This window comes from Geotrypetes seraphini, chromosome 1 (genome assembly GCF_902459505.1).
Source record: "Geotrypetes seraphini chromosome 1, aGeoSer1.1, whole genome shotgun sequence".
In the NCBI taxonomy this organism is placed as follows: Eukaryota; Metazoa; Chordata; class Amphibia; order Gymnophiona; family Dermophiidae; genus Geotrypetes; species Geotrypetes seraphini.
In genome coordinates, this window is record NC_047084.1 from 56,404,123 (window position 1) to 57,557,555 (window position 1,153,433).

General features: G+C 43.4%; 3 protein-coding genes across 5 annotated transcripts; 1 reads left to right on the forward strand and 2 right to left on the reverse strand.

Annotated features, from left to right (window-relative positions):
* Window positions 1-267,257: 267,257 nt before the first annotated feature.
* Window positions 267,258-273,024, reverse strand: LOC117354297 (keratin, type I cytoskeletal 9-like). Its single transcript, XM_033931556.1, has 3 exons — window positions 272,392-273,024; window positions 269,756-270,009; window positions 267,258-268,904 (listed from the first exon to the last, which is right to left on the reverse strand). The coding sequence occupies exons 1-3, from the start codon at window positions 273,011-273,013 to the stop codon at window positions 268,800-268,802; spliced, it is 981 nt and encodes a 326-aa protein (XP_033787447.1). The 5' UTR covers window positions 273,014-273,024; the 3' UTR covers window positions 267,258-268,799.
* Window positions 273,025-397,323: 124,299 nt separating this feature from the next.
* Window positions 397,324-902,381, reverse strand: PARP8 (poly(ADP-ribose) polymerase family member 8). 3 transcript variants are annotated; one of them, XM_033931570.1, is made up of 26 exons: window positions 901,813-902,380; window positions 901,025-901,079; window positions 874,417-874,454; window positions 854,077-854,166; window positions 837,743-837,813; window positions 805,036-805,110; window positions 788,306-788,400; window positions 778,144-778,204; window positions 768,719-768,809; window positions 756,808-756,874; window positions 730,344-730,466; window positions 695,085-695,634; window positions 669,342-669,395; window positions 669,162-669,257; window positions 654,574-654,666; window positions 648,003-648,128; window positions 611,155-611,220; window positions 566,547-566,614; window positions 556,881-556,929; window positions 532,431-532,543; window positions 485,703-485,775; window positions 443,567-443,636; window positions 421,271-421,344; window positions 409,503-409,572; window positions 407,631-407,715; window positions 397,324-397,813 (listed from the first exon to the last, which is right to left on the reverse strand). In XM_033931570.1, the coding sequence occupies exons 1-26, from the start codon at window positions 901,901-901,903 to the stop codon at window positions 397,711-397,713; spliced, it is 2,547 nt and encodes an 848-aa protein (XP_033787461.1). In that variant the 5' UTR covers window positions 901,904-902,380; the 3' UTR covers window positions 397,324-397,710. The 3 variants fall into 3 exon arrangements, 1 of the variants encoding a protein (XP_033787461.1); XR_004538172.1 differs by lacking the exons at window positions 397,324-397,813; window positions 407,631-407,715; window positions 409,503-409,572 and adding an exon at window positions 466,488-466,582 and having other exon boundaries at window positions 421,311-421,344; window positions 901,813-902,381; XR_004538173.1 differs by lacking the exons at window positions 397,324-397,813; window positions 407,631-407,715; window positions 485,703-485,775 and having other exon boundaries at window positions 409,517-409,572; window positions 901,813-902,381.
* A 57,975-nt stretch (window positions 902,382-960,356) lies between these two features.
* EMB (embigin) lies at window positions 960,357-1,027,145 on the forward strand. The gene is made up of 9 exons (XM_033931594.1): window positions 960,357-960,605; window positions 968,986-969,048; window positions 987,758-987,947; window positions 988,575-988,663; window positions 1,004,241-1,004,368; window positions 1,010,828-1,011,110; window positions 1,020,952-1,020,985; window positions 1,021,132-1,021,205; window positions 1,026,939-1,027,145. The coding sequence occupies exons 1-8, from the start codon at window positions 960,518-960,520 to the stop codon at window positions 1,021,187-1,021,189; spliced, it is 933 nt and encodes a 310-aa protein (XP_033787485.1). The 5' UTR covers window positions 960,357-960,517; the 3' UTR covers window positions 1,021,190-1,021,205; window positions 1,026,939-1,027,145.
* The last annotated feature ends 126,288 nt before the right edge of the window (window positions 1,027,146-1,153,433 follow it).

Consider the following 1,153,433-nt stretch of genomic DNA (forward strand, 5'->3'; position numbering starts at 1 on the left):
ATGGTTTAGAGACTATTAGTTCAGGCTTCAATTCTATCGATTCTTGACTACTGTAATATAATATATTTAGGGTCTCATAAAAAGATTTGCTATAGATTGCATTTAATACAAAATACAGCGGTCCATGGGGCTAAAAAAGTTTGACCATGGAAGTGCTTTCTATCAATGGCTACAATGGTTGCCTTTTGAGGCAAGAATCTTTGTTTAAGTTTGGTTGTACTTGTTTTAAGGCATTGTTTGGCTTAGCTGCTGAATGTCTTTCATCGCAGTTTAAACTATATAATTTTACTAGGAATATTCAAAAACAATAAAATGTTTATGTACCCATCTGTAAAATCCGTTTGATATAAGAAATTTCTTGAAAGGCCGTTTGCTTTCCAAGCAGGGAAAATGAATTCTTGGCTGAGTTCCCTTATTCCTCAAGCTGAATCTTGCTTTGCTTTTAGAAAGGTGCTAAAGACTAAATTATTTGAAAAATTGTAAAATCTGATGTACAGTAAAACCTTGGTTTGCAAGCATAATTCGTTCCAAAAACATGCTTGTAATCTAAAACACTCGTATATCAAAGCAAATTTCCCCATAAGAAATAATGGAAACTCAGGCGATTCGTTCCACAACTCAAAAATTTTAATACAAAATCCTATATATACTTGTATTGCATTTAGAACAGTCACTACACTCCTGCAGCATCAGAGAGAGAAGAACCATCGGCTCAGTTGTGATGATGTGACGAGTGTATACTGTATGTACTCATATTGCAAGACTTTGCTCGTTTAGAACAGTCAACAGTCACTACCCTCTTGCAGCGTCTGAGAGAGAAGAACCATTGGCTCAGCTGTGATGATGTGACATGTGTATACTGTAAGTACTTGTATTGCAAGACATTCCTTGTATATCAAGTTAAAATTTAATAAAATGTTTTGCTTGTCTTGCAAATCACTTGCAAATCAAGTTACTTGCAATCCAAGGTTTTACTATATTTCTATTTAACTGTTTATATACTTCATTGAATGTACAGTCTTCTTCATGTAAACTGCTCAGAACTTATGGCAGGGCAGTATATAAGAATAAAGTTTATTATTATTATTATTTAGAAACATTGAAACATGACGGTAGATAAAGACCAAATGGTCCATCTAGTCTGCCCATCCACAGTAACCATTATCTCTTTCTCTCTCTGAGAGACCCCACATGCCTATCCCAGGCCCTCTTGAATTCAGACATAGTCTTTGCTTCCACCACCTCTTCCGGGAGACTGTTCCAGGCATCTACCACCCTTTCCATAGAAAAGTATTTCCTCAGATTACTCCGGAGCCTATCACCTCTTAACTTCATCCTATGCCCTCTCATTGCAGAGTTTCCTTTGATATAATCCCTGGAATAAGTTTACATAGGAAATCCAATACCACAGCACTTAACCTTAAGAAAAGGAGACTATCATAAAATGAGGAGAATGATAAAAAAAAAAAAAAAAAATTTAAAGGTGCAGCTGCAAAAGTTAAAAATATACATAAGACGTGGATGAAATTACATCCTGGAAGCCCAGAACAGATATACTGTACACTTCTCCCTCCTGAGTCACGATTTTAGGACTCACGACTTTGGTAATTTGTGAGTTTTTTTAACCCGGAACCATCCCCGCCTCCATCCTGCCTCCCAGATCTTTCCACACCTTACCTGGTGGTCTAGCAGTGAAGTGGGGCAGAAACGATTGTCCTATGCTCCTCCCCATGCAGAGCCATCCACAAACATGACTGCTGTGAGTTCCCATGGTCTCCCAAGACTATAGCGGGAACTCACAGCAGCCATTTTTGTTTACAGCTCTGCACGGGTCAGGAGCGTAGGATGATCGCTCCTGCTCCGCTTCACCGCTAGACCACCAGGTAAGGTGTGCAGAGGTCTGGGAAGCAGGAAGGAGGCGGGGGTGGATCAGAGCCGGTCCTAAAAGTTATTTGCGTTTTTTCAATATTCGCGGACTGGCTCTGCCCCTAACCCCCGCAAATATTGAAATAATTGTAAACAACACAAGGAATGTCAAGTCAAATGCAAGGTATTAATAAGGAAGGCGAAGACAGATCTTGAAAAGAAGATTGTGCTGGAAGCAAAAACACACATAAAAAATTTTTTTAATCTATGTTAAAAGCAAGACGCAGGTGATATAAACAGTGGAGTTCTCTAAGGTTTTGTGCTGGGATTGCTGCTTTTTAACATATTTATTAATGATCTAGAGATGGGAATAACTAGTGAAATAATTAGATTTTCTAATAATGCAAAGTTGTTTGAATTTGTTAAATCACAAGAGGATTGTGGAAAATTGCAAGAGGACCTTTTGAGACTGGAAGACTGGGCATCAAAATGTCAAATGATGTTTAATGTGAGCAAGTGCAAAGTGATGCATGTGGGAAAGAGGAACCCAAACTATAGCTATATCATGCTGGGTAGAGAATGACATGGGGGAAAAATTTGTCCCACTAAACTCTTCACCTAGGGATAAGGGTCAGATAACTCAAATATTTCACTCAACACAAAACCCTATATGGAAAAAGATACACACACACTCTGCAACACTAAAAGGCTTTTCATACATACTAGTCATCCACACAGCACAAATATAAGACAGCAGGAAGAAAACAAAAGAAAAAAAGAAATGGAGAAAAAGCCTCAGTTCCGCTTCATCTGGCAAAAAACTCCACTTCTTCAAAGTAAACACTCCTGCCTGCATGTCCCCATCTCCACCCTGTGAGCTCGTTCCCATCCCTGCGAGCTTGGTCTTCGTCCCCGCCCTGTCCCCTCAAACCATCTGATCCCATGCCACAAATAGTTTTATACCAGTGGCCTCAAACGCGCGGCCCATGGGCTAAGTTAAAAGCACACAATGAGCTATCACTAGGCTAGAGAAAGGAGAGGTTTTGCTGGACAGGGGAGAAGGGAAGGGAGAAGGGGTACTGCTGGACAAGGGAAGCAGAGAAGGGAGAAGGGATACTGCTGGACAGGGTTTTAAAAAAGTATTTCCCTGTACATCAAGCGTCCCCTAGTCTTTGTAATTTTTGACGAAGTAAAAAATTGATCCACTTGTACCCGTTCTACTCCACTCAGAATTTTGTAGACTTCAATCAGATCTCCCCTGATCCATTTCTTTTCCAACCTAAAGAGCCCTAACCATTTTAGTCTTTCCTCATACAAGAGGAGTTCCATCCCCTCTATCATCTTGGTCGCTCTTCATTGAGCCTTTTCCAAATTGTGCCATGGACGTTATTGTAGGAAAGCATCCGCATCATAAGCCTGCCCCAGTCCCACCAAACCATGCGTCCAACACCCCCCCCTTTCAGATATAGATGCACTGCAGACAATCACCATAGAAATCCTTCTATAAAATATGCTTTGAAAATAACATCTGCCTATTTATGCTAGTTTAAGGATGTTTTTCTTTTTTTGAAAATAACCTAAGATGCATTAACAGGATAGTGCCAATGAATATTGTCTCTGATCAAGGAATAGTGCTTGGGTGGTTTACGAGCAGAGCTTGGGCAGAGCCAGAGGTTATCTGGGTAGGGACAATATTCAGACTGCTAAGCAGTTAACATTTGAAAAGCAAAAAGGCTGGCCTGACTGTATTCAGTTAGCTTTCTTGTTTGTAATCTGAATATTGCTGCTAACCAAATAGCATGCCAGGAAGTACTGATTCCTGGAGATTCAGCACTGGTCAATATCCAGATACTAGCACTGAAAATCCAGTGTTTGTTTTATCTATGGAGGCTAGAATTGTTGTTTTTTTTAAATGCTGACTACCATGACCTGAACATTGGTCCCTATATATAACTAGAGAATGTTCCCTTCTCTTTTGCCTCTTTCCATACTTCTATCAAGCTTCTACTGTACAAATAGAAAAAAATAGCATGGATTCATAAAGTTACAGTTATTTTATTTGATATAATAATAATAATAATAATAATTTATTCATATATACCGCCAAACCATCAGTTCAAAGCGGCTTACAACAAGAAGAGGCTGAACAAACAGGGAATTACATTCATAAGCATGAAATGTTTCTCAGAAAATACAAATTGCAATTAAGTTATATATTTCTCAAACAAATAGGTTTTAAGAATTTTTCAAAATAGATAATAAGACTGAGCTTGGGGAATAAGAACATTCCAACATGAATTCATTACACTAGCCTGAAATGCAAAAGTTTTCCCCAAGAATCTCTTACTGCGACATGCTTTTACTGATGGGAACAAAAACCAGTAGGTTCTTCGTGTGTTCTTGTTTGAATTATAAAATTCAAAGTGGGAAGACCGGTCAAATAACAAGGGAAGTGCACACAAGCAAATTAACCAAACTAGACACAAGAGGAACAAATGAGCAGGAAAGGTTTGCAATGTCTTAAGGGGAAAACAGGTAGGATAGGAACAAGAGAGTAGGATGCAGAAAGAAAAGGAAAGATAAGCGTAAAATAGAGACTACCTGGTCAAAAGTAATATGAAAAAGGTACAAGGGAATTAACTACCTAGTCAAAGTTATTGAGAAAATATTGCAGAGATAAAGACTCCCTAGTCACAAGTCATGGCAAAAGTTGTGAAGTGACAAAATATTAGGAACTAGGTTCAAAGGCCATTTTGAAATAATAAGCCTTCAAGTGAGACTTAAATGACTTCAGAGATGTTTCTATTCGCAAATATAACGGATTGTAGTTGGAATATTAACAAAGCCTATAATACAAAAGCAAAAATAAAACCAACAAAAAATATTAAAAGCACACATGTAGCTTAAATACTACATTTTCATTTCTATCCAGAATTTTGAGTCTGTTAATGTTTTTTTTTTTTTTTCTTCTGATTATTTCTTTTAAAAAAAAACTAACAGCTGATAATGCAGTGAACAGCAGGGGCTGATTTATTAGTAGTTTGCACTGTTCTGAGCAGAGTACTAAATCTAGCATTATGCAGGAAGCTGCAATGGCAAAAAAAAGAAAAGTGTGTATATAATTTTTTAAGGGTCATTTACTTCAGCAGTGCCCACACAAACAAAATTATACTGCCACTATGCCTGGGGGCATTCAGGCATTGAGATCATGTAATGGTACGATTTATAGGAGGACCATGATCACAAATCTTCAAAACATACTGGCTAAAGGATCCAGATGTAAAGTCTGAAACAAATCATCAGTGATGTGAGTGGATTCCTGCTGCTTAGATGGGGTCCTCCCCCCCATATAATGCCAGTGGTAATTGATATATTGCAGACATGTATGATTTCTATTGTTTGAAAAGAATAGATTTATATATAGTGGCGGTGTGGCATGTATTAACTGCACTAAATGTAGCATGGATATAAATGCTTTATAATCTATTCAAATGTTTACAGCTGTTCTTCAGCTAAGAAAATAAAAATCCTTGCATGGGGGTCAAAAAATATTTCTGAGCTCTAGCAATGGATCGCATTTAAGCCAGATACAGTCTAGTGCTACAGAAAATCTTTCACTCATATACTAAACAGCTATTCTAAAAAATTATTACGTTAGGTTTCTCAGCTGGACGTATACCAAACAGTCCAGCTGAATATGGATGCTTGATTTGTATGTGCTGTCTAGGAGCAGAGTGGCTGCTTTGTCTTTTCCTTACTTCCCAAGGTTGTTGCTAGTTGGGTTCTTGCCAACATGACTAAGATTGATTGTGTTTTCCTCTAACAATTTTTCAATCTCTTAAACATCTTGTTTGCAGGAATCTGAATACTGGAATATTAGGTTGCTCAATATAGGAACAAGGTTAAGAACATAAGTGTTGCCATACTGGGACAAACCGAAGGTTCATGAAGTCCAGCATCCTGTTTCCAACAGTGCCCAACACAGATCACAGGTACCTGGCAAGATCCCAAGGAGTTAAAAAAGATTTTATGCTGCTTTTCCTAGGAATAAGCATTAGATTTCCCCAAGCCATCTCAATAATGGCTTATGAACTTTTGTTTTAGGAAATGATCTAAACTTTTTTTAAAAACCTGCTAAACTAACTGCTTTCACCACATTCTCCAGCAACAAATTCCAAAGTTTAATCACACATTGAGTAAAGAAATATTTTCTCCAGTTTGTTTTAAATCTACTACTTAGTAGCTTCATCGCATGCCCCGTGGTCCTAGTATTTTTGGAAACATTAAACAAGTGATTCACGTCTACCCTTTCCACTCCACTCAGTATCTCCCTGAGCCATCTCTTCTCTAAGCTGAAGAACCCTAGCCGCTTTAGCCTTTCCTCATAGGGAAGTCATTCCATCTCTTTTTTTCATTTTTGTCACCCTTCTCTGTACCTTTTCTAATTCTGCTATATCTTTTTTAAGATATGGTGACCAGAATTGCAAACAGTATTCAACTTGCAGCCACACCACATAGCAATACAAATGCATTATAACACTTTCATCTTTCTCTCAGGATTTCCGCAGCTGGCATTGTGCTTGTTGCAGATTTATGGGTCTCGCTACACCTTTGTCAGGTAGAAACTGACATTTCAGCCATCATGCTATGGCTTTCTTCAGTGTATGCTCTAACAAAGACGCAGCAAGACCCGGAAACCTGCAACAAGCATTTTCATCTTTATTTTTCATTCCTTTCCTGATAATTCCTAACATTCTATTTGCTTTCTAAATCGCCGCAGCACACTGAGCTGAGGGTTTTAACGTATCCTCAACTATGACACCTAGATCCTTTTCCTGGCCAGTGACTCCTAATGTGGAACCCTCCATCACATAGCTACAGTTTGGGTTCCTCTTTCCCACATGCATCACTTTGCACTTGCTCACAATAAACAGCATCTGCCATTTTGACACCCAGTCTTCAGTTTCACAACGCCCTCTTGCAATTTTTCACAACACTCTTGTATCTTAACAACTTCAAACAAGTTATTAGAAAATCTAATTATCTAACTAGTTATTCCCATCTCTAGATCATTGATATATATGTTAAAAAGCAGCGGTTCCAGCACAGAACCCTGGGGAACTCGACTATCACCAACCTCAACAACTCCTTGTAATATCAAAAATGTGATATCAATAGTGTCCGTTATGGGAAAAGATCAGTTTTGAAGATTACTTCAAATAATTGATTCAAGGAAGAGGAGGAAAAGCTTCAGACTCCAACCTACCGTGTTTCCCCGAAAATAAGACAGTGTCTTATATTAATTTTAGACCCAAAAAACATACTAGGTCTTATTTTCAAGGTATGTACATGATCATCTCTCCCTTCCTCTCCTTCACCCCAATTCTTCCTCTTTCCTTTATCTCCCCCACATGTGCAGCATCTTTTCTCCCCTCCCTCCCATCCCTCGTGCAGCAGGACCCTTGCCCAGCTGCTTCCCTTCCCTCCCTCCCATCTCTTGTGCAGCAGGACCCTTACCCAGCTTCTACTATCCTTCCCTCCCTCCCATCACTTGTGCAGCAGGACCCTTGCCCAGTTTCCCTTCCCTCCTATCCCTTGTGCAGCAGAACCCTTGAGCGAGCACCTCCCCAAGCACCCACCTTCAAAGCCGAACCCCCATCCTTCCCTCCCTCCCATCCGAACCCCGCTGACTGCGAGTGAGCCCTACATACCTCCCTAAGCAGTGTTGGGCCGGCAGCACTCTAAACACGCTACTTTGGCCTTGTCCACCCATGAATTCACTTTGCCGTGTTATTGATGACAATGCAGCAGAGTGAATTCACTGGCGGACGCTGCTTAGGGAGGTATGTACTAGGGTTTGCTCGCTGTTGGCCGGGTTCGGATGGGAAGGAGAGAAGGATGGGGGTTCAGCTGTGCGGCGGGGGCAGGTGCTCAGGGGGTCGGGGCTCACTCAAGGGTTCTGCCTCACAAGGGATGGGAGTGAGGGAAATCCCGGGACTAGGGCTTATTTGGGGGGTAGGGCTTATATTAAGACCTACCCTGAAAATCCCGCTAGGGCTTATTTTCGGGATAGGTCTTATTTTCAGGGAAACAAAGTACATTTTTTACCCTTGGCTTGTCATTTTTGAGGGTTCACCTAGAACTACACTATTTACCATTCTCCATTGAAAGTATTGGCCATTTAAATCTGTTCTCTGCTTTCTATCTGACACTGAAGCTGATGCAGAAAGCTACTGTGAGTGGAACCGTGATTAATGGTTGATGCATGTCAATTTGGGTGGGTAACAAGTTTCTGAATAAATAAATAAAGGGGGTTATTTATTTAACAGCTACAGCAGTATGTTTTGAAAGGCTAAGCAACACGGCTTTTCAGGCTGGCTCCGGCATTATCCCCGACCCTGAAGAAAGTTTGAAAATGCGTCAGCGGGGCTGGTGCAACAGCAGCAATTAAATCTAAGTTCAAACGTAGTTATAATAAGATTAAATTGCGATTATAATGATAAAACTGCTAAAAAAAAAAAAAAAGAAATGGTATCAAGAGAATTTAAAGATTGCGAGAATGTAATGAACATTGGGATACCACACTTTATTCCCGAGGAGTGTTGCCACACTGAGCTAAGTTGCTTGGGTGGCGTTCTGAAGATCAATAATACTGAAATTTCAGCGCTAGTGTGTGCTTTTGCATTTTTCTGAATTTTTGTTTATGCCACATGTTGGTTTTTTACATTAAAAGAATAGAAACATAGAGTATGATGGCAGAAAAGGGCCGTCAGCCCAACAAGTCAGCCCACTCAAAGAACCCTCCCTCTATAAGAACCCTCCCCCATCCACTTAGGTAAATGTAAATGGCAGCATTGTGCTTAATTGATATTTTGTAATTACATACTCGAACTACATAGCACATAAATGTCAGAGGGGCATTCATAAGGGAGGAGCATGGGTGATTCATAGGTGGGGCCAAAATTTGCAGCCTATAGAACGCCATTTGTTGCATGTGTTATTGTCACATTCAGGCATGACTGATTAAACCATAGATCTATCATAAATGTTCTCGCCTACATTTTGGTGCGTTCATGCAGCTTACTCTACTGAGGGACACTACTTGCATTATTAGACCACCTAAATAGTGGTGCCCTGTTATAGAATAGCATCCTTAGTGTGTGAATTTTTGCACTAATGGAATCAAATTAAAACAAAACTTTAAATGACCTCATGGCTGGAATGAGTTTTGCAGCAGCTCCAATGATTGGGGAAGTAAGACCAATCCTGCACCGACTTCTACAGTCTGAGCCCCATAAATGACAAAGACAAATCAGATTACTAATAATTATTAAATAATTATTATTTCTAGAGAGCTACCAAACATATGCAGTGCTGTACAGAGCCGCAAAGGAGACAGCTCCTGTTCTAGTGAGCTTACAATCTAAACAATCAAGACAGAAAAACACAATGCCAGGTTAGAGGAGATGGCTAAACTGCTGGCTAGGGTGGTGAGCAGAAGGCAGAGGGTTATGAATTGAAGACTGTCTCAAAAAGGTGGGTTTTCAGTTTATTTTTGAATAAGGGAAGGGGTGTGGCGGACGGATTTAGGAATTTTATTCCACGCACATGGGGCAGCAAGCTGAAAGGAACGAAGTCTGGAATTGGAAGTGGAGAAGAAGGGGACAGATAAAAGCAATTTGTCTGAGGAACAGAGTTCTAGGGGAGGTGTATCAGGAAAGAGAAGAGAGGAGATATACTGAGGGGCTACAAAATTAACACACTCGTAGGTTAGTAATAGGAGTTTGAACTGTATGTGAAGGCGGACAGGGAGCCAGTGATGTGATTTGGGGAGAGGGGTTAGGTGAGGGGTTAGTGAGATTGGCAGAAGATAAGTCATGTAGCAGAGTTGTGTACAGATTACAGGGAGGAGAGGCAGTTCAGCAGGAGACCAGTTAAAAGTAGATTGCAGTAGTCTAAGTGAGAGGTTACAAGAGTGTGGACAAGGGTACGGGTAGCATGCTCAGAGAGAAAGAGGTGAATTTTGGTGATATAGAGATAGAAGTGACAGGCTTTAGTAATCTGTTGGATGTGGGTAGAAAATGAAAGGTCGGAGTCGAAGATGACTCCAAGATTATGAGCAGAGGACATAGGAACAATTACAGTATTATTTATAAAGACGGAGAATAGAGGGAGAGGAGCAGAGGGTTTAGGAGGAAAGAGAAGCAGTTTAGTCTTGGACATGTTTAGTTTCAGGTTGCGGTGGGACATCCAGGAAGCAATATCAGCCAGACAGGCTGAGACTTTTTCTTGGATTTTAGCTGAAATCTCGGGTTTGGAGAGGTAGATCTTGGAATCGTCAGCATATAGGTAATACAGGAAGACATGAGAGGAGCTCAGGGCACCAAGGGAAGAGGTGTAGAGAGAGAAGAGGTCCTAAGACAAAGCCCTGGGGTATATCAATCACTAGCGGAATAGCAGCAGAGGAGGACCCACCAGCGCATACACTAAAGGTGTGATTAGAGAGGTAGGAGGCAAACCAAGAGAGGACAGAATTGCAGAATCCAAGCAAGGATAGCATATCAAGGAGTAAGCAGTGATTAACAGTATCAAAAGCAGCAGACAAGTTAAGAAGGATGAGGATAGAGAATAGTATCCGGAGAGAGTTTTAATAGCAGCTCCAGTAGTTGGGAAGTAAGATCAATGCTGGGCAGACTTCCACGGTGTGTACCCTAAAACTTACAATGAGAGATTGGGACTATGTATTCATATTACATTCAGAGCATATTTACAGTATATGAGGAAAAGTAGACATCATAACTAGCAAATAAAAGATGCTAGTTAGCATTGAGGAAGGGGAAGACATTCTTAAGGTTGAAATTATCAGTATTGTGATATTGCGTTCCAAGATTGCATCATAAAACTGCTTAAATAAGCTTGGCAAGGTGTGAGTTGCTGACTCTCCTGTTTATGATGCCAGCATTTAATTGTACAGCAAGAGATTTGTCGTATAGTGAGAGATTAGAGAAACTGGGCCTCTTCTCCCTTGAAAAGAGGAGACTGAGGGGACATGATCGAAACGTTCAAGATAATGAAGAGAATAGACTTAATAGATAAAGACAGGTAGGGAGAACAAGAGGGTACTCTCTAAAGTTAAAAGGGGATAGAGGCATCACTGGGAAATATGTTATCCGATTTAAAACTGAAATCGTACGTATATGCGGATGATATAACAATTATTATTCCCATAACCTCATTGACCCAAGAGACAGAACAACTCATCTCATCTGTCCTCACCAAGGTTGAACATTGGACTACGCACGCTAAACTAAAACTAAATCCCGAAAAAACCAAGATTTTCTTGGCAAGTCCCAATAACAAGATTGTGAACACCTTCTTGAGACTAAATGGATCAGACTACCCAATTAGTCCTACAACCAAAATCCTCGGCATCACCCTGGACCAAAGCCTCAATAATAATGATTGAACCAGTAGTTTAAAGGCAGAAAAATCAACATATGGTCTAATTGTTCATAATCTCCATAATGTAAAATAACGTTTACGTACCACTGCATCTATCTGAGTTTTCATAGTGAGATGTTGATCCAAAATGATTCCTAATATTTTAATCGGGTGAATTACATACAATGTTGAATTTATATTAATGGAGAGTTTGTGGGAAGCACTTGCCAATCCAAAAACTACATCAGGACATCAGAGTGCATCCTGTGGTAGTGCCAAGGGATCTATCTCCATCTCTGTCCCATCCCTGCGAGTCCTGTCCCTGTTCCTGCCCCATTTCTGCAAGCTCTGTCCTCATCTGCCCAAGACTCAAAACAGTTTAAGACCATAAGTGGTCAAGGGTTTTGCCGATAAGGACAGAGCTTGCAAAAAATGGGGCAGAGACAGGGACATAGCTCGTAGAGACGGGATGTGGATGGAGATACATCATAGAAACATAGAAAATGACGGCAGAAAAGGGCCATGGCCCATCTAGCCTGCCCACTCTAATGACCCACCCCCTAACTACCTCCATGAAGAGATCCCACAAGCCAATCCCATCTTTTCTTAAAATCTGGCATTATGCTGGCCTCAATTACCTGTTGTGGAAGATTATTCCAGCGATCAACCGCCCTTTCAGTGAAGAAATATTTTCTGATGTCGCCATGAAATTTCCCACCCCTGATTTTCAACGGATGCCCTCTTGTTGATGTGGGTCCTTTAAGACAAAAAAGATCTTCTTCAACCTCGATACGGCCCTTGACATATTTGAATGTCTCGATCATGTCACCCCTCTCTCTGCGTTCCTCGAGTGAGTATAGCTGCAACATACCAACCATTCCTCATCCTGGTGGCCATCCGCTGAACTGACTCAACTCTCTGCACATTTTATTGATAATGCGGCCTCCAGAATTGTACACAGGTTAGTTTGCATATTTAGCATATTTAGCATCTAAATCCTATATATGTCAAACTCTTAAAGCTGACTCATTTAACTGCTTTCACTAAAAATGATTTTCCACCAAATTACCAGCTTATATGTGAAATTTACAAATAGAACTGAGTATCTGAATGGTATTTGTTTTCTTCTTTCTTGCTTTTTCTTGTTCCAACATCCTCTTTTGTGATTTAGTGCACATAAGAAATATATACTGGGAAGATCTCAGCCAGGATTACAGCTACCATAAATTACATGGCACCAGGCTCAATCTCTGCCACTTCCATCATAGAAATCTCTACTAGATAAGGTGTTGGAAAGATGGATGAACCCTAAGTTGTATGCTCCCTATGGGTGAAACCCTTCAGTAGTCATATTCCTACTGTTGTTTGGATGATAGCCATATGGAGACATGGTGGGGGAGTGATCATAAGAATAGCCTTACTGGGTCAGACCAATAGTCCATCAAGTCCAGTAGCCCGTTCTCACAGTGGCCAATCCAGGTTACTAGTACCTGGCCAAAACCCAAGGAGTATCAATATTCTATGCTACCGATCCAGGGCAAGCAGTGGCTTCCCCCATGTCTTTCTCAATAACAGACTCTGGACTTTTCCTCCAGGAATTTGTCCAAACCTTTCTTAAAACCAGCTACACTACCCGCTCTTACCTGAATCTCTGGCAATACGTTCCAGAGCTTAACTATTCACTGAGTGAAAAGAAATTTCCTCCTATTGGTTTTAAAAGTATTTCCCTGTATCTTCATCGAGTGTCCCCTAGTCTTTGTAATTTTTGACGGCATGAAAAATTGATCCACTTGTACCTGTTCTACTCTACTCAGGATTGTGTAGGCTTCAATCATATCTCCCCTCAGCCATATCTTTTCCAAACTGAAGACCCCTAACTGTTTTAGTCTTTCCTCATACGAAAGGCATTCCATCCCCCTTTATCATCTTGGTCACTCTTCTTTGTACCTTTTATAGTGCCACTATATCTTTCTTGAGAATTGAACGCAATACTCCCGATGATGTGCACCATGGAGCGATACAGGACATTATAACATTCTTGCTAACCATCCCTTTTTTAATAATTCCTAGCATCTTGTTTGCTTTTTTGGCCGTCGCCGCACAGCTTCAATGGATAAAAAGTTAGCAGCCGGTTCACTCATTCTTTCATTCTGTTGCCACATCTTTCTGCAGGGTACAGACCATCAAAGCTTTTATTAATTTAGTACACCAGATGGAATTATGAAACTGATAAGCACTGGTGCAATCTGAAGTATAGGTGTGATTGGAGTTATTGGGCCCGATTCTAAAGACGGCACCTAACTGCGCCTAACTTCTAGGCGCAGGTCAGCACGGTTGTCAATCAACCACTAGATGTCCTTTATAGAATCATACCTAGCAGTGCCTAGGCATGCTTAGGTGTTGCTAGGCATCCTATAGGTAGGCAAGGTTTTACCTGGACTAATTTATATGCACCTAACTCAGATGCCTAGTGATGCCTAAGTCTACCATGCCTATTCTCTGCTCCTAACCATGCCTACTTTCAGATAGGCATCAGAGGGCACCTCGACTTAGGTATTGCTAGGCATCATGTGGATATCTATGTGCAACCTAAATAATCATTTTTTTTTAAAAATACATTTTTTAATGGGTTCTTAATGACACGGTCAATTATCATGCCATTTTACCCATTAAAAACAATTAAGTTGCATACAAATTTTAATTAAGTGTCACTAGGTGTCCATTATACCTATGGAGGTGTCCCAATTTTGGTGGGTCTTTTATTATTTACCACTGTTAACACAGGATTAGCATGCCTTGCTCAAGGCCCCATTCACCAATGCAGAAATCTTGCAGGCTATTAACAGTTTTAAGTTGGCTAAGGGGCTCATAATCAAAACATCCAAATGGCCAAAAAAGCAGCTAAGTCGGCACTTTGATGTCACTTTATTAGTCAAATTCATTGTGGAATCAGATGTGGTATGCAAAACCTCATGATCACAAGGCAGATGTATTGAGTGGGCACACACTGACAATGTGTTCTATTGCCTAGTTGATCTCTTAGGTTACTATAACTGATACGAAAGGTCAGAAATCAGGTTATTGACTCACTAGATCTTGAACAAGTGAGAGTTGTTTGTATTTGTGGTCAACCAGCTCTTGTACCATGGTCAGGTCTGAGTCTAGAAGGTGAACTCAGATTGGTTTTCATAACAGCAGACATCTTGTAGGGAGGGGTCATAAAGATCACCGTGAAGTGATGAAAATACCTTGTTGAGTAGAGTTTCCATTGAGAGAACCTGATAGGGCCAGTGATTATTCATTACATTACATTAGTGACTTTTATTCCACCTTAAACTTGCAGTTCTAGGCAGATTGCAAGAAGAGATGTTCTGGACATATGCAGATTGCAAGGAGAGGTGTTCTGGACATATCCAGGAGAATAACAATCCACCCCTTTTTACTAAACTGCAATAGCAGTTGTTAGCACAGGGAGCACTGCACTCAATGCTCCGCGCTGCTCCTGACACTCATAGGAACTCTATGAGTGTCTGGAGAGGTGCGGAACATTCAGCACGGCTTCCTGCGCTAATAACTGCTATCGTGATTTAGAAAAAGGGGGGGGGGGAATATTAGGTGCTATATCTAGGATCAGGTTTGATTAGGTATGGCATTAGTCTGTCTTGGCTAATTTACTGAATAGCAGGGGGGTTTCTCTTTAGAAGGCCCCCAAAGACCTTCAATATTATAAGGGATTTTTTTTAGTACATTGAATTTCATTAGAAGGGAGTGAAAGACTTGGAAATATTCCTACTGTCAAACATTATCTTGCAACCTTGTTCTATGTTAAATATCTTATTTTAAATACAACACTACTTTTCAGTTTTATGCAATCATATTCCTAGAGGTAGAAATACAACAAAGGGTTTATAGGACATTCTATACAAGACAGTTTCTAAAATTTTCATTAATATTACAACCATTTTAATATTAACAAAATGAAATATATTATGACAAGCTAGGAGTGATTTTTTTTTTAATTTGCATTTGTAACATACATTTCAAGCAAAATACTTGAACAGAAAATTCAATTTACATTAAAATATTAAGAAAAAATCAGGAGTGTGATTTGTTTTTCTACTTGTTAATCTATATTTATCAGAAACATTCATATTTATCTTGTAGTTTTCTTTAGAATCTATACATCAAAACTGAAATATGTCATGCAAACCTGCAACACAAGCCGACATTACAAACATTTAAAAAACAGTTTTTATTTTTTTAACATGTCTGTGCCTTGTCTTCCCCTTACAAAAAAAATAAAAAAATAGAAAACCTGCATCAAATATACAGGACAAATGATACAAAAGTGAAAGGACACCAATACAGACTGGATAGGCTTACAAAGTAATTCAATTAAGTCCTGTGTGGCACATGTGATCACAAAGCAAGGCCACTGCTTGAGGTTTTTGAATGTAGCAATGCTGTCTGACAAAAAAAAGCCCTTTAAACTGGTTAAAAGCATCATGAGCCTGTGCACCAAGCTCTCCTAAGCTAACAGGTGGCTGAATAAACCTCAGCTGGTGCTGTGCAGAGCTCTAGCATTGACCTTCTTTGGGATAATTTCAGGTCTCTTTTTTAAAAAAAATTGTTACTGTACTTGGTGTAGTGGAAACAATTTAAGGATGAATAATTTCTTTTCGTCCCTTGAGGAGCCGGTGGTTCTCTGTGCCTCCCACCCTCTCCCCTTTTCTCTGTCTCTCCACTGAATTAACATAAAGGAACAGTGACAACAGGAGCTGAAAAGCGTAGCTGGTGGGAGGATTAAGTATATCATTGAAAGGAATTATGTTGTAAATGACTGGGAGGGGTAGGGGCTTCTGTTCCTTAGTCCCATCTGGTCCTTAAAGAATACCTTGTTGTAATTACCCCCAGATGGCTTTGTGTTACACTGGGTCTGGACAGCCAGGTGCCACTGTATCCTGCTGCGTGTGATATTTAATGCTACATGCGGTGACAAAAATGGACTTTATTACAACCTAATTTCTTCTAGGGTATTACACAAATAAGAATTGAACCTAGCTCATTGAAGGGGAGCTTTATTTGCTCAAAAGAAGCAACAGTCGCACCTTAGATGAGATGGCTTTGTTATTTTACTGATAGCAATTGTTCTAAAAGGATGATATGCCTTTTATTTTTAGAGTGTTTGCCTGCTAATTAACATATGTCTTCTTCACTGCTTTCATTCATTCTCTGTTTTCTTTTTCATACTTTCTTTTTGAAGATTCTCTAAAATGTGAGAATTAATTCAATGTAATTAGGGACATAATTACAGTAGATATGATGACCTCTAAAATGGATGACCTCTAAAATGGAAAAAAAAAAGCCCTAGGCATTGAAACAAGATTTAAACATAGAATTAATCTTTGCATATTCAGACCTCTATACCTTCAAGCAAAGACATTTTAATAAATGTCAATATTAGTAATAACCTATCCCTTTCTCCCCCCTTAAATACCTCCTTCCTTTCTACCCTCTCTTCTCTATTCTTCTTAACTTGTACTTAAGTTGCTGTATAGTCATTGTACTATCCAAATGTATTCCACTATGAATGTTGGCTTGTAACCCATTCTGAGCTACTTGGAGGACGGGATAGAAATCAAATTAAATAAATAAATATTGAAAGCAATAATTAGAGAAAAAGTTTGACTTTTGTCTACCCTCTAGAATATTTAGAACTATATGCATTTTTATAAGTATTTACTTTTTTTTTTTTTCATTTTAAAAGTGTTTACACTTCTCCCTCCATATTTGCGGTTTCAGCATTCGCAGTTTCGATTATTCACGTTTTTTAGCTTGCTGGCTCCTCCCCCCAAATTACATCAGCTTGCATAGAGAAATTGCTGATTCCATGCATTTACAGAGAAAATCGCTGATTCCCCTGTTTTGCCTCTCCTTCAGGAACAGATCAGGTCTCTCACCATGTTATTCGCGGTTTCACTATATTCATAATGGTTTTTAATAGACAACAGCGAATAACATATGAAAAAGTTATTCGCGGTTTTTCTGTATTTGCAGTTCTGTTAATCCCCTATCACAGCGAATACGGAGGGGGAAGTGTACACAACTAGGCAGATAAAATTTGGACAGGTATTTGAAGAGGGTATTAATAAAACCAAAAAATACCTGCAGCAAACCCACTGTTATTTTAATAACTTGATTAAACAGGTCTTGTAAACTACTTAGACTAAAAAAAAAAACAACCCAGAAGAAATTGTATGATCCAGTTGATTTGCAGAAGATCTTCAACAAAGTAATCACTCTGAAGGTGAGGACAGAATAAGAAGTGGTTTAAGAAAGCTTAAGAAGTGGTCAAGTGCTTAGCAATTCAGATGTCACAGTAGTGAAAGAGTTTGATAAGCCTGTCAGAGGGATGCTTGAACATAAGAAATTGAGTAGAACTAAATTATGAATTTACCTTTAAAAAATGTGTTGCCTGGAACTGTAAATTCCTGATTATAAAGGATCTTCTTGATTTTGTGCATTTATGTCATTTTACAGTTAGAGACTATGAACTGCCTGTAAATCTGTATTATATTCTTTAGAAGAGACTTATTTCTTTAATTCGTTTTCTGTCCCATTGTCCCCAAAGAGCCAAAAATAGGTTACAGGTTAAACATACATAACTTCAGTACAAGTTTATGATACAGGTTATTATCCTAACCTGAGACATACTAGGGGGTCTAATATTAATATACATAATATGCTGTACAGTTTACAGGTTAGATCTGCCATAGTTACAGTGCAAGATTTTACAATACAAGTTTGCCTTATGTGGCACATACTGGTTCTGGTACCAATCTGCATTTCTTTGTCATCCATGAGTCAAGGGCAGGGTTTTAGGTGAACAGGGATGTTTTTATTGCTTTTCTAAAGCTGAGGAGTCCTTCAAGGGATCTGATCTGCGGGGGTAGTCGATTCCAGTGGCTCGGTATGAAGTGGTAGTAGGACCATTGGTTGGTGGTTTGCACTCAAAGGGCATTACCAGGGGGCATTTTGAGGCATATTTTGTCCCAGGAGTGGAGGGACTGGTTCAGCATATCCGGAGGAAGCTTAGCTGTCACCTTGTTCGATATTTAAATTTTAAAAAGACTTACAATTGTATAAATACTATACTGTCAAAAGAAAGCGTGGGGAAGGGGCACAAATCAACCAGCTATGAGAGTCAATAATTTATTAAAAAATAAAGCATGATACATGTAACATATACAAAATATATGTATAGTGAGGCAAAAGACAGTCTTTAAATCCTATATTTCCTGGACCCGAACACAGTCCATGTTTCGGCTAAAACAGCATTCCTCAGGGGTGTGTTTAAAAGAGCCTAAACAATAAGTCCGGACCTGCCTCTCATATGTAAAACCAAACAAAGATTTGCTGCCAAAATTGCTGCTGAAATCAAGTAGGACCAGCATAGATGTTGCTCTCCCCTTCTTACCACCCCGAAGAATCCTTACCCCTAAGCCCCTCTGAAAATTACCCTCTCTCTGGTCCTTTGGGCTTCCCTTAAGTCAGGGGTGTCAAAGTCCCTCCTCAAGGGCCACAATCCAGTCGGGTTTTCAGGATTTTCCCAATGAATATGCATGAGATCTATTTGCATGCACTGCTTTCATTGTATGCTAATAGATCTCATGCATATTCATTAAGGAAATCTTGAAAACCCGACTGGATTGTGGCCCTTGAGGAGGGACTTTGACACCCCTGAATTAAGGGAAGCCCAAAGGACCAGAGAGAGGGGTAATTTTCAGAGGGGCTCAGGGGTAAGGATTCTTCGGGGTGGGAAGTCATCCTCTGTGGATAAGGTATGAATGATCCTCAGTTGCTCCTGACCATGCAGCCACTATCCCTAGCTTTAGTCTTGCAGTAAACATTATTTTTGCCAATTGTTCTAGTATTCTCTAAAGAAAAGCAGATGCCTACATTTCTTTATAAAAATAGGATTGAAATAGGCACATGCTTACCATCTTATCCTAGGTTGCCTATTATAGAATTATTCCACATATGCAGAAAAAGGTTGTACAAGTGAATAAGTGTTCCATATGCAAAAGGTAAAAAAATAGTCATGCAGTATCAAGATCATAGTTTAAAAAAAATAAACAATCTGAAGACGTCTGGGCCTGAAGTATATGCATTTCATATTGTAAGCATAGTCCCCTGGATTCCATATATGGCAAATAAAGTTGTGCATCCAAATTTGGCTGCATAGCCAAATTGCACACACAACTTAATTGTTTAATGAAGTAAGCAGTGCCAGTAATTGGTCACTATCAAGTAATTATTGGGATTAATGGCACTAACTTTCCATTAAGAGTGCATGCAAATTTTAATGTGCAGATCTGAAAAGACAGCATGGACATGGGAGGGGGATGGGCAGGCTATAGGTGTGCCTATAAATTATGTACACTGTTAAAGAGTGAAGGGCCACTACTCGGGCTAGAGGAGGGTCAAGAGCGGTGTTCCGCAGGGGTCGGTGCTCGGACCATTACTGTTCAATGTATTCATAAATGACCTGGAAACGGGGACAAAGTGTGAAGTTATAAAGTTTGCGGATGACACCAAACTCTGTAGCAGGGTTAGAACGGCGGAAGAATTTAAATACCTACAAAGGGACCTAAACAAACTGGAAGAGTGGGCAAATAAATGGCAAATGAACTTCAATATAGAGAAATGCAAAGTCATGCATATAGGGAAGAAGAACCCGATGTTCAGTTACAAAATGGGGGGATCAGTGCTAGGGGAAAGTAACCTTGAAAAAGACTTGGGTGTGCTGGTATATACAACAATGAAATCAACGGCACAATGTGCAGCTGCCTCAAAGAAAGCGAACAGAATGTTGGATATTATTAAGAGGGGAATTACGACCAGGACGAAGGAAGTCATCATGCTGCTGTATCGCGCGATGGTGCGCCCGCATCTGGAGTACTGTGTCCAATTTTGGTCACCGTACCTCAAGAAGGACATGGCAATGCTTGAGAGGGTTCAGAGGAGAGCGACGAAAATGGTAAAAGGGATGGAGAACCTTTCTTACACAGACAGGTTAGAAAGGCTGGGGCTCTTCTCCCTGGAAAAGCGGAGACTCAGAGGAGACATGATAGAGACTTTCAAGATCATGAAAGGTATAGAGAAGGTAGAAAGGGACAGATTCTTCAGCCTATTGGGAACCACAAGAACAAGGGGGCACTCAGAGAAATTAAAAGGGGACAGGTTTAGAACCAATGCCAGGAAATTATTTTTCATTCAGAGGGTGGTAGACACCTGGAATGCGCTTCCAGAGGTTTTAATAGGACAAAGTACCCTACCGGGCTTCAAGGAAGGATTGGATAATTTCCTGAAGGACAAGGGGGTTGAGGGATACAGATAGAGGTAGAGATAAGGCTAAGGGGATTAAAAGGACTTAGACGCCAGTCACCTTAGGTCATGGACCTGATGGGCCGCCGCGGGAGCGGACTGCTGGGCACGATGGACCTCTGGTCTGACCCAGCAGAGGCAACTTCTTATGTTCTTATGTTAGGAATTATTAATAAAGTGATAGTTAACAAGAATAAGAATGTTATAATGCCCCTGTATCGCTCTATGGTGCGACTTCATCTGGAGTATTACATTCAGTTCTGGTCTCCTTATCTCAAGAAAGATATAGTGACGCTAGAAAAGGTTCATAGAAGATCCGTCACAATTGGAGAATTTATTGATTGATAAAGTTTCACTGAAAGTTTCAGATACTACTGTAGTTGTTGAAGAAGTTTAATGATATATTGGATACGGTCATTTTGTATACAAAGGATGGTATTATATATAGTTTCCTATAAAAAAATTTACTTTCTGTATTGAGCGGCCCCTGTTAATCTGGACTTGGCGTAAGTCTTAATTGTGAATTTTAAATTGTTTCTTTGAAATGTTTCTTTTGCTTTTCCTGATTTTTGTTATTGATGTAACAAATGTTAATAAAATATATTTTAAAAAATAACTATTCTTTCTTTTTTTTTCCATATGAGCAACAGTACTGCCTCATAAAAAGGCCACACCATTTCACAACTTGTGCACCATACAACCGCAACAGTTTTGAGAAAAATGCTCCATCTTTCTCATGTGCTCTCTCCTTCAGAGGTGATCTACTAGTTTATATATGGTGAGTATAGAAATTCTGCGCCAAATTGAAAATTATTCATATTACACTGGATATTTAACCACCTAGATCAATGATTAGGGAAAACACTGGCTGCCTCTGTTAAAATAAAATTGGATAAATCAGCACTGGTACCTTGATACCAACCTGGAAGGGCTGTCTGGTTAGTAGCATAACATTAGCATTCGCATTCCCGTCACCTGCAACTGAAAGCTAATCACCATCAATCAATAATCACACAACTCAGTTTTATTGGAATAAATATTTGGCCGCAGCTTTATTATCTATCTGAATATTATCTTCACTTACAATACAATCTGTGTCCAAAAACCAACAAACCCCCAATGCATATTTCACACATCCCCAGGGAGCTATTCGGTGTCGAAACTAGCTCCAGTTAAGTCTTTAAATTTATAACATTCCCCCAAACATGGCCCACGGTGACGCAAGGCCATGCTTCCCCTCCCCTCCCCCCAAACATGACCCACGGTGACGCCAGGTCATGCTTCCCCTCCCCCCAAACATGACCCACGGTGACGCCAGGTCATGCTTCCCCTCCCCCCAAACATGATCCACGGTGACGCAAGGCCATGCTTCCCCTCGCAGCGGTATCGCATACGAGTGTTACATTTATTTATTTATTAACTGCTCATCTCCCAGATCCAACTGGGCCAAACCCCATTTTCCGCCCCACCCAAAGCTGCGACCACCTCCCCCAACCCCATAAGCTTCACCAAATCCACCCAAGTCGACATATAACATGTACACCCCCCACCCCACCCCACAACACTAACACAAAACATAACACCAGCACAAATGGGAGGGAGGGAGGGATAATCTTTTCCTGAAGAGACTACTCTACTGTTCCCCTTTCCTCACAGAATTCACTCCAAACTGCCACAACATCCAACCAATCACGTGACTGCTCCACCCCATCACCTTAGAAACCTCCCTAATCATTTTTCTTTCTTACAAGCTCTGTCTGTTAACCCTTTCTTACTTCCTCTTATAAAATTGTCAATCTTTATTCTACAGACCCTTGATAACACCTCATATATTCCCTTTACCCTCTGTCCACCCTGCCCCCATCACTCAATAAATATTACCAGCCGGTGACATCAGCTCAGCTAATGTTATATCACACCAGATGAATCTGGTGTTCTTCTTAACATTAGCATTCGCATTCCCGTCACCTGCAACTGAAAGCTAATCACCATCAATCAATAATCACACAACTCAGTTTTATTGGAATAAATATTTGGCCGCAGCTTTATTATCTATCTGAATATTATCTTCACTTACAATACAATCTGTGTCCAAAAACCAACAAACCCCCAATGCATATTTCACACATCCCCAGGGAGCTATTCGGTGTCGAAACTAGCTCCAGTTAAGTCTTTAAATTTATAACATTCCCCCAAACATGGCCCACGGTGACGCAAGGCCATGCTTCCCCTCCCCTCCCCCCAAACATGACCCACGGTGACGCCAGGTCATGCTTCCCCTCCCCCCAAACATGACCCACGGTGACGCCAGGTCATGCTTCCCCTCCCCCCAAACATGATCCACGGTGACGCAAGGCCATGCTTCCCCTCGCAGCGGTATCGCATACGAGTGTTACATTTATTTATTTATTAACTGCTCATCTCCCAGATCCAACTGGGCCAAACCCCATTTTCCGCCCCACCCAAAGCTGCGACCACCTCCCCCAACCCCATAAGCTTCACCAAATCCACCCAAGTCGACATATAACATGTACACCCCCCACCCCACCCCACAACACTAACACAAAACATAACACCAGCACAAATGGGAGGGAGGGAGGGATAATCTTTTCCTGAAGAGACTACTCTACTGTTCCCCTTTCCTCACAGAATTCACTCCAAACTGCCACAACATCCAACCAATCACGTGACTGCTCCACCCCATCACCTTAGAAACCTCCCTAATCATTTTTCTTTCTTACAAGCTCTGTCTGTTAACCCTTTCTTACTTCCTCTTATAAAATTGTCAATCTTTATTCTACAGACCCTTGATAACACCTCATATATTCCCTTTACCCTCTGTCCACCCTGCCCCCATCACTCAATAAATATTACCAGCCGGTGACATCAGCTCAGCTAATGTTATATCACACCAGATGAATCTGGTGTTCTTCTATATTGAGACAACTAACTGAATAGTCAACCAGATAAAGTTAAGGCGGCCACTTTTGTTGCCTGCTGTCCTAACTTTGGGCTTTGCGAGCCTTCTCCGACCCCGACCCGATTCATTAACCTCCTGGCTGATCAACCTCCCACTTGATCCGATCTGTGCATGCAAATGAGGGGAAATGGCATGCAAAGTAGGAAGGCAGCAATTCATTAAACAGAAGAAGGAACACCAATTGGGCTGGCCGATCCAAAAAGAAGTGACTGCTGAGGATCAGCCACTCACGTCCTTGCACAGTTTATAGAATCATATCTAGTGGCACCAAAGTGTTTTTAGATACCAGGAGGCATTAAAACCTTAGGTGCATTGCCATTTAAGCCAGGGTTTTCATGGCTTAAATGAGTGCAACTAATTTAAGTACCTATCAATACCTAAGTAAAGCCATGCCCAAAATCTACCCCGAATCTGCCCCTAACTTTGCCTACTTGCCAGTAAGTGTGTCAGTGTAAACTCCTACCTCAAAGTGGAATGTGCCTACCAGCTAATTCAATTTTTTTAAAATGTTTTTTAAAAATTGGTTTTTATTGGTGCTTTTAATTATCAGTGTTGATTAAGCCAATTTAAAAAATTAAGGTAGGTGCCCAGATTGGCTAGGTGTGCCGATCGAGGCACCTAACTTCAGGCATACTTTATAGAATCTGGGCCTAACTAGATAACTTCAGTTTGCTCAAGCTCCATTCTCGAATAGCCCTGGCACTGCTTGGCATTATACACTGTAAATCCCTCTCACTGGTATATATCCACTGGCATATATTAGCAGTACTTGCTAAATGGACAACTGTCATTGAAAATTTACTCTTATGTTTTGACAGTATATCAGATTTGCATACATTTAAATGAGGGTTTGGGTTTTTTTTCCATTTATCCATTCATCCATATACCAAATACCATACCATTCCAAGGGAAATATTTTATTGCAGGTCAAAGCTGATATCCAAAAAACAAAACAGAAATTAAACAATTGAGTAAGTTATGCCCCATTCCCTGTCCCCATGAGCCAATAGTTGGTGGATGCAACTGTGATGCTAATTACAGCACTGAGTCTGTTAGGATAGGTCTCCAGCAAAAATATATGTATAAGTAATAAACTATTCAAGTTCTGTCAACTTCCAGGTTTCCAAGTTTATTAAAATCTTATTATCCCATGCCATTGGTAATCCTTCCGGGTGGCTTTCAATCTAAAATTCTATATTACAGTCAATAAACAGATTGAAACAAATCACATGAGTCTAAGGTTAAAATTGAACTACAATTTGTTTTTATAAAAGAGGGGGAAGGTAAATACAATTTGATAATCTTGCATTCTGCAGTGCTCCTCCAGTGCAGCTAAATCTATTATGCCATACTATTTTATTGACAAAGATTATTATTATGTTTTATAAGCATCTGCAAATAAAAATGCACACTGATGGACATCAATCTATATGTCATACCTCAAATTTTCAATTAGTTAGTCCCTAGTGGTAGTAACACAAGACTACTGCTAGAGGTCATAGTTGCCATTTTCACATTGGAGCTGAAAGAAAAGGAGATAGCATCTTTTGCTCCTGACTGCCTTACCCACTGGACCACCAGCAATGGTCAACTAGGCATTGGAGGGTCTACTGGGCCTGAGGAAAGGAGTTTAGTCCAAAAAATTGCCCTATTTCCATTTCCTATTTATAAACTTTTATCAATACAGTTACAAAACTACTTGATTCTAAATAAAGCAACAAAAAATCTTTCTACCTTTTGTCGTTTCTGTTTTAATCATCTTCTTTGCTCTCTTCTTTCTATACAGCATTTGTCCTTTCTCCCTTCCATGCAACATCTGCCCTCTCTTTGCCCCTTCCACCCAGCTTCTGCCCTCTCTCTCTCTACCACTTCCATCTACTGCACACCCTCTCTCTCTTCCATATGGCAATTTCCCTCTTTCTATGTCCCTTCAATAAACTGTATATCTGGGGTCCCTTCTCTCCTTTGCACATGATTCATTTCAGCTTCACCCCTCTCCATTTTTCTGTCTCCACCCCCTCCCCTATGCTTTGGCATCTTTCTCTTCTCCTTTCCTTCCTTCCTTCCCACTCCACACCATGGTGTGGTATCTCTTTCTCCTTCCCTTCCCTCATGACATGGCATCTCTTCCTCCCCCTCCATGGTCTGGTATCTCCTCTCCTTTTTTCCTTTCCCTCCCTCCCATGGACTTGGCATCTCTGGTTCCTCTCCCTTCTCCCTCCTTCCCTCTCTCTCCCCAATTGGTTGCTGCAACAGCAGCATGTATCCCCCCTTGCCTGTGCAGTATTTCTACCCTACTCCATTCCTTGTGCAGCAGCAGCATGTCTCCCCCCTTGCCTTTGCAGCATTTTTACCCCCCCCTTGCCTGTGCAGTATTTCTACCCTCCCCTTTCCTGTGCAGCATTTCTACCCTTCCCCCTTCCCTGTGCAGCATTTCTATCCTCCCTCCTTCCCTGCCCAGCATGTCTACACTCCCCCCCTGCTGAAAGCTGTGGGCGCCTGCTCCTTGGGCGATCTGCGGCTGCGTCGGAAGCCTTCTCTCTGACATCATGACGTCAGAGGGAACGCTTCCGACGCAGCCGCGGATCACGCAAGGAGCGGACGCCCCCGGCTTTCAGCAGGGGAGCCGGCCAGAAGATGAGCAATGCCGGTGAACACCTGCGGACACCCCTGTTTACTGCCGCTGCTGCTGGTTAAGGAAAGCAGCAGCGGCAGAATAGAGAGGGTGGCCGGCTGTGCACTAGAGAATTGCGCAGGGACAGAAGTCCCACCCGTCCCTGTGAGGAATCCCTCCATCCCCACCCATCCCCGCGAGGAATCCCTCCATCCCCACTCGTCCCCGCGAAGAATCCCCTCCGTCCCCACCCATCCCCGCAAGGAATCCCCTTCGTCCCCGCCCATCCCTATAAACTTCAGAAATAGTTATTTCATTTGATTATGCTACTGAATTAAAGGCTCTGGTAAAGACCCATTTACAAATAAGCAAAGACACTTTATTAATTTGGAAATATTCATTGGGAAGAATACATACCTTTTAAATGGGTTTCTACCAGAGCCTCTAATGTAAATATAAAATATAAATATTCAGCTGATGAGAACCCCAAAGCTGTCAGCTGAGGAATTCCTTTGCAGTTGGCCGGGGGTCCCTTTTGCCAAGATTGGCAGGCAGCAGTAGCGTCCCTGAGTCACAGATACTGGCACCTCAGTGGCTTATGGATGTTGCCAGCGACTGCTGTGCTTGGTGGAGGGGAGTTCTGGCCATCTCTAGAGGAGGTCCTCTGCTGGCAGTGCTTGGGGATCCCCACCAGTCACAGCAAGGGTCAGCAAGTACTTTAAAACTGTAGAAATAAAGCCAAAAATGCATTTCCTTTTTTTTTTTAACACAATACAAAGACATCTGCTATATACATTTCCCAAAGTTAACATATTTTAGACAATAAATTCTGTTTTTTACCTTTGTTGTCTGGAGACTTATTTTTCCATAAAGTAGGTCCCAGTTTCTTTTTTCCGCTTTCTCATCTTCTGTAAATTCTTCTGTTGCTGTCCATTGGTTCCTCCTACCATGGTCCAGCATTTATCCCTTTCTCATCTTTTGCCCCTGCCCACCAGTCTCATGCCCAACATTTCTCCTTCTATCACCCCTCTCCAGCACCATGCCACATCTCTCCCTCCATTCCCTTCCCTTCACTCCCTCCCTCATGCATCCATTTCAATCTGTCTGTTCCACCACAATATTTCTCCCTCTCATCTGTACCTCACTCCCTCCCTATGACCAAAAATTCTCCTTTCTTCCATTCCCCATGTGCACAACCATCTCTTTCCCTTCCTTTCTCCCAAGTCCATGCCTTCTGTGTCCAAAAACGCATTCCCTCCTGAGCATGGGGCATTGACGCCATTTGTGAAAGCTTCAGGTTTGAAAATAATTCTACATGCAAAATGACACCAGCGCAAGGTTTTAAAATTATAACCAGGATTTATTGAATTATTGGTTCTATTTTCCCATTATTAGATCAAAAGAACAGCATAATTGCTTACGTTGCGCTCATGGGAGATCATCATCGTGGCCAAAGACTGGCCTTCTCACAATGGTCTCGTCTTTCTATCTCATTACAGTCTATTATATAACTTTTGGTTTAGTGACATCATCAAGTTTGACGACCAATAACATTTCTCTGGGTGGTCTTAAAGTTTAGACAAAGAAACATTCCTCCATGTTTAAAAGTTAGTCAAAGTTTCAGATGATTTCTGAATTAACATTAACATTCAAAAGAATTCACAATTATTAACATGGTAAATTCTCAGTCCTTCCATGCTGACAAGTTCTGAGCCTTAAAGGAAAAAAAACTCCTAAACTGACAGATTCAAATTGCATGGCCTTACACAGAAATCTTACTCAGGAGAAAAAGGGGGGGTTAAATCCCCCTCTCCTCTTCCTGAAGCGTGGGCTTCCAATGCCCCCCTTCTCCCTATTCTTGAGACTGACTCTAATCACTTCCAGATGTTGTGCTCAAGATTTTTTCTTAGTGTTTCTGCTTATAAAACCATTTATATATTACCACATATTACATTCATGGGCCCCAAACATTCATAATTTCATTCATATCTTGGCCATTCATACTTCATACATTTTATATCTCAGTTTGGAATATGGAATTTAATATGCTTTTCCTAACTAGCCTGAGCACATCTGTTAACAATTAGAACCACGAGGCTAAAGGCGGGAAGCTGAACAAAGAACAGAAACTATTCACTGGCACAAGATGCTGGCCTAAGACAGGACAGTCATAGTACATACAAAAGAACCTAAACTGGGCTCCATGTAATCATGTAATCATGATTTCCACCATGATTTAGCTCAACAGCAAAGTACACAAGAAAACACCATTCTTTTCCTTATATTAATCTTTAGTGTGTTTTTTCTTCTGGCCTTAGCTACATTATATTTAAATGTTTTATTCACCTGTTTTTCCGTACGCTTCTATTTGGGCGCGGTCCTTAACTAACACAGATGTTTGTCTAACTAGAATTACCCAGAATCATACGAAAAACTGGCGCTACAAAAATACTGCACTATCATGCTTCTGACATCCATCTCAATATCGTCCCATAAACACGAGCCACGACTCATTCCCCTCTTGGATATTACTGAATTTATGAAGTAATATGCATAATTGAGCTCGTGGTCTTATCTGTGGCGCTGGGGTTCACTCAGGGTACGGTTCTTCTTATGGATCAGTGTGTCTGTGCAAGTATATTCTTTTAAATGCCAATTAGATAGCAAAAGCCAGAAAAATGTACTACCTAGGCCTGCAACGGCAGGTGCCTAGAAGATCTTACCCAAAGCTTACTTGAATTCTCTAGTGAGAATGCAAGCAAATCCCATCCACTATTCTAGATAAAACCCATCTAAGTGTACATTTATGTAAGTTGCTGTCTAAACCATATCATATAGGAAACTTACCATTCCAGTGGTAGTTAGACAGTGTCTGTTCTAGGTGCAAGTACAGTCCTAGAGCAGAGACGTCTGTTGTTTTATTTATAGAGGTATTCATGAAACTCCAGTACTTTTAAAGTTTAAAAGTCAGAAAATTTAGAGAAAATATAGTTAAAGAAAAATAGAACCCTATATTTCTCTAAGATAAAGTGAACCTCAGTATTACCTAATTTAATTAGTCCCTATGCTCAAAAGTGTTATGTTATAAAATTTTGGAATTAAATCAATAAAGTGTAAAATAATGCACAGTGTTAAGAAAACCCAAATATATGCTTAATATGGAAATGTACTTATGTGCAGATAATGCATGCACATCAGATATAAGTTTTCTTTTTCTGTGTGTGTTGCAGGAACTCATTTCTCAAATTTAAATTAAAATCATTTAAAAGGACTGATGATATCAGCTGTTAAACCCAATTAAACAATATTGTGGCACTGTGTTACAGCTTAGAAGCTGCCACTGTATATGGAAATACAGTCATATGAAATAAAATTTAAAATACAGGATACACAAAATATTTTCTGAGAACAATGCATGAAGACAATGATAAAGAAAATACAGTTATTAATACAATATCATAATAAATCTATGAAATTATGCAAAAGCATAATTAAAGTTCAGAAGCCTAATTCAAATGAAGTGATTTAAAGTAACATGGTTTAAGATAAAGTCTGTTTTTTCATTCAAAATTTTTTATATGAGTCCAGAAATGTCTTTTGCAAATAGTTTTAGCAACTTGTAAGGTCGGAGTCTCTAAATTAATTTCAGTGAAATTTAAATCATGGCTTTAAAAAGTTCATGCTGCAACGTTTTCATAATTCAAGCTTGGCTTTTCTGTAACTATGGAACTGCTTTTCTTTACACCCGTACTGGTACAACTGAAAGGTAAGCACAGCTCATTAGTTGAAGACAAAGGAACACTGAAATTCCCGCCGAAAATTCAGCATCGGAATTTTTTCTCTGTGTTCTCCACAGCTCTAGTGGTGGAATGTGGTACTGCTGATCAGTGTAAATCCTGGAAGGAAAGCACATGTTCATTAACAAAAGAACAAAGAAAAAAGAAACACATGGCACGTTATCCCCTCTGCAAAATTCTTGTATTGCAGAGTCTTCTGTGTAGAATTGTTGAAAAGATTCAAAGAAGGTTCTTAACTGAAACACAAAACATACAGATTAAATAGACTTTTTTCAGGGTCCTGTAGTACCAAAATATGGCCACAGGAAAATTTAAACATGCAGACACATTCTCTCCATGGTAAAATTAGACTTTCTTTTTTTCTAACATCAGGGAATTATTCTCAATTTCATATTTTTTATTAGGTTCCTATCCTGAAGAGCTTACTTGTAAAAAGTAAGCAAAATTTCAATTCCGAATTCATCCACTTACATAAAAGTTTATTATAATTGTTCTTTTCCCGTTAACTAAGTTAGCAAGCCCTTTGTTTCACATTTATTTCGATTTTCAAAAAAAAATATATAGGTACTTAACCTCTATTTTTCTTAATCTTTTTATTTTAAACTTCCCAATTTAATTTTAAAATGCATTTAAATTTAATTACTCCCTAATCATACATTCCGGACAATGCACAAGTTTAAAAATACTTTATAAACCATGCAGGGGCACAAAAATTCATATTCAAAACTAATTTGAACCCTGAGATAAAAATATAAAGGCAGGGATTTTATTTCTCATGCACTGCTTTGCTTGCTCATAAAAACAATCTTTCTTGTAAGCATGGTATCTGTTTTTTGGAATAAATCTTTTTCTTTTCCACAAAATTATCCTTTCACTGTTGAATACATTCCCAAGTCCAGCAGAATTCTTTCTTTTCTCCCATCTTCCCTATCGAACTCCACCATAGCAGATCCCAGGGAATTAACACATTTCACAAGCTTTCTTTCCACATTCCTGTACATTCGTTCTACAGACTATCTCCCTGCTTTGAAACAGCCAAACATTTAAACGATCTAGCTATTCAAACTTTCTTTTCCTTTTCACTTCACTTTCTTGTTTAAAAATCACTTTCCAATTCCTTCTGATCCTACAGTTCTGTTCTTCCAATATTCTGATAACCCTTTTTTAAAATATAAAGAAACAACATACAGGCTACATAACCTCTTTTTAATGCATTCTTTGACATAGCCCTAGGCTACAAACAGCTCTGAAGCTACTAAAGTACCTCAATTGTTCTTAACAGCACAGATCTACACTACAAAAACAACATACACAAACTTTCCGGAACTCTAAACAGCATGCTGGTAAAGTTTTATCAGAGAGAGACCACATTGAATCCTGATATTCACACTACATAAGCTTTTCTTTTTTTCTACTACATCGGAAACAAATTTAAGCCACGGATACATAGGATTCTCATGTCTTGCTAAACTACCAGTTCTCAATAAACCCTTTTTATATGCAAAACAGACTTGCTCCGAGACTTCTCAAAAAAGAAGAATCAAATTCGTTAACTGACTAGTATATAAGCAAATACCTGTTGGAAAATCTGTAGCCCTGAGACAAAGGACTCCATTGCTGCTATTCCCTCCCCCTCTTTCCTCACGTGATAGCTCTGTGGAAGGCATGGAGGAAAAAGGTGGGGGGGGGTGAAAATCCCCCATTTGCAGCCCGCTCTTTCAAACAAAGGAACAGCATAGAACGAGAGGGCTTCTTGTAAGATACCATTAACTTTTCTTTTCTTTTTTCCAGAGACAAGAGAAACAGTTAGGGCAGAGCAAAAAAAACAGAGAGAGACAGAACTGGAGTTTAGAAAGACAGAGCTGAGAAACACAATTTCTTTTTTCTTTTCAAAGTAGTTACTTCAGATAGGCACTGAAAATGCAGAGGGAGACAAAGAAGAAGGGGGGGTGCCCTCAGCCCGTTTTTTCAAACAAAGAGACGGGTGAGGGAAACTTTTCAAAGTCAGATTAAAACAGACAGTTTTCTTTTTCACAGAGAGAAAGAGTTAGTTCAGAGACAAAACTTAGACACACAGCCGGAGAATATATATTTTTTCTTCAAACTCAGTAACTTCTGTTATCAGACAAGCAAAAACTTAATTTTTTTTTTCTTCTTTCAGACAGGCACTGCTCAGTTTAAAAGCCAGATGGAAAAATGCCAGCACTGCAAGGGATTTTTTTTTTCTTTCTTTTCACAACATTCTTTCTGTGTTACTTTTATTTCTAATTTTTTCTTTTTCTTTTTCCATTAATATTTAATTTCCACTAACTTCATATCCCTCTACCCACAAATTTATTATGTACAGATATATACAAGCAGCATGCTCCTTATTGTTAAATAAAATTTTTTTTTATTATTATTATTTTTAATTAATTTTTTTTTTTTTTTTTTTATTATTTTTAATTTTTTTTTCTTTAAACAGGCGTAATACTCACAATTTTCCAGTTTTCCGGTCCCGTTTTATCTCTAATTTCCGCCATATTCCTGCGCAGCCAGTCAACCTGTGACTACCTTTTGTTACACAACCATGCGAAATCTCTAGAGTTCCTAGAGGTTCTATGAATAACCTATAAGCTTTTTCAAGGCGTCAAATTAGTTAGTTCCCGGGTTTCGCCACCAATTGAGCATGGGGCATTGACGCCATTTGTGAAAGCTTCAGGTTTGAAAATAATTCTACATGCAAAATGACACCAGCGCAAGGTTTTAAAATTATAACCAGGATTTATTGAATTATTGGTTCTATTTTCCCATTATTAGATCAAAAGAACAGCATAATTGCTTACGTTGCGCTCATGGGAGATCATCATCGTGGCCAAAGACTGGCCTTCTCACAATGGTCTCGTCTTTCTATCTCATTACAGTCTATTATATAACTTTTGGTTTAGTGACATCATCAAGTTTGACGACCAATAACATTTCTCTGGGTGGTCTTAAAGTTTAGACAAAGAAACATTCCTCCATGTTTAAAAGTTAGTCAAAGTTTCAGATGATTTCTGAATTAACATTAACATTCAAAAGAATTCACAATTATTAACATGGTAAATTCTCAGTCCTTCCATGCTGACAAGTTCTGAGCCTTAAAGGAAAAAAACCTCCTAAACTGACAGATTCAAATTGCATGGCCTTACACAGAAATCTTACTCAGGAGAAAAAGGGGGGGTTAAATCCCCCTCTCCTCTTCCTGAAGCGTGGGCTTCCAATGCCCCCCTTCTCCCTATTCTTGAGACTGACTCTAATCACTTCCAGATGTTGTGCTCAAGATTTTTTCTTAGTGTTTCTGCTTATAAAACCATTTATATATTACCACATATTACATTCATGGGCCCCAAACATTCATAATTTCATTCATATCTTGGCCATTCATACTTCATACATTTTATATCTCAGTTTGGAATATGGAATTTAATATGCTTTTCCTAACTAGCCTGAGCACATCTGTTAACAATTAGAACCACGAGGCTAAAGGCGGGAAGCTGAACAAAGAACAGAAACTATTCACTGGCACAAGATGCTGGCCTAAGACAGGACAGTCATAGTACATACAAAAGAACCTAAACTGGGCTCCATGTAATCATGTAATCATGATTTCCACCATGATTTAGCTCAACAGCAAAGTACACAAGAAAACACCATTCTTTTCCTTATATTAATCTTTAGTGTGTTTTTTCTTCTGGCCTTAGCTACATTATATTTAAATGTTTTATTCACCTGTTTTTCCGTACGCTTCTATTTGGGCGCGGTCCTTAACTAACACAGATGTTTGTCTAACTAGAATTACCCAGAATCATACGAAAAACTGGCGCTACAAAAATACTGCACTATCATGCTTCTGACATCCATCTCAATATCGTCCCATAAACACGAGCCACGACTCACTCCCCACCTCAGCATCTCTTTCCTTCTCTTCCTCTTTCCCAAGTTCATGCCTTCTGTGTCCAAAAATGCACTCCCTCCCCCACCTCTTCCCCTCCCTTCCTCTATCCTCTCTCCCAAGTTCATGCCTTGTGTCCAAAAACGCACTCCCTCTCCCACCTCAGCATCTCTTTCCCTCCCTTCCTCTCTCTCAAGTTCATCCCATGTCCAAAAACACATTCTCTCCCCCACCTCAGCAACTCATTCCCTCCCTTCCTCCATCCTCTTTTCCAAGTTCATGCCTTGTGTCCAAAAATGCACTCCCTCCCCCCTTATAGCAACTTTCTCAGCCAAATGGAGCTCGAGCCACGAGGCTCATCTTCCATTCCCTGCCTGCCCTGCCGCGCACACATAGCCGAGCAGAAGTCTTCCCCGATGTCAGCGCTGATGTTGGAGGGCAGGCTTTGCCATCGGCTAACATCGGGGAAGACTTCCGGTCGGCTATGTGTGCGCAGCAGGGAAGGTAGGAATGAAGATAAGCCTCGGGGCTCGAGTTGTATTTAACCCCGCTGGTCCCCCATCGTCCCCTTGCAGCACTCTCCTATGCAGCACTCCCCTTGGGGCGTGCACCCGGGGCGGATCGCCCCCTCTAGGTATGCCACTGGGTAAGAATAATGTGCTAGCTGGCTAATGTTCCATACCCACTCTCCACCCATGCCACACTTTCTGACTGAAAAATTCTGAAAAATTCAGTAACATGCTGTGCTCACATTACCCCTCTCCTCAAGTCACTTCACTGGCTCCCCATCCACTTCTGTATACAGTTCAAACACCTCTTATTGACCTACAAATGAATTCTCTCTTTAGCTCTCCTCTCTTGTCTCTCCCTGCATTCCTCCCCAGGAACTCCATTCATCAAGCAAATCTCTCTTATCTGTACCCTTCTCTTCTACTAGCAACTCCACACCGCACCCTTTCTTTCTTGCTGCACCAGAGTCAGTATGTGAAGCTCCATCCCTGGAACTATTCAGATCCGGAGTAAAAGCCCACATCTTCGACAATGCATTTAACTCATAACCCCCTCATTCTAAGCACCCTGAGAAACTCCCTAGTCCCCTACTTGTCCTGTTGTCTGCTAATTAGATTGTAAGCTCTACCAAGAAGGGACCGTCTCTTAAATATGTTGTTGTACAGCACTGCATATGCCTATCCGTGCTATAGAAATGTTAAATAGCAGTAATAGTAACAGGCAAATAACCTCAAAAACCATTAATATGGTCACATAGTAGCCTTTTTCTAGGCATTAACTGTGCGTTAAGGGCCAGATTCTATATACTGCATGTTGCCTAAAAAATAGGCACCGACTATTGCATCGCTAAGCATTATTCTATAAACGTTAAGCACACTGTATAGAATCATGTTTAGGGTCACCAAAGTGCAACTATGCAATGTGGCACAAAGACAAAGAAAAAGCTTTAAATTTTAAGGAACAATCTTTTATTTTCCCATTAAATACAGTACTGCCCTTTGAGCTAAATCAGGAGATTGAATGGCTTTCTTTAATCTGATTGGTCCTTGGATATGGGAGGGAGTATGATGTCAGTTGAATGGAAGTTATATAAAGAGGGGTGGGGCCTCTCAGCTGTATGTTCAGAACCTTGAGGCGCCCAGTTGATTCAGCAGTTAGAGATGAGAATACTTAGTTTTTGTTTTGCATGACTTTTTTTTTTTTTTTTTTTCATTTTTATTAACGAGTCAACAAGAGAAACAGATTTTTAGTTTGATATTGTGTGCTTGCTTGTATTATGCATGACTTTTTTTAAATATCATTTTTATTAAAGGGTCAACAAGAGAAACAAGCATGACACAATGAAGATATATGCAAACAGAAGCATCAGTTGAAAAATACAATAGCCATCAACAACAGCACATATTGTACCAGTAATAAAGAGAACAAAGGACAAAGAGAGGAGGAGGAGGAGCCCCCACTGATTATATACCAAAAAGAGAACGTGTACAGAATCAAAAGAGTATTGGCTCGCTTAACATAGCAGGCTCCCCATGCAGAAACTGCATTCCTTCTTGGAGAGTCCTGAACTCTCCTTATGGAACTCCTCCTTTGCGCAGCTTCAATTGGTCTTACAGCGCGACCTGAAGTAGGACTATAAAGCACTGCTTCTCGGCGATCAGACCCTGCTGGAAGCGCAAAGCCTCACTGTACCTCAGCAGCGATTTATTTATCTGACCTTGTTGACGGTTAAACGAACAATCTTACAATATTGGACTAAGGATGGGACTATTCCCTTGGAAAGTTGGCTAAGTCAGATGTCTGAGCTGGCACATTTGAGCTTTGCTATCATAAATGCATGACTTTTTATTAGCTTAGTTTAAATAATGTTCTGTTGCTACTGCAGGGGGAATCTTTGAAAAAGCCGCTGCTATTAGGCGAAATATGTTGGATTCACTCCCCATGGCCGACAGGCAGAATGCATTTTGAATATGCTAAGATAAGTATATGTCTCTATTTACCCTGATAAAGCTAAATGAGGAGTTTAGGGTTTAAAAGCTATATATATTTAACTAGTGTTTAAGCCCGTTACATTAACGGGTGCTAGAATATATGTCTGTCTGTCTTTCTTTCTTTCTTACTTTCTGTGTCTCTCCCTGCCCCTGTCTCTCTCTTCCTTTCTTTCTGTCTTTCTCCCTCCTGCTGTCTGTCCTTCTTTCTTTTTGGTTCTCTCTCTGGCACCCTGTCTTTCTTTCTTTCTGTCTCTCTCCCTGCCTGCTGTCTTTCTGTGTTTCTGTCTTTTGTTCTAATGCGCTGCCTGCCTGCCTGTCTTTCTGTGTCTCCATGGCCCCCTTCTGTCTCCCCTCCCAAAAAGCAAACCAAGATTGCTCCCAGGCCCCCTTTCCCTCTCCGTCCCCTCCACTTTCCTATGCAGCAGCAGCAGCATTTCCCTCTCACCCTTCCCTGTGCAGCAGCAGCATTTCCCACACTCACACACACACTTCCCTGTGAAGCAGCAGCATTTCCCGGCCTCCCTTGTGCAGAAGCAGCATTTCCCCCCCCCCACACACACACACACACACTTCCCTGTGCAGCAGCAGCATTTCCCGGCCTCCCCTGTGCAGAAGCAGCATTTCCCCCCACACACACATTTCCCTGTACAGCAGCAACATTTCCTGGCCTTCCCTGTGCCGAAGCAGCATTTCCCACACACACACAAACTTCCCTGTACAGCAGCAACATTTCCCGGCCTTCCCTGTGCAAAAGCAGCATTCCCCCCCCCCTCACCACACACACACACACTTCCCTGTGCAGCAGCAGCATTTCCCAGCCTTCCCTGTGCCGAAGCGGCATTCCCCCCCCCCCCCCCACACACACACACTTCCCTGTGCAGCAGTAGCATTTCCCAGCCTTCCCTGTGCAGAAGCAGCATTTCCCCCCCACACACACACACACTTTTACTTTCCTTGAAAATGACCAGATATCTTTTTGTAATACATCTTCGATAATTCTTTTGTAATCTGCCTTGAACCGCAAGGTAATGGCGGAATAGAAATCCCTAATGTAATGTAATGTAATTATTGTTTGTTAAACATATCATTTTTTTAAAAAATATATTGTTTTTTTAAACATATTGTCCACAGTTTCGTTTTGGAGTTGTGCCCTATTTTTCATTATATCTGTTGAGAAGGAAAATCTTTCTGAATTTTAGACATTTTTTCAATAAACATCAAGGTTGGCCCGTGACTTTGTCCAAGTTTTTAATTTTGGCCCACTGTGTATTTGAGTTTGACAACCCTGCTTAAGGCTGCCACAGCTGGTTAAGCAGCAATGAAAGAAATTCGATCAAATTCATACCAGTGTTTAAGGCTGGTGTCATAGCATGGGTTGTCATGCAAATTCAGAGCTAATACGTTTCCAGGAAGGAGACTTTTTGGCTAGTGGTGGATTTCTGCCAACCTTATTCATTCATTCAATTTTCTATACTGTTCTCCCAGAGGAGCTCAGAATGGTTTACATGAAATTATTCAGGTGCTGAAGCATTTTTCCCTGGTGCATTCTGGGATCTGCAGCCCTGATTCCAATGGACAGAATCCAATGGACAGAATCCCTGATTCCAATGGACAGAATCATAGACTATATACTGCTTTGGGATGTTAACTTAAAAACAAAGAAACAAAAAACAGGACCAGCCTAAAAATCTCCCTCTTGGAATGGATAACTTGGCAGGTCTGCAAATTTCAGGTGCTGATGTCTGCAGTGCCATTTTGATACAATTTTCAAACTGTACTTTGGTGGTGGGGCTGTAATGTAAGAACCAGAAAAAGAAACGCATATAAACCTAGTACTCCAGGGCGCCCCCTAGGTACGGTCAAAGTGCATCTAGTACCACTGGCCTCTATTTGAAGAGCAGGAGGCACTGACCTGCTTCCCCAGCCAGGGTTTGGCGCCCCCTGCTGTTTACAATTCTTACAGCTATAGTTAACATTTTAAGTTATGGGGAATCTCCGTTAGTTTGCAGGAAAGAAAAAGTGAAAACCCCAAAAACCCTCCATTCCCCAGTTTCAAATTGCGTCTTTTCACGTCTCCTACACGTTGGCTGTTCAGTGCCCCTGTACCTGCTCTGGAAGTGCTTTAGCTCTCTGTGAAAGTGGTACACATGTTTAAAGTCTGATACTCCCCTTCCCCCAAGCAGCATTTCCCCCCCACACACACACTTGCCTGTACAGCAGCAACATTTCCCGTCGCCCCCTTCCCAGCCTCCGCGTTTAAATTCTGAGAAAAAGCACAGTTACTTACCGTAACAGTTGTTATCCAGGGACAGCAGGCAGATATTCCCACACATGGGTGACGTCACCGACGGAGCCCCGCAGCGGACAGCCTCGAGAGCAAACTTGCTTGAAGATCTCGAGCTTTCGAGTGCTGCATCGCGCATGCGCGCGTGCCTTCCCGCCCAAACTAGGGGGCGCATCTCCTGTGAGGATCCTCAGTTCAGATACCAAGCTAAGAAGCCAACCAGGGGAGGTGGGAGGGTTGTGGGAATATCTGCCTGCTGTCCCTGGATAACAACTGTTACGGTAAGTAACTGTGCTTTATCCCAGGACAAGCAGGCAGCATATTCCCACACATGGGTGACCTCCAAGTTAAGTAAAAAGGGATGGAGGGAGTTGGCAATTTACGAAAAAAGATTTTGCAAAACAGACTGGCCGAAATGGCCATCCCTCCTGGATAAAGTATCCAGACAGTAATGAGAGGTGAAAGTATGAACCGAGGACCAAGTGGCAGCCTTGCAAATTTCCTCAATAGGTGTTGATCTGAGGAAAGCGACAGATGCCGCCATAGCTCTAACTTTATGGCCCGTCACTCGACCCTGCAGAGAAAGACCAGCCTGAGCATAGCAAAAAGAAATGCAAGCAGCCATCCAGTTGGAGATGGTACGCTTCGAGACAGGACGTCCAAACCTATTTGGATCAAACGATATGAAAAGTTGAGGAGATGTTCTGTGAGGTTGAGTACGTTGAAGGTAAAACGCCAAAGCACGTTTACAGTCCAAAGTATGCAGTGACGCCTCACCAGGGTGAGAATGCGGTTTAGGAAAAAAGACCGGTAGAACAATAGATTGATTGATATGAAAATCTGACACTACTTTAGGTAAGAATTTTGGATGCGTACGAAGAACCACCTTGTCACGGTGAAAAATCGTGAAAGGTGGGTCCGAAACCAAAGCTTGTAACTCACTGACTCTACGAGCAGAAGTGAGGGCAATCAAGAATACAGCTTTCCAAGTAAGATATTTAAAATGAGCCAAGTCAATAGGTTCAAATGGAGGTTTCATCAGTTGAGCCAGAACAACATTAAGATCCCATACAACAGGAGGCGGTTTGACAGGTGGATGGAGATTAAAAAGACCCTTCATAAAGCGAGCAACCAGAGGATGTGCAGAGAGAGGTTTCCCATCCAGAGGTTGATGAAAAGCAGCAATCGCACTAAGATGAACTCTAATAGATGTGGATTGGAGGCCTGATTGGGATAAATGAAGCAAATAGTTCAGAACTGAAGCTAAAGAGGAAGACATCGGTTGAAGACGACGACTGGAACACCAAGTCGAGAATCTAGTCCACTTCTGGCCATAACATTGACGAGTGGACGGTTTCCTGGAAGCCAAAAAGACATCTTGAACAGACTGAGAGAATTGGGAAGAGTCTGTTAAGTAGAAAGAAACCAAGCCGTCAAGTGGAGAGACTGCAGATTGGGATGAAGTAATGACCCCTGACTCTGAGTGAGCAGAGAAGGAAAAACCGGCAGAAGAAGAGGTTCTCTGATGCTGAGTTGAAGAAGAAGGGAGAACCAAGGTTGTCGGGACCACCGAGGCGCTATGAGAATCATCGTGGCATGATCCGACTTCAGCTTGACAAGCGTTTTGAGAATAAGAGGGAATGGAGGGAAGGCATAAAGAAACTGACTCCCCCAGTCCAGAAGAAAAGCATCCGCCTCGCGTCTTCTATGTACTGCGGCCAACCCTAGTCAGAGAGGAAGTAGTCAGAGAGGGCGGGCCACAGTGGACAGAAGACGGTGAGGCTAGCATTAGCGCGGTGCAGCGCTTTTCTCAATTTAAATGCGGGTGAGCCAGCGAGAAGGAGGAGGCTTTGGCGGTGGTGGTTTGGGCACTTAGTGAGGGCGGGAGGGGGGAGTCGCCGGCTGTGCTGTTTCTCCGCTTTCTCGATTGTCTAGTTGCCATCCGCACTCCTGCTGGCCATGGACCTACTGATCACAGATCAGGGATCACGGAAGCACGCAGGTAAGTGCGCATGCGCGGCTAGCTTTTTATTATATAGGATTACTATTTAAAGGTTTAATAAGTAAGTAAAAAATTTAAAAAACAGATCTTTTCAAAACTAATGAGGAGGTTGGTGCGTAAAACTCCTTGCAATAAGAGGTTAACTGAGCTTGAAGTGGCATCTCTGAAGTTTTGTTAAAGTTTATTAAAATGGTATGAGTTTGTTTGAAAAGTTGTTTGAGGGAGATTAAATTGGATTTAAGAAATCTTTTGGGGCTTTGTATTCCTGAGATTTAATATAGGTACACTTCTCCCTCCATATCCGCTGTGATAGGGGATTAACAGAACCGCAAATACAGAAAAACCGTGAATAACTTTTTCATATGTTATTTACTGTTTTCTATTAAAAACCATCGTGAATATGGTGAAATTGTAAATAACATGGTGGGAGACTTGGTCTGTTCCTGATGGAGAGGCAAAACATGGTGAAAAAAGTGCTGGGAATCAGCGATTTTCTCTCTAAACCCTTGGAATCAGCGATTTCTCTATGCAAGCTGACGTAATTTGGGGGAGGAGCCAACAAGTTAAAAACCGTGAATAATCGAAACCGCAATTGTTAAAACCGTGAATACGTAGGGAGAAGTGTACGTGTATGCTTTTCGGGTTAAAGATTTAATTTGTGACGTTTGTAAGTGAACTATGCAATATTAGACATCACAACATTTAGGCACACCCTATTTATGCTAGGATATTTTGGCCTAAATACCTATGCCTAAATTCTGCTCACAAAAACACGCCCATAATTTCCGCTTAACCACACCCACTATGAGCTATCCTCTTTGGACAAGGCGCATACCACTTTGTGCAATGTGCCTACCAAGTTGTGTGCCTAACTTTCAATTAACTCCTATTAATGCAAATTATGAGGTGTTACTTGCCAATTATCAGCACCAATTAAGCCTTTGGGGAGTAGATGACCTATAACAGATAGTATAACACCGTCCAGCTAAGGATGGGTAAAAGAATGTGACATTGTTTATGATATGTTAATTGCTGATTGATGAATTGACATGTTAGATTGGTATGTTAAGATGTTAATAAAGCTGCAGCCCTGTTCTTTCCACCATGATTTGCTTTACGTTTTTTATGTATGATAGGAAGGGAGCTGATGCGAGGATTCCGCAAGCTATAAGTTAAGTTTGCTTAGTTCTTCGACTTAAAAAACTATCTAATCATTATAGTGCTCAAACGCCAATATTTTTTCAAAATACAAAGCATACATGGAATGATATAATGTTACGGTTTACCCTTCATGCGATGATTGGGCTGTGAGGTGGTTTTTCTGGGGCTTGCCCCAGTTTTCCCCTCCTTGATTCTGAGCAAGTTTTGGTGAACTGTGTTACATCATTCAATCAACTTTACTCTTTGAACAGGTCCATAGAGTGATTTTTTCTTTTTCTAAGTTATATGTATAGCCAATCTACATAATAAGTGCCACTATTTCCACATGTAAATACTTCTACAATTGCTTCAAGTATTTACTTTTAAATATCAATGTTCTATACAAAATCGGTGCTGGTATAATTTAAGAAGAAGGAGTTAAAATATCCTTCCTTAAAATAAACAGTGCAAACAGTGCTGTTCAATATGAGTTCTGCCTCAATACTATTATTTCATAAAGACCCCCTTTTACAAAACCACACAGCCAAGTGCCACACAGCAAATGCTCTGACGTCCATTCAATTCCTATAGGCATCGGAGCATTTCCCATACTGGCCTGCAGGGCTGGCTTTAAAAAAAGAGGGGGAAAGGAACCTCATTCCTTATTGTTCAGGTTTCATATTGCATATGTTGTAAAATCCTACCTCAGTAAGGTGTCTTTATATTAATCACATTTATTTTCCAATAAACTCCATGTGCTTCCAGCAATCGTAAAACAATGAGATTTTGTTAGAGGTGGATTTGGCATTACCATTGCATACTGTCAGAGATTGCTAGTGACAGTTGATGATCCTTGTTAAAGCCACAAGGGATAAAAATCTTTTTTTCCAGAAGGGAGCTATATAATAAGACCATAACTTTACTTTTCCATTGTGGGATGCTGATAATGGCCAGGCTTTTAAAAGCAATCCACGGGTAAAAAAAAAAAGACTTTTTTTTTTTTTTTTTTGCAATTATGATGAATACTAGAGGTCCCTAGAATGTGTTTCTACTGTTAGAATACACTAGTATTTCATTTAAAAGTATGTTCTAAATCTGGTACTACTCTGTTTTTTTACAATTACACAAACACACTAGTACTTTTAGAAAATGTTATCTTAAGGATCAAATATATGCAATAGAACAGAATGCAAGTTCACTGAGAGAAGCTTTCAAGGCTCTATGCTCCTTGTCATTTCTCTCTGCAACTAATAATTGAAGTCAGCTATTATTGTGTGACTGATTGTTATACCGCTGCTTACAGACATACTGCTCAGAGTTCATTCTGGTCTAGTAAATTTGTGTATGTAAAAGGTGAATTTCCATTTGCGCGACAACAGGGAGGAATTGAATCCTATACTTTGTTTATTTAAAAAGCTCACTATACCGCCTTTCCATAGGTCAAGGCAGTGTACAGACTAAAATAAAAGATAGAAAGGAACTCCATAAAATTGATTAAAAAAAAAAAAAAAAAGAATCAAGGAAGAAAGGGATTGGGACTTATATACTGCTTTTTGTAGTTATACAACTACATTCAAAGCAGTTTACATACAGGTATTTGAAGCATTTTCTGTCTCTGTCCTGGCAGGCTCACAATCTATCTAATGTACCTGGGGCAGTGGAGGAGTAAGTGACTTATTTAGGGTCACAGGGAGCAGCGTGGGGTTTGAACTCACAACCTCAGGGTGTTGCGGCCATAGCTCTAACCACTGTGCCACATTCGTACAAACAAGAAGGTTCACAATAATCTGTGTTCAGGTGGCCTTTTCACTCTAGGATCCTAGGAACATTGAGGGTAAGCTAGTTTAAAAAAATGTTTTTAGTAGTTTGTTTGTTTTTTCAAAGCAGGAAATGATATCAGACTTCTGAAGGAGTATGGGAGGCTGTTCCAACATTTGGGGCAGAAAAAGAAACAGTGAACAGTATATACTGGCTCCACCTCCTGCATTAAGGTAAATAGCATCTTTTTCTCTCTTTTTTTTTTTTTTTTTTTTTTTAGCACTCTCTGAATACTTTCCTAGACATTTTAAAACACACTGAGGGCCAAATATCTCCTTTTACAACAGTAGATATTTGACAGAAACCTAATATTTCGCTGTCATGAGCCTCCGCAAATCTGCTGGTGTATATTGACCCCTTAGATATTAATACATAACTGAAATGTGACCTGTTGAGTAAAGAGGTACCAAAATTGTGCATGTGACATTTATACCACAAGACAGAGGGATGTCAATTGCCTAATCCTGCAAGATTTCAACCTCAAATACTGAGTAATTACAACTTTAAAAATATGAAGAAGATTTATCAATAAAAAGTATGTTTCTTGGAAAAATGTTTTGGAAAAATAGCAAACTGAAAACACCTATACAGTATCTCTATAATCCAAAGCTGTGAAGAAAATTGCATAGACTCGTTCTACTCACCCTATAGTGCATAAACCTTTCAAAAATGAAAGGTGCCCAAAATGACTCCTCCAAACTTTATAGCCCTTATCTCTGTTATTTGTATCCCCACTTTTGGTATGTGTTTGCCCAGCAGGTCGCAAATATTTACTTTCAGAGAGATGAGAAGTTGTTAAAACACATGCAGATTGTGAAAAATTGCAGGCAGACTTTAGGAAATTGGAAGACTGAGCATCCAAGTAGAAGATGAAATTTAATGTGGACAAATGCAAAGTGATGCACATTAGGAAGAATAACAAAAAATTCACAATTACTACATGCTAGAGTCCACCTTGGGGGTTAGCACCCAAGAAAAGGATCTGGGTGTTATTGTAAACAATATGATGAATCCTTCCACCCAATTTGTGGCAGCAGCCATGAAAGCAAACAAGATGCAAGGAATTATTAAAAAGGGATGGTTATCAAGACTAAGAATGTTATAATACTTCTGTATTGCTCCATGGTGCATCCTCCCATGGAGTATTGCGTTCAATTCTAGTCTCCTTATCACAAGAAAGATATAGTGGCACTAGAAAAGGTTCAAAGAAGAGTGACCAAGATGATAAAGGAGATGGAACTCCTCTCATATGAGGAAAGACTAAAAAGGTTAGGGCTCTTCAGCTTGGAAAAGAGATGACTGAGGGGAGTCCCATTTATGCAGTTACCCTGGCTGGATAATGCTAACTATTGACACTTAACCAGTCAAGTGCCAATTCCGTCCCCAGAATGCCCCCAAATAGTCCATTTTGAGATAGACGCTAACCGGACATTTTGAGTGGCACTAACTAGCTACGTGCCACTGAAAATGGCCAGGGGGATTTAACTAGCCTGGAGCTATTTCTGGCCAATTAAATCACTTTGAATATTGCCCCCACTGTTAACATTCTTAAGCTTTACCACCTGTGATTCAAGATTAACTATTTTGGATTACAGTTCACCAGTTTCCATTCCATCAATTTAACACACTAGTATAACTGACCTGAGTGGCTTAAAACCATATCTATGTGAGACACTAAAGAAACTTCAAATTTTTTTGTAGAGCAGGCCAAAATAACCCTAAAATATTGCTGGGGGTTTAGCAGGATTAGCTGACCCATAGGCTGCAATTCCCCAGTAGCCCCACCAACTTGGATTCTTCCTCCAGAGCCTCAGTTGGACTTAAGGCAATAGACTCCACCATTACCACACTCCTCTGATCAAGCGATCAGGTTCCCAATACTAGAAAGGGAGTTCTGCAAAGTTTAGCCTGTGCATGTTGATCCACATTACTGCCTCCTGAAACAGCAGTTTCTCTCCATTGTACTTCTGGGTTCAGTATCTGCAGCACCTGTTCATAGGTTTCCTCGGGTATTGAAATGACATTATTTGGGGTTAAGCAAGATATTCAAGTCACTGGGAAAAAAATGTGCCCTGAGTCTGCCTCTCATTAATCTCCAATATAGCTCTGGATACGCTGGTTTGGGATGTCACAGCAAAACAAGGTGAGTCCCTTTCAAGGCTAGGGTGTTGCCAATTCTTGCCTGACCTTTACACTTCCCCATCAAACTGTGAGGGAAACCAGGAGCTCCTCACTTCAATGTATGCTTTGTGTCGCTTCCTCACTCTTATGTGGTCCCTCCTTTGGCCAGGCACAAGGAACAATTTCTGCGCCCTAGGCCTGCTAAGAGTAGAATGTTTGCAGTACCAAAGTTCTGTAGTCTGTGAGTGCAGCCATTTTGTGAGTGTCACCGAGATTGCAACACTTGAACCCATACAATTGTATACACATTTATTCAGTAAAGGGTGCCCAACTGCTAACCTTTTGTTGAATACATGTATAGATTTGGAAGTTGCCATTTATGTGCACACTCATATTGTGAGCATGATTTATAGTATTGCCCTTAAAAGGGGTATGTGAAATAAGCAAGTCTTGTTGCCGTAAGTGCAGTGGATATTAGTCCTTGTCTGTGTAACTATCTAGATAGTTGTTTCTTTGACTAAAGAAAAATAGCCATGCTTTCAATTGCTTTCTGAAATAAGGTAGTGTTGCCTGAGGTGAAGCCTTTCTGGGAGTGTATTCTGGAGGAGGATCCTTGGTGGACATCAACAGTGGCATAGCGAGGAGGTGGGGGCAGATGTCCTAGAGTCACACCCGCGCTCCTGTAAGGTACAGCGAGCACACGGGACGTGACCAAATCCTCGGATCCAGCGTGTCCCTTACTATCAAGGGATCCTTCAGGTCTTAATTCAGGCACGGTATCTGCCTCATGAGCATGCAAGTTAAAGAGTATAAGTCGGAAATGGCAAAACAATGTAGCTTTATTCCAGCCACTGGCCAAATAAACCAAAATACAGTGGTGCCTCGCATAACGAACGCCTCGCACAACGAACGCTGCACACAACGAACTTCATGTCTTGATTCACACAACGAACTTCGTTTCACACAACGAACTTCACACAACGAACTTCGTTTCACACAACGAAGTCGCCCGAGCTGCCGATGTATTGCATCCTTCTGCGCAGGCACTGCAGGCAGTCGTTAGTCACTGCGCTTAACTGCCCTCTCTCACTGTATACAGTCGTCCTTTTAAGATAAACTCAATATTTTTTATATATCATGGCTTCTAAAAAAAGCAGGAAGGTGATTTCTGTTGAAATGAAACGGGAAATAATTAGAAGGAGTGAATGTGGGGTAAAACAGTGTGACCTCGTCAAAGAGTTTGGCCTCAGCAAGACCACCATTTTCACCATTTTGACAAATTTATCTTTTTTTATGTCATCTTAGCATATTTTATGCTGCAGAATGAATTATTTTTTTTAACATGTATTGTTATGGGAAAACGCGTTTCACATAACGAACTTTTCGCATAACAAACTTGCTCCTGGAACGAATTAAGTTCGTTGTGTGAGGCACCACTGTACAGGCTTCAGCCTTGCAGTTCAGGATAAACTTATATTGCATTAAATTATAACAAAAAGGTTCAAACAATGCAATCAGGATGTTCAAGTTTGGTTAGCACTGAATTAAGTACAGTCCCCTGCTTCTGGACTTTAACAAGGTAAGTGACACAGTCCTCTTCACCAGAGCAGTAATACTTTGATTTTGCAAGCTTTACACACAGTTCATACCATAACAAGGCCAGCAGTGCTTGGTTTCTCAATGAACAGGAAAAAAAAACCATCTTATAACAGACTGTGCAGTACAGCAGGTAGAAATCTCACATGGTGTTGCTGTGCTATAACCTGCATACTTTCCCTTGGAAACGTTGCTGCAGTTTCTATGCACAGCTGAGAGGGAAGGCAACGTAATTGCTCAGCTGGTAACAAAATCCAGGAAAACATTCACACGTTTGCTAGTAACCCACACTTCACTGCTTTAAAGAAAGCCTCCAAGTTTAGCTTTCAAGGAGAGATCCTAAACTTACTTCAAAAGACTATAGTTTAGCTGACAGCACAGAGGTATAAACAGCAAAAACTCAACTCTCATGCTCATTGTGCTTCCATGGCTATTGGCTAGGTCTCAATTTCTACACGGCTTTCCTGCACCTCCATAGCTTCTTCTTCCGGCTGCTCCCAAGGATTCCAGGTAGGAGACAACTCTTCTGTCTCTACCATAGGCCAGTTTGAGAGTGATTGACCCTCCCCATTCTCCTGTTTGCCTCCCCCCTCTTCCTGTTCTGAGGAGCCACATTATGTCCTGTGGAGAACCACTCCCCCTCTGAGTAGGTGGGGGAAGGGTTTTCCACACACCTGCCTGCTCTCTATTACTACAGGCAGGATTCTTGCTAGTCCTAATTCTCCTAGGCACAGGTTGCTCAAAAGGTATCAAACTCCTTACAGTGGCAGGGACAGGTTTGCACTGGGTGCAGCTTTCAAGCCTAACCTTTTCCTGCCCTGCCTCTTCTGACTCCATATCATTGTCTGAGCAGAAGTCAGCTTGCTCTGTTAATTGGTCTGTCACCTGATCAACTCTCTTGCATCTAGGCATCTGATCCTTGGGGCAAAACCCGGGACGGATTCGGGTTTGTTATGGGCAAAACCCGAAACGGACTCGGGTTTGTCACACTAGGCACCAAGTTAGCAGGGGCATTGGCACCTCTCCTCATCCCTCCCCCACCAGCAAAGAGATGAGACAGGTCTTTGAGGGTCACCCCCACTGCTACCTCTTCAGATCTTCACTGAAAGTGAGAAGGCTGTCCTACCTACTGCTCATGCCAGCCTCATCCCTCACTCTGATGTCACTTCCTGTTCACAGGGCCAGGAAGTGAAGTCAGAAGAAAGGATTATCTGGCATGAGCAGCGGGTGTTCCAGCCTGCTTACTGCCAACAAAAACATAAAGTGCTGATAATGAGGCAGCGAGCATGGCAACATCAGGGGGGACACGGGGCGGCAATTCCGGGTACCTCCACCCTGAGCGCCAACTTCCCTCACTACATCATTGGGTATCACATCATGTGATTTCCTTTGGTGAGGATCCTTGGGAGGACTTTAGTGACCTTACAGCTGTGTAGAGGGAGACCATGAAATCAGCGCACACTACCCATACACTAAAAAATAGAATGGAAGCAGAGAGTAGGTATTCCCTGTGCTAATTGGTTAGCACATTTACATCACTGCATGCTAACCACAGTAATGACCATGCGCTAATTGGGAAATTAGCGCATGGCCATTAATGGAAAAAATGGAAAATGTGGCCATTTTATAGACATGCTAAAAGTGGCCTCAGCATGCAGGAAACCCCCACGCTAATAATAGCACCGGGCACTTTTTAGCACTGCTTAATAAAAGGGCCCCTTAACCTTCCATTGCCCCAAGTATACAATTAGATTGTGAGCCTTCCAGAGACAGGGGAACGCCTACTGTACCTACATATAATTCACCTTGCACCACTACAGAAAAAGGTGTGAGCTAAATCCAAACATGTTCATTTAATTTCAAATGCATGCTTGATACTTTGCTTTTCCTTCACTATCCACACAGATAGCAGATGCAGAGGGTGAGGACGCTTGTTCTTTGTGCTGGCTAAGGGCAACTTTTTACAAAGCCGCATTAGAGGTTTCTACCAAGGTAAATTTCATTTCATTTATTTATACCCGGGTCGCAATAAAGTACATACATAAACAGAATCACATACATTACAACAGATGGAACATCAATAAAGCATAATAATGATAATGTAAAGCCTCCTGAAATTACAAAGAGTCTACCAGCGCTTCGCATCAAAAAACTATAGGTCAAGTCCATATTCATCTTATAGAAAAGGTGTTTCTTCAACATTTTCTTAAAACTACTCAAACTTGTTTGCTGTCGTAAATATCCTGGAAGCTTATTCCATTCCTGAGGACCCACACACAAAAACATGCTAGCTCTAGACACAGCTAGCCTCAGCTGTTTCACTGTCGGAATACGTAGGTCATCGTGAGTCACCGAATGCAGCATGCGCTGCGGTTCATATGGTAGAATTCTATCCATCAAATGCTTTGGTGCCTTATTTGTGAATACAAAGATGCCCCATGACCAATAATTTATATAGGATTTGAGGTTCTAATTTTAACCAATACAATGATTTATAGCATTGGTTAAAATTAGAACATCAAATCCTTTATAAATTATTGGTCATGGGGCATCTTTGTATTCACGATTGCATTCCGGGCCACCTACAGCACACTCAGTGCTGATGCAGTTACAACCAGAAGCACCAACTTGCAGTAGTCTAGGCATGATAATACCACACTCTGCAAGACAGTCTTAAACATAGAGACTAACAAATATGAGTGCAAATTGCTCAACAGACACAATTTTAAAAATACCTTTTTTACCACTGCACATATATGCCCCAATGCTCAAAGGAATTCTATGTCAGTTCCAGTTTAAAAAATGTAAAGTTTGCCTTTGAAAATGTGCATAAATTATAGGTGTTAAAAACACCTGCATATTATAAAATAATCATAATAATTATTATTCTTGGTAATAAAATTGATTCATTTTTTGGGGGGAAATGATTTTTGTAGGCTTTGATATCTTGTAGTAGACCATCATTGGATTATCCAAAAAACATTATTTTATATAAAATTTTGAGGCCTCGTAGCTTTGATGAATATTTCAATAGTAAAAAATATATTAAAATCATGTATTTCTAAAGAATGTTATACAACTGTCGTTTTAAAAGAGCCTCCAGGTTACTTGCAACATTCTCCCATTTGTCTGTCATGAGAGAATGGCATGATGCATGCTTCACCCTAAAACAGAACAGATGGCAAATGCAATTGGGGAGAAAAAATACACTTTAAATGATTCTTGCTCCAGTTTTGGTAACTGGATATCTCCCTAGCTCTAATCAGCAAGAAGAGAGGCTAGCAAAAATCCTTGACGAGTCTTCTTGACAAGATATTCTCAGCTGACCCCAGACAAAGATTGTGTGGAGGCTGGCTCCTCTGAGGCTTGCTACAGTATTGATTCTTTATTAAGCTACTCAGGAGCATGAAATAAAGCATTCTGCCTGATTATTCAAACACGCCATCGGAAATCCCACAGAAGGTATCCTTTAGCTAAAAAAAATTCAAAAAATAACCTCACAAACACAGAATATACAATTGAGTGGGGGGGAGGGGTTTCTTTATTTGTTAGTTCAAAATACCTAGTAACCAGTCTTTTTCACAGAGTTATGCCAAATACTGAAGTGTTATCTTAGGCTTCCCCCCCAAAAAAAATTTATTGGCTCCTTTTACTAAACGGCAGTAGAGGTTTCTGTCGCTTGCTGGCGAGGTAAATGCTCCAGTGCTCATAGGAATTCTATGAGCATCGGAGCATTTAACTCGCCAGCCCACGATAGAAACCTCTATCACTGTTTAGTAAAGCCCAGTGTCTATAATATACACCTGCATCAGCGGCACCTAGCCAATGTAGGCACGTAGAACACTAAATCCTCCAACGCTGCTCTGACGCTCATAGAATTCCCGGCCCGCATAGAAACCTCTGCCGCAGCTTAGTAAAAGAGGGCCTTAATTAGTTAATAGGCTTAATCGACAACAGCAATCAGAATTTAATACCTCATAATTGCCATTAATTTAACTTAAGTGAAAGTTTGGTGCCTAACTTGAAAAACACACTTCTCAAAAAAAAAGTAGGTGCCTAGTTTAAAGTGCCTACCTAAACTTTGGTATGGTTAGGGGCAGATTGTGGGTGGGTGTTTTTGAGTTAGACACCTGTTTTTCAATTAGAAACATAGAATCATGATGGCAGATAAAGGCTAAATGGCCCATCTAGTCTGCCCATCTGCAGTAACCATTATCTCCTCCTCTCCCTATTGGCAAAGACTCTTAACATTTGCATCTCCTCTTCCTATAGGCTAAGGCTCTGTGCACCTACATTGTGAGGTCATAGAGCTGCCCATCCACATTAACCATTATCTCTTTCTCTCTCTGTGAGATCCCACGTGCCTATTCCAGGCCCTCTTGAATTCAGACACAGTCTCTGTTTCCACCACTTCTTCCGGGAGACTGTTACACGCATCTACCATCTACCATGCCTAACTTTGTCACATGAATTTAAGCCAAGAGAAACCCATCATAAATGTCGTGCCCCCGACGTTAGGATGCCTAGTGATGACTAACACCACTTACTATGTGATTCTATACAGTATGCCTAACATGTACAGAATTGTGCTTAGCGCTTCACTAGTCAGTGCTGAGTTTTCAGGCAATCTGTACGGAATCAGGGCCTCTCTGCCTAGACACAGCTTCAGTTCTAGCAGGGTGGCAGCACAATCGACAGCTGTGAAATAAAAGATACCTTTATCATTGCAGTATAATGCAACAATGACTGAAACCGTTGAATTTCCATAAATGGTTCAGTGAGATTTCTCACTGGGAAAAGAAGTATCCATAATTATAATCAATAGAGGAGAAAATATATTGTTAAAACCTCTGAAATTTAAAACATGAGCAATTTAACTTAATAGATTGCATGTTTCATATGGCATTTGAAGCAAACAAGGCCCTTAATTAATGATGAATTCTCAGTAGCTCCCTATACAAGCTTAGAAGAATATTTAGCAAGCCAAATATAAATATGCAGAGTATTCAAGCTCATAAAATGTTTTTTGGAACAGGTTCAGTGAAGATAGGTTCATGTCAGGTAGCACTATAGAAATAATGAATAGTAGTAGAAATAATGTCAGGTGGAGAAGGTCAACATGTACAATGAGCAGGTTGAAGCGTTGTGTACCACTTTAAGGGTAGGGCCATTACACTGTTTTGTTTTGTGGAGCATTATATCATAAAGGGATGTTACTGTCAGGGTGATAGAAGAGACTGTGGCAGAATTAGCTAGTGACCCACTCAGAGATGTCTAACATATGTTGGCGCAGATGCTACTAGACATCCCCTACTGGGAACAGATCAGCCCTGATTATTGAATATTAGGGAAATTTGTACCAGTGAGGATTAGGCCTGTTTGAGGAAGTCTGTCATTGTTCTGGCACAATAAAGAACAAAGCCCATGCAATTAAAGTTTAACTTCAGAAGCTGCCCTCTCTTGATGCACGGAAAGCCATGTGTTTGAACAACAGTAGATTAATTCTCAGATCTCTTATCCCTTGAGACAAGAGTTTAAATCTAGGTCAGATCCCAATGGTGCAAAAGTATGGCAATCCTAAAGCCTGTGATGTTAATAAATCTAGAAACCATTAAGGGTTCTACTCTCAGAAGAGTTCTGCCATAGTCACAGCACTGGGGAAATCATTTTGGAAAGAAACAAACAAACAAGAGCACTAGATTTTGATCATTTACATGATGGCAAAAATGCTCACAGATCATAATGTCATTCTTATTTCTCATGTCTGATTTTTAATTTTAATAGTTGTAAGGTCCAGTTTAAAAATTAAATTTGAGTTGATATTAGGGTGCAGGGAATATATGTTTTACACCTTCATAAGAAAGGTAAGAACATAAGAATAGCCTTATTGGGTCAGATCAATGGAAGATCTCTTACATCTTCTGTAAAATCCGAAGTAAAGAATTCATTCAGTCTCTCCGCTATGGCCTTATTCTCCCTGAGTGCCCCTTTTGCTCCTTGATCATCCAATGGTCCCACAGATTCCCACAGATGTTTTGCTTCTGATGTACATTAAAAAAATTGTTATGAGTTTTTGCCTCTTTTGCAAGTTTCTCTTCATATTCTTTCATAGCTGTCATTATCAATGCTTTAAGAATATAAGAATAGCCTTACTGGGTCAGATCAATGGTCCATCAAGCCCAGTAGCCCATTCTCACAATGGCCAATCCAAGTCACTACTACCTGGCCAAAACCCAAAGTGTAGCAACATTCCATGCTATCAAGCCAGGGCAAGCAGAGGCTTTCCCTATGTCTTAATGACAGACTATGGACTTTTCCTCCAGGAATTTGTTCAAACCTTTCTTAAAACTAGCTACGCTTTTACCAAAACCTCTGGAAATGCATTCCACAGTTTAAATATTCTCTGAGTGAAAAAAAATTTCCTCCTATGGGTTTTAAAAATTTTTACCTGTAACTTCATCGAGTGTTCCTTAGTCTTTGTAATTTTTGATGGAGTGAAAAAACGATCTAGTTGGACCCGTTCTACTCCACCCAGGATTTTGTAGACTTCCATCATATTTCCCCTCAGCCGTCTCTTTTCCAAACTGAAGAACCCTAACCTTTTTAGTCTTTCCTCATATAAGAGGACCTACACCTCTAATACAAACATTAAACTAGTTCCTATGTAAGAAACTGAGCAAATGCCCACATAACATGAGGGCAGAACAAGTTTCATCCCCTTTATCATCTTGGTCGCTCTTCTTTGAACCTTTTCTAGTGCTGCTATATCTTTCTTGAGATAAAGATACCAGAATTGAACACAATACTCCAGGTGAGGTCGCACCATGGAGCGATATAGAGGCATTATAATATCTTTAGTCTTGTTAACCATCCCTTTTTAATAATTCCTAGCATCTTGTTTGCTTTTTTTTGGCCGGTGCCACACATTGGGTGGAAGGTTTCATCGTATTTTCTACAATGACACCCAGTTCCCTTTCTTGGGTGCTAACCCCCAAGGTGGACCCTAGCATCCGGTAACTGTGATTTGGGTTATTCTTCCCAATATGCGTCACTTTGCATTTGTCCACATTAAATTTCATCTGCCACTTGATCACTCAGTCTTCCAATTTCCTAAAGTCTGCCTGCATCTAACTTGCCAGTGCTTGTGTTTCTTCTTATTTTCTTCATTCAGATCCTTTTTCCATTCTTTAAAGGATGTTTTTTGGCTCTAATAGCCTCTTTCACGTCACCTTTTAACCACACCGGCTCTCGTTTCCTCTTCTTTCCACTTTTGCTGCTACGTGGAATGCATCTGCTCTGGGCTTCCACAATAGTATTTTTAAATAACATCCATGCCTGGTTTACAGTCCTAACCTTTACAACTGATCCTTTTAGCTTCTTTTTAACCATTTTCCTCATTTTATCATAGTTGTCCTTTCAAAAATTAAATGCCTCTACAGTAGATTTCTTTTGCGACATCACTCCTAGTATCAGCTCAAATTTACAGTAGTACGAGATTGTGGGAGATTTGGATATGTGATGTCATAATAGTTATTTAAATATTGGCATCTGATATTGTGGCAGCCATCTTGCACACCAAGAAGATAGCTCCATGAAAGTGAGCTTTGATTGAACTTCATATTAGACTCTCCCCCGTCCCCCTTTTACTAAGATGCGGTAAAGGTTTCTTTGTGGCTTGGAGTGCTAAATGCTCTAATGCTGCTTTGACGCCCATAGGAATTCTATAAGCGTCAGAACAGCATCAGAGTATTTAGCACTCTGGGCCATGGTAGAAACCTCTACCACAGCTTACTAAAAGAGGGCCTCTGTTTATAAACATTATTTGAAGATTATAATACATTTACCGTATTTTGATTTACAGGACAGAGCAATTTGTTAATTTGGGGGGGGAAGTTTTATATACTCCCCTGATGAATCCAAACAGATGTTGAGTGAAACGGAGGCACTGTATGCTGTATAATTTGAAACTTTTTCATAAGGACTTTATGAGATCCCAACATGCAAGATTTTACAGTACTCCCAGTCAGATTGAGACTTCACACGTAGTAAGTTTGTTTATAATCTCACTAGATCATGAATGGGATTTTCCTCCTGTGAGGTTTCAATGTGGCACAGTTACAATCAGTCTAGAGCCACTTGGGTTTTGCATTTGAGTGCTGCCACTCTTGCTGCTGCAGTTGAGTCCTGAGAGGAGGGAGTTGATCTAGGGAGTTTGCACTGCAGCAGTGATACCTTCAATGGGCAGAACTTGAGACCTGCAACCCAAGAATTCTCTCCATGGAGTAGAGGAGAGGCCTGAGCCAAAAGCAGAGGAACTTGTGTCTCTCCAGTGTCCTTCTCCCCCATGGTTACACACTAGACAGAAATCAAACCTGTTCCCGCTGGAATCGAGCCATCCCCGCTAGAATCGAATCTATTCCCACATGTCCACACAAGTAATTTCTTCTGTCCCCACCCATCCCCATAAACTTCAGAAGTAGTTATTTCATTTAATTCTGCTACTGAATTAAAGGCTCTGATAGAGACCCATTTACAAATAAGCAAAAATACTTTATTAATTTGGAAATATTAATTGAGAAGAATACATACTTTGTAAACAGATCTCTGCCACAGCCTCTCAAGTAAATATAAAATATAAATATTCCAGCTGATGAGGACCCTCAAGCTATATCAGCAGAGGTCTTCCTTTGAAGGTGGCTGGGGTCCTTTTTGCCAAGCTTGGCAGGTAACAGTAGCATCCCTGAGTCACAGACGCTGGCACCTCAGTGGCTCACGGATGCTGCCAGCAACTGCTACACTTGGTGGAGGGAAGTTCTGGTTGTCTTTGGAGGAGGTCCTCATATCCAGGCCTTAGGATGATCCCCACCAGCCATAGCAAGGGTCAGCAAGTACTTCAGCACTGGATAAATAAAACCAGAAATGCATTTCATTTTCTTTTGAACACAATACAAAGATATCTGCTATATACATTTCCCAAAGCCAACATATTTCAGTCATTAAATTCCTTTTTTTATCTTTGTTGTCTGGAGATTTATTTTTCCATCAAGTTTGTCCTAATTTCTTTTTTTTCTGTTTTCCTGTCTTCTGCAAATTATTCTTCAAGTGGTTGCTGTCCATTGGTTCCTCCTACCATGGTCTAGCATTTTGCTCTTCCCTTCCTCCCAATGTACAGCATCCTCACTCCCTTCTATCCTGGATCATTCTCCAGCTTTTCCCCTCCCCACTCCTGCACAGCATTTCTTCCTCTCTCCATGTGCAAAATGTCTCCCTCTCTCTCTCTCACTATCCATCATCTCTCTTTCTCTGATCCCCTACCTTGCTGCAAAGGGAGTGGGGGAAGAGAGAGAGAGAGGAATACAGGGTACATCTCTCCTATCCCCTCTACAGCCACATCCAAAATTTCTCCCTCTCTCATCCACTTGACCATGTACAGCATCTTTTGTTCCTGTCTACCAACCCCATGCCCAACATTTCTCTTTCTGTCACCCCTCTCTATCACCATGCAGGTGGCATGCTTGGAGCTCTGCATGCTGTTTTGTGGAGGGGTCAATTGTGGCTGGAGTGTAGGAAAAGGAGGCACACTACTGAGGTAACATTCGAACCCCTTGAGGTACCTCCATCCCCACGGGATCCCCATGATCTGGGGGAACCCCATGGGATCTTGAAGGTTCGCGGGATCCTACTGTCGCTGTACCCATGCAGCTCTCTATTACAGACCTGCCCCAAAGTCTATAAAATGTGCTGAAAATTACATGTTTATATTTGGGTGTGCGCTCAATTTTTGTGCAATTGAATTGAATAATGAGCCAATTAGCTCTGATAATTGGGATCTTAATGAGCAATTATTGCTGGCATGCGATGTGCAATTATTGGGGGGCATGTGAAGAAGCTACTAAATAATAGATGTTAAACTGGAGAAAATATTCTTCACACGACATGTAATTAAACTCTGGAAATCATTGCCGGAGAATGTGGTGAAATTAGTTAGCATAGCAGGGTTTAAAAAAAGGTTTGGATAATTTCCTAAATGAGAAGTCCATAGGCCATTATTGAGATGGCTTGGGGAAATCCACTGTTTATTCTGAGGATAAGCAGCATAAAATATGTTTACTACTTGGGGTCTAGCTAGGTACTTGGGACCTGGTTTGGCCACTGTTGGAAATAAGATACTGGGCTTGATGAACTTTCATTCTGTCCCAGTATGGCAATTCTTATGTTTTTACTTGGTTTTAATTAAAATTTATGTGTGTAAATTTAGGTACAGGATCGGTACCTAAATGTGAGTCCAAAAATGGGGCATGGAAATGGGAGGGTCAGGAATGGATCAGGGGTATTCTTTAAATTTACATGTGCAGTTGTAGAATAAAGGGAATTCGTACCTAATTTAGGCACAACAATATACAGTGTTCCCCCTGCAAATTCACAGTTTGTGGTTCACGGTTTGCGGTTTCACTCATTCGCAGTATTCTCCGACCACCTCTTCCTGTACTAAAGTCAGGCTATACCAATCAGGAGCTGGTGTAGCCCGACTATAGTATAGGAAGAGGCGGTAGTAGCATACCGCGAGTGATTTCCTTCACTCGCCGGCACTCCAGCTGCCCTCTTCTGCCTCCCCAGGTAAAAAACGTATTTGCGGTTTTTCGATATTCGCAGGAGAGTACTGTATACCACATTTGAGTTGGTGTAAATGGCTGCGCCTAAAGTTTAATGGAAAGACCAAAAACAAAGGAAGCTGTGGAGAGGATGTTCTTGATGCAGGCATTTATTCAATCAATGAGACGATGCAGTATTAAAATCCACATATACACGAGCTGAAATAGACCCAACACAGTCCATATTTCGACAAACATATCTTCCTCATGGGTCCTACCAATATGAATGTGTGTATGAGTGTGAGAAGTTAATGATAATAATCTGTGGATGGAATGGGTGCAAAATGAATGAGTGAGTAAATGATATAAGTACATATTGTTAATGACCCTTAAAGAGTGATCAATAAAATTTCTGTGATAAATAAGTGATAAATGATAAAAGGTGAAGTGGTATATATACAATATATGTGTTTACAAAATATAAAAAGTGCGGAATTAATCCTGAGTGGTATCATATGATGATACCAGATACTTAGGGCCAAATTCTATAAACGGCATCCCAATTGTAGGTGGTGGTAGGCGTCCTGCTGCTATCTAACTAGCCAATTGGGATACGAATTTTTAAAAAACACCCTGAGGCAGGCCACCTACACTGTAGGTGTTTTCAAGAGCCTAGGGACATGCAGGGCTGCTTAAGCTCATCCAAAGCTTGCCGTGGGCATGGATTCACTCGGAAGTGGCCTTAGGTGAGCAAAGGCAGCCCTAGGCATCTCCCTAGGGCTGCGAAAGGTGCCTGAAATTTCAAATAGACACAGCCACTGAGCTGATCGTGGCAAGGGAATCTCCCTGCTTTGATCAGTTTAGCAGTCATAGCAGGGAACCCGTTCCTCACATGAAGACTATCAGCAGGAGGGATGCCCAGTCCCTCCTACCGGAAACCCCCAAAGCCATCCCCCACCCCCGAATGTCCACAGCAGGAGGTGTCCAATTCCTCTTGCTGTCAACCCCCTCCCAAGATATCCACCTGTAGGAGGGATGCCCAGTCCCTCCTTCTGGATCCTCCAACCCCCTAAGACATTCCCTGACACCCAACTCCCCTTCCCCCCCAGCCCACCTCGGTCCCACCAGTACCTTTTTTTAATTTGCCAGCCAGAGGGATACTTACTTCCTCTGGCTGGCAAGCCCACTTCCACTGAATGATGGACCTTCCCCTTCCCGGTACATCATGGGATGCACTGGTGAGGGGCCTAAGGCCCTGATTGGCCAAGGTATTTAAGGCCACTTCCAAAGGAGGGGCCTTAGGCACCTGGGCCAACCAGAATCTTAGGCCTTTTACCCAGTGCATTCTGGAATGCACTTGATGTGGCCTAGAACTCCGATTAGCCAGATCCCTAAGGCCATTCCCATGGTAGATCAGAGAAGGTTATCATGCTGTTGTACCGGGCTATGGTGCACCCTCACCTGGAGTACTGTATCCAGCAATGGTCGCCGTACATGAAGAAGGACACGGTACTACTCGAAAAGGTCCAGAGAAGAGCGACTAAGATGGTTAAGGGGCTGCAGGAGTTGCTGTAAAGTGAAAGATTAGAGAAACTGGGCCTCTTCTCCATCGAACAGAGATTGAGAGGGGACATGATCGAAACATTCAATGCACTGAAGGGAATAGACTTGGTAGATAAGGACAGGTTGTTCACCTTCTCCAAGGTAGGGAGAACGAGAGGTCACTCTCTAAAATTGAAAGGGGATAGATTCCGTACGAACATAAAGATGTTCTTCTTCACCCAGAGAGTGGTAGAAAACTGGAATGCTCTTTCGGAGTCTGTCATAGGGGAGAACACCCTTCAGGAATTCAAGACAAAGTTAGACAAGTTCCTGCTGAACCAGAACGTACACAGGTAGGGCTAGTCTCAGTTAGGGCACTGGTCTTTGACCAGAGGGCTACCGCGTGAGCGGACTGCTGGGCACAATGGACCACCAGTCTGACCCAGCAGCGGCAATTCTTATGTTTTTATCCCTCTGGCTGGCCAACTATAAATAATAATAATAATTTTATTCTTATATACTGCTATTCCGAAAAAGTTCTAGGCGGTTCACAACAAGCAGAGTTAGTACATGCGATGCAGATAAAATACAACAGATTAGAATAAGAGAAACTTACTTATTGACAGTTAAAAAACAGAATGCATTTAAGATGCCAACCTAACAGGCTGAGCTGATACATACAATACAGATAAAATACATCAAGTTAAAATCTGAAAAAACTTGTTAAGAAATAAAACAGACTGCCAACCTATCGAAAAGTTGTGTCTTTAACAATTTTCTAAAATCAAAATAGGAAGAGACCTCTAACATAATTTTTCCAAGCCATAAATTCAGTTTAGCGGATTGAAATGAGAGGGTTCTCTCAAGGAATTTCTTGTAATGACAAGATTTTATGGAACGATATGTAAACAAGTGCCCTCTGCTTGTAATCTTATTAGCATGACTCAAAGAAAAATGAGGTACAAGATAATCTGGTGACAAACCAAAAACTGATTTATAACAGATGCATGAAAATTTAAATAAAATTCTAGACTTCTATCGGTAACCAATGTAGTTTCAGATAAAAAAGAGTAATATGCTCCCATTTTTTAAAACCAAAAATGAGGCTAACAGCAGTATTCTGAATCACTCTCAATTTTTTAAGAATTTTCTTAAAAGCACCTAAATATATAATATTACAGTAATCAAGAATACTTAAGATAGAGGACTGTACCAATAAACGATAAGAAGTTTCATCAAAATATTTCTTAATGGTATGAAGCTTCCAAAGTAGCGAGATACATTTCTTAAACAGTAAATCAGTATGTTGTTCCAGTGTAAGATGTTTATCCAGAGTCATGCCCAATATTTTTATGGATTGTTCTATATTATAGTCCAAACCATTCACATGTATTATTGTTTCTTTAATCTTATCATTGAGAGTTGCTAAAAAGAATTTAGTTTTTTCCACATTTAGTTTCAATTTAAAAGCAGTCATCCAGAGTTCAATCTGACTTAAAATGGTCGCTAAAGAATTTATGAACTCAGGTGACAGACAAGTTAACGGAATTACTATAGTAATGTCGTCTGCATAAATATAGAACTTGAGCTTTAGACTTTGCAACAAATTTCCCAAAGAGACAAGATAAATGTTAAACAAGGTGGGGGACAGATGTGAGCCCTGTGGAACCCTACAGGAATTTTCCCAATGATAGGACAAAGTATCATCCTTGAACACTTGGTACAAACCTTTACCCAGGAATCCACGAAACCAGTTCAAGACATTTCCCGCAAAGGACCCGGATGGGCTTGGGGGGGATTGGGTGTCAGGGAATGTCTTAGGGGGTTGGGGGATTCCAGCAGGAAGGACTGGGCATCCCTCTTGCAGATGATCTTTGGGGAGATGGGGTGTTCCGCAGGAGGGAGTAGGCATCTTTCCTGTCGGGGGATGTTGGGGGATGGTGGCAGGAGGAACTGGGCATCCTTCCTGCCAGGGGATGTATCGGTCTGGTGGCAGCAGGAGGAATTTGGCACTCCTCCTTCCACAGAATTACAGTGGGGGGGGGAGTGGGCATCCCTCCTGCTGGTTGTCTTCGCGGTGGGATGGACAGGATCCCTGCCATGGCCGCTGAACTGACTACAGCAGGGAGATTCCCTTGCCGGGATCAGTTGAGTGGCCATTTCAGCCATCTATCGCAGCCCTAGGGAGATGCCTAGGGCCACATAAGCTCACCTAAGGCCACTTCCAGGTGAAACCACACCCACGCCTAGCCTTGAGGGAGCTTAGGCAGCCCCATGTGCCTTCCTAAGTTTGCGAAGAAGCCTACAATGTAGGCAGCCTGCCTCTGATGTGGTATTTTTAATGTGTGTCCCGATTGGCCGGTTAGACAGCGGCAGGATGCCTACCGCCGCCTACAATCAGGACACTGTTTATAGAATTTGCCCCTTAGAGTCCAAAGAAGAGGTAAATGCAGTTAGGGTCAGGCAAAAATGGGTCCCAGATGTGGCAAGACCTGGACAACTGCAACAATCATGACACCATCCGCGGAAGCTTAAGAGAACAAAAATGGTAAGTGCCTAGTATTGGTTTTCAGTGCTTGGCACCTGTCAAGTGCTTAATCAAGATGAATGAATTTCAGGCCTAAATAAAGACCCCTTTTATGATGCTGCTTTAAGCTTTTTTATTGCCAGCTATGGCAGTATTAGCTTCGATGTTCATAGGAATTCTATGAGCATCGGAGCTTTTACCGCTGCAGCCAGTGATAAAAAAGCTTAATGCAGCTTCATAAAAGGAGGGGGGGGGGGGTAAATGCAGGTCTCTAAATTAGAAACATTTTCAGCTGAAATCTTTGGAAAAAAATAAAAGAACTGCAAAAGATATGAATGACCTATGCCAATGAATTGGACCTCATGCATTTTCACTCAACATATTGCCTGCCTGGTGTCATTATTACATAATTTGATTTAGGCCTGCCATTTAACACTCAAAAGTTATGGGCTGTTGTTATAACCCGTGGTCCATTTCACAACTGAATAGATCACATAAACAGACTCAGTGAATCTCCATTATGCAGAAATGCTTTCTTGGACAATCCAGCAACATGTGCATATAAGAATCAGAATAGCTACAGTATTTGATTCTGCAAATTGAAAGAAAAGATTGGAATAAAGATAATGATAAAATTACTGAAAAATTGAGTTATTCGACCAGCTTTCTTGTTATGTAGTTTCCTATTGGCATTTCTAAGATAATCTAATGGCTCTTTGGGATAGCATTTAACATCACCTTTCTCTGTGAATACAAAACATGATAATCATGCCAAGAGGTAATGGGTATATCTTCATTGAATTAAATATTAGGCAACCCATAAAATTATATAATTGACTTATAACTAAAAGTATCCTGCCCTTATATTCAAACTACAGATGTGATATAGGAAGTGCAACATAACAAATTGGAAGTAAAAAAATGAAATATAAATATGTGTTGAATAGGGAAGGACATCAGCATAACCTCGTTAAGTCTCTAAGCACTCATTACTGTTCTGTCCACATCATAGTACCATATCAAATCTGTTTGTTCACAAAATATTCATAATTAAAGTTGCCAAATTGCAAATCTAGAAAACCCAGCCTCTGTTTAATAGTTCTGTTCACACCCTTCACATGAATATGCAAAGCAAGAACTTCCACTTGGGTCCCTGCTCAACAGAAGATTTGTTATGATTTAATCTTAATCAGGAGCGGCCCCCCAGTTTTTTAAACTGCCAGATTTCCTTTGAGGTTGGTGTTTTTCATCTGCTGCCCTTTAAAAGAAAACAGAGACAGGCACCTGGAGAAGCTGCTGTAGAAAGGATGCCATGATCTTCATTCCTTTTTTAAATAAATCCTTGCAACAGAGAAAAAAAAAAAAGTGTTGTGGGTTTTTTTTCTTATTGGACTCTCCCACAACCTCTTATCATAGGCACTGACATTTCAAAGTAATTGGGGTGCCAGACACAATGCAAATCGCCCCTCCCTGTACACATTAAAGTGGCCTTCTAAATATAAGGGGTGCTCAGCACCCAATAGCATCCAGAGGCTGGCACATACTGTACGTATGTTCTCTGACTGCATCTATTTTGTCTTCAGAAGACCGGAGAGATCTGCAGTTGCATCTGCTCTGCCACAATAGTAAAAAAAATGTCAAATTGTCAATCCAAGGGCTCCAGAGGATTTAGAATCAGAAAATAATATTAAATATTGAACTAAGGTCATTACTGGGCAGACTTGCACGGTCTGTATATGGCCGTTTGGGGGAGGATGGGCTGGAGAGGGTTTCAATGGCTGGGAGGGTGTAGATGGACTGGAGTAGGTTTTGATGGAGATTTCGGCAGTTGAAACCCAAGCACAGTACCGGGTAGAGCTTTGGATTCTTGCCCAGAAATAGCTAAGAAGAAAAAATTTAAATTGAATCTGGTTGGGCAGACTGGATGGATCATTCGGGTCTTTATCTGCCGTCATCTATTATGTTACTATGTTATGTAAAGCAAAGAGTCACATGATCTGGTTCACAAAACTTTATTTAGTCTATAAATCTTTATTTATTCAGTCTACAAAAAAGTTACAATTTAACTTGATCATTCAGTATTATTATTGAAAATCTACCAAACTGACATCTAATTACAGACCAAGTGCGAGCACTCCCTTATTCGTCAAGCTAATTGAAGGGCTGGTCAACCAGGAACTAGTAATGTATCTGGACAAATTTAGCATTCTGCATGACAATAAGTTTGGTTTTTGTTCTGGATTCAGCACTGAAACTGTCTTGGCATCACTACTGGACTTCCTCCATACCTTATTCAGTCAGGGTACCAGTGCTCTTATTCTGCAACTAGACCTAAGTAGTGCCTTCGATCTAGTTGACCACGCTATTCTGATTGACTGTCTGGAGTCAATTGGTCTTTCAGGTAACGTGTTAAAATGGTTTCGGGGGGTTTTGAGCAAATGGTCATATCAAGTCTACAGTGACAATAAAAAATCCTTTAGTTGGGTTAACTCTTGCGGAGTCCTGCAGGGCTCTCCTCTTTCCCCCACATTGTTCAACATCTACCTTGCCTCATTGGGAACTTACTACAAAGCTTAAAGGTTAAATTTTATATCTATACGGATGATATCACCATTGTTATTCCCCTTACTACTCTGACCTCCAAGACAAAGATTCATCAATCATCCATTCTAAAGGAAATCGAACTATGGATGATCGAATTCAAATTGAAGCTCAACACCGACAAAACTAAATTTTTCCTGGCAAGCCCTAACAACAAAATCAAAGACTCATCGATATCCTTAAATGGTCAGGTCTTCCCTATTGACCACTCCATTAAAATCCTGGGAGTCACCCTGGACCACCACCTCACTCTAAATGCTTTTCGGCACTATGGAAACTCAGAACTATCAGAAAATACTTTGATGCACCATCCTTCCGCTTACTGGTTCAATCTTCCATCCTGAGCTTGCTTGATTATTGCAACATTATTTACTTGGGTTCCTTCAAAAAAAACATTCTAAGACTCAGCGTCATTCAAAATTCAACAGTTCGACTGATTTTTAGGCTGAAGAAATGGGAGCACATAAGCCCCTACTATCAAAGACTCCATTGGCTGCCCTTAGAGGCGCGAATCCTGTTTAAGTTCTCTTGTCTGTGTTATAAATCAATATTTGATCTGGCCCCCTCTTACCTGGTTTCCCACTTCAATCTGGCAAGTTATCTTAGGCCCACACGAAGAATACATCTGTTCACCTATCCGACAATAAAAGTCTGCCACTACAAAAGATTCCTGGACAGAACTCTTGCCTTCCAGGCAGGCAAATGGAACGATTGGCTTAGTAACGTTTTCGCGCTCTCATCATCCTACTCCAATTTTAGAAAACTGGTAAAAACAAATTTGTACAATTGATTTATAAACTAAGAATTTACTCAGCTCTGCCTATTCAACCAGTAACCCTAAGAACTATATAGCTTTCATATTCTATCATTATGTAAGATTGTATTGCAGACTTTGATTGTAACCTCTTTGCTGATTGTCCAGCGCTTCTTGCTGTAAACCGCCTCGAACTTCTATGGCTTTGGCGGTATATAAGAATGAAATAATAATTATTATTATTATTATTATATCTTCACTAGCAATGAAGGTATTATGATGTGGACAGAGCAGTAGAGTGCCATATTATTAAAGGCAATGTCATACTGTTTGTTCAGGGACTTAGGGCCAGATTCACTAACCTGCTCAATCCGATCCGGGCAGGTCCAACGAATTCAGTAAAGACAAATATGCAGTTGGGGCAATCGGAGGAACGCCCCCATCTGCCTGCTTGGATCGCTGTTGTGCAATCTGCGCGCATGCGCAGGCCATCTGTAGATGGCCTGCACATGCCCGTCCAAGCCGGGGCCGTTTTTTTTTTTTTTAACTTTTACCTGAGAGGCTCCTTCACAATGTGGGATTGCTATGAATCACCTCGGAAATGTTTGCGTTTGAAGCTGGAGTAGCTGCCTGGCCGCAGAAGACCTCGCCTCCTCTTGCCCCGACTCTCCTGCTCTCTGCTGCCCTTCCCCGCAGTGCAGCCCCACTTTAAAACCACAGACTTGCACTGCGGGGAAGGGCGGCAGAGAGAAGGAGAGTCGGGGCAAGAGGAGGCGAGGTCTTCCGCAGCCAGAGTGAAAAAAAGAAAAATAAACAACCGTTCAATACTGCATTTCTTTCTTTTCCCGGAGCTTTCTTTGGTGGACACGTTCAGTCTGCTCCAAAGGATTTGAAAATCATTTTTGTACTGCTGCTGGTTTAGCACTCAGGTGGCAGAGATCATCAGGGCGGTAGAGAGCAGAGTTGGGGCGGCAGAGACCAGAGTTGGGGCGGCAGAGAGCAGGGCAGAGAGCAGGGGGAACCTCGAGGAAGAGGGTTTTTTTTTAAAGCTCCTTCATTTTCCATTTGCAGCAAATCCCACTGTCAGCTGTGCAAGAGCTGTAATGTAGAGGTTTCCTTTCATATCAGTTTGGATTTCAGAGTACCATGGAGCAGGAGAGTAGGCAGGGGCGTGAGCGACTAGTCCTCACCAGTCGCTTGGTTTCGGATCGGCCAGCCCAGTCGGTGTGCCTGAAAAATGTTAGTGAATTGCTGCCTTGCAAGATTTGCATGCCATTTCCCTCATTTTCATGCATTGATCAGATCGGGTGCAGCCAGAAAGTTAGTGAATCAGGTCGGAGTCGTAAAAGGGTTGCAAACCGATCAGTACACGATCGGTTTGCTTAGTGAATCTAGCCCTTAATGAGGTTCTGCTGATGTCCTTCCCTTTTCACTACATATTTATATATATATATTTTTTTTTTTCACTTACAGTATTGTGTTCAGTTTTGGAGACCGTATCTGGCGAAGGACTTAAGAAGACTTGAAGCAGTCCAGAGGAGGGCGACGAAAATCATAGAAACATAGAAACATAGAAAAATGACGGCAGAAAAGGGCCAAAGCCCATCAAGTCTGCCCACTCTAGTGACCCTTCTCCCTGAGTTTGCTCACCAACCCCCTGCCCTTACCTCATTAGAGATCCCACATGAATATCCCATTTATTTTTGAAATCTGCCACGCTGTTGGCCTCAATCACCTGCCGTGGGAGTTCATTCCAATGATCGACCACCCTCTCAGTGAAGAAATACTTTCTGGAGTCACCATGAAATTTCCCTCCCCTGATTTTCAGCGGATGCCCTCTGGTGGCCGAAGGTCCCATAAGACGAAAGATATCCTCTTCCACCTCGATACGACCCGTGATATATTTAAATGTCTCAATCATGTCCCCTCTCTCTCTTCGTTCTTCAAGTGAGTACATCTGCAATTTATTCAGCCTGTGCCAGAAGACATATGAAGAAAGACTGGAAGCCCTGAATAAGTATACCCTAGAGGAAAGGAGGGACAGGGGAGATATGATTCAGACAGTCAAATAGTTGAAGGGTATTAACGTAGAACAAAATCTTTTCCAGAGCAAGGAAAATGGTAAAACCAGAGGACATAATTTGAGGTTGAGGGGTGGTAGATTCAAGAGCATTGTTAGGAAATTCTACTTTACGAAGAGGGTGGTGGATGCCTGGAATGCGCTCCCGAGAGAGGGGGTGGAGAGGAAAACAGTGACTGAGTTTAAAGAAGCGTGGGATGAACACAGAGGATCTAGAATCAGAAAATAATATTAAATATTGAATTAAGGCCAGTACTGGGCAGACTTGCACGGTCTGTATATGACCGCTTGGGGGAGGATGGGCTGGAGAGTGCTTCAATGGCTGGGAGGGTGTAGATGGGCTGGAGTAGGTTTTGACGGAGATTTCGGCAGTTGGAACCCAAGCACAGTACTGGGTAGAGCTTTGGATTCTTGCCCAGAAATAGCTAAGAAGAAAAAATTTAAAAAATTTAAATTGAATCAAGTTGGGCAGACTGGATGGACCATTCAGGTCTTTATCTGCTGTCATCTACTATGTCACTATGTTGAATTTCTTATATCATGTAAGGGCAGTATTGTTTGACAACTGAGTAGTGGTTTCCTCCTCCTGATTCCTTGGAAGAGTTTTATCTAACAGTGACAACTGAATGTCTTAGACAAGAGGTGTCACACTGTGACAAATCTAAGAGTTTAGCATCAAATTCTTATTTATTTATTTTGAATGGCTGAAAACCAGCATTGTCAATTAAGCCAATTAAAATAAAAGTGGCATATGCATCCCAAAGGAAAGGTGGGAGAGGGGAGCTATGATAGAGACATTTAAATGCCTATGTAATGTAAATGCGCATGAGTCGAGTCCCTTTCATTTGAAAGGAAAGTCTGCAATGAGAGGGCATAGGATGAATTTAAGAGGTGATAGGCTCCGGAGTAATTTAAGGAAATACTTTTTTACAGAAAGGGTGCTAGATGCATGGAATAGACTCCCAGAAGAGGTGGTGGAGACAGAGACTGTGTCTGATTTCAAAAGGGCCTGGGATAATAATAATAATAATAATAACTTTATTTTTCTATACTGCCACAATCATACGACTTCTAGGCAGTTTACACTGAACAGAACTGGACAATCAGCGAATTACAGAATACAAATAGCAAAAACACAACATATTGCTCAAAAGTAATCAGCATAGAATTATTAGTTTTAAAATGATTTCTGATTAGGCGATAAATCTGTCAAACAATGCAGTCTTAATTTCTTACCAAAATGCACCATAAGTCAACCTGGCTGCTTTGATGTAATTGCCTAGCCAAGACTGCTGTTTGCTTGCTTGAAACTTGAAAGTTCTATCCAGAAAGGACCAGTATTTATAACCAATGATCCTTGGATAGACAAAAAGATTACAATTTCTGGTTTTCCTAGTGGGAATGTATAACACGAAATGAGGTAAGAGATAGGTAGGGGCCATTCCCCAAACCAGCTTAAAACAAATGCAAGAGAACTTGAACATAATTCGTGCCTCCACTGGCAACCAGTGCAGCAGTCTGTAACATAGTAACATAGTAGATGACGGCAGATAAAGACCCGAATGGTCCATCCAGTCTGCCCAACCTGATTCAATTTAATTTTTTTTTTTTTTGTAATTTTTCTTCTTAGCTATTTCTGGGCAAGAATCCAAAGCTTTACCCGGTACTGTGCTTGGGTTCCAACTGCCAAAATCTCTGTTAAGACTTACTCCAGCCCATCTACACCCTCCCAGCCATTGAAGCCCTCCCCTGCCCATCCTCCATCAAACGGCCATACACAGACACAGACCGTGCAAGTCTGCCCAGTAACTGGCCTAGTTCAATCTTTAATATTATTTTCTGATTCTAAATCTTCTGTGTTCATCCCACGCTTCTTTGAACTCAGTCACAGTTTTACTCTCCACCACCTCTCTCGGGAGCGCATTTCAGGCATCCACTACCCTCTCCGTAAAGTAGAATTTCCTAACATTGCCCCTGAATCTACCACCCCTCAACCTCAAATTATGTCCTCTGGTTTTACTATTTTCCTTTCTCTGGAAAAGATTTTGTTCTACGTTAATACCCTTCAAGTATTTGAACATCTGAATCATATCTCCCCTGTCTCTCCTTTCCTCTAGGGTATACATATTCAGGGCTTCCAGTCTCTCCTCATACGTCTTCTGGCGCAAGCCTCCTATAATTTTCGTCGCCCTCCTCTGCACCGCCTCAAGTCTTCTTATGTCTTTCGCCAGATACGGTCTCCAAAACTGAACACAATACTCCAAGTGGGGCCTCACCAATGACCTGTACAGGGGCATCAACACCTTCTTCCTTCTACTGACTACGCCTCTCTTTATATAGCCCAGCATCCTTCTGGCAGCAGCCACATGCTTTGTCACACTGTTTTTTCGCCTTTAGATCTTCGGACACTAGCACCCCAAGGTCCCTCTCCCCGTCCATGCATATCAGCTTCTCTCTTCCCAGCATATACGGTTCCTTCCTATTATTAATCCCCAAATGCATTACTCTGCATTTCTTGCATTGAATTTTAGTTGCCAGGCATTAGACCATTCCTCTAACTTTTGCAGATCCTTTTTCATATTTTCCACTCCCTCTTCGGTGTCTACTCTGTTACAAATCTTGGTATCATCTGCAAAAAGGCACACTTTTCCTTCTAACCCTTCAGCAATGTCACTCACATACATATTGAACAGGATTGGCCCCAGCACTGAACCCTGAGGGACTCCACTAGTCACCTTTCCTTCCTTCGAGCGACTTCCATTAACCACCACCCTCTGGCATCTGTCCGACAGCCAGTTTCTGACCCAGTTCACCACTTTGGGTTCTAACTTCAGCCCTTCAAGTTTGTTCAACAGCCTCCTATGAGGAACTGTATCAAAGGTTTTGCTGAAATCCAAGTAAATTACATCTAGCATATGTCCTCGATCCAGCTCTCTGGTCACCCAATCAAAAAATTCAATCCGGTTCGTTTGGCACGATTTACCTTTTGTAAAGCCATGTTGCCTCGGATCCTGTAACCCATTAGATTCAAGGAAGAACACTATCCTTTCTTTCAGCAACACTTCCATTATTTTTCCAACAACTGAAGTGAGGCTCACCGGCCTGTAGTTTCCTGCTTCATCCCTGTGACCACTTTTATGAATAGGGACCACATCCGCTCTCCTCCAATCCCCAGGAATCACTCCCGTCTCCAGAGATTTGTTGAACAAGTCTTTAATAGGTAGTAGGGACAAGTCTTTAATAGGTAGTAGGGACAAACATGATCACTTTTCTTCAATCCAAATATTAAACGGATGACCGTGTTCTGCACTATTCTTAATTTTCTCAGTTTTTTTGGGTATACCCAAGTAAATGATGTTACAGTAGTCCAATATAGATAGATCCAATGACTGAACCAGTAGTCTAAAAGATGAAGGGTCAAAATATTTTTTAATGGTCTTTAATTTGCATAGTGCAAAAAAGCACTTCTTTGCCACTAAGTTCGTGTGTTCAACCATGATCAAATGGGTATCTAATGTGACTCCTAATAGTTATATAGTTTTAGATATCAGATAACCGTGACCATTTAGGTGTGACGATGTTCTAGTAATTTTATCCTTTGGGCTTGCCAAGAAAACGTTTGTCTTTTCTGTATTTAATTTCAATTTAAAATTGATTGTCCACTGTTCAATAAGCACGTGGGATCTCTCGGAGAGAGAAAGAGATAATGGTTTACTGTGGATGGGCAGACTAGATGGGCCATTTGGCCTTTATCTACCATCATGTTTCTATGTGATATAGGAATCCTTTACAGAATCTGGCCCCTAGTGTGCAGTAAAGTAGATGTGCACACAAGCCCCCATTCTCCACTCCTGACATTCTCCCTCGCCCCCCAAAAAAAGTTAAAATATTTTTAGCATGCAGTTAGTTTGCACAGATTACAGTTACTGCAGGACACCTGAGCATGTTCCATGGTAATCCATTTTTTTGCCTGCGTTGAGTGTGCATTGGCACCTAATACAGCATAGTAAAGAGGCTCCTTAGTTATTTAGATTAAAAAATCAATTTTAGGTAAATGTAATATAGAGTAGAATGAAGAGCTGCTCTGATGAGAATTGGACATTTAAAGTGAAATAGATATATAAATAGACTCTCAGATATCCGGCACCAATAGGGATTGGTGGATGCTGGATAACTATAATTTATGGTTACTTGAGAGTTACTGTAATAATAGTTTTGTCTCCCTTCCCACCTCATCTATCATCCACCCCCACCCCTACTTGTAGGGCCGGCATCTGTTCTTTCCTTCTTTCAGGGTCACTTTTTCTCTCCCCTTCTCCCCTCCCCCTTCTCCCACCACTTATGGGTCTATCATCCATCCATCTCCCCTGCCCTTCATCCTGCAGGACCAGTATCCGTGTCCCTTCCTCACCTCACACACTTATGGGTCAGCCCACACACTTATGGGTCAACCGATGCTGACAACACCCCTCCCTCCCATCCCTTGAAGTATAAGTCAGCCAGACCTGACTCTTAACCAAAACAGCAGAGTTGGTCCTGACAACCCCCCCCCCCCCCCGCCTTCCTTTCCCTTACCCGAAGCAGCAGAACCAATCCTGACAAGCCCCCTCCCTTCCTTTTCTGAAGCATCAGAGTTGGTCCTGACAAACCCCCCCCCCCCCTCACTTACCCAAAGCAGTAGCAGCAGCCAGTGAGCAAAGAAAGCATCATAAACAGACTGCTTTCAGCCAGCCCTGGTAGGGCTTTTCCTCTGCCACTTCAGAAGTGACATATCTGAGGAAAGGCCCTGCCAGGGATGGTCGGAAGCAGGCTGTCTATGGCATTTCCTCTGCTCACTGGCTGCTGCTACTGCTTTAGGTAAGTGAGGGGGGATTGTCAGCACTGCCTCTTCTGCTTCAGGTAAATGAGGAAGGGAGGGGGGTTGCCAGTACTGGCTCTGCTGCTTTGGGTAAAGGGGGTTGTCAGGACCTGCTTCAGGGGTTGGAGGGAGGGAGGGAGGAAGGTTGTTGGGTCATGAGCACGACTTTGGATGTTGTCTGAGGAGTGTGGGAGACAATTCTTTTTTTTGCCAGCAATTTTTCTTCCTAGTTGGTTGAGGGCACCAGTTAGTGAAATAATGGTTAACTGAGATTCTACGAAACAAAAAAAGAACTGCAGAGATGATGTACAGGATACAGGAACTTTATTAGAGTCAATAAAACATTTTCCAAGGGATGGTTCACATTAGTGAGAAAACAGGACCTGACACAGTCCCATGTTTCAAGAACCATGTGGAGTATAATGATGTGATATGAATTTCGAAAGTGATAAGCGATGAAAAGCTCCTGTGATAGTTGCTCCTCAGTGTAGAACTGATTCTACTGTACAATTCTAATAGGATTAATTTATTCAACCATAACTTGCCTAGTCCAGTTGTAGTACACCTTGCAATATCACTCAGCATTGTAATCAATGCTACAATACATGAGTGGAACCAATAAATGTAATCTTTTATGGACATTTGAGCAAAGCACATGTAGCTCTTCACAAATATTTCTGCCTAAATTACAGAAATGTACAAGATTTTTTTCCTCTACTGGTACTATCATAAGATCATGGAAGTTTTGTCTACAAATTTAGATTTTTATTCTGACATTTTAAGAAATATATGCATATAGAAATTGAGAAAAAAAGACAATTTTGTGATGAATAATCACACAAGATCTAAGAAATTTAGTTGGGGCACTTTAGTGCCTGCAACTAAGTAGATAAGTTCATTGCCCTGGTCATATGTTATGCTCACTCTCCATAAGAGGGTAAGGGGACGTGGAAGTGCTATGATTGTCCCCAGTAACAGCTAGCAGCGGCTCGCATGAGGTTAGAATGGTACTGAACATTTCACATACTGTATTTAAAATCATAAGGCTATATATTGAAATTTAAATAACACAATGTTTATTGAAATATATCCTATAATATATAAAGCATATAGAGATTCTGAGTAAGTGTATAGGATTTATTGAAACTGTAGTTGAAACTATAGTTTGAATCAATTGCAGAAAATACATATGTTGCAGGATCAACTATAAAACAAAGTAAAGGGAACAGAAACCCCACGTGAAGTCCAACAAAGAAAGGACTAGAGGGGAGTGGGATAGAACATATCAACCTTGGGACAACCAAATCTTTTAGTTCTATAAACTTAAAATATAGAAACATGAATAAAAAGTCCTATAAACTTGATGTATAAAAAGTCCGATAAACTTGATGTCCTTATATTGAAAGGATCCAGTTGATGAGCCAACAACTGGACATACTAGATCTTTCTTTGCAGGATCAACTATTACACGTGTAGTTGCTGGCACTTAAATGTGTAACATCCCAGGTGATATCACTCTTTCATAGAATGTATAGATTTGAGAAATGGATGCACCTGTTGCATGCGCCGACAAATACATGTATTTTTGCTGATATCCTTAGAAATATTTTACAAATAGATGTCTGTTCAGCAAAGACATCTGTAAAGTTCTTAGGAAATTCTGAATATACTACCTTAGATGTCACAAGTCCTATTACAGGATGAGGCAAAAAGTAAATAATAATAATCCCCTACAGGTTTTTTGCTGTTCTGCCAGCAACCACTTGGAATTTCAATGTGAAATTTTAAGCTTTATTTGTTATTAGTATCTATGTTTGTGTGCTGAGCGGAAGGAGATTATCATTGAACTCGGTGAAGTTACAGACGTTTTAGCATGACTACCCAGTGATTTTCAATGCGTTCAAAAATGTTAGCACTGTAAAACTACCATTATTTGAAAAAAATGAGGTACCATCTTTTTTTTATATATTGTAATTTTAATATAATTTCACAAGAGGTCTCTTGTACAAGCAAATCAGGAATGAAATCATCATATAAACTAAAAAATTTTTAAAGAAAAGAAACAAATATTAAATCTTTCTTAGACCATAATATCAGGTCAGAGGAAGGATTAAGAGTGAGGAGCAACTCAAAAGAGGAATATAAAGAAAAAGGAAATTGGTTTTAATGGTATATGGTCCTCATATTTCCATAATCATGACTATCAAATTAAACTGTCCCGGTTGACATTTTCTTCAAATCCAGGAATGATTTAAGATGTTCCGGGATAAAAAAGGTATTCTTAACACCTAAGAATTTAATTAAACATTTGCATGGATATGCCAAAAGAAAAGTTGCTCCAAGTGCTAATGTTTCTGTCCTTATTGTTAAAAATAGCTTTCTTCGTTCCTGTGTAGTTCTTGTTACATCAGGGAAAATCCAGGTTTTTTTTCCCATATAATAACATCTGGGAATTACGAAAAAACAGTCTCATTACTGAATTCAAATCTTGTTCAAAAACATAGGAAACCAACAAAGTGGCTCTCTCTGTTTCCACAAACTCAGAGGATTCCAAAATCTCTGTAAGGTTTAGTGGCTCTACACCTTCCAAACCTTCACCTTCTTGAGAGGCAATTGGTACCTTTTTTTGAGGTAAATAATATATGCGGTTAATTGGTGGTATAAGTTCAGGGGAAAATTTTAACACCTCTGTTAAATATTTCTTAAACATTTCATGAGGAGATGCTCCAAGGGATTTTGGAAAATTCAATATGTGTAAATTTAACCTTCTATTATAGTTCTCTATTTGTTCAATTTTTCTATTTAAAATAATTCTTTCTTTCAGAATCCCCTCTGTTACATTCTGTAATTTCTCTGTTCTTTCTTTAAGCTTTAATCTTTAATGACTTTCCCAAATTGTCCACAGTACTTACTAAAGTTTTCATTTCCTGGGAAGATCCTGTAACCGTTGAGTTTAGTTTCTCGAGAGCGTCCCATATGCTCTCAAGGGTCACCGTGGCAGGTCTTCTAATTCCAAGTTCAGCCGAACCAGCTCCCTGGACTCTTGTTCTTGTTCCCTCTCAGCTACTGCCCCTTCAAACAGGGTCTCCCTTGACGTTCCTTCTGTACAAGGGTCACCTGACAGAGCCGTGGGAGGAGCAGGACACAGTGTTGGGATAGTCACTGGAGGGGAGAGAGAAATCTCCAACCCGAAATCGCCGGCAGCTCCACCCACCGATGAAAGCTCCAGAGTGCATCAGACCACTAGCGACTGCAGCGTACTCCAGTATCAATCTTTGATTCAGGGTAGAAGTCCTCGTTGGTAAGGAATCCAAACGAACCGCACCCTTCCTCATAGAATGGGGCATCTGAAAAGAAGACGAGCAAGATACCTCCTGAAGGTAAATCTATAGTTCCTAGAGACTCGTTGTAGAGCAGCCAGCTATACCACCACCATCTTACTTCCTCAGTGAGGTACCATCTTACTGTTAATGATATCACCGTGACATAGACTTTGAGTAGCAATGCTGCAACCAAAGCCACAATCACCAAACTCAAGAAAGCACTGCAGATGATCTGAGACAGCTTACCACAGGGAAGTGCCACAGAGATGTTTCAATACCTACGTAATGTAAATGCACAGGAGTTGAGTCTCTTTCATTTGAAAGGAAACTCTGCAATGAGAGGGCATAGGATGAAGTTAAGACGTGATAGGCTCCGGTACTGCTGCCCGATTCGCTATTCGAATTAATTCACTTCGGGTGAATCGATTTGAATCGATTTGTTTTTTGAAAAAATTGAACTTACCGATTCGTCAGCCCCCCTTGCTAGAGACCCATCTGGGCTTTTCCTCTGCCACTGGAGTTCTTGCTTCTGATGTAACTTCTGGTTTTGCAAAGGGTGACAGAGGGAAAGCCCGAACGGGTCTCTGCATGCAGATTGGCAGCAGCAAGGCTCTCTCCTTCCCAGCCAGAAGTATTTTTCCTCTTCTCCCTGCCCAGGCAAAAGCGGCGGTAGCGAATGCAATTTACTACCCTACCGCTACTCCGGGTGTCTTCTCTCTATTCAGCCACCCAAACAGAAACAAAATGTTTTCACTGAGGGCAGGCCTTTATCCGCCATCATTTACTATGTTGCTATGTATTTACATATGAACTTGCTGCTTAATTTTACATGGTTCCTTATAGATTAACCTCCTAAATGAAAAAAATATCTCTATGGAGAAATTGCTTGTTACATAAGCCCCACATTGTTACTGGGAATAATTAACTAAAAAATAATTTACTGCTGTGTATCTATTTCTTCAACCTAGAGTAAGATATATTAATTTTAAAATCTATAGAAGCACAATGCCTAATAAACTGAATGTTCAGTAGCAAATATCCATTCTAAAAGGTGAATATCCAGTCTACTAAACTGTTTTTTTTCTTTCTAATTTTACATTTCTATGTTGTATTCCATTATAATTGAAGCCTTTATTTTATCCATAATAAGATGAAATTTTTTTAATGTTATGTTTTTAAATCAGATAAGGTTATACAAGCTAAAAAAAAAAAAAAGGAAGGGTCACCAAAAGGGGAAAAATACAGTGAAATGGCTCTCTGTTGGCCTTTGTATCGATTCTGAGTGTGTCAAAAGGGTCTTTTGTCGTGCCCCTACCACAGCATACTAATTTGCTAGATCAAGTCTGTCAGAATATCGACTGGAAGGAAAGAACTACAGTGGCTGCTTTTGTGTTTCATCCAGCAGGGAGCCTGTGTGTGAAACAGGATTATCAGGGGGTCATGAAGAGAGTCGAGGGATGTCCATCAGGTCCCCCTCTGGTAATGCAATGGGGCGGGTGCTTGGAAGTGATTAAGATGTAGGAGACAGGAGGCATAGCGCTGAACAAATCAGAAAGGCACACATGCAAATCAGGTTCTCTGCTGTTAACCACCTATTTTTAATGAAAAAATCTTTTGGCAGATCAAACAAATACCCAAACAGCTGTATGCAGCTTACATTCCAAATATAATCTGTACAGAAAACATCAGAGATATTTAGAGCTGTTACATATTCTATGCAATGTAACATCCAAGCTACAAATGTGCTTATGTACTGTATATCTTTCTTATGGTTTTCAGGTTCTCAGGAGACAGAAAAAAAATGTGGTATGTTTTTTTAAAACAATAAAATGTACTGCATTCTGAATATGGAGGAGATGTGCAGGTATGAACTTTGTTCCTCACACACAAGTCTAGTCTTAGCTTCTGTTTTGGTTATGCCGCAAGGATACAGATTTCTTTCACTATATCTTGTAAAAGCATTTACACAATTATAGAATCCATAGCTCTAGTCATTTATTACCAGTTTCTTATCAAGTGAATTTTATCAGCTCAGATTCTCTAGACATCCTTCATTTTGATAAAGTAATCTAATAAGGATGCCAAGAACCCAGTTAGAACCCCTTCAGATATATAACTGTATAGGTGGATAAAAACATAATAGAAAAATGAATAACTGGAGTTTGACTATATAGTCAACATGTATGGAAATTTTGAGACCAAATTTGAACCAAGTTAATTTTAGCCTAAATCAAATTCAACAGAATTTTTAGCTTTTTTTCACATTCAATGCTAAAATTTTCCAACATGATCCTAGTCCAGACATGGGCAACTCTGGTCCTCGAGGGCCGGAATCCAATCGGGTTTTCAGGATTTCTCCAATGAATGTGCATGAGATCTATTTGCATGCTCTGCTTTCAATGCATATCCTGAAACCCCGACTGGATTCTGGCCCTCGAGGACCGGAGTTGCCCATCCTTGCCCTAGTCAATCTGAATAATAGGAGAGATTTAGAGACAGAGAAAAATGAAGCAGATAAAGACCATATGGTCTACAGTATCTAGTCTGCTTAACCATGCCATCTACTATCCCTTCCTCTCCCTTACAGATCCAGTGTACTTATCCTAAGCTTTCTTGAATTCAAATATAGTTTTTCATCTCCACCACCTCCACCCGGAAGCCATTCGAAGTATTCACCACCCTTTCCGTGAAAAATATTTTCTGAGGTTACTTCTGGATCTATGCCCTTTCCCTTCATCCTATGTCCCCTCATTCCAGAGTTTCCTTTCAATTGAAAGAGACTTGCCTCATGTGCATTTATGCCACATAGGTATTTAAACATCTCTGTCTTACCACCTTTCCTCCAAAGTCTTTATATTGAGATCTTGAAGCCTGTCCCTATATGCTTTATAATGAAGACCACTGACCATTTTAGTAGCCATCCTCTGGACCAACTCCATCCTGTTTATATCTTTTTGAAGGTATAATCTCCAGAATTGTACACAATATGCTAAGTACGGTCTCACTTGAGTCATATACAAAGGCATCATCACCTCCTTTATCTGACTGGCCATTCCTTTCCCTGCGCATTCAGCATCCTTCTAACTTTCACTTTCACCTTTTCTACCTATTTGGCCTCATTAAGATCATCACAAATGATTTGATGGAGATTTGCATGAATGTGCAGTGAATCCATAGACACATAGAAGGCAATTCTATATTTAGACACCTAGAAGGTGTCTATGCAGTGCTTGTTCTATAAAAGAAAGTACTGTAGATTCCTACTTTCCCATATAGAATACTAACATTATTTATTTATTTATGTTGGAATTTGCTATATGACCTTTAACTACTTTAGCAGATCAAGGCAGTGTACAATCTAATAATATAGATAAGAAAGGAACTACAGTTTCCTGACAGGATACTGTCAGTCATACCAGAATCAACATACATACAAACAAAGTGGTTAACATTAGGGCATGGTGAAGGAGGAAAACAAGGGTTCAGGTACATGCCTATAATTTAGGCAAATGTAAATGCTCACAACTATATCACTATAATTCATTCTATAATTTATATGCATAATTGTGTGCCCTGTCTATGCTCCATTGGGATTCTTCCCATGTACCGTTCTGGATATCAGGCATGTCCAACTTCGAACAGGTCGTGATCTACTTTTTCCGGCCAAAAGTGCTGGTGATCTACCATCATGAAAATTAAGTTTCAAATTAAATTTTAACCCAATAAAATTGGATGATTCTCCCCTCCCCCCATTTTTAATGAACCTTCTGTCATTTATTTGGATGTGATCAGCTGTTAAGCAAATTAAGCAAAAATAAAACAGAGAGATGAAGATCCAGTAAGAACTGCGAGGGGAAATTGAAAGTACATTTTTTCTTAAAGTTTTATTGACTAATAACTTTCTTTAACTGTCTTAATAACTTTCTTTAATTTTTATTGAATACTGTATTTTTCACTCTATAAGACACACCTGACCAGATTTATTTTTCTTGGTTTTTCCTCTTCTACATGTAGGTGTGTCTAGTGTGTCTGGTGGTAGGCAGCCCGTAGCCCCCTCCCCCCTGGTACCATTTTTTAATTGCCAGCAGTCCAGCGCCTCTGAGTTCTCATCTCTTGCAGGCCTCTGCGATCTCCCGTCCTGTGTGTCTGTTGTGGGCTCTGTCTCCTGCGGGTTCATGTGCAATGCTGTGCATGCGTAGTAGCAGCAGTTGAGAGATGAAGTCAGCCTAGGAGGAACCACGGCCACCGAGTCTTCTCAGCCTTGACCAGAGCTGATTGTGCTGCTCAGAGCACTGCTGTTTCCCCTGTGCAAATAGATGGCGATTCCAGAGTGCCGTGGAAAACATGTTTTGCGCCACATAATCTCCATAATGTCCGTGTGCCTATAAACACGTCATTCGCTCCTGAGAAGGAAGGGGCAGAGACAGCAGAGATGGGTGCTGGACCACTGGCAATTATAGAAAGGTGTGTGGGGGGGGGGGGGGAGTTAAAAAAGTACGGTGGGGGGTATTCGCTCCATAAGGAGCGCTGGACTGCCTGTGATTAAAGAAAGGTGGGGGGGTTAAAAAAGGTGCAGTGGGAGGTATTCACTCCATTAGGAGCACTAGACTGCCGGCAATTAAAGAAAGTTATGAGGGGATTAAAAAAGGTACGGGGAGGCATACAGGGGGTATTCGCTCCATAAGACGCATCCTTATTCCACCCACTTTTGGGGGGAAAAAGTGCATCTTAGGAAGCAAAAAATATGGTAATTTGTGTTAAATTTAGGTCAAGTATTGATCCAGGCTGATCTTGCACAATCTTTAATATTTCGCTCTTTCTCATTAGTGAGGCGTCTGAGCCTACATTTCATCCACCAGCTTTTTGAAGTTGGGTGAATATTGCGTGAGGGCCTGTCTCAGGGAATCCTGGAGATGTTCATCTGTCATGTTGGAACATTGTGTACTCTTTGTCATTTTCAGATGGGAAAACGCAGATTCACACAAATAAACTGAACCGAAACAAAAGTGTACAGCTTCACTGCATCTTCTCAAGTTGGGAAATTTGTCTCTAGGTATTAACTTCCAAAACAATTCTTGCTCAGCATGGGTCTTGAGAAAAATGTCATTTTTAAGGGTTAATATTTCATTTTCAAGAGATGGCTTTTTCAATGAGTAATTTTTACTGATAGCAGCTGCAGTTTCTTTAATGTCCACATCTACTTTGAATGGGTATGACAAGTACTCCGCAACTGTTCCAGTTTTTTGGAAATCACAGAATCTATTTTTGAATTCCTGCTTAACAGAACAGATTTCTGTCACATACTTCTCATTCTGAAAAACAAAATTTGGATATTGTCCCAGATGGTCCTGCATATTAGGAAAATGATCAAAAGTGTTGGTTGCATTAGCTCAAATTTGCTCTTGTAGGATGAAACTGTACTCATCATCTCGCCAATGCATTTGTTTTTACCTTGTAGTTCAAAGTTCATATCACTTAGTTCACCTGTAAACTCAGCCACAAATGCCAGATCACATAACCACTCCTCATCTTCCAACTCTGTTTGGTCATCTCCTTCAAAAAACTTCTTATTTCATTCAGCAAATCATGAAATCTTTGCAGAAATTTTTGCCTACTTAGCCACCTTACATCTGTGTGCAAAATGATTTCCGCTGCCCCTTCATCAAGAGTAAGATTGAAGAGCCGTCTTTGAAGTGATCTTCAACAAACTGAATTTTCAATTTTGAAAGTGATGTCCATGACAATCTTTGTATTGAGTCTCTTGCTTGCCAAAACATGCTGGTGAATGATGCAGTGGTAAGAAAGGAAATCTGGGAAGTCGTCATGCTGTCTACAGAGGGCTATGAAACCCTTAACCTCACCTGCCATTCCATCATTGGTGATGGAAACAAGTCTATGCAATGGAAGATTACACTTTGTCACAAAAGAATGGAAAGAACTGAATATTTCCTGACCTTTTAAATATTTCCTCCCTTTTAAAGAAATCATTCCAAGTAGTTCTTTAACACTGAAGTCTTCAAAAACCATCTGGATAAAGACTAGTAACTGGGCTATGTCTCTTATGTCTGTAGATTCATCCAGTTGGAGTGAGAAAGCAACACAATTTGAAATATCCTCCAACTGTTGCTGAGTAGCCAATTTCGATTTAAGTTCTTTGAGCTTCAGTTTACGAATTTCACTTAATGACGTTCCAGATTACCCTTTATGGGCAAGGATACTGGGGCATTACAAATTAGACAACAACACTTGTCTTTCACCATGATGAAGAAATAGTCCATTTCCCAGTCATCATGAAAGTGGTAGGTTTTACTCTTCTTTGGAACACTCATCTTCGTTATACCGGGGTGGCTGGATGTAAGAAGGCCAAATCTGCTAAGTTAGTAAAAACACTGGCTGAATCTGGTCCAAAGCTGTCTCTGTCTCAAAGTATTAAAGATCAACAGGAACTGAAGACCTCTGGATGATGTACAATACAAGGATTGGAGATGCCAAAACCATACATACAGTTCTAAAAGTAAAAATAAGAATTCTTCATATTGGCACCAATAATCAAATACCACCAAACAATCATCAAAAAAACTCAAACACCTGTCCAGCAAATCAGATAAAATCAAATACCGCCAAACAAGTTAAAATATCACCATACACAATTTTTTTTTTTTATGTTCAATAATGTTTATTAGAATTTTCAATAAACAGAGTACAAAAAAGTCAACCAATGCATAACAAGGAAGACAATTTTATAAATTCTGCACACAGTGTAGAATCAGCACAAAGAAAGGCAAAATAAAATTGCAGTGTAAAATCAATGCAAATGCTAGGCAAAATAAAATTGCAGAGGCAAGCAAAAGTCACAGTGGTTTGAACCAATTCAAAGGCAAGGCATAGGCAAGTTAGAACAAAATTGGAATAGCCCGCCAAAATCACCAAATTCTTGACACTTTGTTGTGTCTGCCCGAAAATGTTTAATGAAAGCGAACTGTAAAGCGACCAACGACCAGCACACGACACAACTAACACTTCTAAGGGGTGTTGGGGCAGGGGCAGGAATGGGTGATTCTGAGAGGCAGGAGACCAGGTATGACGCCAGGTCTGTGACGTATCATTGCAGGGTGCGAGCAGTGGCCCTCTGAGGTACCCACAAATTATTGGCATGAAAACAAGCGCCCCCAATACACCTGCAGGCAAGATTCCCGCAGGCAGGGAAAAAATACAGGCAAAGGATGAGCAGCAGCGGCAAGCCCTCAGCAGACGACCTGCTGGCACAAGCTATCTCTTAGCGACGGGGTGAGCTGCTGGAGAGATGGAGCCAAGTGGGGCTGGCAATCTACCTCTGACCCCTCCGCGATCTATAGGTAGATCACGATCTACCTGTTGAAAATGCCTGCTATATATGTTCACCTGCAAACTACATACCGTGTTTCCCCGATGGTAAGACACTGTCTTATTTTTTTTGGAAGGCCAAAATATGCTCTAGGGCTTATTTTCGGGGGGATGCCTTATTTACCCTTTCATGTCCCCTCTGTATCTCTATCCTTATTCAGTAGGTCCTGCTTACCCTTTCTCTTCTTTGTGTCACTATCTCCATTTTCAGCTTTCCCCCCCTTTTCCTTTGTTACTGCACCCTGTAGCTAGAATCTTTCCACCCTCCCTCCACTCCGGCCCAGCCCAGTATGAAATATTTCCTTTTGTTTCCCTCCCCTCTCTCTTTCTCTCTCTCTTCTGCTCCCTCACCCACGAGTCCTGCATCTGGCCCTCTCCCTTCTACCTGCACCTGGCAACACCCCCCTGCTCCGCGGCTCTCTTCAGCAACTTGTCAGCAGCGGTGATCAAGACAAGCTACCGACATCGAGGCCTTCCCTCTACGAGTCCCGCCTTTGTGGAAAAAGGAAGTTGAAACAAGCGGGACTCGCAGAGGGTAGGCCCCGACGTCAGAAGCTTGTGTCGATCGCTGCTGCTGAGTTGCCGAAGAGAGCCGCGGAGCAGGGGATGTGGCCGGAAGCAGGTAGAAGGGAGAGGGAGATAGGAAGGCTGTAGATCTCCGGAGCATGACACCGACCCCGGCCAGGATGATTTCTTTTCCAGGCATGCATCTTACAAGTCCGGCGTCGCGGCGGGAAATAGCCATGCTGAGCAGTGAGCTCAGCACTACACAGATGAAAGCCGCCGGACCAATCAGCAAGCAAGGCTTTCATCTGTGTACGTGCTGAGCTCACTGCTCAGCATGGCTATTTCCCGCCGCGACGCCGGACTTGTAAGTTGCATGCCTGCGTGACACACTACCGGAGCCACGGCAAAGGTGGAAAAGAGCCACATGCGGCTCTGGAGCCGCGGGTTGCCGACCCCTGCGGTAGACGGAGGGACCACACGGAGTCACCCACCGTACCACCCGATTCGGGTAAGCGCAGGTATCGGTGGGTGGCTTATTTGCGGGGGGGGTGCCTTATTTTACAATTTTTTCTAAAAAGGGGGGGCTGTCTTATTTGATGGCCCTGCCTTATCATCGGGGAAACACGGTACTATCACATTTAGGCGTTGCTTTATACACATAGAATAGCCCACAGATGGATATTGGCATTTATATGTGTATGTGCACACATATGTGCATATACAGTATATCATTATTCTGGTCAGTTATATGTCTATTTGGTGTCCACTTTATTGAATTACTCCCCTTGAGCCAGGTGAATCTGCTGAAACACAGGAGCATATTTACCAGTTTGAGGGGTTTGTGCTGACTTTTTATTTCAGCAGGTTTATAGAGTTAGTTTAAAGACCCACAGGCTCCTAGGTTCAGCAAACTATTTTTCAAATATTTTAAAAATGCTTTCTATGTCTTTCATGCATTAGGAGTGTGCTGCTCTACAATATTTATTTATGGGTTTGTTTGTTTTTGTAATTTGGGGAATGTTTGGGGGTTTTCATTATATCATCACAGAATCAAAATACCAATATTCAGCTGGCAGCGGTCAGCATTTGTTTATTTATTTAAGCCCTGATCGCTGTTGGCTAAATTATGCCCCAGTAAAAAATATACATCTGATCTTCATTAGAGACTCCTTGTAAAAAGCTGCAGCAAATACATCAAACCCCATAAAAATTGAATGGGCTTCAGTGCAAATGCCTCAGGAGAAGCTTTGTAAAAGAGGCCCTGGATTTGCTCATGATATAGGCTGCTGAATGGAATTATTTACACTACTATTTCTGAGACGGAAACTGACATATTTTGAAATTCCTTTTGTTCTGTACAGTTCACTTTAATGACACAAATATGAATTAGGGAATCTTGCCCCAGATACATTAGAAAGAGTATCTGCCCACCAGGACAGATAGAGAAAAAGCTGAACACCTGAATGTAAACCACTTAGACCAGTGGTCTCAAACTCAAACCCTTTGCGGGGCCACATTTTGGATTTGTAGGTATTTGAAGGGCCGCAGAAAAAATAGTTAATGCCTTATTAAAGAAATGACAATTTTGCATGAGGTAAAACTCTTTATAATCTAATCTAATCTAATCCTTAGGTTTGTATACCACATCATCTCCACGTTCGTAGAGCTCGACGCGGTTTAGAGTAGGAGAAATAGGAAGGAACTACAATAGAGGGTTAGAGGTAGAAGTGTGAAGAAAATTTAGAGGACTTGGGATGCCAAGAATCAAAGCCGCGGGTGGCAGCTCCTTGCAAGATCCGCGCCTGCGTCTGAAGCCTCTCTGATGTTGTGACATCAGAGAGGCTTCCGATGCAGGAGTGGCTAACGCAAGGAGCCGCCAACCCGCGGCTTTGAGCGAACGAGCCGGCTGCTGCTCCAAAAGGAAGAGAATGATGGCCTCCAGACCGCGGGCCGCAAATAAAACCTAGAGAGCCACATGTGGCCCGCGGGCCGCGTGTTTGAGACCGCTGACTTAGACTAACCCCCTGTTTTACTAAGCTGCACTCACCGATTAGTGCATGCTAATCAAATTAGCGCACGCTAAACGCTAATGCGTCCATAAACTAACATGCACACGTTAGCATTTAGCGAGCGCTAATCGGTTAGCGCACCTTAGTAAAAGAGGGGGTATAAGTGGTATATAAATACTTAAATAAAATAAAAATAAATAAATATGCTCTCTGTTTGTTACTACAAATAAAGTGGTAATGGCCTTGAATCACATGCATTTTTTAGGGTCGATATTTTTTAAGTAGGAGAAAGATTTTCACTCTCATGATAAATTACACCTGTTTTCCACTATCTTTCCAATATTTGTATAGGGATAAGATGAGTCAGAGTTCACTAGAAAACATGAGAAAAAAATTGTTTCACCCTTTAATAGTTAATGTATAATTAGCAGAACATCAACTTTCTTGTTTACATTTTATATGTACCTGTATGTGTGAAGTGAGAACTAGAATAGAGAGTCAATATTTCTTTTTTTATATAAAATCTTTATTCGTTTTAAAACTTACAATAAGTGTGACAGTGAGTTAAAACATTTTAACATTAAATAGAACACTTAATAATCAGCAATAATCCAAATCATATAACCTATCTCCCTCCCTCCCCACCCTTCCATAGCAAATCTAAAACATATGTATCATATGATAAAATTTCCCCCTATCATTCTTTTATTGTTAAATAATAAACTAAAAATTACACCCCCCCCAGTATTGAACTTGTAAATTTAAGGGGAAAATGATATCTATTCAGTACAATATTTTGTTAACAAGTCAATATTTCTTACTAGAGACCTTCAAAAATTAATCTAATTCATGTGAGATATAGCTAAATGTAGAGTCAAATGAACTACAATAGATAAACTAAACTATGCTATAGCTCCTGTTAGAGAAGCTCCATCCATATGTTTGTTTGCACAGGTATAAAAACATATTCACACACACACTCACATAAAAAAAACACACACACATAACTCAAATGGAACATACTTCTCACACCCTGTCCCCAAACAGATATACATGAGTTTGCAAATGGAGGAAGGGGGAAACATGCCATTTTCTCAGACTGTAACGGGCCCCTTTATTAAAGTGTGTAAAGATTTGCCATTAGCTCAGTTTAATGCAGGATTGTATTGTGTGATAGCTGCAAATCTCCCTCCCCCTCCCCGCCACTTTTACAAAACCATAGCATGGTTTTTTTGCATCAGCTGCAGCAGTAACAGCTCTGACGCTCATAGAATTCCTATAAGCATCGGAGCCAGGGCCGCCATCAGGGCAGTACTACCAGTCCTGTATTCAGGGGCCCGGAGCTGACAGGGGGCCCGGGCTCCCCCAGGATCCTAGGCCACAGTCTAGGGAGGGGCGGGCCGCCCCAGGTGCACAAGAGAGAGCTGGACGGTGAACCTGCGGAGTTCAATACATCTCGAGCAGCGAGGCTCGTCTTCTGTTCCTACCTGCCCTGCCGCTCACATATAGCCGATCTGAAGTGTTCCCCGAAGTCAGCGCTGACGTCGGAGGGAGGGCTTAAGCAAAGTCTGCCCTCCGACGTCAGCGCTGACGTCGGAGAATACTTCCGGTCGGTTATTTGTGCGCGGCAAGGCAGGCAGGAAACAGAAGACAAGCCTCACGGCTCGAGCTCCGTTTTGCTGAGAAAGTTGCAAAGATGGGCTGGGAGGCAAACGCGGAACACAAAAGGGGGGAGGGAGTGCGTTTTGGACACAAGGCATGAACTTGGGAGAGAGGAAGGGAGGGAAAGAGATTCTGAGGTAGGGGAGGGAATGGGTTTTTGGACACAGAAAGCATGGACTTGGGAGAGAGGAAGGGAGGGAAAGAGATGCTGAGGTGGGGGATGGAATGGGTTTTTGGACACAGAAAGCATGGACTTGGGAGAGAGGAAGGGAGGGAGAGAGATGCTGAGGTGGGGGAGGGAATGGGTTTTTGGACACAGAAGGCATGGACTTGGGAGAGAGGAAGGGAGGGAAAGAGATGCTGAGGTGGGGGAGGGAATGGGTTTTTGGACATAGAAGGCTTGGACTTGGGAGAGAGGAAGGGAGGGAAAGAGATGGTTGTGTACACAGGGAATAAAAGAAAGGAGAATTTTTGGTCATAGGGAGGGAGTGAGGTACAGATAGTGGCATACCAAGGTGGGGGAGGGTGGGGGGGGCGGTCCGCCCCGCCCAGGGTTTACGTCCCATGGGGGTGCACAGCTGGCCACCCTCCAGTGTTCTCCCTAGGCCGGCAAACTACGGCTCTTTAGCTAATTGAGTGCCACCGCCGCCATCGGGAACAGGCCGGTGCCAAATTCTTCCTGCTTTTCCCTTTGGGGCCGACCAACTCTCGCCACTCGCGTCAATTCTGATGTCGGAGAGGACTTTCTGGGCCAGCCAACCGCTGTCTGGCTGGCCTAGAAAGTCCTCTCCGACGTTAGAATTGACGTCGGGTGGCGAGAGTTGGTCGGCCCCGCGGGGAAGAGAAGCAGGGCGAAGTCGCCGCCGGCCTGTTCCCGATGGTGGCAGTGGCAGCCTATTCCCCAGTGGAGGTGGCAGCATTTTCCCAATGGTGGTAGCATAGGGGAGGGCAGGGAGAAAGAAAGAAAGGGGGGGACAGGAAGCCAGAAAGAAAGAAAGAGGGCAGGGTGAAACAAAGAAAAATGGGGCACGGAGAGAGAGAGAGAAAGACAGACATACAGAACGAAAGAGAGTGTGGAGAGAGAAAGAAAGAAGGGGGCAGGGGTGAGAGAGAGAAAAACAGACATACAGAAAGAAAGGGGGTATGGAGAGAGAGAAAAAGAAAGAAGGGGCAGGGTGAAAAAAAAGAAAAAGTTTGGGGAAGGAATGAGATCTGGAGGAGAGGAAGCATACAGGAGGCTGAAAGAAGGGAAGAAATATTGGATGCACAGTCAGAAGAATAAAGTGCAACCAGAGACTGATGAAATTCCCCAAGGTAGGAAAAATGATTTTATTTTCAATTTAGTGATCAAAAGGTGTCATTTTGAGAATTTATATCTGCTGTCTATATTTTGTACTATGGCTCCCTTTTACTAAACCGCAATAGCGGTTTTTAGAGCAGGGAGCCTATGAGCGTTGAGAGCAGCATGGGGCATTCAGCGCAGCTCCCTGCGCTAAAAACCACTATCGCGTTTTAGTAAAAAGGGAGGGGGAATATTTGTCTATTTTTGTATAGTTGTTACTGAGGTGACATTGCATAAAGTCATCTGCCTTGACCTCTTTGAAAACCCGCGAAATATAAATAATAATTAACATTTTCTCTGCGTACAGCGTGCTTTGTGTTTTTAAAATTTTATTGTTGGTAGATCATTTTGACTTGGCCACAAAGATAAGGGAGAGGAGGGAGGGGAGCTGCTGAAAGACATCTAGTAATCCTTGCAGGCTTGACTGTTCAGGGAATTATTTTGTAAAATCATGTTTTGTTATGTGACTGGCATTATTTAGACTTTAATTTCTATGAATGAATAGAATGAAAATGATATAAATTACTTGCTTGTTTTTATGTGCGTGCGCTGAAGGAAAGTGGAGAGAGAGTGGGCTGAGGATGCTGAAGGGAAATGGGAAAGAGAGAGTGGGGAGAAGACGCTGATTTATAAATTGACAATTGTATAGAATATTGTTTCTTTTTTATATTCATCCATAGCTGCATGTTAATGATGTGCTCATATGCACTTATTTATCATCATAACATATACATCATCATTAACATGCAGCTGTGGATGTGTAAGGACAGGCTGAGGAGGATGGATGGGAAGGAAGGAAGGTGCACATATCAACATATAGTACATTTTTAACATGTATGATGCAAGCTGAGGAGGATGGGATCATACAGATGTGTATGTTCAGATATGCGCTCAGATGTGTAGTTTTTTCTGATATATTTATTAAGCTTACAGTATTTATAAAAACACATTTAATACTTGTTACAAAAAATATTGTGCAATTGTGATCTACTTCTGGCCTACAAAGGTCAAAAGAAATCCTTAACTGAGATTTTACATTCAAAAGTGAATTATAACTACTAGCACTATTATTTATTAGTTATTTATTATGCAGATGTTTGTTAGTTTGTTATTAGTTCAGTATTAGACATATGTTAGTTTAGAATAGATAGGTATAGATTAGTTTAGTTTAGGTTAGGTTAGGGCCCTGCTGAAAGAATCTACCTTGACATGGTTGCAGGCTTACAAATCTTTTGGTCAAAGAGTGCGGCGACAGAGAAAAGTATGTGTGTATTCGGCCCATGGAAGAAGGGAGGATCGGGGGGGGGGGAGGAAGGGGTGCGTGGGGGGCCCAATAGGATTGCTCAGTAAGGGGCCCAGAAATTTCTGATGGCGGCCCTGATCGGAGCTGTTACTGCCGCAGCCGGCGCTAAAAACTGTGCTATGGTTTTTTAAAAGTGGGATAATATGACAATTAGTAAAGGCATTTATTGTATTTTTTTTATTCAAGTTGGGAGTTAACATTCCCATTAGCCTGAGGTACCTGCCTCCTATTTAATAGATGCTGCATTAGCCGGTTAGAACATATTACATTAAAAGCATCATGGGCCTGATTCTATACATTAAATAATGCCTAGGTTAGGCACCACTATGTGCCCTAATCTTGAATGCCTAACCTAAATTCCTGAAAACATATTTTTATTAAAAAATTGGTTAATTGATGTGGTAATTGACTGCGCCGTTAAAAATTGATTTATAAAAAATTATTTTAATTGATAATTAGAGTTACATGCAGGTATCCCCTTGACACCTAGCAATGGCATGGTCTAGGAACCCTCCGATGCCTAACTACAGCTACTGACCCCCTCTTTTACTAAGGTGCGCTAACCGATTAGTGTGCGCTAATCGAATTAGCGTGCGCTAAACACTAACATGTCCATAGACTAACATACACGCATTAGGGTTTAGCACGTGCTAAATCAATTAGCGCACGCTAATTGGTTAGCGCATCTTAGTAAAAGAGGGCCTAAGTCTAGGAGCCCTCCGATGCCTAACTACAGCTACCTGAAAAGTAGGTGTGGTGAGGGGCAAAAAATAGGCATTGTAAACTTAGGCGTCTTAAGATGTGCCATTTTTAAACTAAGCCAAAAAGACTCAGATATTGTGAAAACCAACAATGATTAAACTAAACACTTTCATAATGATAAGATGCACTGTCAGATGGTGTATTGGTGACACAGTACAGGCTAAATGAACATTTTGAAATGGAGGAAAAAGCCTCAGACAAAGGTCCTCCCACCTCCACAATGGTGGAATAACGGTGGTGGAGCGTTCACCTCACTGGCTAAAAAACCTCCTTCAGATGAAACAAGCACTGTACTGTGCTGTAAATGGTTTAGAAGACATCCAAGATAGATGAAAAAAATAAATTCAACTTATCTTCTGTTGATCGGTACACCAACGATGGCCAGCGTTTCACAATTTAGCTGCCTCAGGGTGTAACGTAGTATCCAATCAAACTTTAATCCGGACGATGAATGCGTCTCCTGCATCCAAAGATGAATCCAAAGATGCAGGAGACGCGTTCAGCTTCCGGATTAAATCAAAATCTTCAAATGCAAAACATCCAAAACAAGCCCATTTGGATGTGAGAGAAGGGCCAGCATTTTAATGGTCTGGCCACACAGACCTGCCAACAGAGAAGTGGGGCACCTTAGGGACAACTGTTGTGTATTTCACATAAAGGCTGCCAGGTACACATTTCATCATAAGCCCATTATAATGTACCTTATAATGTATGGTGAGCCCTCCAAAACTCCCACAAAACCTACTATACCCAACTGTCTACTACCCCCAATAGCCCTTATAGCTGCAGATGTCACCTATATGTCAATACAGTAGGTTTGGTGGACTTGTACTTTCCACCATAAATGTTGTAAGCAGAGTGGGTTAATGGGCCTGGAAACCCCTCTGTAGGGTTCACTACACCATCTACCAGGCTACTTCAGATATCTGCTTGCTGCTCTGCTAGGATTTCCCATAATACCTGAAGCTGTCATAGATGCTGGGATGCAGTGGTGTAGTAAGAGGGGCGGTCTGCCCCAGGCGCCAAGTTGGGGAGAGCGCCAACACCCCTCCTGCTCTCCACCCCCTGCCTCTTTTCATTCCTCCCCTCCATGCATGCACCTCCTTCCCTTCCCCCATATCTCTAGTTGAAGAGCGGTCAACAATGTGCTCTTCACGACCCTGTCAGCTCTCCAGCTGACATCACTTCTAGGTGCCGCACGTATGAAGTGACATCAGAAGAATATCCGACGGGGTCGTGAGAAGCATGTTGTTGACCGCCGTGAGCAACAACTTCAACTAGAGGTGCGCACAGCAGGCGGAATCGGGGAGGGAGCAGGGTGGGCGCGTGCAGCACATACAAAAGAAATAGCAGGGAAGGAGTGGGGGGCAAAGATGAGGGTGGGGAAGGGGTGCCTCCACCCTGGGTGCCTCGCTACGCCTTTGCTGAGATGTACTGTTTCTTTCACAACTTTGGGGGGGGTAGGAGCGGGTCAGTGACCACTGAGGGAGTATGGGGGGGGGGGATTATGCCTTCATACATCCAGTGGTCATCTGGTCAGTTTAGGTAACTTTTTGGCCCTTGTGCGCTTTTAAAACAGGTCTAACTCCAAACATCTAAATGGTGCCCTCAAAAAGGTTTGATTATCCCTGCAAGACATCCAAATCTTAAGACTACCCTAATACCACCCACAATAAGCCTCTAACACGCCCCCTTAAGATTTAGACATATTGGATGGCAAATGGCCTGCAAGACATCTAACAAGTCAGTTTTGAAAATAGACACAGATGTTTTATGCTGGGGGGGGGGTTGTATGTGCTGCTAATTATGCTATTTACATGTAGAAATGTTCCTAAAATGATGGCCTAAGTTTAAAAGTGTAAAATGGGCATGCCCCATCATTTTTGGTTTCTTTATATTTGTTTATACCCAGAATTGGTAAAGCAAATGTTGATTCCATTACAAGAATCCACACTGGGTCACAGAATCTCTGCTAGTATTTCCAATGTAGACATTTCTTATGTTTTGGTTGAATTTCCTGTCTGCCTTGGGCCTCTTTGGAGACATAATTTCAAGCTTTCTCCCTAAACAGAGTCAGTTTCCTGCCCTGAGGTGAAGATGATCTCATTGGTTGTTTCTAATGGTAAAATATTATAGATGCTACCATTTCCCTTGGTGGTATGCAGCATACCTCTATACGTGATGTTTTGGTCATCGGTCTGACCTATCTTTTCCCACAAGAGGCTGCAAGCCTCTGGCAATGGGGACCAATTTCCTACCCTCTGGTAAAAACACATTTACTGTTGTACATTTGCTGTTTTTCCTTTTTCTGACAAAATTGACACTGCCAGTCAATAGAAGTCACACTTTTCTTGCAAAAGAATTGATACTGAATAATTGTGTCTGCTCTGAGGAATAGCAAGCTCTCATAAAACTAGTTAATAACACACCTTGAGTAGATGAAGATAAAGTGCACATCTAGCAGTTCACAGTTTATTGAATTTGAATTTAATCTCAAAATTTCAGATTTGAAGTTAGTTAAAATTCTGTTTCATTTAAGAAACACCCCCCCCCCTGCATTTAATAATGTTCATTACCATTTTAAGATGTGTTAATGCATACCAGCACAAATCAATTCTAGTTAAGCACATGAAGGGCAATTCAATAGCATAGAGTTTGCATTTACCACCACTTGCAAATGTACAGAAGTCCAGCATTCCTATGGGTAAGTGTTACATTCCTATGGGTAAGTGTTACTTTTATGTGTTTAAGTGACTGCAAGCAGGTGGAGAAAGCTGCATCCAAGGCTAGACAAATGGTGGGATGCATCCGTAGAGGTTTCTTCAGCCGGAGGCCCGAAGTCATAATGCCCCTGTACAGATCCATGGTGAGACCTCATCTTGAATATTGTGTTCAATTCTGGAGACCACATTATCAAAAAGATGTGCGGAGAGTCGAGTCGGTTCAGCGAATGACCACCAGGATGGTCTCGGGACTCAAGAACCTCCCATATGAGGAAAGACTAAATAAACTGCAGCTATACTCGCTCGAGGAACGTAGAGAGAGGGGAGACATGATTGAGACTTTTAAATATATCACGGGCCGCTTCGAGGTGGAAGACGATATCTTCTTTCTTAAAGGACCTTCAACCACAAGAGGTCATCCGCTGAAAATCAAAGACGGGCAATTTCATGGCGACGCCAAGAAGTATTTCTTCACTGAAAGGGTAGTCGATCATTGGAATGAACTTCCATTGCAGGTGATTAACGCCAGCAGCGTGCTCGATTTTAAGAAGAAATGGGATATGTATGTGGGATCTCTAGCCGGGTGAAGTCTGGGGGTGGGTCATTAGCGTGGGCAGACTTGATGGGCTACAGCCCTTTTCTGCCGTCATATTCTATGTTTCTATGTTAAGTGATCAAGCGCTGTTCTGTAAGGGCAGGTATGGCATAACGTATAAATTCAAGGAGGCATTGCTGATACTAGAATTTTTGCTCAGCATGCAACATCAAGGCACCTAACTCTAAGTCTAATAAATGTTGGCATTGTCATCTTGAAGCAGGGACTTTAGATCATTTATTGTTCTATTGTCCATTTATTATGGCTTTTTGGAAATCAATTTGGGACCAAATTAATTGTTTATTAGAAAACCCGGCGGCATTGACCTATGATACTATATTATTTGGCATGTCGATGAGGGCAAAGAGTCAGATGTCTTCAAATAATAACAAGCTTTTACTTAAAATGACAGGGGTCACCATACAACAAATTACATGTAATTGGAAAAACTGGAGTAGATTGAATTATAATTTTGGGTGGAACTCGTTATGCCATATATATATAAAAGGGTATTTAAAGAAGTTTCAAGATGTATGGGAGCCGTTAACAAAATATTGTACTGAATAGATATTATTTTCCCTTAAATTTACAAGTTCAATACTGGGGGGGGGGGGTAATTTTTAGTTTATTATTTAACAATATAAGAATGATAGGGGGAAATTTTATCATATGATACATATGTTTTATATTTGCTATGGAAGGGTGGGGAGGGAGGGAGATAAATTATATGATTTGGAATATTGCTGATTATTAAGTGTTCTATTTAATGTTAAAATGTTTTAACTCACTGTCACACTTATTGTAAGTTTTAAAACGAATAAAGATTTTATATAAAAAAGGCGCCTAACTTTAGGTGATCTAAAGGGAATTACCTTCTCTCTAGGGAATTTTTTAAATGGCATCTAAAGTTAGGGGCTAAAGCCCGTGCTCAACTTTCAGTGCGAAAACACTTTCTAATGAATGCAAGGTACCAAAACGGGGCTGAAATGGCAGATCGGTGTGGAAATGTACTTATACTTCCAGTTATAGGATGGAGCTTAAGTGTGCCTGCACACAACTGCAAAGATGGCATTCCCATGTGAGGGGCATGTGCAAATCCGTGGTATTCTGGAAAATTGCGCATAGTACTGAAGATTACATTACATTAGTGACTTTTATTCTACCTTAACCTTGCAGTTCTAGGCAGATTACAAAAGAGGTGAGCTGGACATTTCCAGGAGAGTTACAGGTTCAGGTACTTGTTACACGAATATGACATTTTCCGAAATATGAAATATTTGGTACAGCATTAACTTGTCTTTACAAAGTTCTTCAACAGCAGGGTCCCTATTTCCCTTTGGAGGGTTTTGTAGTCAGGTGATGTTAACAGTGTGTGTGTTTGAGATGGTGGTCTAGTTTCACTGCCTGAGTTGCTAGTACGGTAATCCGTTGTACAACCTCTTGCACTGTGTGTCTTTGATTGGAGGGTGGATAAATGGAGTCTGTGTTCTCCTTGGTCTGGTTGAGCTGTTCCAGAAAAGGTGATCGTTCAGGGCTTTGTATAGTAGACAGTAGAATTTGTATAGTAGACAGTAGAATTTGAATAATATTCATGCTTGCATTGGAAGCCAGTGTGTGTCTAGGTATGCTGGAGTGATGTGATCATATTTGCTTAGTGAGTAGATCAGTCTGAGAGCCGTGTTTTGTACAGTCTGTAATTGTTTTATCATGCTTGTGAGGCAGGGAGGGTAGAGGACATTGCAGTAGTCTAATAGGTCGAGAACTAGAGATTGGACCAGGAGTCAGAATTGCTCTATACAAAAAATTTTTAATATTTGTCGTAGATTCTGCATGACTGCAAAGGATTTCTGAATTGTCCTGATGATTTGCAGTTGCATGGTGCAGCATCTGTCTATATAGAAGTACTTAGCTTCAATGTATAATCTTGCCAAGTACGGTATAGGAAATCACTAAATCATATAAAATAATATATATAAAAAATTCAGAGAATGTATGAGACCAATGATAGCTCACCTTGTAGTTATTTGCCTTGAAACAAACATCGGGCTTTTAGCTGTGAGCGCTTGAGATTCCTGATATCTACCTATATTACCTGTTGTGGGTAATGGTGTCTTGTACTTTAGCCAAGTTTCAAAGGTTTTAGTGTGTTTCACAATATTTTGGAGTGTTTATTGTATATAGGACAAACCACACGTTCTTTTAGGACATATATGATGGTGCATAAAAGTTGTCTACATAAAACAGATTACAAGCCCTGATGGTATTACACTGTTAAGAACATAACCACAGTTTCTGTGAACTACGTTGTGCATTGGACTTTAGCCCCAAGTGTACTGGAGATGCAAGACGATCCCTTTTACAACATGAACAGCTTTGGATTTACAAATTAAGCTGCGCAGAACCTGAAGGGCTGAATATTAAGTTGGAATGGAATCAGTTCTACTGATCCAGCTATAATGAGTTTTGTTTTGTGCATTTCTATTCTTACTGCCGGCTTTTTGTTTGAGTATAGGCAAGGTTTCGACAAAAAGGATATGATGTCACTTGTTCTTTTTTAAGTTTGGACAGGTGCACTCAGCCATTTTTAAAGATGAAAATGGTAGTCGAGAGCACAGGTACTTTATATATAACAGATCGATAAGTACAATATACACATGGGATTTTATTTTCCATCAACAGGTGGATTTGTGTTGCTAGGTCTGTATAGTATGTTCATATCCTGAAGCAGCTACGAATGTGAAATGCTGGCCATCATTGATGTGACAGACCTGCTTTTGCACAGATAAGCCTTATGATTTTTTAAGTAATTTCAGTGGGTTTACTTGCATTCTATAGAGTCACCAATTTTCAATGTATGTTTGAGGAGTTTTTTTATGTCCATGATGTTTCTTACCCAGTACATTCCCTCCTGCTCCCAAACCACCGAACCCCTCTTCAAGCAGCTGGGAAGGAGAGATGCCAATTCCCTCCTGCTCCGAACCCCTGAACCACTCCCAAAGCAATTGGGCAGGAGGGATGCCCACTCCCTCCTGCTGCCATCCTTCCACAGAACTTCCTAACCCCTTCCATCAACCATTGACACCCCCCTTCAAACCCCCTCACATCTGTAGGCCTCCCTGGCACCCCAAACCTGCAGACCCCCCCCCCACACACAGTAACCCTAAGACCCCCAAACCCCTGTACCTTTTCAGAAGAAAGAGGGTTGCTTACACCCTCCAGCCAGTAGATCCATCACTCCAAAATGGTATGCATTCTGGGATGCATCATGGAAGGGCCTAAGGCCCCTCCCATGAGAGGGGCCTTAGGTATCTGGACAATTGGAGTCTTATGCCATTCCCACTGTATCCCAGGATGCACCAGAAAGGAGGCCTAAGAATCCAATTAGCCCTGGAGCTTAAGGCCCCTCCTATGGGAAGGGCCTTAGGTATCTGAGCCATTCAGGGCCTTAGGCCCCTCCCTGGTTCAACACAGAATGTACCAGGAAGGGGAAGGCTCACCATTTTGGAGTGGCAGACCTGCCGGTCAGAGGGTGTAAGCATCCCTCTGGCCAGACTTTCTTCTTGAAAGGGGGGACTTAGGGATGTTGGAAGAGTCTATAGGTTTGGGGGTACAGGTATAGGGTGTCTGGAGGGAGGTGTCACCAGTTGGGGGGGGTAGGAAGTTCCAGGAGGATAGCAGCAGGAGGGAGTGGGCACACCCATCCCTGCTTGGCCACGCTAAGATCCATTCCATCCCCACTCATCCCTGCAAGTATTCTCCTCCATCCTCACCCATACCTTCAGAAGTAGTTATTTCATTAATTATGCTACTGTACATTAGAGCACTGTTCTTCAACCGCTGGTTCACGGACCGGTGCCAGTCCTCAGAAAATTCCTGACAGTCCGCGCAGGGCTGGTGAGTACAAGTCGGCAGTTAAATTTCCTGCCAATTGCAGTGGTGTTGGTGGAAGGCTGCTGTTCCACTCAGCCTCGGGTGATCAAGACAGGCTGCCGACATCGGGGCATTCCCTCTGTGAGTCTCGCCTATGCAGAAACAGGAAGTTGAAACAAAATAGGCGGGACTCAGAAAGGGAAGATCCCGACGTCGGCAGCCTGTCTTGATCACTGCCCGGGCTGAGTTGCTTAAGAGGGCCGCGGGGAAGGTGCAGGTGGAAGGGAGAGAGCTGCAGGTACAGGTGCAGGTGGAAGGGAGATGGTTAGCATGCGTGGGAGCAAAATCATGAGGAGCCTTCGAAAGTGGGTGTCTCCCCTCCTAGCAGCTCTCGTACTTGCCAGGGTAGTGATTCACCAGCAACTTCCTCTTTCCTCAGAGGCGGCAACAGACCCAAGGCTGCCTAAATAAATCGCTGCTGCAGGCAAGTACTGAGAGCTGCTGGAAGGGGAGGAAGCCACTGTTGGAGGCTGGAAAGCTGCTAGATAAAGGGAGAGCTGCTACTGGACCTGGAGGGAGGTAGAAGGAGAGATGCTGCTGCGAGGAGAAGAGGGAAAGGGATGGGAAGAGAGTTACTGTTGGATAGGGGGAGGAGGGAAGGGAGAAGGAAAAAGGAAGGAAACAGCTGGCAGGGAGATTACAGGAGGGGAAAGGGGCCAGGGTAGAATGGAGAGATCAGATGAGGGAAAGGGGAGAGAGAGGAATGAGAAAGTAGAGAGATTGATGCTGGAAAGGGGGTCAGCAGAGAAATGAGAGAGGGATAAAGATGCTAGATCTGGTGTAGGAGAGATAAAAATGAAGAAAGCAGTGAAGCTGGAATGAATGATATAAAAATGAGAGTGGAGGCACAGGCTTGATGGAAAGGGGAGAGGGGCATAGAAAGAAGTCAGATACATTTAGAAGGGGGAGAGGGCAGACAGTGGATGGAACGGGCAGATGCTGGATTGAAGAGATAGGGCAGACGCTAGAAGGAAAAGAGTGAAAAGAAGATGAAAGCAGAAACCAGATACAACAAATGGTAGGAAAAAATAATTTTATTTCTATTTTGTCATTAGAATATATCAGATTTTAAATATATATCCTGCTAGAGACATAACTGGGGACTGCAAAGCCCAGGCAGTGATTCTTTAGCTTCCAGCTGGCTTAGGGCTCTCTTGGACCAGGGTGCATTCCCCTAACACTATTCCTGTCATGTGTGACTGCAGTATTCTGTTAGCATGATATTTCTGTGTAGCACTCTGTAATATTACATTACATTAGTGATTTCTATTCCACCTGTGCCTTGCGGTTCTAGGCGGATTACAAATTATAAGAGATCTGGACATTACCGAGAGAATTACGTAACAATGATTACCGAGAGAATTACATAACAGTGATTCATGTACTTTTCATGGTCTGGTAGAGGGTTATAAATTATAAGATATCTGGATTTTTCCAAAAGAATTACATAGCAGAGAATCAAGTGAACACAGGATACAGTGGAGAATATCAGTATATATGGGTTACAGAAGGAAGATTACCAAACAATGGAAGAATAATTTTGGAAGATGAGGTTCTAAGGAGTTGACTAATTTGTTATTCACGAGAGGGAGAGCTTGTGCGAAGGGGAGGAGATTAGTTAGTGGGCACGTGTTTTTTGAATAGATATGTTTTGATTTCTTTTCGAAACACTTTGATGTCTGTTGTTTTGATCATCAGTTTGGTGATGGTGGGGTCAATTTTCGCTGCCTGTGTCGCTAGAAGGCTTGTTCAGTTTTCTTGATAGTAGAGGGGATATATGTGAAGGGGAGGGGAGACAGGGGTTTTGTTGGTCCTTGCTCTGTATATTTGTATTTATAAAATGACAATTGTACAGAATATTGTTTCTTTTTATACTTTAATAAAATATGTTCAATATAAAATCATAACTGCGGCTTGTGCAGATGGGATCAGATGGTTTTCAGGGACCAAGCTTGTGGAGACGGGGCAGAAATGGTTTTTTAAAATTTCAGTCTTAGTAGTTTGCCTTGTCCACAAAATAATTATTTTATTTCTGCTGATCCACGGGTGTAAAAAGGTTGAAGAACACTGCATTAGAGCACCAATATACGAGTGTGCTACTGTGAAACTGGAGCAAGATAGACTGTTACAGATTTCTACATAGACACCATATACCAGGGGTGCCCAACACGTCGATCGCGATCGACCAGTAGCTCAGGAAGGCAATGCGAGTCGATCGCTAGACTCGTGTTGCCATCCTGATCTACCAGGCCGATCAGCCTTCCTCTCCAGTGTTCTCCCTTGGGCCTTTTAGCTGGGCGGTCCACCCAGCTGTCATCTGCTGCTGCCGCCGTTGCTGAACATTAAAAAAAAAACGGCTTGGAGATTTCAGCCCGTAGCGAACTTATGCTCCGTGGCTCTAACGTGTGCATGCCGGCTTCCCTTCTCTTCCCTCCGAAACTGGAAGTTATGTCCGGAGGGGGTGGGGGGGGGGGAGAAGGGAAGCTGGCACGCACATGTTGAGAGCCCTGAAGCAAGCGTTCGCTATGGGCTAAGGCGGGAGACAGGTTAGTGAAGCATTTGCTCTTCTTGCTGACGGGTCCTGCCTACTTCCTATTTCCGCGAAGGCAGGACCCGGCAGCATTTCCCCCAATAGGTCAATCGCGATCTTGGGCCAATCAGCCTTCCTCTCCCCGACGGCAGAATTGACGTCGGGGAGAGGAATGCTGGTCGGCCGAAGCAGGGAGAGCTTGGGCCTGCGTCGGCTTTCGAGCCTGTTATTGGTGGCGGTTTGGGTCCTGGTCCCCGATGGCAATGGCTTGGGAGAGGTCAGGGAGAAAGAAAGAAAAAGGGCAGGCAGGGAGACAGAAGGAAAGAAGAGAAACAGAAAAAAAAGAAAGGGAGGCAGAGAGAAAGAAAGGGCAGGGAGAGACGAAGGAAAAGTTGGGGGAGGGAATGAGGTCTGGAGGAGAGGAAGCATACAGGCTAAAAGAAAGGAAGAAAGATTGGATGCACAGTCAGAAGAAGAAAGTGCAACCAGAGACTCATGAAATCACCAGACAAGGTAGGAAAAATGATTTTATTTTAAATTTAGTGATCAAAATGTGTCTGAATTTATATCTGCTGTCTATATTTTACACTAAGGTCCCCTTTTACTAAACCGCAATAGTGTTTTTTAGCGCAGGGAGCCTATGAGCGTCGAGAGCAGCGCTGGGCATTCAGCGCAGCTCCCTGCGCTCTAAAAACTGCTATCGTGGTTTAGTAAAAAGAGAGGGGGGTATATTTGTTTATTTTTGTATGGTTGTTACTGAGTGACAGTGCATAGAGTCATCTGCTTTGACCTCTTTGAAAAACCCTGGAATAGGAATGATAATTAACATTTTCTATGCGTACAGTGTGCGTTGTGTTTTTTTTTTAATTTTATTGTTGGTAGATCATTTTGACTTGGTCATTTTAAAAGTAGCTCGCAAGCCCAAAAAGTGTGGGCACCCCTGCCATATACCAACAGACTCGTTCACCTCAGTTGTAGATGCAGAATATGGTTCTCACCTGATACGAAGTAGGGAACCCACCAAAAAAGGTAAACAAAAACTTAAAGCAAAGTTACTGGACTCTGTATGTTGTGCAACACCAGAGAAATATTTCTTCACCGAGAGAGTGGTTGATCCTTGGAACGAGCTCCCGGTGCAGGTGATCGAGGCAAACAGCGTGCAAGAATTTAAGAGCAAATGGGATGCCCATGTGGGATCCCTTAGAGGGTTAAGCCAAGGGAACCTGTCACCAGCAGTGGGATCCCTAGGATAGTAGACTTGGGGGTGGGTCAGTAGAGTGGGCAGACCTGATGGGCTATGGCCCTTATCTGCCGTCATCTTCTATGTTTCTATGTTAATTCCTCCTGTACAGTACAAAATAACACTGGCATTTAAATTCTCAAAATTGACACAATTATAATACTAAACAAAATAAAATCATTTTTCATATATTTGTTGTCTGCAGATTTTATTTTTCTAATCATCTCATTCTTAGTCTCTGGTTCTGCTTCCCTTTGTCTGTGAACTTAGCTCTGTTTTCAAGATCTATTTAACATTTTTTCACTCCTACATCCATCTTTAGCACTGATCTTTCCTAGCTTTCTTCCATTTTCTGCCTTTTTCTCAAACCTAGTTTTTCCTCTCTTCCCTTCTTTTCATTCCATGTGCAGCATTCTCCCCCATTCTCTCCCCCTTCCATCCATGTGCATTCCCTACTTCCCTATCCTGCCTGAACAGATGGCAGAGTCAAAGTTGCTTGGTAGCTCTAAAATTTAGATCATAATTATCTTTTTCGGTGAGCTTTTGATAATCATACAGTGAATTTGATCATGTCACTGGTTTGCTTTGTAGTCTAGCTGTAAGAAAAGAGAGCAAGAGAGAGAAGCACGATAACATATTTAAAAGATGTTTGTGGATTGGACTGGGTATTATCATTATTTATATCTATATAGTGCTATTGTTTAAAATTATTATGATCTGACTAAAAAGGAAAAAGGAAAAAAAGAAACCAGGCATGATTTGTTTTATTCCTCTATCAATTAAAAACCAGAACAGAATTTTCATATTTTAATTTTCAAAAGTTTGATTTGTTAACTTATATAACTATTTAGTTAGTTTTATTTGTCACAGGTTTTTTTATATTCTGTAGAAAAAAATAGCAATGTATAAAGTTTGTAAATAAAAAAAACTCACTTGATAATAGTTCAGACTTTGGTTATTATTTATTTACATGCTGCTTATATATCCTAGGGGATCGTAAGCAGTTTACATTGAGAAGTGATCAGGTACTCTAAGTATTTTTTGTCCCAGCGGGCTCACAATTTAATTATGATACCTGGGGCAATGGAGGATTAAGTGGCTTGCCAAGGTTCACAAGGAGTGGTGCTGAGGCAGCAGCTCTAAACACCACTCCTATAGTTATTAATAACCTAAAAGGCAAGGCAAGAATGTTACTTAATATTGTATAGCAAAAATGCAAATGGATTGACCAAAAGCTACACATTCTTGTAACATAAATGAAATACATTAGAAAAAGCTAATTACACGGGTGTTAAGCTAAAAGTATTAAAAAAAAATTAAAATGTAGATTCATATACACTTTACTGATTTCAAATATCTGGGTGTGCACATTGGTTATCATTATCTTTTGATATGCAAGTAATTTCTATTGTTATATCCAGATTTTTGGCTTTGCATTATGTCCAGGTAGGCCATTACTACCTTGACAAATTACCCCAACAGACTCCTCCCCCTCAAGCACTAATCACCTTACAGCTTGACTACTGTGTCATGGTTCATGCCAGTCTTAGTTCTACCTTGATTACATTTATAATGGGAGTGATTAAAATAACATGGGTATTGAATATCTGGATAAGGGGTTAAAAATTAAAAACAGCCTCTAAAGGTGGGCTTTTAGCCTGTATTTGAAAAGGTCTAGGAATGGAGCATGACACGCTGATTCAGGAAGTCTATTCCAGGCATCTGTCACAGCAAGATGAAAGGAACAGAGCCTGTATATGGGAATGGAGGAACAGTACAGACATGAGTTACTTATGTGATGAAGAGTTCCCAGGGAAGGGTGTAGGGAGAGACAAGACAAAAGAGACACTGATGCTGAATGAATGTGCTTGTAAGTCAGTAAGAGGAGTTTGAACAGTATACGGAAATGGATAGGGAGTTAATGAAGTGACTTAAAGAGTGGAAAATGTGAGCATAGCAACACTGGTAGAAGATAAGTCATGCAGTAGAATTCTAAACAGACTGAAAGAGAGCGTGAGAGAATCTAGTGGGAGACCAATAAGGAGCAAGTTAAAGTAATCTAAGCAGGTAGTGATGAGAGTGTAGATGAGGGTTTTGGTAGTATGCTCAGAAAGGAATGGATGAATTTTGGTGATGTTATAGAGAAAGAAGCAAACAAACCAAAACTGCAGATATGTACAACGATGTAGGCGAATTTTATTGTGACAAGCAAACTATATATTAAAACCTTTTTACCAAACGGGGGACCCAACACGGTCCGTGTTTCGGACAACCTTCATCAGGGGTCCATGGTAGATAAAGGAAAAAACATATGTCACAACAAATATTGAAAAAGATAATATAAAACCAAACAGATGATGTGTCACGCCGAGAGTCTCTGCAAATAGTAAAAATCGCTAGAGTGAGAGCGCTGCGAAGAAATCATGGAATATGAGTAAATAAAAAACGTAAAGCAACCAGAAAAGCCGTAAAGCAAAACGTAGCAAAACTGTCGAAAAATCCAAATCAGTTTTGGTTTGTTTGTTCCTGGCTGGTTTTTTTACTGCAGACGAGGTTGGACCGCCCTTCTTTTGATAGAGAAAGAAGCAACAGCTTTTAATAGTCCTTTGGATGTGAAAAGAGACATATCAAAGATGACCCCAAGGTTATGAACTGAGGAGATAGAAAGAATGACAGTGTTATCCACAGAAATAGAGAATGAAGGAAGAGATGAGTTTAGAGGAAAGATAAGAAGCTCAGTCTCAGATAGCAATGGGACATCCAGAGAGCAGTGTCAGGCAAGCAGGCTTCAGCCAAACTTTTCTGACTCACTAATATTGTAACAATTCTTCCAATCAATAAACACTCAATCCAATCTTTATATGTGGGATTTCAGATTCCACCTTTTCAAACAGAATTGGTGGTAGTGCTGCTCTTCATTATTCCATTATACTTGTGCTTTATTTATACTTTTTCATTTTATAATCCATTATAATCTTATTAAAACTTTTCTTTAAAGTTAAATTGAATAATTTATCTTTAATCCTTGTAGGTTCCCCTTCCCTTCGCATTGCGTCTGTCTTTATCAAGGTCGGGGGAACAAAGGATAAGTATTAACTTGTTCCATTTCCTACTGTCGCTGGCGTTCAAAGATCCTTTGTTCCCCCGACCTTGATAAAGACAGAAGAAACGCGTCGGGAAGGAGAACCTATAAGGATTAAAGATAAGTTATTCAATTTAACTTTAAAGAAAAGTTTTAATAAGATTATAATGGATTATAAAATGAAAAAGTATAAATAAGACACAAGTATAATGGAATAATGAAGAGCACCGCTACCACCAATTCTGTCTGAAAAGGTGGAATCTGAATTCCCACATATAAAGATTAGATTGAGGCAAGCAGGCTGACATTTGGGCTTGGATTCCTAAAGAAATTTCTGGCCTGGAAGACATCAGCATAAAGATGGTATTGAAAACCATGGGAAGAGGCCAGAGCAGGTGGGTGGAAGGACAGCTATATTTCTCTCCAACAGCTGCAAAATGACTGTTATGCCCTTAAAGCAGAAAAGCACTGTACTTACCAGAAATGAATATTTCTCTAATCCATGAAGCACACATATAAGCATTTCAGAGAATAATCCAGAAAGAGTACTTGCTCTTTAGAAAAGGATCACTTAATTTAATTAGGTAGAAGTACAAATATGTCAGAACTCTACCCCGCAATTTGTATAAGAAAAATAGGATTTGGAGTGGGTGAGGGGGAGAGAGGGTAGTTGATTTAGATAGCTCAGTTGGCAGTTAAGCAACAAGTGAAGTCCTATTTTACATAGGCCATTAAGATGTGCTCAAGACCCCTTTATTTTATAAAGACTTCTGCCAAACACAGATCCTTTTATAAAATCTCTAAATGAATATCCAAAGGAAGCAGTAATTTTAGAAATATACATGAATTTAAGAAAAAACCAAAAACTGTGCCATTCTCGTATGTAAGCGTGCTACGGTGTACTTTTTAAATAGTTATCAATTATGTTGGAGTTAGGTAGATTATCCGCAGATAAAGGTCACATCATTGTCACTACAATTTTTGAAGGACCAGAATGGTCCCATTGCTTTGGTCACTAATTGTAGCATTTAGAATATTTTGATCCACTACACACTTTCCAATCAGGCTTTTGATCTTTGCACAGTACTGAGATGGTACTGGCTTCTTTATTACATCATTTGCATGCTCTTTTTAGTCGTGGTTTAGGAACTTTAATTCTACAATTTTTTCTTATTAGTACTTTTGATCTTGTATCTCATGGGCGTCTGCTTGGTTGTTTGGATGTGTTAGGTCATGTTTATCAGTGGTTCCATGATTTTCTGTGTTCACAGACCTATCAGGTATTTTCTGGTGATGTTTTTTCCTTCTGTTTGGAGCTATCCCTGTGGGGTTCCACATGGTTCACCCCGTTCTCCATTGCTCTTTAACATTTGTCATCTTTGGGAAATAGTTTGCCTAATTTGGGTATCAAATTGTATAGTTATGCAGATGCTACTACAATTTGTTCTCTCAGGGTTTCCGCAGCTGGCATCATGCTTGTTTCAGGTTTCCAGCTCTCGCTGCATCATGTTAGTTAGAACCAACATTTCAGTCATCATGCTGTGGCTTTCTTCAGGGTATGCTGTGGGGAGGGTCAGTTTCATGGGGAGAACATATTTAAACTCACCAGAGACTTTTCTATGGAAAAAAGAAACCAACTGATTTTCCCACCAAAATTCAAATTTGTGACCAATTGACTTTCCCACCAAAATTCAAATTGGTGGCCAACAGACTTTCCTATCTCATTAACCTCAAGCCCCAACCAATCAGGTTTGAGGACAAACTGAAGACCTCACACCATACCCAGAAGAAAGCCACAGCATGATGGCTGAAATGTTGGTTCTCAAGATGCAGCGAGATCTGGAAATCTGCAACAAGATATTACAATTGCTTTATCTGCTACTTCATTGATGTCTAAACAATGTTCTCAAATTATTCAAATAATGTTAGCAGTTGAAAAATGGATGAAAGAATCTAAATTACATCTTAAGTCTCAAAAAATTAAATTCTTTTTTTCTATTCTGACTAAAGGTTCCTTTTACTAAGCTATGGTAGCTGTTTTAGCACGCGCTGCATTGCCATGTGCGTTAGACGCTAACGCCACCATTGAGCTGGTGTTAGTTTTTACGCATAGCGCACACTAATCTGCACCTTAGTAAAAGGAGCCCTAAGTTGTAAGAGGAAAGTCTTAATTTGAATGGTATTACTTATCCTGCTTAACTTAGTGCCCTACTATCACCTAAGTTATGAGCAAAATGCTGTTTAAAGCACTTTAAAAGAATTTCAAGGCACCGTAAAGTGCCTATATAGGCGTGATTAACTGCACTGGTTACCTGTGCGATCACACATTATTTTCAAAACTTTAACGTTGGTGTTCAAAGTCATTTACCATGGGATTCCTTGGTATCTGTCACAAAACATGGCAATCTGTCGACAGCTCAGAACCTTGCGTTCTGAGGGTGCAATATGTTTGTCTTTGACGGACTTCTCAAAAATGCATTATGAGAACACAAGAACTTCTGCTATTTCCATCATGGGAGTAACGCAGTGGAACAAATTTATCTGATATTCAGAGGTTTAAAAAAATATACTTAAACTACACTTTCTGAAAGCTTTTCATTAAATGATATGTTGTTTAATGCTGGTTTTAAGAGGAATGATTCTGTGAGGATTTATGAAATCATGGTTTTAAGATGTAATTATTCATTTGTATTTTAAGTTATGTGTATAAGTCATGTTTGTTTGACTTTATGTATGTTACTTTTGTAATGCCGCTTAGGAATAGGCAGTTGACAAATTTTTTAAATAAATAATATCAAAGGTAGGCACTGGAAATAAAGACCTTAAAAGCCCTGGTGCCTATGTTTCCTGAAGGCATGATTCTCTAAGTGGTGCCATCGCATGATTGACACACGATCGGCAGCTGCTTTTAAGGCGGCCTCTGAAAACAGCACAATTTAGAGAATCCAGGCCTGATTGTATACGGGTTTTTTCAATTGTTATCCACATCGAACTGCAAGGTTTTTGTGGGATATAAATAAAATTTTATATTATGTTATGTTATATGTGCTGATTTTGCAACATACACAAGTACTTGCCATCATCTCTACGACTATTTATTTATTTATTTAATTTGATTTCTATCCTGTCCTCCCAGTAGCTCAGAACAGGTTACAAGCAAACATTCACAGTGGAATACATTTGGGCAATACAAAGACTATACAGTAACTTAAGTATAGGTTAAGAATGGAGAAGTGAGTGCAGGAGGAAGGGGAAATTTTAGGGGACAATGGGGGTTGATTGCAGTTGGAATTTTAGTTGAAGAAGAGGGTTTTTACTGCTTTCAGGAAGGTCATCAATGAGTTCTGTAATCTGATTTGCGGGAGGGGGGGAAGTTGGTTCCAGAGTTGGGGGATAAAAAGTGGCTGTAGGAGAGTTTGCGGGCAGTTTCTCACAGGAGAGACCTTCCTGGGGGGATGCATAGGCGTTTCTCTGTTTCAGAGCGGAGGAGACGGGTGGGGATGTATAGGGTTAGCTTAGATCCTATGTAGGCTGGTGTGGTGGCATAAATTATTTTATGTGCTATTACCAGGGCCTTGAATGCACAGCGTTGGTTGATCGGAAGCCAGTGCTCTGCGCGGAGGGCTGGGGAGATGAGGTCACGGTACCTGAAACTGTGTAGGAGGCGGATTGCTGTGTTTTGTACACACTGGAGGCATTTGAGATCTTTTTTGGCCACTCCGTTAAATAGGGAGTTGCCGTAATCCATCTCTGGAGAGATGGATTACTGCAAACAAATAACCCCAAACAAATAACCTTACCCATTTCTTACTCTTTTTGAAAATGACCAATATTTTTTTTTTTGTAAGTTCTTGTTGTAATACATCTTGGATAATTCTTTTGTAATCCGCCTTGAACTGCAAGGTAATGGCGGAATAGAAATCCCTAATGTAATGTAATGTAACATAGGTGTAGCTTGGAAAAGAGCTGGATGAGGGGAGATATCATAGAGGTCTAAAAAGTACTGAGATGTGAATACTGAGATCGCTTGTTTACTCTTTCTAAAAATACAAAGACTAGGAGGCACATAATGAAGGTTCCATTTAGTAAATTTAAAACAAATTGAAAAAAAATATTTCTTCATTCAACATGTAATTAAACTTAAGAAATTGTTGCCAGAGAATGTATAAAAAGCAATTAGCTTAGCAGGGTTTAAAAAAAAAAAAAAACACCCCAGTTTGGTTAATTTCCTAAAAGAAAAGTCCATAAACAATTGTTAAGATGGACTTGGGGAAAATCTCCTGTGTATTTCTAGAATAAGCATCATAAAATCTGTTTTATTTTTTGGATCTTGCCAGGTATTTGTGGCCTGGATTGGAAACAGGATATTGGGCTTGATAGACCTTTGGTCTGTCACAATATAGCAACATTTATGTTCTTATGTTATTAAATGGCTGACCCAACACAGCCATGTTTCAGCACAATGTCTGTATCAGGGGTCATTGCCTGTGTCAAAAACTGGTTTATGCTGTCTCCACAATGCCCAGGTGATTTTTTTAAAAATACATCAATCAAATATCTGAATGCTGAGGGAGGCAGAGTTGGTGATCATAGAAGCCACAGCATGGGGGTAACAGGACATTGGGATTTCAACTGCCCTTACAGGAGGCACCCTAGAACAGGTGTAAATTCTAATGTCCAGGTTTCCCAATGCATACATAAGGAAAAAGGAATATACATCTCTTTTGTTATCCCACCAAGACCATTTCCTCTCCTTGTCCTTCCCATTCCCCCTTGCCACCTAGACATACTCAGTTTCCTGTTTTAAAATGGATTTAAACATCTGAGCCTCTCCAGACCTTTAAGTGTTACCATTTAAATATGAAGATGTGTCTAAAATAAGGGCCTTAAAGCTAAACTTGAAATAGAAGCAAAAATTGGACGTGAACATTGCTTTTCATCAGAAAGTGAAAAGTAGGATGCACCACAGGATGTAGCAGGGTCCTGAAAATGTCCTATGTCTCTTTTTTATTATTTTAATCTCTTTTTCAGTTCTTCCTCTTCTCTGCTAAAGCTTTTCTTTCTGCTGCTGTATTTCTAATGCACCTTAAGTAGCAGTGCAATACTGTTTGCAAATTCATAAAACTTTTATATAGCTAATGGTCAAATTTAAGATAGACTTGCAGACATTGGGCTTCATTCAAAGTTGTGCCAGGTAATTATGAGCAGCGGCTTATTATGCACTGATGATAGGATTCAGACTCTCATCCTAAGGCAGAATAATTTGATGTATTACCCCCAGAGCAGCTGCTCTCATACATATGCAAATAAAAGAGACTGTTCCCTGCTGAGGGCAAAATTCTGTACTGTGGCCTAAATACCACAGAGGAACTCATCACACAGAAGGGGTTTGAGATGCGTTGACTAAACATCCAGTAAACCCCTTTTGTAGATACTTGGGGAAACAGGGATGTTTTCAATTTTTGACCTTATTTTTCAACAGCGAATGTAAAAAGTAGACAAAAAAGGTGAGAGCTAAATTCAAATAAATAAATACTAAACCAATAAAGCATGTAACTAATAAGATTCTATGGATAAACTTTGAAAATTTAGAGGCCCTTCTATTAAACTGTGGTAACTTTTGCACTTACCACAAAAATTGCCATGTGATAAGTGCAAAGACATCTCGGTAAATTTAGGATATGTGTCTACTATCTACCATGCATTTACTACACAGGGCAGATGGTTTCCGCAGAGGCACCACACTCTCAGGCACAGCATGTAACATGGTATAGGCCAATAACATATAAATTAAGTTAAACACCAGGCCACCACCACACTTCCAACTCCTCTTACTCAGTAAACCCTCCTGGCTAGGGCTCTTCAGCTTGAAGAAGAGACAGCTCTGAAGTGATATGATAAAAGTCTATAAAATACTGAGTGGAGTGGAAAGGGTAGATGAGAATTGCTTGTTTACTCTTTCCAAAAATACTAGGACTAGGGGACATGAGAGGAAGCTAATAAGTAGTAGATTTAAAACAAACCAGAGAAAATATTTCTTTACACAATGTGTAAACTCTGGAATTTGTTGCTAGAGAATGTGGTGAAATTAATTGGCTTAGCAGGGTTTTTAAAAAAGTTTGGATAATTTCCTAAAAGCGAAGTCCATAGATCATTGTTGAGATGGCCTGAGGAATCCACTGCTTATTCCTAGGATAGGCAGCATAAAATTTGTTTTACTACTTGGGATCTAGCTAGTTACTTGGGACCTGGGTTGTCCACTGTTGGAAACAGGATACTGGACTTGATGAACCTTCAGTCTGTCCCAGTATGGCCATTCTTATGTTCTTATACTCATCTATTTGGTCCAACCCAACCCCAGTCCCAAGCCCTGAGAAAATAATTACCTCCATCCAAGCAACAACCCTGACCCCCAAATAATGCCCTATCCCCAATACACACTCAAGCACTTCAACTTTACCTTACAAAGTCAGGACTCTTGGAGCCCCTGGCAACAGTGTTCCCCTTCCTACCATTTCCCCCATACCCCCCACCCCTAGGGTCTTCAGAATTATCATGTAATCCAGGGCATCAGTAATCCAGTGAGAGGTAGGGTTGGACAAGGGGTTGGGAGACTTGCTAAGAGCTTGGAGGGTCCCAAATTTTTAAGATGGAGATTGCTTGAGAGTGGCATGCAGGTAGATGGTCAATGTTGTCAGTTGAGGGAGGGCAATTATTGTGTGAGGGGTTGGGAGTAGGTGAGTGGAGGTGGATCGGGAAGGGCACTGAATGAGGGGGCTTGGGAGCACTGCTGTATTCAATGTTACAGATGTGCTACCAGACTGTCAATAGTGCAGGTGCACTCCTCTTGAGGTGGTGGTAAATTTGGCTGTACCATCGTCAGTCAGGTCAGCTAATGAATAGTGCAGGCCTGTGAACTAATTGTCACAGCTGGCTGCACCTCTGCCCACCGCTATCACATCCAGTCCCAGCCCACTCTAGTGTTAGACAACTAATGCCAGTTTTTTAATGTAAAGGCTCCCCTTTTAGCACAGTAGACTGTAGTGTGGGCTTTCACTATCGTCTACTGTGCTGAAAACATCACCTTAATTGCTTAACGCAGCTTAGTAGAAGGACCCCTCAAATTACTATGACCCTTCTTTTAGAAGTATCTCCATGTGTAAATAGCAGTGATTACATGTAGATTGTACATACATGTAAATGGTGATTTCTGAAAGACACTATATACATGTAGAGATCCATACCATTCAGTTATTTCAAGGGGGCATTATGAGGTGTGGATTGGGACAGGTTTGAATGGGACAAAAATCTATGCACTTTTTTTTTTAATGCTCATTTCAGCTAAGGCTGTATACCAGGGATTAAGAATGCCATAAGAATAGCCTTACTGGGTCAGACAAATGGTCTATCAAGCCCAGTAGTCCATTCTCACAGTGGCCAATCCACCCTAGTACCTGGCCAAAACCCAAGGAGTAGCAACATTCCACACTTCCAATCCAGGGCAAGCAGTGGCTTCCCCCAATTCTTTCTCAATAACGATCTATAGAGTTTTCCTCCAGGAAATTGTCCAAACCTTTCTTAAAACCAGCTACACTATCTGCTCTTACCACTTCCTCTGGCAATACATTCCAGAGTTTAACTATTAACTATTCTCTGAGTGAAAAAAAAATTCCTCCTATTGATTTTAAAAGTATTAAACCCCTGTTGTTTATTTTCACCTCCAAAATGAAACCAAATTACCCCCACCCTCACCCACCTTCCTTTTACAAAACTGCAAAAGCAGTTTTTAGTGCAGGCCAGCCAAATGAATGCTCTACGCTGCTCCCAGCACTCATAGAGTTCCTACAAGCATCGGGAGAAGCACAGAGCATTCAGCACACCGGCTTGAGCTAAAAGCCGCTTCCATGGTTTTGTAAAAGGGGGGGGGGGAGTAAATTTGCAACCTGATTAGTTGGCAGCCCTTACATTCATACGTTTATAAAATGGGACAGCTACATAGGGAAATAGTGCCACTTATATGTGAAGCTTCAGCATCAATATTTCCACATGGCAATGCTCCATGTGTAGATTTCTAAAACAGTTCCTGCTGCAGATGCTAGTAAATACACTTGTACTCCTGCAAGTATTTAAGACAAGGCTCTGTGTTTTTATGAAAACACATATGAGCCAATATTCATTCTCTTAGGTTTCCACAGCTGGCGTCATGATTATTGCGGTTTTCTGGGTCTTTCCACGTCTGGGTAGGTAGAAGCAACATTTCAGCCATCATGCTTTGGCTTTCATGCACTTTTGCCCCCCTGGTTCAGGGGAAGAGACTGCTTTCAGTGTACGTTTTTTATTTTTTGCACTTACAGCACTTTTGTGTTATTTAGCACTAAATTCACAGAGAGCCCTAGGATGTTTCACAGTTGACACCTTCTAGGTGCAAACCAGTGGCAGCCGTGTTCTCCGGAGTTCGGAGGTTGGTTGTGCGACTGAGGGCTCTCTACAAATTATCTTTAATTATTTTCCAGTAGTGTTTAAAGGAAGTAGTGTGTTCCACTCTGATCGTCTCTGTGGGCAGTCTCTCCCCCTGATCACAGTTTCCTACTTGGGGCTTGGGAGATTTCCTTTTTTCTAGTTTTGTCAGCTCCCATTTTTCGGGTTTTCCTTAGATTCAGTTGGCTTTCTTCAGGGCATGCTGTGAGGTCTGCAGTTTTACTGACCTGATTGAGAACAGGGAGGTCTGTTGGTCATGAATTTGAATTTTGGCAGGAAAATTTGTTAGTCACATATTTGAAATGTGGCAGGAAAGTTTGTTGGTCACAGATTTGAATTCTGGCTGGAAATTTGGTGGGGGAAGTCTCTGGTCACATTTTTTAATTCTGACAGACAAAAAAAGGGGTGTGTTGAAAGGACTGGGGCCAAGGACATACGCCTTCTCCCTCCATCTAAAAGATTTCATCCCTCCCTCTTTTTTGTCTGTCAGAATTTTAAAAATGTGACTACAGACTTCACCACCAGGATTTAAAATTGGGTCCAATGGACATTCCCACCAAAATTCAAATTTCCCACCAGAATTCAAATCTGTGACCCACAAATTTTCCCACCAAAATTCATGACCAACAGACTTTCCTGCAGAACTTATAGCATACCCTAAAGAAAGTCACAGCATGATGACTGAAACATCAGTTCTATCTACCCAGACGTGGCGATACCCAGAAAACAGGAGCAATCAAGTCAATATTCATCTGATGATAGTCAGCATATATTTAAATGCTGACTGCTGCCACTAAATTAAACCCAAATATTTAATGCCAGACCATGTCCCAGCACAGCTCTGGAACTCATAGCCAGTTAGTATATCAGCTTTTCTATCTCAGTTTCTGATACCATATTCTAATCTAGCCCATGAATCTTATATTCATCACAACAAAATCACCTAATTGTCCCTTTCTTCCATGTTCTAATTCTGAATACCATTTGTATATCTATTTTTAGCATTACAAGGCCAATCCTTTAGAATTCACAACCTCAAAGCTTACAATTAGAATCCTCGTATTTGTCATTCAAAAGACAACTTAAAGTTTATTTATATTTAAGTCATATTTATTGAAACAAATAGCATACAGAAAGATAACTCATTTTCAAATAATCAACAACCACAATGAACAAGAAACTCCCCCTCCTTCCCTCTTTCCCCCTCCCCTTAACAGGCAGACTGTATTATATTATATCAAAATACTCCATCTTAAATGTTCAAAATATGACTCCTTGCTGCTGGAGAAAATGACTCCCAGAAGGCACTCCAAGGAAGTGTTGAGGCGAGAGAGTTGAGGTCTCTGGTTTGGGGACACACCAATTTTAATAATGTAATCATTTGCATTTTCCATTGCTGAAAAGAAGGCGCTCTGGAATCCAGCCAGCATAAAAGAACAATTTTTTTTTTTTCTAACAAAACAGCTGAGAGACTGCACAGTAAAGTCGTCAAAGAGAAGCAGGGGTCCATCTTTCTCCACAGACCCAAAGAGTGGATACAGAGTATGTCAGTCAGTTCTAAAAGTCATAAATCCAGAGGCACAACCAAAACATGTTTTCCAAAGTGGCCATCACAGAATGACATTTTGGATAGATTTCTGAAGTAGAAAGGCCCACATGTCAGGCAGATCAAGGGAATATGTATAAGCGTAACCCAAACTTGTATTGTAATTCCCAATATAAAGCATTGTCAGTCACAGATTAAATGCCTAGAACACAAGCTGGTGAAGTTTGAAGAATGGTCTGAAATTTGGCAGCTATAATTTAATGCTAAAAAAATGCAAGGTCATGCTTTTGGGCTGCAAAAACCCAAGGGAACGGTACAGTTTAGGGGGTAAAGAACTTATGTGCATGACAGAAGAACAGAACTTGGGTGTGATTGTATGTGATGATCTTAAGATGACCAAACAGGTTGAAAAGGTGATGGTGAAAACTAGAAGGATGCTAGGGTACATAGGGAGAGGTATGGCCAGTAGGAAAAAGGAGGTATTAATGCCCCTGTATAAGACTCTGGTGAAAACCCATTTAGAATATTGTGTACAATTCTGGAGGCCGCACCTTCAAAAAGATATAAAATGGATGGAGTCGGTCCAGAGGAAGACTACTAAAATGGTATGTGGTCTTCATCATAAGGTGTATGGGGACAGACTTAAAGATCTCAATCTGTAAACTTTGGAGGAAAGGCAGGAGAGGGGAGATATGATAGAAACATTGGAGTAGTTTATGCAATACTCTGCCCTTGCGATCTGTGTTCCTTAGGACATCCTGCACGCAGTCTTAAAACAAGACTGTTTGAACATCGTTCCAACATTTCACACAAAAGACAGGTAGATATAATCACATGACATTGTGTTGAAAAAAATCACTCTTTTGAGGAATTTAGGTGCTTTGTATTACATCATATTCCTCTTACAGTTCGTTGTGGGGATATGAAAAGATTGTTATATCAAAGTGAACAGCGGTCTATTTTCTTTTTGAAAACTATCTGGCCTCATGGTCTTAATCAGAAAGTAGAATGGTGTGCCTTCTACTGATGGTGAGATCGTTTGTTCCAGTAAATAAAGTTTTGACCCTCATGAACCCGGAAGTATAAATCCTAGTGCCATTCTGAGCCATGTGTGGACGGAGCAGGAGAGAAGGTGATTGTCCTGACGCAGCCGTTGTTCGGCGAAACAAGAGCCTTGGTGACATCCAGTTCCTTGTCTTTTGTCAGCATGAGAAGTGCTATAGCAGGAAGATCTACTCGCTGCTGTTGTTGCCATCGGCAGAAGATAAGTGAACTGTTTTGTTCTTTTTCTGGCTCCCTGTGCACATTGGTGGCTTTGGTCCCGTTTTGAAAAGTTACATTTTGAAATGTGTGGAGTTTTTTGCCTATGATACAGAGCAGGACTGGCTTAAGAACTCATTGTGTTGCCGTCTGTATATTGTCGATAAGTTGGGGCTTTTTCTCCACCTATTATAAATGCACTTTCATGGGGTATCTCCACCACTAGGCTAATAACAATTTTTGCTGATTGTATTTATATTTTGTTATTGCGACTTTGATTCTTGAGAAACATTTAAATACCTAAGTGGCATAAATACGCATGAGTTGAGTCTCTTTCATTTGATAGGAAGTTCTGGAAGTTAAGAGGTGATAGGCTCAGGAGTAATCTAAGGAAATACTTTTTTACAGAAAGGTGGTAGATGGGTGGAACAGTCTCCTGGTAGAGGTAGTGGAGACAGAGACTGTCTGATTTCAAGAAAGCCTGGGATCGTCACATGGGATCTCTTAGAGAGACGAAGCAATAATGGTTACTACGGATGGGCCATTTGTCCTTTATCTACCATCATGTTTCTGTGTCTATGTCTATTTATATTTCTCTTGTATGAGGCCTATGTTCAGAAACCCATTCTAAACTGTGGTATATTTCTGGAAATCCAATTCTGTAATAGTGTCTTGAAGATACCTAGAATAAGACAAGGGAACTTTAAAGCATATTTATTTATAGATGCATTTGATGGTTAACAATGTTTAGAGGAAAGGGAATTTGTATACTGCCTTTGGCATTCAAACTGGTGAATACTGGAGGATTAGGTAACTTGCCCAGGGTCACAAGGAGCAGCACTGGGATTTGATCTCACAACATCTGGGTGCAAAAGCAGCAGCTCTACAAGTGGACCACATCTTTGGATAGTGGATGTGGTTGTGGGAGCTCATACTGGAGCTGGAGAATTTGAGTAGTAAGGCATGTCGATTTTAGGGATAGGTTTTTTTTGTGTTTTTTTTTTCAAACTCTACAAACTACTAGTGACCAAATTATGCAGCTGTTGGGTAAGATTTGTCTCGTTGTGGATGATACCAAAATCTGCCATAGAGTAGACACCCCTGCTGGTGTGAATGCCATGAGAAAAAACCTAGCAAAGCTTGGAGAATGGTCTGAAATTTGGCAGCTAAGATGTTATGCTAAGAAATGTAAGATCATGCATTTGGGCTGCAAAAACCTGAGAGAACAGTACAGTTTAAAGGGCAAAGAACTTTTCTGCACAAAAGAGGAGCTGGACTTGGGTGTGATAGTATATGATGATCTAAAGGTGACGAAACAAGTAGAAAAAGTGACAGCAAAAGCTAGAAGGATGCTAGAGTGCATAGGGCGAGGTAGGGCCAGTAGGAAATAGGAGGTATTGATGCCCTTTTATAAGACTGGTGAGATCTCATTGAGAATATTGTGCGCAGTTCTAGAGACCACATCTTCATAAAAGATATAAACAGGATGGATTCAGTTCAGAGGAAGGCTATTAAAATGTTCAGTGGTCTTCATGATAAGGAATATGGGGACAGACTTAATTATTTCAATATTTATTTTTTATATATCACTTATATCCTAAGTGGTTTACATTCAGGTACTTTATCATATTTCCCTATCTATCCTGGTGGGCTCAAACTCTATCTAGTGTACCTGGGACAATGAGGGGATTAAGGGCTAGATTCACTAAGCCCACCAATCATGTCCCAACCACTTTGCGACCCCGACCCGATTCACTAACCTTCCTCCCAATCCGATCCCGATCCACACATGCAAATGAGGGGATGGGCATTCCAAAGTAGGAAGGCAGCAATTCACAAAACAAATTAAGGAACACCAACTGGGCTGGCCGATCAAAAAAGAAGTGACTGCTGAGAACCAGTCTCTCACGTCCTTGCCGACTGTCCTCGCCCTGAAATCCCAGCCCTGCAGCCCTGAAACCATGAAAAAGCGCCCTGCTCTCTGCCGCTCTGATCTCTGCGATCTTCTGCCCTGCCACCCTGCTCATTGCTGCCCTGCCTTTCTGTGATCTTCTGCCCTGCTCTTTGCCACCCTGCCTCTCTGCGATCTTCCACCCTGCCGCCCTGCTCTTTGCTGCCCTGCCTCTCTGTGATCTTCCACCCTGCCACCCTGCTCTTTGCCGCCCTGCCTCTCTGCAATCTTCTGCCCTGCTGCCCTGCTCATTGCTGCCCTGCCTCTCTGCGATCTTCCGCCCTGCTCTTTGCCACCCTGCCTCTCTGCGAGCCCGTGTTTTTAACCTGCAGTTTTAATCCGTGAGTTAAAAGTGGGGCTGCACTAACATTGCTGCCCCGAAATCTTTGCGACCAGGCATAAGAGTGATTGCTCGCTTTACCTCTGGCCAACCCCCCCTTGCAGCATGTTCTGTTCCATTAAAGCCCCCCTTGTGCAGAGAGCAAGCGCATGCGTGGACTGCTTCTACAGGCAAGAAGATGGTCTGTGCATGCGTCAGGATCGCTCTGCAGTGATCCGTTGGGTCGGTGTGGGGCGTGCCAACGATCAGATTAATTTGCATGAAGACTGGTAGAGAATCGGTCACCCGGCTATGGATCGCCCACAGATAGGATGGGAAAGGTAAGTTTAGTGAATCTAGCCCCTAATGACTTGCCCAAGGTCACAAGGAGCAGTGAAAGATTTGAACCCACAACCTCTGGGTGCTAAGGCTGTAGCTCTAATCACTGCGTCTTTGCAGGAAAGGCAGGAGAGGGGAGACATGATAGAGACTTTTAAGAACCTACATGGCATAAAGTACATGAGAAGAGTCTCTTTCATTTGAAAGGAAGCTCCAGAATGAGAGAGCATGAAATTAAGAAGTGATAGATTCAGAAGCAATCTAAGGAAATACTTTTTTTACAGAAAGGGTGGTAAATGCATGAAATAATCTCCCAGTAGAGGTGATGGAGACAAAGACTGTGCATGAATTTAAGAAAGCGTGGGACAGGCACATGGGATCTCTTAGGAAGAGTAGGAGATAGTGGATGCTGTGAATGGGCAGACTGGATGGGCCATTTGGCCTTCATCTGCCATCATGTTTCTATGTAATCTGCCATGATGTCATTGCCATTGATAGTATATCAAACATGAATGACCTTGAAACTTGGAAACTAGTCTATGGTAAAATCAGTTAACAAAGCTGATTTACAAAAGATGTGGATAGATTCCTGGAAGTAAAGCCTATAATCCATTATTAAGGCAATATTAAGCCACTGCTTTTCCCTCAGGGTAGGTAGCATGGAACCTTGCTACCTTTTGGGATTCTACCAGGTTTGTTGAAACTGGCTTGGCAATGTGAAAGCAGGGTTGGATAGACTTTTAATCTGACCCAGTATGGCAAGTCATATGTTCTTATGTTATTTTTGTTTTATCCAGATTATCAGCAGACCCGGATGTTATGCCTACCTGATCAAAATAGGACTGGTGGATACCGGATAAATGTTTTTCTGGTTAATTGAGAATGTGTTAGAAACTTTGTCTAACACAGTCTCAATTCACCCCCTCCATCCCACCCTGAAGCACTAGCACAGCAGCAGTCCTGAGCTGTAATGACCTCCTCCCTCCCTCCCTTAGTGGCAGAAGCAGGCGGTGTCCTGAGCCACGAACCCCCTCGCTCCCTCTCTCCCTTCCTACCTGAGCACCGCCAGTGAGCAGGAGGCAGCCTCAAAGCAGGCTGCTTGCAGCCAGCCCTGGCAGGGCCATTTCTCTGATGTGTCAAAAGTGACGCGCAGGAGGAAAGGCCCTGCCGGGGTTGGCCGCGAGCAGCCTGTTTTGAGGCTATCTTCCGCTGACCAGCTGTGCTTGGGTAAGGAAAGGAGAGAGGGAGCGTGGGAGCGAGGGGGGTTCACGGCTCAGGACCGCCACCTGCTTTGGCCACAAAGGGGCTTGAGGAAGAGAGGGAGGAGGGCATTGCAGCTTAGGACTGCTGCCGTGCTGGTGCTTTGGGGCAGAAGGAAGGGAGGTTCCTCTCTCAGCTGTTTCAGTGCTTAGGGGCTTAAGGGAAGGAGGGGGGAGGGGTTGCAGCTAGGTCATTCTTTTTTTCACTGGCAATTTTTTTACCGGTTGGTTGAGAATGTCAGTTAACCGAGACCCAGTTAACTGAGATTCTACTGTAGTTGTGTTTACCCAGTTAGGTATGCAGGCACCAGCATTTAACATCTTCAATGCCCACATGTCTTCCAGCTTACCCTGACTCTGTCCCAGACTGTCTCAGTACTGTTCGGTTTGTGCTTGGGTGATCAAAGCCAATAATCAAAAGCACTGACTTCTTAAGTGCCACTGAATATCGACAGGCAGCCCACTCAACATGGTTTAAACAGCAGGATCTTCTTCTGCCCACTTAAAACTTGCTGAACAATAATACTTAGGGCAGGGGTGCCCACACTTTTTTGACTCGTGAGCTACTTTAAAATGACCAATTCAAAATGATCTACCAACAATAAAATTTTAAAAATACACAACGCACACTGTACGCATAGAAAATGTTAATTATCATTCCTATTCCGGGTTTTTTTGAAAGAGGTCAAAGCAGATGACTCTATGCACTGTCACCTCAGTAACAACCATACAAAAATAGACAAATACCCATCCCCTCCCTTTTTACTAAACCACAATAGCAGTTTTTAGCACAGGGAGCTGTGCTGAATGCGCAGCGCTGCTCTCGACACTCATAGGCTCCCTGCGTTAAAAAACACTATTGCGGTTTAGTAAAAGGGGACCATATTGTAAAATATAGACAGCAGATATAAATTCAGAACTGTGCATAGTAAGTGAAGGGAAGTTTTCATCTCTGGTAATTTACCCAGTTAACTATTAAGTTATTTGGGCAAATTCCTTTGAAAACTGTGGTAATACTGCCTCCACTTTGCTAAATTTAAAATAAAATCATTTTTCCTACCTTGTCTGGTGATTTCATGAGTCTCTGGTTGCACTTTCTTTTCTGACTGTGCATTCAATCTTTCTTCCCTTCTTTCAGCCTGTATGCTTCCTCTCCTCCACACCTCATTCCCTCCCCCAACTTTTTCTTGCTCTCTTCATGCCCCCTTTCTTTTTTTTGTTTATCTTCTTTCCTTCTGTCTCCCTGCCTGCCCCCTTTCTTTTTTTCTCCCTGCCGTTCCCCAAGGCACTGCCACTGCCATCGGGGAACAGGACCCAAACCGCCACCAATGGATAACAGGCCCCAAAGCCGCCGCCGCCGCACCATGCTCTCCCTGCTTCGGGCCAACCAGCATTCCTCTCCCCAACGTCAATTCTGCTGTCGGAGAGGAAGTTCCGCCCAGCCAGGCAGCGATTGGCTGGCCCGAACTTCCTCGCCGACGGCAGAATTGACGTCAGGGAGAGGAAGACTGATCGGCCCGATAGATTGCCAAGGCAAAGTGAGTCCTGGGTGATCGACTCACTTTGCCTTGGGGAGCTACCGGTCGATCATGATCGACCTATTGGGCACCCCTGACTTAGGGTTTCTTTATAAAATCGTCTTAAAATAGGTGTTTACTTGGCTTCTATAAAGGCCCTCCATTATGGTCTGTATTAACAACTAGATTCTATAAACGGTGTCTAAAAGATTGATGCCCCAAAATAGTATTTAACGGTGCTCACCATTTATAGAATAGCATGGATCCTACGCCTAAATAAACAGGTGTACATTTAAATTTGCACCAATAATTGCTTGTTAAGATCCCAGTTATCAGCTCTAATTAGCTCATTAGCAATTAAATTGGGTGCACAAATTGGGCATGCACCCAAGGTTGTGAGAGCCATATTCTATATATGGTGCCTAAAAAATCGATACCGACTGGAATCATTTTTAGCATGATTCTACAAGGTGATATACATTTTATAGAATCATGCTTAGCACCTGCGTGTGATGCATAACTTAGGCTCACCCATTTAAGCCAGCTAAAAGCAGATATACGCTATAACAATGTGCATAACTTTTAGAAACACCTGGCCATGTCACCTTTCCAAATTTGTGCACTGCAACTGACACATACTTGATTTTGAATTGTGCCGTACAAATTGTATGTGTAATTTTTAATTAACCCCGATTGGCCTCAATTATGAGGTATTAATTGCCAATTATCAATAAAGATTACGCTAATTAATCAGTTAAGTTGTTCGCATACATCAGCTATGCACACCAATGTGCACACATAACTTTAGGCTCCATTTACATTTATTTGAACAAAGTAAAAATGTGATATATATATATTTTTTAAAAATATTCATTTTTAAACCTTCAACAAGTAATTTAAATATACATTCATATATACTTTAATAACACTTATTAATCATACATGTATTGTATCATAATCAAATTCCTCCCTACCCCTTCCCTCCCATATAACATTTTTTTGTTGTATAGAGCGTTATGGACCCCGGTACATTTACAAAAATTAGATTGTTCTAAGTCTAATAGATGCTGGCACTGTCATCTTGAAGCTGGTACATTGGATCATTTATTATTTTTTTGTCCTCTGATATATAATTTTTGGAAATCTATTTGGAGTCAAATAAATAATTTACTTGAGAATCCGGTAGCGCTTTCATATGATACGATACTATTTGGCACATCAATGAGGAAAAAAGAGTCAAATATCTTCTAAAAACAATAAATTTTTACTCATAATGAAAGGAGTTGCCATTCAACAAATTACGAGAAATTGGAAAAATTGTGATAGACTAAGTTATAATTTCTGGTGGAATTCATTGTGCCATATTTTTAAAATGGAGAGAATATTAGCTATTCAGTAGGGACGATATAAAAGATTTATTGATGTTTTGGAGCCATTAACAAATTACTATAAGGATTAATTATAGTTAATAATTTATTTTTCCCCTTTATTATTGAAGTATAGGGTGGGGGAGGGTGGGTGTAAATTTTAGTTATTTCTGTGATACATATTTTTAATGCTAATGAAACTCTGGTAAATAAACAACAACAAGAAAAGCAAATAACTTAAAAGATAAATGGTCTGTGATCTTTTTATAGCATGGTTCATTCAGAGGAGAGATGATGCTTTAGTATGGTGAGGTGAAAAGATCCCAACTGTTGAAGTCTTTCAAGCTTTCAGATAAAGCATGTTCAACAAGCCACCTTACATGATCACAAGAGTATTTTCCTTTCTGCCTTCAACATGTTTTGTTTATTTTCAGAGCAGGTGTTTTATAACCATTAGAGGTCTCTGATGCAACCTTATCTCAGAGAGGTAAGCAAATAGAGCAAGCATACTATAATTCATGGAAGAGATTTTTTTCTTTTTTGCTCTCTCTCAAAAGGACCATCTGGTAACTAAAAAGAAAATGTTGCACTGAAAGCTTTTTACCATTCATAGCACAATTATCTTGCTTGGAAAGCTAACAGAAGTGTGGCTGTTATATGAAGTGCTATTGGTTTCTATACCTTTGTGTCTTTTAGTAGGTTTGGAAGAGCATCACATAAGAGTAGTCATACAAGGTCAGACCAATGGTCCATCCAGCCCAGTAGGCTTTTACCAACATTGACAAATTTAGGTCACATGTACCTGGCAGAAACTCAAATAGTAGCAACATTCCATGCTACCAGTCCCATTGCAAGTAGTGGTTTCCCCTATGTCTGCCTCAATAGCATTGTAACAATTCACTACATGTATTATTATATCATCTAGCCAATTGGGATTTTAATGATTTTAGCAAAATACATTATTTGTGACTTTGTCCTTGTGGATGGACTGTCCAATGTGGCCACGTCTTTCAGTTAGAAGTGAAACCAACGTTCTTTGACCCAGTCCCTACATTATTGATTTAGGCTGGCTTTTACAACAGTTGAGAAACTGAAAATTGTTAGTCAATAGCATCTTAAGACTCTAAAAGCTCCTTTTACAAAGCCACAATAGAGGTTTCTACCACAGACCAGCAAGGTAAATGCTCTGATGCTCAAAGAATTCATATGAGTGTCGGAAGTATTTACCTCACCAGCTCAAGTTAGAAACCTCTACCGTGGCTTTGTAAAAGGAGCCTTTAGACAGTCTTAAAATGCTATTGACAAACCAACAATTTTCCATTTCTCAACTGTTTTGCTTCCTTTGCAAAACCATACAATAGAAATATGATGGCAAACGGGCCATTTGGCCTTTATCTGCCATCATATTTCTATTTCATGTAGAATCATGCTAAAAACTATTCCCATCCGCAGTAACCATTATCTCTTTCTCTCTCCGACAGATCCCATGTGCCTATCCCAGGCCCTTTTGAATTCAGACACAGTCTCTGTCTCTTCTGGGAGTCTATTCCATGCATCTACCACCCTTTCTGTAAAAAAATATTTCCTTAGATTACTCCGGAACCTATCACCTCTTAATTTCATCCTATGCGCTCTCATTGCAGAATTTCCTTTCAAATTAAAGAGACTCTTGACTCATGCGCATTTACATTACGTAGGTATTTAAATGTCTCTATCATATCTCTCTATCATATTCTCCCGCCTTTCCTCCAAAGTTTACAGATTGAGATCTTTTAAGTCTGTCCCCATACGCCTTATGATGAAGACCACATACCATTTTAGTAGCCTTCCTCTGGACCGACTCCATCCATTTTATATCTTTTTGAAGGTGTGGCCTCCAGAATTGTACATAATATTCTAAATGAGGTCTCACCAAAGTCTTATACATAAGAACATAAGCAATGCCTCCGCTGGGTCAGACCTGAGGTCCATCGTGCCCAGCAGTCCGCTCACACGGCGGCCCAATAGTCCAGGACCTGTGCAGTAATCCTCTATCTGTACCCCTCTATCCCTTTTTCCAGCAGGAAATTGTCCAATCCTTTCTTAAACCCCAGTACCGTTCTCTGCCCTATTACGTCCTCTGGAAGCGCATTCCAGGTGTCCACCACACGTTGAGTAAAGAAGAACTTCCTGGCATTTGTTTTGAATCTATCCCCTTTCAACTTTTCTGAATGCCCTCTTGTTCTTTTATTTTTTGAAAGTTTGAAGAATCTGTCCCTCTCTACTCTCTCTATGCCCTTCATGATCTTTTATGTCTCTATCATATCCCCTCTAAGTCTCCTCTTTCCCAGGGAAAAGAGACCCAGTTTCTCCAATCTCTCAGCGTATGAAAGGTTTTCCATACCTTTTAACAGACATGTCACTCTCCTCTGAACCCTCTCGAGTAACGCCATATCTTTCTTAAGGTACGGCAACCAATATTGGGGCATCAATACCTCCTTTTTTCTACTAGTCATACCTCTCCCTATGCAACCTAGCATCCTTCTAGCTTTCGCCATCACCTTTTCAACCTGTTTGGCCACCTTAAGATCGTCACATACAATCACACCCAAGTCCTGCTCTTCTGTCGTGCACATAAGCTCTTCACTCCCTAATCTGTATCATTCCCTCTGGTTTTTGCAGCCCAAATGCTTGATCTTGCATTTCTTAGCATTAAATTTTAGCTGCCAAACTTCAGACCATTCTTCAAGCTTCGCAGGATCTTTCTTCATGTTATTCACATCATCCAGCGTGTCTACTCTATTGCAGATTTTCATATCATCCACAAAGAGGCAAATCTAACCCGACAACATTCAGCAATATCGTTTATAAAAATGTTAAAAAGAACAGGCCCAAGAACAGAACCTTGAGGCACACCACTGATAACATCCCTTTCCTCAGAGCGATCTCCATTGATCACTACCCTCTGTCGCTTTCCACTCAACCAGTTCTTGACCCAGCCTGTTATTTTGGGACTCATCCCAAGGGCACTCAGTTTATTTATTGGACGTCTGTGTGGAACACTGTCAAAGGCTTTGCTAAAATCTAAAACCACCACATCTAGCGCACATCCTCTATCCAATTCTCTGGTCACCTAGTCAAAGAAATTGATCAGATTTGTCTGACAAGACCTACCTCTAGTGAATCCATGTTGCCTCTGGTCCTGTAATCTACAGGATTCCAGAAACTTGACCATTCTCTGTTTTAAAACTGTTTCCATTAATTTGCTTACAGAAGTCAGACTTACCGGCCTATAACTTCCTACTTCTTCCTTACTTCCTCTTTTGTGGAGAGGGACTACATCCGCCCTTCGCCAGTCCTCCAGTACCACTCCTGACTCTAGAGACTCATTGAAAAGGTCAGTCAGAGGAGCTACCAGAACTTCTCTAAGTTCCTTCAGTACCCTAGGATGTACACCATCCGGCCCCATTGCTTTGTCTACCTTTATTTTAGCTAGCTCCTCACAAACACAACCCTCTGAAAATCGATCAGTGTCTATTACTCCTCCATCCCTATTCACGTTTGTCTTCTGTGGTCATGCTCCCGGCGCTTTAGCCATGAACATAGAACAAAAATATCTGTTAAGCAATTCGGCCTTTTCTTTATCAGCTCCTACATATTCCTCCCCTTCACCTTTGAGTCTCACAATGCCACTTTTGCACTTCTTCCTATCACTAATATATTTTTAAAAAATGTCTTGTCTCCCCGTTTTATCATGTCAGCTATTTTTTCTTCCATTTGCATCTTTGCTTTCTTGACTACAAGATCAGCCTCTCTTAACTTTTCCAGATATTTTTGTCTGTCTTCCTCTTTCTGCGATCTTTTGTAGTTTATGAAAACTAACCTCTTATTCCTTACCTTCTCAGCTACTACTTTTGAGAACCAAAGTGGCCTTCTTTTCCTCTTAATTTACTTACTTGCCTCATAAAAAGGTTTGTTGCCCTTACAATCGCTCCTTTCAGTTTTTCCCACCGCATTTCCACTCCTTCCAGACGTTCCCATCCAGACATAATTCCTTGACATAAATCCCCATCCGAACAAAGTTAGTTTTTTTAAAGTCTAGAACCTTTGCTTTTGAATGAGCTTTCTCTATACCCATCTTAATATCAAACCATACCATGCAGTGATCACTGGATGCCAGATGATTACCCACTGTAATATCAGAAACAATTTTCCCGTTTGTAAGCACTAAGTCCAATATGACCCCATCCCGTGTGGGTTCTATTACCAACTTCTGGAACAGTTCTCCTTGTAGAGAATCCAGAATCTCCCTACTTCTAGATGAACCTGTGATAGGGATACCCCAAACAACATCCAGCATGTTAAAATTACCTATTAACAAGACTTCCCCTTTTTTAGATATATTCTGAATGTCTACTATTTAAAAATATTTTATTCTTGGGCCCTGAAAATATTCTCTTCTTTCCAATAACAAAGGACAGAATTTAGTTTTCAGTTTGTTTGCCACTGAGGTAGATACAGCAACAACAATCTTTGGAAATACCGTATTTTCACGCATATAACGCGCGCGTTATACGTGTTTTTACAAACCGTGCATACCCTTGTGCGGTATACGCGTGAGCGCGTTGTACAAAATTTTTTTTACATAGTTCCCCCCCCGAAGTCCGATTCACCCCCCGCAGGACCGCTCGCACGCACCCGCACCCCCACCCCGAAGGACCGCCGACTCCCCGACACGATCAGGGCAAGAGGGAGCTCAAGCCCTCTTGCCCCCCGACTCCCCGACACGATCGGGGCAAAAAGGAGCCCAAGCCCTCTTGCCCCGCTGATTTCCCAACTCCCCGACAAAATCGGGCCAGGAGGGAGCCCAAGTTCTCCTGGCCCTGGCGACCCTCCCCCCCCGGCTAGTTTTTCGGGCCAGGAGGGAGCCCAAACCCTCCTGGCCACAGCGACCCCCTAACCCCAACCCGCACTACATTACGGGCAGGAGGGATCCCAGGCCCTCCTGCCCTCGACGCAAACCCCCCTCCCCCCAATGACCGCCCCCCCAAGAACCTCCGACCGCCCCCCCCAGCCGACCTGCGACCCCCCTGGCCGACCCCCGCGACACCCCCACCCCCCTTCCCCGTACCTTTCTGTAGTTGGCCGGACAGACGGGAGCCAAACCCGCCTGTCTGGCAGGCAGCCAACGACGGAATGAGGCCGGATTGGCCCATCCGTCCCAAAGCTCCGCCTACTGGTGGGGCCTAAGGTGCCTGGGCCAATCAGAATAGGCCCGGGAGCCTTAGGTCCCACCTGGGGGCGGGGCCTGAGCCACATGGGCCCAACCCGACCATGTGCCCAAGGCCCCGCCCCCAGGAAGGACCTAAGGCTCCCGGGCCTATTCTGATTGGCCCAGGCACCTTAGGCCCCACCAGTAGGCAGAGCTTTGGGACGGATGGGCCAATCCGGCCTCATTCCGTCGTTGGCTGCCTGCCGGACAGGCGGGTTTGGCTCCCGTCTGTCCGGCCAATTACAGAAAGGTACGGGGAAGGGGGGTGGGAGTGTCGTGGGGGTCGGCCAGGGGGGTCGCGGGTCGGCTGGGGGGGCGGTTGGAGGTTCTTGGGGGGGGGCGGTCGTTGGGGGGGAGGGGGGGTTGCATCGAGGGCAGGAGGGCCTGGGATCCCTCCTGCCCGTAATGTAGTGCGGGGGGGGGGTAGGGGGTCGCCGTGGCCAGGAGGATTTGGGCTCCCTCCTGGCCTGAACAACTAGGGGGGGGGGGTCGCCAGGGCCAGGGGGACTTGGGCTCCCTCCTGGCCCGATATTGTCGGGGAGTTGGGGAGTCGGCGGGGAAAGAGGGCTTGGGCTCCCTTTTGCCCCGATCGTGTCGGGGAGTCGGGGGGCAAGAGGGCTTGAGCTCCCTCTTGCCCCAATCGTGTCGGGGGTGCCGCGGTTGGCTGGGGCTAGAGGGCTTGAGCTCCCTCTTGCCCCGATCGTGTCGGGGAGTCGGCGGGGCAAGAGGGGAAGCAGCAGGACACCGGTAGGAGCTTCAACATGATGGGAGGGGTCGGGAGGCTGTGGGGGTGCGAGCGGTCCTTCAGGGTGGGGGTGCGTGCGAGCGGTCCTTTGGGGTGGGGGTGTGAGCGGTCCTGCGGGGGGGGATGAATCGGATGTCGGGGGGGGCATCAGGCTTTCAGGGTGGGGACAGGACTTCAAGGGGGAGAGAAGAGTCGGGGCGGGCGAAAGAAGAGTCGGGGTGGCCACAGGAGAGTCGGGGCGAGCGACTGGAGAGTCGGGCAGCATGCGCGGTATACGGGTGTGCGCGGTATACAAAAATTTCTGTACATAAATTTGTGTTTTCCGCGCGCTATACCCGTGTGCGCGTTTTACACGGGTGCGCGTTATCTACATGAAAATACGGTATTCAGCAGGATCTGGATCACAGAAAAATTACCTGCATTATCTTGTTCAGGAATTGGCCAACAATGGCTCCCATAATGAATGCAAATTCAGTAGACTACCTTCCTCTATTCACTCTAAGGGCCCCTTTTACTAAGGTGCGCTAGTGTTTTTAGTGCGTGCTAAAGATTAGCGCCCACTAACCCCGCGCTACATGAAAAATACTAACACAAGCTCTATGGAGGCGTTAGCATGTAGCGCGTGAGGCAATGTAGTGCACGCCAAAACCGCTAGCGCACCATAGTAAAAGGAGCCCTAAATCTTCAAAAACTCTGCCATGTTACCTGCCCACTGCATTTTGCCATTTACAAGGGATATGATTTAAAATAATAATGTTGACCCTATACCAAAATAAAAAATATTGTACTCTTCCACTCAGGGAAAAAAGGAGACACCGCTTCCTTTTGGAAGAGAGCAGCAGGCCTGGAAGATCCCTTTCTCTAAGTGTGATGCACATAGCCTCAAGCATTCTGAAAATAGAAACTTTATTTTTAATTGATTTATCTGTAATGATTCAGGCTTAGAGTAAAGACTCTTTGAAGCTGATTGATTACTGCAACAAGCTTAAGATTTCATACAACAAACCTTTTTGTATTAATAAACAGTAAAGCAATAAAGCTCCAAGGCATGGTGTTTCCCCTCACATTACGGTAAGGATTTGCAACTTAAGTATGTGAGGGACATAGTTTATGTGCTCCCAAGAAGCAGACATAATGAACTAGTTCTTTTAATGGCAGATTATCCCTGTTTCTATTTCCTGGAGCGAAGACCTCGCAAATTGATGTATCTGTCCTCTGAGGTTTTCAGAGAGGCATTATGGCATTTTAAAATATTAATATGAGAGTACATTTAGCTGAAAGTAGCTAGTCTGGAAGTCTCTTGTGGCTGCTATGTGGGTCACCAGAGACCTGCTGTCTCTCAAGGCAAGTGATTTACTCTAAGTGTATCATTAAGATATACTTTTGGGGAATTTATGATAGAGGTTTTTTTATATGTAAAATCTTTTCTCTAAAAGTTTAAGCATTTGTGCTATTTTTCCCCCCACCCCTCACTCTTGGCTCCTTAAAAAGCTCCTTTTACTAAATGGTGCTAGAGGTTTTTAGCGCAGGCTGGCGAGGTAAATGCTCCAATGCTCAAAGAATTCCTATGAGTGTCGGAGCATTTACCTTGCTGGCCAGTGCTAAAGACCTCTAACGCCATTTAGTAAAACCCAGCATAAGTGCTCTTTATTGTTGGGTTTTACTGAATGCTGATTAGCTAAAAACAGATATCATCTTAACTTATTTTGATGGTCATTCTCCTGTGAGATTCAGAAAACTTAATTTCTCTAACAGAAAAAAACCCAAGACGTAAACAGTACATTGCAGTGAATGAGAATGTGCAGGGAATAGACAATTGTTTTTCTTTCTTTTATCATTGACTTTTACATTATATTACATTACAGATTTCTATTCTGCCATTACCTTTCGGTTCAAAGCGGATTACAAAAAGAGTTATGGAAGAAGGGTTACAACGTTAGATCAGAGATCGTTTCCAAGAGAGGGTTAAGTAGGATCAGGGGTTAGGGAGGGGATGGTAAGAAGGAGGTATTCGTGGTATTAAGCTTTATTCAGGGATTTCTTGAAGAGTATAGTTTTTATTTCCTTTCTGAACATCTTGTAGTCTGGGGTTGTTATCAATAGGTTGGAGATTTGGTTATCTATTTTTGCTGCTTGAGTGGCTAGTAGGCCGTTGTATAGTTTTTTCCGTTTTACTTCTTTGATTGGGGGGTAAGTGAATGGGATGTGTGTTTTTCTATGCCTGGTAGAGGTAGTTTGGATGAGGCGGTTGTTTAGGTAGATTGGGCTGTCTCCGTTTATAGTTTTAAATAGTATACAGTAGAATTTAAATTGTATTCTTTCCTGGATTGGAAGCCAATGTGAATCGATGCATTCCTCAGTAATGTGGTCATGTTTCTTCAATGAGTAGATGAGTCTCAGAGCTGTATTTTGAATTGTTTGTAGTTTAATCATTATTGCAGGGCAGGGGAGGTAGAGGATGTTGCAGTAGTCCAGAATACTTAGGATCAGAGAATGTACTAGGAGCTGAAATTGTACTTTTAAATTATAAACTAAAATAAACATGGAAAAAGAGACAGAAAACATTATTTACATAGAGGTCCTATTATTAAAATACAGCTTAGTGTGCCATGACACAGGTTTTTCCCGCAAGCTAAGGTCATTTGTACAACCAACATAGAAAACCCTTATTTTCCATGTTTTGGATTCATGGCTAGTGCATAGCTAATGTGACCATATATCCCGTTTTGAACAGGACCATCCTGTTTTTAGATCACGTGTCCCATTGTCCCCGTGCACAGCTTCGGAATGCCGAAATGTCCCGTTTTCAGAGAGAGCATCCCAAAGCTGTGCGTGGGAACAACAGGACAGACAATTGCGGAGCCCGTGATTTCTTCGACGCAGCTCAGATCAGCACAGCGCAGCTCGGATCAGCTCAGATCATATGCATGTAGCCACGACTGCATAAGCCTCCCCCCCTACCCCACCCTGATGTCAATTCTGGTGTCGTAGAGAAAGTTTTGGGCCAGTCAATCACTGCCTGGCTGGCACGGAACTTCCTCTACGATGTTAGTATTGACATTGGGGGGAAGGCTTGTGTACTTGCGGCTGAACACACCTGTTGCTGCATCGGCTTGGAGAAATCTGCAGCGGCGGCAGCAGCTTGGGGGGGCAGGGAGAGAGAAAGAAAGAAAGGATGCACAGTCAGAAGGAAATGCAACCAGAAACTCATGAAATCACCAGATAACAAAGGCAGGAAAAATTATTTTATTTTCAATTTAGTGATCAAAATGTGTCAGTTTTGAGAATTTATATCTGCTGTCTATATTTTGCACTATATTTAATGGGATCCGGGGAGGATCCGGGGGAGAATACTGGGGTCCGGGGGAGGGTCCGGAGGGAGGGACCTGTCCCATTTTGAGAAAAAACATAAATTGAACATGGCAATTTTTCAAAATTACTGCAGGAGCATTGAAGCCCATATTTTATAAGAAGGCATCTTAAGTTATGCGCTGGTATTCTGCCACCTAACTAGGCACCTAACTTAATTGCTATAATTGACTTTAATTGGCACAGTATTTGACAACATCATTTAAATCTAATTAAAAACCCATTATTTAAAAAAGGTGCCTTCTGGGGTGTGTGCCTGAATCATGCCTACAGCATGGGAGCTAGCAGCGCCTAAGGTCAAGTAGGCATGTTTAAGGACAGAGATGGCCTTAGGTGCCGCTAGGCCCGATTCTCAAAAAAACTTAGCTACTGGTAATGTAGACCTTTGAAACCCTGGCCTACATTACTGGCACCTAAGTTTTTTCTTAAGTGCCGGTAGCCACAATTTTGGTAACGGCGCCTAAGTGTGGTTGATACTCAACCGGTGCTATTTTTGTAGGCGCTGCCTGATTTAGGCACCGTTAGTGAAGGGAAAAGGTCTCAGAGCACCACTCCAAGGACCATATGGTTTTTTTCTCCTTTGGTTATCATGGTGAGGATTTCTTTCATCGACCAATCAGCGAATTACAGAAAGAAGTGAGGGTACAACTTATTACATAAGAAATGGATAAAAAGAAAATATGAATCTTAAGTATGCAGTATAGATCTCTTGTATGCAGCCCAAGGAATAAATCTGGATAATATGCGAATATTAGAATAGAGCTGGACAATAAGGCGAATTGCAGAATGAAGCGAATTACAGAATAAAGCGAGTTACAGGAATAAGCGGATTACAGAATAAAGCGAAATACTGGATAAAGCGAATTACAGAATGAAACTGGACAGTCAGCGAATTACAGAATACAAGTAGTGAGGGTACAACTTATTAACAAGAAATAGTTAAAAGGAAAATATGAATCTTAAGTATGTAATTTAGGTCTCATGTATGCAATCCAACGAATAACGCTGGACAATCAGTGAATTGCAAAATGCAGAAAGTGAGGGAACAACATAATACACAGAAACTGACAGAGGGAAAATATAACTTTGTAAGTAGTGAGGCTTCTGTTTAGGAACATGTACAAGAGAGCTGTATTTAGGGGCTTGTGGTAAAGGCCTTTAGGCAAGTGAAAGGCAATTCTATAATTTAGTTACCCACATATACAAACCCCTAATGCACATAAATGTCTAGAATACTAGCACTCACACGAATGGATGGATGGATCTTGCCACCGAGTCAGCAAACTGACTCATGGCAATACACACAGTGAGGAATCCCCTCTGTGATGTTTCATGGCAGAATACAAGAATGGTTTTCCATTGCCTTCTCTCATGCAGTTTGCGACTGCACTATGTCGCTATTGCCCAACATAGGGCCCCTCAGTCTACAGCGTCTGATATTCCCAGGCAGTCTCCTATCTAGGTACCAACCAGGCCCAACATTGCTTAGCTTCTTTTTTTTTTTAACTATCTTTATTGTGAAGTTCAATACGGGCAGGAAAACCAGCTAACAATACAAGCATACTCAGTACAAAGAATTCGAGTAAGTACGGTCTTGGTAGTTAAGAAGCTTTTGTTGCAACATTGGGTATTGTAGCCAGCACCAGAGCCTTAGGACGGGCTCTGCAGTGCCTCCGATGGCCACAACCCAAAATTACACCGGCATGTGACTGAATGAAGTCACCCTGCAAGGCTTACAGGAACTAGACAAAAACCAGCAACAAAGTTCCAGGATGGTAACAAAAGAAAATTTACTAGTCAAGTTAAAGTTCAGAATGGTTCAAATTTCCAACATATCAGAAAATGGATACAACAAAAATGGCCAGAAGGAAACTCTGGCAGTGTTCAGGATTTTTCCTTCCTGATGCAAACAATTCTCCCTGTGTTTTACTTCAACAGAGCTGCACTCCACCAAAGACTCTATCTATTCCCAAGTCTGCTCCTAGCAGAGTTCAGGTAAGTACAGTTCAAAGAACAAAATTCAATTCCTGGAGAATATATTTTATCATTCAAACGTTCATAGCACAAAACACAAAAAGCCTCCAGCCTAAAATGGAGAAGGGCTGGGCAAAGAGGAGTGTCTCAAGTTTGCTTGCCAAAAAGCATTAACAGCTTTTCAAAATTCCCACACAGATGAATGCAAACTTCTTCCCAAAATAGAACACTCATAGCTATACAGAATAGTGCATAGAAAACCAAAATGAGGATAAACAAGAACACAGTCCAGGAAGTCCATTAATGAGACTGGGAGCAGAAAACAAACCCCAGCCAACAATAGTCAAAAAGAAAAAAAAAAACAACATCAACTCACAGTCCTTGTGCTCGGCAAGAGCTGGTTGCCACTCCTATTTCCATTGCTTCAGGAGTGTTGCAAAAATCCTCAGAAGATAGTTCAGCTTGCAATTCCATTGGCATTTCCTGCTCAGTTGCAAGTACCTCTGAAGTAGCTTCTGCTTTGTTCACTTCCTTGGGAGCACAGGCATTACCCTCACTTGAGCAAGGAGGTTCCTCCTTAGGGAGAGCTCTGAGCCTTCTCCCTAACCTTCCTAACAGCTTGTTCAGGATTGCTGGCTTTTCAAGGGGGAAGACACGCCCTGCTCTACCTGAGTCTGTACCCAGCTGATCCTCGCTTTGGCTCCCCTGGTGGTGACCTGGATAATAGTCACTCTGCCAACTCTCAGGTCTGGCTTTACACTCCAGGGTCCTAACTTTGCTGTGTTCATGTGAAGGCATGTGTAAAGTTTTCCAAACCCCCGGCTCTATATTGCTAGCATGCTCATGGAGGTCTAAATAGTGGCGGGGCCGGGCCCTGGGCACCCCCTTTTTGGATTTCCTGTCCCCTTTCCTTCCAGCACCCACAGGGACCTTGGCAGGCACGGAGCCTGACTGGTCACAGTATCTGATCGACAGGTTTCTTAGCTTCTTATAATAAGAGCAGGCCTACTCTGGGCGGCCATGGCGTAGGCACTTACATGCAATATGTATACCCATACCCGCAAAAGTACCAGCAGAGCACTTATGTGCCCTTATGCAAATACCCATGTAATTTACATAAAGTGTATAGCTGGAAGTAGGGCATGCACATGGGTGGAGCTTAGGTGGGGCATGGGAGGGGTTCCCACTTATATGCATAACTTGCAGAATACTGCAAGTTATATGCATTTCTACAGCATTTAGGCACCTGTACCTATGCCAGATCTATGGCTGGTATAGCTGTGGATGCCCAAATATTTCATTTAGTCTTTAATTTAAATATTTATTATTTTGGCATTCTATAACAGAACCTGGGCACCCAAGTTCCATTTTGGAATAGGTTCCTACTACACAGCCTCAGGATACCTAAATGGAGCACTCAGTTATACAATTGCCCCACAATCGATTATGATAAAAACTTATATTGATATATCTTGCATTATAACTGTCAAATTTAACCTGTAAACTGCATATTATGTTTTTGTGGGATTTTGTCTTTCCATCTTGTAGGATGAATTTAAAAGAAGGTTTTAATAACAATATCGTTAGCTAATGTTTTAACGTGTTTGTCTTGTTTAAACAGTATGCATGTAATTTTGTAAACTGCATAGTTTTTATGCGGTATATAAATTTTTAAATAAATAAATCCCTAGTATGTGTTGATTTAGGATAAAAAACTTGTATCACAAAAACTTGTACTATAACTATGGCAAATTGTAATCTGTTAACTGTATATTATTTATGTCAGCCTGCAGCCTTTTCTGAGCTCTTTGGGGAGAACGGGTTAGAAAACAAATTAAATAATTCAATATATGCTTGTCTCACCTTTTAAAAACTTTAAAACAATTGCAACATCTGTACGTACATATTAAACAACATTTAAATATCTTAAGGTATGCTGTTACATTGTAACATTACTACCTAATGATTTTTGTGCATTAAAATAATGTCATTGAAATGATACAATTAACATTGTGTCAGAATTTTGTAGTCATTGTGAATGCCCAAAGGGCCTGATTCTATAAATGACATCTAACTCCTAGGATCCATTCGGTGCAATTGTCACTCAACCAACAGGTGCATTTATAGAATTGCACTTAGTAGCACCGAAGTGGTCTTAGGCCCTGCTAGGCAATAAAATCTTTAGACACGTTCTATTTAAGCCAGGATTTTCATGGCCTAAAAGAGTATAACTCAGGTAGGCGCCTAGCAGCATCTAATTCAGTCTATGCCCAAACTCCACCTCAAATCTGCTCCTAACATGCCTACTTCCTGTGTAGTCACCGGTAGGTGCCTTAAAGTAGACACCTACCTCAAAGTGGTAGGCATCTACCGAGTTAGGTGACTACCAGCAAATTGATTTTTTTCATTGGGTTTTAATGGCATTGTCAATTATCAGCACTGATTAAGCCAATTTAAATTAAACTAGGCACCTAGATCAGTTAGACATGCCTATCTAAACACCTAACTATAGGCGTCTTTTATAGAATCAGGACCAAAGTGTCCACCCCCAGCCTTTGGGAGGTTTTTAACAGCCTGTGGCAGGCTGTCCAAGATCATCTGCAGTGCTTCCATGAGTTGGACCATAGTTTGCGGCTTTGGATTGAGCTGGTAATAGGCCTCAAACATTGTTCTCGAGATGTGGTAGTCCAAGGGGCTTAGGTCCATCAAATTTGGAGTTTCCAGTTCTTGAACTGATACGCAGTCACTATCGCCTTTGCTCTGAAACCTTTTTCATATAGTAGCTGAATTCTTATTTGTCTGCCTCTGATAACTTGCCCATGATTGCCGTTTTGAAACAAGATGCTTTTAAAGAAATTATCTGCAAATTATGTTTCCTTGTGATGAGAAACCGACAAGAGGGGGTTAACTGTGTTGGGTCGGCTAGGAAACGGTGATCATAACGTGATCAAATATGAGCTGATATTGGGAGTGACGTCGCAAAAGAGATCTACTGTAGAGGCATTTAATTTTCAAAAGGGCAACTATGATAAAATGAGGAAAATGGTTACAAAGAAGCTAAAAGGATCAGTTGCAAAGGTTAGGACTATAAACTAGGCATGAATACCATCATGGAAGCACAGACCAGAAGTATTCCACATATCAGCAAAGGTGGAAAGAAGAGGAAACAAGAGCCGGCATGGTTAAAAGGTGAAGTGAAAGAGGCTATTAGAGCCAAAAAAATTCCTTTAAAGAATGGAAAAAGGATCTGAATGAAGAAAATAAGAAGAGACACAAGCACTGGCAAATTAGATGCAAAGCATTGATAAAGAAAGCTAAGAAAGAATATGAAGAGAAACTTGCAAAAGAGGCAAAAATTCATAACAATTTTTTTAAGTACATCAGAAGCATAAAATTTGTGAGTGAATCCTTGGGACCGTTGGATGATCAAGTAGCAAAAGGGGTGCTCAGGGAGGATAAGGCCGTAGCGGAGAGATTGAATGAATTCTTTGTTCAGTCTTTACAGAAGAAGATGTAAGAGATCTACCAGAACTGGAAATGGTATTCAAGGGTATGATGTGGAGGAACTGAAATAAATCTCTGTGAATCTGGAAGATGTACTAAGCCCTACACCCAGTCTAGACCTCCCTGTATCACTCTGGGTCTGAAATTTTTACTTCATTCCCTAGGCCTTGCCTGTGACTCTAGGATCCTCAACTATGTCATGTTATGGTAGTTTGGAAGTTGTCTTTCAAGGAAGATGGGATTTCATCTGTATACCCTTTCACAACTTGCTGTTTCTGAAAATGTCTAATAAAGGTTTCTGAATTTTCTCTGGAATTAAAGGAGGTTCTGGAATTAAAGGAGGTGGATCAGCATGTCCATATAACAACATGGATGAAATTAAATCATTATTGGTTAGTCCTCATTCCTTAAAAAAGATTGGATAAAAGCCATTGACAACTCTGATACTCTCCTTTAACTTTGTCCAGGATTGCCTTTAAGTTCTATTGAACAATGATATCATTCCCTGTAAAAAATCAGTCTGTTTTATTGAACAAGAACAATAAATCAATATAGAAATAACATTATAGGGTCTCCAATATGTTTATTATAACAAGTGAGGTTGGATGAACACAGAGGATCTAGAATCAGAAAATAATATTAAATATTGAACTAAGGCCAGTACTGGGCAGACTTGCATGGTCTGTGTGTCTGTATATGGCAGTTTGGGGGAGGATGGGCTAGAGAGGGCTTCAATGGCTGGGAGGGTGTAGATGGGCTGGAGTAGGTTTTGATGGAGATTTCGGCAGTTGGAACCCAAGCACAGTACCGGGTAGAGCTTTGGATTCTTGCCCAGAAATAGCTAAGATGAAATAATTTAAAAAATTTAAATTGAATCAGATTGGGCAGAGTGGATGGACCATTCGGGTCTTTATCTGCCGTCATCTACTATGTTACTATGTAACCCCACTAATACAGTGTTACAACCAGAAAAAAATAGGAAACTTTCTCTTGTTATCAAATAATGATAAAAAGATATTTTATGCAAATAATCTAGCAGTATTTTATTAAATGAACCTTCAATATCTGAACTTTATTGTAGAAAATAACAGAAATTTAACTTATTTCATTAAAAGCTAAACACGTACACTTTGGTGTAGTTATCTACTAATGACATTCCAAACATTCAACTATTCAATGTCTTCTTGAGATAGTAAAGAGAAAGGGCTCCTTTTATCAAGCCGTGGTAGCGGTTTAATGCGTGTAATAGCACGCGTTAATCTGCCGGCCACGCTAGCCGCTACCGCCTCCTCTTGAGCAGGCGGAAGTTTTTAGCCAGTGCAGGGGTTAGCGTGTGATGAAAAGTCACGCGCGTAAACCCCGCTAGCGCAGCTTGCTAAAAGGAGCCCAAAGTCTGCAAATCCTTGCAACAAGGCCTCAGTGCAGCATGAGGTGGAGGCGAGGAATGTCAGTTGCTATGGGAGCGTTGAGAAAGAAATGCCAGCCATTGGGGTGGGATGGGGGCAATAAAAAATAGTTACTGCAGGAGGGCAGGATGATATTGATGAAGACAAGCCAGTCAATGTAAAGGGAAGGGGGAGGGGCAGAGAGAGGAGAGACTCAAATATAAACCAAGATCCCCATTGTTGGCCATTTTCTTGGACCAAAAATCTTGGTTCATATTCAATTATATATGGTAATCATTTAAATTCAACATATTTTAGAAATGAACATCTACTCAAAATAAATTACATAAAATGAGCAGATTACTTAATACTCTCCTTGTTTTATTGATATTATTTTGGGAATAATAGTAATACTCGTTGTTACATAATACATTTATTTATTTTATTTACTTGCTCAATTATGTAGCCCATCCTCCCAAAGGAGCCCAGAACGAGTTACAAAGTACATCCACAGTATGATTGAGACAGGACAGAGATGATATAATTTACAATATACAGTAGACAAGACAATAAAACATATTACACTGAGCAGCATCTGGTGAGAGTAGGCGGCATAGATGCGTTGACTCAGAATGGCGTTTCTGGGTGCACGTCCTTAAGGCGCTGGGTTTGTGAAGAGGAAAGTTTTCACGGCCTTCCTGAAGCTCCAAAGTCCATCTAGTGTTCTAACAGATGGAGGGCTGGTGTTCCATAATCTGGGTATGAAATGTAAGTAGGAGCGTTTGTGGGCTGTTTCAGTCTTGAGGGAGTGCGCAGAATGCATGGTCAGTCATTTTTCTCCTTGAGACTCTGGTGGTCACTTTGGGAAGTGATTTGTAGTTTAGTTGTTTAGTTGTCATGTAGTTTGTAGTTTAGTTGTCATGTAATCCTGCAGGGTTCCCCCCAATCCCCCACTCTATTTAACATTTACCTAACCTCATTGGCGAATCTACTACAAAAATTAAAAATCAAATTTTACATCTATACCGATGACATCACCATAGTCCTTCCCCTAACAAGCCTGACTCCCGAGATGAAGAATCACCTAGCATCAACTTTAAAGCAAATTGAACTGTAGAAGACTGAATTCCAAACTGAACCTCAACTCTGAAAAAAACAAATTCTTCCTGGCGAGCCCAAATGACAAAATCAAAGATACTTCAATCTCCCTGAACGGTCAGATTCCATAAAAATCCTAGGAGTGACGTTGGACCATTACCTCACTCTAGATATTCACACAGAGTTACTGATCAAAAAAAGCTTCTCAACACTATGGAAACTAAGAACCATCAGAAAGTACTTCGACGTAGCATCATTCTGCTTACTGGTGCAATCCTCCATTTTAAGCCTGCTCGACTACTGTAACATCATTTATCTGGGGTCTCTCAAGAAAACCATTCAAAGACTCCGAATCATACATAATTCGGCAGTGCGACTGATTTTCAGTATAAAAAAATGCCAAAAACTTCATTGGACGCCCCTAGAAGCAAAAGTGTTGTTCAAATTTGCCTGCCTTTGTTTCAAATCTATACTTGGTTTGGCCTCCTATACCTGGTCTCACATTTTAAATTGGCTAGGTCCACCAGGCCTACATGCAGAATGCATATGTTTAACCACCCTATAATAAAAACCTGCCGATACAAAAGATTCCTTGACAGAACTCTTGCTTTCCAAGCAAGTCAACAGAACGGCTGGCTAGGCAACATCATCAAGCACTCCTCATCCTATCTTAGCTTCAGAAAACTAGTTAAAACCAACCTGTTCAACTGATTTGTAACCAAGAACTCTTAAAACCTCACCACTGTATTCTACTTATATGTACTTGATGTTCCTACATTGTAACTTTTTTACTCTATCTCTCTCCCTCCCTAAAAATAATTATGTATTCAAAGACTTCATTGTTATTTCTTCGCTGACTGTCCAGCTCTTCTTATTGTAAACCGTCTCGAACTGCTATGGCTTTGGTGGTATATAAAAATAAAATTATTATTATTATTAATGTGGAATCATTTCATGGAAGGTTTTGAAAGCAAGGACCAGGGCCTTGAAGGCACATCGTTTTTGAATAGGCAGCCAATGCATGGAAGCTAGTGCAGGGGTAACGTGGTCACAGATACTTAGGTTTTTCAGGAGGGGGATTGCAGCATTTTGCACTCTTTGGAAGTGGGAGAGTTTTGGTAGTCAGGCCCACTAGTAATGTGTTGCAATAGTCTAAGTGGGATAATACAAAGGCATACAGTAATTGGGCGAATTTGGGTTCTAAGTATGCACATATGGATTTTAGCTGGCAGAGATAGTAGAAGGAGGATGATACTAGTTTGGATACATCATCTGTCATTGATAAGTTTGAGTCGCGATTACTCATAGACTGCAGACGATATCCTTGGCCAAAATGAAAATGTAAAGGAAAATGTTGAATAGATTATCACAGGACTCCATCACAGGAGGGAGTAATGTCATCAATACGTACACACTATTGTGTAATACTGTGCCCTTTGTTCAAATAGTGCACACTGTTGTGCAATAATGTGTACTATTGTTACACAGTACACACTATTACCCTGTAGTGTACACTACTGCTAAAATAGCAGGGGAGAACACTTCAAAAGAAGCGGTGCCAACGGCTCACCGAGACCATCAGCAGTATCGGGAGCTCCTCTCCAGCAGGGCACCTGATCACAGTTACACCCCTCCCCCAATCCAGCAGGGGAGAATACTTTAAATATATATTTTTTATTTCTCTTGATACTTATTTTTTATCTCTATTTTTTTTATTTATTTTACTTATTTATTTTTAATTCTATCTTTAAATTTATTTATTCATTACTTGGTGGAATATTCATTTAAGTTTAAGTTTATTAGGATTTTATATACCGCCTATCAAGGTTTTCTAAGTGGTTTTACAATCAGGTACTCAAGCATTTTCCCTATCTGTCCCGGTGAGCTCACAATCTATCTAACGTACCTGGGGTTATGGAGGATTAAGTGACTTGCCCAAGGTCACAAGGAGCAGCACGGGGTTTGAACCCACAACCCCAGGGTGCTGAGGCTGTAGCTTCAACCACCGCGCCACACACTCCATTTCTATCTCTATATCTATCTCTGTCTTTATATTTTATCTTTATTTTTCATAAATTGTCTCTTCAGGTACTTTAGTTAGATTGTGAGCCTTTGGGACAGTTAGGGAATTTCCAAGTACCTATCTTATTTATTTTTATTTATTGTATCTTTTAATGCATTTATTTTTGTAAACCGCTTAGAAACCTCACGGTTATTAGCGGTATATAAGAATTAAATTAAATTAAATTCAAACAGGCATTGCTATATTGTGTAATAGAGTAGCTACTGAAAAAATAGCATTCCACAGCACAGTAGGTTTTATGATCTTCACTACTAAGCATGTCTCAACTGCCAGCCATACAAACGTGAACATTTTTTGGATATCTTGGCTTATCTAAGTCAATGCTGAAGTTTTCATTGGTTCTCTTACCGTTGTAGGAAGATAAGCATGCAAGATGTCATACTGAGTCCAACCAAGACCCAAACTCTGTGCAGCCTGGTACAGCAGAAGAAAGTTAAGCTACATTGTGAGAGAGATAAAACTAATTAAGGATGGCTGTGATAATGCTGCCATACAAGGTCAATGGTGAACCTTCTTTGGAGTATTGTGTTCAGTTTTAAAGGTCTTTTCTCTGTAATGATAATGAATAGACTAGAGATGAGGATGCAACTAAAATGGTATGGACTCTATACTGGAAGGCATACAAATAAAGACATGAGGGTTTAATAATGCATATCCTAGAGGAAAGAAAGCATAGAGAAGTTATGACATATTTTTAAGCATTTGAAAGGTATTAATGAGAAAAGAAACATATTCTAAAGAACTAGAGGATGAACACAGAGGATCTCTAATCAGAAAATAATGGGTATATACTGAAAGAACTAAGGCCAGTACTGGGCAGACTTGCACAGTCTGTGGCCCGTATATGGCCATTCTGTTGAGGAAGAGCTAGGGAGAGCTTTGATGACTGGGATGGTATAGATGGGCTGGAGTGAGCTTTGACAAAGACTCCAGTAGATAGAACCTAAGCACACTACTGGGCAGAGCTCTGGGTTTCTAGCCCATAAATATCTAAAAAAAAGGACCGTTTAAATTAAATTATAAACTTATAGAGCGTGTACAGTTGAGATGACTGGATGGACCATTCAGGTCTTTATCTGCTGTCACTTACTATGTTATTATGATATGAAAATATAAAGGATGGTAGATGCTTGTAATATCCTCTCAGAGGAGATGATAGAGGTAAAAAAGAACATAAGAGTTGTCATACTGAGACAGACCAAAAGTCCTTCAAGCCCAGTATCCTGTTTCCAGCAATGGCCAACCCAGATCATGAGCACCTGGAAGATCTTAAGAAGAAAAATAGATGTTATGCTGCTTATCCTAGGAATAAGCAGTGGATTTCCCCAAGACATCTTAATAATGGATTATGGACTTTTCTTTTAGGAAATTATCCAAACCATTTTTAAACCCTGTTAAGATAACTGCTTTTACCACATTCTCCAGCAACAAATTCCAGAGTTTAATTGCAAGTTGAGTGAAGAAATATTTTCACTGATATGTTTTAAATCTACTACTTAGTAGTTTCATCTCATGCCCCTTAGTCCTAGTATTTTTGGAAAGAGTAAACAAGTGATGAAAAAGAAGTTCTAAGCAAAAGTATGAAAAGTTAACCCCCACATGAGTGGCAAACAGAGGTATAGGCGTATTAAGTTACACAGAACTGTGGAATTGCAACCCTAACCTCCCTACTGCACAGACTGGATGGATCACATTGTACTATCATCTATTATACAGCTCCCCCTCCCGATTCCCGGTTTCCCCAATCGCGAATTTGATTTTTTTTGCTTCTTGATTTTTAATTCAGAAATGCTGCCCCGGACATCCCCAAGACCTTACCTGGTGGTCTAGCGGTGACGCGGGGCAGAAGCGATCTTCCTACGCTCCTGCCCCATGCAGAGCCGTGCTGTGCATCTGTGCTGTGAGTTCCCATGGTCTCACGAGACTACAACAGAAACTCCCATCGGGGACGCAGGAGGGAGGCAGGAGGGAGGCGGGGTAGGTCAGAGCCGGCCCAAAAAATTATTCGCGATTTTCCCTATTCGCGGGCCAGCTCTGCCTCTAACCCCCGCGAATATTGAGGGTCTGCTGTATTATACTTCTCTGTTTCTTAGCCCTTGTTTCCTTCTATATTATATAACATAATCACAGTTTCTAATTTTACAGAATTGCAATAACTGCTGCTACCCTTACCCCCTCCCCCTTTTACAAAAGCGTGAAAGAGGTTTCTAGCGCCGGCCGGCGCGCTGAATGCTCTGCGTTGCTCTGGCAATCATAGAATTCCTACAAGCGTCAGAGCAGCGCAGAGTATTCAGCGTGCCAGCCGGCGCTAAAAACTTCTGTGCTTTTGTAAAAGGGGGGGTTAATATTTGAGAGGGATTCTTATGTGAATTGTACTTTGTCTATTGATGGGTTCCATCTTGACCTATTTCTATGATTGATAGAAAAGAATTACAAATAAATAAATAAATATTATGAGAGAATGCATAATTGACCCCTATCTGAACTAAACTGTCAGCATGTGTGTATTAGGTCTCCACCAATGATAAGATATCTAATGTTGCATATACAGAGCACTGTAAATAGATCACTTTTTATTGTTTATTTTAACAAAGGGATAGGTTTCCATTAGCATGAAGGAAATGTATAAATATTGATCTGAGAATCTGAAGTACATAATAAAACAGAAACCTTTGTAACCCTTTTAGAGGGTCATGGGTATAAATAAAGCTCATCTTAACTTCTTTTTTTTTCCTCTAAATATTTAATACATAATTCATCTGCCATGCATTATCATTATTATCTTTACTGATAGCAACTGGAATGTCCTAATAATACTAACATATACAGTAGATTACATTCATTTGCCCTACTGAAACGGTAGAGCCTACCATGATCTGTAACATTTATTTATGGGTCAGTTCATGAAGGCAACTTTTAATAGTCCTGCATGAGCTCAGTGCTAAAAGATGCTGCTGATAAATGTTTGCATTGTTCTAACAATGATGAAGAAAAAATCAATACATGCACTTTTGGAAGCAAGAAAATAGATGTGTACTAATTTCAGTCATGTCACATTCATTTATTTACTATGTCCATGAGCAAAAATTTAGTCCATGAATATTAATAGCTAATAGTGCAAAGAAGGAAGATTCTCATTTTATTTAGCTTTGTATCTAAAAAAATGTGAAATGATTAAGTCAATTTTTCCTGTAGCATCCAAGCAGGTGGATGAGCTGGGACTGAAAACTAAAAGCAATTTAAACAACCAGGAGACACCCCCTGGCCATTTAAATTGGCAGGGATATTTATCAGCACTTACACTTATGAATTTTGCATTCTTTAAACTTTCTGACCTTTTATTTTAAATTTTTGGCTATTAGAATCAATATTTTATTCAAGCTTGGCCTTAAATTTCTGAGTTGCTATGTTAATCGTCTTTTTGTGTAAATTGAGTGATGTACTTTGCTGCCCAAAAAAGTACATACGAGCATCATCTATTCTTCATATTCATATAGGTGGCCTTGAAAAAGGCCATTGAGCCACAAGCCAAATCAACAAGTTAAAGAGTGATAAATCACTTGGACCAGATGGTATACATCCCAGGGTACTGAATGAACTCAAACATCAAATTGTTGATTTATTGTTAGTGATCTGTAACCTGTTGCTAAAATCATCTGTAGTATACTTGGACCATCACAGATCTGTTCTTCTAATATCCATTGACTTCTCAGCAGCTTTCGACACAATCGATCATAATCTTCTTTTAGAAAGATTACAGACCATTGGTATCACAGATCAGGTTCTTTCCTGGTTTAGATCCTAGTTCACTAATCAATCCTCGATTGTTGTCCTTTAACAATAGTATTTCGGTGCGATTCTCAGCTACATACGGCATTCCTCAAGGGTCTATCCTCTCTCTCCTGTCATTTAATATTTTTTCTTGCACCATTGATGACTCTATGCCAATCCATTGGCTTTAACATTTTTGCTTACGCAGATGATATTCAACTGCTACACCCGCTAGACTCCAATAATCCCCTTGAAATAACAGCAATCAATAAGAAACTTGAACTGATTCACCAATGGTTCAAGACAAATAGACTAGCTCTTAATGTTAACAAATCAAATGTTATGCTCTTCCCCTGGAAAGAAGGACATAAGCTCCTGTTTCCAATTTCTATTAAAGGTTCCATCCTGCAGTCGATCAGTAGTATTAAGATCCTTGGGGTTATTTTTGATTGCAAACTTACCTATCATGAACATATTAGTAGTATTGTTAGATCTACCTTCTTTAGACTACGTCAAATTCGTTCAGTTTTTAAATTCTTATACCCCAAGTCACTTAATACACTAATTCATTCCCTGGTGATTTCAAAAATTGACAATTGCAACGCACTATTTAAAGGAATTGCCCAAAAAGAAATCTGACGTTTACAGATCGTTCAAAATGCTTCAATTAAACTCATAAGGAAAGCTATAAAATTTGACCATGTAACGCCTCTACTTAAGGAAGCGCATTGGCTTCCAGTTGCACACCGCATAACATATAAATTAAGTCTATTGACTTTCAAATCTCTTCTTTATAAAACTCCCGCCTTTATTCATAGATTATTGATTCCCTATACATCAACAAGATTGCTCAGGTCTACTGACCAACATCTTTTAATAGTTCCCTCACTTAAAACCATAAATACACGGCGGCAATTTATTTTCTCTGTCACAGCACCCCAAACTAGAGAGCTGCACGGGAACGGGGACGACGGGAATCCCGCGGGACTTTATAAGTAGCTGCTGGTGTTGTACCAGGAAGCTGCCTCGTACATGCTGAGCTGCTGTAAAATAACACACTAGCTGCTTTCCTTTTATCAGCTCGGGGAGGTTTTTGTATGTGGTGCATGCGTGCGTGTGTGTCTGATGGCTGAGAACACTGTCACGATGGCACAGTGACTTGCACACCGACCATGGCCGCCAGAGAGGACCTATACAGCAAAGTCACCCCAAGAAGGCAAAGACAGCACAAGGCTGGGACAATCAAACATGGGTCGTCACTGGACATTCTGTTATCTATGGGGTTCCCTAAAGCTCGGGCGTAAGTGGACACCTCCAGTTCTTTCTTTTCTCGCAGGGCTGCTTGGCATGGCTTTTTGTTTTCTAGGGAGCAGCAGCAGCAGCAGCCGAGTCTGGCTGAAAGCACATCTGGATTCTTCTTGTCTTGTGCTGTACTTGTAGCCAGGGAATTGCAGGGGGCTAGGAGGGTGGGGATGCAGCGTTGTGGAGGTACCCTTTATGTAGGTACAGTAGGCTTTGGAGGACTTACCATATAATATAAGCAAGATATAGTGACATCTATACCTGGGATTTTTAATGTGAATTTCACTGCAGTAACCCTTAAAAATGCCCCTCTGCTCTCTGGGCTCAAATGTCTGTGTTACCATTTGAAGCTGCTTGGGCTAAGAACTTTTCAGCACCCCCTCTTAATAGAGGCTAGAATGATTATTGGGGGGGGGTTTCTTATCTTTGGGTGGTGGGAAGGGTCTTTGACCAGTGGTGGCGTAATGGGAGGGGCATGCCTTAATCCCTTCAGTCATCATCTGGTGAGTTTGCGCACCTATTTAGCATTTGGACGCTTTTAAAACAGATCTAGTTCCAAACGCCTAAAAAAAAAAGCATGGATGTTGTTTTCAAGGTTTTAAGGTTTTATTAAAAATTTGATTACTCGCCTTTTAACATTCTAGGCAATATACAATACAATTAAATTGAGGGGATCAAAATTAAAATAATTAACAAGAACCAAAACACAGACAAGACCCACAGACAAATGGAAAACAAGAGGGTAGAGGGTAAAATACAATATTTTAGAAAAGAAAACAGTTAAAGATAATACAAAGGGTTAGGGAAAGTTAGTTGCTGAGTGTCCAAGTTCTGTATCCTCTCCAGAATGGATTACTGCAACTCCCTATTTAATGGAATAACCAAAAAAGATCTCAAGCGCCTCCAACGGGTCCAAAATGCAGCTATCCACCTCCTACACAGCCTCAACTACCATGATCCCATCTCCCCAGCACTCCGCGCTGAACACTGGCTCCCAATTAGCCAATGCTGTGCATTCAAGGCCCTGGCAATAGCACACAAAAGAATTTATGCTACCACCTCCTCCTACATAAAATCCAAGCTATCCATCTACATCCCCACCCGCACCCTCCGCTGAGAAACGGAGATACGCCTATGCATTCTCCCCGGAAGGTCCCTCCTCTCAGAAACCGCCCGCAAACGCTCCTACAGCCACTTCATTCCCCAACTCTGGAATCAATTCCCCCCTCAACTCAGACTACAAAACTCACTAATGACATTCCGGAAAATGGTAAAGACCCTCCTCTTCAACTAAAGGTCACCCTCAGTCTACACCCAACCCCTTAAACCCCACCTCTACCCTTCTTTCTCCATTCTAATCTTCTGCCTAAATTTCTGTATAGTCCACTCTCAACCTATACTCAAATAACATTACATTACATTAAGGACTTCTATTCCGCCTATACCTTGCAGTTCAAGGCGGATTACAAAAGAGCTAACTGGACATTTCCAGTGAAGTTACAACAGTTTTGGGTTTTTTGGGGGTTTTTTGGTTACAAGGGAAGAGAGGTACCTGGATTAATTCTGGAAGAACTTGCAAATTGGATATTAAATTGACTGTACGTTACTGTGTGATATAACAAATAGATTACAGTTAGAGTACAAATAAGATTATGTAACATTTCAGGGATCTGAATACTTGGTTGGTGTTTTGGGGAGGAAGAGATTATTTAAGTAGAGGTTTTGGGGGAGAATTTATCTAGGAGGAGGGGGAAGGATTGGGTAAAGATACCTGGATAAATTTTTTGAAAAGTAGGGTTTTGATTTATTTTCGAAAAGTTTTGAAATCACCCGTTGCCGTCAACAGGTTGGAGATGGAGTGGTTAAGTTTTGCTGCTTGCGTCACCAGAAGGTTATCAAACAACTTTTTGTGCTGAGTGCCCTTGAGTGGAGGAAAGGCAAAAGGATTCAGAGTTCTTCTTTGTCTTGAGGTGAGGATCTGGTTTAGGCGGTTGTTTAGATAGAGGGGGGCGGAGCCGTTTAATGCTTTGAATAATAGACAGTAGAATTTGAATTGAATTCGTGCTTGCATAGGTAGCCAGTGAGAGTCTAGGAAGGCAGTTGTAATATGATCATATTTTCTCAGGGAGTAGATCAGTCTGAGGGCAGTGTTTTGTATAGTCTGAAGTTGTTTTATCATGTTGGCAGGACAAGGTAGAAAGAGGGAATTGCAATAGTCCAGTAGACCTAAGACTAGGGATTGGACAATTAGCCTGAATTGTGCTGGGTCGAAGAATTTTCTTATTTTACGTAGATTTCTCATAATTAAAACAGCTTTCTGGGATGTATCTAAACTAAACTACTTATATTTAAACTACTGTTCTTAATTTGCTGTATAGTCCCTATATTTACACTGCTGCACAGTCTCGTATGTCCAAGTATTTAAATCTACTGTATAATCTTGTATGTCCAATTCACTCCATTGTGAATGTTTACTTGTAAACCGTTCTGAGCTACTGGGAGGACGGGATAAAAATCTAAATAAATAAATAAATTGAGCACTGCCTTTTCATAGATTGTAAAAGAGTCCTGAATTATGGAGTTGATTATCCCTGCTGAGTGTCCAAGTTCTATGCCCGCCCTAAGCCCTCCCAAAACATGCCTTTAACAAACCCCCATAAGATTTGAACACACTGGAGACAAAACGGCCAGAAAAACCTCTAGAAAGTCTGTTTTGAGAATGCCCACTTAGACGGTTTGACTAGTAAGATGTCCAAGTGCTGGTTTATGCTATTTTTTGGATGTCTATCTTTTTTGAAACTGAGCCCCATATTTATAGAAGTTTAAATAGACACACGAAGGGCATTACTATAACTTCCAAGGTACGTATGCTCTCTGAGCTGTATCTTTTTTTAACAAAGGACATAATCATTTTATTGTGGCTTCTACAGTTCATAAAAGCACACAACAAACACCATCTGGACAGTGCAGTACAGCAAGATAAAGAAAGCTGAGTTCATATTACAGTCATACATGCATTGCATGCTGGAAATGAAATAGACCCCATATATAGAGGAAGGTATTGGAGGCCTACAGTAGACATACAGAAAAAAAAAAAAAAAGATGAAACGTGGAAAGGAACAGACTTGCAGTTAATTAGAGAGCAAAGTGGCTAGACACGGCATGCAATGAAAGTTAAAAAGGATCAAAGAATAAGGCACCAATAGCAAGAAGAAAGGGGATGATAACTGTAGGTGGCTTTGGAGAGTAGTGGAATAAAAATACATTATCACAAAGCTAAGAAAGGAAACATGGAAATGAATAGATTAGCAAGAGATAGATAAAGGTAGAACAGATACCTTTTCTTGTTTTGCTTTCACCCCTAACTGTGATGCAGATAGTGTAGCTTGCCTGACAGAAGACAGCTATTCTAAATATTCCAGTATATGAACCCTCAAATGGCATTAGGAAGAGAGCATTTGGACATGTGTTACTCAGCTGAGTGTAATTGTGGCAGACAGTATGTACGCTATCGTTATGTAGTATCTTCTGCCTTCAGAACTCCCTCCTATCTGGCATTTTAATGTCAATAGCATACTATTTACGAGGAACATTCTCCAGGCAGGCTATGGAGGGCTTTGTTTAACCAAGATGCACATGCTCGCTGATAAATGAAAATTTAAATGGCAGAAGGTTCACAGTATACGGTACCTCCTAATACTTCTGCAGATATTTCAAATATGTAAAGTAAAAAATAAAGCCACATTTATGCTTAATATACAAGTAGCACAAGATTCCTGCAGTGGATTCATTTTAAAACTATGGATGGTAAATATCCCTTTTCTTTTTGTTTTGCTTGGGTCATGAAGTCTCAGCCTTTAGCAATAGGCTATTTGAGCTGCTGTGCCATCAACCAGTTATTAGATTTATCTTCATCAATAGCAAAGCCACAGCAGTATTTGAGATGCCATTCGTGCTGCCTTAGTTTAATGTTTACCGATACCCGAGCGCCATTCTTCTCGCCACCAACGTGAATCCATAATATATCTTTCCAGAAAGGAAATAAACAGCTTCTCTGCCAGGCCTTTCTTTGCTCTGCCTCTTTCCGTCATGAATTGTGATCTAACAGGAGCATACTAAGAAGCCAGAGGCTTTTGAAGTGTTGTGCTAATTTGATTAATATGTAGTTACATCCTGTTATGATGCACTTTGCCTTATGCATTTTAAATGGAAAAGGCAGAGTGGATTACATTTGTGTTAAAAACATTGCATACGAAATGAACCACACTGAAAGCCATTTATAATAGCAAGCACTGCAACCACTTTAAACATGCAAAAAGGTTATTGTTTGAGGGTTAATGATAATTGTAGAAAAATACATGTTTATTTTTTAACAATTAGGAAGCCAGTAAAAACACTGAAGAAATTAATGTCTGGAAACCATTTCTATCCTTTTCACTCATTACGAAGATAATCACAGACTGCATTTTTGTTGTTGTTGTTTTGTTTCTGAAAAAGACAATGTAGCTGAAACGGTATGTGCAGCATACATTATTTATTTAGTTAAATTTGGAAGAGTTTTGTAGGCTAGGGACTTCGTTGGTTCTGCCTAGGCAGGAGTGACTGGGAGGAGCTTTTCATTTCTCTTTTGAAGGAAATAAAGTAGATTTCCCAATCCACCCACAAATTATTAAACCTTCTGTCTAGTTCTGTACAAAGACATAATGTTCTACCCATCATTACTCATATTTAATTTATGACTACGGTACTTAGCTGAAGTTACTGCAATTGTAGTTTGGAGTGGGTGCAATGTTTTTGTTGTGTGTATTCATTTTCTGCCTTATTGCTCTGGAATAAAATACAATCGCACATCATACAGAAGAAGGCATCTTGCTAGCACTTTTCAAGCACAGTCACAGGATAAAAGAAGATGCAGTGACGCTTTTCTCAGATCGTGCTATCTTCCCTTCAAAATAAATCGAGAAGCCTATGAACTAAGATCGGCTTCTATCAAGCTGTGCTGGAGGTTTCTAGCTCGGGCCAGCGTGGTAAATGCTCCAACACTCATAGAATTCCTACGGGTGTCGGAGCACTTACCTCACCAGCCCACACTAAAAAAAACTCTTGCGTAGCTTGATAAAAGAGGGAGGGTAAGATGGCAAACATTCTGTTTTACCACAGAAAAATTATTGTGGGATTAACTAATCCACAATCCCAGAATAAATCCTGTAGTTCTTTAGTTTGTAGTGCTGCAACCTGGCTGGGCCAGCATAAAAAAAATGCCACAACACATTGACCCAACAGAGCTAAAGTCCCTGGAAAGCTCATGGAGATAAGAATTGGGGGGCAAGTCCTCTCCTCGCTACACCCCAACTAAGGGGAGAATTCTATAATTGGTAGTGGTATCGTGGCCACTGATAGCATATCAATCATGAATCAGTGCCGATTATAGAATTTCACTTTTTTTTTTTTTTACATCGGAGTCTTAAATGTAGGCCAGCATTATAGAAGCCTACATTTAATATGCCGGTATCATGCTTACAGAAACATCTAGGGGTGCCTAAGGATGCCTAAAGCCACTTCCTGCACAAGCCACTCCCACGCCAGCCTTAGGTATACTTACACGCCCCTAAACGCTTCTGTAAGTGTAACACCAGCACCATAAATGAAGATATGATTTAGTGCCTTCAATTTTTTTTTTTTTTAGAAAATGTGCTTCCTGATTGGTTGGTTAGCTGGCTAACCTTCGCTGTGTCTTCAATAATTTCCCCCTAAGTGCTTAACATTTTAAAAATAATAGTCCTTTCAACTCCATTTCCTTATTTGGTATTCTGACCTCTGCAACAGCAGTAGTGTGACACTTCCAGTGAGGGCACGAGTGCCATTTTGGATAATGATGCAACTAGAGGAAGTGGCTAGGAATACTTCCTGCTTCCTACTGGACTACTAAGAATGCTTCCATAGGTAGCAGAGATCCAAAAGGTGATTACTAGGGTGGGGGTGGAGGGACATTTATTAGTTTACAAAATAATGTATTCTGGAGTTTTAATACCATTGTACAAGTTGGTGATGGCTTATTATGCTTGGTAGAGCTTTATGATATGGTACTCAAAATCTACTTACTGTTCCTGAGGTGTGTTGTTTCTCCCCCCCCCCCCCCCCCCCCCACACACACACACACACACTCTCCCCCCTGTTATGAAGCTGCTTTGGCATATTTTTTTTTTTTTTTATCAGGCTCCAATTCTTTGGAATGCCCTGCCTATTTGCAGGAGAAATGCTCTTTAATTTGTTTTCAGTAGCAACTTAAAGCATATTTATTAACCTATTTGTACCAGTTTTTGTCACGGTTGACTTACCCAGTCTGTCCTTATTGATTATTCTAAACTGTTACCCTTGTTTTTATTATTGTAAACCGCTTAAGCTTAACATTATTGTTAACTAGTTTTTAAGCCCGTTACATTAACGGGTTCTAGAATATGTCTGTCTGTCTTTCTTTCTTTCTGTCTCTCTCCCTTCCACTGTCTGTCTTTCTATCTGTGTCTCTCCCTGCCCCCTATGCAGCAGCATTTCTATCCCCCCCACTTCCCTGTGCAGTAGCCAAGCAAAATTTGATAGAATATGGTTGCCAGTTATGATCCGGCCTGGTCAGTCTGGTCACTCCGGTCCACTGTCGCCCATTATCTCTCTTCCCGTTCATGGGTCCTGTATTTATCTAGCCCCTTCCCTTCAGGCCCGTTATCCTCCTTCCAAATGGCAAAGTCTCCCTTCCCTTCCGTAGCTGCTGTATCACCTCGCTAGCCCCTCCCCCCACGGGCCCGTTATCTCGCCAGCTTCCTCTTCTCTCCCGCTCCCGCATCGCTTACATTGTGTCCATCCACCCGGGCTGGGTGCGAGTCAGTGGCGCCCAGCCCGCTTGGAAATAGGAAGTTGCGTCAGCGAAGGCGGGCCCTGACGGGACTGAAGGAAGGCCCCGGGGCCGGCCAGAGGTGTTCATCATTGCGGCCCCCACAGCAAGTCTGGAGGACGGGAAAGAGCCGGAGCTGTGGCGGCACCAAGCGCGCACGCGAGAGTGGAACGGGGAGGGGGTTGGGGTTGCGGTGCGTGATCTTCTTAGCAGCTCTGATGGACGGACGGACCCTTGCTTTCTCGTACTTCGCTCGTGGAGGCGATCGGCGGCTGGCTGCGGTCCCGGCTGGAGCCCTGGTGATGTAGTAAGCGCGCATGCGCACTCTTGCCAGCACAGCATGACAGATCAGGGATCAGGGAAGAGTGTGCATGCGCATTTAGCGTTTTATTATATTAGATAAAGATAATTGTGGTATATCAAATAAAGTAGCTGTTAACTGTTTATTCCTACAAGCCTTTCCAGGTTCTTGGATATGGTTGTTTAAAGGTGTTTTAAAATGAACAGCCAAGTTTTACAAGCTTTCTACAGATAAAATAAGAAGAAGCATCATGTAAGTCATCTAGCACAGAGTCCCAGAACAAAGGATCAATATACAAAAATGCTCTTTTCCTTGTTATTGAAAGCTTGTTTGGATTAAGTCCACATAACTAAGGACAATTTGGAGGCGATGAATGCAGTATCCTTTTTGGAATGTACTATGTCAGTTCAAATGAAAAGATTTAAACACGTGGAGGGGCATAATCGAAAGGAACGTCTAAGTCCGTTTTCATCTAAGTCGCAAGTTGTCCAAAGTAAAAAAACAGCATAGGACACATTTTTGAAAAATACGTCCAAGTTTCGAAATCGTCTAAGTATACGTCCTGCCGATCTGATCGTCGAAGTCACTAAATCATCTATCTTTATACCACATTTTCATCCAACTTTTCGTCCAACTCAAAAATACCTAGAATAAGCCCTGTTGGACATGGGAGAGGTCTGCAAAGTGATGGACTGAACATCTAGACATGGCACCTAAATAGTGGGGTACCTTACAGGGCACTGCTGTGAACTTCACAAAAAGGATGCCATTTCTTCTCCTCACTACAGCTCCCTTATAGATCATGATGAGCCCCCCAAACCACCTTTAGAATGCCCTAGACTCACTTATCTACCACCCCAATAGCCCTTACAGCTGCAGGAGCCACTTATATGCCAATAAAAAAGGGTTTTGGGGGTGTATAGGGGAGTGCACATGTTTCAATATCAATGCAGTGATTACAGGGGCTTATGGGCTTGGATTCTCCTCTCCATAGGTCCCTAATCCACCCCCAAGATGGCTTAAGCTGCCTCTGTGCAGGACGACTAGGCTTTCCTATGCCAGGCTGCTAGGTGATGATGGTCTGGAGGTTGAATTTTAAAGGTGTGATTAATATTTTTATGGGGGTTGGGGGGTCGGTGATCACTGGGGTAGTGTGTGGGATCTGTATTATGTGTTTGCAGTGCTTAGCTGGTGACTTTAGGTGGGTTTTTGTGACTTAGACCATGTTTTAAATGGTCTAAGTCACAACATCCAAGTTCCGTCGATCCTGTGCTGTATAACTTTTGGTTATACATGCAGTACGACTAAGTCCAAGCCGGCCGACGTCTCGCCCAATCCCTCCTGTCAATGGAGGCCCCCCGCACCAGGTGTGCCCCCATGAACCATCCCCTACCCTACCCCCTTCCCCCCAAAAAAGGCAGGAGGGATGCTTTCCCAATGGGAAGGGCCTTAGGTGTCTGAGCCAATAAGAGCCTTGGGCTCCTCCCTCTGTTTCCCATGACACAGAGAGAGGTGCCTATAGGCCTGATTGGCTCAGATGCCTAAGGTCCCTCCCTGGGAAAGGCGTTAGGCATTTGAGGCAATCAGGACCTTAGGCCCCTCCCTGTGCATCACATGATGCACCGGGGAGGGGAAGACCCACAATTTTGGACTGGCGGACCTCAGAGCTGGAAGGACCAAGCCTCCCTCCTGCTCTCAACTTCAAACAATGGTACGGGAGGGTTGGGAGTGGGATGGTTTGGGAGAGCATATAGTGGTAGGAGAGGGCTTCCCTCCTGCCTTTTTTTGGGAGGGGAAGGAGGAAGAGGGAGGGTAGGGGATGATTATAAATATATTAATATGTATCGGTAAGACAGGTAAACAACTGGTCTTGACCAGTCGCTTTTTTCGGATTGCTAAAAGTGATCACTTTTTTGGGTGATTCAGGAAGTTATGTTAGAGCATCAATCACACTGCTATGATTGTAGCTGGTTTCCAAGTCTTGCCGTGTTTGTGTAGAAAGAACCAACGTTTCAGCCATCATGCTGTGGCTTTCATCAGGGTATACTGTGAGGTCTGCAGTGTGTCTTTATATATAGTGGGTTCACGGACCTGATTGAGAACAGGGCAGTCTGTGGAACAAGAAAATTTGAATTTTTGGTGGGAAAGTTTGTTGGGCTGACCTAATTGAGAACAGGGAAGGCTGTTGATCATGAATTTGAATTTGGCGGGAAAGTTTGTTGGAGGTCCAAGTTTGAATTTGAATTTTGGCGCCATGTATGTAGGTGCTTTATGACACCTAATGCTGGTAGGCACTTTATTTCTAACATTTTTAACATTTTAAATGGCACTTCTCAATTAACAGGCGCCAATAGGATGCCTACCGGTGCCTAAGTTTTGTTTTCATTTACAGAACATCCCCTTTAATGCCTATCTCAAACCAGACCATTTGGGGGGTACTCCATGGGCAGAGTGAGCATTTGACCAGCCAAGATAACAAAATAAATAGGACCGAATTAAAATCAGTCCTATCTTTGGGCTCCTTTTACAAAGCCACGCAAGCAATTCCTACATGGCAAATACAATGAAGTTCATAAGAAATTAATGGTCTTTGTTACACAGGAATCACTAGTACAGCTTTGTACAAAGGGCCCTTTAAGCAGTGCTCCATAGCCTAAGTGCTGAATATCGCACTTAAGCAGCTAAGCTTTAGCCAGTTCTGAGAACCCAGAAATTCAATGCCAAAGACCTGACATAACACCGGCGGCAGTCAGCAAAAAGATGAGCACTGCTGGCTGAAAATCGACCCCTATGTTGGTATTTTAACACTGAATTTATAACCTGTTCATGACATAATTTAGAACAGCTGCAGCGCTGATTTGTTGCCATAAGATGTTTTTGCTCTGTTTTCTTTATATGCGGTGCAAGGAAGAGGTGTGAATGCCTATGTTATTAGAATTCAGATTCCCTTGAAGCCTTAAATACTTCTTCTAAATTTATGGCCCAATAAGTTATTTTAAAATACCCAGAAGAAACTATTGCTGCTAGAACAGGATTAGCCAAGTGTTGGAAAACGCTGCGTATCTTTACAAAAAAAAAAAAGAAATGGTTCAGAAGATTTGGGAAGTAACTGTTGTGGAAAGATTGACCAGCATTCCACCAACTTGATAAGAAGTATATTGGTATCTGATCCCTTCACTAGCCCACAGTATTTAGAACATAAAGGAAACAACGTATATGGCATAACATAAGAACATTCTCTAATCTTTAATCTTCAGTCATGATTGATAAGATACAAAGCAGAAAGCCATATTAGGGGAGAGTGTGGCGCAATGGTTAAAGCTACAGCCTCAGTGCCCTGAGGTTGTAGGTTCAAACCTGTGCTGTTCCTTGTGACCCTAGGCAAATCACTTAATCCTTCCATTGCCCCAGTTACATTAGATAGATTGAGACTCCACTGGGAGAGACATGAAAAAATGCTTGAGTACCTGAATAAATTCATGTAAACTGTTCTGAGCTCCCCTGGGAGAATGGTATAGAAAATTGAATAAATAAATAAATATTGAGAGGAGTAGTCTAATGGTTAGTGCAGTGGACTGGGGAACTGGGTTCAATTCCTTCTGCAGCTCCTTCTGACACTAGGCACTGGGTTTTACTAAACGACTGTAGAGGTTTCTACCACGGGCCGGTGAGATAAATTCTCCAACATTCATAGAATTCCTATAAACCTCTGCCCCCATTTAGTAAAAACGAGCCTTAATCCTTCATTGTCCCAAGTACAAAAAACACCATAGATGTGATCCCATTAGGGACAGAGAAAGTACCTACATAAAATATATACAGCGCTGTGTCTATCTAGTAGCATTCTAGAAATGATAAGTAGTAGTAAACGAAATGGGTTAAGTCTGTAACGTGGATATCAACACTGAGGTGCCATATCTACATGCAAATGACCAAAATACTAGCAGATATGTGCACCTCCAATTATATATGTATGTAAATTTCAATAATCTGGTTACAGAATGTTATAATGCCCCTGTATCGCTGCATGGTGTGACCTCATCTGGAGTATTGCGTTCAATTCTGGTCTCCTTATCTCAAGAAAGATATAGTGGCACTAGAAAAGGTTCAAAGAAGAGCAACCAAGATGGTAAAGGGGATGGAACTCCATATGAGGAAAGACTAAAATGTCAAGGCTCTTCATCTTGGAAAAGAGACAGCTGAGGGGAGATATGATTGAAGTCTACAAAATCCTGAGTGGAGTAGAATGGACAAGCGGATTGATTTTTCACTCCATCAAAAATTACAAAGACTAGGGGACACTCGATGAAGTTACAGGGAAATACTTTTAAAACCAATAGGAGGAAATTTTTTTTCACTCAGAGAATGGTTAAGCTCTGGAACGCATTGCCAGAGGATGTGGTAAGAGTGGCTAGCGTAGCTGGTTTTAAAAAGGTTTGGACAAGTTTCTGGAGAAAAAGTCCATAGTCTGTTATTGAGAAAGACATGGAGGAAGCCACCACTTGCTCTGTATTAGTAGCATGGAATATTGCTACTCCTTGGATTTTGGCCAGGTACTAGTGACCTGGATTGGCTACTGTAAGAATGGGCTACTGGGCTTGATGGACCATTGGTGTGACCCAGTAAGGCTATTCTTATGTGCTTATGTTCTTATGCTATTTTGTAAATATGTCCCACATAAACCATAAATTGATCTTGGATCAATTATTCGGGTGGCCACGTCATATAGAGTTACACAGTTTTGAGGGATTGTGCCCTGAGGAAACCCAGATAGGGTGAAACATGTTGGCAGTACTCTGTCCCTCTTGGATGAACCACCCAAGATAAGTGTAACAAATTTTACTAACTATTTATTGAATGAACACACGAGCAAACTATAGCATTGCACAAAAAAAATCTCTAAAAATTAATGACCCGATGACGATAGGGGGCGTAAAGCCAGTTGCTATGAGATATTATTGAGCATCTGGTGGCACCTCTGAGGGCCTGAAGGAAGCTTATTGAGCAGTTTGGATATAGAAGTTTTTGTGGGGAGGGTTATAGTGAAACCCTCTCTTTAGGTTGCCACATAAGCCAACAGCATCATATATCTTTCATAAAACAAAACTTATTTTGTAAAGTCTTCAGAAGTGCCAGTTGTTAGTCGGCACTGGCATCGTCATCTGACCTGCTTTATTTTAAATTTTTGTATTTTATGTTTTACTTTGTGCTCCATGCTTACAACTTATAATTAAAAACTTATCTTAGTTCTTTGTTTTACTATATAAGTATATCTTCTGTGTCAGAAAAGGACCTGTCAGTTCGACAATTTTCGCCTCTCAGCTTTTTCAAGAAAAATCCCCCCTTCTATTGCTTTCCACAGCATCCCAATCAGATCACTTCATCTCAACAAGATCTTTCGCCATTGTTGTTCAACTTCATCTTGAAGCCCCTGTTGATGGCATTATTTGGCAATTCTAATATCAAAGGTGTACCATGTAGAGTTTGTGAAATCAAACTATCAGCATATGCAGATGATATACTATTGTATACTACTCCAGATTCCTTACACTATATCCTTAATACTATTGACAATTTTTCATGTGTCTCTGTATATAAGTTGAATGCTATAAAAACTGAAGTTATGCCTTTAAATTGTCCGGATGAGGAATTTTTGGTAAAAGGGATGGGATTTAAGGGGTCACCTTGCAAAATCAAATACTTATGCATTTACTTTGTACCAACGATTGAAGAAACAGTTTCATATAACATAACATATATGTATGGTCATATTAACAAAATGACAACAAGATGGTCACCTCTTAAGTTATCATGGTGGGGTAGAATGGGCACAGTCAAAATGATGATTATGCCTGTAATCAACTACATTCTCAGTATGCTGCCTATCCTATTGGAAAGATCTATATATCACAAGATGAAAAGGTTAAGTTTTTATGGAGTAACAAACCTCCGAAGATAAATTTAAAATAAATTAAAGGGCAATATAGAGTGGGGTGGAGTTAACTTTCCCAGCTTTTACGAATACCATTTGGCCTTTATACTATGGCAAAGTTCAAAATGGATGACTACAGAGTCACAAACTCTCTTGCCAGCTTGGTTTAGATATGAGGAAGCTATGTACAAGAATCCGTTATGGTCAATTTCATTTGCAACATCTGAAGGAGAATTGGATAAGAACCCAGTAATTGGAGCTACTAAATCTGCCTTTCAAGAATTAGAAAAAACTGTCAATGTTAAATGGATTGAAACACCTTTATTTTTTTCTCAATATGTTGGCTCAAGTTTCTGAGTTTTGTTTTCCACTATCTTCTCTTAACTCTTCTCAGGGTTTCCTGTCCATTTGACATTTTTCTCTCCTCTCCTTTTAGTTTTCTTGAGTTTATTTTTCCGTCTCTCTGTCCAGATTTAATTCATTATTATTATCCATTCTTCAATTTCTTTCTTTTTACTGTCAGACTACAGCTTTCTATATCTTTCTCTTACTCCAGTTCTCCTATTCCCCTTGCTCTTATTCCCCAATTTTTCACTAGCTCTAGCCTCTTTCCCCTTCAATTCAGCATCTCCTTTCTTTCTCTCTCCTCATTCCATCCAAAATCTCCCTCTTTCTCTCTCTCCTTTCAATCAGTATAGCTCCTCTTTTTCCTTTCTTCTATCCAATATTTCCCTTTTTCTTCCCTCTTCCATCTAGTTTTTCTCCTGTATCTCCCCCTCCATCCAACATCTCCACTCTCTTCCTCTATTCTATCCATCATCTCCCTCTTCTCTCTGTTTCTTTCTCCTCCTTCCATCCAGTATCTTTCTTCCTACTCCTGTGTCCATCATCAACATCTTCTCCCTCCCCTCCCACTCTCTAACACACCTACTGTTGATTCCTGGGACCAGCAGCAAAAAAGCAGTTCCAGGACCACAACCTCTATACACTCGACTGTTGACTCGGCTTCATAGCATGAAGGTGATGACTAAGAAGGCAGAACCAATAGCCACATACAAAAGATGTTTTTTTTTTAGTTTGTGTATGCTGAAGAGGGTTAAAGCATCCTTTCATCATCAACACTTTACAGTTTTGGTACAATCTGTTATACAAGCACGGTTGGATTACTGCAATGCTATCTACTTAGGATTAACTAAAGGCAACTTGCAAAGATAGCAATTGATATAAAACACGATGGCCAAGCTGATTTTTGGGAAACAGAATTATCTCCTTTGCTGGATGGACTACACTGGCTTCCTGTCTGTTTCAGGATTCAATTTAAGTGTGCTTGTATCGTTTTTAAACTCCTGTTTGGTATTTTTACTCCTTTTGGTTCTGTTAATCTGGAATGCTCAAAGATCTTGTTTCTCACAAAATACACAAAGATTAAAACTCTCTTTCCCTTCTTTTAAGGGAATTAGATCTAAAGGAAAACTGACAAATTCATACATGATTAAATTAACGGAGTTTGTAATTTAATACCATCTATGATAAGAGACTTGAACTCCCTTCAATTATTTCGTAAACAATAAAAACCTGTTTATTTTCTAAGTATTTAGCAACTTGCTCTGTTTAAATTTCTTTTTATCATTACTTGTATATTTAGGTTTATTTGATTTTTTTGATTTTTTGTTTTATTATTACTGGTTTATCTTATTATTGTTAACTGAGTTGAGCTTCATTTTTTTGAAGATAACCCAGTCTATAAATTTAAGGTTTAGTTTAGTTTTGCTGCTGCTGGATTAAAGTAGCAGCAGCAGCGGAGCGAGTGGCAGTAGAAGGGAAATGGGGAAGATCATGAGTGGAGCTGAGGAGACTTAGACTCCCTTAGTCTCTTATACCAGACAAGCATGGAGAGGAGCCCAAACTTTTGTGTTGTTCTGAGCCAAAAATGGGTGGGTCCCTGACTACTCGGGCACACATGTGGTTAAGCCACTAAGAATCAAGAGTGTTTCCCTTTGCCAGGAGAGGCTGCAAGCCATTTAAATCACCTGTCTGGGGCTAACCAGGCATATTCAGCAGCACTTAACCGAATAGTGCTGCTAAAAATGTCTGATTAGCTCTCAAGCTGAAACCAGCTATTTTCAGGGTATTCTGGGGACAGTCAGCTCTTGGCCAATTAAGTGCCAATATTCAGCACTAAACTGGTAAGGTAACCACATAAATAGGACCACATGATGAAAGCCACTCCTATCTTTATGCGATTCACCACAGCTGGTTAAGTGCTATGTTTTCAATACCTCCAAATACCTGGAAATTTGATGCTGGAACACAAACATGGCCCTGCATTAAATTTCCAGGGATAACACTGTTAGTGTTAGCAAAACATTGATTGCTGCCAGTTGAATATCAGGCCCTTTATTTCTCTAGATCCCCTGGTCTGATCTTCTCCATTTTCGAACTCAGTCGGATCCTTTTACTAAAGCCAACAGCACGGGCCAGTACGGTAAATACTCCGACATTCATAGGAATTGACTGGGAATCAGAGCATTTGCTGCAAGGCATTCGACTGTGCAGAAAGACAGCGGGAAAGACTCACCGGATCATAGGCAAGACAGAAATCCTGATGGATCAAAAGGAACACAAGAGGGAAGGAAATGCAAGAAAGTAACAGGATGCAAACTCAAGTGTATGTACACGAACACAAGTAGCTTAAAGAATAAGATGGGTGAATTAGAAGCTATGGCACAAAAAGATAACCTTGACATCATCGGCATCACAGAAACATGGTGGAATGAGGAAAACGTCTGAGACACTGTGCTACCAGGATACAAGATATACCGCAAAGACAGGGGGGCTCAAAAAGGTAGGGGCATTGCCCTATACGTCAAAGAGGGAATTGACTCTACCACAGAGAACACAAAGAATAAGTTGGAGTCTCTATGGGTCAAAATTCCGGGAACAAATGGAATGGAAATGAAGATTGGCATTTACTACCGACCCCCAGGGCAGTCTGAAGAAATTGATGGAGAAGTGACGGACGAGATTAAACGCAACTGCAAGGGAGGCAATGCAGTTATCATGGTGACTTCAATTATCCGGGGGATAGACTGGAACCTAGGCACCTCCAGATGTGGTAGGGAGACCAATTGCTTCCTGGAACAACTTGTCAAGGAAAATACAAGAGGAAATACAATTCTGGACTTAATTCTAAATGGACTACGAGGACCAGCGCAAGGTGTAGAAGTAGAGGGGATGCTGGGAACCAGTGACCACAATATGATCTGCTTCGACCTGGACACAGGGGCATAAAATCAATCTAGAATGATGGGCACGGGCGCTGAACTTCCAAAAAGGGAATTATGAGGGGATGAGACTCATGGTGGAGAAGAAGATTAAGAAAAGGATAAGCACTGTAATGACGCTAGAACAAGCATGGTCCCTTTTTTTAAGGACACAGTTACCGAGGCACAAAATCTATATATATCACATATCAACAAGAGATCTAAGAGGAAAAAGAACAAGGAACTGGCGTGGCTCACTGTAACAGTGAAGGAAGTGATCAGAGACAAGAAGACTTCCTTTAAGGAATAGAAAAGGTTAAAAATGGACGAAAACTGGAAAAAGCACAAACAGCATCAAAGCAGGTGCCATAAGGCGGTAAGAGGGGCCAAAAGAGACTACGAGGAAAAAATAGCCAAGGAGGCAAACAACTTCAAGTCATTCTTTCGATATATTAAGGGAAAACGACCCATGAAGGAAGCGGTGGGGCTGTTGGATGACCATGGAATATAGGGAATGCTAAAGGAGGACAAAGTCATCACCGACAAACTGAACACATTTTTTGCATCTGTGTTTACCGAAAAGGATATACACAACATACTGGAAGCAGACAGGCTAAACACGGGAAACAAAGACGGGAAACTTACAGGGTTGATGGTCAGTCTAGAAGAGGTATGCAGGCAGATTGATAGGCTTAAAAATGATAAATCCCCGGGACCGGTTGGCATCCATCCAAGAGTAATCAAGGAACTGAAAGGGGCTATAGCTGAACTGCTTCAACTAATAGCCAATCTGTCGATCAAATCAGGAAGGATTCCGGAAGACTGGAAGGTGATGTATGTTACGCCGATCTTCAAGAAAGGTTCAAGGGGTGATCTAGGAAACTACAGACCGGTGAGTCTGACCTTAGTACCAGGAAAGATGGTAGAGGTGCTGATAAAGGATGAACACAATCTGATGAGGACCAGCCAGCATGGCTTCAGCAAAGGAAGATCTTGCTTGATGAACTTGCTGCACTTCTTTGATGGAGTAAACAGGCAGATAGGCAAATGTAACCCAGTCAACATAGTATATCTGAATTTTCAGAAGGCGTTCGACAAGGTTCTGCATGATTGACTACTTCGAAAAATTGCAAGCCATGGAATTGAGGGTGAAATACTCACGTGGATTAAAAACTGGCTGGCGGATACGCAAGAGAGTGGGAGTAAATGGACAATACTCAAATGTAGTAGGCAAGAATACAACAGACAAAAAAACAGTGCCTGTCGATAACTCAATGCCTGACAGTATGGTGCACGACCTACTCCTACTGGAGCGCTGGTCCAGGTCCTGGCAACTAAGTTTCAATACCGAAAAATGTAAAGTCATGCACCTTGGCAGCCAAAATCCATGCAAGACTTACACCCTTAATGGTGAGATCTTAGCGAGGACTGTAGCAGAATGTGATTTAGGGGTGATCATCAGTGAGGACATGAAGACTGCCAAGCAAGTGGAGAAAGCTTCATCTAAGGCAAGACAAATCATAGGTTGTATACGTAGGAGTTTCGTCAGCCGTAAGCCCGAAGTCATTATGCCTTTGTATAGATCCATGGTGAGACCCCATCTGGAATACTGTGCACAATTCTGGAGGCCGCATTACCGCAAAGATGTGCTGAGACTTGAGTCGGTTCAGCGAATGGCTACCCAGATGGTCTTGGGACTCAAGGATCTCCCTTATGAGGAACGGCTGAATAAATTGCAGCTGTACTCATTTGAGGAACGCAGAGAAAGGGGTGACATGATCGAGATGTTCAAATATCTCACGGGCCGTATTGAGGTGGAAGAGGATATCTTCTTTTTCAAGGGCCCCACGGCAACGAGAGGGCATCCGTGGAAAATCAGAGGTGGGAAACTACACGGTGACACCAGGAAATACTTCTTCACCGAAAGGGTGGTTGATCGCTGGAATAATCTTCCGCTACAGGTAATTGAGGCCAGCAGCGTGCCTGATTTTAAGACAAAATGGGATCGTCACATGGGATCTCTTCACAGGGAAAGGTAGGAAAGGGTTATTACGGTGGGCAGATTTGGTGGGCCGTGGCCCTTATCTGCCGTCTGTTTCTATGTTTCTATGAACTGGAAAAGTGTCACCAATGGAGTGCTGCAGGGGTCAGTGCTTGAGCCTGTGCTCTTCAACATATTTATAAACAATCTGGAAATTGGCACAATGAGTGAGGTGATTAAATTTGCAGACGATACTAAGTTATTCAGAGTAGTAAAGACACAGGATTGCGAAGATCTGCAATGTGACATAAACACACTCGAGAAATGGGCCACAACATGGCAAATGAGGTTCAATGTGGATAAGTGTAAGGTGATGCATATCGATAACAAAAATATTATACACTAATACAGGATGTCTGGGATGGTACTTGGAGAGACCCCCCAGGAAAGAGACTTGGGATTACTGGTCAACAAGTCGATGAAGCCATCTGTGCAATGAAGCTGTCTGCACGACGGCGGCAAAAAGGGCAAACAAAATGCTAGGAATGATTAAGAAAGGGATCATGAATAGATCAGAGAAGGTTATCATGCCACTGTACCGGGCCATTGTACGCACTCACCTGGAATACTGCAACCAGCACTGGTCGCCATAAATGAAGAAGGACACGGTACTACTCGAAAGGGTCCAGAGAAGAGCGACCAAAATGGTTAAGGGGCTGGAGGAGATGCCGTACAGCAAGAGATTAGAGAAAATGGGCCTCTTCCCCCTTGAAAAGAGGAGACTGAGAGGGGACATGATCGAAACATTCAAGATACTGAAGGGAATAGACTTAGTAGATAAAGACAGGTTGTTCATCCTCTCCAAGGCAGGGAGAATGAGAGGGCACTCTCTAAAGTTCAAAGGGGATAGATTCCGTACAAACATAAGGAAGTTCTTCTTCACCCAGAGAGTGGTGGAAAACTGGAATGCTCTTCCGGAGGCTGTTATAGGGGAAAACACCCTCCAGGAATTCAAGACAAAGTTCCTGCTGAACCGGAATGTACGCAGTTAGGGCTGCTCTCAGTTAGGGCACTGGTCTTTGACCTAGGGGCTGCTGCGGGAACGGACCCAGCAGCACCAATTCTTATGTTCTTATGTCCTTCATTTTCTTCCCCCCACACACACACACATACACAATATTTTCTTGTGTACTTTTTTATCAGTATCCATTAGACTGAAAAGAACAAACACTAATTCAGTAAAGGTCAGATTCTATAAATAGAAATGAAAAGTCAGTGTTCAATGCTATTCTATAAAGTGTGCTCAACTTTAACATAACATAACATAATATTTTATTTATACATGTATATCACAAGTAGCCTTTCGGTTCAATGTGGTTACAGAAAATAGATACAACAATGAAGAAGAAAATATTAACAATGAAATTTATTAAAACCACTTGTATGTAGTATTAAGGCACATAGAATTCCTTGTCTGTCCCAAATAGGGATCACAATTTAAACTGATGTGCCTAAGAGAATGGTATGAAGTATAAACAAAAGAAAACAAGATAATAAAACAGAAAGGAAGCATCTCAGATCATGGCCTGAACCCCCCCCCCCCCCAAAAAAAAAAAAAAAAAAGGCAGAAGAGTAAATGCCTGAAAGGAAAAGGGTAATATGTTTTACAATATTTGTAATACACTGTACAATGTAGGTACAGTTACAGGTCAAATTTACACATGAAGAGAGTAATACAAGGGTGCAGTATAGCTTAGCAAATTAGAATGAAGTCAGAAAAAAAATCAAAACAAAATATAGTTCCAGAAGGTGAGAAAAAAAAATACATTATATATATATAAATATGATATCGGATATATATAAAGTCCAGAGCAAATAGGGCCATGGCCAATTCCCTCCGTGCAAGCGTCCAGGGACAGGATCCTCATGGCAAGGCATTACATTGACAACAGATCCTTCTCTGACAACAGCTTGACATCAGCACTGGAACAGGCCACCGGGATACTCCTGAAAGATTTTGTTCTATGTTAATACCCTTCAAGTATTTGAATGTCTGAATCATATCTCCCCTGTCTCTCCTTTCCTCTAGGGTATACATATTCAGGGCTTCCAGTCTCTCCTCATACATCTTCTGGCGCAAGCCTCCTATCATTTTCTGGACTGCTTCAAGTCTTCTTACATCCTTCATCAGTTTTGGAGACCGTATCTGGCTAACATGATTCGACATGCTAGGGGATTCTCCCCTATTCTGCAACTTCATAAGGTGGACGGTGGTCTAATCCATAGGGATGAGGATTTGGCAGAGGTATTTCAACATTACTTTCATGAGTTGTATGCAGCTCCGCAGGCTTCTTCGCTGGCGGGGGATCTCTATTTGGATCAGGTCTCTCACCCAGTGGTGTCAGAGATTCAGAATGCACGATTACAGGCCCCTTTTACGGTCGATGAGTTAACGCTGGTCCTAGGTAGTTCCCCGTTGAATAAGGCGATGGGGCCCGATGGCTTTTGGAACTAATTTTATAGATTTCTACTTGCGGACGTTGCTCCTGTTCTGGTTGACGTGTTTAATGCTGTGGTGCAAGATTGGGCTCTTCTGCTTTCTCTTCAGGTAGCTCAGATTGTTGTATTGTGTAAGCCTGGGAAAGATCCATAATAGGCCTCCTCTTACCGCCCCATCTCCCTATTGAACGCTGAAGTGAAGTTTTTTGCTAAATTATTGGCCAACCGGTTAGCAGGGATCTTGCCCTCGCTTATTGCGGACCCTCAGGTTGGGTTTGTGGAGGGTCGGTCTTCAATGCGGAATCTACGCACTATTCTGGCATCCTTGGAGTGGGTGGAGCATGTGCGGGTTTCTTCTTTGCTAGTCAGTTTTGATGCCCATAAGAACATAAGAATTGCTGCTGCTGGGTCAGACCAGTGGTCCATCATGCCCAGCAGTCCGCTCATGCGGCGGCCCTCTGGTCAAAGACCAGTGCCGTGACTGAGACTATCCCTATCAGGGTACATCCTTGTTCAGCAGTAACTTGTCTAACTTTGTCTTGAATCCCTGAAGGGTGTTTTCCCCTATGACAGACTCCGGAAGAGCGTTCCAGTTTTCCACCACTCTCTGGGTGAAGAAGAACTTTGATAGTTTTGTGGGACTTTTTGTTTTGCACTCTTCAACATTGGTATGGGGGGCTTCTTTAGTGCCATGTTGGCAGTGTTATATCATAATCCGCAGGCCACGGTGTTGGTTAATGGGGTTTCCTCGGCGGCTTTTCCGATTCAGAGGGGTACTAGACAGGGTTGCCCCTTGTCACCTCTTCTCTTTGTGCTCACATTAGATCCTCTAATCCACAAGATCTCTGCCAATATGGAGGTTCGGGGAATCTGTCTCGGAGGGCAGGAGTTTAAGATTTCAGCATTTGCAGATGATTTGTTGATTCATTTGACCTCCCCGTGGGTTTCCTTCCCCATTCTTATGTCACTATTTGAGAAATATGGTGATTTTTCTGGCTTTTAGCTTAATTATGATAAATCTTTAGTGCTAGCTACTACCGATTCTGTGCGTCGGGAGTGGCCAGGTCAGTTTCCTTTACGGTGGGTGGACGGCTCGTTCAAGTACTTAGGGGTGCAGTTCATGAGTTGTGTGAGCCTGCTCTATCGTGCTAATGTTAATGCGTTATTGGCCGCTACGACTGGTAGTTTCACGCAGTGGATGTCCCTGCCTCTTTCTTTTTACGGTAGGGTTCAATTGTATAAGATGGTTGTTTTTCCCCCGCTGGCTCTATGTACTCCAGCTACTGCCACTTTGTCTTCAGCGTCGAGATCTTCAACAGCTTCATAGGCTGTTGACTCGCTTCCTTTGGCAGGGTAAGAAGTCTCAGATTTCGCTCTCTTATTTGTTTGGCCCGGGGAGATTCGGCAGTTTGTGACTTTCAGAAATAGGCCTGTTTAACATGGCTTGCCTGCTTCGTTTCTTGGGTAATTGGTGCTTACGGAGTGATGATTATGTTTCTCGGGACTTCGAATCTGCTCTTTTTCATCCTTGGCACCTGTTTTCGTTGTCCCAGAGCCCCATCCGACTTTTGCCCCCCACATTTCAATCTAGTGTTCTTCTACGGTCTTGGTGATTTTGCTGGAGGTCCTTGGTCAGGCTGCTGGGGGGGGGGGGGACCCTTAGGTTTCGGATCAGTTGTCTATTTGGGGTAATCCGCAGTTCCTTCCTGGAAGCGATAACCCCATCTTTGTGAGATGGACTGGAGAGGGTTTGCTCCTTCTTGAATATTTATTGGATGCTGAGGGGGCTATGAAGTCTTGGGGGGCTCTTCCTATGCTCCATTCTTTGGGGGTGGGAGGTATATTTGCCTATAAACAGATTCATCATTATGTGGAGTTCTTAGCTCACTCGGGTCTACGGTTTTGATTGGGACACTAATTTCGTCTCTTCTTTGCTCAGTTTCATGCTAGTGGCTTGAAGGTATCTGCGTTGCATGGCGCTTTACGACATCTCACACCGCGGAAATCTTATGAGGCTTTGGGGCATCATTGGGGGAGGGATTTGGGCATACGTGTAAAGTCTTTGAATTTCCCTTTCCTTATTAATCATATTTCTTCTATTTCTATTAGCGCTGAACTGAGGGAATGCCAATTTCGGGTGGTCTATCGAGCATATTTTTCCCAAGAGTGGGTACACAGAGCTTCTGAACGCCTAGAGCGAAAAGAGGAGTTTTTAGAGGAGGGGAAAGGCGGGAGGTGGGCCATCCTAGACTTGGTTGTACTGCAAGTATAACCAAAAGTTTAACAAGATTGCCCAGTCAGAACTTATACATTTTGACTTAGACCAAGTCAAAACAAGTATAAGTTCCAAATAGGGGCAGCTGAGCTGATCACAGCTGTTGTAATAAGCTCAATAATCTGCCATGACTGCGATCCCCCCTCCCCCCCCCGAACTGCTGTGAACCAACAGGAGAAATGCCCAATCTCTCCTGCCGGCACCCCCCCCCCCCCAACAAACCCAAATACTGGCAGGAGGGAGCCCAGGCCCACCTGCAGGAAGGTGAACCATAGGGGTTTTGTTAGCAGAAGACCTGAAGTCATAATGCCGCTGTACAGATCCATGGTAAGACCTCATCTGGAGTATTGTGTTCAATTCTGGAGACCACACTACCAGAAGGATGTGTTGAGAATTGAGTCAGTTCAGCGAATGGCCACCAGGATGGTCTTGGGGCTCAGGGATCTCACGTATGAAGAAAGGCTAAATAAATTACAGCTGTACTCATTGGAGGAACGAAGAGAGAGGGGAGACATGATTGAGACGTTTAAGTATATCACGGGACGTATAGAGGTGGAAGATGATATCTTCTGTCTTACAGGGCCCTCAATCACCAGAGGTCACTCGCTGAAAGTTAGGGGAGGGAAGTTTCATGGTGATGCCAGGAAGTACTTCTTCACCGAAAGGGTGGTCGATCATTGGAACGAGCTACCTCAGCAGGTGATTGAGGCCCACAGCGTGTCAGATTTTAAGAGAAAATGGGATATTCACGTGGGATCTCTAGGGGAGTAAAGTCAGGGGGTGGGTCATTGGTATGGGCAGACTTGATGGGCTATGGCCCTTTTCTGCCGTCATTTTCTATGTTTCTATGCAGGCAGGCCATTCTAAAAAAAAAACCTTCAATTTGAACTTTTTTTTTTTTGAGAATGTACATTTCCTTGCTGACTACTGACTTAGGCCGAAAGGGGACTTAGATGTTTTTTTAATTATGCCCCTTATAGCCTTTTAGGAGAAAGACATGGGGCAAGCCACTACATGCCCTGGATTGGTTGCATGGAATGTTGCTACTCTTTGGGTTTTGGCCAGGTACTAGTGACCTGAATTGGCCACTGTGAGAACGGGCTACTGGGCTTGATGGACCATTGGGCTGACCCAGTAAGGCTATTTTTATGTTCTTATCTGTGTCCAATTTGAGCACTCAAATTTGGGCACCCTTTATAGAATCCAGGAATCTATATATATAAAATCGGAGGTATGTATGTGTGTATGTATGTGTGTGTGTGTGTATGTGCCGCGATCACGCAAAAACGGCTTGACCGATTTGAACGAAACTTGGTATGCAGATCCCTCACTACCTGGGATGATATGTTCTGGGGGTCTCGCGGCCCACCTGCACACGTGGGCGGAGCTACAAACATAAAATCAGATTTCACCCATTCATGTCAATGGAAAAAATGTAAAAAGCTGCCATTCTCACAGTAATTCAAAAACGGCTTGACCGATTTGAACGAAACTTGGTATGCAGATCCCTCACTACCTGGGATGATATGTTCTGGGGGTCTCGCAGCCCACCTGCACACGTGGGTGGAGCTACAAACAGAAAATCATATTTCACCCATTCATGTCAATGGAAAAAATGTAAAAAGCTGCCATTCTCACTGTAATTCAAAAACGGCTTGACCGATTTGAACGAAACTTGGTATGCAGATCCCTCACTACCTGGGGTGATATGTTCTGGGGGTCTCGCGGCCCACCTGCACACATGGGCGGAGCTACAAACATAAAATCAGATTTCACCCATTCATATCAATGGAAAAAATGTAAAAAGCTGCCATTCTCCCTGTGATTCAAAAACGGCTTGAGCGATTTGAACGAAACTTGTTATGCAGATCCCTCACTACCTGGGGTGATATGTTCTGGGGGTCTCGCGGCCCACAACTCTATGTTGCTTGCTCAAGGGTGGGTTCATCCAAGAATTTATATGTTCTTGCTCCAGGAGGTGAAACTAAAATTGTTGTTTATAATCACATTTTGCGTTAGTTGTATTGTATTCATTTTGTCAAATATTTCACATTATAATTTGAATATTGTACTTTTTATTAAGCTGTAAAAAAATAATTTCATTCACCACTATAAAGTATCTTTATTTGAATCCATTTACAGTGTTATTGCTATAATTAAATACCCCTGCAACGCCGGGGCATCAGCTAGTAAATATATAATACAGCTTCATGCTCTATTTGTACGGTATGTGCTCTGACCTTCTTTGTAGCCTTTTTGTGTCACATGTGATTTGATGATTCATTCATAAGAACTCCTGAGGCGGGATTCTCAGCTGAAATATGGACGTTGTCGAGATATGTGAATGCTTGTTCTATATGGTTATCATTAAAGTTCCTTTGGCTTGAAGACCTAGGCTTCTCTGCTCTTTCATTTAGTTTAATGGAACAGGTCAGAAATAGACTCAGAAATAAAGCATGGGAATACTGAAGCTGAAAAGACTTGACTATAAACTGAAATGTGGGAGACTGGTTTTCATAAATTGTACTTCATCGTTGAAATATTTACTTTATGCAAAATAATCTACTGTAGTTGACAAGACCTACATTCACTGGAAAACTAGCAACACCTGCAGTAAAAGTTGCTTATTTGAATTTACTTCAAGCTGAAAGTAGATTTGGTGGTGGGGAGACCATCAAATCTGTTGGCGTGCATACAAATACGCTGTTATTTTTGCAATAGGTAGACCTGGAGGAACTGTGATTCTTCGTTATGAATGTCTCTCATGGAAGTGATTGATGGCTATACTATACAAACTACTTAGGAAAGCATGAATTTTGATAAAGGAACTTGATAATGAAGAATAGAGGTAGACCCTTCCAAATATCAAACTGAGAGTTTGAAAGCAATACTGAATAATGGCTAAATATTTCCTTTTATGACAATAGGTATAGAAGAACACCCAACGTTGGCCTTCTGGAATCTAAAACCCAGGGATGAATTAAATCCAAAGTTGTTATAAATATAAAAAAGCTTTATGATCAACTGTAAATTCAGAATACAGACTGGGATAAATGCAGTTCTATTTTAAATCAAAGTGATTAATCGCAAGAATGCATTATGAGAAACAGTTTCAGCAAATCTTGCTCAGAACATGTCTTTTGGTTAAACTCTTTTTCTCAGTTTCCCCATCTAGCCTATGTGTAATTCATGAACCTTGAAAGAGAAAGGAATTATAGATAGCTAAGCTGACATTTTTACTTTCACTTAGCAGTCTGAATAATTTGCTCACTGAGCAATGGAAATGCTAAAGCAATCCTTGGTTCTGAATTCATCTTGTGATGTCATAGCAATTGATGATTGACAAAATAAATTTCCAGCAGGTGACGGCTTAAAAAGAATGCTAGAAATTATTCTTGCTTTTAATACACCTCAATTAAATGATGTACAACTAGCCATATTTTCCATCATAGCCTTTAATGAATTGCCCTCTGAAAGTATGATGTACTATTGTTGTTTATCATGTTTGAGATTTGGGAGTATTTCATTTTTCAGATTCTTTAATGCACTGTTTAAGTCAGATCAACAAATAAGATATGCCAGGACTTGCTGGTGGGGGGAAGCATCTTGAGAGCTGAACTAAACAACTCATTGAAACATCAGGGATATTTCTTACAAATGACATGGTTAGATTCAATCATATTTATTTGAAACTCGCCTAGTACAATGCAAGATGCCCCAGGTTTAGAAGCAGCTTGTGGCTTTGATATCTCTGGAGGCTGCAAATAGCAAATCAAAGTGGTGTCTCTGGTTCACTTTTGGATTGCTGCAGGGCTGTGCTATGCTGATAATACTTTCAGTTTTTTTAAAGCTGGGAATCAATTTTCTTGGCTTTGACTGTTCCTAGCTTTATGCAAAAGCTTCCAGATAAACTCAGTCTTAAGGCCTATGAAATTGTGCAGTCAAAATGTTTTTCTATAGCATGTTTGTTGAGCAAAATATGTCCCTATTTTACCCTGTGCATCATGAAAAATCAGAGCATAGAAAGGTAGACTTCCAGTGGCCATATGGGTCATGGAAAAAACTATATTCTTTGCACCCTGCGATAGTGGTAGAGAGCTGACAACAATATATAGCAGAAATTGGTTGACAATTGGCAGTGACAACCTGTTATCAAAGATTGATGGAAGACCCTATACCTGACCCACAGATGAAGATTCAAAGTTCAGTCACAAGGGCATGTGAAGTGGTTTTCTCACCTCTACAGAACTTATTCTCATCCTCTATCCCCTTATTGCTGTTTTTATTATGAGAGTTAATTTGGTTTTGCAGTGCTACAGTATATGGAACAACTTCTTTGAACAAAGATGGAAGATTATATTGTGCTGACTGCTGCAAAACAGCAAATGAAAATATATTTCCTGAATCTGCTGAAAGCTGTCTACAGTCCCTATTGGGCAGCAGACACTGCAAAGCTGCTGTCCTGTTCTTCTTCTGTTTTACCACGACAAATGCGGATCCATCTCCCTATTAAACACGAAACATCCTGGGTGAAAACGTATTGAGGCAATGGGAGTTACCATCTCCGATTGGTTGTCCTCGCTGCTATGTTATCAATAAAAGAGGGTTGGGAGAAGAGAGGGCAGCCAGGGGGAGGGTTACGGTGGTAGGGATAAAGGAAGCTCTGGAGGTGAGGAGGAGAGAGTTTACAATGTAAATTAGTCACCTATAATATGAGAGGTCTTAATTTCCTGCAAAAAAAAGGGCCTCCTGTTTAAAGAACTGCATAGGTTGCATTGTGACATAGCTCTGATTCAGGAAACCCACTTTCTCAGGAAAGGTGAACAGCTCCTATAAAATAAACAGTTTTCTTGGATGTATTTGAGCTCTTACACCCAGCTATTATTTAAGAAAACATCTTTCCCTTTAACTCCAATATGGGCCATGTTTTCACTGGGGCAAACAGCTGAGGGGGAAGGGAAATTGGAGACAAAGGCCCTCTTTTACAAAGGTTTGCTAAGCGGTTTAGCGCACGTGTAGTGCACGCTAACATGTCCTTAGGATAACATGCAAGCATTTAGTGTGTGATTAGCGCGCGCTAAAAAGTATAGCGCACCTTAGTAAAAGAGGGGGTAAATGAAAACTTTCTTAAGGATGAGAAAGTAACAGATGACATTAGAGAGGCAATAGGAAGTAAGAGATGGTATATTGTGGGAGGACCCTAAAGCAATGATTAGGGTTTTTTTTATTAAATGGGGACAATTGAAAAGAATCAGAGACAAAGAAAAGGAGCTATTAGGCCAGGTATCAACTCATGAAGACTTGTACAAACAAACTGCATTGAATGTGGTGTATTGTTGACTTCAGCAATTAAGGAAGAGCCGAGCCAGATACAGGTTGATGTTGTTGCATACAAGCTTCAAATGATACAAGAATTATACTTTGAATTCAGGATAAACCCAGTAAGTTGCTGACGAGAAAGCTGAAGCAGAGACAAAAAGAAATGTCTATGCTTAAAATCTTGGGGATAATGGGGAACATTTGCATAAACAGGATGCTATCCAGCACCAATTTGTGCAGTTTTATAAATGCTTATATAGATAGGAACCAGTGGTGGATGCTGAAGTCATCAGGATTTTTTCAAGCTACATCACTGAATCAGGTCTCTCATTCAGCGTGGGATCAATCAGAGGCAGATATTACTCCCAGAGAAATTTGTAATGCCATCAAATCACTGCTGGCTGGCAAGACACATAGGCTCGATGGAATCTCATCAAGCTTCTATAAGACGTTTATGGTCTAATTGGTCCCTGTGTTAGCTAGGGTATTTATTGAAATTCATAAGGGGGAGGAGCTACCTGACTTTGAAAATGGAGGCAATTACAATTCTATGTAAGCCCAGGAGGAATAGTATGCTTTGCAGTTTGTACCTCCCTATATCTCTCTTAGATGTGGGCATTAAGATATTCGCTAAACTACTTGCTGGAAGGATGTTGTTTGGGGGCTAGAAATGATATGAAGCAATAAGGAAAATTGTGTTTACATTACCCATGTTATTTCAAACAAATACATACCCTGTTATCTATTTTAGGGTTGCTGTAAAGGTGGCACCAGCCTAGATGGAGCATTTTGAGGTCAGAAACATAAGGGTTTGCTATGTGATGAGCACTCATCAGACTGAAATCCAAAGAGCACATAGGATGCTTGGATAGATATATTCCTGGAGAGTTTTTAGGCATAGTGGGTATTGTTCAGTTCCAATGCAATCAGTTGCTGTGGAGAGTAGTTCATAGATGTGGTAAGCTGCATATTTTGGATCAGGAAATGGGTTTTACACAAAATTTGCCTGGTACAGACATTTATGGTGTAGAATGAGATTGGCCACAGGGACTATAGATCTCTCAGGATATTTCCACTCATACCTTCTTAGACTGCAATACATCGAAGCAAGGCAGGGGGCATAGGTTAATAGCAATGGGGGAGCTGTGTTGTGGGAAACTTGGCGGGGGGAGGCAGTCTCGGATGAAGTGGCAGCATAGAGAGGTATGTTGTTCCTGTGATGTGAATGTGCTTTCAGTTGGAATAAACTGAATATGGGCACTCACTGTGGCAAGTCACTGGTCAATGCACCTATTACAGCTAGTGTTAGGGTCAGGACTGTTGTGGGGATGTATAAGTGTTTAGTATTGACCTACTGCCTCTTCCATCCAGGCCTAGATCATGGACCACTCTTCTTCAGGTCTTCAAACTGTGTGGAAAAGGAAGAGTGATGGATGGAGAGAGAGAGAAAGGCTGAGTCACTATAACCTCATTGAAGTTACTTTCTTCTATCTTGCTGTGCCCAACATGGACTCTGTAGAGGGACAGATAGTGCTTCCCACCATTACATGTGTATAGGTTCAGTTCCTAGTGTTATCTTTTAAGGGTTTCTTGATGCGGTAACGTTAACTTCAGTTGAGCCTTGAAAATTGAATTTTTATCCAAAATCCTAGGTTTCTTTCTGGACTCTACTCTTTCTCTGTCTTCTCAGATTAATAACGTGTTGAAAAAATGTTTCTTTAGTCTTTGGATGTTGAGAAGAGTTCGTCATCTGTTTTGTCAACAACATTTTGCTGTTCTGTTCCAGGCAATTATTTTGGCTCAACTAGATTACGTTAACTCTCTTTATATTTGCTTAAGCAAATGTAATTTGAAGAGGCTACAACTTATTCAAAATATGGCGGCCAAATTGATATTTGGCAAAAGCAAGAAAGATCACATCACACCTTTGGTAAGAACTCTCATTGGCTCCCAGTTCATTTGAGAATCCAATTTAAATGTGCTAGTGTGATAATTAAAATCTTGTACGCGCTGTGTGGGGCAGTTTGATGATAGGTTGGGAGGGGACCCCCGAGTGATGAATCAGTTACCTATACGTGGGAACTCAGACTTTTAACTGGGCCGGAATAATCCTGCTTTTCATAGTTGGGCTGACCGAGGAATTACTCTTGTGGAACACTTGTTGACCGAGGAGTAGAGTTTGAAACCCCTTGCTGCTTTTGGTGATCACTTGGGTAGGTGTTAGAGTGATACTTTCGCCTACTGCCAAGTTAAGCATTATGTTCTCTTTCTTCCTCCGGAGCGGATTGCACAGCTGATGGGGGTACGCCATTGGGGTTTATTTGAGGGGGTGGCACTCTGTTCTACCTCGGTGTCAGCATTGTATAGGGCCCTCTCGGAATTTGTACGCCCTAAAGATATCTCGCGGATACAGGGGAGCTGGGGGTCATGAACTTCATAAAGACTTTAGCCATTGGAACATTCTGCGTGCCCTACGGGGGGATCCTTCGTTTAATTACGGGAGCGATGCTTACGAGAATATTATGTTAGAGTGATTTATAGAGCCTATTATACTCAGGTCCAATTACATAAAGTGGGGGGCATCGATTAACCCCTCTGTCTGAAATGTGGCTGGGACCCCAATACTTTTGCTCATTCCTTTTGGGACTGTTGGACAATACAAGCTTTTTGGAAATCCATAGTCCATTATTTACAGGGCTTATTTTGGAGCCCAATTTCGGATACTGTGGTTTTGGATCTCTCTGGGGTTTTCCGTGGTCTCCCCAGGGGGGTCCCCAGTGGTGTCATAAGGTGTATCTTCTTGTTCGCAAATGCATTTTGCAATCCTGGACTGTTTCTGAGCCTACCTCCTATTGGACTTGGAGATCTTTGGTCCATAATTTGGCCACCTGGGAGGACCGGGAGGCAGTTGGTCACACTTGATGGCAGCGCAGCTACCTGCTGATTTGGGGAGCCTATCTGGCTTCCTTATCTCCTAGAGGTTGTAGCCTTCTTTTGAATCCTCTTGCCTAGCCACGCACTCGCTCCCAGGGTCAGTCACTGCCTACCCTTTTCTTACTTGTGCCTTCTTTTTTTTCTCTTTCTCTCTTTTTGTTCTTGTTGGGCGGGGGGGGGAAGCTCCATTCTGAAGTAGCTCATGGGTCACCAGAGTAAGGGCCTTTGGAATCCATGAGACCTCTTGGTCGTCTTCTGTATATTCTCTGGAGGGGGATCCTTTGTTAGGGGGGGGGAGCGGTAGCACTGGGGGATCTTGGTGGATGGATTGGGTTGGGGAGATGGGGGAATGAGTTTTCTATTATGGTTATTGCTGCACACTTGTGTATTGTTTTGGATGTTGTATTCTTTTGTTCTTTGTATTTTTCACATTTGCAATAAAAAAAGATTTCAACATAAAATCTTGTATGGGATTTTTTTTATCCCTTGGTTGCTGTCATTTTTAATTCCCGAGAACCATCCAATTTTAGGAAAACATAAAAATATAAACTTGCCTTTCCTACTGTTAAAGGAATCAAAACTATAGGTAACTTTTGCCGATCTTTTACCTTTTTGTTTCCAAAGGAGCTGAATGAGGTTGGTCTGGCCAGACACTACTGATGTGCTCTAAACTAAACTAAACCTTAAGTTTATATACCGCATCATCTCCACGGATGTTGTGGAGCTCAGCACTGTTTATAAGAACTTAAAATATAGGAAGAGAAGGAAAAAAAAAAAAAAAGGTTTACATGAACTTATATATAGAAGAGAAGAGTAAGGGGGATAGAATTACATTTTAGTGAAAAGCCAGGTTTTCAGTTGCTTGCGGAATAATTGGAGGGAGCCTAAGTTCCGCAGTGGGGTAGTAAGGACGTTCCAAAGACCTGTGATTCTGAAGAGAAGGGATTTTCCTAGTTTGCCTGCATAACGAATACCGTGTAGAGAGGGGAAGGATAATTTATACCTTTGGGTAGGTCTGGTAGATTCAGGAGGAGTTATAAGATAGTGGGATTAAGGGAGGAAGGATGCCATGAATGATCTTAAAAGCCAGGCAGGAACATTTGAAATGGATTCTGGAAATCACTGGGAGCCAGTGAAGTTTGGCTAGGAGTGGGGAGACATGGTCAGACTTGCGTTTTGCAAAGATCAACTTGGCTGCAGTATTCTGGATTAGCTGGAGTCTTTGAAGACTTTTTTTTGATAGGCTTAAGTAGATGGCATTGCAGTAGTCTAATTTGGAGAGGATTGGACAAGGACGGAGAAATGTTGTTGGCGAAAATAGGATCTTACTTTCCTCAGCATGTGGAGGCTGAAAAAGCATGATTTAGCCAAGGAGTTGAGGTGGTCATTGAGGGAGAGAGAAGAATCGATAATGATGCCAAGGACCTTGCTTGAGAACTCAAGCTGCAGTGCAGTGCCTGAGGGTAGTGCGAAGAGGGTGGGCAGGTGTTCTAATTTTGGGCCGAGCCAGAGTAATTTTGTTTTTGAATCATTCAATTTCATCTGTACCGAGAAGGACCAGGAATGGAGTCTCATTATGCAAGCTGTAATGTTCTCGTGGAGGTTGGTGAGGTTCTGGTCTGTCTCAAGGAGGACAAGGATGTCATCAGCGTATGTGTAGATTGTTTCAAGGGGGGATAATTGGAGGAGTTTCAGGGAGGACATATAGATGTTAAAGAGAATAGGGGATAGGGGTGATCCCAGAGGGACACCGAAAGATGGTGTCCAAGGAATGGACATGGTGCCATTTATGTTGACAGTGTAGGAGCGAGAGCGTAGGAAGCTTGAGAACCATTTTAGGACGGTGGATTCAATTCCTATCTCGGAAAGTTGATAAAGTAGTATGTCATGATGGACAACATTGAAAGCTGCAGAGAGATCGAATTGTAAGAGGACAGCGAATTTGTTACGAGAATGTAGTTGTTGCACCTTAGAAATTATGGAAACTAGGAGGGATTCGGTGCTGAACCTGGGTCTGAAGCCATATTGGTAGGGATAGAGGATGGAGAATCTCTCTAGGTAAGAAGAGAGCTGGGTAGCAACTATGGCCTCTAGCAGTTTAGTTAGGAGAGGGATATTTGCTATGGGGCGGTAGTTAGATGGTAAGGAAGGGTCGAGATCGGCTTTTTTCAGAAGAGGGGACAAGGCAATGTGTCCCATTTCTGTGGAGAACAGGCCTGATAGTAAAGCAGAATTTATAAGCCTAGTAACGGAGGAGATGGCCTGCGTGGGAATGTTTTCGTAAAGGTAGGAAGGGAAAGGATCCAGGATGCAATTGCAGGATTTCAGTTTGAGACAGAGTTTAGAGATCTGGGATTCAGATACAAGTTCAAAGGCAGTCCAGGATCTATCAGCAGGGATAGGGTTGGAGTCGTTGAGAGGCAGAGAATTGTAAGAAACTGCGGGGGGGAAAGAACTCCGTAAGGTTGTAATCTTTTCATTGAAAAATTTAGCTAGGTTGTTTGCGGATGGGGGAAAAGGGGTCGTTTTTTGAGGTTAGGTTGCGCCAGATGTTGAACAGTGTACTATTTTGGTTTTTTGATCTGGTGATTTTATCTCCATAGAAATTCTTCCTTGCTTTTTTTAGTACTGTGTTATAGAACTTGATGTTGTCTCTCCAGGATTGTCTGTCTGAAGGGGATTTCGATTTTTTCCATTTATGTTCCAGGGCTCGACATTTCTGCTTTAATTCCCTGTGGTATGGAAGATACCAGGGAGCCTTGCGGGAATGGGAGATAGGTTTAGTAGACAAAGGGGCAAGAGCACAGTAGGTAGTCCCGGAAAGGGTTACCCAATTATGCCAGTTGGAATCTGGGTCTGCATGTTTAGGAAAAGGGGGGAGTTGGTTGAGAAATTGGGTCCAGAACAGTTCACTCGTGATTTTTTTGTGGTAGGTGATAGATTTTGTGGGTTGGGGTGGAGTGCCAAGATGAGACATGAAAATGGGAAGGCAGAAAGAGCCTAGAAGGTGATCAGACCAGGGGACATGTTCCCAACGGGACTCTTCGGCAGAAGTTTTGTGCTCGGTCAGGACAAGGAAGCTGATGATGTCTAGTGTATGCCCCTTATCGTGGGTAGGGGTGGGCGAAGGAGCAGTGAAGCCTAGGGAGGTGAGGAAGTCTTTGAATTCGAATGCATCCTTGCTGGTGTTATTGTCTAGATCAGTGTTTTTCAACCTTTTTTGGGCAAAGGCACACTTGTTTCATGAAAAAAATCACGAGGCACACCACCATTAGAAAATGTTAAAAAATTTAACTCTGTACCTATATTGATTTTGATTTGATTTCTTATATACCGCTATACCGTGAGGTTCTATATATAAAGTAATTCACTTGAGTGCCACCGCCGCCATCGGGAACAGGCCGGCGCCAAGTTCTCCCTGCTTCTCTTCCCCGCGGGGCCGACCAACTCTCGCCACCCGTCGTCAATTCTAACGTCGGAGAGGACGTTCTAGGCCAGCCAGGCAGCGATTGGCTGGCCCAGAACGTCCTCTCCAACGTCAGAATTGACGCGAGTGGCGAGAGTTGGCCGGCCCCACAGGGAAAAGCAGGGAGAATTTGGCGCCGGCCTGTTCCTGATGGCGGCGGTGGCACTCAAGTGGCTAAAGAGCCGCAGTTTGCCGGCCTAGGGACAACACTGGAGGGTGGCCAGCTGTGCACCCCCTTGGGACGTAAACCCGGGGTGGGGCAGACCGCCCCCCCCCCACCCTGGTATGCCACTATCTGTACCTCACTCCCTCCCTATGACCAAAAATTCTCCTTTCTTCTATTCCCCGTGTACACAACCATCTCTTTCCCTCCCTTCCTCTCTCCAAAGTCCATGCCTTGTGTCCAAACACTCATTCCCTCCCCCACCTCAGCATCTCTTTCCCTCCCTTTCTCTCTCCCAAGTCCATGCCTTCTGTGTCCAAAAACGCATTCCCTCCCCCACCTCAGCATCTCTTTCCCTCCCTCTCTCCCAAGTTCATGCCTTGTGTCCAAAACGCACTCCCTCCCCCCTTTTGTGTTCCGTGTTTGCCTCCCAGCCCATCTTTGCAACTTTCTCAGCAAAACGAAGCTCAAGCCGCGAGGCTTGTCTTCTGCTTCCTGCCTGCCCTGCCGCGCACAAATAGCCGAACGGAAGTATTCTCCGGCGTCAGTGCTGACGTCGGAGGGCAGGCTTTGCTTAAGCCCTCCCTCCGACGTCAGCGCTGACATCGGGGAACGCTTGCGATCGGCTATATGTTAGCTGCAGGGCAGGCAGGAACAGAAGACGAGCCTCGCGGCTCGAGATGTATTGAACTCCGCGGGTCCCCCGTCCAGCTCTCTCCTGTCCACGTGGGGCGGACCGCCCCTCTCCCTAGACTGTGGCCTAGGACCCTGGGGGAGCCCGGGCCCCCTGTCAGCTCCGGGCCCCTGAATGCTGGACTGGTGGTACTGCCCTGATGGCGGCCCTGACCATACGGCACACCAGGCAACATCTCGCGGCACAGTAGTGTGCCGCGGAACAGCGGATGAAAAACACTGGTCTAGATGGAGATTAATATCTCCAATGATCAGTAGTCTCTGGAATTTTAGGAAGGCCCTTGTTATGGTCTCGAGAACGAGTTCAGAGGATTTGTTCCAGGGGGTTGGTGGGCGGTAAAGTAACAGGATACCTAATGGGTAGGGATGAAGTTCATCGTTGACTGAAGCTAAGGGTATGGCTGCCCTTTTCAAGTTTAATATTTTTATTAGGTTTATAATAACAGTGAATAAAAATTACATGTACTGTGTGCCTATGCACATATGTATACAGAATTGCAAAGGATTAATGGCTGCCCTTTTCAAGGAGCTGGACATCGTTGTGTTCCCAGAGTCCATCATTTTCTCAAAACCATGAGGTCCAAATTCTCTATAGTGCACTGTAATTTAGGAAGCAGTAGGCACCCTAATGTAGCCTAACTTAATTGTTTTAATTGGTGATAAACAGCGTGGTAATTCACTGCGTTGTTTAAAACCAATTAAAATCTAATTTTAAAAAAATGTAGGCACTTCAAACGACAGTGTCCAACTCCCTTCCATAAAAGCACATACTGGTGCTTATGTCTAAAGTAGGCACGGTTTACGCAGGAAGTAGACGTAGGCACCAGTAGGTGCCTCTATGGACTAGATTCTTGTCAAAAGTAGGCCCCATAAAAGTAGGCCTGTAAAGCCCTGGCCTATATTTCTGATGCCTACTTTCAACATGGCTGCAATTATTTAATGATACCATCATGTGATTGACATATGACTGGCACACTTTTCTAAGTAACCACTGTTAATGGTGCCATTTAAATAATCCACTCCTGCGTGCTTACTGTGCTCCTAGGAGTATTTGCTGAGCCACAAACATCAATTTCACTCCCAGGAATCTTTCTGCTGCTGAGCCTCAAGCACTGATTGTGCTCCCAAAGGGCTTTTGCCTTGGTCTGAGCATGCTGCCAAGGCCTCCCTAACCTAAGCATGCTCCCAAGGACAGTTCTGCTGCAGGCTCACCTCTTCTTTCTGGTGGATCCATCTGCAGTCTTCAGAAGGAAATTCCAGGAGTCACATTCTTGCCAGGTCCACAGCTCTTAGTTCTTTTGTGAGTCTAGTTCTCTCTGATTCCAGTCCTATGGAGTCTGTGGCCTGCAGTCCAGGTTTTGGAGGAACCTCTCCCCTCTTAGCTAAAAGATCAAAAGACAGAGACCTTATACAGAAGCTCTACTGTATAATATTGCATGTTTGATGGGTCCAAACCCCATAGTGATGTGGCAGAGGGAAGGTCCTAGTAGAGAAGGCTGCAAAGCTGCCCATTCAGAGCACTGCCGCCGCCGCCACTGTTTTTGGAGGCCTCGGAGCGGAGCTATGTCGGTCTGATGGTAGGAGGGTCGGTGGGGTTCAATTGCACAGGGAGATGGGAGGGAGGGATAGAAAGATGCTGCACAAGAGGATGGGTAAGAGGGTGGGTGGGGTTTTGCTACACAGGGGGATGGGAGGGAGGGATAGAAAGATGCTGCACATGGGGGAGGGAGAAAGGAAAGAGGAAGAGTTGGGCTGTAGAAGAGGAAGGGAGAGATGATTGTTGTACATGAAAAAGAATAAGACATCCCCGAAAATAAGCCCTAATCTATTTTTTGGTCCCCAAATTAATATAAGACACTGTCTTATTTTCGGGGAAACACAGTATGTCTTCTTTGAAAATTACCTTAGGAAAACTATTCATTTATGTCTACATAAATATTTGAAAATCCAAAAGTATAGTTTGTAAGTGGGAATCTCATAACAACCTCACCTTTGGGAAAGCATCTTCAAACAGCAGGTAAACTTATGGATATACTATTTCTTTAACCATAGAAATGCTTTTAAAAATATCTTAATAATACTGCTGTATGTTTGGTAGGGGTTGCTATGGTAACAGCAAACTTCTGCATTACCTCCCCAGGCCAGGGCCTGTCCACTTCACACCATGACCAAATTCTGCCAGTCCTGCCTCATACATTAGTCTTTTGTGGATTTCATTTCAAATATTGCAGTTTGTATGTAGTATTCCAGAATACAAATTTTCAAACAGCTGAAATTCATCAGAATTTTCTTGGCTCTATTAAAACAGACCTTGCTGACCAATGTGTAATATTGTCCTAGTTTCCTGCACTTGATTTAAAGCCCTCCTTTATAACAATAAATGAAATGAATATGTTAAGTGGAATACACAGTGATAATGCTTAACAGAACCTGATAAAGTAATTCGTACTTTGACAGTGAAAACAGCATGACAAGAGTGTGCAGTAATATTTTCTAAAGAGTTTATGAGCAAGGGCATGAACAGGACAAAGTAAGAAGGATGATAAATGTCTTCAAGGTTTTAAACCTTGTTAATCAACGTTTTAAAATGTGTGCATTCAAAACAAGAAAATGATAAGGTGCAATAAGCATTTTAAAATTTGTAGCACAGCCTAGAAGTAATATTGAGGATTCCGTTAAAAAGAACTCAAAATCTTATGCATATAAAACTATACATAAATCTAATTGACATAGCAGCTTAAATATTTTTCCTGCTAACCTTAAATATCAGCACTGGTCTGTGGTGAAAATATGGTGTGGTTTTGTAACTTTGCTTCAGCAAAAAACATACACACACATTTTAGTCTGTGAACTTTTCTGAATGTTCAAAGCAAAAAATTAACCCATTGAAATGATGCACTCACATTTACACTTTATATTTGGAGTGTGCAATTTTGCTGAGCTAAAATGTAAGCACAAACTCTCAACAACACTTCTTGTGGAAACATCTTCATAAAATAGCTGGTGAACTTATTCATATATAAATTTACCTGCTTATTTAACATACAGTTTGGTAATTTGCTTTTTCTATGAGTAAACACTGCAGTACAGTTCTAACGGCACCAAAAAGTATTACTTACATCTCAGCTAAAAAGAGCTGCACTTATCTGGCCAAAAGGTAACGGGCTTGATTCAGTAAGGTGCTAAAAAAAATGGTGCTGAACGGTATTCTATAACGGATGTTCTGAGATGGGTGCATCTTAAAGAGTAGTGCATAGCGCCAGAATCTGTGTCCAACTGTGGGCATGAGCATTTACGCCAATTAAAACCAGGTGTAAAATCCTGTATGCAAGCTGGGCACAGAAACCCTGAATTTTATAACACTGATTGCATTCTAAGGGAATGGTTGGCTTAGCAGGGTTTAAAAAAGGTTTGGCTAATTTTCTAAAAGAGATCATAAGAACATAAGGGCTGCCCGTACTGGGACAAACCAAAGGTCCATCAAGCCCAGTGTCCTGTTTCCAACAGTGACCAACCCAGGTCACAAGTACCTGACAAGAACCCAAGGTGAAAAATAGATTATGTGCTGCCTAGCCTAGGAATAAGCAGTAGATTTTTCCAAGCCATTTTAATGGGATATGGACTTCTTTTATACAGTAGGAAATTATCCAAACCTTTTTTTAAACCCTGCTAAGCTAACTGATTTCACCACATTCCCCGGCAATGAATTCCAGAGTTTAATTACACATTGAGTGAAAAAATATTTTATCTGGTTTGTCTTTAATCTACTAATGCTCCCTGGTCCTAGTATTTTTGGAAAGAGTAAGTAAACAATATACATCTACCCATTTCACTCCACTCAGTATTTTATAGACCTCTATCATATCTCTCCTGAGCCATCTGTTCTCCAAGCTGAAGAGCCCTAGCTGCTTTAGCCTTTCCTCATAGGGAAATCATCCCATCCCTTTTATAATTTTCATCACCCTTCTCTGTACCTTTTCTAATGCCGCTATATCTTTTTTGAGATGCGGCAACCAGAATTGCATGCAGTATTTAAGTTGTGGCCTTACTATAGAGCAATACAAAGGCATTATAACATTTTCATCTTTGTTTTCCATTCCTTTCCTGATAATTCCTAACATTCTATTTGCTTTCTGAGCTGAGGGTTTCAACGTATCCTCATCAATGACACCTAGATCCTTTTTCTGGGCAGTGACTCCTACCACAGAACCCAGCATCACATAGCTGTAGTTCGGGATCCTCTTTCCCACATGCAACACTGCACATGCTCACATTAAAACGTCATCTGCCATTTTGATGCCTGGTCTCCCGGTCTCACAAGTCAATAAGCCATTATTAATATTGACTTGGGAAAATCCATAGCTTATTCTGAGGATAAATGGCATAAAACCTTTTAAATTCTTTGGGATCTTGCCAGGTACTTGTGACTTAGGTTGGCCATTGTTAGAAACAGGATAGGGATTAATTGACTTCCGGTCTGTCCCAGTATGGCAACTATTATGTTATAACACCCCTGACTCATACTTAACCCCTCCCATTGTTATGCTCCCTCTATTCTATAATAGGATATAAGGGTAGTTCTGTGCCAATCTGCCATTTTTAGACCACTTCGGTGTCTTGTTTCCATTGTAATGCTTTTCTGCATCAAAGATTTGGTGTGGAAATAGCACGTAATGCTAGGGATGCCATGTATAGAATTCCCTAGAATATATGTATGTATTATGGATACTTAATACTTTTTAACCAATGGTGCATACTGTACATATTTATTAAAAAATTGATAATCCTGTCCTATCCAAAACAGCCCATGGTTTCCCCTTGATCTTTTGTAGATCTGTCCCAACTTAGCAAGATAAATTAAAATGCTCAGCAAAGATGGATACTATGAGGGTTGATTCATAAATCAGGGCAACTATTTTTTTTTTCTTGAAAATGTGGCAACATTGGAAATCTATATATATAAAATCGGAGGTATGTATGTGTGTATGTATGTGTGTATGTGCCGCGATCACGCAAAAACGGCTTGACCGATTTGAACGAAACTTGGTATGCAGATCCCTCACTACCTGGGATGATATGTTCTGGGGGTCTCGCGGCCCACCTGCACACGTGGGAGGAGCTACAAACATAAAATCAGATTTCACCCATTCATGTCAATGGAAAAAATGTAAAAAGCTGCCATTCTCACAGTAATTCAAAAACGGCTTGACCGATTTGAACGAAACTTGGTATGCAGATCCCTCACTACCTGGGGTGATATGTTCTGGGGGTCTCGCGGCCCACCTGCACACGTGGGCGGAGCTACAAACAGATAATCAGATTTCACCCATTCATGTCAATGGAAAAAATGTAAAAAGCTGCCATTCTCACTGTAATTCAAAAACGGCTTGACCGATTTGAACGAAACTTGGTATGCAGATCCCTCACTACCTGGGGTGATATGTTCTGGGGGTCTCGCGGCCCACCTGCACACGTGGGAGGAGCTACAAACATAAAATCAGATTTCACCCATTCATGTCAATGGAAAAAATGTAAAAAGCTGCCATTCTCACAGTAATTCAAAAACGGCTTGACCGATTTGAACGAAACTTGGTATGCAGATCCCTCACTACCTGGGGTGATATGTTATGGGGGTCTCGCGGCCCACCTGCACACGTGGGCGGAGCTACAAACAGAAAATCATATTTCACCCATTCATGTCAATGGAAAAAATGTAAAAAGCTGCCATTCTCACAGTAATTCAAAAACGGCTTGACCGCTTTGAACGAAACTTGGTATGCAGATCCCTCACTACCTGGGGTGATATGTTCTGGGGGTCTCACGGCCCTCAACTCTATGTTGCTTGCTCAAGGGTGGGTTCACCCAATAATTTATATGTTCTTGCTCCAGGAGGTGAAACTAAAATTGTTGTTTATAATCACGTTTTGCGTTAGTTGTATTGTATTCATTTTGTCAAATATTTCACATTATAATTTGATTATTGTACTTTTTATTAAGCTGTAAAAAAATAATTTCATTCACCACTATAAAGTATCTTTATTTGAATCCATTTACAGTGTTATTGCTATAATTAAATACCCGTGCAACGCCGGGGCATCAGCTAGTCTAATATATAAGTTTGGAAGTGTGTGACATGTACTTCTTAATGTTGCCACCAGATAAGAGATGAGTGCAGGCGTCTCTGGTAGGAGAGAAGTAAAAAAATATGACATTTAAAATCATTATTTTATTATGGTATACAGTGTGGAAATCTGTTAACATCCTTCAAAGCAGTCTCCCAGCTTGTCCACGGTTTGTTGCCATCGATGGGGAAGGCAGTGACTACCATCAGCTGCATTTCATGTTGCATACCATATGCCATAATAAAATGATGATTCAAATGTCATGTTTTTTTGCTTCTCACAAACCAAAGACTCCTGCACTCATCTCTTATCTGGTGGCAAACGTAAGAACTATATGTCACACACTTTCAAACATATATATTAGATTTCCAGTCATGGCGCATTTTCAAGAGAAAAAAATTAGTTGCCATGACTTATGAATCAACTCTCATATAATATTGAATCACTATTGAGAATATTTCCAGAAAATGTTGCACTGTTCAAGAAAAGGCAGCTCATCTTTCTAACCAGAGCTGGTATCTAGGTAAGCCTTCAGCCTTACAACTCCCACCCCCCACCATTAACCTTCATGTCCCTAGCTTCCGGTCCCATCCCCATGATTTTGAAAATTAAACTCAACAACCATAACTATCACACAAAAATTCTACAAATATGCAGATTAAACTAAGGGCTAGATTCACTAAGTTTCAAGTTTTATTTTAATTTGATGAGTCGCTTATTTAGATTTACTAAGCGAGTTACAACAGTAATAAAAATATAAACATATATTTAGACATACCATTTAAAATTTAAAAATGATGGGTTAGACCGACAAACTTACAGACTAATCAATACACAAGGTAAGGAGAGATAGAACTACAATTCAATGATTTAAAATACAGAAAAGAACCATAGATGGAAAGAACATTAGGGAGGGAAAAGTAGAAACCTGAAGAGAAACTAGTATAAAATTTGAACATAATTTAAAGATTAAAAGCATCTTTAAAAAGGAAACTCATTAATTTACTTTTAAAACGGCTAAGATCATTTTCCTCTCTTACATGCTGAAGCAAAATGTTCCAAAGTTGTGGAGCCATCACTGAAAACATATCATGTCGTCGAGTTCCGATAACTTTCAGAGAGGGAACTACTATGAGCTTTTGCGTATTTGCAATCGTTTAGCAACCCGATTTTTTACCGACCCGATTCACTAACCTTGTGGCCGATCAATATCCGATCCAATCCAATCCACGCATGCAAATGAAGGGAAACGGCATGCAAAGTAGGAAGGACGCGATTCACTAAACAAAATTGGGAGCACCGACTGGGCTAGCCAATCCAAAAAGCACAATTGAGCACAATCTTCAGTTTACATGAATGAAATTTTACGCCCATGAGAACAAGGCAGATTCTGCATTAGCTAGGATAACAATGTTAAGAACACAAAGTACCATTATTACCCATGTTAAAATAGCTTTGCAGCAATATACTAAAGTTCCTCGAGATATTAATACAGCCTTCTAAGAACATTTTGCAGGGATTTATAGCAATGGTGAGGATGCTCCTGCAGAGATCCTGTTTGAATGGAATAAACTTACCAGAATTAAATAGTAAGAAAATTAAGGGCTGTTTTTACAAAGCTGTGTTACCAATTAACGGTGTGCTGAATGTGTATAGTAGGTTTTGGGGGGCTCATCATACATGGCCTCTTTTACAAAGCCGCACTAGCGGCTGCGCTAATGGCCCCATAGCCCATAGAGATTTAAAGGGCTTCGGGGCTGTTGCCGAGCGGCTTTGTAAAAGAGGCCGATAATGTATGGAGATTATCTTAAAATGTGTACTTGGCACCCTTAATATGAAGTTCACAGCAGTGTCCCATGGGGTGCCCCACTGCTCTGCTAGCCAATCCATTTAAAATGCTAGCCCCTCTTACATGCAAATGGCTTGTTTTGGACATTTTAATTTTGGACATTTATTTTGATAATGAAAAAATATTACATGTCTAGCTGGGCCATTTTCAAAACAAAAAAAAGATAGACGTCTTTTGGGTTCAAAAATGGATATTTTGGATATTATTCTTGAAGAGCTTTAAATACCAACCCAGAGAGTGGTAGAAAATTGGAACACTCTTCCGGAGTCTGTTATAGGGGAAAATACCCTCCATGGATTCAAGACAAAGTTGGACAAGCTCCTGCTAAACTGGAACGTACGCAGGTGAGGCTGGACTCATTTAGAGCACTGGTCTTTGGCCTGGGGGCCGCCGCATGAGCGGACTCAGTGGCAATTCTTATGTTCTATGTTAATGCCTAACAAGGAAACAATTCTGAGCAGCAGCTGGAATCTGGAGTTGGAATGATATATGGTAATCAAATATAACTTCTAATAACTTCCTAAATTTTGAGTGTTATTTGTCACTATAGCTGAAAAGAGTTATCTTATTTCATTAAGTCCCAATTTGCAGAAATGAAATTCTATGTGTTGACGTTGTTTCAGATCATTGATTGAATCATATCCACATCATTCTCTTTATGGTTGGGCTGAGAACTTTTCAGCACCCCCCTCGTAAATGAGCCTGCTTTGGGTCAGGGAGTACCATTCTATTTGAATCCATAGATCTGAGTTCAAGGTGTGCACAGATTGATGATGAAATGTATACAGAGGAACAAGAATTAAAAGCATGAAATGCCAAAATATGTAGTCTGGTGTTTCGCCATAGAAGATTAAATAGATCGATGTACATAATTAAAAAACACACCTTCTTTTGAAGGGAAGCCAATGTAGTTCGAGGAACAAGGGTGTCACTTCATCATATTTGGTTGCTGTGAAAAAAAAAGTCTGGCTGCTACATTTTGAATAATTTGTGGGGTTTTTCCTTATATTTTCTTTGCATCTATAATAATAAAACCCTAGAGCGCGCACGCGCTGTTGAACGATTGTGAGTCCTGGTGGCATGAGGTGTGCTTCTCTGTTACTCCTCACGGTGCCTGCGCTAGCTGGAGGCGCATGTGCCAGCGACTCCTCCCTCCCGCTGCCGCTGCTCATCAAAGCAGCCTGCTGAGGTTCGCCAGACGCTGTAGCGAACCTCGCAGGCCGCTCTCCACCTTCCCGGCATGGTGCTGAAGGAGTCGGGGTTGCCGCTGCCGCCACACTCGGTCTTCCTACAGCCCTGCCCACCGCCATGAAGGAGGAGATCTGGGCTGAGAGGTGAATGATGCAGCCCCAGCTCCAGTTCAAGAAATGGAGGGAGGGTAAGAATGGGAGGGGGGTGGAAACGGAAGGGGGCCTTGGGGCAGGCAGGCATTGCACAACAGGGAACCAGGGGGAGAGGGAAAGGGGGCTGCTTTGGGGGGAGGGGGACAGACAGCAATCATCAGGGGGAAACAGAAGGGGGCCATGGAGCACGCAGGCATGGCACAACAGGGGAAGAGGGAAAGGGGTGTGCTGGGGGGCAGAAAACAATCATGCTTTGCTCTGGGAGGGGGGGGGAGACAGAAGGGGGCCACGGAGAGACAGGCAGGCATGGTGCAACAGAGAAATACAGGTAGGCAGGGGGGCCAGGGAGAGACACAGACAGACAGACAGACAGCATCCAAGGAGAGAGAGACAAAGAAAAAAACCCAGACAGACATCTGCTCTAGCGCCCGTTATTGTAACGGGCTTAAAGACTAGTCCTATATAAAGGAGATTGCAATAATCTAGTTGGGATAGTACCAGTGACTGAACCAAGATCTGAAAGTTTTCTTAGGCAAAGCAATGCCAAATTCATCTCAGTTTTCTCAGTGTTGTGAATATTTTATTGCCTAATGTTTGCATTTGTGCCACACAGGATAGGTTTTTGTTGAATATAATCCCTAGGATTCTCACTTCTGATTCCAGCTTCAGTAGGACATTATGCAGTGTTATTTGAGTGTGTCATCATTGGTGATTCTGGGTAGGCTTATCAGTGAAAATTTGGGTTTTTTTCTTTATTTAGTTTCAGTTTCATGTTGTCAGCTCAGCTGGCAACTAGACAAGTGACTTCCTTTACTGATTTGTTGATCTGGTTTTCTTTCTTGTAGAAAGGAATGTATATTGTAATATCATCTGGCTTGGCTCCAACCTATCTTTTTTCTCATTTCGAGTTGGTTCATACCATTAAATGCACTCGTAGCTCACATCTTTTTTCATTTCCCACACTCAAATATTGTCACTACAAAAGATTTTTAGATAGGACATTGTCATTCCAAGCTGGCAAAATGAATACATGGTTAAGTGAAATAATCTTAAAGGTCTTTTCCTACCAATCTTTTAGGAAATTGTTATAGATCTATCTTTTTGATACATTTATCACTTCATAATTTTTCTTAATATCCTTTCTTCTGTTATTTCATATTCAAATTATTTTTATTAAATAAATAATAAATAAAATGTACAATATATAAACTGAATAACTACAATCATGTACAACATATAAGTATAAATATAAAATTAAACAATTAATAAATTAATGGTATAAACTTTGTTTCAAATACAATTATAATAAAAGAAAGATTATTCGACTATTACCCTCTCCAAACCCCCCCCCCCCATTCCCCTTCTCAAGACTGCATATAAAATAAATACATTTATGATCTACTCATTAAAGCACGACTTAATGTAGTAGGTGTCAATGTATTTAAAAAAGGTTGCCAAATCATAAGAAACAGTCTTCCCTGCTTCATCTCCCAGTCAGAAATAGACATATAAGATACATACAAGCTCTCCATTGATCATAAGTCAGACCCACAGATTTTATCCATAAATAAAGAATAGTTTATAACCGTTAGGTTAGATATCAAAAATCCAAAATGGATTATAATTATTACAATACCATGGCACTTGCCATATATTGCTGACTTCAGAAAAAAACTCTGCCCAAAGGACACTCCCAAAGAATATGGGATAATATTGCTTTTGGGTGATTAATGTAATATGTAATAAGGAATAGAAGAGAGGAACCGTTAAACAATAGAATTCAGTTAATAAAATAAAAGGAATTGGGGGTAAAAAAAATGGAATAAAATTTAAAATAATTCATAAACTGGAAGGAAAAATTGAAAACCAAAATCAAATAAGTCTGGCAGAAGTCCAGTTTCCTGAAGCAGCTCTGTTACCTCAGCATATTTTAAATAATCCCAACGGCAAAAGTCCAGACAGGACAGATATCAACTTAGGCTTTCCAGCTGCTGCAGCCCTGACTCATTGCTTCCAGGCAGAAGATTCACAGACATAGAACAACCAAGCACTGGGCTGCACTCCTCTCGGTGGGCGGCAGATACTCATGGGCAGCTCCTGAAGAATACAGCATTCTGCCTCCATCGGACAACCTGAGGAGGAGTCCATGGCACGTTCCCACTCCATTGATCCGGAGACACCACCAGCTCCTCCCCAATGAGAGAGCAGACGCTGCCCCATCCTAGGCAACAAACAGCAGTGTTCAACCATGCCTCCACTGGTCCCGCCTCCAGCAACGATCTCCCCGCAGCGATCTCCAATCACCACACGCAGGTAGGAAGGGCCTCTGCTAAAAATGAACCATTCCAGGCCTTTAGGTTAGTAGACAGTTAGGCTGTGATTCTCTAACTGTCAAACTCCTCCTATCCAAGATGTTTTCTGACTCGGCCGAGTGAAAATTAAAAGAAAAAAGTACACAACCCTGTAAAACTATGAATAAGGTAGATGAAAGGAACAAAATAAAGTAGAAACCAACAAAATAAAACTAAATAGAACTAAAAACTTAAAAATATAAGAGAGAGACACTGAAGCCCAGGTCTTACTCAGGCAACATTCTAGAACGGAAATGAAATGTCAGGTAATAAACCATATAATAACTGCATAAAACGCTTAATATGAGCACCTTGTAATTTTATTTGTAACTCAATATTCCAATCAGAGGCCACGTTATTATAATCAATGGACTGAGAAAATTCCAACATTGAATGCCTAAAATATTTTAAAGGTACTATATCATTTGAGCCTCTAACCAATGTACCTCGGATAGAGTCTGAAATATTTTAGAACATAACAATTTTTAGAATTTAGTGAAGATACATAAAATCGTAATCAAAGATATGAAAAAGTATCTAAATGAGACCACCCATATTCAGCACGTAGCTGAAAACAAGTTGGCAGAGTACCATCATCTTTAAGAATCTGATACAAGTGTCTCTCTCTTTTCTGCTCTAAAACCAGCTGATGACATACCAGGTTGAAATGATCCATTGTCCCTTATAGGTAGCAAGGGGGTGATTTGAAAATTAATCGACAATTTATAACAAATTTGATGCCAAGTAACTCTTAAAGGGGCCAGCAAAAAATAATAAGGGTTCTTCAGGACAGCAGAGTCTAATCTAGAAGAATGTAAAAGATAACTAAAATGAAAAGGCTTCCAAAACCAAAGTTCCACTGGAGTCCAAGAAAAAAAAAGATGTAGTGAGAAACCAATCATGTATATGCCTTATTCGACTTCCTGATGGGACTTATACTAATAAGAACATAAGAATTGCCGCTGCTGGGTCAGACCAGTGGTCCATCATGCCCAGCAGTCCACTCACACAGCGGCCCTCTGGTCAAAGACCAGTACCCTAACTGAGACTAGTCTTACCTGCGAACGTTCTTGATCAGCAGGAACTTGTCTAACTTTGTCCTGAATCCCTGTAGGGTGTTTTCCCATATGACAGATTCCGGAAGAGCATTCTAGTTTTCTACCACTCTCTGGATGAAAAAGAACTTCCTCACATTTGTACGGAATCTATCCCCTTTCAACTTTAGAGAGTGCCCTCTTGATCTCCCTACCTTGGAGAGGGTGAATAACCTGTCTTTATCTACTAATTCTGTCCCCTTCAGTACCTTGAATGTTTTGATCATGTCCCCTCTCAATCTCCTCTGTTCGAGGGAGAAGAGGCCCAGTTTCTCTAATCTTTTGCTGTACGGTAGCTCCTCCAACCCCCTAACCATCTTAGTCACTCTTCTCTGGACCCTTTCGAGTAGTACCATGTCCTTCTTCATGTACGGTGACCAGTGCTGTATGCAATACTCCAGGTGAGGGCGCACCATGGCCCGGTATAGCACCATGATAACCTTTTCCGATCTGTTCGTGATCCCTTTCTTTATCATTCCTAGCATTCTGTTTGCCCTTTTCGCCGCCACCACACATTGCGTGGATGGCTTCATCGACTTGTTGATCAGAACTCCCAAGTCCCTTTCCTTGGGAGGTCTCTCCAAGTACCACTCCGGACATTCTGTATTCGTGCATGAGATTTGTGTTACTGACATGCATCACTTTACACTTATCCACGTTGAACCTCATCTGCCATGTTGATGCCCATTCCTCCACCCTGATTATGTCACGTTGCAGATCTTCACAATCCCCCTGCATCTTCACTATTCTGAATAACTTCATATTGTCGCAAATTTAATCACCTCGCTTGTCGTACCTATGTCCAGATCATTTATAAAGATGTTGAAGAGCACGGGGTCCAAGCACCGAGCCCTATGGCACCCGACTGGTGATGCTCTTCCAGTCCGAGTATTGTCCATTTACCCCCACTCTCTGTTTCCTATGCTCCAGCCAGTTTTTAATCCGGGTGAGTATTCACCCTCAATTCCATGGCTTGCAATTTTCTGAAGTAGTCATTCGTGTGGAACCTTGGTCTTTTGAAAGTCCAGATATACAATGTCAACCAGGTTGCCCTTGTCTATCTGCCTGTTTACTCACTCAAAGAAGCGAAGCAAGTTTGTCAAACAAGATCTGCCTTTGCTGAAACCGTGCTGGCTGGTCCTCATCAGACCGTGTCCGTCAAGGTGATCAATGATGCGGTCCTTTATCAGCGTCTCTACCATCTTTTCTGGTACCGAGGTCAGACTCACCGGTTTGTAGTTTCCTGGGTCTCCCCTCGAACTTTTTTTGAAGATCGGCGTAACTTTCACCACCTTCCAGTCCTCCGGAATCTTTCCTGATTCAATCAACAGATTGGCTATTCAAATTGTGAGTATTTTTCTTGCCTATATTTGTGAGTATTTTTCTTGCCTATATACTGCAAGCTCCTATTCACAACCCTGATTGGTGCAGTCATATTTAGAGGATTCTGTTTTGCCATGTTTAACTCCTCAGATGAGAGACTCTTTAAATGCTCCGTTGCGAGCAGTAGAAATTCAACAGGTTATTAAATCATTATTTGTTGTAAAGCACCTGGTCCAGACAGATTTGCAGCTGAATATTATAAAATGTTGATTTACCATCTTCCAGGATCATTGGTGCGATATTTTAACTCATGTGTAGAGGAGGGTTCCTTCCCTCTTGGTGTTAGGGATGCCTTAATTACTTTAATTCTGAAACCTGGGAAGGACCCACACATGGTTGACTCTTATCGCCCAGTATCTTTGCTTAATGTTGATCTAAAAATTTTTGATAGAGTTTTGGCAGATAGGCTTGCAACTCACTTACCTATGCTTATTGGTCCGGAGCATGTTGGTTTTGTTCATGGTCGACAATCAGTTTTACATGTTCATAAAGTTCTTATGGCGTTGGCGACGGGTCAGGCACAAGGAATATCTGGGCTTTTGGCTAGTCTAGATGCTCAAAAATCCTTTGACAGGATAGAATGGTCTTTTCTTTTTTTTGACACCTCATTATATGGGTTTCTCAGGTTGGTTTTTTGATTGTTTGCATGCTTTGTATACTGACCTGCGTGCTTCTATTCTTATTAATGGGATTCGTACTTTGCATTTTAATATTTCTCGAGGAACTCATCAGGGTTGTCCTTTATCCCCATTACTTTTTATTATTTATTTGGAGCCCTTATTGCGTACCTTGTTGCCTGACGTTCATATCACTGGTCTATCTATTGTGGGTAGAGAATTGAAAGTTTTGGCTTTTGCAGATGATCTCATGGTCATATTAACTAATCCAGAGCGCTCTTTATCATGTTTGATGGACGCTTTAGCCGAATTTGGTTTTCATTCAGGTTTTCAGTTAAATTTTCAAAAGTCAATGATTCTTCCCTTTCATTCGACGTTACCAGCTCAATGGAATGGTACTTTTCCTTTAACCTGGGCACCTGGTAAGGTAGTATATCTTGGAATAGTGATCCAACAAGATCTTACTCAGCTTCAAGAGGTAAATATACAACCATTAATGGATAAGACTAAATCACGTTTTTTTGTTATGGCATCATTTTCCAATTTCATTGATGGGGTGTATTTCTCTATGTAATATGATTACATTGCCTTAATGGTTGTATGTTTACCAGATGCTCCCTCTTATTTTTTATCGAAGAATTGAGATACAGTTGAATAAATTTATTTGTGGATTTCTTTGGCAAGGAGGTTGATCTCGTCTCCCTTTGAATACGGTAGCTCTATCAATAAATAAGGGTGGCCTTGGTTTATTATCATTATGCCAATTTGTGGAGTCTTGTCTTCTGTTATTTCATAACTATTTTTGTATTTCTTTTTATTTGTACTTCCCTAGTTGTCAGTTGTCTCTTATTGGGAACCACTTAGAACTTATTATGGTATTGCAGTATACAAAAATAAAGTTGTTATTATTATTATTATTATTATCTGCGTGGGAGAAGTAAGTGAGGTCTTTTTTTTTGTCTAAGAAGTGTCCTGGTGTTGACATCAGTATATTGAAAAGTATTAGGGAGAGTGGTGAGCCTTGGGCTACTCCACTTGATGCTGATCATTCTTCCGATCTTTCTCCATTCATTTTGATGTTGTATGTTCTGTTTATTAGAAATTTTCTAGTCAAGTGTGTACTTTATCGTCTATCCCTAGAAAGTTTAGGATAAGTAATAGGAGTTGATGGTCTACCATATCAAATTCACTAACTAAATCAAATTGTAACACAAGGACATGATGACCAGTGATCATGCGTGTTCTAATCTCAGATGTCAGGGCACTGAGAAGAGTCTCAATGCTATAGTGTTTTCTGAAACCCAATTGTGTGGTATGTAATAGTTTATGGTGTCACAGAAAAATGATATTCATCAATAAATCTACTACCAGTAACAAATGCCTTTTATCATTCAATTTTCTCAAAAACGGAGAAAGAGACCTCAGTGTTTCTCCAGAGTAATCTGGGGAAACTTTCTATGCAAGTACTTCGTTGCCATAGAGAAATACATCCTCGGTCTCACAAAACTCCGTACTAAAATCTAAGTGCTTTTCTTAAATCAATATTAAATATATCTTAAGTTTAGATTTAAACACTTATTTTAGGCACTTATCTTATCTTGTCTGGTAGTATACAAAATCACTGCGGACTGTAGTCAAAAATCCCAATGCAGGCACACTGCACTTTAAGAAGTAGTATTAGATATTGTTCAAATACTTCATATAGATATCTATAAGAAAAACCTCTATAGACTTCAGCTAATTCAGAATGCCGCGGCTAAGCTCATTTTCGCAAGAGGCAAGTTCGACCACGTCTCTCCACTTCTGTCCAAGCTCCACTGGCTTCCAGTACATTCCAGAATCCTCTTTAAATGTGCCTGCTTAGCGTTCAAGATCCTACACGGCATCCTTCCTCCCGTTATTCCACTCCTTTGGAACTCCTCAAACCCTAACTCTTCCAGTCCTCCCAAAAACTGAAACTATCATTCCCTTCTACAAAAGGTATATCCCGCGCAGGAATACTAGGAACATCTTTCCCCTTTAGAATCACAAAACTCTGGAACAACCTCACCTCCCCGCTCAGAAATTCAAACTCCCTCCAACTCTTCTGCAAACACCTGAAAACTTGGCTCTTTTCAAAAATCTAACACCTCCCGCTCTCTGGTACCTTGACCCCTCTCTACCCTCTTAGTTCCTTTCCTGTTACCCTTCTTTCTCTGGAGTTCCTTTCTATCCTAATTCTGTAAACCGTGCCGAACTCTACGCTTGAGGAGATGGTGCGGTATACAAACCTAAGGTTTAGTTTAGTTTAGTTTAGTTTAGTTTAGTTTACCTCATGCAAAATTGTCAATTCTTTAATAACACATGAACTATTTTTTCAGAGGCCTTCCAAGTACCTACAAATCCAAAATGTGGCCCTGCAAAGGGTTTGAGTTTGAGACCACTGCTCTAAGCTGAGCAGGAGTCTTCCAAATGTGTTGCTGCCAGCGAGGGGTGGTGTTTCAATATTGTGTTTTCAATTGCTAGGGACAGGCAGGTTCTCTAGAGTCCTGCAGAGGTTGCCTGTCTCTCACAATTGAAAATATGTTGGTGAAACAGTACCCTCCACTTCCAGGACTGTAGGTGCAGGAGTCCTGCTCAGCTCAGAGGGAACAGTGGTTACCATATCCACATATGCATGTGCAAGTTATACAGGTATAAATTTGGGCATTTCGGTTTAAGTACTACTAGAACTGCTTCAAGGCTTATTTAATAAACCCACATAGACACTTATGCTACCTTTATAAAGCAGGAATAAAAGAGGCACACTAAGCATATTTAGCAATATTTTGTACTCGTAACACATTACTTTTCAGAATAAGTAAAGCTGAAGTCATTGAAGGACAAGCAATTATTATTTCTTCTACCACTGTAAAACCTATATTTTATGACAAATTTGAGCTACGTCCATAGTTGATTGTGTGTGTGTGTGTGTGAGAGAGAGAGAGCGAGGGAGAGAGAGAGAACACACACTCGCACTCACGCATGCATGTGTGTAAGAATTAGTCATACTGTTGCTATGGAAATGCAGCAAAATAGTTCCAGTCATCGACAACATGATCTGTCTTTCTGTGGGCATAAAGGATTTTGCAAAGCTTGGAGAGGATTTCTGCACTCAGCTATGCACTTGTGTAAAATGATTATCACATGGTGACACGTAAGGTGACCATAATGAATCCCTACAAAGCACATTTTTCAAAGGTTAGCTGCAAACCTTGCCCACTGCTTGTGCATTATGGATCAGCAGGTGTGCAGTTTGTAACCTCCTGACTCCATTCATCATTTGTGAAACGGAAGAATTATGTATGTCCTCTGCTCTTCAAAATAGGTTTTTTGTTAAAAAAAACAGTTGACTTTTATAGATATTAAGGGGAATGGAATTCATCCAAGAGATATGCTACTGGACCATTGTATTTCTCAATATTATGGGAAAGATATAGTTGAATTAAATGCTGGAGGTATGTAAAGATAATAAAAATAGAGAGATATTTCTGAGATAATAAAGCCACAAAAGAGACTGCGGCAGCCCAATACAAATGAAATGAGAGGTTAAGAGAAGTTACTGTAAAACCAAATTGAGATAGAGGAACCAGTGCAATAAAATTCATGCAAATTAAATTTTGACATGGCCTTGTAAAGTGGATTTATGGGCTTGGCAAAATGCCACTTAGGAGCAACCTTCAAACGATCCATGTAGGAGGGGGTGCTGAAAAGTTCTCAGCCCAACCAACTTCCTACATTCTGCGTGCTATTTTGCCACTGTAGCTAAAAAGAGTGTTATCTTATTTCATTAAGTGCCAATTTGCAGAAATGAAATTCTATGTTTTGGCATTATTTCAGATCATTGATTGAACCATATCCACAACATTCTCTTTTCAGTACCCCATTGTAAGTCATATAAGTATTTAAACATCACTATTATCTCCCTTCTCATACCCTTCCTCAGAGTATACAGATGGAGCTCATGAACTCAGTTCCCATATGCCTATAGCACATAGACCACCAATCCTTGTAGTAGCCTTCCTCTGAACCAAACCTAAGGGGTCCTTTTACAAAGGCGCAATAGCGGTTTAACGCGCGGAATACCGCGCGTTAAACCACCTGCCGCTAATACCTAACGCCTCCATTGACAAGGCGTTAGGATTTTAGGCTGCTGTGGGGATTAGCGCGTGATGAAAAGTCCGACGTGCTAACCCCCATAGCGCGCCTTGATAAAAGGAGCCCTAACTGTACACAAAATTTGAAATGAGGTCTCACCAAAATCTTAGAGAGGGGCAGCAAACCACCATTGTCCTGCTGGCCATACCACTCCCCATGCACCCAAACATCTGCCTAGCTTTCGCTAGCACCGTTACAACCTCGTTGCCTCCTGAAGATCATCACACACCATCACACCCAACCTCTGCTCTTCATTTGTACAGCAAGGAAACAGAAATGAGGAATGCCGACCTGGATGTGGTGGCGATATCTGAGACCTGGCTCACAGACTCCCATGGGTGCGAAATGGTCATACCAGGTTACAACTTGCTTCGCCGGGACAGGGAGGGCAAAATGGGAGGTGGTGTAGCATTATATACTAAAGATGACATTAAGGTCACCAGAATCACAGATGTACAGTGCACTGGGTTATCCCTTTGGGTAAATTTGGCCAGAGGGAAGGACAAATGCCTGTATCTTGGCGTAATATACAGTCCCCCAAGACATCAAGATGACCTAGATATGGAATTAATCGGAGATATAGAGAATATCACCTTGTGGGGGGACACAGTATTGGTAGGTGACTTCAACATGCCTGATGTAGATTGGGTCACACTTTCCTCTGCTTCCGGCAGCAGCAGGAAGCTATTAAACTCTTTGAATGGAGCAAGACTCAGGCAACTGGTATTTGAACCAACAAGGGATCAGGCAATACTGGACCTGGTACTTACCAATGGAGAAAGTATCACAGAGGTCTCGGTGGGTGAAACTTTGGCATCCAGTGACCACAATATGATATGGTTCAATCTCAGGAAAGGTTTCACGAAATCTACCACACTGACCAAGGTTCTCAAATTCAAGGACACAAACTTCCAAGACACAGGAGACTTCGTTCACCAGGTGCTACAAAGCCAAGCAGACACCGACAGCGTGGAAGAAATGTGGTCAACTTTGAAAGCCACCATACAGGAATCAATAAACCACTATGTTAAATCAGTAAGCAAACGGAGTAGGAACAACAAGCCACAGTGGTTCTCTACGGAGATCTCGGACCTCATCAAAGAGAAGAAAACAGCATTCATCTCTTACAAACAATCAGGGACACAGGACTCTAGAGTAGAATATCTGGCCAAGTCAAGAGCCGTCAAAGCAGCAGTTAGGGAGACCAAATTCCGCATGGAGGAGTCTCTAGCAAAGAACATCCAGAAAGGAGATAAATCTTTCTTCAGGTATATCAGTGTCAGAAATAAGAACTCGGGCGGGATAGTACGTCTAAGAAAACCAGACGGAGACTATGTAGAAGCGGACTCGGAAAAAGCCCAACTGTTAAATGAATACTTCTGCTCAGTCTTCACCCGCGAGGCGCTGGGAATCGGCCCTCAGCCACAGACAAGGGTTAAATCAGTTGACCCGTTTAGTAATTTCAAGTTTACACCCAGCAGCGTCTACTGCGAGCTGTCAAAAATCAAGGTCAACAAGGCAATGGGGCCTCACAACCTACACCCTAGGGTACTCAGGGAGTTGGGTGATATCATGGCGGAACCACTATCCGCGCTCTTCAATCTCTCCCTTAGTACAGGTAACGTCCCGATGGACTGGAAGACGGCTAACGTCATTCCACTCCACAAGAAAGGCTCCAGGATGGAGATGGCAAATTACAGACCAGTGAGTCTCACATCAATAGTGAGCAAACTAATGGAAACCCTAATCAAATGCCAATTGAATAGGATCATGGACGAGGAGAATCTACAGGATCCCCGCCAACATGGATTTACTAAGGGGAGATCCTGCCAATCCAACCTGATCAGCTTCTTTGACTGGGTGACGAGGAAGCTGGATGTTGGTGAGTCCCTGGACATTGTCTACCTGGATTTCAGCAAAGCATTTGATAGCGTACCACACCGCAGGTTACTGAGCAAGATGAGTTCTTTAGGTTTGGGCGACACATTGACCAAATGGGTTGGGAACTGGCTTGGAGGTAGGCTTCAGAGGGTAGTGGTGAATGGCACCCCCTCCGAAATGTCAGAAATGATAAGTGGAGTGCCACAGGGCTCCGTCCTGGGCCTGATCTTGTTCAACATCTATATAAGAGACTTGACAGAAGGGCTTCGAGGTAGAATAACATTATTCGCCGATGATGCCAAACTAAGCAATGTAGTGAGCAAAAGCACAGCAGACAAAAATTCAATGGCAGACGATGTGATGCATGACCTACTTCTACTGGAGCGCTGGTCTAGGTCCTGGCAACTCAGTTTCAATGCCAAAAAATACAAAGTCATGCACCTGGGAAGCCAAAATCCATGCAAGGATTACACCCTAAATGGCGAGATCCTGACAAGAACTGAAGCAGAAAGAGACTTAGGGGTGATTGTCAGGGAAGACATGAAGTCTGCAAATCAAGTGGAGCAAGCTTCAACCAAAGCAAGGCAAATCATAGGTTGCATACGCAGGAGTTTCGTCAGCCGTAAACCTGAAGTCATTATGCCACTGTATAGATCCATGGTGAGACCACACCTGGAGTACTGTGTGCAATTCTGGAGGCCGCATTACCGCAAAGATGTGCTGAGACTGGAATCTGTCCAGAGAATGGCCACCAGGATGGTCTCGGGACTCAAGGAGCTCCCATATGAGGAATGGTTAGGGAAGTTGCAGCTCTACTCACTCGAGGAACGTAGAGAGAGGGGAGATATGATCGAGACATTCAAGTATCTCACGGGTCGCATGGAGGTGGAAGAAGATATCTTCTTTTACAAGGGTCCCGCGGCAACAAGGGGGCATCTGTGGAAAATCAGGGGCAGGAAACTGCATGGTGACACTAGGAAGTTCTTCTTCACTGAAAGGGTGGTTGATCGCTGGAATAGTCTTCCACTTCAGGTTATTGAGGCCAGCAGTGTGCCAGATTTTAAGGCCAGATGGGATAAACATGTGGGATCTATCCGCAAAGATAGATAGGGAGGGTCATTGGAGTGGGCAGACTTGATGGGCCGTGGCCCTTATCTGCCATCTATTTCTATGTTTCTATGTTTCTAAGGTCTTCACCCCTTAACCGCACCATGTCCTTTCGCATTTCTGACCATGAAATCTGAGTTGCACAATATGAAACCATTCTACAAACTTTCTTAAGCCTGTCCTCAGGTCAGGCACAACATTAGGATTGTCTAGTCCAGGGGTGCCCAATAGGTCGATCACGATCGACCGGTAGATCGCCAAGGCAAAGTGAGTCAATCGCAGAGCCCATCCTGGGCTCCGTGATAGACTCACTTTGCCTTGGCGATCTACCGGGCCGATCAGCCTTCTTCTCCCCGACGTCAATTCTGCCATCGGAGAGGAAGTTCAGGCCAGCCAATCGCTGCCTGGCTGGGCTGGAACTTCCTCTCCAACAGCAAAATTGATGTCAGAGAGAGGAATGCTGGTCGGCCCGATGCAGGGAGAGCTTGGGCAGCGGCGGCTTTAGGGCCTGTTCCCCGATGGCGGCGGTGGCTTGAGGGCCTGTTTCCCGATGGCAGCGGCAGTGGCTTGGGAGAGGGCATGAAGAAAGACAGAAAGGGGGCAAGCAGGGAGACAGAAGGAAAGAAGGGAAACAGAAAAAAAAGAAAGGGGGCATGAAGAGAGAAAAAAAGAAAGGGAGGCAGGGAGAGAGGAAGAAAAAGTTGGGGGAGGGAATGAGGTTTGGAGGAGAGGAAGCATTCAGTCTGAAAGCAGGGAAGAAAGATTGGATGCACAGTCAAAAGAAGAAAGTGCAAACAGAGACTCATGAAATCACCAGACAACAAAGATAGGAAAAATGATTTTATTTTAAATTTAGTGATCAAAATCTGCTGTCTATATTTTGTACTATGGCCCCCTTTAACTAAACCGCAATAGCGATTTTTAGCGCAGGGAGCCTATGAGCATCGAGAGCAGTGCTGGGCATTCAGCGCAGCTCCCTGCGCTATAAACTGCTATTGTGGTTTAGTAAAAAGGGAGGGGGGGTATATTTGTTTATTTTTGTATGGTTGTTACTGAGGTGACAGTGCATAGAGTCATCTACCTTGACCTCTTTGAACAAACCCCGGAATAGGAATGATAATTAACATTTTCTCTGCGTACAGTGTGCTTTGTGATTTTATTTTTTTAATTTTATTGTTGGTAGATCATTTTGACTTGGTCATTTTAAAAGTAGCTCGCAAGCCCAAAAAGTGTGAGCACCCCTGGTCTAGTCCATTACCGATTTGGCATCCTCCACAGAAAGGCAAATCTTATTAACAACCCTAAAGCAATCCTGCCTACAAAACTGTGACAAGAACAAGCCCAATAACTAATCTTCAGACACACTACCGGGAAGATCCCCCCTCGGCAAAACCATCTCCAGGGACTACAACCCACTGACCAACTAGTTCCTACCCCAGACCACCAGTGGAACCCCCCATACAGAGAGCACTGAAAGTATTTATGATATGCCTGTGAAAATGGTAAAAAATTACTAAAATCTAAGATTTTATTGGTGCCTGACTTTGCGAGCAAAACTGCAAATACTAGAAAACAATTTTTCCAATTACGCCCCCAATTGAAGCAAATGGGAGCTCAATATGGGCTTTATTATCCAGCAATCCTTCGAGTTACACATCAAAACAAAACAATGCAATTTGATGATCCAAACAAACTAAAAGATTACATCTCGCAACAAGAAGAGTCAATGGAGTAGGGTATAAAATTAAAATGTTGTTCTGGAGTATTTAATATTCATGTGATATGTTACACATGAGAAACAGTTGAGAGGAATTTTAAATCTACTGTATGAATGGAAATGGAAATGGAGGAGAGAACAGTTAATGATACAGTAATTTCAAAGAACTTGAACTTGAACGGAAATAATAGAACTAAAGGCACATTGGATGCAGCGAGAGAGTGTGAATACAAGTAAACAGTTAATTGACATAAATGCCAGAAAGCAACGGTTGATAGAAAGAAGTGGAATGAAAAGATTTGACAGTTTAACAGATGGAAAGGAACCTTAATTCATTCTACTTTCATCAGTTTGAATGGATCTTTAAATGGCCCGCCTTCTTCATATTCTTTATGGAAAAGCGTCATAAGGGATTGGATAAAATTTAAGAATTGCCATTGGTTCAGCGCATAGGTTGGGATTTTATTATTGGTTTTCAATTGGAAGACATATGTGTACGTAGATGGGCGTGATACGTGACTGACGTAAAGAGAAGGAAATTAGTCAGGAGTTTGCAGCGTCATATGGATAACAACAGAATAAGAAAGGATGCAGCGGTAAAGGTTTAATATGAACTTACAAACTTCGTTTGTTTGCTTTGAATGGAGATCTTCATGAAGATGTAAGAAAATATTGACATAAGAAGGAGACTTTTATATTTCTGGAAAGGAATTTTCTCATAACAGACAAAAATAAAATGTTAAAAGAAAAGCTAGGTTTAAACGGATCTATTTAGCATTTAATTTACGTTCGGGGGAAATATTGCAAATGATTTATTAAAAAAAAAAAAAAGGAATAAATTAGATGGAGTTCTTTGATGCAAAGAAGGGGAAGGCATAGGAAATAAATGACAGTTCTGTTTTCTTCTTGTGACTGATTATATGTCTTAAACATAGTTTTAACATGGATATTATTAAGTTAAGGAGGATTTAATATCTTTCTGTTTTATTAAATAGATTTACAATGTTATAATTTGAATTACAACTATTATAAATTTCACACATCACATACAATCAAATACTAATATGTGATTAATATTATTGATGGATAATTAATGAATTAGATTCATTTAGAGGGAAATTTTATTTTGGAAATATTATTGGGTTAACTAGCGATATATTATTATTATTATAATTAATTATTCATGAAGAATTTGAATTATCTCATTAATTTAATTTTTGGATAAAAGTTATTAAGGGATGATATTAATTTAAGTTCAAGATAAATAAGATTTATATAGATAATAAATCTAGATTATTTTCATTTAAGTCTAATTAATAAATGTGCTGATGTAATTTGATTGGATGTGATGCCTATATAATTAACATGAGATGAAATCTATAATTTTGTAGTATGATGATTTTATATGCCTGGAGGGAGCTGTTGATTGCGGGTCTTGATAAGCGCTTTCAGGTATTCGTTATATTTAATGGGATGGGGGAAGGGTAAGGGAGGGGGTTTTGGATGGGGAGGGTTCTGGATGTGCATGGGATTCGATAATGGATGTAAGATGATTTATATAATAGTCTATTTCTTAAGAAAATATTAATCATACTCTAAGAATGTGTCTGAAAATATATACATTAAACGTCAATGGGCTTAATCACCCGATAAAAAGGAAAAAAACACTTAATTTTCTTAAGAAGCAAAAGGCGGACGTATATTATATTTAGGACACCCATCTGTCTGCCTTAGAATCTTCAAAATTAAAATGCGATTGGGTTAAATATTGTTTCTATGCTCCTGCGGTCGGTAAAAAGGCAGGGGTGGCCATATTAGTGAATAAAAAGTGTAATGGATCTTTTAATTTAGTTTCAGCTGATCCTTTAGGTAGATGGGTACATGTAAATATGAGTTTAGGTAAAGATACCCTGATGTTATTCAATATCTATGGTCCTAATTTGAATCAAATATAATTTTTCAAAACACTTCAACATCTTCTTTTACCTCTGGCTACAGCTAATTTAGTTGTGGCAGGGGACTTCAATGCTGTTATAGATCCTCTGATAGATAAAAAAAACCTAGTATATTGATAGTCATTAGGCTTAGATAATTTGATTAAAGTATGTGGATTGAAAGATATTTGGAGAGTTCTACATTATGATGCTCGGGAATTTTCTTTTTGTTCACATGTTCATAAATCATTTTCTAGAATTGATTATATTTTTGTTTCAGATAATCTGGTGCAACAGGACAAAAAAGCTACTATTGATCCAATTATTTTATCTGATCATGGAGGAGTTTGGATTGAAATTGAAGTAGAGGAACATGATTGTAAAAGACCTGTTTGGAGGTTCAATAATACAATGCTTGGTGACACAAAATTTATTGAGGAATTACAATCAAAAATGGATGAATTTTTTACAATTAATTCCTCAGAAGAGATCTCATTGGAAATATTATGGGATGTTTTCAAAGCTACCATGAGAGGTCAGATAATTTCTTATTCGGTTTACATCAATAAAAAGAAAAAAAAAGAATTTTTTGATTTAGAAGAAAGGATTAAAGAATTAGAATCAAAGTTAATTGTAAAATGGGAATAGGATACATTCCAGGCTCTTTTGAAGGCTAAATATAAATATAATGAGATTTCTTCTGTAGGGGTTAGAAAGGAGCTATTTACACAACAAGCTTTGTATTATGGAAGCTCAAATAAAGCGGGAAGACTACTGGCTAATTATTTAAAGGTTAAAAAAAAGAAAGTAAAGATTGGGGCTATTACAGATGAAAATGGGGTTACTCATTTTCATATTGATAACATTTTGAAACAGTTTTTGAAGTATTATAAGAATTTGTATTCTTCCAAGCTTTATTTAAATAAAGAATTAGATGGTTTAGAGTTTTTGAATTTAATAGAGGGTCCTAAAATTCCCGAGAGTATAAAAAGATCTCTTGATGCTCCAATTACACTGGAGGAGATGAAGACAGCGTTGAAGTCCCTTAGAGTTGGATCCGCTCCAGGAGGTGATGGATATACTGTGGAGTTTTATAAATCATTTCAAAATGTATTATTGCCTTATTTATTGAAAATATATCAGTGTCAACTGAATAAAGGCAGCACTTCAGGTACTATGGCAGAAGCTTTAACTATAGTTTTGCCGAAGCCAAATAAAGATCCTTTGTTGGTTTCAAATTACAGGCCAATTTCGTTGATTAATGTAGATGGCAAACTTTTGGCTAAGTTATTGGCATTACGCTTAGCTAAGGCTCTTCCGCATATTATAGGAGTAGACCAAACAGGGTTTGTTGCTCAAAGACATTCTTCAAGTAATACCAGGTTGGCTCTTCACATGTTGACTTTGACAAAGTCTATGGAGGATCCGGCCTTCTCTGTAACTTTGGATGCAGAGAAGGCATTTGATCGTGTAGAATGGACATTTATGTACCAAGCAATGGAATGGTTTGGAGTGGGTTCTGGATTTGTTCAAATGATTAAAGCTTTGTATAGCTCCCCTTCTGCTCAATTATATATAAATAATATTTTCTGAGATAGTTTTTGTTTGGAAAGGGGAGTTCGACAGGGTTGCCCTTTATCTCCTTTGTTGTTTGATATTGTACTGGAACCTTTGTTATTGGCTATTAAACAGGCAGAGGAGATTCAAGGTATACCACATGGAGGTAGGGAATACAAAGTATCTGCATATGCAGATGATATCTTGCTATATTTGAGAAATCCTGAATCTACCATCCCATACTTATTAGATTTAATTGAAAGGTTTGGAAAATTTTCAGGATATAAAATAAATTGGAGTAAATCAGAAATTCTTCCACTTAACATACATTGTCAAAAAGGATTGTTTGATAAGTTCCCTTTTAAGTGGAAAGAGGAAGGTATAAAATATCTAGGAATATGGATTTATAAAACGTTGGAAGAAACAATGAGAGTAAATGAAAAATCTCTATTGCTTAAGGTTACAGAAATGTGTGAGCAATGGAACCCTTTACATTTATCTTGGTGGGGAAAGAATTCAAACAGTTAAGATGATGATCTTGCCTGTGGTTTGTTATCAAATGAATATGTTACCTATTTATTTTCAGGGGTCATTTTATAAAAAATTGAATAATATAAAGTTTGTTTAGATGGGCAAAATTGCTAGAATTGCTTTAGTATCTCTACAAAACCCAATTGTGGAGGGGGGGTAAATTTTCCAAATTTCTATAGGTACCATCAAGCCTATATTTTACATCAAGGTATGTATTGGATCCTGCCTGAACTCGTTGAACATTATCCAGATTGGTTATTTTTGGAATGGAAATTTATGTCCCCAATGCGTCTTTCTCATATTTTAGACATTAAATTACCATACTATGTTAAAGAAAATACTATCATTTTGGAGACTTGGAAGACCTTGAGATGTATTAACAAGTTAACTGAAATTCCTATAGAACAGTCTCTATGTCAATCTATATGGTTTAACTCCAAGATTCAAATAGACGGATCTAAAATTGCCTGGAAGAAGTGGATGCAAGCAGGAATAAGAACATTAGAGGATGTCATTTTAAATGGAAAACTGCTTGAATTTTCACAGTTGCAACAAAAATTTGGTATTTCTAAATTTCAATTTTATAATTGGATGCAGCTGAAGCAGGCCATTCAGAAAGGGTTCCCTGATTGGCGTAACTTGAAAAAAAATATTATAGTTTGCAGTTTCTCTCCTTCCAGACAAATATGCTAGGACATCAGGCCGCCAGGTGGTATAAATTAATTTCTGAATTGGTAAATAAGAAACCCAAAAATGCGCTTAGAGACTTTGGAGCATCGAGATTAAGCAGTATATTTCTGCATCTCGATGGCCACGTATTTGGTCTTGGAGAATAAAATGTACAGCTATGAAACAAACTTGTTTTTTTCTGTTACATCGTTCTTTTTGGACCCCAGTTAAATTGAATAAGTTAGATAGTTCTAAGTCTAATAGATGCTGGCACTGTCATTTAGACGTTGGTACTTTGGATCATTTACTGTTTTATTGTCCTAGGATTCTCAGTTTTTGGAAGTCGATTTGGGGACATATTAATAATATCTTAGAAGTTGAGATTCCTTTATCTTATGAAGTTGTGATTTGTGGGACAATATTGTATGTTAAAGATCCCCTAGATAAATATAGAAAGAGATTGTTTTTAATTATGACAGGAACAGCTATACAATTAATTATGAGAAACTGGAAAAATTGGGACCATTTAAATTTCACATTCTGGTGGGCAAATTTATGTCTAATTTATAAATATGAGAAAGTGAATGCTGATTTGTCGGGAAACATAAAAAATTTTAAATTAATATGGGGCCCATTGATGTCATTTGTAGATCTATTATAGTTTTGAATTTGTTGTTATATCAATTGCACATCCAGAGGTGATGGGTGGGGTGGATGGGAAGGATTGGGTGGGGGTTTGCACAATTAAATATTTGCATATTTGGAAGCGTATGAATTTACTTTATCAATAACTTTATATATAATAATTTTTACGGGGGAAATATGTTGATCTCATTATATATTGTAAAGACTTTAGGTGGTGTAAAATGTATTCTTTTCCTTGTATTCACTTAATGAAAGTATTAAAAATGAATAAAGATTATTAAAAAAAATTACTAAAATCAAAATACAAAACATCTACCACACTCCCTCTAAATAATGCCAAGATCGCCCAAAGAAAGTAAACAGATTTACATAACATAACATTGTGCTTATAGACCACATAACCAGAAGTTCAACACGGTTAACAAAAAATTAATAATAAAATAACATAAAAGACACCTAGAACTATTTGGCCAAATACTTTGAGAAAAGATAGGTTTTCAACAGGGTTCTAAAGTGTTTATAAGAACAAGCTCTACGTAACGGCAGTCGAAATTCTTTGTCGTAGGAAGCTGCCTGAAATGCTAATGTATGATCCAAGAATTTCTTACTTTTATAACCTTGAAATGATGGGAAAATAAACAGGACATGAGATCTTCTACTGTATTTGTAAGATGCTATAAGAAATCTATCAGTCATTTAGATAAGAGCAGTGCCATTCACAATCTTATAACAAAGACAACCCAACTTAAACAATACACGAGCCTCCATCGGAAGCCAGTGTAACTCGCGATAGAATGGTGTCACATGATCATACTTCTTCAAACTATAGATCAATCTTACTGCAGTATTCTGAATTAATCTAAGCCTAGCCTCTAGTGAATTCCTAAGCCCTGTAGTTGTAAAAGTGTTTCTATTTAGTTACTTACAAAATAAGTCAGATTTACCGGCCTGCATATCCCTACTACTGCCTTCCCTCCATTTGTTGTAGAGAGAAACCACATCCTTCCTGTTCTAGTCCTGCACTACCCACTCCCGACTCTAAAGAAGCAGTGAGAAGGTAAGCCAGCAGAATTGCCAGAACTACCCCCAAATTCCCGCACTACCCATGGATGTACCATCCATCCCCCTCATGGTATTCACCCATAATTTTAACAAACCCAAGCCACTGAAAATCAATCAGGGTCTATCACACCTCCTGCCCCAGTCGCATTAGATGTTTATACACCCTCCCCTAACACTTCAGCTGTGAACAGAAAATATTAGTGAAGAAGCCAGATGTCTCTATCAGCTGGGTTCCACAATGCTACTTTTGCACATCTTCCTATCCCTAATAAATCTAAAAATGTCTTCTCCCCCATCATTACCGTAACAGCTATTTATCTTTCCGTCTCCATTTTTTGCTTTTCAGACTTCGCGATCAACCCCCCTTAACTCTAGCTGATATTGCCTCTGATGCTTGGACCTCATAAGAACAGAACATAAGAATCGTGATACTGGGACAGACCAAAGGTCCATAAAGAACAGTAGCCTACTCCCTCGTGTTGAACCCCCCCCCTCCCCATTCCACCCTCGAGACCTCCCACAGCAGGAGGGATGTCTACTCCCTCCTTCTGGGACCCCCCCCCCCAAAAAAAAAAAAATAAATCCCTTAGTCAAAACAAAACATATTTCCTCACATTTATGTCCCAATGAAGAATAATAATATTTTTGGAAGAATATACCCTGAAGAGAATAATTTTTTTCCTGAAGAGACTACTGTACTCTTCCCCTTTCCTCATGGAACTCCCTCCAAGCTGGCACAAACATCCAACCAATCCCATGACTGTTCCCCCCATCACCTCAAAAACCTCCCCAATCCTTTTTCTTTCTTACAAGCTCTGTCTATTAATCCTTTTTTACTTCCTCTTATAAACTTGTCAATCCATATTCTACAGACCCTTGACATAATCTCATATACTTGTATTCCCCTGAACTTCTGCTCCCCTCCCCTCATTTCACCCACACCACAATCTAATAAATATTACCAGCAGGTGACCTCAGCTCAGTTAATGTTATATCACACCAGATGAATCTTGTGTTCTTCTTTATTGTTCTTTAGAGTGAATATTCATTAAGGAGTCTGAGTCTCCTTAAGCCCCTAACAGGGACTTCTTGAAAAGCTAAGTTTTCAGACATTTGCTAAACAGTGCATATACAGTAGTTGCATGAATTTCAATGGGAATTGAGTTCTACAAATTTGCAATTTGATAGCTAAATGATTTTATATGAAGCATCTTGTATTTTATATCTTTCAGAGTTAGGAATATCATCATGATCAAGCGATCAGAGTTACAGTAATTAACAGATCTATCAAATAGCTCAGTAAATCTGGGGAAGCTATTAGGAGCATCACCATACAGCTTTCTGAATGCCATGCAGCATTGTTTGAATTCCATTCTCTTTTCTATTGGTAGCCAGTGTAGCTTCATGAACAATGGTGTCTTATGGTTATATCTTGATTTTTAGCATATACGTAAGTTTTTCTGCAGTGTTTTGTAGCATAAGAATATAACATAAGAATAGCCTTACCTGATCAGACCAATGGTCCATCTAGCCTAGTATCCTGTCTTCACGGAGACCAATCCAAGTCACAAGTACCTGGCAAAAACCATGTCACTGATCCAAGGCAAGTAGTGGCTTCTCCCATGTCTGTCTCAATGACTGTTTATGGACTTTTCCTCCTGGAACTTGTCCAAACCTTTTTTTTAAACCAGCTATATTAACCGCTCATACCACACCTTCTGGCAACGCATTCAAGAGCTTAACTATTCTCTGAGTGAAAAAATATTTCCTCCTATTGGTTTTAAAAGTATTACTCTGTAACTTCGAGTGTCCCCTAGTCTTTGTAAATTTTCATGCAGTAAAAAATCGATTCACTTGTAGAGAATGACACGGAGACAAATTTTTCCCTGTCCCCATGGGAACTCATTTATCCATCCCATCCCAGTGAGTTCTTTTCCTATCCCTCCTCCATTGCTGCAAGCTCTGTCCTCATCTGCACATCTCACTTTAAACTCATAAGTGCTCGAGACTTGTGCGGTTAAGGCAGAGCTTATAGGAATGGGGCAGGAACAGGGACAGTGACAAAACTCAACGGGACAGGGAAATTGAGTTCCTGCGGGGACGGGGACAAATTTGTCCCTGTGTCATTCTTATCCACTTGAACTCGTTCTACACCACTCAGGATTTTATAGACTTCGATCACATCTCTCCTCAGCCATCTCTTTTCTAAGCTGAAGAGCCCTAACCTCTTTACGGAAGGAATATTAAGGTAGGGTTATAATACCATCCCCCAGGACAAAATGAGCAAACAGATGAAGAAATGTTTACAGAGATTAAGAAAACTCGAAAATTGGGCAACAGTATAATAATGGGTGATTTCAATTACAATGAGAAGCATATTTTATAAATCATCAATTAAAAGCCCAATATGCAAGACACTCAATACAGTCAATCTGGTCTATATAAACCCAGGAGGTTTTCAAAATATGTAAGGCAGGAAATATTGCTAATAAATCAATGAGGAGCACCAAAAAAGAGCATTTGGGAAAAAAAAAGACCTCAGTTAAGAAGCTTCATGGGTCTTACAAAAAAAACTCCAAACCTGGTGCTGCTACTTAATAGTTCAATATCCACTTATAACTGGTTAAACACTGCAATTGTCCACACTGTGACTTCAAATGCTCAAAGTCCCGAATCAATACATCCATGAAGTTCAAATCCCAGAAGACTGTGTCAATCCATAAGTGTGCTGATAGTCAAAAGCCAACATAACATCAGCACTGCATCAAAAAAAGGAAGAATACTTAGCTCAACACCTGGGATCCAGCATTGTCAAAAGTCTCTGCCGTCTCCACCTGGATCTGTACATCAAGTGCCCCTTCCTTCAACTCAGGATAGAAAATAAAAGAAAAGGGGAGGGAAAGAAGAAAGGAAAGTACAAAAGGAAGCATTTTTCAGTCTCTTCTGGAGTGTTTGGCATTCTCTGCATGAGGGGTCTGAGCTCAAGTGTTGAAGACATCCATAGAGAGAAGAATTTTGATCTTGGAATTGAATTTCTCCAAGGAAGATTCTAATCGATATCTAATGGTAGAGCATTCCAAAGAGAGGGTGGGGTAACCAAGAAAACAGTTTTGCGGGTTGTGACATAGAATATCTCACGAATGGATGGAATTACTAATAGATTTAGATTATTGTACAGGAGCATTCTGGCGGAAGTATAGGGGATCAGATATTTTTCAATGAAACCTGGAATATTTGTGTGTTTGGCTTTGTAGGTAAGCAGGAGTATTTTGTATGTTATACGATGTGTAATAGGCAACCAGTGGGCATTACGGAGAAGGGGGGTAACAGGGTCAATTTTTTTTCTCTGTATTTAAGTTTTACTGCTATGTTTTGCAAGATTTGAAGTCGACGTATTTCTTTCTGTGTTATGCCCTGATACAAAGAATTACAGTAGTCAATGTGAGAAATGACTAAGGAATGAATAAGGATATTTATGGAGGGCGGGTCAAGGAGCGAGGTTATCAATTGTATAAGTCTTAGTTTCTAGAAGCACTTCTGGATAACTACGCTGATTTGCTCGTGGAAGCTAAGATTTTTGTCAAGGATGATCCCCAAAAGTTTGGCCTTTGTATCTATTTGAATAGGAGTCAATTCTATACAGATTGACAGATATGGGTCTTCTTTATCTGAAGCTGGAAATAATATGCCTTTGGTTGTTGGTATGTTCAATGCAAGCTTATTGAGATTAAGCTAGGTACTAATTTTGCTTAGCTTGGAGTTTATTTCTAGAACCTCTTCTATGTCTTTGAGATTCAGAGGGATGTTGGATGTTGGATGTTGGATGTTGGATGTTGGATTAGTTGGATGTTGTCTGTGTATGCAAAAACCGTAAATCCTATAGATTGGGCAAGAGTAAGCAGAGGGGCTTGAAAGATGGTAAAGAGCAGCGGTGAAATAATAGACCCCTGAGGGACTGCATAGGTTTGAGAGACGGTTGCAGATAGTGTGTTATTAAAACTTACTTTATAATTTCAGTCTTGGAAATATGAAGAGAACCAGTTTAGTACCATACCAGAAATACCAGTGGATTAAAGTCTCTTGAGGAGTAAAGTGTAATCGATTGTGGCAAAAGCTGCTGTAAGGTCCAATGATATCAATACGATGATCCCTGAAATAGTGGATAGCTGACTGCTTCTTGGACCACTTGGTCCAGAATCCGACAAGAAGAGGGGCAATTTTAGATTTGGTTCTTAGTGGAAAGCAAGGCATAATACAGGAGTTAACTTTGTTGGGTCTGCTGGGAAACAGTGATCATAATGTGATCAAATTTAAGCTGATACCTAGAATGATGTCACAAAATAAATCTACTGTAGAGATATTTAATTTTCAAAAGGGTGATTATGATAAAATGAGTAAAATGGTTAAAAAAAGCTAAAATAATCAGTTGCAAAGGTTAGGACTGTAAACCAGGCATGGATGATATTTAAAAATACCATCGTGGAAGCCTAGACGAGATGTATTCCAAGTATTAGCAAAGGTGGAAACAAGAACCTGCATGGTTAAAAGGTGAAGTGAAAGAGGCTATTAGAGCCAAAAAAATACTCCATCCTTTAAAGAATCCAAATGAAGAATATAAGAAGAGACACAAGCACTGGCAAGTTAGATGCAAAGCGTTGATAAAGAAAGCTAAGAAAGAATATGAAGAGAAACTTGCAAAAGAGGCAAAAACTCATAACAATTTTTTTTAGGTACATCAGAAGCAGAAAACCTGTAAGAGAATCCATGGGACCATTGGATGATCAAGGAGCAAAAGGGGCATTCAGGGAGGATAAGGCCATAGAAGAGAGACTGAATTAATTTTTTATTTTAGTCTTTATGGAAGAAAATATAAAAGATCTACCTGAACTGGAAATGGATTTCAAGGGTAATGATGCGGAGGAACTGAAAGAAATCTCGGTGAATCTGGAAGATGTACTAAGCCAAATCAACAACTTAAAAAGTTATAAATCACCTGGACCAGATGGTATACATCCCAGGGTACAAAAAGAACTCAGATATGAAATTGCTGACCTGCTGTTAGTGATCTGTAACCTGTTACTAAAATTATCTGTAGTATCTGAAGATTACCGTACACTGATTTTTAAAAACGCTGAGAGATTGGAGAAGCTGGGTTTCTTTTCCCTGGAGAAGAGGAGACTTAGAGGGGATATGATAAAGACTTACAAGATCATGAAGGGCATAGAGAGAGTGGAGAGGGACAGATTCTTCAAACTTTCGAAAAGTAAAAGAACAAGAGGGCATTCGGAAAAGTTGAAAGGGGACAGATTCAAAATGAATACTAGGAAGTTTTTCTTCACCCAACGTGTGGTGGACACCTGGAATGCGTTTCCAGAGGACGTAATAGGACAGAGTACGGTACTGGGGTTTATGAAGGGATTGGACAATTTCCTGCTGGAAAAGGGGATAGAGGGGTATAGATAGAGGATTACTGCACAGGTCCTGGACCTGTTGGGCCGCCGCATGAGCGGACTGCTGGGCACGATGGACCTCAGGTCTGACCCAGTGGAGGCATTGCTTATGTTCTTATGTACACTGTTCAAAGTTGTTAAAATGCATGTGGAATGTGATAAATTGCAGGCAGTCCTTAGGAAATTGGAAGACTAGGCATCCAAGTGGCAGATGAAATTTAATGCAAAGTGATGCACATTGGGAAGAATAACCCAAATCACAGTTACCCAATGCTGGGGTCCACCTTGGGGAATAGTGCCCAAGAAAAGGATCTGGGTATCATTGTAGACAATAAAATGAAACCTTCTGTCCGATGTGCTGCAGTGGCCAAAAAAGCAAACAAGATGCTATGAATTATTAAAAAAGGGATGGTTAACAAGACTAAGAATGTTATAATGCCTCTGTATCACTCCATGGTGCAACCTCACCTGGAGTATTTTTTTTATTGAAATAATTTTTACATATGCATTAAACACAAGTAAAGAAAATGGAACATCACCATACAAGCCAAATAAAAATAATTTTTCTCCTTTTTTTCCCTTAAGTTCCAACAAGCCCACATTTATGAGAGGAAGATGCATCTTTGTTACAGGAAATCACAAACAAGGAAATACCTGGGTTACATATTCTAACAATAAACCACAGTGATTCTCTGCGGAGATCTCAGACCTCATAAAAAAGAAGAAAAGAGCATTCATCTCCTACAAACAATCAGGAAAGCAGGAATCTAGGGAAGACTATCTGGCCAAGTCAAAAGCAGTCAAAACAGCAGTCAGAGAGGCCAAATTTCGAATGGAGGAGAATCTAGCGAAGAACATCAAGAAGGGCGATAAATCCTTCTTCAGGTATATTAGTGACAGAAACAGAAACACAGATGGGATAGTACGCCTTAAGAAACCCAACGGGAACTATGTAGAATTGGACTCCAATAAAGCCAAAATCTAAAATGAATACTTCTGCTCAGTCTTCACTTGCGAGGCATCGGGATCCGGCCCTCAGCTGCAGACAAGGGAAAGCTCGGAAGACCCGTTTCAAAATTTCGTGTTTACGCCCAGCAGTGTCTACTATGAGCTATCAAAACTCAAGGTGAGCAAAGCTATGGGACCAGACAAACTACACCCCAGGGTGCTCAGGGAGTTAAGTGACATCTTGACTGAACCGTTAACCGCGCTCTTCAACCTTTCCCTAAGTACAGGAAGAGTCCCATTGGACTGGAAAATGGCTAACGTCATTCCACTCCACAAAAAAGTATGCAGGACGGAGGCTGCTAACTACAGACCGGTGAATCTCACATCGATAGTGAGAAAACTAATGGAAACTTTAATCAAACGCCAATTGGACATGATCCTGAACGAGGAGAATCTACGAGATCCCCATCAATATGGATTTACAAAGGGAAGGTCCTGCCAATCCAATCTGATCAGCTTCTTTGACTGGGTAACAAGAAAGCTGGATAGCATCCCACACCGCAGGTTATTGAACAAGATGAGTTTGATGGGATTAGGCGACACATTAACTGCTTGGGTTAAGGACTGGCTTAGTGGTAGACTTCAAAGGGTGGTGGTAAATGGCACTACCTCTGAAACGACGGAGGTGATCAGCGGAGTGCCGCAGGGCTAGGTCCTGGGCCCGATCCTATTCAACATCTTCGTAAGAGACTTGGCTAAGGTGCTTCGAGGTAAAATTATGTTATTCGCCGATGACGCCAAACTATGCAATATAGTTGACAAGAGCACAACAGACAAAAGCACAGTGCCCGACAGTATGACCCATGACCTTGGAGCATTGGTCCAGGACCTGGCAACTAAGTTTCAATGCCAAAAAATGCAAGGTCATGCACCTTGGCAGCAAAAATCCATGCAGGACTTACATCCTAAATGGTGAGACCCTAGCAAGGACTGTAGCAGAACGAGACTTGGGGGTGATCATTAGTGAAGACATGAAGACTGCCAATCAAGTGGAGAAAGCTTCATCCAAGGCTAGACAAATCATAGGTTGTATCCGTAGAAATTCCGTCAGCCGTAAGCCCGAGATCATAATGCCATTGTACAGATCCATGGTGAGACCCCATCTGGAATACTGTGTACAATTCTGGAGGCCACATTACCACAAAGATGTGCTGAGAGTTGAGTCAGTTCAGCGAATGACCACCCGGATGATCTCAGGACTTAAAGATCTCCCGTATGAGGAACGGCTGGATAAGTTGCAGCTATATTCACTCGAGGAACACAGAGAGAGGGGAGACATGATTGAGACGTTCAAATATGTCACGGGACGTATCAAGGTGGAAGAAGATCTCTTTTTTCTTAAAGGTCCCATGGCTACAAGAGGGCATCCGTTGAAACTCAGGGGTGGGAAATTTCATGGTGACACCAGAAAATATTTCTTCACCGAAAGGGTGGTTGATCGCTGAAATAGTCTTCCACTACAGGTAATTGAGGCCAGCAGCGTGCCAGATTTTAAGAAAAAATGGGATTGGTACGTGGGATCTCTTCACGGAGGAAGTTAGGGGGTGGGTCATTAGTGTGGGCAGACTAAATGGGCCATGGCCCTTTTCTGCCGTCAGTTTCTATGTTTCTCTGTTTCTACCTGGGTACACTAAAAAATAAATTTCCTATTAACTAAATCAGAAATATACTCAAACATTATTTCTCATGGACTTTAAGAAACTGTTCCTATTTACATAATATGTCTTATTCTTTTAGTTATGAGGGAGAAAATGTTTGTATTCTGTATTAATGGTGTATTTAAAGCGCTTTCTTTGTAGTATTTGTGTTTAAGGTAATTGTAATACACTGTCAAAGTTTGAAAATTAATAAAGATTTATAAAAATTAAAAAATTTAAAAAAAGAAACTGTTCCAACTAAACAGAATCCCCAAAAATATATTCTTTACTCTGGTAACTTATCAAATATTTACATGGAAATTTCAAGAAAAAAGAAGCTCCAATCCCAACAACTCGAGGTTTTAAAGCCAAAAAAGCTTTTCTCCTGAGCTGTGTGGATCAGGCAATATCAGGAAATAACAGAACTTTATCACTGCAATATTTAGCCTATTTTTAAAATATAACCTCATGATTAAAGCTCTATCAGATTCATTAACACTTGGAATTTTCTTTACCTCAAGTCAATAAAATGGAGTCAATATCAAGTGCTTCCCTGAGCTCTACTGATGGCACTCCTCTTCTCTCTCCAGATCTTTCTGGATTAGGTCCTGAAGTAGGTCCTAAAGAAACCTCGCTGTTTGCCCTGGATTGGTAGCATGGAATATTGCTATTCCTTGGGTTTTGGCCAGGTACTAGTGACCTGGATTGGTCACCGTGAAAATGGGCTACTGGGCTTGATGGACCATTGGTCTGACCCAGTAAGGCTATTCTTATATTCTAATGTTCTCAGGCTATCTCTCTTATATCTTATTTGAAATTACCAAGTACTTCCTAATGGATTAGGTATTTCAGAGGCAACAGATGAGGTCCCTCAGGAAGTTTCTTTAAAAGATTTATGGAAGCTTAGTTCGAGGATGGAGAAAAAAACTGGCATTGGTAATTAACCAGACATAAATTTTCTCAAAGGAAGTGGTAGGAAAGTTTGATAATATAGATTCAAACACTCAAAATTTTGATACCCATTTGACTTTAGTGGAAACACAAATTTCTAATATGCAGGACTTTACAACATCTACACTTACAGATTTCCATACTGTTCATCTGAAATTAGAGATGATGGGAAATGTTACAAATAGTCAAAAATTGCAATTGGTGAATTTTCTGAAGACACATTTGATTTCTTCTGAAATTCTTCTTCAGAAGTATTTACGAGAAATATTAGGAATGCCCAATCCTGAATTTTTACTGATTTCCACCCAATATTATGTTCCTCAAAACCAAAAGTTGATGGTTGAACAGGGAGTAGATCAACTTGTGACATCTCAGTTTAACCTTAGAGAATTCCTTGAAGATTCACATGATGTTATACAGGATAGGTCTACTCTCTTAATTACATGTGAGAATGAATCTCACCTGGAGTATTGCATTCAGATTTGGTTTCCTTATCTCAAGAAAGATATAGCGGCACTAGAAAAGGTTCAAAGAAGAGCGACAAAGATGATAAAGGTGATGGAACTTCTCTTGTATGAGGAAAGGCTAAAAAGGTTAGTGCTCTTCAGCTTGGAAAAGAGATATCATTGAAGTCTATAAAATCCTGAGTGGTATAGAATGGGTACAAGTCGATCTATCTTTCACTCCATCAAAAATTACAAAGGCTAGGGGACACTCGATGAAGTTACAGGGAAATACTTTTAAAACCAATAGGAGGAAATATATTTTTATTCAAAGAATAGTTAAGCTCTGGAACGCATTGCCAGAGGTTGTGGTAAGAGCAGATAGCGTAGCTGGTTTTGAGAAAGGTTTGGACAATTTCCAGAAGCAAAAGTCCATAGCCTGTTATTGAGAAAGACATAGGAGAAGCCACTGCTTGCCCTGGATCGGTAGCATGGAATGTTGCTACTCTTTGGATTTTGGCTGGGTGCTACTGACCAATATAGGAGTGGGCTGCTGGGCTTGATTGACCATTGGTCTGACCCAGTGGGGCTATTCTTATGTTCTATCCACTTTATCATTCTGGTCGCTCTTCTTTGAACTTTTTCTAGGTTTGGAATTCATATTGGGCTATGATGGTGAGAAAAGTGATGATAAGTGATGATAAGTGAGACATGCCAGAAACCCAGGTAAAACATGGCCACTTGCTCTAGTGCATCACGTGCACCCCCCATGTTCCATCTTTGAACTATAAATACTTTTATTTGTCAGCCTCCCTGAATTCCCTTCAGGTTCTGTTCCTGATGCAAAATGAGGGCATTAACCCCTTAATTTGCCCATGGACCTCATAATCACATTATACTTCAATAATTTATTTTTATTGATCTGTTTAACAGTTTGGCATATTATTTATGAGCTACCATGATGGATCACATTAGATTGCAAGGTAAAGTAAGCCCTGTTTATGTTTATAAGATTAAAGCTGAAGGTCACATTTTGATCATAATCTGCTTTTAGACTTTAGAACTAGCAACTACTTATTCAAACAGTGTATGCAGATCTTTAATCCATCATAATTAGGATTTGACAGGCAAAAAAAAAAAAAATCTGCCAAACTGACAACGGAAGCAGTTATGGAAAACATGGATACCATACATATATGTTGGTACTTTGTAAATTAGACTCCTGGCAGGTGAACTGGGAAAACATTACCTTCAAGTTTGTGATGTCAAATATTTAACCTTTAGGACTTCTGCTCTTGAACTTCTGCTAGTGTATATTTATTATCAAACCTACCAGCAGGTGCAAGGAGAACTCACCGTTTCCAAGAATGTCACGCCTAGCAAAAACATCTTTCTTACATTGCTCAATTATAAAAATTAAAACTGGCTGAAATCTTATGTTAAGAATTTACATAAAGACTTCTGAGAAATAATCTCCAATTATGTTTCAGTTTAATGAATTACAAGGTGACATTTGTAGCTCTCTCCCTCTCTGTTATCACAAAAATTTTAATAGTTATAACTATATAATACAATAATTTTAAAGCAAAATTCTAGCCTTGCAACAACAACAAAAAAAATCATTTTACTTGAGCAATTATTTCTCAAAATAGCAGATTTCTTTAAATAATGGATGCTTTGGAATTACAGATTTTTCCTCCTCTTTTAGACATTCAGCTCAAATGGAACCAGTTTCTATACAGTAAGAACCTTCATTCACAACTACCCAGGAATTGTATCTCTCTGTTACATTCTTCTCCTACTTTAGCCTAGCCACTGCAGCAACACTGTTTGGTTGAGAGACGTGAAGGAGCATTTTTTAAAAAAACATGTCTAAGTCCAATTTGGACGTTTCCAGCTGAACGTCCAAAGTTGGAGGAACAAAAATGGCCATTTTTGAATGACAAACTGCTGGGCATCCAAATATATATATATTTTTTAAATCATCTACTTAGATGTCTTGGCCACCGGAACATCTAACTTTATACCCCATTTTCGATCAGAAAAACATCCAGGTTGAAAAATGTCCTGATCCTGACCATTTGGATGTGGGTAGGGCCAGCATAGTAATGGACTGGCCACATAGACATCCCAAAAAAGCAATGGGATACCTTAGAGGGCACTGCTGTGAACTTCACATAAATGGTGCCAGCTGTATATCTCACTATAACCCCCTTATAATTTGGGATAAGCCCCCCAAAACCTACTATACTCCAATAGCACTTATGGCTACAGTCGGCACCTATATGGCAGTATAATAGGGTTTGGATGGTTAGAGTGGCTTATGGGTCTGGGTCCTCTTCTATGATTCCTGCCAGGCTTCTTAAGACACCTGTGTGCAGCTCTGTTTCAGAGACAGGTATGTACATTTTTGTTCTCATTTTTGTGTGATGGAAGGGGGGTCAGTGAGAACTTGGGGAGTGTGGGGGTGTCTTACCTTGATACGTACAGTAGTCATCTGTTCAGTTTGGGTACCTTTGTGGCACTTAGAACCTTGTAAAACAGGTCTAGTTCCAAACATTTAAATTCCATCCAGGATGTCTTGCATTGTGTTTATATGAAAAATGAATTGAAGGTCAGGGGTGAAGCTTGGGCAGGTCTGGGGCAGAGTTTGGGTGGGTCTGAGCAGAGCTTGGGCGGGGGTACTCGGTTAATATTTGTTAGACTTAGGGGGTACTTGGCTTGAAGAAGTTGAGAAACACTGGTCTAACGAAGGGGATAAAAATGAAGTGAGTTAGCATCAGGAAGATAAATTTTTGTGAAGCTATAGGAGATAAAAGGTGAGGAAAATGCAAACAAAACTAGATGATAGGATGTGTGAATGCTTTCTGACAAGGCACCGGATGAAGCATGGCATATTAGCAGCAGAATCCTAAATGGTTCAGAGTGGACCTAGAAGTCACCCTATAAGACATGAGGGGAATAGACAGGTGTGCTATTAACCTCCCCAGCTCCCAGCAGGCAGCTGGGAGATAAGAGAAAGAAGAGAAAAAAATAATTAGAATTAGCCTGTCATCACACATTCCATATACTGAAACATGTCTGTTCTGTATATGTCTAGTCCATGCCATAAAACTGTAAATTCCATTCCACGTCTGTGCAAAATTCAGAATCACCACAGTTACAAAAGTAAAAACCAGTGAATGCTTCATGTAGCAGGAATGAAATGCCATTACCTTATTAAATGCCTCACACTTAGGTCTGGGAGTATTTAGAAACATGCATTTCTGCATCCTCAGGCAGCATCTTTAAGATTACTTAGCACACTCACATGTGCTCAAGTGTGGAAGCGTATAGGAAAATAGTGCTACTTAAAAGGTCACATTCCAGGTCAGTTTGATAGCCTAGAAGTTGACTCATTGAGCCTCTTTTCAGTTAACCCTTGGTCTTAGATTGGTTAACCTCTCTAGTGTCACCAAGGTGACATTTCAGAGTTCAAGGGCAAGCATTCTGCATTGTATGTTGACAAATAGCTGTCAACTAGCTAAGAGCAGACTTATAGAAAGAGAAGAGACTTCTACGAGTCATAATATAAAGGCAGCACCTATATAAAAAACTACTACAAGACAAAAAAAATTGGCAATTTGGTTCTACTGAAGACCCACACTGAAGTCTGTCTTTATTTAATCCTCCCTCCCTCCCCCCCCCTCACTCCTTTATACACACAGAGTGCCCTCACCCTCCCACATTGAAGTTTTAAAAAGACAAACCAGAAACAGGAAAAGAAAAAAAAAAAAGACTTTTTGTGAGCTATGGCCATAGATAAATTTTACAGGTATGTGGATTTGTGGTAAACTTGTTTGACTTCTGGACAAAAGCCAGATCTTTTGCAGCCTTGGTTTTCTTCAAATAAAATAAACTCCGAATTATATTGAGAAAGAGGGAATTCTTTTCCAAAAAGAAACGACTTTACCTTAACAATAAATATTGTTCACTTCTAAGCATTTTAAGTACACCCTTCGCTATTTATTATAAACATTAGAAGGTATTTGATTTGAACATTACATCATTCTACGAACAAGATTATAGTTATACCTTCTGCTTGTTTGTCATTGATTTTAATCAAAAGTAAAAGGTTTTCCAGTGTCACATAAAATAACTGAGAGCAGAAATGCTATTTTGGTTTTACACGGTTAAAGTTTTTTGGTTGCTATGGAAATTATCTGCCACGGTTTACTTACTGCCCCTGAGCTGTCTTCGCAGACTGTTTAAATTACAAAGCTGGTCTAAGCTTCAATGGAAAAAAAAAGGAACCAATATTTCTCCTAACTTCTCTTGATTTATTTTTCAGTGTCAGCCAAGGCATAACATTTATTATGATTCACCTTAGCATGATGACATTCCATTTTTCTTGCAGGAGAAGATGTTCCTGAAAACAGAAGATCAACATCCCCTTAGCCTTCTGGATATCACATAATAAATGAGGGCTCTGCTTTCTATCAGTGTCTCAATAGGACAGCATGTTTATGTTACAGGAGCAAGCACCACTGAATATTTACAAAATTGGTTGCGGAGGTGTTGGGCCATAAATCTCCAGTCTGAAACCTACATCGAATAGAATTGAGAGACTCATAAAACTGTGCATAAAACCCCGCCAAAAAAAATCACTAAGTACAAAACAGCAAAGATTTAAATAAATATTTGAAACACTTAAGTGTCTTCCTCATAAAGGGCACAGAAACATTTGTGTTTTGTTGAAGCTAACTGAAATTCAAAGAATTGCAAATGCTTAGAACATATTTATTTCCTGTGTATTAAATATTGAATAATTTCTGGTTTTAGGTTTTCTGGGTGACTTATTTCCAATGAGCAGTTTCACGAAGACACTGAAACGGGTTATTTGGTTTGGTTCAGTATTGTTCTCTGTCACTTCCTTGGTATACCCTGGTTTGTTTTCACATTATCCCCCTCTTCTACAAAGCTGCACTAGCAGCTGCCATGCGGTAATGGCCCTGAAGCCCATAGAGATTTAGGGATCCTTTTACTAAGGTGCGCTAGCCTTTTTAGCGCACGCAGGATTTTAGCGCGCGCTAAACCTACGCTACGCTTCTAGAACTGGCGTTAAGGTCTAGCATGCGTGGCAATTTAGCACGCACTATTCTGTGCGTTAAGGCCCTAACACATCTTTGTATATTCAAATATATTTTATTGAGCAAACAAAAACTGCAACAAAGCATTGATACAAAGGACAAGACAGCTCAACATTTTAGGAAGTCAAACCCAAACCCCACAGATTGCATTCCCCCCGAACAACCCCCCCACCCCTAAATAAACCCAAACAACCCCCCCCCCCGGTCCTCCATCCAAATATTCAGTACCAATGAAACACCAAAGAAAGCAGGTTTACCAATCAGAACAAAATGAGGCACAAAACAAAAAATTCAACAGTTAAGCACCTGGCTGCGAGCCAGAGGAGTCAAGGTAGTCCAAAAAGGTTCCCAAGTGCGCTGAAAGATGCGGCCTGGGAGAGAAGAAAGATCCTTCACATCCCTCCTCTCCCATATCAGGAAAGTAATCATACAACAGTGCCATAGTAAATAATTTGGAGCATCAGCCTCAAGCCATTTCAACAAAATACATTTCAGAGCAACCAGGACAGTCCACTTGAGGAAAGCTGCAACTCCCTTTGTGCGAGGGAAATAATGTGGAACAGTTCCAAATAAGAGCAAAGGGGAACGGCGAATGGTAATATTCCAAATGCCCTCCACAAAAACAAAAATAGCAGTCCAAAAATCTTGAACAGTAGGGCAAGACCAGAACATGTGTCCCAAGCCCACGTCTGGAGCCTGACAGCGAAGACAGGCAGCAGTCTCACGGAAGTGTGATAAATAAGCCCTTTTAGGAGAAATATACAAATGAAAGATCAACTTATAATGTTGCTCCCAAAAGGTGGTGCATTTTCGAAAGGTAGGCAGCCAACGGACAGCCTGCAAAAGTACATCAGTTGGCAACTCTACAGCAAGATCACGAGAACAAGCATCTCGCAACTTAGAATGGTCAAACAAAGGGGACTCATCTTTCAAATGGCAATGATGGAACTTAAGAGGGACCGGAAGGTGGGAACCAAAGGTAAAAGCCGTAGACAACAGCTCTTGGCAGGAGGCTTGTAAAGAACTAGAGGGTAATGAAGAAATATAATATTGAATTTGCATATAAGCAAAATAATCAGTGGGCGGGAGATCAAACTTTTCTCACAACTGTGCGAAGGACTTAAGTTTCCCATCAACATCTACCAAGTGAAATACATAGTGAATACCCTTTGTTTCCCACCGAGCAAAACTCGGCCCATCAATCCCAGGTAAGAAGGAGCTATTAAAGCGGATAGGCAGAAAGGGAGAGACAGAAGCAGAAAGAGCGTGATATTTACAGACCCATCTCCAAACCTTCCACAAGTGCAGCACCCTTACAGAAAGAGATTCAGGAACAAGAGAAGGAAGAGAATGAAGATATGCGCTAAAGTGAGTAGAATGAAAACAGGAAAGCTCCAAAGAAGTGTTGGTGAACGCTGAAGTACCCCTAAAAAGATCATTAATGTGGCGCATGCCACATCCAATAGTCAAATATCTGAGGTTCAATAAGCCCAAGCCACCCCTCTACCATGGAGTTGCCGCCCATTTATAAGGCAAGCAGGGCCTCTTCCCAGTCCAAAGAAATCTCTGAACCAAGCGTTCCAGTCGTCTCTGGTGAGAATGACAATGAGCAAGTGCAAAGAGGACCTTTCGAACATTACTAACTGATTGACGGCCCCGAACAAAACCGACTTGATCCTCATGGATAAGCTTAGGGAGATGAGGGGCAAGATGATCAGCCAACATACGGGTCAAGAGTTTTAGATCCACGTTAATCAAAGAGATGGGACGATATGACCCAGGTAAGTCAGCCTCCTTTCCAGGCTTCAACAATAAAGAGATAAGGGCCTCGTTAGCATAACGCGGAAAGGAGCCCTGAGCAATAGCTGCGTTAAAATAAGCCAGCAATGGTCCATAAAGAGTAGAAGAAAGAAGCCGGTAAAAGTCTCCCGAAAAACCATCCGGACCTGGGACTCGATCAGAGTGGAGAGCTTTGATGGCAGACTCCAATTCAGCCGCCCGAAACGGACTATTGAGAGAAGACACCACTTCCTCTGGCAGATGAGGAAGACCAGAAGACTGAAGATAATCTGTCAACAATTCCGGAGAAACCTCATCAGAAGCATCGTATAACCGGCCAAAAAAGTCGAAAAGGACACTGGAGATATCAGACATATTTGTCACCACCCCTCCACTCGGAGTCCGAAGAGACAAGATTGGTTTCCTACCAGTCTCAGTTTTAACCAAGCGGGCCATAAGGTGTCCAGGCTTGTTCCCATAACGTTGAAAACGGTGCTGATAAAAAGCCCTCCATTTTTGGGAACGAGAATGAAGTAGCGAATTTAATGTTTCTTGAGTAGACAGATAGCATTCTCGAGTCTCCCTCGAAGGATGCAAATGAATGGACCGCTTAGCCAATCGTAAGGCCCATTCCAGATTAACGATACCTCTGTTAATACGCTTATTGCGAGCACTCAGAAAAGAGATAATATGTCTCCGAATCACTGTCTTCCCAGCCTCCCAAAACAAAATAGGATTATCCATGTGGGAGCATTATTGGTGGAATAATCATCCCATTGAGTCTGCAGAAAGGTCCGAAATTCCTCATCCTGAGCAAGATAGAACGGAAACCGCCAAGACAACGTCTGAAGATACATGGCATCCAGATGAATATCCACCCAAATCGGGGCATGATCAGAAATGTTTGGGGGACCAATCTCAGCCAACAGGACTGAAGAGAACAGGGACGAAGATAGAAGAATATGATCTATCCGAGACCAGGTACCGTGAGCACGAGAAAGATGGGTATAGTCTCGAACTTCAGGGTGAAGAAGGCGCCAAGGGTCCACTACTGAAAGAGTATCACTAAAGTCAGAAAGAAGACGACCCTTAGCATCCAAAGAGGGAACAGGGGCTCCGGACTTAACCAGATCAGGGTCCATCACCAAATTAAAATCTCCCATGAGAAGAAGGGGATCCCAAGGAAAACGAGAACAAAGTTTGAGCAACCGTTGCAAGAAGGCTGATTCACCCGAATTAGGGCCATATATCGCTAGGAAATGATAGGATCGGGCTCCCAAGGTAAGTCGCAAAAGTAAGGATCTACCATTAGCCGCCTTATCAAGAACTTGTACTCCAAGAGGCGAAGAATTTCGGACCAACACTGCAATGCCCCCATGGCGGCCCTGAGAGGAGGCAAAATAAACCTCCCCCACCCAAGAATGACGCAACTTAAGATGTTCTGCGTCAGTCAGACAAGTTTCCTGTAAACAAGCAATATCCGACCGATAGCGCTGTAAGGCAGTTAGTATTTTGGACCGCTTTATAGGAGACGTAATGCCCCCAACAATCCAAGAGGTAAGTCTAAAAGGGGTACTCAGATCAGGAAATCAAGAAAAGTGCTACAGAAAGAGGAAAAGAGAAAAAGGTGAAAACTACCCCAAGGGCCCAGCCATCCTCCAGAGTTGTAGTGACAATTAAGTGGCAGAGACTGAAAAGAAAACTGAAATATTGCACATATGTAAATAATTGAACAGACATACGGAAGGAGGACCCCCCACCCCCACAAACCCACCCCACCCCAAACCAAGAACTCCCCCAACCACCCAATCCAAGCCCCCCATAAACCAAACCACAAGCAAAAACCCCGTCCCACAAATGTGGAACGGAGAGAGAGTCACGCTAAGACATATACAGGGCACCCAATCCCTCAACCCCACCCACTCTATGCTCGTCGCACCACCCCAAGATCTCCAACTGCAAACCATCCACACACCACACTCAGCCACTCAACCACCCAAGTGGATCCCAGACGCAGCTGCGCCCTCGGGCCTTGGAGAGCACCGAAGCCCCCCAGCCTTCCCTCCCAAAAGAAACACCAACACTCATGCATAGACCCCACCCAACATCCTCAATCACATAGAGGCAACCTGAAAAAACTCAGATCCATAAAGAAAAAGCGAACCCAGGGTCCATAATAAAGCCCCAAGAAAATAAAAAGGCCATCTCTCCCCCCCTACCAATCTAAACCCATCTAGAAACATCCACTCCCCAACCCCAAACAAAAACAGATACCCCATCTGCATACCTAAAGCAATCAAGGAGCAACAAGCAATCAAACAAGACGGTTAGCAAGCACCCAAGGGCCCATTCAAGGTAGGAGGCAAGGCGTCCAGCCACGAAAAGCCCCCCAAGAACAGGCTCCGCAGCCAAACAGCCCGGAAGGGATCTATCACATACCCCTCTCCCCTGCATACAAACACTCACACCAAAAGACCCAATCAAAGCCCCCCCAGACAAAAACACCCAAACATACACCCAGCAAATGCCCGGAACAAAGGAAAAACACTCCCAATTACTCTACAAAGTCTCAAAAAAGGTCATCGATAAGTACTTGAGGAAACATTGGACAATGGAGTACAAACACAGTATTATGTAGGATTGTAGTGTTACAGATCCGATGTAGCTTCAATAGGGCACTAAGCAGTTCAAGAGCAGGGCAAAAACAAACACCCAACTCTGAATCAGGACTCAAGAGGGTCAGAAAAGGATCCGTGAATCAGCAAGGCCCCATAGGTACAGATCCAACAGGAATGAAGAAAGCGCCTCCACAAAAGAGTACCAGCACCATGCTCCATCCGCGCTAAAGGGCTTAGGGGACCGATGAAGGCCCAGACTCTCCCGGTAGTGCAACTAAGTAATTCTGTGCAGCCTCTGCCATGGCATAGGTTTGCCATCCTGTAGGGGTCCAAATCTTCAGCTGCGCCGGGTAGAGAAGTTGGAATCATTGTTTCCGATCAAAAAGAGCCGAGCACACGCGGAAGAAGCGCCTCCGACGCTCCTGCAGCACTGGGGAGTAGTCTTGAAACAGGCGAACCGGAGCTCCCTCATAAAAAAGGGTATTCCGCTTTTGTCTATACTGCTGCATCAGCTCTGCCTTCACAGCCGAGTTGTGTATTTTAAAGATAGTGACCCGAGCACGGTCATGATCTTCGGATCGCCGGCCCAGGCAATGCGCTCGATCAAGCTTCAGAGGTCCCACACCAGCCAGAAGAGGCAACGCTGTCTGGAGCCAGGACTCCAAAGTAGAGAGGAGGCGGGAGTCCGGAACTGCTTCGGGGAGACCAACCAGACGCAAGTTATCCCATCTCGAGCGGTTCTCGAGATCCTCCAATTTGTCAGCTTGCTTCTGGAGTTGAGCTTTCATGGAAGCCAGATCCGCTGCAGAAGCAGTGTTGGCATCCTCCACCAACGATATGCGGTGTTCCAACTCGCCCGTGCGCCTAGTGGTCTCCCCCAAAAGGGACTCGAGCGAGGTGACCTGGCTTGATAGTTGCTCAAAGCAGGAGTCCAACGCTCTCACCACCGATGCAGACAGCACGGCGATATGGGCCACGGAACCCGAATCTCCCGCCGCCATCTTGGAATCAGGCCGCGCCGATCTAGTCTCCCTTTCTTTGGTGGAGCGATCCGATTTGCCACTCATGACCAAGCTGGTTAACTGGAGGAACTTGTCCATGCACTACCCTGATGGTCAAGGAAAGTGCAGGACTGGCAGAAAAGAGTGGGTTAGGCACAGAGGGACCCGGGGCCCTGGAGCACGAGCAAGGCACGCCTCACTCGGCTCAGCACATCACGTGACTCTCCTAACACACCTTTGTAAAAGGAGCCCTTAAAGGGCTTCGGGGCTGTTGCGCGGCAGCCACTAGCACAGCTTTGTAGAAGAGGGGGTATATCTTGCATGAATCAGCCAATATTTTTTTTGGAGGGGGGGAACGTATATCAAGACAAATTTGTTAAACTATACTTTTATTGTTCTCTACTACTTTCATTGCTGGTGAATATGGGGCTCATAATCGAAAGAGAAAAACGTCCAAAATCCGGCCTAAGTCGGCACTTGGACGATCATAAACGAAACATAGTAACATAGTAGATGACAGCAGATAAAGACCCGAATGGTCCATCCAGTCTGCCCAACCTGATTCAATTTAAATTTTTTTTCTTCTTAGCTATTTCTGGGCAAGAATCCAAAGCTTTACCCGGTACTGTGCTTGGGTTGCAACTGCCGAAATCTCTGTTAAGACTTACTCCAGCCCATCTACACCCTCCCAGCCATTGAAGCCCTCCCCAGCCCATCCTCCACCAAACGGCCATACACAGACACAGATCGTGCAAGTCTGCCCAGTACTGGCCTAGTTCAATATTTAATATTATTTTCTGATTCTAAATCTTCTGTGTTCATCCCACGCTTCTTTGAACTCAGTCACAGTTTTACTCTCCACCACCTCTCTCAGGAGCGCATACCAGGCATCCACTACCCTCTCCGTAAAGTAGAATTTCCTAACATTGCCCCTGAATCTACCACCCCTCAACCTCGTGCCGATAATCAAACCGTGTTTTGGACCTATTTCTAAACGACTTAGGCTTTCATAGTGCCGCTGAATGACCATAGCTAAACGGGGCGTTTCAGGAGGAGTGTCGAGGGCGAGATTTGGGCGGGACGTGGGCAGGCTTAGACTTAGTCATACAGCATGTATAACCGAAAGTTTTACAACAGAGCCTAGACGGAACTTGGACGTTGTGACTTAGACCATTTAAAACATGGTCTAAGTCACAAAAACCCACCTAATGTCACCAGATAAGCACTGCAAACACATAATACAGACCCCCACACACTACCCCAGTGATCACCAACCCCCCAACCCCATAAAAATCGTAATCACACCTGTAAAATTCAGCCTCCAGAACATCATCACCTGGCAGCCTGGCATAGGAAAGCCTAGTCATCCTGCACAGAGGCAGCTTAAGTCGTCTTGGGGGTGGGTAGGGACCCATAGAGAGGAGGCCCCATGCCCATAAGCCCCTGCAATCACTGCATTGATACTGAAACATGTGCACTCTCCTATACACCCCAAAACCCTTTTGTACTGGCATATAAGTGGCTCCTGCAGCCATGAGGGCTATTTGGTGGTAGATAAGTGGGTCTAGAGGATTCTGGAGGTGGTTTGGGGGGCTCATCGTGACCTATATGGGAGCTGTAGTGAGATGACGATATGGCACCCTTTTTGTGAAGTTCACAGCAGTGCCCTGTAAGGTACCTCACTATTTAGGTGCCATGTCTGGGTGTTCAGTCCATCACTTTGCAGATCCCTCCCATGTCCAACAGGGCTTGTTCTAGGCGTTTTTGACTTGGACGAAAATTTGGATGAAAATGTGGTATAAAGATAGGCGATTTAGAGTCCTGGACAATCAGATCGGCAGGACGTATAGTTAGACGATTTTTGAAATGAAAAAAAATTTTGGACGTATTTTTCGAAAATGTGTCCTAAACTATTTTTTACTTTGGACGACTTGCAACTTGGACGGAAACGGACCCTCCGCGTGTTTATTTCTACTTCTCTGACAACAGGAATGATTTACAAGTGGGTGCTGAAAAGTTCTCAGCCCAACCAAGAAGAGAATGATTTGGATATGGTTCAATCAATGATCTGAAACAAGGTCAAAACAGAGAATTTTGTTTCTGCAAATTGGTATTTCATGAAATAAGATAATGCTCTTTTCAGCTATAGTGACAAAATAACACTCAGAATTTAGGAAGTTGGTTGGTTGGGCTAAGAACTTTTCAGCACTCCCTCATATGATCAAGTTTATTAAAATTTTGATTAAATGCAAATCAAGATTTCTAAGCATTTTACAAGTTATATTAAAAAGAGGGCGACAAAATTGACAAATATCCACTTAACAACACTTGACTGACAAAAACATTAGGAAAGTTGGGAGAACTACAAATTAAAAGTAAAGAGTACACAAACCACAAAGGGAGGGGAAGCAGTCAGGATTATTGAGCAACTCTGGCTATGTTCAAGATCTATTTAGGAGTCATATGCATCCTGGAAAAGGTAAGTCTTTAAATTTCCTTTAAATTTGGCTGGTTTTCTCTGAGGTAAGGAGATCCATAACGTAGGAGCAGTAACTGCGAATGAAGTAGCCTGACATGAGCCAATAATTTTCAATGATGGTATATGGCAGTGGTCTCAAACCTGCGGCCTGATTTTACAAAAGTAAAATCAACTAGTTTCTTGATCATATGTTTCTTTAGCTATAAATTACAATATTATTATTAAGACTTAGCCAAAAGGAAAGATTTATAAACTATAAAGAGTTTTACCTAATGCAAAATTGTCATTTCTTTAATAAGACATTAACTATTTTTTTCTGAGGCCCTCCAAGTTCCTACAAATCCAAAATGTGGCCCTGCAAAGGGTTTGAGTTTGAGACCACTAGTATATGGAGAAGGTACTGCGAGGAGGATCTTAGGACTCGTGTCGGTTCATGTGGGATAAGAAGTTTATAGATACAGGCCGGTTCTGTAGTGTCTAGAGATTTAAACTAGAGAAGTGCTATTTTATAAATGATACAGTGTGGAATTAGTAGCCAGTGAGCAGATTTTAGTAGAGGAGTGACATGGTCAAATTTTTTTCTTATTTGCAATAATTTTTATGGCAGTATTTTGAATCAATTGTAACAGACAGATATCTTTTTAACAAATATCCTTGTACAGTGCATTACAATAATCGAGTTTAGATATGATAAGAGAATGAATTAAAAAGCTGAGAGACTATTCGCCAGTGATCGGATCAACCTTAATCCAATGAAACAATTCTTTATTACGGCACTGATTTGTGTGCGATAAGTCAGTTTATTATCTATTATCTATGATGGCTGCTCTTAACCTTCACAAGCCCCCCAATGAAATATTCAGTTCTTTCTTAAGAAATGTTCACATATCAATGCCAAATCTTTCTTTTATTTATCTCTGGAAAAGAAAGTGATGTAATTGCAGGTAAACAACAAAAATGTTCCTTTATTTACTCATGAAACAAAAAATATCCACATTAGGACACCCCCACATATCCTCCCACTTAAAGTGGCTCAAATCACACACAGGTGTATCATATCAGGTGCACATCGTTACTCAGCTACTGGAGCTCAGTGCTTTGGCCATAGCTTCCATTGATGGCTCCTCTGCCTCTGCTTGTAGGTCTTCAGCTTACTCCCCTCTTCCCACCTAGGGTTTGGCATCTGACACTACAATCCTCCCTTTGCTGATCAACATTAAATGTGTTCTTCTGTTGGTCCCCAGCAGTGGCAGTGATGCACATAAGCTATCTGTGGCCTGTCCCCAAAGTTTTCCCTCTGACCCATCATACTTCCTCTGATGTCACTTCCTGTTTCTGCCACTGCTAAGGACCAAAGGATGACCACTTGTGCAGTGATAGACCTTGGCCCATCTATAATGAATAAATAAAAAGTAAAAAAAACATTAATGAAATCTTCACCATGAAAATATTTTCCAGCTCTAGATTTTTGACTCAAACCATGCCCTATGCATGCCCAAACTATACCTCTTTGAAATCTGAATGAGGTTAAAATCACTGTTTGGCACATGTAACTTATCTAACATAGAAATGTCTCTATTTACATAAGATAATTAGCCCAAACAATCGTTTCTGTGCTGCAATGGTTACTACCAATGTCCACTATTTACATAAGGCCACATCAGGTTCTATCCTAAAATAAATGTATCTTTATTATCAACCATCTTAGGTTTGATACACTGCTATAATTCCTGAAGTCCCTACTGTTAATGTTAGCACATACCCTAGGTTTCATATGATCCTAAGACTTACCCCTCTTCTTCGAAACTGCGATAGCAGTTTTTAGCGCATTGAGCCACGCTGAATGGCCCGCACTGCTCCCGACGCTCATAGAGTTCCTATGAGAGTCTGGAGCAGCGTAAGCCATTCAGCACAGCTCTCTGCGCTACAAACTGCTAACACAGTTTAATAGAAGAGGGAGTTAGTGAGGACAGACTTGCTGCCCAGATTATGCCAAGTTAAATGAAGTCCCATTCACACACTTTTTGGCAACACAGATCATATATGTTAGGTATAGGGATCTTCAGATTACCACCCAGGTAGCATAACTCAGGTTGGCTACAATCCTCATCGATCCCTGTTAATAACTTCTGCACTGTTCTTCTTGCTTTAAATTCTTAATATTCACTATAATCTTCTGTTCAATTCCTATTTTTAATCCGCTTATTATCAATTTTTAATTGATATAAAGAATGAGAAGTAATAAACTTATCTTGCAGCACCACCTCGTCCTCCGACGTGAACGCCGTTTCAGTCCTTTCATCAGGGAGTGAGGTGCTATTATACCACTGGGCTAACTTATACCCTTCATATCATCTAGAGCAGTGGTTCCCAACCCTGTCCTGGAGGATCCCCAGGCCAGTGGGGTTTTCAGGATAGCTCTAATGAATATTCATGGAGAAAATTTGCATGCCTGACACCTCCATTATATGCAGATCTCTCTCATGCATATTCATAAGGGCTATCCTGAAAACCCCACTGGCCTGGGGATCCTCCAGGACAGGGTTGGGAACCATTGATCTAGAGTTTACTTCACTGCACTGCTTAACATCTAAAATGAACAAGTAAAATGAAGAGCGTATCTCTAAACATGTGTTTGCTCTTTCAGTAGAGAGTGATCATAGTTCACTTGCACTGCGAAGAAGCCTTGTCTTTTTTTTTTTTTTCTTTATTCATTTTTAAAACTTTCAATAAGTATAATACAGGATAAAAACATTTTACACTTTAACATCACTTAATATTCTCACAAGATTCATTCAGACCGAATATAACCTCCCCCTCTCTACCTAACAGTTATCCGCAAACATAAGAAACCAAAAAGTACCCCCACCCTCCCCCCATCTTGGATGTGTATATTCAAAAGGGAAAAATAATATTCATTCTATACAATATTTTGTTAATGGCTCCCAAACATCCCTAAATTTCTTAAAATGACCCTGCTGTATGGCTATTACAAACGCTATATGCCAATACAAACACAGCTCCATTTTTACTATACCAGCTTTTAGCGCTGTAAAGGGGTGCAATCTGAGCAAATGAGATGGGCTCTACAGTCCGTAGCTACACATAGAGCTATTTTCATTGATAAATTTGGAACATAACTGTAGCAAATATTTGCTAAACTTGCCCCTTGTAGTTCTCATAGGCACCTATGTCTGACAACCTGGAAAAACAGAGATTACATTACATTACATTTCGAGAGCGCAAAACCTCGCGGATCGATGCGGTTCACCAAGATAGAAAACTGGACATTCCCAGTGAACTACAAAGTAGACATCAATCAATTCAATTCTCTAAAAACTGTACAAACAAGAGTGATTTCAGTAACTTTCTATAATGTATATAAGAACAAGACCATCCAAATAAAGAACGTAACTCCTTAGCCAAGCTAGCTGCCTGAAAAGCAATTAGGCCTTGCTGGAACTTCTTATACACGCAACCTCGAACTGGGGAGAGAACAAATAAAGCAGAATTACGTAATGGACAGTTCGATGTGAATAGAGTAAATAATTCTAAACAGGTATTCAGGTGCTTGACCATGTAAGGTTTTGTAACAGAGTGTTCCCAGTTTAAACATCGCACGGGCCTCAAATGGGAGCCAATGAAGCTCTCTGTAATAAAACGTGACATGTATTCTTTGATAGGATTAATCCAGGAATGTGTGTCATTATCCCAGGATAAGTTTAAAAGAGAGTAATTGTGCTGTGATGAAAGAGGGCATGAGGAGCAGAGCACAGACTGTGAAGGGTAAGAACATAAGCAAGAGTTCACAAGGGCTTTGTGCATCTATAGAATACATAAATGTAGCGTCACAGTGTGCCATTGTGGTTTGTATGGGTAGAAAAAGAAATTTAATGAATGCTCTTAGAAATGTTTTCATCTCTTTGTTGACATAAACATAATTTCTTACTGCCTCTAATACAGAGATGTGTCTCTGTCTCTCCAGATCTCATTCTTCATATCTGTGGATGTTTGAAAATAAGAACATAAGAAGTTGCCTCCACTGGGTCAGACCAGAGGTCCATCACGCCCAGCAGTACGCACCCGCGGCGGCCCATCAGGTCCATGACCTGTCAAGTGGTCCCTGCCTCATCCTATAACCTATCACTACTTCTGTCCGTACCCCTCAATCCCCTTATCCTTCAGGAATTTATCCAAACCTTCTTTGAATCCCTGTAGTGTCTCCTGCCCTATCACAACCTCCGGGAGTGCGTTCCACGTGTCCACCACTTTCTGGGTGAAGAAGAATTCCCTGGCATTGGTTCTAAACCTTTCCCCTTTCAGTTTCTCCGAGTGCCCCCTTGTACTTGTTGTTCCCCACAGTCTGAAGAATCTGTCCCTGTCTACCTTATCTATGCCTTTCAGGATCTTGAAAATTTCTATCATGTCTCCTCTAAGTCTCCGCTTTTCCAGGGAGAACAGCCCCAGCTTTTCTAGCCTGTCGGCATATGAAAAGTTTTCCATACCTCTTATCATTTTCGTCACTCTTCTCTGGACCCCCTCAAGTATTGCCATGTCCTTCTTGAGGTACGGCGACCAATACTGGACACAGTACTCCAGATGCGGGCATACCATTGCACAATACAGTGGCATGATGACTTCCTTTGTCCTGGTTGTGATACCCTTCTTGATGATACTCAGCATTCTGTTTGCTTTCTTTGAGGCTGTTGCACATTGTGCCAATGCTTTCATTGTATCCACCAGAACACCCTGGTCTCTTTCAAGGGTACTTACCCCTAGCAATCATCCCCCATTGTATAGCTGAATATCGGGTTCTTTTTCCCAACATGCATGACCTTGCATTTCTCTATATTAAAACGCATCTGCCACTTTTTTACCCACTCTTCCAGTTTTGTTAGGTCCCTTTGCAGTTCCTCACAGTCTTCCGTGGTTCTGACCCTGCTGCAGAGTTTGGTGTCATCTGCAAATTTGATAACCTCACATTTCGTCCCCCTTCTCCAGATCATTTATATATATATATTGAACAGGAGCGGTCCCAACACTGACCCCTGCAGAACTCCGCTCATGACCCATTGCCAGTCTGAGTATTGGCCCTTCACTCCAACCCTCTGTTTTCTGCCCGCCAACCAGTGTTTAATCCATCGGTATACATCCCCCTCCACCCCGTGGTTTCACAGCTTCTTAAGCAGCCGTTCGTGGGGTACCTTGTCGAAGGCTTTTTGGAAGTCAAGGTAAATGATGTCTTTGGGTTCCCCTTTGTCCATCTGGCTGTTTATTCCCTCAAAGAAGTGTAGTACGTTCATGAGGCATGACCTTCCCTTGCAGAAGCCATGCTGGCTCGCCCTCAGCTGCCCATTTTTTTCTATGTGATCACAGATGCTGTTCTTAATCAGTGCTTCCATCATCTTACCCAGAACCGAAGTCAAGATCACCGGCCTGTAGTTTCCCGGGTCACCTCTCGATCCCTTCTTAAAGATAGGCGTGACATTTGCTATTTTCCAGTCCTCCGGGATCTTCCCAGTTTTCAATGATAGGTTACATATTTGCCAGAGTGTTTCACTATTTCCTTTCTCAGTTCTTTTAGTACCCTTGGGTGGATTCTGTCCGGGCCTGGTGATTTGTCGCTTTTCAATCTATCTATCTGTCGGAGGACATCCTCATGGCTTACCTCTATTCGCTCCAGCTTTTCATCTTGATCCCTACTTATGATCTCCTCGGGTTCTGGTACATTGGATGTGTCCTCGCTCGTTAAGACCGACGAGAAGAACTTGTTTAACCTGTCCGCTACCTCTTTTTCCTCCTTTACCACTCCCTTTCTGTCTCCATCATCCAACGGTCCCACTTCCTCCCTCGCTGGTTGCTTCCCCTTCACGTACCTGAAGAACAGTTTGAAGTTTCTCGCTTCCCCAGCCAGCTTCTCTTCGTATTCTCTTTTTGCTTTCCTAACCACTCGGTGACATTCTTTCTGGTGTTTTTTGTGTTCCTTCCGGTTTTCCTCAGTTTGGTTCTTTTTCCATTTTCTGAACAATGTTTTCTTGTCGCCTATCGCCTTCTTCACTTCCTTTGTTATCCACACCGGGTTTTTTGTTCGATTCTGTTTGCACCCTTTCCTAAACCTGGGAACGTGCAAGTTTTGTGCTTTTTGCACCGTGTCCTTGAGGAGGGACCAGGCTTTCTCTACGGTCTCCATCTTCCATGAGCTGTTTCTGAGTTTCTTTCTCACCATTTTCCTCTTAGCATCGTAGTTCCCTTTTTTAAAGTTGAGTGCTGTCGCTGTGGTTCTCTTCACTTTTGATGTTCCTATTTCTAATTTGTAATGGATCATGTTGTGATATGTTTCCTAGTGGCCCTACTACTACCACCTCCTTTGTGGGTCCCCCTAGTCCGTTGAGGATTAGGTCGAGAGTGGCATCTCCTCGTGTCGGTTCCTTGACCAGCTGTTCCATGAAGCAATCCCTCATAGCCTCTAGGAACTTGGTTTCCCTCGCACTGCTGGAGTGTCCAATACTCCAATCTATCCCAGGGTGGTTGAAATCCCCCATAACCGTCACCCTTCCGCTTTTGCATTCCTGCCTCAATTCTGCTTCTAGGTCATTGTCGCTTGCTTTTTAGCTGTCCAGGTGGGCAATAGTAAAGTCCCAATTTTGTGTCAGCTCCCTTTCTTCCTGGTAACTTAACCCATAGTGATTCCAAACCTTCTGTCCTCGTCGCCGTATCAATCCTGGTCGAGTGAATGGAGTCTTTTATGTATAGCGCTATTCCTCCACCCTTCTTGCACATCCTGTCTTTCCTATAGAGTTTATACCCTGGTAGTACTACATCCCATTTGTTGTCCTCAGACCACCATGTTTCTGTGATTCCAATTATGTCTAGGTCCTCTTTGTTGGCCATGACTTCTAGCTCTCCCATTTTGGTCCGTAGACTCCTTGCATTGGTGTACAAGCAATTTAAGTTTTTGGTTTTTTACTTTCCCTGCTGTGTTTCCTCGTGGTTTGATTCTCTTGTTGTCCCCCTCCTGGGCTGCCAGCCCCTGAGTTCCATTTTGTTCTTCCCCTTCCCGTGGTGTGTTTTCTTCGTCCTCAGCCGGCTTCCTTATTTCTGCATGTCCTTCTAGTTCCTGCTGTTTTTCCTTCTTTTTGCTCTCAATTTTCACTTGTTCCTTGGACCCCTGTAGTTCATCTTTGAGTCCTTCTTCGCATTTTTCCCACTTGTCTATGAGGCCTACTTTGCATTTTTCCCGTTCAGTATCTTCATTTGATACTCTTGTCCGAAGCGTCAACGCCAGATCGACTGTCGGCTTTCCCCCTCTCCTCAGTTTAAAGCCTTGTCTATTGCGCTCTTGACGTTATTCGCCAGCATTCTTGTTCCTGTCGTGCTCAGGTGCAGTCCATCCCTCCTGTAGAGCTTGTTCTTTGCTTTGTGTAGACTCTTTTGTGCTGATTTGGGCGACTGGGCTGCTATCAAGAATAAAGACCTACTTCAGTCTTTTCTTGATCATGACGGGAATAACCATCCAAATGGTCACACATAACTGGAAGAGCCACGACAGAAAAATTTACACATTTTGGTGGGCAAATGTGTGTACCACATATAAATATGAGAGAATGAATGCAGAATGTATGGGGTTTAGGAGTTCATTTAATAAAGTGTGAAGCCCATTGACTACATTTGTTACTTCGCAATAAGGGTCATATATCTTTCCTAGATTTCCTTACACATCCAGGGTGGGTAGGTGGAGGGAGGGAAATGTATTTTGAGGATTAAAATTACTTTTAATTATAATATTGTAATCACATCATATGTCATATTGTATTAATAATTGGGAGGAGGGTGGGAGAAAATGATTGTTTTATGTATTATTTGTGTAGTTACTAATGTGTTTTATGCAGTATTTTATGTTCAATTAATTGTAATTGCACTGTCAAAGTTTGAAAATCAATAAAGATTACAAAAAAAAAGAATAAAGACCTACTCTTTTTAGACCCATTTTGCAAGAAATTTGAGCACCAATTGTTGAGAGCCCTCCTCTTTGACTGTCTGTCCATCTGCCACAAGTATAATGTGCAGTATATACCCACACATATGCAAAGCACAGATGGCACAGATGGGTGACTTATCACCCATAGAAGAGCAGCAGTTATGGCAGATGAAGCCCCCACACCCCATCACCCAAGAGGAGAAGCAGGAGACAAAGGCGCCATTTTAGAATTGCTGTTCATTGAGAGCTGTGACTGGTGTTATTCTAAGCTATAACAGCCTTTGGAATTGAATTGTGACCCCTGATGAAGCTGGTAATTCCAGTGAAACGGGTCCCATCAGGTTTGGCTGGAGCATCTGATGAAGCTAAGTTCTTCATTAGTTCAAGAAGTATAATTATGGTGCTTATGTTTAGACATGTGTTACTTAAGCATTTGAAAGTTTCAAATTTGAGTGGTAAATGAGAGGTTTTTCAGGGTCAGTGATTGAAATCTGGAACCAGTAAGCCTCAGTTCTTTTGAACATTAATGGTTCTGAGCAGGTTTCTGAGACCCTTTTCCTCTCTTTAATTGATTACGGTACTTACTACTATTATATTGGGGTCTTATGGGATGGGCTCCGCGATCGACTCACTTTGCCTTGGTGATTGACAATTTTCCGGACCTGGCTGGCTGTGCACCCCCCCTAAGGCTGCACCCGGGGCGGACATCCCCCCGGTCCCCCTTGGTACGCCACTGAATCCCACATACACATATATACACATACACATATGCCTTTCACACCGATTCCCTCTGCCTGCCTACCCTCATGATCCTACTGTGCTACAATTCACCACACCCTTACCCACTAAGTATTAGCACATATATGTGTCCAATCATGCAACTGGAAAGAAGGTAAACATGAACAGAAAAAAGTAGGTGTAGACTAAAAAGAAATATGAAGGAGAAAGCCTGGTGTCATTTTCAAAAACAAAAAGACATCCAAAAACCGGCATAAAGTGGCACTTGGATGTTTTTCTTGCCAAAATGTCCATGTTGCCATTTTCAAAACAGGCTTTCAAGACGTTCTGCTAGGATTTTTGTCTACAGTGCATCTAAATCTCATGGAGGCATGTTGGCGTGTTATGGGTGTGATTTAGATGAGATTAGCACTTGGTCATTTTGCAGTGATAATTAAAGTTTTTACATAATGTCCAGGGCACAATTTGGACTTTTGGGGCTAGACCTCTTTTAAAAATGAATAAGCGCCAAAAAGGTGTCCAAACTGATCATATGACCACTGGAGAGATTAAGGCATGACCTCCCCTTACTCATCCAGTGGTCACCGATCTCCCAGCAAAACCTCCACCACCCAAAGATGTGAAACAATATATTCCTGCCTGTATTATAGCTTCAGATGGCCACACAGACACAGTTCAGCAGAGCAGATGGACACTCTAGGGGGTACTGCAGTGAACAACACATTAAAAAGTCACAGGTACACATGTCACCTTAACCTGCTTATATTGTATGGTGAGCTCTACACAACCCACCCAAATCCTACTAAGGCAGCAGCATTTGGACTTCTTTATATTTTGCTGATTTATTTATCTATCATGTTTTGTCTGTTTTTTAAATTATGTATGTTATTTTATCTGCCTTGGATAAAGGCAGAATATAAATTAATAAACTATAAACCATACTGTACTTACATAAATATGACACCTGCAGACATAAGGGTTGTGGTATACAGGGGGTACAGTAAGTTTTGGAGGATTCAGCAAACAATATAAGCAGGTTATGGTGACGTGTATCTGGGACTTTTTAATGTGACGTTCACTGCAGTACCCCCTAGAGTGTCTGTGTGGCCAGTTACTAAGAATGCTGGCTGCTTGTAAGTCCCAATGGCTTGTTTTTGTGCATTTTTCATTTGGACTTGTTCTTTTTTTTATTTAAAAACTTTATTGATTTTCAAAACTAATACACAGTGCCGTAAATTATACAGACATGACTAACAAAATAAGCACTTAAATTCCACTTATAACAATGCATGAGCTAAATCTCTCTCCCCTCCCCTCCATCACTTTAATCAAGAAATAATTCAAAAGAGATATCCCACCCACCTTCCCCGTCCTGGACATGTATAAAAATAAACAAAAGATTTTAAAACCAAGAAACTATGTTGAATTAACAAAGTATGTGAACGGGCCACAAACCAAATTAAATACTTTGCTATGCCCCAACTTATCTGCATTAATCTTTTCGTATTTGTACCCTAAACATAAACTTGCCCACCAAAATGGAAAGTTGAGATGATCGCAATTCTTCCAATTGCGGGTTATTAACTGCATACCTATCCCTGTCATAATCAAGAAGAGCCTGCCTTTGTAGCGATCCATGGGAGGCTTGACGTGCAACAATGGTCCACATATAACTGCCTGATACGTCAAAGGGATTGTTGATTCCAGTATAAGGTTAATCTGTCCCCATATTGACTTCCAAAAACTGAGTATCAAAGGACAATAGAACAACAGATGATCTAGTATCCCAATGTCTAAATGACAGTGCCAGCATCTATTAGATTTAGAACTGTCTAACCTATGTAACCTAACAGGGGTCCAAAAAGATCTATGTAACAGAAAAAAACCATGTTTGTCTCATAGATACTGACGCTGTACATTTCATCCTCCAAGTCCAAATACGTGGCCATCGAGTCCAGAAATATACTGCTTAATCTCGATGCTCCAAATGTTCCTAAGATTATTTTTGGGTTTTTTAGTTAAAAATTCATAAATTAATTTATACCACCGGGCGGCCTGATGCCCCAGCAAATCTGTCTGGAAACATAGGATCTGCAAGCTATAATGATTTTTGAGATTCTGCCATTCATGAAAATGGCTAAAAATGAAAGATGCACTAAGGGCCAAAACATCTAGATAGGTCATTAAAAAAAAAAAAAGATGTCATGTAAATTTAAAAATGGACATTTTCTCCAGTGGATTTTTGGATATCTTTCCCAAAACATCCCAAAATGTCCAAACTCAAACTTTCCCCCTCTTCTATTAAACTGCGCTAGCAGATTTTGGCGCAGTCGCGCTGAATGGCCCGTGCTGCTCCCAGCGCTCATAGGAACTCTATGAGCATCAGAAGCAGCGCAGGCCATTCAGCGTGGCCCCACGCACTAGAAATTGCTAGCGCAGTTTAATAGAAAAGGCCCTTAGATGTCTTATCAAAAAGGCCCTCATTGTTGTACTTTCCAATTTAGCTCTTTTATCCCTTAGCCTTTTGTTACTTTCCTTTTTGTTTTTTCCCTACAAATATTATCTATTCCTTTCCTGTACACCTATTTGTTTTTGTTTGTTTATTGTTTTGGTCTTTTTACCTTGTTCGTTTTATTTAATTTTTTTTAACCCCTTATTTTTACTTCTGTAAACCGCTTTGGTTTGGCTTTTTTAAAAATAATTGTGCTATATCAAATAAACTAACTCTAATATAAGTTTTGGTCAAATATTTTTTACTTAGTACCTTGGAATACGAACAGGAGAATCTGCCTTTACAACCATGAATAGCAAAAAAACAACAACAAAAGTGACCAATGGTGTTCAGTCTCTTTATTGTGATTGACTTGACACGATCGTGTTTCGGCCCACAAGGGGCCTGCCTCAGGAGTTTACAGTAAAACATGAAAATATATATATATATATATATATACATATATATATAAATTCATATTGAAAGAACATAAATAAAACATTTAAGAAAACATAAACAATATCATATGTAGTCAATAATATACACAATGCCCACATATACCTGTATATATACATTTAAATTATTATAAACTAAAATCAATTTTTATTAATACACAAAAACATATATAATTATACATAAAATACTTTGCTAAAAACTGATCAAAACCAAATATAAGTAAGAAAACATATATATTTGATAAGGTATTCAGAAGCCAATAAGTAATGATTCCTCTTGAGTCTTGATGACAGATATCAATTGTGTTCCAAATGTAGTTTTCAAGCACCATAGTTCTTACTACGATATATACATATATATATTTAATGATCTGTACACATTTTAACTATTATGAGCTCTTTTTTGATTACTTCAATATTTTTTGACAATTTGGGTCTTTGTCTTTTTCTCTTAAAATTGTTTTTTCATATATCCATATTTCAATTATCAATCTGGACTACTGTTAAGATGTTATTTTACTGTTAACCTCATTTATTAGTAACTAGGTTGCAATGCATGAAATAGGACCTGTGTTAAAATAGCACTAATTAGTGATAAAATAACATGTCTTAATGGTGTTCCGCTATATAATTACGAAGGGGTGCTGAAAAGTTCTCAACCCAACCAACCAACTTCCTAAATTCTGAGCATTATTTTTGCCACTGTAGCTGAATAGATCATCGCCTGCATCAGGGGTCAATAAATGCATATACAAAAGAGATATTAAAAAGACAGGTCATACCTAATCACAATGTAAATCATATCCCACATCCATAGAATCAGGCCTTTAGTGTGTGGGCTAAGTCCATTTTTCATACAGTCCTAAAATAGGGCTTTTTTTCCCCCTTTTTACAGGTCCTGTGCTAATTTTTCCATTAGTATGCCAGACCTGCAAAAATATAAATGTACACCTTCCATGCCCTGGATTCTCTCAGCTTGAAATTGCTAGACACTGCTTTTTTCTTTGCTTCTCCCTTTTACTGGAATTCTCTTCCTCTTTCAATTCAGACAGAATTATCTTTTAAAATGTTAAGTGTGCTTTAAAAACCTGGCTTTTCAGGAAGCATTTTCATTATTCTAGGATGGCCATTTTTGCTGCAGGTTGGCCATCTGTTTCCTGTATGTCTCTCTAATATCTTGTTCTCCCGCTTTTTCGCTTCTGCTTTCCAGGTTATACAATACAATACAATTTTTATTTGTATACTGACAATACCTCTTTGAAGTTCACAACAGTTCACAAACAATGAAGTATCTAATATTAGGTGCTTGGAAAATATCCCTAACTGTCCAAAAGGCACACAATCTGACTAAAGCACCTGAATAAGCAATTGCTTACATACAGATACAAAAAAGAAAACCAAAAAGAAAGTAAAATTGAATCAAAATAAAACAAAAGTGTAATTAAAGTTAAATAAAAATAAAACCTGTCAGATTAAACTACCCACATTTCAAATAGTTCAGATTCTAATATCTTTTAAAACAAGCCGCAATCGACTTTTCCAACAGCTGAGAGCCAGATGCCAGCCAGAGACATGATGTGACAAGGATTCTCCACGCCAGTTCCAACAGGAAGGCCCGATGACACCAGCCAGCAAGATGATTTTTAAAACAAATTTCTTGAAATTGAAATAAGAAAGAAAAAAAAATACCCCAAAGAAAACCACAGACTATTAGCAACAAAGCAGCCCAACAAATAATAATAATAACTTTATTTTTCTATACCGCCATAGTCAGGCGACTTCTAGGCGGTTTACATTGTAAGAAGGCTGGACATTCAGCGAATAACAAGTACAGTACAATACTAATACAATACAATAAATCCACATATAATACAGTAGTAATTGAACTATTAGTTACAATTACAAAAAAAGGTAGAATAATAGATCCAACAATATTGGTAGAAAATACCTATGAAAAGAAAATTACACTTCTCCCTCCGTATTCGCGGTTTCAGCATTCGCAGTTTCGATTATTCACGGTTTTTAGCTTGCATAGGCAAATCGCTGATTCCAAGTGTTTACAGAGAAAATCACTGATTCCCAGCACTTTCTTCTCCATGTTTTGCCTCTCCTTCAGGAACAGGCCAGGTGTCCCACCATGTTATTCGCGGTTTCACCATATTCACGATGGTTTTTAATAGAAAACAGCGAATAAAGTTATTCACGGTTTTTCTGTATTTGCGGTTCTGTTAATCCCCTATCACAGCGAATACGGAGGGAGAAGTGTAAAATAAATAAACTGAATAAAACAGAAAAATGGGAGTTAATCTTGTAAGTTATAAATTAAGACCAGTTTTCAATCTGGCCCATAGAACAAGGAAGGATCTTCCTGAAGATAATAAATTGTTGGCTGTGATTTGACGCAGCTGAAGACAGGTACAGTCAAACTGTAGTTTGCGAGTAACGCAGTTTGCGAGTGTTTTGCAAGACGAGCAAAACATTCTCGCAAATCATGACTCACAAACCGAGCATTACCTTGATTTGCGAGCACCCCCCTCCCCGAGAACCGGAATCGCTCCCCCCGCTCACAAACCGGCACCCCCCGCCCGTCCGAACAGAAGCCTTACCCCATCTGGCACTGGCACGCAGCCCCAGGATGTGACGGTGAATGAAGATCCTTCCTGTTGCCTGGGCCTTGAGTCTGAACATGCTCAAGGCCTTCTGGCTCTCAATCTCTCCGAGATTCTCGGAGATCTCCGAGGATCTCGGAGAGAGCGAAAGCCAGAAGGCCTTAAGCATGCGCAGACGCTCAAGGCCCAGGCAACAGGAAGGATCTTCATTCACCGGCACATCCTGGGGCTGCGTGCCGGTGCCAGATGAGGTAAGGCTTCTGTTTGGGCTGGCGGGGGATGCCGGTTCACGCGGGGGGGGGAGGGGCTACACGAGTGGGAGGGAGTGATGCCGGTTCTCAGGTGGGGGTGGAGCAGTGCCGCTGGCCTCAGAGGGTGGGGGAGGGTGGGAATGAATCAAGCAAGTTTCCCTTACTTCCTATGGGGCAACTCACTTTGATATACAAGTAATTTGGTTTACGAGCATGCTTCTGGAATGAATTATGCTCGTAAACCAAGGTTCCACTGTATCTCCCACAGTGGGATGAAATCAGAGAAATCGAATGAGACATGCAAACGTCAAGGTAGGAGCAAAACAGAGGCTGAAGAGGGACTTGAGGGCGAATGACAGCAACCCTGGGTGAAAAAAGAACAACTATTTTTCCCTTATTTGTTTTCTCTGAGTGATTGCCATATATTTTCTGTCGAAAATTGTAGTTCCTTTCCATTTTGATTTGACCTTAGAATTGTAAATTACTTGGATATGCTTTTCATTAGATGTGCAAATTTTAATAAACTATAAACTATTTAAGAGGAAGTATTTCCATACTGTCTGTGTTATATAGGGGTCCTTTTATTAACCCCCTCTTTTACTAAGGTGCGCTATGCTATTTAGCACGCGATAAATATTAGCACGTGCTAATCACACGCTAAATGCTAACGCGTGCATGTTATCCTATGGATGTGTTAGCGGTTAGCACATGCATTGATTTAGCGCATGTTAAACGTGCACTAAAATGCTCAGCGCACCTTAGTAAAAGGACCCCATAGTTTGTGCATGCTATAAAGAAATGCTAACTGGTTAATGCTCCCAGGGCCATTCCCAGCCCATAACATACCCCCTCCTGATAATTTAAAAAAACAACAACTAAGAAATAAATAAACAGTGTATAATTAGTCATGCTGACAGGCAAATGACCGGAAAACACTAGAATGAATTTTGCAGTTGTCTTTTTTACCCCATGTTAAGCGTGCGTTAGAGTTTAGCTGTTTAGTAAAAGGGATCCTTAATTTGGAAGTTTTGCTATGGCAGGAAGGGCTCCTTTTACTAAGCTGCGTTAGCATTTTTAGCGTGCGCTAACCCCCACGCTACGCGGAAAAACTAATGCCAGCTCAATGGAGGCGGCGTTAGTATCTAGCGCGAGCGGCATTGTAGCACGCGCTAAAACCTCTAGCGCAGCTTAGTAAAAGGAGCCCTTAGTCACAGCCATGCAGCAGACTGAAATATTAATAAATCAAGTGGTCACTTTATCTAACAGTGCATCTGTGATAAATAGGAAGTTCTGCTATGCTAACAAAGAAAAAAGAACTAGAGGTAGGATAACTGCAAAAATTGACCCCTGACTCAGAACCGTTTGTGCTGCAAAATATGGCACCTTTGTTAGAAATGTGAAGTCTTCTTGGGGTTTTGTTTTGTTTTAGTTTTGCTCCAGTTTTCTGGGAGCTAAAATCAACTCAAAGCCCAGAGGCCTGAGCAGTTACTTGTCTGCTGAGCTGAGAAGGGGGAGACCTCATTTCTATTTGCTGATGAGTGACTAACAAGTGGAGGGAAGCAATGATCTCATTCAGATGCTCCTCAACCTACTGCCAAAACTGAAGAATATCTAAAAGCAAGACCATTTATCTAGCATTGGGACTGTCTTTGCTCATTCAGCTGCATCACAAGTGAGGGGCTTTCTATCTCCTTCAACCAACTATGATTTTATATCTTGTAAGCACATAACTACACACATAGGCAGCGGAACGCTTTTTTGTTTGGGGGGGCTGAAAGCTCTGCCCAAGACCCTACCCAATTTCCACCCCACACCCTGCCCCCATAATAGTACTAATTGTAATACCATTTTCATTTTTCATATACACATCTACTATAATAAAGCGCTAAGCGCATATGCGCACTCCTACCTGTGTGTTCCATGATCCGTATGTCCGCGGCAGGTATGAGTGCGCATGCGCGCCTAGGGTTCTGTTTTCCCATAACACAGTTCGTTGTCATCGCCCACCCCCCTTCCCACCCGCCACACCCTGAACCTCCATTGACCCTCCAACCCGACCGTGCCACCACAAGACGACCACAAACCTCCCGCCTCCAGCAGCGTCCGCAGCACTCCAAACACGCTGCCTTGCGGCCCTCCACCGCCCCAATTTCCTCTGCTGCATCCCTGATGACATCATCAGAGACACGGCAGAGGAAATCAGGGTAGCAGAAGGCTGTGAAGCAGCTTGCCCAGAGCGCTGTGGACGCTGCCGGAGCCGGGAGGCCCGTTGGTCGACTCGCAATAGGAGGGTCAGTGGGGTCAGCTGCACGGCGGCGGTAGTGGCAGGGGGAAGATGGAAACATGCTTCTCAAGGGTTATACTGCAAAGGGGGATGGGAGGGAGACAGTCAGGCAGGCAAGCTGGCTTCGGAGGGTGGGGTGAGACAAAGTCTGGAAGGCAGTGAGGGGGACATAGGAAGGAGGCACTGGGGGCACTAAGGAAATAGGAAAGGGCACTGAGGGCACTAAGGACCAAGACAGAAGCACTGGGGGCACTAAGGACACGGGAAGGAGACACTGTGGGCACTAAAGACATGGGAAGGAGACACTGGGGGCACTAAGGACACAGGACGGAGACAATGGGGCACTCAGGATGGAGGCACTGGGGGCAATAAAGACATAGGAAGAAGGCACTGGGGGCACTATGGACACAGGACGGAGGCACTGGGGGCACTAAGGACATGGGAAGGAGGCACTGGGGCCACTAAGGACATAGGAAGGGGTACTAAGGACATGGGAAGGAGGCACTAAGGACATAGGAAGGGGCACTGAGGGCATTAAGGACATAGGAGGCACTGAGGGCACTAAGGACATAGGAAGGGGCACTAAGGACATAGGAAGGAGGCACTGAGGACACTAAGGACATAGGATGGGACACTAAGGACATAGGAAGGCGGAACTGGGGGCACTAAGGACATAGGAAGGAGGCACTGAGGGCTCTAAGGACATAGGATGGGACACTATGGACATAGGAAGGGGCCACGGAGAGACAGGCAGGCATGGTGCAACAGAGAAATACAGGCAGGCAGGGGACCAGGGAGACAGAGACAGAAAGACAGACAGATAGGGGGCCAGAGAGAGACACAGACAGAAAGAATGACAGACAGACAGTGTCCAAGAAGACAGAGAGACAAAGAAAAAAAAACCAGACAGACATCTACTCTAGCACCCATTAATGTAACGGGCTTAAACACTAGTACAATATAATCTTATTAACAATACATAATGGTTAACCACAAAATTAAACTACACAAAGCACACTGTATGCTTCTCAACATTCATTCCTACCAGAACACAGATAACCCCTAAGCAAATATGGGACAACAAACTAAAAGTGCTATTATACAAAAATGAAACCCTAAGATACAACACAGAAACAGTGAAGCATGTCCCCTAATACTGTGCAAAATATGAAAACAGTAGAAGTAAATAGTAGTTAATTTGAAAAAACTGATACAAAACAATCACCACTTTACAAATTAACAAATAGAAATAAAACAAATCACGAGAAATAAGAAAATACAATTTTATTGGACTAATTCATTTTTCAATTAGCTTTCAGAGGCAAAATCTTTCTTCAGGACAGTACAGTACACTGCTGTTATGGTATCCTGTCCTGACCTGATCTGAGGAAAGAGGTTTAGTCCCCCCAAAATTGCCTTATTTCCATTTCCTATTTATAAACTTTTATCAATACAGTTACAATACTACTTGATTCTACCTTTTGTTGTTTCTACTTTAATCATCTTCTCTTCGCTCTCTTCTTTCTATGCATCATTTGTCCTTTCTCCCTTCCATGCAACATCTGCCCTCTCTTTGCCCCATTCACCAAGCCTCTACCCTCTCTCTCTACCCCTTCCATCTACTTTCCACCCTCTCTCTGCCCCTTCCATCCACTGTCCACCCTCTCTGCCCTTTCCATCCAGTGTCCACCCTCTCTCTCCTCCAGACGGCATCTTCCCTCTTTCTATGTCCCTTCAATAAACTGTATATCCTGTACCCCTTCTCTCCTTTGTACGATTCATTTCAGCTTCACCCCCTCTCCATTTTTCTGTCTCTACCCCCCTCCTCTATGCTCTGGCATCTCTCTCTTCTCCTTTCTTCTTTCCCACTCCACCCCATGGACTGGCATCTCTATCTCCTTCCCTATCCCCAAGCCCTGGCATCTCTCTCCACTCCTCTCCTATCTCTCTCTCTCTCCCTCCATGCTCTGGTGCCTCTTCTCCTTCCTTTCCCTTTAGTCTGGCATTTGTCTCCTTAGTTTCCTTACCCTCCCCCATGACCTGGCATTTCTCTCCTCTCCTTCCATCACCCCTCCCCCTTCATTATCTGGCATCTTCTCTCCTTCCTTTCTCTCTCTCCCTCCTTCCTTCATTTCCCCTGGTCCAGCATCTTTCTCCTTCCCTCCCTCCCATGCCCTGGTATCTCTCCCTCCCCCTCCATGGTCTGGTATCTCCTTTTCTTTCCCTCCCTCCCATGGACTTGGCATCTCTCATTCCTCTCCTCTCCCTTCCCTGGTCTTCCTTCTCCCTCTTTCCCTCTCCCCAATTGGGTGCAGTGGCAGCAGCAATCCCCCCCTTCTTCTCCTTCTTGCCCCCTCCCCCTCTCTCCCAGCTGTCAGCAGCACAGCATTCACAACTCACTGAACCTGCTTGCTTCAGGCTTTCCTTACTGCCGGGTCCCACCTACTTTCTGTTTCCGCAAAGGCAGGATCTGGCAGTGAGGAAGGCCCGAAGCAAGCAGGAGCAGCGAGTTGTAAGCGTTCCTTCCCCCCCAGCCCTATCTCCCGCCATAGCCTGCAAGTGACTTCGTCCGCTCTGGGGCTCTAACACTGTGCTTGCCGGCTTTGCTTCTCCTCCCTCCCTCCTCATGACGTAATTTCCGGTTTCGGAGGAGACAGATCGGGAAGCCGGCAAGCACAGTGTTAGAGCCCCGGAGCTTGGATGAAGTTGCTTGCAGGCTACGGCAGGAAATAGGGCAGCTACCCCGTTTGCTCCCCCCTAATGCCGGGCAATTTTTGGGGAGGCCACGGCCCCTGTGGTCTCCCCGTTCCGATGCCTATGACTACACAGAAGTATATAAAATTATCATATATAGTTCTGCCATAATAAAGATTGGACTGACGAAGAGTTTAGCTACCGGCAGTGTGGTGCCCGGATGCAGTTTGAAAGTCCATACAATTGAAATATCTATATAATTGAATTTGCTGTTGGGGAAAACATTTTGACATACTCAATGTAACATCGCTGTTTTATAGGACATGGTCATAATTAATCAAGGTAACAAAAAATGAACCCAGTCAAATGCGACAAAAGGTGAATTATATATACATAAAAAATGAGGAAAAAGACTTTAAATAGGGCTATGATTTTTCTCATTGGTCATAAAACACCTCATTTCTGTAGCAATGTTTTTTAAAAAACTTTTTAACTCCCTCCTTTACATAGCCACGCTAGAATTTTTAGCACTGGCCACCGCGGTAACAGCTCAGATGCTCATAGGAATTCTATGAGCGTCTGAGCTGTTACCGTGGCAGCCGGCGCTACAAACACTAGTGCGGCTTTGTAAAGGAGGAGGTAAATGATTTTTAATATAGTAGTCCGACATTTCTCATTCTTGTAGCAAATCACCAATTAACACAGTACAGCCAAATTAATTAAAGGGTCATATTTTCTGAGGGATTTCTTTTTGTCACAGGCACAAGATAATGATGCTCTTATAAAAAACCTGGCCCTGAAACTGCAGACTCATTTCCTCTTTGTGGATTTGCAACTGACAGCAGACTCTGGCCTGCAGCCTTGGATTATTCCTGTACTGGCTTCCAGGCTTCATAAAGCCATGTAGCTGTATTCCAGGTTTCAGTTGCTAGCAAATTCCAACTTCTGAGAAGCAGAATGTCAACATATTTATCTTTTAAAAGGCATTTACCGGAGCACTGTGCAAAGTTAGTTTCTCAATCATTGAAGCAGGCAGTGAGTGCTGACACTATTATAAACCAGAATTTTAAATATAAAAGTTAGAGTTAGAGACATTAGAATCAGAAATTGTTTAGAGCACATAGGCTCAACCTGTATCAGCTGAAAAAATTCATTTTAACTCATTTTCATAGTCATTAATCGGCTCCTCCAAAATTCCCCAGACTTTCCAAAAGCAGTCATGTTAGCAAGAATCACAAGTTGTCTCGCACTGACTGGAAACTGCTTGTCCATTTTGGCTGTAATGTAAAAAGAATGACATCACACACTGATTTAATCAATCAAATCATGAAAACCATAGCTCACACAATGACCAAATCAACCAGATCATGTCCCATTAAGATAAATTGTGGCATTATCCCAAATAAGAGTGTTCCCAATGTTTCATCAGCAAAGTGAGGGGTATAACAACAAGAAATTTAAAAAGAATGACCGCAAAAAAAAAAAAAGATTTTTATTGAAACAAGTTGTACTAATGAGATGTAATTTAGAAATTTTGTACAGTATTTCAAAGCATACTATAGGAGTGGACTCTAAGGGCTCCTTTTACAAAGCCGCGCTAGGGCCTTAACGCACGGAATAGCGCACGCTAATTTGCCATGCGCACTAGCCACTACCGCCTCCTTTTGAGCAGGCAGTAGATTTTCAGCTAGCGCACGCTAATCTGATGCGTGCATTAAAACCACTAGCGTGGCTTAGTAAAAGGAGCCCTAAATGGTTCACCCTTAAAAAATGATGAAATGGATGGCATCAACAGCAATAAGTTGAGATATAGAGAATGACACGGGGAACAAAATTGTCCCTGTCTCCACCCCGTCCCCGTGAGCTCAGCACCATCCCTGTCCCATCCCCTTCAGCATGGTCCCCATCCCCACCCCCTTCCCGTTCCCACAATCTCGGTCCCTGTCCCTGGAAAGATAGAGATAAGATACGTATATCATAATAAGTATTCAGTGAAGGATGAAAATAAAGACTACATTTAAAAAAAAAAGAAAGAAAATTAAAGTAGTAGGTAACAAAAAGAATATATAATTACAATCGAGCTAAAATAGAAAAACTGAACATGAGATTAAAAAAAAAAAAATACCAGTCCTGAAGAAAATTAAGCTGGTCTCTGAAGTAGGAGGAAGCAGACCAGCCAAGTGGACAATGAGGCAAGCAGGCCCCGGCAGAAAAGGCAGGCCAGGAAAGCCTCCCAACACCAGCTACACAGCATCTACCCTGCGGCAAGACCAGGCTCCGGAGGGAGGGAAGAAGCCAGCATCATGAACATCGGACACGCTGCAGTCCCTTTGTACGGTCCAGAAGCCCCCTCCCTATCACCACGGTCTGGGCATCTTCCTCCCTTCCTTCCCCTCTCCTTCGCTGGCGATTCTCCGAGCTGCCCGAGCCTTTCATCATGTTGCATGCGGCTACCCGAAACTTCTCCTCTGACGCAATTTCCGATTTCCGGTTGTGTCAGAGGAGAACTTTTAAGCAGCCGCCGCGTGACTTGTTTAAAGGCTCGACCGTATCGCTCGGAGAATCGCCAGCGAAGGTGAGGGGAATGGAGAGAGGGGGCTGCTGGATCGCACGATGGATGACCGCGCATGTTCCCTCACTTAACTGCTCCATGGGGCGGTGAATGGCCTTGTCCCCATACCCACGGTGACCATTTTTTGCTCTCCATTTTGGCAGGTTACCCACAGCTAGCCGCGGGTAACAGCCATCATGTCATTCTCTAATCTAGAGTGAGAGCCATGATGTCCATAGCTGACTTTCAGACTGTGGTACAGAGTACCACACGGGTTTCGCTGTACTGAAACCCTACTGATTTCTCTTCTTTCCAAAATTCAACAAATCCATCTCCAAAATAAATATTCTATTCAACTTCAGTTTGATATTTCTGCCGCGTTTGATGTAGTCCATCATGGTATTCTTCTTCAGTTGCTTTCAGACATTGGTCTCCACCAGGCAGTTTTGGACTGGTTCTCTAAATTTCTTTTTTACTGTTCTTATTCAGTGAACTTTGAAGGTAATACTTCTAACTCCTGGCAGCCTCCCTGTGGGGTTCCTCAGGGTTCCCCACTTTCTCCAATTTTAATCAATCTTTACATGACTATTCTGAATATGCTTAAGTTGTCATCCTGGGAAACTTTATTCACCTATGCAGATGACATTTTCATACTGATAGAGATAGATCCGGACACTATTGACCTAGTATCTAAAGTAAATCTCTGTATATCAAAACTTCAAGCCTGGGCACAGTCTGTCCGGATGAAGCTTATTACAACCAAAACCAAATTATTATGGTTAGGCCCAAAATTGGATTGTCTTCCTCTTTCTGTAGCTTTGGTTTCTGGATTTTCTCTACAGATTGAGTTTTCTGCTAAGGTTATGGGAGTCCTCCTTGACTCCTCTCTCTCTTTTAAGGATCAAATTAAATCTGTTGTCAAGAAATGTTTCTTTAACCTGCGTTTATTGAAGAAGGTTATACAAGATCATGAAGGGCATAGAGAAAGTGGAGAGAGACAGATTCTTCAAACTTTCAAAACATAAAAGAACAAGAGGGCATTTGGAAAAATTAGAAGGGGATAGATTCAAAACAAATGCTAGGAAGTTTTTCTTTACTCAGCGGGTGGTGGACACCTGGAATGCGCTTCCAGAGGATGTAATAGGGCAGAGTACGGTACTGGGGTTTAAGAAAGGATTGGACAATTTCCTGTTGGAAAAGGGGATTGAGGGGTATAGATAGAGGATTATTACGAAGGTTCTGGACCTGTTGGGCCGCCGCATGAGCGGACTGCTGGGCACGATGGACTTCAGGTCTGACCCGGCAGAGGCATTGCTTATGTGCTTATGTGCTTATATCTCTTTCATCATCGACATTTTTCCATATTAGTCTATTATATTATCTCGTCTCGATTATTGCAATGTCATCTACCTCAGTAACACAAAAACTTGTCTTTATATATTGCAACTGATTCAAAATACTGCTGCAAAATTGGTCTTTGGGAAACGTAAATTTGATCACGTGACTCCGTTGCTCCAGAGTCTCCACTGGCTTCCAGTTTATTTTATAGTTCAATTTAAATGTGCTTGTATTGTTTTTAAAATCCTATATGGTATCTTTACTCCTCTCCTTCCTTTATCTTGGAATGTTTACAGATTCTCCTTTGCAAGAGGTAATCAACAATTTAAATGTAATGTAATGTAATGTAATGTAATGTAATTTATTTCTTATATACCGCTACATCCGTTAAGTTCTAAGCGGTTTACAGAAAATATACATTAAAATTATAAATAAGAAAGGTACTTAGAAATTCCCTTACTGTCCCGAAGGCTCACAATCTAACTAAAGTACCTAGAGAGTAATAAAGAAATGAAAAGTGGAGATAGAGGAAAAATAGGAAAATAAACATTCTAACAAGTCTGTATTGAACTAAGTTCTTTGGAAGGTAGAAGAGAGGAGAGAAAAGAATATATGCAGAAGGAGGAGCCATTGAACAAAAGAATTCTGGATAAATTTAAATGATAGAAATAGAATAAAACAAAAACAAGTGGCAAAACAATGAATAAGATTAAAAATAATTCATAAACTGAAAAAAAGAAAAATAAAAACATAGTCTTCAATTCATAGATTCAGCTTCAGTAATGCTTGTAATATGAGGCATTTGATCTCTTCCTTCCAAAAAAGAGATTAAAAGAGTCAAGATTTTTAGTCAATCTCTGATTTTTAAGTTCTCTCGACTTTGGAATGATCTTCCATTTCTTTTAAGGAGTTCTGGCTCATTTCAATCTTTTCGTAAATCTTTATAAACCACTCTATTTGCTAAACACTTTGAAAATTAATCTTCCGAAACTTAGTCTTATTCTTTATGGTTTTTATTTGTTAACTATTGTAAACCAAGTCGAGCTTTCTTGGATTGATATCTCAGTATATAAAGCCAAGCCTTAGATTAAATTAGATTAGATGGGCATCGCAAAAGTTAAAATCAAAACGCTGCAGGTTGTTCAAAACACTGCAGCTAGAATGATTGCGGGAGTAGCCCGGAATGATCACATTACAGCGGTACTGAAACAACTACATTGGCTGCCTATTGAAATGAGAAATGAATATAAAAACAGCTTAGGCCTCTTCAATGCTGCTGTACGCCCAGAGCTGAAAGGGGCATGTTAGGAGGAGAGGTCAGTGTGGGATTTGGTTGGGACATGGGCTGACCTAGACTTAGTCGTACTGCAAGTATAACCGAAAGTTTAATGAGGCTGCCTGGACGGAACTTGTACGTTGTGACTTAGGCAATGTAAAAACAGGTCTAAGTGCCCAGAAAGTATCCAAAGTAATCAGATAACCACTGCAGACACAAAGTACAGACCCCCACACTAGTACCTCTTTCCCTTCATAGGAATAAGGGTAAGACTTACAGGCCCACCAACCCCAAATAATCAGGACTACTCAAATCAAGTCACTTCACAACCAATCAAGATGACCTTTATTCTATGCAATCACTGTGGTGCTTTAATTCCAAGACACACTATTTGGAGGCTTAAGGCTTGTCCCATCTGTCTTCAACTTGATAGTATTAAGGAGGAGCTCTGCAAACTTAAACAGGAATTGAATACAATAAAGCAGCTTCCATCACCCCACAAAATCATACCAACTTACCAGCTCTACCTCAAAGAATAAAACAGCCCAGGAATAAATGGGTCACAGGAAGCTCAGGAAGACTGACATGTAACACAGAAACATCCACCTTCACTAATATTACCTCTACAGAATTCCTTCGCTCCACTAGTGCACTGCGATACTCAGGAAAACAGAAGGGAGGTGGGACTGGAACCAATGAAGGTAACTCTAAGCACAAATAAAAAAAAGCCAAAAACAGAAAACTATTACTGTTGGGGGATTCCATCATCAGAGGCATTAACCTTGGAACACAAGGCGAGGAGATCAAAATAGTGAAATGTCTTCCAGGATCCTCAGCTACCAGGAGTTCCAGGCAAATACAGACTATAATTAAGGAAGAAACTAAGGATTTTAACACTGATGTTGTTATCCATCTGGGAACAAATGACCTGACCAACAACTCCACACTTGCAGCACAGAAAGTTTTTCGAGAGCTTGGTGAAGGCTTGAAACCTTTTGTAAAGATTTTAGCTTTTTCTGAAATACTGCCTGCATATGGAAAGGGAGAGCAAAGACTGAAAAACACAGAGGACTTTAATAGATGGCTCACAGCCTGGTGTCATCAAGAAGGCTTCAGGTACATAGGGGGATAGGGAAATACATGGAAGGACAAGAAGCTGTATTGCACTGATGGGCTACATATTACTACAGCAGGAAAAAGAAACCTTGCAGAGAAATTTAGACAATATGTTTCTAGGCATTTAAACTAGAAGGTGGGGATGGTGTATGTATGAAGGACAATTATAGAGACCACCCCCGGCAAAAGAAAAGATGTAATAGTAGTAAAGATTGCAACATAAAAAATATCAGAAACTCATTTCTTAGTATTGCAAAGGAAAGTGAAACAAAAAATCCATACAAAAAAGGAGATTACCGCTGAAAAATAGCTGGAAAGTGATGACCACAAATGCTCGCAGTCTAAGCAACAAAGTTCATGATCTGCAAGCCCTGATGTTAGAGGCAGATTTAGATATTGTCGCTATCACAGAGACATGGTTCAGTAAATCACATGGATGGGATGCAAACATACCGGGATATAATCTTTTTAGGAAGGACAGAGATGGTCAAAAAGGTGGAGGAGTAGCTCTCTATGTAAAGATCAATATCCAAGCGACTGAAATGCAAGGGACCTGGGGAGAGGAAGAAGCGATAAGGATCACTCTGAAAAGAGAAGATGGAACTTCTATCTACGTGGGTGTAGTCTACAGACCTCCAACTCAATCGCAGCAAATTGATAAGGATCTGATTGTGGATATCCAAAAGTTTGGAAGGAAAGAGGAGGTTCTGCTGTTGGGAGATTTCAACCTGCCAGATGCGGACTGGAATATTCCATCTGTGGAATCGGAAAGAAGTAGGGAGATTGTGGATGTCTTTCAAGAGGCTCTGCTCAGACAAATTACATTACATTACATTACATTACATTAGTGACTTCTATTCTGCCTATACCTTGCAGTTCAAGGCAGATTACAAAAGAGCTAACTGGACATTTCCAGTAAAGTTACAATTGTTTTTTTTGGTTACAAAAGAGGTAAGATAGCTGGATATTTCCAGAAGAACTTGCAAATTAGATAGTAAGATGACTGGACATTTCTAGGTAATATTAAAAATAAGGTTACAAATAAGATTACAATTAAGAATGCTGGACATTTCGAGGAAGCATTACATTTTTGGGATCTGTATTCTTGGTTGATATTTTGAGGAGGAAGAGATTGCCAAAGTGGAGGCTTTGGGAGGGGAATTTACCAGGGAGGAGAGGGAAGAGGTATCTGGATAAATTTTTTGAATAGCAGGGTTTTGATTTCTTTTCGAAATGTTTTGAGGTCACCCATTGCCATCAGCAGATTGGAGATGGAGTGGTCAAGTTTCGCTGCTTGCGTCGCAAGAAGGTTGTCAAACATCTTGCGCTGAGTGCCTTTGAGCACAGCGTAGGCAAATAGGGTCAGGGTTCTTCTTTGTCTTGTGGTGAGGATCTGATTTAGGCGGTTGTTTAGGTAGGAGGGGGCTGAGCTGTATAATGCTTTGAATAATAGACAGTAGAATTTGAATTGAATTTGTGCTTGTATTGGTAGCCAGTGAGAGTCTAGGAAGGCAGTGGTGATGTGGTCATATTTTCTCAGAGAGTAGATCAGTCTGAGAGCGGTGTTTTGTATAGACTGAAGTTGTTTTAGTATGTTGGCAGGGCAAGGTAGATAGAGGGAATTGCAATAGTTCAGTAGACCTAAGACTAAGGATTGGACAATTAGCCTGAATTGCTCTGGGTCGAAGAATTTTCTTATTTTACGTAGATTTCTCATATTTAAAAAAGCTTTCTGGGTTGTCTTATTGATTTGGGCCTGCATTGTGCAGCATCTGTCTATCGTTACTCCTAAGAGTTTAAGTTTGGGCTGTATTGGGTATCTGGTGTCCTTAATTTCCAATTCTGTGATGGTGGGGGTTTTGGCCTTTTCGAGCAGAAGGACCACAAGGGAAAAAGCGATATTGGATCTGGTCCTCACAAATGGAGAGAGTATCTCTAATGTTCGAGAGGGTGCTCACCTGGGAAGTAGCGATCATCAAACGGTTTGGTTTGATATAACGGCTAAAGTGGAGAGCGGCCGCATGATACTTAAAGTCCTAGATTTCAAACGTACGGACTTTAATGCAATGGAAGAGTACCTGAAGAAAGAACTGTTAGGATGGGAGGACATAAGAGAAGTGGAAAGACAGTGGTCTAAGCTGAAAGGAGCGATAAAAATGGCTATGGACCTTTATGTGAAGAAAATAAATAAAAACAAGAGAAAAAAGAAGCCGATATGGTTCTCCAAACTAGTGGCGGAGAAAATAAAGGCGGAAGAGTTGGCGTTCGTGAAATATAAAAAACCCCAAGAAGAGGAGTGCAGAAAGGACTACAGGGTGAAACTGAAAGAAGCCAAGATAGAGATATGTCTGGCGAAAGCACAGGCGGAAGAACAAATGGCTAAAAATGTAAAAAAGGGAGACAAAAATTTTTTCAAATATATTAGTGAAAGGAGGAAGATGAAAAATGGAATTGCTAAACTAAAAGATGCTGGGAACCGATATGTGGAGAGTGATGAGGAAAAAGCAAATGTGCTAAACAAATACTTCTGTTCTATGTTCACAGAAGAAAATCCTGGATAAGGACTGAGATTGTCTGGCAAAGTTACACAAGAAAATGGAGTAGATTCTGTGCCGTTCACAGAAGAGAGTGTTTATGAACAACTTGAAAAACTGAAGGTGGACAAAGCAATGGGACCAGATGGGATCCATCCCAGGATACTAAGGGAGCTCAGAGCGGGTCTGGTGAGTCCTATTAAAGACTTGTTCAACAAATCTCTGGAGATGGGAGTGATTCCTGGGGATTGGAGGAGAGTGGATGTGGTCCCTATTCATAAAAGTGGTCACAGGAAACTACAGGCCGGTGAGCCTCACTTCAGTTGTTGGAATAATGGAAGTGTTGCTGAAAGAAAGAATAGTGTACTTCCTTGAATCTAATGGGTTAGAGGATTCGAGGCAACATGGCTTTACAACATGATTGAATTTTTTGATTGGGTGACCAGAGAGCTGGATCAAGGACATATGCTAGATGTAATTTACTTAATACAGTTCCTCATAGGAGGCTGTTGAACAAACTTGAAGGGCTGAAGTTAGGACCTAAAGTAGTGAACTGGGTTAGAAACTGGCTGTCGGACAGACGCCAGAGGGTGGTGGTTAATGGAAGTCGCTCGGAGGAAGGAAAGGTGAGTAGTTGAGTCCCTTAGAGTTCGGTGCTGGGGCCAATCCTGTTCAATATGTTTGTGAGTGACATTGCTGAAGGGTTAGAAGGAAAAGTGTGCCTTTTTTCAGATGATACCAAGATTTGTAACAGAGTAGACACTGAAGAGGGAGTGGAAAATATGAAAAAGGATCTGCAAAAGTTAGAGGAATCTGCAACTAAAATTCAATGCAAAGATGCAGAGTAATGCATTTGGGGATTAATAATCGGAAGGAACCGTATATGCTGGGAGGAGAGAAGCTGATATGCACGGATGGGGAAAGGGACCTTGGGGAGATAGTGTCCGAAGATCTAAAGGCAAAAAAAAACAGTGTGACAAGGCAGTGGCTGCTGCCAGAAGGATGCTGGGCTGTATAAAGAGAGGCTAAGCCAGTAGAAGGAAGAAGGTGTTGATGCCCCTGTACAGGTCATTGGTAAGGCCCCACTTGGAGTAGTGTGTTCAGTTTTGGATTCTGTATCTGGCAAAAGACGTAAGAAGACTTGAAGCGGTCCAGAGGAGGGCGACGAAAATGATAGGAGGCTTGCGCCAGAAGATGTATGAGGAGAGACTGGAAGCCCTGAATACATATACCCTAGAGGAAAGGAGAGACGGGGAGATATAATTCAGACATTCAAATACTTGAAGGTTATTAACATAGAACAAAATCTTTTCCAAAGAAAGGAAAATGGTAAAACCAGAGGACATAATTTGAGGTTGAGGGATGGTAGATTCAAAGGCAATGTTAGGAAATTCTACTTTACGGAGAGGATGGTGGATGCCTGGAATGCGCTCCCAAGAGAGGTGGTGAAGAGTAAAACTTTAACTGAGTTCAAAGAAGTGTGGGATGAACACAGGATCTAGAATCAGAAAATAATATTAAAAATTGAACTAAGGCCAGTACTGGGGAGACTTGCACGGTCTGTGTCTGTATATGGCCGTTTGGTGGAGGATGGGCTGGGGAGGGCTTCAATGGCTGGGAGGGTGCTAGAGTAGGTTTTAACGGAGATTTCGGCAGTTGGAACCCAAGCACAGTACCGGGTAAAGCTTTGGATTCTTGCCCAGAAATAGCTAAGAAGAAAAAATTAAATTGAATCAGGTTGGGCAGACTGGATGGACCATTTGGGTCTTTATCTGCCATCATCTACTATGTTACTATGTTACCTTTCAAAAACCCAAGGAGTAGCAATATTCCATGCTATCAATCCAGGGAAAGCAGTGATTCCCCCATGTCTTTCTCAGTAACATACTATGGACTTTTCCTCCAGGAAATTGTCCATACCTTTCTTAAAACCAGCTACGCTATCCACTTACCACAACCTCTGGCAATGCGTTCCAGAGCTTAAATATTCTCTGAGTGAAAAAATATTTCCTCATATTGGTTTTAAAAGTATTTCCCTGTAACATCATCGAGTGTCCCCTAGTCTTTGTAATTTTTGACGGAGTGAAAAATTGATCCGCTTGTACCCATTCTACTCCACTCAGGATTTTGTAGACTTCAATCATATCTCCTCTCAGCCATCTCTTTTCCAAGCTGAAGAGCCCTAACCTTTTTAGTCTTTCCTCATACGAGAGAAGTTCCATCCCCTTTATCATCTTAGTCGCTCTTCATTGAAGCTTTTCTAACACCACTATATCTTTCTTGAGATAAGGAGACCAGAATTGAACACAATACTCCAGATGAGGTCACACCATGGAGCGATACAGGGACATTATAACATTCTTAGTCTTGTTAACCATCCCTTTTTTTAATAGTTCCTAGCATCCTGTTTGCTTTTTTGGCCACCGCCACACATTGGGCGAAAGGTTTCATCGTATTGTCTACTTTGACACCCAGATCCTTTTCTTGGGTGCTAATCCCCAAGATAGACCCTAGCAACCAGTAACTGTAATTCAGGTTATTCTTCCCAATGTGCATCACTTTGCATTTGTCTACATTAAATTTCTTCTGCCACTTGGATGCCCAGTCTTCCAATTTCATGCGTTTCAACAGCTTTGTTCAGGTTTTTGTTTGTTTGTTTTTAGGAGGGATCCTTCAGGAAACCCTAACCATGAATATTTTACACATTTTTCCCCTCCCCTCTGAACCTCTACCACCACCAATATTGATCAAAATAATCTTTTCAGGTTTGCTATGTCTCCTAAAGAAAATCACTGAGGGACAGATTCTCAAAACTTAAGGATGCCTTTAACGCTGTCACTAAACCGGTTCCAGCAGGTTTAGTGTGCATGTATTTTAGCAGCAAATTATCAAAACAGCTTACTGTGGTCTTTCCCGAGCTTCCTACACTCTCCGATTCTGCCATGCAAATGGACTCATCAATATTTAAATGAGCACTCTGGTCAATTCTTCATCATCACCGAGTGATTCTCCAAGCGTGGCTTCGGCTTTTGACGAACAAAAATCAGCGACTGGTCTGGGGTGCCAGGTCTCTGGCGTGTGTTTTGACTGTGGCTCATGAAAAAAAAAAAATTACATGATTCATATAAATTATAGGGGTCCTTTTATGAAGGTGTGTTAGCGGGTTTAACGCGTGTGACTTTTCATTAGGTGCTAACCCCCGCGCTAGTGGAAAAACTACCACCTGCTCAAGAGGAGGCGGTAGCGGCTAGCGCAGCCGGCGGTTTAGCGTGCGGTATTACGGGCATTAAACCGCTATCTCACCTTCGTAAAAGGAGCCCATACTGTTTTGGGGGATTGGTGGGGTGGACAAAAGCATTAACAGCGGGATCTGGATAGCTCCTACTACCCCCAAACACCCTACCCCGCCTTTCCCATAAATAACTGATAGACCACACATATATTTGGTATAAATAGCCGCAGCTCAATTTATTAACAAAACCGGAAATAATTTGCATAAATTAACATCCAAAATCATTAACATTCATCTATCAAATCAGCAGCTCCTCCCGAGCTATCTGGTGTAACCATCAACCAAGTTTCCCCCGACCCCGCCATGAACAGCAAGAGTCTGAGGGGTGGCATGACCCCATGCCCCATTAACTGATTCAGTAGACCCCCGGGCACGGCTCCCCGCCGGCCCACCGCTCATCGCCGGATGAGCCCCAGCACCCAGTAGCTCGGGAGACCCGCCAACCCGAGCTACTAGAGCCATCAATAAAGGGTGGGTGGGCGGGAAAAAAGCCGCCCTGGAGGACTCAGAAAAAAGAAGTCCTCCAAGGTCCCGGCTTTTGAAACTTCCTCCAGCCACGCCCCTTAGCAACCACCAATCGCGCTCCTCTCTAAACGCGATCCAACTTCACCTCTGCTCTGCCTTCTTAATTCGATTCCCCTAACTTGCCTACCCACGGGCACTTAGGGCTCCCAGCCCCGTGTTAGCTTTCGCCCGTCGAGACAGGCTCTCTGGCTACATTTAACAGCGGGATCTGGATAGCTCCTACTACCCCCAAACACCCTACCCCGCCTTTCCCATAAATAACTGATAGACCACACATATATTTGGTATAAATAGCCGCAGCTCAATTTATTAACAAAACCGGAAATAATTTGCATAAATTAACATCCAAAATCATTAACATTCATCTATCAAATCAGCAGCTCCTCCCGAGCTATCTGGTGTAACCATCAACCAAGTTTCCCCCGACCCCGCCATGAACAGCAAGAGTCTGAGGGGTGGCATGACCCCATGCCCCATTAACTGATTCAGTAGACCCCCGGGCACGGCTCCCCGCCGGCCCACCGCTCATCGCCGGATGAGCCCCAGCACCCAGTAGCTCGGGAGACCCGCCACAGGACTGTAAACATACAGGCCCCCCCCCCCCCTAATAAAGTGAACTGCGGCTGTCAACGTAAGGCAAGGACCCTCTCACAAACCGACGCAAAATCATCGAGGAGAAGATCCCACCCGACCGCCGACAAATGAACCCCATCCTTGTGAAACAAACCCGCACAAGATACATCCACCCACTCATGCAATATTTGCAGTCCCCCTTGACTAACAACCCACTTACCCACTTGTCTATTCAATTTGGACAACCCCCGGGTCCAACGCCGAGACGCTAAACAACGAGGTCGGGGCACAATATCAGACCAAATCAATAAAACCCCAGGAAACCAATCCAATACAATCCTGAGGTCATCCTTGATAATATTCACTAAGTCCTTTCCGGAACATGCATCCACATCGTTCCCCCCAAGGTGCAACAACAGTAAATCAGGATGACGAGGACGTGAACGAAGGCGCTCAAGCAACAGCAGCAAGTGACTCCATCGCATCCCACGTTGACCCCACCAAGATACACGCAGTCCCTGCTGACTCAGTCCCAAATGGCGACCACCAGGACGGATAGCTGCTCTCTCCGATGCCCAGTGTATAAAGGAGTGACCAACGATCCACAAGGAGTAAGAACGCCCACAGGAACCTGCAAGACAAACAAGAACAACTAACCAACAACAAAGACAACCCAAGGTGAACAACATAGGGCGGTAACATGTGAAAGCCATAACGACACACCCACCCAGGACCTCACAAAGCTCCCCGCCCTGAAATCAACTCACTGGAAGACCCTGCCCGACGAATGTACCCCCGAAATGCATCAGAAGCCCAACGCCCCAACCTCTGTATGCCCTCCCCTGACATACCCGCCATGCTCGCACTCGTAGCCGCTCCAATCCGAAAGGAATGCGTCCCGTAGGCAGCCGGGTCCTCCCCACAACGAACCAAAGCCAAGCGCAAAACCGCCTGAAATTGATAACGCGTAAGCGGAGCACCCTGCGCATGCACAAACAATGCGGAACCCCCCACCGGACGCATCCCCAGAAACTCTCGCAACCGGGTAACCGGACAGGAACAACAAGCCGCTACTGAATGTAAAACTACCCAGTGCCCCCGAGCGCTCTGATCCGTCTTTGAGCTCGCAATAAACAATCGCACCAAAGAAGGCTGTAGTCGAACATGCTGTATCAATAAGCCACGCGACGCTAAGCGAGCCAAAGGACCAACCAACAACTCGCTCACCCGCAACGCCCCAAAAAACGCGATGGCGAAAGCTGCCTGAAACAAGCAGACTTCGTAAGGCGAACTCGCCACTTCTACCAACGCAGCCAACAACCGAAGGAGTAACTCATGAGTGATAGGCAACCGCGTATCCCGCGGGGCAGGACGAACACGCCCCATAGCTCTAAGCAATCGCTGTACCAAGAATCCAGACACCGGACAAGCCCAACCTAAAGCTCTGCAAAAGAAGGAGAATCCCGCTAATCGACTACGCACCACACCCCGGGAGGTATGCACCCGAAAAGACGACAGCACGAAATCCGCCAACAAGGATTCGGCCACATCACCAGGGCACCAACCACGCTCTGCCAGAAAGGTCGCCACCAATCGAAAGCCCACAGAATAATGCGACCACGTAGAATCCGCTACGGACAAGCGGAGCAGTTCCCAGATTCCTTCCTGACCAGGTTCCATAAATGAGCTGGCATCTGCGAACCTTCCTCCTGAGCATCCGGGGCCAACTGGCGAAACTGCAAGAAATTGAAACGAGACAAGGCATCAGCAATTCCAACGTGACGCGCCCGTATATACAAATTCAACCGCAAACACCGCAAAACGAGCTCTCGCATCAACGCATTTACAGACAGACAACGCGCCGCTTGCTTATTAACTACCGCCACTACTCCTAAATTATCGCACCAAAAGACCACCTGCCTATTGCGCAACACATCCGCCCACATCTCACAAGCCACAACAAGGGGGAACAACTCCAATAATGTAATATTTCTGGTAATACCCGAACTGACCCAGACGTCAGGCCACCTTTCAGCACACCAGGCACCGCGACAATATAGACCAAAACCCACACCGCCTGCGGCATCAGAAAACAACTCCAGATCCAAGCTAGACACCGCAGGTGCCTGCATAGGCACCGTCCCATTGAAATCCTGTAAAAAACGCGCCCACATACGAAGGTCAGCTCGTACTCCTGCTGAAAGACGTACGAAATGTCTACGATCCCGCACCCCCGAAGTGGCCGCAGCAAGTCTCCGCGAAAAAGCACGTCCCATAGGCAACACTCTACAAGCGAAATTAAGGGAACCCAACAAGGACTGCACTGTATGCAAAGTCGATTTAGGAGCCCCTATCACCCGCTCAATGAGCCCCAACAACTGTCGCACTTTCAGCTCCGGAAGACGAGTAACCATGACGTCCGTATCAAGCTCGATCCCCAAAAACACTAAAGAGGTAACAGGACCCTCTGACTTGTCCCCCGCTAACGGAACACCAAACTCGGCGGACATTTCTTCAAAAACCCTCTTTAAACTCTCGCACACCATACTGCCGCCGGCACCAACAAATAAGAAGTCATCCAAGTAATGTACCACTGAAGCGAACCCCGCTCTCTGCACTAAGACCCAATGCAAGAACGAACTGAACTTTTCAAAATACGCACACGAAATGGAACATCCCATCGGCAAACAACGATCATAAAAGAAAAAACCTTCAAATCGAAAACCCAATAACGGAAAGGACTGAGGATGAATCGGCAACAATCGAAACGCCGATTCAATATCCACTTTGGCCAACAATGCGCCCCGTCCCGCCTCCACGATAAGGCGCAGTGCACAGTCAAAGGATGCATACCTGACAGAACACATATCTCGCGGAATGCCCTCATTAACAGAATGACCCAAAGGTCGAGACAAGTTATGAATGAGCCGAAACTGCCCTGGAACCTTTTTAGGAATCACCGCCAAAGGTGAAATAATCATCTGTGGAAAAGGAGGCTCCCGAAAAGGACCGGCAATACGCCCCAACCGCAATTCCCCCAATAACTTGTTGCGCACTATGTTCCGCAACTGTGAAACCGAAGAGGCGTTCTGAACCCGCCCCCTAACCAAAGAACCCTGAAAAGGTATAACAAAACCAGAAGTAAAGCCCGCTTCCAACAAGGCAGCCGCCTCCCGCGGCCTATACCTCAGAAGCCAAGGACGCATTGCCTCAATTCGTACAGGTGTCGGCAACTCACCAGAAAACTCACTTCCCTGCCCCACCTGCAACACCGCCACTGCGCTTGGGGCACTTGAGGGCTGTATGCGCCTGACCACAGACCGAGCAAGCATGTCTAAATTTACAGTCGGTGAAAGGGCAGCTGGACTTATTAAATTTCCAACAGACGTCGGACCCAGCAGCGGAACCTCCACCGACTCCCCCTCGAAAAGGCCGCCCGCCACCTGCAGGGCCGGGTGCCGCCTTACTAACCTGTTGGGACAGAGACTTAGACGCCATGTGAGTAAGCCACAAATTCACATCCTGGGTACCCCAAGACATAAACCTGTTCTCCTCCATTTTGTCACGAAAAGCCTCGTCATAATTTAACCAGGCCCAACCGCCAAACCTCTGATACGAATCTAAAATAGAATCTGCATAAGACAGCAATAAACCGTAATCCTGCGGGTTGGCTCGCCCCCAAACGCTGGCCAGCCTCAAGAAAGCCCGCACCCAATTAAGGATTGACCGCGCTATAGGGAAAGGTTTCACCTCCTTCCGATCTTTTTTGGATTTTTTAGTACCCCGTCTGTGAGCCCTGCCCTCCATCAAACGAAAAATATCCACGCAGGACCGCCGTCGGATTTTACGACGCAAAGAACGAGGCACCCGTTCCCAAAGCTCCGACAAGGCCACTAATGCCGGAACCCCACGCACCCCTCCCGAAGAACCCCCGACCTCACCTCCCGCCGAAGGCTCAACCCTGCCTGCCTGCCCTTTAGACGAGGACGAGGAAACAGACGAAGACGACGAGGAAGACGCTGACGACGACGAAGACGACTCGCCCCGCCGCCGGCTACGCTTACTCTTTTTACCGCGAGCTTTACCCACAAGAGCAACCTGAGCAGGCGCCACATTACCCTGTGAAGAAGATCCTTGATCCACGACTCCACCAGATGATATGCCGCGGACAGCATTCCCACTAGAAGAAACAGGTCCAGAAGCCGAGACGCCCCGAACAGCAACCCCTGGCAAGGAAGACGAGAGATGAGAAGATCCCGTAGCGCCTCCGCCAGCAGCCACTTCACCACCGAACGCCGAACTGCGCTCCGAACCGGAACCTCCTGGCCGCTCAGGTGCTCTCGCAGCTCCCACATCCGAAACACCAGAATCTCGACCTCCAGGAAGAAATGCAGGCATCTGTGGAGACCAAGAAAACAAGGAGGCAGGACCAGGCAAAAAACTTCCACCCATGCCCAAAGGGACACCCCAACCAGTACCATAACTACAACTTGGCAAAATTCCCATAGCCATAGGGCCAACAGAGCTCCCCCCCCACTGTGATACCGAGGGTCCCACTCCACTAACAGAAGACCCTGGACCCCAGGACGGAGAACCCCAACCAGGACCCCAACTCCCAGGAAAAACACCTGCCCAAGACGTCGATGCACCTCCAACCGGAACGGACCCCTGGCTGAAACAATCCATCCCCCTGCCTACACCAAAAACATGAGGAGACCCACAGGAATCCAAAACCCCCATACCCCGATGCATAGGAGCAGCCACCCCGTCACGGAGCGATCCCAAACCCCCTTCAATCCCTATGTGTGCCGAAGAAGCAGCAGTAGCATCCTCGGCCACCCTCCCGCTCATTTCCAACGCCACAGGGGCCGCACCAGTAGCCCCAGGCAAAAAAGCCGTTACAGAAGCCCCGCCCACACACGACACCGACGAACTGCGGCCGGCCGAAACAGCCCCACCCGGGCCACTCGACGCAACAGCCTGAAGCCCCACTTTGTTCCCAGGTACACCCGCTAACCCAACACTCCCCCGAGTCCCCCCGAGACCTGCAATGGCCATAGCTGACAACGCGGCGGTCTTAGACCTGCGCACGGGCCGAATTCTCTCCTCCCCCATGCCCCGACCCACCTGCTGCGTCGCGTCTTCCGAAAAGGAATCACCAGCGAGCAGCGAAATCTCCGCAACGTCTCCCTCAGCGCTGTCACTCTGCATACCGCTGGGCTCCATACCGCCGCCGAAAAAAGTACAGAAAACAGCTCAAAACCGCCTACAAAGTCCCAGCACCTGCGCACCACCACCGCCAAAAAAGCCGCCCTGGAGGACTCAGAAAAAAGAAGTCCTCCAAGGTCCCGGCTTTTGAAACTTCCTCCAGCCACGCCCCTTAGCAACCACCAATCGCGCTCCTCTCTAAACGCGATCCAACTTCACCTCTGCTCTGCCTTCTTAATTCGATTCCCCTAACTTGCCTACCCACGGGCACTTAGGGCTCCCAGCCCCGTGTTAGCTTTCGCCCGTCGAGACAGGCTCTCTGGCTACATTGCTTCTTTATTTTGTGTATTATAGCCATGTCTTATGTGTTTCTGGCTTTGCTTCATGATAAAATTTGACATTAAAAACAAATTAGATTTACATGAATTATAGCAGTTTGGGGGGGAGAAAAGGCATGTCTTACGTGTGCTTGTTGAAAGCCAATGTTGCATCTCCCCTCCCTTCCCTTCATCCAATAGCTCTGGCACACCTATGATTGACATACCGCTTACGGCGTTGCTTTTCCCGGCACATGTGCACATTTATACCTCTGTCGTGGTGTATTCTGCACATGTGCCGATCAGTATCACCATCGACTCATCTCATGTTAATTTAGCGAACCCTCGCTACTCTCTGCCAACCTCATTTGCATGCGTGTTTTTGTTTTGTTTTTTTTAGAGTGACTTGCCTTTTGGAAGTCACTACAAAAACAGCTGCGAGAGCGGCCCATCGATGAAGTTTTTGAGAATATTGCCCTGAGAAGTTTCTTTTACAGAGGTTTTCGCTCACTCAGCGGTTTCAACCAAAATATTAGATAAACTGTGGCCAGAGGTGCTGTGCAGAATCCACATATACTACAAAGAGAAATATATTCGACAACTTCTCTCTAAAACATCAATTACAATTACATGAAATTAAAATAAGCAACTTCATTTAATAATAATGTGTAAAGAGGGTGATACTGTATGTGAGGTAACTGAGACAAATAAGTAAATAGATTGGGAGGAGTTCTAGTGAAATGGCATGCTTTCATCCCTTCAGTGAGTAATTTACAAGTACATCAAAAGTAAATTACTTGTTATAGTATCTTTGTGAGTGAGAGTGGGAGGATATTTATTCCTAATATTTCACTGAAAAGATGCCTTGAATTCAATCTATAACAGGCTAGATGTTGACAATCAGCCTAGTCAGGAGTCTGCTTTAGACAGGGAAGGGGTAAAATGCGGACCTCACGGATCTTAACCGCACGTCCTTAAAAATCTTCATTTATTGACCGCTGAGGTTTCAGATTTCATGTGTGCAGGTCCACATTTTAGCCTCTCATTCCACCGCTGTATCTGTTGCCGTTTCTCACCCCACTGCCGACAGTCTTTTATTAATTTGAGGAAACACTTCAGCTAACGGACCCTAATGCTTCTCCCTCCCTATGCTGAGACTAAAAGTGGCACGGGCCTCAGGGCAAAAGTTTTGCCACTTTTAGTCTCAGCATAGGGAGGGAGAAGCATTAGGGTCCGTTAGCTGAAGTGTTTCCTCATATTAATTGTTATTAACAAACGCTGTCAGCATGGATCCGTGGCGGTCAGAAACGGCAACATGAGGGGCTAAAACGCGGGCCTGCACACATGAAATCTGAAACCTCAGCGGTCAATAAATGAAGATTTTTAAGGACCTGCGGTTGAGATCCGCGTTTTACCCCTTCCCAGACAGGAACTTTTTCTGCCAAGGGTAAAGGAAATAAAATCTTCCAAAACAAAACAAAAAACATTGGATTTTTTTTGTTTACTGCTATATATGAAGAGAACATGGATGGTCATTTACTATCACAGAGCGATTTCAAAGATAGATCGTTTCATACATTCGGGAAGGACCTACCAGATTTTAGCTTCCAAGTAGAGACAGTAACACAACAAACAGTACAGGATCGTTTCATACATTAGTCTCTGTATATAGCAGAAACCCCCTTTATAAATAGAATTGTATATGATGATGCTATACATACATGTGCCAGGAAAGGACTGATAGGTTTTTTAAAATGCCAGAACTCAATGTTTTTTTATACTAGCAGTGAAACAGAACATGGTCAGGCTCACACACAATCCAGTTTTTCACCTGGCAGAGTGAATAAAATCCTAATTTGTTTTGTGCCGTCTTCTACCCGCCTAGAAATTTATGATGATAAATACTGTATCAAATTTTTTTTAAAAAAAGACTGTAGAAAGGACAGGAGGGAGACGAGAGGCCCTTAAACCCGGACTAAAGTCATTTCTTCAGTCTGCTCCCAAGCTAGTCTGAAAATGCAGGGTTTTAATCTCTTCCCCGGACATCTTGCAGAGTGAATAAAATCCTAATTTGTTTTGTTCCGTCTCCAATCCTAGGAATTGGTGATGATACCGTATCGGAAATTAAAAAAAAAAAAAAAAATAGACTGTAGAAAGGTCAGGAGGGAGACACGAGGCCCTTAAACCCCGAACTAAAGTCATTTCGGTTCTCAAGCTAGTTAAAAATACAGGGTTTTAATCTCTACCCCGGACACCAGCAGTGGACAACGTGTTCCTCTCTCTCGCCTGTTCCCCGTGCTGCCTTCCAGCTCGAGTAACGAGTGCAGCTAACAGTATGTTATCACTATGATTATCTAGTCCGGCCTGCCCGGGCTCCCGTTTTCTGGCCTGCAGGGGACAAGCAGCGTCTAATCGGATTGCGAATACGTAATCCAGGCTTCTATCTGCGCAGGGTTTCTCTCGGCAATATAACTAATGTCACTTTTTATTGCCTGCATTAGACAGATGCTCGAAAGCTTTCTCTCTCCCTAATACTTTCACTGCTGTCAAATCCGCATGCCTCCCCCTTTTAGATGGCGCGTTCGATATTCCAAACCCATTTTACAGTGTGCACCCCCCCCCTCCCCCACACACACACACTATTGTTCTTTAAAGTAGTTTTGACTTAAATAATGCCGTTGCTGTCTCTGCTTGGAAGCTAAAATCTGTTAGGTCTTTCCCGAAAGCGATTTCAGGGCGATCCCAAGCTGAACTGGCCATGCTGGGACTTACCTCCGCAGGACCCCAAGTCTTTAAGTGTGGGGGTGGGGGAAGAAAAGAGAGAGAGAGCTTTCTAGTCTAGGAGAAAAAACTACTGAATTGATACATGTTGGGAAACGCTTTCCTTTTTCTGTATGAGCAAGCTGCAAAAGACCATTGAATGTACTTTTAATGTTATGGGGTTTATTATTATTATTTATAGTAGTAACAAGTAATTTATTCTTGGATGTTTTGAATTGATGAATGTGCATTGTTTGCTAATACACTGCTTCCCCAGTTTTTGAGGGATACTGCTAATATGATTGTGCTATAATTGAAGATTTTTATTTTTATTTTTTTAATGTTTTTTGTCTGGAACTATTGTGAATGTTTTTACTGTTAACCACTTAAGAATAGGCGGTCTACAAATTTTAGAAATAAATAAAATAAGCTGCCCGAATCCCTAAGGCGGGCTCCGTCTCTGGCAGTGTCCAAGGCCCGTTTAAAAGCCCGCCTCTTTGAAAGTGCTTTTGACTCCTAACTCCTCTCACCTTGGGTTCTGCATCCCCTACCCTCTATGTAAGGGGTCTCAAAGTCCCTCCTTGACGGTTGCAATCCAATCGGGTTTTCAGGATTTCCCCAATGAATATGCATGAGATCTATGTGCATGCACTGCTTTCAATGCATATTCATTGGGGAAATCCTGAAAACCCGACTGGATTGCGGCCCTCAAGGAGAGACTTTGAGATCCCTGCTCTATGTCATGTCTGTCTGTCCAAGTTACATTGTAAGCTCTTCCGAGCAGGGACTGTCTGTAAATGGCAAAATGTACAGTGCTGCATATGCCGTTCAGCACTGTACCAAAATGGTTAGGGCTCTTCAGCTTGGAAAAGAGATGGCTGAGGGGAGCTATGATTGAAGTCTACAAAATCCTGAGTGGAGTAGAATGAGTGGATCGATTTTTCACTCCATCAAGAATTACAGACTAGGGTACATTCGATGAAGTAACAGGGAAATACTTTTAAAACCAATAGGAGGAATATTTTTTCACACAGAGAATAGTTAAGCTCTGGAACGTATTGCCAGAGGCTGTGGTAAGAGCGGGTAGCTGGTTTTAAGAAAGGTTTGGACAAGTTCCTGGATGAAAAGTCCATAGTCTGTTATTGAGAAAGATAGGGGGGAAGCCACTGCTTGCCATGGATCGGTAGCATGGAATATTGCTATTCCTTGGGTTTTGGTCAGGTACTAGTGACCTGGTTTGGCCACCATGAGAACGGGCTACTGGGCTTGGTGGGCCATTGGTCTGACCCAGTAAGGATATTCTTATGCTCTTGTATAAGTGATAAGTAGTAGTAGTAGTAGTTACCACCCCTCCTCCTTGTGTGTTAACACTCTCTCTCTCTTTCTCTTTTGCATTGGGCCACCGGGTCTGGGGGCTGCCTGTCTGCCTTTTCTTTTTAGCTCGCTCTTGCTTTCTACCTCTCCCTAACCCGTAGAAATGAAACCTACATGTGGGTCTGTGTCCTACCACTCTACAGTCTTTCTCACCCTATTGTCTGCTGCAGTTCATTGTAAGTGCAAAGTGAAAACAGATGTGGCAGAGACCAGCACCGAGGCGTCCAAAGTCTCTAAGAGGAGTCCAGCGCCAGATAAGAAAGTAGCGCCCTGTCAGGTTAAACTGTAGAAATTCTTGATCAACACAAAAGGGCATTTTGCTGCGATTTATCTTTCCATCTGGCTGGACAACATGAACAAATCAATGCAGAAGGGGTCTATAAATCAGCCATCATGTCAGGGCGAATCAAAATAATGCTTCTATTATTTCAATCAATAAACCATTTTTATATACAACATCTGATATACACAGTGCAGTATTGTGTGTGTGTGTGTGTGTGTGTGTATGTGCGCAGAGTTTGCAGATCAGCTCACCCCATACAACAACAAACCATTAATAAAGCTGTCGATACAATTAAAAATTGACAAAATAGAGGGAGGGGGGCATGTCTTCCTTGTGCCCTGAGTTTCCTCTCCACTCTCCTAAATTTTAGTTTCAGGATTTTGTAAAAGTTGGCACTGACTTTGAATCAGAGCAAGGAAATAAGCGAATGAGAGCTGGGAGCCACTGCATTAGACATAAATATCAATTACACACATATATGTTTTATAAATAAATTATGCAATTTATATGCATACAATTTATAATAAAAGTATATATTATTACTTATAAAACATATAAGTGTGTAATTGATATTTATGTCTAATGCAATGGCTCCCAGCTCTCTCATTCACTTATTTCCTTGCTCTGATTCAAAGTGTGTGTGTGTGGGGGTGGTGTGTGTGTTTGTGTGGGGGTGGTGTGTGTGGGTGTGGGTGGTGTGGGTGTTTGTGTGTGGGGGGGTGGGGGGGTGTGGTGTGGGTGTGTTTGTGGGTGTGGGTGTGGGGGTGTGGGGTGTGTGTGGTGTGTGTGTGTGTGTGTGTGTGTGTGGTGTGGGGGTGGGGGGTGGGGGGAGGTGTGGTGTGTGTGTGGGGGAGGTGGGGAGGGGGTTATACACACACACATACACAGATGGATAAATAGAATCTTACATTGTCAAAACCGGTGGCGTTTTGACAATGTAAGAGTAACCGAGAAATGAAATATTTGAATCAATAGATTACATACATTTTAACATCTAATATTCGTTTTCTACACATATTGAATTCACTGAGGTGTATTCTGACTGAAACGCCATATCAGAGACATCTTTCAATGATACTTGCTATGTGGAGGTATTCTAGTAAATTAACTTTACTGTAAATTACACTTGTAATAGTGTTTAAACAGTATTAATTGTTTGAATACATTTTCCTTCCAATGAGATTACAATATCTCCATATTTCATAGGAAGCAGCTCTGTGGGTGCCAGTGGATGCTGCTAAGCATCCCCAGTATTCTTCACTGGGTCCAGAGAGGGGTCATTTCTTTGCATCGGGCAAGGTTGGAGCATGTTGCAAAGTTATTTCATTCCTCTCTCGGGCGATTGCAATTTCTAACGTGAAGAGGGAGAGGAGAAAGAAAATGATTTAGAGCTCAAAAACTTTTCCAAACACTGGTTCCCAGTTTTCCGAGAGATTCCACTGATCGAACATTAACGGTATTTTAGAGGATTAATATCAGTCCTTCAAAGTATGACCGTGTCTCCTCTTTTCTGCCTTGTCACAATCGATGCACGATATTAATTTCTCTTCAAAAAGTTGAGCACTGTTCCAACACTAATAGACGTCGCCCTTCAGATCAGCATCAGGCTGTGCAGATGTTCATATCTTGAAATATGGGGATAACAGAAGCAACAGATGGATTTTCGGATATTTCGGTGCACGGTTTTAGAGACCGTAGCTCCTGTTGTCAGATCAACCAAACAATTCCTTCCCACCCAACCATTTAGAAAGCATTTTTCTTTGTGTCTTTGAAACTGTACTGTACAGCTCCATCTGTCTAGCATAAATGAATAATCCTTCTCGATACCATTCCTAATCCATTTCTTTCCAGTGGAATTGCAACAGAGATTAATAACCTTTAGAGATGGAAGCACAAACAGCCACAGATCCGGCATATTTATTGCATATATTAAACAGATGTCCCCCATCTTATGATTTAATTTAAAGAAAAGACAGCATGCAGATTTTTCCTAAATAAAATTCCGTGCAGAGCCTTAGGAGCTAAGAGTTTAGCTACTTTACCAAAAGAAAAATCTATAATGCCTACTAAAAACCTTGGGATAATTGAGTTTACCAAATTAGGGGGTGGGTGGGAGAGGGGGTTCCTGCTTCTTTTTATAATATTAAAATTATTTGTTCTGTGCTACTCTTTTCTCTGTCATCTTTAATTCAAGGTTGGTTTTGTGATGGAGAGAGGCGAAGGGTGACGAGGAAATGGTGCAGATTTTCAGAGAAGTATGCACAAATTAAGAGAGTGTGTGTGGTTTTCAGCCCTATAATCACAGGTTTGTTTCAGATTTTGTTTTGTTTCTATTGGCAGCGTTTTAGTCAGAAAGCACGCTCGATCTTTCCTGTTCAACAATAAACATCCCCTTTCTAATCAATATTTATTTGTGTTTCGTTTTTTGCTGAGATTTTCTTTGCGCTTTGCTGATTTGCATTCACGTTCTCGGGGAGCTGAACCGTGTCGTTTGCCTCACGGGGAGACTAAAATCGGAACGGACTTCCTTTTTGTTTTTAACGTTTTCATATAAATTCTGGGCGTTATTAACCACAAAGTAAGAACAGACGTTATTTTTGTAATGAAATGTCTTTCTAAAAAGATAATGCATCTCTACAGGAAAATCGTAGCCGGAATTGAACATATTTCTACAATGATGTTTACTTATTCTTAGGAAAATAAGGCGTTGCTGATTATTTTCTTATAGTATTTAGGAATATGCCACTGTAGATGAAGGCATATGAAATAGAATGGAAACTTGTTTACCCCGAGTCATATTTTAAACAAATATGACAATTCCCCTCCTTTGCTGATTTGGAAGAATAAAATCGTTGTAGAGAAGAATCTATATTTAGACCTCCCTCACCCTCAAGAAATAAACTGAGTGAGTGCTAACAAAAGGGTGAAGGATACTTTCAGGTGCAGAAATATCTTCGCATACTATTCCCCCCACCCTCACCCCCACCCCTCATGATTAAAGGCGCTGCCTTGCCATGGAGAACCTGACTTTTTTCTCAAGAATTTTGGAAGAAAGTGTCACTTATCTTCACAGTTAAATATTTCCCGCGCTCCCCAACTAGTACAAGACAAATTGTATTCCCCGCGGTACAAACGCACGAACAGAACAGGGTGTCATTAAAACATTTTTTTTTTTCGCCTGCAATCATATTTTTCTCAAAGTACATTCGAATTTTAATATGCAATTTCCTCTCTGGAAATATATTTTTAGATCTATACGTATAAACTTTAATTAGCTTCAGACTTTTTTTTTTAATGTAGATCCAGTATTTTAGTAAAAGGGCAACGGCTTTTAAATCAAATCTATCTTTACATTTCATAAATCCAAACTTCCCTAAGTGGTAGATCATCAACTTTCCGTCCGGCTGCCCCTGTTGTAAATAATGGCTTTGAGATTAGCTAATTAAGATGCATTTATCACTGATAGACGCGAATAAATCATAAGCCTTGTTTCAAATTTCTCCAACTCACCAGTACAGACGTGCATAGCAACTATCTGAAGCAGATAAAGCACTGTTTAAATTATTGCCTTCAGGCTAGACAAAATGCACGTCAGTTTGGGTTTGTTTGTTTTTTTAAACAAGGAATTCTTTTGTTTATATCGGGTAGCTGCGCCGTTTAGTGGGTCTCTTCTGCTTCTATTAAAATTTGTTGCAAACAACGGATTGGTAAAAAAGCTTTGCAAAACGAAATTTCCAACATTTAAATCTCCGAAATATTATACTAACAAATGGTTCCAATCTCCTCTAAGATACCGATGTTCACACAAAGGCACACGGAGAAGAATGAACACCAAGATAAGCACATAGCTGAAGGAGCCTGTTTTCTATTCGTTCTTCTTGTCAGAAGTCAATTTGTACTTCCTAAGTCTACGTCCTACTAACATTCGATATACTTAGGAAAAAAAACCTCAGAAAATAATAAAAATGCATTTAAAATTATATACTAATAAAAAAAGACCGTAATTATTTTTGTCAACATAGACAATGTTTTGTAACCGAATTCATTCAAATAATAATTAAAAAAAAATAGACACATATAATCTGGTGTAATTCCGATTCAAACGCTCGTCCTGAACAAACCAGCCAAAAAGCTTTAGGAAATAAACCACGTCTCCGGCAGGTATTACAACGTCAGTTTGGAAAGAGGGACTGTGGACGTATACGTTTAAATCCCGGATCTGAAAAAGCTTCAGTTCACCATCCTGCAAAGCTGTAATTTCACCTGCAACGAATGTGCTTTTTGCAGGTCTCATTTGGATGAACTGCTCCCAACAATGACTACGTCTCAGTGACTGTTTTTGGTTTTCTGAAGCACCTAACCACTACCAGGTGGGCAGCAATACCTTCTTGCAAAGCATTGGCCTTCTACACAAAGTTGCCAGCCAGGTCTCCTGCGACCCTCAGGCTGTCCCCCAAAGTGCCTGGGGGCTAATGAATTGGAGCCTCGCAGCCCTCAGACACGAAAACTCTCTCTCCTTTACTGGGGAACGCTGAGTACTAAACCCTTTTATTAGCATAGCCTCCCCCCATTTTTGTCAAGAACCTTATAATTAATTTTAAGTTACTCTGTGCACCGTATCATTAAAAAAGGAGAATCGAAAACAGCGTCACAGAGAAAGAAAGGGGGGGGGGAGAGGGAGAGGGAAGAGAAAAATGTTTTGCATAAAGCTTTGTTTTTTAAAGGCTGTTGAGCTGGCAAGGGTTATAACACTAATTGCACAAGATTAACGTGTAGATTGTTCTCTCTTGGTTCCTAAGGTTTATTTAGACACTGAATTGATTCTTGCAAAAGCACATCTCTAAAATTGTGGTGTGGTCAGAAAAAAAAAATTCATTTCGAGTAAAAACAGTACATATCCAAAGCCTATGAAATGAAAAACATGCTGTGGAATCATATTATTTATGCTAATACTACGCATTGTGTAATACCGATAGTTATAAAATGAATATTTTATCGGTTATTTTCAACCTTTTTTTTTTTTTTCCCTCCCTAGAAACACATCTGAGGTTTCCCGAAACCGTAAGGGCCAAGGATGGTGCAGGTGCGCAGCTTAGTGGTTGTTCGGGGAAACTGCAGTTACCCGAGAGCAAGAGTTCTGTGCTTTGGTCCCATGCTGTCCCTTAGTGGACTCATGTAAGAATACTGTAATTGAAAACCCCCTTTCTCCTGGACAAAGCTCAGTTGCTCCACTATTTCATATCGTTTTTACTCATTTTGAAGACTATAGTGTTAACATTCATCTGGTGTTAAATATACTGCATTTACTTTTAAGAAATTATTTTATTTTATTGATTGGAGATAGATGGTGGGGAGCCAACATTACCACAGATCATTTAAAGTGCTCTAAGTTACAAAAGCAGCTTCCAGTTTTGCTTAATACTATGGGATTCCAGCTCAATGGAAACTAGTGACCTGAGCTTTCATTCTCAGTTACCTGGGGGTTTTTCCCAAGTTAATTTTTGAAGAGTTGTTCTGCACCCTGCCAAAGGGTCATACCCATTTCCTGACATCTATTAGAACCATCATTCATTCCATACCCCAATGTTGTAATCTTCCTGTTGCTGTTCATTCTGAAGTAGAGAGCTGCACGGGAACGGGGATGACGGGAATCCCGCGGGACCCGCGGGGATCCCGCGGGTTCCCCCTTTGGGTCACGGGGATCCCGTGGGGACGCCCCCTAGGGTCGCGGGGATCCCGTGGGGACGCCCCCTAGGGTCGCGGGGATCCCGTGGGGACGCCTCCGAGGGTCGCGGGGTTCCTGCGGGGTTGGATCGCAGCGGGGTTGGTCGAGCCGCGAGGGTAGTCTCCTTCTCCTTACCTGCCCTGTCGCAGCACACATCCGAACAGAAATCTTCCCGATGTCAGCGCTGACGTCGGAGGGAGGGCTTAAGCAAAGCCCTCCCTTCCTCCGACGTCAGCGCTGACATCAGGAAGACTTCCGGTCGGCTGTGTGCGGCAGGGCAGGTAGGAAGAAGGCAATGGCGTACGAAAGAGGGGGGAGGGGGCGGACCGCCCCGGAGAATGTGCACAGCCGGTCAGATCCCCCGATCGACCGACAACAGGCCCGGCCGACAAATCTCCCTGCCCTGTAGCCGCGAATCTAAATTACCTCTTACAGCAGCTTCACTACTCCAGCTGCTGTAAGAAGGTAATTTAGATTCGCGGCTACAGGACAGGGAGATTTGTCCGACCGGGCCTGTTCTGTTGTCGGTCCGGTGCAAAAGCGCCACAAAGGTGGAGGCAGGGAGGGAGGAAAGGTGGAGTGGAGAAGAAAAGACGCTTAAGGGGGGAGAAGGCCGCTGAAAGCACTGGGGAAGACAAAGGGGTGGAAGAGAACGCTGAAAGGACATGGGGTAAACGGGAGGAAGGGGGGGGGGAAGGACCCTGAAAGCACTGGGGAAGACAAAGGGGTGGAAAAGAACGCTGAAAGGACATGGGGTAAACGGGAGAAAGGGGGGGAAGGACCCTGAAAGCACTGGGGAAGACAAAGAGGTGGAGATTGCCACTGAAAGGACATGGGGAAGACAGAGGGGGGAGAAGGCCGCTGAAAGGACATGGGGAAGGCAGAGAGGGGAGAAGGATGCTGCCTGACAGGACATGGGAAAGATGGTGGGGGAGAAGGACACTGAAAGGAAATGGGGAAGAGGGAATGGGAAGAAGACGCTGGCAGGGAAGAAGACAGAGGTGCCAGACTATGGGGGGAGCGGAGGGAAAAAGATGGGTGCCAGACCAATTTGGGAGGGGGGAGAAAGGGAGAGGCACAGTAACAGAGCAAATGGAAGACACAGAGAGAAGAGAGGCAGTGGATGGAAGGAATTGAATGAGAACATGAAGAAAGCAGAAACCAGGCAATAAAGGTAGGAAAAAAATTCTTTTTTTTGCTTAAGGATAAAGTAGTATATTAGTTGTGTTGATAAAAATTTATAAACATTAGAGGCTCTGGTAGAAACCCGTTTACAAAGTATGTATTCTTCCCAATTAATATTTCCAAATTAATAAAGTCTTTTTGCTTATTTTTAAATGGGTTTCTACCAGAGCCTTTAATTCAGTAGCATAATTAAATGAAATAACTATTTCTGTAGTTTATAGTGACGGGCGGGGACGTAGGGGATTCCTCACGGGGACGGGCGGGGACGGAGGGGATTCCTCGCGGGGATGGGTGGGGACGGAGGGGATTCCTCGCGGGGACGGGTGGGGACGGAGGGATTCCTCGCGGGGACGGGTGGGGACGGAGGGATTCCTCACGGGGGCGGGTGGGGACGGGGGGGAATTTGGCGGGGACGGGTGGGGACGGGTGGGATTTCTGTCCCCGCGCAACTCTCTATTCTGAAGATGTGTCCAAAAAATTTCAGCTTACTCTGAATTATTTTCTGCTTTAGATTTGTTCATTAGCGTTTTTATAATTAATGTCCCCCCTTTTTTAGTCCCACATACATTTACAAGCTTTTTAAAGGTAGGAGTTTTTCTATCTGGTGCTCAGCCTCTTTGGCATAAGTTTCACTTTCTTTTTCTTCTTCTTTTTTATACACACCCTGTTTCCATAGAGGTCCTTTTTTATATTCAGCGTTTTTCTTTTTGATATTTTATTAACAGTCCATATTTCCAGCCCTGCAGTGACACCTAGTTAGAGAATGACACGGGGACAAATTGTTCCCCGTCCCCACGAGTTCTTTTCCTATTCCTGCCCCATCACTGCAAGCTCTGTCCTCATCTGCTCAAGCCTCATAAACTTTAAAATCATAAGTGTTCAAGGTTTGTGCAATTAAGATTGAGCTTACAGGAATGGGGCAGGGACAAGGACAGTTACAAAACTCGCGGGGACGGGAAGGGAAAATTGAGTTCCTGTGTCATTCTCCAACCTGGTGGATAGGTTCAATATTGTATAATTGCGATGATACACTGTGATATATATATTTTTTAATGCTGTTTCTCTGTAGCCCCCTCTTCTATTAAACTGCGCTAGCAGTTTTTAGTGCAAAGATCTGCGCTGAATGGCCCACACTGCTCCCGATGCTCATAGGAACTCTATGAGCGTCGGGAGAAGCACGAGCCATTCAGCACGACTCCCCGTGCTAGAAACTGCACGTATTGGAAAAACTGGGATAGACTGAACAATTCCTTTTGGTGGGAGTCTCTCTGTCATGTTTTTAAGATGGAACGTAATATGGCCTTACATCAGGGATATTATAAGAAGTTGCTGAAGATTTGGGACCATTGACAAAATTTTGCAAAGAGTGATTGCTGATTATGCCCTTTGGTCATACACGTCCAGGGTGGGTTGGAATGTATTTTTCAATTCTCAATTAGAGTGTAGTTCTTAGATATAATTATGGGGGAGGGGTGATAATCTTTTTGTCATAGATTATAATTGTAATTGTATTTAAGTGCTTTTATAGAATTATATGATTGTATTTTATTTTGCACTTACTTATGGCTTTAAAATGAATCAAGAAATTAAAAAAAAATATTCTTATAATTGTCATTTTATAAATCAAAGTTCTGGCTGCCAAACTAGAGAAATAGATGTTCAGCTGGCAGGGCTTTGTTTAGAAATGTTTATCAACACAATTAATATACTACTTTATCCTAAGGCAAAAAAAATAAAATAAATAGATATTTCTTTTCTACAAAAAAAAATAAAAAAGAAACTGCTACCGCAGTTTAATAGAAGAGGCCCTATGTTTTTCTATACATTTTGGTTTTTAGCATGCGATTCTATGTTCTATGTAGGCCAGACGTTTCTGTCTTACATGCATGGGTTCCAGGCTATGGAGAATACCATTATCATTATGATATTTATTAGTTCCATTATTTACACTTTGATTTAGATGTTCCTTTTTTATTTTAATTATATTCACATCTATATGGCTGTTCCCTTTAAATGCATCTTGTATAGACCTGTTTTCATGTTCATTGAGTTTGTACGCACTGATGGTTTTATGTTTTATTAACATTTGATATACCACTTAAGCATTTTACAGATCTAAGCGGTTTACAATAAGATACAGGTACTTTATGTCACATTATTAATTCATTGATGTGTTTACTATTTTTATATTCATGCCATTCGATATGATTTATAGACTTTTGATTTTTTTGTGCAGTATTGTATTTTATTTATGCAGTTTTGACTTTTATTCATGTAGAGTATATATTTTTTAGACCACTTGACCCACCTGGAGGCCGACACATGGACCTTGTTGGGTCATCAACTGGATCCTTTCACAACAAGGACATTACGTCTATAGGACTTTTTATTCATGTGTTTCTACATGTAATTTATTTTGAGTTTATATAAATAAAGGATTGTTTCTCTCAAGGTAGACAAGTTCTATTTCACTCCCCACTTGTGCTCTTTCTGTAAGTCAAACTGTGGACATTTTCCGCAAGGAGTTCAAAGTCGGAGGTGGAAAAACAGCCATTTTCAAAACAGGCAACACCGCAAGACATCTAGATTTCTTTTTTTAAAATCGGCCACTTAGACGTCTTGGCTGCCAGGACATCCAACTTTAAGACATCCAAATGTATTCACCATTTTTGACCCTAAAACCATCCAAGTTCAAAACATCCTAATCCAGACCATTTGGACATGGGAGGTGCCAGCTTTGTATGGGATTGGCCACATAGACATAGAGCTTTGGGGCACCTTAGAGGGCATTGCTGTGAACTTTACATAAAAGGTGCCAGAAGTACATCTCACCATAATCCCCTTATAATGTGTGGTGAATCCTCCCAAGCACCCCCCAAACCTACTATATCCACCTGTCTACTACCCCAATAGCTCTTATGGCTGCAGGTAGCAGTATAGTAGGATTTTGGTAGGTTTTGGTAGGCTCACACTTTTGACCATAAATGTAGTGGTTAGTGTGGCTTATGGACCTGGGTCTACCTATGGCTCACTAGCCTACTCTCCAGACTACTTAAGACAACTGTGCAATACTCTACTAGGTTTTCCCATACCAGATGCTGCCGTTCTAGAAACAGGTATGTATTATTTCATTTAGATTTTTGGTGGGCAGGAGGGGGTTAGTGACCACTGGGGAGTGGGGGGGGAGGTCATAACTTAATCCCTCCAGTGGTCAACTGGTTAGTTTTGGTACTTTTTTAACACTTAGACATCTGAGGCTAGACCTGTTTTGAAAGCATCTAAGTTCAGTCCAGGATCTCTTGGAAAACGTTTGATTATAGCTGCAAGATGGCCAAGTCTACACCTGCCCATAACACACCTCCAGCATCACCATTTTGATTCAATCAGAGCCTTTGGCCCGTCCCAATGCAGCCCAAGGAATGTTGCCCAGAAATGTTGGGGGGATGTGAGGAAGGCGGAGATGGGGGCATGGGGAGACCTTAGCTAGGACTGTGACAGAACGAAATTTGGGAGTGACTATCAGTGCAGACATGAAAGCTGCCAATCAAGTGGAGAAGGCTTCATCTAAGGCAAGACAAATGTTGGGTTGCAACCGCAGAAGTTTCGTCAGCCGAAAGCCTGAGGTCATCATGCCGTTGTACAGAACCATGGTGAGACCACATCTAGAATACTGTGTGCAATTCTGGAGGCCACATTACCGTAAAGATGTGCTAAGAGCAGAGTCGGTTCAGCGGATGGCCACCAGGATGGTCTCGGGGCTCAAGGATCTCTCTTACGAAGAGAGGCTGAACAAATTGCGGCTCTACTCTCTCGAGGAACGCAGAGAGAGGGAAGACATGATTGAGACGTTCAAATATATCACCGGGCGTATCGAAGTGGAAGAAGATATTTTTCTTCTCCAGGGACCTTCAGCCACAAGAGGGCATCTGCTTAAACTCAGGGGCGGGAAATTTCATGGTGACACCAGAAAGTATTTCTTCACTGAAAGAGTAGTTGAACATTGGAACAAGCTTCCGATGCAGGTGATCGAGGCCAACAGCGTGCCAGATTTTAAGGGTAAATGGGATGCCCATGTGGGATCCCTGAGAGGGTGAATGTAAGGATTGGTCATTTGGAGCAGGTGCTCTAGAGCAGACTTAGGGGGTGGGTCTGTGGAGTGGGCAGACTTGATGGGCTATAGCCCTTATCTGCCGTCATTTTTCTATGTTTCTATGTACAGGATATCTTGGGGATGTCAGAATGTGAGGGGGGATGTCGGGATGAGAGGGGGATGTTGGGAATGCCAGGGGGAGGGGTGTAGGGCTCCATGGCTCAGCTGATCATGGCAGGGGGAATCCCCATCAGCTGAGCTGCCAGGATTCCCCCAAAACTGGCTCAGTTGATGGGGTTTCCTTCTGCCACGATCAGACAAGATGGTTGGTCGATACATCTACAAAACTTGCTTTTGCACATTTTTCACGTGGACGGTTTTTAATTTTTGAAAATAGGCAAAAAAGGTAGACGTCCTAAGGACCAAAACTTATACCTTGCTCATTTTCAAAAATAAAAGATAGACTTTTGGCAGCTTTGAAAATGGACATTTTTCCTGCTCGGTTTGTGGATGTTTTGCACAAAACGTTCAACTTCAGATTTAAGCACATTTTTGATTATGTCCCTCCATGTAGCTACGTACTCAGGTAATACAACTCCTTCCTGATTGGTGCAGTGGTTTCGGACCATCTGAAGCACTTCCCAAACAGGAGGATAATTTTGTAGATGATGCAGTGGCGTACCTAGCATATGTGACACCCGGGGCCCATCATTTTTTGACCCCCCCCCCATCTATATGAAAAATATGATTTTTAGTAACAATCTACATATCGCACAACAAGAGTGTACCTAGGAAAAGGCAGCATCTTAAACACTGCAGTGAGCACTAGAACACCAACACATATATTGTAAAACTAAACAAACCAGATCCTGCACAGTCAATTGATCCAGTACAGTCGATGCTATCAGAAAGCCATGTCCCTTTCATACACACAGACAGATACACCTTTGCCCAATATGGAATAATCACAAACTAAAAATAGAAATATGTAGACAAAAGTTAAACTGAACTGCCAAGAAACCAGACTCTGCATACAATGCAACACCACAACACCACAAAAACAGTAATACATGTCCTCTAATACTGTGCAAAATATAAAGACAGTAGATGTAAATTTGAAAAACTGATACATAACAATCACCACTTTACAAATTAACATGTAAAAATAAAACAAATAATGAGAAATATGAAAATACCATTTTATTGGACTAATCCCCGTAAGCTCGGTCCTCATCCCCACAAACCACCTGATTCCATCCACACAAGCCTTTAATTGTTTTATATTGAACTTATTATATTAAAGTATAAAAAGAAACAATATTCTGTACAATTGTCAATTTATAAATCAGCGTCTTCTCCCCGCTCTCTCTTCCCCATTTCCCTTCAGCGTCCTCAGCCCACTCTCTCTCCACTTTCCTTCAGCGCACGCACATAAAAACAAGCAAGTAATTTTATATCATTTTCACTCTATTCATTCATAGAAATTAAAGTCTAAATAATGCCAGTCACATAACAAAACATGATTTTACAAAAATAATTCCCTGCAGTCAAGCCTGCAAGGATTACTAGATGTCTTTCAGCAGCTCCCCTCCCTCCCTCCCGTTACCTTCGTGGCCAAGTCAAAATGATCTACCAACAATAAAATTTTAAAAACACAAAGCACATTGTACGCAGAGAAAGTGTTAATTATTATTTATATTCCGCGGGTTTTCAAAGAGGTCAAGGCAGATGACTTTATGCAATGTCACTTCAGTAACAACTATACAAAAATAGACAAATATACCCCCTCCCTTTTTATTAAACCGCGATAGCGTTTTTTAGCGCAGGGAGCTGCGCTGAATGCCCCACGCAGCTCTCGACGCTCCCTGTGCTAAAAACTGCTATTGCGGTTTAGTAAAAGGGGCCTATGGTGCAAAATATAGACAGCATATATAAATTCTCAAAACAGACACATTTTGATCACCAAATTGAAAATAAAATCATATTTCCTACCTTTGTTTGGTAATTTCATCAGTCTCTGGTTGCACTTTATTCTTCTGACTGTGCATCCAATATTTCTTCCTTTCTTTCAGCCTCCTGTATGCTTCCTCTCCTCCAGACTTCATTCCCTCCCCCAACTTTTTCTGTGTTTCATCCTGTCCCCTTCTTTCTTTCTCTCTCCATGCCCCATTTCTTTCTGTATGTCTGTCTTTCTCTCTCTCTCCATGCCCCATTTCTTTCTTTCACCCTGCCCCCTTCTTTCTTTCTCTCTCCATGCCCCCTTTCTTTCTCTGTCTATCTTTTTCTCTCTTTCCCCATGCCCCATTTTTTTCTTTCTTTCACCCTGCCCCCTTTCTTTCTTTCTGGATCCTTGTGTCCCTCCTTGCTTTCTTTCTGGCTCCCTGGCTCCCCCCCCCCTTTCTTTCTTTCTCCCTTCCCTCCCCCATGCCACCGCCGCTACCACAACTATGCTGCCACCACCGCCGGGGAAAGGCTGCCACTGGCCATCAGAAACAGGCCGGCGCCGAATTCGCCCTCCTTCTTTTCCCACGGGCCGACCAACTCTGGCTGCTCGACGTCAATTCTAACGTCAGAGAGGACGTTCCGGGCCAGCCAGGCAGTGATTGGCTGGCCCAGAACGTCCTCTCCGACGTCAGAATTTACGTCGGACGGCTAAAGTTGTTCGGCTTGGGGAAGAGAAGCAGCAGGGAGGGAGAATTTGGCACCGGCTACTTTCTGTTGACGGCAATGGCAGCCTTTCCCCAGCGGCAGCCTATTGCCCGGTAAGTGGCCAGCTGAATACCCCCTCGGGCCTTGCACCCGGGGCGGACTGCCCCCCCTTTGGTAAGCCACTGAGATGATGAGATGGAACTGCCATGCCAGCTGGACCTCCAAAAGGAGGGATTCTTTATTCATAGAGAAGGAAGAAGACCAGCCTGAAGACATCTGCTGCTATCTGATGGCAGACTCAGAAAAAGCTGCACAGGTAAGAGGACTACGAGTAGATGGGAGAGAAAGCACTTTGATGGAAGTCAAGAACTTGTGGCTGCTACTAGGTTGGTGAGGGAGGAGGTTCACATAGGTTGGTAGGTTCACATAGGTTGGTGAGGGAGGAGGCACTTGGGGTGGGGGTGGGGGAATCTGGGTTCTAGTGGGCAAAAGCAGGAGGAAGCATTTTGGGGGTCTACATGGTTGTTGCTACTGTGGGCGAGAATTCGCGAGAGCCAGTCAAAGAAGCCGCCGAGCAGGCAGCACCATAGCGCGCTCCTGCTGGTTGCCGCTCAGCAGCAGAAGAAATCAGCTGCAATTGACTGGGTTAGCAGCGGGCAGGAGCGCAGAAAGCTCGCTCCTGCCCGCTGCTCCCATGGACCACCAGGGATCAAATTTTTGGGGAGGCCACAGCCTCTGTTGTCCCCCCTTCCCCCACCCCGTTCCAGTGCCTATGCTGCAAAGCTCAATTTAAACATTCATAGCAACTGTTTTGTCATATATTTTGCTATTGTACTTAGCTTGAGAAGCACATAGTAGTGAAGGTTTCCTTATCGTTAAGCTTTTGAAACTGGAGCCGTTGCTTGCTATATAACTTTATAGTCATGAGCTTTCTTTCTAATCAAATTATTTTAGACATGTAAAGAGTCTGTGTCACTTTCCCAGAGTGCTTAGCAGCTTCCAGGGGGGCTTTGCTGCACCTTTAATTATAGCCTACCCTTCTTTCTGCTTCTATGTAAGTCCAGAATCCATTTTGTTAGAGGGCACATGGTGGAACAGGACTGTGCCCTTTTCTCTTTTTACATATTGAGTTTGCAGCTTCTAATTAATCTGGTGTTGTTAAGTTTAAAGTACAGTATCACCTTCTTCACAGAGAGAAGTGAAATACACTCCCAGTTCCCAGCCCTTGGGATTCTCTAGTTGAAGTGTTGATTCGGAAGAGAGCAAAAAATCCTTAGACCTACAGAACTGTGAGTCCATTTAATTCTTTGTTTTAAGTTATAATAAAGCAAACTTGTTTGAGGAATTGCTGAATCCAGTCTGGTGATAATATTAGGGTTACCAGATTTTCCATTTGGAAAATCCAGACCTCCTAGACCCACCCCCAGGCCTACTCATCCCCACCCCATCATGCCCCAGTCCTGCCCCCAATTCCACCTGTTCTTGTCGGGCAGGACGTCTGTGGATGCCTCCCTGCCCAATGTGATATGGAAGAAAGGTTTTCAAAACCCGGACAAAGTGCTGTGTTTTGAAAAGCAGTCCGGACCCCCGGACATGTCCTCAAAAGAAGGACGTGTCCAGAGAAATCCGGACATCTGGTAACCTTAGATAATATTAACGTGCTAATTCAATGAGTTTACTGTCTGGAATCTCCTGGATAGCCCAGTCACAGTGAAAACAGAAGAGAGCGGGCACAGTCAGATCAAGAAAGGCTGAAGCCACAGAACAAACAGAATTTACCCACAGTTCTGCTGAGGACACTGTGAAACAGGATTCAGCAACAGTCCTGCTACAGGCATAGTTTAACAGAATCTGAAGACAGTTCTGTAGAAAAGCCATAATAATAACAGAGCTCAGTGAGAAGTGCCTAGAACAGTGTTCCGCAAACTTTCTCGAGCCGCGGCACACTAAAGGTAGTGGCCGTGGCTCGAGGCACCCAGAAGTGCACAGATGTCGCTGTGATGTCATGTGCATGTGTGACATCATCATGTTGATGGCCACACATGCACGAAGGCACTAAAAAAGGACCTGAGATGCCAGTGTGTGTGTGTGTGTGTGGGGGGGGGGGGTTTGCTAGCAGGGAAGAGGGCGTCTTGCGATATGCACCTATCTTTTATAGAATCAGATAGACGCCTATCATTCAATTTTTATTTTTTTTTAAGCAATTATTGAATTTATTAAGGGTATTTTGCCAATTAAGTTAAGTGCCTACAAAGTGCCTAAATTTAGGTTCCCTTTAGAAAATCTGACCCCAAGTGTTCTTCTACATCAGGGCTGCCCAAGTCCGGTCCTCGAGATCTACTGGCAGGCCAGGTTTTCTGGATATCCCTAATAAACATGCATGAGAAAGATTTGTATACCACAGTTGGGAACCTCCAACTGTGGTACCTGGGAACCTCCAACTGTGGCAAGAAGGTAAAGTTCCTGGAAGTGCTAGGGGACTACTTCATGGAACAGATGGTAGGAGAGCCGACGAGAGGAAACATCACCTTGAACTTGGTCCTAAATGGCATTACGGGTCCGGCAAAGGAAGTAGAAGTCATGGTCCTGCTGGGGACGAGCGATCACCCGCTTGCACTCGCTGAGGCAAATCCTGTAGGCAGTTGGCTGGTGCCAATGCCTCTCCTCTTCCCCAGTGTGCAGCAGTACACCTGAAATCTCAGGAGGCACACTAGTATGCCACGGCACACAGTTTGAGATACACTGGCCTAGCAGATACCAGATGCTCTCAGATAGATGCGCTGTAGTTTTACTTTGGACACTAGTTTCTACATTGCTTTTACCTACATCTCTACAGTGCATCTACCCGAGTGCACGTCTGCACTGTGCCACATTCAAGACAGATTCTTGATAAAGGCACAGACGCCGAAACACTGCCAGTGTCGAATCTTTGAGCCATTGCGGCATACTCATCAATACAGTGACTTTTTGAACTATATACCCTTGGCTGATCTCTTGACATTTTGTCCTCACGAGAAGGGTGGAGTTACCATGTTCACATCCATGACTTTTTCACCTAACTCCTGACAGGCCTAGGCTATATGGCCTTTCTCCTCACTTCTGAAATAGATGAAAGAGTATGGCTCTTGAAATCAGGTCAGCACTGTGTACTTGGCAAAGAGGGCCTCTCTTGCTTCAACTCCCTTTTCTGAGAATCTGGGCTAGAAGGCATCTTCAGGTTCTTAGCATTCTCGGTCTCTGCCTTCTTTCTTCTCTTCACAGATTCTCAGCTTACTTCCTGTCTTCCTAGGGTTAAGGTTCTGGTTGCACTTGATAAAAGACCTCAGTCCCTTCTAAAGTGTTCTCTGTTATTAATTTAGAGTGTTGCCTCATGCAGTGTTTCATGAACAGAGCAGCTCCTCCAGGAAATGTTAAAGGAGTCTTGCCTGATTCCAGCCACCTCCAGGCTACTGTAAAAGAAACTCCAGGGGTTCTCTTTTGCTTGTAGAGACCCCCTTTCAGCATTGTTGATTTACATTGCTAGCTGTCAGCATTTTCTGTCGGCCTAACTCATGGGTAGGCAATTCTGGTCCTCGAGAGCCAGAGCCAGGTCAGGTTTTCAGGATATCCACAATGAATATGTAGGAGATGGATTTGCATGCACTGCCTCCTTGAGATGCAAATCTATCTCATGCATATTTATTGTTGATATCCTGAAAACATGATCTGGCTCTGGCTCTCAAGGACCGGAATTGCCTTCCCCTGGCCTAACCAATGTCAGCAAGGGTCTGTGGGAAGTTATATTAAACAAATCTGATTCTGGTAATGTCAGTGCAGATAAACCTTAGGGTTTCTGGTCATTCAGTCTCAGAAAAGACATTAGAAAATTACCAGTACTTAAGATTGGCAAAGAGCCTTGACAGAAGGTTCGGAGAATCCAATGTTTCAATAAATGTGCTAAGGTTAGTGCTTAAGGTAAAGAATAGCCCTAGTTGCCTGTTCTTAAAAGACAGATAGTTATGGTCAATCAAGAGCCATTGTCACAGAAAGATACTGGAAACTACCATATGCTTGCCTTTTCTGCAATTATTAGAAGGCACAAAATGCTACAAAAAAATAATTGTTCCTTGAAAAACCTGTACATAAAGTATTGTCTGGTGTTTAAATTTATATAGTACATACTAAATAAAAGTCAGAAAGTTCTCGTCGCTGGCATTGTGCTTGTTACAAGTTTTCGGGTCTTGCTGCGTCTTGTCAAATAGAAACTGACGTTTCAGCCATCATGCTGTGGCTTTCTTCATGCTGTGGCTTTCTTCTTCAGGCTTTCTTCATGGCTTTCACAGACCTCACAGCATACCCTGAAGAAACCTACAGCATGATGGCTGAAACATCGGTTTCTACCTGACAAGACACAGCGAGACCCGGAAACCTGCATCAAGCAAAAAAATTGGAAGGGTTTTATGCACAAGCATTTACTTCCTCTGTTTTTCTATGAAATATTTTCTCTTCAATAAGTTGTAGGAAATCAAAGCCATGAGCAAAGATATGGTATTTCAAGGCTGTGAAGGTAACCCAACTTTCAACTTCGTTCTGCTTCTTTCCCTTCAGTGTGCCCAGTTAAGTGCTTAGTGGTTAAAGATAGGCCTTCTATTTATGTGATCTATCTTAAACACTAAACTGGACCAATTAGTGCTGAATATTTGCGCTTAATTGGCTAAATCGTGCAATAGAACCGGTTAGCACCTAGCCTGTAAATGCTAATATTTGGTGGAGATAACCACTATCTTGCACTGAATATTAGCTGGCTAATTGCTATTTAACTGATCAGGAGTTATTCCTGGCAGGTTAAATAGTGCTCAATATCGGAGGGATGGTTTATAGCATTAGTCTTCAATATTTCTTAAGTTGGGGCCACTTTGGATTCTAGAGAGCTGCCAAATATCTTCCCATGAGGGGCCACAACACTGCTGATCAATGCGTGAGAAAGACATCCATCCCTACCAGCCCACTTTCAAACTTCATTGGGTGGTATTCTGAAGGTTGTGAGCATTTCCAAATGCATTCTCTTGAGAAATGCCTTGTCTTTCGAGCATGTGGCTTACCCCCCATCCACTGTCCCCTTTCTGTCCTGAGCCTGAGTAAAGAGACAAAGAAGAGCAAATAAAAAAACAGGAAGACAAGAGGGGCTGCCCGAGAGGTCTATGGGAGCTGCCACTGGCCCCCAGGTCTTCCATTGAAGAACACCAGTTTATAGAATTGGGGATTTAGGGGAAAATTCTATAACTAGTGCCTAAATTTAGGTGTTGGAAGGCACCCTGACGATGCCTAAGTTATTGAAAAATGCAAAACGGCAGTATTGAAGAACCTACCGATCCTAAATAAAAGGCTGCTGGAATCATGACTAGGTAGCCGCTTTAGGCTGTGGAGCACCAAAGTCGGTGTGGCCAACACCTAAAGTGGTGTTAGGCAGGCTAAAGTGACTACCCAGCCACGATTCATGCCAAGATAGGTGGCTGAAATGTTGACCGCAGCAGCTGATCCCGGCAGGGGAGTTCCCCCCTCCCCCATCAGCTGAGTGGCAGGGACTTCCCAAAGCTGCAATTCTGGAACTGGTGCCCTAAAATGATTAACAGGCGATCAGTGGCCGCTATTAAGGCAGACACTGCCATGTGCACCGGTAACAGAATACGGCCCTTAATGCCAATCAGCAATTGTTAAGATCAATTATTGAAAGTCGCCGACCCAATAAGTTTACCCAGGTAAATTAAATTATTCTATAATGACGTGCCCAATTGTGCACTTGTCATTAGGCATCATTTATCGAATGAGGGATTCTGGCTGTTGTGGTTGATGAGTGGCGAGAGGGGTTGTGTGCATAGGTGCCAACTTTTCGAAATGATCAGGAATGCTAAAAGCACAACCCAGATTTGCCCTTCATGGACACAGTGAGGAGCTTGTTCAATACTGGGTGTGCTCACTACCCACTGGCACCCAGGGCAGGATTAATTTGTCAAGGGCCCCTAGGCACACAAGTACACTGGGCCCCCTGCCCCGCCCCACCCCACCATGCACCCAGGAGGAAACAGGACGCTGCATCAGAGGGAAGCTTTGGGCAAGCAGCACCGCTTACACAATTACAATTCCCGTTGCCTTTCTTACCCACGTTGCTTGCTTGTCTTAGTTTCCGTCGATGGGGGGGGGGGCCACATTGCCGATCGGGGGGGGGGCTTGCGTTGCCAATCAATGCTTGAGGGGCCCAACGCCATTTGGAAAAAACAATGTTGATGTCCTCCTTCATCGGGCCCCCCTGACCATTTTGGGCCCTAGGCACGTGCCTACTTGACCTATTGGTTAATCCTGCCCTGCTGGCACCCACAGAGCTGGTTCCCATGGCTACTGTGTGTTTGTAGTCAGAGGGGAAGAAGAGAACAGAGAGCTACATTTAGTTTCATGGGGGTGCACCTTTCAGTTTTCCCTATTGCAGTTTAAGGATTTTCACTCAAGAAGAGTGAAAATGAAATATGTAATACATCATCCGTGTGAATTCTATTTCAACCCTTTTTTCATTAGAAAATAATATTTATAAAGAGCAATAGACATGCACATCTTTTTAATTGATATACATGTGACTTATTTGTGTTCTTTATTTTCAAGTTTATAAGCATCATGCACATTACACAGCATTTATCAAGCAATCAGTTTAATCAAAACAGAACCTATCAGTCTTATATTCTTTCTCCTGCTTTTATCTTACCTAAAAACAACACCTGACCAGCAGACAAAGCCAACAGAAGGAGGGGTAATCACAGAAGTCCACATCTTTGATTTCCTTTGCTGCTAATATGAAGAAAACCATATAACCTTTTCCTCTACAGCTTGCTCGGCAGTTTCCATGCACCTAATCACAGTCCTTATAATCAAGTCTTTTCTTTTTTTCCTAATTTTCCCTTCTCCTCAGCAGAGAGCACCTTCCCTCCATGTCCTGCTCATGCTAAACTCCCATATTGCAGCAGCTCTGGTTAAAGGAAGTGCCATGTTGTGTTGGTTTCTAAGAATAGGAGGTGCTTATCAATCAACAGTTTTATCGTGGACTAATCCTCACCACAGTTAGTTGATTTGATACTCTGAATTTTGGCCACTGGTATGGTCAATCACTGAGTACCTCTACTGAGCTTCATCATCTTCCTATTCTTATAGATTATTTCATCATGGCCACCTAGATAAAAGGAAAAGAGGGACAAAAGTCATCAAAACCACATTGACTGAAAGAAATATGTTATGTGATCTGAATTCCCCAGACAATAACTAAAATTCAGCCGCAAAACTCTGGGTGAACTAACTGCTGCCACTACTATTTTGACTTTTCATCTGACTAAAATCTCAGATGGCTTTTCTTGTAGAGGGAATAAAACCATAATGGAAAATTTTTAAAAAGACAGCTCTTAGTATCCTAATTTTATGAAACTCATCTTGTAGCTGGGGTTCCCCCCCATTATTTTCATGCAGTTAGGCACTTAACTAGATAGTAGCACTAAATATATGTTCTGACAACTGCAGCTCTGTCCAGTTAGTGCTGGGGAGGTCAGTAGTTGGAGTCAGAACTTCCTGGGTTAGTGGTGATTTTCAGACATGCCTGGATAAAGGTAAAATAGCAAAATGACTCTCTCAACTTTATCAGACTTTTTAGAATATGCCCAAGATTGAATATGTGTGTCATTTATTGCCCATGGTAGTCAGCACATCTGTAATTGCCGTCTGATCTGGGCTCAGTATCAGCCTATTTATTTTTTATTTATTTCTTCAATTTTCTATACCGTTCTTCCAGGGGAGTTCAGAATGGTTTCCCTTCATTTATTCAGGTACTTAAACATTTTTCCCATCTGTCCCAGTGGGCTCACAATGTAATGTACCTGGGGCAACGGGGGGATTAAGTGACTTGCCCAGGGTCACAAGGAGTAGCATGGGTTTGAACCCACAACCTCACAGTGCTGAGGCTGTAGCTTTATCCACTGCACTACACCCTGATTATGTAAACATGCCCTATTGACCTAGCTTCCCAAAACGCCACGCCTTCAAAACCTTCCACAAGATACCAAACTGTATAACAACAAAACCACCAATTTTCGTCCCCGGCCGATCACTGAGATCCTAAGTAGAGAGAGGACTGACTCTACCACCTGGTCCCTCTCTCATGACTGAAACAGCTCACAAACGCTCTTACTCACATTTCATACCTAGATAATGGCACATCATCCCCTAGCCATTAGATCGCTAGACAGACTATGGCAAGCCCAACAGACAAAATTACTAGAACAACGTTACACCTAAAAGATCATGTTTACCCAATTACCAAAACAATAAAAATATTAGGAGTCACATTAGACACACATTTGACAATGGCTGAACACACAAATATAGTGGTAAAAAAGTGCTTTTAGGCACTGTGGAAATTAAAAACCATCAAAAAATACTTTGACCAATTATCATTTAGATTACTAGTGCAATCACTGGTGCTATCTACACTGGACTACTGCAATATCATCTATGTGGGTATATCCAAGAAAACAGTGAGGAAATTAAAAATTGCTCAGAACACAGCTGTCCGCTTGATATACGGATTGAAAAAAAGTTTTCACACCTATTCCAATTCAAAAATCTACAAATCAAACTACAGTGGTATCTTGGTTTAAGAGCATAATTCGTTCCAGAAGCATGCTCTTAAACCAAAACACTTGTATATCAAAGCAACTTTCCCCATAGAAGATAATGGAAACTTGAACAATTCGTTCCACCAATCCCCCCCCCTCGAGGCTACCGGCGCTGCTCCATCACCCCCTCCCCCCGCTCTAACCGGCATCGCACCCCCCCAAACCAGCATCGCAACCCCCCCACCCGTGAACGCCCCCCGCGAGAACCGCAAAGCACCCATGTGCTGAAAGCGGCATCCGCCCGCCCTTCCTCCCAAGCATGGTCCTTACCCCTTCTGCTCGTTGTAAGGGTGAATGCAAGCTCCCGCCTCTTGCCTGGGCTGGGCCTTGAGCATCTGCGCATGCTCAAGGCCTTCTGGCTCTCGTTCTCTCGGAGATGTTTGGGTGCCCAGATGGCTTTTCAAAACCCAGCACTTTGTTTGGGTTTTGAAAAGCTTCCTGAAATTGCATTGGGCAGGGAGGAAGTCCACTCATGCCCAAGAGCAGGCAGCGGGGTGTGTGGCTAGGGTGGAACTAGGGTGTTACAGGGCAGGGATGGGCGGGGCTAGTGGGTCCGGATTTTCCGATTGGAAAATCTGGCAACCCTAATTATTTATAATATTTTTTTATTGTAAGATATTGTCATCTAAACTCTTAACTGTCCAGCAAATGTAGTTTGCTGTGTCTCCTATTCCCCTTCCTTACTTTATTGTGTCTCATCCTCCAGAGGGGAGTACTGCCTGAGATATCGGCCTATTACGCAACTATGAATTAGAAGGTAAAGTAAGGAGAAAGAGGTTATCCCTCATAAACTACAAGAGATCATAGAAAGAGAACGATAGGCAACAATATCTGGAAAAACTAAGGCCCCCTTTTACAAAGCCACAGTAGAGATTTCTACTGTGGACCGGCGATGTACATGCTCTGATACGCATAGGAATTCTGAGTGTCGGAGCATTTACCTCGCCTGTCCACGGTAGAAAACTGTACCGCAGCTTTGTAAAAGCCTATGTTAGAAAAGCATGAAAGATGCAAATGGAAGAAAAAGTAGCCAATATGGCAAAACAGGAGGACAATATTTTTAGATAGTACACATGAGTATTCACTTTAAAAAATTCCATACACAGTGATGGGGCGGTGGGTTCAGCTATAGGAGCTTCGGCTTTTGGCTGAATTACACATTTCTGAGTGTATGTGACAAACAAAAAAATATATAAAAGATTTTTTATCTAACAGTTCCCTTTTATCCCAGGACAAGCAGGCAGGTATTCTCACTAATGGGTGACGTGATCCAACGGAGCCCCAATACGGACGCCTCACAAGTAGTCTTGCTTGAAGAAACTCGAAGTTTCGAGTCGCCCACACCGCGCATGCGCGAGTACCTTCCCGCCCAGCGTAGGGTGCGTCTCCTCAGTTCTTACTTTTCCGCAGAGCTGAGAAGTCCGTCTTCGACTCTCTGCGTGAAGTTAGTTCACTTGCGCCTTCTTAAAGTCCGCGGTTTTGGGTTCTTTTACTAGAATCGTTGCTTTTCGTCGTGCTTTCTTGTTTTTTAGAAAAAAAAAACCAAAAAACAATTTCTTCCATCCGTTCGATCGGGCAGGCCACGTGGCCGCAGCCCCGCGGCTTCGATCTTGCGGTGGAGCTTTTCCGGCCTATGTCCCGACCTATTACCGGTTTCAAAAAGTGTGTCAAGTGCCAGTGCGCGATTTCGCTCACGGACCCTGATCGACGCTGTTTTCGGTGTCTCGGGCCTCAACACCTTCCGAAATCGTGCAGGCCTTGCTCCACACTCACTGCACGTGCTTTCAAGCGTCGTTGCTTCTTGTGGGAGTCACTGTTCAGCATGGAGTCTTCAACGGAGCTGTCTTCATCGAAGGGTGCTTCGCCTTCGACATCAGCCGCTGCTCTCCAGCCTTCCACCTCTGCGGCCCCGAGCATCCTCAAGCCTGTTTCGTTTGTGCCGGCTCAGCCTTCGGTGCCAGCTGCGATGCCTTCCTCCGTCTCCTCAGGTCAGGTAGCACAGCAGCCCATACCCCCGGTAGTGCTAAAAGTGCCCAAGGCTGCTAAGCCCAAGCACTCTCACACTGCCTCTAAGGAGCGCAGGTGGTCCCATTGCTGATGCGGATCCATCCTTGCCGGCCTCATTCCAGACCTTGTTTGAGAAGCAATTCATTGAGCTCTTTACCACCATGGGACCCGTGCTTCTCTCTCAAATCCAGCCTGTGCAAGTGGAGGTTTCCCATGGAGTCGAGCCGCCTCCGGTGCATCAGCGGTACGCACACTCTCAACAGGGAGCAGAGTCTCTGCGAGTGTCTGGTCTGGCATCGATGCATGCATCGCAAGGAGCAGAGTCTTTGCCCATGCCTCCATTGGAACCGATTCACTCGATACAAGGAGTAGAGTCTTTGCGAGTGCCTCCATTGGAACCAATCCACTCGATGCAAGGAGTAGAGTCTTTGCGAGTGCCTCCGTTGGAGCTGATTCACTCGATGCAAGGGCTCGAGCCTTTGCGAGTGCCTTGAGGTGATTCCAGTCATCCACCTCTGCTTCGATCCACGGCTTCCAGCCCCATCCACTCGCTGCAGGCCTCATGTGTCGAGGCCTGCATCCAGGCACAGCTCGCATCATCGCTCGAGGCATTCATCCAGGCATGCCTCACCTCATCGGAAACAGCCTTTTCTGGAATATTCTCCACCGGCTGCTTCCCCTCCTCCGATGCAGGAGCTCGAGAACACGCTGGGGTCCTTCTCTCCATCTCGATCCCCATCCTCATTGGATCCCGCGGCCTCGTCTTCATCGAGTCCTTCTCGAGGCCCTGCCTTTGCTGACCAGCTGTCTTTCTTCTCCTTTCTTCGGCAGATGGCAGCTGATTTGGACATTCAACTGGACACCGGTTCCAAGTTTTCAAAGGAATATCTGGAGACTATGCATCTTCCTCAACCACCTGCTGAATCCCTCAAGCTTCCTCTACATAAGCTGCTGGATCAGACCTTTGTTCGGTGTCTTGAAACACCCTACTTCATCCCCGCTATGCTGGGCAAGTTGGATGCCAGGTACCGCACGGTCCACCATAAGGGATTTGACGGTGCCCAACTCTCCCATCAATCCCTCTTGGTGGAGTCTTCATTGAAGCGGTCTCACCCCTCCCAGGTGTATGCCACTGTTCCAGCTGGCAGGGAGGGCAAGACCATGGACAGGTTTGGCAGGAGAATTTATCAGAACTCCATGATGACATCCAGAGTTCTTAATTATAACTTCCACTTCACCTATTTTGAATTTTTCCTGTCTGTCCTGCACAAGTTCATGCCCTATCTGGACTCTAGGGCACAGTTTGAGTACCAGGAGGTTCTCGCTTCCTTATCCCAGCTCCGGTTGCAGATGATGCAGTCCTCCTATGATGCCTTTGAGCTCTCTGCTCGGGCTACCGCTTGCTCGGTGGCCATGCACCGGCTGGCATGGCTCAGGACCATCGACATGGACCCCAACCTTCAGGACAGGCTTGCCAATGTTCCATGTATGGGTACCGACCTCTTCGATGAGTCCATTGAGGCGGCAACCAAAAAGCTTTCGGACCATGAGAAGTCCTTCCAGTCCATTCTTCGTCCGAAGCCCAAGCCTGCTCCTCCTTATCCATCACGGCCATCGTTGATCTACCAGCGGCGTTTCCCACCTAAACAGGCTCCTGCCATCCGCCAGCCTGTTAAGAGGCAGCACCTTCAAAAGCAGCAGCAGAAACCTCAGCCATCTGCTGTCCCTAAGGCTCCTCAGCCATTTTGACTGTCTCATGGAGAGCATAACGTCCATTGTTCTGCCCTTCCCTGTTTTTCCCCCGATAGGAGGTCATCTCCATCATTTTTATCATCGATGGACGACTATTACCACCGACCTCTGGGTCCTTTCCATCGTAAGGGAGGGATATTCTCTTCAGTTCCATCAAGTTCCTCCAGAACATCCTCCAAGAGAGTATCCTTCCAACTTGACCCAGACTGCCCTTCTTCTTCAGGAAGCTCAAGATTTTTTGCAGCTCCGGGCTGTCGAGTCAGTTCCTCTGGCTCAACAGAACAAGGGTTTTTACTCCCAGTACTTCCTTGTTCCAAAGAAGACGGGCGATCTACGTCCTATTTTGGATCTCAGGGTGCTCAACAAATATCTGGTCAAGGAAAAATTTTGCATGGTGACCCAGGCATCCCTGAATCCCCTCCTCGAGCGGAACGACTGGTTATGCTCTCTGGATCTGAAGGAGGCCTACACTCACATTCCCATTCATCTGGCCTCCCGTCAATACCTCAGATTTCGGGTGGGACATCTTCATCTACAATATCGAGTGCTCCCTTTTGGCCTGGCAGTGTCACCCAGAGTCTTCACCAAGTGCCTGGTTGTGGTGGCCGCAGCACTCAGGAACCATGGCCTTCAGGTGTTTCCCTACCTGGACGACTGGCTCGTCAAGGATTCCACGTCTCAGGGAGTCGTCCTGGCGACCCAGAGGACTATTTGGTTCCTGCAGAGTCTGGGGTTCAAGATCAATTTTCCAAAATCCCATCTGCAACCTTCCCAGACTCTTCCCTTCATCAGAGCTGTTCTGGATACTATTCAACTCAGAGCGTTCCTTCCTCCTCAGCGTCTGGAAGCTCTCCTTCAGCTTTGTCATTCGGTGTCCTCTCGCCTGTCCATCTCGGCGAGACATATGATGGTTCTTCTGGGTCATATGGCCTCTACAGTTCACGTGACTCCTTTTGCCAGACTTCACCTCCGGATTCCTCAGTGGACCCTGGCATCTCAGTGGACGCAGGTCTCCAACCCTCTGTCAAGTCACATCCAGATCACTCCTGCTCTGCAGCAGTCTCTTCGCTGGTGGATGCTCTCTTCCAATCTATCCAGAGGTTTGCTGTTTCACACCCCCCCCCTCATCAGAAAGTTCTCACGACCGACTCTTCGACTTATGCTTGTGGGGGTCATCTGGACGGTATCTGCATGCAGGGTTATTGGACCAGCACGGACCGCCAGTGCCACATCAATCTCCTGGAACTCAGTGCAATTTTCAACGCTCTCAATCCTTTCCACCATCTACTTCATGACCGTGTGGTCCTCATTCGCATAGACAACCAAGTCGCCATGTACTATATCAACAAACAGGGAGGGACGGGATCGGTCTCCCTCTGCCAGGAAGCTCTGAGAGTGTGGGATTGGGCGATTCGCCACAACAACTTCCTCAAAGCTGTCTACATTCAAGGGGTGGACAATGCCTTGGCAGACAACTTGAGTCGTCTTCTGCAACCGCATGAATGGACTCTCCACTCCACGCCCCTTCATCACATCTTCTCCCTGTGGGGCACTCCTCAGATAGACCTCTTTGCTGCCCCACACAACTTCAAACTGCCTCAGTTCTGCTCCAGGATCTACACTCCTCATCGCCTCGAGGCAGATGCCTTTCTTCTGGACTGGACGAATCTCTTTCTTTATGCGTTTCCTCCATTTCCTCTCATTCAAAAGACTCTAGTCAAGCTGAAGTCAGACAATGCCACCATGATCCTGATTGCTCCTCGGTGGCCCAGACAACTTTGGTACTCCCTTCTCCTTCAACTCAGCACCAGGGAGCCTTACCTTCTACCAGTTTTTCCCTCGCTACTTACACAGCATCAGGGATCTCTGCTTCATCCCAACCTGCATTCTCTACACCTGACAGCTTGGTTCCTCTCAACATAACTCCTCTCCAGTTTTGTCAACCTGTGAGGGATGTTTTGGAAGCTTCACGGAAGCCTGCTACTAGACAATGCTATCATCAAAAGTGGACTAGATTCTCATCATCAAGAGCCTCAGCATTCCTCCTTATCTTCAGTTTTGGACTATCTTTTGCACCTTTCTCATTCTTTTTTTTTTATATATTTATATTTTATTATTTCAACTTAAATTTCAAGTATTACACTTGTACAGAAAGCAAGAATAGAATAGATATTGTCATCAGCACACACTGGGCAAGGTGTCCAGGCTTACTGGGACAAGATTTGAGCACTTGTGAGCCGCGAGAGGCTACACAAGGAAAAGCAAACCCTTGCTTGAAATAAGAATTTTGCCACAAGTTAGGAAAGTTTTATAGCAAATCCGGACTGGATTTTATTATGCTGCATAGCATTAAACAAACAAAAAAGAAAACCAAAAAGCACAGTTACTTACCGTAACAGGTGTTATCCAGGGACAGCAGGCAGATATTCTTAACACATGGGTGACGTCACCAACGGAGCCCTCGGTACGGACCTTTTTAACTAGAAGTTTCTAGTTGGCCGCACCGCGCGTGCGCGAGTGCCTTCCCGCCCGACGGAGGAGTGCGTGGTCCCCAGTTAGTATAAGCCAGCTAAGAAGCCAACCCGGGGAGGTGGGTGGGACGTAAGAATATCTGCCTGCTGTCCCTGGATAACACCTGTTACGGTAAGTAACTGTGCTTTATCCCAGGACAAGCAGGCAGCATATTCTTAACACATGGGTGACCTCCAAGCTAACAAAGAGGGAGGTGGGATGGTTGGCCATTTAGGAAAATAAATTTTGTAACACAGATTGGCCGAAGTGTCCATCCCGTCTGGAGAATGCGTCCAGACAGTAGTGAGTAGTGAATGTGTGAACTGAGGACCAAGTGGCCGCCTTGCAGATTTCCTCGATGGGCGTGGAGCGGAGGAAAGCTACAGAAGCAGCCATAGCTCGGACCCTGTGGGCCGTGACAGTTACATCCAGTGAGAGACCGGCCCGAGCGTAGCAGAAAGCAATACAGGCAGCAAGCCAATTGGAAAGTGTCCGTTTGGAGACAGGACGACCCAAACGGTTGGGATCGAAAGACAAAAAGAGCTGAGGGGATGTCCGGTGAGCTCTGGTACGATCAAGATAGTAAGCAAGGGCACGCTTACAATCCAGCGTGTGCAACACCTGTTCCCCAGGATGCGAGTGAGGCTTAGGGAAGAAGACGGGCAGCACAATGGACTGGTTAAGGTGAAAAGCCGAGACCACCTTGGGAAGGAATTTAGGGTGGGTACGCAGAACAACCTTGTCATGGTGAAAAACAGTGAAAGGTGGGTCGGCAACCAGTGCATGCAGTTCGCTAACCCTCCTGGCAGAGGTGATGGCAATTAGGAAAAGCACCTTCCAGGTAAGAAGCCTGAGCGAAGTTGTGGCAAGAGGCTCAAACGGGGGTTTCATGAGGGCTGAGAGAACCACATTCAGGTCCCAGACGACAGGAGGAGGTTTGAGAGGCGGTTTGAGATTGAAGAGCCCTCTCATAAATCTGGAAACCAGAGGATGAGCCGTGAGGGGTTTTCCGAGAATAGGCTCATGAAACGCAGTGATGGCACTGAGGTGGACTCTGATGGAGGTAGTTTTGAGGCCAGCATTGGACAGTGAGAGCAAATATTCCAAGACAGTTTCCACTGCTAAGGAGGTGGGTTCCTGACGATGCCGGAGACACCACGAGGAGAATCTGGTCCACTTCTGATGGTAACATTGGAGAGTGGCCGGTTTCCTGGAGGCGTCCAAAATGAGGCGGACCGGTTGAGATAGATTCTCTGGAGAGGTCAGCCCGAGAGAAACCAAGTTGTCAGGTGGAGCGAAGACAGATTGGGATGCAGTAGAGACTGATGCTGCTGCGTAAGTAGAGTAGGAAACACAGGAAGTAGAATGGGTTCCCTGGAGCTGAGTTGGAGCAGGAGTGAGAACCAGTGTTGGCGAGGCCACCGAGGGGCGATAAGAATCATGGTGGCGTGATCCTTGCGGAGTTTGGACAAGGTCCGCAATATCAGAGGAAGTGGAGGGAAGGCATACAGGAACCGATCCCTCCAATCGAGCAGGAATGCATCCGGAGCCAGACGGTGAGGAGAGAAGAGTCTGGAACAGAATTGGGGCAGCTGATGATTGTGAGGTGCTGCAAAGAGGTCCACCTGCGGAGTGCCCCATCGAGCAAAGATGGATAGCAGAGTCGGAGGGTCCAACGTCCACTCGTGAGGTTGAAGGATGCGGCTGAGATTGTCGGCCAGAGAGTTCTGTTCGCCCTGGATATAGACCGCCCTGAGAAAGAGATTGCGGTCCGTGGCCCAGGTCCAGATGCGCAGAGCCTCCAAACAAAGGGGGCGAGATCCGGTGCCGCCTTGCTTGTTTATGTAGTACATGGCGACTTGATTGTCTGTGCACAGGAGGAGGACTTGAGGGCAGAGAAGATGTTGGAAAGCCTTGAGGGCGTAGAACATGGCTCTGAGTTCCAGGAAATTGATGTGATGACGACGCTCCTGTGGGGTCCAAAGTCCCTGGGTGCGTAGATCTCCCAGGTGAGCTCCCCACGCGTAGGGGGACGCATCTGTGGTGATGATCATAGAGTGGGGGGGCAGATGAAAGAGTAGACCCCTGGAAAGATTTGAGGAGTTCAACCACCATTGGAGAGATTGCTGAAGAGATGATGTCACAGAGATGGGATGAGAAAGAAGATCCGAAGTCTGTGACCATTGGTCCAAGTAGGGGAACACCTGGAGGTTGTGAGACCTGAGGAAGGCCGCTACCACTATAAGGCACTTGGTGAAGACCCTGGGGGAGGAAGCGAGGCCGAACGGTAGCACCTTGTACTGATAGTGGTGGTGCAGTACCTGGAACCGCAGGTAGCGGCGAGAACTCTGATTGATGGAGATGTGAGTGTAGGCCTCTTTGAGGTCCAGGGAACATAGCCAGTCGTGTTGAGAAAGAAGAGGGTAAAGCGTGGCAAGGGAGAGCATTCTGAACTTCTCCTTGACCAGACACTTGTTGAGATCCCTTAGATCGAGAATGGGACGGAGGTCTCCCGTCTTTTTGGGAACCAGGAAGTAGCGGGAGTAGAATCCCTGACCCCTTTGATCTGGAGGTACTTCTTCGATGGCATTGAGAAGGAGGAGGGATTGAACTTCCCTCAGGAGGAGGGGGGTTTGAGATGAGTGTGAAGCAGACTCTACGGGAAGGTTGTCTGGTGGAAGAGTCTGGAAGTTGAGAGAGTAGCCGTGGCGGATGATGTTGAGGACCCACTGGTCCGACGTGATGACTTCCCAACGGCTGGAGAAAATGGTGAGACGACCCCCGATAGGCTGTGGAAGAGGCAGTGAGGGAGGATGACTGGCTATGCCCTGGAGAGAAGAGTCAAAAGGGCTGAGACTGTTTAGCAGGCTGAGGCGGCTTAGAGGGTTGAGTGGCCTGAGATCGAGCCTGGGCATGGTGCTGCTGTTGACGAGGTCGCCGAGATTGTTGGGGGGGCGGATTGAGTGGCCTGGCTGAGAACCTCCGCTGGTAAGAAGATTGAGGCCGATAGGGGCGAGCAGGCGGAGCCTTCTTTTTTGGCTTGATCAAGGTGTCCCACCTGGTCTCATGGGCCGAGAGTTTCTGGGTGGTGGAATCCAGGGACTCTCCAAAGAGTTCATCCCCGAGACAGGGGGCATTGGCCAAACGATCCTGGTGGTTGACGTCCAGGTCGGAGACTCTGAGCCAGGCTAGTCGACGCATGGCTACAGCCATGGCAGAGGCCCGAGAGGTGAGCTCGAAGGAGTCATATATTGAGCGGACCATGTATTTTCGCATCTGGAGAAGACCAGAGATGTGTTGTTGGAATAGCGGGACCTTGCGCTCAGGAAGGTACTTCTGAAGGGTAGACAGTTGTTGGACCAAGTGTTTTAGGTAGAAAGAAAAATGGAAGGAGTAGTTGTTTGCCCTGTTGGCCAGCATGGCATTTTGGTAAAGCCTCTTGCCAAATTTGTCCATGGTCTTACCTTCTCTGCCAGGAGGGGTAGAGGCATAGACACTGGAGCCCTGGGTCTTTTTCAAAGTGGATTCCACTAAAAGGGACTCATGGGGCAATTGAGATTTGTCAAATCCAGGTATAGGGATGACCCGGTAAAGGTTGTCCAGCTTACGGGGGGCTCCCGGTACCGTGAGGGGAGTTTCCAAGTTCTTGTAGAACGTTTCCCGTAGGATGTCATGTACGGGAAGCTTGAGGAACTCCTTAGGAGGTTGCTCAAAATCTAAAGCCTCTAGAAAGGCTTGAGACTTTTTCGAGTCAGATTCTAGTGGAAGGGATAGGGCAGCAGACATTTCTCTCAGAAATTTAGTGAATGAGGACTGCTCCGGTTTAGAGGTGGCATCGGGTGCCGATGGTTCCTCATCAGATGAGGAGGGATCCTCCTCGGTACCGAGGGGAGTCTCCTCCCACAAATCAGGGTCTCTGACCTCTGGTGCATGTCGAGACACCGGGGTGGAGGGCGCGGTGTGGCGAGTCTTGGACAAAGACTTACCAGAGCGCACTGAAACGGTACCAGGGGAGGACGATCGGCGTCGTTCTCGGTCCCGAGAAGAATGCCGTACCGCCTGGTGCCGAGAAGGATCCACATTGGTCTGAGGATGAACCACCGGATCGGCGTGAAGTTGTTGAGCCGAAAGGATCGGCATAGAGGTGTTTACCGGTACCGAAGGAGTGGACACCGGGGGCTCGGTGCGGGGCTCGGGCCGGTCTGGTACCGGAAGGAGCGGTGCCAGGATAGAGGGTAACAGCTGTTCAAGTTGTTTCTTCAACTGTTCCTGAAGCTGAGCTTTGAGAATGACCGAGATACGGTCATCTAGGGGTGGCATCGGAACCGCTTTCTTTTTCTTCGGTTCCTTGGATGCCGCTCCACGCCCCGGCGATGAGGAGGCCGATGACGAGGCACTCACCGATATCGGGGCGGAGCGTTTGCGGGACCGGTGCGATGCCGGTAGGGACGGTGTCGCCACCGTAGCTGGAGGGCGCTCGAGGGAAGAGGAAGGCTTCTTAGCCGGCTTACCTGGCGCCAGAGACGCCGATGTGGGGTCGGGCGGTGTCGAAGTAGACGGTGCCGATTTCTGTGGTACCGCTGTCGATGTCGAGGAGTCCATCGCCGACTCGGTGCCGAAAAGAAAAGTTTGTTGGATTCTTCGGTTTTTAAGCGTTCGTTTTTGCAGAGTGGCACAGCGGGTGCAGGAGTCTGCCCGATGCTCCGGACCCAGACACTGCAAACACCAATTGTGTGGGTCAGAAACGGAGATCGGGCGTGCACACCGCTGGCACTTCTTAAAACCGACCTGCGGGGGCATGAAGGGGAAGATAGCCTCCGCAAAATCGAAGTCCGAGGCCTGTATAATGGCAACAGGCCCCGCCGGGGCAAAAACGAAAGGAAAAGGAAAAATGAAAGTTTTTTTTTTTTTTTTTTTTTTGCAAATCAAAGAAAAAGTAAACCCGAAGGTAAAGAGAGAAAAAATTAGTAAAAAAACGCGAGCGGGAAGGCGAAAAAGTGATTTCAACGGCCGTTGAAAAAATACACGCGTCTTCTTCGCTCCGCGGAAACGAAGAAACTGGGGACCACGCACTCCTCCGTCGGGCGGGAAGGCACTCGCGCACGCGCGGTGCGGCCAACTAGAAACTTCTAGTTAAAAAGGTCCGTACCGAGGGCTCCGTCGGTGACGTCACCCATGTGTTAAGAATATGCTGCCTGCTTGTCCTGGGATAACAACCTTTCTGTCAGGATACCAACTTTAAATGCAGTCTTCAAAAATCAAACTTAGTTTCAGCAAGATATTTTAAAGTCCAAACTTCTTTCAGTAAAATAAAGAAAGGCTCTGTAATTCTGAGCCACAGTATTAAGTTCTTTCCAAGAAGATGCAAACTAGAAAACACACAGTGTTCTTTCCTCTGTATAGGATTCTATCCCAAGGATCAGCAGCACTGTACTGTCTTTCTTCAGCAGATTGAAAAATGCTGGCCAGGTGGTGTGCTCCACGTGCTGAAATTCGCTACACAATGAGCCCTCAATCCCACCTCAAAAACGTGGGGCTAAATCCCCCACCACACTTGGCAAAAGTCAAACAAAACAGTTCAGTGTCCTCAAAGACAAAATAAATTGTAGTACCTTTTTCCTTAGGCAGCCTGGGTATTGGCCTTGGAGACACATACTTCCATTGGTAGAACTTCAGAGACTGGTTCACTTTCCAATTCCATGGCTTGTGAAATTTCCATGCATTCAGGAGACAAAACAGAATCAGCTTCCTCAATTTCCATACCTTCTGGGCTTTGAAGTTCCTGCAGAGCTCCTAGTCCTGAGCTAGACTGCCAGAGCTGTTCTTGTGACCGGTCTCCTGTTCTCCAGTTCTCCCTCTGTCTTTCTAACTGATCAGCTCTACATTTAAGGAGCTTACAGCCCCGCCCAACCTTCCCAGGTGAAACGCATTTCCTGTCTCCAGCTTTGGGAAGGTGAGGGGGAGGGGAAGCCTGCAACTCTGCTCCTAAGCTCCCTCTGCTGGATTTAGAAGGGAAGTCGGGCAGGAAGGCAAAATGTTCTTTACTTTGCACAGCATGAGAAATACCTGCTCTAGGCATGGGCATAGTAGTAGGGCCAAACCTAGCAGGCTTATCTCGCATACCACAATATCAAATACAATAGTGATATAATTCCTAAGTTAACAAATATACTATTTATGCTCAAGTCCACAAATTGAGATCCAAGAATTAAAGAAAATTAGCGAAATTATAAAGAAAAACAGTAATAATAACAAGAAACTGAGAGCTATAGCAATGAGATGGGGTTACAATATCCAAATTATAGGGCTCAAAGATTGTTAACTTTCAGACGAGACATAGCCACGAAATTGGTCAGTTGTAACGGTTCAAAAAACACATATTTAAGAGTACGGTAACATACAATACATTTACACGGATGTCTCAAATAAAAAGTTGCCCCCAAAGATAAAACCCCAGGTTTCAAAAGAAGAAATTCACGGCGGCGCCTTTGCGTCTCCCATGCCAAATCTGGGAACATTTGTATTTTATAACCAAAAAAGCTTTTTTGTCTATTTTTAAAGTAAAGTTTTAACAACCATGTTTTATCAATTGACAAAGCTAAAGTAATAATCATAGTGGCTGGTGATGCTAAATCCTTCTCAGATGTTTCTAAAATCTGTGAAATGTTTAAGGGTTCTTGATCTGAAGATTTTACTTTTGGTTGTTGATTTTGTTCTTTATCAGGCAAATAATAAACCCGTGAAAATGGTGGTAATGAATCTTCGGGTATCTCTAAATTCTCCACTAGATATCTCTTAAGCATATCTCTAGGTGTTACTAACTCGAGTCTTGGAAAATTAATTAACCTTAAATTATTGCTACGTGAGTTGTTCTCAAGCATTTCAATCTTCTTCCTTAGGTTAATATTGTCTTTAACTAAAGTCTCTTGAATTTGTTTCGATGATACAATTTCTTTTTCTATTTTTTGAATAGATGAGTTAGAAGTATTCGTTTCTTCTCTTAAGTTCTTCAGTTCCTTATCGTGTTCCTTAATTTTCCCTTCAATTTGTTGAAATGTAGGAGTAATATTTTTAACAGCACCTTTCTCATTCTGGCCTCAAGTCTACATCGATACGAGTCCACCTTAGTGCAATTGCTGCTTTCCATTAGCCTCTTCAAGGGAAACCTCTCTCTGCTCATCCTGTGGTTTCCAGATTCATGAAAGGACTTTTCCATGTCAATCCTCCTCTTAAACCGTCTCCAGTGGTTTGGGACCTCAATGTTGTTCTTTCTCAACTTATGAAGCCTCCGTTTGAACCCATGGATAAGGCTCATCTGAAGTATCTCACTTGGAAAGTAGTGTTTCTCATTGGCCTCACTTCTGCTCGCCGAGTCAGTGAGCTCCAAGCCCTGGTTGCTGATCAACCCTTTACGGTGTTCCATCATGACAAGGTGGTTCTTTGTACTCATCCGAAATTCCTTCCTAAAGTTGTCTCGGAATTTCATCTCAATCAATCTATTGTTCTTCCAGTGTTTTTTCCAAAGCCTCATTCTCATCCTGGAGAATCAGCTCTGCATACTCTGGACTGTAAACGTGCTTTGGCTTTCTATCTGCAACGCACCAAACCTCACAGAACTGCTCCTCAACTTTTCATCTCCTTTGATCCGAACAAGTTGGGACTTCCTATCTCTAAGCGTACCATCTCCAACTGGATGGCGGCTTGTATCTCTGTTATGCCAGGCTGGATTACCCCTTCACAGTAAAGTCACAGCCCATAAGGTCAGAGCTATGGCAGCTTCTGTGGCTTTCCTCAGATCGACACCGATTGAGGAGATTTGTAAAGCTGCCACTTGGTCCTCGGTTCATACCTTCACTTCTCATTATTGTCTGGATGCTTTCTCCAGACGGGATGGACAGTTTGGCCAAACAGTATTGCAAAATTTATTCTCCTAAGTTGCCAACTCTCCCACCATCCCATTGTGGTTAGCTTGGAGGTCACCCATTAGTGAGAATACCTGCCTGCTTGTCCTGGGATAAAGCAATGTTACTTGCCATAACAGTTGTTATCCAGGGACAGCAGGCAGCTATTCTCACGTCTCACCCACCTCCCCTGGGTTGGCTTTTCTGCTAGCTATCTGAACTGAGGAGACGCACCCTATGCTGGGCGGGAAAGCACTCGCACATGCGCGGTGCGGGCGACTCGAAACTTCGAGTTTCTTCAAGCAAGACTGCTTGTGAGGCGTCTGCATCGGGGCTCCGTTGGATCACATCACCCATTAGTGAGAATAGCTGCCTGCTGTCCCTGGATAACAACTGTTACGGTAAGTAACATTGCTTTTTAGGAGTTCCATACAGCATTGATACTACATACCATTTTGACCTCCTAGATTCTATGAGATATAAGAAACCAGCCTCCCTACTTTATTTATCTATTAAAATAGGAGGATAAGACATTTTTTTAGATGTGTTACTCATAGAAGGAAGTGCAAAAGTGGCATTCTGAGACCCAAGAGTGAAAGGGAGGAATATGTGGAAGCTAATATAAATAGGCAGAATTACTTAACAAAGATTTCCTTTCTGTGTTCACAAATGAAAGGCCAGGGCTAGGACTGCAGAAGACAAACACAAAGAGGAATAGAAATGTGACAGATCTTGAATGATTTTCAGAGCGGCAGGTATGATGGGGCTGAGATCCAGGCCCAAATGGCTCCACTGGACCACCAGGGATACAGGTAGGTCTAGAAGGGTGAGGGTTCTTTGGGTGCCAACCTGAGATTCAGTGTAACTTAATTGTGCAGTTGCCAGCAATGAATATTCCTGGCACCTGCATTACCTCAAACTTACAGCAGGTTAAATTCCACTACTATGGGGTGCACTCAGGCATCCTGTGCTAGTTTTATTTTTTAGTGTGGGGTGCGTATTTGGATGCAAAGAGTAAATATGCTCTGTATTAATTGGTTAGTGTAGCTACATCACCACACACTAACTGAGTAGCCCATTCAAGTGCCCTGCCCTACCAGGATCTGCATCCAGTGTCCTCTCCCTCACGCCCTCCCCTGCCAGGCTCTGCACTCAGCCCCCCTCCCTGCAGGTTGGGCAGCCATTCTGCGAGCGGCGCAGGGCCAAGCGGGAACTCAAGAAGCTGGCTTCTGCATATCAGTGTGCCGCTGGCCGTGAGATCGGAGGGCGAGAAGGATGGGCACAGGGCAGGAGCACAGAAAGTGTGCTCCTGCCCATACACCACTGGACTACCAGGGATGCAAGAAGAGGTATGCGGGGGGTGTAAAAAAATTGTTAATATCAGCTGGAATGGGAGGGATCCCTCCTGTCCCGGCCTACCAGCGGCCTGCATCAAATCCAGGAAGGGGTTGGCTGGTGACCCGAATATAGGACGAGACCCCCATTTTTGGGCCATTTTTTTGGCCCAAAAATATCATTCTATATTCGAGTATATATGGTACGAAAATTTGTACTTTCTTTAAGCATTCCCCAGCTTTTGTCTTCTCAGTTTAGGTGACATGTTTCACATATAATGTTTTGTTCATCAGAGGCTAATGCCCCTTTAACTGCACTTTCATTCCTCAAAACTGACAGAGAAGAGGCTCATGCTTAACGTGACCATTTATTTTTTTCATCAAACTGGGACATCTATTAATTGTCAGTCCCGCCCCCAATTTCTTCCATCGGAGAGGAAGTTCTGGGCCAGCCAGGCAGTGATTGGCTGGCCCGGAACTTCTGCTCCGACGTCAGAAAGAAGATTTGCGGGCCGGGGCCTGGACCTTATTTTGCTTTAGTTGCGGCAGGCGGCAGACTGGGGGGGTGTTTGAAGCAGCGGTAGGCCAGGCGGATAGGTAGCAGCAGCGGGGGCCGGTCCTTAAGGGGGGAAGGTTTCGGTTTTGGTGCTGAAGAGAGGGAGGGGAAGCGATCGCTTGTCCCATTGCCCCCACGCACAGCTTCGGGATGCTGTCTCTGAAAACGGGACATTTCGGCATCCCAAAGCTGTGTGTGGGGACAACGCAACAGGGAATTTAAAAACGGGACGGTCCTGTTCAAAATGGGACATATGGTCACCTTACTCATGCTAAAAACATTATTTATAGCAGGGGTAGGGAACTCCGGTCCTCGAGAGCTGTAATCCAGTCGGGTTTTCAGGATTTCCCCAATGATATGCATTAAAAGCAGTGCATGCAAATAGATCTCATGCATATTCATTGGGGAAATCCTGAAAACCCGACTGGAATACAGCTCTCGTCCTACCCCTGATTTAAAGGAATGACTGTAACAAGCTATGCTTGGAAATAACACACTTGAAATCAGTATCAGTGTCACCTTCATCAATAAAGCTTAAGACAGGAAAAAACATCTCAGACCAAGTACATTTTGGGGCTGATTCTATATAGGATGCCGGTCTCGGTGGCTGTCTAAGAATTGACTGAGAATTGTGTACCAACGTCCTAAACATAATCGTGTCTGCCCTAATGGACAGATGCCTAACCTCCTGATTGCAAAGATAGGTGGCTTAGCTGCCGATCTTTGCTGAGGGATCCCTTGCCATCAGCTGATTGTGGCAAGAGAATCCCCAATCAGCTGAGCCAGCAGGACTGCCCGAAGCTGTGCTTCAGAAAGTCCTGTCAGCTCAGCTGATTGGGGGGAAAATACCCTTGCCGTGATCATTTGAGCTGGTTGCGGCAGAGGACCTCCCAACATGTACTCCTAAAATTGGCAGGAGGGATGCTCATTGCCTCCCACCACCAACTCTCCCAACTCCCCACCCCTCAATTGTATCCCAGCAGGAGGGATGCTTACTCCCTCCTGCCACACATACCCTGACCCCCCCCCCCCCCAACAAAGACTGGCAGGAGGGATGCCCACTCCCTCCTGCTAACAGCCCCTTTGATCCCCGAACCCCCACAAACAAAAACTGGCAGGAGGGATGTCCACTTGTTCCTGCTGACACACTCCCCAAACCTCACCCCCCGACACCCCTCAAAGCTCAACCCTCCCCTCTGACATAGCTGATCAGGGAGGGGCCTTAGACATATGAGCCAATCAGGGCCTTAGGCCCCTCCCTGGTGCATCCCAGGATGCATTCTTCATACAACAGAAATGCTAAAAGACCACAGGCATCAACAAAGCTAAAAGGAGGCAGATTTAAAAGGTATGTGAGAATGCTTTTCACTGATGGCTTAATGTACACCTGGAACAGACAACCAGTAGACGTGTACATGATTGGAATCAATATCATAGCAAATTTCAAGCACGCATGAGACACACAAAGATACCATTATGTTTGGGTTTGGGATTGAGAAGAGTACAGACAGATAGCATAGCAGGAAAACACAAATAAAGTAGGTGACCTCTGCTATAGGAATCAACTTTTCAAAATGATTGGGGGGTGCTCAAAAGCTCCGCCCTAGACCCCACTCCCATAATAATAGTACTAATTGTAATGCCATTTTTCCATTCATTTTTCATATATACACACACAATACAATCTTATTAACAATACATGGAGGGGCATAATTTAAAAAAGCGTCTTAAGTCCCTTTTTGGCCTAAGGCTTTGAGCGCCCAAATTAGGCAGCAGGGAAATGTCCATTCTTGAAAAAAACGTCCAAAATGTGTGTGTGTGTGTGTGTGGGGGGGGGGGGTGTTGAGAATGGCCTACCTGTATGTTCAGGCGTTTAATCTCCCAGACCACCAATACCTTTAAGCCCTATCTCGAAAAAAAAAATTGCCCAAGTACCAAACTCCCAAAACAAGATCTTTTAGGTGTGGGAGGGACCAGTCCTTCACCTAAAACCACAGATCTCTAACTGGTGTCTGTCATCTTACTATCTAATTCACATGTGCTACAGAAATAATCCACCTACCCTATCTCATTTGTAACCAAAAATAATTGTAACGTCCCTGGAATTATCCAGCTATTTTTACCCAATGTTTAAGCAACAAAATTGTAACGTTCCTGGAAATGTCCAGTCAGCTCTTTTGTAATCCGCCTAGAACTGCAAGGTACAGGCGGAATAGAAGTCACTAATGTAATATAATGTAATGTAATAAGCGCCAGTTAGAGAATCATGGAACCCCCCCTCCTCAAAGATCACGGCAGATGGCCAATCTCTCCTGCTGACATCTGCTGCGAGCCCCTCCCCCCCGAAGGATCATGGCAGGAGAGATGCCTAATCTTTCCTGCTGACACCCTCGACCCCCCCCACCCCAAGCATCATGGCTGGAGGGATGCCCAGCCCTCCTGCCGACATCCCCCAATGGTTGCCCCACCCGGAGCCCCAATGCATCCCCCACCCGGACCCCACCCCCACCCCTTCGCTGGAATGGCGGGGCTGCTCCTTGGAATGCACCAGGGAGAGGCTTAAGGCTCTGATTGGCCCAGGCGCTTAAGGCCTCACCTATAGGATTATGGGCCACTCCTTCATTCATTGGGCTAGCGACAGAGCAATGATTCACTTGGATGGAGTATACCTCAGTCTGGCACAACAGGGAGTTTGAGTATCCTGGTGGGGTCAACACAGCATGAGATGGTTCCAGCTGCTGCTTTTGCTGCATGGGATGAGGAATCGGCCAAAGTGCCCGGACATGTTATGATACACCTGGGGGGAAATTATATCAATGCTTTGACTGGAAAACAATTTGTCAATGTGGCTTGAGATGAGTTCCGCGGTGTGATGGCATGATTCCCTGAAATGAGGTTGTCGTGGTCTGACATCATTCCCCGCCACCGTTGTCTGGGATCCAGGAAATGGACTTGGGATTTGGTGAATGTAAATCGGATCGTGGCTAGAGGTGATTGGCATATTCGACACAAATGGATCAATGTGCCGTGCAGAGGACTATTCACTCAGGACAGAGTGCACTTATCGGACATTGACGATTTTGCAACATTTTGCGAATCGTGTTTGAGGGGGGGGGTTGAGCAGTAGTCGCAGCTCTAATGAATGTGGTGGTGCTTGAGCTACCGAAACTTGTGGCTCATCAGGAAATGAGCAGCTGGAGTGCAGCTAGTTCGAATCAGGGTCCTAGGTGGGCTGGTGACCCGTTTGAAGGGGAAGAGAGGTACCTGCCACCCCCCAGCCCCTTGCTGGCTGAGGCGGGGTCACGGGGCTAAAAGCTGCTTAAGGGAGTATCATTTTGGTAGCTCGATTCTTGTGTTAATGTTAATTCATTACTTGTTGTTCCAATAAACACAGCTCAGTTTTTTCCAAACATGGTATTATATGGTTATTTGTGTTCATGTTAAAGTGTATATCATTAATTGATAAGAAGGTGGCGGGGGGGGGGGGGGGAGGGGGAGGGTAGTGGGTAAAGGGACAATCGGGCCTTTCCAGGTCCAATTGTTACTCACAAAGTACCATACTGTGTCTTCAGCATCAGGAGTGTAACATGATGCAGATGTAGAGAAAGAGAGGAGCACACTTTATTCTTTTCTCTGCTATCAGCACCCTGCAGTTTCCTCCTATAGACTGAAATGCCTGTACTTAAGGCATTTTGCTCAAGGCTTGATGAAATCAGGGTAAATCATGTTGTACAAATTGACCCTGCCAACCTCTTCTTTAATCTCTCCACAGAAATGATAAGATTAATAAGTCTATGCTTGCTGTTTCTTCATAGGTTAATGCTATAACGATCTCCTTCAGTCTTCCCTTCAATGCAGTTTCCATTATTTTGCATTGTAATGGTATAAAACCATATGATTTTTCTCTCATGTTTGAGCACCAGTTTCCAGGCACAGAAGGACTCTATAATGATTACTGCACCATTGATTTGGAAATTTCCTAGGATATCATGTGACCCTCTGGATTGTTATTAGTTCTTTTCTTTTTTAGACAAAATATATCTATAATCAAACCTCAGTTTGCGAGTAACGCAGTTTGCGAGTGTTTTGCAAGACGAGCAAAAACACTCCAGCAAATTTAAACTCACAAAACGAGCAGTCAAATACCTACTGTGCACTTCTTCCCGCTGGGAGTGCATCTTTGTTGCAAGGTGGCGGGATCTGAGGAAGGTACTGGTGAGCGTGCGAGTGAGCACGCCTTCCTCCAGAGATGGGACGGTGCATGCGTTCGCTTGAGGCAGGGCTATTTCTGTGCAGCCCACACACCTGGTTAGAGTTCCTGTAGTATATGTGTTTGGAGCTCTAGAGGGCGGGGTCGGCGCATGCATGCAGGTCTGGCAGGTGCTGGTGATGTTTACATTCCTGAAGGTAATGGGCTGTGCACTGGGACGCTGCAGAGCTGCGAGGCCCTCCTCCAGCACCACCGTTATAGGCCTGGGAAAGCATAGCGAACACCGCTGCGGGTTTCACCCCTTCTGCTCCACACAGCAATGCCATGCCGGCTTCTGCAGTAGTACTGAGCCCAGCTCTGGAAGCAAAGGTGGTGGCTAAGACAGGAGCAGCAATACCGGGGATCCACCCAGGCTGCGGTTCTTCTCTTCTTCCTCCTCCTCTGGCAGCTCAGCATCTTTCTCTTTTTTATTTTATACATTAGTTTTTGGGTTGTAGACCGAATCATCTCGGTTTCCATTATTTCCTATGGGGAAATAAGCTTTAATATATGAGTGCTTTGGATTACAAGCATGCTTCTGGAACAAATTATGCTCGTAAACCAAAGTACCACTGTATTTAAAATGGGACAGTAGCAAAAGCCGAGTTAGTTATTTTAGTATGTTTATTTTATTGTAAGTTACTCATAAGAACATAAGAACATAAGCAGTGCCTCTGCCGGGTCAGACCAGAGGTCCATCCCGCCCAGCAGTCCGCCCCCGCGGTGGCCCAACAGGTCATGACCTGCCTTAATCACCAGAAGGGGCCCCCTTGCCCCCTAGGTTTCTCATCGAAGTCCTATCTTCCCATCAATGTCCTAACCCTCCGGCCTTGCACCTGCACGACCTGGTGAGCTGTCTATACTTATGCAACACCCCAGCACCTCCCTCAATACCCCACGATCCCCTTTTCCCTCAGGAATCTGTCCAATCCCTGTTTGAATCCCTGTACTGTACTCTGCCGGATCACTTCCTCCGGGAGCGCATTCCATTTGTCCACGACCCTTTGGGTGAAGAAAAACTTCCTTGCATTTGATTTGAACCTATCTCCCTTCAGTTTCTCTGAGTGCCCCCTTGTACCTGTCGTCCCTTTTAGTCTGAAGAACCTGTCCCTGTCCACCCTCTCTATGCCCCTAAGTATTTTGAAGGTCTCTATCATATCCCCCCTGAGCCTCCTCTTTTCCAGAGAGAAGAGCCCCAGTTTATCCAGCCTCTCGGCATATGGGCAGTTTTCCAGCCCTCTTACCAGTTTCGTTGCCCTCCTTTGGACTCTCTCAAGAACTGCCATGTCTTTCTTGAGGTGCGGCGACCAATATTGAACGCAGTATTCCAGATGTGGGTGCACCATTGCTCGATACAGCGGCATGATGACTTCCCGCGTCCTGGTTGATATGCCCCTCTTGATGATGCCCAGCATCCTGTTGGCTTTCTTCGAGGCTGCTGCACACTGTGCGGATGGTTTCATGGATGGATCCACTAGCACACCCAAGTCTCTCTTAAGTCCGGTGTCTTCCAGCAATCTTCCCCCCATTTTATACTCGAACAACGGGTTCTTTTTCCCTATGTGCATGACCTTGCATTTATCTACGTTAAAGCGCATTTGCCATTTGTTTGCCCAGTCCTCCAGCTTATCGAGGTCCCTTTGCAGTTCCTCACACTCCTCCCTGGTCCTAACTCTGGCGCAGAGTTTGGTATCGTCTGCAAATTTTATAACCTCACACTTTGTCTCCGTTTCCAGGTCATTGATAAATATGTTGAAGAGTAGCGGCCCCAGCACCGATCCCTGCGGCACACCACTCGTGACTCCCCGCCAGTCAAAATATTGGCCCTTTACTCCGACCCTCTGTAGTCTACCTGATAGCCAGTGCTTGATCCATCTGTGTACATCCCCGCCCACCCCGTGGTTCCAAAGCTTCCTAAGCAGCCTTTCATGTGGCACCTTGTCAAAGGCCTTTTGAAAATCGAGGTAAATGATGTCTATGGGTTCCCCTTTGTCCACCTGACTGCTTATTCCCTCAAAGATGTACAGAAGGTTTGTCAGGCATGACCTTCCCTTACAGAATCCGTGCTGGCTTGTCCGCAGTAAGCCATTTTTCTCGATGTGCTCGCAAATGCTGTCCTTGATCATTGCTTCCACCATCTTCCCTATAACTGAAGTCAGGCTCACCGGCCTGTAGTTCCCGGCGTCACCTCTCGATCCCTTCTTAAAGATAGGTGTGACATTCGCCAGTTTCCAGTCCTCTGGTACCTTTCCAGTTTTCAAGGATAGGTTGCAAACATGCTGGATTGCGCCCGCTATTTCCTGACTTAGTTCCTTTAGAACCCTTGGGTGGATCCCGTCCGGTCCCGGTGATTTGCCGCTTTTCAGTCTGTCAATCTGCTTGAGGACATCCTCCCGACTTACCTCTATATGCCCCAATCTTTTGGCCTGCTCCCCACTCATGAGCTCCTCTGAGTCCGGTATATTGGACGTGTCCTCGCTCGTGAAGACCAACGAGAAGAACGTGTTCAACCTCTCAGCTACCTCTTTATCCTCCTTAATCACTCCCTTCCTATCCCCATCGTCCAATGGCCCCACCTCCTCTCTCACTGGTTGCTTCCCCTTTACGTAACTGAAGAATGCCTTGAAGTTTTTCGCCTCCCTGGCCAGCCCCTCCTCGTATTTCCCTTTTGCTTTTCTAACCTCTCGGTGGCATTCCTTTTGGCATTTCCTGTGCTCCTGGTGATTTTCCTCCGTTGGATCCCTCTTCCATTTCCGGAAGGACACTTTCTTGTCACTGATTGCCCTCTTTACTTCAGGTGTCATCCAAACCGGGTCTTTTGACCGCTTGTTCTTGCGGCCTTTCCTGAAACTGGGGATGTACAGTTCTTGCGCTTCCTGCAGTGTGTCCCTGAGAAGGGTCCAGGCGCTCCCTACAGTCTCCATCCTAAAGCCGTTCCTGAGCTTCCTCCCCACCATTTTCCTCATAGCAACATAGTTCCCTTTCCTGAAGTTGAGCGCAAATTATGATTAAAGAGCACAAGAAATCGCTGAGACTTTTCGCAGTATAAAAATAAATATACTTATCTACTTTTTCCTCTTCAAGAATTAAATGACTGCCCATATTCATCAAAGCACTAATCTAATAATAATTTTATCAAAAAGATTGTAAGTGCTGTCTATGACTTTAATTGTATGTATATATTTAATGCACTGTTCTCAAATTTATTTCAAAAAAAAGATCTTTTACTTATCTTGACTGACGCTTCTTGTTCAGTTGTTCAAAAAAATACCTCAATACTCCACATGTGCAACACCCATTGCTTAAATCAAAAAATATTCAAAATGTATACCGTATTTTCACGTAGATAACGCGCACCCGTGTAAAACGCGCACACGGGTATAGCATGCGAAAAACACAAATCTATGTACAGAAATTTTTATATACCGCGCACACCCGTATACCGCGCATGCTGCCCGACTCTCCCGTCGCCGCCCGACTCTCCTTTCGCCCGCCCCGACTCTCCTATGGCCACCCCGACTCTCCTTTCGCCCGCCCCGACTCTCCTCTCCCCCTTGAAGTCCTGTCCCCACCCTGAAAGCCTGATGCCCCTCCTGGCCCGATTCACCCCCCCCCCGCAGGACCGCTCACACCCCCACCGCGAAGGACCGCTCGCACGCACCCGCACCCCGAAGGACCGCTCGCACGCACTCCCACCCGCACCCGCACCCCCACCCTGAAGGACCGCTCGCACCCCCACAGGCTCCCGACCCCCCCCCCCATCATGTAGAAGCTCCTACCGGTGTCCTGCTGCTTCCTCTTGGCGGTCCCGACTCCCCGACACGATCGGGGCAAGAGGGAGCTCAAGCCCTCTTGCCCCAGCCAACCGCGGCACCCCCGACACGATCAGGGTAAGAGGGAGCTCAAGCCCTCTTGCCCCAGCCAACCGCGGCACCCCCGACACGATCGGGGTAAGAGGGAGCTCAAGCCCTCTTGCCCCCCGCCGACTCCCCGACACGATCGGGGCAAGAGGGAGCTCAAGCCCTCTTGCCCCAGCCAACCGCAGCACACCCGACACGATCGGGGCAAGAGGGAGCTCAAGTCCTCTTGCCCCAGCCAACCGCGGCACCCCCGACACGATCGGGGCAAAAGGGAGCCCAAGCCCTCTTGCCCCGCCGACTCCCCAACTCCCCGACAATATCGGGCCAGGAGGGAGCCTAAGTCCTCCTGGACCTGGCGACCCCCTCCCCCGCTAGTTGTTCAGGCCAGGAGGGAGCCCAAACCCTCCTGGCCACGTGACCCCCTACCCCCACCCCGCACTACATTACGGGCAGGAGGGATCCCAGGCCCTCCTGCCCTCGACGCAAACCCCCCTCCCAATGACCGCCCCCCCAAGAACCTCCGACTGCCCCCCCAGCCGACCCGCGACCCCCCTGGCCGACCCCACGACACCCCCACCCCCCTTCCCCGTACCTTTGTGTAGTTGGCCGGACAGACGGGAGCCAAACCCGCCTGTCCGGCAGGCAGCCAACGACGGAATGAGGCCGGATTGGCCCATCTGTCCCAAAGCTCCGCCTACTGGTGGGGCCTAAGGCGCCTGGGCCAATCAGAATAGACCCAGGAGCCTTAGGTCCCTCCTGGGGGCGGGGCCTTGGGCACATGGTCGGGTTGGGTCCATGTGCCTCAGGTCCCGCCCCCAGGTGGGACCTAAGGCTCCCAGGCCTATTCTGATCGGCCCAGGCGCCTTAGGCCCCACCAGTAGGCGGAGCTTTGGGACGGATGGGCCAATCCGGCCTCATTCCGTCGTTGGCTGCCTGCCGGACAGGCGAGTTTGACTCCCGTCTGTCCGGCCAACTACACAAAGGTACGGGGAAGGAGGGTGGGTGTGTCGTGGGGGTCGGCCAGGGGGGTCGCGGGTCGGCTGGGGGGGGCGGTCGGAGGTTCTTGGGGGGGGCGGTCATTGGGGCAGGGGGGTTTGCGTCTAGGGCAGGAGGGCCTGGGATCCCTCCTGCTCGTAATGTAGTGCGGGGTGGGGGTAGGGGGTCGCCGTGGCCAGGAGGGTTTGGGCTCCCTCCTGGCCCGAACAACTAGCGGGGGGGGGGGTCACCAGGTCCAGGAGGACTTGGGCTCCCTCCTGGCCCGATATTGTCGGTGAGTTGGGGAGTCGGCGGGGCAAGAGGGCTTGGGCTCTCTTTTGCCCCGATCGTGTCGGGGAGTCGGGGTGGCAAGAGGGCTTGAGCTCCCTCTTGCCCCGATCGTGTCGGGGGTGCCGCGGTTTCCTGGGGCAAGAGGGCTTGAGCTCCCTCTTGCCCCGATCGTGTCGGGGAGTCGGGGGGGAAAGAGGAAGCAGCAGGACACCGGTAGGAGCTTCTACATGATGGGGGGGTCGGGAGGCTGTGGGGGTGCGGGTGCAGGTGGGAGTACGTGCGAGCGGTCCTTCGAGGTGGGGGGCGAGCGGTCCTGCGGGGGGTGAATCGGACGTCGGGGGAGAACTATGTAAAAAAATTTTGTACAACGCGCTCACGCATATAACGTGCGAGGGTATGCGCGGTACGTAAAAAAACACGTATAACGCGCGCTTTATATGCGAGAAAATACGGTATTCCAATCCACAATCCAAAGGGAAAGATACTGTCTTCTTGAATGATAATCAGTCTCACTCTTCAGCAGACTTCACAGTGAGATATCATTCAAAAAGATAATATCTTTCCATATCTTTCCCATTGGATTGTGGATTGAAATATACATTTTGAATATTTTTTTAAATGATTAAATGATGGGTATTGCACATATGGAATATTGAGGACTGCCTATATTTTGAACAACTGAACCAGAAGCAACAGCCAAGACTTGAGATACGTAAAAGATCTTTTTGATGAAATAATTATTAGATTAGTGCTCTGAGTTCAAGAAAATGAGGAACAGGCACATGTGGTCACTTTGGGCTCCTTTTACAAAGGTGCGCTAGCGGTTTTAGCGCGCGCTAGCCGCTACCGCCTCCTTTTAAGCAGGTGGTAGTTTTTCGGTTAGCGTGCACTATAGCGCACGCTAATCTTGTGCGTGCGCTAAAAACGCTAGCGCACCTTCCTAAAAGGAGCCCTTAGGGAGAGGAGATTGTGGATGGTCAGAAAGGATGGGCCATTTGGCCTTTATCTGCCTTCATGTTTCTATGTTTCTGTGTCATATTTGCTGCACTGAGAATCACTACCGTGTCTTTCTAAAAGGAGCCCTAAAAATTTAATGTAATTCTTGAATAGAAAAAGTAGATACAGTAAATATATATCTTATACCCTTTAATCACAGTTTAAGGGCTTCTTTTACAAAGCTGTGATAGCAATGCTGCTGTGGTAAATATACCAAAGCCCATAGGAATTAAATGGGCTTTGGTGCATTTACCATGGCAACATCTCTACCATGGCTTTGTAAAAGGGGCCCTAAGTATTAATATTTTTGAAAGAGTTTGGATCCCAGTTAGATTACACAAGTTGGATAGCTCTAAGTCTAATAGATGCTGGCATTGTAATATGGAAGCAGGGACTCTAGATCATCTATTTTTTTTTGTCCCAGTATCATGGCCTTTTGCAAATCACTATTAATTGTTTATTAGAAAACCATGTAGCTCTATCATATGATACAATTCTATTTGGGAGTCAATGAGAATAAAAAGTCAAATTTCATCAAGTAATAATAAACTTCTATTGATAATGACAGGAGTCGCCATTCAACATATCACCAGAAATAGGAAAAATTACACTAGACTTAATTACACCTTCTGCCATATATATAAAATGGAAAGAACAATTGCCATACAAAAAGGGAATTATAATAATTTTTAAATATTTGGGGGGCCATTGATAACTTATTGTAATGATTAGACGCCTTTTTACACTGAAAGTATAAGTATAATTATGGGAAGGGGGGTGGTATATAGTTATAACACAGATTTAATCAATATTTATGAATATAACACATGTATGATTTTTTTTTATTACAATATTTTTGAGAAGGGTGTATTTAAGATGATAATAGAATGAATTTCAAGTGTATGATGTGTATGATTCAATTGATGTAATATTGTATACTTGATGTAAGATGAAAAATGAATAAAGAATTGAAAAAAAAATATTTTTGAAAGAGCAATTAAATTTAGGGGCTCATTTTCAAAGCACTTAGACACAAAGGCCCTGATTCTCCAAAGTGCCGTCCCGATTTTAGGCAGCTGTAGGCGTCCTACAGCTGTCTAATCAGCCAATCGGGATGCACGTTTTTAAAAAAAAAAAATGCTCCCCAGGCAGGCCTGAAGGCGCCTCCGGGAGCCTAGGGAGACCCGCAAGATGCCTAAGCTCGTCTAAGGGCTTTAGGCGGGCCTTAGGCTGAACCTAGGCGGCCCTACGCGTCTCCCTAGTAGAGGAGAAGCTTAAAATGTAGGCCAGCAAAATGCTGGTCTACATTGTAAGTAGATGCGGCCGCTATACTTATCGCGGCAAGGGATCTCTCTGCCGCTATAAGTATAGCGGGCCGCGGCCTATCCGATTGTTGGCAGGAGGGTGCCCAATCCCTCCTGCCCGAAGACGCACCCTCCCGACACTACCGACCGCCCTCCCCCGACATTACCGGTCTCCCCCCCCCCCCCGACAATATCGATCGCTGGCAGGAGGGTGCCCAATCCCTCCTGCCCAAAGACGCACCACCCCCCGGCGCTAACAACCCCCAAACCTCCACACCAATAAACCTGTTCTTACGGCAAGATGGGTTTTGCACATCCAGCCGGCAGGCAAGCCTCGTCGAAATGAGGCGGGCCCGTCCCTTCCCGGCCCATCCAGCAGAAGCCTAAGGCCTGATTGGCCCAGGCTCTAGAAGCCTGGACCAATCAGGCCTTAGGCATAGCGGATCCGCCCATCCCCACTAAGTCTAAGGTCTGATTGGCCAATTTTCTAAACAGTACTCTGAATTGGGTGTTGTGCATAGAATAGTGTATAGCACTGGGATCCTTGTCCAAATTCGGGTGCAAGGATTTATACCAACTGAAACCTAGTGTAAATCCTTGCATGTAAGTTAGGCACAGATCCCATGAATTCTACAGTATAATACCGTGCTCATCTTTAATGAACATCCCTGCCCTGTCCATGCTCCTCCTTAGGTTATGACCCCTTTTCAGTTGCCTGCTAGAAGATTTACACACATATTTTTTTTACTGAATAGTGCTTAGCAAGATGCATGTAGAAATCTTAAGTGGAGTCTATTAACTATAATAATTGATTGCACCCAATTATTGCTAGTTATTTGCTTGTTGCTCAATTAAATTGCACGCACAGATTGAGCATGTATCTAAATGTACATACATCATTTTGACAAGTCATATACTGGTTTGTCTAATACAACTAACTTAAAGGACAAGCAAGTATTGAATGCATCTACCCTTGGGGATGCATCTATCATATGTATGGACGAGTGAAACGGTTTGAGGGAGCTGCAATTGCCTTGTAACAATTGCAGCTCCCTCAAACCATTTCCCTCGACCCTGAAGAAAGGTTTCTTTTTTGAAACATCCATGTCGGGAGAGGTGAAGACAGCACAGGCTCACTATAAGCTAAGTGATGGTCTGTTATTGAAAAAATGATAGGTTTAATATATATATAAAAAATACATCACTAAAAAAATGGCACTTAGATAAATAGGAGAGTGATTCATTGAATTAATAAAGGTTGGACCGACGAAACATTAAGCAACTGGTTATATACCCAATTGCTGCCTGAAGGTCCATACATATGATAGATGCACCCCCAAGGGTAGATGCATTCAATACTTGCTTGTCCTTTAAGTTAGTTGTATTAGACAAACCAGTATATGACTTGTCAGACTGAACAACAGTGGCTTGTTGATTACTTTGCATACATCATTTTGGGCACTATCCCCCCTGATATTCAACTGCTGGCGGTCGGCATGTTTTTATATACTGATTGCCGCCGGCTAAATTATCCAGTAATATTCTGTGTCACGCCATGTCTGGGCACTTCTGTAGTATCATGAGCTGCTGCAAGAGGTCACGGCAGCCATTTTAAAGAGCCACTGCTAGAAGTAGGAGCAAGGGGGCTGTGCTCCTGCCCTCACCTACCCCTGCTGGATTATCATGGACAAAGGTAGGCCTGGGGGGGTGGAACCTACCTATATGTTGGGTGGGTCTGGGGAGGTTGAGAGCCTTCGGGGGTGGGGGGAGTGTCAAAGCCAATACTCCCTTTAAGGCTTGGCCTGGTGTGTACAACTTTTTTTTCCATGTGAACAACAAGTTCTAAAAACCAGATTTGCAAATATTTTTGTGAGTAGATCATGTAAAATATGTGAGCGACACTCTTACAATGTCGGGTCATTACATCCATAGGGCTTTTTATACATGTGCTCTTATTTATGTGCTCTTGTATTTACTGATTTTGAATTTATAAAAATAAAAATTTGACGTGTTCTATCCCACTCCCCTCTTTTCTCTCTTTGTTGTACTTTACGTGGGTTTTTTTGTTCTTTTTCTTTGTTCTATCTTCGCTTAGAGGGAACATAGGTCACAACCTAGAAAGGGGGGTGGGGGAGAGCAAGGGGGCATGTTCAGGGGAGTCATTTTATTTTTTTTTAATTTAAAAGAAAAATATTTTATGTAGGTGTGGTGTTCCTTTGTCTCTGTGTGTAAGCAGTAGTTTATTCAGTATTTTCTTTTCTTTTTTTTAGCTTTAAGGTTTATTTCATAGTATGTTGGCTTGTAAGTATGTTGTTGTTTGAGGACATTTAGAAGTGAGCATTTGTTATAGGTTTTGATTTATTTTATTCTTTCAGATTTGGGTGTCATGAATCTTCAGAGGCAGGTTCAGTGAACCAAAACTCTTGATTGGTGAGTGTCGGAAGTTTCTTATTAAATCAGCGCTGGAATTCATTTGGACAGTATAAGGTGGGGGGGGGGGATGCCCAATGATTTTCTTGAAATTTTCTTGAAAATCCACAGCTGGAATTTGATTAGAGTTTTTCTAAATGAATTATTTTTCAAGATTTAAGAGTTTGTGTGAAGGAGTGAGAGTCAAATGATTAGAGGCTGCTGACTTAAGATCGGGGCCTGGAATAACTGTGTGTTGGAGGAGGCCCATGATCCTGTCTTGTTTATTAAGTCTGATTCTTGTCTCCCTGCATTGGTTACTTTGAATGTGTTTGTGATTTGGTTTATGGTAGCCTCAATAGGTAGTTATGTTAAATTGAAACATTTGTCCTCTTTTTATTTTTTTTATGATTTTTTTGTGGGAACACTGAAGACACACTCATCATGTGTTATTTTGGCCTTCCTTTTGTTTGTCGATTTTCAGTGGCAGCACCCAAATACACCGGGGCTCTCCCCAGTGCCACCTCTGACCTGCCCACATTTTGTTTAGGCAGTCCGAGGGGATATTCAGCAGCAGTCTCCAGTTAAGTGCCGCTGAATATTCCCACTTAGAAGGTGGCAGGAAGTGATTTAAGTGGGCAGGATAGCTTCCTGCCTGCATAATCACTCTGAATATCATACCCCATGTATAAAACCTGGGAATCAGTGTCAAAATTAAGCTGAAGTACCCATCAGTGGCGTAGTGAGGAAGGTTGGCGCCCGGGGAGGTGGCACCTAGCATCGTCGAGTCATGTGTTCCCCCCCTCCCCCCACACTCCTCTCTGTTGCTTGAGCACCCCTCTCTGTACCTCTTGAAATGTTCGCTGGCATAAGCAGCATCTTCCACCTGCTGCTTGCACCGATCTTGGTTCCCTTCTGATATCATATCCTGGTCCCACAAAGATGGTGCCTGGGGCAGTTCCCCCCACTCCCACCCCCGCTTACTATACCACTAGTGCCAATAACTTATACATCCAAATGGTGACACATAAATAGTAGGTCTAACTTTAACTATTTATTCTAAATATTAAGGGAGAATGTTATCAATGTGGGCTATTGTTAAGATGAGTTATGAAAATAAAAACTCAGGAGAAAGAAGTTCTTCAGATAAAACAAGACCTGGGAGAATCAAAATTAGATATCCAGAGTATTAAAGACCAACTTAAATCTTCCAAGTTGCTTCAGGATACTTTAATTAAGGATAACATTAATTTAAGAAGGAAGATAGAGACATTTGAAAATTTCTCTAGGAATAACAATCTTAGATTGATTAATTTTCCCCGAATTTCAACAGTGATTCCAAGAGAAATGTTAAAGCGGTATTTGTTGGAGATATTGGAAGTATCGGAAGATTCATTGCCTCTTTTCACCCAGGTCTATTATTTACCTAATAAAAATCAGGATTTTCAAGAAAAAATTCAAGGACCAATTGATGTATCTGCTTTACTTGAACTATCTGATAAAGAAGTTGCAATACCTGCTACATTGATTGTGACCTTGGCTATTACGTTGGATAAAAACTGGCTTTTGAGATTATTCTTCAAAAATAAAGATAAAAAGTTTCTTGATTTTAAGATACAAATGTTCCCAGATCTGGCAATAGATACACAAAGACGCAGAAAGGAGTTTCTATTACTAAAACCTGGAGTTTTGACTCTTGGGGGAACTTTCTATCTTCGTCATCCCTGCAAATGTATAGTACAATACAATTCTCAGAAATATGTTTTCTTTGAGCCAAACCAGCTGACGGCCGTTCTCTCCTTGTCCCACCTGGAGAAGGGAAAGAAATGAGGGCTTTAAGTTATTAGACGCCTGAACATCAGTTAACCACGTACCAATTACCTTTAGTTATTATTTCTTTGTTAGTTCCGTGTATTTTACATCATGGATCATATGGTGGACTTGAGAGATTATACAATATTTGGTTCCTATGTAAATTTATGAGATTCTTGTTTCTTTTGTTGTAATCACTTTCTGTACAAGATTTATCTTGATTTGTTAATTTGAAATTTATAAATAAATAATTTAAAAAAAAATGAGTTATTTTACTTTTAACCCCTATCTAAATATATAAAATGGAACCATGCTAAAATAGCAAGAGTTAATAGTAAAATTATGTTTTAACAGTAGCCCACATTGATAATTATGCCTCTTAATGTCACACATGGATTTTTAAAATTGACACTTATATGGATTAAACTGACAAAATTTATACATGCAATTTAAAGCATATAAGTATCTTGCCCATATTCAGCTGGTGGCAGTGAGCGTTTTATGGACTGCCACTGGTGTTATTCCCAGATATTCAATGCTTGGCCCTGTCTAGTCTTCAGCATTGAGTATCTGGTTTGTTGGTTTGTTTGTATTTTCTTTTCTCTTTTGGGGGGGGGAGAGGTTTCTTTATTTATAGATTTTATGAAATCCAAATAGGATATAGGATATGGAAACCTAAAGGAAATGATACAAACAATTATTAAATATTAATACAGTTATTCCATCAAGTCCACATCAGAAGAAATACTTTGTGTTTTGTTTTGGGGGTTTTTTTGTTTTGTTTTTTTGAGGTGGTAACTCATAACTAGTTATGCCAATATTCAGCCCCTCACCATTTAAGCCAAACTGCTTAAAAATGGGATAGCTATATAAGTAGTCTGATTTAAGAGGTTTACTTATGTGATGAGCGGCTGAATATCAGCACTTAACCCTATTTTCCCCCTGGAATACCCATGAGTTAACTATTTTTGAATTAAATCTAACTGGTCATTTTCAGCATAGTTAACCAGCTAAATGCCACTGCAAATGACCAGATAGCAATGAACAAGTGGTTTTATGGAATCAGGTCAGAAACCACCCAGACAGCTCCCACCCACCAATTCCTACCTGGACAATTACCATCTAGGTCAAGCCTCCCCACCCCCCTCCCAAACAATTTTCCTTGATATCATCTTAAAAAAAACTTGTGTTCTGCTCTGTACTGCTCAGGATGTGACTGCACTATATACAGCTCCCAAGTATTAGGGTGAGACCCCAAGTATGTATAGTCCCCAAGTGTTAGAGTAAGGTTTTTCTTGTGTAACGGGTATGGTTTTGGATTTTTTCATTATTGGGTATACAGTATGTCTGGTCATGGAAGGGAATCATCCAGTGGGAATTGACCTGGGTGGTATTTTTCCAGGTGGCAAATGGTGGGTGGCAGCTATCCAATGTGCGATTACTGCCCTAAAATCATTTTAACTGGTCAGCTGCCCTTTCCGGCTCGTTGAATCGTTTTCAAAATTGGCTGGCAGTGGTATAGCGAGGGACGGTGGTGCCCCTGGCCTCTCCTCCGCCCCACGCTCCTTCCATGCCCCTCACCACATGTACACCTTCGCTTCCCCTCATACCTCTTTAACTCTTCACCGGTGTGAACAGCATCTCCAATCTACTGCTCATGACCAGGTAATGACATCAGGAGAGCTGAGGCCAGCAGCCACTTGGTTAATCTTCCTCCCCCTCATCATCAGGCAATCTTACCTTGCAGTAAAATATCCTCCTTAAAATACAAGCAGGACCTAAAGCACACCTAAACAAACTCTGGAGATCTTCCTCTCCACTCCCCTTTCTTCCCCGCCAGCTTCCAATACCCTCGTCTCCCTTTCCACTCACACAGTTCATGGGAGGTTCAAGACATTCTCAGAGGTCTCAGGAAAGTGTGTGTAGATAGGGATCTCATATCATCTTGAAGACAAACTACCATGCTAGGGATCCTGCCACTGCCAGCCTCTCCATTTTCATGATGTTATGGAGGACATTTTACCAACTGTAGTACAAAGGAGAGAAAGTGTATATCCTATTTAACAAAATCATTTTATTGTCCTCAAAAAGGCTTTCCTCATAAAGAGGAGGACTTCCTGGCCCTTTATCCCCAGCTGAGCAGGATCACTGAAAAGAAATCCTAATTTGGGATGCACCATCTACCTATTTCCCCAATATTCTCCAATAGTGTTCTTTCACATAACACAGGATCAAAAGTAATGGATCAACATTTCTACTATGTCATTGCATTTTGGGTATCAGTCCAAAGGTAGAAATCCCACTTTAATCACCTGACATTTCCATCCTAATATTTGAACATTTGTGCAGTATCTGAAAACAGTAAACCCCGCCCCCCCCCCAAAAAAAAAAATCCTTATCATCCAGGTTACATTTCTGTTGTCGATCATGGAATAAACAGATTTTTCCCTTGCTATTAATTATCTGTGCATACTGTTGGAGACCCCTGACAGCCCACTCTTTAGACACTCTAGAATGGCAAGATGGTATCTTGAAAGAGAGTTTGTGGCAAGAGCTCTAGTCCATTCTCTGTATTACCTTCCAAAAATATTGTTCCTGCTTGAGATTACCACTATGCTTAAAAGAAGAAAGAAACAATGCTGTGCCTGTTGCTCCCATGACAGGTTCGATGGATCATTTTGCAGGTTCATCAGTTGGAAACATGATGGCAGATAAAGGTCAAATAGCCCATCCAGTCGGCCCATCCCCAGCATCCACTATCTCCTCCTTTCCCTAAGAGATCCCACATGCCTATCCCACGCTTTCTTGAATTCAGACACAGTCTTTGTCTCCACCACCTCTACCAGGAGATTAGTCCACGCATTTACCACCCTTTCTGTAAAAAAAAGTATTTCCTTAGATTACTCCTGAACTTATCACTCTCAACTTCATCTTGTGCCCTCTCATTCTGGAGCTTCCTTTCAAATGAAAGAGACTTGCCTCATATGCATTTATGCCATGAAGATATTTAAATGTCTCTATCATATATTGCTTCTCCCAAGTATACATATTGAGATCTTTAAGTCTGTCCCCATACGTCTTATGATGAAGACCACAAACCATTTTAGTAGCCTTCCTCTGGACTGACTTTATCCTGTTTATATCTTTTTGAGGAGGAGCGGTCTCCAGAATTGTACACAATATTCTAAATGAGGTCTCACCAGAGTCTTATAAAGGGGAATTAATACCTCCTTTTTCCTACTGGCCATACCTCTCCACAGGGGTGGCTTAAGGCAATCTGCTGCCTGAGGCAAGAAATGAGATGGTGCTCTCCCCCCCATACCAGAACAACAATCAGAATGTAAGGGGGTTGGGAATCATAGAAACAGCAAACTGACAAGAATCAAACAACTAAGTTTATTACAAAATTAGAAACAGAAAATAATGGTAGGTAACAGTACCAATTGTAATGCCATTTTTTCCACTCATTCTTCATACACACACAATATAATCTTACTAGCAACACATAGGGCTCCTTTTACTAAGCTGCATTAGCGTTTTTAGCGCATGCAGCATTTTAGCGTGTACTAAACCTGTGCTACGCGGCTAGAACTGACGCCAGCTCAATGCTGGCATTAGCATCTAGTGCATGCAGCAATTTAGCACGCGCTATTCCGCGCATTAATGCCCTAACGCAGCTTAGTAAAAGGAGCCCATAATGGTAACCAGAAAATTAAACTACATAAAGCTTACTATATGCAGAGCAAATTTTAATTTGCTTTATATTCTGCTTTTTTTCAGAGAGGTCAGGGCAGATGATTTTAAAATATGCAATATTACCTCATTGACTACTACAGAAAACTCCCCTTCAGTGCCAAACAAGATACATCAAGAAGTAATAAAAAGCCCTGTAAAGAGCATAAGAACAGAAATACTGGGTCAGACCAATGGTCCATCTAGCACAGTATCCTGTTTCCTTTTTTTGGTAACTATTTAGTTTTAATAAACATCATACCTTGCACAAGCTATGAAGCATTGTGAGTTCTTCAATACCCACTCTCAACACAAATCATGGCAAAAATACAGTAGATGTACTGTATAGTTATACCCTCTGCCCTGGAAGCAGTGAGGTAGAGGAGGTGAGCAAACACTGCACAGAAGGCAGTAGGAAATTATACGACATAACTTCCTACTAGAGAATGATACGGGGAAAAGATTTGTCCCCATAAGTAATCCCTTCCGTCCCCGTCCTTCCCCATAAACATCAGAAGTAGTTACTTTATTTAATTATGCTACTGAATTAGAGGCTCTGATAAGAGACCTATTTACAAATAAGCAAAGGCACTTTATTAATTTAGAAATATTAATTGGGAAGCATACCTACTTTGTAAATGGGTTTCTGTCGGAGCCTTTAATGTAAATATAAAATATAAGTACTCCAGCTGGTGAGGACCTTCAAGCTATGTCAACTGAAGACTTCCTCTGAATGTATCCATTAAACTCATCACTAAGTCTAGAAAATATGACCATGTTACACCCCTCCTGATAGATGCACATTGGCTCCCAGTTAATCATCGGATAACGTACAAACTCTGTCTGCTTGTTTTTAAATCTCTTCTCTATAAGACCCCTGCATTCATATTTAAACATTTAATACCTTATCATTCAAACAGAACCCTGAGGTCTAATGAGCAAAACTTATTAACCATTCCATCACTTAAGACTATTAATACTAGACGTCAGTTTATTTTTTCTGTAACTGCTCCTCAAACTTGGAACGATCTCCCCATTTATCTACGGAATGAGCAGGATCTAGGAAAATTTAAAAGTAATCTAAAAACATTTCTTTTTAAAGATGCTTTTAATATTTAATTAAACAGTTCTTAAATTAGTGATTTTATTTACTGTGTTATGCTATGTTTATTGATTCCCCTAATGTATTTTTCCTTTGTTTTGCTTTTCTTTATTAATTGTATTTCAAACCCTTATCTTACCCTATGTAATGAGTATAATGTATTATGTATTAGTTTTCCACCCAATGTAATTATTTAAAGTCTGTATTGTATTGTCTCTATTTGACTATATTTTAATATGTTCATCGCTTAGAATTTGATTAAGCGATCAATCAAGAAAAATAATAAACTTGAAACTTGAAGGTAGTCAAAATTCCTTTTACCAAGCTGAATAGGCAACAGCAACAGCAATATCCCTATGTCATAGATGCTGGTACTTCAGTGGCTCGAGGATGCTGCCAGTGACTGCTACGCTTGGTAGAAAAGAGTTCTGGCCACCTTTAGAGGAGGACCTCAGCTGGAGGTGCTTGGGGATCCCTACCAGCTACAGAAAGAGTCAACAAGTACTTCAGCACTGGAGAAATAACACCAGAAATGCATTTCCTTTTCTGTTGAACAGAATACAAAGACATCTGCTATATCCATTTCCCAAAGCTAACGTATTTCAGTCAATAATGTCCTTTTTTTTACCTTTGTTGTCTGGAGATTTATTTTTCCATCAAGTTGGTTTCAGTTTTTCTTTTTTTCTGCTTTACTTTCTTCTGTGTTTCTTCCTCTCTTTCCTCCACCCACATGTGCAACATATCTCCTCTTTCTCACTGTTCACCACCTCTCTCTCTCTCTCTGATTCCCTCCCTTGCTGCAAAGGAAGTGGGAAAGGAGAGAGAGAGAGAGAGAGATTGGGGGGGAGGGAGGAGATCCAGGGCTCATCTCTCCCACCCCCTCTACTGCCAAGTGCAACATTTCTCCCTCTCTCATTCCCTGGCTCCTGTACAGCATCGTTTATCCCTTCCCAACATTTCTCCTTCTATAAACCCTCTCTAATACAATGCTGCATCCTTCCTCTCTTCCCTCCACCATCATGTTCAACATTCCACCCTCTTGCATCCCTTTCCAATATCCAATATTTCTCCTTCCTTCCCTCCACCACTATCATGTCCAACAATTTTCCCTCTTTCTTCCTTACAGCATGTACACTATCTCTCTTTCCCTTCCACTCCACACACTTATGTTGAACAATTCTAGAGACACAAGCACTGGAAAGTTAGATGCAAAGCATTGATAAAGAAAGCTAACAAAGAATATGATGAGAAACTTACAAAAGAGGCAAAATCTCATAACAATTTTTTTAGGTACATCAGAAGCAGAAAACCTGTGAGGGAATCTGTGGGACCATTGCATGATCAAGGAGCAAAAGGAGCACTCAGGGAGGATAAGGCCATAGTGGAGAGACTGAATGAATCCTTTGCTTCCGTCTTTACGGAAGAAGATATAAGAGATCTACCGGAAATGGTTTTCAAGGGTGATGATGCAGAAGAACTGAAAGAAATCTCTGTGAATCTGGAAGATGTACTAAGCCAAATCGACAAGTTAAAAAGTGATAAATTGCTTGGACCGGATGGAATACATCCCAGGGTACTAAAAGAACTCAGACATAAATTGCTGACCTGCTGTTAGTGATCTGTAACCCATCGCTACAATTGTCTGTAGTACCTGAAGATTGGAGGGCGGCCAACATTACGTTTATTTAAAAAAAGGGTTCCAGAGGATATCTGGGAAATTACACACTGGTAAGCCTGACTTCAGTGCCAGTCAAAATGGTGGAAACAAATATAAAAAAATAAAATTGTGAAACATGCAGACAAACATGATTTAATGAGACAGAGTCAGCATGGATTCAGCCGAGGGAGATCTTGCCTTACCAATTTGCCTGACTTCTTTGAAGGTGTGAATAAACGTGGATAAAGGTGAGCCGGTTGATATAGTGTATCTAGCTTTCAGAAAGCTTTTGACAAAGTTCCTCATGAGAGACTCCTGAGAAAATTAAAGAGTCATGGGATAGGTGGCAAAGTTCAGTTGTGGATTAGGAATTGGTTATCGGATAGAAAACAGAGGATAGGGTTAAATGGTCATTTTTCTCAATGGAGGAGAGTAAACAGGGGAATTCTGTAGGGATCTGTACAGGGACCGGTGCTATTTAACGTATTTATTAATGATCTGGAAATTGGACCTATGAGTGAGGTGATTAAATTTACAGCTGACACGATGAAACTGATCAAAGATGGCCGCGGACACAGTTTGCTGATCAACTGCCTGAAAGTCTCACCTTTTGAAACTTTTCATCCCTGCGGTTTTCGTTTGGTGAATAGCAGTCATGCCGAAGAGGAGAGGGAAGGGTGTCCCTGGAACCTCGCAGCGCCCTGGAGTGGTCTCCTCCGGCAATATTGAAGACCTGCTAAGGCGGATGCAGGGCGCCATGGGAATGTCGGCGTTGCCACTGCCTGAGACGCTTCCGGGAGACGGAATGGAGGTGTCACTTCAGGCGCATGAGATCTCATTGAGCCCCGACGTGAGAGCTCCTCCTCCCAATCCTCATGCCCCTAGTTCCCCGGGGGTGGAGAGGCAGTCGGAAGTCGGCATGCGGTTTCCCCCCAGGTTCCTGGGGACAGCGAGATAAACAACAACTCAGGATCTTCGATTGTGCAGCAGAGCCTGAATGCCCATGAGGATGTTATAACATTGGACTCAGTACCGACCCAGGAGGAACGTGGAGGAGAGAAACCTTTAGTTGGTGAGCCTAACCCTTCATTACCAGATTTGCAGACTTTTAATATTGTAAAGCCCCAAGAAGTGACTTTGGAAGCTCTGTGGGATCTGACTGCCAATTTGGTCAGAACAGTGAACACTAATTATTTTCAAATTGAGGCGAAAATAAAATCTCAGGACAAAGAAGTTCTCCAGATAAAACAAGACCTGGGTGAATCAAAATTAGATATTCAGAATATTAAAGATCAACTTAAGTCTTCCAAATTACTTCTAATTAAGGATAATATTAATTTAAGAAGGAAGATAGAGACATTTGAAAATTTCTCTAGGAATAATAATCTTAGATTGATTAATTTTCCACGAATCTTAACAGTTACTCCAAGAGAAATGTTAAAACGCTATTTGTTGGAGATATTATAAGTTCTGAAAGATTCAATGCCTCCTTTCACCCAGGTCTATTACTTGCCGAATAAAAATCAAGTTCATCAGGAAATAGCACAGTACAGGGTTTCAAGGATGACCTGGATAGGTTCCTGGAAGACAAAGGGATTGAGGGGTACAGATAAGAGCAGTGGAAGGTTTAGAGATAAGTGTACAGGTAGGCATAAAATTAGTCAGGGACCGCTGACCAGGCAATATGCCTGATGGGCCGCCGCGTGAGCGGACCGCTGGGCTGGATGGACCTCTGGTCTGCCCCGGCGGAGGCGTCTACTTATGTACTTATAAAGGAACCAAGATCCAATTGATGTGTCTGCTTTACTTGAATTGTCTGATAAAGAAAGTGCAACACCTGCAACACTGATTGTGACCTGGAGTACTGTGTCCAGTACTGGTCGCCGTACCTCAAGAAGGACATGGCGGTACTTGAGAGAGTCCAGAGAAGAGCAACTAAGCTAATAAAGGGTATGGGGGACCTCTCATATACTGACAGACTGAAAAAGCTGGGGCTTTTCTCCCTGGAAAAGCGGCGACTTAGAGGAGTCATGATAGAAACCTTCAAGATCATGAAGGGCATAGAAAAAGTGGACAGGGACAGATTTTTCAAATTATGGGGAACCACAAGTACAAGGGGGCACTCAGAGAAATTGAAAGGGGAAAGGTTTAGAACAAACGCCAGGAAGTTCTTTTTCACCCAGAGGGTGGTGGATACATGGAACGCGCTACCGGAGGATGTGATAAGCAGAAGCACGCTACAGGGCTTCAAAGAAGCTCTGGACAGGTACCTGGAGGACAAAGGGATTGAGGGGTACAGATAGGAGTAGAGGTAGGTTATAGGGATAGGATTAGATGTAATTTATAAAATTAGTCAGAGACCACTGTTCAGGCAATAGGCCTGATGGGCCACCGCGGGAGCGGACCGCTGGGCAAGATGGACTTCTGGTCTGCCTCAGCGGAGGCAACTTCTTATGTTCTTAGCTATTACATTGGATAAAAATTGGCTTCTGAGATTATTCTTCAAAAATAAAGAGAAAAAGTTTCTTGATCTTAAGATACAAATGTTCCCGAATTTGGCAAAAGACACACAGAGGCGTAGAAGAGAGTTCTTATTATTAAAACCTGGAGTCTTAGCTCTTGGAGGCACTTTTTATCTTTGCCATCCCTGCAAATGTATAGTACAATATAATTCTCAGAAATATGTTTTCTTTGAGCCATACCAGCTAATGGCTTTTCTATCTATGTCCCCCCTGGAGAGGGAAAAGAAATGAGGGCTTAAATATATTAGACGCCTGATTACCAGTTAACTGTGTTCCACGTATCTTAAGTTTATATTTTCTTATTATTCCGTTTGTGTTACATCATGGATCTTATTGTGGACTTGAGTGATTAAGTAATATTTTATTCTTCATAAAATTGGATTATATATTATTTTTTCTTTTGCTGTAATCACTTTCTGTACAAGTGAATCTTGATTTGTTATTTGAAATTATAAATAAATTTAAAAAAAAATAAAAAATTTACAGCTGACACTAAACTATTCGCATGCGGAATGTGAAAAATTGCAGGCAGTCCTTAGGAAATTGGAAGACTGGGCATCCAAGTGGCAGATGATATTTAATGTGGAGAAATGCAAAGTGATGCACATTGGGAAGAATAATCCAAATTGCAGTTACTGGATGCTGGGCCCACCTTGGGGATTGGTGCCCAAGAAAAATATCTGGGTGTCATTGTAGACAATACAATGAAACTTTCAGCCCAATGTGAGGCGGTGGCCAAAAAAGCAAACAAGATGCTAGGAATTATTAAAAACAGGGATGGTTAACAAGACTAAGAATGTTATTATGCCTCTGTATCACTCCATGGTCCAACCTCAACTGGAGTATTGTGTACAATTCTGGTCTCCTTATCTCAAGAAAGATATAGTGGCACTAGAAAAGGTTAAAAGAAAAGCAACCAAAATGATAAAGGGGATGGGACTCCTTTTGTATGAGGAAAGACTAAAAAGGTTAGGGCTCTTCAACTTGGAAAAGAGATGACTGAGGGGAAATATGATTGAAGACTACAAAATCCTGAGTGGAGTAAAACAGGTGGATCGATTTTGCACTCCGTCAAAATTTACAAAAACTAGGGACACTCGATGAAGTTACAAGGAAATACTTTTAAACCCAATAGGAGGAAATAATTTTTCACTCAGAAAATAGTTAAGCTCTGGTATGCATTGCCAGAGGGTGTGGTATGAGCAGATAGCGTAGCTGGTTTTAAGAAAGGTTTGGACAATTTCCTGGAGGAAAAATCCATAGTCTGTTATTGAGAAAAACATGGGGGAAGCCACTGCTTGCCCTGGATTGGTAGAATGGAATGTTGCTACTCCTTGGGTTTTGGCCAAGTACTAGGGACCTGGATTGGCCACCATGATAACGGGGCTACGGGCTTGATGTACCATTGGTCTGACCCAGTAAGACTATTCTTATGAAAGAAAAAGGGATAGGAACAAAATGGAAAGAGAGGGAAAAAAACAGGAAAAGATCAAAAGGGAAGGGAAGGAAAAGAAAAAGGGAAGGGAAGGGAAAGGAAAGGGAAAAGAAGACAAGAAAAAGGCTAAGGGGAGATGGAGGAAAGGGGAGAGATGAGAGAGAAGTGGGAGGGAGAAGGGAAAGAGAACAGGGAGAAAAAGGAAAGAAGGTAAGGGGAATAAAGTACACAAAAAATGGACCAAAATCAGTTTCAAGTTTATTAATGATTTGATATACCACCTTATCATTTATTTCAAGGTGGTTATATAATTTTAAAAAAGGGTAAAAACAGGTAATACAAGTAACAAAACTTAACAAAAGATAAGGTACACTACTAGACGGACAGGTACGAATGGAAAGGAGGGAAGAACTACAATAGTAAAAGGAAAGTAAGGTACAAAGGGAGAAACAGAAGGACAGGGATGAAAAATAAATAAGTCCAATACAAGTGGACTAATAAAAGAAAATTTTCAAAATCCTTAAAAGGACACTCAAACTTGAAAAGCATCTTTAAAAAGAAATGTCTTAAGAAAAGACTTAAATTTCTTGAAGTTAATTATCTATCTTAATGTGTTCGGTGCTGAGTTCCAGAGGGATGGGGCAACTACTGAAAAGATAGTATTTCTTCTAGTGTTAATATGGTTTAGGGATGGGATTGCTAATAGATTTTGATCTGAGGAACGAAGAAGACGCGATGAAGTATACGGTATCAGGGTAAATATGGGACTAAAAAAATAAAATAAAGCATGTGTTAAACATGAAAAGACTGAGATGAATAGACATAATGAACCACAAACAGGCACTACAGTCTATTTCAGAATTTAAACAAAAGGGTGGAAGAGTATTCAATTGATAAATCAGACGTTCTACTCTGGTCAAAAAATTATCTATATTTCCACAGCACCATCTAGTGGCAAATCTCCTAAAAATAAAATTTAAAAAAACAACAACACAACTTCAAATCTTCAATGGAATGATCAGCTGTTTACCAATGCCCTACTAATGGTGCTGAGCACAAATTGTGGCTAATACAATTTCTGTGCTCAGTGATGTAGGTTTTAATCATCCTCTTTGTCTTTCCTATATATAATTTTTTGCACAGGCATACAATAATATAGATGATTTGTATAGAGTTACAATCCGAAGAGTGTCTTAAGAGATAGAACATGTCTACACATTGAGTAATGTCCACAAGCTTGCTGCCCTACATATGTACAGCTTTAAAACTTGAAGACAGTGTCCCACCATCTATGTACAGATGCTTTCCTGCCAGCCTTACAAGCACGGAACCAGCAGTCTATTTTTATTCATAGCGAGAGAAAGGCGTGTTCGATCCTGACTGCTCTCAGCCTTGTTTCTTGTTTGACAATTGTCGTCATGGGGTGCCTTCCCAAAACATTTTTTTCTTCACTTTACCTTCGGGTAATATTGCTTCAACTCTTTCCTTGAATTTTATAGATTTTGTCATATTTTAAATTTCCATTTATTTTTTGCAGCTCACAGTCCCTCTTAGGCCCGAGCTTTGTTCAGGAACTACCCTTTCATCATTTTTGCGGTGAAAGTGCATAGTGCATAGTGTTTCAGAACAAGCTCCCCCTTTCACAGAAGGTTGTCCAGTTCCTAACAAATCTAAATCCCTCATCCCTACACCATGGTCTCAACCACGCAATGATACTTCAGAGTTCTGTCTGCCTCTTGGGTCCTGCACGTGGAACTAAGAGCATTTCTGAAAATGCTACCTTGAAGGATCTGGATTTCAGCTTTTTACTTAAGAGCCTAAATTTGGTTTCCAGAACCTCCCTCTCATATTTTCCTATGTCATTGGTACCTACGTGTACCAAGACAGCTGGGCTCCTCTCTAGCACTATCTAAAATCCTATCTAAGTAACTTGTGAGGTCTGCCACCTTCACACCAGGCAGGCAAGTGACCAGGCAATCCTCATGTCCATCAGCCACCCAACTATCTACATGCCTAATGATTGAATCACCAACTGCAACAGCTGTCCTAATCCTTCCCTCCTGGGCAAAAGCCCCTGGAGACACATCCTTGGTGTGAGAGGATATTGCATCCCCTGGTGAGCAAGTCTTAGCTACAGGATTATTTCCTACTTCACCAGGGTGATGATCTCCTTCCAGGAGACCTCTCTCCTCCTCCAAGGCAGCACAGAGGCTACCAGACTGGAGGTAGGACTTCTCTACAATATCCCTATAGCTCTCCTCTATGTACTTCTCTGTCTCCCTCAGCTCCTCCAAGTCTGCTACTCTAGCCTCAAGTGAACATACTTGTTCTCTGAGAGCTAGGACCCAACCGGGAAAAATCATATATGTGACACTCAGTGCAGTGGCGTTCCAAGGAGGGCACTGGGGGGGGGGACGGGGGTGGACTGCCCCGAGTGCACGCCCTACAGAGGTGCTCAGCCGGCCAGGTCCAGAACCTCCCGCACTGCTCTTCAATGGGACCTGCACCTCAGCGTGGCTGTTGTACTTATTCCAGAACAGAATCGGCAGTCGCGCTGAAGTGCAGGAAGGTCCCACAATGACTGTGTCTGCTGCCTCTGCTCCGGAAGACGTAAGTGATGTCGGAGGGGCTGGACCGGCAGACGCAGTCATTGCAGGACCTTGCTGCAACTTCCTGTGTCTGCCGGTCCACCCCCTCCGACGTCACTTACATCTTCCAAAGCAGAGGTGGCAGACGCAGTCATCGCAGGATCTTGCTGGTTTGGAGGGAGAGAGAAAGGAGCATAGAAGGATGGTGGAGGGAGAGAAAGGGGCAGGGTGGTATGGAAGGGTGGTGGAGGGAAGAAAGGGAGTAGATGCTGATGGAATTGGTGTGCAGGGAAAGAGGAGAGCGACATAAGAGGAAAGGATACTGGATGGAATTGAGTTGGAGGGAAAGAAAGGGGGCAGATGCTGGTGGAACTAGTGTGCAGGGAAAGAGGAGAGAGACATAAGGGGGAAGGATACTGGATGGAATTGGGTTGGAGAGAAAGAAAGGGGGCAGATGCTGATAGAAGTGGGGGAAAGGGAGAGGAGAGAGTGAAATGCCAGACCATTGCGGTGTGGGAGAGGGAAGGGAAGAACAGGAGAGAGATGCCAGACCATTGGAGGAGGGAAGGGAAGAAGATGGATGCCACACCAATGGCGGTGAAGGGAAAGATGGAATGGGGAGGCATACAGTTTCTGGAAGGGGCATAGAAGGAGAGAAGATGCCATATAGAAGGGGCAGACAGTGGATGAAAGGAATAGAGTGACAAGAAGATGAGGAAAGCAGAAACCAAAGAAGATAAGGTAGAAAATGCATCACTGTTTCTGTGGTGTTGCATTGCATGCAGAGTCCAGCTTCTTGGTTGTTCAATTTAATCTTTGTCTACGTATTTCTATTTTATCCCCCCTTTTATAAAACCGTAGAGCATTTTTTAGTGCTGGCAGTGGTCGTAACAGCTCCAACACTACACTACAGTTTTGTAAAAGGGGGAGAGGTTAGTTTGTGATTTCATATTCCATACTAGGCGAAGGTGTTTTCTATGTTCGAAAGACATGGTTTTATGTTAGGATTGACTATGCAGGATTGATCTGTACTAGGCTGGCTTGTTTAGTTTTACAGTGGGTGTATTGATGTTGTACTGCTCACTGCAGTATGTAAGATGCTGCCTTTTCTAGGTACACTCTTGTGTGATGTGTGGATTGTTACTAAAAATCATGTTTTTCATACAGATGGGAGGGAGGTATCAAAAAATGATGGGCCCCTGGGTGTCACATATGCTAGGTACAGCCGCTGGCAACCCAGATGTGATGAAAAACCAATGTATGATAGAGTAAACACTTTCAACACTGAATGTGAAGATGTCCAAAAATGTAAGATAGGAACAGCATAGACCTAACTCAATCCAAAAAATGAAGGAAAAAGCCTCAGAAAGGGCCCTCCCACCTTACCAAAACGGCTCAAAGAGGTGGTCGAGCATTCACCTACCTGGCAAAAAACCTTCATTATGTGATAATGTCTTATGCTGTGCTGTAATGTGCCAACAGAAATTAAATAATAGAAGAATTATTCCACTTATCTTCACTGATCGGTACTAACGGTGGCCAGCGTTTCACAAATTCATGCTGCCTCAGGGTATATCCCGACCGATCAGGTTTCTTTCAGAACAGGACGCCAAACCGCCTCTTCCTTCCTTCCTTCCTTCCTCAGGTCCAAAAATTGTCCCTTCCTTCCTCCCTCCTATGTTCCCCTCACTGCTTTCCAGCTTTTGTCCTCTTCCCCTCCCCCATCTCAGGCCCAACAATTGTCCCTTCCTCCCTCCCTCCTATGTTCCCCTCACTGCCAGTCTCTGTCCTCTTCCCCCCGCCCCAAAGCCTGACTGCCTACCTTCTGGTTTTAAGTGCCTCCCAGTGCTGCCGCTGTGAGGACACATCGATGAAGCAGCAGCAGCGGGGAGGGGGGGGAGGGATACGACTCCTGGCTAAAGCAGTGGGTCAAACTCGTCAGCGCGGCACCGAGAGCAGCCCAAGAGCAATGGATAAGCGGGGAACCAATGGCGCTTCACTCCCTCCAAATGGAACAAATTGCTGGGAAGGGCCAGGCGGGTGCAGCGATTGCACACCGCCGGCTCAGAAGCCTTACCCCCAACATCGATTCTGATGTCGGGAGGTAAGATTTTTGGGCCAGTGGTGTGCAATCACTGCACCCGTCTGACCTTTCCCTTCCTCTACTTGCGGCAGCAGTGAGCGACAGCAGTGAGTGGTGGCAGCGGGCAAGGGGCAAACGGGCAGGGGGGGTTTGGATATTCGCTCCATAGGACGCACCTTTTTTCCACCCACTTTTTTTGGGGAAAAAAGTGCATCTTAAGAAAGCGAAAAATACGGTACTTTAGTTTCACCATTGTTATAATTACCCATACATAGCTTAAATAATTTTAAATAAATAACTCTCAAATTTAATTTTTTGTTGGGTTTTCAATTTTTTAATTTCCATTATAACATGCTGCAAAAAACATTGCCTGAGCTAAAAAAAAAGTTTGAGACACTGATTTAGAGGAGGCTAACAGACATTTTATAGATGGCTCTGTGTATACTGGGTTTCTGCCTTCTTGGAAGGCTTAAGATTGTGCTATGGGTGATTTTTTTGTGTGTGGGGGGGTTCTTTTACTTTTTGTGATAGGGTATGGGGGGGTCGTCAGTGTCACTACATGATCGGTTCCCAACAATAGGGCCTAAGAAGGATAAGGGAGGGTTGTGGATTGGGGAGGGGTTATTGGGGGAGGTGGAGGGATTGGGGAGATAATGAGGTATTTGAGCCGAGAGGTACTGAGCAATTTCTAAGACTGAGCCAATCTGAGGGGTGTCCAACAGCTCTTTTTTGCTTTACTGTTCCCACCACCGGGGGAAAACGAAAAGCCTCATATTTATCCAACAAAAACCCCGTCGGAGTAAGAGGTATAGAGCGGCCCAACAAAATCTCCAAGTAACTAAAGAACTCAAATCATGTTGATTCATAGGCCTCCGCCATCCAACATCCCAAATCCTCTAAATTTTCTTCACACTTCTACCTCTAACCCTCTGTTGTAGTTCCTTCCTATTTCTCCTACTGTAAACCACGTCGAGCTCTACGAACGTGGAGTTGATGCGGTATACAAACCTAAGGATTAGATTAGATTAGATTATTTTATAATGCCAGGAATTTGTGTGAAATTGTCACTGGCCCTTCTGATTTTGCAGTGTAATACTTTTTTTACAATTTTTTTTCATTCATTATTTAATAATTTAGAAGATTAACATCTTTAATATCTTCAAAGAATTAGGCCCAGGAGGGTGAGATCCAACATGTTTTGCTTCAGCTTTAGCAAGGATCCTCCCCAAAGTCGCTCCTTGTCTTCCAACTAGTCAATATCTTGTCTTATCATACACTTACTAAGTGGAGCTCTGCTGATTGATTTTCAAAGCAATGTGCCTTTTGGCTTCCATGAGGATGGCCTGGAAGATTTTGAGAAAAAGAAGGAACAGAAATCCCATGCAAAATTGAACAAAAGAAAAACAAGTGGGGAGTGGGATAGACTACGTCAACCTTGAGACAAACAATCTTTATTTCAATTTGCACAGAATTAGTATCTATAAAACCATGTATAATAAATAGTCCTACTAGCAGAATGTCCTTTTGTTAGTGAGCTTTCTTTAACTGTATGCTTTGTTGCTACCTCATTTCCTGATTTTCAAATAAAACATGTTTGAAAGTAAATCTGCTACTTAGTAGCTTTATCGCATGCCCCTAGTCCTAGTATTTTTGTAAAGAGTAAACAAGCGATTCACATCTCTTTTCACTTCATTCAGTATTTGATGCGCCTTAGAATGCCTAAGGTTGTTTCTGGCATTAACCATACCTACACTTCTCCCTCCAAATCCGTGGGTTTAGTATCCATGAATTTGGAACTCATGGCAGCCATTTTTTATGATGGCTCTGCACAGGGCTGGAGTGTAGGAAGATCGCTCCTGCCCTGCGTCACCACTAGACCACCAGGTAAGGTCTGGGGAGGTCCAGGACGCTGGAAGAAGGCAAGGGTGGGTCAGAGTCGGCCCTAAAAGTTATCTGTGATTTATTCTTATTCGCGGGCCGGCTCTGCCCCTAACCCTCATGGATTTGGAGGGAGAAGTGTACTCTAACCTTAGGCATTCTAAGGTGACTCTGTAGATGCAATGAAGGTGCCGGTTTTATAGGCAGCAGTAGGCACCCACATTTTTAAAAACCTTTTAAAATATCTTTTACTGATTAAGTTAGGTGCACCTACCAGCACCTAACTTAAGGTGCTGTTTATAGAATATGGGCCTATGGGTCCAAATTCATCCAGTGGCAGGCTTAAGGCAATATTCAATCTTTACCAGCCATGGCTTAGCAGGCAAAAATAGGCCTGCTTTTTATGCGGCCTTATTTATCCACTAAGCCTGGCCATAGATTCCATACAAATGTAAGGAAGTTCTTCTTCACCCAGAGAGTGGTGGAAAACTGGAATGCTCTTCTGGAGGCTGTTATAGGGAAAACACCCTCCAGGGATTCAAGACAAAGTTAGACAAGTTCCTGCTGAACTGGAATGTACGCAGGTAGGGCTGGTCTCAATTAGGGCACAGGTCTTTGACCTAGGGGCCACTGCGGGAGCAGAATGCTGGGCACGATGGACCACTGGTCTGACCCAGTAGTGGCAATTCTTATGTTCTTACTTAAGTTCCGAATATCAGAAATTAAGAGGTCACACACCTAGAACACCCCCAACATCACTGGCATATTTTTCAATGCTAACCGGGCATTTAGAGTGGTGATAACCAGTTAAATACCAAGGAAAATGCCTGGTTAGCTATTAAGATGCAAGTTAACTGGTGGGCAGCTACTCCTGGTCATTTAGCTCACACTGAACATTGGTTGGAAAGATTCTTACTCCCATATCCTTTAAGAAGATAATTTTCAAAGCCATTTCCATAGGTAAATCAATGTGTCATCCATAGAATTGGCCTGTGCCTACCCAATATGTGGGTAAAAGTAATACATATGCCTTCCATATTGTGACCAGTCAGGCTTCGTGCCTGCCTTGGTCCCTGTGGTTTCCCTAGTGTCCACCAGAGGAGCCAGAGAGAAGCCCAGATGAGAGCAAGCAGAATACCTATTATCCAGGTCACCACTGGGGGAGCCAAAGAGAGGAGCAGCTAGGTACTGACTCAGCTAGAACAGGGCGTGTCTTTCCCCTTGAAAAGCCTGCAGTCCTGAACAAGCTGTTAGGCAGGTTAGGGAGGAAGCTTAGAGCTCTCCCTGAGGAGCTGCCTGGCTCAAGCGAGGGTAATGCCTGTGTGCCCATGGAAGTGGATGAAGCTGAAACCACTTAAGAGTTACAAGCAACTGATGAGGAGATGCCCATGAAGTTGCAAGGGGAACTGCCTGCTGATAATTTGTGCGAAGCTCTATATCTGATGGAAGTAGGATTGGCAACCAGCTCTAGCTGAGCAACAGACTGTGAGGTTTTTTTTTCTACTATTGTTGGCTGGGTTCTTTTTCTACTCCCAGTCATATTCATGAACTTCCTGGACTGTGCACTTTACTGAAAAGCTGGGAGTGTTGTGGGGAGAATTTTGAAAAGCAGTTAGTGTTTTTTCTAAGCAAACTTGTGACAATCCTCTTTGCCCAGCCCTTTTCCATTTTAGGCTGGAGGTTTTTTTGTGTGTTTGTGCTGAGAATGTTTGGATGAGAAAACATATTCTCCAGGACTTGAACGTTGGTTTTTGAACTGTGCTTACCTGAGCTCTGCTAGGAGCAGACTTGGGGAAAAGAAGCTTTATTGAAAAGCAGCTCTGTGAAAGAGTAAATCATAGGGAGAACTGTTGCTACTAGGAGTGAAAATCCTGAATGCTGCCAAAGTTTTCCTCTGGCCATTTTGTTTTGGGAATTTGCAAGTTACAGTGTATTTTGAGCCATTATGACCTTTATTTTGAATAGTAAATCTTCTTTTGTTACCATCCTGGAACTGTGTTGGCGAATTTTGTATAGTTCTTTTAAATCCTGCAGGGTGGTTCCTTTCTGAGTCACATGCTAATGCAATTTTGGACTGTGGCCACTGGAGCCACTGCAGAATTCCTGGCACTGGCTGCAATAGGAAATTTACTATAGGAAGAAAGTGTGTACAGTAAATAGCATCTGTTATTCTATGGGTAGATTTTTGCTGAAAAGTATAAGTGGAGATTGATAAATGCCATGAACACATCTACTTTAATCTTCCCTGACCTAAAAATGGCTACTGGCAAAGTTACTGGAATATTTGCATATGTTCAGGAAAAATATTATAATGGTTTTACTGTATTTTTATAGAACATGAACACACAAATGTCTTAAGAGGCATGCCATTCATCAAAACTAACTGCAGATTTTGCTATGGGAAAACAAAACAAAATCTGTGGTTAATATAAACTGGAACAGTAAAGAAAGAACTTGACTGATTCAGGTCACCAAGAAAAAAATAGCTTGCACAAGTGAAAATTCAAAAGGTTTTAAAAAAATACCTTCTAGATACACCATAATATGCTCTCATTTTCATCAAGTGATTGCATTAGTGTGATTAATAACACTAGAAATTGCCTACTCGAATTCTGAAATGATGTGCATCCGCAGTCGGTTGCAAGGAGGGCTGTATTGTATATTGTTACTATTCCTTTCAAGATTTTATGACCCAAGTGAGAAATGAAGCACTTATGGTATAAGTAAAAAGTTAAAAACAAAAACACTCACATTGATGATCATAAATTTAGAGAACAAGGAACTCAATAAGCTTTGAAAATGACAGCTTCTAACTCACATAGCCATAACTATCCTGAAATCCAGCAACCTTTTAAAGATAATAATCTTTTATCAGGATTATTCAAATAAATATCGGACTCTGTTTCACATGGAGCAGCATTTTACAAAGGATGTTCAACTCAGAATACGGACTCCAATCAATTTGACTCAGGTGATCTCTGGCTTTTATCCAAGTTTCCAAGTTTTATTTAAAATTTTGATTAAACGCTTATAAAAATTTCAGGTCAGACAAGATAGTCACTGACAGGAAAGAGATGGAAGGAGGTAAGGACTACAATTGTAATAGAAAAAAAGACATTAAATGGGCAAACACGTAAGGAAGAGTAAAATAATAGCCTAAAAATGCTAAGTTTGTCACTGTGGAGATGTTAATTATTTTAGTGTATGGGTACGATGTTTGCCAGTAGCTTCAGCTCTCAAATGCATCATTGAAAAGCAAACTTTTGAGAGATCTTTTAAATTTGTCTAATCATGTTTAAATTCTAATAAAGGAAGGCAAATGATTCCAAGTTTGCGGTGTGGTTACCGAAAAAATTTCTGCTCTTCTCGTACTGATTATTTTCAAAGAGGGGATGGTCAGGAGATTTTGATCAGCGGATCTGAGCGACCTTGAAAGTGTATAAGGGGAGAGGAGCTTATCTAGGAAGATTGGTTGTTTTGCTTGACTGATTTTGAAAGTGCCGGTTTAAAAGCAATTCTATGCCGAATTGGTAGCCAGTGTGCATTTTTCAAAAGGGGGAAGACATGGTCAAATCTTTTTGAGAAAAACAAGCAAAAACTGCAGAGTATGTACAAGATGCAGGCAATGTTTAATATACCAAAAATGAAATGTGGTAAGATGCTTCATTTTTGGCAGTGGTTTCATTTTTGGCAGCGATTTTGCAACACTACACAGGCACTAGTTATCTTCATGATTTGTGGTTCATTTTATACCTTAATCACCATGGACCCCTGACGAAGGTGTGAAGCTACAGCCTCAGCACCCTGGGGTTGTGGGTTTAAACCCCACGCTGCTCCTTGTGATCCTGGGCAAGTCACTTAATCCTCCATAGCCCCAGGTACGTTAGATAGATTGTGAGCCCACCGGGACAGATAGGAAAAATGCTTGAGTACCTGATTGTAAAACCGCTTAGATAACCTTGATAGGCAGTATATAAAATCCTAATAAAACTTGAAACTTGAACACGGACCGTGTCGGGTCCCTTGGTTGGTAAAAAGGTTTTATATTACCACATTTCATTTTTGGTATATTAAACATTGCCTACATCTTGTACATACTCTGCAGTTTTTGCTTGTTTTTCTTTGGTTGGTGGTTTTACTGCAGATTTGGTTGGATTTTTTCTTGCTTTTGTTGCTCAAATCTTTTTGAGTTCATGATGATTTTTATTGCTGTGTTTTGTATTATTTAGAAACATAGAAACATAGAAAAAAGACGGCAGATAAGGGCCGCGGCCCATCTAGTCTGCCCATCCCAATGACCCTCCCCTATTTAACTCTGTGCAGAGATCCCACGTGACGATCCCATTTCTTCTTAAAATCAGGCACGCTGCTTGCCTCGATCACCTGAAGTGGAAGTCTATTCCAGCGATCAACCACTCTTTCGGTGAAAAAGTATTTCCTGGTGTCGCCGTGCAATTTCCCCCCCCCCCCCTGATTTTCCATGGATGTCCTCTTGTCACCGTAGGACCTTTGAAAAAGAAGATATCCTCTTCTACCTTGATATGGCCCGTGAGGTACTTGAATGTCTCGATCATATCTCCCCTCTCTCTGCGTTCCTCGAGTGAGTATAGCCACAATTTATCCAGCCGTTCCTCGTACGGGAGATCCTTGAGTCCCGAGACCATCCGGGTGGCCATTCGCTGGACTGACTCAAGCCTCAGTACATCCTTGCGATAATGAGGCCTCCAGAATTGCACGCAATATTCCAGATGGGGCCTCACCATGGATCTATACAACGGCATAATAACTTCACGTATACATCCTATGATCTGCCTAGCCTTAGATGAAGCCCGCTCCACTTGATTGGCAGTCTTCATGTTTTCACTGATGATCACCCCTAAGTCCCGTTCTGCAACAGTCCTTGCTAGGATCTCGCCATTTAGGGTGTAAGTCTCGCATGGATTTTGACTGCCAAGGTGCATGACTTTGCATTTCTTGGCATTGAAACTCAGTTGCCAGGTCCTTGACCATTGCTCCAATAGGAGTAGGTCGTGTTTCATATTGTTCATTGTGCTCTTGCTTGTTATAATACATAGTTTGGCGTTATCGGCAAATAACGTTATTTTACCGCGAAGCCCCTCAGCAAAGTCCCTTATAAAGATATTGAAAAGGATCGGGCCTAAGACCAACCCCTGTGGCACTCTGCTGATCACTGCCGTCGTTACGGAGGGGGTGCCGTTCACCACCACCCTCTGAAGCCTACCACCAAGCCAGTCCCCAACCCATTTTGTCAAAGTGTCACCTAATCCTATAGAACTCATTTTGCACAACAACCTGCGGTGTGGGACACTATCAAATGCTTTGCTGAAGTCCAAGTATACAATGTCCAAGGACTCTCCAACATCGAGCTTCCCCGCCACCCAGTCAAAGAAGCTGATCAAGTTGGATTGGCAGGATTTCCCCTTGGTAAATCCATGTTGACGGGGATCCCGTAGATTCTCCTCATCCAGGATCTTATCTAATTGGTGTTTGATTAGGGTTTCCATTAGTTTGCTCACTATAGATGTGAGACTCACTGGTCTGTAGTTCTCAGCCTCTGTCCTGCAACCTTTTTTGTGGAGTGGAATGACGTTAGCCGTTTTACAGTCCAACGGGACTCTACCTGTACTAAGGGAGAGATTGAAGAGTGCGGATAGTGGTTCCGCCAGGACGTCCCTTAACTCCCTGAGCACCCTGGGGTGTAGGTTGTCTGGCCCCATTGCTTTGTTAACCTTGAGTTTAGACAGCTCACAGTAGACAATGTTTGTAAGTGCCTTATTTCTTTTTGCAGCAGATTTGGTTTTCCCCTTCCCTTTCTTTTATTTTAAGCAATGTATCCTCCCCATTTGCCCTTATGTATCTTGTTATGGCTATACTGTTACTGTGAATTTGTTCCCCTCTATTTTATATTTTTAAAATGTTTTTTTAATACTTTGTATAAAATGTAAAACCGCTTTGCACATAAAAGCAGTATATCAAAACCTAAATAACCTTGAAATTAAATATATTTAGAGAGAATTTTAGTAATCCAATTTAGTGATAATCAATGAATGTATCAATATATTTCAAGCAGGTAGGTCTAGCACCTTTGTTAGGGATCTGATCATTCTAAGCTTGAAAAAGCAGTTTTTAACGACTGAACTGATCTGGTCATGGTACGATAATTTCTGATCCAATATCAAACCTAGGATTTTAACAGTGACTGATTGAATAATGATGCTATTTATCTGAATTGGAGATTTTACCATAAGACCTTCCTTCCATGGGATCAGCATTGTTTTTGTTTTGTTGATATTAAGTGCAAGCATACTGTCCCCAAACCAGTGGCTAATTTGTTCAAGTTTGAAGTTTAAATCAGAAATCTCATTAGGGTTCTCGGTGTCTAGTGGATACAGGATTTGTATGTCGTCAGCATATGCGTATAGTGATAAACCTATTGATTGACCAAGCGTTATCAGGGAAGAGAGAAAAATATTGAAAAGGAGTGGTGAGATATTGATCCTTATGGAATGCTGAAAGTATTTGGAACATAATTTGAGGATGAATTGTTAAAAATCACTTTAGACTGGCGGTCTGTGAAATAGGATTGAAACTAGCTCAAAACCTGATCTGAAATTCAGATTGAAGCATGCCTATCAAGTAATAATGAGTGATCTATCGTATCGAAAGCAGCTGAGAGATCTAAAGATATAAGCATGACAGATTTATGATGGTCCAGAAAGTACAGTATGTTCGATGTTAGGCCTATCATTGAATGTTCAGTTAAATGGTTGGTTCTTAATCCTGTTTGGTTAGGGTGTAATACTTGAGTTTTTTCAATGAAATGTGAGATTTTATTAAATACTACCTTTTCCGTTACCTTAGCGAGAAATGAGTTTTTTGTTGTTGTTGCTTTTTTGCAACCAATAATCCTCTAATCTTATTGCCAGTTTTCTTTAATTCTGTAGATTTTTTATTTCTCCATCTCTGGGTGGTAGAATATTCCATATAATAATCACCTTTTCAATGAAGTTGTTTTCTGAAAACCTATGAGTGCTTGGAGCCTCATCTCATTAACTCTTGTTCTTGAGTTTTCTTTCAACAGCATAAGTCCAATAAAAAAGATATCTCCTACAATGTGATCATTGAATCCTTATTGCCACATATCCAAGCAATCTCAATTCTCTCTTTAATTGAAAAAGGTTTGTTTCTAATATATTAGTTACGAGGTATTTGAATGCTAATGCCATATAGTAAGCCTCCATCCCAAACAATCCTTTTTTCCTAAGGTTTATTATTTAGCTTCCTAAAGATAGTACTTTTTATGCAACTTGGACAGATATTCAGAATTACACTCTCCTCCCCCTTCGACTTAGTGACTGCGCTAAAAAAGCATTCTCTCCTTTGGTGGCAGATACAGCAATTCCCTTCGTAGGAATGGCTCCAGCACAACACTCATTTCTCTTTCCTTCCCTTTTCTGCCCAGCATCCTCCTTCCCCAATCATTATTTCATCACTCCTTCTCCCTGTATCCCCCCCCCACTCCAGCTCTTGTCCTGGATCCCATTTTTTCTTCCTCCCTACTGCTTGCATTCCCTCTTTTCTCTCCAAACACTCCTTTCTCTGCATCTAGATTCTCTCCAGCTCACTGTTTATCTTGCATTCTTCCCTTCCTTCTCTTTGCACTTCTTGTCAAATTGCATTTGTCCACTCCCCTTCCCCACACACAGACCCCAATCCAGCTCTTGTCCTGGATCCCATTTTTTCTTCCTCCCTACTGCTTGCATTCCCCCTTTTCTCTCCAAACACTCCTTTCTCTGCATCTAGATTCTCTCCAGCTCACTGTTTATCTTGCATTCTTCCCTTCCTTCTCTTTGCACTTCTTGTCAAATTGCATTTGTCCACTCCCCTTCCCCACACACAGACCCCAATCCTTTACCGTCCTTCTGTCCTTGCTCGATGGCAGCCTCATCTCTCCCCCTCCCACCCCCTGCTCAGTACCCTCTGTCTCACTCACCAAAGAATTAAAATTATCTTACCATCTCAACAACAATAACCATAACTTAATTTGTAGTCAATAGACACTGTAGAACCAGGATATGGGATAAGTAATCTAGGTGCAATAGTAACAAGTGAAATGATGCTTATTTTTTTTATAATTTATTTTCTGCATATCTTACAATTTTATGTAGATTACAAATTATTCAGGTGCTCAAACATTTTTCCCCAACTGTCCTGGTGGGCTCCCACTCTATCTAATGTATCTGAGGCAATGGGGATTAAGTGACTTGCCCAGGGTCACAAGGAGCAGTGCAGGATTTGAATCCACAACTTCAGGGAGCCAAGGCTGTAGCTCTAACCACTGCACCATATACTGGATTAGTGAATAAGAATGTCTGATTTCTTCTCTGCTCCAGGCTCACTCCTCCTCCTCTGCTTCCCTGCTGGCTGCCTGGAAAACTCCTATCGCTCTGAATTAGGGACCATTTTCCCATAATTTCTTTTTATGGTGACTGCATTATTGTTGTGCAAATAACTCTGCATGTGTGTGCATATGCAAGACGAGTTTGTCATTATATTCTGTTTCTACCTCCTTTCCACAGTGTGGTTTTTTGCCACCATTTTTCTCCTTCATTCCCCATTTTTTCTTCTTAGCTTTCATCTCTTCCATTTATTTATCATCTCTTGTCACATAAGAACATAAGATTTGCCGCTACAGTGGTCCATCGTGCCCAGCAGTCTGCTCACGCGGCTGCCCTTAGGTCAAAGACCAGTGCCCTATTTGAGTCTAGCCTCACCTGCATATGTTCTGGTCCAGCAGGAACTTATCCAACCTTTTCTTGAATCCCTGAAGTGTGCTTTCCCCTATAACAGCCTCTGGAAGAGCTTTCTAGATTTCTACCACTCTGCTCTTGTATGCTCTCTCCCAAGCCTTTTATTGACAAGGCTCACAGTTTGCCCAGAGAGCACACCTCACTTTTCATCCAAGTACAGCTGCTGCTATGACTCTCAGGCTCATAGTCATCTCTCAGTGGGAACTGTCCTGGATCTCTTTCTTATCTAATAATAATAATAATAATAACTTTATTCTTGTATACCGCAATACCATAGAAGTTCAATGCGGTTAACAATAGAAGAGACTGTACATTTACAGCGATGATACATATTACAGTGTTGTTACATTTACAGAGATGTTACATAAATAGCAGTAATAAAAAGGCATATACTAAAGAAGAGACTGTACGTATACAGCGATGTTACATGTTATAGCGGTGGTACATTTACAGTGATGTTAAATGTGAGGCAATGAAAAGGCAGGGCAATTAGATAAAACAGAGATTGAGAAAGAGAGGCCATAGTGGCTTGGGAGGGGGGCGTAGTCAGAGGGAATGGAGGCATGTCGAGGTCAGGAGGGTGCAGGGAAGGAGGGAAGGCAGCGTTAGCGGAATTTGTCGAAGAGGTAGGTTTTTAGTGACTTCCTGAACAGGTGGTAGGGCGGGGAGCTGGAGATGAGGGCGGTAAGGCAATTGTTCCATTTGCCCGCTTGGAATGCTAGGGTTCTATCAATGAATCTCTTGTAGAGGCAGCCTTTTAGGGAGGGAAAGGTGAATAGGTGGGCGTTTCGTGTGCGAGAGGGGCCTGCTATTTCAAGGTGCTCAGACAAGTAGATTGGGGAAGATCCTGTAAGAGTTTTGAAACAGAGGCAGGCGAACTTAAAGATGATCCTTGCCTCTACTGGAAGCCAATGGAGTTTGGTGTAGTAGGGGCTAACATGGTCGTATTTTTTGAGATCATAGATGAGGCGGACGGCCGCATTTTGGACTGTTCTAAGACTTTTGATGGTATTTTTATAGGATCCCAGGTAAATAATGTTGCAGTAGTCTAATATGCTTAATACCAGAGATTGAACGAGTAGACGGAAGGCTTGGTGGTCGAAGTAGCGTTTGATGGTGCGCAGTTTCCAGAGGGTACAGAAACATTTTTTCACCTGGGCACTGGTATGGTCATCGAAGGTTAGGGTGCGGTCCAGGATGACTCCAAGGATTTTAATGGTGGGTAAGATAGGGTAATCTAGCCCATTCAATCTGAGGGAAGTGTTTGTTAATTTGTGGTTGGGACTCGCTAGGAAGATTTTGGTTTTTTCAGAGTTCAATTTTAATTTGAGTTTTGAGGTCCACAGTTCTAACTTGGTGAGGATCGATGCGATGAGTTTTTCCGTTTCTAGAGTGAGTGAGGTAATGGGGACAATGATGGTGATGTCGTCTGCATATATGAACGATTTTAGGTTAGAGTTTGCTAGGCTTCGTGCCAGAGGGGTCAAGTAAATATTGAATAGGGAGGGGGATAGGGGAGAGCCTTGTGGGACTCCACAAGGGTTACGCCAGTGGTGGGAGAAGGCTCCATTACTGTGGACCTGGTAGGTACGGTTTGTTAGGAAGCCTGTGAACCAATCTATTACTTGTCCGGAGATGCCGATGGAGTCAAGGCAGTTGAGCATAATGTCGTGGTCGACCAGGTCGAAGGCACTACTCAGGTCGAATTGTAGTATCAGGGCGCTTTTACCCAGTGAGAACAGGTGGAGGAGGTAATTTGTCAGGGCAGCTAGGACGGTTTCGGTGCTATGATTTGGGCGGAAACCGGACTGGGAGTCATGGAGAATATTGAACTTGTCGAGGTAATTCGTAAGGTTGTTGTTGACAAGACCTTCCATGAGTTTTTGGAAGAGTGGTATGTTGGCGATGGGTCTGTAGTTGGTGATGGAAGAGATTGGCTCCTTGGGTTGTTTAGGGATTGGGGAAATGAGGATGTGGCCAAGTTCGGACGGGAAGTGTCCAGTGGACAGGCATAGAGATACCCAATTGAAGAGTTCTGCTTTGAATGATGGGGGGGCGCATTTCATGATGGTGGGAGGACAAGTGTCTAATAGGCAGTTGGAATTGGCGTATTTAGAATAAAGTTCGAGGAATAGATTCCAGTCAGGATTTACAAAGGAGGTCCAGGACATGTCGGCTATTGAACCTTCTGTATCTGCTGCGCGTAGGTTGAGTGGGGGATCGGGGCTGTGAGCTGAAAGAGACAGTTTTAGAGTGTGGATTTTGTTCGCGAAGTGGTCGGCTAGAGTGATTGCGGAGGGAGGGAGGTCGGAGGTGGAGCGTTTGTGAGAGTCTATGTCGAATAGGGAGTTAACTAGTCTAAAAAGTGCTTTGCTGTTTAGAGAAGGGGAGTTTATTAGTTGGGAGTAGTGTTTACTGCACTTATCGATGATCTGTTTTTTGTATTCTTTGACTTTCAGTCGCCAGGTAAGTCTGTCTAAATCAGTCCCTGATTTACGCCAGATTCTTTCATGTTTCCGGACTTCTCGTTTTATGGTCAGGAGGTCCGCGTCAAACCAGCTGTTTGAGGGGCGAAGAGTTTTCGAGCGAAGTTTAAGAGGGGCAGTGGTGTTAAGAACCTGGTTGCTAAATTTTTCCCAATTTAGGTGGAAGTTGGGGTCTACGTCGGAGTCGGAGATGAGAGTGTAGTGTGACCAGAAGTCTGCTGGATTAAGATGTTCTCTTGTCCAGATGAATTGCTTTGTATGGATGGGGTTAGGCTTTTTGTCAGGTTGTTTTTTGTGCCAGGCAAGTTCAAAATTGCACAGGAGGTGGTCAGACCAGGGGGTATTTGACCAGGTTTGGTCTAAGAGATTTATATTGGGGGTGGTGTTGGTATTGGAGAGAAAGGTGATGAGGTCGAGGTGGTGGCCTTTGTTATGGGTTGTGGTTTGGGGGGGATTGGAGAAGCCTAGAGTCGTGAGGAAGGAGAGAAGGTCTGCGACATTTGAGTTCTTTTTCTGTTCTAGGTGTAGGTTGATGTCTCCTGCTAAGAGATTGTAGGTACCTGCTGAGGAGTTCGCAAGAAGGTGCTCGTAGAAATCATCTTTTGCTTGATTCCATTTATTAGGGGGTATATAGAATAGCGTGACGATTAGGTTATCTATACAGTCTGTTTTGGAAATTTTGCAGGTGAGGATTTCTAGGTCCTTGGTTGATTTAGAGTCTAGGACATGGAAGTGAAGGTGATTATGGAGAATGATAGCGAGGCCACCTCCTCTTTTTGAGTTTCTTGAGAGAGTGATAATTTTGTAGTGTGGAGGGAGAATGTCCCCTATGATGGGGTCCTGGTCGGAAATGAGCCATGTTTCGGTTAGGAGGACAATGTCTAAGCAAGTTTCTTCCAGCCAGTCTTTGATGAGCTGGGCCTTATTTCTAGCTGAGCGGATGTTCAGGTAGGTACAAGGAAGAATGGATTGTTGTGGGGTGCAGGAGGGTATCGTACGTTGCAGATATTTTAGAGATCGTTTTCTTTTAGGAGTTGGTCTAGGAGGGTGGCGGGTGGTATTGATCACAGGAATTGGGAAAGGACCTGCTTCTGTGCAATCGTGTATAAGTCGATGAGGGCGGAGGAATTTGTCAGGACCGGGGATGCTAGTCCAAGTGGTGTAGGTTGAAATAGGTTCAAATGCTAGAACATTTGTAATCCAGCCTCTTGTGCTAAGCAAATAGAGGAGGAGAAAGGCGGGAAGGTTGTGAGTGATGCTGGTCATGTTGGAAATGTTGGCCTGGTCAGGAGGGGGGAGAAGGTTCAGAGGGGGGGGGCAATCTGGGAGGCTAGTGTGAAGGGGAGACTAAAACTGGGTTCGCCAGGGGGAGATTGAGGGGTGTTGGGGGAAGAGGAGGGCTAGGGGAGGAGCTTAGAGAGGGGTAGCTAGGTAGAAGCAGCAGGCCTGGGAAGTGGAAGAAAGAAGAGAATAAAGAGTAAAGTGGGTAGGCTAAGGGCGGGTACAAACACGGGGTATGTAAGCTAGAGTGTATAGGGGAGGCTTATGAATGAATACAAATTCAGGGCATGTAAGCTGGAGAGATTGTGGGAAAGGTAAGTCTATGAGCGGAGGGAAATATAGACTAAATTCAGAAGGAAATGTTGAGGTCCTGGCTTTGGATTTGAAGTAGCAAAACTCGTCCCCTGCTGGTTCGGGGGAAGGGCGGAGCGTAGTTCTGTGAACCAAAGTTCAAAGTGAGGTTAGAAGCATTTAAGATGAGATGGACTATGGGCAGATCTTTACTAAGTGAGAACGATGTGTAGGTATAAGAGACTATGAACAGGTCATAAGATGGAATTAAAGGTAAAGATATGTAACAGGTATGAAATAGGAGTCGTGGGTAGATACAAAGAATAAATCTGTGAACTTGAGAGAAGATGATCAGATCAGGGAGGCCGCAAGTGAGAGTCAAGGAATATAGTACGTGGCCCTCAAGAGGGCTGGGAAGGCAGGCCAGGTGCCGAAGTGGCTGCTGGGGGCGGGGCAAACCGCCGAACGCGACGCACCTCCGGTGCAGTGAAGGGGGACGACTCAATCTCCCTTCCCCTTCACTGTGCTGGGGCAGGAAAAGGCCCGGTCTGCAAAGCCCTTAAGAGGGTTGGGAAGGCAGGCCAGGTGCCGAAGTGGGTGCTGGGGGCGGGGCAAACCGCCGAACGCGACGCTTCTCCGGTGCAGTGAAGGGGGACGACTCGATCTCCCTTCCCCTTCACTGTGCTGGGGCAGGAAAAGGCCCGGTCTGCAAAGCCCTTAAGAGGGCTGGGAAGGCAGGCCAGGTGCCTAAGTGGGTGCTGGGGGCGGGGCAAACCGCCGAATGCGACGCTCCTCCGATGCAGTGAAGGGGGACGACTCGATCTCCCTTCCCCTTCACTGTGCTGGGGCAGGAAAAGGCCCGGTCTAATCTAATTCTTAGTCTAATTCTTAGTCTTATATACCAAATCACCTCCTAAAAATAGGAGCTCGATTCAGTTTACATAATTAGATCACAAAGAAAGATCCATTAACATTCATTGGCGCTATAGCCTACAAAACAATGAAACATGGTGGGTTTTAAGGTTTTGCGAAAGATCTGAAGAGATAAACATGATCTAATTTGAGGAGGTAGTCCATTCCATATCGCAGTTAGTAAGTATGGAAAGAGTGTGAAATTTTACTTATGGACTTGATTCCTCTTAATGATGGGAAAGAGAGCTTATACATATGAGTTGTTCTCGTGCCCGAAAATCTCATGGTGTTTAGAGATAAAGACATCAAAGGAACAAATAGTCCATGTAAAATTTTAAAGACTATACAGGCACATTTAAATTGAACTCTCAATTGAAATGGAAGCCAATGTAGCTCCCTCACCTACCCTTCCATTTCATTTTCCTATCTCCTAAATCATCATTCCTTTATTTTGTCTTATCTTTATTAAATTTGAAATGAAGGCCACCATCTCAACCTGGTATTTTTTGGATGTAAAGCACGATAGATTCTTTACTATGGTATTTTCAAAACCATCTGACCTCGTTTAAAAACCTCGTTAAAAACCTCGTTTAAAAACAATCTTCCCATATCTCAGTTTTTCCGGTATCAGTGTATTTGCCAAGCCACAGAAGAATTTGGGGTACAGGCAGAACATTTGAAAACACGGTATTATGAAAGAGGGTATCCTAAATCTGCGGTTTGTGAAGGCATACAAACAAGCTCAGTTCAGCCCTCATGAACAGCTTCTTCAATACCGGGTAGAAAAAGTGGATGAAATAGTTATCTCTCTACTATGAAGTTCTCATCAGTTGCACAATGTTTGGGAAGAAAAATTAAAGGATTGTGGCTCATGTTGCATATCAAACCATGTTTTCAGGGGTTGGATTGCAAAATTGTGTTTTTAAGAAATCAGAATTTACAAGATTTGTTAAGTAAAGCAGATGTATGGTCTAGTGCAGGGATGGGGAGGGTGGGACACTATTTCTGTGGCAAATGTTCAGCATGTGACAATATGGGACAAAGGTATACATCCCTGGTAGGAGAAGGCTTTATCTACATACCTTTACTACTTGTGACTGAGCGTGATTCTACAAATGACACCTAAGTTAGGCACCTGAACAGCGCATAATTTTAGAGGTGGTTTGCAGAATCAGGGCCTATATGTAAGCAGGACAAGTATGTGCAAGGTAAATCTCTAATTGTTATCGAATATTTACATGCCTAATATTTGGATTATTTGTCATCATCTTATCTCTCTATTTCACCATTCATTTGCATTTAACAGGGTATATTTTGCCACTGATATGGTTGAAAACTGGATTAGCCTCTGTGAAGATGGGATACTGTGCTAGATAGACTATTGGTCTAATCCAGTAAGGCTATTCTTATGTTCTTAAAAGAAACTGTTTATGCTTATGTATATACAGTAGATGTATATGTATATCTATTTTTTGTCCTTAAGTAGGTTTTGATAAAAACGCTCAGTCATTTTAATAGAGTTGTCAAAATACTGTCCCTTTATACTTGAACAAATTCAGGTTTATTGAAAGTAAACATTTATATTAGCTACAATGTTATTACTGTTACAAAGCTGGATAGAAGAGGCTTAAATAGCAGTAGAAAGCAAATGTAGTAAAAAGTGAATAGAGAAAATATTTTGAAGTCATCTTTAACAATATTTACATTATATACAATAGTCATAAATCTTAACAATTCTAAGGCACTATAGGTTAAACAGCAGAATGCAATACTATTTTGTGCACAAAATCAAAGAATTGTATTGGAATATTGCAGAAAACATTGTAACCTAGGCAAGACATTTTAATGTTTACAGAATTTGAGCGAGTACAGCATTTTTTTAAATCAATGTGTTTTTTTTTTTCTTTTTTCTTAAATGAAACTGTGTTCTGTATCTAGTATGCCAATTTATGAAGTGTATTTGTGTATAAGCATTTAACTTTTATTAAAATCACCAGGTTTACAAAAGTAATCTTTCAATACTTTTCCCTTCCTGTAATCTTAGGGACTTATTTACTATGTATTTTTCCCATGGACACAACATGAGAGAAAACCTTTAGTATTTAGAAATCTAAGTAAACTTAATGAATAGGCTATTTAAAATATTTTCTGATCTTCATATACATATTAGGAGTGTAATGAATATTCATATTCAATTAGGTCCAAATACATTAATTTGTATTTGCCGAATAGTGATTTAAATTCAAATATAAAAAGGGCTCTAGTGTACTAAATCCTTTTGAAATAAACACTTGCTGCCTGATATTCAGTGTTATTTAACCAGCCAGGAATGGGTCTAAGCTGGGTATCTCCAGTCCCTGGCTATGTTGTGTGCCAATTAGCTGGCTGGCTAAGTTTAGTGGCAAGATAAACTCGCATAAATAGCAGGTCTATCTTTAGCTGCTATAAGGTAGCAGGCCAGCCGATGAATATTGGTTTAACCAGTCGCTGGATATGGCCCAGCACTGAATTTCTGGGTTCATAGCTAATCGCAAGAGAAAGCTGGGCTGCTTCCTGCAGTCTGAATATTGGGCCCTTGAGTTCTGATTTCATGTTGCTTCTTTTATTTGTTATGTTAAAGTTCAATGCCCTTTATTCATAATCGGCATTTGTATTCATCCAAGTAATATTTTTTATTATTTATATTCAGCCAAATAGTAAAATATGCTATTCAGTATAGCTCTAAATATACATAGAACAAATACTGTAAAATCCCAGAATAGCAAACATTGCTACTGCATATTTGTAGGCTGATTAATCTTTTTAGAATAAATACATTGTTAAAAAGCTTTAATATCAGATATCTAAGATCAAAACAGTAGCTTTAGTATGGAACCTATTTTCAAAGCATATGAACATCTCAAAATGCCCAATACATCAATGTGTTTGAAACATCCAAATCCCAATTTTGCAAAAACCAGAGAAGGGATGTCCAACAATGAAGTATGACCAAATAGCAAGGGCAGAAATTTTATTCTCGGAGTTGTGTGAAATGGAGGACGAAGAAAAGCAGCTTCCCTTGTTGTGATCATCTTGTTCTTTAACGCATGAGAAACTATTTGAGATATATCCATCTTCAGTTCCTCGACTGGATCATCCGGTAAGCATCTGTAAAACATGGTGTCATCTACTTGCTTAGTTGCTTCTGCATGATATTGATCTTGAGACTGGATCACGATGGCACCCCGTTTGTCGGCCCGGGAAATTATAATGTCCTGATTATTGCGCAATTCCCGTAAGGCTTGTCTTTGATTCTTAGTGAGGTTATCAGGGGGAGAATTATATCTCTCTTCTAATTCTTCAATATCGTGAAGTACTAGGTCCATCCAAGTGGTCAAATTCGGATGAAGAGGAAGTGGCGGACACCAACCAGATTTTCCAAATATAAGTGAGGAGTCAACAGCAGGTTCCTTATCCAGGAAGTATAGCTGAGTATGTAACTTGCGAACAAATCTATACACAGCTACTCGAGTCTCAAAGGGATCATAGAGTGTGGAAGGAACAAATCCCAAACCAAGTTCTAATAAGGATTGTTGGTCTTGGGTGATGCTGTGACCTGATATATTGATTAAGGCTGAAGGTTCATCTGGGATCTGGTCTGCGGACCCTGATAACCTTGCGGTTGAAATGCAACCCGTTTTCCTCGATTGCCACGAAATTTCTGGCGCCCCCGTGGGCCTTGTGGAAAGTAGTTTTTTGGCCCCGAGGTATTCTGACCAGTGTAGGTATTTCTGGAAGTAGACCCAGAACTATCACTACCAGAAATAGAACTGGTAGATCCCTGATCATCTCCATATGATGGTTGTTGAGGTCGTGTGCCATTGTTGGTTTTGAACATCCAGAGGTATATCTTATTATTAGTATAATCCCTCTCATCTCTTTTGTATTTTTTGATTTTAGTTTGTTTAATCTTGTTCCTATATGTTTCTGAAGAATTACGTAAATCCTCCTCTTGTTTGGTGAAATCAGATTCAGATACACCAGAGTTTTTGATGTTAAGTAATGCCTGATTGATGTTGTCTTTAAGTTCAGTTTCTAACTTAGTGGTTTGCTCAATAATCAACAACATGAGATCCATGCTGCACTTGTTCAAAATTGCGCACCACTTATCCTGAAAATTCTGATCATATGCAAATAATGTAGGAGCTTTCTGTATCCGTAGCCCCCTGGGGATCATGGAAGTGGTGACATATTGTGCTAAAGTGTTCGCATGCAGTTCAGCTCTGATTAGTCTCTGATTTAATGTCTCTAATTCACCCCATGAGGAGGAAGATAAGTTGTCTTGTATAGAATCATATAGGACTGGTCTATTAATAAGAACAGTTCTTTGTTCCTCCGAGAAACTAAACGTTTTTTGATTGCTAGAATTTTGTACATGTGCCATAGTTCTGAAACTCAAAATCAAAGTGTGCACCAAAGTAACAATGCTAAAAATCAATTTGCCACCTAAACTAAAAAGTTCAACACACAGGTTCCTCAGAATGCCACACTGAATGTTCGTGTGGTAGCTGTCCTCATAGGAACATTTAAGTGTGTGAATTTTTGTTATTTTGTAGCGTTTCATAAAGTGCAAGTGCTTCAATAAATAATTATCATTTTTGTTATAATTTTTAAATCGTTATCATTTTATGTTATATTTTTAAAGGAATACTGCATAAGCAATACTTAGCTTTACAAAACTGGGTCTGCCTCAATCCCCACCGACGCGTTTCATAATTTCATCAGGGTCGGGGATAGGGAGAGCTATAAAGAATAGAAAATAAAGATGTTGTTAATAATAAAAAACCCCAGTAAACTGAAAATTTAAGACTAAGCAATTGCTACATATCTTACCAGAGCAGTTTGAAATCCTAGCATATTGCTAGATCCCTGTTGAGAGTGCCGGGTTTGTTAAATGGCCGCGGCATAGAGGTGGGCTTAATAAATCAAATCCCCGGATCATGTGACCCCATGGTGACCAATGAACAGCTGACAAGACATTTTAAGCTAAATGGATAGGACTAAACCAAGGAACAAAACAGGGAGAGTCATAAGGCTGTTGTTAACCAATCACTGGTTAGATTTAAACCATGGGGATACATTGTATTGAGCTGATACATCCAACAAAGCTCTTTGATGTTTAAATTATGTTCAAGATTACCTCCCTCCCACCCGACATGAACACTATCAATGATACGCCATTTGAGGTCATTAATTTTATGTTTCAAAAGAGACCAATGGCGAACAAGGGGAGCAGTTTCTACCCCAGTGTTGACACGAGACTTGTGTTCATTAAGTCTGATATTCATAAGTCTAGTGGTACGCCCAATATATATCTTTGGACAGGGGCACATGATCATGTAAATAACATGATCCGATTTACAGTTGGTCCTAGATCTAGCCGAGTATATTTTACCAGTCTGCGGATGGCACCAAGTTTCACCTGTCAGGGCATACTCACACTATTGGCAGTGGCCACATATATAATGGCCATTTTGAACAGAAAGGTCCCTAAGTTGATGAGGAACTTGGATGGACCTAGTAATTCACGATATTGAAGAATTAGAAAAGAGATATAATTCTCCCCCTGATAACCTCACTAAGAATCAAAGACGAGCCTTACGGGAATTGCGCAATAATCAGGACATTATAATTTCCCAGGCCGACAAAGGGGGTGCCATCGTGATCCAGTCTCAAGATCAATATCATGCAGAAGCAACTAAGCAAGTAGATGACACCATGTTTTACAGATGCTTGCCGGATGATCCAGTCGAGGAACTGAAGATGGATATATCTCAAATAGTTTCTCGTGTGTTAAAGAACAAGATGATCACAACAATGGAATCTGCTTTTCTTCGCCCTCCATTTCACATAACTCCGAGAATAAAATTTCTGCCTAAAATTCATAAATCTTTACACAATCCCCCAAATAGCAAGGGGGCATATTAGCGGGACTAGGGAGGACCCAAAATCAGGATGTCAAACAGCAATTATTGAACAGGAAGAAATGATCAAGCCTAAAAAGGACATCCTAAGGTTACAAAAAGGTGCTCTGATTGAACAGCTGACCAATGAAGGGATTAAGGCATGACACCTCCTTAATCCCCAGTGGATGCTGTCCCCCTTCCTTTCCCCTGAAGGGGAATATCTGGCTATATGACAGCTTCAGGTATTATGAGCATTCTTGGCAAAGCAGGAAGCAAGTCCGAGGAGTAGCCTAGTGATTAGTGCAGTAGACATTAAACTAAAGGACCTAGGACCAAATCCTACTTTAACTCTTATACTGTATTTTTTTTATTGTGAGCCCTCCAGAAATAAAAATATCTACTGTACCTAAATATATGTCACCTGCCAAGCCTAAAAGCTATTGAAGTGGTGTACATTCAGGTACAGTATGTAGGTTTCTTTTCCTGGAGGGTTCACAATTGAAAATAAGAATTAAAAAGGGATATGAACTTTAGTCCTTTGGTTTAAAATCCACAGCACCAACCAATATGCTGCCTCTCTGGGTCTTCAGAGACATTTGTGTGGCCATTCTTCTGAGAATTCTGCCAGACAGATGTCCCCACTTTTTTTGCTATTCATATGTTGGATGTTCCATTTGTAAAATGGCTGTTCTTGCTAGATCTCCTTAGCACATGGATGTCAATGTTGAAAAATACATGCTAGATGGATGTCCTTTCAAAAATGTCCCTCCATGTCTGTTAAATTGCTTTTTAGCCTCATTGGTTAGAACTTCTAGTATCAACCCACAAGAATAAAAAGTTCACAATAAGTGTAAAACAATTTAATCTTTAACATATGGTATGCCTGGATGACCCAATAAAACTCAACAAAAAATCTAAAATTATTTCAAGTTTCAAGGGCTCACAAACCCCCCGATGCAGCACTTGTTCTTGTGGAACAGCATTGGCTGATTCAAGTACACCATTATTCTGAATTTCAACATACTGGAGTCATTTTAATAAAAATACACGGAGAGTGCAGTTGTTTACTTATCCTTCTATAAAATGTTGCCCCTACAAGAGGTTCCTTGAGAAAATTTTCTCCTTTCAGGCCGCCAAAATGGATACATGGCTCGGAAAAATGATGCTAGAAGCTTCTTCTTATTTAGATTTTAGGAAATTACTAGACTCAATTATTTAATAGACTGACATCGTAATGGTTTTATCTTTTCTCCTATTTCAACAATGTTTGCATTTTATTTTCATGTTTCTTACTTGCATGGTTTGCCTTTTCATCTTGATCAATTTTATTGAAATGTATGTATTGCCTTTTATTGAATTTTATTGTGATTTTTATTGAAAATGTATGTATGTATTGTTTTTCTCATGCTGTGAGCCGCTTAGAACCTCCCCGGTATGGCGGCGTATAAATAAATTAATATTATTATTATTACTTTCCTGCCTGGACTTTGCACTTGGTAGGACTTAAGGTGTAACAAAACCTCTTCTTCAAACATTCTACCACCAAAATTAAATACTGTATCATCAAAGTAAATTTCAATTGAGTAAGTTTAGGATCAATAGGCTGTTAAAAAAAGAAGCTTATTCTTATTATTTTTCATGCTGATGCTTGTCTCTTAGCTTTAACCAATATCAGATTGTTATCTAATATAATAAAACGTTAGGCCGCGCATGCGCAGTTCCATCGCGTGGGTCCGTTTTCCGTGAGATGTACAGCATCTCAGATAGGAGTAGCATGCGCCCGAAACACTCTCTCTCCTCCCCCGAGATGGATGTCGGACACGGCGGCTGTCGGCCCATGCTGTTTTTTTGATCTGCCCTGCTCCTTGCCTGAAGTCCTCTCTCCTCCCCCGAAGCTGATGTCGGACGCGACGTTTGTCTCCCCCGAGGCGGATGATCTTATGGGAATCAATGTTCTTCGCTCTGCCCTGCTCCTTGCCTTACTATATTTTTAAGTTGAAAGACCAGGCAGCGGCTCCTCTCAGGATCCCCACCTGCGTCGGAAGTCCAATGCAGTCGGGGATCTTGAGAGGAGCCGCCGCCGCCGTGTCTTTCAACTTAGAAATATACTAAGGCAAGGAGCAGGGCAGAACGATCTTCAAAATGGCGGCAAATCGATCTCCGTTCCTCCGGGGGGGGGGGGTGTTCTGGGAGGAGAGGGATCGCGGCCACACCGAGGAGCCCAGCAACTTTCCGCTGTCCGGGACCCGACTCATTTGCCGCCCCCCCCCCTCTTCCCTTACCGCGGGCCCGACTGGCGATTCAAGCAGCGTGTCAGCACTCTTCACACGCTGCTTCGGGCCCTTCTACTGCCCTGATTTACTCTGGCACGTCCGGAGCAAATCAGGGCAGTAGAAGGGCCCAAAGCAGCGTGTGAAGAGTGCTGACACGCTGCTTGAATCGCCATGTGTAGTCGGACCCGCGGGAAGGGACACAGGCGGGGATCATGAGAGGAGCCACTGCCGCGTCTTTCAACTAAAAAAAAAAACAAAAAACAAGGCAGATGTCGGCCCAATGGCTGCATTTCACCGCTGAGTCCGGTGAAAAGTGCTTCCCTCAACAGGAACCGTCGGGTCTAATTCAAATACTCCCGGCAGGTCGGGAGGGGGCGGAGCAGGCTCGCACGCCTGGCGGGGACTGGACAGGAACTAGACTCCCTGCAGGAGCCAGCCTGATGGCTGGAGATCACCGGACTGGACAGGGGGAGCAGGTAAGGGGGTGCTGCAGTACAGGAGGAGCAGGGAAGAGGTGATTCTGGACAGGGGGGGGGAGGTAACAGGAAGGGAGGCCTACTGCTGGATAGGGGAAGCAGGGAAGAGGTGCTGCTAGACGGGGGGGAAGGGAGAAGGGCTCCTGCAAAGGAGAAGAGCTACTGCTGGATATGGGGAGCTGGAAATGGGGTGATGCTGAACAGGGGGAGATAAAAGGAGAAGGGCTACTGCTATATAGGGGGAGCAGGGAATGGGTGGGGGTGCTGCTGGACAGGGAGGAGGTAAAAGTAAGGGAGAAGGGCTGCTAGCACCTGTTAATGTAACGGGCTAAACAACTAGTTTAATAATAAACATGTTGAAAAACATGGATTTTGAGGATTTCTGCATTGGTCATCTTTACTACCTGGAATGCCAGGTTCATTATAATCATGAATGGAAGAAGTAAAACCAATTTAGGGCTCCTTTTACTAAGGTGTGCTAGCGGTTTTAGCGCACGCTTAGCGCATGCTACAATACCGTACGCGCTAAACGCTAATGCTTCAATAGAGCTGCTGTTAGTATTTTTTGTTTAGCGCGCGCTAAAAACGCTAGCGCACCTTAGTAAAAGGAGCCCCTAGTGTTCTAATCTTGGTAGTATTTTGTTTTCCCATAAAAGACCTGTCTTCTGTTTTGAGGTAGAACATTATTGAAATCATTTCACTGTGCACCAGTTTTTTGCATATAAAATGTATAATATTCTTAAAACCTACCCAAATTTTGAATCTCTAATACAAGATGAGCCAATCACTTGGAAACACAGGGTTTTTTTTAATACACATAGGTCTAACAAAATTCAAAGTTTAATCAAAGGTTTAGGTATATTTTGTTAATTTATTCAGGGTGACTGGGTTCTGCTCTTGAAAGCTAGATACTAATTGAATTCATGCTACAAGAACTGTATGAGATGCATTTGTATACAAAATATTTCAATAGTACTAATTTGTATGTTCTTTAATTTTGACATATATTCATTTGGTAAGTTTAGAATACCATGGAACCTGCTAATTAAATTGCACTACCTATAAAAGGGACAATTAACTCTAATAGTTAATGCGGTGCCTTAGCAGTTAATGCACAGTAGAAAAATATTTTTTTCTCTGTTAAGTGTATGGCACGAAGTTGGGAATGTTCTCAATATTTAACATGAAACTTTCATGTTTACCATATATTAATTTTGAGAATTATCAGAGTTTAACACGAGGGTGTTCCTAATGAATTACTCTAGCTAAAATAGTTATAGATAGAACTTTTTGTTAACATTCACATATTATCATCTATGTAATTATAATATCAGGCCTTGACAAATTTTCTTTGAATCTAAGAATCTAAAAACACAGCAGCCAATGGCTGTGACCTCTGTTGATATATTCTCCTCCCCAAGTTGCTCCACTGAAGTTTGTACAGCTCATTATGACCTGATTTGCTAAGGCCATCTTTCTATTCTCTGCCAATGCAAATAACTACTTAGTAAAAGAGGTTCTTAATGTGCCACGTACTAGAAATAACCAGTCCTCCTTTCTCTAGGCATATTGTCAACCAGATAGCAGCATCTACCACCATAACTAAACCTGAAGCATTTGTTTCTTGGCTTCAGCTACTATTAAGGATAGGTCCCCACCAGTCTGTTTCTCACTTTTTTTGTCCCTTCAAACTCTTCAACCCTCCCCACCTCACTCACACCAGTTTCTCTCTCATTCATCGCTCTCCACTCTTTTCTCATCCAGTATCTCGTGCACTCATCCCCTTACCCTTACTTTGTCCATACCAGTTCTGTCTCTCTAGCTCATTTCCTTTCCTACTCTGTCCTCTCTTTCCAAAGCTCAGCAGTTTAATATCTCCTTCTCCCCTCCCCCTATCTGACCAACTAGTGGACTTGATTTAGACCCCAGCTAGTCATTCATTCCTTCCATATCTTGCTATCTGCTTAATATTGTTGCATAAAAGAAGAGAAAAGGGACTCTCTTCCTATCTGTAGTCCATAACTGGCTTTCAGTAAATTTGGAGATCGAGATCATGTTTTCAAAACTTGAGTTTTTTTAATTTTCCAGCATTAAAAATGCATCATTAAGTCATATTTCTAAAGTCATCAAAACAAAATTGCATACTGTATATAAATATAGTAGATATTTGGATCATATCAAAATGAGATGGAGGGATTTATAAGCATAAAAATATGACTGGAATATTGACTGGAACCTTGTTAGTGGGGGTAAAAATACACACTGAGATACAGCAAGCTTACTTTTGGTTGTGGGGGTGAAAAGGTCAGGTAAAAGAAAGTGTTCATGTGAACTACATTCTTGGAACAATGCACTTTCCAATCTGTACTTTGCACTTGCTCTTAACTAGCTGAATCTTATACTGAGTCACCACTTTTTGTCTTATCAGTTAAATTAAATTGTAAGCTCTTTCCAGCCTCTTGTATGTTTAATGTACCAGCACTGCATGCATCTGGTAGCACTATAGAAATAATAAATAGTAGTAGTAGTACATACAGTAAATTAAAAAAAAAAATCCACAGTGCTTATGCTGCCCACACTTTCAAAAAGAAACTGTGGTGAATTTTCCCTTGAAAATGAGCTTCAAACCTGCAAGTAGTATCAAAGGTTGTCCTCACCATGTTCAACTGCTACGTATCTACTGAAAATATATTAAATAAAACACCCTAAATTCTAGAATATTAAGCTACCACCATGAAAACTGTTTCCTTTACTGGATTCCACAAACATTAAATGGGGTAGGAAAAAGCCTCAGAATCTTGACAGCCACTATCTTGATTTTGTAATCGGTCTTCAATCATTGGCTTCAGAAAACCTCCCCTTGATTTATTGTTCACTTTCTGTATTCATAGTGCTTGAGAAATACAATAACTATTTATCTTATTGAATTTTAATTCAAAACCTTTATTTTTATTGGAAACAAAGGAAGGGTAGGAAAATGAATTATTATATGTTATCTTTGAAGAACAGGATAGTAATAATTATGTAAATGGATCTAAAAATCTATTTGTTAAATGTCAGTGGGCTAAATCACCCTATTAAACGTAAAAGAACACTTTAATTTTTTAAAACAGCAGGCCGCAGATATATATTTCATACAGGAGTCACATTTATCTGAAACAGAATCAAAAAAGCTAGAAATAGGATGGGTAAAACACTGTTTTTAAGCTCCCGCGATAGGGAAAAAAGCTGGAGTGGCTATTCTGATTCATAAAAGATGTACGGCTACGTTCCCTCTTAAGAACAGAGATCCCTCAGGAAGATGGGTGCATATAGAAATGAAGTCTGGGGAAAATTCTTTGGCGCTTGTTAATATCTATGCCCCTAATTCTAATCAATCTGAATTTTTTATATCTGTACAAAAACTGCTATTGCCACTGGCTACTTCTAAACTAGTGGTAGCTGGAGACTTCAATGCTGTTATGGACCCACTGATAGACAAAAATCCTAGTAGGATAATTAAATCAATGGGATTAGATAACATGGTACAATCTTGTGGTTTAAAAGATATTTGGAGGATCCTGCATTTTAATGCTCGGGAACTTTCATTTTGTTCTCATATTCATAATTCATTTTCAAGAATAGATTATATTTTTGTTTCAGATTCATTAGTACAAAAAGTGACGAAAGCTAATATAGATCCAATCATTTTATCAGATCATGGAGGTGTTTGGATTGAATTGAGGGTGAATGAAGAAGACACAGGAAGACCTGTTTGCAGATTCAAATTTTTTTTAGGGAATTCAACAAAAGATGGAGGAATATTTTCAAATCAATGTATCAAAAGAAATTTCATAGGAAATATTATGGGATACTTTCAAAGCAACCATTAGGGGACAAATCATTTCATTTGCAGTACATGTTAGGAAAAAACTTAATATAGAGTTTACTAATTTGGAAAAAGAGATTAAGGATTTAGAAACAAAATTATTGGCAAAATGGGAAAAAAGATTCTTTACAAGCTCTAGATTTCCTCACAGCTGGCAAGGAAATATTTGTTTTCACAACAAGCTCTGTATTATGGAAACTCGAATAAAGCGGGAAGATTACTATCTAATTATCTTAAAGCAAAAAAAAGGAAAGTAAAAATAATTGCGATTAAAGATGAAAAAGGTGACACTCATTTACAAATTACAAATATTCTAAAAGTTTTAAAATTTTTACAAAACTTTGTATTCTTCTGAGCTTTATTCAAACAAAGAAAAGGATGGTATAGAATTTTTAAAATTAATTGAAGGTCCTAAAATTCCCGAGCATATAAAAGATAGTCTTGAAATGCCCATATCGATAAAGGAATTACAAACAGCATTGAAATCCCTTAGAGTTGGATCTGCTCCAGGTGGTGATGGTTACACAGTGGAATTTTATAAATCATTTCAAAATACTCTATTACCTTATTTGTTAAATTTATATCAGGCTCAACTAACTAAAGGTTGCATATTAAGTACTATGGCAGAATCCTTAATTATTGTTTTGCCGAAGCCAAATAAAGATCCTACATTGGTTTCAAACTACAATTGGTTTCAAACTGATAAATGTAGATGGTAAACTCTTGGCTAAGTTATTGGCTTTATGCTTGGTTAAGGCTCTCCCTTATATCATTGAAATGCACCAAACTGGGTTTGTTGCTCAAAGACATTCTTCTAACAACACTAGATTGGCATTGCATATGTTAAATCTGTCAAAAATGATTAATGATCCGGCCTTTACTGTATCTTTGGATGCTGAGAAGGCCTTTGATTGTGTAAAATGGACCTTCATGTATCAAGCGATGGATTGATTTGGAATTGGGTCTGGATTTATTCAAATGATTCAAACCTTGTATAGCTCCCCTTCTGCCAGATTGTACATTAATACTACTTTCTCAAAGTTTTTGTCTGGGGAGGGGTGTTAGGCAAGGATGTCCATTATCTCCTTTACTGTTTGATATTGTTTTGGAACCCTTATTATTGGCTATTCAACAGGCAGAGGAGATTCAGGGTATTCCTTATGCAGGTCGGGAATATAAAGTCTCTGCTTATGCTGATGACATTTTGCTTCACTTGAGGAATCCGGAAACAACCATTCCACATTTACTTGATTTGATTGAAAGATTTGGGAAATTTTCAGGGTATAAGATTAATTGGAGTAAATCCGAGGTTCTCCCTTTAAACCAGGGGTATCCAACCTGCGGCCCGAGGGCTGCATGCAGCCCCGTGAAGTATTTTGTGCGGCCCCGGTCGAGGGCGATGCAGTATTTTCCTCTGCTGCCTCACGGGTGTTTACCGTCTTGCTGGCTCCCTCCTCTGTCTTGCTGCAGTGTTTGTGCGGCCCCAGAAAATTTTTTTTCGGCCAATGCGGCTCAGGGAAGCCAAGAGGTTGGACACCCCTGCTTTAAACGTTCATTGTTCCAAGGGATTATTTGATAAATTCTCTTTCTTGTGGAAAGGAGGTATTAAATATTTAGGTATTTGGATCCAAAAACGTTGGAAGAAACGATGCAGGTGAATGAAAAATCCATATTGCTAAAGGTCTCAGAGATGTGTGAGCATTGGAATCCACTGCATTTGTTGTGGTGGGGAAGAGTTCAGACTAAAAATGATGATTAGTTTGTTACCAATTAGGGATGATACCGGTTTATTTTCAGGGGTCTTTCTATAAAAAATTAAATAATATTGTTAAATTTATTTGGCTGGGTAAAAATGCTTGAATTGCTATGGTAACTTTACAAAAGCTGATTGCAGAGGGTGGGGTAAATTTTCCCAACTTTTATAGGTATCATCAGGCCTATATTATGCGCCAAGGAATGTATTGGATCCTCCCCAAGCTCATGGAACATATGCCAGATTGGTTACACCTAGAGTGGAAAATTATGTCCCCCAATGTGACTTGCACATGTACTAAGTATCAGATTACCTAGTTATGCTACAGATAATGTAATTTTATTGGATACATGGAAAACAATTACATTTATTGATAAACTAACAGATGTTCCTATAATGAAATCTACTTTACAGTCCTTATAGTTAAACTCCAAGATTCAAGTGGGTGGTGCTGGGATCGCCTGGAAGAACTGGATGCAGGCAGGAATTCAGACATTGGATGATGTTATATCTAATGAGAAACTGCTGGAATTTTCACAACTGCAACATTCATTTGGTGTTTTGAATTCTCAACAGTATAGGTGGTTGCAGTTGAAGCAGGCCATTTGGAGTGGGTTCCCTGAATTATTTTAGTCTGCAAATCCTTTGCTACCAGACAGATTTAGTAGGACATCAGGCTGCCCAGTGGTATAAATTAATTTCTGAATTTGTGAATAAAAAACCTAAAAATAGTCTTAGATATATTTGGAGCATCGAGATTAAGCAGTATATTTCTGTATCTCATTGGCCACAAATTTGGAATTGGAGGTTAAAATGTACGGAGTCAGCATCTATGACAGGGGTCGGCAACCTGCGGCTCCAGAGCCGCATGCGGCTCTTTTCCACCTTTGCTGCGGCTCCGGTAGTGTGTCACGCAGGCATGCAGCTTAAGTCCGGTGTCGCGGCGGGAAATAGCCATGCTGAGCAGTGAGCTCAGCACATACACAGATGAAAGCCTTGCTTGCTGATTGGTCCGGCGGCCCCGCCCCGCCAGACCAATCAGCAAGCAAGGCTTTCATCTGTGTAGTGCTGAGCTCACTGCTCAGCATGGCTATTTCCCCCGCGACGCTGGATTTGTAAGGTGCCTGAAAAAGAAATCATCCTGGCCGGGGTCGGTGTCATGCTCCGGAGATCTACAGCCTTCCTATCTCCCTCTCCCTTCTACCTGCTTCCGGCCACATCCCCTGCTCCGCGGCTCTCTTCGGCAACTCAGCAGCAGCTTCTGACGTCGGGGCCTACCCTCTGCGAGTCCCGCTTGTTTCAACTTCCTTTTTCCACAAAGGCGGGACTCGTAGAGGGAAGGCCTCGATGTCGGCAGCTTGTCTTGATCACTGCTGCTGACGAGTTGCTGAAGAGAGCCGCGGAGCAGGGGGGTGTTGCCAGGTGCAGGTAGAAGGGGGAGGGCCAGATGCAGGACTCGTGGGTGAGGGAGCAGAAGAGAGAGAGAAAGAGAGAGGGGAGGGAAACAAAAGGAAATCTTTCATACTGGGCTGGGCCGGAGTGGAGGGAGGGTGGAAAGATTCTAGCTACAGGGTGCAGTAACAAAGGAAAAGGGGGGAAAGCTGAAAATGGAGATAGTGACACAAAGAAGAGAAAGGGTAAGCAGGACCTACTGAATAAGGATAGAGATACAGAGGGGACATGAAGAGGAGGTGAAATAGAGACATAGAAGTAATGCTGAAAAAGTGTGTGGGGGGAGATAAAGACATTGAAAGGGCAAATGGTGAACATGGCGTAAAGATAAGGACAGAGACAAATGAAGATTCTGAAAAAGTGGTGAGATAGGGATATAGGTGAGATGGACACAAAGAAGGGTGATGCTGGAAAATAGGTGGAATGGTAATTCTGACAGACACAGAAGGGAAATGCTGGATCAAGGAGAGATGGGGCTCAGGCTGGATGGAATGAGGAGAAATGCCTTGTTGGCCCGGAACTTCCTCTCCTACGTCAGAATTGACGTCAGGGAGCGGAATGCTGGTCAGCGCAACACTTCTGCAGGGAAAGCTTGGGACGGCGGTGGCTTGGGGGCTGTTCCCCGATTGCGGTGGCAGCAAACCGAGTGGCTTGGGGGACGGCACGGAGACAGAAAGAAGGGGGAACAGGGAGACAGAAAGAAAAAGTTGGGGGAGAGAATGAGGTCTGGAGGAGAGGAAACATACAGGAGGCTGAAAGAAAGGAAGAAAGATTGGATGCACAGTCAGAAGAAGAAAGTGCAACCAGAGACTCATGAAATCACCAAATAGCAAAGGTAGGAAAAATGATTTTATTTTCAATTTAGTGATCCTGTATATAGCATTAAGATAAGAAACAATATATGCAGTGTTAGATTTGTTTTATAATGGTTTTGCGGCTCCAAGTTTTTTTTTCTTTTCGAAAACGGGTCCAAGTGGCTCTTTATGTCTTAAAGGTTGCAGACCCCTGATCTATGAGATAAACATGGTTATTTTTATTGCATAGAATTTTTTGGACCCTAGTTCGGTTGCAAAAATTAGATAGCTCTAAATCAAATAGATGCTGGCACTGTCATACTAACATAGGGACTTTAGATCATCTGTTATTTTTTTGTCCGCTGATATTTAATTTTTGGAAGTCAATTTGGGGACAAATAAATATAGTCTTAGAATCAGATATTCCTTTAACATATGAAGCAATAATTTGTGATACTATTTTACATATTAAACTTCCCCTTGATAAATTTAAAAACCATCTTTTCTTGATTTTAACTGGAATTGCAGTTCAAATGATCACAACAAACTGGAAAAATCATGACAGGTTAAATTATACATTTTGATGGACAAATGTATGCAATACATATAGATATGAGAGAATGAATGCAGAATGTTTAGAGTTTAGTGTTTTATTTAACAAAATATGGAGTCCATTGGCTTTATTTGCTGTTTCACATTAAAAGATAATATAATGCCTTCTGAAGTTTTTTCATTACACATCTGGGATGGGATGGGGGGTAGGGAAAGGTATTGAAAATATGGATATTAATTCTTCATATTAAAGATGTTTAATATTGTCAATATTAATAATTGATGGAAGGGGGTTGGGTATAACTATGATTCTATAATATTGTTTGAGATAGTGTATTTTTTGTAATATTTTGTTATTTTCAATTAAATGTATTACACTATTGTAACTAAATAAAATAATAAAAATGTTTTTTTAAAAAAAACCTTTATTTTTTATAATAGTAACATTGTTTAATAATATTGTGTGAAGGGTGTTTTAACAACAAAATGTTAGGTTTTTTTCCTGGATAATAAGAGGTTCATAATCGAATCGGAAATACTGTACATCTAAAATCCCGCCTAAATCGGTACTTGGACGACCAAAAAGACAGGTCGTCCAAGTACTGATAATCAAAACAGGTTTTAGATGTATCTAAAAGCAGCTTAGGCCTTTTCACTGGCGCTTTGTACCCAGAGTGAAAAGTATAGAAAATGGCTATCCTTCCCCTCAAACTTTGCTTTTGTGATCAAGACATTGAAATTTTGAAATTTACCTTTTTTTGCAGAACATTCCAGATTGATTCCAAGCCGAGTATATTTAGGGGCCCTTTTGACATCTAAGCTAATCTTCTATTTGTGAGTCGCACAAACCTTTGCAAGGTCTAGGCGACTGATTGGTGATCAAGAGGAAGAGGGGGTGGAAAGGAAGGGGACTGGGAAGATAAGGGGTGGTGCCTAGGTGGCGGGAAGATGGAAAGTAACTAAAATAGAAGCTAAGACAGTTAATTGCCAAAGAGATGAGTCTTCAGGGTTTTCCTGAATGAGGTGTAGTTTGCCTCCTTTCTAATGACATCTAGCTTCAAGCCATGGAACTTGTTGGATGAAAGTGTGCAAGTCACAGTTCAGAGGAAGTCTCACCAAGCTTTTTCCATCTTCTTCACCCATCAAGATGGTCTTTGCTTCTGCCACAATGTGACCAGTCTGTTTGAGGCAATTGAAATTGCCTGTAACCCAAAAGAATGGCGTCTCTATTGACAGCTCATCCAGGAGCATTAAAGCTGTGCTGCTTCATATGGGAACAAGTACCCATCTCTTCCACTGTCTCACTCAGTAGACCTCAAAAAAGATTACAAGAATATAAGAATTGCCACTGCTGGGTCAGACCAGGCGGTGAGGAGAGTATATCCTGGAGAAGAACTGAGGCAGCTTATTGTTGTGGGGAGATGCAAAGAGGTCTATCTGAGGAGTTCCCCATTGAGCAAAAATGTGATGTAGAGGTGAGGAATTGAGTGTCCATTCGTGAGGTTGTAGAAGACGACTCAATTTGTCCGCCAGTTTTGTTGCCCTTGGATGTAGACAGCTCTCAGGAAGATGTTGTGAAGGATTGCCCAATTCCAAAGCTTCAGAGCTTCTTGACAAAGAGGGAGAGATCCTGTTCCTCCCTGCTTGTTGCTATAGTACATGGCGACTTGGTTGTATGTCCAAATGAGGACTACCTGTTTGTGAAGAAGATGCTGAAAAGCTTTGAGAGCATTGAAGATCGCTCTGAGTTCCAACAGATTGATGTGACATTGACGATCCTTGCTTGACCAATGGCCTTCAGTACGGAGACCATTGAGATAAGCCCCTCAAGTGTAGGTTGACAAATCTGTCGTGAGAATCTTCTGATGAAGGGGCATGTGAAAAAGCAAATCTCTGGAAAGATTGGAAGAGAGCATCCACCAGTGGAGAGACTGTCTTAACGAAGGAGTCACTGTAATATGTTGAGAGAGTGGGTCGCAAGCTTGCAGCCACTGAGATGCCAGGGTCCACTGTGGAATTCTGAGGTGAAGTCTGGCAAAAGGAGTCACGTGAACTGTAGAGGCCATGTGACCGAGAAGAACCATCATTTGTCTTGCCGAGATTGACATGAGGGAAGACACTTGCTGACAAAGGTGAATGAGAGCATCTTGACGAGGTTGAGGCAGGAATGCTGTAGTAAGATTTATGGTCCATTAATCAGTTACATAAACAAATACGTGCCGGTTAGTTTCTAGGGAAGACCATAATATCTCATCCAGGTTCAGCTTTCTTTGCCTACTTATACAAAACCAGACCCAGGCTGATAAGAAATACTTTTATTATGAAAATAGTAAAATATAATTCACAAGCCAGCAGCAATATCTAAATATTGTTCACAAAATATCCGATTACATATACGAAACTCGGTACATAATTATCACAACACACTTGCTAGATAAATAAGTAAAACTAATTCTTACACTCTATAATTCCTTATAATAATTCAAGATTAGCAACAACTAAATATATCGCTTATCACCAAGAGTAGCTTTACTTTTCCTTATCCCGAACCACAATAGGATTCGCTTATCTAACCCCAGCTGATAAGATAATAGAATTCCGTATTCTCACCATTCAATTAGGCCTTGGCACAAAACCAGGTGAAAAGAAGTCGTCCTCTACTCAGCACTGAAGATAAGAATTCTTTTGGTACCAGAACAAGAGTTTGTGAGCCACTGGAATAGCTGTAACTTATGTTGGCAGCAAAGGTTTCCTTGATGTGATGGAATCTAGATCTGTTTAAAATCTGATTCACTCTCTCAGACAGAGACACACGAGGTAACTTTTCAGGTCTTAATTATTATAAAGAATGCAGAGTAACCTATGATAAGATGCGAGTTCCCTCACATCCTGGCACAGACTAAATTATAATTAGCACCTTTTCACTTGGATCTCGTCAGATGACCTCTTTGGACCAATCCAGAAACAGAACTTAGATGAATAGCCTTTCTGTATAAAGTCTTGCACAGGCTGTCGAACAGAGGTGCCTTCGATAGATAAGCACAGCATAAGAGTATGCCTCCCCCAAGATTCACATGGGAAGATCATGTAGACATAACTGGATGTCCTTGACTAGAATACAGTTCTGGTACATATCCAGAATGATTCAGGCAGAAACAGTAAAGATGTGTTCTTCTTTCTCTTCTTGCTAGGTTCAGGCTGGAATGATTTCTTGCAAATAATGGTTCAGGCTTGATGATGTCAGAGAGGCCTAACCTTCAGGTGCAAATAAGGAAACACCCCTACAATGCTCTGAGTTGAACAGTGCCCAGTATGGCTCCAATAAACTGTAGAGTTTGGAAGGGACATAACTGGGACTTTGGAAAATTGATTTTGAACCCAAGACTCTGGAGAAATGCTATAGTCCATTGGGTCGCTACAATAACCTCCTGTTGAGATGATGCTTTGATGAGCCAGTCATCCAGATATGGAAAGACTTGAAGACCCTGAGTTCAAAGGGCTGCTGCCACCACCACCAGGCATTTTGTGAAGACTCTGGGAGATGAGGCGAGGCCTAAAAGGAAGGACTCGGTACTGAAGATGAAGATTCCCCACCCAAAATCTTAGAAATCTGCAAGAGGCTGGATGAATTGGAATATGAGTATAAGCCTCTTTGAAATCTAGGGAGCATAACCAATCTCCTTGATCCATCAGGAGATACAGGGTTGGAAGAGAGAACATCTGAAAGTTTTCTTTGACAAGAAATTTGTTGAGAGTTCTGAGGTTCAGGATAGGTTGCAAATCCCCCGTCTTCTTTGGGACCAGAAAATAACAGGACTAAAAGCCCGTGTCCCATTGGTTCAAGGGAACCTCCTTGACAGCCCGGAGGCGAAGAAGACCCTGAGCCTCCTGAAGAAGAAGGGGAAGTTGCGACATGTTGGAAGGAAACTCTTTTGGCGGGAGATCTGACGGAATTTGAAGAAATTGCAGTGAGTAACCCTCTCTGATGATGGAGAGAACCCAGAGGTCTGATGTAATCTGCTCACTTAGGTGTGCTTAGTATAAGAAGGTCCATCAGAGCAGCGTTTTCTCTTTTAGGACTCCTGTTCGGTGTTATTGCTTATGCTGATTTCTGAGACTTTACTTTTCTTAATTATCTTTTAACCTTTTCATTCCTATATCTGCCACAACTCTCTCCATTTTACAGGACCATTAGAAGCTATAGTAATTTGCAATTTTGATGTCTTTCTAACCTTTTTCATCTTTTCAGGTGACTATGCTGCACCTATGCAAGGAACTCCTTGCTAGCATTCAGATACCAAATCCAGGTGAGAATGATATATTGCTAGCTACTTAGTTGTCTTTATTCGATAAAAGCTCAGGCAGAGCTGATTTCTTCTTTTGGACTCCCATTCTGTGTTATTGCTTATGGTGATTCTCCATTAACTTTTTGTTCCCTTGATATCTGCCACAACTCTCTCCATTTCACAGGGTCATTAGCAGGTCTGAGAATTAGTGATGATAAAAATTGGTTCCAGGAGTGTTGGCTGAAAAAACCCCATGCTGTTTGAAACTGGTGCCAGCAAAATGGATATGCAAGTTACATGAATATGTGGAACCTATAGCAGTGCTTTTTCTCATAGAGCTAAAGATAAATCTTTTTAGAGTCATAATTTTTAGGCATCCTTATTATAAAAAGGGAAAGGTGTTTGTGCTTCTGTTCATTCTAGCTGTTATTCTGAGACTGTGCTGTGACATATTCCCCCAAGACTTCTGCTTTTTATTTTTGCCACAGATGTCTAACATTTTCCCCATTTTCTCCTGATTTCAGGTTCCCAGAGTGGTTAATGACTCCCCTTGTGTTTCCCAGAGGCCAGAGCAGGTCTGTTCAAATTGAGTTCAGCACACCAGTTTGCACCTGGCAAAGCTCAAATACCAAAACAAAAAATAAGTAAGAATGATGTACTGCACCTTTGCTTGCCCTTGTGATGAATTATATACATTTTCACAATAGTAACAGGTTTCACACTTTTCATTCAGACAGGTGTAGTTATTGATGATTTTCTGAGAGAACAGTAAATTGGTGAGTTTTAGGCTCTCTTTTCTAAAGGTGCACTAAATCAACGCATGCGCTAACTGTTAATGTGTGCATAGGATAACATGCACATGTTAACATTTACTACGCGCTTGGATGCGTTAGCATTTAGCGCTTGCGTTGATTTAGCGCACCTTTGTAAAAGAGAGCCTAAAACTCACCAATAAACTCTTAATTTGTCTCAATCCATCTTCCTTTTTCTACAGCTTGCCTTCTCCTACCAGGAATAGATTATAATAATAATAATAACTTTATTCTTCTATACCGCCATAGTTAGATGACTTCTAGGCAGTTCACATCGAAGAGGGCTGGACAATCAGCGAATTACAGAATACAAAAAGTGAGGGAACAACATATTACATAAGAAATAGACATAAGGAGAATAGGAATCTTAAGTATGCAACCCAAGGTAGAAAGCTGGACAGTTAGCAAATTACAGATTGCAAAACGTGAGGGTACAATATATTACACAGGAAATATACAGAAGGAAAATATAAATTTATAAATTTAGTATGGCTTCTGTTTAGGAGATGAATCTGTCAAATAGTACAGTTTTAATTACTCTCTGAAAGGCGCAGTAGGTCAGCCTCGCTCCATTGATGTAATTACCCAGCTGGAACTGCTGTTTGCTTGCTTGAAACAAATGTGTCGCTCTCTTCTGAATCCTCTCAAGTATCGCCATATCCTTCTTTTGGTCGCCGTACCTAAAGAAGGATATGGCGATACTCAAGAGGGTTCAGAGGAAAGCGAAAGATTCATACGCTGAAAGATTAGAGAGACTGAGGCTTATTTCGCTGGAGAAGCGGAGACTTAGAGGGGATATGATAGAGACTTACAAGATCACGAAGGGCACAGAGAAAGTGGAAAGGGACAGATTCTTCAAACTTTCGACAACTAAAAGAACGAGAGGGCATTCAGAACCAATGCTAGGAAGTTCTTCACCCAACGGGTGGTCCAGAGGGAGTGATAGGACAGAGTACGGTACTGGAGTTCAAGAAGGGATTGGACAATTTTCTGAAGGAAAAAGGGATAGAAGGGTATAGATGGAGGGCTACTATACAGGTCCTGTGAGCGGACTGCTGGGCATGATGGACCTCAGGTCTGACCCAGCAGAGGCACGGTTTATGTTCTTATGAAAGATCTGTCCAAAAAGGATTTGTATTTGCAGCCAGTGATCCTTGGATATGCAAATATGTTACAGCTTTGGGTTGACCATTGTGTAGTATGAAATGTGGTAGAAGATAGGAAGACGCTAGTACCCAGCCCTGCTTGAAACAAAAGCACAATTACTTACCGTAACAGGTGTTATCCAGGGACAGCAGGCAGATATTCTTTACATGTGGGTGACATCACCGACGGAGCCCCCTAGTGGACGTTTTCGCAAGCAGACATGCTCGAAGACCTTCAGGCTTGCAATTGGCCCGTGCATACACGCATGCCCCTCCCACTCTGCCTAGGGCATGCATCTCCTCAGCGTGTCCTCACTTCAGATAGCTAGCAAAGAAGCCAACCACGGGGAGGTGGGTGGGTTGTGAGAATATCCTGCTATCCCTAGATAACACCTGTTACGGTAAGTAACTGTGCTTTATCCCAGGACAAGCAGGCAGCATATTCTCTACATGTGGGAGACCTCCAAGCTAAACAGAATGGGATAGAGGGAGAGCTGTCAATTTAGGAGAACAGATTTCACAACACTGACTGGCCAAAATGGCCATCACGCCTGGAGAAAGCATCCAGACAGTAATGCGAGGTGAACGTATGAACTGAGGACCAAGTGGCAGCTTTACAGATTTCCTTGATGGGAGTTGAGCGGAGGAAAGCAACAGAGGCCGCCATCGCTCTGACCTTGTGGCCCGTGACTCGACCCGGCAGGGAGAGACTAGCCTGAGCGTAACAGAAAGAGATATAAGCAGCCAACCAATTAGAAATGGTCCGCTTAGAAACCGAGCGACCCAAGTGATTGGGATCGAAAAAGAGGAACAGTTGGTGAGCAGAACGATGAGGAGTGGTGCGCTTCAAGTAGAAGGCCAGCACATGCTTACAAGCAAGAGAATGTAGAGCCACTTCTCCAGGGTGAGAATGGGGCTTCGGAAAAAACACAGGAAGAACAATGGATTGATTGATGTGAAAATCAGAAACAATCTTAGGCAAGAACTTAGGATGAGTACGGAGGACCACCTTATCACGAAGGAAGACAGTGAAAGGTGGGTCCGCTTCCAAGGCCTGAAGCTCATCGACCCGACGGGCAGAAGTGAGAGCAATAAGAAACACAACCTTCCAAGTAAGATACTTCAAGTGAGCCTGCGCTAGCGGCTCGAATGGGGGTTTCATCAATTGAGCAAGGTTCACATTAAGATCCCAAACCACTGGAGGAGGTTTAAGGGGCGGATGAACGTGGAAAAGGCCTTTCATGAAGCGGGAAACCACAGGATGAACAGAGATAAGCTTCCCGTCAATCAGCTGATGAAAAGCAGCAATGGCACTAAGGTGGACTTGAGCCCAGCGCCAGACAAGTGCAACAGATAATCCAGGACAGCCGATAAGGAGACAGACAGCGGCTCCTGCTGCAGAGTAGCACACCAGGAAGAAAAGCGGGTCCACTTCTGACGGTAACACTGGCGAGTGGACTCCTTCCAGGACATCCAGCACAGGCTGGGAGAACTGGAACGAGGATATTAAGTCTCGAGGAACCAAGCCGTTAAGTGCAGAGACTGGAGGTTGGGATGGAGCAGCGAACCCTGACTCTGCATAAGTAGAGAAGGAAAAACAGGCAGAGGAAGAGGCTCCCTGGAACTGAGTTGCAACAGAAGGGAGCCACCGAAGAGCTATCAGAATCATGGTGGCATGCGAAGATCTGAACTGGACGAGAGTCTTCAGAATCAGAGGGAATGGAGGGAACGCATACAGGAACTCATTCGTCTAATCCAGAAGGAAGGCATCCACCTCATTCCTGAGAGGGGTGTAAACCCTGGAGCAGAAGCGGGGCAACTTGTGATTGAGGGAGGATGCAAACAGATCGATGTCCGGAGTCCTCCAACGAGCAAACACCTGACGCAGGGTCACGGAGTGGAGGGACCACTCGTGAGGCTGCAGAAGACGACTCAACTGGTCTGCCAGACATTTTCGCTGGCCCTGAATGTAGACAGCTTGAATGAATATGTTGCAGCAGATGGCCCAATCCCAGAGCCACATTGCCTCTTGGCACAGGGACCTGTACCCCGTGCCCCCTGTTTGTTGATATAATACATGGCGACCTGGTTGTCCGTGCGAACTAGCACCACCCGGTCGAGAAGCAGTTGACAAAAGGCTTTCAGAAGATTGATGTGACAAAGGCGGTTGGCACAGAACCAAAGACTCTGGGTGTACAGACCATCCAGATGAGCCCCCTCAAGCATAGGTCGACGAGTCCGTCGTGAGGACATTTTACGGAGGAGCATGGAACAGAAAACCTCAGGAAAGATTGGAAGAGAGCATCCACCAACGGAGAGACCTCTTCAACAAAGGAGTCACGATAATGCGTCAAGAGAGAGGATCCCGATCCTGGTTCCATTGGGACGCCAGAGTCCATGGAAGAATGCGGAGGTGAAGTCTGGCAAAAGGAGTCACGTGAACCGTGGAAGCCATATGACCTAGGAGGACCATCATGAGATGAGCTGGCGCCGAGGGCAGATGGGTCACCCTTCGGCACAAACGGATAAGGGCCTCCAGACGAGGCTGAGGCAAGAAGGAGCGGAGACGAACCGTGTCCAGGACCGCTCCGATGAACTCGAGAGACTGGGACGGGCAGAGGTGAGACTTGGGAAAGTTCACCTCGAAGCCGAGACTCTGAAGGAGCAAGATGGTCTGACTTGTCGCTCGCAGGACTTTGTTGCGATCAGACGCTTTGATTAACCAGTCGTCGAGGTAGGGAAACACCTGCAGGCTGCAGAGGCACAGGGCCGCAGCCACCACAACCTGACATTTCGTGAAAACCCTCGGAGAGGCCGCCAGGCCGAAGGGAAGAACACGATACTGGAGATGGAGATCCCCCACCTGGAATCTCAAATACCGGCGAAAGGCCGGATGTATCTGAATGTGCGTGTATGCCTCCTTGAGGTCCAGTGAGCACAGCCAGTCCCCCTCGTTCAAGAGGTGATACAACGTGGGAAGGGTGAGCATTCTGAATCGTTCCTGGACCCGAAACTTGTTCAGAGCACGGAGGTCCAGGATCGGACGCAGATCCCTTGTCTTCTTGGGTACCAGAAAGTACCGGGAATAAAATCCGGAGTTCCACTGTTCTGTGGGAACCTCTTCGACCGCCCGAAGGTGAAGAAGGACCTGAGCTTCCTGCAGAAGTAAGGAAGCTGAGACTGAGCAGAAGGAAACTCTCTTGGAGGCAGGTCCGGGGGTACGCGACAGAAGTGGAGGGAGTACCTCTCCTGGATGATAGACAGTGCCCAACTGTCTGTGGTAAGACTTTCCCACTGGGTATAGAAATGATGGAGACGACCCCCGATGGGGAAGGGGAAAGGGAGAAGGCTCCAGGAGGAATGGAGCCTGAAGGCTCGGACTGGAATTGTCAAAAGGATGGCCCGGTCTTCGCCGGGGCCAGCGGCTGAGTCTTAGGTTGACGTTGCTGCTGCTGCTGCAGTGGCCGTTTTGAAGGAGGCTTAGAGAAAGCAGGAGTGGATTTTTGTGGATACCTCCAGAGAGGAATTTTATATTGGCGAGCCGGAGGGGCCTTTGGTTTAAGTTTCACCAGAGACGCAAAGGACCGCTCGTGGTCCGAGAGGCGCTTCGTGGCCACCTCGATGGAATCATTGAAGAGCTCATGACCCACACATGGGAGATTGGCAAGTCGATCCTGTAGATTCGGATCCATATCCACAATCCGGAGCCAAGCAAGACGACACATGGCGATTGCAAAGGCTGTAACTCTCGAGGACAAATCAAAGGCGTCGTAAGAGGCCTGAAACATATACAGGCGGAGTTGGGAGAGGGTCTCCTTGAGGAGATGAAACTCCTGATGCCGAGGCTCTGGTACGACCTCCCGGAACAAGCAGAGGACATCTATACAGAATCGGAGGTAGGACATGAAGATGAAATTGTAGTTAAGGACACGGTTCGCCATCATCGAATTCTGATAAAGGCGGCGACCAAATTTGTCCATCGTACGGCCCTCCCTGCCCAGGGGGACAGCAGCGTAAACCTTCAAGGAATTAGACTTCTTCAAGGAAGACTCAATCACCAAAGATTGGTGGGAAAGCTGAGTACTCTCAAACCTTTTAACCGGGATAGTCCGATAACGGGACTCCAACTTGGAGGGAATAGCCGTGACCACATATGGTGTCTGCAGGTTCCGGAGAAACGTCTGCCAGAGAACCTGATGCAACGGAAGGCGAAGCACCTCACGAGGCATATTATCAACTCCCATTTCCGCCAGGTATTCCTGGGTAAAGCAGGAGTCGGACTGAAGATCCAAGTTCAAAGATCTGCACATGTCAGAAATGAAATGAGAAAAGGAGGAGGTCCGAGAAGAAGATTCATCCTCCGGGGGAGACTCCGACCGAGACCGGGGTGCGGCCGAGAAAGAGGGAGAAACTTCCCTGGAATAGTAAGTTGGAGCCTTAGAGTCCCGTGAACGGAAGACTGAAGAGGTTCGACTAAGGCGTCTACGGAGCGTCGAGGAACGGCCCCGTGCAAGATGGACTGGGGAAGACCCTGGCGTCCGAGAGAACCGCTGGTGAAGCCTCGGAGAAGAGGGGGTATAGGAAAATTCCCCAACCAGCTTCGAAGCAGGCCCTTTAGAAGCCAGCAATCGCCTCGATGGGGAACATACACTAGAGTCCAATTCGAGGACAAGTATGTGTGTAGATGGTCTTGAGGTCGTAGACCTGCCCCGACAGGGCGGGGAAGACCGGGGCCTTTTACAAGAGGCAAGCCTCGCCGCAGTAGCGGGGAAAAAACGGGTCCCTGGCCTGGATCCCCAAAAAGTCTTCGGCGACTCAGGGGAGGAAGATTTGCTCGAGGAAACTCGACGAATCTTACGGGTGAGGCCTCGAGAGATGAGGTGACGCTCAGGCTGGTCAGACTGCGACTGGGTCGAGACCGAGGTCAAAGGCGTCGAAGTTGGGACTAGCTGGCTCACCACTGAGGAAAGCTGTGTGGTAATGATAGCCTTAAGCATATCCTTGAACATAGGCACTGAGACCAAAGGTAGGTGGGTCGGAGGTGCAGCAGTGCGTTCCTTCGGGGGCGACCTCGAGGAAGAGTATTCCCTATGTGAGGAGGCACGCTTAGATAAATGTTTCGAAGACGCCGACGAGGCGGCGCTGACATGAGACTCCGAAGTAGGCTTCTTTTCCGGTACACCTGAGGAGGGAAGAGGAGACTTACCCGAGGATGGAATAGCAGGAGGGACCGAGGCTGTAGCCTTCGAGGCCGATGGGGACTTCGAGGCCGAGGCACCCAATGAGGGCGTCGAGGCCGAGCTCGAGGCCTGTCCTGTAGGATTCATGGGGCCAAAGAGTTGGAGAATCTTGGCCACCCTTCGACGAAGAGCCCGCGGTTGTAAAGTCGCACAACGGGGACACGACTCAGCGCGGTGCTCTGCACCCAGGCACTCCACACACCAACGATGAGGATCGGTGATGGAAATAACCCGGTTGCACTTAGTACAGTTTTTAAATCCGGAACGAGGCCGGGACGTAAGAAAAAAGACGGCCGGGGCCCCGCGAGGCCAGGCGGCCAGAGGAAGACTGGGAACCCAGTCAAAAATATACGAACTGAAAAAAAGGAAAATAAAGGAAATTAAAGACATGAGCACAGTGACTCAACAGAAACTAACCAAACAAGCCACGGTGCAAGAGGGACAACGAGATTGCGTGAAGCAAGGGAGCAGTGCTTCTGGCTCCGCTGAAAACAGAGAACTGAGGACACGCTGAGGAGATGCATGCGCTAGGCAGGGCGGGAGGGGCACGTGCGCATGTGAGGGCCAATCGCAAGCCTGAAGGTCTTCGAGCAAATCTGCTTACGAAAACGTCCGCTAGGGGGCTCTGTCGGTGACGTCACCCACATGTAGAGAATAAGCTGCCTGTTTGTCCTGGGATAATACAGGCAAACTTAAACATTATTCACGCCTCCATTGGCAACCAGTGTAACCTTCTGTAGTAGGGGCTAATGTGGTCGTTTTTCCTCAATCCAAATATCAAGCGAACTGCCGTGTTCTGTACTATTCTTAATTTTCGTACTATTTTCTTTGGGATACCTAGATAAACGATTATGGGACCTTAGCAATTCTACCACAGTAACAACTTGGACTTAGGAGTGGCTTACTCTGCATACCTGTCATCCATCTCATTGAACTGCAGTTGCCTAATATTACACTTGCATGCTGCTTTCCTAGACTGTGCAATAAAAATCTTAAACCATTTTTCACCTTGTGCTAATTTACATTGAGTAGCAGCCGGGCATTAGTGTTTCCTTAATAAGCACCGCTTCAACTACTTCGTCACATTGACCTTTGTCTTATCTAGGGTTCCATGAGGCCCAGGCTGCAAAGGGGAGAAGTGGGAAGGCCCTTAGGGGGTGGCAAACACGGTAGCTGGCATGGCTCCTGCCTCACAGCCTGCAACCAGCATAATTTTTGAGAAAATGAGATCATAGGAGAGCTGGAAAGGATGAAACGGTGCAACAAGGTCCCTTAACTTGGTGAGCCAGAAATGGATTCTTTCAGTCAGGGGAGAGGTTTCCTACCCTGAAGCTTGAGATATGCTTAACTGCAGCCATTACGGCGTGCTTCCGGCGCTCTGCTACGAAGCCGCAAGCACGCCGTAGCTACTGCCATAACAACGCCTAAACGGAACAGTATAATCAAACCAGAATTGCTATGATTTTATGGCTTATTGTTTAGCACAGTGGTTAGAATGAAGGTTGGGGTGTGAGCTTGGTCTGGGTTCGACTCCCTCATGTACTTCAGCTGACACAATACTCATTTTAATAAAAATTACAAGCTACAGACCAATCAAATCTAATTTTCATCTCAAACAGCACATTAGTAATACTAGAAGCAATCTATTCCAAAAGTGGAGTTTGCATTTGATAAAAACAGCAGTATTTAACTCCATGTCACATTTATTGAACCAAACTTGAGATTCTGGCTTTTGGGACAATAAAAGCAGTGCTTTAAGCCGTTGAGCTACCAGCCTTTTGTCTCAGCTAACTGTGATATGATAGCTAAGCAGATGATACTTAGGCAGGTCAGTAAGCTATGATATGACAGGGAAATCATAGAAACTAGAGTGGAAGGTGGTGTAGCTCAATGAGTAAAAGCTCTGTGCTGATCTTGCAGAGGTTGCGAGTTCAACTCCCGGCCTGTCTTTTACTTGTGGCATTGTACCTTGAAGGTGCACCTTGATGATCTCACAATGAGGTCAGCATTGTACAGCTGCCTACCTCCCTTTGGAATGAACTAGAAGCCACATTCAGGTCTGTTCTGTTTTATTCTGGTTTTAAGCTTGGCCAAATGAAGTTATGGGCTTTTTCTTTGCTTTGAAGAATGAGCTGGTTGTAGCAATGTTTAATGAGAAAGAGAGTTATTTAGAGCAAGGAACCTAAAGCTGTGATTTTCATGTGCTGCAATTAGCTAATAACATTACTTCTTTAGGCAATTTTAAATTCAATATGCTTGTATGGATGTGTCCTGTTTATGTGGTGCCTGAATAACAAAATAAAAATCCCTGAACTGTATTTAAAAGATCACTTTGGAAACGTCTAAAACCATCTCTCAAATAATGTCTATGGGATGCCCAGAGAAAGCTCATTGGATGACCTAGGCTGCTTAAATAGCATGCATCCTGCTAAAGCCTTTCTGAAGGTTAAACCACGTCTATCTAAAGCCTATACGATGCTCAAACTCCTATGCTTTACACTTCTTATAGCAACTAATTTTACCATTACTATACAAGTTTCTGTGTAGCACAGGAGTAAAGCTTACACCCTTCTATGCTGATGTTTCCATTCAACTCCCAATCAGTACCTCTCAGTCAAAAAGTAATTACATTACATTACATTAGGGATTTCTATTCCGCCCTTACCTTGCGGTTCAAGGCGGCTTACAAAAGATTTATAAACGGGGGTTACAATGGAAGAACGGATGATATACTAGAGTGGCAAATAGTAGATCTTTTGACATTTTCAGGGCAAGGATTATACTTATCCTTTTAAACATGGCATACTTTGTTACTTTTTTTGTTTTTATACTGTTGAAGTATACAATTCTGAAATAATGAAGAAAAAGGATATAACAGGGCAGTGATATCTACCTTGTTCCGTCTCCTAGCAGAATTAACTGCCATTCACTACTAAGGAGCAGTATAATCAAATCAGAATTGCTATTATTGTATGGCTCATTGTCTAGCACAGCGGATTAGAATGAAGGTTAGCATGTAAACATGTCACATTTTTTCAAAATTGATACTGATGTTTCCCACTGAAACTAATATATTATAAATATCCTTATAAACATGGTATACCGTGTTTTTATTATCCTTTTAATGGTGGTATACTTTGGGTTTATTATGTTAAAGCTTATAATCCTGAAATGATAACAAATCAGTAAAAAACACACATATATATATATATCTCTAACATCGTAGGGACGTCTATCTGGCGTCTATATCAGAAAAAGTGTGATTTTTGGGAACGGGTATCGGATGCCTACCCGACCCCTATGTTAACGCTCATTGCAATTTATGCCGCGCGAACGTCTAAACCACGCCTAAAACTAGGCACAGTTTACAGAATTGGGGCCTAAGAGTGCACTTTCCAGCCACTTTCTGATTAGGCTAGCTTATTTTAAAATTGTTCTTTCTACAGATGAAAGTACTATGCTTCCATGGTGCACAAATAGACATGATAAGGTCAGGCAAGTAAAATAATGTGCATTTTTTCATATGTATGCATCCTATTTTCTTCCTAATTAGATGCCTGTACAAACAGCAAGGGCATAGTAAAGGGTGTGTGTGTGTGATTTTAGCACATATGTTTTGTTTAATTGACTACAGTATGGTCTAAAGGTATGCAAGTACATTGCAAACAACAGAGGCTATTCAAAATTGCCCTCAACAGATTCAAACAATGGGAATTTACATTTGTATAAAAAAACTGAATAGAAGAAGCAGCTACTGCTACTGCCACAGCTTCAATTTGCTTACAAAAGTCTAGCAAAGTCACATATTACAACCATATATGCTCTTCCCTACACAGAATGAACTTCCTAAAAATATGTAGAGTACCATTTTAGAAAGGATGTGCAGAGGGAAATTCAAACATCCAAGTTAGGATGTGTAGCATTTTTATACTGTTTTAAAAAAAAAGTTCTGCAAATGTAAAGTCTCCTGTAAAACAGAAGCAGGGCTGCACATTCTTGCCCCTCCACATCCATATAGAAAATGTAAATCCTACCTTCTCACAAAAATGGGAGCAGCTTTCTAAAATCCTGGTCCTTCAGCAAAAGTGGCCCTACCCTAATGCAAATTACCTCAACCCCTTTCCTGACAGTACAACCAATATAAATGCCATTTGCTCCTCCCCCTCCCCCCACAGAAGTATCCCCTCTAGCAGATGTACACCCTGGCATCACCTAACTTTCCCTGTCTTGGCAGAAACTGCCCTTCTCTGGAAGCCTCCATGTGTGGGCATAAGTCCAATATATAGTAGCTTCCCCCATACTCCCTTCCTCAGGCCCAAGGCCCCTCAAAATCAGCTTGAGCCACAAGCCGCCCCCCCCCCCCCAAGACTCTCCTCAGGTTTACCAGGGGTCCCTAGTGTCTAGTAGGGCAGGAGCAAAGCCTACTTGCTCCCACTTCATGGTTATCGGAATCCATAGTGGCCACTCTAGTGGCAATGTAATATTACTGCTAAGAGTGCTGGCATCACAGGACCCAAAACCTCAAGATTTAGAGATGCTCTTGCTGAAGGTACTTAATCATGTCTAGGAGCAGAACTAAATTCTGATGTTTGGATTTTCCTCTGCAAAAGTGGATTCTTATGTGAGATAGACAATGCACATCTGTACTGGGGTCTCATCCAGACCACTCCCCTCTCCTTGCCTTCCATTCACCCCCTTGCCATTTGGATGTAGTGAGCTTCCACACCTCTGAATGGCCCTTATTTTGAAATATACTACTAAAAAATTGGCTAAAACACCTTAGACCTGAGGAGGAAAGTCTGGCAAAACAATTATTCCATGGGAGAAAACAGGATTTAAAGTAGTGGACATCAGTATGAGCCCATCATGGATAACGTAAACCTCTGGCTCAGGCTAAATCTCAAAGGTGACACCTTTGAGATTTAGCCTGAGCCAGAGGTTTACGTTATCCATGATGGGCTCATACTGATGTCCACTACTTTAAATCCTGTTTTCTCCCATGGAATAATTGTTTTGCCAGACTTTCCTCCTCAGGTCTAAGGTGTTTTAGCCAATTTTTAGTAGTATCTTTCTTAGGTTTATATTGGCTATATATTTTGAAAGGGTTTTTTTCATTTTCCTTGTTTTGAAATGACATTTTTAAACATCTGTGCTTTTCTAGACATTTAAAGTCTGCCATTTAAATGTATGAATGTTTCTAAAATAAATAATTTAGTCATTCAAAAAGGTTCTAATACTTTAAAAATCTTTAAAGCTATAAAACCAAACACCATCATGTCACCACTGTAATGGAATCTTGAATTTAATCTTATTTTCATGTAACATCTTCTATAGTTCAACCTGCACAGACCCGATGAACAGAACTTAGTTCTTGAAAGCTAGTCACAATTGTATTTAGGCAAATAAAAGATATATCCTATAACCTGATCATTGACCTTTATTTTTACGTTTGCATGTAACTCATATAAACGTTAAAACTGCTACTTATCAAAATACTTCCTAAAGATTTTCATACAAAAGTACTAACACAAAACTCTTGGCCTATTCAGTTTGTTTAGAGCAACCATGACTTCTCTTCAAGTGTGTTCAGCTTGTATACATTAGCATAGAGCTTTTCAATTACCTCTATGGTTGCTAAATTCTTGCACCATTTTAAATATTTCAATGAGGCTAGAAACACTAAGTTTAAAAAAGTATTAAAAAGGGATAATTAAAGTCAAATAATGCTAACATCTTCTTCAGCTCAAAATCCAGCTTTGAAACTGAGGAAGGCGTTCGGATCCCACAGGTTCATTCAGAGTGGTCCATTTAACCAGTAGCTGTTTGGTTACCAATAACGCGAAGAATTTCTTTATTTATACTTGGATCCTGTGTATTTATACTTGTATCTCCTACTTGGCCATCTTCATAGCTAAAATTAAGAGAAAACAAAGAATCACTTTGGGTTTTACAATTTTAGATATGAAAATATCAAGTATGTAGATTGTACTTAAATGAGCTTGAATACTTATGAACATTCAGTTACCCCCCTAAAACATTACATAGCTGTCCATGACCTTTTCCCACATCTCACTCTAGCCTATGGAAAAAAAATCAGTAAAGGAATTCAAGAAAGCAGAGGATAAGCACAAAGGATTCCTTTTGGTAAAGTGTGTAATGAGAAGCTGGGAATTGGTTGGAAAGCGAAAACCTATACCAGGGAGGTGGGGAAGTGGAGGTGGGGTAGGATGTGTAGGCCCTACTGCACCGCAGAAGCCTTCAAGAAGACCCAATGACATCAGGTCAGTAGCAGTCACCCCGCGAATAGGAGGATGGTTGTTGGCTTATTGGGAGGCTTGGGTGCATATTTGCTTGGACCGCTGGGTGCTAGACATCATTCGAGAGGGTTGCAAGCTTGAGTATGAGTATTTTCATTTTCTGGTGTAGATTCTCTGACCGGATGACCAGAGAACGTGGTCAATGTAAAGTGGCTCTTAGATATTTGAACGGTAAAAGTCCATACTACCTGCAAAATCCGGCTTGGGCAGATATTCTATATACTTCATAGAGTCCAAGAAAGACTTGGATGACTCGAGACTAATCCTGGATCCGAAGCCAGTCAAAGCAGCACTGAAAAGTGCCTCAGTTCTGCATGGAGACTATTTTTATGGTTGTTGTGACAATGGCGCCAGGGGAATTTCTAGCTTCCTTGGATTTGACAGAGGTCTACTTTCACATTCTCATATTTCTGGATCACAGGATGTTCTTGAGATGCCATGTGCTGGGGAGACACATCCGGTTCTCAGCACTCCCCTTCAGCCTGGCAACAGTGCATCACACCTTCACCAAGGTGATGATAATGGTAGTAGTTCATCTCTGATTAGAGCTCTGTCCAAGTCTGATGAAGAAACAGCAGTGGCACAAAGTTATCCTGCTATTGCAGGACTTGGGTTGGATTATCAATTTCCTGAAAAGCCATCTGGAGTCAACCCAGTTCTTGGAGTACTTGGGAATCCATTTCAACATGGCAGAGGGTTGTGTTTTTCTTCCCGAGCCACGATAACTCACATGCCAAATTTCATAACTCCTAGCAATGTCACTTCCTTTAGCTTGGTGGTATCTCCAGGTACTAGGCTAGATGGTGGCAACCATATTTATTTATTCAATTTTCTATACCGTTCTCCCCAGGGAGCTCAGAATAGTTTACATGAATTTATTCAGGTACTCAAGCATTTTTCTCTGTCTGTCTGGTGGGCTCACAATCTATCTAATGTACCTGGGGCAATGGGGGGGGGGGGGATTAAGTTACTTGCCCAGGATCACAAGAAGCAGCATGGGTTTGAACCCAAAACTTCAGCTTTTAACCACTGCACCACATAGAGGTTGTTTTTGGGTGAAAGCTCGTATGCGTCCTCTTCAAGACATACTATGGTCCTGCTGGTTGCCATAGACGGATTTATTCCGGATGCCACTGGCTTAGACGGTGAGGGAGTGCCAAAGTTTGTGTTGGTGGCTCCAGCCAGAGTCATCAACAGGAATGCCTCTTTGCATATCCTCTTGGGAGATCCTGAAGACAGATACCAGCCTTTATGGCTGGGGGGGATCATTACAAGGGTCATTCTGATCAGGGACGTTGGTTGCCCTCTCAGAGAAAATGGTCAATAAACTGTCTGTAGCTGCGAGCAACTCATCTGATGTTACAGACACTGAAGGACTCCCTGAAAGACAAAGTGGTCAGGGTTTTCTTCGACAATGCCACAGTGGTGGCCTATCTCAAAATGCAGGGAGGCACCAAAAGTGCCCCGTTACGCCTAGAGGCCCAGTTCTTGTTCCTGCAAGCTATTTCAGCATCTCATGTAGTGGGAGTTGACAAAGGGCAGGCTGACTATCTCAGATGACAGATACTGAATTTGGTAGAATGGTTGTCATCCTGGAAGGCCTTCAGCATCATTATATGTTAATGGGAATGACAGACATTTAATCCGGTGGCTTAGGCAGCCAACAAGAAAGTAGATCGCTTCTTCAGTCAAAGATTTGAGCTCGGAAGTACTGGGTAGGGCACTTTAGTCCAACCTTAGCCAGAGAGCTGTTATATGTGTTTTCCCCGTGACCCATGATAAGCCAAGTCATTCGCAGAATAGCAAGCCACCTGGTGCTGGTAATCCTGGTCGCCCCAGATTGGCCATGTTATGCAGATCTGGTGTGCCTGCAGAGGGACAAAGGTCTCAGACTGCCGATTCATTCATCACAGGGTTCATTCCCATTGAGAAGCCAGAATGCTTTGGGCATAAGGCATGGCTCTTGAGCAGGTCACTTTACTGCAGAAGGGCTATTCGGAGGTACTCATAGCTACTCTCTTTCCCAAGATCTAAGAAACCAGCAACTGTTATGGTCTATGCTAAGGCTTGGTGGGATAATGAGAATGTAGAACCTTTATGAGCTCCGATGGCGGAGTCCTAGTGTTTCTCCAAGCTGGACTTGAGAAGGGTAAGGTGGTTGGCTCCCTTAAAATGCATGTGACAGCCCTCTTGTATTTCAGGGCTCGAGTGGACAGCTTCTCATCTGGACATTGCCAGATTTTTGAAGGTTGCGCTCAGGCTGCATCCTCCTGTTCAACAGCCATTTCTATTTTGGAACCTTAACATTGTTTTATAGGGCCTCTGTAAAGCTCTGAACAAGCCTTTGCAGGATGTGTCTCTAATGGATCTTACTGTTAAGATAGCCACCAGAAAAACTATCACCTCAGCGAGAAGAGTCTCAGAATTGCAGGTGTTCTCATGCAGAAAGCCATTTCTCAAATTTACAAAGGTTGGGGTCTCTCTGCGCATGGTACCTTCTTTTTTTGCCAAAAGTGGTTTTGACCTTCCATGTAAATCAGGAAGTCCAGCCACCTGCATTCCAGACCACGAGCTCAAAGAAAAGAGACAAAGAGTTGAAGTTACTGGATGTTAGGAGAGTTTTCTGTTACCTCAAGGTGACAAATAATTTTCATCTCTCAGATCATCTTTTTGTGCTAGCCAATCCTAGTTGACTGGGAAGGCCAGCTTCAAAATCTATTTCCAGTTGGATTTGCATGGTGATTTCATCTGCATTCATGGTGCTAACAGCCACCAATCTCTTTGAGGGTGCATTCCACTAGAAGTGTGGTTTCTTCATGGGCAGAGTACCCGGGAAAATTTGTAGGGCATGTACATGGTCCACCCTCCATACTTTTACAAAGTTTTACAAAGTGGATGTGGCAGCATAAAGGGATGCCACATTTGGTAATCACAACAGGCTCATCTGCCCCACCCTAAACTCAGGGAACTGCTTTGCTATGTCCCATTGGTCAAGAAGGAAAAATTAGATTCTTACATCAATAATCTTCTTTCTGGTAGAAGGGTACATCAGTCTTGATGGACCACTCTGTCAGATATTGATTTTGCCTGCTTACTATTTCAGACAGGTATGTGTTTCCAAAGGTTGGGATTTGCTCCTTTCAGACAAGTCTGAAGAGTAAAAGCACACCTTTATTGTTCAAAGGCAAGTAAGAGTATGAGAACTCCAGAAGTATTAGTATTAGAAGTATTAGTGCTACTTGTATTCAGGTATGTGGCTGTTTTTGTTCCATCTTATTTCCATAAGGTTTACTATTAACATTGTTTAATAATAATTGTTGCAAAGCAAAACAGAAGTGGAATGTTGGGGAGATTCCTCGTATCCCTCCTTATTTTTCCTCTTATAGTGGTTTACAACTGTTTTGAGACAAACTGAAGAGCTACAGCACAGCACACTGAGGAAGGAAGCAGCACCTAAAAAGATTGATGATGTCTTCTACATCACAGTTCTTCAACCGCCGGTCCGCGGACCGGTGTGGGTCCACAGAAAATTTCTGCCGGTCCACACAGGACCGGCGAGATCAAGTCGGCAGTTAAATTTCCTGCCGACTGCGGTTCCTGTTGATTAATGTTCCTCCCAGCCTCAGGCGATCAAGATAGGCTGCCAACGTCGGGGCCTTCCCTCTCTGAGTCTCGCCTGTTCGGAAACAGGAAGTTGAAACAAAATAGGCGGGACTTAGAGAGTGAAGGTCCCGACGTCGGCAGCGTGTCTTGATCGCCACCCCTGCCGAGTTGCTGAAGAGGGCCGCGGGGAAGTTGCGATTAGACCGGAGAGAGCTGCAGATTCAGGTGCAGGTGGAGGGAGATGGTCAGCGTGTGCGAACAAGATCCTGGGGAGCCTTCACAGTGGCTGTCTCCCCTCCCACCAGCTCTCCAATTTGCCAGGGCAGTGATTTACCGGCAACTTCCTGCAGGCAGAAGAGCTGCTGGAAGGGGAGGAAGCCACTGTAGGAGGCAGGGAAGGTGCTGGAAAAGGGAGATCTGTTACTGGACTTGAAGGGAGTTAGAAGGAGAGATGCTGTTGGTAGGGGAGGAGGGAAAGGGATGGGAAGAGAGTTAATGTTGGATAGAGGGAGGAGGGAAGGGAGAAGAAGGAGAGATGCTGCTGGAAGGGGAGGAGGGAAAGGTATGGGAAGAGAGTTAATGTTGGATAGAGGGAGGAGGGAAGGGAAAAGGAGAGATGCTGCTGGGAGGGGAGGAGGGAAAAGGATGGGAAGAGAGTTAATGTTGGATAGAGGGAGGAGGGAAGGGAGAAGAAGGAGAGATGCTGCTGGAAGGGGAGGAGGGAAAGGTATGGGAAGAGAGTTAATGTTGGATAGAGGGAGGAGGGAAGGGAGAAGAAGGAGAGATGCTGCTGGGAGGGGAGGAGGGAAAGGGATGGGAAGAGAGTTAATGTTGGATAGAGGGAGGAGGGAAGGGAGATGAAGGAGAGATGCTGCTGGGAGGGGAGGAGGGAAAGGGATGGGAAGAGAGTTACTGTTGGATAGAGGGAGGAGGGAAGGGAGATGAAGGAGAGATGCTGCTGGGAGGGGAGGAGGGAAAGGGATGGGAAGAGAGTTAATGTTGGATAGAGGGAGGAGGGAAGGGATAAGAAGGAGAGATGCTGCTGGGAGGGAGGAGGGAAAGGAATGGGAAGAGAGTTAATGTTGGATAGAGGGAGGAGGGAAGGGAGAAAGAAAAAAGGAAGGAAACAGCTGGCAGGGAGATTACAGGAGGGGAAGGGGGTCAGGGTGGAATGGAGAGATCAGATGAGAGAAAGGGGAGAGAGAGGAATGAGAAAGTAGAGAGACATTGATGCTGGAAAGGGAGTCAGCAGAGAAATGAGAGAGGGATAAAGATGCTAGATCTGGTGTAGGAGAGATAAAAATGAAGAAAGCAGTGAAGCTGGAATGAATGATGTAAAAAGGAGAGAGGAGGATGGACAAGGAAGAGGGGCATAGAAAGAAGTCAGATACATATGGAAGGGAGAGAGGGCATACATTGGATGGAATGGGCAGATGCTGGAAGGAAAAGAGTGAAAAGAAGATGAAAGCAGAAACCAACAAAAGGTAGAAAAAAATAATTTTATTTTTATTTTGTCATTAGAATATATCAGATTTGAATTATATATCCTGCTAGAGACATAACTGGGGCCTGCAGTATTCTGTAGCATGATATTTCTATGTAGCATTCTATAATAACTTGGCTTTATAATAACTTTTCTTGATAGTAGAGGGGATATATGTGAAGGGGAGGGGAGACAGGGGTTTTGTTGGTCCGTGCTCTGTATATTTGTATTTATAAAATCACAATTGTTCAGAATATTGTTTCTTTTTATACTTTAATAAAATACACGTTCAATATAAAATCATAATTGCGGCTTGTGCAGATGGGATCAGATGGTTTGCGGGGACCGAGCTCGCGGAGATGGGGCGTAAACGGGGTTTTTAAATTTTAGTCCTAGTAGTTTGCCGGTCCACAAAATAATTCTTTTATTTCTGCCGGTCCACGGGTGTAAAAAGGTTGAAGAACACTGTTCTACATAATTCGTAGTTAGAGAGGAAAATAACCCATCGGTCAAGACTGATGTACCCTTTTTTCCAGAAAGAAGATTATTGAGGTAAGAACCTAATCTTTTCTTAGCTGGTCCGAAGGAAGGTGTTGTTCAAAGTCTGGCAACTGCGTTATTAAAGACTTTAAATGGATGGACATGTAGAAATTATAGTCAATTATTCTATTAGTAAGCATAGATGCCTGGAATACACATCTGACAAACTTATTCAGGGTTCTAGCCTCTCTGCCTGTGGAAAGTTGGTGAGAGCTGTTAGCATGCTTTAGGGCAGACTCTACCACTAAAGACTGATGTTGCAGCTGAGGTTTATCAAAACTAGGGAATTCTGTATTCTATAGTGTGTGCAGTTTATGGGGAGCTATTGGGATGGTAAAAGGCATCTCCCAGGTTTTAAACAGAAAGTCTTTCATGACTGTGTGAAGTGGAATTTTGACACACTGTTTAGGCCATTCCTCAAAGTCTAAGAGTTCCATTAACTCTGCATGAGGCTCCTCCTCAGACTCCATCTTAATAGGGGAGCCTGACCCATCCATTGCACAAAACTTGTGAAAGAGTAGCTTTCAGGTGGAGATCTCTGATGTGGAAGAGGTGAAGAAGGATCACATGGTATACCATAAGATTCATCAGTAGAGAATTCAGGAAGGTCATCAATGGAATGTGGTGACAGATCAAAGTTAGATTCAAAGTATTCTCTTGTAGCAATCCATGAAGGAGAGTGCTGATAAGCACCGAGGAGCATCAAGGTGAAACGGGAATCACACTCCCTGGAGGATGATGCATGCATCAAGCATCTCCTGGGTGTCAATGCATCGAAAAACTCTCAGGATAGGCTGAGGCTGGCTAGGAGACTGCAGGAGCCTGGATAGGCTGTTACTGCAGTAGCCCTACAAACTCTTGCTGAAGTAATGCTTGAAGCTGCTCCTGTATTGATGGCACTGGTACCAATATAGGCAAAGGTACAGAAGGCGCATGTGACACTGGATGTCAATGCATTGCAGACCTTGATGTTGAGGCACACCTCTGAGCAGACACCAGCTGGAAGGATAGTGATCAATTCTCCCTGTTTCGAAGCAGTCGAAGCCTGGGAAGATGCTGAGGCATGTTTGATGGGGGGAGACTTGCTTATGCTTCTTAGCTTTCTTACATGGCTCTCCCAATGCAGGCAATTTTGTTTTATTTTTCAATATAGTCCTATGATAGCTCCATACACGTCATCCACTTTTCCTGCAATAACTTTAACCCCTTTGTAAAGAATTCTTCTGTTTGACCTTCAAACCAGGACATCATCATTTGAAAACTGTCCACAGAGACATTTCTTTAAAACTTGGAACAGGAAATAATCAGAGAAAGCCAAGTCAGGACTGTAGGGTGAATGGTTCAGCTGCTAAACCAACATTCTCGGATGACATCCTGTGATTGTCATGACATGTGCACTGGTGCATTGTCATGAAGAATCAGCATGCCTGTTGTGAGTTTTCCAGTTGGATTTGCATGGTGATTTCATCTGCATTCATGGTGCTAACAGCCACCAATCTCTTTGAGGATGCATTCCACTAGAAGTGTGGTTTCTTCATGGGCAGAGTACCCGGGAAAATTTGTAGGGCATGTACATGGTCCACCCTCCATACTTTTACAAAGTTTTACAAAGTGGATGTGGCAGCATAAAGGGATGCCACATTTGGTAATCACAACAGGCTCATCTGCCCCACCCTAAACTCAGGGAACTGCTTTGCTATGTCCCATTGGTCAAGAAGGGACCAATTGATTGATTCCCACAAAGTGATCATTGTGTTGGCGTTAACTCTCCCCGGTTATAGTTGTCTTCTGTGGCATGAACTCCAGAAGCCAAAGTCCTTCATCATTCCAGAAGACAGTTGTCGTGACTTTGCCTGCAGATTTTTCTGTCTGGAACTTTTTTGAGGTGGAGAATGACTTGTGCTTCCACTGCATTGACTCCATTTTGGGCTCAGGATCTCTGTGATAGACCCAAGTCTCATCTCCAGTAACCAAATGATACAAAAAAATCCACTTGGTCTTCACGGAGCTGCTCCTAGTTCTCCTGCCAACACTGGAACCTTGTGGTCTTCTGACATGGCATCAGCATTCTTGAAACCCATCTTGCACTAACCTTGGATATGCCCAGCTTTTCATGAATTATTTTCTAAACTCTACCTGCTGAGATGCCTATTTCTTCAGCTACTCAGAAAACCTTAATTCATCTGTCTGACAAAATTAAATCCTTGACTTTCTTGCACATTTCTAAGGAAGTTGCTTTCACAGACTGTCCAGTGTGAAGGGCATCTTCAATGGACTCTCTACCCCATTTAAACTGCTTGCTCCAAAATTTTATTTTGTAGGATGATGGGGCAGACTCACCATAAACAGGAGTCAAGCGTTCATGGATCTCCTTTGGCTTTTTCCCTTCGTAAGAAATTTTATCACTGAATGGTGCTCCAAATCTAACAATTTCTTACTTGATTTGCACAAGGAATCTCTTGACATCATGTCTTTTGGAATGTTAGATTTGCACTAAGCCGCAACTGTGCATTAGTAGCTTTGAGACATGTCACAGACTTGTTTTTACACGCTTGCTATTTTCTTTCATACTCAGGTTGATAAAGTATTGAATGCCTTTTGTAACAACAATGAAGAAGTGGACTCTCTATGCTATGTTGACTCAGAATGAGTTGATGTAGGTTGATGTAGGTTGAGGAATCCCCAACCATGCAAGATGTCCCCAATGCAGTACCAAAGTATTTTTTCAAACTGAAGTTTGCAGACTTTGAGTGACTTCTGCATACGAAAACAGAGGGCATAAGAAATGTCACAATGCTCAGGACCAAGACACTGAATATATCAATTGTGCGATTAGTGCCTGAAATGGTCATGTTGCACTGAGTGCACCTCAGTGCTTATCTCTTAAGATGCAAAGACAAAGGGCTCAATGGCCAAGAAACTTGAGTACAACATGAGCTGAATATAGCTCGATGCTCATGGAATAGAAAAGGGCTCCAGGGCGCCCGAAGACCTAAAAACGAAAATCTGAAAAAAAGTTGAATAACTTGACTAAAATGAAAGGCTTTAAAAGAAAACAACAAATGATGACAAATACTGAAGGTAAAAATAAATGGAAGGCACAAAAAAAGTCAAACTTTGATGCACTGAGGAAACTGAAACACAGCTTCTCAGCTCCGAGGAAAAGTAAGAATTGCAGGTCCCGTAAGCCAGTGTCGGGCGGAAAGGCACCAGCACACTCACAGTATGGGAAGTACTTACAATTTAAAGTGATGGTCCATACCAGGTTTCATGGATAACATCACTCGCATGTGAGAATATTATACCTGCTTATCTTCAGAGTAAAGATATATGAGTTTTCACTCAGTTTTAATCTTAATCCATAAGCACTCTATTTGTTTCACTAATTCCATTCAAGACGTACCTATAAACATATTCTAAATAGTAAAACCACTCCTATACCGCCCTCCCCATTTAAAACTATGAGGGCAAACATATGTATCCATAACCTCATCCCCCTACCATACCCCTGGAACTGGTAGACAAGTCAGAATTAAAAATGAAGGGGTTGATATTCAAAGTGATTTAAATATCCATAAATGGCTCTTGGCTATTTAAATTGCTTGTCTGCAGTTAATCGGGCATATTCAGTATCAAAGGATATGATTTGCTGATGGATAATGTTATATTGCAAGGCAAATACAATAGCCAGGCATACCTTGATGGCAAGGGAGATTGATGAATTTTGCAACAGGTTTGAATCTGGTCCAAAATAAAATACTAATGTGAAAAAAAATCATACTTACACAAAGAAGAATCTTGTACAGACATGATCCGTGTTAGGTACTACCCAAATTTCTCCATGTTTGTGCAATTCAGATGAGGTTATCACTGTAATAAGATAGTGAAACCTTCTGTAACTAATGACTTTCATAAGAACATAAGCAAATGCCTCTGCTGGGTCAGACCTGAGGTCCATCGTGCCCAGCAGTCCGCTCACGCGGCGGCCCAACAGGTCCAGGACCTGTGCAGTAATCCACTATCTATACCCCTCTATCCCCTTTTCCAGCAGGAAATTGTCCAATCCTTTCTTGAACCCCAGTACCGTACTCTGCCCTATTACACTAGAGAATGACATGGGGACAAATTTGTCCCTGTCCTCACAGGAACTCAATTTACCCTGTCCCGTCCCTGTAAGTTTTGTCACTGTCACTGTCCCATTCCTGTAAGCTCTGCCTCAAACACTTATGATTTTGAAGTGTTTCAGGCTTGTGCAGATGAGGATGGAACTTGCAGGAATGGGGCAAGGACAGGAACTAAACTCAAGGGGACGAAATGGGAAAATGAGTTCCCGTGGGGACAGGGAAAAATTTGTCCCCATGCCATTCTCTATTATACACCTAAAAGCCTTATCTTCTTCCTCTCTTCAACGTATATCTTCAAATGCATCCCAGAATATTTAAGTGCAGAAAGAGGTAATGGTGATTGGGGGATCATTATGAGTTCAATCTTATCATGCCTCTTCTCATAATGTTGTAAGCTTATACCTACTGTTATCCCACCTGCCAAGCTTTTCATTGCTGAGAAAGAATTCTTCATCTTGCTTCTTTTCTTCTCAAAGAGGAAACCTCAACCATGCCTCTTACTAAAACAGTACATTTATTATAATTTATGGGACTTAGAGGTCTTGAATTACCAGTAATCCACCAATCTAGCCATACTCTAGGTTTATAAATATAAATTTATGCTGTTTTAGGAACAGCAATAAGTTTCCAAGCTCATTACTGCCAATTTTTCTTCCTTTTTTCCAAAATCACAACTGTAAATGTCTATCTCGATGGCATACAATAGTAACCATACAACCACTAAAGAAATCTGTATTGTAAAGATGTATAACATGCTCCCAGGTTTTAAAGGTAGCTACCCAACATGACCATGTTTCATTGGTCAGCTGCTTCAGGGGAAAAGATAACACAGACCATACAAGCATGTCAAAACATAATCTAAAACTATGCATTATTAAAATCAAGTAAATAAATAAATCTAAATGTCACTGAATGTGTACAACAGACAGAACTCAGACTGGTTCTGAGCCAGGTGTATAATATTTCAGAGACCATTAGATCTGATTGAGACTAAAGTTTTGAATAAAGAACTGCAATTCACTCCTACATCAGCATATAACATGCTTAATGTAAGAACAAATTTATGCAAGTTCACCCAAAGCCTAAAAACTATGGACTATTTTTTTTTTTTAAATCTCAAACTGCTTCTAGTACAGATAGATTTATTGTACAACACAGTAGCAAGTGGAACCCTATGGGGAATGTGAACCATCTAATACAGACCTATGAGACCGTGGTATTGAAAGACCTTGCAGAATTAAAAAAAAAAAAAAAAAAAAGACATGGACATTTAAAAAGTTTGATTAGACCACAGAAACAGTCTATGAGAAGATCGAGCCAAAACAAGTCAATTATTATTAAAGCAGCAGACAAGGGCAGTGCTGTGGTGATAATGATTCAGGAGTTTTTTGTACAAGAGATTTGTAGACAACTTAATTATGAAACATTCTACAAAAGGCAAAAAGGAGATCCTATCATTGAAATAGGTTAAATCATTGATAAAGCTAGTAGAGTAGTGGTTTTCTCACAACTCGAGAAATATGGTATGCTTACCTTCACATAAGGCTATGCATTTTAAGTTACGACTTTGCAAAAATTGTGACTGCTGTCCTTTTTTCTGTAACTAAAGAAGCAAAATAAAACAATTAGTTAAAATAATGAAGAAACCCCACCAATCAGTTAAACTAAAAAGGCTATTGTTAGTATTAACAACTCATTGCCATGATGTTTCAAGTCAGCAAAGATTTTGTGGTGAGAATACTAAAAGGGAACTTTAAAACAATCCAAGAATGTAAAACCTCTGAAATCAAAACGATTAGGTATTTTGACATCTGTTAGACAAGACTTAACAGAGATCTGGGCTTTCTTTCCCACTATAAAGAAATTTAAAACTGCTCTGCCACCTTTCTATCTCCTGCCCACCTACCCAGTTCTCCCTCTTCCTATCCCTGAAATGCTTTCATGTTTTCCTTATATATACTGTACTAATATTTGTCAACATTTGCTTATTTCTGATCTGAAAAGGGGGGAGGATTACCTTCTCAAGCTCATCATAAAATGCATTGAGTTTGTCCAATAATAAAGGTTTCAATAAAAAATATTTTTTTGTTTTATCTCTTTATATTACCTTGGAAAGTGGACTAACACGGCCATCACACCATTTCACGCAAGATGATCACATGAAAAAGCAAATGAACAAACTTATGGAAAAAGAAACCAAATTGAATAGTCATATTTATTTTCTGACAATCTGCAAGAAGAATGACATTATCCCCAAAGGACTCAGAATCAAAAATCCTTTAGCAACCACTTTCAATTCTGACTATGCAGAAAAACTCTGCAAATACACTAGTCAAAAACTAAGAAATTAATTTACACATGCAAAATATCTGCCCCATAAAAAAACCCCAAAAGAATAAAAGACAGGCAGATACCTGTCAAAAATCCCCCCCCCCCGATCCACAAATGCCATTGGCACCATCCTCCCCCACCTGCCCACGGCCAGCCAAACACCCCCCACCCATCCACCCGACCCACGCTTAAAAATATGGCAGGAGGGATGTCCACTCCCTCCTGCCATCGGCCCCTCTCCTCCCTCCCCAAACGAATGGCAAGAGGGATGCCAGTGGACACCTCTTTTTTCCTACCTTGTCTGGTGATTTCATGAGTCTCTGGTTGCACTTCTGACTGTGCATCCAATCTTTCTTCCCTTCTTTCAGCCTGTATGCTTCCTCTCCTCCACACCTCATTCCCTCCCCCAACTTTTTCTTCCTCTCTCCCTGACCTTTCTTTCTTTCTCTCTTCATGCCCCCTTTCTTTTTTTCTGTTTCTCTTCTTTCCTTCTGTTTCCCTGCCTGCCCCCTTTCTTTCTTTCTCCCTGCCCTTTCCCAAGCCACTGCCACTGCCATCAGGGAACAGGAGCCAAACCGCCATCTGTATATGCCCGATACAGATTGGAATGCACTTACCGCACAAACTAGCGGCAGTAGAAGGTTGTTAACCTCCATAAAGGGTGCACAGCTCAAACAATTGGTATTGGAGCCCACTAGGGACCAGGCGTTACTAGACCTGGTACTCACCAACGGAGACAGCGTATCAGAAGTTTCGGTAGGTGATATGCTGGCCTCCAGCGACCATAACATGGTTTGGTTCAACCTTCGGAAGGGTTTCTCCAGATCGACCACAATAACAAAGGTCCTAAATTTTCGTGGCACTGACTTCAAACGCATGGGAGACTTCGTCCATCGGGCACTGCAAGACCATGCCGAAACCAATAATGTAGAGGCTATGTGGGCAAACCTGAAATCTACCCTACATGAAGCAATAAATCGCTATATAAAAACAACAAGCAAACGACGGAGGAATAACAGACCCCAGTGGTTCACTATAGAAATCTCGGACCTCGTTAAGAAAAAGAAAAAAGCATTTGTTTCCTACAAACATTCAGGAAGAGGAGCAGTAAAAGAAGACTATCTGGCCAAGTCCAAAGCAGTCAAAACGGCAGTCAGAGAGGCCAAGCTTCAGATAGAAGAGAATCTAGCAAAGGACATTAAGAAAAGGGATAAATCCTTCTTCAGGTACATCAGTGATAGGAAAAGAAACACAAATGGGATAGTACGCCTTAGGAAAGCAGACGGGACTTATGCAGAATCAGATTCCGATAAAGCCGAACTACTAAACGAATACTTCTGCTCAGTCTTTACCTGCGAGGCGCCAGGGTCCGGTCCACAGTTGCAAGCAAGGCATAGCTCAGATGACCCGTTCTGGAATTTCAAGTTTACACCCAGCAGCGTCTACTGCGAGCTATCAAGACTCAAAGTGAACAAAGCCATGGGACCGGACAATCTACACCCCAGGGTGCTTAGAGAGCTGTGTGATGTCCTGGCAGAGCCATTGTCTGTGCTCTTCAATCTTTCCTTGAAGGCGGGAAAAGTCCCCTTGGACTGGAAAACAGCCAATGTAATCCCACTCCACAAAAAGGGCTGCAGGACAGAGGCTGAGAATTACAGACCGGTGAGTCTCACATCCATAGTGAGTAAACTCATGGAAACACTAATTAAGCATAAATTAGATACAATCCTAGACGAGAAGAATCTACGGGATCCCCGCCAACATGAATTTACCAGAGGCAGGTCCTGCCAATCCAATCTGATTAGTTTCTTTGACTGGATAACAAGGAAACTGGATGTGGGTGAGTCCCTGGACGTCGTTTACTTGGACTTTAGTAAAGCTTTTGATAGCGTTCCGCACCGCAGACTATTGAACAAGATGAAATCAATGGGACTGGGAGAGACGTTAACTACATGGGTCGGTGATTGGCTAAACAGTAGACTTCAGAGAGTGGTGGTAAATGGTGCCCCTTCAAAAACGTCGGAGGTGATCAGTGGAGTGCCTCAGGGCTCGGTCTTGGGCCCGATCCTCTTCAACATATTTGTGGGAGATCTGACTCAGGGGCTTCAGGGTAAAATCACATTATTCGCCGATGACGCCAAACTATGCAACATAGTAAGTGAGAACACTGTACCAGACAGTATGACGCAGGACCTACTTCTATTGGAACACTGGTCCTCGACTCGGCAGCTAAACTTCAATGCTAGAAAATGTAAGGTCATGCACCTCGGCAGCAGGAATCCATGCAAAACTTACACACTAAATGGTGAAACCTTAGTTAGGACCAAGGCGGAACGTGATTTGGGGGTGATCATTAGCGAAGACATGAAGACTGCCAATCAAGTGGAGAAGGCTTCATCAAAGGCAAGACAAATGATGGGTTGCATCCGAAGAAGTTTTATCAGCCGGAAGCCCGAAGTTATAATGCCATTGTACAGATCCATGGTGAGGTCTCATCTGGAGTATTGTGTACAATTCTGGAGGCCACATTACCAAAAGGATGTGCTGAGAGTTGAGTCAGTTCAAAGAATGGCCACCAAAATGGTCTCGGGACTCAAAGACCTCCCGTATGAAGAAAGGCTGAATAAATTGCAGCTATATTCACTTGAAGAACGTAGAGAGAGAGGAGACATGATAGAGACGTTTAAATATATCACCGGCCGTATTGAGGTGGAAGATGATATCTTCTTTTTTAAAGGCCCCTCTGCCACAAGAGGCCATCCGCTGAAAATCAGGGGTGGGAAATTTCATGGCGACACCAGGAAGTTCTTCTTCACCGAAAGGGTGGTCGATCGTTGGAATGAACTTCCACCTCAGGTGATTCAGGCCAGCAGCGTGAAGGATTTTAAAAGGAAATGGGATACACATGTGGGATCTCTAGGGGGGTAAATTCAAGGGGGTAGGGTTGTTGGAGTGGGCAGACTTGATGGGCTGTGGCCCTTTTCTGCCGTCATCTTCTATGTTTCTAATGGATAACAGGCCCCAAAGCTGACGCCGCCCCATGCTCTCCCTGCTTCGGGCCGACCAGCATTCCTCTCCCCAACGTCAATTCTGCTGTCAGAGAGGAAGTTCCGCCCAGCCAGGCAGAGATTGGCTGGCCCGAACTTCCTCTCCGACGGCAGAATTGATGTCGGGGAGAGGAAGACTGATCGGCCCGATAGATCGCCAAGGCAAAGTGAGTCATGGGTAATCGACTCACTTTGCCTTGGCGAGCTACCGGTCAATCGCGATCGACCTATTGGGCACCCCTGCTCTAAGGGATTACACTGCTGGCACATCAGGTCTGGAACCTCCCCGCTCTACTCTGCCACTGCTGCTTTCCTGAACCAGAAGCAGCGGCAGTAAACTTTAAATTCAGTCATCGCGGGACCTTTGTGCACCTCCCTACAAGCTGCCAGTCCCGCCATTCGACGTCACTTCCTCGTTCTGGAGCAGAGGTACAGGAAGGTCCCGCGATGATTGCATTTAAGTTTACAGCTGGTTTTACCAAGAGCGGATAAAACATGCCCAAAATAGGCCAAGGGAATTATTCCATATAGTGTGATATTTGATTGAAGGTGGTGGTTCCTCTGGTTCTAATCCTCATCCAGATGTTGGAAAGTATGCAGCCTTTTTGACAAATAGGATGAATGGAGAATGGATGCTGATGATTCCTTGTGTGAAGACTTGGAGATCATTTCGGTTGGTAGATGAAGATGAAGTGACTAAAGTTAATGCAATTATTACCCCCAGAAGATCAATACATGATTCATATAACACGAGTTATTATGCGTACGTTGGCTGAAAAGATTTCCAATCTTTGGTTGTGGGATTTTTCCTGAGGAATGTAAACAATCCATTATTACCCTTATTTTTTAAAAAGAGCGGTTTAGATATAGAACAGATGTCTAGCTATCGGACAGTTTCTGTTGTACCTTTTTTTTTTTTTTTTGGGGGGGGGGGGGAGAGGGGATAAAGTAATAGAAAAACTAGTGTTACAATAACTGGATGAATACATCCAGAGGGTTGAATGTTTGTATCCTTGCCAGTCTGGCTATCGAAAGGCACTTTGGGCTAGATTCACTACGCCACCGATCATGTCCCGACCACTTTGCGACCCAACCCGATTCATTAACCTTCCTCCCGATCCAATTCTGATCCGTGCATGCAAATGAGGGGAAGGGCATCCAAAAGTAGGAAGGCAGCGATTCACAAAAAAACCGACACCGACTGGGCTGGCCGATCACAAAAGAAGCAACTGCCAAGGACCAGTCACTGACGTCATTGCCGACTGTCCTCACCCTAAAATCCCAGCCCTGCAGCCTATCAAATCATCAAAAAAGCCCCCTGCTCGCTACCTTGAAAGGTGGTGAACAGGGATACATTGCTGCACTTCCAGCCCTTCAAGAGCCCTGCTCTTGCCACCCTGACTCTCCTGATCTCTGCTGCCCTTCTTTCAGCTAATAAACTTGGACTTGCTAAAGAAAGAGAACATTCAAGTGGTTTGAAGCCTGGAAGTCTTTTCTTTAGTCTCACAGAAAATTCAATCAGCTCCAACTTATGCAGTAGCCACACTTCGGACTAGCAGCACTGGAGAGTCTGGTTTATTAGCAGAAATGCTGAAAAGCCCTCTGCTAACACTCCCTCACTAAAGGAATCCACTGTGGCAGGAAAAATAAGCCTCAGACTTGGGATACTGTTGTGTACAATGCTCAATTTCAATTCTTTTTCTCCCGAGTCTTGGATGTGCACTGGCATAAGACAGAAAATTGTGCGCTCATACAAACATATATAAAATTATCCAGTATGCAGCGTGCTGGCTCCTTGTAATTCTACTACTTATACACCAGTCAAATTCCTGCACCTCTTTTTATTTTATTGATATGGGGCTCTATTCTGGAAGTGGTTTTTTATGAGGATTATAAATGTTGTTTTGGGCATATTCTAATTTTCTGCGAATGCAATGCCTATTGTTTGGAAAGAAGATGGAATAAAGTATTTAGGAATATTAATTCAAAGAAATTTGGAAGACACTATGCTGGTAAATGAAAGAACATTATTGATAAAGGCCAAGGAAATGTGTAAGCGATGGAACCCTTTACATCTATTTTGGTGGGGGAAGAGTTCAAACTATTAAAATGATGATTACACCTGTAATTTGCTACTAGATGAGTATGATACCTATATATTTTCAGGCATCCTTTTATAAAAAATTAAAGAAAATTTTATCAGATTTTATATGGTTAAATAAAACTCCCAGAATTTCTTTAATATCATTGCAAAAGTCTCAATCTATGGAAGGAATAAATTTCCCAAATTTTTATAGGTATCATCAAGCTTATATTTTGCGTCAAGGTATGTATTGGATCCTCCCTGAACTCATGGAGAATTTGCTGGACTGGCTTCTTCTTGAAGAACATCTTATGGTCCTGCTTCATCTCAAATATTTACTAAGTATTGGACTTCCAAAAATTTATAAAAATAACAAAATGTTTCATTTTACTTGGAAAACATTCAGATTTTTAGACTCTTTATTGCCAGTCCCCACAAATGAAACTAAATGTCAATCTTTATGGTTAAATTCAAAAATTATGGTGGGGAATTCCAAAATTTTATGGAATACGAACTTTGGATGATGTAATTTTTCAGAGCAAGTTGGCTTCCTTGCTTCAGTTGCAGCAGTCATTTGGCTTATCTCAGGGCTCCTTTTACTAAGGTGCGCTAATGTTTTTAGTGTGCGCTAACCACGCGGTACTAACGCAAGCTCTATAGAGGCGTTAGTGTTTAGTGCGTGCAGTATTGTAGCGCGCGCTAAAACCGCTAGTGCACCTTAGTAAAAGGAGCCTTCAATCTTTTAAATGGTTGCAATTGAAGCAAGCAATTCAGAAAGGGATCCCTGAATGGAGTACTTATACAAGCCAACAGAGCCTCCCCTTTTTGTGCTTTCAAGTGGATTTTCATGGACTTCAGGCGTCTAAATGGTACAAGTTATTATCTGAGTATATGCCTAAAAAATGTAACACAAGTCTCTGTGATATTTGGAGTATGTAAATTCAATATGTCATCCCAGTGGTCCAGAATATGGAATCGTAGTGTGAAATGCACAGCCTCTGCTGCAATGATGCACACTCTGTACTTTTTGCTATACAGAGTATTCTGGACTCCAGTGAGGTTACAAAAAGTAGATAAAAATCTTTCCAATAAATGCTGGCATTGTCAGCTTGAGCTAGGCACATTAGATCATTTGTTATTTCATTGTCCGTTAATTAAGGCCTTTTGGAAATCCATATGGGGCAAAATTACTTCAATTCTTAGTGTTCCTATTCCATTATCATATGGGACCATTTTATTTGGAACTTCAATTATGCCTGAGATTCTGCTTGATATTTACAAAGATAAGCTACTCTTGATAATGTCTGGAGTTGGGTTGCCGTTAATCACAAAAAACTGCAAAAATTGGGATTGTCTAAACTTCACATTCTGGTGGGAGTCACTGTATTATCGGTATGAACGAATGTTAGCAGAGCAAAATGGTCAGTTCCGGGCATTTAATGACTTCTGGAGCCCATTGGATATGTTTGTTAAAGACCTTGGCGGTATATGATTGTTTCTTTTATTTTAATCAGATTATTTATTGTATTAATCATATTCTTTATACACATCCAGGAGGGGTAAGGGGGTTGGGTGGGAGGAAGTTTGAGTTGTTTTAAGAATTTGATGTAGTATAAAGTGCTGTTTGTTTGATGTTATTATGATATTTTCTTACACTTTGTATAAGTTATTATATAAAATCAATAAAAATTATAAATCAAAAAATTTTTCATAAAACTTGGAAACTTGGAAAACTTAGCAGAGATGGAAAAATTGGCAGAGGTATTAGTTCCTTGATACTGAGTTGAAGTAGAAAGGAGACCAATGGTTGCTAGGCCACCGAGGAGCTGTCAGAATTATGGTGGCAGACTCCTGCTTGAGCTTGACAAGCATTTTGAGAACAAGCGGAATGGGTGTAAATGCATAGAGGAACTTGTGTATCCAATGCAGGAGAAAAGCGTCTGTTTCTAAGCGATGAGGAGAATATAGCCTGGAGCAAAAGCGGGGCAGCTTGTGGATGTGGGGAGACGTAAACAGGTCTACTTGAGGAGTGCCCCATTGAGAGAAGATGGGATGGAGAGCTACTAAGTTCAGCATCCATTCGTGAGATTGAAGAATGCAGCTTAGTTTGTCCGCTAATGAATTTTGTTCCCCCTGAATGTAAACAGCTTTGAGGAAGATGTGAGGAATCACCCAATTCCAAATCTTTGGAGCCTCTTGACAGAGGAGAGATCCCATTCCTCCTTGCTTGGTTATATAGTACAAGGCCGCCTAATTGTCTGCATGGACAAGAAGAACTTGATCTTGTAGAAGATGCTGAAAAGCCTTGAGAGCATTGAAAATCGCTGAGTTCCAATGGATTTATATGAAGGCGTCAATCTCTGGCAGATCAGAAGCCTTGAGTGCATAGGCCATCCAGGTGAGCTCCCCAAACATAGGTTGAGAATCCATGGTGAGAATTTTCTGATGAGGAGGAGTGTGGAATACAATCCTCTGGAAAGATTGTAAAAGAATATCCACCACTGAAGTGATTGTCGAAGTGTGTAGAAAGGCTGCGACCACTGAGTAGCCAGAGACCATTGAGGGATCCGGAGATGGAGCCTAGCAAAAGGAGTCAGATGGACTGTAGATGCTATGTGTTCCAGAAGAACCATCATGCGCCTTGCTGAGAGCGATTGAAGCTGAACAACCTGTTGACAGAGTTGAATAAGGGTGTCCTGGCGCTCTTGAGGCAGAAACGCCCTGAGGTATATTGTCGAGCAAAGCTCCTATAAACTGGAGCTTCTGAGATGGTTTAAGTTGTAATTTGGGGAAGTTGATCTCGAACTCCAAATTCTGAAGAAACAGTATGGTCTGATATGTTGCTAAGAGCACACCCTTGAGAGGAAGGATCCTTGATGAGCCAGTCCAACTGTGAAAGAAAAGAATTTTTCTGAATCACTAGTGCTAATCCCTTGCAAGGAAGAAGTTAAGCAGCCATTGGGTAGATAGGTATGACAATCAGGCCCTTGATACCGTGAAAAGGGAAGCAAGGCCGAGCAATAGAAGTGTTTAATAGTGATGATATCACACAAATAGAAACGGAGGAATGTTCTATATGCAGGATGTACCAGAAGTCAAAGAGAAAAAGTTATACCGGGTAACATGTAAGCTATCAGTGAACTAAAAAGGGGGATGGGCCCCTGATGTCCAATTAAAAGAATAGTTAACAAACATTCTAAAAAGGCTGTAGTGGCCTCCTCCTCCCCCTACAGCCATTCCCAAACCTCTGGCAAGTGAAAAACAGAAGAAGGGGTGTAGGAGAAAATACAGGAGGGTAACGGGTGCCTGTTGAAAAGTACTAACATTGATGGTACAGTGGAAGGCACATGTGAAGAAAAACACCCGGTTGATCCTGCGTTGCAGAAAAATCAGAGAAAGGGTCTGAAGTGGTGGGGAAAACTAAATTTACAGGCTTCTACACTCTTGTTAGTTTCTGCCACATTGTGACAGAATGGCAGCAAAGCAACAGGAAAAAGAGCCACCATACAGGATCGATACCCCTTGGTGGAATCCTGAAGTCATCACAGTGAGAGATGAATGATAAAGATGTGCCGAAGACATTGTCCTTTCGAAGGAAACATGCACTCCTAGGACTCAATATGAGAATCTGGACCAAGGCACCAGAAACACCAATCATGGGATCAATTGATTGGGTTGATTCTTTTTTTTTTTTTTTACTATTCATCTCATGGCCACAGACAAAAGCAGTTCTGGACGCCAACTCAAAATCACTGTAAGCAGACCAAAGTATGGATTGTGAAAACATTATGGGGGAATCTAACTTACAGACTCTACACCCATGTTAGATTCCTCAGCATAGACCTTTGAGAAGCAGAGATAGTCAGATGTCTGCTAGATAAGATAATTCAGTAAAAATAGGTAAAGGAATCAAACTTTACAGACTCTACATCCATATTAGATTCCCCACCGTAGTAGAAGAAGCAATGTCCAGACAAGAGACTTCACAACAGAAAATAGATAACTGGGAAGGCAATACTCCAATTGCCAATATGAAATTCTGGTAAAGGCCAGTCCCACTGGTTGTAGTGCTGCTTTTACAACATGATAGCAGTAATGAACAGAGTCAAACTATAGGAAAAAGAAAAAAAAAAGGGGGGGGGACCGATGACCCTCTTCACCCTTAGTAGATACATATAGAGGCGATGGTCAAATTTGTCCATAGTATGTCCTCTCCCCTGCCAGCACTGAAGCATAGACCTTGGTATGGAGAATATAAGGTGTAATTATCCAGAAGGAGAAAAAGGAAGATCTCCCGGAAGAAGAGGTTCTTGAAGGAGACCAGTTAAGAGAAGTCTGTAGAGAAATATTGTGACCTTGTATATTTCCTATCTGATCTATGCTTCTTTTTAAAATGTTCATTTTATTATGTATGGAAATTTGTGAGCTGCCTTGGATAAAGGCGGATTAGAAATGTTTTAGAAAAATTAATAAAGCTAGGCTGAAGCTAAAGACTCATTAGAAAAGCAGCAGGAATAAAACTGCAAGGTTGACAGGAGAGTCCGTGTCCATATAGCAAAAATAAAAACTCTCTGTAGAAGATGCCTCTCTTGGAGGAGCCTTCCAAGGAGATTGTGCTTTAGGAGAACCAGAAGCCTCTGTAATTGAATGAGAAATGTCCACATTGGAATTAAATCAAAGAGTAGAGTCATTAAAGATTGATGAATAATGCCGCTTGGAATGGTGCTGGCCTAATGACAAAGGCAAAACTTCTGCAGGATTCTTGCGCTTCTCAGGATATGGAGAAGAAAATATGCTTCAAAGAACTGGAACGGCGTCAGGAGGAATGATGTGATGCATGTCTGGAAAGTCAAGGAAACTGGTACCAAAGACCATGATGGTGCATCGATACTAGATAGCCACGTCATGCTCAAGCCGGCCCGGTAACGAAGCAGTTGATGTCAGGAAAAAAAAGCTCAAGCTGTTCCCGAAGAGAAAAATAAACACTGGTACCCTTGGCTATTGTGACTGTACCCTTGCAGCCCATTCCAAAGAGAGTGATGATGCAACACTTAATGGAGAAGGCAGGAGCCACTAGAGGAATGGTTGTGTGGTCAGCATGAATGGACTCGATGCCAGAATGATCTGCGACACTGTAAAAAAACTGATGGCTCATGGAACAAAGATACTGGTAACTTAGGCTTCTCTGCTGGCACCGTCTGTGTCACAGCTCACTTTGAAGAGGGTGAGTTGGATAAAATGCAACCCTTGATGGAAGATAGGTGAGCCACAAGAATGGTCCCTATGCCATAATGACCTGCGACACTGCTGAAAATCCATTCGAGCTTCAAGAATGGTCCCTGTAAGGTCGGCATGAATGGACTCTATGCAATAATGACCTGCGACACCATTGAAACTCCTCCGACACAGATGCTGATGTAGACATCTTCAATGTCGATGTCTTATCGATGACTGATTGAAAAAGTGCCCATGGCACCTGCCGCACTTATCAAAAATCCCGTGAACAGGCAGGACATTGTCGGGGAGACTGTCTCAGCCAAAATTAAATCCAAGGTTGAGGCAAGCAAAGAGGCCCCACCGAACGAATGCCCATGTGAGAATATGCTGCCTTCTTGTCCTGGGATAATTACCTGTTTCCCATATGGCAGGGAGGCCCTCTGCATTGGGTTGGTAAATTTGATTTTCTCAAGCAACACTTCCAATACTCTTGCTGGGAAGGTGCAAATGGCATAATATGCACATACATACATCTTGTTTAATGTACAATGCTGCATACATCTGGCAGCACTATAGAAATAATAAATAGTAATAGTAGATATGCTCCTCTTTGTACATATTACCTGTACTGCATTACTGCTTTTTCCACACAGAGACTCATCCTTTGTTGAAATTTTCTGTTGCTTCTTATTCATCCCTAAAATCAATGGCAAAGAATACATTCTTTAATATACAAGTCAACAAAATTCCCGTGTCTGAATAAGCAAAATTTCTTATAGTACACAAAAAGCACCAAGTACCTCATAGGTTAGGGAGAGTCATATAAAGTTTATTCCTGGACCCAAGAAAGCTGTTGAAGAATTTCATGAGCTGTGCTTTGAGTCTGACTTAGAACTTGATTAAATTACCCTAAGGCAGATGGTTCTGTCTGAAACACGGCCTGTGTAGGGTCAAGCAATAAATCTTATCTGATTTTCCTAACCTGGATGGTCCTTGGTGCTTTTCGTTGTCTACTTTGTGTGATATACTTTGGCCCTCTTCTATACTTTTCCATTTATGTTTTCTAAAATTAGCAGTTCACTAGTCATACAAGCGAAGATATTGTTTAAAAAAACAACCAACCAACCAACCCAACCCAAAAACAGATGAATCAGGGGAAAGTAACATTAATTCTGTCTTTTTGATGTTCAATACCAAACCGTTACATGCTAACCATTCTGAAATGGTATTAACAGTCATCTGCAAGTGGGCCACTTCATCAGGGACTGGCGCTGTGAGCAGAAAAAAAGAATTGAACATCGTCCGCATATATGCGGTATGATGATCTGCCTGGGCCAATGAGGCAATATGAGAAATACATGCACTTTGTATCTGAGAATTTTCTGAAATTAGAGGAAATGTACGGAAATAATACAGTAGATTGCTCCCCCTGTGAACGAACAAAATTGATTACATTGGGGATTGTCTTGAGAAGCAGAAAGATCCACTTGAGGAATTCCCCATTGTTGCAATATTTGTTGTAGGATTACAGAGGCAGAGGAATCATCCGTACAAGTGAATGAGAGAGCTGATTCCAATGTAGCTTGAGATGCCACTGAAGGGGTCGCATGTGGAGTCTTGCATTGGGGACGAGGAATACTGTGAGCCAGCAGAGCATAAGACTGCCTTATGTGATCTGCTAGACTTCTGATGGTCTGATGTCTTTCTTAAGGAAGACAAGCTCTTGCAGAGATTGTGTCCAAGTTTGCTCCTATGAATGTGAGGGAACATATTGGAGTTAGCGTGGACTTTTGGAAGTTGATGATGAACCACAGAGTCTGTTATGTTTGAACAGTGATCTGGATGGTTAGTAATAAACAATTAAGACCTCAATTAAAGCAGTGGGGGGCACAATATGGGCTCTTTTATCCTGCGGTCATGCAGGTCACATATCAGACATGCAGGTCACATATCAGAATAAAACCACCCAATGTGAGGATCCTACAAAACTAAGGGAATATATTTCCCAACAGACGGAACCGATGACTTTAAACAATGAGCAATATTCTGGAGGCAGGTGTTTAAGTATGTGGGGAAACTCCTTCAGGTGCCCCTCGTAGTTCTATTTTTAATTTCTGTTATGTGGCTTCCTTACTGCAACGGTTGGCCTTTGAAGCTACATAGGGGAAAGTGTCCTTGGCTCCTGTGATGTGAAGATCTGGTAAGATGGATTTTACAGTAACGGATTGTTAAAGGAAATGATAATTTATTGAAATGGAACATAGTATATGGAAAGGAAAGCCAAGTTGAAAGCCAAGGGAACGACAAGGGACTCAGCTGTTATAAAGCAACAATAATAAGTAATTATGCGACTCCTTTACAATGACGGTTTGCCTTTGAAGTTCCATATACATAAGTGATTACTGTTCATGAGATTTAAAAGGAGCGAAGCTGAGATTGTCTGGCAAAGTTACACAAGAAAATGGAGTAGATTTTGCGCCGTTCATGAGTGTTTATGAGCAACTTGAAAAACTGAAAGTGGACAAAGCGATGGGACCAGATGGGATCCATCCCAGGATACTGAGGGAGTTCAGAGAGGTTCTGGCGGGTCCTATTAAAGACTTATTCAACAAATCTCTGGAGATGGGAGTGGTTCCTGGGGATTGGAGGAGAGCGGATGTGGTCCCTATTCACAAAAGTGGTCACAGGGATGAAGCGGGAAACTACAGGCCTGCGAGCCTCACTTCGGTTGTTGGAAAAATAATGGAAGTATTGCTGAAAGAAAGGATAGTGTACTTCCTTGAATCTAATGGGTTACAGGATCCGAGACAACATGGCTTTACAAAAGGTAAATCATGCCAAATGAACCTGATTGAATTTTCTGATTGAGTGACCAGAGAGCTGGATCAATGACATATGCTAGATGCAATTTACTTAGATTTCAGCAAAGCCTTTGATATGGTTCTTCATAGGAGGCTGTTGAACAAACTTGAAGGGCTGAAGTTAGGACCCAAAGTGGTAAACTGGGTTAGAAACTGGCTGTCGGACAGACGCCAGAGGGTGGTGGTTAATGGAAGTCACTCGGAGGAAGGAAAGGTGAGTACAGGTTCGGTGCTGAGGCCGATCTTGTTTAATATGTTTGTGAGTGACATTGCTGAAGGGTTAGAAGGAAAAGTGTGCCTTTTGCAGATACCAAGATTTGTAACAGAGTAGACACCGAAGAGGGAGTGGAAAAAATGAAAAAGGATCTGCAAAAGTTAGAGGAATGGTCTAATGCCTGGCAACTAAAATTCAATGCAAAGCAATGCAGAGTAATGCTTTTGGGGATTAATAATCGGAAGGAGCCATATATGCTGGAAGGTGAGAAGCTGATATGCACGGACGGGGAGAGGGACCTTGGGGTGATAGTGTCTGAAGATCTAAAGGCAAAAAAACAATGTGACAGGGCGGTGGCTGCTGCCAGAAGGATGCTGGGCTATATAAAGAGAGGCGTAGCCAGTAGAAGGAAGAAGGTGTTGATGCCCCTGTACAGGTCATTGGTGAGGCCCCACTTGGAGTATTGTGTTCAGTTTCGGAGACCGTATCTGGCGAAGGAAGTAAGAAGACTTGAAACGGTCCAGAGGAGAGCGACAAAAATGATAGGAGGCTTGCGCAAGAAGACGTACGAGGAGAGTGGAAGCCCTGAATATGTATACCCTAGAGGAAAGGAGGGGCAGGGGAGATATGATTCAGACGTTCAAATACTTGAAGGGTATTAACGTAGAACAAAATCTTTTCCAGAGAAAGGAAAATGGTAAAACTAGAGGACATGATTTGAGGTTGAAGGGTGGTAGATTCAAGAGCAATGTTAGGAAATTCTACTTTACGAAGAGGGTGGTGGATGCCTGGAATGCGCTCCCAAGAGAGGTGGTGGAGAGGAAAACGGTTACTGAGTTCATAGAAGCGTGGGATGAACACAGAAGATCTAGAATCAGAAAATAATATTAAATATTGAACTAAGGCCAGTACTGGGCAGACTTGCATGGTCTGTGTCTGTATATGGCCATTTGGGGGAGGATGGGCTGGAGAGGGCTTCAATGGCTGGGAGGGTGTAGATGGGCTAGAGTAGGTTTTGACGGAGATTTCGGTAGTTGGAACCCAAGCACAGTACTGGATAGAGCTTTGGATTCTTGCCCAGAAATAGCTAAGAAGAAAAAATTTAACAAATTTAAATTGAATCAGGTTGGGCAGACTAGATGGACCATCCAGGTTTTTATCTGCCGTCATCTACTATGTTACTATGAGAAGATTTGGCGGGATGGATTTTTACAGAGTTGGATTGCTACTGCAACTTATGCAATATTCCAACTGCCTTAGAGAAAGAGGTAAAAAAGTAGAAATGTATTCGCAAATAGCTTCATCTGTATTAGAAGTACCGTCAGGTTGGCTCCTTAACTCGCACCTTTACCAGCAGAATCGGGCAGATAAAGCAATAAAGGAATGCAATGCCTAAAAGGCAACTAAGTTTACCCTGGAATGTTGGTTCATGGACATCTATATATATTTTTCATATGTTCTTTGGTACAGCAACTGTTATGTTTATGGAAGTCACATGGGTTTTTTTTGTTTGTTTGTTCTTTTTATGGAATGTGGGTTTTAATAATACAGTTATTGTTATAATCATTTTCTGTATTTTACTCCTTTAAATATTTATTGTATTTATTATTGTATTTTATGTATTGTATTTTTTTACATTGGGTAATGGTAATGATATATTTTTCATGACTTAGAATTTGAATAGCTAATTTATTAGTGTTATGGGTTTAACGCGCGTTAAACCACCTGCTGTGCTAGCCGCTAATGCCTGCACTGAGCAGGCGTTAGGTTTTTAGCCAGCCGTGGGGTTTAGCGCATGATGAAATGTCCGACGCGCTAACCCTGCTAGCATGTCTTGATAAAAGGACCCATTAAATTTGAATCTAATGTTAGTAATGATTCGGTGGGGGGGGGTTGGGGGGAATCAATTAGGATTTCTCCTTTACTTAAGGGGGAAGGTATACTGGATGAACTTTTCCCATAATATTTATATATTTAAAAACGTAATAATAGCTTGGGATTTAAATTTAGTTTATTTTTCAAGGGAGGTATGGCTGGTTAATAAGATTGGCTTGGTACTTGATTAACTTATATAACTTAGCTAATTTCTTTGTTATATTTATGTTTTCAGAGGTATTTATTTTAAAAGGGGGTTTTTTTTTTTAGATCTTAAATTACTGAAGATTAACTATTATACTTATGTATATGGTAAATGTTTAAGTATATTGGTGGGGCTATAATAAGGGACTATCCTGGTAAGGGGAAAAGGTTTTATTTAAAATTTATAATGATTACTATCAATTTGATTCAATTAATAAATTTAAGGATTATTCTTATTATTTTAATGTTTATATGTAATTTAAAATCTAAATTAATATCTAAATTATTTATTTATATATTTTATTACTTGGGGCTCCTTTTATTAAGCTGTGGTAGCTTTTTTAGCGCATGCTAACCCTCGCACTACACGGAAAAACTAACACCAGCTCAATGAAGGTGTTAGCGTCTAGCGCACGCTAAAACCGCTAGCGCAGCTTAGTAAAAGGAGCCCTTAGTTTCTCTTTACAATTAATTTATTATTACTCTGGTGCTACTAACAGGTTACATTTTGTAAGATAAGTTATGATATGCTAGTCTATACGGACGCTCTCAAGCAATCGTGTTATATATGGGGTAGGGTGGAGGGAGAGGGGCAGGGATTCTTTGGGGGAGACTCTGGATGTGTAATGGATATAATCCTAAATGTAATTGAAAAAACATCCACCCAATACATGGACCTTCTAGCATGTCAACTCTCAGGCACCACACTAAAAGACACACTAAACTGCATGCTCTGTTATATAACACTGGGAAACTGGACTACAGCAAAACCTGAATTTGAAGACTTCATTTACCAAAACTCACTAACAGCAACTTACAACCTTATCCTAGGAGATCTAAACCTACACCTTGAAGACCATTCATCTAAACAAGAAGATAACTTTCTCTCATTTCTCAACGCCTTATCCTTCCACATGTTAAATCCACAAACCACTCTTGAGAAAGGTCACCAACTTGATACCGCAGCCTTCATGATCCATCAACCTTTTCTAACAGAAATTCATACATCTAATGGAACATGGTCACGATCCCTCTGGTCAGACTACTACACATACACCTTCAACATCAAGTGGACCAAAAACAAAATCTTACAAAAATCCAAAAAAAATAACTTGCACCTCATGCAAACACATTGAACCCTCCAAATTCTGGTCAAAAATAGACGAAACAATCCAAGAAAGCAACCCCCTAGACTTCATTTCACAATGGGATAAATTGAACACCAACACCCTTGATGAACTAGCACCAGTACAAACCAAAACCAGAATCAGCAGACAATCAGACAAATGGTTTGACAAAGATCTACTACTACTCAAAAGACAATGCAGACAACTAGAAAGAAAATGGAGAAAAACTAACCTAGATCATACGAAAACTGCCTGGAAAAAAGATACAAACAATACAAACTTCAACTAAAGGACAAGAAAAAAGCATAGTACACCAACCTGATAGGCATAGAAACCCAGGGCACCAAAAAACTATTTCAAATACTAAAAGACCTAACGGATACCAAATTCTACCTAACCGCAATCAATACCCCCCCTCCCCCAGCCACCCTATTAGCAGAACACTTCCAGAACAAATTAAAAATGCCAGAGCTACCCTCAATGACGCCCCAACCCACATTATGGAATTCACAATACATCCCTGTTATGCCCATGGCTGGCCAGGGCATGGCCTGTGTGGCCACTTTGGCTACTGGATGTGAATCTTCATGTCTGCCTTAACTGGTATAGCATATGTAAAAGCCTGTATGAATCTTCATGTCTGCTTTAACTCTGATTTTAACTTTGGTTCAACCCTGTTACTGAGAACATACGTGGGCGCATCCTGTATCGTTTCATGTCTGTGCTCAATTTTGTCTCAACTCTGTTATCAGGAGTATATCCTGCTATAGTTGAAACTAAGGACACGGAATCTGAAAACCACCTGCATGTGAGACAGACTTGCAACTAACAACTTGTAATAGTTAATTCAGTATTTCTCATGCTATATAAGACTGAGAGTCACAGCCTGGACTTTGGATCTTGCTGCAGCCTTGGGAGAGCTGTGTCTGTACCTACCTATTGATCGCTCAGGTCCCCAGTCAGCATCAAGAAGGGACATGGCTGACATAGTGAAGTATTCTATTTGGTGTATATAGATATTCTCTGCTTCTATCTTGTATATTATCTGATGCCTACCTGCATCATTTGGTGACGATCTGATGTTTATGCAATAAAGGATCATATTACTCTACTGCTTTTCTTGTGTGTTACTTTTACATACCCTTTGTTAGAGAGAAGCCTGGTAGTACAATCCCACAAATAAAAACTCAACTGCAGCAGACAAAACATGGTCCCAATTCCCCAACATACAATGGCCCGAATTCAACAAACTCTACATAGTACAGCCATACTTCATGTGATCTCAATCACTGTCCTCCATATCTCTTAAAAACCTCCAGCACTAAATACCAAGCTCTTCTATACATTGGATACAAACCACGCTTAAAAATGGCATCTTCCCAACTGAACTCAGCGAAATCATCATCACCCCGATCCTAAAAGACCCTAAAGGACCAACAGACCAACCATCCAACTATAGACCCATTGCCTCCATATCGTTATATATCAAAATAATAGAAGGGCTAGTAGCCAAACTCCTCTCCAATTATCTAGAAGACCACAACATACTCCACCCCATGCAATCCGGCTTTAGAACCAACTTCAGCACAGAGATGCTACTAGGATCCCTCATGGACACTGCTAGACAATACCTCAGTACAGGGGGAAAATTGATGCTCATACAACTGGACCTGACCGCTGCATTTGACCTGGTGGACCATAACACCCTACAACAAATTTTGGACACAATGGTATCACAGATAAAGTATACTCGTTGTTCGAAAGATTCCTAAAATCCAGAACCTACACAGTAAAATCAGATAAAGAAAAATCAGAAACTTGGTCAAACCTCTGCGGCATACCCCAAGGATCGCCACTATCCCCTACTCTTTTCAACCTCTACACTTCCTTCCTCGGTGCCCACCTGGAGAAACTAGGCCTATCTTCCTACAGTTATGCAGATGACATCACCATTCTCATACCTTTTGATCAACAAAAGCCCTCCATGACAGACGCACTACACCAAATACTTGAAACAGTAGGATGAAAGATCACAAACTGAAACTGAACCCAGACAAAACAAAATTCATCCTCCTTGAAAATAACAAAACCCCAACTATAACCAACATAGAAATCAACACAATTAACTACCCCATACAACTCACCCTAAAACTACTAGGAATAACAATAGGCAGATGCTGCACAATGCAATCGCAAATCAATAAAATAATACAGAAATCATTCGCAGTTATGAGAAACTTAAGACAAGTCAGAAAATTCTTCGAGAAAACACAATTTCAGCTCATAGTACAATTACTAATACTAGGACTACTAGACTATTGCAACATCCTCTATCTCCCTTACCCTGCTACAATAACAAAACAACTATCAACAATTCAAAACACAGCTCTAAGACTCATCTACTCAATGAGGAAACATGACCACATCACAGAGGCATACCTCAACTCACACTGGCTTCCAATTCCAGCAAGAATACTATTCAAATTCTACTGTCTACCATTTAAAACTGTAAATGGAGATAGCCTAACCTACTTGAACAATCGCCTCATCCAAACCACCTCAACCAGACATAGGAAAACACACCACATTCACACACACGCCAATCAAAGAAGTTAAACGGAAAAACTATATGATGGCCTCCTAGCCACTCAAGCAGCAAAAATAGACAACCAAATCGCCAACCTTCTGATAACGACCCCAGATTACAAAACTTTCAGAAAAGAAATAAAGACTATACTTTTCAAAAAATCCCTGAAAAAGTCCTAACCTCTCAAGCTTCCTTCTTTCATCCCTCTAACCCCACAAAACCCCAAATCAACCTACTCTACTCTTTTTCCCCCAAAAAGAACCAGAAATCTTTTTGTAATACATCCTCTTTAACTCTTTTGTAATCCGCCTTGAACCGCAAGGTAATGGCAGAATAGAAATCCCTAATGTAATGTAATGTAATATAAGATACTACTTAGGGTAAGTGATATTTTAGTTTATTTGTTACAATCCCTTTTAGTTAAAAAATCCATAATGCATTTGAAATTGCTTTCATTAAATGTCAATGGACTCAATCATCCTATTAAGAGAAAAAACACTCAATTTTCTAAAACAGCAGGATGCGGATATATATTTCATCCAGGAAACTCACATATCTGCTTTCGAATTGATTAAGTTGGAAGGGAGGTGGGTCAGACAATGTTTTTTTCGCTCCTGCTGTGGGTAAGAAGGCTGGGGTGGCTATCTTGGTACATAGAAAATGTTCAGCTGCATTTAATCTGATTTCTGCAGATCCCTCAGGAAGATGGATCCATGTGGATATGATCTTGGGAAAAGATATTCTGACGCTTTTCAACATCTAAGCCCCTAATTCAAATCAGGCTGAATTTATAAAAAAAAACCCCAACTCTTCAGCAGTTGATTTTACCACTGACCACTTCTAATTTAGTTGTAGCTGGGGATTTTAATGGTGTTATGGACCCTTTGTTGGATAAACAACCCAGTAAGCTAATAAAGTCAATGAACTTAGATAATCTAGTACAGTCATGTGACTTGAAAGATATATGGCGGATTATCCATTTTAATGATCGGGAATTTTCTTTCTGCTCCCACACACATAAGTCATTCTCAAGAATAGATTATATTTTTGTTTCAGATCAATTAACTCAGCGGATTACAAAAGCCAGCATAGACCCAATTGTTTTATCAGATCATGCTGGAGTTTGGATTGAATTCAAATTGGATGAACAGGATTGTAGTAGACCTGTTTGGAGATTGCTTGCAGATACAAACTTTCTTGAGGAATTTCAATTAAAAATGAATGAATATTTTCAACTTAATACCTCAGAGGAAATCTCTTTAGAAACATTATGGAATGCTTTCAAAGCTATTATGACAGGGCAAATCATTTCACATTCCACATACGTTAGGAAACAACTTAAAATGGAATTTTCTAATTTGGAACAAAATATTAAGGATTTGGAGTCAAAATTGGCCTCGAACTGGGAATAAACTACTTTTCAGGCCCTCTTAAAAGCTAAATATAAATACAATGAGATTTCCTCTCAATTGGCTAGGAAAGATTTGTTTTCTCAACAGGTTCTGTATTATGGAAACTCAAATAAAGCGGGACGATTATTGGCTAACTATCTCAAAGCAAAAAAAAAAAAAGAAAGAAAAGTAAAGATAGTGGCTATTAAAAATGAGAAGGGGAAACTCGTTCTCAAATTGGAAATATTTTAAAACAATTTTTGAACTATTATAAAGCTTTATAGTCTTCTGAGCTTTATTCAAATAAAGAACTTGAGGGTTTAGGGTTTTTAAAGTTAATCAAAGGGTCAAAAATTCCAGAGCATATAAAAGGAAATCTTGAGGTGCCTATATCACTGAAATAACTTCAGGCAGCGTTTAAGTCCCTTAGAGTTGAATCCACACCAGGTGGTGATAGGTTCACTGTGGAGTTTTACAAATCATTCCAAATTACATTATTACCTAATCTTTTAAGTTTATATCAGGCTCAACTAACTAAAGGTTCCATTTCAGGTACTATGGCAGAATCTTTATTTACCAAAGCCAAATAAAGACCCCATATTGGTTTCAAATTACAGGCCTATTTCTTTGATTAATGTTGATGGTAAACTTTTGGCTAAGTTATTGGCTTTATGCTTAGCTAAGGCGCTCTCTTATATTATCGGTATGCACCAAACGGGTTTCGTTGCTCAAAGACATTCTTCAAACAATACTAGACTGGCTTTTCAGATATTAAATTTACAAAAGCCATGGAAGATCCGGCCTTCTCTGTATCTTTGGATGTGGAGAAGGCCTTTGATCATGTGGACTGGACCTTTATGTATCAAGCAATGGATTGGTTTGGTATTGGTTCCGGATTTATACAAATGATTCAAACCTTGTATAGTTCCCCTTCTGCCCGATTACATATTAATAATACTTTTTCAGAAATTTTTCATCTGGAGAGGGGAGTTAGACAAGGCTGTCCATTATCTCCTTTGCTTTTTGACATTGTTCTAGAACCCTTATTACTGGCTATTCAACAGGCAAAGGAGATACAGGGTATTCCCTATGCAGGTTGGGAATATAAAGTCTCTGCTTATGCAGATGATATTTTGCTTCATTTGAGGAATCCTGAGTCTACCATCTCGCATTTACTAGATTTGATTGACCTATTTGGAAAATTTTCTGAATATAAAATAAATTGGAGTAAATCAGAGGTTCTTCCGCTAAATGTACACTATCCAAAAGGACTATTTGACTCATTCCCTTTTCTTTGGAAGGAAGAGGTTATAAAATATTTAGGTATTTGGATTCAAAAAACGCTGGAAGATATGATGAGAGTAAATGAAAAATCTTTATTGCTAAAGGTCTCAGAATTGTGGGAGCAATGGAACCCACTATATCTATCCAAACAGTTAAGATGATGATTTTGCCAGTAGTTTGCTACCAAATGGGTATGTTGCCAGTTTATTTTCATGGGTCCTTTTACAAGAAATTGAATAGCATTCTTACCAAATTTATTTGGCTAGGTAAAACTGGTGGTGAAGAAATGAAGGAAATTAGATCTTTGGAGTCACCCTGCTCTGTCTGCTCAAGGTAAATGTTTAGATCACCTGCCAGTAGGTTGTGTGGGCCTAGGGTAGAATTTGTGAGGAGGAATTCGTAGAAAATGTCTTTGGCTGCTGGCCATTTCTTAGGAGGAATGTAGAATAAGGCGATTATTAGAGCGTTTTCTAACTGATCTGACCAGAGTTTACAGGACATGATTTCGAGGTCTGCTGAGGAGTTTGAGGCTAGGATTGTGGACTTGAAAGATTCTTTTAGGATGATGGCTAATCCTCCTCCTTTGCCTCTGCTTCTGGGTAGAGATAAAATTTTAAATCCCGGGGGCAGACAGTCACCTATAATAATGTTGTTGTCTGCGACCAACCAAGTTTCCGTTAGAAGAACAAAATCGGGGTTGGCTTCTTCCAGCCAGTCTTTGACCAGCTGTGATTTATTCCTAATTGAACATATGTTTAAGTAGAACAGTGAAGAGTGTGATGGTTAGGAGCGTCGGTGGTTACAGAATAGGTAATCTTTCTCAGTTTCCGCTGTCTTTTACAGTAGGATCTTCTAGGTTTTTGTGAGGTGGGTATGACTGGGATTAGGAAGGGACCCCATTCTGAGCATTCATATACAGAAGGATTATCAGCTCTAAGATGGTCTGAGTTGGCTGGGCGAGATTTTATGAGTACTGGGATAGGGATAGCAGAAAATGCAGCAACTGACCTGCTTTTGTAGCAGATCTAATAGACCATGAGGGCCCAAATCAAACAAATTGGTTAAGAGAGCCATCTTATATAGAGTGGTCCAAGAGATTGAGAGGCTTGAGAGAGGAGCTAGTAGATTAAGTCTTGCAGGGAATGGGTAGGAATTGGCTGGAGTAATCATGCAGATACTTTTAGTGGAAAAGTCGTGCTAAAGGTTTAGGTGGAATAGTCATGCAAATACTTATCAGATTTTTTCCCGGTCCATGGGCCTTCCAGGGCAGAAGTAGAGGTCACTCAATCAGGCGCAGGTTGTTGGGAAGAGCTTGTGGAGGTGTGTGGAAGTTCTCCGTAGTAGTCCCCAAGTAGCTGGGAGCAGGAGGTGGCGGCGGAGTGGTGTCCTTCGCCTGTTGTTTGGATGTACTGGCTACAGGAGACAGGGAGCAGTGGAGTAAGGGAGCTTAGCTAAGCTCCGCTCAGTCGCTTCGCAAAGGCGCGCTAAGGCATGCGCCTTTGCCGGCGCACCGAACGGCTAAGAGCTGTTCCCTCCTCCGAATATGAATGTTCCTGGCAAGGGAGGGGCGGCGCAAGCTCGCACGCCCCGATGGGAGAGGCGGGCCAAGCTGCAAAGCTCCGTGCAGGAGCCGGCCTGATCGTCGGTGGACCTGGAGGAGGGGGCTGCTTCAAGCTCCGTGCAGGAGCTGCCCCGAGGAAAGTCGGTGGGTCTGCCGAGGAGGGCCATTCCCTCCTCCGAATTTGAATGTTCCCGGCAAGGGAGGGGCAGAGCAAGCTCGCACGCCCCGATGGGAGCGGCGGTCAGGGCTTAAGGTTTGATAAGCAGAGAGCTTTCCCTGCCAAGCATGGTGCGAGTCTCACAGCCCACTGGTTCTCAGGCCATCCTGCGGCTTTGGCAACCCTTTCAAACGTGTTAAAAAAAATCATCTGCAGCATCTTAAGGTCCCATCTTACATAAAGATAGATATTGTAAAGTATTAGATCCTACCGGATTCAAGGCGCCTACTGGCAGTACATTTACTCCTGCAGCTGTGGGTAGCAGCGCGGTCTGACTTTGTCCAAAAGTCCCCAGCTGTTCTTTAACAAGCTTCACTAACTCCTCATGGCAATGTTGAGATGCCTCTTGGCTTGCAAACTATATGTCTTGGTTAGCTCTTATCACTGCTCGCAGATCCTCCGTTAGCTGCTGGCGTCCAGTGTCCATAACTGCGGCAAGTCGAGCCAGATCCATCGAACCACTTAGAAAGCAAACAGACAGAGAAACTTACCGCGGGATCCATCGCATCTCGGGTCATAGCTACTGCGCCACTCTCTCTCTGTTTGGGTTTGCTGGCTACTTCCCGGTTAGGCCGCTCCACCAAGCTCCACTGCTCTTAGACTCAGGATACAAACAGCAGTCAGTAAACAAGAAAAAAATATCCCAGACAAAAATATTCCACCAGTCTTTACTTTTTGTTAAAGACCACTAAGAGGCAGTAAATCACACTCCTGATACCAATCAATATGTGACAGGGACCTGCGGCTGGTCGAGAGGAGACCCATGCTCAGTCCCACAATCACAAAAGTCAGGATGGCTATGTAGTCTTATTCCCAATTTCTCTTCCCCTGATATCTCCCCAGGCATACCACAACATTTGGGAAGAAAAATAAGACTGGTTTATTAGCATTCAAAAACCCCCACAATAAAACACTACCAATTTATCTTTGTCAGGATATCAGGTTTTCAGGATTTTCGCACATAAAAGCCAACAGGAAAACAAAGTCCAGCAAAACACTTTGCAAAAGAAATTCAGAGTCCCACTCTGCTTTAGCAAAACTACAGTTCTCAGCAACCTGAGCAGAGCTCACACTTCTCAGTTCAATTGCCACTGTTATGGCAGACCAGTTTAAACCAAAGAGAAAAAAAAAACGTTTCACAAAAAAAATGCTTCTCTGTCTTTTCCAGCTCTGACTTTAGCAAGGTTCTTTTGGCTATGTCAGCTTCCAACCCTACAAAGTCCTTACTGGTAGCTTTTAAACAGAGCATAGTTTTCTTCAGAGAAAAAAAAAAACATTTTAGCAAAACGTTCAAAGGGAGCACCAAAAGTTCCTTCCCTGGAATTTATCCTTATCAGTTAATTAGCTTTAAACAGTCCTTTCACACAATAAAGCAACAAGGAAAAAATCAAATCAGCTTCAGTCTTTTCACAGAAAAAACGTTACTCACAGTCCTCCATCTTGTAACACAGTTCAAAAGTCCATCCTTTCCTCAGCATTATCCAGCAGTTCAAAAGCCGGCTACCAGTCCATACCTTCTTCTTGTGGGTCACAAACAGCCTTCTCTGAATCCAAGTCCTGCATTTCAATATCAGCAACTTCTACTGGCTCCTGCTTTCTCTCAAGCAATTTTCTTAGCAATGCCACGTTTGGCTTTCTGGGCTGGTTCCTCCCTTTTTGGCTAGATGCTGCTCCTTTCCTCTTAGATTCTTCTAATTTAATCTAAACCTTAAGTTTATATATCGCATCATCTCCACGAATATGGAGCTCGACACGGTTTACAAGAACTTAAATAATAGGTAGAGAAGGAGAAAGGTTTACATGAAACTTATGTGTAGATGGGAGGAAAAAAAGGGGGAGGATAGAGTTACAATTTGGTAAAAAGCCAAGTTTTCAGTTGTTTGCGGAATAATTGAAGGGAGCCCAGGTTCCGCAACGGGATGGTGAGGTCGTTCCAAAGTCCTGTGATTTTGAAAAGAAGGGATTTTCCCAGTTTGCCTACACAGTGAATGCCGCGTAGAGAGGGGAAGGCTAGTTTATACCTTTGGGTGGTTCTGGAGGAGTCGGGACTGGAGGAGTTGTAAGATAGTGGGATAAGGGGAGGAAGGATGCTGTGAATGATCTTAAAAGCCAGGCAGGAACATTTGAAATGGATTCTGGAGATCATTGGGAGCCAGTGTAGTTTGGCAAGGAGTGGGGAGGCATGGTCAGATTTGCGTTTTGAAAAGATCACTTTGGCTGCAGTATTCTGGATTAGTTGGAGTCTTTGAAGACTTTTTTTGATAGATTTAAGTAGATGGCATTGCAGTAATCTAGTTTGGATAGGATGATGGATTGGACAAGGATGGCAAAATGTTGTTGGCTGAAGTAGGATCTTACTTTTCTCAGCATGTGGAGGCTGAAAAAGCATGATTTTGCCAAGGAATTGAGGTGGTCATTGAGGGAGAGAGAGGAATCGATAATGATGCCAAGGACTTTGCATGAGAATTCAAGCTGCAGTGTATCGCCTGTGGGTAGTGCGAAAAGGGTGGGCAGGTGTTCGAATTTTGGGCCGAGCCAGAGTAATTTTGTTTTTGATTTGTTTAGTTTCATCTGTGCCGAGAAGGACCAGGAGCGGAGTCTCATTATGCAAGCTGTAATGTTCTCGTGGAGGTTGGTGAGGTTCTGGTTTGTCTCAAGGAGGACAAGGATGTCATCCGCGTACGTGTAGATTGTTTCAAGGGGGGATAGTTGAAAGAGTTTCAGGGAGGACATGTAGATGTTAAAGAGAATAGGGGAATGGGGTGATCCCTGAGGGACACCGCAGGATGTTGTCCAAGGAGTGGACATGGTGCCATTTGTATTGACGGTGTAGGAGCGAGAGCATAAGAAGTTTGAGAACCACTTTAGGACGGTGGAGTCGATTCCGATCTCGGAAAGTTGGTAAAGTAGTATGTTGCGGTGGACGACATTGAAAGCAGCAGAAAGATTGAATTGTAGTAGGACAGCGAATTTGTTACGTGAATGTAGTTGTTGCACCTTTGAAATTAGGGAAACTAGGAGGGATTCGGTGCTGAAGCTGGGTCTGAAGCCATATTGGTAGGGATGGAGAATGGAGAATCTCTCGAGATAGGAAGAGAGCTGGGTAGCAACTATGGTTTCTAGGAGTTTGGTAAGTAGAGGGATATTTGCTATGGGACGGTAGTTTGACGGTAAGGAGGGGTCGAGATCGGCTTTTTTCAGAATAGGTGACAAGGCAATGTGACCCATTTTAGTGGAGAACAGGCCTGATAGTAGAGCGGAGTTAATAAGTCTCATAAGGAAGGAGATGGCCTGTGCAGGAATGTTTTCATAAAGGTGGGAGGGGAAAGGATCTAAGATGCATTTGCAGGATTTCAGTCTGAGACAGAGTTTAGAGATCTGGGGTTCAGATACGGGTTCAAATGTCATCCAGGATCTATCAGCCGGGATAGGATTTGAGTCATTGGGAGGTAGAGAGTTGTAAGAGACTACTGGGGGGAAAGAACTCCTTATGGTGGAAATCTTTTCATTGAAGAATTTAGCTAAGTCGTTTGCGGATGAGGGGGGATAGGGGAGAGGTGGAGTCAGTTTTTGAGGTTAGGTTTCGCCAGATGTAGAACAGAGTACTATTTTGATTTTTTGATCTGGTGATTTTATCTCCATAGAAATTCTTCCTTGCTTTTTTTAGTACTGTGTTATAGAACTTGATGTTGTCTCGCCAGGATTGTCTGTCTGAGGGGGATTTCGATTTTTTCCATTTCTGTTCCAGGGTTCGACATTTCTGTTTTAATTCCCTGTGGTATGGAAGGTACCAGGGAGCTTTGTGGGAGTGGGAGATAGGTTTTGTAGATAAAGGGGCAAGAGCAAGGTAGGTAGTCCCAGAAAGGGTAACCCAATTATGCCAATTGGACTCTGGGTCAGCATGTTTAGGAAAAGGGGGAAGTTGATTAAGAAATTGGGTCCAGAACAGTTCACTCGTGATTTTTTTGCGGTAGGTGATAGATTTTGTGGGCCGGGGTGGAATACCTAGATGAGACATGAAGATGGGGAGGCAGAAAGAGCCTAGAAGGTGGTCAGACCATGGGACATGGTCCCAGCGGGCCTCTTCGGCAGAAGTTTTGTGCTCAGTCAGATCGAGGAAGCTGATGATGTCTAGTGTATGTCCTTTATCGTAGGTAGGTGTGGGCGAAGGAGTGGTGAAGCCTAGGGAGGTGAGGAAGTCTTTGAATTCAGTTGTGTCCTTGCTGGTGTTATCGTCTAAGTGGAGGTTAATATCTCCAATGATCAGTAGTCTCTGGAATTTTAGGAAGGCTCTTGTTATAGTCTCTAGAACAAGTTCTGAGCATTTATTTCAGGGGATAGGAGGGCGGTAAAGTAGCAGGATGCCTAGTGGGTAGGGGTGGAGTTTGTCGTTAACAGAAGCTAATATGAATTCTAATGAGGTATGGCTGCCCTTTTCAAGGAGCTGAACATTGAAGAATGATTTGTAAAGCAGAGCTAGGCCACCTCCTTTCCAGTTGATTCTGGGTGAGAAGAGGCCATAGTAGCCAAGGGGGCAGAGTTCGTTTTGTGTGAAAGAATCATCTCTTCCTTCACTAGGTGCAGCTTGTCCCTCAAGCAACCAGGGCTGCTCCCCAAAGTTCCGTTCTCCAGGGCCCCTCCCCCTCCCTCTGGCTGGGACAGGAGAAGATTTAAAGGGACCTGCACACTCAAACTGGGACTTAGCTTTTGCAGCTTTAAAGGGGTAGTTTTTCATCTAGCACTTCTAAATAGGTTCTGTCTTTCTCTTAGGGATTCTAAACCTTCCCTTTCTAAGCTGCCGGTAGGACAAGACTCATATTCCTGAGGTTCAGGCTCAGGGTTGGCAGGGTCCCTGTTGCAGTTTGTACGGAATCTATCACCTTTCAACTTTAGTGCATGCCCTCTCGTTCTACTTACCTTGGAGAGGGTGAACAGTCTGTCTTTATCTACTAAGTCTATTCCCTTCAGTATTTTGAACATTTTGATCAAGTCCCCTCTTTTCAAGGGAGAAGAGGCCCAGTTTCTCCGATCTCTCATTGTACGGCAACTCCTCCAGCCCCTTAACCATTTTAGTCACTCTTTTCTGGACCCTTTCGAGTAGTACCGTGTCCTTTTTTGTGTACGGCAACCAGTGCTGGAAGCAGTACTCTAGGTGAGGGCCCACCATGATAACCCTCTCCCTTCTTAATCATTCCTAGCATTCTGTTCACCTTTATTGCCGCCGCCGTGCAATGCACAGACAGCTTCATCGACTTGTCAATCAGAACTCCCAAGTCTCTTTCCTGGGAGGTCTCTCCAAGTACCGCCCCTGACATCCTGTATTCGTGCATGATATTTTTGTTACCGACATGCATCAGTTTACACTTATCTACGTTGAACCTCATTTGCCATATCGATGCCCATTTCTCAAGCTTGATTATGTCACGTTGCAGATCTTCACAATCTCCCTGTGTCTTCAAAACTCTGAATAACTTTGTATCGTCCGCAAATTTTTCTTCCCAATTCTTTTTTTCAAAATTTACAATAACTGTAACAGTAAATACATTTTATACTCAAATATCACACTTAATATACTATTAATATCCATTTCAGAATTAATCCCCCCTCTCCCTAAACAATCACAATGTCCAACACATAAAATATCTATAGTAAATCCCATATCAATATACCAAAATTCATTATCATACCAGACCCCCCTTTCCCCCCCTCCCAGATGTGCATGTTTAAAGGGGAAAACAATAATTAAACATTCCAATAATTTGCTAATGGCTCCCAAGTCTCCTGAAATTTCTTGAAATTCCCTTTCTGAATGGCTAATGTTCTTTCCATTTTATACATATGACACAAGGAATTCCACCAAAAACTATAGTTAAGCCTCTTCCAATCCTTCCAATTGCTCGTAATTTGTTGTATGGCGACTTCTGTCATTATTAGTAAAAGCCTGCAAATTATTAGTATCGTCCGCAAATTTAATCACCTCACTCGTCGTACCAATGTCCAGATAGTTTATAAAGATGTTAAAGAGCACGGGTCCAAGCACCGAGCCCTGCAGCACCCTACTGATGATGCTCTTCCAGTCCGAGTATCGTCCCTTTACCCCCACTCTCTGTTTCCTATGCTCCAGCCAGTTTTTAATCCAAGTGAGTATTTCACCCTCAATTCCATGACTCGCAATTTTCCGAAGTAGTCATTCATGAGAAACCTTGTCGAACGCCTTCTGAAAATCCAGATATACAATGTAGACCGGTTTGCCCTTGTCCATCTGCCTTTTCATTCCCTCGAAGAACATAAGAACATAAGAAATGCCTGCACCGGATCAGACCTGGGGTCCATCCAGTCCGGTGATCCGCACACGCGGAGGCTCAGCCAGGCGTACCCTGACGCATACATTAGTCACTCGTATCCCTCAATGTGTCCTGCAAGAAGATGTGCGTCCAATTTTCCCTTAAATCCTGCCTTTGCTGAAATCGTGCTGGCTGGTCCTCATCAGACCGTGTCCGTCAAGGTGATCAATGATGCGGTACTTTATCAGCGCCTCTACCATCTTTCCAGGTACTGAGGTTAGGCTCACCAGTCTGTAGTTTCCCGGATCTCCCCTCGAATCCTTTTTGAAGATCGGCATAACATTCGCCACCTTCCAGTCTTCCGGAATCTTTCCTGATTTGATCGACAGGTTGGCTATTAATTGAAGCAATTCAGTTATAGTCCCTTTCAGTTCCTTGATGACCCTCTGATGGATACCATCTGGTCCCAGGGATGTATCGCTCTTTAGCCTATCAATCTGCCTGTATACCTCTTCTAGACTGACCGTAAGCCCTATCAGTTTCCCATCTTCATTTCCAGCATAGAGCAGTAAATACGAATGCAAAAAATGTGATCAGTTTGTCGGCGATTTCTTTATCTTCCTTTAGCACTCCCTTTATTCCATGGTCATCCAATGGCCCCACCGCTTCCTTCGCGGGTCGTTTCCCCTTAATGTATCGAAAGACAAGCTTAAAGTTTTTTGCCTCCTTGTCTATTTTTAACTCGTAGTCTCTTTTGGCCTCTTTTACCGCCTTATGGCACCTGCGTTGTTGTTGTTTGTGCTTATTCCAGTTTTTGTCCATTTTTGACCTTTTCCATTCCTTAAATGCAATTTTCTTGCCTCTGATCGCTTCCTTCACCTCTACAGTGAGCCATGCCGGTTCTTTGTTCTTTTTCCTCTTGGATCCTTTGTTGATATGCGGTATATGCAGATTTTGCGCCTTGTTGACTGTGTCCTTAAAAAGGGACCAAGCTTGCTCTAGCGTTTTTACAGTGCTTATCCTCTTCTTAATCTTCTTCCCCACCATGAGTCTCATCCCTTCGTAATTTCCCTTTTGAAAGTTCAGCGCTGTGGCCGTCTGACCGTCTGGACTGGTGTTTCTCCCCTGCGTCCAGGTTGAAGTGGATCATATTGTGAATGCTGCTTCCCAGTGTCCCCTCTACTTCTACACCTCGTGCCGGTCCTCGCAGTCCATTCAGAATTAAATCCAGAATTGCATTTCCTCTTGTATTTTCCTTGACAAGTTTTTCCAGGAAGTTTGGGGCCTATTGACGTCTTTTATGGATTTGTTATATTTGTCTGTTATTTCTGTTGTTATAATATACACGCATCCGGGGGGGAGGGGGTATATCTTTTGTGTGGTTTATTCCCTGATGAAAATGTTGGCTGGGAGATGGGGTTTATTTGAGACCCCATCACTCCAGCACTGGCAGCTGTACACTGGTTGCCCGTTTGAAACTGCGGTGTCTTCAAAGTTCTGACACTAGCCTTCAAATTGTTTGATAATATGGTCCCAGCCTAAGTGTCAGAAAATCTATCAACCTATATCCCAAATCAGCCACTAAGATCATAAGGTGAAAGAAGACTTACCACTCCGCCAGTACAAACTGATCAGTTAGAAAGTGCCCACAAGTCTACTCTCTCTTTCTACCTGATTATAGAATGGAATCCCATCTACAATCAGTTCATGGGAGGATTACTCCATTTCAGGAAAGCAGTAAAAACCCATCTGTTTATCTAGTACTTACCACAAAGATTGACCCTAAATCAGTTCCGACTAAGCTCTCCATTTATGGCAACCTATGATGACTTCCTATAATTTGTAAGAAACTGCTAACCCTGTCTTGCTACTATAAATAGTCCCAACACCTATGTTAGATTTGGGAATAACTGTTCATTCTGTCTTGCTACTGTAAATTATCCTAATACCTATGTTAAATCTGTCCCATATGTTAGATTTGGGAGTAATTGTTCAAGTTGTCCTGCTATTATAAAAATAGTCCAATCACCTATGTTAGATCTGTCCTTTTATGTATGGGAATTGTCCCACCACTGTAAGAAGTCTGAGCTCATTCTGTCATCACTATTAAAAATCACTCTCAAACTATCTTCTCGCTTATCTCTATTAGAAGTCTTTACTCAAACTTTCTTATAGCTAAGTTAATTTGTAACCCATTCTGGGCTCTTTTAGGAAGATGGGTTAGAACAGTGTTCTTCAACCACCGGTCCATGGACAGGTGCTGGTCCGCACAAATTTTCTGTCGGTCCACAGGGCCGGCACATGCTTTGGGCTTGAGATAGTGTTCTTCAGCCACCAGTCCACGGTGCAATCAATGTGGTGTTGTTTTCGGGTCAACTCCCTCTTCCGCAGTGCTGCAGTGCAAAAAGCCGTGGGCAGATGCTCCTACGCGTGTCCTGCGCCTGAACCGGAAGCCTTCTTTCTGATGTCGCAACGTCAGAGGGAAGGCTTCCAGATGAGGCACGGGACATGCGAGGAGCTGCTGCCCACAGCTTTGTGCATCGCATCACTGAGGAAGAGGGAGCCGGCCCGAAGATAACACCCGGGGGGGGGGGGGGAAGCATAAAATGGCCAGGCAGGAGCAGGCCAGAAGGCAAGGCACAGCAGGGAGGGAGGGAGACAACAACAGTAGGGGGAATGATTTTATTTTTTAATTTAGTGATTGATTTACATCTGCTGTCTGTTCAGGAAGAAATGCATTTGTTCCTTTTACTCTGGGGTTGCACTGCATGCAAAATCTTGCATCTTAGAGTTTGTTTGTATATATTAGTACTTTTAGTTTTTGGTCCCATATTTGCATGGGGTTATCTGTGTTCTGATAGGAATGAATATTGAGAAGCATACAGTGTGCTTTTTGTAGTTTAATTTTGTGGTTAACCATTGTGTTGTTAATATGATTATATTGTGTCTGTATATATGAAAAATGAAAAGAAAAAATGGTGTTACAATTAGTACCATTATGGGGGCGGGATCTGGGGTGGAGATTGGGTGGAGATGGGCAGGGTCTGGCCCATGACTTAGCCCAGTGTTCTTCAACTGCCAGTCCACAAAATAATTATTTTATTTCCGCCAGTTCATAGGTGTCAAAAGGTTGAAGAACACTGGGTTAGAAATAGTAAATAAATAAATAAATAAATTTCTTAACTGTCCTGTTGCTGATTGCCTTGTTATAAGATCCACCTTGACCCCTAAGGGGAATGGGCAGAATACAAAAATATTAAGATTAGATTAGACTAGATATGCAAACAAATTAGAACATCATAATACATACATACCTGAGTAACCAAATGATATACTTGACAGTGGACTAAGGTAGATTCCGTTTCCATACATTGCACCATGGAGCTGAAAGAGAACATATCTCACTGTAAATCCATTTTAAAGTATGGTTAGGATCTAGAAACATGAAATGAAAACAAAAAGTTGAGAATAGAGATACTTAGCACACCATTGTTCCTTTCTTAATAGTAATATTTTATTGTAGCAGAAATATCCAATATAGTGTGGAGATAATACAATAAAAGTTATAATAAATGGACTAAGTCAATAATAGGTTTGATATTCGGCTCAACTCCTAAATTAAAGCTCCTTTCTTAGCTTCATAAATTTGTGCCATATTTTCAGACAAACATATAAGCATAAGTTTTCTGCTGAAAATTCATCTTAATTTAGAAACATAAAAGATATGCTTTACGCTTATAAAAGTATGTCTTTCTTTCATTTGGCTAGATTTATGAGCCTAGTGCTGAACCAGGGCTAGCCTCCTAACCTTTTTCCTGCCCTAAATCTACCCCATTATCTATAACATTTTATGTTCCTAAATTTAAGAATTTAGTAAAATTTTGAATATAAAAGTTATGCATTCAGTCAGTCATGGGATATTTTTAGAGGTCAATTTACGTGAAGTAGTGTGGAAATATTATGCATTGTGGGTATGGGGGTATATATTTCACATGACTGCTTATAAGCTATTCAATGCATTATCAGTGCTGCGGTTTTTCTGCAGCCTTATCTGTTTGTAGCCCTAGTAATTACAGCTGCTCTCTGCACCTATTTGAGCTAGAGAGTTTCAAAGGGAACTGATACACTGGACAGACCTGCTGATTTCAGCAACTGCCAGAGCCCAGGTCAAGAGTTATAGCAGTTTCTAGTAGAAGCCAAGGTAGCTCTTTGATTTGCTGAAGGGGTGGGATACTACCAGTAGATACACCCCCAAAGAAGATTTAGGCTCTGCTTTTGGCACTTAAATTGTCTTTTGGATTCTCTCCTGCCATTGGCCATCTAATCTGAGGGAAAGCCCCTTCAATTTGCCTATTACCTGAAGCTGACCACCTGAGAGAAATAGATTTAAGTCTATTTATACTACCCAGGTAAGACTACCAGGTATACTACCCAGGTGAGCTAGAGCTGCCTGATTCAAATTGATTCACCAATTTACTTTGGGTGAATCGATCTGATTTTCTGAAAAAAACAGAAACATGATGGCAGATAAAGGCCAAATGGCCCATCTAGTCTGCCATCCGCAGTAACCATTATCTCCTTCTCTCTCCGAGAGATCCCAAGTGCCTATCCCAGGCCCTTTTGAATTCAGACACAGTCTCTGCCTCCACCACCTCTTCTGGGATACTGTTCCATGCATCTACCACCCTTTCGAGAAATGGGCCGCGACATGGCAAATGAGGTTCAACGTGGATAAGTGTAAGGTAATGCATGTCGATAACAAAAATCTTATATACGAACACAGGATGTCCGGTGCAGTACTTGGAGAGACTCCCCTAAGAAAGAGACTTGGGAGTACTTGTCAACAAGTTAATGAAGCTGTCCACGAATGTGTGGCGGCGGCGGCGAAAAGAGTGAACAGAATACTAGGAATGATTAAGAAAGGGATCACGAACAGATCGGAGAAGGTTATCATGCCGCTAAACCGGGCCATGGTATGCCCTCACCTGGAATACTGCGTCCACCACTGGTCGCCATACATGAAGAAGGACACAGTACTACAGAAAAGGGTCCAGAGAAGAGCGACTAAAATGGTTAAGGGGCTGGAGGAGTTGCCATACAGTGAGAAATTAGAGAAACTGGGCCTGTTCTCCCTTGAAAAGAGGAGACCGAGAGGGAACATGATCAAAATATTCAAGATAATGAAGGGAATAGACTTAGTAGATAAAGACAGGTTGTTCACCCTCTCTAAGGTAAAGAGAACGAGAGGGCTCTCTCTAAAGTTAAAAGGGGATAGATTCCATGCAAACGTAAGGAAGTTCTTCTTCACCCAGAGTGGTAGAAAACTGGAACGCTCTTCCGGAGGCTGTTATAGGGGAAAACATCCTCCAGGGATTCAAGACAAAATTAGACAAGTTCCTGCTGAACCAGAACGTACGCAGGCAAGGCTAGTCTCAGTTAGGGCACTGGTCTTTTACCTAAAGGTCGCCGCGTGAGCGGACTGCTGGGCACGATGGACCACTGGCCTGACCCAGCAGTGGGAATTCTTATGTTCTTATGAGTAGACAGTCTGATGTGTGCTTACAACGGCCCCCAGCTTCAAAATTTGTCCCGGCCCTGATCCCAAACAAATAAATTCTTTATATACCCCTTCTTCCATTATCCGGGCAGGATCTAGGCATTCACTGAGCACCCCATTTAACCAACGGGCTTACATGACATAACTGTCAAATTTACACAAATTAAAACTAAATCCAGATAAATCCAAATTTCTTCTGTCATACCCATGCACCTGTTCTTCCCAGTCCAATTATGATATCAGCGACTACAGTCAAAGCTATTGATTCCATTAAGGTTCTAGGGGCAACATTACAGTACTTTGTCCTTCCATTGCACATACCGTGTTTCCCCCAAAAAGGCACTAGGTCTTATTTTCAGGTAGGGCTTTTTTTTGTAAATGATCATCTCTTCTTTCCTCTCCTTCACCCCAATTCTTCCTCTTTGCTTTCCCCCACATGTGCAACATCTTTCCTCCCCTCTCACCCATCCCCTTGTGCCTTCCCTCTGCAGCATCTTTCTATCCCTCCATCCCTCCCATCCCCCTGTGCAGCAGAACCCTTGCCAAGCTTCCATCCTTCCCTCGCTCCCATCCTCCTGTGCAGAACCCTTGCCCAGCTTCTAACCTTCCCTCCCTCCCATACCTCGTACAGCAGAACCCTTGAGCACTTGCCACTGCATCCGCTGCGCAGCTGAACCGCCGATGACCCTATATCCTTCCCTCCCCACCGATCCCCACCAACTGTGACCATCAGACCAGCAGCACTCACAGGCTGCTTCGCGGCCTTCTTGCTGGGGCCATCTGTGTAGTGATGACATCAACAGTACACAGATAATGTAGATGGGTTTAAAAAAAGGTTTGAACAAGTTCCTGGAGGAAAAGTCCATAGTCTGCTATTGAGACAGACATGGGAGAAGCCCTGCGATCGGTAGCATGGAATATTGCTAATATTTGGGGTATTGCTAGGTACTTGTGACCTGGATTGGCCACTATGGAAACAGGATACTGGGTTAGATGGATCACTGGTCTGATCCAGTATGGTTATTCTTATGTTAATGGGAGTAGGCTGTTTGTATTGAAGTGTGTGTTTTAACATTGCTTTAAAGCAGGGATCTCAAAGACCCTCCTTGAGGGCCGCAATCCAGTCGGGTTTTTTTGGATTTCCCCAATGAATATGCACTGAAAGCAGTGCATGCACATATATCTCATGCAAATTCATTGGGGAAATCCTGAAAACCCGACTAGATTGCAGACCTCAAGGAGGGACTTTGAGACCCCTGCTTTAAAGTATGTAAGCAGACTTTAGGGTCTATACTTTTAAGTCAGGCTCCCAGTGTTCATTGTTTTAGACATGCTGGGCCAATGTTTTACCCCCCATGCCCCCATCTTTTCTGCTTTTTTCTGAGCTCAGTAGTTATTTTATTCCATGATTCTAGCTACTGCATGCCTATAAAGAGGACTATACCCCTTCAAGTTTTTCACCATTCCTTCCTTATAATAAATAGTTCTATATATAATAATAAAATGCTAGCCGCGCATGCGCACTCTCACCGCGTGTTCCCTGAGATCTGATCTGTCGCGCTGTGCCAGCAAGAGTGCGCATGCGCGCTTAGTACGTCACTGGTGGGAGACGGACTGCACCTTACCCTGTCACAGAGGGAGTGAACGTGGAGTTCTGCCGTCCCTCAAACGTAAGTCTCCTCCTTTGCCCGACTCCGGCCTCTGCCCCTCACCATGCTTCAGTCTGTAGCAAACCCCAGAAGTTTTAGTTGCTCCTCTCACACCCCCAACGCCGCCGGGACAGAGCTGCGGGGCTGGAGCTGCTTGGCCCTCCTCGGCCACCCGTGAAGTGTGAGCAAAGCACAGCCCGGCCCCTCCCACCAGGCGGGACATGGCGAGAGAGACATCCGGGACCGAAGGAGCAGAAATCTCAGCTTGGGGAGCCGCAGCTCCACCTCTTCCGACCCCACCGCTCCTCCTCTTCGGGCAGCAGCAGCGTTTAAAATTCGCTGCTGTTGCCGGCTTCAGGCCTTCCTCTCTGGCGGGTCCTGTCTACTTCATGTTTTCATGAAGACAGGAACTGCCAGAGAGGAAGACCTGAAGCCGGCAACAGCAATTAATTGTAAATGCTGCTGCTGCTGCCCGACTAGGAAGCCATTGTCAGAAAAAGAATTTAAAATTTAATTTAAAAAATATATATCTCAAGATACTGGGAAGAATGCAAATTGTTGTTAAAGAACATATGAGCTATGAATCTGTAATATGAGAGAGGGCTCAGCTTTTGAAGTAATAAGTATAGGTTATCCAGAGTAACCAGTTCTCTCATTCCTCTAGATCATTGCGCCACCTGAAGTTCAAAGAGGAAAGGGAGCAGAGGGGGAGAGAATGGTTAGGCATGGAGGTAAGGAGGAAGGTATGGGGGGGAGGAAAATGCTGCACAGGGAAGTGGGGTGGGAGGGAAATGCTGCAGCACAGAGAAATGGAGGGGAAGAAAAAGGAAGGGAGGCATACTGCTGGACAGGGGGAGCAGGAAAAAAGGGTTGATGGACAGGGGAAGAGGTGCTGATGGACGGGGGGGGCAGAAAAAGGAAGGGAGGCGTACTGCTGGACAGGGGGAGCAGGAAAAAGGGGTTGATGGACAGGGGAAGAGGTGCTGATGGACAGGGGGGGCAGAAAAATGAAGGGAGGCCTACTGCTGGACAGGGGGAGCAGGAAGGAGATGATGATGGACAGGGGGGAGGTAAAACAAAGGGAGAAGGGCTGCTGCTGGATAAGGTGAGCAGTGATGGGGTGGTGGAGGACACAGGGGAGGTAAAAGGAAGGGAGAATGGACAGGTAAAGCAGGTGGTGGTGGACAGCCAAGGAAAAAAAAAAAGAAAGAAAGAAAGACAGAAATACAGAAAGCGGCTAAGGAGAGAGAAAAAGAAATAAAGACAGACACACACACACACACACATATATTCTAGCACCCATTAATTTAACGGGCTATAAGACTAGTTAATTTATAAAAATACAACATTATCCTCAACAAGTGTTGAACTGACTCTCCCAGTTCTCTGAGCCCTCAGAGAAACACTGGTAGATGGTGGACCAGTAGAAATTGCTTCAATTCTGTGAAAGTAACTGAACTGTAAGCTTATTTTCTTTAAGTTTGCGTTAAAGGGAGGGGGCGTGGCTTGGCGAGCATGTCAGACCCAGTTTGTGAGTGCCCTTTTCACAAACAGCCTTTTTAAATGCAGAATATCCAGTTTCCTTAACTGGACAAGCCATATCATCCATCTTAATCCATGCAGATGTCATTATCCAAGTATAGTAAGTCAGAATCATCGACTGCCTCTCCTCCAAGTGGCAAATGGCCTAAACATGATCCAGGCATGCCAGAAAAAATGGCGCCAAGAACTAGAGTCTCAAATAGACTTTTTAACTTCTGAAATACGTGCATTTAAAACTATCATGCAAAAACAAGTTGAAGAATCAAAATTGATTTGAACCTAGATGCACAATTCACTGATGCTAGGCATTGTTTCAATGCTATTGAGGAACAAACTAGAGAATACTCCACCAAATATGCTATTCTCAAACACCATGATCAAGAGATTGTTAATTTAAAAAGGGAATTGGAAGATCTCTCCAAAAGAAGTCGCCAAAACAATATCAGAATTCAAGGCCTTCCTGAAGGATTGGAAGGTTCTGATACCATTTCTTTTCTGACTACATTGATTCCCTTATTACTTGGCCCGAAATTCGATACTTTCTAGAAAAAGAGCGTGTACATCGGGTGACTTCTCGAATCTCTGCAAATCAGAAGCCTCCTAGACCTATGGTAGCTAAAATTTTATGTTTTCAACCTGCTTTGAAAATTCTAACCATAGCTAAAACACATCAGCAACTGCTTTACCAAGAAAAGAAACTTATTGGTTCCTGATTTTACAAAATCCATTGCTGCTAGTAGAAAACCAAACATATTTAAAAGATATTGGTGCCAAATTTGGCTTCATGTATCCTGTGCGTATCAAAATCACACACAACTGAACTACTACCTATATTGATCCTACTGAAATTCAGAAATTTATTGACTATCAAATTGCAGTAACTACACTCTTATGATAAACACATAAATCCCACTGACAATTAACTAAATGAACATACATTTAATAATGGAAGCTTCATTCCTTTTCCTAATACCGTTTGTTGATGATCCTCATCCTGCTGTTATCTCCAACCATGACTTTAAGCTCACTCTTTAGATTTCCATTTGACTATCATTGCATCCCTAACTTTTTCAGAGAAGTGCTTTCCAGGCTTATTTGTTATTTCAAGAATATCTATTTATTGTTCTAATGCTCCTTTCAGGACCTTTTACATATATTCTTGGAAACTGTTATTTCTCTATGATTTTCTAGGTTATACTGATAGTATTACTGATAATCTAAATGCTGGATTTATATGTTATTTCCTTAAATGATAACAGGTTAAACCACTGTATCAAACGAAAAAAAATCTCCAATTATCTGGCTTCCTTTCGTCCAGATAGCACAGTTACTTACCGTAACAGGTGTTATCTGGGGATGGCAGACAAATATTCTCACATATGGGTGATGTCATCCACAGAAGTTTGACAAGTGAACTGTTCCTTTAAGTTTGAAAAACTTTGCAACTGCCCATGCACAAGTGTCTTCCCACCCGATGTCAGTTCCATAGGCAAGCTGAGAAGCCAACTGGGGGGAGGTGGGTGGGATGTGAGAATATTTACCTGCTGTCCCCAGATAACACCTGTTACGGTAAATAACTGTGCTTTATCCTAGGACAGGCAGGCAATATATTTTCACATATGTGACTCCCTAGCTTACTGCAATGGGATGGAAGGAGAGTTGGCCAAATTAATGGACTTGAGAGGGAGAGATGGGGAGAAGATGGATGGGTGAAAAAAAACTTCCTTGCATTTGTTTTGAACTTGGTGGAGGGGGAAGATAGATGGAGGGGGAGATGGACTTGGAGGAGATCATGGAGGGATAAAATAAATAATGGATTTAAAAACAGGAGAGGGATAAAGATAATAATAATAATAATAATTTTATTTTTGTATACCGCCATACCCAGGGAGTTCTAGGCGGTTCACATCAATTAAACAGAACTTAATAAGAAATTACAATAAACTATCTTTACAAGTAAAGAAGGTATTGGAACAAAATTAACAAGAAATTACAATTGATCATGGTTACAGTTGATCATAATTACAGGCAATGAGGTGATAAAGATGGGCATGCGAGGGGGGAATGAGTAGGTCATTGGAGTTAGTAAGATGGGGGAGATCAAAAAGAGGGGGGAGGGGACCGGGATAGTTGGGTCGTTTGAGGGAGGGGAGAGAGAAATGGAAGAGATGGGATTAGGGATATTGAGCGTGGAATAAATGCGTTTTGAGTGTTTTTCGGAAATCAAGGTAGGAGTGGGCCTTGAGCAGAATTTGGGCTAGCCAAGTGTTCTGTTTGGCTGCCTGGAAGGTGAAGGTTTTGTCAAAGAACCTTTTGAGGTGACAAAGTTTTAGGGAGGGGAAGGCGAAAAGATTAATTCTGCGGGAGTTCTTTTTGTTGCAGTTCAGGATGAAATGAGGGGTGAGGTAGCTCGGAGATAGCCCAAAGACAGTTTTGTAACAGAAGCACGCAAACTTGAATAGGATTCTAGATTCAAGGGGTAGCCAATGTAGTTTGTGGTAAAAAGGGGTGATGTGGTCCCATTTGTTTAAGCCAAATATAAGGCGAACGGCGGTGTTCTGGATAAGTTTCAGTCTCCTGATGGTTTTCTTCGTGGAGGCCAGATAAATGATGTTGCAGTAGTCTAGGATGCTGAGAATGGAGGATTGAGTCAACAGGCGGAATGAGGTGTCGTCGAAGTATTTTTTTATGGTGCGTAGTTTCCAAAGAACTGAAATGCATTTCCTGACCGTAATATCAGTATGTTTTTCCAGGGATAGATGTTTGTCTAGGATGACTCCCAATACTTTTAAGGTTTGTTCGATGGGGAAGGCCATACCTTTCACTTGGATTGTGGTGTCTTTGATTTTGTCGTTGGGGGTAGCTAGGAAGAATTTGGTTTTGTCAGGATTTAATTTTAGTCTGTGGGATAGCATCCAGAGTTCTATCTGAGTAAGTGAGCTTGAAAGAGAGGTGAGCAACTCTGGAGTGAAGCTGGTTAGTGGGATGACTATTGTAATGTCATCTGCGTAGATGAAGAATTTGAGCTTGAGGTTTTGCAGGAGGTTTTCCAGGGAGGCGAGGTAGATGTTAAACAGGGTGGGGGAGAGGGGGGAGCCCTGTGGGACCCCACAGGCATTATCCCAGCTGTATGAGAGGGAGTCATTCTTGAATACCCTGTATGATCTATTTTTTATAAATCCGCGGAACCAATTGAGGACTTGGCCAGAGATGCTGATGTAGGTAAGGCAGTCTAGGAGGATGGAGTGGTCTACGAGGTCGAATGCACTGCTAAGATAAGATGGTGGACAATGGGATTTAGGAAGGGAAGGAAAAGATAGAGAGAGAAGTTGGACACAAGGGATGATATAGGGGGGATAGAGATACTGGATAGGAGGGTAGTTAGAAAGAGAAAGGGAGAACTGGTGGGGAAGGGGGGAGAGATGCTAGATGAAAGGGTAGTTGAGAAAAGGAGAGATGGTGGATCTGGGGATGGTGGGGGTCGATTGCTGCAGCTACGGGAATAGAGATGAAAAAAAAGGAAAGATGCCAGACCTCCGGGAGAGGGAAGGGAAATGGAAGGGGAGGACAGAGATGGAAGATGGATGGTTAGCACAAAGAAAGAAAGAGACCCCTTGAAAAGCGAGTTATCAGAAGACGTTTGTTGCAGAGCCTGGGTCCAACATGATTTGAAAAATAACCAGACAACAAAAGATAGAAAAAATCATTTTATTTTCTATTTTGTGATTATAATATGTCAGATTTGAAATTTGTATCCTGCCAGAGCTGGTATTAGACCACGAATGTGAGCTAAGATTTAACAGAGAGAGGAAAAGTCTTTTTTGTTTGCTTATTTTTTTTACACCACAGCGCCAGTGTGGTTAGGAGAGGGCAAAGGGGGTGAAGAGGCTATAAAAATTTGACGTTGGAACTAAATGCTAATTGAATGCCGCAGTGCTGGCCCTGAAGCAGCAGACAAACAGTGAGTCCGCGAAACGCTGGCCGCGTCGGCTTGTGCAATACTGGCTTGTGCAACTATTTGAGCACTGCTGAAAAAAAGATATCCAGAGACAAGCGCTGTTTAAAGATAAATAGCTTGTCATTTTTTCAAATCCTTAATAGTGCATACAATGTGGGCAAATTTGCACTGATAGTGAGGTTTTCTATAAAATGAATTAAAATAAAATGAACTAAAAGTATATATAAAAAAAAAGTTTTCTACAAGAAATATTTTAAGATTAAATTATTAAAGTTTATATGTTTTAAAACCTAAGCGGTCAATGATTGGAGCAGTGAGCTAAATTGCTACGCTGATCACTCGAGTTTGTGATATAAATACCATGCGTAGTCTCCAGTTCTGAGACCGTGGTAGAAGAGTGTGATGCACTTCATGGTTATAGTGGTATGCTAGTTTGTTTCCATTTATAAAATAAACCCACCAGGATGTTTGGAAAAAAAACACCAAATTGGGCAGGAAAATCGAATTGAAAAGTCGATTCAATAGGCTGAATCAAATTGAAAATTTTTTTCCTGAATCGGGCAGCACTATTCTGGGCTGCTTCCACAAAGCATGAGCCCGCCTCCTTCAGTCTGAGGAGAGCAGTGGCCATATTTGCTAAGCACATGCTAGAGTGAGAGCCAAATGGTCCATCTATTCTGCCCAACCCTACCCACTCTTTAAATTACTGATTTTCCTTCTTCTTAGCTATTGCTGGGCCAGAACCTAAAGATCTGCCCGGCTCTATGCTTAGGTTCCATCTACTGAAGTCTCCATCAAAGCTCACTTCAGCCCATCTAAACCGTCCCAGCCATCGAACCCCTTCCCCAGCCCATCCTCAACCAAACAGCCATATACGGACATAGACCGTGCAAGTCTGCCCAGTACTGGCCTTAATATTTTCTGATTCAAAATCCTCTGTGTTCATCTCCACCACCTCCCTCGGGAGCGCATTCCATGCATCCACCACCCTCTCCATAAAGAATTTCCCTACATTGCTCTTGAGTCTACCACCCCTCAATCTCAAATTAAGTCCTCTGGTATTACCATTTTCTTTCCTCTGGAAAAGATTTTGGTCTACATTAACACTTTTTAAGTATTTGAACATCTGAATCATATCTCCCCTGTCCCTCCTTTCCTCTAGGGTAGGGCTAGGCAATTCCGGTACTTGAGAACCGGAGCCAGGTCAGTTTTCAGGATATCCACAATATATCTCATGCATATTTATTTGCATCTCAAGGAGGCAGTGCATTCAAATCCATCTCATACGTATTCATTGTGGATATCCTGAAAACCTGACCTGACTCCGGCTCTCGAGGACCGGAATTGCCTACCCCTGCTCTAGTGTATACATATTCAGGGCTTCCAGTCTCTCCTCATATGCCATTTGACGCAAACCTTCTACCATTTTTGTTGCCCTCCTCTGGACCGCTTCAAGTCTTCTTATGTCCTTCATCAGATAAGATCTCCAAAACTGAACACAATACTCCAAGTGGGTTCTCACCAACGAACTGTACAGAGGCATCAACACATTCTTTCTTCTACTGGTTGCACCTCTCTTTATACAGCCCAGCCTTTAGATCTTCAGACACTATCACCCCCAAAATCCCTCTCCCCATCCGTGCATATCAGCCTCTCACCTCCCAAGACATATGGCTCCTTCCAATTTCTAATTCCCAAATGCATTACTCTGTACTTCTTTGCATTGAATTTTAGTTGCCAGATATTAGAACATTTCTCTAACTTTTGCAGATCCTTTTTCATTTTTTCTACTCCCTCCTCGGTGTCCTTTTTTTACTAATTTTACTTCGATGTATTTTAAACAATCTTTCTCTCCCCTATTTTCCCTCTGTCTCATGTAGTTAACCTACATTCGTCTAGGATTTTTTTAAAATATTTGATAAAATATTGCTTTTATTTATTTTAATTGTTTTTTTTGCAATTTTTATTTTGTACACCGTTTAGACACTTATTTTGATAGACGGTATATCAAAAATAAAGAAACTTGAAACTACTCTATTATAGATCTTGGCATCATCCGCAAAAAAACAAACTTTTCCTGCCAACCCTTCAGCAATGTCAGTCATGAACATATTGAACAGGACTGGCTCCAGCACCGAACCCTGAGGGACTCCACTACTCACCTTTCCTTCCTCCAAGCGACTTCCATTAACCACCACTCTCTGGCGTCTGTCCGTCAACTAGTTTCTAATACAATTCAACACTTTGGGTCCTAACTTCAGCCCATCAAGTTTGTTCAAGAGCCTCCTATGAGGAACCATAAGAACAGCCTTACTGGGTCAAACCAATGGTCCATAAAGCACAGTAGCCCACTCTCACAGTTGCCAATCCAGGTCACTAGTGCTTGGCCAAAACCCAAAGGTGTAGCAGTGGCAGACTATGGACTTTTCCTCCAGGAACTTGTCCAAACCTTTCTTAAAACCAGCTACGCTATCCGCTCTTACTACAACCTCTGACAACAAGTTCCAGAGCTTAAGTATTCTCTGAATGAAAAAAATTTCCTCCAATTGGTTTTAAAAGAACATAAGAATAGCCCCACTTGGTCAGACCTATGGTCCATCAACCCCAGTAGCCTGTTCTCATGGTGGCCAATCCAGGTCAATAGTATCTGGCCAAAACCCAAGGTGTAGCAATATTCCATGCTGCCAATACAGGGCAAGCAGTGTCTTCCCCCATGTCTTTCTCAATAACAGACTATAGACTTTTCCTCAAGAAACTTGTCCAAAACTTTCTTAAAACCAGCTATGCTATCCGCTCTTACCACATCCTCTGGCAACACGTTCCAGAGCTTAACTATTCTCCAAGTGAAAAAAAATTTCCTCCAAATGGTTTTTAAAGTATTTCCCTGTAACTTCATCGAATGTTCCCTTGATGGAGCGAAAAATCAATCCCTTGTACCCGTTCTACTCCACTCAGGATTTTGTAGACTTCAATCATACCTCCCCTCAGCCATTTCTTTTCCAAGCTGAAGAGCCCTAACCATTTTAGTCTTTTCTCATACGAGAGGAGTTCCATCTCCTTTACCATCTTGATCGCTCTTCCTCTTCTTTGAACCTTTTCTAGCGCCACTATATCTTTCTTGAGATAAGGAGACCAGAATTGAACGCAATACTCCAGATGAGGTTGCACCATGGAGCGATACAGGGGCATTATAACATTCTTACATAGAAACATAGAAGATGACGGCAGAAAAGGGCCACAGCCCATCAAGTCTGCCCACTCCAACAACCCTACCCCCTTGAATTTACCCCCCTAGAGATCCCACATGTGTATCCCATTTCCTTTTAAAATCCTTCACGCTGCTGGCCTGAATCACCTGAGGTGGAAGTTCATTCCAACGATCGACCACCCTTTCGGTGAAGAAGAACTTCCTGGTGTCGCCATGAAATTTCCCACCCCTGATTTTCAGCGGATGGCCTCTTGTGGCAGAGGGGCCTTTAAAAAAGAAGATATCATCCTCCACCTCAATACGGCCGGTGATATATTTAAACGTCTCTATCATGTCTCCTCTCTCTCTACGTTCTTCAAGTGAATATAGCTGCAATTTATTCAGCCTTTCTTCATACGGGAGGTCTTTGAGTCCCGAGACCATTTTGGTGGCCATTCTTTGAACCGACTCAACTCTCAGCACATCCTTTTGGTAATGTGGCCTCCAGAATTCTTAGTTTTGTTAGTCATCCCTTTTTTAATGATTCCTAGCATCCTATTTGATTTTCTGGCCACCACCGCACATTGGGCAAAAGATTTCATCGTATTGTCTACGATGACACCCAGATCCTTTTCTTGGCCACTAATCCCCAAGATGGACCCTAGCATCCGTTAAGTATGATTCAGGTTATTCTTCCCAATGTGCATCACTTTGCATTTGTCCACATTAAATTTTATCTGCCATTTGGACACCCAGTCTTCCAATTTCCTATGGTCCACCTGCAATTTTTCACAATCCGCATGCGTTTTAACAACTTTGAACAGTTTAGTGTCATTTGCAAATTTAATCACCTCATTCATCATTCCAATTTCCAGATCATTTATAAATAAGTTAAATAGCACCAGTCCCAGTACAGACCCTTGCAGCACTCCACTGTTTACTTTCCTCCATTGAGAATAATGACCATTTAACCCTACCCTCTGTTTTCTATCCGATAACCAATTCCTAATCCACAATTGAACTTTGCCACCTATCCCATGACACTTTAATTTTCTCAGGAGCCTCTTGTGAGGAACTTTATCAAAAGCTTTCTGAAAATCTAGATACACAATATCAATCTGCTCACCTTTATCCACATGTTTATTCACACCTTCAAACAAGTCAAGCAAATTTGTTAGGCAACATCTTCCTCAGCTGAACCCATGCTGAAATCTAAGTAAATTATATCTAGCATATGTCCTTGATACAGTTTTCTAATCAAAAAATTCAATCAGGTTTGTTTGGCATGATTTACCTTTAGTAAAGCCATGTTGTCTCGGATCCTGTAACTCATTAGATTCTAGGAAGTTCACTATCCTTTCTTTCTGCAACGCTTCCATTATTTTTCCAACAATTAAAGTGAGGCTTACCGGCCTGTAGTTTCCCGCTTCATCTGTGATCACTTTTGTGTATAGCAGGGGTATCAAAGTCCCTCCTCGAGTGTCGCAATCCAGTCGGGTTTTCAGGATTTCCCCAATGAATATTGTCACAAGCCTGACTCTAGTTCCAGTCTTGTGCCAGTCAGAATCTCTAGAAACCACCCTGTGAAACTAGTTAGGGCTAACCATTATGTCCCTACAGTACAGGAACAGGATTGTAAAGCTCAAGCTAAGTTCAGGCAGGACTTAGAACATAGCCCTGAGAAAACAAGTTTGGGAGGAGAGAAGCAAGATGGCGTCTGGAGCAGGACGCTGAGAGGAGCACTTCCCTCTTCAAGGAGAAAAATTTTCTTCATTTCACTCTTAAAACGTTATTTCTTATGCCTAAAAGAAGAGGAAAACCGAGGGGTATCCCTCTACCTACCCCGGGCTTCTCGACGCCGAGGCAGACTGTGATAACAGCATTCACAGTCCCTCCTTCCATATCGGGCGTCTCCGCTGCCGTGGAGCGGGAACTCCACAGCTTGGACAACGAGATGTCTCTCTCGCTGAGCCCACGAGGACCGCATACCCCTCCCATCCCCGGAGAATCTTCGTTGCAGCAGAACTGGCAAGAGGGCTCCCCCGGTGTGTGTGTGGAGGCTTGCTCTCTCTCCGAAGTGAACCCGGAAGTGAAACACACAACAGACACGCTGACTTCGACGTCGGAGAAGCAGCGTTTTGGGGGAGAGAAACCGCTGGTAGCCAGCGGTGGGGAGGTTGCAGGAGCCCAGAATTCCATCGCTGGAGCAGGAGCCGTATCAAAGTCGGCTGGTATCTCCCTCCTCGGACCGTTGGTGAAACCACAGGCTGTTAACCTGGATTCTATTTGGTCTGCGATTGAGAATCTTCACCTGGTATGTTCTAACTTTGTTACTATAACTCAGAATTCTACTTCCAGGATAAGCTCCTTAGAGACTATTACCCAGCAACACCAAGTGGACTTAAAAAATTTAGATAAAGTAACAACAGAGACTAAGAATTTAATTACCAAACAAACAACAGATAAAATGATGATTTTGAGGAAGATTGAAAAGCTGGAAAACCAGCAGAAGAACTTAAATTTGAGGATTCTTAATTTTCCGGTTGCCAAGTTTATGTCTCCGCAAGAACTGTTTAAGAACTTTATGTTGAATGTTCTAAATGTACCTGAAGCAAGTCTTCTCCCGATACAAAGAATTTATTACTTAAAACAAGTGCAGAAAGAAAAAGCTTTAGTAGATGAAAATCCTCAGTTAGATGTTTCCGCTATTCTGCAGTCTTCTGATATTGAAACTCAGGGAAGAGCAACTTTATTAGTCTCGTTGGTATTTCTTCAAGATAAAGAGATGTTGCTGAAATTATATTTTAATTTAAAGCAGATTACCTATTTGGGGGAAAGGGTACATATATTTCCTGATGTTTCGAGGTGGACGCAATCCAGGAGGAAATAATTTCTGTCTTATAGATCAAAGGTGATTGCTTTGGGGGCAAGTTTTCAGTTGAGATTTCCTTGTAAATGTTTTGTCTCCTATCAGGGGAGTAAATATATTTTCTTTGAACCTGCCCAATTAGGTTTTTTCCTTGAAGGTAAAGGTATCTCCACACAGTCCGAATGATACAGGTTAATAATGCGGTAATTTTTATTTTGGATAGGATAAGATCTGGCTGCTCTATTTCTTAATATTTTCATTTTCTTTTGTATATTTCCCCTATCCCGAGGGGGTTTTATTTTCATCTTGTCTCTTCTCCCTAGGTTGTGGACTGTATTAGATGATTTATTATGGATGTTTAAATTTCAATCCTTAGTTTGTATTATGACTTTATGAGAGTATTATATTTCTGGATTTCTTTAAACATCTTTGTATATAGGATGTATTAAAATGATAAAGAAAATAATAATAATAAAAAAAAAAAGAAAACAAGTTTGGTCCTTTTAAGAACCATGTTTGAAATTGCTGACCAAACAGGTTAGAAGGGAGCCTGAGCTGCATAAAGCCCTTTCCCCGTGCAGGGCTGGGCATGGCACTACAGCTCTCCAACATTTAGAGAGCTGGCTGTCCCAGAGGAAGCAGCAGCCCAGGGAGGCTCCAATGTTGGAGAAGCCTTCACATTCGCAAGCCCCAGCAGATGTAGAAATGCTAAGCTCAGAGGCAGAGGAAGAAACCCAGAGGAACCAGGAACATGGACTGGAATGCTCTGCCAGAGCTTGATCTTCCATAGGCAATGGAAATAAGCTGATTTGACTGTGTGTTTGTTTTTCAAAAGTTTTTTTTTTAATTTTTGGGTTTGGCTGCCTTTCTGCTGGGAGAACTATTTAGCTGCAGAAATGTTTTGGGAAATTGTCACTTTTGGGGAAAGATGAATTGACTGTGTTTGCTGAGAAAGGAAAACTGCTAACATAATAATAATAATAATTGTAATGCAATTTCTTTTATCCATTTTTCATATACACACATTATAATCTTATTAATACATAATGATAACCACAAAATTAAAAAAAACCCACACAAAGCACACTGTATGCAGAAAAAATGTTAATTATCATTTATATTCAGGTTTTTTTCAAAGATGCCAAGGCAGATGACTTTAAAATATGCACTGTCACCTCAGTAAAGCTATAGAAAAATAGACAAATATAGTGCACAATATAGACAGCAGATATAAATTCTCAAAACTGACATATTTTGATCACTAAATTGAAAATAAAATCATTTTTCCTACCTTTTTGTCTGATGATTTCATGAGTCTCTGGTTGCACTTACTTCTGACTGTGCATCGAATATTTCTGCCTCCTGCATGCTTCCTCTCCTCCGGACCTCATTCCATTCCCCAACCAACATTTCTCTGTGTCCCTCCAGGAGTCCAACTTTTCTTCCTCTCTCATCCCCCAAATCATGTGCAGCATTTTTCACCACTGCCCACCAGCCTAATGCCCATTTCTCCATCTATCAGCCCTTTCCAACACCATGCCACATATCTCCATCACTATATCCAATATTTCTCCCTCTCATCCTTCTATTCCCCATGCATCTCAACCTCACTCCTCTCTATGCCCAATTTTCCTCTTCCTTTCCCCATGTGCACCATCTCTTTATCTCTCACTCACACACTCAGGTCCAACAATTGTCTCTTTCTATTCTCTCCCTCCTTCCTATGTCCCAAGTTAGTGCCCCCTTCCTCCCTTGTGTAAAATGGCCACATTTACTGCTTTTCCTATTAATGCCCCCTCCCTTCCTTCTGTGTCCCGAGTTCATGTCCCCTCCCCCTCACTGTCTTCCAGCTTTTGTTCCACCCCTTCAACCCTCCCTCGCCTGAAGCTGACCTGTGCCGAAGCCTGCCTGCCGCCAAGCCGACCTACCACCAATTCCTCCTCCCCCCAGTCCGCCGCCGCCCCGCCACCTTCCAGCTCCATTTAATTATCCCCCACCACCGCCATAACTCTGGGAAGGGAAAGGAAAGGCCAGGCGTGTGCAGTGATTGCACATCGCCGGCCCAATTTTGATGTCAGAGAAAAGGTCTGAGCCAGCCAAGCAACGATTGGCTTGCCCAGACCTTCTCTCCATCAGAATTGACAGAGGAAATGCTTGTGGACGGTGGTGTACAATCGCTGCACGCACCTGGCCCTTCCCTTCCAAGAGTTGTGGCAGCAACAGGGGATAATTAAATGGAGCTGACAGGCAGCGGCGGCAAGCGGGGGATGGCAGGGAGGAATCGGCAGTCAGCCCCATACCCCCTAGGGCATGTATACTGCAGATTGAGAAACACTGCTATAGGGCTGGGGAGCTGGCCTGGGTCCACGACCTTGTAAAAAAAAAATTCTCGCCCAGACTGGAGTAAAATGCCTGCGTTCTGAGATAGGGGACCTTTTTTGGTATGGTGTGTGTGCCTCAACAGAGCTCTGCCATAATTGCGGGGTATGGCTTTTCGCTGGATTTTTTTCTGTTTCTGTGGCAGCATATTCTTTAGACCCTGCTTGTTTGACACAGATGGAAGGCGTATTGGGTCTTTCTCAGCCTGTTGTGTTGGCAGCATAGCTTCCTGTTCGAAGCCCTCTTGTCTGACTGTGGCAGACTTTGCAGTAGTTGCCAATCAGATTTTATGCCTCTTCTGTCTCCTGACACTGCTTCTATATTGAATAGGGCTGATACCCTTGCCAGGACTAGTCACCTCGGCCGCCCTTACAACTGGATTTGGGTGCTGATCCTTCTATCTACAAACTTTTTAATGAGGTTCTGTCCACCTTTTTATTGCTGATGTTCTGAAAGAGCTCAAATTGGATTCTCCATCTTCCACCTCTCAGGCTTTGGTTATGAACTGTTCTTATGTGCCTTTTTCCATCCCATTCACAGCTCCTTGGTCTGATTTCAGAACAATGATACCCCAGAAAGCTCTTTCTGACCTTCTAATGCTATGTCTAAGGTTTATCCCCTGGCTCCTCATTGTCAGCAGGTTTTATAATAACCTAAGGCAGAGTCCTCTGTGACGCTGGTTATCCGGTACACAGACCTCCCTAGTGATGGGGGAGTGATGCTTAAGGATTCTCAGAATCACAGGGTGGATATTATGTTGTAAAAGCTTTTGTAGTGGTTTCTTTAGGCAACAAAGCAGCGGTGGTCGCTTCCTTTATGGTGCAAGCCTGTCATACCAGACTGCGCCATGTGTCATCTGTGGAGGTGCATGCCTGTCCTCCACTGGTGATGGATGGTATAGATCATGTGGTGGACGTCCTTTATGATCTCATTCAAGTTCTTAGTAAAGTCTCTATTTATGCAGTGTTTGCACACCGGACTCTTTGGATCCATCTTTGGGCTGGGGACACTGCCTCAAAGCCCACTTAAGCAGGCTTCCTTTACAGGGCCTGCTTCTTTTTTATAAAGGTCTAGTTGATCTCATCACCAGTGCTGTCAAGTGCTGCCCTAAGTGAACAAGTTTTGCCAGATGACGGGAGTGGAATGTTGTGCTTTTCGTTCCTCCCGCAGGTGTCGTCTGGGAATCGCATCTTCCTCCCAGAAATATTCCCAGGGCTACCACCCCCATTAAAACAGTTCCAATTCCAGGTGTCCTCAGGTTTCCATGCAGCAGCTGCGCCTAAGCCTGATGATGCCAGTGGTCAGACGGGGCTTCCTTATATCTGAGGCCACCTTCTCAGTTTTATCAGGAATATACTCTACTTCATCAGATCAGTGGGTGCTGGCCATCATTTGGGAGGGGCACAGCTTAGGCCTGTGCCTACCTCTGGATTTGTTTCTTGACTCCTTGGCAGATTGGCCATAAAAGGATTCCCGAGTCCATGGTACTCTACGCCTTCTCTTAGACATCAGAGCGATGAAACCATTTCCAGAACACGAATTGGGCTTAGGCAGATACTCCTTATCCTTCATTGTACCACAGAGAGGCTCGGAGGATTGGAGACCCATTTTGGATCTAAAGTCATTAACCTTTTTTTGCAAATTTCTCATTTCCACATGGAAACAAAGCAAACAGTGATAGCTGCTGTTTCTTCAGGAGAGATTCTGGCGTCCTTGGATCTCACAGAAGCTTAGCTCTATATTCCGATCTACCTGGAGCACCACAGGTTTCTGCATTTTTTATGTTCTGCAACAGCATTTCCAGTTTGCAGCTCTGCCCTTTGGCCTCACAATGGTGCCTCACACTTTCACCAAGGTGATGGTAGTTGTGGCAGCTTTTCTCCGTCGGCAGGGGGTTCAGGTCCATCCTTTCTTGGTCACCTGGTTGATCCAGGCTCCGTTTCATCAGGAGTGTGAAAGTGCGGTGAATACTGCGATGTCTCTGCTGCAACCATTGGCAACTTCAGGAAAAGCCGCTTGACACCTTCCCAGTCCCTGGAGTATCTGGGCCTTCTCTTTGACACCAGAGTCATGTGTTTCTTCCCGAGGCACGCAGACAAACTTCAACAACAGATCAGATCTCCTGGACCATCCGGCTCCCACAGCCTGGCATTATATGCAGGTTCTGGGATTAATGGCAACCTTGGAGGCAGTCCCCCTGGCCAGAGTGCACATGCGCCTTTTACATGAGTCTCTCATCTCTCGGTGGTCTCCACAGCGTCATCCCCTTCAGGTGCCACTCCCCTGGTCGATGCCAGCTTGCAGCAACTTGAGCTGGTGGATTCTGGGGGAGGCTCCATGCCAGGGTTAGCTTCTTCGGATTTCCGAGTTGATGACTCTCATAATGGATGCCAGCCTGTTGGGTTGGTGTGCTCACTGCGGGGACTGCTTCATCCAGGGGCAGTGGACTTCTCATCCGAAATGTCAGTGGACTCCTCATCTGAAATGTTGGTCGATCAATCGTCTGGAGCTTTAGGCAATTTGGCTGGTGCTACTCACTCTCCAGACTCTTCTGAAAGGAAAAGCGGTGTGAGTATTCTCTGACAACGCCATAGCAGTGGCATACATAATTCATCAAGGAGGCACAAGTAGTGCTCCCTTGGGCAATGTAGCAAGCTTGCATGCTGTTCCGCTGGGTGTGAGCACATTTTCTGTCTTTCTCGGCGGCCCATGTGGCTGGAGTTGTAAGTGTTCAGGCAGGGTCCTGAACCCGGGAGAATGATCCCTTTCGTTAAAGGTGTTCCATCTGATCATACAGAGCTGGGGGTCAGCCCCAGATGGATTTGATGGCTTCTGCAGAGAACTCGAAGGCCAGCCACTTTTTCAGTCGATGAACACAGTGCAGAAGCCTAGGGCTGGATGTCTTGGCTCAGCCATGGCCGGCTCATGAGCTCCTGTTTCTCTTCCATGGCCTCTGGTCAGTCAGGTCATCCGTCGGATAGCAACGCATCCCAGCCTTGTGGTTCTAGTAGCTCTAGATTGGCCTCATCGCCTGTGGTATGCGGATCTCGTCCATCTTCAGCGGGATGAGATACTTAAGCTCTCTTTTCATCGCTACCTTCTCAGTTGGGGGCTGGTGCCCATGGAGAACCCATGGCGCTTTGATCTTACAACATGGCTCTTGACCGCTCAGCCTTGATGCAGCATGGTTATTCAGATATCAATATTTTGACTCTTTTGCACTCTAAGAAAACCTCTACTATAGCTTCTTATGCCAAAGACAGGAAGGCTTGCCAGCAGTGGTGTGCTAAAGACCAGGTGGAGCCTGAGAGGGCTCCCATTTCAGTGGTCCTAGCTTTTCTTCTGGTGGGCCTAGAAAAGGGTTTAATGTGGCATCCCTTATAGTTCCAGTTGCAGGCTTTTCATGCTTTAAAACAGTGGTCTCAAAATCAAAACCGCAGGGCCACATTTTGGATTTGTAGATACTTGGAGGGCCTCAGAAAAAAAAATAGTTAATGTCTTATTAAAGAAATGACAGTTTTACATGAGGTAAAACTCTTCATAATTTATAAATCTTTCCTTTTGGATAAGCCTTAATAATAATATTGTAATTTATAGCTAAAGAGACATATGATCAAGAAACTGTTTTATTTTACTTTTGTGATTATGATACATACCGAGGGCCTCAAAATAGTACCTGGCAGGCGGCATGTGGCCCCCGGACTGCAAGTTTGAGACCACTGTTTTAGAGCATGCAGAGGCGCTAGTTCGCTTACTATTCATCCAGATGTGACCAGGTTTACGAGAGGGGCACTTCATTTAATAATATCTTTATTTTTATATACCGCAATATCACAAACAGTTCAGAGTGGTTTACAATAAAAAGAGACTGCATACGGACAGTAATATTACAAAAAGCAATTCAGAGATACATCAACAAGGATATGAAATTAATACAAATTTATCAAAAAGATAAGTTTTAACTGTTTTTCTAAAGGTTTGGTAAGAAAATGCATTTAAGATAAACATACTTAGGCATTTATTCCATTTGCCAGCTTGAAATGATAATGTCCTATCTAGGAATCTCTTATAAATACAACCCTTCAAAGATGGGAAGGAGAACAAATGGACACATTGCGACTGGTAATACCAGAAAAATCAAAATGGTATGAGAGGTAAATTGGAGCTGAACCTGTTAAAGTTTTGAAGTAAACCTCTCTTGTGTTTTCTTTTCCTTTTGTGGAATCTTACCTTCATTCTTCAAGACTGTCTTTCTGGTCGCCATTGTCTCAGCATAGTATATTTAGTATCTTCCGGCTCATTCATGCAAGGAGCCCTTTCTCTATATTGCGGACGTGGGAGTTGTTCTCTGTACCATACCTTCCTTGCTACCATTGCTTTGGTATGTCACCTAGCATATTGAATCCGGAAGGGATATAACAGAATGGAAGATTAGGTTTTTACCTTTGATAATCTTCTGTTAGTCCCTGTAGGATTCCATATGACCCGCCCTCTCTGTGTACGCTCAGTTGTTTAGCATAGCCTGCTTCCTTCTGCCTCGATTGTTATCCTTGCAGGCTTGAAGTTGTTCCAGCCGGTTGCTGGATCCTATGAGCAGTTTTTCACTTCTGTGAGTATGCTTTATTGAAGACTGTCTAGTGTGGGTGCTCATTGCACACAGCAGGTTAGTTCTACATTGTTCCTCAATGTTTTTCTGAGTTGCCTTTGTGCCTGTTTATTACTTGTTCATGTTTTGCAGAGCAGACTAGTTTGAGAATGGTTTGTGTTGCTGTGGATCTTCCCCCCTCCCCAGTACCCTCTTGTCATAGATTTATTCAGGTATGTTACTTGGCTTTGGGACTCAGCTGGATATGTTTCCAGCTGTCAGTCTAAGGAGTTAGAGCATATGCTCAGAAAAGTGTTGGATTTCAGCAACTCCTGGATTGAACACCTAGTGTATGGAATCCTACAGGGACTAACAGAAAGAAGATTATCAAAGGTAAAAACCTAATCTTCCATGCCAACTTGGTTGGAATTGGAAAAGCAACTCTGTTCACCCATACCTCTATCCAACCTTGCCACAATGCAAGTACCCAAACACCTTAAACAATTTACCTTACTATCTGCGACTCAAACTGCCTTGCGTAATCTGGATAAGGTAGCCACTCTGTCCATATACTCCCACAGAGACATGTCTATTTGGAATAATCCTAAACAAACAAAAATAAATTCCTCTATTGGAAAACATGGCAATTGTACAACATATGGTCTGTTAATCAACTTTATTTCCACGATCATCTGAAACCCTTCTCAAAATTTATTGCAATTTACTTCAATAAAACATGAAGAATCCCAATGGTCATTATTAACTTCACTTACTTCATCTGTCAGTAGTAACTCACTCAATTCTGGATGATGCCACATATATTAAGAAATGGTGCGACTTAGCTCTTATACAAAGTAAAGATATTTCCAGTTTTTATAATCTCTTAAGAGATCACCATTAAGCACAGTTATATACAGTAACAGGTGTTATCCAGGGACAGCAGGCAGATATTCTTACATATGGGTGACATCATCCACGGAGCCCTGGTACAGCTACTAAAGCACTCTTGCAGTTCAAGAGCTTTAAAAAATTCGCAATTGACTACACTGTGCTTGCGCGAGTGCCTTCCCGCCCGATGTAGGCGTACGTCTCCTCAGTTCAGCTAGCCAGCTAAGAAGCCAACCAGGGGAGGTGGGTGGGTTGTGAGAATATCTGCCTGCTGTCCATGGATAACACCTGTTATGGTAAGTAACTGTGCTTTATCCCAAGAAAAGCAGGCAGCATATTCTCACATGTGGGTGACCTCCAAGCTAACCAAAAATGGGATGGTGGGAGAGTTGGCTATTAAGAATATAAATTTTGTAATACTTTTTGGCCGAAGTGGCCATCCTGTCAGGAATAGGATTCCAGATAATAATGAAAAGTGAAGGTATGAACCGAGGACCAAGTAGCAGCTTTGCATATTTAATCAATAGGAGTAGAGCATAGAAAGCTACTAAAGCTGCCATAGCTCGAACTTTGTGGGCTGTGAGACAACCCTCCAGTTGCAGCCCAGCCTGAGCTTAACAAAATGAGATGCAAGCAGCCAACCAGTTGGAAATTGTCCTCTTGGAAACAGGATGCCCTAACTTGTTTGAATCAAAGGAGACAAAAAGTTGTGGAGAAGATCTATGGGATTTAGTCATTTGCAAATAGTAGGCCAATGCTTGTTTACAGTCCAGAATATGAAGAGCTGTTTCTTCAGGATGAGAATGAGGCTTGGGAAAAAATACTGGAAGTACAATGGATTGATTGAGATGAAACAGTAAGAACTTTGGATGGTGTGGCATACCACTTTATCATAATGGAATACTGGTAGATGGTGGATCTGTTACCAAGGCTTGAAGTTCACTGACTTTGTGAGCAGACATTTAGAGAAATGAGGAAAACTACTTTCCAAGTGAGGTATTTAAGATGAACCGTAGATATTGGTTCAAATGGAGGCTTCATCAGTTTATTAAGTACAACATTAAGATCCCAAACTACTGGAGGTGGTTTAACATCAAATAGTCTTTTCACAAATCTGGAAACCACAGGATGAGCAGAGAGAGGTTTTCCATCTAAAGGTTGATGAAAAGCAGCAATTGCTTTGAGATGGACTCTAATAGAGGTGGATTTTAGGCCAGACTGGGATAAATGGAAAAGATAATCCAGAATCGAAGACAAAGAGGTGGATTTTGGTTCCTGATGATGAAGCTTGCAGCAAGCAGAAAACTGAGTCCATTTTTGAGTATAACATTGTCTTGTGGATGGTTTTCTGGAAGCATCCAAGATGTCTCTTGGCATATTGAGAAAAATGAAGAACAGGTGAAGTCAGCCCAAGCTCTCAGGTGAAGTCAGCCTAAGCTCTCAGGTGCAAAGACTGCAGGTTGTGATGAAGAAGAGAACCTCGACTCTGTGTAAAAAGAGATGGAAAAATTTGCAGAATAAGTGGCTCCCTGATGCTGAGTTGAAGTAGAAGGGAGAACCATGGTTGTCTGGGCCACTGAGGAGCTATCAGAATCATGGTGGCGGATTCGTGTTTGAGTTTAACAAGTGTCCTGAGAATAAGTGGAAATGGAGGGAAAGCATATAGGAACTTGTTTGTCCAGTCCAGGAGAAAAACATCTGCCTCCAGGCGTGTTTGTTGTTGTGGGGAGACACAAAAAGGCCTACCTGAGTGATTCCCCATTGAGAAAAAATTTAACTGAGAGCTGCTGAGTTCAGCCTCCATTCGTGAGGTTGCAGGATGCGGCTCAGTTTGTCCACCAGTGAATTTTGGTCTCCTTGAATGTAAACAGCCTTCAGAAAAATATTGTGAAGAATTGCCCAATTCCAAATCTTTTGAGCTTCTTGGCAGAGGAGAAGAGAACCTGTTCCTCTCTGCTTGTTCACATAGTACATAGTTACTTGATTGTCTGTACAGATGAGAATGACCTGATCTTGAAGAAGATGCTGAAAAGCCTTGAGAGCATTGAAAATCACTCTGAGTTCTAACAGATTTATGTGATGGTGACGCTCTGTGGCAGACAAGTGCCCTTGAGTACGGAGACCATCTAGGTGAGCTCCACAAGCATAGGTTGACGAATCTGTCATAAGAACCTTCTGGTAAGGGGGTGTTTGAAACAGCAAACCTCTGGAAAGACTGGAAGAGAGCATGCACCACTGAAGAGATTGCCGTAGAGAAGATGTTACTGTATGTGCTGGGAAAGTGGATCGAGAGCCTGTGACCACTCAGAAGCCAGGGACCACTGAGGGATCCGTAAGTGAAGTCTGGCAAAAGGAGTCATGTGAACTGTAGAGCCCATGTGACCTAGAAGAACCATCATGTGCCTCGCTGAGAGTGAAGGAAGGAGGGACACTTGATGGCTAAGTTGTATCAAAGCATCTTGACGTTGTTGAGGAAGGAACACCCTGAGTTGAACAGTGTCTAGGAGGGCTCCGATGAACTGAAGAGTTTGAGAAGGCTGCAATTGAGATTTGAGGAAGTTGATTCGAATCCCAAATTTTGCAGAATATAATCTGTTGTGTCACTACAATAACAATTTGAGACAAAGGATCTTTGATGAGCCAATCGTCCAGATAAGGAAAGACTCGGAAACCATGAGTTCACATGGCTGCTGCTGCCACCACCACCACCAGGCACTTGGTGAAAACTCTGGGAGATAATGGGAGACCAAAAGGCAGAACCTTGTATTGGTAATGATGATTTTCCACCCAAAATCTGAGAAACTTGCGAGAGGCTGGGTGAATGGGAATGTGAGTGTAAGCCTCCTTGGGAACCAGAGAACATAACCAACCATTCTGATCCAGTAGGGGGTACAGCGATGCCAGAGACAGCATCCAAAATTTTTATTTGACAAGAAATTTGTTGAGACCTCTGAGGTCCAAATGGGGTGAAGACCTCCCGTCTTTGGGACAAGGAAATACCGAGAATAAAACCCTGTTTTCTGCTGGTCCAAAGGAACCTTCTCAATGCCATTGAAAACGAGCAGAGATTTGACTTCCTGGAGAAGAAGAGAGGACTGTAGGGAGTTGGAAGGAAACTCTCTTGGAGGATGATCTGGAGGAATGTTGAGTAAATGAAGAGAATAGCCTTCTCAAATGATATTGAGGACCCAGAAATTGGAGGTGATTAGTTGCCAATGATGATGGTAATGTTGAAGACGACCTCCAATGGGAACAGGAAGAGGCGAAGTTACGGTGATTGAAAATATGCTCTCTATTAAACATTCAAAAAGGCTAATTTGACTTGGAAGTAGCAGAGGTCTGAGGCTTTTGAGGACGCTGTTGATGCTGTTTTTTCTGTTGCAGCCTAGAAAGAGGAGTAGATTTTGGTGTATAGCGCCCCTGATATGAAGAAGAGGACTTGAAAGATTTAGAGGCAGAGGATTTAGGCTTAGTTGTTCTGAAAGCTTTTTAGTTGCATTCTCAATAGTGTATCCAAAAAATCATCTCCTAAGCAGGGAATATTAGCTAACCGATCCTGGAGGTTAGCATCCATATCTGCTATCTGAGCCATGCAAGCCTTTTCATGGCCACAGCCATTGCAGAAACACAAGAAGACAGCTCAAAGGCATCGTGAGGATTGTACTATATGTTGCCTAAGTTGTGTGAGAGTATGAAACGTGATGGAACTCTGACTTCTGATCAGATGGAAGATACTTATAATAGTTAGGCATTTGTTTTACACAATACTTAAGGTAACAGGTAAAATAAAAATTGTAGTTGATGATTCTATTAGCCAACATGAAATTTTGGTAGAGACATCTACCAAATCTGTCCATCGTCCGACCTTCTTGCCCTGGAGGAACAGTAGCATAGAATTTAGAAGGAGCAGAATTTTTGAGAGTGGATTTCACTACAAGAGACTGATGTGAGAGTTGAGGTTTTTTAAAAACCAGAAATGATCTTGTACTGAGAATCCAGCTTTCAAGAAGCAGCCGGAACAGAGAAAGGAGAATCCCAATTTTTTCAGAGTTTCCTTTAAAATTCCATGTAATGGAAGCTTGAGAAGCTTCTAAGGAGAATATTTGTAGTGAGTTTCAAGTTTTATTAGGATTTTATATACCGCCTATCAAGGTTATCTAAGCGGTTTTACAATCAGGTACTCAAGCATTTTCCCTATCTGTCCTGATGGGCTCACAATCTATCTAACGTACCTGGGGCTATGGAGGATTAAGTGACTTGCCCAGGATCACAAGGAGCAGCGCGGGGTTTGAACCCACAACCCCAGGGTGCTGAGGCTGTAGCTTCAATCACTGCGCCACACATTCCTGAATACTTGGAGTCTGTTTTCAATTTTATAGCCATGTCTTTACTCATCTGTCTGATAAAGCAAGTAAATGAGACCGGCTCAGAAAGAGAAGGCTCTCTGTGAGAAGTGGTGTGAGGAGAATGCTCTGCCTGAGAATCATAAGCTTCTGTAGAAGATGGAGATACCTCATGAGTGAAATCAAGACAAAGGCCTGAATCTATGGGAATTGAAGAACGGTATTGGCATTTGGCTCAGTACCGATCCAATGGAGTAGGAGAAACAGACTTCTTACGTTTGTCTGAACAGCGAAGAGAAATGTGCCTGGACTTAGAAGAATGCTTGTCAGATTTAGTGGAGATGAATGTCTGGAATGACTGGAGCGATATCCAGAAGAATGATGCTTCTTTTGTTGATGCCTTGGAGGAGATTGGTGCCTTGAGGAGCGACGTCTGGAAGCATGGCTCGATGAAGATGATCGGTGCCGAGAGTGACACGGTACCGATGAAGCAGTAGTGGTACTTGCATCTCGCATGAGACGATGCTCAGGCTGGGCCGCTACTAGAAGAGCTGACATGGGGATAACCAATTGAAACATATCCCAAACTCCAATTGAAAGAGAGCATCGAGCTTACACTGACACCTGTGAATTGGACGTCTGTATCAAAGGTGCTGCGGCTTACTCTGGAGAGGATGGCATGGATGAAGATGCACCCTTCAAAGTTGAAGCGAGCCGCATCAATGGTCTCTGTTTGGTCGGTACGACTAAACTCGATACCTTAGTGGCCTGAGACACCATATGGGAAGCTGGTGACTTCTTAGCTAGCTTACCTGACACAGCTATAGCCTACCGAAGAGAAGTCTTTGCTGTAAAAGGCAGCTTTTTATAGAATGCTTCTGAAGCATCGAACAGCGTGTACATTATTATTATTATTAAGATTTTATATACCGCCTATCAAGGTTATCTAAGCGGTTTTTTTACAATCAGGTACTCAAGCATTTTCCCTCTCTGTCCCAGTGGGCTCACAATCTATCTAACGTACCTGGGGCTATGGAGGATTAAGTGACTTGCCCAGGGTCACAAGGAGCAGCACAGGGTTTGAACCCACAACCCCAGGGTGCTGAGGCTGTAGATCCAACCACTGCGCCACACACTCCTACAAAACTCTACGCGGTGGTTTGGACCCAGGCACTGGATACACCACTTATGGGGATCAGTTAAGGAAATAATGCGCTTGCACCTGCCGCACTTTTTAAAGCAGTCAACATGTGGGACATGGGAAGGGAAACCACCTCAGACAAATCAAAAACCAAAGGTTGAGGCGGAGGCAAAGGCTCCACTGTCAAAAACTTCTGACTGGTAAAAAATAAAGAAAAATCAAACTTTTTCTCTCTTTTTTTTGTAATGAAAGATGACGGCAGAAAAGGGCTATAGCCCATCAAGTCTGCCCACTCTACTGTCCCACCCCATTAAGTCAGAGTGCTGCTCGACCCACGTAGAGATCCCACATGGATGTCCCATTTATTCTTAAAGTCAAGCACGCTAGTGGCCTTGATCACCTGCACCAGTAGTTTGTTCCAGTGATCCACCACCCTTTCTGTAAAGAAATACTTCCTGGTGTCACCACCAAATCTCCCTCCTATGAGTTTGAGCGGGTGCCCCCTTGTGACTGAAGGTCCCTTAGGAAAGAATATGTTGTTTTCCACCTCAACACGACCCGTGACGTACTTAAATGTCTCAATCATGTCACCCCTCTCCCTGCGCTCCTCTAGAGAGTAGAGCTGCAACTTGCCCAGTCTTTCCTTGTATGAGAGACCCTTGAGTCCGGAGACCATCCTAGTGGCCATTCGCTGGACTGACTCAACTCGAAGTACATCTTTACGGTAATGTGGCCTCCAGAATTGCACACAGTACTCCAGATGAGGTCTCACCATGGTTCTGTACAGTGGCATTATGACTTCAGGTTTACGGCTGACGAAGCTTCTATTGATACATCCCATCATCCGCCTTGCTTTGGATGAGGCCTTCTCTACCTGTTTGGCAGCCTTCATGTCTGCACTGATGATTACTCCCAAGTCCCGTTCTTCTGAGGTCGTAGCTAGTGTTTCTCCATTAAAGGTGTATGTTCTGCATGGATTTCTGCTGCCGAGATGCATCACCTTACACTTCTTTGCGTTGAAGCCCAGCTGCCATGTTGAGGACCAGTTTTCCAACTTGATCAGATCCTGCGCCATACCATCCAAGAGATCGCTTTCACCTACTATATTACACAGTTTGGCGTCGTCGGCAAACAGCGCTATTTTTCCCTGAAGCCTTCGGGTCAAGTCCCTTACGAATATGTTAAAAGGGATGGTCCCAGGACTGAGCCCTGCGGCACTCCGCTAGTCACCTCCGATGTCTTAGAGAGGGTGCCATTGACCACCACCCTCTGAAGTCTTCCACTCAGCCAATCATTGACCCATGCCGTTAGTTTCTCACCTAACCCCATCGATTTCATCTTGTTTAATAGTCTACGGTGTGGGACACTGTCAAACGCTTTACTGAAATCCAAGTACACTATGTCCAGAGACTCTCCCGAGTCTAGCTCTCCTGTCACCCAGTCAAAGAAGCTGATAAGATTGGATTGGCATGACCTGCCCCTAGTGAATCCATGTTGACAGGGATCCCTCAGATTCCCCTCATCCAATATCGTGTCTAATTTCCCTTTAAGTAGAGTTTCCATGAGTTTACACACTATTGGTGTGAGACTTACTGGTCTGTAATTCGCAGAAGAGAATAAGAAAGAAAATCAGTAGAAATCGCAAGCGGGAAGGCAAAATAAAACAGAGACCGTTTCACATAACTTTGTAGCTCCACGAAAAACTGAAAACTGAGGAGCGCACGCCTGTGTCGGGTGGGAAGGCACTCATGCATATGTGGTGCGGTCAGTTGCGAACTATCTTAAGTTCTTGAAGTGCAAGAGCGCTTTAGCAGCTGTTTGTACCGAGGCTCCGTGGATGACATCACCCACATGTGAGAATATGCTGCTGCTTGTCCTGGGCTAATGTATTTACAGATTATGTCCTAATGGTTCAATCTGCTCACTATTTTCTTAAATGACCTGGAATAGAACACCTTTTGGTCTAAAGTAGAGAATGGCATGGGGGCAAATTTTTCCCCATCCCCGCGGGAACTCATTTTCCCATCCCGGTGAGTTCTTTTCCTGTCCCTGCCCCTTTCCTGCAATCTCTGTCCTCATCTGCACAAGCCTCAAACACTTTAAAATCATAAATGTTTGAGGCTTGTGCGGTTAAGGCAGGGACAGCGACAGCAACAGCAACAAAACTCGTGGGGATAGGATGGGGGAAACTGAATTCCTGCGGGGACAGGAACAAATTTGTTCCGGTGTCATTCTCTAATCTAAAGTTAATAGACCACTATTATCTGTTGGATTATCTCATTCTTTATACTTTGTTATGTGGAAAGCCACCTGGACTCCACACATTGAATGATGAAAGCCACTTTGCTAGAAAATGACAAATGTTGGCATTGAAACTCATCATCTGGCACTCTAATACTTATGCTATATAACTGTTCTAAGATAATGCCTTTTGGGGGAGAAATCTGGTCATTATCAAGATCACTGGATGTTCTGCTGATATCAACTTTGATATAATAATTCTTCGATCATTGCATCCATGCTTTGTTCATTCTATCTGCAAGCCAAAATTAATTGACATACTACTTTCATTAGGCATTTAACATGTCTTTAAAACCTGGAAATTTGCTAAATTCCTGGACTATACCTTTTGGTGGACCTCAGTTGCATATATTAGTACTTTAGTTACATGCAGCGGAAAAATATCTACTCAGAAAACACTGTGGTCTCCCATTGACATATATTTGCAAAATAACCAGTTAAAATCCTAATACAATATAACCTTGGTTTGCGAGCATAATTCGTTCCAAAAGCATGCCTGTAATCCAAAGCACTCATATACAGTATCAAAGCAAATTTCCCCATAGGAAATAATGGAAATGCAGACGATTCGTTCCACAACCCAAAAACTTTAATACTATATGTACTTATTGCAAGACCGCGCTCATTTAGAACAGTCACTACACTCCTGCAGTGTCAGAGAGAAAAGAACCATCGGCTTAGTTGTGATGTGTGTATACTGTATGTACTTATATTACAAGACATTGCTTGTATATCAAGTTAAAATTTAATAAAGTGCTTTGCTTGTCTTACAAAACACTTGCAAACCAAGCTACTTGCAATCCAAGGTTTTAGTGTATACCTATCCTTAATGTTAAAGAAATTTAACTAAAAAAAAAAAAAAATTGCATTAAAGAAGATGTGCTTAAAAAATTGAAGGTTTATCTTGGTAATATTTTTGAGACTACAGTACCAAAATGGTTTTTAGCTGCTGGAATCTCTAAAGAGCCAGAACAGTGAAAATCAGGGTAAAAGCCTTACTGAACTCTGCCTAGTAGTCTTCATTAATTTTTTTAAGCTGGGACCATTTGGGATCCAAAGAGTTGAAGGAGAACTGTCAAATATCTTTCATACGAGGTCACAACATTGCTGATTAGTGTCTTTCAGTTATGTTCTTCCCACAAGCTCATACTCTTAACTATTTGTTTGGCATCTCCTCAAAGAGGTGGACATAAATATATTCTCTTCACCTACTAAGAAATGCCTTGTCTTTCAAGAATGTGGTTCTTCCTCCCATCCATGTCCCCCTTTTTGTCATGAACTTGGATAGAGAGGCAGAGAGTAGAAGAAAAAAATTAGAATGATTATGAGGGCCACTTTAGAGGTCTCCAAGGGCCACCATTGGCCCTTAGGCCTTCCATTGAAGAACACTGACCTAGGCAATAAAAATATCTGGGATTTTATAGTTTTCAAGTGATGCATGCAGTTAGAATAAACATTCTTGTTGAAAAGAAATCACTAACTGCCCAAGTTTTGTGTGTCTTTCCAAACTCCTTGGGATGTAACACAAATTTAATCGGATATAACACAAATTTAATCTTTGATTCTTCGAGCTTCAGCGGTGTCACTTAGTGCTCGATAACTCTCGTTGTACACCTCACCCTACAGGACAAACTCTGCCGCCCTCGCAGAACATTACTGTTCACATTTCCTTCTCCCAAAGGATGCAAATTTAAAAGATTCCTCAACAGAGATTTGGAACAACACCTTAAGCAACCTAAACCTGAACACATCAACATACCTTTTACCTTTATAAATGTTTTTTTCACATCAACATACTGTTCATTCAGGAAATCACTAAAAACCTAATTATTCGACAAAGTTGTCTAATCCTTCGATTCCGCTCATCTCTTACCTCTTCTTACACACTCCTCCTTCCTACCCTACTACCTCGTTCACTCAACTGTCTTCCACACCTTCCCAAATCTAACTGATGTAACCTTGCTGTCCTTACAGCATCTCTTATTGTATATCATCTTGAAATGAAAAGGTATGACAGGATAAAGCTATTATTATTATTAAGATTTATACACCTACCTCATCATTAGCCCTTCACCTTTCCTCAACATAACTTTCAATCTATTAAGAGTACCACAAATTACACTCTTAAATGTTTCACTTTTACTTATCTTAAATTATTTAGTCCATCCGCCAGGGGGAACATATCCAAATGTTTCACCAAAACACAGCTTTTTCAAGGAACTACCCTTCACCTGCTAAAAACCACCATCTGCCCCAGCTTTTTCCAGACCAAGATCAGGAGAAGGGGAGTTCCTTGAAAATCCGTCTTTTGGCAAAACATGTTGGATACATTCCCCGTGGCTGATGGACTACATAGTTCTTTTTTTATGGCACATGAATTGTATTTGTGGTCACTATTTAGTTTATGAGTTCTCTAGAGCTTCATGATATTCTTGATTCCACACATTCAGTCTTTTGACAGGGCTGTATTTCTCCTTGATGATCTTTATATCAATTTAAACTAGCAGTGCTTGATACAAAGGACCATGGGATATTGAATGAGCACTTCTCTTTGCAATAGTTTGTATTTTTTCATTACATTTTCATAATTTTTTTTGCTTCAAAGAAAATTAAAGTATAGGGGTTCCCTGAATGATTTATAATCTTTAACACAGCGCTCATATTCAAGAGGTTGATGTGATATCTCTTCTAGTTCAGAAGTCAGGAATTTTGAATGCGACCTCATTTAGTCGGTGCCCTTCGAGTCAAGGCTGAATTTACCTATTGTCAACACAATTTGGTGCAGTACATGGACAGCTGTTAGTCAAATTTAAGTTAGTCAAATTTAATGATCATCATCAATAATTTATCATAATAGTCATTTAACAATAATCAAATTTAATAATTATCAAGTTAGACAAGCCGAAGGGACCTATAGGCTCACATTATATGTAAGGAGGGCACTTGAAGCTGAACATAGGGGTTCCCCTCAGTAGTACGATTAGAAATTATCCAATTTACCTTTGTTAGTGGGGGAAGAGGGGGTGGGAGGGAAGGAAAGTATTGACCCCTTTAAAAACCAGAGGAAAGGGGGTAAAAACATGCATTCCTGCTGTTAGAAAAGCTTGTTAAATGAGACAACTCATAAAACCGAGAACTCCATCAAATTGCTTAGAATACAGTGAAGTTACTCAGCTGTAACAGATGTTCTCCAATGTCAGCAGGCTACGTAATCTCACATGTGTACGTGTGTGTGTGTGGGGTGGCATCATCCAACAGAGCCCACTGCAGATGCTGCCTTGTGTGCATTAGCTAAAGAAAGTTCTAGCAGCTTCCCTCTATGCTTGCGTGAGTGCATTCAAGCCAGATGAGTGAGTGTGGGTCTATCAGTCAGATGATATAGTTGAAGAAAACTACTAGGGGATGTTTGATGGTATATGAGAATACTTGGCTTGCTGTCCTTAGAGAACAGCTGCTACAGGTGAGTTGCTTTCTTTGAGGACAAGCAGGCCAGTTGAATACTCCCTAACTATTAGGCTCACTGAAAACAATGTGAGGACAACAGAGACTCTAAACATTGAGGCCTTACAGTTAATTATCCTGAAATTATATATAACTGGTTATGAAAGTACAGCCTGGAACAGAAAAAAAAACCAATGGCCTATAATCCAATGGAGTTGGATTATAGACACTAAACAAATTCAGCAGAAATGTCCAAATAAACCAGCTGTCACATCAATTATTCTGTGAATGTGTGAACTGAAGACCACGTCTCAGTCTTACATAGCTCCTCAATGGAGGCTGATCAAAAGTGGACTACCGATGTAGCCATTGTTTTAACATTATGAGCCGTGACATGACCTCAAGAGTCAGCCTAGCTTAGGTGTAAGCAAAGGAAATACAATGGGTTAGCCAATTGGAAAGTGTGTGCTTGCCGATGGCTACCCCCTTTTTGGATTATGTTTATGTTTGTATTTATAGATTACTCTTCGGTACAACATCATAGCAGCTTACATGATATAAAACAGAAGGAAAGGAACTCCATCATAAAAAGAAAAGTAAAAATAAATTCAAAATGAGCATTAAGTAAAAATTATAAAATACAAAATAAAATAAACAACATAAAATTATAAAGATATAAAAGCTGCAACTGCAAATCTCTCCCACCATGTTCAAACCAGTATAATGCTAATTGACCTTTGGAAAAGAATTCAACCTAAGAAAATGCTAATCCAAAAAAATAAGTTTTAAATAAACTTCTAAATTTAATATAAGAGAATTCACTACATAGGTCTGTTGGCAAAGAATTCCATAAATTGGATACAGAAGCAAAAAAGGCAGAATTACAAGTAGAGATTAATCTCACTAGGTGAACTGAAGGCAAGGACAATTGATGACAGTTAGAAGAACGCAGATTTTTAACAGGCCTATATGGTACCAAAAGCTTAGCTAAATAATCAGACTGCCCTGTCTGTAATGCTTTAAAAGTTAGTCAAAGCTTTATGCATTAATCAAAATTTTATTGGAAGCCAATGAGAATCTTTCAAAAGTGGAGTGACGTGATCCTAATGGCAGTAGGTTTCAAGGATTTATTAAAATTTGATTTAATAGCTTATCTAATTTCTAAGCGAGTTTAAAATATAAAAGAGAGCACGAACATAATAGAAATGCCATTAACAATACCATTACATCTACAAAAAGAAAACGATTACAAAGAAACATCAATTAATAATTGGCATATTAAAAAGGGATAAATGAAGCAGAAAGATGGGAGACAAAAGGAAATAGGGTTAGAAATACAATTTGGATAGGGACGAAAGACAAATAAGGAAAAATCCAAAAGGAAAGGGCTCATTGTTGCTTAATTCCTTAAGGGAGTTAAAAAGGATACTGTAAAATTTAAATCAAATCTTAAAAGCTTCTTTAAATAAATGACTCTTGAGTAGGCTTTTGAAACGTTTGAGATTAGCTTCTTCTCTTAACAAGAGCTGGTAGGGTATTCCAAAGCTGAGGGGCTACGACTGAGAAAATGTCATGCCTTTTGGTTCCTATTTAATTTTTTGAGAGCTATTTTTGCAATAATCCAACTTTGAGATAACCAATGCATAAATCAAAGATCCACAACAAGTTTTATCTATATAAGGGTGTATCAGATCTAACAACAGAAGTTAGTTGCAAATTAAGTAATAAAGAAACATCTAATTGGACTCCCAAGTATCTCATGTTATTAGCTGGGTAAACTACCTATGAGTTTTAATTCGCTCCAGACAGAAGGCTAAGGCTTGCTTGCAGTCTAAGGCAGGCAGTGCACTTTCATTTGGATGGGCATTAGGCTTAGGGAAAAATGTTGGCAAAACAACTAACTGGTTAAGATGGATCTTCAAAAACTTTAGAAAGGACAGGGCGTGTGTGAAGAGCTACTCTGTTGTAATGAAATCTTGTATAAAGTAAATCAGCTTCTAAGGCCTGAAGCTCACTGTCACCAAAAATACAACTTTCTAGGTGAGATACTTCAGATAACAGGAATCGTGGCTCAAAAAGAGTATTCATAAGCTGAGGAAGAGCATTGTTGCAATCCCATGACAAAGTAGGAAGTCTGACCAAAGGCTTTATCAACAGCAAACCTCTTATGAATCGAACAACTAGAGGCTATAAAGATGGACTTAATCCCTACATGAAGATAAGCACTGATTGCACAGAAATGTACCCTTTCAAAGTTAGTTTTCAAATCTGACTCAGAAAGGTATAAGCAAGTATTCAACCAGTTTTTGTATAGGGCAAGTAAGAGGATTTAGGGACTTGCTCACATATCTGACAGCAAACCTCTTCCATTTAAAAAAATAACTTCCCTTAGTGGAATATTTCCTGGAAACGAGAAAGATGCTAGAGACACTCTTAGGAAGATCGAAGGACTAAAATTCTATGCTTTCAACATTAAGGCCATGAGAGCCAAAGTCTGAAGATTGGAGTGCAGAAGAGACCACTTGTTCTGAGTGATGATGGGCACAAAACATTCCAATCACCACAGGTCTTTGGAGGACAACTCCAGAAGAAATAGGAACCAGATCTGTCTCAATCAAAATCATGGTTCCTCGACCTTGCTTGATTTTTAGCAAAGTTTTCTGTACAAGTTGTATGGGAAGATAAGCATACGGAAGTCCCTCTTCCCAATGTAGGAGAAAGGCATATGATTCTAGACTGCCAAATGAATGAAGCCTGGAATAGAACTGAGGGACTTTGTTAAGGTGAGTGGCAAAAAGATCCACTGAGAGAGGATGCCCCACTCTCAGAAGATCTTGTGAATTGTGCCCATGTTGAGAGACCACTGAAGAGATTTTTTTTGGGTGTACAAATGTTTTATTATGCTTTCTTCTATTGTAGAGGGGCAACACTGGTTCATTACCTCCTGAGGAAGATCTTCTTTGCACAGATTGAAACGCCCGTTTCTTCTGGCGTTGGGAGCTGTACATCTTCATCCAGCGCTGGTTTATGGGTTACACCATCTAAGATAAGTATTGCTTTTCCTCTTCACACATGGTTTGATGGTTTGAATTCATTTTTGTGATTATTGTTTTTTGAACATATTTTTTGTCATAAAATGACAGTTTATAAAACACACACCTGCAGATGCAGTTTTGAAGTTTTCACATAAAATAGATGAGATAAGTGGGGTGGGACAGGCTTAGGTGATTAAAATTTGGAGTCAGGATGTGGCTTGAAATAATATAAAGATTATAAAAGGTCCTATGATATGATCACCCATAGCTATGATATGCCTGTCTCTTACCAAAAGTAAACTTGCAGTTTAGAAAAAAGAAAAAGACAGCTCCTTATATTGATCCTTATGGGAATAGATAACATTGAGGATAGAAACACCTATGTCAGCCTGTGTCAGGCATTTCACATATTTTTCTAAATTTTTTTAAACATCCATGATATGCATTATTTGTTCTATATTCTAAATGTGGGGTGGGCAACTTTGATCCTCAAGACTTCTACAATGAACATATATGACATTGATTTCCATACAATGCTTCCAATGCATACAAAATAGATCTTGTGCATATTCATTGTAGAAATTTTGAAAATTTGACTGAATTGTTGCCCTTGAGGAATGTGGTTGCCCACTTCTGCACTAATGAATGCACATCCTTACTCTACAAGTTGCTCCTTAAATAGTTTATGTTTATTAGTATTTATAGACCAGTATTTGATACATTATCATAGTGGATTACATAGTACTAAACAAAAAGAAAAAAACTCCATGATCAATAGGAGAGTAAAATACAAATAATAAATTATAAAGTAAATTCAAATTTAAATAGAAAATAGATTAAAAACTTAAAATTCAATTATGAAAAGCAGCAACTGCAAATCTTCAAATCTCTCCCCCAACATTCGTACTAATATGATACTAAATACCCCTTTTTGAAAAAGTAATTAAGAATATACCAATCCGAAAAGATAAGTTTTTAACAAACTTCTAAATTTAATATACGAGAGTTCACTGCATAATTCTAATGGCAACAAATTCCATAGATAAAGTATAGAAGCAAAAAAGGCAGAATTACATGTAGAGGTTAATCTCACTAAATGGACTGAAGGTAAGGATAATTGGTGACCATTAGTGGAACATAAATTTCTAGCTGGCCTATATGGGATCAAAAGTTTAGCTAAATATTCTGGTTTCCCTGTCCGTAATGCTTTGAAAGTTAGCGTCAAAGCTTTATGCATTAGTCTTGACTTTATCGGAAGCCAATGAAAATCTTTCAGGAACAGAATGACATGGTCATATTTACGGACGTTTGTTAATACCCTAATGCAGGGCTGCCCAAGTCCGGTCTTCGAGATCTATTGGCAGGCCAGGTTTTCAGGATATCCACAATGAACATGCATGAGAGAGGTTTGCATACCATGAAGACAGTGCAGGCAAATCTCTCTCATGCATGTTCATTGTGGATATCCTGAAAACCTGGCCTGCCAGTAGATCTCGAGGACTGGACTTGGGCAGCCCTGCCCTAATGGCAGTATTATGGATAGTCTGCAATTTTTAAGAGCTATTTTCGGAAGACCAATAAAATCTAATATAACAAAACCCTTACCCGCGCATGCACAGTTGAAATGGCGTGATCCCTGCCACCGTGATTTGTGCCTCTGTGGCCATGTTCCATTTGTGGCACGTGCAGCAGTGGAGCCTGTGGCGGTTTGGTTTGCGGCACATAAAAGGAGCCTAAAGCGCCAATTTTTCACATTACTGATGTCGCTTCCAGCCTAGGGCAGGGAGGGAGGCTTCAACTTGTTGCTCCTGCTTGCTTCGGGCCTTTCTTGGGCCTTCCTCGCTGCAAAAAGTAGGTGGAAACCGGCAGCGATGAAGGACCGAACCAAGCAGGAGCAGTGAGTTGTGAATGCTGCACTGCCCACGGCTGTGTGAGACCTGGGAGGAGAGTGGAGTAGGGGGATGAGAAACGCTACTAATGGCTATATGAGACCGCGGAGGGGGGAGGGAAATGCTGCCTACGTCTGTGTGAGACCGCGGGGGAATGCTGCAGCAACAACCTTTTGGGGAGACAGAGGGACAGAGGGATAATGAAAACCAGGGAAGAGGGTGGGAAGGACTACTGCAGGACAGGGGGAGCAGGCAAGGGGTGCTGCTGGACAGAGGGAAGGTAAAAGGAAGGGAGAAGGGCTACTTCTGGACAGGGGAGCAGGGAAGGGGTGCTGCTGGACAGGGGGGAGGCAAAAGGAAGGGAGAAGGGCTACTGCAGGACAGGGGGAGCAGGGAAGGGGTACTGCTGGATGGGGGAGGTAAAAGGAAGGGAGAAGGGTTACTTCTGGACAGGGGGAGCAGGGAAGGGGTTCTTCTGGACATGGGGGAGGTAAAAGGAAGGGAGAAGGGCTACTTCTGGACAGGGGAGCAGTGAAGGGGTGCTGCTGGACAGGGGGGGAGTTAAAAAGAAGGGATAAGGGCTACTTCAGGACAGGGAAAATGCAAAGGGTGCTGCTGGACGGGGGAAGTAAAAGGAAGGGAGAAGGGCTACTGCAGGACAATGGGAGCAGGCAAGGGGTGCTGCTGCACAGAGAAGGATGGGAGGGAAATGCTGCTGCTGCTGCACAGGGAAGTGGGGGGGGGGGAGAGGAAAGGGGGCCAGGGAACAAACGTGTTATGCTTTGGGGGGAGGGATGTTCTGGGGGGCAGGCAGCAATCTTGGTTTGCTCTGGGGGGGAGACAGAAGGGGGCCATGGAGAGAGAAAGACAGGCAGACAGCGCATGAGAACTAAAGACAGATGCACATAGAAAGACAGCGGGCAGGGAGAGAGACAGAAAGCTAGAAAGAATAACAGACAGGGGGCCAGGGAGAGAGACAAGACAGCCAACGGTCAAGGAGAGAAAAAGAAAAAAAGACAGAGTGTGTAGCGCAGTGGTTAAAGCTACAACCTCAGCACCCTGGGGTTGTGGGTTCAAACCCACATTACTCCTTGTGACCCTGGCCAAGTCACTTAATCCCCCCATTGCCCCAGGTACCTTAGATAGATTGTGAGCTCATCAGGACAGACAGGGAAAAATGCTTGAGTACCTGAATAAATTCATGTAAACCGTTCTGGGCTCCCTTGAGAGAACGGTATAGAAAAATTAATAAATAAATAAAAAAAGACAGACAGCGGCCAAGGAGAGAGAGAGAAAGAAAAAAAAAACAGTCAGACAGCGACCAAGGAGAGAGAGAGAAAGAAAATAAAACAAAAAACAGACAGCCAGCGGTGAAAGAGAGAGAGAAAGAAAAAAAGAAAGCCAGATAGCCAGCGACCAAGGAGAGAGAGAGAAAGAAATAAAGACAGACAGACAGCGACCAAAGAGAGAGAGAGAAAGAAAAAAAGACAGACAGCTCACACGGTAAGTTTTCATTAAATTTTGTGATCTGTTAAGTCTACACATCTATTCTAGCACCTGTTAATCTAACGGGCTTAAACACTAATATGTAAATAATATTGCAGTAATGTGAGATAAACAAAGGGTGTATCAAAGACTCACAAGTTTTGTCTATGTAAGGACGTATTAATCGAATTTGACATAACGATGCAAAGCAAGACCTAACCACAGAGTTAATTAGAATTTGAACGATAGAGCAACATCTAATTGTATACCCAAATATCTCATATTTTCCAAAAGTCTAATTGGCTGATTGTGAAGTGTTTACATTAAAAAGGCCATTCATCCCCAAATATCCCTTTCAGATTTTCACTTAAACTTTTTGCTTTCTATACCGCTTATTGGAAACTCTGCATAATTTATAAGCCAACTTTTATTCAGTGAATAAAATCACAAGTTCTCCAGCAATCTAAAAAAAAGTTTCTTTTAAAAAAACTTGAACATGAAGAGGAACTGAAAGATTTAAGGAGAAGGTTATCAAAATGAGCTTCTGTTATATGGTTATTTTATCACATTGTGCCATTTTAGCAACTTATGCAATGATACTCTGTGCTAAAACATCATAACCTATAGTAAAATAACTCATCTTAGGTGGGGGAGGGAAATTAAACTGAACTACAGTGCTTCCCTGCGAATTTGCGGTCCTGCTCATTCGCTGTATTTTCTGACCGCGAAGGGGAGGCAAGAGAGGGTAGCCGGAGCGCCGGCGAGTGAAGGAAATCACTCTTCCTGTATGCTCCAACTGACTCTTCCTGTACTAAAGTCGGGCCTCACCAATCAGGAGTTGCGTGTCAAAGCTTACTTTAGTACAGGAAGAGGCGGTCGGAACATACAGTGAGTGATTTCCTTCATTCGCCGGCGCTTCAGCTGCCCTCTCCTGCCTCTCCAACTGCCCTCTCCTGTCTCCCCTGCTTAAAAACCATATTCGCGGTTTTTCAACATTCGTGGGGGTTCCTGGAACAGAACCCCTGTGAATATTGAGAGAGTACTGTACTATTAAGTCAGTTTATTTTATAGCAGGGTCCCATGTTATGCAATGAGACACTGTGCTAAAATATCTCAACATTGGTAACCCATGTTGATAATTTCTCCCCCCCTAATTTCATGCAGTATAATTTCAACATAGCTATAAATTTAACCAAATTACCTGTAATCTTGTGTTGGAGGCAACGACAAGACCATTCCTCAGGATTGAATGCCAGTTTTCAATATGCGAGCCACTTTAAAAATGTGAAGAAATTCAAACTTAGTACTGTGGTAGCACAATGAGTATGATATATATTATGAATATAAAACAGAATACAAATTATGACAGCCCTTTATTCTACTGTAGTTTTAAGCAGTCTTTCAGAAACCTCCTGGTAGATAAAGCATAGGAAAGATTATGTACTTACCCTTGTAAGCTATTTTCAAGTAGATAGGTGAGACTTTCTAGACAAGTGTGTTGTGTCCCAATGGCTGCGTGCCATATGCAAAAGGAATCCACTCTGGATTTTTTTATGCGACTGCTCTACTTCACTCACTTCATTCTGGCTGTAGCTGTAGTTAGTACCCAAGCATTAAAAGCCACCTCACAAAACGGGCGGTAGAGACATCAATGGTAATCAAGTCCATAAACAACAATTCTGCTCAAGAATTAATATGTGAACATTAACTGCAAACAGACAACAAATGCATCAAAGGAGCTCAGAAACGACCCTTGCACAAAACAGGAACATATATACAGATTCTTCCCAGCCCATTGGCTGACTGACATCCAAGAATCAACTTGGAGAAGCATAAACAGATTGAGACAGTAGGTAGGTACAGGAAGGGCAGGGCGAGAGTCTAGAATGTGTCATCTATCTACAGTAAAAGAGCTTACCAGAGTAAACACATAATCTCTTTTTCCAGTGCAATAGGTGAGACATTCTAGACAAATGGGATGTGCAAAAGCAGTCCCAAAAGGCTAGGGCGGGCTGACTGCGCCGACCACCAAGACAGGACCTGGAGGCAGAGTCCTGTCTCACTGCCACATCCACACTATAGAATTTGACAAATGTGTGCAGAGAGGACCATGTAGCTGCCCTATAGATCTCATCAGGGGAGATCACTTTAGCCTCGGCCCATGAGGAGGCCATGCTTCTGGTAGAATGCGCCTTAACAGACACAGGAGACTGTTTATTGCAAAGAATTTAGGCTGACAAAATGGCCTTATGTATCCACCTGGAAATAGTGGCCTTGGAAACGGCAGCACTCCGCTTAGAAGAATGAGTTAGCACAAAAAGATGGTCAGAGGCGAAACTCATTAGTGACTCCAGATAATATAGAAGAACTCTTTGGACAATCAATTTTCACAAAATGTGGTCCTGCGTCTGCGGTCCTGCATCTTAGAACCTGTAGGCTGAAAAACAGGCAAACACACTTCCTGATTAACATGGAATGCCAACAGCACCTTCGGTAGAAATGAAGGAATGTGTGGAGAGAGATCCCTGTCTCTAAGATCCTCAAGAAAGGCTCTCTACAAGACAGAGTATGGAGTTCCGAGAACGGTCTCGCTGAGGTAATGGCAACCAGAAAAACTGCCTTCAGTGTCAGGTCCAAGAGAGAAGCATCTTTCAGAGGTTCAAACTGAGCCTTGGTGAGGCCAGACAAAACCAGGGGAAGGACTATGGTCCCGGGTTCGCAGAGAAGCCACAGTGAGCCCTTTATCAAGGCTCGGTTGAAGAAAGGCGAGCACCATGGAAATAGGAGTGGAATACGACTCCATACTTTGTTGGTCGCACCAATGTTGGAAAGTCTTCCATGCCTTAGTGTAGGCAGACACAGATGACAACTTAGATTTCAGAAGAGTAGAAATGGCACCAAAGTTTCTCCCTGCCTGAGTACAATTTATAAATACTTGAGCTAGTGGTGATTCCCAAGCCCTGCCAACTGAAGACATCTTCCTCCAGTCTGGCAACTCAAAATCTCCAAGCTTTGCAGCCAATGGCAATATCCTCAAGCTGCCAATACTTTCATGCATGCATGAAAGCCAAGAGGGGAAGGGGCAGGGAGGAGGGAAGGCAGCAGCTCTGCAATATTGCTGCCAGCTGCAGAACTTGGGAAGTTGGAAGGGGAGGAGGTGGCTGTCAATTGGTGAGGCTTGGGGATCCCTACTAGCTCCAGCAGGGGAGATGTTCATTTTGAGGGAGCCTAAGCTCAAAGTGGGAGGCCCAAAAAAGCAGTAATATTTACCCTGATTGAATGATCCTCCACATGCGCTGCTGACAGCTGATTCAGCATTCCCTCTCTGAAGAGGCTCACCGTAGCTGTAATCGAAGTGAATGAGAGAACCAGGAGCGTGCATCACTGCTCATCAAAATGGGGATGCAGAAGCCTGTGCACATGGAGGATCACTCAGTCAGGGTAAGTATTCCTGATTAAGATCATATAAAGCGAAAGCAACATAATCACTCCCAGACAAAAGGAATTGAGGAGGAGGATCAACAGCCTCACTCTCCAGGGTATGCAGCCGAGACAGACAGGCATGTGTGATAAAGGACGCCGACGAAGCAGCCTCTATGGCCAAAGCAGCTGCATCAAAATACCTATAGAGGACAACATTCACACAGTGGTCCTGCACATCTTTAAGTACCACACCACCTTCAATGGGAAGAAAGGTGAGTTTAGTTAAGAGCAACCAAATAATCCACCTGAGGCTGACCCAGAAGCTATTGGCACTCATGTGCCAGAGGGAACAAGCAAAACATGGCCTTCACTATTTTAAGAGCTGGTTCAACACAGCTTTCCCTGTCCTGGCTCTTGTCCAGCAGTAGAAGCCATCAGTGCGATGCAGCACGGCTCCCGACGTGGTCACCAGCGGTGGATTGATGCTGGCGTTGGAGGATCTCCTGTGGCCTGCCCTCGCTCCTCCTCTCCTCGGCAGACTTGAACTCCTGCAGCTGAATGGAAACTGAACTTCACTTCAAAGACTCAAAAATAAGATCCAGCAAAGCTGCAGACTTTAAACAAGCGCAGAACTGTGGGGTGATCCCTGGGTTCTAAAGCTCCAGAGGGATCAGAAGAGCCATAACGAAAGATTAGGTTTCTTACCGTTGCTAATCTTATTTCTTGTAAATATCCTCTGGAATCTACACCATTAGGTTATTTGTCTCTTCCAGCCTTAAATTGTAGGGAACTCAAAACCAAATTCTAGCCCTCCTCCAGTAGTCATCTCCTGTTACTCACCCATGGACTTCCAGTCAGTACACAAGCCAGGTAGATCTACAATAAAAACTAGAAACACAAGAAAAGAGATAGAGGGGGTGTGGGGACTCCCCGCTACATATCAATTCTGCTCATGAGAAAAAATTCAAAATAATTAGTGCCTTACTGCCAAACTTTGCAAAAACATTAAATTTGAACATCAAACAATTTGAAAACAGTATAAATTTGGATAAAGGAGACACAGCCTGAGGTTGCATAAGGGGTCACCACCCAGCACCCCTCAAACCTAACATTATTAACAATTATGTGATTCTCAGCAAGGTTGGTCAGAGACAGAAATCCAGCTTACCAGTTACTGGTCAGGCGAACTGCGAATCGGACAGAAAAACGGGTGGGTGTGTAAATTCCAGAGGATATTTACAAGAAAGAAGATTAGCAAAGGTAAGAAACCTAATCTTTCGTTCTTGTACAATGCCTCCATAATCTACACCATCGGGACATATTAAAGCAGTCCCAGAACATCAGGGGGGCCCCAATGAGCCCAAAACCAGGACTGAAGACCCAAAAGCTGCATCTTGTTTTGCCACCACATCAAGTCTGTAAAACTATGTAAAAGTGTGAAGAGAAGCCCAAGTGGCCACCCTGCAAATCTCCTCAGGAGAGATTGCTGTGGATTCTACCCAAGAGGAAGCCATTCCTCTAGTAGAGTAAGCCTTCACCCAAATGGGAGGCTTCTTCCCTGCTGACATATAAGCAGCAAAAATTGCCGCATGGATCCATCTAGAGATAGTAGCCTTAGAAGCAAGCCTACCCTGCCGGTCAGGACCCGCCAGCACAAACAGATGATCCGAAAGACAGAAGTCATTCGTGGTCTCCAGGTATCGCAGAAGGAGACGCTGCATATCCAGAGATCGCAGAACACGATCCTTGGACTTGGAGCCCGATAAAACAAAAGTGGGCAGCCAAACTTCCTGATTGACATGGAACGCTGAAACCACTTTCAGAACAAAAGAAGGCACTGTCCTCAGTAGGACCACTGAATCCATGATGTGGAGAAAAGGATCTCTACACGACAGAGCCTGAAGCTCCGACACTCTACGTGCAGAAGTGACCGCAACGAGGAAAACGGTCTTGATAGTAAGATCTTTCAGAGAGATCCAATCCAGAGGTTCATAGGGCGGATGCGCCAGTGAGTGGAGAACCAAGTTCAAATTCCACATAGGACAAGGTAGTCGCAAGGGAGGCCTCAGCCTCCCTACAAGAAGCAGACATCTGGGTGAAATGCCAGTGAACCCCTGAGAATAGTGGGACCCAAATACAAGAGACCCACAATCTGACCATGGAGTAAAGAAACCTCAAGACCCTTCCTGATGCTAGCCTGCAGAAAGTCCAGGACATGTACCACAGAAAGGGCTGAAGGATCCACCTGAACCCTCTCACACCAAGCCTGAAAGCATCTCCAATCTTTCATGTAGGCCGACACATTCCTTCTGAAGGAACGTAGCGATGACCGCAGACGAATAGCCCCTAGTTGTCAATGCTGAGAGCTCAAGAACCAAACCGTAAGACCAAAGCGGTCCAGATCTAGGAGCGCTGTGGGGCCCTGCGTGAGCAGCCACTGATGACAGGGGAGTCACAGACCCCTCTCCATGCTGAACCGCAGCAGGTCTGCGTACCACGGTCTTCTAGGCCAGTCCGGGGCTACTAGGATCACTTGGCACACGTGAGAGGCCACTCTGCACAGAACACGCCCTATCATGGGCCACGGGGGAAAATCCCCCTCAGGCCAAGGCTGTACCAGGGCATCCAACCCTTCGTTGCCGATCTCTCTGCATTGGCTGAAGAATCTGTCTGCCTTCCGGTTCTTGGCTAACGCCATCAGATCGAAGGACGGATGGCCCCACCGTTGGACTTTGGACTTGAACACCAACCTGGACAGGGACCATTTTCCTGGGTCCAGAATCTGATGACTTAGAAAGTCTGCCTGAACGTTGTTGACGCCCACCACGTGGGCCGCGGACAAGGCCACCAGATGCTTTTCCGCCCACGAAAAGAGCATCCAAGCGTCCAGGCTCAGTAGGGGCTCTTTGTTCCTCCCTGACAGTTGACATAGGCAATAGCCATCGCATTGTCTGAAAACACTTGAACAGCCTTCCTGATGGAGACACTGTTGAAATCTCAACAAGGTCAAGTGGATCACCCATAGTTCCAGGCGACTGAGTGACCATCTGCTCTCCAACACAGACAACCGGCCTTGCGCTCTGACAGACCTGCAAACCACTCCCCAGCCAGAGAGACTCGCATCCGTTGTCAGTCACCCAGACCAAAACTCCCAGAGGAAGCCCTTTGCCCAGAGTCCCAGGATACAGCCACCACAGCATGCTACTGCGGGCCGCCGCCGTCCAAGGGAGCAGTACACCCACGAATCCCGTTGGAGATTCCACAGTCATAAGAGACTGCTGAAGAGGCCGGAGCCATGCTCTGGCCCACAGGAGCACATCTATGGTTGCAAACATGAGCCCCAGGACCTGCAGATACTGCCAGGTCTTCATGTCCGGAACTGCCAACATGACCCATATGGAACTCCATAACCTGATCTTCCTGGCATCCGGTAGGAACACTTGGTTTCTTGCCGTGTGGAACCGGACTCCCAGGTACTCAAATTCCTGTGTCAGTTCAAGGTGGCTCTTCTTCAGGTTGATCACCCAGCCCAGATGCTCTAGCAGATGCACCATTTGGTGAACTGCCCTGTGACCCTCTGACAGGGAGGAGGCTCTGATCAGTCAGTAGTCTAGGTACAGATGGACTAGAGCACCCTGCGAGCGCAGGTAAGCAGCCACTACCACCATGAACAGAATGATAGGAATGATTAAGAAGGGGATCACGAACAGATCGGAGAAAGTTATCATGCCGCTGTAGCAGGCCATGGTACGCCCTCACCTGGAATACTGCGTCCAGCACTGGTTGCTGTACATGAAGGACACAGTACTAATTGAAAGGGTCCAGAGAAGAGCGACTAAAATGGTTAAGGGGCTGGAGGAGTTGCCGTAGATTAGAGAAACTGGGACTCTTCTCCCTCGAAAAGAGGAGACTGAGAAGGGACAAGATCGAAACATTCAAGATAATGAAGGGAATAGACTTAGTAGATAAAGACAGGTTGTTCACCTTCTCTAAGGTAGAGAGAATGAGAGGGCACTCTCTAAAGTTAAAAGGGGATAGATTCCATACAAATGTAAGGAAGTTCTTCTTCACCCAGAGTGGTAGAAAGCTGGAACGCTCTTCCGGAGGCTGTTATAGAGGAAAACACCCTCCAGGGATTCAAGACAAAGTTAGACAAGTTCCTGCTGAACCAGAACGTATGCAGGTAAGGCTAGTCTCAGTTAGGGTACTGGTCTTTGACCTAAGGGCCGCCAATTACGCAGACTGCTGGGCATGATGGACCACTGGTCTGACCCAGCAGCAGCAATTCTTATGTTCTTGGCGCTGAGGCCAACTCAAAGGGCAGAGCTGCAAACTGAAAGTGCCATATTAGCACTTGGAATCGCAGAAACCTTCTGTGTTCCTGAAAGATTGGTATGTGAGCTTGACCTCGGTTCCTGGAAAGATGATGGAAGCAATGGTAAAGGACACAATCTGCGAACACATAGAAAACAATGGACAACTGAAGGCGAGCCAGCATGGCTTCTGCAAGGGAAGGTCGTGCCTCACGAACTTGCTGTACTTCTTTGAGGGAATAAACAGTCAGATGGATAAGGGTGAATCCATAGACATCATTTACCTTGACTTCCAAAAAGCCTTCGACAAGGTACCTCATGAACGGCTACTTAAAAAACTGTGGAACCACGGGGTGCAAGGGGATATCTACCGATGGATCAAACACTGGCTAGCGGGCAGGAAACAGAGGGTTGGAGTCAAGGGCCAATACTCAGATTGGCAATGGGTCACGAGCGGAGTTCCGCAGGGGTCGGTGCTGGGACCTCTACTATTCAATATATTTATTAACGATCTGGAGACGGGGACAAAATGTGAGGTTATCAAATTTGCTGATGACACCAAACTCTGCAGCAGGGTTAGAAACACGGAAGACTGCGAAGACCTACAAAGGGACCTAACGAGACTGGAAGACTGGGCACAAAAGTGGCAAATGAGTTTTAACGTAGAGAAATGCAAGGTCATGCATGTAGGGAAAAATAACCCGATGTTCAACTACAAAATGGGGGGAACACTGCTAGGGGTGAGTAACCTGGAAAGGGATCTGGGGGTGATGGTCGACTCATCACTGAAACCATCGGCGCAATGTGCGACAGCCTCAAAGAAAGCAAACAGAATGCTGGGCATCATCAAAAAGGGTATCACAACCCGGACGAAGGAAGTCATCATGCCGCTATATCGCGCAATGGTGCGCCCGCACCTGGAGTACTGTGTTCAATACTGGTCGCCGTACCTCAAGAAGGACATGGCGGTACTCGAGGGAGTGCAGAGGAGGGCGACTAAGCTGATAAAAGGTATGGAAAATTTTCCATACGCTGACAGGTTAAAAATGCTGGGGCTGTTCTCCCTGGAGAAGAGGAGACTTAGAGGGGACATGATAGAAACCTTCAAAATCCTTAAGGGCATAGAGAGAGTAAATAAGGACAGATTCTTCAAACTGAGAGGAGCCACAAGCACTAGGGGTCACTCGGAGAAATTGAAAGGGGATAGGTTTAGAACAAATGCTAGAAAATTCTTTTTTACGCAGAGGGTGGTAGACACATGGAACGCGCTTCCGGAGGAAGTGATAGGCCAGAACTCTGTACAGGGATTCAAGAAGGGTTTGGATAGGTTCCTGGAGGATAAAGGGATAGAGGGGTACAGATAGAACTTGAGGTAGGTTATAGAAGTGGTCAGAAACCACTTCACAGGTCGCAGACCTGATGGGCCGCCGCGGGAGCGGACCGCTGGGCGAGATGGACCTCGGTCTGACCCAGTGGAGGCAACTTCTTATGTTCTTATGTATGTGGAGGTACGCTTCCATGAGATCCAATGAAGCCAAGAACTCCCCAGGCGCTACTGCAGCTATAACTGAATGCACTGTTTCCATTCGGAAACGCAGAACTCGCATTAACACATTCACTGCCTTTAAGTCCAGAATTGGTCTCCAATCTTCGGAGCCTTTCCTTGGCACGATGAATTATATCGAATATCTCCTGGAGCCCAAGTCATCCACTGGAACGGGCTCTATGGCAGCCAGATCTAGCAACCTGAGAACAGTGACCCGCAAGCGCCGGACTCTCTCCGGATGTTCAGTGGGCAAAGCCAGGAAGAAATCCAACAAAGGTCAGTACAACTGCAGTCCGAGACCCTCTCTGAATACATCTAGGACCCACTGGTCCGAACGAAGTCACCCTCTGCCACTCTGCTAGGTTGGCCAAAAGTCACCCCCCCCCCAATCTGAGGGAGAGGCGCCAGAGGCCTGGCATCAGAACTGCTTCTTAGAGGGGACAGGAGGACATTTGTTGAAAGACTATTGTCAGGCCTGACCTCCAAAGCGAGGTCTGGAGGTTCCGAATCATTGGCTTGTCACCGGGGGCCTGGCGAACTGGTGAGTGCACCGATAGGGACAAAAATTTGGCCATCCCGAATCCCGTGTGGGTCGAGGCTTAGAACTGGGTAGAACCTTAGGCTTATGGTCCTGAACACTGGCCATGAGGTCATCCAGACCCTGGCCAAACAAGAGCAAACCTTTGAAAGGCAACATACTCAGCGTGATGAATCCATAGCATTTGTGGGGCTGATACTGAATAAGCTTCAAGCTTAGCAAAAACCTTCATCATGTCAAAGAGGGCATCTGCCAAATAATTCACCCCAGAGACCAGGAAGTCTAGTTCCTGAAGGACAACCTCCTCGGGATCCTGACTGAGCTTGGCGTGATACGCATGAGCAACATAGGAAGTAGCCACTGTAGAACTCACTCTCGCCACCGTGGAAACAAAAAGGCGCTTGAGGATAAAATCCACGTGCCTGTCCTGAACATCCTTCTGGACAACCCCTCCATCAGAGGGCAAGGAAGTATGCTTAGTGACCTGCGCCACAGCCGAATCAACTTTCGGGGGGCCAGTCATTTGATAAATTCCTGGGCCATGGGATACAACCGTGCCAAGGCAATCTCAAATGGAGAGTATTGGACATGGTTACAGTAGGGTGGGAGGGAGGCAATGTGGAAAGAATTTTAAATCTGAACGAATTACGGTGGATGTTAACATTAAATTCTATGGCCCCGGAGGGGCTTAATGAAACGACAGACTGGCTAGCCCAGGTTGACTTATAATTAAACTTTATGGTTGTAGTCGAGTCCCTGGGGGAGGTGGTTGGTTGACCCCTGTGAGGTTGATACTGACCCCGTGCTCCGGATATGACATCAGGGAAACAGGATATTTCAGTAGGGAGCAAGAACGCCGTGGCCACTCTTACGGACCACCGGCATGGTAGACAGTAATGTAACGAGAAAATATATTCAGGTAAAAAAATTTGGGGGTAATAATGTTTTCAATAAAATAATAGTATGAACTAAATAAGTTAAATAGAACATTGATGGTACTTCTTTTTATGTTCATTTTTTAGTATCCCCAGCCTTGATAAAGAATGGCGAAACACGTTGGCGATTGGGGAGTATTTGCTAAATGCGATGGAAGCATGAATTAATATTACCACAAGTTAAGTGATTTAAAAATATTTATATATTTATTGATAAAGAAAGAAAATATGCAAAAAATAAGAAGAATAACAAAATCAAGATAACGAGGGATGAATGAGGAGTGATAGATCTGACAAGCTTACTTTTATGCTTGAAAGGTCATTCTGATATCCCATTATAAGTTATCATTTAACTATTCTGTCTCCTGAACCCGACTGAATTAGTTTATGTAATTTGTGAATCCGACAGCCATCCGCCACAATTATGGCATGAATCCATGCCATCCTGTCCTGAGGAGGCCATCTGTGAAGTTTGGAGCAAAAACAAAGCTCCTAAGGTTTAAAAAAAAAATACTTTAAAAAATTTTAAACAAAATCCAAGATGGCTGCCGCAGGTGCTGATTTTGCCTTATAATTGCCTGGGAAAAACACAGGGAACCCGGAAAAATGGCGATTTTCCAGGTTGGGGGGGGGGGGGCTAGGGCAGGGATAGGCAATTCCGGTCCTCGAGAGCCTCAGCCAGGTCAGGTTTTCAGGATATCCACAATGAATATGCATGAGATAGATTTGCATCTCAAGGAGGCAGTGCATGCAAATCCATCTCATACATATTCACTGTGGATATCCTGAAAATATGACCTGGCTGCAGCTCTTGAAGACCAGAATTGCCTACCCCTGGGCTAAGGCATGCAGGGAAACCACCCAAAAACCCTTTTCCAGTCCCTGCCAAAATCGCTAAACCTGTGGGTACACAGACATTCACAATGACATATGTTGCAATAGAAATCAATGGCGAGCCAGCTAAACATAAAGCAAGCAAGGAGATCAGTACATCAGGAGCTGAGAAAAAGGGATTTAGGGTACTCAACCTCCAACCCCATTATTCCATTCTTTCCTATATTAAGCTCTTGTAAACCGTGCCAAGCTCTATAATTATGAAGAGGATGCGGTATATAAACTTAAGGTTTAGTTTGGTTAAGTTTAGTCTTCTGACCACCTCACCTTCTCTGTCACCTCGAACAGTGACTACCAGGACCTCTCAGGATAAATAGGACCAGTCAGCACAGTTTTAACAAAGGCAGATCGTGTTTGACGAATTTGCTGCACTTCTTTGAGGGAATAAACAGGCAGATAGACAAGGGCGACCCGGTCGACATTGTATATCTGAATTTTCAGAAGGCTTGGAATCGAGGGTGAAATACTCATGTGGATTAAAAACTGGCTGGCGCATAGGAAACAGAGAGTGGGGGTAAATGGACAATACTCGGACCGGAAGAGCGTCACCATTGGGGTGCCGCAGGGCTTGGTGCTTGGATCCGTGCTCTTCAACATCTTTATAAACAATCTGGACATTGGCACGACGAGTGAGGTGATTAAATTTGCAGACGATACAAAGTTATTCAGAGTAGTGAAGACACAGGGGGAATGCCAAGATCTGCAATGTGACATAATCAGGCTCGAGGAATGGGCATCAACATGCAGATGAAGTTCAACGTGGATAAGTGTAAAGTGATGCATGCAGGTAACAAAAAGCTTATGCACAAATACAGGATGTCCGGGGCGGTACTTGGAGAGACCTCCCAGGAAAGAGACTTGAGATTTCTGATCGACAAGTCGATGAAGCGGTCTACACAATGTGCGGTGGCGAAAAGGGCGAACAGAATGCTAGGAATGATAAAGAAGGGGATCACAAACAAATCGGAGAAGGTTATCATGCCACTGTACACGCTATGGTGCGCTCTCACCTGGAGTACTGCGTCCAGTACATGAAGGACACGGTATTACTCGAAAGTGTCCAGAGAAGAGCAACTAAGATGGTTAAGGGGCTGGAGGAGTTGCCGTACAGCGAAAGTTTAGAGAAAATGGGCCTCTTCTCCCTCAAACAGAGGAGATTGAGAGGGGACATAATCAAAACATTCAAGGTACTGAAGGGAATAGACTTAGTAGATAAGGATAGGTTGTTCACCCTCTTCAAGATAGGGAGAATGAGAGGGCACTCTCTAAAATTGAAAGAGGATAGATTCCGTACGAACATAAGGAAGTTCTTCTTCACCCAGAGAATGGTATAAAACTGGAACGTTCTTCTGGAGTCTGTCATAAGGGAAAACACCCTCCAGGGATTCAAAACAAAGTTAGACAAGTTCCTGTTGATCCAGAACGTATGCAGGTAGGGCTAGTTTCAGTTAGGGCACTGGTCCGTGTGAGCGGACTGCTGGGCACGATGGACCACTGGTCTGACCCAGCAGCGGCAATTCTTATGTTCTTATGACACACTGTCCAGTCCTGATCCTGGTTGCGCCTCCCTGGAGCCGTGCAGTCTGTGCTCTACCCCTTAAAGGACGAACCCGGGATGAGATGACCTGCAGGCTGTCCAGGGGGCTTACTGCAGCAGAACGGAACCCCCCCCCCAGAAGCAGACAATATGAAATGTAAAAGTCTGCGATCTCCTGTCTAAGGATGTCCCCGCAGGGTGAATCCGCAGCACCAGGGCAAGACCCTCACCAAATATAAAATTAATTGACTCAAATTAAAAAAAAAATAAAGAACGAGCAGAAGAGACAAGACCCTACAGCAAAGGCTGTAGGAAACAAAATTGGAAGTCCAGGGGTGAGTAACAGGAGATGACTACAGGAGGAGGGACTAGAATTTAGTTTTGAGTTTCCTACAGTTTAAGGCTGGAAGTGATAAACAACCCTATGGTGTACATTTCAGAGGTATTGTACAAGAATACAGACTCTGGTTCCCTGTCCAGGGAAGCGCTGCGCTGGAGAATAAGGGAACAGCGGCCGACTGAGACAAAGAACTACTCAGCAATACTGCTGAGAGAAGTATCTGAGGCAAAGCGGGACTGTGCAGGGGGAGAATGCCTGCTGTGAAATTCATTCCACAAATATTTCACAAAGTCTGAGAAGGCCTCTGGCTGCTGGGGCAGAGTGACCCTTATATGACTTAATCTTGCGTTACTTAGGCTGTAGAAGGTCTGCTACCTTGCACACGGAACTATCAGCTATGCCAAGCCCTGAAAACAAAGAGGGCCACCCCACCGGGCTAGCCGAGAGTTTAATCACCTGCTTATTCAGGGGAGAGGGCAAACTTTGCACAGCCACCACTCCCAGCTTTGCTGCACAACACATGGCGCAAGGATGCTCCTGAGGCATTAAAAGTGCATAATCCTGGCAAAAATTCATACTAGGAGAGACCAAGGACTCCATCCCTACAAGGTTTGTGCAAAAAAATGCAGTTTTGGAGAAGCAGAGAGCCTTAGAAAAAAGGATCGCTAAAAATTCAAGATGTCACCACTAAAAAATTTGTGTCAAATTCGTGACATTTTTCACAGTCAGCAAACTTTAAAAATGGCGATTTTAGAATTTTTCAGGTGGGGCAACACAGGTGGGACATGCCAAAACCTTCAAAACTTTGAAATTCAGACACCCCCACGATCCACCTCACAGGCTGACAGCCTTTACTTACAGCCTGTGCTGAGAATGTGCTGCAGCCTGCCTCAGCTCTTACAGTAGCAGGAATCAGAGAATCACTGTCTCATGCTAGGAATACCTCCTTAATTCTGATCTTCAGTCCACGCCTGACTGCACCTCCACCCTCACAGAATGACGGACACATTCAAATGGTCGGAGGTGAGAAATGCAGTCAGCACCCTGCGAGACACTGCCAAATCTCTTAGGTATGCCTAACAGCCTGTATTTGAACATTCGTTTGGGAAAAGGACAGAAAGCAGGGATAGCCCCAAGCTCTTTAGAAGCAGATGCAGGCAGGTACCACCAGGGATTGGCCTGTCAGCTGCAGACTGACATCTGTATGCTTTCCATGCAGGCAGAGCTGAAGAATCACTCCAAGCACAAGTAAATCCTGAAAAAAGTATGAAAAAAATAAAATAATAAAAAGGAGAGAGCAGAACAAGCATACTCCTGCTGGCACGCGTGCAGAAGGTAAAAACAACAGGTGAAGCCAGAGAGCATAGTGACGTAGAGCAGAGTCACAGAAAAAAATCCGGAGTGGATTCCTTCTGCATATGGAACGTAGCCATTGGGACACGATCCACTTGTCTAGAATGTCTCACCTATTGCACTGGAACAAACTTTACCCTTAATATGATGGAATTATGGCCAAATCTGACTAAAATAAATTGAAAAAGGAAACTATACAGACTCTATGAGTGGTACATAAGTGACAGAACCACCATTTATTCACATTGGCTCTCGTTATTTCAACAGGGAGAAGACAGAGCAGACAAAAAAGAGCTCTAATGTCTTGCTGGGTATCATAATTTATGTTGTCATAAACTTGATGGATTAAAAAAACACATCAACTATAGTCATTATTTCTTAACTCTGAATATAACCATAAAGACAGAAATTAAAAAACTACAAGAAAAACTATTAGGCTAGAGAATAAGAAGAAAAGGAAGATATGGTGTGTACACTATTTTTTTTTTTTAGGATTTCTATTAGTCTGGGTAATTAATCTTTATGAAATTTCAAACATTCTTAATTTCTTATTTCACAAAAGCCATATTATACATTTTCATAAAAATTATATTGTGTACTCAGATAGCACAGTTACTTACAGTAACAGGTGTTATCTGGAGATAGCAGGCAGATATTTTCACATATGGGTGACATCATTCACGGAGCCCGGTACAGACAGTATAAAAAATGAACTGTCACTTTAAGTTTTAAGAATCTTCACAACTGCCCACACCGCGCATGCGTGACTGCCTTCCCGCCTGCTAAGACTCGCAGCACCTCAGTTCCAACCAGGGAAGGTGGGAGGGTTGTGAAAGTATCTGCCTATTGTCTCCACCAGTGGCGTACCTAGGGTATGTTAGAGTAAACACTTTCAATACTGAATGTGAAGATGTCCAAAAATGTAAGACAGAAACAGCATAGACCTAACTCAATCCAAAAAATGAAGGAAAAAGCCTCAGAAAGGGCCCTCCCACCTCACCTAGGGTATGTGGCACCCGGGGCCCATCATTTTTTGATACCCCCCCATGTAAAAAAATATTTTTTGTAATGACCATGAAATGGAATAAATGGTCAGAATAGAAACAGGCAGTGAAAATTTTCTTTTATTGAACCTCATATATGTAACCATTATTCCAAACATAACCTCAACCCCACTTCTAATTACCCAACTAATGCTAAAATGCCTTAAGATCTCGACAACTCTTTGGTCATTCTTATTACCCAACATTTATCACCTTAAGATAACAACAACTCTTTGGTAATTCTTATGTAACTTATGCCATCTCTTATACTATTCCTGTAAATTTTTATGCAAACTTTTTATATAATCTCTGAAAACTTTTATTTAATCCACCTTGAACGGCAAGGTATTTGCGGAATAGAAATCACTAATGTAATGTAACATAACATAACATAAATTATGTCTGAATTGTCATGACATCAGAAGTACATATGGAGTAATTGCAGGTGATGCTTGGGACAGTTCTGATTGTGTTAGTTCGGTTTTATGTGTTTTTTGAATAGAAGGGTTTTTATTTCTTTTTTGAAGGTTTTGTAGTCTATGGTCAAGGTCAATAGGTTGTAGAGTTGGGGGTCGAGTGTTGCAGCTCAAATGGCTAGGAGGTTGTTGAACAGTTTTTTTCTTTTGACGTTTTTGGTTGGAGGGTGTGTGAATGGTGCGTGAGTTCTCTTATGTCTGGTTGAGGTGGATTGAATTATTTAGCTGAAGAAATTAGTTACCCCCCCCCCAATTCCACACACATTAATTCTCTTCCATTTTTGTTCCCATTATAAAAAACACTGATAAGTTCCCAGAAAAAAAATACATTAAAATAAGAAGTGAAAACAAAGGCCCTTATAGATGAGAACATAACAAGAATAGCTTAACTGGGCCAGACCAATGGTCCATCATGCCCAGTAGCCCATTCTCATGGTAGACAATCCAGATCACCAGTACCTGGTCAAAACCCAAAGAGTAGCAACATTCCATGCTACCGATCCAGGGCAAGCAGACACTTCCCCCATGTCTTAATAACAGACTATAGACTTTTCCTCCAGAAATTTGTCCAAATCTTTCTTAAAACCAGCTACGCTATCTGCTTTTACCATAACTTTTGGCCACTTCATTTTTAAGCTTAGATCTTTCCTTCCAAACAGAGACCTTGCTAGATGTCAAATACAGCACAAGATAACTTCACACGGACTTAGCTGTGCAGGAAATGTGAATCTCCTCATACACCCACCATATAGTACAAAAATGTGCAAAGGTCTATGTTTTTCTTTCAATCACTACATAGCCTAATGCCACACAGGCAGCGCTGTAACAAACATATTCTGAAGGTCAATGCTAAGGTTAACAAAGTTTTCTTCCTTGGACCAGAAGGAGATACTGACAAACCACTGGAAGAGATCCCAAAACAACTACCCAGGAACAACACCCAAAGACCCACTCAGTGTGTGAACTAGTTGAGTGGAGTGGAATAACTGGGGGGGTGGAAATGGGCCCGGAGTTTGCTCAGTAGAATTTCCCAGACCACCTCTTCCTCTCAACACATTGACACGCTGCCACCACCACCACCACCACTTGGAACACCTCACCGGGTAGGCCAGCAATGCTTATAAACTTTATAAAACACATTATTATATTTTCTTATACAGCACATATTTTAACTGAACTCTCTGACATCCTCAGCCTTTCCATTCTCAAAAATAGAAGGAAGAAAAGTTCCCATTTCCTTCTGTCTCATGTTCCTGGCCTAAACAATATTTTTCTTCTGCAGATCCTTCAAAAGTCTGACCAAATCCTCATTTCACTTGCATTATAAAGTACTGAGGATGCCATCTCTCTCCAATCTCAGGTCCTAAAGTCTAAGACAGTAGCACAAACTAGTGCTGCCCGATTCAGGAAAAAAAATTTTGATTCGATTCAGCCTATTGAATTGGTTTTTCAATTTAATTTTCCTGCCCAATTGGGTGTTTTTTTTCAAAAATCCTGGTGGGTTTATTTTATAGCTTTTTCACCCCCCTTTGGCTTCTCCTAACCACACTGGCACTGTGGTGTAAATAAAATAAAGAAACAAAAAGGACGTTTCCTCTCTCTGTTAAATCATAGCTCACGTTTGCGGTCTAACACCAGCTCTGGCAGGATGCACATTTCAAATCTGACATATTGTAATCACAAAACAGAAAATAAAATTAGTTTTTTTACCTTTTGTTGTCTTGTTATTTTCCAAATCTTGTTGGTCCAAGGCTCTGGTTGTCTTCTGATAACTTGCTTGCCAGGGTCTCCTTCTTTCTTCATGCTAACCATCCATCTGCCATCTCTGTCCTCCCCTTCCATTTCCCTTCCCTCCCCAGGAGGTCTGGCATCTTTCCTTTTTTCGTCTCCCTCCCTCCACCTTTTCTTAACTACCCTTTCATCCAGCATCTCTCCCTCCTTCCCCACCACCCCAGGGTCCATCATCTCTCCCTTTCTTTTCCCAACTACTCTCCTATCCAGTATCTCTATCCCCCCTCCACACCATCCCTTGTGTCCAACTTCTCTCCCTTTCTGTTCCTTCCCTTCCTAAAACCCATGGTCCATCATCTCTTTCCCTCTCCTCTATTTTCAGACCCATTATTTCTTCCCACCCAAAGTCCGGCATATGCACGTCTCTTTGAACCTCCCCTTCCCTCTGTGTACTTCTACACCAGGGCCCCCCTCCCCTGAAGGCCTGTCCCCCCCTTGAAGGCCTGTCCCCCCCTTGAAAGCCTGCCTGCCTGACCCCCTTGAAGGTCTGTTCCCCCCCTTGAAGACCTGCCTGCCTGTCCCCCTTGAAGGCCTGTCCCCCCCTTGAAGGCCTGCCTGTCTGTGCCCTTGAAGGCCTGCACCCCCCTTGAAGGCCTGTCCCTCCCTTGAAGACATGTCCCCCCTGAAGGCCTGTCTCCCCCCCTGAAGGCCTGTCTCTCCCCTGAAGGCCTACCTGCCTGCCCCACCCTGAAGGCCTGCTGCCCCACCCCACCCCAAAGGGCTGCTCTCCCCTCCCGAAGGACCGCTCACCCCCCCCACCCCGAAGGACCGTTCATCCCCCTGGCCTCCCCGTACCATTTACCTAGAGAAGCAGCCTGCAGCAAGATTGCAATACCAGCGATCTTTGCGCTGCTTTGGTGCTGTTTCCTCCGCCACGGTCCTGCCTCTCCTCTGACATCAGAGGAGGGGCGGGACTGCAGAAGAGGAAACAGCGTCGAAGCAGCGCAAAGATCGCTGGCATCACAATCTTGTTGCAGGCTGCTTCTCTACGGTAAATGGTGCGGGGAGGATGGGGGGGGAATCTGGACCCCAGATGGAAGACCTGGATGCCAGGGGGGGGAGACCGGACGCCAACTACTTCAAGGCCGGGAGCACTCCCTCAGGGCTTACACCCGGGAGCGGACCCCCCCTCCCCCCTCTTGGTACGTCACTGGTCTCCGGATAACACCTGTTACAGTAAGCAACTGTGCTTTATCCTAGGACAAGCAGGCAGCATATTCTCACATATGGGACTCCCTAGCTTACTACAGATAGATGGAGGGAGAGTTGGCCTTTAAGAAAAAATAATTTTGTAAAACTGCTTGGCCAAAGCGCCTGTCTCATCTGGAATATGATTCCAGACAGTAGTGAGATGTGAACGTGTGAACTAGGACCAAATAGCTGCTTCACAGATTTCATCAATGGGAGTGGAACGCAAGAATGCAACTGAAGCTTGCCATATATGTGCTGTTACACGCCCCCTGAGCTGCAGCCCAGTCTGAGCATAGCAGAAGGAAATATAGGCTGCAAGCATATGGAAATGGTTCTTTTGGTTACTGGGCAGCCCAATCTGTTGGGATCAAAGGAGATGAACAGTTGAGGAGATGTCCTGTGAGACTCAGTCTTTTGTAAGTAATAAGCCATGCTTATTTGCTGGCCAAGGTATGAAGAGCTACTTCTCCAAGGTGAGTATGAGGCTTCGGAAAGAAAACTGGAAGCACAATTGATTCAAATTAAATTCTGTAACCATTTTTGGCAAGAATTTTGGATGGGTGCGGAGAACAACTTTATCATGGTGGAACCCTGTAAAAGGTAGATCTGCTACTAATGCTTGAAGCTCACTCACTTGACATGCAGAAGTGATGGAGATTAAAAATACCACTTTCCAAGTGAGATATTTAAGATGAGCAGAAAACATTGGTTTAAATCAGGGGTATCAAAGTCCCTCCTCGAGGGCCGCAATCCAGTCGGGTTTTCAGGATTTCCCCAATGAATATACATGAGATCTATTTGCATGCACTGCTTTCAATGTATGCTAATAGATCTCATGCATATTCATTGTGGAAATCCTGAAAACCCGACTGGATTGCGGCTCTCAAGGAGGGACTTTGACACCCCTGGTTTAAATGGAGGTTTCATTAATCTGGAGAGAACCACATTAAGATCCCAAACCACTGAAGGTGGTTTAAGAGGAGGTTTGACGTTAAAAAGACCTTTGATAAATCTGGAAACAAGAGGATGAACCGCATTTGATTTATTGTTGACTTAAACATGAAAAGCACTGATAGCATTAAGCTGAACTCTGACTGAAGTGGATTTAAGTCCTGAGTTGGATAAGTATAGAAGATATTCCAACAATGAAGGTATGGAGAGGATGAAGTATCTTGATGATGAAGATCACACCACGCTGAAAGCCGTGTCCATTTCTGTTGGTAGCACTGCTGTGTAGAAGGTTTTCTGAATGCTTCTAAAATGAGCCTGATCAAATCAGAGCGATCAGCTTCTGCTGAAGTCAGGCTGAGAGGTACCAAGCTATCAGGTGTTAATGACTGAAGACTGGGATATAAGAGAGACCCTTGACTCCGTTAGAAGAGATGGAAAGATCTGTATGATTATTGGATCTTTGATCTTGAGTTGAAGTAGAAGGGAGTACCAAAGTTGTCTGGGCCACTGAGGGGCTATGAGGATCATAGTAGCTGATTCTTGCTTGAGCTTGACCAGTATTTTGAGAATGAGAGGAATCGGAGGGAAAGCACAAAGGAACTTGACCATCCAATCTAAGAGGAAGGCATCTGCTTCCAGACAATGAGGGTATTGCCTGGAACAAAATGAAGGCAGTTTGTGATTGCTGGGGGATGCAAATAGGTCTATCTGAGGAGTCCCCCAAAGAGAAAAAAATCTGATGCAAGACTTTGGAGTGGAGCACGCAGAACACTCCTGTTTACATTCCCCTCCCTCAAAGGATGCCGATTCAAAAGATTCCTCAACAGGACTCTTGCCTTCCAAGCAGGGATATGGAACAGCACCCTGAGTGACCTAATCCTGAATTCACTAACATACCACACATTCAGAAAATCACTAAAAACACATAAAGGTACTCAATTTCCGGGGCACAGACTTCGCACGCATGGGAGATTTCGTCCATCGGACGCTGCAGGACCAAGCAGAGACCGATGATGTAGAAGCTAAGTGGTTAACACTGAAATCAACCATACATGAAGCAACTAGCCGCTTCATAAAATCAGTAAATAAACGACAAAGAAACATTAAACCCCAATGGTTCACCATGGAGATCTCGCACCTTATTAAGGAGAAGAAAAAAAGCGTTTCTCTCCTACAAGCGCACGGAGAAAAGAGAGGCAAAGATAGAATATAGGACCAGGTCTACAGCAGTCAAAATGGCAGTTAGGGAGGCAAAACTTCGAGTGGAAGAAATTCTGGCAAAAAACATTAAAAAGGGGGACAAATCCTTCTTCAGGTAAGAACATAAGAAGTTGCCTCTGCTGGGTCAGATCCGAGGTCCATCGTGCCCAGCAGTCCGCACCTGCGGCGGCCCATCAGGCCCATGACCTGTAATGTGATCCTTCTCTAATCCCTTTTTATCCTTCTATCGATACTCTGTCTAAAACCTATCTCTACCTCTATCTGTATCCTTCAATCCCCCTATCGTTCAGGAATTTATCCAATCCTTCCTTGAACCCCCTTAGTGTACTTTATCCTATCACAACCTCCGGAAGCACATTCCAGGTGTCCACCACCCTCTGCGTAAAAAAGAACTTCCTAGCATTGGTTCTAAAATTGTCCCCTTTCAGCTTCTCTGAGTGCCCCCTTGTGCTTGTGGTTCCCAATAATCTGAAGAATCTGTCCCTTTCCACCCTCTCTATGCCCTTCATGATCTTGAAAGTCTCTATCATGTCTCCTCTGAGTCTCCTCTTTTCAAGGGAGAAGAGCCCCAGCCTTCCCAACCTGTCTGCATATGAAAGGTTCTCCATACCTTTTATCATTTTCGTCGCTCTTCTCTGGACCCTTTCAAGTATCGCCATGTACTTCTTAGTGACAGAAAAAGGAACACAGGCGAGATAGTACGCCTTAGAAGACCGGACGGAAGTTACGTGGAAGCAGATTCCGATAAAGCCGAACTACTGAATGAATACTTCTGCTCAGTCTTCACCTGTGAGGCACCGGAACACGATCCACAGTTGAAGGCAACACAAAACACAGAAGACCCATTTCAGAATTTTGAGTTCACACCAGGTGAAGTTTACAGTGAACTGGCAAGACTCAAGGTGAACAAAGCCATGGGACCAGACAATTTGCACCCAAGAGTGCTCAGAGAATTGAGCGATGTCCTGGCGAAACTGTTGGCTGAGCTATTCAATCTATCCCTAAGTAAGGGGAAAGTTCCCCTGGACTGGAAATTAGCTAATGTCGTTCCTCTGCATAAAAAGGGTTGCAGGGCAGAGGCTGCGAATTATAGACCGGTGAGTCTCACATCAATAGTGTGCAAACTCATGGAAACACTAATTAAAAGCAAATTGGACACGATCTTGAATGAAGGGAATCTTCGGGATCCCAGTCAGCATGGATTCATCAAGGGTAGGTCCTGCCAATCCAATCTCATCAGCTTCTTTGACTGGGTAACAAGAAAGTTGGACTTGGGAGAGTCTTTGGACGTCGTGTACCTGGACTTCAGTAAAGCTTTTGACAGTGTCCCACACCACAGGCTGCTAAGCAAGATGGAATCGATGGGGTTAGGAGAGACACTAACTGCATGGGTCAATGATTGGCTGAGTGGCAGACTTCAGAGGATGGTGGTTAATGGTACCCTCTCTAAAACATCGGAGGTGACAAGTGGAGTGCCGCAGGGCTCGGTCCTGGGTCCACTCCTTTTCAACATATTCATAGGGGATCTGACTCAAGGGCTTCAAGGTAAAATAACACTATTCGCCGATGACGCCAAACTATGTAATATAGTAAGTGAATGCAGTTTACAGAATTATATGGCGCAGGACCTGCTTACATTGGAAAGTTGGTCCTCAACCTGGCAGCTAGGCTTCAGTGCTAAGAAATGTAAGGTCATGCACCTCGGAAGCGGAAATCCATGCAGTACGTACTTCTTGAACGGAGAAACTTTAACTAGGACTTCAGCAGAACGAGATTTAGGAGTAATCATCAGTGCAGACATGAAAACTGCCAATCAAGTGGAGAAGGCTTCATCTAAGGCAAGGCAGATATTGGGTTGTATCAATAGAAGTTTCGTCAGCCGAAAGCCTGAAGTTATAATGTCATTGTACAGGGCCATGGTGAGACCTCATCTGGAGTACTGTGTGCAATTCTGGAGGCCACATTACAGTAAAGATGTGTGCAGAATTGATTCGGTTCAGCGGACGGCCACCAGGATGATCTTGGGGCTCAAGGGTCTCTCGTACGAAGAGAGACTGAACAAATTGCAGCTCTACACTCTCGAGGAACGTAGGGAGAGGGGAGACATGATCGAAACATTTAAGTACCTCACGGGACGTGTCGAAGTGGAAGATGATATTTTCTTTCTCAAGGGACCCTCGGCCACAAGAGGGCACCCACTCAAACTCAGGGACGGAAAATTTCATGGCGACACCAGAAAGTATTTCTTCACAGAGAGAGTGGTTGATCATTGGAACAAGCTTCCAGTGCAGGTGATCGAGGCAGACAGCGTGCCAGACTTTAAGAATAAATGGGATACCCATGTGGGATCCCTACGAGGGTCAAGATAAGGAAATTGGGTCATTAGGGCATAGACAGGGGGTGGGTAAGCAGAGTGGGCAGACTTGATGGCCTGTAGCCCTTTTCTGCCGTCATCTTCTATGTTTCTATGGAGAATCCCAGAGATGTTAAGAAGAATAGGTCTTTGATTATTGGGGTGTCTTGTTGCTCTAGGTGGAAGCTGATGTCACCGAGTAGCAGGTTCTGTTTGTCTTTGGAGGTGTTCCACCTGTTGGGTGGAATATAGAACAGTATGGTGTTCAGGCTTGTGATCAGGTCGTGTTTCGTGATATTGCAGGATAGGATTTCTAGGTCTTCAGTTGATTTGGAGTCTATGGTCTAGAAGTTAAAGTGGTCTTTTAGGATGATGGCTATTCCACCTCCTCTTTTAAAGTTTCTAGAAAGGGGTATGATCTTGTAGCCTCTAGGCAGGATGTCGTGGATGTCATTATCAGTGATGACCCAGGTTTCAGTTAGGAATACTAAATCAAGTTGGGTTTCGGTTAGCCAATCCTTCATTAGTTGAGGTAGGCACAGGAGAGAGTGTGGGTGTTCGAGGGGGAGGGGGTTCAGAGATACTGATGTACCTTAGCAGTCGTTGTCTTTTCTGGGAGGTATGCTTTGATGAGTGGTGGGTGGAGTGAAGTATTTGAATTGGGAAAGAGCCTGGTTTCGGGTATGTGAGCTGTGCATGGGAGTGGTGCCCAAGCGGCCTTGCTTCATTGATGTGGGAGTTATTTCAAAGGCTAGTACTCTGAAGGAACAGAGTTGGAAGCAGATTAAGTATAAGATTGAGTAGGATAGAAAGTTGTTTCTGGTGTGAAGAATGGCTGGATTATTGGGGAGGGGGGCTGTATGCAGGGAAATTGTAAAAGGCTATGGGTGGGTGTGTTTGTGGACAGAGTGGAGAGTGCCAGGTGTAGGAATGGCTTACAAATGTAGGTGAACCTGGTGGTGGGGAAGCAGGTTATACAAGGTGGCTGGATACACAAGGTGGCGGTGGGTGAGATGAAAGGTGGTAGGATACACAAGATGGTAGGTTATACTGGTAGGAAAAACAAATGGGTGCAAATGCAAGATCTCTGGGGCAAAAGAAATTACACCAAATTATAGAGTTACTCTGTAAGGTCAGAGAGAGTTTCTGGTGTCGTTACTCAGTTGCTTTGCAGAGGTGCGCGCAAAGGACACTTAAGAGTTCTGTGTCTGAAGGGCAAGGAGGGGTGGAGTATGCTCCCACACCCGAGGGTAGCCTAATCTAATGCAAAAAAAAAAAAGAGAAATAGAAATAGAAATTTTTTATTTCTATCTTTGTTATCTGGTTTCTGCTTTCATCATTTTCTCATTCAATTCCTTCCATCCACTGTCTTGTTTCTGCGTCTTCCATTTGTTCTGTTACCGTGCCTCTCCCTCCCCCCCAATTGGTCTGGCACCCATCTTCTTCCCTCCACTCCCCCCATTGTCTGGCATCTCTGTCTTCTTCCCTCCCATTGTCTTCTCCCCTCTCTCTCTTCCCCATTTCACTCCAGCATCTTCTCCCCACTCTCTCTTCCTCATTTCCCTTCAACGTCTTCTTTCCACTCTCTTTTCCTCATTTCCCTTCAGCGTCTTCTTTCCACTCTCTCTTCCTCATTTCCCTTCAACGTCTTCTTTCCACTCTCTCTTCCTCATTTCCCTTCAGCGTCTTCTTTCCACTCTCTCTTTCCCATTTTCCTTCAGGGTCTTCTTCCCACTCTCTCTTCCTCATTTCACTCCAGTGTCTTCTCCCCACTCTGTCTTCCCCATTTCCTTTCAGCATCTTAGCCCCAATCTCTCTTCCCCATTTCCCTTCAGCATCTTCTCCCTACTGTCTCTTCCCAATTTCCCTTCAGCATCTTCTTCCCACTCTCTCTTCCCCATTTCCCTTCAGCATCTGTTCCTCTCCACCCCCTTCAGCGTCTGTTCTTCCCCATCCTCCTTGTGTCTGTTCCTCCCCACCCTTCAGCATCTGTTCCATTTCTTTCCACCACCATGCATCCCTCTCACCACCCCTTCAGAACCTCTCGCGCGGTCCGAGCATTTCCCTCCCTCACCCTTACATCCCGGTTGCATCAGAAGACAAGCTTCCACCCGCAGACGCCCGCGACTTTAGGCAGGCTCCGATGGCCTGCACAAATTACACTAATGCACCAGGAAGGTAAGGGGGAGAGAGGGAGGGAGATAGATGCGGCCGGTAGATAGGAAGGAGAGGGCCGCGTGCAATCGGTGACTGCGCGCGTTCCCTCCTTTAACGGCTAACGGGACGGTGGATGGCCTTGTCCCCATACCCGCAGTGAGCACTTTTTCCCCCGTTTCGGTGGATTACCCGCAGCTACCCGCAGGTAACAGCCATTGTGTCATTCTCTAACTGTAATACTCTGTGAGAATGGATCGAAAGCTTGAGATCACTGAGATGCCAGAGTCCACTGAGCTGTTCTGAGATTAAGTCACACGGGGGTAACGTGGACCATAGATTAGAGAATGACACAGTGGTTGTTACCTGCTGCTAGCCGCGGGTAACCCGCCAAAATGGGGAGAGAAAAAATAGTGGTCGCTGCGGGGACGGGGACAAGGCCATTCACATCCCTGTCGAGCTGTGAATGGTCTTGTCTCAGCAGTAAAGCAAGCACGGATTACATAGTCCAGCATGCCCACCCAATCGCCGCATCCTGCGTCCTGCCGTCTCCCTCCCTCCACCTCACCTTAGGTGCCGACTTCAATTCTTCTTCTCCCAGCAGCATGCTTTCAATAAGCCGCATGTGCGCGGCTGCTTGAATTGTTGAATCTTCTCCTCCTCAACTTCCTGTTTCCGGTTGCATCAGAGGAGAACATTCAACAATTCAAGCAGCCGCTCACGTGCGGCTTATTAAAAGCATGCCGCTGGCAGAAGAAGAATTAAAATCAGCACCTAAGGTGAGGTGGAGGGTGGGAGATGGCAAAGAGATGTCTGCTCTTTCAACAACATCTCTTTTAAGTGACTTGGGGTATCGGAAGAGACACTCGCCCTCTTTTTTCTACAGCTTCTTTGGTTTGCGTTTATTACAGCGCATAGTGTTGTTGCTTGCGTTCTGATTTATCTTTGCAGCTGCTGAGATTATTATTGGCTTAATAGCAAAACATTCCCTGCTGCCTGTGCACCCTCTCACAGCACAGGCAAGAGGGAGTGAGGGAGATGGTTGGACCGCGCGAGGGAAAAAGAGAGTGGGAAAAGACGCTGAAGGGAAATGGGGAACACAGAGGGGGGAGAAGACACTGACATCCATCCAAGGGTCATCAAGGAAGTGAAAGGGGCCATAGCTGAACTGCTTCAACTAATAGCCAATCTGTCGATCAAAACAGGAAAGATTCCGGAGGACTGGAAGGTGGCTGATCTTCAAAAAAGGTTCGAGGGGAGACCAGGGAAACTACAGACCAGCAAGTCTGACCTCAGTACCGGGAAAGATGGTAGAAGCACTGAAAAAGGATCGCATCATTGATCACCTTGACGGACACAGTCTGATGAGGACCAGCTAGCACGGTTTCAGCAAAGGCAGATCTTGTCCGACAAACTTGCTGCACTTCTTCGAGGGAGTGAACAGGCAGATAGACAAGGGCGACCCGGTCAACATTGTATATCTGGATTTCCAGAAGGCGTTGGACAAGGTTCCACATGAACGACTACTTCGGAAAATTGCGAGCCATGGAATCAAGGGTGAAATACTCACGTGGATTAGAAACTGGCTGGAGCATAGAAAACAGAGAGTGAGGGTAAAAGGACAATACTCGGACTGGAAGAGCGTCACCAGCGGTGTGCCGCAGGGCTCAGTGCTTGGACCCGTGCTCTTCAACATTTTTATAAACGATCTGGACATAGGAACGACGAGCGAGGTGATTAAATTTGCGGATGATACGAAGTTATTCAGAGTAGTGAATATGCAGGGGGACTGCAAAGATCTGCAACGTGACATAATCAGGCTCAAGAAATGGGCATCGACATGGCAAATGAGATTTAACGTGGATGAGTGTAAGGTGCTGTATATCGGTAACAAAAATCTCATGCACGAATACAGGATGTCCGGAGCGGTACTTGGAGAGACCTAACAGGAAAGGACTTGGGAGTTGTGATGGACAAATCGATGAAGCCGTCCACGCAATGTATGGCGGCGGCGAAAAGGGTGCACAGAATGCTAGAAATGATAAAAAAGGGAATCACAGATCGGAGAAGTTATCATGCCGCTGTACCGGGCAATGGTGCGACCTCACCTGGAGTACTGCGTCCAGCACTGGTCACCGTACATGAAAAAGGACACGGTACTACTCGAAAGGGTTCAGAGAAGAGCGACTAGGATGGTTAAGGGGTTGGAGGAACTGCCGTACAGTGAAAGATTAGTGAAACTGGGCCTCTTCTCCCTCGAACAGAGGAGATTGAGAGGGGACATGATCGAAACATTCAAGGTACTGAAGGGAATAGACTTGGGTAGATAAGGACAGGTTGTTCACTCTCGCCAAGGTAGGGAGAATGAGAGTACACTCTCTAAAGTTGAAAGAGGATAGATTCCGTACAAACGTAAGGAAGTTCTTCTTCACCCAGAGAGTGGTAGAAAACTGGAACAATCTTCTGGAGTCTGTCATAAGGGAAAACACCCTCCAGGGATTCAAGAAAAAGTTAGACAAATTCCTGCTGAACAAGGACACACGCTGATAGGGCTAGTCTCAGCTTTGGCGCTGGTCTTAGACCAGAGGGCTGCCGCGTGAGCAGACTGCTGGGCATGATGGACCACTGGTCTTCCCCAGCAGCGGTAATTCTTATGTTCTAAGGGAAATGGGGAATTCAGAGTGGGAAGAAGACGCTGAAGGGAAATTGGGAAGAGAGAGTGAGGAGAAGACGCTGAAGGGAAATGGGGAAGAGAGAGTGGGGAGAAGACGCTGAAGAGAAATGGGGAAGAGAGAGTGGGGAGAAGACGCTGAAGGGAAATGGGGAAGAGAGAATGGGGAGAAGACGCTGAAGGGAAATGGGGAAGACAAAGTGGGGAGAAGATGCTGAAGCGAAATGGGGAACAGAAAGTGGGGAGAGGACACTGGAAGGGAAGAAGACAGAAATGCCAGACTATGGTGGGAGTGGAGGAAAGATGATGGGTGCCAGACCAATTGGAGGGGGGGTGAAGGGAGAGGCACAGTAACAGAGCAAATAGAAGATGCAGAGAGAAGACAGACAGTGGATGGAAGGAATTGAATGAGAAGACGAGGAAAGCAGAAACCAAACAAAGGTAGAAAAAAATTTATATTTCTTTTCTTTTTTTTTTTTTTTTGCTTTGGGTTAAAATAGTATATTAGTTGTGTTGATAAAAATTTATCAACAGAGCCCTGCCAGCTGGACATCTCTTTCTCTAGTTCAGCAGCCAGAACATTGATTTATTAGGAAGGAATAAGCTAAATACTGCAGTACTGAGGTTTGTATGGATGCTGCGGGGACAGGGCGGTGATAGGGACGGGAACAAATTTTTTCCCTGTGTCATTCTCTACCATAGATGCCATATGGCCTAATAGTCTCATTTGCTTGGCTGGGATGAATGGAAGATGGTATACTTGATTGCAAAGTTGAATTAGGTTGTTCTGTCTTGGTTGAGGTAGTTATGCCCTGAGTTGAATGGTGTCGAGCAGGGCTCCGATGAACTATAGAGTTTGAAAGGGTTGAAGTTGTGATTTTGGAAAGTTGACTTCAAACCCTAACTGTTGAAGAAATAGGATTGTGGACTGTACTGCTGAAAGCACCCCCTGAGGAGAGGCGCCTTTTATGAGCCAGTTGTTGACATAGGGAAAAACATGAAGTTTGTGATCCCTTAAAGGTGCTGCCACTACTACAAGGCATTTGATTAACATTCTTGGAGAGGAGGCCAAGCAAAAATGCAGAACTTTGTATTGAAAGTGTTGATGAACAATTTAAAATCTCAGAAACCTTCTGTAAGCAGGATGAATTGACACATGGGTATAAGCTTCTTTTAGATATAGAGAGCATAGCCAATCGTTTTGATCCAATAATGGGTATAGAGTTCCTAGGGATGGCATTTCAAACTTTTCTCTGACTAGGAATTTGTTTAGGTCTTGGAGGTCGAGAATTGGACGTAGACCTCCCATCTTCTTTGGGATGAGAAAATACCTGGAGTAGAACACCCCTGATTTCTCTGAGGGGGGTGGGGAACTACCTCTATGGCATTTAGTTGAAACAGAGCCTCTAGTTCCAGAAGAAGAAGGGACATCTGCTGCGTGTTGAAAGAGGACTCTTTTGGAAGATGATCTGGAGGGGCGTGCCCGAGCTGCAGTCAAGATGGATGCTTAAGATTAGCACTCCACCTCCATCACAGCCTAAAACGATTGCCAGGCTTGTGTTTCTTGCTGAAAATAACTCTTTTTCAGATCACTATCTAGGGGATAATGTCGGCTTTCAAGCCATTGAAAATGGAAGTGTCATCCGCCCCGGCAGCAGGTTTAAAAAGAACTAAACCAGATCCTCCGACGCCAGAATAAATGGCGCGGGAAAAAAAGCTGCTACCTCGTCTGACATCATGCTAGAGGAGCTTCGTGCTCTTCACGACCTGACTGCTAAACACTTTGAAACAACCGAAGAACTTAAAGGTGACTTGGCCACAATTAATGCATCTTTATCAGCCTTCAACTAAGAATTGAGACATTTGAGTCTCATGCGGACGCAACTGCTCTGGAGCTAGCGCAACAAGATCTGACTGATAAGCGCATCAAAAAGCTAGAACAGGATATCGATGACTTGGCTAACCAGAGCAGGAGGAACAACGTATGAGTAATTGGCCTGAAAGAAGAAATAGAGGGATCGGATATGACATTTTTAAAGAAATGGCTGCCTAAGGTCCTTAACCTCGATCCTGCTTGTGACATTGAAATAGAGCGCTCTCATCGAGTGCCCTCGCACCTGCGGCAGAATCAGCCTTTCCCGTGCCCGATCATCACCAAGCTGCTCTGCTTCCCACAGGCCTTACAACTTTTCACTGCATCAAGAAGTCATCCTGGGCTCACCATTGACGGCAGAAAGATATTAATTGTGCCTGATCTCGCCATAACTACCGCCAGGAAATGAAAATCTTTCCTCGCCATGAGGCCGCGCCTAAAATCGATGAACGCACGTTTTAGCCTATAGTATTCCGCACGGATGGTAGTCACCTTAAACAATGCCACAAAGGTTTTCGACTCACCTAAGCTTTTGCAGGCCCACCTGGACCAGATCCAATCTCAAGGCATGGGGACCTGACAAACTTATTGACTTATTTGGTACTCCTTGGTCACGCTTACCAGCTCTTTTTATTTAATTGACTGGTCTATTGCGTGCTCCTTCTCGTGGTTCACTACTATGTATTGTATTCCATTTATGTTTGTTTTTGCCTCCTAAAAGCTGCTTGTTCCTACTCATAATGGCAGATAATACTTCTATATTGCCTTTGCACCATGTTCTCATGTTGTATTCCTTACTCGAAAATGCAAAGCTGTTTACAATTTTACCATGTCTGTTTTCTTCTTTTTGTTATCTTTCGTATCCCCCTATCTACAGTTACCTGGATTTATCTTTGTGAAGCTTGATCTCAATGGTTTGCCACTTATGATACTTCTAGTACCACTACTTGTTTTATTTTAATATTACTCTTACTGATTTCTGGTTATTGTTCCACAACTACAGATTGTTCTCTCTGCACTCATCTGGTTTCTTTTTATTTACGGTGCTTATTTTAAATTATGTTTTGGAGGTTTTTTCCTTTTCCTTTATAACGCTGTTACCTTTCTAATCTCTGCACACTGAACCTTTCCTCAATTGATTTATAGATTTAAATATAATGTTGTTGACATTTATCTTCCATTCTTTTATGCTGAGACTTACATGTGCTCTCATCTTCTATCCTTTCTTTTATCTTCATTATTTAAACTCTGTATTTTCGCATCACCTTATCACTTTTTTCCATATATCTTTTCCTTCTCTTTCTTAGGAACATCTCTGTTCTGTACTTATGTTCCTGAATTACTTGTACTCCGATTCTCATTTTTCTTCTTATACTGTTTTCTATTGGCACCACATTATTGCTTAACTTATTATCTGTTGTCTTCAATCAACATTGGTACTAATTTAGTATGTGGCAGTACTTGAGAGAGTCCAAAGGAGAGCAACGAAACTGGTAAGAGGGCTGGAACACTGCCCATACGCTGAGAGGTTGGATAGGCTGGGGCTCTTCTCTCTGGAAAAAAGGAGGCTCAGGGGAGATATGATAGAGACCTTCAAGATCATGAGGGGCATAGAGAGGGTGGATAGGGACAGATTCTTCAGGCTGAAGGGGACAACAGGTACGAGGGGGCATTCGGAGAAACTGAAGGGAGATAGGTTCAAAACAAATGCAAGGAAGTTTTTTTTCACGCAAAGGGTCGTGGACACTTGGAATGCGCTACCGGAGGAAGTGATCAGGCAGAGTACGGTACAGGGATTCAAACAGGGATTGGACAAATTCCTGAGGGATAAAGGGATCGTGGGATACTGAGGGAGGAGCTGGGATGTAACACAAGTATAGAAAGCTAACCAGGTAATAAGTATAGAAACCCAACCAGGTCGTGCATGCGCAAGACCAGAGGGTTAGGACTTCGATGGGAAGATAGGACTTCAATGAGAAACCAAGGTGGCAAGGGAGCCCCTTCTGGTGATTCAGACAGGTCGTGACCTGTTTGGGCCGCCACGGGAGCGGACTGCCGGGCAGGATGGACCTATGGTCTGACCCGGCGGAGGCACTGCTTATGTTCTTATGCCCGTCTTGATTTTTATTTCAAGTTATTATCCATGTTTTCTTTTTACCTACATTTCTCATTTTTACTGTATTCTTCCTTTTTTTTCCTTTTCTTTGCTGAGATGATAGTCCTTGTCTTCTCTTAGCTACTTGATTTTCTCCCTTTCTCTAAACTTGCAAATAATTTGTCTTCTTTTTTTCTTTTGTGCTTTATTTCTGTAACCTTTATTTCATCCCTCTCAACCTGTCATTTAAATTCCTATTCTGTATCTCCCTTGTTACAGTACAGTTTCTCAAGTGTTTTACTGCCAATTTATAGTTAAGCTCTCTGCTATACATCTTATTACTACCATTTCTCATTTAACTCCATATGACCTTTACTCATTCAGATCTTCTAAGAGATCAACATAAATATTCACTTGAGTACTCTATCTTACTTACTTTCTAAGAAACGATGTGGTATCTCCCTTGAGTTATCACTGCTCCACATTTATCCTTCACCATATATAAAGCCAATTTTATTAAGAGATAACTTAGAGTGAAGCTAAAAACTTAATTCTTTAATTGATGCAACACTCAAATTCAAAGCTCATATTATTCAATTCATTCTTTCCACATTCTTCTTCGTATTAAATTGCTTCAATAAATAAATAACTTCATATTTCATTTATAGATTCATTTATCCTTGTCATGACCCTCAATTTTATTGCATATCTTGGCCTTTATACACTTTTCTTTTAGTTTACTGTCCCCTCTATTCTTGTGTATATGCTTGCTGTTCATATGTATTAGCACATTTCTATATGCTCTTCTATGAATACTTTATTAATATGTACTGTATTTTATTTGAAGAACGTGATTTACCCTGTTTTCTTAAATTTTTTCTAAATTGTACTTCTTTTGCCTGGATCCGCATATTTTATATTGTGGAATGGAGGTTGCTCTTCTTGTCTGATTGCTTTCCCCCCTGTATCTCAATTACTTTCTCTTGGGCTGAACTTTTCCTAAGTTCTTTATGCCTTTTCTTCTTACTTTCCCCCAGAGGCCATCCTATACTCATTATTCTTTTTCTTTGCTTTTTGATTGCCAACTCATACTGTTTTTAATTGTCTTTATTTTTATTCATGGTTCCTCCTGATACTTTTTCCTCACTTACGTTTGTATCCTGGAATGTGAATGGTTTGAGGCACCCAGTCAAAAGGAAAAAAAAAATTCACTCATCTTAAGTAGACGAAGCCATCAATTTTTTTTTTTTACAAGAGACCCACATTTCCAATATCTTTCATTTCTTGGGTTCTAATGACTGGTTAACTCTTATTGCAGAAGCTCCAACATCTGGCCGGAAACATAATGTTGCAATATTATCTCACAAAAATGTCCCAATACAATTAGTAGAGTCCCAACATGATCCGGAGGGTAGGTGGCTTGTGATTAAAGCTAAGATCTTTTCTCAAGAAGTCCTTCTATTGAACATCTACGCCCCCAATGTTGACTCCCCGGAATTTTTTACACAACTTTTTTGCACTATTTCTGAATTCAATCCTCTTCCCATTATAATGACGGGAGACTTTAACTTACCCCTAGATATTTGGCTAGATAGACATTCCTCCTTCCAAGGCCAATCTCACTCTTAACTCACTTATCAAACGCTAAAACCTGGTTGCACCATGGAGATTGCGTAATCCTGATGCTAGAGATTATACTTATTTCTCATCCCCCAACAATAGTTATTCTAGAATTGATTACTTCCTCATTTCTTCCTCACTTGTTTCTAATCTAGAGAACTCCCAAATTCACATATTTGTTGGTTCAGATCATGCCTCTATATCTACTGTCTTGAAATGGTCTGCCCCAATACTAACTAGGTCCCCCCTCTGGAGAATCAACAACTCACTGCTAACAGACAATTCTGACAAGACCCGCTTTATCAAATTTATTGACGAGTTTTTTCAGTTTAATAACTTGGATTCCCTAGATTCTCTTACTATTTGGGAGGCTTTCAAAGTTTCTTTACGAGGGGAGCTAATTTCAATTCAGGCATACAAGACAAAACAAAATAGAGCAGAACTGAATAATCTTGACCTACAAATCAAATCTTGGGAAAAAGAATTATTTGCCACTAACGATAAATGTCTCTTACTTGAGATCTACAAATTAAAATATCCCTATAACAAACTTGTTAGTATCAACACGCAGCAGGACATCTTTGTAACATCTACTAAATATTATGTAGAAATAAATAAAAGTAGCAAAATACTTGCTAACTATCTTAGAAGAAAGAGGGCTAAGGTGCAAGCTTCATCTATTAAATCTCATACAAGTCGGCTTCTCTCCTCGCCCCAAGATATCTCTAAAACTTTTCACTCTTTTTAATCTCAGCTTTACGCATCTGATTTGTCTGAGATGGCAGCATCCACCAATGGTTTTCTTACCTCTCTACAATCTCCCAAGCTCTCTGATACTGAGAATGATGCTCTTCAGAGCTCATTTGCAGTGTCGGAGATTACATCAGCTATAAAACACTTGTCATCGGGGAAAGCCCCTGGACCCGATGGCATTTTGGTAGAGTTTTACAAAATTTTCAAAGATAAATTGTCTCCTACACTTGCCCCATTATTCAATTCTCTTCAACCTCAATCAGTATCTAAAAGTCACTTTCTAGATGCCATTAAGCAATGTTACTTACCGTAACAGTTGTTATCCAGGGACAGCAGGCAGCTATTCTCACTAGTGGGTGATGTCAACCGACAGAGCCCCGATACGGACGTCTCACAAGCATGTCTTGCTTGAAGAAACTCAGAAGTTTCGAGATGCCCACACCGTGCATGCGCCAGTGCCTTCCCCCCCGATGGTCCGGGCGTGTCTCCTCAGTTCAGGTAGCTAGCAGAGAAGCCAACCCAGGGGAGGTGGGTGGGACGTGAGAATAGCTGCCTGCTGTCCCTGGATAACAACTGTTACGGTAAGTAACATTGCTTTATCCCAGGACAAGCAGGCAGGTATTCTCACTAGTGGGTGACCTCCAAGCTAACCTCAATGGGATGGTGGGAGAGTTGGCAACTTAGGAGAATAAATTTTGTAACACTGTTTGGCCAAACTGTCCATCCCGTCTGGAGAAAGTATCCAGACAATAATGAGAGGTGAATGTATGAACCGAGGACCAAGTGGCAGCCTTACAAATCTCTTCAATCGGTGTCGATCTGAGGAAGACTACTGAGGCTGCCATTGCTCTGACCTTATGGGCTGTGACCTTACTGGGAAGGGGCAATCCAGCCTGGGCATAGCAGAAAGAGATACAAGCCGCCATCCAGTTTGAGATGGTGCGCTTCGATACAGGTCGTCCCAACTTGTTCGGATCAAAGGAGACAAAAAGTTGAGGAGCAGCTCTGTGTGGCTTGGTGCGATCCAAGTAGAAAGCCAAAGCACGCTTACAGTCCAGAGTATGAAGAGCTGATTCTCCAGGATGAGAATGAGGCTTTGGAAAAAACACTGGAAGGACAATGGATTGGTTGAGATGAAATTCAGAGACCACCTTAGGCAGGAATTTAGGATGAGTGCGGAGGACCACCTTGTCATGATGGAATACTGTGAAAGGTGGATCCGCCACTAAGGCCTGAAGCTCACTGACCCTGCGAGCAGACATGAGGGCTACCAGAAAAACCACTTTCCAAGTGAGAAACTTAAGCGGAGCCTTGCTGAGAGGCTCGAAAGGAGGTTTCATAAGCTGAGAAAGGACAACATTGAGATCCCAAACCACCGGAGGAGGTTTGAGAGGAGGATTGACATGGAAAAGTCCTTTCATAAACCTGGAAACCACAGGATGAGCAGAGAGGGGTTTCCCTTGTAGAGGCTGATGGAAAGCCGCAATAGCACTCAGGTGGACTCGTATAGATGTAGATTTGAGACCAGACTGAGACAGGTGCAGAAGATAGTCCAAAACAGAGGATAGGGAGGCTTGCTGAGGCTCCTTAGAGTTGGAAACACACCATGAAGAAAATCTAGTCCATTTTTGGGAGTAGCATTGACGAGTAGCAGGTTTCCTGGAAGCCTCCAAGACATCCCTCACCGCCTGGGAAAACTGGTGAGGGGTCACGTTGAGAGGAACCAAGCTGTCAGGTGGAGAGACTGCAGGTTGGGATGAAGTAGAGATCCCTGATGCTGAGTAAGCAGTGAAGGAAACACTGGAAGAAGGAACGGCTCCCTGCTGCTGAGTTGAAGTAGAAGGGAGAACCAAGGTTGTCTGGGCCACCGAGGAGCTATCAGAATCATGGTGGCATGGTTGGACTTCAGCTTGACCAGAATCTTTTGAATGAGAGGAAAAGGAGGAAACGCATACAGAAAGCAATTCCCCCAATCCAGCAGAAAGGCATCTGCCTCGAGACGATGAGGAGTGTAGATCCTGGAGCAGAAGTGAGGCAGCTTGAAGTTGTGGGGAGCCGCAAAGTGGTCGATCTGATGCGTCCCCCCCAAAGTGCAAATATCCGATGAAGGGGCTCGGAATGGAGTGTCCATTCGTGAGGCTGGAGAAGACGACTCAGGTTGTCCGCCAGGACATTGTCCTTCCCCTGAATGTAGACAGCTGTGAGGAAGGTATTGTGGCGAACCGCCCAATCCGAGACTCTGAGAGCTTCCTGGCAGAGGGAGGCCGAGCCCGTGCCCCCCTGCTTGTTGACATAATACATGGCGACCTGATTGCCTGTGCGAATGAGGACCACAATGTCGTGAAGCAGATGTTGAAACACTTGAAGAGCATTGAAGATGGCTCTGAGCTCCAGAAGATTGATTTGATGGAGTCGGTCCGCACTGGTCCAGAATCCCTGAGTGCGAAGACCATCCAGATGAGCTCCCCAGGCATAGGTCGATGAATCTGTCGTGAGAACCTTCTGGTGGGGAGGAGTGTGAAACAGCAAACCTCTGGATAGATTCGAAGAGGTCATCCACCAAAGTAGAGACTGCCGAAGAGCAGGAGTGACTACGATGTGCCGAGTCAACGGATCTGACACCTGAGACCATTGAGAAGCCAGGGTCCACTGAGGAATTCTGAGGTGAAGTCTGGCAAAAGGCGTCACATGAACTGTAGAGGCCATGTGGCCCAGGAGAACCATCATGTGTCTCGCCGATATGGACTGGCGAGAAGACACCGACTGGCAGAGGTGAAGAAGAGCATCCAGGCGCTGAGGAGGAAGGAATGCTCTGAGCTGAACGGTGTCCAGGACCGCCCCGATGAAGGGGAGAGACTGGGTAGGCTGTAGATGAGATTTGGGGAAGTTGATCTCGAAGCCCAAACTCTGCAGGAAGTAAATAGTGGCCAGGGTCGCCGAGATGACTTCTGGAGCCGAGGGGGCCTTGATGAGCCAGTCTTCGAGGTAGGGAAATACCTGAAGACCCCGGGACCGGAGTGCAGCGGCCACCACCACCAGACACTTCGTGAAGACTCTGAGAGACGAGGACAGGCCGAACGGAAGCACTCGGTACTGCAGATGTAGATGTCCCACCCGAAATCTGAGGAACTTGCGAGAGGCCGGATGAATGGGAATGTGAGTATAGGCCTCCTTGAGATCCAGAGAGCATAACCAGTCGTTCTGCTCGAGGAGGGGATAGAGAGAAGCTAGGGTCAGCATGCGAAATCTCTCTTTGACCAAGAACTTGTTGAGGACCCTGAGGTCCAGAATGGGTCGCAGGTCGCCCGTCTTCTTCGGGACAAGGAAGTACCAGGAGTAAAACCCTCGGTTGTGCTGGTCCACAGGGACCGGCTCGACGGCCCGAAGCCGGAGCAAAGCCTGAGCTTCCTGAAGAAGAAGGGCGGTCTGAGTCAAGTTGGAAGGATACTCTCTTGGAGGGTGGTCCGGAGGTACCCGATGGAATTGAAGAGAGTACCCTTCCCTGATGATAGTAAGGACCCAGAGGTCGGTGGTGACAGCCTCCCAGCGATGATAAAAATGATGGAGATGCCCACCGATGGGAAAAACAGGAGGAGGCAGAACGAGGTTGGCTACGCTCTCTAAGAGACAGTCAAAAAGGCTGAGGAGCCTTGGGGACAGTAGATGGCTGAGGCTTTTGCTGAGCTTTCGGAGGAGGCTGCCGCTTCGCTGGTTGCCTCGCAGGTGGAGTTTGCCTCGGTTGATAACGCCGTTGATAAATCAAGGGCGGTCGAGAGGGTCGAGACTGCTGAGGCTTAGGCTTCGGCCGAAGAATGGACTGAAAGGACTTTTCATGATCAGACAATTTCTTCGTGACTGTCTCGATGGATTCGTCAAAAAGGTCTGCCCCAGCACACGGAACGTTTGCTAGCCGGTCCTGAAGATTCGGGTCCATGTCAATGGTACGCAGCCAGGCCAAGCGGCGCATCGCCACAGAGCAGGCAGCAGCCCGGGCCGAGAGCTCGAAGGCATCATAGGAAGACTGCATCAACTGAAGACGAAGCTGGGACAGCGAAGCAACTACCTCCTCGAACTCAAAACGAGCCTGGGACTCGATGTAGGGTGTGAACTTCCGAAGTACAGGAAGAAAGAATTCCAAATAAGTGGCAAAGTGGAAATTATAATTCAGAACTTGGGACGCCATCATAGAATTCTGATAGATGCGTCGTCCAAACTTATTCATGGTTCTGCCCTCGCATCCCGGAGGCACCGAAGCATACACCTGGGCTGGATGAGACCGCTTGAGAGAGGATTCGACCAGAAGGGACTGATGCGAAAGTTGAGGACCCTCGAAGCCCTTATGATGCACCGTGCGGTACCGAGCATCAAATTTTCCAGGGACCGCAGGGATAGAGTAAGGAGACTCAAAACATCTCATGAAGGTCTGGTCGAGGAGCTTATGTAGAGGCAGGCGCAGGGACTCGGCTGGGGGATGAGGCAAGTGCATGGTATCGAGGTACTCCTTGGAGTATCGAGAACCAGAATCGAGGGTAATGTCCAGGTCATCCGCCATTTGTCTTAGAAACGAGGAAAAAGACAGCTGGTCCGCCAGCGCCGGTCGTCGAGAAAGACTGGAAGAAGACGAGGCCTCGGTCTCTACAGAGGCCTGCGAACAACAGGGTGAGTGAAAAACCTCGGTGTCCTCGAACTCCGGACCTGGAGGAGGAGACCCAGCTGAAGCAGAGTACCCCATTCGAGGCAATTTCTTTTGAGGAGAGACGGTCGAGTGCCGAGAGGAATGCCTCGAAGAGTGCCTGGATCGATGCCCCTCTCGATGCCTGGAGGGGGATCGAGACTGACGGTGAGAATACTGATCCCCCGAAGCCTCCAAAGAGCAGATAGGACTCGAGGCCGTAGATCGGAGAGGCGGAAGATTCGACGCCTCCCGCGACACCGCCCATGCTTGATAGGGGGTTCGGAAGAACTCATCCTGTTTCTTGCTATGCCCAGGGCTGGAAGGTCCCGAGGGTGGATGCCACACTGTGTCATGGGGAGGGGTAATAGGCTCCAAAGGAGGCAAGTCACTAAGGGAGGCCTTCCTCGAGGGGATCGGCTCCAAGGGAGGCATGTCGCTAAAGGAGGCCTTCCTCGAGGGACCGGCCATCGACCGCCGCTCCTCCTCACCGAGCAACGAGGTCGTGCGTCGCGGAGGAGGAGGAGGGGGCGGCCCGCCCCTCGGAATCGGAACTGGGAGGTCACCCTGGATCGTGGCAATCAGCCGGGGTCCCATGGTGGTCATGAGCTCCACAAACTGAGCCTCCAAAATGGACCTCAACGAAGCCGATATGGAGGGATCCGCACCAAAAGGGGGCCCTTCCGCACAGTCTCCGCGCTCTTTCGGTGCCGAGTGCTTTTGCTTGCCAGCCTTCGGCACTTTGAGCACCACCGGTGGAACTGTAGGGGTCGGTACCTGTTCCGAGGAGACGGAGGAAGGCACTGGCGCAGAGGTCGAGGACGAAACCGGAGTAAACGATGCCGGTTTCAGAAGGCCCAAAGCCGCAGGAGAGGCAGAGGACTTCGCAGACGGAGTTGAAGCACCAGTCGATGTCGAAGCTGAAGGATCCAACACAGCTTCCATCTTGAATATCGACTCCCACAACAAACAGCGGCGTTTAAACGCACGTGCTGTGAGAGTGGAGCAAGGCCGACACGATTTCGGAAGGTGGTCCGGACCCAGACACTGCAGGCAGTGTCGATACGGATCCGTGAGCGAAATCGCGCGCTGGCACTTGCTACACTTTTTAAAACCGGTGATCGGCCGGGACATAGGCCGGAAAAGCTCCGCCGCAAGGTCGAAGGAATAGGGCCCAAGCCACGCGGCCGACCCGGTGTCGGAAGAAAAAAATTTTTTTTTTTTTTTAAAGAAATCAAAGAAAGAAACAAACGCACGGCAAGAGCAAAAGAACTCAAACTGCGGCGATGCAGAAGGCGAAAAAATGGGTTCAATTGGCACAGAATTGAAGTGAACTTCTCAGCTCCGCGGAAGAAAAAGAACTGAGGAGACACGCCCGGACCATCGGGCGGGAAGGCACTGGCGCATGCGCGGTGCGGGCATCTCGAAACTTCTGAGTTTCTTCAAGCAAGACATGCTTGTGAGACATCCGTATCGGGACTCTGTCGGATGACATCACCCACCAGTGAGAATACCTGCCTGCTTGTCCTGGGATAATTACAGTTACCCCTAAACCCCATAAGGATCCTCAACTAGTTCAAAACTATAGGCCCATATCGCTCCTAAACACTGACTACAAAATTAATGCCACCATTCTTTCACATAGCCTCCAAGGCATCATCAGTAAGCTCATCTTCTCCCACCTAGTTGGGTGTATGCCAGGTAGACTTATAACAGACAACTCCAGTTTTTTCTTTCATTTAGCCTCTATTACTCGATCTTCTAAGGACCCATGTGTTGCCCTTTCGTTAGACACTGAAAAAGCGTTCGACAGGGTAGAATGGTCTCATCTCTTTCAGACCATGAAGTGGCTTGGCTTTCACACTAAATTTATAGATTATGTGAAAATTCTATACTCTAATCCCAAGGCTTCTATCATTACCAATAATAATTTGTCACCTTTTTTTACTTTACAAAGAGGCACGCGACAGGGCTGTCCTTTATCTCCTTACTTTTTCAATCTGGCCCTTGAACCTCTGCTTTTAGCCATTATCTCAAGTAAAACAATAAGAGTGAATAAGATCAAATAGGGTAGGAAGAGAGCGTTCCGGATTGGTAACATAAAAGTACGTCATATGCAGTTAGTTTATATTCTACATCTTTATGTGGGATACATAAAGATGTAGAATATAAACTAACTGCATATGACGTACTTTTATGTTACCAATCCGGAACGCTCTCTTCCTACCCTATTTGATCTTATTCACTCTTATTCTCTCTTTTCTGGATATAAAATTAACCAGAAGACTGAAGTATTGCCTCTTAACACTCATTCTGGCCCAGAGTTGGTAAATTCCTTTAATTTGCTATGGTCCCCTTCTCATATTAAATATCTGGATATAAATCTCTATACCTCTCTTCCTGCCACGGTCAAACATAATAGTGATGATCTTATCAACACTACGAAAACTCTGTTACAATCTTAGCATCCCCTCCACCTTTCTTGGTGGGGGTTGGATTGAAACGATCAAAATGGTTGTGGCACACAAAATCAACTTTGTACTTAGTATGATCCCAAATTTATTTCCAACTCTATTTTACAAGATTATTGATAAGCATATTTCTGCTTTTATATAGAACCGTAAACCTCTCAAAATTGCACTTAAGAAGCTCAAGGCTTCTAAAGAAAGAGCAGGAGTGTTTTTACTTGATTTCCTTACATATCACAAAGCTTTCATTCTACAACAGGCTAGTCATTGGTTCCTCTCGTCCTCGGTCTATTAGCCCCTCTGGTTACATTTATAGCGCTCGTATTCTACACATACCACCTCACTTGTCCCTCTTCTGACTTCTGACATTGCCCGACAACACCTCAGCAAAGGAAACAAGCTGCTTCTCATTCAACTCGATCTTTCTGCGGCATTCGACCTAGTTGACCATCACACACTACTCCAGATATTAGACGCAATAGGAATCTCAGGTAATGTTCACAAATGGTTCCAAAGCTTCCTCAAAACACGAACATACAAAGTCAAATCAAAAGAGCACATATCCGAACCATGGTCAAACCCATGTGGAGTACCACAAGGATCACCATTGTCACCCATATTATTTAACCTCTTCATAGCATCCCTAGGCATAACCCTAGACGCCCTAAACACAGTATCATTCAGCTACGCAGATGATATAACTATCCTCCTCCCCTTTAATATTCAAGACCCCTTATCCACAAACCACCTGAAAATGATAATGGAAACGGTAGAAAAATGGATGTCAAGTCATAAACTAAAACTGAACTCGGAAAAAACTAAATTCCTACTACTGGAAAGGGAAAAAAAAACCATCTCTCACAGAACTAGAAGTAAATACAATCAAGTACCCAATGCAAAGCACACTCAAGATCCTGGGAATTCTACTAGACAGAAACTGCACAATGCAGTCTCAAATCCACAAAATCATCCAAAGAGCATTCTTCACAATACGTAACCTAAGAAAAATAAGAAAATTCTTCAACAAAGATCAATACAAGTTATTAGTACAATCCCTAGTACTGAGTATTGTAGATTACTGTAACAGCCTATATCTATCATGCCCAAATTACATGATAAAACAATTACAGACAGTTCAGAACACAGCCCTCAGAATCGTCTACTCACTAGGCAAATATGACCACATCACCAAAGCATACCTAGACTCACACTGGCTACCAATAAAAGCAAGATCCCAGTTCAAATTCTACTGTCTACTATACAAAGTAATACATGGAACAGCACCCAGCTACCTAAACAACAGACTACACCGTAACCTCTCACACAGATCAAGGAGAACTCAGAGCCTATTCACTCACCCCCCTCTCAAAGGAACACGACGAAAGAAACTATATGACAGCCTTTTAGCGACACAGGCAGCAAAGATCGATACTACCATCACCAATCTACTGACCAAATCAATAGACATTAAAGCATTCCGAAAAGAAATCAAAACTCATCTCTTCAAAAAACACTTCCCATCATCATAACCTCACAAAAGTATTAGAAAATGCTCTCATGACTACCCTAACACCACCACCAGCAACACCCGAATCCGGACAGTATTATCTCTATTCGTCTAAACAGCAGAATCCGGACAATATTATCTCTATTCGTCTAAACAACCTATCACTATCTACTACCAATCTATCCTGGAAAAGTCCAGAACAACAATTGTAACTTAACGCATTCTTGATTATATGTACTGCAATGCTACTGGAAATGTCCAGTCTTCTAACTTGTAATCCGCTTAGAACCGCAAGGCACAAGCGGAATAGAAATCACTAATGTAATGTAATGTAATGATGTTTACCCTCAAAAACGAATGCTATCTTTTCTCAATCAGTACAATGTCTTTTAGAACTGGACAAACTCCTAGAGGTTTCTATCAGTAAATCTACGTGCATATCTCTTTGGCATAATTCGCAATTTCTCATCAACAAGACTACCATCTATTGGCCCAAATGGGCCCAATTTAGGATATGCTACATCTCTGACATATGCACTTTAAATCTACAATTGCTGTCCTTTGCAGATCTACAGACTAAATTTGTGCTTCCACTGTCAGCATTTTTTCAGTGGCTTCAGCTCTCCAATGTAATAAAAAAATCAAATATTTTACATATCATTGTTAAAGATACCCCTTTGTTGGTCTCTTTATTTTCTTTGTTGGCTAAAAGTCATATAGCATATAAGCTCTTTATTAAACTTCGATTTTATACGCATATTTCTCTACAAAAATCATGGGAATTAGACCTTGCCTGCCAAATCCCTGAGACTAAGTGGCCTACTTATTGGTCCAGAACCCTTAGGACTATCCCTTCTGCTAAATTAATGCAATCCATGTTTTTCTTGCACCATAAAATGAGCTGGAAGCCTCAAAAACTTCATATTGCAGGGTTGCTCCCAACCAACCGATGGTGGAACTGTAAATCACTTCCAGGTACTCTATTTCATATGCTTTTTGAATGTTCATACTTACAGAGGTTTTGGGCTTATGTTTGGTCTATTATGTGCCTGAGTTTTGACTTGCCGCCCAACATATCTGCCTGTATAGTCATACTAAAATCAGAGGCACTCTCTATTCAGATCCCTATGTCTCAACATGCACTATTTAATATTCTTATTATCATACTTTCCAATTGGAAATCTTTTGCTTCGCTCAACTCACACTTTTGGTTGCAATCTGTACTGCTTCAGCACAAACGTGAAATGTTGATTTCAACTACTATGCTTCTAAATAATAAAACCTCTAAAAAGTGGGTCATTTTTGAAGACTGATGTCTCTTTAAATTCTTTCAGGTTCCAATTGTAGCTCTCTACGCTTATACTTTTTCTTCTTCTGCTCCCTTTCTTTGGCCTCTGTGGGATCTATTTCCCCCTGTCCTAGTTTTCCCTCTCTCTCCCATCCCTCACTAGTCCTCCCTTTATTCTTTTCTTCTCTCCTCCACTTCTCTTTAGTCCCCTGATATCCCTCTTATCTTATGATATTGTGTCATATGGATCAAAGAACTTATGTACATTTTTGTATGCACCAATTGCTATTGAGTTTTCTCTGTCCCTACTATTATAGGATTGTTTGTATTTTTACCTACTTTGTTTTCCCTTTTGTATTTTGATAAAAATTTTCAATAAAATTTCATGGTTAAAAAAAAAGGAAGATGATCTGGAGGAATGGTGAGAAAATGGAGAGTAACCCTCCTTGATGGCGTTGAGAACCCACAAGTCAGTTGTTATCAAAGTCCAACGTTGATGGCAGATTTGTAGATGACCTCCGATTGGATGGAGAGGCTGAGATATAGGAACAGCAGCTATACTCTCAAGAAGTGCATCAAAAAGACTGAGTAGGCTTTTGAGGAGCTGCCATCTGAGCTTTCTGAGACCGCTGTTGCTTCTGCTTCTTTTCTGGTGGCGGTCTAGAAATAGGTTTAGTAGTATATCACCTTTGATAGGAATAAGAAGGCTTGGTCACCTGTCTTGAAATCAAAGGCTTAGTTTTTGTTCTGACCAAAGAATTCCAACTCGTTTCATGCACAGTTAACTTTGTGTAGCTACCTCGATGGAATCACCAAAAACCTCATCTCCTAAGAATGGAATATTGGCTAATCTGTCCTGAAGATTGATATCCATATCAGAAACTCTTAGCCAAGTTAAATGTCTCATAGCCACTGACACAGCCAATGCTCTAGATAACATCTCAAAAGCATCATAGGCTGACCTTGCTATATACTATCTAGACTGAGAGAGAGTTCACACAATCTGTTGATATTGAGCAAGGTGCTGTGAAGGAATATACTGGTCAAAGTTAGATAATTGTCTTACCAGTTGTTTTAAATAACAGGAAATGTAGAGATTATAATTAAGGATCCTGCTCGTCAGCATGGAATTCTGATAAAGGTGTCATCCAAATTTGTCCATCGTATGACCCTCATGCTTTAGAGGTGCGAAGGCATAAACTTTTGCATTGGAAGATTTTTTAAGGGTTGATTCCATCACTAATGATTGATGTTGAAGTTGTGGCTTATCAAACCCTGGACAAGAAATGATTCTGTATAAGGAATCAAGTTTTCTTGAAACCACCATAATTATTAAAAGCGTTTCCCAATTTTTGAGAAGTGCCTCTTTAAGAATGCAATGTAACGGTAACTTGAGGAATTCTTTGGAAGGTTCATCATAGTCTAAGGCCTTCAAGTACTCTGCACTGTGACCATTGTCAGTTTCCAATTTGACAGGTAGGGTTTTGCCCACCTATCTAATGTATCTAGTAAAAGAAAGTCTCTATAAAAGAAATTTTCCTCTAGGAGGCATTTTCTATGGCGACTGTTCCGAAGGAATGTCAGAAGACTCAGGAGCAGATAAAGTAGGTGAACAGTCTGAGTCAGAACGTAAGTCTGAATCATATAGAAAGCTTAGAAACACTGTGTGTTGAGGAGAACGATGTATGTGGGAAGATTTTCGGTGTCTTCGGTACCTATCTGATGAAGATGAAGAAGAGGACTGATGAGTGACACTCTTACGCTTCAAAGCATGTCCTGCGGCACATGGTACATAGATGCTGCTCAGCCAGCCATTCAACACAAAATTGGTATGATATAGGGGTAGAAAGGATTGGAGAGTCCATAGAAATAAATTATGATGAAAACTGATGCATTTTAAGGAAGATAGAGGCTTTTGAAATAAAATCAGGAAATACAAGATGGCTGCTGCAAGTGTTTTTGTTCCAGAAAACGGCCTGGGAGAACAAGATAAACGTTTTAAAAACTTAGGAAAGGGGGTTTTGGATGTGGGGGGGATCCTATAGAAATCCCCAGAGACAGTCAAAAGCCCAGTTCTTGAGCCACCCAAAGTCTCCCATAGACATTAATAGACTGTGCTCAGAGAACTGCCAGGTGCTGTGCCTTCATCAGCTCACACTGCCGCTGGACAATGGAGAAGATTTCTGCCTCAGACAAGCATATAAGATCTCCCATCTGATTTGTCACATTGTTGTCTTTTAGAGAAGCTTGGAGAGCCTGAAACCCTCAATCCCACTAGCTCAAACACATAATAAATATGGGGTGAGCCGAGCTCCCAGAGGAATGCACCCTGAGCTATCCCATGGATAGTGCAGGTCAGCTAGGTAGGTGCCCTGTGAAAGGGTTGTCCCAACCAGCTACAGACATCTGAACCAGAGACTGTATCTGTTCTCAGGCAGAGGTGTCCAAGAGATCCTGGGAACCTCTGGAGCACCTTGAAGCCTCTTACTCTAGATTAAAACCCCCAAAATAATAAAAATTGCAGAGCAGAAAAAAAGACACCTTCTCAACTCGCCTGTAGAAAGAAAAACTGAGGAGATGGGGTACTGCCCACTGACATTTGGAGGCAGAGCTGAAAAGCTGTAGTTGATTCCTTCTGCAAAACTCGCACATAGAGGTGAAAAATCCACTGGTCAAGACTCATGTTCCTTTTGCACTGGAAAAGGACCTAGAATTCACTAATGTCAATTTCAAAACTGAATTTGAAAGGATTGCCTCATTACTTTAACCACAACAAACCAATGTACATTTTGAACACAAGAGTATTTTGCTCTCTTTATTGAAAATGGAAAGCACTACTACAATATTATAGACAGATATACACATTCTACATATATAGAGACAGAAACATGTATTCAATTGATTTTACCAGGCCCAAACTCACTGAAATGCAAAAGTGCTTCCGAAGAGTTTCTTAGCAGCTCTGAAATTGGATTCTTTGGCTGGTGGACTACTGAGAAGGAGGAACTGATGAAGAGTATGCATAAATTTCAGTTGCTATAAAAAAAAACAAAAAAAAAAACACAAGAGTATTAAGAGACAAAAAACCATCATTTTTAGATAGAATACAGAAATTGGAATTGGTATGTACAGGTTGGAACATGCACAATTCTGATAGTATTTTATTCCTATGGGCTGCAGATAACTTATGCTAATCTTTAATAAATTATCACCCATAGAGTCTTTTCTAAAATACATGCTGGAACACATGTATATACTCGTATATTGTGGCTATGTACAGCAGAAACACCCATTTTACATTACATTACATTAGAGATTTCTATTCCGCCATTACCTTGCGGTTCAAGGCGGATTACAAAAGAGATGAAAAAAAACTTACAATGGAAGAACATTTGTCCTTTCTAGAGAGGTAATGAGTAGATTATGTAGTTTCTGTGTGGCGGGAAGAGGGAGGAGGGAAGGACGGTAAGTTTGAAGTTAGGGCTCTTTCAGGAATTTCTTGAAGAATGTAGTCTTTATTTCATTTCTGAAGTCCATCAAGGGAATGTAGCAACTTGTAAGTGTACATGCCAGCATATGTGTGAAAGGGTATTTCAGAACTTACATACATAAGTCTGTCATTTTAGAATTCTACATGTGTAAATGCTCAAGTTCAGAAGTCACAGTTTTTCTGTCCTTTCAATTTTAAGGGGGATAAGGGGAACAAAGGGGGATTAAGGAATAAACCTCCCTCAATCCCTCCTGTAAAAGGCTGCCAAAAAGAAACATTTTTAGAAAACTTGGGAGCTGTAAATACACAGTAACATAGTTACTATGTACAGAATGTTACTATGGGTGTAATAATCACAAAAAAAAAAGTCTAAAAAGTGTCCTAAATGGCTACTTGGACGATCAAAAAGCCTGATCGTCCAAGCACCCATAACCAAAGCAGTTTTTAGACGTATCTAAAAACAGCTTAGGCCTTTCCCCTGCCTCTAGACGCACAGAGAGAATAGAGGTTTGTTTAGAGTAGAGGTCTGCACGGGAACGGGGATCGGGTCCCGCGGGTTCCCCCCTGGCCCACGGGACTCCCACGGGGATGCCCCCCTGGCCCACGGGACTGCCACCCTGACCCACAGGACTCCCACGGGGACGCCCCCTGGCCCACGGGACTCCCACGGGGATGAAAACAGCCTACCTAAATTCTGGCGATGCAGGCATGCAGCTTACAAGTCCGGCGTCGCGGCAGGAAATAGCCATACTGAGCAGTGAGCTCAGCACGTACACAGATGAAAGCCTTGCTTGCTGATTGGTCTGGCGGCACGGCGTAGCTTATCAAAAAATTGAAAACTTGCCAGGCTGAAGTTAATAGCTCTCGATGAAGACTACATTGCTTAACTTGTGTTTTACCAAACTTTTTACACCACCCTCATATACTGAAGAAGTCTAAGCTGGGGTTTGTTTCTGCTACAGCTGAGTCTGAAAGAGAAGCATTTTGTTTGTCTTCATTGGAGACCTGAGAGATGGCAGCATGTGCATGGTGGAGGAAGATGTGATAAAGCTGTAGCAAAGACAGGACAGAGAGAAAGCAAGTGAAAAGGATGATCTGGAGAGATGAATGTGGGAAAAGAATAGACAACTGAGTAAAATAAGGAAGAATGGGAAGCAATAGTGTGGAACAGGAAGAGAGGAAAAAGGAGACAGAGAATGAAAAAGAGAAAGAGAAGACGGCATTGGGGTGGGGTGGGATAAAATGTGTACACTTGACAGAGAATAAATGCATTCATTTTATTAGGGGTGGCAACCTTGTCCCCTGAGGGGATTTCCTCAATGAATAACCATGAGATCTGCATGTACTACCTTCACTAGATGCAAATAGATCTCAAGCATATTCATTGGGGAAATCCTATAAACATAGCTGGGTTGTGGCCAGTGAGGACCAAGGTTGCTTACAATTTCTTCAGTGAATGTGTATTACGTTATTTGCATGCATTGCCACCATTATATACTGTCACAGAGTAGACCCTATGACGGAAAAGGGTGGTAAGAAAATGCCGGTCCCTAGGGCTAGGCGAGGGAAAGTACTGTCACAAAGTGGAAGAACCCTACCAAATCCTCAACCCAGAACTAGAATCAGTCAGGAAAGGTTTAGTCATGAGCAGGAAAATACCTATTTGTTTTCACCTGAATTAAGGAAGGGGGAACAATATGCATGTGGAACTAATAGTGCTGAGAATAGTGTTCCTAGGGGGAATGTTTACAAGGCAACTCATAACATTCATGGGGGACCCTATTCAAGGCAACACCAAGAACATTCTAGTCTCCACTTTAGCCAAGTCAAGCAACACCTGCAGCTCATTATCCTGAGGTTTTTAAGGGCCAGCAGCAGTGCTCAGAGGGGAGGCAGCCACTGAACCAACCCACACTGATGAGGAAACATGGTAGGGAAGGAAGACCAGTTCCTAAGACCCGAAGCAGCATACCTCAACAGAATACACAGATCAGATCTAACCATATTGATTCTGAAATGTTAGAAGATTTTGGGAGTGAAACTTCTGACAATGAAGAGTATTTAGACCCAGAAGAAGTCATGGAATTTAATGAGGGGAATACTGAAACTGACCTGTGGGACATGGAAAGCGATTGTGTTTAAACTGAGGTTATGCTGGGACTTTGCCAAATAGCAAACTTAGAAGTTAAAATGGTTTGCTAGTTTGGTGAGGAAGTAAAGGAGCTGGCTTCCTCAGTAAACTCAAGTTTGGAAAGTTTACTGTAAAGCTTAATGCCTTGTGAAGGTTCTTGCAAGCTTCTTTTGAAAGAACCTGAGTTTTTCTAGGCTGTGGCAGTTTGCACTGCACAGCTCTGGCAGTAGTCTTTTTGGGATATTTTTCCTTTTTGGTTTTTCTTTTAGACTGGATTGTGGGTCCTGTGGGGAGGGACCACAACCAATGGTCACCGTAGGAGGAGGTCCCTTCTGTCCTGAGCTCTGCAGTCAGAAGAGCTCAGAGGCAAGATCCAGTCTGACGCTGCCAGTAATAATTTTGAATAGAAACTGTATGAAAGCATTTTTTTGAAACCAGTTGAAGATAGCACTGGGAATAGTAAGGAATCCCTGTTACCAGAGGTTTGAATGGACTAGGAGGGACACGGCCCAAGGGAGGCCATTTTGGACTGTATCTTTGAAAGCCAAGTTTTCTTTGAACCATGAATGTTATTTGGGGAGTTTTTGAAAATTGAAGTTCCGGATGGAATAAAGTATTTTAAGTTGGAATCAATCCAGGTGTTTTTATTACTTAATCCACACTCCAATTGGGAACTGATTAACCGCTCGGTCAGCACTGTGTGCTCTGGGCATTCTTGGCCACACCTGCTTGGGCGCGGCCCGGCCTGGTGATGCACGGTGACAATACAGATAGATCTCATGCATGTTAGAAACAGATGGCATAAAGGCCAAATGGCCCATCCAGTCTGCCCATCTGCAGTAACAATTATCTTTTCCTCTCTCTAAGAGATCCCACGTGCCTATCCCACACTTTCTTGAATTTAGACACCACCTATTCCAAGAGACTGTTCCACACATCTACCAACTTTCCTGTAAAAAAAAAGTATTTCCTTAGATTACTCCTGAGTATATCACCTCTTAACTTCATCCTATGCCCTCTCATTCCAGAACTTCCTTTCAAATGAGACTCAACTCATGCGCATTTACCCCACGTAGGTATTTAAACGTCTCAATCATATTTCCCCTCTCCCACCTTTCCTCCAAAATATACATATTGAGATCTTTACGTTCGTCTCTATATGCCTTATGACAAAGACCCTACACCATTTTAGTAGCCTTCCTCTAGACCACAGGTGTCAAACTCAAGGCCCGTGGGCCGAATCCGGCCAGTCTGGCTGTTTTATGCGGCCCATAGTCCGATGCAGCATTTTTATTGCTGTCCCTGATGTTATCTTCTGGCCGTTTCCCTCTTCCTCACTGCCGCAGTATGCACAAAGCCACAGGCGGCGGCGGCTCCTACGCGTGTCCTGTGCCTGAACCGGAAGCCTTGTCTCTAATGTCGCAATGTCAGATGAGGTGCAGGATGCGTGAGGAGCCGCTGCCTGTGGCTTTGTGCACACTGTGTCAGTGAGGATGAAGGAGCCAGCCAGAAGATAACACTGGGGGTGGCAATGAAAATGCCGCATCATACCACGGGCTACATAAAACGCCAAGCAGGAGCCGGCCAGAAAGTAAGACACCGCATGTAGGAAGGGAAACAACAAAGGTAGGGGGAATGATTTTATTTTCAATTTAGTGATTGAATTGTGTCAATTTTGAAAATTTACATCTACTATCTATATTGTGCACTGTTCAGGAAGAAATGCATTTGTTTCTTTTTCTCTGGCATTGTACTGCATGCAGTCTTGAATCTTAGGGTTTAGTTTGTATATATTAGTACTTTTAGTTTTTTGTCCCGTATTTACATAGGGGTTATCTGTGTTCTGGTAGGAATGAATGTTGAGAAGCATACAGTGTACTTTGTGTAATTTAATTTTGTGGTTAACCATTATGTGTTGTTAATAAGATTATATTACGTGCTTATATATGAAAAATGAATGGAAAAAATGGTATTACAATTAGTACTATTATGGGGGGTGGGGTCTGGGGCAGAGATTGGGCGGGGCCTGGCCCGCGACTTAGCCTGTGTTTTGGATTCCAATCCCTTAATGTGACTGAGTTTGACACAATATTCTAAATGAGGTCTAACCAGAGTCTTATACAGAGGCATCAATACCTACTTTTTCCTACTGGCCATATCTTTCCCTAAGTACCCTAGCATCCTTCTAACTTTCACCGCTATCTTTTCAACCTATTTGGCCACCTTAAAATCATAACATACAATCACTCAAGTCCCACTCTTCTGTCATGCACATAAGTTCTTCACCCCCTAAACTGTACTGTTCCCTCGGGTTTTTGCAGCCCAAAAATGAATGACCTTACATTTCTTAGCATTAAATTTTAGCTGTCAAATTTCAGACCATTCTTCAAGCTTCGCTAGGTCTTTCTTCATGTTATTCACACCATCCGGGTTGTCTACTCTATTGCAGGTTTTGCTATCATCTGCAAAGAGGCACATTTTACCAGACAGCCCACCAACAATATTGTTTATAAAAATGTTAAAAAGAGGCCCAAGAACAGATCCTTGAGGAACACTACTGGTAATAACCCTTTCTTCAGAGTGATCTCCATTGACCACTACCCTGTGTTGCCTTCCACTCAACCAATTTCTGACCTAGCCCATCACTTTGGGACCCATTCCAAGGGCATTCAGTTTATTTATTACACGTTTGTGTGGAACACTGTCAAAGGCTTTGCTAAAATCTAAATACTTTACATTTAGTGCACTCCTTCTATCCAAATTCTACTACTACTATCAGTGTTCTCCCCAAGGTCTTTTAGCCGGGTGCGGCGCCCGGCTAATTTAGATGACCGCCCGGCGAATCCTGCTGCTACCACCAATGCTCCTTCCTGGGCTGACTCGCTGCCGAAAATTTTGTGTTGACACCTACCTTTTTTTATTTTTTTTGCCAGCAAGCTTTTACTTGCTTCGGGCCTTCCTCGTTGCCGGGTCCTGCCTACTTTCTGTTTCCGCGAAGGCAGGACCCAGCAGCGAGGAAGGCCCAAAGCAAGTAAAAGCAACAACTTGTAAGCTTCCCTCCGGGGCTCTTCTCTCCCCCCCCCCCATGGAATATAACTTCCGGTTTCGTGGGGAAGAGAAGGGAAGGCGGCATGCACACTTTAGAGCCCCGGAGGGAAACTTACAAGTTGTTGCTTTTACTTGCTTTGGACCTTCTTCGCTGCCGGGTCCTGCCTTCGCAGAAATGAAAAGTAGGCAGGACCCGGCAACAAGGAAGGCCCGAAGCAAGTAAAAGCAGCAAGTTGTAAGCTTCCCTCCGTCGCTGACCTATGGAAGATAGGTCAGCGATGGAGGGAAGCTTACAACTTGCCTAGCGACTCTGCCGATGGGTGTGTGAGCTGGGAGGGATGGGAAGAGAAATGCTGCTGCTTCACTGAATTGGGAGGGGAGGGGGAAGAGACATACTGCTGCTGCTGCACCGAATGAGGGAGGGGAGGGAGAATAGAAATGTTCTTCTGCTGCACCCATTTTTGGGGGGAGGGGGAAGGGAAGAGAAATGTTGCTGCTGCACCCAATTTTTTCAGGGGAGGGGGGAAGAGAAAAGCTGGTGCACCTAATTGGGGGGATAGAGAAAAGCTGCTGCTCCACCCAACTGGGGAGAGGAAGAGAAGTGCTGCAGCAGCACCCAATTAGGGAGGGGGGAGGGGAAGAGAAGTGCTGCTGCAGCAGCACCACCCAATTGGGGGGAGAGAGGGGAGAACGAAGACCAGGGAAGGGAGAGGAGAGGCAAGAGATGCCAAGACCATTGGAGGGAAAGAAAAGGAGCTACCAGACCATGGAGGGGGGGGGAGAGATGTCAGCGCATATGGGGGAGAGGGTGAGGAGGATGATGCCAGACCATGGGGTGGAGTGGGAAGAAAGGAGAAGAGAGAGATGTCAGAGCATAGGGGAGGGGTGAAGTTGAAATGAATCATGTACAAAGGAGAGAAAGTGAATAGGATATACAGTTTAATGAAGGGACATAGAAAGAGGGAAGATGCCATATGGAACAGAGAGTGGGCGGACACTGGATGGAAAAGGGAGAGAGGGTGAACAGTGGATGCAAGGGACAGAGAGAGGGTGGACAGTAGATGGAAGGGGTAGAGAGGGCAGAGGCTTAAGGGGCAAAGAGAGGACAGATGTTGCATGGAAGGGAGCGAGGACAAATGCTGAATAGAAAGAAGAGAGCGAAGAGAAGATGATTAAAGCAGAAACGACAAAAGGTAGAAAACTTTTCTTGTTGCTTTACGTAGAATCAAGTAGTATTGTAACTATTGATTAAAGTTTATAAATAGGAAATGGAGATAAGGCAGTTTTTTTGGGACTAAACCCCTTTCCTCAGGTCAGGACAGGATATCATAACAACAGGGGAGCCCAAATGGTCGATCGCGATCGACCAGTAGATCGCAAAGGCAATGTGAGTCGATCGTGTTGTCTTTGCAATCTTTTTCTTCCTGCCTCCCCGAGCCAGGTCAGGCGCGTACAAGCACCGGACTCACAATTCTGACGTCAGAGAGGAAGTCCTAGGCCAGTCAATCGCTGCCTGGCTGGCCTGATGAAACCGCATCTAAACTACTGCTAGCGGCAGCTGTGTGGCGAAGTTAAAAGCACACAGAGCTGCCGCTAGGCTAGAGAGAGGAAACATTTGCTGGAAAGGGAAGGGAGAAGGGGTACTGCTGGACAGGGGAGGAGGAGGGAAAGGGAAGAGAAGAGTTACTATTGGATAAGGGGAGGAGGAAAGGGAGAAGGGGTACTGCTGGACAGGGAAGGAGGAAAATAGGAAGGAAACATATGGCAAGGAGATCAGAGGAGGGGAAAGGGTCAGGATGGAATGGAGAGATCAGATGAGGGAAAGGGGAGAGACAGAGGAATGAGAAAGTAAAGAGTGATGCTGAGAAGGGGGTCAGCAGAGAAAGGAGAGAAGAACAAAGCTGCAAGATCTGGTATATGAGAAATAAAAATGATGAGAGCAGTGAACTGGAATGAATCATGTAAAATGGAAAGCTGGATGGAAAGGGTAGAGAGGCATAGAAAGAAGGCAGATACCATATGGAAGGGAGAGAGGGCAGACAGTGGATGGAAGGGGCAGATGCTGGATTGAAGAGACAGAGGACAGGAAGGAAGAGTGAAAAGATGATAAAAGCCGAAACCAGAGTTGACAAAAGGTAGAAAAAAAATAATTTTATTTATATTTTGTGATTAGAATATATTAGATTTGAAATACATATCTTGCTAGAGCTGGTGTTCAACATAACTGGGGACTGCAAAGCCCAGGCAGTGCTTCTTTAGCTTCAAGCTGGCTTAGGGCTCTCTCTGACCAGGGGCAATTGCCCTAGTTGCACTTCTCTTAACACTATTCCTGTCATGTGTGACTGCGGTATTCTGTTAGCATGATATTTCTGTGTACCATTCTGTAGTAATTTGGCTTATTCAGTTTTCTTGATAGTAGAGGGGATATGTGTGAAGGGGAGAGGAGACAGGGGTTTTGTTGATCCTTGTCCTGTATTATTTGTATTTATAAAATGACAATTATACAGAATATTGTTTCTTTTTATACTTTAATAAAATATGTTCAATATAAAATCATAACTATTTGAGGCTTGTGTCGATGGGATCAAATGATTTGTGGGGGACCAAGCTTTCGAGAACAGGGCAAAGATGTTTTTGTTTATTTTTTTTGGGGGGGGGGGGGTTTCAGTCTTAGTAGTTTGCCGGTCCATGAAATAATTCTTTTATTTCTGCCGGTCCACGAAATAATTCTTTTATTTCCGCTGGCCTATAGGTGAAAAAAGGTTGAAGAACACTGTTCTAGAAGACCCCACAATAGATATATCCCAATCAACATCCGGCATTTTAAAATCACCTATTAGTAAAACGTCCCCTTTTTAGATATACAGTCAAACCTTGGTTTACGAGTGCACCGGTTTGTGAGTGTTTTGCAAGACGAGAAAAACATTCGCAAAATCGGCGCCTCGTAAAGTGAGTTTGACTCAATTTACGAGTGCCACCTCCCGCGATCCGGCATCCCCCCTGCTCAAGTCACCCCCTCCGCGATCTTACATGCTCCCCCAAGCACCAAAACGATATCCCTTACCCCGATTGGGCACCAGCACCAACGCATAGGACATGCCGGTGCCCGAAGAGCCTCCCTCTTCTGTGCTGGGCTGGGCGGTGCATCGGCGATCCTTCCTCTTGCTTGTGCTGGGCTGGACTGGGCCTTGAGCATTTGCGCATGCTCAAGACCTTCTGGTCTCGCTCTCTCCGAGATTCTCAGATTCAGAATCTCGGAGAGAGCGAGACCAGAAGGCCTTGAGCATGCGCCATGATTCATTAGAGAGCTGCAAGAGACACGTCTTTAAATCCCTATCATCAGGTAAAGAAAGCAATATAGTACCTAGAAACATCTTAGCCCTCCGCCACCAAAACCTTGATTCTAGACAAAGTCCAATTAAGAAGTTTAAGCACCATATTACCTGTAGTCTCTGCATGGGGGGAGGGAAGAGAACAGAAAACTGAACATTACGCCAAGTTGCTAGGCGACCCAACTTAGAGGAGCCATGTGTAAGTCAGGAAGGAAGGCCAATTGGCAGCCACGACTCAGCCAAAAAGAGGGCGAGGCGGGGTCAAAGCTTGACCATTGTGTTCTCTATTAGCCAATGACAACAAAGGGAGGAGGAACAAAGGGGCATTACATCTCACGCAACATTTTTTTTGGTAGCCGCCATTTCCTGCGTGTGGAGAGAAGTACAGTAGAGACACAAAGTTATTCGCAGTTTTTCCTTATTCGTGTGTGTGTTCATCCCCTAATCACGCAAACACAGAGGGAGAAGTTGAGTATAAACATAGTTCACGATGCTAAATATGGATGGATATATGTATATATATTTATATGTGTATAAAAAGGTACAATATGAATAAATATGATATTTTATATAATTATATACACTTAGGTATGTATAAGCAGGTAGATTGATTATATATTATAGGCGGAAATAAGAAAGAGGATTGATTATGGTTTAAGAGGGCCATATTAAAACCAACTCAGAAAATGCTAACTCTGCACTATAACACATTTACAAAAACACAAGTGTTGATTACGGTTTAATAATGTATTGATTTTGGTTTAATAATGACTGTATTGAAACCATGAGGCAAGCACATGCGAGAAATCCAACAAAATTGCAGTGGTATATTGAGTCGAAGAACAGAAGAAAAAATTGCAGGAATGGTGTACAAGATGCTAAGTCTTTAATGAACAAACGAAGATATAATCATAAATGTAATCATAAAACATGGTCCTTCCTCAGGGGTCCTAATATAAACCATAAATATATATGAACAAATGTATGTATATGGAGTAAGAATGGTGACAGCGAAGATCTGTGACAAGATGATCCTGTGAGTGATAGTGGTGAAAACATCATGTGCCATAGTGTTAAGGTGTGATAATGAACCTACTAGGCAAAAATGTAAGTATAATGCTGAAATGTGAATAAGTGAAGTAAAAAGTTTCAATGCACAAGAACCATCATAATGACCCATGCAAATGGGTATGGAATGTGGGGCCATATAGAACAAGACACCGTAAGAATGTAGAAATGTGAAAGATTTATACAAACAATGACATACAAGGAGGAAATAAAGAAGTGAAGAAACATGAATACATACCAAGAGTATATCATATACGGAAACCTTATGGATAACAACTGGAAATAACTAAAAGAAAATATGCATAACCGTTAAAAAGCGAGAAAAAAAATTAAAAATGTAAAATGTCATAAAAGAACGCTGGGAAGCATGTTAAATAAAGGTTGGAGAACCTGTGACTGAAGAGACAGAGTTTGGGGAAGGCGCAGATAGTAGTAGTGTAAGAGATATCTTGACCAGGGCACAAGATGGGGGGTGGGAAAAGACAGTGTGAGCATCGTGAATGGTGGTGACATGTACAAAGATTTCTGGAAATATGCAGGAAAAAGAGTAAAACGCGGCTTGGGTGTTAGCAAGAGAACCAAAATGCAGTGGGAGTACAAAAAACGCGACCATGTGATATAAAAGTTAATATTGTGAATACTATGAACATGACCCATGCTCTGCAATGTTATGTGATATATAGACCAAAAGAAAGGAGAGATGTGCTGGTGCATTGCAGAAAATTGGCAAGACCAAAGATAAGCTGTGGAAAGAGCAGAGAAATACCGGTGCATCGCTGAGGCTGACAAAACCGAAAGCAAAGTAGCGTGATCCATTGTTAGAGTGCAGGACTTGCTACTCCGAGGGAAGGACCGGGCTGTATGAGTTAATTAAAAATCAGGGAAGTGAAAATCAAGGGAGTGATCTAAAAGTGTAATGCTAGCAAAAGAAGGGAGGTGACAGTGCATATTACGCAGAACCATAAAAACTTGTAAACTTACCGATATGGTGGACAGCTAGGCAAACTGTGTAAGCTCCTACGTGGTGCAGGAACCAAAGCGAAAGTGAAAAAATGCAGCAGGAAAAACATGAATATGAGCCTATGTGACGTAATGACATCATGTGCTGAGTCAGAGAGAAAAGGAAGGGCCAATAGTGTTAGGAAATCATAATGAGAAACTTGTACTAACTGATGCGTAGAGATGCTGAAAGAATGAGCTAGTAAAATGTATAATGTAGTGTGAGAAAGCAAATAAAGAGGATGTGTCAGCAAGTGAACAATACTGATGAGAATTATGTATTGTGTGTGTATTTGGTGAGGAAATGGGGCAGCTTTGGAGATGTATGGAACAAAATAAAAATAAAAAAGCTAAACAGAAAATAAATTTAATTGGAAAATACTGTCAGGATAATGAAGGGACATCGATGTACCACAGTGCATAAGGGAAATCACATTACGTATGAGTGAATCAAATGTAAATGTGAACCAAAGATCTTGTATGTGAATAACTCGTGAAATTGAAAAACCATTGCAAAATGAGAGAACTATCCCATGTGCATGATTGGAACAGTAGTGAATGAGTGTATAAAAAATTTAAACATAAATAAAACATTGAATGAATAATGATACATAAATGATGATGCATAAATTAAAGCAGTGTCTCTGCTGTGCATAAGTCCTGACATAAGTATAACGTTGCATGGGTGAAAATACATCAATGAAAACATTAACTCATATAAATAAATATGCAAAATTAAAAACATAAATAAAACATTGCATTGATAATGATACATGAATAAAAACAGCATCCCATGAAACGCAAACTCTGTATTGTAACCCCTTTACAGAAGCTCATGTATTGTTACACCATTACAAAGCTCATATAAACTGCTCTGAATTGACTTCCCTAGTCATTAGCAGCAGTATAGAAGCTTTCAATAAACTATAAACTTCCATTGAGTGCCAAAAGTTAGGCGCTTATGTTTGGGCAAACTATATAGAATTACTCCCTTAGTGGTTATCTGGAAACCAAATCATATCACTGTGATGATGCTCAAGTCACTCAGGATATTCAGTCCACTATATAGTCTTGAAAAGGGCTCTTTTAAAGGGTTGGAGATTAGCACATTAACATGCTAAATCTTTAATGCACATCAAAAAAATTAATCCCAATACCTGAGCTGCTGCTCCCATGCTGAATCCGCTTCATCTCTTGCTCCGGAAAGAGGCTGTAGTGTTAGTGTGTGTACACTGCTGCTGGCTCTGCCTGACCCAGAAACAGGAAGTTACAAAAGCTCTGATGTAACTTTATGTTTCTAGGCCAGACAGAGCCTGCGGCAACATGGATAGTAGCGATCATCAAACGGTTTGGTTTGATATAACGGCTAAAGTGGAGAGCGGCCGCACGATACTTAAAGTCCTAGATTTCAAACGTACGGACTTTAATACAATGGGAAAGTACCTGAAGAAAGAGCTGTTAGGATGGGAGGACATAAGAGAAGTGGAAAGACAGTGGTCTAAGCTGAAAGGAGCGATAAAAATGGCTACGGACCTTTATGTGAAGAAAATCAATAAAAACAAGAGAAAAAGGAAGCCGATATGGTTCTCCAACCTAGTGGCTGAGAAAATAAAGGCGAAAGAGTTGGCGTTCATGAAATATAAAAAAATCCAAGAAGAGGAGAGCAGAAAGGACTACAGGGTGAAACTGAAAGAAGCCAAGAGAGAGATACGTTTGGCGAAGGCACAGGCGGAAGAACAAATGGCTAAAAATGTAAAAAAGGGAGATAAAAATTTTTTCAGATATATTAGTGAAAGGAGGAAGATAAAAAATGGAATTGCTAGGCTAAAAGATGCTGGGAACAAATATGTGGAGAGTGATGAGGAGAAAGCAAATGTGCTAAACAAATACTTCTGTTCTGTGTTCACAGAAGAAAATCCTGGAGAAGGACCGAGATTGTCTGGCAAAGTTACACGAGAAAATGGAGTAGATTCTGCGCCGTTCATGGAGGAGGGTGTTTATGAGCAACTTGAAAAACTGAAGGTGGACAAAGAGATGGGACCAGATGGGATCCATCCCAGGATACTAAGGGAGCTCAGAGAGGTTCTGGCGAGTCCTATTAAAGACTTGTTCAACAAATCTCTGGAGACGGGAGTGATTCCTGGGGATTGGAGGAGAGCGGATGTGGTCCCTATTCATAAAAGTGGTCACAGGGATGAAGCAGGAAACTACAGGCCGGTGAGCCTCACTTCAGTTGTTGGAAAAATAATGGAAGTGTTGCTGAAAGAAAGGATAGTGTATTTCCTTGAATCTAATGGGTTACAGGATCCGAGGCAACATGGCTTTACAAAAGGTAAATCGTGCCAAACGAACCTGATTGAATTTTTTGATTGGGAGACCAGAGAGCTGGATCGAGGACATATGCTAGATGTAATTTACTTGGATTTCAGCAAAGCCTTTGATACAGTTCCTCATAGGAGGCTGTTGAACAAACTTGAAGGGCTGAAGTTAGGACCCAAAGTGGTGAACTGGGTCAGAAACTGGCTGTCGGACAGACGCCAGAGGGTGGTGGTTAATGGAAGTCGCTCGAAGGAAGGAAAGGTGACTAGTGGAGTCCCTCAGGGTTCGGTGCTGGGGCCAATCTTGTTCAATATGTATGTAAGTGACATTGCTGAAGGGTTAGAAGGAAAAGTGTGCCTTTTTGCAGATGATACCAAGATTTGTAACAGAGTAGACACCGAAGAGGGAGTGGAAAATATGAAAAAGGATCTGCAAAAGTTAGAGGAATGGTCTAATGCCTGGCAACTAAAATTCAATGCAAAGAAATGCAGAGTAATGCATTTGGGGATTAATAATAGGAAGGAACCGTATATGCTGGGAGGAGAGAAGCTGATATGCACGGACGGGGAGAGGGACCTTGGGGTGATAGTGTCCGAAGATCTAAAGGCGAAAAAAACAGTGTGACAAGGCAGTGGCTGCTGCCAGAAGGATTCTGGGCTGTATAAAGAGAGGCGTAGTCAGTAGAAGGAAGAAGGTGTTGATGCTCCTGTACAGGTCATTGGTGAGGCCCCACTTGGAGTATTGTGTTCAGTTTTGGAGACCGTATCTGGCGAAAGACGTAAGAAGACTTGAGGCGGTCCAGAGGAGGGCAACGAAAATGATAGGAGGCTTGCGCCAGAAGACGTATGAGGAGAGACTGGAAGCCCTGAATATGTATACCCTAGAGGAAAGGAGAGACAGGGGAGATATGATTCAGACGTTCAAATACTTAAAGGGTATTAACGTAGAACAAAATCTTTTCCAGAGAAAGGAAAATGGTAAAACCAGAGGACATAATTTGAGGTTGAGGGGTGGTAGATTCAGGGGCAATGTTAGGAAATTCTACTTTACGGAGAGGGTGGTGGATGCCTGGAATGCGCTCCCGAGAGAGGTGGTGGAGAGTAAAACTGTGACTGAGTTCAAAGAAGCATGGGATGAACACAGAAGATTTAGAATCAGAAAATAATATTAAAGATTGAACTAGGCCAGTTACTGGGCAGACTTGAACGGTCTGCGTCTATGTATGGCCGTTTGGAGGAGGATGGGCAGGGGAGGGCTTCAATGGCTGGGAGGGTGTAGATGGGCTGGAGTAAGTCTTAACAGAGAATTCGGCAGTTGGAACCCAAGCACAGTACCAGGTAAAGCTTTGGATTCTCGCCCAGAAATAGCTAAGAAGAAAAAAAAAAAAAAATTTAAATTGAATCAGGTTGGGCAGACTGGATGGACCATTCGGGTCTTTATCTGCCGTCATCTACTATGTTACTATGTTACTATGGACATACTGATGCTGCAGCCTCTTTCCAGACCCAGAGAACTGACAGGTCCAATGCAGGAGCTGGAGATTAGGTAAGAGGGAGAGAGTTGCTACATCGGTGGGGTGGTAGGGGTGCAAGGAGGCAGAGTTGATACAGGGGGGGGAACCTCTTTATCTCAGGTTGTTTTCTTCATTTATTTGAACCCATTTTAAATTTAGCCAGTCTACCTTTTCCGCCTCTTGTACAATTAGGATCTTGAGGCCCAGATTTTGTATAGGACGCACAGTCTCAGAAGCTGCCAAAGCAGCTTTTGAGAATTGCACATGGGTGTCCTATACAGAATCACGCCTAAGACTGCCTAAGAACCCAATTCTCTAACTGATGTCCATGTTACAGACACCAGTTAGAGAATCGGGTTGCCGCTGAGCTTATCACAGCAAGGGATCTCCCTACTATGGCATCAGGAAAGGTAAATCATGTTTGACGAATTTACTTCAATTTTTTGAGACCATGAACAAACAAATTGATAGTGGAGAACCGGTGGACATAATATACTTTATCTTCCAGAAAGCGTTCGACAAGGTTCCACATGAAAGACTTCTCAGGAAAGTTCAAAGCCATGGAATAGAGGGAGAGGCAAATGGCTAAGATGGACAGGCAAATGGCTGGAGAACAGAAAGCAGAGAGTGGGCATAAATGGAAAGTTCTCAGACTGGGAGAAAGTGACTAGCGGTGTAGCCCAGGGCTCGGTACTTGGGCCCATCTTATTTAATATTTTCATCAATGACCTAGAAGAAGGAACATCCAGTGAGATCATCAAGTTTGCAGACGACACAAAGCTATGCCAGGCAATCAGATCACAGAAGGATAGCGCGGAACTCCAGAGTGACTTATGTCAGTTAGAGAAATGGGCGGAGAAATGGCAGATGAAGTTTAATGTGGAAAAGTGCAAAGTAATGCATTTAGGCATAAAGAACAAGGAACACGAGTATAGAATGTCAGGTGCAACTCTGGGTAAGAGCGAACAGGAAAAGGACCTGGGTGTACTGATAGATAGGACCCTGAAGCCGTTGGCATAATGGGCGGCAGCGGCAAAGAAAGCAAATAGAATGTTAGACATGATAAAGAAGGGAATCACGAGTAGATTGGAGAAAGTTATAATGCCGCTTTATAGAGCAATGGTCAGACCACACTTGGAATACTGTGTCCAACATTGGTCTCCCAACCTAAAGAAGGATATAAAACTGCTGAAGAGGGTGCAGAGTAGAGCAACGAAGCTTGGAGAACTTGGAATACGAGGAACGACTGAAGAGACTAGGATTGTTCTCCCCTGAGAAGAGGAGACTTCGGGGGGATATGATTGAGACTTTCAAAATACTGAAAGGAATCGACAAAATAGAGCATGAAAAAAAATTATTTACAATGTCCAATGTGTCACGGACAAGAGGACATGGACTGAAGCTGAGGGGGGACAAGTCCAGGACAAATATCAGGAAGTTCTGCTTCACGCAGCGAGTGGCGGACACTTGGAATGCTCTCCCGGAGGAGGTTATTGTGGAATACACCATTCCTGGATTTAAATGCAATCTAGATGCACATCTCCTTACGAGAGGCATAAAGGGATATGGGTGACTAAAATTACACCAGGTGTACACCTGGCTGGGCCTCCGTGTGTACGGATCGCCGGACTTGATGAACCGATGGTCTGATCCGGAGATGGCAGTTCTTATGTACCGTTGTAAGTATAGCGGCAACCCGTCCCCACCCTCTGCGAACACAACCGGCAGGAGGGATGCCCAAACCCTCCTGACGGAACCCCCTCACTCACCTGAACATTGCCCTCCTTCTCCCCCCCAACTTCCCTCCCCCGGTACATTGATGGCAGGAGGGAGGCCCAATTCCTCCTACCGACAACCCCTCACCCCCAAAAGTTTGACCCCACCCCCCATCCACATGAGAGGAGCCTAGGGGATCTGGCCAATCAGAATCTTAGGCCACTCCCAGTGCATCCCATAATGCACTGGGAGATGGGCCTAAGATTTCAGTTGGTCCAAGGAACTAAGGCCCCTCCTACAGGAGGGACCTTAAGCACCTGGGCCAATCAGGTCATCCCATGATGCATCGGGAAGGGGCAGGCACACCATTGCAGCAGAGGCGGGCCTGCCCGCTGGATGCATGCAGAAGCCATCCGGCCAGCCATTGATTCCAGGTTAGGGGGAGTCCCGGGGGGTGAGGCCTATCCGGTTGGGGTTAGGTCCTGTTTGGGGGGGTGTCGGCAGGGGGGAATGGCCTATCCTGTTGGTGGGTCCTGGTTGGAGGGGTGTTGGCAGGAGGGAATGGGCATCCCTCCTGCCAGCGATATATGGGGGTGGGGGGTGTCAGCATGAGGGATTGGTATCCCTCCTGCTGGGGAACACTGGGGTGTGTTCGGGGGTGCCAGGCAGGAGGGACTGGGCATTCCTCCTGCTACAATCGTTCTAAGCAGGGGGTTCAGGGGTTCCAGCAGGAGAGACCGGGCATCCCTCCTACCACAATCATTTGGGGAGGGGGAGGTTTGCGGCAGGTGTTGGCATGAGGGACTCGGCATCCCTCATGCCGCGATCATTCAGGGGGTGAGGGGGTTCCGGCTGCTGTTGGTGATGTACCGGGGAGACGGGCGGCCGCTACACTTATCAGCAGCTGTGCCGGCTTACAATGTAGGCCAGTATTTTGATGTCCTATATTGAACACATCTACCGCTATCCTAGGAAGATGCGTACAGTCACCTAAGGCTACTTCCGGGCTAAGCCACACCCAGCCTTAAGGGAGCTTAGGAAGGCTTGCGTGCCTCCCTAGGCTCCGGGAAGTTTCTCCAATGTAGGCGGCCTGACTCAGGAGTTTTTTGTTTTTAAGAAAATATGCATCCCAATTGGCTGGTTAGACAGCATTGGCCGCCTACAATCAGGACGCCATTTATAGAATCCGGGCCAGAGCGTTTAGTTCCTTAAGCATAAGGCCTCTTTTGTGTTAAACTTAATCATTGGTCTTTATTTTCTATGTCCGAGACCTGGCTTAAACCAGGATAAGGTTTATTTCTACAAGCAGTTCTCAATGACTGACATTTCAATTAATATTGAGTTAGTGTTGCTATTTTATTATAATATCTCTCCCATTAGTAGAAGAATTCTTCCTCCATTTAGATAATCCAGAGGCCACCCTAGTGTTCTGTGATCTACCTGTCCACATCCTCCTCTTATTGCTTCATTGTCATCCCTCTAACTTCAGCAGTGTGGAACAAGCTTCTGTTTACCATTACAGTCAAACCTCGGTTTGCGAGTAACGCAGTTTGTGAGTGTTTTGCAAAGATGAGCAAAACATTCTTGCAAATCTTGTCTTGCAAACCGTGCGTTGACTCGATTTGCGAGTGCCCGCCCCCCAAAGAACTGGCATCGCTCCCACCCTCCCCCCACCCCCGCTCGCGAACTGGCACCCCTCCACCCGAACAGCATTCAGCCTTATCCCCCATCTGGCACCAGCACGCAGCCCACAGGACATGCCAGTGAAAGAAGTTCCTGTCTCTTGCTTGGGCCTTGAGCATCTGTGCATGCTCAAGGCCTTCTGGTTCTCGCTCTCTGCCCTAGTTTCCCTTTTCTGGACTGATCATTTTCCTTCTGACTACTGAAAAGTTTCAATCTGCTCAGAACTGTGGATGTAGCAGGATATACATTTTTTTAAAAATTAATAAATTTACTACAAGGAATCAGATGACTAAATTTACATGAGTTGATCTGAACAAGCTTGACACAGCCTGTCAGCTACCCCTATCTGAATTTCTCTGTCTTCTCTTGAAGAAAAAACTTTTTCTTGGATTGAAGCTTTAATGTGCTCTTGACTTAGTGGACCCTTTGAGGGCCTATTCTTTTTGGGAACATCACACTCACCCCCTCGTATTATTAAGGTTGGTGTACACGAAAAAGTCAGTACATTAATTACTTCCATGACAAGGTCCACAAGATCGCCTTTGAATTCACTACAAAGTTACATCCTTCTCTCCTACCCACCATTCACTCTCCTGAACTTCAAACTTGCTCCACCCCTTCATCCTTCACCCAAACAACTCAGGAAGCTCCTCTTGCCTAGTCCCACCCTCTTGTCCCTCCATCAACTACCACTGACTTTTCTTCCTTCTCTGAAATCAGAGGAAGAAACTGCACAACTTCTGTCTTCAGCCAAGACTACTACATACCCCTCAGACTCTATTCCCACCCCTCTACTTGACCTCATCTCACATACTATTATCCCTTCCATCTGTCATATTCTAAATCTAAATCCAATTGTTTCTTCTAGTATGTCTACTAATGTCTCTTCTTCAAAGGCTAACTTTAGATCAAGAGGATCTTTAGATTAAGAAGATCTTTATTTAATGGCATCAAGAATAAAGATTACTGATCTCAAGTGTCCACTGTCAATTACCAGAACTAATGTTGGTTTATTGACCTTTCATGTGAACTATCATTGATCTGAGTCTATCCCTTTTATTCAAACATTTCTCATTTTTGTTTTATTTTGTTGCTGTTTAAACCTCTATATTGTTACTATTGTTCTTTATGTTCAATAGTACTATATAATACTTAGCTCGCAACATACAATACAATATAGAGGTTTAAACAGCAACAAAATAAAACAAAAATGAAAAATGTTTGAATAAAAGGGATATACTCAGATCAATGATAGTTCACATGAAAGGTCAATAAACCAATATTAGCTCTAGTAATTGACAGTGGACACTTGAGATCAGTAGTCTTTATTCTTGATGCCCTTAAATAAAGATCTTCTTAATCTAAAGATCCTCTTGATCTCAATCTATCCATTTCCACTACAACTGTACCTGCTGCTTTCAAACATGAAGTGGCTAAGCCGCTTCTCAAAAAGCCCTCACTGGACCCCACCTGCCCCATCCAACTATCACCCTTTCTCCCTTCTTCCATTCCTATCCAAGCTACTCGAGCGTGCTGTTCTCTGTCGCTGCCTGGACTTCCTTTCAATTTGACAATTTCTCAATCCTCTACAATCTTGCTTTCGCCCCCAACACTCCATAGAGTCTGCTCTCGCCAAAATCTGCAGTGACTTGTTCATGGCTAGATCTAAGGGCCTTTACTCAATCCTCATCCTTCTTGACCTGCCTGCTGCCTTTGTCGCTGTTAATCACAGCTTACTCCTTGATATGCTGTTCTTACTTGGATTCCTTGAATCTGTCCTCTCTTGTTTGCTTCCTACCTCTCCCAACGCACCTTTAGTGTATGTGCTGGTTTGTATTCTTCCACTGTTACCACACTAGAGGTTGGTGTACTCCAAGGTTCTGTTTTAGGACCTCTTCTCTTTCTACACCTCTTCCCTCGGTGCCCTGATCTCTTCCCATGTCTTCCAGTATCACTTATATGCTGATGACTCCCAGATCTACCTCTCTACACCTGAAATTTCACCTAAAGTCCAAAAAAAAGTCTCTGCCTGTTTGGCAGACATTGCTGCCTGGATATCCTGCTGTCATCTGAAACTAAATATGTCCAAAACTGAGCTGCTTCTCTTTCCTCCTAAACCCTCTGGTTCCTCCTTCTCCATCTCAGTAAATAATACCCCTCATTTTCTATGTACATGCAATAAATTGCTAAGGCCTGTCGTTTCTATCGCTACAAAAATTTGCCCCTTCCTTTCTGAGCACACTAGGTGGGGTGGGGTGGGGTATAGAGTCAGGGGCTCGGGGGGAGTTGTTGGGGAGGGGTAGACGGCAGGAGAGAGTGGCCATATCTCCCAATGCAGGGGTGTGAGTGTGTGTACAGTCTGGGGCAAGGGAGGCGTTGTTGGGGGGGGGGGCTGGGTGACAGCAGGAGAGAGTGGGCATCTCTCCTGTTGCCAGGGGGTGTTGGGAGGTTGTGCAACATGACAGGAGAGTGGGAATCTCTCCTGCTGATCTTTGATCTGTTTTTTTATGTGGATGTATTCTGTGCATGTGCTGATCGCTACCACCAGTGACTCATCTCAAGTAAATTTAGCAGAATGACTCGCTTTTTAAAAAAGCGTTACAAGAACGGCTTTGACAGCAGCCCGTCGGTTTTTACCATGAAGCTTTGAGAATCTTCCATTCAGTGAGCAGTACTGAGGTAAGAGAGTAGGATCTTAAATAATTATGTAAATGAGGCTTCCTACAAGTAGTCTCATGACAAGGGATGTATAACCCACTTGTCTAGGAATAGAGCAGGATTGTACAAGAATTAGGATTAGGGATAGGCTGTCATATGCAACTTGGAAAATGTCAATGACACATCACTTGTTGTTGCATATAAAAAAAAATGAAAACAAGCAGAACACATACATTTTATTATTTCTTTGTTCATGAGAAACACTGTACATTGTAATCTTTTTAGGAAGGACAGAGATGGTCAAAAAGGTGGAGGAGTAGCTCTCTATGTAAAGATCAATATTCAAGCGACTGAAATACAAGGGACCCGGGGAGAGGAAGAAGCGATATGGATCGCTCTGAAAAGAGAAGATGGAACTTCTATCTACATGGGTGTACTCTACAGACCTCCGACTCAATCGCAGAAAATTGATAAGGATCTGATTGTGGATATCCAAAAGTTTGGAAGGAAAGAGGAGGTTCTGCTGTTGGGAGATTTCAACCTGCCAGATGCGGACTGGAATGTTCCGTCTGCAGAATCGGAAAGAAGTAGGGAGATTGTGGATGCCTTACAAGAGGCTCTGCTCAGACAAATGGTGACGGAACTCACAAGGGCAAAAGTGATATTGGATCTGGTTCTCACAAATGGAGAGAGTATCTCTAATGTTCGAGTGGGTGCTCACCTGGGAAATAGCGATCATCAAACGGTTTGGTTTGATATAACGGCTAAAGTGGAGAGCAGCCGCACGATACTTAAAGTCCTAGATTTCAAACGTACGGACTTTAATGCAATGGGAGAGTACCTGAAGAAAGAGCTGTTAGGATGGGAGGACATAAGAGAAGTGGAAAGACAGTGGTCTAAGCTGAAAGGAGCGATAAAAATGGCTACGGACCTTTATGTGAAGAAAATAAATAAAAACAAGAGAAAAAGGAAGCCGATATGGTTCTCCAACCTAGTGGCTGAGAAAATAAAGGCAAAAGAGTTGGCGTTCGTGAAATATAAAAAAACCCAAGAAGAGGAGATCAGAAAGGACTACAGGGTGAAACTGAAAAAAGCCAAGAGAGATATACATCTGGCGAAAGCACAGGCGGAAGAACAAATGGCTAAAAATGTAAAAAAGGGAGACAAAAATTTTTTCAGATATATTAGTGAAAGGAGGAAGATGAAAAATGGAATTGCTAGGCTAAAAGATGCTGGGAACCAATATGTGGAAAGTGATGAGGAGAAAGCAAATGTGCTAAACAAATACTTCTGTTCTGTGTTCACAGAAGAAAATCCTGGAGAAGGACCGAGATTGTCTGGCAAAGTTACACGAGAAAATGGAGTAGATTCTTCGCCGTTCATGGAGGAGGGTGTTTATGAGCAAATTGACAAACTGAAGGTGGACAAAGCGATGGGACCAGAAGGGATCCATCCCAGGATACTAAGGGAGCTCAGAGAGGTTCTGGTGAGTCCTATTAAAAACTTGTTCAACAAATCTCTGGAGACGGGAGTGATTCCTGGGGATTGGAGGAGAGCGGATGTGGTCCCTATTCATAAAAGTGGTCACAGGGATGAAGCAGGAAACTACAGGCCGGTGAGCCTCACTTCAGTTGTTGGAAAAATAATGGAAGTGTTGCTGAAAGAAAGGACAGTGTACTTCCTTGAATCTAATGGGTTACAGGATCCGAGACAACATGGCTTTACAAAAGGTAAATCGTGCCAAACGAACCTGATTGAATTTTTTGATTGGGTGACCAGAGAGCTGGATCGAGGACATATGCTAGATGTAATTTACATGGATTTCAGCAAAGCCTTTGATACAAACTTGAAGGGCTGAAGTTAGGACCCAAAGTGGTGAACTGGGTCAGAAATTGGCTGTCTGACAGACGCCAGAGGGTGGTGGTTAATGGAAGTCGCTCGAAGGAAGGAAAGGTGAGTAGTGGAGTCCCTTAGGGTTCGGTGCTGGGGCCAATATTGTTCAATATGTTTGCGAGTGACATTGCTGAAGGGTTAGAAGGAAAATGTGCCTTTTTGCAGATGATACCAAGATTTGTAACAGAGTAGACACTGAAGAGGGAGTGGAAAATATGAAAAAGCATCTGCAAAAGTTAGAAGAATGGTCTAATGCCTGGCAACTAAAATTCAATGCAAAGAAATGCAGTGTAATGCATTTGGGGATTAATAATCGGAAGGAACCGTATATGCTGGGAGGAGAGAAGCTGATATGAACAGATGGGGAAAGGGACCTTGGGGTGATAGTGTCCGAAGATCTAAAGGTGAAAAAACAGTGTGACAAGGCAGTGGCTGCTGCCAGAAGGATGCTGGGCTGTATAAAGAGAGGCGTAGTCAGTAGAGGAAGAAGGTGTTGATGCCCCTGTAAAGGTCATTGGTAAGGCCCCACTTGAAGTATTGTGTTCAGTTTTGGAGACCGTATCTGGTGAAGGACGTAAGAAGACTTGAGGCGGTCCAGAGGAGGGTGACGAAAATGATAGGAGGCTTGCACCAGAAGACATATGAGGAGTGACTGGAAGCCCTGAATATGTATACCCTAGAGGAAAGGAGAGACAGGGGCGATATGATTCATACGTTCAATTGAAGGGTATTAATGTAGAAGAAAATCTTTTCCAGAGAAAGGAAAATGGTAAAACCAGAGGACATAATTTGAGGTTGAGGGGTGGTAGATTCAGGGGCAATGTTAGGAAATTCTACTTTACGGAGAGGGTAGTGGATGCCTGGAATGCGCTCCCGAGAGAAGTGGTGGAGAGTAAAACTGTGACTGAGTTCAAAGAAGCGTGGGATGAACACAGAGGATTTAGAATCAGAAAATAATATTAAAAATTGAACTAAGGCCAGTACTGGGGAGACTTGCATGGTCTGTGTCTGTATATGGCCATTTGGTGGAGGATGGGCTGGGGAGGGCTTCAATGGCTGGGAGGGTGTAGATGGGCTGGAGTAAGTCTTAACAGAGATTTCGGCAGTTGGAACCCAAGCACCGGGTAAAGCTTTGGATTCTTGCCCAGAAATAGCTAAGAAGAAAAAATTAAAAAATTTAAATTGAATCAATTTGGGCAGACTGCATGGACCATTCGGGTCTTTATCTGCCATCATCTACTATGTTACTATGTTATGTAGGTGTGATATATCATTCATACATGAATTGTTTCTAAAAAAAATAAAGAGCTAACAATGTTCACACATTGCAAAGAGGGCATATTGTCCCTGAAACAAAAATAAAGATTAACTGAAAAAAATAAACACCACTGAAAAAGACATGGTTAATGAAGCAAAGATTTTTGCACTGCCCATCCATAATTAGTATATGTAGAAATTGACCAAATCATTGTTTAAAATTTCTCAGTTATTAGAATATTAAACAACTATAAATGGAAACTTACCCTGTTAACTGTCAGTTTTACAATATGAGATCTATTACTGGAAATTACCCTGAAATAAAGAATACACGAAACATACATGAAACATGCACAATAGCTTTCAAACACTGGGCACTACAATTAACATTTCTAGCTGTATTTTCATGTTCTGAATAATTTCTGTTAATGTAGTAACAATATTTTGCTTTCTAAAAGAAACTGCACAGAGAAACTATACTGTCCTACTAATATTTCTGAAGCTAATCTGTCCAAATATAACAAACTGTTTTCAGTATTAAATTCAATCCCCCCCCCAAAAAAAATAATAATAATAATATTCAGCAGTACTTAGCTGGATAGGAAATGATTCTCCACTGGCTTTCTCCTGCTGAATATCTGGATTACTAGCTAACCTAGTGACCTGCTATATTGCATGGTTTAGTCGGTCACTGCTAATATTCAGTGTCTGGCTAAGGCACATGACCATGACAGACCTGCTTTTTAGGCAGGTCTATCTTTGGCCATTAAGCTTTAGCCAGCTAGCTGCTGAATAATGGCTTGGCCCGCTAAGTCTGAGGTGGCAAACATTAAACCAGAAATTAAATGCTGGTGACTGAATACAACCCCGGCACTGAATTTCCAGATCACCACAGCCTGTGGGAGGTAGCAAGCAAACAAAAATACCCAATACCCATTCTTATTTGTGAAATCATTTTGTAAAGAAAATTTGGAATTCATTTTTCCCATGTACCAATATTTAATGCTGTAATGTAGTGGGCAAATGCACAACAGACGAAGATTTAATGCCCGACAACATGATGCACGACCTACTCCTGCTGGAGCGCTGGTCTAGGACATGGCAACTCAACTTCAATGCCAAAAAATGCAAAATTATGCACCTGGGCAGCCAAAATCCATGCAAGTCTTATACCCTTAATGGCGAGATCCTAGCAAAAACGGTAGCAGAACGAGACTTGGGTGTAATCGTCAGTGAGGACATGAAGTCTGCCAATCAAGTGGAGCAGGCTTCATCCAAGGCAAGATAAATCATGGGCTGCATACGAAGGGGTTTCGTCAGCCGTAAGGAGGAAGTCATTATGCCATTGTATAGATCCATGGTGAGGCCCCACCTGGAATACTGTGTGCAATTTTGGAGGCCACATTATCGCAAGGATGTGCTGAGACTGGAGTCGGTGCAGAGAATGGCCACCTGGATGGTCTCGGGACTCAAGGATCTTCTATATGAAGAACGGCTTGACAAATTACAGCTATACTCGCTCGAGGAGCGCAGAGAGAGGGGAGACATGATCGAGACGTTCAAGTATCTTACTGGCCGCATCGAGGCGGAGGAAGATATCTTCTTTTTCAAGGGTCCCACGACAACAAGAGGGCATCCGTGGAAAATCAGGGGTGGGAAACTGCGAGGTGACACCAGGAAATTCTTTTTCACTGAAAGAGTGGTTGATCGCTGGAACAGTCTTCCACTACAGGTGATTGAGGCCAGCAGCGTGCCTGATTTTTTTTTTTTTTTTTTAAATTGAAAAGCTTTTATTAAACACTCCAAACAGTACAGAACAATTGCACATGAAAGGCAAAAACAAAAATACATAGAGCTGAATACCACACTCCAAAATAGCACATAGAATTAAAATCAACAGCATAGACATGTGCAAGTCCTTCAAATTAATAAAACAATCTAGAATACCCCCAAAGCACTGCCAACATCCCCCCTCCCACCTCCCAGGGACAAAGCACAATACCCACAACTCTCTATATGGTTGAGAGATAATCAATTCCAAACAGATACCAAAAATTGAAAAGGAATATGGGTATGTGATCCCCCCAAGCATCGCCCATCTATTCCAACCCCCAGACAAACTCAAAGCCCCTGACCACCCCTACCACAGATCCCCACAGAAGCCCGAAAATTGCGCCACACATGAGCATAACTATGTAGTTTACCATGCCGTAAGGCCGTTAAATGATAAAGATTCTGCCAAGTAAGCAAACGTTGCTCCACCAGGGACCACGTGGGAGAGAGCGCCTGATTCCACAAAGAGACAATGGCCAATCGAGCAGCAGTGAATGCCAACTTACAAAACAAAGAGTCACCCCCAGCCAGATCCAATTGATGCCAAAACAACAAGGCGTGTCGCCAATCGGCCGGTATCTGGACATCTAAGATCCGGGACACTCGATCAAAGACCTCAGTCCAGAAGCCACACACCTGCCCACACTGCCACCACATATGAAAATAGGTACCCACTTCCCCACAGCCCCTCCAACACAGAACACTCACACCTCCCCGCCAACGAGCCACAACTTGAGGGGTATAGTACCACCGAAAGAGAACCTTGTAACCATTCTCAATCAGCAAAGCAGAAATCCCCGCCGAGGAGATCTCCGACCATATGTCACCCCAAGTATCCCAGGGAATAACCGAACCACAATCATCTTCCCAGGCCCTCATGTAGGGAAGGGAGGCCCCCCTACCATTAAGGCACCTATATATTGCAGAGAGAGCTCCCTTCCGAAGCACCGGACCCAATAGCAGCTCAAAGGGCATCTTACCACCCCTCAAGTCACCCAGGAGACCCGAGGTCCTAATATAATGCAAAACCTGTAAGTAGGGGAACAGATCCCGTATACCGAACCCAAACTTACCCCTGAGTTCTGTAAAGGGTCTAACACCTCCCTGGACCGGGTCCCACAACTGTCCCACACACACCAAACCCCGTGCCTCCCAGTCTGCAAACACTCCCCCATCCCCTCCCGGTGGAAAGTCAGGGTTGTGTCTCAACGGAGTATACCAGGAATGTCGCCTACTCCCCAATAAACAAGCTCGGGTCTGATTCCATACCCTCAAGGAAGTCACTACTGAGGATACCCCCCCTACCAGTTGCGCCCTACCAGGTACCCACGGCCTATGTAACAAAGGCACCCCATCACTTAAATTTTGCTCAATTTCCACCCACAGTTTCGGCGTCTGCGCCTGCCATTCTAAGAGGGCGCGCAACTGAGCAGCCTGATAATATTTCACCACATCTGGGACCCCCAGCCCTCCATCCCCTCTCCCCATACATAGGACTTCCTACTCACCCTTGGCCGCCTACCAGCCCAAATAAAATTAAAGATTTGTCTTTGAACTCCCTCTAGCGTTTTTCTACCCACCCAAAGAGGCAATACTTGGAATAAAAACAACAAACGGGGCAAAATCATCATCTTCACAATGGCCACCCGGCCCAACCAAGAGAAATACAGATCTTTCCAGTTAAGCAAATCTTGGCGAATACGACGAAAGAGCGGGGGAAAGTTAAGGTCATATAAATCCACTCCCGGCGGTCCAAAATAAACACCGAGATATCGCAGAGAGCGCTGAACCCACCGAAACGGATATCGATCTCGGAAATGGGACACCCGGTCCTCAGGCAAGTTAATGTTGAGGAGCTCTGATTTACCAACATTGACCCGAAAACCCGACACCCCACCATAAATGTCCAACTCCCTCAATATAGCTGGCAGGGAGGTCGCAGGCTCTTCCACCGTGAACAGAATATCATCCGCAAACAAGGCCAACTTAAAGTCCCCTCCCGGCACCATAACCCCCTTAATATCCTGATTCATCCTCACCCGCTGCGCCAGGGGTTCTACCGTCAAAGCAAAAAGGAGCGGGGAAAGCGGGCATCCCTGACGTGTGCCCCTTGCCAGAGAGAAAGTCTCCGAATAACCTCCATTCACCTTAATGCAGCTCAAAGGGCCACTGTACAGGACCCGAATCCAGTCCCGCATGCGTGGGCCCAACCCCACCGATTCTAGGACCCGAAATAAAAAGGGCCAAGCAACCCTATCGAATGCCTTCTCAGCATCGATAGATAAAAACACAGTTTCTCGCCCCCCCCCCCTCGCCCTATCATATAAGTTATAGACCCTACGGGTATTATCACCTACCTGTCTGCCTACCACAAAGCCCGACTGATCTGGATGGATCAGCCGAGGGATCCAACTCATCAATCGATCCGCCAAAATTCGCGTGAAGATCTTAGTATCAACCCCCAGCAAGGATATCGGCCTGTAGGAAGCACATTGGAGGGGATCCTTCCCCTCCTTAGCTAACACCGTCACTCCCGCCAAGCGCATAAAGTAAGGGAGGGTACTATTCCCTTGCAACGAGTTAAGAAAACGCAATAAAGGAGGTAGTAGCAGATCTTGAAAACGTTTGTAGTACCGGACAGTAAAACCGTCCAACCCAGGTGATTTACCAAGCTTCATAGAACGCAACGCGCTACAAGCCTCAAGCAATGCAAGAGGGCGGTCCAACCGCGCCCCATCAGCCTGTGTAATCTGGGGCAACTCTGCTGAATGCAAGTAAGCGTCCTGGTCCCGCGAGGGCCCTGGATCTTCCGGGGTATAAAGCTGTGAATAATATTCCACAAAACGGGCGCGGATAGCATCCTCAGTCTGCAACACTTCCCCAGAAGCCGCTCGGAGTGACAAGATCTGGTTGCGCGTCTGTCGCACCCTAAGACGGTGCGCAACCAGTCGACTAGCTTTATTAGAGAACTCAAAATATCTCTGTTGGAGGAGCTGTAAGTTATGATGTAATCTGTCCAAGTCTAAAGCCTGGAGATCCCTACGGGCCTGAAACAAGTGCTCCCGCAATGTCACATTCCAAGGAGAACGCTTATGCAAACTCTCCAACCTACCAATCTCGGTTAACAGGCCCGCTGCCTCCTCCCGCCGCTTACGCTGTCAGGCCGATGCCAGAGCTATTAATCTGCCCTTAAGGGTAGCCTTTAACCCCTCCCAAACTGCTTCCAATGAAGCTCCACACTCCACATTTACATCAAGATAGTCTTGTATCCACCCTTCGATCTGTGTTCCCACCTCTGGGTCATCTAAAAGACTATCATTAAAACGCCAAAATTTCCGTCCCGAGCCTCTACCCACCCCTGGAATCTTAACCACACCGGTGCATGGTCCGACCACGTAAGTGACTCAATCCCCACGGACTCCACCCTCCGAAGTAGTCCCCGCTCCACAAAAACATAATCAATTCTAGAATATGAGGAGTGTATTCCCGAAAAGTAAGTATAGTCCTTAACCGAAGGATGCAGCCACCTCCAACAGTCCACCACATTCAGATTGGCCAATGCCTCCCGCAACAGTTTACGATCCCTTCGCCCATAATGATCCGCCCTCCCTGAGTTATCCAAATGAGGTGTCACTGTAAGATTGAAATCCCCACCAAAAACCAGGGCTCCCCCCTTGAACTTGAGAATCCGAGGGACCAACTCACGAAAGAAGGTCCCCTGCCCCTCATTAGGGGCATAGATATTTACCAGGGAGTATAAGACCCCCTCAATCAGAGCCTCCAACATAATGTATCTGCCCTGAGGATCCCGCACCACCCTACGTACCTCACAACGGATCCCCTTACGAATAAGAATTCCCACCCCACTCCTCTTAGAAGTGCCCACCCGGGAAGCCCAGAAGGCCTGCGGAAACCTGTGATCTCCAGCCAAAGATTCATGGGACTGCAGTAAGTGTGTTTCCTGGACAAAGCAAACATCAGCCCTCAAACGGAGCAATTCCCTATAGAAGGCCCTTCTCTTGTTGGGAGAATTGAGACCCCTAATATTATAAGAGACCAGTTTAAACGCCCCCATATTCCAAATAAAATAATGACCATGCAAACCCAACCCCAACAAGTATGTCCCCCCTTCCCCCCCTCTCCCCCCATCCCTCCCCACCACCCCCCCTCCCCCACAGTGAGAGTCCTCAGATCTCCCACCAACATATAAAGAAGTGAACCATCTCCGTGGCCCCTTACACACATCCTTCACACAAACAACAACTATCAAAAACGATGTGTACAAGATTCCCCCATACACCAACCCACCAATCCCTCAAGCTCCCATGTCACCATTTACACTCCCCCCTCCCCCACCCCACACTACCCCCCATTTAACACCAACCTGAAACCTTCAACATCCCCCTCCCCCCCTCCCAAACCAGGTAGTGTATAACCCCCACACAACACTCTCCCAAGGGGAAAGATTCAACTGTCCATTCCCCCGGAGTGGAGTCCAAAGACCCCCCACCGAGGCCTGAAACTGGCATTGGAAACAGGAAATAGACAAGTACATTCAGTCAGCTCTCAGGGAGGGGCACTGGAGGACGAAGCAGTGGCCCGATGAGGGGGTCCACCCCCTCGGCCACCCCTCCCGCTTCGGGATCCATTTTCCACTCGTTGCCAGCGGGAGGTAGAAGGACGCACACCCTGGCCAGGCACTACACCTCCCGCCGGGATAGCCTCTTCAGGGATCTCAATACCCGCTTGTTGTAGCAGCCCACGAGCCTCTCGAACAGTAGTAACTCTGGTGTGAACTCCGTTGATGGTAATAACAACTCCAAAAGGATAAGTCCAACGATAGCGCAAATTGCTGCGCTGCAAAGCCTTGGTCACTTCCCTGAACGCCCGCCGTTTCTGGAGCGTGCCAGCAGCTAGATCCTGATAAAACTCCAGCCGGTGGCCCTCCCAGGTGACCGTGCCCATCTCCCGGGCTCTGCGGAAAATCCGCTCTTTAAGGACAAAGCTCTGAAGACACAACACTATATCCTTCGGTTGATCCAGTGTCCGGGGTCCCAGTGCACGATGAGCCCGCTCCATTCCTGGCTCTAATGTGTCGTCTTGCAGGAGCCATCTGATAAGCTTGATTGTAGTAGCACGAACATCCTTAAACTCAGGCAGGTCTGGCAGGCCCCGCACCCTCAAATTGTTACGCCGGGTGCGGTTCTCCAGGTCCTCGACCTTATCCTGAAGAAGTTGGTAATCTGCAGACACCGTCTCCAGTGATCTCTGCATTCCGGTTACACTGTCTTCACAGCTATCCATGCGCATCTCCACCACCTCGACCCTCGTGCCCACCTCCACCAGATCGGTGCGCAACTCCTGTACCGCCTCCTGCACCTGCACCGCCACCGCAGAGATTTCAGATTTTACCTCTGCGATCCATCGCTGCATATCCGCTTTAGTAAGCGGGTCCATCTGTAAACTCTCTGGCACCGGGTCCTCCACCATATCTGCCACAGCTGCTAGGGCCCCGCTCGATTTCGCCGCCTCCCCGCTGCAGATTTCAGGGCCCATGCTGCCACATATAGCCCGGCTCAGCGCTTGTTCCATCGTGCGCTGGCCGGGTTTGTCGCCGGGCAACTTTTTTCACGTTGCCATAGTGATCGCTGCGACTTCACACACCTCACCAGCCCCCGGGAACAAATATTTGCGCCGTTTTCACACCGAAATGATAGTTATTTCGCCGGCCCGAACAGGAGCTCTCAGTTCAAGCTCCCATCCGTGGCGATGACGTCACTTCCTCCTCGTGCCTGATTTTAAGGCCAAATGGGATAGACACGTGGGATCTATTCACAGAGAAAGGTAGGGGAGGGTCATTAGGGTGGGCAGACTAGATGGGCCGTGGCCCTTATCTGCCGTCTATTTCTATGTTTCAGATAAGATGAAACCTGGACAAATTAATTCTCTACATTATTTCATGAAGTCAATGTATTATTTATTATTTAGCGGCCCTATAAACAAGACCTTCTGCAGTGGAGTTAGCAGCTTTTTTGAGAATATGATTGCTATACTTAGAGGACTGTTTACAAATGAAGTAGATTTAAATGATCAAATAAATGTATTAGAGTCTACATTGGATGATATGAATATATAGTATAAAAGGAGTTTTATCAGATTCCTCTTTGAAAAATCTGGTCAGGATTTCTGGGGTCCAATTATGTCAGGGATCTCAAAGTCCCTCCTTGAGGGCCGAAATCCAGTCGGGTTTTCAGGATTTCCCCAATGAATATGCATTGAATGCAGTGCATGCACATAGATCTCATGCATATTCATTGGGGAAATCCTGAAAACCCGACTGGATTGCGGCCCTCAAGGAGGGACTTTGAGACCCCTGAATTATGTGAAGAATAAAATGAGTAAAAATTTTTACAACTCTGTACACTGCCACTTCCCCTTAAAAAAACTTCTTCATAGTTTCTGAGCCACCTAAAAACCCCTAGTCCCGCCTAAGGGGGAAATGACATGGGAGGGTTGAAGCCAGGAGGGTATGACCCAAGAAGCATAAGGGTCAGGCCAGAGTTAGGTTAAGGAGGCATAGAGTGAAGCAGTGATGCCCACTAGTGCTGCCTGATTTGCAATTTGAATCGATTCACCAATTCACTTTGGGTGAATCAATTTGAATCGATTTGTTTTGGGAAAATAATCGCACTTACCGATTCATTGGCCCCCTTGCTAGAGACCCATTTGAGCTTTCCCTCTGCCACTGGAGTCCTTCCATCTAATGTAACTTCCGGTTTTACAAAACCGGAAGTTACATCAGAAGCAAGGACTCCGGTGGCAGAGGGAAAGCCCGAACGGACCTCTGCGTGCAGATTGACAGCAGCAAGGCTCTTTCCTCCCCAGCTAGAAGTATTTCTCTTCTCCTCCCCGGTCAGGCAAAAGCGGTGGTAGCGAATGTGATTCACTACCCTGCCGCTACTCCGGGTGTCTTCTCTCCATTCGGCCACCCAAGCGGAAACAGGAAGTTTTCACTGAGGGTGGGCCACAGTGGAGAGAAGACGCAAGGAGTGGTGGCAGGAGTGGATCGCTAAATAACTACCGCCACCGGCAACATGTTGTAACGTCAAAATAAAGGTAGATGGGAGGAGAGGGGAGATGGACTTGGGGGAGTTGGTGGACTGGAGGAGAGATGGGGAGAAGATGAATGGGGGAGATGAACTAGAGGGGAGATGGACTTGGAGAGAGAGAGAGTTGGGGGAGTTGGTAAACTGGAGAGGGAGAGATGGGGAGAAGATGTATGGGAGAGATGAACTTGGGGGAGATCATGGAGAGGGGAGAATTGCTGTCGGAGCAAGACTTGTGTGCCCGATTGTAAGCCGCCGGCCATTCCCTTCATGAAGTTGTGGCAGCAAGAGTCAGTTGCTTTGCCATGTCGACAGCTAAGTCAGAGTAGGGTGTGCACGTTGAGTGCACTGCAGTCCAGGAGTGCAGGAGCCTCGTTTTGGTCAGAGGAGCGGGTAAGAGGGTGGCGAGCAGCACCAGCAGCAGGGGAGGGGGCCACAAGCAGCAGCAGAAAGCCAGGGGGGGTGCGGATGTGTATTCGCTCCATAAGACACACCCCCTTCGTGGAAAAAGTGTGTCTTATGGAGTGAAAAATACAGTACTACTTAGATTTTCAAGATACTCCTAGTGAATATGCAAGAAAGATTTGTATACAATGGAAGCAGTGGGCATGCAAACTTAACTTAAACATAGTTGTTTCAAGTTCAAGTTTCAAGTTTATTAAGATTTGTTATCTATGCAATATCATATATTTCAATGTGTATAACAATTTGTTAAAAAAAAAGGAGAGGACAAGACAAGACATTGGATACAAATTATATACGTTCTGAAACAAATTGGTACAAACTGGTTGTCCTAGATATCCTGAAAATCCAACTGGTTTGCAGTCTTCAAGGACTGGACATTGAGACTACTGCTCTAGAGTTAGTAGTATGTACTAGTTACTGTATATTTTTTTGATGCTCTAATAGAAGAAATACAGCTAAAAACCTTTACCAAATTATTTGTAAAATATAGTCAACAAAACAGATTAAGACAATAGGCATTTTCCATACCACTGCAACAGCGGATGGGCAAGGGGGTCTTGTTTATCCATCTGTTTCTTGATTTCCAAATAGGGCGCCTAGAAAAAAAATGCACAGCTAAAAGGACTAATATTTATCAGGTTTCAAAGGTTTATGATAACACATTAAACAATTTGTCAATCAGTGAACTGAGTCACTAAGTGTCATGTACTAATCTGCAAAAATATTCATTGGTGGTCTTTGTCATAAGGCGCATGAACAACAACAACACACTCCTAATTTGCCAAACAAATCCTAAACTAGAAAAAACAAGGAAGGCAACCAAGTCACATCAAGGTCTGCGTGGGGGAAGCTCACAGTGCCAAACTTGTCTCACAACTTATAAGCCAAATACAGTGTAACATGTCAAAAAAGCATGTCACACTGTATAATGTTATAGGGCGCTCTCAGTGTGAACCCTCAGTGATAGGAGCACAGCTCCGACACTTCACTTCTGGGTCAAGGCGATAAGCCTCCACCCACACACCATCATCGAGCGCCCAGTGTGTGCAAGAATCAAACCAATCAACAATCAAAGTGAGTAAATAAAACTCAACACAAACGACCTGAGCGACCCCCACACAAACCCTGCCAGCCAAACCCCCTCAAAAAGCACGCACAAAATCACAACAAAATCAAAAACCATACCAAAAGGTGAAGAACATATCCAAAAATAAACAATACTTATCCAAAACTATCACACCGACGGAAAAACCGCGCAGAGGGAAAGCCCGAACGGACCTCTGCGTGACCCAGAAGTGAAGTGTCGGAGCTGTGCTCCTATCACTGAGGGTTCACACTGAGAGCGCCCTATAACATTATACAGTGTGACATGCTTTTTTGACGTTACACTGTATTTGGCTTATAAGTTGTGAGACAAGTTTGGCACTGTGAGCTTCCCCCACGCAGACCTTAATGTGATAAGGCGCATGAAGACAGACTTAAATATATAAATATGTATACTTTGAAAATTTGGGAGAGGGGAGATATAATAGACACTTACACGACATAAATGCACATAAGGCAGGTCTCTTTCAATTGAAAGGAAACTCTGGAATGAGGGAGCATAGGATGAAAGGTGAGACAGAAAACCTCAGAAAATACTTTTTCACAATAAAAGTGGTGAATGCTTCGAACAGCCTCCCAATGGAGGTAGCAGAGACAAAAGTGTATCTGAATTCAAGAAAGCTTGGGACAAGTATGTTGGATCTGTAAAGGAGAAGAGGGGATAGTGGATGGCATGGTAAGGCAGACTGGTTAGGCCATATGGCTATCTGCCTTCATTTTTCTCTGTTTCTATCACATAGTGAGACTTCACAAGTTATGAAACCAGAAACTTGACATAATTCTGGCAACAGCAGCATACATAAAATTTAAAATAAATGTCCCCTGTGCCTGAAGTGACCTCAGATCCTTGACAGGCCAATGACTGCCACAAACTCTCATCCCCAGACCTGATGCCAATTTATACTGGTATTCTATAATGGAATCTTGGTTCCCAGATCCCATTATAGAATTAATGTTCTCCATAATATAAACAACCAAGAGAGAGATGCGCAGCAACTAGACATCCTGTTTGGTTATCAGAAAGAAAAGTTTAAGGTCAACTGCTTTTGCACTAAACTATGTAGGCTGGATTGCCATTATATCCTAAGAGGTAGAGTGAAAACGATTTAACCAGGAAGAAAAGACTCCTACCCAGTTAAATCCCACTGGTCAGCTCCAGAGCACATATTCAATAGCAATTAACTGGCTTTTGTTGATGAATATGTGTTCTGCCTTGGCACTATCCAGTTAGTGTTGTAGTGGTCCAAAGGCAGAATCAGGGTGGAGCTGGTATTTGCCCAGTTAGCATCAATTTTTCCTTCACTAACCAGGTAAGTGTCTGGATAAAATTAGGGCAGTAAAAAGGCTATCCCAACATTTTGGCTAATAACCTGGGCATTAGTCCAAATATCAGCTGGGACCTAAATAACTTTTGATGGCCATCTATTAGCCAGGAATTCAAAGCCTGTGCCTGGATTAGATAAGACATTGAAAATCAGGGTCAGATTCGCTAACAGAAGCCAGTGTCTTTAAATTTACTAATGGCTGCAAACTCAATATCAGTGAGTATGTTTTCATGTTCACACATACCATTAGAAATTTACTGACCATAAAAAAGCAAGTATAGCATAAGACATTGTATGGTAATTTTTTTTTTTTTTTGGGGGGGGATGAAAGAAAGCCTATCAATAAAAGTGTGATACATAGAAACATAGGGGTCAATATTAAAAAAAGTACCCAATATTAAGCGTCAGTATCCGGATACTGGTTGGTGAGAATCAGCGCTGACTTGTGGTGCTATTAGTGATAATATTCAGACTTCTAATCAGGTCCTAACTTTGGCCCCTTATTATAACATAATTCTATATTTATGTACTGAAATTTGCCTTTCGGTTCAATGCGGTCACAGAAAAATAATAATAATAATAACTTTATTTTTGTATACCGCAATATCACAAACAGTTCAGAGCGGTTTACAATGCAAGAGACTGTACATACACAGCGAAGATACAATGCAAGGGAATGTACTATGCAGTTGAGCGCAGTTTACAATGCAGGGGACTGTACATAGGTACAACAAGGGGACTGTAAATAGGTACAACAAGAAAGAAGAAAATATTAACATTGAAAATTAATAGAACCACTTGTATGTGGTATTAAGGCACATAGAATTCCCTATCTGTCCCAAATAGGGATCACAATATAAGCTAAAGGGCCTGAGACGTGAATGGTATGAACTATATGTAAAAGAAAATAATATAAATGGAATTTTCTTATTTTCAATTTTTACTTGCTAATTTGTAAAGTGGTGATTGTTGTTTGTTGTTTTTTTTATACATTTACATTTCCTATCTTTAAATTTTGCACAGTATTAGGGGCCATGTGTCTGTTTCTGTGGTGTTTCACTGTATGCAGAGTCTGGCTTCTTGGCGATTCAGTTTAACTTTTGTCTACATATTTCTATTTTTAGTTTGATTATTATTCCATACTGGGTGAGGGTGTATCGGACATTGTTTTCTTTTAGCATTGAATGTGCAAGATCGATCTGTATTAACCTGGCTTGTTTAGTTTTACAATGGGTGTATTGATGTTCTAATGCTCACTGCAGTGTTTATGATGATGCCTTTTCCTAGGTGCACCCTTGTTGTGTGACTCATGGATTATGATTATTTTTTATATAGAGAGGGGTTGTTAAAAAAATGATTGGCCCTGGGTGTCAAATATACTAGGTCTGCCACTGCATTTGGATGTTCAAAGGAGATTGGAAACCTGAGGGGAAGCGAGAGAATGGACTGAACGGAAATGAATATCTGCCAGGCCTTCCCTTTGCCGCCGTGTCACTGATGACATCATTAGTGACACAGCAGCATAGGGAAGGCCCCGACATTGAAGCAGCCTGTTCAATATTGTTGCCGCTACTACTTTTCAGAATGGAGGTATGTCAGCCTCGCGGTTGGAGGGTCATTGGGGTTCTGCTGCACGTGGGGGATGGGAGGGAGAGATGGAAAGGTGCTGCATAGGGAGATGGGTTGGTGGTGTCATTGGGGTTCTGCTGCACGTGGGGGATGGGAGGGAGAGATGGAAAGGTGCTGCGCAGGGAGATGGGTTGGCGGGGTCGTCGGGGTTCTTCTGCATGCGTGTTACTGTCTTCCATCATCCCCAGATGAGATCGTCTGGTTGCAGAAAAACAAGCTCAAGGATCCCACTGATTCTGCATTATGGTAAGTTGTATAATTTCTATTACGATATTATAACTTAATAATAATAGAAATGTAATGTATATTATATATAAAACTGCCCTACGAACCTGCCCCGAATCCTCCCCCCCCCTCCCCACCTATCCCTGGAAAAATTTGCTTCTCTAAAAGCGGTCCTTGGTGTCAAAAAGATTTAGGACCACTGATCTAGAGAGCATAGCCAATCGTTTTGAGCTAAGAGAGGATATAGAGAGGCTAAGCATTAGAAATTGGTGAGTGATTATTGTACACTTGTTGTAATTTCTGAAAATGAATAAAGATTTAAAAAAAAAAAAAAGAAAAGAAATTGGCAGCAGCAGCCAAAAAAGCAAATAGGATGCTAGGAATTATTAAAAAAGGGATGGTTAACAAGACTAAGAATGTTATAATGGCTCTGTATCGCTCCATGGTGTGAACTCATCTGAAGTATTGCATTCATTTCTGGTCTCCTTATCTCAAGAAAGATATAGTGGTGCTAGAAAAGGTTCAAAGAAGAGTGATTAAGATGGTAAAGAAGATTGAGAATGTCGAGGAGAAGATGATGAAGGATGCTTTGATGAACTGGAATGGTGTCAGGAGGAACGATGCTTCAATGCATGGTTGGATGATGACCGGTGTTGAGAGGCATGACAATGCCTCGATGCAGTAGTTGCAGTACCGGCATCCTGTGTAGTGTGACGCTCAGGCTGGGCCGGTACCTGAGGAGTCGGTGTTGGGGTAATGAGCTGGAACATATCCCCATACTCTACACAAAAGAGAGGATTGAGTTTCTCTTTAATTTAAAGGTAAGCACCAGTATATGTGGCTCCATCGCCAGTACCAATAATGCCATGACTCGTTCCGGAAAGGATGATTCGGATAACAATGCATCCCTCGATTTGTAAGTGAGTCGCATAGGGGAGGTCTTCGCTTGGTCGGCATGATTGGACTCGATGCCATAATGACTCGATGCAATAATGATGGGGTCCATCTGGGAAGCTGGTGGCTTTTTAGCTGGCTTACTAGAAGGAGCAATGACCTGCAACACTGGAGTCGATATCGGTGCATCAGACGTCGTCAATGCAAACAATGCATCAGCTCCCTCCATGCTGACACCAAACAACTTCTCTTGTTGTAGAATGCAGCTCTTAATGGTGCATTTTTGAAGAGTGGAACAACGAGCGCAGGTCTCTACAGTATGTGATGTTCCAGGCCCAGGCACTGTATACACCAGTTGTAAGGGTCAGTGATGGAAATTTCCCTTTGGCAACGGCCACACTTTTTAAAACCCGTTACCGGGCGGGACATCAACAGAAACATTGCCTCAGCCAAATTGAACTCAATGGCTGAGATGAGAAAGAGGCCCCGCTCATCAAACTGCCGAACGGCGACAAATAGGGAAAAAAGTGAAAAGTTAAAAAAAAAAAAGAAACAAAGAGAGAAAAAAGGGAATAAAATTAAAAGAAAAAATAATGCGCGAGCGGGAAGGCAAAGGCAAAAACGATTAATGTTTGAAAGCACAACTTCTTAGCTCCGCGGAAAACTAAGAACTGAGGAGTCACACACCTACATCAGGCGGGAAGGCACTCGCACATGTGCGGTGCGGTAAGTGCGAACTTTATAAAGTTCCTAAAGTGCCAGTGTACTTTTGTAGCTGTCTGTACTGGGGCTCAGTGGATGATGCACCCATATTTGAGAATATGCTGCCAGCTGGTCCTGGTACAAGAGTTAAGAGGAAAGCAGAGAATGAGACCAACATGATTAGAAAAGTAGATAAAAGGATTTTATTTTTAATTTTAAATAAAGTACAAAACTCACAACTTAAAGTCTGATATATCATAGGGAAGAGGGTGGGGGCAGCGCAAGAAAGGATGGGGCGCCATGGACGGCAAGTTGCATGGGGTGCAGTTATAGCTTGTTACAGCCCTGACTGCACACAGGAGGCAACCACCTAGGGGAGGGGCAAAGGTAGGGGTAGGCTGCGGCGGAACTGGGGACGTGGCCAGGAGTGACTGAGGGCGTGGCCAGGGGCATTACTGGGGGGTGTGCCCATGCGTCCTCTTTTTGACCTCAAATATGGTAAGCCTACTTTTATCAAGCTTCTGCGGTAAAAGCTTTGATGCTCATTGGAATGCTATGAGCAGAGCTTTCCCCCCCCAACTCAGCTTGATAAATGGGGGCCTTTATGCAATTTATTATCCAGTTAATAGTATGAATATCACCACTAACCAGATAACATCTGGCTCCAACCAGAGTGTGTTTCAAGTTTCAAGTTTATTTAGTATTTTGATTACCTCGCATAGTCCAAATCCAATGCGAATTACACAAGTTCCAAAATTATAAAAAAAACATTATAAAACTAACAGACATAATATTCATTACCAATACAATATTATATGTAAGGGGGGAAGGGGTAAAAACAATAAACGTAAATACAATTTTTTTTTAAAAAGTTAAGAGTAAAGATAAAACCAGGGAAGGGTTAAGACACAAAAGGTAAGGGAACAAATACCAACTTTATTCTATTAAATCGTCTACCTGAATCAATTGTAGAGTATGACCAATCTATTGGAAAGCGTCTTTGAATAACCAGCTCTTTAGAAGACTTTTGAACTTACTAAGAGATTTTTCTTCTCTTATATTAAGTGGAAGTGAATTCCAAATTTGTGGAGCTGTAACAGAAAAAATCATATCTCTTTTAGAGTATGAAACTTTTAAGGAAGGTACTACTAACAGGGCTTTATCTAAAGATCTTAAGGATTTTATGGGGGAGTATGGAATTAGATATCTTTCTAAAAATATGGGAGCTTTATTTATAAGTGTTATGTGTGAGTAGAGCTATTTTATAAGTGATTCTATAATTTACTGGAAGCCAATGTTCTTCTATTAGAAGCGGTGTAAAATGATCAATTTTTTTCTTTTTCTTAATTAATTTTATAGCAGCGTTTTGAATAATTTGTATTCTGCGTATCTCTTTTAACGCAACCCCTTTATAGAGTGCATTGCAATAATCAATTTTTGATATTACTAGAGAATGTATTAATGTATTTAAAGCTAATTCATCCAGAAAGGTCGATAAAGATCTGATCATTCTAAGCCTATAGAAACATGTTCTTACTAGTGAGCTAACTTGCTCGTGATAACTGAGCTTTTGATCTAATATGATTCCAAGAATCTTCACCTTGGTAACTGTTTTGAGGTTGGTTGTGTTCATAATTAATTTGGTTTCTAATTCCTGTCCCTTCCTACAAGGAAAGAGCATGGTTTCCGTTTTGGAAGTATTCAAGGATAATTTATTGTCATGAAGCCACCTAGCTATTTTAGATAGTTTCTCGTTAATTTCTGAGATATTTACGGCTGAACTCGTGTCTACAGGATACAGAAGTTGAACATCATCTGCATAGGCAAAGGGTATAAAACCCAAAGACTGACTAAGAGTTAATAGAGGTACCATGAATGCATTGAACAGTAATGGAGATAGAATTGATCCTTGTGGAATCCAGAAATTTGTTGGTTTTAAATTTGCTGACGATCCGTTAAATATTACTATAGAAGATCTTTCGTTAAAGTATGATTGAAACCATTGTAAAATGACTTCTGAAATTCCCAAGGATTCTAATCTACTTAAGAGCAGATGATGATCAATCGTATCGAACGCTGAAGATAGGTCTAAGGATATAAGGAGAACTGATTTATGCTGATCCCAGAAATATAGGATAGAAGAGATCAATCCAATAAGAGAGTGCTCAGTAGAGCAGTGCTGTCGAAATCCCATTTGATGTGGATGTAGTGCTCTCGTTTTATAAAAAAAATTCAGAAATTTGATTGAATACTATTTTTTCAGTCATTTTAGCTATAAATGGTATTTTTGCAATCGGGCGGTAATTTCCAGGATCATCTAAATTCCCCTTTACATCTTTTGGTATAGGATGGATGGTAGCATTTTTCCATTTATTGGGAATAATCCCTTCCACTAGAGAAGTTGAGATTAGTTGATGTATATATTTACCAAATATATTTAAAAAAATTTTCAGAATAAATGGAGGAAGTAAGTCTTTTTTATTACCTTTTAAGTTTAATGAAGCGAACATAGATTTTAAGTACTGTACTGATGGTAAAGAAAAGTAGGAACACCTAGACATTGGGATATGAGGGTCTATGAATAAATGATCTGTTTCTGGATCTGAATTGTTTACAAATGTCTGTCTTATCCCTTGAATTTTTTCTAGAAAGAAGTTTGTCAAATCTTGTGCTGAGAGGGTGCTGATTACTCCTTGTGTAGTTCGTGGTTTAAAGGTTGTTAAAGATTTTAGGATATTGAATAAAGTTGCAGAGTTATGTGCTGTTCTAATACGTGATCCATAGTATGTTCTCTTTGCCTCGTTAATTTTATTTTTATAGTATTGTGCTTGACTCAGGTATCTATATACAAATAGGAAAGTCACTGCTTCTCAAAATTATAACTGTATTGTTCACATAATGTTAAATAGAACTCTGCTCAGAGACATGAAGGCAATTTGTTCCGCCTCACCACCCAATCATTGCAGTGTTCTAAAAACTATATATGGCTTTGCTCTCACTACTCAATGGCTAGCTGTTACAGCTATGCTAGGTATCTTCATTCAAAGTATAATATTTGAAAAAATAGTAGTTTGAAAAACTTAGCTTAGCAATGTGGCTGGTTCCGACGTGCCACGTTTCGACCCTGCGTCAGGGAACCGACAGCAATAGCAATTTGTAAGTAGGAGGTGAAGGCTCATGCAAAAACCGCGATTAGCAGTATAATCGTGGTTTTTGCATGAGCCTTCACCTCCTACTTACAAATTGCTATTGCTGTCGGTTCCCTGACGCAGGGTCGAAACGTGGCACGTCGGAACCAGCCACATTGCTAAGCTAAGTTTTTCAAACTACTATTTTTTCAAATATTATACTTTGAATGAAGATACCTAGCATAGCTGTAACAGCTAGCCATTGAGTAGTGAGAGCAAAGCCATATATAGTTTTTAGAACACTGCAATGATTGGGTGGTGAGGCAGAACAAATTGCCTTCATGTCTCTGAGCAGAGTTCTATTTAACATTATGTGAACAATACAGTTATAATTTTGAGAAGCAGTGACTTTCCTATTTGTATATTGACATTTTAGTCACTCCACTTCAAGTTTTTGTGCTTGAATTGCTTGCCCCGTTCTATTTTGTTTTGACTCAGGTATCTAGCTTGATTGGCCAGTGTTTTTTTCCAGCGCCATTTTCTTTCAACGGATCGTAATTGTTTTTTGATAAATGATAATTTGTTAGTGTACCACGGATTTTTTTTTGTTTTTTTGCAATCAGAGGAAATATTCAATGACACTATCAAGTTAATGCTGCTGCATATTCCAGTGGCTGGAACTTATCTGGTTAGCATCACCTGTTAACTGGAAAAGTGCCTTTGAATATTCATTGGATGGCAAATGACAGCAGATAAAGAACACATAGTCTATCAAGTCTGTCTATCTATACTGACAATTAATCTCTAAAGTCTCTTCCTCTCAGAGATCGTCTGTGCTCAACTCATGGTATCCTGAATTCAGATATTGACCTTGTTTCTGCTACCTCAACTGAGTGTGTTCCATGTATTCTCTACCCTTTTTATAAAGAAATATTTTCCTAGATTACTTCTTAGTCTATCCCCTTTTCATTTCATCCTAAATTCCCTCATTCCAGAGCTTCCTTTCATCCGAGAGAGGTCTGTTTCCCACACATTTATGCCTTTAACTAGTGTTTAAGCCCGTTCCATTAACGGGTGCTAGAATATATGTCTGTCTGCCTTTCTCTCCCTGCCCCTGTCTCTTTCTTCCTTTCTTTATGTCTCTCTTCCTCCCGCTGTCTCTTTCTTTCTTTCTTTCTCTCCCTCCCGCTGTCTGTCTCTCTCCCTGCCCCCTGTATGTCTTTCTTTCTGTCTCTCTCCCTGCCCGCTGTCTTTCATTCTCATGCGCTGCCTGCCTGTCTTTCTGTCTCTCTCTGTGGCCCCCCTGCCTGCCTTTCTTTGTCTTTCTCTGTGGCTCCCTTCTGTCTCCCCCCAAAGCAAAGTAAGTTCGCTCCCTGGCCACTTTCCCTCAACCCCCCCCCCCACTTCCATGTGCAGCAGCAGCATTTCCTTCTCCCCACCCCACTTCCCTGTGCTGCAGCAGCAGCAGCAGCAGCATTTCCCTCCCCTCCCCCTCCCCCACTTCCTTGTGCAGAAGCAGCAGCAGCATTTCCCTCCCCCCACCCCACTTCCCTGTGCAGCAGCATTTCTGGCTGGCTCCCTTACCCTTGCCAAAGTTATTTTTGAGTTTAAAGCTGCCACCGCGGCTCCTCTCACAATCCACGCCTGCGTTGGAAGCCTTCTCTCTGACGTGACATCAGAGAGGCTTCCGACGCAGGAGCCACAGCAATGGCTTTAAACTTAAAAATAACTTCGGCAAGGGTAAGGGAGCCGGCCAGACCGCGGGCCATAAAAGAGTTCCGGGGGGGGCAGCGAGTTAGACGGAGTGAGGGCAGGAGGGTGGAGTCACCGATGTGTTCCTTGCCTCCATGTTCGAAAATCAAATTCAGCACGGACCCAGGGACCACAGTAGCAGAGAACACACCGTCCTAAGTGTGCATGCGTGCTTAGGGTTTTATTATAGAGGATACCATTTGCTCTGGCAATGAGTTCCAGAGTTTAAATATATACCTTGGGTGAAAAAATATTTCCTCCCATGTGTCTTAAATGTGCTACTGTGTGTATTGTTCATGAATACAGGCTGATTTAACTGATTCTCATAGGAATTACAATTTGAATCTCATCTGAATATGGAATATATATCACCCTTAGCTATTCAAAATGTGACCCAATGATCACAAAATGATATTAAATAGAATTGGTAAAAGAAAATATCACCGAGTGCCTCCCCCCCAATATATTTTTCTAGACTGATGAAAAACATTGATCTGTTATCACCAAAAATTTCTGTTAGCCAAAAATGCTAAAAGCCACTTTAATACAACCCAGACATCTTCTCAAGATCTATCAAAAGCAGCCTACAAGTGTACTTGCATAAGTAGTGTCTCACCTCCTTTATTTAAGACACAACTTAATTCATTTTTAAACCCCAATAAACTGTTTCTGTGCAGCGAAACACAGCTTTTTGCAGGGCTAGACTGTTATTAATTCTGTTAAAAAGAAAGAGATCAAGATGGAATTTATGCATTGAAGATCTCAATTATTTTTGAGCCTGGAGCATTGAATAGATTAAAATGAAGATGGACTATTAGAGCAGTTCCATGTGAGAACACAGCAACACTCGGAAAATGATGGACATTTGATTAAATACTGATATAGTGGTCACGGAGAAATTAGGTTCTTATCTGCTAATTTACTTTCTTTTAGCCTCTCCAGACCAGTATAGGTATCTTACAAGCGGGTATATATCTCATCATGACCAACAGGTGGAGACTGAAACAAAACTTTGGAATAGTACATAATAGGTGCCTTTCCCTATTCCTATCAGTCTGCTGAATAGCCAAGCAGAACTTGAAACATAAATAAATAAGACTCCAAACAGGAGTAAAAGCTAATATACCCAAATGCTGTTGAAAAATGCAAGAGAGAGATCCCAGCAAGAAAATGTCCCCACAGCTCACCAGCTAAGCCACAGCCGCTGTTCTTCAATTCTCCCTGGCCCTAGAAAAATACTAGAACCCGCAGAAAAACCAAAATCTGCATGCGCAACAGTCACAATAAGATACCTATACCGGTCTGGAGAGTTGCTAAAGAAGGAGAAGTTAGGTTCTTACCTGCTAATTTACTTTCTTTTAGCCTCTCTAGACCAGTATAGGACCCCACCCTAGACAGGAAGACTCAGCCCAAGACGCTGCCTGACCCCGAGTAGAATGAGCCTTGAGAAATTCCGGAACAGGCTTTTTCTGAAGAAGATATGCGTACTGTCACACCCCTAGCCTTAGAGCTCGGTTTGTGCCAGGCTGGGGTTTGACTAAAACCAGCCCAGCCATCAGAAGGGCTAACCAATGTGACAAGCCTGAGGTAAAGGATAGGGAAACTGATATATTCCCCTTTAAGTCTCAGGTAGCTGATTTCCAGGGAGGAGAGGAATGTGAGGAGAATATCCTGGAACAGCCTCAGATCTCTTCCACCTTTCCTGCTGACTCTCAGCTGCAGAAGCTGATTGCAGCTCCTAAGAAAGGTAGGCAAAAGTTGCAGGCTGCTCCTCCCCCGCAGAGAACTGGGCGTGCCCGGCTCAATGTATTAGAGGCTGCTCTGAGGAGAAGGCAGGCAGTCTGCCCTGAGCCAGCTCAGGAAGGAGGTGTTCAGGACGGGGCTCCTGACCCTCACTGCTCTACTGATATAGAGATGGTGGGTTTTGACACTGACCCTGTGGCTAACCAGACAGCAGAAGTAGAACCCATGGATTGCCAGGAAACTGCTTACTTTCCTGAAGGTATGCCTATGGAGGACAATTAAGTTACTTGTCTGAAAGTTGTGTTTTGCTCTTCATGCTCAGGATAGCAATTGTTTATGCTGCTTCCCAGCAGCTGTGGGAATTTGAAGGAAGAAGGATAGTAGTGCTGGACTTTTCTTTCTGTGCAGCCTGAAAGAAAAAACGTTTTTTTTTGAAGCTGAATGGAGCTGCACTGCATTGAACTTGGACACCAGCAGGACTTCCAGCTTTATGGAAGCACGTCGGAGGTGAGCTATCTTGTGTGCTAGCCGGAGCCAATCTTATCCACGGGTGCCGGCTGCGCCACAGTACGCAATAGTCTCTGTGATCCAACGCACAATGGTAGCCTTGGAAGCGCCATACTCCTTATGAGGACCTGCAAGAAGGACAAAGAGATGATATCATTCCTAGTATGAATTCCTGGGTCCTCTGCACATAAGAGTGAAGAACCTGACAGACATCTAGCTTGCGCAACTGTCTCTGTTCAGCAGATCCCATCCCGACTACTGAACACTGGGAGGACCACTGCCTGATTGACATGAAAAGAAAAAACTACCTTTGGCAGAAAGGAAAGAACAGGCCTCAACACTACCTGCTCCCTAGAAAACTCCAATAAGGGAGACCTACAAGTGACAGCCTACAGCTTCGAAACACGTCTAGCAGAAGTAATAGCCACCAAAAAGACTGCCTTAAGAGTTAGGTCCTTCAACGAGCAAGCGCCCAAAGACTCAAAAAGGGGGGGGGGGGGCGCACCAGCCCGGACATGACAAGATTCAAATCCCAAGAGGGAACAGATGGCCGCACAGGAGGCTTAAGCAATTTGGCTACCGCCCGCGGAATGACATCAGGAAGGGCAGACAGCCGCTGATCCTATAACAACCCACGAAAGGCTGACAAGGTCGCCAGCTGAACCCAGAGAGAAGACCAAGCCAGGTCCCTGTCCAGGCCATCCTACAAGAACTCCAAGATGTTAGGCAGGGAAGCGTGAAAAGGGACCACTCCACGCACCCACACCAGTCCTCATAGATACGCCAGACCTGCACATAAGCCCGAAAAGTGGAAAGTCTCCAGGACTCCAAGAGGGTGGAGATCACTTTATCTGAATACCCCTTCTTACCTAGACGTTCCCTTTCAAAAGCCAAGCCGTATGACAAAAGGGACCCGGATCGAACATGGGAATGAGGTCCTGAGGCAGAAGATCGGGCAAAAGAGGCACAGGAAGAGGATCTGACACCAGATGCCGCCCAGATTCGCATACCATGGACGTCAGGGCCAATCCAGAGCCACCAGAACCACAAGGTCTGGGTGATGAACAATGTGGAGAAGAACTCTGCCCACTAATGGCCACGGAGGGAACAGCCCCTCCGTTGGCCATGGTTGAACCAGAGCATCCAGGCCCTCGACCTGACCATCTCCGTGACGACTGAAGAAGCAGGGTATGTGGCGTTAACACTCGTGGACATCAGGTCCATGTGGGGCTCACCCCAAGACTGCACTATCAACTTAAAGGCCGTGTGGTTTGGACACCACTCTCGAGATCTAGCACATGACAACTGAGGAAGTCCGCTTGAACATTCTCCACTCCGGCTATGTGGGAGGCCGAGATGTGCTGAAGGTGAGACTCTGCCCAAACCATTAGTAGAGCCACCTCCTGCACCACCTGATTGTTCTTGGTGCCCCCCTGACGATTGACATAAGCCACCGCCGTGGCATTGTCCGACAGAACCATGACTGACTTGCCCGTCAAGAAAGGAGCGGAAGGTTAACAGCGCAAGATGGACGGTTCTGGTCTTCAAAACATTGATCGATCAGGTGCCTCCTCTGTGGACCAGGTGCCCTGAGCTGAGTGACCTAGACACTGTGCTCCTCAACCGAGGAGACTGGCATCCGTGAGAAGCACAGTCCACTGTGGCTGATCCAGACTCGTCCTTTGAACAAGATAGGAGATCTAGAGCCACCAACGAAGACTGCAGCGCGCCAAGCCCCGCAGAGGAACAGGGAGATCCAGATTGTGCCTCTAGGGTGACCACCTCTGAAGTAGAGCATACTGAAGAGGACGCATGTGGGCCTGCGTCCACCTCATGACTAAGGAAGCCGCCATCGACCCCAAGACTTGGAGGAAATCCTGCGCCTGAGGACACCAGGACACCATAAACAGGCGAATCTGAGATTGCAATTTGCTTACCCAGGCCTCTGGGAAGGAGACCTTCCCAAAGGAGGTGTCAAACAGAACCCCCAAGGTACTCCAGACGCTGAGATGGGGCCAACTGACTTTGGAAAGGTTGACCACCCATCCCAGCAACTGCAGAAACTGCACCACCTGAGCCATGACTCGGGTGCTCTCCTGAAACAACTTCACCCAAATCAACCAGTTGTCCAGGTAGGGATGCACCAGAATGCCCTCTGTCCGCAAGGCTGCCACGTCGACCACCATAACCTTGGTGAATGTCTGGGGAGCTGTGGCCAGACCAAAAGGAAGTGCACAGAACTGATAGTGCTGACCCCAGATCGCAAAGTTAAGGAAGTGGCCCGAAATGGAACATGCAAGTAGGCCTCCATCAGATCAAGAGAAGTCAGATACTCTCCCAGCTGAACCGCCAGAATGACAGACCACAGTGTCTCCATGCGAAAAGAGGGAATTTTGAGAGCCCTGTTGACCCCTTCGAAATCTAAGATGAGCCGAAAGGTCCCCTTCCTTCTTGGGCCCCACAAAGTAAATTGAGTACCTGCCGGTGCCACACTCCTGAGGGGGTACTGGAACAACCGTTTTGAGATCTAGCAAGCACTGAAGGGTCTGGCGAAAAGCCTGCATCTTCCAGGCCGCCTGACATAGAGAAGCTAGAAAATGATCTGGCAGAGAATGGGCAAACTCCAGAACATATCCATCCCGTCCCACCTCCAGGACCCAGAGGGGGCACCGGCAAGTAGTCATTGGGCAGGACGGGCAGTGGAGGAACTGGCTGAGGGATTCCGAGCCCCTCCCATGACGGGCCCCCCGAAAGGACTGCCTACGCTCATAAAAATGACCCCAGGAAAACCCCAAATCTGGGAAAGAAGCAGCCCTATGCCCAGGGCGGTATCTGCGGAACTCCCGCAGACGCCCCCAGGCAGTGCCACCCCAAGCCGCCAGGCAGGCATGGTCCTCAGGTAGGTGGGGCACTTTAGAGTCTGTCACAGTTCGAACCACCTTATCCAAATTCTCTCCAAATAAAAAAGGCCCTCAAAAGGGAAATTTAGTGAGTCTAGTTTTGGACGCGGCATCCGCCGACTAAGCACAAAGCCATAAGGTACAACACGCAGCCACTTCAAAAGCCATAGACTTGGCAGACGTCCGTACCAAGTCATAAAGGACATCCAAGAGGAACGAAGCAGTCATTTCAATCTTTGCCATCTTCTGATCCACCAAGGACCAGTCATCAGACTCATGATCCAGGACATGCTTGGCCCACCAAAAAACGGCAAGAGCCACCAGCCCCCCAAGGTCGAGACATCAAAATTCTGTTTAAAAATGGGCTCTAACTTACGCTCCTCAGAGTCCCATAAGGCAGAACCGCCCTCAAACGGCATGGTATGCTGCTTAGCAAGCACTGAGACCACCACGTCCACCACTGGAGAATTCAAGGTATTCCTATACCCCTCCAGGATGGGATACACACGAGCCATGGTGCACACTAAACGAAACGGTGCCCCAGCATATTCCACTGTGCCAGGACAATATCCCGAATAACCTGATGCATAGGAAAAGAGCGGGAAGCAGCATGGATCCCACTAAAAAGAGGGTCCCACACACGTGGGGTCTCTGGTTGCGCCTCTTCAAAACGCAGCACCGAGACCTGCTGAATCAGGTCTGGCAACTCATCCCTCTGAAAAAGGTGCACTGGTATTTCAGGGGTTTTGTTTGATATGTATTCAGAACTGTCTCTTCCATTTCTGTCATAAAGAGGTTTGCATATTGTAGTGCCATCCTGGTGCCCATAGCAGTGCCCATGATTTGAAGATAGATATCATTGTTAAAGTGAAAGTAATTGTGAGTTTGAATGAATTTGATTAATGCTGTAATAGCTTCTATGGGTTTGAAGATTATGTTCGTCTTTATTCAAGCTAAAATTATTCAAGCTAAAATTTTATAGCAGAGGTTTAAACAAAGTGGGTACCCTAAGATAGTTATTAAATCAGCCTATTTAAGAGCAAAGTATGCTCAACGTGAGCTCCTATTGAAGACAATTAGACAAACTATACAACAGGGGTTAATATATGAGCAAAAATTCTCCCCCCTAATTATTTTACGCCATTGGCATGTCATGCAGTTATTAGATGGAGAACAAGAACAACCAACATTTGCATTCCAGAGACATTGTACCATTGGAAAAATTCTTCTTCTTTTTTTTTTTTTTTTAATTCTTTATTCATTTTTTAATGTTACAACAAGTGTAGCAATTAAATTCATATGAACTTAAAGATACACACTTGATTAACTCTCATATAAGCATAAAGTTTAACATTTCATTACAAATTAATATTCTATAATATTTTAAATATTATGTAAGAAATCTAAAATTTAAATCATTCGAATTGAATATAATAATCCCCCACCCCTCCCTCCCTATTCAATAATACATAAAATCATCCTTACTGTGAAAACTATTCAAATACTCATGTATTATATAATAAAAACAAGTAAAACCCACCCCTTTTCCCCCTAAACAAATATCTTATCATGGGAAAAGTTAATCATTCATTACAAAAATCTGTTAATGGTCCCCAGACTTTCTCAAATTAATAAAATGTTAGAAAATCCGGTAGCCTTGACATATGATACTATTTTATTTGGAACAACTATGAGAGCAAGGAGTCAAATCTCGTCAAATAACAACAAACTTTTATTTATTTTAACTGGAGTAGCAATACAACAAATAACATACAATTGGAAAAAGTATGACAGGTTAAATTACAATTTCTGGTGGAATTCTGTATGTCATATATACAAAATGGAACTCACAATAGCAACGCAAAAAGGTTATATTAGTAAATTTCGGAAAAATTCTTAATATACCATATCAACAAAGACAGAGAGGTTACCATGGTCAGTGCCAATGGTGTCTATCGGCTATGACGAGTGAAGTATGGATCCATTCAAAAACAAAGGAACATTTATATACAAAGGTTAATTAATACCTCCTGTACAACAATGAATGTGATCTATATTATCCAGTGTCCATGTGAGAAGATCTATGTGGGACGCACGTTTAGGTCTATCAAAGTGCACCTCAGGGAACATAAAACAAGAGAGAATACTAAAACAGACACTGCCCCAATTGTTAATCATTGGAAAAAGATGGGTCATACCCTACAAGACATTAGATGGCATGTTCTTGATACAATACAAGCAGGGAGTAAGGGTGGTAACTTTAAGAAAGCCCTAAATGTAAAGGAACAAAGATGGATTTTTTATTTAAAAACTTGCTGGTTCCAGAGGGGTTAAATAAAGAAATCTATTGGATATCCCTAATATAATCATTCTTTCTAACAATAATCAGTTTTAAGACTCTTCTTATTAGTAATCCATTTTGGGATTTTTGTACTGATTTTTTGGAGTAACTGCAGGAATTGGGCTTTACGTTGTAATATAGTTTCCAACACCAGAGGTTCCTATGGAGAAATTTGACATGGTAACCAAGGGGCCTGTTGGCTGGAAAACTATCCTTTCAAAATTGTTCAAACTGGGTGTTTGACAAGTATATGAAACAGGAACTAATGTCAGACGATGCCAGAGTATAATGAAAAACTGTGGAGGTAAGCAGCAATTTGTAAGAATAACAATACAGTAAGTTAAAATCATATAAAGACAAAACTATCTTAATTGTTTTGTGTTAACGTCACCAATTAAGAAGTTTAATTAATTTTTTAAAAATGCTTTTCTTCTCTTTTCTCTATGGAATCATATGGTAACTACAGTTAATAATGTTGGGAGCCTTAACCCTGAGGAAGGATTAATTAAACATGGACATGTTGGATCCAAGATGGCCGCGGTCGTGGTCTGCTGAACGCCGTCGGCAAGCCTACTTCTTAAAAACTTACTTCTCTGTTGTTGGTGCCGCAGAGTTTTGGTCATGCCGAAGAGAAGGGGAAAGGGAGCTTCTTCGGCCTCACGGCGTCCCGGAATAACCTCCTCCGGTAATATTGAGGAGTTGCTGCGGCAGATGCAGGGCGTCATCGGAGCGTCGGTATCGCCCCCGGCTGAGACGCTTCCTGATGACAGACTGGAGGTGTCTCCTCGGGCTCACGAGATCACATTGAGCCCCGACGCACGAATCCCTCCTCCTAACCCTCGAGCCGCTAGCTCCCCGGGAGTGGGGAGGCAGCCGGAAGTCGGCTTGGGCCCCCTCCCAGAGGCTGTGGGGAACGGCGAGAAGAACATCGACTCAGGCTCACAGGGATTGCAGTTGAGCCTGAGTGTACACGAGGAGATTTCCATCTCAGAATCAACCCCGACACAGGAGATACGGAGAGGAGAAGGTCCCTCAGCTGGTGAGCCTAACTTATCACTATTAAACTTGCAGACACTCAATATAGTGAAACCCCAAGAAGTTACATTGGAGGCTTTGTGGGATCTGATTGCTAATCTAACTAAGACAGTAAATACTAATCATCTTCAAATAGAGGGAAAAATAAAAATTCAAGAGAAAGAAGTTTTTCAGATAAAACAAGACTTGGGAGAATCCAAATTAGATATTCAAAGCATAAAAGATCAACTTAAATCTTCCAAATTGCTTCAGGACACTTTAATTAAGGATAATATAAACTTAAGAAGAAAGATAGAGACATTTGAAAATTTCTCCAGGAATAATAATTTAAGACTGATTAATTTTCCACGGATCTCGACAGTGACTCCAAGAGAAATGTTAAAAAGGTATATGTTGGAGATATTGGAAGTATCAGAAGATTTATTGCCTCCTTTCACCCAGGTCTATTATCTACCTAATAAAACTCAAGATCTTCAAGAAGAAAAAATTCAGGGACCAATGGATGTATCAGCTATGCTTGAATTATCTGATAAAGAAGTTGCAATACCTGCTACATTGATTGTGACCTTGGCTATTACGATGGATAAGAATTGGCTTCTGAGATTATTTTTTAAAAATAAAGAGAAAAAGTTTCTTGATTTAAAAATACAAATGTTCCCAGACTTGGCAAGAGATACACAAAGACGTAGAAAGGAGTTTCTATTATTAAAACCTGGTGTTTTGGCTTTAGGGGGAACTTTTTATCTTCGTCATCCTTGCAAGTGTATAGTTTATTACAATTCTCAGAAATATGTTTTCTTTGAGCCAAACCAGCTAACGGCCTTCCTCTCCTTGTCCCGCCTGGAGAAGGGGTAAGAATGAGGGCTTCAATAAATTAGACGCCTGAATATCAGTTACCATGTGCAGCTTATCTTTAATGAATAAGTTTCTTTTAGTTCTGTTTAATATACATCATGGATCATAATTGTGGACTTGAGAGATTATACAAAAAATTTTTTTCTATGTAAATTTATGAGGTCTATTTTTTTTTGTTCATTTGATGTAATCACTTTCTGTACAAGATTTATCTTGATTGTAATTTGAAATTTATAAATAAATAATAAAAAAAAAAAAAAAAAAACATGGACATGTTGGTAGAGGCGCTCCCTGAATGAAAACTAAATAAGATAAGTGTTAATTTATAAAGATTGGATATTCAATATAAGCACTTTATATATGAAAAAATGGATCCTATGATGAAAGCAGCTCATGCGATGTTAGCATGAACAGTGAAAGTGAACGAAGAGCATGCTGAGGATCTTCTATAAAACTGAATATTACTAGGGTGAATTGTTTTATTGCTATTTGATGAAAAATTACCCAGTTGAAATGTATTTATTTATTTATTTAATTAATTCGATTTTTATCTCATCCTCCCAGTGGCTCGGAACGGGTTACAAGCAAACATTCACAGTGGAATACATTTGGACAATACAAAGCCTATACAGCAACTTAAGTATAGGTTAAGAATGGAGAAGTGGGTGCAGGAGGAAGGGGTAATTTTAGGGGGCGAATGGGGTTGATTGCAGTTGGAATTTTAGCTGAAGAGGAGGGTCTTTAAAGCTTCCCGGAAGGTCATCAATGAGTTCTGTAATCTGATTTGCGGGGGGAGTTGGTTCCAGAGTTGGGGGATGAAATGGCAATAGGAGCGTTTGCGGGCAGTTTCTGACAGGAGAGACCTTCCTGGGGGGATGCATAGGCGTTTCTCCGTTTCAGAGCGGAGGAGGCGGGTGGGGATGTATAGGATTAGCTTAGATCCTATGTAGGCTGGGGTGGTGGTGTAAATTATTTTATGCGTTATTACCAGGGCCTTGATTGCGCAGCATTGGTTGATCGGAAGCCAGTGCTCTGCGCGGAGGACTGGGGAGATGGGGTCGCGGTACCTGAAGCTGTGTAGGAGGCGGATTGCTGTGTTTTGTACACGCTAGAGGCGTTTGAGATCTTTTTTGGCCACTCCGTTAAATAGGGAGTTGAGGTTAATCCATCCTGGAGAGAACATAGGCATAGAGGAGTTGGGCTAGGTCTGATTTGGAGATGTAGGGTTTGATCCATTTCAGTTGGTGGAGATAGTAGGAGGTGGAAACTACTTGAGATATGTAAGTGGACAGGGACAGGTGGCCGTCTAAAGTTACTGCTAGGCTGCGTACCTGATCTGCTGCTGTTAGTGAGGTGGAATCCCAGAATAGTATTGGGTGTGCGTATTTGGTAGTTTTTTTCCTGATCCATAAAAGTTCGGTCTTTGAGGTGTTCAGCTGTAGTTTGTTGTTAGTCATCCAGGTTTTCATGTCGGAAAGGCAGAGTTGGAGGTTGACGATTTGGGATGATCGGTTTTCGCCTAGTGGGAGGAGTAGCTGGATGTCATCGGCGTAGGAGTGGATTTTAATGTTGTACTTCTGGGCTATATCGATGGCAGGTCTGATGTAGAGGTTAAATAGGAGGGGATATAGAAGAGTGCTTTGGGGAACACCATATTTGATAGGTTTGGGGTTAGATTTGTGTGGCCCTAGTAGGACAGTTTGGGTTCTTTGGTGAAGGAAGGAGGTGAACCACTGGAGGGCAAAGACCTTGATTCCGAGGTCACAGAGTCTCAACAGTGTCAAAGGCAGCGCTGAGGTCAAGTAGGACCAGTAAAGCATCGCTGCCCTTGTTGAGTATCGACCAGCTGTCCAGGAGTACTGATTCTGTGCTGTGGCCTGTTCGGAAGCCAGATTGTGCGGGGGACAAGGCAACTTGTTCTTCTATGAAAGGATGTAATTAGCGAAGCACTATTCATTCTAGGAGTTTGGAGACAAATGGGAGGTTGAAGACTAGCCAGTAGTTGCTGGGTTCATTAGGGTCAAGGGCGGGTTTTTTGAGTGTGGGTTTGATAATAGCCGACATCTAGCTGAGTGGATCCAGCTGAGGTTTGACTGTCCCCATAGAGAGGGAGGAATCAATGATGGGAAGGATAGATTCCACCATGCCTTCTTCTGTGGATAGTAGGAGGCTGGATGGGCAGGGGTCGAGGATGGTGCTGGAGGGCTTGAGTTCTCTCAGGGTTTTGAGAACCTCAGCATGGGTGGCCATGTGAAGCTGGGATAGAGTGGCAGAAGATGGAGTATTGTGGTTGGGTTGTGGGAATGTTGGTAATGGGTGGTGCTGATGGCGGTGTCAAGATTATTGTGGATGGTTTGTACCTTAGACTGGAAGAAGTCCAAGAGAGTCTCACTATCAATTTCAGTTGGGTTGTGTTTTTTTCCTTGGGCGTTGGTGAAGAGTTGGTTAGTAAGGGCAAACAGTTGTTTGGATCTGGCTGGGACTTTCTGTAGGAAGTGAGAGTATTAGGCTTTCTTTGTTTCTAGGATGGCGGCTTTGTAGGTGGTAGATGTTTTTTTCCCAGTGACCTTTGGATTCTGAATTTGGGTGTTTGATCCAGTTTCTTTCTGCTGTCCTCAGTGATCTTTTTATGGATCGGAGGTCACTGGTGTACCAGGGAGCAGGTGTTTTGTTGGTGGTTATTCGTGTTGTTTTTGTCTGAGCAAAGCTATTATAGAGGGACTAGATGTTGGAGTGCCAGGTGGAGGCTGCTAGGTCAATAGAGTGGGGATGTTGGGTGAAGGTTTTGTTTAGATTGAAAATGCCTGCAAACATGACTGAAGGGTTGACTGAGTTAGGGATTCGATGTTGGGTGGGTGGGATAGGATCTTTTAGTGGGGCTGGGGTAGTTTCAAGCGGGAGTTGGAAGTGGTGGTCTGACCATGGGACAGGTGTAGTGGTGCAGGCTCTGTAGTCAGGTTCCTATGGGTGAAGATTAAGTCTAACGTGTTGCCTGCTGAGTGTGTGGGGGTGGTTACAGCTTGGTGGAATACCAGGTTGGTGAGGGAGGAGAGGAAGCTGCCACTCATTCCTGAGGTGTTGGGGTAATCTGGGAAGTTGAAGTCTCCTAGGATGGTCACATGTTTGTGGGAGATGGATAGCTTGGTGATGAATTTGAGGAGGGACTCTAGGGCTTCTGCTGTGGAGTGAGGGGCTCTGTAGAGTAGGATGAGGGTGATTTTGTGTTTGTGGCCCATTGTGAAGGTTAGGGCCTCTAGGGTGGGAACGTTCATAGAGCTTATCAGTTTTGGTGTGGTGGTGGTCTTGACGATGGTGGCTACTCCGTCTCCTTTCCCAGTGGTGCTTGAGCAGGCTAGGGCCTGGTAGCCTGGAGGACACAATTCACCTAGTGCTATCCCATCGCTGTCTTGGAGCCAGATTACGGTGACCATGAGGGCGTCCGTGTTGTCACAGATGAGGTCATGGAGGAGGAATGTCTTGTTGTTAACTGATCTTGCATTGATGAGTGCAAAATTGAGTGTATTGCTGGTGGGGAGGGTAGGATGGGGATGAGGTTGGCAGGGTTTCTGGTACGGTTGCTTTTGTATTGAGAGGCTAGGTCACCATGTTTGCCTTGGCCTGTGATGATGGGGATGGTGAAGTATAGTGTTGTGAGGAGGGTTGGGGATGTAGTGGGGAGGGGGGCGGCCTGGAATGTTGGAGGCATGTTATGTGTAATCATGATATGTGATGTGCAGTGAAGGGGTACGACTCGATCTCCCTTCCCCTTCACTGTGCTGCGGCTGGAGATGGTCTGGTCTGCTGATCCCTTAAGAGGGCTGGAAGGCAGGCCACCTGAAGAAACAGCTGCTGGGGACGGAGCTAACTGCTTAACACGATCTGCCCTCCGGTGCAGTGAAGGGGACGACTCAATCTCCCTTCCCCTTCACTGTGCTATGGTTGGAGATGGCTTGGTCTGCTGAGCCCTTAAGAGGGCTGGAATCAAGGCCAGGTGAAGAAATGGCTGCTGGGGGCGGAGCTAAACCCCAAACACGATCTGCCTTCCGGTGCAGTGAAGAGGACGACTCGATCTCCTTTCCCATTCACTGTGCTGCGGCTGGAGATGGCCTGGTCTGTTAGTAACTTTATCATATTTTATGACTTTTCTATTGCTAGATCACCAACTTTTTAAAAAATTTTCACTTTGAGTAACAAAGTATCTTATTTCCTCATCTCTTCTCTCTTTTACATTCTTAGATATATGATCATTATCTGATTTGATTTGAAAATGTAACAAAACGTGGGCTGACTAACTAAGCAGTTTTGTCATCAAATTCCTAATCTAACACTCTCTATATTTATCTATCAATGGAGGTTTGATTGTCTCCCATCTCTTGGTGAGGCCTTCAACGGCTGCTAGCTAGAGAATGACACGGTGGCTGTTACCCGCGGGTAGCTGCGGGTAACCTGCCAAAATAGTGAGGAAAAACCTGTGTTGACCGTGGCTACGGGAACAAGGCCATTCACCACCCCATGGAGCGGTGACTGACCTTGTCCCCACAGTTAAGGGAGGGAATGCATGCGGTCACCTATCGCGCTCCCTCCTTACTGCCGCCGCTGAGTTGAAACAGCTCCCTTTCTCCCTCCCTGCCCCTTACCTTTGTGGCCGCGAGTCTAAATTGCCTTCTTACAGCAGCTGGAGCGTTGAAGCTGCGTGTGGCTGCCATAAAGGTCATCTCTGATGCAATCGGAAGTTGCAGCAGAGACGACCTTTACAGCAGCCATATGCAACTCCAACGCTCCGGCTGCTGTAAGAAGGCAGTTTAGATATCGCCGGCCACAGGTAAAGGGCAGGGAGGTTTGTCGGACCAGGCCTGTTGTCCCGGGGGGAGGGGGAGGGGGTAAAAGTGCCACGAAGGTAAGGGGTAGGGAGGAGGAAATATGGGGTGGAGAGGAAAAGACGCTGAAGGGAAATGGGTAAAACAGAGTGGGGAGAAAGATGCTGAAAGCACATGGGGAAGACAGAGGGGGGAGAAGGACACTGACAGGACATGGGGAAGACAGAGGGGGGAGAAGGACGCTGAAAGCACATGGGGAAGACAGAGTGGAGAGAAGGACGCTGAAAGGACAAGGGGAAAAGAGAGTGGGGAGAAGATGCTGGCAGGGAAGAAGACAGAGATGCCAGACTATGGGGGGAGCGGAAGGAAGAAGATGTGTGCCAGACCAATTCGGAAGGGGGGAGAAAGGGAGAGGCACAGTAACAGAGCAAATGGAAGACGCAAAGAGAAGACAGACAGTGAATGGAAGGAATTGAATAAGAAGATGAGGAAAGCAGAAACCAGACAACAAAGGTAGAAAAAAAAATTCTATTTCTTTTTCTTTTTTTTTCTTCAGGATAAAGTAGTATATTAATTGTGTTGATAAAAATTTATAAACAAAGCTCTGCCAGCTGAACATCTCTTTCTCCAGTTCAGCAGCCAGAACTTTGATTTATAAAGAAGGAATAAGCTAAATATTGCAGTACTGAGGCTTGTATGGATGTTGCGGGGACGGTGACAGGGCAGTGAATGGGATGGCGGTGACGGGGCGGTGCGGTGAAGGGAATGGCGTTGACGGGGCGGTGAAGGGGACAGATTTTTTCCCCTTGTCATTCTCTACTGCTAGTACTTGTGGTGTTTTATCTTTTTATTTATTTAGCTTGATAGACCACCTTTTAATTAAACCAGCAAAACAGTTTAAAAAACAATAAGAAAATGAAAGAAACACCATTAATGACAGGAAAGCAAATAATATAGAAAAAAAGATAGAAAAAAGAGAGGTAAAAAAAAAATTAGCAGAGGTGAAGTAAGAGCAAGAACAGAAAAAAATAAAACTTATGCTGCTTCATTCTCACAAAGCTTTTAATGTCTTAACAAAGGCTTTGATAAACAGGTGGGTCTTCAGACTTGTTCTGAATTTTGTATGAATGGACTTAATACATAGGGAGAGAGTGATAGAATGCCACAGATAAGGAACTATGTTTGGTGGATTCAAAACCAGTTTGGCAAAAAGATGGAATAGAGAGTGGAAAATCCTGAGCAGAGGAAGTACTTGAGAACTGAAACATAGGTATAATTAGGGGGGACAAATAAGATAGAGTATCAATATTAAAAGACTTATCAATATAGAAAGACTTATGAGCTAAGACCAACATTTTGAATTTAATTCTGAAGACAACAGAAAGCTAATGATGGTGAATCAACAAAGGGGTAAGACTGTAGAATTTTATATACTGCCTTTCTGTGGTTACAACTGAAGTGGTTTACATATTAAATACAGGTACAGTGGTACTTCAGTTTACGAGTGCACCGGTTTGCGAGTGTTTTGCAAGACGAGCAGAACATTCGCAAAATCGGCACCTCGGAAACCGAGCGCGCCTCGATTTGCGAGCGCCCTCCCCTGCGAACCGGCACCCCCCCCGCCGCCATCGAGCACCCCCCCCCCCGGCGCAACCTGAAGTCCCCCAGAGCCCTAGAGAGAACATGAACTCGCAGGCCTTGAGCATGCGCACATGCTCAAGGCCAGCACAGAAGAGAAGGCCGACATGCCGGTGCTACATTAAAGTAAGAAGAGGGCTCTGGGGGACTTCAGGTTGCGACGGGGGGGGGGGGGGGTGCCCGATCACGGCGGGGGGGTGCCAGATCGCGGGGGGGAGGGTGTCGGATCGCGGGGCCTTCGGGGGGAGCAGCACTGCTGGCCTCAGTGGGGGGGTGGGAACATATCAAAGCGAGTTTCCATTATTTCCTATGGGGAAATTCGCTTTGATAAACGAGCATTTTGGATTACGAGCATGCTCCTGGAACGGATTATGCTCATAATCCAAGGTACCACTGTACTTATTTTGTAGCTGAGGCAATGGAAGGTTAAGTGACTTGCACAGCATGACATGGAACTGGAGTGGGAATCTAATCTGATTCCTCTTGTTCTCAGGCTGCTGCACTAACCATTAGGTTACTCCTCCATCATATTCCCTTGCATATGGTAGGCGTTGAACAGCAGTATTCTGGACAGATTGTAAGCATTTAATTAGATAATTTGGGAGGCCAGAATCTCATTATTATACAGTAGTCTGGTTCAGAAATATAAAGAGCATGAGGAATCATCAAGCAAGCTGACTTGTCTATGTATGATGAGAAAATAATGCAAAGACATGAAACATTACATTAGTGATTTTTATTCTGCCATTATCTTGCGGTTCAAGGTGGATTACAGAAGAGGATTTCTGGACATGTCCAGAGCTGTTACAGAGTAGAGCGGGTTGCTTCAGAGGACTGAAATGTTTCATACGGTGTTAGTTAGTCTTCATGGATTTTTTGAATAGTAGGGTTTTTATTTCTTTTCTGAAAGTTTTGTAGTCTGGGGTCGCGATTAATAGATTGGAGAGTTGGTGGTCTAGGTTTCCTGCCTGTTTGGCTAGTAGGCCATCGTACAGTTTTTTCCGTTTGATGTCTCTGATTGGAGGGTCTGTGAATAGTGTCTGGGTTCTCCTGTGTCTGGTTGTGGTAGTTTGGATTAGGTGGTTGTTCAAGTAGGCTGGGCTGTCACTGACCAGAAAATGCTTCTCAACATTATGGAAGCTAAGAACCATCAAAAAATACTTTGATGCAGCATCATTCCGTCTACTGGTACAATCTTCTATTCTAAGCATGCTGGACTATTACAACATTATTTACTTAGGATCCTTCAAGAAAACCCTTCAAAAACTCCGAATTATTCAAAATTCTGATTTTCGGTTTAAAAAAATGGGAACACATTACCCCCTATTATCTAAAACTTCACTGGCTGCCCCTTGAGGCCAGAGTAATATTCAAATTCTCTTGTCTCTGCTTCAAATCAATCTTTGGTCTGGCCCCTATGTACCTGGTCTCCCACTTCAATCTGGGTTGTACTATCAGGCCCTCACATAAAATCCACTTATTTACACACCCAACAATAAAGGCCTGCCGTTACAAAAGATTCCTGGACAGAACTCTAGCCTTCCAGGCAGGTAAACTGAATGACTGGCTGGGTAACATTATCATGCTGTCCTCTTCCTATCAAGGCTTCAGAAAATTAGTAAAAACAAAACTGTTCAACCGATTTGTCACCTAAGAATTTGTTGTTCATTATCTCTTGTATTCTGTATACCAATTCATGGCTATGTCGCTGATTGTCCAGCTCTTCTTATTTGTACTTGCTTTCAGTGTACTTTTATTCATCGATTCTATATTGTAACTTATCGCTGACTGTCCAGCACTTCTTATTTGTACTTGCTTCCAGTGTACTTGTATTCATTGATTCTATTTGTAACTTATCGCTGACTGTCCAGCTCCTCTTGTTGCAAACCGCCTTGAACTACCATGGCTTTTGCGGTATATAAGAAAATAAATTGTTATTATTATTATTTATGGATTTAAATAATAGACAGTAGAATTTAAATAGTATTCTTGCTTGAATTGGGAGATTCCAGAAGATCATAAGATGGCGAATGTTACACCGATCTTCAAAAGAGGTTCGAGGGAAAATTCGGGAAACTACAGACCGGTGAGTCTGACCTCTGTACTGGGAAATATGGTGGAGGCGCTGATAAAGGACCGCATCATTGATCACCTTGACGGACACGGTTTAATGAGGACCAGCCAGCATGGTTTCAGCAAAGGCAGATCTTGCCTGACAAACTTGCTGCACTTCTTTGAGAGAGTAAACAGGCGGATATTTAAGGGCGACCCGGTCGACATTGTATATCTGGATTTTCAGAAGGCGTTCGACAAGGTTCCACATGAACGACTACTTCGGAAAATTGCAAGCCATGGAATTGAGAGTGAAATACTCAAGTGAATTACAAACTGGCTGGAGCATAGGAAACAGAGAGTGGGGGTAAATGGACAATACTCAGACTGGAAAAGTGTCACCAGCGGGGTGCCACAGGGCTCGGTGCTTGGACCCGTGCTCTTTAACATCTTTATAAATGATCTGGACATTGGTACGACAAGTGAGGTGATTAAGTTTGTGGACGATACAAAGTTATTCAGAGTAGTGAAGACAGGGGAATTGCGAAGATCTACAAAGTGACATAATCAAGCTCGAGAAATGGACAGCGACATGGCAAATGAGGTTCAATGTGGACAAGTGCAAAGTGATGCATGTCGGTAACAAAAATCTCATGCATGAATACAGGATGTCCAGGGCGGTACTTGGAGAGACCTTCCAGGAAAGAGACTTGGGAGTTCTGATTGACAAGTAGATGAAGCCTCCTGCACAATGCGCTGCGGCGGTAAAGGGAGAACAGAATGCTAGGAATGATAAAGAAGGGGATCACGAACAGATCGGAGAAGGTTATCATGCTGCTGTACCGGGCCATGGCGCGCCCTCACCTGGAGTACTGCGTCCAGCACTGGTCGCCATACATGAAGAAGGACACGGTACTACTCGAAAGGGTCCACATAAGAGCGACTAAAATGGTCAAGGGGCTGGAGGAGTTGCCGTACAGTGAGAGATTGGAGAAACTGGGCCTCTTCTCTCTTAAAAAGAGGAGACTGAGAGGAGACATGATCGAAACATTCAAAATACTGAAGGGAATAGACTTAGTAGATAAAGACAGACTGTTCACACTCTTCAAGGTAGGAAGAACGAGAGGGCACTCTCTAAAGTTTAAAGGAGATAGATTCCATACAAACGTAAGGAGTGGTGGAGAGCTGGAATGCTCTTCCGGAGTCTGTTGTAGGGGAAAACACCCTCCAGGGTTTCAAGACTAAGATGGACAAGTTCCTGCTAAACTGGGATGTACACAGGTGAGGCTGGACTCGTTCCTGCTAAACTGGGATGTACACAGGTGAGGCTGGACTCATTTTAGAGCACTGGTCTTTGACCTGGGGGCCGCCATGTGAGCGGACTGCTGGGTGCGATAGACCACTGGTTTGACCCAGCAGCTGCAATTCTTATGTTCAGTGTAAGTCGAGGTATGCCTCGGTGATGTGGTCGTGTTTTCTTAGTGAATAGATTAGTCTCAGGGCTATATTTTGTACTGTTTGTAGTTGTTTTATCATTGTTGCGGGGCAGGGAAGACACAGAATGTTGCAGTAGTCAAGGAGACCTAGGACTAGGGACTGGACCATGAGCTGGAATTGTTTTCTGTCGAAGAATTTTCGAACTTGCCTTAGGTTTCTCATGACCGCATATGATTTCTGTAATATTTTGTTGATTTGTGGTCGCATGGTGCAGCATCCATCTATCGTCATTCCCAGAAGTTTTAGAGTGGGTTGAATGGGGTATGTGATTGAGCTTATTACTAAGTTTGTTATGGTTGGGGTTTTATTTTTTTCGATAAGTATGAATTTTGTTTTGTCTGGGTTAAGTTTTAGTTTGTGGTCTTTCATCCATGTTGCCACTGTTTCTAGAGTTCTGTGCAATGTGTCTGTCATGGTGGGCGTTGGCTGATCAAAAGGAAGGAGAATGGTGATGTCGTCTGCATAGCTATTGGAGGTTAAGCTTATTTTGTCTAGGCAGGTGCCGAGGGATGCAATGTAGAGATTGAAGAGTGTTGGGGATAATGGCTATCCTTGGGGTAAGCCACAGGGGTTGGACCATGGTTCTGATTTTTCTTTGTTTGTCTTTACTCTGTAGGTCCTGGATTGTAGGAATCCTTGAAACCATGTGTGTACTTTGCCTGTGATTCCTATTGTATCTAGTATTTGTAACTGGATGTCGTGGTCTATCAGGTCAAATGCTGCGTGAGATCTAGTTGAATAAGCATTTTTTTTGCCTGTGCTGAGGTGGTGTCTAGCTGTGTCCAGAAGGGACTAATATACTCGCTGAAAAAATATGACCACATTACCTCAGCTTTCCAACACTCACACTGGCTCCCAGTACAAGCATGCATACAACACAAATTCTACTGCACCCTATTCAAAGCCCTAAATAGAAATGGACCAAGCTATCTGAACAACCAAGGAGAATTCAAGCACACTTTACCCACCCGCCAATCAAAGGCATGCAAAGGAAAAAAATATGACGGTCTACAAGCCAGCAGCGCAGCGAGACTAGACCGCCACCTCTCAAATCTGCTGACCACGACACCCAAATACAAAACATTCAGGAAAGAAATGAAAACCATATTATTCAAGAAATTTGTCAAATGATCTAACCAAACCATATCGACCTTTCCCAGATCCCGACACATACTATAGCTATCAACCTTGTAATCTCCCTGGGAATGCCCAGGCTAATTTCTTGTAGCAAACCACCTAGAACTGAAAGATATTGGTGGGATAGAAAACACCAATGTAATGTAATGTAATAACCACTCATCATCAAGGTTGAACACTCAAGAGTCATGCCATAAGCCAAAAATGCCGTGGGTTCTCAGGTTTCAGGTTTATTTAAAAATTTGATATACCCCCTTATTAAAAATTCAAAGCAGTTTTACATAATATAAAAACAAAGTATAATAAGAACGTACATTAAAAACAAATTACAAACAATGCTACAAACAATCAAACGCACTGACAAACATTAATTTACCAATACAAGATGAAGAAGGGAAGAAATACAGAGAAAGAGAGGGGAAGAGGGATCAAGACAAAAGGAAGGGGATCAAATTATAAAAAGTCTAGAATAATGTAAAATAAGCTAAAATGATAAAAAAATGGCAAGGAACAGATTTCCATTACCATTCTTAAAAGGATTATTATACATCAAGGACAATGGACTATTATTCTCCAAGGACAATGGTTCCTGACTGAGAAGATATTAATGAAAAGTGGATCGGGGCTTCTCTTCCTGCTAAAGACATATGAGAACGGCATACCATGGATGGTGAGGCCAATTCGGAGCCACTAGAAACACCAGGCTAGAATGCATCGCTGTCCGGGGGGGGGGGGGGGGGGGGTGACCAGACCTATCAGAGGCCACAGGGGAAAATCATAAGGAACTCGTGAGCTGCCAGGACCAAACCAATGCATCTGACCCTAGCTTCCATGCTGTTCGTCAATCAAAAAGGCATCTGGCCTTCAAGATCTCTGCCAAAGCCAACAAGACCCTCTGGGGCAAACCCCAGCTCTTGTAAGAACAGATAGAACGGCTCCTGTGAGACAAACCAGGTTCCTGAGACCAGGAAACGTCAGCCGAGGAAGACTGTCAGAACATTGGCGACTCCAGCCCTAAGGGCCACCGAGAAAGACAGAAGAAGTACTTCTACCCAATAGAATTCCATTGATCTTTCTTGCCAGAGAGAGAGCGTGCACTAGAGCTCTCTCGTGATGTACATACGCCACTGTAACAATCAAAATTAGTAGCAAACAAAATCTAAAAATCAAAACAAATACTACCAGCCAGAGGTGGGCAAGCCAGTAGAGATATCAATTATCACAAAAGTTGGAGAAAAAGCCTCAAAAATAATACAAACAGCAGACCAAAAGGACTTTAAGCTGCCACACTTCTTGTCATTGACAAAATACTCCACCAGGTTAAATAACCTATCTCAAATTGAGCAACCGCCCACCACCGTGCATGAGTGGAAAAAATTTTTAGATGAAGGAAAAGTAGCTGTTGATAAATCCCTGAGGCAGCCGGCAAAGGTGAAACAAGGCTCTTGTTGGCAAATGAAGGATGTTTGAAGGAATTTTTCTATGCTCTATCTGAACTCTGGTGGACAGCGTCAACACTTCTTCATGTTCAGCTAAGTGAAATTTTTCGTTTTCCACCCATGTACGGTGGTGGGCGGTTGCTCATTTTGAGAAGGAACACACAACCCTGTCTGAAGATGAAGAGGAGACCCAGAATCTCCAGGGACTGGGAGAGCACCCAGTGTCTCCTCCTCAACTTGCCAATGCCTGCAGCAGGAACACTACTGTCCTTACCACGCCTTCGTACACCAAATGAGCCACAACCCGGAGCACTCGCAGTCCCAGGAAGGGAGAATTTGGACCCCCTGCTGGCGGAAAGCCGCCTCAATTATAATCACTTTGATGAATGTATGGGAGCCATTGCGAAGCCAAGGGGCAGAGCTGCAAATTGAAAATGCTGTTGCATAACATGGAAACTCAGAAACCTGCGATGCTCTGGCCATAATGAAATATGGAAGAAAGCCTCTGAGATCCAAGGACACTAGAAACTTCGCTGGAGACAGCAGCTACCACCGTGCATTTCGTTGTCCATTCGGAAAAAGGGAATTCGCAAAAAGTGGGTGACCAACTGTAGAACAAGAATATGTCTCCAATTCTCTGAGCCTTTCTGGCACAAGGAAGATGAGTATCTGCATAAGCCCTCATTTGTAGACAGGAACAGGGTCCAGGAACAGGATCCTGAAGACTAAGGGGTGCTGCAGAATATCGCAGACCCTGAACTCTATTGCCATTGACCTGCCAGGGTTCAAAAACCAAGCTGGAGGCAGGCAAAGGAGGACTAACAAGTGTATGACGAAAGTTGAGTCTACTCCTGATAAAACAGAAGATGACAGCCTGTGAATGAGGAAACCTCCCCAAGCAACATCAGCGCTTTTCTCTTTTCTTTAAGGCGTAGCCACTGCACAGGAACCTGAGGACGCATGGAACTGGAACCGTGGTAACATGGTCATAGCCCTGGGAATGACTCTAGGAGGACCTGAGGAACCCTGACTGCACCTACGGGAGGAACGAAGAGAACTACAATCCCTTCCCAACATTCAGTGAAACTGGTGTAAAGGGAACAATATATGGCAGCGTTCACAACCCCCAGGTAGAGGCCAGCCAGACCTAAACCAACAGGAATCCGGTCCTTGAAAGACAGCAACTGAAGGTAATCCTTGAGGCAGCGCCCTCATCTACAGAGTCCAAAGAATTCAGCTTTCAGACTCTGCACCAGCAGAAAATGTACTAAGAACCCGAATGAGATCATAAATGGCACCTGGCATCGCAGCCACACCAACCATCACCATCGGAGGTCAGGCATGCACCTCCACAGAGGATGGAATCAGTGTCCACATTAGAGAATGGCACAGGAATAAATTTGTCCCTGTCCCCACAGAAACTCAATTTCCCCGTCCTGTTCCCATGAATTTTGTCGCTGTCCCTGCCCCATTCCTGTAAGCTCTTAACCATACAAACCCCGAACACTTATGATTTTAAAGTGTTTGAGGCTTGTACAGATGAGGATGGAGCTTGTAGGAAAAAGAACTCGTGAGGACACAATGGGAAATTTGTCCCCATGTCATTCTCTGGTCCACATTCAATATATTAAAGGCTGGGGAGTCCATTCCAATCGATTTTGAGTCAAATGGAGGGTTTTTTGAGGCAGAAATTAAAGTTAGAAAAAAAAAGATTGATTTTTTAAAATCCAAGTTGGCCATCATCACAAAATTGCACCAAAAATGGCAAAAATAAAATAAAGAAAAAAAAAAAAATAGCACTCTGGGGTCTTGAGAGCTGGGGGACCTGAACCCTACCCACAGAAACTGTGAAAAACAAAGTTTAAATTGATCCACAAGCCACCCCCGAAGTTCCCATAGGAAATAATGGAGGTACTCACAGTGTATGTAGTGCCTTTGCCTGTCAGCGTTTGTAAAGCAGCTGAATGGAGAAAAATAACTTTTTGCCTCAGAAACAGCTTCAAATGACCTGGAATAGAAGATCTTCGGGCTGCCAGTTGGCCAGAGACCAACTGCACCCTCCGCCCCCACCAATCCTCTGCCAAGTGACCGGGGGTGGGAAAGGCAGCCTGTGCCTTGGAACCTAAGTGGGTGTCTGTCCAGAAGCATACAGCCTGCGCTATAAACCTGTGACAGGGTGACCGGCCAGCAAACTCCATGAGAAGAAACCTTGGGTACTTCCAGAAGGTGGCACACAGCAGCAGGGCTGTGGAGTCGGAGTTGAGGAGTCGGAGGAAATTTCGGGTACCTGGAGTCGGAGTCGGAGTCAGAAGTACAAAAAACTGAGTCGGAACATTTATCTACCGACTCTATTTTTGAACTTGGCATACCAATCACGAGCAATTCTTTCAGCTATAGCACCCACTATATACACAGCACAAATGTTGCGAGCAGCTTCTGCGGCCTTAGAACCTTGATTAAAAGCAAAAAGAAGGTGGTGTCGAAAATGCTCATTTCTCTCAACCTGACATTCCATTTTAACGATCTGAAAATTAACCAGTGCTGTGGAGTCGGAGTTGAGGAGTCGGAATCAGAGGAAATTTCGGGTACCTGGAGTCGGAGTCTGAAGTACAAAAAACTGAGGAGTCTGAGTCGGAACATTTATCTACCGACTCCACAGCCCTGCACAGCAGGCTGGCTTCACAGATCCATCAGAGTTTCTCTGTGTCTGTGAAGCTGCAGTACAGAACCGTAGGACTGCATCCTTTTCTCTGACAGCAAACCACCAGGGAGGCACTGAAGCGACCAAGAAATGAACTTTAAGTGAAAAAATAAGAAACAGAAGCAGAGCACCAGCAAAAGACTTCTGCTCGAACTGCTTGCAGAAATTGTTTACTGTCTCTCACACTAGGGTGGTGGAGCAAGTGTTCAGAAAAGATGTAGATTTCTGCACTACCTGGACTGCGGGTTGGGATTGAACACCCTAGCATTTGGAATCCAGAAGGGACGTAACAGAAAGCTCATTAGAAGACGCTACATGCTATAGTTGCATTTAAAAAAAACAGTTTTTCAGTAAGATTAGACAGATATGAGAGTTTCAAGATCTAATCTAATCTAACAATTTATGAGCTATTCTATGCTTAACTAGGTTCAAGGTGATGTACAATTCAAGAGATATGCAAAAAAAAAAGAAAGAGTACAGCATACTGGGGTAGACATAAATACAAAGCACTGTAGCTATTACAAGGAAAGTATAGCCATATGATGGTCTATACCTTTAGGAGATAGCAGGATCCAGGGAGGGTTTCTTCAGGATGGGAGACAATATTGCCCTTTTCCATGCAAGAGGTATTATAATAGTAGAGAGGCTGTTGCTGCTTCAGCCTGGGATACTGGTGATATCTTACTCTCTGGGAACATAACTGCCTTCTATTTGGGAAAGGCTGATTCCCCTATAGCTGACCTGACAAGTGAGTTGGATAGATAAGTAGTGGTCTTTAATTATGTTGGCCATTTCTTTAAATTTATCACAAAATTATTCTCTCCTATGTAGGAAACATCCATTAGGCTGCTATAGATATCTTTTCATAGTCACAATTCCTTAAGCCATGCCAAAACTCTTGTACCAGTTGCTGCTGAAGAAATAGCCAGGTGATGCAGAAGAAATGGTCAGAACTTACTGAATATTTCTGTGTTGGCTAGGTGATATAGGAGTTTATCCTTTTCATCATGAGAGAAGCACTGAAAATGGCCTGAGATTCTGAAGACATTTTTTCAGCACTGAATCTTGAAATGCTTTTTCACCAGTAACAAAGCAAAGGTACTTACCTACAGCAGGCAAATTTTTCTCAAATGGGGAGAACATCATCCATAGATCCCTGGTATGGATGTTGCAAGTGTAATATTTTTTTATAAGCTCAAGGCAGCACCTCCACTACACAAGCTTGTGTGCCTTCCTGCCTGGCTCACGAGTGCAGAACAGCAATACAATAACATAGCTAAAAAAATACAACTCCAAAGAAAGGTGGAAGGGTATGTGAGAATAATTGGTCTGCATTCCTCAGAGAACACCCACTACAAGTAAGTACCTTTGCTTTCTCTGAGGTCGAGCAGCCCATATTATCTCACATGTGGGAATCTCTAGCTACCAGGCTCACAAAAAAATTTAGGACAACAGAAACTCGCAATAGTGAGTTCAAAAGTTCAATCAACCCGGAACCAAATAAAACGGGCTTTGGGAGATGGTGTTAGATTCTAGATCCCAAACATGTTTTGCAGGACTATTTGACAAAACCAACTGTCATAAGGGGACAGCCTGACAAGGCATCGGTGCCTAATCAGAATCTGGGACCTGGCTGCCCAGTGACTGGCACTTCTATTAAAGAGGGGAAGCAGTCCTTTCAGTGCCAATTATTCTTGAGAATCGGTATATCTATGTCCCAGTTCTCCTGGCACCGTGCATCAAGGAGGATTGATGTTGATGCTTCTTGGACTTCTCCCGATGCTCGGCATTGTGATCCTTCATTGTCAACTAGGATAACACTGAACCCAAATGCATCCTCGATGTTGGAACTGATACTAACCAGTCCCGGGGCTGACCAATAACGCCCAATGTTGAGACAGGTGGAGACCTGCTTGATGCTAGTACACTATCAGTATATGTTGAAGCCTGGGCAGCAACTTATGTCGATGATCCAGTCTTTGACCAGCCAAACAGTTACTCATGTTGGCTCTGCCGAGTCTTCTGAGTTCTGGTCGCATTGTATTTGAGAACACAGAGAGCAGGATTTAGTATCGTGGTCAGGTCCAAGGCATCCAATGCAACATTTGTACGGATCCATGACTGAGATGACTCGATTACACTAGGTACATCTTTTGAAGCAACTGGGGTCTTCCTAGACATCTCAAAGTATTATGGCCAAATCAAACTCCTCAATTTTGAGCTGAAAAAGGGCGTGCTCAGCTCAAGGATGATGCTCCAGCCCAAATTGAGACCTAGCTCAACAAAAAGAAAGAAAATTTTAAAAAGGATGTAAAATCTCCAAAAAAATACTATCAGAAGGGAAAAAAAAATAAAATAAGAGGGTTTTGAGGAAAAAGAAAGAGATTAAACCAGGTAAATCTGAAGAGACACCTCTTCACAAACGATGGAAAAATCGCAACAAACATGATTCAACTGCTCCACGGATAAAGAACTGATTCACTACTGTTCTTGCATCGTGCAGAAAAACACCCATACATGTGCAGTACAGTGTAGCTAGAAGTTTCTATATATATTATGCTAGGTAAGCACTACGCCAAGCTCCATCGATGCCATCACCCCAGCTATGAGAACTGAGGCCTGCTTATCCTCAGAGAAGATACAGACATGCTAATATTTCAGAGGTAATAATATACAAACAAACCTTTTCCAGAGGAGGGAAGGTGGTAGAACTAGAGGACATGAATTTAGATTGCAGGGGGTCAACTCAGAAAGTACTATTTCACAGAGAGGGTGGTGGATGCCTCAAATGCTTTCCCAGTAGAGGTGGTAGAGACAAACAGTGACAGAATTCAAAAATGCATGGGATAGACACAAAGGCCCAGATTCTCTAAAAGTGCGTCCCGATTTTAGGCAGCTGTAGGCGTCCTACAGCTGTCTAATCAGCCAATCGGGATGCACGTTTTTTTAAAAAAAAAATGCTCCCCAGGCAGGCCGCCTATATTGAAGGCGATAGGCCCTGATTCTGTATAGGACGCCCGGGAGAGGCGTCCTATTCAGAATCGGCCTAAACTAAACCCCGATTCTGTAACCGGCGTCCATGTTACAGACGCGGGTTAGAGAATCGGGTTAGATTAGACACGGCCCGCTACACTTATCGTGGCAAGGGATCTCTCTGCCGCTATAAGTATAGCGGGCCGCGGCCTGTCCGATCGGATGCCCCCCCCCCCGACAATACCGACCGACCGCCCCCCCCGACACTACCAACCGCCTCCCCCCCCCCCCCCGACATTACCGATCTCCCTCCCACCCCGACACTACTGATGCTGGCAGGAGAGTGTCCAATCCCTCCTGCCCGAAGACGGCACCCTCCCCTCCTGCCCGAAGACGGCACATCCCCCCCCCTCCTGCCCGAAGACTGCACACCACCCCCCGGCGCTAACAACCCCCAAACTAACCTGTTCTTCGGGCCAGACGGTTCTTTCCCGTCTAGCCGGTAAGCCCGCCTCGTCGAAATGAGGCGGGCTCGCCCCTTCCCGGCCCATCCCACCGAAGCCTAAGGCCTGATTGGCCCAGGCTCTAGAAGCCTGGACCAATCAGGCCTTAGGCATAGCGGGTCCACCCATCCCCACTAAGTCTAAGGTCTGATTGGCCAAGTGGGGAATGGGCGGACCCGCTATGCCTAAGGCCTGATTGGTCCAGGCTTCTAGAGCCTGGGCCAATCAGGCCTTAGGCTTCGGCGGGATGGGCCGGGAAGGGGCGAGCCCGCCTCATTTCGACGAGGCGGGCTTACCGGCTAGACGGGAAAGAACCGTCTGGCCCGAAGAACAGGTTAGTTTGGGGGTTGTTAGCGCCGGGGGGTGGTGTGCAGTCTTCGGGCAGGAGGGGGGGGGGTGCGCCGTCTTCGGGCAGGAGGGGGGTGCGCCGTCTTCGGGCAGGAGGGATTGGACACTCTCCTGCCAGTATCAGTAGTGTCGGGGTGGGAGGGAGATCGGTAATGTCGGGGGGGGGGGGCGATTGGTAGTGTCGGGGGGGGCGGTCGGTCGGTATTGTCGGGGGGGGGGGCATCCGATCGGACAGGCCGCGGCCCGCTATACTTATAGCGGCAGAGAGATCCCTTGCCGCGATAAGTATAGCAGCTGCGTCTACTTACAATGTAGACCAGCATTTTGCTGGCCTACATTTTTAAGGTTTCTTCCTCTACTAGGGAGACGCGTAGGGCCACCTAGGTTCGCCTAAGGCCCTTAGGCGAGCTTAAGCGTCTTGCGGGTCTCCCTAGGCTCCCGGAGGTGCCTTCAGGCCTGCCTGGGGAGCATTTTTTTTTTTTAAAACGTGCATCCCGATTGGCTGATTAGACAGCTGTAAGACGCCTACAGCTGCCTAAAATCGGGACGCACTTTTTGAGAATCAGGGCCAAAGGATCTCTAAAAAGAAAAAGGATAGTATTGAAGCATAACTTGACAGATCTACAACTATAACTTTGTTTATGATGTGGATTGAGTTATTTAGTGCAGTATTACAAGCCTGAGCCGTTCCTTTACATATATATTATATCAGCGCCATCTACTGGATCACAAGTCTACCCCTGAGGAAGGCTTTCTAGTAGAAGCCGAAACACATACCGTGTTGGGTCCAAAGATATAAGCGAAAGGACCCTATATAAGGCTTAGTGTTTTACATATGTGATATGTTTTTATGATTATTTTCAATAAATTGTAATTTCCCTAGAGGTTGATGTGCACAGTCCCTTCCCCACTTGTTTTTTGTTCTGTTCTGCTTTGCGTGGGGTTGAGTTCTCCTGTCTCTTGTGGAGCTTAAATGGTAGCTCCAACAGTGGGGAAGTGAAGGCGATGCCAGACAGACTTCTACAGTCTGTGTCTCATATATGGCAAAGAGAGATCAGGAGGGAGCTAGAGTACATTTTGATTGTACTTCAGTAGCTATAGAAGTAAGGCCACTATTTTATGGATTGAGCCCTGAAAACAGTAAGGATGGATCAGGAGCAAGTATTGTCCAAGTACAAGTCTTGCATATCTCAGTGGGAGGAGAAGACAACCTATATTGGAACTTAGCAAATAAAATGTAATAATATACTGGATCGTTGGTTTAACATTGCCTTGATAATAAACGTGACTGTTGGGCACACTAGAAAGACCACACAGTTCTTTATCTGCCATCATTTACTATGCTACTATGTGAGACTGAAATATTGGAAAATGTTGTTAGACATCAGAATTTGCATCTAGCACATTTTCCCAAGGTGTTTTTCCAAAGCAGCTTATGACATATTTAAGAAATACCTTCTTAAAATTTTTAAGATCCTAGAAACCTCTATTTTTCTGATCTCAAAAATATTGAGAGGTCAGATACAAAAGCCCTGGTCCCTACTACTCTCTTGCGTCAACTAGGCTTGGATTCTGAGAGGAATTTTTTTTTTAAGTATTGTGCTTCACTAACCATGTAAATAAGTTCTCTCTCATAGGCCATGTTATTTTTTCTGAACCGGTTCAACTCTCAAGATTTGCGATCAATAGGGTTATAGTGATTTCTAGCACCCCCAGTCTCTGTATTCTTGGTTTATGCAATGATATAGGACCTGGGCCTCCTAAATTTCCTCTATTTCTTATTTTTCTTAGATCCTTCCCTCTTTATTTTTGGACTAACATGGTGCATTTTTAAATTGTTTCTTTGTTATTTTTCTAATTGAGATGGTTTTATGTTACATTGAGATAAAGGATGAGCAGTTTTGCTTTATTTAATATTGGTTAAAATTGTTATAAGAAAAAAGAAATAAAGATAGCAGTACAGTAGACTCTGTTATCCAGCATCTATGGGGATGGGTAGATGTCGGATAAATGTAGTTTCTGATTGCTTGAGAGTTACTATTAAAAATAGTTTTGTCTCCCTTCCCACCTCACCTTTTTCATGTGAGTCACTTTCTCTTTCTCCTTCTATCATTCCCCCCCCCCCCACTTATAGGTCCAGCATCTGTTCCTCCCTTCTCACCCTCCTTTCTGGTTTGGACTACTTTCTCTAATCTAATCTTCCATTTGTGAGTCGCACATACCTATACAGGCTCAAGGTGACAGATCAAAGAGAAAGGGGAAAGAAAAGGGGAGGGGCATGGAGAAGTGATGGGTATTTTGAAGATGGCAGGTTTAGTAGGAGAAGTAAGAAGAGGGACCTAGAAGTAGGGGGTGTTATATATAAACTGAGACAGTTAATTGTCAAGGAGGTGAGTCTTCAGGATTTTTCTGAATGTGGTGTAGTTTGTCTCTTTCCTGATAGTGTCTGGTAGGTCATTCCAGGTTTTTACACCTAGATAAGTTAACAAAGAGTGGGAAATTTGCTTGTAGTGGAGGTATTTTGTGGATGGCAGGTTCAGTTGGATTCTATTAAGGATTCTTTTTGATGTTGGCCAAACATTAGAGAATAATTGGATGAGAGGGGCTGCTGAGCTTCTGTACAGAATCTGGTGTAGGATACATGACGATTTGAAAATTATTCAGGATGATATTGGGAGCCAATGTAGCTGCCTGATGAAGGTTGAGATTGAATCAAATTTCTTTAATTTGTAGATTAGTCTAACAGCAGTGTTTTGGATGAGTTGTAATTTGTGAATAAGAATGGAGTTGCAATAGTCCAGTTGAGGTAGGACCATCATTACATTACATTACATTACATTACAGATTTCTATTCCGCCATTACCTTTCGGTTCAAAGCGGATTACAAAAAGAGTTATGGAAGAAGGGTTACAATGTTAGATCAGAGAAGGTTTCCAAGAGAGGAAAAAGTAGGATCTGGGGTTAGGGAGGGGATGGTAAGAGGGGGGTTAAGCTTTATCATGGTATTAAGCTTTATTAAGGGATTTCTTGAAGAGTATAGTTTTTATTTCCTTTCTGAACATCTTGTAGTCTGGGGTTGTTGTCAATAGGTTGGAGACTTGGTTGTCTATCTTCGCTGCCTGAGTGGCCAGTAGTCCGTTGTATAGTTTTTTTCCTTTTTACTGAACAATCAGAGCAAAGTGGTGTTGGTGGAAGTATGATCTTATGAGTCGCAGTTGACACATAGTGTAGATGGTCTTTTTCCTAAGGTTAGATATTTGTGGTTCCATTGTGAGAGTGTTGTCTAAGATGCAGCCTAGTACCTTGGTGGATTTTTCCATTATGAGAGTGATGCCTGATGAAAGAGTGAGGTTTGATATGGCATTCTGTTGTGCGGTGCGGAAACCAATGGCTTTAGTTTTAGTGGCGTTCAGTTTCAACTTGTTGTTCGTTGCCCAGGTTTGAATTTTATCAATATTGTTAGAGATTTTTTCAGCAATATTTGGATGGTTAGTGGTTAAGGGGATGAGGAGGAGGATGTCGTCGGCATAAGATAGTATAGTTTTGTCTTCCATTTTGATATGTCCCAGAGAGCTCATGAATAAATTGAATAAGATGGGGGATTAGAGTACGATTCTTGCCTTTTGACCATGTATTTGCGATTTTGCAAGAAGTCGGCGAACCATTTCAGTACAGTTCCTGTTATTCCGATTTCCGAGAGTTTGGTTAGGAGTAATTGATGCAGAGATATCAAATTGGAGTAATATTGCCTGATGACCCGAGCTTTGAGCTTTAACACCCATCCCCCTCCCCACACACACACTTACTTATGGGTACAGCATCCATCCATCTCTCCTCACATTCATCCTGCAGGTCCAACTATGTCCCTTCCTTCCCCCCCATACACTTTTGTTCCACCTCCTCCCCCTCAATTATGCCCTCCCTCTCTCCGCGCAGGTAGAGCTGGTATCTCTTATATACATCTCTCCCAAAGCAGCAGCGGCAGCCGGTCATCAGAGGCAGCACTGTAAACAGGCTGCTTGCAGCCAGCTCTGGCAGGGCCTTTCTTCTGCCACGTCGAAAGTGATGCGACAGAGGAAAGGCCCTGCTGAGGTTGGCCGCAAGCAGCTTTTTTACAGAACTGCCTCTGCTGACCGGCTTCCACTGCTGCTTGGGGGCTGGAGTGAGGGGGGGGGGGGTTGTTGGGTCAGGTGGCTGATACCCGCGGCTAGCCATGGGGAGTCACGGGTAACCCGCCGAAACAGGGAGTGATAAAATAGTAGTCACTGTGGGGACAGGGACAAGGCCATTCACTGCCCCATGGAATAGTGAATGGTCTTGTCTCCGCAGTGAAGGGAACATGTGCAGTCATGGATCGTGCAGTCCAGGAGCCCCATCCTGCCCGATCGCATGTCCTGCCATCTCCCTGCCTTCCTCACCCTCACCTTATATGCCAAATTTAATTGTTCTTCTCCCAGCAGCACACTTTCAACAAGTCGCACACGACTGCTTTAGTTGAACCTTTTCCTCTGATGTAACCAGAAACAGGAAGTTGCATCAGAGGAGAAGATTCAACTGAAGAAGCAGCAGCCGCACGCGCGACTTGTTGAAAGTGTGCCACTGGGAGAAGAGCAATTAAATTTGGCACATAAGATGAGGAGATGGGAGGGAGAGATGGAGATGGTGGGATGCAGCAATCGGGTGGGAGGGAACTGCTGGACTGCACGATCTATGGCCGTTCCTGTTTCCTCACAGTAGGAAGGAGGGAGTGAAAGGGAAAGAGATGCTGGACCAAGTGGATGAAGAGGGAGATAAATATTGAACTCAAAGTAGGAGAGAGAAAGGGGATGACAGGCAGGTGATCCAGATGCAGGAAGCGGGGGGAGAAAGAGGGAATGAAGCTAGATGGGGTTGGAGAGGAGAGAGACACATTGGTCTGGAAGAGGAAGAGAGGGGAAATCAGGACTTAGGAAGGTAACAGAAACAGAGGGGAAATTATGTGCATGGTGGCATAGGGGCAGAGACATAAAGGGGAGATACATGGGGGAGGGATTATGTGCATGGGGCACAGGGACAAAGACATAAATGGGAGATACATGAGTATAGTATATGGACACAGGAGGGAGTATACAGATACAGAGGGGAGATATTGGAAATGGGGAAAATAGGAACACAGAAGGGAGATGGTTTGTGTGGATGGGATCAGATAGTTTGCAAGGACAGGGACCGAGCTCGCGGGGACGGGGATGAGCTTACGGGAACGGGGACAAATTTTTTCCCCACGTCATTCTCTAGTCAGGACCAGCTGCCACTGCTGTTTCAGGGGCTGGCGTGAGAATGCGGGGTTTTTTTGCCAGCAATTTTTTGGGGGGCCGATTGATTGAGTACCGGTCAACTGGAATTCCACTCTATTATTGGCTATTAAATAAAAAAAGATGTTGCCTTTGGCATGCTCAAAAGCCCAGTGGTTATTCTGACTCATCACAATTACAGACTTAGACTAAACACTTGAAAGTACAACATGTAATTAGCAAATTCCTTTAGAACATTTCATGGTAAAGCCTTTAAAAAGGAAGAAAAAAGACAACCAGAAAACTAAGCCAAAGAAAAGTTTCAACTGCATAGCAAGAACAAAGGCCTAAACCAAGACAAGAGTGGGGAGTAAAACAGAATGTTTCTAAAATGATGCAACTGTTTAACTAGAGATAACAAGGAAAATCATTTTAACAAATGGCAACACTGGAAAACTATTAAGTCAGTGATGATCATGCTTTAAAAAACTAAAATATTTCCTTTTTGGTTTAAAAATGACATAAGATACAAAACTTGTGATTAATCAAGATTTTATATTGTCCTACAAAAATATTACAGTACAATTTAACATATTTGAATATTAAGAATGTTATACAGACCTGTGTCATTTCTCTAATAGATGTAATGCTATCTAGTGCTTTCATGACTCTGCCATAATTCTTCTTCTGTTGATAAAGATAAAACAATTTAGATACGCAAAAGAAAAACTTTTACAGCCATTCTCTCCTTTGCCAAAAGTCATTTTGTAAGAACAAGTCCTTTATGTAAATTTTCATCTTCTCATAATATCAGTTAAGATTATTAAAATATTTATATAAAAGCACTTATCTTTATGATGGTTTTGGAAATACACAGCGCTGTACAGTGGTGATAAGTATTTGGGTTACAATATATCTCTATCCAAAGAAAGATAAGGTGATTTGTCCAAGATCACAAGGAGTGTCAGTGGTAGAAGCAGGATATGAACCCTGGATCCCTGGTGTGCAATTATAAATTTATTCAGGTACCAATATTGATTGAAAAAAGACTAACATCTTTATATGATTATGTTGCTCCCGAAAGATGTTTTTACTGAATTTTGCATTCCCTTTAACACATACTAGCAAAAATCCTGCAGAAATCACACTTAGATTGAAAATATGGACATTATGCTTGGACGAGAGCAGGCATAAATGTCAGCATGTAAAGTACATGCACATTTTACCACTGGCCAAACTCTGCCTAAACTCATCCCCTGAACATGCCTACTGTATGAGTATGCACTGATTTGCACCATGTGTACTTTTCAGCATGTCTAAATTTTATGAACCTATTTACGTACATAAAATGACATTTTGATTTATAAAAAGCACAGTTAACTTACCTGTAACAGGTGTTATCCGAGGACAGCAAACAAATATTTTCACATGTGGATGACATCATCCACGGAACCCAATACGGACAGTGCAAAAGTGAACTGTCACTTTAAACTTTTTGCAAGTCTCGAGACTGCCTGTACTGTACTTGTACTTCCTGCCTGATGGCGGATTGTGGGACTATCAGTTCAGTAAAAAAAAAAAAAAAAAGCTAAGAAGTCTCAGAAAATACCTATTACAGGTAAGTAAATCACAGTTATTTACCGTAACAGGTGTTATCCGGAGACAGCAGGCAGACATTCTCACATGTAGATGACGTCATCCACAAAGCCCGGTACAGACAGTGCCAAAGTGTACTGGCACTTTAAGCTTTGCAAAGCTTCAAGACTGCCTGCCTAATGTCGGCTCACCATTCCTCAGTTCCATAAGCAAGCTAAGAAGCCAACCAGGGGATGTGAGAATATCTGCTTGCTGTTCCTGGATAGCACCTGTTATGGTAAGTAACTATGCTTTATCCCAGGACAAGCAGGCAGCATATTTTCATATGTGGGACTCCCTAGCTTACTGAAATGGGACAGAGAGAGAGTTGGCCATTAAGATTAAAATAAATTCTATAATACTGCTTAGCCGAAACAACCATCTCATTTGGAGTAGGGTTTCAGACAGTAGTGAGATGTAAAATCAATGAACACCAAATAGCTATCACACAAGGAAATGAAATACCAGCGGACATGATCTGGAGTTCCTTTCAAGACTTAGAATGGAATAATTATATTAAATTATACAACAAATACTCTAAATCATACTGTGTTTTGGACTCATGTCCCCTAGAAATTATGAAGGCAGCTCCCTTAAACTTTAAACTATCCTTGCTGAATTACCTAACCAATAAACTAAAAAATGGAAAATTCCTCACTAATAATGGTCACAGAATAATAACCCCAATTCCAAAAAATAGTAAAGAATCATTAGCACTAATAACCAACTATAGACCAGTAGCATCCATTCCATTTATTGTAAAAATTATGGAAGGATTGGTACATACCCAATTGATGAAATATCTTGATCAATTCTCTCTCCTACATGAGACTCAATCTGGTTTTAGACCTTTGTTCAGCACTGAGACAGTAATTACGGCTATCTTAGATAATCTGTATCTCTTGTTCAGTAAGGGCCTTAATGCTCTGATCATGCAAGTCGATATGAGCTCTCCATTTGACTTGGTGGACCATGGGAAACTACTACAATGCTTAGATGCAATCGGTATCAGGGAAGAGGTCATAGACTGGTTTCGGGGTTTCCTTATGTCACGCACCTATCAGGTACGTTTCAATTCGATCTCTCTGATACCTGGAGCAATCCATCCGGCATACTGCAGTGGTCACCACTTTCCCCACTGCTTTTCAATGTGTACATGTCCTCATTAGGAGTGCAATTAACCCAGCTGGGGATAAAATTATTCAGTTACGCAGATGACTTCACGATCATCATCCCATTCACTAACTCTCTCTTGGAAGCTACTCCCAAGGCAACAGAAGTACTAAATCTGATGGAGCAGTGGATGTCTGAATTCAGACTGAGAATCAACTCAGAAAAAACACAAAATTTTTCTTAGCCTCCCTACACCCACTTGACACCAAAACATCACTCCGCATCAATAAATTTAGTTACCCTATTCAATCTACTATGAAGATATTGGGTGTAACATTGGATCAGAGCCTAACCATGAAAGACCAGGTTGACTCCTTAATCAGAAAGAGTTTTTTCACTCTATGGAAGCTTCGGTCTATTAGAGCATATTTTGACATGTAAGCTTTTAGAATTCTGGTACAATCCCTCGTTTTAAGTCAACTTGATTACTGTAATATCAAGTTGCTTAGGGAGCTGAGTGATGTCTTGGCGGAGCCACTGTCCGCGCTCTTCAACCTCTCCCTTAGTACAGGCAGCGTCCCGTTGGACTGGAGGACGGCTAGCGTCATTCCACTCCACAAGAAAGGCTCAAAGATGGAGACAGCAAACTACAGACCAGTGAGTCTAACATCGATAGTGAGCAAACTAATGGAAACTCTAATCAAACACCAATTAGATAAGATCCTGGATGAGGAGAATCTACGGGATCCATGACAACATGGATTTACTAAGGGGAGATCCTGCCAATCCAACCTGATCAGCTTCTTTGACTGGTTAACGGGGAAGCTGGATATAGGGGAGTCCCTGGACATCGTGTACCTGGACTTTAGCAAAGCATTCGATAGCGTACCACACCGCAGGTTACTGAGCAAGATGAGTTCTATAGGATTAGGTAACACATTGACGAAATGGGTTGGGAGCTGGCTTGGAGGTAGGCTCCAAAGGGTGGTGGTGAACGGCACCCCCTCAGAAATGATGGAGGTGATTAGTGGAGTACCACAGAGCTCAGTCTTGGGCCCAATCCTATTCAACATCTTTATAAGAGACTTGGCAGAAGGGCTTCGAGGTAAAATAACATTATTCGCCGATGACGCCAAACTGAGTAATGTAGTGGGCAAATGCACAACAGACGAAGATTCAGTGCCTGACAACATGATGCACGACCTACTCCTACTGGAGCGATGGTCTAGGACATGGCAACTCAACTTCAATGCCAAAAAATGCAAAGTTATGCACCTGGGCAGCCAGAATCCATGCAAGTCTTATACCCTTAATGGCGAGATCCTAGCAAAAATGGTAGCAGAACGAGACTTGGGGGTAATCGTCAGTGAGGACATGAAGTCTGCCAATCAAGTGGAGCAGGCTTCGTCCAAGGCAAGACAAATCATGGGCTGCATACGAAGGGGTTTCGTCAGTCGTAAGGCGGAAGTCATTATGCCATTGTATAGATCCATGGTGAGGCCCCACCTGGAATACTGTGTGCAATTCTGGAGGCCGCATTATCGCAAGGATGTGCTGAGACTGGAGTCGGTGCAAAGAATGGCCACCCGGATGGTCTCGGGACTCAAGGATCTACCATACGAAAAACGGCTTGACAAATTACAGCTATACTCGCTCGAGGAGCGCAGAGAGAGGGGGGACATGATCGAGACGTTCAAGTATCTTACGGGCCGCATCGAGGCGTAGGAAGATATCTTCTTTTTCAAGGGTCCCACGACAACAAGAGGGCATCCGTTGAAAATCAGGGGCGGGAAACTACGAGGTGACACCAGGAAATTATTTTTCACTGAAAGAGTGGTTGATCGCTGGAATAGTCTTCCACTACAGGTGATTGAGGCCAGCAGCGTGCCTGATTTTAAGGCCAAATGGGATCGGCACATGGGATCTATTCACAGGGCAAAGGTAGGGGAGGGACATTAAGGTGGGCAGACTAGATGGGCCGTGGGCCCTTATCTGCCGTCTATTTCTATGTTTCTATTTGGCAATTACCCAAAAGAATATGCGACGATTACAACTGGTGCAAAATGCAGCGATTAAACTGATCTTCGGACTGAAGAAGTCCGATCATGTAACACCTTACTACCGACTACTGCATTGGCTGCTGATGGAGGTGCGTGTGAAGTTTAAGTTCGGTTGTTTTTGCTTTAAGGCACTATTCGGTCTAGCCCCTAAATATATAACTGACTTTGTCTCTTTCTCAGCCAACAGACATAAGAGAAGCTCACACTTGAACTTCATTTCCCCTCCAGTTAGAGGATGTAAACTTAAAAGACATCAATACCTTCTCTCACATCAGGCAGCACTACGGAGTAAAGATCCAGATCAATTGCTTACACCTACTACGTATGGGGAATTTAGGAAACACCTAAGAACATATCTGTTCCTGAAGTATTTAGGCAGCTGACCTGTACAATTCTTACTCCAAAATAACTGTTAATCTATACCTGTTAATCGCTAGCTCTTAACTCTGTTTATTCCACTCAAGTTGTACCATCTTTTAATTATTGTAAACCGCATAGAACTTCACGGTCCTGCGATATATAAACTGTTATTATTATTATTATTAAAAGTTGAACTGAGGACCAAGTAGCTACTTTACAAATAACATCAATGGGAGTGGAATATAAGGAAGCTACTGATGTTGCCATAGCTTGGACTTTGTGTGCTGTTTCATGACCCTCGAGCTACAGCCCAGCCTGAGCATAGCAAAGCATAGCAAAGGAGATGCAGGCCACTTACCATGAAGACATGGTTTATTTGGTGACAGGTAGGCCCAATCTGTTAAGGTCAAAGGAGATGAACAGTTGAGGTGAAGCCCTGGATGGCTTAGTCCTTTGAATGTAGTAAGCCAAGGCGCGCTTTCAGCTTCAATGTGTGAAGAACAGTTTCTCTAGGATGAGAGTGAGGCTTTGGGAAGAACACTGGAAGCACAATGGATTGATTCAGGTGGAATTCTGTGACTACTTTGGGAAGGAATTTCGGATGAGTTCTGAGAACCACTTTGTCATGATGAAACGCTGTAAAAGGTGGGACGCAAACCAATGCTTGAAGTTCACTCACTTGAAGTGATGAGAGGTCAAGAAGACTACTTTTCAAGTGAGAAACTTAAAATGAGTAGATACCATTGGCTCAAATGGTGGTTTCATCAGACTGGCTAGGACTACATTAAGATCCCAAATAACTGGAGGGGGCTTGAGTGGAGGTTTGGCGTTGAAAGTCCTTTCATAAACTGGGATACAAGCAGATGAGTGGCCAGAGGTTTATTGTTGAAAGGAGCATGAAAAGCACCAATAGCACTGAGGTGAATTCTGACCAAAGTAGTCTTAAGTCCAGAGTAGGATAAATGGAAAAGATAGTGCAACACTGAAGGAAGAGAAAAGGATGATGCATCAAAGTCATGGAGGTTACACCAAAACATGAAACGTGTCCACTTATGCTGATAGCATTGCTGAGTAGAAGGTTTTCTGAAAGCACCTATGATGGCTTGTACTGAATCAGAAAGATTAAACTCTGATGAAGTTAGACCAAAAGGTACCAAGCTGTTAGATGCAGCAACTGCAGGTTGGGATGTAAAAGAGATCCTTGCCTCTGAGTGAGTAGAAATGGAAAGATCTGCAATGGAATTGGAGCCTTGGCACTCAGTTGAAGTAGAACGGGAAACCAAGGTTGCCTGGACCACCGAGGAGCTATCAGGATCATGGTGGCTGACTCTTACATACATAATTTTAGTCAAACACCATATTACACAAGTTATAACTATTATGACCAATTTCTGCTACATTTACAATCTAATAAAATATGCTCAACATAAATTCAAACTAAAATCCCTCCATATTTCTTATCTAATCATAACATTCAGGGTAAGAGTGAGAGTAAAAATCATCTGTTCAATATATACTAATACTGGATCATTCTTCCATGCTATATCATAAAAAGGTGTCAAATTATTGTGTTTTCAGCATTTTTTTAAATTGCACACGATCTATACAAATCCTCAGGGTTCCAGGGAGAGAAGGAAGTTGAAGGAATGTTATTGTTAGCAGAGTTGCTGAATGCACTGCTTGAGGTGAGGGAGCTTTGATCACCAATGGCCCAGATATGGGAACACTTGCAACCCATGAGACTTTAAAGTCGCTGCGATCACTACCAGGCACTTTGTGAACATTCTTGGAGAGGAAGCAAGGCCAAATGGCAGGACTTTGTATTGGAAGTTTTGATGGGCTATCCGGAACCATAGAAACTTTGTGTTTGGGGTTAATGGATATGTCTTTGAGGTCAAGAGAGCACAGCCAATCGTTTCATTCTAGAAGTGGGTATAGGGTCCCCAAGGATAGCATGCAAAACTTTTATTTGACTAGATATCTGTTGAGGGCTTGGAGGTTGAGAATGGGATGAAGACTTCCTGTCTTCTTTGGAATTAGGAAATACCTGGAGTAGGACCCTTGATTTTTCTGGGAAGGGGGTACTACTTCTATGGCTTTTAGCTGAAGTAGAGCATTGATTTCCTGAAGAAGGTACATCTGCTGAGATGTGAAAGAGGACTCTTGGAGGATTGTCTGGAGGCATGGTGGTAAAATGGAGAGAGTAACCATCTGAAATGATTTTGAGCACCAAGTTCCCTGAGGTGATGAGAGTTCAACAATAGTAATATAACAGAAGAAGACTTCCAATGGGTTGTGGAAGAGGTTGAGATGGGGGAATGTTGGCTATGCTCTCCAAAAGCAGGTCAAAAAGACTGGGCTGATTTTTGGGGGAGCTGAATTTCTGAGGCTTTTGTTGTTTCTGCCTCTTCTGTAGTGGTGGTTTGGAAGAAGCTTAAGTGGTCGAATAACGCCTCTTATAGGCATATGAAGTAAGCCTTTAGAGCCAGTGAGAGTAGTCCAACTTTGCTCATGTCACGCGAGTCTTTGAATGGTATCCTCAACCTTGTCTCTGAAGAGTTCTTCCCCGAGACAAGGGATGTTTGCCAAGCGGTCTTGAATGTTAATGTCCATATCAGAGTCTCTTAGCCATGCCAGGCATCTCATGGCAATGGACATTGCTGATGCTCTAGATGATACGTCAAAAGCATCAAATGTCGATCGTGCCATGAACTTTTGTGTATGAAAAACTGTGAATGGTATCTTGAAAGTCCTGTAGGTGGTCAGATGGAATGTACTGTTGAAAATTGGCTAGCTTCTTAAAAAGATGTTTGAGATAGAACATCAAAGCTTCAGTTCAGGACTCTTATTAGTTAACAGAGTTCTGATAAAGATGTCTACCAAACTTGTCCATGGTGCAACCCTCATGACCAGGTGGCGCAGCAGCATAAGCTCTGGAGCTAGAGAATTTCTTAAGAGTGGATTCAACCAAAAATGATTGATTTGATAATTGTGGTTTATCAAATCCAGGACAAGATTTAATTCTATAAAGATAGTCAATTTTCCTTGGAGCTATAGTAGTGGAAAGACGAATATTCCAGTTCTTAAAAAAGAACTTCCTTAAGTAGATTATGTAGAGATAACTTAAGAAGTTCTTTAGGAGGCTCATCAAAATTCAAAGCCTCTAAGAGCTCTGTTCTAGGCTCTAGGCCACACTAACTTAATAGGCAAGTCTTTTCCCATATTTCTGATGAATTTGATGAAAGAAAGCCCCTCTGGAGGAGATCCTCGCCTGGGAGGCAGAGGAGCTGGATCTGAAGGAATTCTATAGGATTCTGGAGCTGATAAAGTAGGCTCATTGTATCAAAATGGTGAAATAGGTCAGTGTCAATACCTGTGCAGCAGGTGACTCTTTATACAATGGAGAAGAAGGCTGTTTCTTAGAGAGTGGAGTATGAATGGAAGGACTTCTACGATGCTGGTACTGATCCAAAGACAATGATGTCACGTCATCTGGATTGTTTGAATCTTGATCTCCGATGCGAAGAGGACAAATCGGTACCATGTGAAGCTCTTTTAGATGCAGAAGAACATGCATTGGTATGATGTGATGTCTTCCTAGACTGTTCTGATGGAGAACGTCGATGCATTGATCAATGCCTCGATGCAGATCAACGATGAGTGGACGTAGATCTTTGATGTGTCAATGTAGAGTGATGATGCCTTAACGTAGACCTTGAGCCGGTACCCTGGGGCCTTGAGATGCTATGCTCTGGCTGAGCCAGTACTGAGGGAGTCAGTGTTTGCATTGGTGTAGAACCGAGCTTGGTGTAGAACCGAACTCCCTGTTAAGGAACTCCTTCAGTTGGTCTCGGAAGGTTTGCACTGGTATCATTGTCTCAACAGCTGGTACCATCGGTACTGCATGGTGTCTAGGGGTGGATAACCTCAATGAGGATGTTCCCTTGTAGGAGACATTGCCTGCACTGAAGGAGACCATTGCCTTCTGCTCTTAGTCTGCATTGAGGGACTCAATGCAGTGGAGGCCTGAGATGCTAGCTGGGAAGATGGCTTCTTAGCAGGTATTGATGGAGGAGTGGCATCCGATGTAGATACTGGTACCGATGGACCTGCCTTGTCACTGGTGTCCATCGCCGAGCCAAAAAGCTTCTGCTGCTGGATCTGAGCCTTCAACGAGCACGTTTGTAAGGTGAAACAGTGAGCACAAGTATCAACTTGATGCTCAGGTCCTAAATACCAGCTGTGCAGATCAGTGATGGAAATTAGGTGTTGGCACCGACAGCGCTTTTTAAAACCACTAGGAAGGTCTCGACATGGACAGGAAAATCGCAACAGTGAAGTTGAAAAACTCAAAGGTGATGAAAGATGAAACACCAAATTTAGAAAGAACCCAAAGGCCCGACCAAGGAACTGGCCAAAAAAATAAAGATTTTTTTTTAACTAAACGAAAAATACTATTGTTAGGAATTATCAAGAAAAACAGACGGCTGAAAGGGAAAAATATTGCTGATGGGAAGGCAATTTTGAGTGGAGTAAAAAAAAAAACAAAACAGAACTTCTTCGCTTTGCGGAAAATTAAGAACTGAAGAACCGTGAGCCGAAGCTTCACAAAGCTTAAAGTGCCAATATACTTGGCACTGTCCGTACTGGGCTCCATGGTGAGAATATGCTGTCTGCTTGTCCTAGATTAAATGTTCTTTATCCTAGACAACCAGGCAGTATATTCTCACATGTTGAACTCTCTAACTGGAAACAAAAGGGTTGGAAAGTAGTTGGCATTTAAGTAGAGCATAAAGTTTGCAGAACTGCTTCGCTAAATCAACTATCTCTTCTGGAATGATTCTCCAGACAGTAGTGTAATGTGAAGGTATGAAATGAGGACCAAGTGGCTGCTTTACAGATATTTTCAATAGGATTGTAACATAGATGAGCTATTGAAGTTGCCATAGCCCTAACTTTATGTGTTGTGACATGACTTTCTAGTGTCAGTTCAGCCCAAGCACAGCAAAAAGGTAATACAATCTGTGAACGATGTAGAGATAGTTCTCTTGGTGACAAGGAGTCCAAGTCAATTTAGATCAAATGAAAGGAACAGTTAAGTGAAAGTTCTGTGAGGTTTGGTTCTATCCTTGTAGTAAGCATGAGCATGCTTATAGTCCAATGTGTGAAGTACAGCTTCACCAAGGTGAGAATGTAGTCTTGGGAAAGAAGACAGGAAGAACTACAGACTGGATCAAATGAAAATATGAGACAACCTTAGGAAGAAATTTCGAATGTGTGCAGATGATGGAATGTTGTATTTGGTGAATCTGAGATAAGCGCTTGCAATTCAATGACTCAGCGTGTTAAAGTGATGCAGATTAAGAATACTACTTTCCATGTGAGATGTTTGAGAGATGAAGATACCATTGGATTAAAGGGAGGCTTCATCAGGGCTGATAGTATAATATTATGATTCCAAGTAACTGGAGGATGTTTGATTGGTGGTCTGGTATGAAAAAGGTCCTTGAAGACTCTGGAGATCAAAGGATGGACAGATAGCAGATTTTTATCCAGAGGTGTATGAAAATTGCTAATAGCACTAAGATGAACTCTGATTGAAAATATTTTAAGTCAGTTTTTAAGAGGTGTAGGAGATAGTCCAGGACTGATGGGAGAGGACCAATATCCGGATGTAACGAGTGTCAGTTACACCAGTGTGTGAATCTAGTCCACTTGAAGTGGTAACAATGTTGTGTGTAAGGTTACCTGGAAGCTTCACAGATGGCTGATACCGGTGCAGACAGTGTAAATCAGTGGTCTCAAACTCAAACCCTTTGCAGGGTCACATTTTGGATTTGTAGGTATTTGGAGGGCCGCAGAAAAAAATAGTTAATGTCTTATTAAAGAAATGACAATTTTGCACGAGGTTAAAACTCTTTATATAACTATAAAGCACAATTACTTACCGTAACAGGTGTTATCCAGGGACAGCAGGCAGCTAATCTCATATGTGGGTGATGTCATCCACGGAGCCCGGATGGTGACAGCCTCGCAAGCAGACTTGCTTGTACAAAACTCAGAAGTTTCGACTCTGCCGCACCGCGTATGTGCAAGTGCCTTCCCGCCCAACACATGGCGTGTCTCCTCAGTTCAGATAGCTAGCAGAGAAGCCAACCAGGGGAGGTGGGTGGGTTGTGAGAATAGCTGCCTGCTGTCCCTGGATAACACCTGTTACAGTAAGTAACTGTGCTTTATCCCAGGACAAGCAGGCAGCCTATTCTCACATGTGGGTGACCTCCAAGATAAGCAGAATGGGATGGAGGGAGTGTTGGCAACTTAGGAGAATAAATTTTGTAATACTCTCTGGAGAAAACGGCCATTCCCGTCTGGAGAAAACATCCAGACAATAATGAGAGGTGAAAGTATGAACCGAGGACCAGGTGGCAGCTTTGCAAATTTCCTCAATAGGAGTGGATCTGAGGAAAGCTACTGAAGCCGCCATGGCTCCGACTTTGTGGGCTGTGACTCAACTCTGTAGATGCAGTCCAGCCTGGGCACAGCAGTATCAGATACAAGAAGCCATCCAGTTCGAGATGGTACACTTAGAAATTGGATGTCCCAACTTCTTTGGATCGAAGACAAAAAGTTGAGGAGTAGATCTGTATGGTTTGGTGCGTTCTAAGTAGAAGGCCAAAGCACGTTTACAGTAGAGTATGAAGAGCTGATTCTCCAGGATAAGAATGGGGCCTTGGAAAAAACACTGGAAGTACAATGGATTGATTGAGATGAAATTCTGAAACCACTTTAGGTAAGAATTTTGGATGAGTACGGAGGACCACCTTGTCATGACGGAAAACTATGAAAGGTGGATCAGCAACTAAAGCTTGCAGCTCACTGACTCTTCGAGCAGATGTGACAGCAATGAGAAACACCACTTTCCAAGTAAGATATTTCAGATGAGCCGAATCCATTGGTTCAAAAGAAGGGTTCATCAATTGAGCAAGAACAACACTGAGATCCCAAACCACTGGAGGTGGGTTGAGAGGAGGTTTGGCAATGAAAAGTCCTTTCATAAATTTGGAAACCACCCAGATGAGCAGAAAGGTGTTTCCCTTCGATAGGCTGATGGAAAGCTGCAATTGCACTGAGATGGACTCGAATGGATGTAGACTCGAGGCCAGAGGTAGACAAGTGCAAAAGATAATCCAAGACGGAAGACAAGGAGGTATCTCGAGGCTCCTTGTTATGAGAGATGCACCACGTAGAAAATCTAGTCCATTTTTGGTGAATGCATTGTCTAGTGGCAGGCTTTTTGGAAGCCTCTAAAATGTCATGAACAGGTTGAAAAAACTGAAGAGGAGTTATGTTGAGAGGTACCAAGCTGTCATGTGTAGAGACTGCAGGTTGGAATGAAGTAGAGATCCTTGAGAATGAAGTAGAGATCCTTGACTTTGTAAGCAGAAACAGAAAAACTGGTAGAAAGTATGGGTCCCTGCTGCTGAGTTGAAGTAGAAGGGAGTACCAAGGTTGCCTGGGCCACCGAGGAGCTATCAGAATCATGGTGGCATGATCGGTCTTGACCTTGACAAGACTCTTGAGAATGAGAGGGAATGGAGGAAATGCATACAGGAAGAGATTCATCCATTTCAGCAGAAAAGCATCTGACTCGAGGCAATGAGGAGAGTATATCCTGGAGTAGAACTGAGGCAGTTTGTGGTTGTGGAGAGATGCAAAGAGATCTATCTGACGAGTTCCCCACTGAAAAAAAATGTGATGAAGAGGCGAGGAATTGAGTGTCCATTCGTGAGACTGCAGAAGATGACTCAACTTATCCACCAGACAGTGTTTCTCTCCTTGAATGTAGATAGCTTTCAGGAAGGTGTTGTGAAGGATTGCTCAATTCCAAACTTTAAGAGCTTCTTCGCAAAGAGGGAGAGATCCTGTTCCTCCCTGTTTGTTGACATAGTATATGGTGACTTGGTTGTCCATCCGAATGAGGACTACCTGGTCATGAAGAAGATGTTGAAAAGCTTTGACAGCATTGAAGATCGCTCTGAGTTCCAACAAATTCATATGACACCGACGATCCATTCTGGACCAATGACCTTGAGTACGGAGACTATTAAGGTGAGCCCTCCAAGTATAGGTTAAGGAATCTGTCATAAGGACCTTCTGATGAGGGGGTCTCTGAAACAGTAAACCTCTGGCGAGATTGGAAGAGAGCATCTATCAGTGGAGAGAGTGTCTAAACAAAGGAGTGAATGTAATGTGTCGAGAGAGTAGCTCGCAAGCCTGTGTCCACTGAGATGCTAGTGCCCATTGAGATGCCAGTGTCCACTGAGGAATTCTGAGGTAAAGTTGGAACCAACGACATCAATAGAAGGAACTACAACAGGACTACACTAACCGAGCAGTTTAAGATCCTGGGGAGGAGACTGAAGCTGAGGACAAGAAAGATAGCCTTCTCAGAGATCCTGCCAGTACCGAGGGCGGATGCAAGGAGGCAGACCGAGCTGCAAGCAATAAACGGCTGGCTGAGGAGATGGTGCGAAGAGGACAGTTTCTACTTTGTACGGAACTGGATAACTTTCCTGGGGAAAAACAAGCTTTACAGGAGGAACGGACTGCACCTGAGCGCGGCTGGGACGAGGATGCTGGCACGTAACATCCAGACCGGCATAGACATTGCTTTAAACTGAGGACAAGGGGAAAGCCGATAGTCGATCGACACATCGGACTACAGTATCAAACAAGGATGCTGAACTGGGAAAAGGCGGTAGAGGGCTCGAGACTGAGTGGACATTTTTTGAAAAAAAAAACCCATAGACGCAATGCAGGGGCCCAAGGAACTAATGAAGCTAAAGAGCGGGAAAAGGAGGAAACAGCCGGAGCCAGAGGGACATCCAGAAATGGGGATGCAGGTAGAGGATGAGATAGATACACCACAGGAGGGGGATGAGGACGAAACAGACACACCACAGGAGGAGGATGAACGGAACGAGGCTCGGGGACTGTCAGCCCATGAAGGGGTTGGCAGGAGCACCAAACCACGAGGGAAACCAACAGAGAAGGTAAACAGCCGGGACTTAATTTGCCTATACACAAATGCTAGGAGCCTAAGAACCAAAATGGGAGAGCTAGAATTTATAGCCAGTAAGGAGGACCTAGACATAATTGGAGTCACAGAAACATGGTGGTCCGAAGACAACAAATGGGATGTGGTCCTACCAGGGTACAAACGCTATAGGAGGGACAGGACACATAAGAAAGGTGAAGGAATAGCGCTATATATAAAGGACTCCATCCCTTCAACCAGGATGGAAACAACAGTAAGGGCGGACGGCTTGGAATCACTATGGGTCAAGCTGACAGGAGGAAATGGAGCAGACATAAAATTGGGACTGTACTATCACCCACCAGGACAACCGGAAGCAAACGACCAGGACCTGGAGGCTGAACTGAGGCAGGTATGCAAAAGCGGAAGTGTGGTGGTAATGGGGGATTTCAATTACCCTGGAATAGACTGGAGCATTGGACACTCCAATTGCACGAGAGAAACAAAATTCCCGGAGGCGGTGAGGGACTCTTTCATGGAACAGCTGGTCACAGAACCAACACGAGGAGATGCCACTCTTGACCTAATCCTCAACGGGCTAGGGGGACCCGCAAAGGAGGTGGTAGTACTAGCGCCACTAGGAAACAGCGATCACAACATGATCCAGTGCAAGCTAAAAATAAGAACATCAAAGGTGAAAAGAACCAGAACGACAGCACTCAATTTCAGAAAAGGAAATTACGAGGCCATGAGGAAAATAGTGGAAAAGAAGCTCAGCAACAGCTCAGGGAAAATGGAGACCGTAAAGGAAGCCTGGGCCCTACTCAAGAGCACGGTGCACAAAGCACAAAACCTGTACGTCCCCAGGTTTAGGAAAGGGTGCAAAAAGAATCGAACAAAAAACCCGGCGTGGATAACAAATGCAGTGAAAAAGGCAATAAGGGACAAGAAAACATCTTTAAGGAAATAGAAAAAGGACCCAACAAAGGACAACCAGAAGGAGCACAAAAGGCAACAAAAAGACTGTCACCGAGTGGTTAGAAAAGCAATAAGAGAATATGAGGAGAGACTGGCGGGGGAAGCAAGAAACTTCAGGTATGTGAAGGGGAAACAACCAGCCAGGGAGGAAGTGGGACCATTGGACGATGGAGACAGGAAGGGAATGGTAAAGGAGGAAAAAGAGATAGCTGACAGGTTAAACAAGTTCTTCTCGTCAATCTTCACGAGAGAGGACACATCCAATATCCCAGAACCCGAGGAGATCATAAACGGAGACCATGATGAAAAGCTGGTCCAACTAGAGGTAAGCCGAGAGGATGTCCTCCGACAGGTAGACAGACTGAAGAGCGACAAATCACCTGGTCCAGACGGCATCCACCCAAGGGTACTAAAAGAACTGAGAAATGAAATAGCGGAAACACTTCGCCAAATATGTAACCTATCCTTAAAAACTGGGGAGATCCCAGAGGACTAGAAAATATAAAACGTCACGCCTATCTTTAAGAAGGGATCAAGGGGTGACCCGGGAAACTACAGGCCGGTGAGCTTGACCTCGGTCCCGGGAAAGATGATGGAAGCACTGGTTAAGAACACAATCTGCGAACACATAGAAAACAATGGTCAACTGAATGCGAGCCAGCACGGCTTCTGCAAGGGAAGGTCGTGCCTCATGAAACTACTGTACATCTTTGAGGGAATAAACAGCCAGATGGATAAAGGGGAATCCATAGACATCATTTACCTTGACTTCCAAAAAGCCTTTGACAAGGTACCTCACGAACGACTACTCAAGAAGCTGTGGAACCATGGGGTGCAAGGGGATGTCCACCGATGGATCAAACACTGGCTGGCAGGCAGGAAACAGAGGGTTGGAGTAAAGGGCCATTACTCAGACTGGCAATGGGTCACGAGTGGAGTTCCACAGGGATCGGTGCTGGGACCGCTCCTGTTCAATATATTTATTAACGACCTGGAGACGGGGATGAAATGTGAGGTTATTAAATTTGCTGATGACACCAAACTCTGCGGCAGGGTTAGAACCATGGAAGACTGTGAAGACCTACAAAGGGACCTAACGAGACTGGAAGAGTGGGCAAAAAAGTGGCAAATGAGTTTTAACATAGAGAAATGCAAGGTCATGCATGTAGGGAAAAAGAACCCAATGTTCAGCTACAAAATGGAGGGATCATTGCTAGGGGTGAGCAACCTTTAAAGAGAACGGGGGGGTGATGGTGGACACAACATTGAAAGCATCGGCACAGTGTGCAATAGCCTCAAAGAAAGCAAACAGAGGACCACAGAATGTTGGGTATCATTAAAAAGGGTATCACAACCAGGACGAAGGAAGTCATCATGCCGCTGTATCGTGCAATGGTGCGCCCGCACCTGGAGTACTGTGTCCAGTACTGGTCGCCACACCTCAATAAGGACATGGCAGTACTTGAGGGCGTCCAGAGAAGAGCGACTAAACTGATAAAAGGTATGGAAAACTTTTCATACGCTGACAGGTTGAAAATGCTGGGGCTGTTCTCCCTAGAGAAGAGGAAACTTAGAGGAGACATGATAGAAACCTTCAAAATCCTGAAGGACATAGAGAAGGTAGACAGGGACAAATTCTTCAGACTGTAGGGAACCACAAGTACTAGGGGTCACTCGGAGAAATTAAAAGGGGACAGGTTTAGAACAAATGCTAGGAAGTTCTTTTTTACACAGAGGGTGGTGGACACATGGAACGCGCTTCCAGAGGTTGTGATAGGCCAGAGCACAGTACAGGGGTTCAAGGAAGGTTTAGATAGGTTCCTAAAGAATAAGGGGATTGAGGGGTACAGATAGAAGCAGAGGTAGGTTATAACAACTTCATAGACCTGATGGGCCGCCGCAGGAGCGGACCGCTGGTCGCGATGGACCTCTGGTCTGACCCAGTGGAGGCAACTTCTTATGTTCTTAAAAGGAGTCACATGAACGGTCAAGGCCATGTGAGCGAGTAGTACCATCAGGTGTCTCGCTGAGAGTGAAGAAAAGGAAGACATTTTGTGATACAACTGAAGAGCATCCAGACGCTGCCGATGAAGGAATGCTCCGAGGAGGATAGTATCCAGGATAGCTCAAATGAACTGTAAATGCATTGGAATCAGTTGAGCCCTAAGGTTCTGCTATCGATGTCCTTGATCGAGGAGTTGGAGGCCTCAAAGAGCTGGAAGGCCTGGATGAGGAAGGCTTCTCTCTGGAAGAGGACCTGCGTCTCGATGAGGGCCTCGACCAGTGACGAGAGTGCTGCCTGGAAGCAGGTCTCGTGCGAGGTCAAGGAGACTTCGCCCTATACCTCGAAACAGGCAATGCCTTTGGTGAGGGTATAGGGCTGGAAGCTGTAGATCGAAACCCCATACTCAGTGGTTTGGATCACAGAATCTCGAAGCACTCCCAAAGACTCAGATCCTTGTATGGAGTGTGAGGATTCCAGTCGAGACCCTCGCAAAGACTCGACCTCTTGCACAGAGTATGAAGATTCCAGTCAAGACACTCGCAAAGACTCGACTCCTTGCACAGAGTGTGAAGATTCCAGACCAGACACTCGCAGACTCGACTCGTTGCATAGAATGTGAAGATTCCAAACCAGACACTCGCAGACTCGACTCCTTGCATAGAAACATAGAAAAAAGTGGCAGAAAAGGGCTATAGCCCACCAAGTCTGTCCATTCCAAGTATCCCCCCCCCTGAATTTACTCCCTTAAAGATCCCACAAGAGTATCCCATTTTTTCTTAAAATCCGTCACGCTGCTGGCCTTTATCATTTGGAGTGGGAGTCTGTTCCAATGATCCACCACTCTTTCGGTGAAGAAGTACTTCCTGGAGTCGCCATGAAACTTCCTCCCCTGATTTTCAGCGGATGCCCTCTGGTGGTCGAGGGTCCCATGAGCCAGAAGATATCATCTTCTGATTCGATGCGTCCCGTGATGTATTTATACGTTTCAATCATATCTCCCCGTTCTCTTCTTTCCTCGAGTAAGTACAGTCGCAATCTCTTTAGTCTTTCTTCATACGTGAGATCCTTGAGCCCCATGACCATCCTGGTGGCCGTTCGCTGAACTGACTCGATCCTCAGCACGTCCTTTCGGTAGTGTGGTCTCCAAAACTGAACACAGTACTCCAAGTGTGGCCTCACCATGGCTCTGTACAACGGCATCATAACTTCAAGTCTCCTGCTGACGAAACTTCTGCGGATACACCCCAACATTTGTCTTGCCCTGGAGGAAGCCTTCTCCACTTGATTGGCAACTTTCATGTCCTAGCTAATGATCACTCCTAGATCGCGTTCCTCCGTGGTCCTAACCAAGGTCTCACCATTTAGTACATAAGTTCTACGCGGGTTTCTCTTGCCCAAGTGCATTATCCAGACCAGACACTCGCAAAGACTCGACTCGTTGCATAGAGTGTGAAGATTTCAGACCAGACACTCACAAGACTCGACTCCTTGCATAGAGTGTGAAGATTCCAGACCAGACACTTGCAAAGACTCGACTCCTTGCATAGAGTGTGAAGATTCCAGACCAGACACTCGCAAAGACTCGACTCCTTGCATAGAGTGTGAAGATTCATCTTGAGGCACAAGCAAGGACTCGACCTCTTGTAAGAGTACCCAGGCTGGACTGCAGGAAGCAGAGTCAAGGCAGTAACTGAATAAATTCCTGCTCTAAAATGGTCTGGATGGTAGCCTGAAATTGTGGAAACGATTCTGAAACTGGACCACTTGCTGAGGCTAAAGTTTCCGAGATGGCAGAGGAAGCATGTTTCGACTTGAAGGAATGATGCTTGGGTAGCTTGAGAACCAACTGCTGTAACCATCTACTGAGGTATCTGACCTGAGCGAAGCTCAGGAGAAGATTTGGAAGATTTATTCGAGGTCGAGGATGTTCCAAACGAGGAAGGTCTGATGAGACTCGAGGTCAGAGTTCTGGAGGCAGGAGGACATCCCGCAGCAGGCCTGACTGAATCGGAGGTTGAGATCAAGGGTGTAGCAGGGGTTTCTATACTGAAAATCTTCTCCACTTGAATTTGACGATGTTTAAGGGCTCAAGGTTGAAGGGTAGCACAGCGAACGCACGACTCCGGGCAATGGTCAGGCCCCAGGCACTGAAGACAACAGCGGTGTTGGTCAGTGAGGGAGATCACATGCTGGCACTGGCTACACTTCTTGAAGCCTGTGACTGGCCAGGAAATAGAAGGAAAGATAGCCACTGCAAAGTTGAAGCCCTGCCAGTCAGTCAACGAAAAAGCACAGTTACTTACAGTAACAGTTGTTAATCAGGGACAGCAGGCAGCTATTCTTACAAGTGGGTGACGTCATCCAACGGAGCCCCGATGCAGACGCCTCACAAGCAGACTTGCTTGAAGAAACTCAAAGTTTTGATGACATCAACTTTACAAAAACCATTATGTCTTGCATAAATCAATTAGATTTACATCCACTAATAACCCTTCCAACTCATCAGGCAGGCCATACACTTGATATGGCCCTAATACCAACAACTACAAAGAAAAACCTATTACTAAATAGCTGCTTACCAGTTCCCTGGTCCGATCATTCCTTAATTTCTTTATCTTATATTATTTCACATAATCCAAATTATAATAAACACCAAGTAAAAAATTTCAGAAACTATAACAACCCTTCTTCAGATTTAATTCTCTCCTCCTTCAACTTAGACTTTACTAAATCTGATATTAATTCCTTGGATGAACTAACTAACCTCTGGAATACAGCCGTAAAATCACTCATAGACAAACTTGCGCCAATACATACTAAAATAATTTCCGCCCGTAAAATTCAGAATCCCTGGTTCACAACTGAACTTCACCATCTAAAAAGACAAACCCGATCTTTAGAACGTAAATGGAGGAAAGATAAATCTCAAACCAACTTACAAATATTTAATGAGCAAAGCAAATTTTATAAAACAAAAATCAACCAAGCAAAAATGAAATTTTATTCAGATAAAATATTCAAAGCCAAAAACTCAGCCGCACTTTATTCAATATTAAATACAATAACAACTTCAAATTACAAACAACAGTCCATAACTAATGATTCTTCTCCCTCCGCTCAGGAACTTGCCGATTATTTTATGGAAAAAATTAATAACATCAGAAAAACCTTAACAAACCCTTACGTTACAAGTGATGATCAACAAACCAATACAGGATCATTAATCTCAAGATGTTCTAAATTTAAGATACCCAGTTTAACAGAAATTGAGTCCACTCTTAAATCTATCAATTTGAAGGGTTCTACTGCTGATCTAATTCCGCCATTTATCTTAAAGCGTTATTTTCATATCTTTGGACCTTTTATCCACACTTTAATTACTGAGAGCTTGAATCAAAGTACGGTACCAGCAACATGGAAAAAATCAATTATTCGACCTATCCTCAAAGATAAGAATGCCAGTAATGAAGACCTATCTAATTTCAAATCTATAGCTAATTTATCATTTTTGGCAAAAATAACAGAGAAGGTAGTTTTTAATCAAATCTCAGATTTCGTAGAAAAAACTAATGCCCTACACCCTAACCAAACTGGCTTTAGACATCATCACAATACTGAACTCTCATTAATTGGTATGACTACCTCTATCCAATATTTCTTAGACCACCATCAATCAACACTATTAATTTCTATTGATCTTTACGCCGCCTTCGATACAATTGACCATCGACTCCTTTTTGATAGACTCCATTCATTCTATTGGTATCTCTGACCAAGTCTTTTCTTGGTTTACATCCTATTTAACTGACCGTACATCTACCGTCTTTTTTAAAGACTCGCTATCAAAATCTTCATCAACTACTTATGGGGTTCCCCAAGGGTCTATTCTTTCTCCATTATTATTTAATATCTTTCTTGCCCCTCTAGTCACTTTATATCAATCCGTAGGTTTTCAAGTTTTTGCGTATGCAGATGATATCCAACTGCTGCATCCTATAGATACTAATAAAAAATCGGATATTCAAGAGATCGATGAAAAATTAGATCTAATGCATAATTGGTTAAAAACAAATAAACTTGCACTTAACATCAAAAAAACCAACGTGATGTTTTTTCCTTGGGAAGAAAATCTTGAACTCGTTGCTCCTATTACTATAAAAAATGTCCCCCTTCAAATAGTTAAAAATACAAAAATTCTAGGAGTCACTTTTGATAATAAACTAAATTTTCACGATCACATCAGTAACATTGTTAAATCTACTTTTTATAGATTACGCAGGATTCGATCTATTTCAAAATTCTTATGCCCGAAATCACTAAATATTCTTATCCATTCTCTGGTGATTTCAAAAATAGATTACTGTAACTCTCTGTTTAAAGGAATATCATTAAACGAAATTAAACGTCTTCAAATTATCCAAAATATCTCCATTAAACTCATAACCAAATCAAGAAAATTTGACCACGTTACACCACTTCTGAAAAATGCGCATTGGCTCCCAGTCATTCACCGGATAACATACAAACTCTGTTTACTTAACTTTAAAACTCTTTTAAATAAAACCCCAGAATTTATATATAAATCATTAATTCCGTATCATCCATCTAGAACATTAAGATCCAATGAGCAACATCTTTTAACCATTCCATCGCTTAAAATCATTAATACTAGACGGCAGTTCATCTTTTCTGTGACCGCCCCACAGACGTGGAATTCCCTCCCAATTTATTTACGTATGGAGCAGGACCTCGGAAAATTTAAAAGTAATTTAAAAACCTTTCTTTTTAAAGATGCTTTTAGTAACCCTTAGGCCACAGATTACATATTATTAAACTATGTTTTAATTTGTCTTCCTATTATACTTTTCCTTTGTATTGCTTTACTATTCCTAGTTGTATTTCGCTATCCCTTCCTTCCCTATGCTCCTTAAATGATGTCTTAGTTTTTAACCTAATGTTACTATTCAAAGTTTGTATTGTATTGTTTATTTTGTAATTGCTAATGAATGTATTTTAAATTGTTCATCGCTTTGAAATCTGACTAAGCGATCAATCAAGAGATATATTAAACTTGAAACTTGCCCGCACCACACATGCGCGAGTGCCTTCCTGGCAGGGCGCATCCCCTCAGTTCAGATAGCTAGCAGAGAAGCCAACCCGGGGAGGTGGGTGGGATGTGAGAATAGCAGCCTGCTGTCCCTGGATAACAACTGTTATGGTAAGTAACTGTGCTTTATCCCAGGACAAGCAGGCAGGTATTCTCACAAGTGGGTGACCTCCAAGCTAACCAAAGTGGGATGGAGGAAGAGTTGACAACTTAGGAGAATAAATTTTGCAACACTGTTTGGCCAAACTGTCTATCCCGTCTGGAGAAAGTATCCAGATAGTAATGAGAAGTGAAGGTATGAACCGAGGACCAAGTAGAAGCTCTACAAATTTCCTCAATAGGTGTAAATCTGAGGAAAGCCACAGAAGCTGCCATTGCTCCGACCTTATGGGCTGTGACTTTACTGTGAAGAGGTAATTTAGCCTTGGAATAGCAGAATGAGATACAAGCCACCATCCAATTGGAGATGGTATGCTTAGAAGTAGGATGTCCCAACTTGTTCGGATCAAAGGAGACAAAAAGTTGAGGAGCAGTTCGGTGTGGTTTGGTGCATTCCAAATAGAAAGCCAAAGCACGTTTACAGTCCAGAGTATGAAGAGCTGATTCTCCAGGATGAGAATGAGGCTTTGGAAAAAACACTGGAAGAACAATGGATTGGTTGAGATGAAACTCCGAGACCACTTTAGGAATGAATTTCGGATGAGTGTGAAGGACCATCTTGTCATGATGGAACACTGTAAAAGGTGGATCTGCTACCAACGCTTGAAGCTCACTGACTCGTCGAGCAGAAGTGAGGCCAATGAGAAACACCACTTTCCAAGTGAGATACTTCAGATGAGCCTTGTCAATTGGCTGAAATGGAGGTTTCATGAGCTGAGAAAGAACAATATTGAGGTCCCAACCACAGGAGGCGGTTTCAGAGGAGGATTGACATTAAAAAGTCCTTTCATGAACCTGGAAACCAAAGGATGAGAAGAGAGGGGTTTCCTGTCAAGAGGCTGATGGAAAGCCGCAGTTGCACTAAGATGGACTCGTATCGATGTAGACTTGAGGCCTGAATGAGAAAGATGCAGAAGGTAATCAAAAACTGAAGATAAGGAGGAACGTTGAGGCTCCAGATGATGAGAAAAACACCAAGTAGAAAATCTAGTCCATTTTTGGTGATAGCATTGTCTAGTAGTAGGCTTCCGTGAAGCTTCCAAAACATCCCTCACAGATCTGGAATACTGTGTGCAATTCTGGAGGCCGCATTATCGCAAGGATGTGCTGAGACTGGAGTCGGTGCAAAGAATGGCCACCCGGATGGTCTCGGGACTCAAGGATCTACCATACGAAAAACGGCTTGACAAATTACAGCTATACTCGCTCGAGGAGCGCAGAGAGAGGGGGGACATGATCGAGACGTTCAAGTATCTTACGGGCCGCATCGAGGCGGAGGAAGATATCTTCTTTTTCAAGGGTCCCACGACAACAAGAGGGCATCTGTTGAAAATCAGGGGCGGGAAACTACGAGGTGACACCAGGAAATTATTTTTCACTGAAAGAGTGGTTGATCGCTGGAATAGTCTTCCACTACAGGTGATTGAGGCCAGCAGCGTGCCTGATTTTAAGGCCAAATGGGATCGGCACATGGGATCTATTCACAGGGCAAAGGTAGAAACATAGAAACATAGAAAGATGACGGCAGAAAAGGGCCACAGCCCATCAAGTCTGCCCACTCTATTGACCCACCCCATTAAGTCTGAATGCTAATGACCTAGTTCCTTAACTCGACCCTCGTAGGGATCCCACGTGGATATCCCATTTATTCTTGAAGTCGAGCACGCTGGTGGCCTTGATCACCTGCACCGGAAGTCTGTTCCAGTGATCTACCACCCTTTCTGTGAAGAAATACTTCCTGGTGTCACCACTAAATTTTCCTCCTCTGAGTTTGAGCGGGTGCCCCCTTGTGACCGAGGGTCCCTTGGGAAAGAATATATCGTTTTCCACCTCGACACGACCCGTGACGTACTTAAATGTCTCAATCATGTCACCCCTTTCCCTGCGCTCCTCTAGGGTATAGAGCTGCAGTTTGCCCAGTCTTTCTTCGTATGAGAGACCCTTGAGCCCCGAGACCATCCTAGTGGCCATCCTCTGGACCGACTCAGCTCGAAGCACATCTTTCCGGTAATGTGGCCTCCAGAATTGCACACAGTATTCCAGATGGGGTCTCACCATGGTTCTATAGAGTGGCATAATGACTTCAGGTTTATGGCTGACGAAGCTTCTATTGATACATCCCATCATTTGCCTTGCCTTTGATGAGGCCTTCTCTACTTGTTTGGCAGCCTTCATGTCTGCACTGATGATTACCCCCAAGTCCCGTTCCTCTGAAGTCCTAGCTAGCATTTCTCCATTCAAGGAGTATGTTCTGCATGGATTTCCTCTGCCGAGATGCATGACTTTACATTTTTTAGCGTTGAAGCTTAGCTGCCATGTCGAGGACCAGTTTTCTAACGTGATCAGATCTTGTGTCATACTATCCTGGAGGTTACTTTCACTTACTATGTTACACAGTTTGGCATCGTCGGCAAACAGTGCTACTTTACCCTGAAGCCCCCGGGTCAGGTCCCCTATGAATATGTTGAAAAGGGATGGTCCCAGGACTGAGCCCTGCGGCACTCCACTAGTCACCTCCGATGTCTCAGAGAGGGTGCCGTTGACCACCACCCTCTGAAGTCTTCCACTCAGCCAATCCCTGACCCATGCAGTTAGTTTCTCCCCCAAACCCATCGATTTCATCTTGTTTAATAGTCTACGGTGTGGGACACTGTCGAAAGCTTTACTGAAATCCAAGTACACTATGTCCAGAGACTCTCCCAGGTCTAGCTTTCCTGTCACCCAATCGAAGAAGCTTATAAGATTGGATTGGCATGACCTGCCTCTGGTGAATCCATGTTGACAGGGATCCCTTAGATTCCCTTCATCCATTATCGTGTCTAATTTACCTTTAAGTAGAGTTTCCATGAGTTTACACACTATTGATGTGAGACTCACTGGTCTGTAATTCGCAGCCTCTGCTCTGCAACCCTTTTTGTGCAGAGGAACGACATTAGCTGTTTTCCAGTCCAGGGGGACTCTCCCCGTACTTAGGGAGAGATTGAAGAGCATGGCTAACGGTTCCGCCAGAACATCGCACAGCTCTCTGAGCACTCTTGGGTGCAAATTGTCCGGTCCCATGGCTTTGTTCACCTTGAGTCTTGAAAGTTCTCTGTAAACATCAGCTGGTGTGAACTCAAAATTCAGAAATGGGTCTTCCTTGCTTTCCTTTGCTTCCAGCCGTGGCCCTTGCCCTGGCGCCTCGCAGGTAAAGACTGAACAGAAGTAGTTCAGTAGTTTGGCTTTTTCAGAATCTGTTTCCACATAATTCCCATCTGGCGTTCTAAGGCGTACTATCCCGTCTGTGTTCTTTTTCCTGTCGCTAATGTACCTGAAGAAGGATTTGTCCCCTTTTTTAATGTTCTTCGCTAGTGTTTCTTCCATTCGAAGTTTGGCCTCCCTGACTGCTGTTTTGACCGCTGCAGACTTTGTCCTGTATTCAATGTTTGCTTCTTTTTCCCCCGTGCGTTTGTACAAGAGAAACGCTCTTTTCTTATCCTTGACGAGGTACGAGACCTCATCAGTGAACCATTGGGGTTTCTTTTTTCTTTGTTGTTTAGTTACTGATTTTATGTAGCGGATAGTTGCCTCATGAAGGGTTGATTTCAAGGTTGACCACATAACCTCCACATTATCCGTTATTTCTTGAACCTGAAGCGTCTGATGGTAGGGGAGGGACATTAAGGTGGGCAGACTAGATGGGCCGTGGGCCCTTATCTGCCGTCTATTTCTATGTTTCTATGATTGAGAAATCTGTAGAGGAGCTATGTTGAGAGGTGGAGAAACTGCAGGTTGGGATGCAGCAGAGATCCCTGATACTGTGTAAGCAGAGAGGGAAAAACTGGTAGAAGGTATGGCTCCCTGCTGCTGAGTTGAAGTAGAAGGGAGTACCAGGGTTCTCTGGGCCACCGAGGAGCAATCAGAATCATGGTGGCATGGTCGGTCTTCAGCTTGACCAGCGCCTTTTGGATGAGAGGAAATGGAGGAAACGCATACAGAAAGAGATTCGTCCAGTCCAGAACAAAAGCATCTGCCTTGAGGCAATGAGGAGTGTACATCCTGGAGCAGAACTGAGTCAGTTTGAAGTTGTGGGGGGCTGCAAAAAGATCTATCTGAGGCGTTCCCCACTAAGAAAAGATGTGATGAAGGGGCGTGAAATGGAGAGTCCATTCATGAGGCTGTAGAAGACGGCTCAAGTTGTCCACCAAGGCATTGTCCGCCCCTTGAATGTAGACAGCTTTGAGAAAGGTGTTGTGGCGGATTGCCCAATCCCAAACTTTCAGAGCTTCCTGACAGAGGGAGGCCGATCCCGTGCCTCCCTGTTTGTTGACATAATACATGGCGACCTGATTGTCCGTTCGAATGAGGACTACACGGTTGTGAAGAAGATGCTGAAAAGCATTGAGCGTTGAAAATCGCCCTGAGTTCCAGCAGACTGATATGGCATTGACGATCCGTACTGGTCCAATAGCCTTGAGTACGGAGACCATCTAGATGAGCCCCCCCAAGAATAGGTGGAAGAATCTGTCGTTAGAACCTTCTGATGGGGGGGCGTGTGAAACAGTAAGCCTCTGGATAGATTGGAAGAGAGCATCCACCAGCGAAGAGACTGTGTCAGAGCAGGAGTGACCTGGATGTGTCGAGACAGAGAGTCGGAAACCTGCGTCCGAGCTTCGAGACGTTGCTGAGGAAGGAACGCTCTGAGTTGGACTGTATCCAGAACTTCTCCGATGAATGGAAGAGTCTGAAAAGGTTGGAGATGGGATTTTGGAAAGTTGATTTCGAATCCCAGACTCTGCAGGAACCAGATAGTCCACTGAGTCGCTAGGACGACTCCTTGAGACGTGGAATCCTTGATGAGCCAGTCGTCTAGGTAGGGAAACACCTGAAGATCATGGTTCCTGAGCGCTGCGGCCACCACTACCAGACACTTGGTGAAGACTCTGGGTGACGAGGCCAGGCCGAAAGGGAGCACTATTGATAATGTAGATCTCCCACCCGAAATCTGAGGTATTGATGGGAGGCCGGATGGATGGGAATGTGTGTGTAGACCTCCTTGAGATCCAGAGAGCATAACCAGTCGTTCTGCTCGAGGAAGGGATACAGAGATGCCAGGGTCAACATGCAAAATTTTTCTCTGACCAGAAATTTGTTGAGCACCATGAGATCCAAAATAGGACGCAGATCACCTGTCTTCTTCAGAACAAGGAAATACCAGGAGTAAAAACCCTTGTTCAGCTGAGCCAAAGAAACTGGCTCAATAGCTCGGAGCTGAAGTAGAGCTCGGGCTTCCTGAAGAAGAAGGGCGGTCTGGGCAGAATTGGAAGGATACTCTCTTGGAGGATGTTCCGGAGGATCTTGATGGAATTGAAGAGAGTATCCCTCCCTGACGATGGAAAGGACCCAGAGGTCGGTGGTAACAGTCGTCCATCGGTGGTAAAAATGATGGAGACAACCTCAGATAGGGGGGAAAACTGGAAATGGCAGAACGACTGAGGTTATGCTCTCTTCTAGGCAGTCAAAAAGGCTAAGGAGCCTTAGGTACAGCAGGTGGTTGAGGCTTCTGTTGTTTCTGTGGATGTTGCCTCTTAACAGGCTGACGAATGGAAGGCGCCTGCTTAGGTGGAAAACGCCGTTGGTAAATTTGAGGAGGGCTTGCAGGTCGAGGAGGAGCCGGCTTCAGTTTCAGGTGGAGAATAGATGCAAAAGATTTCTCGTGGTCCGAGAGCTTCTTGGTGGCTGCCTCTATAGATTCTTCAAAGAGGTCAATGCCAGTGCAAGAAATATTAGACAGCCGGTCCTGCAGGTTAGGATCCATGTCAATTGTACGGAGCCACGCCAGACGCCCCATGGCCACCGAGCAAGCAGTAGCTCGAGCAGACAGCTCAAAAGCATTATAGGAAAACTGAAGAAGCTGCAGCCTAAGTTGGGATAAGGATGCAAGGTCTTCTTGGTATTCAAAATGCACACAAGAATCCAGATAAGGCATGAACTTTGGAAGAATGGAGAGAAAGAACTCAAAATAGGTGATGAAATGAAAATTATAGTTGAGGACTCTGGAGATCATCATAGAGTTTTGGTAGATCCGACGACCAAATCTGTCCATCGTTTTACCTTCCCTTCCCGGAGGAACAGTGGCATACACCTGAGAAGGGTGAGAACGTTTCAAAGAAGATTCAACCAGAAGGGATTGGTGAGACAATTGAGCGTTGTCAAACCCCTTAGAAACATAGAAACATAGAAAAATGACGGCAGAAAAGGGCCATAGCCCATCTAGTTTACCCACACTAAAGATCCCCTTCCCTAAATTTATTCTCCCAGATATCCTATATCTCATTGAGTCTGCCTATTCCGATGACTCTCCCCCCACTATTACCCTCTTAGAGATCCCACATGCGCATCCCATTTATTCTTAAAATCTGGCATGCTGCTGGCCTTGATCACCTGCACAGGAAGTCTATTCCAATGATCAACCACTCTTTCGGTGAAGAAATACTTCCTGAAGTCACCATGAAATTTCCCGCCCCTGATTTTTAGCGGATGCCCCCTTGTGGCCGAGGGTCCTTTAAGAAAAAAAATATAATCTTCCTCCTCGATACGACCGGTAATATACTTAAATGTCTCAATCATGTCTCCCCTCTCCCTACGTTCCTCGAGAGAGTACAGCCGCAATTTATTCAGCCTCTTTTTGTATAAGAGATCCTTGAGCCCTGAGACCATCCTGGTGGCCATACGCTGAACCGACTCGACTCTCAGTACATCTTTACGGTAGTGTGGCCTCCAGAATTGCACACAGTATTCCAGATGAGGTCTTACCATGGTTCTGTACAATGGCATAATGACCTCGGGCTTCCAGCTGACAAAACTTCTACGGATACATCCCAACATTTGTCTAGCCTTGGATGAAGCCTTCTCCACTTGATTGGCAGCTTTCAGGTCTTCACTAATAATTACTCCTAAATCACGCTCTGCTGTGGTCCTTGCTAAGGTCTCACCATTTAGGGTGTAATTTCTGCACAGATTTCTGCTGCCAAGGTGCATGACCTTACATTTCTTGGCGTTAAAGTTTAAGTTGCCAAGTCGAGGACCAACGTTCCAACAAGAGTAAGTCTTGTGCCATACCGTCGGGCAAAGTGCTATTACCTACTATGTTACACAGTTTGGCGTCATCTGCGAATAATGTTATTTTACCTGGAAGCCCCTGAGCCAGGTCTCCTACGAATATGTTGAAAAGGATCCGGCCCAACACTGAGCCCTACGGCACTCCACTGGCTACTACCGATGTTTTGGAGAGGGTGCCATTAACCACCACCCTCTGAAGTCTACCACTTAGCCAGTCGTTGACCCATGCAGTTAGTGTTTCTCCTAATCCTTATGATGTACAGTCCTGTATCTGGAATCCAATTTGCCCGGAACAGCTGGAATGGAATAAGGAGTTTCCAGACAGCGGACAAAGGTTTGATCCAAAAGCTTGTGAAGAGAAAGCTTGAGGGATTCAGCTGGAGGTTGAGGCAGATGCATGATCTCGAGATACTCCTTGGAAAACTTAGATCCAGTGTCAAGTTGAATATCTAAGTCAACTGCCATCTGACGCAGAAAAGATGAAAAAGATAGCTGATCTGCCAAAGCCTGGCCTCGAGAGGGACTCGAGGATGTCGAGGCAGTGAAGAAGGAGATCTGGATGGAGAAAAGGAATCCACTGGGTCTTCGAGATCTGGAAGCGGAAGGGTCGATGCAGGCGGTGGGGAATATCGAAAAGGCTGCTTCCGATGAGGCGAGGCATGCCTGGATGAATGCCTCGAAGAATGCCTCGATCTATGATGCGAGCTGTGCCTAGAAGCAGGCCTCGACAATCGAGGAGAGCGTGTCCCAGTCAAAGCCCCCAGAGAATGGATAGGGCTGGAGGCTGTGGAGCGAAGCAGAGGAAGCTGAGTGGAAGAACCTCGAGGCACTCGCAAAGATTCTGCTCCTTGCATCGAGTGTAAGGGTTCCAACGGAGGCATGGGCAAAGACTCTGCTCCTTGCGATGCATGCCGAGATGCCAGACCAGACACTCGCAGAGACTCTGCTCCCTGCAGAGACTGTGCATATGACTGAGGCATAGGAGGCGGCTCGACCTCCGCATGCTCAGGCTGGATTTGTGAGAGAAGCTTCGGCCTCATGGTAGTAAAGAGCTGAATAAATTGCTTCTCTAATAAGGTCTGGAACAAAGCCGGCAAGGATGGATCTGCGTCTCCAATGGGACCACCTGCACGGGCTTCGTGCTCCCTCGAGGCAGTGTGAGAGTGCTTGGACTTAGAAGCCTTGGGCACTTTAAGCACCACCGGAGGAATGGGCTGCTGTGCTATCTGACCTGAAGAGACAGAGGAAGGCACTGCAGCAGGCGTCAAAGACAGAGCTGGTACAAACGAGGCAGGTTTGATGAGGCTCAGAGCAGAAGCTGTGGAAGCCTGGAGAGCATCGGATGATGTCGAGGGTAAAGCACCCCTCGAGGACAAAAGCTCCATCGAAGATTCCATGCTGAAAAGCTGCTCCCACAGGATGCAACGACGCTTGAAAGCACGAGACTCAAGTGTTGAGCAAGGCTGGCACGATTTTGGGAGATGTTGAGGCCCAAGACACCGAAGACAGCGTCGATGAGGGTCCGTTAGGGAAATCACACGCTGGCACTTGGAACACTTTTTAAAACCGGTTGCAGGCCAGGACATAGGCCGAAAAATAGCCGCCGCAAGATCGAAGCCGTGGGGCTGCAGCCAACTTGGCCTGCCCGGTCGAACAAACGGAAGAATTTTTTTTTTTTTAAGTGAGCCCGATGAGTTAGGTCGCGGACTGCATATGCTCCGGCGCTGAACTCAATAAAATAACTCAAAAGAGCATCAAACCCGAGGTGATTTTCGCTAGCGGCGAGCCGATTTGGAGGGGGAAAACAGCGCGAACTCATGGCGTCGGGTAAGCCGTCGAAAAGGAAAAGCGCCGAGCCTGTTTCCCCGAGCAAAGCGCCTCCTCTCAAACCCGAAGACGCGGCTTCCGCCACCATTTTAGAGGAGCTGCACTCGATTCGCGAGCTTCTTGTAGACACGAGGCAGGATATAAATGATTTAAGGCCTGACTTTGCCTCAATGAAAGAAGACTTTGCCTCTACACAGGCAAAAGTGGGCGAATTGGAATCGCGGTTTGTGGGAGCGGAAGCTACCATTAAAAATCTGCAAAAGCAAACTGCTCGCATTCCAGCGCTTGAAAGAGCGCTTGAGGCTGCTGATAATCGTACACGCCAGAACTGCTTCCGTTTGCTGGGATTACCGGATGGTCGGGAGGCCTGCGATCTCACTGAATTTTTGGCTGCACTTCTGCCTCAACTTTTGAAAATTAATGATGACTTTAAAATTGAATTTGACAATGCCATCCGGTTACCGCAGCCCAATGTTATTCACAAGAAATATCCACGCCCCATACTGGTTTCTCTACTAAAACATCAACAAGTACTTAAAATTATGCAACATGCCAAACTACATGCCCCACTCACTTTTGAAGGAAACAAGATCCTCATCCTGCCTGACCTTGCTAAGGAAACTGCTAAAATGAGGAAGCTACTTCTCTCGTACCGTCCACAGCTCAAGTCAATGGGGGCCAAATTTGGAATGTTTTATCCTGCCCGCCTGCGGGTGACTCACAATAATGTGACTAAAGATTTTCATTCTCCTTCTGCATTAGCCGACTTCATTGAATCTGTGAACCCTACCCTGATTGATAAAACCTGATATCCTGTATACCTTATATATACATGCTATATGGTTTCACATATATGATGCTCTGTATCTATCTTTGTTTTTGCCAGGAGTGTTGCTGATCCTTTGAACTTTCTCTTACTGCTCACTGACCCACAGTATGCTAGATGTTTTTCTGATGTTCTTTTATGTTATTGCAGTGCCTATTAAGCAGACTTTAGCAGGATAAGAGAGCCTGATGTTAACCACTGAGAGGTCGAAAATATATTATACTGTCTTATTATCCCATGTTAGGACTCGAATGATGTATTATGATATTTTTGTCCTATGTCTCTAACCTGTTTTTCCTTGAACGTAAAGGGCTTTAATAACCCGATTAAAAGACTCAAAATCCTGAAATATACTGAATCTCATCAACCTGATGTAGTTTTTTACCAGGAGACCCATCTGAATGCACTGGAAGCCTCTAAGATTGCACCAAAATGGGCATACGCACCACTATTTTCTCCATCTTTGGGACGTAAAAACGGAGTTCTTACTTTGATCCGAAAGAGACCAGATCTTCAAATAGTTTCCTCTGCGCATGATATGGAGGGCAGATGGCTTCAAGTTAAATTGTTGGTGAGTGGCGCCTGTTTTTACCTATATAACATCTATGCCCCCAATCAAAATTGTCCAGAATTCTTTGACTCTCTCACAACTGAGGTAGGAGCCTCTTCTGATGGACCCTGTATACTAGGTGGAGACTTCAATCTCATCTTATGCCCAGAGAAAGATAGGAAATCAAAGGTGCCGTACAAAAAAACTAAAGCATGGTACCGTCTTCAGGATCTACTCTTCCAGATAAAACTACTGGATCCTTGGTGCCTGCTACACAAGGAAGATACTGCTTTCACGTTCTTCTCACCGCCCCATGCATCTTACTCTAGGCTAGACTTCTTCTTAATCAGTTACTCCTTGGTGGAGAAATTGAGCGACTCAGACATATTGACTTTAACGGTCTCTGACCATTCGGCTATTTCAATGACGTTTCATGATCTCCTTCCGACCAATCCTCAAAAACTGTGGAGATTCAACTCCACTTTGCTGTCGGATCAGCTGTTCATAGACCATGTTAATCATCATATTAGAGTCTTCTTTGAACTAAATCCAGTGAGCGATACCTCGTGGCAAATCACTTGGGACGCTTTCAAATCATATATAAGAGGCCAGATTATTGCCTAAGCATCAAAAAAGAAAAAAGAAGATAGACAATGTCTACAGAACCTGGAGCGCCAAATTTCTACTTTAGAAAAGGCTCATTTTGCGGATCTCTCCAATCCTATTATATCTGTCCAACTTGGTAAACTCCGATATGAATACAACCTCCATCTTAGCACCATTGCTTCAGCAGAAGTATTTCTGCAATCGGCATCCTATTATGCCACTAACAACAAAGCTGGACACCGTCTGGCTAATTACTTGAAGATAATAACGGAGAGGACTCAAATCCCTGCCATCAACACGGACAATGCTACTACCCTAACAGATAGCTTGGATATATGCAATCACTTTCAGGCTTACTACAAGCAGCTCTACTCCTCAGAGATGCCGGACCCGTCTCACATCAAGGCTTACCTCGACCGGATTTTTGGACCCAAGCTGGACGAACGGGATAATATTTCTCTCACACAACCTATACAGTTGTCTCAGCTCACTGAATCCTTACAATCTATGGCTAAACAAAAAGCTCCTGGTCCGGACGGACTAACAGTTGAATTTTATTTGGCGTTCCAAACACTCCTTCTTCCAATAATGCTGACCTATTTTCACTCTCTCATTGACCACGGTTACGCTAAGGGCACCTTTACTGAAGCTGTGATCATCGTTATACCGAAACCTGATAAGGATCCACTGAAAGTACATAACTATAGACTTCTTTCACTCATAAACATTGACGCTAAGCTATTTGCAAAAATATTAGCTCTAAGATTGCAAACTGTACTACCAAATTTGATTAGTATGGAACAGACTGGTTTTCTAAAGGGGAGACTTTCAAGCGACAACACCAGACTCTTATCCCATGTACTCTCTCTGGCTCCAACATATATGCCTGATGGAATTACTATGTCTCTCGATGCTGAAAAGACTTTCGACCGAGTGGAGTGGCCTTTCCTGTTTCAGGTATAATCATGGTTCGGCTTTTCAAATGATTTCATCAAAATGATCAAGGTCTTATACTCTAATCCATCCACTCGTCTTCGTATTAATAATGTCTTTTCAGACTCATTCACACCGTCTAGAGGAACAAGGCAGGGTTGCCCCTTATCACCTCTGCTATTCAACCTAGCTCTGGAGCCTTTACTTCTGACTTTAAGATCTGATCCATTGATTCGAGGTCTCTGCATCGATGACTTACATATCAAGATGACGGCATACGCAGATGATATCCAACTGTATGCTTCTATGTCTTCCTTACCGTCTATCATCAATACCATAGCTGCCTATTCTTTAGTATCTGGATACAAACTGAATAAATCTAAGACCGAGGTCATGTCTCTGACAGGAGAGCCTTGTGGAGACATTATAAAGCAGCTGGATCTGAAATATGCTCCTGAAAAACTCAAATATCTGGGAATTTATTTTGGAGACTCTATGGAGGAAACCCTAGACTTGAACACGTCCCTTATACTTCAGATTATCAACTCCACTACTTCCAGATGGTCACTGTTGAAATTGTCATGGTGGGGTCGTTTGGATTCTCTGAAAATGGTGCTAATCCCGAAAATTACTTATATATTATCAATGATACCTGTCCTTTTTCCCGCATCGTCGTATAAGAAATTTGAATCACTCATGTCCCAGTATTTATGGAACAAAAAAGTACCGCGAATAGCCTTAAAAAAGCTAAAAAGCCCCAAGGAATATGGAGGAGTCAATTTTCCTGATCTGTATTACTATCATTTGGCCTTTCTATGTAGACAGGGCTCCCAATGGTTGTCTACTCCTGTGGAAGAACATCCTCCTATCTGGCTAAAGCTAGAGCGCAAATTATTTGGTGAACAATACCTACCATTCCTCCAACCGGATCGTAAGATCAAGGAGAACTTCATCATTTCTGCTACTAGGATAGTGCTTCAAACTGTAGATGACCTTGCTCCCCTTTCTTGGAGGGATACCATGGCCTCACCCATTTGGCGCAATCCTCATCTAAAGATACAAGGCCAATATATTGAATGGCATTCATGGCGTCGACTGGGAATATGGTCCATTCAACAACTAAGAGAAACTGATTGCTTTGTACCTTTCAACCACTTGACAAATGTCTTTGGTGTATCGTCAACTCAATATTTTCAGTGGCTACAGCTGATACATTGCCTAACTGCATATCTCAAACATAATAAACTCTCAAATGATCAACCTACCATCTTGCAATGGGTGACCCAGATTCAATCTCTTCCCGGACAGGCTTCCCATTGGTATAAAATATTACATAAAAGGAAATTCACCTCCCCAGATGTACTTTATGAAAGCTGGGCTCGAGATGTTCTTCAGCCAGACTCTATTCCGGATTGGGAGAATATATGGATGACATCCTTTAAAGCGATGAAGTCTTCAGCAATATCTCAATTAACCCTTTTTCTTTATCACAGAGTATACTGGACTCCAGATAAATTACACAAAATTGACGCATCCATATCGGATAAATGTTGGTCCTGTACTACTCAAGCTGGTACATACAAACACATGATTTACCATTGTTCCTTTTTACAACACTTTTAGAATGAGATATGGTTCACCATTAGTAAGATACTACATATAACTGAACCTATTTCATACCAAGTTGTTATATATGGTGCTACTGCTCTTACAACACAGCTGGATAAATTTGAGTCTAGGTTGTTTGCTTGTTTGATACTCATTGCTTTTAAGTCTATTTTATCCTCTTGGAAGGACTTCTCAGTCCTTTCTCATGCTCACTGGTGGAACTCAGTATGCTTATATGCCAAGTTTGAAAAAGTAGCAGCGGAGAAAACCAATTCTCTCCCGACTTTCCTGAAAGTATGGACTCCTGTTATGGACTACTGTTTGACCTAAATATATTGTTTGCTCCAGTTAAGCCTTTATAGTTCTCATCATCATAAACGCTTCCCTTTTTGACCTCGCATACCTGCTAAGACTTATGTGTTTTAGGCCTCAATACTGCTGTTAACTGCTAGTTATAATCAGATGGTTACGAATGTACCTTTCTTATTACAGTTTTAACATTTGTTCATGTTATGGTTTTCTTATGTTTTTGTGAAAACTTTCAATAAAAAGATTGAACTTAAAAAAAAAAGAATAAAACAAAGAATAAAACAGCAATTCTGAGTAAAAATAACACAAAACCGCGGACAAAAGAAGGCACAAGTGAAAACACTTCACGCAGAGAGTCGAAGACGGACTTCTCGGCTCCACGGAAAAGTAAGAATTGAGGAGACGCACCCTGCGATGGACGGGAAGGCACTCGCGCATGCGCGGTGTGGGCGACTCGAAACTTCGAGTTTCTTCAAGCAAGTCTGCTTGTGAGGCATCCGCATCGGGGCTCCGTTGGATGATGTCACCCACTTGTGAGAATACCTGCCTGCTTGTCCTGGGATAAATAAAAAAAAATTTTATATATATATATATATATATATATAATCAAATGAAAACACACAGTGACACAGTACTAAGAAAAATAAAATAAAGCACGAGCTACGGTGAGAGAAGGCACGAAGCAAACTAAGGGCTCCTTTTATCAAGGTGCACTACAGGGGTTAGCACGTCTGACATTTCATCACGCGCTAACCTCCGCGGCACAGCAAAAAACTAACGCCTCGTCAATGGAGGCATTAGCGACTAGCGCGGCAGGCGGTTAAACTCGCGGAATTCCGTGCGTTAACCGCCTACCGCAGCTTGATAAAAGGAGCCCTAAGTTCAGTTCAGAGCGTCAAAGACAGATTTCTCAGCTCCACAGAAAATTGAGAAATAAGGAGATGAGCCCTGTGTTGGGCGGGAAGGCACTCACGCATGCGCGGTGCGGCAGACTCAAAACTTCAGAAGTTTTCTACAAGCAAGTCTGCTTGCAAGGCTGTCCGCATCCGGGCTCTGTGGATGATGTAACCCCCACATGTGAGAATAGGCTGCCTGTTTGTCCTTGGATAATAGAGCTTACCACATCTTAATTAAAGGACCCCTTAATGATTTGACTTATTTTCTTACCTTAATTCCTCATTATTTCTATATAGGTTTTACTTGTTTTGCATGATATAAACTTATGAAAAAAAATAAAATAAAACCACCTCCTTACCCTAGGATTAAAGGCCAACATCTGAGGATCATTGGGATCTACAACGGAAGGATATGGCTCAAAAATGACTACATTCCTGGGAGATTCCAAGGCAGATCGACACATGGACACTAATAAATCAACTACCTGGAAACAAATATATAAACAAGAGAAAAATTAGTATATTTTGTGGTATCTTTTTGAGAAAGCTTTTAATGCGCAAACCAATAGGTCAGCTCCACCTGGGGAAGGAGGTGTTGGCTCCTGAGATCTAACTGGAAAATATTTTAAGTCCTTTTAATAAAAAATCATCTTATTTCCCATTTTTTTCTTTATATTTGAAATTCTTATGCCCCCCTCCCCCCTTTTTTCTAAGCAGCAAGAGAAGTTTCTTTCAAATCACTAAATGCTTCGACACTCATAGAATTCCTATGAGCATCTGAGTAGCGTCAGAGCATTTAGCACTCTGGGCCATGGTAGAAACCTCTCCCATGGCTTAGTAAAAGAGGGCATTAATTTGTAATACCATCAGGGTAATTTAACAGAAATTTTTTACCCATATCAACTCATTCCTTTGTTCGCAAAAAAAAAAAAAAATTTTGTTCACATGAATCTGGGCCTTGGAAGGAAGGAAAAATTATGTTCTTACCTGTTAATTTTCTTTCCCTTAGACGCAGCAGATGAATCCAGAGACCAATGGGATAGCACACATCTACCAGCAGGCGGATATAGAGAAACTGATTAACAGGTGGTCCCATTGGCTGGCACTCCTCCTGTATCTCCAGTATAGCTCCTTGCCCAAGCATCCGTAACCATCTATAGGCATAGCATGGAAAAAAAAAACTTCTTTCCCATAACAAATCTCAAAAGGCAATAATACAGAATACAACCCTCAATAATAACAAACTTCGAAAGTTGCAAAAGAAAAAACCGACAGACAATATCCAGAAAGGGTAGGGCTCTGGATTCATCTGCTAAGGGAAAGAAAATTAACAGGTAAGAACATAATTTTTCCTTCCCTAGCAACAGCAGCAAATGAATCCAGAGACCAATGGGATGTAGCAAAGCAATCCTCAATCTGGGTGGGAAGCAAACGCCGCCTCCGCAACAACCGACGCACTAAACGCATCTACCGCATGCGCCCCCACATCCAACCAGTAATGCTGAGATAAATCACTCTCGGAAGACCAAGTAGCCGCGAGACAAAATTCCTCCAAGGAAAAAACCTCTGGACCGAGTCCAAGAAGTAGCCATCACTCTGATGGAATGGTCATGAAGTTCTTTCGCCAACCACTTCCCTGCCATCAAGCAAGCGTAAAGAATATCCTCCTGGACCCATCAAGCGATGGAGGCTTTGGACGCCGCCATATGATTGAGGCGTCCCTTGAAGAATACAAAAAGGTGATCTAAGCAACTAAAAGTCATTAGAAACCTTGCTCGCGGAGAACGCTACGCACTTTCAAAAAAATGCAGTGAATAGAAGCACGTCCCCCCCCATTTCTCCTCCCAGGAAGAAGGAAGGAAAAGTGAGCGTGTCATAAAAGAAAGGATGACACCTCCTTAGAAAGAATTGTGGTATCGTCCAAACTGATACCCCAGATTTTGGAAATCAGAAAAAGGAATCCCCGCTGAACAAGGCCTGCAACTTGGAAAACTGCAGAGCCTAAGCCATGGCCACAAGAAACCCTGTGTTCAACGGCACAAGGAGGAAATGAAGCCTTTGGTAAACTGCGAAGAAGTACCTGAAGATTGTACTCCGGACAGGGCTTTCTAAGAGGTGTACAAATATACCGTACTCCGTTTAGGAACTGAACTACATGAAGCTGAGAAGTAATCGAAGAGCAATATACCTAGCCCTTGTAACAAGCTAAGAATGGCACTTGAAGCTGAAGAGAATTGAACGCTAAGCCCTCGGCAATACACCTGTGCCAAAAAGGAACTCTGGAAGGATGCAAATGTTGAGAAGTATTCAAGAAAGGAAAAACCTCCAAAAGGAAGCAGAAGCCACAGGTGAAGACGTCTGTAGTGCCTGGATAAGAGAAGAAACAACCTGCTTCGCATAACCCTTACACTCAGTCATGACTTCTCAAAAGCTAGGTCGTAATACCAAAGTAGTACGAATATCCATGTTGATCGGACCCTAGGTGAGCAAATCCGGAGATACCAGGAAACTTCTTAGTCCGGCTGTCGAAAGACTCATCAGATCCGCATAGCAAGGATGGCGCAGCCAAGCCAGAGATTCTACAAATACTGTGCCCAGAAAGCGAGCTTGAGATGGCAAATCCAAGCCATCATCAGCCAGGGGAAAACACTGAAAAAGAGAAACCAGAGGTGAGAAAGAAATCACGCTGTTACCCCCTCTACCTCCCACTCACTGTGGGAAATCACGCTGTTACCTCCCACTCACTGTGCTCGCCGAAGAAGCTAGGAAGCATTGAATTGTGAGACGAGGCCATGAGGTCTAGTTTCAGGAGATCTCACGTCCATAAAAAGAGCTGGAACGCCTGATCCAAAATTCCCAATATCCAGGAAGTAGAAGATTTCACTATTACTAACGTTTACACTTTCTAGAGCTTACACAGTGCTATACACTGTAACATACAATAAATGGGCCATGCTCAGATTTCACGGAGAGAAAGCTATCCAAACTCTTTTCCTGACCCTTAATATGATCTATCAACAGAAAAGGAAGATGAGGGTCCACCCATTGAAGTAGAACAACAACTGTACCTGGCAATTGAGTACATCACCTACTGCCCAAGCTGTAGAGAAATACCCCCATCATAATACTGACTGAAAGGACCCTCAGCGGCATTCCGGAAGAATGGTCTGAAGCTCCAGAAAGGTAGCCTGACCATGCTCAAGAGTAGAAGAATGAACAAGTACTGAGTCGCCTCTTAAGACCAGACTCCTGGAGCTGAGGATGGAAGGCACCGAGCCCCCCAACCCGACAGCCCAGGATGTTTGGTGGCCCTGAGCTAGTCCAGCAAAGACAGAGGCATGCCTTTGGAAAAGAGAAATTTCGCTGAGCCACCAAATCATACAGAGCGATGCATGAGGAGCCTACCAAATAATTGGAGCCCTGAAATACCGGGAACCACCGGAACAAAAGCGACTGCTGTAGTGTTATAATGGGAAAGCAAGCCGAAGTTCCCATTGGAGTCAGCAATATGGATCCTATAACCTGTACAGAATCCCATACTCTGGGACATGGTGACCAAAGAAGAATGCAAACCTGAGACTGTGACCCATCGCCCTAGTCTCTGGGAAGAAACACATTGCTCTCCTATATGAATAAAAACATCTCCCCGATATACCTATAAATAGTATAGGAGAAAAGAGCGCTGTGCAAATTTGAAGATTCACGTCCAAAGAACTGAGGAAAAGAAACCACCCTTTTTGTGTCAGTCAAATGGCCCGACTGGAAGACATCCGAATCAAGCAGTCAGTCAAGAAGAAATTAGGTGAATCACCTGGTAGCACCAAAACGGTACCACTGCCCACATTTTCTAAAATGTTCTTGAAGCCTTGGGTAGGTGAAATGGCATGTGCCAAAACCAAAAGCTCTGCTCAAAGAGAGGCAAGCACACCTAGTGCCGATTCGGAGTCCATAGGGAAAATGTAAATATTCTCCCAGTTTTTCTGCAGAAATGTGTAACCCTGAGAAACTAATTCAGCAGAATGGGATCCAGCCAGCCCAATGCCCCCGTCTTGGGCACCATGCAGTAAGTGGAACAACGTCCCTTAGTTCCTGAAGAACTACAAGAACTGCCTTGAGGACCAGTAACACTGAAAAGGGAAACACAAAACATAGAGACTCCAAGAATGAACTGGAAACCTGAGGAGGATGCAAAGTTGCAAGCATTCTGAAAAATCTTCATAGCCCCCTGACCTGACATTATAGCGTCTTCTCCCTCATGAGAAAGCCTGAAGAGTCAATGGAAGAAGTCAAGATCCCCTCAGAATGAAGTGCAGAAGGTCAGGGAATGGCAGAATGAGAACTGTAGGATCTGCAAGAAGATTCTCCTAGGAAAAATCAAGCTTCACAATGTAAAGAGGAATATACTGGAACCATGAAAACAGTACTAACTCCATGCAACATGAGCAAAATACGTATGTCCTATAAAGTGAATACGTACTAGACTCAATCAAGATGCTGCATCTACCACCCCGTGGAAAACAACAGCATCCTTACAGGTATCAAACAAAGCTCATATCGCTAATGAGAGCTTCAGGGATGAGGCTAACAGCCACATAGCGCGAGATCCTCCGTGGGTTTGATAGAATAGGTAACTGGATCCTGGTTAAAAGGAGCTGTACAGCCCTTCCTGTCTGGTTGGGGGGGCCCGTCTAGCATGTGCCATGAGAAAATGGCGACAGGAGAAACCAGCGTGATAAGCATGGAAATCTGAAATCCAGGCCCCCTCAGAAATAGAGAAAGAGAGTCCTGGCCACAGGAAGATGCGCAGTGTCATTATGCCCATAGAGACAGCCCGAACTTGGAAACTGTTTGTACTACCTTTAGGCATATATATCCTGTGCCACTACTGGACACATACAGCTCAGCACAGAGGCCCAAATAAGTACAGTTACCAACAGACAAAGGCTCAATCTGCAGTGACCCCAAGAGAGACAATGAGATACCTGTGTGAAATACAGGGCACTATCTTACTGCTGATCTCACCATGCCGTGAGTTGCCATATGTCGCCCCATTCCGGAGACAAACCGAGACTGGGTGACCTAGCACAGGTCAGAGTCTCTCTGGTAAACCCCTTGAGTGCTAACCCCAGAGTCTGATTAAACAAGCAGCTTCCTTCAAGGGAGTACAGCAGGAACACAGACATAGACATATAAATCTGCCCAAGCTTGTCCCAAAGCTGGTGAAACACATACAACTTGTCTGAACCGGAAAGGAGAGAAGCCCCGGCATACCCTGACCAAAGTCAGCTGGAAACAAACTACCGGAATGCTGCAGCTCTCCCGCCATCACCGGAGACCCAAGTGCACGCCTGATTCTCGCTGACATGTGGCCGCTGCATCAACGCTCCTAGAAACATAGTCGGATTCAAGCCCCGCAAAATTTACCCTGCTGCGGCTTGCATAGAAAGAAAATCAGACTCGGGGAATAACCAGAAGAACGGCCCACAGCGCCGGAAAAAAAAACATGTCCCATCTCATGCACGCTGCTATAAACCGGCACCTGCACAATCAGCTGCACATGGCCGTGACAAACACCGATGAAAGAGAGCCTCAGAATAAACAGGACTACTATTGCTGCACTGAAACCCAACAATGAGAACAAGTGCGAGCATGAAATCGCACCGCTACTGCCGCGCTGTAACCAACAAGGAAACCAAGCGTGTGCATGCAAAGGGCGGGAAGTCCCGGCTCCCTCCACGGATTTCTAGTCATAAAACTTAGCCTCAATAAAATATCCATTCCTTAAACATACGTTGACCAAACCCACATTACTAAGACTCCCAAACAGAACCTGAAGTTCAACCAACATTAAAAAACAGAGACATACTCACAAGCTTGTTGTTAGGGCCGGTTGAAGCCAGTTAAAGCTGGTTGAGCAGCAGTAACAAAGCAGAATGGAGCAACTGTGGTCTCTTTTTTTTTTTTTACAGAGAAGGGAAAGAAGAAAAAAAATTGAGACCCAGTCATACCCTCTAGCAATGGAGGGAGGGTGAGGCAGGGACCTGGGGGGGCCCAGGGTAACCCCTAAAGTCGGCACCGTTCAGCCGGACACCACTGTCTCACTGAAGAGAAAATCTCAACAGGAGAAATAGTATTGCCAGCTCACTGAAGATAAACCTCAACAAGAGAAAATAAAATTCCAGTCACAGCCAGAATTCAGGAGCTAGTTGAATAGCGACCATTTCTTGCTGGGAGTTAGAGAATACTGAAGATACAGGAAGCGTGCCAGCCAATGGGACCACCTGTTAATCAGTTTCTCTATCAACGTCTGCTGGTAGATGTGTGCTATCCCATTGGTCTCTGGATTCATCTGCTGCTGTTGCTAGGGAATATTAATTTACATGCTATGCTACTTATGCTCACCATTACATAACAGCAATTAGATGCTCTGCTGGTACTTTATAGATACGTGTTTGCTTACAAGGGGAACATAAAAGCAAGCACCCAGTTACAGAATTGCCCTTCACATGGATAGTGCTCCAGTGGTAAGAATGAAGTTTCATCAGCCCATATGATTATAATCTAAAAGACTAAATAATCAACTCAAGTAAACAACTCCTCCCTCCCTCCAAAAAAGGGGGTATAATTATAACTGGAAGAAACTGGTCCAGGGTGCATGGGATACAATCCTGGTAGAACTGTTTTCCTCTATACTTTTGAGCTAATTCTTCCTACCAGCCTTTGTGGTAACCTGAGACCTGGTACAGAAATTTGGCCCAAGGCTCATGAGGGAAAGACGGAGGAAGAAAGGTAAAACGTAGACTAAGGGATTAAGATGGAGAGAAGACAGTACTACAACTATGACTTTGATCTCCAAGAGAGAAGAAAGAAAATCTATGATAACCATAATATGAAGAATTGAATAATCTGAAACAAATATCTAAAATATACCTGTGCCCCAGTAGCAATATCATCAGCAGCTTCATTCATTACGCCTAGAGTCTGAAATGCAAATACACAGAGCTCCCGTTCGCATACAGTAGGCTACAAAAAGAAGAATATGCAAATCAGTTAATCTTGTATTCTTTACCCAGTATACCTCCAATGATTATATCCAAGTGGGCCAATATTCAGCCAGCAGCACGCTTAAAGTCCACCACTGGTTCTAACCCCAGATGTTCAATGCCAAGCCATTTCTGGCAATCGACAATGAATATCCAGGTTTTTAAAAAGGTGATTAGCCAATAACCACTTAGCCAATATCCAGCACTACCCAGCCATCGGCTAGCACATAAAGATAAGACTGCTATTTATGCGGTCCTATCTATGCGCTAACCTTTGGCTGGACAGCGCTAAAAATCAGGTCCTATATCAGACCTGCCCCTGAAATGCTCCCAGAAGGCCCCCCCAGACTGCCAGCTAGTGTTTTGGTGCTAATCAGTGATTTTCAGCCAGAATAACTGGTTATCTACTGCTAAAGATGACTAGTTAGCTGCTGACAGGTTAACTCATTCTGAATATCAGGGTAGATGTTTTGCTTATTTCCTTTGGCGAAAAGGTTTCTAATTATTTATTTCTCAACATAAACAAACACAGTTGAGTACCCCCTGCATGTTGCCGTTCTTGCATGAGCAATAGATTATTCTAAGGAGCACCCAAGGGTTCAAAGATTTTTCCTTGAATGTACGTCATCTCTTTATCCCAGGCCATGGGTGAGAGCGAGGTGGAAGCAGCTTCACAACAGATTTTTTGGGCAACATTTCACTCATGCTGGCAAACTAACAAGCTTTATCATCCTTGAAGAAACCCGTTGGTGCGAAATGGATTGAGCCTCCGTCGGGTCTTAAAGATAAGTGCTTGATGATAGTTTGCATGAAGCAAGATAAAATATCATTGTGGTTTTGAATTTATGGTTGCCAGTTTTTGATTGCTCATTTAAATGTGAGAGAAACAGATATTCAATCACAAAATTGATTTAATTACATATATAGCATTTAAATCGAATTATATTTAAATAAATTGAATCACATAAAAATTTAACAGAGGTTTTGACCAGTGATGATACCCAACCCCAAATCGGTTTCAATCTATTGACTGTATTCCTGGGGTATTTTGAGGTCTTTTTTCCTCTGTTTTATGATAAATTATGCATTATATATAATTTAAAGTGTTCTATATCACATGTCAATCCCTTTATCCCAGGCCATGGGAATCAAGTTCAAACTGAAGAGAACAGGATGGGAAGGGGGTAGCAAGAGGAGTGCAACAGCAAAGTACAAGGCTTGCTTTAAACAATTTTGGGGTTAACCCAAAGGTGTTACAACCTACAAAGAATCTAGGTCTATAACTTAAATCCAAGTGTAAGCACTTGTCCTTCAAGTAGCTGATGAAATCAGCATTTTCTATGGAGAGCAGTCTTGCATTCAGTTTGAGAGAATTGTAATTATTATATTTTATAAACAAACAGACCTTTTATATTATACATATTAATATTTTCAGAACTTTGAATGTCCAGGTAGAGTACAATAAATATTCTGAGTGTCCCAGTCTAGAAGAGATCAAGCAAGTGAAACAAGCAAAGGAAACACAGACAAACCAGTCTGGAAATTAAGCAGATTTTAGTTCTAATGTAGATATAAAACATTTTACTTTTCTGTTTCACCTGCTCCAGACATTGCACTGAAGAGCTGCTTGACATACTTTACAAATATAGCAATAAGAAGGTTTAATTCTATGAACCATACACATTAAAAAAAAACAACCTTCAGTAATAACTACAGGTATTTTTTTTTAATATTCTTTATTCATTTTTTCATCTAACAACAAGTGCAACAAATATTAACAGTTAAACTTATACAATATCACTTGAGTATCTATTCTTAGTAATATCAAAATTAAAAATAAAAATAAATCCCTCCCTCCGAACCCTATTCTTACACATTGATTACATATATATATATTGTTCTTTATTAATCCAACCCATCAATTTATAATTAAACTTCCTCCCACCCCCCTTCCCTATACAATTATATCAGCTTGGGAAAAATGATTACCGTATTTGCCGGCGTATAAGACGACCCCCCAACTTTTAGTTAAAAAATAGAGTTTTGTGTTATACTCGCCGTATAAGACGACCCCTTCTTCCGCACACCTTCTCTACCGCCCCGGGTGCAGCACAGCCGGCCAGGTTCCCTTACTTTTGTGGCACTTCCCCGACCAACCGACAACAGCCCCGGTCCGACAAACCTCCCTGCCCTTAACCGCGAATCTAAATTACCTTCTTACAGCTGCTGTAAGAAGGTATTTAGATTCGCGGCTACAGGGCAGGGAGGATTGTCGGACCCGGGCTGTTATCGGTCGGTCGGGGAAGTGCCACAAAAGTAAGGGAACCTGGCCGGCTGTGCTGCAACCGGGGCGGGGCGGCCGCCCCTCTCTCTTGGTACCGCGAGGCTACTCTCTTTCTCCTTACCTGCCATGCCTGCAGCACAGAGCCGAACGGAAGTCTTCCCGACGTCAGCGCTGACGTCGGAGGGAGGGAGGGCTTTGTTTAAGCTTTGTTTAAGCCCTCCCTCCCCTCCGACGTCAGCGCTGACGTCGGGAAGACTTCCGTTCGGCTCTGTGCTGCAAGCAGAGAAGGTAGGGAGAAGAAGAGCCGCGCGACTGAGTACATCCAGCCCCGCAAGTAAGGGCATGTAAACTGTACCCGGCGTATAAGACGACCCCCAACTTTGGGGAGGATTTTAAGGTACTAAAAAGTCGTCTTATACGCCGGCAAATACGGTATTCATTTATTACAATACTAGTCTTATAGCCTGTTACATTAACGGGTGCTAGATTATATGTGTATGTGTCTGTCTTTATTTTTTTTTCTCTCTCCTTAGCCACTTTCTGTATTTCTGTCTTTCTTTCTTTCTTTATTTATTTTTTCCTTGTCCACCACCATCCCTTGCCTGCTCCCCTGTCCATTCTCCCTTCCTTTTACCTCCCATGTGTCCTCCACCACCCCATCACTGTTCACCTTATCCAGCAGCAGCCCTTCTCCCTTTGTTTTACCTCCCCCCTGTCCATCATCACCTCCTTCCTGCTCCCCCTGTCCAGCAGTAGGCCTGCCTTCATTTTTCTGCCCCCCCTGTCCATCAGCACCTCTTCCCCTGTCCATCAACCCCTTTTTCCTGCTGCTCCTGCCCAGCAGTACGCCTCCGTTCCTTTTTCTACTCCTCCATTTCTCTGTGCTGCAGCATTTCCCTCCCACCCACTTCCCTTTGACTAAGAAGGTAAGGGGGAAAAGAAAGAGACACCCTGGACCATGTGTGTGTGAGGTTTATGTGTGTGTATGTGCGTATGTCTGTGTGTGTGTTGGATATTATTAGGCTTTGCAGAAGAGCTTTTCAGTGTAATGTAAAAAAAAAAAAAAAAAGTCAGATGAGTCAGTCTTTGTATAAACAGAAGGTGGTGAAAGGAAGCTTGTGTGCTGGGGCCTTGGGATCGACCCTCTGGCTCCACTTGTCTTCAAATAGTACAGCGGCGGCGGTAGGGGGGGTTTGAAAAGCCATGCCTTCCGGGCTCAGCCGCCAACATCCGCCGCGGCCAGCAGCCACCGCGGCCTGCAACTGCCGACAGCTGCCGCGGCCGACATCCGCCTCGGGGGGGAGGGAGAGAGAGAGAGCTTCACGCGCATGCGCACTCCTACCAGTGCCCTACAGCGCATGGAAAACAGAACACGCAGATAGAGTGCGCATGCGCGGCTAACGTTTTATTATATTAGATTCTATTAATGGTCTCCAAACCTCCTGAAATTTATTAAAATTTCCTTTCTGCAACGCTAACATTCTTTCCATCTTATACATATGACACAGTGAATTCCACCAAAAACTGTAATTTAATCTATTCCAGTTTTTCCAATTAAACAATAATCTGCTGAATGGCAACTCCTGCCATAATAAGTAATAATTATACCTGGAACTACAGGTATTAAGATCACACAATTTATTGAAAAGGATGGGTAGATAAAAGCTATAAGCTATAAATCTCAAAACTGAATTGATTTCCCTCCTCCTTTGGGCTCTATGTTTAAAGTGATCACATGACAAGGATGTGAAAGATTTGTCTAAGACTGAAAGGCTTCCCCCCACAGCCCATCAGAACTGAATTGATTTCCCTCCTCCTTCTTGGGTTCTGTGTGCTTAAACCTAAGTGATCACATGACAAGGTGATTAAAAAGAGCATCACTGCCCAAAATCATTACTTTCCTTGTTGTGGGGATGACACAAGCAGATCTATTTGCACCCACATCTAAACCCTGCAGCCTTTCATGACACTGACATAACCATGCCTATCGCAAATGAACCCTCCTGGTAAACCTTCCTATGCATCGCCTCACCCTCAGCTCTGAGACTAGCCTATAGTCAGTTTCCTCCCAGAGTTCCTCTCTCCCCTGCCATCACTATAGCTTCTGTACACCTCCTCCTCCTAATACTTAACCTCTCCCTTAACCTCTCCCTTTACCCCAAACCACTGAACTCCTCAACATCACACCATTCACTTTTTGAATCAATTACCTCACCACTACCTTCTTCCCAGTCCTAAAGCTTCAATGCCACCTTTCCTTCATTCAGCCATCCCCATTCTCCCTACATGCATCTCACCTGCAGTACAGCAGCCCCCCCTCTCCTCCACTCTCCCCCACCCATACCTTCTTGATTCTTCTTTTGTTCTCTGCTAGGGATATCAACCCCAACCAGTTCCCATCTTATTCATGAAGGTCATACCGCAATGCACTAATCTTATTTATGTTCTTCTTCTCTCTCCCACCCCATCTGTCTATTTGCTCCTCTGCCCTTCCAGGTCATTTATCGACCCCCTGGTAAGTCCCTTTCTTCCTTCCTCACTGACTACTCCTGGCTTTCCTTCTTTCTTGAATATTCATCCCCTTCCCTCATTCTTGGTGATTTCAACACTCATGCTAATAACCACTCCAACTCTGTGATCCACCATCCCTACCCACCAAAACAACCACTATCTTGATCTTGTCTTCTTCTCCAACTGTTCTATCACAAATTCCTCCACTGCAGTTCTTCCCCTCTCCGACCATCATCTGATAACTTTCACAACCCATCACCCTCTTCTCCCAATCCAGGCTGATCTCCACCTGTATATTTAGGAATCTTCAGGCCATCAACCCTTGCCCCTCCTCTCCACCACAAGGCTACACAAGTCTGTAAATTAGGCTGTCTCCTCCTGCACCACCACCTTGTCCTCTGTTCTAAATACCCTCGCTCCCCCACCCCACCCATGCTCTATAAAGCATGCCAAAACCCAGCCCTGGCTAAACTCTAAAATCTGCTACTTGCACTCCTGTGCCAAGTCTGCTGAATGTCCTTGGTTCAAATCCCACATTCATAATGACTTCAAATTCCTCCTGACCTCCTTCCTGCTCTCTCACTTGCCAAATAAGACTACTATACCTGTCTAACTCTCTTGACTACACTTGCCACTTCTCTGCCACACTGAACTTACTCAAGGTCCCCTCACCTCCAATCCCCTCTATCACTCTCCCCCAAGACTACAGTTGAATACTTCTACAAGGTTCACAAAATTAACCTTGAGGTATGAACCAAGCCACCTCCCCCAGACCACTCTACCAACACCTCATCAGCCCTCGTCACCTTCTCTTCCTTTCCTGAAATCACTGAGGAGGAAACCACACATTTTCTTTCCTTCTCCAAACTCACCTATTACTCTGATCCCATCCCCACCCATCTACTTACCACTATCTCTCCTACTGTCATCCCCTCTATCTGCCATTGTTATGCCTTGGCACTGTCCAAGAATATGTGGACTGCTCGATGACGGAGATGACCCTCAAAATGAAGGAGAGCCAGCCGAATTGCCCAAAGCTCCAGGCGATTGATTGACCACTTGCATTCTGAGGGAGCCCATTGGCCTTGATAATACAGTGGAGAGGAACCTTTAAGCAGGCCATTCTTTATAGTTGATAGCATCCATGAGTTCTGCTCGAGGTTCTGTCTCAGATTCCATATTAATTGGAAGCTTCTGTTCAATCTGTCTGATAAATTTTCTAAATGACAGATTTTCTTTAGGTGACCTTCAACAAGGAGGTAGAGGAAATGGATCAGAAAGAATTCCATAAGACTCATCTGCAGATAAGTCAGGATAATTACTGGAAGAATGTGGTCTCAAGTCTGAGTCATATTCCTCAATGTCAATCCTTATAGTTGGCATCGAGGTGAGGGTTGAGGCGAGCATCAGGAATCTGATGAGCTCTCCTCCCTGGAACAAGACGGTCTCCTCGATTTGGATGCTTGATGTTATGGTGTCTGGAGTTTGAGGTGATGCTTACACTGGGTGTGTCGATGCAAGAATTTGCAAAGGGTGTGACTGCAACTTCCCGACTACTTCTATCTGCAACAGCATATATTGGCAAAGGTACAATAGGTGCTGGCTGCACTGGGTGTTGAGGCACACCTCAAAGGAGGCACCAACTGTAGAGATGGTGATCTAGCATCAGTACATTGATGTTTAGAGTGTATCAAGGGTGATGATGCTTGAGACAATGCCAATGCATGATTGGAGGGGAGATATGTTTATGCTTCTGAGCTTTCTCACAAGACTCCACAGACAATGGTAGAACCAATGATGAAGAGGTGAAATGGATCGTCAATGCCATCGGTGCTGGTGTCAATGCTGGAGTAGCTAGAGGTTGAGCATTGGAGTCAGAGTATTCAGCTATAGTCTATGTACCCGAAGTTGAACTGAAAAGTTTCTCAAATTGCAGCTTCCTGACTTTAAGCAACCTTTTCTGCAAATGAAGTGTGCAGGAAATGTCTCGATTGTCAGGACCTGCATAATTGCTGGACACACCAATTATGCAGGTTTGTACCTGAGATGGTCCTGTGGCACAGAGTGTACCACTTGAAGCCGCTAGGAGCCTTGGAAATCGACAGAAAAACTGCTGATGTAAGGTCAAAGGACTCTATGGCCAAGGATGTTGAGTAGATGAAATATAAAAAAAAAACAAAAACATTGAAGCTTCCAACCTGAAAACAAGCTGAAAAGAGCCTGAATGACTGAAAAACAAAACTAGTAAAAAAAAAAAAAAAATCCAAAATTTTTAAATGAAATATAAAGAAATGACCTGTAAAAATATGACTAAAAGTAAGGGAAAATGAAATAGTAAGTTAAAAAAATGTACAAGTTTGATAAGCTTAGAGAGACTCTAATAAACAGCTTCTCAGCTCCGCAAAAAACTGAAAAACTGACAGTCCCACGAGCTGACATGGTATGGGCAGTCTTGAAACTTTAAAGTGACAGTACACTTTTTGACTGTCCATCCTATATTCCATGGATGATGTCACTGGCATGTGAGAATATTCTACCTGATTATCCTCGAATAAGAGATGTAAAAAGTCTTGAATATTCTCATATAATTTTTCTTCCCTGTTTGTACTCTACTAAAACAAACTGATTTAGCTAAAATGGAGAGCAGAACAAACACACTCGTGCTGGCACATGTGCAGAAAGGAAAAACTGTAGGTGGAGCTAAGGAGCCCAGTGAAATACAACAGAGGCACAGAGAAAAAATCTGGAGTGGATTCCTTGTGCAGATGGTATGTGGCCATGGGGACACAACCCACTTGTCTAGAATGCCTCATCTATTTCACTAAAAAAATTAGTTACCACCATATATGCTCAAATATAAACCGAGGTAACCTTTTTCCCCCAAAAAAGGAGGAAAAAAGGTTAGAAATCTGGGTACATGAGCGTCATTTGTCAGGGATCATGCCATAAGTAATCATTAATTTTTCAGTTGGGGCTGTATCAAGTCCCAAAAAGCTGAAGGAGTGCTGACAAATATTTTCCTACTTGGGGCGTCAACACCAACCAGTTTCTGGACTTCTATCCCCACCAGAACACCTGTCCTCAGTCACACATGCAGAAAACAGGTGTGTATGTGGGGGGGAGAACCTTTACAAATACAACCCCACACACTAAAAGTACTATTCTACACAAACAAATCCCTAATATGCCAGACTCTGCATACAGTACATCACAAAAGAAATAGAAAGCAATGCAGTCCAAAATATGTCATCTTCTTGTATAGCTCTATTTCCTTTCTCTGTTCCTCTCCTTATGGCTCCAATTCACTTTCTGCTTCTCATACTCACTCTCCCCAATTTTACCCCCTTTCCCTCTCCTCTCCACACCAGAAGTCCTCACTATCCTTCTTTTCCTGTCCCTTCACCAGCCATCTTGTCATCTACCTTATTCACTGCACTCAAGTTCAAGCATTCTCTCTCTTCCATTCATCCATCTCCATTCTCTTTGAGCCCCACCCATCTTTCTCATTGTCATTATTCCCCTTTGCTTCAGTGCACTGTCTTAGGGCTAGATTCACTAAACTTACTGATCCTGTAACAACGATCGCAAAATCAGTTTTACTGGTTTTGCAATCGTTCTCTGACCCGATTCACTAAACGGCCCACCGCCTAGTTTACGATCCCATCCAATCCACCCATGCAAATTAGTAAAACCCCATGCAAAATAACCAAGCAATTGATTCACTAACTATTGCTTGGCTATTTTGAATCGGGATTTAATATCCTAAAATCTGACTGCTGCAGACCTGTTTTTTGCACATGCAAAATATCTGGCCTATATATAAAAAAAAAAAAAAGCCTCCCCCCCCACAACAAAGCGCTCCTTCCCTTCCCTCCTCCCCTAACCCCTAAAAATGACAAGAGGGATGCTCCCTCCTGCCATCTGCGCTCCCCCCACCACGATAAAAAAAAAATGGCAGTAGGGATGCCGACTCCCTCCTGCCATCGGCCCCAACCGCCGTCAGAACCCCCCCTCGAGCCCCCCTTCGAACGTCAAACCACCACAATGCCCCCTGCTCTCCCCTGGCTCATACCTGTTAGTTGGGAGCAGGACGAACCTCAAAACTTTCTGCTGCAATGCCTGGCCCCGACGTCATTGGGCCTTAGGCCCTGCCCCGGTGCATCATGTGATGCACAGAGAGGGGCCTAATGCCCTGAATGGCTCAGACGCTTCATGCTCCTCCCTTGGGAAGGGCCTGAGGCATCTGAGCCAATCAGGGACTTCCTTAGGAAAAAGCTTAAGGAAGTCCCTGATTGGCCAAAACGACGTCTCAGGTCCCTCCCAAGGGAGGAGCATTAGGCATCTGAGCCAATCAGGGAGCCCTGACAAAAGTGAAGCCCTGACAGCAGTGAATTTCTTGCCTTAACCTCCAGCTTCGCTCCACTACCCCCACTCACAGGGATGGCAACTGCCTTCATCTTGTCTTTTTCTCCAACTGCTCTCTCTAACTTATCTACCTCACTGCTTCCCATTACTCACCCTCCCCCTGTCACCTCCAACAGGTTTTGAAATTTTCAAGCCCTCGATCCTTCCTCATTCTCAACCACTGTTTCACCTCTCCTTGCTTCCACTATTGTACAACGCTTAGTATCTTAGGATAAGCGTTTAATCAAATACATGAATAAACTTGATAAACTTGAAACTATGTTATCAAAGTTTGTCCACGAGGCTGTCTCGTCGAACAACTCTATTCTCTCCTCTGCTATGGACATCCTTGCTCCTCCTGTTCCTTGCTCTGTCAGGTGAACCAAACCTCGGCTCACTCCCAGTATCCGTTCCTTACGTTCCTGCACCTGCTGTGCCGAGCACCTTTGGTCAAATCTCGCTCACATGCTAACTTTCTTTACTTTAAATTTATGCTGACCTCCTTTAATTCTGTGCTTACACAGGTCAAGCAAGACTACTATATCCAGCTAACTAACTCCCTTTCTTCCAACCCCTGTCGTTTTCTTGCCATGCTAAACTCCCTCGTCAAAGTGCCACCCCCCCCCCCGACCCCTTTTTCTTTCTCCCCCCAGACTATGGCTGATTACTTCTATGTTAAGGTCCACAAGATCGCCCTTGAGTTCACCACAAAGTCACATCCTTCTCCTCTACCCACCATCCACTCTCCTGAACTTCAAATTTGCACCACCCCTTCATCCTTCACCCAAACAACTCAGCAAGCTTCTCCTGTCTCGTCCCACCCTCTTGTCCCTCCATCAACTACAATTGACTTTTATTCCTTCTCTGAAATCACAGAGAAAGAAACTGCACAACTTCTGTCTTCAGCCAAGACTATTACATGCCCCTCAGACCCTATTCCCACCCCTCTACTCGACCCCATCTCACATACTGTTATCCCTCCCATATGCTATATTCTCAATCTATCTGTTTCCACTGCAACTGTCCCTGCTGCCTTCAAACATGCGGTAGTTAAGCCACTTCTCAAAAAACTTTTGCTGGACCCCACCTGCCCATCCAACTATCACCCTGCCTCCCCTCGTTCCTATCCAAGCTACTCAAGCATGCTGTTCTTTGTCATTGCTTGGGCTTCCTTTCAACTCGACAGATTCTCAATCCACTACAATCTGGCTTTTGCCCCAACACTCCACAGAGATTGCCATCACTAAAGTCTGCAGTGACTTGTGCATGGCCTTTGATACTGTTAATCACAGCTTACTCCTTGATATGCTGTCCTCGATTGGATTCCATGAATCTGTCCTCTTTTGGTTTGCCTCCTACCTCTCCCAACGCACCTTTAGAGTATGTGTTGGTGGGTTCTCTTCTGCTTTTTTTCCATTTTTCTGCCTCTATCTCACCATCTCTTCCCCTTCCCTGGTCCATGAGCACCATCTCTTCCCTCGTCTTCCCCTTCCTTCCCTCCCATTCATGTGCCATCATCTCCTTCCCCTTCCCTCCCATTCATTTGCCACCATCTCCTTCCCCTTCCCTCCTATTCATGTGCCACCATCTCCTTCCTCTTCCCTCCATCCATGTGCCACCATTCCTCTTCTCTCTTCCCCTCCCATTCAGCATCTCTCCTTTCTTTATTCCTCTCTCCTACCCCACTCCCCCTGGTTCCACCAAAGTTCTTCCACCGGTTCTGAAGCCCCCTCACCACGAAAGCTACAAAGAGGTTGCTATCATGAGTGATTCTCTTGCACTACCCGCTGGCCTCCTCTGCACCGTTCCTTTGCTGCGGTCCACCCAAGCAGAAACAGAAAGTACAGAGGAGGCCACTGGCAGCACAGGAGAATCGAAGAAGTGTGGCTTGGGCAATCCTATCCTCCACTACCCACTCCCCCCTGCCCCAGATCGACATCGCACTTACAGGACCAATACTCTGGAAATTGTCGCCGATGCTCTGTGCTGGAGAAGGGCCTTGAGCATCTGCACATACTCAAGGCTTCCTGGACTCCGGTGACTGTTTCCAGAGCATCAGGCCTGTAAGTGTGATGTTGGTGTGGAGCAGGGGAGAGTGGAGAATACGAGTGCCAGTCATGGGAGGGGAAGAGATAGCAATGTTAGTCATCAAGGGGATAGAAGTACTGGTCATCGAAGGGGAGGGGGAGATAGCAGTGCCAGTCATTGGAGGGGGTGAAGGATAACAGTGCCAGTTATCGAAGGCAGAGGGGGGAAGAGGTAACAGCATTAGTCATCGGGTAGGCCCCTTTATTCACTCTTTTATTTTAAAAAGCCTTAGTACAGGTTCCGTGCCAGTATCTTGGAAAAATGCAAAAATTTCACCTATATTGAAAGATCGGACAATTAGTTCTGAGGAAGTTTCAAATTACCGTCCTATCACTAACATCCCATTTCTAGCTAAATTAACCGAGAGAGTAGTCTTTGAACAACTGTCTGACTTCGCCGAATCTACCAACGTTTTACACCTGAATCAAACTGGCTTTAGAAAATACCATAGCACAGAATACTCATTGATCAGGCTTACAACAAATATAAACTATCACCTAGATCAGTGTTTTTCAACCTTTTTTGGGCAAAGGCACACTTGTTTCATGAAAAAAATCACGAGGCACACCACCATTAGAAAATGTTAAAAAATTTAACTCTGTGCCTATATTGACTATATATAAAGTAATTCATTTGAGTGCCACCGCCGCCATCAGGAACAGGCCGGCGCCAAGTTCTCCCTGCTTCTCTTCCCTGCGGGGCCGACCAACTCTCGCCACCCGTCGTCAATTCTAACGTCGGAGAGGACATTCTAGGCCAGCCAGGCAGCGATTGGCTGGCCCAGAACGTCCTCTCCGACGTCAGAATTGACGCGAGTGGCGAGAGTTGGCCGGCCCCACAGGGAAAAGCAGGGAGAACTTGGCGCTGGCCTGTTCCCGATGGCGGCGGTGGCACTCAAGTGGCTAAAGAGCCGCAGTTTGCCGGCCTAGGGACAACACTGGAGGGTGGCCAGCTGTGCACCCCCTTGGGACGTAAACCCGGGGTGGGGCAGACCGCCCCCCCCACCCTGGTATGCCACTATCTGTACCTCACTCCCTCCCTATGACCAAAAATTCTCCTTTCTTCTATTCCCCGTGTACACAACCATCTCTTTCCCTCCCTTCCTCTCTCCAAAGTCCATGCCTTGTGTCCAAACACTCATTCCCTCCCCCACCTCAGCATCTCTTTCCCTCCCTTCCTCTCTCCCAAGTCCATTTCTTCTGTGTCCAAAAACGCATTCCCTCCCCCACCTCAGCATCTCTTTCCCTCCCTTCCTCTCTCCCAAGTCCATGCCTTCTGTGTCCAAAAACGCATTCCCTCCCCCACCTCAGCCTCTCTTTCCCTCCCTTCCTCTCTCCCAAGTCCATGCCTTCTGTGTCCAAAAACGCATTCCCTCCCCCACCTCAGCATCTCTTTCCCTCCCTTCCTCTCTCCCAAGTCCATGCCTTCTGTGTCCAAAAACACATTCCCTCTCCCACCTCAGCATCTTTCCCTCCCTTCCTCTCTCCCAAGTCCATGCCTTCTGTGTCCAAAAACACATTCCCTCTCCCACCTCAGCATCTTTCCCTCCCTTCCTCTCTCCCAAGTCCATGCCTTCTGTGTCCAAAACGCACTCCCTCCCCCCTTTTGTGTTCCGTGTTTGCTTCCCAGCCCATCTTTGTAACTTTCTCAGCAAAACGAAGCTCAAGCCGCGAGGCTTGTCTTCTGCTTCCTGCCTGCCCTGCCGCGCACAAATAGCCGAACGGAAGTATTCTCCGACTTCAGTGCTGATGTCGGAGGGCAGGCTTTGCTTAAGCCCACCCTCCGACGTCAGCGCTGACATCGGGGAACGCTTGCGATCGGCTATATGTTAGCTGCAGGGCAGGCAGGAACAGAAGACGAGCGTCGCGGCTCGAGATGTATTGAATTCCGCGGGTCCCCCGTCCAGCTCTCTCCTGTCCATGTGGGGCGGACTGCCCCTCTCCCTAGACTGTGGCCTAGGACCCTGGGGGAGCCCGGGCCCCCTGTCAGCTCCGGGCCCCTGAATGCAGGACTGGTGGTACTGCCCTGATGGCGGCCCTGACCGTACGGCACACCAGGCAACATCTCGCGGCACACTAGTGTGCCGCGGAACAGCGGTTGAAAAACACTGACCTAGATCACCATAGTTCCGTTATACTTTTTTCCTTGGACCTATCGGCTGCATTCGATACGATAGACCATGCTGTACTTTTAGAAAGATTAAAATCTATTGGTGTTTGCGGCCAGGTTTTACAATGGTTCGTTTCTTTTCTAGCAAACAGACAATATACAGTCCATTTCAACAAAACAAGTTCAAAACCTTACTCCCTCAGCTATGGAATTCCTCAAGGATCTATATTATCACCTTTACTGTTCAACATTTTTCTTTCGCCGTTACTAAGTTTATGCCAATCTATTGGCTTTACTCCATACACCTATGCAGATGACATTCAACTGTCTCACCCTTTAAATCCCGAACACTCAGAAGAAATCTCTCAGATTAACAAAAAACTCGACACAATTAAAAATTGGCTGGCGGCAAATAGATTAGCATTAAATATCCTTAAAACAAAAGCAATACTTTTCGCATGGAAACAAGGAATAAAGCTAGCTACTCCTCTTATCATTAATAATATTCATATAGATTTAGTTTCTTCATTAAAATACTTGGGGTTATGATTGACGAAAATTTTTCCTATCATGAACATATTAGCAACACTATCAAATCTTGTCTCTACAGATTGCGAATGATCCGTTCAATTTCTAAATTTCTTGAACCTAAATCTTTAAATATTTTATTACACTCACTGATTATATCAAAGCTTGACTATTGTAATGCGTTACTAATTAACATTACACAAAAAGAAAAAAAACTTTTAAAATATTGCGATCAAACTTTTATATAATTATGTAACTTTTCCCCTTTATCATTATGTGTTCTTGTGTTTGTCCGTTCATGAGTCTGTTTTTTATCTTTTACTTAATATTATTAGTATGTTTTTTAAAATGTTTATGTATCTTATTGTAAATCGCTTAGTAAATTATGGATAGGCGATTCATCAAATTAATAAAATAAACAAACATAAACAAAAACAAAAAAGCACCATCACTGGAAGGTGGCTCGAATATAAACTGAGACCCCCATTTTTGGGCCCAAAAATCTCAGTTTATATTCGAGTATATACGGTATTAAGATGTTATAAACTTACCCTCAACATGGGGCCATTTTGGAACACATGAGGTTCATCACATACTACGCAGTATTCATTTAATACAGGTATCCGCTGCTCAGCAAACTGAATAGTCTACAAACAAAAAGAAAAAAGCTGAAAGTCTGCCCTGAAATTATTACAATCTATCCTTTCAATGAGTTACATATTAACTCCTACCTGAACAAGAAAGCCATGGTCTCGTAGGGGAATGCAATTTGTATCATAGCTTGGCTGAAAGAAATTATGATATACATTATTATTATTTCACAAATGAGATCTGGTCTGTGAATTTTTTTTCTCTTTTTACAAAGCATCTACCTATTTTATTTCAAATTACCATAATCAAAGAAAATAATCTCTGGGGGTCACAAAAGTTTCATTCACAACAGGATAATTAGAATCTCAAGGAAGGGTCTTTCTATTAAAATCACTACTACCCTCTGAAATACCTGACAAAAGAAAATACAACAAAAATAAATCCAGACACCAAATATATGGAATTAATCCCTATGTAAATATAAACTCAACATATTTACTGTCAATATTTCAGTTTCTACAATACCTTGAATAATGTTTCTAAGGAATTAAAAATACTAGTGAGAAGTATTTTCAACTAGTATTAAAGCATGGATTAAATTTGGGATCAATATTCTGCCAGCAGCAGAGAATATTTTTTAAAATGCTGACTGCCACCAGCTAGATTAGACACAAATATTTAGTGCTACTATCACTGAGTAAATCATCAGTAGCACACAGAAGTTATGTGGGTATGGCCAATATCTGTTGTATCCCCTTGGCTAAATCAAGCAAAGTAAGGACCATTATTTAAGTGGTCCTACTTGTCTGGCTACTTATGCAGGCACAGACACTGAATATTACTGGTACCTACATAACTTCCAACTCCAACTCTACTCTGCCACTGAACCACCCTGGTACTACTGACTTGCTGCTGAGATAGTCAGAATCAATATTCAGTGACACTGCCTGGTTAAGTTCCACTGAATTATGGTGGATAGACAGCTGCCTCTTATTTAGCCAAGGAGGAGCCTCTCCTGTATGGTTAAATTATTTAGAATATTGAGAACTTAGGGGGAAATTTAAAAAGTGAGTACCTCCTTTAAGGTATCTTTATGATATACAAGAGCAGCACATTCTGTAACGACACATGAGAGCCAAATATTAGGGTGCTCACAATTACATCATCCATAGACCTGTGTAACTGCAAGAACTTAAATGTGGCAAGGGTGCATATAATTTACAGCATTCTGTAAGTTAAGCATCCAAGTGGGAGCCTCTCCCATGTCAGACCCATGTTCTATATATTTGTGCACTGTAGCACTTAAGTAGCCTATTATAGAATAGTGCTTTGCACACCAATGTGTGTTAAGTGCTATTTTTCTGTGCATTTGCACATGCAAGGGGTGCATAATGTAGAATTGTCCTTTTGGTAGGTAATTCTTTAAATGGTACTTCTATTTAGGCATGCTGATCTGTGCACCAAATACCAATTCTATAACAGCATCTGCAGATTAAAATGTTAAATCAGCATGGGCATGCCCCTGTTTAGGCCCAACCATTTACACTATGTCAGTGCTCTTAGGATAAGTATACAAAATCTCTAAGGGACAATAAGGAATAGTAGATGGTATGGATGGGCAGACTGTCTAGGCCACATGGTCTTTAGCTGCCTTAATTTTTCTCTTCATGTAATGGGTATGCTCAAATGTGCCAAGTGACACTTAGAGATGCTCATTTCCTACTCATGCTCTGTCCACATTCATGCCCCTCTGCAGTTACACACTATAGCACTTGTACTTTTGTTGTAAACTGCTTCAAACTTCTGGTATAGCGGTATATAAGAAATAAATTATTATTATTGAAAATATGCACTTGCACATGACTACTAATTATCGGTGCCTATGATGCCTATACGTCTAGGCATCAATTTACATAATTACCTCCTGACTACTTATATGTCATACTCTGTCATTATAATTCTATTTCCTCGAAGGAGTCACCATGTTATCAGTTTTAGCTATTTCTGTGTTCTGAGAGAGCAGGTGATAGAGATGGCATCCTGTCTGTCTTGTCTGTTTAGACTGCAAGCTCCTTCGAACAGGGACTGTCTTCTTCGTGACTCTGTACAGTGTTGCATATGTCTGGTGGCATTATAGAAATAATAGTAGTAGTAGTTAGAGAGCACTATAGAAATAGTAGTAGTAGTTAGAGATGCAATGTCAATGCCATTATTTCCTATGCTTTCTGCTTCTGATGTTCCTGAAAAAAGTTGATACTGTGATGGTGCTAATTTTAGAAAACTGTTTACTTCTAACAAACATTCTCCATAGAAAGTAGGATAAATCAGATATCCTTAATTTTTAAGTCGGAATCACTTTGAATCCAAATGAGCTCAAGAAGAGTCACAAAGGATCGTCCAATGTGGGTCATGACACTGCCGACTAGCAAGTTGCCAGTAACATCCATCTCTTCAAACCCACTTTTAAACTCTCTATTGTGGGTATCCTCAAAGAGGTAGGCATTTCCAAATGCACTCTTGTTCTATTGAGAAAAGTCTTGTCTTTCACCATGCAGCTCAGCCTTCCCCCACTTCCTGCTTTCTGCTACAAGCTTAGAAAGAATGGGGGGGAACCCCAACACAGAATGATGATTGAGGCCACCCCAGAGATCTCAAGGTGCCACCACTGTGCCCCAAAATTGCAACGAAGAACACTGCCCTAGTGTATTGCTGCTCAACAACTCTCCAGAAAGCACATCTAACCAATCTGATTTTCAGGACTGCCACAATGAACACAAAGGTTTTAAATTTGCATATATTAGACTTGCATAAAATTGATTTCCATCTCATGCAGCTAGCTTCATTATGGCAATCCTAAAAATCTGACTGGCTAAGAGTGCCTTCAGGATAAGTAGAGAAGTACAGTCATAGTAGGTCCATGTCATCTGACAGCCCCAACATATACCATATGTATTAGAATATAAACCGAGGTAACCTTTTTTTTCCCCCCAAAGGAGGAGGAAAAAAGGTTGATTTGAATATAAAGGGGGGGGGAGGAGTTAATATTCAAGTGCAGTGCCTTGCCAGGCTCTGCATCCTGTTCCCCTTTCCTCACTGTTCTGCCAGACTCTGCACCCAGCCCCACTCACTCTCTGCCAGGTTCTGTACCCTGTCCCCCCTCCCTTCCGATAACTTGCAGGCCTCCACCGGGCCTGCCATGAGACTTGATGATTCAGCGGTGGCCAGGACAGAAAGGATCCCTCCTGCCACCTGTCCCAGACAATTCTAACAATATTTATCTCCCTCCCACCTTCCCCCATGTACCTTTAGTATCCTTGGTGGTCCAGCGGTGAATCACAGCAGGAGCAACCTTCCTTCGCTCGTACCTGCACAGAGCCATAGGCTAATTGGTTGCCATGATTCACCGCTGGACCACCAGGGACACTAAAGGTACGTGAGATAAACTAAGTGGAGCACAACGTATAGATTTCTTGAGAATAAAAAGAATGTATGTATGTGTGTATGTAGCAATATAAAAGCATTAAAAGTATATAGATAGAGAGACAGATACACACACACACAAAAATAAAAAGTATATTAAGAATATACGGTATATACAAAAGCTAAAAGAGGGGAGTATACTTTGCGGAAAAAAAACTATACGATCTTCTGGGGCTACCTAGGAAAACATAAAATGGGATATAAAAACAATTTAAAAGGCTAAAGACACCTGGGAAGCGACAGGATCTATAAGTTAGAACAGATGGATCCATGAGGATAAAAGAGGCAAACCTAAAACTGATGAGGCGAATGTGTGTAAAAGCTATACTAAACAATCTTTTTTTAAAATGGGTATATAAAATATATAAAGAAAAAATATATATGTACAATATGTTTATATCAAAAAATGTTTATATGAAAAATGCCCACTTTGTAATGTATCTATTTGTTTAGATTGACACTATTGAATTAAAGGAAGAACCCTGTGTAAATACGCTCAGTCGGTAAAGGTCTAATGGGCCACACATGTACATGAAACCATAAACTATTAGACCAGAGGGTTCAAGAAAAATGCATATTCATATACAATGGGGTATAACTGATGTTTTTATATGTGGTGCCTTAGGGTCTAAAAGTGTATACTCAAAAAAACAGACTGCATGGTTATGAATAGTATGAACGCCTACTATTAAATGACCTCAAAAAATAGAGGGGCTTTGTACTTAGTGCAAAGCCAAATTACGCATAAAAAATGTGATTTAGTATAAAATGGTAACCTTTTGGGCTTACTGGAGCTTGTGAGGCAGGCAAAGTTAAGGAGATACGTCTCAGTGCAGAGCTAACGACGAAAGAGAAAGAACACCGTGGGAAATTTGTTAATATGTCCTTGTGTGATGACATCAGAATGCGGAAGGGCACGGTTTGATGAATTGCTGGCAGTCAAATCGCTGAAATGATGTAATGTGAAATGGAGTAAAATGCCTGCTTACATTCACTAAAAAAGTGTCAGAGAGTGTATTAAGATTGTAAAACGGAACCAAGTGTCTGATTGTATCTGACGAAAAATATGTAATGAAAGTGTGGATGAATACGTGAATTGCTTATAAGTGGTGGGAATGGAGGCAAATATAAGAGTTCTTTAGGAAAAGATGGGTGTATGTGTGCACGCATGGACAGTGAGAGATTTTACAATCAAACAAGTTATTGAGTGGTGAATAGGTAAAAAAATGTGGCTGGTAATATATGTTTGTGGACTGTTAATGTTTAAACAACATGTAGGACCATTGTCTAAAAAGATTATATACTAAGAAGTGCGTGTAAAATGAATGTAAAATGAAATATAATATGCAATCCTGCTAATGAACAATTAAAAATAATTTACAATGAATTAACAAACAGTAAATAAACAACATATGGCTGCAAAAAAGTATACGTACAGAAAATGCAAAAAATGACTTTTCTTGAAAACAGCTTATAGCAAATTTTACAATACATTTTATAATGTATAGGATAGTATATATTTGCATGATCTACTATACCATAGAGATACATGAAATGCTTTTATTTGCATTGATAATGATACAATATGACCATATAGAAGAAAAAAACAATATGACAAATACATGACAGAAAATGTAGGTTGAATTATGCAGCTGAACTCGTGAGATGAGATGGCAGAGTAAACACTTCTTACATAAAATTCTTGACAGTATGGAGATATGGCAAACACAGCAGAATGCCTGTATGCAATCACCATATGATGATGGCCTCTATGATCCTGCTATGAACAGAATATCAATGTAAGCACCTTACATTGAAACCATCTATAGTGCATAAAATGCTAATCACCTTCAACGAAAGATTAGGTTCTTACCTTTGCTAATCTTCTTTCTTGTAAATCCTCCCTTTATTCTGGGACCAGTGGGTTTTATGCATCCTTAGGTTCAGATGATTGAAGTCTTAACTCCTCCCTCTGTTAGCATATCCTGGAGCATGCTCCTTCGACACAGTCAGTCTTCAAGCAGCCAGGAACATCTACAGAAGCTAATAAACAAGAGAGAGGGCAACAGGGATCTCCCCACCAAACAAATCAATTCTGCTCATATCAACAAATGCAAAACAGCAATAATGAAAACTAGAAAACAGATTATGAAACATTAGAACCTGAATGACAACACTAGTGCTATAGGGAGACACAGGCTGCACTGTCAGAAGGAGACGCTAAACCAGGGGAACCCCACCCCCCCAATTTAGTGCTAGATCCAGTCAGATGGCAATCCTATAAAGGCTGGTCCAAAACATAAATCCAGCTTACCAATACTTCTAAGGGAGGCGATCAGCGAATCAGAAATGCATAGGGCAGGTTCCCAGAATAAAGGGGGATTTACAAGAAAGAAGATTAGCAAAGGTAAGACCTTATATTTTGTTCTTGTACAATCCCCTTTTATTCTGGAACCAGTGGGACATAACAGAGCAGTCCTTAAAACAGAAGGGTGGGACTGATGAGCTTGCTGCCAACACTGAGGCACCAAAAACGGCAACTTGCTTGGCTGTCACTTCAATCCTGTAAATTTTGGTAAAGGTGTGCACAGAGGATCATGTAGCAGCCCTGCAAATCTCATCCTGAGACATCTCTGAAGACTCGACCTAAGAGGAAACCCCTCTGGTAAAATGAACCCAAACCCCGAGATGGGGCTTCTCTCCCCCCATGGCCCAAACCCTTTCCTCCAGCGGACACCGGCACGCACCAATCCACAGGACATACATGTGCCGGAGCTGAAGGAGCCTGCTGCTGATGTTCTATGCTGGGCTGCTGCAGGGCCTTGAGCATCTGTGCATGCTCAAGGCCTGGCTCCCACCCTCTCCAAAAATCTCATGAGAATCTCAGAGAGGGTAGGAGCCAGAAGGCCTTGAGCATGCACAGATGCTCAAGGCCCTGCAGCTGCCCAGCATAGAACTTCAGCGACAGGTTCTTTCAGCACTGGCACACGTATGTCCTGTGGGTTGGTGCATGCTGGTGTCCACTGGAGGTAAGGGTTTGGGGAAGGGCCACGGAGAGAGAGAGAAGCCAGTTCCCAGGGTAGGGTGATTGAAATCAAGCAGCGCCAGTGACCTCGGGGGAGGGGGAAGTTTGTGTCTGTTTTTGGGATGGGGAACGAATCATCCGAGTTTCCCTTACTTCCTATGAGGAAACTCGCTTTGATATACGAGCACTTTGGTTTACGAGCATGCTTCTGTATCTAATTATGCTCGCAAACCAAGGTACCACTGTAGTAGGGATTAACAGATTTTCATTGATGAGGAATTGTTTCTCTTTGAGCGTGAGAATGCCTGCATTGTGTGTAAGCTCCACCAGCTCTTTGATTTCATCCTGAAGTTTTGAGATCGGATCTTATTCTAAGGGTATGTAAACATAAGAAACGCCTTCACCGGATCAGACCAAGGTCCATCTACTCCGGCGATCCGCACACGCGGAGGCCCATTTAGGTGCTCCTTGTTGGAGACCCGGATTTCCCGTATCCCTCAATATGATCTGCAAGAAGGTGTGCATCCAACTTGCGTTTGAAACCCAGCACAGTATTTTCTGCCACCACCTCCTCCGGGAGAGCATTCCAAGCGCCCACCACTCTTTGTGTGAAACAGAACTTCCTGACATTTGTCCTGAACCTGCTGCCATTCAGTTTCAGGCTATGACCTCTTGTCTGCGTCACACCTGAAAATGTCAGCAATGCTGCTTCCTGGTCAATTTGATCAAATCCCTTTAATATTTTAAAAGTCTCTATCAGATCCCCACGCAGTCTTCTCTTTTCGAGGGTAAACAGTCCCAGTTTTCCAAGGCGTTCCTTGTAGCTTAAATTCTCCATGCCTTTGACTAGTTTCGTGGCTCGCCTCTGCACCCTCTCCAACAGAATTTTATCCTTCTTAAGGTATGGAGACCAGTGTTGGACACAGTATTCTAAGTGTGGTCTGACCATTGTTCTGTAAAGTGGCATTATAACATCTTCCAACCTACTCGTGATCCCCTTCTTAATCATGCCTAACATCCTATTTGCTTTCTTCGCCGCCACCGCGCATTGAGCACCCCCAAATCCCTTACATCACATATTTGTCGCTGTACTTCATTGACATATTTTTGCCGGTCCATGACAATAATGTCACCACCTTTGTCTACTAGCTTGATGACAATCTCTGTGATGGATCTTAGTTCATTGATTGCCCAGATCTCCAGTGGACTCAGATTCAGTGTATATTTCATTTATCACCTTTTTATCTCTCTCAGCACACATTCATAGAATGTTGAAATAAGAGGATCATAATTGCCCGGTGAAATCCATTCTGATCTTTTCTTCAAAATTGAATGGTCCTCATGCATATTGATCAAGTCATTACTATTTTAAAAACAGTGGATTTGAAGCTTGCGTTTGAATTTAAAAAAGTCTATTCATGTTTGGAAAATTCTGGAATAAAACAGACGCTACAATCCAAGAATGTAACCCCAAAGACTTCATCTCACAATGGTGCAATATAAGTACAACTACTCTAGACGAGCTAGCCCCAATACAAACAAAAACCAGAATCAGCAGACAATCAGACAAGTGGTTTGACAATGAACTACTCCTACTCAAAAGACAATGCAGATGACTAGAAAGAAAATGGAGAAAAAGTAACCAAGAACACACAAGAGCAGCATGGAAAAAACTAAACCAACAATACAAACTAAAACTAAAAGAAATAAAGACATACTACACAAACCAAATAGGCATAGAAGCCCAAGACACAAAAAAACTATTCCAATTACTAAAAACCTAGCCAAAAACGACAACCCCCTTCAGTCATGCTTTTAGCTGAATACTTTAAAAACAAAATTATAACTGCTAGGACATACTTCTCAGGAACCCCAACCAACCTAGAAGAGATTACAATGCCCCCCCCCCCCCCAACACCCAGAAGAAAGAAATCAGCTGCAGCAAATAGAACCTGGTCCCACTTCTCCACAATACAATGGTTCATCCTTAAACTATAAAAAATACAGCCATGGAGCTTGCGACCTCAACCAATGCCCTCCATACCTATTAAAAACCTCCAGCCTAAAATTCCGTTCTCTCCTCATACAATGGATACAAACCATGCTCACAGATGGCCTTTTCCCACAAGACCTCTCCGAAATCTTCATTACCCCGATCTTAAAAGACCCAAAGGAACAACAGATCAACCATCCAACTACAGATCCATTGTCTCAATTCCACTATATGTCAAGCTAATGGAAGGCCTCGTAGCTAAATTGCTCACCAACTACCTAGCAAACCACAATTTGCTCCACCCTACAGTCTGGATTCAGAACCAACTTCAGCACTGAGACACTACTAGGCTCCCTTCTGGACACAGCTAGACACCACCTCAGCACAGGCAAAAAAATGCTGATTATTCAACTAGATCTCACGCAGCATTTGACCTGGTAGACCACGACATCCTGCTACAAATACTAGGAATCACAGGCAAAGTACACACATGGTTTCAAGGATTCCTACAATCCAGGACCTACAGAGTAAAGACATACAAAGAAAAATCAGAACCATGGTCCAATCCCTGTGGCGTACCCCAAGGATTGCCATTATCTCCAACACTCTTCAATCCCTACACTGCATCTCTCGGCACCTGCCAAGACAAAATAGGCGCAACCTCCTATAGCTATACAGACAACATCACCATTCTCCTGCCTTTTGATCAGCCAATGCCCACCATGACAGACATACTACCTAGAACTCTAGAAGCAGAGGCAACATGGATAAAAGACCACAAACTAAAACTGAACCCAGACAAACAAAATTCATACTTCTCGAAAAAAATAAAACCCCAACCATAACAAACCTAGTAATAATCTCAGTCACATACCCCATTCAACCCACACTAAAACTTCTTGGAATGAATACAGACAGATGATGCACCATGCAACCACAAATCAACAAAACAATACAGAAATCATTTGCGGTCATGAAAAACTTAAGGCAAGTTTGAAAATTCTTCAACAGAAAACAATTCCAGCTCATGGTCCAGTCCCTAGTCCTAGGTCTCCTTGACTACTGCAACATTCTATATCTCCCCTGCCCCGCAACAATGATAAAACAACTACAAACAGTACAAAACACAGCCCTAAGACTAATCTATTCACAAAGAAAATACGACCACATCACTGAGGCATACCTAGACTCACACTGGCTCCCAATTCAAGCAAGAATACTATTTAAATTCTACTGTCTATTATTTAAATCCATAATCCATTTAAATCCCAGCCTACTTAAACAACTGCCTAATTCAAACCAGTGGCGTACCTAGGGTATGTGGCACCCGGGGCCCATCATTTTTTGACACCACTTCCTACCCCCATGTAAAAAAAATATTTTTTGTAATAACCACGAAATGGAATAAATGGTCAGAAGAGAAACAAGCAGTGAAAAATTTATTTTATTGAACCTCAAATATGTAACCATTATTTCAAACATAACATAACATAAATTATGTCTGAATTGTCATGACATCAGAAGTACATATGGAGTAGTTGCAGGTGATGCTTGGGACAGTTCTGATTGTGTTAGTTCGGTTTTATGTGTTTTTTGAATAGAAGGGTTTTTATTTCTTTTTTGAAGGTTTTGTAGTCTATGGTCAAGGTCAATAGGTTGTGGAGTTGAGGGTCGAATGTTGCAGCTCAAATGGCTACGAGGTTGTTGAACAGTTTTTTTCTTTTGACGTTTTTGGTTGGAGGGTGTGTGAATGGTGCGTGAGTTCTCTTATGTCTGGTTGAGGTGGATTGAATTATTTAGCTGAAGAAATTAGTTACCCCCCCCCCCATCCCACACACATTAATTCTCTTCCATTTTTGTTCCCATTATAAAAAACACTGATAAGTTCCCAGAAAAAAAAATACATTAAAATAAGAAGTGAAAACAAAGGCCCCTACAGATGAGAACATAACATAAGAATAGCCTAACTGGGTCAGACCAATGGTCCATCATGCCCAGTAGCCCATTCTCATGGTAGCCAATCCAGGTCACTAGTAACTGGTCAAAACCCAAAGAGTAGCAACATTCCATGTTACCGATCTAGGGCAAGCAGACACTTCCCCCATGTCTTAATAACAGACTATGGACTTTTCTTCCAGGAATTTGTCCAAATCTTTCTTAAAACCAGCTACGCTATCTGCTTTTACCATAACTTCTGGCCACTTCATTTTTAAACTTAGATCTTTCCTTCCAAATAGAGACCTTGCTAGATGTCAAATACAGCACAAGGTATCTTCACACAGACTTAGCTGTGCAGGAAATGTAAATTTCCTCATACACCCACCATATAGTGCAAAAACGTGCAAAGGTCTGTTTTTTTCTTTCGATCACTACATAGCCTAATGCCACACAAGCAGTGCTGTTACAAACATATTCTGAAGGTCAATGCTAAGGTTAACAAAGTTTCCTTCCTTGGACCACAAGGAGATACTGACAAACCACTGGAAGAGATCCCAAAACAACTACCCAGGTACAACACCCAAAGACCCACTCAGTGTGTGAACCAGTTGAGTGGAGTTAATTGGGGGGTGGAAATGCGCCCGGAGTTTGCTCAGCAGAATTTCCCAGACCACCTCTTCCTCTCAACACATTGACACGCTGCTACCACTGCCACCACTAGGAACACCTCACCAGGTAGGCCAGCAATGCTTATAAACTTTATAAAACACATTATTATATTTTCTTATACAGCACATATTTTAACTGAACTCTCTGACATCCTCAGCCTTTCCATTCTCAAAAATAGAAGGATTAAGAGTTCCCATTTCCTACTGTCTCATGTCCCCGGCCTATACAATATTTTTCTTCTGCAGACCCTTCAAAAGTCTGACCAAATCCTCGTTTCACTTGCATTATAAAGTACCGAGGATGCCATCTCTCCCCAGTCCCAGGTCCTAAAGTCTAAGACAGTATCGCAAACTAGTGCTGCCAGATTCAGGAAAAAAAATTTCGATTCAGCCTATTGAATTGGTTTTTCGAATCGATTTTCCTGCCCAATTGAGTGTTTTTTTCAAGCATTCTAGTGGGTTTATTTTATAGCTTTTTCACCCCCTTTGGCTTCTCCTAACCACACTGGCACTGTGGTGTAAATAAAATAAAAGAAACAAAAATGACTTTTCCTCTCTCTGTTAAATCCTAGCTCATGTTTGCGATCTAACACCAGCTCTGGCAGGATACACATTTCAAATCTGACATATTGTAATCTCAAAACAGAAAATAAAATTAGTTTTTCTACCTTTTGTTATCTGGTTATTTTTCAAATCTTGTTGGTCCAAGGCTCTGGTTGTCTTCTGATAACTTGCTTCCCAGGGTCTCCTTCTTTCTGCATGCTAACCATCCATCTGCCATCTCTGTTCTCCCCTTCTGTTTCCCTTCCCTCCCCAGGTCTGGCATCTTTTCTTTTTTTTGTCTCCCTCCACAGATCCACCTTTTCTTAACTACCCTTTCATCCGACGTCTCTCCCTCCTTCCCCACCACCCCAGGGCCAACCATCTCTCCCTTTCTTTTCCCAACTACCCTCCTATCGAGTATCTCTATTCCCCCTCCACGCCATCCCTTGTGTCCAACTTCTCTCCCTTTCTGTTCCTTCCCTCCCTAAATCCCATGGTCCATCATCTCTCTCCCTCTCCTCTATTTTCAGACCCATTATTTCTTCCCCCCCAAAGTCTGGCATATGCACATCTCTTTGAACCCCCCTTCCCTCTGTGTACTTCTACACCAGGGCCCCCCCTCCCCTGAAGGCCTGTCCCCCCCTTAAAGGTCTGAACCCCACCTCTGAAGGCCAGTCCCCCCCTTGAAGGCCTGCACCCCCCAAAGGCTTGTCCTCCCCTTTAAAGGCCTTCCTGCCTGTCCCCCTTGAAGGCCTGTCCCCTCCTTAAAGGCCTGTCCCTCCCTTGAAGGCCTGCCTGCCTGTCCCCTTTGAAGGCATGTCCCCCCGAAAGCCTGTCTCCCCCCTTGAAGGCCTGCACCCCCCGAAGGCCTGCACCCCCCGAAGGCCTGTCCCTCCCTTGAAGGCCTGTCCCCCTTCCCCTGAAGGCCTGTCCCCCTTCCCCTGAAGGCCTGTCCCCCCCTTGAAGGCCTGTCCCCCTTGAAGGCATGTCCCCCCGAAAGCCTGGCTCCCCCATGACGGCTTGTCCCCCCCTTGAATGCCTGCATCCCTCCCTGGAGGCCTGTCTCCCCCTGAAGGCCTGCCTGCCCCCACCCCCCGACGTCCGGTTCTTCCCCCCTGGCGTCTGGCGTCCGGATTTCTCCTCCCTAGCCTCCCCGCACCATTTACCGTAGCGAAGCAGCCTGCAGCAAGATCGCGATGCCAGCAATCTTGTGCTGCTTTGGTACTGTTTCCTCCGCCACATTCCTGCCCCTCCTCTGACTGCTTCTTATGTCCAGTTAGGGGAATACCTGAAGACCATGGTTCCTTAGAGCTGCTGCTACCACCACTAAGCACTTGGTGAACACTCTGGGAGATGATGCCAGGCACTCTGTACTGGAAATGCAGATTCTCCACTCGAAATCTGAGGTACTGACGGGAGGCTGGATGAATGGGAATGTGAGTGTAAGCCTCCTTGAGATCTAGAGAACATAACCAATCGTTCTGATCTAGAAGGGGATACAAGGATACCAGGGACAACATGCAAAATTTTTCTTTGACCAAAAATTTGTTGAGAGCCCTGAGATCAAGTATGGGTCGCAGATCGCCCGTCTTCTTCAGAACTAGGAAGTAACGGGAGTAAAACTTCCTGTTCTGTTGTTCCAGGGGAACTTCCTCGATGGCACGGAGACGAAGCAGAGCTTGAGTTTCCTAAAGAAGAAGGTCTGGGATGGATTGGAAGGATACTTTCTTGGAGGAAGCTCTGGTGGAATCTGAGTGAAATGAAGAGAGTATCCTTCCCTGATTATTGACAGCACCCAGAGGTCAGATGTAATGGACTCCCATCGATGGTAAAAATGATGGAGACGACCTTCTATGGGGAGAGGGGAGGACAGAGGCAGAATTATGGAAGTTATGCTCTTTGTGAGACAGTCAAAAAGGCTGAGCAGCCTTAGGTGCAGCAGAAAGCTGAGGTTTTTGTTGCTTCTGCTGCTGTTGTTTCTTGGGAGGTGCTCGATGTAAGCAGCTGCCCTTGGAGGATAACGCCTCTGATAGGATGGAAGAGGCTGAGAAAGCTTTGCAGGAGCTGGCTTAGGCTTTGGTCCGACGATAGAAGCAAAATATTTTTCATGTTTAGACAACTTCTTGGTGGCAGCCTCTGTAGATCTGTCAAAAAAGTCATTGCCCTCACATGGGATATTAGACGGACAATCCTGAAGATTGGAATCTATATTGATGGCGCATCACTGCCGAGAATACAGTGACCCTGGAGGAAAGTTCAAATGCATCATAAGATGACTGAAGAAGATGCAACCTGAGTTGTGCCAAGGTAGCAGTGAGTTGCTGAAACTCCAAATGTCTATGTTGACCAAGGTCTTTAGAAAAACCATGAAGTATATCAATCAAGTAATTGAAATAAGTAGTGAAAATAAAATTATAATTTAGGATCCTGGAGGCCATGATCAGATTTTGATAAAGACGACAGCCAAATTTGTCCATGGTCCTACCCTCTCTTCCAGGAGGTATGGTGGCATAGATCCTGGAAGGATGGGTCCTCTTCAATGAAGATTCCACAAGAAGGGATTGGTGAGATAGTTGTGAATTCTCAAAGGCCTTGCAATGTAGAGTTCTATACCTCGAATCCAACTTGCCTGGAACAGCAGGAATAGCATAAGGAGTCTCGAGGTTTCATTTGAATGTTTGAGACAGAAGTCTGTTAAGAGTAAGCTTAAGAGACTGCAGGAGGCTGAGGCATACTCGTTTCCTCTAAATACTCCTTAGAGTACTTAGAACCAGCGTCCAAACGAAGATCCAGATCCTCAGCCATTTGCCGGAGGAAGGAGGAAAAGGACAGTTATGTCAAAGCATGGCCTCGAGAGGGACTCGAAGACCTCGAGGCGTCTCGAGAGGAAAACGAAGGAGAGGCCTCTCTGGAGTATCCCAACAAATAGACAGACTGGGATCAGGCATTGGAATCATCTGAGTCCTCAGGTTCTGCTATTGGTGTCCTCAATCGAGGGGTTGGAGGTCTGGAAGGCCTGGACGAGATAGGCTTCTCCCTGGAAGAGGACCTGTGCCTCGATGAACGTCTCGAAGAGGGCCTCGACCGGCAATGAGAGTGCTACCTGGGAGTAGATCTCATATGAGGTTGAGGAGACTTCACCCTATCCTTTGAAATGGGCAATTACATTACATTAGTGACTTATATTCCGCCTTTACCTTGCAGTTCTAAGCGGATTACAGTATAAGACAGCTGGACATTTCCAGGAAGTTACAATTTAACTTGCTTACAGTTCTATGCGGGATGCTTACAGTTCTATGCGGGATATAGTATAAGATAGCTGGGATTTTCTAGGAAGTTACAATTGGGGGATGCTTACACAATAGATGCAGGGAATTACAATTTCGGGACGCTTACATAGTAGATGCAAGGGGATTACAGTTTAGGGAAGGTTTAATAGAGGAGGCAGAGGGGAGAAGTTGGGGAAGGGAGGAGAATTGAATACTAGTAGGAAGAAGAGTTTAGGGTTGGTTACTTGTTAGGGTCGGTGGGGGGTTGTATAGTTTTTTTGAATAGTAGGGTTTTGATTTCTTTTCGGAATGATTTAAAGTCACTTGTAGTTGACAACAAGTTGGAGATATAGGGGTCCAGTTTCGCTGCCTGCGTCGCTAGGAGGCCGTCGTACATTTTCTTTTGCTGAGTTCCCTTAAGCGGTGGATAGGCAAATAGGTTCTGGGTTCTTCTTATTCTGGATGTGCAGTTGAAATTTAAACGGTTGTTGAGGTAGGTGGGTGCAGATCCGTTTATTGCTTTGTATAGTAGACAATAAAATTTGAATTGGATTCGAGCACGTATTAGTAGCCAGTGTGAGTCAAGGTAGCCATTAGTGATATGGTCGAATTTTCCGAGTGAGTAGATCAGCCTGAGGGCTGTGTTTTGAATGGTCTGCAGTTGGTTTATCAAGTTTGTGGGGCATGAAGGTAGAGGATATTGCAATAGTCCACTAGTCCTAGGACAAGGGATTGAACTATGAAACTTGAAACTTGAAACTTGAAACTTGATCCTGTAGTGGTCTTTTTTGAAGAATTTTCTTATTTTTCAGAGGTTGCGCATGGTGAAAAATGCTTTTTGAGTGGTTTTATTGATTTGTATCTGCATTGTGCAGCATCTATCTATCGACACTCCATGGATTTTGAGAGAGGGCTGTATGGAGTATTTGGTGACGTTTATTGCTAATTCTGTTATGGATGGGGTTTTGTCTTTTTCGAGTAGTAGGAATTTTGTTTTGTTGAGGTTGAAGACCATAGGCGATAGTGGTGATACTTGTGGGACTCCACAGGGATTAGACTAGGGTTCCGATTTATGGTCGTTTGACTTGACTCTGTAGGTTCTTGATTTTAAGAATCCTTGGAACCAGTTATATACTACTCCTGAGATCCCTATGGCATCTAGTATCTGGAGTAGTATGGTGTGGTCTACCAGGTCGAATGCTGCTGAAAGATCGAGTTGAATTAGTAATATTCTTTCTCCTTTACTAAGGTGCTGTCTGGCTGTGTCTAGTAGCGTTGTGTTGCTAATAATGTCTCTGTACTGTAGCTGGATCTGAATCCTGATTGAGAGGGGTGAAGTATGTTATGGTCTTCTAGGTAGTTGGTGAGGTATTGTGCTACTGGTCCTTCTATTAATTTAGCGTATAGTGGGATTGAGGCGATATGTCTGTAGTTAGAGGGGGTATCTATTGGGCCTTTGAGATCTTTCAGTAGAGGGGTGATTATAATCTCACCTAGTTCAAGTGGGAATTGACCTTCCGTGAGTGTGAATTGAATCCATTGCATGAGGTTGACTCTGAATTTAGGGATAGCGTTTGTTAGGAGGTATGAGGGACAGTTGTTTAGGTCACATGATGCTTTGCTGTATTTTTTGTATAGACGGTCCATATCCGACCATTGAACTAGAGGGAAGGAGGTCCAAGTCTTGTTGGCTGCTATGGGTTCTTCTGATGTAGGTTTCGTTATAATCTCGTCGAGGTAGGCTGATGAGTTATTGAAGGTGGATCTGGTTGTGGTGATCTTACTTTTGTAGTGGTCAGCTAGCTGGGAGGCTGTTGGTGGGTGGTTTCCTTGAGTGGCTAAGAGAGGCTTGGTGTTAGTGAGGTTTTTTACTAGTTTGAAGAGCATTTTGGTGTCTGGGGATTCGGTACCAACTAGTTTGGAGTGGTAGGCTTTCCGTTTTTCATTGAGTTTGATCTTGTACTGTTTGATTAGTTTTCTCTACTCGGCTTTGGTTTGTTCATGGTTTTGCTTTTTCCAGGCTCTTTCAAGTTGTCTGCAGTGCCTTTTTAGTTCTAGAAGTTCATTGTCGAACTATTTGTCGGATGGCCTGCTAATTCTGTTTTTGGGTTTTAATGGGGCTAGATCATTCAGTATTTTTACGCTTAAGGTGCGCCAGTGGCACATAAATTCCTTGGGATCTGTGGATCCTATTGCAGGGTCTATTTTGTCCCAGAATGTGGTTGGATCGATTTTTTGGCGAGTTGTGAAGGAGATTTTTTGGGGTGCGGGTTTGTTGTTACTTTGTGCCCAATTGATGTTGAAGGTATATTTGTGGTGATCTGACCAGAGGGAGGGATGCTAGGTACCATTGGAGATGTGGATATCTGATGTGTGAGAGTTTGGGATTGTGTATGCTGCAATATCCATTTGGTGGCCTTTTTCATGCCTGGGTTGGGGGTTAAGGATTTGGTATGATAGTGCATTGAGGTATGAGAGTAGTTCTTTGACTTGTTTTGAGGTATGGTCTTCTAAGTGTAGATTAATGTCTCCAAGGAGTAAGTTATGAGTTGAGTTTAGCGAGTTCTGGAAGACGAAATCTTCAAGTTTGTGTTTGGAGGTATTCCATTTGCCTGGTGTAATGTAGCAAAGAAGGCAGGTCAAGGTACCTGTGAGTTTGTGATCGGATAGTTGACAGGCTAGAAGGTCCAGGTGGGGGGAGGAGCGTTTGTCCAGGATTTTTAGGTTGAGGTTGTTTTTTTACTAGTATAGCCAGTCCTCCCCCTCGCTTGTTTTGTCGACAGACTAGTTCTAATTTATATCCTTTGGGGCAGAATTCGGTTATGTGTGGGTCTGAGTCGGAGGTTAGCCAGGTTTCGGCTAGGAAGAGGCAACCTAGTTGTTCTTTAGTTATCCAGTCCTTAATTAGGTCTGCCTTTGGGCTAATTGATCTTATGTTCATGTGTGCACAGGCTAATGAGGTGAATTTTATATGCGGAGTGGTGATAATCTTTGGACGGAGGAGGTTTCTAGGAGGTGACCAAGGTTTTTGAGTTGTTGTCTTGGGTTTTGGAGGTGGCCTTTTTCCTTTGGTGAGGGTACAGGGCTGCAAGTTGTAGATCGAAACCCCATAGACTCAGTGGTTTGTATCGCAGAATCTTGAAGCACTTCCAAAGACTCGGTTTCTTGTATGGAGTGTGAGGATTCTAGTCAAGACACTCACAAAAACTCGACTCCTTGCATAGTGTGTGAAGATTCCAGTCGAGACACTCACTCACAAAGACTCGACTTCTTACATAGAGTATGTAAATTCCAGACCAGACACTCGCAAAGACTTTACTCCTTGCATAGAGCATGTAGATTCAGCTCGAGGCAAAGAAAAGGACTCGACCTCTTGTGAGACTGTTGAGTGCCCAGGCTGGACTGCAGGAAGCAGAGTCGAGGCAGGACTGTATTTATTCAGTAACTGAACAAATTCCCACTTTAAAATGGTCTGGATAGTAGCCTGCAATTGTGGATCCGAGTATGAAACTGGACTACTTGCTGAGGCTAAAGGATCCGAGGTGGCAGAGGAAGCATGTTTCAGCTTGGAGTGATGCTTGGATAGCTTGAGGACCACCGCCGGAACCGTCTGCTTAGGTATCTGACCTGAGGGAAGCTCAGGAGAAGACTTGGCGGAATTACTCGAGGTCAAGGACGATCTAAATGAGGAAGGTCTGATGAGACTCTAAGTCGGAGTTGTGGAGGCAGGAGGACACCCCACAGTAGGGTTGACTGAGTCGGAAGTCGAGGTCAAGGGTGTAGCAGGGGTTTCCATATTGAAAATCTTCTCCACTTGAACCTGACGTACCAGCGATCCGGTAATAAAGAAAATAAAACACAAACCGCGGGGAAGAGAAGGAACGAAGCGAACTAAGTTCAGTGCAGAGCATCAAAGACGGATTTCTCAGCTCCGCGGAAAACTGAGAACTGAGGAGACGCGCCCTGTGCGGGAAGACACTCGCGCATGCGCAGTGTGGCAGACTCGAAACTTGAGTTTCTACAAGCAAGTCTGCTTGCAAGGCTGTCCGCATCCGGGCTCCGTGGATGACGTCACCCACATGTGAGAATAGGCTGCCTGCTTGTCCTGGGATAATAAATGGTATCCATTTTCTGGATTTGTCACTTGAGTTGGTCTCACAGCACATTCTTCATCTTATGTGCTCCATATCCTATTATAAATGCAGCAACCCAGTTCTTGATTGTGGAGTAGAAAGGGCACTTAAACCCTAATGTAACTAACATATCATCACAAATTTCTTTCATTACTAATCTGTTCTGTTTTGCATCATTTACACTTCAGATCTGCAAAAATAAATAAATAATTGAGCCACAATTATGAAATTTAAGTCAGACACATACGAAACAAACTCTGATGTGATGATATAATTATTAGTTTAAAAAGTACCTGCAATAGGAAAAGTTAGAGACTTATCAGCACCCCCTCATACTTTTAAGTATTTTCCTGAATATATTTCCTTTCTTAATTTTCTTTCTTTTTGTGGATTCATTTGCATAGAACACTGCATTTTTAATTCTTTTATGATGAAAATCATTAGTTATTTCTGTTTTATTTGAGGGAATGCTCTTTTGCAATGTTTTCATAACAGACTTCAGTGTCTCTTGTATACATAGCGGCTCTTTTACTGCAGTGTATAAAGCTATTAAGGCTCACATTTGCTTTTGATAACTGCTACCGCACAAGTACACCAACTACTAGCACAGTGTCATGCCGGTTAATGTTAGCTGCATGTTTTCATAGGAGCAGAAAGTAGACAGAGTATGGGCAGGAGCTGCATAGTACAATTAGCATGTGGTACTTACCATGCACTATCACTTTTGCTGTTTGTGCAGGTTCACTTATCTCCTCAATAGGAGGCACTAAGGCCAGCTTTCACTAACCAGCGCCACCAATCGAGTGTTAGTCATATGATGAGAATCGCACCTTCATCAAAAATAGGCACTGGAAATGTAGGCCAGGGTTTCCAAACCCTTTGCACCAAGACAAAGTTTATGTGTTCTTTTCAGTGCTATAATTGCTGAGGACATGATGAGCATGCCCCCCAACAATTTGCTTTTGCACTTAGCATTGCATAACAGCAAAAATTAAAATACACTAAGTGGCAAAACTATAGTTCACTTTAGTAAAAGAATCTCCTAATGTAAATTTGTGAATAACAAAATAATTGGGGTATTAATGCCCAACATTAACATATATGCTAATGTGTGCAAAAAGTGCTAGAGTTTAGCTCTTCAAGTGTAGTAACATTAACATGTCTACATTAACATTTGAACTATTTAGGGGAAGTTTTCGAGGTATGATAAAAGGTGAGCTTACAGTGGAAGCTTTTGCTGAGAGAATAATTTTAGTAGCAGTTTTCTTTGAACAGAGATGCCTGTTTCAATTAAAAACAAAACACTTTCTTAATTTTGAATATTTTTAGTCAGTGTTTCTCTTTTACTGTGGAATTCACCAACCTACAGTATTTTTGGTGACTCTTGTGGTAAAGAACTAATGCTGCTTGTTAGTCAACTTGCAAACAGTGTTAAGTCCATTAGCCTGAAAGCACTGGGCCATCATGCCACTACCAGATACTTTCAGGCCATCTCTTAAACGAGCCAGCAACGTTATATTTTATAGTCCCTCCCTCCCAAGATACAACTACCTTCCTCACCTACACTAAACTAAACTAAACTAAACTAAGCCTTAGGTTTATATACCGCATCTTCTCCACTGAAGTGGAGCTCGACACAGTTTACAGAGTTTAAAAAATATGGGAAGAGAGAAGAGAAAGAGTTTACAAAGCATAAAGAGGGGATGTAATCAGGAGAAGAGATTATTATATGCTAGAGAAAAGCCAGGTTTTCAGTTGTTTTCGGAATAGTTGGAGGGAGTCCAGGTTCCGCAGCGGGACATTTACTGTACAAATCCTTGGGGTTACATGGGTGATCCTTAGACCAGTGTTTTTCAACCTTTTTTGGGCAAAGGCACACTTGTTTCATGAAAAAAATCACGAGGCACACCACCATTAGAAAATGTTAAAAAATTTAACTCTGTGCCTATATTGACTATATATAAAGTAATTCACATGAGTGCCACCGCTGCCATCGGGAACAGGCCGTCGCCAAGTTCTCCCTGCTTCTCTTCCCCGCGGGGCCGACCAACTCTCGCCACCCGTCGTCAATTCTAACGTCGGAGAGGACGTTCTAGGCCAGCCAGGCAGCGATTGGCTGGCCCAGAACGTCCTCTCCGACGTCAGAATTGACGCGAGTGGCGAGAGTTGGCCGGTCCCACAGGGAAAAGCAGGGAGAACTTGGCGCCGGCCTGTTCCCGATGGCGGCGGTGGCACTCAAGTGGCTAAAGAGCCGCAGTTTGCCGGCCTAGGAACAACACTGGAGGGTGGCCAGCTGTGCACCCCCTTGGGACGTAAACCCGGGGTGGGGCAGATCGCCCCCCCCCTGGTATGCCACTATCTGTACCTCACTCCCTCCCTATGACCAAAAATTCTCCTTTCTTCTATTCCCCGTGTACACAACCATCTCTTTCCCTCCCTTCCTCTCTCCAAAGTCCATGCCTTCTGTGTCCAAACACTCATTCCCTCCCCCACCTCAGCATCTCTTTCCCTCCCTTCCTCTCTCCCAAGTCCATTTCTTCTGTGTCCAAAAACGCATTCCCTCCCCCACCTCAGCATCTCTTTCCCTCCCTTCCTCTCTCCCAAGTCCATTTCTTCTGTGTCCAAAAACCCATTCCCTCCCCCACCTCAGCATCTCTTTCCCTCCCTTCCTCTCTCCCAAGTTCATGCCTTGTGTCCAAAACGCACTCCCTCCCCCCTTTTGTGTTCCGTGTTTGCTTCCCAGCCCATCTTTGCAACTTTCTCAGCAAAATGAAGCTCAAGCCGCGAGGCTTGTCTTCTGCTTCCTGCCTGCCCTGCCGCGCACAAATAGCCGAACGGAAGTATTCTCTGACGTCAGCGCTGACGTCGGAGGGCAGGCTTTGCTTAAGCCCTCCCTCCGACGTCAGCGCTGACATCGGGGAACGCTTGCGATCGGCTATAGGTTAGCTGCAGGGCAGGCAGGAACAGAAGACGAGCCTCGCGGCTCGAGATGTATTGAACTCCGCGGGTCCCCCGTCCAGCTCTCTCCTGTCCACGTGGGGCGGATCGCCCCTCTCCCTAGACTGTGGCCTAGGACCCTGGGGGAGCCCGGGGCCCCTGAATGCAGGACTGGTGGTACTGCCCTGATGGCGGCCCTAACCGTACGGCACACCAGGCAACATCTCGCGGCACACTAGTGTGCCGCGGAACAGCGGTTGAAAAACACTGCCTTAGACTACTTCCAGCAGTAGCACCATGAAATTACCACTAGGGGGTCACAATTCACTTTTAGGATCCTAATACCAGCAAGGCAGGAAAGACTAGTGCTGCCTGAGTCAGGAAAAAAAATTTGATTCAATTCAATTCAGCTTATTGAATCGAATTTTCGATTCGATTTTCTTGCCCACTTGGGTGTTTTTCTCAAACTTCCTGGTTGGTTTATAGCCTCTTCATCCCTTTTATAGCCTCTCAACCCCCCTTTGCCCTCTCCTACCCACACTGGCGCTGTGGTGTAAACAAAATAAACAAACAAAAAATACTTTTCCTCTCTCTGTTAAATCCTAGCTCACGTTTGCGGTCCAACACCAACTCTGGCAGGATACACATTTCAAATCTGACATATTGTAATCACAAAACAGAAAATAAAATTATTTTTTCTACCTAATGTTGTTTGGTCATTATTCGAATCATGTTGGTTCCAGGCTCTGGTTTCTGTTTATCTTCTGATAATTCGCTTGCCAGGGTATCCTGCCCATTTGTCGTTTTCTTCTTTCTTCGTGCTAACCATCCATCTTCCCTGGAGGTCTGGCATCTTTCCTTTTCTCGTCTCCATCCCCGCAACTGCAGCGATGGACCCCACTATGCCCAGATCCACCACCTCTCCTTTTCTCAACTACTCTTTCATCCAGCATCTCTCCCTCCTTCCCCACCACCCCAGGGTCCATCATCTCTCCCTTTCTCTTCCCAACTACCCTCCTATCCAGTATCTCTATCCCCCCTCCACACCATCCTTTGTGTCCAACTTCTCTCCCTTTCTGTTCCTTCCCTCCCTCCATCCCATTGTCCACCATCTCTCTCCTCTGTGTTTAGACCCATTATTTCTTCCCTCCATCCCTTCCCCCCAGTCCTGTATATGCACGTCTCTTTGAACCCCCCCTTCCCTCTGTGTACTTCTACACCAGTGCCCCCCCTTCCCCATGTACTTCTATACCAGGCCCCTCTCCCCCAAAGGAGGCTACAGCGAGCCCTCCCCAACTAGGAACAATGTTGTATCCAGGAGGATCACTAACCCCCACCTCACTGAGTAGGTGGAAAGCTTCAATAATGAATAAAGGATGTTTATCATATCTTGTACTTTTCAGAGTGTATTAATATGGAATAATATACCTATTTGTATTCAGCAAATCCCTTCCTATATTCAATTTAGAAAAGTTATAAAAACTTATCTGCTTCTAAATTAATATTGTATGTTTGATTTTTTGTAACGTCCCTTCTAAATAAGAAGGTTATCTTATTGAAATCCACTCTGGAACTTTAAGTTAAGGGTGGAATATACTGAAAACAGTATAATAGAATAGAACTTTCCCATCTTACTGAGCATCTAGAGTATATATGGTAATTTATAAATCCATGTAAACCGTTTTGAGCTCCCTTGGGAGAATGGTTTAGAAAATTGAATCTCCCAGATTGGTTATGGTTGGAGTGGCAACTACTGTCTCCATTGAGATTGAGTCATGTGTTATATAAGGACAATAGAATATTAGTAGATACATTGAAAACCCTAAAATGTGTGAATAATTTAACACCTACTCCAGTTCATAAATCAACTTATCAGACCCTATGGCTGAACTCCAAGATTCAAATTGACAGATTTAAGGTCATCTGGAAATATTGGTTGAAGGCGGATATATGCACTTTGGATGATGTTATTTCAAATGGTAAGCTGCTTGATTTTTCACAATTGCAACACAAATTTGGTCTTAATAAATCACAAAATTATAGCTGGCTGCAGTTGAAGCAGGCCATTCAGGTGGGGTTCCCTGAATGGAAAAATCTTAGTAATCAGTATAGTCTGTCGCTCTTATGTTTTCAGGTGGACTTCCTGGGTCACTAGGCCGCTCAGTGGTATAAATTAATATCTGAATTTTTAAATAAGAAACCAAAGACTGGTCTGCGGGACATTTGGAGCATTGAGATTAAACGTCAAATTACTGCGTCTCAATGTCCACGAATTTGGGCTTGGAGGATGAGATGTTCAGCATCGGCATCTACAAGACAAACTTGGTTTTTCTTGTTACATAGAGCATATTGGACACAAGTTCGTTTACAAAAGTTAGATAGCTCTAAGTCTAATAGATGCTGGCACTGTCATCTTGAAGCTGGAACACTAGATCATTTATTATACTATTGTCCGTTTGTTACTCAGTTTTTGGAAATCTATTTGGGGCCAAGTGAATAATTTAATGGAAAATCCGGTGGCATTATCATACGACACTGTATTATTTGGTACTTCAATGAGAGCTAATAGTCAGATTTCTTCTAATAATAACAAACTTTTACTCATTATGACAGGAGTTGCCATATAGCATATCACAAAAAACTTTTTGGTGGAATTCTTTATGTCATATCTTTAAAATGGAGTGTGTAATAGCTATTCAGCAGGGGCATTTTTAAAAAAATTAGGGATGTTTGGGAGCCATTAACAAAATATTGTAAAGAATTAATATTATTTTCTTCCCTTTGATTATGCATGCCCAAGGTGGGGGGTGGGGGAAGGGAGGGATATTTCTTGTTTGGGTTCTTTAGATTACAGATAATTGTTGAGTATGGAGGGAGGAGGGGTATTTGATCTGTTTGTGTTTTGCTAGAATAATAAGTGTTGTTTTAAAGTGTAAAATGTTATTCTGTACTGCACTTATTGTAAGTTTTAAAATTGAATAAAGATTTATTTAAAAAAAAAGAAAATTGAATAAATAAAACATTTACATAGTTAAGTCTATATTAACCTATCACTATTTGTCTTTTCTTCTTATTTATTTAAAAGGGAAACATTGACTAGAATTATTCTAAAATGAATGCCTCCTTTTACAAAACTACGATAGCAGTTTCTAGCGTGGTGAGCCACACAGAATGGCCTGTGTTGCTCCCGGCACTCATTGAGTTCCTATGAGCATCGGGAGCAGCGTGACTCCCACGCTAGAAGCTGCTATCACAGCTTCGTAAAAGAAGGCGTTAATTTTAGAATAATTCTAGTCAATGTTTCCCTTTTAAATAAATAAGAAGAAAAGACAAATAGTGATGGGTTAATATAGACTTAACTATGTAAATGTATTCATATTTTATTTATTCAATTTTCTATACCATTCTCCCAAGGGAGCTCAGAACTGACGGCAGCCATTCAGGGAGCGATGCGGGTCCAGGCAGGAGCATGGAAAGCTTGCTCCTGCTGATACGCCACTGGACCACCAGGATTTAAAAAGGTAATATTCGCTCCATAAGACGCACAGACATTTCCATCCACTTTTGGGGGGAAAAAAGTGCGTCTTATGGAGCAAAAAATTTGGTACTCTGTTTTCTCAGCAAAAACTTCCACTATTCAGATCAGGAATGATGAAACTACTACATCTTTATGAACAACATTACTACTAAATATATTTCACCGATTTCATGTAGGGAGCCATTTGCTAATGCCATTATTGCATGTTATTTGCAGATAATGGATGATAACAGCCTAAGCATGTATTATCCATTAGTAAAATGACCTTCTTAATGTAAATTATATCATTTTTTCAAAGCATTTATAATGCTTAATTAATTTAATATTAAGTCAAGGAAACAAAATTACTGGTTACGCACAGCAGCTTGTGAAGATGATGGTGTTAATATACCAATGAGCCCTGAAGTAAGAGAGAGCCTCCTGCCCTCTGCAATAGGTTCCTTGGAAGGCTCATTTTTTGATGACTTAGGTGCAATGGAGTAAGACTTGCTGAGCAACCTGTGGTTCTTGAGTCCTTCTAATTCTTCCATTCTAATATTACTGGAATATGACCTGCTCAAGAGTTTATGAGACTTCAAGGTGCCGCTGTGTTCATATCGAGGATCCCCAGAACATGTTCTAGCTAACAGTTTATTTGACTTCAACATAGTGCACTCTTGTTTAATAGCCACTGAGCAGGGACGATGAAGTAGTTTCTGTGGTTTTAGTATCATTGTCTGTTCAGCCCCAGGATCACTAGATAACGAACGACCAAAGTTTCTATGAGACTTTGCTGCACATATTTCTTCAGCCTTGACTGTGCTAGAACAAGTCCTTCTCAAAAGTTTGTGAGTTTTAGAGATGCCATCTTGTTCAGATTTCAATTTTGATTTGCCTTTACCACATCCTGGTGGAGGATAGCTTGGCGACCTTTAACAAAATTAAATTATTAGGAATATCATTATTCCATCCATGTTAACCAACAAATCTTCAATAACATGCTTAGGGATATCTACATTGGAATTTGTATGCAAAATACAATATTTATACTCTAAAGTATCACTATTCAAAATGATTTATCTAGTTAACAGCAGGATATAACCAGGCAGAGCTGTTGGCTGAATAGCATATTTGGCCAAATGTTAACCAGAGAAATTGGTGGCATGCCAAGAGTGGACGATTTGATAACTAGTTTAACTAAACGATGTAAGCAGGACTGCATAAAAAGGTCTAAAGAAACACTAGGTCATCAAAAAAGATATTCCATTAGTTTTCACTAGGTCTCATATTCAGCAGCATTGACTTAACCAGTTATGCCTGAATATCTTATTAATCAGATATCTTATTTAGTTATCTTTACCTGAATATGGTCCATCTAAATACTGATTTTTATTTATTTATTTTTTTAAATTCTTTATTTATTTTAAAACTGACAAACAAGTGATTAATATTAAAACATTACATTACTAATAAAATATACAGCACTTGACATTCTTATACATATAATCCATTAAAGTAGAAATTATAACCCTTTCCACCCCACCCAACAATTCTTCAATGAGCTATATAATATACAACAGAAATCCAATCATTAAATAAAAATATTAATCATCCAATTTTCCCCCCTCCCCCCATGATACTATTCTGTTCGGCATGGCTATGAGGAAAAAAAGTCAAATTTCATCTTATAATAACAAACTTCTATTAATAATGACAGGGGTGGCAATTCAGCACATTATGGCTAATTGGAAAAATTACACAAATCTTAGTTATTCTTTTTGGTGGAATTCACTTTGTCACATCTTTAAAATGGAAAGAGCAATTGCTGTACAGAAAGGTAATTATAACAACTTTATAAAGATCTGGGGGCCATTAGAGAATTATTGTAATGAATGAACATCGTTTTCCTTTCTGATGAATATTGATTATTCAAACTATTTAGGGGGTAGTTACTAATATGTATGAAGGGGATAATGCAGGAGTTCTGCCTTTTAATGTCTGATCAAAAGCAAAATCCTGCTTAAAGACCCTTAATGAATATTTATTTTGCATAACATGAGCTATATAATAAAGAACTGCCATGTATGAAAATGCATGCAAAGCACCTCATTAATATACAAATTCTAAGCTCCATTATTTATGGAAAGAATGTGAGCTTTGAATTAGCATTATTTTTTTTCTCCCCAGGAGCACTGGGCCACTAAGATGTGATCTAAAACTCTCAGGGAACCTCTTAAGGGGACAATAACCAATAGCATCTCCCAAACCCCCCAAAAACACTCATTCCTGACTGAGATCTCTAACGCAATTTCCCTAACAAGGGGTTCTGTAATATCTAGAGCAGGGATCTCAAAGTCCCTCCTTGAGGGCCACAATCCAGTCGGGTTTCCAGGATTTCCCCAATGAATATGCATTGAAAGCAGTGCATGCACATAGATCTCAATCATATTCATTGGGGAAACCCTGAAAATCCGACTGGATTGCGGCCCTCAAGGAGGGACTTTGAGACCCCTGATCTAGAGGGTGAGGCAGTCGCTCTAGCCCCACCAGATCCCAAGTTCAAAATGGCACTGGTTGACCTCAGCTATAGTATCATGGTACTACTAGTAGGGGTCAAGTTGCCAACTGAATCTCTTCATAAAGGCAGTTAATAAATCCCAATAAATAAGTGTTTCTGGAGGCATAAGAATGATTGGTTGGTTGTTGTTGTTGTTTTTTTTTTGGGGGGGGAGGAGGGAGCATTAAAGAATTGGTACCTGGCTCTGGCCCAGCTTCTTTGAAAGACAGCAGGTCCAGTTTGAGACCTATCATCTTTGCATTGCTGCAACCAGAAACACAAGATATTGCAAGCTCCAGTAACATAAATTGAAATTTATTATGGCAGCAGGCTAATGACTTCTGGGGTAAATTAAGTTGTAGTAATTTACCACATTTCAGGTTATTAAAACTAAGTGAGAGCAGTTACAGAAAAGCAATGTTACTTACCGTAACAGTTGTTATCCAGGGACAGCAGGCAGCTATTCTCACTAATGGGTGACGTGATCCAACAGAGACCCGATGCGGACGCTTCACAAGCAGTCTTGCTTGAAGAAAACTCGAAGTTTCGAGTCGCCCGCACCGCACATGCGCGAGTGCCTTCCCGCCCAGACCAGGGCGCGTCTCCTCAGTTCAGATAGCTAGCAGAGAAGCCAACCCAGGGCAGGTGGGTGGGACATGAGAATAGCTGCCTGCTATCCCTGGATAACAACTGTTACGGTAAGTAACATTGCTTTATCCCAGGACAAGCAGGCAGGTATTCTCACTAATGGGTGACCTCCAAGCTAACCATAGCGGGATGGTGGGAGAGTTGGCAACTTAGGAGAATAAATTTTGTAATACTGTTTGGCCAAATTGTCCATCCCATCTGGAGAAAGTATCCAGGCAATAGTGAGAGGTGAAGGTATGAACCGAGGACCAAGTGGCAGCTTTACAAATCTCCTCAATCGGTGTCGATCTGAGGAAGGCTACAGAAGCTGCCATAGCTCTGACCTTATGGGCTGTGATTTTTTTGTCAAGGGGCAATCCAGCCTGGGCATAGCAGAACAAGATGCAAGCCGCCATCCAGTAGGAGATGGTGTGCTTAGAAACGGAGTGTCCCAACTTGTTTGATCGGAGGAGATGAAAAGTTGAGGAGCAGTTCTGTGAGGTTTGGTGCGTTCTAGGTAGAAAGCCAAAGCACGCTTACAGTCCAGAGTATGAAGAGCAGATTCTCCAGAGTGAGGGCTTCGGAAAGAACACTGGCAGAACGATGGATTGGTTAAGATGAAATTCCGAGACAATTTTCAGGAGGAATTTCAGATGGGTGCGGAGAACCACCTTGTCATGATGGAATACTGTAAAAGGTGGGTCCGCAACCAAGGCTTGGAGCTCACTGACCCGTCTGGCGGAAGTGAGGCCAATGAGAAACACCACCTTCCAAGTGAGATACTTCAGATGAGCCTTGTGAAGAGGTTCAAATGGAGGTTTCATAAGCTGTGAAAGTACAACATTGAGGTCCCAAACCACTGGAGGTGGTTTGAGAGGAGGATTGACCTGGAAAAGTCCTTTCATGAATCTGGAAACCACAGGATGAGCAGACAGAGGTTTCCCTTGAAGAGGCTGATGGAAAGCAGCAATTGCACTGAGGTGGACTCGTATGGTGGACTTGAGGCCAGACTGAGACAGATGCAAAAGGTAGTCCAAAACTGAAGGCAAGGAGGAATGTTGAGGCTCCTGACGCTGAGAAACATACCAAACAGAGAATCTAGTCCATTTTTGGTGGTAGCATTGTCTAGTAGCAGACTTCCTTGAAGCTTCCAAGACATCCCTCACAGGTTGAGAAAATTGTAGGGGGGTTACGTTGAGAGGAACCAAGCTGTCAGGTGTAGGGACTGCAGGTTGGGGTGAAGCAGAGATCCCTGATGCTGTGTAAGCAGAGATGGAAAAACTGGTAAAGGGCATGGCTCCCTGCTGCTGAGTTGAAGTAGAAGGGAGTACCAAGGTTGTCTGGGCCACCATGGAGCAATCAGGATCATGGTGGCATGGTCTGACTTCAGCTTGACCAGAGTCTTTTGAATGAGAGGAAATGGAGGAAACGCATATAGAAAGCGATTCGTCCAGTCCAGGAGGAATGCATCTGCCTCAAGGCGTTGAGGGGTGTAGATCCTGGAGCAGATGTGAGGCAGTTTGAAGTTGTGGGGGGCTGCAAAGAGGTCTATCTGAGGCGTTCCCCATAGAGAGAAGATGTGATGAAGGGGCGTGGGGTTGAGAGTCCACTCGTGAGATTGCAGAAGACGGCTCAAGCTGTCTGCTAAGGCGTTGTCCGCCCCCTGAATGTAGACTGCTCTGAGGAAGGTGTTGTTCCGAGTCGCCCAATCCCACACCTTCAGAGCTTCCTGGCAGAGGAAGGCCGATCCCGTGCCTCCCTGCTTGTTCACATAGTACATGGCAACCTGGTTGTCTGTGTGAATGAGGACAACCTGGTCGCGAAGGAGATGTTGAAAGGTCTGGAGAGCATTGAAGATCGCCCTGAGTTCTAGGAGGTTGATGTAGCGCTGGCGTTCCGTGCTGGTCCAGTGACTCTGGGTGCGGAGGTCGTCCAGATGAGCCCCCCAAGCATAAGTCGATGAGTCGGTCGTGAGGACTTTCTGATGGCGCGGGGTTTGGAAGAACAAGCCTCTGGAGAGATTGGAGGATAGCATCCACCAGCGAAGAGACTGTTGTAGAGCAGGAGTGACCCGGATGTGTTGAGTCAGAGGATCGGACATCTGGGACCACTGAGATGCCAAGGTCCACTGAGGCGTCCTGAGGTGAAGTCTGGCAAATGGAGTCACATGTACTGTAGAGGCCATGTGGCCTAGCAGGACCATCATCTGTCTCGCCGAGATGGAGGGTGAGAGGACACTGAATGGCAGAGGTGAAGAAGAGCCTCCATGCGTGGGGGAGGGAGGAACGCTCAGAGTTGGGTAGTATCCAGGATCGCCCCGATGAAGGGGAGAGTCTGGAGGACTGTAAGTGGGATTTTGGGAAGTTTATCTCGAATCCCAGATGTTGTAATAACCAAATTGTCTTCTGGGTCGCGAGGGTGACTCCCTGAGACGTGGAATCCTTGATGAGCCAGTCGTCCAGGTAAGGAAACACCTGGAGGCCGTGGTTCTTGAGTGCTGCAGCTACCACTACCAGGCACTTGGTGAAGACTCTGGGGGTTGAGGCCAGGCCGAAGGGAAGCACTCGGTATTGAAGATAAAGATGTCCCACCCGGAATCTGAGGAATCATCGTGAGGCAGGATGAATGGGAATGTGAGTGTAGGCCTCCTTTAGGTCCAGAGAGCATAACCAGTCGTTCTGCTCGATGAGGGGACACAGGGATGCCAAGGTCAACATGCGAAACTTTTCTCTGACCAGAAACTTGTTGAGCACCCTGAGGTCCAAAATGGGTCGCAGATCGCCTGTCTTCTTCAGGACAAGGAAGTACCGGGAATAAAACCCTTTGTTCTGTTGGTCCCGAGGGACCGGTTTGACAGCTCCGAGCTGTGCTTCCCGGACAAGAAGGGTGGTCTGTGTCAAGTTGGAAGGATACTCTCTTGGAGGATGTTCCGGAGGAACCTGGTGGAATTGAAGGGAGTATCCCTCCTTGACGATGGAGAGGACCCAGAGGTCGGTGGTAATAGTCATCCATCGATGGAATAAATGGTGGATTCGACCTCCGATAGGTGGGGTTGCTGAAAAAGGTAGAACGACCGAGGTTATGCTCTCTTTGAGACAGTCAACAGGGCTGAGGAGCCTTAGGAACAGCAGATGGTTGAGGCTTTTGCTGATGTTTCTGCGGGTGCTGCCTCTTCACAGGCTGTTGGATGGGGGGAGCCTGTTTCGGGGGGTAACGCCGCTGGTAGATCATTGGCGAGCGTGATTGACGAAGAGGAGCAGGCCTGGACTTCGGACGCAGGATGGACTGGAATGATTTCTCATGGTCCGAGAGCTTCTTGGTTACCGCCTCGATGGACTCATCAAAGAGGTCGGTGCCAGCGCATGGAACATTGGCAAGCCTGTCCTGGAGGTTGGGGTCCATGTCGATAGTCCTCAGCCACGCCAGCCGGCGCATAGCCACCGAACATGCTGCGGCCCGAGCTGCGAGCTCGAAGGCATCGTAGGAGGACTGCATAAGCTGTACCCAGAGCTGGGATAACGAATCCAGTACCTCCTGGTACTCGAATTGTGCCCTAGGATCCATGTAGGGCAGTGGTCTCAAACTCAAACCCTTTGAAGGGCCACATTTTGGATTTGTAGGTACTTGGGGGCCACAGAAAAAAATAGTTCATATCTTATTAAAGAAATGACAATTTTGCATTAGGTAAAACTCTTTATAGGTTTATAAACTTCTCGCCCCCCACCCTCCTCGAAGGCCTGCATGTTCCCCTCTCTTTGCAGCGTCCTCCATCTTCCCCCTGGCCTTCCGGTCTTAGTTTCAGCTAATTACCGCAGCCTGCAGAGACGATCATCGGTGCTGTAGCATTCCTTGCAGGCTGCCATCGGCCTCCGCAGCACGTTCCCTCTGCCACGATCCTGACCCTCCTCTGATGTCAGGGGCAGGATCGTGGCAGAGGGAACGACGGCAGCCTGCAATGATCGCTACAGCACCAACAATCCTCTCTGCAGGCTGCGGTAATTATCTGAAGGTAAGAATGGGAGGCCAGGGGGAAGCCAGAGGACACTGCAAAGAGCGGGCAGCACTAGTACAGACTGCGGGCCGCAAAATAGTACCTGGTGGACCACATGTGGCCCCCGGGCCGCGAGTTTGAGACCACTGACGTAGGGCGTAAACTTCTGTAGTACGGACAAAAGGAACTCCAAATATGTTGTGAAGTGGAAGTTGTAATTCAGGACTCTTGAGGCCATCATGGAGTTCTGGTAAACTCTCCTGCCGAACCAGTTCATGGTCTTTCCCTCTCTACCAGGTGGGACAGAGGCGTAGACCTGGGAGGGATGGGATCGCTTCAGTGAGGACTCCACTAGCAGGAATTGGTGGGAGAGCTGAGAGCCATCGAACCCCTTACGATGAACAGTGCGGTATCTGGTGTCCAACTTACCCGGCACCGCAGGGATCGAATAAGGTGTCTCGAAGCACCATGCAAAGGTCTGGTCCAGTAGCTTGTGTAAGGGAAGCTTTAGGGACTCCGCCAGTGGTTGAGAGAGGCGCATAGTCTCCAGGTATTCTTTCGAGAATTTGGACCCCGTATCCAGGATGTCCATGTCATCAGCCATCTGTTGAAGGAACGAGGAGAAGGACAGTTGGTCGGCCGTTGCAGGGCCTCAAGACGGGTTCGAAGAGGTCGAGGCCTCTGGATCCATTGGGGACAGTGATCGAGACGGTGATAGAGATCCCATTGTGTCCTCGAGCTCCGGCATCGATGGAGGAGTAGTGGTCGGTGGTGAATACTCCAGGTATTCTTGCTTCCAATGAGGCGAGGCCTGCCTGGACGAGTGCCTCGATTGGTGATGTGGACTGTGTCGAGAGGTCGGCCTCGATGGGCGAGGCGAGTAGGTCTTCGCTGAGGCCCCCAGGTAGTGGATGGGGCTGGAAGCGGTTGATCGAAGCAGGGGTGGTTGCCGTAAAGGCTCGAACCCCGTCGGGGTGATCGGTTCCAATGGAGGCACTCGCAAAGACTCTGCTCCTTGCATCGAGTGAATCGGCTCCAACAGAGGCACTCGCAAAGACTCTGCTCCTTGCATCGAGTGAATCGGCTCCAACGGAGGCACTCACAAAGACTCTGCTCCTTGCATCGAGTGCATCGGTTCCAATGGAGGCATGGGCAAAGACTCTGTTCCTTGTGATGCATGCATTGTTGCCAGACCAGACACTCACAGAGACTCTGCTCCCTGTTGAGAGTGTGTTCCCCACTAAGGCACTGGAGGGGGCTCGACCTCGCGGGAGGCCTCCACGTGCCCAGGCTGGATTTGGGAAAGAAGCTGAGGTCCCATCGTGGTAAAGAGCTCGATAAATTGCTTCTGTAGCATGATCTGGAACGAGGCTGGCAAGGATGGATCCGCATCTGAAATGGGACCATCTGCGCGGGCCTCGCACTCCTTTGGAGCAGTGTGAGAGTGCTTGGACTTTGAGGTCTTGGGCACTTTCAACACTACTGGGGGAATGGGCTGCTGGGCTACCTGACCTGAGGAGGTTGAGGAAGGCATCGCAGCAGGCGCCGGATTCTGAGCCGGGACAAACGAGGCGGGCTTGATGAGACTCGGCGCTGCAGAGGTGGTAGGCTGTGGAGTTGCGGATGATGTCCAAGGCGAAGGTCCCTTCGAGGTCGACGGCTCCGTCGAGGACTCCATGAACAGCAATTCCCACAAAACACAACAGCGCTTGAAAGCACGTGGGGTGAGTGTGGAGCAAGGCCGGCACGATTTCGGGAGATGTTCAGGCCCGAGACACCGAATACAGCGTCGATGAGGGTCCGTTAGCGAAATTGCGTGCTGGCACTTGGCACACTTTTTAAAACTGATGTTAGGCCAGGACATAGGCCGAAAAAGCTCTGCCACGAGATCGAAGCCGTGGGGCTGCAGCTACGTGGCCTGCCCGGTCGAATGGAACGAAGAAATTTTTAAAAAAACAAAAAAACAATAAAACACGACGAAAATCATCGATTAAGATCAAATAAAACCAAAACCGCGGACTTAGAAGGCACAAGTGAAGAAAACTTTGCGCAGAGAGTCGAAGACGGACTTCTCGGCTCCGCGGAAAAGTAAGAACTGAGGAGATGCGCCCTGGTCTGGGCGGGGAGGCACTTGCGCATGCGCGGTGCGGGCGACTCGAAACTTCGAGTTTTCTTCAAGCAAGACTGCTTATGAAGCGTCCGCATGTAGGGCTCCTTTTACTAAGCTGCGCTAGCTGTTTTAGTGCGCGCTTAGTGCATGCTAAATTGCCCTGTGCGCTAGACACTAACGCCACCATTGAGCTGGCGTTAGTTTTTGGCGCATAGTGCGGAGTTAGCGCACGCGGCAATGTAGTGCGCGCTAAAATGCTAGCACACCTTAGTAAAAGGAGCCCTTAGTGTGTCATGTTCTGAATGAAGTTGATGTAAAAATGTAAATATTTCTCAAAACAATACAAGAAAAATCTCTCCAAATATAAAAAAAATTAAAAGTTATATAATTAAATATAAAGTGTAAGTGCTCAGTAAAATAATACCACTAAGTAAGCAACAGTATAATTTTCACATCATTTCACCAGCCAGCCTAACCAACCCTAAGGTTGGAACATATCAGTCCTAAAGAAGACAAAAATCAGAAATATATAAAAAAATCACTCGTTACTTCACCTATCAGGAGCAGAGATTGATCTTTGCATGGGGTACTGTGGCCCTGGGAGGTCTCAACAAGGAGGATGAATGAACAGCTTGGTAGATTGCTGGGCCTTCTTCCTCTGTTTAGTATAAATTGAGCTCATCTGTGTATCATGTGATACGATCCAGCTTGTTAGCTGGGATTTCGGCATCTGGGAGCCCTGTGGTTTCTCCTGCACGGTAGCTGCCATTAAGTATATTTTTTATGTTGTTTTTGTTTTAATGTTTTGGAATTTTGAAACCAGAGTGTTGCTTTTTAGGATAAGTTATTTCCTTCTGAAGAAGCTTAAAAGTGAAACATGAGGCCGTGTTAGCTTAAAAGTGAAACATGAGGCCGGGTTAAGGAAAGGAAGATTGAACTGTGGATTTGGTTTTGAGTTTGGACACTTTTTTTTCACTGGGGAAGTCAAGTTCAGCATTAATGTTGCTCAGCCACCATAGTTTAACATCTAAAGATTCACATTATCCATATTTTGAAGAACTGTATCATCTATATTAAGATAAGTAATTTTTGATAAATTTCTGATTTTTGACTTGGTACTGCTAAAAGGTTACAGCAGTCAATGATTGTTGAAAGAGTTCCCACAGAAAGTTTAGAACAAAAACAGCCAGTCAGTCATGATCTCGGTCACAAATCTCAAAACTCACATTCACAGATCTGTTCATTGATCCTGGTGTTAAGATCAATATTGCACAGTATCAGGGCGTCCTCGACGCAAAAGCTGTTGTCAGCGATCAGTCGCATGTCGGGAGACTACTTTATCTTCCAACAGGACAATGCCCCAGCATATCGGGCAAAGAACATTGTAGAACTGCTACATCGGAAGACCCCCCAAATTTCAATGGTACAGACCTCTGGTCTGCACATTCACCAGACCTAAACCCAGTTGACTACTGGATCTGGGGACTTATACAGGAACATATCTACCAGACAGAGATATCTGATGATGAAAACCTTAAACAGCGCCTCATCTCTGTTTGTGCTGAGCTGAAGTAGAGTTTCGTTCACAAGTCCATAGATCAGTGGCGGCCAAGGCTGAAGGTGTGCCTTCATGTAAAGGGAGTGCACTTCGAACATCTGCTAATTGAAACATTACCTTTTTTATTCATTTCATGATTCATTTTCACAAGGTAGTGTTGTGGTACGGTGGGAAATATTTATAACATATTACATCAACTTCATTCAGGACACAATGCACTAAATTTCTTAAGAATCGTCAGGGTTCTTTGGAAAACATTTTGGTGTGGAGGTTTTTTGGTTCACACTATAGTTACTTCCTTTCTTTAAAATAAGTGAAGTATGTTGAATTTTTTTGAAAACTTATTTTGTTCATACGTATGTAACTGTAGGCAGGAATGAAGTCAAGGAGGCATCCAAAGGAGTGCTGTATAGCATAGTTACTTACCATAACAGGTGTTATCCAAGGACAGCAGATAGATATTCTCACATGTGGGTGACATCATCCATGCAGCCTGGTATGGACAGTGTTAAAAGTGAACTGTCACTAAGTTTTAAGAAACTTCATGACTGCCCATACCACGCATGCGTGAGTTTCTTCCCGCCCAACGTAGGCTCACAGTACCTCAGTTCCGTAAGCAAGCTAAGAAGCCAACCAAGGGAGGTGGGAAGGATGTGAGAATATCTGCCTGCTGTCCCTGGATAATACCTGTTATGGTAAATAACTATGCTTTATCCTAGGACAAGCAAGCAGCATATTCTCACATGTGGGACTCCCTAGCTGAACATAATAAGATGGAGGGAAAGTTGGCCATTAAGAAGAAAATTAATTCTGTAATACTGCATGGCCGAAATGATCATCTCATCTTGAATAGGATTCTAGACAGTAGTGAGATGTGAATGTGTGACATGAGGACCAAGCATCTGCTTTGCAAATTTCATCAATGGGAGTGGAACATAAGAAAGCTACTGATGCTGTCATAGCTCGGACGGTGTGTGCTGCTACACGACCCTCGAGCTGCAGCCCAGCCTACGCATAGCAGAAATAAATATATGCCACTAGCCATGTGGAAATAGTTCTTTTGGTTACAGGTTTGCCCAATCTGTTAGGATAAAAGGAGATAAACAGCTGAGGTGAAGTCATGTGCAGCTTAGTTCGTTGCATGTAGTAAGCCAAAGCATATTTACAGTCCGAGTTGTGAAGAGCTGTTTCTCCAGGATGCGTATGAGGCTTTGGGAAGAAAACTAGTAACACAATGGACTGATTGAGATGAAACTCCGTGACCACTTTTGGAAGAAATTTAGGATGGGTGCAGAGAACCACCTTATCATGATGGAACACAGTGAACGGTAGGTCCGACACCAATGCTTGGAGTTCATTCATTCAATGGGCAGAGTGAGAGAAATCAAGAAGACCACTTTCCAAGTAAGAAACCTGAGATGAGTAGAAGCCATTGGCTTAAATGATGGTTTCATCAAAATGGCCAAAACTATATTAAGACCCCAGCCAACTGGAAGCAGCTTGAATGGAAGTTTGGAATTGAAAAGTTCCTTCATAAACCTGGAAACAAGAGGATGAGAGGCCAGAGATTTATTGTTGACAGGAACATGGAAAGTACTAATAGCACAGAGCTGAACTCTGACAGAATTAGATTTTAGTCCAGAATTGGAAAGATGAAGGTAGATAATCCAATATTGATGATAGAGATGAAGATTACACCATGTATTGAAACGTGTCCACTTCTGTTGATATAGTCCTTTTGTTTTTCTCCTATATATGTTCTCTTTCCTGTATTTATTGTAGTTCTCCCACCTCTCCTGCTCATTCTTAGTGCGTTTATTTTGTGTTTTGTGTTTGAGTTAAATTGGTCAGTTTATTATTGTTGTTTTTAATTTTGTTCTTACCCCTATTTTATTGTTGTAAAACACTTAGTATTTGATAAGCATTCAATCAAATTTACAATAAGCTTGGAAACTTAGTAGAAGGTTTTCTGCAAGCAGCTATAATGGCTTGTACTGCAAAAGAGAAATTAGGATCTGCTGAAGTTAGATTTCAGACTGGGATGTAAGAGAGACCCTTGACTCTGAGTGAGCAGAGATGGAAAGATTTGTAAGGGAATCGGATCCCTGGCACTCAGCTGAAGCAGAAGGGAGTACCAGAGTTGTCTGGGCCACCAAGGAGCTGTCAGGATCATGGTGGCTGACTGTCTTGAGTTTGACTAACATCTTGAGAATGAGAGGGATTCCTGGAAATGCATACAGGACCATGTCTATCTAAATTAGAAGAAAAGCATCTGCTTCCAGACGTTGAGGAAAATGGTGCCTGAACAGTATTGAGGCAATTTGTGATTGTGGAGTGAGGCAAACAGCTCTGAGGAGTTCCCTACAGTGAAAAAATGTAGCGTAATATTTTGGAGCTGAGAGTCCACTTGTGCAGTTGAAGAAATCTGCTGAGTTTGTCAGCTAGATCAATATTCTTCAACCTTTTTACACCTATGGACCAGCGGAAATAAAATAATTATTTTGTGGACCGGCACCTGTGGTTGAAGAACACTGGACTAAATCGCAGGACAGACCCCACCCCCATAATAGTACTAATTGTAACACTATTTTTTCCATTCATTTTTCATATATGCACACAATATAATCTTATTAACAACACAATGGTTAGCCATAAAATTAAACTACACAAAGCACCCTGTATGTGTGCTTCTCAACATTCATTCCTACCAGAACACAGATAACCCATATGCAAATATGGGACCAAAAACTAAAAGTGCTAATAAATACAAACAAACCCTAAGATGCAAGACTCTGCATGCAGTACAACCACAGAGAAAGACAAACAAATGCATTTCTTCCTAAACAGTGCAAAATACAGACAGCAGATGTAAATTATCAAAATTGACACAATTCAATTACTAAATTCAAAAATAAAATCATTCCTCCTACCTTTGTTGTTTCCCTTCCTCCATGCTGTACCTTACCTTCTGGCCTGCTCCCGCCTGACCATTTTATGCCGCCCCTGGTGTTATCTTCAGGCCGGCTTCCTGTTCCTTTCTGACGCAATGCACAAAGTCAAGGGCAGCAGCTCCACGCGCGTCCTGCACCTCATCTGGAAGCCTTCCCTCTGACGTTGCGACATCAGAGAGAAGACTTCCGGTTCAGGCTCAGGATGCACATAGGAGCCGCTGCCCTGCGGCACTGAGGAAGAGGGAGCCGGCTCAAAGATAATGCTGCATCGATCGCACTGCGGACCAGCGGTTGAAGAACACTGTCTCGGGCCTGATACATGTGCCAGCCCTGTGGACCGGCAAGAAATTCCTGCAGACCCGCACCAGTCCATGGATCGGTGGTTGAAGAACACTGACCTAGATTGTTCTGAGACCCCTGCACATACACAACTTTGAGAAATATGTTTCAAGCAATCGCCCAGTTCCAAATGTACTTGGCTTCTTGACACAGAGGGAGAGAGCCCTTTCCTCCTTACTTTTGATGTAATACATTGCCACTTGATTGTCTGTGCCAGCCAGGAGGACTTGATGGGATGGGAGGGTTTCTATTTAATAATAATTGTTCAGATATCAGGTGTAATACATAATATTCAAGATATTAGAATATTAATATGTAATGAAATGTTATATTTAATGTGTTATATGAGAGTTAATAAGAACATAAGAACATAAGCAATGCCTCTCCTGGGTCAGACCTGAGGTCCATCATGCCCAGAAGTCCGCTCACGCGGCGGCACAACAGGTCCAGGACCTGTGCAGTAATCCTCTATTTATACCCTTCTATCCTCTTTTCCAGCAGGAAATTGTCCAATCCTTTCTTAAACCCCAGTACTGTACTCTGCCCTATTACGCCCTCTGGAAGCGCATTCCAGTAGTCCACCACTCGTTGGGTAAAGAAGAACTTCCTAGCATTCGTTTTGAATCTGTCCCCTTTCAACTTTTCCGAGTGCCCTCTTGTTCTTTTATTTTTAGAAAGTTTGAAGAATCTGTCCCTCTCTACTCTCTCTATGCCCTTCATGATCTTATAAGTCTCTATCATATCCCCTCTAAGTCTCCTCTTCTCCAGGGAAAAGAGACCCAGTTTCTCCAATCTCTCAGCGTATGAAAGGTTTTCCATCCCTTTTATCAGACGTGTCGCTCTCCTCTGAACCCTCTCGAGTAACGCCATATCCTTCTTAAGGTACGGCGACCAATATCGCCCGATACAACGGCAGGATAACTTCTTTTGTCCTGGTTGTAATACCCTTCTTGATTATACCTAGCATTCTATTTGCTTTCTTAGCGGCTGCTGCGCACTGTGCCGTCGGCTTCATTGTCATGTCCACCATTACCCCCAAGTCCCTTTCTTGGGTACTCTCATTCAATAACATCCCTCCCATCGTATAGTTGTACCTTGGGTTTCTGCTTCCCACATGCAATACTTTACATTTCTCAACGTTGAACTTCATCTGCCATCTCGCCGCCCATTCCCCCAGTTTGTTCAAGTCCCTTTGCAATTCTTCGCATTCCTCTTTAGTTCCAGCTCCACTAAATATTTTTGTATCGTCCGCAAATTTTATTATCTCACATTTCGTCCCTGTTTCTAGATCATTTATGAATATATTAAATAGCAGCGGCCCGAGCACTCATCCAGTCCGAGTAGTGGCCCTTCACTCCTACCCTCTGTTTCCTACCAATCAACCAGTTTCTGATCCATCTATGTACGTCTCCACCCACCCCATGATTCTTCAGTTTCCGGAGTAGACGTTCGTGAGGCACCTTGTCAAAGGCTTTTTGGAAATCAAGGTATATGATGTCTATGGGGTCTCCCCTGTCCATCCTTTTGTTAATTCCTTCGAAGAAGTGCAATAAGTTAGTTAGGCACGATCTCCCCCTGCAGAAACCATGTTGGCTTGTTTTCAGAAGTTCGTTTCTATCCAAATGTTCATCGATGTTTTCTTTTATCAGTGCTTCCGCCATTTTCCCCGGAACCGAGGTCAGACTCACCGGTCTGTAGTTTTCCGGGTCACCTCTTGATCCCTTTTTAAAGATGGGCGTGACGTTGGCTATCTTCCAATCCTCCGGGATCATGCCTGTTTTCAAGGATAGGTTGCAAATTTGCTGCAGTAGTTCAGCTATCTCCTCCTTTAATTCTTTCAAAACCCTTGGATGAATTCCATCCGGACCAGGGGATTTGTCAGTTTTAAGTTTTTCTATCTGCCTGTGTACATCATCAAGGCTCACTTCCATGGATGTTAATTTTTCTGCTTGATTTCCATTGAAGATTTGCTCAGGTTCCAGTATGTTGGTTGTGTCTTCGTTTGTAAATACAGACGAAAAGAACATGTTAAGTCTTTCCGCGACTTCTTTCTCCTCCTTCACCGCTCCCTTCCTGTCTCCTTCGTCCAGCGGTCCCACCTCCTCCCTAGCTGGCTGTTTCCCTTTAACATATCTGAAGAACGGTTTGAAATTTTGTGCCTCCCTGGCTAGCCTCTCTTCGTACTCTCTTTTGGCTTTTCGAACCACACTGTGGCATTCTTTTTGATACTTCCTATGCTCTTTCCAGTTCTCCTCAGTTTTGTCCTTCTTCCATTTCCTGAATGAATTTTTCTTATTGGCTATCGCTTCCTTCACTATTTTAGTCATCCATACCGGGTCTTTTGTTCGACTCTTTTTGCACCCCTTTCTGAATCTGGGGATGCACAGATTTTGCGCCTCGCTCACCGTGTCCTTGAAAAAAGACCAGGCATGTTCTACCGTTTGCCATTTCTTGGAAGTGTTCCTAATTTTCTTCCTTACCATTTCCCTCGTTGCTTCATAGTTTCCTTTCCTGAAGTTGAAAGTTGTCGCTATGGTTCTCTTTCCGTTCGGTATTCCTACTTCAACCTTGAACTTGATCATATTATGATCGCTATTTCCCAACGGTCCCACTACTTCCACTTCCTTTGCAGGTCCCATTAGCCCATTTAGGATTAGATCCAAAGTTGCATTTCCTCTCGTCGGTTCTCTAACAAGCTGCTCCATGAAGCAATCTTGTATAGCCTCCAGGAATTCTGTCTCCCTGGCGCATCTTGAGCTTCCAAGACTCCAGTCTATCCCGGGGTAGTTGAAGTCTCCCATAACAACCGTGTAACCTCTTTTGCATTCTCGCTTCATCTCGGCATCCATTTCTTTATCAATATCTCTGGTTTGCCCGGGTGGACGATAGTATAAGCCCATCTTTATTTCATGCCCTTTCCTACCCGGTATTTTAACCCATAGCGATTCCAGTTTGTTGGTCGTCTCCGCTGTGTCCATTCTTGTCGATTGTATGCTTTCTTTTACGTATAGGGCTATTCCTCCTCCTTTCTGTCCTGACCTGTCCTGGCGATAGAGCTTGTATCCCGGCAGTGCAGTATCCCATCTGTTTTCCTCATTCCACCACGTTTCAGAGATTCCAATGATGTCTATGTCCTCTGCATTGGTCATGGCTTCTAGTTCCTCCATTTTGTTTCTTAGGCTCCTTGCATTAGCATATATGCAATTTAGATCCTGGCATTTCGTCCTTCTCATTTCCTTTCCCTGTGCTTCGGTCTTTGGTGTCTTCTCTTTTGCTACAATCTTTCTAACCTCAACTTCTGGGTTAGTCGACTCCTGTAATTTGTCCCTTGTTTCTTCCCAGCCTTTTTTCCCCTTAGTATCTTCATGGGATACCGTCTTCCGAATCGTCGACGCTAGGTCGACTGTCGGCTTTCCCCTTCCTCTTAGTTTAAAGCCTGTTCTATTCCTCTCTTGACGTTGTTTGCTAGAAGTCTTGTTCCCGCCACGCTCAGGTGCAGTCCATCTCTCCTGTAGAGCTTGCTCTTGACCCAGAACGTTGTCCAGTTCCTCACAAAGTGGAACCCTTCTTCCTCACACCATCTCCTCATCCATGCATTTATTGATTGTAGTTCTTCCTGCCTTTTCACATCTGCCCTTGGTACCGGTAGGATCTCTGAGAATGCTATCTTCTGGGTCCTCATCAAGTGTGTATTTATAAATTCATATGATTTTATCTAATACACTTGTTGTAATATTTGATTTGATTTCTTATATACCGCTATACCGTGAGGTTCAAAGCGGTTTACAATGAAGATAGATTAAAGATACATTAAAACAAAATAAATAAAAATAGTACTTTGGATTTCTCTAGCTGTCCCTAAGGCTCACAGTCTAGCTAAAGTACCTGAGAAAACAATAAATAAAAATAAAATAAATGAGAGTAAATTCCAGTCAGACAATAGGATGTGATGTTAGAAGTTCATAAAGACGATATGTCAAGGAGCGAAAGCTGGTATGCTCCTTGAGCCCTGACGTACGCAGCCAAGTCAACACACAATATTTCAGCCATGAGGTTTCCCAGGAAGTAGTAATGAGTGCCAAAATACAGGCTAGTCATTTCAGAGTCAATGCAATGCTAAAATGCAGGCATGTCATTTGGATCAGATGACCTCTGCAACAGCCAGACAACCGCCACTATCATCTCGGTGCATCAGCTGCATTAAACGGTCAACTGCCATCATTCTCAGATCCGATATCTAGTATGGTATAGAACCCTGCTGGATCGGGGGAGGGTCAGAGCTGTGCTCTTAAGTCTCTGCCACTGCTTCTGCTGCCTGCTGTTGGTTTCGGTGTAGCCCCGGCATCTCCTTGTGCTCACCGTTATCCCCTGCTGGATCGGGGGAGGAGCGGAGCTGTTCTCTTTAGTCCCTACTGCTGATTCTGCTGCCTGCCGCTGGTTTCGGTATGGCCCCAGTGTCTCTTCGTGCTCAACTGATTAGCCCCTGCTAGATCGGGGGAGGGGCGGAGCTGTGCTCTTAAGTCCCCGCCGCTGCTTCTGCTGCCTGCTGCTCTTTTCGGTGCGGCCCCAGCGTCTACTTGTGCTCATCGTTATCCCCTACTGAATCAGGGGAGAAGGAAGGAAGGAAGGACGCAGGAAGGGCCTCTGCTGAAAATGCTCCATTCTAGGCCTTTAGGTTTGTAGAAATATGCAAAAATGAATAAAGAATTAAAAAAAAAAAAAAAAAAAGGCTGCTCTGAAAGATTTGAAGAGCATTAGGAATTGCTCTGAGCTCTAATAGGTTGATGTGGAATATATTTTCTTGAACAGACCAGCGACCTTGTGTGTGAAAACAGTCCAGGTGATCTCCCCAAGCATACATGGGTGCATCTGTAGTGAGCACTTTCTGATGTGGTAGGATTTGAAATAGTAGACCTCTGAAAAGATTGGTCACATCCATCCACCACTAAAGAGACTGACAGAGAGACAATGTGACTAATCTTTTGAGAGAAGGGATTGAGAGTTTGAGACCATTGAGAGGCTAGAGTCCACTGAACTATTCTGAGATGAAGCCTTGCAAAGAGGATAACATGGACTATGGACACCAAATGCCCCAAGAGCTACATCATCTGTTTGGTCAAAATGGTTTCTAGAAGAGAAACCTGCTTGCAAAGGTGAAGCAAAGATTCTTGTCTTTGTTGAGGAAGGAAAGTATGTAGATGAACAGTGTCAAGTATGGCTTCTATGAATTGCAGTTTTTGGGAAGGTTGAAGTTGAAACTTTGGAAAATTGACGTTGAACCCTAGCTGTTGAAGAAATGTTATCGTCAACTGTGTTGTGGAAAGTGCAGAGCCTGGCAGGGAGAATTTGGTTCAGAATGTTTTTTTTCTTGTTTTCCTCCTCTAAATCTAGGGTGCGTCTTATGGTCAGGTACGTTTAACTGAGCGAAAAATGCGGTAATTGAGAAAGTAACCTGATCTCCGATGGAAGCTCATTCCAAATTTTCGCAGATAGAAAAGATTTGCAAAACTTAGATATAGTTTTGATTCTCTTAACATATTGAAAGCCAAGTTTATATTTCTGAATATTTCTTGAATGAGATGGTAAACAGAAATTGAAAAAGACAGAATTAAGGTGGGAACAATACCATATAAAATTTTAAAAATCACGCAAGTGCATTTGAATCGAATTCTCCAGAACATGGGAAGCCAGTGAAGTACCCTAAATAAAGGAGTCACATGATTGTATTTATGCTTACCAAATATCAATTTTGCCGCAGTATTCTGAATAAGTTGCAACCTTTTCAGGTTGCATTTATTCAAACAGAGGGAATTAGCATAATCCAACGGTGACAAAATAATCGCCTGATCCAGAACTGCAAAATGCTGTTGGAAATATAAATGGTGGAACTGTCTAAGTAATCTAAGACTAAAGATACATTTTTTTGTTACATTGTAAACTTGGGATGAGAAAAAAGTGTGGAATCCAGGATGAAGCCTAGGATTTTAGATGCAAGTTCAATTTGTAATGAAATATCTAATAATACTGTACATAACATAAGAAGTTGCCTCCACTGGGTCAGACCAGAGGTCCATCACGCCCAGCGGTCCGCTCCCGCGGCGGCCCATCAGGCCTATGACCTGTGAAGTGGTCCCTGACTATTCCTATAACCTACCTCTACTTCTATCTGTACCCCTAAATCCCCTTATCCTTTAGGAATCTATCTAAACCTTCCTTGAACCCCTGTACTGTGCTCTGGCCTATCACAACCTCCGGAAGCGCGTTCCATGTGTCCACCACCCTCTGGGTAAAAAAGAACTTCCTAGCGTTTGTTCTAAACCTATCCCCTTTCAATTTTTCCGAGTGCCCCCTTGTACTTGTACTTCCCCACAGTCTGAAGAATCTGTCCCTGTCTACCTTCTCTATGCCCTTCAGGATTTTGAAGGTTTCTATCATGTCTCCTCTAAGTCTCCGCTTTTCCAGGGAGAATAGCCCCAGCATTTCCAACCTGTCAGCGTATGAAAAGTTTTCCATACCTTTTAGTCGCTCTTCTCTGGACTCCCTCAAGTACTGCCATGTCCTTCTTGAGGTACGGCGACCAGTACTGGACACAGTACTCCAGATGTGGGCGCACCATTGCACGATACAGTGGCATGATGACTTCCCTCATCCTGGCCGTGATAACCTTTTTAATGATACCCAACATTACGTTCGCTTTCTTTGCGGCTGTCGCACACTGTGCTGATGCTTTCAATGTTGTGTCCACCATCACTCCCAGGTCTCTTTCAAGGTTGCTTACCCCTAGCAATGATCCCCCCATTTTGTAGCTGAACATCGGGTTCTTTCTCCCTACATGCATGACCTTGCATTTCTCTATGTTAAACCTATTTTCAACTTACCATGGCTCGGACATGAGAGGAAACCTTTCCTCTGACAGCAAGATGACATTTGTGGATCGCCTGGTTAATGTGCTCTCATCACTGCTTAGGATGTCCGAGCCATGGTAAGTTGAAAATAGGTTTGCCTGGAAAGGGAAATGTGCACCTTACAAATGGCAAAGTCCACCATGTAGACCCTGTTATAAGAGCTAATAGGAAAAAACTAGGACCTTATTAAAATGAGCAAAGGTGGGAGTCGAACCGGGGAGTTTCAGAGGTCAGAGATCGGAACAGGAGCATTACCGTGTTGAGCTACAAATGCTTTCTTGTGCTTATAGCAGTTTGGTGAGACAAAACACTGCAGTTGTATATTATTGTTTCTTCACCATTTCAGAAATGTATACTTTACCATGATATAAACTAACAAAGTATGCCATGTTTAAAAGGAGAAATATAAGATGAGTTGAACTCAAATTCTTAGCATGGAAGGGGGAAAAGTTTATTTTTCTGCTACACAGCAAAGTTGTACAGTAATGTTATATTCAACTCCTATAAGAAGTGGAAAGCATCATCAAAGTGCACCTGGAAGGTAGATATGCCACAAGTAAAATACAGGCTGGGATTTGAACCCTCAAAGGCCGGAAGATTGGTAGAGAGTGCCTTTCCTCACTGACCTACAGCTCCAATGCCTCTGGCTCCCTTGTCATATCATATCTTAGTGAAGTGCTAAGGGAAAAGGAGTTTAGCTATAATGTCATAGTAGGCTGAGACAAAAGAGTGATAGCTCAATGGTTAAAAGCGCTGCTTTCACTGAGCCCCAAACCCATATTCCCAAGTGTGCTTGAATACATGTGAGGTGGAGCTCTGTTTTTCTCACACGCTAATCTTCATTCTAAGCACTGTACTAATGCATATATGACTGTAAGTAATCTGTTCCGTTTAGGCGTCATACCGGAAAAGTGGTGTTTTTTTTGCCCTTGCCAATCAGCGTCATTTGTGCTGCAATTCTTTAATACATAGTTGATATTTGTTTTCTACTTGAAAACCTTCCAAATCTTTAGGCATTCCTTTGCTTAAACTTATTTGAGTTCATCCTGATATGATCGCTAATGAGCATAGACAGCTCAGTCAAGTATGATATGAATGGGTGGTGAGATGGACCTTAGTAGAAGTAGCTGTAGCTCTATGTGTTAGGCGCCAGCCTGTGCTCCTAACATCCAGAGGTTGTGAGTTCTACACCCAGCACATCTTTTAATTGTGGCATACTACTTTGACGGTGCAGATTGATGAGGTCACAATGAGGTCAGTTTTGTGCAACTGAAGACCTCCATTTTGCAATGAGGGAAGCTGAATGTTAAGGTGTGTATCTGTTTATTCTCTTTTTAAGTGCTGATAATGTGTGCTGTTTTTTCTTTGCTTTCAAAAGAGAGCCGATTGCAGTGCTGTTTGTTGAGAAAAAAAAGGGGGTTGTAAAAGCCATGTGTAAATTATATTATTGTTTGGGCAGAAATGTGGTTTGTTATCCATGCAATATAATGTGTTCCATTGTTATGGTGTCATTATATTTATTAGGACAGAGAAAAGATGAAAATTACCTATTCAAACTCACTATTGGAATTATTGATGAAAAAACACAGCGGACGTCTGCCTCGCGTGTAACAAAGAGCCGCAATTACGATAGTTGAAACGGCATTGAAATCCAAGTTAGACCAGGGTTTCTTACGTCTACATAATACTCGATATTTAGACGCAGTTGCTCGCTCAGGTAGCGCTCAGGTAGCGTCCCCATTTGGCACGCCCACGGAACGCCCACGTCCAGAGCTGGAGACGGGACTATGCTTTCGATAGACGTCAGTTCGTCAAGTACCTCATAGGGACGTCTATGTGTCGTTAATTACCCAATTAACATTAATTAAGACACTTAACTCCGTAATTATTCACTTACATCGGACGTCCAAAGCACGCCTAAGTTAAACGCAGTAATAGAGAATTTACCCCTGAGTGTAAATAAAACTTGAAATATATCTTAATGGGTGAGACAGGTGATGGTATGCATAATGCAAAATATAAAATGTGAAAAATTAATGGTGAATATTGAGCATAAAGAGTGGTGACAATTTTGTCATAAAAGTCCAAAATATATATATCTTCAAAAAGACTTGATGTTATGAAGGAAAAGGAAAGAAAGTGTACAAAGTATGTATATAAACTTAGAATTTTAAAAGTGATTGGAAAAGAATTTAGTGACACTAATAAAGTAAAATGTGTGAAAAAAAGTGGAACCAAAAAAAGGTGGATTGAATATACCGTGGTAGATAAGGTTTTGCAACAAACAGCATTAAAGGGAAAAACTGATATATAAAAATGAAAACAAATTAACATCACATAGCAAATAGAAGCCCACATAAGATAAACGATAATACATAAATAGTATTTATACAATAAAATACATTAAGGAATATATAATATGAAACATAAAATTTAATTTAAACATCAAAACATTTGTGGACATCATTAAATGAATATTTTAATTCAAACAAATATCAAAAATACAGTAGTATCTTAAAAAGTTAAAACAGCAATAGCATAAGAATACATAAAAAAGTGAAATGAATACAAACTTCTTAGAGAAAGGAGTGTATCGACCATTAGGAGACAAAAATAACTGACAGGCTTAATGCAAAATTATACAGTATGATGGTGAGTTCGTAGTGAATGAATAACCACAAAGATGTGATAACGGATAATCTAGGATATAAAATTTGGGCTTAATGGATGTAAACTGAGGGCATCAGATCTACGTTGCATTAGTGCATAAAGTAATGAAAAGGGGGCATGATTTGGGAGAAAAAAGTGCAAATCAAGCATGCTAAAGTTACCAAACATGTGAGGAATACAGAGCTACGTCTGTGTATCACAATCAAGATGATGTATAACAATGAGCTTTAATACTATGTCCTATTTAAAAAGAAGTAAAAAACTAGAAATAAACGAGGTGCACAGCCTACATGCAGCAGTGCACACATACAAACCAAGAAATATTGCTTTCACGGGCTTTATGGGCTTTGACAAGTGCCTAAATTGACAAGCATGAAGACAGAGCAGCCCCACCTGAAGGCTGGAGTCCAAGTATTAGAAAAAAGAAAATATGATTTTATTTTTTAGTAAAATAATAAAGAATAAAGGAAAAACAGCAGCTAAAGGCCAGGAAGAAACACAATATGGGTTGAAGACAACACCGACTGGATGAAGTCCAGAAAAATGAAGAGCTGAGGTATCGTGAGCCTATGTTGGGCAGGAAGGCACTTGTGCATGCATGGTGCGGGCAGTTGTGAAGTTTCTTAAAACTTAACGTGACAGTTCACTTTTAACACTGTCCATACCAGGCTCCATGGATGATGTCATCCATATGTGAGAATATGCTGCCTGCTTGTCCTAGGATAAAATACAATTATTCAGAGTTACTGACCTGTGTTTTTTGATGACAGCAGGCCAAGTATTCTCACATGTGGATGACATCATGCCTAGTGTGAATTATCAAAAAAGATTTTACAGCATCCCACTGTGCATGCATGGATCCATCAGTCAAATGATACAGCTGAAGATGACAACTCCTGAGCAGGGGTCTCAAAGTCCCTCCTTGAGGCCGCAATCCAGTCGGATTTTCAGGATTTCCCCAATGAATATGCATGAGATCTATGTGTATGCACTGCTTTCAATGCATATTCATTGGGGAAATCCTGAAAACCCGACTGGATTGCGGCCCTCAAGGAGGGACTTTGAGATCCCTGTCCTAGAGAATACTTGGCCTGCTCTCCTCTGAGAACACCTGCTACAGGGTCAAGTAATTTTGCCTTCTCTGAAGACAAGCAGGCAAGTTGTATTCTCACATATGGGAATCCCTAGCTACCAGGCTCACTGAAAACAACAATGTAAGGACAATAGGGATTAGAAATGTCGAGGCCTTGAAGTCAATTAACCTGAAATTATATATAAACTGGTTGTGAAGGAGCAGCCTGGGACAGAACAAAACTGATCCTAGAAGGGTAACATAGTAAATGATGGCAAATAAAGACCTGAACAGTCCATCCAGTCTGCAGAAAGAATACTTCTGAGGTAGGCACGCCAGGAGGCTGGGTTCATTGCGTCTCTGGCTGCCCGAAGATTTTAAAATACAGTGGTGGGGAACTAGAAGGTGGGGGAATCAGGAATTCTAGAGAGGTCAGATCCAGCTTAGAGGAGTAGGGGCTGGAGTTGGGAAGAAGGGAAGAACAGATGCTGCACGGGCTGGGGATGAGGGAGGGAGGGAGACATGCTGCCGGTGGGTGAGGGAACAGGAAAAAAGACTTGTTGGATACTGGTGTGAAGTGAGGGAAAGACATGGTGCACATGGGGAAAGGAAGAAAGAGGAAAATTGGCCATAGAGAGAGAGGTAGAGATGCATGAGGGAGAAGAGGGAGAAAGGGAAAAATGTTAGATATGGTGGTGGAGAGGGAACAGAGGGACAGATTGAAGGGGATGCAAGGTAGAACAAAGTAATGGAGGGAAAGATGTGGCATGATGCTTGAGATGGCTAATAGAAGGAGAAATGGGGCTGGTGGGCAGTGGTAAAAATGCTGCACATGCTCCGGGGGATGAGAGACAGAGAAATGTTGATGTGGCAGTAGAGGGGATGGGAGAGATGCCTGGATCTCTCAAGACAGATGGACAGTGAGAGAGAGAGGGAGACATGTTTCCAATAGGAGTGGAGGAGAGAGGAAGAAAAGTTGGACTCATGGAGGGACAGAGAGACGTTGGTTGGGGAAGGGAATGAGGTCCAAAGGAGATGAAGCATGCAGAAAGCAGAAAGAAAGAAATATTGAATGCACAGTCAGATGGAAGTACCGTATTTGCCGGCGTATAGGACGACTGGGCGTATAAGACGACCCCCCAACTTTTAGTTAAAAAATAGAGTTTTGTGTTATACTCGCCGTATAAGACGACCCCTTCTTCCGCACACCTTCTCTACCGCCCCGGGTGCAGCACAGCCGGCCAGGTTCCCTTACTTTTGTGGCACTTCCCCGACCAACCGACAACAGCCCCGGTCCGACAAACCTCCCTGCCCTTAACCGCGAATCTAAATTACCTTCTTACAGCTGCTGTATTCGCGACTTTATTAATTTGGAAATATTAATTGGAAATATTAATATTAATACTTTGTAAACGGGTTTCTACCAGAGCCTCTAATGTTTATAAATTTTTATCAACACAACTAATATACTACTTTATCCTGAAAAGAATTTTTTTCCTACCTTTGTTGCCTGATTTCTGCTTTCCTCATGTTCTCATTCAATTCCTTCCATCCACTGTCTCTCTTCTCTCTGTGTCTTCCATTTGCTCTGTTACTGTGCCTCTCCCTTTCTCCTCCCTTCCAAATTGGTCTGGCGCCCATCTTCTTCCCTCCGCTCCCCCCATAGTCTGGCATCTCTGTCTTCTTCCTTGCCAGCATCTTCTCCCCACTCTCTCTTCCCCATTTCCTTTCAGCGTCCTTCTCCCCCCATCTTCCCCATGTCCAGTCAGGAAGCATCCTTCTTCCCCCTCTGCCTTCCACATGTCCTTTCAGCGTCCTTCTCCCCCCTCTGTCTTCCCCATGTCCTTTCAGCGTCCTTCTCTCCCCCCATCTTCCCCATGTCCTTTCAGCGTCCTTCTCCCCCGTCTTCCCATGTCCTTTCAGCGTCCTTCTCCACCCCTTTGTCTTCCCCATGTGCTTTCAGCGTCCTTCTCCACCCCTTTGTCTTCCCCATATGCTTTCAGCATCCTTCTCCCCCCTGTCTTCCCCATGTTCTTTCAGCATCCTTCTCCCCCCTCCCGTCTTCCCCATGTCCTTTCAGCGTCCTTCTCCACCCTTTTGTCTTCCCCAGTGCTTTCAGCAGCCTTCTCCCCCCTTAGTTTTACCCATTTCCCTTAAGCGTCTTTTCTTCTCCACTCCACCTTTCCTCCCTTTCTACCTCCCTGCCCCTTACCTTTGTGGCGCTTCCCCACCCCACCAACAACAGAACAAGCCCGGTCCGATAAACCTTCTTGCCCTGTAGCCGCAAATCTAAATTACCTTCTTACAGCAGCTGGAGTATTGAAGCTGCTGTAAGAAGGTAATTTAGATTCGCGGCTACAGGGCAGGGAGGTTTGTCGGCCTGGCCTGTTGTCAGTCAGTCGGGGGAAGCGCCACAACGGTAAGGGGACCTGACCAGCTGTGCACACTACCCCCAAATGGCTGCATCCGGGGCGGACCGCCCCTCCTTTGGTATGCCACTGCCTTTTCCCTACCTGCCCTGCTGCACACAGCCGACCGGAAGTCTTCCCGATGTCAGCGCTGACGTCTGAGGAAGGGAGGGCTTTGCTTAAGCCTTCCCTCCGACGTCAGCACTGACATCGGGGAAGACTTCCGATTTGCTATGTGTGCTGCAGCAGGGCAGGCAGGAAATGGAAGACGAGCCTCGCAGCAGGGCAGGTAGGAAAATCATCAGATGAGCCTCACGGCACGAGGGGCATCCCCACGGGATCCCAGTGACCCTAGGGGGGCGTCCCCACGGGATCCCCGTGACCCGAAGGGGGAACCCGCGGGACCCCCGCAGGATTCCCGTCGTCCTCTAGTCTAAGGCATTGCAAATAAGCATTTTAAGCCTATAATGGGGTTTTTTTCTAACTTTTATTTTGCTTGGAAGATAATCAATAAAAGTACAACATGCTGGGTTCTGCATTGCATACAGAAAATCAAATATCAGCTCAATTTTAGTCCTAATTATTAATGCACAAAACTTAACAAGAACAACCCTCAGAATATCAAACACAAATAACTTACTGCTTTTTTCCCCAGTGTAAAAGTAAACCAAAAGCACAAGGCTTAGTACTTTTCTCAGTGTGATCTGTGAAGCCAAGCCAAACCAAACAGCATAAACATCCCCAAGCAGCATAACATCCCCAAACAGCATAAACATCATTTCCAAGCAGGATATCTAGGAGTGGGTAACCAGAAAATAAAAAAAATAAAATAAACAATTCAATCAAATATATCCATCAGACTATCACATGCAAATAACTTTGTGCTACCAATGTAGGGAAGCCAATTGCATGGTGCCTCTATCTTCCAGTCCCCAGACTTCTTTTCTTGCCTGGGCAAAGAGGATCAGGTGGGTTTATTCAAAATGGCTACCAAGACTTCATAGGGCAGCCTCATGAGATCACAGAAGTGTCGCGAGGCTGCTGCATGAAATCATGGCTGCCACCCACAAACCACCTTTGGCCCTCTGGCTATTTTCCCTCTAAGAACTAATTATACGCAAGCAACAATTTCTCTATGAACAAAGGACCTACTTAAGAACAAAGGAGAAACAGCGAAAACGATGTCCAAGATGTAGTATTTTATTCAGTCATTCAGAATGTGCCATAATCAAAGAATCCATATTTATGTAATAATTCATAGACCCTACTTTACCTACTTGACATGAGCGACAAAATTTCCATTACATTGCCTGGTGGAATTGCTATTATAGAATACTAGTGGTGCATGCAACATTTAGAACATATATTGATTATTGAGAGCTTCTATAATGCTACTAATGACCGAGGAGTCAATTCAGAGTCATTTACATGAGACCCTACAAAGGCGTTACAATACATGAGCTTCTGCAAAGGTGTTACATTAGCTTCTGTAGAAATGTTACCATAAGGAGTTGTGAGGTGTTACAATACATAGAATCTATACTGAAATTCACGGAGCTCTGTGGTGGTGTTACAGAGTTATTAATACCAGCATGATTATGCCATAATCCATCATCCTACTTATATACACATGTTTATAACAAATCAATTGTCCTATGTATATACACATGTAATACTAGGTTTACTATTGTTGCTAAATATGCTATTATACACACACACACACATATATATATATATATACACACACACACACAGTCAAATCTCAGTTTGAGAGTGTTTTGCAAGACGAGCAAAACACTCCTGTAAACCTTAACTCGCAAAACGAGCATCATCATGATAAACAAGCGCGTACACGCGCATCACGTGTAAGCACGCACGTCGATGAGTGCTCTGTGCCGCACTCATCGATGTTGTGCATGCTTACATATGACACGCGCATACATGATTGTTTATCGGGACGGTGCTCATCTCAAATTGCCCGCTGTGACGTATCACATGACCCCCTTGCAGTCCTTCACCTCCATTGAGGAATATACCAAAATGATGTCCTCCTACCCCTACCTGCGGGCGGCGCCCTACCTTCACTCTGCCTTCATGGCCACCCATTCTTAACCCGAGGAGTGTTTGCCCGACGGCTACGCCAAGATGTGGACCAATGGGGCCAACCCCAAACTCTCAGTGGAGAGCAATGAGGGCAAGCTGTCCTGCACCGACTAAATCAATATGTCCATGGCCAGCAGCTCCACAGCCAGCACCCTTCCTGATTGTTACCTAAACTCGGACAATGACCCGCACAAGCCTTTCTACTCCTACTTCTCCCTTCCCCGCTCCTTCAAGCACATCCACCACCAGAAGGCTTCGGACAGGGCTTCTTAACAGGGCATCATCGGGAGGGCAGCTGTACGGGGACCCCGAGGGTTTCCAGCACTTTTCCACCTGAAGAACATCACCCTGCTGAAGGGGCTGTGGCACCCGGGCATCATCCAGGCAGGTACCCACCCCTGGAACGAATCGTCTGAGTTTCCTTTTTTGTCTATGGAGAAATTTGTTTTGATATACGAGTGCTTTGGATTTCGAGCATGCTTCTGGAACGAATTATGCTCATAAACCAAAGTACAACTGCATATATATATATTTTTTTTTTTTTTTAACCGCACCTCTTAAAAAGGTTGGCCATTTCAACTAAATTTATTTATATTGTAGCCACACTGACTCAGCAGTGCTCACAGTGGCTACATACAAAAAGTGCACCGGCGTGTAACCCAATAGGGAGTCACCCTGCAGACACTGCTTTAATAAATGAAACAAAAAAACACAGAATCAATGCACACAGCTTCAGTTTGGTTCTTCAAAAGAAAATTTAATTGTCAGACTGGCCAAAACAAAGCAAATAATGCAACTTGCAAAATCCAAAGAAAAAAAATGACCAAAATGAAAACTCTGAGAAAAGTTCAGGATTTTCTTCTCAAAGTCAGTAATCTGCTCTGTGCTTACGCTCTCCTCAGAGCTTCTTTTCAATAAGGCTTCCCACAGCCTGCTCCTTAGCAGATTGTGGAAACTGTTCAGTTCTCTGCTTTGCTGCACAAAATTCACACACAGTTTCCAAATAGCAAAGCCTCCAGCAGCTTCTAGAGCACTGCTGGGAATAGGAGAGTGCCTTAAGTTTGCCTGACAGAAGCTCACAACAGCATTCAAAAATTCCTCCCGGGTGTTAGCAAACCTCTCCCCCACATAAAAGGCACTCTCAGCTTTTTAAACAAAAATGCAGAGAATCAAAAAAAAGATTTCAGAAACAAAAACTCAGTTTATAGCTTAGTCCTTGAATATGGTTGCCAAGCCCACTTCCATTGGTTCTGGGAACACAGCTAGCTCCTCATCAGGCAGTTCTCCCTGAAGTTCCATGGGAGTTTCTTCCTCTGGTACTGGTAGTTCTGGAGGTGTTCCAGCTTCTTCTACCTCCATGGGTGTACAGCCATTATGCCTGCTTGAGCCTGTGAGGTCCTCAAGAGAGAGAGAGACCTCAGCTTTCTCCCAATCCTGCCTAACAGTTGTTCCAGACTGCAGGCTTTTCTAGGGAAGGGACACGCCCTGCTCTGCCTGAGTCAGCAAGGAACTGATCTCTCTGGCTCCCCTGGTGGTGACCTGGACACAGGTTTCTCTGTGAGCTCTTAGTTCTGCCTTTGCCCTCCTGGGTCCTAGTTCTACTGTGTTCCCGAGGTGTGTGACAAGTTTTCCCAACCCCTGGCCCTGAATGACTAGCAGGCTCAGAGGACTCCAAATAGGACTGCGGCTGGGCTCTGGACGCTCACTTTCCTGGTTTCCTATGTCCTTTCCTCCCCACACTTACAGGGATCCTGGCAGGCGTGGAGTCTGCTTGGTCACAATATGCATCCTTGAAAGTTCTAGTTTCCTCTCTGTCAACTTCATAATTTCAGTTGAAGTAGTTTGACAAAAGATAGTCTATCTCCTTCCCTTCTATATCTCCCTCTTTCTCCATGCTCTGGTATTTCTTCTCCTTCTTTCCCTTTCTCCCTTCCCTAAGATCTGGCATCTCTCTCCTCTCCCTTCTCTGGTCTTTCTTCTTCTCTCCCCCTTCCCCAAGTGGACAGCTTTCTTCTTTCCCCCTCCTTCCCTCCCCCCCCCACACCGATCGGGTGTAGCATTTCTCTACCCTCTCCAACGGATGGTATCTCTGTCTTCATCATCAGTTGCAACCTTCAGAACTTGGTGCTCCTACCAGTGTCGGACCTTCCTCTCTTCTAGTCCCACCTTTTCCTGTATCCGCACAGGCAGGACCCAGCAAAGGGGAAGGCCTGATGCTGGCAGAAGCAGTGAGTGGAGAAAAATGGCACTGCTGCTGCTGAAGGGTTCAGAGGTTCCTGGACCAAGACACCAGACCTGGGAGAGCCCCCCTTGTGGTCTGCAGCCGAGGCAGACCACTCCCCCATGTTCACCTTAAGAGGGGAACAGTCTAACATAGCCCTCCAGAGACCTACCTTATGGCTGCTGAGACATCATGGGGCAGCCTCATGAGATTTACGGAAGTGTCACAAGACTACTGCATGAATCTCAGCAGCCATTTTGAATAAAACATTAGCAGCAGCTATAGCAGCAGTAAGGGGCAGGAAAGAGTGGGGTTCTTTCTTGTCCACAAAGAGGCCACTAGACCGCCAGGACCATAAGGTAGGTTTTCGAGGGTCAACAGAGGCTTGGGGGCAGCCCTCATGATTTCCCCATCACCACAGTGATACCGATGTATCAGTCCCCGTCCCTGTGGTACCGCCGCAGGGAGGATTTACTGCTACCACAGTATTCCTGGGCTTCTGCCTGGTTACCTTACTGTTACCATGGTAATTACTGCAGTAACTTCCGTGTTACCATGGTAATGGTTACCATGTCACACTCTACTTACCCCTACACTGAGGTGCATCTTTACAGAGCTGGTTTTCCAACCAGACTCAAAGAGATGTAGTTTTCATGTAGGGTAAGTAGAACCTTGCCCTTACAACAAACAGTAAACCTTTACCATTTAAAATAGTAACATTTCTTAGCGGAATCTTTCCTGAAAGCAAGGAGGATTATAGATACACTCTCAGGCACATTCAAAGAATGACATTCTGTGCTCTCAACATACAGGTCATGAGAGTGAGGGCCTAGAGGTTGAGGTGCGTTCTGTGTGATGATGTTGGAAAACACTTCAATCTCCATAGTTTGTCAGAGGACAACTCCAAAAGAAGTGGAAATCAAGTTTGCCTCAGCCAGTACAGGGCAATGAGGATCATGGTTCCCTGATCTTGCTTGAGTTTCAGCAAAGTCTTCTCTTTCAGAGGTAAAGGAGGATACCCTAACCCTCCCCCCAATATAGGAGAAAGGCAACCGATTGCTAGTTTACCTTATGAACAGAGCCTGGAACAGAACTGAGGGACTTTGCTGTTGAGAGGATTGGCAAAAAGACCAGCCAAAGGGTGCCCCACATTTGGAAGACCTTCGAGACTATGCCCATCTTCAGGAACTTTCATGAAGTTGTATCAGTCTGTGCACTAGGCTCACAGGACCATACAATGACGGACAGCTCACTGCAGCACCATCACTGCCTCATAACACAAGGGATAGGATTCCATACCGCCACTTGTTCACATAGTACATTGCAACCCGGTTGTCTGTTTGAATGAGTAGAAATTGTTTGTGTAACCAATCTCCAAAAGAACATAAGAACTGCCGCTGCTGGGTCAGACCAGTGGCCCATCGTACCGAGCAGTACGTTCAAAGACCAGTGCTGTATTTGAGTATAGCCTTACCTGGGTACGTTCTGGTTCAGTAGGAACTTATCTAACCCTTTCTTGAATCCCTGAAGGGTGCTTTCCCCTATAACAGCATCTGAAAGATCGTTCCAGATTTCTACCACTCTCTGGGTGAAGAAGAACTTCCTTACGTTTGTATGGAATCTATCCCCTTTTAACTTTAGTGAGTGCCCTCTCGTTCTCTTCAGCTTGGAGAGGGTGAACAATCTCTCTTTCTCTACTAAGTCAATTCCCTTCATTATCTTGAATGTTTCAATCATGTCCTCTCTCAGTCTCCTCTTTTCAAGGGAGAAGAGGCCCAATTTCTCTAACCTCTCATTGTACGACAACTCCTCCAGTCCCTTAACCATTTTTGTTGCCGCTCTCTGGACCCTTTCGAGTAGTACTATGTCCTTTTTCATGTACAGCGACCTGTATTGGGCGCACCATGGCCCAGTACAGCGGCATGATAACTTTTTCAGATCTGTTTGTGATCCTCTTCTTAATCATTCCTAGCATTCTGTTCGCCCTTTTCGCCGCCACCGCACATTGCGCAGATGGCTTCATTGACTTGTCTACAAGCACTCCCATATCACCCTTACCTTCAGAAGGTTGATGCAGAGATCTATTTCCTACGCAGACAATGTCCCCTGGGTGTGAAGTCAATCTATATGAGTTTCCTCATCTGAGGTTGGATGCATCCATTGTCAACACCTCCACAGAAGGGTGGAATTTGGAATGATTTGGGAGCCAGCAGACACTTCTGGATCTTTGGATAGCATGGCTGGGATCACTGATGTTGCACTTAATGAGAAGAGCGAGAGGGTACAGGAAACCTATGTTTTTCAGAATAGTAGGGTCTTCACCTAGGACCACTTAAGAATCACCTATTAGAGGAAGATGCAGCTGGAGGTTGCCGAGAAAGGGACTGAATGAGATCACCAACCTCTTACATCTTGTCTCCAAAAAGGTTGTATCCTCATAAGAAAAGAGAAGTCATAAGAATTGCCACACTGGGACAGACCGAATATCCATCAAGCCCAGTATCCTGTTTCCAACAATGGCCAAACCAGGTTCCAAATACCTAGCTAGATCCCAAGTGGTAAAACATATTTTATGCTGCTTATCCTAGGAATAAGCAGTGAATTTCCCCAAGCCACTGATTATTCCTAGAATAAGCAGCATAAAATTTGTTTTACTACTTGGGATCTAGCTAGGTACCTGGGTTGGCCACTGTTGGAAACAGAATACTTGGCATGATGGATCTTCAGGCTGTCCCAGTATGGCAATTCTTTTGACTTCTCTTTTAAGAAATTATCCAAACCTTTTTTAAACCCTGTTAAGCTAACTGATTTCACCACATTCTCTGGCAATGAATTCCAGAGTTTAATTACACATTGAGTGAAGAAATATTTTCTCCAGTTTGTTTTAAATCTACTACTTAGTAGATTCATCACATGCCCCCTAGTCCTAGTATTTTTGGAAACAGTGAACAAGTAATTCAAATCTGGGCTACAACCCCAAAACTGAAGCTAAATACCTCTAAAACCAAAGTTCTTTACTTCCACAATGCCCAACAAATGGCACCAACAAGCATCACTCTCCAATCTGGCAGCACCCTCACTGTGGACAGGACCTCCCAAATCCTAGGCTGCATTCTGGACTCCACATTAACTATGGAACCTCAAATATCCCATCTCCGAAAGAAATCCCTCTTCACCATGAAACAATTAAGACTCGTCAGGCCATACTTCCATCAGCATCATTTTGTCCTCATCGTCCAGATGATGATACTATCCCAACTGGATTACTGTAACTCCGCCTACATAGGAATCAATACCACACTAATCCACAAAATGCAGCGTATTCAAAACACTGCAAGAAGACTCATTTTCGATCTGAAAAAATGCGACTCAATCTCAGCCTACCTTAAGCAACTTCACTTGCTACCTATCTCATCGCGAATAAAAATCAAATCATCCTGTATAATACATCACATAATTTATGGAAACTCAGTCACCCCTCCTCTTATCAAACTCTTCTCTGATACATGGTCCACCTCTCGCAGAATTCTTAACAGAATTCAGCTAAACCTCCCTTCGACAAAAAAACTCAAGTACAGAAGAATTTTCCAATCTATGCTCACCTACCTGGGAGTCAAAATCTGGAATAACCTCGCATAGACAGAACAGAACCTAACCATGCTCTAATCTGGAGAAAACTGAAAACTGTACTCTTTGATAACTAATATCTACATGATATCCACACGTACCTTTTTCTTTTGCTTAGTATGATTAGGCCCTTCATCTCCTTTACTACTCTTTTCTCCATCTTCCCCTTCCCTCCCTCTATGCCCCAAGACACCCTTATCCCACTGCAGGTCGCCTTGAGCCTGTTTAAGTTTGTACGATGCACAAATATTAGATTAGATTAGAGAAATGGAAAGGGTTGTAGAGCTTATTATTTGCCATGGATAAGCAGCCTGGATAGGCCATGTGGCCTTTATCTAATGTCATTTTATAAGTTTCTATAATACATTAGATTCCAATAGGTCATGAAAACAAAGCATATAACATTTTCATGTCAGTTATACAAACAGGAACCCAGAATAGAGGGTAAATTTTGTGTATAATAAAATAAGGCACAACAAAAATCACTGAATTGATGTTACCTGCGCAAAGTTGAAAAGATGTGCAGAGGGGATTTCATTTTCTTTTCTGTTATTTTCTTGTGCAAACAATTAGATTTTTCTTTGCTCTGTTTCCACTGCTGGGTAACAAATGTCTGCATAATTCTGAAATTAAAATATTATTCTACTGTTACATTTTACAATAGTTATTTTTCAAATTATTTGACTAGAAGTTACCCAACTGTAGCAGATTTTGTATAATTAGAAAAAAAATGAATAGCAAGGATACTTACCTGTTCCAAGTGTTCTCGAAAGACAGCAGGAATATATTCTTACATGTGAGTGATGTCATCCACAGAACTTGGTAGGGACTCTATCAAGTGAACTGTCACTTTAATTTTTTTAAGGTATTGCCAGTACCTTCCTGCCTAATGTCAGCTTGTAGGACCATCAATTCAGTAACCAAGCTAAGAAGTCAACTAGGAGAGGAGGGTAGGTTGTGAGAATATGCGTCTGCTGTCCGCGGAGAACATCTGCTACAAGTAAGTATCTTTGCTTTCTCTGAGAACAAACAAGCATAATATTCTCACATGTATGATTCTTGAGCTGCCAGGATCATAACTCTAAAGGATAATGGATATATAAAGCATGAGCCTGAGCCTGACAAAACCCAAGAGGGTTGGAGAGAAAGCTGGTGTTCGGGAAGTAAAAAGATTCTGCAGAACTACTTGTCCAAACCAACTGCCTCTTTTGGAGTTTTATTCCAAACAGTAATGAGAGGTAAAGGTGTGGATTGAGGACCAAATGACTGCTTTGCAGATGTTCTCAATAGATGCAGAGTAGCAATAAGCTACCGAGGCAGCCATAGCTTGGACATTGTGGGGGACATTATGCGTGGGGAGTGTGTGGTGCTGGGGTTAGAGCTACAGCCTCAGCACCCTGAAGCTGTGGGTTCAAATCCCTCACTGCTCCTTGTGACCCTGAGCAAGTCACTTAATCCCCTCACTACGTGTGGGGAGTGTGTGGTGCAGGGGTTAGAGCTACAGCCTCAGCACCCTAAAGCTGTGAGTTCAAATCCCTCACTGGGCAATTCACATAATCCCCTCATTGCCCCAGGTACACTAGATAGAGTTTGAGCCCACCAGGACAGATAGGAAAATATGATAAAGTACCTGAATATAAACCATTTAGGATATAAGTAGTATATAAATAATAAATAAAATTGTGTGGGCTATTACACAGCCCTGCAGCGTTAAAGCCTGGTATTGTGACAAACCCAGGTCTATTTCGGGTCTTACCCACAATAAACCCGGATCCGTTCCTGGTTTTGTCCCAGTGAGCAGGAATGTGCACAAGCCACCTAGGTGCAGGAGAGCGGATCAGGTGACTGACCAATTAATTAATCAAGCTGACTCTAGCTCTGACGGGGAAATGGAAATAACAGAAACAGGGCAGAATAAGTGTGAAAGTTTCACTCTAGGCAAACATCATCCTGACACTGTTAAATCCCTCAGGAAATTTGAACAGCCAGTTAAAACCAGGGCTAGAAAGTATTCCGTTTGTGAAAGCAGGAAGCAAGTCAGTGGGTGGAAAACCCTTCCCCCACAGTCTCAGAAGGGGAGTGGTTTTCCACCAGATATAACAAGCCTGCTGAGAACAGAAGGGGGGAAGCAGCCAAGGGAAGCCAGACTCACGAGGCACCCAGGAGAGGAATACCCAGGAGGGTATGAAGCTGGAGAGAGCCAGACTCTCTCAGACTGGCCCATGCTAGAGGCAGATGAAGCAGCTTCTACCAGGGAGCCTTGGGAGCAGCCAGAGGAGGAAGCAATGGACACCCAGGCAAGCCAGGCATGCACTGAAACTCAGCCATTGCCTATGGAAATATAGTGAGTTTAAACCTGGATGTTTTCTCATGCTGTTCATTCCTCTGTGCTGCTAGGGAATCTGAAAGCTTAGATATTTCAGTTTTAAAACTCTCCCTGAAAGCTTTAAATGCAGAAGTTTTCTGTAAAACCCTGAATTATATAACGTAGGATGAGTGTTTGTATTTCCTGGCTGATTGCCAAGCTGAGCCAGCACGTTGTTTTCTCTCAGCTGTGGCTAATCCCCAAGTGCACTATAGCAGAGAAGGGAAACGTACATGTGCTATTGAAGACCTGTGATATATCAATGATTTTTGGAATATACAAAGGAACTGTTTGGGATAAAAGAATATTGATTTAAAACACTGTTGCTCTGGTGAAGAGAACTGAGACCCATAAGCTGGCAAGCCCAGAAACAGGGACTGTTGATAATTACAGTGTTATTCGAGTTTTGTTTTGGAACCTTTATGAGCTTGATGTCATGTGCTGTGAATGCATACTGCACTGCAAGGCTGATGCCTGAATGTTTTGAATTATGTTACCATTACTGAAATAAAGCTATTTTTGTTTTTTCACATTCTGACTGAGACCTATATTCCTTGCATGCATGCCTAAAAGTAAGACCTGGAGGATCCCTTAGTAGCAAGGGACACGTGGGACTGGAGTTTTTGGTCATTTTCCTGAGACTTGCAACATCGGCATGAACCCAGGGTGTGACAGTATACATGGAGGAGATACAGTCCCTAACCAAGTGGAGCTGGTTCACTGAGTCTGTTAGGGTCAAAAGTCACAAAAAGCTGGGAGGATGCTCTATGAGGTTTAGTCTGGTCCAGGTAGTATACTAGAGCATGTCTGCAATCCAAGTTATAAAGAGCTGCTTCTCCAGGTAGGAATGTGGCTTTGAAATGAAAGCAGGCAAAACTATGGACTGGTTGAGTTGGAATTCTGAGAGAACTTCGGGCAGGAATTTTGAATAAGTTCAGGGCACTACTCTGTCATGGTAGAATCTTGTGTAGGGATGATCAGACACAAGTGCTTGAAATTCACTCACATAGCATGCAGATGTGAGAGCTATGAGGAGAAATAACTTTCCAAGTAAGATGGTTAAGGGAGCAAGTTGTACATGGCTCAAAGGGAGACTTCATAAGAGTAGACAGTACCACAGAAAGATCCCAGGCAACAGGTTGAGGTTTGGTTTTGGATTGATGGCTACTAAGGGTTGAACAGATAGAGGTTTTTTTGTCCAATGGACAGTGAAATCCACTGATAGCACCGAGACGTACTTGAACCAAGTTGGTTTTTATACCAGAGTTAAAGAGGTGAAGAATGTAGTCTAGGATGCTTGGAAGTGGACCTGTGACAGGTTCAAGAGAACACACTGCACACCAGAAGAAAATCTGGTCCATTTGAAATGGTAACAGCATTGAGTGGAAAGTTTTCTAGATGCCTCAATAACAGCAGAGACTGTAGTCAAAAGGCAGGAAGCATTTACTTGCTCGTAAAATAAACCATGCTATTAGAGCTCACGAGCGAGGTTTGAGATGAAGGAAGGATTCATCATTCTATGTTAGTAGCACTGAGAGCGGATGCAATTTCCATGGTTCCTTGGACAAGATCTCTAGGAAGAATGAAAACAAAAGTTGACATGCCCAACGAGGTGCTATGAGAATCATGATACCTCGATCCTGGCTGTTTGAGTATAGTTTTCCCAACAGGAAATACATAGAGGAATGTGTTCCTCCAATGAATGAGTAAGGTATCCAATGCCAGGTGTTTTGGGGTATAAAGTCTGGAGCAGAATAGTGGAAGTGAACAGATCTATGCTTTTTTTAGTTATAATATTTTAATTTGTTTTTACTTGCATGTCTTTTAAGTCTCCCATCACTCGGGTTTTTTCGGCCTATTCACTGTTCACATGACGCGAATGCAGCAGCTGACGTCACCCACTTCTGGAAGCAATATCCAGTCAGATACTATTTCTACCCACCACTCTAGCGGCCTACACCATGTGACAAAGGAGGGTGTTTAAGGAGCAGGTCCTTTTCCTTAATGCGCTCCGTCGTGTGTCTCCACAGTGCACCGTTAATGTTCAAAATGAAGTCTTATTCTTTTATACGATTTTCACTCTGTTTTCTATTGTTTAATATAATAATAATCATGGATTTTTCTGTTCCAGTAATATGAGGCCATCACCCTTCTTAACCCTGAACTATAAAACATTAAAACCTCACCATCTTCCTTCTAATACAAGATATTTAATTTCATTACCATTAGCTCCTTCTATTTCTAAATACACTCTCAAGATTTGTTCTAATGTGTTGAAACTAGGATTCCTGGATTGCTGCTCTTTGAAATCAAAATTTCATCTTATCTCAGATCTTATTGAATTATATCAATTTGACATACTCTTTCTCAACAAAACATTAGCCAATAGACTTAGCCTATCTTCATTCCAGTTTCTACTGTCTCAGATATGGAAGATAGCTCTGCTTTTCCTTGTAGTAAATTCAATTCATTTCAGATTCTGACCTCTCAGGAAATTTTGACTATTACTTCAATGAAAAATTCTACATTGCTTACTGATCCTATGCCGATGACCATTTTTTAAATATTCACTCAAACACCTTATGCCATTTCTTACTTCACTGATAATATCAAGCTTAACAGAAGGATTTATTCCTTCAACTTGGAAATCAGCAATTATCCGGGCAAAAATTTAAAGATTATTCAGTTAAATCTTCATTAAATAGCAATCATCATCCTATGGCAAATCTATCATTTATAGCAAAAATAACAGAAAATTTGGTCTTGAAACAATTACAAGACTTTCCAGATAAAACAAATATTCTTCATCCAAATCTGGTTTCAGACATCATCATAGTAGGGATTACTACATACATATACTATAACTTGGATCAAGGAAAATGAAAGATTAGGTTCTTACCTCTGCTAATCTTCTTTCTTGTAAATCCACCCTTTATTCTGGGAACAGGTGGGAAGTAGTGTTCCCCTGTTGCCAGGGGCTGTAGGAACTTCAATTAATAGAAATTCAGCCCCTCCCACTGTGCTTATCTCCTGGACACCAGTTAGCCTTCAAGTAGCCAGGAATCTCTACAGGAGAAACAAGAAACAAAAGAGAGAGAGGGGGAACTCCCCACCAAACAATCAATTCTGCTCATGTTAAACATATTCAAAACAGGAACAATGCAAATTGGAAAACAGGTTTTGAAACATTAAAACCTGAACCATAAAACAGGGTTATAGGGAGACACAGCCTGTACAGTCAGAAAGGGGCAAAAACCCAGGAACCCCGCTAACCTGACTCCATAGTAAAACAGATGGCATTCTCAGAAAGGCTGATTTGAGACTGAAATCCAGTTTACCAGTAATCGGCCAGGCGATCTGCAAATTGAATAGAAATAAGGCGGGCTCCCAGAATAAAGGATAGATTTACAAGAAAGAAGATTAGTAGAGATAAGAACCTAATCTTTCTTTCTTGTATAATTCCCCTTTATTCTGTGAACAGGTGGGACGTAACAGAGCAGTCCCTAAACCTCAGGGGGTAGGGGGACCGATGAGTCCACTGCCAATACTGATGCCCCAAAAGCAGCATCCTCCTTGGCTGTCACATAAATCCAATAAAACTTGGTAAAGGTGTGCAGAGAAGACCATGTGGCCGCCCTGCAAATCTCTTCCGGTGAAACTGATATAGATTCTGCCCAAGAAGAAGACATACCTCTACTAGAATGAGCCCAGACCCCAAGAGGGTGCTTTTTCCCTGCTGCCACATTGGCAGCGGAAATTACTGCATGAATCCATATGGAAATGGTAGCCTTAGAGGCAGGACCTGAGAAAACAGATGGTTCGAGAGACAAAACTCGTTGGTGACCTCCAAATAACGTAGATGCAGATGGAGATTGTCCAGTGACCGCAAGACCCGATCCCAGATCTTGGAACCCAAGGAAACGAATGCCGGAAGACGAACCTCCTGATTCACAAGGAATATAGAAACCACTTTCGGAAGAAAGGAGGACACTGTCCACAAAAGTACAGCGGAATCCATGATCTGCAGGAAAGGATCCCGGCTTCGAGACTCTACGGGCAGACGTGACCACCACCAGGAAAACAGTCCTGGTGGTAAGATCCTTCAATGAGGCCTGTTCAAGAGTTTCATAGAGTGGACGAGCCAGTGAGTGTAAAACCAGATTCAGATTCCATGTCAGGCATGGCAGACACAAGGGAGTCTTCTCCCCTCAAGAAAAGGACCACACTAGGGAGCCTCTGAGAGAAACAGGACCCAAACAAGAAAGACCTGCGATGTTCACTCTGAGGGAAGCCACAGCAAGGCCCTTTTTCAAGCCATCCTGCAGAAAATCCAGAACCTGCACCACCGAGGGAACCAAGGAATCCACCTGAGAACTGAAAAACAAACTTGGTAACACTTCCAAGCTTTGGAAAAGGCCGCAACCATGGATTTCCACTTACCATGTAGCAAAGTAGCAATGACCTTGGTCAAGTAACCCCTGGCTGTCAAGGCCACGTGCTCAAAAGCCTTGCTGTAAGACCAAAGTGGACCAGACCCTGCAGAGCAATTGGACCATGAGTAAGACGACGAGAGTGGCATGGAAGCTGACAACCCTGACTGTGCTGGAGTAGAACCAGATTGGCATTCCACGGTCTCCTTGGTAAATCTGGAGCCACCAAGATCACTGGATCCCCGTGTTATGCAATTCGATGTAAAATGCTTCCTATCATGAGCCACAGAGGAAAAAACGTAGAAGAGACTGCCTCGAGGTCAGGACTGCACCAGAGTGCCAAGGCCTTCGCTGACAGCCTCTCGCTGACGACTGAAAAACCCATCCGCTTTCTTGTTCTTGGTGGTCGCCATGAGGATGAATGTTGGGTGACCCAACTGGCGCACTATACACTCGAATGCTCACCAGGAAAGATACCACTCTCCGGGATCTAGTCTGTTAACTGAGAAAATCTGATTGAACGTTTTCTACGCCTGTCATGTGTGCTGCGGACAGAGTTACTAGAAGCTTTTCCGCCCAGGAAAAAAGTAGCCGAGTTTCCGTGCTCAGAGAAAGACTCCTGGTGCCTCCCTGCCAGCTGAATACACACCATCACCTTGGAATTGTCTGAGAACACTCGAACAGCTTGATGAAGGAGACACTTCTGGAAATGGAGCAAGCCTCAGCTCCAGGCGATTGATCGACCACTTGCTCTCCGAGGGCAACTACCGGCCCTGCACCAGGGCAGACATACAGACTGCTCCCCAACTGGAGACTCGTGACTGTTGAATCACCTAGTCTGAAATCCAAAGCAGCAAGCCCTTGGACAGAGTCAGAGGACTCAGCCACCACCGCATGCTGCTGCACGACAACGCCATCCAGGGAAGTGGAGCAGGCAGGCAGGCCAGGGGGGCAGGCAGGCAGACCTTCAGGGGTGGGATGCAAGCTTTTAAGGGGGGGGAACAAGCCTTCAAGGATGAGTCCCATGTGGGTTTCATCGGGACAACGACGACTCATGGAGCGGACATAACCGAGCCCTGGCCCATGGAACCACATCGATCAATACCACCATGAGCCCCAGGACCTAGACCTGGAAATATTGCCAGGCCGTCTGAACCAGAACGGCTAACATGACTCAAATGGCATGTTGAATCTTCTCTCTTCGAGACAGCGGGAGAAACACTTTGTTCTAGCTGTATGGAACAGGACCCCCAGATACTCCAGATCCTGCGTAGGAATGAGTTGGCTCTTTTTCAGATTGATCACCCATCCAAGGCATTACAGTAATTGCATCACTTGTTGCACCACCCGGGTCCCCTCTGCAAAGGAGGGAGCCCTGATCAGCCAGTTGTCTAGATAGGGATGGACCAGGACACCCTGAAAGCATAGGTGAATTACTATCACCACCATTATCTTGGTAAATGTTCTGGGTGCCGTTGCCAGGCCGAACGGAAGAGCGTCAAACAAAGTGTTGACCCAGAACATGGAACCATAGGAATCTCCTGTGACCCGGAAAGATGGGGATATGAAGATATGCCTCCGTGAGATCCAGGGAGGCCAGGAACTCCCCTGGTGACACTGCAGCAACCACACAGTTTCCATTCTAAAACATGGTACCTGCAGTGCCCGGTTGACCGCCTTGAGGTCCAGAATCTGTCTCCAATTGTCAGAACCTTTCTTTGGAACAATGAAGTATATAGAGTATCTCCCATATACTTTGGAATGGGCTCAATGGCCGCAAGATCTATCAACTGACAAACTGCGACCTGCACTCTGATTGCCTTTTAGGAACATCCCGCAGGAGAATCCAGAAAGAAATCTGACAGACGTCAGTAAAATTCCAATTTGAGGCTGTCATGTAGGAGCTCCAGGACCCAGCGGTCTGAGGTCACTGTCTCCCACTCCGCTAGAAAGCTCAATAGGCACTCTCCGATGCTTGGGAGAGAGGCCAGAGGCCTGGCATCAGAACTCCTTCTGGGGAGCGGGTGGATGGCTGAAGACTGCTGACATAAAGAAGGGCCTCTAAAACGTGGCCTTGAAGAAGAATTGAATCTTTGACCCATGACTGGGGAACCGGCAGGGACGAAAATTAGGATGTTCCAAACTCTTAGAGGGGCAAGGTCTGTTATCCAGCCAAACCTTAGGTTTACAGTCCTGAACACTCGCCAAGAGGTCATCGAGACCTTGGCCAAACAGGAGTTGCCCTTTGAAGAGCAACCTGCTCAGAAAGGTCTTAGAGGAGGAATCCCTGGACCACTGTCGTATCCACAGCATTCTCCTGGCGGACACTGAATAAGCGCCCAGCTAGGCAAAGACCTTCATGATGTCATATAGGGCGTCTGCCAAATAATCTACTCCAGAAATTAGAAAATCCAGATCATGGAGGACCACGACATCAGGATCATGGCAAAGTTTGGAATGGCATGCTCATGTGACAAATGAACTGGCCACGATCGCTCTGACCCCGGCCGCCGCAGAATCAAAAAAGGTGTTTCAGAATAAAATCTACCCACCTGTCCTAAACATCTTTCAGGACCACCCCACCATCAGAGGAGAGAGGTACGCTTGGTGACCTGAGCCATAGCCGAATCCACCTGAAATGAAACAGGAGCAGAAGAGAAAACCTCCTACAGCTTGACTTGTAAGAATACAAAATTGGTGTCTAGGAAGTAGTGCTGCCCGATTCATGATTCGAATCGGTTCACCGATTCACTTCGGGTGAATTGATTCGAATCGATTCAAAAAAAACCAAACAAAAAAAAATCAGTAACCGATTCAGCTGACCCTCCCCCCCTAAAGCAGGAGCGGCAGCGCTGCTCTTGCTGGCCGGCCACTGCCGCACCTGCTTTAGAGATCAAGGGGGGAGGGTCAGTCGAGAAGTGCTGCTGTTCGGCTTCCCCTCCTGGCGTCCGTTTCCCCCCCTGGTGTTCGGCTTCCCCCCTTGGCCTCCTGCTTCCACCCTGGCCCTCCCCGCACCGTTTACCTTTGAGGAGCAGCTTGCAGAAAAGATTGCGATGCTAGCAATCTTTGCACTGCTTCAGAGCTGTTTCCTCCGCCACGATCCTTCCCTGGACGTCAGAGAAGGGGCGGGACCGCGGCAGAGGAAACAGCTCAAAAGCAGTGCAAAGATCGCTAGCATCGCAATCTTGTCTGCAGGCTGCTTCTCAAAGGTAAACGGTGCGGGGAGGCCAGGGGGGAAGCCGGACACCAGTAGGAGGCCAGGGGGAACATGCAGGCCTTCCGGGGTGGAGGGTGAGCAGTCCTTTGGGGTGGAGGGTGGGGCAGGCCTTCAGGGGTGGGATGCAAGCTTTTAAGGGGGAGAACAAGTCTTCAAGGGGGGGGACAGGCCTTCAGGGGGAGGTGTAGGCCTTCAGGAGGGTACAGGCAGGCAGGCATTCGGGGGGATGCAGGCCTTCAAGGGGGGGACAGGTCTTCAGTGGGGACAAGCAGGCCTTCAGGGGTGGGATGCAGACCTTTAAGGGAGGGACTGGCCTTTAAGGGGGGGACAAGCCTTCAAGGGGGAAACAGGCCATCAGGGGGGACAGGAAAGCCTTTAGGGGTGGGGTGCAGGCCTTCAGGGGCAGGGCAGGGAGCAATGGTGTAGAAGTACATGGAGGGAGGGAGGGAAGGGGGGGTTCAAAGTGACATGCATATGCCGGACTTTGTGGGGGAAGAAATAATGGGTCTGAAAATAGAGGAGAGGGAGAGAGATGATGGACAATGGGATTTAGGGAGGGAAGGAACAGAAAGGAAAAGAAGTTGGACACAAGGGATGGTGTGGAGGGGGGATAGAGATACTGGATAGGAGGGTAGTTGTGAAAAGAAAAGGAGAGATGGTGGACCCTGGGGTGATGAGTAAGGAGGGAGAGATGCTGGATGAAAGGGTACTTAAGAAAAGGTGGGTCTGTGGAGGGAGACAAAAAAAAGGAAAAATGCCAGACCTCCTGGGGAGGGAAGAGAAACAGAAGGGGAGGACAGAGATGGCAGATGGATGGTTAGCACGGAGAAAGAAGAAAGGAGACTCTGGCAAGCAAGTTATCAGAAGACAACCAGAGCCTGGGACCAACAAGATTTGAATAGTGACCAGACAACAAAAGGTAGAAAAAATAATTTTATTTTCTGTTTTGTGATTACAATATGTCGGATTTGAAACATGTATCCTGCCAGAGCTGGTGTTAGACCACAAACGTGAGCTAGGATTTAACAGAGAGAGGAAAAGTCTTTTTTGTTTATTTTGTTTACACCACAGAGCCAGTGTGGTTAGGAGAAGGCAAAGGGTGAAGAGGCTATAAAATAAACCCACCAGGATGTTTGAAAAAAAAAAAAAAAAAAAACACCCAATTGGGCAGGAAAATCAAATCGAAAAACCAATTCAATAGGCTGAATCAAATCGAAATTATTTTCCTGAATTGAGCAGCACTACCAGGGAGCATGACTAAGAGACGAGCACAGTGGGAAGGGCTGAATTTCTATTAATTGAAGTTCCTACAGTCCCTGTCAACAGGGGAACACTACTTCCCATCTGTTCCCAGAATAAAGGGGAATTGTACAAGAATCAGTTCTTCTGTTATCACTTGATCTATCTGCAGTCTTTGATTTAGTTACCCATATTATACTTTTGCTTCTTAAAGAAATTGGAACAATATGGTTCTCCAGTGGTTTAAATCTTACCTTTCTGACTGTACTTATTCAGTTCATTTTGGGTCAGACATTTCTACTCATTTTACCCTTCCATGAGGAGGACCACAAAGGATCCATTTTATTTCCTACTCTCTTTATATATCTCATCTTTTAATAGTTTTAGTTATTTGATTTTATAACTGTTGTTTATGCTGACAACATTCAAATTCTTTCTACTATCGATCCCCTGAACTAATCATGTATTGCAGTTATTAATAAAAACCTTAAAAATTTGACTGCTTGACTAGCATCTAACAGAGTACTACTAAATCCAGGAAAATGCAAATCTCTTATTTAGTAAGATTAAAAATATAATGTTGTCTTCTCCAATTCTTGAGGATATACCTATCCCTCAAGTTACTTCTATTAAAATATTAGGAGTTATTCTTGATAACATAAGAACATAAGAATTGCCACTGCTAGGTTAGACCAGTGGTCCATCGTGCCCAGCAGTCCGCTGCCGAGGCAGCCCTTAGGTCAAAGACCAGTGCCCTAACTGAAGTCTAGCCTTACCTGCGTACGTTCTGGTTCAGCAGGAACTTGTCTAACTTTGTCTTGAATCCCTGGAGGGTGTTTTCCCCTATAACAGCCTCCGGAAGAGTGTTCCAGATTTCTACCAGTCTCTGGGTGAAGAAAATCTTCCCTACGTTCGTACGGAATCTATCCCCTTTTAACTTTAGAGAGTGCCCTCTCGTTCTCTTTACCTTGGAGAGGGTGAACAACCTGTCTTTATCTACTAAGTCTATTCCTTTCATTATCTTGACTGTTTCGATCATGTCCCCTCTCAGTCTCCTCTTTTCAAGGGAAAAGAGGCCCAGTTTCTCTATCTCTCACTGTACGGAAACTCCTCTAGCTCCTTAACCATTTTAGTCACTCTTCTCTGGATCCTTTTGAGTAGTACTATGTCCTTCTTCATGTACGGCGAACAGTGCTGGATGCAATATTCCAGGTGGGGACGTACCATGGCCCGGTACAGCGACATGGTAACCTTTTCTGATCTGTTTGTGATTCTCTTCTTAATCATTCCTAGCATTCTGTTCGCCCTTTCGCCGCTGCCACGCATTGCGCTGACGGCTTCATTGACTTGTCTACCAGTACTACCAAGTCTCTTTCCTGGGGGGTCTCTCCAAGTACTGCACCGGACATCCTGTATTAGTGTATAAGATTTTTGTTACCGACATGCATCACCTTACACTTATCCACATTAAACCTCATTTGCCATGTCGCAGCACATTTCTCGAGCATGTTTATGTCACGTTGCAGGTCTTCGCAATCCTTCTGTATCTTCACTACTCTGAATAACTTTGTATTGTCAAATTTAATCACCTTGCTCATTGTACCAATTTCCAGGTCGTTTATAAATATGTTGAAGACCACAGGTGCAAGGTCATACAAGGTATATTTTATAAACTTTGACTTATATGTTCTATTCGTAATTTATTGAATCCTTCAGCAAGTAAATGTACTAATTAATTCTCTAGAAAGGTATTCTCTCTACAAAGGTATCAAGATTAAGGATCACAATACTGCTGTTAAACTTATCACTGGTCATTGTAAATTTGACCACATGACTTCTTTATTAAAAGTTGCTCAATAGTTGCCTATTTCTCATAGAGTAATTTACAAAATTCTACTTTCGGTTTTTAAAGTCAGGCGGCAGAAAATCCTTTATATTTAAATAGATATCCTACACCTTATTAGCCATCTCGAACATTAAGATCTATTAACAAAAATCATTTAATTATTCCTTCGTTTTGTCAAATTGTATCTCAGTGTCCCACACACTTTCTTGAGCCACAGCACACTAAAGGTAGTGGCCGTGGCTCGAGGCACTTGGAAGTGTGCGGATATTGCCATGATGACACCTCACGCATGCATGACATCATCATGTTGATGTCCGCGTGTGTGTGAAGGCCCTCCAGGCAGGCCCTGAGATTCCAGTGGGGGGGTGCCAGAAGAGAAGAGGGCAAGAGAGGCACATCCTGTAGGCAATCAGTTGGCTCCGGGGCCTCTCCTCCTCCCCAGTGTGCCGCGGCACACCTGAAATCTCAGGAGGCACACAGTTTGAGAAACACTATTACCGTATTTTCGCGGATATAACGCGCACCCGTGTAAAACGCGCACACGGGTATAGCGCGCAGAAATCACGATGACATGTACAAAAACTTTTGTATACCGCGCTCACGGGTATACCGCGCATGATGCCCGACGCTCCTTTCGCCCGCCCTGACTTTCCGTGCGCTGTCCCGACTCTCCGTTCACCCCCCCTGACTTCCGTGCGCTGTCCCGACTCTCCGTTCACCCCCCCTGACTTTCCGTGCACTGTCCTCCCTTGAAGTCCTGTCCCCCCTTGAAGGTCTGTCACCATCCTGAAAGCCTGATGCCCCCCCCCGACGTCCGATACATCCCCCCCCCCCGGCAGGACCACTCGCACCCTCACCCCGAAGGACCGCCGACTCCCCAACAATATCGGGCCAGGAGGGAGCCCAAACCCTCCTGGCCACGGCGACCCCCTAACCCCACCCCGCACTACATTACGGGCAGGAGGGATCCCAGGCCCTCCTGCCCTTGACGCAAACCCCCTCCCCCCAACGACCGCCCCCCCCCACGAACCTCCGCCCGTCCCCCAGCCGACCCGCGACCCCCCTGGCCGACCCCCACGACACCCCCACCCGCCTTCCCCGTACCTTTGTGTAGTTGGGCCAGAAGGGAGCCCAAACCCTCCTGGCCACGGCGAACCCCTAACCCCACCCCGCACTACATTACGGGCAGGAGGGATCCCAGGCCCTCCTGCCCTCGACGCAAACCCCCCTCCCCCCCCATCGACCGCCCCCCCCAGAACCTCCGACCGCCCCCCCAGCCGACCCGCGACCCCCCTGGCCGACCCCCACGACCCCCCCACCCCCTTCCCCGTACCTTTGGTAGTTGGCCGGACAGACGGGAGCCAAACCCGCCTGTCCGGCAGGCAGCCAACGAAGGAATGAGGCCGGATTGGCCCATCCGTCCTAAAGCTCCGCCTACTGGTGGGGCCTAAGGCGCGTGGGCCAATCAGAATAGGCCCTGGAGCCTTAGGTCCCACCTGAGGGCGCGGCCTGAGGCACATGGGCCAAACCCGACCATGTGTCTCAGGCCGCGCCCCCAGGTGGGACCTAAGGCTCCAGGGCCTATTCTGATTGGCCCACGCGCCTTAGGCCCCACCAGTAGGCGGAGCTTTAGGACGGATGGGCCAATCCGGCCTCATTCCTTCGTTGGCTGCCTGCCGGACAGGCGGGTTTGGCTCCCGTCTGTCCGGCCAACTTCCAAAGGTACGGGGAAGGGGGGTGGGGGGGTCGGCCAGGGGGGTCGCGGGTCGGCTGGGGGGCGGGCGGGGGTTCGTGGGGGGGGGCGGTCGTTGGGGGGGGGGGGGGTTTGCGTCGAGGGCAGGAGGGCCTGGGATCCCTCCTGCCCGTAATGTAGTGCGGGGTGGGGTTAGGGGGTCGCCGTGGCCAGGAGGGTTTGGGCTCCCTTCTGGCCCGATATTACATTACATTACATTACGGATTTCTATTCCGCCTATACCTTGCAGTTCAAGGCGGATTACAAAAGATTTGACTGGACATTTCCAGAGATGATCACATTACAGAGGATTTTACTGGACATTTTCCAGTGAGGATACAAATTTTTTTTTTTTTTCTTGGGGATCTTATGGGTTGGATAGAAAACTGAACAGTGCCTAGCAGTGTGATATTAGCAAATGGAAATGGAACACAGTTAGAGTAGGCAAGATTACAATCTTTTTATGGTCTGTTTATATGAAGGGTGATTAGGTGTGATATTTGGGGGAGGATTGTCTGGTGGTAGATGAGTTCAGTCGAGGTAGGTGAATTTTCTGGAGGTAGGTGAACTTGGCTGGAGGTAGGTGAAGTGGTTTAAGGTTTTTGGATGAATTTTTTAAAAAGCAGGGTTTTGATTTCTTTACGGAATGTTTTGAAGTCGTCCGATGTTGTCAGCAGGTTGGAGATGGAATGGTTGAGTTTTGCTGCTTGTGTTGCCAGAAGGTTGTCAAACATTTTCTTGCGTTGTGTGCCTTTGAGTGGAGGGAAGGCAAAAGGGTTTGGGGTTCTTCTTTGTCTTGTGGTGGAGATCTGGTTTAAGCGATTGTTTAGGTAGGATGGGGAAGAGCCTTGTATTGCTTTGAATAATAGGCAAAGGAATTTGAATTGAATTCGTGCTTGTATGGGTAGCCAGTGGGAGTCTAAGAAGGCGGTTGTTATGTGATCATATTTTCTAAGTGAGTAGATCAGTCTGAGGGCGGTGTTTTGTATGGTCTGGAGTTGCTTTATCATAATGGCTGGACAAGGAAGATATAGGGAGTTGCAATAGTCCAGCAGACCTAAGACTAGGGATTGTACGACTAGTCTGAATTGTGTTTGGTTGAAGAATTTTCTGATTTTGCGTAGGTTTCTCATGGTTAGGAAAGCTTTCTGGGTCGTCTTGTTGATTTGGGACTGCATTGTGCAACATCTGTCTATGGTGACTCCTAGTAGTTTTAGTTCGGGTTGTATTGGGTATTTGGTATTTTTGATTGTCAGTTCTGTGATGGTAGGAGATTTGGCTTTTTCGAGCAGGAGGAATTTTGTTTTTTTCTGAGTTTAGTTTTAGTTTATGATCCATCATCCATTTTTCTACTGTATCTAGGGTTGTTTCCAGTTTTGCGGTGGTGGTGGGCTCTGAAGGGTCGAAGGGGAGGAGTATGGTGATGTCGTCTGCGTAGCTAAAGGATGTGACATTTAGGTTATCTAAGGTGGCTCCTAGGGAGGAGATAAAGAGGTTGAAGAGTGTAGGTGAGAGAGGTGATCCTTGTGGAACTCCGCAGGGATTTGCCCATGGCTCTGATTTGATATCATTGTATTTTACCCTATAGGTTCTTGATTTGAGGAACCCTTGAAACCAGTTGTAAACTTTGCCAGAGATCCCTATGGCGTCGAGTATCTGTAGTAATATGGTGTGGTCAACTAGGTCAAATGCAGCAGAGAGGTCAAGTTGTATTAGTATCATCTTTTTTCCTTTACTGATGTGTTGCCGGGCTGTATCTAGAAGAGAGACAAGTAGTGTTTCTGTACTATGGTTGGTTCGAAATCCTGATTGTGAGGGGTGGAGTAGGTTATGTTTTTCCAGGTAGATTGTGAGGTATTGTGTGACTAGGCCTTCTATTATTTTGACGTATATTGGAATTGAAGCGATAGGTCTGTAGTTGGAGGGGCTATCTATTGGGCCTTTGTGATCTTTCATGATTGGGGTGATTAAGATCTCTCCTAAGTCCTGTGGGAATTGGCCTTCTGTTAGTGTGGTTTGAATCCATAACATAAAGTTGGTTTTGAATGTGGTGGAGGCGTTTGATAACAGGTAGGTGGGGCAATTATTTAGTTCGCTGGAGGCATGGCTGTATTTGTTGTAGAGTCGGTTCATATCCGACCAAAGTAGGATTGGGAAGTTGGACCAGCTTCTGTCTGCTACGATGGCTTCGCCTGTTATTGGGTTTGTTGTTATCTTTTCGAGATGGGTGGGTGTATCGATGAATGCGGTTCTGATATTGGTGATTTTGTTTTTGAAGTAGTCTGCTAGGTGGATGGCTGTCGGTGGGTGGGTACCTTGAGTGGCAAGATAAGGTTTAGTATCAGTGAGGTTCTTTACTAGGTTGAATAGCTTTTTTGTGTCTGGGATTTTTGTGCCTATCATTTTGGAGTAGTAGGCTTTCCGTTTTTCCTTGAGTTTGGTTTTATATTGGTTAATTTGATTTCTCCATGCAGTTTTAGTGTGTTTTAAGCTCTTATTTTTTTTCCAGTCTCTCTCTAGTTGTCTGCAGAGCTTTTTTGATTGGAGGAGTTCGGAGTCGAACCATTTATCAGAAGGTCTGCATATTTTAAATTTTAATTTTTCTGGGGCTAGTTCATTCAGGATGGTTTCGCTTATGGTTCGCCATTGGGATATGAATTCGTTGGGGGCTGTGTTGGTGATGGAGTGGTCTGCTTTGTCCCAGAATGTGGGGGGTTCAATTTTTTGGCGTGTTTTGAAGGAGGTTTTTTTTGGCGGTTGTTTGTTGATGTTTTGAGGCCAGTTGATGTTAAAGGTGTATTCATAGTGGTCTGACCAGAGTGAGGGGTGCCAGGCCCCATTTGAGATATGGATTTCGGGTTTGTGGTGGTGTTGGGTCATGTAAGCCGCGACATCTAGTTGGTGGCCTTTTTCGTGTGTGGGTTGGGGGTCGAGGATCTGGTAGTTCAGTGCTTTGAGGTATGAGAGTAAATTTATTACTTGTTTAGAGGTGTGATCTTCAAGATGGAGGTTTATATCTCCTAGGATTAGATTATGAGGTGAGGTTAGGGAGTTCTGGTAAATAAATTCTTCGATATCTTGTTTGTTGTCATTCCATTTTCCTGGTGTTGAGTAACAGAGGATGCATGTTAGTGTTCCTGTGAGAGAATCATCGTATAGTTGACAGGCTAGGAGATCTAGGTGAGGGGTGGTGTGTTTGTCTAGGGTCTTTATATTGATGTTGTTTTTGAGTATGATGGCTAGACCTCCACCACGTTTTTTTTTCCTGCAGATCAGTTCTATTTTGTAACCTATAGGGCATAGATTTGTGATGGTGGGATCGGATTCCGAGGTTAGCCAGGTTTCGGATAGGAATAAGCAGCTTAGTTGCTTTTTTACTATCCAGTCCTTAATGAGGTCTGCTTTTGTGCTTATTGATCTGATGTTCATGTATGCGCAGGATAATGAGATGTTGAGAGTTTGGGGAGTGGGTGAGCGGTTTGGGTGGAGGAGATTTTCTTTGGTTTGTGGATGATGGTTGCGGTTTTCTGGCTTTGGTTTTGGAGGTGGTCTTTTTCCCCAGCTGGTTGGTATGCTGATGTGGTTGAGTGAGGAGCAATCTATCAGGTTTCTGGGTGAATGAAGTTTTCTGGTAGGTAGTGGGAACCTTTGGGATTCTGTTAAGGTTGGGATAGAGGATGTGTGATAACCTTCTGTTTTTCTGTTGGTTAGAAGTAGGAAGAGTAGTAGATGTAGGAGTACGTTTGTTGAAAAGTTGGGAGGCATGGTGGTGTTTGTGTAGGGTGCAGGAGGTTCTGCTGTTTGGTAACTGGTGTGATGTGCAGGTTGGGGGGTGTGGGGATGTTAGGGGAGGAGGAGGCGTTTTTATTTTATTTTTTTCCCTTTTGTTCTGTAGCGTCTGTGTCCTTCAGTAGTGAGTTCAGAGATGGGTGAGTTTTCTTCCCACTGTTGAGAGAAGTGGAGCTCTTTTTTGAATTGTGAGGGTCCCTACTGGTTCGGGGGAATACTATCAAAGTTAAGTAGGAATGGGAAGAACTAACGAAGAGTGTCAGCTATAGCAGATTGTCTGTGCTTGTCAGGATATTAGGGGATAGACAGTACTAGTATCTTATCAGATTATAAGGAGGACGTATAGATTGTTTTGGGGCTAAACAGTAACTATCAACTTATTCGTCTGTATAGGTTCTTATGGAGATAAACAGTACTAACAACTTATCTGTCTGTATAGGTTCTTATGGAGATAAACAGTACTAACAACTTATCAGTCTGTATAGGTTCTTATGGAGAAAAACAGATCTAACAACTAATAAGTCTGTATAGGTTCTTATGGAGAAAAACAGTTCTAACAACTTATCAGTCTGTATAGGTTCTTATGGAGAAAAACAGTACTAACAACTTATCAGTCTGTATAGGTTCTTATGGAGAAAAACAGATCTAACAACTAATAAGTCTGTATAGGTTCTTATGGAGAAAAACAGTTCTAACAACTTATCAGTCTGTATAGGTTCTTATGGAGAAAAACAGATCTAACAACTAATAAGTCTGTATAGGTTCTTATGGAGATAAACAGTACTAATAACTTATCTGTCTGTATAGGTTCTTATGGTGGTAAACAGTGCTAACACATTATCATGTTATACAGGTTATTTTGAGGATTTCGAGGGATGTCGCTTCAATAAGTGTCACTTCACAAAGGCGCGCCGTTGGCGCTGCTCGCTTTTTAAAGTAGGCCCCCGCTGGATTCGGGGGGGGGGGGCGGAAACGGCTCAACGCCCCTGCAGGATCGGGCTCCTGCCTCGATTCCTGCCTGCCCTCTGGATCGGTGAGGAGATCAGGCTCTTTTTAAATGCAGCTTCCACGCTGCTCGCTTTTAAAGTAGGCCCCCGCTGGATTCGGGGGGGGGGGGGGCGGAAACGGCTCAACGCCCCTGCAGGATCGGGCTCCTGCCTCGATTCCTGCCTGCCCTCTGGATCGGTGAGGAGATCAGGCTCTTTTTAAATGCAGCTTCCACGCTGCTCGCTTTTAAAGTAGGCCCCCGGTGGATTCGGGGGGGGGGGGGGCGGAAACGGCTCAACGCCCCTGCAGGATCGGGCTCCTGCCTCGATTCCTGCCTGCCCTCTGGATCGGTGAGGAGGTCAGGCTCTTTTTAAATGCAGCTTCCACGCTGCTCGCTTTTAAAGTAGGCCCCCGCTGGATTCGGGGGGGGGGGGGCGGAAACGGCTCAACGCCCCTGCAGGATCGGGCTCCTGCCTCGATTCCTGCCTGCCCTCTGGATCGGTGAGGAGATCAGGCTCTTTTTAAATGCAGCTTCCACGCTGCTCGCTTTTAAAGTAGGCCCCCGCTGGATTCGGGGGGGGGGGGGGGCGGAAACGGCTCAACGCCCCTGCAGGATCGGGCTCCTGCCTCGATTCCTGCCTGCCCTCTGGATCGGTGAGGAGATCAGGCTCTTTTTAAATGCAGCTTCCACGCTGCTCGCTTTTAAAGTAGGCCCCCGCTGGATTCGGGGGGGGGGGCGGAAACGGCTCAACGCCCCTGCAGGATCGGGCTCCTGCCTCGATTCCTGCCTGCCCTCTGGATCGGTGAGGAGATCAGGAAGTCGGCGGTCCTTCGGGGTGGGGGTGCGAGTGGTCCTGCCGGGGGGGGGGATGTATCGGACGTCGGGGAGTCGGCCGGGCAAGAGGGCTTGGGCTCCCTCTTGCTCCGATCGTGGATGCGGGTGCGGGTGGGAGCGCGTGCGAGCGGTCGTTCGGGGTGGGGGTGCGAGCGGTCCTGCTGGGGGGGTGAATCGGGCGACGGGCGGGGTGGGAACTATGTTTAAAAACTTTTGTATACCGCGCTCAGCCATATAACGCGCGAGGGGTATGCGCGGTAGGTAAAAACGCGTATAACGCGCGCGTTATATCCGCGAAAATACGGTATATCCGATACTCCTTGTTGTGCCATTTCTTCTGTACGAGGTCCTGAACTCTGGAACCTTCTGCTAATCCATTTAAGACTTCAAAAATATCTAACACTATTCAAAAAGGATCTTAAAATATATCTTCTTGCAGATGCTTTCACATAAATCAAGAATTTAGTTATTGCCTAGATGCAGCAGAATGGTTTGGAAGGCCAATACCTCATGTTTTTCCCTCTCCAACTTTACTTTTTTTTAAATGGAGTTCCTTTCCCTATTTTGTTCACAGTCATGTTATGTCTTATCACTGGTTTTATATTATTTTATTTTTTTCCTATTTTTAATTGTAAGCTGTATAGACATACTTTGATAGGTGGGATATCAAAATTGAAATAAACTTGGAAACGTTTGGAGAAAATCTGATGCAAGGTGGTTGTGCTTAATTTGTCTATTAACATATTCCGCTTCCCCACTAGATAAATTGCCCTGAGAAGTATACAGTGAACAGTCACCCAACTCCAAATCTGGATTACTTCCATGTAAAAGGGGGTGAGAGACCATGTCTCCTTGTTTGTTCAGATAGAATAAGGTGTCTTGATTGACTGTTCAAACAATGACTACTTGTTACAGAAGTCGGTCTTGGAATGTTTTTAGAGCATTGCCTATTGTTCATAGTTCTGGAAAAATGATATAGAGGGTTTGTTTGTGGTGAGACCTTACTCCTTGATTGTGACTGTCCAGATGAGCACCCCATCCTAGCATCGACGCATCCGTGGTTAGGAGCATTTGGTAGTGGTAGTTGGGGAGAAGAGGAGAGCTGAAAAGGAAGCCCAAGTAAGGTTGTGAGGAACCTTCCACCACTGGAGAGAGTGACAGAGGTCTGAGGTGACTTAGATTGGAACAGACAGCTATCCTGTGGGTTGAGACCATTGGATCGACAGGACCCATTGCAGAATTCTGAGGGGAATACATGCAAACAGGGTGACATGTAATGTGGGCACCATTTGCAATAATGTGTGGAAGACTTGAGACTGATACAGGTGAATCAGATTGTCAACTCTCTGCTGCAGTAGAAAGGCTCGACCTTGTGTGGTATCTAAGACAGCTCCTATGAACTCCAGCATATATGTAACTTTTGGTAGTTGACATTAAACCCAAGCATCTCCAGTAGACTAACTGTTGAGGTTATGGCATGCTAAGTTAGTTGTAATGAAGCTTTGATCAACCAGTCATCCAAGCAGGGAAATATATGAAATCCCCTTGAGTGAAGGGCTGCCACCACTACCAGGTACATAGATGAAAGTGCACGAGACAAAGACGTACCCACAATGCCGCCCAGACAATCACACACAGGAGTTTGTGCGCTGGATTTAAAATCGCACACAGGAGTCTATGCGCTGGATTTAAACACTATTTTAAAGTGCTCCAAGGAGGGTGGGGGGAACTCCTCCTTTCTTAGAACTGTTGGCACTCCTGTTGGGGAGGGGAAGTATTGGGGGGGGGCAGGAACACCTCAGCTACTACTTTTGAGATCCAAAGTAGCCTTCTTTTCCTCTTACTTACTTGCCTCACAAAAAGGTCTGTTGCCCACTGCATTTCTTACTCCTTCCAGAAATTCCCATCTAGACAACAATTCCTTGACGTAATCCCCCATTTGAATAAAGGGCTAGATGCACTAAAGCAGGGATGACCAACCCTGGGCTGCATTGGCTGAAAAAAAATGTTTCTGGGGCTGCACAAATGCTGCAGCAAGACAGGAGAGAGCCGGCAAGACGGTAAACACCCGGGGCAGCAGAGGAAAACAATGCATCGCCCTCGATCAGGGCCGCACAAAATACTTCATTTTTAGGGACAATCGCTTTCACCGAACTGATGCACAAAATGGCTCGTGTGTTTTTCCCCTCAATTGTCCAGTTCCACAAGATCTGCTTCTTTTCCCAGGCAAAAATCCCCTAAATAAGAGGTCTCAGGGCACCATAGCCATTGAAAATATTGAACTTAAGTCAAAAAAGAAAGAAAAATAAAGAAGATCAGATAAGAAGCACCTCTGAATGGTTCATTTGCTGAAGAAATACTCCACTGCTATGTGGGAGGTAAAGAAAGCTTTGAGTATAACTTCTGCAAGAACTGGTTTGCGATTTCGGATTGAATACTTATCGTACATAATCCGGAGTGGATGTAACAGAATAAACATTACTTCCCTTTCAATATTAGGACACACTGGGGAGTATTTATCCACCACTCAAACCACCTAAGGACAAGGACATATACAATCAACAACCAACTCAATGTATGCCCTAAATGGATCACCCAGGGATCTTTGGGACACTGCAAGGCCACACCACCCTACACACACATAACTCACTCAACCACAACCTGAGAGAAAAGGACATAGTTTAGCTTCATATGGCAAAAAAAACTCCACTTTTGTGTCTTGCAAGCAGACCAACTACAGACCAACAGAAGTGGAGTTTTTTGCCATATGAAGCTAAACTGAGGCTTTTTCTCCACTTTTTCTTTGTGTCCTCACATGCAGCATTATCTTACTATCCTGGAGGAATTGGTCTATTAAACTGCAGCCTGAAGCTCTCTGGTACTTCTGAATGGGGCTGGCCAAAGTGACAGTGAGCTCTACACCCCAGCTGATACTCACCTCAATCATAGACACTCTCAGTTCAAGCTCCGTTACCCAGAAAATGTTCCGATTAGCAAATAGGCCTCCCTGGCCAACCATAACAAATCTTGGACTCTTAGTGGGATTAGAGTAGGAGCAATCTCCAATTGTTCCTGCCCTTGCTGGTACTGGGCTCAAAATAGATCTGGCAACAGCTAGTAGTAGTCAAGGTGGTCCCCCAGTGTGTGGGAGTGTGTGGCGTAGTGGTTAAAGCTACAGCCTCAGCACCCTGGGCTTGTGAGTTCAAACCCACGCTGCTCCTTGTGACCTTGGGCAAGTCACTTAATCCCCCCATTGTTCCAGGTACATTAGGTAGATTGTGAGCCTGGCGGAACAGAGAGGGAAAAATGCTTGAGTACCAGAATAAATTAATGTAAACTGTTCTGAGCTCCCTTGGGATAACGGCATAGAAAATTGAATGAATAAATAATTATGACTCTAAGTCCAATGGCTAGTTAATGTAATATAGTCTTAATATTAGCTGAAAAGAAGTACTTGCTGTTATTTATAAAAGCTTTCTTAACTTACAAACATCAAACATTATCAATGACTGATTTCAGACTGTCTGTCAGTGTTAGTCAGTAAATTCAAACTTGGGAGTACTTTTAATTTATAAATCTCTTCCACTCCATCTATGTGCAGCAACTCGTCCCTCATTTTTCTCTTCCCAATTCTCTTTGCACTCCACCTTCTCTTCTCCTTTCCAAACACCTGAATGAGAGCAGGGACCACCATTGTCCCACAGGCCCTGCTTCGGTTAACCAAGGATTGCTGCTATCTGTACATGTGATTGGAGAGCTAGGCCAGTGAAGGAGGCCATTGGGAGTGCAGTTCAGAAGTCAGCACAAAGAACTGCAAGGTATCTTATCAGGCTCAATAAAGTGTACCTGAAAAAGTTTGCATCAGTCTGTCAAAACTCAGCTGAATTTTGTGTCACCTCAGTAATTTATGACCTTGATTAGATAGGATAGGATTCTGAGTAGAGAATGACACGGTGGCGGTTTACCCGCAGCCACCGCATTTTAGCCGCGGGTCACCCGCCGAAAACGGGGAGGAAAACTAGCAGTCGCTGCGGCGACGGGGACAAGGCCATTCACCGCCCGCGGGGCGGTGAATGGTCTTGTCCCCCGCAGTGAGGCATGAAGGATCGCGCGGTCCCCGCAGCTCACACCCGCCTGCCCAATCGATTCTAGTGTTTAGCCAGCTCTCTCCCTTCTCCTCACCTTAGTTTGTAGATTTTCTTTTTCGGCGACCCGCACGCTATCAGAGAGCCGCGCACCCGCTGCTGCTCAGTGTTCAATCTTCTGCTCTGACGCTACCGGAAACAGGAAGTTGCAGCAGAGCAGAAGATTGAACACTGAGCAGCCGCGCGTGTGGCTCTTTGGGAAAGCGTGCAGGTCGCCGAAAAAGAAAACCTATAAACTAAGGTGAGGAGAAGGGAGAGAGCTGGCTAAACACTAGGATCGATTGGGCAGGCAGGTAGTGGCTGCGGGGACCATGCGATCGCTAGTGTTCCCGGCTCAAATTGGAAGGAGGGAGTGAAAGGGAAAAGGATTCTGGGCCAAGGGCAGAAAAGAAAAACCCACAGCAGGAAAGAAAGGGAAGGACTGGCAGGTGAGCCAGATGCTAGAAGCAGGGGGTGGGGGGAAGAAAGAGGGAAAAAAGCTAGATGGGGTTGAAAAGAAGAGACACACTGGTATGGAAGAGGAAGATAGGGGAAATCTGGACACAGGAAGGTAACAGAAAGAGGGGAAATTATGTGCATGGGGCATAGGGACAGAGACATAAAGGGGACATGCCATGGGGATGGTATATGGACACAGGGGGGGGCAATGACAGATACATAGGGGAGATATTAGAAATGGAGAAAATAGGAGCACAGAAGCGAGATGGTTTGTGGGGATGGGACAGGGACCGAGCTTGCAGGCTCCAGTGGCTTGCACAAATTACATTGTAACGTGCCATGAAAATAAGAGGAAGGAAGGTAGATAGGCCACGCGAGAGGAGCTGAAGGGTAGTAGAAAGGAACAGATGGTAAAGGAGGGAGGGAAGGGTGGTGGTGGAAAGGAATAGAACAGACATTGAAGGAGGGTGGAGAGGAACAGACCCCCAAGGGAAATGTGGAAGACAGAGTGGGAAGAAGACAGATGCCAGACTATGCGGGAGCGGAGGGAAGAAGATGGGTGCTAGACCAATTGGGGGGGGGGGTTAAGGGAGCGGCACAGTAACAGCAAATGGAAGACGCAGAGAGAAGACACACAGTGGATGGAAGGAATTCAATGAGAAGATGTGGAAAGCAGAAACCAGACAACAAAGGTAGAAAAACAAATTATATTTATTTATTTATTTTTTGCTTTAGGATAAAATAGTACATTAGTTGTGTTGATAAAAATTTATAAACAAAGCCCTGCCAGCTGAACATCTCTTTCTCTAGTACAGCAGCAGGAACTTTGATTTATAAGAAAGGAATAAGCTAAATATTACAGTACTAAGGCTTATATGGATGCAGCGGGGACGGTGACGGGGCGGTGAATGGGATGGCAGTGGCGGTGACGGGGCGGTGAAAGGGATGGCGGTGACGGGGCAGTGAAGGGAACGGCGGTGACGGGGCGGTGCAGAGGATGGTGGGCCGGTGACGGGGCGGTGACGGGGACAGATTTTTTCCCCGTGTCATTCTCTAATTCTGAGCTCAATGGGACCCAGTATGTCACATCTTACATTCTTGTATTAGTAAGATTTTCAACAATAAGGAAAGCCCTTGAATTACAATTTTAAAAAATATAATTAAAACTATTGTAGCTTCCCACAGTTTACCACAAAAACAGCTTGAAATTAAATATAAACACTGCTAAATATAAACACTCAAAACAAATTTAAAACCATATTATGCAGATAAGTGAAGAAATACAAAGAACAAGTAATAAATTGAAAAGTGTATGTTAGAGGCAATACGCATAGCCACATTTCCCAAAATGTACTTCCCTTCTTTTCTAGACTCCCCGCCCTCATTCCTCCTTTGACCTTCTCTTTTCTTCCCTGATCACCTCTCTCCTATCACTAGATTCCTCTTCTGCCAGTGAGAGCTGCAAACTAGACCAACCCTTTATGCTTCCGTATGCTATTACATGGATCTTCTTTTCTAACGTGTGTCAGTAAAGCTACATAGCCATCATGCATTCATATATCCTCTAATCCCTCCTTGAGGCCGAAACCAGTCGGGTTTTCAGGATTTCCCCAATGATTATGCGTGAGATCTATGTGCATGCACTACTTTCAAATCATATTCATTGGGGAAATCCTAAAAACCCAACTGGATTCGGCCCTCAAGGACGGACTTTGTGGACCCCTGCTCTAATGTTATACAGATGGGTAAATCCTGCAGAACGGACACTGTTTGTTAAAAAAAACAAGCTTAAAAAACAATATAAAATCAATCTATTTCCTATATTAACTATTTTATTTCAAATATGACATCTTTCCAGAATAATGGAATAACGAAGACAAAAATTAAATATCACTGCCTTATATTAATTAATAGTAGTACAAACCTATTTTTTCAACTTACTTTTTCAGTTGATGTCCTAAACCAAATCTTTCCTTGGTAGAAGTCTGAAATACATCAACAGTAGGCACTATGGAAAATAACATACAAGATATAAGCATTCATGTACTTCAAAACAATTAGAATTTCTAGAAGAAATTGATGTTTGCATATGAAAATATCCATATGTTAACAGTTCAAAAGGATAGAAATTGCTATTAATCTGAGAACTAGTAACATAGTAGATGACGGCAGATAAAGAACCGAATGGTCCATCCAGTCTGCCCAACCTGATTCAATTTAAATTTTTTCTTCTTAGCTATTTCTGGGCAAGAATCCAAAGCTCTACCTGATACTGTGCTTGGGTTCCAACTGCTAAAATCTCTGTTAAAACCTACTCCAGCCCATCTAAACCCTCCCAGCCATTGAAGCCCTCTCCAGCCCATCCTCCACCAAATGGCCATATGCAGACACAGACCGTTCAAGTCTGCCCAGTATTAGCCTTAGTTCAATATTTAATATTATTTTCTGATTCTAGATCCCACGCTTCTTTGAACTCAGTCACCATTTTCCTCTCCACCACCCTCTCTGTAAAGTAAAACTTCCTAACATTGCCCTGGAATCTACCACCCCTCAACCTCAAATTAAGTCCTCTGGTTTTACCATTTTCCTTTCTCTGGAAAATATTTTGTTCTACGTTAATACCCTTCAAATATTTGAATGTCTGAATCATATCTCCCCTGTCCCTCCTTTCCTCTAGGGTATACATATTCAGGGCTTCCAGTCTCTCCTCATACGTCTTCTGGCGCAAGCCTCCTATCATTTTTGTCACCCTCCTCTGGACCGCTTCAAGTCTTCTTACGTCCTTCGCCAGATACGGTCTCCAAAACTGAACACAATTCTCCAAGTGGGCCTTACCAATGACCTGTACAGGGGCATCAACACCTTCTTCCTTCTACTGGCTACGCCTCTATTTATACAGCACAGAATCCTTCTGGCAGCAACCACTGCCTTGTCACACTGTTTTTTCACCTTTAGATCTTCGGACACTATCATCCCAAGGTCCCTCTCCTTGTCCGTGCATATCAGCTTCTCACCACCCAGCATATACGGTTCCTTCAGATTATTAATCCCCAAATGCATTACTCTGCATTTCTTTGCATTGAATTTTAGTTGCCAGGCATTAGACCATTCCTCTAACTTTTGCAGATCCTTTTTCATATTTTCCACTCCCTCTTTGGTGTCTACTCTGTTACAAATCTTGGTATCATCTGCAAAAAGGCACACTTTTCCTTCTAACCCTTCAGCAATATCACTCACAAACATATTGAACAGGATCAGCCCCAGCACCGAACCCCGAGGGACTCCACTACACACCTTTCCTTCCTCCGAGTGACTTCCATTAACCACCACCCTCTGGCGTCTATCCGACAGACAGTTTCTAACCCAGTTCACCACTTTGAGTCCTAACTTCAGCCCTTCAAGTTTATACAACAGCTGAAATCTAAGTAAATTAAATCTAGCATATGTCCTCAATCCAGCTCTCCGGTCACCCAATCAAAAAATTAAATCAAGTTCGTTTGGAACGATTTACCTTTTGTAAAGCCATATTGCCTCGGATCTTGTAACCCATTAGATTCAAGGAAGTACACTATCCTTTCTTTCAGCAACACTTCCATTATTTTTCCAACAACTGAACTGAGGCTCACCAGCCTGTAGTTTCCTGCTTCATCCCTGTGACCACTTTTGTGAATAGGGACCACATCCGCTCTCCTTCAATCCCCGGGAACCACTCCCGTCTCCAGAGATTTGTTGAACAAGTCTTTAATAGGACCCGCCAGAACCTCTCTGAGCTCCTTCAGTATCCTGGGATGGATCCCGTCTGGTCCCATCGCTTTGTCCACCTTCAGTTTTTCAAGTTGCTCATAAACACTCTACTCCGTGAAATGCGCAGAATCTACTCCATTTTCTCGTGTAACTTTGCCAGACAATCTCGGTCCATCTCCAGAATTTTCTTCTGTGAACACAGAACAGAATTATTTGTTTACCACATTTGCTTTTTCCTCATCACTCTCCACATATCTGTTCCCAGCATCTTTTAGTTTAGCAATTCCATTTTTTATCTTCCTCCTTTCACTAATAAATCAGATATAATTTTTGTCTCCCTTTTTTACATTTTTAGCCATTTGTTCTTCCGCCTGTGCTTTTGCCAGACGTATCTCTCTCTTGGCTTCTTTTAGTTTCACCCTGTAGTCCTTTCTGCACTCCTCTTCTTGGGTTTTTTATATTTCATGAACGCCAACTCTTTCGCCTTTATTTTCCACCATTAGTTTGGAGAACAATATCAGCTTCCTTTTTCTCTTGTTTTTATTTATTTTCTTCACATAAAGGTCCGTAGCCATTTTTATCACTCCTTTCAGCTTAAACTACTGTCTTTCCACTTCTCTTATGTCCTCTCATCCTAATAGCTCTTTCTTCAGGTACTCTCCCATTTCATTAAAGTCCATACATTTGAAATCTAGGACTTTAAGTATTGTGTGGCCACTCTCCACTTTAGCCGTTATATCAAACCAAACCGTTTGATGATCACTATTTCCTGTCTGAAAATATTTTGACCTTTGTAGCATTTTTAAAGACCACTACTTCTATGTTTAATTAAAATACAAGCTTCCTAGGTTTTTGGACCTTAACTCTTCTATTGTAATCTTGTCTTTAATTCTTTCCAGTATACAGAAAGTTGAAAAGAATCATAAAAAGGTCTGTATCTGTAAAATAACTCTTTCAAGAATTAATTTAGGAGCTCTTTTACTAAACTGTGATAAGGGGCTCTGTGGTAATTTACAGTTACCATGCGTTAAACCTTGTGGTTATGTTAAGTATCAGGTAGCATGGCATGGGTGGAGAATGATAATGAAATGCATTTGGTAGCTAACATAACTCCATGTTAGCATGTTGTAATTGCATTAACATGGGCTTACTTTCTGTCTCCTAAATAGAGGCACTAAAGGGCAAATTATATAAAAGGCACCCATAAATATAGGTGCCTATCTTAATTAGTAAATTGGCTTCAACAAGCTCAAAACTAAAAAAAAATAGGTGCCTACTGTATAGCCCAATAATTTTCTATCCTTTTAGGTACAATTCTACAAAAGATAGGCAACTATTAAATGGTGCCTACTGGAGCCTAACAATAAAGTAGGCATGTTTAGGGGTGGAGAATGACTTAGGTGCCACTAGGTCCGATTCTGTAAAGGATTTAGGTGCCTATAATATAGGCCTTTAAAACCCTGATCTACATTACAGGCAGCTAAGTGTTTAAGATAGGTGCCACTAAGCGCGATTCTGTAATGGGTGCCTAAGATTGACATGCAATAGGTGCCTAACTTTAGGTGCCAATTATAGAATCTGGCCCTAAGTGCTTCCACATTAACAGGAAGTAAGTACCACACATTAATAAGAATGCTAATGGTCTTCAGGGTACTGGCTACAAAACAGAAAATGCTGAGAACGCCCCAAATAGGTGCTGCATTAAATTTGCAGCTACTGCACAGTACAATCCCATTTAGGTGCAGTACAGGCATATATTGTGGTACAGAATGTATTTTTCTGTTTTGGGAAGGTTCACAATTTACAAAATCACAAACAGCTAAAGTGAGATGTGAACCTGGGTCCCCTGATTCTCAAACCACTGATCTAACAATCAGGCTCTGCGTGGGTATGTTTAGTTGAGAAGGTTGAAGCTGCGACTTGGGGAAGTTGACTTCGAACCATATAAGCTGGAGAAAAGTTATGGTCAACTGTGTTGCCGAGTGGACTGCTTGAGGAGATGTAGCTTTTATCAGCCAATCGTCTAGATATGGAAACTCTTGAAACCTATGAATACGTAGAGTTGCTGCAATGACCACTAGGCAATTGGTGAATATTCTTGTATTGGAAGTATTGATGAGCTATCCAAAAACAAACAAGAATTCACAGTATTCTAAACCCTGTGTTGATCTCACAGATCATAGAATTTTAGTCTTGATCTCAATAAGTGGAATGCAGTACCACATTCATATCAGAAGAGTTATGATATGCCCACCACAAGTTTCAATCACTCAAAAAGGGAATAAGAACAATATGCATTAAAAACACATGGTTAAAATGGACATTAGAGATTGATAACATAAGTTTATTTGTTATCATAATGTTTGGAAGGTCAATTAAAAAGTGTTTTCATATATTAAAAAATCTTCATGCTTATCATCTGGATACCCCTTCTCTTACTATTAACTGTTTTACATGGGGTGGATGCTTTACGGCTATATTCTGCAATATCTTTATGGTAACACAGTTATCTGATAGATAAAACCCCTGGGTTTGTTTGTTTTTGCATAGCCAAGCGATGTTAGTGCATCAATCAAGTGGCTACTTTGCATGGGGTTTTAGCTAATTTGCATAGCCAGATCGGAAAATGGGCAATCGAGGGGAAAAACATGCGGTGAGCTGTTTTGTGCATCTGGTTGGTAAAAGTGATTGTCACAATTTTTTTTTTTTTAAGTACATCAAAAGCAGGGAATCTGTGAGACCGATGGATGATCAAGGAGTACAAAGTTCACGCAGGGAGGAAAAGGCCACAACGGAGAGGCTGAATGAATTCTTTACTTTGGGCTTTACAGAAGATGTAAGAAATCTTCCAGAGCCGGAAATGGTTTTCAAGGGTGATGAGGTGGAGGAATTCAAAGAAATCTCAGTGAACCTGGGAGACGTATTAAGCCAAATTGATAAGCTAAAGAGTGATAAATCACCTGGACTGGATGGTATACATCCCAGGTACTGAAAGAACTCAAACATGAAATTGCTGATCTGTTGTTAGTGATCTGTAACCTGCCACTAAAATAATCTGAAGATACTGGGTGTAACCCTGGATCAATGCCTAACCATGAAAGACCAGGTGGACTCCTTAATCAGAAAGGATTTTTTCACTCTCTGGAAACTTAGTCTATTAAATCATATTTTGATACGTCAGCATTCAGAATCCTGGTAAAATCCCTCGTACTAAGTCAACTTGATTACTGTAACATCTCCTATTTAGCAATTTCACAAAAGAATATGCGACATTTACAATTGATGCAAAATGCAGTGGTCAGACTAATCTTTGGGCTAAAGAAATTTGATCACTGGCTACCGATGGAAGCACGCGTCAAGTTTCAAGTTTGCCTGCCTCTGCTTTAAAGTACTATACGGACTAGCCCCTAAATACATAACTGACCTTTTCTCCTTCTCAGCCAACAGACACAAGAGAAGCTCACATTCGGACTTCGTGTGTCCCCCAGTTAGGGATTGTAAACTGAAAAAAACCACAACATAGTATGGTTCAACCTTAGGAAAGACTTCCCTAGATCAAACACGAAAACAAAGGTACTCAATTTCCGGGGCACAGACTTCGCACGCATGGGAGATTTCATCCATCGGACGCTACAGGACCAAGCAGAGACCGATGATGTAGAAGCTAAGTGGTTAACACTGAAATCAACCATACATGAAGCAACTAGCCGCTTCATAAAATCAGTAAATAAACGACAAAGAAACAATAAACCCCAATGGTTCACCGCGAAGATCTCGCACCTCATTAAGGAGAAGAAAAAAGTGTCTCTCTCCTACAAGCGCATGGAGAAAAGAGAGGCAAAGGTAGAATATAGGACCAGGTCTACAGCGGTCAAAATGGCAGTTAGGGAGGCAAAACTTCGAGTGGAAGAAATTCTGGCAAAAAACATTAAAAAGGGGGACAAATCTTTCTTCAGGTATATTAGTGATAGAAAAAGAACACAGGCGGGATAGTACGCCTTAGAAGACCGGATGGAAGTTACGTGGAATCAGATTCCGATAAAGCCGAACTACTGAATGAATACTTCTGCTCAGTCTTCACCTGTGAGGCACCGGGACACGGTCCGCAGTTGAAAACAACACAAAGCACAGAAGACCCGTTTCAGAATTTTGAGTTCACACCAGGTGAAGTTTACAGTGAACTGGCAAGACTCAAGGTGAACAAAGCCATGGGACCAGACAATTTGCACCCAAGAGTGTTCAGAGAATTGAGCGATGTCCTGGTAAAACCGTTGGCTGAGCTATTCAATCTATCCCTAAGTAAGGGGAAAGTTCCCCTGGACTGGAAATTAGCTAATGTCGTTCCTCTGCATAAAAAGGGTTGCAGGGCAGAGGCTGCAAATTATAGACCGGTGAGTCTCACATCAATAGTGTGCAAACTCATGGAAACACTAATTAAAAGCAAATTGGACACGAGCTTGAATGAAGGGAATCTTCGGGATCCCAGTCAGCATGGATTCACCAAGGGTAGGTCCTGCCAATCCAATCTCATCAGCTTCTTTGACTGGGTAACAAGAAAGTTGGACTTGGGAGAGTCTTTGGACGTCGTGTACCTGGACTTCAGTAAAGCTTTTGACAGTGTCCCACACCGCAGGCTGCTAAGCAAGATGGAATCGATGGGGTTAGGAGAGACACTAACTGCATGGGTCAATGATTGGCTGAGTGGCAGACTTCAGAGGGTGGTGGTTAATGGTACCCTCTCTAAAACATCGGAGGTGACCAGTGGAGTGCCGCAGGGCTCGGTCCTGGGTCCACTCCTTTTCAACATATTCATAGGGGATCTGACTCAAGGGCTTCAAGGTAAAATAACACTATTCGCCGATGACGCCAAACTATATAATATAGTAAGTGAATGCAGTTTACAGAATTGTATGGCACAGGACCTACTTACATTGGAAAGATGGTCCTCAACCTGGCAGCTAGGCTTCAATGCTAAGAAATGTAAGATCATGCACCTCGGAAGCGGAAATCCATGCAGGACGTACTTCTTGAACGGAGAAACTTTAACTAGGACTTCAGTAGAACGAGATTTAGGAGTAATCATCAGTGCAGACATGAAAACTGCCAATCAAGTGGAGAAGGCTTCATCTAAGGCAAGGCAGATATTGGGTTGTATCAATAGAAGTTTCATCAGCCGAAAGCCTGAAGTTATAATGCCGTTGTACAGGGCTATGGTGAGACCTCATCTGGAGTACTGTGTGCAATTCTGGAGGCCACATTACAGTAAAGATGTGCGCAGAATTGAATCGGTTCAGCGGACGACCACCAGGATGATCTTGGGGCTCAAGGGTCTCTCGTACGAAGAGAGACTGAACAAATTGCAGCTCTACACTCTCGAGGAACGTAGGGAGAGGGGAGACATGATCGAAACATTTAAGTACCTCACAGGACGTGTCGAAGTGGAAGATGATATTTTCTTTCTCAAGGGACCCTCGGCCACAAGAGGGCACCCGCTCAAACTCAGGGGCGGAAAATTTTATGGTGACACCAGAAAGTATTTCTTCACAGAGAGAGTGGTTGATCATTGGAACAAGCTTCCAGTGCAGGTGATCGAGGCAGACAGTGTGCCAGACTTTAAGAATAAATGGGATACCCATGTGGGATCCCTACGAGGGTCAAGATAAGGAAATTGGGTCATTAGGGCATAGTCAGGGGGTGAGTAAGCAGAGTGGGCAGACTTGATGGGCTGTAGCCCTTTTCTGCTGTCATCTTATATGTTTCTATGGATCTCCATGCCCCTCTTCCGTGCCACGGGCCTCAAGACATATTTGCTCACTTGAGCTCCCTTCCCCTTAACCGCTCATCCCCAGGGTCAATGCTACAATGTGTTGAAAAGTCTTGAGAGCATTGCGAATGGCCCTGAGTTCCAACAGATTGATGTAGAATTGCTGCTCCTGGGCAGACCAGTGACCCTGTGTATGAAGGCCATCCAGATGAGTTCCCCAAGCATACTTGGATGAGTCTGTGTTCAGAACTTTCTGATGTGGAGGGTTTTAAAATAAAAGCCCTCTGGAGAGATTTGAAGAGATCATTCACAACTGCAGAGATTGATGAAGTGAAGATGTGACAGTAATCTGCTGTGAAAGAGGGTCAAGAGCATGAGACTATTGAGATGCTAGAGACCATTGAGGTGTCCTGAGATGAAGTCTCACAAAGGAGGTAACATGGACCATGGTGCTATGTAGCCCAGTAGCACCATCATCTGCCTGGCCAATACGGCCGGTAGGCAAGAAATCTGTGTGCAAAGTTAGATCAAATTGTCTTGTCTTTGCTGAGGGTGAAATGCCCTTAGTTGAATGGTGTCAAGCAGGGCTCCTATGAATTGCAGAGTTTGAGAGGGTTGAAGTTGAGATGTGGGAAAACTGACTTCAAACCCCCAACTGCTGAAGGAAGAGAATTGTCGACTGTTGCTGCAAGCACCCCTTGAGGAGTGGCATCCTTTATGAGCCAATCATCGAGATAGAGAAAAACATGAATACTTTAAGCTCACAGAGCAGCGGCCACTACCACAAGACACTTGGTAAACACTTTGGGTGAGGATGTGAGGCCGAAGGGCAGAACCTTGTATTGAAAGTGTTGTTGGGCCACTTGAAATCTGAGGAATTTCATGTGGGCAGGATGAATGGGAATATGCATATAAGCTTCCTTTAGATCCAGAGAGCATAGCCAATTGTTCTGATTCAAGAGGGAATATAAAGTTGCCAAGGACAATATGCAAAACTTTTCCTTTTCTAAGAACTTGTTCAGGCCTCTGCAGGATAAGAACCCCCGGTTCCTTTAAGCAGGAAGGACGGTTTCTATTGCATTTAGAAGAAGTAGAGATTCTATTTCTTGAAGGGACGTCTGCTGAGGGTTGAAAGACTCTCTTGGAGGATGGTCTGGAGGTATAGTGATGAAATGAAGAGAGTATCCCGCTCAAATTACTTTTAGAACCCAGAGGTCTGAAGTAATCAACTGCCAACATTGTTGGTATAATTGGAGCCGGCCCCCAATTGGCTGAGGAAGAGACTGAGAGAGAGAAACAGCAGCTATGTTCGCCATGAGTCCGTCAAAAACACTGCTGGTTTTTGAGGAGCTGCTGGTTGAGACTTCTGAGGAAGCTATTGCTTTTGTTTCTTCTGCAGAGGCAAACGAGAGACTGCAGGCTTGGCAGAAAAACACTTCTGATATGACGAAAGTTTAGATGGATGAGAAGTTGAAGGAGGCTTAGACTTTGATTTAACCAAAGCATCCAATTCTTTTCTTGTTCAGTGAGTTTTTGTGTGGCTACTTCAATGAAATCACCAAAAAGCTCTTCTCCCAAACAGGGAATATTAGCCAATTTGTCATGAAGATTAATTTCCATATCTGAGATTCTGAGCCATGCCAGATGTCTCATTTCCACTGACATGGCTGAAGCTCAAGATGATAATTCAAAAGCATCATAAACCAATCTGGCCAAATACTTTCATGCTTGGGAAAGAGTGTGAAAGATATTGTGCAGGAATATATTTATTAAAAGAAGGTAATTTCCATACTAGGTGTCTTACATGGTTCATAGTCAAATGCACGCAAGACAACAGCACGCGGACAAATGGGCGCGGACAAGTTTATATCAAAGCACAAAGAGGCAAGGGAACCATACTGATAATGTGGTGACGTGATAATGTGTTGACGTGCTGAACGTGCGCGTGCCCTTCGCCACACGCCATTTTGAGGCGCGCTGAATTGTCGTTGCACTGAGTTATCTTTTTTTTTTTACCAAGAAATTTAACTGAAAATTTTGTCAAATATACAAAGGGAAAAACTGGAATAGGTCCGTTAAATCTACTAACGGTCAACTTCTCTCATCGCGCTGAATTGTCTTGCGCTGAGTTATCCTTGCGCTCAATTGTTTTGCACGCTGTTATTGTTGCGCTCAATTGTCTTATGCGCTGTTATCTTTGCGCTGATTTGTCTTGGCGGTTTTGTCGGCGCACTGTTGTCTTGCACGCATTTGACCTGTCACCATCTTACATAGCAGAAATGATAAATTGGGACTTTGTTTGCCAATATGGAATTTTGATATAGGCGACATCCAAATTGGCCCATAGTTCGTCCTTCACAGCCCGGTGGAATGGAGGCATAGATCTTAGAAGCAAAAGACTTTTTCAAAGTTGATTCCACCACTAATGATTGGTGTTGAAGCTGTGGTTTATCAAAACCCAGAGAAGAAATGATTCTATATAGAGAATCAAGCTTTCTGGGAGCCACTGTAATAGTTGAGGGGGTTTCCTAATACTTGTGAAGAGTTTATTTGAGAATACCATGCAATGGTAGTTCCCTTGGGAGGCTCGTCATAATCTAAAGCCTCAAGGTATTCAGCACTATAGGCAGAATCAGCTTCCAGTTTTACAGGTAGTTCTTTGCCTAACTGCCTAATAAATTTTGTAAAGGAAAGTCTTTCAATAGGAGATCTTGTCTTTGATGGAGATTTCTGAGGAGAACGCTCTGAAGGAGTATTGTAAGCCTCAGTGGCAGAACCCAAATTAGCATCAGTACATAAGTCAGGGTCATAAATTAACTTTGGTGATAGGGTGCGTTAAGAGGACTGATGTTTACGTTGACTCTGGTATTGATCTGAAGAGGAGGAGGAGGTACGACGTGAAGCTCTTCTTCGTTTTAAAGTACATGATGAAGAATGGTGCTTTCTGATCTTCGAACGTCGAGAGGAAGAGGAAAAATAGTGATGTCTCGATGAGGTGGATTGATGCACTGATGGGGAACATGATCTCTGATGCTTTGATTGATGTCGAGGCTTCGAACATTGAGAAGAGTAGCACTGAGTGGAGGAATATCCATGCTGACGTTCCACTGGAGAACTGATTGCGGTATCACAGGGCCTGGTGACAGTATGCTCAGGCTGGGCCGGTACCAAAGGAGTCAATGCTGATGCATGGAGTTTAAATAAATCACCCAGCTCCCTTTGGAACAGCTCATCCGTTTCCTGAAAGGAAAGCACCAGTACCCGTGGCTTATCTGCCTGTACTAATGGTGCCAAAAATTCTTTATAATCAAAATGAACCCAATGTAGAAGGATAAGAGAATACAGTAATTCAAAAAAATGATCCTTCTAGAATTTCTAAGATAGAGGAGCAGCAGAAGAATACACTAGTGCACTCAAAATACATAAAAGGTATTATAACTAAATTAACTGTGTGTGCCGGGGAGGTCCTCAGTTTTCACAACTCTTAGTAGGGGAGCTCAATAGTTTCCCTCTAATTCAAAAGAGTTGTAGATAATCAAACCCACTGGGGTAATGGTTATGAAACATCCCCGGGCCACTCCCGTAGTGCAGTGAATAACTCAATGGTGCAACAATACTAGTGCAAAAAATCAAAACCTAAAGTTCAACTGCTATTGCTCCATTTTAGAGTGCATCCATTGTCCACAGTCCATACCAGTGATGTTAAAGTCCAAATTTCACAGTAATCAAGGTGCCAACACAATCAAAAACTCAAAGCAATACTTATCTTGCTGAAATGAAATCGTGAGATTTAAACACATAATGGCTCCATGTGCTGTTTTAAGTTCAAAAGAACTCCATTTCAAAGGTAACTCCCTTTTTCTTCAGGAACTGAAGCACTGTGTCGCTTGCTCGCACATCTCTGGCAATCTGTGAAATGAATCAGGTAAGTTTGAAAAATGGTGCCATTTTTCAAACCTACCTGCTTCATTTCACAGATTGCCAGAGATGTGCGAGCAAGCGACACAGTGCTTCAGTTCCTGAAGAAGAAGGGAGTTACCTTTGAAACAGAGTTCTGTTGAACTTAAAACATTGCTGGTATGGACCTTAATGAAATACTGTACAGATTGATAGGCCAAACATAAGTTTGTTTCTTTATACCATATTTCATTCTAAATTATATAAAATCAGGAAATCAACACACTATCAGAAAATGATGAATCTCTTTATCAAACAGCTGACTTGGTAACCATGTAGCAACCAATATTCTTGGTACCAAATGAAAGTGCCATTAAGGGTGGGGCTGCATATTTATAACAGAACATGAAGTTAATGCAAGCAAAAAAAGAAAAAAAATAGTCTCACCTGGGCCATTTAGATATTGTGTTAGAGAACAGTGCAAGCGCACAATTATGGGCTCTGTGCGAATTACATCCCAAGCAACTGCAATCTCTTCCTAGGGAACATTTAAAAAAAAAAAATGCAGTAATCTGGAGTGAATATTGAAAGATATTTCTAAACTTCTGTTTTGACTACATCACATATTGTCTGCAAATGTTTGCCTGCTACAGTCTTTTTTTCTGCTGTAATTTTCTATATTCATATATATATATATATATATATAAAATGATGTCATCCAATGGTGCCTGGGCAAAGGAAAAATAAACAAAGCATCAAAAGTCTTAGAACTTTTTCAGAGCCTTGAAATGTACACATGCAGGGTTGACCACATCTGCACGGTCACGAGGGATTACCTCTGTTCAAATAAACTTTGAAATCAGGAAAAGCCAGGGGAGTTTCATACAGACTATATTATATGCTCAACTATAAGTTAAGAAATTTAAGCAAAAGAATCCTGCAAAAAAACCAGCCTCACTTGCTGGCTGGCTATGCTGTATATCTTCTGTACTCAAAGCAGAACTGCAGCATACATGGACCAATTTCTGATCTAGAGCACATCCTCTGCCTTGCCCCACCCTGCCCCACTGAAACAGGAAGTACAGAGGACTCTGAATAAGAACTCAGGTAGGGTACACTACAGAGCAGTAGTGCTGCCCAATTCACTTTGGTGAATTGTTTTGTTAAAAAAAAAAAATCAGACTCACCGATTCAGTGAGTCAAGAGTCTCTTGACGTACGTATGGATGTCCTAAAGCAGCAGCAGCAATGGAGGTGGCCAGCAGGCAGCGCGATGAACAGGCTGCTCTTGGCCTGACCCGCCGGGGCCTTCCCTCTGCTGCATCACTGATGACATTGTTGATGATGAGGCAGAGGGAAGCCCTTGCGGGGCAAGCTGTGAGCAGCTTGTTCAGAGTGCTGCCTCTGTCAGCTGGCCTATGCCATTGCTACTGTATGAGGCCTGAAAGTATATCCGGTGACTGGTCTCAAGGCTAGGGGGGGGGGGGTGATCAGGAAGTGCTGCACAGGGGGATAGGTGGGGAGGGATGGAAAGCTGCTATAAAAGGGGATGGGTAGGGATGGAAAATTGCTGCACATGGGGGGAGAGAGGAGAAAGGAAGAATTGTTGCATATGGGGTGGAGTAGATGCTTTGAGAAATGCAACAAAGAGGTAGAAAATGGTGAAAGAGAGAAATCCTGCATATGGTAGAGGGGAAGGAGACATGCATGGAGAAGAAAGAGAAATGTTGGACATAGGGTGGAGGGTAGGGATAGATGGTGCATGGGCAAGAGAAAGAAATGTTGCATGTGATAATGGAGGGGAGAAAAGGAAAGATACTGCATGGAGGGAAATAGAGAGGTTTGACCCAGGGTCCAAGACAGGAGAGAGAGAGAGATGGTAGACAGTGGAAAAGAAACATAAATGTTGAATATGATAGTGGAAGGGAAGGTACAGAGATGGAAGATGAGAGCAGAGAGAAAGAAGAAAGCATCAAATGGACAGGAGACTCTAGTGAGCAAGTTAACAGAAGACAAACGGAAACAAGAGCCTGGGACCAACATGATTTCAATAATAAAATGACCAGACAACAAAAGGTAGGAAAAATAAATTATATTTTCTATTTTGTGAATACAATATGTCAGATTTGAAATGTGTATCCTGCCAAGAGCTGGTGACAGTGAGCGTGAGACAGGACCTAACAGAGAGAGGAAAAGTATTTTTTATTTTACTACATCACCAGCGTGGGTTTGGAGAGAGAAAGGGGGGTGGGGTGGGTAAAGAAGCTACATAATAAACCCCCCATGCCGTATGGAAAAAAAAAACAAACAACCACCCGATTGGGCAGGAAAAGTGAAACAAATCAAAAAATGAATTCAATAGGCCGAATCTAAAAATGTTTCCCTGAATTGGGCAGTACTAGAGAGCAGGTGCTGCATAGAAGACTTTTGAGCATTGAAGATACATGGCAATGGCAATGACAATAAAGGGGGGGGTATGAGGCAGGGAGAAGGACATGCTGCCTGTGACGAGGTGTGTGTGTGTGTGTGTGTGTGAATGAGGCAGGGAGAAGGACATGCTTTTTTGGCCACCACTGCACATTGGGCGGAAGGTTTCATCGTATTGTCTACGATGACACCCAGATCTTTTTCTTGGGCGCTATCTCCCAAGGTGGACCCTAGCATTCGGTAACTGTGATTCAGGTTATTCTTCCCAATGTGCGTCACTTTGCATTTGTCCACATTAAATTTCATCTGCCACTTGGATGCCCTGTCTTCCAATTTCCTAAGGTCCGCTTGTAATTTTTCACAATCAACATGCGTTTTAACAACTTTGAATAGTTTAGTGTGATCTGCAAATTTAATCACCTCACTCGTTGTTCCAATTTCCAGATCATTTATAAATAAGTTAAATAGCGCCAGTCCCAGTACAGATCCCTGCGGCACTCCACTGTTTACTCTTCTTCATTGAGAAAAATGACCATTTAACCCTACCCTCTGTTTTCTATCCGATAACCAATTCCTAATCCACAACTAAACTTTGCCACCTATCCCATGACTCTTTTAATTTTCTCAGGAGTCTCTCATGAGGAACTTTGTCAAAAGCTTTCTGAAAATCTAGATACACTATATCAACCAGCTCACCTTTTCCACGTTTATTCATACCTTCAAAGAAGTCAAGCAAATTTGTGAGGCAAGATCTCCCTCAGCTGAACCCATGCTGACACCGTCTCATTAAATCATGTTTGTCTACATGTTCCATAATTTTATTTTTTATAATCATTTCTAACCCTCTTTGTGCACCTCTCTGCTGACATCTTGTAAGTGGCTGTTTATATTTTTTGGTAAGCTGCACACATCAGGGTTGCAAAATCAGGATTAAAGACCTTAACTGAATCATCCAGGGACCTCTGCCGGTCCAAAATTCTCCTCCTTTCAGGATCAAGTGCTTCCACACAGCAGCACTTCACCAGCAATGCATAGTCATGGATTAAGGGCTTTAACAGTGTTTTTGAGACCTAGCTCTTGCACTTTCTGCAACTCATGACCCACAGAAAGACCATAGGGGGCTAAGCCCATGGCTCCAACCCCCCCCCCCCCCCTTCATGCACTCTGTGGCATGCGGAACACAGACACACCTCAGGTGCCCATCCAGTGCAAACGTGGCACGAAATTGGGTAAAACCATTTGAGGAGTCCATTATAAGGCATTGCAAGTTGTGCAAAACAAAGCAGCCAGATTGATAACGGGAACGTCGAAATATGATCATATTTCACCGTACCTCCATCAATTTCATTGGCTGCCAGTTGTTTTCAGAATTCAGTATAAAGCAGTAATTATTTGTCATCAATTCTTGTATGGCATTATACCTGAATTATTTAAGAGTAAGATGACTAATTATTTACATTGCCTTATGTTCCAGCAGCGTTTGATTTTCCACATACCAGTTTCTCCACGTATTCATCATCATAGGACCCTTAGGGACCCCTGAGGAAGACATCTTGTCGAAATGCAGACTTTTTGGGACCTGTGCATCAGCCTATTAGGTCCTTTTCATCTTTATGTGGACTTACACCTTTTATGTGGATTGTTTATTTGGAACTTGGTTTTTTTATGTACATTTGGAACTTCAATTAAAGTCCATTTCAGGATCATCATCTCTCCACATTGTTTTTTTGGTTTTTCTTGGATTTTTCTCTCTGTGGATTTCCTGGGGTCAATTTTCTTTGGTTTGCGTAAAACACAGCAGCCAGATTGATAACGGGAATGTCGAAATATGATCATATTTCCCCGTACCTCCATCAATTACATTGGCTGCTAGTTGTTTTTAGAATCCAGTATAAAGCAGTAATGGTTTGTCATCAATTCTTGCATGGCATTATACTTGAATTATTTAAGAGTAAGATGACTAATTATTTACTAAATAAATCTCTGCATTCTGAAAATTCAGCTTTCTTAAAAGCAAATGTCAATCCAAAATATGTTGAGACTAGCACAATGACCTTCTATTGTGCAGGGGTTAAATTGTGGAACTCATTTGTGAGTTACCGTATTTTCACCCATATACTGCGCACTCGTGTAAAACGCGCACATGGGTATAGCGTGCGGGGAATACAAATTTATGTAAAAAAATTTAATATAGCACGCACACGCGTATACCGCGCATGCTAAAACCTCCTCCCGCCTACTCCGAACCGGCATCCTCCCCCCACTCGCTTACCCGCGTTTTACAACTTTTTTTTTTCAATCCGATCCGGCATCCCCCCTGCGAACCGGCTTCCTCCCCCCCCGCTCACGTCACCCCCCTCCCCCGCGATCCTACATCCCCCCCAGCACCGCAAAACATCTCTTACCCGATTGGGCTCCGGCACCAGCACCAATGCACAGGATGTGCCAGTGCCAGTGCCCGAAGATCCTCCCTCGTTGGTTTGGGCTGGGCTGGGCTGGGCGGTGCAGGAGAGATCCTCCTTCTTCCTGCGCCGGGCTGGACTAGGCTTTGAGCATTTGCACATGCTCAAAGCCTTCTAGTCTCGCTTTGAGCATGTGCATTAGCCTTTTCATACTTAGCCCTTAGCCATTCTATGTGGCAACGTACTTTTAAAGCTGTGTGTACCGGGGCTCCGTGGATGACGTCACCCACATGTGAGAATATGCTGCCTGTTTGTCCTGGGATAACTAATGGAACACCCAATCATAGAAGAAAAGGAATTGAGATGGCCTTAATCCTCCATTGACCCAGGTACAAAATAAGTACCTGTATATAAACCACTTTGAATATTTAACCACAAAAAGGTGGTATACAAGTCTCATCCTATGTTTCCTCTAAGCTGAGCACATGAGCAATTGCTCATACATTCTATGAGCATTGCTCACAGATTTTACATCATCTCTCACAAAATACTTGCAAATCTGGAAAATTGTTGGCATTTAGAACTTGTTGCTTACATGAGAAAAAGATTCTGCACACATCTAGCCAATCCTTACAGGGAGTATTGGTCCCATCCCCTTCCACTACACACCACCAACTGCACAGGAAGATATGTATTGTGACAAGGAAGCCCCTGTCACGAGAAAAAACCATGCTCTTAAACTAGAGAGTTGCGCGGGGACAGAAATCCCACCCGTCCCCGCCAAAGTCCCACCCGTCCCCGTGAGGACTCCCACCCATCCCCACCCGTCCCCACGAGGAATCCCACCCGTCCCCGCGAGGAATCCCCTCCGTCCCCGCCTGTCCCTATAAACTACAGAAATAGTTATTTTAGCTAGATTGTGAGCCTTCGGGACAGCTAGGGAAATCCAAAGTATCATTTTTATTTATTTTATTTTAATGTATTTTTAATCTATCTTCATTGTAAACCGCTTTGAACCTCACAGTATAGCGGTATATAAGAAATAAAATAATAATAATCATTTAATTATGCTACTGAATTAAAGGCTCTGGTAGAAACCCATTTAAAAATAAGCAAAAAGACTATTAATTTGGAAATATTAATTGGGAAGAATACATACTTTGTAAACGGGTTTCTACCAGAGCCTCTAATGTTTATAAATTTTTTATCAACACAACTAATATACTACTTTATCCTGAAGCAAAAAAAAAAAATAGAATTTTTTTCCTACCTTTGTTGCCTGGTTTCTGCTTTTCTCATGTTCTCATTCAATTCCTTCCATCCACTGTCTCTCTTCTCTCTGCGTCTTCCATTTGCTCTGTTACTGTGCCTCTCCCTTTCTCCCCCCTCCCAAATTGGTCTGGCACCCATCTTCTTCCCTCCGCTCCCCCCATAGTCTGGCATCTCTGTCTTCTTCCCTGCCAGCGTCTTCTCCCCACTCTCTCTTCCCCATTTCCTCTCAGCGTCCTTCTCCCCCCATCTTCCCCATATCCTGTCAGGAAGCATCCTTCTTCCCCCTCTGCCTTCCACATGTCCTTTCAGCGTCCTTCTCCCCCCTCTGTCTTCCCTATGTCCTTTCAGCATCCTTCTCCCCCCCTCTGTCTTCCCCATGTCCTTTCAGCGTCCTTCTCTCCCCCCATCTTCCCCATGTCCTTTCAGCGTCCTTCTTCCCCCCCGTCTTCCCATGTCCTTTCAGCGTCCTTCTCCACCCCTTTTGTCTTCCCCATGTGCTTTCAGCGTCCTTCTCCACCCCTTTGTCTTCCCCATATGCTTTCAGCATCCTTCTCCCCCCTGTCTTCCCCATGTGCTTTCAGCATCCTTCTCCCCCCTCCCCGTCTTCCCCATGTCCTTTCAGCGTCCTTCTCCACCCCTTTGTCTTCCCCAGTGCTTTCAGCGGCCTTCTCCCCCCTTAGTTTTACCCATTTCCCTTAAGCGTCTTTTCTTCTCCACTCCACCTTTCCTCCCTTTCTCCCTCCCTGCCCCTTACCTTTGTGGCGCTTCCCCACCCAACCGACAACAGAACAGGCCCGGTCGGACAAACCTCCATGCCCTGTAGCCGCGAATCTAAATTACCTTCTTACAGCAGCTGGAGTATTGAAGCTGCTGTAAGAAGGTAATTTAGATTCGCGGCTACAGGGCAGGGAGGTTTGTCGGCCGGGCCTGTTGTCGGTCGGTCGGGGGAAGCGCCACAAAGGTAAGGGGACCTGACCGTCTGTGCACACTCCCCCCCCATGGCTGCACCCGGGGCGGACCGCCCCCCCCCCCCTTTGGTACGCCACTGCCTTCTCCCTACCTGCCCTGCCGCACACAGCCGACCGGAAGTCTTCCCAATATCAACGCTAACGTCAGAGGAAGGGAAGGCTTTGCTTAAGCCCTCCCTTCGATGTCAGCGCTGACATCGGGGAAGACTTCCGATTGCTATGTGTGCTGCAGCAGGGCAGGCAGGAAATGGAAGACGAGGCCTCGCAGCAGGGCAGGTAGGAAAGGCATTGAACCCCGCGGGATCCCACGAGAGCACGAGGGGCGTCTCCACGGGATCCCTGCAACCCTAGGGGGCGTCCCCACGGGATCCCCCTGACCCAAAGGGGTAATCCGTGGGATTCCCGTCGTCCCCGTTCAGCTCTCTATCTTAATCCCTAAAACTAAGCCAGTTCAGCAGCCAGCGAATAGGGTTTTAGGCAGAATAAACAAGCAGGGTTAAAATAAGAGAGCCATCCACCAGGAAATCCAGTGGAGAGGTCTCCCAAACCACAGTCTAACTGCCATTATTCCTTTCCCAACAGCAGAGAAGTTTCCCTGCAAAACTAAGCTGTGAAACAGAGAATCAACCCAGAAGGGGGCGGGGCTACTCCTGGGAAGCTGCAAGCATCTAAGCCTGCAGATGTGAAGCAGAAGGAAAATAAATTAAACCCAGCTGAGACTGGAAGGGAGATTAGAGTCCAGCTCACTGCTCCAGGCTGGACATTCCCTCCACAGAGACAGAAAGGCAGCTCTTTGCCACCCAGAGAAGGACAAACAGAAATTCCCCAAGCAGCTAAGTACTGGGACCTTGCAGAGGGTTTTGTAAGGGAAAGGCAAAGTTATGCTACAGAGGGGAAAAGGGAAGCTTGGCCAGCCAGCTCTTCTAACTACCCTGAAAGGGGAGGGGAATGGGAAAATGTAAATGCAGAAAACATGGAAATAGCCGAGTATGATTGTGATACTAGTAGTATGGGCTGGGAGAGCCATCCTAATATTCCAGAATATAATTTGCCAGAAGAAGGCAAAGTTGTAATGAAACTGCTCATCAGCACTGCTCTTTGCAAAAAAGTTTCTCCAGTCAGAATATTAAATGAGCTAGGAACATGTTTGTGCTGGGGGAGGGCTACAGAGTGCTGACAAGAAATAGGGGCCAAGCACAAGTGCTAGGGGAATTAGCCATTCCCTGAACAAACTTCTAAACTGCCGTGAAGTAGCAAGGGGTGCTTGGAAACTTGGGTGGGGGCATAGAACAGCTGTATCCACAGGAAGGGTTGTTTGTTTCCACCCCCAACTGCTCGAGTAAAACTGGTGGAGGTCCCCCATAGAGAAAAGCAGTGAATGCCGAGAAGTTAAAAGCCAATGAGAACTGTTTTGCTTTATTTTTGGAATTGGCTATACTATAATAGAATAGGCATTGCCTGGAGAGAGGGGAGTAAGCTGGCAGAGCGCTCCCCAAGAGGGATCCTAGCTACCTGCGGGTAGGGGTCCCAACAGAGACTATAATATTATTTTGACATTAGTATTAGAGGTAAATGAAGCCTGGTGGCAAATGAACTTTGAAATGAAATATAATAATGGATGCTTTACCCAGGTAGCAGTGAAGATTGAACTGCATTGAAATTATCACTGGATTTAAGTCTGATATTTGGGGGGGGGTTTCTTGTAGACAAATAAAGTGTAAACCTTATTTTGAACTGAATCCAGAAAAATTCTGTGTTTTTCTTTTCACCAACCAAATCAAAGGTGCCCAAAATCTTGCCTGCGCTCCCAGCCGGGTCTTTCGCTTGCCGAGAGCCCGGCCCGGCCACAGTATATACAAAGTTCATTGTGCAAACTTCAGCTTGGAGTTGTTTATATACATTTCTGCCAAGTTTCCATCAGATAACTTCATCCCATATGTAAACACTATATAGTCTGCTTGTTCTACAACAATTCTACACAATTGGTAGAAACAAGGAAATATTGGTTTTGATGCTCATGAAAAACATGAACAAAAACTACTACTACTACTTTATTCTCTCTGAAATTAGATACTGTAATTTACACACTAATTTAACACCAAATTTTCAATTCATGAGAATTTTGAGAAGCCTCATAAAGCTGAAAGTGTTCAACAGCTGAATTAACACCTTGATAAGGTAAAACTAACATTTTACATCCCCTGCATATAAGGTTTGGTACCCATGACTTCAGTTATTCATTGTTTTTATCCCCCTCACCACAACTTATTTTTTAAAGCCTCCACAACTTACTTAGGGCTAACTCTTACCCACACCGCCATCCTCCCCCCTCCCAGCCCCCTCCACAACTTAATTAGGGCTGACTGACCCATCCCGCCTACCTCGCACCACCCACAACTTACTTTTTAAAGCCTGGTGATCTAGTGGTGAAGCGGAGCAAGAGTGATCTTCCTATGCTCCTGCCCTGTGCAGATTCAGAACATAAATGGCTGCCATGAGTTCCTGTGGTGAATACCCCAAGCAGGAACTCAATGCAGCCATTTATGTTTGTGACTCTTCACAGAGCAAAAACATAGGAAGATCGCTCTTGCCCCGATTCACCACTAGACCATCAGGCTTTAAAAAGTAAGTTGTGGAGGAGTCCAAGAGACAAGGTAGGTCAGATTTAGCCCTAAAGTTATTCGCAAATTTATCTTATTTGTGGGTCAGTTTTACCCCTAACCTCCGCGAATATGGAGGGAGAAGTGTATTTTGTGTAACAGTTACAAAGTTTAAAGGTATATTAAATAAGCAAAATTACTTACATCAAGAAAGCTAACATCAATATGCAGATCAATATCAACATCATCAATTGCTCCATATTCCCTGAAAGAAAAAAAATATATAGTCTAAGAATATAAATATTGCTACCCTAAATTTAAAAAAAAAATCAGTTTACTGATAAAATATAAACTAGGTTACATCAGCTTGCTAAAGCTGAATAAAGCAAATTTGCTCACCCATGACGACTATTCTCTGTAATTAGCAGAACATATCAGAAAGACAAGTAAGCAACATTAGCTGATGGTGCCAAAACAAGAACTCTTCGATGGCAATCAGCAGGAGAAAAAGGGAGGACTGTCCAAAACAGACTTTCTTGGATAAAAGGTCTGAGAGCAGGGTAAAAACATTGAGAGTAGAACCCCTGCCCTATGAAGATGAGAAACCAGAAAGCTGAGGCGATGAGCTCTCAGTGATGTATGAGGAACTGAAGACAGCCTCCGAAAGAACAAGGTCTAGACTGTAGAACGTTGACATTGACTATGCCCTGAATGAAGGCAAATTGAGGAGCACATCTACGGTGAGAAGAAGAGTGCGGGGAAGGCAACTTTTTAGCTTGACTAGAGACCACCTGGTCTCGTGGACAGACAACTACAGAGTAGGCATGTCCATGGAAGCACCAAAGAGGTCGTCCCCCAAACAAAGCCTAATTGCTAGCCTGTCCTTGTGAGTGATGATGAGGTCAGATAATCAAAGTCAGAACAGGTCTAGTTGGCAGAGAGAAGTGGAACGTGGCAATGTGGAACGTGGCAACTGGTTTGTGCCAAGTAAAATGATTACTGGACCAGTTAGTCAGCATAAGATTCTGGTACTCCAGAAATACAGAGGCCTACACACTAGCCTGTAGAGTTGACTTCACCAATAGGGATTCATTGAAACATCCTCATCACGGAAGGGAATCCAAAGAGCCTTGGGTAGTTGACTATAGGTCAAGGTATCTAAAATCCTTTAGACTTTGCAGAGTCAACTGCTAAGGGAATGACTTTTCAAAGTCAACTTCCAAGGGAATAGCATAAGGTGCAAACAATCCCCTAAGGAATCTTGAAAAAGATAATTCCTCTGACACTACCAAAGTGGAAAAGAGAAGCATGGATTGAAAAAACCCACTGCTACAGAGAGATTGGGGGCTTGCTCAAAACTCCTCCCCCCAGAGATTCAAATCCCAAACTATACAGAATCGATGTCAGGGATTCGGTGTCAAAGGCTGGAGACAGTTTAATGTCTATAGGGCCCTCCCAGACCGGACCAACACCGTTAAAAAGGACTGGCGTCATTCATATGATTTGTTGAAATCGTTGGAGACTCCTGTGCAAATGTTACCGGTGTCGAGAACCCAAATTGACTGGCACCAGAGGAGTCGGTGTAGACAAAGGCGCTGGCATGAACAACTGAAAATACAGTTGGACATGTACTCGAAGTACTGAATGAAATCTTCTGCGTAAGAGGAAAACACTGGTACCGCTGGCTGTGTCACCGGTACCATCGGAGCGGGTCTACGCTCCAGAGATGAAAATGTCGGTATCAAGGCACACATCAGGAGTGGAGTGGAAAAGTTACTGCAGGAAAGAAAAAACATCGGTACTATTGGCATGTTAACCGGTACCATACCATCGGTGCCGCTTCATGCTCCAAAGATGAGTATGCCGGTATCGAGGAACTCCTCAATATCGAAGCGGAACCAGAGATGGGGCTGATCGAGGTCGGCAGGACTTGACTCACTGCTACAATGACCTGAAGCCCAAAGGAGAAACTTGTGAGCCAACTTACCTAGGTAGGAACGGGCCCGAGGCAGCAATGTCAATCTCGGTGCGCAACTTCTTAGCTCCACGGAAACTAAGAAACTGAGGGACCGCGCACCCTGCATCGGGCGGGAAGGCACTCGTGCATGCGCGGTTCGGGCTATCGCAAACTTTCTAAACTCTTAAAGTGGCGATGCACTTTTAAAGTGGTCCTTACCGGGGCTCCATCGGTGACGTCACCCATATGTGAGAATATGCTGCCTGCTTGTCCTGGGATAATGTAATTTTTGTTCCAGGCTGAAGTGTATTATTTTCCTTTAGTCTGGAGGAAAGCAATTCAGAAGACTCAATTCATTCTGGTCAAAACATTCACTATGTGAAGTTGTTTGGGAATCACCGTCACTTCCCACTTTCTTTACCTTGTGCAATATCAGATACGCAAGACTCATCCTCTGAGAGCTATAGTGGTTCATAGAAAGGTGGAACGGGTACAAGATTAGAGTGTGGCACAGGTCTCCTGGCTGAAGGTAGATCAGGGTAAGACCACTTGTCACAATTATTTTGATTGATGCCTCTGATATTAACAATACAAAAATAACTGTCAAAGTGGTTTTTTCAGTTCCCTCCAAACCATTGGTACTCCAAATTTCAGACAGCTTCTCTTTCCATTTGTCCACTAGTGTAAATGCTCCATACAAGTTTTGCATACAATATGAGGAGCCCATGGCTTATCTTGATCTGAAAGCTTGACACCAAAATAACCTGCATATGTTCTTTTACAAACTTAGAAATAGGTTTCCTACTTGTTTTCAGTGTATATTCCCCACAAATATAGCAAAATGCATTGGGATGATTTAATCAGCTCCATCTTGAAATAGCCATAACCTCTACAGTGTTCAATCTATAAAATTGAAATGCTATGAGTGGGAATATACACACACCTCCTATACGATCATAACTATTACACAATTAAGTTACTTACCTTTTACAATGTTTTGTATGTAAAACTATAGTTGGAAATATGTAAACACTCACTTTATCTGCCAACTTGTACACAAAAACACAAAGCAGGTAACAGAAGATAAAGTTGAAAAATCCATTAGAATGTAAATCTATGTGCAACTGTTTTTAGACAGATCAGGTTGAGAAACCTTTGAAATAAAAATTTATGTAGTCTGAGGAAACCATGTTTACCATCTAAATTTTTTGCACATAATTATGCAATAACAGAACTGAGGTAATTTTATCCAAGACGATCCCCCAGTGATGCATTGAAGCTACTCATATTCCTAATGAGTGTTCTCTCTATTTAAAAATGCAGACAAGAACTCAGAATGTTTCAACAGGAGAAGATGTTTTGCTCCTCAAAGGATAGTCTACCGACATTAGCATTGGAAGCATCGACATTGATGGTAGCCCAGGCATTGGGAAACATTGGGAGTGCACCGGCATCGAGGCGGTATCCACCTCACTTGACATTGGGTGCTGTTAGTCAGATCCAGGACTATTCAGCATCATAGTCAGTTCCAAAAATTAATACAGGTTCAATGGCATCCTCTTTGGCACTGAAGAACCGCTGACGTCTATGCTGAGCATCAAAGGATGCCCAAGAAACACAACCATTGCTCTCCTTCGATGCATGGGACAGGAAGCACCGGTGCACTGGAGATTCAAATACTTGAGAAGCATCAGCACAGAGAGGATCACTCCCCTTCTTTAGTGGTGGTGCTGATGCGCAAGTTGCTGGGGAGCTAGGTCCTTGCTTCCAGTTCAAACCCAATGCCTTCTCAGGCTTTCCCTACACAGGCTCCAGCTCCTCTGTCTATCTCAAATGAGTGGTACTGAGCAATCTTCAGGGAGGAGCTAGGCAGATCTTGCAACTACAACCCGCTCAGGCATCAAAAGTGCTCATGCCAGTTGAAGCTCAGCCCTCACTACTCCCTGAAGCTCACTAAGAGCCTATGCATTGAAGGGCATCAGAGTTGGTGTTGATACATGCTGTGCCACCATTGACATCAAGGGGAAAGCCTCCCCAGAGTCCAATGGTAGAATTGCATCTTGGCACACTTCAAGGCATGGATATAGTTCCATTGGACTGAGGTAGGTTGAGCCCCTCTCCACTCATTCTGATTTGGAGGGGGACTGAGAATGCTCATAATATTCAGATGAGGTGTCACATTATTTCTCAGAGGAGTCATTTGGCATCCCTTCTGACCTGTCACCACCTCAAGAAAGAAGTCTCCACTAAAGTCTCTCTCTTAGTGGCTTTGCCAAGGAGATAACTCCAGCTATCCCATTTAAGAGAGAGAGGAGGACCCTAGGGTCAAGATGTTAGACTATGAGTCTCATTCTAAAGAAAGGGTCACAGTACCACACTGAAAAGGAATTGGGAGACCACATTTTAGTACACATCACGCCTAAAAGGGTGAATACCCAGTACATTAACCAAAAGGCTCCCGTATTTGAGAGAACCTTTTCCTTTCTCTTCTTATATTTTAAGTTCTTGTAAACCATGCCGAGCTCCACTTCCGTGGAGAGGATGCGGTATATAAACTTAAGGTTTAGTTTAGTTTAGTTTAGGACCCAGCATCCTCACCACTTTATAGTGGCAAAGTTCATTTTCAAGTGCTAGGATTCACGCTTTGGCTTCACCAGGCAGAGATATCAGGACTTTCGATTCATTCTGGATGTTTTCCCTAGGCACCCTACTTCCCATGGTTCAGGAAAAAATTGGCTATACTCTCTGGACTTGAAGGATGTCTACATCCACGTTTCGATACTTCCCAATCACAGGAGGTATCTCAGATTTCACACAGTGAAACATTTTGTGTTTTGGCCTCATGTCAGCTCCCAGGGTTTTTACTGAATGCCTAGCAGTAGTAGCGGTGTCTCCAGACAGACTGGAGGTGGACAGGTTTACTTATCTGGACAATTGGCTGGTCAAGAGCATGACTCGAGGGAGCCTCAGAGTCGGATGCTGGAGATACTAAGGTTCAAGATAAATTACGCCATCCCACCTAATTTCTGTTCAGAAATTGGGAGTACATAGGAGCCCTGCTTGATACTTTTCAAGCTTATCTGCCCCCAATGAGAGCAGACACCTTAGTGACTCTGACCCTGTAGATTCTAAACTGTTGAGACTGATAGGTTTCATGAAACAAAGAAACATAGAAATGTGATGACAGATAAAGGCCACATAGCCAATCCAGACTGCCCATAGCATCCACTATCTCCTCCTCTACCTAAGAGATATCATGTGCCTGACCCATGCCTTCCACCTCTACCAGATGATTTGACGCATCTACCACCCTTTCCATAACAAAAGTATTTCCTTAGATTACTCCTGAGCCTATCACCTCTTAACTTCATGCCATGCTCTCTTCCATATCTCCCCTCTCCCGCATTTCCTCCAAAGTATACATATTGAGATCTTTGTCTGTCCCCATATGCCTTATGATGTAGACCACTGACCATTTTGGTGATCTTCCTCTGGACCAGGGATCTCAAATTCCCTTCTTGAGGGCTGCAATCCAGTCGGGTTTTCAGGATTTCCCCAATGAATATGCATTGAAAGCAGTGCATGCACATAGATCTCATGCATATTCATTAGGGAAATCCTGAATACCCGACTGGATTGCGGCCCTCAAGGAGGGACTTTGAGACCCCCTGCTCTGGACTGACTCCATCATGTTTACATCTTTATGAAGGTGTGGTCTCCAGAATTGCACACAATATTCAAAATGATGTCTCATCAGAGTCTTATACAGGGGCATCAATGCCGAGTGCACTACTTGAGGAGATGGAGCTTTTATCAGCCAATCATCCAGATACGGAAACACTTGAAACCCGTGGGTACATAGGGTTACTGCCACCACCACTAGGCATTTGGTGAATACTCTTGGAGAAGAAGCTAGGCCGATTGGCAGAACTTTGTACTAGAAATGTTGATGAGCTATCTGAAAATGCAGAAACTTTGTGATCGGGATGTATGGATATATGTGTTTAGGCCTCTGAGATCTAGAGAGCACAGCCAATCATTTCATTCTAAAAGTGGGCATAGGGTCCCTAAAGATAGCATGCAAAAAACTTTTTTGTGATTAGATATTTGTTTAAGGCTCAGAGGTTGAGAATTGGACAAAGACCTCCCATCTTCTTTGGTATTGGAGTAGAACCCCTGATTTTTCTGAGAAGTGGGAACTACTTTGGCATTTAGCTGAAGTAGAGCTATGATTTCCTTTAGAAGAAGGGACGTCTTTTGAGATGTGAAAGAGAAAGACATCATCAATATTGCATAATTGAGATGTGAAAGAGGACTGTTGGAGGGTGGTTTGGAGAAATGATGATAGACCTTCCTTGATAACCTTGAGAACCCAGGTGTCCATGGTGATGAAAATCAAGCGCCAATGATACAACAGAAGTCGACCTCCGATCGGTTGGGGAAGAAGCTGAGAAGGAGAAATTTTAGCTATGTTTCAAGTTTCAAGTTTAATAATAAATTTGATTAATCGCTTAATTTTAATTCTAAGCGATGTACATATTAAAATACAGTGTTGGGGAGACAAAACAGTGCATTACAAAAACAGAGTCTTGCAGGGTAATTAACAAACTCAACAAAATTAAACACAGAAGGATAAAGGGGTAGAACTATAAATTATTTGAAAGAAAGCAAGACATTTAAGGAAAAAAAACATAGGGAGGGTAAAGTTAAAAAGCTTCAATAAAATGATAGAGTCGAATTAAAATTGACTAAAATAACTAATTTTCAAATGCGTCTTTGAAAAGAAAACTCTTCAATTTACTTTTACATTTTTCCAAATTATGTTCTTCTCTCAAATAAATAGGAAGAGTATTCCAGGTTTGAGGTGCTGTAACGGAAAAAATGAATTGTCGCCTTGTATTGATAATTTTGAGAGAGGGAACTGTTAGTAGGTGCTGTTCATTGGATCTCAGTATTCTTTTAGAAGTATATGGGATTAATAATTTATAAATGAAAGCAGGAGTTTTATAAAGTAGAGATTTGAATGTTAGTAGGCATAATTTATATGTTATCCGGTAAGCTACTGGAAGCCAATGTGCTTTTTCAAGAAGAGGTGTTACATGGTCGTATTTCTTGGCTTTTGATATGAGCTTAATAGAGGCGTTCTGAATAATCTATAGACGTTTGATTTCCTTGTGAGCTATACCCTTGAATAGGGCATTGCAATAGTCAATTTTGGAAATCACCAACGAATGAATAAGGATATTAAGAGATTTAGGACAAAGGAATTGTGAGAGTGAACGAATTTGACGGAGTCTGAAAAAGGTTGATTTAAAAATACTGCTAATATGATCATGGAAGGTTAATTTATGATCAAAAATGATCCCCAAGATCTTAATATTGCTCACTTGTTGTAAAGGAGAACCCTTAATAGAGATAGGAAAGTTAAGCTTTAGATCACAGGTGTCAAAGTCGGTCCTCGAGGGCCAGAATCCAGTCGGGTTTTCAGGATTTCCCCAATGAATCTGCATGAGATCTATTTGCATGCACTGCTTTCAATGCATATTCATTGGGGAAATCCAGAAAACCCGACTGGATTCCGGCCCTCGAGGAGGGACTTTGACACCCCTGCTTTAGATTGTCTTTCCACGGAAAGAACATCACATTTGATTTACTAACGTTGAGCGCTAGTCTGTTGGTATCCAGCCAATTATGAATTTGTTCTAACTTCTTATTAATTGTAATTGTATCCAGAGGATTGTTAGTATCTAATGGATGTAAAAGTTGGATATCATCAGCATAGGCAAATACGTTAAAACCAATGGATTGACACAATGTCATCAGGGGTGCAAGAAATATATTAAATAAAAGTGGAGAAAGAATAGACCCTTGGGAGACTCCAGATGTGATAAGGGAACTTTTAGAGATTGAGTTATTGAATGACACAGCCGTGGTACGTTCTGTAAAATATGATGTAAACCAGGAAAAAACCTGGTCTGTGATGCCTATGGATTGAAGTCTATCTAACATAAGCTGATGGTCGATCGTGTCGAAGGCAGCTGACAGACTGGGGCTTCTGAGGCCTCTGTTTCTGCTTCTTCTGTGGCAGAGGCTTAGAAGATGTTGTAGGATAATGCCTCTTATAGGAAGCTTAGAAGGAGGTTTAGAAGAACACCTCTTATAGGAAGGAGGCTTAGCTAACAGAGTTCTGGTAAAAATCAGGGGCACGAGATTTCATGGTGACACTAGGAAGTACTTCTTCACCGAAAGGGTGGTTGACCGCTGGAATGATCTTCTACTTCAGGTAGTTGAGGCCAATAAAGTGACTGACTAAGAACAAATGGGATCAACATGTGGGTTCATTTCAAAGAACCTAGGAGGGAAGGTTCATTGAGTGGGCAGACTTGTTGGGCTGAAGGCCCTTTTTCTGCTGTCATATTCTATGTCTATGTCTATGGCATCCAAACGTATTCATAATACAACTCCCACATCCTGGTGATACAGTGGCATAGACCCTGGAGTTGGAGAATTTTTTAAGAGTTGATTCAACAAGCAACAATTGATGTGATAATTGTGGTTTATCAAATCTAGGCTCTTACTTAGTATCAGTACTGTGTTGAGACAGGTCAGAATCGACTTCTTGTACCCCAAGATATTCTCTGTAAGATGAAGATTTTCTAGGTTGATGAGTCCAATGAGTGTGAGAGCATCGAGAAAAGCTTCTTTGACGATGAGTAACGTGATGATCTCTTGGATCTAGAAGCATGTGATGTTGATGATTGGCGATACAATGCAGAATGCTGATGCAGACCTCACACCGGTACCATGTGACCTTGATGTGCTAAGCCCAGGCTGGGCCAGTTCCGAGTCAATGTAAACACGGATGCCAAATACAACTTAAATAGGTCACTGAGCTCCCTCTGGAATAACTCCTTCAGTTGTTCTTTGAAGACTTGCACCGGCATCCTTGGCTCAACAGCCAGTACCATCAGTGCTGCAAGGTGTTGAGGGCTGGAAGACCTCAATGAGGATGCACACCCCTTAAGAGACACCGCCTGCACCCAAGGAGATCAATGGTGTCGACTCTTGGCCTGCATCTGTGCTATGCTGTAGCAACACTTGTCAGGAAGAGGATGGCTTCTTAGTGGGTTTGCCCAATTAAGGAACAGCATCCGATGCTAATGCCAGTACCGCCAGCTCAGATTTATCACTGCAAACTGCTTTTCCTGCTGGATAAGTTGAGCCTTTATCAAGCATTTCTGTAGTGTTCAACGACAAGTACATGTGTTTGCTTGATGCTCAAGCTCCAAACATTGTAAGCAGCAACTGTGCGGGTCAGTGATTGAAATAGGATGCTGATACCGGCAGTACTTTTTGAAACTGCTCGAAAGGTTTAGACATAGATGGAAAAATCTCGGTGGCAAAGTCGAAAAAGTAAATGATGATACCGAGGTCAAAAAACTGCTGAAGTGGAAAAAAAAGAGGGCCCAAAGGCTCGACTGAGGTACAAAAAGAAAAGAAATAGCTTTTTTTTTTTTACAGACCAAAGAAAACTAGAATAATAAAACAAATAAAAAAATAAAGCCGAAGGACAAAAAAAGAAGCATTGATGGGAAGGCAACGTGATTTTAGATGGAGTCCCAAAAAATAGCTCTTCGCTCCATGGAAAACAAAGGCCTGAGGTACTGCGAGCCAATATCGGATGGGAAAGCATGCGCACATTCACAATGCATGCAGTCGCAAAGTTTCTAAAAACTTAAAGTGGCCATGCATTTTTAACGTTGTCCATATTGGGCTCTGTGGATGATGTCACCAACATCTGAAAATATGCTGCTTGCTTGTCCTAAATTGGTCGATATGGCAAAGTTACAATATTTGGTTCTTAAGTCAACTTATACATGGAGATGCTCTCAAGTCATTCACTCAATTCAAAGCAGACTAACCTTCCAAGCTCACAATTATTCTGTTGGCTACAGCTTTCAATGCTCTCAAAGCAGAACACAAACTTTTCAAAACTTGGTTAAGTCACTGTTGTTGATTAGTTTATTCAAAAAACATTGTTCTTTGAAATTTTGTGTCTGTTTTTCATAAGCAAATGAAAAACCCTTGAGAATTATTTAATTTTCATTCAGCTGTTATTTGTTGTTCTCTTAACAAGTGATTATGTTTGATGTTCTGAATTTCAAAATACAATCAAAATATTATGAAAAAATTCTCAGATACAACTTGAAATCTTGTTTTGAATCTCTTTTCCATTGCCAATTTTTTCATCTACTCCTCTACACAGCATTTGCATAAATGAAAAAGGCAATTCTACTGAAATAGGAAAATAAAAATTTAGAAACATAGAAACATACTGTAGAAACATGATGGCAGATAAAGACCAAATGGCCCATCCAGTATAAGGATTTCTATTCAACAAGCTTTTACCTGAGAGATACAGCATTAGGCCCATAGATCTCTCTTACAGCTGCCAAATCAGCTTCTAGCTGTGGATGTTTGTGAAGTTCTCCATCGTAGCTAACCTACAAAAGAATAGAAAAAGCAATTAGGTTCTTACCTTTATAAAATCTTTTCCAGTAGATAGGGATGGTATACTGAACCATATGGTTGTCCATCTGTGCTTGCAAGCACACTGCAGAAGATGTCGATCACAGCTTTTCAACTCTTCCTCCTTCTCCATGGTCTCAGCTGCCCCCTGCAGTTTGTACCAAAGCCACCAACAGTCCTACAGAAGAAGAAGGGAGGAGGGGTACGGCAAATTCCCCGAAACCAGGTGTCTGATCTGCTCAGCTGAATTTAAAACAATCACTGAATGAACAGTAATGTAGTTAAAACATTAGCAAGCCTCTGAAAGGAACAATGAATGTAAGAACATGCATTTTAAATAAGAAACAGACTGAACATTTTAGAGCTCAATCATTCCTCTCTTGTAATCCTATATATAGACTCTTCATAATCCAATAACCTGACTGACAGTAAAAGTTTAGCTATGGAGCTGAGTATTAAGTTTGAGTCAAAAAGCAGGTGCATCAAATAAGTTGCTAGGCAAGGGGTTCAGCATGCCATTCCTTTCTATTGGAAAGCACAGTTACTTACCATAACAGGTGTTATCCTGGGGACAGTAGGCAGATATTCTCACATGTGGGTGATGTCATCCATGGAGCCTCAGTATGGACAGTGAAAAATGTAGAATCACTTTAAGTTTTAACAAGCTGACTGCCTGCACCGCACATGCGCGAGTGCCTTCCCACCCAACACCAGCTCGCAAGGTCATCAGATCTATGCCCAAGTGAAAAAGCCAACCAAGAGAGGTGGGTGGGAAGTGAGAATATCTGCTTGCTGTCTCTGGATAACACTTGTTACAATAAGTAACTGTGCTTTATCCCAGGACAAGCAGGCAGCATATTCTCACATGTAGGACTCCCAAGTTTATTTGACACTCTTATGTTTAAATCATGAGAGTAAGGCAAGCACCCTAGTTTTAAGTGTACAAGAAACTAGTCAGTTTGGTATTTGCCAGATTTAGCCATTGCCAGATTCAGCCAGCACAGTGGTAAAAAAAAAAAAAAAAAGCACTACCCCAACTCCTCCTATTACTCCGTTATCTATTACCACTGCAGCTCCTATGACCTACCATAGGGAGAATACCACTAATACAGAAACAATTGTCTCAGATCAAACACCTGCTAATGACATAAACTGCTACTGTAGGATAGCCGTATTGAATACATTAGTTGCTGATGTATTTGGAGCTTCTCTGCATATAAGAGTAGAATCTAAAAAACTGAAACAGATATTGAACTGACCTTGAGGGATAATACTGATCTATTGTATCAAAGTTCACAGCAGGAATGTTACCCCCATTTCTGGAGTCAGCCACCCACTGCACAACCATACACTCACAGTATTACAGGTATCCACTGTGATAAAGGCATGCAGGAGGAAACCAATGATACCTCACAATGCCTACCTTTACAGCTGTATCCATGTGTTTATGTTTTGAGAATACCAGTCACTCCCAGTGACAAAGAATTAAGTTGTTTCTTTAGAAATAGAGGTCTTTAGAAGCTTTTAGATACAGAGAACTGAGAAAGGACACAGCTTTTGGACGCAGAGTACTGAACTCATCCTGTTTTCTTAGCATAGCCATATTTTTAATTGGGTCATAGTATGAATAGACCCAAGATCCTTAACTATATTTTTGTCCCATCAGATAGCTGTTTCCTGGGCATGTGGCTTAGATTTGCTAAAAATGATGGGTATTTGGTTGAGTTTATTTTGCCCAACTGTCATGAAAATGCATGATCTGTGTTTTAATTTTTTTCTGTCCTGCATTTCCTATCTCTCTCATGTTCACTGTGAGAGCCTTATTTCTTTATGCCTGAGACATAAGAACATAAGAACATAAGCAGTGCCTCCGCCGGGTCAGACCATAGGCCCATCCCGCCCAGCAGTCCGCTCCCGCGGCGGCCCGAACAGGTCAAGGCCTGTCTGAGTCACCAGAAGGGGCCCCCTTGCCACCTTGGTTTCCCATTGAGTCCTATCTTCCCATCGAAGTCCTAACCCTCTGGTCTTGCACATGCACGACCTGGTTGGATTTCTATACTTATTACCTGGTTAGCTTTCTATACCTGTGTTACATCCCAGAACCTCTCTCAGTATCCCACGATCCCCCTATCCCTCAGGAATCCGTCCAATCCCTGTTTGAATCCTTGTACCGTACTATGCCTGATCACTTCCTCCGGTAGCGCATTCCAAGTGTCCACGACCCTTTGGGTGAAAAAAAACTTCCTTGCATTTGTTCTAAACCTATCTCCCTTCAGTTTCTCCGAATGCCCCCTCGTGCCTGTTGACCCCTTCAGCCTGAAGAATCGGTCCCTATCCACCTTCTCTATGCCCCTCATGATCTTGAAGGTCTCTATCATATCTCCCCTGAGCCTCCTTTTTTCCAGAGAGAAGAGCCCCAGCCTATCCAACCTCTCGGCGTATGGGCAGTGTTCCAGCCCTCTTACCAGTTTCGTTGCTCTCCTTTGGACTCTCTCAAGTACCGCCATGTCCTTCTTGAGGTACGGCGACCAATATTGAACGCAGTATTCCAGATGTGGATGCACCATCACTCGATACAATGGCATGATGACTTCCCGCGTCCTGGTTGTTATGCCCCTCTTTATGATGCCCAGCATCCTGTTGGCTTTTTTCGAGGCTGCTGCACACTGTGCAGATGGCTTCAGTGATGCATCCACCAGCACACCCAAGTCTCTCTCAAGACTGCTGTCTCCCAACAATGCCCCCCCCCCCAATTTGTAGTTGAACAACGGGTTCTTTTTCCCTGTATGCATGACCTTGCATTTGTCCACCTTAAAGCGCATTTGCCATTTGTTTGCCCAGTCTTCCAGTTTGTCCAGGTCCCTTTGCAGGTCCTCACACTCCTCCCTGGACCTAACTCTGCCGCACAGTTTGGTATCGTCTGCAAATTTTATAACCTCGCACTTTGCCTCCTTTTCCAGGTCATTGATAAATATGTTGAAGAGTAACGGCCCCAGCACCGATCCCTGTGGCACACCGCTCGTGACTCCCCGCCAGTCAGAGTATTGTCCCTTTACTCCGACTCTCTGCAGTCTACCCGACAACCAGTGCTCGATCCATCTGTGCACATCCCCTCCCACCCCGTGGTTCCACAGCTTCCTAATCAGCCTTTCATGTGGCACCTTGTCGAAAGCCTTTTGAAAATCAAGGTAAATGATGTCTATAGGTTCCCCATTGTCCACCCGACTGCTTATTCCCTCAAAGAAGTACAGAAGGTTCGTTAAGCATGACCTTCCCTTACAGAATCCATGCTGGCTTGTTCTCAGTAGGCCATATCTCTCGATGTGCTCGCAAATACCGTCCTTGATCATAGCTTCCACCATCTTCCCTATAATTGAAGTCAGGCTCACCGGCCTGTAGTTCCCGGGTCACCCCTCGATCCCTTCTTGAAGATAGGTGTGACATTCGCCAATTTCCAGTCCTCTGGTACCTCTCCAGTTTTCAAGGATAGATTGCAAACATGCTGGATTGTGCCCGCTATTTCTTGTCTTAGTTCTTTCAGAACCCTTGGGTGGATCCCGTCCGGGCCCGGCGATTTGCCGCATTTTAACCTGTCTATCTGCTTGAGGACATCCTCCTTACTTACCTCTATGTGTTCTAATTTTTCAGCCTGTTCCCCACTCATGAGCTCCTCTGAGTCCGGTATATTAGATGTGTCTTCTCTCGTGAAAACCGACGAGAAGAACGTGTTCAACCTCTCAGCTACCTCTTTATCCTCCTTAATCACTCCCTTCCTATCCCCATCGTCCAACGGCCCCACCTCCTCTCTCGCTGGTCGCTTCCCCTTTACGTAACTGAAGAATGCCTTGAAGTTTTTCGCCTCCCTGGCCAGCCCCTCTTCATATTTCCCTTTTGCTTTTCTAACCTCTCGGTGGCATTCCTTTTGGCATTTCCTGTGCGCCTGGTGATTTTCCTCCGTTGGGTCCTTTTTCCATCTCCGGAAGGACACTTTCTTGTCATTTATTGCCCTCTTTACTTCTGTTGAGATCCAAACCGGGTCCTTTGACCGCTTGTTCTTGCCGCCTTTCCTGAAACTTGGGACGTACATTCTTTGTGCTTCCTGCAGGGTGTCCCTGAATAGGGTCCAGGCGCTTCCTACAGTCTCCATCCTAAGGATGTTTTTGAGCTTCCTCCCCACCATTTCCCTCATGGCAACATAGTTCCCTTTCCTGAAGTTGAGCGCAGTTGTTGCGGTCCTCCTTACTGTGGGTGTCCCCCTTTCTAATGTGAATCGGATCGCATTGTGGTCACTGTTGCCTAGTGGTCCTCCCACTTCTACCCCTCTTGAAGGCCCCCCTAATCCGTTTAGGATGAAGTCAAGAGTAGCACTCCCTCGCGTCGGTTCCCTGACTAGTTGCTCCATGAAGCAGTCCCTCACAGCTTCTACAAATCCTGTTTCCCTAGTGCAGTTGGAGTGACCCGTACTCCAGTCAATCCCTCCTCCCTATCCCTGCTTATTGATGAGAACATTTATTTTCCTGGTCTGTTTTAATCTAATCTAATCTTCTATTTGTGTGTGGTTCATACCTATACAGGCTCAAGGCGACTGTAAAGAGAGGTAACAGGGGAGAGAAAGAGGGAGAGAGAGGAGGTGGATAGGTAAGCGGGAGAGAAAGGGGAGAGAAAAAGAGGGGAAAGAGGAGGAAGGGAGGAAGGGAAAGGGAGAGAAGAAAGGGTAAAGGAGATTCTATTCTTATCAGTCTCCCATATATTTTGAAATTAGCCTTCTCTTGTAAGTAAGTGTGTGTTACACTTTTTCTTCCTTGTACTGCCCTGTTACTGTTTGCAGCTTTTGAGATACAGTACAAGCATTCTCTCAGACTTTTCTCTGCTTTCTGAGACTTATACTATAGTGATGATACATAAATTGGATTATGTGATAGTTTCTTCTGTTAAATGTATATAAGAGATGTGTACTGTTTAAAGGGTTGGAGGAACTGCCGTACAGTGAAAGATTAGAGAAACTGGGCCTCTTCTCCCTCGAACAGAGGAGATTGAGAGGGTACATGATCAAAACATTCAAGGTACTGAAGGGGATAGACTTAGTAGATAAGGACAGGTTGTTCACCCTCTCCAAGGTAGGGAGAACAAGAGGGCACTCTCTAAAATTGAAAGGGGATAGATTCTGTACAAACGTAAGGAAGTTCTTCTTCACCCAGAGAGTGGTAGAAAACTGGAATGCTCTTCCGGAATCTATCATAGGGGAAAACACCCTCCAGGGATTCAAGACAAAATTAGACAAGTTCCTGCTGAACAAGAACGTGCGCAGGTGGGGCTAGTCTCAGTTAGGGCGCTAGTCTTTGACCATAGGGTCGCCGCGTGAGCGGACTGCTGGGCACGATGGACCACTGGTCTGACCCAGCAGCGGCAATTCTTATGTTCTTATCTTAAGGATAGTTTAAGAGAGAAGAGTTATTGAGGAGTTATTATCTTTACAAAAATAAATGAATAAAAACCTAGGCGCATTTCCTGAAACAAGTGAGGTTAAGGACAGAGAGAAGAAATGTATTAGTGGGAAAAGTTATTTACAGCAAGACACTAGTCCAATATTAGATGTGTTTATACCAGCCTGAAGGTATGTGTATATGAGAACGGGAGATGAGAATGTTATCAAATGCAAGATTTGTAAGGAAATAAGAATTTATGCATACAAATTAACAATAAACTATGCTATCAGAGCCCATATGAACATATAGATGCCATAATTGGCTAGACAATGGCCTATACAATGTGATCACTGTCAATGTATTCAAGAGTGTTGTATTGGAGCATTAACGAAAGATATGATGTCAAGCTAAGTGATTTTGGCTTCATATATGAATTTAATTGTTCATACTAACCAAGATGTTAGTACAGTATTTTAGCCAAGAAAGCACAGTTACATACCGTAACTATTTAATATCTTCATAAATGATCTAGAAACAGGAACGAAGTGCGAGATAATAAAATTTGCGGACGACACCAAACTATTTAATGGAGCTCGGACTACAGAGGACTGCGAAAAGTTGCAAAGGGACTTGAACAAATTAGAAGAATGGGCGGTGAAATGGCAGATGAAGTTCAACATTGAAAAATGTAAAGTATTACATGTGGGGAGCAGAAACTCGAGGTACAACTATACAATGGGAGGGATGTTATTGAATAAGAGTACCCAGGAAAGGGACTTGGGGGTAATGGTGGACATGACAATGAAGCCGTCGGCACAGTGTGCAGCGGCCGCTAAGAGAGCGAATAGAATGCTTGGTATAATCAAAAAGGGTATTACAGCCAGAACGAAAGAAGTTATCCTGCCGTTGTATCGGGCGATGGTGCGCCCGCATTTGGAGTACTGCGTCCAATATTGGTCGCCGTATCTTAAGAAGGATATGGCGTTAGTCGAGAGGGTTCAAAGGAGAGCAACACGTCTGATAATAGGTATGGAAAACCTGTCATATTCTGAGAGATTGGAGAAGCTGGGTCTCTTTTCCCTGGAGAAGAGGAGACTTAGAGGGGATATGATAGAGACTTACAAGATCATGAAGGGCATAGAGAGAGTAGAGAGGGACAGATTCTTCGAACTTTCGAAAAATAAGAGAACAAGAGGGCATTCGGAAAAGTTGAAAGGGGACAGATTCAAAACAAATGCTAGGAAGTTCTTCTTTACCCAACGTGTGGTGGACACCTGGAATGCGCTTCCAGAGGACGTTATAAGGCAGAGTACGGTACTGGGGTTCAAGAAAGGATTGGACAAATTCCTACTGGAAACGGGGATAGAGGGGTATAGATAGAAGATTACTGCACAGGTCCTGGACCTGTTGGGCCGCCGCGTGAGCGGACTGCTGGGCACGATGGACCTCGGGTCTGACCCAGCAGAGGCATTTCTTATGTTCTTATGTTCTGTTGTTATCCAGGGACAGCAGGCAGCTTTCTCACATGTGGGTGATGTCATCCACGGAGCCTGGATGCGAACAGCTTCGAAAGCAGACTTGCTTGTAGAAACGTAGAAGCTTTGAATCTGCCGCACCACGCAATTGCGAGTGCCTTCCCACCCAGCACAGGGCAAGTCTCCTTAGTTCAGATAGCTAGCAGAGAAGCCAACCAGGGGAGGTGGGTGGGTTGTGAGAATAGCTGCCTGCTGTCCCTGGATAACTGTTACGGTAAGTAACTGTGCTTTATCCCAGGACAAGCAGGCAGCCTATTCTCACATATGGGTGACCTCCAAGCTAACTAGAATGGGATGGTGGGAGTGTTGGCAGTTTAGGAGAATAAATTTTGTAATACTGTATGGCCAAAATGGTCACACCATCTGGAGAAAACATCCAGGCAATAGTGAGAGGTGAAAGTATGAACCGAGGACCAGGTGGCAGCTTTGCAAATTTCCTCAATAGGAGTGGATCTGAGGAAAGCTACTGAAGCCGCCATGGCTCTGACTTTCTGGACTGTGACTCAACTCTGTAGATGCAGTCCAGCTTGAGCATAGCAGAAAGAGATACAAGCAGCCATCCAGTTGGAGATGGTACGCTTAGAAATTGGATGTCCCAACTTGTTTGGATCGAAGGAGACAAAAAGTTGAGGAGCAGATCTGTGTGGTTTGATGCGTTCCAAGTAGAAGGCCAAACCACGTTTACAGTCCAGAGTATGAAGAGCTTATTCTCCAGGATGAGAATGAGGCTTTGGAAAAAACACTGGAAGTACGATAGATTGGTTGAGATAAAATTCTGAAACCACTTTAGGTTAGAATTTAGGATGAGTACGGAGGACCACCTTGTCATGATGGAAACTGTGAAAGGTGGATCAACAACTAAAGCTTGCAGCTCACTGACTCTTCGAGCGGACGTGAGTGCAATGAGAAAGACCACTTCCCAAGTAAGATATTTCAGATGAGCCATATACATTGGTTCAAATGGAGGCTTCATCAATTAAGCATAAACAACATTGAGATCCCAAACCACTGGAGGAGATTTGACATTGAAAAGTTCTGTCATAAATTTGGAAACCACCGTATGAGCAGAGAGGGGTTTTCCTTCAATAGGCTAATGGAAAGCAGCAATTGCACTAAGATGGACTTGGATAGATGTAGACTTCGAGGCCAGAGGTAGATAAGTGCAAAAGATAATCCAAGACAGAAGCCAAGGAGGTATCACGAGGCTCCATGTCATAAGAGATGCACCATGTAGAAAATCTATTCCATTTTTGGTGATAGCATTGTCTAGTGGCAGGCTTTCTAGAAGCCTCTAAAATGTCTCGTACAGGTTGAGAAAACTGAAGAGGAGTTATGTTGAGAGATACCAATCTGTCAGGTGTAGAGACTGCAGGTTGGGATGAAGTAGAGATCCTTGACTCTGTGTAAGAAGAGACGGAAAAACTGGTAGAAGGTATGGATCCCTGCTGCTGAGTTGAAGTAGAAGGGAATACCAAGTTTGTCTATCAAGTTTGAGCTATCAGAATCATGGTGGCAATGATCGTTCTTCAACTTGACTAGAGTCTTGAGAATGATAGGGAATGGAGGGAATGCATACAGAAAGAGATTTGTCCATTCCAATAGAACAGCATCTGCCTCGAGGTGATGAGGAGAATATATCCTGGAGCAGAACTGTGGCAGTTTGTGGTTGTGGGGAGATGCAAAGAGATCTATCTGAGGAGTTCTCCACAGAGAAAAAATGTGATGTAAAGGCGAGAAATTAAGTGTCCAATCGTGAGGTTGCAGAAGACGACTCAATTTGTCCGCCAGACAATTTTTCTCCCCTTGGATGTAGACAGCTTTCAGGAAGGTGTTGTGGAGGTTTGTCCAGTCACAAACCTTCAGAGCTCCTCACAAAGTGAGAGAGATCCTGTCCCTCCCTGCTTGTTGACATAGTACATAGCTACTTGGTTGTCTGCTCGAATGAGGACTACCTGGTCATGGAGAAGATGTTGAAAAGCTTTGAGAACATTGAAGATCGCTCTGAGTTCCAACAGATTGATATGACACTGACGATCTGTACTGGACCAATGACCTTGAGTCCGGAGACTGTCAAGATGAGCCCCCCAAGCATAGGTTGAGGAATCTGTCGTGAGGACCTTCTGATGAGGGGGGCGTCTGAAAAGTAAACCTCTGGAGAGATTGGAAGAAAGCATCCACTAGCGGAGAGACTGTCTCAAGGAAGGAGTGACTAATGTGTCGATGTGGTTCGCAAGCCTGCGTCCAGTTAGATGTCAGGGTCCACTGAGGAATTCTGAGATGAAGTCTGGCAAAAGGAGTCACGTGATCTGTTGAAGCCATGTGACCTAGTAGTACCATCATGTGTCTTGCTGAAAGTGAAGAGCGGGAAGACACTTTGTGACAGAGTTGAAGAAGAGCATCTAGACATTGTTGAGGGAGGAATGCTCTGAGTTGGATAGTGTCCAGAACAGCTCCGATGTAGATTCTGAGAGGGCTGAAGCTGGGATTTGGGAAAGTTGATTTTGAATCCCAAGCTTTGTAGGAACCACGTAGTCCATTGGGTCACTACAATAACCCCCTGAGATGTTGAATCTTTGATGAGCCAATCATCTAGGTAGGGAAACACCTGAAGACCATGGTTCCATAGAGCTGCTGCTACCACTACGAGGCACTTGGTGAACACTCTGGGAGATGATGCCAGGCCAAAGGGCAGAATCTGTATTGAAAATGCAGATTCCCCACCCGAAATCTGAGGTACTGACAGGAGGTCGGATGAATGTGGATGCGAGTGTAAGCCTCCTTGAGATCTGGAAAGCATAACTAATCGTTCTGATCTAGAAGATCCCAGGGACAGCATACAAAATTTTTCTTTGACTCAACATTTGTTGAGAGCCCTGAGATCCAGAATGGGTCACAGATCACCAGTCTTCTTCAGAACTAGGAAGTAACAGGAGTAAAACCCTCTATCTTGCTGTTCCAATGGAACTTCCTTGATGGCACAGAGATGAAGCAGAGCTTAAGCTTGAGCTTCCTGAAGAAGAAGGGCGGTCTGGGATGGATGGGAGGAAGCTCTGGTGGAATCTGAGAGAAATGAAGAGAGTATCCTTCCTTGATTATTGACAACACCCAGAGGTCGGATGTAATGGTCTCCCATCAATGGTAAAAAATGATGGAGATGACCTCCTATGGGGGAAAGGGAGGAAAGAGGCAGAACGATGGAGGTTATGCTTTGTTTGAGACAATCAAAAAGGCTGAGCAGCCTTAGGTGCAGCAGAAGGCTAAGGTTTCTGTTGCTTCTGCTGTTGTTCTTTGGAGGGTGCTCAAGTTTAAGGAGCCGCCCTTGGCAGATAATGCCTCTGGAAAGTTGGAAGAGGTCGAGAATGCTTTGCAGCAGCTGACAATTGAAGCAAAAGATTTTTCATGCTCAGACAACTTCTTGGTGGTGGCCTCTATGGATTCATCAAAGAGGTCATTGCCTTCACAAGGAATATTAGCCAGATGATCACGAAGATTAGAGTCCATACCAATGGTGTGAAGGGAGGCCAGGCGGCGCATCGCTTCTGAGAAAGCAGTGACCATGGAAGAAAGTTCAAAAGCATCATAAGATTATTGGAGAAGATGTAGTCGGAGTTGTGTCAAGTAGCATCAAGCTCCAGAAACTCCACGTGTCAAAGTTCATCCAAATTCTTCATAAAACTTGGAAGATGGTCAATCAAAAACTTCACATAAGTCATGAAGATGAAATTGAAATTGAGGACTCTAGAGGTCATCAAGGAATTCTGATAAAAGGTGACGGCCAAACTTGTCCATGGTCTTGTCCTCTCTTCCAGGAGGTACTGTGGCATATACTCTGGAACATAAGAATTGCCCCTGCTGGGTCAGACCAGAGGTCCATCGTGCCCAGCAGTACGCTCATGCGGCGGCCCCCAGGTCAAAGACCAGTGCTCTAAAATGAGTCCAGCCTCACCTGTATACGTCCCAGTTTAGGAGGAACTTGTCCAGCTTAACCTTGAAACCGTGGAGAGTGTTTTCCCCTACAACAGACTCCGGAAGAGCGTTCCACTCTCCACCACTCTCGGAGTGGTGGAACTTCCTTACATTTGGAAGGATGAGTTCTCTTTAATGAAGATTCTACAAGAAGGGATTGGTGAGCTAACTGAGAATTCTCAAATCCCTTGCAATGTAGGGTTCTATACCTCGATTACAATTTACCTGGAACAGCAGGTATAACATAAGGAGTCTCTAGATTTCATTTGAAAGTTTGAGACAAAAGTCTATTAAGAGGAAGCTTGAGTGACTCCATAAGAGGCTGAGGCAGATGCATTTCCTCTAAATACTCCTTAGAATATTTAGAACCAGCGTCCAATTTAATTTCCAGGTCGTCAGCCATTTGATGAAGAAAGGATTAAAAAGATAATTGATCTTCTAAGAGCCTGGCATCGAGAAGGACTCAATCACCTCGAGGCGCCTCGAGTGGAGAAGGAAGGCAAAGCTGCTCTAGAGTACTGGTAACCCAAAGAATACACAGACTTGGAGGAGGCATCAGAAGCAGTTGAGTCCTCGGGGTCTGGAAATGGAGACCTCAATCAAGGGGTTGGAGGCCTCGAAGAGCTGGAAGGTCTGGTTTGAGGCCTGGACGAGGAAGGCTTTTCTGCGGAAGAAGACCTGCGCCTCAATGACAAGAGTGCTGCCTGGAGATATGATTGAGACGTTTAAATATATCACAGGCAAGATCGAGGTGGAAGAGGATATCTTCTGTCATATAGGACCCTCGTCCACCAGATGCCATCCGCTGAAAATCAGGGGAGGGAAATTTCATAGTGATTCCAGAAAGTATTTCTTCACTGAACGGGTGGTCGATCGTTGGAACGAACTCCCTCTGCAGGTGATTGAGGCCAAAAGCGTGTCAGAGTTTAAAAGTAAATGAGATATTCACGTAGGATCCTAAAGGATGTATAGGGGGGTGGGTCAGTTAAATCAAGGGGGTGGGTCATGAGAGTAGGCAGACTTGATGGGCTATGGCCCTTTTCTGCCGTCATCTTCTATGTTTCTATGTTTAGGTCTCGGTTGAAATCGAGGAGAGTTCGCCCTATGCCGGGAAGCGAGCAATGCCGTTGGTGAATGAATAGGGCTAGAAGCTGTAGATCGAAACCCCATAGACTCAGTGGTTTTGATCAAGAAATCATGAAGAACTCCCAAAGACTTGGCTCCTTGTATGGAGTGTGAGGATTCCTGTCAAGACACTCGCAAAGACTCGGCTCTTTGCATAGAGTGTGAAGATTCTAATCGAGACACTCGCAAAGACTCGACTCCTTACATAGTGTGTAGACTCAGCTCGAGGCACAGGTAGGGACTCGACCTCGCGGGAGACTGCTGATTGCCCAGGCTGGACTGCAGGAAACAGAGTTGAGGCAGGAATGTATTTGGTCAGTAACTGAACAAATTTCTGCTCTAATATGGTCTGGAGAAAAGCCTGCAATTGTGGGTCTGAGTCTGAAACTGAACCACCTGCTAAGGCTATAGGCTCTGAGGTGACAGTAGAAGCATGCTTTGGCTTGGATTGATGCTTGGATAACTTGAGGACCACTGCAGGAACCTTCTGCTTAGGTATCCGACCTGAGGGAATCTCAGGGGAAGATAAAGCAGGTGTAATCAAGGCCAAAGACGATCCAAACGAGGAAGGTCTTATGAGACTTGAGGTCAGAGTTGTAGAAGCAGGAGGACCCCCGGCTGAAGTCTGGACCGAGTCAGGACCTGAGGTCGAAGATGTAGCTGAAGAGTCCATCCTGAACAGCTTTTCCACTTGAACTCGGGCTCAAGGTTGAAGAGTAGCACAGCGCGGGCACGACTTCAGACTATGGTCAGGTCTGAGACACTTAAGACACCAGCGGTGTGGGTCCGTGAGGGAAATTGCATGCTGGCACTGGCTACACTTCTTGAAGCCCATTACTGGCCGGGACATAGAAGGGAAGATAGCCGCTGCAAAGTTGAAGCTCGCAGGCTGCAGGCGAGCAACCTGCCCCACCAGTTAGTTGACGAAGAAAAAATGTCTTTTTTTTTTAAGCAGAAAATAAAGAAATGAACACAGCGATTCGAGAAATAAATAACACAAACCACGGTGAAGAGAAGGCACGAAGCAATGAAGTTTCACGAACAGCATCAAAGACAGATTTCTCAGCTCTGTGGAAAACTGAGAACTGAGGAAACTCGCCCTGTGCTGGATGGGAAGGCACTTGCGTAGGCGCGGTGCAGCAGACTCAAAACTTCTACATTTCTACAAGCAATTCTGCTTGCGAGGCTGTTCACATCCAGGCTCCGTGGATGACGTCACTCATATGTGAGAATAGGCTGCCTGCTTGTCCTGGGATAATTTACTATACAACTTTGAGGCACATATTCAAATATGATGACGATGGCCATGATTAATTAATTTTGCTGTTTGCACTTTTGCTCTTTGGTAGAATCATCTTTTTAACATAAGGACATAACAATTGCCGCTGCTGGGTCAGACCAGTGGTCCATCGTGCCCAGCAGTCTGCTCTCGCGGTGGCCCCAAGGTCAAAGACCAGTGCCCTAGCTGAGACCAGCCCTACTTGCGTACGTTCCGGTTCAGCAGGAACTTGTCTAAGATTTTTGTTACCAACATGCATCACCTTACACTTATCCACGTTAAACCTCATTTGCCATGTTGCGGCCCATTTCTCAAGTGTATTTATGTCCCATTGCAGGTCTTCGCAATCCTTCTGCATCTTCACTACTCTGAATAGCTTCGTATCGTCTGCAAATTTAATCACCTCGCTTGTCGTACCAATTTCCAGGTCATTTATAAATATGTTGAAGAGCACGGGTCCAAGCACCGAACCCTGCGGCACTCCACTTGTGACGCTTTTCCAGTCCGAGTATTATCCATTTATCCCCACTCTCTGTTTCCTATCCGCTAACCAGTTTTTTATCCACATGAGTATTTCACCCTCGATTCCATGGCTCGCAATTTTTCCGAAGTAGTCGTTCATGCGAGACCTTGTCAAACACCTTCTGAAAATCCAGATATCCAAAGGATCCAGATATCCAAAGGAGGGATTAGTTCTTCCACATAGAGAAGACTGTGCTACAAAGAAAGAGACTTGACTGCCTGATTTCTGGAAAGACTGTCCATTGTTGAGTACTGCAGCCTAACACAGATTGACACAACACACCAGGACTTTTCTTCATTAGCCACTGCAAAAAGTCTGATTGCCTGATTTACTATTGCCACCGGGATCATCAGCCTAAAATGGCAGAGGGAAATTTAAAAGACTGGACTTTAAAGTTTTAGTTTGATTTGTTTTGTTTTCTTTACAACTGTGGACTTGTTGATTTGCACTTTAATCTTTTTATGGACTTATGCAGTGTTAAGTTTATGTATATTATCATGTGTTTGCAATAATATGATAGCAACAGGCCTCTTGCAAGATTCATCTGCATTGCCTGATTGCATCTTTTAGGAAAAAAAAATTTTGTTATGCGTGTTCATCCTGTTTGGACTCCTCTATCTGCACCCCGATTATCTCTCACCTCAACAGATTCTTTCCAACCTTTTCTTGCTGTTAGGCTGAAGTAAAGTGCAGTGAAGGAGGAGTAGCAATACCAGCGCTACATACAGATTCAGAAAAGGGTGCAAAAAGAGCCGAACAAAAGACCCGGGGTGGATAACTAAAGAAGTGAGGAAAGCGATAGGTGGTAAGAAGGATTCATTCAAGAAATGGAAAAAGGGCAAAACCGAGGAAAACTGGAAAGAACACAGGAAGTATCAAAAAGAATGTCACCTCATGGTTAGAAAAGCCAAAAGAGAATATGAAGAGAGGTTAGCCAGGGAAGCACGAAATTTCAAACCATTCTTCAGATATGTTAAAGGGAAGCAGCCGGCTAGGGAGGAGGTGGGACCGCTGGATGACGGATAGGAAGGGAGTGGTGAAGGAGGAAGAAAGTAAGTGTCTAAAAGGCTAAACATGTTCTTTTCGTCAGTATTTACAAAAGAAGACACATCCAACATACCTAAACAAATCTTCAAAGGAGACCAAGCAGAAAAATTAACATCCATGGAAGTAAGCCTTTAGGACATACACAGGCAGATAGAAAAATAAAAAACTGACAAATCGCCGGGCCCGAGAGAACAAGAGCCAGAAGGCCTTGAGCATGCGCAGATGCTCAAGGCCCAGCCCAGGCAAGAGGCGGGAGCTCGCATTCACCCTTACAACGAGCAGAAGGGGTAAGGACTGTGCTTGGGAGGAAGGGCGGGTGGATGCCGCTTTCAGCACGGGAGTGCTTTGCGGTTCTCGCAGGGGAGGGGGGGTGGTGGTTGCAATGCCGGTTCGAGGGGGTGCGATGCCGGTTAGAGTGGGGGGGAGGTGCTCGTACACCAGAATATGCTCGGTTTGCAAGGCAAAAGTTTGCTGAGTGTTTTGCTCGTCTTGCAAAACACTCGCAAACCGGGTTACTCGCAAACCGAGGTTCCACTGTATGTGCAAAACACAGTTTGGAAGCCTCTAAGGTGCCTTATTCTGCTAGTTACTTTCTGTGTTGAAATCCATACTAGTCTACCTACTTGATCTGTTTTCCATATAAAAGGTTTATTGTTTTTCTAGGGCCTGATATATTTGTAGCACTTTCATAGGTAAGCTTAGTGCTGTGCAAGTCCTGACAGTACTGATAAGGTATGACAAGCATCCTATAGGACAGCAGACAACCTTTTTCATGTAAAGGGCTGAAGTGTGAATACGAGAAACCTAACAGCAACCAAAAAATTTCAAGCTTTTACAACTGAGTAATAACTTCAAAAAATCTCTTAAGTGTATATCTAGTGGGCAAGATTGAAATTAATGCATTTACAGGATTTGAAGAGCATTTCAGCCAACTGTTTTGAGGTCCATAATTGAGGACTTTAGGGCCACACATTAGATACCACTGCTATAGCATATGAATAAACTTTTCCTAGGGTCTTCTACTACTTCACTACTTCACTACTACTACTAAACATTTCTATAGCATTGATAGGTATACACAGTGCTATATAACATATTTAAAGAGACAGTCCCTGCTCAGTAGAGCTTACAACCTAAATTAACAGACAACAAGACAAGTAGGGGCTTAGGGAGTTTCTCAGAGTGCTTAGGGTGAGGGGGTTATGAATTAAATGCATTCTCAAAGAGGTGGTACTAATACTAGTAAACATTTCTATAGTGTTGTACATGGCAGTTGGCACTTGAAAGGAAGTCATGTAGAAATCTGGTAGCCTCTCCCCATCCTCACAGAATATGAAATTAATGTTCAATGATAAATTATAGCAAGAATAAAAGAGAAGTTCAAGAAGGGATCCACAGGAATCTACCACAATTGGAGGCAACAGAACACTCATTTAACAATACAAATATAGGCAAAAGTGCAAGTGGTATCCTACTATTTACATACTTTTTTTTTTTAGTGTAAGTAAATTTCAGGCAGTCAATTTTCATTGTAAACTATATTTTATCCACTGGTACTGCTTTCAAAAACCACACTCACTATGAGCCAAAATATTTAGCATGTCATCATTTTCCAAGTTCCAAACTGTTACAGAAATGATGTCTATGATACTAAAAATGAAAATAATAAAGAGTTTAGTACTCAAACATTAAAATATTAACAAATTTACCTGTCCTCCATAATAAAACTCCTCCGAGTCATCACCTTCAGAATCTTCTTCCAGTGCATTATTGTGTCTTGTTTCCTTATTTAAAAAACACATATTAAAAATGGTTAATATATAATAAAATACACTTCTTGGGAACAATATTCAGCCTGTGGTGGCCAGCGCTTTTTTAAAATGGCAGATATCACAAGTGAAAAACCACCAATATTCAGAGCTAATATGAGATACCAGCTAGCACTAAATATCTAGGAATCGGATCTGACCAGTGGTGCTATTTATTTTAAAAATTTCTATCCCGATTATCAACTAAGCAGATAACAGTTGATACATACATAGAAGTAACAAACATTACATTTCAAATTAATGCATTATCCAATATAAAATCTCAATAAAAATAGCATATCTTCAAATAATATAGAGATGGTCTATTAGCTCCTAGTATCTTATCGATCAAGGAAAGAAGAATCTCACAAACAGAGAGATCTTTAGCAGTTTCTTAAACAATTTGACATCTGTGCAAACTCTTAGTTTCAAGTTTCAAGTTTATTATTTCTCTTGATTAATCGCTTAATCAATATTCTAAGCGATGAACATTTTAAAATACATTCAATGAGAGACAAACAATACAAACTTAAATAATAACATCGGGTAAATTACTTGATATATGTTCTCATTACATAAGGTAAGATAGGGTTTTGAAATACAATTAATTAAAGAAAAGCAAAACAAAGGAAAAACACAATAGGGAAATATATTACATTAAATCATAGGGTAATAAAATCGCTGGCCTTAAAATTATTGAATTAAATATTAAAAGCATCGTTAAAAAGAAATGTTTTTAAATTGCTTTTAAATTTTCCTAAATCCTGCTCCATTCTTAAATAAATTGGAAGAGCGTTCCAAGTCTGTGGAGCGGTTACTGAAAAGATAAACTGTCGTCTAGTATTAATGATCTTCAAGGAAGGATTGGTCAATAAATTTTGCTCAATAGATCTTAAGGTCCTGCTTGGATGATATGGTATTAATAGCTTGTATATGAATGTTGGAGTCTTGTAAAATAGAGACTTAAAGATAAGTAAACAAAGTTTGTATGTTATCCGATGGATAACTGGAAGCCAATGTGCGTTTTTTAAAAGGGGTGTAACGTGATCAAATTTTCTGGATTTAGTAATGAGTTTTATGGAAACATTTTTAATAATTTGTAGGCGTTTGAGTTCGGTTAGTGATATACCTTTAAAGAGAGCATTGCAGTAATCTAATTTAGAAATCACTAAAGAGTGAATGAGAATGTTTAATGATTTTGGACATAAAAATTTTGAAATAGATCGAATCCTGCGTAATCTGTAAAAGGAAGTTTTAACAGTATTACTAATATGTTCATGGAAGTTCAGTTTGGTGTCAAAAATCACCCCTAAGATTTTTATTTTATTGATTATTTGTAGGGCAACATTTTTTATGGTGAGAGGTGCCATGAGAGTAGAATTGTCTTTCCATGGGAAGAGCATTACGTTTGTTTTTTTGATGTTAAGAGCGAGTTTATTTGTATTTAGCCATTGATGAACCTGGTCGAATTTCTCACTGATCTCTCGGATATCAGATATTTTATTGGTATCTATTGGGTGCAGGAGCTGAATATCAACTGCATATGCAAAAACTTGAAAACCCACGGATTGACATAGAGTAATTAAAGGAGCAAGAAAAATATTAAATAATAACGGAGAGAGAATAGACCCTTGAGAACCCCATAAGTAGTTGATGATTTAGATGTTGAGTCTTTAAAGAAGACGGCAGAAGTGCGATCTGTTAAATAGGATATAAACCATGAAAGAACTTGATCAGTGACACCGATGGATTGAAGTCTGGCTATAAGAAGTTGATGGTCAATCGTGTCAAAGGCCGCAGAGAGATCAAGTGAGATTAATAAGGTCGTTTGATGATGATCTAAGAAGTATTGAATGGATGTGGTCATACCTACCAGTGCTAGTTCAGTACTATGATGTTCTCTAAAACCAGTTTGATGGGGTGAAGAACATTAGTTTTTTCTACAAAATCTGAAATTTGATTAAAAACTATCTTTTCTGTCAACTTTGCTAGAAATGGAATATTGGCTATTGGTCTATAGTTAGTAGGATCATTATAACTAGCATTTTTATCTTTAATGATAGGACGAATGATTGTTTTTTTCCATGCCAATGGAACTATGCTTTGGCTCAGACTCTCAGTAATTAATGTATAAATAAATGGTCCAAAAATATGAAAGTAATGCTTTAAAATGAAAGGAGGAATTGGATCAGCTTTCGAACCCTTAATATTAATGGATTTAAAAATGGACTCATTGAGTTCCAAAGTCTTGGCCCCGCCACTGATACAGCAGCCCTGCTGTATAGTGTACTTCCCAATTCCTTTCCTCAATTAATCTCGAAGTTGATTCCAACTGTAAATTTTGATTTGGAGAGTATCTTTTCAAAATTTGAATCAGGTACCATGGTGCCACACCATAAAGCACCCGATGTATTACAGTCAAAACTTTATACTCAATTCGGGCCTCAATCGAAAACCAGTGTAGGTTTTGTTTTTTTAACATTGAGGTGATATGATCATATTTTGATGTCCCAGTAATCATTCTGGCAGTTGAATTTTGTATTACCAGCAGGGCTTTAACCCTTGCCTTTGTAATGCCCAAAAAAGCACAGTTACTTACCGTAACAGTTGTTATCCAGGGACAGCAGGCAGATATTCCCACATATGGGTGACGTCACCGACGGAGCCCCGCAGCGGACAGCCTCGAAAGCAAACTTGCTTGAAGATCTCGAACTTTCGAGTACTGCACCGCGCCTGCGCGCGTGCCTTCCCGCCCGAACTAGGGGGCGCATCTCCTGAGAGGATCCTCAGTTCAGATACCTAGCCAAGAAGCCAACCAGGGGAGGTGGGAGGGTTGTGGGAATATCTGCCTGCTGTCCCTGGATAACAACTGTTACGGTAAGTAACTGTGCTTTATCCCAGGACAAGCAGGCAGCATATTCCCACATATGGGTGACCTCCAAGCTAAGTAAAAAGGGATGGAGGGAAGTTGGCAATTTACGAAAAAAGATTTTGCAAAACAGATTGGCCAAAATGGCCATCCCTCCTGGATAAAGTATCCAGACAATAATGAGAGGTGAAAGTATGAACCGAGGACCAAGTGGCAGCCTTGCAGATTTCCTCAATAGGAGTTGATCGGAGGAAAGCTACAGATGCCGCCATAGCTCTAACTTTATGGCCCGTCACTCGACCTTGCAGAGGAAGACCAGCCTGAGCATAGCAAAAAGAAATGCAAGCAGCCATCCAGTTGGAGATGGTACGCTTTGATATAGGACGACCCAACCTGTTTGGATCAAAGGATATGAAAAGTTGAGGAGATGTTCTGTGAAGCTGAGTGCGTTGCAGGTAGAAAGCCAAAGCACGTTTACAGTCCAGGGTATGAAGAGCCGCCTCTCCTGGGTGAGAATGAGGCTTTGGAAAAAATACAGGCAGAACAATAGACTGATTGATGTGAAATTCTGAAACAACTTTAGGCAAGAATTTAGGATGAGTACGGAGAACCACCTTGTCATGGTGAAAAACTGTGAAAGGTGGATCAGCCACTAGCGCTTGTAACTCACTGACACGACGAGCAGAAGTGAGGGCGATCAGGAACACAGCTTTCCAAGTGAGATACTTGAGATGAGCTTTGTCAAGTGGTTCAAAAGGAGATTTCATAAGTTGAGCTAAAACAACATTGAGATCCCAAACCACAGGAGGTGGTTTAAGAGGAGGATGGAGATTGAGAAGTCCTTTCATAAAACGAGAAATCATAGGATGTGCAGAAAGGGATTTTCCATCCAAAGGCTGATGAAAAGCAGCTATAGCACTAAGGTGGACTCGGATAGATGTAGTCTGAAGTCCAGATTGTGATAAATGAAGTAAATAGTCCAGAACTGATGTCAATGAAGCAGATCTGGGTGGTAAATTATGTGTAGAACACCAAGCAGAGAATCTTGTCCACTTTTGACCATAACATTGTCTAGTGGATGGTTTTCTGGAAGCAAGTAAAATATCTTGTACAGACGGAGAGAATTGAGAAAAGTCTGTTAAAGAGAAAGGTACCAAGCTGTCAAATGTAGAGACTGTAGATTGGGATGAAGCAAAGATCCTTGATTCTGCGTGAGTAGAGAAGGAAATATTGGTAGAAGTAGAGGCTCCCTGGTGCTGAGTTGAAGTAGAAGGGAGAACCAAGGTTGTCTGGGCCACCGAGGAGCTATCAGAATCATGGTGGCATGGTCTGACTTCAACTTGACTAGAGTCTTGAGAATCAGAGGAAACGGAGGAAAAGCATAAAGGAACTGATTCCTCCAGTCCAGTAGAAACGCATCCGCTTCGAGACGTTGAGGAGTAAAGATGCGGGAGCAAAATTGAGGCAGTTTGAAGTTGAGAGGTGACGCAAACAGATCTATCTGCGGAGTCCCCCAACGAGCAAAAATTTGGCGAAGAGTAGGAGAATTGAGTGTCCATTCGTGAGGTTGTAGAAGACGACTCAATTTGTCCGCCAAACAGTTGTGTTGACCCTGAATGTAAACTGCTCTGAGGAAGATGTTGTGGAGAATCGCCCACTGCCACAATTTGAGAGCCTCTTGACAGAGGGAGTGAGATCCCGTCCCTCCCTGTTTGTTGACATAATACATGGCTACTTGGTTGTCGGTACGTACAAGAATCACCATGTCGTGAAGAAGATGCTGAAAAGCTTTGAGAGCATAAAATATCGCTCTGAGTTCCAACAGATTTATAGGACACCTCCGGTCTGCTTGGGTCCAGAGCCCTTGAGTGCAAAGACCGTCCACATGGGCTCCCCATGCATACATTGACGAGTCGGTTGTGAGAACCTTCTGATGAGGAAGAGGGTAAAACAGTAAACCTCTTGAAAGATTCAAAGAGAGCATCCACCAACGGAGAGACTTTTTTAATGAAGGAGTGATGGAAATTAGTCGAGTTGGTGGATCCACTGATTGTTGCCATTGAGATGCCAGTGTCCATTGAGGAATGCGAAGATGAAGCCTGGCAAAAGGAACCACATGAACTGTAGAGGCCATGTGACCGAGCAGAACCATCATTTTCCTTGCTGGAATAGTGGAAAGTTGGAAGAATTGTTGAGAAATCTGAAGGAGTGCATCCTGACGTGGTTGAGGAAGGTATGCTCTCAGATTGATAGTGTCCAGAGTCGCTCCTATGAACTGGAGAGACTGAGAAGGAATTAGTTGAGATTTGGGAAAATTGATGTGAAATCCCAGACTTTGAAGAAAGAGAATAGTCTGTTGGGTCGCTACAATAACCCCTGAAAGAGAGGGAGCCTTGATGAGCCAGTCGTCTAGGTATGGAAATACTTGGAGACCCTGGTTGCGAAGAGCTGCAGCTACAACCACAAGGCATTTTGTGAAAACTCTGGGGGAAGAAGCCAGTCCGAAGGGGAGAACTCTGTACTGAAGATGAAGATTTCCTACTTGGAATCTGAGGTACTTGCGAAAAGCTGGATGAATGGGGATATGAGTATAGGCCTCTTTGAGATCGAGGGAACACATCCAATCCCCTTGATCCATCAAGGAATATAGAGTTGGCAGAGTGAGCATTCGAAATTTCTCTTTGACTAGAAATTTGTTGAGAGCTCTGAGATCCAAAATCGGTCGCAAATCCCCCGTCTTTTTGGGAACTAGAAAATAACGGGAGTAGAATCCCGAGTTCCTTTGGGAGAGAGGAACTTCCTCCACTGCTCGCAGGAGAAGAAGAGCCCGAGCTTCTTGAAGAAGAAGAGGAAGATGCGACTGATTTGAAAGACACTCTCTTGGATGGCGATCTGGAGGCACCTGAAGGAGTCGAAGAGAGTATCCCTCTCTGATAATGGTAAGTACCCAGAGATCTGATGTTATGAGCTCCCATTGATGATAAAAATTGGACAGGCGACCCCCTATGGGGAGGGGAGAATTTGGAAACAGAGAAATTTGAATGCTCAAGTTGAGATTGTCAAAAAGACTGAGCAGGCTTAGTGTTAGCAGGGGTCTGTGACTTCTGTTGTCGTTGTTGTGGAGGAGGCCGACGAGCAGGAGGTCTAGAAAAAGCAGGAGTTGTTTTCTGTGGATAGCGACGTGGAGTTTGTTTAAAACCTCTAGTTGGTACAGGTTTAGGTTTTGGACGGATGAGGGAAGCAAAAGAGCGCTCATGTTCTGAAAGACGCTTTGTAGCTGCCTCAATAGAGTCATCAAATAATTCATTTCCTTGACAAGGAAGATTAGCCAATCTATCCTGGAGGTTAGGATCCATGTCCACTATCCGTAACCATGCTAATCTACGCATGGCTACTGCAAATGCCGAGACTCTAGACGAGAGTTCAAAGGCATCATAGGAAGCTTGTAGCATGAATAGTCTCAACTGAGAAAGAGTCTTAAGGATATTTTTAAATTCTGATAGACGATTGGTAGAGATATCCGGGTAAAAGGAAGACAAAATCTTTAAAAAATGATTGAAATAGGATGTAAAAATGTAATTATAATTTAGAACTCTATTTGCCATCATAGAATTCTGGTATAAACGTCGACCAAATTTATCCATGGTACGGCCTTCCCTACCAGGAGGAACTGAAGCATAAATTTTGGATGGATGTGCTTTCTTTAATGATGACTCTACCACTAGAGATTGATGAGAAAGTTGAGACTTTTCATATCCTTTAGATGGAACCGTTCTGTAACGAGACTCCAATTTAGATGGGATGGCAGTGATAGAATAAGGAGTCTCCATATTGCGAGTGAAGGTCTGCTGGAGGACAGGAGTCATAGGCAATCTGAGTGACTCTTTAGGAGGATGGGGAAGCTCCATATCCGCCAGGTACTCAGGAGTATATTTAGAGTCTGAATGAAGGTCTAGCTTAAGAGCTTGGCCCATATCAAAAATAAATTTGGCAAAAGAAACTGATTTTGGGTCAGATGATTCTTCAGGAGAGCCACTGCGAGATTTATGTTGTACTGAGTAGGATGGAGAATTTTCTCTAGAGTATGTGGAAATGTCCGATTCCATACGCATAGTAGGAGAAGAAGCTGTACTGTGAAGTGGAGTAAGAGAATGTTTCCTCTTCAGACTCCTGGATGGAGAAGTACCCGGTGTACGTGGTACCGAATGAGTCGAGGTGTGTGGAGAACTGTCTCGACGGACTGGCTTCGATGGGGTTCTGGATCGAGAAGGGCTTCGAGTGGAGGCTCGATGTCGAGATCCCTGCTTCGTCTTCGAAGAACGAGACAAAGAAGCCTCGGTATCCAACGGCGAAGACTCCCTCCGAAGCTTGGAGGCAACATGTCTCGAATGCTTCGACCGATGCTTTGGAGGAGGAGAGCCCGGAGACGACTCCGATGAAGAAATGTTTTTCGGTGTCCGGGATCGGCTTCGGGAGACTGGAAGCTCCGGTTGAGTAACAGGCTGGTCAGCCCGAGGCAAGGTCGAGGACGGGACCAGTTGAGCCACCAAAGAATTAATCTGAGTGGTGAGGATAGACTTTAACATGTCTTCCAGCATCGGCACCGAGACAGAAGATTCTGACCTCGTATGTGCAGCAGTACGCTCCGAAGAGGGCGACCTCGAAGGTGAGTATTCCCTTATCTTGGAGGTACGCTTTGAAAGTGGTCGCGCCGAGGACTCTGGTGGCTTCTTGGATACGGCACCTGAAAGGGAACTCGGAGACTTACCCCCCGTAGAAGGCTTCGTGGAAGACGTCGTCTTCGAGGCAACCGAAGTAGAAGAGGTCGAGGCCTTCGAGACCGAAACTCCAGCCGGAGTCTGGGTCGAGGCCTTCGAGACCACAGGTGTCGAGGTCGTCGGAGTCGAGGTCTTCGAGACCGGTGCAGCTGCCACGGTCGAGGCCGGCTCCGAAGATTGCTCCATACCGAAAAGTTGAAAAAATTGAGCACAACGCCGCCGAAAAGCTCGTGGAGTGAGGGTAAAGCAGCGATGACAATCTTCTGGGGAATGAGAGGAACCCAGGCACTGTAAACAGCGGCAGTGGGGATCGGTGACCGAAATCACCCGATTACACTGTCGACAACGTTTAAACCCGGTAAGAGGCCGGGACATGGAAAAAACAAAGTCCGTGTCGAACGAAGGAGCCTAGGCCTAGGCCCAAAGCTCGACGGCCGAACTTAAAAGGAAAAAAGAATATACTTTTTTTTTTTTTTTTTTTATACGAAAAAGAAAAGAAGAAAGATAAAATTAACACAGCGACCGACTTTAATTTAAAAGAAACAGCCGCGGTGATGAGAAGGCAATGCTGCAGAGAAAGAAAACGTGTCTTCTTGTCTCCGCGGAAATAAACAAACTGAGGATCCTCTCAGGAGATGCGCCCCCTAGTTCGGGCGGGAAGGCACGCGCGCAGGCGCGGTGCAATACTCGAAAGTTCGAGATCTTCAAGCAAGTTTGCTTTCGAGGCTGTCCGCTGCGGGGCTCCGTCGGTGACGTCACCCATATGTGGGAATATGCTGCCTGCTTGTCCTGGGATAATAGAGCATTACAAAAGTCAAGCTTGCTAATCACAAAACTTTGGACCACCATCTGAAAGTCTAGAATTGATAACATTGGTCTCACTCTAGATAAAACCCTCAGTTACATAAATGTTCCCTTAATCACATACAATATGTGATTCTCCATGGACAGATAGCTATCAAGGTAAACACCCAATAACCTCATACCTGCTGTAACAACCAATTTTGTATCTCATAATTCAACATCTTTTCCCCTTATAACTCTTTGTCATTACCTTTAAACATAATTCTGTTTTTTGAATATTTAGATTCAATGCATTCTCATCCATCCATTCCTTTATCCTATCCATGCATTCCATCAATTTTTCTCTCACATAATCAATCCCTGATTCTGCAGAGAAGAAAAACCAGATATTGTCTGCCCCTCTTTGCTGGAAATATTGCAGACATATTTCTCCCCATTTTTTCACTACAAACTTACAGACAGTTAACAAGGATCAAAACCATTTTAAATCTGTACCCCCATACCACTTTTCTACAATTTATTCAACAGGATCAAGGGATCTACCATATCAAAGACCGATGAAATGTCTAACAAAGTTTGGACAAATTCCTGGAGGAAAAGTTCATAGTCTGTTATTAAGACATGGGGGAAGCCTCTGTTTGCCCTGGATCGGTAGCATGGAATGTTGCCACTCTTTGGGTTTTGGACAGGTACTAGTGACCTGGATTGGCCACAGTGAGAAACGGGCTACTGGGCTTGATGGATCAATTAGCTGGCACAGTAAGACTATTCTTATGTTCTAGAATGCATTGCCAGAGGATGTGGTAAGAGCAGTTATTGTAGCTGGTTTTAAAAAAGGTTTGGACAAGTTTCTGGAGAAAAAGTCTATAGTCTGCTGTTGAGACAGACATGGAATGTTGCTACTATTTGGGTTTTTGCCAGATACTTGGGACTTGGAGTGGCCTCCGTGAAGATGGGATACTGGGCTATATGGACCATTGGTCTGACCCAGTAAGGCTATTCTTATGTTCTTAAAATGTTTCCCCTTATCTATACCTCTCCAGAGCATATCAAATGTTGACATTAATAAAAGTTTCCACCCCGTGACCTTTCCTAACCCCATACTGATGTACATCTAAACTACTATTTTCCTCTATATCCCTCGAGTTTAGCCAGTACAATCCGTTCAATCGTCTTTAGTACAACAGGCATAACTGAAATTGGTCTATAGTTAGCTATATTCTCTCATTTCATATGCTATCTCTTTAGAACTGGCTTTATTGTCACAATCTTGCAACAATCATGCACGATTCCTTGCTGAAGCGACTTATTAACTATCTTTGTCAATGGTTTAGCTGTATCAATTATTGTTTTTATCAATACTGATGAGCAAGGGTCCCAAATTGATCTAGTAGGGAGTGAATCCTTTAACCACTCCCTTCACTCTTTTCAGAATTGATGTTTCAGAATTGATAGGTAAATGTACATTGATTTTATAGCCAGCACATTTTATTGGATCTTAATGTATTTTAGCAAATTGTAATTTATTCATTGATTGTATTTTATTTAATGATTGTATAATTTTTAATGTATGTGAACCGCCTAGAACTATGTGGTATGGCGGTATATAAAAATAAAATTATTATTATTATTATTCCTCATCTACCATTTCAAAATCAACCCATTTGGACAAATCCTCACTATTCAGATCTTCTCCCCATAATCTACCATCTTCCTGATTCCTTATAAGTATTTTATCAATCTTTTCAATGATGAATCCAGCATACCCATTTGGATCAATTTTGGATCCAATTAGCACCAATATTCAGACTCAGCGTTTTTGTTGTCCTTTCTCCACTGTGATTTGAATATCACTGTTTATTTATCAGATATACTGTACTTCAGCTATGGCCAAGTTCAGATCATGGATCCAGATAATACCGAGGCACTCAGAGGAAAAGAGAAGTTACTCACCTGTAGCAGGTGTTCTCTGAGGAGAACAGAATAAATATTTTAATAGATGATATCACACAGTAACATAGTAAATAATGACAGATAAAGACCCGAATGGTCCATCCATTCTGCCCAACAAACCAAAGGAGTTCATGCACACAGATGCTCCCCCGTGTTCTATATTTTCTAGAAACTTTTGCAAACAGCTGACTATACATATGTGTGCATCTTTCCAACCACCATCAATACATTAGACCAAGTTAATCTAATGTAACAGCTGATAGAATACAACTCCAAGGGGAAGTGGGTGGGGTAGTGAAAATATTCATCCTGAAGTCCTCGAAGAGCACCTGCTACAGAAAAGCAACTTCACTTTCTTTAAGAACAAGAAAGATAAGTATATTCTCTCTAATGGGAATCCCAAGCAACTGGACTACCTGAAATATTAAAGAAAGGGAAAGGGGGGACAATCGAAAACTGCAACAGGCAAGGTCCCAAGAACAAAGTAAGAACTGCAACTGACATTTTTCCCTTTTATTGTGGAACAGCTTGGATCAGAACTAAATGTGCCTAAATACTGTACTTTGAGGTCACGTGATGCCATGAACGAGTGAGGTCGACTCCTTGTTTGCTCCGGGGCTGCCCTGCTAACTTTCACTTACTTACGGGACCATTTAGCTCCCCGACGCTTGAGCTCTGCATTAACAGGCTTCTTACTTTATGGACAAATATATCACTCGCTCCCAGGACCTCATGACATCTAAAACCGCTCGAAAAGATCGCGAGCGTGTGCGGCCTTCTGAGACCAAGATGGCGGCAATCCCCGCAGTGGCGGTCACACATCTTACTGAGACCGCTTTGGATGACATCAAGGAGGCGATCACACAAGTCCTGGGGCCGAAAATGGAACAAATTTCCTCTCAGATATCTAATATTGAGAGTATTTTGTCTGCGGCAGCGGCGCATACAGCGGAGTTGGAGCAGCGTGTCTCTACACTTGAGGACTCGTCGGAGTCCCAGGCAACTGCTTTGACCGAGCTCCAGGCCCAATTGTATACCCAAATGGAGAAACTTGACGACCTGGAAAATCGCTCGCGACATTCCGGAAACCATTGCTGACCGGCTTTTGCTGGATGTTTTGGGAGCGCTGGCTCCAAGAGGAACTGCCTTTACCTCCCTCTTTGGGCCCACTGCGATTGGAACGGGCTCACTGCCTGGGATCCAGAGCGGGCTCGGAAACACGCCCGAGGGTAGTTATTTTAAAATTATTGAATTTTCGTCATAAGGTGGAACTGTTACAACAATATAGGGCTAAACGTGATGTGCTAAAATATAATGGAGCGCCTGTCCACATCAGCCAGGATTTTTCAGTTGCTTTACAAGAAAAGAGGAAGCCTTACTATCCACTATGCTCCAAGCTTGCGGAGCTTAAACAGAGGTTTCAATTTAATTATTCAGCTGTGTTGAAGATCCAACATAATGGTGTCTGGAAATCATTCCAGTCCCCAGAGGCTGCGGATGAATTTATAAAGACCATTCATGGCCCTTCCACTGGGGTTGCTTGACTGCTTGTTCTCACTGTTTGGACTTGTTTATGCTTTAGTTAATGGCTCTTCTAGCTTTCTTGTGCTGAGGGGTTATTGGTCCTGTTTGACATTATGGGGCTCTTTTTTTTTTTACACTATAAAAAAAATTGGATTGGATTTATTGATTTTTAAATACCATGTTTACATCTTGGTGTCAAAGCGCTTTACAACTGTTGTTAGTACAAAATGCAATAAACGAACCATGCCATCATAATAAAAAGCCAAAAAACATCTTGGTTATGCCAACAATATTTTTAACTAAGCTCAACAGTTTATGAAAACTAAGGTACAGAGAAGCATTATGAAGTTCTTCAGGCAAAGAGTTCCAAAGTGAAGATCCAGGTATGAAACACTCTTTGTTTAGTCATTGAAAGTTGAACAGTATCGAGACCTGGAAGTTGAAATGTGTCTATACCAAAAAGCAGATATCAGTGTGCATACATATAATCCACAGGGTAGTTTTCAAAGTGAAAGAATGCACATTTTTGGTCTGAGGGAAACATATGCAATATACTATTTATTCATCAGTGCAATTATTACTGCCTTAAGGTTCATTTTACTAAGCTGCTGTAGAAAGTGACCTTAGATGGGTTTTCCCTGCACACTGAGGCCATTTGTACCTACAGCTGGAAATTGATTGATTTTTCACTTTCCCTATTAATGGCCATGTACTAGTATTGCCATTAAAAAGATTATAGTAATAATAATTGTGTGAGTGATGACTGACACCTATTTTGTAGGCGGTATCGACTAACCCACTACTTCTGCGCTAATCAGCATGCAGTAATATACATATGCTGATGCAGAGCAGAAACATCCACTCTCCACCCCCAGCATACCACCTCTGTGAAAAGATAAATATTAGTTTTAGCAGTTTGCATACGCAGATTAGGAACTTATTGCAAGACGTCCGAGCACTTACCGCAGCTTAGTGAAAGGACCCTTTAGTGTACAACCACAGAGCCAGGATTACAAATAGCACAAGAATTACCCTATAGAGTATAAACATTGCTCATACTGGGAGTACATGAAAATATAATGCTTTTCAAAAGCCTTCACACTTTTGTACATTTTCCACATTCCATATTCTAAAAATATAATAAATTTGGAGTTTGTTGCACTGATCTCTTTCAACATAAAAACAGAGAAATATTCAAAAAGTAATTAATAAAACAAAAGGTCCATCTGCCTTAAATGAATGGGGATTTGTCTTCCTCTTGGAGATCTATGGGGCTCTTACTAACGGTTGGCTGGGGTGGCCCTGGGTTTGGTGTCTTCTTGTGACCTGTTTTTATCCTTCATGGTAAGGATATATGGGGATGATTGTTGGGATCGGGGGGGTTTAGTTCAGGGAAAGTGGCAGCGGCACTATTATTGTACCTTGTTTTGCTTATTGTATTGTTTTTGGTGTATGCTTTTGTGGGGTTGAGTGTTTGGATTGCATGGTTTGAGTGTACTGGGTCTTGGGGTGAGGCTGGGCGCCCGGAGACTATAGTTCTTTGGTGGTTGAAGTGCTTATGGGTCAGTAGTGGGGTTTACTGTGGGTGATCGTACCCTGCGACTAATTTCTTGGAACGTATCGGGAATCACGTTCCCTGCTAAGCGCACCAAGATACTATCTCAGTTGAAACATCACCATGCGGATATTGCATGTCTCCTGGAGACTCGGCTTACCGACCAGGAACATAAAAAGCTTCAGAGGGGTTGGGTTGGGGACTTGCACTATGCCTCCTCCCCGGGGAAAAAGGCGGGGGTAGCTATTCTTATTCGAAGGGGCTTGGCGTGTGATATTCAGGTTCAACGGCGGGATACACAGGGTCGCTATTTACTGGTGAAGGTGGTGGGACCCGGTGGCCCCTTCTGTCTTTTGGTGGGATATGGCCCTAATACCTATCAACATGCCTCTTTTCAGAATCTGGTTAATATTTGTTTGTTAGTTTCGGACTGCCCTTTATTCATAGCTGGCGACTTGAATCAGGTTTCTGATCCTGCCCTAGATCGTTCTGGTCCCTCAGGGGTGTCATTTTCAAGACGGAAGAGAGGGATCCCATATCTCTGTAGCGCTCTTGGATTGGTTGATCCATGGAGGTTGCTTCATCCTATTGAGAGGGATTATACGCACCAGTCTCGGGCCCATGGGTCCTTTTCCAGGATAGACTATATTTTACTATCGGAGTCCTTGTTTTCTCGGGTTACTGAGGCCACAATAGGCCCCTTGGAAGTATCTGATCATAATATGATCTGGCTGGATGTTGCAGTGGGTGGGCCTAGGGGTCCGGGGACTGGATGGAGATTTCCCTCCTATTTACAGCATAATGCTCATTTTCAAAAGTTTTTGTTGGGTAAGTGGGAAGAATATTGTCACTTTAATTCTCAGCATTTCGAACAACCTGTTTTGTTCTGGGACGCGGCTAAGGCTGTCTTACATGGGGACATCATAGCTTATGTAGCCACTCATACTCGACGTATAGCAAGTCGTATAGTGGCTTTGGAACGTCAATTGGTAGGATTGAAGGGTGTACTATTGCGCTGTCCCATGGCCGCGAATAGGGAGGCTTACCAGACAGTACTAGTGGTGCTCAACTCCCTCATCCATGAACGTACGAAAAAATTATTGTTTTATCGTAAATTTAAATTTTATAAATATGGTAATAGGGCGGGGAAGCTGTTAGCATCCATCACTAGGAGTTGGAGGGGGTCGCGATACATTTCTATGATTCATGAGAGCCCGGGTACGATTTTGACATCTCCAGCGGATATCTCTGCTGGCTTTTACCGTTACTTTGAGGCATTCTATGCGTCTCCATGTTCTTACACTGGACCAGATGTGTGTGACTATCTGGAAGACGCGGGGGTGCCCAAATTGTCGGCCACTCAGATATCCCTCTTGGATCGGCCCTTACAATTGCAGGAAGTCCTTCAGGCGATTAAGAAACAGAAGTCTTGTACTGCACCAGGGCCTGACGGCTATACCCCTGAGTTTTATAAGATCTTGTCGTTTTCCGTTGGAGCCCCTCTTTTGGAATATTTTAGGGCCATTCAGGTGCAGCGGGTGTTCCCTCGTTATGCCAATGAAGCCCTGATTTCTTTAATACCTAAACCCACCAAGCCGCCCACTAATTTCAAATCCTATCGGCCAATATCGTTGTTAAATGTTGATATTAAAATTTTGGCTCGCATATTGGCTGATCGGTTGGCGCCCTTGTTGTCTACTCTGATTGTTCCTGAGCAGGTGGGGTTTGTTCGGACGCGCCACTCTGTTCTTAATGTTCGGCGGGTTCTTTTGGCTTATTCTTCTGCACAGCGGACCCGGCTTCCTGGCCTACTTGTAGGGCTTGATGCAGCTAAAGCCTTTGACAAGGTTCATTGGCATTACTTATTTCAGGTATTACAGTATATGGGGATTCAGGGAGGGTTTTGTGCTTTTTTGCAAGCTCTATATGCGGAGCCTACTGCATCGGTATTGGTCAATGGGGTGCGGACGTCTTGGTTCCCCATTGGTAGAGGTACATGGCAGGGGTGTCCGCTGTCCCCCCTTCTTTTTCTTTTATATTTAGACCCTCTTTTGCGCACGCTCCAGAGAGATGATGAGATTACGGGCTTACCTGAGGGCGCTGCCCAGTTGCGTGTGCTGGCTTTTGCAGATGACCTTTTGCTTACTTTGAGTAACCCGCAGCGCTCGTTACCTCGAGCATTGGAATTGCTTGATTAATTTAATATTTACTCGGGTTTACTCTTAATTAGGCAAAAGTCGCTGGCACTCCCTACTTTCAATGAGGTGCAGGAGTCCTGGAGTGGGGTTTTCCCGTTACAGTGGGCTTGTGGTCATTTGGTGTATTTAGGGGTGGCTATTCCTCAGGACTTATCTAGATTATACAACTTAAATGTCTCGCCCTTACTTCGTCGTACTGCGGCCACCTTACACAATTGGCAAGCGTACCCTCTCTCTCTCTTGGCACATTGCTCTTTATAATATGATGGTGATTCCGCCATGGCTGTATTTACTGCAAACTCTCCCTTTAATGTTAACATCACAGCATTTATCTCAGCATTGGTCACACCTTTCGGCTTATTTGTGGCAGGGTAAACGGGCTTGGATATTGTTATCTAAACTGATGCTTCCTAAAGATCAAGGGGGGTTGGGCTTGTTGAGTATTTCTAGGTTTAACCTTGCATGTCAACTGCGTCACATTCATGACTGGTTCTGTAACTCTACTTGCTTTTCTTTGCCTGCTATTGAATGTTACCATTTTAGACCATATCACTTTAGTTATCTTCTCCATGTTTCTAAGTTGCCTGATTTACCTCAGTTGCAGTCGGACCCCTTTCTGCCTGCTATGTGCAGGGCTTGGCAGCTGGTGTGTAGGTTATTGAAAATCTCACCTAGGTGTACACCTTGCCTGCCTATATGGGGTAATGGAGACTTTACGCCTGGCCTGGATTCTCCATTGTTCCAGCGTTGGTCCCGTGGTGGCCTTCAATATGTTTCTCAAGCAGTGACATTAGCAGGCCTGCCTCTTTCGTTCGCAGAGCTTCAACTGACATTTCACCTACTCCCTGCGGATTGGTTGGCCTATAGACAACTCCAGCACTATTTGATGGCTTTGTCTCCAGGTGTGTTGAAAGAGGACATTTAGGAACAGCTTCAGGAGGCGATTTGTCTTACGGCTCAGGAGCCGATACCTCTGAGGTGTTATCATAAGTTCTTACAAGAGATCTCGGGGGACCTGATTATACTGCCTTGGCTCAAAAATGGACTGCTGATCTCCAGATTCCCATTACTGATGAGATGATTCGCACTGGTGTTCGCTTATCTAATTTGTCTATTGTTGAGCGGGAGCGAAATTATAAGTTTCTTCTAAGAGCTTTTTATGCACCAAGTAGAGCCTACAAGATGGGAATCAGTGCGGGACATTGTTGTGGAAAATACAATCATCCCCAGGCCTCTCTTGGTCATCTATTCTGGACTTGCCCGCTCATATCTCGTTTCTGGGTTCACCTGGTATCATCTGTTGCTCATCTCTGGGACTGCTCCTGGCGACTCCATCCAAGTTTTCTTTTCACTTTATAGATTCATTTTCATCCTCTGCGACCGGGATGCTCGGCTTTTCTTCGGAAGACTGTGCTGTTGGGACGGAAATGTGAACTAATACAGTGGCTTTCAGCCCAGCCTCCTACCATTTCCCAGTGGAGAGCTTTGATGCTGCACCAAATGTTGCTGGAGAGGAAAGACGTTGCTGATTTGGCCTCTAGAGCGGGACGGTTGTTCCGCCAATGTTGGCAGCCTTTTAGTTCTACATTTACTTTACATGTTCAACACCAACTTTGGGACTCCTAATGTTGTTGTATTACTTACTTGTGTTCTCTCCCTGCATTATGGTTTCACGTGTTTACTTTTAGTTGCCGCTGCTGCTTTTAGGGGTGGGAGGGTGGTTGGGTGGAAGTGGGGGGTTAGGGTTGGTTTGCAGTTGATCTGTATAAATTGTTATATTTCTGGTTGCTGTGCTTTTCCTGTTGTTTGCTGAATCTTTTAATAAAAATGATTTAAATATAAATACTGTACTTTTCACTCCATAAGATGCACTTTTTCCACCCCCCAAAAAGGGGGTGGAAATAAGGGTGTGTTTTAAGGAGCGAATACCCAAACCTCTCCCATTATCTTTTTGTAAATTCCAAAGCCATCCCTCACTGGGCACGGCTGCCTGGAGCACTGACAGCTGACATGGCTGCGTCCGAGTCCTCTTCCCTTGCGGCAGAGCGGCGCACAAGGCTGCCGGCCTGGTCCCGTGCCTCTTCCCATGAGAGTCTTAATAGGAGAGTTCTCGCAGGAAGCGGCGCAAAACCAGGCCGGCAGCCTTGTGCACGCTCTGCCGCAAGGGAAGAAGACTCGGAAGCAGCCGCGTTAGCTCTCAATGCTCCAGGCAGCCACGTCCAGCCAGAGAGGGCCTTGGAATTCAAAACAGGTAACAGTGGGAGGGGGGGAGCTGCCCTGCCTAATTAAAAACAGGTACGGGGGAGGCCGGCCTGCCTGCAGGAAGACTTGGAGGGGGGGAGGCCTGCCTACCTGCGGGGCTGCCTGGGAGGGGGGTAGGCCTGCCTGGGGGATAGGCCTGGGAGGGGGGAGGACTCCTGCCAGCCTGCCTGGGGGGCTGCCTGTGAGGGGTAAGCCTGCCTGCCTGGGGGGCTACCTGGGAGGGGGTAGGCCTGCATGCCTGTGGGGCTACCTGGGAGGGAGGTAGGCCTGCATGCCTGCCTGGGGGGCAGGCCTGGGAGGTGGAGTGTTCCTGCATGCCTAGAGGGGCTGCCTGGGAGGGGGGAGGCCTGCCTGCCCTGTCCCCTGTCCCAGCCTACCACTAGACCACAGAGGGGGGACAGGGTACAGAGCCTGGCAGGAGGGGGGACAGGGTGCAGAGCTTGGCAAGGAGTGTGAGGTTGGGTACAGAGCCTGGCAAGGAGAATTTGGTTCAGAATGTTTTTTTTCCTTGTTTTCCTCCTCTAAATCTAGGGTGCGTCTAATGGTCAGGTGCATCTTATGGAGCGAAAAATACGGTAGATGGAATTGGATTCCAGACCCCAAATTGTGTGACCAAACATACTTTACATTAGGAATTTTGTTCTAAAGAGTAGTGGGATATGAACATGCAGACAGAAGACAATGTTGCAGCTCTGCAAAGTTCTATGGAGGCTTACCACAGAAAGAAACTAACCAGTTACCAGTGGTGGGTCTCAGGATTCTGTTCTTGGGCCTGTTCTTTTAAATATTTTTATAAACAATATTGCTGAAGGGCTGTCAGGTAAAATTTGCTTCTTCAATGGAGTAGACACCCCGCTTGGTATGAATAACATGAATAAAGACCTACTGAAGCATGAAGAAGAGTCTGAAATTTGACAGCTAAAATTTAATGCTAAGAAATGCAAGGTCATGCTTTGGGCTGCAAAAACCCAAGGGAATGGTACAGTTTATGGGTGAAGAACATATGTGCACAACAGAAGAGCGGGACATGGGTGCAATTGTATGTGATGAAATGATGATGGCGAAAGCTAGAAGGATGCTAGGGTGCATAGGGAGAGGTATGACCAGTAGGAAAAAGGAGGTATTGATGCCCCTGTATAAGACTTTGGTGAGACCTCATTTAGAATACTGTGTACAATTCTGGAGGCCGCATCTTCAAAAAGATATAAACAGAATGGAGTCGGTCCAGAGAAAGCCTACTAAAATGGTTCATGGTCTTCATAAGGCGTATGAGGACAGACTTAGTCTAGACTTCGGTTTATATACCGGATCATCTCCTAACAGAGCTCCTCTCTGTTCACAAATAATTAAAGAGCTGATTCTCCAGGATGAGAATGAGGCTTTGGAAAAAACACTGGAAGAGTAATGGATTGGTTGAGATGAAATTCCGATACCACCTTAGAGAGGAATTTAGGATGAGTACAGAGGACCACCTTGTCATGATGGAAGACAGTGAAAGGTGGATCAGCAACTAAAGCTTGCAGCTCACTGACTCTTCGAGTAGAGGTGAGGGCAATGAGAAACACCACTTTCCAAGTGAGATACTTCAGATGAGCCATAGACATTGGTTCAAATGGAGGCTTCATCAATTAAGCATAAACATTGAGATCCCAAACCACAGGAGGTGGTTTGAGAGGCGGTTTAACATTGACAAGTCCTTTCATGAATCTGGAAACCACCGGATGAGCAGAGAGCGGTTTCCCTTCAATAGGCTGATGGAAAGCTGCAATTGCACTGAGATGGACTCAGATCGATGTAGATTTGAGACCAGAAGTGGATAAGTGCAAAAGGTAATCCAAAACAGAAAATAAGGAGGAATGTTGAGGCTCCTTATCATGAGAAAAACACCACGTAGAAAATCTAGTCCATTTTTGATGATAGCATTGTCTAGTGGTAGGCTTCCTAGAAGCCTCTAAAATGTCTCTGACAGGTTGAGAAAACTGAAGAGAAGTCATGTTGAGAGGTACCAAGCTGTCAGGTGTAGAGACTGCAGGTTGGGATGAAGCAGAGATCCCTGACTCTGTGTAAACAGAGATGGAAAAACTGGTAGAAGGTATGGCTCCCTGCTGCTGAGTTGAAGTAGAAGGGAGTACCAAGGTTGTCTCGGCCACTGAGGAGCAATCAGAATCATGGTGGCATGATTATTCTTCAACTTGACCAGTGTCTTGAGAATGAGAGGGAATGGAGGGAATGCATACAGGAGGAGATTCGTCCATTCCAGAAGAAAAGCATCTGCCTCGAGGCGATGAGGAGAATATATTCTGGAGCAGAACTGAGGCAGTTTGTGGTTGTAGGGAGCTGCAAAGAGATCTATCTGAGGAGTTCCCCACTGTGGAAAAAATGTCATGAAGAGGCAAGGAATGGAGTGTCCCTTCATGAGGTTGCAGAAGACGACTCAAGTTGTCCGCCAAGCAATTTTTCGCCCCTTGGATATAGACAGCTTTGAGGAAGGTGTTGTGGCTGATTGCCCAGTCCCAAACCTTCAGAGCTTCTTGACAAAGGGAGGAAGATCCCATCCCTAAACTAAACTAAACCTTAAGTTTATATACCGCATCATCTCCACGGAAGTAGAGCTCGGCACGGTTTACAAGAACTTAAAAATGAGAAAGGGTAGGAAAAGGTTTACATAAGTTTATAAGTTGAGTGGAAAAGTAAGGGAAAAAAGAAATTACATGTTAGAGAAGAGCCAGGTTTTTAGTTGCTTGCGGAATAAATGGAGGGAGCTCAGGTTCCACAGCGGGATGGTAAGGTCATTCCAGAGACCTGTGATTTTGAATAGAACTGATTTTCCCAGTTTACCTGCGTGGAGAATACCATATAGGGAGGGGAAGGATAGTTTTAATTTATGGGCGGTCCTGTTGGAGTCAGGGCACGAGGAGTTGAAGGAAAGTGGGATTAGGGAAGGAAGGATACCGTGAATAATCTTAAAAGCCAGGCAAGAGCATTTGAATTGGATTCTGGAAATCACTGGGAGCCAGTGAAGATTGGCCAGGAGTGGGGAGACGTGGTCAGATTTACGTTTTGCAAAGATCAGCTTGGCTGCTGTATTCTGAATAATCTGGAGTCTTTGGAGGCTTTTTTTTGTTAAGCATAGATAAATGGCATTACAGTAGTCAAGTTTGGAGAGGATGATGGATTGGACAAGGAAAGTGAAATGTTTTTGGCAGAAGCAGGGTCTTGCTTTCCTTAGCATGTGGAGGCTGAAAAAGCATGATTTTGTCAAGGAATTGAGGTGGTCGTTGAGGGAGAGAGAGGAATCAATAATGATGCCAAGGACCTTGCTTGAGAACTCAAGGTGTAAGGCAGCGCCTGAGGGTAGTGCGAAGAGGGAGGGCAGGTGTTCTAACTTTGGGCCGAGCCAGAGTAATTTTGTTTTTGATTCATTTAGTTTCATCTGTACCGAGAGGGACCAGTAGTAGAGTCTCATTATGCAGGATGTTATGTTATCGTGGAGGTTGGTGAGGTTCTGGTCTGTTTCAAGAAGGACAAGGATATCATCGTCGTTTCAAGGGGGGAAAGCTGGAAGAGCTTCAGTGAGGACATATAGATATTAAAAAGGATAGGGGATAGGGTTGATCCCTGAGGGACACCGCAAGAAGGAGACCAAGGAGCGGACATGGTGCCATTAGAGTTGACAGTGTAGGAGCAAGAGCGAAGGAAGTTTGAGAACCAATTAAGAACGGTGGAATCAATTCCTAGAACGGTGGAATCAATTCCTATCTCGGAAAGTTGATAAAGTAGTATGTCGTGGTGAACGACATCGAAAGCAGCAGAGAGGTCGAATTGTAACAGAACAGCGAATTTGTTTCGAGAATGTAGTTGTTGCACCTTTGATATTAGGGAGACAAGGAGGGACTCGGTGCTGAAGCTGGGTCTAAAGCCATGTTGATAGGGGAGGGGAGAATGGAGAATCTCTCTAGGTAAGAAGATAGCTGGGTAGCGACTATGGACTCAAGCAGTTTGATTAGGAGGGGGATATTTGCTATGGGGCGGTAGTTCGATGGTGAGGAAGGGTCGAGATCAGCTTTTTTCAGAAGAGGGGATAAGGCAATGTGTCCCATTTCTATACATGGCGACTTGGTTGTCCTTCCGAATGAAGACTACCCGGTCGTGAAGAAGTTGAAAAGCGTTGAGAGGCTTGAAAATTGCTCTGAGTTCCAACAGATTGATGTGACATGGACGATCCGTACTGGTCCAGTGGCCTTGTGTACGGAGACCATCGAGAAGAGTGCCCCAAGCGCAGGTCAAAGAATCTGTCATGAGGACCTTTTGATGGGGGGGGGGGCGTTTGAAAAAGCAAGCCTCTGGAGAGATTGGAAGAGAGCATCCACTTACAGAGAGACTGCTTCACCGAAGGAGTGACTGTTATGTGTCAAGAAAGAGGGTCGCAAACCTGTGTCCATTGAGATGCTAGGGTCCACTGAGGAATTCTGAGGTGAAGTCTGGCAAAAGGAATCATGTGTACTGTGGAGGCCATGTGACCTAGTAGTGCCATCATGTGTCTCGCTGAGATGGAAGAGCGGGAAGACACTGTATGACAGAGTTGAAGGAGAGCTTCCAGACGTTGTTGCGGAAGGAATGCTCTGAGTTGGATAGTATCCAGAACAGCTCTGATGAATTGTAGATTCTCAGAGGGCTGAAATTGGGATTTGGGAAAGTTGATTTTGAATCCCAAACGTAGTCCGTTGGGTCGCTACAATAACCCCCTGAGATGAAGCATAGAAACATAGAAATCGACGGCAGATAAAGGCCAAGGCCCATCCAGTCTGCCCACCCTAATGACCCTCCCCTGCCTTTACTTTGCGAATAGAACCCACGTGTCGATCCCATTTGGCCTTAAAATCAGGCACGCTGTTGGCCTCAATCACCTGAAGTGGAAGACCATTCCAGCGATCCACCACCCTTTCGGTGAAAAAGAATTTCCTGGTGTCACCGTGCAGTTTCCCGCCTCTGATTTTCCACGGGTGTCCTCTTGTTGCCGTGGGACCCCTGAAAAAGAAGATATCTTCTTCTACCTCGATGCGGCCCGTGAGATACTTGAACGTCTCGATCATGTCTCCCCTCTCCCTGCGCTCCTCGAGGGATGCTGAATCTTTGATGCTGAATCTTTGATGAGCTAGTCGTCCAGGTAGGGAAATACATGAAGACCATGGCTCCATAGAGCTGCTGCTACCACTACCAGGCACTTGGTGAACACTCTGGGAGAGGAAGCCAGGCCAAAAGGGCAACACTCTGTATTGATAATGCAGATTCCCCACCCGAAATCTGAGATATTGACGGGAGGCCGGATGAATGGGAATATGGGTGTAGGCCTCCTTGAGATCCAGAAAGCATAACCAGTCATTCTGATCTAGAAGGGGATAAAGGGATGCCATGGAAAACATTCAAAATTTTTCTTTGACTATAAATTTGTTGAGAACCCTGAGATCCCAGAATGGGTCGCAGATCACCCGACTTCTTCGGAAAAAGGAAGTAACGGGAGTAAAAACCCCTGTTCTGCTGGTCCAGAGGAACTGGTTCGATGGTGAAGGGACACGTATCATGTACCGTGTAGTTTTCTTTCAACTGTGTTTGAAGCTGTAAATCCAGACACTGTTTGCCTTCTCTTGCTGAAATACTGCAAGGCCATTTTATGTTTGAGAAGATGTGTTCTTATCTTGTTGTGAAGTGAATTCAATTGTTTTCATAGCTGTATTTGCAAGCAGCTTTAGATAAGAAAAAGGCTCTGCTGACCAAAGCACCTTTAAACTTTGGCCTTTAGATAGAAAGATGCTTGTTATTTCTTTAAAGTTTCATGTGACCTGTGTCCATATATGGTTTGTATTTACGTCACATGCTGACGACATTGACTCATGTAAAATGATATAAAAGAGTTGTAAAGCTGACAATAAACTGGACACGTTTGGGAGATTTCTTGTCTCAAAGATATTGTCCCCAGATGCATCTGTCTTGCTAATGACAGAGAGAGAGAGTATGGGGCAGTAATTGGGACCAAATCCTTTTCAGATGGCATGGAGACGAAGCAGAGCTTGAGCTTCCTGAAGAAGAAGGGCGGTCTGGTAGTTATAATTCATTTCTGCTATGGGTTTACTGTTTCTGGCCTCTATAAGGACATTCACTGTCTTACAGGGCAGACTGATTGCGAAGCGTTACATGTGCGTTGGTGTCAAGATCTTGGGATAGCGCGCGATGGTTTGGTTCTCTTCTCTTTGATTAAGAGGATCCCTGGAGTCTCCGTTAATGCGGACTTATGCGAATGTCAATTTTGGGTGCTTCATCGTGGCTACTTTACGAGGAGCCAGTTACATCTCTCAGGTTATGCGGATTCACCTCTGTGCCCTAAATGCCTCCTGCAACCCCACTCGTTCATCCACGCCTTTTGGTCCTGTGTGAAAATTAAACATTTTTGGAGGCAGGTCTTGTCTTAAGTGGAGAATGTCTTGGGTTGTACTCTTCCTCTCTCTGCAGCTAGTTTTTCACTGGATAAATATGAGGCTTTTCGTTTGCCTAGTTGTGATCAGCGTCAGTTAATGCGGAGGGTGGATGTCCTGGGGAAGAAGGTGATTCTTTCTGTCTGGATTGGCGACACTTTGCCCTCCTTTTGGGCCTGGAGGAATCATTTGCATGCTCTGCTGCTGCTGGAACGGAGAGATGTACGTCACAGCCTTCGCCGAAAATGGCAGTTTCTTCAGATTTGGGCCTTCTATCTCCAATCCTTATCACCGAGGGCTCAGAGTGACATTTTGAATTCCTTGTAAACCTCTCAAGGGCCGGGGTTCTGCATATTGTCCACGCAGGGGTGCCCGTGGTGCATGAGAGAATACAATTTCCCCTCCCCTTTTTTATTTCTCTCTCTCTTTTCTTCCTTTTCTCTTCTTTTTAGTACTTCTGTTGGTTTGTCTTCCTTTTTTGGTCTATCTTCTTTGGGGGGAGGCGCTGGGGTTCAGGTATCACTTATCAGCAGTGGGCTATAAGAATCCAAGCCTACTGCATTGTGGTCTTTCTTTTGTTTCTGGATATGGGGGGCTGATGGAGGGACGGGGGTTAGGGACAGAGATGTTGAGTCTGTTTGCTTTAGCTATTGCTTCAAGGTTTCTGATTATATGCTGGTTGAATTTCTGTTTGAAAATAAAAATTGATTCAACATAATTTGTTTCTGCTGTCCATCATTAATAGGGGACAAAGATTGGGAGACAAAATTCCCCAAGAAAATGATCCGACCAGGGAACCCTCTGCCAGTGAACCTCATTTAACGTGGTTTGTTGGTATGTGTAGTCCGTAAAACTAATAAAATCTAACATATGACCCTTTTCATGTGTAGTGGCTTTTGTAGGTAAAGATAAACTAAGAGAGTTCAGACATGAGATGAAATCTAAGGTGTCTTTGTTTGTAGTGTCATCTAAATGTAGGTTAATATCTCCAATCAACAACCTTGGATACTTCAACAGAGCATCTATTATAGTGTTTGAAATAAGTTTTATAGAGTCCTTCCAAGGTACAGGACAATATAAAAGGAGTATTCCCAAAGGATCTTGGCATAATTCATCATTAAATGACGCTATTATATATTCTAGTTCAGGGTAGCTGGCTTTATCAACAAGACTGCCAATCAAGTGGAACAAGCTTCCTCCAAAGCAAGGCAAATCATAGGTTGCATACGCAGGAGTTTTGTCAGCCGTAAACCTAAAGTCATTATGCCATTGTATAGATCCATGGTGAAACCTCACCTAGAGTACTGTGTGCAATTCTGGAGGCCGCATTACCGTAAGGATATGCTGAGGCTGGAGTCGGTTCAGAGAAGGGCCACCCTGATGGTCTCAGGACTCAAGGACCTCCCGTATGAGGAGCAGCTAGAGAAGTTACAGCTCTACTCACTCGAGGAACGCAGAGAGAGGGGAGACATGATCGAGACGTTCAAGTATCTCACGGGCCGCATAGAGGTCGAAGAAGATATCTTCTTTTTCAAGGGTCCCACGGCAACAAGGGGGCATCCGTGGAAAATCAGGGGCGGGAAACTGCATGGTGACACCAGGAAATTCTTTTTCACTGAAAGGGTGGTTGATCGCTGGAATAGTCTTCCACTTCAGGTCGTTGAGGCCAGCAGCGTGCCTGATTTTAAGGCCAAATGAGATAGGCATGTGGGATCTATTCACAGTGACAGGTAGGGGAGGGTCATTGGGGTGGGCAGACTAGATGGGCCGTGGCCCTTATCTGTTGTCTATTTCTATGTTTCTATGTATGTTTCTAGAGAAATATGAAAAAATGACCTAAATATAAGTCTAAATCCCCCACCCCATTTATCTGTATACTTTGGGGGAGAGGGGAGATATGATAGACGTTTAAATACTTACATGCACATGAGTCAAGTCTCTTTCATTTGAAAGGAAGCTCTGGAATGAGAGGGAATAGGATGAAGTTAAGAGGTGATAGTCTCAGGAGCTTATGCAATGAGCGTATGCAATTTTTTTATAGCATCGCAGAGTACCAAGGGATATCATTCTAGTACTGAAACTAAGCCGTAATCTAAGGAAATACTTTTTTACAGAAAGGGCGGTAGATGCGTGGAACAGTCTCCTAGAAGAGATGGTGGAGACAGAGACTATGTCTGAATTCAAGAAAGCCTGGGATAGGCATGTGGGATGTCAGAGAGGAAGAGATAATGGTTACTGTGGATGGGCAACATGGATGGGCCATTTGGCCTTTATCTGCCATCATGTTTCTATGTATGTTTCTAAGTGGTATGGAAAGTGCCACAATCGTCAAAGCATGGATGCCAGAGACGGCGATGCACTCTAAAACGACAATCTGTATTGATGTTCATCAATGACGAGGAAACACCATGACATCGTGGTATCGACGGTGCCGAAGGCATCGAAGCGTGAGTGACTAAAAAGGTGAGAAATAACACCTGCATCGCCTAGAAAGCCATGCATCAAATGGACTTGATGCTTAATTAGCAGGGCACTGTCCACTGCGATTCATCTGTGGTTGAAACATTGGTTACAGAAGGCATGCATCAATTAGACTTGATGTTAGTATGCTACTGATGCAACTAGATGGAGGTATTGATGTCTACCCATACCAGCAAGTCCCAGTCGCTGGAAGTCTGACTCCAGACCTATATGTTGAAATAAAGAAACAAGAGAAGAAAAACCTTTGACATTAAGCAATATTGTTCGTCTTCTTCTAATCTACAGCCCCGAAGTCAGATATAGTCAGAGAAGGCAAGCTGGGGTGGAGTAGAAACAAGGCCAAAAATCCATCAATGATCATGGAGGAAGTAAGGATGGAAATCTGTGTGAAGGCCACTAAATATTGAAAGAAGTTTGAAGAAAGTGTAAAATTTATTTGCCTTTCGGCGAATACCTTTTCTTCCAGCGAGACACCATTACCACAGCCCAAACCAGAGACAAACCAGAACCAAAGAATCTCCCTCTACACAAACAAAATGGAACATTACATATACAAAACCACACTTGCCATCCTAATACTTTCACTACTCATTTCCAACTGGCAAACCACAGGATATCACCTATCACCCATCCCAATTCTCACAACAACCTACAGGCAACCACAACCACCCAGAAAAATCCACACCACGAGAACCCTAACATCCTGCCCACTGACCAGCCAAGACCACATTCCCACCACCTGGGGAAAAAGACCTCCACCAAAGCACAAGACCACTACTCAAAAACAACTCACATCACCAAAAAATATCCTCTACCTTAACTGCAATCCTAATTCCAACACAAAATATACCTCACTAACCTGTGCCTACATGAATATAAGATCAATTAGCCCAAAAGCAAACCTAATCAAAGACTGGCTGACTGAAGAACAACTAAGCTGTCTATTCCTAGCCGAAACCTGGCTAACATCCAATTCGGACCCATGCATAACCGAATTCTGCCCCAAAGGGTACAAATTAGAGCTGGTTTGTCGAGAAAACAAACGAGGGGGAGGACTAGCTATTCTAGTACAAAACAACCTCAACCTAAAAGTTCTACACAAACACTCAACCCCTCACTTAGACCTTCTTGCATGCCAACTCTCCGACAACACACTCACAGACACCCTGAACTGTCTATTATGCTACATCACTCCAGGAAAATGGAACACCTCAAAACTTGAACTCGAAGAATTCATATTCCAGAACTCTCTAACCTCCACATACAATCTGCTCCTAGGAGACATCAATCTCCACCTCGAGGACCACACATCCAAACAAGTAGACGATATACTCTCATACCTCGACGCCCTATCCTACCAGATCCTCAATCCTGAACCCACACACGAAAAAGGCCACCAACTTGATATAGCAGCATTCACGTCTCATAACCTCCACACCCCAAAAATTCATATCACCAATGGTACCTGGCATCCCTCTCTTTGGTCAGACCACCACAAATACACTTTCACCATCAACTGGCCTCAAAATAACACAAAACCCAAGCCACAAAAAACAACCTTCAAATCTAGACAGAAAATTGAGCCTGCCACATTCTGGGATAAAGTTGACCCTATAATCGCCCCCATCGACCCAACTGACTTCGTAAATCACTGGCGCATCCTAAGTGAAACAACCTTGAACGAGCTAGCCCCTGAAAAAACCAAACATAGAACCTGCAGATCCTCAGACAAGTGGTTCGACTCCGAACTCCTCCTACAAAAAAGGCACTGCAGACAACTTGAAAGATCTTGGAAAAAAAAGAAAAATGATCAAACCAAATCCGCATGGAGAACCCAAATCAAACTATACAACATCAAACTAAAAGAAAAGCGCAAAACATACTACTCTAAACTAATTGGCACAAACACTTCTGACACAAAAACACTCTTCAACTTAGTAAAAAAACTTACGGACACAAACCCACTCCTTGCCACTCAAGGCAATAAACCACCAACAGCTTCTCAACTAGCAGAACACTTCAAACACAAGATCACTACAATCAGAAATACCCTCAACAACTCAACCACCAAACTCTACGAGATAATAACCCCCACAACGGAAGAAACCATATCTGCAGACAGAACATGGACCACATTCCCAACTCTACAATGGTCTGATTTGAACCGACTATACAAAAAATACAGCCACGCCTCATGCGACTTGAACTACTGCCCATCGTATCTGCTAACAAATGCCTCCCTTAAATTCAAAACCAACCTCATGCAATGGATTCAAAGCACTCTCATAGAAGGTCAATTCCCGCAAGAGCTTGGAGAGATCATAATCACACCCCTACTGAAAGATCAAAAAGGCCCTATAGACGCTCCTACCAACTACAGACCTATCGCTTCGATCCCATTATATGTCAAACTGATTGAAGGACTTGTGGCTCAATACCTCACCAACTACCTATTCGACCATAATATACTTCACTCCTCTCAATCAGGATTTAGATCTCACCACAGCACGGAAACACTACTAGCAACACTACTAGACATAGCACGACAACACCTCAGTAAAGGACACAGGATCCTAATTATCCAACTGGATCTATCCGCCGCCTTCGATCTAGTCGATCACACCATATTACTCCAGATACTTGATGCAATCGGGATCTCAGGGGTGGTTTACAATTGGTTCCAAGGATTCCTCAAAACAAGAACGTACAGAGTTAAGACAAACAACACGAAATCTAACTCATGGTCAAATCCATGCGGAGTCCCGCAGGGGTCACCACTATCGCCCATTCTATTCAATCTCTTCATCTCCTCCCTCGGCACCACTCTAGACAACCTAAATGTAACATCATTCAGCTACGCAGATGACATAACTATTATCCTCCCCTTTGAAATCCAAGATCACACCTCAACAGGACACCTGGAAATAATTCTGGATGAAGTAGAAAAATGGATGACAAACCACAAACTGAAACTAAACTCGGACAAAACCAAATTCCTAATGCTAGAAACGGACAAAAACCCATCCATAACAGACCTAGAAATTAAAGCAACCAAATACCCAATCCAGACCTCACTCAGAATCTTGGGAGTGCTGATAGACAGATGCTGCACTATGCAGACCCAGATCAACAAAACTACCCAAAAAGCATTCTTCACAATGCGCAACTTAAGAAAAATAAGGAAATTCTTTGACAAAGAACACTACAGGATAATTGTACAATCCCTGGTACTAGGTCTCGTGGACTACTGCAATATCCTTTATCTCCCATGCCCCACAAACATGATCAAAAAACTTCAAACCGTTCAGAACACAGCCCTTAGACTAATTTACTCACTCGGAAAATTTGACCACATCACCAATGCCTACCTAGACTCACACTGGCTACCGATTCGAGCCAGAATTCAATTCAAACTATACTGTCTACTCTTCAAAGTAATTAACGGTACTGCACCCACCTACCTAAATGACCGCCTAAACCGTAACCTTCCAACCAGAACAAGAAGAACACTGACATCATTCACATACCCACCACTCAAGGGTACTCACCGCAAAAAGCTTTATGATAGCCTCCTGGCAACACATGCTGCAAAACTCGAACCTTCCATCACCAAATTGTTAACCACAACATCAGACCTCAAGACATTCCGTAAAGAAATCAAAACACTGCTGTTCAAAAAATATATACAATCTACCTAACCTCCCTCACCCCTTCCCCCAAGAAACCAAAACACTGCCGTCCAAAACATCTTCCGATGTTATTAAGTCTTTACTATCATTCTGTCATTAAGTCTCAATCCTCAAACTGTATTCTCTATTGTCATGTACCATCCTGGAAATGTCCAGTTCTCTTCTTATGTAATCCGCTTTGAACCGCAAGGTACAAGCGGAATAAAAATCACTAATGTAATGTAATGTAATGTACTTTTCTTCTTTACTTGTTTTCAAAAGAAAAGTAGTAGAACAGAAAGAAGAAACTTGAAATACTTGAAAAAGATTTATAAAAATTAAATGGAAAGGCAACTCAATGGAATAACAAAAGATACGTCTTCACTCCATGGAAAATTAAAAACTGATGACCTCGCAAGCTGGTGTCTGGCATGAAGGCATTTGTGCATGCACAGTGCAGGCAGTCTAAAAGTTTGCTAAAGCTTAAAGTGCTGCTACACTTTTCACTGTCTGTACCGTGGCTCCGTGGATGATGTCACCCATATGTGAAAATATGCTGCTTGCTTATCTAAGGATTATAAGCAGTCTACAAGCTGATGCCTATCTGTATTATCTGCTTTTAAATCTTGAAACAAGGTAAAATAGATATTAGATACCAAACTTTAAAAACTAACAAGGCACTTCTGTCCATTGGAGATAAATCAAATGACTATTTCACTCCTGTGAAACTATATGAAATTTTTAATGCAAAGCAAGATTCACCAGGATATCAGAAATTCATAGTTTCAGTTTATTAAAAATTTTGATCGTATTGCAATCTCAAGAAATTCAAAGCAATGTATAAAACGGGGAAGACTGACAAAACGATTAATAACAATGACAGACAATCACAACTAGTAAGCCACTAATTAAACAGGAGGGAGGCGGGGGGGAACTATAATTAGAATAGGAAAGATAAAAATAAAAGGTCAAAAAATGAAGAAGAAATTATAAGCAAAGCCTATAAGTTAAAGATATGAACTTCAATTTCACAGAATTGCAGTTATGATTTCATCATTTGTAGTTTCTGATCCTGAAGTCCTTTAATGAACCAACTGATGCAGATCACTGGAGGCTTTGTTGTTGTTGTTGTAGATCCAGCTCAGATCACAAGCTAAAAGAAAAGCTGCTTGCTTGGAATGTGCAGGAAGAAAAAGTTGTTTTTATAAAAAAAAAAAACAATAAATTAACTAAGAGGTTCTTTTATTAATGTGTGATAGCCATTTTAGCGTGCGCTAAATGCTAACACGTGCATAAAATATAATGGACGCATTAGCATTTAGCACGCGCTAAAATGGCTAGCACGCCTTAGTAAAAGGACCCCCTAGTAAAGGAAAGAAAACTCAAAATAAAACTCAGAACTGGTGCCCCAACAGACTGAGCAGAAATATGTAAAACCAGTAATTAAATAATGTATTATTTAATCTGAATTGTAGGAGCCTATTGTGAACACAAGCTGGCTGCACTTAAATTCATTAAAGTACTGTAGGTATTGTGAGGGTATATTCTTTCCTTCATATAGTTTGTAGAGGATTTCATTATCCACTTATTATTGCATCTTTCATGTAATCTTGAATGTATTATAATTATTTACTATTTACCTGCAATTTACTCTTCTACTGTAATATACTCCACTGGAAATGCCCAGATATCTTCTAAATTGTAATCCACCTAGAACCGCAAGGCACAGGCGGAATAGAAATCTCTAATGTAATGTAATGTAATGTAATGTAAGATTGATGAGATAATTGGAATATAAGTTCTTATAAGATCTTTGACCTTGATACTGTGTGGGACTCTCGGTGTGTGTGGGGGGGGGGTGTACATTCTGTTCTGTTGTGGACACTGAAGTACCAACAGTGTTTCACATGTTGTATTATCTTAAATTCTTTCTAAACAATTAAAAAAATAAAGAAAATGAACTTTGCACCTTCACTGCAACTGTGACAATTATGGGCAAACAGTACAGCATTTACTACAGTACGTTATATAAATAGAAAAACATACCTCACAGTTCTCCTTCTGAAGTTTAGATTTTATGGATAAGCAGTTGGTAACATCACTGGTTTTTCTCAATTCTAAAAGTAACATTAAATAGATTATCTCTCAAAATTTACCAGTTGGTAAAAATTTACCAGTTGGTATTTTGTTAGTGTAAAGTAAATAAGAATTTTTTCTTCTAACACTTTCTAATTCATATTTATTGATCAAGCATAGGATATTTTAAATTCTCATAATTTAATTCCTACTCTATCATTTTTCCTATATTTTGTTCCTAAATCTATCTGCACTTTGTTGCACCATATATGTTTTTATCATTACACAGTTTGTACTGATTATACTAAATGCAACAGATGAATCATATTCATTGTACATGCATAATTAGCGTGACCATTTAGTTTTTTTTCATCAAAACGGGACATCTATTAATATTCAGTCCCGCCCCCAATCCCACCCTAGCCCCACCCCATTCCCGCTCTAGCCGCACCCTCAATTTCTTCCATTCATTTTTCATGTACACACAATATCTTATTATTTCATATTGGTAACCATAAAATTAAAAAAACACAAAGCACCCTACATGCAGAGAAAATGTTAATTATCATTTATATTTGGAGGGTTTTCAAAGATGTCACCTCAGCAACTATAGAAAAATAAACAAATATAGTGCAGAATATAGACAACAGATATAAATTCTCAAAACTGACACATTTTGATCACTAAATTGAAAATAAAATCATTTTTCCTACCTTTGCTATCTGGTGATTTCATGAGTCTCTGGTTGCGTTTCCTTCTGACTGTTCATCCTTTCTTTAATTTATTTATTTCTGAACTCAGGCCCAACAATTGTCCCTTTCTATTCCCTCCCTCCTTCCTTCCTATGTCCTTAGTGCCCACAGTGCCTCCTTCCTATGCCTCCTTCATATGTCCTTAGTGTCCCCAGCGCCTCCTTCCTATGTCCTTAGTGCCCCCAGATCCAGTGTCGGTTCTCCTTTATACCTTTGTTCCAGTCTCCCTCTCTCTCCCTCCCTCCTCTGTTATGATCTTGCCTCTCTCTGCTCTTCCTCAGGGTCTCGCCCTCTCTGCACCTCCCATAGTCCTGCTTCTGCTTCCTATCTTTCCCCTTTGGTCCAGGCCTTTATCTCTCTAGTCTTTCTTCTACTTACAACCCTCCTCCCCTTTCTCTGCCTCTTTCTCTTCTTCCTTCCTCTCTCCTTCCTATGTCCCCCTCACTGCCTTCCAGCCATTGTCCTAGCCCCTCCCCCAAAGCCAGCCTGCCTGCCTCTCTCAAAGCCAGCCTGCCTACCTTCCTCCCTACCGCGCCCGATCCCACCACCCCCGATCCGCTGCCACTGCTTGCCGTCAAAAATCCTTCTTCCCTGGCTTCCAGTGCCGTCATCTGACAGTATGGCTGGTTAGAGCTGGAGCTCCAACCTGTTTGAGACTTAAAACCTCCCGATTTAGCACTAGCACCCCTTTTCCCGGCCCTTACCAATGCGTTCCTGCAATTGCAAGAGTGGGGTAGCAGAGTGATGCCGCCAGAAAGGAAACTGGAGATTGACAAGCTACCACTGGGAGCCCTGCACCACATTGGAGCGGTATCTAAAATGGCAGTGCGAGGCTCGGGTGATAGCGATTCCAAGCTTGAATCGGGTCAGGATGAACCGTGGGCTGCCTCCCAGTCTCCTACCTCGGCTGCAATAACAAAAGCCGATCTGCAGCTGTGGGCCAGTGACTTTAAGTGAATTAAGGAAGCGGTTCAGATTAGGCAGAATCCTTCTTCCCGATGTCTGACATCGGAGAGGATTGGCTGGCCCATAACTTCCTCTCCGATGTCAGAATGGATGTCGGGAAGAAGGATTCTGGATGGCAAGCAGCGGCAGCGGAATGGGTGGGGGTGGTTTTAATAGGCGCTGGAAAGAGGCTGGTAAGCAGCAGCGGCGGTGGACCGAGGGGGGGTTGAATCAGGTGCAGCAGGGAGAGGAAGCAATCGCCTGTCCCGTTGTCCCCGCGCACAGCTTTGGGACGTTGTCCCTGAAACAGGACATTTCGGCGTCCCGAAGCTGTGTGTGGGGAAAACAGGACTGTCCCGTTGAAAATGGGACGTATGGTCACTTTCTGCATAATGCAACTCAAAATTATATGTGTATAATTGCGCATGCATAATGCAATTGAAATTATGATTATCTACAAATTTCCTATCCTTGAATCCTGTTAGGCCCGTCCAGACAGCACAGTTGCATTACATTACATTACATTACATTAGGGATTTCTATTCCGCCTGTGCCTTGCGGTTCTAGGCGGATTACAATAAAGATGATATCTGGGCATTTCCAGTAGAATTACATTACAGGAGAAGAGTAGATTACAAGTAACAGTGAAGAGTTACAATACATTCAATATCGCAGCAGATGTAACATAGCAACAGATTACAATAAAGAAGATATCTGGGCATTTCCAGTAGAATTACATTACAGGAGAAGAGTTAATTACAGGTAATAGTGAAGAATTACAGTACATTCAATATCACAGGAGATGTTACATAGCAACTGAGTCAATTTACAACTGGTGGAGAATAAAGAATTACAATATATTCTAGATTACAAAAGATGTTACATGAGCTGAGTCAAGTTTCTTCGGGTGGAGAGTAGCATCATATGCCTATAAGCGGAGGTGTATTTATTGTTTTGATGATTGCATGATGTTGGTTAATTAATGTTGATGATATGGACAGTAGGGGTGTTTAGTTTGGGTTGGATAAAGAGATTCTATTCCCAAAGGAATTGATTGGGAACTCATTAGATGGCGGTTTAGATTGATGGGAGATATTTTTTGAACAGTAGTGTTTTTATTTCTTTTCGGAACTCTTTTATGTCTGTAATTTCGATCAATAATTTTGAGATGTCGGAGTCAATATTAGCTGCCTGTGTCCCTAGTAGGTTGTCATAAAGTTTCTTACGTCGAGTACTATTGAGAGGAGGGTAGGTGAAAATGTTCTGTGTTCTCCTTCTTCTGGATAAGAGATAGTAGTGAAAATGGTTGTTTAGGTAGCTGGGTGCCGCGCCGTGGGTTACTTTGAATAGGAGACAGTAGAGTTTGAATTGTGTTCTTGCTTTTATTGGTAGCCAGTGAGATTCTAAGTATGCTTTGGTAATGTGGTCGTATTTGCTGAGTGAGTATATGAGTCTGAGGGCTGTGTTCTGGACGGTCTGTAGTTTTTTTATTGTGTTGATTGGGCAAGGTAGGTAAAGGCTGTTGCAGTAGTCTACCATACTTAGCACGAGGGATTGGACAATGATCCTGAATTGGTCTTTATTAAAGAATTTTCTTATTTTTCTCAGATTTCGCATTGTGAAGAATGCTTTTTGGATGATTTTATGGATTTGTGTTTGCATAGTGCAGCATCTGTCTAGTTGTATTCCCAGGATTTTGAGGGAACTCTGTATTGGGTACTTGATTGAGTTTACTTCCAGTTCTGTTAGGGATGGTTTTTTGTCCTTCTCTAGTAGTAGGAATTTAGTTTTGTCCGTGTTCAGCTTCAACTTATGATTTGTCATCCATTTTTCTACTGTTTCCATTGTAGTTTTCAGGCGTCCTGTGGAGATGGGGTCGTGGATGTCAAATGGAAGGAGGATGGTTATGTCGTCCGCATAGCTGAATGAAGTTATGTTTAGGGCATCTAGGGTGCTGCCTAGGGAAGCAATGAATAGGTTGAAAAGTGTGGGAGAGAGGGGAGAGCCTTGTGGCACTCCGCAGGGGTTAGACCATGGTTCTGATAGAATTTCTTTTGACTTGACTCTATATGTTCTTGTTTTAAGGAAGCCTTGGAACCAGTTGTGCACTTTACCTGAGATTCCTATTGCGTCTAGAATCTGGAGAAGTATGGAATGGTCCACTAGATCGAAAGCCGCTGAGAGATCAAGTTGGATGATTAGCAATCTGTTTTCTTGGCTGAGGTGTCTTCGGGCTATATCTAGTAAAGATACCAGAAGAGTTTCTGTACTGTGGTTAGTTCTGAATCCAGATTGGGATGGATGTAGGATGTTGTGGGCTTCTAGGTACATGGATAGTTGTTGTGCCACTAGACCTTCTATTATTTTGACGTATGTAGGGATAGAAGCGATTGGCCTGTAATTTGACGGGTTATTTATTAGACCTTTGGGGTCTTTCAGTATAGGGGTTATTATGATTTCTCCAAGGTCTGGTGGGAACTGGCCTTCCCTGAGTGTGGTTTGCAACCACAACATGTAGCTAGCTTTGAAGTTGGTGGAAGCTGTTGCTAGTAGGTATGATGGGCAGTTGTTCAGGTCGCATGAGGACTTGCAGTATTTTTTATATAGCCTGTCCAGTTCTGACCACTGGGTTGTAGGGAAGTTGGTCCAGGACCTGTCTGCTGAGATGGCTTCATCTGTTGTGGGTTTTATTAGAATATCTTCTATGTTGTTTTGTGAGTTATTGAATGTTGTTCTGATTGTGATGATTTTATTTTTGAAGTGATCTGCTAGTTGAGAGGCTGTTGGTGTTAGGTTTCCCTGGGTGGCTAGGCTTACCATAATAGGTGTTATCCAGGGACAGCAGGCAGCTATTCTCACATATGGGTGACATCATCGACGGAGCACAGATGCAGAAGCTTCGCAAGCACACTTGCTTGTAGAAACTAGAAATTTTGAGTCGACCGCACCACGCATGTGCGAATGCCTTCCCGCCCAGCGTAGAGATCGTCTCCTCAGTTCAGATAGCTAGCAGAGAAGCCAACCAGGGGAGGTGGGTGGATTGTGAGAATAGCTGCCTGCTGTCCCTAGATAACACCGTTACGGTAAGTAACTGTGCTTTATCCCAGGACAAGCAGGCAGCCTATTCTCACATATGGGTGATCTCCAAGCTAACCAGAATGGGTTGGTGGGAGTGTTGGCAATTTAGGAGAATAAATTTTGTAATACTGTTTGGCCAAACTGTCCATCCTGTCTGGAAAAAGTATCCAGACAATAGTGAGATGTGAAAATATGAACCGAGGATCAAGTAGCAGCTTTGCAAATTTCATCAATGGGAGTAGATCTGAGAAAAGCTACGGAAGCTGCCATTGCTCTGACTTTATGGGCTGTGACTCTACTGTGGAGGTGCAATTCAGCCTGGGCATAGCAGAATGAGATACAAGCAGCCATCCAATTGGAGATGGTACGCTTAGAGATAGAATGCCCCAACTTGTTTGGATAAAAGGAGACAAAAAGTTGAGGAGCAGTTCTGTGTGGTTTGGTGCGTTCCAAATAGAAGGCCAAAGACCGTTTACAGTCCAGAGTATGAAGAGCTACTTCTCCAAGATAAGAATGAAACTTCAGAAAGAACACTAGAAGAACAATGGATTGATTGAGATGAAATTCCGATACCACTTTAGGAAGGAAATTTGGATGAGTACGGAGGACCACCTTGTCATGATGAAACACCGTGAAAGGTGGATCAGCAACAAAAGCTTGCAGCTCACTGACTCGTCAAGCAGAAGTGAGGGTGATAAGAAACACTACTTTCCAAGTGAGATACTTCAGATGAGCCTTGTCAATTGGTTCAAATGGAGGCTTCATCAGTTGAGCAAGGACAACATTAAGGTCCCAAACCACAGGAGGCGATTTGAGAGGAGGTTTGACATTGAAAAGTCTTTTCATGAATCTGGAAACCACCAGATGAACATTTTAAGGACACAGTCACCGAGGCGCAAAAGAATGAGGTACAAGAACAAGAACCGGCGTGGCTCACTGTAGCGGTGAAGAAGCTATCAGAGACAAGAAGACTTTGTTTAAGGAATGGAAAAGGTCAAAAACGGATGAAAACTGGAAAAAGCACAAACAACATCAAAGCAGATGCCATAAGGCAGTAAGAGGGGCCAAAAGAGACTAAGTGGAAAAAATGGCCAAGGAGACAAAAAAACTTCAAGCTGTTCTTCCGCTATATTAAGGGGAAAAGACCTGTGAAGGAAGCGGTGGGGCAGTTGGATAACAATGGAATAAAGGGAGTGCTAAAGGAGGACAAAGCCATCACCGACAAACTGAACACATTTTTCACATTGGTATTTATTAAAGAGGATATACATAACATACCAGAAGCCGACAGGCTATACGCAGAGGTATGCAGGCAGATTGATAGGCTTAAAAACAATAAATCCCCGGGACCAGATGGCATCCATCTAAGAGTAATCAAGGAACTGAAAGATGCTATAGCTGAACTGCTTCAACTAATAGCCAATCTGTCAATTCAATCAGGAAGGATTCCAGAAGACTGAAAAGTGGCAAATGTTACGCCAATCTTCAAGAATGGTTCAAGGGGAGATCCGGGAAACTACAGACCGGTGAGTCTGACCTCGGTACTTGGAAAGATGGTAGAGGCGCTGATAAAGGACCACATCATTGATTACCTTGACGGACACAATCTGATGAGGACCAGCCAGCACAGCTTCAGCAAAGGAAGATCTTGCTTGACGAACTTGCTGCACTTCTATGAGGGAGTAAACAGGCAGATTGACAAGGGTGACCTGGTCGACATCGTATATCTGGATTTTCAGAAGGCGTTCGACAAGCTTCCAGAATGAATGACTACTTCGTAAAATTGCGAGCCATGGAATCAAGGGTGAAATACTCATGTGGATTAAAAACTGGCTGGCAGATAGGAAACAGAGAGTGGGGGTAAATGGACAATACGTGGACTGGAAAAGCATCACGAGTGGAGTGCCGCAGGATTTGGTGCTTGGACCCGTGCTCGTCAACATTTTTATAAACGACCTGGAAATTGGTACGACAAGTGAGGTGATTAAATTTGCAGACGATACAAAGTTATTCAGAGTAGTGAAGATGCAGGAGGATCGCGAAGACCTGCAAAGGGACATAAATACGCTCGAGAAATGGGCCGTGACATGGCAAATGCGGTTTAACGTGGATAAGTGTAAGGTGATGCATGTCCGTAACAAAAATTTTATACACGAATACAGGATGTCCATTGCAGTACTTGGAGAGACCCCCCAGGAAAGAGACTTGGAAGTATTGGTCGACAAGTCAATGAAGCCGTCCATGCAATTCGTGGCGGAGGTGAAAGGGTGAACAGAATGCTAAGAATGATTAAGAAGGGGATCACGAACAGAACGGAGAAGGTTATCATACCGCTGTACCAGGCCATGGTATGCGCTCACCTGGAATACTACATCCAGCACTGGTTGCTGTACATGAAGAAGGACACAGTACTACTCAAAAGGGTCCAGGGAAGAGCAACTAAAATGGTTAAGAGGCTGGAGGAGTTGCCGTACAGTGAGAGATTAGAGAAACTGAGCCTATTCTCCCTTGAAAAGAGGAGACAGAGGGGACATGATCAAATCATTCAAGATAATGAAGGGAATAGACTTAGTAGATAAAGACAGGTTGTTCACCCTCTCCAAGGAAGAGAGTATGAGAGGACTCTCTTTAAAGTTAAAAGGGGATAGATTCCGTACAAACATAAGGAAGTTCTTCTTCACCCAGAGAGTGGTAGAAAACTGGAACGCTCTTCCGGAGGCTGTTATTGGGTAAAACACCCTCCAGGCATTCAAGACAAAGTTAGATAAGTTTCTGATGAACTAGAATGTACGCAGGTAAGGCTAGTCTCAGTTAGGACACTGGTCTTTGACCTAAGGGCCACCGCGTGAGTGGACTGCTGGGCATGATGGACCACTGGTCTGAACTAGCAGTGGCAATTCTTTTGTTCTTATGGAAAGGAAGTCTGTTTAAGGTGATGCTACCGGCAGCATCCCCAGCCCAAGGAAAGTTCCAAAAAAAGACCAGCGTGCAGATGCCGCATAAGCAAAGACCTTATTAAGAACTCAAAAACAATGCTTTTTACTTGGAAAGGAAACATAACTTCAAAAACACCATTCATATTAGACAATACTCCTCTTGAATCTGTCCCCCAATTGAAAATTCTTGGAGTAATAATTGATGTAGATCTTTCATTTCATAGCCATATTAGCGAAATAGTTAAATCTTGCTTTTACAGACTACGGCTTCTTCGTTCAATTTCCTCCCTCTTAGATCCCAAATCAATTAATATTCTAGTTCATTCTCTAATCATCTCAAAATTAGACTACTGTAATTCCCTTTTAATCAACATAACCCAGAAAGAAAAGAGACGGCTCCAAATTATCCAAAACACTGCAATTAAACTAATTCACAAAGCAAAAAAATATGATCATGTTACCCCATTATTTATTAAATCACATTGGCTCCCCATCTCTCATCGAATCACTTTCAAAGTTATATTTCTGGTTTATAAAACATTAATCTTTAACGAACCCCAATTTATATCAAAAATGATTGTCCCATACAACTCTTCTCGCTCTCTAAGATCATCCTCATCGAACTTGCTTTCAATCCCCTCGTTGAGCATTATCGGCACAAGACGAAATGATATGTTCTCCGTGGTGGCCCCTTTATTGTGGAACGCCCTTCCAAATTTTATTAAAAACGAAAAAGACCTTATCTCTTTTAAAAAAATTTTAAAAACATATTTATTTCAAGACGCATTTGATTTATGATAGATCTTTTCTAAATTCTCGTATTCTACTAATAATTAATAAAATTTCTACCTTACCTCACCCCATGTTCACCTAATGTGTTTTCCTTTTTATGTGAATGTTAACAAATATCGTAATTGTAACTTTCCCCCTCCTTCCTACTCATTCGTGTCTGTCCAAAATGTCTGTCTATTGTCTAGCCCATTTAAACTATATGTATTACCACGATCTGTTGTTTTTTAAACTGTACATCGCTTAGATATTGTAATAAGCAATTCATCAAATGTAATTAAACTTGAAACTTGAACTCAGAGAAGATCATAAAGGGCATCTGCCACATAATCTACAGCTACCATCACCAGCTGGGAACAGGCATCCTCGTCCGCAGAGGACACAGGGCACAATCTCGTGCGATAGGCATGCAGCATAAAGGAGGCTGCCACCGCAGACTTGATACTTTTAGAAGCTAATGTCCACTCTGCAATCCTGGGCAATGCTTAAGCACTACTCCCCCAACACTAGGGAAAAGCTTAGTCATAGCTTTAGAGAGCCGGAAAGACCAAGAAGCTGTTGATGGAATGAAAAACATAAGAACATAAGTAATGCCTCTGCTGGGTCAGACCAGAGGTCCATCATGCCCAGCAGACCTCTCACGCGGCAGCCCATCAGGTCCAGGACCTGTATAGTAACCATCTATCTATACCCTTCTATCCCCTTTTCCTTCAGAAAACTGTCCAATCTCTTCTTGAACTCCAATCACGCCCTCTGGAAGTGCATTCCAGGTATCCACCACCCGTTGGGTGAATAAGAACTTCCTAGCGTTGGTTCTAAATCTGTCCCCTTTTAATTTTTCCGAATGCCCTCTCGTTCTTGTAGTTGTCGAAAGTTTGAAGAATCTGTCCCTCTCCACTTTCTCTATGCCCTTCGTGATCTTGTAAGTCTCTATCATATCCCCTCTAAGTCTCCGCTTCTCCAGCGAAAATAGCGTATGAAATGTTTTCCATACCTTTTATCAAGCATGTCGCTCTCTTCTGAACCCTCTTGAGTACTCACCATATCCTTTTTTAGGTACAGCGACCAATATTGGACGCAGTACTCCAGATGTGGGCGCACCATCGCCTGATACAACGGCAGGATAACTTCTTTTGTTCTGGTTGTAGTACCCTTCTTGATTATACCTAGCATTCTATTCGCTTTCTTAGCGGTCTCTGCGCACTGTGCCGAAGGCTTCATTGTCTTGTCCACTATTACCCTCAAGTCCCTTTCTTGGGTACTCTCACTCAATGACAGCCCTCCCATCGTGTAGCTGTACCTCGAGGTTCTGTTTCCTACGTGCAAGACTTTACATTTCTCTACATTAAACTTCATCTGCCATCTCGTCGCCCTAGTTTGTTCAGGTCCCTTTGTAAATCTTTGCAGTCTTCTATAGTCCTAGCCCCATTAAATAGTTTAGTGTCGTCTGCAAATTTTATTACTTCACACTTCATCCCTGTTTCTAGATCATTTATAAATACATTGAATAGCAGCGGTCCAAGCACCGACCCCTGCGGAACACCACTCGTGACCCTCCTCCGAGTAGTGGCCCTGCATTCTTACCCTCTACTTCCTACCCGCCAACCAATTCCTGATTCATCTGTGTACGTTTCCTTCCACCCCATGGTTCTTCAGTTTCTGAAGTAGGCTTTCATGGGGTACCTTGTCAAAGGCTTTTTGGAAGTCTAAGTATTGTGACAAACCTGTGGCCAGCTTTGTCCCTGTAAGGGATAAAAGCAAAACACTGTCCCTGGTCAGAAGGGCTGACCAGGTTAAAAGTAAAAGTTTGGTTTTGGCTGACTACCCCTCGGACAGTGAGGTAGAGCAGGAGAGGCAGGAACATAGGTACATCCAGCAGAGAGCGCCATCTCAGGACAGGTACCCTAGAAAGCCTGGGAGGACTCTTATTGAGAAGTGGAGTCCTAGGGCTGGAAGGTATGCTCATTACCAGCCTAGGAGAAACCTGAGTATTTCCCTAGGGATTTCCTGCCTAACACAGCTGCTCTGAGGAGAGAGGGGTGGGGCTTTAACCAACATAAAAACACAGTATGGAATCTCAGTAAGGGGAGCAGGGAAAGCCGGGATGGAGCTGGGGCTAACGAGCTCAGGCAGCGGCAGGAGAGACAGCAGAGCTTGGAGGCAGATGAGGGGAGAAGTCTCTCTCCTCCAGCCCGCAGCAGTGAGGACGTGGAGATGACAGAGGACTACCTCAACTCCACCCCAGAGGCTGCTGAGCAGACAGAGGCTATGGACGTAGCTGAGCCATTACTGGAAACTAGCCATTTCCCCACTGATATGGAGGTTAGTTGTTAAGGGGAAGGAAGCAAGGCTGTGATTGTGCTGTCTCCCGTAACCTAAGCCCAGCTGACAGAGATTAGGAGAAGGGCAGGAAAATCTCTCCGCTATTCTGTATGACTGCCCGGAGAGCTTTGTTTGCTCAAGGAACTTTTATCTGTAGGGGTATGAAAGCTCCGTGGGAAAAACCCAAGTAAAGTTCACAGCTTACATAATGCCTTGCTGTGTTCCTTCGGCCAGGAAGCCCAGCTGATAATAACGAGCTGTGAAGCCTGCTCTGCAAACCTGTCCGTGTCTCAGCTAGGTAAGCTGAAACGTTTAAGAAATTCAGTGCTAGGTTTTGAAACTGTAATTACTCTGGCTGTAATCACAAGGAGTGCAAAGTTTGAAAGTTTTATTTTCCTGATATTTTTCATTTGCCTTTTTCCCTGGTGAAGAAGACTAGTTAAACTGGAAAGTCCAGGTTATTGAACTGTATGTGGCACTTATAACAAGCCATTCTGACAACTGCAAGTTATTTTGTGTTTTATAATTTTTGCCATGACATACGGGTGGCTGATGGTACTCAGACCCCCGGGTTCAATAAAGCTCAAGAACATTCTTTTGTAACAAGTCTTACCTGTGTGGTCTTCTCTTTATAAGTTACTTTCAGTGTGGCCTGGCAGACTAGGCAGGCGCCTAGGTCTGTTCTACCCTGAAAAGCCTTCCTCCAACCTGAGGAGGCCACGCCAACAGGCCAGAACTCAACACACTTAGTCCCTCTGCTGGTTAGAGCAAGGAATAAGTGTGTCACAGTATACGGCTCCGTCTTAGGGCCGATTCTATTCAATTTATTCATAGGAGATTTGACCCAAGGGCTTAGAGGAAAAGTATCACTGTTTGCCGACAACGCCAAACTATGCTACATAGTAGGCAAAAGCAGTGTGCCTGACTTTATGACGCAGGACCTACGGCAGCTGGAACAGTGGTCATCAACTTGGCAGCTAGGCTTTAATGCTAAAAAATGTAAAGTAATGCACCTAGGCAAAAAAAATCCACACAGAACTTACACACTAAATGGTGAAACCTTGTCCAGGTCCACGGTGGAACGTGATTTAGGAGTAATCATTAGCGATGATATGAAGGCTGCCAATCAGGTGGAGAAGGCTTTGTCCAGGGCAAGACAAATGATGGGCTGCATCCGTAGGGGTTTTGTCAGCAGAAAACCTGAAGTCATAATGCCACTGTACAGATCCATGGTGAGACCTCATCTCGAGTATTGTGTTCAATTCTGGAGACCACACTACCAGAAAGATGTGTTGAGAATTGAGTCGGTTCAGCGAATGGCTACCAAGATGGTCTTGGGGCTCAGGGATCTCACGTATGAAGAAAGACTAAAAAAACTGCAGATGTACTCACTGGAGGAGTGAAGAGAGAGGGGGGACATGATTGAGACCTTTAAGTATATCACGGGGCGTATAGAGGTGAAAGATGATATCTTTAGTCTTACAGGGCCCTCGGTAACCAGAGGACACTCGCTGAAAATCAGGGGAGGGAAATTTCAAGGTGATGCTAGGAAGTACTTCTTCACCGAAAGTGTGGTCGATCATTGGAACGAGCTGCCTCAGCAGGTGATTGAGGCCAACAGCGTGTCAGATTTTAAGAGAAAATGGGATATTCACGTGGGATCTATAGGGGAGTAAAAGTCAGGGAGTGGGTCATTGGTATGGGCAGACTCGATGGGCTATGGCCCTTTTCTGCAGTCAATTTCTATGTTTCTATGTTTCTATGATGTCTATGGGGTTCCCTTTGTCCATCCGTTTGTTAATTCCTTCGAAGAATGTAATGTAATGTAATTTATTTCTTATATACCGCTACATCCGTTAGGTTCTAAGTTCGTCAGGCACAATCTTCCCTTGCAGAAGCCATGTTGGCTTGTTATCATAAGTTTATTCCTTTCTAGATGCTCCTCGATGCTATCTTTTATCAGTGCTTCCGCCATTTTCCCCAGGACCGAGGTCAGACTTATCGGTCTGTAGTTCCCAGGGTCACCTCTCGATCCCTTTTTAAAGATGGGCGTAACATTGGCTATCTTCCAATCCTCCGGGATCACGCCTGTTTTCAGGAATAGATTACAGACTTGCTGTAGTAGTTCCGCTATTTCCTCCTTTAGTTCTTTCAGTACCCTAGGGTGGATTCCTTCTGGGCCCGGTGATTTGTCAGTTTTGAATTTTTCTATCTGCCTCTGTACGTCTTTGAGGCTTACTTCCATGGATGTTAATTTTTCTGCTTGGTCTCCTTTGAAGATTTGTTCAGGTTCCGGTATATTAGATGTGTCCTTTTTTGTAAATACTGACGAAAAGAACATGTTTAGTCTTTCCACCACTTCTTTCTCCTCCTTCACCATTCCCTTCCTTTCTCCGTCATACAGCAGTCCCACCTCCTCCCTGGCCGGCTGCTTCTCTTTAACATATCTGAAGAACATTTTGAAATTTCGTGTTTCCCTGGCTAGTCTCTCTTCATATTCTCTTTTTGCTTTTCTAACCACAAGGTGACATTCTTTTTGATACTTCCTGTGTTCTTTCCAGTTCTCTTCTGTTTTGTCCTTTTTCCATTTCTTGAAATAATTCTTTTTATCCCCTAACGCTTTCTTCACTTCTTTAGTTATCCACGCCGGGTCTTTTGTTCGGCTCTTTTTGCACCTTTTTCTGAATCTGGGGATATACAGATTTTGCACCTCGCTCACCGTGTCCTTGAATAAAAACCAGGCTTGCTCTACAGTCTGCCATTTCTTTGAGCTGTTCCTAAGTTTCTTCCTTACCATTACCCTCATCGCTTCGTAGTTTCCTTTCTTGAAGTTAAAAGTTGTCGCTGTGGTTCTCTTTCCCTTCGATATTCCTACTTCAACTTTGAACTTGATCATATTGTGATTGCTGTTTCCCAACGATCCCACTACTTTCACTTCCTTCGCAGGTCCTCTTAGCCCATTTAGGATTAGATCCAGAGTGGTATTCCCTCTCGTCTGTTCTCTGACAAGCTGCTCCATGAAGCAGTCCTGAATAGCCTCCAGGAATCTGGTCTCCCTAGCGCATTTTGAGTTTCCAAGACTCCAGTCTATCCCGGGATAGTTGAAGTCTCCCATAATAATCGTGTTACCGCTTTTGCATTCTCGTTTCATCTCGGCTTCCATTTCTTTGTCGGTAGCTTAGGTTTGCCCAGGTGGACGATAGTACAGGCCCAATTTTATCTTGGGCCCTTTCCTTCCCGGTATTTTAACCCATAGCGATTCCAATTTGTTGGTCGTCGCTGCCGTGTCCACTCTTTTTTATGTTTAGGGCTATTCCTTCTCCTTTCTGACCTGACCTGTCCTCTCGATAGAGTTTGTACCCCGACAGTGCTATGTCCCATTTGTTTTCTTCATTCCACCATGTTTCTGAGACCTCAATGATGTCTAGGTTCTCAGTTTTGGTCATGACTTCTAATTCCCCCATTTTGTCCCTTAGACTCCTTGCATAGCATAGCATATCAGAAAGGACCATGACCGAAAACTGTGATGTGGAAGGTGAAGAATCCAATCTGAGCTCTTTCATAACCTCAGCAATAAAATGGTGGACAGAGGCATGTGGACAGAGGAGTCCTCACCCAAATCCAAACTCTCAGGGTGACCGTGTTGACTAGTCTCAGCAAGGGTATCAGCTGGATTCGAAATAGGAGTGTCAGAAGACAAAAGAGGTACAATATCCACATGGCAACTAATGCAATTGAGCTCCACCACAGCCAGACAAGAGAGCTCCTGAAAAAGGATCTCTGCCACTGGCACAATCAGCGTAGAAGAAACTTATGCGCCCACAGGCTGAGTCAAATGAGCTGGTCTGAAGAATATGCTTTCCAGAGGAGTTGAATGAAGTCTAGTGAAAATTCACACACCATGTCCACTGTAGGGCCCTGCTTAGGCACCCACACTGCAACAAAAGAGTCCCCAGACTTGGAATGCAGGCGTTTGGTGCCAGACTCCAGAACAGCCTCTGGCTGAGATTTTTTTCCCCAAAATCATGGACCCAGTCTGGCTCCCCAGTCCTGGAGGACCTGAAGGAGGTGAAGCCTGAAGCTCCCTCCCCCTTCCCCCCCAATGCACTGTGGCATGCGGTACATGGTCGCTGATCCAGCACCAATCCGGCACAATCAAAGCACACATTCAACAGATTAGGGGCTGGGAGTCCATCCCAAATGATTTTTAATCAAATCAAGGGGTCTTGAAGCAGAAATAAAACTTAAAAAAATAAAAAAAAGTTAGTTAAAAATCCAAGATGGTCGCCGCCAGCGAATCTGCACCCAAAATGGTAAAAATAAACAAAATCTGAAAATAAAAAATAGAGATTTAGGTTTTGGGGAGGTGTTAGACCTGAACCATACCCTCAGAGGAAAGGCCCTGCCAAGGCTGGCCGTAAGCAGCCTCCTTACAGTGCTGCCTCTACTGACCGGCTACCACTACTGCTTCGTGGGGGAGGGAGGGGGAGGAGATTGTCGGGTCAGAACCGGCTACCACTGCTATTGCTTCGGGGGCTGGAGGGAGGGATGGGGGTTGTCGGGTCAGGACTGGCTGCTGCTACTTCTTCAGGGGCTGGAGAGAGGTATGGAGGAGGAGTTGCCAGGTAAGGACCGGCTGTCATTGCTGCTGCTTCGGGGGCTGGAGGGAGTTGTTGGGTCAGGACTAGCTGCCGCTGCTTTGGGGACTGGAGGGAGGGGATTGTTGGGTAGGACTGGCTGCTGCTGCTGCTGCTTCAGAGCCTGAGAGAGGGAGGTTGTCGGCTTAGGACCAGTGCTGCTGCTGCTGCTTCAGAGACTGGAGGGAGAACAATTTTTTTATGCTGGTTGGTTGAGACTGCTAGTTGGTTAAGTGCCAGTTAACTGGGATTCTACTGTACCTCTGATGTTTAGAGTAGTTTTAAAGTTCTAGGGTTCAGCTCCTTAAACGGCAATTCTGTAAAACTTACTTACAAAGTGAAGGCTGCAAAATCCATCTCTAAGCCTTGTAAGTATGCAGGCATTTACACTTGCAGATTCCTGGATGTCAATTGTGGTCCTTGGTAAAATAGTAGCTCTCACTATTATGTACCACAAGACACATGAATTTCCTGTGATTTTATAAATATTTTATTTAAGGCTCCAGATTCAGGAAGACTTTTGTAAAATGTTCTATAAATTGTTAACTTCCAGATGAGGAAGTTTCTTTTTCTACCCAGGTAATCTATGCAAGGCTTAGTTTTAAATGTACTAGCATAGTATTAGTTTAGTTCAGCTTACAATTGCTTTATATCAATGTAATGCTTCATTTCTGGTCAACAGAAACCCATTTATTAATCAAATACCAACAATAGACAAAAATATAGTTCATGTTCAAAATATCACTTTTCATACATATAAATCAGATTGCTTTATCACTATCTTCCAAGTTTATTATGTATTTGATTAATCGCTTATTCAAAATAAAAAAAAATCATAAATGTACCTGTTGCAATTCTGAAGAAAATAACTGGAATTGGTTCGGTTGTAACTAGCACATCTTCTTCATTAACTGAACTGGACACATATGTATTATCTAGGAAAGTAAACACATTTTGCACTGTGGCATTAATATAGACTGCAGAATCTAACCTTTTGCCACTGAAGTGTTCATCAAGTTAAACATTGTTCCACGATTTAGTACCTCTAAAAAGCAAATTCCTTACCCTAATTGACTTAAAATTAATGCAGAGATGCTACATACACAAATACATTTCAAAGTTTGAGATAATAGCAAAATGCATTTTCCTAACGTAGCTACAAACTGGTGAGCTAACTACTTTGTTAAACCACAGCTTTTCCATTTGCTCCAGTTGGAAGCATATTAATGACAATCAAGTTGATGCCTATGGTTTTTATATGAAGTAATAGCAGATTAAGACTATATTTTCTTTTTGCAAGTACTAATTTCTTTCTCTGAGTTTTAACAGACCAGTCCAGAACCAATGGGTTATGCTGTCAACCAGCAGATGGAGACAGAGACCAATCACATGTAAACTCTGTCCTACAAAGAACACTGTTTTAGGCTCTGTTCAAAAGTATTTCTTTAACAAAGAATCAGTGGATAATAACTCCATGAATCATTCTTCCTGACAGGAGAAATTCAGGGCTTCAAATAAAATCATTACAAATATAGAGAGAACCAAAAGAGTGTCCTAAAACTTTTCTCTTATTAGGCATAAGAAATGAGAATAACTAAAGTAGGACTCCAGACTGTTCTGGTAAGAATCGAGGAAAGAAAATGGAAAACAAGAAAAAAAACCAAAAAACATTCTGAACCCAGGCTCTGTACCCAGCCTCCCTCACTCCCTACCAGGCTCTGCACCCAACCCCACACTCCTTACCAGGCTCTGCACCATGTCCCCCTCAGTACATTTTTAACCTCCCCCCCATACCTTTTAAAAACACCCCCCGCTCTCCTCATACCTTTTATGTATAAATCATTTTTATTGATGAGAGTGAATATAATAGGTAACAATCAGCAATTGAACAAAGAAATGAGCAACAGCTGTGAACAAAGAAAATCGTCCTCATCATCAAATATTACATTACACCCCCCTTTGGTGCCCCCCCCCCCCCAACAACCCCAAACAGTACCAGCAGAACAGAACTAACCAATAGCCCAAGGCCCTTGTGTCTAATAGGACCGGAAAGAAAAGGGAATAAAACACAACCACTTAGTATCCTCCTACTGTCAATCTAGCAAGCAAACTGCAGCTAATAAACCCCCCCACACCAACTTCTCCTCCAAACCCAAACGCTAGAAGAAGAAAAAGAGAGAGAGAGAGAAAAAGAAGAAAGAGAGAGAAAATGTTTTGTTTGAACTAGGGGGAAGCAACCAGGCTGTCAAAGAACCCCTCCCAGCTCACCAAGGAGGAAAACCCCAAAGCAGAGGGAAGCTAGACCCCCTGTATCTTTTAACCCCCCCTGCCCAGTGCCCCGTCCTACCTTTTAAAAACAACTCCCCGCCCCGTCTTACCTTTTAAAAACACCACCCACCACCCACCTGGCCCCATTGTACTTTTTAAAAACACTCCCCCACCCGTCCCATCGTACCTTTTAAAAACACTCTTATAGCCTGGTGGTCCAGCGTGTATCGGCACGGGTAAAAGCCAGCTTTCCACGTTGATGCCTGGGCCCGCCCCGCTTCCTGAATGGCTGCCTGATGTTTCTTCGATTCCTGTTACTGATGTCTTCTAAAGCCTCAGCAAGTTCCAGCGCCATTTTATGAGTGGATCTGCATAATGAATGAATGTCCTTGAGGCTACAGATTCTGCTTTCAGCTTCTTCCAGCTGTGTTTCAAAGTAATTAAATCTCTCTGAACTGCAAAAGGTCCTCTTGAATTGTTTTAATTACAGTGTTTTCTGTGAGTAAGAAAGTAATGGGATCACGCAGTAGTAAACTCTCAGGAGAAGAAAACGTAGCCTTGCTATCTTCGGCTGCCTTTCTTGAAGAAGAACATAAGAATAGCCTTACTGAGTCAGACCAATGGTCCATCAAGCCCAGTAGCACATTCTCATGGTGACCAAACCAGGTCATTAGTACCTGGCAAAAACCCAAGGAGTAGCAATATTCCATGCTACCAATCCAAGGAAAAGAGTGGCTTCCCTCATGTCTTTCAATAACAGACTATGGACTTTTACTCCAGGAACTTCTCCAAACCTTTCTTAAAACCAGCTACACTATCTGCTCTTACCACAACCTCTGGCAATGCGTTCCAGAGCCTAACCATTCTCTGAGTGAAAAAAAATTTCCTCCTATTGGTTTTAAAAGTAATTCCCTGTAACTTTGAGTGTCCCCTAGCCTTTGTAATTATCGACTGAGTGAAAAATCGATCCACTTGTACCCATTCTACTCCACTCAGGATTTTGTAGAGTTCAATTATATCTCCCCTCAGGCGTCTCTTTTCCAAGCTGAAGAGCCCTAACCATTTTAGTCTTTACTCATATGAGAGGAGTTCCATCTCCTTTATCATCTTGGTTGCTCTTCTTTGAACCTTTTCTAGCAGGGTTGAATTTTCTTCTTTTGCTAGTGGGATTGGCAGAGAAAGCCAAATCAATTTTGCTTGTTTTTGTGTTGCTAGAGCAACAAAAAAAAACAACAACATTTTATATGAAACAAACTCGCACTTGATTCAAATTTTTATGAAAATGTAGAGTGTGCCACAGAGCTCTCTTTCTATGCAGCCATTCAGTAGCAGCTTTCAAGCCCCCCCCACCCCCACCCCTTATGTGTTATGTAGATATGACCAATGACTTGTGAAAGTCAGAAAGGTAGTTTGTATTATTTGGGGGAGCCATGAAAGGTGAGGTGGCTTTTAAAGCTACCATTGTTTGCTGTCAGTTTATATTCATAATCATTTTTCACCTAAAGTCCTTAGAGAGACTACTTGACCAGGTTGTGTTCTCTCCAGTAGATATTTATAAACCTGCAAAATAGTCACCTCTGCATACTTTCTTTAAATACTGTAGGTTGGACGTTGTGGGCGGGAAAATATCTGAAGTTCTAGCTGGAGTCCTTGGAGTGGGAGTTTCAGAATCTTGTCTACTTTTGAGGGATGATTTTTTTTTTTACAGGATGTAATGTAATGTAATGTAATGTAATTTATTTCTTATATACCGCTACATCCGTTAGGTTCTAAGCGGTTTGTAGAAAATATACATTAAGATTATAAATGAGAAGTAAGAAGGTACTTAAAAAATTCCCTTACTGTCCCGAAGGCTCTCAATCTAACTAAAGTACCTGGAAATTAATAAAGAAGAGAAAATAAAGATGGTTGAAAAAAGAAAAATTCTATGTGAACTTATCCCATTGGTTATGATTTGGTGTGGTAAGAATGAGGAAGGGAATAATTGGTTTTACTTACCTAATCTTCCATTCTGTTACATACCCTCCGGAGTCAATATGATGGGCAATATCCCAAAGCAATTGCAACGTCTAGACTGGAACAAAAGAGCATATCCACAATATCAAGGCACCAAAGGTGGTGTCACATCAAGCCATTACATCCACTCTGTAAAACCTTGTAAAAGTATGACGAGAAGACCAAGTAGCTGCACTATAAATTTCAGCCTGATGAATTGCTCAAGACTCTGCCTACGAAGCTGTGGCACCTGTTGTCGAGTGAACTTTCAGAAAAGCTGGCAGCTGCTTGCTACAGGCAATGTAAGTCAAAGAAATGGCCAATCAGATCCATCGGGCAATAAAATCATTAGATTCTGGACTGGCTAGTCAGAACAAATATATGGTCAGAAAGATGAAAATCATTGGTCCTCTCTAAGTAGTGGATTAAGATCTGTGCAAGTCCAGTCTCAGAATCTGATCCTTTCGCTCTGACCCCACAAAAAGCAGACAGATGAACTTCCTGGTTGACATGAAAATTCAAAACACTTTCGGGAGAAACGAAGGAACTGTGTGGAGGAAAACCTCTGCCTCAATAACCGGAGAAAGGGCTCTCCAAGAGCCTACAGCTCTGAAAAATGCCTTGTGGAGACAATCATCACAAGAGAAACTGTCTTGATCATAAGGTCTAGAAAGCACAGTTACTTACCATAACAGGTGTTATCCTTCTCACATGTGGGTGATGTCATCCAAGGAGTCCAGTATGGACAGTGGTAAAAGTGCATTGCCATTTTAAGTTTTTAGAAAATTTGTGATTGCCCGCATCGTGCATGTGCCTTCCTGCCTTAAGGCGGCTCGCGGTACCTCATTTCCGTAAGCAAGTTAAGAATAGAGTTGCGTGGGGACAGAAATCCCACCCAACCCCGCCTGTCCCCGCCAAGATCCTCTCCGTCCCCACCAGGATCCTCTCCGTCCCCACCCGTCCACGTCAGGATCCTCTCTGTCCCCACCCGTCCCCGTCAGGATCCTCTCCATCCCCACCCGTCCCCGCAAGGAATTACCTCCATCCCCGCCCGTCCCCATAAAAAGTAGCAATTACTTCTGACAGGATCATCAATTCCACAGTTTCTTTTGTGTTTGCACTGCTGTTTTCTTTGTGGAATCTCTTTGGTAGAACCCTTTTTGTTTTCTGTTCAGGTAATTAACTTATAAACCCCCTCTTTTACTAAGGCTGACGTGTCCATTATATTATATGACGAACCTTGCTTCCAAAGCCTTCCATCCCCATGGGAGTCCTGTTGGCTAGAGGGGGGTCTCCGTGGGAGTCCCGCGGGCCAAAGGGGGGTCCCCTTGGGAGTCCCGTGGGTTAGGAGGGATTCCCGTGGGATTCCCGCGATCCCCGTTCCCATGCAGACCTCTAGTTAAGAAGCCAACCAGTGGAGGTGGGAGGGATGTGAGAATATCTGCCTGCTGTTCCCAGATAATACCTGTTACAGTAAGTAACTGTGCTTTATCCTAGGACAAGCAGGCAGTATATTCTCGCATGTGAGACTCCCAAGCTTAATTAATGGGATGGAGGGAGAGTTGGCCATTAAGAAAATTAATTCTGTAATACTGCTTCACCAAAACGACCATCTTGCCTGGAATAGGAATCTAGACAGTAGTGAGATGTAAATGTGTGAATTAAGGACCAGCAGCTGCTTTGCAAATCTCATCAATGGGAGTGGAACGTAAGAAAGCCACTGCTCTTGGATAAATGGAGAAGGTAGTGATCACTGAAGAGAGAGCAGAGGAGGACGCATCTAGATGATAGAGAGTACACCACTAATTAAAGAGAGTCTACTTCTGTTGATAGCATTGCTGAGTAGATGGTTTTCTTGAAGCAGCTATAATGGCATGTACTGATTCAGAAAGATTAAAATCTGCTGGAGTCAGACCAAGAGATACCAAGCTGTCAGATGCAGAAATTGCAGGTTGGGATGTAACAGAGAGCCTCGACTGAGCGAGTAGAGATGGAATGGTTATAAAGGAATTGGATCCTTGGCACTCAGTTGGAAGTAAAAGGGAGAAGAGGCCACCGAGGTGATACCAGGATCATGGTGGCTGACTCGTTCTTGAACTTGACTAAGGTCTTGAGAATTAGAGGGATTGGTAGAAATGTATAGAGGAATTTGTTCATTCAATCTAGAAGAAAAGCATCTGCCTTGAGATGAGGAGAGTACTGTAGTGAGCAGAATTGAGACAATTTACAATTGTGGGAGACGCAAACAGTTCTATTTATGTGGCGCAATACTTTGGAGTTGAGTGTTCACTCGTGTGGCTGAAGAAATCTGCTTAGTTTGTCAGCTAGAGTATTCAGTTTTCCTTGCACATAAACGGCTTTGAGAAATATGTTTTGCAGAATCAACCAGCTCCATATGCATTCTGCCTCTTGACAGAGAAAGAGAGAGCCTATTCCCCCTCATTTGCTGATGCAGTTCATCACTACTTGATTGTCTATTCAAACAAGGAGTACTTAGTAGGAAAAATACTCTTGAAAAGCTTTTAAAGAACATAAGAAAATAAGAAAATCCTTATTGGGTCAGACCAACGGTCCATCAAGCTCAGTAACACGTTCTCACGGTGGCCAATCTAGGTCACTAGTACCTAGCCAAAACCCAAGGTGTAGCAATATTCCATGCTACCGATATAGGGCAGTGACTTCTCCCGTGTCTTTCTCAATAACAGACTATGGACTTTTCCTCCAGGAACTTGTCCAAACCTTTTTTTAAACCAGCTACACTATCCGCTCTTACCACATCCTCTGGCAACGCGTTCCAGAGCTTAACTATTCTCTGAGTGAAAAAAAATTTCCTCCTATTGGTTTTAAAAGTATTTCCCTATAACTTCATTGTGTGTCCCCTAGTCTTTGTAATTTTTGATGGAGAGAAAAATCGATCCACTTGTACCCATTCTACTCCACTCAGGATTTTGTAGACTTCAATCATATCTCCCCCCTTCAGCCAAGCTGAAGAGCCCTAACCGTTTTAGTCTTTCCTCATACGAGAGGAGTGCCATCCCCTATACCATCTTGGTCGCTCTTTGAGCCTTTTCCAGCACCATTATATCTCTCTTGAGATAAGGAGACCAGAATTGAACGCAATACTCCAGATGAGGTTGCACCATGGAGTGATACAGGGAAATTATAACATTTTTAGTCTTGTTAACCATCCCTTTTTTAATAATTCCTAGCATAATTCCTAAATTGATTTTAAGTGCTTGGTTGATTACCATTATTTTTATATAAATTGTATTGCACTTTTTGTTGACATTAAAAACTAAATAAAGTTAAAAAAAAAATAATAATAATTCCTAGCATCCTATTTGCTTTTTTGGCTGCCACCACACATTGGGCAGAAGATTTCATCATATTGTCTACAATGATACCCAGATCTAACAAGTTGATGAAGACCGTCTTCTCTTGAACATACCACAAACCATGCATCCTGAGACTGTCTAAATGAGCCCCCCCAAGCAAAGATGAGGCGCGTCCATGTTGAGTACCTTCTGATGTTGAGGAATGTGAAACAGCAGATCCCTGGAAAGATTTGATGAATCCATCCATCATTGAAGGAATAGACGAAGGGGTGAGTGACTGATCTTTTGAGATAAGGGATCAAGAGCATGAGACCATTGAGATGCTGAACTCCACTGAGCTGTTCTGCCTCTTTGCTTTAATGGTCATTTTCTTCCTGGGGTGGATGGGGCCAGCTTTGCCCGGTGGGAAGCAAAGGGGATTCATTATTTGTTTCAATTGGTGGGGGATGATGGTAAGATCAAGTCCTTTGCCCACCTACGGGAGGACCTTGATCTCCCTCTCACTGATGGGTTTGCCTATATGCAGATTCATCATTGCCTTACTTCCCTACCATCTTGTCATTTAACGGCCTCTTGTCAGAAGTTGTTGTCCACGGCATTCACCATTGGATCACAGCTCTCTGTTCCTCTTAGATTTCACCATCACCACCTGCAGGATGAGTCCCCTCTGCTTGACCATACTAGATTGTGAGACGCTTGGGCTCGTGGCCTCAATGTTGTATTGCCTGATGATGTGATATTACAATCTGTTCGAAAATTGCCTGCCTTCCACAAATATACTATATTTTGAGAACAACATTATAAGCTAGTTTTACGATTGTACATTTCTCCTAAGAGGGCTTATCTCTCTGGGTTCCGGGTGTCGGCTGCCTGTCTTCGTTGTCAGGCACCTGAGGCTGGTTTGGGACATATGTGTTGGACCTGTCCTGCTGTTCGATCCTTCTGGGACGCCATTTTTCTTTTTGTAGAGCGCATATGGAACATTACTATACAATGTTCCCCTTTGTCCATATTTGGTGCATCTCTACATTATTTTCCCCACCGAAGGGGGACTGCTGCTTTTCTCAGGTGGATGGCGCTTGATGTTCTGAAATGCATTTTACTCAAATGGATGGAGGCAGAGGCTTCTGATTACTCCCTTTGGCGGTGTCGTCTGATTACACTCCTGATGTGGGAATGCAGGGATGTGCTGGATTTTTCTTCTCTACAGGGGCACCTTTTTCAATGCACTTGGGAGCCTTTCTGGAATACTATGACTCCCCTGGCTCGCAGCCGCTTATTGAATTGTTGATATGATGTTCTTTATACTTTCTTGGGTTCATTGCCTATGTATAATCTGTGTATTTGCCTGCCCAGTGGTTCCTTATATGATCTGTAGCTTGAAGGAGGACTGGGGGTGGTTGTGGTTCTACCTGCCAAATTGAGCGCTTGTTTTCTGTGTTATTTTGTACCATTGTCTTTCTTCTTGCTTGAGCTCAATAAAATATATTTGACAATAAATCGAAGACTAGATTAGATTAGAGTCTTGGAGAATTTCAGACTTCTCTCATATTACCTAGGAATCTCTCTCCGTTTGAATTCCCCCCCTACCCCCATGAGGCCTGCCAGCGAAGGTCTCCACTCCACAGGATTTGTATCCAGCTAAAACTGAGTGTGGCAAGTGGGGGGAAAATCCTTCTGATAGTTCAGCAGGAGTGAGAATTAAGAAACCTGCCCTTGTAACTTTAGAAATACTTTGGGAGACTATATAAGATTTGAATTCCTCTTTTTTGAAAAATGTGGACAGAATGGAAGGTGAATTAAAAAGTGCTTAAGAACATAAGAATTGCCACTGCTGAGTCAGACCAGTGGTCCATCATGCCCAGCAGTCCGCTCATGCAGCGGCCCTCTGGTCTAAGACCAGCACCCTAACTGAGACTAGCCCTACCAGCGCACGTTCTTGTTCAACAGAAACTTGTCTAATTTTGTCTTGAATCCTTGGAGGGTGTTTTCCCCTATAACAGCCTCTGGAAGGGCGTTCCAGCTTTCTACCACTCTCTGGGTGAAGAAGAACTTCCTTACGTTTGTACGGAATCTATCTCCTTTCAACTTTAGAGAGTGCCCTCTTGTTCTCCCTACCTTGGAGAGGGTGAACAACCTGTCCTTATCTACTAAGTCTATCCCCTTCAGTACCTTGAATGTTTCGATCATGTCTCCTCTCAATCTCCTCTGTTCGAGAGAGAAGAGGCCCAGTTTCTCTAAATTTTCGCTGTACGGCAGCTCCTCCAGCCCCTTAACCATCTTAGTCGCTCTTCTCTGGACCCTTTCGAGTAATATCGTGTCCTTCTTCAGGTACGGCGACCAGTGCTGGACGCAGTACTCCAGGTGAGGGCTTACCATGGCCCGGTACAGCAGCATGATAACCTTCCTTGATCTGTTCGTGATCCCCTTGTTTATCATTTCTAGCATTCTGTTTGCCCTTTTTGCTGCCGCCGCACATTATATAGACGGCTTCATCGACTTGTCGATCAGAACTCCCAAGTCCCTTTCCTGAGAGGTCTCTCCAAGTACATCCCTGGATATCCTGTATTCGTGCATGAGATTTTTGTTACCGACATGCATCACTTTACACTTATCCACGTTGAACCTCATCTGCCATGTCGATGCCCATTCCTCGAGCTTGATTATGTCACGTTGCAGATCTTCGCAATCCCCCTGCATCTTTACTACTCTGAATAATTTCGTATCATCCGCAAATTTAATCACCTTGCTCGTCGTACCTATGTCCAGATCATTTATAAAGATGTTAAAGAGCACGGGTCCAAGCACCGAGCCCTGCGGCACCCCACTGGTGATGCTCTTCCAGTCCGAGTATTGTCCATTTACCCCCACTCTCTGTTTCCTATGCTCCAGCCAGTTTTTAATCCACGTGAGTATTTCACTCTCAATTCCATGGCTTGCAATTTTCCGAAGTAGTCGTTCATGCGGAACCTCAGAGAGTGGTAGAAAGCTGGAATGCTCAGGGAGTTAAGGGAAGTCCTGGCATAACCATTATCTGTTCTTTTCAATCTTTCCCTAAGCACAGGAAGGGTCCCCTTGGACTGGAAAACCGCCAACGTAATCCCACTCCACAAAAAGGGCTGCAGGACAGAGACAGCAAACTACAGACCAGTGAGTCTCACGTCTATAGTGTGTAAACTCATGGAAACACTGATCAAACAGAATCTTGACACAATCCTAGATGAAGAAAAACTGCGTGATCCACACCAACACGGGTTCACTCAGGGCAGATCCTGCCAATCTAATCTGATTAGCTTTTTTGACTGGGTTACTAGACAACTGGACGCCGGAGAGTCACTGGACGTGGTATATTTGGACTTCAGTAAAGCATTTGATAGCGTCCCTCATCGAAGATTACTGAACAAGCTGAAATCGATAGGATTAGGAGACACTCTAACTACATGGGTTGGGGATTGGCTGAGCGGTAGACTTCAGAAGGTGGTGGTGAACGGTACCCCATCCGAAGCATCGGACGTGATCAGTGGAGTGCCGCAGGGCTCGGTCCTGGGCCCGATTCTATTTAACTTATTCATAAGAGATATGACGCAAGGACTTAGAGGAAGGGTATCACTGTTCGCCGACGCCGCCAAACTTTGCAACATAGTAGGCAAAAGCTTATTACCTGATAATATGACACACGACCTACTGTTGCTGGAACAATGGTCAACTACTTGGCAGCTAGGCTTCAATGCTAAAAAATGCAAGATAATGCATCTGGGTAAGAGAAACCCGCGTAGAACTTATGTACTAAATGGTGAGACCTTGGTTAGGACCACGGCGGAACGCGACCTAGGGGTGATCATTAGTGAGGACATGAAGGTTGCCAATCAAGTGGAGAAGGCTTCCTCCAGGGCAAGACAAATGATGGGGTGTATCCGCAGAGGTTTCGTCAGCAGGAGACCTGAAGTTATGATGCCGTTGTACAGAGCCATGGTGAGGCCTCACTTGGAGTACTGTGTTCAGTTTTGGAGACCACACTACCGAAAGGACGTGCTGAGGATCGAGTCGGTTCAGCGAACGGCCACCAGGATGGTCTTGGGGCTCAAGGATCTCACGTATGAAGAAAGATTTAAAAAATTGCGGCTGTACTCACTTGAGGAAAGAAGAGAACGGGGAGATATGATTGAAACATATAAGTACATCACGGGACACATCGAGTCAGAAGATGATATCTTCTGGCTCATGGGACCCTCGACCACCAGAGGGCATCCACTGAAAATCAGGGGAGGGAAGTTTCATGGCGACTCCAGGAAGTACTTCTTCACCGAAAGAGTAGTGGATCATTGGAACAGACTCCCACTCCAGGTGATAAAGGCCAGCAGCGTGACGGATTTTAAGAGAAAATGGGATACTCACGTGGGATCTTTAAGGGAGTAAATTCAGGGGAGGGGATACTTGGAATGGGCAGACTTGGTGGGCTATAGCCCTTTTCTGCTGCTTTTTTCTATGTTTCTATGTTTCTAACCTTGTCGAACGCCTTCTGAAAATCCAAATATACAATGTCGACTGGATCGCCCTTGTCTATCTGTCTGTTTACTCCCTCAAAGAAGTGCAGCAAGTTCGTCAAACACGATCTGCCTTTGCTAAAACCGTGCTGACTGGTCCTCATCAGCCCGTTTCCGTCAAGGTGATCAATGATGCTATCCTTTATCAGTGACTATCATCTTTCCCGGTACAGAGGTCAGACTCACCGGTCTGTAGTTCCCCAGATCTCCCCTCGAACCTTTCTTGAAGATCGGTGTAACATTCACTACCTTCCAGTCTTCCGGAATCTTTCCCGATTTGATCGACAGATTGGCTATTAGTTGAAGCAGTTCAGCTATGGTCCCTTTCAGTTCCTTGATGACCCTCGGATGGATGCCATCCGGTCCCGGAGATTTATCACTCTTAAGCCTATCAATCTGCCTACATACCTCCTCTAGACTGACCGTCAATCCTGTCAGCTTTCCGTCTTCGTTTCCAGCATATAGCCTGATGGGTTCCAGTATGCTGTGTACATCTTCTTCGGTAAATAGAGATGCAAAAAATGTGTTCAGTTTGTCAGCGATTGCTTTGTCCTCCTTTAGTGCTCCCTTTATTCCATGGTCATCCAAAGGTCCCACCACTTCATTTGCGGGTCGTTTCCCCTTAATATATCGAAAGAACGGCTTGAAGTTCTTCGCCTCCTTGGCTATTTTTTCCTCGTAGTCTCTTTTGGCCCCTTTTACCGCCTTAAGGCACCTGCGTTGATGTTGTTTGTGCTTGTTCCAGTTTTCATCCGTTTTTGACCTTTTCCATTCCTTAAATGAAGTTTTCTTGTCTCTGATCGCTTCCTTCACCTCTACAGTGAGCCACGCCGGTTCTTTGTTCTTTCCTCTTGGATCCCTTGTTGATACGTGGTATATATATATTTTGCGCCTCGGTGACTGTGTCTTTAAAAAGGGCCCAAGCTTGCTCTAGCGTTTTTACAGTGCTTATCCTCTTCTTAATCTTCTTCCCTACCATGAGTCTCATCCCTTCGTAATTCCCTTTTCGGAAGTTCAGTGCCGTGTTTTGGACCGTGTTTTGGATCTCCCCTGCGTCCAGATCAAAGCGGATCATATTGTGATCACTGCTTCCCAGCATCCCTTCTACTTCTACATCTTGTGCTGGTCCTCACAGGCCATTTAGAATTAAATCCAGAATTGCATTTCCTCTAGTATTTTCCTTGACAAGTTGTTCCAGGAAGCAATCGCCTACAGCATCCAAGAACTTGGTCTCTCTAATGCAGCCAGAGATGCCTAGGTTCCAGTCTATTCCCGGATAGTTGAAGTCATCCATGATAACTGTGTTGCCTCCCTTGCAGTTGCGTTTAATCTCGTCTGTCATTTCTCCATCAATTTCTTTGGACTGCCCTGGGGGTCGGTAGTAGATGCCGATCTTCATTTCCAGGCCATTTGTTCCTGGAATTTTGACCCATAGAGACTCTAACTTATCCGTCAGTTGTGGCGTGTTCTCTCCAGCAGATTCAATTTCCTCTTTGACGCCCCCACCTTTTTGAGCCATTCTGTCTCTGTGGTATAGTTTGTATCCCGGTAGCACAGTATCCCAGACGTTTACCTCAGTCTACCATATTTCCATGATGCCTATGATGTCAATGTTATCTTTTTGTGCTATGGCTTCTAATTCGCCCATCTTATTTGTAAGGCTCCTTGCGTTTGTGTACATACACTTGAGTTTGCAGTTTTTTCCTTTCTTGTATTTCCTTCCCTCTTGTGTCCTTTTCAATCTCTCTTGCCTGTAATCCGGTGAGTCTTTCCCCCTATCTTCTTGCACGGTATCCTCTGGGTATACCGGTTCCCGAACCATCGACTCTCTCTCTCTGTCGAGTGTCGGCTTTCCCCTTCTCCCTAGTTTAAAAACTTATTCACTTCTCTCTTGACGTTGCTTGCAAGTAGCCTCGTTCCGTCTCTGCTGAGGTGGAGTCCATCCTTCCTGTAGAGCTTGCTCTTCCCCCAGAACGTTGTCCAATTGCGCACAAAGTGGAATCCTTCTTCCTCACACCAGCACCGCATCCACGCGTTGACTGCTTGCAGCTCCATCTGCCTCTTCTCATCTGCCCTGGATACCGGCAGGATCTCCGAGAATGCTATCCTCTGCGTTCTGGTCTTCAGCTTCCTTCCTAGCATCCGGAACTGGTCCTTCAGTACTTCCCTGTTATAGTTCCTATTGCTCACGTTGTTCGTCCCCACATGGATTACCACCGCCGTATCTTCTTCTTCCACACTGTTGAGGATCCTGTCGATGCGGCTCACTATGTCTTCTACCTTGGCTTCTTAACAAATTGCCTCTCAGTCCCAAAGCTCAGCTCAGCAATTGGAGAAGGTAACATCTTTGGATCAAAAGATTGAGGAAGTACAACCTGGGAGTGGTTTTGGTAAAGAATAAGAACTTAACTCAAAAGGAAGATAGAATATCTGGAAATTAGTTAAGGAGAAATAACTTGTGGGTGTTTTTTAAACTTTCCCAAGTCCCCTTTGATATCTTCAGTGGAATTGTTAAGACAATATTTTAAAGAGATTCTCATAAAACCAGACTAAGCTCTTCCCCCGATTGTGAAAGTTCAATATGTTTCTGGGAGTGAAACGGGAAGGGCTGAAGCCTCTGTAATATCTGATCGGGTGGTGAACTTAACTGACCTTCCTGGAATCATCTCTTGAAATAGTAACACAGAGACTGACTTTAATTGTTACATTTGCTTCTCTTTTCTTGTTTATCAATTATTCTTTCGAGATTAGACTATTGTAATTCACTCCAAGTCTGACAAAAATAGTTTACAGAGACTTCAGCTGATTCAAAATACTGCAGCTAGGTTGATTTTCGGTAAAAATAAATTTGAACACGTATCTCTGCTTTTAGTTAAATTTCACTGGCTTCCAATAATCTCTAGGATATACTTCAAATGCGCTTATATAACCTTTAAGATCCTGTTTGTCATCTGTCCTTTATTAATCCCTCTGTCTTGGAATTCTAAAAGGCCTGGTCTGACTAGTACCATACAAAACTTTAAATGATCTTTTCCTTCACTGAAAGGCATGGAGGGGCATAATCAATAGGTCGTATAGAAGATCTGTGCGCCGGCAGCATTAGACGTCCTACAGAATGTGCAGATAATCGAAAGATGACTAAGTTGTTCGATTATCAGCACGAAGGACGTCCAAAAAAACATGTCCACAAGCGGTATACAAAGTGGCTAAATTGCCGACCAAATTGATGTTCATCCCCACAGGACATACATGTATTTTCGCCACCATCAGTTGTATGACCCGCTAGTCGTATAGCACTGCCTATCCATTAGGTGTCCTGGCACATGTCCTACTGATGTCACACAGTCCCCAACAATGTCCTGCATGCCCATATATAAACCTCCACATGGAAGTGCGACCCTTGTGGGTGTAGTAGACGTTGTGAGAGGAGTTAGGAGATTGGTGGATAGGTTAGATATATTGATTACTGAGTGGGATTGAGTGATTGGAGAGTGATTCTGTGAGTGGCAGTGTGAGAAAGTGAGAGAGAGTGTAAGGGTGACAGACAGGAGAGACAGTGTGAGTGATTGTGGGAGTAAGAGATCATGTAGTGAGGAAGGATGTGCTAGGAAGAGTGTGTGTGTGTGTGTGTGTGTGAAGAAGGGAACAGAATTACTCCCTAGGGGAGACGGAGTCCCTGGTAGAGCTCTGCCTCCAGTATGAGGCCAGGGTGTTTGGCCACAATGGCAGAACACAACCCCGTAACGTTGCGATGAGGGCCTGGTCCAGAATTTGTGACACCCTGCATAGGCGAGAATCACCCAGTACCCATCACTATGTAAGGCCACACAGGTAGCCAGTGTGTCCTAATCTGAAAACCTGTCACCTATTGCCCCCCCCCCCTTCTTTCAAGGAGGTTCTTGCTTATTGTGTGTTCAATAAATATATATATCACAGATATAAAGGAAAAGTAGGAGTTTGTATGTATATATCTATATCTATATCTATAGAGAAAGATAGAAAGATGTCATAGATATATAAAGAAAGATAACAATATCTTGGCAGGCAGATGTTTCATCTCTGGATATGTCCCTACCTCATCAGAATATGCATGACAGATGTGATGTGCTCAGTGCCCTCATAACCCTGCATATCTTTGAAAAGGGGGATGCAAAGGACTGTCATCTGACCCGATTCTCCACAATGTTCTTCTTGCAGGCGTTATGGGGTGTACCGTGACCTCGAGACCCTGAGGCGCAGGTATCGCAGGGTGAACCGGGACAATCCAGCCCTCATCCGGCACACCAGACACCCCCTCAGAGTTGGACGTATGTGCCATCCTCCCCCTCCCACACACACACACACACAGTATCTCTACAATAGGACTAGAAAAAAGGGGGTGGCTTGGCGATAATTTTAAAAGAATCTTTTGATTTTAATAGGATAGATTTTAAAAACTACTGAGGATTTGGAAATTTTAACTTGTAAGGTTTCTAATGTCCAACTGGAAGAATCATTGCTCGTAACACTATTTTGTATCCCTCCTATAACATCGGGATCTGGATAGTCCCTTCAGTTGTCATTATCCCTCCTTTCTCTGCACCCCACATCAATAACACAAAACACATTAATGTGGTAAATAGCCGTAGCTCTTTATTAAATCACATTAACCAATAAATTAACTTGCATAAATTAACATCATTAACATATTGAACCTCAATTAACAATCAACCTCAGCAAGCTCCTCCCGAGCTACCCTGTGTAAACAGTACCTTTGCCCCCGACCCCACCACCAACAGCAAGTGTCTGAGGGGTGGCATGACCTCATGCCCCTTTAACCCGGGTCACCTGACCCCAAGGCACGGCTCCCAGCTGGCCCACCGCTCATCGCCGGATGAGCCCCAGCACCCAGTAGCTCGGGAGACCCGCCTCCCATGCCACTCAATCTCATTAAAGGGAGGGAGGGTGGGCAAATTCTGCCTTGGAGGACCTGCAACGAACTTAGTCCTCCAAGGCTCGTATCTAAAACCCTCTGCAGAAACGCCCCCTTTTTCTACACTACCCTACCCCTGCCTCTCCTTTTGGCGCGAACCCCTCCCCTTCTTCGATACACTTCTCCTTCTAACGGTTCTCATCCACCACCACCCCCCCTTCCCTACCTTGCCTGAATACAACCCCAGGGCCTCCCAGCCCCGTGTTAAACTCCGCCCTTTGAGACCAGCTCTCGTGCTCCTTCAAATATGGCTAAATGCCAAAGAAGAATTTTTTTAGTTCCTCACTACTAACACCTTGAGGGGATTATATAACGTTTTATTGGGTGATATAAACATGCATTTGGAACAAGTGGGAAAACCAAAATTGATTGAAATAGATACCCTTTTAACAACTCTTGGATTTTTAATACCAGATATAGAAGAAACACATGATAAAGGACATCAATTATACTTAGTTACTTTCTCACAAAAAGAAATACCTGATACAAAGATTCAATACTGGGAGAAATGTATCTGGTCAGACCATTACATTTGTAACTTTGATTTACGTTGGTAAAAGAAGCAATCTTTTCCAAAATACAGAAGTAAAAACACAAAGCCAAAAAGAATTACTAGTAGAGGAATTATAAATACAATTAAATTCTGGGCTCATTATGAATTATATCCTAAAATTGAGGAAGATCTGTATTTCCCTACAAAATGGGGAAAGTTTAGTAAGGAAGTACTACATCAAATAGCACCACTTAAATCTTACAAAAAGAAAGAGAGGGTGTTAAATAAGTGGTTCGACTCTGAATTACTAGCTTTTAAACAGGAATTGAGAAAACTGGAAAGAATTTGGTATAAATCAAATAAAATAAATTGGAAACAAAAAATGAAAAATTATAACTCCGATTAAAGAAAAACATTAAAAACATTACGCACAGAAAATAGACACATCTAAAATAAATAGTAGAGAATTGTTTAAGCTGGTAAGCAAGTTAACAGACACAAATCGGATCCTGCAAAAGGATCATGAATGTACTCCATCAGCGGAAATCCTAGCCAAATTCTTAAATAACAAATTCTAGACTTGAGAGCTACTATACCTCTGTCTACAGCTGACTCTGAATTCCAATCTGAACTTCATGAAAAGGAGCCCAGTGTGGACATGTTCTGGGACCATTTTGAATTTCCAAATTTGCATAAATTTTCAATTTTGTTTAACAAATATACTAAATCAAACTGTTTGCTGGATGAATGTCCTAAGATTATGAAAGATGCAACACTCGATTTTAAAAGGGATTTATTAAATTGGGTAATTACTACTCTTACCAGAGGGGTATTTTATGAGGAAATGGGACACATTTTGATTACACCTATCCCTAAAAGACCAGAAGACCTCAATTGCCCTGAAACCCTGAGGCCCATAGCGAGTATCCCCTTATTTACCAAACTCTTGGAAGGATTGGTTAACTTAGAATTAGTGAACTATCTAGATAAATTTAATATCCTTAATGAACATCAATCAGGATTTAGAAAAGGTTTTAGTACTAGGACAGTTTTAGCTTCAATTCTTAATCACCTTTATGGTCTTTTTAGTAAAGGTACTAATGCCCTGATTTTGCAACTAGATTTTAGCAGCGCTTTTGATCTGGTTGATCATGAAATAATGTTACACTGCCTAGATGCAATAGGGCTTTTGGGAAGAGTCTGGAACTGGTTTCAGGGTTTTCTCACAAAAAGATCATACCGAGTGGTATGCGAAGGGAAATACTCTGGTTCTTGGAAAACCCATCGGGGGTACCTCAGGGTTCCCCGTTATCACCCACCTTATTTAATATTTACATCTCGTCCTTAGGACATTTAATGCAAAAGTTGAATTTAAATTTTTATATATATGCAGATGATATTTCGATTTTAATTCTCTTAAACAACATAACAAATGAAATTTCAGAACACATCTATAATAATAAAATGCTAAGCGTGCATGCGCACTCTTAATGCCATGTTGCCTGATCTGTAGTTCCGTGGCCGGCAGAGTGCGCATGTGCGCTTACCACGCATCTCTCTGTCTTGCAGCGGGCTTCCGGCTCCGGCCAAAGTTCATTTTTTTGTTCAAAGCCCCCGCCACGGCTCCTCTATCAAACCTCACCAGTCAGAGAAGACTTCCGACTCTGGCGGGGATCGAGAGAGGAGACGCAGCGTCGGCTTTGAACTAAAAAATGAACTTTGGCTGGTCGGAGCCAGCAAGCCCGCTGCGAGACAAAGACATGGCTCCCTTACTGCCCCCCTCTTCCCTTCCCGCGGTCCCGACTACAACCCTGTCAATTCCAGCAGCGTGTGCAGCACTGTACACACGCTGCTTCAGGGCCTTCTACTGCCCTGATTTGCTCTGCCGCGTCCAAGCTCTGGTAATAACCAGGAGTGAGCCCTGCTACTAGGGGAGCAGTCCCCAAGCTTTCCATAAGTGTTAGTGCAGGCTTGTTATGTAGATGCCCTGTGAAAGGGTTGCCCTCCCAGCCACAGACTTCTGATAGAAGAGGCTGTGTCCTCTCCAAAGCAGAGCTGCACTGGGAGACTTCTGAAGCACCGAGAAGCCTCAATTTCAGGATAAAACTATGAAAATAATAAACTGAAATCAGAGCAGATCAGACAAGACACCTTCAATTCATGTGTAGAAGGTAAAACTGTCCAGCCCAGACAAGTGATACAGGAGGCAGAGCCCCAAAAAATGTACATAATGCCTTATGCACAACTTGCAATTAGGAGGTGAATAATCCATTGGTTTAAGACTCATATGCCTGTTGACAGGGCCGCCATCAGGGCAGTACTACCAGTCCTGCATTCAGGGGCCCGGAGCTGATAGGGGGCCCGGGCTCCCCCAGGGTCGCAAGCATAATCTCCTCTCCTTACCTGCCCTGCCGCAGCACACAGCCGAACGGAAGTCTTCCCGATGCAGCTGTGGATGTGTAAGGACAGGCTGAGGAGGATGGATGGGAAGGAAGGAAGGTGCACATATCAACATATCGTACATTTTTAACATGCATGATGCAGCTATAGGCAAGCTGAGGAGGATGGGATCATACAGATGTGTATGTTCAGATATGCGCTCAGATGTGTATGTTTAGATATGCGCTCACATATATAGTCGGATGTGTATGTTCAGATATGCGCTCAGATGTGTATGTTTAGATATGCGCTCAGATGTGTAGTTTTTTCTGATATATTTATTAAGCTTACAGTATTTATAAAAACACATTTAATATTTGTTTCAAAAAATATTGTGCAATTGTGATCTACTTCTGGCCTACAAAGGTCAAAAGAAATCCTTAACTGAGATTTTACATTCAAAAGTGAATTATAGCTACTAGCACTATTATTTATTAGTTATTTATTATGCAGATGTTTGTTAGTTTGTTATTAGTTCAATATTAGACATATGTTAATTTAGAATAGATAGGTATAGATTAGTTTAGTTTAGTTTAGGTTAGGTTAGGGCCCTGCTGAAAGAGTCTACCTTGACGTGGTTGCAGGCTTACAAATCTTTTGGTCAAAGAGTGCGGCGACAGAGAAAAGTATGTGTGTATTCGGCCTATGGAAGAAGGGGGGGGTCGGGGGGGGGAAGGAGTGCGTGGGGGGCCCAATAGGATTGCTCAGTAAGGGGCCCAGAAATTTCTGATGGCGGCACTGCCTGTTGAACTAGAATAGTCAGTCAATGATATAACAGGTTTAGCAGAATCTTTGTATGTATACAAGCTTTTGTAAAGTGATCAAGTTTCAAGTTTTATTAGGATTTTATATACCGACTCTCAAGGTTATCTAAGAGGTTTTACAATCAGGCACTCAAGCATTTTCCCTATCTGTCCCGGTGGGCTCACAATCTATCTAACGTACCTGGGGCTACGGAGGACTGAGTGACTTGCCCAGGGTCACAAGGAGCAGTGCGGGGTTTGAACCCACAACCCCAGGAATATGCTAATTGTAACCCACTTAGAATTCCGTTATGTGAGGATTTAGCAGGATATAAGTCGACATAACATAATATAATTATCTCAATGATGATATAAAAAAAAAAAGATATTTTTTACCTGGATAATCTTCAGATACATGTACTGAATAAGCCACACTAAAAATAAAAATGTGAGAGACTGTTAAAGAAAACCATTTACAAAAGATTACTACTCTTATACTTCTCATAATTTCATTCATAAAGTTACAAACAGGTTTAGAATAGAAACAAGCATTTTTAAATACAAGGGATAGCAAATATACATCCCATTGACTAAGCCACATGAAAATATTGGAATTGTCAAAAATTAATGGCCAAACTTAACACATTCATAACTGCAAAACCTCTGCATTAACTACTGGGACATATCCAATTAACACAAAGAAAAAAGAACACATTAACTATATTGCAGATAACACTGATGTATTTCATGTTACTTACTAAGGCGGTGTTAACGGCTCCATTAACAATTAAAATTCTGTACCATAGTGTATATAAATTAAGTATAAGATGCAATTCCCACACACTCCCCCATCCCCAACTATTTCATGTTTCTCATGTAACACATGAATTGGTGTGTGCTAAGCATCAATAATAATAATAATGTATAAAGTTTTATATACCGTCACCTCCCTTTAGTTCAGGACAGTTTACAGTTAAAGAGAACAAGAGTGTTTAAACATACTGTCCTCAAACAATTACCAAAATCAACAAAGAGGCACTGGAGATGTCACATCCAACCTGTGGACACTGAGGCCCGGATTCTGTATAGGACGCCTGTCCCGGGTGTCTTATACAGAATCGGAACAAAACCCGCCCAAAGTAAACCCGATTCTATAACCGACGTCCATGTTGCAGACGCCGGTTACAGAATCGGGTTTTTTAGAGTTTAGATGTGGCCGCTATACTTTATCGCGGCAAGGGATTTCCCTGCCGCGATTAGTATAGCGGCCACAACTACGGCCGCCAGTCTCCCCAACCCCCCCTTCGCCCCCCCGACGTTCGCGGCAGGAGGGTGCCCCATCAAATAAACGTTAAACAGACACCAATGGCAATCAGGATCCCTAGAGGACAAGGCCTGCAACTCAGAAACTCGCCGGGCTGGAGCCATGGCCATAAGAATCACTGTTTTCAATGTCACATGCTTTTGAGGGTCATTAGACCACAGTTCTTCAACCGCCGGTCCGTGGACCGGTGCCGGTCCGCAGGAAATTTTTGCCGGTCCGCACAGGGCCGGCAAGATTGACTCCCTTCAATTTCCTGCCGGTCTGCGCTGGGCCGGAGAGATCTTGGGGAGCCTCCGACAGTGGCTTTCTCCCCTCTCTGCAGCTCTCCTTTACTTCCCAGCGCAGCGATTCCCGAAGGCAGCCTCGGGGCTTTTGCTGAGTCGCGGCTGCCTCTGATGATACAACTTCCTCTTTCCTCAGAGGCAGCGCGACCAAACAAAGGACCCGAGGCTGCCTTCCTGAATCACTGCGCTGAGAAGTAAGGAGAGCTGCTGGGAGGGGAGAAAGCCACTATTGGAGTCTGGGAAGCTGCTGGGCAAGGGGAAACAGGGACAATTGCTACTGGAGAGGGAGAAGGAGAGATGCTGCTGGGAGGGGAGGAGGGAAAGGAGTCTGGGAAGCTTCTGGGCAAAGGAAAAAAGGGACAGCTGCTACTGGAGAGGGAGAAGGAGAGATGCTGCTGGGAGGGGAGGAAGGGAAGAGAGTTACTGCTGGACAGGAGGAGGGAAGGGAGAATGAAAAAAGGAAGGAAACAGCTGGCAGAGAGATTAGAGGAGGGGAAGGGGAGACACAGGCATGAGAAAGTAGAGAGATTGATGATAGGAAGGGGTCAGCAGAAAAATAAGCAGAGAGGGACAACGATGATAGATCTGGTGTAGGAGAGATAAAAATGAAGAGAGCAGTGAAGCTAGAATGAATCATGTAAAAAGGAGAGAGGGGGCACAAGCTGGATGGAAAGGGGAGAGGGGCATAAAAAGAAGACAGATACCATATGGAAGGGGGAGAGGACAGACAGTGGTTGGAAGGGGCAGATGCTGGATTGAAGAGACAGAGAGGGCAGACACTGGAAGGAAGAGAGTGAAAAGAAGATTGAAAGCAGAAACCAGAGATGAAAAAAAGGTAGAAAAAAATAATTTTATTTCTATTTTATGATTAGAATATATCAGATTTGAAATATATATCATGCTAGACCTGGTGTTAGACATAACTGGGGACTGCAAAACCCAGGCAGTGCTTCTTTCGCTTCCAGCTGACTTAGGGTGCTCTCTAACCAGAGGGCAGTTGCCCTAGTTGCACTCCCCTAAAACTATTCCTGTCATGTGTGACTGCAGTATTCTGTTAGCATGATATTTCTGTGTAGCATTCTGTAATAATTTGGCTTGTTCAGTTTTCTTGATAGTAGAGGGGATATATGTGAAGGGGAGGGGAGACAGGGGTTTTGTTGATCCTTGCTCTGAATTATGTGTATTTATAAAATGATAATTGTACAGAATATTGTTTCTTTTTATACTTTAATAAAATACATTCAATATAAAATCATAACTGAGGCTTGTGTGGATGGGATCAGATGATTTGTGGGGACCGAGCTCGCGGAGATGGGGCGGAAACGGGGTTTTTAAATTTTAGTCCTAGTAGTTTGCCAGTCCACAAAATAATTCTTTTTTTTTCTGCCGATCCACGGGTGTAAAAAGGTTGAAGAACACTGCATTAGACAAAGGTTCAAACAGGGCCATTTGAAAACTCCTAAAACTGTACTCTGGATAGGGTTTCTTAACAGGTGGAGGAATATGCTGTACTCTTGTCAGGAACTGAACTACAGCAGACTGAGAAGCAAGCGAAGAGTGAGACACCTGGCCCCTGTAACAATCAATGGTTGCCACTCGAAGCCGATGGGAGTTATACACTAAGTTACTGGCTACATCCTCGTGCAAAAAAGAAAGAACATAAGACACAGAAGTCTGGAAGGACTAAATACCTTGAGAATTACCAAAGAATGGAAAACCCTCCAGACGCTAGCGTAAGCCATAGATGTAGTCATCTGTTTTGCCTGGAGAAAAGTAAAAAAATCCATTCCAAATAAGCTTTAAGCCTCAACTATGACTTTCCAAGATATAGACCGTAATACCCAAGTGGGGCAAATTTCCATGTTTATCGACCCCTGGGTGGAGGTACCAGAAACCACAACGGCTCGCCCACTGACAAAACATTCAGATCCATATAGCATAGACAAAACAGAAAATCAGGAGCTACCAGGATCTCCCATGCCGTAAAAGTGGGCCATGAGATGAAACACACATGCGATCATCGTCCAAGGGAAGGAAAATGACCAGAGGCCAGTAAAGAGACAACGTGTCTACCCACTCTGACTCCCGGTCCCTGTGTCTGGTGAAGAACCAAGGAATATTTGAATTTTGAGACAAGGCCATGATTTCTAGTTCAAGGAGATCTCATCTCTGCACAATTAGCTGGAACTCCTGGGCGGACTGTTCCCAATTTTTGAAATGGAGAAGATTCTCGCTTAGGAAGTCTGTCTAAACATTTTTCCTAAAACGCTAGGCTGATCGTCCACAACTCCAGAAGATTGAGCGAGAAGTGAGCCTCCTGATGAGACCATACTCCTTGTGCTGAGGATTGAAGGCACTGAGCTCCCTAATCCAACAGACTGGCATCCTTGGTAACTATGGGTCCAGCAATGACTTGGAACAGATTGATCTCGCTACGCCAGCAACTTATACTGAGCGATGTTTGAGGATTCCACTAGAGACTATGATTGCAGCCTTGAGATACTGGGATCTACCAGAACAGAAACAACTGCTGCAGTGTTCTCATGTTAAAGCGAGCCCAAGGCCCCACTTTCAGAATTGCCACCATGAGTAGAACCTGTACCTAATCCCATACTCTCGATCTGTGTAACTGAAGAAGAAGGCAAACCTGAGACTGTAATTTGTCGCCCTGGTCTCTGGGAAGAAACACATTTCCACCTTCGTGTCACCCCGCCCGAGATGTTGCAATGATGGGGATGGGTTAAGAGAGCTCTTTGAAAATTTGAAGATCCACTCCAAAGATTGAAAAAAAGAGAAATCACACGTTTCTGTCATTGTCCAACTGTGCTGTCTGGAAGATGCCAGAATCAATCAGTGATCCAAAACAGAATGTATTTGAATCCCCTCTTTGCAATGAAAACAGCGGCAGAACTATCATCCCCATTGAAAATATAGTGGAGCGGTAGCTAGATCAAAAGGCATCTGTAGAAACTTATAGCGTTGCCCGAGGATGGCAAAGCGAAGATACCACTGATGCGTTGAGCATATGAGAGTATGAAATCAATCTTCTTTGAAATGGAGCAGTGTAAGGAACCCCTATAGTGGAACCGCTGTAATGACCGATCTCACAGGTTCCGTATGGAAATGTCTGGTTTTGGTAAACTAAGAGAGTTTAAGATCCAGCACTGGCCTGACCAATTCCCCCCTTCAAGGGCATTATAAAGAAAATTGAAGACTTCTCTTGCCCCTTTGGTCCGGAGGAACTGAAACTACTCTCCCAAGTTCTATTAGCACTTAAATGGGGCCCCTCACCAATTTCACCTTTGACTACTCAATACCCGGCGACCTCAAGAAAGAATCTGGAATGGGAGATCATAAGAATTGCTGTTGCTGGGTCAGACCAGTGGTCCATCGTGCCCAGCAGTCTGCTCAAGCAGCGGCCCACTGGTCAAAGACCATCCCACTAACTAAGACTAGCCCTAACTGCGCACGTTACGGTTCAGCAGGAACTTGTCTAACTTTGTCTTGAATCCCTGGAGGATGTTTTCCCCTATGACAGACTACGTTCCAGTTTTCCACCACTCTCTGGGTGAAGAAAAACTTCCTTATGTTCGTACGGAATCTATCCCCTTTCAATTTTAGAGAGTGCTCTCTTGTTCTCCCTACCTTGAAGAGGGTAAACAACCTCTCCACCCATCTATTCCCTTCAGCACCTTGAATGTTTCGATCATGTCCCCTCTCAATCTCCTCTGCTCAAGGGAGAAGAGGGCCAGTTTCTCTGATCTTTCGCTGTACGGCAACTCCTCCAGCCCCTTAACCATCTTAGTTGCTCTTCTCTGAACCCTTTCGAGTAATACTGTGTCCTTCTTCATGTACGATGACCAGTGCTGGACACAGTATTCCAGGTGAGGGCGCACCATGGCCCGGTACAGCGGCATGATAACCTTTTCTGATCTGTTCATGATGCCTTTCTTTCTCATTCCTAGCATTCTGTTCGCCCTTTTCGCCGCCACAGCACATTGCACAGACGGCTTCATCGACTTGTTGATCAGAACTCCCAAGTCTCTTTCCTGGGAGGTCTCTCCAAGTACTGCCCCGGACATCCTATATTTGTGCATGAGATGTTATCGACATGTATCACTTTACACTTATCCACGTTGAACCTTATCTGCCATGTCGATGCCCATTCCTCGAGCCTGATTATGTCACGTTGCAGATCTTCGCAATCCCCCCGTGTCTTTACTGTTCTGAATAACTTTGTATCGTCCACAAATTTAATCACCTCACTCATCGTACCTATGTCTAGATCGTTTATAAAGATGTTGAAGAGCACGGGGCACCCCCACTGGTGACACTCTTCCAGTCTGAGTATTGTCCATTTACCCCCCACTCTCCAGAAGTTTTTAATCCACCTGAGTATTTCACCCTCGATTCCATGGCTTGCAATTTTTCAAAGTAGTCGTTCATGCGGAACCTTGTTAAATGCCTTCTGAAAATCCAGATATACAATGTCGACCGGGTCAATCTTGTCTATCTGCCTGTTTACTCCCTACTCCCTCGAAGAAGTGCAGCAAGTTCGTCAAACAAGATCTGCCTTTGCTGAAACCGTGCTAGCTGGTCCTCGTCAGGCCGTGTCCATCAAGGTGATCAATGATGCGGTTTTTTATCAGCACCTCTACCATCTTCCCCGGTACCGGTCTGTAGTTCCCCAGTCTCCCCTCGAACCTTTTTTGAAGATTGACGTAACATTCGCCACCTTCCAGTCTTCCGGAATCTTTCCCAATTTGATCGACAGAGTGGCTATTAGCTGAAGCAGTTTAGCTATAGTCCCTTTCAGTTCCTTGATGACCCTGGGATGGATACCATCTGGTCCCGGGGATTTATTGCTCTTAAGCCTATCAATTTGCGTACATACCTCTTCTAGACTGACCGTGAACCCTGTCAGTTTCCCATTTTCGCTCCCAGAATATAGCCTAATGGGTTCCGGTATGCTGTGTGTATTCTCTTCAGTAAATACAGACGCAAAAAATGTGTTCAGTCTGTCGGCAATTGCTTTGTCCTCCTTTAGCGCTCTCTTTATTCCTTGATCATCCAACGGTCCCACTGCTTCCTTCGTGGGTCGTTTCTCCTTAATATATCGAAAGAATGGCTTGAAGTTTTTTGCCTCCTTGGCTATTTTTTCCTCATAGTTTCTTTTGGCGCCTTTTACCGCCTTATTGCACCTGCATTGGTGTCGTTTGTGCTTATTCCAGTTTTTGCCCGTTTTTAACCTTTTCCATTCCTTAAATGAAGTTTTTTTGTCTCCGATCGCTTCCTTTACCTTTACAGTGAGCCACGCCGGTTCTTTGTTCATTTTCTTCTTTGATCCCTTGTTGATATGCGGTATATATAGATTTTGCGCCTCGGTGACCGTATCCTTAAAAAAGGGACCAAGCTTGCTCTAGTGTTTTTACAATGTTCATCCTCCTCAATCTTCTTTCCCACCATGCATCTCATCCCTTTGTAATTCCCTTTTCGGAAGTTCAGAGCCGTGGCCATCATTCTGGACCGATGTTTCGCCCCTGTGTCCAGGTCGTAGCGGATCATATTGTGATCGCTGTTTCCCAGCGTCCCTTCTACTTCTACAGCTTGTGCTGGTCCTCGTAGTCCATTTAGAATTAAGTCCAGAAAGCACAGTTACTTACCATAACAGGTGTTATCCAGGGACAGCAGGCAGCTATTCTCACATATGGGTGACGTCATCGACGGAGCCCAGATGCGGATGCCTCACAAGCAGACTTGCTTGAAGAAACTCGAAGTTTCGAGTCGCTCACACCGCGCATGCGCGAGTGCCTTCCCGCCCAGCACAGGCCGCGTCTCCTCAGTTCAGATAGCTAGCAGAGAAGCCAACCAGGGGAGGTAGGTGGGTTGTGAGATAACACCTGTTACGGTAAGTAACTGTGCTTTATCCCAGGACAAGCAGGCAGGTATTCTCACATATGGGTGACCTCCAAACTAACCAGAATGGGATGGTGGGAGTGTTGGCAATTTAGGAGAATAAATTTGTAATACTGTTTGGCCAAACTGTCCATCCCGTCTGGAGAAAGTATCCAGACAATAGTGAGAACTGAAGATATGAACTGAGGACCAAGTAGCAGCTCTACAAATTTCCTTAATAGGTGTAGATCTGAGGAAAGCTACTGAACCTGCCATTGTTCTGACTTTATGGGCTGTGACTTTACTGTGAAGGGGTAATCCAGCCTGGGCATAGCAGAAAGAGATACAAGCCACCATCCAATTGAAGATGGTACGCTTAGAAATAGGATGGCCCAACTTATTTGCATCGAAGGAAACAAAAAGTTGAGGAGCAGTTCTGTGTGGTTTGGTATGTTCCAAGTAGAAGGCCAAAGCACGTTTACAGTCCAGAGTATGAAGAGCTGATTCTCCAGGGTGAGAATGAGACTTTGGAAAAAACACTGGAAGTACAATGGATTGTTTGAGATGAAATTCTGAGACCACTTTAGGTATGAATTTCGGATGAGTACGAAGAACAACTTTGTCGTGATGGAACACCGTGAATGGTGGGTCAGTAACTAAAGCTTGCAGCTCACTGACTCGTCGAGCAGAAGTGAGGGCAATGAGAAACACCACTTTCCAAGTGAGATACTTCAAATGAGCCTTATCAATTGGTTCAAATGGAGGCCTCATGAGTTGAGTAAGAACAACATTGAGGTCCCAAACCACAGAAGGCGGTTTGAGAGGAGGTTTGACATTGAAAAGTCCTTTCATGAATCTGGAAAACACCGGATGAGCAGAGAGGGGTTTCCCTTCAATAGGCTGATGGAAAGCCGCAATTGCACTGAGATGGACTCGGATAGATGTAGACTTGAGGCCAGAATTGGATAAGTGCAAAAGATAGTCCAAAACAGAAGATAAGGAGGAATGCTGAGGCTCCTTATGATGAGAAAAACACCATGTAGAAAATCTAGTCCATTTCTGGTGATAGCATTGTCTCGTTTTCTAGAAGTTTCTAAAACATCTCTTACAGAATGAGAAAATTGAAGAGGGGTTATGTTGAGAGGTACCAGGCTGTCAGGTGTAGAGACTGCTGGTTGGGATGAAGCAGAGATCCTTGACTCTGTGTAAGCAGAGAAGGAAAAACTGGTAGAAGGTAAGGCTCCCTGCTGCTGAGTTGAAGTAGAAGGGAGTACCAAGGTTGTCTCGGCCACCGAGGAGCGATTAGAATCATGGTGGCATGATCGTTCTTCAATTTGAACAGAGTTTTGAGAATGAGAGGGAATGGAGGAAATGCGTAGAGGAAAAGTTACGTCCATTCAAGAAGAAAAGCATCTGCCTCGAGGCAGTGAGGAGAGTATACCCTGGAGCAGAACTGAGGCAGTTTGTAGTTGTGGGGAGCTGCAAAGAGGTCTATCTGTGGCGTTCCCCACTGTGAAAAAATGTGATGAAGAGGCGAGGAATGGAGAGTCCATTCATGAGGTTGCAGTAGATGACTCAAGTTGTCCACCAAGCAATTCTTTGCCCCTTGAATGTAGACAGCTTTGAGGAACCTACAGAGCTTCTTGACAAAGGGAGGCAGACCCTGTTCCTCCCTGTTTGTTGACATAATACATGGCAACTTGGTTGTCCGTCTGAACGAGGACTACTGTGTCGTGAAGAAGATGTTGAAAAGCATGGAGAGCTTTGAGGATCGCTCCGAGTTCCAACTGATACAGCAGGTGATGTCGAAGCAAAAGCCGCTGCAAACGATGAAGGTTTGATGAGGCTAGAGGCAGAAGCAGGAGGCGCGGAAGGAGGCTCGATGGAAGTTGAGGCCGAAGACGCCTTCGAAGTCAAGGGATCAGTCGAAGACTCCATCTCGAAGAGCTTGTCCACCTGAATGCAACGATGCTTAAAAGCACGAGGCTGAAGTATTTGGCAAGGCAGGCACGACCTGGGATGATGTGAAGGCCCAAGGCATTTGAGGCAGCGTCTATGAGGGTCTGTGATAGAGATCGCGAGTCTAAACTTGCTACACTTCTTAAAGCCTGTTTTACATGGTCTAAGTTACAACGTCCAAGTTCCGTCTACACTCCATTGTAAAACTTTCGGTTATACATGCTGTACGACTAAGTCTAAACCGGCCCACGTCCCGCCCAACTCCCGCCCTCAATACGCCTCCTGAAATGCCCCGTTTAGCTTTGGTCGTTCAGCGGCACTATGAAGGCCTAGGTTGTTTAGAAATATGTCCAAAACCCATTTTTATTATCGGCACTTGGACGTATTTGGGAAATGTTCGTCCAAGTGCCGATTTAGGCCAGTTTTTGGACGTTTTTCTCTTTCGATTATGAGCCCCATAGTCTCTAGGTTAATTTAATTTCATGTATATGAATTTCTTGGTCTAGAATTTCCTAATATCATGACAATTCATATGTAATCCGCCTTTATGTATTTCGAATTATGACAATTCTTATGTAATCCACCTTTATGTATTTCGAATATTTCATGACAATTCTTATGTAATCCACCTTGAACCACAAGGTAATGACGGAATAGAAATCACTAATGTAATGTAATAATGTCTCATAGGCCTCTGTTGACATTGGTTAAGCCAGCCGAAAATGCTGTCTGCTAGCAATGCTAGGCTGCCAATGTGCATATGCCGGACTGGGGGAGGGAGGGGGGAAGAAATAATTGGTCTAAAAACAGAGAGGGCGAGAGATGGTGGACAATGGGATTTAGGGAGGGAAGGAACAGAAAGGGAGAGAAGTTGGACACAAGAGATGGTAAGAGATGGTGTAGAGGGGGGAGGGAGATAGAGATACTGGATAGGAGGGTAGTTTGGAAGAGAAAGGGAGAGCTGGTGGACCCTATGGTGGTGGGGAAGGAGGGAGAGATGCTAGATGAAAGGGTAGTTGAGAAAAGAAGAAAAAGGTGGCTCTGGGGATAGTGGGGTCTATCGCTGCAGCTGCACGGATGGAGACGAAAAAACTCTGGGAGAGGGGAGGGAAGGGAATCGGAAGGGGAAGACAGAGATGGATGGTTAGCACAGAGAAAGAAGAAAACAACAAATGGGCAGGAGACCCTGGCAAGTGAGTTATCTGATTTGAATAATAACCAGACAACAAAAGATAGAAAAATAATTTTATTTTCTGTTTTGTGATTACAATATGTCAGATTTGAGGCAGCCCTTTTGCAATATCACTCACAAAGATGTTAACCCTTTCAGGACCATAAGGATCGTAGGCCAATTTTTGTGGTTTTGACGACATTTTTATGGTAAAAAGGGCTTGCAGATGCCAAAAAATTGATTTTTTTTGTGAAATATCATTATTTTTTTTTTTTTAAATCAAACTTCTGGCTTATGGACAGTGTGGCAAGTGAATCTTCTCGTCAAGTGAATCTTCTCGTCAATCTGGCAACGACGCTAATGAATGAATGTCGGAACCAGTTTGTTTACATAAAGGCAGTATCATATGGAATCCGTACATATCAAATTTAGAACTGTAGACTATCCCAATCAAAATTTATAGGATTTTAAAGTTATGGGACAAATATGTCCCTTGGTCCTGAAAGGGTTAAAGAGAGTCTGGCCAAAGGACAATCCCTGCAGTATACCACTGGTTAACATAATTTTCCTCCAAATGAATGCCATTTACCACCACCCTCTATCTTGTTCCACTGAACCAATTTATAACCCAGTTAGTGACTTTTCAGCTACGACTAAGGGCACTTGGGGCTAGATTCACTAAGCAAACCAATCGTGTACCAATCGGTTTGCGACCCCTTTGCCACCTGATTTCCCTCCAACCCAATTCACTAACCTGTGTCCCGATCATCCTCTGATCAGCGCATGCAAATGAGGGGGGAATAGCATTCAAATGATGGCAGGCAGTGATTCACAAACAAAAACCCTGCAACACCGACTGGACTGGCCGATCACAAACAAGCGACTGCCGAGGACCAGTCACTCAAGTCCTTTCCAACTGCCCTGCCTTCTGCCACCCTGCTCTCTGCCCTGTTATTCTGCTTTCAGCCCTGATCTCCTGCTCTTGCCCCAAATCTCTCCTGCTGCCCCGACTCTCCCATCCTTCCCTGCAGTGCAATCCTGTGGTTTTAATCTGCAGGCTTAAAGCGGGATAAAACCACGGGCTTGGGGGAAAAAAAAAAAGCAAAAAAAGAAATGTCCTGCTCTGCCGAGAACAGAGGGCCAGCGCATGCACAGACTATCTACAGATAGTCTGCAAATACTCAAGGATCACTGTTCAGCGATACGATTCAGTCTGTTGGAGGCGTGATTCAGATTGCCTTCATTTGCATGAGGACGATTTGTAAATCCTTATGGATCTGATCCGATCGGTGCCCTTAGTGAATCTAGCCCTTGGTTTGCTTATATCAGTCACCTATGCGGAACTGTATCAAGGACTTTACTGAAATCTAAGTACACCACATCAAACACACTCTCTAAAACCGATTGTTTGTTCATCAGTCAAAAATTGTTAATCAGATTAATTTGACGAAGATCTTCCTCTAGTAAAACCATGCTGTCTTGAGTCCTGCAAGCCATTTGATTCCAGACACCTCTCTTATCTTCCGCATTTCTATTAGCTTACTAACCACTGATGAAAGACAAGGGGCTAGATACACTATGACCACGGATTGGATACAATCCGTGTGCAATGCTTTCCGATCTGTGGATGGGGGGGGGGCGCTAATTCACAAAGCTCTCTCATGCAAATGAGGGCAATCAGAATCACACCCCCAACCAACCACACAGATCGCTCTCTAGTGATCCCGATGCATGTGCAGACCATCTTCTTTACCTGTAGATGGTCTGTGCATGCACTGGCCCTCCATGCCCGGAAGAGCTGGAAACTTTACTTTTTACTTTACCAGCACTCCGCTCAACTCCTGCCCGTTATAGCGTGCCAGCTCGTCCTCGGAGAAGAGCCACACAGGCTTCGATTTCAGGGATTGCAACCGGGGCTCTTGCGCAGCACAGAGGGCAAACACGAGCAGGGCTAGGCCCCAGGAGAGGTGATTGCAGGCGGGGCTCATCTGCGGAGTGAGAGGGAAAAAGGAAGGGAAAGAGGGAGTCGGGGGCACATAGCAGGAGAGCGAATCGAGGTGGAGAGTAGGGCGGTAAGAGCAGAGAGCAGGGCAGCAGAAGGCAGGGCAATCAGAAAGGACCTGAGCAACTGGTCTTCAGAAGTCACTTATTTTTTGATCAGCCAGCCCAGTCGGTGTCCCTCTTTTTTTAGTGACTCATTGCCTGCCTATATTTGCATGCCGTTCCCCCTCATTTGCATGTGTGGATCGGAGGTTGATCGGCACCAAGATTAATGAATGAGGTTGGGGAACAATTGGGTCACATAGTGGTCGCAAAGCTGTTGGGACATGATCGGTGTCCTTAGTGAATCTAGCCCTAACTAGCCTGTAGTTCCCAACCTCCTCCTTACTTCCACTTTTGTGAAAGAGACCACATCTACCCTTCGCCAGTCCTCCTGGACCTCTCAAAGAAGCACTGAAAAAGATCACGGTCAAAGTTGAAAATGTCTTAAAAATCTTTATTAAAGTAGGTTAAAATACTGCCCGACAGTTGTGTTTTGCCCTACATGAGAGACGATTAAGGTAAACCAAAGAAAGATGTGATAGTAGCAAAGGAAAAATTATGTTCTTACCTGTTAATTTTCTTTCCTTTAGACGCAGCAGATGAATCCAGAGACCAATGGGATAGCTCACATCTACCAGCAGGCGGAGATAGAGAAACTGATTAACAGGTGGTCTTATTGGCTGGCACGCCTCCTGCATCTCCAGTATTGCTCCTTGCCCAAGCATCTGTAACCATCAATATGCATAGCATGTAAAAAACTTCTTTCCCATAACCAATAGCAAAAGGCAATAAGACTGAAGACAACTAACAATAATAACCGACGCCGATGTTGCAAAAGAAAAAAACCGACAGCCAAAATGTAGAAAGGGTGGGGCTCTGGATTCATCTGCTGCGTCTAAAGGAAAGAAAATTAACAGGTAAGAACATAATTTTTCCTTCCTTAGCAACAGCAGCAGATGAATCCAGAGACCAATGGGATGTAGCAAAGCAATCCACAAACTGGGTGGGAAGCAAACGCCGCCTCCGCAACAACCGAAGCCCCAAATGCTGCCTCCGCACGCACCCCCCACATCCAACCGGCAAACACGAGATAAAGGAAGCTTGGAAGACCAAGTAGCCGCATGACTAAACTCCGCCAAGGAGAAAAAACTTGTGGACTATGACCAAGAAGCTGTCAGTGCTCTGGCCAAATGGTCATAAAGTTCTGCCGCCAAGGAAGCACAAAGAAAGCCCTCCTGGACCCGTCAAGCGATGGAGTCTATTGACTCTGCCATACGTCTGTTGCACCCCTCGAAAAAGAGGTGATCTTAAAGACCAAAAGGCGTTATAAACCTACAGAGTGCGGAGAATGCTATGCACTTCTATTTTTATTTATTTTTTTATTCAAAAAATGCAGAGATGAAAATCTCGTTGCCCCATTCCGCCTCCCAGGAAGAAGGAAGGAAAGGCGAGAGCGGCATAAAAGAACGATAACCCCACCTTAGAAAGAAATAATGGTACTATCCTAACTGACACCCCAGACGTTGCAAATCAGAAACAAGAACCCCGCCGGACAAGGCCTTTAACTCAAAAAACCGACGAGCAGTAGCCATGGCCACAAGAAACATCATGTTCAATGGCACCGCCTTTTAGAGTCTCAAAAGACAAGGGTGAAACTAAGCCTATTGTAAACAGCGAAGAAGCACCTGAAGACAGCACTCTGGACAGGGCTCCCTAAGAGGCGTACGAAGATACTGGACGCCTGATAGGAACTGAACCACAGGAAGCCGAAAAGTAATCGAAGAGCGAGATACCGAACCCCTGTAACAAGCTAACATTGCCATCTGAAGCAGAAGGGAATGGAACACGAAGCCCTTGGCAATACGCTCATGACAAAAAAGAACGAATATAAAGACGAGAACTCAGGAAGAGTGCCAATGTTGAGAAGTACCCAAGAAAGGAAAAGCCCCCAAACGGAAGCAGAAACCACAGGTGAATACGTCTGCAACACCCGGAGAAAAGAAGAAACAGCCTGCTTCGCATAACCCTTACACGACAGCCATGACTTCCAAAAGCTAGGCCGTAATACCAATTTAGGACGAATATCCATGTGGAACGGACCCTAGGAGAGTAAATCCAGCGATACCAAGAATCCCCACAGGTCAACTGTCGAAAGACGCACCAGATCCGCATAGCAAGAATGGCGCAGCGAAGCCAGAGGTTCTTTAATTACTGCGCCCAGAAAGCGAGCTGGAGATTGCAAATCCATTCAATTCTCAGCCAGGGGAAAACACCTAAAAAGAGAAACCAGAGGAGAGAAAGAAGCAACGCTGCCATCCCCTCAGACTGTCACTCCCTGCGACTGCTGAAGAAGCTAGGAAGCACTGAATGTCGAGACGAGGCCATGAGGGCCAGCTCCAGGATCCCACCCTTATACAAAGAGCTGGAACGCCTGAGCAAAAAGTCCCCAATTTCCAGGGTTGAGAAGATTTTACTACTACAATTTAGAATGCCCAAAGCGCCGAAAGGTGTACACCGCTATACAGGGGAACCTACAAGAGACGGTCCATGTGCAGAGTTTGCGGATAGAAAGTCCATCTAAACCCGAATCCTGTCCTGAAACATGACACACTGACAGCAGAGGAAGATGAGATTCCATCCATGGAAGGAGCACCATTACTCATGTAGCTCACGTATCCCACGAACCTTCCTGGCTGCAGAGAAATACCCCCATCATAACACAAGCTCAAAAGACCTTTATCCGCATAACGTGAAGAATGGTCCAAAACTCCTGAAACGAGAGCCTGACCAAGCTACAGACAAGAAGAATGAAAGAGTACTGACTCCTTGCGCTGGGGAGTGAAGGCAAGGAGTCCCCCCAACCCAACAGCTTGGGATGTGTGGTGACTTCGATCCTGCCCATCAAAGATCAAGGAATGCCTTTGAAAAGATTAATCTTGCTGAGCCACCCAACTATCTGGGGCGATGCTTGAGGAGCCAATTAGATACTACAACTGGAGCCTTGAGATACCGGGAACCACTGGAACAAAAGCGACTGCTGCCGTGGTCTCATGTGAAAGCAAGATAAAGTTCCCAGTGGAGTCACCCCCATAAATCCTGGAACATGTACAGGATCCCATACTCATAGACCCGGTGACTGAAGAAAGCAAACCTGAGACTGCAACTTGTCGCCCCAGACGCTGGGGAAAAAACACAGCCCTCTCTTCCGAGAGCAACAGCCCCTGATAGTCCAATACATAGGATAGGAGAAAAGAGCTCTTTGGAAACGGAAGAGTCACATCCAAAGAATTGAAGAAAAGAAGTTCAGATAAAAGAAAGCACCCGTTGCCATACAAAATGGCCTGGCTGGAATACATCCGAATCCAGCAATGGTCTCAGAAAGAAAGTATCTGAATCTCTCGTGCGCGCCAAAACGCTACTACTGCCCCATGTTCTAAAAAAGGTCATGGAGCCGAGGCTAGGCCAAATGGTCTCTGCCAAAACTGATAGCGCTGCTCGAAGAGAGCTAAGCGAAGAAAGTGCCAAGGCGGTGTCCATAGGGAAATTGGAAATATTCTCACCGTTTTGCCCACGAAATGTCAAACTCTGAGAAACGAAGTGACCAGAACGAGATCCAGCCCCCGTCTGACCAATTCCCCCTCCCATAGGCACCCTGAAGCAAATGGAATGACCGCCCATAGATATGGAAAAACTAAATTATTGCCCCAAATACCAGTAACACTGAAAAACGGGCACGCACGACCGGAACCTTTGGAAGGCCAATACCCGGAGACACAAAGAAAAAATCTGCAGTGGAAGAAGATGATTCAAAAATGCAAACCTAGAAAAAAACACCGTCTTGCGATGCAAAAGGGAGCATGAGGACACTCAGCAACCCGCCTAAACTACATGCATGCAAAGGAAAGACAAGGCTCACCAGGCGTAATCCAGAAGCAGCATACGCCTCTCCATAGAAACAAGCTGCACCATGCCGGAAAACATACCAAGCTTCCACTCCAAAAGAGAGCTGAAGAGATGATTTCAAGAGGCATACAGCGCAAGCTACCCTACGAACTCGCAAGCAGAGGTACCCGCCCCTAGGGAACAGCAGCCTCCTAGACCGTTCTACTAAAGTGAGGGCCGTCTAGCAAGCGCCATGAAGGTAACCACCACGTGATAAGCGTGAAAAATCGGCCAACCCTGGAGACAATCTGGCCCACTGGAAGAAGAAAAGAGCCATCAGGCATCAAGAGAGATCCCCAACCCGGAATTCCTGCATACTACCATGAAGAAATATGCCTAGATCACCATCAGATGCACTACCCAGATGCACTGAACCTAGGCAGAAAGTCCAAGGAAAGCTCCAACACCGCCACACGTTACAGGAACCCCGAGTTAGGCAATGAAGCACCCAAATGAAACACGGGCACACCCTTGTCACCTACTCCACCGTGCCGTCTGGTAGCACAACCCAGCACAGGTGGCCAAACCCAGGGCAGAACCTTTCGTGTAAGCACCTAGGGATATAAATAGATAGCCCCCAAGAACAACTAGCTGCTTCTTGGCAAGAGAAGCCTGTGGAATATCCACACACAGCAAACTTGAGCACTGCAATACGGGGCAATGCTGTTGCCAACAAGGCTGACGATTCGACCCTGAAAAAGAGAAGCCGCGGTACATGCTGATAAGTCAGCTGCAGGACATGACTCACTGAACGCTGTAGCGCCGGGGACCCAAGCGCGGGGCAGTTTCCCGCCAGAACCAAAACCGGCCGGCTCCATGAACAGTGCTGTAAAAAAAAAACAGACCGGGAGCTCATAGCCGAAACAGAAGCACACAGCCCCGCAACTGAGAAGTCGAGGCCCGCGCTGAGAATAACCGCCTAGAATAACTCCCCGAGCGACGCAGTGCCGGCAACCCAAGCACGGACTGTTTCGTGCTAAAACAGGCCGGCTCCGAGAACAGTGCCGCAACAACAGTCTCGGAGCCCATAGCCGAAGAATATATATCTGTATAGAGATATAACTATGCAGCCACGTCCTACACACTTTTCAATACACATTGCAAATTACACCTCGGGGAGGAAAGTAGGAAGGCGCTCGGCTCCCAACAGCAGGGGAGAACAAGCGCGCGCCACTCGCGCTCCAGAAAGACCCAACTCCAGTCCAAGTACTGTATAACACACCCGGAGCCGTCCTCACATCCCTGAGGCCACACCAAGAGCCACACAAGGTCGCACCTTGCCACGGGCCACGGCAGCATCGAGAAAACTAAGCCCCATAAACTACCAACGCCGCAGCACAAGCGCCAGGGCAAGACAAGAAGCTCCCCTTACTTATGCGCGGGAAGGCAGAGGCTCCCTCAAACGAGTGGTAGGCCCTTCACCGAAGCTACCCCATATAAAACCACATTCCACTGCATAACAAAACTGCCATAGTAAAGAACCCGCAACTCTCACACAACCACAAAGTTCAAAGACAAGTAGAATAAAACACATACTCACAACCAGTGTTCCCTCTAAGCGGGCGGGTGTTGTGAGCAAACTTTTTTCACCGTGAGCCAAAAATATCGGGCGCCAGCAAGTTATGAGCCAACTCGCCCGATTCTCCTCTCGCCGCCCTGCCATCTGCCGTACGCCTCTTCCGATCGTGCGCTGTGACGAGAAACGTGTGCGCTGCGATGTAATATTTTGTGCGCCAGCGCACGCCAGCGCAGCTTAGCGGGAACACTGGTTCAAATGGTTTTATTTATTTCCCCAAATTTATTTTTGTTATACGCATTGAAAATATTTGATATTGCGTTTAAATCAAAATCTCAATAAACTTGAAACGAGTGCCCGTGAGATTGTGGGAGGGTTAAATACTCAAAACTTAGAAGTTTTTGCTACGCCAGCTTTCTGGTATCTTTACATACAGTGGCGTACCTAGCATATGTAACATCCGGGGCCCATCATTTTTTGGCACCCCCCCCCATCTGTAAGAAAAACATGATTTTTAGTAACAAACCACACGTCACACATGAGTACCTAGGAAAAGGCAGCATCTTACATATTGCAGTGAGCAGTACATCAATACACCCATTGTAAAACTAAACAAGCCAGACCAGCACAGATCAATCCTACACCGTCAATCCTAACAGAAAACCATGTCTTTCGAACACACAGAACACAGAAAACACCTTCGCCTAGTAAGGAATATGTAATCACAAACTAACCCCTCCCTCTTTTACAAAACTGTAGTGTGGATTTTAGCTACGGAGGTAACAGCTCTGATGCTCATAAAATTCTGAGCATCAGAGCTGCTACCACCAAGGCTGGTGCTAAAAACGCTTCACAGTTTTGTAAAAGGGGGGATAAAATAAAAATACATAGACAAAGGTTAAATTGAACCAGCAAGAAGCTGGACTCTGCATACAATGCTTCACAGAAACAGTGACACATGTCTCCTAAAGCAATAAATAAATAGAAATTTTTTTCTACCTTTGTCTTCTGTGGTTTCTCCTTTCCTCATCTTCTTGTAACTCTCTTCCTTCCATCCACTGTCTGCCGTCTCTCTTCCCCTATATGGCATCTTCTCTCCTTCTATGCCCCTTCCAGAAACTGTATGCCTCCCCCTTCCATCTCTCCTTTCACCCCATTGGTCTGGCATCTCTCTCCTCGCCTTCCCTCTCCCACACCTCTCCTCATAGTCTGGTATCTCCCCTTCCCTGATTCTCTGGCATCTCTCTCCTTTCCTTTTCTTCCATCTTTCGCTCCCCCTCCATGCTCTCACATCTCCCCCTTCCTTTTCCCTTAGACTGGCATACCTTCCTCCTATGCTCCAAGCCCTGGCATCTCCTTTAATTCCCTCCCTCATCTTCCTTCTCCCTCCAGCTGGGTACCGCAACACTCTTCCCTGCAGCTCTGCACTTCCCCACAATTGCCATGCTTCGGTTCCTCTTCTTCCTTCCTTCCTCCCCCCCCCCCCGCGGGACCCTGCGGCACCATCAACTCTTACTCCCTCTAATGTCGGCCCTGCAGCTCCAGACTTCCTCGCACCTTCTCCCCTCCCCCTTTGGATCGCTATTATTTTAAATGTTATAGCCGCGGAGCTGTATCCATCAGTGGAGATGTCTAACCTCGGCCTGCCCCGGAACTCTTACTGCAACAGTGACTTCCTGTTCCTGCCTAGACGGGCGGCTGCTGCAGTAAGAGTTCCGGGGCAGGCCGAGGTTAGACATCTCCACTGATGGATACAGCTCCGCGGCTATAACATTTAAAATAATAGCGATCCAAAGGGGGAGGGGAGAAGGTGCGAGGAAGTCTGGAGCTGCAGGGCCGACATTAGAGGGAGTAAGAGTTGATGGTGCCGCAGGGTCCCGCGGGGGGGGGGAGGAAGGAAGGAAGAAGAGGAACCGAAGCATGGCAATTGTGGGGAAGTGCAATCCCCCCAATGCGTCCCCTTACCTTACCGACGCGTGTGTGCGCTGTGAAGAGAAACTTTGCGCTGCGATGTAATATTTTGTGCGTGAGCGCAGGCCAACGCAGCTTAGCGGGAACACTGCTCACAACCTACTGAATAAGTGAGACTGCCATTCTGTTTCTCCTGTTGAGGTTTCTCTTCAGTGAGCTGGCTAATCTATTTCTCCTGTTGAGATCTTCTCTTCAGTGAGACAGGGGTGTCCGGCTGAACGGTGCTGGCTTTAAAGGTTACACTTGGGCCCCCCCTTGTCCCTGCCTCACCCTCCCTCCGATGATAGAGGGTCTACCCTAGTCCCTATTTTTTCTTCTTTCCCGTTTAAAAAAAAAAAAAAAAAAAAGGGGACTACACAGCTGCATTTTTGCCCTGCTAGTGCTGAGCAGCCGGTGTTTCCCGGCATCTACCAGCACTACCAGCTGGTAGATGCCGGGAAACACCGGCTGCTCAGCACTAGCAGGGCAAAAATGCAGCTGTGTAGTCCCCTTTTTTTTTTTTTTTAAACGGGAAAGAAGAAAAAATAGGGACTAGGGTAGACCCTCTATCATCGGAGGGAGGGTGGGGCAGGGACAAGGGGGGGCCCAAGTGTAACCTTTAAAGCCAGCACCGTTCAGCCGGACACCCCTGTCTCACTGAAGAGAAGATCTCAACAGGAGAAATAGATTAGCCAACTCACTGAAGAGAAACCTCAACAGGAGAAACAGAATGGCAGTCTCACTGAAGAGAAACCTCAACAGGAGAAATAAAGGCCCAGTCACAGCCAGATTCCAGGAGCTAGTGGAATAGCGACCACACCTGCTGGGAGATAGAGAATACTGGAGATGCAGGAGGCGTGCCAGCCAATAGGACCACCTGTTAATCAGTTTCTCTATCTCCGCCTGCTGGTAGATGTGAGCTATCCCATTGGTCTCTGGATTCATCTGCTGCTGTTGCTAAGGAAAGAAAGATTGTAACATAAACAATATCAGCATCTCATTTCTTAGTATTGCAACGGAAAGTGAAACGAAACAAAAATCCATACGAAAAAGGAGATTACCTCTGAAAAATAACTGGAAAGCGATCACCACAATTGCTCACAGTCTAAGCAACAAAGTTCATGATCTGCAAGCCCTGTTGTTAGAGGCAGATCTAGATATTGTCGCTATCACAGAGACATGGTTCAGTGAATCACATGGATGGGATGCAAACATACCGGGATATAATCTTTTTAGGAAGGACAGAGATGGTCAAAAAGGTGGAGGAGTAGCTCTCTATGTAAAGATCAATATCCAAGCGACCGAAATGCAAGGGACCTGGGGAGAGGAAGAAGCGATATGGATCGCTCTGAAAAGAGAAGATGGGTGTAGTCTACAGACCTCCAACTCAATCGCAGCAAATTGATAAGGATCTGATTGTGGATATCCAAAAGTTTGGAAGGAAAGAGGAGGTTCTGCTGTTGGGAGATTTCAACCTGCCGGATGCGGACTGGAATGTTCTGTCTACGGAATCAGAAAGAAGTAGGGAGATTGTGGATGCCTTTCAAGAGGCTCTGCTCAAACAAATGATGACGGAACCCACAAGGGAAAAAGCGATATTGGATCTAGTCCTCACAAATGGAGAGAGTATCTCTAATGTTCAAGTGGGTGCTCACCTGGGAAGTAGCGATCATCAAACGGTTTGGTTTGATATAATGGCTAAAGTGAAGAGCGGCCGCACGATACTTAAAATCCTAGATTTCAAACAAACGGACTTTAATGCAATGGGAGAGTACCTGAAGAAAGAGCTGTTAGGATGGGAGGACATAAGAGAAGTGGAAAGACAGTGGTCTAAGCTGAAAGGAGTGATAAAAATGGCTACGGACCTTTATGTGAAGAAAATCAATAAAAACAAGAGAAAAAGGAAGTCGATATGGTTCTCCAAATTAGTGGCAGAGAAAATAAAGGTGAAAGAGTTGGCATTCGTGAAATATAAAAAAAACCAAGAAGAGGAATGCAGAAAGTTCTACAGGATGAAACTGAAAGAAGCCAAAGAGAGAGATAAGTCTGGTGAAAGCACAGGCAGAAGAAAAAAAAGGCTAAAAATATTAAAAAGGGAGACAAAAATTTTTTCCTGCAGACTAGATCGCGGTGGCGATCTTTGTAAACTGCTTCAGAGCTGTTTCCTCTGCCTTGGTCCCGCCTCTCCTCTGACATCAGAGGCAGGATTGCGGTGGAGGAAACAGTTCCGAAGCAGTTTGCAAAGATCGCTACCACCGCAATCTTGTCTGCAGGTTGCTCCTATAAGGTAAAAGGTGCAGGGAGGCTAGGGGGGGAAGTGGGAGGCCGGGGGGAGAACCGGATGCCAGGGGGAAGCCGGACAACCGGACAGCAGCACTTCCCGACTGATCCTCCCACATCGCCCTCTAAAGCAGATGCGGCACCGGCTGGCCAGAAAGAGCAGCGCTGCCGCTCCTGCTTTAGGGGCGAGGGTCAGCCAAATCGGGAAGCCGATTTTTTTTTTTTTTTTAATCGATTCAAATCAATTTACCCGAAGTGAATCGGTGAACCTATTCGAATCGTGAATCGGGCACCCCTAGTGGAGAGTGATGAGGATAAAGCAAATGTGCTAAAGAAATACTTCTGTTCGGTGTTCACAGATGAAAAACATGGAGAAGGACCGCAATTGATCAGCAAAGTTAAACCTGAGAATGGAATGGATACTGCACCATTCACAGAAGAAAGTGTTTATGAACAACTTGAAAAACTGAAGGTGGACAAAGACATGGGACCGAACGGGATCCATCCCAGGATACTGAGGGAGCTCTGAGAGGTTCTGGTGGGTCCTCTTAAAGATTTGTTCAATAAATCTTTAGAGACGGGAGAGGTTCCACAGGACTGGAGAAGAGAGGATGTGGTCCCACTTCACAAAAGTGGTTGTAGAGATAAAGCATGAAACTACAGGCCGGTAAGCCTCACTTCAGTTATTGGAAAAATAATGGAAACGTTGCTGAAGGAAAAGATAGTGAGGCAACATAGGTTTACTAAAGATAAATCGAGCCAAATGAATCTTTTTTTTAGTTCAATAATTTTATTGAATATTATAAGAAATATAAACAGAAAGCAGCTCAAACACATAGAATCATAATAAAAATCATGTATCAAATATTCGTATCTACAATCGTTTGAATAGAACTAGATTAATGAAAAGGATCCAGAGTATCTGGAACTGCTTAGAAAAGGAACAGAAAAAGACAGAGAAACAGGAGGGATAAGAAAAAGAGAGAGAAAGATAAAGGAAGAGAGAGAGAAAGAGAAATAGAGAGAGAGAGAGAGAGAGAGAGAGAGAGAGAGGCAGAAGTGTCTATAGAGCAGAACGAACATATGAATCTAAGAATGACCAAGGTGATTTGTTTCGTGTCAAGTTTGTGGAGGATCGAGAAAACAATTTCTTCTCATATGCATAAGATTCAAATTTGTGGTACATACTTAAAGAGTTCCACCAGAAGGTGTAGTCTAGTAATGAGGATGATTTCCAGTTTTTCAGAATATGCATTAGAGCTGTCACAAACATGGTGTCAATGAGTTTAGGCGGGCAGTTTGATTGTGCAAAACATGGGTGTTGAGAACGAAGAATTATAATGTCCATGGAGATCACTTCTGAACATTTAGTATTAGATTTTATGGTATCCCAAATACGAAGCCAAAAGGAATGAACCATATTGCAGTGGTAAAGCATGTGATCGAGAATTCCGGGTGCTTTCAGACAGTTCCAACAGGTAGAGTCTTGTTGTAGATTCGCTTTCCACATACGATATGGAGTCCATACTGCATTCCACATAACAAAGTACATTGATTGCGAAACTCTGGATGATAAAAGAGGACGATTTGTGGAAGACCATAAGAGTTCCCAATCTATTTCAGAAAGCGTGGTTTTCAAAATAGAGTCCCAATGGCTCATAGATTGAGATGAAAAAGTGAAGAAGTGATCTCTTAGTATACCATAAAAAAGAGATATTGCCTTACCCTTCAGTAAAGCCAGAGTAGACCAATGACGAACAGTATGAATAGAGGTCATAAAGTCAGGGCGTGTATGTATATTAGCTAATATTCCAGTAAGCATAAGCCATTGTGAACGTACAGAGGATGGGAGTGAGTATGTGGAACGGAAAATATCAAAGGGGACAAAAGAAGTAGAGGAGACCAACTGATGAACAAACCACACACCCGCCCGCTGCCACCTCTTCCATGAGAGGGATCTTCCGCTGATCTGAATTTTAGAGTTATTCCAAAGGGACATGAGTGGGCCTTCATCAGCGTGAATTTCAGCCGCTGCATCTAATAGGCGTAAAGCATGCTGCGTTGCACATAATAAAGAATACCTTCTCAAGTGTCTAGGTATTGACACTGTAAGAAAGCACGAGACGTGCAGTGGTGTACATAAAAAGCGTTCCATTTCAAACCATGCTGGTTGATCTTGAGGGTTCGAATCAACTATCCATTGAGCTCCATATTTGGCTAATGATGCAATATAATAGTAGTAAAAATCTGGTAGATTTAGGCCGCCATTAATCTTAGAGGCTTTCAGCTTGGCGAGAGCTGATTGAATTCTTTGACTGGGTGACCAGAGAATTGAATCAAGGACGTATGCTAGACGTAATTTACTTAGATTTCAGCAAAGTCTTTGACACGGTTCCTCATAGGAGGCTCTTAAACTCCGTGGGTTCACATTAGGGCCCAAAGTGGTGAACTGGATTAGAAACTGGTTGATGGACAGACATCAGAGGGTAGTGCTAAATGAAATCCGCTCAGAGGAGGGTCAAGTGAGTAGTGGAATGCTTCAAGGCTCAGTGCTGGGACTGATTCTGTTCAATATGTTTGCGAGTGACATTGCTGAAGGGTTAGAAGGTAAGGTTAACCTTTTTGCGGATGATACCAAGATTTGTAATAGAGTGGACACCCCGGAGGGAGTGGAAAACATGAAAAAGGATCTGCAAAAGTTAGAAGAATGGTCTACCATCTGGCAACTAAAATTCAATGCAAAGAAGTGCAGAGTGATGCTTTTGGGGGGTAGAAATCCGAGGGAACTGTATGTGCTGGGAGGTGAGTGGCTGATAAGCACAGATGGAGAGAGGGACCTTGGGGCGATTGTTTTTGTAGATCTAAAGGCATCTAAACAATGTGATAAGGCAGTGGCTGCAGCCAGAAGGATGTTAGGCTGTATAGAAAGGAATAACCAACAGAAAAAGGGAGGTGTTGATGCCCCTGTATAGGTCCATTGGTGAGGCCACACTTGGAGTATTGTGTTCAGTTTTGGAGGCCGTATCTGGCGAAGGATATAAAAAAAAGACTTGAAGCGGTCCAGAGGAAGGCAACAAAAATGGTAAGAGGTTTGAACCAAAAGTAGTATGAGAAGAGACTGGAAGACCTAAATATGTATACTTGGAGGAAAGGAGGAGATATGATACAGATGTTTAAATACTTGAACATAAGAACATAAGTGATGCCTCTGCTGGGTCAGACTTGAGGTCCATCGTGCCCAGCAGTCCGCTCACGCGGCGGCCCAACAGGTCCAGGACCTGTGCAGTAAAGGCATTAATATACAACCAAATCTTTTCCAGAGAAAAAAAAATGGTAAAACTATAGGGCATAATTTGAGGTTACAGGGAGGAAGACTTAGGAGTAATGTTAGGAAATTCTTCTTCACGGAGAGGGTGGTAGATGCTTGGAATGCCCTCCCAAGGGAAGTGGTGGAGAGGAAAACAGTGATGGAATGCAAAAGGGTGCTGGATAAAAATAGAGGATTTCTAATTAGAAAATGAAGGATGTAAAGTAAAAAATTAAGGCCGGTATTGGACAGTATATGATGGGCATCAATATGAATGCCATTAATATGGAATAGGAGGATGTTACTAGCCAGACTTTATGGTAGATATCCTGCAAACAGGATGGTTGGATAGGCTGGAGTGAGCTTGGTCAGCAACTCAGCATTTGGAACCTAGGACAACACCAGACTTTACAGTCTACGGCCCAGAAATATCAAAGAAGAGACAAGTTAATCTAATCATGTATTTTTTAATGAGTATAACTTATGGGCAGACAGGATGGACCGTTCAGGTCTTTATCTGCCATCATTTACTATGTTACTATATTAATGAATTTTTATCTTACTATACTCAGAAAATAAAGCAGTTGACAAAAATAGTTGAACAGAATATACTGAATTCACATTAACCTGAGAAGCATCACACTTGGTTTCACTTTTGCTGTGAACTTATGGTACCTTGTGTCAAAGTGCTTTGAAAATATACCCCAGCTAATTTTTTGACAGAAACTATTGGTTGTTTTCTTTTTTAATGTGGTATTTGCTAGTATACAAAACAGTGTAGTTACTTACCTGTAACGTAGGTTCTCCGTGGACAGCAGGATAGTCTTTAGTTTCCGCAAATTGGGAGCTGTTGGGACAACACCCATATGTGGCTGACTCATCCTGCTTGTCCTAGGAGAAATATTTTTTCCCAAATACTACTGTATATGTTAAAGATCTCTAGCTACAATTTAACCAGAATAATTCCGAAATTTACCGTTTCAGAAATGTATAACAGAATGAAAGAAGTTAAAAAATTCATAATATATTTTGGATAAATGGTTGATCGTTACTTTTTCCTCAAGCTGAAAACTCATTTCCACAGTTACACTGATGTTTTTGTAACTGACACAGGCCTACAGAATAATCAAATGGTTGCACTGCCATTAAGAATTTAGGAAATGAATTACGATTCCACAAGTATACTGCTGTCCTACCTGGTTTAACAGTAAGCTGTTCATTGCCTACATGTCCCTATAACCTGTTCTTCACATAAGTTTACAACTCCAACAAAACCCAAATGCACCAGAGATCAGAGCAGAGGGAATGAGCTCTTTAAATCAAAGCACTGTACCTTTTAGAGCTTCCGATGTAGGTAAAGGTAAACGTGGAATCGGAGAATCTAAAATCTGTAAGAGAGAATATTTTTTTTTCTCAATTAGTTTACATTTGTAACTGAATGATGATTTTTCTTTAAGATTAAAGCGTGTACCCGATACAGCCCTCCTTCAATACCCCTCCTCTGGTCAGAACACAGGATGGATCATAGGGGCAAGAACTCTCCCCCCCCCCCCCCCCCGGACTTCCAACAAGTGCCTTGGTGCTATGGCAACATTGCGCTCTCCACTGTCAAACAAGACAGCGGTAGGAACCAGCGGTCCAGCAATTTGTTGTTTAAATCGTGCATGGGAAGCGGCAAGAGAAAAGGTTTCGGGAGTGAATAACTCACTTGAGAAATAGAGGAAGCATTATTTGGCATTCTTCAAGTGTCGGCGTCGCTTAAGGCATATAATTCTATAGAGCGCGTTTGAGGAAGTCATCTACAAAACAATGGCCCACCTTCATAGGGACTGAGCATGAGCCAATCTCCCCCGTGATAACTGAACCTATTAGGGGCGAAACTAGTCATGGACAAAAATTCGTTCTTCAAAATACAGATAAAACCCAAGGGGGGAAGTTAATGCAATTGACGTTTGGAGGATTGCCTTCTAGATTTCTAAAGCTGTGTGCTAGGATAAACGGCCAAAAGCAAACAAATAACACCAGACCTTTTCTAATTAATGCGTGTGGCTCACCGCTGAAAATGTATGTGGCAGTAAAACACATTAACACTAATAATAAACGTAACCTGTGCGCACTCACCTGAAAACAGACAGTCCTTGTCTGTCTTGCACTTCTCGATTACAACGTTGATATCCTTCTGAATTTTCTCTTGCCTTGAACACATCCCCATGGAATTAATCCCAGGGAGAAAAAAAAAAGCACGCGGCCTTCCTCCCCCCACGTATAACCGTCACCAAGACCAGGAGTTTCTGAACACGGATGTGTGTATATACGTGCGGGTCTGTAAGACAGAACGAAGGCGTTACAAGCGAGCGCTCGCGCCGCCGTGACCACCCAGCAGCTGCTGATCCTACTAGTAAGCACCTCCCGTCGCTCTCTCCGCCTCCTCCTTACAGCAGGTAACGTTGCCGCTGCAGCTCGAGAAAGAGAGCAAGAAGGAAGCCACTAATCGGCGGCGTTGCTGATAAGCGGAGAGGGAAGTACAGCCGCTGTCCAAGGCGCTAGCGTGATGTGATGTGATGCGGGGGTGGAAGACGATAGCGACGCGCGCGAGCGCCGAGCCTTCACCCTTCCCGCCCTCCAACGGCTGCGAGGGCTGTGAGAATTCATAGCCAGCTGTCTAACGTGTAAACCCTAATGGGAGCTCCGTACATTTCTAAGACCCTTTCTCCTTTTTGTGAATTGCTTAGAGATTTTTCAGTCACTCTGAATTTTTTTTTTTTTTTAAGTGTATGTATATACAGTACTTGTATATCTCTACTATGATCCTGCTTAAAGTAGTCTAGGCCAGTGGTTCCCAACCCTATCCTAGAGAACCACCAGCAAGTCGGGTTTTTGGGATAACCCTAATGAATATGCATGAGAGAGATTTGCATATAATGGAGGAGACAAGCATGCAAATCTGCTTCATGCATATTCATTAGGGCTAGCCTGAAAACCTGACTGGCTGGTGGTCCTCCAGGACAGGGTTGGGAACCACTGGTCTAGGCAGTTGCCTATTCTATGTCATAAGAACATTAGAATGGCCTTACTGCAGGGGTGTCCAATGTCGGTCCTTGAGGGCCGCAATCCAGTCGGGTTTTTAGGATTTCCCCAATGAATATGCATGAGATCTTTTAGCATACAATGAAAGCAGTGCATGTATATAGATCTCATGCATATTTATTAGGGAAATCCTGAAAACCCGACTGGATTGCGGCCCTCGAGGACCGACATTGGACACCCCTGCCTTACTGGGTCAGATCAATGGTCCATGTAGCCCAGAATACCATCTTCACCGAGGCCAATTCAAGTCACAAATACTTGGCAAAAACCCAAAATAGTAACAACATTCCATGCCACTGATCCAGGGTAAGCAATGGCTTCCCCCATGTCTATCTTCTTTTTCTTACTCATAATTTTTATATATGTATTTCTTTTTATTTCTTAGTTTCTTAAAAATATTTCAAATTATTTGCTTTAATCTCTATAGTGGCTTGTTCTTCAGTGTAGTGCTATGGCACAGGCAAAGTCAGGGCTTGTCTGACTTGTAACAGGAAAATGGTTAATCATTACACTCATAAAAGGTGTGTCATCTGCAGGTAACTTTCTCATCCATAGTAAGACTACTTGTTGAAAGTGCCTGGATCCAGGGGCAGTTTTGGCTCCAAGAACATTATGAGGGAGAAAAGCAATTCCTAGAAGTGAAGAAAAGGTCTTTAGTGCAGAAGTTAACTGAATCTGAAAAGTTCCTCTTATCTTCATTGGATTTTTACTTCTGTCCCATCATGCATGTGACCTGAAAAATCTTTCTATAAAAAAGGCACTGTACTACCGTACTATAGAGTAGGTATACTCATATATCTCAACTGCAATAATATAGAGTCAATCTATCAGGCAAATTAACTTAACCATCCAATATCAATTAGCAAAATATTGGAACCACTTGCATAACCATTTTTTGAGATGTTGTACTTTCTTCACCGTGAGACCATTGAATAGCGCGTTGCAGTAGCCCATGCAGGAGAGGACTAAGGCATAGAGTAGTTGGGTGAAGTCAGATTCAGAAAAGTAGTTCCTTATTTTCTGGAGTTGTCGCAAGTAGTAAAATAAGGAAGATACCACCTGAGAGATATGGTTGGAAAGCGACAGGTTGGAGTCGAGGATTATTCCTAGGCTGCACGCTTGGCAAGGGATGGGCCCAGTTGCAATGTTCGTTGCGGAAACATCACAACCGATGGATTAAAAAGAAATGTATATTGGTACTAGATCTTCAGTATACTGTATGTCACATTAGGATAGAACTTGTATTGAAACATCTTGAACTGTAACTATGGCAAATTTAACCAATAAACTGTATATTATCCCAGGACAAGCAGGCAGGTATTCTCACATATGGGTGATGTTATCGACGAAGCCCGGATGCGGACGCCTCACAAGCATACTTGCTTGAAGAAACTCGAAGTTTCAAGTGGCCCGCACCGCGCATGCGCGAGTGCCTTCCCGCCCAGCGCAGGGCGCGTCTCCACAGTTCTCAGTTTTCCGCGGAGCCGAGAAGTCCATCTTTGACTCTCTGCGTGAACTTTGTTACTTAGTGCCTTCTCTGAACCGTGGTTTGTACTTCTTTTTCTCACGAATCGCTGTTCTTATTTTATTTTATTTCTTTCTTTAAAAAAAAACAACTTTCTTCCGTTCGTTTTCTGGGATGGGCTGCCTGGCCGCAGCCCAAGGGCTTTAATCTTGCGGCAGCTATTTTTTCTTCTATGACCCGGTCTGTTACGGGCTTCAAGAAGTGTGGCAAGTGTCAGCGCATGATATCTATTATGGACCCACATCGTCGCTGCCTCAAGTGTCTTGGTCCGAATCATCATCCTAGGTCGTGCCTGCCTTGTCAAACACTTCAGCCTCATGCTTTCAATCGTCGTTGGTGGACCAGTTCTTCGGGATGAAGTCTTCTTCTGATCCCTTGACTTCGGCTTCGACTCCTACCGAGGCTCCTCCTGCTTCTACTGCTTCCACCTCAAGCCTCATCAGACCTTCATCGTTTCCAGCGGCTCTTTCTTCGATGACATCTGCTGTATCTTCCCCTGTTTCCTCAAGTCAGATAGCTCAGCAGTCGGTTCCACCGGTAGTGATTAAAGTGCCTAAGACTCCCAGATCGAAGCACACTCACACTACCTCGTTTCAGACGTGGATCCATCCTTGCCGACTTCTCTCCAGGCCATGTTAGAGAAGCAGTTTATTCAGTTCCTTACAAATATGGGACCCAAACTGCTTCCTGCATTCAGTAGACTCCCGCGAGGTCGAGCCGCTTCCTTTGCATCAGTCTGAGCTTACACACTCTTTGCAGGGAGCAGAGTCTCTGCGAGTGTCTGGTCTGGTATCCACGTATGTGAAGCAAGGAGCAGATTCTTTGCGAGTGCCTCGACAGGATTCCTCACACTCTATACAAGGAGCAGAGTCTTTGGGAGTGCATCGAGGTTCCTCCATCAAGCCTCTGGAGCTTTGATCTACAGCATCCAGTCCTATCCATTCTTTGATAGCTTCGGCTGCTTCCGTCTCCGAGGCAAAGTCTCCTCAATCCTCGAGATCTGCTTCCAGACACAGTTCTCACAGGCGATCGAGGCCTTCATCGAGGCATCCCTCCATGCATAGTTCTTCTTCTAAAGAACGACCTTCTTCAACTAAGCCTCGCTCTACTCCAACTTCGACTAGACCACTAACTCCTCGTTCCCGGTCCCCAATGCCGGACCTCGAGAATATCCCGGTTTCAATTGCCTCGTCTAAGTCACCATGTTCCTTTGATGCCTTTTTTCCTGCAGAGGCTTCATCTTCGACCCAAGCTGCCTCGATGTCCTTCTCTAGGCAAAGCATTGGCGGATCAGCTATCGTTTTCATCTTTTCTTTGTCAGATGGCTGTGGACTTGGATCTTCAATTGGACACTGGCTCTAAATACTCTGAGTATCTCGAAGTCATGCATCTTCCTCAACCTCCAGCAGAATCACTAAAGCTTCCTCTTCATAAGCTTTTAAATCAGACTTTTGGTCGATGCATGGAAACACCTTTTTCCATACCAGCTGTTACTGGCAAATTGGATTCTAGGTATAAGACTGTGCATCGCAAAGGGTTTGACAACTCACAGTTATCTCATCAATCCCTAGTTGTCGAGTCCTTTTGAAGAGATCCATCCTTCCAAGGTTTATGCTACCGTTCCTCCTGGAAGGGAAGGGAAAACTATGGACAAATTTGGACGTCGCATCTAGCAAAATGCTATGATGTCCTCTAAAGTCCTTAATTATAATTTTCAATTCATCACTTATTTTGAATTCCTTATTTCTCTCCTAACAAAGTTTTTGAATTATTTGGATACCCAAATGCACTTTGAATTTCAGGAAGTCCTTGCTTCTTTGTCTCAACTCAGTTTGCATCTCCTCCAGTCATCTTATGATGCCTTTGAGTTGTCTGCCCAAGCGGCTGCTTGCTCTGTAGCTATGCGTCGTCTTGCCTGACTGCGTACCATTGACATGGACCCTAATCTTCAGGACCGCTTAGCTAATATTCCTTGTGAGGGCAATGACCTCTTTGATGAATCCATCGAGGCAGCCACCAAGAAATTGTCTGACCATGAAAATTCTTTTGCTTCTATTGTCAGACCTAAGCCAAAGCCAGCTCCTGCCAAACCTCCTACTCTTATCTATCAGAGGCGTTTTACTCCGAAGCTGGCTCCTTATAATCACCCTCCTCTTAAGAAGAAGCAGCCTCAGAAGCAACAAAAACCTCAACCTTCTGCTGCATCTAAGGCTTCTCAGCCTTTTTTACTGTTTACAACAGAGCATAACCTCCACCATTCTGACTCTGTCTCATTTTCCCCCTATAGGAGGTTGTCTCCATGATTTTTACCACTGATGGACGATAATTACATCCAACCTCTGGGTTCTTTCTATCATCAGGGAAGGATATTCTCTTCATTTCTCTCAGGTTCCACCAGAGCTTCCTCCAAGAGAATATCCTTCCAATCCTTCCCAGACCTCCCTTCTTCTTCAGGAAGCTCAAGCTCTGCTTCATCTCCATGCCATCGAACCAGTTCCCTTGGAACAACAGAACAGGGGTTTTTACTCCCGTTACTTCCTTGTTCCGAAGAAGACGGGCGATCTGCGACCCATTCTAGATTTCAGGGCTCTCAACAAATTTCTAGTCAAAGAAAAGTTTTGAATATTGTCCCTGGTATCCCTTTATCCCCTTCTCGAGAAGAACGACTGGCTATGCTCTCTGGATCTCAAGGAGGCCTACACTCATATCCCCATTCATGTCATGTCAGAACTTTCTGACATTTGTCCTGGCCCTGTCCCCCCACAGCTTCAGTCCATGACCTAAAGCAGGAGCGGCAGTGAGTGGACGGCTAGCAAGAGGCAGCGCTGCTGCTTCTGCTTTAGGAGACCTGAAGGCATGGGCAGGAGGGTTGGTTATCAAATCGGCCAAGCCGATTTAAAAAAAAAAAAAATTGATTCAAATTGATTCACCTGAAATGAATCGGTGAATCAATTTGAATTGGATTTCGGATAGCACTACTCCTGAGCCTTTAACTTCATGCTATGCCAGGGGTGGGCAAACTTTTTGACTCTTGGGCCACAATGGGTTCTTAAATTTGACAGAGGAGCTGTCCCCGTCCCAACCCATCCCCACGAGCTCCATCTCCTTCCCTGTCCCCACAAACCATCTGAGCCTCAAATAGTTTTATAGCAAACTTATTTTATTAAAGTATAAAAAGAAACAATATTCTGTACAATTGTCATTTTATAAATCAAAGTTCTGGCTGCTGAACTAGAGAAAGAGATGTTCAGGCAGCAGGGCTTTGTTTATAAATGTTTATCAACACAACTAATATACTATTTTATCATAAAGCAAAAAAAAGAAAATAAATATAATTTTTTTCTACCTTTGTTTTCTGGTTTCTGCTTTCCTCATCTTCTCCTCATTTAGTTCCTTCCATCCACTGTCTACCTTCTCTCTGCCTCTTCCATATGCTCTGTTACTGTGCCTTTCCCTTCCATCTCTCTTTCCACCCCCAACCCCATTGGTCTGGTGCCCATCTTCTTCCATCCTCTCTCCTCATAATCTGGCATCTCTCTCTTCCCCATTTCCCTTCAGCGTCTTCTCCCCACTCTCTAAAATTGAAAGGGGATAGATTCCGTACGAACATAAGGAAGTTCTTCTTCACTCAGAGAATGGTAGAAAACTGGAACACTCTTCCGGAGTCTGTCGTAGGGGAAAACACCCTCCAGGGATTCAAGACAGAAGTTAGACAAGTTCCTGCTGAACCAGAACGTACGCAGGTAGGGCTAGTCTGTTAGGGCACTGGTATTTGACCAAGGGCCGCTGCGTGAGAGGATTGCTGGGAACGATGGACCACTGGTCTGACCCAACAGCAGCAATTCTTATGTTCTTATGTTCACTCTCTCTTCAGCAGCGTCTTCTCCCCTCTCTCTCTTCCCCAGTTCCCTTCAGCATCATCTTCTTTCCTCTCTCTCTTCAGCAGCGTCTTCTTCCCTCTCTCTCTCTTCTCCGGTTCCCTTCAGCAGCATCTTCTCCCCTCCCGCTCTCTTCAGCAGTATCTTCTCTCCTCTCTCTCTTCCCCAGTTCCCTTTGGCTTCTGTTCCTCTCCTCAACTCCACCCCTCCCCTCCAGTACCCTTTACACTTCCTGCCCCTGATCACGGGACCCGGATACATCAGTCAGGTGACCAGCTGAGGTAGCCTAGCCTCCAGCTGCCCTCCGGTCCGAGGTGTTTTGTGCGAAAGAGGCGGGTGAGGCAGATCTTCAGGGAACCATTCCTGCAGCAGCTCCCAGCACCTGCACGACTTGGTCAGCCATTGCACAACCCTCGCTCCATGCCCCTATCGGTTACGATCAACATGACTGATAGGGACGTGGAGCGAGGGTTGTGCAGCGGCAGACCAAGTCGTGCGGGTGCTGGGAGCTGCAGTGGCTCGGGCAGCTGCGGTCGGGCTCCCCCCAGTGGCTTCAGGCTGTTCAGATCCTCCTCAGAGCAGCTGGTGTTCTCCAGGCTCTCTGCCTCCGACTCGGGCCCTTCCAACACCAGCAACACGTCACTGGTCTCCTCGGCCGGACAAGGACATTCAACGGAGACGGGCAGCAGATCCTTCGCGCTCTGCAGCTCCAGGGCAGGGCATATTGAGATCTTTAAGTCTGTCCCCATAAGCCTTGTAACAAAGACAACTGACCGTTTTAGTAGCCTTCCTCTGGACCGACTCCATCCTGTTTATATCTTTTTGAAGGTGTGGTATCCAGAATTGTACACAATATTCTAAATGAGGTCTCACCAGAGTCTTATACAGGGGCATCAATACCTCATTTTTCTTACTGGCCATACCTCTCCCTATGCACCCTAGCATCCTTCTAGCTTTCGCCATCACCTTCTTAACCTGTTTGGACACTTTAAGATCATCATATACTATCACTCAAGTCCCACTCCTCTTTCATGGACAAAAGTTCTTCACCCCCCAAACTGTACAATTCCCTTGGGTTTTTGCAGCCCAAATTCAGGACCTTACATTTCTTAGCATTAAAACTTACCTACCAAATTTCATAACATTCTTCAAGCTTCAGTGGGTCCTTCCTCATGTTATTAATACCATCAGGGGTGTCTACTCTATTGCAAATTTTGATATCATCAGCAAAGGGGCAAATTTTACCCGATAGCCTTTCAGTAATATCACTTACAAAAATATTAAAAAGAACCGGACCAAGAATCAAATCTTGAGGTATACCACTAATAACATCCCTTTCTTTAGAGAGATCTCCATTGACCACTACCTTCTGTTGCCTTCCACTCAACCAGTTCCTGACCCAGTCTGTCACTCTGAAGCCCATCCCGAGGGCACCCAATTTATTTATTAATACTGGGCAAGTGCTCCCTTCCCTGGCTGACTCAGCTATCTTCCTACCGTGTTTCCCCGATGGTAAGACACTGTCTTATTTTTTTTGGAAGGCCAAAATATGCTCTAGGGCTTATTTTCGGGGGGATGCCTTATTTACCCTTTCATGTCCCCTCTGTATCTCTATCCTTTCTCTCTCTCTTCTGCTCCCTCACCCACGAGTCCTGCATCTGGCCCTCTCCCTTCTACCTGCACCTGGCAACACCCCCCTGCTCCGCGGCTCTCTTCAGCAACTTGTCAGCAGCGGTGATCAAGACAAGCTACCAACATCGAGGCCTTCCCTCTACGAGTCCCGCCTTTGTGGAAAAAGGAAGTTGAAACAAGCGGGACTCGCAGAGGGTAGGCCCCGACGTCAGAAGCTTGTGTCGATCGCTGCTGCTGAGTTGCCGAAGAGAGCCGCGGAGCAGGGGATGTGGCCGGAAGCAGGTAGAAGGGAGAGGGAGATAGGAAGGCTGTAGATCTCCGGAGCATGACACCGACCCCGGCCAGGATGATTTCTTTTTCAGGCGTGCATCTTACAAGTCCGGCGTCACGGCAAATAGCCATGCTGAGCAGTGAGCTCAGCACTACACAGATGAAAGCCTTGCTTGCTGATTGGTCCGGCGGCACGGCACGGCCGCCGGACCAATCAGCAAGCAAGGCTTTCATCTGTGTACGTGCTGAGCTCACTCAGCATGGCTATTTCCCGCCGCGACGCCGGACTTGTAAGATGCACGCCTGTGTGACACACTACCGGAGCCACGGCAAAGGTGGAAAAGAGCCGCATGCGGCTCTGGAGCCGCGGGTTGCCGACCCCCGCGGTAGACGGAGGGACCACACGGAGTCACCCACCGTACCACCCGATTCGGGTAAGCGCAGGTATCGATGGGTGGCTTATTTGCGGGGGGGGTGCCTTATTTTACAATTTTTTCTAAAAAGGGGGGGCTGTCTTATTTGATGGCCCTGCCTTATCATCGGGGAAACACGGTATGCCACTTTCTATTCTAGTTATACATTGCCTGCAGAGTTGCTCCTTCTATATATTACATTACATTAAAATACATTTCTAGGACTGCAATACCTTCCAGATCGATGTGGTTTACATCATCAATAGACTGTACATCACAGTGAAATACAAATGAAATATCATCTTCCTTACTTTCCTAAGAATTTTACAAAAAGAGATGTATTTAATAGTTTTCGGAACTGCATATATGAAATTGAAGACGCAAAGAAAATACATAGTTCTAATCCCAGCTAGCAGCCTGATATGCAAATGTTCAATGCAAAAATTTATTGTAAAGACATCCTCGTACTGGAGGGAACATAAACAATGAAGTTATCCTTAATAGATGAACCGCCTTAAAAAATGTAAATTGTTCTAGTAAATAACCAGGTGCCTAACCATGTACGGCTTTATAACAAAGCGTCCCAAATTGAAACCAAACTCTAGCCTCAAAAGGCAACCAATGGAGTTGTCTGTAGTATGGAGTAACATGATTTGATTTCTTCAAACAAAAATTAGACATACAGCTGTATTCTGGATTTTGTGCAATCTATGCAAATTTGATTGAAGACCTGCCAAATGAACTGAATTACAATAGTCCAGAATACTAAGTACCAGGGATTGGACCAGTATTCTGAATGCAATGGGATTTAAAAAAATACTTAATCGTGCATAACTTCCAAAGAGTGAAAAAAGATTTTTTAACCAAGGCAATGTAAATGATTTCATAGTTAAATTCTTATCCAGGTAAACACCCAAAATTTTAATTTCTGGTTCGATAGTGTAGTTTATCCCATCTAAAGGGACAGTTGCGTATCTGGCTTCTTTTATACTCTGCTTATCTACCTGTTTGCTGTGATTTCTATCTGCTACTATTAAAAGATTAGTATATTTTTGCATTGTCTGAGTGTCTGATGTGGATTTGTTTGCTTCTTGCATAAGAGTCAAGCAAAGAGCCATAAGTTGAGGCCTCAGTGATATAAAACAATATATTTCCTTAATAATCAAGTCAAATCATTGCTGGCATTGTAATACTGCCACTGATACTCTAAAAAACAAACAAACTCCAACACCATGGAAAAGTACATATCAAGCAGTATATCTCCAGTCCTATGCACATGACTTAATAAAAATCCCAATAGTGCCTTAAACAGTAAAAATCTTAAAGGACTATCATATCATAGAACTAGGGAGCAGGAACTCAATCATCTCTGTATATTATGATCTTAGATATAATGATGAATCTCACTAATCTTAGTTCATGCTCTATGGAGCTTTATTTTACTAAAAGGTGCTAAGTATAAGAAAAAGGCAAATGAAAAATGTGTTAGTATTTTGCTGTATTTTACCTATTTGAGTGCAGTAGCCCATGTGCTACCTATATTTTTAAAACATTTTTAGGAGGAGGAGTGTCATAGGTGAATAGAGGGCATTTCCTCATTATTTAGCTAGTGTGTTAGCATTAGGATTACCATGAGCTAAATGGATAATGCAGGATGAACGTGAGAGTACTTACCACCTCCTATATGTTTTTTGGAGGTCCATATGCTAATGGGAATATTAATGTACAACCTACAAAAAAAAGAAAGAAAAAGCCCTACAGTAATACTGTATTCAATCTAGGCTTAGCGCATGAGAATGTCCTGATTTAGAACTTGCTAAGTCTAGATTTTACTGCAGCTTAATTAAAGGGCCCTTTTTTTTTAAATTGAGGGTACTAGTTGTATTCTATTTGATTTCACCTAACAGTGTCCTTTTAATATGGCCAAAGAAGCTTTGAATACTCATTCCTCCTCTTCACTTTTCTGACATTTCTTCTTTTTGTTACTACATGGCTTAAATTTTCCCCTGTTCTACTGAAAGATGCCTAAGTTTTGCTATCACAATGCAGCAATTTTCAGACAGTGACTCTTTTCTGAGGTTGAGTTCTTGTTCCCAGAATTTCAATATGTACTGGAAAAAGTAGGGAAGTTAAAACTAAGTAGGCTTCATAATCTCTGATTGTTGAATGTCTGGATGTACATTTTGTAGAGATTTTTCATACTCTGGAACTGGGATAGCTGCCAACATATTTTCCATCTTACATCTGGTGATACAACTTTGCTACTTGGATTTCTATTGATTGTAAACTGCCTAGATGGTAATCTTCCTGTTGGCGGTATATAAAATAGTAATAAAATTGAAACTTGATCTTTATGTCAAGGGAATAAGTCCTTGTACCAGTATGATATTAGGACTACCACAGGGAAAATGGTCTGAGACTTTTCTCTAATTCTTTTATACTTGTGTTTATTCAAGTTTGGTTGTTTTTGCTTTAAGGTACTTTATGGCTTAGCCCCTAAATATATAACAGACATTTTCTCTTTCACAGCCAACAGACATAGGCTCTCACCCAAACTTTGTTTCTCCACCAGTTACAGGTTGTAAATTTAAAAGTCATCACCAACATCTTTTCTCACATCAAGCAGCACTATGGGGTAAAGATCTAGAACAATTACTCGTGCCTACTACTTAGAGGGAATTCAGGAAACGCTTAAAAACACATCTGTTCCTGAAATACTTAGGAAACCAACCTATACAATCGTAGTCCTCAACAAACGATCTCTAGAACTGTTAATCACTAAGTTTGTACTTTGTTTATTCCACTCAGTCTGTATCATCTTTAATCATTGTAAACCGCATAGAACTTCACGGTCCTGCGGTATATAAATTGTTATTATTTTTATGGCTACCAGCCATATAAAAACATAAAAAAGGCATCAAGTCCAGGATCCTGTCTTCAGTGGAGGCCAGTCCAGGTTAAATGTACCCTGCAGATCCCAAAAAATATTTCTGTTTCACATAAGTAATATTCAGGGATGCTCAATGACTATCCCAAGTCTACATGACTAATAATTTGTATAGGGTTCCAGGAATTTGTCCAATCCTCTTTTGAATCCATCTGCGACTACTTCTTGGAGCAACTGGTCCAGGAACCAACAAGAAAGGGGTGCTATTTTGGATTTGGTCCTTAGTGGAATGCAAGACATAGTACAGAAGTTAACTGTGTTGGGTCTGCTGGGAAACAGCGATCAGAACGTGATCAAATTTGAGCTGATACCGGGAGTAACATCGCAAAAGAAATCTTCTATAGGGGCGTTTAATTTTCAAAAGGGCAACTAGGATAAAATGAGGAAAATGGTTAAAAAGAAGCTAAAAGAATGAGTTGGAAAAGGTTAGGACTGTAAACCAGGCTTGGATGTTATTTTAAAATATCATCATGGAAGCCCAGGCCAAATATATTCCATGTTTCAGCAAAGGTGGAAAGAAGAGGAAATGAGAGCCGGCGTGGTTAAATGGTGACATGAAAGAGGCTATTAGAACCCAAAAAAACCCTTTAAAGAATGGAAAAAAGATCTGAATGAAGAAAATAAGAAGAAACACAAGCACTGGAAAGTTAGATACAAAGCATCGATAAAGACAGCTAAGAAAGAATATGAAGATAAACTTTCAAAAGAGGCAGATACATCAGAAGCAGAAAACCTGTGAAGGAATCTGTGGGACCGTTGGATGATCAAGGAGCAAAAGCGGCACTCAGGGAGGATAAGGCCATAGCGGAAAGACTGAATGAATTCTTTGCTCGGTCTTTACAGAAGAAGATATAAGAGATTTACCTGAACTGGAAATGGTTTTCAAGGGTGATGATGCAGAGGAACTGAAAGAAATCACGGTGAATCTGGAAGATGTACTAAGCCAAATCGACAAGTTAAAAATGATAAATCACCAGGACTGGATGGTATACATCCCAGGGTACTAAAAGAACTCAAACATGAAATTGCTGACCTGCTGTTAGTGATCTGTAACCTGTCGTTAAAATCATCTGTAGTACCTGAAGATTCAAGGGTGGCCAATGTTACGCTGATTTTTAAAAAGGGCTCCAGGGGAAATCTGGGAAATTACAGACTAGTATGCCTCACTTCAGTGCCGGGCACAATAAAATTGTGAAACATGTAAATAAACATGATTTAATGAGACAGAGTCAGTATGGGTTCAGCCGAGGGAGATCTTGCCTCACCAATTTGCTTGACTTCTTTGAAGGTGTGAATAAACATGTGGATAAAGGTGAGCAGATTGATATAGTGCAGTGGTCTCAAACTCAAACCCTTTGCGGGGCCACATTTTGGATTTGTAGGTACTTGGAGGGCCGCAGAAAAAAATAGTTAATGTCTTATTAAAGAAATGACAATTTTGCATGAGGTTAAACTCTTTATAGTTTATAAAACTTTCCTTTAACAGTTTTACCTTATGCAAAATTGTCATTTCTTTAATAAGACATTAACTATTTTTTCTGCGGCCCTCCAAGTACTCTATTTTTGCTGCAGCACTCACATTTAAAGTTTAATATCTTTTCTTTCTCAAAACTGTCACATTTCTATTACTAAATTGAAAATAAAATCATTTTCCTACCTTTGTTTGCTAATTTCATCAGACTCTGGTTGCACTTTATTCTTCTGACTGTGCATCCAATATTTCTTCTCTTCTTTCAGCCTCCTGTATGCTTCCTCTCCTCCAGACCTCATTCCCTCCCCCAACTTTTTCTTTCTTTTTCTATGTCTGTCTTTCTCTGATTCCTTGTCCCATTTTTTGCTTTGTTTCTGGCTCCTTGTCCCCCCCCTTCTTTCTTTTTTCCTTCTGGCTTCCTGTCCCCCCCCCTTCTTTCTTTTTTCCTTCTGGCTCCCTGCCCCCCCTTCTTTCTTTCTTTCTTCCTTCCTGCCCTCCCCCATGCCACCGCCGCCGGGGAATAGGCTGCTGCTGCTGCTGCTGGCGCCATCGGGAACAGGCCGAGATCTCCACGGGGCCGACCAACTCTCGCTGCCCGACGTCAATTCTAACATCGGAAAGGACGTTCCGGGCAGCCAGGCAGCGATTGGCTAGCCAGAACGTCCTCTCGACGTCAGAATTGAGGTCGGGCGGCGAGAGAAGCAGGGAGATCAAAGAGCATGGTGCCGGCGGTGAGAAGGGAAGGGAAGCAGTTGGGCACCCCTGCTCTAGACGAGCCGCGAGCTGCACTCTATGAAGAACAGTGGAGGGTGACTAGTTGTGGGACCACCCCCCCCCCCCCCGTTGGTATGCCACTGGAGCAGCAGCGTGTATGGCCAGCTCATTCCATTCAAAGACGCGGGTGGCGGCTCCTTGCGAGATCCGCACCTGCGTCTGAAGTCTCTCTGATGTTGTGATGTCAGAGAGGCTTCCGATGCAGGCGCGAATAGCGCAAGGAGCCGCCAACCCGCGGCTTTGAACGGAACGAACCGGCCAGACCCGCTGCTGCTCCAAAAGGAAGGGAATGATCCAGTCCAGACCGCGGGCCGCAAATAAAACTTGGAGAGCCACATGTGGCCCGCAGGCCGCGTGTTTGAGACCGCTGATATAGTGTATCTGGATTTTCAGAAAGCTTTTGATAAAGTTCCTCACGAGAGGCTCCTGAGAAAATTAAAGTGTCATGGGATAAGTGGCAAAGTTCAGTTGTGGATTAAGAATTGGTTATTAGATAGAAAACAGAGGGTAGGGTTAAATGGTAATTTTTCTCAATGGAGGAGAGTAAACAGTGGAGTGCCATAGGGGTCTGTACTAGGACCGGTGCTATTTAACTTATTTATAAATGATCTGGAAATTGGAACGATGAGTGAGGTGATTAAATTTGCAGATGACACTAAACTGTTCAAAGCTGTTAAAACACATGCAGATTGTGAAGAATTGCAGGCGGACCTTAGGAAATTGGAAGACTGGGCGTCCAAATGGCAGATGAAATTTAATGTAGACAAATTCAAAGTGATGCACATTGGGAATCAGTTACCGGATGCTAGGGTACAACTTGGGGATTAGCACCCAAGAAAAAGATCTGGGTATCATCGTAGACAATACGATGAAACCTTCCACCTAATGTGCGGCGGCAGCCCAAAAAGCAAACAAGATGCTAGGAGTTATTTAAAAAGGGATGGTTAATAAGACTAAGAATGTTATAATGCCCTGTATTGCTCCATGGTGCGACCTCATCTGGTGTATTGCGTTCAGTTCTGGTCTCCTTATCTCAAGAAAGATATAGTGGCACTAGAAAAGGTTCAAAGAAGAGTGACCAAGATGGTAAAAGGGATGGAACTCCTCTCGTATGACGAAAGACTAAAACGGATAGGGCTCTTCTGCTTGGAAAAGAGACGACTGAGGGGAGATATGATTGAAGTCTACAAAATCCTGAGTGGATTAGAACGGGTACAAGTGGATCAATTTTTCACTCCGTTAAAAATTACAAAGAGACGGGGACACTTGATGAAGTTACAAGGAAATACTTTTAAAACCAATAAGAGGAAATTTTTTTCCACTCATAGAAAAGTTAAGCTCTGGAATGCGTTATCAGAAGATGTGGTAAGAGCGGATAGCATAGCTGGTTTTAAGAAAGATTTGGACAAGTTCATGGAGGAAAAGTCCATAGTCTGTTATTGAGAAAGACATGGGAGAAGCCACTGCTAGTCCTGTATCGGTAGCATAGCGTATTGCTACTCCTTGGGTTTTGGCCAGGTACTAGTGACCTGGATTGGCCACTGTGAGAACAGGCTACTGGGCTTGATGGACCATTGGTCTGACCCAGTAAGGCTATTCTTATGTTCTTAACATAATGGAAGATTTCAAACTCATCACAGAGATCCAGGTGAAGAAACTATTACGAAGAGTAAAATCGGAATCACCATCCCTTGACACATGCCCAATACACCTAATGAGAGAAGTTGAAGGCCTTGAACTCTCCTACCTCATGGACATCATTAACAAATAACTACAATTGGGACAAGTTCCACTTAAATGGAAACTCTCAGTCACCAAACCCGTTCTGAAAAATAAAAGTAAAAGAGCATGAAGATCTCTCCAATTACAGACCAGTCAATCAATTGTGGATATCTAAACTAATAGACAAAAAAGCCTGCCAACAAATATCAGACTTCCTAGAAAATACATCAAAGCTTGACCAGGCCCAATCAGGTTTCAGACCACACCTGAGCACAGAAACCGTACTATTAGCAGTACAGAATTCAGTCCTGAAACACCATACAAAAGAAGAAGACATGCTACTAGTGTTCCTGGACCTTTCTGCAGCCTTCAATCTAGCTCACCACACACTACTAAAATCAAGATGCGTGACCGTGGGCTTCAAAGGAAATTGATGGATTGAATCCTTTCTTATGAGGGTAGAATGGCAGGAGAATACAAGCAACTGCAAAGAAACAGACATAGGAGTACCACAGGGATCAGCTATGTCACCCATGTTTTCAATATCTTCCTCCAACCACTAGGGAACTTCATCAGAAAATTGGGATGGGAATGTTACATCTAAGCAGACAACATCCAACTGATCATCCCACTAAAGAAACAAAATGTGAAAACTAAACAGAGGATCAAGGCAGGCCTAGAAAAAATCTTCGAGGGGTTCCAAATAAATGGACTAATAGCCAACAAGGAGAAAACAGAATTACTGCTAATTAACAAATGGAGAGGAAATGGCCTAAGATACCAACTAACCTGAAATGGAAACACCTTAATTTTCCACGGCAGGGGTAAGAAACCTAGGATTATGGCTAAACCCAAACCTAGACTTGACAATACAGATGCAGCGCATCGTAAAAAATGCATATGGCAAACTCTATTGGGTCAGAGGACTTAAGCCCTACCTCACCCACCAAGGTTACGTTGTGCTCCAACGTAATAATAACCCTAGTACTCTCAATCTTTGACTACTGTAATATGATCCTGCTAGGCATTCCAAAGTAAGCAGATTCAAATAGTACAAAATGCAACAGTGAGATTTCTGCTGGGAAAATCGAGGCTGACGAATGCTACCCTGCTACTGAAAGAACTACACTGGTTCCCGATCGAAAGTTTCAAGTTTCAAGCAGGGTGAAATTCGAGATCTTGTTGCTGACACACAAAATTGTTCATCTCTCAGAACCACAATATCTAGTGGACAGACTACATCACCACGAGCACTACACTCAAGCCAAAATCTCCTGCTGGAAATACCCTCCTTCAGAGACATCAAACACAAAAGCATCAGGAAAAAAATGTTCTCAGTGATAGCTCCAAGGTGGTGGAATGCCCTTCCTAAGGAACTAAAACTAGAAAAGGACACCGGAAAGTTCAAAAAAGGAATGAAGACCATCCTCTTCACAGAATATTATAGCCAATAATGCAGCAAGGAGGATAGTTGGCTAGTCCCCACTAGGAGCATCTATAGGATAAACACAGTAGGAATAAGGGATAAGATAATCATAGCACAGATTACTAGATTTATCAGGACGTTAGTACTTCCATGATGAATACAGAACACAATACAGACACTAAACGTGAATTGAAATAGTAGTAGTATGAACACAGTACACGATATTAAATATGGATGTATATACTTATATGTGTGTAGAAGATATAATATGAATAAATATGATATATTTTATATAGGTATGTACAAATAGGTATGTATAAGCAGGTTGATTGATTATATATTATAAGCAAAAATAAGATAGAGGATTGATTAGGTTTAATAATGTCCGTATTGAAACCATCCCAGGAAACGCAAACTCTGTATTGTAACACCTTTACAAAAGCACAAGTATTGTAACTCCATTATAAAGTTCATATAATGTGCTCTGAATTAACTCCCCCAGTCATTAGCAGTGGTACAGAAGCTCCAATAAACAATAAATAATAAAGACATGATGTCACTTTTTATGCAAATTTTCACCATTTTGGGGTGCAAATATCTCTATTGTATAGTTTTTAATTTTTTAAGTCATTTGAAACAAAATCTTTATTGCTGCAAAATCCTCCCCGTTTCATCTTGGACCTGGCCTTGCTTTGGTCAGAATTAAGGTCCCAAGGACATGCATCATTTGCATTCACAGATACACTGTTATACAGAATCATCTATTGTGCCCTATTCTGTAACATGTAAACGAGCTAGAAATGTGATATTTTACAATGCAGCTAAGCTTGTTGTGCTTACTATACTTTAAGCTTATGACACATCTTTGATGGCTGTGATCAGGTCAGTTCTTTGGTCACTCTGTAGAAGTCCTTGTCTCTAAGAGCTTTAGCTCAGAGACCAGTCTCTCTTAAGGTTCCTTTCTCCTGGAGTCCTACCATAGGCCTCCCAATACAATCAGGGTGAGGCATTTCATCCAGTTACAAACAATTGTCCCAAGTTCCCAAAGATTGAGGAAGAAGTATACAGTATACTATCCCTCTCAGGACCTAGCTTAAGTATCCAGAAAGCTTTCTCCCCTTCTAAACGGGCCTTTTCATTCATGTTCCTTTCCTTTTAAAATATCCCCCCCCTTTTTTTTTTTTTTACAAAGCCAGCTGTTGCTGTGGTAACTGCCCTGAAGCCCATAGGGATTTAAAGGGCTTTGGTGCTTTTGCCACCTGACAGCCACTAGCACGGCTTTGCAAAAAAGGGGGTTTAATTGTTAACCACTATGCTATTTTACTATCAATAGTGCTATATCATTACATTACATTACATTACATTATAGATTTCTATTCCGCCATTACCTTTCGGTTCAAAGCAGATTACAAAAAGAGTTATGGAAGAAGGGTTACAACGTTAGATCAAAGAAGGTTTCCAAGAGAGGGAAAAGTAGGATCTGGGGTTAGGGAGGGGATGGTAAGAGGGGGGTTAAGCTTTATCATGGTATTAAGCTTTATTAAGGGATTTCTTGAAGAGTATAGTTTTTATTTCCTTTCTGAACATCTTGTAGTCTGGGGTTGTTGTCAATAGGTTGGAGACTTGGTTGTCTATCTTCGCTGCCTGAGTGGCCAGTAGTCCGTTGTATATTTTTTTCCATTTTACTTCTTTGATTGGGGGGTAAGTGAATGGGGTGTGTGTTTTTCTATGCCTGGTAGAGGTGGTTTGGATGAGGCGGTCGTTTAGGTAGGTTGGGCTGTCTCCATTTATATTTTTAAATAGTATACAGTAGAATTTAAATTGTATTCTTTCCTGGATTGGAAGCCAATGAGAATTGATGAATGCCTCAGTAATGTGATCATGTTTTTTCAATGAATAGAGTCTCAGAGCTGTATTCTGAATTGTCTGTAGTTGTTTAATCATTTTTGCAGGGCAGGGGAGGTAGAGGATGTTGCAATAGTCTAGGATACTTAGGATTAGAGATTGTACTAGGAGCTGAAATTGTGTTTTTTCGAAGAATTTTCGGACTTGTCTAAGGTTTCTCATAACTGCGAAAGATTTCTGTATTGTTTATATCAAATAAATTTAAACTAAAACTAAATACCATCAAGTTCTCAGAAGAAAGAGCCTTCTTAAGTTCATAGCTTCCCACTTGTTTCCATGCATTGTTTCATCTTGCCATAAATTTTGTGCCAATGGTTGAAGAGAAGTGCCCTAGTGGTTAGGGCTGTAAACTCAGCACCCTGAGGGTACAGGTTCAAACCCAGCGCTGTTCTTTGTGATCCCGGGCAAACCATCTAACACTCCATTGCCCCAAGTATATAGTCAGATTGCGAGCCCACCAGGACAAATAGGGAGAAATACTTGAGAACCTGAATGTAGACCACATAGGTTATAAATGGTATAAAAATACTAAAATATATAAAATTTATAGTGCTGGGGACAAGAGGCACCACTACCATATAGCTAATTTCAATGAAAAATCAAGTAGCCACTCAACAATTTGTCATCACCTGAGCTTGGGAGTTGGTATAAAGAATTGTTATCCACTGCACAATGTTAGTTGCCATTGACTTGTGTTTAAGTCCTAGCAACTTGATGAATTACCGGTACAGATCTAAAAAGAAACTGGTTTTGTGCTAGTCTGGTAAGATCCTCCAGTGTCACAAAATTAAGGAGGCCTCAGCCCGGTCACCCTGCTCCTGTCCCTCCCCCCCCCCCTCCCCTTTTCCTTCCTGACAAACTGCAGTCTGAGTCCATGGTAAATGTTCTGCTAAAAGAAGTTTATTATAGGCCACAGCATGGTTACATAACAATAAGCAATACAGTAATTATCACCAACATGCAACTTAATTCCTACTTAGGTATAACAATACTTAGCACTAGCAATAATTACTTATCTATCACTAATTTCTACCCTGACTAGTAGCTGTCCTAATCTAGACCTGGGGGCCATACAGTCGCACAAAGTGAGGGAAGCTGGAGCTACTGCCATTTACATTAGTCATTTTCAGACCGTGTAGCTGATTGTATACGAGTAGGCACCACTGTTCAAGCCCTGCTCTACTCTCATTTGGTTGAGCCCCGCTGACTGCTCCTGTTCCCCTTTCACCATTCAAGCAAGTGGGTACTGCTGGTCAATTCTCAGGCATGCCCCTGCATCTAAGAGGGATTTCTTATTAGCCATCAAGGGGTAGGAGCCCTTACTTTAGAAAGGCACAAATCTTAGTCCCCTTCCTCTTACATGGCTTCCACCCCACTCCCCCTCATCTCAAGGCCCCCTGGGTCACCAATACTGCCACAACTCAAGGCAGTGACTTCTCACTTGCCGAGAGTTCCCACCCCAGGGCTACATGCTGCGGCCTCCTGAAGGAGCAACCGGTCTTTGTGTCCTGAATGTTGCTGATGAAGCATCCAGACCTATGTCTGAGAGATGTATCTCATCTGGGCAGTAAAGCCCTGGGTAATTCTCTTTGATCAATTCATGTGGAATGTCACTCCCTTAGAGTGCATATATGAATTTGCACATCCACCTGTTTAACTTTGTAGTCTTGTCTTCTCCACCATACACTTACCTTTCACACTTGGTGAGGGATGATACAGGACCACACCAGAGGTATGCCTCTGCGTATTATGGCTAACTCCACAATATCCTTCTGCATCTTATGTACCAGCTCGACATTGGGTGTAGAAGTCGCGTCATTTCTACCATGTTGTATGATAAGTGACCCTGGCTGTGGTCAGGAGGTCACATCATTTCCACCAAGATGTATGATGAGTGCCACTGGATGTATTGTCAGCATTATCTGGTCCCACCTCATGCCTTGCATTCCCAGCCATGTGACCCCCCACAGTGGGCAGGCCAAGCTCCTGAGCTGAATAACGCTCCTAAGTGCCTGGAGCAGATTCTGAATAGGATGCTGGCTGAGAATCGCACACTGGCATCCTATACTGAATCGTGTCTTCCCTAACAAACAGATGCCTAACACCGCCTAACCGCACTAATTCTCTAACCAGTGCCCATGTCACAGGCACCGGTTAGAGAATCGTGCCTGAGCCCTTCCCATCAGCTGATCACAGCAAGGGAATCCCCCTGCCATGATCAGCTGAGCGGGTGTGGCAGGGATCCCCCCTGCAAATTCCCCCGGCAGGAGGATGTAAAGTTTTAGGCACACAACTAGATGAGTCCCCAAAATGTAAAGATGTAGCCCTACAATCCACCAGAGGTACTGGATTCAGTACCCTCAGAGAGGTTCAGCAGGGGCAAAGCCAATAGAAAAGCTTTTAAACTAAGAAGGGGGGGGGAGGAAGCTGACAGTCACCCAGGAGTCCCAATAGAAAGGTTTCAAAAATGGTGAAAGAAAGCCAAGAGTGCTTAAGAGGGAAGCAGAGTAAAGATGTGAAGTTATCCCTGTCATCTTCTCAGCAGCCTGTAGATACAAGGAAAAAACACAATTTGAAATGTCTGTATACAAATGCTAGAAGGCTAAAAAATAAAGCAGGAGACTGGTGAGTCTGACCTCGGTACTGGGAAAGATGATAGAGGCGCTGATAAAAGACTGCATCATTGATCACCTTGACAGACACAATCTGATGAGGACCAGCCAGCACAGCTTCAGCAAAGGAAAATGTTGCTTGACGAACTTGCTGCACTTCTTTGAGGGAGTAAACAGGCAGATAGATAAGAGTGACCAGGTCGACATTGTATATCTAGATTTTCAGAAGGTGTTCGACAAGGTTCCGCATGAATGACCACTTTGAAAAATTGCAAGCCATGGAATCAAGGGTGAAATACTCACATGGATTACAAACTAGCTGGCAGATAGGAAACAGAGAGTGGGGGTAAATAGACAATACTCAGACTGGAAAAGAGTCACGAGTGGAGTTTCGTATGGTTCAGTGCTTGGACCCATGCTCTTCAACATATTTATAAAAAACCTGGAAATTGGTATGATGAGTGAGGTGATTAAATTTGCAGATGATACGAAGTTATTCAGAGTAGTGAAGACGCAGGAGGATTACAAAGACATGCAATGTGACATAAACATGTCAATATCAAAAATCTCAAGCACGAGTACAGGATGTCCGGGGCGGTACTTGGAGAGACCTCCCAGGAAAGGGACTTGGGAGTTCTGATAGACAAGTTGATGAAGCCGTTTACACAATGTGCGGGGGCGGTGAAAAGGGTGAACAGAATGCTAGGAATGTTTAAGAAGGGGATCACGAACAGATCGGAGAAGGTTATCATGCTGCTGTACCAGGCCATGGTATGCCCTCACCTGGAATACTGCATCCAGCACTGGTTGCCGTACATAAAGAAGGACACAGTACTATTTGAAAGGGTCCAAAAAAGAGCGACTAAAATGGTTAAGGGGCTGGAGGAGTTGCCGTACTAGACGCAATAGACGCATGTATTAGACCAGGGGTGCCCAATAGGTCGATTGCGATCAACGGGTAGCTCGCCAAGGCAAAGTGAGTCGATCACCCAGGACTCACTTTGCCTTGGCGATCTATCGGGCCGATCAGTCTTCCTCTCCCCGACGTCAATTCTGCAGTCGGAGAGGAAGTTCAGGCCAGCCAATCGCTGCCTGGCTGGGCGAAGCTTCTTCTCCGACGGCAGAATTGATGTCGGGGTGAGGAATGCTGGTCGGCCCGAAGCAGGGAGAGCAAGGGGCGGCGGCGGCGGCTTTGGGGCCTGTTATCCATTGGTGGCTGTTTGGGTCCTGTTCCCCGATGGCAGTGGCAGTGGCTTGGGGAAGGGCAGGGAGAAAGAAAGAAAGGGGGCAGGCAAGGAGACAGAAGGAAAGAAGAGAAACAGAAAAAAAAGAAAGGGGGCATGAAGAGAGAAAGAAAGAAAGAAACGTCAGGGAGAGAGGAAGAAAAAGTTGGGGGAGGGAATGAGGTGTGGAGGAGAGGAAGCATACAGGCTGAAAGAAAGATTGGATGCACAGTCAGAAGAAGAAAGTGCAACCAGAGACTCGTGAAATCACCAGACAAGGTAGGAAAAATGATTTTATTTTAAATTTAGTGATCAAAATGTGTCTGAATTATATCTGCTGTCTATATTTTACAATATGGTCCCCTTTTACTAAACCGCAATAGTGGTTTTTAGCGCAGGGAGCCTGTGAGCGTCGAGAGTAGCGCTGGGCATTCAGCGCAGCTCTCTGCGCTAAAAACTGCTATTGTGGTTTAGTAAAAAGGGAGGGGGGTGGGTATTTGTCTATTTTTGTATGGTTGTTACTGAGGTGACAGTGCATAGAGTCATCTGCTTTGACCTCTTTAAAAAAAACCCGGAATAGGAATGATAATTAACAATTCTATGCATACAGTGTGCGTTGTGTTTTTTTAAAATTTTATTGTTGGTAGATCATTTTGACTTGGTCATTTTAAAAGTAGCTTGCGAGTCAAAAAAGTGTGGGCACCCCTGTATTAGACACATTCGATGCGGTATTGTTAGATGAATGTGTAATTGTTAGATGCATGTGTTAGACACATATGTGTTTGCTAAACGCATACAATAGATGCCTGGGAAGCATGTACTAGATGCAATAGACGCACGTATTAGACACATACGTGACTACTATTCACATTTCTTAGACGCATGGGACACATTTATTAGACACATATATTCGACGCATATGTTAAACGCATAAGTGATTGTTTTATGCATGTATTAGAAGAATGCATGATTTAGGTTGGGAGAACTAACTCACCCAACACAACCACTACTATCAGCTACAGGCTATATCTCTAGAGCTAAATCAATCTGTTTGCTATCAACTAAACATACTAGAAATTGAGAGTGCAAGGGAAACCAATATAGCTATTGCGACAAGAAGAGACATATTACCCTACAAACATGAATTTCCTATTGATTTTACTGATCTATCTAATAAGCAGCCGCATCAAAAAAAAGTTAACTCACTCTATCCACTATAACGCTCAGTCCACTAACCTGATCTATCAATCAAACACATAATTAATCCACAAGAAGACAGGGTAAATCATATTAACGTAATCTCAAATAAAGGAAGATGTCAACATACCCCTAAAAAAAGAACAAGGAACGTAAAACCTATCAGAACCACTACTCCTATCAAGCCTATCACATTTGCCTCTGTTCCCTGTGCATATCTTAACACTAGATCTGTCAGGAATAAAGCTTTCTTAATCAAAGACTGGATCATCAGCAAGCAAATAGCCTGTCTTTTTCTAACCGAAACATGGCTATTGTCTGATGAAGATCCAATAATAATTGATCTTCTACCAGATAATTTTAAAATCCTTAAGCTAAACCGTGAGGGAAGAAAAGGGGGAGGATTAGCAATTATTCTTAAGGAAGGATTTGAGTTTGAACTATTAGATTCTAAAATGACTACTCAATTAGAAATACTAGCAATAAGGAACTGGAAGAATCCCTATCTTGCATATTATTCTATGTCCCACCGAAAAGCTGGCCAAAAGCCAGAGGACTTTTGTGAATTTGTCCTACATAACTCAATTAGTCCTTACAATCTCATCGCAGGAACATACACCTAGACGAGAGGACAATCCAGATACGAAAGACTTCAAAAACTTTCTATCTCTTCTCAATTACAATCTCCCTTTACCCACACAAACACATGAAAAAGGTCATCACTTAGATGTAGTAGCTATGTCCACAAAGGATATTTTAGACCCTGCCATCTCTCTACTCAATGGCACCTGGTTTCTGATCACTTTACTTATTATTTTCAATTAATCTGGACTCATTTAAAAACTAAAACACACCCAAGGATAAAAATAAAGGAAAAAAAGAGAACATCAAACAAGGGGTCACATCAATCCAGAAGAATATTGGTCACAATATGAACTACAAGCAGAAATAGGAGAAGAAGTCGATTTCTGGGATCACTGGATGAAAACTAGCACATCCATTTTAGATGAAATAGCCCCTAAACTAAATAGCAAAAGCTGCGCAAATAAATATAACAAGTGGTTTGACTCTGAACTTCTAAAAATGAAACAACTAGTAAGACGACTAGAAAGAATTTGGGGAAAAAAAACCAGGAGAATTGTCAGACCATAACAACTGGAGATCTAACATAAAAATCTACAAACAACTGATAAAAGACAAATGTAAAGCATTCTACTCTTCTAAAATCAACTTATCCAGCACTAATCCAAAAGGAATCAATACAAATGAGTTGTTCAGCTTGGTTACAAATTTATTTGACACCACACGCCACACTCAACTTGTGCACAATATTAAACTGCCTTCAGCAAATGACTTAGCACAGCATTTTGATTCAAAAATTAAAAACCTAAGAAACAACTGCTCGACAAATGACACTAACAGTAATCAAATAGCTAACATACAAGGAAATGAAATACCAGCAGACATGATCTGGAGTTCCTTTCAAGATTTAGAATGGAACAATTACGGTATATCAAACTATATAACAAATACTCTAAATCATACTGCAATCTGGACACATGTCCCCCCAGAAATTATCAAAGTGGCTCCTTTAGAATTTAAATTATCTCTGCTGAACTACTTAGCCCATAACCTAAAAAATGGAAAATTCCTCACTAATAATGGCCACATAATAATAACCCCAATTCCAAATAACAATAAAGAATCATCAGCGCTGGTAACCAACTATAGACCAATAGTATCCATTCCATTTATCGTAAAAATCATGGAAGGATTGTTACATTCCCAACTGATAGAATATCTTGATCAGTTCTTTCTCTTGCATGAAACCCAATCTGGCTTTAGACCTCTGTTCAGTACTGAGACAGTAATTGCGGCTATCTTAGATAATCTGCGTCTCTTGTTCAGTAAGGGCCTTAATGCCCTGATCATGCAATTTGATATGAGCTCTGCCTTTGACCTAGTCGACCATGGGAAAATGCTACAATGCCTAGATGCAATTGGCATTAGGGAAGAGGTGTTAGACTGGTTCCGAGACTTCCTTATGTCCCGTACTTATCAAATACGTTTCAATTATGATCTCTCCAACACCTGGAGCAACCCATCTGGCATACCACAAGGATCTCCACTATCCCCATTGCTTTTCAATGTCTACATGTCCTCACTAGGTGCACAATTGACCCAGCTGGGGATAAAACTATTCAGCTACACGGATGACTTTACAATCATCATTCCATTTACTAACTCTCTCTCGGAAATTACTCCCAAGGCATCAGAAGCACTAAATTTGATGGAGCAATGGATGACTGAATTCAAACTGATATTTAATTCAGAAAAAACAAAATTTTTTGTAGCCTCACCACACCCGCTTGACACCAAAACACCGCTTTGCATCAATAACCTTAATTATCCTATTCAGTCTACTATGAAGGTACTGGGTGTAACACTAGACCAGTGCTTAACCATGAAGGACCAGGTAGACTCCTTAATCAGAAAGGGATTTTTCACTCTCTGGAAACTTTGATCCATTAGAGCATATTTTGATAGGCTAGCATTTAGAATCCTGGTACAATCCCTCATACTGAGTCAACTTGACTACTGCAACATAGCCTACCTAGCAACCTCCCAAAAGAATATGCGACGATTACAATTAATGCAAAATGCAGCAGTCAGACTGATTTTCGGGCTGAAGAAGTTTGATCATATGACGCCTTACTACCGACAGTTGCATTGGCTGCCGATGGAGCCACGCGTAAAGTTTAAGTTTGCTTGTTTCTGCTTTAAAGTACTATATGGACTAGCCCCTAAATACATAACTGACCTTTTCTCCTTCTCAGCCAACAAACATAAGAGAAGTTCACATTCGATCTTCGTGCCCCCTCCAGTTAGAGTATGTAAACTCAAAAGACACCATCAACACCTTCTCTCACATCAGGCAGCACTATGGGGTAAAGATCTAGAACGATTATTATGCCTACTACTTATGGGGAATTCAGGAAACGCCCAAAAACATATCTGTTCCTGAAATATCCAGGCAGCTGACCCATACAACTCTTTCGCCTCAATAACTGATCCCTTGAGCCATTAATCACTATCTTCCACCCTGTTAAGTTCAATCTATTTATACCTTCTTTTAATCTTTGTAAACCGCATAGAACTTCACGGTCCTGCGGTATATAAACTGTTGTTATTATTATTATTATTACAGTGAGAAATTAGAGAAACTGGGCCTGTTCTCCCTTGAAAAGAGGAAACTGAGAGGGGACATGATCAAAACATTCAAGATAATGAAGGGAATAGACTTAGTAGATAAAGACAGGTTGTTCACCCTCTCCAAGGTAGAGAGAACAAGAGGGCACTCTCTAAAGTTAAAAGGGGATAGATTCCGTACAAACGTAAGGAAGTTCTTCTTCACCCAGAGAGTGGTAGAAAACTTAAATGCTCTTCCGGAGGCTGTTATAGGGGAAACACCTTCCAGGGATTCAAGACAAAGTTAGACAAGTTCCTGCTGGATCAGAACGTACGCAGGTAATGCTAGTCTCAGTTAGGGCACTGGTCTGTCATCTACGGGCTGACACATGAGCGGACTGCTGGGCACGATGGACCACTGGTCTGGCCCAGCAGCGGCAATTCTTATGTTCTTAGAGTATATAGCATTTAATGATGAGGTACATATAATAGGCATCTCAGAGATCTGGTGGAAGAAGGACAATCAATGGGACACTAATACCTGGGTACAAATTATATTGCAAGGATACAGTAGATCAAATTGGAAGGGGGTTGTGCTATATGTTAAAGAGGGAATTGAATCAAATAAAATAAACATTCTGCATGACACAGATAGCAGAATGGAATCCATATGGATAGAAATTCCATGTGTGAATGGAAAGAATATTAAGGTAGGGTTATACTACCATACCCTGGGACAGAATGAGTAGACATGAAGAAATGTTTTCAGAGATTAGGAAAGCTGGAAAATTGGGCATTTCAACTATCAATTGCATGATTTCAACTACCAGAACAACAAACCACTATATCTCCATCTGCCGAGGTTGGAAAATGTACAGCATACCAGACGTGATGGAGAAAAAGACCTCGCACTAAATCAAGGAGTTTATCAAAGATAGCTAAAGCTACAAACAAGCGAGCCCTTAGTTCATCATAGGTCTTAAAAACTCCATCACCAGCCTGGATCAATCAAACTCTGCAGCCAACAGCAGGAAAACCAAAATTAGAAAAGTAATACAATTCTTTAGTTATATGAAATGAGATGAAAAGGCAGTAACTCGAAAGACAGCAGCAGGGGCTAATTCCAGCACAGCAACAAAGCTTACACATTCTCAACATCAAAACATAGGGCAGTCAATCCAATCCTCAAATTGTAAATCCCTCAGATACAAAATGAATTCCAAAGTATTTAACTCATATAGTTGATCATGTTCACAGTTGAGAAGTCATCCAAAAGAGATGGAACAAGCAAAATTCAAAAACAGCTGTCTAATACAGGTGAAAGCTCACTACGCAGTACAACACGCAGACAGGCTGTAAATCCCTATGGGAGAACCCCATTTCGCTTGCTCGTCTTTAGGGGGAGAAAAACCAAACTAGAACATCTCTGCTACTCTGACAGCAGAGACAAAAAAGCAAAGATTAAATACTTACATAAGTAAATTTGTTTAAAGAAACACCTTCCACTCAATGATGTTAATTCAGGCCATCTGGAACGACATAGCCCAATATGAAGATCCAACACTGCTTTCTTTGACTTAATGTACGACAGACATCACCACTTCGAGCTGTCAAAACTAGTTAAAGAACTGTGCAGCGAAAATAATCAAAAGTATGCTGCATCTGAATACAATGCTCCACCAAGGGATGGGGCCTGAGAAGTCTCAGCAAATCAGGGCCTTCGTGTTAGGGTAAAGTTTATATCATGATTAGGGTTCCCATAATCATGATATAAACCTTACCCTAACACTAGATATCAAGTGAGTGAGATAACAGTGAGTACTGTGGTAGAAATATGTTTGTGGTAATAGGGAGTAGATAGAAGGAAATAGGAGGCTGGGAAAGGAGTGAGATGGGAACTGGGAGAGCTAGGGACTGAGAGAAGATGGAGAATTGAGAGGTAGCTCAAAATTTATAAAGAAGGGTGAGAAAGAGGGCAAGATTTGAGTGGACAGAGGCAGAAAAGAAAAAGTTAGGAAAGCTGAAAGGGAAAAATCAATATGTTGGGGACAGGCATAAGGAGGGACTAGGACATGAGAAAAATGGACAGCAGCACTGAAAAGAGAATTAGTGGAAGATAGACAAAAAGCAGAAAGAGAAACTGAGACCAGGACACAATTTGGACTTATTGGGCTAGACCTGTTTTTATAATGAATAATGGCCAAAACAATGCCCAAACTGAGCAGATGACCACTGGAGGGATGAAAATGTCCTCCACACACTCCCCCAGTCATCACTGACCCTCTCTCACTTCCAAATATTTGAATGAAACAGTACATATCTGTCCCTATGAAAGCTGCAGATACTATGGCCAGTCCTAGTAGAGCTTCATGCAGGTCTCTGGAGTAACCTGGTGGGCAGTACAGTGGACTTCAGAGAAGGGGACCCAGGCCCAAATGCCACCTACAAGTACACTTGTGGTGGAAAGTGTGAGCCCACCAAAATCCCACTGTACTGCCATATAGAATAGATGACACCTGCAGCCATAAGAGCTATTGGAGTAGGCAGGTGGGTACAGTAGGTTTTGGGGGAGTTTTGGAGGGCATGGAGGAGGGGCAGGGGTTATGGTGAGATATATACCTGGCACCCTTAATGTGAATTTAATAGCAGTGTTCCCTAGGAAGCCCCATTGCTCCGCAAGCATGTCTGTATGGCAAGTCCATTAAAAATGCTGGCTCCTCCTACAGGCAAATGGATTGTTTTGAATGTTTTAAATTTGGATATTTTTTTTAGATAATGAAAAAAAAAAATTAGACATCTAACTGGACAAAACATCTACCTAGGCCATTTTCGGAAAAAAAGAAAAAGAAAAAAGACAGGCATCTTGCGGGTTGGAAAATGGACATTTTCTCCACCTAATTTTGGGATGTTTTTCTCAAAGTGTCCAAAGTCAAACTTAGACATCCTATCAAAAATTCCCCTCTATATCTTTTTTTTGAGATGAGATGACCAGAACTACACACAATACTCAAAGAACAGTCTCAGTGTGTAGTGATACAAAGGCTATACGATATTCTTCTTGTTTCCTATTCCTTTACAAATAATTTATATCAGTCTCTTTTGCTTTTTTAGTCACTGTTGCTGAGCAGATTTTTGTTTTACATATTGTTCACATAGCATTTAGTTAATTTCCCTATGTGGCGATTCCTAATATGGGTTATTCTTCCCAATGTGCTTTACAATGGGGTGCTGGAAAGTTCTCAGCCCAATCAAAAAAAGAATGATGTGCATATGGTTCAATCAATGATGTGAATCAATGTCAAAACAGAATTTTGTTTCTGCAAATTGGCACTTAATAAAATAGGATAACACTCTCTTCAGTTACACTGGCAAAATAGTGCTCAGAATTTAGGAAGTTGGTTGGTGGGGCTGAGAATTTTTTAGCATCCCCTTATACTTATCCACATTAACTTTGCTCTGTCTCCCATGATCCTGCAATTTTTCACAATCTGCGTACTGAATACTGTGATTAACAACTTTAAATAATTTGGTGTAATTTGCAAATTTGATGACGTCGCTCATTTTTTCCTTTTCCAGATCATTTACAAATAGTAAAAAAAAAAAATACTGGTCCCAATTCAAATCTCTGTGCTACTCCATTATTTATCTTCTTCCATTGAGAAAACTGGCCATTTAACCCTATTCTCTGGGGTTTATATTCAAAGTGATTTAACTAGCCAGAAACAGCTCCTGGCTGGTTAAATTGTTTGTATAGGGCTGACCGGTCATTCTCAGGGCACTTGTTATTGCTGCTGAAAATGTCCAGTTAGCGTTGAAATCAAAACCGGCTATTTTGGTGACATTCCTGGGGTGCAGTCAGCCCTTGCCTTGTTAAATGCCGATATTCAGCACTTATCTGGCCAAGATCACCGCATCTTTATTCGGTGCCCTGTAGCCTAAGTACTGAATATTGTACTTCACCAGTTGTGCTTTAACTGATTCCCTACATACACCTCAAAATTCAATGCCAAAGCCCAGGCAAGAGCAAGCATTGAGTTTCCGGGCATAATACTGGTGGCGGTCAGCAAAACGCTGAGCGCTGCCGGCTGAATGTCAACCTCTCTGCTTTTATTCTTTAACTTGCTCCCAGTTCATGAGAGGATATTGTTTTCTATCCCCATGGTTTTTCCATGGGTGCCAGCCAAGCTCACTTTCAGGCATCCTAACAAGAGAGGAGCCAGCCCAAGTAAAGATCAACCACAGATAAATCAAACTAAAAACATTGGGAGATTACCTCTTGAGCAGTGCTCCTATTATGTATGGTGCAAGAAGTAAAAAAATACAAACAAAAAACTAGCTCTTACCTGGTCCCGACTCATTTCTATACCCTTTGAACTAACAGGTAAAAGTAGCCAACCTTGTCCTTCTAAACTTTGCTACCTCTGATTGTGTGCCTCAGATTGTGTGTAGAAACTCGCACTGTAATAGTCTCAGCATAGTTTTGAGTAATGGCTTCATCTACTTAGCCCTTCTTCATGCTCTGTTCTTTTATGTGAGCTGAGCTGTTTTCAGTCTCTGCCCCTCAAACCAGAAACTTGTGCTGTAAGCTAAGGGTATCAAGTGCAATAAGTCCAAATTTTTGTTGCAGTCTAACCAGGTAATGCACTGATCTATTACAACATTTAAAATGATTGTTGATGTATATATTACGTTTCAAAGCAGAACATTATATTGGCACAGAAATGAAACTCTAGCCACGTGGTTTCCTTCTTCATTTGAGGTTTCTGATGCAACAATTTTTTTCCTTTCAAAAGCAGATCAAAACAAGTCTGTGGCTTTTTTTGTTGTTGTTTTCTTTCCTTTTTAGCATTTGAATAAGGGCTGTTTATTGCTATTCTGTTGTTCCATTTCTATATTCTGTCTGCTTAACAGAAATTTGGATTTGAGGGTTGATATTTTGCTATGCTCTTCTGGGCTTTTTTTTTTTTTTTAGAAGTACACATCCTGTAGGGGTCAAAGAGGAAACAGAGATCTACAAACTGCAAAGTTCTATCTGGCTATAGATACAAGGGGATGCTGAAAAGTTCTCAGCCCAACCAACCAACTTCCTGAATTCTGAGCATTATTTTGCCACTGTAGCCGAAAAGAGCGTTATCTTATTTCATTAAGTGTTAATCTACAAAAATGAAATTCTATGTTTTTGACATTGTTTCAGATCATTGATTGAACCATACCCACGTCATTCTCTTCTTGGCTGGGCTGAGAACTTTTCAGCACCCCCTCATACACAGTACCAAAGGATATACATGCCAAATCAGTTTTCATTGATGATAGTGGTGCAGGCTGGCAATAGTCCCTCCCACTGGTTATGGCCCTCAGAAGCACCATTCACATTTCAGATGGGCTCATAAACTCACACATTTATCTTGCATAAATTTAAACAATATATCTTGCATAAATATCTAAGTCCCTATTTTACAAAGCCAGGATATGAAAATCTAAAACCCAAGTATGTGCAAATGACAAGGGAATGTGGTCTAGGTGAGTTTTGGGCGGGACAAGGGCATAGTAAGGAAATAGGTGTTTATTTACCATTTCAAAAGGAAAATTACTCCTGCTACCAAGCATGTTTAGAATTTGGTAAACAGCTGCTATTTAGCAGCACTCCACTGGAGAGATTAGGGGAGGTAGTCCCCTTAACCCCCCCCCCCCAGTGGGTTTTGATCCCCCCCCTCAATGCCAAACTGATGTCTGTGACAATGTCAGTATCAGTGACATAGTAAAGGGGGGAGGGGAGAGGACTGCCCCAGGCGCTGGCACCTCTCCTCCTTTCAGCCCCGGTCCTTCTCCGCCCCACCACCACCGCATACATACTTTCCCTCCCCCTGTGCCTCTAATTCTTCACTGGCATGAACAGCAGCTCCAACCTGCTGCACATGATGGTCTTGGCTCACCCTCTGAAGTGACATCATAGGGACAGCTAAGGCCGGTGCGGGCAGCAGGTGGGAGATGCTGTTTGTGCTGGCAAAGTTAAAGAGTTACGGGGGAAGGGAAGGGGGCAGACGTGCTTGCGGCGGGGTAGCTTTGGTGTTTTTCCATTTCATCATTGAAGAGAACTTCTTTCCATACAGTTCCTTATGTTTGCTATAACATTTCAAGAGTTTCATTACCGCTCTTTCCAAGTTTACACAAAATTCAATTACTCACCTCTGGCATACTCTCACAAGCATGTCTTCCTCATCTGCCATGATGAAACATACAAAGTTCTTCCTCTTGCTGTGACCCAACAATGAAGACTATGGCAGTCCAAATGCAGGTTCAGAAACGTCAATTTATGAGCTTCACAAGAACCAGCGCAATATTGCCATTTCTACTTCTTGGAAATAACAGAGGCAATCTCATTACTTTTCAATCTGCGCTCATACATATTCAGCTCTTTCATTCTCTTCTCATATATCTTTTGGCGCAAGCCCCATCTTATTTTTGTCATCTTCCTCTGGGCCGCTTCAAGTCTTTTTACATTCTTAGCCAGATATGGCCTCCAATACTGAACACACTACTCCAAGTGGGGCCTTATCAATGATTTGTACAGGGTAGAGAATTACACGATGACAAAATTCATCACCATTCCCGTCCCCGTGGATAACCGCGGGAAACCATCTTCATGTCATTCTTTAAGGAGAGAGGGAAGAATCAGAGTATGAATGGCCACAACCACTGACCTGCAAGCTTTGCTTTGAAGAATGCTGGTGTAGAAGGACTGAGGTTGAAATAGACACTAGAAAATGACATGGGATTATTTCCCGTGGTTATCCGCGGGGACGGGAACAGTGATGAATTTTGTCACCGTGTCATTCTCTAATACAGGTGCATCAACACTTCCTTTCTTCTGCTGGTCCTTCTACTCTCTCTTTACAGCCTAGCATCCTTCTGGCTACAGCCAGTACTATCCTACCTCTTTGCTGGCTTGTCTTATATTCTCTACTCAGTTTTTATTCCTTTTCATTGCTCAGGAGTTCTAAATGACACAAATGTACATATTTCATTCCACTGGAAAATGTACCCAAAAGTTATACTGTGCTGTAGATGAACTGCTAAACATTAAGGGGCTGTTCTGAATAGGATGTCTGTTTCGGCAGCTGCCTAAGAAGTGGCTGAGAATCATGTACCGGTGTCCTACACAGAATCACATCTGTCTTTAAAAAAATAGATGCCTTACCCCCACCCCCACCCCTGATTCGTGTCAGTTAGAGAATCATGCCTTAGCCCAATTGAAAACATAGGTGGCTCAGCCACCTATCTTTGCAGAGGGATCTCTTGCCATCAGCTTATCATGGCAATGGAATCCCTGATCAGCTGAGCAAGCAGGACTCCCTGAAACCGCTGTTTTGGGGAATCCTGATTGCTCAGCTGATTGGGGGTGGGGAATATCCCAGCTGTGATCAGCTGAGCTGGCAGCAGCAGAGGCCCCTCGACCACCCACATCTGTGTGGCAGGAATGATGCCCAATCCCTCCTGCCTAACACCCCTGACACCCCCCTGTATGCAATCAGCAGAAGGGATGCCCACTCTCTTCTGCCGCTGGGACCTGTTAATCCTCTGAACAGACACCCCCAACACTGCAACACCCCATCTGACACACTAAGATCTTACCTTACACCCCACTTGACATTGCAGCACCCTACCCAACACCCCCAGAATCCCCCCCCTCCCCAGTACCTTTGAAGAAGGCCAGCAAGAGGTATAACCACTCCTTCTTGCTTGCAGGCCCACCTCTTCCAAAATGGTGGGCCTTCCCCTTCCTGGTGCATCATGGGATGCACTGCAGAAGGACCTAAGGAACTGATTGGCCCAGATACCTGGGATGCCCTGGGAATGGCCTAAGACTCTGATTGGTCCAGATACCAAAGGCCACTCCCATGTCAGGATGGGGTGTTGGGTGGGATGCTGGAGTGTTGGATGAAGTGTTGGGTGAGTGTTAGAAGTTTGGAGGATTGACGGAACCCAGCGGCATGAGGGAGTAAGCATCCTTCCTGCTGATTGGATGTGGGGGAGGGTGTCGGGGCTGTTAGGCAGGAGGGAGTTGGCATCCTTCCTGTCGCAAGGCTGTGTGTGTGTGTGTGTGTGGTGTCAGGGGTGTTAGGCAGCAGGGAATGGGCATCCCTCCTGATGCATGGATGTGGGTGTTGGGGGGGTCCTCTGCTGCAGGCGGCTCAGTCGATCAAGGCAGGGGTATTTTACCCCTGATCAGCTGAGCCAGCAGTGGCATCTACTTTTAGGATTGAAATGTAGATCAGCATTTTGCTGGCCTATATTTCAAGCATCTGCTGTGGCTCTAGGAAGACGCGTAGATATTCTTAAACTTGCCAAAGGTCACTTCTAGGTGAAACCATGTCCTGCCTTGTGCGAGCTTAAGTGTTCCTATGCGTTTCTGTAGACCTGTGACAGATGTCTACAATGTAGGTGGCCTTCCTTGCTTGTGTTTTTTTTTTTCCTAAAAACGTGTGTCCTGATTGGCTGCCAGATGGTGATAGGATGCCTAATGCCACCTACAATCGAGGTGTACATTAGTAAAAATTTATCATGAAAAATCAGTCATGTACAATTGATAACATTGTAGTTTTTAGTGACAGAGAAATTGGAATGCCTTGCCACTTGAAGCAAAGAGGGCTTCATCTTTATTAAGCTTCAGGAAACTAATTAAAACATTACTGTTTGAGCGTTATTATTCAGTTTAACCTGACCTTGGTATTATTATCTAAGACTAAGCTGATTTTTATGTGGACTTATTGTTCGTTTAAGAATGTTGTAGGTTGTTGCAAGTAAGACATTTTTAAATTAATAAATAAAATAAGCTTAGAAAAAAATATAATTTAAATGGCAAATATAACTAATTTATACTGGGCAGCTATGCCTAGCACTGAATATTGAGGGTAATCTAGCTGGTGACATCATGCTAAAAACATGCTGACCATCGCCAGCTGAATATCGGCTGGTATATTTCTACACTTTGGGGCTCATAATCAAAAAATAAAAACGTCCAAACACCATCATAAGTCGGTACTTGGATACCCTAATCGTTGGGACGTCCAAGTGCTGATTTTCAAAAGCATCTTTCTGGACGTCTTGCAAGGCTGTTCTAGCTGCTGTGCGTCCAAAGATCCAGGAGGCATGTTGGGAGGTGAGGTGTATTATGGAAGTGATTAGACTTGGACATCCTGCACCTAGACCTGGATGGAACTTAGACGTTCTAAGCCAGACCTATTTTCAAAGTGTCTAAGTGCCAAAATGTACCAAAACTGACCACATAACCACTGGAGGGATTAAGTTATGACTCCCCATACTCCCCCACTGATCACCAACCCACTCCCACACCCTAAAAATATATAACATACTTAAAAAGACACAAACAAACATGATTTGACAAGGGCTGTGTTTCAGCTCTGTTGCCTGTAGAGGGACTCAAACATAAATGTCTGAAAGAGAAGTTCTGGCAAACTGTTCTTTACAAGGATCAGAAGAGAGCATTTTGAAGAAATTCATTTTGACAGCTAAGCATTGGGCTTTAAAAGAAGCAAAGTCATTAATTGGATCTCCTGATGAAGAACGTGAAATGTGGGCCGCGCTGGGACCCTTTCACTTATTAAAGTTAAGGAAAATTAAGAACTTAATTTAGTTAAACCACTAGTTCATTCATTATTTTGAATTTTCTCAAGAAGTTATACATATGCCATGATTGGTCTGTCGGTTCTCCTATAGGGCTAACGCTGGGGGAGCTTCACATTTCTGAGCATAAGACACATTCAAGAAAAGGACACTTTGTATTTAGAATGTTGCATTAGTCAAGATCTGATCTCCTGACATATCTAGATATCCATGCAAATGCATCGTAAAATATCGTTCTGTACAGTTTGTATTTTTTGAACCTTCTCAGTTAATAACCTTCTTATCTTTGAAATGCCTTGAAGGAGAGTGAATGTTAAGAACTTATAGATAAGTATGTCTCTCATGTAAACGTTTCAACCAAATTGCTTTATTTCTCTTAAAATAGTCAAAAATATTCTTTGAACCGCTCGTTTGTAATTTTAGATCTAACTTTTATGGACTTGAGAATGGTCAATTAAAATATTACTTTTCTTTTTCTTTCCCATGGTCTTGGGATTATTCATGTAAGAATATGATTCCATTTTTTCTGTACAAGATAAATATTTTGAAACTTGATAAATAAATTTTTTTTTTAAAGAATGTTGTATTAGCACTTTAAATACACGTATTCATTAGCATATATATTGTGGAGTTTACGTGTCTCACATAAGCATCTATATCCCTGTTCAATATACTTTGACTTAGACTGTTATTTTTTAACAGTTTTATGCTATTCAGTAAGACTATGTTTGCTTTAAGTCCCTCTATAGATTTTATCTAGGATTCCAGATGCAGGCAACAGAGCTGAAACATGGCCCATGTCGAGTCCTTTTTATGTCTGTGTCTGTTAAAGTGCGTTAATAAAAAGTGTTTAAGAAACTCATTGGTTGCCTGCTTAGCACTGGTCATCTCTGTTGTAATAATGCTGCTGTTGTCTTATTTGCAGAGATTCTCCTATTTTTCATCCCATAGTTTAGATACAAATTTGTTTGCAGCATGGGTGCTTGTTTATATTGATATCAACTTGTTTATATTGATATATCCACTGCAGAGGCATGCAAAAGAAAACATGCTGCTGCAAACTGTCATGCAACATAAATCAGAAGCATGACATGAACAATGAAGCAAATTACATCCAGTATCTAGAAAACAATAGTTATTTCTAAGTAGAATAGCACAGTACAGTATATGTCTTGTTCAAAATTTCTGAACTGTATCCATAATGGAAATTAAAATAGTCAGCTCTCTTTGTGAACCAGAAATAGAGATACTATTCTGTCAATTTAAAAATGATCCGGCACAACAACCTCTAGGCCTCACACTAGGGTTACCATATAGCTCCAGAAAAAGGACATCCAGGAAGGATCCTTCTCTTACTATTGGTCTCCACCATGCACAGTACCACAAGGATCTCCTATCTCACCACTATTATATAACATATTCATGACCACACTGAATCTGATAGTCCTCAGACCTGGGGAATGGCTATTCTCATACACAGACGATGTGCAGGAATCGGTGACAAGATATTATCTCTAGCTAAATGCCCAAAAATCCAAACTGTTATGGTTTGGACATCATACGAATCTAATCCCAACTTCGATTTCTACTGACAAGCACCAGCTTCAGCGCTGAAAAAAACTCAAAAGAACAAAGAGTCGCTCAAGACAGCTCATTAAATCTTGAAACTCGTAAACAACCTAGTCTGGAAATCCTTCCTTCCTTTACAAAAACTATGGGCTAGATTCACTAAAGCTCCCTTACCTGTTCGATCCATTTCCGAGTCTTGCTGGGCGACCCATTCACTAAAGGTTCCCCATGCAAATCATCTAATTGGAAACATGCCCACAAGCAATCCCATGGATTGCTGAAGACTGATCGCGATGCATGCGCAGACCATCATTGATGGCTTTACTTGCAATCTCGCATGCGCCGCTCTCCTGCACCATCGGGAGAAGGGTTGGGGAAGTAATGGCAGGCAAGCAAGGCAAAGGCGGACTTGCTGAAGCCTCTAGAAGCTGGGGGGGAAGGGGGGAACTGCCAGACTATGGAACTGAACACGAAATCCGCCCCAACTCTCCTGCTCTCTGCTGCCCTTCCCTGCAGTGTGAGCCCGCGTTTTAAAGCAGAGCTGCACTGGGGGGAAGGGCAGCAGAGAGCAGGAGAGTCGAGACAGCATTTTTCCCCACAGACTCAGACAGCTTGCTGCTTGAATACAGGAGACAGGCAGGGCGGCAGGCAAGCAAGGCAGAGAGTAGAGTTTTTTAAGCGTGTCTTCTCCCCCAAGGACTGTTGTTTCTGCTGCTGCTCTTGCTTAAAAAAAGGAATACGGTGGTCTGGCTCCTCCACGTAGCGCACTCATGGCTGCCCCACACTTCACAAAAAAAGTGGAGTTTCTCATATCCATGGTCAGCTGCAATCAGGGAGTTTCAGAGCTGGTATTTCAGCGCGGAAGAGAGCAGGAAAGGAGTGAGCGACTGGTCCTCACTAGTCGCTTGGTTTCGGATCAACCAGCCCAGTTGGTGTGCCTGAAAAATGTTGGTGAATCGCTGCCTTGCTAGATTTGCATACCATTTTCCATCATCTGCATGCGCGGATTGGATCGGGTGCAGCCAGAAGGTTAGTGAATCGGGTTGGGGTCGTAAAGGAGTTGCAAACCAATCGGTACACAATCAGTTTGCTTAGTGATTCTAGGCCTATGAAGGGTAAGACTTTATTTCTTCCAACAACACTTCAGAACACTAGTACAATCAACAATTTTATTTCAATTAGAGAAGAGTGTGCCATAGTGGTTAGAGCTTCAGCCTTAGAACCCTGCAGTTGTAGGTTCAAATTCCACACTGATCCTTGTGACCCTGGGCACGTCCCATACCCCCCCTGTCACACCTGTGCCCCAAAGAGCATAGCGGGCAGTCAGGTAGTGACATGCTGCTTAAATCTGAAGTGGTCCCCCTAGAACTAGGGGAGCCTTTTAGGTTGTTTATCTCTAGGCCACAGCCTAGAATTGCTCTTCCAATTAGTCTTTCAAAGAACACCATTTAGTCAGAATGGCCGTAAGAAAAAAAAAAATGTAAACTTTATTTGGCCAATGGCCTCAAAATCATAGTCCATAGCATGAGCTTGGTAATGCAACACAAACCTAAGCTCATCACAGGTTTTCATGAAAGCAAAAACAAAATATCAACAGAAAATATTTGTACTGTATTGTAATCCAAAATCAGGTTTGTCACTGGCTCTGGGCTTGGTAAATGAATTAAGCACTGTCCTCTTCACCAGAGTCTCATTCTGGGAACGTTTGAAAGTTTTCAACAGTTCCTTTGGTTAATTGCTTTACCATTTACAGTGGTCAACAGAAAGCAATCCTCCATCCTGAACTTCAAGAGGAGTTTTGCTGCAGCGTTTCTCAAGTTAACAATGATGACTACAAGCACAGTAAACTATGAAAGAGACGGCACACTTATACTTCTGAGCAAAAGGTTCTTATTCCAGCCCAGAGTTTTATGGCATTCATGCAGCAGAGAAACAATAAGGGTTCTTAAGGACAGTCTTAGTCACAAACCAGGATGGTGATTAGCAGTGAAAATATACCTCACAGAGATTTTCACCACGTTTAAGAGAGACATGCAGGCACTGTGCAATCAAAGGCTACTATGGCAACAGCTAGCAGCTGGTGTTTGCACATTGAGCTCTGTTGGCAATGATTCATAAATACAAAACAGGCTGAGTTTCTTGCCCAGTGTTTGACTTAGTTTAACCACTGTTCTGCTCAGTGAAAGATACAGTTCCTTATTTTTAAGGCACAGTTGCAGAAAAACTTTACAGTCCAAAAATACCTTTTCTTGCAGCACCCACAGTCTGCATACCAGGAAAAAGGCAACAAAGAAAACATCCAGCAAACACACGTTTATTTCAAGCCACTTCCATTTTCTCTGGCCAAGCTTCAGCTGCTACAGCACCACTCTCTTCAAAAACCATAGCCTCACTGGTTCTGAGATAAGAAAATCTGGAGTCAAGTTACTGCTTGCTCCTCAGTCATCTCCCAATCAGTGCTGTTGTTTCCCTCAGCTGGCAGGTCTTTTTGCAGCCCAGTCCCACTCTGAGCTGCTTCCTGTCTCTCCTCTCTCTTCCCCTTGCTCTCTGCTGAGCCTCGCTTTAAGCTGAGGAAAACCACACACCCTTGGCTTCTGAGGGGGGAAGGGCTTTCCTTCTTCAGCCTGTGACGTTTCTCTGAGAGAGAATTTTATTTCTGATTTCTGCCTTACATGAACTGAGTAATAGCAGGACAGAGATTTCCTGCTTTGCTTTAGCACTGCCTTAGGTAATGCAAACCTTTCTTGTTCTTGTCTGTCCTGATATTCTGTGTCAGTCTCTTCTTCACTGCTTATTGGGTAGTCAGCTATTTTACTGTCATGGGCTCTGACCTTGTCTGCCCTTTTACACTGGGGTTTGTATGATTTCCTGAATTCTCCTGTGATAAACCTTGGGATTGCAGTAGGTTTGTTGCACCCCCCTTTTTTTTTTTTTTACAAAACCCTAGTGCGGTTTTTAGCATCAGCCACGGTGGTAACAGCTCTGACGCTATGAGCATCGGAGCAGTTACAGCCATGGCTGGCAATAAAAACTGCATTACGGTTTTGTAAAAAGAGGGAGGGGGGTTAATCCTCCACTATCCCAAGTACATTAGATGGATTGTGAGCCCACTGTGACAGATAAGGAAAGTGCTTTAAGTACCTGTATGTAAACTGCTTTGAATGTGGTTGTAAAAACTACAAAAAGATGGTATACAAGTCCTAATACCTTCCCCCTTTTATCACTGAAATTTAAAAGAAAAAATATCCAAAATTTATATGCAAAAGATTTTGAAGTTCCTCATGAACTTTACTGGTGGACTCCAATGCCCAGATTCTGTATAGGACACCTTGTCTCAGAAGCCACCTACGTGGCTTTTGAGAATTGCACACGGGCGTCCTATACAGAATCACACCTAAAAAAGAACCTGATTCTCTAACCAATGTCCATGTTACAGATGCTGGTTAGAGAATCGGATTGCTGCTGAGCTTATCGTGGCAAGGGACCCCCCACCCCCACCCCCTGCGGACTACAGGCAGGAAGGATGCCCAATCCCTCCAGCCAGAAACCCCCTCCACTGTAGATTGCAAGGCAGGAGGGATGTCCAATCCCTCCTATCGGAAACACCCTCCCCTGTAGATTGCATGACAGGAGTGATGCCCAAGCCCTCCTGCTAGAATCCCCCCCAATAGATCACGTGACAGGAGGGATGCTCAATCCTGCTGGAAACACCCCCCCTGTAGATGACACAGCAGGTGGGATGCCCAATCCCTCCTGCCAGAACCCCACACCCCCCTCAAAGTTTGGACCCTCCTGACCCCCCTCCCTCTAACCTTTGTCATTGGCCAGCTGGACAGCTCCTGGTTGCGTCTGGCCAGCAGGCCTGCCTCCACTGCAATGGCGGGCCTGCCCCTTCCCATGATTCACCAGGGAGGGACCTAAGTGCCTGATTGGCCCATGTTCTTAAGGCTCCTCCTGTAGGAGGGATCTTAGGCACCTGGGCCAACTGGAATCTTAGGCCCATCTCCCAGTGCATTCTAGGATACACTGGGAGTGGTCTAAGATTCCGATTGGCCAGATAAGCTCAGCATCCGTGTCTATTTACAATGTACGTGTCTCCTGCTGGCCTAGGGAGACATGTACAGCTGCCTAGGTCCTCCTAAGGCTATTTCCGTGCCAAACCATGCCCACGCCTAGCCTTAGGCAAGCTTAGGTGGGCTTGTACTCCTCCCTAGGCTCCCAGAGGCGCCTCCAATGTAGGCGGCTTGCCTTGGGAGATTTTTTTTTAAGGAAATGTGCATCCTGATTGGCTGGTTATGCAGCAGTTGGCCATTTACAATTGGGATGCTGTTTATAGAATCGGGGCCCAAATCTATTTGAGATAATTTGCTTAGCCAAGAGCTGCATACACAAGTTAATGTAGTTGGCAGTTCTACCTTCTGCAGATAATTGTTGATATTTTGATTGTCCAAAATATACATGTTAAAATTAAACTGAAATTAAAACTCTTGGGGGTTTGGTTGGATGTAGGCTTAACCATGGAAGTTCAGGTTAATATGATTTTAATTATGATACGTATAAATTAAAATTGTTGCTTAGAATTAAGTATTCTTTAGAGAGAAGTTTTTGCAAGTTATAGTTCAGTCCTTAATACTTACCTCATTGGATTATTGTAATATATATCTGCTAGAATTTCCTGCCAAACGGGTGAAACAACTGCAGATGTTACAAAATGTTGCTGCTAAACTTACAAGTATTGGGGAGAAATAGATTTGATCATGTTAACCTCCATTACTATGAGAACTGCATTGGTTGCCAGTTGAGGCAAAAACTGAATTTAAAAGCTTGCTTTTTATTTTTAAAAATTTATATGAGTTATATCCAGGTCATTTGATAACAGTATATCACTCAACTAGGTATTTACGCTGTTCCCAATTATTGTTATTGGTAATGCCATCTTGTAACGGTTGTAGATTGCTCTTCTCTAGGAAGAGAACACTCTTGTGAACAGCTGCAGTTTTTGGAATACTCAGCCCAGTGAAATAACCCCATCCTTTACAAAGCTCTAGAGTTTTTAGTGCCGGCTGCAGTGGTGACAGCTCCGGCACTCATAGAATTCCTGTGAGCATCCGAGCTGTTACCGCTGCGGCTGGCATTAAAAAGGCTAGTGCGGCTTTGTAAAAGAGGGGATAAGAAACTTGTCTAATATCGGGCTTTTTAGAAAAATGATAAAAACATGGTCATTATACAAATATTTTTGATTAAGTAGGGTGGATATTATGATTATATTTTAAGATGTATTTAACAGTTTGTGAACTTTTTTTGATAGTATATTATCTTATATTGTAACCCGCTTGGAACTTTGTAGTTAAGCAGGATATAAATTTGGAAATTTAAATTTAATTAAATTGTCAACTCTATCTACACAAAGAACAGAACATTTTAGACAGACTTATATTGACCAGTGAACTAGAGGATGTAATACAAACACTTAAGACCAGACAAGGCCCTGGGTTTGGACAACTTCACTACCAAATTCTATAAAATTTTCAAAATATGTTAGCTAAGCCTCTAACAAAATGCTTTAAAATACTGTTGGAAGAGGGCTTACTTAGATATCTAGCAGGACATTCATTGTTAAAAAGGAAAAGATAAATATGTTTTATCATTATTATATACCTACATAATTCTTAAATATTATTTAACCCCCCCCCCCCTTTTACAAAACTGTAGCACATTTTTTAGCACTGGCCCCGGCAGGGGGAGGGTTACGTTATTAAAAATACTAACATTAAATAACTGCTATCTAGTTTACAGATCTTGACTCCTGAACCTTATACATGAGAACAATCAGTATTTTATACCTGGAAGACAGAACTTGATTATCATAGGCAACTTGTTAAAAAATCCAAAACACAAGCAGCCTTGGCAAGAACCTTAAAGTGATTGGGTTAAAAATTGGTTGAGTAAGAGACAATAAAGGGTAGTTGTTAATGGAGTTCACTTGGAGGAAAGGGGTGTTATCAATGGTGTGCCATAGGAATGTGTTCCTGGTCTGGTTGTTTGTAATGTTTTCATTCATGATACTATGGAAAAACTATAGGAAAAGGTTTGCCTTTTTGCAGATGATACCTAAATCTCCAACAAGGTAGATATTCTGGAAGGTGTAAAAAAAACCAAACAAAACATATCAAGTGATTTAACAAAATTGTAGAAATGGTCTAGAACAGGGCTACTCAAATAATTTGAACTGAGATCCAGAACCTTCAGCTGTCTGAAACCTACGGTCTACAAAGTACCACATATACAATTGTTATAGAGCATTATTGCTATTTAACCTATTAAAAATCAATTTAGTTGCAAGCACATTTTAGGTGTCACTAGGCGTCTGCGATTAAGGTGCCTAGCGGCACCTAATGTACCGTATTTTCACGCATATAACGCGCGCGTTATACGCGTTTTTACCTACCGCGCATACCCCTCGCGCGTTATATGCGTGAGCGCGGTATACAAAAGTTTTAAAACATAGTTCCCACCCCGCCCGACGCCCGATTCACCCCCCCCCAGCAGGACTGCTCGCACCCCCACCCCGAACGACCCGCTCGCACGCGCTCCCACCCGCACCCGCATCCACGTTCGGAGCAAGAGGGAGCCCAAGCCCTCTTGCCCGGCCGACTCCCCGACGTCCGATACATCCCCCCCCCGGCAGGACCACTCGCACCCCCACCCCGAACGACCGCTCGCACGCGCTCCCACCCGCACCCGCATCCACGATCGGAGCAAGAGGGAGCCCAAGCCCTCTTGCCCGGCCGACTCCCCGACGTCCGATACATCCCCCCCCCCGGCAGGACCACTCGCACCCCCACCCCGAACGACCGCTCGCACGCGCTCCCACCCGCACCCGCATCCACGATCGGAGCAAGAGGGAGCCCAAGCCCTCTTGCCCGGCCGACTCCCCGACGTCCGATACATCCCCCCCCCCCGGCAGGACCACTCGCACCCCCACCCCGAAGGACCGCCGACTTCCCGACAATATCGGGCCAGAAGGGAGCCCAAACCCTCCTGGCCACGGCGACCCCCTAACCCCACCCCGCACTACATTACGGGCAGGAGGGATCCCAGGCCCTCCTGCCCTCGACGCAAACCCCCCTCCCCCCCAACGACCGCCCCCCCCCAAGACCCTCCGACCGCCCCCCAGCCGACCCGCGATCCCCCTGGCGACCCCCACGACCCCCCCACCCCCCTTCCCCGTACCTTTGGTAGTTGGCCGGACAGACGGGAGCCAAACCTGCCTGTCCGGCAGGCAGCCAACGAAGGAATGAGGCCGGATTGGCCCATCCATCCTAAAGCTCCGCCTACTGGTGGGGCCTAAGGCGCGTGGGCCAATCAGAATAGGCCCTGGAGCCTTAGGTCCCACCTGGGGGCGCGGCCTGAGGCACATGGGCCCAACCCGACCATGTGCCTCAGGCCGCGCCCCCAGGTGGGACCTAAGGCTCCAGGGCCTATTCTGATTGGCCCACGCGCCTTAGGCCCCACCAGTAGGCGGAGCTTTAGGATGGATGGGCCAATCCGGCCTCATTCCTTCGTTGGCTGCCTGCCGGACAGGCGGGTTTGGCTCCCGTCTGTCCGGCCAACTACCAAAGGTACGGGGAAGGGGGGTGGGGGGGTCGTGGGGGTCGCCAGGGGGGTCGCGGGTCGGCTGGGGGAGCGGTCGGAGGTTCTTGGGGGGGGCGGTCGTTGGGGGGGAGGGGGGTTTGCGTCGAGGGCAGGAGGGCCTGGGATCCCTCCTGCCCGTAATGTAGTGCGGGGTGGGGTTAGGGGGTCGCCGTGGCCAGGAGGGTTTGGCTCCCGTCTGTCCGGCCAACTACCAAAGGTACGGGGAAGGGGGGTGGGGGGGTCGCCAGGGGGGTCGCGGGTCGGCTGGGGGGGCGGTCGGAGGTTCTTGGGGGGGGCAGTCGTTGGGGGGAGGGGGGTTTGCGTCGAGGGCAGGAGGGCCTGGGATCCCTCCTGCCCGTAATGTAGTGCGGGGGGGGGTTAGGGGGTCGCCGTGGCCAGGAGGATTTGGGCTCCCTCCTGGCCCGATATTGTTGGGGAGTCGGCGGTCCTTCGGGGGGGAGGGATGTATCGGACGTCGGGGGGGGGCATCAGGCTTTCAGGATGGGGACAGACCTTCAAGGGGGGACAGTGCACGGAAGTCAGGGGGGGTGAACGGAGAGTCGGAAAGTCAGGGCGGGCGAAAGGAGCGTCGGGCAGCATGCGCGGTATACCCGTGAGCGCGGTATACCAAAGTTTTTGTACATATCATCGTGATTTCTGCGCGCTATACCCGTGTGCGTGTTTTATACGGGTGCGCGTTATTTGCGTGAAAATACGGTAGATCTATTCTCACTGTAATCCAGGACTTGAACTCTATATTGCCTGATTCTTAATGTAAATGTTATGAATCCTAATTAATCTTATGTAAACCACAGTGATTCCTAGCAGACAATTGCAACATCTTCTTGCTATTCCCTCCCTTTGACAGTTATTCTATGACACAACACGTAAAATCATTTATTTAGTAGTCGCACCAACATTATGGAATGCCATCCCCATAACCCTAAGATGAGAAACTAATTTAAATAATTTGAAGTCCAATCTTAAAACCTTTCTCTTTAAAGATGTTTACGAGATTTAGATAAAAGATTCATTTCAGACAACCCCTTTTCCTTGATATATTTTCTTTACCTTCTCCTTTTTATTTTGAAACCCATTTCCCTTTTGTTCAATGTTTTGTCACTAGAATCTTTTAGTATATATGTCCCTTCCCCTGATTTGTAATAGTAAACCGCTTTGGTAATTAAAGCGGTATGTCAAGTCATAATAAACTTGAAACTTATATAAGTTACACAATATGGTATGGTATGTATGTTATGGTATGGTAGATACCATTTATAGAATCAGGCCCATATTGTACAAAAGAAGCATTTTTGGTAATTTAAAAAAATAAATGCATTACCCTTACAGAAGTTCTTGAAGACAGCTTAGAAGGCCCTAGGAGATCTATGTGATGTTTTGGGAAATGAGTTGGTGAATGGAGTGATCAAGCTGGGGAAAAGGAGGAGGATGGGATGGGATTATTACCAGAGTAGGTTTTTGTTGGAAAGAAAATTAGGAAAATAAGAGCAGGGTTTAGCTGAAAGGCTGCAGTAAAGAGTTTACACAAAGATGGAATTCAAAAAGAGTTAAAATAGAGGGAATTTCTCTGGGGTTTTTCTCTTTGCCTTAGATAAAGGGAGAGATTTCCCTTGGTGCTAAAAAGGTGCAGTTACAGTAGTTGGCCATAAGAGGGCTCAGATTCTAAAGGAATTAGATATGAATAATAATAATAATAATAGTTTATATACTGCAGGACCGTGAAGTTCTATGCGGTTTACAATGATTAAAAGATGCTACAAATTGAGTAGAATTAACAAAATTAAGAGCTAGTGATTAACAGCTCTAGAGATCAGTTATTGTGGAATAAGATTGTACAGGTTAGTTACCTAAATACTTCAGGAACAGATATGTTTTTAGGTGTTTCTTAAATTCCCCATAAGTAGTAGGCATAAGCAATTGTTCCAGATCTTTACCCCATAATGCTGCCTGATGTGAGAAAAGATGTTGATGATGTCAACCTCTAATTGGTGGAAAAACAAGATTCAAGTGTGAGCTTCTCTTATGTCTGTTGGTTGAGAAAGAAAAAAGGTCATTTATATATTTAGGGGCTAAACCGAATAGTACCTTATAGCAAAAACATCCAAACTTAGGGCTCCTTTTACAAAGCTGCGCTAGAGCCTTACCGCACGGAATAGCGCATGCTAAATTGCCACATGTGCTAGCCGCTACGTCTCCTTTTGAGCAGGCGGTAGATTTTCAGCTAGCGCGCGCTATAGCACATGCTAATCCGGTGCATGCGTTAAAAACGCTAGCGCACCTTTGTAAAAGGAGCCCTTAAACTTCACACGTGCCTCCATTGGCAGCCAATGCAGAAGTCGGTAGGTAGGTGTTACACGATTGAACTTCTTCAACCCCAAAATTAGCTTGACCGCTGCATTCTGCACCAGTTGTAATCGCCGCATATTCTTCTGGGAAATTCCCAAATAGGTGATATTACAGTAATCCAGTTGACTCAGTATAAGGGATTGTACCAGACTTCTAAATAATGAAACATCAAAATATGCTCTAATGGACCGAAGCTTCCAGAGAGTGAAAAAACCCTTTCTAACCAAGGAGTCCACCTGGTCTTTCATGGTTAGGCTCTGGTCCAATTTTGCACCCAATACCTTCATAGTATATTGAATAAGATAACTAAGTTTATTGATGCACAGTGATGTTTTAGTGTCAAGCGGGTGTGACGAAGCTACAAAAAAAATTGTATTTTCTGAATTAAGCTTTAGTCTGAATTCAGTCATCCATTGCTCCATCAAATTTAGTACTTCTGTTGCCTTAGGAGTAACTTCCAGGAGAGAGGTAGCGAATGGGATAATGATCATAAAGTCATCTGCGTAACTAAATAATTTTATCCCCAGCTGGGTCAATTGCGCACCTAATGTAAACATGTAAGACATGTAAACATTGAAAAGCAATGGGGATAATGGTGACTCCTGCAGCACGCCAGATGAATTGCTCCAGGTATTAGAGGGATCGTAATTAAAACGTATTTGATATGTGCGGGACATAAGGAAACCTCAAAACCAGTCTAACACCTCTCCTCTGATACCAAATGCATCTAAGCATTGTAACAGTTTCCCATGGTCCACTAAATCAAAGGTAGAGCTCATATCAAATTGCATGATCAGGGCATTAAGGCCCTTACTAAACAAGAAAAGCAGTTACTTACCATAACAGGGGTTATCCAGGGACAGCAGGCAGATATTCTCTACATGTGGGCGACGTCACCGACGGAGCCCCCTAGCGGACGTTTTCGCAAGCAGACTTGCTTGAAGACCTTCAAGCTTGCGATTGGCCCGCGCATGCGCGCGGAGCCCTCCCACCTGGTCTAGGGCATGCGTCTCCTCAGCGTGTCCTCAGTTCAGATAGCTAGCAAAGAAGCCAACCACAGGGAGGTGGGTGGGTTGCGAGAATATCTGCCTGCTGTCCCTGGATAACACCTGTTACGGTAAGTAACTGTGCTTTATCCCAGGACAAGCAGGCAGCATATTCTCTACATGTGGGAGACCTCCAAGCTAACCAGAATGGGATGGAGGGAGAGTTGGCAATTTAGGAGAACAGATTTTGCAAAACGGACAGGCCAAAATGGCCATCACACCTGGAGAAAGTATCCAGACAGTAGTGCGAGGTAAACGTATGAACCGAGGACCAAGTGACAGCCTTACAGATTTCCTCAAGTGAAGTCGAGCGGAGGAAAGCAACAGATACTGCCATCGCTCTGACCTTGTGTCTAGTGACTCGACCCGGGAGGGAGAAACCAGCCTGAGCATAAAAAGAGATACAAGCAGCCGAAGACAGATGGGCTACCTTCCGGCATAAGTGAGCAAGGGCCTCCTGTCGAGGCCGAGGCAAGAAGGAGCAGAGACGAGCCGTGTCCAGGACCGCTCCGATGAATTCCAGAGACTGGGATGGACAGAGCTGAGACCTGGGGAAGTTCACCTCGAAGGCGAGGCCCTGAAGGAGCAAGATGGTTTGATTCATTGCTCGCAGAACTTCGTGGCAAGAAGACGCTTTGATCAACCAGTCGTCGAGGTAGGGAAACACCTGCAGGCCGCGGAGACGCAAGGCTGCAGCAACCACCACTAGACATTTTGTGAAGATCCTCGGAGAGGCCGCCAGGCCGAAGGGAAGAACACGATACTGGAGATGGAGATTCCCCACCTGGAATCTCAGATACCGGCGAGAGGCCGGGTGTATTGGAATGTGCGTGTACGCCTCCTTGAGGTCCAGTGAGCACAGCCAGTCCCCCTCATCCAAGAGGAGGTACAAAGTAGGCATTCTGAACCGTTCCCTGGCCAGAAACTTGTTCAGAGTGCGGAGGTCCAGGATTGGACGCAGATCCCCCGTCTTCTTGGGTACCAGAAAGTACCGGGAATAAAATCTGGTGTTCCATTGGTCCGAGGGAACCTCCTCAACTGCCCAAAGGCGAAGAAGGGCCTGAGCTTCCTGCAAAAGGAGAGGCAGCTGAGACCGAGCAGAAGGAAACTCTCTTGGAGGCAGGTCCGGGAGTACGTGACTGAAGTGAAGGGAGTACCCCTCCCGGATGATAGAAAGCAACCAACTGTCGGTGGTAAGACTTTCCCACTGGGCATAGAAATGATGGAGACAACCCCCGATGGGGAGGGGGGAAGGCTCCATGAGGAAGGGAGCCCGAAGGCTCAGACCGGAATTGTCAAAAAGACGGCCCAGTCTTCGCCGGAACTGGCGGCTGGGCCTTAGTTAGACGTTGCTGTTGTTGTTGAGGCTGAGAGAACGCAGGAGTAGATTAATGCGGATACTTCCGGAGAGGAATTATGTATTGCCATGCCTGGGGGCCTTTGGTTTAAGTTTCACCAGAGAGGCAAAGGACCGTTCGTGGTCCGATAGGCGCTTGGTGGCTGCTTCAATAGACTCATCGAAGAGCTCATGCCCCACACACAGGAGATTCGCAAGATGATCCTGTAGATTCAGATCCATATCCACAAGACGGAACCAAGCGAGGCAACGCATGGCGACCGCAAAGGCCGTGACCCTTGAAGACAACTCGAAGGCGTCATAGGCCACCTGGAACATATAGAGGCGGAGCTGGGAGAGGGTCTCTTCGAGGAGGCGAAACTCCCAACGCCGAGAATCCGGAACGTCCTCCCGGAACGAGCGGAGAGTGTCCACACAGAACCAGAGGTAGGACGTAAAGAGAAAGTTATAGTTGAGGACACAATTCGCCATCATTGAGTTTTGGTAAAGACGGCGACCAAACTTGTCCATCGTACGGCCCTCTAGGCCCGGAGGGACGGCAGCGTAAACCTTAGAGGGGTTGGACTTCTTCAAGGAAGACTCAACCACCAAGGACTGATGAGAAAGCTGGGAACTCTCAAACTCCTTAACCGTGATCGTCCGGTAATGGGACTCCAACTTGGAGGGAATGGCTGTGACTGCATAGGGGGTCTCCAGGTTCCGGAGAAAGGTTTGCCGGAGAACCTGGTGCAAAGGCAAGTGCAATGCCTCGTGGGGCGGATGATCAACACCCATCTCCTCTAGATATTCCTGTGTATAACGGGACTCAGACTGGAGGTCCAGTTTCAAGGCCCTACCCACGTCAGAGATGAAACGAGTAAAGGAGGAGTGTCGAGAAGAAGACTCATCCTCCTGAGGAGACCCCGAGCAAGATCTGGGGGCAGCCGAGAAAGAGGGAGAAATTTCCCTCGAACAGTAAGCTGGGGCCTTGGAGTCCCGCAAATGGAAGCCTGAAGAGGCTCTACTAAAGTGTCTGGGGGGTATCGAGGAACAACCCCGTGCTAGGTGGACTGGGGAAGACCCTGGGGCCCAAGGAAGTAACTGGCGATGCCTCGGGGAAGACTGGGTAAAGGAAAAGTCCTCCACCGGTTTCGAAGAAGGCCCCTTAGAGGCTGGTAGCTGCCTCGATGGGGAACACAACCCCAAGTCCAACTCGAGGACAAGCGTATGCCTAGAAAGTTTCGCGGTCGGAGACCTGCCCCAAAGGGGAGGAGAAGCCCAGGGCTTTTTAGGAGGGGCAAACCTTGACAAAGTAGCGGGGGAAAATTGACCCCCTGGTCTGGAACCCATAAAAGTTACAGGTGACTCGGGGGATGAAGAATCACTCGAGGGAACCCTGCGAGTCTTGCGGGCAGGGTCTCGAGAAACGAGGGGACACTCAGGCTGGTCAGACCGAGACTGGGTTGAGACCGAGGTCAGATGCGTTGAAGTCGGGACCAGTTGGCTTACCACCGAGGAAAGCTGCGTGGTAAGAATAGCCTTAAGCATGTCCTCGAACATAGGCACCAAGACCTAAGGTGGTTGGGTCTTAGGTGCAGGCGTGCGCTCCTTCGGGGGCGACCTCGAGGAAGAGTATTCCCTACGTGAGGAGGCACGCTTAGAGTGAAGTCTCGAAGATGCCAACGAGGCGGCACTGACATGAGACTTGGAGATAGGCTTCTTTGCCGGCACACCTGAGGAGGAAGTAACAGGAGGGGCCGGGGCCTTCGAGGCCGACGGGGACTGCGAGGCCGAGGCCTTTGAGGCCAAAGTGCCCAACGAGGGCACTGAGGCTGAGCTCGAGGTCTGTCCCGCAGGATCCATGGGGCCAAAGAGTTAGAGAATCTTGGCCACCCTCTGACGAAGAGCACGCGGGGGCACGACTCCGCGTGGTGCTCTGCACCCAGGCACTCCACACACCAACGATGAGGGTCGGTGATGGAGATAACCCAGTTGCACTTAGTACAGTTTTTAAACCCAGAATGAGGCCGGGACATAAGAAAAAATACGGCCGCAGCCCCGCGAGGCCAGGCGGCCAGAGTAAGACCGGGAACCCGGTCAAAAAGGTACAAACCGAAAAACAAATAAAAAGAAGAAAAAAACACAGATGTGAGCACAGCGACTCAAAAGAAACTAACCAAACAAGCGCGGTGCAAGAGGGACAACGATATCGTGCGAAGCAAGGGAGCAGTGCTTCTGGCTCCGCGGAAAACAGAGAACTGAGGACATTAAGGAGACGCATGCCCTAGACCGAGTGGGAGGGGCACGCGTGCATGTACGGGCCAATCGCAAGCTTGAAGGTCTTCAAGCAAGTCTGCTTGCGAAAACGTCCGCTAGGGGGCTCCGTCGGTGACATCACCCACATGTAGAGAATATCTGCCTGCTGTCCCTGTCAATGATCAGAAACAATGTCAAAACCTAGAGTTTTGTTTCTGCAAATTGGCATCTAATGAAATAATACTCTTTTCAGCTATAGTGGCAAAATACTGTAACAATCAAAATATAGGGAGGGATTAAGATTTGATATACCACCTGGACAAGGTGTATTAAGTGGTCTACAATCAGGTGTTCAAGCATTTTCCCTATCTGTCCTATCAGGCTCACAATCTAGTTAATATACCTGGAGCAGTGAAGGACTAAGTGACTTGCCCAGGGTCACAAGTTGGTTGAATGGGATGATAACTTTTTAGCACCCCCTCGTAGGAGTAATATTATACAGATGTTTAAATATTTGAAAAGTATTAATATAGAAACAAATCTTTTCCAGAGATGGGGAAACAATGAAATTGGAAGACCTGAACTGAGGTTGCAGGGTAGTGACTTAGGAAAAATGTCAGGAAATTCTTCTTCATGGAGAGAGTTGTTGGTGCTAGGAATGCCCTTCTGAGAGAAGTAGTACAGACAAAAACGGTGATAGAATTCAAAAAGGCGTGGTATGAACATAGAGGCTACTCAAAACATAAATTCCCAAGGAAATACTGTCAATTATTTAAAAAGGATTTGTGCTTATTAAATGCTTCATGTGTGTGTATTATGTCTTCCTTTTAGTATATATTATACATATCTCTCTTATTTGAATTTCAGTGCTGTTCATAAGTATCCCCATCCTTTTCAAAGCCGCACTTACATTTTTAGTGCCGTTCACAGTAATAACAGCAGCCGGCACTAAAATCTCTAGCATGGCTTTGTAAAGGGGAGGGTATATTTTTGAAATTGTTTCATGGTAGTCCTATTAATAAAGTTTCAATTTACTAATTGACGTTACCTCATTCAATGTATTTATGTTTAAATTTGGTCTTTTTACTACTGTTATGCTGTTAACAAAATTGTAAGTTTTATGTACACTGCCTTGGGTGCATCTCTTCAAAAACGCAGTTAATAAATACCAATAAATAAATACTTTCTACCTCAAACATACACAGCAGGTGTAAGGAGAGATAAGACCTCAGAGTCTCAGTCTCATTCCAGATTTTTTGCAGAATGACTTAGGCCCTCCTTTACAAAGCTGCACTAGTGTTTTTAGCGCCGGTAGCGGCAGTAAGACCTCTGATGCTCATGTGTGTTGGAGTTCTTACCAATGCAGCCGGCTGTTAAAAGCACTAGCGTAGCTTTATAAAGGAGGGAGTTAGATAGGACAGTGACTTTATGTCAGATAACCTTCCATATAAAAAGCAATTTTTATTTTAACTGAAGAATAATTTAAAATGATAACTTATCTATTGATTTTTCACATGAACACAGATGATTCCTAATTAAAATATAAATAGGGATAAAAAATAAAATTTAAATGACTGCATCTGCAGCTGATATGTTGAGTAGTGCTTAGATCACGATTCCAGCTATGAATAATTAAGTCAATGTAAAATGAATACTGGATTGTTGGTTTAATATTGCCTCAAAAATGAATGTCTGTTGGGCAGACTGGATGCCACACAGGTCATTTATCTGCTGTCATTTACTATCCCCCCCTTTTATTAATGCGCGATAGTGGTTATTAATGCAGGGAAGCCATGCTGAATGCTCCGCGCTGCTCCCGATGCTCATAGAGCAGAGCGGAGTATGCTACTATGTGTATCCCGTATATGGCAAACAGATTAGAATGGGCTGGAGAGGGCTTCAATGGCAACACCGGTAGCTGGAATGTAAGGACAGGGCTGGGTAAACTTCTATGGTCCCAAAAATGGGAAATGAAGACCGGGATCAAGTATTTTTATACCACATTCATTGTTGGTTTAATCATGAATTGATAATGAGCATGACCACTGGACAGACTGAATGGATCATTTATCTGCTGTCATCTTCTGTGCTAGTTATCCAGGGACAGCAATCTGTGGGTGACATCATCCACGGAGCTCCAATGCGGACAGCTTCGCAAGCTGATTTGCTTGCAGAACTTAGAAAGTTCACAACTGCCGCACCACGCATGCGTGAGTGCCATCCCTGCTCATGCAAGGGCACGCGTCTCCTCAGTTCAGATAGCTAGCAGAGAAGCCAACCAGGGGAGGTTGTGAGAATAGCTGCCTGCTGTTCCTGGATAACACCTGTTACGGTAAGTAACTGTGCTTTATCCCAGGACAAGCAGGCAGCCTATTCTCAACCTGTGGGTGACCTCCAAGCTAACCATAATGGGATGGTGGGAGTGTTGGCAATTCAGGAGAATAAATTTTGTAATACTGCCTGGCCAAAATGGCCATCCCGTCTGGAAAAAGTACCCAGACAACAATGAGAAGTGAAAGTATCAACCGAGGACCAATTGGTAGCTTTGCAGATTTCCTCAATAGGAGTAGATCTAAGGAAACTACTGATGCCGCCATGGCTCTAACTTTGTGGGCTGTGACTCGACTCTGTAGATGCAGTCCAGCCTGAGCATAGCAGAAAGAAATGCAAGCTGCTAACCAGTTGGAGATGGTGTGCTTGGAAATTGGATGTCCCAACTTGTTTGGATCGAAGGAGACAAAAAGTTGAGGAACAGATCTATGTGGTTGAGTGCTTTGCAAGTAGAAAACCAAAGCACGCTTGCAGTCCAGAGTATGAAGAGCTGTTTCTCCAGGATGAGAATGAGGCTTTGGAAAAAAAAAAACACTGGAAGTACAATTGATTGGTTGAGATGAAATTCTGAAACCACTTTAGGTAAGAATTTAGGATGAGTAAAGAGGACTACCTTGTCATGATGGAATACTGTGAAAGGTGGGTCCGCTACTAAAGCTTGTAGCTCGCTAACCCTGCAAGCAGACGTAAGAGCAATGACAAAAACCATTTTCCAAGTGTGATATTTAAGATGAGCCAAATCCATTGGTTCGAAAGGAAGCTTCATCAATTGAGCAAGAACATTGAGATCCCAAACCACTGGAAGAGGTTTGAGGGGTGGTTTGACATTGAAAAATTCCTTTTGTAAATCTGGAAACCACATGATGAGCAGAGAGGGGTTTCACTTCGATAGGCTGATGAAAAGCAGCAATTGCACTTAGGTGGATTCTAACTGGTGTGGATTTAAGGCCTGATTGAGCCAAATGGAACAGGTAATCCAAAACTGAAGACAAGGAGTTAGATTGAGGCTTCTTGTGATGAATGGTGCAGGTAGTTAGGGGGTGGGCCATTAGTGTGGGCAGACTAGATGGGCCGTGGCCCTTTTCTGCCGTCATTTTCTATGTTTCTAAGCAGAAAATCTAGTCCATTTCTGATTGTAGCATTGCCTAGTTGTAGGCTTTCTAGAAGCCTCTAAAATGTCCTGTACAGATTGAGAGAACTGTAGAGTGGCCGTTAGGTTGAGAGATACCAAGCTGTAAAGTGTAGAGACTGCAGGTTGGGATGAAGTAGAGACCCTTGATTCTGTGTAAGCAGAGAGGGAAAAACTGGTAGAAGCATTGGTCAGGTCCCAAACACTGACTACACCACGGATGTAGGTCAGTGAGGGAGATCGCCCCCTGGTAACGGCTACACATTTTGAAGCCTGTGACTGGCCTGGACATAGGTGGGAAGATGGCTTCAGCAAAATCGAAACCTGGCGGCGGAGGCCGCAAAGCAGGCCTCACCGTGACAAAGAAATAAAATTAAGGTTTTTTTTAAAATTAAAAAGAAAAGAAAACGCGCAAGAAAATACAGTGACCCTGTAAAATAAGAAAACACGAGCCACGGTGAGAGAAGGCATGAAGTTTATAACTGAGTCTAGCACAGAGCGTAGAAAACACAACTTCTCGGCTCTGCGGAAAACAGAGAACTGAGGAGACGCGCACCCTTGCGTGGGCGGGAAGGCACTCGTGCATGCGCGGTGTGGCAGTCGCAAACTTTCTAAGTTCTGCAAGCAAATCAGCTTGCAAAGCTGTCTGCATCGGGGCTCTGTGGATGATGTCACCCACAGGATGAGAACAAGCTGCCTTCTTGTCCTGAGATAATACTTGCTACTGAAAAACGGGACTGGGTAAAACATAGATCTCGCAGATCTTAACCGCATACACTTAAAAACCTGCTCACTTTGGGGGTGAGATGGATCTGTAACAGTTAAAATGAGTTTCTCTGCGGACCCCACATCATGGCCACTTTCTTTTTAAGGCCGTGCACTTTAACGCCACGGGATCTGTGGGGCCTTCATGTAGAAGGCGTTTGGGACACTAGGATGCAGAAAAGCTAGGCACAACAAAACAGCATTTTGCAAATCTCACGGTTCTACCCACACAAACAATAGAGAGGCTGCCTCCACAACAGCATGCTGTAGAACCAACACAAAATTATACAGCCTTGCCCCCAGTATTCAGTACCAGCAATCCCAACCACCAACAAAAAAGAAGCCAGCAGTGGTGTAGCAAGGGTAGGAGGCGCTCGGGGCTATAGCGCTCCCTGTGCCCCTCCCGCGCCCCCATGCCACAAGCCCTCCCTTCCTATCCCGTACCTCTTTTTGCCAGCACAAGCAACTTCTCTGGCCTGCTGCTTTAATGTCACTTCCTGGTCCCATCACCTGACAGTGACTTCAGAAGGAGTCAGTCTGGGACAAGCAGCAGGTTAGAGTAGTTGCTCGTGCTGGTGAAGATTTTAGAGGTACCGGTGCTCCCACCAAGATGGCACTTGGGTGGTCTGCCCTCCCTTTACTACACCACTGGGAACCAGCAAAGGTAAAAGTTAAAAAGAGGATCTGTTGGACCCCCACAGAACTAAAAGTGCCATGGCCTTAAAAAGAAAGCAGCCTGGCATGTGGTCCATAGGGATGTTCGTTTTTTAACTCCTGTGGACCTCACAAATCCCAATTACCCTAAGTGTCCTCATCTTGCCCCCCCCCCCCACCTCTTCCTGCAGCGGATCCCGCTCACCCCCTAAGTAAGATTTTTTAAAGGCGTGCGATTAAGATTTTTGATGTCCATGTTTTACCCAGTCCCTTAGAAAACTATGAGAATAACCTCCTATTGAAATCAGTACGAAGGCAGGGCTAAATCTTCTTAAGTGGCAATTTCTCTTGAATATCAACAACTACAACAGAATATGTGCATTAGCAGAGAAAATGTTTCTTTCTCTCCTCCTGTGATCATCGCCTAGCTTCAAGGGCTCCTTATACAAAATTGTGTTAGAGGCTTCTTCCGCGGGCCGGCGAGGTAAATGCTCCGACATTCATAGGAATTCTATCAGTGTCGGAGCATTTACCTCGCCGGCCCGCGGTATAAACCTCTACCGCAGCTTTGCAAAAAGCCAGTGGGCACGAGAAGAGGCTGCAGCTATTCAATTATTAAAGAGAAGAGACAACCTGACGTCAGCTAGGTAACACGCGAGGCTTTGTGTGCCGCAGGGCTGAGGTAGTGGCCGCGTAGCCACTGAGTCACACAGGAAGCCGGTGCATGAAGGAGGGAGGGTGCAGAGCGCACGCAGCCAGCAAACCGGCCGGCCGGGTACTCCTGGAGCTGCAGCGCAGCGCCCGCAAGCTCCCAGTGCCAGCATGTGTCTGCCACGCAGCGCTCCACTGCTTCTGCTGCTCCTCTCCCTGGCGGCTCGCGGCCGGACGGACTCGAACAGCACAGCACTAGGTAACTGCGAGCACGCGCTCTTCTCCCCCCCCCCCTCCCTCCTGTGTGTGTGTGCACGTGTCTCTATCGCTCTTTCCTTCTCCCTTTGCCCTGCCTGTCCTTGGATGAGCTCGATCAGGGAGGGGATCCCGTTTGCTCTTTTCCTGATGCAACTGGAGAAACCAGATCTTTTCACTGTCTCTAGCTAAGACCAGGCTGCTCCATTCCTCGCCGGGTCGTAGTCTATGGAAGTGCTCTAGGATAAGTTATATCATTCACTTAATTTCAGAACAGGAAAAAAAAAATATTTTCAACTAGGTTTTCGTTGGTTTCTGGATGTACAAGTTACAGGGTGACTAAAATTTGGGGAGTCGGCACAATAGCTTTATGGTTCCTTAGCTGTCTGGTAACAACATCCTTCCTTGCCGTGCTGCACTTTCAGGGTCACTTCTAAATCCTGTTCTACTGCAGAGGACACGTGCTCTGATCATCTCTGTTTTGTGTTGATCAGTACAAACCGGCAAACCATCCCATATCTGTTTTTTTTGAAAATGCACAATATTTAAAAATATATATTTATCCATCCTTTTTAAGTGATGTTAAAAGCCGAGTATTGTGTATGTGTATTTCTATATGTACATGTACAGTATAGATAAAGATATAAACTTATTAATGAAAGTTATAAATCTGTATACAGTACTTGGTAGTCAAATGTATGGAGAGGTTTTTTTCCCCCTTCTATTATTATGAATTATCCCAGGACAAGCAGGCTGCATATTATCAACATGTGGGTGACGTCATCCATGGAGCCCCGTAGCGGACAGCCTCGCAAGCAGACTTGCTTGTAGAACTTTCAAAGAGTTTGCGAGTGCTGCACCGCGCCTGCATGAGTGCCTTCCTGCCAAACGTAGGTTCTGCGTCTCCTGTGAGATACCTCAGTTCTCAGTTTTCCACGGAGCCAAGAAGCACCTGTTTCTCAGCTCTGCTGACCTTTGAGTTAGCCTTCTCGCACCATGGCTTCCTTTTTTCTTTGTTTATTTCTTTTAGTCACTGTGCAGCGTCTCTCTCTCTTTTATTTAAACAACCTTATATTTTCTGTCTTTTCTCGTCCGGTGGGGCTTGCCGCAGGCCCTCGTTTCATTGTGGCTGTATTTTTTTCTATGTCCCGGCCTCTTACCGGTTTTAAGAGGTGTAGCCAGTGTAATCAGGCGATTTCTCTCACTGATCCCCATCGTTGGTGTATCAAGTGCTTGGAACTTGAACGTTGTCCTGAGTCCCACGCTGTGCTACCCTTCAAAACGAGCTCTCCGCAGGCATCGTGCCAAAATCCTGGAGCTCTTTGGTCCTGTGGAGCAGTCTGCAGAAAAGATCTTGGCCTTGACCCCCGTGATGGCCTCGTCATCTTAAGTCCTCTAGCAATTCGCCTACGTCCTCGAAGGCCTCGTCTGCTGTGCCTCTAAAGGTCTTGTCCTCAGGCAAGTCTCCTCTTCCCTCTGCAGGTACACTACCTAAGAAGCCTCCAGCTGAGTCTCAGGCAATCCAGGCAATGAGTGTAGTCGTGCCAGCCTTTACGAGACCTCCTTCGAAGCGTGCTCCAAACATAGGGAATACTCGTCTTCGAGGTCACCCTCTATGGAGCACACTGCTGCAACTTCTAGACCAGAGTCGTTGGTCTCGGTGCCTGTCTTCGAGGACATGCTGCAAGCCATATTGACCACGCAGCTTACCTCTGTTTTGGCCAAGCTTGCCCCTGCCTCGAACCTGCTTTTTGTGAACCAGTCTGAGCATACTGTCAAGGCACCAAGAGCAAAACCTCTTTGGTCCTCCAGTGACTCCTCGCCTCGTCCTTCCAGGTCAGGGTCTCCAGCTACTCAACCTGTTCGAGACGTGGTGGAGAAGCCTTGATCGAGGCCTCAATCGAAACATTCCTCATCCAGGAGGCACCTGGCTTCGAAAAAGAGTGAAAAGTCTCCTAGGAATAGTACCGAGTCTCCTATTCCTCGTTCGTCGAGGTCAATTGAGATCCCTTCCAAACTCCGAAGATTTCAATGCCTCATACTTCTCTGCCTCGAGTCCTATCTAGGTCCTGGATTCCTCTCTCGAGACCATCTCCGAGAGATCCTCCTTTGCCTGTCTGAGGCATGAGTCAAGGCTGTCAATTCCTCATACTCCTAGCACTCTCTGACCCTGCCTATATCACACAGCGGAGCTTCTTCTGTAACTTTTACATTGGATACAGACCTCCCTTCTCAATACTCCAGGGAGTCTTCTCCTTAATCAGCGGCACCTCGGTCTCGCTTCGCCTCGCCTCCTGCCAACTCTTCAGCTTCCATGTCCACATCTTTTTCAAGATTCATCTTTGACATGAGTAAGGCTCTTCAAATTGATCTCCAATTTGAGTCTAAGTATACTCCTGAATATTTGGCTGAGATGAAATTGCCACATCTGCCAAAGGACACCATGAGACTTCCCACGAATCCTGTTTTGAAACAAACTTTTCTCAGGAATCTCGAGACTGCTTATTCCATCCCATCTATTCCTTCTAAAATGAAATCTTGTTACCGCATGGTTCCTTATAAAGGGTTTGAAAAGCTGCAATTGTCCCACCAATCCTCGGTGTTGGAATCATCTCTTAAAAAATGTAATCCCAACAAGGTTTATGCTGCAGTACCTCCAGGCAGAGAGGGACGCACGATGGATAAATCTGGACGCCGTCTATATCAAAATTCCATGATGGCAAACAGGATCTTGAATTACAACTTCGTGTTCACATCTTACCTGAAGTACTGCATTAAGACCATACCCTACTTCTTTTCTGATTTGGCTGAGCACCGGCTACCTGTGTTTCAACAACTTCAACAGACTCTCTCACAAATACGTCTCTTCATGCTTCAAGCCACTTATGATGCATTTGAAATGTCATCTTGGGTCACTGCTTTTGCTGTGGCAATGCAACGTCTGGCTTTGGCTACGCATTGTGGACATGGATCCTAACTTGCAGGCTTGTCTAGCCAATTTACCGTGCCAGGGTAAAGAGCTCTTTGACGACTCCATTGAAGCTGCCACCAAGTGTCTCTCAGAGCATGGGCGGTCATTTACCTCTTTGATTCAGACTAAGGCTAAACCTCCGGCTTCCAAGTCGTATAGGCCACCTCCACATCGTTATCCATAGAAGTCTACTCTGGCTTTCTCCAGGCCTCCGCCTAGGAAACAACCACAGCAGCAGTGTCAGCAAAAATCTCAGACTCCTGCTGCGGCTAAGCCTGCCCAGTCTTTTTGACAATCTGAGTCTAAGCATAACGTCCACCTTAATCCATCAGACTTCTCTCCTCCCCATAGGAGGTCGGCTCCATCACTTTTAACAACAGTGGGAGCAGATTACATCAGACCTCTGGGTTCTCACCATCATCCGAGAGGGTTACTCGCTTCAATTTCTTCAAAATCCACCAGATCTCCCTCCAAGAGAGTTTCCTTCCAGCATTTTACAACTTCCCCTTCTTCAGGAGGCTCAGGCTCTTTGCCTCCGAGCTGTCAAGGAGGTCCCGTTGACCCAACGGGAAACGGGCTTTTATTCCCGTTATTTTCTAGTCCCAAAGAAGACAGGGGATTTGAGACCTATCCTGGACCTCAGAGCTCTCAACAAATTTCTTATCAAAGAAAAGTTTTGAATGCTCAATCTTCCAACCCTCTATCCCCTGATGGATCAAGGAGATTGGTTATGCTACCTGGATCTCAAGGAGGCTTACACCATTCCAATTCATCCAGCCTCTTGTAGATTCCTAAGGTTTCGGGTAGGGAACCTTCATCTTCAGTACCGAGTCCTCCCTTTCGGCCTCACATCATCTCCCAGAGTCTTCACAAAATGCCTGGTGGTGGTGGCTGCAGCCCTGCGGATGCAGGGTTCTCAAGTCTTTCCATATCTGGACGACTGGCTCATCAAAGCTTTGTCGCAACAGGAGGTTATTGTAGCGACCCAACGGACTATAGCGTTTCTCCAAAGTCTTGGGTTCAAAATCAATTTTCCAAACTCCCAGTTACGTCCATCTCTACAGTTTATTGGAGCCATCCTGGACATTGTTCGACTCAGAGTATTCCTGCCTCAATCACGTCAAGATGCTCTCATTCACCTTTGTCAGCGAGTGTCTTCCCTCACGTCAATCTCAGCGAGACAAATGATGGTTCTTCTCGGTCACATGGCCTCTACAATTCATGTGACTCCTTTTGCCAGACTTCACCTCAGAATTCCTCAGTGGACCTTGGCATCTCAGTGTCAGCCAGCTTGCGACCCACTCTCAGCACATTACAGTGACTCAAGTTTCAAGTTTATTAGGATTTTATATACCGCCTATCTAAGGTTATCTAAGCGGTTTTTACAATCAGGTACTCAAGCATTTTCCCTCTCTGTCCCGGTGGGCTCACAATCTATCTAACGTACCTGGGGCTATGGAGGATTAAGTGACTTGCCCAGGGTCACAAGGAGCAGCGCAGGGTTTGAACCCACAACCCCAGGGTGCTGAGGCTGTAGATCCAACCACTGCGCCACACACTCCTTTGTTGAGACAGTCTCTTCACTGGTGGATGCTCTCTTCCAATCTTTTCAGAGGTTTGCTTTTTCACATGCCCCCTCATCAGAAGATTCTCATGACAGATTCTTCAACCTACGCTTGGGGGGCTCATCTCGATGGCCTCCGTACTCAAGACCATTGGTCCAGCACGGATCGCCAGTTTCACATCAATCTGTTGGAACTCAGAGCGATCTTCAATGCTCTCAAAGCTTTAAAGCATCTTCTTCATGACCAGGTAGTCCTTATTTGCACAGACAACCAAGTCACTATGTACTATGTCAACAAGCAGGGAGAGACAGGGTCTCTCCCTCTGTCAAGAAGTTCTGAAGCTTTGGCAGTGGGCAATTCTTCACAAAACCTTCCTCAGAGCTGTCTACATCTGGCGGACAAATTGAGTCATCTTCTACAACCTCACGAATGGACACTCAATTCTTCGCCTCTACATCACATTTTTGCTCAATGGTTAACTCCTCAGATAGACTCTTTGCGTCTCCCTACAACATTCCCTCCATTCCCTCTGATTCTCAAGACTCTTGCCAAACTCAAGAAGGAAAATGGCACCATGATTCTGATGGCTCCTCGGTGGCCCAAACAACCAACTACTTCAACTCAGCAGCAGGGAGCCTCTACTTCTACCAGTATTTCCCTCTGCTTACACAGAGTTAAGGGTCTCTGCTTCTTCCCAATGTGCAGTCTCTTCACTTAACAGCTTGGTAATTCTCAACCTAACTGCCACTCTATAATTCTCTTAATCTGTACAGGACATTCTAGAGGCTTCCAGGAAGCAGTCCACTAGGCAGTGTTACACCCAGAAATGGACTAGATTCTCTGCTTTTTGTACTATTCATCACAAGAAGCCGCAATCTACCTCCTTGTCTTCAGTTTTGAATTATCTGCTGCAGTTATCTCAATCTGGCCTCAAATCCACATCAATTAGAGTCCACCTAAGTGCAATTGCTGCTTTTCATCAGCCTATCGAAGGGAAATCCCTCTCTGTTTGTCCTGTGGTTTCCAGAATTATGAAAGGACTTTTCAATATCAAACCACCTCTCAAACCGCCTCCAGTAGTTTAGGGCCTCAATGTTGTTCTTACTCAACTGATAAAGCTTCCTTTTGAACCCATAGATTTGGCTCATCTTAAATATCTCATTTGGAAAGTGGTTTTTCTCATTGCGCTCACCTCTGCTAGACGAGTCAGTGAGCTCCAAGCTCTAGTGGCAGATCCACCTTTCACAGTTTTCCATCATGACAAGGTGGTCCTCCGTTCTCATCCCAAATTCTTACCTAAAGTGGTTTCAGAATTTCATCTCAATTAATCCATTGTTCTTCCAGTGTTTTTTCCAAAGCCTCATTCTCATCCTGGAGAATCAGCTCTGGACTGTAAACATGCTTTGGCTTTCTACTTGCAATGTACTCAACCTCACAGAACTGCTCTTCAACTTTTTATCTCCTTTGATCCAAATAAGTTGGGGCATCCTGTTTCCAAGTGAACCATCTCCAACTGGATGGCTGCTTGCATCTCTTTCTGCTATGCTCAGGCTGGTCTCCCTCTGCAGGGTCGAGTCATGGGCCATAAAGTTAGAGCTATGGCGGCATCTGTAGCTTTCCTCGGATCAACTCCTATTGAGGAAATCTGCAAGGCTTCCACTTGGTCTTCGGTTCATACATTCGGTTCATACATTCACCTTTAAACTTTCTCCAGACTGGATGGCCATTTTGGTCAGTCAGTTTTAAAACATTTATTCTCCTAAATTGCCAACTCTCCCACCATCCTATTCTGGTTAGCTTGGAGGTCACCCACATGTTGAGAATATGCTGCCTGCTTGTTCTGGGATAAAGCACAGTTACTTACCGTAACAGGTGTTATCCAGGGACAGCAGGCAGATATTATTACAACCCACCCACCTCCCCTGGTTGGCTTCTTAGCTAGCTATCTGAACTGAGGTACCTCAGAGGAGATGCACGACCTACGTTTGGCGGGAAGGCACTCGCACATGCGTGGTTAAGCACTCGCAAACTCTTTGAAAGTTCTACAAGCAAGTCTGCTTGCGAGGCTGTCACCTACATGTTGAGAATATCTGTCTGCTGTCCCTGGATAACAACTGTTATGGTAAGTAACTGTGCTTTATGGGCATCAGTCCTGGGCATTATTCATTATACTCTTGAGGTTGTATAAATAGTGTCTGGCTGAATAGAAAAATTATATCTTCACTACTGTACATAATTTCCTTGAAATAGTACATTTGTTTTTGTGACAGCTGCAGACACTAGGGCCAGCCCTAGTAGAGCTGCAAGCAGGTCTCTGGAATAGTCTGGTGGGCAGGCAGTGGACTACAGAGAAGAGGACCTATACCCATATGCCACCCTAACTAGTATACTTGTGGTGGAAAGTGTGAGCACCAAATACCCACTGTACTGCCATATAGCTGGCACTTACAGGCATAAGGGCTATTGGGGTGGTGGACAGACAGGTACAGCAGGTTTTGGGGGAGTTTGGTGGGTTTCGTATAAGGGTACAGGGGTTGTGGTGAGGTATTTTAAATGTGCCTGCCTAACATTTAAAATCTTGCATAGCATCCTTCCTCCTTTAATTCCCTTTGTCTTGGAATTCTGTAAGATCTGATATTACCAGATCTACTCAAAAACTTAAATTGTCCTTTCCTACATCAAAAGGTGTTATCTACATTGGCAAATTAGGGAAGTCTCTAATTTTCAAAATTACTGAGTTGTGGAATAATTTTCCTGTTCAATTGCGCAATCTGGCTCTTTCCAACTATTTTGAAAACATCTGAAAACTTGGCTATTTTGAAAGTTGTAAATACTGTTCCTCTCCATACTATTCCAAATTCATATTGTATTTGTTCTCTTTTTAATTTTTTGTAAACCGTGCTGAGCTCTACTGTTATAGAGAAGATGTGGTATATAAGCCTAAGGTTTAGTTTAGTTAGTTTTTATGTACCTGGCACCCTCAATATGAAGTTCACGATGTCAGGTCAAAAGCGCGCCGGGACAAAGGCGCGCAGACAATTGAGCGCAGTGCGGAGGTGCGCGCCACAGAAAATTACTGTTTTTAGGGCTCCGACGGGGGGGCGTGGGGGGGAACCCCCCCAATTTACTTAATAGAGATCGCGCCGCGTTGTGGGGTCGTTGTGGGGGGTTTGGGGGGTTGTAACCCCCCACATTTTACTGAAAACTTCACTTTTCCCCTGTTTTTAGGGAAAAAGTTTAAGTTTACAGTAAAATGTGGAGGGTTACAACCCCACAAACCCCCCACAATGCCGGCGCGATCTCTATTAAGTAAACTGGGGGGGCTCCCCAACAAAACCCCCCGTCGGAGCCCCTAAAAACTAATTTTCTTCGGCGCGCACCTCCGTCTTGCGCTCAGTTGTCTTTCGCGGGGTTGTCTATGAACCGAAGTTCACAGTAGTGCTTCCTAGGGTACCTCACTGCATTGCTAACATGTCTTTATGGCCATTCTATTAAAAATGCTGACTCATCTTATATGCAAATTAATTTTTTTAGACATTTTTTTATAAGGGCAAAAAATCAGACATCTAGCTGGGCAATGTTTGGGGGAAAAAAAAAAAGATCTAGCTGGTCCATTTTCAGGAAAAAAAAAAAAAAAAAGACGTCTTGCGCTTTTGAAAATAGACATTTTCTCCACCCAATTTTTGGACTTTTTTCTGAAAACATTCAAAGTCAAACTCAGATTTCCTATCGAAAATGCTCCTACACATGTAAAGCATTAGATTTCAAGGCATTAGTATCATTTTAATATCTTTTTTTTTTTTTTAAGAGCTATACTAAGGACCATTTATAATTTTACGTTCTAACAGATGCTTCCAAGGCTGATGAAGAAAATGCAAGGATCATTTCTAAACATAGCATATCCATCTCAGGTAAATTTGTTTAAACTCTTTATATTATAATCCAAGCTGTAATTGTATTTTCTGGTGCTTACTTTTAGTGAAAAGACTTATTCTAATTACCGTATACTGTATACTCGAATATAAACCGGGATTTTTGGGCCAAATAATTGGCCCCAAAAGGGTGTCCTGGTTTATATTCAAGCCAGCACTCTCCTCCCAGAATTATTGCAGGCCGTCGCCAGGCTTTGCACCCTGTCCCCCCTCCCTGCCCTGTCCTTGTACCAATGCTGATCCCTGGTGGTCCAGAGGTGCAGCGCGCAGGAGCGAGCTTTCAGCTCTCCTGCCCCGCTGCTAACCCAGTTGGTGGTGGCTGCTGTGAGATCGGGTTTCTTCAGCCACTGAGTGGCACCAAGCAGGAGCGCATTTTGGCAATGAGCGGTTTTCTGACTGGCTCCCGCGATTCATGAGGAAGCTGCTCAGCGCCGAGCAGCAGCTGCTCAGCGGCTGAAGAAACCCGATCTTATGGCAGCCACCACTGACTGGGTTAGCAGCAGAAAGCTTGCTCCTGCTCACTGCACTTCTGGACCACCAGGGATCGGCAGATGAGGTACGAGGACAGGGCAGGGAGGGGGGACAGGGTGCAGAGCCTGGGAAGGAGGGAGGGGTGCAAGGGGACTGAGTGCAGAGCCTGACAGAGAGGAAGGGAAGGGGACTGGGTGCAGTGCCTGACAGGGGAGGGAGGGAAGGGGGCTAAGTGCAGAGCCTGACATGACAGGGCACTTGAATATTGAGACGCCCAACTTATATTCGAGTCAATAATTTTTCCTCCTTTTTGGGGGGGAATGGGGGTCTCGACTTATATTCAGATCGACTTATATTCAAGTATATACAGTATGCACTTTAAGGGCAGTTCTATAACTAGGTGCTCACAGTTACTTGCCCCTTTATATAGGCAAATGTAGGGAAAGGTAGCAGTTTTATGCATAAGTGTCTTATGTGCTGTTCTGTAAGGATGCACGTTAAGTGCTATACTGTGCAATTGCAAGGGAGGGTGTGCATGTTGTTGGAGCATGGTTGAGGCTTACAGATACACACAACTTACAGTATTTAGCGTTAAAATGGTGGAACTCTCGTCCAGTACAGTTAAGAACTATCCTCTCTTAAGAGAGTTTCCATAAAGGCCTGAAGATCTTAACTGTTGAGCAGATCTTCTATGTTTGTATGTTTCAATTTAATGTAAGATTGTAATTCCTGGTTATGGCCAGCTTCTTATTAACTTGGAAATCACTTTGAACTCCTATTGGGGTATATTTGCGATTCATAAATATTTATGTAATGCAAGGTAATGTAAGTTTTACTTCCTCTTGCTGGTGCTATAACTGGTATAACTGTGTGTGCCTACATGTTAAGTCATGTCAATGCCAGCTTAAGCCAATATTCTGTAATGGAATCTGGGCTCCAGATGTCCACATGACATCAGGGAACTTATATAGAGGTGCCTGCTTATAGAATTAGCTTCTTTAATAGTAATTATATAAACTTGACACTAACATTTACATGCCTATTGATGCGTTAATATTTAGAATGCTAGCTTATATGTGCATTAGTGTTCACACACATGCTACCTAAGTACTACTCTGCAAATATCCACTCAACTTTTGTAGCATGTATTGGTAAGGGGTAGTGGTACATATAAAATACTTAAGTTACATGCATCCATGCCATATTTAGGCAGCTCTACATATGGGGAGAGAGAGAGAAAGAGAACCAGCAGTAGAGAGATAAGAGCATGGAGCAGAGAAAGAGAGGAAAAGCAGAGAGAGATCCAGGGGCAGAGGCGAGAGTAAGCTCCGCCCTCCCCCACCGAGTCATCATCCGAGCTCCCCCTTAAAAGGGAAGGAGCCAACGGCTGACTAAAGAAGCAGGAGCCAGCACTAAGGGAGAAACGAGCAGGGAGCAGAGAGAAAGAGAACAAGGCCCCCATTTTTAGGAATAATTGTGGGGCCTGCTTTCAGGGGATGATGTTCCTCCAAGCCCCTCCCCAAAGAACACTTTTCAGGAATAATTGCATGGCCAGTTTCAGGGGGTGATGGCCCACCAGATGACACCCATGCTGCTGGCACTACAATAGACTTAAAGACATTGTATTTATTGTCTGCTATGAAAGGACAGATGAAAAGTCACTTGCTGAAATGGCTGCGGTGAAAGGGCCATGTAGAAACAGTCACACTGAAAGGACTGTGTTGAATGGTCCCATTCCGAAATTATTTTATGTAGAGGAACTGCACAGAGTGTGTGTTAGGGGGCAAGTTGAGAGGGAAATCAAACGCTATTATGTACAGTATTCACTAATCTTACCTGTCTTGCCAAACCCTAAGTTGTATGGGGAGATTATAGCATTGCAAAAAGCACATTTTCAAGTACCTCATCACTATGGAAAGGTCTCAGTTCTACAAATGGAATAAGGGTTGTAATGAAAGCATTGCTACCTATATGACTGAGCTTCACTAAATTACAGACTGCTGGAAATTTAGTGATTCTTAAATGATGTTTGTGGCCATCTAATCTGTGAGGTCCAGAATAAAAGCATTGTCTTCTCATTGAGTCAGTGCCTTTTTTCTTGTGCTGTTACAGACTCTGCTAGCTGAAATGGCATTGCAGTATACAAAAGAAATCAAGATTACTATGACCTATACAGACATTGACAGCTACAATAAGTTACTCTACAGCCAATTCATAAGCCATATTTCCAAACTCATGGTTCAGTTCTGGAGGTCAACATTAATATTCTGTACAAATATCTAGGGGGGTCAATGTCCTTTTTGCAAACACCCCAAATGGCCTTTGAACAAATATACTTGATCCACCAATGAATCAGGAGATAGGAGCTATCATATCTAGACTGCGCAGAATGCGGATTCATCTAATATGAAACTGTTAGTCCATATCTGTGTTGTCATCAGTGCCCATTTCAAGGGAGCTTACAGCAAGCCAACAGCTAGATCTAGCCATTGCATCTATTCGCTTGAAGGCCAAGAATGTGCCTTTTGCACTACACTCTTAGATCAAGGCAGAACTCAAGCATCTTAAAGCACAAAATATCTTAGAACCAATTACAATCAAACATTGGGCATACCAATTGCATTAGATAAGTGGATCCATAGAGATAATTATTAGTGTGGTGTTAAGAAGGGGCTTAAAAGATCATTAGCACCAATTCCTCCTGTTAACTTGCCACATTTGCTGCAGGGAAAATTATTTCAAAGCTTGATGTTGCATAATCCTTTCAGCAACTATTTGTAGTTGAAGAAACTGTTGATGCTCAGAATTTCATTATTCATCAAAAAGCTTTCTAAATTAAATATTTCCAGTATGGAATCTTTGTCACAATAGCTATCTTTCAATGCTTCACAGAAAAGTTATTTATTGGAATTCTAACTGCCTCTTTTACAAAGCCGTGCTAGCAGCTTCCGTGTGGCAACAGCCCCGAAGCCCTTTAAATATCTATGGGTTTTGGGGCCGTTAGCGCAGGGCAGCCGGTAGTGCGGCTTTGTAAAAGAGGCCCTAAGTGTTGTACCTTATTTTGATGATACCTTGGCCATGAGCATCAAGGAATGAAAATCACCATTAGGAGAAGTCAACCATTCAAATGAAATTAGGACTCTAACTATGGGTGCTTCAGAATTCCATCCAAAAGAAGACAGGGTAAAGGCAATCCATGATAGTCCTGACCTGAATTCTCAAGATGAACTTACCTCATTTTTGAGAATACTATCAGGCATTTCATCCACAAAAAGCAACACTCATTGAACCACTGCATAGCTTATCCATACAGATTTGGCATGGAAGTGGATTTTTGATGATAGTGAAGTCTGACATCAGACTCTGTGCTGACTCATATTGCATTAGGGTTGTGCTGAGCCATGCTTTGCCAGATGGTGAGGATACACTGATTGCCTGTTATTCTCAAGCCATTTGAATGTAATTATTTTCAGAATGAAAGAGGGTAACTTGTTTTGGTATCTAGGGGTTAAAAAAGTCTTATCATTATGAGTAAAGCTAGGAGAAAGAACACACTTTCAAAGTCACAGGAGCAAAAATAAATGAGAATACAGGCACTAGCACCTCTATTTAGCTCCTCCAACTTTTCACAACACCTTGTAAAAGAAATTACTGGAGAAAGAAGATCTCAGTCCAGCTTCATGGGTCTTAAAAAAAATCTTCACCAACACAGTTCCAGTGTTGAAGATATTGAAGGAGATAAGAAGACAAAACTTGGAGACAGCAGGCTGAGACCCAGGAAAACACCATCTATCAACACTGAGGCAAAAACCACTCGCCCAGTTAATTGACTGGATCTCCAGAGTCTGTGAGCCTCCTCTTGCCTGCACAATGAAAACAGTAGAGATCAAGGCATTTCTGAGTACGGTAAGCCTATGATGGTTCCAGACTTATATACCCAGGTCAGGATTTTCCAAAAATCCACGTTAAAAAGCAACAGTCTGCTAACGCAGCCGTTTAGATACCGAATTAAAAAACCCGAGACATTCTTAAAAAAATCACGCATGGTTGGCGGACAGCAGCAACGATTTCAAAATTTGCATGTGTCCATCGCTGATGGACACACGTGCAGAAAAAATGCTGTCAATGCTGCCGTAAAAAACAAAACAAAACCCAAAACAAAAACACAGCCCCTGTGTTGTGATGCAGCGGGAGATATAGTTCAGACTATTTTTTGTATGTTCAAATAGATATTACTTAATTTCTACATATTTCAACTGTGATTTGAAACAGTTTCTGAAGATAGCTTTAAATTCAGCATGCAAAACTGCATAATTTGGTCCAAAAAATGCATTAGGGTTTATTTTCAGGCTTCCTCTCCTCCACCCCAATTCTTCCTCTTTCCTTTCTCCCCCCCCCCATGTATAGTATCTTTCCTTCCCTCTCACCCATCCCCTTGTGCAGCATCTTTTTATCCCTCCCTCCCACCCCCTTGTGCAGCAGAACCCCACCGACCCTCCCACTGTGAGACTGACATGCCTCCACTCCAAGGCCTCCTAAAGCAGCAGCAGCGCTCTGAAAGGGCTGCTTTGGGGCCTTCCCTCTGCCATATCACTGATGATGTCATCAGTAATGCAGCAGAGGGGAGGCCCTGGCGGGGGAAGGCTGTGAAGCAGCCCATTCATAACACTGCTGCCATCGCTGCTTTAGGAGACCTCAGAGTGGAGGTATGTCAGGTCTCACCGGGATGGGGTTTGCTGAATCGACTGGAGTTGGGGACATTCGGGGAGGGGGGAGACTTCAGGGGTCGGTCTTAACTAGGGCTTATTTTGGGGGTAGGGCTTATATTAGGAGCATCTTTAAAAATCATGGTAGAACTTATTTTCGGGGTAGGTCTTATTTTCAAGGGAACAGGGTACATAACATAAGAACATAAGCATTAACTCCGCTGGGTCAGACCTGAGGTCCATCGCGCCCAGCAGTCCGCTCACGCGGCGGCCCAACAGGTTCAGGACCTGCACAGTACTCTTCTATCTATACCCTTCTATCCCCTTTTCTAGTAGGAAAATGTCAAATTCTTTCTTGAACCCCAATACCGTACTCTGCCCTATTACGTCCTCTGGAAGCGCATTCCAGGTGTCTACCACACATTGAGTAAAGAAGAACTTCCTAGCATTTGTTTTGAATCTGTCCCCTTTCAACTTCTCCGAATGCCCTCTTGTTCTTTTATTTTTCGAAAGTTTGAAGAATCTGTCTCTCTCTACTCTCTCTATGCCTTTCAAGATCTTGTAAGTCTCTATCATATCCCCTCTAAGTCTCCTCTTCTCCAGGGAAAAGAGTCCCAGTTTCTCCAATCTCTCAGCGTATGAAAGATTTTCCATCCCTTTTATCAGACATGTCGCTCTCCTCTGAACCCTCTCTAGTAACGCCATGTCTTTCTTAAGGTACGGCGACCAATATTGGACGCAGTACTCCAGATGCGGGCGCACCATCGCCCGATACAACGGCAGGATAACTTCTTTCGTTCTGGTAGTAATACCCTTCTTGATTATATCTAGCATTCTATTCGCTCTCTTAGCGGCCGCTGCGCACTGTGCCGTTGGCTTCATTGTCATGTCCACCATTACCCCCAAGTCCCTTTCTTGGGTACTCTCTTTCACTAACATCCCTCCCATCGTATAGTTGTTCCTCGGATTTCTGCTTCCCACATGTAATACTTTACATTTCTCAACTTTGAACTTCATCTGCCATCTCGTCGCCCATTCTCCTAGTTTGTTCAAGTACCTTTGAAATTCTTCGCAGTCCTATTTAGTCTGAGCTCGACTAAATAGTTTGGTGTCGTCTGCAAATTTTATTATCTCACACTTCGTCCCTGATTCTAGATCATTTATGAATATATTAAATAGCAGCGGCCCGAGCACCGAGCCCTGCGGGACCCCACTCGTTACCCTCCTCCAGTCCGAGTAGTGGCCCTTCACTCCTACCCTCTGTTTCCTACCCGCCAACCAGTTTCTTATCCATCTATGTACGTCTCCTTCCACCCCATGGTTCTTCAGTTTCCGGAGTAGGCGTTCATGGGGCACCTTGTCAAAGGCTGGGTAATAGTTTGTGAAGTTTGAAATAATAAAAAATCTACCCCTATAATTGACACACCCTAATGGACCATTGGTCTGACCAAGTGTGACTATTCTTATGTTCTTAATCGCAGCTTAACCTTATTTTCTGCCTATTGTGGGTTGGGCACTGTTGTTAAGTGCTGGGTGTGTATGTTTGTCTCTTTGCTCTAAGATGGTAGCAGCAGAAACTTGTGTGAATGCTTTTGACTTTTGAAGCTGCAGGACAAGTGCTTGTGTCTATGCAGGTATGCTGCACTCTAGTCTATATGCTATGTGGTGCTTCCTGCTTTCAGTGATGCAGTTCCTGGAGTATGTGTGGGAATGTGCCCTGCTTTGAGGTTGTAGGATCAGGGAAAGAGGGTGAAGGTGAGAGAGGTGTAATAGAAGGGAAGAAAGGGAAAGAGAGGGCAAGAGAATGGAATGAGAGGCAAAAGAGGGGATTAAGGGGGAGGGGAGGTAAGGAAGAAAAGTGAGAAGAGAAGTTTGGGAAAGGAGTATATATGGGGGAAGGGAGAAGTGAAAGAGTGTGCCATACACAATTCTTACCCTGTCATCTACCTATCTTCTACATCCCTGGAGGCTAGATGCTGGGGATTGGGGGGAATAGGAAACATGGATATCTTTCTCACTCCTGGGAACCCTGGCCTCTACCCTCAGCATTTGAAATCTGTGAAGAGGCCAGATATGATTCCCTTCCCCATCTCTCCATGCTAGGCAGAATCTTCAATGGGTTGGGGAAGGGGATACCACCCCTACCTGTCTCTCTCCCCATCCCAGAAAGCCCAGCAAAAGGGGGTGAGGTTACATACAATTGCGTAGCACAGAAAACATCATCATGCACAATCCTAACAGAATCATAAGATTTTGCTTTTTTTTTTTTTCCTTTGTCTGTTATGTGACTACCTACACAAGGTAGAGTCTGATGTTGCTGATGTTGGCTTTATTGATATTAAGAAAAAACTATTTACAGTGTTAAAAGCAATGAGAGATACATCCACAACTGTAGTCACTGAAGAGGACCCAACACGGTCTGTGTTTTGACCAAAAAGGTCTTCCTCAGGGGTTCTATCAATATGAATGTGTGTATAATTGTAAAAGAATGTGAATGTATCTAAAGATGTGCATTATTGTGCTCTAGTGTTTTGAAGTCATGACCTGATATATGTGTGAATTAATGCATAAATGAGAGAATGTGAACTGTGCATGTTTAAAGTGAATAAACATATAGGTAAATTGGCACATAAACGACAGAATTACCAAATCACAGATATGAACTGTGTTTGTGTGAAATTTTAAAAATAATACATAAATAAATAAACTCGTAAAGAACTTTTTGGTCGAAACACGGACCATGTTGGGTCTTCTTCGTTGCCTACAGTTGTGGATGTATCTCATTGCTTTTAAAACTGAATAGTTTTCTCTTAATGTCAATAAAGCTGATATCAGCAAAATCAGACTCCACAGTTTGTTTTATTTGGATATCTACCTTTCTGTGGATTCAAGGGGGTCAATCCTTTGACTGCTAGCCACACATAAACAGGGCACAGGTTAGCAACAGAAAACTGCAGAAAGAGAAGAAAATTGACAAAAATGCACTGCTGGGTAGGCAACTGCATTTTTTGCCCTGCCATAATAGGCTGGCATTCGATCTGTCTTGGCAAGAGTACAGGAGATTGCTGTGGTTTACAACCTCAGGCCCAGATGCACTAAAGCCAATGATCATTTCTAAACCTGTTTTAACAGCTTTAGCGACGATCGCATTTACAGACCCAATGCTGAAAACGGCTCACCGCCTGGTTTTCTGCACGATCGCTCATTCCCCGATCCGACCATGCAAATAAGGTGCTCAGTTCCTCCGCCGGTGCCCATCAGTAGTAAGGGCCTTTTAGGCCCCGCCCCTGTGTATCATGTGATGCACAGGGATGGGCCTTAGGCCCCTTCCCATGTATCACATGATGCACCGGGGCGGTGCCTAAGGCCTGCATTGTTGACGGGCAGCCAGTGGAGGAGCAAGAGGGACTGAGCACCCCTCCTGCTCCCAACTTAAAGCAAGAGGGAGTGGGCATCTCGCCTTTTCGGTGTGGGGGTGTTCAGCCAGGGGGCGGGCAGGGCCGATGGCAGGAGGGAGTGGGCATCCCTCCTGCCATTTGTGGGTCACCGCATTCTGGGAAGAGGTGCGTTTGTTGAGGGGAGAGCCATTTTTTGACAGGTCTACCTGGTTTTTTTTTTGGTTTTTTTTTTAATGGGGCAGATATTTTGTGTGTGCAATACACGCAAAATATCTGTGCCATGAAAAAAAAAAGAAAAAAATCCCCAGGCAAACCTATCAAAAACCGGCAGAGCTGTCAGGTTTTAGGATTGTAAAATCCAATGCAAAATAGCCAAGCAAATGTTAGTGAGTCAGTCACTTGGCCATTTTGCATTGAGTTTTTACAAATTTGCATGGCCGGATTGGAAAATGAGCGATCAAGGTGGAAATCAGGTGGTGGGCCATTTTGTGAATCGGGTCGGTTAGCAGGTTTAGCGACGATCACTGACTTAGTGAATCAGGGCCAAAGTTTGTCCTTGTCTTCGCGTGCTCTTTCCCAATCCCTGCCCTGTCCCCGTGGGCTCTGTCTCTTTCCTCACTCTGCGGTTAACCACGGGTACCCGTCCCCTTGCCATTCTCTAGCTGTGACTCTTCCCACCCTTCCTGTTCTGGTTTCTTCCGCATCAGATTCAGTGGAACATTTTGCATGTTGACATGGGGGTTGGGAAGCAGACAAGGAAAGGGTGAAGTTGGAGAGGACATAGAGAAGAAACAATTGTTCTCTTCCTTCTCTAGTCCTTCCATCTTATTTTCCCTGCATGCTGCCTGAAAAGGAACAGCTCTAGAGTATGCTGAATAGTTGTTTTCTGCCACCTAGGTTCTAGGCACTGACAAATAGTATTGAGACATTATCCCTGTGGGAAATACTCCTCAGTAGCTCTGGATGCATTCCCTAGCAGCCTGGCTTTGCATATTTGTGGTAACATAGAAACATAGAGGATGATGGCAGAAAAGGGCTACAGCCCATCAAGTCTGCCCACTCTGCTTACCCACCCCCTGTCTATGCCCTAATGACCCAATTTTCTTATCTTGACCCTCGTAGGGATCCTACATGGGTATCCCATTTATTCTTAAAGTCTGGCATGCTGTCTGCCTGGATCACCTGCACTGGAAGCTTGTTCCAATGATCAACCACTCTCTCTGTGAAGAAATACTTTCTGGTGTCGCCATGAAATTTTCCGCCCCTGAGTTTGAGCGGGTGCCCTCTTGTGGCCGAGGGTCCCATGAGAAAGAAAATATCATCTTCCACTTCGACACGTCCCGTGAGGTACTTAATGTTTCGATCATGTCTCCCCTCCCTACGTTCCTCGAGAGTGTAGAGCTGCAATTTGTTCAGTCTCTCTTCATACGCGAGACCCTTGAGCCCCGAGATCATCCTGGTGGCCGTCCGCTGAACCGATTCAATTCTGCATACATCTTTACTGTAATGTGGCCTTCAGAATTGCACACAGTACTCCAGATGAGGTCTCACCATGGCCCTGTACAACGGCATTATGACTTCAGGCTTTCGGCTGACGAAACTTCTATTGATACAACCCAATATCTGCCTTGCCTTAGATGAAGCCTTCTCCACTTGATTGGCAGTTTTCATGTCTGCACTGATGATTACTCCTAAATCTCGTTCTGCTGAAGTCCTAGTTAAAGTTTCTCCGTTCAAGAAGTACGTCCTGCATGGATTTCCGCTTCCGAGGTGAATGACCTTACATTTCTTAGCATTGAAGCCTAGCTGCCAGGTTGAGGACCAACTTTCCAATGTAAGCAGGTCCTGCGCCATATAATTCTGTAAACTGCATTCACTTACTATATTACATAATTTGGCGTCATCGGCGAATAGTGTTATTTTACCTTGAAGCCCTTGAGTCAGATCCCCTATGAATATGTTGAAAAGGAGTGGACCCAGGACCGAGCCCTGCGGCACTCCACTGGTCAACTCCGATGTTTTAGAGAGGGTACCATTAACCACCACCCTCTGAAGTCTGCCACTCAGCCAATCATTGACCCATGCAGTTAGTGTCTCTCCTAACCCCATCGATTCCATCTTGCTTAACAGCCTGCGGTATGGGACACTGTCAAAAGCTTTACTGAAGTCCAGGTACACGATGTCCAAAGACTCTCCCAAGTCCAACTTTCTTGTTACCCAGTCAAAGAAGCTGATGAGATTGGATTGGCAGGACCTACCCTTGGTGAATCCATGCTGACTGGGATCCCGAAGATTCCCTTCATTCAAGACCGTGTCCAATTTGCTTTTAATTAGTGTTTCCATGAGTTTGCACACTATTGATGTGAGACTCACCGGTCTATAATTCGCACCCTCTGCCCTGCAACCCTTTTTATGCAGAGGAACGACATTAGCTAATTTCCAGTCCAGGGGAACTTTCCCCTTACTTAGGGAGAGATTGAATAGCTCAGCCAACGGTTTCGCCAGGACATCGCTCAATTCTCTGAACACTCTTGGGTGCAAATTGTCTGGTCCCATGGCTTTGTTCACCTTGAGTCTTGCCAGTTCACTGTAAACTTCACCTGGTGTGAACTCAAAATTCTGAAACGGGTCTTCTGTGCTTTGTGTTACCTTCAACTGCGGACCGTGTCCCGGTGCCTCACAGGTGAAGACTGAGCAGAAGTATTCATTCAGTAGTTCGGCTTTATCGGAATCTGCTTCCACGTAACTTCCGTCCGGTCTTCTAAGGCATACTATCCCGTCTGTATTCCTTTTTCTGTCACTAATATACCTGAAGAAGGATTTGTCCCCCTTTTTAATGTTTTTTGCCAGAATTTCTTCCACTCGAAGTTTTGCCTCCCTAACTGCCATTTTGACCGCTGTAGACCTGGTCCTATATTCTACCTCTGCCTCTCTTTTCTCCGTGCGCTTGTAGGATAGAAACGCTTTTTTCTTCTCCTTAATGAGGTGCGAGATCTCCGCGGTGAACCATTGGGGTTTATTGTTTCTTTGTCATTTATTTACTGATTTTATGAAGCGGCTAGTTGCTTTATGTATGGTTGATTTCAGTGTTAACCACTTAGCTTCTACATCATCGGTCTCCGCTTGGTACTGCAGCGTCCGATGGATGAAATCTTCCATGCGTGCGAAGTCTTTCCTAAGGTTGAACCATACTATGTTGTGGTCGCTGGAGGCTAGCGTATCTCCTACTGAGACCTCTGAGACGCTTTCCCCGTTGGTAGAGCAAACTTCTTTTCTCCATCTCTCACTCATATTTTCCCCCTCCAGTTCTTCATTTACTTCACTTTTTTAAAGCCTCCCAGACTTCTCACAACCCCTTTTGCTTGCCTCTTCTGGACCTTTCTTACTCCCTTTGAGCTGTTTTATCCTCTTCTCACGCCCACTTTGAGCCCATTTTTACTCATTTTCTATTGTATCTCTTTCTCCTCTGTAACTCAATCCTTTGTCTTGCTCCTTTGTCTCTGTTTCTCCAGCACTCCAGTTTGTTTCTTATCTGCTTTTCTCTGCCACACCACACAACTTTCTCCAAGGTGGTATCAGATGGGAGCTGTTTTCTGTCTGTGTGGGCCTGAGCTTGTTTAACCTTAAACAGGCCAAGTTCCCAAGAGGAAATCTGAATTGCCATGGAAACCTGCCACCTCAGGATTTGGCAGCTCTAGTGTAATAAGATATAAAATAAAGTTCAACTATTTAAAAAAGATTATGCATGTGTCAACATGTCTTTTTGAGTCTGTCATATAGTTTTAGGTTTTTTTTTCTTGTAAATTAATCTTATGCAGTGTAAAAATACAAAAGTATTCCAGTATTATGAATGCAAACAATTTTCATTTAATCCTTCAATAATGTAGTGCTTAACACACTATTAAATTATCTAAAACTTAAAGCTCGTTCTCTGTTCTCATTCTATGTGATATTTCTAATCTCTCCTCTTTTGCCAATACAGAAAGCTTCTAGTCAGTGTAAGTTTAGCAACCATAAAATACTGCAAAATGCTGTAAGCAGTTTGTTTACGTTATTGTCACATTAAAATCACAGCAGTACAGTAATCTGCTTGCCCATTTCAAAATGTCCCTGTTCCTTTCACTGTGTGAGCGGTCAGTGTCTCACACATAGAGGTCTGCAAGGGAACAGGGATCGTGGGGATCCCCCCAGGTCCAAGGGACTCCTATGGTGATGGATGCTGGTCCAGGGTTCCCATGAGGCCTACCTAATGTTCCCTCAAGTTTGATCGCTCAAGAAACTAGTTGCTGATTGCCGTACATCCACCAATCAGGGAGACAAAGCTGGAGTTTGATAGCCAATCAGGAGCACTTCCTTGTAGAGCTCTTTGATGGAGAGCTTTCAAGGATCGTGACTCAAGGCAGCCTGCCACCATTCACTGTGGCTATGCAGCACAGGAGCACGAGAGAGACTGGGCATCATACAGTGTGCTCTAGAGCAGGTACCAACTTAATAAAAATTTCTGAAGTACCAGTGGCATACTACAAACAGTGTGTGTGTGTGTGGGGGGGGGGGTCAGCATGGTACGGTCATGCTCCACTGAGCAAACTCCTCAAGGGCCGGCATCAACAGCAGCCTTCACTTCACAAAGTCACACTCAGGCCTTCCTCTCTGCCGGGTCCCTCCTCCTGCCTAAATTTGTGTACAAAGATATATCAGATCAGATATAACCGAACCATCCCCAAAGGCAAGAGAGAAGAGAACAAGCAACACATGGTCCAGTCAACAACCGAAGAAACAGTGAGAACGAACATACTGTAAACCTCAGCGTGCTTCCACCTTTTTATTTTAGCCCCTAGATACACCCTCAAATGTCCAATACACTACTCACTCACAACCACTCATCTTACCAACATTCACTCCCTCACCCTCATGCATACAACAACCACTCATCAACATTCACTCCCCCACCCTCATGCATACAACAATCAGCCACCAACCCCCACCCCCAACCCCTCTCAGATCCCCAGGTACAGGAGAATAAAAAATGACTGGTAAGAAAATGACAGAAATAAGAAAGAAGGTAGCGCTGAAAATAGTGAACTGCATCAGAGGTTGTCCCCTGAAGCAGTGAGAAAATTCAGCAGTCTTAAATTCTATTTCTTTAAGCATACATATTATAATCATAAAAGCCTTTCCAAGAACAACTTTTTGATATATGTCTTTTTTTTTTTAAGTTCAGTATGTTTTATTGAAAGTTTTGCATAACAAAAGTATAAAACAATACAAATATGCAACAGGCAATCCTGACAATAATACTTGCTCTGGAAAACAGTAAATACACGAGCCCACGCCCAAAAACTAGGCAGCGATAACTCAACATTCCATATCCGCAAAAGAGGGGGGGGGGGGAAATAAGAAAAGGGAGAAATAACAGATCATGATGCTAGTACAATAGTAATGATGTGACATCTGTATACAATCAATCAAAAAGAATACACCACATTCGTGTATAATAACCACCACTAAGAGGAACTAAAGGTAGAATTGTCAGCTATAAGTTGTAAGTGATAATGTCAAAGGGGGTAATGAAGTATGACTCTCAGAGTGTAAAGTCACAGATCAGTTAACATATGGTGAATCAGCATATTGAAGCAGTGGACCCCAGAGTCTATTAAATTTATGTCTAAGAAGAAAGCATTCTGTACACCCCTGTAATTTTTATGGGGGGGGGACGGAAGAGATTCCTCGTGGGGACAAGCGGAGACGGAGGAGATTCTGGCGGGGATGGGCAGGATACTGGTGGGGACAGGCGGGATTTCTGTCCCCGCGCAACTCTCTACTCAAACACAGAGCCGGTGCTAAGGTTTCTGGTTCACTGTCATTCATCCAGCATCTTCTTTCTCTTTTCCCTCCTCCAGCCTCCCCCCAACTTGTCTAGCACCATTTCTTTCCCCTCCCTTTCCCAGGGGCAGCAGAATGCCTTTTTGTTCAGGGGAACCAAAGTTCTGCCCCAGCTCCATCTTCAGTCCTATGTTCCTACACCTATTTACATAAAATAGTCAGTTTTTTAATAAATCGTATACCCCCTAGTTCTATAACATGGTACTTAAAGTTAGGCACCAGTTGTGCATGTATGTGGTACTCGGAGAGACCCCCAGGAAAGTCTGGTGCAGTACTCAGAGAGACGCCCCCAGGAAAGAGATCTGGGAGTACTGGTCGACAAGTCGATGAAGCCATCCGCGCAAAGTGTGGCGGCTGCGAAAAGGGCAAACAGAATGTTAGGAATGATTAAGAAGGGGATCACGAGCAGATCGGAAAAGGTTATCATGCCGCTGTACCGGGCCTTGGTACGCCCCTACCTGGAATACTGCGTTCAGCACTGGTAACCATACATGAAGAAGGACACGGTACTACTCGAAAGGATCCAGAGAAGAGCGACTAAAATGGTTAAGGGGCTGGAGAAGTTGCCGTACTGCGAGAGGTTAGAGAAACTGGGCCTCTTCTCCCTTGAAAAGAGGAGGCTGAGAGAGGACATGATCGAAACATTCAAGATAATGAAAGAAACAGACTTAGTAGATAGAGATGGGTTGTTCACCCTCTCCAAGGTGATAGATTCCGTACAAACATAAGGAAGTTCTTCACCCAGAGAGTGGTGGAAAACTGGAACACTCTTCTGGAGGCTGTTATAGGGGAAAACACGCTCCAGGGATTCGAGATAAAGTTAGACAAGTTCCTGCTGAACCAGAACATACGCAGGTAAAGCTAAAGCTAGTCTCAGGGCACTGGTCTTTGACCTAAGGGCCGCTGTGTGAGCAGACTGCTGGGCATAATGGACCACTGGTCTGACCTAGCAGCAGCAATTCTTATGTTCTGTGCATGATAAAGTGATATTCTGTAATTACATGCATAAGTCACTAAGGGCCATATTCTATAAACAGCGCCTAACTTGGTAGGCACCTAGGAAAACAGCACCTACTGCATGCCAATCATAGGTATTACTACTACTATTTATTATTTCTAAAGAGCTGAAATGTGTACGCAACGCTGTACATTTTAAGATACAATAGACCAGGGGTGCCCACACTTTTTGGGCTTGCGAGCTACTTTTAAAATGACCAAGTCAAAATGATCTACCAACAATAAAATTTTTAAAAAAGCACAACGCACACTGTACGCATAGAATTGTTAATTATCATTCCTATTCCGGGGTTTTTTCAAAGAGGCAAAGCAGATGACTCTATGCACTGTCACCTCAGTAACAACCATACAAAAATAGACAAATACCCACCCCCTCCCTTTTTACTAAACCACGATAGCAGTTTTTAGCGCAGGGAGCTGCGCTGAATGCCCAGCGCTGCTCTCGACGCTCATAGGCTCCCTGCGCTAAAAACCTCTATTGCGGTTTAGTAAAAGGGGACCATATTGTAAAATATAGAGAGCAGATATAAATTCAGACACATTTTGATCACTAAATTTAAAATAAAATCATTTTTCCTACCTTGTCTGGTGATTTAATGAGTCTCTGATTGCACTTTCTTCTTCTGACTGTGCATCCAATCTTTCTTCCCTTATTTTAGCCTGTATGCTTCCTCTCCTCCTGACCTCATTCCCCCCCCCCCCAATGTTTTCTTCTTCTCTTCCTGCCCTCTCTTTCTTTCCCTCTTCATGCCCCCTTTCTTTTTTTCTGTTTCTCTTCCTTCCTTCTGTCTCCCTGCCTGCCCTCTTTCTCCCTCCCTGCCCTCCCCCAAGCCACTGCCACTGCCATCGAATAACAGGCCCCCAAAGCCACCCGCCGCCGGCCAAGCTCTCCTTGCTTCGGGCCCACCAGCATTCCTCTCCCCGACGTCAATTTTGCCGACAGAGAGGAAGTTCCGCTGGCCAGAACTTCCTCTCCGACGGCAGAATTGACGTCGGGGAGAGGAAGGCTGATCGGCCCAAGATCAACCTATTGGGAGAAATGCTGCCGGGTCCTGCCTTTGAGGAAACAGAAAGTAGGCAGGACCTGGCAGCAAGAAGAACAAATCGCAAGCTTCACGGACCTGTCTCCCGCTTTAACCCGCGAATGGGGCTCTAAAATGTACGTGCCGGCTTCCCTTCTCTCCCCCCCCCCCCCCTGGACATAACTTCCAGTTTCAGAGGGAAGAGAAGGGAAGCCGGTACAAGCACACGTTAGCCCCCGGAGCATAAATTCTCCAAGCCGGTTTTTTTTTTTTTTTTTTAAATGTTGAGCAGCCAAGGCAGCAGCAGAATTCAGGAGCAGGCCAGTCAGGAGGGAAAAAAGAGAAGGGAAGAAGGGAACCCGCTCTGCGATCGACCGGGGTCGCCTGAGCGAGCAACCTGTCGATCGCGATCGACGTGTTGGGCACCCCTGCAATAGACAGTCCCTTCTCAGAAGAGCTTACAATCTAATTTAAACAGGACATTTCAGGGTTGGGGAGATTATGGTAGAGGAAATGATACAGTGGATATAGGGATCTGACATCAGTGAGTAGGAGTTAAGAGTTAGACGCTGTTTGTAGAATCGCGCTTAGTGGCACCTAAATTGGCTTAGGCACTGGTAGGCATGAACAGCTTAAGTGCCGGTATATTAACTCAGAGACTTTTTGGCTTAAAATACTGGTGCCTAACTCAGTCTATACTCAAACTCTGCCCTGAATCTGCCCCTAACTATACCTACTAGCTGGTAGGTGCCTCAATGCAGATGCCTACATTGAAGTTGTAGGAGCCTACCAGCTAATTCATTTTTAATCGATTTTTAATGGTTCTTTAATTATCTGCGCCAATTAAGCCAGATTAAAAAAAAAAAAAATCAAGTTAGGCATCTAGATCAGCTAGGTACACTGATCTAGGCATGGCTTATGGTAGCTTTTTGTGTGTGTGCCCCCCTCCCCCCGATATGCTTTTCATGTTTACTGGTTTGCATTGGCCCTGCTCATGTACTGACAGGAACACTTTAAGAAAAGTCACCTGCAAAATCTCCAGCCCCCTCAATCTGACTTACTTTCTGCATCAACCCCTCCTGATGTGCACCTCTGATGTGCCTCCCCCCCCTCTGAAATTCCTGGTTGTCTAGTGGCCTCATCCTTCCCCTGATCTAAATCCATGTTCCTGAAATTAAAAATAAAAATTCTTGGCAGTCTAGTGGCTCCCATTTTGCCCCCCCCAGCCCAACTCAAACCCCCCCTCCCCCGACCTTCTCCAACATCAAGAAAGTATTCCCTGGAATATAGTGGCACCTCCCTCCCTGACTCTTTTCCCCCAGCTTAAAATATTCATATCCCTGGTCTCTAGGTTACCCTCCTACTCCAGCTCCTCAACTCATTTTGAAAAATGGCAGCACATGACTCTGCATGCACAGGACCAGGTTAGTTTGCCATATAAGAGAATTTTTCCCTTATTTGTTAGTCTCCATCCAGACTACCTGCAAATCCAGGATAGTGTTACTACCACTAGAGGTTAGCTTTCCATATAAGGGTAAACCATTAGGCAACTCCTTCACTCCATTTCCATGAAATATAGAAACATAGAAGATGACGGCAGAAAAGGGCTACAGCCCATCAAGTCTGCCCACTCTGTTTACCCACCCCCTGTCTATGCCCTAATGATCCAATTTCCTTATCTTGACCCTCGTAGGGATCCCACATGGGTGTATTAAAATTATTGCTGGGGTGGGGTTAGGTCAGGGGTGACAACAACACAGGTACATTTGGAGCTTTAAAGCTGTGGCCATACTTTTTCCATTTATTTCATTCAGTTTTCTATACTGTTCTCCCAAGGGAGCTCAGAACGGTTTACATGAATTTATTCAGGGACTCATCAGAATTATCTGGAAGAAAGTGCAAATCTGCCCAGGGTACTTTATCTATGGGATATTTGTCCTTTAAAGGACCCTGGGTAAAATGTTCCCATGGACTTTATAGCAAAGTGGACATTTTGCAAATCGCCATCTAAAATTATAGCTTTATGACTGTTCTAGATATAAAAGATGAAACTCTCTTATACTGCTGTAAACAGTGTACAGTACAATTTAGTTTACAAGGTATTTCAAATTTGGTACATTTCAGTAATAAATCAAGTAGCTGTGTTGGTTACTGTAACATTCACCTTTTTTTTTTTTCCTTTATCCAAAAGAGATCTCTGCTGCATTAGAGAAAACTGTCATAATAGACAACCCCACTACTGTGGAACTCTTATGCACACTGTCAGTTGAGTTGGGGAGCAAATCAGCAATTGAAGTATCTTGGAAGCACGATGACAAAGAAATCAATAACACTAGATCTTACATCAATAAAACAGGACATCCTTGGCAAACTCTTTATAAGTAAGTGAGTGACTCACTTTCCTGGTCTGTAGACTTGTAAAGATCTTAATCATGTGTACAGTGTTTACTAGAAAATGTGTTTGTTTGTTTGTTTTTAATTTACATAATGAGGGAAGTATTGCATCAAATATAGTACACACCTCATATTTATGTGACACGGAAACAGTTATTTTCTAAGGAATTTCTGCACATAAAGCAGTACTTTAGCCATGGAAATGCCCTTGTATAAGACTGCATGCCCTAAATGTGGTTTAAAGTGTGCACATGACCTCTTTATACATACCCTTTTACCTTCATTCCTTCAGGAGAGGTACTCCTCTCCTATCCTTCAGGATAGTACTCCTCTCCTGGCTTCCAGGGTGCCCACAATGAGTACATATGAGATAAAGTTGTATATATTGGAAACCCGTCACTGGCAACAATTCTCTCTTTCATTTTCATTATGGTAATCCCGAAAACCCAAATGGACAAGCATGCCTCTAAGAGAGGACTGAAAAGCACTGTTCTAGGGGGTGGGGCATCGGAGTTTTCCTTTATGTTCATATTTAGAAAACATTATTTTAACGACTTCTCAGTGGTTGATTTAGAATGGGAAAGTGGTAGTAGTATCTTTAATTTTTTTTGTAGATTTCATATCGAAGACAGCAGCCATATGGGAAATTATACCTGCTTTTTTAAAGCTGATACAGAAGTGAATGCAACATTCCATTTAAAAGGTAAGTCACAGTGTGTACTTCTTAAGTAGGGGCTTGATTGTGACAATGGTATTGGAACACAGAATTAAATTGTGAAGGAAAAGCATCATGCAGGACAACAATAGATGTTTTCCATTTAGTCTGCCCATTAAGAGGGCCAGAGCCACACCTGCCACTCTGTGCAGGTTGCACTCCGTCATGATCAAATATATGGCATCACAAGTAGGGTAGATACAGTCATGGAAGAGTGATATTTTTAATTTTATAGTCACATTTATTGTTAATACTTGATTAAACCAGCAATCAAACAACATCGTAAGTGATATGAATCTGCCTCTATATCGGATCTTTGTGACTGCCCAGGTTGTGCCACATCCAGGTAAGGAAATCCGATGTTTCAGCAATCATGCTGTAGTTTTCTTCAGTCTAATCTATCATTTATCTATTTTGTTGACATTTGATCTTAGATTTACTTTCTGAATATTATCTTACACAGAATAATATTCCTTTCTTTTTCTTGATTGTAAAGCAGGTATAACAAGAATCACCCTGATTTTTCCTGACTGTTTCATTTTGTCAAATAAAAAACACTGGACTGCAGATGCAGTATAGCTGCTTTTTTTAATTAAGAAGATTCTAACATCAGCAACTGTAGCAAGAAGTGACTATATTCTTGAGGCTGCTTTCTGACCAGAGTATCCTGTGCCCTCTCTAGTTGCTGGAAGGACAAGACCCAGTATATATTTCCCTTTCCCTTTCAGTAATTTACAATAAACAGTATTAACCTTTTCAACATGCTAAATCATATAATCACATGCTGAGCCATGTTGACCTAAAAGTCTATTAATTTAGCACTGTTTTTAATCAGTTGGCTTGCAGATAACTGCCAATGGATTGCAAAGTAGAGAAGGAAAATGGTCTTCCACACAGAATCCAGTGATATGATAATCCAAAGTTTATTACAGATCCTCATACATATGTAAATAGACCAGACATGGTTTTTAGTTTCATCATGCTTTCCTATCACCATTGGCATAAGACGTTTGTTTATGTCATCTTAGACTGGCAATTATTGGTTTCCTTATGATAATGCATATCATATACTTTCATTGGCATGAGATTAAACTGCGAGAATCAATTTCTAACCCTAAGGCAGACAGTTTTCTTCCAAAACATGGGCCATGTTGGGTCTGTTTGCATATGTTTGAGGATCTGCAATAAAATTTGGATTATTTTGTTATTGGATTATGTGTGGAAGTGCATCATCTTTTGTTACTGTGCTACCCACTGACATTGCTTTCACTTAGGGCTTGGTTTTCTATTCTGTGTGTCATTTGCAAATAACTGTTCCATATTTGTTAATAATATGGTCCTTTTGGACAGCCTCATTAGTCACAGCTGTTATGCTAGCTAAGTCGGTGATGGAGGAGTTGTTGCTTCTGTAATAATAGACGGGTGAATGGCCTCCTTCTTGGACTGTGGTGCTTGATTTGCATCTGCTGATATTAGTGAATGTTCATTAATACTATCTGAAGGAGGTGCTTTCTCATCTGAATGTATGGCCTGAGTCAGTGCTTACTGACCCTTGCAGGCCCTTCCCAGAAATTTAAGTCCTTGGTTAACTGATCAGGTAATTCTCTTCTAGAGATGGGAGGTCTCTTACATGCTTAGCACGAGCCTCTTTGCACATTGCCTGGTCTGTAACTTCTGAGACACCACATTTTCATCTTTGTAAGGTAGTCATGGTTCAAGAATAGGTATACCTATGTTGCCAAACAAAGGTTTTACAGGTTATTTGCCTACAATTTTGCAGAACTGCATAGTATTTATCATAAGAACATAAGAATAGCCTTACTGGGTCAGACCAATGGTCCATCAAGCCCAGTAGCCCGTTTTCACGGTGGCCAATCCAGATCACTAGTACCTGGCCAAAACCCAAGGAGTAGAAATATTCCATACTACTGATTCAGGGCAAACAGTGGCTTCCCCCATGTCTTTCTCAATAACAGAAACTTGTCCAAACCTTTCTTAAAACCAGCTACTCTATTCGCTCTTACCACATCCTCTGGCAACACGTTCCAAGCTTAACTATTCTCTGAATGAAAAAAAAAACTTCCTCCTGTTGCTTTTAAAAGTATTTCCTTGTAACTTCATCGAGTGTCCCCTAGTCTTTGTAATTTTTGAAGGAGTGAAAAATCGATCCACTTATACCGGTTCTACTACACTCAGGATTTTGTAGACTTCAATCATATCTCCTCTCAGCCGTCTCTTTTCCAAGCTGAAGAGCCCTAACCGTTTTAGTCTTTCCTCATACGAGAGGAGTTCCATCCCCTTTATTAAGGGGAAACAACCCACGAAGGAAGTGGTGGGACTGTTGGATGACCATGGAATAAAGAGAGTGCTAAAGGAGGACAAAGCAATCGCCGACAAACTGAACACATTTTTTTTCTGTATTTACTGTATTTTTTTCTGTATTTACTGAAGAGGATATACACAGCATAACGGAATCCATCAGGTTATATGCTGGAAACGAAGACGGGAAACTGACAGGGTTGACGGTCAGTCTAGAAGAGGTATGCAGGCAAATTAATAGGCTTAAGAGCAATAAATCCCCAGGACCGGATGGCATCCATCCGTGGGTCATCAAGGAACTGAAAGGGACCATAGCTGAACTGCTTCAACTAATAGCCAATCTGTTGATCAAATCGGGAAAGATTCCGGAAGACTGGAAGGTGGCGAATGTTACGCCGATCTTCAAAAAAGGTTTGAGGGGAGACCCGGGAAACTATAGACCGGTGAGTCTGACCTTGGTACCGGGAAAGATGGTAGAAGCACTAATAAAGGACCGCATCATTGATCACCTTGACGGACACGGTCTGATGAGGACCAGCCAGCACGGTTTCAGCAAAGGCACTTGCTGCACTTCTTCTAGGGAGTAAACAGGCAGATAGACAAGGGTGACCCGGTCGACATTGTATATCTGGATTTTCAGAAGGCGTTCGACAAGGTGTCACATGAATGATTACTTCGGAAAATTGCGAGCCATGGAATCGAGGGTGAAATTCTCACATGGATTAAAACCTGGCTAGAGCATAGGAATCTCAAGAAAAACTGAGGGCCTGCATATCATAAGAGTTTGACTTTGCAGCAACCTTATGGTTCCAACATGGACAAACTCGAAACGGTACATCAGGCATGGTCCCTACTGAAAAATACTATCACAAAAGCACAAGATCTCTACATTCCGAGGATTTCCAAAGATCGGAGAACAAAGAGCAAAAGAGAACCGGCATGGCTTACCATAAAGGTGAAGGAAGCCATAAAAGAAAAGAAGGACTCTTTCAAAAAATGGAAATGCATAAAGACAACCGAAGCCTGGAACAAACATAAAGATGATCAGAAGAAATGTCACAAGGCGGTGAGGGATGCAAAATAGGAATATGAGGAAAAAATAGCCCAGGAGGCCAAAAACTTCAAGCCCTTCTTTAGATACGTGAAAGGGAAAAAACCTGCAAAAGAGGCAGTGGGACCCCTGGACGACCAGGGAAGAAAAGGGTACATCAAGGAAGATAAACAAATCGCAGACAAACTAAATTCCTTCTTTGCGTCCGTCTTTACGAAGGAGGACACCTCAACAATACCTGAAGCGGAGAAAGTGTTTGCAGGAGAAATAGAAGACAGCCTCACCACAGTTGAAGTGGACTTAGACCAGATATACTATCAGATCGACAAACTTAAAAGTGACAAATCCCCTGGACCGGATGGAATTCACCCGAGAGTCTTAAAGGAATTGAAGGTTGAAATCGGAGAGTTATTGCAAAAACTTGCAAACCTGACAATCAGAACTGGACAGATACCGGACGACTGGAGGATAGCGAACGTCACCCCAATTTTCAAAAAAGGATCGAGAGGGGAACCGGGCAACTATAGACCTGTGAGTCTTACGTCTGTCCCCGGCAAGATGGTTGAAGCACTGATCAAGGATAGCATAGTCCGGCACTTGGACGCACACGACTTGATGAAACCCAGTCAACATGGATTCAGGAAAGGGAAATCATGTTTGACGAATTTACTCCAATTTTTTGAGACCGTGAACGAGCAAATTGATAGTGGGAAGCCGGTGGACATAATATACTTGGACTTCCAGAAAGCGTTCGACAAAGTTCCACACGAAAGACTTCTCAGGAAACTACAAAGCCATGGCATAGAGGGGGATATACAAAGATGGATAGGCAAATGGCTGGAAAACCGAAAGCAGAGAGTGGGCATAAATGGGAAGTTCTCCGACTGGGAGAAAGTGACTAGTGGTGTACCCCAGGGCTCGGTACTTGGGCCGATCCTTTTTAATATTTATATCAATGACCTGGAGGAAGGAACATCCAGTGAGATCATCAAGTTTGCAGACGATACAAAACTATGCCGGGCGATCAGATCGCAGGAGGATAGAGAGAAACTCCAGAGTGACTTGTGTCGGTTAGAAACATGGGCGGAGAAATGGCTGATGAAGTTCAATGTGGAGAAATGCAAGGTAATGCATTTAGGCAATAAGAATAAGGAATACGAGTATACAATGTCAGGTGCAACTCTGGGGAAGAGTGAACAAGAAAAGGACCTGGGTGTACTGATAGATAGGACCCTGAAGCCGTCGGCACAATGCGCGGCAGCGGCAAAGAAGGCAAATAGAATGTTGGGCATGATAAAGAAAGGAATCTCGAGTAGATCGGAGAAAGTTATAATGCCGCTTTATAGGGCAATGGTCAGACCACACTTGGAATACTGCGTCCAACATTGGTCTCCTTACCTAAAGAAGGATATAAAACTGCTGGAGAGGGTGCAGAGACGAGCAACAAAACTGGTGAAGGGTATGGAGAAACTGGAATACGAGGACAGACTTATAACACTAGGATTGTTCTCCCTTGAGAAAAGGAGACTGCGTGGGGATATGATCGAGACCTTCAAAATACTGAAAGGAATCGACAAAATAGAGCAGAGATTATTTACATTGTCCAATTTGACACGGACTAGAGGACATGTAATGAAGCTATGGGGGGACAGGTTCAGGACTAATGTCAGGAAGTTCTGCTTCACTCAGAGAGTGGTTGACACCTGGAATGCCCTCCCAGAGGAGATTATTGCGGAATCAACCGTCCTAGGCTTCAAGAGCAAACTAGATGCATATCTCCTTAAGAGAGGCATATAAGGATATGGTGGACTATAAATTACGCCAGGTGTACACCTGGCAGGGCCTCCGCGTGTGCGGATCGCCGGACTTGATGGACCGAAGGTCTGATCCGGAGATGGCAGTTCTTATGTTCTTATTAACAGATTTGCAAACATAGGCAGAATATTTGAGGTAACTGAATAACAGCGCATGTTGCATATCAAAGAAACAAAGACATATTTCATATACTAGTAAAAGATAGGACTTAAGCCCAAAAGAAGAATATAGCCTTTAGGCCAGTGTTCTTCAGTTCATGGCCCAGGAGCCAATGATAGCCCCTGAAGTCCTCTGATGAGGAAAAGCCACATGCTTGAAGGAGAAGGCATTTCTAGTAGATGAAGAAAATGCATTTGAAAATGCCTACCTTATTTAACATACACTGCTTATTCCTAGGATAAGCAGCATGAAATCTGTTTTACTACTTAGACCTGGGTTGACCACTGTTGAAAACAGGATACTGGTCTTGATGGACCTTTTGGTCTGTCCCAGTATGGCAATTCTTATGTTCTTATCACTGCTCTCCTTCAGCTCACTTGGATCCAAAGTAGCTTGCATTTCATTCACACAGGCTTTTGTTTTATACCATTCTCATTGCGGCTTATCTTAAATCTCAACAACCATGGACCCCTGAAGAAGGTGTGTTCTCCGAAACACGGACCTTGTTGGGTCCCTTGGTTTATAGTAAGGTGATATCAGTAACTGCATTAATATTTGGTACAAATAAACATAGCCTGCATCTTGTACATTTTGATCTGCAGTTTTTTCTTGTTTTTTGCTCTTGCCTACTGTACTGCAGACTTTGTTGGATCTGTTTGTTGTTATGCATAATTCCACCAGGAGTACTATACTGTATATATCTATTTATCCCAGAACAAGCAGGCAGCCTATTCTCACATGTGGGTGAAGTCATCCACGGAGCCCGGATGCGGACAGCCTCGCAGGCAGACTTGCTTGTAGAAACGTAGAAGTTTTGAGTCTGCCGTGCGAGTGCCTTCCCGCCCAGCACAGGGTGAGTCTCCTCAGTTTTCCGCGGAACTAAGAAGTCTTATCTTTGACGCTCTTTGTGAAACTTCATTGCTTTGTGCCTTCTCTTTACCGCGGTTTGTGTTAGTTCATTTGCAAATCGCTGTGCTAATTTCTTTATTTTCTGTTTAAAAAAAAGAGAGACTTTATTTTTTTTGTTGACTGACTGGCAGGGCAGACCGCTTGCCCGCAGCCTGTGGGCTTCGACTTCGCAGCGGCTATCTTCCCTTCTATGTCCCAACCAGTAACAGGCTTCAAGAAGTGTAGCCAGTGCCAGCGTGCGATTTCCCTCACAGACCCACACCGCTGGTGTCTTAAGTGTTTCGGTCCTGTCCATAGTCCGAAGTCATGCCCATTCTGTGCTACTCTTCAACTTCAAGCACTTAAATGTCGATCTACAGCTTCTAGCCCTATTAATTCACCAGCTGCACTTCCCGTTTCCAGGCATAGGGTGACCTTTCCTCGATTTCAACCGAGACCTACTTCCAGGCAGCACTCTCGTCTTAGATCGAGGCCCTCATCGAGGCATCCATCTAGGCACAGGTCTTCCACAGAAAAGCTTTCCTCGTCCAGGCCTCAATCCAGACCTTCCAGCTCTTCGAGGCCTCCAACCCCTTGACCGAGGTCTTTACTTCCAGACCCCGAGAACTCAGCTCATTTTAATGCCTCCTCGAAGTCTGTGTATTCTTTGGGTTACCAGTACTCTAGAGTGACTTCGCCTTCCTTCTCCACTTGAGGCGCCTCGAGGTCATCGAGTCCTCGAGGCCAGGCTCTAGCAGATCAATTATCTTTTTCCTCCTTTCTTCATCAAATGGCTGACGACCTGGAAATTAAATATTCTAAGGAGTATTTAGAGGAAATGCATCTGCCTCAGCCTCCTTCACAGTCCCTCAAGCTTCCTCTTAATAGGCTTTTGTCTCAAACTTTCAAAAGAAATGTAGAGATTCCTTATGCTATACCTGCTGTTCCAGGTAAATTGGAATCGAGGTATAGAACACTACATTGCAAGGGATTTGAGAATTCACAGTTATCTCACCAATCCCTTCTTGTGGAATCTTCATTAAAGAGGACCCATCCTTCGATAATATATGCCACAGTACCTCCTGGAAGAGAGGGTAAGACCATGGACAAGTTTGGCCATCGCCTTTACCAGAATTCCATGATGGCCTCTAAAGTTCTAAATTACAATTTCATCTTCACAACTTATTTGAAGTTTTTGATTGACCATCTTCCAAGTTTTATGAAGAACTTGGATGAACATAGACATGTGGAGTTTTTGGAGCTCGGTGCTACCTTGATGCAACTCCGACTACATCTTCTCCAGTCATCTTACGATGCCTTTGAACTTTCTTCCAGGGTCACTGCTTTCTCAGTAGTGATGTGTCACCTGGCCTGGCTTCACACCATTGATATGGACCTTAATCTTCAGGATCGTCAGGCTAATATTCCTTGTGAAGGCAATGACCTCTTTGATGAATCCATAGAGGCCACCACCAAGAAGTTGTCTGAGCATGAAAAATCTTTTGCTTCCATTGTCAGACCAAAGCCTAAGCCAGCTTCTGCAAAGCCTTCTCGACCTCTTCCAACTTTCCAGAGGCGTTATACTCCAAGGGCGGCTCCTTATACTCGAGCACCCGCCAAGAAATAACAACAGCAGAAGCAACAGAAACCTCACCCTTCTGCTGCACCTAAGGCTGCTCAGCCTTTTTGATTGTCTCACAAAGATCATAACCTCCATCGTTCTGCCTCTTTCCTCCCTTCCCCCCATAGGAGGTCATCTCCATCATTTTTACCATCGATGGGAGACCATTACATCCGACCTCTGGGTGTTGTCCATAGTCAGGGAAGGATACTCTCTTCATTTATCTCAGATTCCATCAGTGCTTCCTCCAAGAGAGTATCCTTCCAATCCATCCCAGACCACCCTTCTTCTACAGGAAGCTCAAGCTCTACTTCATCTCCGTGCCATCGAGGAAGTTCCATTGGAACAGCAGAGCAGGGCTTTTTACTCCCGTTACTTCCTAGTTCCGAAGAAGACGGGCGATCTGCGGCCCATTCTGGATCTCAGGGTTCTCAATAAATTTTTAGTGAAAGAAAAATTTTGCATGCTGTCCCTGGCATCCCTTTATCTCCTTCTAGATCAGAACGATTGGTTATGTTCTCTAGATCTCAAGGAGGCTTACACTCACATCCCCATTCATCCGGCCTCCTGTCAGTACCTCAGATTTCGGATGGGGAATTTGCATTTTCAATACAGAGTGCTACCCTTTGGCCTGGCATCATCTCCCAGAGTGTTCACCAAGTGCCTCGTAGGGGTAGCAGCAGCTCTAAGGAACCATGGTCTTCAGGTGTTTCCCTACCTAGACGACTGGCTCATCAAAGGCATTGAACAAATGTGATTTTTGGCACTTTATTGCACTACTTGCACTATTGCTTTTTTGCACTAATTGCACATTTTTGCACCAGACTTTACTCTTTCTGCTGGACTCTTATAGCAAAAAATCTCCCTGCCATTTTTTGAACTGAGGTAGGAGTACAGGGAAGATACGGCTAGTCCTATACTGGCTCTAAGAGTTCTTCCAGCGTGTTATGAACACTGAATCAGAATATGTAAGGACAATTTTGTTTTTAATGTAATGTTTTGTAAAATGCGAATTAGAGCTGTGATATAATAAAGTATTCATCAAAGATTCAATATCTCAGGGGGTTATTGTAGAAACCCAACGGACTACGTGGTTCCTACAAAGCTTGGGATTTGAAATCAATTTTCCCAAATCCCAACTTCAGCCCTCTCAGAATCTACAATTCATCGGAGCTGTTCTGGACACTATCAAATTCAGAACATTCCTTCCTCAACAACGTCTTCCTTCCTCAACAACGTCTGGATGCCCTTATTCAGCTCTGTCACAAAGGAGCATTGGCGTTGGTGGCTTGCTTCTCCTGGTGTTAGTTTTTCAAGAACTAGGACTGCTAAAAAAGATGTTTATTTCTCTTTGCTAAAATATTTATTACTATTTATTGATGAAACAAGACAAAAAAGTATAAAATTACTAAATTATAAAAACTTTATAAAATACTATAGTGGTACAGGAGCCAATGAGGAAGCATTAGCGGGATTTCAGCCCCTTGAATGAAAACTTGATGTATTTGGGGTGCCGCTTCTGATGGCTCACGATATACCACTTTAAAACGTTTCTGAAAAACCTTTGTAACATATTGGGGAAGATTTGCATTTTAGATGATTCTTCATTAAGAGTAGAGTGAAGCATTTAAGGCCAGACCAGCCCCAAGCTCAGTAATGTATTTTATCAGGATGATTATAATCTCTGCACTTTGAATTACAGTTTTTAAAAAAATGTAGCTGTCTCTTCCCAATAGCAAATCACCATGGCTTTGTTTTTAGTTTGGGATAAACTGACCTCTTAGTTTGAAAGATAACATTCAGAAAAAACTTTAACAATACAAGCTTTGAGAAATTCGAGTGGCCGAAAAGTAAAGGTTGACTGAATGCTCACTGGAGAAGATCAAGAACTTGTTCTGCAGCATTTTCCGGCCAAAGCCACTTGAAAGGATTGTGTAACACGCCACAAATATATTGTTTCATAAAAGTCTTAAAGATCAGTACAGTGAAACAGGTAAGACTACTTTATGTAATCCAGTCTCTTCCAACCTAGGGATGAACAAACTGGTCATTTCATATGAATGCTTGCTCAGGTTGATCAGCTTACCTGAGGTGTTAGTCCTGTTTTCTGAACTGATAATTGATCTGGTTTTACATGAATATCTGAACTTTTGTGGTTGATTCTGTGTTTGACCTGTTCTAGAATACTTCTGTGAGATCAGTGCAGCTATTTCCTGTTTCAGTTTTGTTGTGGATAGAGAATTGGGGAGATGACATGTTACAGTTCGTTGTTAACTTGCAGGAGAGTTTTTGAGGGAGTGGAGGAAGTAGCAAATAAGACCAGCAGGTTGAGAACCAGGGAAATGCATTCTTAGTGATATTTGGCAAGTCATTTAGGAGCCCTTTTACCAAGCATGGGATAAACACAGAGGATCTAGAATCAGAACATAATAGTAAATATTAAACTAAGGCCAGTACTGGGCAGACTTGCACAGTATGTGCCTGTATATGGCCTTTTGGTTGAGGATGGGCTGAGGAGGGCTTCAATGGCTGGGAGGGTGTAGATGGGCTGGAGTGAGCTTTGACGGAGACTTCAGCAGTTGGAACCCAAGCATAGAACTGGGTAGAGCTCTGGGTAGAGCTTTGGATTCTTACCCAGAAATAGTAATACCCTCCCCCCTCGCTCTCTAAAGCAGGGTGCGGTAGCGGCCGGCCAGCAAGTGCAGCGCTGCCGCTCCTGCTTTAGGGGGCGAGGGGGAGGGTCAGCCGAATCGGGAAGCTGATTTATTTTTATTTTATTTTTTTAATTGATTCGAATCGATTCACCAAAGTGAATCGGTGAACCGATTTGACTCGTGAATTGGGCAGCACTACTAGCAGCCTAGTGACAGGCAGCAGGCAGGCCTAGTGACAGACAGGCAGGCAGGCCTAGTGGCAGGGCAGGCAGGCAGGGCCCCCCATCCAGAGGCAGGCAAGGTCTCCTCTACCTTAATTTCTCTGGCGGTCCGGCGGTCGCGAGAACTGGGACAGCCATTCACAGACCGTCGCGGGACAAGGCAGGAAGCGAAAAACTCGCACTTGCCTGCTTGCTGCTCTGCCGCTGCCAGTGCTGCTTGGGGGAGAAAGGAGAGAAGGACAGGAATCTGTAGGGCTGGACCACCATTCACGGAGCGGCAAGGCAGGAAACAAAAACCTCATGCCTGCCTTCTTGCTGCTCCAACTCTGCCTGCCGCTGGGGAGAATGCCGGATGGAAGGGCAGGAGGCTGAAAGCTCCTGCCCTACAGCGCTGGACCGCCAGACCGTCGGAGAAATTAAGATAGGGGAGGGGGGGGGGTTAATTAGTATTTGTTCTATAAGACGCACCCTTATTTCCACCCACTTTGGGGGGGAAAAAAGTGTGTCTTATAGAGTGAAAAATATGGTAAGACATACAAACATATTCTGTCAAAATCACAGAGTGCAGACTGACAAACAGAACCATAAGGAAAGCAGGGGAGAAATACAATAGCAGTAGGATAGAAAACAAAAAAAAAACCAGCGAGATGGGGGCAAGAAATAAAGATATGGAAGCAGAATAATGTGACTGTCAATTAAGTGTTCGATAAAACCTACTTAAAAGGAATTATAAATTGAAAACATCTTTAAATAAAAATCATTTTAATTTACCCTTGAATCGACCGCAATCGAGGGCCGCAATCCAGTCGGGTTTTCAGGATTTACCCAATGAATATGCATGAGATCTATTAGCATACAATGAAAGCATGCATGCAAATAGATCTCAAGTATATTCATTGGGGAAATCCTGAAAACCTGACTGGATTGCCTGTCTTAAGTGAACTGGTAGAGAATTCCATATTTGGGGTGCAATAACAGAAAAAATATTTTGAAGTCTTGTATTAATAACTTTCAGAGAAGGAATGGATAATAAATGCTGATCATTTGATCTGAGTAACCATGAGGGGCGTAAGGTGTAAGAAATTTATCAATGAAGGAGGGAGCCTTGGAAATTTGTGTCTTAAATGTCAGCATACTTATTTTATATGTGATCCTATGTGAAACTGGAAGCCAATGCGCTCTTTTGAGAAGTGGCAGTACATGCTCAAATTATCTAGCATTCAAGATAAGTTTTATGGCAGTGTTTTGTATAATTTGGAGACGTCTTATTTCCTTTTGTGTGATGCCCTTGAATAATGAATTTCAGTAATCGATTTTAGAGATTACTAAAGGGTATATTAATATGTTTAATGATTTGGGTTCTAAAAATTTCGCCACTGAATGGATCATATGTAGCCCTTAAAACGTGGATTCGACAATACTGCTAATGTCCTGGGCTGGCACCTCTGCTTGAGTCACTTAGCAAGTTCATCCAGCTCCAACATTTCAGCATCAGACTGCAGTTTAAGCTGGGTTTTACTCCATGGCAATTCTTGCTCCTCTGTCTCCTCTTGCCTTGCTTTGCTTTGCTTTGCTTCCATTCACCTCCCTTCTGTACAGCATGAAGCTCTGCTTTATATTGGTGAGGGTCCCACTCAAACCTGCATGGGACTGGAATGGGCCAAAGCTCTCTGTGGCTCCCCTTTTGGCCAAGCTGCAGATTGCTACCAGGGAAATAAGACTCTCTTTAAGGGAGGTTTAAAGGGTTTTATTTGCTGGCTTCTACTAGCTTTTCTTCCAGAATGGTTCAACCTATCCTCCCAGGGTTTGGGACTTGCAGGAACTGTAACTTGATAGTCAGTCCTAACTGTCTGTGAGCCAGGGAAACTTCCCTGGTGAGCTTTTCCCACCTTTGCAATAGGATTTTTTTTTTTTTAAACTTTTAAACAGTGGCAAGTCAGGAGATGCACCAGACCTGTCACAATGGCCATGGTAAACATGGCTTATTGCACAGGAAAGACCCATGTAAGGGCATGCTAAAGCCAATTCTTACCACTGCTTAGTGAAAGAACCCCTTAATCCTCTGTTGCCTCAGGTCCAAATTTAGTTTATAAGTTCAGGGACAGGAAAATACCTACTATATCTGGATGTAATTCATCTTGAGCTACAAGTAGAATCCTAAACAAGAGGTTTTAAAAGTTTGGACTTACTTATTGTTGAGAGAATAGAGTATGACCAGAAGGTAAAAGGAGGTATTGATGCCCCTGTATAAAACTCTGGGTAGACCTCATTTAGAATGTTGTGTATCATAGGCAGTGGAACATTTTTTCGTTTGGGGGGGGTCCAAGGCTCCACCCTAGCCCCAGCAGGATCCTGTTGCACGATCTCTTCCCAGCAGGATTCTGTTGCATGATTTCTCCCCACCTACCTTCCCCAGTCGTTGTAATTCTAAATCTTCCGGCAGCTGATGCGTGGCGTCAACGAACTAGCCTGCCCTAGAAGTCTTCATTCTGCAGCAACACTGCGTGGCAGCTGCCCGAAGGTTTAAAATTACAGCAGCCTGGAGGAGGTGGTGACAGAGTAGAGCCATAACTGAAAGCTAATTTGGAGGGAGGCCATGGCCCCTGTGGCCTCCCACGTTCTGACACCTAGGTTGTGTACAATTCTGGAGACTGCATTTTTAAAAAGATATAAACGGGATGGAGTCAGTCCAGCGGAAGGCAACTAAAATAGTCAGTGATCTTCATCATATATGGAGACAGACTTAAAGATCTCAATATGTAAACTTTGGAGGAAATGCGGGAGAAGGGAGACATGATACCTAAGAAGCATAAATGTGCATGAGGCAAATCTCTTTCATTTGAGAGGAAGCCCCAGAGAGGGCATAGGATGAAGTTAAGAGGTGATAAGCTCAAGAGTAATCTAAGGAAATACATTTTTATAGAATGGCGGTAGATGATTGGAATAGTCTCCTGGTAGAGTTGGTGTGGACATAGAATGTGTCTGAATTCAAGAAAGCGTGGGGCAGGCTCAAGGGATCTCTTAGGGAGAAGAGGAGATAGTGGATGCTGCAGATGGTAGGTGTGTAAAATAGTCTTCCAAAGGAGATAGTGAATGCTATGGATGGGCAGACTGGATGGGCCATTTGGCCTTTATCTGCCATCATGTTTCTATGTGTCTGTTTATTTTTATGTTTCTGCCCTTTTCTCCCCCCCCTTTCCTTTTTGTATTTCCAACTCTTAACGCTGTGTGTCTTGCCTTCTCTGTTTTTTGATGAACTTATTGGCAAGAGCTTGTTGTAGGCCATGATGATTATGAGTATTTGTTTCATGGACTGTTTTCAGGTTTCACTTCAGGAATTTGAGCAAAACTTAAGGCTTGGCACTGCTGAGTTAGAGGAAATTTATAATGTTAGATTGAATGATACCATAGTCTGAGAAAAGAGTTGAAGGCCAAGGTTTTAATACGGTGATGATCGAAGCAATGTTTGTGATAGTGATGTGTTTTGGGAGATATAGAGTTGTAAAGAAAAATGAAGGAGTAGTAATTATATTTTGCAGCTTCTTTGACCAAAATAAACCTTTTTTCTCTTTCTGTTAGTTTTATGTATCATATCCTTTACCACTAGAATCTTAGCAAAGGATATTGTGAACAGCAGTCATTTTGGACTACCTTATATACTCAAATATAAGCTGAGATTTTTGGGCCAAAATAAATGACCCAAAAATGGGGGTCTTGGCTTATATTTGGGTCAGCACCCACTCATACCCTCCCAGACCTGTTACAGGCCTCTGTTGGGCCTACGATAACACCTGGTGGGCCAGCGGTGGACCAGGACAGGAGGGATCCAACTCACCTCCTGTCCTGGCTGACTCCAAAAACTTTTACCCAGCCTCCCCCACATACCTTTAAAATCCCCAGTGGTCCAGCGGTGGGTCGGGACAGGAGGAATCCCTCCTGCCTCTTGTCCCAGCTGACCGTGCCTTCCTTTACTTCCCTCTCTCCTCCTCTGCGTATCATTTACAATCCCCGATGGTCCAGTGGGGAATTGGAGCAGGAGTGGCCTTCCCACGCTCCTGCCCCAAGGAGAACCGTTAATGATTGGCTGCCTAATGCCACTGTGGGCATGGCTAACACTGGAAGTGGCATTAGGCAGCCTAAAGCACCTATGGAAGCATGATTTACATCTCAGGTAGGCATCAGAAATGTAGGCCAGGAAAACCTACCTTTGCTGGAGGAGGTGCGATTCTGTACCTGGTGCCGTCGCACGCAAGTCGAGTATATTTTATAAGAATGCATGATCGGCCCCTGGCCATTCCCCCTTTTCAAATTCATACACTGCAACTTTCTAAATCGTGTGCATAACTTTTAATTAGTTCAATTAGCATCAATTACAAGGTGCTAATTAAGCAAATTAATTAAATTGTGCATGCACTTTGACTGCGCACTAATGTGTGCGCAAAACCTTAGGTGCCATATACAGAATTTGGAGGATAGTTTATACATATAACATACTTTTGGCTTGTATGTAGGAAAACCAGTTATAAACTGGAGAGCACATAACTTATGTGTATTATCAGTACTTATGCAAAGAAACTCCAGTATACCTACATTGGTTATTCATTTATCATTTATTAAAACTTATTACACCACAAAAACTAAACAGGTCAAAGTGGTTTACAATTAAAAACAGATATAACTGTGTATAATTTTATGTGTAAATTATACAGTACTTGTACATTCAGTGGCGCCGAATTTAAGAATAATTTGAAATGTCCCCCAAATTTTACTCTATAAATAAATGAATACAGCTTGAAAAATATTTAATAAACTTAGCGCTTTTTCTTTTTCTCTTTAGTTCCTAAGGTCAAAGGAGCTGACAAGCCTATGATTACTTATGAAAGAGATTCTGTTGTCATGAAATGTGACAGCTCAAAATATAATCCTGTGGAATGGATTTGGTACAGGATGAATGAAAGCAGTCTGGTAAGATGAAATTTAATTATTTATTCAAATTAACAAATTATAAAACTGTTACATAGTAATAAAGTCTGCTGTGTTGAGGTGACTGAATAACAGAGGTCAGTGGGTTTGATTATCACAAATATCTGTTTATCAACAAATGCTATGGTTATTAGCTATTAGTTATAAATACTAGTACAATAAGAAGATGGATTATGGACCAAGATACCATTTTCATACTAGCCCCAATGGGTGGGTAAAAATTCATTAATTTTGGTCCGTTGCTTATTTTTAAGAAAAATAATTGTTAGTCCAAAAGAAAATAGAGAAATTTGATATATTAGAGCATGAAAGCAATGCATGGGCATGTAGAACATAATGGCAGATAATGATCAATAAGGCTTTCTGTTCTCCCCTTTTTCCATTTCTTCCCCAGTATCACAGAGCATACCCAACCTCCTGTCTCGGGCTTTATTCCATGAACTGTGATACTGTTATGGTCTCTTGCATCTCTTCCTGGGAGACAAATACAGTAGATATGCTCTGGAAGACTACTATTTGTGCTTCTAAGTACATTCCTCAGTCCTTCTCCTTGGGCTCCTTATTGCTAGTGTAGGAATCCCAAGGCAGGGCCTTTTGTATGATACTTGGGGGCTTGAGGAAGGGATGCTTTAAATTCCCCAGCAGTAGAATTTTACTAAGAATTAAAAGAACCCTGAAAACAATGGACCTGAAACTTAAAGGAAATAATGCCAAAGCACCTTATATGCATTGGCATAACAGGGGCCACCCCCTTTTTATGTGTACTGATAAAGTTGGATCCAGATTTTTAAAAAACCCCAAAACCCTATGGGTGCTATACAGTATGCCAGATAGAGACTGCATGAGAAGCCACTTAAAAACATAAAGGAGACTGAAGAGGCACCATGCAGGACAATAATAAACACGTACAGGGATTACTCATAGAGAGTAATTTTGCAACAGAGCATCTAAGTTAATTGGGCAAGAAGATGCTTTTTTTTAGCTGGGCCATTTATGAAAGGATGTCCAAGTCAGAATAGAGCTCCTAGCGTCCATAACAGACACTCATCTCACATGTATTTTCTAACAGGAAATACATCAGAATTTTTTGTTCAAAAATAAGTAAGTTGGCCATCTGTGTGCTGAGGATGTCCAATATGAAGAGCCATTTTACAAACTGAGTCATCTAACATATGTATGGCAAAATAGCAGGGATAAGGATATCTGTCTGGCAGTATTCATGTCATGTCTGTCTGTCCAAGTTAGACTGTAAACTCTTCTAAGCAGGGACCATCTATTAATTCCTTCTCACAAACTCGGCAGCAGGCACCCACAACCTCCTAGCAGGAGACATCAACCTTCATCTTGAGCTAGAAGAAAACCCCAATGTTGCTGACCTATACTCCTTCCTCACATCACTAGGCTTCGCCAAGCCTCCCCCTACCACAACACACAACAAAGGACACCAGCTTGACATGGTCACCTTCCTTTCCAACTCTCCCACTACCCCAAACATAAATCTCACAAAACAAAATTGGTCTAACACCCCTTGGTCCGACCATCTCCTATGTCATTTTGAACTAACCTGGTTAAAAAAACAACCAGACAGGAAATACACACCTAACCAAACAAAGACAAAGACCTGGACAAGAGAAAAAATCAATCCTGTAGATTTCTGGTCCCACTACACCCTCACTTCCAACTCCGACCCCAACCTCAACTTCCACCTTGACTGGAAACACTTCAGCGACCAAGTCCTTAATACCATTGCCCCTCCAAGACTCCGCAAAAAAACCCCTCGACCCTCAAACAAATGGTTTGATGCGGATCTCTTAGCCATAAAACGCGAAGTAAGGAAACTAGAACGAACATGGCGCAAATCAGGGACCGACAACGACAGACTAAACTGGCGAATAAAAGTCAGCGAATACAAAAAACTGATAATCGAAAAACGCAGTAAATACTACTCCCAACTCATCAACATCCCTTCTCTAAACAGTAAAGCACTTTTCAGAATAGTCAACTCCCTCCTAGACACCGATTCTCACAAACGCTCTAGCTCAGAACTCCCACCCCCCGCAATAATCCTAGCCGACCACTTTGCCAACAAAATCCAAACCTTAAAATCGTCACTTACAGCTCCCAACACGGAGACAATATTCAACCTTCCAGCAGGAGACACAACAGGCCCAAGGGCCGACATGATCTGGAACTCATTCGAAAGCCCAGACTGGAACCTTTTCCTCAAACTCTTCTCAAAATACGCCAACTCCAACTGCCTATTAGACAACTGCCCACCCACCATTATGAAATCCGCCCCCCCCCCCCCCCCCAATTCAAAGCCGAACTCTTCAATTGGATCTCACTATGCCTGTCCACTGGTCTCTTCCCGACTGAACTCGGCCACATTCTCATATCCCCCCGCCTCAAAAACAACAAAGAACCCATCTCTTCTGCCACCAACTATAGACCCATCGCCAACATACCACTCTTCCAAAAACTCATGGAAGGCCTCATTAACCATGACCTCATGAACTACCTAGAAAAGTTCAACATCCTTCACGACTCCCAATCCGGCTTCCGCTCAAACCACAGCACGGAAACGGTCTTAGCCGCCCTAACCAATTACCTCCTCCAATTATTCTCACTGGGCAAAAGCGCCCTAGTACTCCAATTCGACCTAAGCAGCGCTTTCGATCCGGTCGACCACGATATCATGCTCCACTGCCTGGACTCCATCGGCATCTCCGGCCAAGTACTACACTGGTTCTCATGCTTCCTAACCAACCGTAATTATCAGGTCCACAGCAATGGAACCTTCTCCCATCAATGGCGTAATGCCTGCGGAGTCCCACAAGGCTCCCCACTATCCCCCTCCCTCTTTAACATCTACTTGGCACCTCTTGCACGGACACTAGCCGACTTAAACCTTAAATCATTCATTTACGCTGATGACATCACCATCATCATCCCCCTAACCTCAATCACCCAACAGACAGAACAACTCACATCCTCCATCCTCACCAAATTAGAAGTATGGACCTCACAATTTAAACTAAAATTGAACACTGAAAAAACCAAAATCTTCCTGGCAAGCCCTACCCATAAAATAACAAACACCTCCATGAAACTGAACGGCCTAGATTATCCTATCAACCCCTCCATAAAAATACTCGGAGTCATCCTAGACAGATGCTTAACCTTCGAAGATCATACCAGTGCCCAGGTCAAAAAATGCTTCTGCACCCTCTGGAAACTTCGCATCATCAAACACCACTTCGACCACCTCTCCTTCCGTTTACTGGTCCAATCATTAATCCTAAGCATACTGGACTACTGTAACATCATATACCTAGGAGCCTATAAAAACACAATAAAACGTCTAAGAATAGTACAAAATGCCGCCATCTTCGGCCTCAAAAAATACGACCACGTTAGCCCCTACTATGCCAAACTCCACTGGCTGCCGGTGGAGGCAAGAATCACCTTTAAATTCGCTTGCCTCTGCTTCAAAATCTTAGCAGGCTCTTCACCAATCTACCTATCCGAGCACCTTGAAATTACTGGCCCCTCTCGTACCCGAAATACCTACCTGTTCTCCTTTCCCTCCCTGAAGGGCTGCCTTTACAAAAAATTCCTTGACCGATCCCTAGCATTCCAAGCGGGCAAATGGAACAAATGCCTCTCCACTCTCATCTCCAATTCCCCCCACTATCAAACATTCAGGAAGTTAACTAAAACATACCTTTTTGACAAATTCCTCTGATTTATCTTCCCTCCTCCTCCCTTCTCTTCTGACCTCTCCCCCCCAGACACTTACCGCCTCACGTAACACCGCCATTTGTAACACTCAGTACCGAACTTATAATAAATGTAACTACCCTGAACATATAACCTAGCTGCCAAAATTTACTTCACCGTATACTTATTGTCTAGAATGTATAGGTAACTTGACCGAATATGTATCGTCTAAAATGTAAATGTAACACTAACGAAATTGTAACTTCGCTGTAAATGTACAGTCTCTTCATTTGTTAACCGCATAGAACTTCCATGGTAATGCGGTATACAAGAATAAAGTTATTATTATTATTATTATTAATGCCAAAATGTACAATGCTGCATACGCCTTTCAGCACTATAGCAGTGATAAATAGTAGTAGGAGTAATTTTTCAGCTAGGACTCAATGCTGTTCTATGATGGGCACTCATGAGGAGCAATCATTATAGAATAGCATTGAATGTCGACTTTGGTGCTCAGATTTGGGCACCAGGACTTAAGCTTGCTGAGTTCCTTTGAGCATTGGAGTAGCGCAGAGCATTCAGCACGCCAACCGGCACTAAAAACCTCTTGCACAGTTTTGTAAAAAGGGAGGGAGGGTTCCTGTTTTAGCCTTCCTTATCAATGCTTTTATCAAAAACTTGCCTTGGAGCTATGCCCCCATTTGGGAAAGAGATAATGGTTACTGTAGATGGGCACACTGGATGAGCCATTTGGCTTTTTTCTGCCATCTTGTTTCTATGGGCTAGATTCACTAAGCAAATCGATTATGTACCGATCGGTTTGCGAGCCCTTTGTGACCAAATTTCCCTCCTGCACAATTCACTAAGGCCTATAGCAATCTGATCCCAATCCTCCCATGCAAATTAGTAAAACCCCATGCAAAATAGCCAAGCGATTGATTTACTAACAATTGCTTGGCTATTTTGAGTCGGGTTTTACTACTGACAAACCCGACTGCTGCAGACCTGTTGGTAACTGAGTTACCGACAGGTCTTCAGGTTTTTTGACAGACCTGCCTGTCTTTTTTATTCATTTTTTTTCCATGGCACAGATATACGCAAAATATCTGTCCCATAAAAAAAAGAAAAGACAGGCAGGCCTGTCAAAAAATGGCTGAGAGCTGAGCCTTAGGAAGTCCCTGATTGGCTATTGCTTTGACCAATCAGGGGCTTCCTAAGGAAGTCCCTGATTGGCTCAGGTGCCCCAGGCCCCTCCCAAGATGGGAGCCTGAGACAGTCAGGGCGTTAGGCTCCTCCCCATGCATCACATGATGCAATAGGGCGGGGCCTAAGGCCTCAGAGTGGTCACGGGAGTCATTGGAGCAGGAGGGGCTGAACATACCCTCCTGCTCCATTAAAGTACAGGGAGGGGAGGTGGAAAGGGGGCTTGGAATGGGTAGGAGGTGTCCAGGGGGTGGCGGCAGGAGGGAGTTGGCATCCTTCCTGCAGTTTGTTTATTGGTGGGTGGGTCGGCCCGGCCAGCCGGTCTGACTAGATTTTGCAACAGGGAGGGAGGTGGGCCAGGCCAGATCAGGAAGGTAACATGGCAGGAGCGAGTTGGCAACCCTCCTGCCTTTTGTGGGGTATCAGCGTGTGGGGGGTTGGCATCGGCGCATGGGGGGTTGCATTGTGGGGGGAGCATCGACGCGGGGCGGAGGGCATTACGACTTTTTTGTTTAACCTTTTTCCTTTTTGTAGGCCAGGAGCCCGTGGTTTTAACCCGCTTTAATCAGCGGGTTAAAACCAAGGGCTCCCAGTGCAGGAAGGGCAGGAGAGATTTTGGGCGAGAGTGAGAGAGTCGGGGAAGGCAGATTTGGGGTACAGCTTCGGGGCAGCAGAGAGCAGGCTGCGGGGCAAATTTTTTGTGGGGTTTAGGGAACTTGTTTGGAAGAGGGTTTAATTTTTTTTTTAAATCGAGCAGATATTTTGTGTGTGTCTTCGCCCCTCTCTCTCTTCCCCAGTTCCCTTCAGCAGCGTCTTCTCCCCTCTCTCTCTCTTCCCCAGTTCCCTTCAGCAGGATCTTCATCCCCATCTCTCAATTCCCCAGTTCCCTTCAGCAGCTCCTCTCCTCCACCCCCCTCTCCCTCCTTCCCTCTCTTCCTCCCTCCAGCACCCTTCACGCGGTCCAGCAGCCCCCTCTCTCCCGTCATGGTCTGAGCATCTCCCTCCCTTCCTTCCCCTTACCTTCGTGACGATGTTTACTTTTCTTTCTACAAGCAATCGGAGCCTTGAAGTCACCTGCGTCTGCCGGAAAGTTCTTCTCTGATGCAACTTCTTGTTTCCGGTTGCGTCAGAGGAGAACTTTCCAGCAGCCACATGCAACTTCAAGGCTCCGGCTGCTTGTAGAAAGAAAAGTAGACATCGCCACGAAGGGAAGGGGAAGGGAGGGAGGGAGATGCCTGGATGGACGGTGGTGATCATTAGTAAGGAGGGATGGGGCTGCTGGATCGCATGATTGGTGATCCCTCCCTTAACTGCGGAATTTCCTTGTCCCCGTACCCGTGGTGGCCATTTTTTGGGGGGGCTAGCTGCGGGTAACAGCCACTATGTCATTCTCTACTCCAAACCACAATATCAACCAAGGCTTGTGTATCATGAAATAACACTTTATAACATCTTGCTAGATGTGCCTCCACAATCTTACCTTTGAATTTCTAAATTATATATTTTATTTATCAGGTTACTCTTAATGAGTCTACAATGTCATCTAAATATGAAGTCACAAGAAAAAATGCAAATGAAACAAAACTTCGCATTGTGGACCTCTCTGCTGATGACAGCGGAATGTATTTGTGCAAGGCAGTTTTTAAAGTGGGAGATGTTAAAAGCAGAATTCAACTTAATGTTCTCAGCTACCTCATACCACTCAAACCTTTTCTTGCAATTGTCTTGGAGGTGGTTATTCTAGTAGCTGTTATTCTGATTTGTGAGTTGCAAACCAGGAAGAAACAAGCACAAGGAGGTAAGATTTTTTTCTGTTTAATATATAATTTAGTTTTTTTTTTTCTTTGGGTACAAGGAAATTTATAGCCAAAATGAAGTCCTACTTGAAATGAATTTGGCTGGTTATTCAGTAATTCTAAAGAGAACATTTATCCACAGCAATGAATCAACATGTATTCAAGAGCCCAATCATTTTAAACCAAGAAATGTATAGTGGTAGATATCAGAACATGAAATAGTCTCTTTCTCTGGGCTTTACTAATCTGCAGAAGAGCGTCTTACATTTGGATTTCACCCCTCCTTTTCTCCCTTTCTCACCCTCCATCATAAGTCTTCCTCCTTTCACCAGTCTAGCAATTTCAATCACTCATTCTCACTCTGAGGTCCTTCCCATTTCCCCTTGTTTTTTCACTCCTTACTAAGCCTATATTCTGTCTTAGGAATTTTGTACATATACTAGACCTCCATTTTCACCTGCTGTACTAACACTTTTATCAGTAATCATCTGATTTCTTCCTCTTCTAATTCAGAAGAACATAAGAATAGCTTTACTGGGACAGACCTGTAGTCCATCTAGCCCAGCAGCCTGTCTTCACAGTGGCCAATCCTAGTCACTAGTACCTGGCAAAAACCCAAAGAGTAGCAACATTCTATGCTACCGATCCAGGGCAAGCAGTGGCTTCCTCATGTCTTTCTCAATAACAGACTATGGATTTTTCCTCCAGAAAATTGTTCAAACCTTTCTTAAAACCAGCTACGTTAACCGCTCTTACCATAATCTCTGGCAATGCATTCCAGAGCTTAATCATTCTCAGAGTGAAAAAATATTTTTAGGAGGATATATTTCCCTGTAACTTCGATTGTCCCCTAGTCTTTGTAATTTTTGACAGAGTGAAAAATCGATCCACTTGTACCCGTTCTACACCACTCGGGATGTTGTAAACTGGTTTAATGAGCTGCAGTATTGCTACAGAACACTGTGCAGTTCGAGTACTGGACCAGGAAGAACCAGAAGTTAGAAGTGCCAAGCCACAGTTGTTGAATCAGGAAGAGGATGTTGAATGTACTGGTGGCAAAGGGGGACCCATGTGCCTAAGGCTCCCGGGCCTATTCTGATTGGCCCAGGTGCCTCAGGCCCCACCTGTGGGCGGGGTTTCTGCCGCCTGGGCCAATCCGGCCCCATTCTGGACCCGGCTGGCCTGCCGGACGGGCGGGCTTGGCATCCGTCCGTCTGGCCAACATTAAAGGTACGGGGAAGGAGGGTGGGGGTGGAGAGGTCGTGGGGTCGGCCGGGGGGGGTTGCGGGTCGGCGGGGGGGGCAGTTGGGGGTTCTGGGGGGGCGGTCATTGGGGGGAGGGGGGTTGTGTCGAGGGCAGGAGGACCTGGGATCTCTCCTGCCTGTATTGTAGTGGGGGGTAGGGGGTCGCCGGGGCCAGGAGGGCTTGGGCTTCCTCCTGGCCCGTTCGTGTAGGTGGAGGGGGTTGCCGGGGCCAGGAGAGGTTGGGCTCTCTCCTAGCCCGTTCGTGTAGGTGGGGGGATCGCCGGGGCAAGAGGGTTTGGGCTCTCTCCTGGCCCGTTCGTGTAGGTGGGGGGATCGCCGGGGCAAGAGGGTTTGGGCTCTCTCCTGGCCCGTTCGTGTAGGTGGGGGGATCGCCCGGACAAGAGGGCTTGGGCTCCCTCTTGCCCCGATGTTGTCGGGGGTGCCACGGGTGCCCAGGGCAGGAGGGCTTGGGTTCCCTCCTGCCCGACCGTAATCGGTGGGGTTAGTGATTGCGGGGCAGGAGAGCTTGAGCTCCCTCTTGCCCCAATGTCGGAGGGGACCGCGGTTCGATGGGGCAAGAGGGCTTGGGCTCCCTCTTGCCCCGACGTTGTCAGGGGGGGTATGATGTATCGCGGCAGGAGAGATTGGGCATCTCTCCTGCCGCGATGGTTGCGGTGGGTAGGTTGCCCGGCCGCTGAACTGATCTCACCAGCGGCCATCAGCTCACCGGCCCCTTTTTCGGCACATAGACCTGGTTTGACTTAGTCTAAGTCAAAAAGGTCTAAGTGCCGACTAAGCAACCTGTCAACTGTTTTGGTTATACGTGTTGTACGCCTAGGTGTAGGTTTAGAGGCAGGGGAAAGGCCTAAGCTGTTTTTAGATACGTCTAAAAACCAGCTTTAGTTATAGGTACTTGGACGATCAGGCTTTTTGATCATCCAAGTAGCCGTTTAGGACACTTTTTAGACGTTGTTTTTTTTATTATGAACCCCATAGTGCCTTATTAAACATGTCTTTGTACCTTAATCAAATTCTGCTGTCTAAAAAAATATAGTGGAAGTTTTATTTCACCAATCTGTTTAAGACACTGTAAATCTCAATGGAGAAAAACTCAAAATACAATTGAGATCTACAACAGTGTTTTTCAACCTTTTTAGACCCGTGGACCGGCAGAAATAAAATAATTATTTTGTGGACCGGCAAACTACTAAGACTGAAATTAAAAAAAAAACAAAGCACATTTCTGCCCCATCTCCGCAAGCTCAGGCTACACAAACCATCTGATCCCATTCGCACAAGCCTCAGTTATGATTTTATATTGAACGTATTTTATTAAAGTATAAAAAGAAACAATATTCTGTACAATTGTCATTTTATATAAATATACAGAGCAAGGACCAACAAAACCCCTGTCTCCCCTCCCCTTCACATATATCCCCACTACTATCAAGAAAACTGAACAAGCCAAATTATTACAGAATGCTACACAGAAATATCATGCTAACAGAATACTGCAGTCACACATGACGGGAATAGTGTTAGGGGAGTGCCCCCTGGTCAGAGAGAGCCCTAAGCCAGCTGGAAGCTAAAGAAACACTGTCTGGGCTTTGCAGTCCCCAGTTATGTTTCTAGCAGGATATATATTTCAAATCTGATATATTCTAATGACAAAATAGAAATAAAATTATTTTTTTTCTACCTTTTGTTGTCCTGGTTTCTGCTTTCATCTTCTTTTCCTTCCAGCATCTGCCCTGTCTCTTCAATCCAGCATCTGCCCTTTCCATCCATTGTCTGCCCTCTCCCCCTTCCATATGTATCTGACTTCTTTCTATGCCCTTCTCCCCAGCCTGTGCCTCCTCTCTCCTTTTTACATCATTCATTCCAACTTCACTGCTTTCTTCATTTTTATCTCTCCTACACCAGATCTAGCATCTTTATCCCTCTCTCATTTCTCTGCTGACCCCCTTCCCAGTATCAATCTCTCTCTACTTTCTCATTCCTTTGTCTCTCCCCTTTCCCTCATCTGATCTCTCCATTCCACCCTGACCCCCTTTCCCCTCCTGTAATCTCCCTGCCAGCTGTTTCCTTCCTTTTTTCCTTCTCCCTTCCCTCCTCCCCCTATCCAACATTAACTATCCCTTCCCTCTTCCCCTCCCAGCAGCATCTCTTCTTCTACCTCCCTCCAGGTCCAGTATCAGCTTTCCCTTTATCCAGCAGCTTCCCAGCCTCCAACAGTAGCTTCCTCCCCTTCCAGCAGCTCTCAGTACTTGCCTGCAGCAGTGATTTACTTAGGCAGCCTTGGATCCGCCGCCTCTGAGGAAAGAGGAAGTTGCCGGTGAATCACTGCCCTGGCAAGTATGAGAGCTGCTGGGAGGGGAGACAGGCACTGTTGAAGACTCCCCAGGATCTTGCTCCCATGCACGCTAACCATCTCCCTCCACTTGCACCTGTACCTGCAGCTCTCTCCCTTCTACCTGCATTTTCACACCTAACTTTGATACTAGCATTTATGTCCACCAAAGACAGTTAGACATGGAAATGGCAGTATTATGCAATTCTGCACCTAAATCCTGGGAACGGCCATGACCTGCCCATGCCCCTTGCATCACCATGCTCCCATTGTAGTTAGGTACTATGAACATTAAGCATGAGGCCCGCCAGGTACTATTTTGAGGCCCTTGGTATTATAAAGAATGATTCTTTGTGGAAAACTTCTGCCTTAAGTGTCTGGTGGTCGCATTCTGGAATGTTGCCTGCCTCACTGCTGTAACCTCATTCAAGCGCTTTCCTGCGTCTGTACACGATTGTCCTCTCCACTCCACCTCACAATCGCATACAGACACAGGAAAGCGCTTGCGTGAGGTTACAGCAGTGAGGCGGGCAACATTCCAGAACATAAGGTAACCACTTGAGGCAGTGCAGCTTATTCTTGTGTCCTGTGCTGGAGGAGGTGAGAGCTGAAGGCGGTTGCGGACACAACCACCGGACACTTAAGGCACAAGTTTTTCATAAAGAATCATTCTTTATAATACCGAGGGCTTCAAAATAGTTGGTCCAAAATCTTGTCTCTTGCAGTTGATACTTTGATAGTTTTTCACTTTCTGCATATTGCACTGCTTTCAACTGTGTATAGCTGAAATTATCAGAAGCAATTAAGGAAAGATTTATAAACTATAGTTTAAATATTTTCTTAATTGCTTTTGATAATTTCAGATAATCCACATGTTGGATTTGTAGGTACTTACCTCGTACAAAGTTGTCATTTCTTTAATAAGACATTATCTATTTTATCCCCGGACAAGCAGGCAGCATATTCTCATGTAAGGGTGACGTCACCGACGGAGCTCCAGTATGGACCTCTTTAAAAGTGCATTGCCACTTTAAGATCTTAGAAAGTTTGCGATAGCCCGAACCGCGCATGCGCAAGTGCCTTACCACTCAATGTAGGGCACGCGGTCCCTCAGTTTTCTAGTTTCCGCGGAGCTAGTAAGATGCGCTTCAGCTTTGGTTGAACTTTTTTCTCTTCGCTTGCCTTCCCGCTCTTGCAGTTTGTAAACTTTTTCTCTTAATTTCTTTGTTGTTGTTTTTCTTTTTAAAAAAAAAAAAAAAAAATAAGTATAGTTTTTTATTTTTTCCGTTGCAGGCTTTGGCCCTCTAGGGGCCTTATGGACCTTTCTAACCATAGAGTTCGATTTGTCAACAGCTGCCTTCCCGTCCATGTCACACCTGTTGACGGGGTTCAAAAAGTGTGGTCGCTGTGCTCGGCCTTTTTTATTAACCGACCCTCACTGTTGCAGTGTTTGCAGTGTCTGGGATCCGAGCACCATGCCAACATTTGCTCCCGCTGCTCATCCCTTCAGAAGTGCACCCTCAAAAACCAGATGCTTCAGCAAAGACAACTGTTCGGTGCCGCAATGGACACAGAGCCCAGCTCATCTCCGACTCTGTCCATACTGTCTGTGCCGACCAAGACGACACCGAGTGTAGACCCTCCAACGTCGGCTCTGGTGTCACAGCTCACGGTGGGTAAGCCAGCTAAGAAGCCTTCCCCCACCCCTTCTGGGTCTCAGGTCCAACCAGCAGTGAGCCAAGTCCTGTTGACCTTGAGGAGACCCGAAAAACGCTCAGCTCCGATTTCAGTGAGTGCCTCGACATTGGCCTCCTCATTCCCGGAGCGCAGAGCCGCACCGAAGATACCGGCAAAAAAGCAAGTGTTACCGGTGCATTCCATTAAGCAGCAGATTACAGAATTGCTGCATGTGGAGTTACGGAAACAGTTACAACTATTTCTTCCCGTCATGGCGACACTGGCGCCTCCAGTGCCGGTGCCAGTGCCAGCCATGTCTAAACCCTCAACAACGGCACCGACTTTTCAAGAGTCTACATTGGTGCCAAGTCCTCTGGGTACGGAACCGGTATCGGAGACGATCTGGCACTGATCTTCATCTCAGACATCTCCTGAGATGGTATCAGTCAAATCAGGCAAGGCATTAACAAAAATGAAACATCTCCAGGCCTCGACATCCAGTTCTCAGCACCGACCGCCACCAACCCGAGATTCAGATCTCGGGTGATTCTGATCAAGAACCTCTTGTATCTGATGATGAGGTTTCTTCAGATGAGGATTCTCATTTACCATCTTTTCATGAGCCTACTTTCAAATCTGACATCCTTTTCAAGATTTGTGAAGGAAATGTCTGAGTCTCTTTCTATTCCACTTGAAGCTGATTCCAAAAAATCTAAGCAGTTTTTAGATGCCTTAGATTATGACCAGCCACTAAGGAGTTTCTCAAGCTACCTCTTCACGACATCTTAAGAGAGACTTTTTATAAAAATCTTGAAACTCCTTTAACCATCCCAGAGGCTCCTCGTAAACTTGATTCACTTTATAGAGTGGTTCCCATTCCAGGGTTTGACAAATCCCAACTTCTGCATGAATCACTACTGGTGGAATCAACCCTGAAGAAATCTGCGGGAGCCAGCATCTATGCCTCAGTACCTCCTGGCAGAGAAGGGAAGACCATGGACAAGTTTGGCAAAAGACTGTTCCAGAGCACTAGGCTGGCCAACCAGTCTGGCAACTATGGTTTTCATTTCTCTTTTTATTTAAAGTACTTAGTTAACCAAGTTGCTAAATTTCATAAATATTTGCCTGACCGCAAACTCCCTGCTTTTCAGCATTTCATCTCTGACTTACTTCAACTTCGTAAGTACCTCGTCCACTCTATTTATGATACCTTTGAAATCTCCTCACATGCTTCAGCCATGTCAGTGGCCATGCGATGCCTAGCCTGGTTCAGAGTTTCGGAGCTTGATGTCAACCATTAAGATCGGTTGGCTAATGCTCCTTGCTTAGGAGATGAGCTTTTTGGAGCCTCTTTGGACACAACTACCCAAAAATTATTGGCTAGGTGGGATACTCTTGTAAAACCTAAGAAAAAAACCTATCCCTTCTTGTCCTTTCAGACAATCCTCCTACCAGATATGATTTACTGCAAAACATATGACTCCAGCTCCATCTCCAAGTAGGAGGCAGCAGCCACAACAGCAACAAGCATGTCAGCAACAACAGAAACAACAGGCTGCCCCTCCAAAATACATGCAGCCTTTTTGATGTGTTTCTTCGGAGCATAGTCAGTGTTACCACTTTGCAGCCTTTGCCTCAGCCCATCGGAGGCCATCTTCAGTTTTTCATAGGTCGATGGGAGCTCATCACCTCCGACCTCTGGGTCCTCAACATCATTCTTCAGGGTTATTCTCTCAATTTTCAAACCCTACCACCAAACTATCTGCCAAACGAGTCTGTTTTGGACCCTGCAAAGTCCTCCCTTCTTCTATAGGAGGTTCAATCCCTTCTCCTGCTGAGTGCCATCGAGGAAGTTCCCCTCAATCAGCAGAATCAGGGATTCTATTCCCATTACTTCTTGGTTCCCAAGAAGATCGGAGGACTCCGTCCCATCCTGGATCTCAGAGCAGTCAACAAATTTCTAGTCAAGGAGAAATTTAGGATGCTAACCCTCGCACTGCTTTATCCTCTCCTAGATCTCAAGGAAGCCTGCACACATATTCCAATTCATCCGGTTTCCAGGAAGTACCTTCGTTTTCAATTCAATCGATGCCATTACCAGTACTAGGTCCTTTCCTTCGGCCTGGCATCTTCTCCTATACTCTTCATGAAGTGTCTGATTGTGGTAACCGCATCTCTCAGATCACACAGCCTTCAAGTTTTTCCTTATCTGGACGACTAGTTAATCAAAGCTGTCTCATCTCAGGAAGTGGTCCAAGCAAAATCTCAGACCATTTTTTTTCTTCAGGTTCTAGGATTTGAAGTCATCTTCCCCAAATCACATCTCATTCCGACTCAACATCTGCAGTTCATTGGGGCAATCCTAGACACCACTCTCATGAGAGCGTTTCTTCTTCCAGATCGACTTCAGACTGTCCATGTAACACCATTGGCAAGACTGCATCTTCGCACTCCTCAGTGGACCCTTGCTTCTCAGTGGTCTCAAGCGACGAATCGTCTCTCCCAACATATATCTTTGACATCATCTCTTCTGCTGTCGCTTCACTGGTGGATGACCTCTTCAAGTCTCTCCAGAGGTCTCCTTTTTCACTTGCCCCCTCATCACAAGGTCATCACGACAGACGCATCCCCTTATGCTTGGGGGGTTCATATGGATGATCTTCAGACTCAGGGTCTTTGGACTGCCAGGGAGCGGAAATTTCACATCAATTTCCTGGAACTCGGAGCAATGTTTTATGCCCTCAAGGCTTTTCATTATCTACTCTGCCCTCAAGTCCTTCTCTGCACAGACAATCAAGTAGCAATGCACATAGACAAGCAAAGAGGCACAGGCTCTCTCCTGTTGTGTCAGGAGGCCCAAAAAATTTGGACTTGGGCGACAGTTCGCAATCTGTTCCTGAAGGCTGTCTACATTCAAGGGGAGAAGAATTCCCTACCAGACAACCTCAGCAGAATTCTTCAGCCTCATGAATGGACTCTCAATTCTGCAACTCTCCAGTCCATCTTTGCTCAATGGGGCACTCCTCAAATAGACTTGTTTGCAGCTCCTCACAATCACCAGTTGCCCCAGTTTTGCTCCAGACTTTACTCTCCTCTCCGTCTGGAAGCAGATGGTTTTCTCCTGGATTGGATGGGCCTGTTTGTGTATGCATTCCCTCTAATTCCTCTTATGTTGAGAACTTTGATCAAGCTCAAGAGAGAAGAAGCCACCATGATTCTCATTGCTCCTAGGCAACCTTGGTTCTCCCTTCTACTTCAACTCAGCTCCAGGAAGCCCATACCTCTTCCAGTATTTCCTACTCTGCTTACTCAGAATCAAGAATCACTTCTACATCCCAATCTGCAATATCTACACCTGACAGCTTGGTTTCTCTCAGACTGAATACATCTTTCTAAGCCTGTTCGTCAAATTCTTGATGCATCCAGGAAACCAGCCACTCAACAATGTTATCAACAAAAGTGATCCAGCTTCATTATCAGTGGATTTGGTGTTGGATTATCTGCTTCATTTCTCTGATTCTGGCCTCAAATCTACATCTGTCAGAGTCCATCTCAGTGCTATTACAGCTTTTCACGTGCTAGTCGAGGGTAAATCTCTTACTGCTCATCCTTTGGTCTCCAGATTCACGAAGGAACTTTTCAATGTGAAACCACCTCTCAAACCTCCACCTGTCATTTGGGACCTTAATGCAGTCCTTTCCAGTTTAATGAAGCCACCATTTGAACCAATGGCCCAGCTCATCTTAAGTTTATTACCTGGAAAGTGGTATTCCTTATTGCTCTCACCTCTGCCAAAAGGGTCAGTAAGTTACAAGCATAAGTAGCAGATCTACCTTTTACCATTTTTCATCATGACAAAGTGGTTATGCGTACACATCCAAAGTTTCTTCCAAAAGTTGTCACTGACTTTCACCTCAGTCAGTCAATTGTTCTACCAGTGTTTTTTCCTAAGCCTCATTCTCATCCTGGTCAAACCACTTTGCTTACTTTGAACTGTAAACGAGCTTTAACCTATTACATTGACCCACTGAGGGAACCGCGTGCCCTACGTTGGGCGGGAAGGCACTCGCGCACGCGCGGTTCGGGCTATTGCGAACTTTCTAAGATCATAAAGTGACGATGCACTTTTAAAGTAGTCCGTACCAGGGCTCTGTCGGTGACATCACCCAAACATGAGAATATCTTCCTGCTGTCCCTGGATAACACCTGTTAAGGTAAGTAACTGTGCTTTTTTTGCAGCCCTCCAAGTACCTACAAATCCAAAATGTGGCCCTGCAAAGGGTTTGAGTTGGAGACCACTGAATTATAGCAATAGTCTTTGATGGATGTATATATTTTAACTGTATGTTCTTTTGTACCCCACGCAGAATAGTAGGATGTTGCGAGATATAAATTTTAGAATAAATAAGACAATTTAGTCTTTTGAAAATTGACCAAATATACCCCTTCTTGTTTTAACTTTACACTGCATTGGATTAAAATGTAATATGAATGTTCATAATTCTAATTGTAGAGGTGGCATCTACCAGTGTGATACTATAACCACTTTTCTGTATTCTTTTTGTCACACAGAGGACAAATGTGAAACTGAGCAAACAGAACATCTGTATGTATTATCTTTCTTTTTTATAATTCGTAGTATATGCTGTTTACATACTAAGGATCTTATTCAAAAAAGAATTTTTAGAATCTTTTATTGAATAAGGCTGTGTCTGTGTCTTGATAAGTAAGATTTATTTTTGCTCTTAACAGTAAGTCAGACGACATCAATGGTGTGAAAAGTGACTCAACTCGGCAACGAAAAATTTAAGTCACTTGTACAAAAGGTAAGAACAGTGCACTGCTGCAATGAGACTCAATTGTATGTATTAGTATTGTATTAGATTAGCTTCTTTTGCAGGTAAGAAATATGCGAGCACCTGAAGCAAGCTCAAGCTCCCGTAGACTGACATCTATGATAAAGTGTTGATAGTTGAATGCCACTGCAGATGACATCACCAACAGAGAAGAGTTTCCAAGTTTATTAAAATTTTTGATAAAATGCAAATCAAGATTTCTAAGCATTTTACAAATTGTATTAAATAAGGGGAAAACACTAAACATATAAATACCGACTAAACAATACATCACAAACGTGGGGGGACCTATAATTTAAAAGTAAAGAAAACATAAAGGGTAAACTACAATGGGGAAGCAGGAGAATGAAGATTATTTAATAACCTTGGCTATTTCTAAGTCTATTGGAAGAAGTAGCTCTTTAGAGTTCCCTTAAATTTATTTAAATTTTTTCCGCCCTAATATAAAGTGGCAAGGAATTCCATATTGTAGGGGCCGTAATTGCAAATGAAGTTGCCTGAAGCGTGCTGATGATTTTCAGGGATGGTGTATAAAGAAGATGTTGAGATCAGGGTTGTGAGGGAGAGTAGAGGTGCATTAGGAAAGATGACTTAGGTTAACCCTTTTTCATGAATGTCAAGAAAAGTGGACAACCATGGCTCAATAGGGACTTTTCTAGTGAGATAGGATAAATAGTTCTTGGCCTGCAGGAGCCTTGATGTTCGAGTGAAAGAGTGGGGAGAGAGATTGAAGACACCATCGGGACACACTTTACTCAGTGGTGGCTAACTTAATGACGTGTAGTGAAGTTTTTGTGTTACTGAGTGAGAATGCAAATCAGTTGGTCAACTAATTAGCTTTAACTATTTTGAATAATAATGATTATATCTGTATGAATTTATATGTTTCACAACTCCATTATTTTAATCTACTCTCTTCCTAATTATCAAATTTCCAGTTACGGCGCCATAAGGAAGAGTGATATTTCTCCTATTTAGATTATAATAATAATAGCTTTATTTATATCCCGTCATACCTTTTCAGTTCAAGACGGTGTACAACAAGAGGTGCTGTAAGGACAGCGAGGGTACATCAGTTAGAATTGGGAAGGGGTAGAAGACAGTTGGGTAGACGGGGTGGAAGGAGGGAGGAGCGTGTAGGAAGAGGTAAAGAGTGAGCAGGATTGAAGGATCAGATATATTTGTCAAATAGGTGTGTGTTTAGTGATTTTCTGAATGAATGGTATGTTGGTGCGTTCAGGATTAGGTTGCTTAAGGTGTTGTTCCAGATCCCTGCTTGAAAGGAGAGAGTTCTGTTGAGGTATCTTTTGAATTTGCATCCTTTGGGGAAGGAAATGTGAACAGTAATGTTCTGTGAGATAGGCAGGGTTTATCCTGTAGGGTGAGGTGTTTCAGGAGTGTCTTGAAACAGAGGCAACTAAATTTGAAAATTATTTTGGCCTCGATAAGTAGCCAGTGAAGTTTCTTGTAGAATAGCTAAAGATTAGTCGAACGGCTGTATTCTGGACGAGTCTGTTTCTTGATGGTAGATTATGTTGCAGTAGTCCAGTGAGCTCAGGACCAGGGCCTGGACCAACAGTCTGAATGATGTGAAATCGAAGTAAGGTTTTAGCGTGCATAGTTTCCATAATAAGTGGAAGCATTTCTTGATTAGGATGTTGGTATGGGCTTCGAGTGTCAGTTGCTGATCTAGGGTGACTCCTAGGATTTTGATGGTAGGGTTAATTGGGAAGTTTGTTCCATTTAGGTTGATAGCCGATTCTGTTGGTTTGTTTGTTGGAGAGGTCATAAATATATTGGCCTTTTCTGGGTTTAGCTTTAGTTTGGAGTTTGTTGACCATTGTTCTACTTGGTTGATGATTGGTTTCGGTTGACAGTGTAGAGATGGGGACGATGATAGTGATATCATCTGCGTAGATGTATCATTGGAGGTTCAGTTTAAATAGTTCCTGGCCTAGGGGAGACATGTATAGGTTAAATAAAGTGGGGGATAAAGGGGAGCCTTGGGGGACACCACCAGGGTTGGTTCAAACCTGGGAGTAGGTTTGCTCGCTGGTGACTTTAGTACTGATTAGTACTGATAGTTACTAGGCAGATAGAGTTTGTGTTCTTTTGGTTCACTGTGCCCATATAGATCCCTTTCTGATTTTAGCATTTTATATTTAATGTTTGTGAAAAGTTTTGTTTGGTTTCCTATCTACTGCTCTTTTATTTTCTCTTGATACATAAGAATATATTTTAGGTTGTTTTGATATGACTGACAGGCATGGTATGAAGTTGTATATATGATTTTTTTGGGAAGGGGTGGAGTGGGGAGTAAAGAATGGAGAATATGAAGATATTTCAATAGTCAACAACAAACAGAGATAACCATTATGTCAAACTAAAAACAACAAAAAAAACAACAAACAGTTGACATGCTCAAGTCCTTTAAAAAAGTATTTATTTAAATGATGTCCAATATAGGAGACTTGGCACAGGCCGTTTTGACTATACTGACTGCATCAAGAGTCCCAAAAAGTCTGAAGCATTTGTGATAACAGGACTAATACCTATAATTCAGAAAGAAATAAAAAAACAAACAAAAATTGCATGGTGAAAGGATAAAAGTCACAATCTATACGAGTAACTATTGGGCTCATTGCAAAACACTTAGAAACACAAAGTATTATAGGTTTCTATGGTACTTTGTGTGACTAAGTGCTTTGAAAATGAGCCTCTATATGAGAAAAAAGGGAAAGCAAATGGCATGCAAATAGAAGCTTTTATCATTCAACCGTTAAATTTTGTTTGTTTGTTTTTTAATTTCTTTCTGGATTATAAGTGGAGTGGAGGAGTGGCATAGTGGTTAGAGCAGCTGCCCCAGCACCCTGAGGTTGTGAGTTCAATTCCCACTGCAGTTCTGACCTTATTGTCCCCTGTACAAAATAAGCACCTGTCTAAAATATGTACCGTATTTTCACGCATATAACGCGCGCGTTATACACGATTTTACAAACCATGCATAATTTTGCGCGTTATATGCGTGAGCGCATTGTGCAAATTTTTTTTTACATAGTTCCCCCCCGACGTCCGATTCACCCCCCCGCAAGACCGCTCTCACCCCCACCCCGAAGGACCGCTCGCACGCACCCGCACCCCCACTAGAAGGACCGCTCGCACCCGCACCCCCACCCTGAAGGACTGCTCGCACCCCCACAGCCTCCCGATCCCCCCCCATCATATAGAAGCTCCTACCGGTGTCCTGCTGCTTCCTCTTGGCGGTCCCGGCCCTTCTGTGAGCCCTGCGCCTGCGCTGCTTCCTCTTCCAGCGGTCCCGCCCTTTCTCTGACGTCAGAGCTTCTCCATGATGGGGGGGGTGGGGAGGCTGTGGGGGTGCGAGCGGTCCTTCGGGGTGCGAGTACGAGCGGTCCTTCGGGGTGGGGGTGCAAGCGGTCCTGCGGGGGGGGGGGTGAATCGGACGTCGGGGGGGGGCATCAGGCTTTCAGGGTGGGGACAGGACTTCAAGGGGGAGAGGAGAGTCGGGGCGGGCGAAAGGAGAGTCGGGGCGGGCGAAAGGAGAGTCGGGCGGCGACGGGAGAGTCGGGGCAGCATGCGCGGTATACGGGTGTGCGCGGTATATAAAAATTTCTTTACATAAATTTGTGTTCCCCGTGCGCTATACCCGTGTGCGCTTTTTACACGGGTGCGCGGTATATGAGTGAAAATACGGTAACAACCGCTACCATTTATAATTTTGGTGCTACCAGATACATACAGTTAGAATACACATTTTCGTGGATATCTTTTGTTTCATGAGAAAATCAGGGAAAATTTTTGTTGTTTAACTGCAATTATATCACTTTCTTTTCCAGAGATAAATAAAAAAAGATTTGATATCGATATGTGAGCATTTCTTAAGAAAGAACTGAATATTTCATGAAGTGTCCTAATTTTTCACATGACTCTTTGGGCTCCTTTTACAAAGATATGTTAGGGCCTTAACGCACGGAATAGCGTGCATTAAATTGCCGCGCTCGCTAGACCTTAACGCCAGCATTGAGTTGGTGTTAATTATAGAAGTGTAGCGCAGGTTTAGCGTGTTCTAAAATCCTGCGTGCGCTAAAAACGCTGGCGCACCTTAGTAAAATGAGCCCTGTATATATGTATGTATATGTGTGTATTATATATATACAGTGGAACCTTGGTTTACGAGCATAATTCGTTCCAGAAGCATGCTCGTAAACCAATTTACTGATATATCAAAGCGAGCTTCCCCATAGGCAGTAAGGGAAACTCACTTGATTTGTTCCGCCCCGAGGCCACCGGCGCTGCTCCACCTTACCTCCCATCCCCGAGGCCACTGGCGCAGCTCAACACCCCCCTGCAATTCGGCATCCCTCCCCCGCGATCTGGCATCCCCTCCTGCTTGCGTCGCCCCCCCCCTGCTGTGATCCGGCATCCCCCACTTACCCACCCAAACACAATCTCTTACCCCTATCTGGCACCGGCACCAGCACCAACGCACAGGACATGCCGGTGCCCGAAGATCCTTTCTCTTGTTTGTGCTGGGCCTTGAGCACCTGCACATGCTCAAAGCCTTCTAGTTCTCGCTCTCCGAGATTCTTGGGGAGGCCTCGCAAATTGAGTCAACGCTCGGTTTGCGAGGCACGATTTGTGAGAATGTTTTGCTTGTCTTCCAAAACACTCCCAAACCGAGGTTTGACTGTGTATATATAAATATATATATATATATATATATATATGTATTTATACACATACACTTTTATTTTCACTTGTACAACACTAATTGAAAATAAAAGTGAAGAAAGTGATTTTTCTCAAATGACCTACTAAATGAAATATTATGCAGCATTCCTCTTTCTGTAGTGTTTTAGAGGTAAATTTACCGTATTTTTTTGACCATAAAATGCACTTTTTCCACTCCCAAAAAGGGGGTGCGTTTTATGGACTGAATACACCATGCGCCCCCCTCTTCCAGCGTGGTCTCCTGCTGGACGGTTGCCTCTTTGCAGAGCGACGCACAATGCAGGAGTGTGACCTTTACGCTTCCTGCCTGGTCCCGCGCCACTCTGTGATTGGCTGCAGTCAGTTACTGCCAACTCCAGACTTCGTACCTTCTTTCTTGCGGCGCTGTATGCTTCCTGAATCAATACATTGTGCTTTGTCCCTGGCAGTGTTCAAATCCAAGCTAAAGGCCCACTGTTTTGAAACTGCTTTCAACTCTTAACTCCCACTCACTACTGTCAGATACCTATACCCACTATAATTAAATGTCCTGTCTAAATTAGATTGTAAGCTCTTCTGAGCAGGGACTGTCTATTATGTGTTAGAATGTACAGCGCTGCATACGCCTTTTGACGCTAAAGAAATAATATTAGTAGTAGCAGGCGGCTGCTGGCTGCTTCTTCGGTCTGCGGGTGGCTTCAGGCTGCAGGCGGCTGCTTTGGGCTGTTTCGGGCTTTGGGCTGCAGGCTTCCCAGCACCAGACCACCAGATGCACCTATGTGTAGAGGAGGAAAAATCAAGAAGAAAAAAATTCTGATCCATATTTTTTCTTGGTTTTCCCTCCTCTACAGGTGGGTGTGTCTTATGGTCCGGTGCGTCTTATGGTCTGAAAAAATTGGTACATTATCCTGCTTTTAAACTGTGTGTGTTTGCAAATTTCCAATATATCAACAGTGTTTATTGCTTTACATATAGGAGAGAAAGTGAAGATCCAAAAGACACAGAAACATTGTGATTGACGAAAGATTGACAACAGCAATGCCGTTTAAAACACCTCCTTTAATGTTCTGTTTTCTGTAGTCTTGAATAAAATTAATGAAGGTAACTTTTAGTGTTTACTATTTTACCTTATATTCTCTCTTTAAAATACAAACAGTATTCTATAAACACAGCAGAATACTTTGATGTTGCACGTATGTATCATATAGACACATTCACAGAATACTTGTTACTGAGTATTAGGTAAGAAAATCTATTTTACTATATAGACTTGCAAGGTTCAGCCTAGTTAATGAAATTATAAAAATATAAATAATTACATATTTCTTTGCTTTACACCAGTGAACAAAACTCTCCAGAACCCCCCCTCCCGCAACAAAAATACAAACAAACAAAAACTTAATCTGAGGAAAATTTACATATACTCATATACAAATATAAGAATAGCCTTACTGGGTCAGACCAATGGTCCATCAAGCCCAGTAGCCTGTTCTCACAGTGGCCAATCCAGGTCACTAGTACCTGGCCAAAACCCAAAGAGTAGCAATTTTCCATGCTACCGATCCAGGGCAAGCAGAGGCATGTCTTAATAACAGGCTATGGACTTTTCCTCCAGGAATTTATCTAAACTTTTCTTAAAACCAACTACGCTATCTGCTTTAACCACAACCTCTGGCAATGCGTTCCAGAGCTTAACTATTCTGAATGAAAAAATATTTCCTCCTATTGGTTTTAAAAGTATTTCCCTGCAGTTTCATCGTGTGTCCCCTAGTCTTTGTAATTTTTGAGTCAAATTTTGATGGAGTGAAAAATCGATCCACTTGTACATGTTCTACTCCACTCAGGATTTTGTAGACTTCAATCATATCTCCCCTCAGCTTCTCTTTTCCAAGCTGAAGACCCCTTACCTTTTTAGTCTTTACTCATACGAGAGGAGTTCCATTCCCTTTATCATCTTGGTCGCTCTTCTTTGAACCTTTTCTAGTGCCGCTATATCTTTCTTGAGATAAGGAAACCAGAACTGAATGCACCATGGAGCGATACAGAGGCATTATAATATCTTTAGTCTTGTTAACCCTATTGTTTTTATATGAGGTTTATTTACCATAAGGTTTTGTCCACTGGTGTAAAGCAAAAAAAATGCCTGAGTGACTGGTTCTAATTTACAGTCTAATACAGTAATAAAATTTTAGAAGAAATTTTAAGTATTTTAAAAAGGTTAAACTTGTAACTCTACTACCAGAAGTATACTGTTTTGAATTGTAACTGTTCAAATACACGATTTAAGCCATTGTATGTGGGGGGTTTTTTTAGTTCAAAAATTTTTATTGAGTTTAATAGATGAAGTACAATAAATGTTAACAAGGCAAGAAACATGCACCAACGTAACCTCCAAAACTGGTATTCACAAATGTCTTTATATGTTCATGAAGCAATTTAGCCAGTTTCACACAGATTACAGGTTAAAATGTATACATTTTCCTGTCCCTTAGTTAACAGGGACCATATGAGAGGAAATTATATATTGTATGGAGGAGAGGCAAGTCAAAGCAATATTTTCACACAACACATAGCTCAGTGGCATGGCCTCCTTTTTGTGCATCTTTCTGTCCAATTATGATACATTTTGTTCTACAATGTGGGATTTTGACTTGCAGGGCAAGCTATCATTTTGATGGTCACCATGTTCATTCCTATAAAAAAAAGATAAACATGTAGACATCATCAGGCAGGTGCATCGAATATGACAGATCTCAATTTTCTTTTACATCTGCATCAGTAAATGTTTTCCTGTGCTCATGGCTATGTGAAATGTGCTGATATCTGTAAACCTGTAGGAAAAATGGCACGATGGATTAATTTTTTAAGAGGCTGCTTACTTTTAGGTACTAAGAATGCACATAAATAGCAGTTTTGTACATAAATGTCCTTATAAAATACTGACTAGCACGAAAGTTAGCATATGTGTCATAATATGTACTTCACCATAGACATGCACAGAAAGAAAATTTGAGCAGAGCATGGTTGGAATCTGTACTTACATGTCTACATTATAATTTACAGATTTAATTGACATGCATATGTGCAGAAAACATGCACTTGCATTTATGTCCGCTAGCCAGCTTCTGTATAGGGTGCCTGGGACGGGCATCCTATACAGAATCAGAATCAGGCCTACACCCAGCAAAACTAAACCCGTTTCTGTAACCGATGTCCATGTTGCAGACGCCGGTTACAGAACCGGGTTACTTTAGACGCGACCGCTATACTTAATCGTGGCAAGGGATCTCCCTGCCACGATTAGTATAGTGGCTTCAGCAGCCAGTCTCTCCCACCCCCTAAACGAACAAGGTAGGAGGGATGCCCAATCCCTCTTGCCGAAGGACCCTTCACCCGCCCCTGACGATCACCGGCAGGAGGGTGCCCAACTCCTACTGGTAGGCTCCCCAACCCCACCCCCGACGATTGCGGCAGAAGGGTGTGCAACCCCTCCTGCCAGTAGGCCCCCTACCCTTTCCTGACGATCACGGCAGGAAGGTGTCCAACCCCTCCTGCCGGTAGGCCCCCCCACCCCCGACAATCACGGCAGCAGGGTGCCCAACTGCTCCTGCCGGACCCCCCAAGGAACCCCCCCTCCCGTGCTCACCTAGCAAGTTGGCTGAATGCAGTTTACAGGATCAGAGCCTAAATGTATGACCTTCTTCAAAACTGCATTAGTGTTTTCTAAAATATGACTTTATGATATTAGTATGAAATAGGCACAACTGCACTTTAACTAGGCTCAACTTTATAAAATTATCCTCAGTAAGATAGCACTAGAAATTGTGTAAACATGATAAACTTTGTGGCACCACAAAAACACTTGAATAAAAATCTTGCCAAAATTGCAAAGAATGAAGAATTATTCTATACTAGTCAGCAAAAATATCCTTGTTTGCATTCTGGGCTGTATTCTATAAATGGCGCTGCGATTGGCAGCCACCCACAAAAGCTGTACCAATTACGTGTCATTCAAATGACATTGCTGTTTATAGAATTCTGTCTACATCACAGATAGGCGCTGGAAATATAGGTTCTTGAAAACCCTGGCCTACATTTCTGGCTCCTATCTGTGACGAGAATCACGACTACAGAGGCGCGTGCTGACACTTAAGGGTATTTCTGGTGTTAACCATGCTTATTTTACCTTTAGGCACCTCTGTAGTTGTGATTCTAGTGCCATTTGTAGAAGCATCGTCCTTTTTGTAAAATGTGATTTTAATTGCTTTTAAATGACGCAATCAATTATCACGATTAAAGGCAATTTAACCAAATAAATATGACGTTTGAGCCTCTTTGTATTGTCATTGTTTATCTGATGTGTTATCTATAAGCACACAACAATGCCTCCATGAGGATTATTTATCCTGTGCTCCATCTGTCAGACCCTGACTGCATGAACATTCAAATTCTGGTATCACTTCAGTAGTAGTTACACAGACTTCCTCCACTGCTAGGCACATTGTGAAAATAAAATACTGCAAGAAACACATTCAGATGTTCTGGCAGATCTCCTAAAAGTCTATTGAATGGATCTTTGGAGATGGAATTGAATCCATAGTGCTGAAGAATGGCAAAAATTATTCCTTTGCATAAAGGTCATTTCAGTGAGGAGGTTAAGAATTGCAGGTTGGATAGTCTAACCTGAGTGATGAGACCATACTGAAAGAAATCAGAATCCAAAACAACTGTTTAACCAAAGTTGAGGTTGTCAGTTTCTATGGATGACTAGAAAATTAGATCAATAGCAATGTACTAGATGTGGTTTACCTGGATTTCAGGAAAGTTTTTGATACTATACCGTATGAGAAGCAAGAAAGAGAATTGAATTAGAAACTAAAACAAGTGGAGGGTAGTAATAAGTTTCCAAGTTTATTAGGTTTTTATATACCGCCTATCAAGATTATCTAAGCGGTTTTACAATCAGGTACTCAAGTATTTTTCCCTACCTGTCCCGGTGGGCTCACAATCTATCTAGCGTACCTGAGGCTATGGAGGACTGAGTGACTTGCCCAGGGTCATAAGGAGCAGCGCGGGGTTTGAACCCACAACCCCAGGGTGCCGAGGCTGTAGCTTCAACCACTGCGCCACACACTCCTCCTAAAAGGAATTACGTATAAAGAAAGTACTTCAGGGATTGGACATTGGACTAGATTTGTTCAGTATCTTTGTGATGGATATTGTTTGGGGCTTAGAAGGAAAGATTTCTCTTTCAGATGATATTAACACCTGCAAAGACATGGAGGTCCCTCAAGGTACAAAAAAAATATATAGCAATATTAGAAAGCTTTATGAGCACTCTCAAGTGCATGACAGTTATTATTCAAAGCAAAAAGCTGCAGCGTCTTTCATTTGGAGTGTAAGAATTCAAGAGTGTACTACATAGTGGGATGGCTTTTTCTCTGGAAAGAGTTAGGCAAGAGGTGATCCACAGAAAGGCTATAAAATGGTACAAAGCCTGTACAAAAAGCCTTAGATGCTCACTTTCAAAAGAGAAAAATGTCTTAAAGCAGCAGCAGGACATTTTTCTCGCAAAGATGTCTTTTAAGTTGTGATTTTTTTTTAAATTGGATTTGAGACATTTTCCTTTGCAGTTCATCCAGAACTTGGGTGTTCCAAAAATTAAGACGTTTTTCTACCATAATGGAATAAAACCAAAATGTCGGGGGCAAAAATTGAGACTATTTTGCCTAGACTTGTTTCAAATACAACTAAGTTACAAAAAGATGCCCTAAATGACTAGATGACAACTGGAGAGATTAAGGCATGACACCCCCTTTAATCCTCCAGTGGTTACTGACCCCCTTTCACACCCCAAATATGTGGCAGTAACAGCACATGCCAGGTTGTATGACAGCTTCAGCTATGATAGTCATTCCTATTAAAGCAGCAAACTAGTCCCAGGAGTAGGCTAGAGGTCAGTCCAGTGAACTGTAGAGAGGGGTCTCAGGGCCATATCTCACTGTGATACATTTGTGGTGGAAAGTGTGAGCCCTCCAAAAGCCACTAAGTACCTGCTGCACCTATATATAGCTTGAGGGCTCTTTTAGTGGTGTAGAATGAGATACAGTTTTTATTTCTGTTTCTGGAGGGCTCAAAATATAAGAGGACTATGGTGAAAGTTGTACCTGGGCCCTTATATGTGAAGAGCAGTGCCCCCTGTGTTGACCTACTGCACTGCTGGGATGTCCAGAGCAGAGAATGAAGAATCCTCCAGTGCCACGTCAAAACCATCTATTAGTTAAGTGTTTTTTCATCTTTCACAACTCCTGTTATATTTTTGAAGAGTGTTCAAATTTTTTTTTAATCAACTATAAGTGTTATTATCCCAGGACAAGCAGGCAGCATATTCTTAACACATGGGTGACGTCACCGACGGAGCCCTCGGTACGGACCTTTTTAACTAGAAGTTTCTAGTTGGCCGCACCGCGCGTGCGCGAGTGCCTTCCCGCCCGACGGAGGAGTGCGTGGTCCCCAGTTTCTTCGTTTCCGCGGAGCGAAGAAGACGCGTGTGTTTTTTCAACGGCCGTTGAAACCACTTTTTTGCCTTCCCGCTCGCGCTTTTTTCCTTATTTTTTCTCTCTTACCTTCGGGGTTATTTTTCTTTGATTTGCAAAAAAAAAAAAAAAAAACTTTGCTTTTTCGCCTTTTTTCTTTCGTTTTTGCCCCGGCGGGGCCTGTTGCCAGTATACAGGCCTCGGGCTTCGATTTTGCGGAGGCTATCTTCCCCTTCATGCCCCCGCAGGTCGGTTTTAAGAAGTGCCAGCGGTGTGCACGCCCGATCTCCATAACTGACCCACACAATTGGTGTTTGCAGTGTCTGGGTCCGGAGCATCGGGCGGACTTCTGCACCCGCTGTGCCACTCTTCAAAAGAGAACCCTTAAAAACCGAAGAATTCAACAAACACCGGTCCCGCAAACGCTCCGCCCCGATCTCGGTGAGTGCCTCGTCATCGGCCTCCTCATCGCCGGGGCGTGGAGCGGCATCCAAGGAACCGAAGAAAAAGAAAGCGGTTCCGATGCCACCCCTAGATGACCGTATCTCGGCCATCTTAAAGGCTCAACTCCAGGAGCAGTTGAAGAAACAACTTGAACAACTGTTGCCCACTATCCTGGCACCGCTCCTTCCGGTACCAGACCGGCCCGAGCCCCGTACTGAGCCCCCGGTGTCCACCCCTTCGGTACCGGTGAACACCTCCATGCCGATCCTTTCGGCCCAACAACTTCATGGCGATCCGGTGGTTCATTCTCAGGCCACATTGGATCCTCCTCGGCACCAGGAGGTACGGCATTCTTCTCGGGACCGAGATCGACGCCGATCGTCCTCCCCTGGTACCGTTTCGGTGCGCTCTGGAAAGTCTTTATCCAAGACCCGCCACACCGCGCCCTCCACCCCGGTGTCTCGACATGCACCAGAGGTCAGGGACCCTGACTTATGGGAGGAAACTCCCCTCGGTACCGAGGAGGATCCCTCCTCATCTGATGAGGAACCATCGGCACCCGATGCCACCTCTAAACCAGAGCAGTCCTCATTTTCTAAATTTCTGAGAGAAATGTCTGCTGCCCTGTCTCTTCCCCTAGAATCTGACTCAAAAAAGTCTCAAGCCTTTCTAGAGGCTTTAGACTTTGAACAACCTCCTAAGGAGTTCCTCAAGCTTCCCGTGCATGACATCCTACGGGAAACGTTCTACAAAAACTTGGAAAATCCCCTCACGGTACCGGGAGCCCCCCGTAAACTGGACAACCTTTACCGTGTCATCCCTATTCCTGGATTCGACAAATCTCAATTGCCCCATGAGTCCCTTCTGGTGGAATCCACCTTAAAAAAGACTCAGGGCTCCAGTGTTTATGCCTCTACCCCTCCTGGCAGAGAAGGTAAGACCATGGACAAGTTTGGCAAGAGGCTTTACCAGAATGCCATGCTTGCCAACAGGGCAAACAACTATTCCTTCCATTTTTCTTTCTATCTGAAACACTTGGTCCAGCAACTGTCTGCCCTCCAGAAGTACCTGCCTGAGCGCAAGGTCCCGTTATTCCAACAACACATCTCTGGTCTTCTCCAAATGCGCAAATATATGGTCCGCTCAATATACGACTCCTTTGAGCTCACCTCTCGGGCCTCTGCCATGGCCGTAGCCATGCGTCGCTTAGCCTGGCTCAGAGTCTCCGACCTGGACATCAACCACCAGGATCGTTTGGCCAACGCCCCCTGTCTCGGGGATGAACTCTTTGGAGAGTCACTGGATTCCACCACCCAGAAACTCTCGGCCCATGAGACCAGGTGGGACACCCTGATCAAGCCGAAAAAGAAGGCTCCGCCTGCCCGACCCTATCGGCCTCAATCATCTTACCAGCGGAGGTTCTCAGCCAGGCCACTCAATCCGCCTCCCCAACAATCTCGCCGACCCCGTCAACAGCAGCACCATGCTCAGGCTCGATCTCAGGCCACTCAACCCTCTAAGCCTTCTCAGCCTGCTAAACAATCTCAGCCCTTTTGACTCTTCTCTCCAGGGCATAGCCAGTCATCCACCCTCACTGCCTCTTCCACAGCCTATCGGGGGTCGTCTCACCATTTTCTCCAGCCGTTGGGAAGTCATCACGTCGGACCAGTGGGTCCTCAACATCATCCGCCACGGCTACTCTCTCAACTTCCAGACTCTTCCACCGGACAACCTTCCCGTAGAGTCTGCTTCGCACTCATCTCAAACCCCCCTCCTCCTGAGGGAGGTTCAATCCCTCCTCCTTCTCAATGCCATCGAAGAAGTACCTCCAGATCAAAGGGGTCAGGGATTCTACTCCCGCTACTTCCTCGTACCCAAAAAGACGGGAGACCTCCGTCCCATTCTCGATCTCAGGGACCTCAACAAGTGTCTGGTCAAGGAGAAGTTCAGAATGCTCTCCCTTGCCACGCTCTACCCTCTTCTTTCTCAACACGACTGGCTATGTTCCCTGGACCTCAAAGAGGCCTACACTCACATCTCCATCAATCAGAATTCTCGCCGCTACCTGCGGTTCCAGGTGCTGCACCACCACTATCAGTACAAGGTGCTACCGTTCGGCCTCGCTTCCTCACCCAGGGTCTTCACCAAGTGCCTTATAGTGGTAGCGGCCTTCCTCAGGTCTCACAACCTCCAGGTGTTCCCCTACTTGGACGATTGGTTGGTGAAAGCACCTTCATCTCAACTTGTGCTACAGGCTACTCATCACACCATCTCTCTCCTCCACCTCCTGGGGTTCGAGATCAACTACCCCAAGTCGCATTTGCTTCCCACCCAGCGACTTCAATTCATTGGAGCAGTTCTGGACACCACACTAATGAGGGCTTTTCTCCCCTCCGATCGTCAGCGGACCCTGCTCCACCTCTGTCGTCAGGTGCTCACGCATCCCTCCATTCCTGCCCGACAGATGATGGTCCTCCTGGGTCACATGGCCTCGACGGTGCATGTCCTTCCTCTGGCACGTCTCCACCTTCGCACACCTCAGTGGACTCTCGCCAACCAATGGTCACAGACTACGGATCTTCTTTCTCATCCCATCTCTGTGACATCATCTCTTCAGCGATCTCTCCAATGGTGGTTGAACTCCTCAAATCTTTCCAGGGGTCTACTTTTTCATCTGCCCCCCCACTCTATGATCATCACCACAGATGCGTCCCCCTACGCGTGGGGAGCTCACCTGGGAGATCTTCGCACCCAGGGACTTTGGACCCCACAGGAGCGTCGTCATCACATAAATTTCCTGGAACTCAGAGCCATGTTCTACGCCCTCAAGGCTTTCCAACATCTTCTCTGCCCTCAAGTCCTCCTCATGTGCACAGACAATCAAGTCGCCATGTACTACATAAACAAGCAAGGCGGCACCGGATCTCGCCCCCTTTGCTTGGAGGCTCTGCGCATCTGGACCTGGGCCACGGACCGCAATCTCTTTCTCAGGGCGGTCTATATCCAGGGCGAACAGAACTCTCTGGCCGACAATCTCAGCCGCATCCTTCAACCTCACGAGTGGACGTTGGACCCTCCGACTCTGCTCTCCATCTTTGCTCGATGGGGCACTCCGCAGGTGGACCTCTTTGCAGCACCTCACAACCATCAGCTGCCCCAATTCTGCTCCAGACTCTTCTCTCCTCACCGTCTGGCTCCGGATGCATTCCTGCTCGACTGGAGGGATCGGTTTCTGTATGCCTTCCCTCCACTTCCTCTGATGTTGCGGACCTTGTCCAAACTCCGCAAGGACAACGCCACCATGATTCTTATCGCACCTCGGTGGCCTCGCCAACACTGGTTCTCACTCCTGCTCCAACTCAGCTCCAGGGAACCCATTCTCCTTCCTGTGTTTCCTACTCTACTTACGCAGCAACATCAGTCTCTACTGCATCCCAATCTGTCTTCGCTCCACCTGACAGCTTGGTTTCTCTCGGGCTGACCTCTCCAGAGAACCTATCTCAGCCGGTCCGCCTCATCTTGGACGCCTCCAGGAAGCCGGCCACCCTCCAATGTTACCATCAGAAATGGACCAGGTTCTCCTCGTGGTGTCTCCGGCATCATCAGGAACCCACCTCCTTAGCGGTGGAAACTGTATTGGAATATTTGCTTTCGCTGTCCAATGCTGGCCTCAAAACTACCTCTATCAGAGTCCACCTCAGTGCCATCACTGCATTTCATGAGCCTATTCTCGGAAAACCCCTCACGGCTCATCCTCTGGTTTCCAGATTTATGAGAGGTCTCTTCAATATCAAACCGCCTCTCAAGCCTCCTCCTGTCGTCTGGGACCTCAATGTGGTTCTCTCAGCACTCATGAAACCTCCGTTTGAGCCTCTTGCCACTACTTCGCTCAGGCTTCTTACCTGGAAGGTGCTCTTCCTAATTGCCATCACCTCTGCCAGGAGGGTTAGCGAACTGCATGCACTGGTTGCTGACCCACCATTCACTGTTTTTCACCATGACAAGGTTGTTCTGCGTACCCACCCTAAATTCCTTCCCAAGGTGGTCTCGGCTTTTCACCTCAACCAGTCCATTGTGTTGCCCGTCTTCTTCCCTAAGCCTCACTCGCATCCTGGGGAACAGGCGTTGCACACGCTGGATTGTAAGCGTGCCCTTGCTTACTACCTTGATCGTACCAGAGCTCAACGAACATCCCCTCAGCTGTTTTTATCTTTCGATCCCAACCGTTTGGGTCGTCCTGTCTCCAAACGGACACTTTCCAATTGGCTTGCTGCCTGTATTGCTTTCTGCTATGCTCGGGCCGGTCTCTCACTGGAAGGAACTGTCACGGCCCATAGAGTCCGAGCTATGGCTGCTTCTGTAGCTTTCCTCCGTTCCACGCCCATCGAGGAAATCTGCAAGGCGGCCACTTGGTCCTCAGTTCACACGTTCACTACTCACTACTGTCTGGATGCGTTCTCCAGACGGGATGGACACTTCGGCCAATCTGTGTTACAAAATTTATTTTCCTAATGGCCAACCATCCCACCTCCCTCTTTGTTAGCTTGGAGGTCACCCATGTGTTAAGAATATGCTGCCTGCTTGTCCTGGGATAAAGCACAGTTACTTACCGTAACAGGTGTTATCCAGGGACAGCAGGCAGATATTCTTACGTCCCACCCACCTCCCCGGGTTGGCTTCTTAGCTGGCTTATACTAACTGGGGACCACGCACTCCTCCGTCGGGCGGGAAGGCACTCGCGCACGCGCGGTGCGGCCAACTAGAAACTTCTAGTTAAAAAGGTCCGTACCGAGGGCTCCGTCGGTGACGTCACCCATGTGTTAAGAATATCTGCCTGCTGTCCCTGGATAACACCTGTTACGGTAAGTAACTGTGCTTTTTGCACAGTAATTTAAAAATGGAGGATCATGCAATGATTGGGTGGTGAGGTGGTTAGGGATTTGTCCCCCTTGTTAACCCTCCATGTCTCTAAGCTTTATCCTACCAACAATTAAAAATTATATTGTAAGTGATATTGCATTTATATCTATTTTTGTGCCCTGGATTGGCAGCATGGAATACTGTTACTATTTGGTTTTTTGCCAGGTGCTTGTGACTAGGATTGGCATCCATGACCCAATAAGGCTATTATTAGTTGAGGGCCACTGAGATTTCAAGCTTACCTATATTACTTATTTAGAAACTGTCTTGACCTGCTTGTTCAGACTGGGTATTATACATTAAAAATTAATACTAATATTGATTCTACAACACTTCAAAGATATATTTTTAAAAAACTCACTTTATTACTGTAGCAAATTCCATAAATGAAATACCTTAATAACACACAAGAGATTGTTTGCAGTTACTATATCAAGTGGACAAGACTGAAATGAATGCATTCAACAGGTTTTGAAGAGCATTTTGGCCAATCTTTTGAAGGCTGCAATGGAGGACTTTGGGGGCTGCATATGGCCTGGGGGCCATGCATTAGAGACCACTGCTATACTGTATCCAAACTTTGCTCCCGAATACACCTGAGTTGTTTAAAAGAAAGCTTGTGCCGGTCATCATGCATACTTTTATGTATGGTCATTTTAAGAGTGATTTTATGTGTTTATACTTTACTAAATGAAGCCCTAAATATTTTATCAAATGCAGTAAAATGTAGCATCTCTAGTGTACCTGCACTTAGCATGCACTACAATGAAAATAATATAAGATTTATGTACCCGATTTGTCAGATCTCTAAACTGCATGTAGATATCAAGCAGATAATGTTCATATGCTAAATTAAGCATTCACAGTCCTTTTTCCCTCATGGTTTTGCTGCCTGTAACTGTTTAAAAGAGTGCTTGGCACATAGGGCTGATTGCCAGTATGGAGGGCAGAAATGGAAGAGCATCTAGACCCAGGACAGGAAGTGAATTCAGAAAGAAACTTCTAAGGTTTACATGAACAAAAAGCATGTGCATCTAATGCCTTTCAAGGAGGAGGAGGAAAGTGTAGAGGAAGCAGAACAGGGAGGTGAAGGTATCTTGAATGGTATGCCCATACACACCCAATGGCCCATACTCTCACTTGACTTCCAGCCAGGACAGTGCAAAGATGTAAAGGACTTGCATCAGATGGGTCTTGAGTCAGTCCTGGTACATCCATCCCACTGTTGCTAGGGAAGAAAATTTGCAGAAGATAAAATGATATCCCTTCTTTATATCCCTTTATTATCACCAATGCTCTTAATTCCCCAAACCAAGATTTTAAAAGAAATGGTAAGGACTATCGTAGGGCAGCGTTTAATCATCTCAGAACTCAATAACCAGTTGGTTCAGCTCATAAAGTCTTATTTCATTATTGTAGAAGGCATATAAAAATGATATAGCTTCCAACAAAAGCCCACTCTAAACAACTCATTTAATAATAATAATAATAATAATTTATTTTGTATACCGCCATACCCAGGGAGTTCTAGGCAGTTCACAACAGATAGATGAATTACATACAATGCGATTGAAAAAAGAACATAACAAGGCAATCGTAGGGTCAAACTAGTTTACATTGACAATTTGGGTGAGGGAAGGGCTAAATACAGAGCACATACAGTATGAACTGTAAGCGAATACAATTGAATTTCTGAGAAGGGGGGACAAAGCATATTAGATGAAAGGGGGGAGCAACAATCTTAGAGGGGTGGGGGGGATTTGGTCCATTGAAAAGTAGAGTTTTGAGCTTTTTTCTAAAGTGGAGGTATGAAGAGGCGTCCAGTATAATTTGGGCGAACCATGAATTTAGTTTGGCCGCTTGAAAAGAGAAGGTTCATTCGAGGAATCTTATAAGATGACACGATTTCAGTGAGGGAAAAGCGAACATAGTTATTCTGCGGGAGCTCTTATTATTATAGTTCAGGTTGAAGTGGGGGTAAAGATAGTCTGGTGACATACCAGATACGGTTTTGTAGCAAATGCAAGAGAATTTAAATAGGACTCTGGATTTGAATGGCAGCCAGTGCAACTTGTGGTAGAAAGGGGATACGTGTTCCCATTTCTTCAGGCCAAAGATAAGGCGGATGGCGGTATTTTGGACTAATCTCAGCTTCCTGGTGATTTTCTTGAAGGCGCCTAGATAAATGATGTTACAGTAGTCCAGGACACTAATAGAGGGGCATTTTCAATATGACATCCAAATCAAATTTTGGACATTTTTTAGATGTCATAGAGCCTGGAATGTACTGTCATTTTCACCTCCTTCACAGGGGGCGCTGGCACCTCTAATTCTCTGCCCACCATTTTTCTCCTTAAAGGTTTTCTGGTGCAAGCAGCGTTGTCTACTTGCTGCTTGCACCAACCTCATTTCCCTTCTGAAGTCACGTCCTGGTTGCCAGACCAAAAAGTGATATCAGAAGGGCGCTGTCGCCAGCAGCAGGTGGAAGATGCTGCTCATGCAAGTGAACATTTCAAGAGGTATGCGGGGGTGCACAAGCAAGGAAAGTGGGGGGCGCATGGTGTGTTAAAGCAAGGTGCCACCGTCCAGGGCACTAACCTTCCTCATTACGTTACTAACCCCAGGTACTATTTATAAACTGTGAGCAAACAGGGACAGATAGGGAAAATACAGACCAGCAAGGTGAGGAGGACGGTCCCTCCACTACAGCCCTCCCTCACTGGTACTAACAGAGCATTAGCTGGGCCTGCATTGGTAGCCTGGAAATCCCTCCCTTGGACACCTAGGCAACTTACCTAGCCCTTTAAAGGGCCAATGGAGCAGAAGTGATAATTTTTCTTCAGGTCAGCGAGGTGAGGAAGAAGACCCCCTCCACTGTATCCTTCCTCCCCCACCAGCACAACCAGAGCCTTGGATGGTCCTTGCAGGCCAGAAGCCCCTCCCATGGACACCTGGGTGGTTAACCTAGCCCTTTAAAGGGCCAATGGAGCAGAAGTGACTCTTCAGGCAGGTGAGGAGGAAGGTCCCTCCACCACATCCCTATCCTCCTCCAGAGGCACAACCAGAGTCTTGGCTGGTCCTGCATCGGCAGGCCAGATGTTCCATGGAACGTAGGCAGTGAACCTAACCCTTTAAAGGGCTGATACCCAGGAGGGCCCTACCTCCTATGGGGCATGCTGAGGGGCCATACCTGTGTGGACTAAGCAGGGAACTATGCTCGAATCCTTCTAGAACCAACACTCAACAAGAATGCCAAAGTTCAATCTATACCAAATTTGAGGGTGAGCACAATTGTGATCAGGCCGAGCAGTCATTACTCATCACCTCTCCACTCCCTAGGTGCTTTCGGTCTTCCATTCTCAGTCTCTGCTGAAACAAACACAACACTGTTAAAAAACACATTTCATTCAGACTCTTCTAAAATTCATGACTAGGTTCCTCCAGGCTCCTGGTCATCATGTAGTCCTTCCTGAACTCTGTTCTTCTCCAGGTCCTCCCAGGTTCTCTCTAACCCTCATTGGCCCTCTGGGTCTTGGGCAACTTCCAGTACCATTTACTGGTCTCTTCGCCAGTCGCCACTGACCCTGCCAGTCCCTCCACTGGTCACTCACCAGTTACCTTTGGCCAATGTTCTATGGGGCTACCAGTTTGCTTCATAGGGAGTCTTCTGCCAGCTCCTGGTACAATTTACTGGTCTCTCTGCCAGTTACCATTGGTCCCTCCACCAGTCACTCACCAGACCCCCCTCAGCCTTGGACCTCATCTCCAGTTCTTCCAGCTACTTATGGGGACACCTCTGGTCTCTTACTCCCCAGCCTCTTGGATCCCCATGGGTCCTGGACACTTTACTGGTCCCTCTGCTAGTCATCAAGCCTGAGTCCTCCCTGAACTCAAAGCTCTACTTGGACCTCCAGCTACTCCTTCATCCAGACCCACTTCCAGTCACTCAGGCATCTTTTCCCTGAGGACTCTTCTGGTCTCACAGCTGCTCTTCAAGATGCGGACTTTGCCAGTCTCTCAGCCACTCTTCATGAGGACTCCAAGTCATTTACTCTCCTGGTCACTCATACCTCCAGGCCCTCTGCTGGTCATCAGGCTTGAGCCCTCCTTGAGTTTTTGCTAGGTACTAGTGATCTGGATTGGCCATAAGAATGGGTTACTGGGCTAGATGGTCCATTGGTCTGTCCCAGTAAAGCTATTCTTATGACTCCAAGCTCTACTGGGCAGGCTGGTCTAGCAGGATTACCAAGAGATAGGCTGAAGCCAGCATTCCTCCACTTGAGGGTCACCTGGCTCCCAAAGGAGCTCATTGCTTTTCCTCAGCTCTTTGCTCTGGAACTGTCCTTTTCAGTACCTTACTGTACTCAGGATGAGAGGACAGCTCTCAGGTGCTTTTGCAAGATCTCTAAGCAAATGAGCTCCACACACCACTACTCAGGTTCCCTGTGCTGGATTGTGACAGGAACTTCACCTTGTCACACTTCCCCCTCCCCTCCAAAGTGTCAGTGGTCACTCCCTCAGAGAGGAAAAGAGAAAAAAACCTCCTGCATATCCAGCTCTAACTGACTGCAATTCTCTCTCTCTCTCTCTAAGGCGGGGCTAGTCCCGTTAGCCTTTCAAAATCTAGCCCTCCTCCCCTTGTACTGAGGTTTCCTAGCCTCCCTCATGAACTCTCCTATGAGCCCCTTGTGGGCTCCCCCTATGGGGCCCCTTGTGGTCTCCTCCCCTAGAGTTGTCTGTTCTTCTGGGATTCAAGTTTCAAGTTTATTTAGCATTTGATGAATCGCTTATATAAGATTTCTAAGCGATGTACAGTTTAAAAGCCACCAGGTGGTGGTCTCACATACAATTTGAACGAATTAATCGTAAGACAAACAATTTACATCAATTGGCATTATAATAGTTGAATTAAGGACAAACATGAGTGAGTAGGAAAGGAGGGGAAAGTTACAATATCATCTGTTGAAGTTTACATAAATGGGAAAACACAATAAGGAGTAAAGGGGATTAGTGAGTTTAATAGTCACAACAGAATGTAAAAAATTAAGGTGGGAGGAAGTGACGTCACCGATGCGAACGGGAGCCTGATTTCAGAGCTCCGTTCGGGCCCGGTGCTAAATTGTTCAAATCGCTGCGGAAAAAGAATTAAAATATTTTTTTTGGCGGTGGAGAGGAGAGCGCAAGGAGCAGAGACCCCATGGCAACGCGCAAAAAACTCCCGACGGAGAAAACCGGCCAGCGCACGCTGGAACAAGCGCTGAGCCGGACAACACGAGGCAGCACGGGCCTAGAGACCGGCGGAGGTGAGGCAGTGCATTCGAGTGGTGCTGTAGCGGAGGTGAATGCAACGGTTGCTGCGTTGGCCCCTGAGTGCTCCCCCGCGGACCCCCTTACCAAGTTAGACATGCAGCGCTGGATCTCTGAAGTGAAAGCTGAAATTTCGGCTGTGGTGGTGGTGCAGGTCCGGGAGGTGGTGCAGGAGTTGCGCACGGACCTCGTGGAGGTGGGCAACCGCGTGGAAGTGGTGGAAATGCGCATGGACAGCTGCGAGGACTCAGTGACCGGATGCAGCGCTCCTTGGAGAGTGCCGCCTGCGGAACATCAGCTTCTGTTGGATAAGGTGGAAGATCTGGAGAACCGGACCAGGCGTAATAACCTGCGGGTGCGGGGCCTGCCTGAACTGCCGGAATACAAAGATGTCAGCGCTACCACTACTACTTTGCTTCGCTGGCTGTTACAGAATGACACGTTAGATCCAGGTCTGGAGCGTGCCCATAGAGCAATGGGGCCCCGCACATCTGATCAGCCTAAAGACATTGTGCTGTGTCTGAGGAGCTTTGTGCTTAAAGAACAGATTTTCCGCAGAACTCGAGAGATGGGCACGGTGACCTGGGAGGGTCATAGGCTGGAATTCTATCAAGATCTGGCAGCGAGTACACTACAGAAGCGCAGGGCATTCCGAGAAGTGACCAAGGCCCTGCAGCGTGGCAATCTGCGCTACCGTTGGACTTATCCCTTTGGAGTGGTCATTACTATAAATGGAGTGCATACCAGAGTTACTACAGTGCGTGAAGCCCGAGCCCTGCTGCAAAAGGCTGACATCGAGATTCCGGAGGAGCCTGCCTCTTCAGCAGGTGCTGGGCCTAGCAGCGGGGGGCTCCCGGCGGCCTTGAGATGGCAGTGGGTGGATCGAGGGTCCCGAGGTGGGAGGGGGGGCCGAGGCGGTGGCCCCTCATCTCAGAATGTTGCTCCCGCCTGATGTATTCTCCATTGCGAGAGGACCATTTATTTTGCTTGGCTGTTCCTACCCCCTTGAGCTGCCTGGGGGCTGTTCCTGCCTGGGGGCAGTTTGCCCTCGGTGATTGTGCTCCACTGTTCTAGTTATGGGGAGGAGTACTTGGAGGGACACTGTTGCACTGGACATGCTGTGGAGGGGTGGGGGGGTGGGGTGTTGAGGGTGAATGGGGAGGGATGGCGAGCTGGAGGTGGGGAGTGGATTATGGAGGGTGGATGGAAGGGTGTGTTTGATTTGGGATAGATGTTTGTTATTTGACAATTTTGTCTGTTTGTGGGGTGTTGTGCTAGGGGCTTCGGGGATTGTTACATTCCTTTTATGCTGGTGGGAGATCTGTGGACTCTCACGTGGGGGAGTGGGGGTTGGAGGGGTGGGGGAGTGGGGGGTGTGGTCCACTGTAGCACAGGATAGGATTCCATAGCACTCACAGTAACTGCCACAAGATAGCACCTTGACGTGTGGCCCGGACCGGAGCCACCCTGCAGGATCGGATTCACTCTCTTCCCAATACAATGGCAAGAAAGAGGAAAATCAAAACAAAATCACTACCATTACTGTGCAAACAAATAATCTTATTTTTATTTGGATTGTATCCAGGTAGATAGTCTTTTCAATAAAGCTGCTAAGCTGGTCAGAATAGCTTTGTCCAGCAGCACTAAAACAAAAATAGTAAACTTAAACAAGTCAGCAAAAAAAAAAACAGTAGCAAAGCAACAAGTCCTTGACTTACATTCAGTGATGAGGACACCTCAGCTGTGCCTCTGGTTTGCAACCCCACTGGGTCAAAACCCTGACCGCTGCAAATGCAGACAGTATCCAATTTCAGAAGAAAAACAAAACAAAACAGTTCCAGGTACTTTTCTTCTCAGCACAAAAGTTGTACAGTTCCTACAAGCCTCTGGCAAGTTTCCTACACTGCCCAGGAAACAGGGGAGTGATAGGTTTTTGCATACAAAAGTCTTTCACTTGAACTCTCACAATGCCCGCCCAAGATATCAGCAAAACCTCTCCCTCAAGAAATCACTCCTCAGCTTGCACACAGGAAAAAGGAAGAAAATGTTTCCCCAACAGTCCAACATCCACAAATCACACTCACTGTTTGTGGACAGCAACAAAGTTCACCTGCATGTCCTCAATGACTTCAGGAGCACATTCTGCCAACGGTTCTCCCAATTCCATGGGCAGCTCACCGGAAAACATAGGCTTTTCAGCAGACCCCTCCTCCAGCACCTCCATAGGAACTGGATCGTTGCTCCTGCTTGGCTGCGAGGGCACCCTAGGGAGTGAAAGGGATTAAATCTCCTCCTTATCTTGCTTCCCTCTCTCGCTCTCAGACCTGGGCTTAAGTACCTTAGGGCGACACCCTGCTTTGTCAGCCCTGGCTGAGTTCCTAGGGACCCTTTGGGCTCCCACCGGTGGTCAAGGTCGTTATTACATTTAACCACTGTCTGTCCCTTCCCAATTCCTCTCCGGGTTTCCTTTATTGCTTCAATTTTTCTTGTTCTACCTGGGACCTGGGCACGGAGCCTACCTGACTGGTCACAGGGGGAGGGGGTTGCTGGGGAGACAGGTGTTGGGTAGGATTTCTCTTGTCTTTTCTCTTTCCTCTGGTACCCTATGTACTATGGGGGTGCTTTTTCGTGTGGGGGTGGGGGGGTGGGAGGGAGGGATGGGGGGGGGAGCAGGGGACATATCGGTTGGGGTTGGGTTGGCATTCTCTCTATACTTATTTGAGTTATGGGGGTGTTTAAATTAGTGTCTTATAACATTAGAGGTCTCAATTCCCCTAACAAGAGAAGGGCCTTCTATAGGGAATTGCTCCGTTTGAAGGCTGATGTTTGCTTTGTCCAGGAAACTCATTTACTGCAGTCTCATGAATCATTGGTTGGGGATCACAGGTTCCCGCAAGCCTTTTGGGCTTCCCGGGTGGGCACTTCTAAGAGGTGTGGGGTGGGTATTCTTATCCGTAGGGGGATTCGCTGCGAGGTGCATAGGGTGGTGAGGGATCCTCAGGGCAGATACATTATGTTGGAGGCTATGATTGAGGGGGTCCTGTACTCCCTGGTAAATGTTTATGCCCCTAATGAGGACCAAGGGATCTTCTTCCGTGAGTTGGTCCCTCGGATCCTTAAAAAATTAAGGTGTGCCATATTACGTATCAAATGCGTCTTGAAATAGAAAGGTTTTTAAAATTTTCTTAAAGGATAAAAGGTCTTTTTCATTTCTAATATAGATTCACTTTAGGTTGTTCCAGAATCCCCCTACTTTAATTGTGATGGGTGGTTTCAAAATCCCAACACTGCCACAAAATGTGATTGTGTGATTGGGCCGAGTGGTCATTACCCTTCACCTCTCCTCGTCCAGGTGCTTCCAGTCTTCCATCCTAAGGCTCTGCGAAACAAATACAACACTGTTGAAACACACTTCATTCAAACTTGTCTAAAAACCATGACCAGGTCCCTCCAAGTTCCTCCTGGTCATCAACGAGTCCTCCCTGGATTCCGTTCTCCTCCAGGTCCTCTCTGACCCTCATTGGCCCTCGGGTCATGGACAGCTTCTGATATTTACCGGTCTCTCCACCGGTCACCACTGGCCTCCTCTGTTGGTCACTCACCAGTTACCTTTGGCCAATGTTCTCTGGGTCTACCAGGCTGGTTCCTAGGGAGTCTTCTGCCAGCTCCGATAACATTTACCAGTCTTTCTGCCGGTCACCACCATCTTCCTCTCACTAAGAGATCCCACATGCCTAGTTTGTGGAGAAGTGGTTAGGGCAAGATGTGGCCAACCTAGACTTAGTTGTCCTGCAGGGATAATCAAAGGTTTTACGAGACTTCCTGGATGGAACTTATATGTTGTGACGTAGATGATGTAAAAACAGGTATAAGTGCCCAAAAGGTATTGAAAGTGATCAGGTAACAGAGATAAAGTAAAGACACACACACACTCTCCCTGTATTCACTGACCCCATTGCACCCCCACAAATTTCAGAATAAAAAGTACCTACCTGCCTCTGGAACATCAGCACCTAGCTTAGGAAAGCCTAGTAGAACTGCACACAAGTGGCTTAAGTAATCTGGGGAGTGGGCTAGTAAACCATAGAGAGGAGGACCCAGGTCCATAAGTCACTCTAACCACTACATTCATGGTGGAAAATGTGAGCCCATCAAAAAACCCTAAAACCTTACTGTACTGCCATATAGGTGGCATCTGCAGCCATAAAGGCTATTGAGGTTGTAGACAGGTGGGTATAGTATGTTTTGGGGGGGCTCATCATAACCTACAAGGGAGTTCTGGTGAGATGTTTGTGAAGTTTACAGCAGTGCCCTCTAAGGTACCCCACTACGCTGTTGCCATGTCTGGTGGCTAGTCTATCACAATGCTGGCCCCTCCCATGTCCAAAAGATCTTGTTCTGGGCGTTTGGGAGTTGAATTAATTTTTGGTCAAGAATGTGGTATAAAGATAGATATAGTGGTGGTATGGACAATCAAATGTCTGGCCATACAGATAGACGAATTTAAAAAAATATATATAGTGGTACCTCGGTTTGCGAGTAACCCGGTTTGCGAGTGTTTTGCAAGACAAGCAAAACACTCAGCAAACTTTTGACTCGCAAACCGAGCACTGTCCCGATCAGCGAGGTGAGGAAGAAGACCCCTCCACTGTATCCTTCCTCCCTCACCATCACAACCAGAGCCTTGGCTGGTCCTTGCAGGCCAGAAGCTCCTCCCATGGACACCTGGGTGGTTAACCTAGCCCTTTAAAGGGCCAATGGAGCAGAAGTGACTCTTCAGGCAGGTGAGGAGGAAGGTCCCTCCACCACATCCCTATCCTCCTCCAGAGGCACAACCAGAGTCTTGGCTGGTCCTGCATCGGCAGGCCAGATGTTCCATGGAACGTAGGCAGTGAACCTAACCCTTTAAAGGGCTGATACCCAGGAGGGCCCTACCTCCTATGGGGCATGCTGAGGGGCCATACCTGTGTGGACTAAGCAGGGAACTATGCTCGAATCCTTCTAGAACCAACACTCAACAAGAATGCCAAAGTTCAATCTACACCAAATTTGAGGGTGAGCACAATTGTGATCAGGCCGAGCAGTCATTACTCATCACCTCTCCACTCCCTAGGTGCTTTCAGTCTTCCATTCTCAGGCTCAGCTGAAACAAACACAACACTGTTAAAAAACACATTTCATTCAGACTCTTCTAAAATTCATGACCAGGTTCCTCCAGGCTCCTGGTCATCACGTAGTCCTTCCTGAACTCTGTTCTTCTCCAGGTCCTCCCAGGTTCTCTCTAACCCTCATTGGCCCTCTGGGTCTTGGGAAACTTCCAGTACCATTTACTAGTCTCTTCGCCAGTCGCCACTGACCCTGCCAGTCCCTCCACTGGTCACTCACCAGTTACCTTTGGCCAATGTTCTATGGGGCTACCAGTTTGCTTCATAGGGAGTCTTCTGCCAGCTCCTGGTACAATTTACTGGTCTCTCTGCCAGTCACCATTGGTCCCTCCACCAGTCACTCACCAGACCCCCCTTAGCCTTGGACCTCATCTCCAGTTCTTCCAGCTACTTATGGGGACACCTCTGGTCTCTTACTCCCCAGCCTCTTGGATCCCCATGGGTCCTGGACACTTTACTGGTCCCTCTGCTAGTCATCAAGCCTGAGTCCTCCCTGAACTCAAAGCTCTACTTGGACCTCCAGCTACTCCTTCATCCAGACCCACTTCCAGTCACTCAGGCATCTTTTCCCTGAGGACTCTTCTGGTCTCACAGCTGCTCTTCAAGATGCGGACTTTGCCAGTCTCTCAGCCACTCTTCATGAGGACTCCAAGTCAGTGGCATACCAAGGGCGGGTCGGGAGGGGCGGTCCGCCCCGGGTGCCAGCCCTAAAGGGGTGCTCCCGGCCTGGCCGTTCAGTCCCCCCACACCCCCGAAGGACCGCTCGCCCCACTGACCTTCCTGCACCACCTGTGAAACAGCAAGCAGCAGGATCGCGAGGTCAGCTATCCCTGAGCTGCTTGGGCGCTGCTTCCTGCGCTGCGGTCCCGCCCCTCTTCTGACGTCAGAGGAGGGGCGGGAACGCGGCGCAGGAAGCAGCGCCTAAGCAGCGCAGGGATAGCTGACGTCGCGATCCCGCTGCGGCTGCTTCATAGGTGGTGCAGGAAGGTCAGTGGGGCGAGCGGTCTTTCGGGGGTGGTGGTGGTGGTGGGGACTGAACGGCAAGGCCGGGAGCATAGGTAGTGCTGCTTCATAGGTGGTGCGGGGAGGCCAGGGGGACGAGCGGTCCTTCGGGGTGGGGCGAGTGGGCAGGCAGGCAGGCATTCAAGGGGGGGACAGGCCTTCGGGGGGGTGTGCATACCTTCAAGGGGGGGGGGCAGGCAGGCCTTCAAGGGGGGACAGGTCTACAAGGGGGGACAGGTCTACAAGGGGGTGGGCAGGCCTACAAGGGGGTGGGACAGGCCTTCAGGGGGGGTGCAGGCCTTCAGGGGGGGTGCAGGACTTCGGGGGGGGGGTGCAGGCCTTCAAGGGGGGACAGGCCTTCAAGGGGGGGGACAGGCCTACAAGGGGGGGACAGGCCTATAAGGGGGTGGGACAGGCCTTCAAGGGGCGGACAGGTCTTCAGGGGGGTGCAGGCCTTCGGGGGGGTGCAGACCTTCAAGGGGGGGGACAGGCCTTCAAGGGGGGGACAGGCAGGCAGGTCTTCAAGGTGGGGGGACAGGCCTACAAGGGGGAGGGACAGGCCTTCAAGGGGGGGGACAGGCCTACAAGGGGGTGGGACAGGCCTTCAAGGGGGGACAGGCAGACCTTTAAGGGGGGACAGGCCTTTGGGGGGGACCCTGGTTTAGAAGTACACGGAGGGAAGGGGGTGTTCAAAGAGACGTGCATATGCCAAACTTTCGGGGGGGATAAAGAAATAATGGGTCTGAAAATAGAGGAGAGGGAGAGAAATGATGGACCATGGGATTTAGGGAGTGAAGGAACTGAAAGGGAGAGAAATTGGACACAAGGAATGGTGTGGAGGAGGGATAGAGATACTGGATAGGAGGGTAATTGGGAAAAGAAAGGGAGAGATGGTGGACTCTGGGGTGGTGGAGAAGGAGGGAGAGATGCCGGATGAAAGGGTAGTTAAGAAAAGGTGGATCTGTGGAGGGAGATGAAAAAAAGGAAAGATACCAGACTTCCTGGGGAGGGAAGGGAAATGGAAAGGGAGGACAGAGTTGGCAGATGGATGGTTAGCACGCAGAAAGAAGAAAGAAGGAGACCCTGGCAAGCAAGTTATCAGAAGAAAACCAGCGCCTTGGACCAACAAGATTTGAAATATAACCAGACAACAAAAGGTAGAAAAATTAATCTTATTTTCTGTTTTGTGATTATAATATGTCAGATTTGAAATGTGTATCCTGACAGAGCTGGTGTTGGACTGCAAACGTGAGCGAGGATTTAACAGAGAGAGGAAAAGTCCTTTTTGTTTCTTTATTTTATTTACACCACAGCGCCAGTGTGGTTAGGAGAAGCCAAAGGGGGTGAAAAAGCTATAAAACCCACCAGGAGTTTTGAAAAAAATCACCCAACTGGGCAGGAAAATCGAATTGAAAAACCAATTCAATAGGCTGAATCGAATCGAAATTTTTTTTCCTGAATCTGGCAGCATTAGTTTGCGCTACTGTCTTAGACTTTAGGACCTGGGATTGGGGAGAGATGGCATCCTCAGTACTTTATAATGCAAGTGAAACGAGGATTTGGTCAGACTTTTGAAGGGTCTGCAGAAAAAAAATATTGTATAGGCCGGGGACATGAGACAGCAGGAAATGGGAACTTTTCTTCCTTCTATTTTTGTGAATGGAAAGGCTGAGGATGTCAGAGAGTTCAGTTAAAATATGTGCTTTATAAGAAAATATAATAATGTGTTTTATAAAGTTTATAGCATAGCTGGCCTACCCAGTGAGGTGTTTCTAGTGGTGGTGGTGGCAGCGTGTCAATGTGTTGAGAGGAAGAGGTGGTCTGGGGAAATTCTGCTGAGCAAACTCCGGGCCCATTTCCACCCCCCAGTTAGTCCACTCCACTCAACTGGTTCACACACTGAGTGGGTCTTTGGGTGTTGTGTTGGGATCTCTTCCAGTGGTTTATCAGTATCTCCTTCTGGTCCAAGGAAGGAAACTTTGTTATCCTTAGCATTGACCTACAGAATATGTTTGTAACAGCGCTGCTTGTGTGGCATTAGGCTATGTAGTGATCGAAAAAAAACAACAGACCTTTGCACATTTTTGCACTATATGGTGGGTGTATGAGGAGATTCACATTTCCTGCACAGCTAAGTCCATGTGAAGTTACCTTGTGCTGTATTTGACATCTAGCAAGGTCTCTGTTTGAAAGGAAAGATCTAAACTTAAAAATGAAGTGGCCAGAAGTTATGGTAAAAGCAGATAGTGTAGCTGGTTTTAAGAAAGATTTGGACAAATTCCTGGAGGAAAAGTCCATAATCTGTTATTAAGACATGAGGGAAGTGTCTGCTTGCCCTGGATCGGTAGCATGGAATGTTGCTACTCTTTGGGTTTTGACCAGGTATTAGTATCCTGGATTGGCTACCATGAGAATGGGCTACTGGGCATGATGGACCATTGGTCTGACCCAGTTAGGCTATTCTTATGTTATGTTCTCATCTGTAGGGGCCTTTGTTTTCACTTCTTATTTTAATGTATTTTTTTTCTGGGAACTTATCAGTGTTTTTTATAATGGGAACAAAAATGGAAGAGAATTAATGTGTGTGGGATGAGGGGGTAACTAATTTCTTCAGCTAAATAATTCAATCCACTTCAAACAGACATAGGAGAACTCGCGCACCATTCACACACCCTCCAACCAAAAACGTCAAAAGAAAAAAACTGTTCGACAACCTCCTAGCCATTCGAGCTGCAACACTCGACCCCCAACCCTACAACCAATTGACATCGACCACATACTGCAAAACCTTCAAAAAGAAATAAAAACACTTCTATTCAAAAAACACATAAAACCGAACTAACACAATCAGAACTGTCCCAAGCATCACCTGCAACTACTCCATATGTACTTCTGATGTCATGACAATTCAGACATAATTTATGTTATGTTATGTTTGGAATATAAGAAAAATTTCACTGCCTGTTTCTATTCTGACCATTTATTCCATTTCATGGTCATTACAAAAAATATTTTTTTACATGGGGGGGTGTCAAAAAATGATGGGCCCCGGGTGCCACATACCCTAGGTATGCCACTGCTCCAAGTCGTTTACTCTCCTGGTCACTCATACCTCCAGGCCCTCTGCTGGTCATCAGGCTTGAGCCCTCCTTGAGTTTTTGCTAGGTACTAGTGACCTGGATTGGCCATAAGAATGGGTTACTGGGCTAGATGGACCATTGGTCTGTCCCAGTAAAGCTATTCTTATGACTCCAAGCTCTACTGGGCAGGCTGGTCTAGCAGGATTACCAAGAGATAGGCTGAAGCCAGCATTCCTCCACTTGAGGGTCACCTGGCTCCCAAAGGAGCTCATTGCTTTTCCTCAGCTCTTTGCTCTGGAACTGTCCTTTTCAGTACCTTACTGTACTCAGGATGAGAGGACAGCTCTCAGGTGCTTTTGCAAGATCTCTAAGCAAATGAGCTCCACACACCACTACTCAGGTTTCCCTGTGCTGGATTGTGACAGGAACTTCACCTTGTCACACTTCCCCCTCCCCTCCAAAGTGTCAGTGGTCACTCCCTCAGAGAGGAAAAGAGAAAAAAACCTCCTGCATATCCAGCTCTAACTGACTGCAATTCTCTCTCTCTCTCTAAGGCGGGGCTAGTCCCGTTAGCCTTTCAAAATCTAGCCCTCCTCCCCTTGTACTGAGGTTTCCTAGCCTCCCTCATGAACTCTCCTATGAGCCCCTTGTGGGCTCCCCCTATGGGGCCCCTTGTGGTCTCCTCCCCTAGAGTTGTCTGTTCTTCTGGGATTCAAGTTTCAAGTTTATTTAGCATTTGATGAATTGCTTATATTAGATTTCTAAGCGATGTACAGTTTAAAAGCCACCAGGTGGTGGTCTCACATACAATTTGAACGAATTAATCGTAAGACAAACAATTTACATCAATTGGCATTATAATAGTTGAATTAAGGACAAACATGAGTGAGTAGGAAAGGAGGGGAAAGTTACAATATCATTATCTGTTGAAGTTTACATAAATGGGAAAACACAATAAGGAGTAAAGGGGATTAGTGAGTTGTTGTTTTTTTTTTAATCTTTATTGAGTTTAAATTATATGTTAACACAATCATGATGAATAAAACAGTATCCACCTTACAGTACATAACATAAAAGAATATAAGGAAAATGTTAACATTCTTTCTACTGTTAATTAGTCCACAAATAATGAGGGAGAAGTATCACAAATCGGAGACTAATTAATTAATCCAGCAAATCATAAGAAATTTAGGCTGACTGAAGTGGACCTAATTAACTAACTTGGAACATTTTCTTGGTTACAAATAGGGGTACTTGCACACATCACCTCCTTATCTAATATAAACCTCGATAACTGTGCAGATTCAAAAAAGATATATTTAGCTCCCCTATAATTAACTAAGCATTTACAGGGGTATCTCAAAATAAATGTAGCTCCAATTTTTAAACACCTGTGGTCTCAAGAGCAAAAAACTCTTTCCTTTTTTTTTGAGTTATCCTAGAAACATCTGGATACATTCTTATTTTTGATTCAAAAACAAAACATCTTTATATTTAAAAAACAACTTCAAAAGCCATTCTCTATCTGAATCTAATGCTAATTGTACAAAAAGTGTGGCAACCATTAATTCCTCTGATTCTGACTTCTCTAATAAGTTTGTTCAGTCCAATACATCTATTACTGGTTCTTGCTTGTCCTCCGGAGTCTTCTTCTTTCCCAAGGGAATATAATATATTTTTGAAATTGGTGGAAAGGAACTCTGTGGGACTTTTAGAAATCTCCGAAAGATACCGTTTAAACATATCAAGTAGCTGTAGTGGATATTAACTTGGGAAAATTAATCAATCCTCAATTTTGTCTCCGTACTACAGTTTCAAAGAACCTCCATCTTGAAATTGATATTAATCATTAATCCCTCATAAGGAGCTGATTTTGTGCTCCCCAATATTTCCAACTTTTTTGTTCCTGCTCAAGTGATTTTTTCTCAATGTTCACCATAACTTCCAATTTTCTTTCATGTTCTAATGATTTTTTCCTCCAATTTGCCCACTTTTTTTTGCAATTTTAAAAGTCTCAGAAAGTATCCCTGCAGAATGAGTAGACAGAGTTTGCAATTGATTTCCCAGGGAAATCTGTAATGTTGAGATTGCCTCCCAAATTGAGTTTAAATCCACCACTGAAGGCTTTTCTAGAGGAGCTAGGAAACATTTAATATCCAAATCTTTAAGTTGCTCAGTACCTGTTTGAGAATTTAAAGGTAATGGTGATTCTTGCCGTTCCTCCATTTTCCCCAAGACCTCCTGCGTTGGAAATGCTGTAGACATTCTCCCGGGCTGCCAGTTCTTCATTTTCCTCCTCCTCACAGCTCCCGGAAGTTACCGCCACGCTCTCTTCACTCTCCTCACCCTGCAAACACAGTTGAGGGAGTGGCTGCGCCGGCGTGTCTCGTTCCTCCGGAGAGAAGCTGACCGCCTCAAAAGAGGTGGAAGGGCTTTCCGAAACGCCCCCACCTTGCACCGAGGACTCTCTCACCGGATCTCGTTGGGCCCGGCGTTAGACGAATGCGTCCATAGGGCCAGGTAATTGCTGTGACTCGGGTTCAATAGGAAAAACCCGAGTTTTGGACTTGCGCTTCACCATTATTAGGAAGATAGGCTCAGGAGCGTTCAGCCAAATGACTTCAGTCCGCCATCTTAATTGACTCCTCCCCCGGGGATTAGTGAGTTTAATAGTCACAACAGAATGTAAAAAAATTAAGGTGTGCCATATTACGTATCAAATGCGTCTTGAAATAGAAAGGTTTTTAAAATTTTCTTAAAGGATAAAAGGTCTTTTTCATTTCTAATATAGATTCACTTTAGGTTGTTCCAGAATCCCCCTACTTTAATTGTGATGGGTGGTTTCAAAATCCCAACACTGCCACAAAATGTGATTGTGTGATTGGGCCGAGCGGTCATTACCCTTTACCTCTCCTCGTCCAGGTGCTTCCAGTCTTCCATCCTAAGGCTCTGCGAAACAAATACAACACTGTTAAAACACACTTCATTCAAACTTGTCTAAAAACCATGACCAGGTCCCTCCAAGTTCCTTCTGGTCATCAACGAGTCCTCCCTGGATTCCGTTCTCCTCCAGGTCCTCTCTGACCCTCATTGGCCCTCGGGTCATGGACAGCTTCTGATATTTACCGGTCTCTCCACCGGTCACCACTGGCCTCCTCTGTTGGTCACTCACCAGTTACTTTTGGCCAATGTTCTCTGGGTCTACCAGGCTGGTTCCTAGGGAGTCTTCTGCCAGCTCTGATAACATTTACCAGTCTTTCTGCCGGTCACCACCAGTCCTGCCGGTGTCTCCGCCAGTCACTCACCAGATCCCCTCGGCCTTAGACCTCGACTCCTCCTGTTCTTCTGGCTCTTTGTGGGGTCGCTAGTCCCTTACTCCCCATCCTCTAGGGTCCCCATGGGTCCTGGACACTCTTCACCAGTCCCTCACCAGTCATCAAGCCTCCCTGGACTCTAAGCTCTACCAGGCCTGACTATTCCTTCTTTCAGACCCACTTCCAGTCGCTCAGGCGTCTTCCTGGACTCATTCCTTGAGGATTCTCCTTAATAAACTTGATACTTGGTCTCTCCACTGCTCTTCATGAGGACTTTCCCAGTTGTTCAGTCTCACATTCAGGCCCTCTGCTGATCATCAAGCTTGAAACCCCCCCCCCCCCTTGAATCCCAAACTCTACCTGGAATTCCAGTCTGTCAGGCTTACCAAGGGTTAGGCTGAAACCAGCATTTCTCACTTTGAGGATCACCTGGCTCCCGAAGGAGCTCCTTGCTTTCACTCAGCTCTTTCTTCTGGAACTGTCCTTTTAGAAACATAGAAGCATGATGGCAGATAAAGACCAAATAGCTCATCCAGTATGCCCATCCACAGTAACCACTATCTTCCTCTCACTAAGAGATCCCACATGCCTAGTTTGTGGAGAAGTGGTTAGGGCAAGATGTGGGCCAACCTAGACTTAGTTGTCCTGCAGGGATAATCAAAGGTTTTACGAGACTTCCTGGATGGAACTTATATGTTGTGACGTAGATGATGTAAAAACAGGTATAAGTGCCCAAAAGGTATTGAAAGTGATCAGGTAACAGAGATAAAGTAAAGACACACACACACTCTCCCTGTATTCACTGACCCCATTGCACCCCCACAAAGTTCAGAATAAAAAGTACCTACCTGCCTCTGGAACATCAGCACCTAGCTTAGGAAAGCCTAGTAGAACTGCACACAAGTGGCTTAAGTAATCTGGGGAGTGGGCTAGTAAACCATAGAGAGGAGGACTCAGGTCCATAAGCCACTCTAACCACTACATTCATGGTGGAAAATGTGAGCCCATCAAAAAACCCTAAAACCTTACTGTACTGCCATATAGGTGGCATCTGCAGCCATAAAGGCTATTGGGGTTGTAGACAGGTGGGTATAGTATGTTTTGGGGGGGCTCATCATAACCTACAAGGGAGTTCTGGTGAGATGTTTGTGAAGTTTACAGCAGTGCCCTCTAAGGTACCCCACTACGCTGTTGCCATGTCTGGTGGCTAGTCTATCACAATGCTGGCCCCTCCCATGTCCAAAAGATCTTGTTCTGGGCGTTTGGGAGTTGAATGAATTTTTGGTCAAGAATGTGGTATAAAGATAGATATAGTGGTGGTATGGACTATCAAATGTCTGGCCATACAGATAGACGAATTTTAAAAAATATATACAGTGGTACCTCGGTTTGCGAGTAACCCGGTTTGCGAGTGTTTTGCAAGACAAGCAAAACACTCAGCAAACTTTTGACTCGCAAACCGAGCACTGTCCCGATCAACGAGCACTTACAGGGGATTCCTCTTCCGTCTTCTGGCCAGCCTTTTATATCGGGTGCCTTCCGCAGGTTGCAGGACCTCTGTCTGGGCCCGCGCGGCCGTGTGACGCGCACAGCGTCAATCATCGGCGTTGTGTGTGTCTTGCGCGGCGTGCGGGTGGGGTGGTGCTCGGCTGCGTGGGCTCGAGTGGGGGCTCTCCAGCATGCAAGGGGCATCCGACGTGGAGGGCTGACCGGCGGCTGGCATCCCCCCCCGAAGCGGCACTGCAAGGTTCTCCGGCAGCCGGCATCCCCCCCGAAGCGGCACTGTGGGGTTCTTCATCAGATGACCCACGGAGGAGGCAGACGGAGGAGATGGAGCTGCAGCACCCAGCACCCGACAGGTATAGACCCTAGGTTTTAGAACGAATCATCTGAGTTTCCATTATCCCCAATGAGGAACTTTGTTTTGGTAAATGGGCATTTTGGATTACGAGCATGCTCCTGGAATGGATTATGCTCGTAATCCAAGGTACCACTGTATTTTGAACGTATTTTTTGAGAATGTACATTTTGCCGCTGCCAACTTCCAAATCGGACTTAGACGTATCTTTTGATTATGCCCCTCCACGTGTTTTGGCTTGCACCTTATTAGCAGTAACCAATAGCAAGGTGAATTACTTTCAGGTACAGTGTTCCCAGAGGGCTTGCATTTTATGTTTTTGTTTATTAATATTTATATACTGTTCTTCATTACATCTGTGCAGTTTACAAAAAATTGAGAAAAGGAACATAACATAAGAATTGCCATACTGGGACAGACCGAAGGTCCATCAAGCCCAGTATCTTGTTTCCAATAGTGGCCAAACCAGGTACTAGAACCTAGCTAGATCCCAAGTAGCAAAATAGATTCTATGCTTCTTATCCTAAGAATAAGCAGTGGATTTCCCTAAGCCATCTCAATAATGGCCTATGGACTTCTCTTTTAGGAAATTATTCAATACTTAAAAAACAGAGTGAAAGAAAAAGAAAGAGAAAAAACAATAGTTTATTAGTTGCTGTAGGACCTATATCCCAGAAAAATTAAATACAGGAATAAAAACTTTAAACCCCTAATTAATTGAATTAAGGGAATGCTAATCTAAAAAGATAAGTTTTCAATGAAGACATAAATTTAATATAAGAGGGCTCACAAAATAACTCATTAAGGAGAGAGTCATAAATTTGGAACAGAAGCAAAAAACAAAAAAAAAACAACAGAGTTACGAGTTGACTTTTTAATTCTGTGCCTGAGGCAATGGAGAATTAAATGACTTGCCCAAGATCAAAAGAAGTAGCAGAGGATTTGAACAGTACAATACAGTAATTTTTCCTTCTCCGAATTATATACTATACATTTCAGACTGGATGGGTCATTTGGCCTTTATCTGCCATCATGTTTCTATGAAACTGGCTTTGCTGGCTGTCACCCTGGAGCTTTACCCACCCTTCTGTATGCTAATTTACTACATTTATATACATTTCTGTCCAAATGAGCAAGTGTGATTACTGTGAACCAATACCTACAATACCAGAAGCTGTCATTGTTTTCCTTCTTAGAGCTGAATAAAGGTTTGAGCTGAAGGAAATTCTTCCACCACTAGATGTCACTGCGTTACCATATTTTGTAGTAAGGATTTAACTGTTCAACGTCCTACAAAACATAATGTGCTTCAGTTTCTGAGAATATTTCAGATTTGTTTGTTCTGCTTAAACCTAAGAAGATCACAACAAATAATAAAACAATAATTACAACAAACTAATAACTGCCAATATATCTCAGTTCACAGGAGTTTATAAAAGCACTGCTAGCTGTGTCGAACGTTTTCTCTTAGACGTATCAGCTAGTAGAAGGTTTAGACAAGGTAATAAAGGCTGCAGATATATTACTTGTACTGCATTATGTTATTAAAATTTATTATCCCCCCTCCCCCTAAGGTTGCCAGATTTTACAATTGTAAAATCCGGACACCCTAGGCCCGCCCCCAGGCCCACCCATCTCCACCCCAGTCCTGCCCTAGCACCCAACCCCGGATTCCCTCCTGCCCGACACGATTGAGAGGAGGCTTTTCAAAACCCGGTCAAAGTGCCAGGTTTTGAAAAGCCATCCAGACCCCTGGACATGTCCTGAAAATGAGGACATGTCCGAGTAAATCCAGACGTCTAGTAACCCTACCACCCCCCTCCCCCCTTTTATCAAGCTGAGCTAGAGGTTTTTAGCATGGGCCAGCGAGGTAAGTACTCCCTTCTGACATCACTTCCTGCTCACAGGACCAGGACATGATGTTAGAATGGAGACAAGGCCGGCGTGAGCAGCAGGTGGAAGGTGTTGCTCCTGAAAACATTTCAGGAGGTACGCGGGGGTGGGGGGGGGGGGTGCATGACATGGCAGAGAAGAGTAGGGGGTGCACAGCATGGCGATGCTAGGCACTACCGCCCAGGGCACCAAGCTCCCTAGCTACGACACTGATTCAGCTGCAATTTGTATAACTGCAAAAAAACAAAACCTGTTGAAATTCAAACCATTTCGCTATACAGATAGGGAGTAATTCTCAAAACGTTCCCTAAGGTTAGGTGCTGGGATGATGGGTTCTGCATGACTTCTGTATTGGCAATTATGGGTATAATTGCTGGAATAGAATATTAGTTCAAGCCCTAAATTATGTGCCTCAGTTTGCATCTGACTGATAGTATTCTACATAGTAACACAGTAGATGACGGCAGATAAAGACCCGAATGGTCCATGCAGTCTGCCCAACCTGATTCAATTTAAATTTTTTTCTTTTTAGCTATTTCTGGGCAAGAATCCAAAGCTCTACCCGGTACTGTGCTTGGATTCCAACTGTCGAAATCTCCGTTAAAACCTACTCCAGCCCATCTAAACCCTTCCAGCCATTGAAGCTCTTTCTAGCCCATCCTCCCCCAAACAGCCATATACAGACACAGACCATGCAAGTCTGCCCAGTACTGGCCTTAGTTCAATTTTTAATATTATTTTCTGATTCTAGATCCTCTGTGTTCATCCCACGCTTCTTTGAACTCAGTCACCATTTTCCTCTCCACCACCTCTCTCGGGAGCGCATTCCAGGCACCCACCACCCTCTCCGTAAAGTAGAATTTCCTTACATTGCTCTTGAATCTACCACCCCTCAACCTCAAATTATGTCCTCTGGTTTTACCATTTTCCTTTCTTGGAAAAGATTTTGTTCTACGTTAATACCCTTCAAGTATTTGAATGTCTGAATCATATCTCCCCTGTCCCTCCTTTCCTCTAGGGCAGGGGTGCCCACACTTTTTGGGCTTGCGAGCTACTTTTAAAATGACCAAGTCAAAATGATCTACCAACAATAAAATTTAAAAAAAACACAACGCACACTGTACGCATAGAAAATGTTAATTATCATTCCTATTCCAGGGTTTTTCAAAGAGGTCAAAGCAGATGACTCTATGCACTATCACCTCAGTAACAACCATACAAAAATAGACAAATATACCCCCCTCCCTTTTTACTAAACCACGATAGCAGTTTTTAGAGCGCAGGGAGCTGCGCTGAATGCCCAGCGCTGCTCTCGACGCTCACAGGCTCCCTGCGCTAAAAACTCTATTGCGGTTTAGTAAAAGGGGACCTTAGTGTAAAATATAGACAGCAGATATAAATTGAGACACATTTCGATCACTAAATTTAAAATAAAATCATTTTCCTACCTTGTCTGGTGATTTCATGAGTCTCTGGTTGCACTTTCTTCTTCTGACTGTGCATCCAGTCTTTCTTCCCTTCTTTCAGCCTGTATGCTTCCTCTCCTCCACACCTCATTCCCTCCCCCAACTTTTCCTTCCTCTCTCCCTGCCCTTTCTTTCTCTCTGCCTCCCTTTCCTTTTTTTCTGTTTCTCTTCTTTCCTTCTGTCTCCCTGCCTGCCCTTTTTCTTTCTTTCTTTCTCCCTGCCCTCCCCCAAGACACTGCCACTGCCATCGGGGACCCAAACTGCCATCGGGGACCAGGACCCAAACCGCCACCAATAACAGGCCCGAAAGCCGACGCCAATAACACGCCCAAAAGCCGACGCCGCCCCAACCTCTCCCTGCTTCGGCCGACCAGCATCGCGAGGAACTGTTGGGGGAAATGCTGCCGGGTCCTGCCTTCGCGGAAACAGAAAGTAGGCAGGACCCGGCAGCAAGAAGAGGAAATGCTTCTCACTAACATGTCTCCCGCCTTAGCCCGTAGCGAACGCTTGCTTCAGGGCTCTCTACATGTGCGTGCAGGCTTCCCTTCTCCCCCCCTCCCCCTCCCCGGGCATAACTTCCGGTTTCGGAGGGAAGAGAAGAGAAGCCTGCACGCACACGTTAGAGCCCGGAGCATAAGTTCGCTAGGGGCTGAAATCTCCAAGCCGGTTTTTTTGGGTTTTTTTTTAATGTTCAGCAGCGGCAGATGACAGCTGGGCAGACCGCCCAGCTAAAAGGCCCTAGGGAGAACACTGGAGAGGAAGGCTGATCGGCCCGTAGATCAGGACGGCAACACGAGTGCGATCGACTCGAGTTGCCTTCCTGAGCTACTGGTCGATCGCGATCGACGCGTTGGGCACCCCTGCTCTAGGGTATACATATTCAGGGCTTCCAGTCTCTCCTCATATGTCTTCTGGTGCAAGCCTCCTATCATTTTTGTCGCCCTCCTCTGGACTGCTTCAAGTCTTCTTACGTCCTTCGCCAGATACGGTCTCCAAAACTGAACACAATACTCCAAGTGGGGCCTTACCAATGACCTGCACAGGGGCATCAACACCTTCTTCCTTCTACTGGCTACGCCTCTCTTTATACAGCCCAGCATCCTTCTGGCAGCAGCCACTGCCTTGTCACACTGTTTTTTCGCCTTTAGATCTTCGGACACTATATCCAATGTGTGTAAGTATGTCCTTGACCCACCCATGCCTCTCTCAGATCCATGCCCCCTCCACTGGGTTTGCGTATTCGTAGACCAGCTTTTAAAAAATACAGCTTTCTTTGCTTTCATTTTTACTTTGTGGTTTGGCAATTGCCTCCAAGTATCCAGAGAGTGAATTACAAGCAACTACAGCAGTGGTCTTAACTCGCGGCTCGGGGGTCACATGCGGTCTGCCAGGTACTATTTTGAGGCCCTTGGTATGGTTATCATAATCACAAAAGTAAAATAAAACAGTTTCTTGATCATATGTCTTTTTAGCTATAAATTACAATATTATTATTAAGACTTAGCCAAAAGGAAAGATTTATAAACTATAAAGAGTTTACCTCATGCAAAATTGTCATTTCTTTAATAAAACAATAACTATTTTTTCTGAGGCCCTCCAAGTACCTACAAATCCAAAATGTGGCCCTGCAAAGGGTTTGAGTTTGAGACCATTGATCTACAGGTACTCCAAGTACTGTTAACTTAGAAACAGAAATACGAGTATGATGACAAAGGCCAAATGGCCCATCCAGTCTGCCTATCCGCAGCAACCATTATCTCCTTCTCTCTCCAAGAGATCCCACGTGCCTATCCCAGGCTTTCTTGAATTCAGACATAGTCTCTGTCTCCACCACCTCTTCCGGGAGACTGATCCACAAATCTACCACCCTTTTTGTAAAAAAATACAGTAAAACCTTGGTTTACGAGAATAATTCATTCCTAAAACATGCTGGTAATCCAAAACACTTGTATATCAAAGTGAATTTCCCCATAATAAATAATGGAAACTCAGACGCTTTGTTCCACAACCCAAAAACGTTAATACAAAATATTGTATGTACTTGTATTGCAAGACATTGCTTGTATATCAAGTTAAAATTCAATAAATTGTTTTGCTTGTCTTACAAAACACTTGCATAACAAGTTACTTGCAATCCAAGGTTTTACTGTATTTCCTTAGATTACTCCTGAGCCTATCACCTCTTAACTTCATCCTATGCCTTCTCATTCAAGAGCTTCCTTTCAAATGAAAGAGATTCGACTCGTGCATTTATGCCACATAGGTATTTAAATGTCTCTATCATATCTCCCCTCTTCCGCCTTTCCTCCAAAGTATACAGATTAAGATCTTTATGTTTGTCCCCATACGCCTTATGATGAAGACCACACACCATTTTAGTAGCCTTCCTCTGAACTGACTCCTTCCTTTTTATATCTTTTTGAAGGTGCAGCCTACAGAATTGTACACAATATTTTAAATGAGGTTTCACCAAAGTTATAGAGGGGCATCAATGCCTCCTTATTCCTACTGGCCATACCTCTCCCTATATACCCTAGCATCCTTCTAGCCTTCGCTGTCACCTTTTCAACCTACCATATTTGGTCACCTTAAGATCATCACTTATAATCACACCCAAGTCCCACTCTTCTGTCGTGAACATAAGTTCTTCACCTCCTAAACTGTACCGTTCCCTCCGGTTTTTGCAGCCCAAATTCATGACCTTGCATTTCTTAGCATTAAATTTTAGCTGCCAAATTTCAGGACATTCTTCAAGCTTCACCAGGTCTTTCTTCATGTCTATTCTACTGCAGATTTTGGTATCATTTGCAAAGAGGCAAATCTTACCCAACAGCCCTTCAGCAATATTGTTTATAAAAATGTTAAAAAGAATAGGCCCATGAACAGAATCTTGAGGCACACCACTGGTAACATCCCTTTCCTCAGAGCGATTTTCATTGATCACTACCCTCTGTTGCCTTCCACTCAACCAGTTCTTGACCCAGCCTGTCACTTTGGGACCCATCCTGAGGGCACTCAGTTTATTTATTAGACGTCTTTGTGGATCACTGTCAAATGCTTTACTAAAATCTAGTGCACTCCCTCTATCCAATTTTCTGGTCAACCAGTCAAAGAAATTAATCAGATTTGTCTGATAAGACCTACCTCTAGTGAATCCCTGTTGCTTCCAGTCCTGTAATCCATATGATTTCAAAAACTTCACCATTCTCTGTTTTAAAAGTGTTTCCATTAATTTGCTTACCACAGAAGTCAGACTTACCGGCCTGTAATTCCCTATTTCTTCCTTACTTCCACTTTTGTAGAGAGGGACCACATCTGCCCTTCTCCAGTCCTCCGGTACCATTCCCGACTCAAGAGACTCATTGAAAAGGTCAGTCAGCAGAGCCACCAGAACTTCCCTAGGTTCCTTCAGCACCCTAGGATGTACAGTAAACCATCTGACCCCATCGCTTTTTCTACCTTTATTTTTGCTAGCTCCTCATGAACACAACCCTCTGAAAATCAATCAGGGTCTACCACTCCTCCATCCCTATTCATGTTTGTCTTCTGCGGCCCTGCTCCAGACACTTCAGCTATGAACACCGAATAGAGATCAGGGTCTACCACTCCTATTCACGTTTGTCATCTGCGGCTCTGCTCCCGACACTTCAGCCGTGAACACCGAATAGAAATATTTGTTAAGCAAGTCAGCCTTTTTCTTTATCAGCTTCTACATATTTCACCTTTGAATCTCACAATGCCACTTTTGCACATATTCCTATCACTAATATATCTAAAAAATGTCTTGTCTCCCTATTTTACTGTCAGCTATTTTTTTCTTCCATTTGCATCTTTGCTCTCCTGACTAAACAACCAGCCCATCTTAAATTTCCAGATATTTTTGTCTAGCTTCCTCTTTCTGAGATCTTTTGTAGCTTATGAAAGCTAATCTCTTATTCCTTACCTTCTCAGCTACTACTTTTGAGAACCAAAGCAGTCTTCTTTTCCTCATACTTTTACTTACTTGCATCACAAAAAGGTTTGTCACTCTTACAATTACTCCTTTCAGTTTTGCCCACTGCATTTCCACTCCTTCCTTGGAGTCAAAATCTGGAATGATTTTGCAGATTCTATAAGAACGGAAACCAACCATACCCTATTCTGAAAAAAACTGAAAACTTCACTCTTTGACAATTAATTATTCTAAGATGTTCATATGCACCTGACCTTCACTTAATTCGCCTAAGTTTTTATGTTTCCTGTCCCATTTCCGCTTCTTCCCCCACCCTTTCCCTTTCCTCAAGTCACCTAGAGCCTGTTTAGGTGTGCGCAACACACAAATATTAGATTAGAATATCACTGCTGTCCAAGGCTCATCAAGGCTGATGACTGTTATATGATGCTGCTCATCCACGTTGCCACTAATGATACTGCCATGTACTCCTGCAAATGTATCAAAAGTGACTTGTGGCTCTGGGAGAGAAGGTAAAGCAGTCAGATATGCAGGTAGTAGTCTCATCCATCCTCCCTGTCGAGGGTAAGGTTCTGTTTTTGGGCCTGTGCTTTTTAACTATTTTATAAGCAACTAGTCTTTAAGCCTGTTACATTAACGGGTGCTAGAATAGATGTGTCTGTCTGTCTGTGTTTCTTTATCTCTCTCTCCTTGGCCGCTGTCTGTATCCTTCTGTCTCCCCCCCCCCCCGAGCAAAGCTGTCTGCCCCCAGCACCCACCTCCCCCCCAAATGTCTCTCCATGGCCCTCTTCTGTCTTCCCCCCCAGAGCAAAGCTGTTTGTCCCCAGCACCCCTCCCCCCAAAGCAGCCCCCTTTCCCTATCTCTCCATGGCCCCTTCAGTCTCCCCCCAGCACACCCCTCCCCCCTAACCCTCTCCCTGTCTCTCCATTGCCCCTTCTGTCTTCCCCCCCAGAGCAAAGCTGTTTGCGGGCGGCTCCTTGACCAATCTGCGCTTACAACGGCCCCACACTCACGGTTTGGCTGGCTCCCCCAACAAAGCCCTTCGCAGCGGCAGCCCCTCCCCCTCAAGACACATTTCAAATCTGACATATTGTAATCACAAAACAGAAAATAAAATTATTTTTCTTACCTTTTGTTGTCTGGTCATTATTCATATCATGTAGGGGTCCCAGGCTATGGTTGGCTTTTGATAACTCGCTTGCCAGGGCCCCTTTTTTCTTCTTCCCTTCCTCCATCCCGGCAGCTGAAGACAGGCACCTCCCCCCAGTGGTCTGAGACAGGAGCGAGCATGCACAATGCGCAGATAGTGAGTTAGGAGAGGGTCTGAGGGCAAAGAGGGGCTCAACAGCGCACAACCACCTTTCCTTCCCTCCCTCCATCAGGTGCAGTGAATCCACCAATGTTAAAAGGAGCCACGTCGAAATCGGAGGCCTGCCACTGCCATAGCACTTTCCCCTCTGCCTTGGTCCCGCCCCTTCTCTGACATATGGGACCGCGGCAGAGGGAATGTGTTACGGTGGTGGCAGGACTCCAATTTCAAAGCAGCTCCTTTTAACATAGGCAGAGCTGAACTGTACCTGATGGAGGAAGGGAAGGAACGGTGGGCCAAATTTCGGCAATGGCAGAAATTGTTTGGCGGGTAAGTACACAGGGCCGGACGCAAGAGGAGCCGCCACCGCGAAAAACCCCAGCAAGGGAACCAGGCGACGGAGAGAGCAGGGGGGTGCTAGCGGCCGGCAGCCTGGCTCCGCAGGTGGAGAGCAGGGAAGGCCAGACCGTAAGCCGCGCATGCGCACTTCCTAGCTACAGCTCACGGAAAACGGACGCATGAATAGGAAGTGCACATGCGCGGCTTACCATTTTATTATATTAGATATTGCTGAAGGGCTGTCAGATAAGATTTGCCTCTTTGCGGATGATATCAAAATCTGCAATAGAGTAGCCACCCCAAATGAAATTTGGAAGCTAAACTTTAATGCTAAGAAATGGAAGGTCATGTGTTTGGGCTGCAAAAACCCATAGGAAAGGTTCAGTTTAGGGTGTAAACAACTTATGTGCATGAAAGAAGAGTGGGTCTTCGGTGTGATTGTATGTGATGATCTTAAAGTGGCCAAACAGGTTGAAAAGGTGACGGTGAAAGCTAGAAGGATGCTAGAGTACATAGGAAGAGATATGGCCAGTAGGAAAAAGGAGGTATTGATGCCCCTGTATAAGACTTTGGTGAGACTCCATTTAGAATATTGTGTACAATTCTGGAGGCCTTACCTTCAAAAAGATATAAAAAGGATGGAATGATCCAGAGGAAAGCTATTAAAATGGTGTGTGGTCTTCATCATAAGGCATATGGGGACAGACTTAAAGATCTCAATATGTATACTTTAGAGGGAAAAGTGGTAGAGGGGAGATATGATAGAGACATTTAAATACCTACGTGGCATAAATGCTTATGAGTCAAATCTCTTTCATTGGAAAGTAAGCTCTGGAATGAGTGGGCATAGGATTAAGTTAAAAGGTGATAGGCTCAGGAGCAATCTAAGGAAATACTTTTTTACAGAAAAGGTAGTAGATGCGTGGAACAGTCTCACAGAAGAGGTGGTGAAGACAAAAACTGCGTCTGAATTCAAGAAGGTGGATAGGCACGTGTGATTTCTTAGAGGGACGAAGAGAGAATGGTTACTGTGGATGGGCAGACTGGATGGGCCTTTTGGCCTTTATCTGCCATCATGTTTCTATGTCCATAGAGATAACAGTGATTAGTGGTCTGTACATACACTAAGTAACAAATTTTTATTTTTGTTCCTGGGTAATAAGTATTCTTTCTTAATTGCCTATTCCACAAAAGTACAGAAAATGGCCATTATTCCCCTCTAACTTTGCTTTTGTGACTAGGACATTGATACTTTGAAATTTACCTCTTTTATTTTTGCTGAACTTTCCAGATTGATTTCAAGCTGAGTAAACTTGGGGGCCCTTTTGATGTCTAGGCTCAAGCAGTGGAACTTGGATGAAAGTGTGCAAGTCACAGATTAGAGAAAGCATCACCAAGCTTTTCCCTTCTTCTTCACCCATCAAGATGGCCTCTGCTTCTGCCACAATTTGACCAGTCTGTGTGAGGCAATTGGAATCACCTGTAACCTGAAAGAGTGGTGTTCCTTCATTGACAGCTCATCCAGGACCATCAAAGCCATGCTGCTCCATAATGGGAACAAATACCCATCTCTTCCACTGGCTCAGTCAGTGCATCTCAAAGAGGATTACAACAGCATAAAGACCTTACTAGGTATAATGAAGTATAATGAGTACAGCTGGGAAGTCGGAGACTTCAGGACTTTAGATCGCCTGTCCCGTTGTCCCCACGCACAGCTTTGGGATGCTTTTTATGAAAACGGGACATTTTGGGGTCCTGAAGCTGTGCTTGGGGACAACGAGACTTGCAATCTAAAAATGGGACAGTCTTGTTCAAAACGTTACATATAGTCACATTATGTATACCTCATCACACTGAGAAGATAAGAAAAAAAGATGTTAGCTTTCATAAACTATAAAAGAACGAGGAACAAACCCAAAAAATATTTAAGAAAGTTAAGAGAGGCTGGTAAAGTAATCCGGAAATCAATGCAAATGGAAAAGAATAAATAGCCAACATGGTTAAAGGGGGGGGGGGGCAAGTCATTTTATAGATATATTAGTGATAGGAAGAACATGAGTGGCATTGTCAGACTCAAAGGTGATGGGGAGAAATATGTAGAAACTGATAAAGATGAGGCTGAATTGCTTAACAAATATTTCTTTTCTGAATTCACAGCTGAAGCACTGGGAGCAGGACCACAGAAGACAAACGCTAATAGAGATGGAGGTGTGGTAGACCATGAATGTAAGGAGTTAACTAAAATGTGGACAAAGCGACGGGGCTGGATTCGATGGTACAGAAGGAACTTATTGAAGTTCTGGCGGCTCTGCTGACTGACCTTTTCAATGCTTCTCTAGAGTCAGGAGTGGTATTGGGGGACTGGAGAAGGGCGGATGTGGCTCCTCTCCTAAAAAAGTGGAAGGAAGGAAGAGGTAGGGAACTACAGGCCCATAAGTCTGACTTCTGTGGCAAATAAATTAATGGAAACAATTTTAAAACAGAGAATAATGATGTTTCTGGAATCCAGTGGATTACAGGACCCGACACAACATGGATTTACTAGAGACCGTGGATTTCCCCAAGTTCATCCTAATAATGGATTAAGAAGTTTTCTTTTGGGAAATTATTCACACTTTTAAAAATCCTGCTAATCTAACTGATTTCACCACATTCTCTGGCAATGAATTCCAGAGTTTGATTACATATTAAGAAAATAAATATTTTATTTGGTTTGTCTTAAACAAAGAAAACAGTGCAATGGCCTGAAGAATTGGGACTAAAATACTCTTTATTTACTACTTAGTAGCTTCATTGCATGCTCTCTAGTTCTAGCATTTTTTGGAAAGAGTAGACAAGCAATTCACATCCAACAGTGGCCAACCCAGATCCCAAGTTCCTAGCTAGATCCGAAGTAGTAAAACAGATTTTATGCTGCTTATCCTGGGAATAAACACCAAACCATCTCAATAATGGCATATGGACTTCTCTTTTAGGAAATTATCCAAAGCTTTTTTAAACCCTGCTAACTGATTTCACCACATTCTCTGGCAATGAATTTCAGAGTTTAATTACATGTTATATGAAGAAATATTTTCTCTGGTTTATTTTAAATCTACTACTTAGTAGCTTCATTGCATGCCCCCTAGTCCTAGTATTTTTGGAAAGAGTATACAAGTGACTCACATCCACCCCTTCCACTCCATTTGGTATTTTATCACCCCTGAGTTGTCTCTTCTCCAAGTTGAAGAGCACTAGCCACTTTAGCCTTTCCTCATATGAACGTCATCCCATCCCCGTCCCTTTCATAATTTACATTGCCTCTGTACCTTTTCTAATTTCGCTATATCTTTTTTGAGATACAGCGACCAGTAGTCCATACAGTGTTCGAGGTACATCCATACTATAGAACGATAAACAAACATTATAACATTTTTATCTTTATTTTCCATTCCTTTCCTGATAATTCCTAACATTCTATTTGCTTTCTTAGCCACCGCCACATATTGAACTGAGGGTTTCAACATATTCTCGACGATGACACCTAGATCCTATTTCTGGACAGTGACTCCTAATGTGGAACCCTGCTATAGTTTGGGTTCCTCTTACCCCCATGCATCATTTTGCACTTGCTCACATTAAATGCCATCTGCCATTTTGATGCCCAGTCTTACAAGGTCCTCTTGCAATTTTTCACTGAATATTGCCAAATGGTCAGCTTAGTGGGATTTAAATGGACAGGAATTTCTCCTGCCCAATTAAACCCTTCTGAATATCGGGCCATAGAAAACTGGTTGAGTACTGTGTTCAGTTTGGAGGCCACATTATCAAAAGGCCACTATCAGTGAATGGCCACTAAGATGGTCTCAGGACTAAAAAATTTCCCATATGAAGAACGTTTGAGCAGGCTGCGCTTATATTCTCTCGAAGAGTGCAGGGAAAGGGGGAACATGGGGATACCAGGAAGTATTTCTTCACCGAAAGGGTAATTGATCGATGGAATGGTCTTCCACGTCAGGTAGTCGAGGCCAGTACCACGCTCGACTTCAAGGGACGATGGGACAGACAGGTGGGGTCGCTCCAGAGGAATATTTAAAAGATGGATTCCCAAAAGAGGGAGGGTTCTTGAGTGGGCAGACTTGTTGGGCCGTCGGCCCTTTTCTGCCATCATACTCTATGTTTCTATGAGAAGATCAAGTCATTATGAAAGTAAAAGAAAATTCAAAGGCCCCATTTTATTGCAAAATTTGCATCATCTAAGCTCTGAAAATGCTTTCACCTATAAAAGTGCTGAATTCACAAACCAAAAAATAAATTAATAATTCTCCCATAATAACTTATTGCATCTGTGCTGCTGCCATCCTCCATTTCCCAGGAGAATTAGTACTTTCAAAATAGGAACAGAGTCAGCAGAAAAGCTCATGTTACAAATGGTTTCTTGTCTTTGAGGAAAAAGGAAGACGAGGATAGTATGTATGATATACCTGCTGTAGGGCAGGTGTGGATACTTTGTCCAGCTTCATTAAACTGAGGACTGGCAGCCTTTGCTTTCTACCTCATGTTTTATCTTCACATTGTTAAGATGCCTTGATCTTCTTTTGGTTATAGTAATGAGATGAGACTGATCTGATGCCACAACACTAATGCTTCATGCTAGATGCAGATAACTTAGGCTTTTTTTTCACACCTGGCCTCTGCTCACTGGGCACTAAGCAACAATTGGTGCTATAGTATAACACAAGGTTGTCCAACATCGGTCTTTGAGGGCTGCAATCCAGTCAGGTTTTCAGGATTTCCCCAATGAATTTACATGAGATCTATTTGCATGCACTGCTTTCACTGTATGCAGATAGCTCTCATGCATATTCATTTGGGAAATCCTGAAAATCCGACCTATCGAGGGCCAAGGTTAGACACCCCTGGTATAACAGAATGTGAGACCCCAAAGCCCTTGTGCCAGGGCTACACAATTCCAATCCTCAAGGTCCACAGGCAGGCAAGGTTTTCAGGATATCCACAATGAATATTCATGTAAGAGATTTGCAAGCACTGCTTCCTTGGTATGCAAATCTCTCTCATTCATATTCATTGTAGATATCCTGAAAACCTGGTCTGCCTCTGGATTTCGAGGATCAGAATTGAGAAGCCCTGTCATATGCTAAAGTCCATTAAGCAGAAGGCAGTTCTATAATGGGGCACCTAGAGAGCACCTTTTTGGAACATATTCTATAAAGGAAATAGGTGCCTACTGTCCTTTATATAATACTAGCATAATAAATACATATATTTTTAGACACAAGCACTAGAATCAACCATAGAGCTGTTGTAAATGCATGTACCTAGATTTGGGAGAGATGTGTGTAACTTTTACTGTAGTATTCTATAACTCAGTGATTCTCAACCCAGTCTTTGGGCTACACCCAGTCAACTGTGTTTTCAGGATATCCACAAAGATTAAGCATGACAGAGCCATGGAAGCCTAAGAGAACATATAACCCAGCTTCACAGGGAGAACATCTTTAAACTCACTAGAGAATTTTTCATTCCACAAAAAGAAGAAACCAACAAATTTTCCCACCAAAATTCTAATTGGTGACCAATGGACTTTCTTGCCTCATTGATCGCAAGCCCCAGTCAATCGGTTTTGAGGACCTACTATAGGTAAAGACAAACTTCAGACCTCCTGGCATACCCTGAAGACAGTTAAAGTATGATGGCTGAAACGTCAGTTCTACCTGTCCAGATAACATAAGAACATAAGAACATAAGAAATGCCTCTGCTGGGTCAGACCCGAGGTCCATCGTGCCCAGCAGTCCGCTCACGCGGCGGCCCAACAGGTCCAGGACCTGTGCAGTAATCTTCTATCTATACCCCTCTATCCCCGTTTCCAGTAGGAATTTGTCCAATCCTTTCTTGAACCCCAGTACCGTACTCTGCCTTATAACGTCCTCTGGAAGCTCATTCCAGGTGTCCACCACACGTTGGGTAAAGAAGAACTTCCTAGCATTTGTTTTGAATCTGTCCCCTTTCAACTTTTCCGAATGCCCTCTTGTTCTCTTATTTTTCGAAAGTTCGAAGAATCTGTCCCTCTCTACTCTCTCTATGCCCTTCATGATCTTGTAAGTCTCTATCATATCCCCTCTAAGTCTCCTCTTCTCCAGGGAAAAGAGACCCAGCTTCTCCAATCTCTCAGAATATGACAGGTTTTCCATACCTATTATCAGACGTGTTGCTCTCCTTTGAACCCTCTCGACTAATGCCATATCCTTCTTAAGATACGGCGACCAATATTGGACGCAGTACTCCAAATGCGGGCGCACCATCGCCCGATACAACGGCAGGATAACTTCTTTCGTTCTGGCTGTAATACCCTTTTTGATTATACCAAGCATTCTATTCGCTCTCTTAGCGGCCGCTGCACACTGTGCCGACGACTTCATTGTCATGTCCACCATTACCCCCAAGTCCCTTTCCTGGGTACTCTTATTCAATAACATCCCTGGCAAACTGCAACAAGCGAGCATGACAGAGGCACTGCATGCAAATCTCTCTCAGGCATATTCACTATGGATATCCTGAAGACACAACTAGCTGGGTATACCCTGAGGACGCGGTTGAAAAGCAAGTTTCAAGTTTCAAGTTTATTTGGTTTTAATATACCGACCATCAAATAAATATCTGGCCGGTGTACATTACAATAAAAATGTAAATTAAATAGGGAAGGGGAGTTAAAATATTCTACATTTAGAGGTACAAATAGTGTATATTAAAACATAGACTAGACAAACTTGATTGTGAGGGAAGAGGTTTATGGAAGGGTAAAGTTACAATGTTGAGAGAAAAGGGAGAAAAAGGGGATGGGAAAACAACATTTGGGTAGGGAAAAGTCGTTAAAATAAATTTGTGATGTTGAACGATTGAAGATGACTGAGAGATAGCTACTAAACAGAAATAAATGCATCATGGAATAGGAAAGTCTTTAAGCCTGTTTTAAATTTATCTAGTTGTTGTTCATCACGAAGAGGTTGTGGTAAAGAATTCCATAGCATTGGGGCAGTAACAGAGAAATTTATTTTCCGTGTGTAATAAAAGCTTTTAATGGAGGGGATCAGAAGAAGATTTTGATTTGTGGATCTTAAGGTACGAGATGAACATTGAGGGATGAGAAGTTTATGTAGAAATGAAGGCAGATGGGAGGATTTTATTTTGAAGGTCAGGAGAATAATTTTGTAAGTAATTCGATGGGCCACAGGAAGCCAGTGGGCATCTTTCAGGATTGGGGTGACGTGATCATATTTTCCTAATTTATAAATGAGTTTTATTGCTGTATTTTGAATCAATTGAAGACGTCGGATTTCTTTTTGTGGAAGACCGTTAAAGAGGGAATTACAGTAGTCTAGATGAGAAATGATCAAGGAATGAACCAGAATTGTAATAGATTCGGTCTGTAGGATTGAAGACAATGAGCGAATGATACGAAGTTTATAGAAACAAGTTTTTATTATAGAACTGATGTGATCGTGAAATGATAAATCTTTATCAATAATAACCCCTAAAAGTTTTATTTTTGTTTCCATTTGGATTGGAACTGATTTAATGGCTATTTTTTCAGGTAAGGCTTCAATATTTTTGGTTGAGAATAAGAGTCCACGAGATTTGTTAACATTAAGAGAAAGTTTGTTAATGTAGAGCCAGTCGTTTATGGAATCCAGTTTATTGTTAATATCTTTAATGTCGGAAGTATTAGAAGTGTCGATTGGATGAAGGAGTTGAATGTCATCTGCATAGGCGAAGATAGTAAATCCAATAGATTGTGCTATAGTTAGGAGTGGAGATAGAAAGATATTAAATAGTAAAGGTGATAGGATAGAACCTTGTGGAACCCCATAGGTTTGAACTAAAGAAGTCGAAGTTTCGTTCATTGCCTGAACTTTGAAACTGCGTTCTGTGAAGTAAGATTTAAACCATGAAAGTGCAGATCCAGAGATACCGCAGTCTTTAAGTCTATTTAGAAGGAGAGAATGGTCAATAGTATCAAAGGCTGCTGAGAGGTCGAGAGATATAAGAAGGACAGATTTTTGGTGTTCATGATAGTAGTGTATAGTTGATATGAGGCCTAGCAGTGATAGTTCAGTTGAATGAGATGAGCGAAAACCGGTTTGACAGGGGTGTAAGGCGTGAGTTTTTTCGATGAAATCAGTTAGTTGAGTATGGACAATTTTTTCTGTTAGTTTCGATAATAACGGAAGATTAGCAATTGGACGATAATTTGCGGGAAGAGAGGGATCAGAATTATGTTGTTTAATTTTTGGAAAGACAAGAGCAGTTTTCCAACCTGAAGGAACAGTACAGTCAGAAAGAGATTTAGAAATCATTTCCCAGATATACGGCCCAAAGTGAGAGAAAAATTTTTTAAGGAGAAAGGGAGGAATACTCTCTAGAGGAGTATTAGAGGTATTTAAAGATTGCAGGATGAGGAGTAAGTTTGTTAGCGATGGCATTATAATTTATGCATGTAAGTGGTCCCTGCCCATGCTCTGCTCAGACTACATCCATCTGAATGCCCACCTGCAAAGCACACGCTATCACAGCTATGTGTATACTTACAGAATAGAGTGTAGCTGGATTACTGTTATTTATGCATTTGTGTGTTCACATGCACAAGTATATTATGGGAATACTCCGAATCATACAAAACTCAGCTGTGCGACTGAGTTTTGGCATAAAGAAATGGGATCACATAACCCCCTACTACCAAAAACTTCACTGGTTGTCCCTGGAGAAAAGAGTATTGTTCAAATTCACCTGCCTCTGTTTCAAATCCATTCTCGGTTTGGCCCCTCTATACCTGGTCTCCCACTTTAAACTAGACTGCTCCACCAGGCCTACACGCAGAATACCTATGTTTAGCCACCCTACATTAAAAACCTGCCGATACAAAAGATTCCTTGACAGAACAGTTGTCTTCCAAGCAAGTCTACTGAACGACTGGCTAAGCATCATCATCAAGCACTCCTCATCCTACCTCAACTTCAGAAAACTAGTTAAAACCAACCTGTTCAACCGATTTGTGACCAAGGATTCCTAAAGTCTTCATTACTTACCCCACGCTGTATGACCCTTCTTATGTAAACCGCCTCGACCTACTTCTTATTGTAAACCTGCCCCTACAATGTAACCTTACTCTGTACAAATATTCATGTACTCAAAGACTTCATTGTTTTTTCGCTGAATGTCCAGCTCCTCTTTATTGTAAACCGCCTCGAACTACTTTGGCTTTGGCAGTATATAAACAATAAATTATTATTATTATTATTATTACATGCATATTTCCTGCTTAACTTTAGGCAGATCCTTGTGGAATTGCCTCTTAAAAACACAAATTAGCATGCACTCTTACTTCATGAAAATGGTAACTGTTTCCATACTGGCCAATTGTCTTAGTAATAATAGCATGCTGTATTAGGTGCAGGAACTGGACATTTTATGGGTGTGGACTGCACACTGCAGTTAGTGCATAGAACTTATCACACTTGTGCAAGTGTAAGTGCATCCGTGCTAGCTGCAAATGGTCTTAATGTGTAGTAAAGAACTGCTTCCAACTGTTGCCACACAGCCTTTGCACTTACTGTGCATAAATATTTGCTGTTAAAGCGTGGCCCCACAAACAACCCAGTATTATCCATCCAATCTAAAGATAACACCCTCACCCACCCTTATGCAGAACAATCAGTACTAATAACCTAACAGTAATAAGAAAGATCCAGCCTCCAAAAACAGTATCAACAGGTCATCCCAAACGTGTAAATTGTCAATTCTAAATACAACCCCTCGCTCATTTACTCAACCATAGTTACCATAAATCTTGGAATATCTTCCAATGCAGCTCCTTGGATGCATTCACTTCTAATTTTCCATAACAAGTAGGGATATCATTTGTATTATCCACAAAGATAAGGTGGGAGTCAACAAAGAACTCCATGTCAGCAATATAATTTAGAGGCCAAAAGAAAGACTTTATGTAAAAAACAGGGTGGGTTTTTTTTAAAGCTTTGGATGTTGATGAGATGGCTGAACCCAAGACAAAGAGACACAGCTCAGCAGGCTTGAACAACATGCACAGAGCAAAATCCATAATCATTGAATGAAAGCAAAGTGCCAAAACATGTGACAAATCTATTCAAGAGTTATCACGCTGCACATTTGTCCATAGTTAACACATGTGCTCTATATATCTCTATAGGGAAAATGGGCACATAAGATTTTATATTGCATAAGATTTTATATTGCATCTCATGTTTGTAGTGTTTTATACAAATATTTCATTTTTTTATATTACAGTTCTCTATTCCCAAGCCTCTGCCAAGGCAGTGTATTTTATGGTCCAAGCATATTTATTGAAATTTTCTTATTACAAAATGTTATCAACAATAGAATACAAGAAATAACAGGAAATATATAAAGAGACACAATAACGCCTATGCCATCCAGAGGTAGCCATAACAAAAATTCACAAATCCCCTCCAAAAATGTTACAGAATACCCAACACACCGGGGGTACTCAATAACCAGACATGCCACCAAGGACAATGTAATACAATGTAACAAGCCAAAGAAAGTCCTCAGTATTAGTTCAAATACAATGTAGCATGTTTTTTTGATATATATATATATATATATATTTTATTTATTTATTTTTTTTTAATGTGACAGATATTTTGTGTGTGTAACACACACAAAATAGCTGTGCCATTGAAAAAACTGTTGGTAACACAGTTACCGACAGGTCTAGTAGACCTGTAGTTTTTTTCCGATAGCTAAAACCCCCGTCTTTTTTTTTTTTGTATAGCCAAACAGTGTTAGTGCATCAATTGAAACATAGAAACATGATGGCAGATAAAGGCCAAATGGCCCATCTAGTCTGCCCATCCGCAGTAACCATTATCTCTTTCTCTCTCTGAGAGATCCCACGTGCCTATCCCAGGCCCTCTTGAATTCAGACACAGTCTCTGTTTCCACCACCAATTCTGGGAGACTGTTCCACGCATCTACCACCCTTTCTGTAAAAAAGTATTTCCATAGATTACTCCGGAGCCTTTCACCTCTTAACTTCATCCTATGTCCTCTCATTGCAGTTTCCGTTCAAATGAAAGAGACTCGACTCATGCACATTTATATTACGTAGGCATTTAAACGTCTCTATCATATCTTCCTTCTCCCGCTTTTCCTCCAAAGTATACAGATTGCGATCTTTAAGTCTGTCCCCATATGCCTTATGACGAAGACCACGCACCATTTTAGTAGCCTTCCTCTGGACCGACTCCATCCTTTTTATATCTTTTTGAAGGTGCGGACTCCAGAATTCTACACAATATTCTAAATGAGGTCTCACCAGAGTCTTATACAGAGGCATCAATACCTCCTTTTTCCTACTGGCCATACCTCTCCCTATGCAACCTAGCATCCTTCTAGCTTTCGCCGTCACCTTTTTCAACCTGTTTGGCCACCTTAAGATCATCACATACAATCACACCGAAGACCCACTCTTACGTCATGCACATAAGTTCTTCACCTCCTAAACTGTACCATTTCCTCGAGTTTTTGCAGTCCAAATGCATGACCTTGCATTTCTCAGCATTAAATTTTAGCTGCCAAATTTCAGACCATTCTTCAAGCTTTGCCAGGTCTTCTTCAAGTTATTAACACCATCCGGTGTGTCTACTCTATTGCTTGGCTACTTTGCATGGGTTTTTAGCTAATTTACATGGCCAGATCTGAAAATGGGCGATTGAGGGGAAAAACATGTAGTGAACCATTTTGTGCTTCGGGTCGGTACAAGCTAAAGCTGTGAAAACAGGTGTAGTGACGATTGCTGACTTTAGTGCGTCTAGCTCAAAGTGAGGAGGAAAAAGTCTCAGCACTCCACCCCCACCCTGTAAAGATTAGTGAAAGGTGATTATGGAGTAACAAACCTCATTGGCATAAAAAACCTCCTTCACTAAATATTTTTTAGCTCATGGGTAGCACATGCACATGTCAATCTTACCATGGGATGTCTCAGTGTACCCTGCAGTAAGCCCTTTGGGTTGCTTTGGGAAGGGGCTGTCATATTTATTATTGTATTTACTTTCCTAATTATTCTTTTGATTTTTAACACTGTAACCGCTTATATTTTTTTTTAAGGCCCCCCTTTTATCAAGCCGAATCAGGGGTTTTATCGCTAGCCCTGAGGTAAAAACTCCGATGCTCATAGGAATTCTATGAGTGTCAGAGCATTTACCACAGTGACCGGTGATAATAAAATATAACGCATCTTGATAAAAGGGGGTCTAAGTGAGAAAGCGGTAAAGAAAGTCAATAAAATTGTAACTTGTAACTTGTGGTAAGCACAAGTCAGTGTTTACTGCAGCTTAGTAAAAGGATCCCATAGCTTGCTTTATTTTCTTACATTTATTTTCCAAAGTTCTCTGGTTCCTAGTTATTATTTGAAGTTAAAATGAATATGTGCTCTCATTGTATCACAGACCTGTCATATCAAAATAGGAGATAAATGCTCTACTGTAATTGCTCTCCCTCAGGCAACATTAATTTTTCCAGGTTGTTGGAGTTCACTTTAGTTTCTAGTCACAATGGCAATAAATGTGAAGCCTAACTTTCACCTGGGAAGTATAAAAAATTATCACCTGAATATTTTCTATTAGTAGGTATGATAACTTGCTATTAAGAAGAACAAAAAAATATATCACTTTTTCTCTGTTGCATGGTAGAATTGATTTCTTGGTTGGGCCCAAGTTTAGCATTGGTAGGCACTAGGGCAGTGTGGATACTAACATTGATTCTAGTTAATGGCTTGGTCCCTGATGACTGGATGGGTCCCACTGACTGGGTCTCAGCTGACTGTATGTGTCTCACTCCAAAATGGAGGGAACATTGCTCACCTAGGCCCACTAATTCCTACACCTCTGCTCTGTCTTTTCATTCCTATTTTATCATCTACTGGCAAACTGCAGTCAAGGACATAGAGGTCACATTTAAGGGACTATGAATAATAAAAATTATTTTCTTTGTGAATGGTCAGATTACTGTATTGCATAGAGTCCAGTAAATACAGGACAGTGAACTAAGTTTCACTAACCTGTTACATTTTAAGTTTTGTATATCAGTAAATCTAAGATGATGCTACCACTTTCTGTAATCTTTTATGTTTAAATCTATTTTATTAAGCAACAGTAAGTACAACTACAATAATAACCATGGTATGCATTTTCAGCAAACACCCGCGGAGGACTGGACTCTTATGTCCTCCCCGGACCTACCTGACCCCCACCCCCAACAAAGAAAACCGCTTTAAACCCACAGGCTGGCACTACAGTGAAGGCAGCAGAGATCAGTCTGGGCGGCGAGAGAATGAAAGTTGCTTAAAAGTTGCATCATTTGTCAGGAAGCCAACAAGCACTGCTCTTCCCCCCCACCTCCCCCCCCCCGGCTGGACAGTGGGAAAAGAAGGTTTTCGACTGATCCCCAGCAGTCGCTTCTTCAGTTGATCGGCCAGCCCAGTCAGATCGAGAATTTTGTGTTGTGAATCGCAGGGCAGGGCAGGGCTGAGTGCTGCCACTGCCGGGAAGAGGCTGCCGCCACCGGGGATAACAGGAGCAGGAGACAACAACAGTAAAAAAAAATACAAAAAAACACCACAGACACATAACACATGCGCAGACCATCTGCAGGGAAAGCAGATGGTCTGCACATGTGATGGTTCCTACGATTGCCCCCATCTGCATATTTTAGTTTGAAGAATTCATCGGATCAGGCCCGATTGTGAATCCAGCCCAAAGTATGAAGCTTTCCCATATGATAACCTTGCAAAGTACTTTCATTCTACTGCTCCATGAGTAAATTTTTTCTACAGTAGCTAGGCGTGAGTCATTAATTTTAGCTGACAGACCTGAAGTCACTTTGTAAATTAATACATACGAGTAACCCACAAACTACCTCTGCTGGTTGACTTAAACAAAGACATCCTCTAATTTTTGCCAGCTGCTCACTGTTACCATGAGGTTTACACAACATATAGAAGCCCCTACATAGGGCTACAAAGACAGCCAGATCATTTATTCAATTTTCTATACCATTCTTCCAGGGGAGCTCAGAACGGTTTACATGGATTTATTCAGGTACTCAAGCAGTTTTCCCTCTCTGTCCCGGCGGGCTCACAATCTATCTAACGTACCTGGGGCAATGAGGGGATTAAGTGACTTGCCCAGAGTCACAAGGAGCAGCGTGGGTTTGAGCCCACAACCTCAGGGTACTGAGGCTGTAGCTTTAACCACTGCGCCACACTCTCCCCAGATGTTGATTTCTGGTAAATGAGAACAGAAATTGATTCCTGTTTTACATGCACCATCAGCAGCTATAAGTGGAATATCAAATCAACCGTAATTTATTGAAATGGAGCCAGAGTTGCTTCTGATGCATGAGTTGTTTTAAATTAAATTTTTGTCAGTATGTGCCTTCACATTGACCCCAAAATATATGGTGCTTGAGGGATTGATATAAATATGCTTTGTAATTTCTCTTTGTTTATAATGAAGCCAATGCTATTAACCTATTGCTTAGGGTTTGTTCAAAATGCTTCAATAAGATTATATTAATATGCATGACACACACCACTGATAGAAAATCACATCTGCTAAATGTAAGTGTGCACTGATTATGTTGCATGATTAATCATTTCTCCATCTAAATCCATGAGACCTAAATGCAAAGGAGTGTTTTTCCAGCAAACTACATCTCGGCAGCGAGATTATTGTGTTCTATTCATTTATGGGAAAACAAATGCTGAAAGGAAAACTTTAAGGAAGAGACGACAATATATTGGCCCAAAAGCTAATCTGAAAACAATCTGAGTGACAATCAGGCTTGTCAAAAAATGCTCCGATCTGTGCTACGCTGCAGGATGCTTCGTAGGGCATTTGTGGAAGACAGAAGACGATGTAACGGTTAAACTTCTCTCAGAAAAGGTGTGTGGGTGTGAATCTATTTATGTTTCGGTGGTTAAGCAACTTATGAAGCATTGCAAAATATTATTATTATTATTTATTGATTATTTATTTATAGTTGTTCATTTATTACATAAACATGAAAAAATTAAATACAGAAAATATATTCTAAACAATATTGCATTAAATCAAGCTCACATTATTGAGGATGCTTTGTGCTTCTTCAAATCTTCCAAGCAGGCATAAAATAAACTTTTTATAGGAAAAGAATGATTAACAGAAAATTGTACATAGACATTTGATTGAATAAACAATTGAAGAACAAATATCAAGGCTAAAGGGAATGAATTAGTTAGAGGATTCACAATATCTGATAAGAGGTGACCAAATGAGGTCAAATATGTGTGTAGCTTGCAATAGGTAATGTATGTACACAGTGAGATGTTCTTTGATATCATTGTTCCATATTTTTTGTATGTTATTCTTAAAACCAATAAAATGATTTGAACTGAAAAAAACAAACAAACAACTTTTTATTCTCCTTTATCCTCAACTTCTAATAATAATTTTTTTAATGCAAAACTTTAACACTCAACTGGGGATCAGACACTGAAATGTGCACACGGGTTATGTAGGGGCTTTTTTTTTACTACACTGTGCTAAAATCTTCATCTTAACGCAGGACTTAATACATGCTAGCTGCAAATTTTATTTGGCACCTAATGGAGGAATTCCCAGTATTTTCTGTTGCAGGTCATGCATTAACATTCTCATTAATGTGTGTTACCCGCTCCCAGTTAATGTGGAAGGACTTAGACACTGATTCTATAAATAGCGCCTACTAGTAGGCGGCTAGATCAGGGTGCCTACTAAGTTAGATGCCTAACTATCTCCCCCTTTTACAAAAGCGCGGAAGAGGCTTTTAGCATTGGTGCGCTGAATGCTCTGCGCTGCTCCGATGCTCATAGGAACTCTCTGACTATCAGAGCCACGCAGAACATTCAACGCGCTGGCTAATGCTAAAAACCTTTTCTGTAAAAGGGGGGTTAATTTTTTTAATCGGTTACTTAGTGCTGACAATTAAAAATGCCACTAAAAAACAATTAAATAAATGAATTTGCCAGTCAGCGCCTAACTCAGCAGCATGATGTGGCATCTACACTGAGGCATCTACCCAAAGAGTAGGCATGGTTAGGGGTAGAGTGTGGGTGTGGATTGAGTTAGGAACCAGTATTATAGAAACATAGAAACATAGAAAAAGACGGCAGATAAGGGCCGCGGCCCATCTAGTCTGCCCACCCCAATGACCCTCCAAGAAAACCCTGGCCTAATATACCGGTGCTTAAGTTTTTGATGTCTACCGTTGCCTTAGGTGTTGTTTCAGGTCTGTGAATTAGGTGCTGCTAGGCACGATTCTATAAACAGCGCATAAGTTGAAAAACATGCGGTAGGTGCCATTTCCCTAGGTGTCTACTGATTTAGACACCATTTATAGAATCAGGCCTTTAGGGCTTGATTCTGTATAAGACACCCAGTTTCAGCAGTTGCCTAAGTGGCTTTTGAGAATCACACACAGGCATCCTATACAGACTTGTGTCATAAGAACATAAGAAATGGCTTCGCCGGATCAGACCCTAGGTCCATCCAGTCCGGCGACCCGCACCCGCGGAGGCCAAGCCAGGTGTTCCCTGTTGAGAAACCTTGTTTACTCGTATCCCTCAATGTGATTTGCGAGAAGGTGTGCATCCAGCTTGCCCTTGAATCCCGGAATGGTGGTCTCCATCACGATCTCCTCCAGGAGCGCGTTCCAAGCGTTCACCACTTGTTGTGCGAATTTCCTGATATTTGTCCTGGGCCTGGTGCCCTCAGCTTCAATCCATGACCTCTTGTCCGAGTCACATTGGACAATGTGAATAACGATGTTTCTTGCTCTATTTTGTCGAATCCTTTTAATATTTTAAAAGTCTCTATCATGTCCCCTCGCAGTCTTCTCTTCTCGAGGGTGAACAATCCCAATTTTCCGAGGCGTTCTTTGTAGCTCAAGTTCTTGATACCTGTAACTAGCTTCGTGGCTCGTCTTTGCACCCTCTCCAGCAGGGTTATATCCTTCTTTAGGTAGGGAGACCAGTGTTGGACACAGTATTCCAAGTGTGGTCTGACCATTGCTCTGTAAAGCGGCATTATGATGTCCTCCGATCTACTCGTGATCCCCTTCTTTATCATGCCCAACATCCTGTTTGCTTTCTTTGCTGCTGCTGCGCATTGTGCTGATGGCTTCAGGGTCCTGTCTATCAGTACCCCTAGGTCCCTTTCTTGTTCTCTCTTGCCCAATGTTACACCTAACATTTTATATTCATGTTCCTTGTTTTTCTTACCCAGGTGCATCACTTTGCATTTGTCTATGTTGAACTTCATCTGCCATTTTTCTGCCCATTTCTCTAGCTGGTTCAAATCTCTCTGGAGTTCTTCTCTGTCCTTTTGTGATCCAACTACCCTACATAGTTTTGTGTCGTCTGCAAACTTGATTAAATTACTTGTTGTTTCTTCTTCCAGGTCGTTTATGAAGATATTGAACAGGATGGGCCCAAGGACCGAACCCTGGGGTACACCGCTTGTCACCTTTTCCCAGTCCGAGAACTTCCCATTTATGCCCACCCTCTGCAATCTGTTTTCCAGCCATTTGCCTATCCATCTTAGTATATCTCCTTCTATTCCATGGCTTTGTAGTTTCTTCAGAAGCCTTGCATGTGGAACCTTGTCGAACGCTTTCTGAAAGTCCAAGTATATTATATCCACTGGTTCACCGTTATCGATTTGTTTGTTCACCTCCTCAAAAAATTGAAGTAAGTTTGTCAAACATGACTTCCCCTTCCTGAAGCCATGCTGACTAGCTCTCATCAGGTCGTGGTTTTCCAGGTGTTGCACTATGCTATCCTTTATTAGTGCTTCAACCATCTTCCCAGGAACCGACGTAAGACTCACAGGTCTATAGTTGCCCGGTTCTCCTCTCGATCCTTTTTTGAAGATTGGAGTGACATTCGCTATCTTCCAGTCATCTGGTATTCACCCGGTTCTAATTGACAAAATAGCTAGGGATTGTAAAAGTTCTCCGATTTCTACCTTAAGCTCCTTTAGCACTCTCGGGTGAATTCCATCTGGTCCAGGGGATTTGTCACTTCTTAGTTTGTCGATCTGATAGTATATCATGTCCAAATCCACATTCACTGTGGTTAGGCTATCCTCTATTTCTCCTTTGAATGCTCTCCCTGTTTCTGGCATTGATGCAGTGTCCTCCTTAGTAAAGACAGACGCAAAGAATGAGTTTAGCCTGTCCGCAATCTGTTTGTCATCCTTGATGCACCCTTTTCTTCCTTGGTCATCGAGAGGGCCCACCGCCTCCTTAGCTGTTTTTTTCCCTTTTATGTATCTAAAAAAGGGCTTGAAGTTTTTGGCTTCTTGCGCTATCTTTTCCTCATATGCTTTTTTAGCGTCTCTTACCGCCTTGTGACACTTCTTCTGGTCGACCTTGTGACTGTTCCAGGCCTCTGTTGTGTGTTCGCGTTTCCATTTTTTTAAATGAGTTCCTCTTATCCCTTACTGCATCCTTCACCTCTTTAGTTAGCCAAGCTGGTTCTCCTTTGTTTTTATTTTTCCTTCCTTTGGATATCTGCGGAATGTAGAGATTCTGCGCTTCGGTGATGGTATTTTTTAGTAGGGACCATGCTTGATCGACTGTTCTGATTTTGGCTGCCTTTTTCTTGAGCCGTTTTTTAACCATGACTCTCATGATGTCGTATTTGCCTTTTTTGAAGTTAAAGGTTGTGGTTTGAGTCTTGGTACATTTCTCTTTCCCGATGCCAATTTTAAAATTGATCATGCTGTGATCGCTCGTACCCAACGGGACTGTGACCTCTACATTTGTTGTCCTTCCAGTTATGCCATTTAGGACCAAGTCCAAGGTGGCGGTCCCTCTTGTCGGTTCTCCCACCATTTGTTCTAGGAAGCAGTCCCCTATCATTTCCAGGAACTTGGATTCCCTGCAGCAGTTTGAGGTTCCCAGGTTCCAGTTTATCCCGGGAAAGTTGAAGTCTCCCATGATCGTTACATTACCTGCTCTACATTCATGGTTGATTTCCTCTATCATTTCTACGTCTGTTTCTTCCTTCTGTCCTGGTGATCGATTATAGAGGCCAATTTTTGTGTCAGCCTCATTTTCTCTAGGAATCTTTATCCAGAGGGATTCCAATTTTCCTTTCCCATCTGTCTTCCCTTCTCTGATAGACTCTACTCCTTCTTGGACATACAGGGCAATACCTCCCCCTTTTTGCCCTATTCTATCTCTTCTGTATAGTTTGTATCCCTGTAGAACTGTGTCCCACTCATTGTCCTCATTCCACCATGTTTCTGTTATTCCGATGATATCCAGTTCTTCTCGTCTTGCTAGTGCTTCGAGTTCCCCCATTTTGTTTCCCAGGCTTCTGGCATTTGTATATATACATTTGAGCTCCCTTTGCGCATTTGTGTACATACAATTTAGTTCTCTTGGTGGTACCTTCTTGGATTTTTTAGTATTCACAACCCTTTTTGTATCCATTTGTATCTCTGTTACTTTTGATTTCAGCATGCTCTTCCCCTTTATCTGAGCTTGTAGTTTCTTCTTTGGGGTCTCCTGATGCCCGGGCCATCGACTGGCTGTCGACTGTCGGCTCTCCCCTGGCCTTTAGTTTAAAGCCCTCTCAATGGCCCTCTTCATGTTTTCAGCCAAGACTCTTGCCCCTTGCTTGGTGAGGTGTAGGCCGTCCCTTCTGTAGTATCTGCCACATCCCCAGAATGCTGTCCAGTTGCGCACGAAGTCGAATCCCTCCTCATCGCACCATCGTCTCATCCAGGCGTTGATTGTTCGCAGTTCATCCTGTCTCTTTTCATCCGCTCTCGGTACTGGGAGGATCTCAGAGAAGGCCACTTTCACCTCCCTGATCTTCAGTTTTCTTCCAAGTGAGCGGAGTTGATCCTTTAGTTCTTCCCTGTTGTACTTCCGTCCGCTCACATCGTTGGTTCCCACATGGATAAGCACAGCAGTATCCTCTCCTTCTACGTTGTCTATGATCCTGCTGATCCTGCTGGCCTAATAGACAGACGCCTAGCACCGCCTAACCACTACAATTCTCTAAACAGTGTCCATGTCACAGGTGCCATTTAGAGAATCACGTTGCCGCTGAGCTGATCACAGCAAGAGAATTTCCCTGCTGCCATCAGCTGAGTGGCAGAGAACCCCCAAATCACACCACAATTCGGCTGGCAGGAGGGATGCCCACTCCCTCCTGCTGCCACCCCCAACCCCCCTCACTGTCCACGGCAAGAGGGATGCCCACTCCCTCCTGCCGGCACCCCCCGAAAACATGACCCACACCCCTCGAAATCCCAATTCCCTGCCCCCTGTACCCCCCTACTTTCATAAGCAAGGCCGGCCAGAGGGATGCGTACTCCCTCCGGCTGGCAGGCCCATCTCTTCAGAATGGTGGGCCTTCCCCTTCCCGGTGCATCCTGGAATTCAGATACTGGTCTACACTGTGTGGACATTATACCAGCCTGATAGACAAGCACATTGATGTTACTGAATGCGGGGACTAAACACTCTGACAAATTACAATCAAGAATACATTTCTCAAATTATTTTCTAATATATAAACTTTATTTCATTGTAATATCATTTCTCTGCTAACATTATAAGCTTGACCAGTAATTGTCCTTGAAAAAACAATCACTGCAGGTTCAGTCCTCATAGAATCTAGCTTCTGCCCATCACAAGTCTGATTAAATTGCTGCAGCTTCATCATACCCAACAGAGCCTGGAAATTCTTTAGAATCACCCAAATAGTATCCAAGCCAGAATATATATAATAATTTAAATAATGAAAGACCATATTTTACCTCCAAGCAAGACAGCCTTTGCACAGATGGACTTCAGCTAATGAAAAGTGAAACTAAAAGCTGCAGTGCTTTTACAATGGCTGACTTTGCACAGCATTCAGAGTGACAGCTGATGATGTCATATCTCCACAGAGATGCTAATTCCTATGGAACCAGGGCCTGAGAGGGACACACGTAAGTGGGCAGAGGGAAAGGTAACTCTTGTTTGGAGGAGGAGAGAGGAAAACAAACAGGACAAAGCACAAGTATATAAAAACATAAGAATTGCCGCTGCTGGGTTAGACCAGTCTGCCTAGCAGTCTGCTCATGCAGCGGCCCTCTGGTCAAAGACCAGTGCCCTAACTGCACCCTACCTGCGTACGTTCTGGTTCAGCAGGAACTTGTCTCACTTTGTCTTGAATCCCTGGAGGGTGTTTTCCCCTATGACAGACTCCGGAAGAGTGTTCCAGTTTTCTACCACTCTTTGGGTGAAGAAGAACTTCCTTATGTTCGTACGTAATCTATCCCCTTTCAATTTTAGAGAGTGCCCTCTCGTTCTCCCTACCTTGAAGAGGGTGAACAACCTGTCCTTAACTACTAAGTCTATTCCCTTCAGTACCTTGAATGTTTCGATCATGTCCCCTCTCAATCTCCTCTGTTCGAGAGAGAAGAGGCCTAGTTTCTCTAATCTTTCGCTGTACGGCAACTCCTCCAGCCCCTTAACCATCTTAGTCGTTCTTCTCTGACCCTTTTGAGTAGTACCGTGGTTATTTTCTGCAGAAACTAAAACCATAACAAAATGGAGACTGACTCAATCAATAAGGCCAACATATGAGAGGGACTATCAGAACTGCCGCGAAGCTCAGAGACTTGTAACTCAAAAGAGGGGCACATACATTTGCCTTCTTGAGTTGGACTTGTCTTTACTGCATGTTTAGCTATGATTGGATGTAAAACTCTTTATTTAAGAAGGGATCATTTCCCCCTCTTTTGAGTTACAAGTCTCTGAGCTTCGCGGCAGTTCTGATAGTCCCTCTCATATGTTGGCCTTATTGATTGAGTCAGTCTCCATTTTGTTATTCCACATTTTTTCTGACTCTGTTTGTTACTTTGTCCCTGTTGTTTTGGAAACTAAAACCATGGCTTTTTGCTGAAACCGAAGCCAGGCAGAAATAGGATTTTGGGCAGTTTTGGCACCATAATCAAAATCAAAATTCAGTTGACCTCTATTTGGGGCACCTAAGTCTTGGTGCTAATTTACAGAATTACCACTGCAGAGCATAATTATTCATTAAGACTATTCAATATAGATGTACAATAGAGATAGGACATATCACTTTACAACACTTACATCTCTCATCGTCCCATTCTCACATGTGTGTCATTATTTTGCCAGCCTCCAATTCCCATCTTTCACTTGCTTTCTAGTCCCCCATTCTACCCTCTGTACTCATCCCCTCCCCCGCCTCATCTACCTCTGCCTCTCATCCCCCCATCAACCCCAGCTCTTTCCCTGTCTTTTAACTCCTTCCAGTCCCTTTCTTATCCAGGCTCCTAATCCCCATTTAACCTCCTCCATTTCAACCATCTCTCATCTCCTTCAAAGTCCTGCCCCATTCCTTTGTTTCCCATCCTCTTTATAACCTTCTGCCAAGTTCTCCACCTCCTACACTATCCATTGACCTTGACTCTCCCTGGTCCCCAGCTATCTGTTCCCTTTCTCTGTCACTCTGTTCCACAGCTGTGCTGATGCCACAGGAAATTTGAACTGAGAAAGCCAGTGCTGTTCTCCACCAGCATGAGAACATCCTGTTTTACCATGTGTTAATAATTGTGCCTCTTAGCCCCCCTGAAGCACACTGAAATCATTCCGTTAATTAAATGTACTCCTTTCAAATTTAGATTTAGAAAATAGATCTGAACACCCTAAATTAATTTTACTGAGCTTCTCTGGTAATATATATGTTGAATAAAAGATATAATTTATTCAAAACATCAAATAACACTGAGTTACTGTTTTCATTGATTTCTTGCTGGTCTATTTAAACAATTAAGATATTAAACTATTTTTCATATTTATCTTTCACATTGATTAAAGCTAGAACACAAAGATTGGTATATTGCTCTAACTCTGATATATAGGAGCTAGGCAGTCAGTATTGAATCGGTTCAGCGGACGGCCACCAGGATGATCTCGGGGCTCAAGGGTCTCTCGTACGAAGAGAGACTGAACAAATTGCAGCTCTACACTCTCGAAGAACGTAGGGAAAGGGGAGACATGATCGAAACATTTAAGTACCTCACGGGACGTGTCGAAGTGGAAGATGATATTTTCTTTCTCAAGGGACCCTTGGCCACAAGAGGGCACCCGCTCAAACTCAGGGGCGGAAAATTTCATGGCGACACCAGAAAGTATTTCTTCACAGAGAGAGTGGTTGATCATTGGAACAAGCTTCCAGTGCAGGTGATCGAGGCAGACAGCGTGCCAGACTTTAAGAATAAATGGGATACCCATGTGGGATCCCTACGAGGTTCAAGATAAGAAAATTGGGTCATTAGGGCATAGACAGGGGGTAGGTAAGCAGAGTGGGCAGACTTGATGGGCTGTAGCCCTTTTCTGCCGTCATCTTCTATGTTTCTATTTTTTGAAAATGCTAGCTGCTGTACCTGAAATTAATCTGGATATTCAGTGCTGGCATTTGGATAGTGGCTGGTGCTGAATATCTGGATTTAGTGATGACTACTGGCATTATCTGGGTGATATTCATTCCATTATCCAGAAGTTAACTATATAGAGGTAGGATCACATTTTTGCTAATTTGGGCTCCTTTTATTAAGCAATGATAAAAATTAGTCTGCGCTAGCCCTAACATGTGTCTTTCATGCACACCACGAGGGGGTGCTGAAAAGTTCTCAGCCTAACCAAGAAGAGAATGATACGAAGTCATGAAACTTACAAGTTATTCCACATATCCACCCCCAAGATCAACACACTTGGCACATCATGTCTGAAGTTTCTGTATCCCTTCCAAAAAATACTCTGATGTCTGGTCACTGAAATGCTGCTCTGCTGCTGCTGCAATCACCTCTGAATCTCTCAAAATGCTCTTTTAAACTCTTTTCAAGGTCTGGAAACAGAAAATAGTCAGATGGAACAAGATGTGAGTAGGGTGGATGGTCCTATTCTTGCAGAAGAAATCTCCAAAGGAAATCCATGAATGTATGATGCAAACATTGTGTGACAAATGTCCATCCTATTTCACAGTGAAGAAGTGGTGTGCAAACTTTCAGCGTGGAGTTTTTGAAACCAAAGATGCAGCAAGGTCTGGAAATCCTCAAACAGTGTCAACTCCTGAAATTATTGACCATGTTCATTACCTGATCTTGGCAGATCGGTGAATATCGGCTAAAACAATTGCTGAGACACAACAGATATCCAGGGAACATGTTGGGTGTATAATCCACAAGCAGCTGGGTATACAGAAGCTGTCAGCCAAGTGGGTGGCCAAATGTTTGAATACTGATAAGAAATAACATTGAGTAGACACAGTGGCGTACCTAGCATATGTGACACCCGGGGCCCATCATTTTTTGGCACCCCTCTCCCCCCTATCTGTACGAAAAGCATGATTTTTAGTAACAATCCACACGTCACACATGAGTACCTAGGAAAAGGCAGCATCTTATATATGCAGTGAGCAGTACAACATCAATACACCCATTGTAAAACTAGTACAGACTAGTACAGATCAATCCTACACCGTCAATCCTAACAGAAAACCATGTCTTTTGAACACAAAGAACACAGAAAACACCTTTGCTTAGTATGGAATATGTCATCACAAACTGACCCCTCCCCCTTTTACAAAACTGTAGTGTGGATTTTAGCCATGGTGGTAACAGCTCTGACGCTCATAGAATTCTGGGCATCAGAGCTGCTACCACCATGGCTGGTGCTAAAAAACGCTCCACAGTTTTGTAAAAGGGGGGATAAAATAGAAATACATAGAAAAAGGTTAAATTGAACCAGCAAGAAGCTGGACTCTGCATACAAAGCAACACCACAAAAACAGTGACACATGTCTCCTAAAGCAATAAATAAATAGAAATTTTTTTTTCTACCTTTGTCTTCTCTGGTTTCTGCTTTCCTCATCTTCTTGTTACTCTCTTCCTTCCATCCACTGTCTGCCATCTCTCTGCCCCTACATGGCATCTTCTCTCCTTCGATGCCCCTTCCAGAAACTGTATGCCTCCCCCTTCCATCTCTCCTTTCACCCCCATTGGTCTGGCATCTCTCTCCTCTCCTTCCCTCTCCCACACCTCTCTTCTGCAATCCCTTTCTTCCCTCATTTTCCTTTTCAATTTATTTTCTGCATCCATCTAGATTACGTTCTTACTACCCTTTCATCAATTTCCTTTTTTACTGTCTACCTACAGCTCGCCACCTCTTTCCCTCATCCCCTCCAGTATTTCCCTAACTCAATCATTTTCCCCCATCATGTGCCCTCCTTTTATTTATCCCCTCCTTCCATCATCTGCCCTCTTCTCTCTCCCCACTTCCATCATCTGCCCCTTCTCTCTCTTTCCCCCCCACTTCTATCATCTGCCCTCTTCTCTCTCCTCTCCACTTTCATCATCTGCCCCTTCTCTCTCTTTCCCCCTCCTTCCATCATCTGCCCTCTTCTCTCTCCCCTCTTCCATCATCTGCCCCTTCTCCCCACCTCCATCATCTGCCCCTTCTCTCTCTTTCCCCCCACTTCCATCAGTATCTGCCCCCTTTCACTCCCTACAACCCAATTCCATGCAGTATCATTCCCCCTTATGTCTCTTTCCCTGCAATTTCATCAGCATCTGCCCCTTTCTCTCCCTCCACCACGCATCCATACCACCCTGACCCCCTTTCTCACCCTTCACCATGATTCCATACCACCCTGACCCCCCTTTGTCACTCTTCACCATGATTCCATACCACTCTGACCCCCTTTGTCACCTTCACCATGATTCCAAACCACCCTGACCCCCCCTTTGTCACCCTTCAGCTTGATTCCATACCACCCTGACCCCCCTTTGTCACCCTTCAGCATGATTCCATACCACCCTGACCCCCCTTTGTCACCCTTCAGCATGATTCCATACCACCCTGACCCCCCTTTGTCACCCTTCAGCATGATTCCCTACCACCCTGACCCCCTTTGTTACTCTTCAGCATGATTCCCTACCACCCTGACCCCCCTTTGTTACCCTTCAGCATGATTCCATACCACCCTGACCCCCCTTTGTCACTCTTCAGCGTGATTCCATACCACTCTGACCTCCTTTCTTTCTCCATCCCAAAGGTCCCGCAATTACTGCTTCTGCTTGGATTGAAGAGGTAAGTGACGTCAGAGGGGGCTGGGCTGGCAGACGCAGTTAGTTGCGGCAAGATCCCGTGACGATTGCGGCGCCGGTTCCCCCCCCCCCGACATCACTTACCTCTTCCCAGTCATCGCGGGATATTCTTCACTTCAGCGCGGCTGCCAACTCTGCTCTAAGTACAGCAGCTGTGCTGAAGTGCTGTTTGAAGCAGCGCGGGAGGTTCCAGATCCGGCCGGCTGTGCACCCACTTGGAGCGTGCACCTGGGGCAGACCCCCCCCCCTTGATACGCCACTGAGTAGATACTTCCAAGTTGATTTTGCAGCATGTTCAGTGAGCTGGTGCCAACTTTTCGGAATGACTAGTTACTGCTGATGAAACATGGTTACACCACTATGATCTTGAGATAAAACAACACTCCATGCAATGGCAGCGCTTAGATTCTCCAAGGCCAAGGAAATTCAAAACCCAAAAGTCAGCAGGATAGGTCTTGGCCACTGTATTTTGGGATCAGGAAGGTGTAATGAGTGACTATCTTCCAAGGGGCCCAACAGTTAATGCAGAATACTACTGTAACTTGTTGGGCTGATTAAAGGAGACATTGAAAGAAAAAAGGAATGAGAAGCTGCAGAAAGAAGTTTTCTTTTTGCAAGACAATGCACCTGCCCACAAGGCTGTCAAAATGATGGGGTTTCAGTGCATAGATTATCCACCTTACTCACTGGATCTTGCTTCATCTGACTATTTTCTGTTTCCAAACCTTAAAACGAATTTGAAAAGATGACAATTTTCAAGTGATTCAGAGGTGATTGTAGCAGTGGAGCAGTATTTCAGTGACTAGACATCAGAGTATTTTTTGGAAGGGTTACAGAAACTTCAGACATGATGTACCAAGTGTGTTGAACCTAGGGGTGAATATATGGAATAACTTGTAAGTTTCATGGCTCCACATCATTTTCTTCTTGGTTGGGCTGAGAACTTTTCATCACCCCTTGTAGATATATCAATCAGAGACTGTCCTCTACTGTCAACTCCAGACTTTATCCCTTCTATCTTGCTACACCGTATGCTTGGAGCAGACTACCTGAGTCAGTACGTCAAGCTCCATCTCTGACAGTGTTCAAATTCAGGCTAAAATCCCACTTTTTCGAGGCTGCTTTTAACTCCTAACTCCATCCCCCACCTGCACAGTATCCTTGTCTATTTGTCACTCCCTCTGAAATGCTCTACCTCAATTGTCCTGTTTGTCTGTCTGATTAGATTATAAATACTGACAGGCAGGGACTGTCTCTTATATGCTGCCAGTGCTATAGAAATAAGTAGTTGCAGTATATCAATTTAATTTTATCGGGAAAAAAGTTATCAAACTCGGTTGCCATCGGTTGTGTAACACTAGCTGATATCTTAAAGTAAGAAGGAGAAATACGACCTTTTGTTAGCTGAAATAATTTTCTTGAATCCGGTTATATAAGACCAATCCTATTTGAATAACAGGTTTTTTTCGAATCAGAAATTTGTTGCTTATAAAAATCTATTTTCACCAAAGTCATTCTAATCAGCAACATTCTCATTTTAATTCTAACAGACTTTGAATAAACCAAGGAGAACAATGACTCCTAGATCTACATTTAGGGCCGGATTCTATAAACGGTGTTTAAGCGTGCCTACATTGTAGGTGCCACTTGGCATGGTTGTCAATCAACCACTAGGCACTGTTTATAGAATCCCATCTGGTGGTGCCTAGCCATGCTTAGTTGTTGCTAGGCATTCTAGAGGTAGGTGGCTGTATATTAGGCCAGGCCTAACTCAGACACCTAATGACATCTAAGTCAACCGTGCCTATTCTCTACCCCTATCCATGCCTACATTTCAGGTAGGTATCATTAAGAAAGAAAAGGTAGGTATCATTAGGCATAGGAGGGTACCTCCACTTAGGCATTGCTAGGCACCCTAAGAGTTTGTTGTAAAACTCTTAATTGGTAATATACATTTTTGTTTGATTGGCTGAATACCAGCACAGTCAATTATCACACAGATTAAGCCAATTTTTAAAAATGTTGCGCTCGGATCCCAAAGTTAGGCATCACTAGGCAGCCGAGATTAGAGCTCCTAGTGGCGCCTAATTTAGAACCTGACCCTTATTAGTTAAAGGAGCTATTGTGTTTAAAACGTTTCTAACAGTCTCCTTCCAATCAGATAAGAACATAATAATTGCCATACTGGGACATTCTGAAGGTTCGTCAAGCCCAGTATCCTGTTTCCAACAGTGATCATCCAAGTATCTAGCTAGATCCCAAGTAATAAAACAGATTTTATGCTGCTTATCCTAGGAATAAGCAATGGATTTCCCCAAGCCATCTCAATAATGAACATATGAACATAAGAATTGCCACTGCTGGGTCAGACCAGTGGTCCATCATGCCCAGCAGTCTGCTCATGCGGCAGCCCTTAGGTCAAAGACCATGCCCTATTTGAGTATAGCCTTACTTGCGTATGTTCTGGTTCAGCAGGATCTTATCTAACCTTTTCTTGAATCCCTGGAGGGTGCTTTCCCCTGTAACAGCCTCTGGAAGAGCGTTCCAGATTTCTACCACTCTCTGGGTGAAGAAGAACTTCCTTACGTTTGTATGGAATCTATCCCCTTTTAACTTTAGAGAGTGCCTTCTTGTACTCTCCACCTCAGAGAGGGTGAACAATCTCTCTTTCTGTACTAAGTCTATTCCCTTCAATATCCTGAATGTTTTGATCATGTCTCCTTTCAGTCTCCTCTTTTCAAGGGAGAAGAAGCCCAGTTTCTCTAGCCTCACATTGTACGGCAACTCCTTCAGTCTCTTAACCATTTTTGTCACTCTTATCTGGACCCTTTCGAGTAGTACTATGTCCTTTTTCATGTATGGTGACCAGTGTTGGCTGCAGTATTCCAGTTGGGGGGGCGCACCATAGCCCGGTACAGCGGCATGATAACCTTCTCCGATATGTTTGTGATCCCCTTATTAATCATTCCTAGCATTCTGTTCACCCTTTTTGCCGCTGCTGCACATTGTGCAGACAGCTTCATCGACTTGTCTACAAGAACTCTCAAGTCTCTTTCCTGGGGGCTCTCTCTGAGTACAGCCCCAGACATCCTGTATTCGTGCATATGATTTTTGTTACCAACATGCATCACCTTGCACTTATCCCCATTGAACCTCATTTGCCATTTTGCAGCTCATTCCTTGAGTGCATTTATGGCCTATGGACTTCTCTTTTAGGAAATTATCCAAACCTTTTTTTAAACCCTTCTAAGCTAACTGATTTCACCACATTCTCCGGCAATAAATTCCTGAGTTTAATTACATGTTGTGTGAAGAAATATTTTCTCCGGTTTGTTTTAAATCTACTACATAGATAATAACAAACTAGCCCCCCCTTTTACAAAACCGTAGCGTGGTTTTTAGCGCCAGCCGCGGCAGTAACAATTCCAACTCTCATAGAATTCCTATGAGCATCAGAGCTGTTACCACTGCAGCCGGTGCTATAAACTGTGCTCTGGTTTTGTAAGAGGGTGGGGGGGAGAGGGTTAGGTTCCATAATTCCATTCTTCAATCCAGAAACCACCAATTCCCAGAAAGCATTTTTACAAATCTTCCCCCTAGAGAAGAAATATTTTTCTGTAAATGGGATAAAGTTTTCCCTACAATGAGATTTAAAATAAAATCAGTAAGAAAATGATTAGATCACAGGATTAGAACACATTCACAAAATATTAACAATTTCACAGGACAAGAGACTATCAAATCCAAAGTACTGTATATCCCTTCTCAGGTGTAGGAACCTGATTGTGAATAGATAATTGCAAATTATCCAACAAGTTTAACACTTTGGTATCTTTACATTTTCCTACCTGCTACCGGTGCGACTGAGGATCCCCTTGGGTGTGGGAGAGCACTCCGCCCCTCACCAACGCTCCAGCCACTGAGCCAGTTGGAGGGCTCAGCGCCTAACAGCACGCAGCTATTTGGTACGCCGTCTAAGGCGTGCGTCAAAAGCACTCGCCTTAGCAAGCGCCTCTGCAAAGTGACCAAGAAGTGAAGTGACCAAACCCTCATCTTTGTCAAGGCTACTTAACCAACCCACAGTCTGTTCAAAGTCACAGCCTCCATCCACCTGACACTGCCTCTCGAAAACGCTCCAGGACACCCGATTCCTCTTCAGCCCTAGTGGAGACCAGCGAACCTCAACAAGCAGAGGAAGGAAGAAGTCCTCCATTTTACCCCTATTCGGCCCAACAATCTCCAAGAGAAAAAACAACTTCCCAACCCCCCAAAAATCACCTAAACCGTACTCCTACATACTCCTACCTCCCATCTTTCACAATGAAAACAAACACAAGCTATCCTACTGATCACCCTGCTCCTAACCAAATGGAAGGCGGCAGCAAACAACATCTCCCTAATACCAATTATCTCAACTACTAACAGAATTCACCACCCAGCCAGACGAATCACAGTGGACAGAAACATAAACTGTTAGACCTACATTCACCACACCATCACACCAACAGAGGGAAGAAGACCGACAAACCCCTCCAAGACCAAACCACACCCTCACACAAGATCACTCATCTACTCAAAAATGACATACAGTACCCAAACAGATTACACCACACTAACATGTGCCTACTTAAACATCAGCGCTATAGGCCCTAAGACAGAACACATAAAAACTGGCTAGAAAATAAGAATCTAGACTGCCTCTTCCTCACAGAAACCTGGCTAACATTAGAATCAGATCCCAGAATAACGGAAGTCTGCCCAAAGGGTTAAAAGATAACAGTGGTCTGCAGAGAAAATAAAAGAATAGGAGGTCTAGCCATCTTAGTCAGAAACGCCCTAAACATAAATATACTAGACAAAACTTTCACCCCATACATGGATCTACTAGCCTGCCAACTCTCAGGTACCACACTCAAAGGATCCATAACCTGCATGCTCTGCTACATAACACCAGGGAACTGGAACACAGCAAGACCAGAATTTGAATATTTTATTTACCAAAACTCACTAACGACAACATACAACCTAATCCTAGGAGACCTAAACCTCTATCTTGAAGACCAATCCTCCAAACAAGTAGAAAACTTATTATCATACCTCGAAGCCTTAACTTACAAGATCTTAGACCCACAATCCACACATGAGAAAGGTCACCAACTTGACATCACAGCCTTCATGACCCAACAGCCCATTCAACCAGAGATTCAAACCTCAAATGGAAAATGGTCCTGATCCCTCTGGTCAGACCACTATACATACTCCTTCAATATCAACTGGGTCAAAAGCAAAAAAAACCCAAAAGCTCAAAGAACAACCTACAACTTACGCAAATACATCGACCCCCCTCCAAATTCTGGAATAAAACAGACGCAATAATCCAAGACTGTAACCCCAAGGACTTCATCTCACAATGGTGCAGTCTAAGTACAGCTACTCTGGATGAGCTAGCCCCAATACAAACAAAAACCAGAATCAGCAGACGATCAGACAAGTGGTTTGACAACGAACTACTCCTACTCAAAAGACAATGCAGATGACTAGAAAGAAAATGGACAAAAACAGCCATGGAGAAAACTACACTAACAATACAAATTAAAACTGAAAGAAAAAAGAAAGATACACTACTCTAACCAAATAGGCAGAGATTCCCAAGACACTAAAAAACTATTCCAATTACTACAAGAACTTACAGACACCAAACCCTACCTGTCCAATAACGACACCCATCCACCCTTTTAGCTGAATACTTCAAATACAAAATCACAACTGCCAGGACTACCTTCACTGGAACCCCTACTCACCTAGAAGAGATCACATTGCCCCCCCCCAAAAAAAAAAAAGAATCAGTTGCAGCAGACAGAACCTGGTCCCACTTCACCACTATACACTGGTCAGACCTTAACAAACTCTATAAAAAATACAGTCATGCAGCCTGTGACCTCAACCACTGTCCACCATACCTGTTAAAAACCTCCAGTATTGTATTCCACACCCTCCTCTTACAATGGATACAAACCTTGCTCACAGACGGCCTTTTCCCGCAAGACCTCAGCAAAATCATCGTCACCCCGATCCTAAAAGACCCCAAAGGAGCAACAGATCAACCGTCCAACTATAGACCCATAGCCTCAATAACACTTTATGTCAAGCTAATGGAAGGCCTCGTAGCTAAACTCCTTACCAACTACCTAGAAAACCACAACTTACTCCACACTACACAGTCTGGTTTCAGAACCAATTACTACACAGAGACACTACCGGGATCCCTCCTGGACACAGCTAGACAACACCTCAGCATAGGCAGAAAATTGCTGATTATACAACTAGATCTCACTGTAGCTTTTGACCTAATAGATCATGACATCCTACTACAAATACTAGATTCAATAGGAATCACAGGTAAGGTACACACATGGTTTCAAGGATTCCTACAATCCAGGACTTAAAGAGAAAAGTCAAACAAAGAAAAATCAGAACCATGGTCTAACCCCTGCGGCGTATCTCCCTCATTCTTCAACCTCTACATTGCATCCCTCGGCACCTGCCTAGACAAATTAGGCCTAACCTCATATAGCTAAGCAGACGACATCACCATTCTCCTTCCTTTTGATCAACAAGCGCCCTTCATGACAGACACACTACACAGAACACTAGAAAGAGTAGCAACATGGAAGAAAGAGCACAAACTGAAACTGAATCCTGACAAAACAAAATTCATCCTCCTTGAAAATAACAAAACCCCAACCATAACAAACCTAGTAATAAACTCAATCATATACCCCATCCAACCCACTCTAAAACTTCTGTAGCCACAAATCAACAAAACAATACAGAAATCATTCGCAGTCATGAGAAACCTAAGGCAAGTTTGAAAATTCTTCGACAGAAAACAATTCCAGCTCGTGGTCCAGTCTCTAGTCCTGGGTCTTCTAGACTACTGCAACATCCTCTATCTCCACTGCCCTGCAACCATGATAAAACAACTACAAACAGTACAAAACACAGCTCTGAGACTTATCTGCTCACTGAGGAAACATGACCACATCACAGCAGCTTACCTCGATTCACACTGGCTCCCAATACAAGCAAGAATACTATTCAAATTCTACTGTCTACTATTTAAGACCATAAATGGAGACTGCCTAGTCTACTTGAACAACCGACTAATCCAAACAACCACAACCAGACATAGGAGAACCCACACTCCATTCACACACCCTCCAATCAGAAACATCAAATGAAAAAAAATGTACGATGGTCTCCTGGCCACTCAAGCAGCAAAACTAGACTACCAGTTCTCCAATTTACTGATCGCAACCCCAGACTACAAAACCTTCAGAAAAGAAATAAAAACCCTGCTATTCAAGAAATCCTTAAAGACAAACTAACACAGCAAGAATCATCTCAATCCCCAATAGCAACCCGCTCCACTCCATAATACCACAGGAAATGTCCAGATAACTCCTTATGTATTCCTAAATGTCCAAATAACTCCTTATGTAATCTGCCTTGAACCGCAAGGTAATGGCGGAATAGAAATCACTAATGTAATGTAATGTAGATGCAAATTAACATCACCTAAAGTCAATAATATTATAGTGAGAATTGTATTGTTGCTTGCAATATCAATTCAAACAATTGAGAATGAATATTGATCCAACTACTTGGTGGTCTATAAATTAATAATATACTCAAAGGACTCTTACAGTCTTCATCATCTAGCTCAGTGGTTCTCAAACCTGTCCTGGGGGACCCCCAGCCAGTTGGGTTTGCAGGATATCCCTAATGAATATATATGAGCCAGATCAGCATGCCTCCCACCTCCTTTATATGCAAATCTCTCTCATGCATATTCATTAGGGATATATTGAAAACTCAACTGACTGGGAGGTCCCTCAGGACAGGTTTAAGAACCAATGATCTAGCTGGCACAATAAAGATTAGAAACCTGGTGACTGCTATAGAATAAATGACTGAAACAAATAAAAACACTTAAAAATAATAGCCAACTCTCCACTAGAATTGTACGCAATTTTATATCCAGGAAGGCATAATTCAACTGATAAATAATTAAAATGTTCTGGCAGCCAAGATTCTACTATAAATGCTGTCCTAATGTCATGATCTCCAATTAGGTCCATCAACATCCAAATCTTATTAGAAACTGACTGGGCATTAAAATAATAGCATGGTACAGGCAACTAAGAGTCCCCAGAGGGCCTCGCTACAGGACCTCACTTCTGCCTGAATGCTGTACTGTAAAGATATGCTTAGCTTACAAAGTGCATGTTGCAAAGTGGGAAGTGTGTGTGTGTGTGTGTGTGGGGGGGGGTATCCACATGGGAGGATCATGGGCATTGTTCAAACATATGCACAATTTGCAGACACTGTAACCTACATGGGTATCAGTGATGTAGGAAGTGGGGGAGCAAACCGCCCCTGGCGCCGTCGTGGTGGCATCAGCACCTATCTGCCCCCCCAAGCCAAGCTCGTACCCTCCCTTCCCCACCCCATACCTATTTAAAATCTTCACCAGCGCGAACAACTACTCTAGCCTGCTGCTCGCTCAGGCCTGGCTTCCTCTAAAATCGCTTCTAGGTTGTGGGGCCAGGAAGTGACATCAGAAGGAAAACCAACACCAGTGTGAGCAGCAGGCCAGAGGGCATGAGGGCATGGGAAGGGAGGGCATGAGTGTGGTATGGGGGCATGGAAGGAGCAGGGGGCTGAGAGGAGGGCACAGGGGGGTTGACACGGAGGGAGCGGGAGTCACAGAGGAGGGTACGGAGGTCTGCCACTACCCCAGGTGCCTCCTACCCTTGCTATACCACTGATGGATATCACTAACTCTTAGGTGCTACCATTTATACCATGTTAAGTTCATATCTATCTATCTATCTATATAAAATCACTCCAGTATAGAAATACATCATTTATGCCCCAGTACGTTCTTGCCTGTGATGTCAGGGTGGAAGAGTGTGGGTACACCTCTCCGTTGATCTGAGGCTTTTCTTTCGCTTTAGTATCATACTTACTGGGGCATAAACGGTGTATTTCTACACTGGAGTGATTTTGTATGTATGTTCCAGCATAACTCTGAAAAGCATGGAGCAATTTCAACTAAACTTGGTATACATATCACTTACTATCTGGGAACAAGTACTGTGGGTTGGGAAGAGGGTGACATGTAAAAATAATCGAAAAAGAAACATATTAGTATCTAATCCATAGTTTTCGGGGTCGCTGAGATGAATACTGACACTCCCGATGCCGTTTAAATCCAAGTTCAGCCCCATAGAGAGGGCCATTCTTGCTGCTACAAATGAAGATGTCCACGAAATAAATAAATACCCGGGATAAATAAATACTCAGGCAACGCCGGGTGATCTGCTAGTATTCTATAAAGAAAAGTAGGCATCTGTATTCCTTTATAGAATAGGCTGCTACCACAAGAACCACATACCATATTATTGAATATCCCTTTATGTACCATAACTTATGTATTTATAGAATAATGCTTAGGTGGAATTTGGCATTTTTGTGTGTACATGCATACATATGTGCTTATACGTCATTATTCTAAATATTTATGTATGTAATGAGCACATGAATGTTAATGCTGACTTTATACAATTACACCATAATGTATTGCCCAAGTGGTCTGCAATGATTTTCAGTAGCATGACCTACATAATGCCAATGAAAACCAATGACTGGCTCTCGTTGGTGGTACTTATCTGGGGAGCAGGTATAGCTATATGAATAAGTGTTTTTAAATTCTAGATTGAAAATAAACAAAACATTAGAACAACTATGATATGTAAGGTATGCTCTCCAGTGCAGAGCCATCATGAAGAATACAGGCAAATCTAGCAAACAATTTTCCAGTAAAATAGTAATTAAGGGCTCCTTTTACAAAGCAGGGGTAGAAGTTTCTACCACAGGCCAGCGAGGTAAATGCTCCAATGCTCTTAAGAATTCTATGAGCGTCGGAACACTTACCTCTCCAGCCTGTAAAATCTTTCTACTGCAGCTGTGTAAAAGGCAGTGCAAATATTTTATTCTCCTGCTAGCCCCTGAGGATAGCCCTGACTGCAAATTATTCAATAAATATGTGAGTGGCTTAAGGTGCGGAGATCTCTAGCAGGCTGATGAAAATGTAATTAAATATGAAGTGATATCAACCTTCAAGTGAAATAGCACCCTGATTGCTTCCACACTCTCTGCAAAAACAAATGCACTCTTGGGCAACTAAGAATAATGGTGCTCATTTATTAACCTGGGCAAAAGGTTTGCAGTTACTTCATGGTCCATGCCCAAATTAATGTGTAGTTACTGTTAGGGATATACAAAGAGCAAAATGTTTTGGCCTGTTTGACATTTTTCCCCCTGTTTTTCAGATGTTGTGTGGCTCATCCATTTAAAAAAAAAAAAAAAAAAAAAAAGAACACACCTTTCAACTTTTTAGGGAGTACTAATCAAATGAATGTGGGCAGACTTGATGGGCTGTAGCCCTTTTCTGCCGTCATCTTCTATGTTTCTAATTTATGTTAACGTTTTTGAAAATTATTGTGTGCACAAAATTTTTGAATGCACACTAATGAACTGAATGTTCACCAACACATTTTATTTTATTTATGTACATTTCATATATACCGCTTCTATTTGAAGTGGTTTAAATTGAGGTTTGAGTACTCTTAAGTATTTCTCTTTATCTGTCCTGGCGGACTCACAATCTAACTACGCTGCTTAACCTCTGTGTTAATTGTTGGGCCATTCCCAGTAGTTTCACATTGAATCAATGTGAAGATTTTTTTCAACAAAGAATTAAGGCTCTGATTCTTTATGTGGCGCATGCTGCGGCAGACGCCTACAAAACAGGTGCCTGCTACATGTCAATCACCGACAGGCGCTGCTTTCAGAATCAAGGCTCCCAAGGATCTAGGTGCCGGAAATGGAGGCCAGGGTTTTACATGCCTACATTTCCGGTACCCAGGGTCCTTCCTGAATTGTGTTCAGTGGTGCATAGTGACTCCGAAGTCCAGCACCGCCCCCTAACCACATCCACTTCTTGGCTTTGACACCACTATGCGCCACTAGCCCCCAGGGACCTAGGCGCCATTGAAACTGAATTAAACCAATTAAGGGCTAGATTCACAAAGCAAACCAATTGTGTATCGATCGGTTTGCAACTCCTTAGCGATCCCGGCCCGATTCACTTACCTCTCTTTCGACCATCCTCTGATCCGTGCATGCAAATGAAGACAACGGCATGCAAAGTAGGCAGGGACGTGATTCACTAAACAAAATCCTGCAACACCGACTGGGCTGGCCGATCAAAAAAAAGCGACAGCTGAGGACCAGTCACTGAAGCCCTTTCCGGTTGCCCTGCCTTCTGCCGCCCTGCTCTCTGCTCTGTCAGCCCCTATCCTGCAGCTCCGAACATGCTGCCTGCCTGCCCCGAACACGCTGCCTGCCTGCCTCCCTTCCCTGCACTGCAAGCCCGTGGTTTTAACCCACAGGCTTAAGTAGGTTAAAACCACGGGCTTCATTAAAACGATCACCTATTTTTAAAAAATTCTATACCAGCCATGAGGTCTAGTGCATGCGCAGACCATCTACAGATGGTCTGTGCATGCATGGAGATTGCTATCGAGTGATCCGGGAAGGCAGATGGGAGCGTTCCTCTGATCGCTCCCATCTGCATATTGGGGCTTCATGAATTCATCAGGCCTGCCCGGATCACCCTGCCCTATTCATCAGACCTGCCCTGTTCATGAATCTAGCCCCAAGTTAGGCAATGGTAGGGCGCTTAACTTTTGGCAGCTTTTGTAAAATCTGGCCCTAACTGCAAAACTCATGATATGATGCAATCAGCTACACATACTGTGTTATCAGCTGCATTAACAGTTAATGTATGGTAACTATCTCCATGTCAACTGTAAGGCTCAGTCCCCACCCATTCTACATCACTTTCCATGATAGGTGGTTAACATAAGTCAGTTAGATATCATTGCTTAACTTAACCAGGAAATCAGCTGTTAATCCAAACATTTTAATGCCAACAATGGCCTCTGTTTTACCACTTTGGTGGCCTCAGAGCTTAAAAATTTTCTTCATCTTAAGGGTGAATTGCTGCAGTTAATCAGTCAGGCTGTTCCTCTTAGAAGTCTAAAGTATCTATTCTGTATTTTTAGAATTTTCACCAGGTTTGATGTAAAGATCACTAGAAGGTAGTAGATCACCACTAACCCTTATCAAACTCAGTATTTATGTTAAGCCAGTGACATCGATTATTCAATTCTTTATGTGCAAGGCTAATGGAATGTGGACCTCCTTGCGCATTGAATGAGTGAATGAACGCTGCATCTGAAAAATTAATTGGCATACTTTTATTAACTGTAGCCAAAGTAGAAACACTATGGGTAGCTTATAATAATATGCCCTAGGACTATAAGTTGGATGTAGGAATTTGGTTTTCCTCCAGGTTAGATAACAGGTATAAATCTGAGGATTGGTACTAGGTTCCACACTTTCTATGGCACTACAAAAATCAGAGATTTTAGGCCTGAATAACATAAAAATTAGTATATCAAGTATAAAGCTATTTTGATTCTTGTAATGCTTTATTCAAGGGACTTCCAAAAAAAGACTGCATAAATTACAAAGGAGACTCATGAATAAATTGAGAAACGTGTGGGCGAGTCCCAAGGTGATGGACTGAATTAAAAATTGGTAAATAGAATTCACTCGGTGGTAAATGGCTTTCACTCAGATAAAGGAAGTGGAAAGGAGTGGAGTGCCTCAGAGATTAGTTCTGGTACCTGTTTTGTTCCATATCTTTGTGAGCAATGTGGCAGAAGTGTTTGATGGAAAAGCTTGCTATTTCAGAGATGATGCAGGGATCTGCAACAACATTACATAGTAACATAGTAACATAGTAACATAGTAGATGACGGCAGATAAAGACCCGAATGGTCCATCCAGTCTGCCCAACCTGATTCAATTTAAATTTTTTTTTTTTTTCTTCTTAGCTATTTCTGGGCGAGAATCCAAAGCTTTACCCGGTACTGCCGAAATCTCTGTTAAGACTTACTCCAGCCCATCTACACCCTCCCAGCCATTGAAGCCCTCCCCTGCCCATCCTCCTCCAAACGGCCATGCACAGACACAGACCGAACAAGTCTGCCCAGTAACTGGCCTAGTTCAATCTTTAATATTATTTTCTGATTCTAAATCTTCTGTGTTCATCCCACACTTCTTTGAACTCAGTCACAGTTTTACTCTCCACCACCTCTCTCGGGAGCGCATTCCAGGCATCTACCACCCTCTCCGTAAAGTAGAATTTCCTAACATTGCCCCTGAATCTATCACCCCTCAACCTCAAATTATGTCCTCTGGTTTTACCATTTTCCTTTCTCTGGAAAAGATTTTGCTCTACGTTAATACCCTTTAAGTATTTGAACGTCTGAATCATATCTCCCCTGTCTCTCCTTTCCTCTAGGGTATACATATTCAGGGCTTCCAGTCTCTCCTCATACGTCTTCTGGCACAAGCCTCCTATCATTTTCGTCGCCCTCCTCTGGACCGCCTCAAGTCTTCTTACGTCTTTCGCCAGATACGGTCTCCAAAACTGAACACAATACTCCAAGTGGGGCCTCACCAATGACCTGTACAGGGGCATCAACACCTTCTTCCTTCTACTGACTACGCCTCTCTTTATACAGCCCAGAATCCTTCTGGCAGCAGCCACTGCCTTGTCACACTGTTTTTTCACCTTTAGATCTTCGGACACTATCACCCCAAGGTCCCTCTCCCCGTCCGTGCATATCAGCTTCTCTCCTCCCAGCATATACGGTTCCTTCCTATTATTAATCCCCAAATGCATTACTCTGCATTTCTTTGCATTGAATTTTAGTTGCCAGGCATTAGACCATTCCTCTAACTTTTGCAGATCCTTTTTCATATTTTCCACTCCCTCTTCGGTGTCTACTCTGTTACAAATCTTGGTATCATCTGCAAAAAGGCACACTTTTCCTTCTAACCCTTCAGCAATGTCACTTACATACATATTGAACAGGATTGGCCCCAGCACCGAACCCTGAGGGACTCCACTAGTCATCTTTCCTTCCTTCGAGCGACTTCCATTAACCACCACCCTCTGGCGTCTGTCCGACAGCCAGTTTCTGACCCAGTTCACCACTTTGGGTCCTAACTTCAGCCCTTCAAGTTTGTTCAACAGCCTCCTATGAGGAACTGTATCAAAGGCTTTGCTGAAATCCAAGTAAATTACATCTAGCATATGTCCTCGATCCAGCTCTCTGGTCACCCAATCAAAAAATTCAATCAGGTTCGTTTGGCACGATTTACCTTTTGTAAAGCCATGTTGCCTCGGATCCTGTAACCCATTAGATTCAAGGAAATACACTATCCTTTCTTTCAGCAACACTTCCATTATTTTTCCAACAACTGAAGTGAGGCTCACCGGCCTGTAGTTTCCTGCTTCATCCCTGTGACCACTTTTATGAATAGGGACCACATCCGCTCTCCTCCAATCCCCAGGAATCACTCCCGTCTCCAGAGATTTGTTGAACAAGTCTTTAATAGGACTCGCCAGAACCTCTCTGAGCTCCCTTAGTATCCTGGGATGGATCCCGTCTGGTCCCATCGCTTTGTCCACCTTCAGTTTTTCAAGTTGCTCATAAACACCCTCCTCCGTGAACGGCGCAGAATCTACTCCATTTTCTCGTGTAACTTTGCCAGACAATCTCGGTCCTTCTCCAGGATTTTCTTCTGTGAACACAGAACAGAAGTATTTGTTTAGCACATTTGCTTTCTCCTCATCACTCTCCACATATTTGTTCCCAGCATCTTTTAGCCTAGCAATTCCATTTTTTATCTTCCTCCTTTCACTAATATATCTGAAAAATTTTTTATCTCCCTTTTTTACATTTTTAGCCATTTGTTCTTCCGCCTGTGCCTTCCCCAAACGTATCTCTCTCTTGGCTTCTTTCAGTTTCACCCTGTAGTCCTTACTGCTCTCCTCTTCTTGGGTTTTTTTATATTTCATGAACGCCAATTCTTTCGCCTTTATTTTCTCAGCCACTAGGTTGGAGAACCATATCGGCTTCCTTTTTCTCTTGTTTTTATTGATTTTCTTCACATAAAGGTCTGTAGCCATTTTTATCGCTCCTTTCAGCTTAGACCACTGTCTTTCCACTTCTCTTATGTCCTCCCATCCTAACAGCTCTTTCTTCAGGTACTTTCCCATTGCATTAAAGTCCGTACGTTTGAAATCTAGGACTTTAAGTATCGTGCGGCCGCTCTCCACTTTAGCCGTTATATCAAACCAAACCGTTTGATGATCGCTACTACCCACGTGAGCACCCACTCGAACATTAGAGATACTCTCTCCATTTGTGAGGACCAGATCCAATATCGCTTTTTCCCTTGTGGGTTCCGTCACCATTTGTCTGAGCAGAGCCTCTTGAAAGGCATCCACAATCTCCCTACTTCTTTCCGATTCTGCAGACGGAACATTCCAGTCCGCATCCGGCAGGTTGAAATCTCCCAACAGCAGAACCTCCTCTTTCCTTCCAAACTTTTGGATATCCACAATCAGATCCTTATCAATTTGCTGCGATTGAGTCGGAGGTCTGTAGACTACACCCACGTAGATAGAAGTTCCATCTTCTCTTTTCAGAGCAATCCATATCGCTTCTTCCTCTCCCCAGGTCCCTTGCATTTCGGTCGCTTGGATATTGATCTTTACATAGAGAGCTACTCCTCCACCTTTATGACCATCTCTGTCCTTCCTAAAAAGATTATATCCCGGTATGTTTGCATCCCATCCATGTGATTCACTGAACCATGTCTCTGTGATAGCAACAATATCTAGATCTGCCTCTAATATCAGGGCTTGCAGATCATGAACTTTGTTGCTTAGACTGCGAGCATTTGTGGTCATCGCTTTCCAGCTATTTTTCAGCGATAATCTCCTTTTTCGCATGGATTTTTGTGTCATTTCACTTTCCGTTGCAATACTAAGAAATGAGTTGCTGATATTGCTTATGTTGCAGCCTTTACTACTATCACATCTTTTCTTTTGCCGGGGGTGGTCTCTATAATTGTCCTTCGTACATACACCACCCCCACCTTCTAGTTTAAATGCCTAGAAAAATATTGTCTAAATTTCTCTGCAAGGTTTCTTTTTCCTGCTGTAGTAATATGTAGCCCATCAGTGCAATATAGCTTCTTGTCCTTCCATGTATTTCCCCATCCTCCTATGTACCTGAAGCCTTCTTGATGACACCAGGCTCTGAGCCATCTATTAAAGTCCTCTGTGTTTTTCACTCTTTGCTCTCCTTTTCCATATGCAGGCAGTATTTCAGAAAAAGCTAAAGTCTTTACAAAAGGTTTCACGCCCTCACCAAGCTCCCGAAAAGCTTTCTGTGCTGCAAGTGTGGAGTTGTTGGCCAGGTCATTTGTTCCCAGATGGATAACAACATCAGTGTTAAAATCCTTAGTTTCTTCCTTAATTATAGTCAGTATTTGCCTGGAACTCCTGGTAGCCGAGGATCCTGGAAGACATTTCATTATTTTGGTCTCCTCGCCCTGTGTTCCAAGGTTAATGCCTCTGATGATGGAATCCCCCAACAGTAATAGTTTTCTGTTTTTGGCTTTTTTATTTGTACTTAGGGTGCGCTTGTTCTCTTGAGTTTCCTTCATTGGTTCAAGTCCCACCTCCCTTCTGTTTTCCTGAGTATCGCAGTGCACTAGTGGAGCGAAGGAATTCTGTAGAGGTAATATTAGTGAAGGTGGATGTTTCTGTGTTATATGTCGCAGTCTTCCTGAGCCTACTGTGACCCATTTATTCCTGGGCTGTTTTATTCTTTGAGGTAGAGGTGGTAAGTTGGTATGATTTTGTGGAGTGATGGAAGCTGTTTTAATTGTATTCAATTCCTGTTTAAGTTTGCAGAGCTCCTCCTTAATACTGGCAAGTTGAAGACAGATGGGGCAAGCCTTAAGCCTCCAAATAGTATGTCTTGGAATTAAAGCACCACAGTGATTGCATAGAATAAAGGTCATCTTGATTGGTTGTGAAGTGACTTGATTGGTTGTGAAGTGACCAGAAATATAGGCTCTATACCACCTAAAACACAGTATTTTAAACAAAAATGCAGGTTCTATCAGTGCTACCCTAAAACACAGGATTTATAACAGGATTTTCCCTACTTTAGTCACCCTGAGCCACAGGCACCAGAAATATAGGCTCTATACCACCTAAAACACAGTATTTTAAACAAAAATGCAGGTTCTATCAGTGCTACCCTAAAACACAGGATTTATAACAGGATTTTCCCTACTTTAGTCACCCTGAGCCACAGGCACCAGAAATATAGGCTCTATACCACCTAAAACACAGTATTTTAAACAAAAATGCAGGAAGAGGAAATAAGATTTAACAGAGGAAAGAGAAGGATTTATTTTTTTGTGCTTTTTTATATTTTTTTTTTAGTAAGAAACAGGGAGGAGAAGAGAAATTAAGCAGATATAATGCTGAAAACCAGTGAAAAGAGCAGAATATGAAATGCTGAGTAACTTAGCTTTTAGAAGTTCACAGAGCAGCCTTGTTTCAGCAATGTCCCAAAGATACCAATGAGGAAGTGGATAAAATGAGAATTGTTTTAAAGACTCTGGAAGACTGTTCCGATGCTTGGTGGTTAATCTTTAATACAAAGAAGTACAACATAAAGCATTTAGGGGTGCAGAAATCTAAAAGAGTTCTATGTGATGGAGAACGCTAATGGGCACTTTTGTAGTGCATTCATTTGAAATGAAATGAAAAATATTAATGACAGGAAAAAATCTGAAATTCCACTTTTTTCACTATCATGGATAGTGTGCACTATAGCACAGTACCATGCAGTATTGCTCATGACCAGTAGAAAGATGGAGGTAATAATGTTCTTATACAAGGCCTTGCTGAGTCTCATTTGGAATACTAATTTAGTTTTGGAGACCATATCTGAATAAGTATATAAAGAGTTTGGAGGTGATGCAGGGCCAGGGCTGGTTTTAGACATGCTGGGGTCCAGGGCAGAAATTAAGGAGGGAGACCTTGAACCCCTCTCCTCTATGTACCCCCCCACTGATATCCCCACCTCCCATTACTACCACACATAACACAACTTTAAATGACTTCTTTATACATAAAACACAGACAGACCTTTGCCAGAGGATCACAAATAGAAAAAGAAATTGAACTGGGAACCCCAAGAAATTAAACTCAGCAAGTATTACCACACTGGAGAAATAACAGATATACACTTCTTTCTGTACTGAACACACAGGGATCCCAGGCCCAAGTCTATCAAAAATTAGCAATTTCCTTTGCTGTGGCTGGTATGGCTGGTGAAGACCACCTCCTCCAGTATGGCAGCCAATAATCTCCATACTATGCAGCTAGCAGCAGTGTCTCTGAGCTGCCACTAGCTGCAGAGCTTGAAGAGTTCTGGCTGTCGAACTAAAGGAAGAGATCTTCAGCCAGCAGGGCTTGGGGAAGCCCATAAACTTAGGTATTTATATTTTGGTTTTGGGTAGGAGGCAAGGGGCATGCCGGGAAAAAAATTTAGTGCCCGCCATTTTATTGGACTAATACATTTCTCAGTTAGCTTTCAGAGGCCAAAACTTCTTTCTTCAGGTCAGTAAAGTATACTGCTGTTATAGTATCCCTGTCCTGACCTGAAGAAGGGGATTTTGGTCTTTGAATTAGTCAAAAATGTATAGCACCTGCTCTCTTTCTATGCTTCTTCCAGAAACTGTCTGCCTCTCCCTTCCCTCCTTTGCTCTGGCATACCCCCCATGGTGTGGCATCTGTCTTCATCCCTTCCATCTCTCCCTCCTCCCAGCGGATTTTAGCATCTCTCTCTCCTCCTTTCCTCCCCTCAGATCTGGTATCTGTCTCTTTACTCCTTTCCTCCCCTCAGATCTGGTATCTGTCTCCTTCCTCCTTTCCTTCCCTCAGATCTGATATCTGTGTGCTCCCCTTCCCCCCATGCTCTGGCATCTCTCTCTTATTTCCCTTCTCTTTCCTTTTCTTCCCTCTCAATTTATTTTCTGCCTCTGTCTAGATTAAATTCTTTCTTACTATCTAGTCCTTAATTTCTCTCTTTTCATTGTGTCTACCTACAGTTTGCAACCTTTTTTCCTCATTCCTTCCAGTAATCTAACTCTATCCTCTTCCCCCAATCCAGCATGTGCCCTTTTTTCTTTCTCCTCACCACTTCTATTCAGCGTCTGCTCCCCTCCATCTCCCCCAACTTCCATCCAGCTTTTTCCCTCTTTCTCTCCCATTCAGCATCTGCTCCCCTCTCTGTCCTCCCCACTTCCTTCCAGCGATTGCTCCCCTCTCTCACTCCCCCATGTCCATTCAGCATCTATCCCCCCTCTTTCTCCACACAATAAATCTGAAGTGCCACTCAACCTCTTCTCCTTGTCAGGCCATCTCCCTCCCTTCCCCTCAACTTCGCAGATGCTTTTTCAAGCCAAGGTTTTCTCTCTCAGAGGGGCCCTGACTAGGCAAATGTTCTCACTAGTTGTATGCGGCTGCCCAGAAGCTTCTCCTCTGACACAATTTGATGGAAACAGGAAGTTGCATCAGAAGAGAAGCTTCTGGGCAGCCGCGTGCAACTAGTGAGAATGGTTGCCAAATCATGGCCCCTCTGAGAGAGAAACCTTTGATTTGGAAAAGCGGTGCAAAGGTGAGGGGAAGGGAGGGAGATGGCTCGACAAAGAGAAGAGATGCCCTGACAAGGGGAAGAGATGCCTCGACCGTGGGGCCCCCTGGAGCTATGGGGCCCAGGGCAGCTGCCCTGTTTGCTCTCCCCTAACGATGGCCCTGTCCATGGAAAGTCACTTACTCCTTCCTCCCTTTGCCCCAGGTACATTAAATAGGTTGTGAGCTCACCGGGACAGACAGGGAAAAATGCTAGAGTACCTGAATAAATTAATGTAAACCGTTCTGAGCTCTCTAGGGAGAACAGTATGGAAAACTGAATAACTAACTAACTAAATAAGTAAAGTAACCAAAATATTGACATATGAGGTGAAACTTGAGGAATTAAACATGAATACGCTAGAGGGAAGGATGAACAGAGAGATATGATATAGACATTTAAATATTGGAAGGTGTTAATAGACACACAACAGGAAAGGAAGCTCTGGAATTAGGGGATATGATATGAAGCTGCAAAGGGGGAAATTCAGATATTTCTTCATGGAAAGAGTAGTAGATGCCTGGAATATCCTTCCAGAGGATGTGGTAGAAATAAAAACAGTACAAGTAATGGGATAAACAGAGAAGTTAACTTTAAGAAGATGTAAACCAGTCATTAGAGACCTCAGCTGAAAAAAGCAATAAAATAATAATAATGAGAACATAAGAATTGCCGCTGCTGGATCAGAGCAGTGGTCATCGTGCCCAGTAGTCCGCTCACGCGGCGGCCCTTAGGTCTAACTGAGATTAGCCTTACCTGCGTACATTCCAATTCAGCAGGAACTTGTCTAACTTTGTCTTGAATCCCTGGAGGGTGTTTTCCCCTATAACAGCCTCCGGAAGAGTGTTACAGTTTTCTACCACTCTCTTGGTGAAGAAGACCTTCCTTACATTTGTACTGAATCTATCCTCTTTTAGCTTTAGAGAGTGCCCTCTTGTTCTCTCTACCTTGGAGACTTGTGGACTAGTTTACGAGGGAGTGATGAAAAGTTCTCAGCCCAACCAATCAGCTTCCTAAATTCTGAGCATTATTCTGCCACTGTAGCTGTAAAGAGTGTTATCTTATTCATTGTGCCAATTTGGAGAAACAAAATTCTATGTTTCTGACATTGTTTCAAATCATTAATTGAACCATATCCATGTCATTCTCTTCTTGGCTGGGCTGAGAACTTTTCAGCACACCCTCGTAATTGTGCTGTTTGGGTAGCTTCTTGTAGTATTTATTTGAGAAGTGGGGGTGGGTGGAGTGGGGGTATACCATCTGGCAATGCTATTTCAGAGTTTCTGAATGACAAAAACAAAAGACTGGATATTCTGGAAGATAATTTATTATTCGCTCTTCACAATAAAAATACAAGTCTGAATTTGTAATACACATATGATTGTCCTGCCGAACCCTACACAGTCCGTGTTTTGGCGAGACTGCCTTCCTCAGGGGTCCAGATGCTGTAGGGTACACAGATAAAAGTATGAGCAGAAAAAAAGAAAATGACTTGAAACAAGCAGAATGGCTATTTGTATAATTTGGTTAAAATAATAGTTGTGAATTTAGAAAAAAAATCATTTTTGCACTCCCAAATGGGATAAACTTGCATGAAAAGCACAGTTACTTACCGTAATAGGTGTTATCCAGGGACAGCAGGCAGCTATTCTCACATATGGGTGATGTCATCAGCGGAGCCCGGATGCAGAAGCTTGCAAGCATACTTGCTTGAAGAAACCAGAAGTTTTGAGTCGACCGCACCGCACATGCACGAGTGTCTTCCCGCCCAGCGTAGGGCGCGTCTCCTCAGTTCAGATAGCCAGCAGAGAAGCCAACTAGGGGAGGTGGGTGGGTTGTGAGAATAGCTGCCTGCTGTACCTGGATAACACCTGTTATGGTAAGTAACTGTGCTTTATCCCAGGACAAGCAGGCAGGCTATTCTCACATATGGGTGACCTCCAAGCTAACCAGAATGGGATGATAGAAGTGTTGGCAATTTAAGAGAATAAATTTTGTAATACTGTTTGGCCAAACTGTCCATCCCATCTGGAGAGAGTATCCAGATAATAGTGAGAAGTGAAAGTATGAATTGGGGACTAAGTAGCAGCCTTGCAAATTTCCTCAATAGGTGTAGATCTGAGGAAAGCTACTGAAGCTGCCATTGCTCTAACTTTATGGGCTGTGATTCTACTGTGAAGGGGTAATCCAGCCTGGGCATAGCAGAAAAAGATACAAGCAGCCATCCAGTTGGAGATGGTACGCTTAGAGATAGGATGTCCCAACTTATTTGGGTCAAAGGAGATAAAAAGTTGAGGAGCAGTTCTGTGTGATTTAGTGCGTTCCAAATAGAAAGCCAAAGCATGTTTACAGTCCAGAGTATGAAGAGTTATTTCTCCAGGATGAGAATGAGGCTTTGGAAAGAACACTGGAAGAACAATGGATTGGTTGATTTGAAATTCCGATACCACTTTAGGAAGGAATTTAGGATGAGTGCGAAGGACCACTTTGTCATGATGAAACACCGTGAAAGGTGGATCAGCAACTAAAGCTTGCAGCTCACTTACTCTTCGAGCAGAAGTGAGGGCAATGAGAAACACCACTTTCCAAGTGAGATACTTCAGATGAGCTTTGTCAATTGGTTCAAATGGAGGCTTCATCAGTTGAGCAAGGACAATATTGAGTTCCCAAACCACAGGAGGCGGTTTGAGAGGAGGTATGACATTGAAAAGTCCTTTCATGAATCTGGAAACCACCAGATGAGCAGAGAGGGGTTTCCCTTCAATAGGCTGATGGAAAGCCGCAATTGCACTGAGATGGACTCGGATAGATGTAGACTTGAGGCCAGAAGTCGATAAGTGCAAAAGGTAATCTAAAACAGAAGATAAGGAGGAATGTTGAGGCTCCTTATCATGAGAAAAACACCACGTAGAAAATCTAGTCCATTTTTGGTGATAGCATTGTCTAGTGGTAGGTTTCCTAGAAGCCTCTAAACGTCTCTCACAGATTGAGAAAACTGGAGGAATCATGTTGAGAGGTACCAAGCTGTCAGGTATAGAGACTGCAGGTTGGGATGAAGCAGAGATCCCTGACTCTGCGTAAGCAGAGAAGGAAAAACTGGTAGAAGGTATGGCTCCCTGCTGCTGAGTTGAAGTAGAAGGGAGTACCAACGTTGTCTCTGCCACCGAGGAGCAATCAGAATCATGGTGGCATGATTGTTCTTCAATTTGACCAGAGTCTTGAGAATGAGAGGAAATGGAGGGAATGCATAGAGGAAGAGATTCGTCCATTCCAGAAGAAAAGCGTCTGCCTCGAGGCGATGAGGAGAGTATATCCTGGAGCAGAACTGAAGCAGTTTGTAGTTGTGGGGAGCTGCAAAGAGGTCTATCTGAGGCGTTCCCCACTGTAAAAAGATGTGATGAAAAGGCGAGGAATGGAGTGTCCTTTCGTGAGGTTGCAGAAGACGACTCAAGCTGTCCTCCAAGCAATTCTTCGCCCCTTGGATGTAGACAGCTTTAAGGAAGGTGTTGTGGCAAATTGCCCAGTCCCAAACCTTCAGAGCTTCTTGACAAAGGGAGGCAGAACCCGTCCCTCCCTGTTTGTTGACATAATACATGGCGACTTGGTTGTCCGTCCGAATGAGGACTACCTGGTTGTGAAGAAGATGTTGAACAGCATTGAGAGCCTTGAGGATCACTCTGAGTTTCAACAGATTGATATGACACTGATGATCCGTATTGGTCCAGTGGCCTTGTGTACGGAGACCATCAAGATGAGCGTCCCAAGTGTAGATCGAAGAATCTGTCGTGAGGACCTTCTGATTGGGGGGCGTTTGAAAAAGCAAGCCTCTGGAGAAATTGGAAGAGAGCATCCACCAATGGAGAGACTGCTTCAATGAAGGAGTGACTGTTATGTGGTGAGAAAGTGGGTCGCAAACCTCTGTCCATTGAGATGACAGGGTCCACTGAGGAATTCTGAGGTGAAGTCTGACAAAAGGAGTCACATGTACTGTAGAGGCCATGTGACCCAGGAGTACCATCATGTGTCTCGCTGAGATGGAAGAGCGGGAAGACACAGTATGACAGAGTTGAAGAAGAGCTTCCAGACGTTGTTGTGGAAGGAATGCTCTGAGTTGGATAGTATCCAGAACAGCTCCGATGAATTGTAGATTCTGTGAGGGCTGAAGATGGGATTTGGGAAAATTGATTTCGAATCCCAAACTGTGTAGGAACTAGGTAGTCCATTGAGTCACTACAATAACCCCCTGAGATGTTGAATCTTTGATGAGCCAGTCATCGAGGCAGGGAAATACCTGAAGACTATGGTTCCTTAGAGCTGCTGCTACCACTACCAGGCACTTGGTGAACACTCTGGGAGATGAAGCCAGGTCAAAGGGCAGCACTCGGTATTGATAATGCAGATTCCCCACCCGAAATCTGAGATATTGACGGGAAGCCGGGTGAATGGGAATGTGAGTGTAGGCCTCCTTGAGATCCAGAGAGCATAACTAGTCGTTCTGCTCGAGAAGGGGATAAAGGGTTGCGAGGGACAACATGCAAAACTTTTCTTTGACCAAAAATTTGTTGAGAGCCCTGAGATCCAGAATGGGCTGTAGATCTCTTCTTCGGAACAAGGAAATAACGGGAGTAAAACCTCCTGTTCTGCTGGTCCAGAGGAACTGGTTTGATGGCATGGAGACGAAGCAGAGCTTGAACTTCCTGAAGAAGAAGGGCGGTTTGGGACGGTCTGGTAGGATATTCTCATGGAGGAAGCTCTGGTGGAACCTGAGTGAAATGAAGAGAGTATCCTTCCCTGATGATTGACAGCACCCAGATGTCGGATGTAATTGTCATCTATCGGTGGTAAAAATGATGGAGACGACCTCTTATAGGGGGAAGAGAAGTCAGAGGTTATGCTCTGTTTGTGAAGCCTTAAGTGCAGCAGAAGGTTGAGATTTTTGTTGCTTCTGAGGCAGAAGGAGGGCGATTGTAAGGAGCCACTCTTGGAGCAAAACGCCTCTGATAAATAGGAGGAGGACGTGTAGTTTTGGCAGGAAATGGCTTTGGCTTAGGTCTGACAATAGAAGCAAAGGATTTTTCATGGTCAGACAATTTCTTGGTGGCTGCCTCTATAGATTCATCAAAGAGGTCATTGCCTACACAAGGAATATTGGCCAAGTGGTCCTGAAGATTAGGGTCCATGTCAATGGTACGAAGCCAGACAAGGCAACACATTGTTATAGAGCAAGCAGCTGCCTGGGCAGACAACTCGAAGGCATCATAAGATGACTGAAGGAGATGTAATCTGAGTTGTGATAAAGAAGCAATGACTTCTTGAAATTCAAAGTGTTTTTGAGTATCCAAATAACTCAAAAATTTAGGTAAAAGAGTTATGAGGAATTCAAAATAAGTAATAAAATGAAAATTATAATTGAGGACTCTAGAGGACATCATAGAATTTTGATAGATGTGACGTCCGAATTTGTCCCTTCCAGGAGGAACGGTGGCATAAACCTTGGAAGGATGGGATCTTTTTAAGGAGGACTCCACAAGCAGGGATTGATGAGATAACTGTGAGTTGTCAAACCCTTTGCGATGTACAGTTTTATACCTAGAGTCCAATTTGCCTGGAACAGCTGGTATGGTATAAGGAATCTTCAGGCATCTGGCAAAAGTCTGAGACAAAAGCTTGTGAAGAGGAAGCTTAAGTGACTCTGCCGGAGGTTGAAGTAGATGCATGACTTTGAGATATTCCTTAGAGTATTTGGAACCAGCATCTAATTGAAGGTCCAAGTCAACAGCCATCTGATGAAGAAAAGAGGAAAAAGATAGCTGATCCGTCAGTGCTTTGCCTCGAGAAGGACTCGAGGTCGTCGAGGCAGCCTTGGTCAAAAATGAAGCTTCGGCAGGAAAAAAGGCATCAAAAGAATATGGAGACTTGGATGAAGCAATCGAAACCGCTGCATCCTCGAGGTGTGGAAGTGGAGACCTCATTTTGGTTTTTATCTGCCATCATATATCATAGAACTTTTTCTTTTTTTACTAACGAGCATTAGATTTTGCACTTAAGGTGCTTTAATGGAAGAAAATATCACCTGACAAGTGCAAAATAAATGCAGCACCTGGTGGTGGATGTACCCAGCAAGTTAATTGCAGTTACCATGTTAAAATGCCCTTTAATGTATGGTACTTAGCTTGCAGTTAGTGTGGACACAGCACTTCCTATTTAAGAGACAGTGAGAGATTCTGTGCTGTGTGTAGCACATGGGAAGTATAGCACATCAAATGCCAGTCTTCATACCCATTTTTGACCCATTCCCCACCCAGTTCCACCCCATTCCAAAAAAAATGTCCTTAACACATTGCTTACAGAATGCTAACTGTACATACACCATGTAGACTGTTAATGTTTTTGTGCAATAGCTGTTAGCATTCATCAAACCACATGTTAACAGCCTAAAAGGGCCCCCTATGTTGCTAAGTCAGGTGCCCTGAGGGCTTGATTCTATAAACAGCACCTAATGGCACCTAACTTGTAGGCACTGGTCAGCCGTGTGATGTCATTTATAGAATCACACCTAGTGGTGCCTAAGCAGGCTTTGGCATCACTAAGAGTTGTAGAGGATAGCACAGATACATTAGGCCAGGTTTTACTATGAAAGAAGCTCCTTTAAAATTTTCACTAAAGACTAAAATCTTAGGTGTTGAGATAGATACTACCCTAAGTTTTCATTCACATATCTCTAAGGTGGTATCTTCTTCTTTCTATGCTCTTCGCCAGATTTGATCTATTTGTTCATTTCTCCAGCCTAGCTCATTTCATACTCTCATGCATTCTTTATTTTTGTCCAGATTTGACTTCTATAATGCCATTCTCATTGGTCTTCTGAAATATCAGTTGCACCGGCTTTAGTTAGTTCAGACCACTGCAGTCAGATTACTGTACCACTGTTCTAAGTTCGATCACGTTAAGCCACTTTTAAAATCAGAACTTATTCTTCCGGTGTCTTATCGTATTCCTTTCAAATACAACATTCTCACTTATCATATACTATCTAGTGGTGTTCCTTCTTTCCTATACAGTTTTCTGGTCCCATATTCACCACAAAGAACATTACGTTCATCTCAGCAACAGTTACTGATTATCCCTTCATTTCGTCAATTATTTCTTGATTTTCATAGGAATTCCTCTTTCTCCATTATGGCTCCCACCCTTTGGAATTCCTTACCCTACTATCTCTGCATCAAAATTTTTTTTGTGACTTTTAAGGCACAATTGAAGTCATACTATTTTTCTTTGACTTTCTGCTCTTGACCTTTTTCCTTATTTTACTCATGCTATGGATCACCCTTTCTTCTTGACTTCTTAGCTTATATTGTTAATTGGGCAGAATTTCACTTCCCTTTTGTTGCACTCCTTCCCTTCCCCAACTTTTTTGTTTTTATTGTAACCTTCCCTTTCTTTATCCCCCTTGTACCCATTTTTGTTTGTATGTTGGTTGTATTTTTTTTTTGTTTATTGGCTCCCTTGTTAAGTCTTTTTAATTTTTGGTTTTAACTAACTGTGGTTGTATTTGCGGTATATCAAATAAATTGAAACTTGAAACTTGGCAAGTGTATCAGCCAGTCTTGCTTTGGGAGATGGTATGGGTTTCTCTTGCTCCCTAGCAGCCACTCCCTTTTCTCCCACTCTGTTCTGATTAGGGCAAGGCTGCTAGGGAGCAGGAGAAGCCCACACCATCTCCCAGAGCAAGACTGACTGATGTGGAAATTGCAGAGAGAGAATGTTTTCCATTACCGTCTCATCTATGCTGTGAAGATTTGCTATCCTACTTGTCCTCAGAGAAAAAACAGAAAACACCTTTATGCTCCCACAATAACAAAACTGACTCTTGAGGCAGGTCTTTCTGGCTGAAACATGTACATGTCAAGTCAACGAGTTTTTGGATAAAGTAAAGGACATTTATGAAATAGATTGAGTCCACCAGTCTTTATAGGACATTTCCACTTTTTGCATAGCATCTAAATATCATAGACTATTTGTAAAGTTAAGCAAAATGTCCACACTCTGTCCTCATTCTGCTCCACTATCTGAATAATAGGTGATGGGATTTTAAGATACTAATGGCACTCTATAATAAGCTGGCTTCTTCTAAAATGAACCCAGGCAATGCAGTGTCTAATGAAAACTTGATTAAATTGAGTGTATTTTTCCACCAAGAAGTTAATAAAATAATAATCTGAAACTAGACTGTCTTCTATAATGAGATTTACTGATTTATATTTTACTTTAAATTATTAATTTCCCACTGAACTACATGACCAAAAAGGTTTAAATAGATTTTGAAGAGTTTTCAGGGTTGGAATGTGAATATTTGTTCTTGATTTCATGCTCTTCCTCCATGCTGAAATCAGTCTTTGAATGCTCACTGTGATTCCTCTGTACCACTTCAGGCATTCATAGGAGGACAGAGAAAATGAGTTTCATATATATTTAAATAAGGTTGATCTACTTTCTTCACTATTAGACCAAAGGTCATCCAAAACTACTGCATGAAGAGGGGAACAGGGATAAATGGCATTTAGGAAAAACATACTCCCTCAGAGCAATATTTTTTTAGCCTATTATTCAAAGCCTGTGTGTATGTGTGTGTGTGTGTCTCTTTGCACGTGTATCTTTCTGTATGTGTTTGTTCCTAATAATTTTTTGTATTTGGTGCCCTATGCATCCCCAATCTCCCTCTCCTCCCAAGATACCAGATAGGGATCATGGTGGCCATTTTGGAGCCTGTGCAGTCCTGGGTAACAGTGAAATGGCATTGCTGCCACCTGGGTACCACTGGAATATCAAGGAAACCCTCTAGTAAGTCCCTGGGATGGATATAGATATGGAATTGGAGATAGGGAAGTGTTGAGCGGTCAGGTGGCAGAACTGCTTCTCGGGGGGAGGGGGGACAAATTTAGAAAGGTAGAAAGTAAAAGACGCTGTGACTGAGGATGGAATCAGGCTTATGCTGATATTTTTGGGGGTACCAGGGGGGATCCAGCATGTGCTGATGTATGTTGGGTGACTGCAGGGCGATCAGGCATGTGCCTTGGAAGGGAATGGGACTGTGGAGGAAGGGCGTGTTGCCAATGCAGCAATGGCATTTTCCAATATTTATTTCCTGGGACTAAATTGCATTTCATATTGTGCTGTATTACCTGATTGCCTTGTGTGATAATGTAGAGGTGATGCAGGGCATGCTTCCTGCATTTACATACAGTCTTTGCATTTACCTCATGATAATTTTGCTTTTAATATGCAGTAAGTGCTTTCCTTCTACCCATTCTACTACCCTTCTTTCATTACATCCCCCAACCATATTATTTCTCTCTCATCCCTTTCTTCTTTCACCCCTCTGAAAGCATTAATAGAGTGTCATAAAAAATTATCAGTCTACTTGTATGTGCTATTTAGAGGGTTCCACTAGATGGCACTGTGGAAATGAACCTGGAGGAAAATGGAGAGGAGTGTGGGATTATGAAAAGAAGGTTCCAGGTTGTTGTTTTGAGCGCTGACACTCATAGTATTAGGGGATAAGTTATTAACATGGACTACTGCTAAGATATGTTATTTTACTATTATCCCCAGTTAATAATAACTAGGCTGGGATCTTTTACTAAATATTATTTATCTACAGCAGTGCCGATAGGTACAAAATGAATCCCGTGGTAGATAACATGAGCTAATTGTTAGTAAAAGTGTCCCCAGGTCTCATTGCCTAAAATGGGACCTGGGATAAAATAGCATGAGTTAATGGTAAAATAACCCTGGTCATTTTTGCCTGGTCATTTTTCAAGGACATGGTGAGCAAAATCTGTATATCCCCAGATTCAGAAAGGGGTGCAAAAAGAGTCGAACAAAGGACCCAGCATGGATAGCCAAAATAGTGAAGGAAGCGATAGGCAATAAGAAAAATTCATTCAGGAAATGGAAAAAGGACAAAACTGAGGGGAACTGGAAAGAGCACAGGAAGTATCAAAAAGAATGTCACCGTGTGGTTCGAAAAGCCAAAAGAGAGAATGAAGAGAGGCTAGCCAGGGAAGCACGAAATTTCAAACTGTTCTTTAGATATGTTAAAGGAAGCAGCTGGATAGGGAAGAGGTGAGACCGCTGGACGACGGAGACAGGAAGGGAGTGGTGAAGGAGGAGAAAGAAGTGGCAGAAAGGCTTAACATGTTCTTTTCATCTGTATTTACAAACGAAGACACATCCAACATACCGGAACCTGAGCAATTCTTCAATGGAAGTCAAGAAGAAAAATTAACATCCATGGAAGCAAGCCTTGAAGATGTACGCAGGCAAATAGAAAAACTAAAAACTGACAAATCCCCGGGTCCAGACGGAATCCATCCAAGGGTTCTGAAGGAATTAAGGGAGGAAATAGCAGAACTACTGCAGCAAATTTACAACCTATCCCTGAAAACAGGCGTGATCCCGGAGGATTGGAAGATAGCCAACATTATGCCCATCTTTAAAAAGGGATCAAGGGGTGACCTGGGAAACTACAGACCGGTGAGTCTGACCTCGGTTCCAGGGAAAATGGTGGAAGCACTGATAAAAGAAAATATTGATGAACATTTTGAAAGAAATGAACTTCTGATAACCAGCCAATATGGTTTCTGCAAGGGGAGATCGTGCCTAACAAACTTATCGCACTTCTTTGAAGGAATTAACAAACGGATGGACAGAGGAGACCTCATAGACATCATATATCTAGATTTCCAAAAAAGCCTTTGACAAGGTGCCCCATGAACGTCTACTGCGGAAACTGAAGAACCATGGGGTGGAAGGAGATGTGCATAGATGGATCAGAAACTGGTTGGAGAGTAGGAAACAGAGGGTAGGAGTGAAGGGCCACTACTCGGACCGGAGGAGGGTCACAAGTGGTGTACCGCAGGGCTCGGTGCTCGGGCCGCTGCTATTTAATATATTCAAAAATGATCTAGAAACAGGGACGAAGTGTGAGATAATAAAATTTACAGATGACACCAAACTATTTAGTGGAGCTCGGACTAAAGAGGACTGTGAAAAATTGCAAAGGGACTTGAACAAACTAGGGGAATGGGCGACGAGATGGCAGATGAAGTTCAACATTGAGAAATGTAAAGTATTACATGTGGGAAGCAGAAAATCGAGGTACAACTATATGATGGGAGGGATATTATTGAATGAGAGTACCCAAGAAAGGGACTTGGGAGTAATGGTGGACATGACAATGAAGCCGACAGCACAGTGCGCAGCGGCCGCTAAGAGAGCGAATAGAATGCTAGGTATAATCAAGAAGAGTATTACAACCAGAACGAAAGAAGTTATCCTGCCGTTGTATCGGGCGATAGTGCATCCGCATCTGGAGTACTGCGTCCAATATTGGTCATCATACCTTAAGAAGGATATGGCGTTACTCGAGAGAATTCAGAGGAGAGCGACACGTCTGATAAAAGGGATGGGAAACCTTTCATACGCTGAGAGATTGGAGAAATTGGGTCTCTTTTCCCTTGAGAAGAGGAGACTTAGAGGGGATATGATAGAGACTTGCAAGATCATGAAGGGCATAGAGAGAGTAGAACTTTCAAAAAATAAACTTTCAAAAAATAAACTTTCAAGAAATAAAAGAACAAGAGGGCATTCGGAAAAGTTGAAAGGGGACAGATTCAAAATGAATGCTAGGAAGTTCTTCTTTACCCAGCGTGTGGTGGACACCTGGAATGCGCTTCCAGAGGATGTAATAGGGCAGAGTACGGTACTGGGGTTTAAGAAAGGATTGGACAATTTCCTGCTGGAAAAGGGGATAGAGGGGTATAGATAGAGGATTACTGCACAGGTCCTGGACCTGTTTGGGCTGCCGCGTGAGCGGACTGTTGGGCATGATGGACCTCAGGTCTGACCCAGCGGAGGCATTACTTATGTTCTTATGTAACCCTTCTTAATGGTAGCCCATGATGGGGCTCATTTTCAAAACAGAACGATGTCCAATAAACAATATAAAATGGCACTTGGACATTTTAATTACCAAAACAACCAAGTGCCGATTTTTGAAACAGACTTTTTAGATGTCTTGCAGTAATTTTCCCTTCAGTACATCTAAATCTTAAGGGAGCATGTTAGAGGCATGTTTTGGGTGGGATTAGGGCTGCCTTAGGACTTGGACGTCTTGCAGAGATAATATAACCTTTTTGAAGATGTCCAGGACATCATTTGGACATTTGGAGTTAGACCTGTTTTAAAAGTGCAGAAGGACCAAAAAAGATACCCAAACTGACCAGATGACCACTGGAGGCATGAAGGCAAGATCCCGCCACTCCCCCAGTGGTCACTGACATCCTCCCACCCCCCAAAGATGGAAAAGAAACAGTACATACCAGCCTCTATAACAGCTGCAGATATGAGAAATCCTAGTAGAGCAGCAAGCAGGTGTCTGGAGTAGCCTGGTGGGTGGTGTAGTGAACCATAGAGAGGGGAATCCAGGCCCATATCCCACCCTACCCATTACATTTATGATGGAAAGTGTGAGGCCATCAAACCCCAGCCAAAACCTACTGTACTACCATATAGATGACACCTGCAGCCATAAGAACTAAAAGGGTGATAGGCAGGTGGGTATAGTAGGTTTTGTGGGAGTTTTGGAGGGTTCATCATACACTGTAAGGGGGCTATGTACCTGGCACCCTTTATGTGAAGATCCCATTAGTGCCCCCTAAAGTACCCCACTGCTCTGTTAGTATATCTGTGTGGTCAGTCCATTAAAATCGCTGGCCCCTCCCATGTCCAAATGGGCTTATTTTGGAAGTTTTACGTATGGACATTTTGATTTTCGAAAATGGCCAAAAAGATGTCCTAAGAGTCAGAACATCTTGATGAGTCATTTAAAAAAAATAAAGATAGATGTCCCAACCTGAATTTTGGACGTCGTTATGGGAAGTCCAAAGTCAGATTGAAAATGCCTCTCCACCCACCAGTGGGTCTGTTATATTGAACAAAAAAAATTTATGGAGATGATGAGGGAAACAGATTGTTCTTGATCTTGGATAGTGCTGGGTCTAAGTGCTATTGTTGTTGAACATTGTCTCCTTTTTCGTTGATGCATCTGTTTGACTATTTTCTCTACGTAACCTGCCTGTTTCTCTTGTTGACTCCTTAATAAATATGATTTTCAAAAAAAAAGAAAATGCCTCTCCACACCTCTAAATTTCCTGTTTTACTAAAAGTGCCTCTAGTCTCTCGTATAAGTGAACGGCTGATACCCATGACATGGTGTCATAAATGAACTAAATTTTTTTTTTTAAGTTCAAAAAAATTTATTGAGTATATTTGTAACATAGTAGAAAACAAAACAAAACAGAACTTCAATCGCAAGGAGCAAGGAATAATACATCCATCATCTGTAGCAAAGTAGAAATAAATTTTAACTATTGAGAATGATGAAATGTGAAGCTACTTTGATAGTATTGTGAGGCTGCCACTAGAGGTCATGACAACCACTTTTGAAGAAGCAGCCATGATAGGGTTACCAGACGCCCGGATTTCCCCGTACATGTCCTCCTTTTGAGGACATGTTTGGGGGTCCGGATGGCTTTTCAAAACCTGGCACTTTGTCCGGGTTTTGAAAAGCCTCCTCTCATAGTACCTGTTGATAGACTATTGACTATCATGCTGTTAATGTATGGGCCAAATATGGTAATAAAATGTTTGTTATTGGTGGAATCACATCTTGGGGTGCTTTTGTTAGTCTCATAGATTGAATGATAAGTATAATATCTGATAGTTTAGGCATTGGAAAAGAGAGATGACTGATAGGTAGATGAATACATTTCACTGGAGAGCCTAAGGGCATGGATTTAATTGTAGAATCAAATGTATCTTGTACTCGCTGGATTTTATCAAGTTTTAAGTTTCAAGTTTATTCCGATTTTTGATTAAACGCTTGTTCAAAATGCAAAGCGATTTACAAAATATTAAAAAATAACATATAAACAAATAAATATTAGACATACTGAACATACTTGGCCATGATAACAAATCTACTAGTGATTTGACAAGTAAGACGTACATGACCAATTACAAGTACATACTGGATAGGTGGAACTGTAGAGCCCCTAGGAACAAATAGGGAAGGGGGGAGAAATACAATCGTCATAGAAAGAGAGAAAAACAATTAAGGTAAATACAAAAGGGAGATGGGAAGATAAGAATGAGAAGCAGAAAGAAGTAAATTGTGGACAGTTTCCCCGGTGGTGAATGTAACCATTCAACATTATTAAGAATCATATGGTCAGCTGAAGGCATCTTTAAAAAGAAAGCACTTTAGGCTGCTTTTAAATTTTTGTAAATTTTTTTTGGTTCTTAAGTATAAGGGAAGAGAATTCCAAGTCATAGGAGGTTGCTAGTTCTTGTGCTGAGGGCTGTAAGGCAAGATTTGAAATTGAGTTTGTTTGTGTGGTAAGACTTCTTACAATGGAATAAAGAGAAGAGATATTTGTGCTTTTGCTATGCGAGAATAATAATAATCCTTTTTATCTGTTGAATACGAGACCTAGAATAGGTCGCTTTTTCGTTATAGATTTTTTGTAAAGAAGAGGAGCACCGTCTCCAGCGTTTTTCAGCTGACTGGAGTTGATGTCTTAGAAAAGTTAAGGGGTGAAACAAGAATTCTTTTTCTTTTGTTGGGATACGATATTGGTCTCTAATGGAACAACAGTATCAATTAGCAATCTTGTAGATGTATCCCAGATTTTAGACTGTTCCTCTACTCCAGATGATGAAAAGGTGGCTAATTGTAGCTATAATGAATTTGTAATATTAGTAGAACATGTCTTGTTTGGCATTGACAAAGGATGTCTGGGGCGGTACTTGGAGAGACCTCCCAGGAAAGGGACTTGGGAGTTCTGATCAACAAGTCAATGAAGCTGTCCACACAATGTGCGGCGGCAGCAAAAAGGGCAAACAGAATGCTAGGAATGATAAAGAAGGGGATCAAGAACAGATCAGAGAAGGTTATCATTCTGCTGTACCAAGCCATGGTACGCCCTCACCTGGAATACTGCGTCCAGCACTGGTCTCCGTACATGAAGAAGGACACGGTACTACTTGAAAGGGTCCAGAGAAGAGCGACTAAGATGGTTAAGGAGCTGGAGGAGCTGCCGTACAGCGAAAGATTAGAGAAACTGGGCCTCTTCTCCCTCGAACAGAGGAGATTGAGAGGGGACATGATCGAAACATTCAAGGTACTGAAGGGGATAGACTTAGTAGATAAGGACAGGTTGTTCACCCTCTCCAAGGTAGGGAGAACAAGAGGGCACTCTCTAAAGTTGAAAGGGGATAGATTCCGTACAAACGTAAGGAAGTTCTTCTTCACCCAGAGAGTGGTAGAAAGCTGGAACGCTCTTCCAGAGGCTGTTATAGAGGAAAACACCCTCCAAGGATTCAAGACAAAGTTAGACAAGTTTCTGCTGAACAGGAACGTGCGCTGGTGGGGCTTGTCTCAGTTAGGGTGCTGGTCTTGGACCAGAGGGCCGCCGCGTGAGCGGACTGCTGGGCATGATGGACCACTGGTCTGACTCAGCAGTGGCAATTCTTATGTTCTTAGGGCTTAATGCTGCCAAAAAAAGGAACCAGCTGGGGTAGGGACATATTAACTTCATCACAAAGTTTGCCTCTTCCCAGCACATGTTCCCCACCCAAGGTAATAACAGCCATAGGCTGACTGACCACAACAGATCCCTTCTGGATCAGCAATGCTGCTGCCATTGCTTCCAGAGCCTCCTCCGACATTGTTTCATCATCATAAGGAAGTATTTTGAGATGGATCCATAGCAGATCAACGAGCACAGTAGCTGCCAGTGCTGAGGGCAATATGAAGGGGTAGCCATTGTATAAAATGAAACCATTTTATTTATTTAATTTTCTATACCATTCTCCCAGGGGAGCTCAGAATGGTTTACATGAATTTATTCAGGTTCTCAAGCATTTTCCCTTTCCGTCCCAGTGGGCTCACAATCTATCTAATGTACCTGGGGCAATGGGGGGATTAAGTGACTTGCCCAGAGTCATAAGGAGCAGCATGGATATGAACCCACATCCTCAGGGTGCTGAGGCTGTAGATTTAACCACTGTACCACATTCTCACAACACTTCTCTTTCTATGCATATTCAGCCTTCTTTTATAACTTTCATTCATACTCAGCCCCTTCTCTCCCATGTATTCTCCTATCTTCTTTTATAGCAGCCTCCCTTTCTTACTCAAACATGCACAGCCTCCATCACTCCATTTCTGTCTAAAAATATGCACCCTTACTAAAACGTATATACTCTTCTCTCCTAGAAGAACAGTCTCATTGTAAAGCACATACATACATGAGGAAGAAGAGAGAGTCAACTGTGTCCATGTATAGCTAACGGAGGTGGCTATAACCCCACAATACAAAAAAGGGAAAACATTTGCTTGAAAGGATATCTCATGGATAAGAAAGAGAAGCATGGGTCAGCCTGAATAAAATAGTAGAATCAGGGAGGTAGAAAACATTGGCCAGGAGAAGTGAGGGTGCTGGGGCATGGTTGGGAAAGGGCTAGGGTATCATGGGATAGTGTGGGCATACCCTCCATCTTCATACTATCTCAGTCTACAATGTTTACTCACCCTAGAGATATAAGGAAAACCTTGTGTCTTAATGAATGAAAGTATTCAACTCCAATGTAATTTTATCTGTCTGGGATAATTAATTACCTGTCATGTTGGTATTGAAATCGCAGGACAGAAGCAAGCAACAAAAAAAGTCTTAGATAGCCATCAATTCATTCATGCTACATTCTAGCATAAAATTCATCATTTGTCCTGTCATTATCAATTTACAGTGGGAAAAGGGAAAAACTGCTACTATATTTGACTACAAAACTGAGAGCTGTCTTTTATGGAGATATGATTGAGATGCCACAGTGTATCATTCACATCTCCCAAATAACTACTGTAGCTTTCAGTTTTTGTAGTTAAATATAGCATATATTTTATAAATCGCTGTACAGCACACCTGCAAAGAAAATGTGTAGACTGAGCTAATAGAAAAATGCTGAATGTGTTACCTTACTGAACATATAAAAATATTTTTCTGAAGAAACTGCCATGAGCATACACATAAGCAAGAAAGTAAATGGAGTCCAATAAATTTTCATGTGGACACCTGGCGCCACTAAATCTTTATTGTAATTTAAATCTCTGAGGAGTGGAGGAGTAGCCTAATAGCACAGTGGGCTCCCTGTGATACTGGGGCAAGTCAATTAACCACCCATTGCTCCAGGTATAACAACAAAAAATTGTGAGTCCATTATGGACAGAGTGCCTGCACATAATGAATGTAAACTTCTTTGGTTGCACCAGAGAAAGGCAGTACAGTAGACTCTCAGTTAACCAGCACCCTTGGGGATTGATAGATGCCAGATAAATGTAGATTCTGGTTGCTTGAGAGTTATTATTAAAAATAGGCCTAACTAATATTATACTCCATACTATGACCTACCATAAACTGTTCCAAACTACCAGATATGTGGTCGGCAAAGCGTGGGCGTATTAAGGTATGGTATCCCAAGCTTACACTTATATTTCTACCAGAAATTGTTTTTATTTTCATTTTTATTTAAAGTATTACAATATTTCTTAGAATTTTTTTCTGGTTGCTTGAGAGTTCTGGTTACATATACTTAGAAACTAGAGAATCACACGGGGACAAATTTTAGCATTGATAAAGACAGCTAAGAAAGAATATGAAGAGAAACTTGCAAAAGATGCAAAAACTCATAACAATTTTTTTAGGTACATCAGAAGCAGAAAACCTGTGAGGGAATCTGTGGGCCCATTGGATGATCAAGGAGCAAACAGGGTGCTCAGGGTGGATAAGGCCATAGCGGAAAGACTGAATGCATTCTTTTTTTCGGTCTTTACGGAAGAAGACGTAACTGGAAATGGTTTTCAAAGGTGATGATGTGGAAGAACTGAAAGAAATCTCGGTGAATCTGGAAGATGTACTAAGCCAAATCGACAGGACCGGATGGCATACATCCCAGGGTACTAAAAGAATTCAAACATGAAATTGCTGACCTGCTGTTAGTGATCTGTAACCTGTTGTTAAAATCGTCTGTAGTACCTGAAGATTGTAGGGTGGCCAATGCTACGCCAATTTTTAAAAAGGACTCCAGAGGAGATCCAGGAAATTACAGACCAGTAAGCCTCACTTCAGTGCCGGGAAAATGGTAGAGACAATTATAAAAAATAAAATTGTCGAACATGAAGACAAACATGATTTAATGAGACGGAGTCAGCATGGGTTCAGCCGAGGGAGATCTTGCCTCACCAATTTGCCTAACTTCTTTGAAGGTGTGAATAAACATGTGGATAAAGGTGAGCCGGTTGATAGAGTATATATAGATTTTCAGAAAGCTTTTGATAAGTTCCTCACGAGAGGCTCCTGAGAAAATTAAAGTGGCATGGAATAGGTGGCAAAGTTCAGTTGTGGATTAGGAATTGGTTATCGGTTAGAAAACAGAGGATAGGGTTAAATGGTCATTTTTCTCAATGGAGAAGAGTAAACAGTGGAGTGCCGCAGGGGTCTGTATTAGGACTGGCGCTATTTAACTTAATTATAATCTGGAAATTGGAACGACGAGTGAGGTGATCAAATTTGTGAAAAATTGAAGGCAGACCTTAGGAAATTGGAAGACTGGCATCCAAATGGCAGTTGAAATTTAATGTGGACAAATGCAAAATGATGCCCATTGGGAAGAATAACCTGAATCACAGTTACCAGATGCTAAGGCCCACCTTGGGAATTAGCATCCAAGAAAAGGATCTGGATATCATCGTAGACAATATGATAAAACCTTCAGCCTAATGTGCGGCGGTGGCCAAAAAAGCAAACAAGATGCTAGGAATTATTTATAAAAGGATGATTAACAAGACTAAGAATATTATAATGCCGCTGTATCGCTCCATGGTGTGACCTCATCTGGAGTATTGCATTTAATTCTGGTCTCCTTATCTCAAGAAAGATATATGGCCTCTTTTACAAAGCCACGCTAGCGGCTGCCTCGCAGCAACAACCCTGAAGCCCTTTAAATCTCTATGGGCTTTGTGGCCATTAGCACAGTGCAGCCGCTAGCGTGGCTTTGTAAAAGAGGCCGATAGTGGTACTAGAAAAGGTTCAAAGAAGAGCGACCAAGATGAAATTTTTTTTTTTTTTTCCAAGATGGCGGACCGTTAAGTCATCTATTGTTATGTCTCCTTCAGACAATTTTTTATTTTTTCCTTTTTCTTTTATTTATATAATTTTTTTATTGTTGGTTTCCAATTTTTACTTTATCTCAGATCTTAATTTATTTATCTGAGTTTATTTTCCTTTGTTATATATTTATTTTTCATATTGCTTACTGTTTTTATGATTTGACCGTTGGTTGAGGGTTCGACGGTTGAGGGGCCTTGCACTTGAGGATCGTTGGACTGTATGGTGGCGGCTGGGAGATACCAAACTGGGACCTCGTTCTGGTTTGAGTAGGGGATGACTAGATCTAGATCCTTTGGTCCTGGGTGCCGACAGCTGTATGCTGTGGCTTACCCCTGTTTGGAAGCTGAAGGGGAGATGGCAGATTTGGGACGGGCGGTCGGAGGCAATGACAGAGTCGAATTCCTTGGGCGAAGGCAGTGCGGATGTAGCGCTGCAGTCGTTGGCCTGCGATCGGAGGAGCAGGAGGGAACTTCCTGCGAGGCCAAATGTCAGGGTGTACCTGATGAATCACGCTGAATGTTTGCCAGATATCCAGCTTCGGCGAACTATGGTCGGAGCGATCCTCTTCGCCACTTCTGCCTGTCTCCTGCGCATCTGCTCCGGGGGCAGCGGCATGTTCGGGGCTTGCCCGGCTTGTAGTCTGAAGGCTTCTCCCTCGAAATCCCAGCATCCATCGGCCTGGTTGTTCTCAAAGATTGCTCGATGTTATTGGGAGACCATGCTCAATGGGGAAGGTAGCAGCAGCATGTCGGAGATTCAATGGTCGATTCCAGCTCCAGCGGCACCAACACATGCCAGAGTCGGCTCCGAATAACTTTTTCACAGAGGAAATGACTGCATTGGGGAGACCATCGTGGAGGAGGAGAAATGGACAGCCTGGAACTATCATCCAAATCTCTTGCCTGTAGAAGTCCTTTATCTGGAAGCTGAAATTGTGGATTGAAGTCAATATTTTTTACTTTTAATTTTTTTCCAGTTTTTATGAATTATTTGTAATCTTATTCATTGCTTTACCATTTTGTTTTATTTCTATCTTTTAAATTCTCCAGAATTCTTTTTTCAACAGTTCCTCCTCTATATCTCTTCTCTTCTATCTTTCAAAGCACACAGTTCAGTTAGATTGTTTATTTTCTCATCTTTTCTCTTTTCTTACTTTGCACTCCCTTACAGCTCTCTTGGTACTTTAGTTAGATTGTGAGCCTTCGGGACAGTTAGGGAACTTCTAAGTACCTTTCATACTTATAATTTTAATGTTTATTTTCTGAAAACCGCTTAGAACCTAACGGATGTAGCGGTATATAAGAAATAAATTACATTACATATAGGGGATGGAACTCCTCTGAACTCCTCTCAAATGAGGAAAGACTAAAATGGTTAGGGCTCTTCAGCTTGGAAAAGAGACAACTGAGGGGAGATATGATTGAAGTCTACAAAATCCTGAGTGGAGTAGAACAGGTACATATGGATAAATTTTTCACTCCGCCAAAAAATTACAAAGATTAGGGGACACTTGATGAAGTTACAGGGAAATGGTTTAATAGGAGGAAATTTTTTTTCACTCAGAGAATAGTTAAGCTCTGGAACACATTGCCAGTGGTTGTGGTAAGAGCGGATAGTGTAGCTGGTTTTAAAAAAGGTTTGGACAAGTTCCTGGAGGCAAAGTCCATAGTCTGTTATTGAGAAAGACATGGGTAAGCCACTGCTTGCCATGGATTAGTAGCATGGCATATCGCTACTCCTTGGGTTTTGGCCAGGTACTAGTGACCTGGATTGGCCACCGTGAGAATAGGCTACTGGGCTTGATGGACCGTTGGTCTAACCCAGTAAGGCTATTCTTATGTTCTTAAGTCTAGTATGACCCCATCCCATGTGGATTCCATTACCAACTGCTGGAACAGTTCTCCTTGTAGAGAATCCAGGATCTCCCTACTTCTAGAAGACTCTGCAATAGGGATACCCCAATCCACATCTGGTATGTTAAAATCACCTATTTGTAAAACTTCCCCTGTTTTAAATATATTCTGAATGTCTACTATTTAATCTCTGTCTACTTCTTCCATCTGTATATCAAGTTTATTTATTTATTTATATACCACTTAGTGGTTTGCATGCAGGTACTCAAGCATTTTTCCAACCAATGTAAAAATATTTACTATTCCCTCTTTGTAAATTGATCTACAGTGTCTCTTCCTTACCCTGAAGATCCTGCAATTGTGTGACTTTAATATGATTTTTAACATATAACACTACTCTCCCTCCTTTTCTTCCTACCCTGTCTTTCCTGAACAGATTATAGACCAGTATAACTACATCCCAGTCATGGTTCTCTGTGAACAACATCTCTGTGATTGGAACTATATCCAACTCATCTTATTCCATTACAGCTTCTAGATCTGGAATCTTGTTTCCCATACTTCCAACATTAGTATATACTGCTTTCCAAGCATTGCCTCCTTTTCCCATCCGTGTAGAGGTATTCAGTGATTTACTTACATGAGGGTTCATTCTCACCCGGGGGCTTTGATCACCCTGCCCCATCACTTCTCGTTTAAATATGAAATTATGTGCCTTCTCGTAATTTTGAAAACATCCCATACAGTTTCCAAAGAGACTTTGAGGTGATGAGTTGAAAATACTCATTAATTTTCATTTGAATTTCCTCAAGAAAGTTTGAATCCGCAAGCAGTGTATTATTGAACTTCCACACAGGCCTACAAGAATCCTCTTCAGTAAACTGATATTCTATCCAAATTCCAGCATGATCCGTCAAAAGGATCGGATCTATGCTAGCCTTTGTAACACGTTGAATTGATCTGAAACAAAAATATAATCAATTCTTAAAAATGATTTATGAACATGGGATCAAAAAGAAAATTCACAAGCATTAAAATGAAAAATCTTCCATATATCTTTCAAGCCACATGACTGGACAAGATTATCAAGACCTAGTGATTTTAGTTGCTGAATCCGCAAGCAGTGTATTATTGAACTTCCACACAGGCCTACAAGAATCCTCTTCAGTAAACTGATATTCTATCCAAATTCCAGCATGATCCGTCAAAAGGATCGGATCTATGCTAGCCTTTGTAACACGTTGAATTGATCTGAAACAAAAATATAATCAATTCTTAAAAATGATTTATGAACATGGGATCAAAAAGAAAATTCACAAGCATTAAAATGAAAAATCTTCCATATATCTTTCAAGCCACATGACTGGACAAGATTATCAAGACCTAGTGATTTTCAGTAGATTAGCCAATTTACCACCAAAGACACTTCTTCCCTTCGATAGATGTATACCATCCCTGCTCAGCAGTCCTTGGAAAATCATCCCATAGCTCAGGAAGCCAAAACGCTCTCAAAAACACCATCCACGTAGCCATGCATTCATCTCCATGATGCTTGTTTCTCTGATCTGGCCCTTACCCTCGACAGGGAGGATGGACCTGCACACTTAACTGCTTTACCTTATTTCCCAGAGTCACAAAATCACTTTAGATACATTTTGCAGGGGTACCTGGCAGTATTATTAGTGCCAACGTGGATGAGCAGCATCAGATAATAGTCATGAGGCTTGATAAATCTTGGCAATCTCTCCATAACATCTTGGATTTTGGCACAAGGCAGACAGCATACCTCCCGTGACATCATGTCTGGTCTGCAGATGGATGCTTTTGTACCCCTCTAGAATGGAATCGCCAACCACCACTGTCATATGCCTCCTAGTGGCCATGGATCCAGCAATTTTGTGGATTTCAAACTTTGGTCCTTCCTCTCCCTGGGATGCTCTCATCTCCTCCACTTCCAGGGCAGCATACCGGTTCTTCAGTTCAAGGGCAGGTGAAGTCACAGTATCAATCTTGCAGTGTTCTGTAATCTGAGTCTAGCTGTCTCCCCTCAGCACATCCTCTTCTTCCCCACTGCTGGAAATCTTCGATGCCTCATAAACCATTTCATTGATGCACCTCTCATTCTCACAGATGCTTCTCAGTCTTGCCACTTCCTCTCTCAGTTCCTTTACTTCCTGCATGAGGCAATTAAAAAAAAAAAAAGATGGACGTCTAGCGGTTTTGAAAATGGACTTTTCTCCTTTTGGATTTCATGCAAGAAATGTCCAAATTTGGATTTAGATGTCCTATTGAAAATGGCCCTCCACATAACAATATGTTGCCTGTAACCTGTCTAGAACTCTAATTAATGAGGATTCGAGAGGATATAAGATTGCACATAACATAAATACTTTGGTATAGTTTGGTTCTAGGGTGTTATATTAAATTTTACAAAATACATAAATAAATAATTGGGTGCTAACAACCAAATATTGAAGTTAATTAGCACTGAATACAATTTTCACATGAATCTGGCTGCATGCTATTTTATAATGCATGGCACCTATCTTTACTAGCATGTAATTTAAAAGGGGAAAAGGTCATGGGCATGCCAGGGGCATTCCACACAGTTGCTTGAGAATACAGCCTCAGTGCACCTAACTTGCCCCTCCTTTTAGAAACATAGAAACTTGATGGCAGATAAATGCCAAATGGTCCATCCAGTCTGCCCATCTGCAGTAACCATTATCTCTTCTTCTCTCTAATAGATCCTACGTGCCTATCCTAGGCCCTCTTGAATTCAGACACAGTCTCCACCACTTCTTTCGGGAGACTGTTCCATCCATCTACCACCCTTCCAGTAAAAAAGTATTTCCTTAGATTACTCCTGAGCCTATCACCTCTTAACTTCATCCTATGCCCTCTCATTCTAGAGCTTTAGGTGCCAGACTTATACTTGCTGAAACCTGATATAAACCCCCCTTTTATAAAACCGCAATAGCGATTTTTAGCACAGGCCGGTGTGCTGAATGCTCTGTGCTGCTCCTGACGCTCATAGGAACTGAGGAAAGCAGGGTTCTGCCAAAACCAGGATCCTAGGGACTTCCTATAGGAACTTTCAATAAAATCCCTTGTGCTGTATTGTGACATCAGCTTTGCCTTTCTTTTGTTTTACCAAATTTTGAGTGCCATTTACTGAATCCAGCCCTTGCTGTGTATTTTCTCTACCTGAATTATTTTTCTGGATTTTCCAGGTTGCTTTACAATGACGCCTTTGTTATCAGATAAGGCTCAATGATCATTGTGCCTGTCTGGGTTGTACCATGTCCTGAGAAGCAGCAATAATCAGCATAGCAGGCATACTTCCTATGATGATCATGCAGTGATTCTTTAAGCAGTTTTGTTTTATTTTGTACCTTTCAGGTCCTCAATTTGGAATCTCCTCTCAGCTAGGTTTAATTTTGTTAATCTGAGTTTGTAAGAATATGGGTGGTTAAAAATATTTTTCCAAGTCACTTGAGACCGTAAAAGTGCTGCAAGTTTACTTCTTCATTGCCGATATCTGTTGGGCATACTAGGTATTCACAAAAGGGTGGATCTTCATTTCCCTTCTCTCAGGCACATTTGTTTCCAGAACTCTTCTTGTTTTACTACACTGACTTTATAAAATAAACCAAAGGATGATTTCTTTTACAATGTCACTTTGAGTAAATTTGCCTTATTCACAAGAAACTGAATGAACTAATGTAAAAATAATCCCCCTCCTTTTACCAAATCATAGCGTGGTTTTTAGCACCGGTCACAGTGGTAACAGCTCCGACGTTCATAGGAATTCTATGATCCATCAGAGCTAGCTGGCACTAAAAACCGCGCTACAGATGTATTTCCTTACGTATTAAAATAATTCTCCTAAGAAAGCTGTGAGAGTATGAAAAAAATTGGAAAATGCTCTCCGATAATTCTTTTTCATTTTTACAGAATTAAAAGTCTATATCTTTCTACACATGCACACATTTTCTCACACTTTTACCCCTTCCCCTTTTTTTTACAATACCATAGCACGGTTTTTAGTGCTGGCTGCAGTGGTAACAGCTTCAACACTCATTGGAATTCTATGAGCATTGGATCTGTTACCGCTGCGGCCTGTGCTAAAAACGCTAGCACGGTTTTGTAAAAGGGGAGGGGGTTAAATGTAATATGCTTGCTCCAGTGCTATTTGGATCTGGTTCATTAGAAGTTTAACACCCCCCCCCCACCCTTTTACAAAATTGTAGCGTGATTTTTAATACCGGCTGCAGCGGTAACAGCTAAAAATCGTGCTATGGTTTTGTAAAAAGGGGGGTAGGGGTGAGGACGGTAAAAGAGTAGTGACTTTAAAAGCAAGTTTCCTTGGTGCATTCAGGCACAAGCTCTTTTATACTATCTGGGAATGCCACCTAAAATCTGGACAAATTATTCCAGATGTGGAGGGGCATAATCGAAAGGGACGTCTAAGTCCGTTTGCATCTAAGTCGCAAGTCGTCCAAAGTAAAAAACAGCCTAGGACACATTTTCGAAAAATACGTCCAAAATTCTTTTGTTTTGAAAATCGTCTAATTATACGTCCTGCCGATCTGATCGTCCAAGCCGCTGATCGTCCTGCCGATCTGATCGTCCATCTTTATACCACATTTCCGTCCAACTTTTCATCCAAGTCAAAAATGCCTAGAACAAGCCCTGTTGGACATGGGAGGGGTATGCAAAGTGATGGACTGAACACCCAGACATGCCACCTAAATAGTGGGGTACCTTACAGGGCACTGCTGTGAGCTTCAAAAAAAGGGTACCATGTCTTCTCCTCACTACAGCTCCCTTATAGGTCATGGTGAGCCCCCCAAACCACCTCCAGAATCCCCTTGACCCACTTATCTACCACCCCAATACCCTTATGGCTGCAGGAGCCACTTATATGCCAGTACAAAAGGGTTTGGGGGGTGTATAGGGGAGTGCACATGTTTAAGTATCAATGCAGTGATTATAGGGGCTTATGGGCATGGATCCTCCTCTGCATGAGTCCCTAACCCACCCCCAAGACGGCTTAAGCCGCCTTTGTGCTGGACGACTAGGCTTTCCTATGCCAGGCGGCCAGGTGATGATGGTCTGGAGGCTGAATTTTAAAGGTGTGATTAATATTTTTATAGGGGGGGGTCGGTGATCACTGGGGTAGTGTGTGGGGGTCTGTTTTATGTGTTTGCAGTGCTTATCTGATGAGTTTAGGTGGGCTTTTGTGACTTAGACCATGTTTTACATGGTCTAAGTCACAACGTCCAAGTTCCGTCGATCCTGGGCTGTATAATTTTCGGTTATACATGCTGTACGATTAAGTCTAAGCCGGCTCACATCCCACCCAACTCCCACCCTCAACACTCCTCCTGAAACACCCCGTTTAGCGGTACTATGAAGGCCTAAGTCATTTAGAAATACGTCCAAAACCCATTTTTATCATTGGCACTTGGACGTATTTGGGAAATGTTCGTCCAAGTGCCGACTTAGGCTGGTTTTTGGACATTTTTCTCTTTCGATTATGAGCCCCATATTTTTAAAGTTTCTTGTCATAAAGAACTTCTTTATGGTTTCTAATTTGTACTATCATTTTATATGTTCTCTAATTTTTTCAGGAAACTGCCAGTTCACTTTACTTCTAACAGAAATCAAGTTTTTGTCAAGTAGTTCATAAATCTATCTGGGTCTTTTGGTTTTTTTAAAACTTTTATTAGCCCCTTGGGCTTTTCTTCTGTTGCCAGTCTAGGTATATTCTATGCAAATTATTTTCTACACCTACCCCCACAGTATTATAGTGCTCTATGAATGTATGAGTAGACATTAGCCCTCCACCCTTGTATGAAACTGCATTAGCATTTTTATATGGCTGGTCATGGTGGTAAAAGTTCCAATGCTCATAGGTATTCTATGAGCATTGGAGCTTTTACTGGCATGGTCGATGATTAAAAAAAAATGCTAATACAGCGTCATAAAAGGGATGGGTGGGTAATGTTTAGTCAAAATTCATAGAGCACTATAATACTGTGAGCAGCTCAGGACTACAAATACCGTAACTTTAATCACGCCTCTCACCTAGATTTGCTTTAGTGCTAGTATGTTTAACCAAAAATTGATAACTTTTTCTTACATTCTCATAACCAGACTACATTGTAAGCCATAGAAAGTTCACTGTTGTTTTAAGAAACCCATTTTTTAAGGAGGTGAATTCATGAGCATGCATTTGGTTTGTTTGTGAGCCTAAAAAAAATCAAATATTACCCCTCTCCAGAGGTGTAGCTAGATAGGGTGAAAGGGGAGCAAACACTCCCTCAAATAGATTTTGAATGAAATGTTGTCATTGTGAATCAGCTCTTCAGCTTCATATTGACACTTATTTTACAAAAGGTCTGCTCACCCTAACATCAATACTTGACTACGCTCTTCCCCCCTCTTCTTACACCCTCCCACTTCTCATCTTCCCTTGCTCCAGAGTCTCTGAGTGTTTCTGCCTCTGCTGGTTTCTGGGTTTTTTGCCCTTAGGTGGGCCTCACTCACTTCTGAGGCACTCTTCTAATCACTTTTCTCTCCTCAGGATAAGTTAAATTTTCCACACCTTTTGTCATCTATCACTCAATCTATGTCTAATCCAGTCTATCACCTTAGGTTCTATTACAACTGTGTATTATCTGTGTACAAAGCTGTTGTAGTTCTATGCTTATTCATTAAATAAGATCAGAATGACCCAATCAGTGTAACCTGATGGGTTAAATGCAACACGATGCTCTTCTATTCCGTTGCATTTGTTTTTCAAACACCATGATTCTAATTGATACCTCCACTGTATAATTTTGTAACAATACATCTAGTTACAGAAGGCACAAATTAAGCAAATGAACTTATGATGACCTGATTCAGATGCCATTTTGTTATTTGAGTCAGCGTTAGGCCAACATAGATCCAAATGAGCACTTTCTAGTCTTGCTAAGAATATCTCAAATTGCCTTGGTTTAGACTTTTTAAGCAAGGCATTTTAGATTATAATGTAAACAAAAATTTATCTTGCTCATGAATGAAGAATATTTCTCATGATTGAAACAGTTCTTACCTAATCCAGCTAAGAGAACAAGCAGATGGTATACAAGTATCAAATTCATGTCACCCTTGTCCCAACTTCCAAACATGATCAAAAATGGAAACCAGAACCAAGTCAAGCATTGTCTCAGTATTAATAAGTTAATAAGTGAGATCAGGATTCAACCAAGTTACATTAGAACAAAGCAGCCTTCACAAGAAGAATCAGGTCATGATAACATCCTAATCTGAAATAGTAGTTAATGGATTTTCAGCTGTTATGCACTACTGTTTGGTTGGTGCTTTTCTGTAACAGAAAATTGGAAATACAGTAGTACATTTAGCAATAAGTGTAACATGAGACATGTTAATTCACAATAAATTATAGTAGATGATAATAACATATCAGGCCTTGATAAATATTCCTTGAATTTAGGTGCAAGCCCAAAATCTTAGGAGTCAACAACTGAATAAACTTTCCTGTCATTTCAACCAATGGTGGTGTGTCTGGTGTATGTGCATATATTGGGGGTTGTGTGTGGAATGGATAGGAGAAAGAGAAAATAGGGATGTTTCGAGTGCTTTCTAGCTATTGGCTCCTAAGTATCTAGATTTCCTAGTTTTCCTGCATCAGCTTCTTTTGGGCTTGGTCTACTATGGATAGTTTGCCTTTCTGTATCAGTAGAAGAGGGGAATGAACCATTGCTCTTCCCCCTTTCTTTCAGCCCCCATACTGTGGTCATCCCATTTTCCCATTTCTCTGTCTCATCTTCTCAACCTGTTATAAGCAGTCTCCTTATTTCTCAACTTCCTCAAGCTCATCCCCACTAGTTTTCTAACAAACTTTTACCCTTATCCTCAGCAGTCTCACCCCATCCCGAATAGCCTTTACCTTCTGTCAGTCATCTTTCTCCACCCAGCCATCCACTCAACTAAATAGCCACCTATTTAATCACTCTTCAGCAAGATAATTCCCTCAAGCTTGTTTTCACAAGTATCATCCCATCAATTACCTTCAGTCCCAATATAGGAATGCTATTTATGCTACTACTATGATTTATCAAGTTTCAAGTTTTATTAAAATTTGATTTAAATGCTTATCAGTATTTCTAAGCGATGTAAAAATAAAAAATGATCCACAGTAATGTACATATTCAGCCTCACATAAGCCAAAACCAAAACAATTAACTAGTGTGACAAGGAAACTCCTGTCATGGGTTTAAAATCTGCTTTAAACCCTGCTACTAAAGAAAATGTGCTTATTCCTAAGCCAAGGAAGCTGTCCATTAACTCTGTTACCAGTGCTAAGATCAGACAGGCAGGGCAGAACAGAGAAGGGGTAGCAGAGAAGAACAGAATACCTGCTCCAAGCCACTATAATCCCTTTTAGAAACCATCTGTTAATTCTCCAGTAAAACCTCTGGTCAGGCAATCTGACACAGCAAGGGTTAAGGAAAGGGGTGGAGCTGACAGGCATAATGTGGCTAGAGCACCAGAGAAAGTTACACAGCAGGATAAATCAAGGCCAGCTGAGAACAGAGGGAGGCAATCAAGAACCTGGAGGGAAGGATTTTCCTCACAAAACAGCGAACTGAAGGCTAGGAGCTTTGTCTTACTACCTTCTGCTAAGAAACCTCCAGTCCCACAGCACTGCCATGCTGACAAAACTTTGCTTTCCAAACAGAGGCTAATTGGAAGGGAAAAGTCCATGAGCAGGGCTGGCCAAATGCTGCTCCAGAGGATAGCTTGTACCCAACTTCAGAGAGCGAGGAGTCTCTCTTATGGAAGAAGAAGGATATATCTCTGAGGGGAATGAAATGGACTGCAGCCCAGATGCCTTAGACTATATGTCTGAATGCAGCATGAGTAAGGTTACCATATGGCTCCAGAAAAAAGGGGACAGATTGAGACATCTGGGTTTTACTTCCATTGAAAACAACCAAGATGTCTCAATCTGTTCTCCTTACTTCCATTGCTTTCAATGGAAGTAAAACCTGGATGTCTCAATCCATCCCCTTTTTTCTGGAGCCATATGGTAACACTAAGCATGAGTCAGTAAGGTACTATGTGGGGGAAGGGAATGAAAGTTTGTTCTATAACAATGGTCTAAAGTACTTAAAGAAATATTTCTGTCCTTATGTGGCACTGTATAATGAATGAGAATTTGATGTGTGAATGTGAGGATTGCCTAATAGCAGAAATTAAACCAGAATCCCTGTATGCAAGCAAAGCAGAGTGAGTGGGGGATGGGTAATGCTAACTAACCTTAAAAGGAGAAATAAAGCCCGGAGTGGATTCAGTGACCTGACATTGCACACCCCTGATAGTGGGAACTTTTGGGAAGGGAATCTTAGACCATTAACACAAGGGTGGATGGTTCCCAGCCCACTGCCCAGAAATAAGAGGGGTCAGTGGGATATTCATACTTCAGGCAGTCAGGTGGGGAGAACTTCCTGAAGAAACACAGTGGGCTCAATACAATAATTGTGCCAAGCCTAAAAAGAGTGGAGCTAAACTATTGTATATAAGTTCTTGAAAGCATGGCAGCAGAGCTGTGAGAAAGAAACCCTGTTTAAAAGGGAATTGTTTTGGCTTTTTTTCCCTCTTTTCTGATTAATGCAAAAAGTGGCTGTAAAGGAGAACTTTGTGATAATCTTTTCCTAGCCTCATTAGCCAATGGGGCTGTATTAGAACCAGTGCAAACTGAACTAGATAATAAAACTTGGAACTGGAAATTATTGGTAGAAAGTTTGTTTTTTTTCTTTTTCTCTGCTGTGCGTATTCCAGATTGGTCTTCCAAAGAGCGCTAATACTTGTGCCTGGGGCGGGAGCCGGGTTGCCAGTGCTAGGCTTACCCCTGGCCCCGTCACAATAGCCAAAAACATTAGGATAAAGGGAGGAACTACAGTTCTTAACAGGACAGAGGACATAAATGGTAAGAACATAAGGGCGGGGAAAAGATGCGAGCAATGTTTAAAATCACAAAAGACCTGGTAGAAAGATTATCATTTCCTCAAGTCTCAATCCCTCTACCATGTCAGTCATCTCTCCCTACTAAGCAAATCACCAAGTAGGCAGCCACAGTCCTTTAGCCAGTCTGAGGAAAGCACCACTCCTTCTCACTTTGTTGGTTATTTGTTTCTGCAGATGAGAAATATACCATGATATTGCAATGTAAAGGACCATCATTGTGACATGCTGCTGGCAGCCTTTTCTTCTGAGCCCACACTGTACAGCTTGTAGTGATTTTGAGGTGTTCAGTGCTGAACTCCCATTCTCATTGTACTCTCAATTTATGCAAGACTAGTGTGGGAGTTCAGGTATAATAGGACAATTTCTATAACAGACAGTGCCTGATAGAAGCTTAATTTTAAAAGGAAAATAGATGCATACTTTTCTTTACAGAATACTAGTCTAACAAATCAGTTATGTGTGTGTAATTTAGGTGTGACCATTTAAACCATTCGTAGAGCTAGTCTGGCCAATATTCAAAACTATGTAACTAGCCAGAAATATCTACTAACTAGTTAAATAGCTTTTTTGCAGCTAACCATGAATATTCAGCGGGATTCAACCAGTTATTTCCACTAAATATTTGTGGTTAGCATCTAACTTGGGGGACTTATGCAGTTAGGCACCAGCATTCAGCACCTGACCATGTAAGATAACTGATTCCATGCTCCAGGACTGCAAGATCATCAGGAAGCCCCACCCCCCAATGTGGTGTTATCACCTGCACCATCCAAATCCTACAAGAGGGCTGCTCTGCAGGCGGGTCTGTTCTGCTGGTTGGCCCTAGTCAAAAGGCCATGCCAAAGGGCCCTTTGTGTAGCCTTTCATATGGAACATAGTGGACAATATGATTGTAGTAGGTTTCTGGGTTTTGCTGCATCTGTGTAGAAAGAACTGACATTTCAGCCATTGGTTCTTTCTACACAGACGTGACAAAACCCGGAAACCTGCTACAATCATGATACCATCCAAGGAAGCCTAAGAGATCATAGTGGACAACAGTTGACTAAAGTCACCATGTCAAATTGTTTTTAAACCACCAGGATGATGGCTAAGAACAGCATCTGGACGGCAACTTGACATAAAGGTATTGACTTGAATTGCCAAATATGAAAGGACCTTCTAACTTAAATTGATCTTATTATTGTTTTATTGTCTCTCCCTCTTTCTTACATCCATGGCTCTATTGTACACCTTTTTCCTGATGCTAACTTTCCCCAATCTCTTTCCGTATCTCAAATCACTGTATTACTCAAGACCCCATTACCCACCTTTTCATCACCTCTCCCTCTCTTTTGTCCTCTACCTTCTTCTCAACTCTGATGATCCACCACTTTCTTCCTCTGATTCAATCATCCCCATTCTGTCTGAGTACATCTTGTCTCTGGTGCTATTATCATGCCTCTCCCACTCTTTTCTGTATTCTCCTACTCCTTCTCTTGCTCTCTGCTGGGGACATCAATACCAATCCTGGTCCTTCTAATCAACTCTCACTCTACTCAAGCATGTCACACCTCAATACCTCCAATTACATCCCTGCTCCCTCCTCCCGTCCGCAGCTGGGGATATCAATTTAAATCCTTGTCCTCCTAACCATCCCCTACTCTACTCTATTTCTGTGAACAACACTCTCCTTCTCCCTGTATTGTCATCTTGCAAACTCGGGGTTATCTTTGTCTCCTCTCTCTCCTTCTCTGCTGAGATCCAACAAACATCTAAAGACTGTCCCTTCTCCCTCTATAATATCACCAAAATCTGACCTCTCCTTTCTGAGCACACTACCAATTCCCTTAATCACACACTCATCACCTCTTGCTTAGATTACTGCAAATTGCTTCTCTTAGGTCTTCCATTTAACCATCTCTCTCCCCGTCAATCCATTCAAAATTCTGCTGTATGACTTATATTCCATCAGATCCACCATATTCACATTACCCCTCTCCTAAGTCACTTCATTGGCTCACCATCAATTTCCATATATACAGTAGTTCAAAGTCCTTTTACTGACTTACAAGTGCATTCGCTCTGCATCCCTTCAATATCTTTCCTCACTTATCTCCCCCTATGATCCCCCCCCCATGAACTCCATTCATCTGGTAAGTTTCTCTTATCTATACCTTTTTCCTCCACTGCTAACTCCAGACTCTGTCCCTTCTACCTTGCTGCACCATACGCCTGGAACAGACTGCCTGAGTCAATACATCAAGCTCCATCTCTAGCAATATTCAAATCCAAGCTAAATGCCCACTTTTTCGAGTCTGCTTTCAATTCCTAACTCCCACTCACCATAAGATACCTATGTCCATCCACTCTACAAGAAACTCCCCAACCACTATCTATCCCATTTGTTCTGTTTCTCTGTCCTAATTAGATTGTTAGCTCGGAGTGTGTGGTGCAGGTGTTAGAGCTACAGCCTCAGCACCCTGAGGCTGTGGGTTAAAATCCTTTGCTGCTCCTTGTGACCCTGGGTGAGTCACTTAATCCCTTATACTAGATAGAGTTTGAGCCCACAGGGACAGATAAGGAAATATGATAAAGTACCTGAATGTAAACCACTTAGGATATAAGTGGTATATAAATAATAAAATTAAAATTTAATTAATTAGTGTTTCTCAACTATGTCCTGGAGTACCCCTTTGCCAGTCAGGTTTTCAAGATATCCACAATGAATATGCATGAAAGAAATTTGCATATAATGGAGGCAGTGTATGCAAATCAAGTTCATGCATATTCACTGTAGATATCCTGAAAACCTGACTGGCAAGGGAGTACTCCAGGACCGAGCTGAGAAACACTGATCTATTACATATTGAATGCACATATGCATATATGCATATATGCCTTTCAGCGCTATAGAAATAATAAAAAGTAGTAGTGGTAGTAAAAGATGCTGCATAAATAGCAGTCCTATCTTTGACCAGTTTAACTTAAGCAGTCAGGCACTGAATATTGCCTTAACCAGATAAGTTTTAGAGGCGAAAAATAAAATCAGATATAGTACTCCCCTGAAATTCACAGGGGTTCCGTTCCGGGAATCCCCGCAAATTTAAAAAAACCCCACAAATGTGGTTTTTCGCCTGTCAAAAGTTAGGGAAGCAGGGAGGGAAGCTGAAGCACCGGCTGGTGAAGAAAATCACTCGCGGTCTGCTCCGACCGCCTCTTCCTGTAGTAAAGTCAGGCTACACCAATCAGAAGCTGCTTTGACACGCAGCTCCTGATTGGAGTAGCCAGACTTTACTACAGGAAGAGGCAGTCAGAGCAGACCACGAATGAGCGAGTCCGTGATTTGCGAACCACAAATTCACGGGAGAACATTGTATTCAGTGATGGTGGTCATATATGCCTGGCACTGAATATCCGGCATCGGACATTAAAACGACCACCACCAGCTGAATATTAGGTGGAGTGTGTTACATATACATGTAGGAGATACATGTGCAACTTATAGTTTTCTATAAGTTACACATGAGTCTTGCTCATGTGTACACCCACCCATAAACTATATTCTATGTAAAATATGCACTTATTTACAGAAAAGCGCTTAGGTGGAATTTTAGCATTTACACTTATATGAGATCTAACAATTAAGTTCATGAACTCGCCATCGTGCGCTTATGTTGACATCACTGTACAAACTGCTCAGTACGGTTTCACAACCTTGGTATATCAGTGTCTCACAGCTTTGTTCAAGTTGACGTGTGGCGGTGTCTTGCTGAGTGGTGTTCATTATTGTTGTATGTTTTTGTGTGCCATCGCGAGAATGTTGGAGCTTGAATTAGAGCAATGAGCAAACATTAAATTTCTTGTTACAACTTGGAAAGAGTGGAAGTGAAATCAGGAACAAGTTAGTTCAAGTTTATGGGGATAATGCTATGAAGAAAACAGCAGTATACAAATGTATTAAACATTTTTCTGAGGGGAAAGAAAGATTCACTGATGAAGAGAGGTCAGGGCAGCCAATAACGAGCAGAACTGATGAAAAAATTGCAAAAATTAATTGAATTGTGCATCAAAATCATCAGCTGAGTGTGAGAAGCATAGCAGACTGAGCAAACATTGATAGACAAACAGGAAAATCTTAACTGAAAATCTTAGCATGAGAAAGGTGTATGCAAAAAATGGTCCCTCATGGCTTTTGCATCACGACAATATATCAGCTCATATGGCACTGTCTGTGAGGGAGTTTATAGCCAATAAACAAATAACTGTATTGGAACACCCTCCCTCCTCACCTGATCTAGCCCCCAATGACTTTTTTCTTTACCTGAAGATAAGGGAAATATTGAAAGGAAGACATTTTAATGACATTCAGGACATCAAGGATAATATGACGATAGCTCTGATGGCCATTTCAGAAAAAGAGTTCCAAAATTGCTTTGAAGGGTGGACTAGGCGCTGGCGTCAGTGCTTAGCTTCCCAAGGGGAGTACTTCGAAGGTGATCATAGTAATATTCAGCAATGAGGCATGTAGCACTTTTGCAAAGATGAGTTCGTGAACTTAATTGTCAGACCTCACATGTGCACACATATATGCTATTATCTTTACATTTTAGCACATATTTTATAGAATTATCCCCTAGGTAGCTCAAACTCATTGAGAGCCATGTAGTGTTGGGCCAAACTGTTTGGTACTGGTGGAAGTAAACAGGAACAGGTGCTTCTGTATGTGTGCTGTGCTGTACTTTTGAAACGATGTATTCTGAGAGAAGGGGGCTCACACACTCCATGCACAAGGTGTACCTGTACCTTAATAATTATTCAGGTAGCTTCAAGCAGTCAATGAAAAAACAAATCTGATCCAACATACAGGCAGTTTCACTGACTAGTTACTGCCAAAAGTTCTTTGTTCCCTTCAAGTTTTCACAGAGCTCTTCAACTCAAATGTTCAATGGCCCCAGGACACAGCAGTATAATTGCTTAACTAGTGTAATTAAGCATTGTTGTTGTTAGGTTTTTACTGTGTTGGTTTCTCCAGAGGGTCCCAGACAGGTAAACTCTTTGAATCTGCAGCCAGTAATATTACCAGACTGGACTCTGTGGTTCCTTGAGCAAGTTTCTTTAATATCAAACTTAAAACAAAGAAATAAACAAATTTACAGTTCAGTTGCTCTTAAGGATTCCTTCTTCCACAGAATTTACACTCAACCAGCACCTATTATACATAGTTAAAACAAGCTGGGAATGTACCTATCACACTTTGTGAAGTGGTAATATTGTGCTCTAAACTTCTCTCACTAAGCTGTATTTAGTCCAGCAGATTTACAGCTAATACGAGTTCAAAGTGTAAAATCCTAATGAGAATGAATGCTTGCTCTATGGCAGACATGTTGCACTCTGGCCCACGGTGTGTTAAAAATTGGCCTGCCAGACATTTTAAATTTTATAATAAATCTGGCCCACCAGCATGAACCGCTACCACTGCTGCTGCTCTTCACTTGTGTCTGCCTTCACTTGGCCTCCTCTTCAAAACAGCCTGCTGAGGATTACCAGCCAGCTGTAGCGAACCTCGCAGACCGCTGTCCACCTCGGTAGCACGTTCCCTCTGACGCGATCCCGGAATTGGGTTGTTGTGAGGTCAGATTCTGAAAAGGTTAGCAGTGGTCTTTTCATTAGGAACGGCGGGCCAAATCGGAAAGTGAGACCAGGAAGAAGGGGGGAAAACATACAGGCCTTCGAGACAGGGGCGGGTGCTGGTGTAGAAGTACCTGGCGGGAGAGAAAAAGGGGTCTAGATGTGCATTTGCTGGACTGAGTGGAGGGTGGGGTGGGGTGGGGAAGAAATAGAACAGAGGAGAGGGAGAGAGGGAAGTAACAGAAAGAGAGAGAAGTTGGACACAAGGGATGGTGTGGAAGAGGGATAGAGATACTGGATAGGAGGGTAGTTGGGAAGAGAAACAAAGAGACGGTAAAAGCTAAGTTACTCACCATTTCATATTCTGCTCTTTTCACTGGTTTTCAGCATTATATCTGCTTAATTTCTCTTCTCCTCCCTGTTTCTTACTAAAAAAAATATAAAAAAGCACAAAAAAATCCTTCTCTTTCCTCTGTTAAATCTTATTTCCTCTTCCTGCAGTTTTGTTTAAAATACTGTGTTTTAGGTGGTATAGAGCCTATATTTCTGGTGCCTGTGGCTCAGGGTGACTAAAGTAGGGAAAATCTGTTATAAATCCTGTGTTTTAGGGTAGCACTGATAGAACCTGCAGTTTTGTTTAAAATACTGTGTTTTAGGTGGTATAGAGCCTATATTTCTGGTGCCTGTGGCTCAGGGTGACTAAAGTAGGGAAAATCTGTTATAAATCCTGTGTTTTAGGGTAGCACTGATAGAACCTGCATTTTTGTTTAAAATACTGTGTTTTAGGTGGTATAGAGCCTATATTTCTGACTCACTAGTTTTTAGACATTGTGTCTGATTAGGTGGAGAAGGGAGGGGTTCTGTTTTACTTCTAAGGTTAATTGCATTATCTTTGGGACATTGCTGAAACAAGGCTGCCCTGTGAACTTCTAAAAGCTAAGTTACTCACCATTTCATATTCTGCTCTTTTCACTGGTTTTCAGCATTATATCTGCTTAATTTCTCTTCTCCTCCCTGTTTCTTACTAAAAAAAAATATAAAAAAGCACAAAAAAATCCTTCTCTTTCCTCTGTTAAATCTTATTTCCTCTTCCTGCAGTTTTGTTTAAAATACTGTGTTTTAGGTGGTATAGAGCCTATATTTCTGCCTTACTAGTAGTCTTACTTATAGTCCCACCAACCCCAGGGACCACTATTCATATATAGAGACCCATATAATCAGGACTTCACAACCAATCATGATGACCTTTATTCTATGCAATCACTGTGGTGCTTTAATTCCAAGACATACTATTTGGAGGCTTAAGGCTTGCCCCATCTGTCTTCAACTTGCCAGTATTAAGGAGGAGCTCTGCAAACTTAAACAGGAATTGAATACAATTAAAGCAGCTTCCATCACTCCACAAAATCATACCAACTTACCACCTCTACCTCAAAGAATAAAACAGCCCAGGAATAAATGGGTCACAGTCCACTAGTGCACTGCGATACTCAGGAAAACAGAAGGGAGGTGGGATTGGAACCAATGAAGGAAACTCAAGAGAACAAGAGCACCCTAAGTACAAATAAAAAAGCCAAAAACAGAAAACTATTACTGTTGGGGGATTCCATCATCAGAGGCATTAACCTTGGAACACAGGGCGAGGAGTCCAAAATAGTGAAATGTCTTCCAGGATCCTCAGCTACCAGGAGTTCCAGGCAAATACTGACTATAATTAAGGAAGAAACTAAGGATTTTAACACTGATGTTGTTATCCATCTGGGAACAAATGACCTGGCCAACAACTCCACACTTGCAGCACAGAAAGCTTTTCGGGAGCTTGGTGAGGGCGTGAAACCTTTTGTAAAGACTTTAGCTTTTTCTGAAATACTGCCTGCATATGGAAAAGGAGAGCAAAGAATGAAAAACACAGAGGACTTTAATAGATGGCTCAGAGCCTGGTGTCATCAAGAAGGCTTCAGGTACATAGGAGGATGGGGAAATACATGGAAGGACAAGAAGCTATATTGCACTGATGGGCTACATATTACTATAGCAGGAAAAAGAAACCTTGCAGAGAAATTTAGACAATATTTTTCCAGGCATTTAAACTAGAAGGTGGGGGTGGTGTATGTACGAAGGACAATTATAGAGACCACCCCCGGCAAAAGAAAAGATGTGATAGTAGTAAAGGCTGCAACATAAGCAATATCAGCAACTCATTTCTTAGTATTGCAACGGAAAGTGAAACAACACAAAAATCCATACGAAAAAGGAGATTATCGCTGAAAAATAGCTGGAAAGCGATGACCACAAATGCTCGCAGTCTAAGCAACAAAGTTCATGATCTGCAAGCCCTGATATTAGAGGCAGATCTAGATATTGTTGCTATCACAGAGACATGGTTCAGTGAATCACATGGATGGGATGCAAACATACCGGGATATAATCTTTTTAGGAAGGACAGAGATGGTCATAAAGGTGGAGGAGTAGCTCTCTATGTAAAGATCAATATCCAAGCGACCGAAATGCAAGGGACCTGGGGAGAGGAAGAAGCGATATGGATTGCTCTGAAAAGAGAAGATGGAACTTCTATCTACGTGGGTGTAGTCTACAGACCTCCGACTCAATCGCAGCAAATTGATAAGGATCTGATTGTGGATATCCAAAAGATTGGAAGGAAAGAGGAGGTTCTGCTGTTGGGAGATTTCAACCTGCCGGATGCGGACTGGAATGTTCCGTCTGCGGAATCGGAAAGAAGTAGGGAGATTGTGGATGCCTTTCAAGAGGCTCTGCTCAGACAAATGGTGACGGAACCCACAAGGGAAAAAGCGATATTGGATCTGGTCCTCACAAATGGAGAGAGTATCTCTAATGTTCGAGTGGGTGCTCACCTGGGTAGTAGCGATCATCAAACGGTTTGGTTTGATATAACGGCTAAAGTGGAGAGCGGCCGCACAATACTTAAAGTCCTAGATTTCAAACGTACGGACTTTAATGCAATGGGAAAGTACCTGAAGAAAGAGCTGTTAGGATGGGAGGACATAAGAGAAGTGGAAAGACAGTGGTCTAAGCTGAAAGGAGCGATAAAAATGGCTACGGACCTTTATGTGAAGAAAATCAATAAAAACAAAAGAAAAAGGAAGCCGATATGGTTCTCCAACCTAGTGGCTGAGAAAATAAAGGCGAAAGAGTTGGCGTTCATGAAATATAAAAAAACCCAAGAAGAGGAGAGCAGAAAGGACTACAGGGTGAAACTGAAAGAAGCCAAGAGAGAGATACGTTTGGAGAAGGCACAGGCGGAAGAACAAATGGCTAAAAATGTAAAAAAGGGAGATAAAAATTTTTTCAGATATATTAGTGAAAGGAGGAAGATAAAAAATGGAATTGCTAGGCTAAAAGATGCTGGGAACAAATATGTGGAGAGTGATGAGGAGAAAGCAAATGTGCTAAACAAATACTTCTGTTCTGTGTTCACAGAAGAAAATCCTGGAGAAGGACCGAGATTGTCCGGCAAAGTTACACGAGAAAATGGAGTAGATTCTGCGCCGTTCACGGAGGAGGGTGTTTATGAGCAACTTGAAAAACTGAAGGTGGACAAAGCGATGGGACCAGACGGGATCCATCCCAGGATACTAAGGGAACTCAGAGAGGTTCTGGCGAGTCCTATTAAAGACTTGTTCAACAAATCTCTGGAGACGGGAGTGATTCCGGGGGATTGGAGGAGAGCGGATGTGGTCCCTATTCATAAAAGTGGTCACAGAGATGAAGCAGGAAACTACAGGCCGGTGAGCCTCACTTCAGTTGTTGGAAAAATAATGGAAGTGTTGCTGAAAGAAAGGATAGTGTATTTCCTTGAATCTAATGGGTTACAGGATCCGAGGCAACATGGCTTTACAAAAGGTAAATCGTGCCAAACAAACCTGATTGAATTTTTTGATTGGGTGACCAGAGAGCTGGATCGAGGACATATGCTAGATGTAATTTATTTGGATTTCAGCAAAGCCTTTGATACAGTTCCTCATAGGAGGCTGTTGAACAAACTTGAAGGGCTGAA

Excerpts from the sequence above, each read along its gene's own strand:
- LOC117354297 (XM_033931556.1), bottom strand. The coding sequence starts at position 273,013 with ATGGGGGTTTTGGATTCCTGTGGGTCTCCTCATGTTTTTGGTGTAGGC. Across the intron at positions 270,010-272,391 it reads TCAAGGATCTTCTTCACAGG|TTTCGCCAGTTGGCCCCGGA; the intron begins GTAATGTGGCGC and ends AATTTCTTGCAG. Across the intron at positions 268,905-269,755 it reads TGCATACCTCCCGGGGTGTG|GTTCCTGTGGGCGTTCTTAC; the intron begins GTGCGTAGTCGA and ends TTTGTCTTGCAG.
- PARP8 (XM_033931570.1), bottom strand. The coding sequence starts at position 901,903 with ATGGGGATGTGTTCAAGGCAAGAGAAAATTCAGAAGGATATCAACGTT. Across the intron at positions 756,875-768,718 it reads ACAATATCTAAATGGCCCAG|TGCCTACTGTTGATGTATTT; the intron begins GTGAGACTATTT and ends TATTTTCCATAG. Across the intron at positions 397,814-407,630 it reads TGTACAAGATTCTTCTTTGT|CTATGAAGATGGCCAAGTAG; the intron begins GTAAGTATGATT and ends TCTTAATTTTAG.
- EMB (XM_033931594.1), top strand. The coding sequence starts at position 960,518 with ATGTGTCTGCCACGCAGCGCTCCACTGCTTCTGCTGCTCCTCTCCCTG. Across the intron at positions 987,948-988,574 it reads CCTTGGCAAACTCTTTATAA|ATTTCATATCGAAGACAGCA; the intron begins GTAAGTGAGTGA and ends TTTTTTTTGTAG. Across the intron at positions 1,011,111-1,020,951 it reads GAAGAAACAAGCACAAGGAG|AGGACAAATGTGAAACTGAG; the intron begins GTAAGATTTTTT and ends TTTGTCACACAG.